Genomic DNA, 1,153,433 nt, shown 5'->3' on the forward strand with positions numbered 1-1,153,433 from the left:
AACCTCAGTAATAGAATGACAATTTTTCGAAGAAGAAAAAAAATTAATGTGCTTTACGTACCTTGTCCTAAGAAATAAAAGCCAGCGCATTGGCCAAACGTACACGAACCAAATATCGCAGTACCTGGGCCGCGCATGCATGCATTGTACACTGAAAACTCCAAATATCTCCAGGTATTTTTATACGCATGCAGTCGGCCATTGGAACTTGGCGGGACCACTGTATATTGGTCAAATGAGGAGGAAAGTTATTAGCCGCAGTGAGAATACATCCGTTTATACTCGAATGGAATCGAAATTGTGGTGTCATTGATAGGTCAAACTAATGAGTCGACTGCATTAGTATAATTCAACGTACACTGAAGACAGTGTTCTAAAGACAAAGTAATCTATTGCCGCGATCAGAGGTTAGTTGAAACCAAACAATCATTAATATTGTTTATAACCATGAAAGTTGTTTATTTGCCATGAAAAAATATTTCAGGGCACTTTGAAGGCATGTTTGCACAGATCATCCCTGTCTTCAAAACCTGGAGTCAATGCAAAACTAACAATGCAATTTAGGACACTTATCAGGTGTAAAAATAGGAACTCTGCTGGTGCTATAGCAGCATGGGTGTACTTCAGTGTGGATAGCAGCTTAGTTTAAATTAACTCCTGCATGCGTCTTGGTCGCGTGACCGTTGAGACGAGGTTTTTGAAGGTGTCGGAGGAAGATGCGCAGTCTCAATCTTGCGTACCTATCGGTCAGCGTTTTCCGGATTTCTTCATCATGGCTTGCGCAGAACTTCAAGCGCGGTCGGTATGCTTGCATGCAGCAGACCTTTCCTAGGTATGCTGTAAGTGAGCGGAGAGGTGACTTCATTGTCACTAGTTTGCCTGTGCGCCATGAGTTTATTCCAACAAAGTGCTTCTCGTAGATTTTGATTACTGGGATAAATTAGGTTGTCGCCTTCTGACACATATTCCTTCAGAGCAGTCAGAGAGGCATGTTCATCACTAGCGCATATCCTCGCATTGCTGGCAGCTGACAGACGGCAAGATTCATTTCAAAATGAAGCCTCCTATGTAGTGTAGAATGCTGCACTCTGTTGTGGACAGTTCTTCAATGAACAGAATTTCTGAGTCATTTATCTCATCAGCTTCCACTTCTGTCCTTTCTTTCTTTGCCTGCGAGAGAAGGTCTACCAGATATTCGCGGTCATCGAGATCGTAGCTCGTCGTCCGTGGGGTAAATAAAAACTGGCCCACGCTCACAAGCCTCAGAACGCATTTCATGTCATACGCACTGGGCACAGATTTTCTCAGTCGAACCACCGAAAAGAGGTTCTCGAGACAATACTGTGAGAGTCTGCTGGTAAGAAAAAAAATCGTACTCCTCATTTTCCAGCAACACTTCTTGGAGGTGGTGGGGCACTGCGGCGCACAACAACCCGGCATCTTTCGATGTGCGCCCGGTCAGCACCAAGAGAAAAGGCGACAAAGCGAACGCACGTGTTACGGCCGCCGCGCTGCCGCGAGAAAGGGCATGAAGATGGCCGCCGATGGACTGTCACGGCCGGCGAGGCGGCACTCGCCCTCCCAAAGGGTGACTTCACCCTAGAGAGGGCGCGCGCGCATCGAGGCACCCTAGCGGGCACGGGAGCATATACAGGAACACTAGCGATGGATGGATGGATGGATGGATAGGAGCGCCCCCTTTGAAACGGGGTGGTGGCAATTGCCACCATGCTCAGCTTTTCTTTATTTATTATTTTTTTTGTTTACTGTGTTGGCAATTCTCATTAAGATTCTCCATCAACTTTGCCTACGGTTTCCTACTATTCTAACCTTATGCCACATCTCTGCTTTTCAGCCACCAATCCTCCAATCGCTTTTTGCTGACTTCCACTGCAGATTTATTTACATGACCATTGTTATCTTTAAACCCTAGGGCCTCAGAAAGAGTGACTGTGCCTGCATCGACATCCGGATGGATACCATCACATTTGATTATGAGGTGTTCAATTGTTTCCACAGATCTACCACACACTGCACATGTGTCATCTTCTTCGTTAAATTTCTTTTTGTAGCTGCGCGTTCTAAGACACCCTGATCTAGCTTCAAAAAGTAGGGCACTGCCTGTTGTGTTATCATAGAAAAATTCTTTCCTGATCTGCCTTTTCCAGAATCGATATAGTTCTACACTATGTTTCTTTTCCATTGAATTCATCCAATTTTTAACTTCCGCGTTTTTGACCTGTCGTTTAATGTTCTTTCTTTCTCCGTCCTCATGACCGGCATACTTACTGGTTAGTTTTCTAGTTCTTTTCCGCCACTGTGAGTCAACGTTCTTTCTGTATAAATATTTAAATACCTTAGCTGCCCATCTGTTATCGTCCAATTTCCTCAGGCGTTCTTCATATAGTATTTTACTCTTAGCTTCCCGTGCCTCGAACGATGCCCAGCCCATATCCCCTTGTACTGCCTCGTTTGTGGTTTTGCCGTGGGCACCTAGTGCTAATCTTCCAACAGCTCTCTGATTTACGTCTAATCTCGACTGAACTTCTGCCCTTAAGCACAGAACCGCATTGCCGAAAGTAAGTCCCGGCACCATTATTCCTTTCCAAATACCTCTTAGTACTTCATATTTGTTGTACCCCCATAATGCCCTATGTTTCATTATCCCGGCGTCTCTTCGTCCTTTTGCCCTAAGAGCCTGTTCATGCTTTTCCGTGTATATCTGCCCTTCGTTTAGCCATATCCCGAGGTATTTGTATTCGGCCACTTTGGGTATTTCGTGGCCTTGTATTGTAAGCACCTGATCAGTTGTATCGTTAAAAATCATCACACCTGATTTAGTTGCACTAAAACTGAATCCTAGAGCGTCTCCTTCGTCTCCACAGCAATTAACCAAAGTTTGTAAATCTTCCTGGCTATCTGCTAACAGTACAATATCGTCCGCATACATTAAACCCGGGAGTCGCTGCTCAACTACATTTCCGCCTAATCTGTACGATAGATTATAACCCAGATTACTTTCTTCTAGCCTTCTTTCCATATTTATCACGTAAAGCATGAACAGCAGCGGTGATAGAGGGCAACCTTGCCTTAATCCTTTGTGCACCCCTACAGTTGTGGTACTTTTTTTCCCTTCCCATGTAATTTCAACTTCATTATCTCGGTAGATTTCCTGTAGAAAATCAATTACCTCATCACCAATACCTAAATCTTTCAATATGCTCCACAGGAGTTCCCTGTTCACGTTATCGTATGCACCGCTTATGTCTAGAAAGGCTATAAACAGAGGTATATTTCCCGCCTTAGCTATTTCTATGCATTGGGTAAGCACGAACAGGCTATCATCTAACCGCCTACCCCTTCTGAACCCATTCTGAAGTTCTCCGAGTATCCTATTCCCTTCTACCCATGACTGCATTTTTAATTTCACCGCCTGCATTGCCAGCCTGTACATAACAGATGTTATCGTAATCGGACGGAAGGATTTTATGTTCATCTTATCTCCTTTCCCTTTATAAATCAAATTCATTTTACTCTGTCTCCAGCTGTGCGGAATTTGCTGATTTGTTATGACTGCCTCCAATGCTTTTATCAGCGTTTCCTTGCTTCTTGGGCCAAGTTCATTAATCAGCTTAATTGGAATTTCGTCTATCCCTGCGGATGTGGTTTTAGGAATATTCGCTTCCGCCTTTTCCCAGTTAAGACTAGTCAGTTCTAAGCTGTTCTCTTTTGTGCTGTCCTGTGTTGCCTCCTCACTTGGGGAGATTACCCCATTGGCGTCGCTAAAAGACGCAGCTATAAATGACGTAATGTAGTCCACAGCATCGTCTCCCTCCAAACATTTTCCCTCAGCATCTATAATCTGTTCCTGCTTTCTTTGATTTGTTTTTCCCAACCAGCTTAAATGGTTCCAGAATTTTCTTGGCCCCCCTTTATTTGCCTCGCGAACTTCAGCCAGCCATTTATCAGAGGACTGCTTTATTTTAGCCTGGACTAGGACCTGAACTTGCTGTTTCTTTTGTCGATAAGATTCCCACTTTTTTTCTATTTCCTCTACAGATAACTGCGCCCTCTTTGCTTCTCTGTGTTCTCTTGAAGCCACCCGTCGTTGTTCGATGGCCTCCTTAATTTCCATATTCCACCAGCTTCGTGGCTTCCTCTTTCCTCTCCAGCGGTTAACTCCTTTCACTTGTTTCATTTTTGTAGCGATGAGCAGTTCCAACTGATTATAATCCCAATTTTCCATGTGGCGTTTCTCAATTATTTCTTCTATATCGGCTGATATTAGCGCTATTTGTTCATCATTTAATTTTGCGTTGCCTTTTGGACTTCGTTGCATTTCTCTTTTGACTAGGGCTCCCAACTGTAGACTAATACGTTTATGATCACTTCCTAGGCTTTCCTTCCCCTCTTCGTCTATTTCCATTATTGCGAGCTTGCTATAGATGCCCTGCGACATTAGACAGTAGTCAATGGTTGTTTGCCTGTTACGGGATTCCCACGTGATTTGTCCCTCACATTTAGTTTCTCTATTGACAATAACTAAGTTGTGCCGCTCACACAAGTCTAGCATTAACTTCCCGTTACAATCTGTGTATCCATCCAGATCCTCGATGTGGCCGTTCATGTCTCCAAGCAAAATAATATCGACACCGTCTCCAATCTGCTTTATATCGTCATTGAGGCACTTCCCAATCAACCACCGTACGTCCAGCGGACGTACGATGTACGTCCCTTAACGGATGTACGGATATCCGTGGGAGATCCGCCGACCTCCGACGGATCTCCGAGGGACGTCCGACGGAGGTACATTTATAACTAAAAAGATCTCCCACGGACATCCGATACGGATATCCGCTGCGGATCTAAAGAGGACATTGGCATTTTGCAGGCCTTGGTGACTGCAGCCACTAATATAACTGTCATATACTAAATGAGTTTATATACAAGCCCACAAAGTGTTCTATATCAGGCACAGGCCTCATCGAACGCATATATTTATAGGCAGCAACCAAACACAAAGCAAGTTGTCGTAAAATCAAACAATTTTATTAAAGGCATTAATGCATGCTTTCAACCTTCAAGAGGCATTCTTCATGCTTGACGCTGGAAGAGGTCCGATGCAATAGGACGGGTTACTGTATGCAGGTTGTATTCTCATGTTGAATCTGTTGTAAAAAAGTTTTCCCCACGAAAACAAACAAAAATGCAAAAACACTGTCACTGAAAGGGTACATGATTTTTGCAATTCAAGATACTGCCACTGAAGATCATAATAAAAATACTATAGCTATAACATACCTGCTGACTATGTCACACATTCGCAACCATCAATTGCATGAACCGTCCACACATGTGCTGCAAAGGAAAAGATGAAGAGTGCATGAGGAGAGCTGATAATTTCAACACACTTCGAACTTACATGTAGACCAATGCTCTGTAGCGCAAGCTACAACACGGTTGCTCTGAATGGGCTGGTGACGTCCGTGCAGCAACCCTGAGGGAACAAGTGGACAGGTTGCGAGTGGGCAACATGCACTTGCACTGCAACTAATACATACCTGTTGACACTACGATGTGGCACATTTGCAACAATCAATTGCACGAGCTGTCCACATACACGCTGCAAAGAAAAAGATGAAAAATTAATTTCAACATACTTCGAACTTACATGTAGACTGCTGCTTTGTAGTGCAAACTATTACATAGTTGCTCTGAATGGGCTGGCCACGTCCGTGCAGCAATACTGAGGGAACAAGTGGACAGGCTGTGAGAGTGAGCAACATGCACTTACACTGCAACTAATACATACCTGTTCACACTACGATGTGGCACATTTGCAACAATCAATTTCACGAGCCATCCACAGACACACTGCAAAGGAAAAAGTGAAAAATGCATTTGTGGAGTTGGAAATTTTAACACTACGAACTTACATGTAGACTGCTGCTCTGTATTGCAACCTGCTAAAGCAGAACAGTAGCACAACAGGCTATTCACGTCATACCGGCAGAAGTTTCATGCAATAGGAAAGGTTACTGCGTGCAGGCAGTACTCTCATGGTTGAACTTGGTATTCCAAAAAGGGATGCTCTGAAAAACAAACCAAAACACAAATAGAATACTTTTACTGAAAGGTTAAGCAAATATTTAAGTGCGAGATACTGTAAGTAAAAACATTAATGAAAGACAATATCAAGAGAATTGCATAATTTTGACCCATAGTTTCTCCAGCCTTGCTGCCACATAGTAATGCAACTCTATGATGAGATAAGAGGTGCACAAGAGTTTACAATGCATATAGCACACACAACAAAATCAAGCTAATAATCTACAATGTCACCGTGCCAACCACGGCTTGCAGAGGTATGTTACCTTCGGGTTGCAAAGGTCTGAAAAAAAAGACACAAAACACGAGAGCACGCAATTCTTTTCCCACCGGTTGCATGAGAAAAGATAACACTACATTTATGTTTCCCTGCATATTACTGAAATAGTAATAATGAAGATAAATTTTCAAACAGGCTATGAAGTTAAAAAAAAAAAGACTTGTAAAGGCACAAAGAAAATCGGCGTGGGACAATTTACAGTCAGGAGTGTTAGGGCTGGAAGAATTTGAAAATAGACAGTTTAACAGCTTTGCACGCATTAAGCAAGAACATTTCATTAAGAAGCTTGTGAAGAAGTAGTGGAACATAACAGAGGCTGGTATGTTCCCTTCATCTAATATGAACTTTTGGCACTATAGTAGGATGCAATTCAAGAATGCAGCAGCGAATGCCCCTCAACAAAAGCCCTCCAGCCAATGCCATCGACTGGTTTTCATGATGTGGCGGTTAATTACATTTCACGGAGATACATGCGAGCCACCTGGGATTTCACGTTAAGGAAATAACTACGACGTCTGAGAACTACCTGATGACTTAGTGGTTAACACAAGGCTCAGTAGAGAAAAGTTTGTGGGACGTGGATTTTCAGAAAAATATTTATTTTTACATTGCCTCACTAGGCAGTCAGCTGAAACTTGTTGAATAAATTCGAAAATCTATCTCTCTTCATTAAACTGCTCTGGCTAACAGCACAGTACAGAATTTTTTTCCAAGAACTCGCATCCCGAAAACTTTTATCCACCACTGTACAAGTACACTGCACTATAGCCAGATGCCCTCTACTGCACAGAGCAAAGAAAAAGAAAGTATCAATCATATGAAAGGAAGAAATTTGCACCGTAGTCAAACTTACCTGTAAGCTGCTGCTGTACTCTCAGGTAACATAGGTCATAGGTCAGTCACATCCATACTGCATGGCCAAGGAAACAAAATATGAGAGAGCAACCTGTACTGCACTTTGTCAACATAACGTAGACGTCATGATGCAGCAAAACATGGCCTTTGTTGAAACAAGCCCGCTCACAAGGTTCGCTGATGAAGCACCCAGCCGGCACTAACAACAAATCTGATGATCCACAGCTCCACAGGAGTAAGGAAGAGAGGTCTGCTCACAATCCAGGGATATGTATCTCTAGGTGTGCCATATATGGACCTGCTACCTTGCTCAGCACTGAGCCTTATATTTGACAAAGCTACACCAATGCACTGCATAGCCTCATTGCAGTTAGTACGCAGCGATAATAGGTGAATAACATGTGGCTGAAGTTCGGAAATTTAACAGAACACTTCAGTTTTCAAAACAATGCTACTGCACAGCGCAAATTACTGTGCTGTAGATGGCTGGAAACATCCATTTGACAAGCCTAATGTTGACACAAGTCGATAAGCTGTGAAGGTAGACGAATTTTACATTATTTTCAACCTACCTGCACTTTCCATGGCATGGCATAACTTAGGCACCAATACATTCCGCACGCGGGCCACATACACACCACAAAGACAGTAAGAAAATAAGAAATCAGTCGCGAATCACTGCAAAACACACACAGCCCCGACATTATCCTTTTCGTGCGTTCTGTTTTATTGCTATTAAGAACTTACGTAAAACTGCCTCAAGATTCACACCATGCACGTGTACACCTCGTCTCAATTTTTTTCGTAGTGTAGAACGAGAGAGGCGCGATGCACTGGCTTACGGAGCTTCGCGACAGGCTCGCGAACGCGGGCAAACACGTTTGCGGCAGCTATCGCATCGTACTTGTAACTTCCACAGCACTTTGCTCATCCCACGGCAACATCATCAAAGTAATCTTCAAGCACAGTTACTTACTTGCAAGTTATAACACGCCGCTTCTTTCATCCGACGCAACAAAGAGTCGGGTGCAGTACGACGTCGGGGCTATTTCACGACAGCTTCGGGTCCAGAAGAAGGTCTTGACGAGCGCATAGGTGATTGATCACATTTATAGCACAGCCAAGCAACCGCAGAACAAACAAACCGCATACTGCAGCAAAAATAAAGGTTGGAAGAAGCACGATGCCACGAAAAACTACGCAAAGATCGTGCTGTTGGGCACCGCGCCGCCCGCGACGGAACTGGTGGCTGACGGATTGGATTGGATCGACTTTAAGGCCTGTCGTTCTGCCGCGGCTTCTGGTAGGAGTTTAGTTTTCATGGAAGGCAGCATGCCTCGGTTACCTCGGCGGAATGCTGGAAGAGAAAAGGGCATTGATCGCAGAAAGTCCCGCAATTAGTTTAATTCAGGTTCTTTCATATCAGCACCATATTCGAGTGATGTTAATTGATTAATCCGAATATGCAACTAATTGCCGGTATAAAAATTTGATCGGCTGAATTTGTCGTTTGCAAATAGAATTTCTTTTAATTTTTGTATGAGGAAAAACAAAATATGTATGTGATGTAAGTTCAGATCCCTACAGGCATATTCACGGATACCCGTCGGACGTCCGTCCGCGGATATCCGCCAGCTATCCGATAACGAACGTCCTTCGGACATACTCCGAATCTCCGATGCGTATGTCCGGATATGGACGTCCGTAGGCATGCCCTACGGACATCCCCACCTGGCACTGGAGATTCGGATCTTAATCGTACGTACTACGGATATCCGTGGTTGACTGGGTTAACTAGATCCTTGTTTTCTTGCCTGCATTTGTCCCCGGTCCCTAAATAAACTACCCCTAGCCATGTCCTTTTGCCAGCAATTGTACCTGATACCCAGACATGTTCTTTGCAAGTTGATTTTATTCTTTGCCAATTTGTTCCTTGATGTATCAGCATACCTACTCCTCCTCCCTTCTTCTCCGTTGTTGTTCTGTTGCACCCTTCCCAGACATAGCCATCGATGAAAGGTGGATCTTCTAGATCCCTCAGATGTGTCTCGCATAGAGCGTACACACCTACTGCTTCGTCCTTTAACTGCTGTTCTATTTCTAGCCATTTCGCTCTCTTTCTACCCCCTTGCATGTTTATGTAACTGATCCTGGCGTTAAATTTCTTTTTCGTAGTTTTCTTTCTGGGCCTCCTAGTGGCCATTTTGTTGGGATCAGCCGCCATTGTTACATTTACATCGCTTCTACCTACCCCTACGCACTGAGCCACCGTGGACCCCCTAAAAAAGCTACCGCTCGGCCTCCCAGGCGCCTGCCTATCTCTTCTCCTACCCTTCCACTGAAATGGATGCCATCTCGTCCAAAGTCTCTGCCCGAACCTGCCCTGTGCACTTCCTTGTTTATTTCTACCACCTCAAAGCCTTTCTCGAGGCCTAACTGCCTTATCTCGCGATTAAGATTCACAACGTCTTTAGCAACCTCTGCATTCCTTCCTTGTACCTCAGGCACTGTACACACCACGATCTGCGCTTGCTGTGCTATCGCCCTTATACCGTCAACTCCCTCAGCTAATGTTTTCCCTACTTGTGCGGCGTTACCATTCAGGACATCATTTAGCACCGCCGCTACCACTACCAAGTTACGCCTTGCAGCCTTCTCGGAAAGTTCACTTTTAGTTGCTGTCAGGACATCGTCCATTGTCTTTCCTGGAAACACCCCGACTGCTACCCGCCTATCACCCTTCACCCGGTCCAGAATAGCTCTTTTGCAGCGCCCCATGTTTGAGTCACCAGCGATAAGCACTAGGGTACTCTGCCACTCCCTCCTAACTTCCGGATCTCGCTGCCTCTTATCAGCGACTGTGCCCTCATTTCCTGGAAGTAGCCCGGACCCCTTCTCAGTACTGCCTCTCGAATTCCCAGCTGCCACCTGTGCATAGCTGTTCCTGCCTGAACATGTCTGACCTACTGGCCCCTCGCTGTCCATGCCAGTGCAAGCCCCATCCACGTGGCTGGCGCTGGAATGCCCGCCATTGTGGCTTCCAATGGCGGTGTCAGCCGTTTTTGACTCGATCTGAGATAGCTGTACTTGAAGCTTACGCTTCTCTGCCCTCTCTATCTGTAACTCTGTTTCTAGAGCATCCATCCTTAGCACTAGTTCGCTGTTCGCCTGTTCAGCCCTGTCCAGGCGTGCACCTAATACGCAGAATTTGCACATAAAATCTGCGCCTTCGGCCTCCTCCACTGAATCGAACCGCGTTTCTTTTAAATTCACCGATTCCTCACACTCCATACATCTAATCTTCAGTAACTTAACCATCGTAGCAACACTCGATTATTGCTTGCACCAAATGCCCAGATATCTACACGCTCAAGACGAAAACACTTGAAAACACGTGCAAAATCAAATAAAAGTCTGGCTACCGCAAATGCCGATCAATCACTTGGAAAAAAATAGCTATCTCTCTAAAAGTTAACGCACAAAAAAAAAAAAACACTGAGACAACTGTCGGCCAAATAGTCCCGGCCGAAATTAGGTCACTGACCTAAATTCTATTCCTTAACCTGCACTTCCCCCAACAGCCTAAAAAACTAAACGCACTTTTAAAACTATTAAAGGAAAGTACTCATCTATTTTACGCAGACGCTCTCGCAGTCTGTCCGGTCCCGGTCTCCACGCGTGATCCGAAGAGCACCAAAAACGCACGTCCGCACAGCACGGCTGTCAACTGTCAACAGCGGGCTGTCAACTGTCAACTGTCAGCGGGCACCGCGCGTGAGCGCCATCTACCGCGCGCCACGGAAACCGACCTCCCTTCCTCTCCTCCACGTGACGTTTTCTGGCCGCCCGCGCCGGCCGCGGGGGCCTGGAGTTGCGCCTCCTAAAAGCCTTCTATCTCCGTGATCTCGGCTGATTTATAGCGCGCTGCTGTTGCTGTTGTCACATTTATGTTTTGTTTTTTTTGTTTTGTTTTTTGCACTTTGTATACCTTTCCCTCTCTGCCGACATCTATGTATATATACTCGTATGATCAGCAATAAACTCTCAGTTGTTAGCGCTGTGTTGTCCGTTTTCTTGTCTTTTATGCTCGTCTTCGTTCGCGCTGTTTATTCAAGATGCTTAACCAACTAGCCCGCCAAAACGTGTTAACGCAACTTATTTCTTGTTCTCCGGGTGTTCCTACAGGGTATCTTCTTGACCCGCTTCGTGTTATCCCCCTTGTGGCTTCAGCAATATGCAAGGCACGTTATTTCGGTTTTTGCAACCGGCGTAGGGTCATTCCTCCAGAGGTGGTGACCTTGTTTGGCTTCATTCGGCCGTCCGTTGGTCATGGAAGAAGAATTTGCAGGATTTTACGCTCCGAATGGCAGCGCCAAGCTCGCCTGTATCGAGAACTGCTACGGAGTTTGCTCGCTCGGCCCACGCTCCAACACCAGTGGCGGCAGTACTTGCGGATCGCTGACACGACCACCGAATGGCTATGGCATCTGCTGCTTCCCCGGCTTCTGCAAATGGAGAACAATAGGCGGCCCCCGCCGGAGAGCACCGTCCATGTTCTTGGCGATGTTGAACTTCCTGACAACGTCCACCGTGTACTCGGGTGCGGACCCAAGTTCGCTGTAGAACCACGGAAGAACATCCCTGAGCTGCTTTCCATGGTCAGAGCGGTTTCCTCCAGAGCCAGCCCAGCCGATCGGGACAGATGCACTCTGGATGGCGTGGACGTCCTGTCAAGACCAAGGAAGGATCCCAGGCGCTTGCCCGTAAGGGAGACTTGATTTTCTGAGGGGCAAGTCTCTAACCCTGTTACAGTCGGATAAGGAAGGGGGGTTTGTTGTATTGCCCAACGAATGTTTCCTGTCAAAAGCAGGCGAAGCTGTGTGTGCCGTGTTCATGGAATGCGGTACGGCATCTTTACAGAAGACAAGGAGCCGTGCAAAAAAACTTTGCAACGATTACGACCTCACTAAGCTTGCTCAGGACATTGCGAATAGCGATAAACTAAGTCTTAATAGACACTTTTAGTTGGCCGTACGTAACGGGCTTACGTACGCAACGCTCACTACGTTGCGTACGGAACGTATGGCGCGTCCATCACACTTTTAGTTAGCCGTAAAGCGTCCTTCCGAGTGGACGTACCAAGCGCATCCTAAAATTCTCCGCTGTGCTTCTCCGCGCCATCTGGCGCAAGAAATAAGAACTGATGCTTGAAAAGTTCTTGACATCAGCCAAGCCAAGCCTCTCGCCAATCCTCCTCCAGCCGTATTCGCTGTTTTGTTTGCTTTAGGTTGTGATTCTCGTGTGCTCCGCGACTACCACAGCAGCTATCGAAATGCCGAGGAGCATTTAATTACTGGTAACGAAGCTGGCTGCATCGCGAGTCTTTTTTTTTTGTTTCAAGAAAAACTATGCAAGCAGAAGAAAATGAAATAGTTGACTAAAAGCCAGAGAAGTGCTCCGCCAGGTGTCGTTGCTACGAGGTTGACTCACAGTGGCGGAAAAGAACTAGAAAACTAACCAGTAAGTATGCCGGTCATGAGGACGGAGAAAGAAAGAGCATTAAACGACAGGTTAAAAACGCGGAAGTTAAAAATTGGATGAATTCAATGGAAAAGAAACAGTGTAGAACTATATCGATTCTGGAAAAGGCAGATCAGGAAAGAATTTTTCTATGATAACTCAAGAGGCAGTGCCCTACTTTTTGAAGCTAGATCAGGGTGTCTTAGAACGCGCAGCTACAAAAAGAAATTTAACGAAGAAGATGACACATGTGCAGTGTGTGGTAGATCTGTGGAAACAATTGAACACCTCATAATCAAATGTGATGGTATCCATCCGGATGTCGATGCAGGCACAGTCACTCTTTCTGAGGCCCTAGGGTTTAAAGATAACAATGGTCATGTAAATAAATCTGCAGTGGAAGTCAGCAAAAAGCGATTGGAGGATTGGTGGCTGAAAAGCAGAGATGTGGCATAAGGTTAGAATAGTAAGAAACCGTAGGCAAAGTTGATGGAGAATCTTAATGAGAATTGCCAACACAGTAAACAAAAAAATAATAAATAAAGAAAAGCTGAGCATGGTGGCAATTGCCACCACCCCGTTTCAAAGGGGGCGCTCCTATCCATCCATCCATCCATCCATCCATCCATCCATCCATCCATCCAAACACGGTTAGGCCTACAGCTTGAAAATCGCCAAATTATTTGAAAAACAGGGGCTAGTTATCGCTTATACTTGTGCGTGTGGGCGAGAGTGTCCGAAATAAAAGCGAACCGCTACCATTTGAGCGAGCTATCCCGTCGGAGAATGCAGCGGTGACATGTTTTTATTTCGAAGCGGACGAGCTGGGCGCCGCCATCTTGTCAACGCAACCCGTAACGTGCCCGTAGCGCACGCACGCAACGACACGATGCGTGCGTACGTACGCAAGCGGCCCTGCGGTACGCAGCGTTCTGCGCATGCGCTCTCGCGACCCGCAACGTTCCTGCGTACGTAACGCCGTTCCGTACGGCCAACTAAAAGTGTCTAATATGTTCTTTTCTGCCAAAACGCACAAGCCTGACTTCCCGCTCCGTGTGATTGTCTCAGAGAGGGGTACTTCGCAGAAGTGTCTCGCTGAATTCATTAAGCGGCAACTCGCCGTAATCTCCGTTGACGATCCTTTCCAGGTAAAAAATTCGGAACAAGTAACTGACTTCCTGACGACGCACATTGCTGATGAACTTTTAGCTTTTTCTATTGACGTGAAAGACTTGTTCTATTCGATTCCCTATGACGAACTGTTAACCAGTGTCAGTCAATGCATTGACCGACATGGCGTGGTTGCCTTTCAAAATGCGTCCGGTATCTCTGTAGCAAGATTTCTGCATCTGCTTTCCTTGTACCTGCAATCAACTTTCACTGAGTGGAACTCATACATCTTCATTCAATAAAACAGCATATGCATAGGCTTCTGTATCGCCCCCATACTCAGTGACATTTATCTCGCCAGATGCGACCGTGCTCTCAATCAACGCCTCGGGAAAACTAAGGTCGTAAAAACATTTAGATTTGTCGATGACTACCTTGTTTTTGTTAAGTGCTCTGGACTAGAGTTTGAAGCCGAGGTGTCTCGTAGTCTGTCCATTTTTTCTGACACTCTCTCCCCCCTTGAGATCACTTATGAAACCCCTGTTCACAACCGCATCAAGTTTCTAGACCTTGGACTGTACTTCACTCCTAGCTACGTTTGCTGGGCTTTCGAACCACGAGGTAACAAGCCCCTTCTTCCCTATGGTTCTTGCCATTCCAAGCTCATTAAGAGGGCTATCATAGGGTCCTGTTTGAACAGCTCATTAACAAAATCCTGCTACCACAGACTGCACTCCAGCGTTTCACGCCAGGTAAAAAGGTTGCTCTCGGCAGGGTACCCCCTAGAACTTATCACGTCAGTAGCTGAGTCGGCCCTAAAGAAGAGCAAGTCAGAACCAGCTACACGAGACGGCCAGGAATCGGACAACAACCGCAAACGTGTCGCTGTGATTCCGTATCTACATGGAATTTCACACTCCCTAATAAAAGTGGGGAAAAAAGCAGTTGTCGATGTTGTGTTTTCCGCGCCCGATCGACTGGCTGGTTTGTGCCGATCTGTTAATGAGATCAAAGGAAAAGTGGCGAAGTGCACAACTAAGCACCAGTCACGCTTCGTCCCTTGTGATAAGGGTGTTGTTTATAACATCCCTCTGCCCTGTGGAGGGCAGTACGTTGGACAGACGGGACGATGTATCAATAAAAGGCTGAGCGAACACAGCTATAAATGTCTCAGAAGTAGTTTCCGGTCACCTCGGCATTCATTGCCGGGATTGTGAATGGGCAAAGACAGAGAAAAAACAGTGCGTACCGCTATATCAAAAAACCAAGGTGATTGCCAAAAATCGGGAAAAAACTGCGAGGGAAATTATCGAGGCCTACAACATATTCAAGCAGGGAAATGCATGTATAAGCACTCCTTCGCTAACACTACTGCAAAAAGAGCTGTCACTCCTAGCGCGCTGCTGTTGCTGTTGTCACATTTATGTTTTTTTTTGCATTTTGTATACCTTTCCCTCTCTGCCGACATCTATGTATTTATACTCGTATGATCAGCAATAAACCCTCAGTTGTTAGTCAGCGCTGTGTCGTCCGTTTTCTTGTCTTTTATGCTCGTCTTCGTTCGCGCTGTTTATTCAAGACGTTCGGTGCCGCTACCCCGACGTAGCGCGCGCGCGCGCGGCACGGCGACGACCGCGGACACGGTGACCGCGGACGTGACCGCGGACGTGACCGCGGACGGTGACAGCGGCTTCAGCGCACTCTGGCCGCCGGTCATGTGTCTATTTCGCGCCGGAGCGCGCCGAAGCCGGCCACCCAGAATGCACCGCGCACGCCTCCCACGCCCCTCCTCCCCCAACCCCCCTCGCCACTCGCCTCCTCTCTCAGGCGGCGTGTCGAACGAAGCTCCCGAACTGCGCCTGGCGTAGCGTCGCCGATCTGACGTATCCTACCACAACCGGCTCTCGCCCGCGCGCCGAGAACGTCGGAGTGTAAACGCGGCAATGCCGAAGTACAAAACTGTGTGGCGGCGATAACAGCGAACTGCTGCGCACTGTAAGTAGACTGGAGGACGCGGCCTACGGAGCGGCTAACTACCGCGCCAAGCAGTCGCGCATCGATGACTACTTCAAGTGACCGTTTTTCAGGCAAAATAAAGGTGCAGTGTTGATGCAGCCATGTTTCGTACATTTATTTCTCGTTTTTCGTCAATTTTTGATAATTCGAAAACCCGGTTAATTCGATGATTTTTCGCAGTCCGACGAACTTCGAATTAACGAGGTTCTACTGTATTACGATATGTTCGGTCTAATTCTTTCTGTGATCTTAAGTTAACAGGTACGGTAAGACATTATCATTACCATTTCCCTTCATTATCTGGAAATGTCTAGAAAGACAAACTTTTCACACGCCCCTGTCGGCCACCAACGCCCCCCGTATGTCCGCTTTATGATTTCGGGTGAAAACAAACTGCAAAATAAGCTATTTAATGTATTGGTCGCTTATTCGGCGATTGCTTTTTTGTCCGCTGGTGTTTCGTGATGAAAATGGAGACAGGGCGGACTTTCGTCTTGGGCGCCCATTCCAGCTTGAAAAGCACTTTTTCGGTTGAATTTCTTCCTGGAGTGACATTTTCTTCCTGGCAGTGGGAGAGGTTCGAGATGGGGTTTCCAGGTGGAGGGACATGATTTCCAGATCAATAATCCAGCGGATAACTGAATCTCAATCCCAGGCAGCCCAAAGCGCCACGTCCAGCGCGAATATTGAGAATAGCGGTCGCAGAATGAACACGTCGACCATATTTATAGGCCGCTGTGTAGGGGCAAGCAATAAATTCACTGCTAGCTTTACACCATCGAGTAACTATAGCAGCATTGGCTGCAATGAACCAGAATGAATCACATATAGTTCTCGCTGTCATATTCGAAGCTATAGAAATCCTATACAAAGGAACTGTACGCATTATGCAACTCAAAATTTGGTCGGAATAATCTAGTTACGCTGAGAAGAGCTTCTTTGGTAAAAAAAAGCTTTGCGTTCGTTTTATGCGAACAGCTAAGTATTATAAACAGTACGTATGACAAACCCAGAAACTCAGGCATGGATTTAAGTAGAAATATGGCGCTCTCTACCCCCCCCCCCCCCGGCCAATAAAAAAAATTACGTAGGAAGGCCATGCTGAACCCCACTTTTTCGACGAAAAATATCCAAGAAGCATGTCAAATGAGCCCTCGCCTGTTAATTACAGGCCCCTCAGATGGAGTATCTTTCTGTGGTCGCCTAACTTTTACTGTCCATGATATTTCTTCACTTTTACCAGTTAACAGCAACGGAAACAAAGATCTCAGTAAAGGAAGCCAAAATAAATGGTACTGGTCGCAGAAGCAAAAGGAATGGAGATCGCTGATTACATTTAATGGAAAGCCGCTGTGGTGGTTAAAGTAGTATATGCATCTAATTGGGTGCATGCTGTCTTGATTGTAATGATGCGCAAGACATTGCTGTACTTGGACTGTTGCGTGGTGTTCTCTTACGTGCGCTAAATAATTTATAATCAAATTTCTTTCTCGTTCTATTTCGGTTTCAACAGCCTATAGCGATGGTTGTGACACCAAAGTGTGTTTATAGCTAACAAGGCAAGAGCGGGGCCTATAGCTGGTCCTTCATAGTGCAGATATCGCGCTTACTGATACTGATAACTGTTGCTATTCTGTTCATGTGCTGTTTGTGTCAGTTGTCTGCACTGTGCTTATAGTTCACAGGTCGAGCCATGAAAAAACTGCGATACGTTGATTTGTCGTTTTATTTCGCTACAATGCAGTTTGCTTCGAGAATCGGAATGACAACGAATGTAGAAGCAGAGATTATATTGTAGTCCAGACAACGCTGAAACATCCTGAAAATGTCCTCAGGGTGCCTCCACTGGGATGTTTGGTTGTCCTCAGGACGTCCTTCAATGATCCTCAAAAGGGTCTCAACAAGTCGTTTTGTCCGGCCCCAGTACGTTTTGAGAACATCCTCAAAAGGGCACCCTAGGCCTTTTGTAGTACATTTTCAGGACATTTGTCTGAATTTAGGACATTCTCAGGATGTCCTAGAAAGGTAAACAAGGGACTAATTTAGTACATATTGAGGACACTACACTGAAGGCCTCATCATGCTCAGCATTGTGAACTGTTACTCGTATACGTGTTCAGCTGCACCTAGCTGCTACTAGAACAAGAACAGTAACAGCTGCTACTGTAGAAAGCTAATATAATGAAACACTTGGAAGCTATAACCAAGCTGCAAATTTCCACGTGCATATGAACTGTGCAATGCAGGAAACTGGCTGCAAGTTCTATAATACCCAGTGGCAGAAAAGATCAGGTATAATGGCTGTCCTGAATAAACTGGCTGATATACGAGTTTATTACTTGGAAAGGCAGAGAGATCAGCAGGAAAGCTGAATATGTGGCCCCCTACTCTGCACTGGGGAAAGGGAAGAGTCACAACGGGTGATTGAGCAACCTCAGTAGAACCCACATTGCATCAGTTCAGTTAGAATGGAAATGCTAGCAGGAACACACAAAAATAATACTGCATAAATATTTATTTCAATGCTCATTTTCTTCTTCATTCAGAAAACTCCAATTCTTCAACATGCAGCAGCTCGGTGTCTTGACCTAAAAGAATCAGTCTTGGTAAAAGCAATATACCTCCAGGCAAACATTAGCAGCTTATTCTTTTTGTATTTTACTACATACGCGCAAGCATTTCCACAATGAAAAATATATGATGCCTTTAATAGCACCCTGAATTCTTGTTTAGTAAAGCCAGAATTTTTTGCATGTTGAATACATGCACGTAATATTTGAGTTCCTGCAGTACAGCACAAACAAGTTGAAGTAATTTTACCTGGAAAGATACTCCTCCTCTTTCATGCAATTTGTTAAATCAAATGATCTGGTTGCAGAATAATCAGAACTTTTCATATAGTCTTAGTAGATGCGATAATTGCTCTTAACCGCATTTCATTTTGTATTAACATCTTCGAGAGAGAATACATAAAGTCAAAGGGGAAGCTGGTGAAAAGTGGCCGATACCTCTTGCAAGACAATACGAAGTTACGATTGCTTTCAAGATATTTCCTGGATACTTATGGTATACAGCAATAACATGCTATTGCTTCTTTTCCAGCAGCAGTTACAGTCCAACTTACCAGTGCTGTGAGCATGAGCTTCCTTCACATGACTTGAGCTACTAACAGCTCTACTAATAACTACTAACGGTCCAGACATGAGCTACTATAAACAACACCACTACGAAGATCTTCCCGTTTAAGCCACAGCCAGTCTCTAGCACGAATTTCCACCCGCACCCTTGCAATGAGTAGCTCATTTTTTCCCTCATGCAATAGTCTTATGGAATTCCTTACCCGAAAACATAGCCGAATGCACAGACAGAAAACAATTCCGTAATAAGCTAAAACTTCAGCCATCCTGAATAGACTGTCCCCTTTGTACTCTTTTGTTACTTAGTTTAGTTGTATTTCTGCGCCTTAGCGTAATTTTGTTTCCCTTCCGCTTGCTTGGTTGCTGTTATTTGACTCAGATGTATGTCTGCATTTTTTACTGTATTTTTTTCTTGCTTTTGTTTTTGCTTGCCTTCATTGTATTTTGTATTTTGCTCTTCACATTTTTCCACGTTCAAGATTTTTTTACATCATGTTAATTCGCCTCCCCCTTATGTAATGCCCTCGGGCCCTTAAGGAGAAAATAAATGAAAAATGAAAAAAAAATGAAAAAGTTTGCGTAGCCTTTCTGCAGCATGTCTTAGGCAAATCTTGACTACATTTTCAATGTCATTCTTCTTAACTTCACTGAAGCATTTCTTCACTACCTCTGGAACAACCATTCATAATGACAGTCATTCATAATGCCCAAATGAAATTCACGCAATCATATGAAGCTGCATGGCATTAAAAAGCATATCACTGAGAAGTACGCTGATTGAAAATGCTGCCAAACGCAAGAGTAAACAAGGAACTTTACAGAAACCATGTCTCGGCCTTTTTTTCTCATTTGCAGAGCTACAAGTGTACCTCCTGCTTCTGTAGCTAATAGATGCATTATTTTCTTAGCTACCAATTGCTGCTCTCAAGATATAATGCTAGGAGCACTGCCCAAGCCAAGCTTGCTAGAGCATGTCTTGCTTTTTTTTATTTCAAACTCTTGCAAAATGGCTTAAGGTGGGACTAGAGGTGTGCTAAAGGTAAGTCGTGAATACTCACTGCCTGATTGATTTCTAGACCTGAGCTTCTTTGAAATGTGCTGCGGCCACAGGAGATAAAATCCTTAATTATAACACTCCTAAGGAAAGAGAAAAAAAATTTCCTCAGTACTTAGGCCTGCACAGCCACGGAGACGATACGGGGACAAGGTTCGTTGACGCCGCGGAATACGCAGAACGCTCGCGATTCGCGGTTGCGGTCGTCGATTCGTGCGGCAAAACGCGCATAACGTCAAGTGTAGCGTGCGAACGCGCAGAAGAGGCGGAGGAAGCGGCGGTGGCACTCGCCCTCACGGATCCGACGTGCACCGTGGTTCTCTGCGACTCGCGTCAGACGGTTAGAAACTTCGCCAAAGGATGGATCTCACAGAGAGCGGCCCGAGTCCTGAGGAACCGACAAGTCCAGCAGGAGGTAGAATTCCAAACCAGAATTCAATGGTTCCCGGCGCACATGGGAGAAGTATCGAGGACGTATCGCAACCGCAACGAGACGGCACACGCCAAGGCGCGCGAGCTCGCGAACCGCGCCGGCAACCGTCGTCCGTGGAATAGCACCAAAGACTGCTTGACCAGCTACAACGAAATTACCAAGGCCCTCTGCCTGGCCCGCCGAACCTTCCCTCCGCCCAGCGACAAGCTGGACAGGGCGCACGCGGTGACCCTCAGACAACTGCAGACGCTCACGTACCCCAACCCGGAACTATACCACAGGCTTTACCCCGGTACATACCCGACAAATATATGCAAGGTCTGCAACGCCAATGTAGCCACCTTAACTCACATGCTCTGGGACTGTAACAAAAACCTTCACGGTGCTAATTCCGGAACCCTCCCGCCGCGGTTGGCCGCTGCCTTGCGCAGCCCCAGCCTCGGGGACCAACTCTGGGCCGTCCAGCAGGCCCGCGAGGCGACGGCGAGGCAGCGCCTCGACGTCCCCACGTGGGAGACCTAAGGCCCCGTCGGCGAAAGCTCTGCAGGACTATGAATAAAGGTGTTACCAACCAACTTAGGCCTTAATAGCTTTGTTCGCACAGCATTCCTTTCATCTTCCCTTTCTGTCAAATGTCACTTGTTCACCTGACAAGAGTTTCATGAATACACTGAATCAGTTCAATGATTCATTTCATTCTTAACCCTGAAGGCTTTTTCAAGCCAAAACATTACCCAGCTAACCTTGTTCTAAGCCACTCCGTAACTATGCCACCTTTGTGATGTTGTGCTGAACTTTTTTTTAAATCTAGAAAAGGATTTTTTTTACTTATGGGAGAGGTTCTCAAACCTGGTGTTCCAGTGCGCTTTATGGGGTTTCTCAAGCACTTCTATTCATGCATGCTGCATCTGCTTTCTTTTCTTTACCCCCTTTATCATGGGACTAATCATACTATAATGCTTTCAACAACTCTTATGCAATACAGCTAATCATTAATAGAATTGCGGCAGTTTTTGAGAATGTGTACACCCACGTGCCTCTCTTTGCGTCCATATCAGGCTGAAAGCAATGGAAGCAAAGGTAGGCGAGTTCCTCGGCAGCTTTAAAAAGCCATAAGTGTTCCCCTAGAGTGTTGAACAGATATGACATAAACGTAACTTACTGCAAATGATATCAGTGACATTGAGTGCAGAGAAGTTGCACTTCCCTTTCTGCCCTAACCAGCTGTACTCTACAGCCTCTTGCAGACTAAGAAGTGCTGCAAGCATTCACCTTGTTGCTGGGCCTACAGCTGAGCTAGGCTGGAGAGCTGGTGGAGCTGTGAGGAATGAATATATCATTAATTACGAGCCCTTTTCTATTCATGCTTCAACAACGTGCAAAAAAAAAGCACCATACCAGTTGTGTCGTGAATGTCTCACTACCCGACAAACTTGCATCAAATTCGTGAAATGCCTCTATATCGGTGAATGGAGTTTTCACCAAATCCTCATCTAGGTCGGGCGAAATGTGAGTTCCAGCACTGAGCCTGTCCATAATGGCCTTCAGCTGTTTTCCCTGCTGCTCAACTCTTAAGAGTATAGTTTTATTAATTCTAAGAAGTCGTTCAAATTCTGAAAAGATGAGCATATATTCATAATCAATTAAAGAAAAGAACAGAGTGAACTGGGACACTATAACATGGCAGCAACAGCACTCACTATTCTGAGCAAACACTATTCCTTGACCCAGGTGTAGAGCCACTGAGCTTAATACCGCCAGGCAGCAGCCGAAATATTTGTGTTCCCGCCGGCCTACAAGCTGTTAGTCGACGCGGTTGACACGGCCGCGCCGACGAGTGCCCGCGCCGAAGAGCTAGTCGGGTACGCGTTACGTGAGTTACGGCGCGCCGGCAGTCTCGTCTCGCTCCCTTTGAAGGATCCCCGCCGCGAGAAACCCTAAACGGCACTTGCACCCGCACCGCTTTTCGGGGGAGCGCTCCTTTTTATTTTGCTTGTGCGTGTGTGCGCCGACTCCACGCATTCACCGTGAGGGAAACGGCGCCGCTTCTGGGCGACGCGCGGGAAACCGGGAATACGGACTGTGCCTGGCCGGTGTCAGTGGCGCGCTTTCCGAACGCTGACCTTTAGGTTTCTTTTTCTTTAAGGCAACAGGCGGCTTCGGCGGCGGCATGCCATAGTTCTTAAGCTGCGCGGACAGATATACGACTCAGCTCCGCTTATTGCCCGAACTAGCCGCCTAACGGCGGCGCCGAGACGATTTTTCTTTTGGCCGTGCGCTTTTGTTTCCGCTGTCTGGCGCCGCTTCGAGGAACAGAGGGCAAAGGACGTGTCTGTTTGTGTGTATTCCTGCCTCTTTTCGTGAGCGCAGTCCGACTTCCTGAGGGGAAGATACTCTGTTATGGTTTCGTTGCGTTTTGCTTGTGTTGTATCTTACATCAGTCACGTGCACTGTGGGCCCGCCTAAATACACGGCGACAGGCAACTGTTACGTCACGAGAGGGCCGGCCCAATCAGCGATGAGCTGAGGGGTTAAGAGGAGATGGCGGGAATCTGGAGGTTCTCGCCAGGAGCTTTTTACCGGGAGAGCTCTGGCGGCTCCACGCTGTTGTTGCTCTCCCTTTGTTCGATTCTGTATTCACTGTACCATCATGCTAATCTCATGTGTATAAAGTTCTTTTTGTTTCTACAACGAAAATCGTCGTCCTCGTCCTTCACGCTAATGCCAATCACAAGAACGGGCCGTAACGACAACGAGACGGCCTGACCTCGCTACGCAACAGCAAGCGAGGAGAAGAAAAAGAGTGAAAAGAACCCCAGCTCCAGGCTTAAACTTTTGCTCCAGGCACCAATTTTATGAGGATAAAATAAAATTCAGCCATTGCAATACAATATGATATGTATTGCAATAGGCCCCGCCGCGGTGGCTGAGTGGTTATGGCGCTCGACTGCTGGCCCGAAAGACGCGGGTTCGATCCCGGCCGCGGCGGCCGAATTTCGATGCAGGCGAAATTCTAGAGGCCCGTGTACTGTGCGATGTCAATGCACGTTAAAGAACCCCAGGTGGTCGAAATTTCCGGAGCCCTTCACTACGGCGTCCCTCATAGCCTCAGTTGCTTTGGGACGTTAAACCCGAATAAATCAAACCAAACGTATTGCAATAGATAAATATGGCTGTTTTTAACTGCTCGGTAATAAAGTGCAGGACATTTTCAGCATAACTTCTGCATTATGCAAGGTTCATGATATTATCTCTTATCACTATTATTACTGGTGGTTGGGCCCCAACATCAAGGTGATTTAATATGCTTCCTTCCAATGCAAATTCACATGATAACAAGTTATCTTCCTTCCCATTCGAATCATCGACAGTGAACGAAATGCATATTTACTCTGGTTTCAGAACTGTCTCTAATTTATGCAAATGACCTGCTTCAAAGCAACAATTTTCTAAAACTTGTTCATAGCTAGTCTAAGAAGAACTCAATGACAAAAACTTATTCTAACAGCCAGCTGAAAAACCCTTTTGTTTGAAGCTATACATACTGCTGCTGTATAGAGATGCTATGTAGATGGTAATATATGTGTACTATTGGCAAAAAGAGTTGAGTTCATGCACCACAGTTGACTTAAAATTCGGTTTTCGAAACATTCATTAGCATATTCTAAATATGCCAGATTATGCTCACTGCTTCCCAAATGAGGTGTGAAACTTGCAATAGAGCTTGAACTGTCTTTTGTTGTTCATTATAATTGAGATTACTTCTTAGGGAAAAGTGCGACCACATATCTAGCAAAAACAAAAGCGACTACAGAGGTCACTTGTGTTCACTGACGAAAGGTCGTTATTTCACTCTTGGTTACATGTTGGAGCAGGGCTTGACACCAGAGGATGGCCACCGGGCCTTGGCATATGTGCTGCAGGGAGTAGAAACATCAATTTAGTTATGAAACAAAAAAAAAAAGTAATGCATTCACAGGCTCACCTGGATGGAAGCGGTCATTGCCAGGTCTTGACGGGTGCGCAGGTAGCATCCTCTGTGGCTCGTGACTTCCATAGCCATCTGACCATAATGAAACCAGAATTAAGTCTGACATAGGAACGGTACACCTGGAGGTGCCATTGCAGCAGTAAACTTACACTGTGACTGGTATCCTCTTTGGTCGCCTGGGATACGACTGTGCGGCCTGCTGGAAGCACAAGCTGAGGAATGCAACAGAAAGAGAGTGCTATATTATACACAGCTGATGCACAATATTACTTCCAAGCATGTACAACTTACAAAAGCTCGGCAATCCTTGGCCAGGGCTCCTGGATAGTTTTCTTGACTGTCCCGGCAGTTATCTGTACATACAAGATATATTTGAATTAAAAATAAAAAAGCAGCTGCTGAGCTCGAGAGAACTTCTAGGCTTGGATTCATGGATGAATATCTAAATATATGGACTGACTTCAACCTGTGCATGCAACAAATCTTAAAATTATATCAGTCAATTAAAACTGCTTTGCACTTAGTACAAAAAAATTGCATTAGTTTGAAGCAAATGAGTTATGTGATGATGCTGTCATCATAAAAAGAGTATTGTCACGTTGTAGTGACGGCAGTCCAGCGGTCAGTAGGGCACCAACAAGACCTGGAAACGAAGCTCTTTATTTGGGCTGACTTGCGCCCGCAAAAGAACTGAATCACTCGGCGGTGGCGTAAGAAACAAACGTGCTCGTCAGTCGTCGAACTACGAATGCCCGCTGCTCGCGGCATCGTTCAATTTAAAGCCGGCAAAGAAACTTCGAGATAACAGGTCGACATCATCTAGAGTAATCTGGAAACACGTAGATGCCGCTCGGCATAGCTGTGATTAATCGAGATTAGTCCGGTCGCTTCTCGCGTCACGAACAAAAATGATAACACCCCTTTCCTGCGGCCTTGCGCGAACGAACAGACACTACAATGATACGTGGCATTAACCCCCTCTCAAAGAAGCATCGTCTCAATGCTTTAAAATGAAAATAAACACGGAGAATGCAAACTTCGAGTCCTTTAGCGTTCATAATATGGCTTCAGGCGTACGACATGTACGACTTCCAGGCGTGTGCGGCGTCGCTGAGATGCTGTCGTGCCGTCGGGGATGACTTCATAGTCGAGGTCACCGATGCGACGGACAACCCTGTACGGGCCAAAGTAGCGTCGCAGTATAGAGGCTAGCCTCCATAGTCGCAGCAACTTTTCACTCAATCCACGGCGGCGAACTGGCGTCCATATCCAAACACGATCACCTGGCTTGTAATGCGTGTCTCGTCGGCGCAGATTGTAGCGTCGGGCGTTGGTGTGCTGCTGCTCTTGGATGCGAAGCCGCGCAAGTCTTCGGGCTTCCTCGGCGCGATGAAGGTAGGCGGCGACGTCGAGGTTGTCTTCGTCGGAAACGTTCGGGAGCATTGCGTCGAGTGTTGTCGTGGGCTTCCTGCCGTATACCAGCTGGAATGGAGTAAACCTGGTTGTCTCCTGCGCGGCAGTATTATAGGCGACAATCACGTAGGGCAGAATGGAGTCCCACGTCTTGTGTTCGGCGTCGATGTACATGGAGAGCATGTCTGCGATGGTCTTGTTCAGACGCTCTGTGAGTCCGTTTGTTTGTGGATGATAGGCAATTGTCCTCCGATGGCTTGTCTGGCTGCAGTTTAAAATGGCTTGCGTCAGCTCCGCTGTAAATGCCGTTCCTCTGTCTGTAATGAGCACTTCGGGGGCGCCGTGTCGCAGGAGAATTTGTTCGACAAAAAATTTTGCGACTTCTGTTGCGGTACCACTAGGCAACGCTTTTGCTTCGGCGTAGCGGGTCATGTAGTCGGTGGCCACGATGATCCACTTGTTACCTGATGACGAAGTCGGAAAGGGGCCGAGAAGGTCCATCCCCATTTGCTGAAAGGGCTTAGTTGGCGGTGGTATGGGGTTCAGGAGTCCGGCTGGTCTAGTCGGAGGCGTTTTGCGTCGCTGACACTCACGGCACGTTTTCACGTAATGGGAAACGTCGGTACCTAGCTGCGGCCAATAGTACTTCTCCTGGATGCGCTGCAACGTGCGAGCAATCCCGAGATGCCCCGCAGTCGGTTCATCATGACATGCCTGCATAATTTCTTGCCTGAGATTTTTGGGCACGACAAGAAGATGCACTGTCCTGTTGGGCGCAAAGTTCTTCTTCAGGAGGACATTATTGTGAAAGACGAAGGAAGACAGTTGGCGCTTGAACCCTTGGGGAGGCGATACGGTCTTGCCTTGTAGGTAATCAACTAGGCTTTGCAACTCAGGATCCGAGCGCTGCTGCTGCGCGAAACTGCTGGCGCTTACCGGTCCTAAGAAAGCGTCGCCGTCTTCCTCTTCCGGTGCTGCGTCGATGGGGTCTCGCGACAAGCAGTCTGCGTCGGAATGCTTGCGGCCAGATTTGTAGACTACAGTTATGTCGAATTCTTGAAGGCGCAGGCTCCAACGAGCAAGGCGGCCGGAGGGATCTTTCAAATTGGCTAGCCAGCACAGAGCATGGTGATCGCTCACAACCTTGAATGGTCGTCCGTACAGGTAGGAGCGAAATTTCGACGTGGCCCAAATAATGGCGAGACATTCTTTCTCGGCGGTCGAATAGTTGGCCTCGGCTTTCGACAGTGAACGGCTAGCGTACGCGATAACTTTCTCCTGTCTTCCATTTTTCTGAACGAGGACCGCTACTAAGCGCACACTGCTTGCATCGGTATGGATTTCGGTTTCGGCGTTTTCATCAAAGTGCCCGAGCACAGGAGGGGACTGTAAGCGGCGCTTCAGCTCTTTGAAAGCTTCCTCTTGCGGTCTTTCCCATTTAAAAGGCACGTCAGCCTTGGTAAGTTGGGTCAAAGGTTCAGCGATGCGCGAAAAGTCCTTGACGAATCGCCGGTAATAAGCGCGCAATCTAAGGAATCTGCGTATGGCTTTCTTGTCATTAGGCTGTAGAAATTTTGCGATCGCAGCCGTCTTCTGAGGGTCTGGGCGAACTCCATCCTTGCTTACGACGTGACCAAGGAACAGCAGCGCCTCGTAGGCAAAGTGGCACTTCTCTGGTTTCAGTGTTAGTCCTGAAGACTTGATTGTTTCCAGCACCATCTGAAGCCTTCTGAGATGGTCTTCAAAGCTTCAGGAGAAGACAACAACGTCATCTAAGTAGACTAGACAAATTTGCCACTTCAAGCCTGCGAGCACCGTATCCATTACTCGCTGGAACGTCGCTGGGGCAGAGCAGAGGCCGAAAGGCATCACCTTGAAATCGAAGAGTCCGTCTGGTGTGATGAACGCAGTCTTCTCGCGATCTCTTTCGTCGACTTCAATTTGCCAGTAGCCGCTCTTCAGGTCCATCGATGAGAAGTACTTAGCGTTGCATAGCCGATCCAATGTGTCGTCGATGCGGGGGAGGGGGTAGACATCCTTCTTCGTAATGCTGTTCAGGCGGCGGTAATCGACGCTGAAGCGAAGGGTGCCGTCTTTCTTTTTCGCTAGGACAACTGGTGCTGCCCAGGGGCTCCTTGATGGCTGGATGACGTCGTCACGTAGCATTTCCTTTACTTGCTTGCGGAGAGCTTGGCGTTCTATCGGCGACACGACGTAGGGGCTCTGCCGCAGTGGTCGGGCGTGTTCGTCTGTTACAATGCGGTGCTTGGCAAGCCGGGTTCGTCGCACATTCGATGCTGATGAAAAACAATCGCTGTACCCTTGAAGAAGACTGCGTATTTGGTCTTGTCTGCTCCGGGGTAATGCCGGGTTGATGTCGAACGTGGGTTGATGGCCTTGGTCAGATGGTTCTGCGGGTTGGTCGGGGAGGGCAAATATGTCTCTGATGTCTGGCAGCTCGTCGAGAAAGGCAATCGTCGTACCTTTGTTTAGATGCCGGTATTCTTCGGTGAAGTTGGTTAGCAGCACCTGGGCTTGGCCATTTCGGATTTCAGCGACTCCCCTTGCGACGCCCAATCCTCGATCCAGGAGTAACTGGGTATTCCCCTCGATGACGCCTTCGGCATTTTCGATGTCTCCCGTACCTATGCAGGCCAGGACACTTGATCGGGGCGGCACGCTCAATGCTTCGTCGAGGACGTTTAAGGCAACGTTATGAGTCGCGCTCGTCGCAACAGGTATGGCTTTGTCCGTGGAAAGCTTGATCGACTTAGATCGAAGGTCGATGATCACTCGATGTTCATTCAGGAAGTCCATTCCCAAAATCACGTCTCGCGAGCATTGCTGTAGGATCAGGAATGTTGTCGCATAGGTTCTCCCATTTACAGTAACTCTCGCGGTGCAGCGTCCTGACGGCGTAATCAGGTGACCACCTGCGGTGCGGATCAGCGGGCCATCCCGAGTTGTTGTTACCTTCCTGAGCCGGACAGCGAGTGGGCCACTCATGACAGAGTAGTCAGCTCCAGTGCCGACCAAGGCAGTAACCGCGTGACCGTCGACCGTAACTTCAAGGTCACTTGTTCGCGTTCTCGTATTGTACGTTGTCTTCGGTGTCCGATCTCGGCTTCGTCGAGTAGTGAGCTGCGGTGGGCGTACTCCGACGTTACTTCACTGGGCAGCGGTAAAAGTTTCAAGTTTGGCCGCGTCGTCGTTGTCGGTGCTGTCGTCAGTGTTGTCGTCGTAGTTGAGGCATGGACTTAGGTTTTCGTCGATGGAGGATCTTTGTACATGGGCTCGGAAGCAACCTCACCTCCAGAGGCTGCTTTATTCAGTTTAACCTTCGGGGGCTGGGGGAGCGTCCGCGCACTGCGTAGCCTCGGCTAGGCGATACAAAGCGCGGAGACGAAGGCGACGGGGAACGTGATAGGCGGCTGGACGGTGAGCATTCTTCCCGACGCAAAAACTCCTCGATTTCGGCTGGTCGCTGGCCGGGTCGGGGTCGTGGAGCGTCGTAAGAGAATCCTCGGATGCCCAGTCTTCTGTATGGGCAGTGCCGGAGGACATGACCGGCTTCGCCACAGTGGAAGCATAGTGGGCGGCGCTGGTCGGGAGTTCTCCACTCGTCGCATTTCCTCGGCTGCGCGCGTCGCTCGTCGGACGGGCGGGTTGGGGCTAGTGGGCGGCGGTCCAACGCAGCTGGCTGAGGGCGATAGGGGCATGGGTCCCGTCGTCGAGGTGCAGGACGGCGCACTGCTGCGGCGTAAGTCATGGCTGGAGGTTCCAGAGGCTGCGTGGTGGTCGGTGTCACACCCAAGGCCTGTTGCACTTCGTCCCGGATGACGTCGGTGAGCGAAGCGAGCTGCGGCTGCGTTCCTGTTGGCAGCAATCGTCGGAGCTCGGTCGAACTGCTCCAGCCATTCTTCGGGGTCGGCGCCAGGCGAAGCGTCGAAGGTTGGTGGCACCCGGGGCTGCTGAAGAATGATTGGAGTCATCGTCTCGGGCAAGCTCTTGGTAGACGTTGCTGCCTGCTTTCGCTTCCGGGTAGGGTCCGGCAGAATCCCGAACTCAGGTTCGTCCCCTTGCAGGCGTCGGCTTACGCGGTGGACTGGACTCAGGTCCTGCGGTAGATGACTCAAAGGGCTGGCGTCACGACTTGTAGGGGGTGTCCGGAACATGGGAGGGTACCCAGCACCTCCACCAGATGTCACGTTGTAGTGACGGCAGTCCAGCGGTCAGTAGGGCACCAACAAGACCTGGAAACAAAGCTCTTTATTTGGGCTGACTTGCGCCCGCAAAAGAACTGAATCACTCGGCGGCGGCGTAAGAAACAAACGTGCTCGTCAGTCGTCGAACTACGAATGCCCGCTGCTCGCGGCATCGTTCAATTTAAAGCCGGCAAGGAAACTTCGAGATAACAGGTCGACATCATCTAGAGTAATCTGGAAACACGTAGATGCCGCTCGGCATAGCTGTGATTAATCGAAATTAGTCCGGTCGCTTCTCGCGTCAAGAACAAAAAATGATAACACCCCTTTCCTGCGGCCTTGCCCGAACGAACAGACACTACAATGATACGTGGCAGTATAGAGACAGCTCTACCTGCTAAAACTGACTTCATGGCACTGCTCTTAATTCACTTGTAACCAAAGCCATACTAAAGTAACGCAGTGCATACCACAGGACAACAAATTTTCCGCTTGAACAATACAGACGACCCTTGATAATTGGAACTGTAAAACTTTAAAAAGTGTTTGAATTATGTGATGCTCAAATAACCAGTGCCTTTTTAACACACTTAAAGCTAGAACCAAAACTCTATGAATACAAATTAGCAGCCCATATGATTTCTATATTCATTATAATGCCTGCGTAACAAACAAAAAGATACCGTGAAGTTGAAAGCTGTCCAATGAATACATAGCTCCTGTTGGTTCCTTTCGAGGCCTTTTATTGTTGTCATTTCTCGCTCCTTGAATAAAAATAACAGCAAAATGAGTAAAACTGCCACTCAAATGCAATTTTCGGTACTCACATTATAAAAGATGTCAAATAACCTGAACCACAGCCCTTTAACTGTTCATGAAAGATTTATCAGAATTTGCCCCCGTTATACTAAGAGAATTTTCACTATGAGCCTTGTCTACAGTTTTTCTGCATACAACATGTTGCAACACTTAAGCCTCTTCACCCAAACAAAAGCGAGCAATAAACAGATTTTCAGAGCTCCAACTTTGTTTTGGTTCACAAGCTTTTCACTTTGAATTCTTTAGTGCATGCCATGCTTGGAAGTTTATGAAATGAAAAATGGTTGGCGAACACAAGATAATGACTGTTACTTCAAAGTGCAAATGGCAAAAAACTTTTCCTCGAGAAAAAATGGATTATCAATCTGAAACTTTGTCTGCACTACCAGGTCACAATAGATTTCTGCACAATCTTTATATTAACAGTTAAGACATAGGACACAGAACCTTTGCCCCTCAAGTGTAAGATTGCAAAAAAAGTGCCATGAACTCTTACTTTTCATCATAACTTGTGGTGGCTTTGGCAGATTCATCTCATCATCATCCGTATCTGAGCATTCCAAATGTCTGGCTGTTTTTTTCCTCCTTCCCCTCCCGAGGTCATCTTCGCTTTTGAGGTCAGACATGTCTTCTGCTCTTCTCAGGCGTTGCCTTGCATCACCATATGTGCCTAAAAGTATAAGTAGCACTACCTTATTACAAAGCACTGGCTCTGCAGTCAGCTGTATGTGCATATTTATTGCCACTGCAAGCTTTCCTAGCACCAATAGCCTGTTCCGATGATACAGTGCCAGATGACCCACGCCGACATAGTGGCATGCACTTTGAAGTCTAGAGGCCAAAATGGTGTTGCATAGTGCTAGCTACAATCTGCATGTGGCACAGCACCACCCTTGTTCCCAATTATTTCCTAACTTGACCTGTGCGCCCTGCTTTGATGGCTACATGTGCCTTGTGGGACGTGCCAGCGAGCAAAATTCTATGCTGTTAAATGGGCATTTACACCAGTTTGATGAGCTATTCGAATTTGCACACTTCGCCAGAATGGTCACCATCTTAATTTTATTCCTTACTGAATGTGAGCACAGGCTGTGTGTCTATGGATGCAAAATAGTGTAGAGCACTTTCCTTCAGTATCATGAAAGAGATTGAAGCTGTTTGCGTTTATTTTTTTCTGTGCAACCCAGTTGCTGTTGCTATCAGCTATAGCGATGTCATCACCTCAGCACCTTAATACTGTTATAACTGGGTTTGACTGCCACACGTTTGGAATGGCACATATTTCTAAAACTGAAAAATATAAAAATAACCATTACCCACTGAAAGGTGCTGAACACTTGCCACATACAATTTACTTGCCCCTGGTTGCCTATACAATAAGTACAGTGATAACGAAATGCTCTAATCTCTTCTTGGCAAGAACATATCTGGCAGGCCAAGTTCTTTTCAGTATTTATCACAGAGCGTGTTACATGCACAACAATGTGCACCTGTTTCTAGTTTTCCTTGTGACTACAGTTTTCCTATTTCTATTAGGTGTACCCAGAAATCACTAGTGAAAAGAAAACTAATTGCTGTCACAACTGGAAGGGCATTAAGGCAAAAAACGATAGGTGGCTGTTGAAATTACTGTCATAGAGAGCAAAAATGTCTTTTTTTATTATTACCAAATGGTCGGGCACAAAATTGGCTAATTTATCGGAATACCTACAACACACTGACTACAAAATTGCAGCTACAGAAATTTAACATGACTATGATTATAATATGAGGATCAACTACACAGGCCCAAAAATTAAAAAAATAAACAAAAACAAATGTATGTCAAGGATCGTCTTCACGGCTGCGTAATGAAAGAAGCAAGCAAGGGATGCATGAACAGAGCAATAGGGCAGACTTTGTGGGTGCACACTAAACGGGGGAAAAAGAATAGGTTGGCATAGATACAAATACGTTTGATACTTATGCCCAGATACATGATAGACTCAGTTATAAATAATGAATGCTCAGTTGTAATAATCTACCGTAACACAATGAATAATGGCAGATTTCTATTTCGGTCAAGTTTTGCATTACAAGTAAGTAAGATAATTTGTTTATGAAAGACTAAGTATAAGAGCAAGTAATTTAAACATTACAGCCAGCTACAATGCATAAACATAAAATCAAACACAATAATCAGTTTTAGGAAAGGCTTGCACAGTTGTACATGGCAGTTCTTTCCAGTCTGGGCCCGGTGTTGCTCCAGCCTTAACAAGGCTCTCAACATGCCTCATCTCTGGGGGCCACAAACAAAATCCTTTTCTTGATATCCACCGTTTATGAATTTTTGCAACTACATCGTTCTATTTTGGAAACTTCACTACAATGTAGTGATCACCTTATAAAAAAGAAACATACATGCATGTACCATAATTTCTTATGCAAATGTTCAGAAGTATGCAAAACATAGCAAAGCCTCACAAGTATAACTGGCTCTAGAATGATGAAGTCAAAAAATTTATTTTACAAGCACAAAACTAGAACAAATACAGAGATTTGCCATTCAATAATAAAAAGACATCAGCAAACTACACAGCTACAGAGTTCGTTACACCCTTCAACAAAACATCATCTTTAGCACTTTCTAAATGCTGTCTTGCATCGTTACCAAATCTCTTAGATAACATACCCAAAAATGTACCCAGAAGTGTTGTCACTGTTTTGGACTCCACTCTTACTCCAATGGAGCCTTTTTTTTCGTTGAATATGTGGCTGTGCTGTGAAATGCTTTCGAAGCTACTCCTAATGTGCCTAATTTCGCTCATGACCTGGGTAATTCCCCTCTACATTGCAAAGGCACACCACCACTATTACGATACCTCACTACCCATCTTCAACTACAGAAAATTGAATTACATTTTATTCCTTTAAACTTAAGCAAACTGTAGCACTATGCCTGTACAGACCCTCAAGCTTATACTAAATTTCATCCCTTAAATTAGCATAGCTGCATCATCAGCAGCAATTTTCAGTACCACAAAACCATCAGACTGTCCCCTTGCCTCATTTTCTGACTAGTATGTTCCCACTCCATCCATGGAGAACTGTCTGCTATGCAGTGCCAACAATATACACACTTGTGCCACATGAGGTGTAAAAACAAGACAGCCAAATCAGATACTGTGCGTAATCTTGGCAAATACTGAAGAGTGGAGGAGAGGAAAAGCAACATTCTCTCTCTTACAAAGAACGTTTAGGCATTTTTTTGCAATGCTGTGAAGAGGCCAGGACGACAGGCTACAAGGCTGCGAAACTATGCATATACCGAGCATCGAGGATGGACAAGGCGAAGTGTACAGGTCTCTGCACTGGCGAAACTTTCTTCCAATGACACATGGGTCACCAGATGGAAAATGAGCAAAGTTTTCAATCGAAATAACAAACCCATCTAGAAGTGTGCAACAGTTATTTTTCTTGTCAGCTGCAAGCACAAGATTGCCTAGTAATGTTGCTTTAAAAAATTGTGGTCCTTGGCAAGGATCAATGAGCGGCCCTGTCTCATGTTCTGATGCGAAAAGAGGGTAACTTGTTGCCTTCACGTTGCCAGTGAAAACTGTGCCCTGCTCTGCCAACCGGTTAAACAGCTGTTCAAGAGGGCATTCTGGCTTCCGGAGCATGCGCTTTAAAGAAGACATATAATTTTCAAATGGAAATGCACCCCAAGCATCCAGGGGCCCTAGGTGCAACACATCAGCAGCTAGGTGGTTCAGCCCATGCACATTATGTGAGGCATGCTGTTGACCATAGACCTTAATAAAGCTGCTAATAAAAAAGCTCAACAGGTTTTCTGCACACTTAACTTCATTTGCTGTAGCAGCACTGCTTGACAGTACACGTATGGCTACATGCAAAGCAAGGAAATTTTTATACATCTCCGAGGGAATTACTGATTGCAAAACAATAGGTCCTACATAAAACAAAAAGAAGCGAAGTTCTGTTGCTTTCCACCTATCTAACTCTGATAGGCCCCTTGACTTCCTGTTGAAGTCACACGGCACAAACTCAGCTAAGTTTGTATTTCTCTCTGAAATCTCACTACAGACTTTGCTGCCTACCCTAACTTCTTTTGGACCACGAGCCCATAACAGCAGCAGCTTGCGTGTTACACCTAGACATACAAGGTGCATATAATCGAATGGCACACTTTTTATAGGTAGTTCTTCAATAACTGTTGCACCAGTGGGGTGCTGGTCCTGAGTTTTTGCACGAAAGCTGTCATTTGTTCCTAGTTGTCTAGGAGCACTTGGAAAACCCACTCTACCTTCACAATATTCTCCTTTTAAAGTACATTTTGGACAACTATAGTAGCCTGGGTGGCTTCTAATATACATCACAAAAGCTTTAGCAGGAGCATCACAGACTATGGAATGGAGCCTTACAGCAACTGTCAATATGCCAAATGTTATGCCTGTAGACATGAGACATTTCAGCTCGTCCACAAAGTCCCGCAGAAATTCATTTGCACTGTGTGGTTTGCTGTTGTCAAAGAAGACAGTTACAACAAATGGCACTTTCTCACTGATGTTGTTGACCCGGCTAAGGATAGTTCAAAACTGTCCTTTAGAGCTTTTTGAAACTGGCAGGCCATCAATGTTGAAACTGAGGCTCAGTTCTGCAGGCAGCTTGCTACAGTTGAGCAGCAGCCACCTCAATCCGACTTCAATACTGAAATGACGATATTTTCCTCCTGCACACTCAAAAATTCCTGCAGATTTCTTTGGAGTCTGAAGTAGGGCTCTCAACAATGACGGCAGAGAAGAAAAACATGCATGTGTCCGAAGAACTTTCAACAGCGGTGTCACCGCGGCGTGAGATGACTGCGATTGCACTGCCCAAATCTGCAGCTTCTGCCTAAATTTTGCGATGTCATCACTAGCATCACCTGTGCCGTCCTCCGTGGAAGCGCCGTCGTTGGAGAAGGATGCAGGAGGAATAATGCCTCCTTCAACACCGTCCACGCCGGGACTTTCTGCAGCTTCCCAGACCCACGCCGAGCCATAATCACGGTCAGAGCATGACGAACAGGCTGCCTTGACACAATAGTGCTCGTAACTGTTGGATGACACACCATAAGTACTGCCTGCCCCAAGATCGCTTGACAAGCGCTTGTTCGCACCAGGCTCGCGTGATGTAGAGTTCTGGGCAAATCACGCACAACGCACGTTGCAGGGGTCTCCAGTTGACGCAAAGTGGATGGCCCTGCTAGTATTTGATTTTGCTCCAGGTTCAACAGCTGAAGACACGCGTCAACACGCCGTTTCCTCTCCCGGCGGAACTGACGATCAGAACTTTCCGCCATTTTGAACTTGTCTGGCGGTCTGACTTAAAAATGGCGCGAATGTAATGTCATTTTTAACAAAAAAAATACAAAAAGAAAACCGCGAATGCCAAAGAAACAAGCGCAAGCGACAAGCAGTTTCGCCTATTGTGATGACTACTAAGTTCACAAGTTTTCCTATAAAAAAAAATTTAAGACATAGCGTCAAGCATCTCACCTTTGTTTGTAACCGTCGCCTCCATGACTTTTTCAGTGCGCTACTTCGCCGATTCCCATGCAGATTCCTATGCCCTGGCTTGGCTTGACTTGAAGAGACTTGACTTGGCCGATTGAAAGGTGGCGTGCATAGAGGAAGGAAAAACAAATTTCCTTCCTCCATGTGGCGGTGACGCAAGGCGCTCATGGGTACCGCAAAGATATGCCATGGTAAACGACAGATCCGGAAAGGTTCTAAAGTATAACAGTTTTCTAACTTACTGGTAAAGCAAACACAATGCTACATACAGCATACGCAACCAACTCTCGATTACTGCAAAACAGACACTGAAAGGAAATCATTTCGTTTCCGGAGCCTCGGTGCACTTTTCCGCTGCTCGCGCATTCGCGTACGAAGAAAAGCAACGCACCCGCCTGCTTGCGCCTGCGCTGCGACGTCGTGTTCACGCGTCGCTGTGCGGCAGAGAACTCTTCACTGTTGCGCACAGCGCTGCCCAACTCGATGCCGTTGCGCTCTTTCGCATAAAAGGGAAAAACAGGCGGTTTAGCCGCGTGAATTTAGGCTTGTATTAATGAAAAAAAAAGTAATGTTCTGAGAGTTCAGTGGTGGTTACGTAACTGTGCACGGAGGCCGAGACCGCGCGCCAATAACGCAGTCTATTTTTCCATGGTGCTCTCCTTCGTGCCTCGCCTTCGTTGAGTGCGTCTGTTAGTCTGTGTCGCCTTTTTGGACGTGCACTATTTGTGGCAGCAAGCGTTTGTAGTTACTGTTAGCTGCAGTACTCGGTTCGAAGGCTTTATTTTACCAGCAGGCCGTGCACTTTATCGCAGCATGCCTCCTAAAAAACGGTACATTGCTTATTTTGGGCCCGGTACGTCGTCAGGGAAAGTTCCGCGGCAAACCGTGTGGAGCCAGCGGCAAAGGGAACCGTCGAATGAAGTTTCACAGGTGAGCCGTTGCGCATGGCACGTTTCCAAAGACGCCCGCTACCCCCCCAATTTCTCCCCGTACTCCTTGGGCTGTACCTTGGGCTTCTAGGAGAAAAACAAAATCGATGAGCAGAGGCAAGTAAGCCTGTTTCTATCGTGTCCTGGGGCCCGCACCGAATCGAGGCGAGTGCATATTTGAGGGATTGGGGCGGATTTAACAGGCAGTGGTGAATAGGGGAGGTGCGTTTCCGAAGTGAATCCAACAACCATGCCAGCTACTTCCGGTTACAGATTTCTCCCATGCACGGCCATCTGCATAGCAAATGCCCTGTATTCGTGCATCGTTTATTCGCTAATCTATTTGTGCTGCAACATTGCGTATTGCACAGCATCACCGTGAGATCAGCGCGTGCAGTGTATGAACGCGTCCTGAGCACAGAAAATGACAATTACGGAAGGTACGAGTGTTTTCTCGAGTGTATGCACGGCAGTCGGCTGTGCGCGCGAACTAGTTTAACGCGTTGGTCGTTATATATTAGTTTTTTTTGCTGCATCACGAAGGCAACGAAGGCTGAGCTTGCACAGTTCAGCAAACGATTGATGTATTTGCCTCAAAGCGTGTAGAAGCTGCCAGTGGGCTAGAACATACATGCAACCGTGCGCGCAACGCGTCTCAACACGTCGCACTGCATACGCATAGAAAGCATCCGACCGTTTACATTATTTTGGTTGTACTTCATGCGAAGACACGCTACCAAGCAGAACAGAGTCGACGTCTGGTTGGTCTTGCGATGATGCAATACAATCAGCGGTGTTGCAGTGGAAATAAATTAGTGCTAGAAGCGAATTAACACAGCGACTGCCGTGAAGCAAGCAAGCAGGGAGAGAAACTTGGAACCGGAAGTAGCTGTAGCAAACGACTTTCCCATGAGCCTCTGAGCTGACTCTGGAAACGCACCTCACCCATTGAAGGGGGGAAATCTATCCCCCTCCACAAGCCTGAAATTTTGCATAGGAAAACTGCTTACCCCATTTTTCTGAAGAAAAAACAACTCTCCAAGCAGTACACAGTTCAAGTGGTTTGCCTCCACACACACACACACACACACACACACACACACACACACACACACACACACACACACACACACACACACACACACACACACACACACACACACACACACACACACACACACACACACACACACACACACACACACACACACACACACACACACACACACACACACACACACACACACACACACACACACACACACACACACACACTGATGTACTACCCTACTGCCCTTTGCCCCAGAATGAATCTAAATTTTCGTGTAGATGTTGAGGCGTTCAGAGGCAATTCTTGAATTCAACCGAAGCCACATAGATATGAGCACTTAGACTAGCTGTGGTGACTAAGTGTTTAGTTGCTTGGCAGCTGAGCCCGAAAATGCATGTTTGGTTTCTTTGTGCCCTTTTGATAGTTTAATGTTAGCTGCCTGTGAACCATGCCGATGCAGTATTATGAGAAAATGTATTTTTTTTGCCTATGTTTCCTGCCCACTCAGTTGTGCTAATGCTTGTTCTATGCATGGGTTCATGCCGCTGTTGAGCAACTCTATTTTTAAAAATATTAGTGTCTTGTTGTTGTCTGCCTTGTGTGACTGTTGTGAAATCATGCTCAACGAAACTGGCAATGCTGAACTGTAAGGCGACTTGTCGCACTTTAACTCTTGGTCCTACCTTTTTAACACTTTACCATATAAAATTTAAAGGGGTGTAGAGACCAAATTTTGGTTGCCTATGCTTTCTTGTTTTTAACGGTGCGTTAGACATTACTACACATGGAACACCATGAGGTATCTGGCTACAGCTGCCATATAATTAATAATCAAATTTCATCTTTCACCTGATTCGGCTTCTGTTCCAAACGCAGAGTGATGGCTACGATGTCAGGTCAGTACAGGTCACATGAGGCATGAAGACAGCTGCAATATAATCGCTGCTGCTTCATTCATTGCGATTCAGCTGCTGTTGTGGCTCAGTTGTTATGGTTCTCGACTGTTGACCTGAAAAACGGGGGTTCAGTCCCAGCCACTATGATCACATTTCAATAGAGGTGAAATGCTAGAGTCCCATGTGTTGCGCGATGTAAGTACACATTGAAGAACCCCAGGTGGGTGAAATTATCTGGAGCCCTCCACTGTGGGATCCCTCATAGCCGGGGTCGCTTTAGGACGCCACAACTCCCATGAACCATGCACCAAACCCATTGCCATTCGAGCTCTTGCGGCAAGCTGACTTTAGCATCGCAGTGAATTAAAATTATGAAGCAGTGATTATGTTGAAATTTTTATTTGTGTCTTACGTGAGATACTGACCTTTCATGTTGTAGCCATTACTTGGCTGTTGAAGCCGAAACAGGTGAAATTCGATTATAAATTATTTAGTGATTGTAGGTCAATGTTACATGGTGGTCCATGTATACTAATCTCCTATGGATCATTATAACGAAAAAACATAAACCTGTGATGAAAATATTAAAATGTGGAGGGAATCGGAATGATGTTCATGCGGAATGATACCAACTCGTCACAACGACTATGGCACAGCTGGTGAAAAAAAGGAAGCTTCTTCATAACTGTTGACCTCAAGCTTCAGCTACAGTGTCTCTTAAAGAAGTTTGGGGATATAGTTGGCGCAAACCTCCAGAAACTGACAGCTGAAACTCATCAGGGAGCTTATAAGGATATCACAGATGGCCAACTGTACAGAAAGGTCCGCCGTGAAAGGAACATGAATTGGAGTGACCTGACTGTTACCGCTAACAGCGATGGATCGCCAGTATTTAATTCGAGCAAAGGGTCAGTGTGGCCAATTCAAGTAGCGCTTAATGAGCTCCCTCTTCCCTATCGTTGGAAGGACATCCTCATCGGCGCCATTTGGTTTGCCAAAGGTCACCCACCTGCTCACCTCTACTTTTTATTTATTTATTTATTGATACTGCAGGCCAATAAACTGGTCCTAGCAGGAGGGGCAATACAGTAAAGAGTGTGACAATGCAAAAAACAAGAAAACACTAACGAAAAATAATGCTGGGTGTAGCAGTGTTAATACATTCTGACACCAGCAAAATAACTAACAAAACAAGAAGAGCGGCACATGTGAAATAACAAACAGCGGGCAATTTTCACGCAAAACAACAGAACTGTTTTTTGGGGAAAAAAAGGCATCACAGAGTGAAGAAGTTAGGCAACCATAGCAGATTGCGAACACTGCTTTTGTTTCAGTTAGTTTATAGAAGAAAGATGTTTTTTCAGCTCTTCTGCAAAGTTTTGTGACTGCAATACCTCGACAGGTATAGAATTCCATTCGTGTATAGTTCGCGGGAAGAAACTATTCATATGGGATTTTGTTTTAGAAAATATTGGCGTAAGTGAAATGTTATGTCTGTGTCTTGTCTGGCGTGAACTTAGAGGTTTAACACAATCAGGCCACTGAAGTGCGCTTTTTCCACTTATAATGTTATTTAAAAATTGGAGACGACTTACCTTACGCCTGTTTTCCAGCGTACTGATTTTATTTGCAAGCATTATTAAAGTCGGGGAATCCTCTCTTTTATATTTACTAAAGATGAATCTGATAGCCTTCCTTTGAACACGCTCTGAATTCATTATATTCTTTTTAGTATGAGGATCCCATACAACTGCTGCATACTCCAGTTTCGAACGAACAAATGTGTTGTATGCTAACATTTTGGTATTTACAGGTGCATTGAAGACATTTGTCGAGAAATTCCACACTATGGGCAGCTTCACGTGGTCATTTGCCGATAAAGTTGTGTAGTCAGCAGTGAATGTGTTGTGCTTTTGTGTTGACTCGCCAGCTCGCACTTCACTGCTGAATGCTAAGCAATACAACGGATACTATGGCTACTATGGATGGCTACTATACGGATACTATGGATGGTGCCTTCAAAAAGGAACGCTTGTTGATGGTAAGAATTGTTTCAGTCATATTACAAGCTTTGCCTCCTCTGCTTTCTACACACTGTACAGCTCTAAGAACATAATTTTATTGCTTAAATGCATTCACATGCAACATGTTTGACTGTTTACTGGTATCCCATGAGGTTGGTGTCAACTGTTACCAGGTATAAAAATACTGGTTCATATCAGTTTGAACCAGGTTGTGTTCTAATGCAATAACAACAACTTGGTGTTGCAGCAAATTGGTGATGCAGGGCCATGATGATGACGTGACAATCTGTGCTTCCCCATAAAAGCAGTGAAAGAAATTTCACTTGTGAAGGATTATCACCCATATGGGGGAGAGAGAGAGACTCAAAGATGGTATGGCAGAGAAAAGGATGGCGAAGTTGCTTGATTGAGACAGCTGTAACTCTGCTGCTTAGTCTTTTAAAGAAATTTTTCTATTCACATATTCCAGAAACGGAGCCTGACAACTGCCAGGGTATAGCAGTTTTCGACCATAGAGATCACAGGTCTCCTAAAACTCCTCATAAGTATTCTGAAACAAAAGGCTGTTGTGGGGTGCTTAGTTTACTCTCTAGCAGGCGTAATACCAAAGGAAGGACCCATGGTCGCCAAATGTTGCCTACGACTTTAAAAACATGTAACACCTCACAAGAGAACTTTTCGCTACCAGTGGCTGGCAGGTTACGCTCCTTGACTTGCGTACTCAGCGACAGCGAGAGGCGCCCTTCGGCGTTTTTGCGTTACTTTTCATCTCAATGTTCAGCGGGGTACTCAAGGCAGTTTTATCGTGCGCGCTTTCAGTAACTACAAAAAAAAATGCACGAGGCTAGCAGGAATCTCGCCAAATCCCAATGGCAGCAGGAGGCAGCGGCTCCATCGCAGAACTTCGTGGATGGGATGACTGGAAAGCAACTACTACCCGTGGTACAGCAGCTTAGCAGAGTACTACACGAGAAAGTTCAAAGGAACCGCGAGAACCTATTTCTTATAGTTTCCACCATTATCTCTTGCGCAACGCATGACTTGCCAATTCGCGGAAAGCAGTCTGACAGTGGAGTCTTCAGTGATCTCCTTGACTTTCGGATAGAAGCTGGAGATACTCGACTGCAGGAACACTTCGCTTCTGCTGCTGACAATGCTAAGTACACTTCCGTCCGCGTCCAAAATGAGATCACGATCTGTGGCGACATCCTGAGAGGGCGAATAGGAGCCGAAGCTACCAAAGCGTTTGCTTTTGACGTCCTTGCAGACGAAACTTGCACGAATAGAGCAGATTTCTATAGGCATTCGCTTCATTGGCAAGGAAGGATCAGAGGTTTGCGTTCGAGAGCAGTTTTTGGGATTCGTAGAGCTGCAGCAACTGAACTCTGCTTTCATCGCCGCTGCGATCTGGAAGTTTTTAATGGATACCGGGCTTATTCCTTCAAACCTCATTGCACAGGGGTACGATGGATGCTCCACAGTGACTGGAAAAGGAGCTGAAGTGAACAGAATAATACAGAAAGAGCTTCCAAAGGCACTATTCTTCCACTGCACAAGTCACAAACTGTATCTCGTGATCAACGGTTTGAACGAGATCTCGGAACACAACAGGGATCACCAAACAAACCGTAAACCTCTTCCGTTAGAGGATACTCCGAAGGTCGCATTCCGATGGTGTGTGAAACAAGATGGTCTGCAAAATACAAGTCTGTTGAGGTCGATGTGGAGGTCACCCAGGAGGCGACCGCGGCCACGTTTATTTGAGGGCTGCCTGAGAAGAGGTAGCGGCAGAGCAGCGGCGGCAGCGTCCGGCCGAGGCCGAGGTCCAGAGCGTTCTCCTCTGCGCGAGCCAGCGTTTTCCTCCGCATGCCCACCGCTTCGTCTTCTTCCGCATGCCGAAACGGTGGCGCTACAAGTCAGGATTTCCTGTCAGTATTACGTGGCCATAGAAGTACTCGAGGAGCTCGCATCAATGGAATCAGGCTCGAACGCTGCATCTAGGCAACGAGCTCACATCCTCTATTGTGCAACAAGCTCACCTTTAATCGTTTGACTGCACATTGTAGCGAAGTAAAGCGCACGACTGGAACCAGTTACGAACGTTTTGCAAAGTGTATCTATGGGCTGCCACTCTGTACACGACCACATCACCGAGTTGCAGAATATTTTTCGCGGCCACAGGTCTAACGCTGAAGAGCAGTTCTCTGACAACATGAACACAATAAGTGAAGCAGCCAATCTCTTAAACGTGTTAATATCTGTACCCAGACAAGCCTCTCGTCATGCGCCCACCGAGACAACTGCGAGATTCAGTCGCCGGAGGCATATTATCGCGTGGCAATATAGTATGTGTCCTACTTGGACTCTCACTCCCTCTTCGGCTCGCCGCTTTTCTAAAAGCAATGAGAAGAGCTTCACACTTCTCCAGCTGCATCCAGCAGAAATGAAGTATTTGAGCCGTGTTGAGTTTGTTGCCCTCGCTAACGAACTCTAAAGAACTGTATCGAAAACTACACGGAAGAGGGTATCTCGTACGACATGTGAAGAAGCAAAACAGCTGACTGGTTAGAAATAACGTACTCTGAACTTTTGCTTGAAGCAAGGCATTCTTCCCAGCTGTTGCAAAAGCCATTAAGGTGGCTCTGACCTTGCCGGTTACCACTTGCACTGTCGAACGCCCCTTCAGTACAATGAGGAGAGTGAAAACCTGGCTATGGTCAACAATGACAAACGACAGGCTGGATGGCCTTTGTATGATGAAAGTGCATCGAGAGCGTGCAGTGAAGCACAAGGACGACTTTATCACCCGTGTCATCACGCAATTAGCCCAGATAATTGGAAACGTCTGCAGCTACTATTCAAGGCAGACTGACTGACTGCAGTTACATACTGGTGAACATATTGTGTTGTGTGCTGGACATCAGTTCACCTGAGTTGAGAACCCGCACGCAGCGAGATAGACCATTCTTCTTCACGAAGTGATAGTAACTTTTAGTATTTGTTCGCTGTTTCTAATTTTTGTTTCATTTGCGTAGTTTTGACCACAGATAGTGCATTTTTGGTGCTGATCCCGCCTCCCCCATCCCCGTCCATCGGGTGCCCCCCTCTCCCCTCTTCAAAAAGTTCTGCGGACGCCCTTGTACATATGCCAAGCTAGAGCACTAAAAAGTCATCCGGTATATCATATACGATAGCAGGCAGGCAAGATGTAGCCTTGCAAACGTCTGTACTTCTAATAATGAAACAAATTAGGCTAGATGGTTCCCGTCCAATTTCCATTGCGGGCTGTGATCATAGACGCTCGTTTGCGAACACGGCGCACAGTGCAAAATGTTCCTACTTCGTTGCGAATTTACTCATGCGGATGCCTGGGGCCCACAATGCAAGAAGTGCTGATAGTGCACATCTCGCTGACTTGCTGTCAGCGCACATCTCAAATTCGTTTGTGGAAGACATGTCTGTAAGAACGTTACCGCGCTGAAAGACGTCGACACAGCACTACCAACTATCCAAACTTGCTGCTTTACTACTGTTGAAGACACGCCTACAGGAGGACCACAGTCGAGACGCACAACTGTGAAAACGTTGTTTAATGCTATAAAAAAAGAACTACGCAAAAAGTAAGTTGTTAAAAAAAATAATCTTGTCTTCACTTCGCTGAAGCCCTTAGTGATGCAGAAATGTAGTGCGGAGGCATCTTGCCTATAACTGAACGCAAAGACAAAAAGAAAATTCAGGGGGCGCTCTGTTGACCTAAAGTGCGGTGAGGCGAAAACCTTAAGCGCGGTGTTGCTGACTGTATCACTGATGTGTGGTTAAGATGTTAAGGTTCGCCTCTAAGAGTGGAACGCGACAGCGTCTTGCAACGCTGCCAGGGAGTCCACAGAACGCCATCGCCCATTCGGCTCTACGCCTTGCTCGTCGGTAAATTGGTTTTTGAGGAAAGGAAATGGATCTGTCTCGCTGATCTCGGTGGACACCTGAACCTCGCAGTAACGGGAAAAGAGGAGGATGGGAGTGAACGAAGACACCGTATTCACTAGACGCGCCATTGTTCATTCCAAACCATCGAGCTGGCATGGCGGAGACGTGCACGGTTCGCCAGTGTGCCTTAGACGACGACAACAGATAAATACTTGGGCGCTCCGCTCGATGCTTACCGAGGCAGTGAACAGTATTAGAAAGGACAGGTCAGAGATATGGGAGAGAGCGGATAAGTGGAAAGGAACAACCTTGTCGATTTTTGCCCGAGCCACTGTTTGAAACTTGTTCTTTATCAGCAGGCTGTGGTACGTAATGCAGGTGTTGCACTGTTCAAGGTTAAACATTCAAAAGCTACACAAGATTTTCGCCGTATTCATCTGGTAGTCTGGATGGGAGCGCTGCAGCCGGACCAACCTATTCAGACGGGTACAAGACGGAGGGCTGGGACTGAGCCATTTGTTTTTGCGGAAGCTGGTCAACCGTTTTTTGTTTTTTCGGGACACAAGAGACCCGTTTTTGAGCACCGTATGCCAAGTTAGGCTGCGGTGCCTGCTGCCGGAGTACGTAGTCTCTACCACTGAGGTTTACTTTAGGATCAGCGGCTTTTGCCGGGAGATCGTAGCGAGTGTGAGATTCCTTTTCGCGCGATTTTCAAATGATTTTCTGTCGACTGTAAAACGGAAGAAACTGTGCCTTGCTTTGTGCGATATAGTTCTCCCAGTGCCCTTGTACAGGGCCTTGTACAGTGGAGGCCCAGGCAGAGATGTTTTAAAGAGGGTTAAAAAATGCAGGTGCCGCCAGGAACAAAAACCTTCTGGTGTGCAGCTTAAAAAAGCTGCACACCAGCACCTTACAGGTTAAAAATTTTTTAGAGAAAAAGGAATTATTGCCGGAAACAATAGACAACGTTTTTTTACACTGTTGGGAAGAGGTTTATTTTTGGGGATGTATTGCAGCGAACCCTAAAGAAAGAATTACCACTAGACCCGTATGACATCCGGTACTTATCTGTAGAAAATGAGGATGGGGTACCGTTTGACTTAATAATGCTGATAGGCCTCCACTGTATATGGTGCTCCAGAATGGCAGGCTAACATTGTTACAAAGACGCAAGACCTGCCAGAACTTACTTTCGGGAATGCATGGACTGGTTTCTGGCCATCCAGAAAGCCGCTGCGGAGCCTCCGGAGTGGCTCTCGAGCCTAGAGCCGCTGTGCTATTTGAGTGAATTTTAATCTGACGAAGCAAGATTCATGCTCGCTGATCACGACAGTGCTGTGTGTATGTACATAGCGTTTAGTGTGTTTTGTTGATTGTTTTGTTGAATCTTATTTGTCAAAGCCAGGCAATAAAGAAGAAAAGAGCTGGCATGGTGGAGTGGTTAGCGTGCTCGTCTCGCACTCCGGAGACATTGATTCGATTTCCCGACTTGACCAATTTCCTACTCGGTTTTATTTTTTCTAGTCTGTCTAGAAGAGCGTGACACCTCTGCTGAAAACCTTCTGTCTGCAACGATGAGGCATTGAAGGCCTTAAAAACAATAGAGGACGCTTAAGCTCTTGTGCGCATCGGCACCCAAAGACACTTCATGTAGTCAAAGACCACAACGCATTCACTAGACCCACTTTTATTGATTTCGAATCAACCAGCCTTCGTAGCGTGTTCTGCGCGTCCTCGCCTCGCAATCTGAAAGAACTGGGCAGGATTCCTCGTATCTCCGCAATTTTTTTTTTGGAGGTTATCGTGTTGCAACGCCGACACCGGCTTTTCTGCGACACGACCTCCTTAACGCTGTCGCGTTAATATTTGAGCACGCTTATACGTAGCATAAGTCGCGAATCTTAGTAAGAACAAACGCAAACATCTTTTATATACATGTCTCTGGACCTTTTTATTCCTCCCTTAATCTTCTTCCCTAGAGGTTGCGGTAGGGAATCTGCGGGCAGCCAACGTAGGGCCATATAGCAAGAAGCGTCCACTTAGCGATCATGAGGCTGAGCGTGCGGCCGAAAGGCGCCCGGAACCAGATGACGCCTCGCCGGAAGGCCTCCTCGGTACTGCCGTTGATGAGAACGTGACCGATCCAAGTGGCTGCAACAGCACAAGATGACGCCACCAGGCTTAACCGCTCGCCAACTAGAAGGAGTAAGAATTAAGTGTGGCTACGAAATTCTTTCATTATTTAGTTATTTATCAGGACTGCAGCGGAAGGAGACTGTACTAGATGTTGGCACGCGGAAAGACACAGGCAGTCAGGGCACTCAGCATGTGCAAAGTCGGCGTAACAACTTTGTAGCAGAAGTGCACTCGGAAACAAACTGATCGTAGCGCTGTCTCGCAACCAAGCCGCATAATACTGTTACCAGCGGAGGGAGCATGCACTACCCCCCGTGCCTGCTGGCATTTCAGGCAATTGGCTTGTGTGACTGCGCCGAAATAAACTTTTCTCTCCAGTTCATGGATGCCCCCTCCGAGCATTAGGCTCCATGTCACATTGAACATGGAGTGACCCGCGTTTCCAACAAGCGGGGCGGTCTGCGGGGCAGGGACGCGCTTCGGCTCGTCTATGCCTTCGTGACTAACCGGATCCTCTACGCCGTGCCATATCTCCGCACTACTAAGCAAGACGAGGCGCGAATAGACGCCATCATCCGCAAGGCAACTAAGCGAGCCCTGGATCTCCCGGCGGCTACCTCTAATGCCAAACTCAAAGCATTGGGGGTGCTAAACTCCTACCAGGAGCTGCGGGAGGCCCACCTCGTGAACCAATACATGCGGCTCATGCAGACGGCCCCTGGGCGCCGCCTGCTAAACCGCTTACACATGCAACACGACTGCACTCCAGAGGAGGCGGAGCGTATCCCAGTACTGTGGCGCCATATGCTCTGGGTCTCTCCGCTCCCCCGTAACATGGACACCGATATGCACGAAAACAGACGACAAGCGCGGGCTCCGGCTCTTGAGAGACAACACGGCTCCCGACCCGGTGTATATTATGTAGACGTAGCAGGGCCATCGCCCACGGGATTTTACACGGCCGCTGTCGTTCACCAGGAAATGCACGTTGATGGACTCTCTTTTCGAGCCCTGAATTCAATGCGAGCCGAGGAAGTAGCAATAACGCTTGCTGCCGCCCACGCCAATTCGAGAATCATCATTACGGACTCCCGAAAAGCATGTGATCATTACTTGGCAGGGGAGATCTCCCCCTTAGCTGCTTGCATTCTAAGACGGACTGCCACTGATCCAACACCGAAAAGAATCATTTGGGCTCCTGGCCATCAGGGCTTACGAGGTAATGAGGCCGCTGACGCGGCTGCCCGAGCGCTTATTCACCGCGCTCCTCATCCCAGCTCTTCTGGCTCTGAGACTAACCAGCCGCTGCTGCGATTCAGGGAAATAATAACGAATTATAGCGACAACCACCGCCTTTTTCCGGCCTCTGCAAAGGGGCTGAGTAAGACGGAGGAGCGAACTTTAAGGCGTCTGCAGACAGGTACTCTACTCTGTCCTGCAATCTTAAAGCATTACGATCCTAACACGGATGGGCGATGCCCGCACTGTGGGGAGACCTGTGATATCTTCCACATGGTGTGGGCATGTACTCAAAATCCGCACCTCCCCCCTTCACCTACCCTTTCCAGAGAGGCATGGGAGACTGCCCTCCTCAACTGCTCCTCGCTTGAGTCCCAAAGGGCTCTGGTGAAACGGGCGAGAGACGGGGCATTGTCATGCGGTGTCCCGGACTAGGGACGCCGACCATGTAGCGGGGCCACTCTGTGGCTCCCAAACTCTATTTCAGCAATTAAAAGTTTTCATCACCACCACCACGCAGTGGGAGGCCAGATGGCTCCGTTACACCTTATGTCCGGCTCAGCAATGTACGTTCCTCTGTTGATGTTCTCACACAAAACACAAAAGGGCACACGAAAGTACACGCTGTCAAGCATGCACGCACATTACCTGCAGTAACACTGCTTCGGAGCCGCACTTAGTGGCTCAGTGAGTGGAAACTCGCGTGGTCGAATCCGAACGCGGCGATGCTTCAATGAGGATGGAAATACACAAATGCGCGTGCACTGCGGTTTCGGCTTGTACGCTGAAGCGCCGCACGAGGTCCAAATTATTTCCGAGCCCTTCGATAGTGCCCGTTTACTCGCAAAACTTCATTATTGAACAGGAACTCGCCATGGTGGCTTAGTGGCTGCGGTGTTCGACTGGCTGCGAGTCGAAGGTCGCGCTTACGAATCTCCGCCGTAGCGGTCTCAATTTGATGGAGCCGAAGTTCATAAACGCCCTTATGCTGTGCGATGTCAGGGCACGTTACAGGACACCAAGGGCCGTGTTTATCAGCTGTCCATTTTAAAATAGCCATTTCGAGTCCTTATGGTCCGCTGTCATTGGTGACTGAGATATACCCGCGGCGTGTAACCGCCTGTGGAAAGCGAACCGAACACTGGGTATAAGGCGACCGGACCTCACTGTTGGCTTCATATCACAGCCAATGGCAGCCGGTGGGCCAGTGTTGTCGCCTGCTGCTGACAGAGCGCAGCCATTGCACCTCACCAGTGGCTGCACATCGCAGTCAGTGCCAGGTCCACTCGCCAACCACCAAATGGCCGGATCACTTTCCACAGACGCTTGAAAGCTGCTGGTATACACCTGAGTGACCAATGACAGAGGACAAGACAGACGCGAAATGGCCACTTTAAAATGGACAGCTTATAGATTACGGCCCCTTGCTGGTTGAAATTTATCCGGAGCCCTCTACTACTCGGCGTCCCACATAGCCCGCACTTCGGGTTGTTAAACCCCACTACATGCATTTCATTGCATTATTGAACTGGAGGAAGAAGGGAGTGGGCCTTCGTGCCTAAACTTCGTATTTGATCTGACTGGGCGCTGGTAAAACAGAAGAAACAAATGGAAACCACACGCAGAGGAAGGAGAGCATCCTCCGTCACCTCCGAGCTAGATTTTGGGTAGCTTAAAGGGAGGGCTGATATCTGCGGGTGCCAGCTGACATCTGAGTACACCCTCCTGCTTCCTCCTCTCAAGCACAAAATGATACTTCATTCATTTTCTGCTGTTCGTGCGTCACAGCGCTGCTGTGGACACGGGAAACTTAATAGCGGATTGTCTAATGCGCGAGCCTTGTTGGAGAAAAGGGGAGAACCATCTCCTGGGCGCATGGCCGCATGAAGATCAAATAAAAAAGAACTCACGAACAAACGCGTGGGAGCGCACACATAGAAGGTGCAGACAGGAACAGGCTGGTGACGCTGTTGGAGAAACTTCAGATGTATTTTAATGGAACTCAATGATAAAGTGCCACAGAGGGTTCTCTCACGCGGCTGCCGCGTTTATAGTCTCTCTCGCTTTCTCTCTTGCGCTCTGCGTGCTTCCCTCTCTCTCGGCAGGGGTGCTTACGACAGGGCAAGCGCAGACAAGTCATGACTGCCTCTGGTGCGCTTCAACAAACGCACACCGTGCGCCCCCTCGCCCCTTCCTTTGGATACGTGCCTGTGCACTGACATCCAGGCGCAAGCGCTGTGTTCCTTTGAGTGGTATGCGCGGTCGAACGTAACGAAGCGACAAATATGGGTCATGAGAAATGCCGCACTGAAAGGCTCCGGATTAATTTCGACCACCTCGTGTCTTCAACGCGCGATTACGTCGCATAACACAGCAGCCGAATGTTAAAGTAACTGAGCGACTGCGGAGCGGGTCGATGCGCTGTTGTGGCGCCAGTTTTAACTTCTTAAGAGACGAATTCAGAGGTTTCAGGTTATGGCACTGTAGACTCTGTAGCGCACCTGAAATGACAACAGAATGAAGAATTGATATTTGAGCCCCGTCGCGGTGGCGAGTACGTGGGTTCGATCCTGGCTGAGGCGGCCGTATTTGGATGGGATGCGCTGTGCGATCTAAAGAAGCCCATGTGCTCGAAATCAATCCGAAGCTGTCCACTACGGCGTCCCTATGTCGGTTTGGTATTCGTATGAAAATATTGAAGGTAATGGTGCATTCTTCTGATATGCAGCAAAATCGTTCTTTTGAAGTGTTTCCATCGCTCGCATCGAGCAGTTAAGAATGCCTTAGAAAGCCAATGGGGAACACTTTTGAGGATGGCAAAAACATCAACAGAAAAAAAATGCGAGACTGGCGTAGGGCTATCTGCAGATATATGGATTGTTATAGCGGAACTTGGCATTATATGAAAAAATTACGTTCATAAACGGTTACCCGCTCAAAAACGATTTTGTCGAGAATTGTTGGGTACGCAGGGACCATCAATAAGCGAAAGTGCATAGGTGAATTGCACAGCATCGCAATCCTGAGTTCTCTCGCTTTTCCACCCCCTTCCATACATGTGAAATGGCAGTTAATTAGATATTACATCGTGCTTATCATCTAGGTGTTGCTAACGTTGACATCGTTTGGCTGCGAGAGGCCCCGCGCAGATGCCTTGGCCGGGGTGTAGTTCACATATGCTGCTGGCGGCCAGAGGGTGCGTTTTGCAATTTTCGTCTCGTTTCCCTTTCTTTCGGTCCCCCATCACTCCTGTGTCCTATGGCGACGTAAGTCGCGGCAGCTGACACCAATGACAGAGAAACGAAAGAAAGAAGAACGTAACATTACAGAAACTTTGATCGTGGGGCAGCTGCTGCAATTTCACGAAATTTCTGTCAGGATCATAGCGGGAATTCGTGTTCGCGAATTATTCCGAAATGTTTACCAATCGCAAGAAAGGAAAGCTCGCGGAAGTAAACTCATCTGCAGCATCTAAAGGAGGGTTATTTTCGCCCCTGAAATCGCATCTCCCACGCCGCAGGAGGCGCGCACCTGTCACGAAGAGGATGCCCAGGACCAGGTGAATGTTACGGTTTACGATGAACCGACGCAGGAAGTACTCGTCCTTGTCCAGCTTGTACTCCCCCTTGCGCTTCCTGTGCAGTGACCGGTAGGAGGAGGAGAAAAGAACAAGTCAGTTCCCGAGGCTGGCTCACAAACCTCTGATAGGAAAGGCTCGGCAGTGATATGTGTATTCAAGACACTCAGAACAGAGTATCCTTGTTGTGGGCGCATGGATAAGCTTTGCTCCAGCCGCGCTACGTGTAGCGTCAGGAGACAAACTTAAAAAAGTGTAATGTTGCAGTGACAATGCGCTGTGAGGTACTGTTTTAAACGCTAGATTGCGTTAATATATGTTCTTATTTGTGTGCAATGGGAAGCGAAATTTCAATATAATAATTTTAAGTATAGGTATCGCAGCATCGTATTCCTGACAACACAAATAAAGAAGTCACTGTTCTGAAATCCTTCAAGGCAACTATATGCTCACTGCGATATGCTGCGCCACTAATTGCTTGGCATCTGCAGGCATTTTTCTCGACGTGAAGAAAAATTGTTCCGGTGCGGATGAGGAAGGCCGGTCTCGAACACTCCAATACGTGAATACTTGAACCTTAGCTTAAGTTACGAACACGTGTATAAAAAAAGCGTGCCTAATTTTCAATCGTAAAAGAGTACCGCATGCTCCTCCGCGGTGGACGCAGCGTGACGGAAGCGAAATACAAATATGCCTCTGTTCTTTGCGATGTCAGAGTCAGGCGGACAGCATTAATCCGCAGCATCCTCCTACAGCGCTGGGTTTTCTCTCTTCCTCTCGCTCACTCCTTCCTCCCTTCCCTCACGACGCGGCTCGGGTGTCCACCGAGAGCGAAACAGTCGCTGCGCCCGTGAAGAATCGATGAGTTGCACCACGCAATTCGCTGCGTTGCCTGAGTTAGGCAGCACAGTCAGGAGCTATTTTCTGAGTGTTGCCATAAATACACCCGCGAGGAGAACTGCTACCTGGATGCTCGCAACCTGACGCGATTGTAGCGAAAGTAAGTGCCCCACACGAGTTTTTGGTGCCACCAATACAAAAATAGGACAGGGACAGGAAGTTTGTACGGCTAGCGCAGTTCTTATCAGGCACCGAGCCTATATTTTAAACCGGAGATTACGATTCTTTTTGCATTTCATTATTGCCCCGTGCTATCGCCGTGACTGGAGTCGGGCGCTGAAACGGACGAATAGTAAGAACCCAGTAGAATCGGGCAAATATGGTGTGACATTAATTACGTGCCTTCTATCCTCTGCTTACGGGCATATCAAGAGCGCAAAATGCGGTTTCTCCGGAAAAAATATTGCGGAAAAGGCGACCCACTGTTCCCGCTTTCCAACGGTACGCACAATTAGAAATGAACATTCGTTTCTAAGATATGTCGCGGCCGCGGTGGCCGAATGTCGATGAAGGCAAAATAAGACGCATGTTTGCTGGTGGTTCTGAATTCCTGAGCCATTCACTCCGTTGTCTCTCGTAGCTCTCCAGCTTTCAGGAGTTAAACCACGCTTGGCATATCAATTAAAAGGAAGTTTGTGCTTTGCGCTCTGCTCTTTGAACGTGACGTAGGTACGTTCAAAGCGCAGAGACGTACAACTTCCTTTTAATTGATATGCCTTACGTGTCAGTAAACTATACGCGGGTCAAACTGAAATACGTGTCAACACAGTGCCCATGAAGCCCTTGAACAAATGTCAGCTTGTCAGCCGCTGTGCGAATTTGAGGCCTGTTAAGCAGGTAGGAGCACTACATTAAGCAACTAGTCTATACTGTGCACAGTGCAGGGTCAAGTTGAACTCCCCGCTCAAAGCCACACAGTCTCAGCTTGGCTGTTATCCGCTCGACCAAATGAATTCTAACTCCTGCTGGCCGCCTGACACTGCAGTCTGTCTCATAGCTTGCTCCTTCTCAAGACATCCTCCGTGCTGGGCTGACAGCGAAACTATGAACCTCAAATGGAAGCCAACGTAAAAGCCGAATTCTTAAAGCTGATCCCGAGTTAGACTGTTCGGTGTTTGGCCGACTCTTATGCTGCCGTGCACACACAGGGCTATCCCGTTCGCAGAAGTGAGAGGACAGTCATAGCAAGCCAGCTCCGGCCAACTCTTTAGGAAAAAATGGCCTGGCTTAGTTTATGGTTAAGCCTAGGATGCGAAGTATAGTTTTGCGGTCTGGCGAGCCGCCCTCTCCCTGGCCGACATCTCGCTGCTCAACTGACTCAACGAGTGCGTCGCCTTTGGCGTGACGTCAGTATCTCCTAGCGGTAGGAGCGGGAGTTAGGCCGCCGGCGGAGGCTGCGTGTCCGCAAGCGAGCGCACGAGGCCCCAGCTTTCACAGCTGTTGTGACGTCATATCACGTAGGTCAAGTGGTAGCTACGCGGCCGTGCGCGGCGCTGCAAGGAAGAGCTCGGTTGTGCGAGTAATATGCTTCGCATAAAAAAACAAAACTTCTGAGGACTCGGATCCTGACTCACTAACGCATTCCCCAGTGCGCACTTCAGCATCAGCCAGCCATGAGACCGCACGCGCTCTAGATCGTGCCTGGGGCCCGCGAAGGGAACGAGAAAAGGCCCAGTGGCAGCACAGCCAATGGAGGCAGTCGTGACGTACCCGCTCGAGCTGTTGCGCGACAGGTCTCTGTACACCTTCCGTCCGGACCACACGCCCAAGGAGACGACGGCGATGCAGTAGAGGATCAGGAGCAGCGCACCAAAGATGCCCACCGCCATGGCTTCGCCGCACCGCCTTTGTTGGCCGCTGACGCCGGGCTTCGCGAATGGCTCGCGCATCCGCCTCGCGGCGTGGCAATGGGAACTTCTCCTTCTTCTCTGACTGCAGCCTGACCTTCCTGGGCTGTGTGTAAATGTGTTCTCTATGACCTCACTGAGTATCTTCTGTAATATTTCTTTTACAACTCATATTCTGTTGTTTTTTTTTCGAAAAATTTCCTGACAGCTATTTTCCTGGCACCCGCCGCGGTAGCTTAGTGGCTAGTGGCGCTGACGTTTTTGAAAGGTTTCTCCTGAAAAAATTCTTACCTTTAAAACCTTTAAAAAACGTCAGAGCCTTGTCTGTTGACATCAATGACTTGTACGGGGCCACCAAATTCCAAAACCACTGCGGAATTGACGTTGCCAGCCTCCTTGATCTACTAGATCCATATCTGCGCTCGACGGTCGTGTCTTTGAACGGCAGCTAATTTATCCAGAAGGAGGGCGTCTGTATAGGCTCGGGCCTCACTCCGTTCCTCAGTGACTGTCTACTAGCTTCCTTCGACCAAAAGTTACACCAAGCCTTACTTGGATCTTCAGTGGTACGTGTGTTCCGATACGTTGATGACTTTCTGGTGATTTTCAGATTAAGAAGTGGCCACAGCGTTGCAAAGCAAGCCAGTGATATACTCACTTTGTTCAGGTCTAATCTAAAACCATTTCAACCAACGATGAAAGTTCCGGATCATGACGGCATTCGCTTTCTGAACCTACAGAACATGATGTGCGACGAAGAGGTATGCTGGCGCTACCCAACCCGAGCACCAAAAGAGATTTTATCATACTCACCCTCTCATTCAAAAATAGTAAAACCAGGTGTCATGACAGCAGTCCTAAACAATACCATTTCCAGGTCATGTTCTCATCAAATGCAGTCTAGCTTCAGATGCCAGATCATGAGGCTGAAAAAGGCCGGCTTTCCAGACCACATCCTGTGCGCTGTAGCGGAGAGGATTCTTGCCGAATTCAGGACAAAAACAACGAGTTCCCTTGTTGCAGAAAACCGAAACTTCGCGGTGATACCTTATGTGCACAAGGTATCACACAGCCTGAAAAGAATTGCGGGAAAAGCTGGTGTCAGAGTCCTCTTTTCTGCCCCTAACAAACTGCAACGCTTGTGTAAGACCGTCAATCGTGAAGGACCTCCACTTGCCGAATGTGAAAAAAATCACGAATCACCCTTTGTGCAGTGCCGTAAAAATGTTGTCTATAAGATAGATCTATCCTGTGGGCGGTGTTATACTGGTCAAACAGGGCGTTGCCTCAATGACCGCCCAAGTGAGCATAAACGCTCCCTAAAACCACCCCCTAAAAGAAATTTGGCCCTACATTGGCTTTCTTGTAAATGCACTCCTTTTTTTCAGCCATATTGCAATACTTTATAAGCATAAGGACCAACCTACGCGGGAAATCGTTGCTCTTTTAATTCACCGGGGACTTGAAAATTGCATCAGCAAACCTTCCGTCGCACTAACACAAAAAGAAATTTACTATCTTAACAGTTGAGTACGCTAAGTGTAAGGTGCGATTATGTACTTTTGTTTGTTGTGTATTTTTGACAGTCATCACTGATGCTGTTGCATGTGTTGATTGTGCTCCTTTTCGCCTATTTGTTGCGTGCGAGCAATAAAGCCTTTTAGTCCCAAGTCAGCGCTGTGTTTGTCTCTGCCTTAGTCCCGTCTTTCGTGCGCTGTGCCTTCAGTTTGAGACTATGGTCGGCCGTGGAAGGGACGATATTGTGATTTCCACTGAGTGACTAAAGTCGGCATCATTAGTAGTGTACTGAAAGGCGTATTGTACCGCACATCTCAGTAAGGCTGAAACTTTCACCGCTATACCGTGGTGTACGGCGATGTTTTACAAGACGAGACATGGAAAGTCGGAACATGACTGTAAGGTATCGGTAGTGCACTGGGGGTCATTAGGACCGCCGCTAATCCTTTCTCAGCACCCCGCCGCTGCCGTCTTCAATGGACCCCAGTCACAACATATAGTCAAGAAAAAGTGCTGCTCTTTCTAGCGCGCGCCGGCAGCTGCGGCAGCAGGCGATTCCCACAGCCGCCTCCCCGAACTATTTACCTGATAACTTAAGGGCAGACTCAGTATTCTAAATACGCCGTGCAAATGCAGCATTCATTCAGCGGCAACATTTAATCGCCCCTGCGTTAAAAAACCTGCTTACCCTTTACCAAACCCGAAACTAAAACAAAACGTTAAGAGCCGGAACTATAAAAAGGACAGTATAAAATCCAGAATACAGTTTACTCGAAACTTAATTAAAGTTAGCATCTGAAGTAAACAATCAGATGCCTAAACATGTTCTCTCTCGCTTAAAGATTGTTTGCCATTCAGGTTTTATGCCAACAGGAATAAAAAAAATTCAGGGGCCACTTTGACGGTCTCAAGTGCGCGAGGCGAAAGCCTTTCCACGCAACTTTGGCCGCACGGCCGGTGCCACACGCGAGGTGGTTTGTCTAGCCATGGCTAATTGGGTCATGACGAATTAAGTCATGACTAATTAGTCATGACCCATGACTTACTAGTCATGATTGGTTAATGTCTGACTAGTCATGACTAGTTAATTGATGTCTGGTTAATGACTAGCTAGTCATGACTAACCAGCCATGACAAGTCATGACTAACCAGTCACCAACCAGTCATAACAAGTCATGACTGGTTAGTGACTAACTAGCCATGACTGCTCAATGACTAACCGGTCATGACCAATCAGTCATTAGTCATGACAAACTATGACTAAGCAGCCATGACTACTCATGGCTGGTTAATGACTAACTAGTCATGACTAATTGGGTCATGACTTAGTCATGATTGGTTATTGACTAACTAGTCATGATTTGTAAATGACTAACTAGTCATGACTAGTAAATTGATGACTGGTTAATTACTAGGTAGCCATGACTCATTAGTTGATGACTAACTAGTCGTGATTGGTTAATGACGAACTAGTCATGTCTGGCTAATGACTAGCTAGTTATGACTAACCTGCCATGACAAACCAGTCATGACTAACCAGTCATTAACCAGTCATAACTAGTCATGACTGGTTAATAACTAACCAGTCATGACTGGTTAATGACTAACTTGTCATGACTAACCAATCATGACTAACTAGTCATGAGTGATTAATGACTAACCAATGACTAACCAGTCATGACTGGTTAGTCATCACTAGTTAGTCATTCACCAATCATGACTAACTAGTCATGAGTGGTTAATGACTGGTTCAAATGCCAAATGAGTAGTTAATGACTTCAAATGCCAAAGACCCTGGTTCGATTCTCAGCACAGAGCCGCAAGTCCAGCTTGTTTTCGGTAAAGAAACCTGAATGCAACTTTTAGCAAAAAAAAAATAGAGAGAGCTACGCACGCTAGACACCCTACAGCAGCGAACGTAAACAGCGGTTGGATAGTAGATACGCTTCGAACTTGTCCGGCAGTCAATCCAGTTCGCTGCAGCGGCGGCGTCGGGAATTACAAAAAGTGTCCCAAGCGTCGCCTTCTCCGCAGTACACGGTTGTTTGGACACCACGTGATCGCGCTCTACCAATGGAGTCGCGAGCGGCGTTTTGAAAACAGACGCGCAACTCTGCTACCTTTGGTAGCATATACAGTAACTCTAGATGTCGGTGAGGCGCCGGATAGCTAGTAAGCCTCGGGAATGCTAAGTCGCCTTGGTACGCGGGTCCGAGCTCGCAGTGGCAGTTACAGAGGTAAGGCTTTTTTGCGCTGTTCACCAGTATGAGTTACAGAGGTAACTGCCCGTTTAAGCCCCATAATCCCCAATTCCGGGACGACGCCAAAGTCGAGGGTCATCGGAGGAAACCGATCGCACGTGCTGGCACGACGGTGTGTTTGCATTTTGTTTTCATTTTATTTTTGCGAGGGAAAGGATGTTTCTCCTGGCACGGGCCGGCACGACTGTGCGTTTGTGCTAGTTTTTGTTTTTATTTTGTGGTGGAAAGGGTGATTTACCCTACGGAAGCTGAAGGGCTGGCCATGCTCTCGATAAACCAATCATATGAAGAGTGTAAAATGATTGGGTGCTACCAAATGTGGGCCGGGCCTTGAGGTCTTTAAAACCGGGCTCCGGCGCCAGAAAATGGGTTCTGAGCTAAGGTCAGATGCTATGCAGCTTCGGCTATGCTGAGTAGGGGCCTCCCCTAGTGTTAGCCAGTTCCACTTTTTGTTGTTTTCTCTTTTTGCCGTTTAATTTGTCTCCAGTGACTAAATTTGTATGTGATGTAAATATCAGTATATAAATCTTCAAGTATTCGCTTTACCCCTGCATCGTAACTCATCGCAAGACCGTCTCTGACGGGGCACCCCTGTGCGAAGAAAAGCTTCAGTCTTCGAGTTAAACCAACCGTCTCTGGCGGGGCACCCCTGGTGCAAGGAAGATAGAGAACCTGAACTTTCATATCACCATTGGTTCTTATGGCTCCGGATACGGGCTCCTTTATATAGACAAACAACATTTATGCACACAGTCAGAATTTCATTTCCATATTTCAGTTATTAATATTTTGCTCTTTTTCATCTCGTAATAACGAAGTGATTATGAAATTTTACTGCATCGCTTATCAGTGACATAATCTGCGTTTCTCAATGACTGTAACTTAATCGGTTCAGTGATCTTCCATGCCGTAACAGAAAATTCCCCCAATTCAACCTGAAAAATCTGTTTCATGCCCTTTTTCCCTGCAGCAGCCAAAAAGAGTCGAAATTTAGGAAAAAAATTGAAGAAACTTCCGTTCTTGAAACATCCTGAAACTGCGTAAAAATTCTCTTTGACGGATCCTAAAATTACCTGCACGCAGGGTGTCGAACCGGAATTTTTTCGTGTTCGGTTCGGGTTCCGCTCCAGGGCGACATTCCGTTCCGGTTCGAACCGGTTCGGATCGCATTGGAGCGGTTCAAATGGGTTCAGACCATAAAAAATTCTGAACGTATGGTTTTTAGTCAAAGTTATTATGCTATTCAGTTTCCTGTGTCATAAAAGTATACAAAATAAAAACTGCAAAATTTGCTCATTGCGAGATGTTTTGTCTTTAGCCAGTTTACTGTCCGCCGCAAAAAGATATAAATTTACAGCAAGAGCCACGAAGTCAAATATACGTATACGATATAGAATCTATCCGATGAGGTACGTAAGGAGAAAAGCTGATGGATTTTGCACCTGAAAAAAACCCTTGAGCTTCAGGAGTGCAGGAGACCCCGTCGCGCGAATAATAGATCTCTCCTGAAGCTCGTGTCAGTCGGGAATTCCTCCTGCGCCGATATAGGGTTCTACTATAGCGCAGAGTACTTAAGCGGTCGCCACCAGGACCGCCGCATGCGCCCATTACGACAGGAAGATGACCTGGGTCGGCAGGAGCACCAATTAGCTTTCTTCCTAGGCACCACACTTCCTTCAGTCAGTTTTGTTGTCGCGTAGACTGGATGCCATTTTATCTGAAAGTATGCCATGTTCGAAAAAAAAATGCGGCGAATCGAGTCCCGAAGCGGTTCGGAACGGTTCCTTTGAATCGTTCCGGTTCGGGTTCAGTTCCAAGATGGCGAAAAAAATTTGCGTTCGGTTCGGTTCCGGGCAAAAATAAGAGTTTGATTCCGGTTTCGGGTTCAGGTTCGGTTCCGGTTCGACACCTTGCCTGCACGATTCAGCTCGGAAAACAAAATTGCTGTCTAGCAAAGTACTAACGCGCTCGAAAACTTCTACGGCACCTGCATGTCTCTTTGCCAAGGTTTCATGGAATAAACTTGGCTTTTTAAAGGCTCAGCGTGCTTTTCTTAGCGCTGTTTTTTCTCTTGAGCTGGTTGACGCCGCCGGTAATGGACACCACCAGCTGTGTTTCAGCCAAGACAAAACTGCGTTTCAGTCAACCCTATAGAGTGGTTTGTCAGTACTCATAAGGCATCACCGGCTGAGCGATGAGCGAGCCCATCTGCACCAGCGTGCAGCTAGAGCTGGCGCCCGAGTGCGCGGTGCACAGAGACTTATGAATCCATGCACTGTGAAAGACAAAACTGCGGTCTAATTTCGATGGAGGCGAAATTCTACAGGCTTGTGCACGGTGCGATGTCAGCGCATGTTGAAGATCCCCAGGTGGTCGAATTTTCCGGAGCGCTTCACTACGGCGGATCTCATAGCCTGAGTCGCTTTGACGTTAAACCCCCATGAACAATAAAACTGGGGTGAGGACCGTGACAACGATGTATCGTAATCTCAATGGACGTCAAAAACCAACATCAGTCATGCTGCCATCCTAGATTGGATTGGCATGCTATACGCCTACCTTTCGGATACGCAGCTTGATAAAACCCCTTTTTTGCTATACGATTTAATGGTGAAGACGTGGGGTCATTTGGCCCGCTACGAAGTGTCCCCAGGGATTGGTATTGTCTTCAACATTAATCAACATGGCGTTTATCGCCCTGTCCCTGACGTTAAGTTGATAGTACACGCTGATGACATCCCTATGTGGAGTGTTCACCGTGACCTGCAGACCGAGGCGGCTCTTTTAGAGTCAGCCTTAGATTTTACTGCTGCCTATGCGTCAACAGTCAGTCTTCATCTGTCTGTGAGAAAAACTACGTACAGCCTTTATTAAAGGCTTTGAGCCCAGGGGGTTTGCTTTTGAGCCGTGAAGTGGTGCTTCTGTAGCATTCATGGAAGTCCTACCAGTCGGAGGGGCAGGACCATAAATATTGTGAACTTCAGGATCTCTTGATCACTAAGGATGCACTACAAGCCACACAGTGTGGCTCTAAGGGCTCTATACCTCGGGCTCTAAACTTTTGACAAATGGGTACATGCCAGTCAGCAACCCCTATGGCCGCCGTAAGCTAGCTGCAACGCTAATTCTTCTACAGCCTGGGATCTCACTTTAAGAAAGCTGGGTGGTCAAAATCCTGGGTTTGACGATCCATCAGTCGGGGACGGGATCCATCAGTTGGCTGGGTCTGTCTAAAAAACAGACGAGGCTGATCCGACGTATTGCTCCCGAGACTGGCGGAGCCTGCTGACATGTCGCACGGCATCGGGTGAGGGTGGTTCTGCAACCGAGCCTCATTTGTCAAGCCCAGTGTCAGCATTCAACCAGGGCTCAGTGAGATTGTTTCGAAGCCATCGATTGAGAGGCTACAAGGCCCATCACTATGCTTCCCCGTATCACTCAGATCGTTGCTTAACGTGAGCATGCACAGCTCAACCCAACAGACGAAATAGTAGAGCAACGACTTGAGGCTCTTAGGTTAAAGGCCAGCCTTTCGCACTCGGAACGAGCACTCATCGCTTACACTTCATCGCACTCCTTATTGCCACAGCTGCTGGCTCTTATTCCGCCCTGGAATTTTAAACAACTAAGCGACAATAAACCAATCGATATTCGTCGCCCGTCGTCAAGTCATGCAGGCCATCAGTTCTGGACCGCATTTCTGAGCAAGACTCCCACGTGGCACGTGCCCAATGGCTTAATCGTTGTCTGTGTGGAAGCCGGTATCCAGGGCTTCGAAATGAGAACAGCAATTCACTGGGCGCATTTATTTTTCAGTCCCGGACTGTCCGGGACTACTTGCGGACTCGAGGCTGGTATTTGTTTTTCTCGGGCAGCCCGAAAGCTCCGCCCACCTGCCTGTATCGCCATAGCAACGCGTTCGTTTTTCGCCTATGGCAGTCCGCGCGCTACTTGGGGCTGCGGGGAAGGCAGCAGAGGACAGCTGCGCCACGCGCTGCCAGCCATATTGAGTTAGACTCTGTGTGCATTTTTGCGCACTTTTCGTGTTCCTGGAGGACGGTATCGTGCATAAAACCTTCACATGAGCTCCGTAGCGGCTCTCTGAGCCATCGTAAGACTTATTGTCCTTGCATCTTCGTTCTATTTTCTTGAAATGCACCACACACGGACTCGCGTTCAGAGCTGCGAGCGCGTATTGTTTGCTCGTGTCGTCAAGAGGTTCTTGTTCACCTGTTTTACGACCTGCTGTCTGCGCGCTTGCCTGAAAGGATCGCAGGTGAACCACTCGTATACTGGAGCAGCTATAGCGCTTGTTGACAACATTTTTGCGAAGGCTTTCGTCTATCTGCCTATCCGTAACGATATGGGCTACTTTGTGCGAACTTCGCCGCGAGCAGTAGCGGCGAGCATACCCCCGAAGCTGAGTTCTGTGAGCACCTACGCTAAGCTGACAGTACGGTCTTCAAATCGGATAAGTATCGGGATCGAGCGCATGGCGTTGCTTCGGCGTCGTGGTGGCCATGGATTGCGTCTTCTGCTAGCAGATGACAGCGTCCTGGTACGGTAACCGAGAGGGAGCCCGGCTCTGGCGGGGTGTCCGCAAGCAGCCTATGGCAAGTAGGTCATGTGACCATGACACTGTTTCCTGTCAGAGCGGAAGCCGAGACCTGTCAGCAAGTAGTCCGGGACTGGAAAAACAAATGCGCCCACTGCTTATGCAAGCATCCCCGTAATAAGACGTCTATGGTTTGATTCGACGAACCGCCATCCTGTGTCTGTTGTTTCAGCCAGCGTCTTCGCTTCAGCGGACGCCGTCGTTGAGACGCGCGTCTTTTCTTTCACTCTTTCCTTTCCTCGTATCTTTTAACTCTACTCTATCTGCAAGTGGCAGCGGTGGTGACTCGGCTCGTGCCAGTCGGCAGGCCCGTGCACTTTCCTTTTCATCCTTCTCTCGGTCGCAACAACAACTGTATATGAGTATCTGAACTGGCGATGATCGACTTACTATGTGCGTCCTACAGCCGCTTGTTGGCGTCGCCCTATTTTTCTTGCAATCGCTGGTGGGTTTCTGTACCATCTACGAGAATATGCACTAACATACGCTGCCGGCTTTTCTCGTAATGGGACTAATAAGGCTTTCGCATCAAAACCCGAAGGCTAGCTGGAAACAAGCTTTTAGTCGGCCTTCGTGTTTCTCACGGCGGTGGTGGTGGTGAAAAACATTTTTCTATTAAATTGTTACAGAGTGGTGATTGGGGCAGGGCCCTGTGGGCCCTTTCCCCTCACATTACTAGGTGGAGCCCCTATTACGGGGCCCCATTGGCAAGCAAAGCCGACCGTGTCTGTTGAACGAAGGCCTTTTGGGTCTTCAGGTCTTGACAGCCGAGCAAAGCCGCCTCCCAGTCCTCTCTTGTGGGGTTGGGGGGGATAGATGGGATTGACTGGCACGCCCAAACCACTTGGAAGGCGTGAGCCACCTCCCCACAGAAGTGGCACGCGCCATCAAAGGATGTGTTGAAAGGTTAATACCGCCGGGCACAGTACAGTGTTGGTGAGACTTGATGAGGAGGCGCTCGTCCGCGCGATCCAGTCCCTTCCAAGGGGCCGGGTAACGCCGGTGCTCTTCCTTGTAGTAATCGGTGATGTGTTTGAATGTGAGGGCCAGATTGTTTGACTGGGGGTAGGCTTCCAAGGACAGGGAGATAGCCCGGGGAGAGAGTGCGCGGGCGGCCTGGTCGGCCTGTTCGTTTCCCTGGAGTCCCTGGTGACCGGGATCCCAAATCAGGTTACGTGGAGTTGGATCTTCGCATCGGCAGCTATATCGCAGTATGCACCAGACAAGCGCAGTTGAGGCGCCCATGACAACACCACCACCCTCAAGAAACTTAAGCAGGTTGTAGGCGCGATATCGCACCTCATCCGCATGGTTTCGGGACATCATAGAGGCATGAAGGAGTGCGACCTTGGTCGCCTCATTCATGCCTTTGTCATCAGCCGTGTGCTGTACACTACCACATACCTACAGCTATCCAAACAAGGCATAAATGCCTTGATCCGCAAGGCATTCAAGGTAGCACTTCATCTTCCCCTCAACACACCCACAGACAGATTACTAGGCCAGGGCCTCCACAACACGATCGAGGAACTGGTGGAGGGCCATCGACAGGCCCAATACATCAGGCTCACATAAACCTCCACAGGCCGGTACGTCCTGGACTTCCACGGAATCCGAATACTGGCCAACGACCCAACCCTCCAAGCCATCCCTCGAACCCTTCGCCAGGAGCTGCTCATCAAGCCGCTCCCGAGGAATATGCACCCGTCCCACCATGAGCAGCGCCGCAGAGCCCATGCGAAGGAACTCCATCGAGCGTACGGCTCTGAGCTGGAAGCCGTATGGGTGGACGCTGCCCGCACGGGTGATGAAGCGACAGCAGCTGTGGTGGACTCCTCGCCATCCTTCCTCCTCACACTACCCCTCCCCCAGACACCTCCCCAGAGTTGGCAGAGGAAGCCACCATTGCACTTGCTATCACCCGCACGGTAAATTTTAATTGACTCAAAAACTGCGATTCTAAATTTTGCTCGAGGCCGAGTCCCTGCTTTTGGAACTCCGGACTCGCCCGATGTACTCCCACCTCGCCAGGTGGACCTGATATGGGTGCCTGCGCATTCCGGGAATCCAAGAAACGAGGCAGCCAACTTCTCAGCTCGAGGTTCTTTAAACCGGGCTCAGGTGGCCTCGGATCGGGGATTCACGAAGGAGCGCATGCACTCATTCAGAGAGCTGACGCAGGCCTACAGAGCCTCACGCCAGCTCTACCCTCTGCCCCACCCCTCCCTTGATAACAAGCACACAACACTCTGGCGCAGACACACATTCTCCCCTCACCCTTTTCCCTAGCCCACAATCATCCCTCCTTCCCCACTCCTGCTTGCGCCCTATGCCCAGAACCCTTCGCCTCTTCGCTCCACATCATTTCCCTCTGCCCGGCGAACCATCCCCCGCGAGGCCTAGGGAACTTCAAGACCTGGGAGGACTGGGGCTGCGCTCGGAGGACCAGGCCGTGCAGACCATCGCCACTGGCCGGGTTGCCAGTGTTATGGACCTTAGGAACATAAGCACTTCAGTGCAGTGCGGTCGTGTGCGGACGCTGGGGCGTGCCCCGAATTCCTCTTGTAATAAAGTTTTTCTCTGTCTCTCTCGACAATGTGAAGGAGTTATGCGTCTTTCCCTTCCTCAAATCCAACGGAGCGACTAGACTGCGAATAAGGCTAGATTGGGAATCGTATTCGCATCCTAAATAAACACTCTCTGGGTTTAGAGGAAAGGAAAGGTGCTTTCCTGGCTCTCTTTTTAGGCGGACACTTGCACCGCGCAGTGAGGAAAAAAAGGTTAGGCAGGGTTTAACCACGGTTATCCCCAAAGATCGAGCGGTAGCATTTTGGCAATGACTAACCCAAACGCAAGAACATAAACTTGTATAAAAGAACTTTAACGCTTGTACAAATATTACGCATTTCCAAGCTTCGGCAGTCTTAAGTGCCTCTGCCGAATAGTTTGTCTTGCAACTCACATATCCCTCAGCCAATACGGGTTAAATGGGTTCCTTGTGGCCTCCTGAGGTCAGAAAGGCACGTAGATTATGCGACTCGCCTTGCGATTTACTCCTAGTCAGCGCCGCAACTCATTCTGAATGCCGCCACTCTCTTTTTGCCGAGGAAGCAGCACCTCCGCGCCGCACAAGTTATCTACTTCCTCCTTGTGCGGCCACCCTCCCCCGCTGTCTCACCCACGTACAGGAGGTTGCGCTTCGGAAGTCTCAAGGGGGGGGGGGGGGGGGGGCAAGGGTGGTTGACTACACACCGGCCGTCACTCGGAACTACCGAGGCTTTTTTCCCCGCTCCAGGTGCCGAATATACCAATCCAAGGAAATGGAAGCCGACATTCATTCGTATACTGTGGGCGTCCCAGCTTTAAAACCTAGAAGAATCAGGCACCAGGCCGCATCGAGTCTTCTGCCAAGTCCATGCATCCTAGCTTGGACGTATCCTATGAAACTTGCACGAATGAACCGCATCATCAGTCACGCCTAGACTTCATTCTATAAGTCAGCCTCTTTTCAGTTATATAAGCATCCCCCTTGTTTTATTCTCATAACCATTTCCCTTTTGCTCCCTGAGTCAGTAAACACTGCTGGAAAAAAAATCAAGCGTTGCAGGCTGTTTCGAACGCAGGTCTAGTTTTACAGGTAGTTGGTATGGTGCATTTCGTTTGTGGTTTGAAAAGTCTAGTGATGCTTTTGTTGACTTAAATTCATTGCTTACAATGAGACGCATTATTCAGCCTGCGGGGCTGTTTCGGAGTTGCCGTCACTAGCCTCAGGTAACGAAGTCGCCAATATTCGTACAGATATGAGCAGGCTTGTCTAGAGCGCTGGAGCGGTGATCCAAAAGTGAATATTCTCTCTTAGGGGCGTGATGCTCGGGCTTCTAACGCTCGTATGCATATGTGGTTTCGCTTGATTGCGAGAACTGCCTCTGGAAGCCAATATCTGCCCCAACATTTTAGTTCGTCTGCTTCGCAGTTACCCAATCGAGCACTCTAGACAAGCTTGCTTCACTCTGCATCATGGCGGCGCGGGTCAACATGGATTCACAATTCCCCTTTGTTACATGGCGCAAATAAGTTACCACTTATACGGAATTTACATTTATTACGCTTTGGCGCTGATGTCACTACTGATCCATATTTGAATATTAAGCAGCATACTTTAACACTGTTAAAACCACTGTTCCTTATTTTTTTACTTATTAATGAAGTCTTTCTCTACTTTCTTCATTTTAACCTGTCTCAGCGAAAGATGAAAAAAGTTTAGTGAACGCATAATGGCTAACTAATGAAACTACAGTATATTCTTATGTCGCGTTTTATTTCTCTAGAACATGCAATGATTGCACAGTTTCATGAAAATTTACGTGACCAGTCTTTTAAGAAACTAAACGAACAAGACACTTCCAAATGGGTCGCAACAGAGCAATTATGGGCCAAACATGATGCCTGCGAAAAAGATTACTGCAGTGCTGTCCTCAAAACAAAATGCATTTTCCTCTTCGCCTTTTCATCGCTCGTGGCAAGAAAAAAAATACGAGATTTTGAAAAACTGACATTCATGGGCAGTGGCGTAGCCAGAAATTCTTTTTTCTGGGTGTTATACGCCTCAGGCAAAAAAATAAAAAGAAAGGGAGAAGGGTTAGCTGTTTCGTTGACTGTAATATCTACATAAAAATAGGAGTGCACATAGCACTCCGAGGACTTAATTAGTAAATAACATTTATTTTCACAAAAACACTCGTACAAAAATTCGCAGCTATTTACAATGTTTTCCCGTGATATACAACACTAAAAGCTACTGCTCCGCAACAAAAGCGAGCAACATGCACACAAATGGCATATTTCTGCCGCATGTACGTGAACCTGTGCCCGGCTGCAGAGGCGCTTTAAAAAAATCACCTTTTATTTTCGCGATAGTTTACGATTATTTGAGGAGAACTGAAGCGATGAAAAAGTAGGCTATCCTGAAAATGTATGTTTAATTCGGTGAACTGTACCTACAATTAAAAGGAGTGTCATACGTCGTTCGATGGCGACGAAGAGTGACGTTTGCTGTGTTTTCTGCAATAACTTGCCCTTCCTGTTATGGAGTTGTGACAAAGTGAATCAATCTTTCCAAGAATAAACCGACTCTCTCCCTATTTTCGCATTTACGTTTTAATATAACGATGCTGTGTGCATATAGCATGGGCGAAAATACCGAAAGGGATGGGGAGGGGGGATGCAGCACTCCGAAAATTTCGGTGGGTGTTCCGACACCGAACCCCCCCTACGCCCCTGTTCATGGGTGTACCAGTGTCATTCCACTGCTCGGTTTCCAGCTCTTCGACGACATTAAAAGATTATGTGTTTCTTTCCAAAATTTAATTTATAGCTTTATGTTTGCAAGACAAAGCCATTCCCGTTCACGCTCACCTGATGATATATACAATGAGTTTGTGATTCCCATGATTGTAACAGCTGACAGCACTGCCACATTCAGTAACGCTCTTGTATGGGAGGTATTAACACCATAAACACCGCAGCCAGCCACTAGACTATACGAGGGCTGAGACATTTGCCACTGCGCGTCGCGGCGAGTGCTTAAGCCGTGCTGAGTAAGTTGATCCTTATCGCAACTCTAGTTACCCAGTAGCCCATCAGGTTGGTGACATTCATTCCCCTGCTCCTGTAACCAGCCCGGACTCCCTCGGCGTTTTTAATCATGTAATGCTTTTAGCTCCCATTCTGGGAAAACTCGTTCGAAAACCGTCCGGAAGTCCCGGCGAAACCCAAGCCGAAACTGATGCGGAAACCATCGGCCTCCAAAGCCAGATTTTTAGACGAAAAAGAAAAACTGTCGCAGAATACTGAGCAGAGTGTGAACCTACACCGGCGAAAATCAAGCACGCATACCTACGCCTCCCGGCGATTCAGACCATTCGACCATCACCGCTTTATTATTTTTCGTTGCAGTAGTACGGTAGTGCTCTTTTTCTTTTCTATCAACGCCGCCGGGGTGGCTCAGCGGCTATGGTGCTCGACTGCTGACCCAAAAGACGCGGGTTCGATCCCAGCCGCGGCGGCTCGAATTTCTTTGGAGGAGAAATTCTAGAGACCCGTGTACTGTGCGATGTCAGTGCACGTTAAAGAACCCCAGGTGGTCGAAATTTCCGGAGCCCTCCACTACGGCGTCTCTCATAGCCTTAGTCGTTTTGGGACGTTAAACCCCATAAACCAAACCATCTTTTCTATCAACGACTCGACCATCTCCGGCATAGCGCTGCGTTCTGATTAGAATTTGGCATAAACGACGCTATTTCCTATCTGCTAAGTCGGCATGCATGAAACAAACGAGCAAGCTTCGTGGAAGTACAGGTGATGCACTTTAGCACTAGCACAAACAGGAAGGGCTTAGGTCTCATAGTCATCGCCGTCATCTTTGATACAATGGTTCGGCGCTTCCAAATGTTCGATGGCAGTATAACGTGATCCGGGCTTACAATGGAACGGATTGAATCGACAGTTAGGAAGCATCTTCCAATCAGGGACGCTGCAGAGGTTTGACGTCGGAGCTGAATAGGGCTCGACTCTATAGTCAACGGTAGCTTTGTGTGTCCGCGGCCAAGGCGTCCGAACACTTCGCAAAGGCCGAAGAAAAAAAATCTGCCTCTCCCGTAATCGAGAGTAGAGTAAGCATGAAATGGTTACGGGCATAACACATTGGTTGTAGATGGTAGAAGTCAAAATCTTGAAATGGGTCTAGTGTTCACCACACCCCACCACACTCTTCTTGTGGCGTCGAAGCGATCGCCTGCAATAGTGCGGGTTTAGGTAGGCAGCCGCGAACAGTGGCGGCATGGTCGCTTTCGGGAGCGGCCGCATAATCATGGCGTTGTCGGTAGGGGCGAGCAGTCATCAGCTGTGGCGTATCACTCGCAAAGCGATCGCTTTCCGCAAGACGCTTCCTATCTCTTCTTTCATCAGGCTCCATCGCTCGGCTTAAGCAGCTGTGACGGTGGCGCCATTGAAATGCAGGATGATGCAGAAGCGTACGCACACACGACAAGACGCAGGCCTGACAAGAATGTATAAGCAGGGCGTTCTAATACTCCGCGATCGTGTATACATCTGCCTGCCAAAGGGGCAAACGTCATGAGCTGCAGGCCCAGCGGCCGGTCTTTTACATGCGCGAGTGTGGGACCGCAGCGCCATCCTTGGGGACGGCGCGGAAGCGGCCCCCCACGGCCCTCTCTCGTAGAGTCTCGTTAAATCTCGTACGGTGCCCGGATGCTCTCGTTTCAGTGCCCGGATGAGTGGAATTCAGTGCCCGGATGTTGGCTCTCGGTCTCGGCGTGACGTCACCACACTGCCGACAACGGGAGCTAAAAGCATTTCATGCTTAAAACTGGCGAACGCTTTGGGGCGTCAGAGCGAGGGACGCTCAGCTCAGCGTCGGGATAGAAGCGGCTGTACACGGCGCAAGATATAAAGCGGCGGGGACGCCGAACACGCTGATTGCGGCTCCTCAAGCACAAAAAGTAGCCAGGGAGAGTGACGCACTGTCCAGCTGGAAAAAAAGAAACAGGTGAAGGCGGTGCCATGGTCTGCAGGAGGGATTCGGCCTAGCAGCATCCATGCACCATTCTGCCGCGCATCTGCGCGGCGGCTCAGAGGTACAGTGAAAAAAGACGCCTGTGCGCTGCGCGATCAGTGCCCCTTAAAGAAACCGAGGTGGTCGAAATTATTTCGGAACATGGTGTCGACAGTGAGGGCCCGCCATGGCGAAGAGAGCGCCCATATTATGTTCGTGCTCTAGTACGTGCGCCGACCGCAGCAGCGCAGGGGCGCTGCGGGGCGTGGGTGAAGTGAAAAGATTAGCTGAGCGAGTTGACGGTATAAGGGCGATAGCACAGCAAGCGCAGATCGTGGTGTGTACAGTGCAGGAGGCACAAGGAAGGAATGGAGAGGTTGCTAACGACGTTGTGAATCTTAATCGAGGGCAGTTAAGCCTCGAGAAAGGCTTTGAGGTAGTAGACATAAACAAGGAAGTGCACAGAGCAGGCTTGGGCAGAGGCTTTAGAGGAGATGGCATCCATTTCAATGGAAGGGTAGGAGAAGAGATAGGCTGGCGTCTGGGAGGCCGAGCGGTAGCTTTTTTAGGGGGTCCACGGTGGCGCAGGGCGTAGGGGTAGGTAGAAGCGAAGTAGTAAATGTAACAATGGCAGCTGAGCCCAACCAAATGGCTACTAGGAGGCGCAGAAAGAAAAATACGAAAAATAAATTTACCGCCAGGATCAGTTACGTAAACATGCAAGGGGGTAGAAAGAGAGCGAAATGGCTAGAATAGAACAGCAGTTAAAGGACAAAGTAGGTGTGTACGCTCTATGCGAGACACATCTGAGAGATCTAGAAGATCCACCTTTAATCGATGGCTATGACTGGGAAGGGTGCAACAGAACAACAACTGAGAAGGGAGGAGGAGTAGGTATGCTGATACATCAAGGAAGAAATTGGCAAAGAATAAAATCAACGTGCAAAGAACATGTCTGGGTATCAGGTACAATTGTTGGTAAAATGAGATGGCTAGGGGTAGTTTATTTAGAGACCGGGGACAAATGCAGGTAAGAAAACAAGGATCTAGATAAGCGCCTCAATGATAATATAAAGCAGTTTGGAGACGGTGTCGATATTATTCTGCTTGGAGACATGAATGGCCTCATCGAGGATCTGGATGGATTCACAGATTGTAACGGGAAGTTAATGCTAGACTTGTGTGAGCGGCACAACCTAGTTATTGTCAATAGAGAAACTAAATGAGAGGGACAAATCCCGTGGGAATCCAGGCAGACAACCATTGACTACTGTCTAGTGCCGCAGGGCATCTATAGCAAGCTCGCAATAATGGAAATAGACGAAGAGGGGAAGTACAGCCTAGGAAGTGATCATAAACGTATTAGTCAACAGTTGGGAGCCCTAGTCAAAAGAAAAATGCAGCTAAGTCAAAAAGGCAACGCAAAATTACACGACGAACATATAGCGCTAATAGCAGCCGATATAGACGAAGTAATCGAGAAACGCCCCATGGAAAAGTGGGATTATAATCAGAACTACTCATCGCTACAAAAATAAACAAGTGAAAGGAGTAAACCGCTGGAGAGGAAAGAGGAAGCCACGAAGCTGGTGGAGTATGGAAGTTGAGGCCATCGAACAACGACGGGCGGCTTCAAGGAAACACAGAGAAGCAAAGAGGGAGCAGTTACCTGAAGAGGAAAGAGGCGAATAATGGGAATCTTATCGACAAAAGAAACATCAAGTTCAGGTCCTGGTCCAGGCTAAAATAAAGCAGTCTTCTGATGAACGGCTGGCTGAAGTTCACGAGGCAAATAAAGGGGGCCAAGAAAATTCTGGAACCATATAAGCTGGTTGGGGAAAACAAATCAAAGAAAGCAGGAACAGATTAAACATGCTGAGGGAAAATGTTTAGAGGGAGACGATGCTGTGAACTACATTACATCAGTTATAGCTGCGTCTTTTAGCAACGACAATGGGGTAATCTCCCCAAGTGAGGCGGCAACACAGGATAGCACAATAGAAAACAGCTTAGAACTGACTAGTCTTAACTGGAAAAAGGCGGAAGAAAATATTTCTAAAACCACACCTGCAGGGATAGATGAAATTCCAATTAAGATGATTAATGAACTTGGACCAAGAAGCAAGCAAGCGCTGATAAAAGCATTGGTGACAGTTATAACAAATAAGCAAATTCCGCGCAGCTTGAGACAGAGTAAAATGAATTTGATGTTGTGTTGTGTTGGGTTTATTGGCGCATAAGCAGCTAAGGCTATCATGCGCCAAGAACAAGGTATGGAAAAAATATGCTTAAGCAGAGTTTGAAAACAAAGTGGATAAAAACGGTGGTGTAAAGGGCCTAAAAGTTATTTTTACTAACTAGCTGATGAAAGACAAGAATTTTAAAAATGTCTGATAGCAGAAACTTTTAAAGGTTGGGTTACCTCCGCAGACATCCTTGGCTCGGCAAGGATTTAGAGGCTCCCAACAACTCAGATAAAGACCTCAGCCTCCTTCTCGTGATTGAGAAAGTGGCTGAGGTGTATAATTGTATGTAGCGAAGCACAGGGTGAGTAGATTAGAGTTGATGAAGAATACTGGCTTCCCTTAAAAAGCTAAAAACACAGGGTATACTGACAAGTGCATCTTCGCCTAAAATCAATGCTGGATGAAAAGGAATGAATTCTTTGTAAAAGGTAGTAAAATGTTTTTTTCTTAGTGATTCAAGTTCTGTACATGAGAATAATATGTGGTTTACTGTTAGTTCATCTCCGCACTTTCCACAAACAGGTTTGTCTTCTTTTGTAAGTAGGAAGTTTTGTGTGAGATGTGTGTGTCCAATGCGGAGACGGCATAAAATAACTTCGATGAAACGTTCTTGGTGGGAGCATGACTTCCATTCTTCTATAACTGGTTTTACTAAGTGGAGCTTATTATTACTTTCAATATTCCATTCAGACTGCCATTTATCTCTGCACTGACTTCACGCCATCTTTGTAGGGAATGTTAACTTTCTTTATTTGTTTGTTCCGAGCTTTCGCAGCACATTCATCCGCTTTCTCATTGCCAGTGATTCCAATGTGGCTGGGAACCCAGCAAAATTTTGTCTTGTCCCTGTATTGTGGCACTTGTTATGTTGTGTATGATATTACCAATTAGTGGTGTCACTGCATTTCTATGGTGAAGTGAGGTTAGTATGCTCAGAGAATCAGTGTAAATGATACTGTTCTGAATGTTCTCAGTTATTATTTTTTCTACAGCCAGTAAGACTGCGTAACACTCGGCGGTGAAAATGGATGCACACTCAGGTAGCCGTACTATTTTTTCCCAATTATTCTGAACTACAGCACTTCCCACGTAGTGCGCTGATTTTGATCCATCGGTATAAAATGCTTCGTATTCTCCGTATTTTTCGTTGCGTGCTAAATATTCTTGTAATATCTGTTCATGTGGTGTATGTTTTTTCCGAAATTGTGTTAATGTGAAGTCGCACACAGATGGTAGGCAGTACCAAGGCGGGAGTGGATCAGGTTTGCGGGCAATATTAGGTAATATGTTCATTATGTCTAGTTCTTGGCATTTCTCTTCAAAGCGGAGAAGGAGTGGTCTGATTGCTAGAGGTTTGTTGGTAAATAGTGTTCGAGATGGACACTTTGTAACGAGTGGGTAACAGATGTGTTTAGGCTGGGAACGGATCTTTAAAATGTATGAGCATGTGAGCATTGTTCGTCTGTCTGCAAGTGGTGGTTCAATGGTTTCTACGTGAAGGCTTTTTATGGGTGATGTCCTGTAAGCACCAGTTGAAAGACGCAAACCCATATTGTGCACAGGGTCCAGTCGCTTCAAGTACGACGGCCTTGCTGATCCATACACTATGCAGCCATAATCTAAAACAGAACGTACTACAGAGCGATAAATCTGTAGAAGGCATACCCGATCAGAACCCCAGTGTTTGCGTGAAAGGACTTTAAGTATGTTCAGTGATAGCGACGCTTTCTTCTTTAGTGCATTTATGTGAGCCAGGAAAGTAAGCTTTTTATCGAAGGTGATGCCTAGAAATTTGTGTTCCTTTTTGAAAGGCAGTGTGGTTTGGTTTAGGTGTAATGTGGGATCTGTGTGCAAGCCTCGTTTGAGTGAAAAAAGTAATGCTACTGTTTTCTGTGGTGAGAACTGGAAACCATTCTTTTCTGCCCATGTTGCCAGTTTGTTGATTGTAAGTTGTACTTGTCTTTCACATGTAGATATATTGGAAGATGTGCACGCTATATGAAGATCGTCGACATAGACTGAATATGTTATGGACCTTGGTATTATTTTGTTAAGAGAATTCATTTTTACAATAAAAATAGTTGTGCTTAAAATACACCCTTGAGGCACTCCATTTTCCTGAATAAAATCCCTCGAAAGGGTTGAGCCTAGACGGACCTTAAATGAACGGTTAGATAAAAAGTCTTTAATGGAGTTCAGTATTCTGCCACGGATGCCAAGCTCAGCTAAGTCCTGGAGAATCCCGAACCTCCAGGTAGTATCATATGCCTTTTCTAAATAAAAAAAAAACGCTAAGACAGTGTTGCTTGTGTATAAAAGCTTCTCTGACAGTATTTTCAAGGCGGACTAGGTGGTCTGTAGTGCAGCATCCCTTTTTAAATGCACACTGATGGATATCAAGAAGTTCACCAGATTGAAGAACAAAGGCTAGTCTTATATTTAGGACACTTTCGAAGGATTTGGCAAGGCAACTGGTCAGGGCTATGGGTCTATAACTGCTAGGAGAAGTTGGGGGTTTACTAGGCTTAAGAAACGGCACAATAATAGCTTTCTTCCAGGCTTCTGGTATTTTCCCAGATATGTTGTTGTTGTTGTTGTGTTGTGTTTAATGGCGCATAAGCGGCTAAGGCTATCATGCGCCAAGAACAAGGTTTAGTAAAATTGGCTCGAGCAAAGTTTGAAGACAAAGTGTATAAAAACGGTGGTGTAAAGGGCCTAAAAGTTATTTTTATTACCTGGCTGATTAAATACAAACACTTTAGAAATGGCTGTTTGCAGAAGCTTTTAAAAGTTGGTTGACCTCCGTGGACATCCTTGGCTTGCCAAGGATCTCGAGGCCACCAACTACTCAGATAAAAACCTCAGCCTCCTTCTCAGGACTGAGAAAGTGGCTGAGGTGTATTGTTTTAAGTAGAGAAGCACAGGGTAAGAACATTACAGTTTTTGAAGAACACCGGCTTCCTTTAAAAAGCTAAAAACATCAAGCATACTAACGGGTGCATGTTCAGCTAAAATCAACGCTGGATGAAATGGAATATGTTCTTTGTAAAATGTAGCAAAATATTTTTTCCTTACTGATTCAAGTTTTGTGCATGATAGTAGTATGTGGTTTACGGTAAGTTCATGTCCGCATTGCTCGCAAACAGGTTTGTCTTTCTTTGTTAGCAGGAAGTTGTGTGTGAGATGAGTGTGTCCAATACGGAGACGGCATAAAATAACTTCCAAGAATCGTTTTTGGTGTGAGCATGATTTCCATTCGCCTAGGATGGGTTTTACTAAATGTAGCTTATTATTTCTTTCGATGTTCCATTGCGACTGCCATTTATTCCTTAATTTGCACTGCACCAACCTCATACCATCTTTGTAAGGAATGTACACTTTCTTTATTTCTTTGTTCCGAGCTTTTCCAGCACATTCATCTGCCTTCTCATTGCCAGTAATTGCAATGTGACTGGGAACCCAGCAAAATTTTATGTCTTGTTCCTGTATTGTGGCGCTTCTTATGTTGTGTATGATATCACCAATTAGTGGTGTCACTGCATTTCTATGGTGAAGTGAGGTTAGTATGCTAAGAGAATCAGTGTAAATGATACTGTTCTGAATGTTCGCATTTATTATTTTTTCTACAGCTAGCAAGACTGCGTAACACTCGGCGGTGAAAATGGATGCACACTCAGGTAGCCGTACTATTTTTTCCCAATTATTCTGAACTACAGCACTTCCCACGTAGTGCGCCGATTTTGATCCATCGGTATAAAATGCTTCGTATTCTCTGTATTTTTCGTTTAGTGCTAAATACTCTTGTAATATCTGTTCATGCGGTGTATGTTTCTTCTGAAATTGTGTTAATGTGAAGTCGCACACAGATGGTAGGCAGTACCAAGGCGGGAGTGGATCAGGTTTGCGGGCAATATTAGGTAAAACGTTTATTATGTCTAGTTCTTGGCATTTCTCTTCAAAGCGGAGAAGAAGTGGTCTGATTGCTAGAGGTTTGTTGGTAAATAGTGTTCGGGATGGGCACTTTGTAACGAGTGGGTAACAGATGTGTTTAGGCTGGGAACGGATCTTTAAAATGTATGAGCATGTGAGCATTGTTCGTCTGTCTGCAAGTGGTGGTTCAATGGTTTCTACGTAAAGGCTTTTTATGGGTGATGTCCTGTAAGCACCAGTTGAAAGACGCAAACCCATATTGTGCACAGGGTCCAGTCGCTTCAAGTACGACGGCCTTGCTGATCCATACACTATGCAGCCATAATCTAAAACAGAACGTACTACAGAGCGATAAATCTGTAGAAGGCATACCCGATCAGAACCCCAGTGTTTGCGTGAAAGGACTTTAAGTATGTTCAGTGATAGCGACGCTTTCTTCTTTAGTGCATTTATGTGAGCCAGGAAAGTAAGCTTTTTATCAAAGGTGATGCCTAGAAATTTGTGTTCCTTTTTGAAAGGCAGTGTGGTTTGGTTTAGGTGTAATGTGGGATCTGTGTGCAAGCCTCGTTTGAGTGAAAAAAGTAATGCTACTGTTTTCTGTGGTGAGAACTGGAAACCATTCTTTTCTGCCCATGTTGCCAGTTTGTTGATTGTAAGTTGTACTTGTCTTTCACATGTAGATATATTGGAAGATGTGCACGCTATATGAAGATCGTCGACATAGACTGAATATGTTATGGACCTTGGTATTATTTTGTTAAGAGAATTCATTTTTACAATAAAAATAGTTGTGCTTAAAATACACCCTTGAGGCACTCCATTTTCCTGAATAAAATCCCTCGAAAGGGTTGAGCCTAGACGGACCTTAAATGAACGGTTAGATAAAAAGTCTTTAATGGAGTTCAGTATTCTGCCACGGATGCCAAGCTCAGCTAAGTCCTGGAGAATCCCGAACCTCCAGGTAGTATCATATGCCTTTTCTAAATAAAAAAAACGCTAAGACAGTGTTGCTTGTGTATAAAAGCTTCTCTGACAGTATTTTCAAGGCGGACTAGGTGGTCTGTAGTGCAGCATCCCTTTTTAAATGCACACTGATGGATATCAAGAAGTTCACCAGATTGAAGAACAAAGGCTAGTCTTATATTTAGGACACTTTCGAAGGATTTGGCAAGGCAACTGGTCAGGGCTATGGGTCTATAACTGCTAGGAGAAGTTGGGGGTTTACTAGGCTTAAGAAACGGCACAATAATAGCTTTCTTCCAGGCTTCCGGTATTTTCCCAGATATGAAAATTGTGTTAAAGAATCTTAAAAGTGCGTCCACGGCTGGCTCGGAAAGATGTGCAAGCATTTCATAATGTATTTCGTCGGGTCCTGGAGCAGTTTTTTTTCCGGCAGACAGTACTCTGTTGATTTCTTGGAGGGTAATTAGACTATTGTATTTTTCATTTGCGCCTCCACTAGTTGGGAGCCTCTGTTTTTCAGCTGTGTTTTTGTATTTTAAAAAAGACTATGTATAGTGAGATGAACTTGAAACTGCAGCGAAATGTTCCCCTAATATGTCTGCCTGTTCCTCTATGCTTGTTTGTGTGCCGGGTGTTGTTAAAAAAGGGATTGTGAATGGTGAAAAGGTGCCATTTAATTTTCCAACCTGCTCCCACATTTTTTAGATGGGATCTGACTGTTGATAGATGAAAGATAATTCTGCCATGAAGCTTTCTCGGCACTGCGACGGACGTACCGAGCTTTAGTTTTTGCCTTTTTAAAATTTAAGAGATTTTCATGTGTCGGATGAATGCGGAATTTACCCCAAGCGCTTTTTTGCTGTTTTTTTGCTTCTTTACAGTCCTTTGTCCACCATACTTTATGGTTTTGTCGCGCTACTCCTAACGACTGAGGAATAGCTGTGAGTGGGCAGTTATGATACAATTAGTGAACTTTTCATTTATTTGGTCGATGGTGAGATTTTCTAATAGTATATTTTCTAAATTTCCTTTTGGTCTAAAAAGTGACAAGTCGGCGAGGTGAAGCTTCCAGCGCCGTGGCCTTGTGGGGGTTATTTCCGGTGGGGATGTTAAAGTGATTAGTATAGGGAGGTGATCGCTGCCATATGGGTTGTCAATGACGTCCCAGTTAAAATCGTTAAAAACAGAAGGTGAACTAAAAGACAAATCTAAACAGGTCATTTTCCCTGAGGCAGGGGAGCAGTATGTGGCTTTTTCTGTATTTAAAAGGCATACAATACTTGTGAGGATAAAATCTTCGATTATTTGACCCCTAGAGTCACAGCGCTCACTTCCCCAAAAAAGGGGAGTGAGCGTTAAAATCCCCAACTACTAGATATGGTTCTGGAAGTTCATCAATGAGGCCTTGTAGATCGTGGACTGTTAGTGTGAGATGTGGAGGAATATATACAGAGCAGATTGTAATTGTTTTGTAGCTGACAATGCTGACTGCAACTGCCTCAAGTTTTGTTTTCAGTCTGATCTCTTGAGCAGGGACGCCGCTTTGTATGACAATCGCGACGCCTCCCGAGAGTCTATTTGCCTGCTCAAGATCGCGTCTAAAAGTTTTATAATGCTTCAGGATGTTCATATGTTGTGGACCTAGATTGGTTTCCTGGAGACATAAGGCTACGGGTGACATTGACCCTAAAATATTTTTTATGTCATCGTAATTTCTCAATATTCCTCGGCAGTTCCACTGAACTAGAAAAGCCATGTTTATGTTTGGGGTATGAACGATTGGGGGTTTACTTATGTTCTGGGGCCGTTATGGTGGCCCTGCCTTTTTTCCGCTCAAGAGAGCTGTTCCGCCGCTGCAAAGCGGGCGGATCGGGAGTTATCTCCATCACCTCACTGGAGGTGCTGGAAGACCGCGGGGAAGCCGCGGATGTGTTGGTGTCAGGCCTCCCCCGACGGGGGGAAGTCCTGCGGGATGCTGACCCATGGGCCGGCACTCCCTGGCTTGGAGTTGGCAGAGCAGCTTTCGCTGTCCCTGCCTGGGGCGTGGGTGGCCCTGCCACTGGCGCAGTAGAACTGGCCGCGGCAGGTTCCGGAGTGCTGTGTGGTGCTACGCCCCTGCGCACCACATCAGCGAAGTTTGGTTTCGCTGTGAAGGAGAATGTGTTGTTAAGTGCAAAACGCCTTCTAGCTTCTTTGAATGAAATGTTTTCTTTGGTCTTAATGGTGATGATTTCTTTCTCCTTTTTCCAGGACGGACACGCCCTGGAGTACGCAGCGTGGTCGCCTTCGCAGTTTGCGCAGCGTAGTGCTGCGTCGCATTCCTCAGACTGGTCGTCCTTTGATGCGCATTTCGCGCAGGTTTTGCGGCCGCGGCAGCTCTGTGAGCTATGGCCAAACTTCTGGCGATTAAAACAGCGACGGGGATTGGGTATGTAGTGCCTTACGTTGAATTTCAGGTATCCTTCTTCGATTGTTTCGGGCAAGCTGCTGGTGTTAAATGTGAGGACCATGTGTTTGGTGTTTATTTCCTTGTTATCCTTGCGGATTTTGATCCTGTGGACGTCAATTACATTTTATTCGGATAGTCCTTGAAGCATTTCAGTTTCTGTTAGGTGGATAAAGTCAGCCTCTGAGATAACGCCTTTGACTGAGTTGAGGGATCGGTGGGGAGTCACGGAGACAGAGATGTCCCCTATGGAATCGATGTTTGCAAGTTTCGAGCACTGGATGCTCTCGCGTAGTTCGAGGAGTAGGTCGCCGCTTGACATTTTGGATACCTTGTAGCCAGGCCCTAAGGTATCTGTTAGGCATTTGGTAACAAGAAATGGGGATATGATTCGGGCTTGCTTTTCTGCACAGTTACTGTGTATAACATGAAACTTAGTGAAAGTTGGTTTCTTTTTCATGAAAAAGTCTGCTGCTTCGTTCCGCACTCTTTTTAAGAGAGCGATCAGGTTTTGAAAGGGGGGGAGCCATAAAAAATTGATGTTTTTCAGTCATGGTGCCAGCCACCCACCACGGAGTCCAACAAGGGGACGCGACAGGAACTTGAAAGCAAGTCCTGCCCACGCCAGCTGTACACCTTAACTATAACCTAATATGACTCAACTCAGGGTAGTTGGTCACACACGGTTAACCCTCGCCGCCAGGAAAAAGAGGAAAAAACAAAGAAGGGAGAAGGAGACAGGAGAGTTGTAAGAAAGGAGATAGGAAAGTGAAAGATGAGAGGAGAACAGGAAAAGGCGACTGCCGATTTCCCCCGGTCGGGTCAGGACGGAGGTGCCGTCTACAGGAAGCTGGGGCCAAAGTGGTGTGTTGCCTCCGCCGAGGGGCCTTAAGGGTCCAAACGCTCGGCATCGGCTCAACCACCAGGATCCCCTTTTCCCCGGACACGGCGATGCCACGCACGGCTAAGCGCGGATGCTCGGGTCCGTGGTGACGCATTGTTCACCATCATCCCCTTGCGGGGATGTCCCTGCGGATGCTCGGGTTAACTCCGTGGTGTCGCCACTCACCAACGTCTGCATGCTGCAGACGCCCCCCTGTGGGGAAAATTGAATTTGATTTATAAAGGGAAAGGAGATAAGATGAATATAAACTCCTTCCGTCCGATTACGATAACATCTGTTATGTACAGGCTGGCAATGCAGGTGGTGAAATTAAGAATGCAGTCATGGGTAGAAGGTAATCGGATACTCAGAGAACTTCAGAATAAATAGCTAAGGCGGAAAACAGACCTCTGTATTTAGCCTTTCTGGACATAAGCGATGCATACAATATTGTGAACAGGGAACTCCCGTGGAGCATATTAAAAGATTGAGGTATCGGTCATGAGGTAATTGTTTTTCTACAGGAAATATATCGAGATAGTGAAGTTGAAATTACAAGGGAAGAGAAAAAAAGTACCACAACTGTGGGGGTGCAGAAAGGATTAAGGCAAGATTGTCCTCTGTCACCGCGGCTGTTCATGCTGTATGTGATAAGTATGAAAAGAAGCCAACAAGAAAGTAACCTAGGTTATAATCTGTCGCACAGATTAGGCGGAAATGCAGTCGAGCAGCGACTCCCGTATGCGGACGATATTGGACTGTTAGCAGATAGCCAGGAAGATTTACAAACTGGTTAATTGTTGTGGAGACGAAGGAGACGCCCTAGGATTCAGTTTTAGTGCAACTAAGTCAGGTGTGATTATATTAAACGATACAACTGATCAGGTGCTTACAATACAAAGCCATGAAATACCCAAAGTGGCCGAATACAGATACCTCGGGATATGGCTAAGCGAAAGGCAGATATACACGGAAAAACATGAACAGTCTCTTAGGGCAAAATGACAAAGATTGCTGTTGTTGTGCTGGGTTTAGTGGCGCATAAGCAACTAAGGCTATCATGCGCCGAACACAAGGTGTAGGAAAATGGATTTTTGTAGGATTTTACTTAAAAGCTAGAAAAATCGGTGGTGTAAAGAGCCAAAACAAACGAAGAGACGCCGGGATAATGAAACATAGGGCATTAGGGGGGTACAACAATTATGAAGTACTGAGAGCTATTTGGAAAGAATAATTCCGCCGGGGCTCACTTTGGGCAATGCGGTTCTGTGCTTAAGGGCAGAAGTTCAGTCGAGAATAAACGTAAATCAGAGAGCTGTTGGAAGATTAGCACTAGGTGCCCACGGCAAAACTACAAAGGACGCAGCACAAGGGGATATGGGCTGGGCATCGTTCGAAGCACGGGAAGCTAAGAGTAAAATACTATATGAAGAACGCCCTAGGAAATTGGACGATAACAGGTGCACAGCTAAGGTATTTAGATACTTATACAGAAAGAGCGTTGACTCACAGTGGCGGAAAAGAACTAAAAAACTAACCAGTAAGTATGCAGGTCATGAGGACGGAGAAAGAAAGAGCATTAAACGACAGGTTAAAATCGCGGAAGTTAAAAATTGCATTAATTCAATGGAAAAGCAGCATAGTGTGGAAGTATATCTATACTGCAGAAGGCACATCAGGAAAGAATTCTACTGTGATAACTCAAGAGGCAGTACCCTAATTTTTGAAGCTAGGTCAGGGTGTCTTAGAACTCGCAGCTACAAAAAGAAATTTTAGCGAAGAAGATGACACATGTGTAGTGTGTGGTAGATCTGCGAAAACAATTGAACACCTCATACTCAAATGGGATGGTATCTATCCGGATGTCGATGCACATCTCACTGTGGTATTTTAAGACAGGAACCTACAGCATCGACATAAAGCGGTGGTTGGCCAGCGTGAACCTACTTTCTCCCTACGAGTTCGATCCAGACGCACCGGTCAGTGTAATCCAGTGCGCACACGTATCCACCAGATTACCTGGGCACAGACATATGGGCTCACATTGTCGACGGAAAGAGGAATGGAGTGAAGATATCAGCGATTGCACACAACCGAAGGTGCTGACCCTAACCACGAGCAACCTCTCAATGTGGTATTTGAAGACAGGAACCTACGGCATCGATATAAATCGGTGGTTGGCCAACGTTAACCTGCTCTCTCGCTACGAGTTCGATCCAGACGCACCGGTGAGTGTAATGCAGTGCGCACACGTATTTACCAGACAACCTGGGCAAAGACCTATGGGCTCACATTGTGGACGAAAATGGGAATGGAGTGAAGATGTCAGCGATTGCACACACACGAAGGTGCTGCCTCTAACCACGAGCAACCTCTCACAGTGGTATTTTAAGACAGGAACCTACGGCGTCGATATAAATCGGTGGTTGGCCAACGTTAACCTGCTCTCTCCCTACGAGTTCGATCCATGCGCACCGGTGAGTGTAATGCAGTGCGCACACGTATCAACCAGACTACCTGGGCACAGACCTATGGGCTCACATTGTGGACGGAACTGGGAATGGAGTGAAGATATCAGCGATTGCACACAACCGAAGGTGCTGCCTCTAAGCACGAGCAACCTCTCAATGTGGTATTTGAAGACAGGAACCTACGACATCGATATAAATTGGTGGTTGGCCAACGTTAACCTGCTCTCTCCCTACGAGTTCGATCTAGACGCACCGGTGAGTGTAATGCAGTGCGCGCACGTATCCGCAAGACTACCTGGGCACACACCTATGGGCTCACACTGTGGGCGAAAATGGGAATGGAGTGAAGATATCAGCGATTGCACACACACGAAGGTGCTGCCTCTAACCACGAGCAACCTCTCACTGTGGTATTTTAAGACAGGAACCTACGGTGTCGATATAAATCGGTGGTTGGCCAACGTTAACCTGCTCTCTCCCTACGAGTTCGATCAAGACGCACCGGTGAGTGTAATGCGGTGCGCACACGTATTCACCAGACAACCTGGGGAAAGACCTATGGGCTCACATTGTGGACGAAAATGGGAATGGAGTGAAGATATCAGCGATTGCACACACACGAAGGTGCTGCCTCTAACCACGAGCAACCTCTCACAGTGGTATTTTAAGACAGGAACCTACGGCATCGATATAAATCGGTGGTTGGCCAACGTTAACCTGCTCTCTCCCTACGAGTTCGATCCATGCGCACCGGTGAGTGTAACGCAGTGCGCACACGTATGAACCAGACTACCTGGGCACAGACCTATGGGCTCACATTGTGGACGGAACTGGGAATGGAGTGAAGATATCAGCGATTGCACACAACCGAAGGTGCTGCCTCTAAGCACGAGCAACCTCTCAATGTGGTATTTGAAGACAGGAACCTACGACATCGATATAAATTGGTGGTTGGCCAACGTTAACCTGCTCTCTCCCTACGAGTTCGATCCATGCGCACCGGTGAGTGTAATGCAGTGCGCACACGTATCCATTAGACTACCTGGGCAAAGACCTATGGGCTCACATTGTGGATGGCAATAGGAATGGAGTGAAGATATCAGCGATTGCACACAACCGAAGGTGCTGACCCTAACCACGAGCAACCTCTCAGTGTGGTATTTGAAGACAGGAACCTACGGCATCGATATAAATCGTTGGTTGGCCAACGTTAACCTGCTCTCTCCCTACGAGTTCGATCCAGACGCACCGGTAAGTGTAATGCAGTGCGCACACGTATCCACCCGACTACCTGGGCAGAGACCTATGCGCTGACATTGTTGATGGAAATGAGAATGAAGTGAAGATATCAGCAATTGCACATTCCCGAAGGTGCTGCCTCTAAACACGAGCAACCTCTCACTGTGGTATTTTAAGACACGAACGTATGGGGTCGATTTAACACAGTGGTTGTCCAATGTTAACCTGCTCTCCCCCTACGAGTTCGATCCAGACGCACCGGTGAGTGTAATGCAGTACGCACACGTATCCACCCGACTACCTGGGCACACACCTATGGGCTCACATTGTGGACAGAAATAGAAATGGAGTGAAGATATCAGCGATTGTACACACGCGAAGGTGCTGCCTCTAAACACGAGCAACCTCTCACTGTGGTATTTTAAGACAGGAACCTACGGCGTCGATATAAAGCAGTGGTTGGCCAGCGTTAACCTGCTCTCTCCCTACGAGTTCGATCCAGACGCACTGGTGAGTGTAATGCAGAGCGCACACAATCCATCCGACTACCTGGGCACAGACCTATGGGCTCACATTGTGGACGGAAATGGGAATGGAGTGAAGATATCAGGGATTGCACACACGCGAAGGTGCTGCCTCTAAACACGAGCAACCTGTGACTGTGGTATTTTAAGACGGGAACCTGCGGCGTCGACATAAAGCGGTGGTTGGCGAAAGTTAACCTGCTCTCTCCCTACGAGTTCGATCCATGCGCACCGGTGAGTGTAATGCAGTGCGCACACGTATCAACCAGACTACCTGGGCAAAGACCTATGGGCTCACATTGTGGACGGAACTGGGAATGGAGTGAAGATATCAGCGATTGCACACAACCGAAGGTGCTGCCTCTAACCACGAGCAACCTCTCAATGTGGTATTTGAAGACAGGAACCTACGGTGTCGATATAATCAAATCAAATCAAATCAATCAAATCAAATCTTTATTTCAGCACCGCAAAAATTGCTGAGGGTCGTGGACAAAAAGCCTCTTTATGGGCTTGACTAGGCCCACGGCCCTTTTCTACATGGCAGCATGGCATACAGCAAGAGAAAATTGTTCTAAGTTAATTGTACACAGCTCTCAGAAAAAAAGAGAAAAAAGAAAAAAAAGAAAAAAAAAGAAAAAGAAAGAAAAGGAACACAAATGGAAGTTCACAGAAGGTAAGCGACTTGGTACAGTTGTTAGGAATATAAATACAGGCATGTATGAAACAAATCTACTATGAAGGCAGTTCTTAATAGCATAGAAATATTGCATGAAATGTCAACAAGAGAATGACTGCAATAAAAAACTAAACAATGACTAAAGAAATATAAAATTCGTAACAAAAAGAAAACCGAAAAAAAAAGAAACTTCTACTTACATTTGTTTAAGTATGAGGGAAGGAGATGACGCAACATTTGAAGTCCATAATTTGTTCGTGAGTATGGAATTTCCCAGGTTTCAGCATGTCGTGTAGTACGAATACTAGTTTTTAGCTTTAGGTTTGCAATCTTAACTAATGCGGTATTATTCTTTTTTATGCCAGCTTCATAGCGCCTGAACAAGTTAGCATCGTACATGTCCGGGATAGGAAGTAAGTTTAATTCAGTAAAAAGTGGTTGTGTGTGACTGTCAAATGGAGTGTTCATGATGGCGCGAATTGCTTTCTTTTGAGGAATGTAGAGTTTATTTTTATTTGAAACTGTAGTAGTGCCCCATACCAGGTGACAGTAGTTTAGACTTGATAGAAATAATGAATTATATATTAGAAGTTTGATGCATTTTGGTAAATATGATCGTAATTTTAAAAGAATACCAGACACGCGAGAGACCTTTGTAGCAACTGATTCCACTTGCAAGTTCCATGACATGTGTTCATCGAAGAATACTCCTAGACACTTGACTGCAGGCACGATGTCAATTACTGAATCATTCAGCTTTAAAGCAGGTAACTTGCCCAATATACGGTTTTTTGATCTGAAGAAAACAGCTTTAGTTTTTTTTTGTATTTACATTTAGTGAATTTGAACAACTCCAGGATGATAATTCTACGAGTGCTTGGTTGGCGTCTTTAATTATGTCAGCGGGGTTTGATCCGGTAAGAAGCATGGTGGTGTCGTCAGCATACATGACAAACTTTACTACACTGCTAATGTTGATGAGGTCATTAATGTAAATGCAAAATAATAGAGGCCCCAGGATACTTCCTTGTGGTACACCTGCAGTAATTAACTTCAAATCAGAATTTTTATTATTAATGACCACCATCTGTTTACGGTTCTGCAGGTAAGACTTCAACAGTTGTAGAAAAGTGCCACGAAAGCCATAATGACCTAGTTTTTCCAAGAGAGTGATATGATTAATATGGTCAAATGCTTTAGAGTAATCAATAAATACACCTAATGTGCACAATTGTTTCTCAAATGAATCTAGAATAATTTCCTTTTGTGTTAAAAGAGCAGTTTCTGTCGACAAGCCTTTTATAAAACCAAACTGAGCGCTAGTAATGATATTATGTTTTGTCACGAAAGATGTCATCCGGCAATGTATTAGTTTTTCTAAGCCCTTTGAGAAAACCGGGAGTATTGAGATCGGCCTGTAATTCGAAAGATCATTTAGATCCCCACCTTTGTGTAAAACTGTGACTTTTGCAATTTTAAGTTTCGTTGGAAATGTCCCGCAGCTGATGATAAGATTAAACAGATGTTCTAGCACAGAGGAAATTATATCTAACACATGTTTTACTGGTGTAATCTGCAGACCGTATGCATCGCAACAGTTGCTGTTTTTTATAGATGCAAAAATGCTGATTACTTCGTTTGCCGATGTGGGAGAACAAAACGCGCTTTTGGATGTAGTTTCATGTTTCAAGTAACGCATGCAGTTTTGATCATGAGTGCTATTTGTTAGGGACACAAAGTGTTCATTGAAGCAGTTTGCTAATTTTGTATCAGAAATGATTTCGCCTGCCAAAGTTATTTCATTTATTCGAGACTGGTCATTTGGCCCCCGACCCAAAATGAAATTTATACGCTTCCAAGTTAATTCTGATGTAGTTAATTCTAACGTTGGCCAACACGGTGGTTGGCCAACGTTAACCTGCTCTCTCCCTACGAGTTCGATCTAGACGCCCCGGTGAGTGTAATGCAGTGCGCACACGTATCCACCAGACTACCTGGGCACAGACCTATGGGCTCACATTGTGGACGGAAATATGAATGGAGTGAAGATATCAGCGATTGCACACACACGAAGGTGCTGCCTCTAACCACGAGCAACCTCTCACTGTGGTATTTTAAGACAGGAACCTACGGCGTCGATTTAACACGGCGGTTGACCAACGTTCACCTGCTCTATCCCTATGAGTTCGATCCAGACGCACCGGTGAGTGTAATGCAGTGCGCACACGTATCCAGCAGACTACCTGGGCACAGACCTATGGGCTCACATTGTGGACGGAACTGGGAATGGAGTGAAGATATCAGCGATTGCACACAAGCGAAGGTGCTGCCTCTAACCACGAGCAACCTCTCAATGTGGTATTTCAAGACAGGAACCTACGGTGTCGATATAACACGGTGGTTGGCCAACGTTAACCTGCTCTCTCCCTACGAGTTCGATCGAGACGCTAAGGTGAGTGTAATGCAGTGCGCACACGTATCCAACAGACTACCTGGGCACAGACCTATGGGCTCACATTGTGGACGGAAATGGAAATGGAGCGAAGATATCAGCGATTGCACACACGCGAAGGTGCTGCTTCTAAACACGAGCAACCTCTCACTGTGGTATTTTAAGACAGGAACCTATGGCGTCGATATAAAGCGATGGTTGGCCAGCGTTAACCTGCTCTCTCCCTACGAGTTCGATCCAGACGCACCGGTGAGGGTATTGCAGTGCGCTCACGTATCCACCCGACTACCTGGGCACAGACCTATGCGCTGACATTGTGGACGGAAATGAGAATGTAGTGAAGATATCAGCGATTGCACATTCCCGAAGGTGCTGCCTCTAAACACGAGCAACCTCTCACTGTGGTATTTCAAGACAGGAACCTACGGCGTCGATATAAAGCAGTTGTTGGCCAACGTTAACCTGCTCTCTCCCTACGAGTTCGATCCAGACGCACCGGTGAGTGTAATGCAGTGCGCACACTATCCACCCGACTACCTGGGCACAGACCTATGGGCTCACATTGTGGACGGAAATGGGAATGGAGTGAAGATATCAGCGATTGCACACACGTGAAGGTGCTGCCTCTAAACACGAGGAACCTGTCACTGTGGTATTTTAAGACGGGAACCTACGGCGTCGATATAAATCGGTGGTTGGCCAACGTTAACCTGCTCTCTCCCTACGAGTTCGATCCATGCGCACCGGTGAGTGTAATGCAGTGCGCACATGTATCCACCAGACTACCTGGGCACAGACCTATGGGCTCACATTGTGGACGGAAATGGGAATGGAGTGAAGATATCAGCGATTGCACACACGTGAAGGTGCTGCCTCTAAACACGAGGAACCTGTCACTGTGGTATTTTAAGACGGGAACCTACGGCGTCGATATAAAGCGATGGTTGGCCAGCGTTAACCTGCTCTCTCCCTACGAGTTCGATCCAGACGCACCGGTGAGGGTATTGCAGTGCGCTCACGTATCCACCCGACTACCTGGGCACAGACCTATGCGCTGACATTGTGGACGGAAATGAGAATGTAGTGAAGATATCAGCGATTGCACATTCCCGAAGGTGCTGCCTCTAAACACGAGCAACCTCTCACTGTGGTATTTCAAGACAGGAACCTACGGCGTCGATATAAAGCAGTTGTTGGCCAACGTTAACCTGCTCTCTCCCTACGAGTTCGATCCAGACGCACCGGTGAGTGTAATGCAGTGCGCACACTATCCACCCGACTACCTGGGCACAGACCTATGGGCTCACATTGTGGACGGAAATGGGAATGGAGTGAAGATATCAGCGATTGCACACACGTGAAGGTGCTGCCTCTAAACACGAGGAACCTGTCACTGTGGTATTTTAAGACGGGAACCTACGGCGTCGATATAAATCGGTGGTTGGCCAACGTTAACCTGCTCTCTCCCTACGAGTTCGATCCATGCGCACCGGTGAGTGTAATGCAGTGCGCACATGTATCCACCAGACTACCTGGGCACAGACCTATGGGTATGGGCTCACATTGTGGACAAAAATGGGAATGGAGTGAAGATATCAGCGATTGCACACAAACGAAGGTGCTGCTTCTAACCACGAGCAACCTCTCAATGGGATATTTGAAGACAGGAACCTACAGCACCGATATAAATCGGTGGTTGGCCAACGTTAACCTGCTCTCTCCCTACGAGTTCGATCCATGCCCACCGGTGAGTGTAATGCAGTGCGTGCACGTATCCACCAGACTACCTGGGCACAGACCTATTGGCTCACACTGTGGACGAAAATGGGAATGGAGTGAAGATATCAGCGATTGCACACACATGAAGGTGCTGCCTCTAACCACGAGCAACCTCTCACTGTGGTATTTTAAGACAGGAACTTATGGTGTCGATATAACACGGTGGTTGGCCAACGTTAACCTGCTCTCTCCCTATGAGTTCGATCCAGACGCACCGGTGAGTGTAATGCAGTGCGCACACGTATTCCCCAGACTACCTGGCCACAGACCTATGGGCTCACATTGTGGACGAAAATGGGAAAGGAGTGAAGATATCAGCGATTGCACACAACCGAAGGCGCTGCCTCTAACCACGAGACACATCTCACTGTGGTATTTTAAGACAGGAACCTGCGGTGTCGATATAACACGGTCGTTGGCCAACGTTAACCTGCTCTCTCCCTACGAGTTCGATCCAGACGCACCGGTCAGTGTAATGCAGTGCGCACACGTATCCACCAGACTACCTGGGCACAGACCTATGGGCTCACATTGTGGTCGAAAATGGGAATGGAGTGAAGATATCAGCGATTGCACACACACGAAGGTGCTGCCTCTAACCACGAGCAACCTCTCACTGTGGTATTTTAAGACAGGAACCTATGATGTCGATATAACACGGTGGTTGGCCAACGTTAACCTGCTCTCTCCCTACGAGTTCGATCGAGACGCTAAGGTGAGTGTAATGCAGTGCGCACACGTATCCAACAGACTACCTGGGCACAGACCTATGGGCTCACATTGTGAACGGAAATGGAAATGGAGCGAAGATATCAGCGATTGCACACACGCGAAGGTGCTGCTTCTAAACACGAGCAACCTCTCACTGTGGTATTTTAAGACAGGAACCTATGGCGTCGATATAAAGCGATGGTTGGCCAGCGTTAACCTGCTCTCTCCCTACGAGTTCGATCCAGACGCACCGGTGAGGGTATTGCAGTGCGCTCACGTATCCACCCGACTACCTGGGCACAGACCTATGCGCTGACATTGTGGACGGAAATGAGAATGTAGTGAAGATATCAGCGATTGCACATTCCCGAAGGTGCTGCCTCTAAACACGAGCAACCTCTCACTGTGGTATTTCAAGACAGGAACCTACGGCGTCGATATAAAGCAGTTGTTGGCCAACGTTAACCTGCTCTCTCCCTACGAGTTCGATCCAGACGCACCGGTGAGTGTAATGCAGTGCGCACACTATCCACCCGACTACCTGGGCACAGACCTATGGGCTCACATTGTGGACGGAAATGGGAATGGAGTGAAGATATCAGCGATTGCACACACGTGAAGGTGCTGCCTCTAAACACGAGGAACCTGTCACTGTGGTATTTTAAGACGGGAACCTACGGCGTCGATATAAATCGGTGGTTGGCCAACGTTAACCTGCTCTCTCCCTACGAGTTCGATCCATGCGCACCGGTGAGTGTAATGCAGTGCGCACATGTATCCACCAGACTACCTGGGCACAGACCTATGGGCTCACATTGTGGACGGAAATGGGAATGGAGTGAAGATATCAGCGATTGCACACACGTGAAGGTGCTGCCTCTAAACACGAGGAACCTGTCACTGTGGTATTTTAAGACGGGAACCTACGGCGTCGATATAAAGCGATGGTTGGCCAGCGTTAACCTGCTCTCTCCCTACGAGTTCGATCCAGACGCACCGGTGAGGGTATTGCAGTGCGCTCACGTATCCACCCGACTACCTGGGCACAGACCTATGCGCTGACATTGTGGACGGAAATGAGAATGTAGTGAAGATATCAGCGATTGCACATTCCCGAAGGTGCTGCCTCTAAACACGAGCAACCTCTCACTGTGGTATTTCAAGACAGGAACCTACGGCGTCGATATAAAGCAGTTGTTGGCCAACGTTAACCTGCTCTCTCCCTACGAGTTCGATCCAGACGCACCGGTGAGTGTAATGCAGTGCGCACACTATCCACCCGACTACCTGGGCACAGACCTATGGGCTCACATTGTGGACGGAAATGGGAATGGAGTGAAGATATCAGCGATTGCACACACGTGAAGGTGCTGCCTCTAAACACGAGGAACCTGTCACTGTGGTATTTTAAGACGGGAACCTACGGCGTCGATATAAATCGGTGGTTGGCCAACGTTAACCTGCTCTCTCCCTACGAGTTCGATCCATGCGCACCGGTGAGTGTAATGCAGTGCGCACATGTATCCACCAGACTACCTGGGCACAGACCTATGGGTATGGGCTCACATTGTGGACAAAAGTGGGAATGGAGTGAAGATATCAGCGATTGCACACAAACGAAGGTGCTGCTTCTAACCACGAGCAACCTCTCAATGGGGTATTTGAAGACAGGAACCTACAGCATCGATATAAATCGGTGGTTGGCCAACGTTAACCTGCTCTCTCCCTACGAGTTCGATCCATGCCCACCGGTGAGTGTAATGCAGTGCGTGCACGTATCCACCAGACTACCTGGGCACAGACCTATGGGCTCACACTGTGGACGAAAATGGGAATGGAGTGAAGATATCAGCGATTGCACACACATGAAGGTGCTGCCTCTAACCACGAGCAACCTCTCACTGTGGTATTTTAAGACAGGAACTTATGGTGTCGATATAACACGGTGGTTGGCCAACGTTAACCTGCTCTCTCCCTAAGAGTTCGATCCAGACGCACCGGTGAGTGTAATGCAGTGCGCACACGTATTCCCCAGACTACCTGGCCACAGACATATGGGCTCACATTGTGGACGAAAATGGGAAAGGAGTGAAGATATCAGCGATTGCACACAACCGAAGGCGCTGCCTCTAACCACGAGACACATCTCACTGTGGTATTTTAAGACAGGAACCTGCGGTGTCGATATAACACGGTCGTTGGCCAACGTTAACCTGCTCTCTCCCTACGAGTTCGATCCAGACGCACCGGTCAGTGTAATGCAGTGCGCACACGTATCCACCAGACTACCTGGGCACAGACCTATGGGCTCACATTGTGGTCGAAAATGGGAATGGAGTGAAGATATCAGCGATTGCACACACACGAAGGTGCTGCCTCTAACCACGAGCAACCTCTCACTGTGGTATTTTAAGACAGGAACCTATGATGTCGATATAACACGGTGGTTGGCCAACGTTAACCTGCTCTCTCCCTACGAGTTCGATCGAGACGCTAAGGTGAGTGTAATGCAGTGCGCACACGTATCCAACAGACTACCTGGGCACAGACCTATGGGCTCACATTGTGAACGGAAATGGAAATGGAGCGAAGATATCAGCGATTGCACACACGCGAAGGTGCTGCTTCTAAACACGAGCAACCTCTCACTGTGGTATTTTAAGACAGGAACCTATGGCGTCGATATAAAGCGATGGTTGGCCAGCGTTAACCTGCTCTCTCCCTACGAGTTCGATCCAGACGCACCGGTGAGGGTATTGCAGTGCGCTCACGTATCCACCCGACTACCTGGGCACAGACCTATGCGCTGACATTGTGGACGGAAATGAGAATGTAGTGAAGATATCAGCGATTGCACATTCCCGAAGGTGCTGCCTCTAAACACGAGCAACCTCTCACTGTGGTATTTCAAGACAGGAACCTACGGCGTCGATATAAAGCAGTTGTTGGCCAACGTTAACCTGCTCTCTCCCTACGAGTTCGATCCAGACGCACCGGTGAGTGTAATGCAGTGCGCACACTATCCACCCGACTACCTGGGCACAGACCTATGGGCTCACATTGTGGACGGAAATGGGAATGGAGTGAAGATATCAGCGATTGCACACACGTGAAGGTGCTGCCTCTAAACACGAGGAACCTGTCACTGTGGTATTTTAAGACGGGAACCTACGGCGTCGATATAAATCGGTGGTTGGCCAACGTTAACCTGCTCTCTCCCTACGAGTTCGATCCATGCGCACCGGTGAGTGTAATGCAGTGCGCACATGTATCCACCAGACTACCTGGGCACAGACCTATGGGCTCACATTGTGGACGGAAATGGGAATGGAGTGAAGATATCAGCGATTGCACACACGTGAAGGTGCTGCCTCTAAACACGAGGAACCTGTCACTGTGGTATTTTAAGACGGGAACCTACGGCGTCGATATAAAGCGATGGTTGGCCAGCGTTAACCTGCTCTCTCCCTACGAGTTCGATCCAGACGCACCGGTGAGGGTATTGCAGTGCGCTCACGTATCCACCCGACTACCTGGGCACAGACCTATGCGCTGACATTGTGGACGGAAATGAGAATGTAGTGAAGATATCAGCGATTGCACATTCCCGAAGGTGCTGCCTCTAAACACGAGCAACCTCTCACTGTGGTATTTCAAGACAGGAACCTACGGCGTCGATATAAAGCAGTTGTTGGCCAACGTTAACCTGCTCTCTCCCTACGAGTTCGATCCAGACGCACCGGTGAGTGTAATGCAGTGCGCACACTATCCACCCGACTACCTGGGCACAGACCTATGGGCTCACATTGTGGACGGAAATGGGAATGGAGTGAAGATATCAGCGATTGCACACACGTGAAGGTGCTGCCTCTAAACACGAGGAACCTGTCACTGTGGTATTTTAAGACGGGAACCTACGGCGTCGATATAAATCGGTGGTTGGCCAACGTTAACCTGCTCTCTCCCTACGAGTTCGATCCATGCGCACCGGTGAGTGTAATGCAGTGCGCACATGTATCCACCAGACTACCTGGGCACAGACCTATGGGTATGGGCTCACATTGTGGACAAAAGTGGGAATGGAGTGAAGATATCAGCGATTGCACACAAACGAAGGTGCTGCTTCTAACCACGAGCAACCTCTCAATGGGGTATTTGAAGACAGGAACCTACAGCATCGATATAAATCGGTGGTTGGCCAACGTTAACCTGCTCTCTCCCTACGAGTTCGATCCATGCCCACCGGTGAGTGTAATGCAGTGCGTGCACGTATCCACCAGACTACCTGGGCACAGACCTATGGGCTCACACTGTGGACGAAAATGGGAATGGAGTGAAGATATCAGCGATTGCACACACATGAAGGTGCTGCCTCTAACCACGAGCAACCTCTCACTGTGGTATTTTAAGACAGGAACTTATGGTGTCGATATAACACGGTGGTTGGCCAACGTTAACCTGCTCTCTCCCTAAGAGTTCGATCCAGACGCACCGGTGAGTGTAATGCAGTGCGCACACGTATTCCCCAGACTACCTGGCCACAGACATATGGGCTCACATTGTGGACGAAAATGGGAAAGGAGTGAAGATATCAGCGATTGCACACAACCGAAGGCGCTGCCTCTAACCACGAGACACATCTCACTGTGGTATTTTAAGACAGGAACCTGCGGTGTCGATATAACACGGTCGTTGGCCAACGTTAACCTGCTCTCTCCCTACGAGTTCGATCCAGACGCACCGGTCAGTGTAATGCAGTGCGCACACGTATCCACCAGACTACCTGGGCACAGACCTATGGGCTCACATTGTGGTCGAAAATGGGAATGGAGTGAAGATATCAGCGATTGCACACACACGAAGGTGCTGCCTCTAACCACGAGCAACCTCTCACTGTGGTATTTTAAGACAGGAACCTATGGTGTCGATATAACACGGTGGTTGGCCAACGTTAACCTGCTCTCTCCCTATGAGTTCGATCCAGACGCACCGGTGAGTGTAATGCAGTGCGCACACGTATCCACCAGACTACCTGGCCACAGACCTATGGGCTCACATTGTGGACGAAAATGGGAAAGGAGTGAAGATATCAGCGATTGCACACAACCGAAGGCGCTGCCTCTAACCACGAGACACATCTCACTGTGGTATTTTAAGACAGGAACCTACGGTGTCGATATAACACGGTCGTTGGCCAACGTTAACCTGCTCTCTCCCTACGAGTTCGATCCAGACGCACCGGTGAGTGTAATGCAGTGCGCACACGTATCCAGCAGACTACCTGGGCACAGACCTATGGGCTCACATTGTGGACGGAACTGGGAATGGAGTGAAGATATCAGCGATTGCACACAAGCGAAGGTGCTGCCTCTAACCACGAGCAACCTCTCAATGTGGTATTTCAAGACAGGAACCTACGGTGTCGATATAACACGGTGGTTGGCCAACGTTAACCTGCTCTCTCCCTACGAGTTCGATCGAGACGCTCCGGTGAGTGTAATGCAGTGCGCACACGTATCCAACAGACTACCTGGGCACAGACCTATGGGCTCACATTGTGGACGGAAATGGAAATGGAGCGAAGATATCAGCGATTGCACACACGCGAAGGTGCTGCTTCTAAACACGAGCAACCTCTCACTGTGGTATTTTAAGACAGGAACCTATGGCGTCGATATAAAGCGATGGTTGGCCAGCGTTAACCTGCTCTCTCCCTACGAGTTCGATCCAGACGCACCGGTGAGGGTATTGCAGTGCGCTCACGTATCCACCCGACTACCTGGGCACAGACCTATGCGCTGACATTGTGGACGGAAATGAGAATGTAGTGAAGATATCAGCGATTGCCCATTCCCGAAGGTGCTGCCTCTAAACACGAGCAACCTCTCACTGTGGTATTTCAAGACAGGAACCTACGGCGTCGATATAAAGCAGTTGTTGGCCAACGTTAACCTGCTCTCTCCCTACGAGTTCGATCCAGACGCACCGGTGAGTGTAATGCAGTGCGCACACTATCCACCCGACTACCTGGGCACAGACCTATGGGCTCACATTGTGGACGGAAATGGGAATGGAGTGAAGATATCAGCGATTGCACACACGTGAAGGTGCTGCCTCTAAACACGAGGAACCTGTCACTGTGGTATTTTAAGACGGGAACCTACGGCGTCGATATAAATCGGTGGTTGGCCAACGTTAACCTGCTCTCTCCCTACGAGTTCGATCCATGCGCACCGGTGAGTGTAATGCAGTGCGCACATGTATCCACCAGACTACCTGGGCACAGACCTATGGGTATGGGCTCACATTGTGGACAAAAATGGGAATGGAGTGAAGATATCAGCGATTGCACACAAACGAAGGTGCTGCTTCTAACCACGAGCAACCTCTCAATGTGGTATTTGAAGACAGGAACCTACAGCATCGATATAAATCGGTGGTTGGCCAACGTTAACCTGCTCTCTCCCTACGAGTTCGATCCATGCCCACCGGTGAGTGTAATGCAGTGCGTGCACGTATCCACCAGACTACCTGGGCACAGACCTATGGGCTCACACTGTGGACGAAAATGGGAATGGAGTGAAGATATCAGCGATTGCACACACATGAAGGTGCTGCCTCTAACCACGAGCAACCTCTCACTGTGGTATTTTAAGACAGGAACCTATGGTGTCGATATAACACGGTGGTTGGCCAACGTTAACCTGCTCTCTCCCTATGAGTTCGATCCAGACGCACCGGTGAGTGTAATGCAGTGCGCACACGTATCCACCAGACTACCTGGCCACAGACCTATGGGCTCAAATTGTGGACGAAAATGGGAAAGGAGTGAAGATATCAGCGATTGCACACAACCGAAGGCGCTGCCTCTAACCACGAGACACATCTCACTGTGGTATTTTAAGACAGGAACCTGCGGTGTCGATATAACACGGTCGTTGGCCAACGTTAACCTGCTCTCTCCCTACGAGTTCCATCCAGACGCACCGGTCAGTGTAATGCAGTGCGCACACGTATCCACCAGACTACCTGGGCACAGACCTATGGGCTCACACTGTGGACGAAAATGGGAATGGAGTGAAGATATCAGCGATTGCACACACGTGAAGGTGCTGCCTCTAAACACGAGGAACCTGTCACTGTGGTATTTTAAGACGGGAACCTACGGCGTCGATATAAATCGGTGGTTGGCCAACGTTAACCTGCTCTCTCCCTACGAGTTCGATCCATGCGCACCGGTGAGTGTAATGCAGTGCGCACACGTATGCACCAGACTACCTGGGCACAGACCTATGGGCTCACATTGTGGACGAAAATGGGAATGGAGTGAAGATATCAGCGATTGCACACACACGAAGGTGCTGCCTCTAACCACGAGCAACCTCTCACTGTGGTATTTTAAGACGGGAACCTACGGCGTCGATATAAATCGGTGGTTGGCCAACGTTAACCTGCTCTCTCCCTATGAATTCGATCCAGACGCACCGGTGAGTGTAATGCAGTGCGCACACGTATCCACCAGACTACCTGGCCACAGACCTATGGGCTCACATTGTGGACGAAAATGGGAAAGGAGTGAAGATATCAGCGATTGCACACAACTGAAGGCGCTGCCTCTAACCACGAGACACATCTCACTGTGGTATTTTAAGACAGGAACCTGCGGTGTCGATATAACACGGTCGTTGGCCAACGTTAACCTGCTCTCTCCCTACGAGTTCGATCCAGACGCACCGGTCAGTGTAATGCAGTGCGCACACGTATCCACCAGACTACCTGGGCACAGACCTATGGGCTCACATTGTGGTCGAAAATGGGAATGGAGTGAAGATATCAGCGATTGCACACACACGAAGGTGCTGCCTCTAACCACGAGCAACCTCTCACTGTGGTATTTTAAGACAGGAACCTACGGTGTCGATATAACACGGTCGTTGGCCAACGTTAACCTGCTCTCTCCCTACGAGTTCGATCCAGACGCACCGGTGAGTGTAATGCAGTGCGCACACGTATCCAGCAGACTACCTGGGCACAGACCTATGGGCTCACATTGTGGACGGAACTGGGAATGGAGTGAAGATATCAGCGATTGCACACAAGCGAAGATGCTGCCTCTAACCACGAGCAACCTCTCAATGTGGTATTTCAAGACTGGAACCTACGGTGTCGATATAACACGGTGGTTGGCCAACGTTAACCTGCTATCTCCCTACGAGTTCGATCGAGACGCTCCGGTGAGTGTAATGCAGTGCGCACACGTATCCAACAGACTACCTGGGCACAGACCTATGGGCTCACATTGTGGACGGAAATGGAAATGGAGCGAAGATATCAGCGATTGCACACACGCGAAGGTGCTGCTTCTAAACACGAGCAACCTCTCACTGTGGTATTTTAAGACAGGAACCTATGGCGTCGATATAAAGCGATGGTTGGCCAGCGTTAACCTGCTCTCTCCCTACGAGTTCGATCCAGACGCACCGGTGAGGGTATTGCAGTGCGCTCACGTATCCACCCGACTACCTGGGCACAGACCTATGCGCTGACATTGTGGACGGAAATGAGAATGTAGTGAAGATATCAGCGATTGCACATTCCCGAAGGTGCTGCCTCTAAACACGAGCAACCTCTCACTGTGGTATTTCAAGACAGGAACCTACGGCGTCGATATAAAGCAGTTGTTGGCCAACGTTAACCTGCTCTCTCCCTACGAGTTCGATCCAGACGCACCGGTGAGTGTAATGCAGTGCGCACACTATCCACCCGACTACCTGGGCACAGACCTATGGGCTCACATTGTGGACGGAAATGGGAATGGAGTGAAGATATCAGCGATTGCACACACGTGAAGGTGCTGCCTCTAAACACGAGGAACCTGTCACTGTGGTATTTTAAGACGGGAACCTACGGCGTCGATATAAATCGGTGGTTGGCCAACGATAACCTGCTCTCTCCCTACGAGTTCGATCCATGCGCACCGGTGAGTGTAATGCAGTGCGCACATGTATCCACCAGACTACCTGGGCACAGACCTATGGGTATGGGCTCACATTGTGGACAAAAATGGGAATGGAGTGAAGATATCAGCGATTGCACACAAACGAAGGTGCTGCTTCTAACCACGAGCAACCTCTCAATGTGGTATTTGAAGACAGGAACCTACAGCATCGATATAAATCGGTGGTTGGCCAACGTTAACCTGCTCTCTCCCTACGAGTTCGATCCATGCCCACCGGTGAGTGTAATGCAGTGCGTGCACGTATCCACCAGACTACCTGGGCACAGACCTATGGGCTCACACTGTGGACGAAAATGGGAATGGAGTGAAGATATCAGCGATTGCACACACATGAAGGTGCTGCCTCTAACCACGAGCAACCTCTCACTGTGGTATTTTAAGACAGGAACCTATGGTGTCGATATAACACGGTGGTTGGCCAACGTTAACCTGCTCTCTCCCTATGAGTTCGATCCAGACGCACCGGTGAGTGTAATGCAATGCGCACACGTATCCACCAGACTACCTGGCCACAGACCTATGGGCTCACATTGTGGACGAAAATGGGAAAGGAGTGAAGATATCAGCGATTGCACACAACCGAAGGCGCTGCCTCTAACCACGAGACACATCTCACTGTGGTATTTTAAGACAGGAACCTGCGGTGTCGATATAACACGGTCGTTGGCCAACGTTAACCTGCTCTCTCCCTACGAGTTCCATCCAGACGCACCGGTCAGTGTAATGCAGTGCGCACACGTATCCACCAGACTACCTGGGCACAGACCTATGGGCTCACACTGTGGACGAAAATGGGAATGGAGTGAAGATATCAGCGATTGCACACACGTGAAGGTGCTGCCTCTAAACACGAGGAACCTGTCACTGTGGTATTTTAAGACGGGAACCTACGGCGTCGATATAAATCGGTGGTTGGCCAACGTTAACCTGCTCTCTCCCTACGAGTTCGATCCATGCGCACCGGTGAGTGTAATGCAGTGCGCACACGTATGCACCAGACTACCTGGGCACAGACCTATGGGCTCACATTGTGGACGAAAATGGGAATGGAGTGAAGATATCAGCGATTGCACACACACGAAGGTGCTGCCTCTAACCACGAGCAACCTCTCACTGTGGTATTTTAAGACGGGAACCTACGGCGTCGATATAAATCGGTGGTTGGCCAACGTTAACCTGCTCTCTCCCTATGAGTTCGATCCAGACGCACCGGTGAGTGTAATGCAGTGCGCACACGTATCCACCAGACTACCTGGCCACAGACCTATGGGCTCACATTGTGGACGAAAATGGGAAAGGAGTGAAGATATCAGCGATTGCACACAACTGAAGGCGCTGCCTCTAACCACGAGACACATCTCACTGTGGTATTTTAAGACAGGAACCTGCGGTGTCGATATAACACGGTCGTTGGCCAACGTTAACCTGCTCTCTCCCTACGAGTTCGATCCAGACGCACCGGTCAGTGTAATGCAGTGCGCACACGTATCCACCAGACTACCTGGGCACAGACCTATGGGCTCACATTGTGGTCGAAAATGGGAATGGAGTGAAGATATCAGCGATTGCACACACACGAAGGTGCTGCCTCTAACCACGAGCAACCTCTCACTGTGGTATTTTAAGACAGGAACCTACGGTGTCGATATAACACGGTCGTTGGCCAACGTTAACCTGCTCTCTCCCTACGAGTTCGATCCAGACGCACCGGTGAGTGTAATGCAGTGCGCACACGTATCCAGCAGACTACCTGGGCACAGACCTATGGGCTCACATTGTGGACGGAACTGGGAATGGAGTGAAGATATCAGCGATTGCACACAAGCGAAGATGCTGCCTCTAACCACGAGCAACCTCTCAATGTGGTATTTCAAGACTGGAACCTACGGTGTCGATATAACACGGTGGTTGGCCAACGTTAACCTGCTATCTCCCTACGAGTTCGATCGAGACGCTCCGGTGAGTGTAATGCAGTGCGCACACGTATCCAACAGACTACCTGGGCACAGACCTATGGGCTCACATTGTGGACGGAAATGGAAATGGAGCGAAGATATCAGCGATTGCACACACGCGAAGGTGCTGCTTCTAAACACGAGCAACCTCTCACTGTGGTATTTTAAGACAGGAACCTATGGCGTCGATATAAAGCGATGGTTGGCCAGCGTTAACCTGCTCTCTCCCTACGAGTTCGATCCAGACGCACCGGTGAGGGTATTGCAGTGCGCTCACGTATCCACCCGACTACCTGGGCACAGACCTATGCGCTGACATTGTGGACGGAAATGAGAATGTAGTGAAGATATCAGCGATTGCACATTCCCGAAGGTGCTGCCTCTAAACACGAGCAACCTCTCACTGTGGTATTTCAAGACAGGAACCTACGGCGTCGATATAAAGCAGTTGTTGGCCAACGTTAACCTGCTCTCTCCCTACGAGTTCGATCCAGACGCACCGGTGAGTGTAATGCAGTGCGCACACTATCCACCCGACTACCTGGGCACAGACCTATGGGCTCACATTGTGGACGGAAATGGGAATGGAGTGAAGATATCAGCGATTGCACACACGTGAAGGTGCTGCCTCTAAACACGAGGAACCTGTCACTGTGGTATTTTAAGACGGGAACCTACGGCGTCGATATAAATCGGTGGTTGGCCAACGATAACCTGCTCTCTCCCTACGAGTTCGATCCATGCGCACCGGTGAGTGTAATGCAGTGCGCACATGTATCCACCAGACTACCTGGGCACAGACCTATGGGTATGGGCTCACATTGTGGACAAAAATGGGAATGGAGTGAAGATATCAGCGATTGCACACAAACGAAGGTGCTGCTTCTAACCACGAGCAACCTCTCAATGTGGTATTTGAAGACAGGAACCTACAGCATCGATATAAATCGGTGGTTGGCCAACGTTAACCTGCTCTCTCCCTACGAGTTCGATCCATGCCCACCGGTGAGTGTAATGCAGTGCGTGCACGTATCCACCAGACTACCTGGGCACAGACCTATGGGCTCACACTGTGGACGAAAATGGGAATGGAGTGAAGATATCAGCGATTGCACACACATGAAGGTGCTGCCTCTAACCACGAGCAACCTCTCACTGTGGTATTTTAAGACAGGAACCTATGGTGTCGATATAACACGGTGGTTGGCCAACGTTAACCTGCTCTCTCCCTATGAGTTCGATCCAGACGCACCGGTGAGTGTAATGCAATGCGCACACGTATCCACCAGACTACCTGGCCACAGACCTATGGGCTCACATTGTGGACGAAAATGGGAAAGGAGTGAAGATATCAGCGATTGCACACAACCGAAGGCGCTGCCTCTAACCACGAGACACATCTCACTGTGGTATTTTAAGACAGGAACCTGCGGTGTCGATATAACACGGTCGTTGGCCAACGTTAACCTGCTCTCTCCCTACGAGTTCGATCCAGACGCACCGGTCAGTGTAATGCAGTGCGCACACGTATCCACCAGACTACCTGGGCACAGACCTATGGGCTCACATTGTGGACGGAAATGGGAATGGAGTGAAGATATCAGCGATTGCACACACGTGAAGGTGCTGCCTCTAAACACGAGGAACCTGTCACTGTGGTATTTTAAGACGGGAACCTACGGCGTCGATATAAATCGGTGGTTGGCCAACGTTAACCTGCTCTCTCCCTACGAGTTCGATCCATGCGCACCGGTGAGTGTAATGCAGTGCGCACACGTATCCACCAGACTACCTGGGCACAGACCTATGGGCTCACATTGTGGACGAAAATGGGAAAGGAGTGAAGATATCAGCGATTGCACACAACCGAAGGCGCTGCCTCTAACCACGAGACACATCTCACTGTGGTATTTTAAGACAGGAACCTGCGGTGTCGATATAACACGGTGGTTGGCCAACGTTAACCTGCTCTCTCCCTACGAGTTCGATCGAGACGCTCCGGTGAGTGTAATGCAGTGCGCACACGTATCCAACAGACTACCTGGGCACAGACCTATGGGCTCACATTGTGGACGGAAATGGAAATGGAGCGAAGATATCAGCGATTGCACACACGCGAAGGTGCTGCTTCTAAACACGAGCAACCTCTCACTGTGGTATTTTAAGACAGGAACCTATGGCGTCGATATAAAGCGATGGTTGGCCAGCGTTAACCTGCTCTCTCCCTACGAGTTCGATCCAGACGCACCGGTGAGGGTATTGCAGTGCGCTCACGTATCCACCCGACTACCTGGGCACAGACCTATGCGCTGACATTGTGGACGGAAATGAGAATGTAGTGAAGATATCAGCGATTGCCCATTCCCGAAGGTGCTGCCTCTAAACACGAGCAACCTCTCACTGTGGTATTTCAAGACAGGAACCTACGGCGTCGATATAAAGCAGTTGTTGGCCAACGTTAACCTGCTCTCTCCCTACGAGTTCGATCCAGACGCACCGGTGAGTGTAATGCAGTGCGCACACTATCCACCCGACTACCTGGGCACAGACCTATGGGCTCACATTGTGGACGGAAATGGGAATGGAGTGAAGATATCAGCGATTGCACACACGTGAAGGTGCTGCCTCTAAACACGAGGAACCTGTCACTGTGGTATTTTAAGACGGGAACCTACGGCGTCGATATAAATCGGTGGTTGGCCAACGTTAACCTGCTCTCTCCCTACGAGTTCGATCCATGCGCACCGGTGAGTGTAATGCAGTGCGCACATGTATCCACCAGACTACCTGGGCACAGACCTATGGGTATGGGCTCACATTGTGGACAAAAATGGGAATGGAGTGAAGATATCAGCGATTGCACACAAACGAAGGTGCTGCTTCTAACCACGAGCAACCTCTCAATGTGGTATTTGAAGACAGGAACCTACAGCATCGATATAAATCGGTGGTTGGCCAACGTTAACCTGCTCTCTCCCTACGAGTTCGATCCATGCCCACCGGTGAGTGTAATGCAGTGCGTGCACGTATCCACCAGACTACCTGGGCACAGACCTATGGGCTCACACTGTGGACGAAAATGGGAATGGAGTGAAGATATCAGCGATTGCACACACATGAAGGTGCTGCCTCTAACCACGAGCAACCTCTCACTGTGGTATTTTAAGACAGGAACCTATGGTGTCGATATAACACGGTGGTTGGCCAACGTTAACCTGCTCTCTCCCTATGAGTTCGATCCAGACGCACCGGTGAGTGTAATGCAGTGCGCACACGTATCCACCAGACTACCTGGCCACAGACCTATGGGCTCAAATTGTGGACGAAAATGGGAAAGGAGTGAAGATATCAGCGATTGCACACAACCGAAGGCGCTGCCTCTAACCACGAGACACATCTCACTGTGGTATTTTAAGACAGGAACCTGCGGTGTCGATATAACACGGTCGTTGGCCAACGTTAACCTGCTCTCTCCCTACGAGTTCCATCCAGACGCACCGGTCAGTGTAATGCAGTGCGCACACGTATCCACCAGACTACCTGGGCACAGACCTATGGGCTCACACTGTGGACGAAAATGGGAATGGAGTGAAGATATCAGCGATTGCACACACGTGAAGGTGCTGCCTCTAAACACGAGGAACCTGTCACTGTGGTATTTTAAGACGGGAACCTACGGCGTCGATATAAATCGGTGGTTGGCCAACGTTAACCTGCTCTCTCCCTACGAGTTCGATCCATGCGCACCGGTGAGTGTAATGCAGTGCGCACACGTATGCACCAGACTACCTGGGCACAGACCTATGGGCTCACATTGTGGACGAAAATGGGAATGGAGTGAAGATATCAGCGATTGCACACACACGAAGGTGCTGCCTCTAACCACGAGCAACCTCTCACTGTGGTATTTTAAGACGGGAACCTACGGCGTCGATATAAATCGGTGGTTGGCCAACGTTAACCTGCTCTCTCCCTATGAGTTCGATCCAGACGCACCGGTGAGTGTAATGCAGTGCGCACACGTATCCACCAGACTACCTGGCCACAGACCTATGGGCTCACATTGTGGACGAAAATGGGAAAGGAGTGAAGATATCAGCGATTGCACACAACTGAAGGCGGTGCCTCTAACCACGAGACACATCTCACTGTGGTATTTTAAGACAGGAACCTGCGGTGTCGATATAACACGGTCGTTGGCCAACGTTAACCTGCTCTCTCCCTACGAGTTCGATCCAGACGCACCGGTCAGTGTAATGCAGTGCGCACACGTATCCACCAGACTACCTGGGCACAGACCTATGGGCTCACATTGTGGTCGAAAATGGGAATGGAGTGAAGATATCAGCGATTGCACACACACGAAGGTGCTGCCTCTAACCACGAGCAACCTCTCACTGTGGTATTTTAAGACAGGAACCTACGGTGTCGATATAACACGGTCGTTGGCCAACGTTAACCTGCTCTCTCCCTACGAGTTCGATCCAGACGCACCGGTGAGTGTAATGCAGTGCGCACACGTATCCAGCAGACTACCTGGGCACAGACCTATGGGCTCACATTGTGGACGGAACTGGGAATGGAGTGAAGATATCAACGATTGCACACAAGCGAAGATGCTGCCTCTAACCACGAGCAACCTCTCAATGTGGTATTTCAAGACTGGAACCTACGGTGTCGATATAACACGGTGGTTGGCCAACGTTAACCCGCTATCTCCCTACGAGTTCGATCGAGACGCTCCGGTGAGTGTAATGCAGTGCGCACACGTATCCAACAGACTACCTGGGCACAGACCTATGGGCTCACATTGTGGACGGAAATGGAAATGGAGCGAAGATATCAGCGATTGCACACACGCGAAGGTGCTGCTTCTAAACACGAGCAACCTCTCACTGTGGTATTTTAAGACAGGAACCTATGGCGTCGATATAAAGCGATGGTTGGCCAGCGTTAACCTGCTCTCTCCCTACGAGTTCGATCCAGACGCACCGGTGAGGGTATTGCAGTGCGCTCACGTATCCACCCGACTACCTGGGCACAGACCTATGCGCTGACATTGTGGACGGAAATGAGAATGTAGTGAAGATATCAGCGATTGCACATTCCCGAAGGTGCTGCCTCTAAACACGAGCAACCTCTCACTGTGGTATTTCAAGACAGGAACCTACGGCGTCGATATAAAGCAGTTGTTGGCCAACGTTAACCTGCTCTCTCCCTACGAGTTCGATCCAGACGCACCGGTGAGTGTAATGCAGTGCGCACACTATCCACCCGACTACCTGGGCACAGACCTATGGGCTCACATTGTGGACGGAAATGGGAATGGAGTGAAGATATCAGCGATTGCACACACGTGAAGGTGCTGCCTCTAAACACGAGGAACCTGTCACTGTGGTATTTTAAGACGGGAACCTACGGCGTCGATATAAATCGGTGGTTGGCCAACGATAACCTGCTCTCTCCCTACGAGTTCGATCCATGCGCACCGGTGAGTGTAATGCAGTGCGCACATGTATCCACCAGACTACCTGGGCACAGACCTATGGGTATGGGCTCACATTGTGGACAAAAATGGGAATGGAGTGAAGATATCAGCGATTGCACACAAACGAAGGTGCTGCTTCTAACCACGAGCAACCTCTCAATGTGGTATTTGAAGACAGGAACCTACAGCATCGATATAAATCGGTGGTTGGCCAACGTTAACCTGCTCTCTCCCTACGAGTTCGATCCATGCCCACCGGTGAGTGTAATGCAGTGCGTGCACGTATCCACCAGACTACCTGGGCACAGACCTATGGGCTCACACTGTGGACGAAAATGGGAATGGAGTGAAGATATCAGCGATTGCACACACATGAAGGTGCTGCCTCTAACCACGAGCAACCTCTCACTGTGGTATTTTAAGACAGGAACCTATGGTGTCGATATAACACGGTGGTTGGCCAACGTTAACCTGCTCTCTCCCTATGAGTTCGATCCAGACGCACCGGTGAGTGTAATGCAATGCGCACACGTATCCACCAGACTACCTGGCCACAGACCTATGGGCTCACATTGTGGACGAAAATGGGAAAGGAGTGAAGATATCAGCGATTGCACACAACCGAAGGCGCTGCCTCTAACCACGAGACACATCTCACTGTGGTATTTTAAGACAGGAACCTGCGGTGTCGATATAACACGGTCGTTGGCCAACGTTAACCTGCTCTCTCCCTACGAGTTCCATCCAGACGCACCGGTCAGTGTAATGCAGTGCGCACACGTATCCACCAGACTACCTGGGCACAGACCTATGGGCTCACACTGTGGACGAAAATGGGAATGGAGTGAAGATATCAGCGATTGCACACACGTGAAGGTGCTGCCTCTAAACACGAGGAACCTGTCACTGTGGTATTTTAAGACGGGAACCTACGGCGTCGATATAAATCGGTGGTTGGCCAACGTTAACCTGCTCTCTCCCTACGAGTTCGATCCATGCGCACCGGTGAGTGTAATGCAGTGCGCACACGTATGCACCAGACTACCTGGGCACAGACCTATGGGCTCACATTGTGGACGAAAATGGGAATGGAGTGAAGATATCAGCGATTGCACACACACGAAGGTGCTGCCTCTAACCACGAGCAACCTCTCACTGTGGTATTTTAAGACGGGAACCTACGGCGTCGATATAAATCGGTGGTTGGCCAACGTTAACCTGCTCTCTCCCTATGAGTTCGATCCAGACGCACCGGTGAGTGTAATGCAGTGCGCACACGTATCCACCAGACTACCTGGCCACAGACCTATGGGCTCACATTGTGGACGAAAATGGGAAAGGAGTGAAGATATCAGCGATTGCACACAACTGAAGGCGGTGCCTCTAACCACGAGACACATCTCACTGTGGTATTTTAAGACAGGAACCTGCGGTGTCGATATAACACGGTCGTTGGCCAACGTTAACCTGCTCTCTCCCTACGAGTTCGATCCAGACGCACCGGTCAGTGTAATGCAGTGCGCACACGTATCCACCAGACTACCTGGGCACAGACCTATGGGCTCACATTGTGGTCGAAAATGGGAATGGAGTGAAGATATCAGCGATTGCACACACACGAAGGTGCTGCCTCTAACCACGAGCAACCTCTCACTGTGGTATTTTAAGACAGGAACCTACGGTGTCGATATAACACGGTCGTTGGCCAACGTTAACCTGCTCTCTCCCTACGAGTTCGATCCAGACGCACCGGTGAGTGTAATGCAGTGCGCACACGTATCCAGCAGACTACCTGGGCACAGACCTATGGGCTCACATTGTGGACGGAACTGGGAATGGAGTGAAGATATCAACGATTGCACACAAGCGAAGATGCTGCCTCTAACCACGAGCAACCTCTCAATGTGGTATTTCAAGACTGGAACCTACGGTGTCGATATAACACGGTGGTTGGCCAACGTTAACCTGCTATCTCCCTACGAGTTCGATCGAGACGCTCCGGTGAGTGTAATGCAGTGCGCACACGTATCCAACAGACTACCTGGGCACAGACCTATGGGCTCACATTGTGGACGGAAATGGAAATGGAGCGAAGATATCAGCGATTGCACACACGCGAAGGTGCTGCTTCTAAACACGAGCAACCTCTCACTGTGGTATTTTAAGACAGGAACCTATGGCGTCGATATAAAGCGATGGTTGGCCAGCGTTAACCTGCTCTCTCCCTACGAGTTCGATCCAGACGCACCGGTGAGGGTATTGCAGTGCGCTCACGTATCCACCCGACTACCTGGGCACAGACCTATGCGCTGACATTGTGGACGGAAATGAGAATGTAGTGAAGATATCAGCGATTGCACATTCCCGAAGGTGCTGCCTCTAAACACGAGCAACCTCTCACTGTGGTATTTCAAGACAGGAACCTACGGCGTCGATATAAAGCAGTTGTTGGCCAACGTTAACCTGCTCTCTCCCTACGAGTTCGATCCAGACGCACCGGTGAGTGTAATGCAGTGCGCACACTATCCACCCGACTACCTGGGCACAGACCTATGGGCTCACATTGTGGACGGAAATGGGAATGGAGTGAAGATATCAGCGATTGCACACACGTGAAGGTGCTGCCTCTAAACACGAGGAACCTGTCACTGTGGTATTTTAAGACGGGAACCTACGGCGTCGATATAAATCGGTGGTTGGCCAACGATAACCTGCTCTCTCCCTACGAGTTCGATCCATGCGCACCGGTGAGTGTAATGCAGTGCGCACATGTATCCACCAGACTACCTGGGCACAGACCTATGGGTATGGGCTCACATTGTGGACAAAAATGGGAATGGAGTGAAGATATCAGCGATTGCACACAAACGAAGGTGCTGCTTCTAACCACGAGCAACCTCTCAATGTGGTATTTGAAGACAGGAACCTACAGCATCGATATAAATCGGTGGTTGGCCAACGTTAACCTGCTCTCTCCCTACGAGTTCGATCCATGCCCACCGGTGAGTGTAATGCAGTGCGTGCACGTATCCACCAGACTACCTGGGCACAGACCTATGGGCTCACACTGTGGACGAAAATGGGAATGGAGTGAAGATATCAGCGATTGCACACACATGAAGGTGCTGCCTCTAACCACGAGCAACCTCTCACTGTGGTATTTTAAGACAGGAACCTATGGTGTCGATATAACACGGTGGTTGGCCAACGTTAACCTGCTCTCTCCCTATGAGTTCGATCCAGACGCACCGGTGAGTGTAATGCAATGCGCACACGTATCCACCAGACTACCTGGCCACAGACCAATGGGCTCACATTGTGGACGAAAATGGGAAAGGAGTGAAGATATCAGCGATTGCACACAACCGAAGGCGCTGCCTCTAACCACGAGACACATCTCACTGTGGTATTTTAAGACAGGAACCTGCGGTGTCGATATAACACGGTCGTTGGCCAACGTTAACCTGCTCTCTCCCTACGAGTTCGATCCAGACGCACCGGTCAGTGTAATGCAGTGCGCACACGTATCCACCAGACTACCTGGGCACAGACCTATGGGCTCACATTGTGGACGGAAATGGGAATGGAGTGAAGATATCAGCGATTGCACACACGTGAAGGTGCTGCCTCTAAACACGAGGAACCTGTCACTGTGGTATTTTAAGACGGGAACCTACGGCGTCGATATAAATCGGTGGTTGGCCAACGTTAACCTGCTCTCTCCCTACGAGTTCGATCCATGCGCACCGGTGAGTGTAATGCAGTGCGCACACGTATCCACCAGACTACCTGGGCACAGACCTATGGGCTCACATTGTGGACGAAAATGGGAATGGAGTGAAGATGTCAGCGATTGCACACACACGAAGGTGCTGCCTCTAACCACGAGCAACCTCTCACTGTGGTATTTTAAGACGGGAACCTACGGGGTCGATATAAATCGGTGGTTGGCCAACGTTAACCTGCTCTCTCGCTACGAGTTCGATCCATGCGCACCGGTGAGTGTAATGCAGTGCGCACATGTATCCACCAGACTACCTGGGCACAGACCTATGGGTATGGGCTCACATTGTGGACAAAAATGGGAATGGAGTGAAGATATCAGCGATTGCACACAAACGAAGGTGCTGCTTCTAACCACGAGCAACCTCTCAATGTGGTATTTGAAGACAGGAACCTACAGCATCGATATAAATCGGTGGTTGGCCAACGTTAACCTGCTCTCTCCCTACGAGTTCGATCCATGCCCACCGGTGAGTGTAATGCAGTGCGTGCATGTATCCACCAGACTACCTGGGCACAGACCTATGGGCTCACATTGTGGTCGAAAATGGGAATGGAGTGAAGATATCAGCGATTGACACACACGAAGGTGCTGCCTCTAACCACGAGCAACCTCTCACTGTGGTATTTTAAGACAGGAACTTATGGTGTCGATATAACAGGGTGGTTGGCCAACGTTAACCTTCTCTCTCCCTATGAGTTCGATCCAGACGCACCGGTGAGTGTAATGCAGTGCGCACACGTATCCACCAGGCTACCTGGCCACATACCTATGGGCTCACATTGTGGACGAAAATGGGAAAGGAGTGAAGATATCAGCGATTGCACACAACCGAAGGCGCTGCCTCTAACCACGTGACACATCTCACTGTGGTATTTTAAGACAGGAACCTACGGTGTCGATATAACACGGTGGTTGGCCAACGTTAACCTGCTCTCTCCCTACAAGTTCGATGCAGACGCACCGGTCAGTGTAATGCACTGCGCACACGTATCCACCAGACTACCTGGGCAGACACCTATGGGCTCACATTGTGGACGGAAATATGAATGGAGTGAAGATATCAGCGATTGCACACACACGAAGGTGCTGCCTCTAACCACGAGCAACCTCTCACTGTGGTATTTTAAGACAGGAACCTACGGCGTCGATTTAACACGGTGGTTGACCAACGTTCACCTGCTCTATCCCTATGAGTTCGATCCAGACGCACCGGTGAGTGTAATGCAGTGCGCACACGTATCCAGCAGACTACCTGGGCACAGACCTATGGGCTCACATTGTGGACGGAACTGGGAATGGAGTGAAGATATCAGCGATTGCACACAAGCGAAGGTGCTGCCTCTAACCACGAGCAACCTCTCAATGTGGTATTTCAAGACAGGAACCTACGGTGTCGATATAACACGGTGGTTGGCCAACGTTAACCTGCTCTCTCCCTACGAGTTCGATCGAGACGCTCCGGTGAGTGTAATGCAGTGCGCACACGTATCCAACAGACTACCTGGGCACAGACCTATGGGCTCACATTGTGGACGGAAATGGAAATGGAGCGAAGATATCAGCCATTGCACACACGCGAAGGTGCTGCTTCTAAACACGAGCAACCTCTCACTGTGGTATTTTAAGACAGGAACTTATGGCGTCGATATAAAGCGATGGTTGGCCAGCGTTAACCTGCTCTCTCCCTACGAGTTCGATCCATGCCCACCGGTGAGTGTCATGCAGTGCGTGCACGTATCCACCAGACTACCTGGGCACAGACCTATGGGCTCACACTGTGGACGAAAATGGGAATGGAGTGAAGATATCAGCGATTGCACACACATGAAGGTGCTGCCTCTAACCACGAGCAACCTCTCACTGTGGTATTTTAAGACAGGAACCTATGGTGTCGATATAACACGGTGGTTGGCCAACGTTAACCTGCTCTCTCCCTATGAGTTCGATCCAGACGCACCGGTGAGTGTAATGCAATGCGCACACGTATCCACCAGACTACCTGGCCACAGACCTATGGGCTCACATTGTGGACGAAAATGGGAAAGGAGTGAAGATATCAGCGATTGCACACAACCGAAGGCGCTGCCTCTAACCACGAGACACATCTCACTGTGGTATTTTAAGACAGGAACCTGCGGTGTCGATATAACACGGTCGTTGGCCAACGTTAACCTGCTCTCTCCCTACGAGTTCGATCCAGACGCACCGGTCAGTGTAATGCAGTGCGCACACGTATCCACCAGACTACCTGGGCACAGACCTATGGGCTCACATTGTGGACGGAAATGGGAATGGAGTGAAGATATCAGCGATTGCACACACGTGAAGGTGCTGCCTCTAAACACGAGGAACCTGTCACTGTGGTATTTTAAGACGGGAACCTACGGCGTCGATATAAATCGGTGGTTGGCCAACGTTAACCTGCTCTCTCCCTACGAGTTCGATCCATGCGCACCGGTGAGTGTAATGCAGTGCGCACACGTATCCACCAGACTACCTGGGCACAGACCTATGGGCTCACATTGTGGACGAAAATGGGAATGGAGTGAAGATGTCAGCGATTGCACACACACGAAGGTGCTGCCTCTAACCACGAGCAACCTCTCACTGTGGTATTTTAAGACGGGAACCTACGGCGTCGATATAAATCGGTGGTTGGCCAACGTTAACCTGCTCTCTCCCTACGAGTTCGATCCATGCGCACCGGTGAGTGTAATGCAGTGCGCACATGTATCCACCAGACTACCTGGGCACAGACCTATGGGTATGGGCTCACATTGTGGACAAAAATGGGAATGGAGTGAAGATATCAGCGATTGCACACAAACGAAGGTGCTGCTTCTAACCACGAGCAACCTCTCAATGTGGTATTTGAAGACAGGAACCTACAGCATCGATATAAATCGGTGGTTGGCCAACGTTAACCTGCTCTCTCCCTACGAGTTCGATCCATGCCCACCGGTGAGTGTAATGCAGTGCGTGCATGTATCCACCAGACTACCTGGGCACAGACCTATGGGCTCACATTGTGGTCGAAAATGGGAATGGAGTGAAGATATCAGCGATTGACACACACGAAGGTGCTGCCTCTAACCACGAGCAACCTCTCACTGTGGTATTTTAAGACAGGAACTTATGGTGTCGATATAACAGGGTGGTTGGCCAACGTTAACTTTCTCTCTCCCTATGAGTTCGATCCAGACGCACCGGTGAGTGTAATGCAGTGCGCACACGTATCCACCAGGCTACCTGGCCACATACCTATGGGCTCACATTGTGGACGAAAATGGGAAAGGAGTGAAGATATCAGCGATTGCACACAACCGAAGGCGCTGCCTCTAACCACGAGACACATCTCACTGTGGTATTTTAAGACAGGAACCTACGGTGTCGATATAACACGGTGGTTGGCCAACGTTAACCTGCTCTCTCCCTACAAGTTCGATGCAGACGCACCGGTCAGTGTAATGCACTGCGCACACGTATCCACCAGACTACCTGGGCAGACACCTATGGGCTCACATTGTGGACGGAAATATGAATGGAGTGAAGATATCAGCGATTGCACACACACGAAGGTGCTGCCTCTAACCACGAGCAACCTCTCACTGTGGTATTTTAAGACAGGAACCTACGGCGTCGATTTAACACGGTGGTTGACCAACGTTCACCTGCTCTATCCCTATGAGTTCGATCCAGACGCACCGGTGAGTGTAATGCAGTGCGCACACGTATCCAGCAGACTACCTGGGCACAGACCTATGGGCTCACATTGTGGACGGAACTGGGAATGGAGTGAAGATATCAGCGATTGCACACAAGCGAAGGTGCTGCCTCTAACCACGAGCAACCTCTCAATGTGGTATTTCAAGACAGGAACCTACGGTGTCGATATAACACGGTGGTTGGCCAACGTTAACCTGCTCTCTCCCTACGAGTTCGATCGAGACGCTCCGGTGAGTGTAATGCAGTGCGCACACGTATCCAACAGACTACCTGAGCACAGACCTATGGGCTCACATTGTGGACGGAAATGGAAATGGAGCGAAGATATCAGCGATTGCACACACGCGAAGGTGCTGCTTCTAAACACGAGCAACCTCTCACTGTGGTATTTTAAGACAGGAACCTATGGCGTCGATATAAAGCGATGGTTGGCCAGCGTTAACCTGCTCTCTCCCTACGAGTTCGATCCAGACGCACCGGTGAGGGTATTGCAGTGCGCTCACGTATCCACCCGACTACCTGGGCACAGACCTATGCGCTGACATTGTGGACGGAAATGAAAATGTAGTGAAGATATCAGCGATTGCACATTCGCGAAGGTGCTGCCTCTAAACACGAGCAACCTCTCACTGTGGTATTTCAAGACAGGAACCTACGGCGTCGATATAAAGCAGTTGTTGGCCAACGTTAACCATCTCTCTCCCTACGAGTTCGATCCAGACGCACCGGTGAGTGTAATGCAGTGCGCACACTATCCACCCGACTACCTGGGCACAGACCTATGGGCTGACATTGTGGACGGAAATGGGAATGGAGTGAAGATATCAGCGATTGCACACACGTGAAGGTGCTGCCTCTAAACACGAGGAACCTGTCACTGTGGTATTTTAAGACGGGAACCTACGGCGTCGATATAAATCGGTGGTTGGCCAACGTTAACCTGCTCTCTCCCTACGAGTTCGTTCATGCGCACCGGTGAGTGTAATGCAGTGCGCACATGTATCCACCAGACTACCTGGGCACAGACCTATGGGTATGGGCTCACATTGTGGACAAAAATGGGAATGGAGTGAAGATATCAGCGATTGCACACAAACGAAGGTGCTGATTCTAACCACGAGCAACCTCTCAATGTGGTATTTGAAGACAGGAACCTACAGCATCGATATAAATCGGTGGTTGGCCAACGTTAACCTGCTCTCTCCCTACGAGTTCGATCCATGCCCACCGGTGAGTGTAATGCAGTGCGTGCATGTATCCACCAGACTACCTGGGCACAGACCTATGGGCTCACATTGTGGTCGAAAATGGGAATGGAGTGAAGATATCAGCGATTGCACACACACGAAGGTGCTGCCTCTAACCACGAGCAACCTCTCACTGTGGTATTTTAAGACAGGAACTTATGGTGTCGATATAACACGGTGGTTGGCCAACGTTAACCTTCTCTCTCCCTATGAGTTCGATCCAGACGCACCGGTGAGTGTAATGCAGTGCGCACACGTATCCACCAGGCTACCTGGCCACAGACCTATGGGCTCACATTGTGGACGAAAATGGGAAAGGAGTGAAGATATCAGCGATTGCACACAACCGAAGGCGCTGGCTCTAACCACGAGACACATCTCACTGTGGTATTTTAAGACAGGAACCTACGGTGTCGATATAACACGGTGGTTGGCCAACGTTAACCTGCTCTCTCCCTACAAGTTCGATGCAGACGCACCGGTCAGTGTAATGCACTGCGCACACGTATCCACCAGACTACCTGGGCAGACACCTATGGGCTCACATTGTGGACGGAACTGGGAATGGAGTGAAGATATCAGCGATTGCACACACACGAAGGTGCTGCCTCTAACCACGAGCAACCTCTCACTGTGGTATTTTAAGACAGGAACTTACGGTGTCGATATAACACGGTGGTTGGCCAACGTTAACCTGCTCTCTCCCTACGAGTTCGATCCAGACGCACCGGTGAGGGTATTGCAGTGCGCTCACGTATCCACCCGACTACCTGGGCACAGACCTATGCGCTGACATTGTGGACGGAAATGAGAATGTAGTGAAGATATCAGCGATTGCACATTCCCGAAGGTGCTGCCTCTAAACACGAGCAACCTCTCACTGTGGTATTTCAAGACAGGAACCTACGGCGTCGATATAAAGCAGTTGTTGGCCAACGTTAACCTGCTCTCTCCCTACGAGTTCGATCCAGACGCACCGGTGAGTGTAATGCAGTGCGCACACTATCCTCCCGACTACCTGGGCACAGACCTATGGGCTGGCATTGTGGACGGAAATGGGAATGGAGTGAAGATATCAGCGATTGCACACACGTGAAGGTGCTGCCTCTAAACACGAGGAACCTGTCACTGTGGTATTTTAAGACGGGAACCTACGGCGTCGATATAAATCGGTGGTTGGCCAACGTTAACCTGCTCTCTCCCTACGAGTTCGATCCATGCGCACCGGTGAGTGTAATGCAGTGCGCACATATATCCACCAGACTACCTATGCACAGACCTATGGGTATGGGCTCACATTGTGGACAAAAATGGGAATGGAGTGAAGATATCAGCGATTGCACACAAACGAAGGTGCTGCTTCTAACCACGAGCAACCTCTCAATGTGGTATTTGAAGACAGGAACCTACAGCATCGATATAAATCGGTGGTTGGCCAACGTTAACCTGCTCTCTCCCTATGAGTTCGATCCATGCCCACCGGTGAGTGTAATGCAGTGCGTGCACGTATCCACCAGACTACCTGGGCACAGACCTATGGGCTCACACTGTGGACGAAAATGGGAATGGAGTGAAGATATCAGCGATTGCACACACATGAAGGTGCTGCCTCTAACCACGAGACACATCTCACTGTGGTATTTTAAGACAGGAACCTGCGGTGTCGATATAACACGGTCGTTGGCCAACGTTAACCTGCTCTCTCCCTACGAGTTCGATCCAGACGCACCGGTCAGTGTAATGCAGTGCGCACACGTATCCACCAGACTACCTGGGCACTGACCTATGGGCTCACATTGTGGTCGAAAATGGGAATGGAGTGAAGATATCAGCGATTGCACACACACGAAGGTGCTGCCTCTAACCACGAGCAACCTCTCACTGTGGTATTTTAAGACGGGAACCTACGGCGTCGATATAAATCGGTGGTTGGCCAACGTTAACCTGCTCTCTCCCTACGAGTTCGATCCATGCGCACCGGTGAGTGTAATGCAGTGCGCACATGTATCCACCAGACTACCTGGGCACAGACCTATGGGTATGGGCTCACATTGTGGACAAAAATGGGAATGGAGTGAAGATATCAGCGATTGCACACAAACGAAGGTGCTGCTTCTAACCACGAGCAACCTCTCAATGTGGTATTTGAAGACAGGAACCTACAGCATCGATATAAATCGGTGGTTGGCCAACGTTAACCTGCTCTCTCCCTATGAGTTCGATCCATGCCCACCGGTGAGTGTAATGCAGTGCGTGCACGTATCCACCAGACTACCTGGGCACAGACCTATGGGCTCACACTGTGGACGAAAATGGGAATGGAGTGAAGATATCAGCGATTGCACACACATGAAGGTGCTGCCTCTAACCACGAGACACATCTCACTGTGGTATTTTAAGACAGGAACCTGCGGTGTCGATATAACACGGTCGTTGGCCAACGTTAACCTGCTCTCTCCCTACGAGTTCGATCCAGACGCACCGGTCAGTGTAATGCAGTGCGCACACGTATCCACCACACTACCTGGGCACTGACCTATGGGCTCACATTGTGGTCGAAAATGGGAATGGAGTGAAGATATCAGCGATTGCACACACACGAAGGTGCTGCCTCTAACCACGAGCAACCTCTCACTGTGGTATTTTAAGACAGGAACCTATGGTGTCGATATAACACGGTGGTTGGCCAACGTTAACCTGCTCTCTCCCTATGAGTTCGATCCAGACGCACCGGTGAGTGTAATGCAGTGCGCACACGTATCCACCAGACTACCTGGCCACAGACCTATGGGCTCACATTGTGGACGAAAATGGGAAAGGAGTGAAGATATCAGCGATTGCACACAACCGAAGGCGCTGCCTCTAACCACGAGACACATCTCACTGTAGTATTTTAAGACAGGAACCTACGGTGTCGATATAACACGGTCGTTGGCCAACGTTAACCTGCTCTCTCCCTACGAGTTCGATCCAGACGCACCGGTCAGTGTAATGCAGTGCGCACACGTATCCACCAGACTACCTGGGCACAGACATATGGGCTCACATTGTGGACGGAAATGGGAATGGAGTGAAGATATCAGCGATTGCACACACGTGAAGGTGCTGCCTCTAAACACGAGCAACCTGTCACTGTGGTATTTTAAGACGGGAACCTACGGCGTCGATATAAATCGGTGGCTGGCCAACGTTAACCTGCTCTCTCCCTACGAGTTCGATCCATGCGCACCGGTGAGTGTAATGCAGTGCGCACATGTATCCACCAGACTACCTGGGCACAGACCTATGGGCTCACATTGTGGACGGAACTGGGAATGGGAGTGAAGATATCAGCGATTGCACACAAGCGAAGGTGCTGCCTCTAACCACGAGCAACCTCTCAATGTGGTATTTGAAGACAGGAACCTACGGTGTCGATATAACACGGTGGTTGGCCAACGTTAACCTGCTCTCTCCCTACGAGTTCGATCGAGACGCTCCGGTGAGTGTAATGCAGTGCGCACACGTATCCAACAGACTACCTGGGCACAGACCTATGGGCTCACATTGTGGACGGAAATGGAAATGGAGTGAAGACATCAGCGATTGCACACACGCGAAGGTGCTGCCTCTAAACACGAGCAACCTCTCACTGTGGTATTTTAAGACAGGAACCTACGGCGTCGATATAAAGCAGTGGTTGGCCAGCGTTAACCTGCTCTCTCCCTACGAGTTCGATCCAGACGCACTGGTGAGTGTAATGCAGTGCGCACACAATCCATCCGACTACCTGGGCACAGACCTATGGGCTCACATTGTGGACAGAAATGGGAATGGAGTGAAGATATCAGCGATTGCACACACACAAAGGTGCTGCCTCTAACCACGAGCAACCTCTCAATGTGGTATTTGAAGACAGGAACCTACGGCATCGATATAAATCGGTGGTTGGCCAACGTTAACCTGCTCTCTTCCTACGAGTTCGATCCATGCCCACCGGTGAGTGTAATGCAGTGCGCACACGTATCAACCAGACTACATGGGCACAGACCTATGGGCTCACATTGTGGAGGGAACGGGGAATAGAGTGAAGATATCAGCTGTTGCACACAACCGAAGGTGCTGCCTCTAACCACGAGCAACCTCTCAATGTGGTATTTGAAGACAGGAACCTATGACATCGATATAAATTGGTGGTTGGCCAACGTTAACCTGCTCTCTCCCTACGAGTTCGATCCAGACGCACCGGTGAGTGTAATGCAGTGCGCACACGTATCCACCAGACTACCTGGACACAGACCTATGGGCTCACATTGTGGACAGAAATGGGAATGGAGTGAAGATATCAGCGATTGCGCACACGCGAAGGTGCTGCCTCTAAACACGAGACACATCTCACTGTGGTATTTTAAGACAGGAACCTGCGGTGTCGATATAACACGGTCGTTGGCCAACGTTAACCTGCTCTCTCCCTACGAGTTCGATCCAGACGCACCGGTCAGTGTAATGCAGTGCGCACACGTATCCACCAGACTACCTGGGCACTGACCTATGGGCTCACATTGTGGTCGAAAATGGGAATGGAGTGAAGATATCAGCGATTGCACACACACGAAGGTGCTGCCTCTAACCACGAGCAACCTCTCACTGTGGTATTTTAAGACAGGAACCTATGGTGTCGATATAACACGGTGTTTGGCCAACGTTAACCTGCTCTCTCCCTACGAGTTCGATCCAGACGCACCGGTCAGTGTAATGCACTGCGCACACGTATCCACCAGACTACCTGGGCACAGACCTATGGGCTCACATTGTGGACGGAAATACGAATGGAGTGAAGATATCAGCGATTGCACACACACGAAGGTGCTGCCTCTAACCACGAGCAACCTCTCACTGTGGTATTTTAAGACAGGAACCTACGGCGTCGATTTAACACGGTGGTTGGCCAACGTTCACCTGCTCTATCCCTATGAGTTCGATCCAGACGCACCGGTGAGTGTAATGCAGTGCGCACACGTATCCACCAGACTACCTGGGCACAGACCTATGGGCTCACATTGTGGACGGAACTGGGAATGGAGTGAAGATATCAGCGATTGCACACAAGCGAAGGTGCTGCCTCTAACCACGAGCAACCTCTCAATGTGGTATTTGAAGACAGGAACCTACGGTGTCGATATAACACGGTGGTTGGCCAACGTTAACCTGCTCTCTCCCTACGAGTTCGATCGAGACGCTCCGGTGAGTGTAATGCAGTGCGCACACGTATCCAACAGACTACCTGGGCACAGACCTATGGGCTCACATTGTGGACGGAAATGGAGCGAAGATATCAGCGATTGCGCACACGCGAAGGTGCTGCTTCTAAACACGAGCAACCTCTCACTGTGGTATTTTAAGACAGGAACCTATGGCGTCGATATAAAGCGATGGTTGGCCAGCGTTAACCTGCTCTCTCCCTACGAGTTCGATCCAGACGCACCGGTGAGGGTATTGCAGTGCCCTCACGTATCCACCCGACTACCTGGGCACAGACCTATGCGCTGACATTGTGGACGGAAATGAGAATGTAGTGAAGATATCAGCGATTGCACATTCCCGAAGGTGCTGCCTCTAAACACGAGCTACCTCTCACTGTGGTATTTCAAGACAGGAACCTACGGCGTCGATATAAAGCAGTGGTTGGCCAACGTTAACCTGCTCTCTCCCTACGAGTTCGATCCAGACGCACCGGTGAGTGTAATGCAGTGCGCACACTATCCACCCGACTACCTGGGCACAGACCTATGGGCTCACATTGTGGACGGAAATGGGAATGGAGTGAAGATATCAGCGATTGCACACACGCGAATGTGCTGCCTCTAAACACGAGCAACCTCTCACTGTGGTATTTTAAGACAGGAACCTATGGCGTCGATATAAAGCGATGGTTGGCCAGCATTAACCTGCTCTCTCCCTACGAGTTCGATCCAGACGCACCGGTGAGGGTATTGCAGTGCGCTCACGTATCCACCCGACTACCTGGGCACAGACCTATGCGCTGACATTGTGGACGGAAATGAGAATGTAGTGAAGATATCAGCGATTGCACATTCCCGAAGGTGCTGCCTCTAAACACGAGCTACCTCTCACTGTGGTATTTCAAGACAGGAACCTACGGCGTCGATATAAAGCAGTGGTTGGCCAGCATGAACCTCCTCTCTCCCTACGAGTTCGATCCAGACGCACCGGTGAGTGTAATGCAGTGCCCACAGGTATCCACCAGACTACCTGAGCACAGACCTATGGGCGCACATTGTAGACGGAAATGGGAATGGACTGAAGCTATCAGCGATTGCACACACGCGAAGGTGCTGCCTCTAAACACGAGCAACCTCTCACTGTGGTATTTTAAGACAGGAACCTACGGCGTCGATATAAAGCGGTGGTTGGCCAGCGTTAACCTGCTCTCTCCCTACGAGTTCCATCCAGACGCACCGGTGAGTGTAATGCAGTGCGCACACGTATCCACCAGACTACCTGGGCAATAACCTATGGGCTCACATTGTGGACGGAAATGGAAATGGAGTGAAGATATCAGCGATTGCACACACGCGAAGGTGCTGCCTCTAACCACGAGCAACCTCTCAATGTGGTATTTGAAGACAGGAACCTACGGCATCGATATAACACGGTGGTTGGCCAACGTTAACCTGCTCTCTCCCTACGAGTTAGATCCAGACGCACCGGTCAGTGTAATGCAGTGCGCTCACGTATCCACCAGACTACCTGGGCACAGACCTAGGGGCTCACACTGTGGACGAAAATGGGAATGGAGTGAAGATATCAGCGATTGCACACACACGAAGGTGCTGCCTCTAACCACGAGCAACCTCTCACTGTGGTATTTTAAGACGGGAACCTACGGCGTCGATATAAATCGGTGGTTGGCCAACGTTAACCTGCTCTCTCCCTACGAGTTCGATCCATGCGCACCGGTGAGTGTAATGCAGTGCCCACATGTATCCACCAGACTAATTGGGCACACACCTATGGGTATGGGCTCACATTGTGGCCAAAAATGGGAATGGAGTGAAGATATCAGCGATTGCACACAAACGAAGGTGCTGCTTCTAACCACGAGCAACCTCTCAATGTGGTATTTGAAGACAGGAACCTACAGCATCGATATAAATCGGTGGTTGGCCAACGTTAACCTGCTCTCTCCCTACGAGTTCGATCCATGCCCACCGGTGAGTGTAATGCAGTGCGTGCACGGATCCACCAGACTACCTGGGCACAGACCTATGGGCTCACATTGTGGTCGAAAATGGGAATGGAGTGAAGATATCAGCGATTGCACACACACGAAGGTGCTGCCTCTAACCACCAGCAACCTCTCACTGTGGTATTTTAAGACAGGAACTTATGGTGTCGATATAACACGGTGGTTGGCCAACGTTAACCTTCTCTCTCCCTATGAGTTCGATCCAGACGCACCGGTGAGTGTAATGCAGTGCGCACACGTATCCACCAGACTACCTGGCCACAGACCTATGGGCTCACATTGTGGACGAAAATGGGAAAGGAGTGAAGATATCAGCGATTGCACACAACCGAAGGCGCTACCTCTAACCACGAGACACATCTCACTGTGGTATTTTAAGACAGGAACCTACGGTGTCGATATAACACGGTGGTTGGCCAACGTTAACCTGCTCTATCCCTACAAGTTCGATCCAGACGCACCGGTCAGTGTAATGCACTGCGCACACGTATCCACCAGACTACCTGGGCACAGACCTATGGGCTCACATTGTGGACGGAAATACGAATGGAGTGAAGATATCAGCGATTGCACACACGTGAAGGTGCTGCCTCTAACCACGAGCAACCTCTCACTGTGGTATTTTAAGACAGGAACTTACGGTGTCGATATAACACGGTGGTTGGCCAACGTTAACCTGCTCTCTCCCTACGAGTTCGATCCAGACGCACCGGTGAGGGTATTGCAGTGCGCTCACGTATCCACCCGACTACCTGGGCACAGACCTATGCGCTGACATTGTGGACGGAAATGAGAATGTAGTGAAGATATCAGCGATTGCACATTCCCGAAGGTGCTGCCTCTAAACACGAGCAACCTCTCACTGTGGTATTTCAAGACAGGAACCTACGGCGTCGATATAAAGCAGTTGTTGGCCAACGTTAACCTGCTCTCTCCCTACGAGTTCGATCCAGACGCACCGGTGAGTGTAATGCAGTGCGCACACTATCCTCCCGACTACCTGGGCACAGACCTATGGGCTGGCATTGTGGACGGAAATGGGAATGGAGTGAAGATATCAGCGATTGCACACACGTGAAGGTGCTGCCTCTAAACACGAGGAACCTGTCACTGTGGTATTTTAAGACGGGAACCTACGGCGTCGATATAAATCGGTGGTTGGCCAACGTTAACCTGCTCTCTCCCTACGAGTTCGATCCATGCGCACCGGTGAGTGTAATGCAGTGCGCACATATATCCACCAGACTACCTATGCACAGACCTATGGGTATGGGCTCACATTGTGGACAAAAATGGGAATGGAGTGAAGATATCAGCGATTGCACACAAACGAAGGTGCTGCTTCTAACCACGAGCAACCTCTCAATGTGGTATTTGAAGACAGGAACCTACAGCATCGATATAAATCGGTGGTTGGCCAACGTTAACCTGCTCTCTCCCTATGAGTTCGATCCATGCCCACCGGTGAGTGTAATGCAGTGCGTGCACGTATCCACCAGACTACCTGGGCACAGACCTATGGGCTCACACTGTGGACGAAAATGGGAATGGAGTGAAGATATCAGCGATTGCACACACATGAAGGTGCTGCCTCTAACCACGAGACACATCTCACTGTGGTATTTTAAGACAGGAACCTGCGGTGTCGATATAACACGGTCGTTGGCCAACGTTAACCTGCTCTCTCCCTACGAGTTCGATCCAGACGCACCGGTCAGTGTAATGCAGTGCGCACACGTATCCACCAGACTACCTGGGCACTGACCTATGGGCTCACATTGTGGTCGAAAATGGGAATGGAGTGAAGATATCAGCGATTGCACACACACGAAGGTGCTGCCTCTAACCACGAGCAACCTCTCACTGTGGTATTTTAAGACGGGAACCTACGGCGTCGATATAAATCGGTGGTTGGCCAACGTTAACCTGCTCTCTCCCTACGAGTTCGATCCATGCGCACCGGTGAGTGTAATGCAGTGCGCACATGTATCCACCAGACTACCTGGGCACAGACCTATGGGTATGGGCTCACATTGTGGACAAAAATGGGAATGGAGTGAAGATATCAGCGATTGCACACAAACGAAGGTGCTGCTTCTAACCACGAGCAACCTCTCAATGTGGTATTTGAAGACAGGAACCTACAGCATCGATATAAATCGGTGGTTGGCCAACGTTAACCTGCTCTCTCCCTATGAGTTCGATCCATGCCCACCGGTGAGTGTAATGCAGTGCGTGCACGTATCCACCAGACTACCTGGGCACAGACCTATGGGCTCACACTGTGGACGAAAATGGGAATGGAGTGAAGATATCAGCGATTGCACACACATGAAGGTGCTGCCTCTAACCACGAGACACATCTCACTGTGGTATTTTAAGACAGGAACCTGCGGTGTCGATATAACACGGTCGTTGGCCAACGTTAACCTGCTCTCTCCCTACGAGTTCGATCCAGACGCACCGGTCAGTGTAATGCAGTGCGCACACGTATCCACCACACTACCTGGGCACTGACCTATGGGCTCACATTGTGGTCGAAAATGGGAATGGAGTGAAGATATCAGCGATTGCACACACACGAAGGTGCTGCCTCTAACCACGAGCAACCTCTCACTGTGGTATTTTAAGACAGGAACCTATGGTGTCGATATAACACGGTGGTTGGCCAACGTTAACCTGCTCTCTCCCTATGAGTTCGATCCAGACGCACCGGTGAGTGTAATGCAGTGCGCACACGTATCCACCAGACTACCTGGCCACAGACCTATGGGCTCACATTGTGGACGAAAATGGGAAAGGAGTGAAGATATCAGCGATTGCACACAACCGAAGGCGCTGCCTCTAACCACGAGACACATCTCACTGTAGTATTTTAAGACAGGAACCTACGGTGTCGATATAACACGGTCGTTGGCCAACGTTAACCTGCTCTCTCCCTACGAGTTCGATCCAGACGCACCGGTCAGTGTAATGCAGTGCGCACACGTATCCACCAGACTACCTGGGCACAGACATATGGGCTCACATTGTGGACGGAAATGGGAATGGAGTGAAGATATCAGCGATTGCACACACGTGAAGGTGCTGCCTCTAAACACGAGCAACCTGTCACTGTGGTATTTTAAGACGGGAACCTACGGCGTCGATATAAATCGGTGGCTGGCCAACGTTAACCTGCTCTCTCCCTACGAGTTCGATCCATGCGCACCGGTGAGTGTAATGCAGTGCGCACATGTATCCACCAGACTACCTGGGCACAGACCTATGGGCTCACATTGTGGACGGAACTGGGAATGGGAGTGAAGATATCAGCGATTGCACACAAGCGAAGGTGCTGCCTCTAACCACGAGCAACCTCTCAATGTGGTATTTGAAGACAGGAACCTACGGTGTCGATATAACACGGTGGTTGGCCAACGTTAACCTGCTCTCTCCCTACGAGTTCGATCGAGACGCTCCGGTGAGTGTAATGCAGTGCGCACACGTATCCAACAGACTACCTGGGCACAGACCTATGGGCTCACATTGTGGACGGAAATGGAAATGGAGTGAAGACATCAGCGATTGCACACACGCGAAGGTGCTGCCTCTAAACACGAGCAACCTCTCACTGTGGTATTTTAAGACAGGAACCTACGGCGTCGATATAAAGCAGTGGTTGGCCAGCGTTAACCTGCTCTCTCCCTACGAGTTCGATCCAGACGCACTGGTGAGTGTAATGCAGTGCGCACACAATCCATCCGACTACCTGGGCACAGACCTATGGGCTCACATTGTGGACAGAAATGGGAATGGAGTGAAGATATCAGCGATTGCACACACACAAAGGTGCTGCCTCTAACCACGAGCAACCTCTCAATGTGGTATTTGAAGACAGGAACCTACGGCATCGATATAAATCGGTGGTTGGCCAACGTTAACCTGCTCTCTTCCTACGAGTTCGATCCATGCCCACCGGTGAGTGTAATGCAGTGCGCACACGTATCAACCAGACTACATGGGCACAGACCTATGGGCTCACATTGTGGAGGGAACGGGGAATAGAGTGAAGATATCAGCTGTTGCACACAACCGAAGGTGCTGCCTCTAACCACGAGCAACCTCTCAATGTGGTATTTGAAGACAGGAACCTACGACATCGATATAAATTGGTGGTTGGCCAACGTTAACCTGCTCTCTCCCTACGAGTTCGATCCAGACGCACCGGTGAGTGTAATGCAGTGCGCACACGTATCCACCAGACTACCTGGACACAGACCTATGGGCTCACATTGTGGACAGAAATGGGAATGGAGTGAAGATATCAGCGATTGCGCACACGCGAAGGTGCTGCCTCTAAACACGAGACACATCTCACTGTGGTATTTTAAGACAGGAACCTGCGGTGTCGATATAACACGGTCGTTGGCCAACGTTAACCTGCTCTCTCCCTACGAGTTCGATCCAGACGCACCGGTCAGTGTAATGCAGTGCGCACACGTATCCACCAGACTACCTGGGCACTGACCTATGGGCTCACATTGTGGTCGAAAATGGGAATGGAGTGAAGATATCAGCGATTGCACACACACGAAGGTGCTGCCTCTAACCACGAGCAACCTCTCACTGTGGTATTTTAAGACAGGAACCTATGGTGTCGATATAACACGGTGTTTGGCCAACGTTAACCTGCTCTCTCCCTACGAGTTCGATCCAGACGCACCGGTCAGTGTAATGCACTGCGCACACGTATCCACCAGACTACCTGGGCACAGACCTATGGGCTCACATTGTGGACGGAAATACGAATGGAGTGAAGATATCAGCGATTGCACACACACGAAGGTGCTGCCTCTAACCACGAGCAACCTCTCACTGTGGTATTTTAAGACAGGAACCTACGGCGTCGATTTAACACGGTGGTTGGCCAACGTTCACCTGCTCTATCCCTATGAGTTCGATCCAGACGCACCGGTGAGTGTAATGCAGTGCGCACACGTATCCACCAGACTACCTGGGCACAGACCTATGGGCTCACATTGTGGACGGAACTGGGAATGGAGTGAAGATATCAGCGATTGCACACAAGCGAAGGTGCTGCCTCTAACCACGAGCAACCTCTCAATGTGGTATTTGAAGACAGGAACCTACGGTGTCGATATAACACGGTGGTTGGCCAACGTTAACCTGCTCTCTCCCTACGAGTTCGATCGAGACGCTCCGGTGAGTGTAATGCAGTGCGCACACGTATCCAACAGACTACCTGGGCACAGACCTATGGGCTCACATTGTGGACGGAAATGGAGCGAAGATATCAGCGATTGCGCACACGCGAAGGTGCTGCTTCTAAACACGAGCAACCTCTCACTGTGGTATTTTAAGACAGGAACCTATGGCGTCGATATAAAGCGATGGTTGGCCAGCGTTAACCTGCTCTCTCCCTACGAGTTCGATCCAGACGCACCGGTGAGGGTATTGCAGTGCCCTCACGTATCCACCCGACTACCTGGGCACAGACCTATGCGCTGACATTGTGGACGGAAATGAGAATGTAGTGAAGATATCAGCGATTGCACATTCCCGAAGGTGCTGCCTCTAAACACGAGCTACCTCTCACTGTGGTATTTCAAGACAGGAACCTACGGCGTCGATATAAAGCAGTGGTTGGCCAACGTTAACCTGCTCTCTCCCTACGAGTTCGATCCAGACGCACCGGTGAGTGTAATGCAGTGCGCACACTATCCACCCGACTACCTGGGCACAGACCTATGGGCTCACATTGTGGACGGAAATGGGAATGGAGTGAAGATATCAGCGATTGCACACACGCGAATGTGCTGCCTCTAAACACGAGCAACCTCTCACTGTGGTATTTTAAGACAGGAACCTATGGCGTCGATATAAAGCGATGGTTGGCCAGCATTAACCTGCTCTCTCCCTACGAGTTCGATCCAGACGCACCGGTGAGGGTATTGCAGTGCGCTCACGTATCCACCCGACTACCTGGGCACAGACCTATGCGCTGACATTGTGGACGGAAATGAGAATGTAGTGAAGATATCAGCGATTGCACATTCCCGAAGGTGCTGCCTCTAAACACGAGCTACCTCTCACTGTGGTATTTCAAGACAGGAACCTACGGCGTCGATATAAAGCAGTGGTTGGCCAGCATGAACCTCCTCTCTCCCTACGAGTTCGATCCAGACGCACCGGTGAGTGTAATGCAGTGCCCACAGGTATCCACCAGACTACCTGAGCACAGACCTATGGGCGCACATTGTAGACGGAAATGGGAATGGACTGAAGCTATCAGCGATTGCACACACGCGAAGGTGCTGCCTCTAAACACGAGCAACCTCTCACTGTGGTATTTTAAGACAGGAACCTACGGCGTCGATATAAAGCGGTGGTTGGCCAGCGTTAACCTGCTCTCTCCCTACGAGTTCCATCCAGACGCACCGGTGAGTGTAATGCAGTGCGCACACGTATCCACCAGACTACCTGGGCAATAACCTATGGGCTCACATTGTGGACGGAAATGGAAATGGAGTGAAGATATCAGCGATTGCACACACGCGAAGGTGCTGCCTCTAACCACGAGCAACCTCTCAATGTGGTATTTGAAGACAGGAACCTACGGCATCGATATAACACGGTGGTTGGCCAACGTTAACCTGCTCTCTCCCTACGAGTTAGATCCAGACGCACCGGTCAGTGTAATGCAGTGCGCTCACGTATCCACCAGACTACCTGGGCACAGACCTAGGGGCTCACACTGTGGACGAAAATGGGAATGGAGTGAAGATATCAGCGATTGCACACACACGAAGGTGCTGCCTCTAACCACGAGCAACCTCTCACTGTGGTATTTTAAGACGGGAACCTACGGCGTCGATATAAATCGGTGGTTGGCCAACGTTAACCTGCTCTCTCCCTACGAGTTCGATCCATGCGCACCGGTGAGTGTAATGCAGTGCCCACATGTATCCACCAGACTAATTGGGCACACACCTATGGGTATGGGCTCACATTGTGGCCAAAAATGGGAATGGAGTGAAGATATCAGCGATTGCACACAAACGAAGGTGCTGCTTCTAACCACGAGCAACCTCTCAATGTGGTATTTGAAGACAGGAACCTACAGCATCGATATAAATCGGTGGTTGGCCAACGTTAACCTGCTCTCTCCCTACGAGTTCGATCCATGCCCACCGGTGAGTGTAATGCAGTGCGTGCACGGATCCACCAGACTACCTGGGCACAGACCTATGGGCTCACATTGTGGTCGAAAATGGGAATGGAGTGAAGATATCAGCGATTGCACACACACGAAGGTGCTGCCTCTAACCACCAGCAACCTCTCACTGTGGTATTTTAAGACAGGAACTTATGGTGTCGATATAACACGGTGGTTGGCCAACGTTAACCTTCTCTCTCCCTATGAGTTCGATCCAGACGCACCGGTGAGTGTAATGCAGTGCGCACACGTATCCACCAGACTACCTGGCCACAGACCTATGGGCTCACATTGTGGACGAAAATGGGAAAGGAGTGAAGATATCAGCGATTGCACACAACCGAAGGCGCTACCTCTAACCACGAGACACATCTCACTGTGGTATTTTAAGACAGGAACCTACGGTGTCGATATAACACGGTGGTTGGCCAACGTTAACCTGCTCTATCCCTACAAGTTCGATCCAGACGCACCGGTCAGTGTAATGCACTGCGCACACGTATCCACCAGACTACCTGGGCACAGACCTATGGGCTCACATTGTGGACGGAAATACGAATGGAGTGAAGATATCAGCGATTGCACACACACGAAGGTGCTGCCTCTAACCACGAGCAACCTCTCACTGTGGTATTTTAAGACAGGAACCTACGGCGTCGATTTAACACGGTGGTTGGCCAACGTTCACCTGCTCTATCCCTATGAGTTCGATCCAGACGCACCGGTGAGTGTAATGCAGTGCGCACACGTATCCACCAGACTACCTGGGCACAGACCTATGGGCTCACATTGTGGACGGAACTGGGAATGGAGTGAAGATATCAGCGATTGCACACAAGCGAAGGTGCTGCCTCTAACCACGAGCAACCTCTCAATGTGGTATTTGAAGACAGGAACCTACGGTGTCGATATAACACGGTGGTTGGCCAACGTTAACCTGCTCTCTCCCTATGAGTTCGATCGAGACGCTCCGGTGAGTGTAATGCAGTGCGCACACGTATCCAACAGACTACCTGGGCACAGACCTATGGGCTCACATTGTGGACGGAAATGGAGCGAAGATATCAGCGATTGCACACACGCGAAGGTGCTGCTTCTAAACACGAGCAACCTCTCACTGTGGTATTTTAAGACAGGAACCTATGGCGTCGATATAAAGCGATGGTTGGCCAGCGTTAACCTGCTCTCTCCCTACGAGTTCGATCCAGACGCACCGTTGAGGGTATTGCAGTGCGCTCACGTATCCACCCGACTACCTGGGCACAGACCTATGCGCTGACATTGTGGACGGAAATGAGAATGTAGTGAAGATATCAGCGATTGCACATTCCCGAAGGTGCTGCCTCTAAACACGAGCTACCTCTCACTGTGGTATTTCAAGACAGGAACCTACGGCGTCGATATAAAGCAGTGGTTGGCCAACGTTAACCTGCTCTCTCCCTACGAGTTCGATCCAGACGCACCGGTGAGTGTAATGCAGTGCGCACACTATCCACCCGACTACCTGGGCAGAGACCTATGGGCTCACATTGTGGACGGAAATGGGAATGGAGTGAAGATATCAGCGATTGCACACACGCGAATGTGCTGCCTCTAAACACGAGCAACCTCTCACTGTGGTATTTTAAGACAGGAACCTATGGCGTCGATATAAAGCGGCGGTTGGCCAGCATGAACCTCCTCTCTCCCTACGAGTTCGATCCAGACGCACCGGTGAGTGTAATGCAGTGCCCACAGGTATCCACCAGACTACCTGAGCACAGACCTATGGGCTCACATTGTAGACGGAAATGGGAATGGACTGAAGCTATCAGCGATTGCACACACGCGAAGGTGCTGCCTCTAAACACGAGCAACCTCTCACTGTGGTATTTTAAGACAGGAACCTACGGCGTCGATATAAAGCGGTGGTTGGCCAGCGTTAACCTGCTCTCTCCCTACGAGTTCCATCCAGACGCACCGGTGAGTGTAATGCAGTGCGCACACGTATCCACCAGACTACCTGGGCAATAACCTATGGGCTCACATTGTGGACGGAAATGGGAATGGAGTGAAGATATCAGCGACTGCACACACGCGAAGGTGCTGCCTCTAAACACGAGCAACCTCTCACTGTGGTATTTTAAGACAGAAACCTATGGCGTCGATATAAAGCGATGGTTGGCCAGCGTTAACCTGCTCTCTCCCTACGAGTTCGATCCAGACGCACCGGTGAGGGTATTGCAGTGCGCACACGTACCCACCCGACTACCTGGGCACAGACCTATGCGCTGACATTGTGGACGGAAATGAGAATGGAGTGAACATATCAGCGATTGCACACACGCGAACGTGCTTCCTCTAAACACGAGCAACCTCTCACTCTGGTATTCTAAGACAGGAACCTACGGCGTCGATATAAAGCGGTGGTTGGCCAGCGTTAACCTGCTCTCCCTACGAGTTCGATCCAGACGCACCGGTGAGTGTAATGCAGTGCGCCCACGTATCCACGAGACTACCTAGGCACAGACCTATGGGCTCACATTGTGGACGGAAATGAGAATGGAGTGAAGATATCAACGATTGCACACAACCGATGGTGCTGCCTCTAACCACGAGCAACCTCTCAATGTGGTATTTGAAGACAGGAACCTACGGCATCGATATAAAGCGGTGGTTGGCCAACGTTAACCTGCTCTCTCCTTACGAGTTCGATCCAGACGCACCGGTGGGTGTAATGCAGTGCCCGAAAATTGTGGACGGAAATGGGAATGGAGTGAAGATATCAGCGATTGCACACAACCGATGGTGCTGTCTCTAACCACGAGCAACCTCTCAATGTAGTATTTGAAGACAGGAACCTACGGCATCGATATAAAGCGGTGGTTGGCCAACGTTAACCTGCTCTCTCCCTACGAGTTGTTCCCCGCGGGGAGGCGTCTGCAGCATGCAGACGTTGGTGAGTGGCGACACCACGGGGTTAACCCGAGCATCCGCAGGGACATCCCCACAGGGGGATGATGGTGAATAATGCGTGACCACGGACCCGAGCATCCGCGCTTAGCCGTGCGTGGCATCGCCGTGTCCGGGGAATGTACATATGGCAAGCAAGCACCAGCTGACATTATTACCCTGAACCCTTTCGAAGAGGCCATTACCATTTAAAAAAAATGGCACTAAATGGCAATTTAGCTAAAAAGCAACATGTGAGGAAAAGGAATGCCAGTGGTCAGACCAAGCAATTCTGCGTGGACAGCTCGACAATGCACAATGTTTCAATTCCTGTGTACTTGGTTTCTTCCACGCAGACCCGACTGTGCATGCCCATTACAATTCGGAGGATGCCTCCGTTGGTTACTTTGCCACATATGCAAGATTGAATGCTATGGAAGGTGCGCAACCGTACAAAGCCGAACACCAAGCTGGGGCATAGCTTGTACCCGTTTACAAAAAAATAACAGGCGGGTGTCGCTTTGCATCACTGCACGCAGTACCTTGATACCGAATAGGGCGACACAAAACTCATCGCGTGTTCCCTACCCCGATGATGTCAGTGGGCGGACGAGCCACCTGTACAGAAAATATTCCCATCGACATTGTCACAGAGACCCCCTGAAAATTCTATTAATGCTTCTTTCTAAGCTTGTACAAATTCTTTAAAACTGAGTGAAATAAATACTAAGCATATGAACCCACATTTGTTTCTACGGGTTTCATCACTGGGAAAATTCTCTGCACATAACGTTAATGCTGCATGTGCGCGCCTGCCTTGGCGCGGAATTAGAGACACGGCGCTAGAAATGAAGGACGTCAGGGGGTGGCAGCAAGCCCGTGCCACAGTTCTAGCTTTGAAGAAGCACTCACTGACGACCCCCGGCTCAAAGCCTCTCACGCCCAGGAATGGAGCAGTGAGGGAGCGCGCCACAGTCTACGGTACGGCAACATGTGACAGTCCGGTCGTCGGATAGACGCAGAGCCCGGTGAACAAATTGCGTGTATGTAAATATTTGCCTCTGTCATTTATAAGTGCACTACTGTCGCAAGATATTTGTACCGTAGCCTCTGTTTTGTGTTGCGTAACATGCGCTGGATATTCTTAAAGAATACCGCATATGTGTTCTTATGAGTGCTATGTCAAGTGGCAGGCAGGCGGCAGGCTTTGTCTCCTTACACGGCTGAGTAAGGAACAGTCCTCTATTATAAGTCCTGCGGCAGCTGCTGTATGGTATAGCGTGCTCAAAAACGTTGCCTTCTCTTGTGTAGCTACTTCTACGATACGATTATCTCCTAAACATCTTCACCACTACCAGATGCAGGCCAAAGAGCCTTCGATTTGCGGCTTCTTGGAGTTTCAGTTTATACGCATTGTCTATGTATCTGGTCTGCATTTCTCCTTAACTCTACCCGCCTTTACTGCCCCCAAGGGGCATGAGTACCACTCAGCCCTTCTGTTCAAGAAACAAGTGTTCATTTTTGAAGAATATAACGATGCACGTACAATAACCAACATGCACAAGTATAGCCGAGAAAAATCACGCTGGACCGAGGAGCGACCACGGCGGCCAGGCCCTTGTGTCAGGAGATGTGCTGAGTGATTGGTGAAAAGATATTTAAGATGGGTTGCAAATGCCGCATCATACTTTATTACTGGAAGTACGTGAACTACTTTTTGACGAATCTCCATGCAAAAGACTAAACGCCTACAGCTGTCATAGATGCATTCATGGAAATCCGCTTCTTCACTCCAGCCCGCAGAAAAGAGATCAGCGTCGCAACTTCCGAAAGCAGTACCTACCACCAGCATTATTAGCATTCTAGTGCTCTGGCTGACGTTCCGCTCCACCCAGATGAAATGCATTCGCTGGAGCCACGGTCAAAGCTGCGGCGGTGTACTCATGCAACATGCTCCCGATCACGAAGCAAGCAAGCAATTCTACTTTCAAATAAACCCAGCGTCTCCTGTTCTGTTTGTGCACAATGATGACATTTTCTGGTATTTCCCTTCCAACTCCAACCTCCAATCACTCTGACCAGTGAACTGAAAAAAATCCTGAAGCACAGTTACCGCAAACGGGCCAGGAGCATTTATAATCTGTCATGGAAATGTTGGACCATGCGAAATACACCTTCTCGCAGGCCCAATTACCACGCCTATAATGCTTATATGGCTATTAGCACTGCGAAAATTCTCCAAGCACCCTCTGGCTGTCGAAGAGGTCCTGCGTAGCACGCGGCCTTCAGAGAGGCAAGATCAGGCCCCTTCGTCCAGACTAGTGGGTGGCCATCCGATTTGGTATGTGGATATACCGCCAAGTGAGTTTGCAGTTTAAGAAAGCCATTAAGCAGTGCCCTCTGTTTTGTGCCATTTTTATATATAGTCAAGTTCGCTCCAAATAATATATACTTGTCTATCATCACCTAGAGCAGTGTGCATCCAGATAGCCAAACATATTGTATTGCGCGCTACCGTGTTGGGTTTTATGGAGCATAAGTAATTCAGACCATCGTGCGCAAAACACATGGTATGATTTCTTTCGAAATTTGGGTGTCCTCAGGAGAACTCCTCTGGAAAAGGACTTAGAGGAGCCAAACAAAATAAATAAAGACCTCAGCCTTCTGCTCGGCCCTGAGAAAATGGATGAGGTGCATCGAAAATTGCGTCCATGCAGAAAGTAAGAATTTTTAGAGTTTATAGTTTTTGTGGTATTATAGTTTCTTTAGCGACCTTAAACAAACAAAAACAGAGTAAATTGCTACAAGTGGATTATCTCATAAAAGAAAATTGGGGCTGTAGTGAGTAGAAGCCCATTTGTGGCCCTTCATCTCTTCCTTCAAGCCCACTGTGATGGGAATTGAAGGCGTACGCTCCGTTCCCAAGCAAGCAACCAAAGGAAGCCGAGCACCAGGCCGGGGCAAAGCTTGTAACCATTGTGAGCGCTCCCTCACGACTCCCGATTGAATGCCTCCGACGCGCAGCAACGAATGAGTGAGAGAGCGTGCGACAGTCTACGGTACAGCAACATCTCAATAGTCCGGTTGTCGGTTTGCCGCAGAGCCCAGTGAACAAATTGCATGTATGTGTTTGCCTCTCTCATTTATTAGTGCACTGTTGTTGCAAGATATTTCTACTGTAGCTTTGGATTTCTTTAGAGAACTCTGCATATGCGTTCTCATGAGTGCCACATCAAGTGGCAGGCAGGCGGCAGGCTTTGTGTCACTACACGGCTCACTAAAGGAGAGTCCTATTTATCCTCTACGTAATATCCTCTCGGTAGTACTTATTAGGTCAAAGATCTGCGGTAGTTGCTGTAAGATATTATGTGCTCGAGAAACGTTGCCTTCTCTCACGTACTTGCCTCTAGGGCGAGTACATGGTTGTGAGACGATCCTGTCCTAAACATCCTCACCTCTACTGTCTGTGGTCAAATATGTACTTTTGCCTCACTCCATATCTGCGTGACTACACGGCCAGCTTCGTTCGCCAAGATTCTGTCTCCGATCATTTTCTCCCTACATGGTACAAGTCAAAATTCTAGCACCCACTCTTTTTAACCTCGGAATGGCTCCCACCATCACCACGTTAAACTTTCGTAGTGGATTTCGTGGGTAACGGTAAGGAAGAAGTAGTAAGAAACCTGCTAAGAACTCTATAAGGCGGGCACTACACGCGTTTCTCTCCAAGCTCCAGCCGGTGCTCCCTGCTAGCGTCATTTGGCAGACACGGACGCCGCGTTCCTTCGACCTGTATTTCACGAACGCTCACGCGTTCGCTTGACCACGGGCGGTCTGGAGGGGATGCAGCCTTTGGAAGAGGATGGACGCCGCTGTCGATGGAACAGAGGTGGTACCACAGAGTTTAAATGTGTATAAGCTTGACGTTCGTGCGGACCCCAGTGGGGACTTCCGAAATGGGGAGCATGGGGGGTCAAAACGGATTTTTCGAACACTACTGCTGGTCGTGTGTTTATTTCACGTTTGGCTGCAGTATTAAAGGATTCGCCTGAAGAGCGTCGACAAGGTGTGAGGGCATTATGCAAAGAAATAAATATCCTTGCTATGGGCATCTCAGAGACCATAGCTCATTTGCGCAAGGCACGTCGCATGCTAATATCGCCCTTTTCTTTCTGCCTGCATTACGCGTGCGCACCTTTAAATCACAGAATCCCCAAAAAACGACCCGGTATTTTTTCAGAGAGCAATTTGAAGTCATCATGATGATGTGGACGGTCCGGAATGTATTGACCAGAAGGCTGTTTGCATTAAAACAAAGATCTACTGGTTCGACCTTGCCCCCAAGAACAAGGACCGCACCGCAAGTGCTCCCATCGACGTGACATCTTTAACCCTCTTTCCTACAGACACAGCCCGTCCCTGAGAGCATCTCAAAACTTCACACATCTTATGCAGATGACCTCTTACTCTTTGGTGCACCGATGGTTGCACCGGCGCGTTTCTTATTGTATGCTGTCACTTGAACGGGGTGCCGGCAAGCTGCATTCCTTTGGGGGTTTGCAAGCAGCTAGCAAGCTCCAGACTCCCAGAGCGCTACATTGCGCATCAAGCAGAAAAATTGGAACGCCGTTTCGAGGATATTCTCGGGCAACCGCCGATTTTAGCAAGATGGAAACATCGATAAAGATATCAGCCATTGCCGTTTTTTTGAGCGCTTGCGCGTCTTGGGCACTTCTAGCAACGATATAGTACATATAGACCAGCAGGGCTCAGACACTCCGGCAATTTCGAGCTGTGATACAGGCTGTGGCCGGAGATTAAAGCAAAAGCAGAGCATAGGTGCTTGACGTTGCGTATCTCCATGATTTCTGTGTGCCGGTGAACCTCTCGCGGCAACCCGCTCCACATACTAATTTTCGCACATGTGTCGCCTGCTTTACTGCTCCTCAACACACTGTTTGCAGACCATTGTATGCAAATAGAGCCTATAAACGAGAATTTTGCGGGCAAAAAAATAGCTGTCCAGTGCCGGGCGTAGAGACGTGCCCGCAAAAAAGTACATCCAAGATATGGAGGATGCGTCTCAAAGGCATGCCGAGAGCCACTGAGCTCTGCATCGGAGAGTACGTCAGCGCTTCATCCTAGCAGTGCCATCAGGAGCAGGCAAGTTCCTTCCCGGGGAGCAACCATAGCAGGGACGCTGCAACACAGCTGTAACCCAGAGAGACTATACCCACCTCTGAGAAAGCTCCACCGGCTCTTACAGTTCCAATATTCTTTCTAGCGGGTTTAGAAAAAAAAATTATGAAGGACGTGAATTCGAGAAGAACTGTTTGGACAAATGCCAGGATGGCGCTGCGCCCAAACGCCGTGTGCGGTTCGTTGCAGAATACACCTGATCCGCGCATCGCCGGTGGACGATCCCTGTGCAGCACTTGTCAAAAACGGACTTTTAAAATTTGGAGATACTGCAGTGGCTCTGCCTGGCTACCAGTGGCGAGGAGCTCTTCGGGCATCATTTCCCTTTCCATTCAGTATGTTCCATCGGAAGCAACATGTGTGTGGTGGGCGGAACATGTGGACCAACGTCAGGACCACTCTACAACAACTCTCTTCTTTCTGGTCACGGTCACGTCGACCTGAGTGCGCCCACCCATACGTCAAATGCCTGCAAGGTTACAGCACACTATATCCCAGAATGTCCCTACGATCAGGTGAATTCGAGATCGGTTGAAAACCCCATGCCCGACACGTCGCGGTGAAAGCAGCATGCGCCACCTTCGGTTTGCGGTTTCTTGGGATTTCAGTTTATATACACATTCCATGAATCTCGTCTCCATTTCTCCTTCACTGCTCGCGGCTTTAATGCTCCCCAAGGGGCGAGAGCACACCACTCACCCGTTCCACTCAAGAAAGAACTGTACATTTCTGACAGTTATAACAAAGCACTGTGGACGTGCAATACCGACATGCACCAGTATAATGAAGAAAAATCGTGCTGGACTGAAGCGAGACCATATGAACTTGGGTAGTAAACTCCGCATCTCAACGTTACTGATGGAAGCAGATGAACTACTTTTTGACGCATCTCCACGCAAAAGTCTCCACGCCTACTGTACCTCACAGATGCACACTTGGAAACCTACTTCTTGACTCCAGCCAGCAGGAAAGAGGTCAGCGTCGTGACTTCCGAAAGAAGCACCTAGCACAGTACTAGCATCTGGCTGACGTTCTGCACCACAAAAAAAATGGCCTGGCTTAGCTTATGGTTAAGCCTAGGATGCGAACCATACGGCATCGGTTGTCGAACGCTGCCGTCTAGCTGCATACTGTGCACGTCGCTTGGCAAGCCGTACTTCTCGTTCTTCTCCCGTTCCCGTGGCTCTCTGTAACTTGCGCTTTGCGGTATGGCGAGCCGCCCTCTCCCTGGCCGACATCTCGCTGCTCAACTGACTCAACGAGTGCGTCGCTTTGTATAGAATTGCGTGACGTCAGTACCTCCTAGCGGTAGGAGCGGGAGTTAGGCCGCTGGCGGAGGCTGCGCGTCCGCAAGCGAGCGCACTAGGCCCCAGCTTTCACAGCTGTTGTGAGGTCATATCACGTGGTGGGCCGATGAAGGTCAAGTGGTAGCTACGCGGCCGTGCGCGGCGCAGCAAGAAAGAGCTCGGTTGTGCGGCTAGTATGCTACGCATAAAAATGCGTTCGCAAGAGCCACGGTCGATGCTGCGGCAGTGTACATAGGCAACATGCTCCCGATCATGAAGCAAGCAAGGAATTGTAATTTAGAGGAAACCACGGCGTCTCCTGTGCTAAGCTTGTGCCCAACGACTACATTTTCCTGCATTTTCCTTCCAACTCCAACCTGCGATCAATCTGACCAGTGAACTGTACATCATCCTGAAGAACCTTGAGCCCTTGCATTCTGTCATAGAGATGTTGGATTATGCAAAAGACAGCTTTTCGCAGGCCCAATTACCACGCTTATATTGCTTCTACGGCTACTAGCACTGCGAAAATTCTCCGACCACCCCGCTGGCTGGCGAAGAGGTCGCGCGTATCACGCGGCCTTCGGATAGGCTCGATCAGGCCCCTTCGTCCAGACCACTCGGTGGCTATACGGTTTGGAATGTGGATTTGTGCCCAAGTGACTTTATAGTCCAGGAAAGGCAGGAAACAGTAACCTCTGTTTTATGCCTTTGTATATCTAGTGAAGCGCGTTTCAAATAATATATACTTATCTACCACCACCTAGAACGGCATGCATCAAAGCAGCCAAATGTATTGTATTTCATTTGGTTTTATGGTGCATAAGCAACTCACACCATCATGCACAAAACCTTTATGATTTCTTTCAAAACTGGGTGTCCTCAGGAAAAGTCCTTGTGCAGATAAGGACTCCGAGGAGCCCAACAAATCAAATAAAGGCCTCAGCTTTCTGCTCAGCCATGAGAAAATGGATGAGGTGCATCAATAAATGCGTCAAAGCACAGGGTAAGAATTTTCAGGTTATAGTTTTTTGTGATGATATAATTAGTTTAGCAAGTCTGAACAAACGGAAAACAGATGAAATATCTACAAGCGGATTTTCTCCTAAAAGTGAATTGGGGTGGAAGGGGAGAGTGTTCAATGTAAAATACTGCAAAATATTTTTTCCTTAGCTCTTCCACAATAGACGTTTGTCTTTTTTTGTCACTAGAAAGATGTGTGTTTGGTGTGTGCGTCCGATGCGCACGCTGCTTAAAATTTTGTGAAATTTTTCTTGTACTGGCAATGTTAGCTTTTCTGGATCGCTTCAAAGTGGCCCAGGCCGTTGCTGTAAATGTGGCAGGTCCTGGAGTGTCCGGCGGATACTATAGTTCACCCACTTCACCCACAATAATGTCATCACATTTCGGTGATGACATTAGAGACAAGTAAGGTTAGGTTAGGTTATGTTAGGTTTAATGGCACATAGGCAGCTAAGGCCATCATGCGCCAAACACAAGGTATAATAATTTCTGTGCGATTTAATAAAAATGTGAAAAGGTGATCAGTGGTGTAAAGGGCCTAAAAATTTACCTATCTACTAATAACAGAGAAAAAGAGATTTAAGAATTGCTAAAGGTAAAAGCTTTAAAAAGGTCAGGTAGCCTCAGCAGCCATCCTTGGCTGGGCGAAGATGTCGAGGAACCCGACCAATCAAATAAAAGCCTCAGCCCTTTCTTCACGAGTGAGGAAATGGCTGAGGGACATCATGTGAAGCTGTGGGTCATGATTTATATTTTGTTGAGAAAACCTGCTTCAGATAAAAACTTAAAAACACAAGATATGTCCACAATTGCATTATCGCCTATGAGTAGCACTGGGTGGAAAGGAATGGTTTGCGTGTAAAACAGAGAAAAGCACTTTTTCCTTAGTTTTTCGTGTTTAGAACATGAAAATAAAATGTGGTTAACTGTAAGTTCACCTCCACATGCACAAACTGGTTTATCTTGTTTCGTGAGCAGAAAGTTGTGTGTAAGGTGCGTGTGACCTATACGGAGACGGCAGATAATCACTTCTTTGAAACGTTCTTGGTGTACACATGACTTCCATTCTCCTAAAACAGGTTTTACCAAATGTAGTTTATTGTTTATTTCACTATTCCAAGCAGATTGCCATTTTTGCCTTGCTTTAAGATTTACTAAGTTTATGCAGTCTCGATGCGGCACATTTACATTTTTTATTTGCTTGTCACGTGCTTGGGCTGCGCATAAATCTGCTCTCTCATTGCCTTCTATTCCTACATGACTCGGGACCCAACATAGTTTTATGTTGTGTCCTTTAGCTGTGGATGTTACTATGTTGTGTATGATGTCACCGAGTAGAGGAGTGATAGCATTTCGAGAGTGGAGAGCTGTAAGCACACTTAAGGAGTCTGTATAAATGATACCGTTCTTGACGTTCTCGTTTACTATTTTTTCTATGGCAACATATACGGCGTAACATTCGGCAGTGAAAACAGATGCACACTGCGGAAGTCTTACTGTTTCCTCCCAATTCCCTCGTACTACCGCGCTTCCTACATAATTATCTGTTTTTGAACCATCAGTATAAAATTCTGAAAAGCTACTGTATTTTTCTTTCAGTGCAAGAAATTCTTGTATGATATGCTGTTGTGGAGTTTTCTTTTTACGGAACTGTGTAAGTGTGAAGTCGCAGATTACAGGAAAATTGTACCATGGAGGTAGTGGGTCTCGTCTTCGGGCAACGTCAGGTAGTGTGTCCTGCATATCGAGATTTTGGCACATCTCTTCAAAACGCAAGAGCAGTGGCCTGGTAGCTTGAGGTTTGTTTGCAAATATTATTCTAGAAGGACATTTTGTTACAACCGGATAGCAGATGTGTTTTGGTAGTGACCGTACTTTAAGGACATATGCACACGTTAGAGTGGTTCTTCTAATTTCCAGTGAGGGTTCATTTGTTTCTACATAGAGGCTTACTATGGGGGATGTCCTGTATGCACCGCATGAGAGGCGCAAGCCTGAGTTATGTACTGAATCTAATTTTTTTAGGTAAGATGGTCTTGCTGAGCCGTACACAATGCACCCATAATCCAAGGATGAACGTACCAACGAGCGATATATGTGCAGAAGACATGTTCTATCAGACCCCCAATGTTTCCTTGAGAGTACTTTGAGTATGTTTAAAGATTGCGAGGCTTTCTTTTTTAGTGTGTTTATGTGCGGTAGGAATGTAAGTCTTTTGTCGAATGTTATGCCTAAAAATTTATGTTCTCCTTTTACTGGCAGTATAGTTCTGTTCAAATTTAGGGTAGGGTCATTCTGCAAGCCTCTTTTTAGTGAGAAAAGAATCGCTACTGTTTTCTGTGGGGAAAACTTAAAACCATTTCTATCTGCCCATATCACTAGTCTGTTTAATGTTAGTTGTATTTGCCTCTCACAGGTTGATAAGCTCGAGGATGTACACGGTCGTCCACTTCTACCTTGAACACCGCTCTGCGTGGCCAGCGCTCCGCGAAGCGCCTCTCGCGGGCGCCTAGGGAACTAGCGCGCAAGCGCAGTGACAGCTGTAGGTGGGGCCTCCGCTGCGTCGTCTGCTAGCGCGGCGGCTCCGCCAAGGCGAGCTTGCTTTGCGGTGAAGCTAACCTTGCTCTTGCTATGCTTGCTATGCGCACGACAATCGAGAGTCCGGCACGGTTCCTGAGAGGCGCAGCAACGGCTCTTGGTTCTGTGCAGCACATGGTGTATCGTGGGCAGTTGCTTCTCGTGTTTTATTTTTTTATGCGCTCACAAAAGTAAAGGCTGTCACGGGAAAAACTTGCTCGATGCCTGAACCAAGTCTCCAAGCTGCGATGACACTTCCACAACTTAGTTGCTCGGCTACTTCGTGCCGAGCAGCCAGAATATTCTCGCGGCTCATGCGATTGTTTTCATCAGCCCAGTTGGGCGCCGCAAAGCCAGGGAAGAGTTTATGGTGCGGCCTAACTTTAGAGCTTTCAATTTGCGAAACGTTCGATTCGTTACTAGCCTGACAACAAGAATATGAATAACTTGCGAATTTCAGGAAAAAAATCTCATAGAATACGGGTTTTACCCGCACCACGGCCTTTATGCGCTAGGGAATTTAACTCGTCTAAGTGCCGCCCTAAACTGCTACTCATTTTCAAAAATTTTCTTCGTGCTATTCATGCCAACCGATAAAAAAACGTTCTAATTGAATGTTTAGTTAAGTTCATACCGGGTAATCGGTACACCTTACAATCAGCGTGGAGTAATTTTAACACGCTGTAGGATGGCGATGAGTATATTTTACAACTCAGAAGGCAGTTATAGCATTACAGCTAATTTGACACCGAACTGAGTGCAGTCAGCTCGCCTTGTGGTCTTGAACGGATTAGAAGACTTTTTCTTGAGCCACTCAAACACCTTCAAATATCTGAATGTGTCTGGTGTCGTCCCGACTGATGAGTGTTCCTGCTGCAAGCAGGCGCTGAATGAAAAATCAATCTCTTTTTATCGCCGCGCGCCAGAAGGCCCGTATATCGGTTGTGCGTCATATCTTTTTTAGCTGAAAGCTAAGAACGGCCCTGAAAGTTACCGCTTTTGTCAAGTAGCAGCAAAGGTGACTGCGATTCTAACGCTGGGCATCCTGCGGTTCTTTTCCGAAGTCGCCGAATAGACGAAAGTGTACAGTATCAATCGTGCTATCTTGCCCATAAACACTTCGTCATCAGCAGTTCGCAGCGGTATGATTTTTTTTTCATCTTTGCACGATAGCGTGGCTGAATATTTTCTGCAGCACTTCATTCCTTTCTTCGCTCACGACTGAACCACGATGCCGAAAGTGCCGGAAGATGAAAGAAAGCGTATTGTTGATCTCTGTTTAAGAGAATTTTCTCAGCGTGCTATCGCTGCCATTACCAAACGTCCTCTTGCTACAGTAAACCGCATAATTCAGGCGTACAGGAACGAAGGACGCATTGAAGACGCCCCTCGGCAACCCCGTCGCCGGGTGACTACAGCAGACCAGGATATGCAGATTGTAGCAGCTGTAGCAGACCAGCCGACCACTTCAGTCCGGGAAGTGAAGGCTGAGCTCGGACTTGACAATGTTTCGGTGACTACAGTCAAGCGACGTCTCTATGAGGCAGGACTGAAAAGTAGAACGGCTGCTAGGAAGCCACTTCTGCGTGCGGAGAACAAGGCGAAGCGGCTCCAGTTCGCTCAAGAGCACGCTGACTGGTCTGCGGCTGACTGGAAGCGTGTGGTTTTCACAGACGAGTCAACGTTCACTACACGGTGGGATCAAAGAACACGAGTTTGGCGCCCCATCAACACGCGGTACGTATAGGCATGATCGTAACCCTCCCAGAAAAAATTCGCTTGCATGTGAATTTCAGTCGCTACATTTCGCAGCACCAGCTAGCCCTGATGTTAGTTTGGAGTTCGATATTGTAGTCGAGCTCAAGCGGGGGATGTAACTGTGTACTTAACTGCTATTATCGAAGGGCGGTAGTTGGAGAATTACCTCCGTCATGTTCGCGAAAAATAGAAAAAGTATTTTATCCAGTAGCATTAGAAGCCGCGTACTCAGGAAAAAGCGGCGTCCGTCCATGTCACGAAAATTGCTGATTGGTCGCAAAGATAGCGTGACCGTGTGACGTCATCACAGCTAGATTCCTGATTGGTCGATTGAGGCCACATGACCTTGTGACGTTCTCACAAACTTTCGATTGGTGCACAGGGGTCATGTGGCCTTGTTACATCATCATAACCTGCCAACCAAGGCATGAGGCAAGTTGCGCGCAGGGTATGAGTAATATGCCTTCGGTTGCGAGTGACACTCCCAGAATCATCTTCTGCAACATCATTGGACTCAAGCCAGTAACGAAAGGCCAATTGGGCGTGTAGAGAGTCCCTAGCCAAGAGAGTAATGCACGCGCGCGAGGGATCTTTAATCCTGTGGAATTATACTCTTAACGGTACGTTAAGCGTCCGCCAAGATTTTTTTTAACATTTCCCATCTTGCTGGCATCTGTTCATTTATAGGGGTCCAAATAATTCACACAGGTTTAAAAATCGGCGCATTACTGACATATTGAGCCACCGCGGTGGCTGAGCGGTTATGGCGTACGGCTGCTGGCCCGAAAGACACTGGTAGATCCCGGCCGCGGCGGTCGAATTTCGACGGAGGCGAAATTTTGGAGGCCCGTGTACTGTGCGATGTCAGTGCACGTTAAAGAACACCAGGTGGTCGAAATTTCCGCAACCCTTCACTACGGCGTCTCTCATAGCATGAGTCGCTTTGGCACGTTAGACTCCCATAAAGCCATAAATCCAAATCCGATTACTGACATATATTATTCGCATAACCGCTCTTAGGCCTTACAGCTGAAGTTATTCGTCAATGAAAGAATTCCTTGAGCGCTCAGCTGTATATGAAAACAATACGCTTCGACGATTACATATATATATATATATATATATATATATATATATATATATATATATATATATATATTCGCTAAATTTGACTTTAAAATTTTCTCGCAAGGTCATGTTGACATAAACCCAGAAAGGACGTCGTCACCTATATTTTGAACTGAATGAACGTGCAGGCGTGCTACCAAGGTCCATGCCTGAAAATTCACGTAGACGAGACGCTGGCTACCTGCGAAACTATCAGCCGGTGTCGACAGTGCCGGTGTCGAGACCGGCACTGAACAAATTGTCTTCGAACATGGTCTTTGAAACATTGGTGCTCCTTTCGCACGGCTGTCGGTTTACCTACTTTAAACCCATAGCAGGTTTTGCCCTCAGTGTGCCTTTAATAAACCACCAAACCTATAATGAACTAGAAGCTATGAGTAGTACCAATGAGCAGGCTATGCTGCTGGGCAAGCTGGTTTGATATACTCAGAGTGGCGGCGCTGGCAGACCACGGACGACGAAAGGACGAGACATACAGTCAGCGCAACTCTGTCTCGTGCAATTTTGTCCGTCGTCTGCCAGCCCCGTGACTCTGAGTAGTCACAATGATTTTTTCTGTCTCAGTGCTTATTCCTATTGTGACCAGCGCGAACAGAAGGCAATTACCTATACTTCTTCCTTTCCCGCAGGTATATGCCACGACTCATGCAGAGAGTAGCCGCCAGTGGGCGGAGTTCAGTGACTGTTTGGGGGGCAGTCACGAAAGATGGCCTCGGACCTCTCGTGAGGATTGATGGCAGATTCACGGCCGCGAGCTACTGCTCCATTCTGGATGATGTGGCGTTGCCATTCCTTGTGGGGGAAGTATACCCACAGCAGGATTTCATCCTCCAGCAAGATCGCTCTCCTATACACACGTCCAGGCTGGCTTCCTCTCTCCTGCAGGAGCGTGGAGTTGCCGTGCTGGACTGGCCTCCCCAATGGCGCTATTTTTTACATCATGGCCTCCCCAATCCCCGGATTTAAATATTATTGAAAACTTGTGGGGGAACATAAAAGTAGCTTTGTGCTCCCGCAGCCTGCACGGCTTGTCGTCAGACAATCTCTGGTCTGCCGTGCAAGAGCGCTGGGAGGAACTTAGGGCGAACGCTGATCTCTGCAACGCCCTGTACGGTTCTCTCCCAGATAGGATGAGGGCGGTAATTGAAGTTGGCGGAGATGCCACCCGCTTTTAGGCGATTGATAGCAGCGCAAAGTCAGCGCTTTCGTTTTCATCCCGGCTGTTTGCCACGGCCATTCTTCTTTAACTACCTAATTTAATTTAAAAAGCACATTTCTAACCATCCCTTCTCTTCTTTTGTCTTTAGAATTTCTCATTTTTTGTCCACATGAACAATAAAACATGTCTATTTTGTTCTCTGTCAACTTTTTCCCAATTTTCGCCGTTGAAGCCGGCGCACTGCTACAGCGTTCATACTCGCTTTCCATCAATGTCTACGACATTATGTATTCATCAGTGGCTTGGCGGAGCACAACTTTAGCTGATCAAAACAATCGTATGAGCCGCGAGAATATTCTGGCTGTTCGACACGAAGCAGCCGAGCAACTAAGTTGTGGAAGTGTCATCGCAGCTTGGAGACTTGGTTCAGGCATCGAGCAAGTTTTTCCCTTGACAGCCTTTACTTTTGTGAGCGCATAAAAAAATAAAACACGAGAAGCAACTGCCCCCGATATACCATGTGCTGCACAGAACCAAGCGCCGTTGCTGCGCCTCTAGGGAACCGTGCCGGACTCTCGATTGTCGTGCGCATAGCAAGCATAGCAAGAGCAAGGTTAGCTTCACCGCAAAGCAAGCTCAACTTGGCGGAGCCGCCGCGCTAGCAGACGACGCAGCGGAGGCCCCACCTACAGCTGTCACTGCGCTTGCGCGCTAGTTCCCCAGGCGCCCGCGAGAGGCGCTCCGCGGAGCGCTGGCCACGCAGAGCGGTGTTCAAGGTAGAAGTGGACGACCGTGTACATGCAATCTGAAGGTCATCAACATAGACTGAATACATAATGGACTTTGGAATGAAGTTTGCTAGCGAATTCATTTTTATGACGAAGAGTGTAGTGCTTAGAATGCATCCTTGCGGTACTCCATTTTCTTGAATGAAGTTCCTCGAAAGTCTTGAACCCAGGCGTACCTGAAATGAACGGTCGGACAGAAAATCTTTCAGGCAGTTCAGCATCCTTCCACGGATACCTAGATCTGCTAGGTCGCGGAGAATGCCAAACCTCCAGGTAGTGTCGTAAGCTTTTTCCATATCAAAGAAGACTGCCAAACAGTGTTGTTTATGAATGAAAGCTTCTCGTACTGTGTTTTCAAGGCGGACAAGATGGTCAGTTGTTGAGTGTGCTTTTTTAAATCCACATTGGTGGACGTCCAGAAGTTCACGGGATTCGAGGATGAACATTAATCTAGTATTCAATACGCTTTCAAAACATTTTGCAAGACAACTTGTGAGTGCTATAGGCCTGTAACTGTCAGGGGAGGTTGATGGTTTTCCATGTTTCAGGAGAGGGACAATTATTGCTTTTTTCCTGGTGTCCGGTATTTTTCCTGATACCCATATTTTATTAAAAAATCTTAAAAGTGCCTCTATGGCAGGTTCCGAGAGATGAGCTAGCATTTCATAATGTATTTCGTCTGGGCCGGGTGCAGTCATTTTACCGGCGGACAGTACTTTATGGATTTCCTGAAGAGTAATTGGGTTATTGTAAGGCTCCTTGGTACTGCTGTTAGTTGGGAGTCTTTGTTTTTCGGCTGTGTTCTTATACTTTAAGAATGACTGTGTATAATGCGAGGAACTGGAAATTGTAGAGAAATGTTCTCCTAGTATGTCTGCTTGTTCACCGATGCTTGTTTGGGTACCAGGGGGTGTCAGAAAAGGAATTGTGAATGGGGAGAAGCTGCCATTTAGTTTACGAACTTGCTGCCACATTTTTTTGGAAGTGATTGTACTATTTATGGATGATATATAATTCTGCCAGGAAGTTTTCTCAGCAGCGCGACGTACGTGACGTGATTTTGCTCTCGCCTTTTTAAAATTGATAAGGTTTTCTTGTGTTGGGTATCGTCGAAAAATTCCCCAGGCTTTATTTTGTTTCTTTTTAGCTTCTTTACATTCTTGTGTATACCAGAACTTGTGGTTTTGTCTTACCACTCCCGAGGACTGAGGAATCGCTAGGCGCGCAGCAGCTATGATACAGGTTGTGAAGATTTCATTCAGTTCGTCAACGCTAAGGCTATCGGAGTATATATTATCCAGGCTGGCCTTTTCTCGAAAGAGTGACCAGTCGGCTAAGTGTAGTTTCCAACGGCGAGGTTTACTTTGGATGATTAAAGGTGACGATGGTATGCTGATAATTACTGGCAAATGGTCACTTCCATAAGGGTTGTCCAGGACTTCCCATTTAAAAACTGTAAAAACTGATGGTGAACTAAAAGATAAATCTAAGGGGCTAGTTTTTCCAGTACTTGGAGAGCAATAGGTGTGCTTTCCTGTATTGAGTAGGCACACATTGTTGCACAGTATAAAATCTTCTACAATGCGACCTCTAGTATCAGTTTGATCACTTCCCCAGAAGGAGGAGTGGGCATTACAATCTCCGACTAAAAGATATGGCTCTGGTAGTTGTTTTAAAAGTTCTTCCATGTCCTCAAGTGTTACTGTTATATGTGGTTCAAGATAGATGGAACATATTGTGATCGTTTTAAAATGAAGAACGGTGACTGCAACAGCTTCATATTTAGTCTGAAGTTTGACTTCGCGAGCTGCAACACCACTCTGAACAACGATAGCAGCGCCTCCAGAGAGCCGACATGCTTGCTGTCGGTCGCAACGAAACACTTGATATTTTTTCAGAATGTTTTTGTGTTGCGGGCCTAAATTGGTCTCTTGTAAGCAAAAAATGACTGGGGAAACTGAAATTAAAAGATCTGTTACATCACTGTAGTTTTTTATAAGTCCTCTACAGTTCCATTGGATTAAAAAAGCCATTTTTGTTGTTTTTCTTGTTTTTTTTTGGAAAGATTGAGCTGAAACCTAAGTTTCTGGCTTTTCGGGTCCTGTTATTCTGGCCCGTCCTTTGCGACGCTCGAGTGAGCTGTGCCGCCCGAGCGGGACGGACGTGCCAGGGGTGACATCCATCACCTCGGAGGAGGTGCTGGAAGCCCGCGAGGAAACCATGCGTGTGCGGGTTTCAGGCCTCCCACGGCGGGGAGTAGCCTGGTTGTCCGCCGACTCAAGGGACGGCTGGACCTTTTTGGGAGACGACAGGGCAGCTTTCGCTGTCCCTGCCTGGGGCATTGATGGCGCTGCCTGTGTCCCGGTAAACGAGACTTGGGCAGGCGCCTGATTGCGGTGTGATGCACCGCCCCTGCGCACCACATCCGCGAAGTTTGTCCTAGCTGTGAAGGCGAATGGATTAGACTGTGAAAATCGTTTACGTGCTTCTTTGAATGAAATGTTTTCTTTTGTTTTTAATGTTATGATTTCCTTTTCCATCTTCCATGATGGGCAAGACCTAGAATACGCTGGGTGTTCGCCTTCGCAGTTTGTGCAGTGTGGTGATGCTTGACAGTTCTCGGATTTATGTTCTCTTGATGCACATTTTGCACATGTTTGATGGCCACGGCAACTCTGGGATCCATGACCAAACCTCTGGCAATTAAAACACCGACGGGGGTTTGGAATGTAGGCGCGAACTCGGATTTTTTCATAGCCAACTTGAATAGAATCAGGGAGTGTGCTACAGGCAAAAGTGAGCACTAAGTGTTTGGTTGCTATTTCTTTGTCATCTTTTCTGATTTTTATTCGGTGCACATTTACAACATCTTGGTCACTAAGACCTTCCAACATTTCCTTTTCGGTGAGCAAAAGAAGATCATTTTCAGAAATTACACCTCTGACAGTGTTCAGGGATCGGTGTGCAGTGACAGAGACTGCAACCTCCCCAAAAGACACAATGTTTGGCAGTTTTTCATGTTGCGTGTTATCTTTGATTTCGAGCAATAGGTCACCACTTGCTAGTTTTGTTACCCTGTAGCCGGGGCCCAAGGCATCTGACAGACTCTTAGTAACTATGAATGGGGATATCTTTCTGGCTGGTTGCTCTGTTATTTCGCTATGAATAACATGATACTTTGGGAACGTTTCTTTTCTGGTGAGGAACTGAGCTGTTGCATCGGTCCGCCCTCTTTTGAGAGGGCGATCAGGTTTTGAAAGGGGGGGGAGCCATAAAAAATTGATGTTTTTCGGTCATGGTGCTGCCTACGCCAGCTGTACACCTTAACTATAACCTAATATGACTCAACTCAAGGTAGTTGGTCACACACGGTTAACCCTCGCCGCCAGGAAAAAGAGGAAAAAACGAAGAAGAGAGGAGGACACAGGAAAGTTGTAAGAAAGGAAATAGGACAGTGAAAGATAGAGGGGAGGACAGGAAAAGGCGACTGCCGATTTCCTCCGGTTGGGTCAGGCCGGAGGTGCCGTCTGCAGGAAGCTGGGGCCAAAGTGGTGTGTTGCCTCCGCCGAGGGGCCTTAAGGGTCCAAACGCTCGGCATCGGCTCAACCACCAGGATTCCCTTTTCCCCGGACACGGCGATGCCACGCACGGCTAAGCGCGGATGCTCGGGTCCGTTGTGACGCATTGTTCACCATCATCCCCTTGTCATCTTTTCTGATTTTTATTCGGTGCACATTTACAACATCTTGGTCACTAAGACCTTCCAACATTTCCTTTTCGGTGAGCAAAAGAAGATCATTTTCAGAAATTACACCTCTGACAGTGTTCAGGGATCGGTGTGCAGTGACAGAGACTGCAACCTCCCCAAAAGACACAATGTTTGGCAGTTTTTCATGTTGCGTGTTATCTTTGATTTCGAGCAATAGGTCACCACTTGCTAGTTTTGTTACCCTGTAGCCGGGGCCCAAGGCATCTGACAGACTCTTAGTAACTATGAATGGGGATATCTTTCTGGCTGGTTGCTCTGTTATTTCGCTATGAATAACATGATACTTTGGGAACGTTTCTTTTCTGGTGAGGAACTGAGCTGTTGCATCGGTCCGCCCTCTTTTGAGAGGGCGATCAGGTTTTGAAAGGGGGGGGAGCCATAAAAAATTGATGTTTTTCGGTCATGGTGCTGCCTACGCCAGCTGTACACCTTAACTATAACCTAATATGACTCAACTCAGGGTAGTTGGTCACACACGGTTAACCCTCGCCGCCAGGAAAAAGAGGAAAAAACGAAGAAGAGAGGAGGACACAGGAAAGTTGTAAGAAAGGAAATAGGACAGTGAAAGATAGAGGGGAGGACAGGAAAAGGCGACTGCCGATTTCCTCCGGTTGGGTCAGGCCGGAGGTGCCGTCTGCAGGAAGCTGGGGCCAAAGTGGTGTGTTGCCTCCGCCGAGGGGCCTTAAGGGTCCAAACGCTCGGCATCGGCTCAACCACCAGGATTCCCTTTTCCCCGGACACGGCGATGCCACGCACGGCTAAGCGCGGATGCTCGGGTCCGTTGTGACGCATTGTTCACCATCATCCCCCTGCGGGGATGTCCCTGCGGATGCTCGGGTTAACCCCGTGGTGTCGCCACTCACCAACGTCTGCATGCTGCAGACGCCTCCCTGCGGGGGAGAGACAAGTAAAAGGAACTGCTTCGACGGGATTTTAGGGTATGGCTTTGAAGAAGATTCACCATAAATGCGTCATATATAGTAGCAACAGAAAGAAACAGCATACAGGATTGCGCGATCAAGCATTTCTCAAAGCGACAATGGAAAGTGTTTTCCTTCCTAACTGAAAAAGAAATTATAACATTACAAGTTCTGTGAGGATAAGCAGCCATATTTAAAGCGACTGGCTTGAATCTCGGGGAGCCCGATCAGCCATATTGAACGTCAGTGATTGCTGCAGGAGGAAGACGCTTGACCCCTCCATTTTGACTTGGTATCTGGGAGGCCGAGTGGACATATCGAACTTGAGAAATTTGATGCGTTATTGATTGCCATGTCAGGACTGACAACAGTAACAAAGAATGACCTCACACAAGAATAATAATAATTATACAATATTTGACTTTGAATAATGCGATTTTTTGGAACTGGTAGAAGAAATGGCACTGTCTACATCTGTTACGGGTGTAAGGTCGCCCACCGGTCCCATGGGCACAGTGGTTAAGACTTCTGAATGCATGATTCATTGGCAATGTCTGAGCCCCAAATCTCTACTGAGGCTCATCTGCCCACTTCACAAAGTGTTGCGAGAGGTCTTTTTAGGAAATTCTGTGCCTTCTGGTTTGCAGTGCTCAGTGATTCCTGAGAAGGACACACCTCATTGAAGGGACTACAGCCAACAGTCAGCAGCATCTGCCTCAAGAATCCGCGCTCTCCTACTGAGCCCCCAGTCGGTTACAGGATCTCAACCTCCACCACTCTCAACACCCCAACGACCTCCTAGGCCTAAAATGGAGATTCATAGGCTTATATGGTAGGAACCATTGGATAGATTACAGTGTGCAAGAATGGTACTCTATAAGGATGGATACAACGCAGTTTGAGCATAGAGTACTGTTTGAGTCGTGAAAGTAATTGCACGAAGTCAGTTGTCCAAAGTGAAATCTATTCTTCCCGTAGCTTCATACAAGCCTCTCGCATGTTTTGCCATTAGTAGTTAGTGAAATATTTCCTGTACTACTAATTTTAGCTCTTCAGCGTTATTTCAAAGTGGCCCAGGCCCACTGCTGTAAGTTGCCCGGTGGAAGCTGAAGTTGTGAGCTTTATCTCATCCACTTGACATTACAGACACCTAATAGTGATAGTTTCGATGAGATTTTCGAGCATGACTTGGACGAAGATTTACCTGCACCATAAATGCGTCGTATATGGTAACAACAGAAACAAACAGCAAATGGGATTGTGTGATCAAGCTTTTCTCGAAACGATGACGGAAAGTGTTTTCACTCCTCACAGGAATAGGAATTATCGCATTCATTGCAGAAGCAAAATAAAGTGTGGTGCTATTTGCACAACTGCGCAGTGGAGCCCTACTGTGTCGTAGAATTTTACGTCGTATATTTGGAAGGGAGACGCTTGCCCTCACTGTGGTTTGATGTTCTGTGAAGCTAAGCAGCCATATTTAAAGCGTCTGGCTTGAATCTCGAGGAGACCAAGCAGCCATATTGAATGTCAGTGATTGCTGGAGGGAGGAGACACATGAACCCTCCATTTCGATTTGGTAGTCCGGGAGGCCGAGTAGCCATATCGGCTTTCAGAAATTTGATGAGTTATTGATGGCAATGTCAGAACTGACTACAGGGACAAAGAGTGACCTCAAGCAAGAAGAATAAAAATTTTACAACACTCGACTTCGAATAATGCGAATTTTCAGAACTGGTCGAAAAAAATGGCACTGTCTAGATTTTTTATGGGTGTATGTTCATCCAAACTTTTTCTTCTACGGTCACCCACCGGTCCTATGGGCACAGTGGTTAGACTTTTGAACGCATTATTCCCTGTCATGTCTGAACCCCGAATCCCTACCGAGACTCATCTGCCTACCGCTCAAAGGGCTGCGAGTGATTTTCTTAGGAAATTATGTGCCTTCTGATTTGCAGTGCTCAGTGATTTCTGAGGATAACACACCTGATACAAGGGACTACAGTTCGCGGCATTCATCTGCCTTAAAAATCCGCGTTCTACTGAGCCCCCAGTCGGTTCAGGTTCTCAACCTCTTTCACTCTCTCAGTACCCTAACGAACTTTCTAGGTCTAAAAGGGAGATTCGTACATATGGTAAGGAAGCATGGGATAGATTACAGTGTGCTAGAACAGTACACTATAGGATAGATTCAACTCAGATTGCACACAGAGTATCGTTAGAGTTTGATCCCCAGTGCCGCCGGCACCCACTGATTTTCAAATGGGTATTGTTACGGCGGCATACGACCTACGCTGACCAAGAGCGCAGTGCGCAACAGGAATAAAGAAGAGGCGCGGGGCGAGCGCGAGGGGTGAGAGCGCGGCGCTAGCGCGAGAGAGAGAGACCGAAAGAGAATCGCCGCGGCCTGTTGTATCTGGGTCTCCTGCGTTCCTGTGTGACTTTCTCTGCGCGGGCCCGCAGTCCCGTAACAGTACAAGGATTCAATGACCTAGTGCTTGGCCCGGGCCATTGATTCGTTTCGCCGTGAAGCAACCCTCAATGCGTCGTGTGTGGCTTCTGCCACACACGACGGTTATAGCCTTATAGTTTTCAAGCCCACAGTGACGAGTTTGAAGGCCCAGAGAGATGCAACCGTACGAAGCCGAAAACCACGCTGGGGCATAGCTTGTACACGTTTTGAGGAAACAGGTGGGTGTCGTTTTCCATCACTGCACGCAGTACCTTGATACCGATTAGGGCGACACACAACTCATCGCGCCTTCCCTACCCCGATGACGTCGGTGGGCAGACGAGCCACCTGTACAGAAAATATTCCCATCGACATTGTCACAGCGTCCCCTTGGAAATTCTATTAATGCTTCTTTCTGAGCTGGTACAAATTCTTCAAAACTTAGTGAAATAAATACTAAGCATATGCACCCACATTTGTTTATACGGGTTCCATCATTGGGAAAATTCTCTGCACATACCGTTAATGCTGCATTGGGCTCCTGCTTTGGCGCGGAAATACAGACACGGCGCTAGAAATGAAGGACGTCAGGGGGTGGCAGCAAGCCCGTGCCACAGTTCTAGCTTTGAAGAAGCACTCAATGACGACCCCCGGCTCAAAGAATAGGAATGGAGCAGTGAGGGAGCTCGCCACAGTCTACGGTACGGCAACATGTCACCGTCCGGTCGTTGGATAGACGCAGAGCCCGCTGAAAAATTGCGTGTATGTACGTATTTGGCTCTGTCGTTTATTAGTGCACTCCTGTTGCAACATATTTGTACCGTAGCCTCTGTTTTGTGTTGCGTAACATGCTGTTTGTTTGTTTGTTTGTTTGTTTATGGGGTTTAACGTCCCAAAGCGACTAAGGCTATGAGAGACGCCGTAGTGGAGGGCTATGCGCTGGATATTTTTAGAGAACACTGCTTATGTGTTCTTATGAGTGCTATGTCAAGTGGCAGGCAGGCGGCAGGCTTTGTCTCCTTACACGGCTGAGTAAGGAACAGTCCTGTATTATAAGTCCTGCGGCAGCTGCTGTATGGTATCATCATCATCATCAGCCTGACTACACCCACTGCAGGGCAAAGGCCTCTCCCATGACTCTCCAATTAACCCTGTCCTTTGCTAGTTGCCGCCACTGTATCCCCGCAACCTTCTTAATCTCATCCGCCCACCTAACTTTCTGCCGTCCCCTGCTACGTTTGCTTTCTCTTGGAACAACGCTAACATTATATTAATTCATAAGAAAGGACACGTCAAGGAATTGAAGAATTACAGACCGATCAGCTTATTGTCCGTTGCCTACAAGGTATTTACTAAGGTAATCGCTAATAGAATCAGGACAACCTTGGACTTTAGTCAACCAAATGATCAGGCAGGCTTTCGTAAAGGATAATCGACAATAGACCACAGTCACACTATCAATGAGGTGATAGAGAAATGCGCAGAATATAACCAACCCCTATATATAGCCTTCATTGATTACGAGAAAGCATTCGACTCAGTGGAAACCTCAGATGTTATGCAGGCATTGTGGAATCAGGGTGTGGAAGAGTGCTATGTGAAAATATTGGAAGATATTTATAACGATTGCACAGCTACTATACTTCTCCATAAAGTCAGCAATAAAATTCCAATATGGAAAGGTGTCAGGCAGGGAGACACGATCTCGCCAATGCTCTTCACTGCCTGCTTACAGGAGGCATTCCGGGGACTGGAATGGGAAGAGTTGGGGATAAGAGTTAATGGAGAATACCTGAGTAATTTGGGCTTCGCTGATGACATTGCCTTGCTAAGCCACTCAGGACAAGAACTGCAAAGCATGATCAATCAGCTAGACAGGCAGAGTAGAACGGTGGGGCTAAGAATTAACATGCAGAAAACCAAAGTAGTGTTCAATAGCCTTGCAAGGGAGCAGCAGTTCGCAATTGGTAGCGAGGTGCTAGAAGTAGTAAGAGAATATGTCTACTTAGGGCAGGTAGTGACCGCAGATCCGGATGATGAGAGGGAAATAGCTAGAAGGATAAGAATGGGGTGGAGCGCGTATGGCAGGTTCTCTCAGGTCATGAATGGTAGCTTACCAATATCCATGAAGAGAAAAGTATATAACAGCTGTATCCTACCGGTACTCACCTATGGGGCAGAAACGTGGAGGCTAACAAAGAGGGTTCAGCTTAAGTTAAGAACAACGCAGCGAGCTATGGAAAGGAAAATGATAGGTGTAACGTTGAGAGATCGGAAGAGGGCGGAGTGGGTGAGGGAACAAACGCGGGTTAATGACATCCTAGTTGAAATCAAGAGGAAGAAGTGGGCTAGGGCAGGGCATGTAATGCGAAGGCAAGATAACCGCTGGTCCTTAAGGGTAACGGAGTGGATTCCAAGAGAAAGCTGTATGGTATAGCGTGCTCAAAATCGTTGCCTTATCTTGTGTAGTTACCTCTACGATACGATTCTCTCCTAAACATCTTCGCCACTACTAGCTGCAGGCCAAAGAGCCTTCGATTTGCGGCTTCTTGGAGTTTCAGTTTATACGCATTGTCTATGTATCTGGTCTGCACTTCTTCTTGACTCCTCGCGCCTTTATTGCCCCCCAAGGGGCATGAGTACCACTCAGCCCTTCTGTTCAAGAAACAAGTGTCCATTTTTGAAGAATATTTACGATGCACGTACAAAAACCAACATGCACAAGTATAGCCGAGAAAAATCGTGCTGGACCGAACAGCGACCACGGCGGTCAGGCCCTTGTGTCAGTATATGTGCTGAGTGATTGGTGAAAAGATATTTAAGATGGGGTTGCAAATGCTGGATCACAACTTTACTACTGGAAGTACGTGAACTACTTATTGGCGAATCTCCATGCAAAAGACTCCACGCCTACAGCTGTCACAGATGCATTCATGGAAACCCGCCTCTTCACTCCAGCCAGCACGAAAGAGATCAGCGCCGCAACTTCTGAAAGCAGTACCTACCACCAGGATTATTAGCATTCTAGTGCATCTGGCTGACGTTCTGCTCCACCCAGATGAAATGCATTCGCTGGAGCCACGGTCAAAGCCGCGGCGGTGTACCATGCAACATGCTCCCGGTCACGAAGCAAGCAAGCAATTCTACTTTCAAATAAACCCAGCGTCTCCTGTTCTGTTTGTGCACAATGATGACATTTTCTGATATTTGCCTTCCAACTCCAACCTCCAATCACTCTGACCAGTGAATTGAAAAGTATCCTGAAGAAGCTCAATTACCGCAACGGGCGAGGAGCATTTGTAATCTGTCAAGGAAATGTTGGACCATGCGAAATACACCTTCTCGCCTGCCCAATTACCACGCCTACAATGCTTATATGGCTATTAGCACTGCGAAAATTCTCCAAGCGCCCCCTGGCTGTCGAAGAGGTCCTCTGTAGCACACGGCCTTCAGATAGGCAAGATGAGGGCCCCTTCGTCCAGACTAGTGGGTGGCCATCCGGTTTGGAATGTGGATTTGGCGGCAAGTCAGTTTGCAGTCCAATAAAGCCATGAAACAGTGCCCTCTGTTTTGTCCCATTTTTATATATAGTCAAGTGCGCTCCAAATAATTTATACTTGTCTATCATCACCTAGAGCAGTGTGCATCAAGATAGCCAAACATATTGTATTGCACGCTACCGTGTTGGGTTTTATGGAGCATAAGTAATTCACACCATCGTGCGCAAAACACGTGGTATGAATTCTTTCGAAATCTGGGTGTCCTCAGGAGAAGTCCTTCTCTAAAAAAGGACTCAGAGGAGCCAACCAAATTAAATAAAGACCTCAAGCCTTCTGCTCGGCCCTGAGAAAATGGATGAGGTGCATCGAGAATTGCGTCCATGCAGAAAGTAAGAATTTTTAGAGTTTATAGCTTTTTGTGATAATATAGCTTCTTTAGCGACCTGAAACAAACAGAACAGAGTAAATTGTTACAAGTGGATTATCTCATAAAAGAAAATTGGGGCTGTAGTGAGTAGAAGCCCATTTGTGGCCCTTCATCTCTTCCTTCAAGCCCACTGTGATGGGAATTGAAGGCGTAGGCTCCGTTCCCAAGCAAGCAACCAAATAAAGCCGAACAGCAGGCCCGGGCAAAGCTTGTAACCATTGTGAGCGCTCCCTCACGACTCCCGAGTGAATGCCTCCGACGCGCAGCAACGAAGGAGTGAGAGAGCGTGCGACAGTCTACGGTACAGCAACATCTCAATAGTCCGGTTGTCGGTTTTGCCGCAGAGCGCCGTCAACAAATCGGATGTATGTGTTTGCCTCTCTCATTTATTAGTACACTGTTGTTGCAAGATATTTCTACTGTAGCCTTGGATTCCTTTAGAGAACTCTGCATATGCGTTCTCATGAGTGCCACGTCCAGTGGCAGGCAGTTGGCAGGCTTTGTGTCACTACACGGCTCACTAAAAGAGTCCTATTTATCATCTATGTAATATCCTCTGGGTAGTACTTATTGGGTCAAAGACCTGCGGTAGCTGCTGTACGGTATTATGTGCTCGAGAAACGTTGCCTCCTCTCACGTACTTGCCTAGAGGCGAGTAACATGGTTGTGAGACGATCCTGTCCTAAACATCCTCACCTCTACTGTCTGTGGACAAATATGTACTGTTGCCTGACTACTGCATTTCTGCGCGACCACACGGCCAGCTTCGTTTGCCAAGATTCTGTCTCCGATGATTTTCTCCCTACATGGTACAAATCAATATTCTAGCACCCACTCTTTTTAACCTCCGAATGGCTCCCACCACCACCACGCCAAACTTTCGCAGTGGATTTCGTGGGTAACGGTAAGGAAGAAGTGGTAAGAAACCTGCTAAGAACTCTATAAGGCGGACACTACACGCGTTTCTCTCCAAGCTCCATCCGGTGCTCCCTGCTAGCGTCATTTGGCAGACACGGACGCCGCGTTCCTTCGACCTGTATTTCACGAACGCTGACGCGTTCGCTTGACCACGGGCGGTCTGGAGAGGATGCAGCCTTTGGAAGTGGGTGGACGCCGCTGTCGATGGAACAGAGGTGGTACCACAGAGTTTAAATGTGTATAAGCTTGACGTTCGTGCGGACCCCAGTGGGGACTTCCGAAATGGGGAGCAAGGGGGGTCAAAACGGATTTTTCGAACGCTACTGCTGGTCGTGTGTTTATTTCACGTTTGGCTGCAGTATTAATGGATGCACCTGAAGAGCGTCGACAAGGCGTGAGGGCATTATGCCAAGAAATAAATATCCTGGCTATGGGCATCTCAGAGACCATAGCTCATTTGCGCAAGGCACGTCGCATGCTAATATCGCCCTTTTCTTTCTGCCTGCATTACGCGTGCGCACCTTTAAATCACAGAATCCCCAAAAAAACGACACGGTATTTTTTCAGAGAGCAATTTGAAGTCATGATGATGTGGACGGTCCAGAACGTATAGACCAGAAGGCTGTTTGCATTAAACAAAGATCTACTGGTTCGACCTTGACCGCAAGAACAAGGACCGCACCGGAAGTGCTCCCATCGACGTGACATCTTTAACCCTCTTTCCTACAGACACAGCCCGTCCCTGAGAGCATCTCAAAACTTCACACATCTTATGCAGATGACCTCTTACTCTTTGGTGTACCGATGGTTGCACCGGCGCGTTTCTTATTGTATGCTGTCACTTGAACGGGGTGCCGGCAAGCTGCATTCCTTTGGGGGTTTGCAAGCAGCTAGCAAGCTCCAGACTCCCAGAGCCCTACATTGCGCATCAAGCAGAAAAATTGGAACGCCGTTTCGAGGATATTCTCGGGCAACCGCCGTTTTTAGCAAGATGGAAACTTCGATAAAGATATCAGCCATTGCCGTTTTTTTTTTTTGAGTGCTTGCGCGTCTAGGGCACTTCTAGCAACGATATAGTACACCAAGACCAGCAGGGCTCAGACACTGCGGCACTTTCGAGCTGTGATACAGGCAGTGGCTGGAGATTCAAGCAAAAGCAGAGCATAGGTGCTTGCCGTTCCGTATCTCCCTGATTTCTGTGTGCCGGTGAACCTCTCGCGGCAACCCGCTCCACATACTAATTTTCGCACATGTGTCGCCTGCTTTACTGCTCCTCAACACACTGTTTGCAGACCACTGTATGCAAATAGAGCCTATGAACGAGAATTTTGCGCACAAAAATATAGCTGCCCAGTGCCGGGCATAGAGACGTCCCCGCAAAAAAGTACAGCGAATCACGCTTGAAATCGCAGCATGTGCACAAGGAAGATATAGAAAATTACAAGGATTACCGCCCTATCCAAGATGCAGACGATGCGCCTCGAAGGCATGCCAAGAGGCACTGAGCTCTGCTTCGGCAAGTACGTCAGCGCTTCATACTAGCAGTGCCATCAGGAGCAGGCAAGCTCCTTCCCGGGGAGCGACCATGGCGGGGATTGACGATTTCAGGGACGCTGCAACACAGCGGTAACCCAGAGACACTATACCCACCTCTGAAAAAACTCCACCGGCTCTTAGAGTTCCAATATCCTTTCTAGCAGGTTTAGAAACAAAAATTATGAACGACGTGAAGCCGGGAAGAACTGTTTGGACAAATGCCAGGATGGCGCTGCGCCCAAACGCCGTGTGCGGTTGGTTGCAGAATACACCTGATCCGCGCATCGCCGGTGGACGATCCCTGTGCAGCACTTGTCAAAAACGGACTTTTAAAATTTGGAGATACTGCAGGGGCTCTGCCTGGCTACCAGTGGCAAGGAGCTGTTCGGGTGTCATTTCCCTTTCCATTCAGCATCTTCCATCGGAAGCAACATGTGTGTGGTGGGCGGAACATTTCGGCCAACGTCAGGACCACTCTATAACAACTCTCTTCTTTCTGGTCACGGTCACGTCCACCTGAGTGCGCCAACACATCAAATGCCTGCAAGGTTACAGCACACTATATCCCAGAATGTCCCTACGATCAGGTGCATTCGAGCTCGTTTGAAAACCCCACACCCAAAACGTCGCGGTGAAAGCAGCATGTGCAGCCTTCGGTTTGCGGTTTCTTGGGATTTCAGTCTATATACACATTCTATGAATCTCGTCTGCATTTCTGCTTCACTCCTCGCGCCTTTAATGCTCCCCAAGGGGCGAGAGCACACCACTCACACGTTCAAGTCAAGCAACAACTGTACATTTCTGACAGTTATAACAAAGCACTCTGCACGTGCAATACCGACATGCACCAGTATAATGAAGAAAAATCGTGCTGGACCGAAGCGAGACCATAGTGGAAAAGCCCTTGTGCCGGGAGATGCCACGGTTGCTGAGTGACTAGTGAAGTGATATTGAACTTGGGTGGTAAACTCCGCATCTCAACGTTACTGATGGAAGCAGATACACTACTATTTGACGAATCTCCACGCAAAAGACTCCACGCCTACTGTACCTCACAAGTGCGCACTTGGAAACCTACTTCTAGGCTCCAGCCAGCAGGAAAGAGGTCAGCGTCGTGAATTCCGAAAAAAGCACCTAGCACAGTACTAGCATCTGGCTGACGTTCTGCGCCACAAAAAAATGCTTTCGCAAGAGTCACGGTCGATGCTGCGGCAGTGTACATAGGCAACATGCTCCCGATCATGAAGCAAGCAAGGAATTGTACTTTAGAGGAAACCACAGCGTCTCCTGTGCTAAGCTTGTGCTCAACGACGACATTTTCCTGCATTTCCCTTCCAACTCCAACCTGCCATCACTCTGACCAGTGAACTGTACATCATCCTGAAGAACCTGCAGCCCTTGTACTCTGTCATACAGATGTTGGACTATGCAAAAGACAGCTTTTCACAGGCCCAATTACCACGCTTATATTGTTTCTACGGCTACTAGCACTGCGAAAATTCTCCGACCACCCCGCTGGCTGACGAAGAGGTCGCGCGTAGCACGCAGCCTTCGGATAGGCTCGATCAGGCCCCTTCGTCCAGACCACTCGGTGGCCATACGGTGTGGAATGTGGATTTCTGCCGAAGTGACTTTATAGTCCAAGAAAGGCAGCAAACAGTAACCTCTGTTTTATGCCATTTGTATATCTAGTGAAGTGCGTTTCAAATAATATATACTTGTCTACCATCGCCTAGAACGGCATGCATCAAAGCAGCCAAATGTATTGTATTTCATTTGGTTTTATGGTGCGTAAGCAACTCACACCATCATGCACAAAACCCTTATGATTTCTTTCAAACACTGGGTGTCCTCAGGAAAAGTCCTTGTCCAGATAAGGACTCCGAGGAAACAATCTACAAACACACGATACGAACGAGCGCTGAAAGGCCGCTCTGTCCAGCTCTGATGTGACGACACTGGAGGTGAGCAAGAGCCAATGCGCGGGAACGCCTGATTGCGCGCGCCACCGCTCCCCTCGTGCCGCCTTATCTTCGTTCCTCTTCCCCGTCCGCTACACCCACTGTAAGCAATTGTCTGAAGTGTGAAGATGGGACTGACCTTAGTTAAGTGCTTAATTACCAATTAGCCTAATTAACTTTTCTAGTCAGGCCATATAAATAAATAAAATCGGGTAGGAAATTGGTCGAGCTCGGGAATCGAACCCCTGTCTTCGGAGTGCGAGATGAGCATGCCATCCACTCAACAAATCGAAGAAAGGCCTCAGCTTTCTGCTCAGCCATGACAAAATGGATGAGGTGCATCGAGAAATGCGTCAAAGCACAGGGTAAGAATTTTCAGGTTATAGTTTTTTGTGATGATATAATTTGATTAGCGATCTTGAGCAAACGAAAAACAGATGAAATATCTACAAGCGGATTATCTCCTAAAATGAATGGGGGTGGAAGGGGAGGGTGCTCAATGTAAAATACTGCAAAATATATTTTCCTTAGCTGTTCCATTCGGTGGTTGTCTTGTTTTTGTCACTAGAAAGTTGTGTGTTAGGTGTGTGTGTCCGATGCGCACGCTGCTTAAAATTTTGTGAAATTTTTCTTGTACTGCCAATTTTAGCTTTTCTGCATCGCTTCAAATTGGCCCAGGTCGCTGCTGTAAAAGTCGCAGGTCCTCGAGTGTCCAGCGGATGCTATAGTTGTGAGTTTTACTTCACCCACAATACTGTCAGCACATCCCGGTGGTGACATTATAGACAAATAAAAGGAACCTCTTCGACGGGATTTTAGGGTATGCCTTTGAAGAAGATTCACAATAAATGCGTCATATATAATAGCAGCTGAAGGAAACAGCAAATTCTATTGTGCGATCAAGCTTTTCTCAAAGGGACAATGGAAAGTGTATTCACTCCTCACAGGAAGAGGAATTATCGCATTCATTGCAGAAGCAAAATAGAGTGTTGTGCTATTTGCGTAACTGCTCAGTTGATTCCTACTGTGTCATAGAGTTCTACGTCGTATATTTGGAAGAGAGACGCTTGCCCTCATTGTAGCTTGATGTTCTGTGAGGCTAAGCAGCCATATTTAAAGCGTCTGGCTTGAATCTCGAGGAGACCAAGCAGCCATATTGAATGTCAGTGATTGCTGGAGGGAGGAGACACATGAACCCTCCATTTCGATTTGGTAGTCCGGGAGGCCGAGTAGCCATATCGGCTTTCAGAAATTTGATGAGTTATTGATGGCAATGTCAGAACTGACTACAGGGACAAAGAATGACCTCAAGCAAGAAGAATAAAAATTTTACAACACTCGACTTCGAATAATGCGAATTTTCAGAACTGGTCGAAAAAACGGCACTGTCTAGATTTTTTATGGGTGTATGTTCATCCAAACTTTTTCTTCTACGGTCACCCACCGGTCCTATGGGCACAGTGGTTAGACTTCTGAACGCATCATTCCCTGTCATGTCTGAACCCCGAATCCCTACCGAGACTCATCTGCCTACCGCTCAAAGGGCTGCGAGTGATTTTCTTAGGAAATTCTGTGCCTTCTGATTTGCAGTGCTCAGTGATTTCTGAGGATGACACACCTGATACAAGGGACTACAGTCCGCGGCATTCATCTGCCTTAAAAATCCGCGTTCTACTGAGCCCCCAGTCGGTTCAAGTTCTCAACCTCTTTCACTCTCTCAGTACCCTAACGAACTTTCTAGGTCTAAAAGGGAGATTCCTACATATGGTAAGGAAGCATGGGATAGATTACAGTGTGCTAGAACAGTACACTATAGGATAGATTCAACTCAGATTGCACACAGAGTATGGTTAGAGTTTGATCCCCAGTGCCGCCGGCACCCACTGATTTTCAAATGGGTATTGTTACGGCGGCATACGACCTACGCTGACCAAGAGCGCACTGCGCTACAGGAATAAAGAAGAGGCGCGGGGCGAGCGCGAGGGGTGAGCGCGCGGCGCTAGCGCGAGAGAGAGAGAGACCGAAAGAGAATCGCCGCGGCCGGTTGTATCTGGGTCTCCTGCGTTCCTGTGTGCCTTTCTCTGCGCGGGCCCGCAGTCTCGTAACAGTACAAGGGTACAATGACCTAGTGCTTGGCCCGGGCCATTGATTCGTTTCGCTGTGAAGCAACCCTCAATCCGTCGTGTGTGGCAGAAGTCCAATTCTAGCCTTATAGTTTTCAAGCCCACAGTGACGAGTTCAAAGGCCCAGAGAAATGCAACCGTACGAAGCCAAAAAACCACGCTGGGGCATAGCTTGTACCCGTTTTGAGGAAACAGGTGCGTGTCGTTTTGCATCACTGCACGCAGTACCTTGATACCGATTAGGGCGACACACAACTCATCGCGCCTTCCCTACCCCGATGACGTCAGTGGGTAGACGAGCCACCTGTACAGAAAATATTCCCATCGACATTGTCACAGCGTCCCCTTGGAAATTCTATTAATGTTCTTTCTGAGCTGGTACAAATTCTTCAAAACTTAGTGAAATAAATACTAAGCATATGCACCCACATTTGTTTGTACGGGTTTCATCATTGGGGAAATTCTCTGCACATACGGTTAATGCTGCATTGGGCTCCTGCTTTGGCGCGGAATTACAGACACGGCGCTAGAAATGAAGGACGTCAGGGGGTGGCAGCAAGCTCGTGCCACAGTTCTAGCTTTGAAGAAGCACTCACTGACGACACCCGGCTCAAAGAACAGGAATGGAGCAGTGATTGTTGTTGTTGTGTTGTGTTTAATGGCGCATAAGCAACTAAGGCTATCATGCGCCAAGCTCGGGGTAAAGAAAATTGTTTTATATAGGATGTTATACAAAAGACTAAATGAACGGTGGTGTAAAGGGCCTAAAAAGTTAATTCATGCAACCTAGTATAAACGTAAGACAAAAGTTTAGAAGTGACTTATGGTCAAAGCTTTAAAGAGGGTTGGACACCACAGCAGCCATCCTTGGCTGTGCAAGGATCTCGAGGTCCCCAACCAATGGAATAGGTACCTCAGCCGTCTTCTCGGGAGTGAGAAAGTGGCCGAGGTGCATTAGAATTAAAACAGACCAGTGGGTAAAACACATTTAGAGACACTTAAGAAATCCTGATTCTTTAAGAAAGCTAAAAACATGTGATATATCAACAATTGCATTACCTCCTAAAAGCAGTTTAGGGTGAAAAGGGATGTATTCTTTATGAAATTGAGTAAAGTACTTTTTCCTTATTTTTTCCAATTTCGTACAAGAGAATAAAATGTGGTTAATCGTAACTTCAACTCCGCATTCCTCGCAAATAGGTTGATCTTTTTTTGTCAGTAGGAAATTGTGTGTCAGGTGAGAGTGTCCTATGCGAAGACGACAAAGAATGACTTCTTTGAAGCGTTCTTGGTGGGTGCAGGATTTCCATTCTCTTAAAACTGGTTTTATGAAGTGTAGTTTGTTGTTGGCTTCATTGTCCCAGGCAGACTGCCATTTTTTCTTTATTTCACAAAGTACCGAGTTCATGCAATCTTTAAAGGGAATATCTACTTTCGTTATTTGCTTGCTACGAGCCTGCGCAGCGCAGAGGTCTGCTCTCTCGTTGCCTTTAATTCCGACGTGACTCGGCACCCAACAAAATTTTATGTTTTTTCCTTGAGCTATGGCTTTTGCTATGTTGTGTATGATGTCACCGAGGATCGGAGTAATTGCATTTCTAGAATGGAGAGCTGTAAGTAAACTAAGAGAGTCTGTGTAAATTATACTGTTTCTAAGGTTTTCATTTAATGCTTTTTTTACGGCTAAGCCTACAGCATAACATTCGGCTGTGAAAATTGATGCACACTGTGGAAGTCTGATTATTTCTTTCTCATGACCCCGTACTACTGCACTTCCTACGTAGGCATCTGTTTTTGAAACGTCCGTATAAAAGTCCGTAAAACCATTGTATTTTACCTCGAGTGCGAGAAATTCTTGTACTATATGTTGTTGTGGGGTTTGCGTTTTGTGAAACTGTGTAAGAGTGAAGTCGCATATTGGAGGAAAGTTGTACCATGGAGGTAGTGGCTCTCCTCTGAGCGCAATGTTAGGCAACGTGTTTAGTACCCCGAGACTCTCGCACATCTCTTCAAAACGCAGGAGGAGTGGCCTGGTAGTTTGTGGTTTGTTATTAAAAAGTGTTCTGGATGGACACTTTGTAACTATTTCGTAACAGATATGTTTCGGTAGGGAACGGATTTTTAGAATGTATGAGCATGTGAGCATGATTTGTCTGTCTGTAAGTGATGGTTCATTACATTCAACATAAAGACTGGTTATAGGCGACGTCCTATAAGCACCAGTTGAAAGACGTAAACCTAAATTGTGCACTGGGTCAAGTCGCTTCAAGTACGAGGGTCTTGCTGAACCATATATTATACTACCATAGTTTAATGAGGATCGTACCACGGAACGATAAATTTTTAGAAGGCTTGCTCTGTCAGAACCCCAGTGTTTATGCGAAAGGACTTTGAGTATGTTTAGTGATCGGGAAGTTTTCTTTTTTAACGCGTTAATATGAGGCAGGAAAGTGAGTTTTCTGTCAAATGTTATGCCTAGAAATTTATGTTCATTTTTTACGGGTAAATCTATTTCGTTCAGGTGTAGGGTGGGGTCTGCCTGTAAGCCTCGTTTGAGTGAAAACGGAATGGCCACTGTTTTCTGTGGTGAAAATCGGAAACCGTTTTTGTCTGCCCATGTTGTCAGTTTATTTATTGTCAGCTGTAGTTGTCTTTCACATGTTGATATGTTGGAGGATGTGTAAGCTATCTGGAGGTCGTCCACATAAAGTGAATACATAACAGACTTTGGTATTATTTTGTTAAGAGAATTCATTTTTACAATAAAAAGAGTTGTGCTTAAAATACATCCTTGAGGCACTCCATTTTCCTGAATAAAATCCCTCGAAAGGGTTGAGCCTAGACGGACATTAAATGAACGGTTATATAAAAAGTCTTTAATGGAGTTCAGCATTCTGCCACGGATGCCAAGTTCAGCTAAGTCCTGGAGGATCCCGAACCTCCAGGTTGTATCGTATGCTTTTTCTAAATCAAAAAAGACTGCAAGACAGTGTTGTTTGTGTATAAAAGCTTCTCTGACTGTATTTTCGAGACGGACTAGGTGATCTGTAGTTGAGCATCCCTTTTTAAAACCACACTGGTGGATATCAAGAAGTTCACAGGATTGAAGAACAAAGGTTAGTCGTATATTTAGAACACTTTCGAAGGATTTGGCGAGGCAACTGGTCACGGCTATGGGTCTATAACTGCTAGGAGAGGTTGGGGGTTTACTAGGTTTAAGAAGCGGCACAATAATAGCTTTTTTCCAGGCTTCAGGTATTTTTCCCGATATCCAAACTGTGTTAAAGAACCTTAAAAGTGCTTCTACGGCAGGTTGAGAGAGATGGGCCAGCATTTCGTAGTGGATTTGGTCGGGTCCTGGAGCGGTTTTTTTTTCCAGCAGACAGTACTGTATTTATTTCTTGGAGGGTAATCACACTGTTATATTTTTGGTTTGCCCCTCCACTAGTTGGAAGTCTTTGTTTTTCGGCTGTGTTTTTGTATTTTTAAAAAGACTGTGTATAGTGAGATGAACTTGAGACTGCAGCAAAATGTTCCCCTAATATGTCTGCCTGTTCCTCTATGCTTGTTTGTGTGCCGGGTGTTGTTAAAAAAGGAATTGTGAATGGTGAAAAGGTGCCATTTAATTTTCGAACCTGCTCCCACATTTTTTTAGATGGGATCTGACTGTTGATAGATGAAACATAATTTTGCCATGAAGCTTTCTCGGCACTGCGACGGACGTACCGAGCTTTAGCTTTTGCCTTTTTAAAATTCAAGAGATTTTCATGTGTCGGATATCTGCGGAATTTACCCCACGCTCTATTTTGCTGTTTTTTTGCTTCTTTACATTCCTTTGTCCACCATTCTTTATGGTTTTGTCGCGCTACTCCTGACGACTGAGGAATAGCTGTGAGTGCGGCAGTTATGATACAGTTAGTGAACTTTTCGTTTATCTGGTCGATGGAGAGATTATCTAAAAGTATATTTTCTAAATTTGCATTTGCTCTAAAAAGCGACCAGTCGGCGAGGTGAAGCTTCCAGCGCCGTGGCCTTGTGGGGATTATTTCCGGTGTGGATGTTAAAGTGATTAGTACAGGGAGGTGATCACTGCCATAAGGGTTGTCAATAACGTCCCAGCTAAAATCGTTAAAAACAGAAGGTGAACTAAAAGACAAATCTAGACAGGTCATTTTACCTGAGGCAGGGGAGCAGTATGTGGCTTTTTCTGTATTTAAAAGGCATACACTATTTGTGAGGATAAAATCTTCGATTATTTGACCCCTAGAGTCATAGCGCTCACTTCCCCAAAAAGGGGAGTGAGCGTTAAAATCCCCGACTACTAGATATGGTTCTGGCAGTTCATTGATGAGTTCCTGTAGGTCACGGACTGTTAATGTTATATGTGGAGGAAGATATACAGAACAGATAGTTATAGTTTTGTAGCTGATAATGCTGACCGCAACTGCCTCCAGTTTTGTTGTGAGTCTGATCTCTTGAGCAGGGACGCCGCTTTGTACGACAATCGCGACGCCTCCCGAGAGTCTATTTGCCTGCTCACGATCTCGTCTAAAAGTTTTATAATGCTTCAGGATGTTCATATGTTGTGGACCTAGATTGGTTTCCTGGAGACATAAGGCTACGGGTGACATTGACCCTAAAATGTTTTTTATGTCATCGTAATTTCTCAACAATCCTCTACAGTTCCACTGAACTAGAAAAGCCATGTTTATGTTTGGGGTAGGGACAATAAAGTGTTTACTTATTTTCTGGGCCCGTTATGAGGGCCCTGTCCTTCTTCCGCTCAAGAGAGCTGTTCCGCCGCTGTAAAGCAGGAGGGCTGGGGGTTAGATCCATCACCTCGTCAGAGGTGCTGGAAGACCGCGGTGAAGCCGCGGGCGTGTGGGGTTCAGGCCTCCCCCGACGGGGGGAAGTCCTGCGGGATGCTGGCCCATGGGCCGGCATTCCCTGCTTTGGGGTTGGCAGAGCAGCTTTCGCTGTCTCTGCCTGGGGCGTGGGTGGCACTGCCACAGGCGCGGTGGAAGTGGCCGCGGCAGGTGCAGGAGTGCTGTGTGGTGCTACGCCCCTGCGCACCACATCAGCGAAGTTTGGTTTCGCTGTGAAAGAGAAAGTGTTCGTGACTGCGAATCGCTTTCTTGCTTCTCGAAATGATATATTCTCCTTTGTTTTTATGGTGATTATTTCCTTTTCCTTCTTCCAGGACGGACATGCCCTGGAGTACGCAGCATGGTCGCCTTCACAGTTAGCGCAGCGTAGAGCTGCGTCACATTCCTCAGAATGGTGGTCCTTTGACGCGCATTTCGCGCAAGTTTTGCGGCCTCGGCAACTCTGTGATCCGTGTCCAAACCGTTGACAATTAAAGCACCTTCGGGGGTTAGGGATATAGTGTCTAACATTTACTTTGAGGTATCCAACGTCGATGGTTTCTGGCAATGTGCATGTGTTGAAAGTCAGGACCAGGTGTTTGGTATCTACATCTTTGTTGTCCTTGCGGATTTTGATTCGGTACACATCAATGACGTTTTGATCGGAAAGGCCTTCCAGCATTTCTTTTTCTGTGAGATGCAGAAAATCATTTTCGGAGATGACGCCACGGACAGTGTTGAGGGATCGGTGTGCTGTGATGGAGACAGGTGTCTCCCCCATACACACTATGTTTGCGAGTTTGGAAGTTTGAACATTATCTCGGAGTTCCAGCAATAGATCGCCGCTGGCCATTTTTGATACTTTGTAGCCGGGGCCCAAAGCTTCTGTTAAGCATTTCGATACGATGAAGGGGGATAGAATTCTGGCCTGTTTATCTTGCACTTCACTGTGGACGAGATGGAATTTGGCGAATGTTGGTTTCTTTTTGGAAAAAAAGTACTCTGCTTCGTTCCGCACTCTTTTAAGAGAGCGATCAGGTTTGGAAAGGGGGGGAGCCATAAAAAATTGATGTTTTTCGGTCATGGTGCCAGCCACCCACCATGGAGCCCAACAAGGGGACGCGACAGGAACTTGAAAGAAAGTCGTGCCCACGCCAGCTGTACACCTTAACTATAACCTAATATGACTCAACTCAGGGTAGTTGGTCACACACGGTTAACCCTCGCCGCCAGGAAAAAGAGGAAAAAACGAAGAAAAGAGGAGGATACAGGAGAGTTGTAAGAAAGGAGATAGGAAAGTGAAAGATGGAGAGGAGAACAGGAAAAGGCGACTGCCGATTTCCCCCGGTCGGGTCAGGCCGGAGGTGCCGTCTACAGGAAGCTGGGGCCAAAGTGGTGTGTTGCCTCCGCCGAGGGGCCTTAAGGGTCCAAACGCTCGGCATCGGCTCAACCACCAGGATCCCCTTTTCCCCGGACACGGCGATGCCACGCACGGCTAAGCGCGGATGCTCGGGTCCGTGGTGACGCATTGTTCACCATCATCCCCCTGCGGGGATGTCCCTGCGGATGCTCGGGTTAACCCCGTGGTGTCGCCACTCACCAACGTCTGCATGCTGCAGACGCCTCCCTGCGGGGAAATGGAGCAGTGAGGGAGCTCGCCACAGTCTACGGTACGGCAACATGTGACCGTCCGGTCGTTGGATAGACGCAGAGCCCGCTGAAAAATTGCGTGTATGTACGTATTTGGCTCTGTCATTTATTAGTGCACTCCTGTTGCAACATATTTGTACCGTAGCCTCTGTTTTGTGTTCCGTAACATGCTGTTGTGGAGGGCTATGCGCTGGATATTTTTAGAGAACACTGCATATGTGCTCTTATGAGTGCTATGTCAAGTGGCAGGCAGGCGGCAGGCTTTGTCTCCTTACACGGCTGAGTAAGGAACAGTCCTCTATTACAAGTCCTGCGGCAGCTGCTGTATGGTATCATCATCATCATCATCATCAGCCTGACTACACCCACTGCAGGGCAAAGGCCTCTCCCATGTCTCTCCAATTAGCCCTGTCCTTTGCTAGTTGCCGCCACTGTATCCCCGCAAACTTCTTAATCTCATCCGCCCACCTAACTTTCTGCCGTCCCCTGCTAGGTTTGCTTTCTCTTGGAAGAACGCTAACATTATATTAATTCATAAGAAAGGAGACGTCAAGAACTTGAATTACAGACCGATCAGCTTATTGTCCGTTGCCTACAAGGTATTTACTAAGGTAATCGCTAATAGAATCAGGACAACCTTGGACTTTAGTCAACCAAATGATCAGGCAGGCTTTCGTAAAGGATACTCGACAATAGACCACATTCACACTATCAATCAGGTGATAGAGAAATGCGCAGAATATAACCAACCCCTATATATAGCCTTCATTGATAACGAGAAAGCAATCGACTCAGTGGGAACCTCAGCTGTTATGCAGGCATTGCGGAATCAGGGTGTGGAAGAGTGCTATGTGAAAATATTGGAAGATATTTATAACGATTGCACAGCTACTATACTTCTCCATAAAGTCAGCAATAAAATTCCAATATGGAAAGGTGTCAGGCAGGGAGACACGATCTCGCCAATGCTCTTCACTGCCTGCTTACAGGAGGCATTCCGGGGACTGGAATGGGAAGATTTGGGGATAAGAGTTAATGGAGAATACCTGAGTAATTTGGGATTCGCTGATGACATTGCCTTGCTAAGCCACTCAGGACAAGAACTGCAAAGCATGATCAATCAGCTAGGCAGGCAGAGTAGAACGGTGGGGCTAAGAATTAACATGCAGAAAACCAAAGTAGTGTTCAATAGCCTTGCAAGGGAGCAGCAGTTCGCAATTGGTAGCGAGGTGCTAGAAGTAGTAAGAGAATATGTCTACTTAGGGCAGGTAGTGACCGCAGATCCGGATGATGAGAGGGAAATAGCTAGAAGGATAAGAATGGGGTGGAGCGCGTATGGCAGGTTCTCTCAGGTCATGAATGGTAGCTTACCAATATCCATGAAGAGAAAAGTATATAACAGCTGTATCCTACCGGTACTCACCTATGGGGCAGAAACGTGGAGGCTAACAAAGAGGGTTCAGCTTAAGTTAAGAACAACGCAGCGAGCTATGGAAAGGAAAATGATAGGTGTAACGTTAAGAGATCGGAAGAGGGCGGAGTGGGTGAGGGAACAAACGCGGGTTAATGACATCCTAGTTGAAATCAAGAGGAAGAAGTGGGCTTGGGCAGGGCATGTAATGCGAAGGCAAGATAACCGCTGGTCCTTAAGGCTAACGGAGTGGATTCCAAGGGAAAGCTGTATGGTATAGCGTGCTCAAAATCGTTGCCTTATCTTGTGTAGTTACCTCTACGATACGATTCTCTCCTAAACATCTTCGCCACTACTAGCTGCAGGCCAAAGAGCCTTCGATTTGCGGCTTCTTGGAGTTTGATTATACGCATTGTCTATGTATCTGGTCTGCACTTCTCCTTGACTCCTCGCGCCTTTATTGCCCCCCAAGGGGCATGAGTACCACTCAGCCCTTCTGTTCAAGAAACAAGTGTCCATTTTTGAAGAATATTTACGATGCACGTACAAAAACCAACATGCACAAGTATAGCCGAGAAAAATCGTGCCGGACCGAACAGCGACCACGGCGGTCAGGCCCTTGTGTCAGAATATGTGCTGAGTGATTGGTGAAAAGATATTTAAGATGGGGTTGCAAATGCTGGATCACAACTTTATTACTGGAAGTACGTGAACTACTTATTGGCGAATCTCCATGCAAAAGACTCCACGCCTACAGCTGTCACAGATGCATTCATGGAAACCCGCTTCTTCACTCCAGCCAGCACGAAAGAGATCAGCGCTGCAACTTATGAAAGCAGTACCTACCACCAGGATTATTAGCATTCTAGTGCATCTGGCTGACGTTCTGCTCCACCCAGATGAAATGCATTCGCTGGAGCCACGGTCAAAGCTGCGGCGGTGTACCATGCAACATGCTCCCGATCACGAAGCAAGCAAGCAATTCTACTTTCAAATAAACCCAGCGTCTCCTGTTCCGTTTGTGCACAATGACATTTTCTGATATTTGCCTTCCAACTCCAACCTCCAATCACTCTGACCAGTGAACTGAAAAGTATCCTGAAGAAGCTCAATTACCGCAACGGGCGAGGAGCATTTGTAATCTGTCAAGGAAATGTTGGACCATGCGAAATACACCTTCTCGCCTGCCCAATTACCACGCCTACAATGCTTATATGGCTATTAGCACTGCGAAAATTCTCCAAGCGCCGCCTGGCTGTCGAAGAGGTCCTCCGTAGCACACGGCCTTCAGATAGGCAAGATCAGGGCCCCTTCGTCCAGACTAGTGGGTGGCCATCCGGTTTGGAATTCGGATTTGGCGGCAAGTCAGTTTGCAGTCCAATAAAGCCATGAAACAGTGCCCTCTGTTTTGTGCCATTTTTATATATAGTCAAGTGCGCTCCAAATAATTTATACTTGTCTATCATCACCTAGAGCAGTGTGCGTCAAGATAGCCAAACATATTGTATTGCACGCTACCGTGTTGGGTTTTATGGAGCATAAGTAATTCACACCATCGTGCGCAAAACACGTGGTATGAATTCTTTCGAAATCTGGGTGTCCTCAGGAGAAGTCCTTCTCTAAAAAAGGACTCAGAGGAGCCAACCAAATTAAATAAAGACCTCAAGCCTTCTGCTCGGCCCTGAGAAAATGGATGAGGTGCATCGAGAATTGCGTCCATGCAGAAAGTAAGAATTTTTAGAGTTTATAGCTTTTTGTGATAATATAGCTTCTTTAGCGACCTTAAACAAACAGAACAGAGTAAATTGTTACAAGTGGGTTATCTCAAAAGAAAATTGGGGCTGTAGTGAGTAGAAGCCCATTTGTGGCCCTTCATCTCTTCCTTCAAGCCCACTGTGATGGGAATTGAAGGCGTAGGCTCCGTTCCCAAGCAAGCAACCAAATAAAGCCGAACAGCAGGCCCGGGCAAAGCTTGTAACCATTGTGAGCGCTCCCTCACGACTCCCGAGTGAATGCCTCCGACGCGCAGCAACGAAGGAGTGAGAGAGCGTGCGACAGTCTACGGTACAGCAACATCTCAATAGTCCGGTTGTCGGTTTGCCGCAGAGCGCCGTCAACAAATCGGATGTATGTGTTTGCCTCTCTCATTTATTAGTACACTGTTGTTGCAAGATATTTCTACTGTAGCCTTGGATTCCTTTAGAGAACTCTGCATATGCGTTCTCATGAGTGCCACGTCCAGTGGCAGGCAGGCGGCAGGCTTTGTGTCACTACACGGCTCACTAAAAGAGTCCTATTTATCATCTATGTAATATCCTCTGTGTAGTACTTATTGGGTCAAAGACCTGCGGTAGCTGCTGTACGGTATTATGTGCTCGAGAAACGTTGCCTCCTCTCACGTACTTGCCTAGAGGCGAGTAACATGGTTGTGAGACGATCCTGTCCTAAACATCCTCACCTCTACTGTCTGTGGACAAATATGTACTGTTGCCTGACTACTGCATTTCTGCGCGACCACACGGCCAGCTTCATTTGCCAAGATTCTGTCTCCGATGATTTTCTCCCTACATGGTACAAATCAAAATTCTAGCACCCACTCTTTTTAACCTCCGAATGGCTCCCACCACCACCACGCCAAACTTTCGCAGTGGATTTCGTGGGTAACGGTAAGGAAGAAGTGGTAAGAAACCTGCTAAGAACTCTATAAGGCGGACACTACACGCGTTTCTCTCCAAGCTCCATCCGGTGCTCCCTGCTAGCGTCATTTGGCAGACACGGACGCCGCGTTCCTTCGACCTGTATTTCACGAACGCTGACGCGTTCGCTTGACCACGGTCGGTCTGGAGAGGATGCAGCCTTTGGAAGTGGATGGACGCCGCTGTCGATGGAACAGAGGTGGTACCACAGAGTTTAAATGTGTATAAGCTTGACGTTCGTGCGGACCCCAGTGGGGACTTCCGAAATGGGGAGCAAGGGGGGTCAAAACGGATTTTTCGAACGCTACTGCTGGTCGTGTGTTTATTTCACGTTTGGCTGCAGTATTAATGGATGCACCTGAAGAGCGTCGACAAGGCGTGAGGGCATTATGCCAAGAAATAAATATCCTGGCTATGGGCATATCAGAGACCATAGCTCATTTGCGCAAGGCACGTCGCATGCTAATATCGCCCTTTTCTTTCTGCCTGCATTACGCGTGCGCACCTTTAAATCACAGAATCCCCAAAAAAACGACACGGTATTTTTTCAGAGAGCAATTTGAAGTCATGATGATGTGGACGGTCCAGAACGTATAGACCAGAAGGCTGTTTGCATTAAACAAAGATCTACTGGTTCGACCTTGACCGCAAGAACAAGGACCGCACCGGAAGTGCTCCCATCGACGTGACATCTTTAACCCTCTTTCCTACAGACACAGCCCGTCCCTGAGAGCATCTCAAAACTTCACACATCTTATGCAGATGACCTCTTACTCTTTGGTGTCCCGATGGTTGCACCGGCGCGTTTCTTATTGTATGCTGTCACTTGAACGGGGTGCCGGCAAGCTGCATTCCTTTGGGGATTTGCAAGCAGCTAGCAAGCTCCAGACTCCCAGAGCCCTACATTGCGCATCAAGCAGAAAAATTGGAACGCCGTTTCGAGGATATTCTCGGGCAACCGCCGTTTTTAGCAAGATGGAAACTTCGATAAAGATATCAGCCATTGCCGTTTTTTTTTTTTGAGTGCTTGCGCGTCTAGGGCACTTCTAGCAACGATATAGTACACCAAGACCAGCAGGGCTCAGACACTGCGGCACTTTCGAGCTGTGATACAGGCAGTGGCCGGAGATTCAAGCAAAAGCAGAGCATAGGTGCTTGCCGTTCCGTATCTCCCTGATTTCTGTGTGCCGGTGAACCTCTCGCGGCAACCCGCTCCACATACTAATTTTCGCACATGTGTCGCCTGCTTTACTGCTCCTCAACACACTGTTTGCAGACCACTGTATGCAAATAGAGCCTATGAACGAGAATTTTGCGCACAAAAATATAGCTGCCCAGTGCCGGGCATAGAGACGTCCCCGCAAAAAAGTACAGCGAATCACGCTTGAAATCGCAGCATGTGCACAAGGAAGATATAGAAAATTACAAGGATTACCGCCCTATCCAAGATGCAGACGATGCGCCTCGAAGGCATGCCAAGAGGCACTGAGCTCTGCTTCGGCAAGTACGTCAGCGCTTCATACTAGCAGTGCCATCAGGAGCAGGCAAGCTCCTTCCCGGGGAGCGACCATGGCGTTGATTGACGATTTCAGGGATGCTGCAACACAGCGGTAACCCAGAGACACTATACCCACCTCTGAAAAAACTCCACCGGCTCTTAGAGTTCCAATATCCTTTCTAGCAGGTTTAGAAACAAAAATTATGAACGACGTGAAGCCGGGAAGAACTGTTTGGACAAATGCCAGGATGGCGCTACGCCCAAACGCCGTGTGCGGTTGGTTGCAGAATACACCTGATCCGCGCATCGCCGGTGGACGATCCCTGTGCAGCACTTGTCAAAAACGGACTTTTAAAATTTGGAGATACTGCAGTGGCTCTGGGTGGCTACCAGTGGCAAGGAGCTGTTCGGGTGTCATTTCCCTTTTCCATTCAGCATCTTCCATCGGAAGCAACATGTGTGTGGTGGGCGGAACATTTCGGCCAACGTCAGGACCACTCTATAACAACTCTCTTCTTTCTGGTCACGGTCACGTCCACCTGAGTGCGCCAACACATCAAATGCCTGCAAGGTTACAGCACACTATATCCCAGAATGTCCCTACGATCAGGTGCATTCGAGCTCGTTTGAAAACCCCACACCCAAAACGTCGCGGTGAAAGCAGCATGTGCAGCCTTCGGTTTGCGGTTTCTTGGGATTTCAGTCTATATACACATTCTATGAATCTCGTCTGCATTTCTGCTTCACTCCTCGCGCCTTTAATGCTCCCCAAGGGGCGAGAGCACACCACTCACACGTTCAAGTCAAGCAACAACTGTACATTTCTGACAGTTATAACAAAGCACTCTGCACGTGCAATACCGACATGCACCAGTATAATGAAGAAAAATCGTGCTGGACCGAAGCGAGACCATAGTGGAAAAGCCCTTGTGCCGGGAGATGCCACGGTTGCTGAGTGACTAGTGAAGTGATATTGAACTTGGGTGGTAAACTCCGCATCTCAACGTTATTGATGGAAGCAGATACACTACTATTTGACGAATCTCCACGCAAAAGACTCCACGCCTACTGTACCTCACAAGTGCGCACTTGGAAACCTACTTCTAGGCTCCAGCCAGCAGGAAAGAGGTCAGCGTCGTGAATTCCGAAAAAAGCACCTAGCACAGTACTAGCATCTGGCTGACGTTCTGCGCCACAAAAAAAATGCTTTCGCAAGAGCCACGGTCGATGCTGCGGCAGTGTACATAGGCAACATGCTCCCGATCATGAAGCAAGCAAGGAATTGTACTTTAGAGGAAACCACAGCGTCTCCTGTGCTAAGCTTGTGCTCAACGACGACATTTTCCTGCATTTCCCTTCCAACTCCAACCTGCCATCACTCTGACCAGTGAACTGTACATCATCCTGAAGAACCTGCAGCCCTTGTACTCTGTCATACAGATGTTGGACTATGCAAAAGACAGCTTTTCACAGGCCCAATTACCACGCTTATATTGTTTCTACGGCTACTAGCACTGCGAAAATTCTCCGACCACCCCGCTGGCTGGCGAAGAGGTCGCGCGTAGCACGCAGCCTTCGGATAGGCTCGATCAGGCCCCTTCGTCCAGACCACTCGGTGGCCATACGGTGTGGAATGTGGATTTGTGCCGAAGTGACTTTATAGTCCAAGAAAGGCAGCAAACAGTAACCTCTGTTTTATGCCATTTGTATATCTAGTGAAGTGCGTTTCAAATAATATATACTTGTCTACCATCACCTAGAACGGCATGCATCAAAGCAGCCAAATGTATTGTATTTCATTTGGTTTTGTGGTGCGTAAGCAACTCACACCATCATGCACAAAACCCTTATGATTTCTTTCAAACACTGGGTGTCCTCAGGAAAAGTCCTTGTCCAGATAAGGACTCCGAGGAAACAATCTACAAACACACGATACGAACGAGCGCTGAAAGGCCGCTCTGTCCAGCTCTGATGTGACGACACTGGAGGTGAGCAAGAGCCAATGCGCGGGAACGCCTGATTGCGCGCGCCACCGCTCCCCTCGTGCCGCCTTATCTTCGTTCCTCTTCCCCGTCCGCTACACCCACTGTAAGCAATTGTCTGAAGTGTGAAGATGGGACTGACCTTAGTTAAGTGCTTAATTACCAATTAGCCTAATTAACTTTTCTAGTCAGGCCATATAAATAAATAAAATCGGGTAGGAAATTGGTCGAGCTCGGGAATCGAACCCCTGTCTTCGGAGTGCGAGATGAGCATGCCATCCACTCAACAAATCGAAGAAAGGCCTCAGCTTTCTGCTCAGCCATGACAAAATGGATGAGGTGCATCGAGAAATGCGTCAAAGCACAGGGTAAGAATTTTCAGGTTATAGTTTTTTGTGATGATATAATTTGATTAGCGATCTTGACCAAACGAAAAACAGATGAAATATCTACAAGCGGATTATCTCCTAAAATGAATTGGGGTGGAAGGGGAGGGTGCTCAATGTAAAATACTGCAAAATATATTTTCCTTAGCTGTTCCATTCGGTGGTTGTCTTGTTTTTGTCACTAGAAAGTTGTGTGTTAGGTGTGTGTGTCCGATGCGCACGCTGCTTAAAATTTTGTGAAATTTTTCTTGTACTGCCAATTTTAGCTTTTCTGCATCGCTTCAAAGTGGCCCAAGCCGCTGCTGTAAAAGTCGCAGGTCCTCGAGTGTCCAGCGGATGCTATAGTTGTGAGTTTTACTTCACCCACAATATTGTCATCACATCCCGGTGGTGACATTATAGACAAGTAAAAGGAACCTCTTCGACGGGATTTTAGGGTATGCCTTTGAAGAAGATTCACAATAAATGCGTCATATATAATAGCAACTGAAGGAAACAGCAAATTCTATTGTGCGATCAAGCTTTTCTCAAAGGGACAATGGAAAGTGTATTCACTCCTCACAGGAAGAGGAATTATCGCATTCATTGCAGAAGCAAAATAGAGTGTTGTGCTATTTGCGTAACTGCTCAGTTGATTCCTACTGTGTCATAGAGTTCTACGTCGTATATTTGGAAGAGAGACGCTTGCCCTCATTGTAGCTTGATGTTCTGTGAGGCTAAGCAGCCATATTTAAAGCGTCTGGCTTGAATCTCGAGGAGACCAAGCAGCCATATTGAATATCAGTGATTGCTGGAGGGAGGAGACACATGAACCCTCCATTTCGATTTGGTAGTCCGGGAGGCCGAGTAGCCATATCGGCTTTCAGAAATTTGATGAGTTATTGATGGCAATGTCAGAACTGACTACAGGGACAAAGAGTGACCTCAAGCAAGAAGAATAAAAATTTTACAACACTCGACTTCGAATAATGCGAATTTTCAGAACTGGTCGAAAAAAATGGCACTGTCTAGATTTTTTATGGGTGTATGTTCATCCAAACTTTTTCTTCTACGGTCACCCACCGGTCCTATGGGCACAGTGGTTAGACTTCTGAACGCATCATTCCCTGTCATGTCTGAACCCCGAATCCCTACCGAGACTCATCTGCCTACCGCTCAAAGGGCTGCGAGTGATTTTCTTAGGAAATTCTGTGCCTTCTGATTTGCAGTGCTCAGTGATTTCTGAGGATGACACACCTGATACAAGGGACTACAGTCCGCGGCATTCATCTGCCTTAAAAATCCGCGTTCTACTGAGCCCCCAGTCGGTTCAAGTTCTCAACCTCTTTCACTCTCTTTAGTACCCTAACGAACTTTCTAGGTCTAAAAGGGAGATTCCTACATATGGTAAGGAAGCATGGGATAGATTACAGTGTGCTAGAACAGTACACTATAGGATAGATTCAACTCAGATTGCACACAGAGTATGGTTAGAGTTTGATCCCCAGTGCCGCCGGCACCCACTGATTTTCAAATGGGTATTGTTACGGCGGCATACGACCTACGCTGACCAAGAGCGCACTGCGCTACAGGAATAAAGAAGAGGCGCGGGGCGAGCGCGAGGGGTGAGCGCGCGGCGCTAGCGCGAGAGAGAGAGAGACCGAAAGAGAATCGCCGCGGCCGGTTGTATCTGGGTCTCCTGCGTTCCTGTGTGCCTTTCTCTGCGCGGGCCCGCAGTCTCGTAACAGTACAAGGGTACAATGACCTAGTGCTTGGCCCGGGCCATTGATTCGTTTCGCTGTGAAGCAACCCTCAATCCGTCGTGTGTGGCAGAAGTCCAATTCTAGCCTTATAGTTTTCAAGCCCACAGTGACGAGTTCAAAGGCCCAGAGAAATGCAACCGTACGAAGCCAAAAAACCACGCTGGGGCATAGCTTGTACCCGTTTTGAGGAAACAGGTGCGTGTCGTTTTGCATCACTGCACGCAGTACCTTGATACCGATTAGGGCGACACACAACTCATCGCGCCTTCCCTACCCCGATGACGTCAGTGGGTAGACGAGCCACCTGTACAGAAAATATTCCCATCGACATTGTCACAGCGTCCCCTTGGAAATTCTATTAATGTTCTTTCTGAGCTGGTACAAATTCTTCAAAACTTAGTGAAATAAATACTAAGCATATGCACCCACATTTGTTTGTACGGGTTTCATCATTGGGGAAATTCTCTGCACATACCCTTAATGCTGCATTGGGCTCCTGCTTTGGCGCGGAATTACAGACACGGCGCTAGAAATGAAGGACGTCAGGGGGTGGCAGCAAGCTCGTGCCACAGTTCTAGCTTTGAAGAAGCACTCACTGACGACACCCGGCTCAAAGAACAGGAATGGAGCAGTGATTGTTGTTGTTCTGTTGTTGTGTTGTGTTTAATGGCGCATAAGCAACTAAGGCTATCATGCGCCAAGCTCGGGGTAAAGAAAATTGTTTTATATAGGATGTTATACAAAAGACTAAATGAACGGTGGTGTAAAGGGCCTAAAAAGTTAATTCATGCAACCTAGTATAAACGTAAGACAAAAGTTTAGAAGTGACTTATGGTCAAAGCTTTAAAGAGGGTTGGACACCTCAGCAGCCATCCTTGGCTGTGCAAGGATCTCGAGGTCCCCAACCAATGGAATAGGGACCTCAGCCGTCTTCTCGGGAGTGAGAAAGTGGCCGAGGTGCATTAGAATTAAAACAGACCAGTGGGTAAAACACATTTAGAGACACTTAAGAAATCCTGATTCTTTAAGAAAGCTAAAAACATGTGATATATCAACAATTGCATTACCTCCTAAAAGCAGTTTAGGGTGAAAAGGGATGTATTCGTTATGAAATTGAGTAAAGTACTTTTTCCTTATTTTTTCCAATTTCGTACAAGAGAATAAAATGTGGTTAATCGTAACTTCAACTCCGCATTCCTCGCAAATAGGTTGATCTTTTTTTGTCAGTAGGAAATTGTGTGTCAGGTGAGTGTGTCCTATGCGAAGACGACAAAGAATGACTTCTTTGAAGCGTTCTTGGTGGGTGCAGGATTTCCATTCTCTTAAAACTGGTTTTATGAAGTGTAGTTTGTTGTTGGCTTCATTGTCCCAGGCAGACTGCCATTTTTTCTTTATTTCACAAAGTACCGAGTTCATGCAATCTTTAAAGGGAATATCTACTTTCGTTATTTGCTTGCTACGAGCCTGCGCAGCGCAGAGGTCTGCTCTCTCGTTGCCTTTAATTCCGACGTGACTCGGCACCCAACAAAGTTTTATGTTTTTTCCTTGAGCTATGGCTTTTGCTATGTTGTGTATGATGTCACCGAGGATCGGAGTAATTGCATTTCTAGAATGGAGAGCTGTAAGTAAACTAAGAGAGTCTGTGTAAATTATACTGTTTCTGAGGTTTTCATTTAATACTTTTTTTACGGCTAAGCCTACAGCATAACATTCCGCTGTGAAAATTGATGCACACTGTGGAAGTCTGATTATTTCTTTCTCATGACCCCGTACTACTGCACTTCCTACGTAGGCATCTGTTTTTGAACCGTCCGTATAAAAGTCCGTAAAACCATTGTATTTTACCTCGAGTGCGAGAAATTCTTGTACTATATGTTGTTGTGGGGTTTGCGTTTTGTGAAACTGTGTAAGAGTGAAGTCGCATATTGGAGGAAGTTGTACCATGGAGGTAGTGGCTCTCCTCTGAGCGCAATGTTAGGCAACGTGTTTAGTACCCCGAGACTCTCGCACATCTCTTCAAAACGCAGGAGGAGTGGCCTGGTAGTTTGTGGTTTGTTATTAAAAAGTGTTCTGGATGGACACTTTGTAACTATTTCGTAACAGATATGTTTCGGTAGGGAACGGATTTTTAGAATGTATGAGCATGTGAGCAAGATTTGTCTGTCTGTAAGTGATGGTTCATTACATTCAACATAAAGACTGGTTATAGGCGACGTCCTATAAGCACCAGTTGAAAGACGTAAACCTAAATTGTGCACTGGGTCAAGTCGCTTCAAGTACGAGGGTCTTGCTGAACCATATATTATACTACCATAGTCTAATGAGGATCGTACCACAGAACGATAAATTTTTAGAAGGCTTGCTCTGTCAGAACCCCAGTGTTTATGCGAAAGTACTTTGAGTATGTTTAGTGATCGGGAAGTTTTCTTTTTTAACGCGTTAATATGAGGCAGGAAAGTGAGTTTTCTGTCAAATGTTATGCCTAGAAATTTGTTCATTTTTTACGGGTAAATCTATTTCGTTCAGGTGTAGGGTGGGGTCTGCCTGTAAGCCTCGTTTGAGTGAAAACGGAATGGCCACTGTTTTCTGTGGTGAAAATCGGAAACCGTTTTTGTCTGCCCATGTTGTCAGTTTATTTATTGTCAGCTGTATTTGTCTTTCACATGTTGATATGTTGGAGGATGTGTAAGCTATCTGGAGGTCGTCCACATAAAGTGAATACATAACAGACTTTGGTATTATTTTGTTAAGAGAATTCATTTTTACAATAAAAAGAGTTGTGCTTAAAATACATCCTTGAGGCACTCCATTTTCCTGAATAAAATCCCTCGAAAGGGTTGAGCCTAGACGGACATTAAATGAACGGTTATATAAAAAGTCTTTAATGGAGTTCAGCATTCTGCCACGGATGCCAAGTTCAGCTAAGTCCTGGAGGATCCCGAACCTCCAGGTTGTATCATATGCTTTTTCTAAATCAAAAAAGACAGCAAGACAGTGTTGTTTGTGTATAAAAGCTTCTCTGACTGTATTTTCGAGACGGACTAGGTGATCTGTAGTTGAGCATCCCTTTTTAAAACCACACTGGTGGATATCAAGAAGTTCACAGGATTGAAGAACAAAGGTTAGTCGTATATTTAGAACACTTTCGAAGGATTTGGCGAGGCAACTGGTCAGGGCTATGGGTCTATAACTGCTAGGAGAGGTTGGGGGTTTACTAGGTTTAAGAAGCGGCACAATAATAGCTTTTTTCCAGGCTACAGGTATTTTTCCCGATATCCAAACTGTGTTAAAGAACCTTAAAAGTGCTTCTACGGCAGGTTGAGAGAGATGGGCCAGCATTTCGTAGTGGATTTGGTCGGGTCCTGGAGCGGTTTTTTTTCCAGCAGACAGTACTGTATTTATTTCTTGGAGGGTAATCACACTGTTATATTTTTGGTTTGCCCCTCCACTAGTTGGAAGTCTTTGTTTTTCGGCTGTGTTTTTGTATTTTAAGAAAGACTGTGTATAGTGAGATGAACTTGAGACTGCAGCAAAATGTTCCCCTAATATGTCTGCCTGTTCCTCTATGCTTGTTTGTGTGCCGGGTGTTGTTAAAAAAGGAATTGTGAATGGTGAAAAGGTGCCATTTAATTTTCGAACCTGCTCCCACATTTTTTTAGATGGGATCTGACTGTTGATAGATGAAACATAATTTTGCCATGAAGCTTTCTCGGCACTGCGACGGACGTACCGAGCTTTAGCTTTTGCCTTTTTAAAATTCAAGAGATTTTCATGTGTCGGATATCTGCGGAATTTACCCCACGCTCTATTTTGCTGTTTTTTGCTTCTTTACATTCCTTTGTCCACCATTCTTTATGGTTTTGTCGCGCTACTCCTGACGACTGAGGAATAGCTGTGAGTGCGGCAGTTATGATACAGTTAGTGAACTTTTCGTTTATCTGGTCGATGGAGAGATTATCTAAAAGTATATTTTCTAAATTTGCATTTGCTCTAAAAAGCGACCAGTCGGCGAGGTGAAGCTTCCAGCGCCGTGGCCTTGTGGGGATTATTTCCGGTGTGGATGTTAAAGTGATTAGTACAGGGAGGTGATCACTGCCATAAGGGTTGTCAATAACGTCCCAGCTAAAATCGTTAAAAACAGAAGGTGAACTAAAAGACAAATCTAGACAGGTCATTTTACCTGAGGCAGGGGAGCAGTATGTGGCTTTTTCTGTATTTAAAAGGCATACACTATTTGTGAGGATAAAATCTTCGATTATTTGACCCCTAGAGTCATAGCGCTCACTTCCCCAAAAAGGGGAGTGAGCGTTAAAATCCCCGACTACTAGATATGGTTCTGGCAGTTCATTGATGAGTTCCTGTAGGTCACGGACTGTTAATGTTATATGTGGAGGAAGATATACAGAACAGATAGTTATAGTTTTGTAGCTGACAATGCTGACCGCAACTGCCTCCAGTTTTGTTGTGAGTCTGATCTCTTGAGCAGGGACGCCGCTTTGTACGACAATCGCGACGCCTCCCGAGAGTCTATTTGCCTGCTCACGATCTCGTCTAAAAGTTTTATAATGCTTCAGGATGTTCATATGTTGTGGACCTAGATTGGTTTCCTGGAGACATAAGGCTACGGGTGACATTGACCCTAAAATGTTTTTTATGTCATCGTAATTTCTCAACAATCCTCTACAGTTCCACTGAACTAGAAAAGCCATGTTTATGTTTGGGGTAGGGACAATAAAGTGTTTACTTATTTTCTGGGCCCGTTATGAGGGCCCTGTCCTTCTTCCGCTCAAGAGAGCTGTTCCGCCGCTGTAAAGCAGGCGGGCTGGGGGTTAGATCCATCACCTCGTCAGAGGTGCTGGAAGACCGCGGTGAAGCCGCGGGCGTGTGGGGTTCAGGCCTCCTCCGACGGGGGGAAGTCCTGCGGGATGCTGGCCCATGGGCCGGCATTCCCTGCTTTGGGGTTGGCAGAGCAGCTTTCGCTGTCTCTGCCTGGGGCGTGGGTGGCACTGCCACAGGCGCGGTGGAAGTGGCCGCGGCAGGTGCAGGAGTGCTGTGTGGTGCTACGCCCCTGCGCACCACATCAGCGAAGTTTGGTTTCGCTGTGAAAGAGAAAGTGTTCGTGACTGCGAATCGCTTTCTTGCTTCTCGAAATGATATATTCTCCTTTGTTTTTATGGTGATTATTTCCTTTTCCTTCTTCCAGGACGGACATGCCCTGGAGTACGCAGCATGGTCGCCTTCACAGTTAGCGCAGCGTAGAGCTGCGTCACATTCCTCAGAATGGTGGTCCTTTGACGCGCATTTCGCGCAAGTTTTGCGGCCTCGGCAACTCTGTGATCCGTGTCCAAACCGTTGACAATTAAAGCACCTTCGGGGGTTAGGGATATAGTGTCTAACATTTACTTTGAGGTATCCAACGTCGATGGTTTCTGGCAATGTGCATGTGTTGAAAGTCAGGACCAGGTGTTTGGTATCTACATCTTTGTTGTCCTTGCGGATTTTGATTCGGTACACATCAATGACGTTTTGATCGGAAAGGCCTTCCAGCATTTCTTTTTCTGTGAGATGTAGAAAATCATTTTCGGAGATGACGCCACGGACAGTGTTGAGGGATCGGTGTGCTGTGATGGAGACAGGTGTCTCCCCCATACACACTATGTTTGCGAGTTTGGAAGTTTGAACATTATCTCGGAGTTCCAGCAATAGATCGCCGCTGGCCATTTTTGATACTTTGTAGCCGGGGCCCAAAGCTTCTGTTAAGCATTTCGATACGATGAAGGGGGATAGAATTCTGGCCTGTTTATCTTGCACTTCACTGTGGACGAGATGGAATTTGGCGAATGTTGGTTTCTTTTTGGAAAAAAAGTACTCTGCTTCGTTCCGCACTCTTTTAAGAGAGCGATCAGGTTTGGAAAGGGGGGGAGCCATAAAAATTGATGTTTTTCGGTCATGGTGCCAGCCACCCACCATGGAGCCCAACAAGGGGACGCGACAGGAACTTGAAAGAAAGTCCTGCCCACGCCAGCTGTACACCTTAACTATAACCTAATATGACTCAACTCAGGGTAGTTGGTCACACACGGTTAACCCTCGCCGCCAGGAAAAAGAGGAAAAAACGAAGAAAAGAGGAGGATACAGGAGAGTTGTAAGAAAGGAGATAGGAAAGTGAAAGATGGAGAGGAGAACAGGAAAAGGCGACTGCCGATTTCCCCCGGTCGGGTCAGGCCGGAGGTGCCGTCTACAGGAAGCTGGGGCCAAAGTGGTGTGTTGCCTCCGCCGAGGGGCCTTAAGGGTCCAAACGCTCGGCATCGGCTCAACCACCAGGATCCCCTTTTCCCCGGACACGGCGATGCCACGCACGGCTAAGCGCGGATGCTCGGGTCCGTGGTGACGCATTGTTCACCATCATCCCCCTGCGGGGATGTCCCTGCGGATGCTCGGGTTAACCCCGTGGTGTCGCCACTCACCAACGTCTGCATTCTGCAGACGCCTCCCTGCGGGGAAATGGAGCAGTGAGGGAGCTCGCCACAGTCTACGGTACGGCAACATGTGACCGTCCGGTCGTTGGATAGACGCAGAGCCCGCTGAAAAATTGCGTGTATGTACGTATTTGGCTCTGTCATTTATTAGTGCACTCCTGTTGCAACACATTTGTACCGTAGCCTCTGTTTTGTGTTCCGTAACATGCTGTTGTGGAGGGCTATGCGCTGGATATTTTTAGAGAACACTGCATATGTGCTCTTATGAGTGCTATGTCAAGTGGCAGGCAGGCGGCAGGCTTTGTCTCCTTACACGGCTGAGTAAGGAACAGTCCTCTATTATAAGTCCTGCGGCAGCTGCTGTATGGTATCATCATCATCATCATCATCAGCCTGACTACACCCACTGCAGGGCAAAGGCCTCTCCCATGTCTCTCCAATTAGCCCTGTCCTTTGCTAGTTGCCGCCACTGTATCCCCGCAAACTTCTTAATCTCATCCGCCCACCTAACTTTCTGCCGTCCCCTGCTACGTTTGCTTTCTCTTGGAAGAACGCTAACATTATATTAATTCATAAGAAAGGAGACGTCAAGAACTTGAATTGCAGACCGATCAGCTTATTGTCCGTTGCCTACAAGGTATTTACCAAGGTAATCGCTAATAGAATCAGGACAACCTTGGACTTTAGTCAACCAAATGATCAGGCAGGCTTTCGTAAAGGATACTCGACAATAGACCACATTCACACTATCAATCAGGTGATAGAGAAATGCGCAGAATATAACCAACCCCTATATATAGCCTTCATTGATTACGAGAAAGCAATCGACTCAGTGGGAACCTCAGCTGTTATGCAGACATTGCGGAATCAGGGTGTGGAAGAGTGCTATGTGAAAATATTGGAAGATATTTATAACGATTGCACAGCTACTATACTTCTCCATAAAGTCAGCAATAAAATTCCAATATGGAAAGGTGTCAGGCAGGGAGACACGATCTCGCCAATGCTCTTCACTGCCTGCTTACAGGAGGCATTCCGGGGACTGGAATGGGAAGATTTGGGGATAAGAGTTAATGGAGAATACCTGAGTAATTTGGGATTCGCTGATGACATTGCCTTGCTAAGCCACTGAGGACAAGAACTGCAAAGCATGATCAATCAGCTAGACAGGCAGAGTAGAACGGTGGGGCTAAGAATTAACATGCAGAAAACCAAAGTAGTGTTCAATAGCCTTGGAAGGGAGCAGCAGTTCGCAATTGGTAGCGAGGTGCTAGAAGTAGTAAGAGAATATGTCTACTTAGGGCAGGTAGTGACCGCAGATCCGGATGATGAGAGGGAAATAGCTAGAAGAATAAGAATGGGGTGGAGCGCGTATGGCAGGTTCTCTCAGGTCATGAATGGTAGCTTACCAATATCCATGAAGAGAAAAGTATATAACAGCTGTATCCTACCGGTACTCACCTATGGGGCAGAAACGTGGAGGCTAACAAAGAGGGTTCAGCTTAAGTTAAGAACAACGCAGCGAGCTATGGAAAGGAAAATGATAGGTGTAACGTTAAGAGATCGGAAGAGGGCGGAGTGGGTGAGGGAACAAACGCGGGTTAATGACATCCTAGTTGAAATCAAGAGGAAGAAGTGGGCTTGGGCAGGGCATGTAATGCGAAGGCAAGATAACCGCTGGTCCTTAAGGCTAACGGAGTGGATTCCAAGAGAAAGCTGTATGGTATAGCGTGCTCAAAATCGTTGCCTTATCTTGTGTAGTTACCTCTACGATACGATTCTCTCCTAAACATCTTCGCCACTACTAGCTGCAGGCCAAAGAGCCTTCGATTTGCGGCTTCTTGGAGTTTGATTATACGCATTGTCTATGTATCTGGTCTGCACTTCTCCTTGACTCCTCGCGCCTTTATTGCCCCCCAAGGGGCATGAGTACCACTCAGCCCTTCTGTTCAAGAAACAAGTGTCCATTTTTGAAGAATATTTACGATGCACGTACAAAAACCAACATGCACAAGTATAGCCGAGAAAAATCGTGCCGGACCGAACAGCGACCACGGCGGTCAGGCCCTTGTGTCAGGATATGTGCTGAGTGATTGGTGAAAAGATATTTAAGATGGGGTTGCAAATGCTGGATCACAACTTTATTACAGGAAGTACGTGAACTACTTATTGGCGAATCTCCATGCAAAAGACTCCACGCCTACAGCTGTCACAGATGCATTCATGGAAACCCGCTTCTTCACTCCAGCCAGCACGAAAGAGATCAGCGCTGCAACTTCTGAAAGCAGTACCTACCACCAGGATTATTAGCATTGTAGTGCATCTGGCTGACGTTCTGCTCCACCCAGATGAAATGCATTCGCTGGAGCCACGGTCAAAGCTGCGGCGGTGTACCATGCAACATGCTCCCGATCACGAAGCAAGCAAGCAATTCTACTTTCAAATAAACCCAGCGTCTCCTGTTCCGTTTGTGCACAATGACATTTTCTGATATTTGCCTCACAACTCCAACCTCCAATCACTCTGACCAGTGAACTGAAAAGTATCCTGAAGAAGCTCAATTACCGCAACGGGCGAGGAGCATTTGTAATCTGTCAAGGAAATGTTGGACCATGCGAAATACACCTTCTCGCCTGCCCAATTACCACGCCTACAATGCTTATATGGCTATTAGCACTGCGAAAATTCTCCAAGCGCCGCCTGGCTGTCGAAGAGGTCCTCCGTAGCACACGGCCTTCAGATAGGCAAGATCAGGGCCCCTTCGTCCAGACTAGTGGGTGGCCATCCGGTTTGGAATGTGGATTTGGCGGCAAGTCAGATTGCAGTCCAATAAAGCCATGAAACAGTGCCCACTGTTTTGTGCCATTTTTATATATAGTCAAGTGCGCTCCAAATAATATATACTTGTCTATCATCACCTAGAGCAGTGTGCATCAAGATAGCCAAACATATTGTATTGCACGCTACCGTGTTGGGTTTTATGGAGCATAAGTAATTCACACCATCGTGCGCAAAACACGTGGTATGAATTCTTTCGAAATTTGGGTGTCCTCAGGAGAAGTCCTTCTCTAAAAAAGGACTCAGAGGAGCCAACCAAATTAAATAAAGACCTCAAGCCTTCTGCTCGGCCCTGAGAAAATGGATGAGGTGCATCAAGAATTGCGTCCATGCAGAAAGTAAGAATTTTTAGAGTTTATAGCTTTTTGTGATAATATAGCTTCTTTAGCGACCTTAAACAAACAGAACAGAGTAAGTTGTTACAAGTGGATTATCTCATAAAAGAAAATTGGGGCTGTAGTGAGTAGAAGCCCATTTGTGGCCCTTCATCTCTTCCTTCAAGCCCACTGTGATGGGAATTGAAGGCGTAGGCTCCGTTCCCAAGCAAGCAACCAAATAAAGCCGAACAGCAGGCCGGGGCAAAGCTTGTAACCATTGTGAGCGCTCCCTCACGACTCCCGAGTGAATGCCTCCGACGCGCAGCAACGAAGGAGTGAGAGAGCGTGCGACAGTCTACGGTACAGCAACATCTCAATAGTCCGGTTGTCGGTTTGCCGCAGAGCGCCGTCAACAAATCGGATGTATGTGTTTGCCTCTCTCATTTATTAGTACACTGTTGTTGCAAGATATTTCTACTGTAGCCTTGGATTCCTTTAGAGAACTCTGCATATGCGTTCTCATGAGTGCCACGTCCAGTGGCAGGCAGGCGGCAGGCTTTGTGTCACTACACGGCTCACTAAAAGAGTCCTATTTATCATCTATGTAATATCCTCTGGGTAGTACTTATTGGGTCAAAGACCTGCGGTAGCTGCTGTACGGTATTATGTGCTCGAGAAACGTTGCCTCCTCTCACGTACTTGCCTAGAGGCAAGTAACATGGTTGTGAGACGATCCTGTCCTAAACATCCTCACCTCTACTGTCTGTGGACAAATATGTACTGTTGCCTGACTACTGCATTTCTGCGCGACCACACGGCCAGCTTCGTTTGCCAAGATTCTGTCTCCGATGATTTTCTCCCTACATGGTACAAATCAAAATTCTAGCACCCACTCTTTTTAACCTCCGAATGGCTCCCACCACCACCACGCCAAACTTTCGCAGTGGATTTCGTGGGTAACGGTAAGGAAGAAGTGGTAAGAAACCTGCTAAGAACTCTATAAGGCGGACACTACACGCGTTTCTCTCCAAGCTCCATCCGGTGCTCCCTGCTAGCGTCATTTGGCAGACACGGACGCCGCGTTCCTTCGACCTGTATTTCACGAACGCTGACGCGTTCGCTTGACCACGGGCGGTCTGGAGAGGATGCAGCCTTTGGAAGTGGATGGACGCCGCTGTCGATGGAACAGAGGTGGTACCACAGAGTTTAAATGTGTATAAGCTTGACGTTCGTGCGGACCCCAGTGGGGACTTCCGAAATGGGGAGCAAGGGGGTCAAAACGGATTTTTCGAACGCTACTGCTGGTCGTGTGTTTATTTCACGTTTGGCTGCAGTATTAATGGATGCACCTGAAGAGCGTCGACAAGGCGTGAGGGCATTATGCCAAGAAATAAATATCCTGGCTATGGGCATCTCAGAGACCATAGCTCATTTGCGCAAGGCACGTCGCATGCTAATATCGCCCTTTTCTTTCTGCCTGCATTACGCGTGCGCACCTTTAAATCACAGAATCCCCAAAAAAACGACACGGTATTTTTTCAGAGAGCAATTTGAAGTCATGATGATGTGGACGGTCCAGAACGTATAGACCAGAAGGCTGTTTGCATTAAACAAAGATCTACTGGTTCGACCTTGACCGCAAGAACAAGGACCGCACCGGAAGTGCTCCCATCGACGTGACATCTTTAACCCTCTTTCCTACAGACACAGCCCGTCCCTGAGAGCATCTCAAAACTTCACACATCTTATGCAGATGACCTCTTACTCTTTGGTGTACCGATGGTTGCACCGGCGCGTTTCTTATTGTATGCTGTCACTTGAACGGGGTACCGGCAAGCTGCATTCCTTTGGGGGTTTGCAAGCAGCTAGCAAGCTCCAGACTCCCAGAGCCCTACATTGCGCATCAAGCAGAAAAATTGGAACGCCGTTTCGAGGATATTCTCGGGCAACCGCTGTTTTTAGCAAGATGGAAACATCGATAAAGATATCAGCCATTGCCGTTTTTTTTTGAGTGCTTGCGCGTCTAGGGCACTTCTAGCAACGATATAGTACACCAAGACCAGCAGGGCTCAGACACTCCGGCACTTTCGAGCTGTGATACAGGCAGTGGCCGGAGATTCAAGCAAAAGCAGAGCATAGGTGCTTGCCGTTCCGTATCTCCCTGATTTCTGTGTGCCGGTGAACCTCTCGCGGCAACCCGCTCCACATACTAATTTTCGCACATGTGTCGCCTGCTTTACTGCTCCTCAACACACTGTTTGCAGACCACTGTATGCAAATAGAGCCTATGAACGAGAATTTTGCGCACAAAAATATAGCTGCCCAGTGCCGGGCATAGAGACGTCCCCGCAAAAAAGTACAGCGAATCACGCTTGAAATCGCAGCATGTGCACAAGGAAGATATAGAAAATTACAAGGATTACCGCCCTATCCAAAATGTAGAGGATGCGCCTCGAAGGCATGCCAAGAGGCACTGAGCTCTGCTTCGGCAAGCACGTCAGCGCTTCATACTAGCAGTGCCATCAGGAGCAGGCAAGCTCCTTCCCGGGAGCGACCATGGCGGGGATTGACGATTTCAGGGACGCTGCAACACAGCGGTAACCCAGAGACACTATACCCACCTCTGAAAAAACTCCACCGGCTCTTAGAGTTCCAATATCCTTTCTAGCAGGTTTAGAAACAAAAATTATGAACGACGTGAAGCCGAGAAGAACTGTTTGGACAAATGCCAGGATGGCGCTGCGCCCAAACGCCGTGTGCGGATGGTTGCAGAATACACCTGATCCGCGCATCGCCGGTGGACGATCCCTGTGCAGCACTTGTCAAAAACGGACTTTTAAAATTTGGAGATACTGCAGTGGCTCTGGGTGGCTACCAGTGGCAAGGAGCTGTTCGGGCGTCATTTCCCTTTCCATTCAGCATCTTCCATCGGAAGCAACATGTGTGTGGTGGGCGGAACATTTCGGCCAACGTCAGGACCACTCTATAACAACTGTCTTCTTTCTGGTCACGGTCACGTCCACCTGAGTGCGCCCACACATCAAATGCCTGCATGGTTACAGCACACTATATCCCAGAATGTCCCTACGATCAGGTGCATTCGAGCTCGTTTGAAAACCCCACACCCAAAACGTCGCGGTGAAAGCAGCATGTGCAGCCTTCGGTTTGCGGTTTCTTGGGATTTCAGTCTATATACACATTCTATGAATCTCGTCTGCATTTCTGCTTCACTCCTCGCGCCTTTAATGCTCCCCAAGGGGCGAGAGCACACCACTCACACGTTCAAGTCAAGCAACAACTGTACATTTCTGACAGTTATAACAAAGCACTCTGCACGTGCAATACCGACATGCACCAGTATAATGAAGAAAAATTGTGCTGGACCGAAGCGAGACCATAGTGGAAAAGCCCTTGTGCCGGGAGATGCCACGGTTGCTGAGTGACTAGTGAAGTGATATTGAACTTTGGTGGTAAACTCCGCATCTCAACGTTATTGATGGAAGCAGACACACTACTATTTGACGAATCTCCACGCAAAAGACTCCACGCCTACTGTACCTCACAAGTGCACACTTGGAAACCTACTTCTAGGCTCCAGCCAGCAGGAAAGAGGTCAGCGTCGTGAATTCCGAAAAAAGCACCTAGCACAGTACTAGCATCTGGCTGACGTTCTGCGCCACAAAAAAAATGCTTTCGCAAGAGCCACGGTCGATGCTGCGGCAGTGTACATAGGCAACATGCTCCCGATCATGAAGCAAGCAAGGAATTGTACTTTAGAGGAAACCACAGCGTCTCCTGTGCTAAGCTTGTGCTCAACGACGACATTTTCCTGCATTTCCCTTCCAACTCCAACCTGCCATCACTCTGACCAGTGAACTGTACATCATCTTGAAGAACCTGCAGCCCTTGTACTCTGTCATACAGATGTTGGACTATGCAAAAGACAACTTTTTCACAGGCCCAATTACCACGCTTATATTGTTTCTACGGCTACTAGCACTGCGAAAAGTCTCCGACCACCCCGCTGGCTGGCGAAGAGCTCGCGCGTAGCACGCAGCCTTCGGATAGGCTCGATCAGGCCCCTTCGTCCAGACCACTCGGTGGCCATACGGTGTGGAATGTGGATTTGTGCCGAAGTGACTTTATAGTCCAAGAAAGGCAGCAAACAGTAACCTCTGTTTTATGCCATTTGTATATCTAGTGAAGTGCGTTTCAAATAATATATACTTGTCTACCATCACCTAGAACGGCATGCATCAATGCAGCCAAATGTATTGTATTTCATTTGGTTTTATGGTGCGTAAGCAACTCACACCATCATGCACAAAACCCTTATGATTTCTTTCAAACACTGGGTGTCCTCAGGAAAAGTCCTTGTCCAGATAAGGACTCCGAGGAAACAATCTACAAACACACGATACGAACGAGCGCTGAAAGGCCGCTCTGTCCAGCTCTCATGTGACGACACTGGAGGTGAGCAAGAGCCAATGCGCGGGAACGCCTGATTGCGCGCGCCACCGCTCCCCTCGTGCCGCCTTATCTTCGTTCCTCTTCCCCGTCCGCTACACCCACTGTAAGCAATTGTCTGAAGTGTGAAGATGAGACTGACCTTAGTTAAGTGCTTAATTACCAATTAGCCTAATTAACTTTTCTAGTCAGGCCATATAAATAAATAAAATCGGGTAGGAAATTGGTCGAGCTCGGGAATCGAACCCCTGTCTTCGGAGTGCGAGATGAGCATGCCATCCACTCAACAAATCGAAGAAAGGCCTCAGCTTTCTGCTCAGCCATGACAAAATGGATGAGGTGCATCGAGAAATGCGTCAAAGCACAGGGTAAGAATTTTCAGGTTATAGTTTTTTGTGATCATATAATTTGATTAGCGATCTTGAGCAAACGAAAAACAGATGAAATATCTACAAGCGGATTATCTCCTAAAATGAATTGGTGTGGAAGGGGAGGGTGTTCAATGTAAAATACTGCAAAATATATTTTCCTTAGCTGTTCCACACAGGTGGTTGTCTTGTTTTTGTCACTAGAAAGTTGTGTGTTAGGTGTGTGTCCGATGCGCACGCTGCTTAAAATTTTGTGAAATTTTTCTTGTACTGCCAATTTTAGCTTTTCTGCATCGCTTCAAAGTGGCCCAGGCCGCTGCTGTAAAAGTCGCAGGTCCTCGAGTGTCCAGCGGATGCTATAGTGTGAGTTTTACTTCACCCACAATATTGTCATCACATCCCGGTGGTGACATTATAGACAAGTAAAAGCAACCTCTTCGACGGGATTTTAGGGTATGCCTTTGAAAAGGATTCACAATAAATGCGTCATATATAATAGCTCAGTTCAGTGCATTTATTTCAGTCATGTACAATGGCTGAGGAGAAAGGAAAAAAAGCCGCGCACGCGGCTTGACAAAGCTCCCATCTCCCGTAGCGGCTTGGCACGGCGATGACAGACAGCAGTAAAACAATAACAAGAGAATGCATGAAATAACAAATATGTACAATATCTTCATAACAGATCACCAGAAGAGTCTCGGTACTGTTACACACACGCAAATGATAGTTTAATCACAGCACATGGACACTTTGTTTATTTTACAGTTGGATATGATTCATTCTTTTGTAAGAACATATTTCTGACAGCGTTATATGAAACGGAAAGAATGGATTGATTAGTGAAAGCGTTACTATTAAGGAAAGATGGCAACACATACCTGAGAGTTTGAAAACCGTAATTTGTGCGTGGACAAGGTACATACCAATATTCGTAGTGTCTTGTGTTGTGAACAGCGGTATTTTCCCGTAGATTCGCAAGGTCAGCAAAAAATGTGGTGTCACTATGTACCTGAGATTTGTACTGCTGAATTACACGGTACTGATGAATAACCCTTGCATCCATAATGCGGTATTTTGCAAATAGAGCACTCGTATGTGCTAAGTATGTGGCACCCGCAATTGCTCTGACTGCATTTTTTTGTAATGTCAAAACCTTCTGAATATTAGTTTGCGTCGTTGTACCCCAGACCAAGTGGCAATATTTAACATGAGAGTCAAAGAGGGCATGGTAAATAACAAGTTTTGTCCTAGTAGGTATCATGCACTTTAACCTTCTGAGTATGCCGACAACGCGAGCTAGCTTACTCTCCATTTGCTCGATGTGGTAGTCCCATAGCATAAATTCATTGAAGTGAACGCCAAGTGTTTTTACAACATTAGTTATTTCTATCATATTACCACCCAATACTAAATCTGTATGTACAGCCCATTTGACATTTTTAGCTCTAAAAATATCGCCTTTGTTTTCCGTGTGTTTATTAGTAGGGAATTTTTTTCAGACCATGAGTTAAGTTTGCCCAACACGCTGTTAGCCTTTTCTACTATATCATTCGCGTTGGTGCCAGACAGAAATAAAGTAGTGTCGTCAGCGTAAATTACGTATTCTGTTTCGGAGTCAATCTGTACTAAGTCATTAATATATACATTAAATAATAAAGGACCAAGGATACTTCCTTGAGGTACACCATGCTTTATTTTATTATAAGTAGAGCGATGATTATCTATAGAAACGTACTGATATCGGTCAGTTAAATAGCTGGTGATAAGAGATAGTGCCTTGTTCCGGACACCGTATGCAGAAAGTTTAAGAAGAAGAGTTTCGTGATGAATCCTATCGAAGGCTTTGGAGAAGTCTATGTATATTCCAAGGGTTATTTGTTTACATTCAATGTTATTTAAGATTATTTCTTTTTGCTTCAGGAGAGCCATTTCAGTAGAGGACTTAGGTCTAAATCCAAACTGTCTTGGAGTTATCACGTTGTATTTTTCAAGAAAATTGGAAAGTCGTAAATGTATTGTTTTTTCCAAGCCCTTAGAAAAAATAGGCAATATAGACACTGGTCTATAATTACCAAGATCGTTTTTCGAACCACCTTTAAAAAAACAACTACTTTTGCTATTTTCATGTCCGAAGGGAAAATGCCGGTAGTCAAAGACAAGTTATAAATATAAGTTAAAATTGGGCAGATAATGTCCAAGACGTACATAACAGGTTTCATTTTAAGTCCAAAAGCATCTTCACTGTTTGTATTGTTCATGCCTTTATATATATTAAGCACCTCATTTTCGTCACAACATGTTATAAAAATACTGTTACTGCAACTGCAATACTGCAACTGCAACTGCAATACTGCAACTGCAATACTGCAACTGAAGGAAACAGCAAATTCTATTGTGCGATCAAGCTTTTCTCAAAGGGACAATGGAAAGTGTATTCACTCCTCACAGGAAGGGGAATTATCGCATTCATTGCAGAAGCAAAATAGAGTGTTGTGCTATTTGCGTAACTGCTCAGTTGATTCCTACTGTGTCATAGAGTTCTACGTCGTATATTTGGAAGAGAGACGCTTGCCCTCATTGTAGCTTGATGTTCTGTGAGGCTAAGCAGCCATATTTAAAGCGTCTGGCTTGAATCTCGAGGAGACCAAGCAGCCATATTGAATGTCAGTGATTGCTGGAGGGAGGAGACACATGAACCCTCCATTTCGATTTGGCAGTCCGGGAGGCCGAGTAGCCATATCGGCTTTCAGAAATTTGATGAGTTATCGATGGCAATGTCAGAACTGACTACAGGGACAGAGTGACCTCAAGCAAGAAGAATAAAAATTTTACAACATTCGACTTCGAATAATGCGAATTTTCAGAACTGGTCGAAAAAAATGGCACTGTGTAGATTTTTTATGGGTGTATGTTCATCGAAACTTTTTCTTCTACGGTCACCAACCGGTCCTATGGGCACAGTGGTTAGACTTCTGAACGCATCATTCCCTGTCATGTCTGAACGCCGAATCCCTACCGAGACTCATCTGCCTACCGCTCAAAGGGCTGCGAGTGATTTTCTTAGGAAATTCTGTGCCTTCTGATTTGCAGTGCTCAGTGATTTCTGAGGATGACACACCTGATACAAGGGACTACAGTCCGCGGCATTCATCAGCCTTAAAAATCCGCGTTCTACTGAGCCCCCAGTCGGTTCAGGTTCTCAACCTCTTTCACTCTCTCAGTACCCTAACGAACTTTCTAGGTCTAAAAGGGAGATTCCTACATATGGTAAGGAAGCATGGGATAGATTACAGTGTGCTAGAACAGTACACTATAGGATCGATTCAACTCAGATTGCACACAGAGCTAGAGTTTGATCCCCAGTGCCGCCGGCACCCACTGATTTTCAAATGGGTATTGTTACGGCGGCATACGACCTACGCTGACCAAGAGCGCACTGCGCTACAGGAATAAAGAAGAGGCGCGGGGCGAGCGCGAGGGGTGAGCGCGCGGCGCTAGCGCGCGAGAGAGAGAGACCGAAAGAGAATCGCCGCGGCCGGTTGTATCTGGGTCTCCTGCGTTCCTGTGTGCCTTTCTCTGCGCGGGCCCGCAGTCTCGTAACAGTACAAGGATTCAATGACCTAGTGCTTGCCCGGGCCATTGATTCGTTTCGCCGTGAAGCAACCCTCAATCCGTCGTGTGTGGCAGAAGTCCAATTCTAGCCTTACAGTTTTCAAGCCCAGAGTGACGAGTTTGAAGGCCCAGAGAAATGCAACCGTACGAAGCCAAAAACCACGCTGGGGCATAGCTTGTACCCGTTTTGAGGAAACAGGTGCGTGTCGTTTTGCATCACTGCACGCAGTACCTTGATACCGATTAGGGCGACACACAACTCATCGCGCCTTCCCTACCCCGATGACGTCAGTGGGCAGACGAGCCACCTGTACAGAAAATATTCCCATCGACATTGTCACAGCGTCCCCTTGGAAATTCTATTAATGTTCTTTCTGAGCTGGTACAAATTCTTCAAAACTTAGTGAAATAAATACTAAGCATATGCACCCACATTTGTTTGTACGGGTTTCATCATTGGGAAAATTCTCTGCACATACCGTAAATGCTGCATTGGGCTCCTGCTTTGGCGCGGAATTACAGACACGGCGCTAGAAATGAAGGACGTCAGGGGGTGGCAGCAAGCTCGTGCCACAGTTATAGCTTTGAAGAAGCACTCACTGACGACACCCGGCTCAAAGAACAGGAATGGAGCAGTGAGGGAGCTCGCAACAGTCTACGGTACGGCAACATGTGACCGTCCGGTCGTTGGATAGACGCAGAGCCCGCTGAAAAATTGCGTGTATGTACGTATTTGGCTCTGTCATTTATTAGTGCACTCCTGTTGCAACATATTTCTACCGTAGCCTCTGTTTTGTGTTCCGTAACATGCTGTTTGTTTGTTTGTTTGTTTGTTTGTTTGTTTGTGGTGTTTAACGTCCCAAAGCGTCTAAGGCTATGAGAGACGCCGTAGTGGAGGGCTATGCGCTGGATATTTTTAGAGAACACTGCATATGTGCTCTTATGAGTGCTATGTCAAGTGGCAGGCAGGCGGCAGGCTTTGTCTCCTTACACGGCTGAGTAAGGAACAGTCCTCTATTATAAGTCCTGCGGCAGCTGCTGTATGGTATCATCATCATCATCATCAGCCTGACTACACCCACTGCAGGGCAAAGGCCTCTCCCATGTCTCTCCAATTAACCCTGTCCTTTGCTAGTTGGCGCCACTGTATCCCCGCAAACTTCTTAATCTCATCCGCCCACCTAACTTTCTGCCGTCCCCTGCTACGTTTGCTTTCTCTTGGAAGAACGCTAACATTATATTAATTCATAAGAAAGGAGACGTCAAGAACTTGAATTACAGACCGATCAGCTTATTGTCCGTTGCCTACAAGGTATTTACTAAGGTAATCGCTAATATAATCAGGACAACCTTGGACTTTAGTCAACCAAATGATCAGGCAGGCTTTCGTAAAGGATACTCGACAATAGACCACATTCACACTATCAATCAGGTGATAGAGAAATGCGCAGAATATAACCAACCCCTATATATAGCCTTCATTGATTACGAGAAAGCAATCGACTCAGTGGAAACCTCAGCTGTTATGCAGGCATTGCGGAATCAGGGTGTGGAAGAGTGCTATGTGAAAATATTGGAAGATATTTATAACGATTGCACAGCTACTATACTTCTCCATAAAGTCAGCAATAAAATTCCAATATGGAAACGTGTCAGGCAGGGAGACACGATCTCGCCAATGCACTTCACTGCCTGCTTACAGGAGGCATTCCGGGGACTGGAATGGGAAGAGTTGGGGTAAGAGTTAATGGAGAATACCTGAGTAATTTGGGATTCGCTGATGACATTGCCTTGCTAAGCCACTCAGGACAAGAACTGCAAAGCATGATCAATCAGCTAGACAGGCAGAGTAGAACGGTGGGGCTAAGAATTAACATGCAGAAAACCAAAGTAATGTTCAATAGCCTTGCAAGGGAGCAGCAGTTCGCAATTGGTAGCGAGGTGCTAGAAGTAGTAAGAGAATATGTCTACTTAGGGCAGGTAGTGACCGCAGATCCGGATCATGAGAGGGAAATAACTAGAAGAATAAGAATGGGGTGGAGCGCGTATGGCAGGTTCTCTCAGGTCATGAATGGTAGCTTACCAATATCCATGAAGAGAAAAGTATATAACAGCTGTATCCTACCGGTACTCACCTATGGGGCAGAAACGTGGAGGCTAACAAAGAGGGTTCAGCTTAAGTTAAGAACAACGCAGCGAGCTATGGAAAGGAAAATGATAGGTGTAACGTTAAGAGATCGGAAGAGGGCGGAGTGGGTGAGGGAACAAACGCGGGTTAATGACATCCTAGTTGAAATCAAGAGGAAGAAGTGGGCTTGGGGAGGGCATGTAATGCGAAGGCAAGATAACCGCTGGTCCTTAAGGGTAACGGAGTGGATTCCAAGAGAAAGCTGTATGGTATAGCGTGCTCAAAAACGTTGCCTTATCTTGTGTAGTTACCTCTACGATACGATTCTCTCCTAAACATCTTCGCCACTACTAGCTGCAGGCCAAAGAGCCTTCGATTTGCGGCTTCTTGGAGTTTCAGTTTATACGCATTGTCTATGTATCTGGTCTGCACTTCTCCTTGACTCCTCGCGCCTTTATTGCCCCCCAAGGGGCATGAGTACCACTCAGCCCTTCTGTTCAAGAAACAAGTGTCCATTTTTGAAGAATATTTACGATGCACGTACCAACATGCACAAGTATAGCCGAGAAAAATCGTGCCGGACCGAACGGCGACCACGGCGGTCAGGCCCTTGTGTCAGGATATGTGCTGAGTGATTGGTGAAAAGATATTTAAGATGGGGTTGCAAATGCTGGACCACAACTTTATTACTGGAAGTACGTGAACTACTTATTGGCGAATCTCCATGCAAAAGACTCCACGCCTACAGCTGTCACAGATGCATTCATGCAAACCCGCTTCTTCACTCCAGCCAGCACGAAAGAGATCAGCGCCGCAACTTCTGAAAGCAGTACCTACCACCAGGATTATTAGCATTCTAGTGCATCTGGCTGACGTTCTGCTCCACCCAGATGAAATGCATTCGCTGGAGCCACGGTCAAAGCTGCGGCGGTGTACCATGCAACATGCTCCCGGTCACGAAGCAAGCAAGCAATTCTACTTTCAAATAAACCCAGCGTCTCCTGTTCTGTTTGTGCACAATGACATTTTCTGATATTTGCCTTCCAACTCCAACCTCCAATCACTCTGACCAGTGAACTGAAAAGTATCCTGAAGAAGCTCAATTACCGCAACGGGCGAGGAGCATTTGTAATCTATCAAGGAAATGTTGGACCATGCGAAATACACCTTCTCGCCAGCCCAATTACCAAGCCTACAATTCTTATATGGCTATTAGCACTGCGAAAATTCTCCAAGCACCCCTTGGCTGTCGAAGAGGTCCTCCGTAGCACGTGGCCTTCAGAGAGACAAGATCAGGCCCCTTCGTCCAGACTAGTGGGTGGCCATCCGGTTTGGAATGTGGATTTGGCGGCAAGTCAGATTGCAGTCCAATAAAGCCATGAAACAGTGCCCACTGTTTTGTGCCATTTTTATATATAGTCAAGTGCGCTCCAAATAATATATACTTGTCTATCATCACCTAGAGCAGTGTGCATCAAGATAGCTAAACATATTGTATTGCACGCTGCTACCGTGTTGGGTTTTATGGAGCATAAGTAATTCAGACCATCGTGCGCAAAACACAAGGTATGAATTCTTTCGAAATTTGGGTGTCCTCAGGAGAAGTCCTTCTCTGGAAAAGGACTCAGAGGAGCCAACCAAATTAAATAAAGACCCCAAGCCTTCTGCTCGGCCCTGAGAAAATGGATGAAGTGCATCAAGAATTGCGTCCATGCAGAAAGTAAGAATTTTTAGAGTTTATAGTTTTTTGTGATAATATAGCTTCTTTAGCGACCTTAAACAAACAGAACAGAGTAAATTGCTACAAGTGGATTATCTCATAAAAGAAAATTGGGGCTGTAGTGAGTAGAAGTCCATTTGTGGCCCTTCATCTCTTCCTTCAAGCCCACTGTGATGGGAATTGAAGGCGTAGGCTCCGTTCCCAAGCAAGCAACCAAATAAAGCCGAACAGCAGGCCGGGGCAAAGCTTGTAACCATTGTGAGCGCTCCCTCACGACTCCCGAGTGAATGCCTCCGACGCGCAGCAACGAAGGAGTGAGAGAGCGTGCGACAGTCTACGGTACAGCAACATCTCAATAGTCCGGTTGTCGGTTTGCCGCAGAGCCCAGTGAACAAATTGCATGTATGTGTTAGCCTCTCTCATTTATTAGTGCACTGTTGTTGCAAGATATTTCTACTGTAGCCTTGGATTCCTTTAGAGAACTCTGAATATGCGTTCTCATGAGTGCCACGTCAAGTGGCAGGCAGGCGGCAGGCTTTGTGTCACTACACGGCTCACTAAAAAAGAGTCATATTTATCATCTATGTAATATCCTCTGGGTAGTACTTATTGGGTCAAAGACCTGCGGTAGCTGCTGTACGGTATTATGTGCTCGAGAAACGTTGCCTCCTCTCACGTACTTGCCTCTAGGGCGAGTAAGATGGTTGTGAGACGATCCTGTCCTAAACATCCTCACCTCTACTGTCTGTGGACAAATATGTACTGTTGCCTGACTACTGCATTTCTGCGCGACCACACGGCCAGCTTCGTTTGCAAAGATTCTGTCTCCGATCATTTTCTCCCTACATGGTACAAGTCAAAATTCTAGCACCCACTCTTTTCAACCTCGGAATGGCTCCCAGCACCACCACGCCAAATTTTCGCAGTGGATTTCGTGAGTAACGGTAAGGAAGAAGTGGTAAGAAACCTGCTAAGAACTCTATAAGGCGGACACTACACGCGTTTCTCTCCAAGCTCCAGCCGGTGCTCCCTGCTAGCGTCATTTGGCAGACACGGACGCCGCGTTCCTTCGACCTGTATTTCACGAACGCTGACGCGTTCGCTTGACCACGGGCGGTCTGGAGAGGATTCAGCCTTTGGAAGTGGATGGACGCCGCTGTCGATGGAACAGAGGTGGTACCACAGAGTTTAAATGTGTATAAGCTTGACGTTCGTGCGGACCCCAGTGGGGACTTCCGAAATGGGGAGCAAGGGGGGTCAAAACGGATTTTTCGAACGCTACTGCTGGTCGTGTGTTTATTTCACGTTTGGCTGCAGTATTAATGGATGCACCTGAAGAGCGTCGACAAGGCGTGAGGGCATTATGCCAAGAAATAAATATCCTTGCTATGGGCATCTCAGAGACCATAGCTCATTTGCGAATGGCACGTCGCATGGTAATATCGCCCTTTTCTTTCTGCCTGCATTACGCGTGCGCACCTTTAAATCACAGAATCCCCAAAAAAACGACACGGTATTTTTTCAGAGAGCAATTTGAAGTCATGATGATATGGACGGTCCAGAACGTATAGACCAGAAGGCTGTTTGCAATAAAACAAAGATCTACTAGTTCGACCTTGACCGCAAGAACAAGGACCGCACCGGAAGTGCTCCCATCGACGTGACATCTTTAACCCTCTTTCCTACAGACACAGCCCCTCCCTGAGAGCATCTAAAAACTTCACACATCTTATGCAGATGACCTCTTACTCTTTGGTGTACCGATGGTTGCACCGGTGCGTTTCTTATTGTATGCTGTCACTTGAACGGGGTGCCGGCAAGCTGCATTCCTTTGGGGGTTTGCAAGCAGCTAGCAAGCTCCAGACTCCCAGAGCGCTACATTACGCATCAAGCAGAAAAATTGGAACGCCGTTTCGAGGATATTCTTGGACAACCGCCGTTTTTAGCAAGATGGAAACATTGATAAAGATATCAGCCATTGCCGTTTTTTTTGAGCGCTTGCGCATCTTGGGCACTTCTAGCAACGATATAGTACACCAAGACCAGCAGGGCTCAGACACTCCGGCAATTTCGAGCTGTGACACAGGCTGTGGCCGGAGATTAAAGCAAAAGCAGAGCATAGGTGCTTGCCGTTCCGTATCTCCCTGATTTCTGTGTGCCGGTGAACCTCTCGCGGCAACCCGCTCCACATACTAAGTTTCGCACATGTGTCGCCTGCTTTACTGCTCCTCAACACACTGTTTGCCGACCATTGTATGCAAATAGAGCCTATGAACGAGAATTTTGCGCACAAAAATATAGCCGCCCAGCGCCGGGCGTAGAGACGTCCCCGCAAAAAAGTACAGCGAATCACGCTTGAAATCGCAGCATGTGCACAAGGAAGATATAGAAAATTACAAGGATTACCGCCCTATCCAAGATGCAGACGATGCGCCTCGAAGGCATGCGAAGAGGCACTGAGCTCTGCTTCGGCAAGTACGTCAGCGCTTCATACTAGCAGTGCCATCAGGAGAAGGCAAGCTCCTTCCCGGGGAGCGACCATGGCGGGGATTGACGATTTCAGGGACGCTGCAACACAGCGGTAACCCAGAGACACTATACCCACCTCTGAAAAAACTCCACCGGCTCTTAGAGTTCCAATATCCTTTCTAGCAGGTTTAGAAACAAAAATTATGAACGACGTGAAGCCGAGAAGAACTGTTTGGACAAATGCCAGGATGGCGCTGCGCCCAAACGCCGTGTGCGGTTGGTTGCAGAATAGACCTGATCCGCGCATCGCCGGTGGACGATCCCTGTGCAGCACTTGTCAAAAACGGACTTTTAAAATTTGGAGATACTGCAGTGGCTCTGCCTGGCTACCAGTGGCGAGGAGCTGTACGGGCGTCATTTCCCTTTCCATTCAGCATCTTCCATCGGAAGCAACATGTGTGTGGTGGGCGGAACATTTCGGCCAACGTCAGGACCACTCTACAACAACTCTCTTCTTTCTGCTCACGGTCACGTCCACCTGAGTGCGCCCACACATCAAATGCCTGCAAGGTTACAGCACACTATATCCCGGAATGTCCCTACGATCAGGTGCATTCGAGCTCGTTTGAAAACCCCACACCCAAAACGTTGCGGTGAAAGCAGCATGTGGAGCCTTCGGTTTGCGGTTTCTTGGGATTTCAGTCTATATACACAATCTATGATTCTCGTCTGCATTTCTGCTTCACTCCTGGCGCCTTTAATGCTCCCCAAGGGGCGAGAACACACCACTCACCCGTTCCATTCAAGAAAGAACTGTACATTTCTGACAGTCATAACAAAGCACTCTGCACGTGCAATACCGACATGCACAAGTATAATGAAGAAAAATCGTGCTGGACCGAAGCGAGACCATAGTGGTAAAGCCCTTGTGCCAGGAGATGCCACGGTTGCTGAGTGGTTAGTGAAGTGATATTGAACTTGGTTGGTAAACTCCGCATCTCAACGTTATTGATGGAAGCAGATACACTACTACTTGACGAATCTCCACGCAAAAGACTCCACGCCTAATGTACCTCACAAATGCACACTTGGAAACCTACTTCTAGACTCCAGCCAGCAGGAAAGAGGTCAGCGTCGTGACTTCCGAAAGAAGCACCTAGCACAGTACTAGCATCTGGCTGACGTTCTGCGCCACAAAAAAAATGCTTTCGCAAGAGCCACGGTCGATGCTGCGGCAGTGTACATAGGCAACATGCTCCCGATCATGAAGCAAGCAAGGAATTGTACTTTAGAGGAAACCACAGCGTCTCCTGTGCTAAGCTTGTGCTCAACGACGACATTTTCCTGCATTTCAATTCCAACTCCAACCTGCCATCACTCTTACCAGTGAACTGTACATCATCCTGAAGAACCTGCAGCCCTTGTACTCTGTCACACAGATGTTGGACTATGCAAAAAACAGCTTTTCACAGGCCCAATTACCACGCTTATAATGTTTCTACGGCTACTAGCACTGCGAAAATTCTCCGATCACCCCGCTGGCTGGAGAAGAGGTCGTGCGCACCACGCAGCCTTCGGATAGGCTCGATCAGGCACCTTCGTCCAGACCACTCGGTGGCTATACGGTTTGGAATGTGGATTTGTGCCCAAGTGACTTTATAGTCCAGGAAAGGCAGCAAACAGTAACCTCTGTTTTATGCCATTTGTATAATCTAGTGAAGTGCATTTCAAATAATATATACTTGTCTACCACCACCTAGAACGGCATGCATCAAAGCAGCCAAAAGTATTGTATTTAATTTGGTTTTACGGTGCGTAAGCAACTCACACCATCATGCACAAAACCCTTATGATTTCTTTCAAACACTCGGTGTCCTCAGGAAAAGTAATTGTGCAGATAAGGACTCCGAGGAGACAATCTACAAACACACGATACGAACGAGCGCTGAAAGGCCGCTCTGTCCAGCTCTGATGTGACGACACCGGAGGTGAGCAAGAGCCAATGCTCGGGAACGCCTGATTGCGCGCGCCACCGCTCCCCTCGTGCCGCCTTCTCTTCGTTCCTCTTCCCCGTATGCTACACCCACTGTAAGCAATTGTCTGAAGTGTGAAGATGGGGCTGACCTTAGTTAAGTGCTTAATTACCCAATTAGCCTAATTAACTTTTCTAGTCAGGCCATATATATAAATAAAATCGAGTAGGAAATTGGTCGATCTCGCGAATCGAACCCCTGTCTTCGGAGTGCGAGACGAGCATGCTATCCACTCAACAAATCAAAGAAAGGCCTCAGCTTTCTGCTCAGCCATGAGAAAATGGATGAGGTGCATCAAGAAATGCGTCAAAGCACAGGGTAAGTATTTTCAGGTTATAGTTTTTTTTATGATATTGGCGCCAAGTGAGTTCGCATTCGAAGAAAGGCAGCAAACAGTAACCTCTGTTTTATGCCTATTGTATATCTAGTGAAGTGCGTTTCAAATAATATATACTTGTCTACCACCACTTAGAACGGCATGCATAAAAGCAGCCAAATATATTGTATTTCATTTGGTTTTATGGTACATAAGCAACTCACACCATCATGCAAAAAACCCTCATGATTTATTTCAAACACTGGGTGTCCTCAGGAAAAGTCCTTGTCCAGATAAGGACTCCGAGGAGCCCAACAAATCAAATAAAGGCCTCAGCTTTCTGATCAGCCATGAGAAAATGGATGAGGTGCATCAAGAAATGCGTAAAAGCACAGTGTAAGAATTTTCAGGTTATAGTTTTTTTTCAGACTATAATTTGTTTAGCGATCTTGAACAAACGGAAAACAGATGAAATATCTACAAGCAGACTATCTCCTAAAAGTGAATTGGGGTGGAAGGGGAGGGTGTTCAATGTAAAATACTGCAAAATATATTTTCCTTAGCTGTTCCACACAGGTGGTTGTCTTGTTTTTGTCACTAGAAAGTTGTGTGTTAGGTGTGTGTGTCCGATGCGCACGCTGCTTAAAATTTTGTGAAATTTTTCTTGTACTGCCAATTTTAGCTTTTCTGCATCGCTTCAAAGTGGCCCAGGCCGCTACTGTAAAAGTCGGAGGTCCTGGAGTGTCCAGCGGATGCTATAGTTGTGAGTTTTACTTCACCCACAATATTGTCATCACATCCCGGTGGTGACATTATAGACAAGTAAAAGGAACTGCTTCGACGGGATTTTAGGGTATGCCTTTGAAGAAGATTCACAATAAATGCGTCATATATAGTAGCAACTGAAGGAAACAGCAAATTCTATTGTGCGATCAAGCTTTTCTCAAAGGGACAATGGAAAGTGTATTCACTCCTCACAGGAAGAGGAATTATCGCATTCATTGCAGAAGCGAATAGAATGTTGTGCTATTTGCGTAACTGCGCAGTCGAGCCCTACGCGTCATAGAGTTCTACGCCGGATCCTTGGAAGAGAGACGCTTGCCCTCACTGTAACTTGAAGTTCTTGGAGGATAACCAGCCATATTTAAAGCGACTGGCTTGAATCTCGGGGAGCCCGAGCAGCCATATTGAACGTCAGTGATTGTTGCAGGAGGGAGACGCTTGACCCCTCCATTTTGACTTGGTATCTTTGAGGCCGAGTGGACATATTGAACTTGAGAAATTTGATGCGTTTGATTGCCATGTCAGGACTAACTAGAGTAACAAAGAATGACCTCAAACAATAATAATTCTACAATATTTGACTTTGAATAATGTGATTTTTTGGAACTGGTAGAAAGAAATGGCACTGTCTACATCTGTTACGGGTGTAAGGTCACCCACCGGTCCCATGGGAACAGTCGTTAAGACTTGTGAATGCATGATTCCTTGTTATGTCTGAGCCCCAAATCTCTACTCAGGCTCATCTGCCCACTTCACTAAGTGTTGCGAGAGGTTTTTTTAAGAAATTCTGTGCCTTCTGGTTTGCAGTGCTCAGTGAATCCTGAGAAGGACACACCTCATACAAGGGACTAAAGCCAACAGTCAGCAGCATCTGCCTCAAGAATCCGCGCTCTCCTACTAAGCCCCCAGTCGGATACAGGATCTCAACCTCCCCCACTCTCAGCACCCCAATGGCCTCCTAGGCCTAAAACGCAGACACATAGGCTTATATTTCAAGGAAGCATGGGATAGATTACAGTGTGCAAGAATGGTACTCTATAAGGATGGATACAACGCAGTTTGCGCATAGAGTACGGTTTGAGCCCTGAAAGTAATCGCACGAAGTCAGTTGTCCAAAGTGGAATCAAATTCTTCCCGTAGCTTCCTACAAGCCTCTCGCATGTTTTGCCATTAGTAGTTAGTGAAATATTTCCTGTACTGCTAATTTAGCTCTTCTGCATCATTTCAAAGTGGCCCGGGCACAATCCTCAAAGTTGCCCAGTGGAAGCTGAAGTTGTGAGCCTTATCTCATCCACTTCAGTGTCATCACATTTCGGTAGTGACATTACAGACAAGTAAAAGTGATAGTTTCGATGAGATTTTCGAGGATGACTTGGACGAAGATTTACCTGCACCATAAATGCGTCGTATGTGGTAACAACAAAAACAAACCGCAAATGGGATTGTGTGATCAAGCTTTCCACAAAACGATGACGAAAAGTGTTTTTACTCCTCACACGAAGAGGAATTATCGCATTCATTGCAGAAGCAAAATAGAGTGTGGTGCTATTTGCATAACTGCGCAGTTGATTCCTACTGTGTCATAGAGTTCTACGTCGTACATTTGGAAGGGAGACGCTTGCGCTCACTGTAGCTTGAAGTTCTGTGAGGCCAAGCAGACATATTTAAAGCGTCTGGCTTGAATCTCGGGGAGCCCGAGCAACCATATTGAACGTCAGTGATTGCTGCAGGAGAGAGACGCTTGACTCCTCCATTTTGACTTGGTATCTTGGAGGCCGAGTGGACATATCGAACTTGAGAAATTTGATGCGTTATTGATTGCCATGTCAGGACTAACTAGAGTAACAAAGAATGACCTCAAACAATAATAATAAGAATTCTACAATATTTGACTTTGAATAATGTGATTTTTTGGAACTGGTAGAAAGAAATGGCACTGTCTACATCTGTTACGGGTGTAAGGTCACCCACCGGTCCCATGGGAACAGTCGTTAAGACTTGTGAATGCATGATTCATTGGCAATGTCTGAGCCCCAAATCTCTACTGAGGCTCATCTGCCCACTTCACAAAGTGTTGCGAGAGGTCTTTTTAGGAAATTCTGTGCCTTCTGGTTTGCAGTGCTCAGTGATTCCTGAGAAGGACACACCTCATTGAAGGGACTACAGCCAACAGTCAGCAGCATCTGCCTCAAGAATCCGCGCTCTCCTACTGAGCCCCCAGTCGGTTACAGGATCTCAACCTCCACCACTCTCAACACCCCAACGACCTCCTAGGCCTAAAATGGAGATTCATAGGCTTATATGGTAGGAACCATTGGATAGATTACAGTGTGCAAGAATGGCACTCTATAAGGATGGATACAACGCAGTTTGAGCATAGAGTACTGTTTGAGTCGTGAAAGTAATTGCACGAAGTCAGTTGTCCAAAGTGAAATCTATTCTTCCCGTAGCTTCATACAAGCCTCTCGCATGTTTTGCCATTAGTAGTTAGTGAAATTTTTCCTGTACTACTAATTTTAGCTCTTCAGCGTTATTTCAAAGTGGCCCAGGCCCACTGCTGTAAGTTGCCCGGTGGAAGCTGAAGTTGTGAGCTTTATCTCATCCACTTGACATTACAGACAACTAATAGTGATAGTTTCGATGAGATTTTGGAGCATGACTTGGACGAAGATTTACCTGCACCATAAATGCGTCGTATATGGTAACAACAGAAACAAACAGCAAATGGGATTGTGTGATCAAGCTTTTCTCGAAACGATGACGGAAAGTGTTTTCACTCCTCACAGGAATAGAAATTATCGCATTCATTGCAGAAGCAAAATAAAGTGTGGTGCTATTTGCACAACTGCGCAGTAGAGCCCTACTGTGTCGTAGAATTTTACGTTGTATATTTGGAAGGGAGACGCTTGCCCTCACTGTGGCTTGATGTTCTGTGAAGCTAAGCAGCCATATTTAAAGCGTCTGGCTTGAATCTCGAGGAGACCAAGCAGCCATGTTGAATGTCAGTGATTGCTGGAGGGAGGAGACACATGAACCCTCCATTTCGGTTTGGTAGTCCGGGAGGCCGAGTAGCCATATCGGCTTTCAGAAATTTGATGAGTTATTGATGGCAATGTCAGAACTGACTACAGGGACAAAGAGTGACCTCAAGCAAGAAGAATAAGAATTTTACAACACTCGACTTCGAATAATGCGAATTTTCAGAACTGGTCGAAAAAAATGGCACTGTCTAGATTTTTTATGGGTGTATGTTCATCCAAACTTTTTCTTCTACGGTCACCCACCGTTCCTATGGGCACAGTGGTTAGACTTGAATGCATCATTCCCTGTCATGTCTGAACCCCGAATCCCTACCGAGACTCATCTGCCTACCGCTCAAAGGGCTGCGAGTGATTTTCTTAGGAAATTCTGTGCCTTCTGATTTGCAGTGCTCAGTGATTTCTGAGGATGACACACCTGATACAAGGGACTACAGTTCGCGGCATTCATCTGCCTTAAAAATCAGCGTTCTACTGAGTCCCCAGTCGGTTCAGGTTCTCAACCTCTTTCACTCTCTCAGTACCCTAACGAACTTTCTAGGTCTAAAAGGGAGATTCCTACATATGGTAAGGAAGCATGGGATAGATTACAGTGTGCTAGAACAGTACACTATAGGATAGATTCAACTCAGATTGCACACAGAGTATGGTTAGAGTTTGATCCCCAGTGCCGCCGGCACCCACTGATTTTCAAATGGGTATTGTTACGGCGGCATACGACCTACGCTGACCAAGAGCGCACTGCGCTACAGGAATAAAGAAGAGGCGCGGGGCGAGCGCGAGGGGTGAGCGCGCGGTGCTAGCGCGAGAGAGAGAGACCGAAAGAGAATCGCCGCGGCCGGTTGTATCTGGGTCTCCTGCGTTCCTGTGTGCCTTTCTCTGCGCGGGCCCGCAGTCCCGTAACAGTACAAGGATTCAATGACCTAGTGCTTGGCCCGGGCCACTGATTCGTTTCGCCGTGAAGCAACCCTCAATCCGTCGTGTGTGGCTTCTGCCACACACGACGGTTATAGCCTTATAGTTTTCAAGCTCACAGTGACGAGTTTGAAGGCCCAGAGAAATGCAACCGTACGAAGCCGAAAACCACGCTGGGGCATAGCTTGTACACGTTTTGAGGAAACAGGTGGGTGTCGTTTTGCATCACTGCACGCAGTACCTTGATACCGATTAGGGCGACACACAACTCATCGCGCCTTCCCTACCCCGATGACGTCGGTGGGCAGACGAGCCACCTGTACAGAAAATATTCCCATCGACATTGTCACAGCGTCACCTTGGAAATTCTATTAATGCTTCTTTCTGAGCTGGTACAAATTCTTCAAAACTTAGTGAAATAAATACTAAGCATATGCACCCACATTTGTTTATACGGGTTCCATCATTGGGAAAATTCTCTGCACATACCGTTAATGCTGCATTGGGCTCCTGCTTTGGCGCGGAAATACAGACACGGCGCTAGAAATGAAGGACGTCAGGGGGTGGCAGCAAGCCCGTGCCACAGTTCTAGCTTTGAAGAAGCACTCACTGACGACCCCCGGCTCAAAGAATAGGAATGGAGCAGTGAGGGAGCTCGCCACACTCTACGGTACGGCAACATGTGACCGTCCGGTCGTTGGATAGACGCAGAGCCCGCTGAAAAATTGCGTGTATGTACGTATTTGGCTCTGTCATTTATTAGTGCACTCCTGTTGCAACATATTTGTACCGTAGCCTCTGTTTTGTGTTGCGTAACATGCTGTTTGTTTGTTTGTTTGTTTATGGGGTTTAACGTCCCAAAGCGACTAAGGCTATGAGAGACGCCGTAGTGGAGGGCTATGCGCTGGATATTTTTAGAGAACACTGCATATGTGTTCTTATGAGTGCTATGTCAAGTGGCAGGCAGGCGGCAGGCTTTGTCTCCTTACACGGCTGAGTAAGGAACAGTCCTGTATTATAAGTCCTGCGGCAGCTGCTGTATGGTATCATCATCATCATCAGCCTGACTACACCCACTGCAGGGCAAAGGCCTCTCCCATGACTCTTTAATTAACCCTGTCCTTTGCTAGTTGCCGCCACTGTATCCCCGCAAACTTCTTAATCTCATCCGCCCACCTAACTTTCTGCCGTCCCCTGCTACGTTTGCTTTCTCTTGGAACAACGCTAACATTATATTAATTCATAAGAAAGGAGACGTCAAGGACTTGGAGAATTACAGACCGATCAGCTTATTGTCCGTTGCCTACAAGGTATTTACTAAGGCAATCGCTAATAGAATCAGGACAACCTTGGACTTTAGTCAACCAAATGATCAGGCAGGCTTTCGTAAAGGATACTCGACAATAGACCACATTCACACTATCAATCAGGTGATAGAGAAATGCGCAGAATATAACCAACCCCTATATATAGCCTTCATTGATTACGAGAAAGCAATCGACTCAGTGGAAACCTCAGCTGTTATGCAGGCATTGCGGAATCAGGGTGTGGAAGAGTGCTATGTGAAAATATTGGAAGATATTTATAACGATTGCACAGCTACTATACTTCTCCATAAAGTCAGCAATAAAATTCCAATATGGAAAGGTGTCAGGCAGAGAGACGCGATCTCGCCAAAGCTCTTCACTGCCTTCTTACAGGAGGCATTCCGGGGACTGGAATGGGAAGAGTTGGGGGATGAGAGTTAATGGAGAATACCTGAGTAATTTGGGATTCGCTGATGACATTGCCTTGCTAAGCCACTCAGGACAAGAACTGCAAAGCATGATCAATCAGCTAGACAGGCAGAGCAGAACGGTGGGGCTAAGAATTAACATGCAGAAAACCAAAGTAATATTCAATAGCCTTGCAAGGGAGCAGCAGTTCGCAATTGGTAGCGAGGTGCTAGAAGTAGTAAGAGAATATGTCTACTTAGGGCAGGTAGTGACCGCAGATCCGGATCATGAGAGGGAAATAACTAGAAGAATAAGAATGGGGTGGAGCGCGTATGGCAGGTTCTCTCAGGTCATGAATGGTAGCTTACCAATATCCATGAAGAGAAAAGTATATAACAGCTGTATCCTACCGGTACTCACCTATGGGGCAGAAACGTGGAGGCTAACAAAGAGGGTTCAGCTTAAGTTAAGAACAACGCAGCGAGCTATGGAAAGGAAAATGATAGGTGTAACGTTAAGAGATCGGAAGAGGGCGGAGTGGGTGAGGGAACAAACGCGGGTTAATGACATCCTAGTTGAAATCAAGAGGAAGAAGTGGGCTTGGGCAGGGCATGTAATGCGAAGGCAAGATAACCGCTGGTCCTTAAGGGTAACGGAGTGGATTCCAAGAGAAAGCTGTATGGTATAGCGTGCTGAAAAACGTTGCCTTATCTTGTGTAGTTACCTCTACGATACGATTCTCTCCTAAACATCTTCGCCACTACTAGCTGCAGGCCAAAGAGCCTTCGATTTGCGGCTTCTTGGAGTTTCAGTTTATACGCATTGTCTATGTATCTGGTCTGCACTTCTCCTTGACTCCTCGCGCCTTTATTGCCCCCCAAGGGGCATGAGTACCACTCAGCCCTTCTGTTCAAGAAACAAGTGTCCATTTTTGAAGAATATTTACGATGCACGTACAAAAACCAACATGCACAAGTATAGCCGAGAAAAATCGTGCCGGACCGAACAGCGACCACGGCGGTCAGGCCCTTGTGTCAGGATATGTGCTGAGTGATTGGTGAAAAGATATTTAAGATAGGGTTGCAAATGCTGGATCACAACTTTATTACTGGAAGTACGTGAACTACTTATTGGCGAATCTCCATGCAAAAGACTCCACGCCTACAGCTGTCACAGATGCATTCATGGAAACCCGCTTCTTCACTCCAGCCAGCACGAAAGAGATCAGCGCTGCAACTTATGAAAGCAGTACCTACCACCAGGATTATTAGCATTCTAGTGCATCTGGCTGACGTTCTGCTCCACCCAGATAAAATGCATTCGCTGGAGCCACGGTCAAAGCTGCGGCGGTGTACCATGCAACATGCTCCCGGTCACGAAGCAAGCAAGCAATTCTACTTTCAAATAAACCCAGCGTCTCCTGTTCTGTTTGTGCACAATGATGACATTTTCTGATATTTGCCTTCCAACTCCAACCTCCAATCACTCTGACCAGTGAACTGAAAAGTATCCTGAAGAAGCTCAATTACCGCAACGGGCGAGGAGCATTTCTAATCTGTCAAGGAAATGTTGGACCATGCGAAATACACCTTCTCGCCAGCCCAATTACCACGCCTACAATGCTTATATGGCTATTAGCACTGCGAAAATTCTCCAAGCACCCCCTGGCTGTCGAAGAGGTCCTCCGTAGCACGTGGCCTTCAGAGAGACAAGATCAGGCCCCTTCGTCCAGACTAGTGGGTGGCCATCCGGTTTGGAATGTGGATTTGGCGGCAAGTCAGATTGCAGTCCAATAAAGCCATGAAACAGTGCCCACTGTTTTGTGCCATTTTTATATATAGTCAAGTGCGCTCCAAATAATATATAATTGTCTATCATCACCTAGAGCAGTGTGCATCAAGATAGCTAAACATATTGTATTGCACGCTGCTACCGTGTTGGGTTTTATGGAGCATAAGTAATTCAGACAATCGTGCGCAAAACACAAGGTATGAATTCTTTCGAAATTTGGGTGTCCTCAAGAGAAGTCCTTCTCTGGAAAAGGACTCAGTGGAGCCAACCAAATTAAATAAAGACCCCAAGCCTTTTGCTCGGCCCTGAGAAAATGGATGAGGTGCATCAAGAATTGCGTCCATGCAGAAAGTAAGAATTTTTAGAGTTTATAGTTTTTTGTGATAATATAGCTTCTTTAGCGACCTTAAACAAACAGAACAGAGTAAATTGCTACAAGTGGATTATCTCATAAAAGAAAATTGGGGCTGTAGTGAGTAGAAGTCCATTTGTGGCCCTTCATCTCTTCCTTCAAGCCCACTGTGATGGGAATTGAAGGCGTAGGCTCCGTTCCCAAGCAAGCAACCAAATAAAGCCGAACAGCAGGCCGGGGCAAAGCTTGTAACCATTGTGATCGCTCCCTCACGACTCCCGAGTGAACGCCTCCGACGCGCAGCAACGAAGGAGTGAGAGAGCGTGCGACAGTCTACGGTACAGCAACATCTCAATAGTCCGGTTGTCGGTTTGCCGCAGAGCGCCGTCAACAAATCGGATGTATGTGTTTGCCTCTCTCATTTATTAGTACACTGTTGTTGCAAGATATTTCTACTGTAGCCTTGGATTCCTTTAGAGAACTCTGCATATGCGTTCTCATGAGTGCCACGTCAAGTGGCAGGCAGGCGGCAGGCTTTGTGTCACTACACGGCTCACTAAAAGAGTCCTATTTATCATCTATGTAATATCCTCTGGGTAGTACTTATTGGGTCAAAGACCTGCGGTAGCTGCTGTACGGTATTATGTGCTCGAGAAACGTTGCCTCCTCTCACGTACTTGCCTAGAGGCGAGTAACATGGTTGTGAGACGATCCTGTCCTAAACATCCTCACCTCTACTGTCTGTGGACAAATATGTACTGTTGCCTGACGACTGCATTTCTGCGCGACCACACGGCCAGCTTCGTTTGCCAAGATTCTGTCTCCGATGATTTTCTCCCTACATGGTACAAATCAAAATTCTAGCACCCACTCTTTTTAACCTACGAATGGCTCCCAACACCACCAAGCCAAACTTTCGCAGTGGATTTCGTGGGTAACGGTAAGGAAGAAGTGGTAAGAAACCTGCTAAGAACTCTATAAGGCGGACACTACACGCGTTTCTCTCCAAGCTCCATCCGGTGCTCCCTGCTAGCGTCATTTGGCAGACACGGACGCCGCGTTCCTTCGACCTGTATTTCACGAACGCTGACGCGTTCGCTTGACCACGGGCGGTCTGGAGAGGATGGAGCCTTTGGAAGTGGATGGACGCCGCTGTCGATGGAACAGAGGTGGTACCACAGAGTTTAAATGTGTATAAGCTTGACGTTCGTGCGGACCCCAGTGGGGACTTCCGAAATGGGGAGCAAGGGGGGTCAAAACGGATTTTTCGAACGCTACTGCTGGTCGTGTGTTTATTTCACGTTTGGCTGCAGTATTAATGGATGCACCTGAAGAGCGTCGACAAGGCGTGAGGGCATTATGCCAAGAAATAAATATCTTTGCTATGGGCATCTCAGAGACCATAGCTCATTTGCGCAAGGCACGTCGCATGCTAATATCGCCCTTTTCTTTCTGCCTGCATTACGCGTGCGCACCTTTAAATCACAGAATCCCCAAAAAAACGACACGGTATTTTTTCAGAGAGCAATTTGAAGTCATGATGACGTGGACGGTCCAGAACGTATAGACCAGAAGGCTGTTTGCATTAAAACAAACATCTACTGGTTCGACCTTGACCGCAAGGTTATTATGGCTATTAGCACTGCGAAAATTCTCCAAGCACCCCCTGGCTGTCGAAGAGGTCCTCCGTAGCACGTGGCCTTCAGAGAGACAAGATCAGGCCCCTTCGTCCAGACTAGTGGGTGGCCATCCGGTTTGGAATGTGGATTTGGCGGCAAGTCAGATTGCAGTCCAATAAAGCCATGAAACAGTGCCCACTGTTTTGTGCCATTTTTATATATAGTCAAGTGCGCTCCAAATAATATATACTTGTCTATCATCACCTAGAGCAGTGTGCATCAAGATAGCTAAACATATTGTATTGCACGCTGCTACCATGTTGGGTTTTATGGAGCATAAGTAATTCAGACCATCGTGCGCAAAACACAAGGTATGAATTCTTTCGAAATTTGGGTGTCCTCAGGAGAAGTCCTTCTCTGGAAAAGGACTCAGAGGAGCCAACCAAATTAAATAAAGACCCCAAGCCTTCTGCTCGGCCCTGAGAAAATGGATGAGGTGCATCAAGAATTGCGTCCATGCAGAAAGTAAGAATTTTTAGAGTTTACAGTTTTTTGTGATAATATAGCTTCTTTAGCGACCTTAAACAAACAGAACAGAGTAAATTGCTACAAGTGGATTATCTCATAAAAGAAAATTGGGGCTGTAGTGAGTAGAAGTCCATTTGTGGCCCTTCATCTCTTCCTTCAAGCCCACTGTGATGGGAATTGAAGGCGTAGGCTCCGTTCCCAAGCAAGCAACCAAATAAAGCCGAACAGCAGGCCGGGGCAAAGCTTGTAACCATTGTGAGCGCTCCCTCACGACTCCCGAGTGAATGCCTCCGACGCGCAGCAACGAAGGAGTGAGAGAGCGTGCGACAGTCTACGGTACAGCAACATCTCAATAGTCCGGTTGTCGGTTTGCCGCAGAGCCCAGTGAACAAATTGCATGTATGTGTTAGCCTCTCTCATTTATTAGTGCACTGTTGTTGCAAGATATTTCTACTGTAGCCTTGGATTCCTTTAGAGAACTCTGAATATGCGTTCTCATGAGTGCCACGTCAAGTGGCAGGCAGGCGGCAGGCTTTGTGTCACTACACGGCTCACTAAAAAAGAGTCCTATTTATCATCTATGTAATATCCTCTGGTTAGTACTTATTGGGTCAAAGACCTGCGGTAGCTGCTGTACGGTATTATGTGCTCGAGAAACGTTGCCTCCTCTCACGTACTTGCCTAGAGGCGAGTAACATGGTTGTGAGACGATCCTGTCCTAAACATCCTCACCTCTACTGTCTGTGGACAAATATGTACTGTTGCCTGACTACTGCATTTCTGCGCGACCACACGGCCAGCTTCGTTTGCCAAGATTCTGTCTCCGATGATTTTCTCCCTACATGGTACAAATCAAAATTCTAGCACCCACTCTTTTTAACCTACGAATGGTTCCCACCACCACCACGCCAAACTTTCGCAGTGGATTTCGTGGGTAACGGTAAGGAAGAAGTGGTAAGAAACCTGCTAAGAACTCTATAAGGCGGACACTACACGCGTTTCTCTCCAAGCTCCATCCGGTGCTCCCTGCTAGCGTCATTTGGCAGACACGGACGCCGCGTTCCTTCGACCTGTATTTCACGAACGCTGACGCGTTCGCTTGACCACGGGCGGTCTGGAGAGGATGCAGCTTTTGGAAGTGGATGGACGCCGCTGTCGATGGAACAGAGGTGGTACCACAGAGTTTAAATGTGTATAAGCTTGACGTTCGTGCGGACCCCAGTGGGGACTTCCGAAATGGGGAGCAAGGGGGGTCAAAACGGATTTTTCGAACGCTACTGCTGGTCGTGTGTTTATTTCACGTTTGGCTGCAGTATTAATGGATGCACCTGAAGAGCGTCGACAAGGCGTGAGGGCATTATGCCAAGAAATAAATATCCTTGCTATGGGCATCTCAGAGACCATAGCTCATTTGCGCAAGGCACGTCGCATGCTAATATCGCCCTTTTCTTTCTGCCTGCATTACGCGTGCGCACCTTTAAATCACAGAATCCCAAAAAAAACGACACGGTATTTTTTCAGAGAGCAATTTGAAGTCACGATGACGTGGACGGTCCAGAACGTATAGACCAGAAGGCTGTTTGCATTAAAACAAACATCTACTGGTTCGACCTTGACCGCAAGGTTATTATGGCTATTAGCACTGCGAAAATTCTCCAAGCACCCCCTGGCTGTCGAAGAGGTCCTCCGTAGCACGTGGCCTTCAGAGAGACAAGATCAGGCCCCTTCGTCCAGACTAGTGGGTGGCCATCCGGTTTGGAATGTGGATTTGGCGGCAAGTCAGATTGCAGTCCAATAAAGGCATGAAACAGTGCCCACTGTTTTGTGCCATTTTTATATGTAGTCAAGTGCGCTCCAAATAATATATACTTGTCTATCATCACCTAGAGCAGTGTGCATCAAGATAGCTAAACATATTGTATTGCACGCTGCTACCGTGTTGGGTTTTATGGAGCATAAGTAATTCAGACCATCGTGCGCAAAACACAAGGTATGAATTCTTTCGAAATTTGGGTGTCCTCAGGAGAAGTCCTTCTCTGGAAAAGGACTCAGAGGAGCCAACCAAATTAAATAAAGACCCCAAGCCTTCTGCTCGGCCCTGAGAAAATGGATGAGGTGCATCAAGAATTGCGTCCATGCAGAAAGTAAGAATTTTTAGAGTTTATAGTTTTTTGTGATAATATAGCTTCTTTAGCGACCTTAAACAAACAGAACAGAGTAAATTGCTACAAGTGGATTATCTCATAAAAGAAAATTGGGGCTGTAGTGAGTAGAAGTCCATTTGTGGCCCTTCATCTCTTCCTTCAAGCCCACTGTGATGGGAATTGAAGGCGCAGGCTCCGTTCCCAAGCAAGCAACCAAATAAAGCCGAACAGCAGGCCGGGGCAAAGCTTGTAACCATTGTGAGCGCTCCCTCACGACTCCCGAGTGAATGCCTCCGACGCGCAGCAACGAAGGAGTGAGAGAGCGTGCGACAGTCTACGGTACAGCAACATCTCAATAGTCCGGTTGTCGGTTTGCCGCAGAGCCCAGTGAACAAATTGCATGTATGTGTTAGCCTCTCTCATTTATTAGTGCACTGTTGTTGCAAGATATTTCTACTGTAGCCTTGGATTCCTTTAGAGAACTCTGAATATGCGTTCTCATGAGTGCCACGTCAAGTGGCAGGCAGGCGGCAGGCTTTGTGTCACTACACGGCTCACTAAAAAAGAGTCCTATTTATCATCTATGTAATATCCTCTGGGTAGTACTTATTGGGTCAAAGATCTGCGGTAGCTGCTGTACGGTATTATGTGCTCGAGAAACGTTGCCTCCTCTCACGTACTTGCCTAGAGGCGAGTAACATGGTTGTGAGACGATCCTGTCCTAAACATCCTCACCTCTACTGTCTGTGGACAAATATGTACTGTTGCCTGACTACTGCATTTCTGCGCGACCACACGGCCAGCTTCGTTTGCCAAGATTCTGTCTCCGATCATTTTCTCCCTACATGGTACAAGTCAAAATTCTAGCACCCACTCTTTTCAACCTCGGAATGGCTCCCACCACCACCACGCCAAATTTTCGCAGTGGATTTCGTGGGTAACTGTAAGGAAGAAGTGGTAAGAAACCTGCTAAGAACTCTATAAGGCGGACACTACACGCGTTTCTCTCCAAGCTACATCCGGTGCTCCCTGCTAGCGTCATTTGGCAGACACGGACGCCGCGTTCCTTCGACCTGTATTTCACGAACGCTGACGCGTTCGCTTGACCACGGGCAGTCTGGAGAGGATGCAGCCTTTGGAAGTGGATGGACGCCGCTGTCGATGGAACAGAGGTGGTACCACAGAGTTTAAATGTGTATAAGCTTGACGTTCGTGCGGACCCCAGTGGGGACTTCCGAAATGGGGAGCAAGGGGGGTCAAAACGGATTTTTCGAACGCTACTGCTGGTCGTGTGTTTATTTCACGTTTGGCTGCAGTATTAATGGATGCACCTGAAGAGCGTCGACAAGGCGTGAGGGCATTATGCCAAGAAATAAATATCCTTGCTATGGGCATCTCAGAGACCATAGCTCATTTGCGCAAGGCACGTCGCATGCTAATATCGCCCTTTTCTTTCTGCCTGCATTACGCGTGCGCACCTTTAAATCACAGAATCCCCAAAAAAACGACACGGTATTTTTTCAGAGAGCAATTTGAAGTCATGATGACGTGGACGGTCCAGAACGTATAGACCAGAAGGCTGTTTGCATTAAAACAAACATCTACTGGTTCGACCTTGACCGCAAGAACAAGGACCGCACCGGAAGTGCTCCCATCGACGTGACATCTTTAACCCTCTTTCCTACAGATACAGCCCGTCCCTGAGAGCATCTCAAAACTTCACACATCTTATGCAGATGACCTCTTACTCTTTGGTGTACCGATGGTTGCACCGGCGCGTTTCTTATTGTATGCTGTCACTTGAACGGGGTGCCGGCAAGCTGCATTCCTTTGGGGGTTTGCAAGCAGCTAGCAAGCTCCAGACTCCCAGAGCCCTACATTGCGCATCAAGCAGAAAAATTGGAACGCCGTTTCGAGGATATTCTTGGACAACCGCCGTTTTTAGCAAGATGGAAACATTGATAAAGATATCAGCCATTGCCGTTTTTTTTGAGCGCTTGCGCATCTTGAGCACTTCTAGCAACGATATAGTACACCAAGACCAGCAGGGCTCAGACACTCCGGCAATTTAGAGCTGTGATACAGGCTGTGGCCGGAGATTAAAGCAAAAGCAGAGCATAGGTGCTTGCCGTTCCGTATCTCCCTGATTTCTGTGTGCCGGTGAACCTCTCGCGGCAACCCGCTCCACATACTAAGTTTCGCACATGTGTCGCCTGCTTTACTGCTCCTCAACACACTGTTTGCCGACCATTGTATGCAAATAGAGCCTATGAACGAGAATTTTGCGCACAAAAATATAGCTGCCCAGCGCCGGGCGTAGAGACGTTCCCGGAAAAAAGTACAGCGAATCACGCTTGAAATCGCAGCATGTGCACAAGGAAGATATAGAAAATTACAAGGATTACCGCCCTACCCAAGATGCAGACGATGCGCCTCGAAGGCATGCCAAGAGGCACTGAGCTCTGCTTCGGCAAGTACGTCAGCGCTTCATACTAGCAGTGCCATCAGGAGAAGGCAAGCTCCTTCCCGGGGAGCGACCATGGTGGGGATTGACGATTTCAGGGACGCTGCAACACAGCGGTAACCCAGAGACACTATACCCACCTCTGAAAAAACTCCACCGGCTCTTAGAGTTCCAATATCCTTTCTAGCAGGTTTAGAAACAAAAATTATGAACGACGTGAAGCCGAGAAGAACTGTTTGGACAAATGCCAGGATGGCGCTGCGCCCAAACGCCGTGTGCGGTTGGTTGCAGAATAGACCTGATCCGCGCATCGCCGGTGGACGATCCCTGTGCAGCACTTGTCAAAAACGGACTTTTAAAATTTGGAGATACTGCAGTGGCTCTGCCTGGCTACCAGTGGCGAGGAGCTGTACGGGCGTCATTTCCCTTTCCATTCAGCATCTTCCATCGGAAGCAACATGTGTGTGGTGGGCGGAACATTTCGGCCAACGTCAGGACCACTCTACAACAACTCTCTTCTTTCTGCTCACGGTCACGTCCACCTGAGTGCGCCCACACATCAAATGCCTGCAAGGTTACAGCACACTATATCCCGGAATGTCCCTACGATCAGGTGCATTCGAGCTCGTTTGAAAACCCCACACCCAAAACGTTGCGGTGAAAGCAGCATGTGCAGCCTTCGGTTTGCGGTTTCTTGGGAGTTCAGTCTATATACACAATCTATGATTCTCGTCTGCATTTCTGCTTCACTCCTGGCGCCTTAAATGCTCCCCAAGGGGCGAGAACACACCACTCACCCGTTCCATTCAAGAAAGAACTGTACATTTCTGACAGTCATAACAAAGCACTCTGCACGTGCAATACCGACATGCACAAGTATAATGAAGAAAAATCGTGCTGGACCTAAGCGAGACCATAGTGGTAAAGCCCTTGTGCCAGGAGATGCCACGGTTGCTGAGTGGTTAGTGAAGTGATATTGAACTTGGTTGGTAAACTCCGCATCTCAACGTTATTGATGGAAGCAGATACACTACTACTTGACGAATCTCCACGCAAAAGACTCCACGCCTAATGTACCTCACAAATGCACACTTGGAAACCTACTTCTAGACTCCAGCCAGCAGGAAAGAGGTCAGCGTCGTGACTTCCGAAAGAAGCACCTAGCACAGTACTAGCATCTGGCTGACGTTCTGCGCCACAAAAAAAAATGCTTTCGCAAGAGCCACGGTCGATGCTGCGGCAGTGTACATAGGCAACATGCTCCCGATCATGAAGCAAGCAAGGAATTGTACTTTAGAGGAAACCACAGCGTCTCCTGTGCTAAGCTTGTGCTCAACGACGACATTTTCCTGCATTTCAATTCCAACTCCAACCTGCCATCACTCTTACCAGTGAACTGTACATCATCCTGAAGAACCTGGAGCCCTTGTACTCTGTCATACAGATGTTGGACTATGCAAAAAACAGCTTTTCACAGGCCCAATTACCACGCTTATAATGTTTCTACGGCTACTAGCACTGCGAAAATTCTCCGATCACCCCGCTGGCTGGCGAAGAGGTCGTGCGCACCACGCAGCCTTCGGATAGGCTCGATCAGGCACCTTCGTCCAGACCACTCGGTGGCTATACGGTTTGGAATGTGGATTTGTGCCCAAGTGACTTTATAGTCCAGGAAAGGCAGCAAACAGTAACCTCTGTTTTATGCCATTTGTATAATTTAGTGAAGTGCATTTCAAATAATATATACTTGTCTACCACCACCTAGAACGGCATGCATCAAAGCAGCCAAATGTATTGTATTTAATTTGGTTTTACGGTGCGTAAGCAACTTACACCATCATGCACAAAACCCTTATGATTTCTTTCAAACACTGGGTGTCCTCAGGAAAAGTAATTGTCCAGATAAGGACTCCGAGGAGACAATCTACAAACACACGATACGAACGAGCGCTGAAAGGCCGCTCAGTCCAGCTCTGATGTGACGACACCGGAGGTGAGCAAGAGCCAATGCTCGGGAACGCCTGATTGCGCGCGCCACCGCTCCCCTCGTGCCGCCTTCTCTTCGTTCCTCTTCCCCGTCTGCTACACCCACTGTAAGCAATTGTCTGAAGTGTGAAGATGGGGCTGACCTTAGTTAAGTGCTTAATTACCCAATTAGCCTAATTAACTTTTCTAGTCAGGCCATATAAATAAATAAAATCGAGTAGGAAATTGGTCGATCTCGCGAATCGAACCCCTGTCTTCGGAGTGCGAGACGAGCATGCTATCCACTCAACAAATCAAAGAAAGGCCTCAGCTTTCTGCTCAGCCATAAGAAAATGGATGAGGTGCATCAAGGAATGCGTCAAAGCGCAGGGTAAGTATTTTCAGGTTATAGTTTTTTTTATGAGATTGGCGCCAAGTGAGTTCCCATTCGAAGAAAGGCAGCAAACAGTAACCTCTGTTTTATGCCATTTGTATATCTAGTGAAGTGCGTTTCAAATAATATATACTTGTCTACCACCACTTAGAACAGCATGCACAAAGCAGCCAAATATATTGTATTTCATTTGGTTTTATGGTACATAAGCAACTCACACCATCATGCAAAAAACCCTTATGATTTATTTCAAACACTGGGTGTCCTCAGGAAAAGTCCTTGTCCAGATAAGGACTCCGAGGAGCCCAACAAATCAAATAAAGGCCTCAGCTTTCTGATCAGCCATGAGAAAATGGATGAGGTGCATCAAGAAATGCGTAAAAGCACAGGGTAAGAATTTTCAGGTTATAGTTTTTTTTCAGACTATAATTTGTTTAGCGATCTTGAACAAACGGAAAACAGATGAAATATCTACAAGCAGATTATCTCCTAAAAGTGAATTGGGGTGGAAGGGGAGGGTGTTCAATGTAAAATACTGCAAAATATATTTTCCTTAGCTGTTCCACACAGGTGGTTGTCTTGTTTTTGTCACTAGAAAGTTGTGTGTTAGGTGTGTGTGTCCGATGCGCACGCTGCTTAAAATTTTGTGAAATTTTTCTTGTACTGCCAATTTTAGCTTTTCTGCATCGCTTCAAAGTGGCCCAGGCCGCTGCTGTAAAAGTCGCAGGTCCTGGAGTGTCCAGCGGATGCTATAGTTGTGAGTTTTACTTCACCCACAATATTGTCATCACATCCCGGTGGTGACATTATAGACAAGTAAAAGGAACTGCTTCGACGGGATTTTAGGGTATGCCTTTGAAGAAGATTCACAATAAATGCGTCATATATAGTAGCAACTGAAGGAAACAGCAAATTCTATTGTGCGATCAAGCTTTTCTCAAAGGAACAATGGAAAGTGTATTCACTCCTCACAGGAAGAGGAATTATCGCATTCATTGCAGAAGCAAAATAGAGTGTTGTGCTATTTGCGTAACTGCGCAGTCGAGCCCTACGCGTCATAGAGTACTACGCCGGATCCTTGGAAGAGAGACGCCTGCCCTCACTGTAACTTGAAGTTCTTGGAGGATAACCAGCCATATTTAAAGCGACTGGCTTAAATCTCGGGGAGCCCGAGCAGCCATATTGAACGTCAGTGATTGTTGCAGGAGGGAGACGCTTCACCCCTCCATTTTGACTTGGTATCTGGGAGGCCGAGTGGACATATTGAACTTGAGAAATTTGATGCGTTTGATTGCCATGTCAGGACTAACTAGAGTAACAAAGAATGACCTCAAACAATAATAATAATTCTACAATATTTGACTTTGAATAATGCGATTTTTTGGAACTGGTAGAAAGAAATGGCACTGTCTACATCTGTTACGGGTGTAAGGTCACCCACCGTGAATGCATGATTCCTTGTTATGTCTGAGCCCCAAATCTCTACTGAGGCTCATCTGCCCACTTCACTAAGTGTTGCGAGAGGTCTTTTTAAGAAATTCTGTGCCTTCTGGTTTGCAGTGCTCAGTGAATCCTGAGAAGGACACACCTCATACAAGGGACTAAAGCCAACAGTCAGCAGCATCTGCCTCAAGAATCCGCGCTCTCCTACTAAGCCCCCAGTCGGATACAGGATCTCAACCTCCACCACTCTCAGCACCCCAATGACCTCCTAGGCCTAAAACGCAGACACATAGGCTGATATTTCAAGGAAGCATGGGATAGATTACAGTGTGCAAGAATGGTACACTACAAGGATGGATACAACGCAGTTTGCGCATAGGGTACGGTTTGAGCCCTGAAAGTAATCGCACGAAGTCAGTTGTCCAAAGTGGAATCAAATTCTTCCCGTAGCTTCCTACAAGCCTCTCGCATGTTTTGCCTTTAGTAGTTAGTGAAATTTTTCCTGTACTGCTAATTTTAGCTCTTCTGCATCATTTCAAAGTGGCCCGGGCACAATCCTCAAAGTTGCCCAGTGGAAGCTGAAGTTGTGAGCCTTATCTCATCCACTTCAGTGTCATCACATTTCGGTAGTGACATTACAGACAAGTAAAAGTGATAGTTTCGATGAGATTTTCGAGCATGACTTGGACGAAGATTTACCTGCACCATAAATGCGTCGTATGTGGTAACAACAGAAACAAACCGCAAATGGGATTGTGTGATCAAGCTTTTCACAAAACGATGACGAAAAGTGTTTTACTCCTCACACGAAGAGGAATTATCGCATTCATTGCAGAAGCAAAATAGAGTGTGGTGCTATTTGCATAACTGCGCAGTTGATTCCTACTGTGTCATAGAGTTCTACGTCGTACATTTGGAAGGGAGACGCTTGCGCTCACTGTAGCTTGAAGTTCTGCGAGGCCAAGCAGTCATATTTAAAGCGTCTGGCTTGAATCTCGGGGAGCCCGAGCAACCATATTGAACGTCAGTGATTGCTGCAGGAGAGAGACGCTTGACTCCTCCATTTTGACTTGGTATCTTGGAGGCCGAGTGGACATATCGAACTTGAGAAATTTGATACGTTATTGATTGCCATGTCAGGACTAACTAGAGTAACAAAGAATGACCTCAAACAATAATAATAAGAATTCTACAATATTTGACTTTGAATAATGTGATTTTTTGGAACTGGTAGAAAGAAATGGCACTGTCTACATCTGTTACGGGTGTAAGGTCACCCACCGGTCCCATGGGAACAGTCGTTAAGACTTGTGAATGCATGATTCATTGGCAATGTCTGAGCCCCAAATCTCTACTGAGGCTCATCTGCCCACTTCACCAAGTGTTGCGAGAGGTCTTTTTAGGAAATTCTGTGCCTTCTGGTTTGCAGTGCTCAGTGATTCCTGAGAAGGACACACCTCATTGAAGGGACTACAGCCAACAGTCAGCAGCATCTGCCTCAAGAATCCGCGCTCTCCTACTGAGCCCCCAGTCGGTTACAGGATCTCAACCTCCACCACTCTCAACACCCCAACGACCTCCTAGGCCTAAAATGGAGATTCATAGGCTTATATGGTAGGAACCATTGGATAGATTACAGTGTGCAAGAATGGTACTCTATGAGGATGGATACAACGCAGTTTGAGCATAGAGTACAGTTTGAGTCGTGAAAGTAATTGCACGAAGTCAGTTGTCCAAAGTGAAATCTATTCTTCCCATAGCTTCATACAAGCCTCTCGAATGTTTTGCCATTAGTAGTTAGTGAAATTTTTCCTGTACTACTAATTTTAGCTCTTCAGCGTTATTTCAAAGTGGCCCAGGCCCACTGCTGTAAGTTGCCCGGTGGAAGCTGAAGTTGTGAGCTTTATCTCATCCACTTGACATTACAGACAACTAATAGTGATAGTTTCGATGAGATTTTCGAGCATGACTTGGACGAAGATTTACCTGCACCATAAATGCGTCGTATATGGTAACAACAGAAACAAACAGCAAATGGGATTGTGTGATCAAGCTTTTCTCGAAACGATGACGGAAAGTGTTTTCACTCCTCACAGGAATAGGAATTATCGCATTCATTGCAGAAGCAAAATAAAGTGTGGTGCTATTTGCGCAACTGCGCAGTAGAGCCCTACTGTGTCGTACAATTTTACGTCGTATATTTGGAAGGGAGACGCTTGCCCTCACTGTGGCTTGATGTTCTGTGAAGCTAAGCAGCCATATTTAAAGCGTCTGGCTTGAATCTCGAGGAGACCAAGCAGCCATATTGAATGTCAGTGATTGCTGGAGGGAGGAGACACATGAACCCTCCATTTCGATTTGGTAGTCCGGGAGGCCGAGTAGCCATATCGGCTTTCAGAAATTTGATGAGTTATTGATGGCAATGTCAGAACTGACTACAGGGACAAAGAGTGACCTCAAGCAAGAAGAATAAAAATTTTACAACACTCGACTTCGAATAATAAGAATTTTCAGAACTGGTCGAAAAAAATGGCACTGTCTAGATTTTTTATGGGTGTATGTTCATCCAAACTTTTTCTTCTATGGTCACCCACCGGTCCTATGGGCACAGTGGTTAAACTTTTGAACGCATTATTCCCTGTCATGTCTGAACCCCGAATGCCTACCGAGACTCATCTGCCTACCGCTCAAAGGGCTGCGAGTGATTTTCTTAGGAAATTCTGTGCCTTCTGATTTGCAGTGCTCAGTGATTTCTGAGGATGACACACCTGATACAAGGGACTACAGTCCGCGGCATTCATCTGCCTTAAAAATCCGCGTTCTACTGAGTCCCCAGTCGGTTCAGGTTCTCAACCTCTTTCACTCTCTCAGTACCCTAACGAACTTTCTAGGTCTAAAAGGGAGATTCCTACATATGGTAAGGAAGCATGGGATAGATTACAGTGTGCTAGAACAGTACACTATAGGATAGATTCAACTCAGATTGCACACAGAGTATGGTTAGAGTTTGATCCCCAGTGCCGCCGTCACCCACTGATTTTCAAATGGGTATTGTTACGGCGGCATACGACCTACGCTGACCAAGAGCGCACTGCGCTACAGGAATAAAGAAGAGGCGCGGGGCGAGCGCGAGGGGTGAGCGCGCGGCGCTAGCGCGAGAGAGAGAGACCGAAAGAGAATCGCCGCGGCCGGTTGTATCTGGGTCTCCTGCGTTCCTGTGTGCCTTTCTCTGCGCGGGCCCGCAGTCCCGTAACAGTACAAGGATTCAATGACCTAGTGCTTGGCCCGGGCCACTGATTCGTTTCGCCGTGAAGCAACCCTCAATCCGTCGTGTGTGGCTTCTGCCACACACGACGGTTATAGCCTTATAGTTTTCAAGCCCACAGTGACGAGTTTGAAGGCCCAGAGAAATGCAACCGTACGAAGCCGAAAACCACGCTGGGGCATAGCTTGTACACGTTTTGAGGAAACAGGTGGGTGTCGTTTTGCATCACTGCACGCAGTACCTTGATACCGATTAGGGCGACACACAACTCATCGCGCCTTCCCTACCCCGATGACGTCGGTGGGCAGACGAGCCACCTGTACAGAAAATATTCCCATCGACATTGTCACAGCGTCCCCTTGGAAATTCTATTAATGCTTCTTTCTGAGCTGGTACAAATTCTTCAAAACTTAGTGAAATAAATACTAAGCATATGCACCCACATTTGTTTATACGGGTTCCATCATTGGGAAAATTCTCTGCACATACCGTTAATGCTGCATTGGGCTCCTGCTTTGGCGCGGAAATACAGACACGGCGCTAGAAATGAAGGACGTCAGGGGGTGGCAGCAAGCCCGTGCCACAGTTCTAGCTTTGAAGAAGCACTCACTGACGACCCCCGGCTCAAAGAATAGGAATGGAGCAGTGAGGGAGCTCGCCACACTCTACGGTACGGCAACATGTGACCGTCCGGTCGTTGGATAGACGCAGAGCCCGCTGAAAAATTGCGTGTATGTACGTATTTGGCTCTGTCATTTATTAGTGCACTCCTGTTGCAACATATTTGTACCGTAGCCTCTGTTTTGTGTTGCGTAACATGCTGTTTGTTTGTTTGTTTATGGGGTTTAACGTCCCAAAGCGACTAAGGCTATGAGAGACGCCGTAGTGGAGGGCTATGCGCTGGATATTTTTAGAGAACACTGCATATGTGTTCTTATGAGTGCTATGTCAAGTGGCAGGCAGGCGGCAGGCTTTGTCTCCTTACACGGCTGAGTAAGGAACAGTCCTGTATTATAAGTCCTGCGGCAGCTGCTGTATGGTATCATCATCATCATCAGCCTGACTACACCCACTGCAGGGCAAAGGCCTCTCCCATGACTCTCCAATTAACCCTGTCCTTTGCTAGTTGCCGCCACTGTATCCCCGCAAACTTCTTAATCTCATCCGCCCACCTAACTTTCTGCCGTCCCCTGCTACGTTTGCTTTCTCTTGGAACAACGCTAACATTATATTAATTCATAAGAAAGGAGACGTCAAGGACTTGAAGAATTACAGACCGATCAGCTTATTGTCCGTTGCCTACAAGGTATTTACTAAGGCAATCGCTAATAGAATCAGGACAACCTTGGACTTTAGTCAACCAAATGATCAGGCAGGCTTTCGTAAAGGATACTCGACAATAGACCACATTCACACTATCAATCAGGTGATAGAGAAATGCGCAGAATATAACCAACCCCTATATATAGCCTTCATTGATTACGAGAAAGCAATCGACTCAGTGGAAACCTCAGCTGTTATGCAGGCATTGCGGAATAAGGGTGTGGAAGAGTGCTATGTGAAAATATTGGAAGATATTTATAACGATTGCACAGCTACTATACTTCTCCATAAAGTCAGCAATAAAATTCCAATATGGAAAGGTGTCAGGCAGAGAGACGCGATCTCGCCAAAGCTCTTCACTGCCTTCTTACAGGAGGCATTCCGGGGACTGGAATGGGAAGAGTTGGGGGATCAGAGTTAATGGAGAATACCTGAGTAATTTGGGATTCGCTGATGACATTGCCTTGCTAAGCCACTCAGGACAAGAACTGCAAAGCATGATCAATCAGCTAGACAGGCAGAGCAGAACGGTGGGGCTAAGAATTAACATGCAGAAAACCAAAGTAATATTCAATAGCCTTGCAAGGGAGCAGCAGTTCGCAATTGGTAGCGAGGTGCTAGAAGTAGTAAGAGAATATGTCTACTTAGGGCAGGTAGTGACCGCAGATCCGGATCATGAGAGGGAAATAACTAGAAGAATAAGAATGGGGTGGAGCGCGTATGGCAGGTTCTCTCAGGTCATGAATGGTAGCTTACCAATATCCATGAAGAGAAAAGTATATAACAGTTGTATCCTACCGGTACTCACCTATGGGGCAGAAACGTGGAGGCTAACAAAGAGGGTTCAGCTTAAGTTAAGAACAACGCAGCGAGCTATGGAAAGGAAAATGATAGGTGTAACGTTAAGAGATCGGAAGAGGGCGGAGTGGGTGAGGGAACAAACGCGGGTTAATGACATCCTAGTTGAAATCAAGAGGAAGAAGTGGGCTTGGGCAGGGCATGTAATGCGAAGGCAAGATAACCGCTGGTCCTTAAGGGTAACGGAGTGGATTCCAAGAGAAAGCTGTATGGTATAGCGTGCTCAAAAACGTTGCCTTATCTTGTGTAGTTACCTCTACGATACGATTCTCTCCTAAACATCTTCGCCACTACTAGCTGCAGGCCAAAGAGCCTTCGATTTGCGGCTTCTTGGAGTTTCAGTTTATACGCATTGTCCATGTATCTGGTCTGCACTTCTCCTTGACTCCTCGCGCCTTTATTGCCCCCCAAGGGGCATGAGTACCACTCAGCCCTTCTGTTCAAGAAACAAGTGTCCATTTTTGAAGAATATTTACGATGCACGTACAAAAACCAACATGCACAAGTATAGCCGAGAAAAATCGTGCCGGACCGAACAGCGACCACGGCGGTCAGGCCCTTGTGTCAGGATATGTGCTGAGTGATTGGTGAAAAGATATTTAAGATGGGGTTGCAAATGCTGGATCACAACTTTATTACTGGAAGTACGTGAACTACTTATTGGCGAATCTCCATGCAAAAGACTCCACGCCTACAGCTGTCACAGATGCATTCATGGAAACCCGCTTCTTCACTCCAGCCAGCACGAAAGAGATCAGCGCTGCAACTTCTGAAAGCAGTACCTACCACCAGGATTATTAGCATTCTAGTGCATCTGGCTGACGTTCTGCTCCACCCAGATAAAATGCATTCGCTGGAGCCACGGTCAAAGCTGCGGCGGTGTACCATGCAACATGCTCCCGGTCACGAAGCAAGCAAGCTATTCTACTTTCAAATAAACCCAGCGTCTCCTGTTCTGTTTGTGCACAATGAGGACATTTTCTGATATTTGCCTTCCAAACTCCAACCTCCAATCACTCTGACCAGTGAACTGAAAAGTATCCTGAAGAAGCTCAATTACCGCAACGGGCGAGGAGCATTTCTAATCTGTAAAGGAAATGTTGGACCATGCGAAATACACCTCCTCGCCAGCCCAATTACCACGCCTACAATGCTTATATGGCTATTAGCGCTGCGAAAATTCTCCAAGCACCCCCTGGCTGTCGAAGAGGTCCTCCGTAGCACGTGGCCTTCAGAGAGACAAGATCAGGCCCCTTCGTCCAGACTAGTGGGTGGCCATCCGGTTTGGAATGTGGATTTGGCGGCAAGTCAGATTGCAGTCCAATAAAGCCATGAAACAGTGCCCACTGTTTTGTGCCATTTTTATATATAGTCAAGTGCGCTCCAAATAATATATAATTGTCTATCATCACCTAGAGCAGTGTGCATCAAGATAGCTAAACATATTGTATTGCACGCTGCTACCGTGTTGGGTTTTATGGAGCATAAGTAATTCAGACAATCGTGCGCAAAACACAAGGTATGAATTCTTTCGAAATTTGGGTGTCCTCAAGAGAAGTCCTTCTCTGGAAAAGGACTCAGTGGAGCCAACCAAATTAAATAAAGACCCCAAGCCTTTTGCTCGGCCCTGAGAAAATGGATGAGGTGCATCAAGAATTGCGTCCATGCAGAAAGTAAGAATTTTTAGAGTTTATAGTTTTTTGTGATAATATAGCTTCTTTAGCGACCTTAAACAAACAGAACAGAGTAAATTGCTACAAGTGGATTATCTCATAAAAGAAAATTGGGGCTGTAGTGAGTAGAAGTCCATTTGTGGCCCTTCCTCTCTTCCTTCAAGCCCACTGTGATGGGAATTGAAGGCGTAGGCTCCGTTCCCAAGCAAGCAACCAAATAAAGCCGAACAGCAGGCCCGGGCAAAGCTTGTAACCATTGTGAGCGCTCCCTCACGACTCCCGAGTGAATGCCTCCGACGCGCAGCAACGAAGGAGTGAGAGAGCGTGCGGCAGTCTACGGTACAGCGACATCTCAATAGTCCGGTTGTCGGTTTGCCGCAGAGCGCCGTCAACAAATCGGATGTATGTGTTTGCCTCTCTCATTTATTAGTACACTGTTGTTGCAAGATATTTCTACTGTAGCCTTGGATTCCTTTAGAGAACTCTGCATATGCGTTCTCATGAGTGCCACGTCAAGTGGCAGGCAGGCGGCAGGCTTTGTGTCACTACACGGCTCACTAAAAGAGTCCTATTTATCATCTATGTAATATCCTCTGGGTAGTACTTATTGGGTCAAAGACCTGCGGTAGCTGCTGTACGGTATTATGTGCTCGAGAAACGTTGCCTCCTCTCACGTGCTTGCCTAGAGGCGAGTAACATGGTTGTGAGACGATCCTGTCCTAAACATCCTCACCTCTACTGTCTGTGGACAAATATGTACTGTTGCCTGACTACTGCATTTCTGCGCGACCACACGGCCAGCTTCGTTTGCCAAGATTCTGTCTCCGATGATTTTCTCCCTACATGGTACAAATCAAAATTCTAGCACCCACTCTTTTTAACCTACGAATGGCTCCCACCACCACCAAGCCAAACTTTCGCAGTGGATTTCGTGGGTAACGGTAAGGAAGAAGTGGTAAGAAACCTGCTAAGAACTCTATAAGGCGGACACTACACGCGTTTCTCTCCAAGCTCCATCCGGTGCTCCCTGCTAGCGTCATTTGGCAGACACGGACGCCGCGTTCCTTCGACCTGTATTTCACGAACGCTGACGCGTTCGCTTGACCACGGGCGGTCTGGAGAGGATGCAGCCTTTGGAAGTGGATGGACGCCGCTGTCGATGGAACAGAGGTGGTACCACAGAGTTTAAATGTGTATGAGCTTGACGTTCGTGCGGACCCCAGTGGGGACTTCCGAAATGGGGAGCAAGGGGGGTCAAAACGGATTTTTCGAACGCTACTGCTGGTCGTGTGTTTATTTCACGTTTGGCTGCAGTATTAATGGATGCACCTGAAGAGCGTCGACAAGGCGTGAGGGCATTATGCCAAGAAATAAATATCTTTGCTATGGGCATCTCAGAGACCATAGCTCATTTGCGCAAGGCACGTCGCATGCTAATATCGCCCTTTTCTTTCTGCCTGCATTACGCGTGCGCACCTTTAAATCACAGAATCCCCAAAAAAACGACACGGTATTTTTTCAGAGAGCAATTTGAAGTCATGATGACGTGGACGGTCCAGAACGTATAGACCAGAAGGCTGTTTGCATTAAAACAAACATCTACTGGTTCGACCTTGACCGCAAGGTTATTATGGCTATTAGCACTGCGAAAATTCTCCAAGCACCCCCTGGCTGTCGAAGAGGTCCTCCGTAGCACGTGGCCTTCAGAGAGACAAGATCAGGCCCCTTCGTCCAGACTAGTGGGTGGCCATCCGGTTTGGAATGTGGATTTGGCGGCAAGTCAGATTGCAGTCCAATAAAGCCATGAAACAGTGCCCACTGTTTTGTGCCATTTTTATATATAGTCAAGTGCGCTCCAAATAATATATACTTGTCTATCATCACCTAGAGCAGTGTGCATCAAGATAGCTAAACATATTGTATTGCACGCTGCTACCGTGTTGGGTTTTATGGAGCATAAGTAATTCAGACCATCGTGCGCAAAACACAAGGTATGAATTCTTTCGAAATTTGGGTGTCCTCAGGAGAAGTCCTTCTCTGGAAAAGGACTCAGAGGAGCCAACCAAATTAAATAAAGACCCCAAGCCTTCTGCTCGGCCCTGAGAAAATGGATGAGGTGCATCAGGAATTGCGTCCATGCAGAAAGTAAGAATTTTTAGAGTTTATAGTTTTTTGTGATAATATAGCTTCTTTAGCGACCTTAAACAAACAGAACAGAGTAAATTGCTACAAGTGGATTATCTCATAAAAGAAAATTGGTGCTGTAGTGAGTAGAAGTCCATTGGTGGCCCTTCATCTCTTCCTTCAAGCCCACTGTGATGGGAATTGAAGGCGTAGGCTCCGTTCCCAAGCAAGCAACCAAATAAAGCCGAACAGCAGGCCGGGGCAAAGCTTGTAACCATTGTGAGCGCTCCCTCACGACTCCCGAGTGAATGCCTCCGACGCGCAGCAACGAAGGAGTGAGAGAGCGTGCGACAGTCTACGGTACAGCAACATCTCAGTAGTCCGGTTGTCGGTTTGCCGCAGAGCCCAGTGAACAAATTGCATGTATGTGTTAGCCTCTCTCATTTATTAGTGCACTGTTGTTGCAAGATATTTCTACTGTAGCCTTGGATTCCTTTAGAGAACTCTGAATATGCGTTCTCATGAGTGCCACGTCAACTGGCAGGCAGGCGGCAGGCTTTGTGTCACTACACGGCTCACTAAAAAAAGAGTCCTATTTATCATCTATGTAATATCCTCTGGGTAGTACTTATTGGGTCAAAGACCTGCGGTAGCTGCTGTACGGTATTATGTGCTCGAGAAACGTTGCCTCCTCTCACGTACTTGCCTAGAGGCGAGTAACATGGTTGTGAGACGATCCTGTCCTAAACATCCTCACCTCTACTGTCTGTGGACAAATATGTACTGTTGCCTGACTACTGCATTTCTGCGCGACCACACGGCCAGCTTCGTTTGCCAAGATTCTGTCTCCGATGATTTTCTCCCTACATGGTACAAATCAAAACTCTAGCACCCACTATTTTTAACCTACGAATGGCTCCCACCACCACCACGCCAAACTTTCGCAGTGGATTTCGTGGGTAACGGTAAGGAAGAAGTGGAAAGAAACCTGCTAAGAACTCTATAAGGCGGACACTACACGCGTTTCTCTCCAAGCTCCATCCGGTGCTCCCTGCTAGCGTCATTTGGCAGACACGGACGCCGCGTTCCTTCGACCTGTATTTCACGAACGCTGACGCGTTCGCTTGACCACGGGCGGTCTGGAGAGGATGCAGCTTTTGGAAGTGGATGGACGCCGCTGTCGATGGAACAGAGGTGGTACCACAGAGTTTAAATGTGTATAAGCTTGACGTTCGTGCGGACCCCAGTGGGGACTTCCGAAATGGGGAGCAAGGGGGGTCAAAACGGATTTTTCGAACGCTACTGCTGGTCGTGTGTTTATTTCACGTTTGGCTGCAGTATTAATGGATGCACCTGAAGAGCGTCGACAAGGCGTGAGGGCATTATGCCATGAAATAAATATCCTTGCTATGGGCATCTCAGAGACCATAGCTCATTTGCGCAAGGCACGTCGCATGCTAATATCGCCCTTTTCTTTCTGCCTGCATTACGCGTGCGCACCTTTAAATCACAGAATCCCCAAAAAAACGACACGGTATTTTTTCAGAGAGCAATTTGAAGTCACGATGACGTGGATGGTCCAGAACGTATAGACCAGAAGGCTGTTTGCATTAAAACAAACATCTACTGGTTCGACCTTGACCGCAAGGTTATTATGGTTATTAGCACTGCGAAAATTCTCCAAGCACCCCCTGGCTGTCGAAGAGGTCCTCCGTAGCACGTGGCCTTCAGAGAGACAAGATCAGGCCCCTTCGTCCAGACTAGTGGGTGGCCATCCGGTTTGGAATGTGGATTTGGCGGCAAGTCAGATTGCAGTCCAATAAAGCCATGAAACAGTGCCCACTGTTTTGTGCCATTTTTATATATAGTCAAGTGCGCTCCAAATAATATATACTTGTCTATCATCACCTAGAGCAGTGTGCATCAAGATAGCTAAACATATTGTATTGCACGCTGCTACCGTGTTGGGTTTTATGGAGCATAAGTAATTCAGACCATCGTGCGCAAAACACAAGGTATGAATTCTTTCGAAATTTGGGTGTCCTCAGGAGAAGTCCTTCTCTGGAAAAGGACTCAGAGGAGCCAACCAAATTAAATAAAGACCCCAAGCCTTCTGCTCGGCCCTGAGAAAATGGATGAGGTGCATCAAGAATTGCGTCCATGCAGAAAGTAAGAATTTTTAGAGTTTATAGTTTTTTGTGATAATATAGCTTCTTTAGCGACCTTAAACAAACAGAACAGAGTAAATTGCTACAAGTGGATTATCTCATTAAAGAAAATTGGGGCTGTAGTGAGTAGAAGTCCATTTGTGGCCCTTCATCTCTTCCTTCAAGCCCACTGTGATGGGAATTGAAGGCGCAGGCTCCGTTCCCAAGCAAGCAACCAAATAAAGCCGAACAGCAGGCCGGGGCAAAGCTTGTAACCATTGTGAGCGCTCCCTCACGACTCCAGAGTGAATGCCTCCGACGCGCAGCAACGAAGGAGTGAGAGAGCGTGCGACAGTCTACGGTACAGCAACATCTCAATAGTCCGGTTGTCGGTTTGCCGCAGAGCCCAGTGAACAAATTGCATGTATGTGTTAGCCTCTCTCATTTATTAGTGCACTGTTGTTGCAAGATATTTCTACTGTAGCCTTGGATTCCTTTAGAGAACTCTGAATACGCGTTCTCATGAGTGCCACGTCAAGTGGCAGGCAGGCGGCAGGCTTTGTGTCACTACACGGCTCACTAAAAAAGAGTCCTATTTATCATCTATGTAATATCCTCTGGGTAGTACTTATTGGGTCAAAGACCTGCGGTAGCTGCTGTACGGTATTATGTGCTCGAGAAACGTTGCCTCCTCTCACGTACTTGCCTAGAGGCGAGTAACATGGTTGTGAGACGATCCTGTCCTAAACATCCTCACCTCTACTGTCTGTGGACAAATATGTACTGTTGCCTGACTACTGCATTTCTGCGCGACCACACGGCCAGCTTCGTTTGCCAAGATTCTGTCTCCGATCATTTTCTCCCTACATGGTACAAGTCAAAATTCTAGCACCCACTCTTTTCAACCTCGGAATGGCTCCCACCACCACCACGCCAAATTTTCGCAGTGGATTTCGTGGGTAACTGTAAGGAAGAAGTGGTAAGAAACCTGCTAAGAACTCTATAAGGCGGACACTACACGCGTTTCTCTCCAAGCTCCATCCGGTGCTCCCTGCTAGCGTCATTTGGCAGACACGGACGCCGCGTTCCTTCGACCTGTATTTCACGAACGCTGACGCGTTCGCTTGACCACGGGCAGTCTGGAGAGGATGCAGCCTTTGGAAGTGGATGGACGCCGCTGTCGATGGAACAGAGGTGGTACCACAGAGTTTAAATGTGTATAAGCTTGACGTTCGTGCGGACCCCAGTGGGGACTTCCGAAATGGGGAGCAAGGGGGGTCAAAACGGATTTTTCGAACGCTACTGCTGGTCGTGTGTTTATTTCACGTTTGGCTGCAGTATTAATGGATGCACCTGAAGAGCGTCGACAAGGCGTGAGGGCATTATGCCAAGAAATAAATATCCTTGCTATGGGCATCTCAGAGACCATAGCTCATTTGCGCAAGGCACGTCGCATGCTAATATCACCCTTTTCTTTCTGCCTGCATTACGCGTGCGCACCTTTAAATCACAGAATCCCCAAAAAAACGACACAGTATTTTTTCAGAGAGCAATTTGAAGTCATGATGACGTGGACGGTCCAGAACGTATAGACCAGAAGGCTGTTTGCATTAAAACAAACATCTACTGGTTCGACCTTGACCGCAAGAACAAGGACCGCACCGGAAGTGCTCCCATCGACGTGACATCTTTAACCCTCTTTCCTACAGATACAGCCCGTCCCTGAGAGCATCTCAAAACTTCACACATCTTATGCAGATGACCTCTTACTCTTTGGTGTACCGATGGTTGCACCGGCGCGTTTCTTATTGTATGCTGTCACTTGAACGGGGTGCCGGCAAGCTGCATTCCTTTGGGGGTTTGCAAGCAGCTAGCAAGCTCCAGACTCCCAGAGCCCTACATTGCGCATCAAGCAGAAAAATTGGAACGCCGTTTCGAGGATATTCTTGGACAACCGCCGTTTTTAGCAAGATGGAAACATTGATAAAGATATCAGCCATTGCCGTTTTTTTTGAGCGCTTGCGCATCTTGAGCACTTCTAGCAACGATATAGTACACCAAGACCAGCAGGGCTCAGACACTCCGGCAATTTAGAGCTGTGATACAGGCTGTGGCCGGAGATTAAAGCAAAAGCAGAGCATAGGTGCTTGCCGTTCCGTATCTCCCTGATTTCTGTGTGCCGGTGAACCTCTCGCGGCAACCCGCTCCACATACTAAGTTTCGCACATGTGTCGCCTGCTTTACTGCTCCTCAACACACTGTTTGCCGACCATTGTATGCAAATAGAGCCTATGAACGAGAATTTTGCGCACAAAAATATAGCTGCCCAGCGCCGGGCGTAGAGACGTTCCCGGAAAAAAGTACAGCGAATCACGCTTGAAATCGCAGCATGTGCACAAGGAAGATATAGAAAATTACAAGGATTACCGCCCTACCCAAGATGCAGACGATGCGCCTCGAAGGCATGCCAAGAGGCACTGAGCTCTGCTTCGGCAAGTACGTCAGCGCTTCATACTAGCAGTGCCATCAGGAGAAGGCAAGCTCCTTCCCGGGGAGCGACCATGGTGGGGATTGACGATTTCAGGGACGCTGCAACACAGCGGTAACCCAGAGACACTATACCCACCTCTGAAAAAACTCCACCCGCTCTTAGAGTTCCAATATCCTTTCTAGCAGGTTTAGAAACAAAAATTATGAACGACGTGAAGCCGAGAAGAACTGTTTGGACAAATGCCAGGATGGCGCTGCGCCCAAACGCCGTGTGCGGTTGGTTGCAGAATAGACCTGATCCGCGCATCGCCGGTGGACGATCCCTGTGCAGCACTTGTCAAAAACGGACTTTTAAAATTTGGAGATACTGCAGTGGCTCTGCCTGGCTACCAGTGGCGAGGAGCTGTACGGGCGTCATTTCCCTTTCCATTCAGCATCTTCCATCGGAAGCAACATGTGTGTGGTGGGCGGAACATTTCGGCCAACGTCAGGACCACTCTACAACAACTCTCTTCTTTCTGCTCACGGTCACGTCCACCTGAGTGCGCCCACACATCAAATGCCTGCAAGGTTACAGCACACTATATCCCGGAATGTCCCTACGATCAGGTGCATTCGAGCTCGTTTGAAAACCCCACACCCAAAACGTTGCGGTGAAAGCAGCATGTGCAGCCTTCGGTTTGCGGTTTCTTGGGATTTCAGTCTATATACACAATCTATGATTCTCGTCTGCATTTCTGCTTCACTCCTGGCGCCTTAAATGCTCCCCAAGGGGCGAGAACACACCACTCACCCGTTCCATTCAAGAAAGAACTGTACATTTCTGACAGTCATAACAAAGCACTCTGCACGTGCAATACCGACATGCACAAGTATAATGAAGAAAAATCGTGCTGGACCGAAGCGAGACCATAGTGGTAAAGCCCTTGTGCCAGGAGATGCCACGGTTGCTGAGTGGTTAGTGAAGTGATATTGAACTTGGTTGGTAAACTCCGCATCTCAACGTTATTGATGGAAGCAGATACACTACTACTTGACGAATCTCCACGCAAAAGACTCCACGCCTAATGTACCTCACAAATGCACACTTGGAAACCTACTTCTAGACTCCAGCCAGCAGGAAAGAGGTCAGCGTCGTGACTTCCGAAAGAAGCACCTAGCACAGTACTAGCATATGGCTGACGTTCTGCGCCACAAAAAAAAATGCTTTCGCAAGAGCCACGGTCGATGCTGCGGCAGTGTACATAGGCAACATGCTCCCGATCATGAAGGAAGCAAGGAATTGTACTTTAGAGGAAACCACAGCGTCTCCTGTGCTAAGCTTGTGCTCAACGACGACATTTTCCTGCATTTCAATTCCAACTCCAACCTGCCATCACTCTTACCAGTGAACTGTACATCATCCTGAAGAACCTGCAGCCCTTGTACTCTGTCATACAGATGTTGGACTATGCAAAAAACAGCTTTTCACAGGCCCAATTACCACGCTTATAATGTTTCTACGGCTACTAGCACTGCGAAAATTCTCCGATCACCCCGCTGGCTGGCGAAGAGGTCGTGCGCACCACGCAGCCTTCGGATAGGCTCGATCAGGCACCTTCGTCCAGACCACTCGGTGGCTATACGGTTTGGAATGTGGATTTGTGCCCAAGTGACTTTATAGTCCAGGAAAGGCAGCAAACAGTAACCTCTGTTTTATGCCATTTGTATAATTTAGTGAAGTGCATTTCAAATAATATATACTTGTCTACCACCACCTAGAACGGCATGCATCAAAGCAGCCAAATGTATTGTATTTAATTTGGTTTTACGGTGCGTAAGCAACTCACACCATCATGCACAAAACCCTTATGATTTCTTTCAAACACTGGGTGTCCTCAGGAAAAGTAATTGTCCAGATAAGGACTCCGAGGAGACAATCTACAAACACACGATACGAACGAGCGCTGAAAGGCCGCTCTGTCCAGCTCTGATGTGACGACACCGGAGGTGAGCAAGAGCCAATGCTCGGGAACGCCTGATTGCGCGCGCCACCGCTCCCCTCGTGCCGCCTTTTCTTCGTTCCTCTTCCCCGTCTGCTACACCCACTGTAAGCAATTGTCTGAAGTGTGAAGATGGGGCTGACCTTAGTTAAGTGCTTAATTACCCAATTAGCCTAATTAACTTTTCTAGTCAGGCCATATAAATAAATAAAATCGAGTAGGAAATTGGTCGATCTCGCGAATCGAACCCCTGTCTTCGGAGTGCGAGACGAGCATGCTATCCAGTCAACAAATCAAAGAAAGGCCTCAGCTTTCTGCTCAGCCATAAGAAAATGGATGAGGTGCATCAAGAAATGCGTCAAAGCACAGGGTAAGTATTTTCAGGTTATAGTTTTTTTTATGATATTGGCGCCAAGTGAGTTCCCATTCGAAGAAAGGCAGCAAACAGTAACCTCTGTTTTATGCCATTTGTATATCTAGTGAAGTGCGTTTCAAATAATATATACTTGTCTACCACCACTTAGAACAGCATGCACAAAGCAGCCAAATATATTGTATTTCATTTGGTTTTATGGTACATAAGCAACTCACACCATCATGCAAAAAACCCTTATGATTTATTTCAAACACTGGGTGTCCTCAGGAAAAGTCCTTGTCCAGATAAGGACTCCGAGGAGCCCAACAAATCAAATAAAGGCCTCAGCTTTCTGATCAGCCATGAGAAAATGGATGAGGTGCATCAAGAAATGCGTAAAAGCACAGGGTAAGAATTTTCAGGTTATAGTTTTTTTTTCAGACTATAATTTGTTTAGCGATCTTGAACAAACGGAAAACAGATGAAATATCTACAAGCAGATTATCTCCTAAAAGTGAATTGGGGTGGAAGGGGAGGGTGTTCAATGTAAAATACTGCAAAATATATTTTCCTTAGCTGTTCCACACAGGTGGTTGTCTTGTTTTTGTCACTAGAAAGTTGTGTGTTAGGTGTGTGTGTCCGATGCGCACGCTGCTTAAAATTTTGTGAAATTTTTCTTGTACTGCCAATTTTAGCTTTTCTGCATCGCTTCAAAGTGGCCCAGGCCGCTGCTGTAAAAGTCGCAGGTCCTGGAGTGTCCAGCGGATGCTATAGTTGTGAGTTTTACTTCACCCACAATATTGTCATCACATCCCGGTGGTGACATTATAGACAAGTAAAAGGAACTGCTTCGACGGGATTTTAGGGTATGCCTTTGAAGAAGATTCACAATAAATGCGTCATATATAGTAGCAACTGAAGGAAACAGCAAATTCTATTGTGCGATCAAGCTTTTCTCAAAGGGACAATGGAAAGTGTATTCACTCCTCACAGGAAGAGGAATTATCGCATTCATTGCAGAAGCAAAATAGAGTGTTGTGCTATTTGCGTAACTGCGCAGTCGAGCCCTACGCGTCATAGAGTACTACGCCGGATCCTTGGAAGAGAGACGCTTGCCCTCACTGTAACTTGAAGTTCTTGGAGGATAACCAGCCATATTTAAAGCGACTGGCTTAAATCTCGGGGAGCCCGAGCAGCCATATTGAACGTCAGTGATTGTTGCAGGAGGGAGACGCTTCACCCCTCCATTTTGACTTGGTATCTGGGAGGCCGAGTGGACATATTGAACTTGAGAAATTTGATGCGTTTGATTGCCATGTCAGGACTAACTAGAGTAACAAAGAATGACCTCAAACAATAATAATAATTCTACAATATTTGACTTTGAATAATGTGATTTTTTGGAACTGGTAGAAAGAAATGGCACTGTCTACATCTGTTACGGGTGTAAGGTCACCCACCGTGAATGCATGATTCCTTGTTATGTCTGAGCCCCAAATCTCTACTGAGGCTCATCTGCCCACTTCACTAAGTGTTGCGAGAGGTCTTTTTAAGAAATTCTGTGCCTTCTGGTTTGCAGTGCTCAGTGAATCCTGAGAAGGACACACCTCATACAAGGGACTAAAGCCAACAGTCAGCAGCATCTGCCTCAAGAATCCGCGCTCTCCTACTAAGCCCCCAGTCGGATACAGGATCTCAACCTCCACCACTCTCAGCACCCCAATGACCTCCTAGGCCTAAAACGCAGACACATAGGCTGATATTTCAAGGAAGCATGGGATAGATTACAGTGTGCAAGAATGGTACTCTACAAGGATGGATACAACGCAGTTTGCGCATAGAGTACGGTTTGAGCCCTGAAAGTAATCGCACGAAGTCAGTTGTCCAAAGTGGAATCAAATTCTTCCCGTAGCTTCCTACAAGCCTCTCGCATGTTTTGCCTTTAGTAGTTAGTGAAATTTTTCCTGTACTGCTAATTTTAGCTCTTCTGCATCATTTCAAAGCGGCCCGGGCACAATCCTCAAAGTTGCCCAGTGGAAGCTGAAGTTGTGAGCCTTATCTCATCCACTTCAGTGTCATCACATTTCGGTAGTGACATTACAGACAAGTAAAAGTGATAGTTTCGATGAGATTTTCGAGCATGACTTGGACGAAGATTTACCTGCACCATAAATGCGTCGTATGTGGTAACAACAGAAACAAACCGCAAATGGGATTGTGTGATCAAGCTTTTCACAAAACGATGACGAAAAGTGTTTTACTCCTCACACGAAGAGGAATTATCGCATTCATTGCAGAAGCAAAATAGAGTGTGGTGCTATTTGCATAACTGCGCAGTTGATTCCTACTGTGTCATAGAGTTCTACGTCGTACATTTGGAAGGGAGACGCTTGCGCTCACTGTAGCTTGAAGTTCTGCGAGGCCAAGCAGTCATATTTAAAGCGTCTGGCTTGAATCTCGGGGAGCCCGAGCAACTATATTGAACGTCAGTGATTGCTGCAGGAGAGAGACGCTTGACTCCTCCATTTTGACTTGGTATCTTGGAGGCCGAGTGGACATATCGAACTTGAGAAATTTGATACGTTATTGATTGCCATGTCAGGACTAACTAGAGTAACAAAGAATGACCTCAAACAATAATAATAAGAATTCTACAATATTTGACTTTGAATAATGTGATTTTTTGGAACTGGTAGAAAGAAATGGCACTGTCTACATCTGTTACGGGTGTAAGGTCACCCACCGGTCCCATGGGAACAGTCGTTAAGACTTGTGAATGCATGATTCATTGGCAATGTCTGAGCCCCAAATCTCTACTGAGGCTCATCTGCCCACTTCACCAAGTGTTGCGAGAGGTCTTTTTAGGAAATTCTGTGCCTTCTGGTTTGCAGTGCTCAGTGATTCCTGAGAAGGACACACCTCATTGAAGGGACTACAGCCAACAGTCAGCAGCATCTGCCTCAAGAATCCGCGCTCTCCTACTGAGCCCCCAGTCGGTTACAGGATCTCAACCTCCACCACTCTCAACACCCCAACGACCTCCTAGGCCTAAAATGGAGATTCATAGGCTTATATGGTAGGAACCATTGGATAGATTACAGTGTGCAAGAATGGTACTCTATAAGGATGGATACAACGCAGTTTGAGCATAGAGTACTGTTTGAGTCGTGAAAGTAATTGCACGAAGTCAGTTGTCCAAAGTGAAATCTATTCTTCCCATAGCTTTATACAAGCCTCTCGCATGTTTTGCCATTAGTAGTTAGTGAAATTTTTCCTGTACTACTAATTTTAGCTCTTCAGTGTTATTTCAAAGTGGCCCAGGCCCACTGCTGTAAGTTGCCCGGTGGAAGCAGAAGTTGTGAGCTTTATCTCATCCACTTGACATTACAGACAACTAATAGTGATAGTTTCGATGAGATTTTCGAGCATGACTTGGACGAAGATTTACCTGCACCATAAATGCGTCGTATATGGTAACAACAGAAACAAACAGCAAATGGGATTGTGTGATCAAGCTTTTCTCGAAACGATGACGGAAAGTGTTTTCACTCCTCACAGGAATAGGAATTATCGCATTCATTGCAGAAGCAAAATAAAGTGTGGTGCTATTTGCGCAACTGCGCAGTAGAGCCCTACTGTGTCGTACAATTTTACGTCGTATATATGGAAGGGAGACGCTTGCCCTCACTGTGGCTTGATGTTCTGTGAAGCTAAGCAGCCATATTTAAAGCGTCTGGCTTGAATCTCGAGGAGACCAAGCAGCCATATTGAATGTCAGTGATTGCTGGAGGGAGGAGACACATGAACCCTCCATTTCGATTTGGTAGTCCGGGAGGCCGAGTAGCCATATCGGCTTTCAGAAATTTGATGAGTTATTGATGGCAATGTCAGAACTGACTACAGGGACAAAGAGTGACCTCAAGCAAGAAGAATAAAAATTTTACAACACTCGACTTCGAATAATAAGAATTTTCAGAACTGGTCGAAAAAAATGGCACTGTCTAGATTTTTTATGGGTGTATGTTCATCCAAACTTTTTCTTCTATGGTCACCCACCGGTCCTATGGGCACAGTGGTTAGACTTTTGAACGCATTATTCCCTGTCATGTCTGAACCCCGAATGCCTACCGAGACTCATCTGCCTACCGCTCAAAGGGCTGCGAGTGATTTTCTTAGGAAATTCTGTGCCTTCTGATTTTCAGTGCTCAGTGATTTCTGAGGATGACACACCTGATACAAGGGACTACAGTCCGCGGCATTCATCTGCCTTAAAAATCCGCGTTCTACTGAGTCCCCAGTCGGTTCAGGTTCTCAACCTCTTTCACTCTCTCAGTACTCTAACGAACTTTCTAGGTCTAAAAGGGAGATTCCTACATATGGTAAGGAAGCATGGGATAGATTACAGTGTGCTAGAACAGTACACTATAGGATAGATTCAACTCCGATTGCACACAGAGTATGGTTAGAGTTTGATCCCCAGTGCCGCCGTCACCCACTGATTTTCAAATGGGTATTGTTACGGCGGCATACGACCTACGCTGACCAAGAGCGCACTGCGCTACAGGAATAAAGAAGAGGCGCGGGGCGAGCGCGAGGGGTGAGCGCGCGGCGCTAGCGCGAGAGAGAGAGACCGAAAGAGAATCGCCGCGGCCGGTTGTATCTGGGTCTCCTGCGTTCCTGTGTGCCTTTCTCTGCGCGGGCCCGCAGTCCCGTAACAGTACAAGGATTCAATGACCTAGTGCTTGGCCCGGGCCACTGATTCGTTTCGCCGTGAAGCAACCCTCAATCCGTCGTGTGTGGCTTCTGCCACACACGACGGTTATAGCCGTATAGTTTTCAAGCCCACAGTGACGAGTTTGAAGGCCCAGAGAAATGCAACCGTACGAAGCCGAAAACCACGCTGGGGCATAGCTTGTACACGTTTTGAGGAAACAGGTGGGTGTCGTTTTGCATCACTGCACGCAGTACCTTGATACCGATTAGGGCGACACACAACTCATCGCGCCTTCCCTACCCCGATGACGTCGGTGGGCAGACGAGCCACCTGTACAGAAAATATTCCCATCGACATTGTCACAGCGTCCCCTTGGAAATTCTATTAATGCTTCTTTCTGAGCTGGTACAAATTCTTCAAAACTTAGTGAAATAAATACTAAGCATATGCACCCACATTTGTTTATACGGGTTCCATCATTGGGAAAATTCTCTGCACATACCGTTAATGCTGCATTGGGCTCCTGCTTTGGCGCGGAAATACAGACACGGCGCTAGAAATGAAGGACGTCAGGGGGTGGCAGCAAGCCCGTGCCACAGTTCTAGCTTTGAAGAAGCACTCACTGACGACCCCCGGCTCAAAGAATAGGAATGGAGCAGTGAGGGAGCTCGCCACACTCTACGGTACGGCAACATGTGACCGTCCGGTCGTTGGATAGACGCAGAGCCCGCTGAAAAATTGCGTGTATGTACGTATTTGGCTCTGTCATTTATTAGTGCACTCCTGTTGCAACATATTTGTACCGTAGCCTCTGTTTTGTGTTGCGTAACATGCTGTTTGTTTGTTTGTTTATGGGGTTTAACGTCCCAAAGCGACTAAGGCTATGAGAGACGCCGTAGTGGAGGGCTATGCGCTGGATATTTTTAGAGAACACTGCATATGTGTTCTTATGAGTGCTATGTCAAGTGGCAGGCAGGCGGCAGGCTTTGTCTCCTTACACGGCTGAGTAAGGAACAGTCCTGTATTATAAGTCCTGCGGCAGCTGCTGTATGGTATCATCATCATCATCAGCCTGACTACACCCACTGCAGGGCAAAGGCCTCTCCCATGACTCTCCAATTAACCCTGTCCTTTGCTAGTTGCCGCCACTGTATCCCCGCAAACTTCTTAATCTCATCCGCCCACCTAACTTTCTGCCGTCCCCTGCTACGTTTGCTTTCTCTTGGAACAACGCTAACATTATATTAATTCATAAGAAAGGAGACGTCAAGGACTTGAAGAATTACAGACCGATCAGCTTATTGTCCGTTGCCTACAAGGTATTTACTAAGGCAATCGCTAATAGAATCAGGACAACCTTGGACTTTAGTCAACCAAATGATCAGGCAGGCTTTCGTAAAGGATACTCGACAATAGACCACATTCACACTATCAATCAGGTGATAGAGAAATGCGCAGAATATAACCAACCCCTATATATAGCCTTCATTGATTACGAGAAAGCAATCGACTCAGTGGAAACCTCAGCTGTTATGCAGGCATTGCGGAATCAGGGTGTGGAAGAGTGCTATGTGAAAATATTGGAAGATATTTATAACGATTGCACAGCTACTATACTTCTCCATAAAGTCAGCAATAAAATTCCAATATGGAAAGGTGTCAGGCAGAGAGACGCGATCTCGCCAAAGCTCTTCACTGCCTTCTTACAGGAGGCATTCCGGGGACTGGAATGGGAAGAGTTGGGGGATGAGAGTTAATGGAGAATACCTGAGTAATTTGGGATTCGCTGATGACATTGCCTTGCTAAGCCACTCAGGACAAGAACTGCAAAGCATGATCAATCAGCTAGACAGGCAGAGCAGAACGGTGGGGCTAAGAATTAACATGCAGAAAACCAAAGTAATATTCAATAGCCTTGCAAGGGAGCAGCAGTTCGCAATTGGTAGCGAGGTGCTAGAAGTAGTAAGAGAATATGTCTACTTAGGGCAGGTAGTGACCGCAGATCCGGATCATGAGAGGGAAATAACTAGAAGAATAAGAATGGGGTGGAGCGCGTATGGCAGGTTCTCTCAGGTCATGAATGGTAGCTTACCAATATCCATGAAGAGAAAAGTATATAACAGCTGTATCCTACCGGTACTCACCTATGGGGCAGAAACGTGGAGGCTAACAAAGAGGGTTCAGCTTAAGTTAAGAACAACGCAGCGAGCTATGGAAAGGAAAATGATAGGTGTAACGTTAAGAGATCGGAAGAGGGCGGAGTGGGTGAGGGAACAAACGCGGGTTAATGACATCCTAGTTGAAATCAAGAGGAAGAAGTGGGCTTGGGCAGGGCATGTAATGCGAAGGCAAGATAACCGCTGGTCCTTAAGGGTAACGGAGTGGATTCCAAGAGAAAGCTGTATGGTATAGCGTGCTCAAAAACGTTGCCTTATCTTGTGTAGTTACCTCTACGATACGATTCTCTCCTAAACATCTTCGCCACTACTAGCTGCAGGCCAAAGAGCCTTCGATTTGCGGCTTCTTGGAGTTTCAGTTTATACGCATTGTCCATGTATCTGGTCTGCACTTCTCCTTGACTCCTCGCGCCTTTATTGCCCCCCAAGGGGCATGAGTACCACTCAGCCCTTCTGTTCAAGAAACAAGTGTCCATTTTTGAAGAATATTTACGATGCACGTACAAAAACCAACATGCACAAGTATAGCCGAGAAAAATCGTGCCGGACCGAACAGCGACCACGGCGGTCAGGCCCTTGTGTCAGGATATGTGCTGAGTGATTGGTGAAAAGATATTTAAGATGGGGTTGCAAATGCTGGATCACAACTTTATTACTGGAAGTACGTGAACTACTTATTGGCGAATCTCCATGCAAAAGACTCCACGCCTACAGCTGTCACAGATGCATTCATGGAAACCCGCTTCTTCACTCCAGCCAGCACGAAAGAGATCAGCGCTGCAACTTCTGAAAGCAGTACCTACCACCAGGATTATTAGCATTCTAGTGCATCTGGCTGCCGTTCTGCTCCACCCAGATAAAATGCATTCGCTGGAGCCACGGTCAAAGCTGCGGCGGTGTACCATGCAACATGCTCCCGGTCACGAAGCAAGCAAGCTATTCTACTTTCAAATAAACCCAGCGTCTCCTGTTCTGTTTGTGCACAATGATGACATTTTCTGATATTTGCCTTCCAAACTCCAACCTCCAATCACTCTGACCAGTGAACTGAAAAGTATCCTGAAGAAGCTCAATTACCGCAACGGGCGAGCAGCATTTCTAATCTGTAAAGGAAATGTTGGACCATGCGAAATACACCTTCTCGCCAGCCCAATTACCACGCCTACAATGCTTATATGGCTATTAGCACTGCGAAAATTCTCCAAGCACCCCCTGGCTGTCGAAGAGGTCCTCCGTAGCACGTGGCCTTCAGAGAGACAAGATCAGGCCCCTTCGTCCAGACTAGTTGGTGGCCATCCGGTTTGGAATGTGGATTTGGCGGCAAGTCAGATTGCAGTCCAATAAAGCCATGAAACAGTGCCCACTGTTTTGTGCCATTTTTATATATAGTCAAGTGCGCTCCAAATAATATATAATTGTCTATCATCACCTAGAGCAGTGTGCATCAAGATAGGTAAACATATTGTATTGCACGCTGCTACCGTGTTGGGTTTTATGGAGCATAAGTAATTCAGACAATCGTGCGCAAAACACACGGTATGAATTCTTTCGAAATTTGGGTGTCCTCAAGAGAAGTCCTTCTCTGGAAAAGGACTCAGTGGAGCCAACCAAATTAAATAAAGACCCCAAGCCTTTTGCTCGGCCCTGAGAAAATGGATGAGGTGCATCAAGAATTGCGTCCATGCAGAAAGTAAGAATTTTTAGAGTTTATAGTTTTTTGTGATAATATAGCTTCTTTAGCGACCTTAAACAAACAGAACAGAGTAAATTGCTACAAGTGGATTATCTCATAAAAGAAAATTGGGGCTGTAGTGAGTAGAAGTCCATTTGTGGCCCTTCATCTCTTCCTTCAAGCCCACTGTGATGGGAATTGAAGGCGTAGGCTCCGTTCCCAAGCAAGCAACCAAATAAAGCCGAACAGCAGGCCGGGGCAAAGCTTGTAACCATTGTGATCGCTCCCTCACGACTCCCGAGTGAATGCCTCCTACGCGCAGCAACGAAGGAGTGAGAGAGCGTGCGACAGTCTACGGTACAGCAACATCTCAATAGTCCGGTTGTCGGTTTGCCGCAGAGCGCCGTCAACAAATCGGATGTATGTGTTTGCCTCTCTCATTTATTAGTACACTGTTGTTGCAAGATATTTCTACTGTAGCCTTGGATTCCTTTAGAGAACTCTGCATATGCGTTCTCATGAGTGCCACGTCAAGTGGCAGGCAGGCGGCAGGCTTTGTGTCACTACACGGCTCACTAAAAGAGTCCTATTTATCATCTATGTAATATCCTCTGGGTAGTACTTATTGGGTCAAAGACCTGCGGCAGCTGCTGTACGGTATTATGTGCTCGAGAAACGTTGCCTCCTCTCACGTACTTGCCTAGAGGCGAGTAACATGGTTGTGAGACGATCCTGTCCTAAACATCCTCACCTCTACTGTCTGTGGACAAATATGTACTGTTGCCTGACTACTGCATTTCTGCGCCACCACACGGCCAGCTTCGTTTGCCAAGATTCTGTCTCCGATGATTTTCTCCCTACATGGTACAAATCAAAATTCTAGCACCCACTCTTTTTAACCTACGAATGGCTCCCACCACCACCAAGCCAAACTTTCGCAGTGGATTTCGTGGGTAACGGTAAGGAAGAAGTGGTAAGAAACCTGCTAAGAACTCTATAAGGCGGACACTACACGCGTTTCTCTCCAAGCTCCATCCGGTGCTCCCTGCTAGCGTCATTTGGCAGACACGGACGCCGCGTTCCTTCGACCTGTATTTCACGAACGCTGACGCGTTCGCTTGACCACGGGCGGTCTGGAGAGGATGCAGCCTTTGGAAGTGGATGGACGCCGCTGTCGATGGAACAGAGGTGGTACCACAGAGTTTAAATGTGTATAAGCTTGACGTTCGTGCGGACCCCAGTGGGGACTTCCGAAATGGGGAGCAAGGGGGGTCAAAACGGATTTTTCGAACGCTACTGCTGGTCGTGTGTTTATTTCACGTTTGGCTGCAGTATTAATGGATGCACCTGAAGAGCGTCGACAAGGCGTGAGGGCATTATGCCAAGAAATAAATATCTTTGCTATGGGCATCTCAGAGACCATAGCTCATTTGCGCAAGGCACGTCGCATGCTAATATCGCCCTTTTCTTTCTGCCTGCATTACGCGTGCGCACCTTTAAATCACAGAATCCCCAAAAAAACGACACGGTATTTTTTCAGAGAGCAATTTGAAGTCATGATGACGTGGACGGTCCAGAACGTATAGACCAGAAGGCTGTTTGCATTAAAACAAACATCTACTGGTTCGACCTTGACCGCAAGGTTATTATGGCTATTAGCACTGCGAAAATTCTCCAAGCACCCCCTGGCTGTCGAAGAGGTCCTCCGTAGCACGTGGCCTTCAGAGAGACAAGATCAGGCCCCTTCGTCCAGACTAGTGGGTGGCCATCCGGTTTGGAATGTGGATTTGGCGGCAAGTCAGATTGCAGTCCAATAAAGCCATGAAACAGTGCCCACTGTTTTGTGCCATTTTTATATATAGTCAAGTGCGCTCCAAATAATATATACTTGTCTATCATCACCTAGAGCAGTGTGCATCAAGATAGCTAAACATATTGTATTGCACGCTGCTACCGTGTTGGGTTTTATGGAGCATAAGTAATTCAGACCATCGTGCGCAAAACACAAGGTATGAATTCTTTCGAAATTTGGGTGTCCTCAGGAGAAGTCCTTCTCTGGAAAAGGACTCAGAGGAGCCAACCAAATTAAATAAAGACCCCAAGCCTTCTGCTCGGCCCTGAGAAAATGGATGAGGTGCATCAAGAATTGCGTCCATGCAGAAAGTAAGAATTTTTAGAGTTTATAGTTTTTTGTGATAATATAGCTTCTTTAGCGACCTTAAACAAACAGAACAGAGTAAATTGCTACAAGTGGATTATCTCATAAAAGAAAATTGGTGCTGTAGTGAGTAGAAGTCCATTTGTGGCCCTTCATCTCTTCCTTCAAGCCCACTGTGATGGGAATTGAAGGCGTAGGCTCCGTTCCCAAGCAAGCAACCAAATAAAGCCGAACAGCAGGCCGGGGCAAAGCTTGTAACCATTGTGAGCGCTCCCTCACGACTCCCGAGTGAATGCCTCCGACGCGCAGCAACGAAGGAGTGAGAGAGCGTGCGACAGTCTACGGTACAGCAACATCTCAGTAGTCCGGTTGTCGGTTTGCCGCAGAGCCCAGTGAACAAATTGCATGTATGTGTTAGCCTCTCTCATTTATTAGTGCACTGTTGTTGCAAGATATTTCTACTGTAGCCTTGGATTCCTTTAGAGAACTCTGAATATGCGTTCTCATGAGTGCCACGTCAAGTGGCAGAGAGGCGGCAGGCTTTGTGTCACTACACGGCTCACTAAAAAAGAGTCCTATTTATCATCTATGTAATATCCTCTGGGTAGTACTTATTGGGTCAAAGACCTGCGGTAGCTGCTGTACGGTATTATGTGCTCGAGAAACGTTGCCTCCTCTCACGTACTTGCCTAGAGGCGAGTAACATGGTTGTGAGACGATCCTGTCCTAAACATCCTCACCTCTACTGTCTGTGGACAAATATGTACTGTTGCCTGACTACTGCATTTCTGCGCGACCACACGGCCAGCTTCGTTTGCCAAGATTCTGTCTCCGATGATTTTCTCCCTACATGGTACAAATCAAAATTCTAGCACCCACTCTTTTTAACCTACGAATGGCTCCCACCACCACCAAGCCAAACTTTCGCAGTGGATTTCGTGGGTAACGGTAAGGAAGAAGTGGTAAGAAACCTGCTAAGAACTCTATAAGGCGGACACTACACGCGTTTCTCTCCAAGCTCCATCCGGTGCTCCCTGCTAGCGTCATTTGGCAGACACGGACGCCGCGTTCCTTCGACCTGTATTTCACGAACGCTGACGCGTTCGCTTGACCACGGGCGGTCTGGAGAGGATGCAGCCTTTGGAAGTGGATGGACGCCGCTGTCGATGGAACAGAGGTGGTACCACAGAGTTTAAATGTGTATAAGCTTGACGTTCGTGCGGACCCCAGTGGGGACTTCCGAAATGGGGAGCAAGGGGGGTCAAAACGGATTTTTCGAACGCTACTGCTGGTCGTGTGTTTATTTCACGTTTGGCTGCAGTATTAATGGATGCACCTGAAGAGCGTCGACAAGGCGTGAGGGCATTATGCCAAGAAATAAATATCTTTGCTATGGGCATCTCAGAGACCATAGCTCATTTGCGCAAGGCACGTCGCATGCTAATATCGCCCTTTTCTTTCTGCCTGCATTACGCGTGCGCACCTTTAAATCACAGAATCCCCAAAAAAACGACACGGTATTTTTTCAGAGAGCAATTTGAAGTCATGATGACGTGGACGGTCCAGAACGTATAGACCAGAAGGCTGTTTGCATTAAAACAAACATCTACTGGTTCGACCTTGACCGCAAGGTTATTATGGCTATTAGCACTGCGAAAATTCTCCAAGCACCCCCTGGCTGTCGAAGAGGTCCTCCGTAGCACGTGGCCTTCAGAGAGACAAGATCAGGCCCCTTCGTCCAGACTAGTGGGTGGCCATCCGGTTTGGAATGTGGATTTGGCGGCAAGTCAGATTGCAGTCCAATAAAGCCATGAAACAGTGCCCACTGTTTTGTGCCATTTTTATATATAGTCAAGTGCGCTCCAAATAATATATACTTGTCTATCATCACCTAGAGCAGTGTGCATCAAGATAGCTAAACATATTGTATTGCACGCTGCTACCGTGTTGGGTTTTATGGAGCATAAGTAATTCAGACCATCGTGCGCAAAACACAAGGTATGAATTCTTTCGAAATTTGGGTGTCCTCAGGAGAAGTCCTTCTCTGGAAAAGGACTCAGAGGAGCCAACCAAATTAAATAAAGACCCCAAGCCTTCTGCTCGGCCCTGAGAAAATGGATGAGGTGCATCAAGAATTGCGTCCATGCAGAAAGTAAGAATTTTTAGAGTTTATAGTTTTTTGTGATAATATAGCTTCGTTAGCGACCTTAAACAAACAGAACAGAGTAAATTGCTACAAGTGGATTATCTCATAAAAGAAAATTGGTGCTGTAGTGAGTAGAAGTCCATTTGTGGCCCTTCATCTCTTCCTTCAAGCCCACTGTGATGGGAATTGAAGGCGTAGGCTCCGTTCCCAAGCAAGCAACCAAATAAAGCCGAACAGCAGGCCGGGGCAAAGCTTGTAACCATTGTGAGCGCTCCCTCACGACTCCCGAGTGAATGCCTCCGACGCGCAGCAACGAAGGAGTGAGAGAGCGTGCGACAGTCTACGGTACAGCAACATCTCAGTAGTCCGGTTGTCGGTTTGCCGCAGAGCCCAGTGAACAAATTGCATGTATGTGTTAGCCTCTCTCATTTATTAGTGCACTGTTGTTGCAAGATATTTCTACTGTAGCCTTGGATTCCTTTAGAGAACTCTGAATATGCGTTCTCATGAGTGCCACGTCAAGTGGCAGAGAGGCGGCAGGCTTTGTGTCACTACACGGCTCACTAAAAAAGAGTCCTATTTATCATCTATGTAATATCCTCTGGGTAGTACTTATTGGGTCAAAGACCTGCGGTAGCTGCTGTACGGTATTATGTGCTCGAGAAACGTTGCCTCCTCTCACGTACTTGCCTAGAGGCGAGTAACATGGTTGTGAGACGATCCTGTCCTAAACATCCTCACCTCTACTGTCTGTGGACAAATATGTACTGTTGCCTGACTACTGCATTTCTGCGCGACCACACGGCCAGCTTCGTTTGCCAAGATTCTGTCTCCGATGATTTTCTCCCTACATGGTACAAATCAAAATTCTAGCACCCACTCTTTTTAACCTACGAATGGCTCCCACCACCACCAAGCCAAACTTTCGCAGTGGATTTCGTGGGTAACGGTAAGGAAGAAGTGGTAAGAAACCTGCTAAGAACTCTATAAGGCGGACACTACACGCGTTTCTCTCCAAGCTCCATCCGGTGCTCCCTGCTAGCGTCATTTGGCAGACACGGACGCCGCGTTCCTTCGACCTGTATTTCACGAACGCTGACGCGTTCGCTTGACCACGGGCGGTCTGGAGAGGATGCAGCCTTTGGAAGTGGATGGACGCCGCTGTCGATGGAACAGAGGTGGTACCACAGAGTTTAAATGTGTATAAGCTTGACGTTCGTGCGGACCCCAGTGGGGACTTCCGAAATGGGGAGCAAGGGGGGTCAAAACGGATTTTTCGAACGCTACTGCTGGTCGTGTGTTTATTTCACGTTTGGCTGCAGTATTAATGGATGCACCTGAAGAGCGTCGACAAGGCGTGAGGGCATTATGCCAAGAAATAAATATCTTTGCTATGGGCATCTCAGAGACCATAGCTCATTTGCGCAAGGCACGTCGCATGCTAATATCGCCCTTTTCTTTCTGCCTGCATTACGCGTGCGCACCTTTAAATCACAGAATCCCCAAAAAAACGACACGGTATTTTTTCAGAGAGCAATTTGAAGTCATGATGACGTGGACGGTCCAGAACGTATAGACCAGAAGGCTGTTTGCATTAAAACAAACATCTACTGGTTCGACCTTGACCGCAAGGTTATTATGGCTATTAGCACTGCGAAAATTCTCCAAGCACCCCCTGGCTGTCGAAGAGGTCCTCCGTAGCACGTGGCCTTCAGAGAGACAAGATCAGGCCCCTTCGTCCAGACTAGTGGGTGGCCATCCGGTTTGGAATGTGGATTTGGCGGCAAGTCAGATTGCAGTCCAATAAAGCCATGAAACAGTGCCCACTGTTTTGTGCCATTTTTATATATAGTCAAGTGCGCTCCAAATAATATATACTTGTCTATCATCACCTAGAGCAGTGTGCATCAAGATAGCTAAACATATTGTATTGCACGCTGCTACCGTGTTGGGTTTTATGGAGCATAAGTAATTCAGACCATCGTGCGCAAAACACAAGGTATGAATTCTTTCGAAATTTGGGTGTCCTCAGGAGAAGTCCTTCTCTGGAAAAGGACTCAGAGGAGCCAACCAAATTAAATAAAGACCCCAAGCCTTCTGCTCGGCCCTGAGAAAATGGATGAGGTGCATCAAGAATTGCGTCCATGCAGAAAGTAAGAATTTTTAGAGTTTATAGTTTTTTGTGATAATATAGCTTCTTTAGCGACCTTAAACAAACAGAACAGAGTAAATTGCTACAAGTGGATTATCTCATAAAAGAAAATTGGTGCTGTAGTGAGTAGAAGTCCATTTGTGGCCCTTCATATCTTCCTTCAAGCCCACTGTGATGGGAATTGAAGGCGTAGGCTCCGTTCCCACGCAAGCAACCAAATAAAGCCGAACAGCAGGCCGGGGCAAAGCTTGTAACCATTGTGAGCGCTCCCTCACGACTCCCGAGTGAATGCCTCCGACGCGCAGCAACGAAGGAGTGAGAGAGCGTGCGACAGTCTACGGTACAGCAACATCTCAGTAGTCCGGTTGTCGGTTTGCCGCAGAGCCCAGTGAACAAATTGCATGTATGTGTTAGCCTCTCTCATTTATTAGTGCACTGTTGTTGCAAGATATTTCTACTGTAGCCTTGGATTCCTTTAGAGAACTCTGAATATGCGTTCTCATGAGTGCCACGTCAAGTGGCAGACAGGCGGCAGGCTTTGTGTCACTACACGGCTCACTAAAAAAGAGTCCTATTTATCATCTATGTAATATCCTCTGGGTAGTACTTATTGGGTCAAAGACCTGCGGTAGCTGCTGTACGGTATTATGTGCTCGAGAAACGTTGCCTCCTCTCACGTACTTGCCTAGAGGCGAGTAACATGGTTGTGAGACGATCCTGTCCTAAACATCCTCACCTCTACTGTCTGTGGACAAATATGTACTGTTGCCTGACTACTGCATATCTGCGCGACCACACGGCCAGCTTCGTTTGCCAAGATTCTGTCTCCGATGATTTTCTCCCTACATGGTACAAATCAAAATTCTAGCACCCACTATTTTTAACCTACGAATGGCTCCCACCACCACCACGCCAAACTTTCGCAGTGGATTTCGTGGGTAACGGTAAGGAAGAAGTGGTAAGAAACCTGCTAAGAACTCTATAAGGCGGACACTACACGCGTTTCTCTCCAAGCTCCATCCGGTGCTCCCTGCTAGCGTCATTTGGCAGACACGGACGCCGCGTTCCTTCGACCTGTATTTCACGAACGCTGACGCGTTCGCTTGACCACGGGCGGTCTCGAGAGGATGCAGCCTTTGGAAGTGGATGGACGCCGCTGTCGATGGAACAGAGGTGGTACCACAGAGTTTAAATGTGTATAAGCTTGACGTTCGTGCGGACCCCAGTGGGGACTTCCGAAATGGGGAGCAAGGGGGGTCAAAACGGATTTTTCGAGCGCTACTGCTGGTCGTGTGTTTATTTCACGTTTGGCTGCAGTATTAATGGATGCACCTGAAGAGCGTCGACAAGGCGTGAGGGCATTATGCCAAGAAATAAATATCCTTGCCATGGGCATCTCAGAGACCATAGCTCATTTGCGCAAGGCACGTCGCATGCTAATATCGCCCTTTTCTTTCTGCCTGCATTACGCGTGCGCACCTTTAAATCACAGAATCCCCAAAAAAACGACACGGTATTTTTTCAGAGAGCAATTTGAAGTCACGATGACGTGGACGGTCCAGAACGTATAGACCAGAAGGCTGTTTGCATTAAAACAAACATCTACTGGTTCGACCTTGACCGCAAGGTTATTATGGCTATTAGCACTGCGAAAATTCTCCAAGCACCCCCTGGCTGTCGAAGAGGTCCTCCGTAGCACGTGGCCTTCAGAGAGACAAGATCAGGCCCCTTCGTCCAGACTAGTGGGTGGCCATCCGGTTTGGAATGTGGATTTGGCGGCAAGTCAGATTGCAGTCCAATAAAGCCATGAAACAGTGCCCACTGTTTTGTGCCATTTTTATATGTAGTCAAGTGCGCTCCAAATAATATATACTTGTCTATCATCACCTAGAGCAGTGTGCATCAAGATAGCTAAACATATTGTATTGCACGCTGCTACCGTGTTGGGTTTTATGGAGCATAAGTAATTCAGACCATCGTGCGCAAAACACAAGGTATGAATTCTTTCGAAATTTGGGCGTCCTCAGGAGAAGTCCTTCTCTGGAAAAGGACTCAGAGGAGCCAACCAAATTAAATAAAGACCCCAAGCCTTCTGCTCGGCCCTGAGAAAATGGATGAGGTGCATCAAGAATTGCGTCCATGCAGAAAGTAAGAATTTTTAGAGTTTATAGTTTTTTGTGATAATATAGCTTCTTTAGCGACCTTAAACAAACAGAACAGAGTAAATTGCTACAAGTGGATTATCTCATAAAAGAAAATTGGGGCTGTAGTGAGTAGAAGTCCATTTGTGGCCCTTCATCTCTTCCTTCAAGCCCACTGTGATGGGAATTGAAGGCGCAGGCTCCGTTCCCAAGCAAGCAACCAAATAAAGCCGAACAGCAGGCCGGGGCAAAGCTTGTAACCATTGTGAGCGCTCCCTCACGACTCCCGAGTGAATGCCTCCGACGCGCAGCAACGAAGGAGTGAGAGAGCGTGCGACAGTCTACGGTACAGCAACATCTCAATAGTCCGGTTGTCGGTTTGCCGCAGAGCCCAGTGAACAAATTGCATGTATGTGTTAGCCTCTCTCATTTATTAGTGCACTGTTGTTGCAAGATATTTCTACTGTAGCCTTGGATTCCTTTAGAGAACTCTGAATATGCGTTCTCATGAGTGCCACGTCAAGTGGCAGGCAGGCGGCAGGCTTTGTGTCACTACACGGCTCACTAAAAAAGAGTCCTATTTATCATCTATGTAATATCCTCTGGGTAGTACTTATTGGGTCAAAGACCTGCGGTAGCTGCTGTACGGTATTATGTGCTCGAGAAACGTTGCCTCCTCTCACGTACTTGCCTAGAGGCGAGTAACATGGTTGTGAGACGATCCTGTCCTAAACATCCTCACCTCTACTGTCTGTGGACAAATATGTACTGTTGCCTGACTACTGCATTTCTGCGCGACCACACGGCCAGCTTCGTTTGCCAAGATTCTGTCTCCGATCATTTTCTCCCTACATGGTACAAGTCAAAATTCTAGCACCCACTCTTTTCAACCTCGGAATGGCTCCCACCACCACCACGCCAAATTTTCGCAGTGGATTTCGTGGGTAACTGTAAGGAAGAAGTGGTAAGAAACCTGCTAAGAACTCTATAAGGCGGACACTACACGCGTTTCTCTCCAAGCTCCATCCGGTGCTCCCTGCTAGCGTCATTTGGCAGACACGGACGCCGCGTTCCTTCGACCTGTATTTCACGAACGCTGACGCGTTCGCTTGACCACGGGCAGTCTGGAGAGGATGCAGCCTTTGGAAGTGGATGGACGCCGCTGTCGATGGAACAGAGGTGGTACCACAGAGTTTAAATGTGTATAAGCTTGACGTTCGTGCGGACCCCAGTGGGGACTTCCGAAATGGGGAGCAAGGGGGGTCAAAACGGATTTTTCGAACGCTACTGCTGGTCGTGTGTTTATTTCACGTTTGGCTGCAGTATTAATGGATGCACCTGAAGAGCGTCGACAAGGCGTGAGGGCATTATGCCAAGAAATAAATATCCTTGCTATGGGCATCTCAGAGACCATAGCTCATTTGCGCAAGGCACGTCGCATGCTAATATCGCCCTTTTCTTTCTGCCTGCATTACGCGTGCGCACCTTTAAATCACAGAATCCCCAAAAAAACGACACGGTATTTTTTCAGAGAGCAATTTGAAGTCATGATGACGTGGACGGTCCAGAACGTATAGACCAGAAGGCTGTTTGCATTAAAACAAACATCTACTGGTTCGACCTTGACCGCAAGAACAAGGACCGCACCGGAAGTGCTCCCATCGACGTGACATCTTTAACCCTCTTTCCTACAGACACAGCCCGTCCCTGAGAGCATCTCAAAACTTCACACATCTTATGCAGATGACCTCTTACTCTTTGGTGTACCGATGGTTGCACCGGCGCGTTTCTTATTGTATGCTGTCACTTGAACGGGGTGCCGGCAAGCTGCATTCCTTTGGGGGTTTGCAAGCAGCTAGCAAGCTCCAGACTCCCAGAGCCCTACATTGCGCATCAAGCAGAAAAATTGGAACGCCGTTTCGAGGATATTCTTGGACAACCGCCGTTTTTAGCAAGATGGAAACATTGATAAAGATATCAGCCATTGCCGTTTTTTTTGAGCGCTTGCGCATCTTGAGCACTTCTAGCAACGATATAGTACACCAAGACCAGCAGGGCTCAGACACTCCGGCAATTTAGAGCTGTGATACAGGCTGTGGCCGGAGATTAAAGCAAAAGCAGAGCATAGGTGCTTGCCGTTCCGTATCTCCCTGATTTCTGTGTGCCGGTGAACCTCTCGCGGCAACCCGCTCCACATACTAAGTTTCGCACATGTGTCGCCTGCTTTACTGCTCCTCAACACACTGTTTGCCGACCATTGTATGCAAATAGAGCCTATGAACGAGAATTTTGCGCACAAAAATATAGCTGCCCAGCGCCGGGCGTAGAGACGTTCCCGGAAAAAAGTACAGCGAATCACGCTTGAAATCGCAGCATGTGCACAAGGAAGATATAGAAAATTACAAGGATTACCGCCCTACCCAAGATGCAGACGATGCGCCTCGAAGGCATGCCAAGAGGCACTGAGCTCTGCTTCGGCAAGTACGTCAGCGCTTCATACTAGCAGTGCCATCAGGAGAAGGCAAGCTCCTTCCCGGGGAGCGACCATGGTGGGGATTGACGATTTCAGGGACGCTGCAACACAGCGGTAACCCAGAGACACTATACCCACCTCTGAAAAAACTCCACCGGCTCTTAGAGTTCCAATATCCTTTCTAGCAGGTTTAGAAACAAAAATTATGAACGACGTGAAGCCGAGAAGAACTGTTTGGACAAATGCCAGGATGGCGCTGCGCCCAAACGCCGTGTGCGGTTGGTTGCAGAATAGACCTGATCCGCGCATCGCCGGTGGACGATCCCTGTGCAGCACTTGTCAAAAACGGACTTTTAAAATTTGGAGATACTGCAGTGGCTCTGCCTGGCTACCAGTGGCGAGCTGTACGGGCGTCATTTCCCTTTCCATTCAGCATCTTCCATCGGAAGCAACATGTGTGTGGTGGGCGGAACATTTCGGCCAACGTCAGGACCACTCTACAACAACTCTCTTCTTTCTGGTCACGGTCACGTCCACCTGAGTGCGCCCACACATCAAATGCCTGCAAGGTTACAGCACACTATATCCCGGAATGTCCCTACGATCAGGTGCATTCGAGCTCGTTTGAAAACCCCACACCCAAAACGTTGCGGTGAAAGCAGCATGTGCAGCCTTCGGTTTGCGGTTTCTTGGAATTTCAGTCTATATACACAATCTATGATTCTCGTCTGCATTTCTGCTTCACTCCTGGCGCCTTAAATGCTCCCCAAGGGGCGAGAACACACCACTCACCCGTTCCATTCAAGAAAGAACTGTACATTTCTGACAGTCATAACAAAGCACTCTGCACGTGCAATACCGACATGCACAAGTATAATGAAGAAAAATCGTGCCGGACCGAAGCGAGACCATAGTGGTAAAGCCCTTGTGCCAGGAGATGCCACGGTTGCTGAGTGGTTAGTGAAGTGATATTGAACTTGGTTGGTAAACTCCGCATCTCAACGTTATTGATGGAAGCAGATACACTACTACTTGACGAATCTCCACGCAAAAGACTCCACGCCTAATGTACCTCACAAATGCACACTTGGAAACCTACTCCTAGACTCCAGCCAGCAGGAAAGAGGTCAGCGTCGTGACTTCCGAAAGAAGCACCTAGCACAGTACTAGCATCTGGCTGACGTTCTGCGCCACAAAAAAAAATGCTTTCGCAAGAGCCACGGTCGATGCTGCGGCAGTGTACATAGGCAACATGCTCCCGATCATGAAGCAAGCAAGGAATTGTACTTTAGAGGAAACCACAGCGTCTCCTGTGCTAAGCTTGTGCTCAACGACGACATTTTCCTGCATTTCAATTCCAACTCCAACCTGCCATCACTCTTACCAGTGAACTGTACATCATCCTGAAGAACCTGCAGCCCTTGTACTCTGTCATACAGATGTTGGACTATGCAAAAAACAGCTTTTCACAGGCCCAATTACCACGCTTATAATGTTTCTACGGCTACTAGCACTGCGAAAATTCTCCGATCACCCCGCTGGCTGGCGAAGAGGTCGTGCGCACCACGCAGCCTTCGGATAGGCTCGATCAGGCACCTTCGTCCAGACCACTCGGTGGCTATACGGTTTGGAATGTGGATTTGTGCCCAAGTGACTTTATAGTCCAGGAAAGGCAGCAAACAGTAACCTCTGTTTTATGCCATTTGTATAATTTAGTGAAGTGCATTTCAAATAATATATACTTGTCTACCACCACCTAGAACGGCATGCATCAAAGCAGCCAAATGTATTGTATTTAATTTGGTTTTACGGTGCGTAAGCAACTCACACCATCATGCACAAAACCCTTATGATTTCTTTCAAACACTGGGTGTCCTCAGGAAAAGTAATTGTCCAGATAAGGACTCCGAGGAGACAATCTACAAACACACGATACGAACGAGCGCTGAAAGGCCGCTCTGTCCAGCTCTGATGTGACGACACCGGAGGTGAGCAAGAGCCAATGCTCGGGAACGCCTGATTGCGCGCGCCACCGCTCCCCTCGTGCCGCCTTCTCTTCGTTCCTCTTCCCCGTCTGCTACACCCACTGTAAGCAATTGTCTGAAGTGTGAAGATGGGGCTGACCTTAGTTAAGTGCTTAATTACCCAATTAGCCTAATTAACTTTTCTAGTCAGGCCATATAAATAAATAAAATCGAGTAGGAAATTGGTCGATCTCGCGAATCGAACCCGTCTTCGGAGTGCGAGACGAGCATGCTATCCACTCAACAAATCAAAGAAAAGCCTCAGCTTTCTGCTCAGCCATAAGAAAATGGATGAGGTGCATCAAGAAATGCGTCAAAGCACAGGGTAAGTATTTTCAGGTTATAGTTTTTTTTATGATATTGGCGCCAAGTGAGTTCCCATTCGAAGAAAGACAGCAAACAGTAACCTCTGTTTTATGCCATTTGTATATCTAGTGAAGTGCGTTTCAAATAATATATACTTGTCTACCACCACTTAGAACAGCATGCACAAAGCAGCCAAATATATTGTATTTCATTTGGTTTTATGGTACATAAGCAACTCACACCATCATGCAAAAAACCCTTATGATTTATTTCAAACACTGGGTGTCCTCAGGAAAAGTCCTTGTCCAGATAAGGACTCCGAGGAGCCCAACAAATCAAATAAAGGCCTCAGCTTTCTGATCAGCCATGAGAAAATGGATGAGGTGCATCAAGAAATGCGTAAAAGCACAGGGTAAGAATTTTCAGGTTATAGTTTTTTTTCAGACTATAATTTGTTTAGCGATCTTGAACAAACGGAAAACAGATGAAATATCTACAAGCAGATTATCTCCTAAAAGTGAATTGGGGTGGAAGGGGAGGGTTTTCAATGTAAAATACTGCAAAATATATTTTCCTTAGCTGTTCCACACAGGTGGTTGTCTTGTTTTTGTCACTAGAAAGTTGTGTGTTAGGTGTGTGTGTCCGATGCGCACGCTGCTTAAAATTTTGTGAAATTTTTCTTGTACTGCCAATTTTAGCTTTTCTGCATCGCTTCAAAGTGGCCCAGGCCGCTGCTGTAAAAGTCGCAGGTCCTGGAGTGTCCAGCGGATGCTATAGTTGTGAGTTTTACTTCACCCACAATATTGTCATCACATCCCGGTGGTGACATTATAGACAAGTAAAAGGAACTGCTTCGACGGGATTTTAGGGTATGCCTTTGAAGAAGATTCACAGTAAATGCGTCATATATAGTAGCAACTGAAGGAAACAGCAAATTCTATTGTGCGATCAAGCTTTTCTCAAAGGGACAATGGAAAGTGTATTCACTCCTCACAGGAAGAGGAATTATCGCATTCATTGCAGAAGCAAAATAGAGTGTTGTGCTATTTGCGTAACTGCGCAGTCGAGCCCTACGCGTCATAGAGTACTACGCCGGATCCTTGGAAGAGAGACGCTTGCCCTCACTGTAACTTGAAGTTCTTGGAGGATAACCAGCCATATTTAAAGCGACTGGCTTAAATCTCGGGGAGCCCGAGCAGCCATATTGAACGTCAGTGATTGTTGCAGGAGGGAGACGCTTGACCCCTCCATTTTGACTTGGTATCTGGGAGGCCGAGTGGACATATTGAACTTGAGAAATTTGATGCGTTTGATTGCCATGTCAGGACTAACTAGAGTAACAAAGAATGACCTCAAACAATAATAATAATTCTACAATATTTGACTTTGAATAATGTGATTTTTTGGAACTGGTAGAAAGAAATGGCACTGTCTACATCTGTTACGGGTGTAAGGTCACCCACCGTGAATGCATGATTCCTTGTTATGTCTGAGCCCCAAATCTCTACTGAGGCTCATCTGCCCACTTCACTAAGTGTTGCGAGAGGTCTTTTTAAGAAATTCTGTGCCTTCTGGTTTGCAGTGCTCAGTGAATCCTGAGAAGGACACACCTCATACAAGGGACTAAAGCCAACAGTCAGCAGCATCTGCCTCAAGAATCCGCGCTCTCCTACTAAGCCCCCAGTCGGATACAGGATCTCAACCTCCACCACTCTCAGCACCCCAATGACCTCCTAGGCCTAAAACGCAGACACATAGGCTGATATTTCAAGGAAGCATGGGATAGATTACAGTGTGCAAGAATGGTACTCTATAAGGATGGATACAACGCAGTTTGCGCATAGAGTACGGTTTGAGCCCTGAAAGTAATCGCACGAAGTCAGTTGTCCAAAGTGGAATCAAATTCTTCCCGTAGCTTCCTACAAGCCTCTCGCATGTTTTGCCTTTAGAAGTTAGTGAAATTTTTCCTGTACTGCTAATTTTAGCTCTTCTGCATCATTTCAAAGTGGCCCGGGCACAATCCTCAAAGTTGCCCAGTGGAAGCTGAAGTTGTGAGCCTTATCTCATCCACTTCAGTGTCATCACATTTCGGTAGTGACATTACAGACAAGTAAAAGTGATAGTTTCGATGAGATTTTCGAGCATGACTTGGACGAAGATTTACCTGCACCATAAATGCGTCGTATCTGGTAACAACAGAAACAAACCGCAAATGGGATTGTGTGATCAAGCTTTTCACAAAACGATGACGAAAAGTGTTTTTACTCCTCACACGAAGAGGAATTATCGCATTCATTGCAGAAGCAAAATAGAGTGTGGTGCTATTTGCATAACTGCGCAGTTGATTCCTACTGTGTCATAGAGTTCTACGTCGTACATTTGGAAGGGAGACGCTTGCGCTCACTGTAGCTTGAAGTTCTGCGAGGCCAAGCAGTCATATTTAAAGCGTCTGGCTTGAATCTCGGGGAGCCCGAGCAACCATATTGAACGTCAGTGATTGCTGCAGGAGAGAGATGCTTGACTCCTCCATTTTGACTTGGTATCTTGGAGGCCGAGTGGACATATCGAACTTGAGAAATTTGATGCGTTATTGATTGCCATGTCAGGACTAACTAGAGTAACAAAGAATGACCTCAAACAATAATAATAAGAATTCTACAATATTTGACTTTGAATAATGTGATTTTTTGGAACTGGTAGAAAGAAATGGCACTGTCTACATCTGTTACGGGTGTAAGGTCACCCACCGGTCCCATGGGAACAGTCGTTAAGACTTGTGAATGCATGATTCATTGGCAATGTCTGAGCCCCAAATCTCTACTGAGGCTCATCTGCCCACTTCACCAAGTGTTGCGAGAGGTCTTTTTAGGAAATTCTGTGCCTTCTGGTTTGCAGTGCTCAGTGATTCCTGAGAAGGACACACCTCATTGAAGGGACTACAGCCAACAGTCAGCAGCATCTGCCTCAAGAATCCGCGCTCTCCTACTGAGCCCCCAGTCGGTTACAGGATCTCAACCTCCACCACTCTCAACACCCCAACGACCTCCTAGGCCTAAAATGGAGATTCATAGGCTTATATGGTAGGAACCATTGGATAGATTACAGTGTGCAAGAATGGTACTCTATAAGGATGGATACAACGCAGTTTGAGCATAGAGTACTGTTTGAATCGTGAAAGTAATTGCACGAAGTCAGTTGTCCAAAGTGAAATCTATTCTTCCCATAGCTTCATACAAGCCTCTCGCATGTTTTGCCATTAGTAGTTAGTGAAATTTTTCCTGTACTACTAATTTTAGCTCTTCAGCGTTATTTCAAAGTGGCCCAGGCCCACTGCTGTAAGTTGCCCGGTGGAAGCTGAAGTTGTGAGCTTTATCTCATCCACTTGACATTACAGACAACTAATAGTGATAGTTTCGATGAGATTTTCGAGCATGACTTGGACGAAGATTTACCTGCACCATAAATGCGTCGTATATGGTAACAACAGAAACAAACAGCAAATGGGATTGTGTGATCAAGCTTTTCTCGAAACGATGACGGAAAGTGTTTTCACTCCTCACAGGAATAGGAATTATCGCATTCATTGCAGAAGCAAAATAAAGTGTGGTGCTATTTGCACAACTGCGCAGTAGAGCCCTACTGTGTCGTAGAATTTTACGTCGTATATTTGGAAGGGAGACGCTTGCCCTCACTGTGGCTTGATGTTCTGTGAAGCTAAGCAGCCATATTTAAAGCGTCTGGCTTGAATCTCGAGGAGACCAAGCAGCCATGTTGAATGTCAGTGATTGCTGGAGGGAGGAGACACATGAACCCTCCATTTCGGTTTGGTAGTCCGGGAGGCCGAGTAGCCATATCGGCTTTCAGAAATTTGATGAGTTATTGATGGCAATGTCAGAACTGACTACAGGGACAAAGAGTGACCTCAAGCAAGAAGAATAAAAATTTTACAACACTCGACTTCGAATAATGCGAATTTTCAGAACTGGTCGAAAAAAATGGCACTGTCTAGATTTTTTATGGGTGTATGTTCATCCAAACTTTTTCTTCTACGGTCACCCACCGTTCCTATGGGCACAGTGGTTAGACTTGAATGCATCATTCCCTGTCATGTCTGAACCCCGAATCCCTACCGAGACTCATCTGCCTACCGCTCAAAGGGCTGCGAGTGATTTTCTTAGGAAATTCTGTGCCTTCTGATTTGCAGTGCTCAGTGATTTCTGAGGATGACACACCTGATACAAGGGACTACAGTTCGCGGCATTCATCTGCCTTAAAAATCAGCGTTCTACTGAGTCCCCAGTCGGTTCAGGTTCTCAACCTCTTTCACTCTCTCAGTACCCTAACGATCTTTCTAGGTCTAAAAGGGAGATTCCTACATATGGTAAGGAAGCATGGGATAGATTACAGTGTGCTAGAACAGTACACTATAGGATAGATTCAACTCAGATTGCACACAGAGTATGGTTAGAGTTTGATCCCCAGTGCCGCCGGCACCCACTGATTTTCAAATGGGTATTGTTACGGCGGCATACGACCTACGCTGACCAAGAGCGCACTGCGCTACAGGAATAAAGAAGAGGCGCGGGGCGAGCGCGAGGGGTGAGCGCGCGGTGCTAGCGCGAGAGAGACCGAAAGAGAATCGCCGCGGCCGGTTGTATCTGGGTCTCCTGCGTTCCTGTGTGCCTTTCTCTGCGCGGGCCCGCAGTCCCGTAACAGTACAAGGATTCAATGACCTAGTGCTTGGCCCGGGCCATTGATTCGTTTCGCCGTGAAGCAACCCTCAATCCGTCGTGTGTGGCTTCTGCCACACACGACGGTTATAGCCTTATAGTTTTCAAGCCCACAGTGACGAGTTTGAAGGCCCAGAGAAATGCAACCGTACGAAGCCGAAAACCACGCTGGGGCATAGCTTGTACACGTTTTGAGGAAACAGGTGGGTGTCGTTTTGCATCACTGCACGCAGTACCTTGATACCGATTAGGGCGACACACAACTCATCGCGCCTTCCCTACCCCGATGACGTCGGTGGGCAGACGAGCCACCTGTACAGAAAATATTCCCATCGACATTGTCACAGCGTCACCTTGGAAATTCTATTAATGCTTCTTTCTGAGCTGGTACAAATTCTTCAAAACTTAGTGAAATAAATACTAAGCATATGCACCCACATTTGTTTATACGGGTTCCATCATTGGGAAAATTCTCTGCACATACCGTTAATGCTGCATTGGGCTCCTGCTTTGGCGCGGAAATACAGACACGGCGCTAGAAATGAAGGACGTCAGGGGGTGGCAGCAAGCCCGTGCCACAGTTCTAGCTTTGAAGAAGCACTCACTGACGACCCCCGGCTCAAAGAATAGGAATGGAGCAGTGAGGGAGCTCGCCACACTCTACGGTACGGCAACATGTGACCGTCCGGTCGTTGGATAGACGCAGAGCCCGCTGAAAAATTGCGTGTATGTACGTATTTGGCTCTGTCATTTATTAGTGCACTCCTGTTGCAACATATTTGTACCGTAGCCTCTGTTTTGTGTTGCGTAACATGCTGTTTGTTTGTTTATGGGGTTTAACGTCCCAAAGCGACTAAGGCTATGAGAGACGCCGTAGTGGAGGGCTATGCGCTGGATATTTTTAGAGAACACTGCATATGTGTTCTTATGAGTGCTATGTCAAGTGGCAGGCAGGCGGCAGGCTTTGTCTCCTTACACGGCTGAGTAAGGAACAGTCCTGTATTATAAGTCCTGCGGCAGCTGCTGTATGGTATCATCATCATCATCATCAGCCTGACTACACCCACTGCAGGGCAAAGGCCTCTCCCATGACTCTCCAATTAACCCTGTCCTTTGCTAGTTGCCGCCACTGTATCCCCGCAACCTTCTTAATCTCATCCGCCCACCTAACTTTCTGCCGTCCCCTGCTACGTTTGCTTTCTCTTGGAACAACGCTAACATTATATTAATTCATAAGAAAGGAGACGTCAAGGACTTGAAGAATTACAGATCGATCAGCTTATTGTCCGTTGCCTACAAGGTATTTACTAAGGTAATCGCTAATAGAATCAGGACAACCTTGGACTTTAGTCAACCAAATGATCAGGCAGGCTTTCGTAAAGGATACTCGACAATAGACCACATTCACACTATCAATCAGGTGATAGAGAAATGCGCAGAATATAACCAACCCCTATATATAGCCTTCATTGATTACGAGAAAGCAATCGACTCAGTGGAAACCTCAGCTGTTATGCAGGCATTGCGGAATCAGGGTGTGGAAGAGTGCTATGTGAAAATATTGGAAGATATTTATAACGATTGCACAGCTACTATACTTCTCCATAAAGTCAGCAATAAAATTCCAATATGGAAAGGTGTCAGGCAGAGAGACGCGATCTCGCCAAAGCTCTTCACTGCCTTCTTACAGGAGGCATTCCGGGGACTGGAATGGGAAGAGTTGGGGGATAAGTGTTAATGGAGAATACCTGAGTAATTTGGGATTCGCTGATGACATTGCCTTGCTAAGCCACTCAGGACAAGAACTGCAAAGCATGATCAATCAGCTAGACAGGCAGAGCAGAACGGTGGGGCTAAGAATTAACATGCAGAAAACCAAAGTAATATTCAATAGCCTTGCAAGGGAGCAGCAGTTCGCAATTGGTAGCGAGGTGCTAGAAGTAGTAAGAGAATATGTCTACTTAGGGCAGGTAGTGACCGCAGATCCGGATCATGAGAGGGAAATAACTAGAAGAATAAGAATGGGGTGGAGCGCGTATGGCAGGTTCTCTCAGGTCATGAATGGTAGCTTACCAATATCCATGAAGAGAAAAGTATATAACAGCTGTATCCTACCGGTACTCACCTATGGGGCAGAAACGTGGAGGCTAACAAAGAGGGTTCAGCTTAAGTTAAGAACAACGCAGCGAGCTATGGAAAGGAAAATGATAGGTGTAACGTTAAGAGATCGGAAGAGGGCGGAGTGGGTGAGGGAACAAACGCGGGTTAATGACATCCTAGTTGAAATCAAGAGGAAGAAGTGGGTTTGGGCAGGGCATGTAATGCGAAGGCAAGATAACCGCTGGTCCTTAAGGGTAACGGAGTGGATTCCAAGAGAAAGCTGTATGGTATAGCGTGCTCAAAAACGTTGCCTTATCTTGTGTAGTTACCTCTACGATACGATTCTCTCCTAAACATCTTCGCCACTACTAGCTGCAGGCCAAAGAGCCTTCGATTTGCGGCTTCTTGGAGTTTCAGTTTATACGCATTGTCTATGTATCTGGTCTGCACTTCTCCTTGACTCCTCGCGCCTTTATTGCCCCCCAAGGGGCATGAGTACCACTCAGCCCTTCTGTTCAAGAAACAAGTGTCCATTTTTGAAGAATATTTACGATGCACGTACAAAAACCAACATGCACAAGTATAGCCGAGAAAAATCGTGCCGGACCGAACAGCGACCACGGCGGTCAGGCCCTTGTGTCAGGATATGTGCTGAGTGATTGGTGAAAAGATATTTAAGATGGGGTTGCAAATGCTGGATCACAACTTTATTACTGGAAGTACGTGAACTACTTATTGGCGAATCTCCATGCAAAAGACTCTACGCCTACAGCTGTCACAGATGCATTCATGGAAACCCGCTTCTTCACTCCAGCCAGCACGAAAGAGATCAGCGCTGCAACTTCTGAAAGCAGTACCTACCACCAGGATTATTAGAATTCTAGTGCATCTGGCTGACGTTCTGCTCCACCCAGATAAAATGCATTCGCTGGAGCCACGGTCAAAGCTGCGGCGGTGTACCATGCAACATGCTCCCGGTCACGAAGCAAGCAAGCTATTCTACTTTCAAATAAACCCAGCGTCTCCTGTTCTGTTTGTGCACAATGATGACATTTTCTGATATTTGCCTTCCAAACTCCAACCTCCAATCACTCTGACCAGTGAACTGAAAAGTATCCTGAAGAAGCTCAATTACCGCAACGGGCGAGGAGCATTTCTAATCTGTAAAGGAAATGTTGGACCATGCGAAATACACCTTCTCGCCAGCCCAATTACCACGCCTACAATGCTTATATGGCTATTAGCACTGCGAAAATTCTCCAAGCACCCCCTGGCTGTCGAAGAGGTCCTCCGTAGCACGTGGCCTTCAGAGAGACAAGATCAGGCCCCTTCGTCCAGACTAGTGGGTGGCCATCCGGTTTGGAATGTGGATTTGGCGGCAAGTCAGATTGCAGTCCAATAAAGCCATGAAACAGTGCCCACTGTTTTGTGCCATTTTTATATATAGTCAAGTGCGCTCCAAATAATATATAATTGTCTATCATCACCTAGAGCAGTGTGCATCAAGATAGCTAAACATATTGTATTGCACGCTGCTACCGTGTTGGGTTTTATGGAGCATAAGTAATTCAGACCATCGTGCGCAAAACACAAGGTATGAATTCTTTCGAAATTTGGGTGTCCTCAGGAGAAGTCCTTCTCTGGAAAAGGACTCAGAGGAGCCAACCAAATTAAATAAAGACCCCAAGCCTTCTGCTCGGCTCTGAGAAAATGGATGAGGTGCATCAAGAATTGCGTCCATGCAGAAAGTAAGAATTTTTAGAGTTTATAGTTTTTTGTGATAATATAGCTTCTTTAGCGACCTTAAACAAACAGAACAGAGTAAATTGCTACAAGTGGATTATCTCATAAAAGAAAATTGGGGCTGTAGTGAGTAGAAGTCCATTTGTGGCCCTTCATCTCTTCCTTCAAGCCCACTGTGATGGGAATTGAAGGCGTAGGCTCCGTTCCCAAGCAAGCAACCAAATAAAGCCGAACAGCAGGCCGGGGCAAAGCTTGTAACCATTGTGATCGCTCCCTCACGACTCCCGAGTGAATGCCTCCGACGCGCAGCAACGAAGGAGTGAGAGAGCGTGCGACAGTCTACGGTACAGCAACATCTCAATAGTCCGGTTGTCGGTTTGCCGCAGAGCGCCGTCAACAAATCGGATGTATGTGTTTGCCTCTCTCATTTATTAGTACACTGTTGTTGCAAGATATTTCTACTGTAGCCTTGGATTCCTTTAGAGAACTCTGCATATGCGTTCTCATGAGTGCCACGTCAAGTGGCAGGCAGGCTGCAGGCTTTGTCACTACACGGCTCACTAAAAGTGTCCTATTTATCATCTATGTAATATCCTCTGGGTAGTACTTATTGGGTCAAAGACCTGCGGTAGCTGCTGTACGGTATTATGTGCTCGAGAAACGTTGCCTCCTCTCACGTACTTGCCTAGAGGCGAGTAACATGGTTGTGAGACGATCCTGTCCTAAACATCCTCACCTCTACTCTCTGTGGACAAATATGTACTGTTGCCTGACTACTGCATTTCTGCGCGACCACACGGCCAGCTTCGTTTGCCAAGATTCTGTCTCCGATGATTTTCTCCCTACATGGTACAAATCAAAATTCTAGCACCCACTCTTTTTAACCTACGAATGGCTCCCACCACCACCACGCCAAACTTTCGCAGTGGATTTCGTGGGTAACGGTAAGGAAGAAGTGGAAACAAACCTGCTAAGAACTCTATAAGGCGGACACTACACGCGTTTCTCTCCAAGCTCCATCCGGTGCTCCCTGCTAGCGTCATTTGGCAGACACGGACGCCGCGTTCCTTCGACCTGTATTTCACGAACGCTGACGCGTTCGCTTGACCACGGGCGGTCTGGAGAGGATGCAGCCTTTGGAAGTGGATGGACGCCGCTGTCGATGGAACAGAGGTGGTACCACATAGTTTAAATGTGTATAAGCTTGACGTTCGTGCGGACCCCAGTGGGGACTTCCGAAATGGGGAGCAAGGGGGGTCAAAACGGATTTTTCGAACGCTACTGCTGGTCGTGTGTTTATTTCACGTTTGGCTGCAGTATTAATGGATGCACCTGAAGAGCGTCGACAAGGCGTGAGGGCATTATGCCAAGAAATAAATATCTTTGCTATGGGCATCTCAGAGACCATAGCTCATTTGCGCAAGGCACGTCGCATGCTAATATCGCCCTTTTCTTTCTGCCTGCATTACGCGTGCGCACCTTTAAATCACAGAACCCCCAAAAAAACGATTAGTTAGTTAGTTATATTGATTTTAATGGCGCAAAAGCAACTGAGGCTATGATGCGCCAAACACAAGGTTAGAGTTTTTGTTAAAGGTGAAGCTTTCTATACTTAGAGTTTGTTTAAAACGTTGGCTTCCTTGAGAAACCTAAAAATACATGAAATGTCAACCAGTGCTTGATCACCTAAGAGTAGCATGGGGTGTAATGGGATGCTTTCCCTGTAAAATGTTGTAAAATATTTCTTTCTTAGTTCTTCTAGCTTTATACATGAAATTAAAATGTGGTTCACTGTGAGTTCAGCACCACACATGTCACAGAGAGGTTTGTTTTGTTTGGTTAGCAGAAAGTTGTGCGTGAGGTGGGTGTGTCCAATGCGGAGCCGACATAAAATAACTTCGGTAAAACGTTCTTGATGCCTACACGATTGCCATTCCCCTAAAATGGGCTTAACAGAATGTAATTTGTTGTTTGCGTGCTCTTCCCATGCTGCCTGCCACTTATTTCTGAGTTTACTGTAGATAAACTTTAAACAATCCCTGTGCGGTATGTTCACTTGCTTTATTTGGCCATTCCGGGCTTGTGCAGCACATACATCTGCTTTCTCATTACCTACAATTCCAACATGGCTAGGAACCCAGCAGAATTTAATGTTGTGCTTTTGTTTTGTGATTTTAACTATGTTATGTATGATGTTTCCTATTATGGGTTCAGTAGCATTCCTGGAGTGCAGTGCTTTGAGCATACTGAGGGAATCGGTGTAAATGATGCTATTTTTGATGTTCTCTCTTACTATTTTTTCTACAGCTATGAAGATGGCATAACACTCAGCAGTAAAAACTGATGCGCATTCTGGTAGTCGCATTATATGTTTATTTTTTTCTTGGATTACTGCACTTCCAACATGACTTTCTGTTTTTGAGCCATCGGTATAAAATTCAATGTAGGTGTCATACGTTTCTTGTAGTGCAAAGAATTCCTGTAATATGTACTCGTTTGGCGTTTGCTTTTTGTCTAAATGTGTCATTGTGAAGTCACATACTGAAGGCAGGCTGTACCATGGTGGCAAATATTCATTCCTTTGTGCAATATTCGGTAGGGCATCTAGTACTGTTAGCTCTTCACATTTATCTTCAAAGCGCAGTAGTAATGGCCTGATAGAATGTGGTTTGTTGATGAATAATCTTTTAGATGGGCACTTGGTGACAACTGGATGGCAGAGATGTTTCGGAAGAGAACGGATTTTTAAGACGTATGTGCATGTCAGTGCGATTCTTCGGTCCTCAAGAGCGGGCTCATTAGTTTCAACGTATAGGCTGGCTACTGGTGATGTTCTGTATGCTCCAGATGATAGGCGGAGACCAAGATTATGAATGGGGTCTAATCTTTTCAAGTAGGATGCTCTTGCCGAGCCATATACTATGCACCCGTAGTCCAGCTTGGAGCGCACCAGAGAGCGATATATTTGTAAAAGGCTTGCTCTATCGGTCCCCCACCGCTTCCGTGAGAGCACTTTTAAGACATTGAGGGCTTGAGAAGCTTTCTTTTTAAGGTTGTTAATGTGTGGTAGAAATGTGAGTTTCTTGTCGAAAGTTAGGCCTAAAAATTTGTGTTCTTGTTTAATTGGTAGCGCAGTGTGATTCAGGTATAGATTGGGATCGACCTGTAGGCCTCGTCGCAATGAGAAAAGAACAGCTACTGTTTTTTGAGGGGAAAATTTAAATCCATTTTTGTCTGCCCAAGAACCTAGTTTATTTAGTGTGATTTGTATTTGTCTCTCACAGGTTGATATGCTGGAGGACGTGCATGCTATTTGTAGGTCATCTACATAGACTGAATACATTATGGACTTGGGTATTACTTTAGCTAAGGAATTCATTTTTACTATGAAGAGTGTCGTGCTTAGAATGCACCCCTGGGGTACGCCGTTCTCTTGGGTGAAAGTCATGGAGAGAGTTGCTCCTAGGCGGACTCGGAATGTGCGGTTAGCCAGGAAGTCGTTCAAGCAGTTCAACATCCTGCCGCGGATACCTAGCTCTGCTAGGTCACGGAGGATGCCGAACTTCCACGTAGTATCGTAGGCCTTCTCCAAGTCGAAGAAGACCCCAATACAGTGCTGCTTGTGGATGAACGCCTCCCGGATGGTGTTTTCTAGGCGGACAAGATGATCTATGGTGGAGCATGTTTTCTTAAACCCACATTGGTGTTTATCTAGTAGTTGCCGAGATTCAAGTACGAAGGTTAGTCTAATGTTTATTACACTTTCGAAAGATTTAGCAATGCAGCTGGTGAGGGCTATCGGTCTGTAACTGCTAGGACTTGTTGGTGGTTTTCCGGGTTTGAGAAAAGGTATTATGACTGCTTTTTTCCACTCGTCAGGTATATTTCCAGTTATCCAGATTTTATTAAAGAATTTTAACAGTGCCTCTACAGCAGCCTCGGAGAGATGTGCAAGCATAGCGTAATGCACGTTGTCTGGTCCTGGTGCTGTCTTTTTTCCAGAACATAATACTTTATTTAATTCTTGTAGTGTGAGAGGCTGGTTATAATCCTCATGTACACCTGCTCCAGATGGAAATTTTTGTTTTTCAGCTATTGATTTGTGTTTCTGAAATGTGTTTGTGTAGTTGGATGAGCTTGAGATCTCAGCAAAATGCTCGCCCAGTATGTTGGCCTGTTCTTCTAAAGATGTTTGTGTACCGGGTGCTGTCAAGAGAGGAAGTGTGAAAGGGGTATGGTCACCAGTAAATTTACGAACTTTTTCCCACATTTTGTTTGATGTTATTGAACTATTTATTGAGGAGACATATTTCTTCCAAGAGGTTTTCTCTGCATTTCTTCGCACATACCGCGCTCTGGCTTTTGCCTTCTTAAAGGTGAGTAGGTTCTCTGCAGTGGGATATCGGCGCAGAGCGCTCCAAGCTTTCTTTTGTTGTTTTATTGCTAATGTGCATTCTTTTGTCCACCACACTTTGTGTTTCTTTTGTGCAAGTCCTGTTGTTTGTGGTATAGCGAGTGTTGCGGCCGATATTATGCATTCAGTAAACTTCTCATTAATTTCATCTGTGCTAAGGTCGTCACAAAATTCCTTTTCCAGAGTGGCACTTTTTGTAAAAAGTGACCAGTCGGCGAGCTGAATTTTCCAGCGCCGTGGCCTTGTGGGGATGATTGGAGTCGACGATGAGAGCCTGATGACGGTAGGTAAGTGATCGCTGCCCATGGGGTCATTTAAAACATCCCATTTAAAATCGTTAAAAAGTAATGGTGATGCGAAAGCTAAATCGAGAGCTCATTTTTGCTGTGCTTGGACAGCAATATGTGGCTTTTCCCGTATTTAAAAGACAGACATTATTCGAAAGTATAAAATCTTCGATTGTTTGGCCTCTAGAGTCACAGCGTTCGCTTCCCCAAAACGGAGAGTGAGCGTTAAAATCGCCAACTACCAGGAATGGCTCCGGCAGTTCATCGATCAGGCCTTCTAGATCTTGGCATGTTAATGTGATGTGTGGGGGAAGATATACAGAACATATTGTAATGGTTTTGTAGCTGATGACGCTAACCGCAACCGCCTCAAGTTTTGTTTTCAGTTTGATTTCTTGAGCCGGGACGCCGCTTTGGATGATGATTGCGACGCCTCCCGAGAGTCTATTTGCATGTTCGCGATCACGCCTAAAAGTTGTGTAATGTTTTAAGATATTTGAATGTTGGGGACCAAGATTGGTCTCCTGGAGACATAGGGCTAGAGGCATCACTGACCCTAGAATATGAGTTATATCATTGTAGTTCCTCAACATTCCTCTACAGTTCCATTGTATTATGAAAGCCATCTTAGTTTTGTGTTTGTACTGATTAAAAAGCTAGATCAAGTTGTTTATGGCCCCGTGACTCGGGGCCTGTCTTTTTTTGACCGATCCAGGGAGCTCCGCCGACCATCCGACGTGGACGGTGAGGGGCTGCCCGGGGTCGTGTCCATCGCCTCTGCAGAGGCACTGGACGACCGTGCAGGAGGCACATTGATTTTTGAGTTAGACCTCGACCTGTGGGAAGAGGTCTTTGGGCCCGCCGACCCGGGGGTCTGCGTCCCCTCCTTTGGGGTAGGCGGAGTAGCGTGAGCTACTCCACCAGACGGCGCGGATGGCCCCACCACAGGCTCACTATGTGTGGCCTGGACAGGTGCCGAAGCCTGGTGTGGTGCGCCGCGCCCACGCACCACATCGGCGAAGTTTGTTTTTGCAGTGAAGGTGAATTTGTTTGTTTGAGAGTATTGCCTTCTTGCTTCTTTGAAAGAAATGTTTTGCGTAGTCTTGAGAGTAATGATTTCTTTCTCTTTTTTCCAGGACGGACAAGCCCTGGAGTAGGCAGCATGGTCGCCATCACAGTTTGCACACCGTAGGTTAGCAACACATTCTTCGGATTGGTGGTCCTTCGAAGAGCATTTTGCGCAAGTTTTGCGGCCGCGACAACTCTGGGAGCCGTGGCCAAATCTCTGGCAGTTGAAACATCTGCGTGGGTTGGGAATATACGGTCTTACATTTATTTTCAGGTAGCCTACTTCAATGGATTCGGGTAATGTGCTCATGTTGAATGTCAAGATCAGGTGTTTGGTGTCCACTTCTTTGCCATCCTTCCGGATCTTGATCCGGTGGACATCTATAACTTCTTGGTCAGTAAGTCCTTCGAGCATTTCCTTTTCAGAAAGGTGGACAAAATCTATTTCAGAAATGACGCCTCGTACAGTATTCAGAGACCGATGTGGGGTCACAGAGACAGGGATGTCCCCAATGGATACAATTGTTGCAACTTTTGAGTGTTGTATGCTGTCGCGCAGTTCAAGAAGTCGCCACTGGCCATTTTTGACACCTTGTAGCCAAGGCCTAAGGCATCCGTCAAGCGTTTTGAGACTTGGAATGGGGATATTATCCTTGCTTGTGTTTCTTCTGCTTTACTGTGAATGACATGAAATTTTGGAAAGGATACTTTTCTTTTCTGGAAAAAGTCATCTGCTTCGGTCCGCCCTCTCTTGAGAGAGCGATCAAGTTTTGAAAGGGGGGGAGCCATAAAAAAATGTAGTTTTTCGGTCATGGTGCCAGCCACCCACCATGGAGTCCAACAAGGGGACGCGACAGGTACTTGAAAGAAAGTCCTGCCCACGCCAGCTGTACACCTTAACTATAACCTAATATGACTCAACTCAGGGTAGTTGGTCACACACGGTTAACCCTCGCCGCCAGGAAAAAGGAAAAAACAAAGAAGAGAGGAGGATACAGGAAAGTTGTAAGAAAGGAAATAGGAAAGTGAAAGGTAGAGGGGAGGACAGGAAAAGGCGACTGCCGATTTCCCCCGGTCGGGTCAGGCCGGAGGTGCCGTCTACAGGAAGCTGGGGCCAAAGTGGTGTGTTGCCTCCGCCGAGGGGCCTTAAGGGTCCAAACGCTCGGCATCGGCTCAACCACCAGGATCCCCTTTTCCCCGGACACGGCGATGCCACGCACGGCTAAGCGCGGATGCTCGGGTCCGTGGTGACGCATTGTTCACCATCATCCCCTTGCGGGGATGTCCCTGCGGATGCTCGGGTTAACCCCGTGGTGTCGCCACTCACCAACGTCTGCATGCTGCAGACGCCCCCCTGCGGGGACCCAGAACAATAGAAATGAAACACTAATGCTGTGTGAGTCATCCCTGTGCTCACACAGGGATGACTTTTGGGCTGCTTGTCTCAAGATGAAGACCACCCCGTCCCCTTTTGCTCAAAAAGTGAAACTACAACAAATATCTACTTTTAACTTGTGAAAAACAAAATGACAAACATAGAAGGAACACAAACAATGCCTCGTCCTTGTCTTTCCATGTGTTCTTCAATTATGGGAACTACTCCCTCGTTCAGCTGCCTGTCCTATCTCCATTTGTCTATGGCTTCTCGCCACTGCTTGCCTCTAGGAGCACAAATGTTCCCAGTTTCGCAGCAGGAGGCCCACTTTCAAAATCATAATTTGCTAGATCCGTGAGTTTAGTTGCTTTGCTCACTATACAGGTAGGCTTTTTTCACTTGGGGTCTGCAAGTGAAAGCCGTCTTAAACGTGCACTGAAGAAGAATCTGAACTCGTATTTTTAACGCAGGAACTCGATCTACACACTCTCAGCGTTCTTAGAAACTTCGAATTATTGCCTTGTGCGGCTGATTTCTCAATTTAAATCTGATTAAACGTCCCAGCTCCCGCCGTCTGCGGGAAATTTAAAAAAAAGGCGGGAGCTGGGACGTTATTTCCCGCAGACGGTGGGAGGAGGAGACAAACCTTTCAACCAGTCCCGTGGAAGCTTGCCACTCTGCCATCGGCCGAGTGATATGTAGTGATCAGCGAAAGCAGAGTCCACGTGTATTTTTAGTTCCGTGGTCTTAATTTGCAGCTATGTAGTCTCTGACTAAATCTATTAATTCGCCGCCGCGGTGGCTCAGCGGTTATGGTGCTCGGCTGCTGACCCGAAAGACGCGGGTTCGATCCCGGCCGCGGCGGCTGGAATTTCTTTGGAGGAGAAATTCTAGAGGCCCGTGTACTGTGCGATGTCAGTGCACGTTAAAGAACCCCAGGTGGTCGAAATTTCCGGAGCCCTTCACTACGGCGTCTCTCATAGCCTCAGTCGCTTTGGGACGTTAAAACCCCATAAACTAAACTAAACTAAACTAAATCTATTAATTCATGGAAACCTAAAAAACAAAATAAAAGTGAAAGCAAAGCCACCACACGACTGCCTGAAAGGCACTCCATACGTTGGTCGACTCCTACGACCGTCCGCGGGGAATTAAAAAAACAAGGCGGGAGCCAGACATTATTCTGATTTAAATTAGAGAAATGGGTCACACAGGGTAATAATTCGAGGTTTCTGAGAATGGTCGGAACATGTAGACAGAGTTCCTGCAGCAAAAAGACGAGTTCAGATTCCTCTTTAGTGCACCTTTAAGAGTGAATGTTTGCACATTTTCTTTTTGCCCCTTCTATGTGATGGTTAGGGTGCAAAAACTGCCGCACACTCAATGCAAAGCAAATATCCACATAATCATCTTTCCACAATGACTTGTGACACATTGAAACAGTGCCTTGTGAGCTGTATGCACCTCACAAGCTTCCAAACAATCAAAGGACATCAAGCACCTTGTCTATGATGTTCACCTCCTTAAAGGGCCAAGGACCACCATCACCGCTGGTAGAAAATATTTTCCACACCTTTGGTTGTGACGCATCATCCCCGGAGAGCGCAGCCACAAACATTTTTCGAAGACTCATTAATAACACAGTTAAAGCCATCGCAATCAGGCTACTTCGCCATACTCCTCTCCTTCCGTTCCCTTTATGAGATTTTTCTCTCCACCACCTCGTCGACTAGCCTCCGCAAGCGAAATTCCCACTCCTCCGATGTTAGTGGTAGGCGTGGAGTATGTCACATGTCTACGTCCCAGCCTTGCCTTGGAAAGAATTCTTTTCTTGCTTTTTGTTACCCGGGATATTTCATTGGGGGGGGGGGAGTGGTGGGGTCCCCTCATGGTTTCTTCAAGCATTTTTTTTGTTGTCCTTCCTTGCCCAAGTTATTTTCTTTGAAGTTTTTTCACCTTCTCCATCCACTACGCTGAGCTTCCTGGGTGGGTGTGCAACGAAACAGCTTGACCCCTCTGGTGGTTGTCTCCCGCCTCTCGAGCGTCATTGGCATTGCTAGGTGCACATGCCTTCCCGGTCTCACTCTGCTGTGCTCAGACATGTACGCTGCCCTCTACGCCTTCTGTTTCCTGAGGCTCCTTTGCCTAGGCGACACTGAATGATCAAGAGAGACACGATCAGCTCGACTACTTCAACATGCTGGTGAGTGCATCTTTTCATAGATTTGTCTTTTTTCGTGAACGTCATCCCTAGTAGCGAGCATCCTTTTCTTGCCTGCATGTTTTTTTTTTTTCCGCGAGCTCACGCACCGTTTTACGACTGAAGGGTTGGGAGTCCCTTTTGTTTGAAATGCAGGGCAGGCGAAGCACAGACTTGGGAACTGTGGGAACTGTCTGGCATGTATTGGAAAGCAAGCCTGCGCACTTGTGCACTTCTCTGTGTGTATTTGTGTGTTCTGTTAGTCTGCAACTTTTCTCCATTCCTAAAATTCTGTCTTTCAACGGAGCCGATAAAAACCACACAACGGCAGTGTAGACAAGATGGATGAGCGAGAAGCAATGCATGTGCAGAGCGGTAAAGTGTGCAAGCGAGGGAAAGGCTCTATGACACAAGAAATGGCACAAGCACAGAGCACGCTGAAGCATACATGAACTGGCACGAGAAACTAAAAAATCTTGTTTTGGGGAGCATGTATGCATGTGCGAAAATGGAAGGCGCTATGGAAAGCATGCCCGCAACGAGCAGACGACGCGATGAACCGGTTGCACCCACCCTTCGCCCGTCAGTCAAAATAATGCACCAATGGAATGCTTTTCACCAAGGTTTTCAAGATGATGTCAACTTGAAGGCTCAGGAGCCAGAGTAGAGGATGAGGATGCTTGCTTTTCAGAGGAAAGAGCAAACGGGCTTTGATTTGAAATTGTACAGCTTTCTAGGGCATGTATGGCTCTAGAATTTTTTCAGGGGTTATCATCGATACCTCATCTATGCACTGGGCTTGTTTGTTAAAAATGACCAGATCCCTGGTCAGTGGCCCTTTAAGGCCTCTTTGCAGTAGCAGCTGTAAAAAATGGCTGAGGCTTAACTTCGCTAACCCTGGTCAGATGCGAAGCATATTGATGGCTAGGCTTGGTAATACATGGCTTTCCTTGGTTGAATACTTGGTCATTTTAATACAACCACTAGAAGCCTTCGTCGTGGGGGAAGACAACGGCATGGCTACAGCGGAACGCCGACTAACCCCGAGACGCGCGTTGGGTGGGCGCCTGGATTGCCACGGAAGCCGCGTCCGCCTGCCCGGTGGAACGAGCGTTTCACCTACACCGAGTGTGAACGCGCGTTTGAAATGCGCGGGAATGCCGCTCGAGGACATTCCGGCGTCTGTGCGATGGCATCGTTCTCCCTCTCCCAGCGCGAGACGGCGATCTGTCGTGACGTCATTGTGTCACGTGGTGTGACGTCACCATACCATGTGGTCTGCACGGCGTGCAACCGCAGCGACGGCACAAGTTGGAGCCCCGTCTCTCATCTGTTGTGACGTCATTGTGTCACGTGGTGTGACGTCATCATACCACGTGGTCTGCACGGCGTGCAACCGCAGCGACGGCACGAGTTGGTTAGTTAGTTAGTTATATTGATTTTAATGGCGCAAAAGCAACTGAGGCTATGATGCGCCAAACACAAGGTTGGAGTTTTGTTAAATGTGAAGCTTTTTATACTTAGAGTTTGTTTAAAACGCTGGCTTCCTTGAGAAACCTAAAAATACGAGATGTCAACCAGTGCACGATCGCCTAAAAGTAACATGGGGTGTAATGGGAGTCTTTCCCTATAAAATGTAAAATATTTCTTTCTTAGTTCTTCTAGTTTGACACATGAAATTAAAATGCGGTTCACTGTGAGTTCGGAACCACACATTTCACAGAGGTTTGTTTTGTTTGGTTAGTAGAAAGCTGTGCGTGAGGTGGGTGTGTCCAATGCGGAGCCGACATAAAATAACTTCGGTAAAACGTCCTTGATGCCTACATGATTGCCATTCCCCTAGAATTGGCTTCACAGAATGTAGTTAGTTGTTTACGTGCTCTTGCCATGCAGCCTGCCACTTATTTTTGAGTTTACTGTATATAAACTTTATTAAACAATCCCTGTGCGGTATGTTCACTTGCTTTATTTGGCCATTCCGGGCTTGTGCAGCGCATACATCTGCTTTCTCATTACCTACAATTCCAACATGGCTAGGAACCCAGCAGAATTTAATGTTATGATTTTGTTTTGTGATTTTAACTATGTTATGTATGATGTTTCCTAGTATAGGTTCAGCTGCATTTCTGGAGTGCAGTGCTTTAAGAATACTCAGGGAATCGGTGTGAATAATGCTATTTTTGATATTCTCTCTTACTATTTTATCTACAGCTACAAAGATGGCATAACACTCAGCAATAAAAACCGATGCACAGTCTGGTAGTCGCATTATCTGTTTATTTTTTCCTTGGATTACTGCACTTCCAACGTGACTTTCTGTTTTTGAGCCATCAGTATAAAATTCAATGTAGGTGTCATATTTTTCTTGTAGTGCAAAGAATTCCTGTAATATGTACTCATTTGGCGTTTGCTTTTTATCTAAATGTGTCATTGTGAAGTCACATACTGAAGGCAGGCTGTACCATGGTGGCAAATATTCATTCCTTTGTGATATATTCGGTAAGCAGTCTAGTACTGTTAGCTCTTCACGTCTTCAAAGCGCAATAGTAATGCTCTGATAGAATGTGGTTTGTTGATGAATAATCTTTTAGATGGGCACTTGGTGACAACTGGATGGCAGAGATGTTTCGGAAGAGAACGGATTTTTAGACGTATGTGCATGTAAGTGCGATTCTTCGGTCCTCAAAAGCGGGCTCATTAGTTTCAACGTATAGGCTGGCTACTGGTGATGTTCTGTATGCTCCAGATGATAGGCGCAGACCAAGATTATGAATGGGGTCTAATCTTTTTAAGTAGGATGCTCTTGCCGAACTATATACTATGCACCTGTAGTCCAGCTTGGAGCACACCAGAGAGCGATATTGCCGCGTATCATTGTAGTGTTTGTTTGTTGTTCGTGACGCGAGAAGCGACCAGACTAATCTCGATTGATCGCAGCCATGACAGGCTGCATCTATGTTTTTCCAGATTACTGTAGATGATCTTGTCCTGCTATCTGGAAGTTTCCTTGCCGGCTTTAAATTGAACGATGCCGCGAGCAGCGGCCATTCGTAGATCGACGATTGACGAGCACGCTTGTTGCTTACGCCGCCACCGAGTGATTCAGTTCTTTTGCGGGCGCAAGTCAGCCCTAATAAAGAGCTTCGTTTGCAAGTATTTCTGGTGTCTTCCTGACTGCTGGACTGCCGTCACTAAAACGTGACATCTGGTGGAGGTGCTGGGTAGCCTTCCAGGTACCGGACAACCCCTGCAAGTCGTGACGCCAGCGCTTTCAGTTATTCGCCCGAAGACCTGACTCCAGTCTACCACGCAGCCTCTGGACCCTCCAGCCATGACTTACGCCGCAGCAGTGCGCCGTCCTGTACCTCGACGACGGGACCCAAGCGCCTATCGCCCTTAGCCAGCTGCGCTGGAGCACCGCCCTCTCGCCCCAACTCGCCCGTCCTACGAGCGTCGTACAAGGCCGAGGAAACGCGTCGAGTGGAGAACACCCGACCAGCGCCGTCCACAATGCTTCCACTGCGGAGAAGCCGGTCACATTCTCCGGTACTGCCCATACAGAAGACTGGGCATCCGAGGGTTCTCTTACGACGCTCCACGACCCCGACCCGGCCAGCGACCAGCCGAAATCGAGTTTTTTACGTCGGGAAGAATACTCATCGCCGAGCCGCCTATCACGTTCCCCGTCACCATCGTCCTCGCGCTTTGTATCTCCTAGCCGAGGTTACGCCGTGCGTGGACGCTTCCCCAGCCCCCGAAGGTTAAACTGAATAAAGCAGCCTCTGAAAATGAGGTTGCTTCTGCGCGCAAGAACTAAGATCCTCCATAGACAAAAAAAGAAGACCATGCCCCCTACGACGACAACGAACCCTACGACGACGACGAACCCTGCGACAACGACGACCCCTATGACAACGACGACCCCTACGACAACGACGACCCCTACGACGACGACTACTACTACGGCGACAAATACGACGACAAAAACTACAACACCGACGACAACACCGACGACGACGACGACACGGCCAGACTTGAAGCTTTTACCGCTGCCCTTACACCTTATTAGGAACGCTAAAGGACTCTTAAGTTCTCGAAGCATTCTCCGTGTTTAATTTCATTTTAAAGCATCGAGACGATGCTTCTTTGGAAGGGGGGTAATGCCACGTATCATTGTAGTGTTTGTTTGTTCACGCTGAAGGCTGCAAGAAAGGGCTATTATCATTTTTGTTCGTGACACGAGAAGCGACCAGACTAATCTCGATTGATCGCAGCCATGAAAGGCTGCATCTAGGTTTTTCCAGATTACTGTAGATGATCTTGTCCTGCTATCTGGAAGTTTCCTTGCCGGCTTTAAATTGAACGATGCCGCGAGCAGCGGCCATTCGTAGATCGACGATTGACGAGCACGCTTGTTGCTTACGCCGCCACTGAGTGATTCAGTTCTTTTGCGGGCGCAAGTCAGCCCTAATAAAGAGCTTCGTTTGCAAGTATTTCTGGTGTCTTCCTGACCGCTGGACTGCCGTCACTAAAACGTGACAATATATTTGTAAAAGGCTTGCTCTATCGGACCCCCACCGCTTCCGTGAGAGCACTTTTAAGATATTGAGGACTTGAGAAGCTTTCTTTTTAAGGTTGTTAATGTGTGGTAGAAATGTGAGTTTCTTGTCGAAAGTTAGGCCTAAAAATTTGTGTTCTTGTTTAATTGGTAGCGCAGTGTGATTCAGGTATAGACTGGGATCGACCTGTAGGCCTCGTCGCAATGAGAAAAGAACAGCTACTGTTTTTTGGGGAGAAAATTTAAATCCATTTCTGTCTGCCCAAGAACCTAGTTTATTTAGTGTGATTTGTATTTGTCTCTCACAGGTTGATATACTGGAGGACGTGCATGCTATTTGTAGGTCATCTACATAAACTGAATACATTATGGACTTGGGTATTACTTTAGCTAAGGAATTCATTTTTACTATGAAGAGTGTCGTGCTTAGAATGCACCCCTGGGGTACGCCGTTCTCTTGGGTGAAAGTCATGGAGAGAGTTGCTCCTAGGCGGACTCGGAATGTGCGGTTAGCCGGAAAGTCGTTCAAGCAGTTCAACATCCTGCCGCGGATACCTAGCTCTGCTAGGTCACGGAGGATGCCGAACTTCCACGTAGTATCGTAGGCCTTCTCCAAGTCGAAGAAGACCCCAATACAGTGCTGCTTGTGGATGAACGCCTCCCGGATGGTGTTTTCTAGACGGACAAGGTGATCTGTGGTCGAGCATGCTCTTTTAAAGCCACATTGGTGTGTATCTAATAGTTGCCGAGATTCAAGTACGAAGGTCAATCTAATGTTTATTACACTTTCGAAAGATTTAGCAATGCAGCTGGTGAGGGCTATTGGTCTGTAACTGCTAGGACTTGGTGGTGGTTTTCCGGGTTTGAGAAAAGGTATTATGACTGCTTTTTTCTACTCGTCAGGTATATTTCCAGTTATCCAGATTTTATTAAAGAATTTTAACAGTGCCTCTACAGCAGCCTCGGAGAGATGGGCAAGCATAGCATAATGCACGTTGTCTGGTCCTGGTGCTGTCTTTTTTCCAGAGGATAATACCTTATTTAATTCTTGCAGTGTGAGAGGCTGGTTGTAATCCTCATGTATACCTGCTCCGGATAGGAATTTTTGTTTTTCAGCTATTGCTTTGTGTTTCTGAAATGTGTTTGTGTAATTGGATGAGCTTGAGATCTCAGCAAAATGCTCGCCCAATATGTTGGCCTGTTCTTCTAAAGATGTTTGTGTCCCGGGTGCTGTCAAGAGAGGAAGTGTGAAAGGGGTATGGTCACCAGTAAATTTACGAACTTTTTCCCACATTTTCTTTGATGTTGTTGAGCTGTTTATTGAGGAGACATATTTCTGCCAAGAGGTTTTTTCTGCATTTCTTCGCACATACCGCGCTCTGGCTTTTGCCTTCTTAAAGGTAGTAAGTTCTCTGCAGTGGGATATCGACGCAGAGCGGTCCAGGCTTTTTGTTGTTTTTTTGCTAATGTGCATTCTTTTGTCCACCACTTTGTTTCTTTTATGCAAGTCCTGTTGTTTGTGGTATAGCGAGTGTTGTGGCCAATATTATGCATTCAGTAAACTTCTCATTAATTTCATCTGTGCTAAGGTCGTCACAAAATTCCTTTTCCAGAGTGGCACTTTTTGTAAAAAGTCACCAGTCAGCGAGCTGAATTTTCCAGCGCCGTGGCCTTGTGGGGATGATTGGAGTGGATGATGAGAGCCTGATGACGGTAGGTAAGTGATCGCTGCCCATGGGGTCATTTAAACCATCCCATTTAAAATCGTTAAAAAGTAATGGTGATGCGAAAGCTAAATCGAGAGAGCTCATTTTTGCTGAGCTCGGACGGCTTTTCCCGTATTTAAAAGACGGATATTATTCGAAAGTATAAAATCTTCGATTGTTTGGCCTCTAGAGTCACAGCGTTCGCTTCCCCAAAACGGAGAGTGAGCGTTAAAATCGCCAACTACCAGAAATGGCTCCGGCAGCTCATCGATCAGGCCCTCCAGATCTTGGCATGTTAATGTGATGTGTGGGGGAAGATATACAGAACATATTGTTATGGTTTTGTAGCTGATGACGATAACCGCAACCGCCTCAAGCCTCGTTTTCAGTCTGATTTCCTGAGCCGGGACGCCGCTTTGGATGATGATTGCGACGGCTCCCGACAGTCTATTTGCATCTTCGCGATCACGCCTAAAAGTTGTATAATGTTTTAAGATATTTGAATGTTGTGGACCAAGATTGGTCTCCTGGAGACATAGAGCTAGAGGCATCACTGACCCTAGAATATGAGTTATACCACTGTAGTTCCTCAACATTCCTCTACAGTTCCACTGAACCACAAATGTCATGTTTGTTTTTTGGGTGGGAATGGAACGGAAGAAGTTTACTGTTCTGGGCCCGTTACCGGGGTTCTATCTTTTCTTCGCTCGTGATAGCCGGTCCGCCGCTGCAAAGCGGGCGGAGTGGTAGTTGTATCCATCACCTCACCAGAGGTGCTGGAGGACCGCGAAGCCGCGTATGTGTTGGTGTCGGGCCTCCCCCGACGGGGGGAAGTCCTGCCGGATGCTGACCCGTGGGCCGGCACTCCCTGGCTTGGAGTTGGCAGAGCAGCCTTGGCTGTCTCTGCCTGGGGCGTTGATGGCACTGCCACAGGCGCGGTGGGAGTGGCCGCGGCAGATGCCGGAGTGCTGCGTGGTGCACCGCCCCTGCACGCCATGTCAGCATGGTTTGGTTTGGCTGTGAAAGAGAATGTATTTGTCAGTGCAAAACGCCTTCTGGCTTCTTTGAATGAAATGTTTTCTTTGGTCTTAACGGTGATGATTTCTTTCTCCTTTTTCCAGGACGGACACGCCCTGGAGTACACAGCATGGTCGCCTTCGCAGTTAGCGCAGCGTAGAGCTGCGTCGCATTCCTCAGAATGGTGGTCCTTTGACGCGCATTTCGCGCAAGTTTTGCGGCCGCGGCAACTCTGTGAGTCGTGGCCAAACCTCTCACAGTTAAAGCACCTTCGGGGGTTAGGGATGTAGTGCCTTACATTTACTTTAAGGTATCCAACGTCGATTGTTTCAGGCAATGTGCATGTGTTGAAAGTTAGAACCAGATGTTTGGTATCTATTTCCTTGTTGTCCTTGCGTATCTTGATTCGATATACATCAATGGCATTTTGCTCGGAAAGCCCTTCCAGCATTTCTTTCTCGGTAAGGTGCAGAAAATCATTTTCTGAGATGACGCCACGGACAGTATCGAGTGATCGGTGTGCAGTGATGGAGACAGGTGTCCCCAATAGACACTATGTTACAGAGTTTGGTGGTTTGGACATTTTCTCGGAGTTCCAGCAATAAATCGCCACTGGTCATTTTCGATACTTTGTAGCCGGGGCCCAAAGCTTCTGTTAAGCATTTCGATACCATGAAGGGGGATAGAATTCTGGCCTGTTTATCTTGAACTTCACTGTGGACGACATGGAATTTTGCAAATGTTGGTTTCTTTTTGGAAAAAAAAGTTCTCTGCTTCGTTCCGCCCTCTCTTGAGAGAGCCATCAGGTTTTGAAAGGGGGGAGCCATAAAAAATTGATGTTTTTCGGTCATGGTGCCAGCCACCCACCATGGAGCCCAACAAGGGGACGGGACAGGAACTTGCAAGCAAGTCCTGTCCACGCCAACTGTACACCTTAACTATAACCTAATATGACTCAACTCAGGGTGACAGAAGCCAACAGCCACATAAACCAAGGGGCACAGGGGATTTTTTTTTTTTAATTAATGTATTTATTTTGTGCTGTAGTTCGATTTAGAATATTACTGAATATGTTATCGCTTAAAGGTTATTGATTAGAAAAGCAGAAGAAAAAACAACCACATGCCGCCGGTGGGATCCGAACCCACGACCTCCGAATTACGCGTCCGGTGCTCTACCTCTGAGCTACGGCGACGGCTGTCAAACCTTCTGCTTTCGGGGGTATTTATGTTTACAAGTAACCTAACCTTGAGAGTGTTCTTCAGCGCCACCCACGTTCATGAGCGGCCGATGTAGAACGTCCTGATTTACCGCAGGTGTGACGTAGAACGTCATCGAACGGAGAGAAGCTGTGTGAGAACCCTGTTATGCTTCCTATGGCATCAAGGCTGCCGGAATCGAGACCCTCGCTAAGCAATTAAGCAAACAAGGAAGGGGAATGAGGGGCTCGTTGTAAATATGACAGAAGCCAACAGCCACATAAACCAAGGGGCACAGGGGATTTTTTTTTAATTAATGTATTTATTTTGTGCTGTAGTTCGATTTAGAATATTACTGAATATGTTATCGCTTAAAGGTTATTGATTAGAAAAGCAGAAGAAAAACAACCACATGCCGCCGGTGGGATCCGAACCCACAACCTCCGAATTACGCGTCCGGTGCTCTACCTCTGAGCTACGGCGACGGCTGTCAAACCTTCTGCTTTCGGGGGTATTTATGTTTACAAGTAACCTAACCTTGACAGTGTTCATCAGCGCCACCCACGTTCATGAGCGGCCGACGTAGAACGTCCTGATTTACCGCAGGTGTGACGTAGAACGTCATCGAACGGAGAGAAGCTGTGTGAGAACCCTGTTATGCTTCCTATGGCATCAAGGCTGCCGGAATCGAGACCCTCGCTAAGCAATTAAGCAAACAAGGAAGGGGAATGAGGGGCTCGTTGTAAATATGACAGAAGCCAACAGCTCAGGGTAGTTGGTCACACACGGTTAACCCTCGCCGCCAGGAAAGAGAGGAAAAAACGAAGAGAGGAGGAGACAGGAGAGTTGTAAGAAAGAGATAGGAAAGTGAAAGATAGAGGGGAGGATAGGAAAAGGCGACTGCCGATTTCCCCCGGTTGGGTCAGGCCGGAGGTGCCATCTACAGGAAGCTGGGGCCAAAGTGGTGTGTTGCCTCCGCCGAGGGGCCTTAAGGGTCCAAACGCTCGGCATCGGCTCAACCACCAGGATCCCCTTTTCCCCGGACACGGCGATGCCACGCACGGCTAAGCGCGGATGCTCGGGTCCGTGGTGACGCATTGTTCACCATCATCCCCCTGCGGGGATGTCCCTGCGGATGCTCGGGTTAACCCCGTGGTGTCGCCACTCACCAACGTCTGCATGCTGTAGACGCCTCCCTACGGGGACGGCATGAGTTGGAGCCCCGTTAAAGTGAGCTAGAAGGGGGTAGTGGGCTCACTCCTTAGCCGCCGCTATGCCGCCGCCATGCATTGCGGTGACGCCGTCTATGTCAACAGATTCTACTTCTCCGCGCCCCCGCGAGGCGGCACCACCGCCGCCTTCACTGTAGGAGCGTGCGCTGACGCGCGTTTGAGCGGCTGCCGCCGCTGCAGCCGCTGCTGTATGCCTTCGCGTCTTGCGCGTTGCCATAATCAGTACACCAGCCTATCTTATGCAGAAAGTTGGATACAAATACTGGATGACGTCAAGAACCAGTCAGGGCCCCCTTGAAAACCTATTTGGTATTATCCGGCAGTCATCAGGTAGCAGGGACGGCCCCACTCCCAACACAGTTTTTGACAATGTCTTTCATTCAATAGGCTTGTCAACCCAGTCAAAAAAAACCATTGAGATTTCCAATTGGAACCAGTTGATTTTTGGGCACCATTGGAACCAATTGGCTAGAAACCAATTGGAAAGACCAATTGGTTCCAGTTGGCCTTTGAGCCAATTGGTTCCAATGGTGTCTGAAAACCAATTGGTCCCAATGGTTTTATTTTGACTGGGTAGTGCCAATCAACATTTTTCTACGGAACTGAAATTAATGCTTTTATAGAAATCAAAGCCAACAGACACACATACATCACACACAAGCAACACTGCACATATAGGCACTAGTAGCATACATTAGCTCAATATGTACATCCAGAGAACACACTTCTGCTCCAACTTATATACCCAATTTATTAAGCTCTCATACTGGGGCCGGTGGTGCTTGCCCATCGAGCGCAGTTATTTAATTTAATTTCAGCTCCAGTGGTGGTGTAGGTGATGAGTACAATTTATTAGGCTAAGCTGCTGATAGCTCTTATTGTACCATATTAGTTCTACCTTTTTCGTCAAACATGCAAACATTCATTGGATAAATTGGGTGCAGTTCGGCGGACCAATTGGATGCAATGGGTAAGATCAATTGGACTCACCAATTGGAAACCCAAATGTTCCAATTGGATAGTCCAATTGGAACACCATTCCAATTGGGACCAATTGGAAACTGAACTCGCCCAATTGGAGCCAATTGGAACCCATTGGAAATCCAATTGGTTCCAATGGTTTTTTTTGACTGGGAAGACAGTAAGCCAGGGGAACTGTGACCAGGGCGAGCTAGCCGCATTGCTAGATATACAGACTTGTGCTGACACGCTGTCACATCAAGAAAGCACAAATGCAGCTACGAGTGTAAATACTGCAGGTCAGCCAGTTACTGCACATCTGCTGACCACAGCCAGCATATAGCTATAGAAGTGATTCTAGAATAGGCTGATATTTTACATTTCTGGGTACTTTGCTAGAAAATGTTTAGTGAAAACGAATTGCGAAGCTTGTACAAGCCTACTAACCATGGCACCGCAGGGAGGCTTTACAACTTTTCGGCGACAATTTCCAAATTTCAGCCACCTTTCACAACATCTCAAAGAACAGCTATATTTTACTCGCGTCCGCACGGTACTCGAATATGCCTCAGTGTGCTGGGACCCACACACACACAAGAACTTATTGATAAAGTGGAAAAAATACAAAACAGGGCAGTCCGTTTTGTATTGGGAAATTATTCCAGGACACTCAGTATCTCAGAAAGCAAAATGAATCTTCAGTGGCCAGAACTTAAAACTCGAAGAAGAAATCTGAGATCAAAATTTTTACATAACATTTTCTATTCCAAGAGTGGTATAGACGGAACAAAATATTTGAAGCCGCCTGTCTCGAAGCGAATTGGGACCACAACTTAAAGCTTCCTTCTAAAGGTATACTCTGCTAGTCGTTTTTTTCTGCGAACGATTGACGAATGGAATGCTTTACTGAAGACACAAAACTACGCAGGAAACAGGACACAGAAAAGAAGCAGACAGGACGAGCGTAGACTAACAACTGATTTATTGGTCGAAAACAACCTTCCTTCAAGAGCAACGCATGCGCAACCAAACTTAACGCCCAAAGCAAAAGTACACAATCTTATCAACCTAAAAAGTCAAGTTCCTTCTTATACAAGTGAATTGATGCCTCGCTAACACATTTTTCCGCACCGTATCTAGCCGTATCTAGCGTGCCTTCTTGTCCTTCGCGCAGCCTATAATCTTCGTTTGCTTGAAAAGCGGCGTACAAAATACTTGTTTCTTCTTGTCATTGATCTTACAAGACTGGCAGTGCCTTGCTAAATGCTGCCCACCGTGCTGTCTCAAAGAGTTATTATGCTCCTGAAGGCGTTTATTAATGCAGCGCCCCGTCTGCCCTACATATACGGAACCACAGCTGAATGGGATCTCGTAGATAACTCCCATCTTACAGGCTACAAACTTAGGTCTGTGGTTGACTCCGCACCCTACTTTCTTTTGCAGGTTATTGTTAGTTAATCGACATAAACGAGACAGTTTACATGGGGCGGAAAAGAACACGTTAACACCAAATTTCCCTCCCACCTTCTTCAAACCGTGCGAAGTCTTGTGCACATAAGGAAGGACTTCAAACTTCCTGCCACTCAAAGCTCGTAAAAAGGGGAATCGCAACCTCATGTTTAAGATCTTCGCTTGTCAAGTCATGCCCACACATGGTGAAACGTAGCTTTTCCAGTCAAGTAGACCGGCTTTACTCTGCGGGTTTTCCTCCTTCTCTTCTGAAAGCTGTTGCAGAATCTTTGCTGAAAACCCTACGGTTGAAGCAAAACCAACAAGAACTCACTGGAAGTGAGAGGAAGAAGTTTGAAGTCCTTCCTTATGTGCACAAGACTTCGCACGGTTTGAAGAAGGTGGGAGGGAAATTTGGTGTTAACGTGTTCTTTTCCGCCCCATGTAAACTGTCTCGTTTATGTCGATTAACTAACAATAACCTGCAAAAGAAAGTAGGGTGCGGAGTCAACCACAGACCTAAGTTTGTAGCCTGTAAGATGGGAGTTATCTACGAGATCCCATTCAGCTGTGGTTCCGTATATGTAGGGCAGACGGGGCGCTGCATTAATAAACGCCTTCAGGAGCATAATAACTCTTTGAGCCAGCACGGTGGGCAGCATTTAGCAAGGCACTGCCAGTCTTGTAAGATCAATGACAAGAAGAAACAAGTATTTTGTACGCCGCTTTTCAAGCAAACGAAGATTATAGGCTGCGCGAAGGACAAGAAGGCACGCGAGATCTTTGAAGCCTGGCAAATTGCTAGATACGGTGCGGAAAAATGTGTTAGCGAGGCATCAATTCACTTGTATAAGAAGGAACTTGACTTTTTAGGTTGATAAGATTGTGTACTTTTGCTTTGGGCGTTAAGTTTGGTTGCGCATGCGTTGCTCTTGAAGGAAGGTTGTTTTCGTCCAATAAATCAGTTGTTAGTCTACGCTCGTCCTGTCTGCTTCTTTTCTGTGTCCTGTTTCCTGCGTAGTTTTGTGTCTTCAGTATGTCTTACCAACTAGCCTCTCATCACACACTTCTGGAATGCTTTGCCGCCACATATTGTTAATGTTCTACCTAATGAAGCCTTTTTTCACTCGCTAAGTGCATGATTTCTTGTTTTTTGAATGTGAAGTGCCCCCTGCTGTAATGCCGAAAGGCGATGCAGGTACCAAATAAATAAATAAATAAATAAGAGACTGCTGTATCCGTCAGGTCAGCTGTACAGCTACATGAACAAACTAGAAAATATGTTCACGGAGTGTTTTTCCTGCAACGAGCTGCATTCGGACAGCATCATGGATGTACTCGGAGTTGTAAAATAAAGGCTCTCGCAAGAAATCGGGTGCCCACAGCATGCCTCGCGTCTCTCGGCTAACGTTATCAGCTTTTATCTAACGACACGGTTGCATTTTTTGTGTTTGTGAAAGGAATGCTGGCGGATCAGGGAAGCGGGAAAAAGCTAAACATTTAAAGTTGAGCCGCTGCTTATGAACCATACACGTCCTATAAATCCCGGTTTTCATGTGCTCAGAACTCCATGTTCATGTCAATGTAAAAGCTCCATATGCGCAAATAGCCATTTCATTTTACAGTTATTTGAGATACTTTATCTACATTGAACAAGCGCGAGTAGTGGAGAATGTGCTGCTGCAAGCTTTTAAGCTATGTTGAACACAACAATTTTAGGTAGCTCTGTTCCAGAAACGGTGTGAGCAGCAAATTCACGAGCCAAAAGAAATGCGCACAACGAAACGGCGCGGACAGCTACAGCTGTAGCCAAAGAAATACCAAGAACGCATGCATGGCCTTGCACGCTTCGTATACTTGAAGCCGTGAATAATAATCCTCAGAAAGCGGGGTTATTGGGCGCCGCAATCATTTTCATACAGGTGTGCATTCATGTTTCTGATCTGCGTTGCGGCAGGTACGCCGGAGAGGAGCCAGAAACGCGTTTGCGGTTCGAACACTGTAACCTGTTAGTTCATCGTGTGCTACCGGTAGCAGCATTATTTATTATTATATTCGACGTCTGTCTACCTGCTCCATGCAAGTTTAAGAAATGTGAGTGAAGGGAGTTTTTCCAAGCCAGACTGCCGCGAGAAAGCTGCTCAACCAGCAAAGCGCTACAGTGAAGTCGCCGGTGGCGCCACCCCGTGCGTGTAACATATACCGCGTCAGGGAAAGAGCCCCAGCGAGCCCACTACCCCCTTCTAGCTCACTTTAGCCCCGTCTCTCATCTGTCGTGACGTCATTGTGTCACGTGGTGTGCACGGCGTGTAACCGTCACGAAAGGCTTGGGCTACCTATTGTAATATGCTTCGCATAAAAGTCCCTAAGCTTAGAGGCCTTAAAGGTGCACTGAAGAGGAATCTGAACTCGTCTTTTTGCCGCGGGAACTCAATCTACACGTTCCAAGCATTCGTAGAAACTTCAATTTATTGCCCTGTGTGGCCGATTTCCCTAATTAAATCGAATTAACGTCCGGCTCCCGCCTTTTTTTTTTAAATTCTCCATCGTACGGTGGGCGGAGTCGACCAACGCGGGGAGTGCCTTTCACCCAGTCCCGTGGCGGCTTGCCGCTCTGCCATCGGCGGAGTAATACATAGTAGTCCGTAGAAGCAAATAGTCCACGCGTATTTTTATTTCTGTGGGCTTATTTTGCAGTTATATTATCTGCAAATGAAACTATTTATTCGTGGAAACCTAAAAAACAAAATGAAGCGAAAGCAAAGCCGCCGCGGGACTGGGAGTAGAGAAGCACAGGGTCAGACAATTAGTTTTTGAAGAATACCGGCTTCCTTTAAAAGCTAAAAACATCTAGCATACTAACAGGTGCATGTTCAGCTAAAATCAACGCTGGGTGCATTGCTCGCAAACAGGTTTGTGTTCTTTTGTGAGCAGGAAGTTGTGTGTGAGAAGTGTGTGTCCAATACGGAGGCGGCATAAAATAACTTCGATGAATCGTTTTTGGTGTGAGCATGACTACCATTCACCTAGGATGGGTTTTCCTAAATGTAGCTTATTATTTCTTTCAATATTCCATTGTGACTGCCATTTATTTCTTAGCTTACACTGTACCAACTTTATACCATCTTTGTAGGGAATGTTCACTTTATTTCTTTGTTCCGAGCTTTTCCAGCACATTCATCTGCTTTCTCATTGCCTGTGATTCCAATGTGGCTGGGACCCCAGCAAAATTTTATGTCTTGTCCCTGTATTGTGGCGCTTGTTATGTTGTGTATGATATCACCGATTATTGGTGTGACTGCGTTTCTATGGTGAAGTGAGGTTAGTCTGCTAAGAGAATCTGTGTAAATGATATGAATTTTCTCATTTATTATTTTTTCTACCGCCACCGAGACTGCGTAACACTCGGCAGTGAAAATAGATGCACACTCAGGTAGCCGTACTGTTTTTTCCCAATTATTCCGAACCACAGCACTTCCGACGTAGTGTGCTGATTTTGATCCATCAGTATAAAATGCTTCGTATTCTCCATATTTTTCATTTAGTGCTAAATATTGCCACGCGCCCAACGCGCCGCGCGGCCTCCGCGCTGAGTCGAAGACGACGACGAAGCGGCGGTGGGCTCTCGTGGCGCGCTGTTCTGTTCTGTGTCGTGGAAGCTGGCTCCATAATTAAAAGGCTCCCGGTCTTGGGTTCTACCCGACGTCTACCTTCACGGCTCCTCTGGTCGTGACACTGGTGGAGGTGCGGCCGATGCTCCCTACTCCTGAGGCCGACTCGACGCGTCCGCCTCTTGTGACCACCCCTGTCCATCGTGCCAGCCGGAGGATCCGCGGCCTGTCCCCCGAGGCCCTTCCTATTGTCAACGCGCCTTCAACTACCACTCCACTCATGGCGACGCCACTGCCCGCCCTGCCTACGACTGTCCCTGCAGCCAGCCCCACCTATCTCACCCTTCAGACTCCACGCACGCCTAAGCCCTTTCACGGCGACCTGTTTGAAGATGCTGAAGACTGGTTGGCTCAATACGAACGGGTCGCGACCTTTAACTGCTGGGACGACGCTACAAAGCTGCGTAACGTTTACTTCAGCCTTGAAGACTCTGCACGAACGTGGTTCGAAAACCATGAGACTACTTTCTCTACGTGGCCGGACTTTCGACGTCAGCTCCTGAGTACGTACGCCAACAGCGACCGCCGGGAGAGCGCAGAGCGTGCACTGTCCTCTCGAATTCAGCTTCCCAATGAGGGTGTTGCCATGTACGTCGAGGATGTGAAGCGTCTTTGCGATCGCGCCGATCCGGCCATGCCTGAAGAAAAAAAGCTGCGGCACCTGATGCGCGGCGTAAAAGACCAGCTCTTCTCCGGCCTCGTGCGGAACCCGCCCAACACCGTCGCGGAGTTCCTGGCCGACGCCGTGCACATGGAGAAATTGCTGCGGCAAAGATCCCATCAGTACGACCGGGAACTGCGCCAAACGTCGACTCTATCAACGTTGGACCGGTTCGACCATGATCCCAGGACGAATCCGGACTCCCTTCGCGAACTCATCCGTTCCGTGGTCCGCGAGGAGCTGCAGCACCTTCAAGCCACCTTTGCCCCTCGCGTCGATTCCGTCACCAGCGTCATCCGCGAGGAAGTCCAACAGGCACTCAGGGCACAAGACGCTGCAGCTGTGCCGGCGCCGCAACCGACCCCATACGATCCCGCGCCGTACCCGACTCCTGTCCAGCAGTCACGTACGCGGACGTCGTGAGCCGCGCGGCCCCATCCCCTGGGCCTTCGCCTTACACCGCACCATTGGTCGCGGTGCACTCTGCCCAGCCGACTCCTTACTGGGCGGATAGGCGCCAGGCACCGCGGAAGACTGACCTCTGGCGCACTCCGGATCAACGCCCGCTCTGCTACCACTGTGGTGAGGCCGGCCATCTCTACCGGCGGTGCCCCTACCGCGAAATGGGACTACGCGGTTTTCCTGTCGACAGCCCCCGTCCACGCCCTGGAGAGCGCCCTCAAGACATCGCCGAGTATGTCACCCGCCAGCGTAGTTCACCATCTCCTCCGCGCCGCGAGTCGCGATCGCCCTCTCCACGCCGGTCTTCGCCCTCTGGGTCCCGTTTCGCCTCGGGACAACGTGGTTCCTCGAGCCCTCGTCGGGAAAACTAGCTCCGGCGGCCTTTGGAGGCGAGGCCGCCGAACGCCGTTCCGACGCAAAGCTTCCACCGCCGCAGCTACTGAATCGCCCCGACGTCGCACGCCGCATCGCTGCACAGTTTTCCCCGACGCGCCTTTCGTATCGCCGCGATGCCGCAACCCCAATCGCCGACCCGCTTCCGCCGCCGCACCGACGCCGAACACCGCATCGCCGAAGAGTTTCCCCCAACGCGCCGCTTGAATCGCTCCGACAGCGCAACCCCAGTCGCCGACCAGGTTCCGCCGCCGCACCGACTGAATCCTCCACAACAGCCATCGACGGGCCGTGCTGAAGGCAGGGTCTCTTTGGATATCCCTGTTCTCGTCGACACAAAGGAGGTCAGCGCGTTGGTTGATACGGGCGCAGATTACTCTATCCTTAGCGGACGGCTTGCGAAGGCCCTGAAAAAAGTGACGACACCCTGGGACGGTCCCGACATACGCACGGCAGGCGGACATCTTGTCGCACCACTCGGCATGTGTGCGGCCCGGGTTACGGTTCGAGGCTGCACATTCGTTGCCACTTTTCTCGTTCTCCGCGAATGTTCTCGCGATGTCATCCTTGGCATCGACTTTCTTCGCGAGCACGGTGCGATCATAGACCTCCCGAACCGCTTGGTGACGTTTTCTACCGCAATGGCCACAGAAGAGCCTGCGCACCAGGGTTCTCGGTCCGCCCTGCGAGTCGTCGACGATAACGTTACGGTGCCACCACGTGCCAGCATTCTCACGAGAGTTACCTGCGACGAGCCACATAGGGGACTCCGGGTTGTCGAGCCTAATGTCTCCCTCGTACTCACTAAGGGGGTTGCGGTGGCACGGGGCCTTGGATCCTTTCATGACGGTTGTACAGAGGTCCTTGTCACCAACTTCTGCAACGAACATCGACATCTGTTCCGTGGCACAGCCATCGCTTACGTCGACCATGTTCAGGAAGTGGCCGAATGCTTTGCTTATGCGGAGGACACACCTGGAGCTGACGCCGAAGCGGTCACCAGCGTAGACATAAATCCTGGCCTTCCACCCACTGAAAAGAGGCAACTCCAGGGCCTCTTGCGGGAGTTTGGTGCGTGTTTCACGTCGTCGTCCAAAGTGCGCCAAACGTCGATAGTTAAACACCGCATTATCACGCATGAAGGAGCCCGACCAATCCATCAGCAGCCCTATCGTGTGTCCCCTCGTGAGCGAGATGCTATTCAAACACAGGTCGAAGAGATGCTCACAGACGGCGTCATCCAACCGTCAAGCAGTCCGTGGTCGTCTCCTGTCGTCCTCGTGAAAAAGAAAGACGGGACACTACGGTTCTGCGTCGACTACAGGAAGCTGGACAGTGTGACCAAGAAAGACGTGTACCCGCTCCCGCGTATCGACGACTCCCTCGACCGACTTCGTCAAGCCAAGTACTTCTCTTCGGTCGACCTCAGAAGTGGTTATTGGCAGATAGAAGTTGATGAGAGGGACCGTGAGAAAACCGCCTTCATTACACCAGACGGGCTGTATGAATTTCGCGTCCTCCCATTCGGGCTCTGCTGTGCTCCTGCCACGTTCCAAAGAATGATGGACACCGTTCTCACCGGTTTGAAGTGGCAGACCTGTCTTGTTTATCTTGACGATGTCATCATTTTTTCCGCAACGTTCACGGAACATCTGCACCGCCTCAGGACTGTCCTCAAAGCCGTTCGATCCGCCAACCTCTCCCTCAAACCAGAAAAATGCCACTTTGGGTTCACCGAATTGAAGTTCCTCGGGCACGTCATTAGAGCTGACGGAATCCGCGCTGACCCAGAGAAGCTTGCTGCCGTTGCTGCCTTTCCGGTCCCCTCCCACAAAAAAGCAGTCCGACGTTTTCTGGGCCTGTGCTCCTATTATCGCCGCTTCATTAGAAACTTCGCCCAGCTCGCCAGCCCTCTGACGCTCCTAACCCGTGATGACACGTCATTTTCCTGGGGCAACGAACAACAGAGTGCCTTCGACGAGTTACGACGCCTACTCCAATCACCGCCCATCCTGGCACATTTCGACGAAGATGCCGATACGGAGGTGCACACGGATGCGAGCAACGTCGGTCTTGGCGCCGTTCTAGTTCAGCGGCAAAACGGTGTCGACAAAGTAATTGCCTACGCCAGCCGCGCACTGTCGCGTGCTGAGTTGAACTACTCTACCACGGAAAAAGAATGTTTAGCGGTAGTCTGGGCCGTCGCCAAGTTCCGCCCATACCTCTATGGCAGACCGTTTCGTATCGTCACCGACCACCACTCGCTGTGCTGGCTGAAAAATTTAAAGGACCCTTGCGGCCGCCTAGCACGTTGGGCATTACGCCTGCAGGAATTCGATTTCACCGTCACCTACAAGTCAGGCCGGAAACACACCGACGCTGATACCTTGTCACGCGCTCCCGTCGAACCTCCTCCGCAAGACACCACCGACGATGATAGCTTCCTTGGAGCGGTCAGCACATCTGAGCTCGTTTCCAGACAGCGTGCCGACGCCGAGCTCCGTCTGCTCATCGAACATCTCGAAGGTGGGTGCCCTGAAATACCACGAAACCTAGCTCGTGGACTATCGTCGTTCTGCCTGCGGAGAGGGGTGCTTTATAAAAAGAACTCTACTTCAAGTCCGACAACTTACCTGCTCGTCATACCGTCTGATCTGCGGGATGAAGTCCTCCTTGCCTGCCATGATGAACCGACTTCCGGCCACCTTGGAGTTACCCGCACCTTATCCCGAATCCGGCAAAACTATTACTGGCCCAACCTAACTTCAAGTGTCAGGCATTATGTCCGGACATGCCGGCAATGCCGGCGGCGGAAAAAACCCGCGCTCAAGCCTCCTGGACTGCTTCAGTGCATCGAGCCGCCACAAATACCATTCGACAAAGTCGGCATGGACCTTCTGGGGCCATTTCCTCTCTCGTCGTCCGGCCACAAGTGGATCGTAGTCGCCACAGACTACTTGACCCGCTACGCTGAAACGAAGGCCCTTGCGCGAGGTACTGCCGCCGAAGTTGCCCACTTCTTTATGCACGACATCGTGCTTAGACACGGCGCCCCATCGGCCATCATTACTGACCGAGGCAAGGCGTTTACAGCCCGACTCCTACGTGACATCTTAGAGCTTAGCCATACTGCTCATCGACCAACAACAGCGTATCATCCCCAAACCAATGGTCTAACGGAACGGCTCAACAAAACATTGGCGGACATGATCTCGATGTACGTCGACGTTGAACACAAAACCTGGGATGAGGTCTTGCCGTACGTTACCTTCGCATATAATACCGCGACGCAGGAAACCACCCAGTTCACCCCGTTCCGTCTCGTGTATGGCAGAGAGGTCCGCATGATGCTAGACGCCATGCTGCCGTACGGCGACGCAGAGCTTCCCCCTGAAGCTGGCCACTTCGTGGAGCAAGCAGAGCAGGCCCGTCAGCTGGCCCGCTTGCACATCAAGGTCCAGCAATCCGCCGATGCCCGACACTATAACCTTCGACACAGGGACGTGCACTACGAGCCGGGCGACCACGTGTGGGTGTGGACACCAGTGCGCCGCAAGGGATTGTGCGAAAAGCTTTTAAATAGATATTTTGGCCCTTACAGAGTCCTGCGCCGCCTGAACAGCGTCAACTACGAAGTTGTCCCCCATGGAACTGTGGTCACCGGCCCTCAGCGTCAACGGCCTGAAATCGTGCATGTAGTGCGCTTAAAGCCGTACTTTTCGCGTGACTGAGCGCTGTGTTCACGCTGTTTCGTACCTTTTCCTCTTACCCCACGTGTGAACTTGACTCTCCCTGCATGTTCATCTAGCGCGCGCTGTATAGTTCACCTCACCCCTAGTCCTTTTTTTTTTTGTTCCTCCTCCCCTCACTGTACATACCCCATTCCACATCGAGACGATGTTTGCTTTCGCGGGGGGGAATAATGCCACGCGCCCAACGCGCCGCGCTGCCTCCGCGCTGAGTCGAAGACGACGACGAAGCGGCGGTGGGCTCTCGTGGCGCGCTGTTCTGTTCTGTGTCGTGGAAGCTGGCTCCATAATTAAAAGAAGGCTCCCGGTCTTGGGTTCTTCCCGACGTCTACCTTCACGGCTCCTCTGGTCGTGACAATATTCTTGTAATATCTGCTCATGCAGTGTGTGTTTTTTCCGAAATTGTGTTAATGTGAAGTCGCACACAGATGGTAGGCAGTACCAAGGCGGGAGTGGATCAGGTTTGCGGGCAATATTAGGCAATGTGTCCATTATGTCTAGTTCTTGGCATTTCTCTTCAAAGCGGAGAAGTGGCCTGATTGCGAGAGGTTTGTTGGTAAATAGTGTTCGAGATGGGCACTTTGTAACGAGTGGGTAACAGATGTGTTTAGGCTGGGAACGAATCTTTAAAATATATGAGGATGTGAGCATTGTTCTTCTGTCTGCAAGTGGTGGTTCACTGGTTCCTACATACCGGCTTTTTATGGGTGATGTCCTGTAAGCACCAGTTGAAAGACGCAAACCCAAATTGTGCACAGGGTCCAGTCGTTTCAAGTACGACGGCGTTGGTGATCCATACACTATGCAACCATAATCTAAAACTGAACGTACTAAAGAGCGATAAATGTGTAGAAGACATACCCGATCAGAACCCCAGTGTTTGCGTGAAAGGACTTTCAGTATGTTCAGCGATAGCGACGTTTTTTTTTCAGTGCGTTTATGTGAGGCAGGAAAGTAAGTTTTTTGTCGAAGGTGATGCCTAGAAATTTGTGCTCTTTTTTTAAAGGCAGTTCGGTTTGGTTTAGGTGTAATGTGGGATCTGTGTGCAAGCCTCATTTGAGTGAAAAAAGTAAGGCCACTGTTTTCTGTGGTGAGAACTGGAAACCATTCTTGTCTGCCGATGTTGCCAGTTTGTTTATTGTAAGCTGTACTTGTCTTTCGCATGTAGATATATTGGAAGATGTGCATGCTATCTGAAGATCGTCAACATAGACTGAATACATAATGGACCTTGGGATTATTTTCTTAATAGACTTTATTTTTACAATGAACAGAGTTCTGCTTAAAATGCACCCTTGAGGCACTCCATTTTCCTGAATAAAATTCCTCGAAAGGGTTGAGCCTAGGCGGACATTAAATGAACTGTTAGACAAAAAGTCTTTAATGGAGTTCAGCATTCTGCCACAGATGCCGAGCCAAGCTAAGTCTTGAAGAATTCCAAACCTCCACGTAGTATCATATGCTTTCTCTAAATCAAAAAAGACGCTAAGATGGAGTTGTTTGTGTATAAAAGCTTCTCTGACTGTAGTATTTTCAAGGTGGACTAGGTTATCTGAAGTGGAACATCCCTTTTTAAATCCACACTGATGGATATCAAGAAGTTCACAGGATTGAAGAACAAAAGTTAATCTTATATTAAGGACACTTATTAAGGACACTTTATAATGCTTAAAGGATGTTTATATGTTGTGGACCTAGATTGGTTTCCTGGAGGCATAAGGCTACGGGTGACATTGACCCTAAAGTATTTTTTATGTCATCGTAATTTCTCAATATTCCTCTACAGTTCCACTGAACTAGAAAAGCCATGTTTATGTTTTGGGGTATGAACGACGAGGGGTTTACTTATGTTCTGGGGCCATTATGGTGGCCCTGCCTTTTTTCCGCTCAAGAGAGCTGTTCCGCCACTGTAAAGCAGGCGGGCTGGGAGTTTGGTTCATCACCTCGCAAGAGGTGCTGGACGACCGCGGAGATGCCGCGGGTGTGTGGGTGTCAGCAGGCCTCCCCCGACGGGGTGAAGTCCTGCGGGATGTTGACCCATGGGCCGGCACTCCCTGGCTTGGAGTTGGCAGAGCAGCCTTCGCTGTCTCTGCCTGGGGCGTGGATGGCCCTGCCACAGGCGCGGTGGAAGTGGCCGCGGCAGGTGCCGGAGTGCTGTGTGGTGCTACGCCCCTGCGCACCACATCAGCGAAGTTTGGTTTTGCTGTGAAGGAGAATGTATTTGTAAGTGCAAAACGCCTTCTGGCTTCTTTAAATGAAATGTTTTCTTTGGCCTTTATGGTGATGATTTCTTTCTCCTTTTTCCAGGACGGACACGCCCTGGACTATGCAGCGTGGTCTCCTTCACAGTGCGGGATGCGTAGGGATGCGTCACATTCCTCAGAAGGGTGGTCCTTCGAAGCGCATTTCGTGCAGGTTTTGCGGCCGCGGCAACTCTGTGAGCCGTGGCCAAACTTCTCACAATTAAAACATCGGCGAGGATTGGGTATCTAGTGTCTGGCGGTGACTTTCAAGTATCCAACATCGATCGTTTCGGGCAAACTGCTGGTGTTAAATGTGAGGACCATGTGTTTGGTGTCTATTTCTTTGTTGTCCTTGCGGATTTTGATCCTGTGCACGTCAATTACATTTTGATCAGAGAGTCCTTGAAGCATTTCGGTTTCTGTTAGATGGATGAAGTCACCCTCTTATATAACGCATTTAACTGTGTTAAGAGATCGGTGGGGAGTCACGGAGACAGAGATGTCCCCTATGGAAGCAATGTTTCAGAGTTTTGAGCACTGGATGCTCTCGCGTAGTTCAAGAAGTAGGTCGCCGCTGGCCATTTTTGATACCTTGTAGCCAGGCCCTAAGGTATCTGTTAAACATTTGGTTACAAGAAATGGGTATATTATTCGGGCTTGCTTTTCATCACTGTTGCTGTGTATCACATGAAACTTTGTGAATGTAAGTTTCTTTTTCGAAAAAAAGTCTGCTGCCTCGTTCCGCCCTCTTTTAAGAGAGCGATCTGGTTTGGAAAGGGGGGAGCCATAAAAAAATTTAGTTTTTCGGTCATGGTGCCAGCCACCCACCATGGAGTCCAACAAGGGGACGCGACAGGAACTTGAAAGCAAGTGCTGCCCACGCCAGTTGTACACCTTAACTATAACCAAATATGACGCAACTAAGGGTAGTTGGCCACACAAGGTTTTTCACCGCCAGGAAAAAAGGAAAAAACTAAGAAGGGAGGAGGATACAGAAAAGTTGTAAGAAAGGAGATAGGAAAGTGAAAGATGGAGAGGAGAACAGGAAAAGGCGACTGCCCATTTCCCCCGGTCGGGTCAGGCCGGAGGTGCCGTCTACAGGAAGCTAGGGCCAAAGTGGTGTGTTGCCTCCGCCGAGGGGCCTTAAAGGCCCAAACGCTCGGCATCGGCTCAACCACCAGGATCCCCTTTTCCCCGGACACGGCGATGCCACGCATGGCTAAGCGCGGATGCTCGGGTCCGTGGTGACGCATTGCTCACCATCATCCCCCTGCGAAGATGTCCCTGCGGATGCTCGGGTTAACCCTGTGGTGTCGCCACTCACCGATTTCTGCATGCTGCAGACGCCCCCCTGCGGGGAAGTCAGCTAAATGTAGCTTCCAACACCATGCTTTTGTGGGAATGACTGTTGGCAAGGATGAGAGACTTATTACGACAGGGAGATGATCACTTCCATATGGATTGTCTAAAACACTCCAGTTAAAATCGTTAAAAACACACGGTGAACTAAAAGGCAAATCTAAAATACTCATTTTCACCGAGGTTGGGGAGCAGTATGTGGGTTTATTAGACTTCAGTAAACAGACGTCATTGCATAAAATAAAATCCTCTATGAGATGGCCTCTAGCGTCAGTTTTCTCACTTCCCCAAAAACATGAATGTGCTTTAAAATCTCCAACTACCAGGTATGGCTCTGGTAGCTGCTCTAAAAGATCCTCTAAGTCATGTAGTGTTAACTTAAAGTGCAGATCGATATATAGTGAGCACACTGTAATGGTTTTATGAGCAACTAGAGTGGCTGCGGCAGCTTCGAGTCTTGTTTTTAGTTTAAGCTCTCGAGCCGGGACACCGTTTTTCACTATGATGGCTACGCCTCCCGACAGCCTGCTCGTCTGCTCCCGATCACGGCGGAAAACTAATTCTTAAGAAAGTTATTTTTTTGGGGACCTAAAATTGTTTCTTGTAGACATAAGGCGACGGGAACGTGTGCTCCTAATGTCTTTTATATCACTGTAATTGTTTAAAAGTCCTCTGCAGTTCCATTGTATTATGAAAGCCATCTTAATTTTGTGTTTCTATAGGGTGAAAAGGTAGATCAAGTTGTTAATGGCCCCGTGACTCGGGGCCTGTCTTTTTTTATCGATCCAGGGAGCTCTGCCGACCGTCCAACGTGGACGGCGCGAGGCTGCCCGGGGTCGTGTCCATCGCCTCTGCAGAGGCGCTGGACGACCGTTCACGTTCGAGTTTGACCTCGACCTGTGGGAAGAGGTCTTGAGGCCCGCCGACCCGGGGGTCTGCGCAGCCTGACTTAGAGTTGGCGGAGTAGTCTTAGCTGCTCTGCCTTGGGGCGCGGATGGCCCCGCCACAGGCTCACTGCATGTGACCTGGACGGGTGTCGAAGCCTGGTGTGGTGCGCCGCGCACACACACCACATCAGCAAAGTTGGTTTTTGTGGTGAAGGAGAATGAGTAGGTGAGTGCAAAACGCCTTCTTGCTTCTTTAAATGAAATGTTTTTCTTTGTCTTTATGGTGATTATCTTTCTTTTTTCCACGACGGACACGCCCTGGAGTATGCTGCATGGTCTCCTTCACAATTTGCGCAGTGCGGGGCTGCGTCACATTCATCAGAATGATGCTTCGAGGCGCATTTCGCGCACGTTTTCCGACTGCGGCAACTTTGTGAGCCGTGGCTGAACCTTTGACAGTTGAAACATCGGCGAGGGTTGGGAATGTATGGTCTTACGTTAACTTTCAGATATCCTACTTCGACTGTGTCGGGTAGTGTGCTGGTGTTGAATGTCAGGATCATGTGTTTTCTGTCTATTTTTTTATTATCCTTCCGGATATTGATTCGGTGAACGTCTATCACATCTTGGTCACTCAGACCTTCGAGCATCTCTTTTGCAGTGATGTGGACAAAGTCATTTTCGGATATAACGCCTCGGACGGTGTTCAGAGATCGGTGTGACGTCACGGAGACAGGAATATCCCCAACAGATACAATGTTTACGAGTTACGTTGTCATGCAGTCCAAGCAGTAAGTCACCGCTGGCCATTTTAGATACCTTGTAGCCAATGTCCAAGGCTTCTGTCAAACACTTTGACACTAGGAAGGGAGACAGGATTCTTGCTTGTTTATCTTGTACTTCACTATGGATCACATGGTACTTAGGAAAACTAACGTTTCTTTCTTGAAAAAACTCATCTGCTTCATTCCGCCCTCTTTTGAGAGAGCAATCAGGTTTGGAAAAAGGGGGAGCCATAAAAAATTCCTAGTTTTTCGTTCATGGTTCCAGCCACCCACCATGGAGCCCAACAAGGGGACAGGACAGAAACTTGCGAGCAAGTCCTGCCCACGCCAGCTGTACACCTCAACTATAACCAAATATGACACAACTCAGGGTAGTTGGCCACACAAGGTTAACCCTAGCCACCTATGAAAAGTGAAAAAAAACCAAGAAAAGAGGAGGAGACAGGAGAGTTGTAAGAAAGAGATAGGAAAGAGAAAGAGGAAAGGATAGGAAAAAGCGACTGTCGATTTCCCCCGGTCGGGTCAGGCCGGAGATGCCGTCTACAGGAAGCTGGGGCCAAAGTGGTGTGTTGCCTCCGCCGAGGGGCCTTAAAGGGGCCCAGAAACACAATCTTAGTTAACTGTTTTGCCTGTTGATTGCATACAGTGAGTTAAAATGGTGCTATTAGCGTCGGAAATACCGCGTACATTCCGTTTTTTAATATTTTAATGTCCTCCCAAAAACAACTTCATGGCTCTGATGGTGCCGCCACACAGTGGCGGGTTTTTAGCAGCGGATATGACATCACCGTGCGCGAGCTTGAAGACCGGACAAACAGTAAATATACTGCAAATTGTGTGAATAAATAGAGACACATTTTGTCACCTGTCTGCGTTTTATATTAGATCAAAAAAAACAATTTGTTTGTCTTAGATAAAAGCCCTGCAAAGCAAGTAAAATAAAAACACACCACCAGGGGCGCTCTGGCATGGAAACAACGCTGCAAGTCTCACAGAGAGCAGGCAACCATGGAGTACAAACTTCCGCGACGTGCTCTGGCTGGCTGTTTTGATTGGTTACGCCAGGTGCCGTCATTGGGAGAGCGAAATAGGAGTGGGAAGCCCCGCCAAAATCGAGTTGAGGGCAGCGTTTTGTTTGCTTGTATTTTGAAATTTCTTCACTGAATAACTCCCGTTCCTGTGCATCGATTCCTGTAATTCTTTTTAAGTCAGCATCTGTGTGACATAAAGAACCCACCTGAAGTATAGCCGGTATTCCCCCAGGCAGTGTTTCGCAGCCCCTTTAAGGGTCCAATCGCTCGGCATTGGCTCAACCACCAGGATCCCCTTTTCCCCGGACACGGCGATGCTACACACGGCTAAGCGCGGGTGCTCGGGTCCGTGGTGGCGCACTGCTCACCATCATCCCCCTGCGGGGATGTCCCTGCAGATGCTCAGGTACCCGTGGTGTCGCAACTCACCATCGCTTGCATGAATCAGACGCCCCTGCGGGGCCATGCCAAAAGACACTAGTGAGAAATTGCTCATGGGCAAGACGAGTGCGTGCAGCTCCCACTGATTGGCCATACTGCTACTATGCTGCTACCACTGCTACTGCAAGCAATGCTCGGCTATGCCCAAACATGACTCAAACAGAAAAAAAAATGGCCGGACGTGACGTTGTTTTTCAAACCGGATGCAACGTCATGGGTGGAAGTAACACTTTTGTTATTTTCACCTGGTCGCAGGAGACTTCCCAAAATTTCAGTGCAAGTAGCTAAATGCCGAATCCACTGAGACACCCCGGTGGACACAATGTGTACGTCTCATTAAACAGCAGAACGATTCTCTCTTCCCCTCACCGAAAATGCATGCTATAGCCCAGAACACGATGTATTTTGTGGCTTACCCTTCAAATTGTATTTGGGACTCCTCCACCATGCACGTCATCATATCACACGTGTACTGCACGAACGCGACCATTTTGCAGCGTAGCACTTTAGCACGAAGGAAGTGATGCGCTGTCCACAGTGATAGAAATCACAGAAAAAAGAAAGGCTTCGCAAGCTTACACTGTAGACCATGCCTGTTCTCATAGTATTGCGACTGTCCAACTGTTTCACTGAGAACCCGTGTGATGGTTCTAGCCTATTACTAAACGTTTTAGGTTTTGTTGAGATTCACAACATTATTTCTGTTATATTTTTATATTTTTTTGTAGAAAATGTGCAGATTTTTGCAAAGAGCATCTGTTAGAGGAAAGTTTGGCATTGTGGACGTGATACATCGCTGTGCTATTACACAATTTTGAGGAGGGAAGAGGGGAGAGACATGCTGCCAAACTCGCGCTTCAAATGCCCCATGCGGCATACAGTCGAAGATTGGCTCTTTTCACGTTGCCGTAGGCACCATAGGTAAAAAAAACAAAAACTTGGGCAACTTTGTATGCTTCTTGACAATTTACCGCTCATAAGTCACAGAACAACAAAACTAAGAGCCAATGTGAGGAGAAAATATTTGCCTTCATTTACACTTTAGGTAGTTTCATAGTTAGCTTCGATGCTATACAACATGATGCTCCATCGCCGCTTGGCTAAGAGTGCTCCCTGTGTTCTGCACACTTGTGCACATTGTGTTGTTTGCTTATTCCTATTGCAGCTTCAGCACTGTGGGCTCGTATTGTGAAAGTGTACCTTGCCGACAGTTTGACGCTGGGCTGCCACTGCAACAAACTTCGCTATGCCACGGGTGCCGCGGCAACGCTACAGGCGCTATTTCGAGCCTGGATTCATTGCAAAGGTGCCCAAGCAGACGGTCCACAGCCAACGCCAGAAGGCCAAAGCACCCAGGCTGCTAAGATACCAGTGAAATTTGTAACCCTGCGCTAACATTCATATTTTTGTAGGTAGGGGTCGAGGTGAGGCGTTAGAAAGCGTTAGGTGCTAATTTAATTTTTTACTCTATTTTTCAGGAAGCTCGCTGAACCTCGACAGCCAACTTGCACATTTGGCTGGAGAAATTGACTCTATGAACTGCGCAACTGAAGTGTCTCCTCAGCACTGCTCTGGTGACACTGCCTTAGGTGCCTCCTCTAGCACAGGTGCATCCATGAGCTGCCAGGAACTCGAAGCAGTGCCGAGCAGTAGCGATGCTCATGCACCTCGTGAAGGTCATGCCATCAACTCTAGCAGTGATAGCTGTGCTTCTGAACAGAATTCTGATGTGGACTCTGACTGCGAGGTTTCACCAGACTGCCTGAGTGAAGAAACTGATGCTGACACTGTAGACGACTCGCAGGATTTCACAGGAAATGACAGTTCTGAAGGATCTGATTCTACCAATGATTTCATGAAGAACTTTGTGTTGAGTTGGGTTTTATGGCACATAGGCAGCTAAGGCCATCACGCGCCAAAAGCTAGTTTTATTATGTCTGTTTGGTGCGAGTAAGTTTAAAGATTATTTTGTAACCCTACAAGAGGTTTAGGGCATTTGCATATTTTAGGAACGAAACAAGAGAGGAGGTTTTTACTAGGGAATTTTCTCCTAGGAGTAAGCAAGGGTGTAATGGGATGTGCTCTTCATAAAATTGTCGGGAATGCTTTCTTCTAAGTTGATCAAGTTTTGCACAGGTTATTAATATGTGGTTTGTAGTGACAATCTCTCCGCACTGTGCGCATGTAGGTTTGTCTTTTTTTTGCAAGAATGAAATTGTGTTAAGTGCGTGTGTCCAATATGAAGGCGGCATAAAATTACTTCAATAAAACGCTCTTGATGACTGCATGTTTTCCATTCTTCTATAACTGGCTTTACTAGGTGTAACTTGTTTACTTCATTATCCCATGCTCCCTGCCGTTTTTCTCTCAGTTTTCTTTATAGAAATTTTAGAGTATCGTTATGCGGCACTTTCACTTTCTGTATTTTAGCATTACAGGCAGCTGCAGCACACACATCGGCTCTCTCATTACCGTAGATTCCTACGTGACTTGGTACCCAAGCGAATTGAATTTCAAGCCCTTGTCTTTTGGCAACTACTAAATTGTGTACTATGACTCCTACTAAAGACTTGCATTTTTGGGATGTAGTGAAGTAATTACGCTAAGGGAGTCTGTATAAATATTACTGTTTTCAATGTTGTCCTTTAGTATTTTTCCTACCGTTAAGGATATGGCACAAGATTCTGTGGTGAAAACTGACGCACACTGAGGTAACCTATTTTTTCTTGTTTGTCTTGGACTACAGCACAGCCAACATAAAGCATTGTTTTGAAACCATCTGTATAAAATGCTGTATGATCACAGCATTTCTCGTTCAGTGCTAAGAACTCCTGTATAATGTGTTCTTGAGGTGTGTTTTTTTACAAATGTGTGTTAGTATGAGATCGCATACAGCAGGGAAGTTGTACCAAGGTGGCAATGGGTCAGGTCTCTGTGCAATATGAGGGAGTGCATTTAGTATTTTAATTTCCTGGCACTGCTCTTCAAAACAGAGTATGAGTGGTCTGATGGCTTGGGGTTTATTGTTAAACAGTGTTCTAGAGTGACATTTTGTAACTATCGGGTAACAGATGTGTTTCGGTAATGAACGGATTTTCAGAATGTATGAACATGTCAGTCTGGTTCTGTCAGTTAGTGAAGGTTCCTTTGTTTCAACATAGAGACTAGTCACAGGTGACGTCCTGTATGCCCCAGTCGGAGTCTCATTCCATGCTAAAATCAAAAGAGAAGGCAAAAATAAAGCGGAATGAGAAAGAGCCTGCACCTGCAGAGCATCAACAGACTTAAACCAATCAAAAAGAAGAGGGCCCATTTGGACAAAAGTCGAATTTGGTGAAAAAAGCCAATGGGAAAAATAAAGTAGGGCACGGTAGCATTGTATCCTAAGGGCTCAACGAGCACAGAGGGATGATGAATCCTCGGTGAGCTTCTTTTTTTCACAAACATCGATGAGGGTGCCAAGCAGAAAAAAGAAAGAGAGAGGAAAGAGTAATTGAGAAAGAGAAAAAAGGAAAAAAATGAAATGAAATAAAGTAAATAAAAAATAATAAATAAAAACACACACAAAAAAAATAATACTGGGAGAAAAAAAAGATGACATGATTATTTACACGAAGAGAAAAAAAAGAAAAAGAGAAATAGAAAAGAAAAGAAAAAGAAAATAGAAAAAAAGCATAATTATTTACAAAAAAACGGTGACTTGATTAGTTACAAACGAAAACAAAAGAAAAGAAAGGAAAGAGGAGAAAAGAAAAGGAAAAAAGGAAAAGAAAGAAAAGAGAAAGTCGTATAATGTGTATGAGATAATGTGATTCATGAAAAAAAATCGATGACACAGGAATGCAGGCAGCAGGAGGCAGAAGATCTTGAAGATGGGCTAGAAAGAGGAAATCTGTGAAGAGAAAAGCAGATAGAGAAGTAGCGGAGAAGTGTGCCAATGTACATTTTATGTGAGTGTGCCTGTCCTGTGTGAATTTGATGAAAGAGCCAAAGAATAGAGGCAAGGAAGAAGATGGAAAGGAAAAGAAAAGTATACATAGGGAGAAAGAAAGTGCGAAATTGGTAGGTAGCAATTGTAATTTAAAATGGAATAGGATAAGATGTAAGGTATGTGTAAGCATGGGCGTCCGGAGGGGGGGGGCAAGGGGGGGCGGCTGCACCCCCCTGGAAAATCACTCTAACCGTGAGTGATGGCCGCACACCAGGGGCGGCGGTGCGCTCAGCAAAAAGAGTAAAAGCGGCCCCGCTTCCAGCTTTGGGTCACATCTGCGAAGTGCCGCGTCCGGGGACGCGTCGTTGCAGACATACAGCGGCACCGGCGAGCATGTGTTTCGAGGCGTCTTGAGATGGGTGCCTGTTTCTTTGATCTCTAGAGATAGCCACACGGAGGCAGACAGTGCACAATCCGGCCACCGATGAATTCTTCAGGAGGGAGGGACAAATCAGCCGTGTCCACCCCCGCTTTGTCGGGCTGCTCAAGGGCAAGAAGGCGATGAGTTGGCGCCGCCGCCGCTCGCTGTCTCCTCCGATCCACGGGAGAGCGCAGTTCGGTAGAAGCGCCGCTTTCAGAATCTTCGGCAAAGGGGATTAGCAGTTGCTTTTGTTCACGGCGACGCAGTCTCCAGAGGCGCCCCCACACCAGCGTTCCTTGCATCTTCTCCGGAAGCCAGCGCCTTTGGTCAAGGCAGCCCGATGGCGCCTGCCTGGCTCGCCTGGCTCGCCTGTCACCTCTGGCTGGGCCTCAAATCCCAACAGCGCCCATGTACTGTGCGATGTCAGTGCATGGTAAAGAGACCCAGGTGGTCGACATTATCCGGAACTCTGTACTACTCCGTCCATCATAGCCTGAGTCGTTTTGGGGCTCTGAACCCCATAAAAACACACAAAACAAATTTTCCGACCGGAGTGGCGAGTGTCCCTTCCCCTCGGAAGTCGCGAGGCGTTCCTTTCACCCCCAAAGTGCTATTAGGAACGACGACAACAAGTCTCGCCGGGTGGCCGCCAGCACGCCTGTTTCTACTGTGTATGGCTGCTAGCGACTTGAGGGTGATTGCTTTCGGGCCTGCCGCCATGGACCACAAGCACCGAGAGGACCCAGGTGCCAGCTGACTTCAATTACGGAGTTTGCCTGGTTGGAGTGCAGGAACAAAACCAGACCCCCTTCACAAAGTGCCTGCACGTGTAGAACGCCACCGCCGCCTCGGGGAGACGAACGTTATCTTCCCCATTTGCCGTGACCGTGCCAGGGAACAAAGGGCCTCGTCTCCGGTTGCTCTTTGGCGTGCCCAAGCACCGCGACAAGCTGGCGGGCCTCATCTCCGACCCAAGCACGAGGAACCACTTTCGGCGTTTTCGTGACCTCGCGTCTGGCCTCGAGCGGCGGGTGGCATTTGATGATCAACAGATGTCGGTGACCCGCAGAAACCTTCGGCTGGCCGGAGGCCATCACCTACCGCCGTCAACGCTACCTCGACGACAACCTTCTTTCCCTCAGACTCCACATGTGAAGGGGGCGTGACCATGAGTGCAGTGTCGTGTGTGCGCACAGGTGAAAGCTCTAGGCCCCTCCCACTCCGGCAAGGGCGTCCTCAACCTAGGGACTTTAGGGAACAAGAAGGATATAAAACTCGACAACGGATGCGGCAGAATCGTCTCACTTCTAACCACCAATGTAAAATGTAAATAAACCTATTCTCCTTTCGCCATCTACCTCTTCGCTCAGCGGCACTCCTGTCCTGAACCCTCAACTCCAACAGTGCGTATTCGGGGATACTGCGGCAAGTAGGCCCTTGCATGTGTGCGCGCCTCTGTGTTTGTGCTTCGGTATTTTTAGTGGCCGGTTGTCAACGAAGCTGAGAACAATCAAGACAGCGGACGAGAAAACGACGAGCGGCGAGTAGTGTGTATGCAAATACTCGACTGTGCGGTTGCGCGAGCAAGATGGAGCGAGGTGTATGAAGCTGCGAGCGTGCATTTATCTTGTAAATAAGTTTTCGTTGTATATATAGTCATTTTTTGTTTTCAACGTACGCATTCAACCGTTTTTTCAATCAATGTGTATATATTTTTAACACTACCAACCCCGAAGAACTCCATAGCCAGCTTTGTCTCGCGCGGTTCCGAATGATGGACATTCGGCGCTTCTTCAAGCGTCAGCGGTTGTCTGACGAAGCGTTATCCAAATGCGCCCCTGCAGATTCTGGTGTGATATGTGACAACGGTGTAGCATTTGAACAGAGTGATGCAAGCTTTTATCACCGGACAGTAGCTGATGTCGTCGACTCCATGGAAGGGACTCTGGCAACAGTGAGTTCAGGTAATGCAGCAGGCCGAGATGATTCCATTTCTCCTTTCTTGGGATTTAAGTCCGGATTTGACCAGAGCGATGCAACCTTTCATCACCGGACAGTAGCCGACGTCGTCGTCTCCATGGAAGGAACTTCACCAGCGAGCTCCGGTCACGCAGTAAGCCGAGACGATTCCCTTTCTCCTTGCTTGGGATCGAAGTCCGGAGACAACATCAAGAAAACAAATAACTTGCCTCAAGAATATGACTTAGGAGAGTTTCTAGGCAAAGCTAAACTCACTGGCATACCGGACTTTTTGAAGTTACGTCTTCTTACTAAGCCATGGTCACCAAATGTTACATACGATTTTAAGAAGGATGTAACACCTGGAAAGAGACCTTTTCGACATCAATGGCTGGGAGATTACGCCCCCTGGCTTGCGTACTCAGCGACAGCGAAAGGCGCTATTTGTCGTTTTTGCGTCATTTTTCCTCCACGTGTTCACCGGGGTACTCAAGGAAGTTTTATCGTGCGCGCTTTCAGTAACTACAGAAAAATGCACGAGGCGTGCAGGGATCACGTAAAATCCCAATGGCACCAGGAGGCAATGACGGCCTCACAGAACTTTATGGATGTGATGAAAGGCAAGCAGCTACCCGTTGTAGAGCAGCTGAACAGAGCACTCCACGCGCAAGTTGAAAGGAACCGTGAGAAACTATTTCCAATAGTTTCCACCATTGTCTTTTGCGCGACGCATGACTTGCCAATTCGCGGCAAGCAGTCCGATAGTGGAGTCTTCAATGATCTGCTTGAATTTCGTGTAGAAGCTGGAGATACTCTACTTCAGGAGCACTTCGCTTCTTCTGCTGGCAATGCCAAGTACACTTCTGTCCGCGTCCAGAACGAGATCATCACAATCTGTGGCGACATCCTGAAAGAGCAGATAGTTACCGAAGCTAACAAAGCGTTTGCTTTTTCCGTTCTTGCTGACGAAACTGCAGATATTTCAGGAAAAGAGCAGATGTCTATAGGCGTTCGCTTTATTGACAAGGCGGGAGCCGAAGTGTGCGTTCGAGAGCAGTTTTTGGGATTTGTAGAGCTGGAGCAATTAAACTCCGCTTGCATCGCCGCGGCAATCTTGAAGTTTTTGACGAATGTCGGGCTGATTCTTTCGAACCTCGTTGGACAGGGGTACGATGGATGCTCTACAATGGCTGGAAAAGAAGCTGGAGTGAACAAAATTATACAAAAACAGTTCCCGAAGGCACTATTTTTCCACTGTGCAAGTCACAAACTAAATCTCGTCATCAACGATCTGAACGACGTCTCTGAAATTCGAAACACAATTGGCATAATCAAACAAACCATAAACTTCTTCCGCGAGAGCGTACTCCGGAGAAAATTGGTGCCGAACATTCCGATGCTGTGTGAGACAAGATGGTCTGCAAAATATAAGTCTATTAGGATCTTCTCTCAGCATTACGTGGCCATAGTCGAAGCACTAGAGAAGCTCGCGTCCACGGAATCATGCTCGAACGCTGCAACTAGACAACGACCTCACATCCTCTACTGCGCAACAACAAGCTCATCTTTCATCGTCTGATTGCATATTGTAGCGAAGTACAGCGCTCGGCTCGAACCAGTTACGAACATTCTGCAAGGTGTATCGACGACTTCCATTCTGTGCATGACCACATCACTGAGCTGCAACGTATTTTTCGCGGCCACCGGACGAACGCTGTAGAGGAGTTCTCTAACATGAATGCAGCAAGGGAGGCAGCCAATCACTTAAATGTGGTACGTGATATCTGTGCCAAGACAAGTCTCTCGTCAGGCCCACCGAGACAACTACGGGATTCAGTCGCCGGAGGAATACTACCGTGTGGCAATATATGTGCCGTACTTGGACTCCCTCACTGCTTCTTTAGCTCGGCGCTTTTCTGAAAGCAATGAGAGGAGCTTCAAACTTCTCCAGCTGCAGCCATCAAAAATGAAGCACTTGAGCCGTGTTGAGTTCGCTGTTCTCGCCGAAGAACTCCAGTGCTTTTACGGCATCGACAACTTCAAGGAAGAGGCCATCTCTTGGTACGAGATGTGGTGCAACAAAACTGGGGACCCATCAGAAATAACTTACTGCGAGCTTCTACATCAGGCCAAGACATTCTTCCCTGGTGTTGCAAAAGCCATTGAGGTGGCTCTGGCTTTGCCAGTTACTACCTGTACGGTTGAACGCTCCTTCAGTACAATGAGGAGAGTGAAAACGTGGCTACGCTCAACGATGACAAACGACAGACTGGACGGCCTTTGTATGATGAGTGTGCACCGAGAGCGTGTAATGAAGCACAGGAATGAATTTATCACCCGTGTCATCACGCAATTCGCCCGGAAAAATCCGAGGCGTCTACAGTTGCTGTTTACTGACTGACTGTCGTTGCGTGTTTGTGAACATATTGTGCTGTGTGCTGGTCATCAATCCGGGTGTGTCGAGAACCCGTATGCAGCAAGACTGAGCACTCTTCTCCACGAAGTGATAGTATCTTTTTGCATTTTTATTAATTTTAATTGTTTCTTCGTTGATAAACTCCAATGTATCTCTCCTAGCCACGCTTTAATTTGCTAAGTAGAACGTGTTGTCGGGCTAGTTGGTTGAATACTTCAGACATGGCAGTTGCGCGAAACACACACACACAAGACAGGTTACGGGACGAGCGCAAACTTACAACTGATTTTATTCAAAATACAAGGCACATATTTAAAGGAAGAAAAATAGAATGCACTTTGAGCATGCGCATCGAGATTATACATAATGTGGCAATCAGAAGCATACCAAGGTCTGAACTTACATCGTCTTATCGAGAAAGGCTACCTCACTATTGTACAGTGCAACCGAAGAATCACTGATACATTTTTGCTGTTTGTAATTTTTCTTTCATGTGTGTATTTTACTTATTTATTTTATTTATTTATAAATAAATAAATTTACTCCGCAAATAGTGCCTTTTTGCTACGAACATAACCCCCCCCCTCCGGCGCCAACAGCCAATGGGGCCCCCCCCCTGCAAAAAATTCTGCGGACGCCCTTGTGTGTAAGTGTAATGTATGCGCATTGAAAGTGATGTCAATTAAAAGAAAAAATGTATTTTGTAAGTGTGGTGAGTGACTGCGACTCGCCGCCACAGAAGGGAGGACACATCTGCATCCACCCATAATTGGGCCAAATGTCCCCCATGAGGAAGCGGTAGACAGTAGTGTGTACAGGGTGGCCGAAAAATACTGTAACGGGAAAAGACAACTATAACTTTTCAAAAAACAACCGAATTGAGGCGCGTTTTTTTATTCGTAAGTGCACTAAATTCTTGAAAAATAGTTTACATCTGATTTTCAAAATGTCCACCTTCTGCTTTTATACAGGCCTCCAGACGCTTTCAGAAATTTTTCAGAATAGCCTCGATGCCTTCTGGAGTGATTTCGTTCCAGGCCTTCTGCAGAGCACGTTTCAGGGATTCGGTGGATTTGTGCTTGGAAGAACACTTTTTGCTCCAGGATACCCCAAACAGCAAAGTCCAAAGGATTGAGATCAGGGGAATTGGACGGCCAAACATCTTTCCCCCAGAAGCCAGGGAGATTCGACTCACACCACTGGATTGTTTTCTTCGCTCCGTGGGCAGGTGCCCACTCTTGCTGCAGCTGTCAGTCAACGTTTTTTGCATTTTCTTCAGCCCAGGGTATGACGGCGCGCCATCCAGGATGAGATCACGGCAGGTCTCTGCATTGATTTTTGACTCCGTTTGGGACAAAAACAAGTTTGGTTTGCCCAAGCCCTGAAATTTCACCCCAAACCATGACGCTCTTGGGGAAATGGGTTTTCTCCACTCTAGCATTTCGAGGAGACCGACTGGCAGCAATTCTCGATGGTTTTGTGAATTACAGGCCGGTTCAACAGTGAAAATCTCATCTGTGAAGAGAACCCGTTTGAGGGCTTCGCCGCGGTTCAGCTGCTTCATTCTGCAGCACTTTTCCAATCTGGAGGCCTTCACGTGGTCCGTAAGCAGCTGGCCCTTTGCTGGTTTGCGCACCTTAAGTCCTGGATCTTCTTTGACAAGTAATTGCATGGTGGAGTTGCCAACTCCATGCTCGCGGGCGAGTTTTAACCTGCTCCTCAAGGGATTTCGTTTGACTTTCTTGCTGACAGCCAATTTCAGTTCCCTGGTTCTTGCAGTTCGAGGCCTTCCGCTTCGCGGCCGGTCCTATGAACACCTCCGGTCTCCTGGAATCGTTTGACGACACGGTGCACTAGGACTCGGTGCAATTTAAGCATCTTTGCAATTTTCGGAATAAGCATCCCCAGCTTGTGGTGGGCAACAATAGAGTACTGCAATTCTTCAGATACCATTTTCCTAGAAAATATTGCACCAATGGCAGTAAAAATAGTAGTTCTATTTTAGAAAAACACAAGTGACATGAAAAAATCGGTGTCGATGCTCAAAAATGCGAACAATAATAAATAACATGAAATTCAACACACGTTACAGTATTTTTCGGTCACCCTGTATGTGTGTGTGTGGGTGGGATATGTGTAATGTTTTAGTTGCGGCGTAAATAATTTGGGAGCGACTGACTTACTAAGGCGACTATTCGAAGTAGTAAGGCGACGGTGTGACGGTCATCCAACCATGACCGCCACACCGCAGTGGAAAAGACTGTGGAGCACCCTTATGGGCGTAACAGATGCGTTTCGGTAACGAACAGATTTTCAGAATGTATGAACATGTCAGTGTGGTTCTTCTGTCAGTTAGTGAAGGTTCCTTTGCTTCTACATAGAGACTAGTCACAGGTGAGGTCCTGTATGCCCCAGTCAAAAGACGCAAACCTAGGTTATGTACTGGGTCCAGTCTTTTCAGGTATGATGGTCTCGCTGAACCATACACCACGCACCTGTAATCAAGACAGGAGCGCACTACTGCACGACAGATATGGAGAATACATGTCCTATAAGAGCCCTAGTGTCTTCGTGAGAGCACTTTAAGTATGTTTACAGCTCGAGAGGCTTTTACTTTCAAGTTATTCATGTGCGGGAGGAATGTGAGCTTTTTGTTGAATGTTACACCGAAAAATTTGTGTTCTTTTATTGGGAGAACGGTTTCATTTAAATGCAGGGTGGGATAAGGATGCAGGCCTCTCCGTAGAGAGAAAAGAATGGCAACTGTTTTTTGTGGGGAGAACCGAAATCCATTTTTGTCTGCCCAGTTACCAAGTCTGTTTAATGTGAGTTGTACCTGTCTTTCACAGGTTGATAAGCTGGACGATGTGCATGAAATTTGCAGCTCATCGACGTAAACTGAGTACATAATTGACTTTGGGATTACTTTGGCTATGGAATTCATTTTTACGATGAAAACTGTAGTGCTTAAAATGCATCCCTGAGGTACCCCACTCTCTTGCGAGAAGGTTCTTGAGAGGGTTGAACCGAGACGGACTTGAAATGTACAGTTTGACAAAAAATCTTTCAGGCAATTTAACATTCTACTGCCGATGCCCAGATCTCCCAAGTCGCGGAGAATCCCAAACCTCCAGGTTGTATCATAGGCTTTTTCCATATCAAAGAAAACAGCCAGACAGTGTTGTGTATGTATGAATGCTTCTCGAACAGTGTTTTCGAGTCGGACAAGATGATCCAGTGTCGAACAAGCTTTTCTGAAACCGCACTGGTGGAGGTCAAGCAGTTCGCGAAATTCGAGAATAAACATTAACCTAATATTTACAATGCTTTCCAAGGATTTGGCAAGGCAGCTTGTAAAGGCTATTGGCCTGTAACTAGTAGGAGAGGTTGGGAGCTTCCCTGGTTTCAGGAATGGTACTATTACTGCTTCCAAGCCTCAGGCATTTTCCCTGACACCCAGATTTTGTTGAAAAATTTCAAGAGTGCGTCTACCGCAGGTTCAGACAAATGGGCTAGCATTTGATAATGTACCTTGTCGGGCCCTGGCGCAGCTGTTTGCCACTAGTTAGTACTCTGTGAAGTTCATGAACACAAATCAAACTGTTGTAGGTTCGTTAGTGTAGCCACTAGTTGGAAGTCTTTGTTTCTCTGCTGTGCTGTGTAGCCTCTCACTCGTCTGACAAAAGATAATCAACCTTTTGCCTCGGCACAAGAACAGCAGGACACCTTCGACGGCCAAACGTGGCCCAAACGTGACCAAACGTTCAGCGGCCAAACGTGGCCCTATTCGGCTCCCTCTCGTGAGGTGGCGCTTTCGACGCTGTTGGCCCGCTCCGGCCAGTCTCGTCACATGAACTATCGCTATAAGACGAGTGCGCTGTGTTTCACGCCACTTTACACCGGTAATTCCTGTTTAACGAAGATATTTCCAACATAGGGAACAAATACTATTCTGAATGTGCAACTACAGTGGCATTAAGGCTGCATGAAAAGCTGCGCGAATTAAGGCCGCCATTAGAGGCGGCCGCGTAATACATGTGTCCCTGAAGGGCGGCGCTACTGCATACTATCGATGAAGGAAGGGGTATACAACAAGCATATACAAGGAGCGGCATTCCGCTCAAGCATGCAGGGTCATCTCGCAGCTTGCATTCGCATTTCAGGAGAGGCAATGTCAAGAAGACCTTCTGATCGAGATACCGGCGAGTTTTAGGGAATTCTCGTTTGTTGATCCATAACAGCACGACAGACATGACAAAGAAGATACACAACACAGAGCGCTGTTTTGTGTCTCTTCTGTCTTCTTTGTCCCGTCCGTCGCGTTTTTGTTATGAATCACCGTGAACACCAACTCGCCCACCAACTGGTATTGCCTAGTTTGTTGCATTACATCGTAGCACGGCACAGTGGGGGGTAATAGTCAGAAAAGGCATTCTTATTCTTCGGTAGTGTTTCATTCGGGGGTCCGTAATTCACGTTATCACTAGCTTCCATGTTTCATGTACTATCCACAACAAATGAATGGCGAGCAATAGAACAACAACCGATACCTATTAGTTCATACAGAGAGAATACAAGCGAGGTTGATCAACATTTCCGATGAACAGTCTGCGGACATTAGAAACAAAATTAACCTGCGCTACAACTGACCTTATGATACTCGCGTGAGAACTTCTTATTTTGCTGTGAGTCTTTGAACACTCTTGACGCATGTATTTTTGCTGATAGTACATTACACGCAGAAACCGACAGCGGCTGAGCTTGTTCGTTTCGTTCTGACTGACAATTTGCCAACCATTCGTTTATTTCACCCGGTTCCCATACCGTGACCAAACCGAATGCAATCATAAAGTACATCATTTATCAATTTCGAAAGCCCAGTCTGCTGAAGTGGTTGATGTTCATCACAAGAAACAATTGTTTTTCTTTTCGCAGACGTAACACCACAGTTAGCAGAGAGCGAAAGCATTGAAGAAGGAAAAAGGTAAGGGTGCGATGTCTTCTTTTTCTAGGCCTTTGGAGAGCAGCGGGTCTGAATGCGACGATCGATTCGGGGCATGGATCGAGCGGCCAAGCGAGAAATAGCACCTTCAAAATATGTTACCTTCATTAGTTGTAGATTTCCAGCGTATATTGCGTGCATGCAGCACGCTCAGTAAGCACATTCGCACTTCATTTAAGATTAAATAAAACCTTATAAATGAGATGTTTGTTACCAGTAAACTGGATTGCTTGATCCTTATGACTATTTTGATCTTTTCTGGAATGAATGTGGCGTATTTATTGCTGAATGAGAAATGAACCAGCGGAACATCTTTTCCTTTTCCACTAAACTACAATTCTTGCAGTCAAAACCGAAGCGGACACCGCGACCACCTTTACAAAGTGAACGGGAGTGTTGGCCATCCCAGACATCTGCGGGGAGAATTGGTTTCGTTGTCATCCCAGTTTGCGTGCGAAAATGGCTGGTGGTAGTCATACGTTCATTTCACTGCAGGCTCTTTACTAGCTGACAAATACTCGACTTTCACTGGATCTTGCTTCTTTGCACACTGACCGCAAAAATTTGCGATGCAGGCAAAGTTCAACTCATTCCCAATGTCCCTTTAAGAAACCACAGAAAGAAACACAGACTAAAATTTGATGTCTTGTGTTAGCTGGTGATTTTGTGTTTTATCTTCTCTGAGTAACTATGTTTTTTTAGTAAGTTCACTTAGTTGCAGGAAATAAAGAAACCTCGCTCTAGATTGGGGTTAGTGATTTCCGATTTTTCGCGTGAGAAAAAAAAGAGTATATAGACGAATGCGTCTACACTTAAGACATCCAATCTTTTCTACAGGGCGCTTTAGCTCAAAAATATTTAACCATTGAAGAGCGGAACGTTTTTGCGGCATTGATACAAAAAACATTTTATAGGGGTTTAGTATTGCTAGGCAAAACATTCAGCAAAAGCAGGTTTTTGCGAGAAGACAACACCTCCAATGGCTGTCGCTGCAAATGCCCAGGTGCGCTCTCCATCTTGGAGCAGATTGAGTCGCCGCGGGCTTATCAAACTCGTCTCAAAATCACAGCCACGTTACATAACCTCTCCACATGTTTCTAGGCTGCTTTAAATCCAAGAAATGTTTTCGAGGAATTTTCTCTTCAGATGCCATAGAGTTCCCGTTTTTCGCAAATATATGGGAATGAAAACAAACTAAATGCTAGCGCTGATGCGCTCAGATGCAGGGAGGGCTCTGTGTAGACCTTACAGACCGGTGTTGTGTTTGCAAAGCTATCCCTGTGATCTGGCAACTACGTGTATATTCGCTGAGGCAGCCGTGGAATCTGATGCCACACACCTGACTGTGCTCAAGTAGAAGCACACGCTAGCACCGACGACGCTCCGAGGTGGGTCAGCGTCACTATAGCAGCGCTGGCGCAGGCGCAGGGAGCAGCGGGGGCGAGATCAAGTGATTGAAGTCTCTCCTTCCCCTCAACATGCATTACAACGGCGCCTACCCGCCTTACTGCCAGCTCCCTCCGAGGAGAGATAGAACAGTCTCCTCAGAAAGCCACACAAGACCATCCAAGTTGCGCTCGTTTCATGGGCTCAGGAAGTCGCACCACCTGGGGCCCACACCAAGCCCACCTGCCCAAAAGCCCGACATTCTATGGGAATAAAGTTGTTTCTCTCTCTCTCTCTTGCTGAGGCCGAAGATGGCGCACAAGTTCAGTCTTCTAAATGAAGCAAGTTGTCTTTGTCTTCTTCGTTTTCTAGGCGTCGTGGGTCTGTATACGTCAATTCTCCGCATTCCATACTGATGAAGGTTCAAAAGTACTCGTACTCAGATACAGGGAGGTCGAGATCGGGTTTAGAAGGATTAATTTCGATGGACTGCATGGTCGTTGTTAGGTCATTGCCATGGCCTGGGAAACCTCGCTTAGCCTGTCCGCGCCTCGCCGGCCTGGCATGATCTTCTATCTGGCGTGGACTGCCGAAAAATTCTCCCACCTGCAGAAAAGGTGTCCGGATGTTCCACTCGACATTCCGGAGGCGCTGAGACTAAAGCAGGATCTAGGGCGAAGTTATGCTGTTATGCTTGAAAATCGGCGGAACCGACGTGACGTGTGTCTCTAGAAGTACAGCGCTGCCGATGTCTCGGGCAGCTGGAAACACATCTCATTACGCAAATAAGATTTGGCAGTCACAAAATCCGCTGCATACTCGAAAATCCGGCTCCACGTGGAAGCAATGTCGCCAGCACACTTCGCTAGAACAGGGGAGAAAGAGCCCCCGGAGAGCACCTAACCTTGTGTGTGTTGTTGCCCTCTCCACATCACTCGCCGGCACAGCACTGAAGGCATGACGGCGCGCGTCATCGATTGTTCGAGAAAGTTCAGTAATTTCTACTCAATGCTGATGAAGAGGGCGTAGCCTTGAGCGTGCTAAGTGATGCCCTTTCCCCTTCATTCGTGCACTGGCGGCGGCGCAGCGCTAGAAGGATCTGGAAGGTTCTCGTAGCTAGTCTGCACCTGACCAATGGGAACGTGCACCCAGCGTGAGAAGAAGGAAATTGTACTGCTGATGCAGTGTGTATGTGCGTGCCTGCCTTGGCACGAAGAACGAATAGATGTTGAGCACGTCTACATATGAAGGGTGTCGACCGCTGTCGGTCAGCTCGATCCGCCGTTTAAGCTTCAGAGAAGCGCGCCCGCTCGACTACCGGGTCCACGCCACTCGACCAGCCAGAGACCAGCAAGGTAGCGTGCGCTAGCCCGCGGGACAGCTCCGTCGGGTACCTCTAGTTGCCGGTCTGTAGCAGTGCCCGGTGAACAAATTGTATTAAGGCGGAAGCCTTTAATGCCTCATCGTTGTAAGCAGAAGTTGTCGACAGAAATGTCACGCTTTTCAATTGGTCGAAATGGTCGTGACGTCACAGTGCAAGAATTTCAAACGGGGCCAATTGTACTTTGGCTACTAACCATGCAACCAATTAAAGGGATCGTATAGTGATGCTCCAAGTTAGTGGGACTTACTTAACCAATTAGCCTAATTAACCTTTCTAGTCAGACCAGATAAATAAATAAAACCGAGTAGGAAATTGGCCGAGCACGGGAATCGAACCCCGGTCTCTGGAGTGCGAGACGAGCACGCTACCACTCCACCATTCCAGCTCGATGGTTTGGAATGAACAAAGGCATGTCTAGTGAATACGGCGTCTTCGTTCACTCCCATCTTCCTCCCTTCCTGTTACGGCGAGGTTTAGGTGTCCACCGAGATATGAAAGGCTGATGATACACTTCCTTTCCTCAAAAACCAATTTACCGACGAGCAAGGGCTAGAACCTTTACTCAAAAAGCGTTGCATTCAAAGGGGAACGCATCGCGCCGAATGGGTGGTGGCGTTCCGTGGACTGCCTGGCAGCACTACAACACGCTGTCGCGTTCCACTCCTAAAGGCAAAGATTAAGCGTAATTAATTGGCAGTTAATTAATGCACCAACAGAATGTGAAGTGAACAATCGCGTAGCAGAATGCAGCACTCAGGCTTTTGCCTTTCACCACTTTAGCCGCTAAAGTTCCTCGTAATTTTTTTCTTTGTTTGCTTCTCTTTTCTGTTAGTGCTCTTTAGGTGCAAGGCTTTTGTTGTTTTGTTGTATTGTAATTTCTCTCGAATACTCTTTTGAACAAGTTGCATTGTATTGTATATGATTCTATATGTGCTCGTACGAGTGATTGTGAAATCCTCTGTATCGTCTCTTTGCTGTATAAATTTTGTATTGTGTGTGAAACCTTGGCTCCGACCCATTCTTTGGCTTGCGACCGGCGAAAGCTGGTCTCCGAACGACAACCCCTTGTCACTTGGTAGCTGGTTTCTGTCTGGGCTTGCCGCGGTGAGTCGAGGGCATCTCCTTTGAGACTGAGACCACTATGCTCACGCTGTAAGGGTATGGGGCAAAGGAAGCATAAGGGCTTAAAACGGTGACATTGGCAGAGTTGCAATCAATGAAGGCGGAGGCTTTAGGACTATGGTTGCAGACATCATTTCATACAGTTTTTAATAATGGCCCACATGATTATATATCGGAATTGGAAGGTATTTAAATGCGAGATATACAAGTACCTAAGCGTACGCACAAACCATGCGGACACTGAATGTGACGCCAGCCAGAAAAAGTAATGAAAATATTATGAAAAATGCCCTCACATGTATGAAAGGGTGCTCCAGGATACAATTAACAATAATTGATTCGAGCATTCTTAAAACACGCAGTGGTTCTGGGCATGTCGTTGGCAGGTGTTAGTACCTAAAATCCGGCAGACATCCTGTGCTTATTATTTAGCAGAGGGCAGTGCAAGGATGCTCCAGGCCCAGTTACAGTACGAGTAGTGAAAGGAATAAGGGTTGGACTAGAATGCGGGGAGGGAGGGGGTGGATTTTCGGAACCATGCCAAGTGACCAGGATCACTTGGTGTGGAAAGCATCTGAACCAGAGTGGGGACAATAGTGAGGTACAATTCATTCCAGGTGCCTAAACTGTGCTGTAGCTTGAATACTTGGAGAAGAATCTAGCCCCTCGCTAAATATTAAAAAGACAAAGGTTAGCAAACGCTAGGAGAGTGGACTTGGGAGGATAGAGCACAATTCAGAAATATTCACGGCAGAGAAAAAAAAGGCAAAATGACGTCAGAACTCCATAATTTACTCCAAAATAAATTTGAATTTCCAACACATCGCAGATAAGGAGTTCATTTTGGGCGTAAAAAATCACCGCTTAAAGTCACAACGACACCTTTTAAATGTGCTAAAGGTTTTGTTTTTGGCACTGCAATAAGCGCCTTTTGTGGTTTCTATGTAGAGATCACACCAGGCTGCCCTCTTTATGTACCAACAGTGGTCCCATACTATCGAAGCGTGGTCAGGAAAACTAAACAAGAACGACAGCATTATTACAGACTGCTGCTCGAGCGAGAAAAGTTGAAAAATAAGTAACTAAATTTCAAAATAACGAGTTTTCTTGTGCATATCAGGGATGGCACATCCCATCGCCATGTACTGCATCCTCTTGCCTCAAGGGTAAAGGAGGACAAATTCATTACTCCTCATTTTCAACACATCACAGATAAGGACTTCATTTGGGGCGTAAAAAATCACCGCTTAAAGTCACAAGGACCCTTTTTAAATGTGCTAAAGGTTTCGCTTTTTGGCGCTGCAATAAGTGCCTTTTGTGGTTTCTATGTAGAGACCACCCCAGGCTGCCTTGGTTATGTACCAAGTGGTCCCATACTTTCGAAGCCTGGTCGGCACGACTAAACAAGAACGACAGCGTGATTATAGACTGCTGCTCGAGCGAGAAAAGTTGAGAAATAAGTAAGTAAATTTTAAAACAACGAGTTTTCTTGTGCATATCAAGGATGCCAAATCGCATCGCCATGTACTGAATCCTCTTGCCTCAAAAGGAAGACAAATTCATTACTCCTCATTTTCAACACATCGCAGATAAGGACTTCATTTGGGGCATAAAAAATCACCGCTTAAATTCACAAGGACCCCTTTTTAATGTGCTAAAGGTTTTGCTTTTTCGCGCTGCAATAAGTGCCTTTTCTGTTTTCTATGCAGATATCACCCCAGGCTGCCCTGGTTATGTACCAAAAGTGGTCCCAATCTTCAGAAGCTTGGTAGGGACGACTAAACAAGAACGACACCGTAATTATAAACTGCTGCTCGGGCGAGAAAAGTTGAAAAATAAGTAACTAAATTTCAAAATAACGAGTTTTCTTGTGCATATCAGGGATGGCACATCCTATCGCCATGTACTGAATCCTCTTGCCTCAAGGGTAAAGGAGGACAAATTCATTACTCATTTTCAACACATCGCAGATAAGGACTTCATTTGGGGCGTAAAAAATCACCGCTTAAAGTCACAAGGACCCCTTTTAAATGTGCTAAAGGTTTTGCTTTTTGGCGCTGCAATAAGTGCCTTTTGTGGTTTCTATGCAGACCACCCCAGGCTGCCCTGGTTATGTACCAAGTGGTCCCATACTTTCGAAGCCCGGTCGGGACGACTAAACAAGAACGACAGCGTGATAATAGACTGCTGCTCGAGCGAGAAAAGTTGAAAAATAAGTAAGTAATTTTCAAAATAACGAGTTTTCTTGTGCATATCAGGGATGGCAAATCGCATCGCCATGTAATGAATCCTCTTGCCTCAAAAAGGAGGACCAATTCATTACTCCTCATTTTCAACACATCGCAGATAAGGACATTTGGGGCACAAAAAAGTCACAAGGACACCTTTTAAATGTGCTAAAGGTTTTGCTTTTTGGCGCTGCAATAAGTGCCTTTTGTCTTTTCTATGCAGAGACCACCCCAGGCTGCCCTGGTTATGTACCAAGTGGTCCCATACTTTCGAAGCCTAATCGGGACGACAAAACAAGAACGACAACGTGATTATAGACTGCCGCTCGAGCGAGAAAAGTTGAAAAATAAGCAAGAAAATTTTCAAATAACGAGTTTTCTTGTGAATATCAGGGATGGCAAATCGCATCGCCATGTACTGAATCCTCTTGCCTCAAAAGGAGGACAAATTCATTACTCCTCATTTTCAACACATCACAGATAAGGACATTTGGGGCATAAAAAATCACCGCTTAAAGTCACAAGGACACCTTTTAAATGTGCTAAAGGTTTTGCTTTTTGGCGCTGCAATAAGTGCCTTTTGTGGTTTCTATGCAGAGACCACCCCAGGCTGCCCTGGTTATGTACCAAGTGGGCCCATACCTTCAAAGCCTGGTGGAGACGACTAAACAAGAACGACACCGTAATTATAGACTGCTGCTCGAGCGAGAAAAGTTGAAAAATAAGTAACTAAATTTCAAAATAACGGTTTTCTTGTGAATATCAGGGATGGCAAATCGCATCGCCATGTACTGAATCCTCTTGCCTCAAAAGGAGAACAAATTCATTACTCCTCATTTTCAACACATCGCAGATAAGGACTTCATTTGGGGCGTAAAAAATCACCGCTTAAAGTCACAAGGACCCCTTTTAAATGTGCTAAAGGTTTTGCTTTTTGGTGCTGCAATAAAAGCCTTTTGTGGTTTCTATGCAGAGACCACCCCAGGCTACCCTGGTTATGCACCAAGTGGTCCCATACTTTCGAAGCCTAATCGGGACGACGAAACAAGAACGACAACGTGATTATAGACTGCCGCTCGAGCGAGAAAAGTTGAAAAATAAGCAAGAAAATTTTAAATAAAGAGTTTTCTTGTGCATATCAGGGAAGGCAAATCGCATCGCCATGTACTGAATCCTCTTGCCTCAAAAGGAGGACAAATTCATTACTCCTCATTTTCAACACATCACAGATAAGGACTTCATTTGGGGCGTAAAAAATCACCGCTTAAAGTCACAAGGACCCCTTTTAAATGTGCTAAAGGTTTCGCTTTTTGGCGCTGCAATAAGTGCCTTTTGTGGCTTCTATGCAGAGACCACCCCAGGCTGCCCTGGTTATGTATCAAGTGGTCCCATACTTTCGAAGCCTGGTCGGGACGACTAAACAAGAACGACAGCGTGATTATAGACTGCTGCTCGAGTGAGAAAAGTTGAGAAATAAGTAAGTAAATTTTAAAATAACGAGTTTTCTTGTGCATATCAGGGATGGCAAATCGCATCGCCATGTACTGAATCCTCTTGCCTCAAAAGGAGGACAAATTCATTACTCCTCATTTTCAACACATCGCAGATAAGGACTTCATTTGGGGCATAAAAAATCACCGCTTAAAGTCACAAGGACCCCTTTTTAATGTGCTAAAGGTTTTGCTTTCTCGCGCTGCAATAAGTGCCTTTTCTGTTTTCTATGCAGATATCACCCCAGGCTGCCCTGGTTATGTACCAAGTGGTCCCATACTTTCGAAGCCTGGTCGAGAACCTAAACAAGAACGACACCGTAATTATAGACTGCTGCTCGAGCGAGAAAAGTTGAAAAATAAGTAACTAAATTTCAAAATAACGGTTTTCTTGTGCATATCAGGGATGGCACATCGCATCGCCATATACTGAATCCTCTTGCCTCAAAAGGAGGACAAATTCATTACTCCTCATTTTCAACACATCGCAGATAAGGACTTCATTTGGGGCGTAAAAAATCACCGCTTAGTCACAAGGACCCCTTTTAAATGTGCTAAAGGTTTTGCTTTTTGGTGCTGCAATAAGTGCCTTTTGTTGTTTCTATGCAGAGACCACCCCAGGCTACCCTGGTTATGTACCAAGTGGTCCCATACTTTCGAAGCCTAATCGGCACGACGAAACAAGAACGACAACGTGATTATAGACTGCCGCTCGAGCGAGAAAAGTTGAAAAATAAGCAAGAAAATTTTAAAATAACGAGTTTTCTTGTGAATATCAGGGATGGCAAATCGCATCGCCATGTACTGAATCCTCTTGCCTCAAAAGGAGAACAAATTCATTACTCCTCATTTTCAACACATCGCAGATAAGGACTTCATTTGGGGCGTAAAAAATCACCGCTTAAAGTCACAAGGACCCCTTTTAAATGTGCTAAAGGTTTTGCTTTTTGGTGCTGCAATAAAAGCCTTTTGTGGTTTCTATGCAGAGACCACCCCAGGCTACCCTGGTTATGCACCAAGTGGTCCCATACTTTCGAAGCCTAATCGGGACGACGAAACAAGAACGACAACGTGATTATAGACTGCCGCTCGAGCGAGAAAAGTTGAAAAATAAGCAAGAAAATTTTAAATAAAGAGTTTTCTTGTGCATATCAGGGAAGGCAAATCGCATCGCCATGTACTGAATCCTCTTGCCTCAAAAGGAGGACAAATTCATTACTCCTCATTTTCAACACATCACAGATAAGGACTTCATTTGGGGCGTAAAAAATCACCGCTTAAAGTCACAAGGACCCCTTTTAAATGTGCTAAAGGTTTCGCTTTTTGGCGCTGCAATAAGTGCCTTTTGTGGCTTCTATGCAGAGACCACCCCAGGCTGCCCTGGTTATGTATCAAGTGGTCCCATACTTTCGAAGCCTGGTCGGGACGACTAAACAAGAACGACAGCGTGATTATAGACTGCTGCTCGAGTGAGAAAAGTTGAGAAATAAGTAAGTAAATTTTAAAATAACGAGTTTTCTTGTGCATATCAGGGATGGCAAATCGCATCGCCATGTACTGAATCCTCTTGCCTCAAAAGGAGGACAAATTCATTACTCCTCATTTTCAACACATCGCAGATAAGGACTTCATTTGGGGCATAAAAAATCACCGCTTAAAGTCACAAGGACCCCTTTTTAATGTGCTAAAGGTTTTGCTTTCTCGCGCTGCAATAAGTGCCTTTTCTGTTTTCTATGCAGATATCACCCCAGGCTGCCCTGGTTATGTACCAAAAGTGGTCCCAATCTTCAGAAGCTTGGTAGGGACAACTAAACAAGAACGACACCGTAATTATAAACTGCTGCTCGGGCGAGAAAAGTTGAAAAATAAGTAACTAAATTTCAAAATAACGAGTTTTCTTGTGCACATCAGGGATGGCACATCCTATCGCCATGTACTGAATCCTCTTGCCTCAAGGGTAAAGGACAAATTCATTACTCATTTTCAACACATCGCAGATAAGGACTTAATTTGGGGCGTAAAAAATCACCGCTTAAAGTCACAAGGACCCCTTTTAAATGTGCTAAAGGTTTTGCTTTTTGGCGCTGCTATAAGTGCCTTTTGTGGTTTCTATGCAGAGACCACCCCAGGCTGCCCTGGTTATGTACCAAGTGGTCCCATACTGTCGAAGCCTGGTCGAGAACCTAAACAAGAACGACACCGTAATTATAGACTGCTGCTCGAGCGAGAAAAGTTGAAAAATAAGTAACTAAATTTCAAAATAACGGTTTTCTTGTGCATATCAGGGATGGCACATCGCATCGCCATATACTGAATCCTCTTGCCTCAAAAGGAGGACAAATTCATTACTCCTCATTTTCAACACATCGCAGATAAGGACTTCATTTGCGGCGTAAAAAATCACCGCTTAGTCACAAGGACCCCTTTTAAATGTGCTAAAGGTTTTGCTTTTTGGTGCTGCAATAAGTGCCTTTTGTTGTTTCTATGCAGAGACCACCCCAGGCTACCCTGGTTATGTACCAAGTGGTCCCATACTTTCGAAGCCTAATCGGCACGACGAAACAAGAACGACAACGTGATTATAGACTGCCGCTCGAGCGAGAAAAGTTGAAAAATAAGCAAGAAAATTTTAAAATAACGAGTTTTCTTGTGAATATCAGGGATGGCAAATCGCATCGCCATGTACTGAATCCTCTTGCCTCAAAAGGAGAACAAATTCATTACTCCTCATTTTCAACACATCGCAGATAAGGACTTCATTTGGGGCGTAAAAAATCACCGCTTAAAGTCACAAGGACCCCTTTTAAATGTGCTAAAGGTTTTGCTTTTTGGCGCTGCAATAAGTGCCTTTTGTGGATTCTATGCAGAGACCACCCCAGGCTGCCCTGGTTATGTACCAAGTGGTCCCATACTTTCGAAGCCTGGTCGGGACGACTAAACAAGAACGACAGAGTGATTATAGACTGCTGCTCGAGCGAGAAAAGTTGAAAAATAAGTCATTTTCAAAATAACGAGTTTTCTTGTGCCTATCAGGGATGGCAAATCGCATCGCCATGTACTGAATCCTCTTGCCTCAAAAGGAGGACAAATTCATTAATCCACATTTTCAACACATCGCAGATAAGGACATTTGGGGCATAAAAAATCACCGCTTAAAGTCACAACGACACCTTTTAATTGTGCCAAAGGTTTTGCTTTTTCGCGCTGCAATAAGTGCCTTTCTGGTTTCTATGCAGATATCACCCTAGGCTGCCCTGGTTATGTACCAAAAGTGGTCCCAATCTTCAGAAGCCTGGTGGGGACGACTAAACAAGAATGACACCGTAATTATAGACTGCTGCTCGAGCGAGAAAAGTTGAAAAATAAGTAAGTAAATTTCAAAATAACGAGTTTTCTTGTGTATATCAGGGATGCCAAATCGCATCGCCATGTACTGAATCCTCTTGCCTCAAAAGGAGGACAAATTCATTACTCCTTATTTTTAACACATCGCAGATAAGGACTTCATTTGGGGCGTAAAAAATCACCGCTTAAAGTCACAAGGACCCCTTTTAAATGTTCTAAAGGTTTCGCTTTTTGGCGCTGCAATAAGTGCCTTTTGTGGTTTCTATGCAGAGACCACCCCAGGCTGCCTTGGTTATGTACCAAGTGGTCCCATACTTTCGAAGCCTGGTCGGGACGACTAAACAAGAACGACAGCGTGATTATAGACTGCTGCTCGAGCGAGAAAAGTTGAAAAAGTAAGTAATTTTCAAAATAACGAGTTTTCTTGTGCATATCAGGGATGGCAAATCGCATCGCCATGTACAGAATCCTCTTGCCTCAAAAGGAGGACAAATTCATTACTCCTCATTTTCAACACATCGCAGATAAGGACTTCATTTGGGGCGTAAAAAATCACCACTTAAAGTCACAAGGACCCCTTTTAAATCTGCTAAAGGTTTTGCTTTTTGGCGCTGCAATAAGTGCCTTTTGTGGTTTCTATGCAGAGATCACCCTAGGCTGCCCTGGTTACGTACCAAAAGTGGTCCCAATCTTCAGAAGCTTGGTGGGGACAACTAAACAAGAACGACACCGTAATTATAGACTGCTGCTCGAGCGAGAAAAGTTGAAAAATAAGTAACTAAATTTCAAAATAACGAGTTTTCTTGTGTATATCAGGGATGGCAAATCGCATCGCCATGTACTGAATCCTCTTGCCTCAAAAGGAGGACAAATTCATTACTCCTTATTTTTAACACATCGCAGATAAGGACTTCATTTGGGGCGTAAAAAATCACCGCTTAAAGTCACAAGGACCCCTTTTAAATGTTCTAAAGGTTTCGCTTTTTGGCGCTGCAATAAGTGCCTTTTGTGGTTTCTATGCAGAGACCACCCCAGGCTGCCTTGGTTATGTACCAAGTGGTCCCATACTTTCGAAGCCTGGTCGGGACGACTAAACAAGAACGACAGCGTGATTATAGACTGCTGCTCGAGGGAGAAAAGTGGAGAAATAAGTAAGTAAATTTTAAAATAACGAGTTTTCTTGTGCATATCAGGGATGGCAAATCGCATCGCCATGTACTGAATCCTCTTGCCTCAACAGGACAAATTCATTACTCCTCATTTTCAACACATCGCAGATAAGGACTTCATTTGGGGCATAAAAAATCACCGCTTAAAGTCACAAGGACCCCTTTTTAATGTGCTAAAGGTTTTGCTTTTTCGCGCTGCAATAAGTGCCTTTTGTGGTTTCTATGCAGACCACCCCAGGCTGCCCTGGTTATGTACCAAGTGGTCCCATACTTTCGAAGCCCTGTCGGGACGACTAAACAAGAACAACAGCGTGATTATAGACTGCTGCTCGAGCGAGAAAAGTTGAAAAATAAGTAAGTAATTTTCAAAATAACGAGTTTTCTTGTGCATATCAGGGATGGCAAATCGCATCGCCATGTAATGAATCCTCTTGCCTCAAAAGGAGGACCAATTCATTACTCCTCATTTTCAACACATCGCAGATAAGGACATTTGGGGCATGAAAAAGTCACAAGGACACCTTTTAAACGTGCTAAAGGTTTTGCTTTTTGGCGCTGCAATAAGTGCCTTTTGTCGTTTCTATGCAGAGACCACCCCAGGCTACCCTGGTTATGTACCAAGTGGTCCCATACTTTCGAAGCCTAATCGGGACGACGAAACAAGAACGACAACATGATTATAGACTGCCGCTCGAGCGAGAAAAGTTGAAAAATAAGCAAGAAAATTTTAAAATAACGACTTTTCTTGTGAATATCAGGGATGGCAAATCGCATCGCCATGTACTGAATCCTCTTGCCTCAAAAGGAGGACAAATTCATTACTCCTCATTTTCAACACATCGCAGACAAGGACTTCATTTGGGGCGTAAAAAATCACCGCTTAAAGTCACAAGGACCCGTTTTAAATGTGCTAAAGGTTTTGCTTTTTGGTGCTGCAATAAGTGCCTTTTGTGGTTTCTATGCAGAGACCACCCCAGGCTGCCCTGGTTGCGTATTCGCCAACTGCAGCCTGTACAGCCACAAGGCTTGAAACCACGGTGAATTGATCACGGTGACTGAAGATTGTGGGAAACCTGGCTTTCCGCCGTCGCCTTTGCGCGGCTCTGCCGCCCTCCCGCGTTGTTTCTCCTCTTTCCCTTGCTCCCGCCTCAGGTGGTGGAGAGGCGGCTGGGTGACTAATCACTGTCATTTAGCCACAGCTCCGCCCCGGCTCCCCAAGGGCCTTTGCCATTGGCACCTTTTGGCGGTAATTTGGGACCCGCTTTGGGCGACCGTCCGAGCGGGGCCCAGAGAGAGAGATCCCTCCGAGACAGCGTAAGGTGCGTACGCAACTGTTTTGTCCGTGCCGGCCTTTGCCGTTCGGACCAGTGCTTACTCGAGCTCGCCCGCACGTGTCCTCTGACCTGCAGTGGCTCGAGCCTGTCCAGCGGGGTCCAGCGACCTCCGACAGGCGTACCTTGCGTTTATTGCCCACTCTCTCTCGCAACCGGCCCAACGGTCGACACGAGAGAGAGATCACAGCACTGCCGCGGGGACATTCTCCTGCAGCGGCGTGCATTGCTCGAGTCGCTTCGTGCGCGCAGCGGAGCCTTGCTCCTCGCGCGCCCCCGGGATGGGGTGACGATTGAGTGTGTATGTACTGCTGAAGGACGACGTGAATAAACGTCTCCTTTGTGAACTTGGAGGCCTATTTCTTTGCGGCAAATCGCTCTCCTCCCAGCGGAGGTTGAGTGCGCTGCAGCGGTGTCCCAGTGTGTGTGTGGTGACGGCTGATCGGGGCCCTTGGCTCGCGCGAAGCTCGAACCCGCGGTGGGTGGTGGCCTGTGCCCACGTAGAAACCCACAACTGGCGCCCAACGTGCTAAGTCATTGGCGCTTACGCCTTTGATGGCACATTAGCCGAGCAGGTCGCCTTGCCGATCACGCTTGCGCACCATGTCTACCACCCCCAGCGGGGCACTCGGCAGCTACATGTCGGCTCCCTACGGAGTTGTAGCGTCGTTTGATCCGCTGGCTGCTGTTCCTTCGAATAGCTAGACACCGTGTTTGGCCGCGGCCCCCCCATTGGGGTTTACGGCGGCACAACCCAAAATGTCGACCACGCGGCTCCCATTGGAGCTGTATCGGGCGCACCCTTGCTAAGTCATTGGCGCTTACGCCTTTGATGGCACATTAGCCGAGCAGGTCGCCTTGCCGATCACGCTTGCGCACCATGTCTACCACCCCCCGCGGGGCACTCGGCAGCTACATGTCGGCTCCCTACGGAGTTGTAGCGTCGTTTGATCCGCTGGCTGCTGTTCCTTCGAATAGCTAGACACCGTGGTTGGCCGCGGCCCCCATTGGGGTTTACGGCGGCACAACCCAAAATGTCGACCACGCGGCTCCCATTGGAGCTGTATCGGGCGCACCCTGCGGTGCATCCGCTGGTCACATGGCTCAGCTGTGCATGCTTTCCGCCCAGTGCGAAAGCAGTTCGTGTCACGCTGCCGCAACCGGCAGTTTCGAACAGCAGCAGCCGTGCCCCGCGAGCAGTCAATTCTGCTCTGAAAACGGCGAGGCGCTGGCCCGGTTCCCTGCGGAAACCGCGCCGCTCATCAAACTAGGAGCCTTGCCTCCCTCGTTCGTGCAGCCCGTCCAAGCCTCCACTGAGGCCGGGGCGCAGTCGCTGAGGCCGGGGCTCCATTGAGCCAGATGCGGAGAAACTTTGAGCCATACTCGAATTTCCCGCGCCCAAGGACGTACGCGGCCTGCGCCGTGGTGTGGGAATGGCCAACTATTATCGTCCTGTGCCCGCGTGCAGGCACCCTTGACCGAGCTCTTGGGAAGACTGCCGCGTGGCGATGGGAGCCCGAGCAAGAGCGAACCTTTCGCCTCCTGTCTAGTGCCATTGCCGAGACAGCGCAGCTCAGGCTACCCGACCTGACCAGACAGTTCGTAGTCCAGATTGACGCGAGCGATCTGGGTTTAGGAGCAGTTCTCCTACAGCAATTCGATGGCGTGCTGCAACAGCTGGCCTTTGCCAGCCGCTCCTTGCTGCCCTCGGAGAGGAATTATTCCGTGACCGAGAAGGAGTGCCTCGCCATCGTGTTTGCACTGCGCAAATTCGACGTCTACCTTGATAGAACGCAATTCGTGGTGCAGACAGACCACAGTGCGCTCAGTTGGCTGATGCGGCTCCGCGAGCCTGCGGGTCGGCTGGCGCGCTGGGCTCTCCTGATAGAGCATTACTTTTCCGTGCAGTATCGAAAGGGGAGCACGAACGTGGTAGCTGACGCGCTATCCCGTGCCCCACGCGCCAGCGGCGCCTTGACACCTGTAGGCAGAGGGGGCGAAACAGCGGACGAGCCGCCGGGCGGCAAGGAGGGGGAGCCCGCAAACGGGTTAACCCATTCAGCTAACCAGGCAAGCAGCGCTTCGCAAAGCGGACGAGAGGCAAAGCTCTTCGTGAGCGCCTCGGAGGTGCCGACGCGAACGGAAATTTTGGCTGCAAACCTGAGTGGGGACGAGACCAGGCTCCCCTCTGGGATGACTGGAATCGTTTTCAGCCCTAAAGAGCTACTGAAAGCCCAGCAAAATGACCCCTTTTGTCGCGAGGTGAGCGACGGTCTCAGGGAGACGGAGCGCCGTGACGCTACTTGTATTGTAGCGGGCGCAGGGGGGCAGAAGCCAGCATGTGTCGCGGCGAACCCCGGGGATTCATACTTGCTGGACCATGACGGGCTCGTGCTGAAGTACATAGCCACCGATGACGAGTCCATCAGGCCGAACAGCAGGCCGAACAGCAAGGCGAACAGCAGGCCGGGGCAAAGCTTGTAACCATTGTGAGCGCTCCCTCACGACTCCCGAGTGAATGCCTCCGACGCGCAGCAACGAAGGAGTGAGAGAGCGTGCGACAGTCTACGGTACAGCAACATCTCAATAGTCCGGTTGTCGGTTTGCCGCAGAGCCCAGTGAACAAATTGCATGTATGTGTTAGCCTCTCTCATTTATTAGTGCACTGTTGTTGCAAGATATTTCTACTGTAGCCTTGGATTCCTTTAGAGAACTCTGAATATGCGTTCTCATGAGTGCCACGTCAAGTGGCAGGCAGGCGGCAGGCTTTGTGTCACTACACGGCTCACTAAAAAAGAGTCATATTTATCATCTATGTAATATCCTCTGGGTAGTACTTATTGGGTCAAAGACCTGCGGTAGCTGCTGTACGGTATTATGTGCTCGAGAAACGTTGCCTCCTCTCACGTACTTGCCTAGAGGCGAGTAACATGGTTGTGAGACGATCCTGTCCTAAACATCCTCACCTCTACTGTCTGTGGACAAATATGTACTTTTGCCTCACTCCATATCTGCGTGACTACACGGCCAGCTTCGTTCGCCAAGATTCTGTCTCCGATCATTTTCTCCCTACATGGTACAAGTCAAAATTCTAGCACCCACTCTTTTTAACCTCGGAATGGCTCCCACCATCACCACGTTAAACTTTCGCAGTGGATTTCGTGGGTAACGGTAAGGAAGAAGTAGTAAGAAACCTGCTAAGAACTCTATAAGGCGGGCACTACACGCGTTTCTCTCCAAGCTCCAGCCGGTGCTCCCTGCTAGCGTCATTTGGCAGACACGGACGCCGCGTTCCTTCGACCTGTATTTCACGAACGCTCACGCGTTCGCTTGACCACGGGCGGTCTGGAGGGGATGCAGCCTTTGGAAGAGGATGGACGCCGCTGTCGATGGAACAGAGGTGGTACCACAGAGTTTAAATGTGTATAAGCTTGACGTTCGTGCGGACCCCAGTGGGGACTTCCGAAATGGGGAGCATGGGGGGTCAAAACGGATTTTTCGAACGCTACTGCTGGTCGTGTGTTTATTTCACGTTTGGCTGCAGTATTAAAGGATTCGCCTGAAGAGCGTCGACAAGGTGTGAGGGCATTATGCAAAGAAATAAATATCCTTGCTATGGGCATCTCAGAGACCATAGCTCATTTGCGCAAGGCACGTCGCATGCTAATATCGCCCTTTTCTTTCTGCCTGCATTACGCGTGCGCACCTTTAAATCACAGAATCCCCAAAAAAACGACACGGTATTTTTTCAGAGAGCAATTTGAAGTCATGATGACGTGGACGGTCCAGAACGTATAGACCAGAAGGCTGTTTGCATTAAAACAAACATCTACTGGTTCGACCTTGACCGCAAGGTTATTATGGCTATTAGCACTGCGAAAATTCTCCAAGCACCCCCTGGCTGTCGAAGAGGTCCTCCGTAGAACGTGGCCTTCAGAGAGACAAGATCAGGCCCCTTCGTCCAGACTAGTGGGTCGCCATCCGGTTTGGAATGTGGATTTGGCGGCAAGTCAGATTGCAGTCCAATAAAGCCATGAAACAGTGCCCACTGTTTTGTGCCATTTTTATATATAGTCAAGTGCGCTCCAAATAATATATACTTGTCTATCATCACCTAGAGCAGTGTGCATCAAGATAGCTAAACATATTGTATTGCACGCTGCTACCGTGTTGGGTTTTATGGAGCATAAGTAATTCAGACCATCGTGCGCAAAACACAAGGTATGAATTCTTTCGAAATTTGGGTGTCCTCAGGAGAAGTCCTTCTCTGGAAAAGGACTCAGAGGAGCCAACCAAATTAAATAAAGACCCCAAGCCTTCTGCTCGGCCCTGAGAAAATGGATGAGGTGCATCAAGAATTGCGTCCATGCAGAAAGTAAGAATTTTTAGAGTTTATAGTTTTTTGTGATAATATAGCTTCTTTAGCGACCTTAAACAAACAGAACAGAGTAAATTGCTACAAGTGGATTATCTCATAAAAGAAAATTGGGGCTGTAGTGAGTAGAAGTCCATTTGTGGCCCTTCATCTCTTCCTTCAAGCCCACTGTGATGGGAATTGAAGGCGTAGGCTCCGTTCCCAAGCAAGCAACCAAATAAAGCCGAACAGCAGGCCGGGGCAAAGCTTGTAACCATTGTGAGCGCTCCCTCACGACTCCCGAGTGAATGCCTCCGACGCGCAGCAACGAAGGAGTGAGAGAGCGTGCGACAGTCTACGGTACAGCAACATCTCAATAGTCCGGTTGTCGGTTTGCCGCAGAGCCCAGTGAACAAATTGCATGTATGTGTTAGCCTCTCTCATTTATTAGTGCACTGTTGTTGCAAGATATTTCTACTGTAGCCTTGGATTCCTTTAGAGAACTCTGAATATGCGTTCTCATGAGTGCCACGTCAAGTGGCAGGCAGGCGGCAGGCTTTGTGTCACTACACGGCTCACTAAAAAAGAGTCCTATTTATCATCTATGTAATATCCTCTGGGTAGTACTTATTGGGTCAAAGACCTGCGGTAGCTGCTGTACGGTATTATGTGGTCGAGAAACGTTGCCTCCTCTCACGTACTTGCCTAGAGGCGAGTAACATGGTTGTGAGACGATCCTGTCCTAAACATCCTCACCTCTACTGTCTGTGGACAAATATGTACTGTTGCCTGACTACTGCATTTCTGCGCGACCACACGGCCAGCTTCGTTTGCCAAGATTCTGTCTCCGATGATTTTCTCCCTACATGGTACAAATCAAAATTCTAGCACCCACTCTTTTTAACCTACGAATGGCTCCCACCACCACCACGCCAAACTTTCGCAGTGGATTTCGTGGGTAACGGTAAGGAAGAAGTGGAAACAAACCTGCTAAGAACTCTATAAGGCGGACACTACACGCGTTTCTCTCCAAGCTCCATCCGGTGCTCCCTGCTAGCGTCATTTGGCAGACACGGACGCCGCGTTCCTTCGACCTGTATTTCACGAACGCTGACGCGTTCGCTTGACCACGGGCGGTCTGGAGAGGATGCAGCCTTTGGAAGTGGATGGACGCCGGTGTCGATGGAACAGAGGTGGTACCACATAGTTTAAATGTGTATAAGCTTGACGTTCGTGCGGACCCCAGTGGGGACTTCCGAAATGGGGAGCAAGGGGGGTCAAAACGGATTTTTCGAACGCTACTGCTGGTCGTGTGTTTATTTCACGTTTGGCTGCAGTATTAATGGATGCACCTGAAGAGCATCGACAAGGCGTGAGGGCATTATGCCAAGAAATAAATATCTTTCCTATGGGCATCTCAGAGACCATAGCTCATTTGCGCAAGGCACGTCGCATGCTAATATCGCCCTTTTCTTTCTGCCTGCATTACGCGTGCGCACCTTTAAATCACAGAATCCCCAAAAAAACGACACGGTATTTTTTCAGAGAGCAATTTGAAGTCATGATGACGTGGACGGTCCAGAACGTATAGACCAGAAGGCTGTTTGCATTAAAACAAACATCTACTGGTTCGACCTTGACCGCAAGGTTATTATGGCTATTAGCACTGCGAAAATTCTCCAAGCACCCCCTGGCTGTCGAAGAGGTCCTCCGTAGCACGTGGCCTTCAGAGAGACAAGATCAGGCCCCTTCGTCCAGACTAGTGGGTGGCCATCCGGTTTGGAATGTGGATTTGGCGGCAAGTCAGATTGCAGTCCAATAAAGCCATGAGACAGTGCCCACTGTTTTGTGCCATTTTTATATATAGTCAAGTGCGCTCCAAATAATATATACTTGTCTATCATCACCTAGAGCAGTGTGCATCAAGATAGCTAAACATATTGTATTGCACGCTGCTACCGTGTTGGTTTTATGGAGCATAAGTAATTCAGACCATCGTGCGCAAAACACAAGGTATGAATTCTTTCGAAATTTGGGTGTCCTCAGGAGAAGTCCTTCTCTGGAAAAGGACTCAGAGGAGCCAACCAAATTAAATAAAGACCCCAAGCCTTCTGCTCGGCCCTGAGAAAATGGATGAGGTGCATCAAGAATTGCGTCCATGCAGAAAGTAAGAATTTTTAGAGTTTATAGTTTTTTGTGATAATATAGCTTCTTTAGCGACCTTAAACAAACAGAACAGAGTAAATTGCTACAAGTGGATTATCTCATAAAAGAAAATTGGGGCTGTAGTGAGTAGAAGTCCATTTTTGGCCCTTCATCTCTTCCTTCAAGCCCACTGTGATGGGAATTGAAGGCGTAGGCTCCATTCCCAAGCAAGCAACCAAATAAAGCCGAACAGCAGGCCGGGGCAAAGCTTGTAACCATTGTGATCGCTCCCTCACGACTCCCGAGTGAATGCCTCCGACGCGCAGCAACGAAGGAGTGAGAGAGCGTGCGACAGTCTACGGTACAGCAACATCTCAATAGTCCGGTTGTCGGTTTGCCGCAGAGCGCCGTCAACAAATCGGATGTATGTGTTTGCCTCTCTCATTTATTAGTACACTGTTGTTGCAAGATATTTCTACTGTAGCCTTGGATTCCTTTAGAGAACTCTGCATATGCGTTCTCATGAGTGCCACGTCAAGTGGCAGGCAGGCGGCAGGCTTTGTGTCACTACACGGCTCACTAAAAGAGTCCTATTTATCATCTATGTAATATCCTCTGGGTAGTACTTATTGGGTCAAAGACCTGCGGTAGCTGCTGTACGGTATTATGTGCTCGAGAAACGTTGCCTCCTCTCACGTACTTGCCTAGAGGCGAGTAACATGGTTGTGAGACGATCCTGTCCTAAACATCCTCACCTCTACTGTCTTTGGACAAATATGTACTGTTGCCTGACTACTGCATTTCTGCGCGACCACACGGCCAGCTTCGTTTGCCAAGATTCTGTCTCCGATGATTTTCTCCCTACATGGTACAAATCAAAATTCTAGCACCCACTCTTTTTAACCTACGAATGGCTCCCACCACCACCACGCCAAACTTTCGCAGTGGATTTCGTGGGTAACGGTAAGGAAGAAGTGGTAAGAAACCTGCTAAGAACTCTATAAGGCGGACACTACACGCGTTTCTCTCCAAGCTCCATCCGGTGCTCCCTGCTAGCGTCATTTGACAGACACGGACGCCGCGTTCCTTCGACCTGTATTTCACGAACGCTGACGCGTTCGCTTGACCACGGGCGGTCTGGAGAGGATGCAGCCTTTGGAAGTGGATGGACGCCGCTGTCGATGGAACAGAGCTGGTACCACAGAGTTTAAATGTGTATAAGCTTGACGTTCGTGCGGACCCCACTGGGGACTTCCGAAATGGGGAGCAAGGGGGGTCAAAACGGATTTTTCGAACGCTACTGCTGGTCGTGTGTTTATTTCACGTTTGGCTGCAGTATTAATGGATGCACCTGAAGAGCGTCGACAAGGCGTGAGGGCATTATGCCAAGAAATAAATATCCTTGCTATGGGCATCTCAGAGACCATAGCTCATTTGCGCAAGGCACGTCGCATGCTAATATCGCCCTTTTCTTTCTGCCTGCATTACGCGTGCGCACCTTTAAATCACAGAATCCCCAAAAAAACGACACGGTATTTTTTCAGAGAGCAATTTGAAGTCACGATGACGTGGACGGTCCAGAACGTATAGACCAGAAGGCTGTTTGCATTAAAACAAACATCTACTGGTTCGACCTTGACCGCAAGGTTATTATGGCTATTAGCACTGCGAAAATTCTCCAAGCACCCCCTGGCTGTCGAAGAGGTCCTCCGTAGCACGTGGCCTTCAGAGAGACAAGATCAGGCCCCTTCGTCCAGACTAGTGGGTGGCCATCCGGTTTGGAATGTGGATTTGGCGGCAAGTCAGATTGCAGTCCAATAAAGCCATGAAACAGTGCCCACTGTTTTGTGCCATTTTTATATATAGTCAAGTGCGCTCCAAATAATATATACTTGTCTATCATCACCTAGAGCAGTGTGCATCAAGATAGCTAAACATATTGTATTGCACGCTGCTACCGTGTTGGGTTTTATGGAGCATAAGTAATTCAGACCATCGTGCGCAAAACACAAGGTATGAATTCTTTCGAAATTTGGGTGTCCTCAGGAGAAGTCCTTCTCTGGAAAAGGACTCAGAGGAGCCAACCAAATTAAATAAAGACCCCAAGCCTTCAGCTCGGCCCTGAGAAAATGGATGAGGTGCATCAAGAATTGCGTCCATGCAGAAAGTAAGAATTTTTAGAGTTTATAGTTTTTTGTGATAATATAGCTTCTTTAGCGACCTTAAACAAACAGAACAGAGTAAATTGCTACAAGTGGATTATCTCATAAAAGAAAATTGGGGCTGTAGTGAGTAGAAGTCCATTTGTGGCCCTTCATCTCTTCCTTCAAGCCCACTGTGATGGGAATTGAAGGCGCAGGCTCCGTTCCCAAGCAAGCAACCAAATAAAGCCGAACAGCAGGCCGGGGCAAAGCTTGTAACCATTGTGAGCGCTCCCTCACGACTCCCGAGTGAATGCCTCCGACGCGCAGCAACGAAGGAGTGAGAGAGCGTGCGACAGTCTACGGTACAGCAACATCTCAATAGTCCGGTTGTCGGTTTGCCGCAGAGCCCAGTGAACAAATTGCATGTATGTGTTAGCCTCTCTCATTTATTAGTGCACTGTTGTTGCAAGATATTTCTACTGTAGCCTTGGATTCCTTTAGAGAACTCTGAATATGCGTTCTCATGAGTGCCACGTCAAGTGGCAGGCAGGCGGCAGGTTTTGTGTCACTACACGGCTCACTAAAAAAAGAGTCCTATTTATCATCTATGTAATATCCTCTGGGTAGTACTTATTGGGTCAAAGACCTGCGGTAGCTGCTGTACGGTATTATGTGCTCGAGAAACGTTGCCTCCTCTCACGTACTTGCCTAGAGGCGAGTAACATGGTTGTGAGACGATCCTGTCCTAAACATCCTCACCTCTACTGTCTGTGGACAAATATGTACTGTTGCCTGACTACTGCATTTCTGCGCGACCACACGGCCAGCTTCGTTTGCCTAGATTCTGTCTCCATCATTTTCTCCCTACATGGTACAAATCAAAATTCTAGCACCCACTCTTTTTAACCTACGAATGGCTCCCACCACCACCACGCCAAACTTTCGCAGTGGATTTCGTGGGTAACCGTAAGGAAGAAGTGGTAAGAAACCTGCTAAGAACTCTATAAGGCGGACACTACACGCGTTTCTCTCCAAGCTCCATCCGGTGCTCCCTGCTAGCGTCATTTGGCAGACACGGACGCCGCGTTCCTTCGACCTGTATTTCACGAACGCTGACGCGTTCGCTTGACCACGGGCGGTCTGGAGAGGATGCAGCCTTTGGAAGTGGATGGACGCCGCTGTCGATGGAACAGAGGTGGTACCACAGAGTTTAAATGTGTATAAGCTTGACGTTCGTGCGGACCCCAGTGGGGACTTCCGAAATGGGGAGCAAGGGGGGTCAAAACGGATTTTTCGAACGCTACTGCTGGTCGTGTGTTTATTTCACGTTTGGCTGCAGTATTAATGGATGCACCTGAAGAGCGTCGACAAGGCGTGAGGGCATTATGCCAAGAAATAAATATCCTTGCTATGGGCATCTCAGAGACCATAGCTCATTTGCGCAAGGCACGTCGCATGCTAATATCGCCCTTTTCTTTCTGCCTGCATTACGCGTGCGCACCTTTAAATCACAGAATCCCCAAAAAAACGACACGGTATTTTTTCAGAGAGCAATTTGAAGTCACGATGACGTGGACGGTCCAGAACGTATAGACCAGAAGGCTGTTTGCATTAAAACAAACATCTACTGGTTCGACCTTGACCGCAAGGTTATTATGGCTATTAGCACTGCGAAAATTCTCCAAGCACCCCCTGGCTGTCGAAGAGGTCCTCCGTAGCACGTGGCCTTCAGAGAGACAAGATCAGGCCCCTTCGTCCAGACTAGTGGGTGGCCATCCGGTTTGGAATGTGGATTTGGCGGCAAGTCAGATTGCAGTCCAATAAAGCCATGAAACAGTGCCCACTGTTTTGTGCCATTTTTATATATAGTCAAGTGCGCTCCAAATAATATATACTTGTCTATCATCACCTAGAGCAGTGTGCATCAAGATAGCTAAACATATTGTATTGCACGCTGCTACCGTGTTGGGTTTTATGGAGCATAAGTAATTCAGACCATCGTGCGCAAAACACAAGGTATGAATTCTTTCGAAATTTGGGTGTCCTCAGGAGAAGTCCTTCTCTGGAAAAGGACTCAGAGGAGCCAACCAAATTAAATAAAGACCCCAAGCCTTCAGCTCGGCCCTGAGAAAATGGATGAGGTGCATCAAGAATTGCGTCCATGCAGAAAGTAAGAATTTTTAGAGTTTATAGTTTTTTGTGATAATATAGCTTCTTTAGCGACCTTAAACAAACAGAACAGAGTAAATTGCTACAAGTGGATTATCTCATAAAAGAAAATTGGGGCTGTAGTGAGTAGAAGTCCATTTGTGGCCCTTCATCTCTTCCTTCAAGCCCACTGTGATGGGAATTGAAGGTGCAGGCTCCGTTCCCAAGCAAGCAACCAAATAAAGCCGAACAGCAGGCCGGGGCAAAGCTTGTAACCATTGTGAGCGCTCCCTCACGACTCCCGAGTGAATGCCTCCGACGCGCAGCAACGAAGGAGTGAGAGAGCGTGCGACAGTCTACGGTACAGCAACATCTCAATAGTCCGGTTGTCGGTTTGCCGCAGAGCCCAGTGAACAAATTGCATGTATGTGTTAGCCTCTCTCATTTATTAGTGCACTGTTGTTGCAAGATATTTCTACTGTAGCCTTGGATTCCTTTAGAGAACTCTGAATATGCGTTCTCATGAGTGCCACGTCAAGTGGCAGGCAGGCGGCAGGCTTTGTGTCACTACACGGCTCACTAAAAAAAGAGTCCTATTTATCATCTATGTAATATCCTCTGGGTAGTACTTATTGGGTCAAAGACCTGCGGTAGCTGCTGTACGGTATTATGTGCTCGAGAAACGTTGCCTCCTCTCACGTACTTGCCTAGAGGCGAGTAACATGGTTGTGAGACGATCCTGTCCTAAACATCCTCACCTCTACTGTCTGTGGACAAATATGTACTGTTGCCTGACTACTGCATTTCTGCGCGACCACACGGCCAGCTTCGTTTGCCAAGATTCTGTCTCCGATGATTTTCTCCCTACATGGTACAAATCAAAATTCAAGCACCCACTCTTTTTAATCTACGAATGGCTCCCACCACCACCACGCCAAACTTTCGCAGTGGATTTCGTGGGTAACGGTAAGGAAGAAGTGGTAAGAAACCTGCTAAGAACTCTATAAGGCGGACACTACACGCGTTTCTCTCCAAGCTCCATCCGGTGCTCCCTGCTAGCGTCATTTGGCAGACACGGACGCCGCGTTCCTTCGACCTGTATTTCACGAACGCTGACGCGTTCGCTTGACCACGGGCGGTCTGGAGAGGATGCAGCCTTTGGAAGTGGATGGACGCCGCTGTCGATGGAACAGAGGTGGTACCACAGAGTTTAAATGTGTATAAGCTTGACGTTCGTGCGGACCCCAGTGGGGACTTCCGAAATGGGGAGCAAGGGGGGTCAAAACGGATTTTTCGAACGCTACTGCTGGTCGTGTGTTTATTTCACGTTTGGCTGCAGTATTAATGGATGCACCTGAAGAGCGTCGACAAGGCGTGAGGGCATTATGCCAAGAAATAAATATCCTTGCTATGGGCATCTCAGAGACCATAGCTCATTTGCGCAAGGCACGTCGCATGCTAATATCGCCCTTTTCTTTCTGCCTGCATTACGCGTGCGCACCTTTAAATCACAGAATCCCCAAAAAAACGACACGGTATTTTTTCAGAGAGCAATTTGAAGTCATGATGACGTGGACGGTCCAGAACGTATAGACCAGAAGGCTGTTTGCATTAAAACAGACATCTACTGGTTCGACCTTGACCGCAAGGTTATTATGGCTATTAGCACTGCGAAAATTCTCCAATCACCCCCTGGCTGTCGAAGAGGTCCTCCGTAGCACGTGGCCTTCAGAGAGACAAGATCAGGCCCCTTCGTCCAGACTAGTGGGTGGCCATCCGGTTTGGAATGTGGATTTGGCGGCAAGTCAGATTGCAGTCCAATAAAGCCATGAAACAGTGCCCACTGTTTTGTGCCATTTTTATATATAGTCAAGTGCGCTCCAAATAATATATACTTGTCTATCATCACCTAGAGCAGTGTGCATCAAGATAGCTAAACATATTGTATTGTACGCTGCTACCGTGTTGGGTTTTATGGAGCATAAGTAATTCAGACCATCGTGCGCAAAACACAAGGTATGAATTCTTTCGAAATTTGGGTGTCCTCAGGAGAAGTCCTTCTCTGGAAAAGGACTCAGAGGAGCCAACCAAATTAAATAAAGACCCCAAGCCTTCTGCTCGGCCCTGAGAAAATGGATGAGGTGCATCAAGAATTGCGTCCATGCAGAAAGTAAGAATTTTTAGAGTTTATAGTTTTTTGTGATAATATAGCTTCTTTAGCGACCTTAAACAAACAGAAGAGAGTAAATTGCTACAAGTGGATTATCTCATAAAAGAAAATTGGGGCTGTAGTGAGTAGAAGTCCATTTGTGGCCCTTCATCTCTTCCTTCAAGCCCACTGTGATGGGAATTGAAGGCGTAGGCTCCGTTCCCAAGCAAGCAACCAAATAAAGCCGAACAGCAGGCCGGGGCAAAGCTTGTAACCATTGTGAGCGCTCCCTCACGACTCCCGAGTGAATGCCTCCGACGCGCAGCAACGAAGGAGTGAGAGAGCGTGCGACAGTCTACGGTACAGCAACATCTCAATAGTCCGGTTGTCGGTTTGCCGCAGAGCCCAGTGAACAAATTGCATGTATTTGTTAGCCTCTCTCATTTATTAGTGCACTGTTGTTGCAAGATATTTCTACTGTAGCCTTGGATTCCTTTAGAGAACTCTTAATATGCGTTCTCATGAGTGCCACGTCAAGTGGCAGGCAGGCGGCAGGCTTTGTGTCACTACACGGCTCACTAAAAAAAGAGTCCTATTTATCATCTATGTAATATCCTCTGGGTAGTACTTATTGGGTCAAAGACCTGCGGTAGCTGCTGTACAGTATTATGTGCTCGAGAAACGTTGCCTCCTCTCACGTACTTGCCTAGAGGCGAGTAACATGGTTGTGAGACGATCCTGTCCTAAACATCCTCACCTCTACTGTCTGTGGACAAATATGTACTGTTGCCTGACTACTGCATTTCTGCGCGACCACACGGCCAGCTTCGTTTGCCAAGATTCTGTCTCCGATGATTTTCTCCCTACATGGTACAAATCAAAATTCTAGCACCCACTCTTTTCAACCTCGGAATGGCTCCCACCACCACCACGCCAAATTTTCGCAGTGGATTTCGTGGGTAACTGTAAGGAAGAAGTGGTAAGAAACCTGCTAAGAACTCTATAAGGCGGACACTACACGCGTTTCTCTCCAAGCTACATCCGGTGCTCCCTGCTAGCGTCATTTGGCAGACACGGACGCCGCGTTCCTTCGACCTGTATTTCACGAACGCTGACGCGTTCGCTTGACCACGGGCAGTCTGGAGAGGATGCAGCCTTTGGAAGTGGATGGACGCCGCTGTCGATGGAACAGAGGCGGTACCACAGAGTTTAAATGTGTATAAGCTTGACGTTCGTGCGGACCCCAGTGGGGACTTCCGAAATGGGGAGCAAGGGGGGTCAAAACGGATTTTTCGAACGCTACTGCTGGTCGTGTGTTTATTTCACGTTTGGCTGCAGTATTAATGGATGCACCTGAAGAGCGTCGACAAGGCGTGAGGGCATTATGCCAAGAAATAAATATCCTTGCTATGGGCATCTCAGAGACCATAGCTCATTTGCGCAAGGCACGTCGCATGCTAATATCGCCCTTTTCTTTCTGCCTGCATTACGCGTGCGCACCTTTAAATCACAGAATCCCCAAAAAAACGACACGGTATTTTTTCAGAGAGCAATTTGAAGTCATGATGACGTGGACGGTCCAGAACGTATAGACCAGAAGGCTGTTTGCATTAAAACAAACATCTACTGGTTCGACCTTGACCGCAAGAACAAGGACCGCACCGGAAGTGCTCCCATCGACGTGACATCTTTAACCCTCTTTCCTACAGACACAGCCCGTCCCTGAGAGCATCTCAAAACTTCACACATCTTATGCAGATGACCTCTTACTCTTTGGTGTACCGATGGTTGCACCGGCGCGTTTCTTATTGTATGCTGTCACTTGAACGGGGTGCCGTCAAGCTGCATTCCTTTGGGGGTTTGCAAGCAGCTAGCAAGCTCCAGACTCCCAGAGCGCTACATTGCGCATCAAGCAGAAAAATTGGAACGCCGTTTCGAGGATATTCTCGGACAACCGCCGTTTTTAGCAAGATGGAAACATTGATAAAGATATCAGCCATTGCCGTTTTTTTTTAGCGCTTGCGCATCTTGGGCACTTCTAGCAACGATATAGTACACCAAGACCAGCAGGGCTCAGACACTCCGGCAATTTCGAGCTGTGATACAGGCTGTGGCCGGAGATTAAAGCAAAAGCAGAGCATAGGTGCTTGCCGTTCCGTATCTCCCTGATTTCTGTGTGCCGGTGAACCTCTCGCGGCAACCCGCTCCACATACTAATTTTCGCACATGTGTCGCCTGCTTTACTGCTCCTCAACACACTGTTTGCCGACCATTGTATGCAAATAGAGCCTATGAACGAGAATTTTGCGCACAAAAATATAGCTGCCCTGCGCCGGGCGTAGAGACGTCCCCGCAAAAAAGTACAGCGAATCACGCTTGAAATCACAGCATGTGCACAAGGAAGATATAGAAAATTACAAGGATTACCGCCCTATCCAAGATGCAGACGATGCGCCTCGAAGGCATGCCAAGAGGCACTGAGCTCTGCTTCGGCAAGTACGTCAGCGCTTCATACTAGCAGTGCCATCAGGAGAAGGCACGCTCCTTCCCGGGGAGCGACCATGGCGGGGATTGACGATTTCAGGGACGCTGCAACATAGCCGTAACCCAGAGACACTATACCCACCTCTGAAAAAACTCCACCGGCTCTTAGAGTTCCAATATCCTTTCTAGCAGGTTTAGAAACAAAAATTATGAACGACGTGAAGCCGAGAAGAACTGTTTGGACAAATGCCAGGATGGCGCTGCGCCCAAACGCCGTGTGCGGTTGGTTGCAGAATACACCTGATCCGCGCATCGCCGGTGGACGATCCCTGTGCAGCACTTGTCAAAAACGGACTTTTAAAATTTGGAGATACTGCAGTGGCTCTGCCTGGCTACCAGTGGCGAGGAGCTGTACGGGCGTCATTTCCCTTTCCATTCAGCATTTTCCATCGGAAGCAACATGTGTGTGGTGGGCGGAACATTTCGGCCAACGTCAGGACCACTCTACAACAACTCTCTTCTTTCTGGTCATGGTCACGTCCACCTGAGTGCGCCCACACATCAAATGCCTGCAAGATTACAGCAAACTATATCCCGGAATGTCCCTACCATCAGGTGCATTCGAGCTCGTTTGAAAACCCCACACCCAAAACGTTGCGGTGAAAGCAGCATGTGCAGCCTTCGGTTTGCGGTTTCTTGGGATTTCAGTCTATATACACAATCTATGATTCTCGTCTGCATTTCTGCTTCACTCCTGGCGCCTTTAATGCTCCCCAAGGGGCGAGAACACACCACTCACCCGTTCCATTCAAGAAAGAACTGTACATTTCTGACAGTCATAACAAAGCACTCTGCACATGCAATACCGACATGCACAAGTATAATGAAGAAAAATCGTGCTGGACCGAAGCGAGACCATAGTGGTAAAGCCCTTGTGCCAGGATATGCCACGGTTGCTGAGTGGTTAGTGAAGTGATATTGAACTTGGTTGGTAAACTCCGCATCTCAACGTTATTGATGGAAACAGATACACTACTACTTGACGAATCTCCACGCAAAAGACTCCACGCCTAATGTACCTCACAAATGCACACTTGGAAACCTACTTCTAGACTCCAGCCAGCAGGAAAGAGGTCAGCGTCGTGACTTCCGAAAGAAGCACCTAGCACAGTACTAGCATCTGGCTGACGTTCTGCGCCACAAAAAAAATGCTTTCGCAAGAGCCACGGTCGATGCTGCGGCAGTGTACATAGGCAACATGCTCCCGATCATGAAGCAAGCAAGGAATTGTACTTTAGAGGAAACCACAGCGTCTCCTGTGCTAAGCTTGTGCTGAACGACGACATTTTCCTGCATTTCAATTCCAACTCCAACCTGCCATCACTCTGACCAGTGAACTGTACATCATCCTGAAGAACCTGCAGCCCTTGTACTCTGTCATACAGATGTTGGACTATGCAAAAAACAGCTTTTCACAGGCCCAATTACCACGCTTATAATGTTTCTACGGCTACTAGCACTGCGAAAATTCTCCGATCACCCCGCTGGCTGGCGAAGAGGTCGTGCGCACCACGCAGCCTTCGAATAGGCTCGATCAGGCCCCTTCGTCCAGACCACTCGGTGGCTATACGGTTTGGAATGTGGATTTGTGCCCAAGTGACTTTATAGTCCAGGAAAGGCAGCAAACAGTAACCTCTGTTTTATGCCATTTGTATAATCTAGTGAAGTGCATTTCAAATAATATATACTTGTCTACCACCACCTAGAACGGCATGCATCAAAGCAGCCAAATGTATTGTATTTCATTTGGTTTTACGGTGCGTAAGAAACTCACACCATCATGCACAAAACCCTTATGATTTCTTTCAAACACTGGGTGTCCTCAGGAAAAGTAATTGTCCAGATAAGGACTCCGAGGAGACAATCTACAAACACACGATACGAACGAGCGCTGAAAGGCCGCTCTGTCCAGCTCTGATGTGACGACACCGGAGGTGAGTAAGAGCCAATGCTCGGGAACGCCTGATTGCGCGCGCCACCGCTCCCCTCGTGCCGCCTTCTCTTCGTTCCTCTTCCCCGTCTGCTACACCCACTGTAAGCAATTGTCTGAAGTGTGAAGATGGGGCTGACCTTAGTTAAGTGCTTAATTACCCAATTAGCCTAATTAACTTTTCTAGTCAGGCCATATAAATAAATAAAATCGAGTACGAAATTGGTCGATCTCGCGAATCGAACCCCTGTCTTCGGAGTGCGAGACGAGCATGCTATCCACTCAACAAATCAAAGAAAGGCCTCAGCTTTCTGCTCAGCCATGAGAAAATGGATGAGGTGCATCAAGAAATGCGTCAAAGCACAGGGTAAGTATTTTCAGGTTATAGTTTTTTTTATGATATTGGCGCCAAGTGAGTTCGCATTCGAAGAAAGGCAGCAAACAGTAACCTCTGTTTTATGCCATTTGTATATCTAGTGAAGTGCGTTTCAAATAATATATACTTGTCTACCACCACTTAGAACGGCATGCATCAAAGCAGCCAAATGTATTGTATTTCATTTGGTTTTATGGTACATAAGCAACTCACACCATCATGCAAAAAACCCTTATGATTTATTTCAAACACTGGATGTCCTCAGGAAAAGTCCTTGTCCAGATAAGGACTCCGAGGAGCCCAACAAATCAAATAAAGGCCTCAGCTTTCTGATCAGCCATGAGAAAATGGATGAGGTGCATCAAGAAATGCGTAAAAGCACAGGGTAAGAATTTTCAGGTTATAGTTTTTTTTGAGAATATAATTTGTTTAGCGATCTTGAACAAACGGAAAACAGATGAAATATCTACAAGCAGATTATCTCCTAAAAGTGAATTGGGGTGGAAGGGGAGGGTGTTCAATGTAAAATACTGCAAAATATATTTTCCTTAGCTGTTCCACACAGGTGGTTGTCTTGTTTTTGTCACTAGAAAGTTGTGTGTTAGGTGTGTGTGTCCGATGCACACGCTGCTTAAAATTTTGTGAAATTTTTCTTGTACTGCCAATTTTAGCTTTTCTGCATCGCTTCAAAGTGGCCCAGGCCGCTGCTGTAAAAGTCGCAGGTCCTGGAGTGTCCAGCGGATGCTATAGTTGTGAGTTTTACTTCACCCACAATATTGTCATCACATCCCGGTGGTGACATTATAGACAAGTAAAAGGAACTGCTTCGACGGGATTTTAGGGTATGCCTTTGAAGAAGATTCACAATAAATGCGTCATATATAGTAGCAACTGAAGGAAACAGCAAATTCTATTGTGCGATCAAGCTTTTCTCAAAGGGACAATGGAAAGTGTATTCACTCCTCACAGGAAGAGGAATTATCGCATTCATTGCAGAAGCAAAATAGAGTGTTGTGCTATTTGCATAACTGCGCAGTCGAGCCCTACGCATCATAGAGTACTACGCCGGATCCTTGGAAGAGAGACGCTTGCCCTCACTGTAACTTGAAGTTCTTGGAGGATAACCAGCCATATTTAAAGCGACTGGCTTGAATCTCGGGGAGCCCGAGCAGCCATATTGAACGTCAGTGATTGTTGCAGGAGGGAGTCGCTTGACCCCTCCATTTTGACTTGGTATCTGGAAGGCCGAGTGGCTATATTGAACTTGAGAAATTTGATGCGTTTGATTGCAATGTCAGGACTAACTAGAGTAACAAAGAATGACCTCAAACAATAATAATAAGAATTCTACAATATTTGACTTTGAATAATGTGATTTTTTGGAACTGGTAGAAAGAAATGGCACTGTCTACATCTGTTACGGATGTAAGGTCACCCACCGGTCCCATGGGAACAGTCTTAACGACTTGTGAATGCATGATTCCTTGTTATGTCTGAGCCCCAAATCTCTACTGAGGCTCATCTGCCCACTTCACTAAGTGTTGCGAGAGGTCTTTTTAAGAAATTCTGTGCCTTCTGGTTTGCAGTGCTCAGTGATTCCTGAGAAGGACACACTTCATACAAGGGACTAAAGCCAACAGTCAGCAGCATCTGCCTCAAGAATCCGCGCTCTCCTACTAAGCCCCCAGTCGGATACAGGATCTCAACCTCCACCACTCTCAGCACCCCAATGACCTCCTAGGCCTAAAACGCAGATTCATAGGCTTATATATCAAGCAAGCATGGGATAAATTACAGTGTGCAAGAATAGTACTCTATAAGGATGGATACAACGCAGTTTGCGCATAGAGTACGGTTTGAGCCCTGAAAGTAATCGCACGAAGTCAGTTGTCCAAAGTGGAATCAATTCTTCCCGTAGCTTCCTACAAGCCTCTCGCATGTTTTGCCATTAGTAGTTAGTGAAATTTTTCCTGTACTGCTAATTTTAGCTCTTCTGCGTCATTTCAAAGTGGCCCGGGCCCAATCCTCAAAGTTGCCCAGTGGAAGCTGAAGTTGTGAGCCTTATCTCATCCACTTCAGTGTCATCACATTTCGATAGTGACATTACAGACAAGTAAAAGTGATAGTTTCGATGAGATTTTCGAGCATGACTTGGATGAAGATTTACCTGCACCATAAATGCGTCGTATGTGGTAACAACAGAAACAAACCGCAAATGGGATTGTGTGATCAAGCTCTTCACAAAACGATGACGGAAAGTGTTTTTACTCCTCACAGGAAGAGGAATTATCGCATTCATTGCAGAAGCAAAATAGAATGTGGTGCTATTTGCATAACTGCGCAGTTGATTCCTACTGTGTCATAGAGTTCTACGTCGTACATTTGGAAGGGAGACGCTTGCGCTCACTGTAGCTTGAAGTTCTGTGAGGCCAAGCAGGCATATTTAAAGCGTCTGGCCTGAATCTCGGGGAGCCCGAGCAGCCATATTGAACGTCAGTGATTGCTGCAGGAGAGAGACGCTTGACTCCTCCATTTTGACTTGGTATCTTGGAGGCCGAGTGGATATATTGAACTTCAGAAATTTGATGCGTTATTGATTGTCATGTCAGGACTGACTACAGTAACAAAGAATGACGTCAAACAAGAATAATAAGAATTCTACACTATTTGACTTTGAATGTGATTTTTTCGAACTGGTAGAAAGAAATGGCACTGTCAACATCTGTTACGGGTGTAAGGTCGCCCACCGGTCCCATGGGCACAGTTGTTAAGACTTCTGAATGCATGATTCCTTCTCATGTCTAAGCCCCAAATCTCCATTGAGGCTCATCTGGATACGCCTGAAGAGCGTCAACAAGGCGTGAGGGCATTATGCCAGGAAATAAATATCCTTGCTATGGGCATCTCAGAGACCATAGCTCATTTGCGCAAGGCACGTCGCATGCTAATATCGCCCTTTTCTTTGTGCCTGCATTACGCGTGCGCACCTTGAAATCACAGAATCCCCAAAAAAAACGACCCGGTATTTTTACAGAGAGCAATTTGAAGTCATGATGATGTGGACGGTCCAGAACGTATAGACCAGAAGGCTGTTTGCATTGAAACAAAGATCTACTGGTTCGACCTTGACCCCAAGAACAAGGACCGCACCCCAAGTGCTCCCATCGACGTGACATCTTTAACCCTCTTTCCTACAGACACAGCCCGTCCCTGAGAGCATCTCAAAACTTCACACATCTTATGCAGATGACCTCTTACTCTTTGGTGTACCGATGGCTGCACCGGCGCGTTTCTTATTGTATGCTCTCACTTGAACGGGGTGCCGGCAAGCTGCATTCCTTTGGCGGTTTGCAAGCAGCTAGCAAGCTCCAGACTCCCAGAGCGCTACATTGCGCATCAAGCAGAGAAATTGGAACGCCGTTTCGAGGATATTCTCGGACAACCGCCGTTTTCAGCAAGATGGAAACATTGATAAAGATATCAGCCATTGCCGTTTTTTTTTAGCGCTTGCGCATCTTGGCCACTTCTAGCAACGATATAGTACACCAAGACCAGCAGGGCTCAGACACTCCGGCACTTTCGAGCTGTGATACAGGCTGTGGCCGGAGATTGAAGCAAAAGCAGAGCATAGGTGCTTGCCGTTCCGTATCTCCCTGATTTCTGTGTGCCGGTGAACCTCTCGCGGCAACCCGCTCCACATACTAATTTTCACACATGTGTCGCCTGCTTTACTGCTCCTCAACACACTGTTTGCAGACCATTGTATGCAAATAGAGCCTATGAACGAGAATTTTGCGCACAAAAATATAGCTGCCCATCGCCGGGCGTAGAGACGTCCCCGCAAAAAAGTACAGCGAATCACGCTTGAAATCGCAGCATGTGCACAAGGAAGATATAGAAAATTACAAGGATTACCGCCCTATCCAAGATGCAGACGATGCGCCTCGAAGGCTCTGCATCGGCAAGTACGTCAGCGCTTCATACTAGCAGTGCCATCAGGAGCAGGCAAGCTCCTTCCAGGGGAGCGACCATGGCGGGGATTGACGATTTCAGGGACGCTGCAACACAGCTGTAACCCAGAGACACTCTATACACCTCTGAAAAAACTCCACCGGCTCGTAGAGTTCCAATATCCTTTCTAGCAGGTTCAGAAAAAAAAATTATGAACGACGTGAAGCCGAGAAGAACTGTTTGGACAAATACCAGGATGGCGCTGCGCCCAAACGCCGTGTGCGGTTGGTTGCAGAACCTGATCCGTGCATCGCTGGTGGACGATCCCTGTGCAGCACTTGTCAAAAACGGACTTTTAAAATTTGGAGATACTGCAGTGGCTCTGCCTGGCTACCAGTGGCAAGGAGCTGTTTGGGCGTCATTTCCCTTTCCATTCAGCATCTTCCATCGGAAGCAACATGTGTGTGGTGGGCGGAACATTTCGGCCAACGTCAGGACCACTCTACAACAACTCTCTTCTTTCTGGTCACGGTCACGTCCACCTGAGTGCGCCCACACATCAAATGCCTGCAAGGTTACAGCTCACTATATCCCAGAATGTCCCTACGATCAGGTGCATTCGAGCTCGTTTGAAAACCCCACACCCAAAACGTTGCGGTGAAAGCAGCATGTGCAGCCTTCAGTTTGCGGTTTCTTGGGATTTCAGTCTATATACACATTCTATGAATCTCGTCTGCATTTCTGCATCACTCCTCGCGCCTTTAATGCTCCCCAAGGGGCGAGAGCACACCACTCACACGTTCAAGTCAAGCAACAACTGTACATTTCTGACAGTTATAACAAAGCACTCTGCACGTGCAATACCGACATGCACCAGTATAATGAAGAAAAATCGTGCTGGACCGAAGCGAGACCATAGTGGAAAAGCCCTTGTGCCGGGAGATGCCACGGTTGCTGAGTGACTAGTGAAGTGATATTGAACTTGGGTGGTAAACTCCGCATCTCAACGTTATTGATGGAAGCAGATACACTACTATTTGACGAATCTCCACGCAAAAGACTCCACGCCTACTGTACCTCACAAGTGCACACTTGGTAACCTACTTCTAGGCTCCAGCCAGCAGGAAAGAGGTCAGCGTCGTGAATTCCGAAAGAAGCACCTAGCACAGTACTAGCATCTGGCTGACGTTCTGCGCCACAAAAAAAAATGTTTTCGCAAGAGCCACGGTCGATGCTGCGGCAGTGTACATAGGCAACATGCTCCCGATCATGAAGCAAGCAAGGAATTGTACTTTAGAGGAAACCACAGCGTCTCCTGTGCTAAGCTTGTGCTCAACGACGACATTTTCCTGCATTTCCCTTCCAACTCCAACCTGCCATCACTCTGACCAGTGAACTGTACATCATCTTGAAGAACCTGCAGCCCTTGTACTCTGTCATACAGATGTTGGACTATGCAAAAGACAGCTTTTCACAGGCCCAATTACCACGCTTATATTGTTTCTACGGCTACTAGCACTGCGAAAATTCTCCGACCACCCCGCTGGCTGGCGAAGAGGTCGCACGTAGCACGCAGCCTTCGGATAGGCTCAATCAGGCCCCTTCGTCCAGACCACTCGGTGGCCATACGGTGTGGAATGTGGATTTGTGCCCAAGTGACTTCATAGTCCAAGAAAGGCAGCAAACAGTAACCTCTGTTTTATGCCATTTGTATAATCTAGTGAAGTGCATTTCAAATAATATATACTTGTCTACCACCACCTAGAACGGCATGCATCAAAGCAGCCAAATGTATTGTATTTCATTTGGTTTTATTGTGCGTAAGCAACTCACACCATCATGCACAAAACCCTTATGATTTCCTTCAAACACTGGGTGTCCTCAGGAAAAGTCCTTGTCCAGATAAGGACTCCGAGGAAACAATCTACAAACACACGATACGAACGAGCGCTGAAAGGCCGCTCTGTCCAGCTCTGATGTGACGACACTGGAGGTGAGCAAGAGCCAATGCGCGGGAACGCCTGATTGCGCGCGCCACCGCTCCCCTCGTGCCGCCTTATCTTCGTTCCTCTTCCCCGTCCGCTACACCCACTGTAAGCAATTGTCTGAAGTGTGAAGATGGGACTGACCTTAGTTAAGTGCTTAATTACCAATTAGCCTAATTAAATTTTCTAGTCAGGCCATATAAATAAATAAAACCGAGTAGGAAATTGGTCGAGCTCGGGAATCGAACCCCTGTCTTCGGAGTGCGAGACGAGCATGCTATCCACTCAACAAATCGAAGAAAGGCCTCAGCTTTCTGCTCAGCCATGACAAAATGGATGAGGGGCATCGAGAAATGCGTCAAAGCACAGGGTAAGAATTTTCAGGTTATAGTTTTTTGTGATGATATGATTTGATTAGCGATCTTGAACAAACGAAAAACAGATGAAATATCTACAAGCGGATTATCTCCTAAAATGAATTGGGGTGGAAGGGGAGGGTGTTCAAAGTAAAATACTGCAAAATATATTTTCCTTAGCTGTTCCACACAGGTGGTTGTCTTGTTTTTGTCACTAGAAAGTTGTGTGTTAGGTGTGTGTGTCCGATGCACACGCTGCTTAAAATTTTGTGAAATTTTTCTTGTACTGCCAATTTTAGCTTTTCTGCATCGCTTCAAAGTGGCCCAGGCCGCTGGTGTAAAAGTCGCAGGTCCTCGAGTGTCCAGCGGATGCTATAGTTGTGAGTTTTACTTCACCCACAATATTGTCATCACATCCCGGTGGTGACATTATAGACAAGTAAAAGGAACTGCTTCGACGGGATTTTAGGGTATGCCTTTGAAGAAGATTCACAATAAATGCGTCATATATAGTAGCAACTGAAGGAAACAACAAATTCTATTGTGCGATCAAGCTTTTCTCAAAGGGACAATGGAAAGTGTATTCACTCCTCACAGGAAGAGGAATTATCGCATTCATTGCAGAAGCAAAATAGAGTGTTGTGCTATTTGCATAACTGCACAGTTGAGCCCTACGCGTCATAGAGTTCTACGCCGGATCCTTGGAAGAGAGACGCTTGCCCTCACTGTAACTTGAAGTTCTGGGAGGATAAGCAGCCATATTTAAAGCGACTGGCTTGAATCTCGGGGAGCCCGAGCAGTCATATTGAACGTCAGTGATTGTTGAAGGAGGGAGACGCTTGACCCCTCCATTCTGACTTGGTATCTGGGAGGCCGAGTGGACATATTGAACTTGAGAAATTTGATGCGTTTTATTGCCATGTCAGGACTGACTAGAGTAACAAAGAATGACCTCAAACAAGAATAACAAGAATTCTACAATATTTGTCTTTGAATAATGTGATTTTTTGGAACTGGTAGAAAGAAATGGCACTGTCTACATCTGTTACGGGTGTAAGGTCGCCGACCGGTCCCATGGGAACAGTCGTTAAGACTTGTGAATGCATGATTCCTTGTTATGTCTGAGCCCCAAATCTCTACTGAGGCTCATCTGCCCACTTCACAAAGTGTTGCGAGAGGTCTTTTTAAGAAATTCTGTGCCTTCTGGTTTGCAGTGCTCAGTGATTCCTGAGAAGGACACACCTCATACAAGAGACTAAAGCCAACAGTCAGCAGCATCTGCCTCAAGAATCCGCGCTCTCCTACTAAGCCCCCAGTCGGATACAGGATCTCAACCTCCACCACTCTCAGCACCCCAATGACCTCCTAGGCCTAAAACGCAGATTCATAGGCTTATATTTCAACGAAGCATGGGATAGATTACAGTGTGCAAGAATGGTACTCTATAAGGATGGATACAACGCAGTTTGCGCATAGAGTACGGTTTGAGCCCTGAAAGTAATCGCACGAAGTCAGCTGTCCAAAGTGGAATCAATTCTTCCCGTAGCTTCCTACAAGCCTCTCGCATGTTTTGCCATTAGTAGTTAGTGAAATTTTTCCTGTACTGCTAATTTTAGCTCTTCTGCGTCATTTCAAAGTGGCCCGGGCCCAATCCACAAAGTTGCCCAGTGGAAGCTGAAGTTGTGAGCCTTATCTCATCCACTTCAGTGTCATCACATTTTGGTAGTGATATTACAGACAAGTAAAAGTGATAGTTTCGATGAGATTTTCGAGCATGACTTGGACGAAGATTTACCTGCACCATAAATGCGTCGTATGTGGTAACAACAGAAACAAACCGCAAATGGGATTGTGTGATCAAGCTTTTCACAAAACGATGACGGAGAGTGTTTTACTCCTCACAGGAAGAGGAATTATCGCATTCATTGCAGAAGAAAATAGAGTGTGGTGCTATTTGCATAACTGCGCAGTTGATTCCTACTGTGTCATAGAGTTCTACGTCGTACATTTGGAAGGGAGACGCTTGCGCTCACTGTAGCTTGAAGTTCTGTGAGGCCAAGCAGCCATATTTAAAGCGTCTGGCTTGAATCTCGGGGAGCCCGAGCAGCCATATTGAACGTCAGTGATTGCTGCAGGAGAGAGACGCTTGACTCCTCCATTTTGACTTGGTATCTTGGAGGCCGAGTGACAATATTGAACTTCAGAAATTTGATGCGTTATTGATTGTCATGTCAGGACTGACTAGAGTAACAAAGAATGACATCAAACAAGAATAATAAGAATTCTGCAATATTTGACTTTGAATAATGTGATTTTTTCGAACTGGTAGAATGAAATGGCACTGTCAACATCTGTTACGGGTGTAAGGTCGCCCACCGGTGCCATGGGCACAGTTGTTAAGACTTCTGAATGCAAGATTCCTTCTCATGTATAAGCCCAAAATCTCTATTAAGGCTCATCTGCCCACTTCACAACAAAGTGTTGCGAGAGGTCTTTTTAGGAAATTCAGTGCCTTCTGGTTTCCAGTGCTCAGTGATTCCTGAGAAGGACACACCTCATACAAGGGATTAAAGCCAACAGTCAACAGCATCTGCCTCAAGAATCCGCGCTCTCCTACTGAGCTCCCAGTTGGTTACAGGATCTCAACCTCCACCACTCTCAGCACCCCAATGACCTCCTAGGCCTAAAACGCAGATTCATAGGCTTATATTTCAACGAAGCATGGGATAGATTACAGTGTGCAATAATGGTACTCTGTGAGGATGGATACAACGCAGTTTGCGCATAGAGTACGGTTTGAGTCCTGAAAGTAATCGCACGAAGTGAGTTGTAGTTGTCCAAAGTGAAATCTATTCTTCCCGTAGCTTCATACAAGCCTCTCGCATCTTTTGCCATTAGTAGTTAGTGAAATTTTTCCTGTACTGCTAGTTTTAGCTCTTCTCAATGGGACCAACTGCCCAATATCATTGTCTCCATTCACATCAGTGATTATTTTGGTTTGGTTTATGGGGTTTAACGTCCCAAAGCGACTAAGGCTATGAGAGACGCCATAGTGGAGGGCTCCGGAAATTTCGACCACCTGGGGTTCTTTAACGTGCACTGACATCGCACAGCACACGGGCCTCTAGAATTTCTCCTCCAAAGAAATTCTAGCCACCGCGGCCGGGATCGAACCCGCGTCTTTTGGGTCAGCAGCCGAGCACCATAGCCGCTGAGCCGCCGCGGTGGCAGTGATTATTTTATTTGCAAACCGAAGTCTTTTTTAGAAATATGTAACATCTACTGTGTTGTCTGTTGTTAATTGTCGTCTATCATTATTTTTCTTCATGTCATGCGTTCCTACCTTCCTCTTCCATACACAAAGCCTGCAAAGGCATTTAAGACATGTGATGTAAGTAAATAAATATTGGCTTCTTTTGTTTCTTCCCAACCACGTTGACTTAATGGTCGAGCTATGACCATGGATTACAATGGCGAAGAAAGAGAACAAAACAATTCACCGGATGCTTAAATTTTGGTAATGCGAATTTCAACGACAAGAGGGATGTGAAAAGCTGATGGTACCCATTAACTCGGGACAAGGTATGGGATATTTGGAGCTTTTGTGCCACTATCCATATCAGGCAGGCATCCAAAGTGACAGGCAAGCAGAAGGAGAGGGGATGGTGGAGCAGTAGCATGACATCTGGTGGGATCTCATAATGTGTCCATGGTGTTACATGCTTGGACAAATCAGTGTGGTGTGTTGCACCCACTCTCTCTCTTTCTACTTCCCTCCTCATATTCCTTTGCATTATGTCGAGATTGACACCACGTAATCTGGAAACGGGGCCGTACAAACTGCCACTCATAGAGAACGGGCTCTGGCAGCTACCAAAAATCTTATAAAAAAAAGGTCAAGACGCTTGAACTACCACAGAATTCCTTCAAGCAAAAGCATACTCATCACTAAAGGCGGCACAGAGACTGACATCATTTGCTGAATTGCCCTGCAGAGCCAAGTAAAAAATGATGCAAGAAATTTAGCACTGAAGGACATTACTTAGAGGACAGATTTCCAATTTATTTATGACTTTCTTGCCAGTGTACAGACCCAGTCACACTTGTTTACAACGCTCGAGCAGTGCTGTGCAGAGGAAATAAAGTGAAATTCTAAAGGAGGTACTGACTTTCACTAATAATACTTGCGCTCAAGCACAGCTGAATAGACACTGAACAGAATAGGCATAGGCGCATTGGTTGCACTTTATCAGCTCAGCAGCTCACAACTCAAGAGCTCTAGACAAGAATGATCACGTCTATACATTGTCAAGAAACACGACTGCAGTCAATGAAAAGTGAGGCTAGATCTCAAGGTGCATTTTTAAATCTTGATCCTGTCAGAGATGTTTGGCAGTACAACAAAAGACTAACTTAGCAAGTGACTTGAGCAAACCTGGACAAGAATGGGTGCTTCCACCGAGAAACGAGTGCTCAGATTCGTGCCTATCATCTCTGCTGAAGTACAGAGACCACTCTCTCACCCAAAAAATACCTTAACGGATACAACACAGCCTGAGCAAGCAGACATACGACATGCCCTGGATAGTTCTGGTTTTACAATTTTGGTTTGGAAAGTTTTGGTTTACAGTTTTGGTTTGGATATTTTTTGGTTGATGAAGTAAGATACGCGAATGCTCTCAGTGAGCAAACATCTGAAATACACTCATTAACTTGAAAGCACATCGAAGAGACAAGGCCTAATGCTACACATAAATAAGCACACATTACTGCTTCACTATGGAGCAGTACATTTTGCAACCTCAAAATAGGGCATTTCTTACTGGCTGCACTCGCCATCTACAGCCGCTGCACTCACTAGCAGCTGCGCATAAGTTTGAGCTCTCAAATTAACCCTGTCCTGTGCCATATACTAAGACGCAAGTCCTTGGTACAGAGACAGACCAACAATATACCACACAACATAGGGCTGTCCGAAATGCACAGCAGCCCCACATATAAAAAATCCTGCACTGGAGCAGTGGCAGGCCGTGCCATCCAGGGAAGACCTGGACGACCCAGACAAGTTGGTCAAAAGGGTATGCACTGCAGTCGTGGCCGCTGGGGGCCTGGACTAAGGAACCCACCCACTGGACAAAACACCAAATACCCTCGTGAGCAAATGAAGTTTTTCCCACACTCACACAGAATGGCTACATTCATCATAATCATCACCAGTCTGACTACGCCCACAACAGGGCAAAGACCTCTTCCATATCTCTCAAATTAACCCTGTCCTATGCCAGCTGCTGCTCTCCTATCCGCACAAACTTCTCAATCTCATCCACCTAACAGACTTCCTGCTACCCCCTGCTCCACTTGCCTTCTCTTGGAATCCAGTCTGTTACCCTTAACCACCATCAGTTATCTTGTCTTCACATTACATGCCCTGCCCAAGCCCATTTCTTCCTCTTGATTTCAACTAGGATGTCATTAACCTATGTTTGTTCCCTGACCCACTCTGCCCACTTCCTGTATCTTAATGTTACACCCATCATTTTTCTTTCCATAGCTTTTCTTAGCCTCCACATATCTGCCTCATAAGTGAGTACCAGTATTATACTGCTGTTGTGTACTGCCATTCATGAACCGAGTAGGCCAGCCATATACACTCCACCCCAGTTTTATTCTTCTAGTTATTTCCCTCTCATGATCTGGATCATCATAAGTAGACGTATTCCCTTACTACTTCCAGCATTTCGTTACCAAATGTGAGCTGCTGTTCCCTTCCAAGATAGCTCAACATTACTTTGATTTTGTGCATATTAATTTTTAGAGCCACCGTTCTGCTCTGCCTGTCTAAGTAATTGATGATGCTTTGCAGTTAATCTCCGGAGCAACTCATCAAGCAATGTCATCAGCGAATCACAGATTACTAAGCTATTCTTCATTACCTCTTTTCCATAACTGTTCCCAGTCTAGGCCTCTGAATACCTTCCGTAAAAAGGTGGTGAATATCATTGGTGAAATTGTCTCCCTGCGTAAACCCTTCCTTAATGAAATTTTGTAGCTGACTTCATGGAGTACTATAGTAGCTTTGCAGCCATTATAGACATCTACCAGTATTTTTAAATAGGGCTTTTCTACACCCTGATTCTACAATGTCTACACTGCTGATGACATTTCAATTCAGTAAACAGCTTTCTCATAATCTATGAAGGCCGTATGCAAGGGTTGCTTATATTCTACCCATTGCTCTATCACCTAATTGATAGTGTGAACACAGTAAGTTGTCAAGTAGCCTTTATGAAAGCCTGCCTGATCATTCGGTTGATTGAAGTCTAAGGTTGCCTTAACTCTGGTTGCGAATACTTTAGTCAGTACCTTACAGTCAACGGACAGTAAGCTGATCTCCTATTTTATAGATCAAGATGATGTTAGCATTTTTCCAAGATTCTTGTACACTGGAGGTCATAAGGCATTTCACATACAGGGTGGCTAGTTTTCCTACCACAATCTCCCCACCATACTTCAAAAGATCTGCAGTTAACTGATCCTCACCAGCTGCTTTCCCCCTTTGCACTACTCCTAAGGCCTTCTTTACCCCTTCATTCGTTACATGTGGGATGACCCATTGCTGTGCGCTACTGCCTCTCTAATATCCTGATTGTATTGGCTACTATATAGACTTCTGTAGAACCCTCCGGCTGCTTTAACCATCTTAACCACATTGCTAATAACATTGCCCTCTTTGTCTCGTAACCAATACATCTGATTTTTGCCCATGCCTAGTTTCGTCACCACTTTTAGGCTACTTCCCTTCTTTAGAGCATACTTGATTCTCTTCCTAATAAACTTACTCATGTTGGTTACCTTGCGCTTATAAATTTTGGTAATTCGGCAAGTTCTACTCTGTCTGTGATGTTAGATGCTTTCATGCTTTGGCATTTCTTAATCAGATCTTTCATCTCCTGAGAGAGATTGCTGGTACCCTGTCAAACCATCCCATTGCCTACTTCTACTACACACTCAGCAATAACAGTTGCGAGATTATCGTTCATTGCTTGAACATTAAGGTTGCTGTCCCCAGTTGAAGCTGATTATCTGTTCTGAAGTGAGATCCTGCATTCCACTACTTGCCCTGTTACTGCTAACTCATTCATGGACTTCAGCCTCACTAGTTCCTTCTGTACTCTCTTCAAGTCCAGACTAATTTGAGACCTTACCATCCTGTAGTCGCTACAACGCAACTTTCCGAGGACCTCCACATCCTGCACAATGAAAGGACCACCATTATGGCTCTCCCATGTCCACTTCCTGTTCTCTCGCTTGGGGAAGAAGGTATTCAAGATCCATTGATTATTCCTCTCTCCGAACCCTACTATTTCTAGAGCCCACGCCATAGTTGCCCACTGCCTGGTCTCCAGTCTGCATCTTGCTTATATTGGCATTGAAGCTGCATATTAGTACAGTGCACTGTGTTTTTACTCTGCTTGCTTCTGATTCCACGTCTCCATAGCAGCTTTCTAGGGTCTGGTCATCATGACTGGATGTAGGCGTGTAGGCATCTACCACCTTCAGTTTGTACCTCTTATTAACGACTCTAAGAAATCACTGACTACATCCAGTGCAGATGCTTTGGTGCGTCAACATCTTCGTGAAGCTTTTTGGCACTTACAGTGCACAATGTTTTAAGAGTGCATAGGAGGTTTTCAGGCAGCTTTTAAAATGCATATAAGTTTATAAAAGTCACTGGCGTGGCACAATTAGCCCGCAAGTTAGGTGTAGCCAGGAATATTAGAACTAAGGTCTATTATGCTGGTGCAATGTTGAAGTTTAATGGTTGCAGTTTTTATTTATTTTAATACTGCCACCTAGGACATGAGCACGATCTGCACGACGCCCCAAAGCAACTCAGGCTGTGAGGGATGCTGCAGTGGAGGGCTCCAGATAATTTCAACCACATGGATTTCTTAAAAAGAATGCACTAACATCGCACAGTACATAGGCCTGTAGCATTTCGCCTCCATAGAAACGTGACCACCGTAGCTGCAATCCAACCCGTGTCATTTGGGTCATCAGCTGTGCGCCATAACCACTGAGCCACTACGGCAGCTCCAGATATTTTCAAGTATGAATCAAGTACTAAATGAAAAAACAAAAAGTTGGGTTCGGATATTCAATCAAATCCAATGTCTCCTCAGTATGAAAAAAATAAGCAAACACTGTCGTCATCAGTAATTTCAAAACTGTGTGCGATCTTTCCAAACTAAATTATATATATGTAGACTTGACTGGGCAGCACGTAAAGAAAAATGATGCGCACAGAAATGTATGTTTGACAAGGCAGCATAAAGTATGAAACTTGTAATGTGGTCATAGAAAATGACAAATGAGCCTTAGAAAATGAACCTAATGTGTGGACAGAAGACTAAAATAAACTAACATGACCTATAGCAATAATTTAGAGAGAACTCTTTAATGCGGACTTAGAAGGACCAGAAAAGTCATCCCAGTCATCCAAAGGATGAATTATAACGGCCTCCCAAAAAAACCTGCTAAGCCCATTCGCATCACAGCAAACTGATTTGGTCAAAAAATCGGGAATGCTCATGTTCTTCAAAAACAAATCTACGTAGCTACAAAAATTTTTGCAGTTCGGTTAAACATTCTACTACATGCGCACTGTCAGGAGCGCAGAAGCACAGATGCTTCAAAATAGGAAAGACGTTCGCAGTGTATTTCAAGGATGCGACACGCTAGCAATGAAGCCTCACAAGCAGCGGGGCTGCACAACGGGCAACTAAAGTGGTTCTAGAATTCCATCAGCTTAGAGGGATCGAAGCTGTGCCACTTGTAAGGGAAGCATGCTGCTCCACTGTGGCAAGCTGCAAGATCCGAGCTCTATGCGCCATCCCATGCTGAATGAGCGGATCACTCCAGTAAGGTGCACTTGGTCCATATATGTGCACCAAAATTCAGGCCAGCCTTTTTTCCTTGCCACCTTGCTGCTCCCTTCCCCTTGATGCGTGCCTAGATGCAAGACATCGCTACACAACCATGCGTTGATGAAAAGTGTTTCACAATTATCTGCAGTTATTGCTGCCTTCGAGTTACAAACTGGCTGCTCTTTCTGGCACAACTCTTCAGTTGCACATTTGCAAGCCGGTGCTGTTTCATATGCCGGTGGTAGTAAATTTTATCTAGGCAAGTTACATTAATCCCAGTCTACAGGCAGCTATTTGTTTTTTTTTTCCATTCATGGTTTTATTCCCGCCCTATAAGCAGCTTCAAATATGTCAGACTGTGTCAGTTGCTAAAACCGTTGGATGTATATGCATGTTTGGCAGTCTGTTTTTCACTGGTTACTTTATCTTGCATTGACGCCTCAAATTTTTGCCAAGGAACGCTTGTTGCTTTAAAAAAAACTGCCAAGATTCATCATCTCTTCTACATCTTTCTGATGATATTCACGCTGTTAATAACAAATAGCTATTAAAGGTACACAGGGCTGAAAAAACTGCGCTTCAAGAGCCCCGAAATGTAGATAAAGCATGAGGTCTTTCTTGTTTGTAGCAGCGTAAGGGATATGGTGACTTCTGAACTCTTAAGCTTTATCCAAAATCGCTGACCTAGTGCGTGCGCCCTTGAGAATATCCTGCCGGTGATCCAAATTGCCTTTTCTAACTAGTCATCTTTTGTTTTCACTACCTTTGCCTGTTCTCTCCAAAAGGCAATGAAGGATTTAATAGGCTCTAAATTAAGGCTATGTTCTATGTGTTAACTGCTGTATTTAAAGCTTCCTTGTGCTCAAGCACAGAGACCACCTCAGGGCAACCGGGGTAGTACATACCAGCCACCAATCCCCACTTCAGGAGCTTACATGGAACAACCAAAGAGGAGAGGCAGCGCTATTATAAGTCGCTCCCACAGACCATCGCTAGAACAAGCAGCAAGTAAAGCCTGAGCCAAGTGTGCGCTTCCGCATGCCCTTGGAGCCACACATCGCCCTTCCTCTACCGCTTTCCCTTGCTCCATAACCACGATGTTCAACCTTTGCTGGTGCCGTGTTCAAGCACTGTATCTTACCAAGCGGTTCTTTAAACTTAAATAACATAATATTTTGTGTGTTAACTGCTGCATTTAAAGCTTCTTAGTGCTCATGCACAGAGATCACCTCAAGCCAACAGGGGTACATTCCTCCAACAGCACTGCTAAACTAGCCTCACTGGATAAGGTTCTTGCATTAAACGTTGCTAGGTTCCATTTCCAATGGCGGCCTGTCCGAAGCCAATGATTCTTAGCACCCTCCGCTGCATCACAGGTCTGACCGCCGCCCTGGTCAGTTGCTCCGCAGCCGCTGGAGACTGAGGGCCGAGAGTTAACTGGGTTGTTCATAGAAGGTTGCGGCCAAGTACTACACCAGGGTGGCCAAATCCTGCTCTGGTGAGGAAGTGCGTTGTCAGTTCTATTAACCGAGATCAGGCCGCACCCCAGGCCTGTTTGTACAGATCCATCGACACATAGAGTGTCCTTTTTCTAAACAAAAAATTCGTTGGAGAATTGTAAACACCAAGGGCCCAGGGAGGGCCGGTCCTATGCCTTGCTAGGGCTAAGCCTCAGTGCGAGGCCCAGAGACCGAGCGTCACGAAAAACGCGGCCAAAAAATGCCAGCGCCCCAGAAAAGGGAGCCAGCGAGGAACGCGACCGCGCGCGGGAGGGTGATGAAACGGCCCACCTGAGTCTCCCAGCGCCGTAGGCCGGACAAACCGAGTGTTTTCACAATGAGGGCAGGCGCCGCGGCCAACTACAGCAGGGCAATGGGTGCACAATCCCAAGCTGCAGAAATCGTCAAAAAACCACCGACTGGCCGCAGGAACCGGCAGCGGTGGCTGCAGGAACAGCAGGGACCGCCGGCTACAGCTGAAAATAAACAAGATCGAGTCAAATTACAGAGCTGAGGAGACAACAGATACTATTACCATGTATTTCCCACTGTAATAGCGTTTTAACATTATATGTGTGAAAAAACTAAACAGTAAATGATTTCAGGTCTTCATCTAGATGGTAGACATGAGACATTCTGCATGGCACTGGGTCTTTGTTTCATGCATAGAATAGCTGAGCTAGTTACGGGTTATGCAAGAGCCTGATTGATCCTCACTAAGCACCACTTGACAGACAGAAAAGGCAGCAGGCAAGGCATCCTTGGCAGCGCGTGAAATCATCTTCAATGTGGAGGGCGCAAACTCACAGAAAGTGCACATTGGAAGTATAGGAGACAGGTCTGGGTCCCGGCAGCCCAAAATTGGAAGGTGAGAGGCAAGTTGCAGTACCAAGTCCTCCACATCATCACCTACTCTTCAAAGTGACGTAAGAGCAAAGTTGCTAGTGATAAATTAAGAGCTCAAACAGCTGCGCAGTTTGACTAAAGCATCAGAGCTGAGTTCCTTCTTTTTGGTTCGGATTTTACCACGTGACCTGAAAAATGCATGCTGTATTAAAGGGGTCAAAATCTTCGTGTACAGATGGAGATTTTCACGAAAGTCAAATGTGTTAGGCAAAGGGAACAGCAGAATTAATATGCATTCATAACATCTCTATCATGCCTGTGGCACTATGTTTCAGGAAGAAAACTTCCAACATGCACATTCAGACCAAAGAAGTGCCACAAAACCATTTACTGCAGCCAGCAGCACCTGACAAATGTGCATGATTTTACAGACATACATCAGCGGCTTTTTGCACTGCGCTCAAATCAAACACTCCATGAGGACATGACAATTTGTAATCACTGCAAGCAACTTTACCTTGAACTATACACATCTAAAATTGCTTTGAAATTGTGTTCAGACCCATTTTCAAGACATAAAAAATACTGCCATGGGTAGACAGCAATCACAATGGCCCTTGTTGATGACCATCCTTCACTTGGACTAGTTCCGGGAAATCGAATCTGTGAAGCTTGCAAGCGGGCAATATATAGTACTCGAAAAAGAGGAATTTTCATGCAACCGGAACAAGATCTCAATGCCATGACTGGACCAAGCAAAAGTGAGCCTGAAGTTACAGTTAATGAAACAGAAAAGCAGGTTTCAGTAGTAGCTGATGGTAGCAGTGTGAAGAGAAAATGAGTGCAGCACGGGCAGCACTTAAACATGAAGGAGGCAGTGGAAACATTCCGAGAAAATGCATAGAATGTAACAGCTAAATCTCCAGGACTGTGCTAACCATCTGTTTCTGCAAGGCACGCGGGTGGTAAATTTCTTTTTAGCGATAAAGTCTGCCTAATGCAAGACCTGAAAAAGTATTGCTCTCAGGAAAAAAGCTGAGAAAAAAAGATGTAGCATCTTACCTTGGCCCCCAGTTCATGGTCTCAAGAGAAAACAATGCAATTCCTTGGAGCACCAGAATGACAAGTTCACGAGGCAATGAGAATCAAGGCTCAAAGTGGAATTGTAAACACATGGGGAAAAAAAACTTGGCCAACCAGTTAATGAAGAAGTGAAGTCCTTAATCAGGGCATTCTACGAAGATTACCCTGTGTCATACTGCCTGCCAAGCAAAAAAGACATGCAGCAAGGCCAGCGAAAGCACCTGTTGTTGGTGAATCTTAAAGAGATGCATGCAGAATAGAAAAGAGCCTCGAATTTAAAGTATGGATTATCGACATTCACCACGTTGTGTCCTCAACACTGTGTTTTCCTTGTTGGATGCGGTACACACACCCTGTGCATGTACGAGTCACCAAAACTTTAAGTCAATGCTTCATTCTAGCGGGCGCAAGATCATCACCAAGGAGCTCTTGGCTACTATAGTATGTCAGCTTGATAACAAAGACTGCATTTTCGGCAAATGCGCAGCTCGCCTAAGCGTGGTTTATGCCTAAATCCTGCTTCAACAAAGCCATGCACATGTCATCGAGAGCAGAGAGTAGTACATACTTGTCCAGCAATGCTTAAGTGGAGAGCACTGTAGACTTGAAACTTTTGTTATGACACCAGAAGATTTTCCGGAAAAGTTCGCGGATATGTTGAACCAACTTGAGATCCGCCATTTTATCAGTAAGCAGCAAACCAGCTACTTTCTAAACCTGAAGCTCAACCTAAATCGTTTTGAGGCTGTAATGATGATTGATTTCGCAGAAACAACTCTATAGTTCAGGACGCACCACATCCATACCACTGAGTAAACACACAGCCCACCGTACACCGAATAGTTGTATACTCTTCCAAGGAGCAAAGCAACCCTGCAGAGGTTTCTGTGCGGTCTTTCACCGTCATTTCTGACTGTTTGGAACATGATGCAGTTGCAATACATGCCTTTCACAATGCAGTGCTCAAAGTGGTGACACAAGATCTACCCCAAGTAAAAAAAATTCACTATTTTTCTAATGGGGCTGCATTACAGTAAGAAAGAACAAAAAGAACTTTCTGAATCTCTGCTACCATGAAGATCATAATTTTTCAGCAGAATGAAATTTCTTTGCCACTTCACCCGGACAAAGTGCATGCATAGTGGTGTCGGCAGCACACAGAAATGTCTTACAGCAAGAGCAAGCCTGCAGAGGCCATATCAGGATCAAATTCAATCACCAGGGGATCTGTTTGCCTGAACAAAAAATAATGTAAAGGGAATTATAGTAATCTGGTTGCCTAATGCAGAAATACAAGAAAAAAAATAGAATTGACTTCTAGATTCGCCATGGCAATCACAGTGAAAAGCGCGATAGCTCCACCACTTCACACCAGCGACGCCTTCAACACTATATGTTGCCATCCCATCAAGCTCAAACGACCAAGAAATTCAAGTAAAAAAATGGATGTGAAAATACAGGTGGCCTTATTTTGAAATCGAAAATTCAAATGTTGAACAGATGAGAGGATGAGAAAACAAAAAGAGAGGATGATGTCGAGAAATTTCCTATTTGCAGGCTATAGCCTCCTGCTGCAAGTATCTGCAAGCCCATTCAAGCCATGTTTTCATTCTGCCACGAGACAGGAGAGAAAAAATGACCATGTAGTTGTTCTGCCTTCACAAAATGACAACTAACTACCACACAATAGGCGTCACATCAATGCTTTTTTGGCATACCTGGCCACGCTGAGACCAAAAATTGAGTGGTAAACTGAGGAAAATAAGTTGTTCAAGATGGATATTTACTGATGTCAACGGATAGAGCATGCGTTCACTTGACAAACAGCTAAATTGAACATGCGTGCCAAAAAAAAGGTCGGCGGCCCAAGCATTATGCAGGGAAAGCACAGTTCAGCAGTGCCCACTGGCTAGGCTGGTTGTTAACTTCATTATTTTTTTCTTGAGCCGAACAAAATTTACTCAAATAAAAATTTCTAGGTGGAAAGCAAAGAGGTTGGTGTATTTAATGAACTATCTCACATATTTTTATCTCGAGGGCCTTCATGCATAATTTAGGTCTCAATCTAAGAAAAGCATCACTTTTTGCCAACTTTGAGACTAATTTTCCTAAAAAGTACTCTTTAAAAAGTTTAAATAATTTTTGGCACCAACTATACTAACAGGTGAACGGTGAAAAATTTACTGCGACTGAAACAGGAACGGTGGTTACAATAAAAAAATTCAGAAAACGCATAATTTTTTTATTCTTTACTGAACCAAGAAAATGCAGAAAAGCCTTACATCGGGAACTAATGAAGTGACATTAAAGAACAAGGAATGTGCGATGATATAAAATAGAATTTGTTATTTTATCTGCCTTCACATTTGATGTAAAATATTCAAATGTAAGCAATGTTTGCGTCTTTGCAAAAACATCGAAAAGCGCTTGCATGAGATTTTTTTTTCAATTACCCCAATTTTTCCCAAGAGAATCAGTGATAGTCACTTTTGGGGGTCTAGGAAATTTCACATGGAATGACTCTCATATATAAAACTTCGTGCAATATAAGATTTTTCATTCCACCTACTTCTAGTTCTCTTATTAAAACAGTGCTGAGGTCTTATGGTAAAAAGCATGCAAGAACTACTTGAATAACCTGCATGTGCATGCTGCCTTACGATGTCCCAAGAAATGTCTGTATATGTGTCTGGACGAGTATCGAGTGAATTACACTAGGTCTGCAATCTTGCATCGGATGTCCAGGTGCAACGGGGGATGACTACTGGCCGAACAGGGCTTCCAGCAGTGATCTAAAGTCTAGACTGTGATAATCGCCAAACGTCAAATGGCATGTAGGTTGAGACAGAGAAGGAAGCACAGGGAGCCTCCTATTTTTTTTTTTTTGTGGTGCATTTTAGGAGTAAGAGTAGATTAGGTAGAACAAAACTCACAACTTGCACAAAGCATAGCAAGCCTTAAAGGGGCTGCGAAACACTGCCTGGGCGAATACCGGCTATACTTCAGGTGGGTTCTTTATGTCACACAGATGCTGACTTAAAAAGAATTACAGGAATCGATGCACAGGAACCGGAGTTATTCAGTGAAGAAATTTCAAAATACAAGCAAACAAAACGCTGCCCTCAACTCGATTTTGGCGGGGCTTCCCACTCCTATTTCGCTCTCCCAATGAGGGCACCTGGCGCAACCAATCAAAACAGCCAGCCAGAGCACGTCGCGGAAGTTTGTACTCCATGGTTGCCTGCTCTCTGTGAGACTGGCAGCGTTGTTTCTATGCCAGAGCGCCCCTGGTGGTGTATTTTTATTTTACTTGCTTTGCAGGGCTTTTATCTAAGACAAACAAATTGTTCTTGTTGATCTAATATAAAACGCAGACAGGTGACAAAATGTGTCTCTATTTATTCACACAATTTGCAGGATATTTACTGCTTGTCCGGTCATCAAGCTCGCGCCAGGTGATGTCATATCCGCTGCTAAAAACCCGCCACTGTGTGGCGACCATGAAGTTGTTTTTGGGAGGACATTAAAATATTAAAAAACGGAATGTACGCGGTATTACCGACGCTAATAGCACCATTATAACTCACTGTATGCAATCAACAGGCAAAACGGTTAACTAAGATTGTGTTTCTGGGCCCCTTTAAGAGTGAATTAGAGAAAGAAAAAGAGAAGAAAAAAATGTTACAGGAGAAGCTGCAAAGAACAGAAGAAATGTAAAAAGCCATCATTTCCAAGTGAGAACGCGAAAATGTCAGCGCTGGCCTCGTGAACGTGGTTAACACTGGCATATGAAGTCGGAGAGTAGGAGAGGGCAAGGCCGATGCATGTGCAGAGTCACAAGACAGCCAGCCAGTTAAGGCAGACCATGATACACGGGCACTCTATGGATGGCAACAGAAAAGACGACGATAAGGGATAAAGAAATGAAAAGACAACAGAAAGAAGCTGCAGCTGCCAGAAGCAAGACAAGCGGCAAAGCCATGATACATGGTGAGTCCAACATGGCCAGCTGCAACAACACCATAAAAGAGAGTGAAGAGGGCAAAGTAGTTGAAGCTGGCATGTATTCTGAAAAGACTGTGAAGGGCGTATTTGAGGAGGAGAAAGAAAGGCTGCTGGTGACAATGGAGGGGCAGAGCCTAGTTGTGATACGTGGAATGGTTAACGATGGGCAGCAAAGACTAGGCTCAGGGGTGAGGAACTGTAGAAGAGGGCATGGAGGGCCACAAGGCCTAATCAAGGGTCCAAACTGTGCTCCGCACAATGCCGGTGATAAGCGAGAAGGGTTTATATGTGAATGCAGGTCACACCTAATTTTACTAACAGGTTACATTGCAGGTTTCACACAGACGCATTGTTCCTCCTAACACCTTGCAAAATAACCAAAAATTTTGTGCAGCATCATTGCGTTGTGACACTGTTGCAAGTGCTGTATTGTGCGATCAAGAGCGTAAATTCATTACATAGAATTTCTATGACTTCTCTAGGGTGCTTTCAAAGGAAACTTATGCGTGGGCAGAATTTCTTTCTACCTTGATAGAGAATGCGAGTGTAGCAGGGGGCAGCAAAAAGTTATGTGGGCGGGTGGTTTGCGGGGATACGGTGGCCGCAGCTGGCAAAGGACAGGGTCGTTAATTGAAGAGACATTGGAGAGGCCTTTGCTCTGCAGTGGGCATAGGCTGATGGTGGCGATGAAGTAAGGAAGTGATGGTGGCGTGAGGCCAAGATCACTGTGAGGAAGTCAGAAAGGAGTGATAGTTGTAACATTAAGAGACTGGAAGCGGGCAGAGTGGATTAGAGAACAAACACAGGTTAATGACATCCTAGTTGAAATCGAGAGGAAGATTGGTTTATTGGGGCTTAAAGTCACAAAGCGACTCCCGCTATGAGAGACGCCGTAGTGAAGGGCTCCGGAAATTTCGACCTCCTGGGGTTCTTTAACGTGCACTGACATCTCACAGTACACGGGCCTCTAGAATTTTGCCTTCATCGAAATTCGGCTGCCACGGCCAGGATCGAACCTGCGTCTTTCGGGCCAGCAGCTGAGCGCCGTAACCACTGAGCCACCGCGGCGGGGCTCGAGAGAAAGAAATCGCCTTCGGCAGGGCATGTAATGCGAAGGCAAGAAAACTGCTGGTCCATAAGAGTAAAAGAATCAATTCCAAGAAAATGCAAGTGTAGCAGGGGGTGGCAAAAAGTTAGGTAGGTGGATGGTTTGCAGGGATACGGTGGCCGCAGCTGTGTGTGTGATCCACACCGGCGGCATGTGGTTGTTTTTTCTTCTTTCTAATCAATTGTGTTTAAAAATAATTAGCTTATTAAGCTCCCGTTATGAACAACCACAAATTATTTTTAAAAAATACATCCCTTACGCTCCTTGGTTACGCTGACTTGGCTTCTGTCATGTATGTCATAACAAGCCCCTCTTTTCCCTTCCCTTATCTGCTCAGTCGTTAACGAAGGCCTCGATCATGGCAGTCTTGATGCCGTTGGTTGCATTCTTCAGTCTTCACCATTCGAACACGTTCCTACGTGGCACTCTCGGTAAACGAAGACATACCGTAAAATTCCGAGCAAGCACCCCCCCTCCAGCAAGTCGCACTCAATGGCAAAGTAGGGGGGGGGGGGCGCTATCCCGGAACGGCGCCAAAATTCAAGATGGCGGCGATTTTTTCATGCCAGAAAAAAAAAGTGCACTGCACATGGACTTAAGATGTTATTTATCTCTAGCAACATGAACTTCATTGAGTGAAAGATTTATGACTGCTATGTCAATCACTCTCAAAACCATCAAAAGACTCCTCCAAGTCAGTCGCAAAAAAAAAAGTTCACAGCATTCTGCTTAAAGCCCACCCCGGTCTTCTGGCGCCACGGCTACAGTGTTTCCCAACTGCGTGTTGTTGGCTATTCTGACAGCCTCTTCAGAGAGAAGCCGGTTACTAACTGCACGTCCTGCCGTTGTTTCCCGCTCGAAGAACTCGAAGAGCGCATCGTCCACGAGTTCCCTGAAAACTGGGGCGCCGTTACTCAGCTTCGATGTTTTGCTCCCCCGCAGTTATGCTGAAGCATCTTTTTGAAATTGTCCCATTCCCGTATCCGTATGCGGTCGAGCTTGAAATGCCGAGACGTTTGGAGCAGGTTTCTTCCGTTTTATCGATGTCATTGTACGACCTCAACTTTCTTCGCCACTGAGTACGAATGCACCAGCATCGCGAACTCAACAACGCCAAAACAAGACAAATGGCGCGTGCAAACGAGCATGCGAATGGCTTGAAAAGCAGGATTGGATTGGATTCTTGAACTGGATGGGGCAGACTAGTGTTGCTTGGGCGCGGTACGTTACAAGAAAGTGTGCGGGGGGGGGGGAGCTTTCCCAGAGAGGCGCGGAAACGTGAAATTGACAGTGAAGTTAGGGAGGGCCCTTGCAAGGGTGGGGGCACTTGTTCGGAATTTTACGGTACTATGTTTGCCACTATTGACCGGCATGGCACTGGTGAACACTTATGGTTCAGTTGCACTACACGTAAGTACCCCCCAAAGCAGAAGATTACACAGCCTTCATCGTAGCTCAGTTGGTAGAGTACCAGAGACAAAATTCGGAGGTAGCGGGTTCGGATAGCACCGGCGGCACGTGGTTGTTTTTCCTTCTTCCTAATCAGCTGTCTTTAAAAAAAATGTACATCCCCTATGCTCCTTGCCTTCGTTAACTGTTGACTTCCATCATGCGTGGCAGCGAGAGTCAGATACAAGCTGCCCATCAGAGAATTCAAGATCCAGGTGTCCAAGAACAGCGTGAGGAAGTTGCGTTGTAGCGATTGGCGTTTATATTTCTCTATAAGCAGGACAATTTCAGTGCATCGGCATAACTCAAAATCACTTCAGCGCAGTTACATTTCATTGGAGCGGCATCTTTCTGGACGTAGTCATTATCACATCCCTTCAAGCGCATGTATTCCTGCATTGCCTCTTTGTGTAATCTCTATTTATTTATTTTTCGAAGTATCAAACCACTGGTACATGCCTGCCTTTCCTTGCTTATTTCTTCCCGTGCAACAAAAACGGTTGCGATTCTTAAAAAAAAAACACCAATTTATATTTCTTTGTTTTCTAGTAATAGCATTAATATGTGGGGTTTAATGCGTCAAAGCGACGTGGAGTCTATCAGGAACACTGCACTGGAAGGCTCTTGATTAAAGTAGACCAGCTGGGGTTCCTCAAAGGGCACTGGCATCGCACAGCACACGTGCGTTTTTACATTTCACCGCGAGACGGGGACGCTTCCACTCCGCCACAACTGTTCGACTTCTGGTGTCCACTGAGATATGCGAGACAGTTACTGCGTCATCATTTCCTTTCCTCAAAAAGCCAATTCATTTTCACTGCCATCAAAATAAGGTCTCAGCACTGGTATCCAGCCCACGACCTTGGCATCAGCAGCCGAGCACCACAGCCACCTAGCCATTGTGAGGTGTCTTATTCAGTATCTGCTGTCTGAGAAAAAGAATGCCTCCGAAAGTAAATGTTGCACAACGTGGTTCGGTCATTGTGCCTATGTTTCACATATTTATGGTACGCGACAAAAACAAAACCCTTCTTACTCAGTACTTTATGAGTTAAAGTAGTGCTAACCATTCGATTAAAGCTTTACGTATGCATGTGAAAGGGGAATACTATCAAACCCAAGATTTCACAACTACCTGGCGTAAAATGCTTTAGAATTACCAAGACCACATTGCAGAAACGCCAATTAGCTTTTTCTCTTAGGCATGAGACTTCCTTCAGTTTTGTTGTCTCACAGACTGCATGCAATTTTCGCACAGACAGCTTTCGGTGGGTAAATCTATGCGCTGGCACATGTCATTCTGTCTTAAAAAAAAAAGCGTGTGTTGTGTTGCAAAAAAGTGTGCGGCTGAACCGAGTCCCAAACCGGTTTGGAACGGTTCCTTTGAATCTTTCCGGTGCAGGTTCAGTTCCAAGATGGCAAAAAAAATTTGGGTTTGGTTCAGTTCCAGTTCCAGACATAAATATCGGCTCGGTTCTGGTTCTAGGTTCAGGTTCGGTACTGGTTCGATACCCTGCCAAAAATGCATGCCTTGAAAGAAGACACCAGCGCAGGGGGAAGGCACGACAAGCTTTTGTGTTAACATTCTACTGCACACGAGAAGGAATGGCAGCGATCAGTGGCTCTCATTTGTCATTAGCAAGTCTCGCAAACTGTGGTGCTTTCGGAGCTACATTTTCATTCACTACAGGTCGAACACAAAGGCCTGGATAAGGCATGACCTTTTGTTTTTATTCGAGCGTGCAACCAGGCACGTTTCAATTTGGCGATGGGTTTGCTCACCAAGTGGCTTGTTGAGTACCACCACGACCACAAAAAGAATGCAAATTACTGCTAATGCTTGACAAATTAGCAATGCACCATATGTTGCCTTCTTTGACTGTGGTGACAAAGCTGTTGGCACCGAATGCCATGTGCAAGATCCACTCACCGGACATGGGCATCATTTACATGCTCAAGATGTCCTCCTATGACGCATCACCCAGCGCATGCTGATAGCAAATGACAAACCACACGGCGACATTCTGGCCGGGATATCTTTGTTCATATCTGTGGAAATCATTAAGGCAGTGTGGATAGACTGCTGAGTGCAACAAGAACTGCTTCTATTAGCATGCTTTGTGCGCCACGGAATGACAGAGGTCACTGTTGTACATGCGCATGATTAGATGCACGTCGATTTGTAGCAACTGAATGATGGTGCACAGATGGCTGGATATGATTTCACCTGGGATGACTTCGTTGGTGCTGATCAGGACGCTGGCGTCGCAAAGCCATACACTGACAAAGCGACTGTACACGAAGTATGAACTCCCGATCAAGAATCTGGTGACGGCGACAAGGAAGTCGACCTTCCACCATTTGCCATGAATGCATTTACCGCGAATAATTATTCCGTGTTCTTAAAGATGATTGTTCACACCTATGGCATCAGTGAGGAACATGCTTATGACCGCTCTGGAGGGCTTCTAAAGCACAGTGATATGTTTTCTTTTGAAGAAGCTGATGCGATTACTGAACTTCTCTTGAAATATATGCTAGTTTTGTCACAGTTCATGTTTCTGGCTGCAGAATGGGAATTCCACTTACTACGAACCTCAGACACAACGTCTATGTGGAATAACTGAAGTTTATATAAAGTACCTAAAAATTTCCCAGGCCATAGAGTCTGCCTTTCAGGAGTTTATTCTGGCACTTATAGTGCATATCAAGCTACCAAGGTTCTCTGAGGTGAGAATGATATTGTTACGGGATTGGAGAAACGCAGGAAGGGCAAGGCCGGAGAACAAAAGAAGAAGAGGTTGAGAGTGTTGTGCCCTGTTGGACGCTGATTCCCGCTCGCCGATCCAACCTCTCGCCGCTGGCCTGTTGAACCAGCTAGAACATCCCGGCTGTAAAGATTATAGCCGCAACATCTTGGTGGAGGTGCCGGGGTGCCCTACACAGATTTGAGGTTTGGGGGTGTTTTTTAAATGTCCTCCTACCCAACTAAAAAGCAAACCCTGTGGCCTGGGAACTTTTGAGAACCTTCTACTCTGAGTAGCAGACATCCAGCGAGACTATTATTTGGAAATGCAACAGGTGCTGCTGGAACATTCACTGGTTACAATGAGAATGTCAGTTCTTTTCTAAGGCATCTGTTGCTGCCACAAAGTTTCTAACCCATGGTGACAGAAAAAGAAGAAAGCACTTTAGAGGCTTAGTAACAGTGCTGTGCCCAATTTCTTGGTTTCTTTTCCAGAAACAAAACATTCTAGGAAACAAAAAAAAGGACACCTGTCAACATTCCTTAAAGACAAGGACAAGATAAAAGCGCAAGTGAAACAACCTGAGATAGGCCCGTCACGAAAACAGATTCCACTTTTCATGATGTTGACGCCATCAACTTCACGTGGTTCGCAGATATGTACGAGCGAAGGGCTCCTGTCAGTGGGCCTTTACTCAGCGAGAAAGCCAAGAAGTTTGCTTGCATGTTCAGTGTTTATTCAAGGCACACACGAGATGGAAGAGGAGTTTCAAACACCTTGGCATTGTTTTCAAGACCGTGGCGGAAGAAGCAGATGCGCCTTGCAAATCTTGCCAACGACTGCGCAAGTCGGAGCAGTTCAAGGTGCTGCAAGAGCACAGACCAGAAGATATATTTAATACTGACAAAACTGCCCTTCTTATGAGCTGCTTCCTGAGAAAACACCCTGCGGGAAGACAGATTGTTGCAAAGGCAGCAAGAAAGTGAAGCAATACTTGACCGTGCTGCTTTGTTGCAATGCTGCAGGTACAGAGAAGCTAAAGCCACTTGTGATCGGATGGTGCACGGCACCACAATTCTTCAGACATGCGTAGCCAACAGAAAAGACTAGATGGCAGTGTAGTTGCTTGAAGCCTGGCTTTTGCAGGTGGAGAAAATGATGTGGCTGCAGAACCACAGGGTCGCCCTTGCTGTCGATAAATGCACAGCACACAAGATCCCAGTGCAAGAGCAAGTGAATGCAATATTCTTGCCACTGAATTGCACATCCTTGTTGCAGCTGTTAGATCAAGGTGTAATACAGTCTGCCAAGGCACACTACCACACAAGAATTCTGCAGAAAAATCTGCTCAACCTCGAGCCCAAGACTGAGCGGCCAACTAAGACAAACACTCGTGAAGCAACTTGAATGATTAAGAGTACTTTATGAAGCATACAGCCAGATGTCCTACGTAATTGCTGGTGAAAGGGTGGATTTTCCACAGCTCAGGCCAGTGCTAGCAATGCATCTGACAAGCCTGCAGATGAAAGCGACAGTTCTGCTGTTCGTACGCTGATTCCTGGAACCCAGCAGCAAGCATAACGGCTGACAAATATGTCACAGTTGACGAATTTGCAATGACCTGCTTGGAACTGATGACATCATTCAAGTCATCAAGGACAGGAAGGAGGCAAAGGCCAGCCAAGACAGATGTACAGTACGGTACATTGTTAAAGGGAACATGCGATCGCATGGCCTCCGCGCTTCACGAAGCCCTGCTGCCTAGATGCAGCGAGAACAGGCGGCATGAAGCACATGCGTGGAAAGACCAGCCTTCATGCTTACTGCGCATGCGTCTTGTGCCGACAACTCCCACAAATTCTCGGCGGCAGCGCTCTGCGAAGCGCGGAGGCCACGCGATCGCATGTTCCCTTTAACAGTGGACCGTACTGTACAGCATGAAGGCAAAACAAGAAATTTTGAGGACAAGAGAGGCCATAGAACCATTCGGCGCTCCATAGCTGTACCTTGCGTCCCTCACAAGTTTCGCCGCGGAACATGCCATCAAAGTTGAAGCATTAATGTTGGCTGCAGTTGCACATTCTATCATATGAAGTCTCCAGAAGAAAATTAGCAACCTGTTACATAAAGTTTCTTTTCAATTCACACTAAATAAGGATGTCATTTTCCTGAACATGCTTAGCTTCCTCCACTGCATGCGATACAGCGCGCAATGTTTACAACGAAGTGACCTGTAGAACTAAGAATTTTGGAGGTCCCAAGTGCTTCATTAAACGGCATTCGACAGTCTATTTGCCTGTGCCAGCCATATGATTCAATGCAAGTCTCATGAAACGATATGCCCAGCAAAAATGCAATAAAAAGCTCCAAAGCAAGACATCTGAGCTTGCAAACCAAATACAAGAATACAGTCGCCGACAGATTTTTCGGACTCGGCGGGACCCGAAAAATGGTCCGAATAATCGAACAGTCGAGAAATCCGCAAACTTAAAAAAATAAACTTTTCTGCGAAAAACCGACTTTCGAAATCGTGAAAATCATCGCTCTCCATGTTCCGCCTACTAGCAATAATATTATACTCTATCTGAGTCATAGCCGTGCTTTCTTCATGTCCGCACCCTATCACATCATGATACTAGATAGAGCGACGCGGCCACGGTCATATCGCCAATGAATGCACTCACTGCGCGAAGCAAGAACAGTCACTTTGCATGGGGCAATGACGTTCGTGAAGACCGAGAGGTAACCCACGGGAAGCCTCCAAATGCACCCCCCCCCCTCACCTCCTCCCCCTCCCATCTACCGCGTTTGCTGCCCCGCACTGCGGGGCGCGTCGTCCAAGCCGCGGCGGACGCTGCTGCTTTCCCACTGTACTGTTTTCAATGCGATCGCGCGCCCTTTGTAGGCCATCTCAATGGCAATGGAGAGCATCTCATTTATCTCGACTGGCAACGATGGAGAACAAATAGCCAAGCCTATCCAAGCCAGATTGATTGCGCCCGCTGAGCCGATTCCGGTTAAATCCAAGATGGCGCCCTTCACGGTGGCGACAAACGGGTTGGTAATGACAGTGATGCCCGCTCGCGTCTATATTAGGCCGAAATAACAAACTTTCGGTTGAAAAACGATCACCACAATATTGTTCGCATCTATTTTAGTCCGAAAATTCGAACCTTTAGGCTCCGCACAGTCTGAAATATCAGTCGTGAAAATGTACACGTTCCTATGAGGTGCGCGACGGTTCCTCAGTGAAGGGCTAAATACCGCCCTAGTCCGAATTATTGGAGTCCGAAATATCGGTCGGCTACTGTATAGCCAACAACTTTGTAGACAAAATTGGCAGCAGGGCCTCAGTGGCAATCTGAGTACTGCTCAAGCATGGCATCTTTTAAAACATTTACTTGATCCTATCAAAAGTAAGCATCATACTAGGAATCTGGTTGCTAGACTAATACACAACCATAAATATGACACACAGGCACTCCTACAGAACCTTAAGAGCCTACATACCTCGCCAGGCACTCCCACTCCTCTCCCAGATTTTGCCGGCCCCCAAATATTGAGCTGGACAGGGACACAGCAATAGAAGAAGTCCAAGCAGCACTTAATAGACTCTGGAACATAACGCCAGGAGATCGGATAGGCCAGGTCGGAAACCAATCATTGAGTGTGGGTACTGACCGCTATCTTCAATATGGGTGTGCAGTCTAGCCGGTACGACTTGCTCAAATAATTTGCCTAGGCTTGAGGTAAGGGAGTGCCTGGCGAGGTATGTAGGCTCTTAAGGTTCTGTAGAAATGCCTGTGTATCATATTTATGGTTGTCTGTTAGTCTAGCAACCAGATTCTTAGTATGATGCTTACCTTTCCTTTCCACTTGCACGGAAGCTGCAGCACATTCACCAGCTTGACCATACCTTGTACGCAGATGATATCACCCTATGGACTACACATGGATTGGACACCCAAATCGAAGACACACTACAAATAGCCGCAACGGTAATACAGGAAGAGGTCACCAAGATAGGCCGCACCTGCTCACCAAAAAAACCAGAACTTCTCTTGATCGCGCCACAAGGCAGAACGTACCACACTCCCATCAGAGTCTGCACACAGGGTAGAGAGGTCCCACAGGTGTGAACCATGTGCATCCTAGGCCTCTACCTCCAACAAGATGGGAAAAATACTTAAACCATCAAACGGTTAAAGAGCACGCTAGCATGCACTATGCAGCTAATACGTAGAGTCACAGGTAAAGCTCACAGACTAAGGGAAGCAGATACTCTGCGAGTGGTACAAGCCTATACCATGAGTAGAGTACTGTATTCTACCCCATACCTCAAACTCAATGTAACCAAAACCCAAACAATCAACTCTATAATCAGACAAGCCACTAAGGCAGCGCTCTGCCTGCCCAAAACCACCAACAACGAATGCCGGGCAGAGTTAGGTGTGCATAACACCATACAAGAATTAACCAAACTGCATTTACAAGCCCATTATCTGCACCTAGCCAGCACGCACGCCTACCAGCAGGCATATGCTCTCTAAACTCCAAATTCGCATCCTCGCAAATCATAACTCCCTAATACCTACCCCCGAAGAAATTCGTCAAAGGCTACGCATTGGACCACTCCCTTGCAAGATGCACCCCGATCAAAACCGCGAGCGACAGGAAGCCAGGGCAGCAGCCCTTCATGAACTATACGGCAATGAACAGAACACCGTATGAGTAGATGCTGCGTGCAACCAGCCCGGAGCAACAGCAGTTGCGTACACTCCGCACACCCCTCCAATTAAAAAAGAATTACCCCAGGGAACTAACCCAGAGGAAGCAGAAGGAATAGCTATAGTGCTTCCGCTCGGTAGCTCCAGTGCTACCTATATACTCAGTAATTCAAAAACTGCAATGCTAAATTATGCTAGGGGCAGAGTCTACCCTGCGACCTACCAAACACTGACCCAGAACCCCCCCTCCTCCTTCAGCACTGAACTCATCTGGGTACACACGCACTCTGGAAACCCTGGCAATGAGGCCATCGATTCTTTAGCCCGAGGGTCTAGAAACTGGGCACAGGCGGACCTCATGGGGGGTTCCTCAAAGGATCATGCGCGTTTGTGAGGGAAACATTCCCTTTGAGCTCAAGGAAGGCATGGCAGAGCATCTTCACACTTGCCTGCACACAGCCCAGGTATCTCACATGTCTAGGTTGCAGCAATGTGTGCAAGTCACATGCCATGTGTTGCCTCTGGAAAACAAAAATGTGCATTGGCACAAAGTGTACATATTTACAGACATGGAGCTTAAACAGTTAAGTGGGTGCTATATTTCCAACTGACTGAAATTTTACAACACAGAAATCTGACTTGGCAAGATATTAGTGAGAGGACATAGCTTTCTGCCTTCAATATTAGTGAGGCATGCTTGTTTACTGTAACAGATGGGAAGATGATTGGTGCAAGTGCTCATGATGGTGGTAACATCCACAACGTGGAAGATGCACACTGTGGTCAGTGCCTGTGTCGTTTGTCTCTACCTTGTCCTATGCTTGCACTGTTCCCCCTTTTTATCATGAGCAAGATAAGAGAGAGGCAGAAAGCTGATCACATGAGTTCAGAGCCTCTACCCCCCAAGCTACCCATCTGAGAACCTTCCGAAAGCTCAGAGTTACAGGAAACATAAAAAAAACCAGGAATTAACAAATACATAAGGAAGCTTTGAAGGAACCAAGTTGCACTATAAAAAAGACAGTCTCAGGAAAAAGCCAAGGAGACAGAGCGCAAACTATCAAACTATTGATAGTTTGTGCTCTGTCTGTCTCCTTGGCTTTTTCCTGTGACTGTCTTTTTTATAGCGCAACTTGGTTCCTTCAAAGCAATGCACAAACTTGCCCAACAAGAAGTTCTTTTAAACTACATAAGGAAGCATTGTGCAGATTCTTGCCACGTGGGTACGTGCTCAACAGACAGGCATTTGGCATGTGTGCATGGCACAGAAAGGTTCTCGGAAAAAGCTATTAGACCCTAGGATAAAATTGTTGCATTTTTTTTTGAAAAACTGCTGAAAGCAATAAGAGGATAAATCCAAAGGCGCCCAGGAATTAAGGTTGAGCATGGTAGCAAAGCTCACGATTGCTGTAGTTCATGTCTACAAGAGATGCAAGTCAGCTACTCCTGTCATTTTGTCAGTAACCATTGATGGTCAGTTGGAGCTAGAAGGTGACAGTTTCATTGTTTAGTGGCAGCACCACTGAAGCATCCCAGACGATGACGGGGTGTATGCATGTTGGTTGTGCTGGTGCTCGAATGCAGCAGCTATCACTGTGACCAGTGTGGAAGAACCAAGGCATGCCGTGCTAGGCTGCAGCAACATGATGGCTCCAGAGCACCACCCTGCTGGCCGACATGTTTGTGAGCTGCAGCACCGCAACGGCTACGTTTCGTCGCTGTCCAGCAAGCTCAGACTGCGGGGACACCGATCTGTGCTCCAGGCCTGCGGCTTCACATCACCCAAGAGTGAGGGTCACCAGACTGTAGCATTTGTGCCTACACAACCACCATGCTGCAGAGTTGTGCCACGCGCTGCTGTCTCTCGTGCCCTCCCATTGTATACTGCCTGTGCGCACGTCCATGAATCTTTGCCCCGTCTCCTGCGTTGATGTCTACTGACATAGAGGCAACCTTTCACACGATTCCAGTAGTCTTCTTTGGCAGGTGCTGCAAACCACCACACATTGGAGGGGCATACATGCTAAGGTTGCTGGTTGAAAAATGAACATGCTTTCTGCAACCAACTCACATGTACACTAGATAGTAAAATATCGCATTCGGATCACATCATTTTTACTGTTGGTTTATAACTTACAAGTACAATTGTCTCCTACATGGCTTATCACCTTGTACCGCCATTTGCCTCTGAATGCTGGCTTTGCGATTGCATCATTCTGTGTTTATTGCTTTAAGCTACCCATGCATCATCACGCCATCCCATGGAGAACTAAGTAATGTGGGATGTGGCAGGGAGCTTATCAGACTTATACCGTATAAACACGTGTAAAGGCCGCACCCTGTTTTCTCGAAAGAAATATTTAAAAAAAGATTTGTGTAAGGGCCACACCCAAGCTTTCCATGACCCATGCAGAAATAGCCTTCAAAATGTATGCACTGTGGCCTCCACGATCAGCTCCACCTGTGAGCAAAGGTGCGCTTGATTGCGGAGGCCATGCACGCACACAGGAGCTTCTAGGTGCCGCCCACGGATGGCACTCGAGGCTGTGGGTCATCATCATATTCGTCAACTTCTTTCTCCACCGCGAGTTCCCACTGTCCATATTGGCATCAGTGTCACCGGCTCCAGCTTTTGTGGCTGTCAAAGGCACGGGAGCAACAGCTTTTGTGTGCTGCTGTCAAGCGTTGCAATTTTAGCACAGTGGACAAGCACCTTGATAGCTACACAGCTGGGAGCTTGCTATCGAACACAGCAAGCGTGCAGCAGGCAGAAAATTTGACAGGGCCGAGAAGTGTGTCTGACGATGGTGCAACCAAAAGGATGAAATGAGGAACGAAGCTGCAAAAAGCACGCTTTCTGAGGCAAGCTGTGCGAGTTTCCCGAACTGGAAGAAGAGCATCTCTGCTATGCGATGGAAGTGCAGAACAACGGCTATGCAATGACAACATACATGCTGCACGACTTCTTAAGGGATGAGCACGCACCAGAGCACAGCACCAGCTCAGAGTTGAAATACTCCGCGAGTGACGACTGAACTTTGAATATATGCTGCTCATTCACTGATCGGTGTGTTTTTACTTAAAACAAATAAAAAACATTTTCACACATTGCATGTATGGGCCGCACCCCAAAAATTGGCCCTTGAATCTGGAAAAAGTGCGGCCCTTACACTCATTTATGCGGTATTTGTGTCATTTTTTGTTACCAGCAATGGGCGTTAGTTGCGGTGTCAACTTGTATGTGGCAATATACGGTATACTTCGCATGTAATGACCTATGTAGAACTTTTTGGAATGTGTTCACAAAATATCCATGTAATTTGTGCATCCCCTTTTTGAAGACTTAATTTTAGGAAAAAAAGTGAGTAATTTACACTAGTAAATACTGTAAATACTTTTACTGGGTTCTAAACACACAAGACACTTGACTCCCCACTAACCTGTTGAGACCTTTGCACTGCAAAGTCACGGAGAAGCTTGTCACTTAGACAAAAAAGCATCCATGGTGCAAGAGCAAACGCAGCTTCTCACGCTAAATCAAGAACCTATTACAACGCATCTTCATGCCTTCTTAACGTTCAGGCATAGAGAACTGAAGAGGTGCAATTTCTCAAAGCCAAATGCTTTCATATCATCAGCGGCGGAAACATCCACAAGAGCAGAACTTTATGGCATTGAAGAATCGGTCTTCTATATCCCACGCCGAACCCCCCGCTAATGGGTGATAAGTGTTTTACATAGACCCAAAAGCGGTGCTACAAACTGTTAACGAAAGCCAATCACTGGCCAGTTTTTCTCGACACTGGATACCTACATTATCTGGCTACTGCTACAGGCCTTTCAAGAATACTTCAGCGGATACCACCTCACCGTGGCATTCTGGTCAGTGAAGCAACTCATAAAATTCTTCAGCATCAGCTACAAGAGGATTTTCTTTGTGAAATAAAACGTGACCCAAACGGGTAAAAGATCAGTTTATGAAGAAAAAAATCAGCTCTGGAGCATGCCGTCACATCCTTACCCATTTCTTCATTCCATCGACCCACACCCTGTACCTGGAATGCCACACACACTTCCTTGCCGACTGGAAACTTTTTATCAACTTTATCTGAAGGCTGTGTTTACAAATGGGTATGGTACCATTTAGGACAAGTGAACAGCCCTTACTAAGACAACTTTGGTGCAGTGAAAACAGTGCAGCATATCCTGTTTGAATGCCCAGAATATGCTGATGAATGTGCATGCCATGAACATAGTATGCAGCCACTTACCCAAGTGCCTCTAGAAGTGGACTGTGTATTAGGCCCATTAGCAGAATTCACCAAAAACACATCTGTTCAGGGATATCAAAAAAAGCTTCTAATGTCCTGATGCAACCCTCCACTTGATAGGGAACGCTGTGGATGTTCCAGTTAGGGACATCCCATACAGGAAATCCCACAGACATTGCTGTGAGCTTTGTTTTGGCACAATATACATGCAGCTACCCTGCCTGCTTGCTTGACTCCACATGAGTTAAGGCAGAGTGAAGAAATAAATTGTTCTCGAACTGTTAATCTCTACCAGGTTATCGTTACAGCGCAAAAGAGGACGAGATGAGTACGTAGACTAGTCTTGTCCTCATCTTTTGAGCTGTGGTAATAATCACAAACCAAAATGCCTAAGCTTCCACACTATCAGGTGCTCATAACATTCATCATTCAGGCCAGTGCTGACCTCACGATACGCAGCCAACAGAGCTTTGACCTCGAATATGCAGCAGAGACAGAGGTAACAGAATGCCACTCTCTTACGCCTTGTGGTTGGTGCAAATCACATGCACACACGAGAAAGTTTTGGTGCAAGCTGGCAGGCTGAGGCTGAGTAATCAAAAAGTTCTGCACCCTTCTCTGCGACATCACAGCGTCAGACGGGGTGATACAAACGGTGCCTGCCCAGCTTGAAAATGTTAAAGTGGCCTGTCGTGCACGTATACACTCTCTTATTTACCATTTCTTCCCTGGAAAGCGTCATCCACCAACTCTAAACGCTGGCTGTGATCGACAAATTAGTGTTCCAAGCATCTTCTGTTGCCACCCGCTTAACATTTACGAAGTGAGATTTCTCACACCAAGCACATGAAAGGATGAAGCTTATGCCTATTTCAGGACAAGTGAAGGTAATAGTGTCCTGTATATCTGCAAATGGTTACGAAAGCAAAGAAACTGTGAAACGTGCCCCTTGGGTGAAGACCAGACCCAATATACGCGTCCCTGATACATTCCTATGAAGCCCAGTGGAGACATGAAAAATATCTCCCTGGGTCATGCAACACTCACCCATTAAGTTATGCATGGGACTGCCCCAGTACCATTTTCGTACTTCCCAGGGATATCTCAGCTCCCAAGTCTGTGGGGATATCACTCAGATGTAACATTCTTCCTTGCGAGGTGTGCAATGAATGTTTCATTTGCCTGGTTAGACCAATGCTGGTCTTCAAGACGAACTCTAGAACCTTCTTGTATCTCAACATTATGCACTCTTCATGCAGTAAACTTTGCCAGCCTATTTGCAGGACATCGCACTCTACCATTTATTACCTTTTAGCATTACTCAATGATGCATCTCAACCCAAAATCAATAGCCGTATTTCAGTTTTTTTCACCCCCTTTCACTTAAAAATTCTTTGCACCTACCTCCTTTCATCTTGCTCTCCCCAATTCACTTTCCCATGCAGCATAGCATTTCAGTGATTCTTAAACAGCACCTAAATTCTTCACATCTCATTAAAGGGGTCCTCTCTCTCTCTAAAAACCTCAACAGAAAGTTGGAGCCTCCACAACTCACCCAGATGGCAAGTGTCACTAGTGTACCCTAAGGCAGTGGCAGCCTATGCAAAGCATCAGATATTCACAGCCAATTACTGCGGCGACAGGCACTAATTAGGATTTAAAAGTTTGCTGTGATATTCTGCAGGAGCACGGAACATTAAGTACATAAATAATTAATTATGTGGCTTCTCAGGTATATTTTCTAAGCATTAAGATGGTTTATGGAGGTTTAATGTCGCAAAGCGACTCAGGCTATGAGAGACACCGTAGTGGAAGGCTCCGGAAATTTCGGCCACCTGGGGTTCTTTAACGTGCACTGACATCGCAAAGTATACGAGGCTCTACATTTTTGCTTAGATCGAAATTCGACCACCACGGCTGGGATCGAACCTGCGTCTTTAGGGCCAGCAGCCGAGCACCATAACCACTGAGCCACCGCGGCGGGTTCTAAACATTAGGAGCTTTGGCGACATAGAAAATGCTACTAAATCCTGTTCTACACAAACAGCCAGAAGAATTGTTCTGCTCAGACTGCATTTCAGGTCGCCTCTTATGCAAGGTGTTAAGAAATAATTTTTTTCAAATACAGTACGCAACTGCCAGACTCACCAGAGAAGCTTCCAGGAGCTCGGCAACACGAGTGACCACTGAAAATCTTCGCAGCAGAGCCCCCCGGACACCACGGCTGCCAGTCATGAAACCCTGCAGAAGATCACTGGTGAGGCCACCATATACAACTGTGCTGGTTGTCACCAACATCAGCACAGCCTCAACCAGCCACACTTCTGGACCTCATTCACAAAGAACTAAGTGTAGCAAGCACCTTGCATCCTGACACGAAACCACAAGTCGTAGTCTGTCAGCAGTGTCATGCTGCTCTTGCAGCCACTTGAAGAGAAGCTTGAGCAACGCCAGAAGTAATGTGGCATGCAAAACTTTGCTAACACAATAGCAAAAACATGCTTGAGTCCAGCTCAACCATTCAATGAACTGAGGTACTCAATGCTGTAAAATACATTAAACAAATAGTTTTCCACAGTATGAAAGCAGGGTTGCCAAGTAGGGCTCTAAATAGCGAAACTGGGCTACATGATTTTGTTTTTGGCAGCAAAAATTGTTGGTTGGCTATTTGGCCATCTTTGGGCTACCAGTACCTTTGCTTGCGACATTATAAATATTTTAACAGTATTAAAACACCGCGCCCCAAGGTGTCAAATAAAAATCAAAAACAATTCCACTTGGGAAAGCAATGAAATGCACGTGCGAGGCTACCAGCTAGTAAGCATTTTCCGTTAAGCCTTAGAAAAGCCTTCTCTCACAAGAAGAACACTGTTCCTGAGCGGTGCTGTACATTTTTGATTGTTTTTGTCATGTGAAACCGTCAGGGGACCTCCACCTCTTGTATTGCAGCAGTTTAAGCAAGTTGTCATTTAATGCTCCCTTTAAGGCTTTTGCAGACTTCATTCAGCCGTTTATTGTTTCTGCAAATTGAGTGCGAATATTGCTTTCTGCAATACAGGGCAATGACCTCGAAGACAACTCCGCAACAGTATTCTGAAAGAATGCCCTTGGTGCCAAAAATAGTGCTGGTGTCAGCCTGTTTCCACTGCTGTCGCAACTAGCCATTTCATTGCTTACACTTCCAGTGTCTAAAGCTGCGATTGAATGTGTGTTCAGTCAGGTAACTCTAACAAAAACTGACTTGCGGAACAAGGTCCGTAGAAATGATGGAGAATATTTTGCATGCCATATTTAAACTAAAGAGAAATGGGAAGTGGCGCTAAGGGGTTTGTACCATTAGAGGTGTTTCTGGAGCATTTTAGTGCCACTATAATGTACAATGAGTGATGTTCAGTTACTTTGTTTGCGTTCATTTTGTAAACAAATCCAAGTCTTTGCATCAGACGTCTGAATAAACATTTCAAATAAACCGAGTAAAGTTTTCTGGTTTGGTTATTTTAGGCTATTTTTACGGGTCGGCATTTTGCTGCTTTTGGGCTATATTATGCAGGAATTTGGCGGGTCGCTCTGCGAGAACCTGGCAACCCTGCCAGTAGTCATCCATAGGCCTCATGATTGTTTTTGCAGCAGCTGTTGCTCTGTGTTAGGCCTATGTGCGATCTGTGTTTCGGCCCGATGGAGAGTGTCAGGAATCAGCCACACAATGCGCTTTTGCTTGAAAAAAAGTTTGCAAGTTTTACAGGAGCTTGAGCGAAGTGCCTGTATAAAACAGAAGATCAACATCCTGAAGTCAACGCTGTCACAAATCCTGAAAAACAAAGCCACCATTCTAGGGGGTGTCAAGAATGGGACCTTCACTGCAAATCGGATGTGCATGAAGGCAATGCCATATGGAGAATTTGACAATGTTCCTTTTTTGTGGTTTAAGCGTGTGTGGAGTGCCCATTTTTTGATAAGCGGTGACATTTAGGAGCACAAGGCGCAGAAGATAGCCTAGCAAATGGGAGTCGAAAATTTCAGCGTCAGCAGTGGATGGCCGAGCTGACTTAGTGCCGTCACCTTGCCTTTAAGACCATCTCAGGTGAAGGTGCTGTAGTGAACAGAGAACTTTGCACCAGCTAGCGATAAGGATGGCTGATGGAGATTCTAGGCAGCTATGAGCTGCGAGATGTTTTAAACGTCAACGAGATGAGCCATTTTTATAAGGTGCTTCCATCGAAGACTCGCCTACAGAGGCAGTACAGGTGGGAAATGCAGCCAGGAGCTTATTACTGTACTGGTGGGTGCAAACATAGCAGGGGATGAAAAGTTGAGTTGCTGGTGGTAGGGAAGTCAAAACACATACGTTGCTTCAAGGGCACTCTGAGGCCTTCCAGTGATATACCACGCAAACTGAAGAGCATGGATGACGATGGCAATATTCGAAAACTGGCTGCTGCAGGAAGACACACGGTTTACTAGGCAGAGCAGGAAAGTTGTCTTCACTGCGGATAATTGCCCTGCCCAAGGCCAGGTGGAAGGACTGAAGTCAGTCTCAAATTCCTGCCACCCAATGCCACAGGCATCATCCAAAGAATGGATCAAGGAGTGATCCAGAATAGAATGTAAAGGTTCACTACCACTGCCAGATGCTCCATTGAATGCTGCTTTGTGCTGACAGCGGGAAGAATTACAGCACTGACTTGCAGTCGGCCCACGCTTGGGAACAAGTGCAGGTGATGACAGTGAAGTGGTGCTTCCACCATGCAGGCTTCGAAGCACACGAACCAACACCACATGAAGAGGCAAGTACAACTGCCGATGCTGAAGCTGACACAATATTCAGCCCAGTGGTACCCTCTGACCCATTCTCGCAACAGGACTATGAGGCACTGGATGCAAATGTGGCCACCTGTCGTGAGGACAACCTCGAGGAAATGATTGCTAAAGTGCAAGTTGAGGACCACTCCTCTTCCAGTGATGAGTGTGAGGAGGATCCTGTGCCCAGTGCAGTGCCGGACAGTGCAGCTAGAGGTGTACTTTTGCAGCACTACTGTGAGCAGGAATGGGGTGCAAAATTTCTTTCTAGCCTCTCAAACATGCACAATAACTTTGTAAAAAAGCAACTGAAGAATGTGAAGCAGACCAAGATTGATTCCTTTTTTCTGCACCCCCACATCAGCAAGGGCTGAAGCAATTTAATTAAAGATATGTTTCATGAATTAGTGTACTGTGCTTAAATGAAACTTCCTATAGATAGAACATTTTTTTAATCTCTTTCAAGTTCTTTTTACGAGGAGTCCACTGTATACCTATGTACATTACTGTTGGCACTCTTATGTTCCTCAGTTGCTTGCACATGTGGGAGAGCCCCTACATCAATCACCCACAAAAGAACAAGACATCTGTCCCTAGACATTGTAGCCCACAATGTAGATGATGCTGCTACGCCTATGCCCTTGTGGCGTCACACAAGCATTTTCAATACAGCAGTCGCCATTCATGGGACGAGTTTCCTAATCCTGATTTCAATTACATTTTTTGGAAAATACAGCACGTCAGGGCATTCAAGCTTTTAGATTAGAATCACAGGTTCTTGCATTATTCACTACATGCCTACACGCCTTTTATTCTGCCGACGGCAACATGTGCAAGATCTGATAACTGAGCATGTCATATCTCTGCACGAAGCACAGGTACGCCAACTGCTTTCTTTGCATCAGCAAGAAAGCTTCTCCCCATGAAAAAGCACTCCCATAAGATAGCTTCTTTGTAGCCCTGCATGAAGGTGCACAGAAGCTATCTTGTAGGGGCGCGCTTTCTTGCGTTGAAGCCTTTTGCATGTATAATGTTTTCTTTCCTTGACAGTGTTGTGCAGACACCCCACAAGTGCCATTGCACACAGTCACCAAGGTATGCAGTTGCTGTAAAAATTCATCTTAACTGAAAGAAATGCGAAACAGTTCAAACTATGCTGAGTTTTTTTACACTGAATCCATTAGGAAACTAACACGAAGTCGTCTTGCACTGTTCACCGTATCGTCGTCTTAACAAGATCGTCTTAACAAGAGTAAACTAAAATTGAATACAAACACTGCAGTGTGAATCAAATAGCAATCACTATTCATGATATTTTCAAGTAACTGCACATGCATACCCCTAGTTTAAAGCGATGAAACTTCAAAAAAGCTTCATGTTCCAATTGCTGTTTGCAGCTATAGAATCTTCCCAAAAAGCTCAGGCAATGACTAACTTCATCTGCAAGCAACATGGGTACAAGGTGGTGACCTCAAGACAGCTTTTAGAGCCACTGACAACACTTTGCTCAAAAGTTTATTACACTCTGGAGGCCTTGTCAAGGTGAAAGTTCACTCCAAGGCAGTTCTTCTTGCATGCAGGGGCAACTAGCCTCCATAACAGAGACTTCCCATTCTCCTTCCCTCTGGGGGGAGGCCTGAAGCTGTGTTGTGAACCCTGCCTGCACCTCAGCAGCTGTGAAATGACGTCTGTCACCCAGGTGCGGCCATTCGCAATACAGCCCCATGCACCACATCGTGCTAAAACAGGACTATATTACAGAAGCTTTTTGAGTCACAAAAACTCGCTATCGATAGATTTAAAGCACACCACTGCGGGGAACGAACACAGGCGAGTACGAGCAAGTTGCAACGCAAAAAGAAACAAGGAAACAAACCAAGTGAAACGGCAAGCAATACACAAGCCTCAAGGGAATGGAAACTCTCTATACATCCCACAGAAAAACCTAGTTAATATGAACATCAAGCGACCAGACAAAATGTTTGAATTATTGGTAGGTCAAACAAACCAACTGCCCCCAAAACTGCTTCAAATCCATTTGCATCAGAGTGCATTTATTTGGTGAAAACATAGCTGACTATTGTCTCCTTATCAGGTGAAAACCGCACAGCAACAACAATTTCTCGCAGCTCTGTCAAATGCTTAATTGCATACACATTGTCGGGATGTACAGTAGCCGACCGATATTTTGGACTCCAATAATTCGGACTAGCGCGGTATTTCGGACTTCACTGAGGAACCGTCGCGCACCTCATAGGAACGTGTACATTTTCACGACTGATATTTCAGACTGTGCGGAGCCTAAAGGTTCAAATTTTCGGACTAAAATAGATGCCAACAATATTGCGGTGATCGTTTTTCAACCGAAAGTTTGTTATTTTGGCCTAATATAGACGCAAGCAGGCATCGCTGTCACTACTAACCCGTTTGTCGCCACCGTGAAAGGCGCCATCTTGGATTGAAACAAAATCGGCTCAGCGGGTGCAATCAATCTGGCTTGGATAGGCTTGGCTATTTGTTCTCCATCGTTGCCAGTCGAGATAAATGAGATGCTCTCCATTGCCATTGAGATGGCCTACAAAGGGCACACGATCGCATTGAAAACGGTACAGTGGGAAAGCGTCCACCACGGCTTGGACGACGCGCCCCGCGTTGCGGGGCAGCAAACGCGGTAGACGGGAGGGGGAGGAGGTGGGGGGGTGTGCATTTGGAGGCTTCCCGTGGGTTACCTCTCAGTCTTCGCGAACGTCATTGCCCCATGCAAAGTGACTGTTCTTGCTTCGTGCAGTGAGCGCATTCATTGGCGATATGACCGCGGCCGCGTCGCACTATCTGGTATCATGATGTGATAGGGTGCGGACATGAAGAAAGCACGGCTATGACTCAGATAGAGTATAATATTGTTACGTTGCCCGAAAGGCTAGTCACAAGCAAGGGCGACTGGAGCGCAGAGCGAACAACACAGGAGGCACCGAACAATAGCGCGTGCACACCAGTCAGGCACTTCCTTCTCATCGTCTTCTGTGAATATCCGTTGCATGGCCCCCCGTCCGGAAAAACACCGTCACGGTGGACTGGATGACGTCGAGCGGCAGGGCGAGAGGTAGGGTTTCAGGCGAGAGACGTGGACGATATCACGTTGAAGGTGGCGGGAGGAAGCGGGCTGGAAGGCTGGAGCGATCTCGTAAGTGACAGCAGTTACCTGGCGCAGGACACGGTACGGGCCAACATAACGGGACAGAAGTTTTTCGGAGAGGCCGACGCGGCGAGATGGGGACCAAAGCAAGACGAGGGAGCCAGGAGAGAAAGAGACTGTGCGGTGACGGCGGTTGTAGAACTCCTGCTGGGAGGCCTGCGAGGCGAGAAGTCGGGAGCGTGCAAGTTGACGGGCGTAGTCAGCACGGGCAATGGCGTCTTGGGCGTATTCAGAGGACGGAGCAGCAGGAGTAGGCAGCAGCGTGTCCAAAGGCAATTGGGGCTCGCGGCCGTATAAAAGGTAAAAAGGGGAGTAACCGGCTGTATCATGGCGGGAGGAGTTGTATGCGAAGGTAACATACGGGAGAGCGAGGTCCCAGTCGCGGTGGTCGGGGGAAATGTACATAGCGAGCATATCGGTCAGAGTGCGGTTGAGACGCTCAGTAAGTCCGTTTGTCTGCGGGTGATAGGCGGTGGTGAGCTTGTGCTTAGTAGAGCAGGATTGAAGAATGTCGTAGACAACCTTGGACAGAAAGCAGCGGCCGCGGTCGGTAAGAAGTTGGCGGGGAGCACCATGGTGCAATATGAGGTCGTATAGCAAAAAGTCCGCAACATCTGTAGCTGTACTGGTTGGCAGTGCCCGCGTGATCGCATAACGGGTGGCGTAGTCCGTGGCAACTGCAACCCATCTGTTGCCGGAGGTAGACTCTGGAAACGGACCCAAAAGATCCAAGCCGACGCGATGGAAAGGTTCTGGGGGCACATCAATAGGTTGAAGTGTGCCAGCTAGGAGAGTAGCAGGGCGTTTCCGGCGCTGACACTCATCGCAGGCTGCAACATAGCGGCGTACGGAGCGGAACAGGCCGGGCCAAAAGAAGCGACGTCGCGCACGGTCGTATGTACGCGATACACCCAAGTGGCCAGCAGTGGGGAGATCATGGAGTTCATGAAGGATAGCAGGACGAAGGTGCTTGGGGACAACGAGTAGAAGGTTGGGGCCATCCGGGTTGAGGCTGCGGCGATACAAGATTCCGTCAGAGAGCACAAAGCGCCGCATCGAGGAATCAGACGGAGTGGAATTGAGGCGGTCGATAATTGATCTCAAATCGTCATCGCGGCGCTGTTCTTCGCCCATGTTGGCAAGGACAGAGATAGAAAACAGGTCGGCTTCGGTGGCAGTGCCAAATTTCTTCAATTTGGCACTTCAAACTTCAATTATTTCTAGCTTCTGGAAACAAGATGCCAACCCAGAATTAGAAAATGACACGTTCAGATCAGCAGTAAATTTTAGCATGCCAAAGGACTCATAATCAAACTTATGGCTATCTTCACTTGCCATTTGTGCGAAATAAAAGCTTGGTTTATAGGAAAATAAAGGTGTAAATCTCATCACATACTGGGAATCTAGACTACTATTCAAGAATTTTGCATGAAGCATATACTTCTACTGGTACTCCTGCTTCTTCATGCACGTGGCTGAGCACATCATGCAAAGAACAGCTTTTGTTGGCACATTAAGCAACTGAATAGCCGACTCTCCTGCCAGTCAGATCACAGAGCTATTTGGAAGCTTACCCAGAGGCTTCAGATTGCTGCAACTGTGGATGTAACCACATGGCAACAAGCTTCAGATACCTTTTGACAGCAGGGTATCATAACTCTAGAGAATAATTATGTGATATTGATGCAAAACACATTTTAGTGATGACATTCATTTCAAAGAAAGATTTACAAGATGATGCAACCGTGTTGCCTGTGCAGTACCCTTGTTTCATGGTACTATCAGTAATTACATACGAATACTCTACAAAACAACAAGCACCTTAAAGACATGAACTAGAAAACATTTCTCACATCTAGCTGCATTGTACATAGCCCACGCCACAGTGCAAATCTCAAAACTAGTTTATCAGAAAGGGTATGTCAATAACCTTTCATCACTTTAAATCTAGGAACGTCAAAACAACTTTACAACACCATCTGCATGGCATACTCTCACGAATAAAAAGTGAACTACCTTCCTCCAAATTCCTCAAACAATGCAGAGCAAAGCCAAAAATGAGGTTGTGGACATGCTCATTTCGAGACAACAACTTATCGAAAAGGAGGAGCACATCAGCAGACTGCTATTTAGGTTTCCACCCTTTCTTTTTAAATGTGAACTTACTCAGCTCTCCAAGACTGCTTGTATGAACCATACTATGCTACAGTGCATTCACAAGACATAGCAAATCACAATTCTGGCCTCAGTACAGCACACATAGCAGAGGTGAAGATACATACTTTGCTGCAATGTCTTCTGCACATAAAGCTAAGAGTGCTGTGTTGCCTTTATACTGATTTCTGTTGTGAGCAACACAAAAGAAATGGCAGCAGATTTCAGCCAGCCATGTGAAATCAGTGATGCTTTTTCTGACGTCCTCAGATGTGCAAGACATTCCAACGGAGCACGTCATTTTGTTTCTTCTGCCTCCGTGTGTTTTGCATTTCAAGCGTCCAACACATCACCACCTAGACCAAACTTTTCATTCTACATGCCTACAAACGTATAAAACAGGCACAAAACTGATTCTATTGGTACACTGAGCAATTGGCTTGTCATGATACTTTAAATCAATATTTTCTCTTCTGAGGGCTCAATTTTGTGAGGAAGAGGATGGATGCCAGCCTTAGAGACAGTGTTCATGAAGCTTTCGCAATACTCAAACATAGCCTCACCATAGCACGAGCACAGTGAAACCACACAGTGCACACGAGCAACATGCTTGATGCTCATGGATGTGAGCCTTCTAATGGAGCACAAAGATATGTGGTGCCCTCACCTTGCAGCATTCGTTGCCAGTGTTGAGAACCCGCAGAACTTGTTAACACGTGTTGGCCTGCTCCGCTGATCTGCATCCACAGCAGATCATCATCACAGGTGTGGCAGGTGGTAGTGCCCCAGGCAGCCCTTCCCATGGAGCCCGGGTCCCACGATGCACTGCGCAGATGATGCCAACACCCTCAGTTCAGCATCTTTGCACACTGCCATGAAGGCATCATCAGAAACCATACGGCAACACAACCTCGGCACTTGTACCCAGATTTTATCAAAAGAGTTAGTGGTTATTTTTACTGGCACCTAGAAACTACTTCCGGAGCATGTTTCTCCAGAAAACAATTTATCGGCATAAGCAACATCTAAGCTTCATCACAAGATGCAAGGTTAGATGTGCTTAGTAACTTTCCCAAAAAATTAAGCTGCTGCACCTCATTAACAAACTAACAAATTTTGCACCTTCTTTATAATGCACAATCACTTCTGAGAGAAACGGCCAATCTTTTATACCGTAAACTTAACTGAACTTTGAATTTTTAGAATGAGAGTTTAATTCTCTGGCCTCAATATTTTTCTTGCAGATTGATCTTGGCCAGGAGGAAAGAACATTATCATTATTTCACATACCCTCAATTGCCAAAGCATTGTGGACGAGAGCAGGTTCACACACAAAACATAATTAACAGACAAAAAGATTGCAAATTCTCCAATCATGAATACAGTATTGGAAATAACAAGTATATGGGCAAATTTACTAAGCAACAGAAACAAACGAAAAATACTAGCTAACAACACCCTAAGTAAACAGAGAAAATAAAAACATACTGAATTTACAGAACAGCTACGCCAAGTCTACTGCTGGAAAAAGACAGGAGAGTGGCAAGGCGGTTCCAATGTGCATGACATGTTTGTGTGACAGTGACTGATTCAAACTTGTGAAGAATGACATGGCAGTGTTAATATGAAGTGGCTTTGCAAAAGGTGATGGTGATAAACTTTACAAATAAACACAGAGGAAACAATTTTCTATGAAGTGAGAAACAGGGCAGGGATAGGCTAGCCTTCACATTATTAATGCTAGTAAACAGACAGCATTATTCTGAACAAGTTCCAGAGCTTTATTTATATTCAGACTGTCAGAATTCTGGATGATGCCAAGTACTCTGATTTGGAGTGCATAAAATATTGGTAAAGAAGCAGTTTGAGTCAAACAGAAGCTCTTGTAATGTTCCATGTAGTGGTGTGCACCCATAAATAAATCCAGTCAGCCATAAAGAGATCTGCATGAATGCATTTCCTGTGCTTTTGCATGCGAATTTTGTTCCAAGTTTGGGTGATACAAATTTCGAATGGTATGAATATTGTAACAGAAAATAGGGCGACAGCTCGCTAACCGGGAGAACACAGCAAGCAGCCAGCCAGCCAGCGCGAGACACTTCAACGTCTTCGAAGACACTTCAGCGCCACCTGAGAACACCAGGTGGCATAACTCCCCCTCCCAAAAAAAAGAAAAACATAAAAGCGGGATTGCAGTACGGGCAGTGAAAAGAGAAAAAAGAAAACACACGCACACAAAAATGTACAAGGGAGGTGGGCGAAGGTGTCCCACATGAAAACTAGCGGAACACTGAGCGTACTATCCATTACCGCGTGAAGTACGGTTTCATGCGGACAACGTGCACAACCTCAGAGCGGGGTGGGCGACGGTGAGGCTGGACAGTCCCATCAGGAAGAACTTCGTAGGTCACTTCTGTGACGCGGCGCAAAACTCTGTACGGTCCAAAGTAACGGCACATCAGTTTTTCAGACAAGCCTGGACGGCGTACCGGGGTCCACACCCAAACTTGGTCACCTGGATGGTATTCGACGTGCCGATGACGGAGGTTGTAGCGGCGCGCATCCGTGCTCTGCTGCCGCTGAATGTGAATACGGGCAAGTTGACGTGCTTCCTCGGCGCGCTGAGCGAACTGCTCGGCATCTGTCGTGAGTGGGTGGTCATCAGTGCAGCATGGAAGCATTGCATCCAGCATCGTCTGAACGTCACGTCCATAGACCAGACGAAATGGTGTAAATCGGGTCGTCTCCTGGGTGGCCGTGTTGTAAGCGTATGTGACGTACGGGAGAATCTCGTCCCAGATTTTGTGCTGCGAGTCTATGTACATTGGGATCATGTCGGCGATCGTTCTGCTGAGTCTCTCTGCGAGCCCGTTCGTCTGTGGGTGATAGGCAATGGTTTTGCGATGGTTCGTTTTTGCGATCCTGTGAGATTCGTTCCACTGAGATTCTACTTTATTACCAAGTATAGCATCCAATGAACGAGTGCAATGAAGGAGCTGTGTGTTACACATGAAAACTAGTGATGAATCCTATGTTACCCACATAGCCGCCAAGGTGGCTCAGTGGTTATGGCGCTTGGCTGCTGGCCCGAAAGACGCAGGTTTGGTCCTGGCCGCGGTGGTCGAACTTCAAGAGGCGAAATTTTAGACGCCCATGTACTGTGCGATATCAGTCCAGTAAGAACCCCAGGTGGTCAAAATTTCTGGGGCCCTTCACTACGACGCTCCTCATAGCCTGAGTTGCTTTGGGACGTTAAACCCCCATAAACCATAAACTACGTTACCCACATGTTAAATTAATTTTTAATGATATTACACACTGGTAATTATATTTAAGAAAACCTGCAGAGACAACTGAAACAGCACCATATACTCCAATGCAATCGTCTCTCAACTAGGGAGGGAGAGCTAAGTTCATAGTACCACATGCTCATGCCTTCTGGGCAGCAGGGATAATAATATGGGACAAAATTTGTGCCCCTCCTTGCCCCTAATATGCGCACACCTATACCTTAATGTAAGCTGTCTGGCTCAACAAAAACACTAGCAACAGCATTATTACGGTGATTGGAATGGCTATGAGTGGGAACACACTTTGTAAAAGAAAAAGATGTCAATCAGAAGCAGCTAGGCAAGTTTCAATTATGAGTCCCACACTAAGAAACGAGAGAAAGGTGAATCTTTACTCATTGCCAAGATAGCTTTCAAATCAGAAAAAGCCAAGTTTGCTCACATCACTCAATAAGCTTAACGTGAAAGGCAAAACTTACAAGCAGCACAAATGCTACCATACTTGACTGCAAAGTTTGGTTGCCCTACATTCATTGTTTCCTCAAACTTTTGTGTCACAGCCTCTGATAAGTGCTTGCAACCACAGTGTCCTTCCAGCTTTAGGCCACACCGCCCAAGCACTTTCACTTTGGCAGTGTCTTTCAGCTGCACATGTCCCAGTGCATTAACCACACTACATTCCTGAACACGCTCACTGCAAGGAAGAAAGTTCACTCCCATCAGACATGTAATTCATATTAGTGCAGCACAAAATATTACATTTGTAAATGTTACTGGCATCCTCAATATACCTCTCAAAACTGGATTTGAATCAATGGTATCCCCAGAACAATGCAACAGATTACCCCAATTTTTTTTTGCTCACTTTTTCACTTAACTATCTCTGGTGGTCACACTTACAGTATTAACAGCGTGCCAATAGGCAGGTCATTCTCTCAATTTTTTGGTCACAGGCCAACTCCACAAGCAGGCTGATAATGTCAGATTTTTTCCTTGATTCACATCTTGTAAGGCGAGACGCGGGTCTTAGAACAGTCTAAAATGATCAAAAAATCGATTTTGAGCAAAACTCATTTTCGGAACGTTTGACCCTCTGAGCACCTATTCTCAAATTTTTAACGCTAAATTCGGTCGGAAAATGAGATAAAATCTGCTTTCAGTATACCACGGCGGCCGCGAAATGCACAAAAAAGGGCGAAATTTGTTCTTACTTCCCGCGCGCGCCACGGACGTTGCAGCCGGCCGATCGCCGCCATCTTGGACTTGGCTTGAAGCTGTTTTCTTTGTGCCTGATTCGCGATATCTCAAAATGGCGTCGCCCAAGCGAAACGCGTGCCCTCTCCGGTTTTCCGAAGGCCGTTTCCAAGTCGCTGATTGGCTCGCGCACGGCGCGCTTTTCAAACGCGCCGTTCCGCGCCTGCCATTGGCTGGCGTGATCGACGCGTCATTTGAAGCAAGCCGATCCGCGCCTGCCATTGGCTGGCGTGACCGGCGCGTCATTTTTTTTTTCTTTCTCTTTCGCGTTCACCGCCGTGGCTGTCGTTTCGTGCGCGTCTGCTTTTGCGCTTGTTTTTTCTGGACGCGCTGTACTTTTGCTTTGTGCCGGGAATATTTTCACGCGATCGAGATGACGGGAGACAGTCGGCATAAACCGTGCACGCAACGAGCTTTTGGAAACCGTAAGAAACTGGCGTGGAATAAAACGCCGAAGGCGTCGGCCACGAGTGCGCCGTCGGGACCTCAGTTAGAGCCAGTGACGGACTCGCTGGATCTGCCGACGACGTCAACCACGCTGCTCGCTGACAACACCGCGGGTCCAAGTTCCAGCACGAATTGCATCCCAGTTCGCGGTACAGTTCGTGTTGATGCCGCGTACTACTCTGCGGTGGTGCGAGAGAGCGGTAGAGCAGGCGCAGCTTGTTGAGCGATCGGCGCATACGGAAAAGTCAGCGACCCAGCGCAAGTTTGAACTTCTTGGCGTTAGCGCGGAGTGCCAGACGGGTGATGCTGGTACTGTGTTCGTGATTGTGGACATGAAAGTTTTCAACAACTTTTTCGCGCAAGCGAAGTGCGGAACCTGCGGCGCAGGAAGTTTATTTTGAGGAAGGCGCCCTGCGTTTGCGCAAGGCAAAGGGAGCTCATCTATAGAGCACTAATACGAGAGACTGACAAGGCGGCACAAAACGGGAGCAACTAAAGATTACAGTCCTGGACTGCTATGGAGACGTTCTCCAGCGGCACAGGGCAGCGCGCTGCCTAACATCCAGGCGGTTTTTCTCAAAGACAGAGTAGAAAAGTGTCGAGCGTCGCACCCAACAGTCCTTTTCAAGGCCATCCAATTGCTGCCATGGTGGGCGCTCGGATCTCCTTGGCTCCAGACCTCTAGGTCCCTCAAAAAACAGTTTTCAGGATTCAAAATATTGCCTTTAGAGCTCAACACCCTAGCCCTGCACTCCATTGTCTCTAAAAAATTGTACTGATAACTTCATGAGAACTCATTTTTTTTACAACTTCATCACACTTTCACCTTCGACATTTTTTTAATAATGTTTCCTTGGATGGAATAAGACACTTTTTGTTTTGTTTTGTAGGGAAACAGATAGGGAACATCTAAATAAAATCCGTTGTTGAAGATTCCTCACAAAATTTTCTGTAGTCAGTGTCAAAACTTTAAATGCGATTTTCTCAGCTTCATGTTTTTTGCCAATGTCACTAGCCTTACGGAACTTTTCATTATGTTTTTGTGGTTCAATCTTAATAAATTTTACACCGTTGAATTCAGAAATAATTGAACTTTGGAGTTATGCTATTTTTATGTGGCTAAGTTGAACATATCAAATTTTGCAGACAATAATACCGGCTAATTAAATTCCAGAATTGTGATGCATCGACTTAATTGAATATTTTATAAGATGATGTACCTTAATAACAATATAAATAGCATAGCTCTGCATGGCAGGTCTTTGGCTACGGCTACATTTTAATCGGAACCAAAAAATGTTGAGGGAAAGTGTCCTAATGACCCGTAAGAAATTACCTAATTAGGCTTCAGTTATTTTCTTATACATTGAGAACTAATTGAGATAAGCTGAAACAAATTACATTTTTGAAATCATGAGGAAGAAATACATATGCATACTTAATTTCACTAGAATATCTGTAATAATACAAATTTTTGTTTTAAGACAAGTGTCTCCCCTTTTTTTTTTCTATGCACCATGTATGTCCCATTCCTGTCTGAGGCCTTCTGTGAAGGCTGGCAGTAATTGTGAAATAAACAACAAATAAATTCCTTTGAACCCACCACAGACGGTGAAGATAAGACTTCCCTTGGAGTAAGCACTGAAGTAGCTTACTTCCAAGACATCATTCAACAAGTTTTTCTGGGTCAACTGGCAATGATCAATATGAAGGATGACCTTTTAAGAGTCTAGACCCATTCTCAAAGAGGATGCTCAATGGCTTTGACTTGCACTGAGGCCACTGCAAGAAACTGGGCCACCCTTGTGCAGTGAGATGGGTGCTATCGCAACAAGTGTAAAGTTGCACAGGCACACATTCTGAAACTGAGAAATCACAGTGGACAGCCAAGAAGTGGAGGCAGTCAAGAGCATGACACAGCTGAGGTATCTTTTGGAAGTCCAAAGCTTGCTAGGAATGGTGAACTACTACAGTACCCCATATTCACATTAAAATATTGAACCACTTCATGCGCTCACTCGTGCAAACACATTTCAGTAGACCCAAAATGAGCAACAGGCATCGGATGTCAAAACAAAATTGCCTGCCAATCATTCACACCACTATTACGACAGCACTGAAGAAAATCACCTCATCACAGATCCATGACCAGAAGAAACAAGCGCAACACTGACACTAGAGTGAATGGGGCAAGAGCCAAGCATCCTCAGAACATTACTCGAGCACAGACTCCTATAGTTCATCTCACAAGCTGCTTGCAGCACTGTGAAAGGTAGAGCTCTCTCATCAATTAGAAGGAAGAAAGACCACAAATAGTCCCTCAGATATTTCTGCAGCGTTGTCACTATTTTTCAAGCAATTATTGCAAAGATTGAAAAGATAGTTTCGGATGGTGTTTCACAAGCTCAGCAAGTGTTTCATCCACTGTTTAAATTAGCAGACAAAGTCCACATGAACATGGCACTGCGGAGTCCTGTTAAGAAGTGGTGTGCCGCCATTCGTAAACATGGTGCCCGCCAAGTCAGCAGAGTCTCCTGCACACACCAGCCGGGGACTGGTGCTCTTTTCTTTGCAAAGATGGAGCCACCAATCGTGAGGTAAGAAGACAGAGAAACATGCTTTGTAGTGCACAGCGTTCTGATTGGCTCAGATCGCCACAGCCTTCACAGCGCTGCAAACAGCTTGTGAGATGGAGTATACAGAGGCGCACTATACTCGAACAAGGAGGTGTTCACAATAGTGTCAGGCCTGCAAGAGGCACATGCAAAATCCATCATCCTTAAAACCAAAGACCGGTTTACCCACTGAAACAGATGACGAGAGGACTAGGCTTATCTCTACAACAGAAAGCACCAGGTGCACCGAACGCAGGCAACTCTAGTTGCCTGCGTTCTGCCTGAGTGCGTTGCCTAACATCTAATCCTGGCTACTGCAGCCAGAATTAGTTGTCAGCCAGAACAAGAACAAGAGCCAACATGTTTCACAGACTTAAGTGGTAGAACAATGGTGGTTAAAAAGAAGGTATATGCATCCTTTAGATGACAGAGGGAAACGTGCATACAGTAGCTCCAAACAAAGAGGGCCCATATTCCCAAGCAACCCAACAAAAAGTTAAAGGGAAGAGTAGGAAAATACAGAGAAGGGCAGATGAGAGACAGGATAGCAAGCACAGAGGCCGAAGGCCCGCATGAATGTGCATGCTCTCAATCAACCAGTGATGTACATTCAAGGGCCACCTCTTTCCGATAGCCTAGGATACACCACAACAGTTTCTGAGCACGTCTCCACCACTGCTCCAGAAGTGAACCTTTCTAAATACTTCAGACTTTCCAGCACTGTCACAACTATCGCTCGCCAACCGGCTGCCTGGCACAAACCGTTGAGGCACAGGAGCTGCTTTATGCTTCCCTGTGGCCTAAAAGCAAGCGTTGGACAACATTTATTTGTTAAGGTCGGTCAGCCCTTGCGTGGTGCACGTGTGTCGGTGCCTCAGTCATCGAGAAGGGACTCAAGGGGTTGATAGGTTAAAACAAGTATTTACTTAAAGGCAGAGAGAAACACAAGAAAGGTAAAAACGAACAGCAGGAGTAGCAGAAATAACTATACAAAACACGAAACGTGACAAGCAGGAAATGGACAATAATAAAACAAACTCATCCAACTATAGCGAACAACAATAAGGCGTACAGTGCATTAAAGGGAAGAATATATAAAATGTTAGAGGTAGAGAAAGTCTGGCGGACAATTCACGTACGGAGGCCCAGGCGATGACTCCGGTTCGGGTGGCTGTCGATGCGGCAATGGCTCCACGGCGGCGGGCCTTGCGCGATGGAACGCGTGTGCCTCGGTGCAGTAATTCGGCCCTCCTCGCCTGCTGACACACCATCCAACCTCTTTAGCTGCCTGTTTCCTCCCGGCTGTTCTCAGCTCCCTGCAACCTGGACGGACGACGGGGCAGAGGGGACGCATTAACCCGTGAAGCTCCCTTGGAGTGCTGCGCGGTACGGGAGGGCAGGAGGGAACGCAAAAGACTTGAGTCTTCCGTGACAGCCGTCACCGAGTCGGTCCGGCCTGCACTCTCCACTTTCAAAAAACAGCCCACCCGCACCACCGCCCTTGAACTTTCCACGCTTCCTGGAACTCCAGTTACGGCTTTGTTCGCCGATGGCCAAACTCCGAGAGAGACCTTGACAGACCACCAGCAACAGCCGTGCTACGAGCCTGCAACTGCGCTATCTGAACACCCCCTCTGCTCTCTCCTGATGAGACGCGTCCCGCTGGTCTGTGACAAACACATTTTGTTTGTTTCTTTAGGTCATGTGTATGGCTTATGCCCAACCTTTCGCGCTCAACTGAACTTTACATGCACATGCCTCAGAAACTCCTAAGCAAAAAAAGCTGGATGCAACTATAATTCATTGTGCACATAGCAAGAAAGTATGAATCGCCGGTTCGAACAAATTTTCTGACTGAATGATTTTTTTTAATTAGAATATACCAATACAGAGGACTTTGTTTATTTTCTTAATCCCACAACGAGGTTCATATCAAGGAACATTATATCTATGACCCTTGGTTATACACTCAGTATCTGGCCAAAAGCTTGCACGAATGACAATGTTACCAGTGTTTGTGTGAGTCATAAAATTACTAATGGGCCCACTGCAAACCAGGACAATTTTTAAAGACAAGGAGTACATTGTTCTCTACAAGCTAAGCAAATCTGATTAAGGTGCACCTTTGCAATCACAACTAAAAAGCTATAAATAAAGATTAACATAATGTTTACCCTCTATAACTATATGTTGTGTGGTGGCATCTGAGTGCCCACACTATAGACATTTTAATTGGCCAGTTAGACTCAAGGCACATCACCCTATTTAGTGGAGATGAAATGGAATAGACTCAGATGCAGGAAAAGTCAACGCTTGTGCTTTCGATGCGTTGGGTTCAAATAAATTATTGGGACACACTGCCTACGAGCAGTGCAGGAAGGACTCTGCTGTGAAGCGTCTCCAGTGTGTCATTATGCCAGTGCCTTCGTTCACATCTGCTGTCTACACCCTGGTATACCTTGCATTTTTTCTTGCCTGTGGTACCATTTATTATGCTTTTTCATTCTATGCATTGCAGAGCACTGGGACCAGCATCACGTAGGACACAGGCTCTGTTTTCAACACAGACTTCTTTTGACTTCGGAGTCCTTTCCAGGACCTTCGATTAGCTGACTTGCTGCATTTCACTAGCGCTTTTCGTTTCACATTGGCTGCCTGTGGACAAGCACCCTTTTTGGAACAGAGGTGAATGCTCTAATCTGTGGTGGACCTTCAATGCCATTCATTGCAACTGCTGGGATTTCAACTTTATTAGCAGCATCAACTGAGGCCTTGAGGAGCTAGCTAGATGAAATCAAGCAGGTATGGTGCACCACCACAGTCCACAAGTGCACCACCTCAAAGTTATTGCAACTCACAAACTTCCTGGAGCACATGAGGCATCCGAGCTATCTGGCTCCGAGCTTCAACCTTTGGCTTTACCCACAAATGACCTCGGACAGGATAACGATGGAACTCGTTTTTCGCATGGTACCATGCCGGCTGGTTCAAAACTGGAGATCAAGATTATAATTACAGCAGTTAATGCTTCAGGTCCAAAAAAAGAGAGGTTTCTTTTAAACGACAATAGCCTCCAGAGAGAGTAGCATTCTTTTTCTTTTTTCTTTCACTGTTGGCTTATCAGCATTTGTGTAACTCACTCATTTAATTCGTGAAGCACTATACAGGTGAGAAAGACCACAGCTTATTTTACTTGACAATAGCACAACGTTGGCTTATCAGCACTTGTGTAACTCACTCATTTAATTCGTGAAGCACTATACAGGTGAGAAAGACCACAGCTTGTTTTACTTGACGATAGCACAACCACTTGTGTTTTACATCATTTTTTCACGTCATGACTAAGGCCCCTAGTTTCCTGCTATTCCACAAAAAAATAGCAGATTTAAGCATTTCTCACAGAATTTCACATTTGCAGACAAATTCTCATTCTTTACTACAATTGTTCTTGCAAACACGAGTAGGAAAGGTATAACAATGAAAAATGACTAATTTAACTTATTTGCACAAATATAACATGAGGGGGAGTTTGAGAAGGTTAGCTTTCCCACACAGACCTGCAGGTGCTATTGGTGCTACATAGCTTGCACAGGCTAATGATGACATGGACTTTCTATGATGCAGATGGTGGGCACATAGCCAGAAAACAGAATATGCGCTTTCAGCGCAACTGTCAGTTGTGCCTGCATTGTGGTGCAGTTCGCACATTTGGTGCGTCGTAATGCCATTGGCAATTTTACAAGGTTTTCGTTGTCTTTGTGTGCGTGCGATGACAGCCGCAAAATGGCAGAACCTCTCCTTTTCCATGAAACTAAAAATTATAAAACGAGTTAAATGATGTGAGAAGAAATTTGAAACTGCTCGCCACCAACATGGATGGATTGATGGAGCTTCAACCACACATGATCGGAGAAAGCAAGTCTTTGCAATGCTTGCCGAATGCGCTTTCCGTTCTGGTGACCTACAGCTGCAATCGAAGAGCACGGATAACCAGCGAACTTTTATGCCAAGTGTCTGAAGGCTTGGAACGACATCCTAAGCCAAGGTCGCAACATCTGAGCCCACCGCTGTAGTGCTAGTTCTAGCAACATTGCACTTTGCCTCCTGCCTCCAAATGCAATGTTGGTGCTTCATTCAACCCTTGGACCAAGAGATAATCCGCGCAGTGAAGGTTGGTTTTAGGAAACATCTGATTGAACGGCTCCTGCAGAATTCAAGGGCTGGAAGAGACCCAAAAATCGACCTCTTAGGCACCCTGTCTACGCTAAGTGGGTCGTGGAATGCTGTAAAAAAAATTGAGAGACGATTGTGATAGCTGGTATTGCGAACTTTCAGCACAGCTCTTCAAGTATTTTAGCTTTGCCACCCTTCGGGATCTTCCCGTGACAGCCACCTTCTGGCTGTCCACTCCTCTACTTTCACCGTGGCAGGTGGCATTCCGCTCTGCTACAACCTGCCACCAATCAGGTGACAGGGTGATCTGTCAGGTGACGTGTTACGCTACTACACTGATGCGCAGTGGCAGGTTGCATGTTATACTGCTAGCCACCCTCTGAGAGCTTAGCCAGCTTCGAGGTGGCATAGCCATCTGCTACTTGAACAACCGGTTACACCGTCAACGCCAATGCCAACTATGATGCAGAACACAGGAACTGGCATCTAAGAGCTGCGCTCGAAAATGAAACTATACCTGTCTGCTTCCTACATTCTGGTTTCTGCTTTCCCATAGAAGATGGACCAAATTCTTTGTTGGGTGAGCTTGATGAAGCCATTGCTGGTCTTGGTGATTTGTGGAACCAGCTTGGAGATGTGTGTGTACTTCTGATGGGGCAGCCATAGGCGATTTTGCTTCCACGGATGAAGACATCATTGCCAACATCGTGGATAACATGGACAACATTGATGCAAACAGTGATGAAGACTTGAAATAATGTGCGCCCACATGCATTCTTCCATGCGATGAGCATGGTTCATCACTACTGCACATTGATAGAAGGCTGCGGTCTCAGCTGTTCGGAGTCCATCGGCAACGCTAAAAAACATGTCCTCTCAGAGGTAATTAAGATAAAGAAATATAAAAATTCACGACTATTTCGCTCAGTAATCTGCACGCGATATGTGGCTATCAAAGAAATTCATTTTTTTCCATCTCAATATGTTTGCATGTTGCAAAACTTTGATACCGAATTACTCGTTATGTCGAACCCATAGGCATTTTTTCTAAGTTCAACTGCAGCATTACTGCGCGCAATTATTACTGCTTTCAACCAGTGCCAGTGCCTTACTCATCCCATAGAAGCATGCAGGCAAGTTGCTGCCAAAGTGATTGAGCAGGTGAGGGAGCAAGCATGCAAAGGTGCCAACAGAACTTTGTTACCAGTTCCATGTTTCGAGAAAATTCAAACAATCAAATTCACATGTTTCTATCATTCTGTCACCCCTACTGATGTCCATAAACGCAGTATCATAAAAAAAAATGTGGCTGCTAACACAATTCAATGAAAAATAACAAAATGCCTAATTCTCTGCAGAACCGCGAGAATCAAGGGGCCTCATTCATGACTGCATTGTCACCTGTCAGTCACTGAACTACTAGCAAAAACTCCACCCTGTAAGTTCTGCCTGAGTGCTGAAATGGCTACTTTAAATCGGTGAAATGAAATACTATTATATATAAAGAAATAAAGCAGGACGCAATCAGCTAAAAGCTTTTCTTTTTTTTTGGAAACACCGTAACCCGCACAATTCTTTTTGTGCTACTTTGTAGTATTATAGCGGTAACATAGCTATACACCAGCATTTTTATCTGCATATTTCATGTGGCACTACACTTACTAAACTTCATTTTCTATGCAAATCTAGTTTATTTTTTGTACTTCATCCTTTTTGTGGTGACATCACAATGCCAATACACACGGAGCCATTTATCTGCCAGGTTGTTCACCTCATCAAATTGTACTCATTACCTAAGATGAGCCTGCACTGTGTACACATTTCTTTTTGACAGCACTTATTTAAACACAGGGGCCTTCATTTTTGGATATTATTTTTTCAAGAATTAGGAGAAAAAATCAGGCAATATTTTTTAGATCAACTTCGAGTGCAAATCGAATTAGTCAGCAAAAATTTTCTTAATTCGGGTTTTTCAGCTCTTTAATTGCAGCCAAAATCTGTAAACTCTAGTGCTTGTTTCTGTGTGTGAAAAAAATGCCCGTGTCTTGCTCAATATTTCCCGAGCAACATGGAACTGACAGGTTGCACAGAAAAAAACTTCACCAAATTAGATTTTTTCTATATATTAGGGTAACTTCACACCAACTGACCCAAACTACGCACTCGACTATCTCTGATTTCTTACAAAAAATCATGGCTTATTGCATTCTGGCAAAAGAATTTTTTTTTTCGTGTTGTGGCTGTCACCTTAAGCATGCAAGTGGTAGCAAAACCTACTAAAACAAAAACCTTTTTTTAGTTAACTTTCTTACTCAAGAGTAGGAAACCTTTTTCATATAAATAAAAGACAATATGCTTTCATGAACAGTAAATTGAACTGCATTTGTCTGTTTAATATAAAATACCAAAAACACACAAAATATAAAAATTTGACATTTTTGATCAAATGGTATGTTTCCACAGTAGTCAATCCAACTATTTTTCAAAGTTTTCCAGCATGCATCTCCTCCGGAGCTTCACATCACATGCACAAAACGAAAGAGCAGAGCTTACTGCAGTCACCCTTCTTCCACTTGGAAAGAGGCAGGTCTGCTGTTGGCTGGCACAGAAGTCCTTCCCGCCAAGTAGTTACAAAGGTGCCTCGACACACTGCGCTGCAACAGAAAGAAAAAAACAAACATCAAGGTCTCTGTGCAACCAACAATCGAGTCGACACACAAATCTGCTTGAATGGAAGATTTGCAGACACAGCGAGGTTCAAACCAACAAGGAACACATCCCTAACACAGCACTGATCACACCACGTGACACATCATTGCCTGAAAGTAATTGTGGATGCATTTGCATTGCACCCATGCAGTTGCTTTTATGCATGCGCGCTATTGAAGATGTATATGTTTTCGATACTATCTTCCGATACTTTTCGTGTATCAGTATTAGGCATCACTTGCTAAAACTGAAATATCAAAGTATTAGCAACAAAAATACATTTTTAGCGTATCGTGTACTTTAATGATACCCGATACACAAAAAAAAAATTGCCGCCAATTTTAGTGCCGCTGTAAGTCAGACTTTGGGCAGGGAAAAGGGAAGAATTAACAAGACATGATACCAAAGCCATTGGCACAGTCAGTCGTCTTTCTTCCTACACTAATTGCTTGACAGATAGATGACATATATGTTACGCTTCTGCACACTTGAAGACAGAACGGAGACAGTTTCATCTTCCACACGTGGGCCAATGGGGGACCATCAGCTCCGGAGGCATCAAATGCATTAGCTGATGCATTCCTTTCCTTCCAGGGAGCAAGCTACAACAAGCCGTAGTACTCAAGAGGCGCAGGTGAAACTTGAGTTACTGAAGTGGAGACGCGGGTCTTGAAACGATAAAAAAATGCTAAAATTTCAATTTTGCAAAAATCGCACATTTGGAATAGTTCTTGCCTAAGAAATTTCACAGTCTAAATTAAACCTCAATCTACTAAAATATCTATATATTTCGTGCCTACAAAGCCCAGAAATGGCGATTCTGAAGTGAAATACAGCAGGACTTCGCACCCCTTGCTTTTCCCATAGCTACATCCCCGATGGCCACCATTTCATTTTGTTTGAAAGCTGGGCCCCTTCCCCACTACCCACTATACTCCCAACTGCGAAATATTTTTGTAACATCTGCATTCCGCTGTTTTTGGACGCCTCTTTAGTGACCTCCGAATGGCTGGCGCCAGCACTTCAAATGCGGTTTTCTCAACTTCCGTGTTATTTGCCAACACGACTTGCCTTGCAGAAGTTTTTATTATGTTTTTGTGGTGCAATTCCAATTATTTTTATACCGTTGAGTTCAGAAAAACTAAACTGTGGAGCTGTGCTATTTTTGTTTGGCTGATTCAAACATTTCAAACCTTGTGAACCATAATGTCACTTAACTATTATATAGTTCATAATTATGATGCTTGGACAAAATTTAACATTTTTATGTGATTATACTTCAACAACAATACAATTAGCACAGCTCCAGATGGCAGGTCTTTGGCTGCAGGCCCATTTCAATCAAAGCCAAAAAATGTCGAAAGTGCCTTTATGACCCGTATGACTAACTAGGCTTCAGTTATTTTTCTATAACATGGGAACTAATTGAGATACACTGAAACTAATTAAATTTTTGAAGAAAGAAGCAAATATACACACCTAATTCCATTCGACACCTTTAATATTAAAAATGTTAAATTCAAGTCCCGTCTCCCCCGTTAACTACACCTCGAGGATCCTCGAGTCGAATTGGCCATACCTCACTCTTATTTGTTGATAAAAGAAACTATAAAATACAATATGGCAACATGCTCATGTGACTCCTGTAGAAAGGCTTTCTTCAACTGCTTCGCTTAGGTTGGGTGAGACTTTGGAAATATATTTCAAAAGTTGCCTGTACAGTATTTGTAATAAAAGGTATGCCTATAAAATTTGCAAGCAATCTTAAAATTAGAGGCCGTTAGCATTAGAGCTCGAAAATATGTTTACATTTTGCCTAGTATCTATTTTTTCTACTAATGTAGCTTTTTCTTAAAATCTACAATCCGAAGAGTGTTGCAATTTTGTACGAAAGCAGCAACCAACACTTTACATAAGTGGAACTAAAGTTATATGCTTCCAACAAAAACTAGATTTGTTATGTCTTTGTCGACGCAATAAAATTGCCGCATATGAATGGTTTTTTTTGCCACAAAAATCCAAATGCACCTAGGGTATTGGTTTTAATTCCAGTTATGTAAATACCATTAATTACCATCTGAAAAAAATTTTGTTTGCTTATGCCTTATAGCTCATGAGAAAAAGGTACACAAACCTCCAAAAATACTTTTGAGAAGAATGCCAGTAAAATCTCTGAAAACCACTTTATTCTACAAAACTTCTGTTGACAGAAAAAGCTACAAGAGGAGTCCTAGTGGCTGAAAAATGTACTACAAACAAGGCCAAATTTCAAACCGAAAACCAAAATTTGACTTTACGATCAAAAACTTCAAAGCAATGAATTTTTGCAAATATCTGAAATGAAGAGACCACATCGAGGTTCACCCCTTTTCTGGTTGACGGGACAACGTAAAGGACAAATAAAAATATTTTTGAAATTGCAAATACCCAAGTGCAATATATTTTCTGAAAGATAAAGAAATTCTCTATCAGATATGATAGAGTATTGATGAAACCAGCTGCACTGAAAGTGGAGCCTAAAGAAATCCATGCAGCTGGATTGGTTCAAACCCTTTCAAATACAGTGTGCTATATCATACAATAAAAATCCCAGAAACCGCAAAGAAATTTTTTAACTTAGAAAATCATATTACCAGCTCAAATAATATTGGCTATTTCAGTGGTGTGTGGACTGTACAGTACCGTGGATCTGTATAGAAAATCAATTTTGATTCCGTACCTTGTATAGGTATCGGAAATACTATTTTTGAGGGCATTGTGTATTGATACCGAAGATACTTTAAGGCGAAAGCCTTCAATGCCTCATACTGTCGTCAGCAGCCGTGTTGGCAGATGTGTCTGCGTTTTGGCGTCACTACTTAGAATCGAACCAGGGCCTTAGGCATTTGAAGTCATTAACTACTCATTTGGCATTTAAACTGCTCATTAACCACTCATGACTAGTTAGTCATGATCGGTTAATGACTAACCAGTCATGACTGGTTAGTCATTAGTTGGCCATTAATCACTCATGACTAGTTAGTCATTAACCAGTCATGACTAGTTATGACTGGATAGCTATGACTAGCTAGTCATTAACTAGTCATGACTAGTTAGTCATTAACCAATCATGGCTAGTTAGTCAATAACCAATAATGACTAGTAAGTCATGGTTCATGACCCAATTAGTCACTATAATGGTTAGTCATGACTAACCATGACTAATGACTGATTAGCCATAGCTGGTTAGTCATTAAGCAGTCATGACTAGTTAGTGATTAACCAATCATGAGTAGTTATGACTGGTTAATGACTAATTAGCCATGACTGGTTCGTCATGGCTGGTTAGTCTGACTAACCAGTCATTTACCTGACATGACTAGTTAGCCATTAACCAATCATGACTAGTTAGTCATGACTAGCTAGTCATTAACCAGTCATCAATTAACTAGTCATGACTAGTTAGTAATTAACCAATCATGAGTAGTTAGTCAATAACCAATCATGACTAGTAAGACATGGGTCATGACCCAATCAGTCATGGCTAGCCAAACCAAGTCGCCCCGTAGCCGCCTCGTGTGTGCCAACGGCCGTGCGGCCAAAGTTGCGCGGAAAGGCTTTCGCCTCGCGCACTTTAGATCGTCAAAGTGGTGCCTGCATTTTTTTCAAGTATCGTTCCATGCCCTGGTTGCTTTCACCTGCACAAGGCCAATAAAAGTAATTAAAAACCTGCATGCATTCCTTACTGCTCGCATATCTAGGCATTGGAGTTTTCAGTTTAAATTCCAAAAAAGGTGATAAACTATTCACAGCTTTTGAATGAACAGAGATGCCACATAAATAACCGAAAAAAAAGCAATTCTTTCCTGGCAAACAATATTTGGCAAAAAAAAATTGCATTCGGAAAAGTATGCTGACCTTTCAAACAAAAAAAACTGAAAAGTCCATCCAATTGCTATATCCCACAATCAAGCTGCTACTTTACCAAAATGTTTGGTTTTATGGGGTTTAACATCCCAAAGCGACCGAGGCTACGAGGGACGCCGTAGTGAAGGGCTCCGGAAATTTTGACCACCTGGGGTTCTTTAACGTGCACTGACATCGCACAGTACACAGGCCTCTAGCATTTCACCTCCATCGAAATGCGACCGCCGTGGCCGGGATCAAACCACCATCTTTCCAGTCAGCAGCCGAGCACCATAACCACTAAGCCACAGCAGTGGCACTTTATCAAAATATTGCAGTAAAACACATGCTACTGCAAAGATGCAAACATGCCTTGTATTCTCAAGCAGTAGACTTCATGTTACACCTGGCGGAAAAAAAAAGTATTTTTCTCACAAGCTTCCATCACACAGCACACAAAAATGATTCTTAACCAGCATGCACAGGCAACATGAAAAACACTTGTACAAAAGTAACCTTACAAATACAGCATGCCATTTCACTTCCATTCTCATGCAGACTGCAATGCTCACAACGGGCAACAAAATAGCTTTCCTGGGAAACAAAAGCAAAGGCATCGAAAAGCCATTACCAATCAATACAGTTTTTCCATCAACAAAAAAAAGTGACATTAACAATCAGCACGGTTAAAAGGTGAAATAAAAAATTTCTACTTTGAGTATTTTCTGCTTATCGTAGAACAAGTAGCACAAGCATCAGCCTTAGCCACCCGCCAGTTTAGTGCAATAGACCTGGCAGTCTTGCTAGCTATCAAACAATTCTAACTAATCTAACTACCATGATGCAGCTTTCGCTGAAAGCGAACCTTTTGTCAACAAGAAAAGGCAAAAAAAAAGAAAAGCGATGGTCAGTCAATTTCACAAGTAAACTCCGATGGGTCGACAGTTTAACCCACAGCTTAGGCTGCACTGCTATTCACTTCACAACAGATATCAGAGCCCTATAAGATTAAATGTAGCGGGGAACATTTTGAATCAATTTTTTCTCCAATAATTGTGTCTTCTGCTGGACAAACAATAACACACCTGAAAAGCACCACAGTATCCATTTTTACTACAAACAGAAGTTGGATGGAGTTGTCCTCAGTGCCCTTTTAAAATTGCTAACAGAATCAAACACATCACTGCTGCCTGAGAAGGCGCTCGACCAGGGCTGCATTCATTATTAAAGAGCTTCACAAGAGCACTAGAGGGAATTTACCCTGCAGATGAGAACACGGCATTTCTGTGCACCTTAATACCAACAGCACCTTTCTTCAGGTCATTTACTTCTATGAGCAGAATTAGATAATCGGATGTCCCATGAAACCAACAACACAAGCAAAATTGTATGATGGTTGGTATTGTTTAAGGGGTTTTTTATAATCGGATGTCCCATGAAACCAACAACATAAGCAAAATTGTATGATGGTTGGTTTGTTTAAGGGGTTTAACGTTCCAAAGCGACTAAGGCTATGAGAGACGCCGTAGTGGAGGGCTCCGGAAATTTCGACCACCTCGGGTTCTTTAACGTGCACTGACATCGCACAGTACACGGGCCTCTAGAATTTCTCCTCCAAAGAAATTCCAGCCGCCGCGGCCGGGATCGAACCCGCGTCTTTCGGGTCAGCAGCCGAGCACCGTATCCACTGAGCCACCGCGGCGGCCAAAATTGTATGAAAACTATTGATATGCTTTTACTGGCTCCCTTTAAAATTACACTAAGTCCAAAAATGAGAGAGAAGCTTGGTGGCAGAAAATGATAACCAGTTCTACGGCTGGCGAGCAGCCCAAGATATAGGAACAAAATATTTTGAAATCCATCAGTATTCTTTCGCAAAACAAAAAAAAACGAAGCTGAGGCACCAAATTCCCTCACAAAGCTTAAAATGGCACCAGAAGCGCTTCACAGGCAAAAGTACACTTACGGCGAGGATTGTGGCTACGGCCGCTGCTGAGACCAAGGACACAGGACCTTCCGATGAACGCGAAATGCGAAAATGCCCGTGTGCTAGCGTGCGATGTCACCACCACCGCAGCGTCTCGCGTAGCCTATTGCGCAGCTTTCGGTGCGGGACCTGGCATCGGGACCTTAACTCTCCATACTTGCTAACAATTCGCAAAACAAAAACTAGTAACGATTAATATTCGGAGGGGATATGAAATGAACACCTGCCCATTATTTAAAAAGCACCACACTGCTTACCAACGCGCTCCTCGCGTTCGTTTTCAGGCGGGGCTCACTTCACACCAACCAAATTACCGCGAGCAGACAAAACAGCACTGACTGCACTCGCGCGCCGATAAAAGTACTGCGTCGGCGGCAATCGTCGAGACAGCAGTTTTCACACCCCTCGCGATCGGTTGGCCGCCATCTCTCTGCCATTCGGCGCATCGCTTTTGCATCCGATGCGGACATCCGAGAAAAAATAATGAAAACGCGGGACGGGGCTTCTCAACTACCCGGATGCACGCCATCGCTCCCATGTTTGCGGATACATAACAGGGAAAAACTGACTGTTGGCTTCCGTCATAGTTGCGAAACACTGACGAAAGCTCCTGAAGCGCCAATGCTGAGCGTAATTAAGGGACTTCCAACTTACCTGCTTGGTACGGACGCGAGCACGCTGGCGTTTGTTCGCAGCGTGAAAATGGCGGGATGCACGGGACCACATACAATGGCACTTGCTCGAACAAGTCATCGGCGAACGGTTTGCAAGCGCCTCGCAAACGGCGCCTCGTTCGCTACTGCATATATACTACTGCGCCGAGTTGCTTGGCACCATGGAGAAAGTTAAAAGCTTGGCGTACTGCACGGCTCCGTCCGGCATGCGCTACCGCACGCTGCTTACCGTCGGCAACTGAACCGCGGCCGGGCTCGTTGCCATGGCAACGATGACGGAAGGGCAGGCTAGGAAACATGGCGGTGCATGGCGGCCTTACCCACCGCTGACATGGTTATGCGTTCGGCTAGAGTCTGAGGACGCGAAATAGCATTCCGGCTGAGGCGGCCGCATTTTGATGGACGCGGAACGCAAAAGATACCCGTATGCTGTGCGACGTCAGTGCACATTAGAAAACCACTAGTTAAGGAATGATACTGCGTTGCCATCATTTCATTGTTTTTATTTGTTTGATTTTTTTTGCTCCACTAAAGATGGTGGTCGTTATGGTGGTGTAACACTTTTATTAAAACAGCCTTTATGCTATCCGTTTAATAGGTCCTGGGCCAAGGTGATGAGGGCGCGTTGCAGTTTCAAATCCTGGGAGGCGAGCCAGACGGGCCATGGTTGGGGTGGGGGAAAGGACAGGTGGGGGACTTGAAGGCTGAGTCAGGCTGAGTGGCACTGGGTAAGGCAGTGTTCTATGTCTGCGTATATGTGTGGACAGTTTGGGCACTGAGATGTGAAAGCGTACTGGTAGAAATAAAGTTTGGCTGGTGTTTGGCATTCGGGGAAGAATGCAAGCTTCATGGATCGATAAGGATGGGTGTGGAGATAGTAAATCAGCTAAGTCAAATTTTAGCTGTGTGTAGTATTCATTGACAGTGAGATTATAAGTCCTGACCGCCTGCTCTGTCAGTGGGCTCGTCCACAGGATCACCGGCGCCTGGTGTATAGTATCGCAGGCAAGCTAGTGAGCCAGCTCATTGCCGGGAATGCCTAAGTGACCATCCACCGAAAAGGATCACCGGTCGTGGGCTCAATGCAGTGAGGGTGGCCTCTCAGGCCGATTGGGTAGGAGGGAGAGCTCTTTCGTGGAAGGCACGCAAAGCTGCTTGCGAGTCTGTATAGGCAACGTATGCGCGGGCGGGGGTATGGTGGCAAAGTGTGCGCACGGCCGGTCTCAAAGCACAAGCTCGCGCGCACGTCGAGACCAGCCATGGTGTGTGATAGCATCGGCGATGTAATTCTAGGGCGAGAGTGCAGGGTGGGGAGGTGTATGGACTGGTTGTGTGAGTGCTGGTTGCAGAGAGGGAAGGGTGGAGGAAGAAGGCTGCTGCAGGCGTCTGTGTAGGCAACCGTCACAGTGTACAAGGGTGGCTTGTGGTTGTATGCGTATGCTTGGCGATGGCCTGCGTGTGTGTGTGTGGACATGCTGCGTGAAATGGATGCAAGGTGGAGATTAGGGGGGGTGATCGGAGTCTGCGGTAGGTCCGGGAAAGAGATGGGTGCGTAGGGAGTCTGGGATAGTTTCTACCGCCCAGTTGGTGGGCTGGACAGGCGGATGAATTCTCTCTCCCGGTGCAGGTTAAGGAGGGTTTGAAGGGGGTGGAAAAGGCTTCTTCTGTACAGGGTGCCTGTAGAAGCCTATGGGCGGAGTCCTAGTGCTGCTTTGTATGATGTATTGAGGGCCCGGATTAGTTTGTCTTGTTGTGTGCCAGTAAGGGGGCAGTAAGGGATGTAGTACATGAATTTGTTCAGGGCCAGCGCTTGAGCAAGGCGGCTGGTGTGTGTCAGAGAGGCCGGCATGTTTTAAGACTACGCGGCGGAGTAAATGTGTGACTTAATGGAATGTGCGTATGGACTGATTAATGGCAGAGGTGAAAGTGTTGGAGGTGAGTGGCATACCCAGGATGCGACAAGAGTCAACGCGGGAGATGTGCTGTCCAGCAAGGGTGAGGGAGATGGAGGGGTTCATCGTCCATTGATATGGAGAATGGCAGTTGCACCGGGAATCGCCCGAAAAGTTTTGTTGCTTAAGTTGCTCGGCAGGCAACTCAAATCAACGCGTCCCGGTCGTTAATTAAGAAAGCTCTCTAGTGAGCAAAGATGCAGGAGGTCATCGCCGACAAGCTCCTGGTCCTTACGGCCATGAAGGTCTGCGACTACAATGACAGCCCCAAGGACCACTACATCCTGAGATGCATGCAGCTGAGAAACGTGGCCACTCAATGCATACACCCTAAAAAAATGAGTCGCAGTCACCAAGGCCAAACTCACGGCTTACGAGGCCAGCGCCGGATCATGACCTGGCGAAGAATGCGGAGGTGCCGTGGTACAGCCCGCTAAGCCTTACACAGCTGTGTCCATTGTGCCCGCCACGATGATTGCAAAAGGTACCCAACAGCCCCAAAGTATCTGGCTCAGTCAGAGCTGAACCACATGCCGGTGCAGAGCTTCTGTGATGGCTGACAGCCTGGCCATCGTTTCGTCTCTCCAGATCATAGCATGCTGAAGATGGAACCATGTGGCGGTGATGATTCACTGTATCAGTCCAGTGCGGCACATGACGAGTGTCCTGTCGAAGTCCATGCATCGATTCTCATGCGGGGCACGTCGAATGGGGCAGCTACTGCCACATGTTTCTCTAACATGCTTCAAATGGTTCCCCAAATAAAAGCATTTAGAGTCTGCAATCTCATTGCTTGTGTGCATATGTCGATTCATTACATCCAGTCCTTCACATCTAGGTATGAGCGTCACTGACAGAATAATGCCGCGAATCTTTGTAGCGTTTGTTTGTTGTTTATTTGTTCATGCTTCAAGGCTGCCGGCACGCTGCTTTATCGCTTCGTTTGTGATGCAAGACACGCCTAGAATTACCTCGATTGATCGCAACCGGACGGAGCCGTCTCTAGTTTGCGCCAGAATGTTCTAGTAACTTCTAAAGCATTATCTCGAAGGTTCACTATCAGCTTTAAAAAGAGCATGGCCGACAGCGGCGGTCATTCTATTCAACGACCGCCAAGTACGCTTGTTGCTACGCCGCCGCCGAGTGATTAAATTCTTTGCGGGCGCAAGTCAGCCCGAATAAAGAGTTTCGTTTCGAAGACATTCTCGCTGTTTTCCTGTTCGCCCGACTGCAGTCCCCACTATGTGACAATATGAGCCAAGTTACACTCCTCTCGCATGCGCTTGTGAAATACAAAATGCTGTGAAGGTTTTATTCCATTCATTCCTCTTGATGTGCAATAAATGTGCCATTTTAAAAGAAAAAAAATAAGGAGGCACAATGGGTTTTACAGACGCAAGCTACATTTCAAAAGAAAAAACTTTCTGAGCCAAAGTTGACATGAAGAAGAAATTTGATCTGAGGAATATGGTGCAAATATATATGCTGAAGATGGTCAAATGTTTAGGGGAATCCCCCAAGGTGGAGTAGATTTGTAATAAGGGAGTAATTACTCATTGACATCCACCTGAGCGCAGCCATACGGCTACAAAGGAAAGCTATACAGCTTTCTCAGAAACTTCGTAGTTAAAGATAAATTCGTCCTGCTCCGGGGATCAAACTCGGGACCACCGCTTCACCGGAGCAGTCGCTCTACCAATTGAGCTAACCGGGGCGGCAAGCTTATGGTAGGGCGAGAGCAAATTGATCAATAACTCGAAGTGGGAACTGTGTTGGTCAAATGTTTAGGGGAATCCCCCAAGGTGGAGTAGATTTGTAATAAGGGAGTAATTACTGATTGACATCCACCTGAGCGCAGCCATACGGCTACAAAGGAAAACTATACATCTTTCTCAGAAACTTCGTAGTTAAAGAAAAATTCGTCCTGGTCCGGGGATCGAACCATAAGCTTGCCGTCCCGGTTAGCTTAATTGGTAGAGCGACTGCTCCGGTGAAGCGGTTGTCCCGAGTTCGATCCCCGGACCAGGACAAATTTTTCTTTAACTGCGAAGTTTCTGAGAAAGCTGTATAGCTTTCCTTTGTAGCCGTATGGCTGCGCTCGGGTGGATGCCAATGAGTAATTACTCCCTTATTACAAATCTACTCCACCTTGGGGATTTCCCCTAAACATCTGACCAACACTGTTCCCACTTCGAGTTATTGATCAATTCGCTCTCGCCCTACCATAAGCTTGCCATCCCGGTTAGCTCAATTGGTAGAGCAACTGCTCTGGTGAAGCGGTGGTCCCGAGTTCGATCCCTGGACCAGGACGAATTTTTCTTTAACTACGAAATTTCTGAGAAAGCTGTATAGCTTCCCTTTGTAGCCGTATGGCTGCGCTCAGGTGGATGTCAATAAGTAATTACTCCCTTATATGCTGAAGATGTATACATTCAATGCTAATTAATGATAAGAACCGATAGTTTAAAAATGAGTATGTGACGCTTGATTGATCAAGTGGAACCACCTTTCCTACCTTCCTATCATTTGGTACAGTGCAGTTCTGCAAGGAATGGCTGAAGGTTGCATGAAGTATCACAGATAAGTATGCTGCTATGCTCTCCAAAGACTGAATGTATACCACTGACTCCTGCAAAAAAAAAAAGACCATTAGTTTCTGAGTCAAACGATCAATACTTAAGGAATGAATAGAAATGATACACAGGAAAAAAATTTAGGCTATGAAAAGGGAATAACTAGTAGGTGTGGTGTGTGAGAACAACACAGTCAGCGTGGCTAATAGGAACATCACTCTGGTCAAGAAGTTTGCCAGCACTTGGTTCACGGACATCAACCACATTCCAGAATTTCACATGTTATGAACATGAGCTATGATGGACGTCATTGAGGAGGGCTCCAGGATAATTTCGACCACATAGGGGTTCTTTCGCACACACTGATGTATAACAGCACACAGGGGGTTTTGCATTTCGCCTTCATTGAAACGTCATCACTAAGGCCAGGATTGGATCCAACCTTGGGCTTACAGCAGCCAAACGCCAAAGACAGTGAGCCACAGTGGCAGGTGACTTATTTAAGTGCTGAGTTTGTATAGCCATGTTCTGAGTCGCAAAATCAAAGCTAAACAGAAGGCTTAAATTTAGAAAATTTGCTGCAGCACAATAAAAATTTGGGTGCTTCTCTTGTCTTGTAACCTCATTTACGCTGAAATATTTCATTTTTACACATTTCAATTGATGACGGTTTACTGCACTTTTCTGCAACAAAGTGCACAAAAAAACTCTCCAACATGCACAGCTGTGGTGCAGACTGGGAGCACAAACTATTCTCGGGCGCTAGTATGACTAGCAGGCAGGAAGAAATAAACAGCAGCTTTTGCAGGTAAAGCAGGAACTAAATAACAAGGACATGGCTTAATACAAATTTCGGTACGACACAAATTCATAAAATTCCTGGGCAGAAGCGCATTTGTGTAACATGCATTATTTCAGGCATTTCGAAAACTGTCCTGTGCTACTACAGATGATACGAACATGACAGCTGGGACTGCAATCATGTGCAATAAGCGCTTACTGCCAATCGCCGATGCCGCAATCACCAGCTGAACGTTATGCACCGTGAGAGCTCAGCGTTGGCACGTGGCCATAAATAAATCCTGTCGGCCATCAATAGGTTCTCATGTACATTTCCCTTCCTTTAGCATAAAGATTTATACAAATATTAGGAGGTACGGACTTTTTACACAAGGCAGCAGTATTTTTTCAGCCCACGTCCGTTATAAGGCATTCAACTATAATGCAAAAAAAAATCTGAGCAAATATCTTGCTTGCATTATGCTACACCTGAGGACGTATTCTCAAAGTATCCACTATGTGGACACATCTACGCAGGCATAACTGAAACTGAGAGCATTGTAATGCTCTTAAAACAGCCTATGTGGCATCACCTTACTCTTGCTGACACCCCCCATGTGAAAGCAACTGGCTGCTTCTTTTAATGCAGCGCGATGGTCATGGCGACACCCAGGGAGGCTCCTTTGTTTTTGTTTTCAATTCAAGCGTTGCCGCTGCAAGGGAAGTTCGCTGTGGAGTGGCTTATTACTGCGTTCAGCTTGGCTGTACAATGAGGAAATCATTGCAAACACCTTATATGCTTTTGGAATCAACAACACAGCAGGGAACAAGCCTCGTAGGCACACACATAATGGGAGTCGCTATGCTGATGAATGAAAGCATAAAAATAGGCAATATTGCTGGTGCAAGTGATCAGCAACAGTTGCTTTTGCTGTCATTCTGGAAAACAGGGCATGTGTTCATATCTCTCTCATGTAATAATGCACTTTGAACCTAAATTCTGGACTTTTGTGAACATAAACCTTGGCCCGAAATGAGAAAATGCACTTATGCCAAGCACGGTAGACACTGCCAGACCCATTGCCAGCTGCATCGACAAATGTGAATTTTTTATGTGGCCACTTCAATGACCACGCCATCAGGAAAAATAGAACATTGCACATATGATCTTTGTTTTCATGCATGTGGATCAAGCCGCAGCCTTCAACAGAGCCTATTTCAGATATTCGTGATCAGCAGATCTGCAAGAAAAAAAAAGGGAGTAGGCCTTTTGAGTCTTTCTGGATGTAGCAATGCCTATCCTCTGTAACTTAATGCATTTTAAATAATGTGTACACCATATTCCAGGAGATTACAAAATGCGGTTTCATCAGTGCTCTGTGAACACAAAATCTGAGCTGCAACGACACACTGTCTTGTGTTGTGGAGAGCTACCATGCAGGCATTCAGTACTTGCAGTTGTTTACATAATGACAGTGCAGCAGAATTTTGTTTGGCACATATAAAGGCAGATTTCAGCCAAAATGGCTCATACTCTTCTCAGATTCAAGTGGCATCTATTAACATAGACTGACAAAATATGCTCTCCACGTAGCAAAGAAGAAAGCAAAAATTGTACCTATGAATTAAGTTCGAGACAACTGCAAAGAAAAAAAAATTTCAGTCTTCTCCTCTCATCTCAACAGTGGGTAAAAAAACATTAAATCCAAAATTTTACTTGCATTTTTTACAAGCACTCAAGTACGTGCAAGGCATAAGGAACCCCAAAAATACAGCTGGTATTTCAGGTAGATCATCACTTAGCGATACTTCCTAATGAGCTTATTAACATTTAAAACTTGTAGGGTAAGACGGTTCAGAGGACATACAACTGCGCACTTGGGTCACCGGAAAAAAAATGCATGTATACTAAGCAGGAAGTACAACACATACGCTAACTCGAGCCATTGGTTTGCCTTGTATGGACATATGTGTATATTGCAGTACACATGCTGGCTGGAGTGCTCTCATTCCAATAACAAAAAACAATGCAAGAAATAAATGAAGAGAAGCTGCTTTAGTGTGGGTTTGGTTCATTAGGGCACTTTTCTGCTTGAAAAATTTGAGTTGCAAATTGTCACTTTGATGCCTGCTACGAAACACACTCCACAGCAATCATACATGGCTCCTTGGGCTCATTTTGTCAAGAATTTTCATAGCACCTTATGTGACAAGCCTCATTATATGCAGTTTCCAGAAACAAGCTCCTCACACTCCAAAACATAAAGCGTGAATTTTTTGTGTTCTGATCTTGCTGTTCCAAGTAAATACATACCTTCTACATTCTTTCAATAGTCCCCCCCCCCCCTCTCTTTCATCATCTAGAACTGTATTTGTGCCAGGCTTACAGTCTGGTTGCTTATCGCTGTACCAGGGCATTATTTATTAAGTAGTAAGGTACCTTTTCTGTGCTAACCAAGGTGGACACAAAATAAACTGCATGCAAAGAACTATGCATCAGCACAGGCAACTGACTGTCAATGTAGGTACTATTGCGAAAAGTATAAGTAGCACACACCTTTAGCAGCTCCTTGCTAGAGCCCTAACTTGTGCTACAGAGATTGGCGGGAAGTGAGTTGTTTTCCTGTGTTGTCACGGGACTGGGCCTATATAAGCCAGTTCAAGGCAATAAACCATGTTGTCAGCCAGCGCCTGTGTTTGTGTCAGTCTTTCTTGTCCGTGTTCCAACTGCGCTGTTGTCAAGATGTGTAACCAACAAGCCAGCCACTATATATTGGCTAACCACATCTAACCTACTGCTAAGACAAGTACATTAAATACAGTCAGTGCAACTGGAAGAAGGTGCCACTGAAGGCAAAGTTCTGGAAATGCTCCAGGAGTTAAGGAGGTCTTTAAAATCGGCTGCAGTGCAAAGAAAGGACCATCAGCACATGTTGACATTTGAGCAGATGTGAAGACACTGTATTTAAGACCGTGCTCAGTGCCATATGCATTTTGAGACAAGGTGGAGCAAGAACTTCAGTATCTGGAATAAGAAGGCACCATCACCTCCTTGAACTGTTCCGATTGGGTATCTCCAAAGTGTGAGAAATTGTGGTGACTAAAAGCTAGATGTGAATCCAACAGTGATAAAAACATTCCCATTCTTACACAAGTCAACAGAGAAAACCTTTCCTGGCACCTCAAGCACCTTGGTACTGACATTACATCTTGGTGGAAAGCAGAGCTGACAGTGGGCACCTTGAAAGCATGCGCAAAGTTCTGCAAAGTATCAGAGCCAGAGCTGAAACTCACGCAAAAGAAGTACGAGTTCTTGAAACCGTCTCCTGCTTACGTCAAGAGATCAATGCGGCTGGACTCCAGCAACTGAGAAAAAGCACTGATCCATGAAGCTTCCAAGCCCAGAAGTTAGTGAGCCAAGGTTGTGCACAGGACTCCTTTAGTACTGTGGAAAGTTTCTACTGAGCCTGTCTATCCTGTTCGCACCCTTCTATGCACAGTAACATCACGAAAACTGCTAGTAGTGGACAGATAAACAATAAAAAGTCTTCACTAAAAGTAAAGAAGCCACCATAGAAACAAAGGCATTAGCGCACTGTTACCTGTCGACAGAACTTACATATTTAGCCTGCAATGCTTCACCATTAGGTGGTGCCTTGGTTTCTCATCAAGAAGGGGCTGGGATATGGAATTATCACTAGCATTTGCATCCTGAACCCTCAAATCAGCAGAGCTAATCTCTCACATTTCGGAAAGATGGCATTAGCCACATTTTTGGCATCATGCGCATCAAGGACTACCTGCTCTACTGCAGCTTTGCCCCAGTAATTGACCACAAGCCACTGCTGAATGCTCTTCATGGAGGCAAGGAAATTTCAGCCATGACCACTTCAAGCCACCAGTGATGGACGCTTTAACTTTCACTCACACCACTTAGCCCCAAATAGGATGATCAATGCCAGCGCAGATGCCATAGAAGGCTGCTACAGTCAAGCCTGGACATTTCGAAGTCAGACGTATCGAATTATTGTTTATATTGAACAATCAAAACATCCCCTTGAAAATCCTATGAAAAAGTATACCACTATTACTCACTTTTATCACACTCACGTTCAGCAGAACATCAAATTTACTGAATGGCTCACCATGTCCCTGCAAGTCGCACTTCTAACGATGCTCTTTGATCACGTTTTGCGTGCAGAGGCAGGTCGGCCGTGGGGCCATGGGAACTAGCTGGCAGTGCTAGCATGGGGAAACCGTGAGACGAGGAGAAAGTAGGATGTGCTTGAGGGTGGCCTTTGATCTCTTGTACTCAGTTTCCAAGCCACATCGCTGTCATGTGGTGAAGCCAACTAAACTAAGCCTAGTGGCGGCCCTCGCCTGGCGTACTTTGCTACAAAGGCATCGTGGAAACCAACTGTACAATAATTTAACGAGACTATTCTACTCACTGTGTGCTGGCAACAAGATTAAGCATCTTACTACAGGCAACACGTAGTTCCAAAGCAATGCCCACTGCAGCTCAATGAGAAGCAACACAGCACCTAGCGAGCGGTGTGCTGCATGTCGCGGCAAAGAGCGTGTCACCAGCATAGGAGCAATGTATTCACGCTTCTAGGCTGCACATAAACTTACCTATTGCCGCTTTTTTATACATAGAATTGCCCAGATATCAAACTATCTCGTGATCCCTTTTGGGTTCGATGTATCCAGGTTCAACTGTACTGAGTGAAAGCGCCTTTGGAGCTTGTCATCTCAATCTCACATCTGGAATAGCTGACAGCGTTGGACAAGTAACTGCCACAGTGCACTAGCAGCAACCAAACTCAAAAGCCAAGGGCTGCAGAGCGTCAAAGAAGGACGGCCTCAAAGCACCCCAAACAAGGCTTCGCCACTATATCGGTGACCGCTAAAACTGTACGGTTCACACCAGCCAGTCTGGCAACGTGCTCGGGCACTTCCGGGGTGCAGGCAATAAACGGCAGTTGTTCTATGGCTAACGCACGTGTCGGTCTCTTGTTTACAGCCACCATTCTGGCAAAGACGTAATGAGCTTAGAATGCACAGATCTCCCGAACTGGAGAAAATAAGCCACTGTATCATTTCAGCTCAGAAGCACATCTTAGACCTAGTTGCTCATCAAACACAGCAGGGGATGGCCGTCATGAAAGCCAAGATAGGCCTGCGGTCTGGTAGCAAGGCATGGGTGCTGCTATAGCAAACTGTGCTCGCCAACTTGCACAGTGCCTGCAGGACTCTCAATGCCAGCACAGACAAAACCAGTGTCTTGGCCTGAGCCAAGTGAATGCTGGAAATGTGTACATCTAAAGAGCCCAAGACCATTTGAGATAAACATGCTCGCCATGCTTACAGGCACAAAATCAAGGTGGCTTGTAGGTGCTATCACACCAAGTGCTACACATAAACGGCCTGTATGACACTTCAGGGACATTTCTGTAAGGTTTAGGTCACCAAAGTGGGTAGTAACTGACAATATAACCCCGTTTACTGGCCAGCCTTAGCAATAATTTGGCACTGAATGGCTTGGCAAAATGAAGTTAAAACTATGAGTAAGGCCCACAATTTTCTGCAGCAGAAAGCTTCAACTTCCATGTAGCGAGAACAAATAATCTGCAGTATTCCGCAGGAAGCCACCCATGCATTAATGCATGTGGCCTTTCTCAAAGAAGAAGCCACGCGTTTCACTTCACTTGCCAAAGGTCGTGGAAGAGTTGGCTTTTTCTTGCAGCTCGAGTAAGGCCCCTAACTTTCTGCAGTGGAAAATTCCAAATTCTGTGGATGCAGAATAAAGAAATTAGTGGGGGTACTTAAGGAACTTATGTGAGAGTAATGTGAAAGCATTGCAATTATATTTTGATTTGATTTGATTTATGAGGTTTAATGTCTCAAAGCGACTCAGGCTATGAGAGACGCCGTAGTGAAGGGCCCCGGAAATTTCGACCACCTGGGGTTCTTTAACTTGCACTGACATCACACAGCACACGGGCCTCTGGAATTTGTTGTTAGTGGCTGTTATTGGTAATAAGAATATAAAATGAAGGAACAGATGTTGCTAGCCGCGGCATCTGCCATCGAAGCCTGAAGCACCTGAGCTGCGGTTAGCGGGAATAAAATGACACGGAGAGGACAGGGAGAAGGAAAGAAAGGCCTCCATCGAAATTCGACCGCTGCGGCCGGGATCGAGCCCACGTCCTTCGGGTCAGTAGCCGAGCACCATAACCACTGAGCCACCGTGGCGGACGCAATTATATTTCAATTTTATACCAATCATATGTTATTTTATTACAATTATATTTCAGTTCAGTTCTAATACTCTGTAGTTGGTGCAGTAGTAAGCACTAGTACTAACCATTACTGGTTACCATTTTGTAGCTTCCCGCCTTTGATGACACCATAATGTTTCGACCAATCTTGAGTTTTGAAACACCGTCATTTTGCATGTTTCCTTCTCTATAATGATAAAGAGGACACTACTATGCATGAATCACCATGTGGTATTCGCTTCTGACCGCTGTTGTGATTGGAGGCCCAGCCAGCGGAAACAGGCGAGCCAGGCAGGCGCCATCGAGCTACCGTGACCAAAAGTGCTGTGGTTCGGGGAAGACGCAAGAAACGCTGGTGTGGGGCGGCTACTGGCGACGACGTCGCCATGAACAAAGGCGTCTAAGCCCTTTCGCTGGTGATGCTGAATGTGGCGCTTCTCCTAAACTGTGCATGCCCGTGGACCAACGGAGGAGACACCGAGTGGCAGCAACAGCAGAGGCAACAGTGGCGCCAACCCATTGCCTGCGTGCCCCTGAGCAGCCCGACAAAGCGGGGGTGGACACAGCTGATTTGTCCCTCCCTCCTGAGGAGTCCACCGGTGCAAGCCGTCAGATCTCGTGTTTCAAAACGGCAAGATCGCTGCATAGCAGCCAACAATCCTTTGGGCCTGGTCGGCCAGCGGCTAACCAAAGAGTTCGCGACTGCAGGGCGCCAAAGTTCCGCTTTGCCAGCACGTGTTTCTGTGGTGTGTGCACGGTCATGTGGGGAGGGCAGAGCCTATGAAGAGGCTAAAGTCCCATTGGACGCTCGGCCAGCATGGGGTCCCCTAGCTAGGTTCCTGGGGAACGTCAACTGTATTTAAAGCTGCAATCTACAGTGTGTCAGAGAGCTTCTTTCCTGACTTTTGGTCTCCCTGTTTATGCTGTAAAAATGTAAATAAATCTTCAAGTTTACTGCCTCTCCTGAAGGCTTCGCTCCGTAGTCTGCCCACTTCGTCCTCATGCGGTGAAGGCCTCGGTCTTGACCACTAAGCATAACATCGCTAAATAATTTATCATCAATTTTTTCTGTCAAGCTGTCTCAGTTTCGGTTTCAACAACCAAACGATGGCTGTGACATCAAAGAGGCTATAGCACACGTGAAGCATGGAAAAACTGCGATATAATCGCTGCTTCATCAATTCATTACAGTGCTGAAGCCAGCCTTCCTCAAGAGCTGGAATGACAACGTATGAAGAAGCACCAATTAAATTGCAGTTTTTTATGCCTCACGTGACCTATAACCTATCTTAGATGTCACAGCCATTGTCCGGTTGTTGAAACCGAAAGAGCACGAGAAAGAAATTCGATTATAAATTATTTAGCAGTTGTAGGAGGATACCACATGGTACTCCACGTATAATAATGCCTTACACCTCATTACAAAGAAGAAAACATGCACTCAAAAGTTAGGTGTCTATACTCCTTTCGGTCCAGGCATGCTTGCAAACTCCAACCTTTTTTTGGGATATCGTTACAACTGCAAGAATATTTTTTCAGATGTCTTAAATTCCCCCTTAAATGTCTTAAATCTTATTGCTGTTCATGCAGCACTTAGCCCTGCAAGGTGTGCCCATCTACTGTGCACTGGCTAATGATGCAAGCAAAAGGAGCAAGTTCAGTGGAAGTACAGTCGAGCCCACTTATAACAAACCTGACGGCTAAGCGAATTGCGTTCTTTATATCCGAGGTTCGTAGTAATTAGACTTTTCATTTTAGAGCCAGAAATATGAAGTCCAACGAAACAGGCACTGATTTCTTACAACAGCTCATTATGTTTATCACAACACAGCGCTTTTCAAGCCTTCAAGAGCGGTCATACTAACTTCATATCCACGCCAGGGCAGTAAGTAAACAGACAGGTTATAACTAATCGTAGCTCAAGCATTTACAGCAACTAGTGGGAGGTTGGCCTCCTCATCATCAGATTCTCTGCAGTTGGGCAGCACTCCTGCTTCGCGTACAATGGCTTCGTCAGAGTCTGACTTTGTGATGCCTGTGTCAAGATCCGCACCAACGAAGCCATCTCAGTCTGTTTCACATCCAGCCACCTGTTCATCAACAACGCGTTGCTACAAATTCATATGCTTCAAATCAAGCGGATGTTAACCATTGTTCTCAGTCATTAATTGCTCCATAAAGCATACTTTATGGAGCCAGTGCTTGATGCACTATGCAGTCAGTCTCATCCAAATGGCCTTAATCCTTTTCACAGCAGCAAACAAAGATATCCGAACCGGATCATCACAGGTGTATTAATTGCTATCAGCATGAACTGGATGATGCACCGATGATGGGAAATCTGAAGCACGTGAATGACACCCATCTCCAAGGCTGGATGTTGAACTTGGCATTTGGTAACAAGAAGCCGCCGCGGTGGCTCAGTGGTTATGGTGCTCAGTTGCTGACCCGAAAAAAGGTGGGTTCGATCCTGGCCATGGTGACCAAATTTTGATGGAGGCGAAATTCTAGTGGCCCGTGTACCGTGTGATGTCAGTGCACGTTAAACAACCCTAGGTGGTCAAAATTATCTGGAGTCCTCCACTACGGTGTCCCTGATAGCCTCAGCAAATTTTTGGGACGTTTAACCTCATAAACCATTTGGTGACGTGAAGAATGTTGTTATTATACTCATTATTAGCACACCCTTCCTTGCCCAAGGCAGTATCCAAACATCTGTGGTCAAAAGTCCAGACTCAGCAGAAAATTCAGCAGACTCGAGACTAAAGCAGATTAAAACTGGTAGATACCATTAAAAGGACAAAGATATGCAAGGATGTATTGAGGCATATGCAAAATAACCCAAGTAAGACTGGCAACAGACCATGGGTTCACCTGCATCAGTAGAAGCTGAGACGTAGACCAGGGCAAACAGCAACAACCACTCCATGAGCACTGCTTTTCTCTGAAAAGTAAACAGAACTGGAGACAAGTACGACAACCCATGGGCCCAGTATGCCACGCAGCGTGTCAGGCACCCTGAAAGTAAAAAACAACGAAGATATATTAACAGATAAGTGTAACAAAAGGACAAATAAATTCGCAGGCTATCTCTTCATTGAGAGTAGATGTAAGCAATGAAATGCCCAGCTGGAAAGGCGCACCCTCACAAATACTGATAACCACATTCAAGTTTTGAGAAGCATTCCTCAGTAGCTGTTTTTCTTTCCTTAGCTTTTCTTTGCGAGTGACAGCGCACTCGGCTTTCTTCCCCACTTTTTATGAATGGCGACCCCCGACATCAGCGCTCGCCACATACCGAAGAGGGACCACAGCATGCTACACAGAGTGCTAACTTTCACCTGGGCTGGACACCGCCACCTCCATTTTGTTGACCACTACGCCAAAGAACAAATTAGAGTGGCTTAATGGCTGCACTGATGGATGTGCCACTGGCGTGCGCATTACATAATGATGGAAACTAACGCGGCACTGTCACCTCACTCATCAAGTGCCATCAGTTCTGCGCATGCACCTCTCGAGCTGCAGGACAGCTTCTTCGGGCCATGCACTGGCCTCACCTACCACAGGACTATGAAGACACTGTTCTTGACACATGTGCTGCTCCAGTGGCAGCGCAGAACGTATAGATACCAGGGGGCGAAGGAAAGCTTTTCTTATGTTCTTTTAGGTTCGGTTCATTGCTCTCCTCCGTTCTGATGCCAAGGTCACCTGTGGAACACTGGTAACAGGGGCTAAAATCGTTTCATGCTGCTAGCACAACACCAAGCATTGTGGGCTGAGGGTAACAACAGTTAAGGGCTGCGACAAGTACCATTCTGTGGAAGTCACACCTACAATGCAGACATGGACTGAAAGCAGTGCATCCCTCAGACACGTAATACATGTTACCCCAAATGAACATTGGCAACCTTCGTGTTTTATATCTTTTTGCAAACGTGTTACTATTTCTTTAAGCTTGACACTTCTTTTGATCAGTTTAAGACCAACAACTCTTCCCACTCTTATCTGCACAAAGTTTCTTCTTCTGACAAAAGAAGAAAAAGAAAGAAGCAAAATATTTGCACACCAAGGCCCCACGACACTGGCAAAGGAACCAGCACTGAAGGCAAGAAAAATTGGACCTTGCCAATTCAGCACGAAGACAAACTTAATGTGAGCTCATTGCAAGGCCCTGGCTCCAGCCAAAAGCATTCCATACAGCATAAACTGTCTGCTTGCCCTTCCATTACAGTGCATTCTAGATGCTGCCATAATATAGTGTCACTTTTTTAGCTAAGAATACACTTAGATGCTCGCAACAACCAACCTTTTGTTATGCACTAATAATAAAAATATGTTTCTGGTATACGCAAAGCTACATTTATTTGTAGGATGCACCTATGAAAGCACAGTATACCTGACCGTAAATGTAGAGCAGAACATTTCTGATCTGAACTTCCTTGAATTGCAAGCAGCACTAAAAGTAGGTTTTTCAAGTTATATGAAAACAAAGAAAGACCAAGCTGCAAGTGCAAGATTTTGCTTTGTATGATGCAGATCAGCTTCATTTAGGAGCCACATTATTATCACAACCACTGGTGTGGGGTTCAACCTACCTGATCTGCATATGGGTTATGAGAGATGCTGTACAGTGGAGTGCAGTGCAGTGTTTTAAAGATTCAGTAACTACTGGCACACAAGGAGCTTGGGCTGGCTTGTCGTGGCCGCTGCCAATAGCCAGTCACCAGAATTAATTACACTATACGGTTTGAATGCCACCTAGCACTTTCACGCATTTCCTTCAATGGTCCAACGATCTATAGAACTCATCACTGCTCACATCAAAGCTTGTCCTAAGGCTTTTCGCCATCTACAGTACCACATGTTGTGTACTGATCACAATGAAGAAGATGCAACTTGGAATCATTTTCTAATATCTGGGACAAAAAAGAATGTCCACACAAATGCTTCAATTGCAGTTTGCCACAGAGGAGACAAAAAAAAAAGCAGGAAAGGTGAAATGGCACAGCTTGTAACCTTGAAGTATGCAGGCCAGGTGTAGCATAGGCATAGTTGGAAACCATTCCGACTGCGAACTTGTCGACCGAGCAGCACTTCGAGATTTACGGCAGCACAAAGCAGGTGTTGTGTCCTGCACCGGGGAGGCCTCAGAGGTTGCAAAAAAAGTCTATAAATTATTCGAGCAGAGGCATACTGGATACTTCATTTTTCTACAACACATAAGGTAAATTTTGCAAATCCAAAAGAATCTACTACTAATACAGAGTTTGTCTCTGTCCCTTCACTCTGCAATGTTCACTACCAAAAAGAATTAACCCTGGCCAAGATATCTGTCATCCTTCCACTCAATTCTTTCTGACTGGCTGTGAGACCTTTGCAAGGAATCAAATATAAGTGCCTGTCCTTCGATTTTTGAAGATCTGTCTCTAAGATCATGAAGAAATGCTAAAACCACATCGTTTTCACTATATGAAGATTTTTGGCACCGTGGGGCAGTTTTCAAGGCCTCATTGTCATTCGGCCCTGGATTCAGCTCAACATCCATGGACAACAACAGTTTCATCACATAGAAACACTCATGCACATAGTTCAAAAGCAGCTGTGGGCATGGGAACACTACAGGGAATGCATTATGTGAGCGTTGAGAAGAACTGCAACTAACCTGAAACAGCCAGAAGCAGAACAAAGTTGTCAGCTGCATTGTAGCATTGTCCCCATGACCAGCTGTGAACGGCACCAGTCACTTAGTGGGAGCCACAGGGACTGGCTGGAGTCAGCGTGACAACTTGTAAGTCAGCAGAGCATGCGTTAGTTTACACTTGTCTGTCTGCAGCATGGATAAGGTGCCACGAAGGAGCCTGGGCTGGAGACTGCCTCGAGCTGGAAGAGGCGGAAATGGAACAGGTTTGTCAGCTGCATTGCAGAGCTATCCTCATGCCCACTGCCCAGTGTCACTTCATGTGCCCCTTTGTGATGATGTTAACATCACAAAGTGACGCATGAGCTATCAGGGACGCTGCAGTGAAAGGCTCTGGGTTAATTCTAGCGCTCTTCAACATGTGCCAACATTGCACTGCACATGGGTAGTTTTGAATTTCACCTTCACCGAAATATTGGCACTACAGCCAGGACTGAACACACTACTTTGAGATCGGCAGCCGAACACCAAAGCCACTAAGCCACCACGATAGGTAGGAAATGTAGGTACCTAATCATATATTTAGCCACCATGATAGGTACGAAATGTATCTACCTAATTAGATGTTTATCAAAAGCGTTGTTTTGTTTTGTTGGGTTTTATGGCACAAAAGCAACTAAGGCCATCATACACTTATTGCAAGGTTTATTGTGTCTCTTTGGTGGGAGGGAGTTAGATTTTTTTTAAATACTAGAAATGCTTTAGAAGCATTGCTTCTTTCAGGAAACTAAAACAGATCAAGTTTTAACGAGTGCATTATCTTCTAGGATCAAGCTTAGGTGGAAAGGGATATGTTTATTACAGAATAGAGTAAGATATTTTTTCCTTAGTTGTTCAAGTTGTGGCATGAGAATAAAATATGGTTTACTGTGAGCTCACCACCCCACTTTTCACATAGAAGTCTGTCCTGTTTTGTCGATTATAAGTATCAGGTGTGTGTGTCCAATACAAAGACGACATAAAATTACTTCAGAGAAACATTCTTGGTGTGTGCATGTCTTCCATTCTCCTATGATGGGCTTTACCAGATGCAGCATAGTATTTACTCCATTATTCCATTTAGCCTGCCATTGATCTCTCAACTCATACTGTACTAACTTGATGCAATCTCTGAATGGGACTGAAATTGAAAATCGGTTTTTGAGAAAAGGAAATGACGCAGTAACTATCTCACATATCTCAGTGGACACCCGAACCAGGCTATAAGGGAAGGAATAAAGGAGGGAGTGAAAAAAGAAAGGAGGAAGGAGGTGCCATAGTGGAGGTCTTTGGAATAATTTCGACCACCTGAGGATCCTTAATGTGCAATGACATCGCACAGCACACGGGTGCCTTTTGCGTCTCGCCTCCATCGAAACGCAGCCGCCACGGTAGGGTTCCAACCCAAGTACTCCGGCTCAGTAATAGAGCTTAGTGAATGGGATGTGCATTTTTTTAATGTCCTCCTTCCCAGCTTGCACAGAATGCTAGTCAGTTCTCTCATTTCTGACTGTCCTAACACGGTTCGGTACACAGCAGAATCTTATTGTGCATCCGTGTAGTGTGGCTTTTTCAATGTTATGAATCATGCTTCCTATTAAGGCTTCAGCTGCATTTCTGAAATGTAATGCCATGAACAAGCTTAGAAAATCAGTATAGATTAAGCAGCTTTGATATTCTGATTGATTAATTTTTCTATAGATACACAGACAGCATAGCATATGGCAGTAAAAATGAATGTGCAGTTTGGCAGCCTTACTATTTTTTCTCCAGTTCCCTCGTACAACAGCTCTTCCAACATAATTGTCAGTTTTTGAGCCATCTGCATGAAATTCTGTGTAGCTGATATTTTTTTCTTTTAGACCTAGGTACTCTTGTAGTATGTGTTAGAGCAGTGTTTGCTTTTTACGAATATGTGTCAATGTGAAGTCGCATACAGATGAGGCTGTACCAGGGGGGCATTGGATGTTGTCTTGAGGCAATATTAAGAAGGTATCCATTATTCCTAACTCTTGGTGTATATCTGCGAAGAGGAGTAGTAAAGGCCTGATGGATGGGGCTATATAATTGAACAGAGTTTTGCAAGTGCATGTAGTGACTGTAGTATGAATAAATTTTTTAAAATCTGCACGTATTGTCTAAAAAATTTTATTCCCAACAAAGTAAAGGAAACACGCAAAAATAATCCCTGGATTACGCGTAAAGTCTTGCACCTAAAACGAAAACTAAAGCGATTAAAACGAAACGCTGTTGAAGCTGCGCAAGGTGCTCTACGACAGGCTGTGGGGCAATCAAGACGACATTATTTTGAGCACACGCTACCCAGCTTCATTCAGAATGCTCCGCAGAAGTTTTAGAGACACTTGTGCAGGAAAAACAAACCTGTCGACCAAATTCTGCACAATGGCGTTCTTATCACCGATAAAACAAGCATTGCTGGGCATTTTAACAGATATTTCCAGAGTGTTTTCACGAAAGCAAATTCCGTCTTATGTCAACTTGCTCTATCATGTCATCCCAAACCAACCATTGTATCTTCTGCAGGTGTGTTTTCAGTGTTGTTGAATCTGAAAACAAAAGTGTCTCCTGGTCCAGACGGAATTCCAGATATGTTCTTGCACCGTTATAGTGAACTTTTATCCCAATTTCTAGCCATAATTTTTCATTCCAGCCTATCAACCGACACTGTTCCCACGGATTGGAGAGTTGCGCGGATTGTGCCAATACTGAAAAAAGGTACAGCCTCATTTGTTACTAATTTTCGTCCGATATCACTTACATCTTCTTCTTGTAAACTAATCGAACACATTGTAGCCACTTATATAACTTCTTTTCTAAACGACAAAGACATTCTATCGTCACATCAACATAGATTTAGAAAGGGCTTTTCGACCGTCACTCAATTAACTTCTGTTGAACATAGTTTTGCTGACATTCTAAACAAAGCAGGGCAGATGGACGTCATTTTTCTAGATTTTAAGAAGAAGATTTTTATAAGCGTTTGACCTTGTTTCTCATGCTAAACTAATATATAAGCTTGAAAATATTGGTCTTCCTTCTTTCATAATTTCCTGGGTTTCTGCATACCTTTCTAACCGCGCCCAGTTCGTCAGTATTGATGCCCATTGTTCCAATTACCTTCCAGTCACTTCTGGCATGCCGCAAGGAAGTGCGCTTGGACCATTACTGTTTTTGGTCTACATCAATGACATTGTCGATGTAATTAGTGAACCAGTGCAAATCAGGCTTTTTGCCGATGATTGTGTTTCATTTCATGAAGTCAGATCCTATGAAGACCAAGCCATCCTTAATTCTAACCTTCACAACATTCACTCATGGTGCAGTCGATGGGAGATGACAAAACAGTCTTTATGAAAGTGACCAATCAACAAAGTAGCCTATCATTTCCGTATGCCCTTCCAAATCATCCGCTTGAGGAAGTTAACGAATACAAATACTTAGGTGTTACTATAACCAATAAACTTAGCTGCAACAAACATATAACCAACATATGTATGTCATCCTTTCGGAAACTTTGTTTTCTTAGGCATAGATTAAAAGGTGCCCCTTCTAGTGCAAAGCTTCTAGCCTACACATCCATCATCAGGCCGAAACTTGAGTACGCATGCACCGTCTGGGACCCTTACACAAAACATAACATTGAGGCACTGGAAATGATCCAGTGAAAGTGTGTTAGATTCATCTTTAATAAATATCGTTCTACTGACTCTCCAACCACTCTTATGGCACAAAACAACATACAGACATTGCAAACAAGAAGAAAAATTCAACGACTGAAATTTCTTTTCCTACTCAAAAATAACACTCTCCATGAGCCCAGATTTATTTCTTAAACCGATCACAACGCGACTAACACGACATCGTCACAAGGAATCACTAACACCTTACTGCGCTAGAATCAATGCTTATAAATACTCATTTTTTCCTCACACAATAACTCAATGGAATGAACTCCCACCTGAGGTTGTAAACAGCATTGATGCCATTAACAAAATTACTTATTCATAATTGCTGTGTTGTTTTTTTCCCCCTTGTTCTTTACTATGTTCTGTTACGGTTATGTTAGTTTTGTGCTATGTAATCTGTCGTGCCTTTTTTTTTGTGCTTTTGCCCCTCCTGCTTGGACCCATCTTAGGGTCTGCAGTATTCTGTAAATAAATAAATAACTATGGGGTAACAAAGGTGTCGTAGCAGGGACCTTATTTTCAGGATGTATGCACACGTAAGCATTTTATTTATGTAAAAAAAATGCTGCAGTCTGAGGGCCAAGCAGAGAGGGCAAGGTAACAAGAACAGCCTAGGAAAAAAGTAAATCAAACTGTGAAGAAGATGGTCATTCACCTAGTCGCACTGCCATCGCTCAGAGTGAGAGCCTGCTTAGCCTGACCAACCACAGACTGTATTTCACCACTGCAACCACTGACCTAAGCACTGACCTAAGCACCTGTTACATTTCATAGGGGTTCGGTAGCACCAACTACCACCAAGCCAATCGGTAAGTAGCACCACTAAGATAATCAGAGAAGAAATGTGGGAAGAGCCGTCTTTGGGAGCATTACTGGAAGCTTTCGCTGTCAACGGCGCAGTGCAAGTTGTGAGAATGTGTTCTACAAAGGCTGAGTGGAACAATTACGACGTATAAAAATCATTCAACATCTATCAATAATGGCAGACCACAATAGAAGAGCTGCAAAAGCGTTTTCGAAGACTCAACCAACGCTGCGTGAATAAGTTCACAAACAACAACCCCTGCCTGAAAAAAAACTGGAGGGGACACTTATTTTTCGCTTTCAGGGTAACATGCGATAGCATAATGGGTCAATTCCCATATATGCATAAGGTCATTCTCTCCTTTACATATATAGATCCCTGGAAGTCCTCATACCACTCCTGGTGCAGTGGTGCAGCAGTTAAGCAATGTGCCACTACGCTGAGATAGCAGGTGCTCCCAGTAGTGGGCCTTATGCGGCCCAGGTTGCTCTTCCCGAGCAAACATTCATTAATCTAACTGCCACCTGCCACAGTGCGCAGTTTGCTCACAATCCGATGGGCAGGTTGTGATCACATCGAAGGTCACATGACCTAGGCGGCCCACCTACCTCCTAGGTTGCTCTCTGGGCACCACCTGGCAAAACCATGCTCGTGATTTTTCGCTCACAACGTCAACAACGCCAATGCCAGACTTTTTGGGTAACGAGGCCTTTAACGCTATCATATTAAAAAGAAAATGCGCTTAATCTAAAAGCAGCAAAGATGACTGCTTTGGATCTTCCCCCATACAGCATCGTCGAAGACCGCGGCCTCAGAGCACTGATGAACGAAGTGGTGCCGGTACATAACCTGCCGTCTACTTCAAAACTAATGTGCTTGTCCAGTGTCTGTACAGCGACACAATAGCAAAGGTAAGAGATGAATTCTGCAATGCTCTTGAAGATGGCACAGGCACAGAGATTATTAAGCCAAACCTGCCACTTCCCCGCTCCACAGTTCAAGGTGATGCAGTTCACCTTCAACATGCGCCAAAGGCTCGGAGCTCACTTGTCTAATAACACTGCCACTTTACTAGAGCTGCAATGCGTCAAGTGGGAGATACCAAACGACTGTGTCACGTAGACTGCAACAAATAATGGCCACAACATTCGAGCTGCTGTCAGAATGTTGCCATGGTTGGAGTGGTCATGCTTTGTTCCCATGCTTCAATTGGCCATTAGTGATGCAAGGTCATGCACACCAACAAAGAACAAGCTGTGCAAGAAAGCAAGTGCAATCGTCGGACACTGCAAGCACAGTCCTGAAGCACAGAAGAGATTCGAGGACTGGCAGAAGCAGCCAAACAGGGACGTGCTTTACACTGTTCACGACATTGAGACACGGTGGAACTGCCCGTACCTTATGCTTTCACGGTTGCTTGAGCTCAAAGAAGCCATCACACTTGAGCTTGCCTCCTATGCCACAACTGTTGATTGCTCAGACTCTTCACAGTGGAAAGATGCAAGTGAATTCATGGAGGCACTAAGGTCACTGTATAAAGCGACTCTGATTTCAAGCACTGAAAACTACCCCTCACTTTCATTCCAGATTCCATTTACCTTTGGAATACTGCACTGCCTTGAAACCTCAGATGGCAACCATGGTATTGGGAGAAGAAGAAGGGCTTGAACTGAGACATGTTTGTGCGGAGCTCTGTATTTTATTCTTGTTTCTCCTGTTCACAGTCATCTTGTGAAGGCTACGAACTGCCTTCTGTGCAAACGGAGGCCAAGGACACTCCTCTGGACAGATTTTCAGCAAGGTGGGCGAAATCTCAAGTAAGAAAACCTAACTGACAACCCCAAGTGCAAGCCAGGCTTAGCTCGACGCTGCTGAGCAAGGCCACGCTACGCGCCTGTGGCATGGATTCGGCTTCATCGGTGGCAGCCACACGGCTGTCTGCTGCCTCCACGTCAAAGCAAGCTTTGGTGGCTACAGCCTTGCCCACTGGAGCGTCTTCCGACTCTGTGACTTGTGACCTGGACTGCTCCACCGCCCTCGTGCCACTTGCACTGCCTCAAGGAACTGTGCCCGTGGCTCCAGTTGCGTCTCCCCTTCCGAAGTCAACAGTACCGGCTGAGCCCCTGACACCTCGTCAGATGTCTCATGGAACTGTGCCTGTGGAACCAGTTATGTCCTCCCTACCAAGGCTTCCCGTACCGACTGAACTGACTGAGCCCCTGCCATCTCAACAGAAACCCCCAGTGAGTAGCGCCACAGATGCACTTCTACCGACTCTAAAACTGTTCTGTGTCACCATCAAGCCTACATTGTGCTTTGACATAAATGCCATGCCTCCTCGTTACTTTCAAGCCCCTATTGATCACATTCAGGGCTCGTCTAACTACCGTGGATTTGTCATTCATCACCCTTCCAACACTATCATCATGAACCTACCATCCTTAGCGGCCGCTGAGAAAATGTGCACTGTTACGCAGATCCCCCTGGACTCAAGTAAACATGTCCCCGTACAAATATATTACGCATCCAGGCCTGACACCCTCCGACGCATTGTCTACCATGTGGACAGCACTAGCCCTCCTGAGGAAGTGAGAGCAAATATCCGCTGTTCAACAGACGCAATACTCCAAGCTCGGCCTATGGGGTGCCAGGGCACGTACCTCCGCACCCTTCAGGGCCCATCCAATCTACCAGACTACATGACCTACTATGGCGTGATTGTCAAGCCACAGCCCTTTCGTCCAAGCCACATCTTCCGTTATCATTGTCATACAGAAGGGCATACGCAAAATACCTGCCCCAATCCTGTAGTAGTGGTCGATATGGAAGAGACAGCAGGCCTTTGAGCCTTGTGCAAATTGCCAAGTCACGACAATTGTTCTCCTGCTTGTCTGAAGACGGCAAAAAAGTTGAATAAGCCGTCTGGGAGCACTGGTATCAGCACAAGCAATCGCTTTGCTGCTCTAGCGTGTGGTGAAGACTACTTCTCCGAACTTCCTACACATGACTCCCTAACTCTCAACGTGCCTGCTCAGCAACTTTCTTACGCACAAGCTGCTAACCGTCGAGGAAGGAAGGCTGTATCAAGACGTAAAGCCATAGACAACATAGATGAAGACATCGCTCTCGAGAATGCCATCGCAGAGGCTTGTTGCCATTTAGAGGAACTCACTAAATGCCGAGAACAGCAGCGCTCACAGCCAAGTTGGAGAAAAGTAACAAACGAGCTACCTTCTCCCGAAACATCTCCAAACAGCAGTGTGCCACATACCGGCGTCGACGTCCCACTAAAAGTGCGCTCCCCGGCAGTGAACAAAATAATGGCACTCAAGAAGCAGTTGAACACCCTGATCGTTGAAGGTCTTTGACCTCACTATGGATAGTGCATCACCTCTGGTGGTGCAATGGAACTGCCGAGGCTTTGCTAATAAGTCACCTAAGGTGACTATCCGCCTGCGCGATGGCAAACTGAAGGCTTGGACCTTCCTTCTTCAAGAGCACAATTCCCTTCCTTGCCGCTCTGATCTCTGCGCGTATCATTCTTCTTCCATCCCTAATCACCGCTGCATCGCTTCCCCCCTCCATTCTGGTAAATATGCAATTTATGTTCATCGTTCTGTTTCCCATACAAAGATCGATCTTTCACAGTGGTGCAACACTCGCCAAGAGGTCGTTGGCCTTCTCCTAAAACCTGCACATACACCACTGATACTTGTATCTTTCTATGGTCGTCCGGGAACAGTATCTCCCAACCTAGGTTGGATTCGTTTCCTCCGCAACAACTACTCGGGCACCCCTATTTTAGTTGGTGGAGACTTCAACGGTTCTCACACTTTGTGTGTTCTTTGTGTGAGAACAGCTACCCTTTGGATTCCTCCCGGGGTGCTCACATTCATAGCACCTTTATAGATCATTCATTCCAACTACTAAATCAACCGCAAACTTGAACCCCCCCCACGGGTGGTCCATATTCACCTGATTTGTCTCGGTGGCTAGGCACCGGCAACCCTCATTGGACTGTTGAACCAGATACTCGGGGCAGTGATCACAGCTCTATTTTAATCTCCATCACACCTTCGTGTCTCCGGAAAATACGCCACAGCGTGCGCTTTACATCATGGGATTCCGTATGCGCAGATAATCGGTTGTCTACATTGAACCCATCTAATGTTCTGACTACACTCTAGGCTGTTTTGTCAACTCACACATTTTCCACTACTGTAAATAAGGATGCTTCGAACCCGGACATGCACCTTCTTAATCTCTGGGCTCTTTGTCCTTGGGCAGATCGTTATGCCTTTTGTAATCCCAATGACCCTTCAGCTCTTCCAGCTCTTCATTGCGCTACTGCACGTGCGCAGTGCTACTCAAAGCAACTTAGCAGACAACGATGGGTTAGAGGTATGCCTGCCTCTCCTCTACACAGGGTAATCGACATCTTTGACGGGTATTTCATGCCATGGAATGCACTTCTCAAGTAGCTGATTGTCCCGAAAGCATTTGCTTGGCTCTGAATGTGGATGAAGTTTCATTTGCACAGCAGGCAGCCCGTCAGTTTTTCCGACATCATGACTGTGTTCCTACCCCTTCTCCCATATTATCAATTTCTGAGCCCCCTGATGAGGTTACTTCAGATTTTCAGCAAGGCAGAAATTTGGGCGAGTTGGTAAGTATTCATGATTTTGTTTACAGTGCAACAAGAATGAGACAGGAGACAAAAGAGTGACACAAACAAGCGATGAGGTTACTACAGATTTTAACATGGAAGAATTGCTGGCCTCCACAGATTGCTTCAAAACAAGCACTGCACCTGGACACGACGTCGTATCCAACTCGTTGTTTCGCAATTTGGAACGACCTGCTCTACAGTACCTCCTTGATACATTCAATGAGGTGTGGCATTCTGGAGTTATTCCTGCAGAGTGGAAACATTCTATCATTGTACCTATACCCAAATCCAGACAGCCGGCAGTTTCTTTTTCAGCCCTCCACCCTATTTCACTTCAGCCTACTATCTGCAAGCTTTATGAACACATTCTAGCAGCTTGCTTGTCACGGTGGCTGGAATCGAATGACTGTTATCCAGAATCTCAAATTGGGTTCTGCCCTCAAACTGGAACAGGAAATGGTCTTGGCTGTTTTGGCTGCGGACGTACTTAACCATTCTTTCCATAGTCTTGTTCATACGGTGATCGCTACTGACATCACAAAGGCATATGACAACGTTCTTCACTCTGAAATTCTTGGCACCCTTCACGAACTCAGTCTCCCGCATCCATTTCTCCTTTCAATTCACTCATTTTTAACAAACAGAACCTTCAGCATATATGTCTATGGGAAACCTTTTGATCACTTTACCTCCAAATGCAATGTACCCCAGGGCTCCGTACCCACATTATTTAATGTAACTTTTATGCCTCTTGCCCGAGCCATAGAGAAAATAGCTTCAGCACATGTCCTTGCGCATGCCAATGACATAACCTTAAAGTCCTGTCATCCAGAAGCGTCTGTGCAATAGTCGGCGCTCCAGCAAGCACTGAATGCCTTCACATCACGACTACCCCCTTTAGGTCTAACCTTATCGGGTAATAAATCATGTTTCATTCGCATTAGAAACAGATGTGGCTTAAGGAAAGCAGCCCCTTTTACCTTCACGGTAGAAAATTCTCAAATTCCTCAAGTAGAAAGTGTGCGTGTTCTAGGTCTTCTACTTCATACTTCTGGAACTGGGACTCCGTGGCTAAACGCAACCTGTAAATCGGCTCACGCTACTCTTGGTCTGATTCAATGCATAGCTATGTGCTCTGGCGGAGCACGCTTTGATACTGCTTGTCAGCTTGTGCGCTCCATCCTCCAGTCGCGGATAGTGTACCAGGCCCAATTTCATCGCCTCACCTGTCGACAGTGGGACTCCCTTGAACCAATCAATCGGGAGGCTATGAGCGCCATAACTTATCTTCCTCGCATCACACCCATACCCATTCTGCAAGAGTACACTAAACTTAATGCGCTAAACTTAAGTGAAATTGTCGACCAGCGTGAGGCAAACAGACAATGCAAGATGTTGCTTCAGCTTCATCGTTTACAGACTCTTCCTCCATGGTCATACTGTCAACTCACAGACAATTGCTCCTCTGCTTCGCCGCTGATATCAGCCATGCATCTACCTTGAGCCACCGAGACACCACTGAGCCACCGCGGCAGGATACCCACTTTTGATACTGTTCCCATTTACACCGACTCCCTTGCTACCCTTAAGCAGCTTAAGGCTGTCCGGCATGCATTCCAAATTACTTAATCCATTCACCAACTATTCACAAAATACCCCTGTCCTGTGCATATACACTGGATTCGCGGCCATGCTCACGATCCGCATAATATTCATGTGGATACAATGGCACACCTTGACACATCAGACATCCTGCCACCTTTTCCTCTTCCCCCAATCCATTCCTGTCCCATGTTTCCGAGAAACAGGCTTGGCATCGGCGAACAAGTGCTCTAATTCCTCCGTGTTCATACTCTCTCTCCCATAGCCTCACTCGGGAGGAGGAGGTATCTGTGCAGCAGATTCAGGCAGGAGCGGCTCTGACTCCTTCTGTGCGTCATCGGTGGCATGACAAACATTTCGAAGTGACTGATAAGTGTCCCCATTGTGGTGCTGCGCCAGACCTGTGTGACAAAAAACACTTGCTCTGTGGACTTGCCCAGCTACAGCTTCTGTGAGGCGATGCTTCCTAAGGAAGGTAGGCCTGCGATGAGACATTGCAGGCGACTATCACAAGTGGACACATGATAATCGCTTTATCGAGAACCTTTGCCACTTTTTAAGCGAGGCTTGTTTACACTCTTTCTTCTAACTTTCTCTCACTTTCTCATATGCCTAATGTCAATCATCTCGAATAAAAAAAAACGTGGTATTGCTAAAAACCTTGAGAAGTCCATCAAGGCTCGCTTTGCTGAGTACCTCTCTGATGTAGTGGCCAGTATGGCAATGTTCTTAGGCCCACGATTAAGGCTATAGTTCAACATGCATCTTGCCATAATATGTGGCTCAAGGATCTTGCAGCAAGGAAACTCCAGGCGGATGAAGTGAAACCCAGTGAAGACACTTTTAAGTCAGCATCAATGTCGCGCCCTTCGGTGGCATCCAGTGTGTGGAGTGCTTTAGATTCTGTGGTCATGAAGGCAAATGCAGTTGAAATCTGTCCCTGAAAAAGAAATAGCAGCTTATACAGCAGATGCTCTACTGGGGAGAGGCAAGGACCCTTGTGAATGGTGGCAGTCCGCTGGTCGCTTCAAGTACCCCCATTTGAGCAAACTGTGCATGCGGTACCTGGCCATCCCTGCTACTTCTGTGCCAATGTGAAAGAGCGTGCTCAGCTGCAGGGGGTAGTGTCTGTGTGTAGCAAACGTTTACTTTCCGAATATGTCGAGCACTTTATCTTCCTGCATCATAGCTTGTACTAGTTTCATTGCCACCAGTCAAGTGCCCTTTTACAGTATTTTGTTTTGCAAAGGTCCTCATTGCCCAATCTATTTAACCGTATTACCAGTTGCACAGGGTACTACTGCAAATCATGTTATTTTTGTTGATATGCAGTCATACGTAACCTCATTGTGTTACAATTTCTCAGGGCCATTGTCATTCGTCATGCATGGCAGGATTGGATGCTGCACACTTTATGCCATCTAGCCATGCAGCTTACAATTCTATGAAATTGGAGTTTTATTTAGTTTTCCTTTCTGATATAAACAAGGTCAGCAGTGTTTGTCAATTTCTTTTATATTTTGCCATTTTTTTTACTAGAAAAATATTCTACAGTCGATTCAATATTTGAAGGCATTTATTCTGCATATTAGTATTTGAAATTTTTAATAATTGCACACCCCTACTTGTAGCCAGGGCTCGTGACTTGCTTATTCTTGTTTGTTGCTTATTCTTGCTTATTATTCTTGATTCTTGCTTATTTTAAACCTAAGTCACTATGGATGATGAGGAATTTGGGGAATGCTACCTTTCTTTTATGGAAAAAGTCCGCTGCTTAGTTTAGTCCTTTTTGAGAGAGTAATCATTATTAGAAGAATGAGCCATAAAAATGTTTGTATTTCAACCACAGTGCCAGCCACCCATCATAGAGCCCAAGGGGACATTATGGGAACTTGTAAGCAGGCCTCATCCATGTCAGATGTACACCCCAACTGTAACCAAATATGGTGTAACTCAGGGCAGTTCACCACACAAGGTTACCCTAGCTGCACATGAAAAAAGAAAAACCAAGAAGGGAGGACGAGACAGGAAAGATTTGAGAAAGATGACAGGAAAGCGAAAGATGGAGAGGAGGACAGGAAAAGACATCTGCTGATTTCCCCTGAATGGGTCAGTCCGTAGGTGCCGCCTACACGAAGCTGGGGCCAAAGTGGTGTGTTGCCTCTACCGAAGAGCCTTAAAGGTCCAAACACCCAGTGTCGGCTAAACCACCGGGATCCCCTTTTTCCTGGATATGGCTATGGCATGCACAACTAAGCATGGGTGCTTGGAGTCTGTGGTGTGGCAGAGTACACACAAACACCTGCTTTAACCGATGCCCCCTGCTGGGGTTCATCAAAAGAATAATTGCTGAGCCATCTCACAAATGGCCAAAAATCGCCAGCCACGTGAACACCATACAACTATTTGCATGACGAGGTGTGAATACAAGGCAGAACAGCGCAAGCTACACAGGGACAAGAAAGTCGACGAGACACACACAGCGCTGTGTGTGTCTCGTCTACTTTCTTGTCCCTGTGTAGCTTGCGCTGTTCTGCCTTCTGATGAACCAACTAGCCCGCGATGTGTTATTCAAGTGTGAATACACATGCCTGTATGCATTCATTAATAGTGTTGGGCCAATCAGTGGTGGATTGAGTTACTGTGGAAGAGGTTCAACACTCCCCAATCAAAAAAGACCAATTGTAACTCGCCACAACACAACTGGAACCACTTGCACCCTTTCTTCATCAACAGCCAATGTCCACTTCAGGACAAAGGCCTGCAATGGACAAGACCCTTTTCCTACGCAGTTTACCCCAAAAAAGCCAAGCACCAGGCCGAAGGAAATCTTATACAAATTAAAAAACCAGTGGATACTCGACAGCACTGGAGATCGAACGCAGCACCTTCCAAATATGAGACAGACGCTCTACCACAAGACCATAGCTTCGGTCAAAAGGGCCACAAGCGGGCTTTCATTGCACGAGGCAGAATAAGGGTTGCTTGATGGCAGAACGAATCACTGGCTTGTCAATGCAACGGTTTGGTCCAAGACCCTTTTCCCAAGCAGTTGACCTCAGAAAAGCCGAGCACCACGCTGGTGGAAATCTTGTAAACATTACAAAACCGACAAAAAATCCTGACAAAAAAGTTGGTTGGTTTATGGGGTTTAATGTCCCGAAGCGACTAAGGCTATGAGAGACGCCGTAGTGGAGGGCTCCGGAAATTTCGACCACCTGGGGTTCTTTAACGTGCACTGACATCCCACAGTACAAAAAAGTAAGGCACCCTTCAATACCCCAAAAATTAGGTTTTTTTCAAGGATCCATGGAAATTCCTGGCCTCTCAAGGCTCTTGAAAGTTCCTCTTTTACAATCAAGGGTTTCCAAAGGTTTCAAGCCTGCAAGGAAGCCTTGACAGCAAGAATCAATGAACTCCAAATGTAACGGCTCAAGTCAGTTGAGAGACTGTCACTGCTGCCTCATGTCCATGCAAGTAATCGCATGAAGACCATGAGCTTCTAAAGAAAAAGGTTGACAATACCTCAAACAAGCAACTGTGAAACCAAATCAGAGCCAATGCACAGCACGACACTCAACATAGACAAGTGAAGCCACCCAACCTCATCAAGGAGGATGGTCTGTGATATCAGCCGAAGAATCCTCCATTATTCCACCTCTATCCTGAGGAAACACACTACACAGAACGTTTAGTGTTGATCATGCCCCCTTCCACGATGCCAGTACTCGTTATTTCCCAGAAGCCAAGTGTGTCTCATGCCTGCTCAGGTTTGTGCAGAAAAAGTGTAGAAACATAGCTTGACCAGAATGACCATGTCCGAGTGTTCGAAACTGGAGCAGCCCAATGTTGTTGTGTTGTGTTTTATGGTACATGGGCAATTCAGGCCATCATGCACCAAACTCAAGGTATATGCCATGAGCTTAGCACTGGCTGCGCCGCCTGCCACCGCTCTTGCGAAGCAGTGACGGGGCTGCTCCCGCTGGCTTGCTGTTTGCTGCTGGCTTGTTCCTGCTGTTCGGTGGCCATTTGCTTATGTGTTTCTCTCAGAAACTAAACATAAATTCATGTGCTGCCATACACAGGCTTTATGGATTCAAGAGATTATTGGACAAGCATGCTATTAATCTCAAAGACAGGTTTAACATTGGAAATCACAGCTTTCCTTCCTGCGCAATTTGGGCGCGCTCTGTTGTTTATGACGTGAGTTGTAAGCGACCCATGGCTCCATATCGCAAAAAAAAGAAACTGCTCTGGAGATGTGACCAATCTGAGTTTATCCCTGCCCTGGTTTTCTTTTACACATAAACAGCGTCACGCTACTAAACATAGTTCACAACTCCTAACCATGCACTGGTATGGCAAGATTAATTGGTTGCTATATAGGTGACATGGGATGTCTGCGTTTTATGCTGCCTATTTACCTCGGTCATGTACTGCGTCGTGGCATGTAGTGCTTCTGGCTCATTCCTGTGCACTCTATTAGACGGCTGCATTATCTTTACAACATGCAGATGCCCTTGCGATTCTACTAACATAGGCTTCACTATGGCACCTGTGCACGATTCTGCGAATGGAACCTGACACTGCTCCACAGCTCGAAAGGCAAATTTATGCAAGCATGAAACTTCATATTGTACCTATTTGTCTGCAATACTTTTGGTTGCAGAAGGCTAATAATAATACTCCCAAAATACAATGATTTCGTTTTGTTCATTTTTTGTTTCTTCTATGTTAATTGTTCAATATTTTTTTGTGAAGGAAAAGGCGTCTAAATGTATGACAGCTGTAACATCCCAAAACCGCACATGGACTGTGAAGGGTGGCGTAGGGATCCGGATTAAGTTGGATCATCCAGGGTTCTTTAACGTGCACTGACATTGCACACCGTGGGAATGCTTTTGCAGTCCACCTCCCTCAAAATCAGGTCGCCGCGGTCAGCATTTCATCCCACGGCTTTGGACTCAAAGCCACGGGTGACCGGGCGCCTGTTGCCCTATAGCCAGCTTTTTGAGCGGGCGCACAATGCATGTTCGCGTTCCAGGGGCTTCCTCTGGATCTCACCCAGTTGAAATGGGCATGCCACAGAGGTTCGTTTTGTCACCCTTTCTGTTTAACGTGGCGATATCGGTAGTGAAATGCCAAAGCCACCAAGCCATCAAGATAGGTAATTTTTGCTGGTTTGTTAGCCCCTTAAGAAATAATGTTAGTCACTAAATATATAACGAAAACAAGCCAGATCTCAAGCTAGCATTTTGTTATTTTTGTTTTCTTAATTTTGTTAATTACTAGCATTTTGTTTTGGCTTTTAACAAAGGAGCCTCAAGTGAGAAAGGCTGCAGCATGCATTACACCGACAGTACCATCTGTAGGGCAGTAGTTTGGAGTTCGAAAAGTTACCACTGAAAACTGAACGTTTAAAAAGTTACGTCTGATTACGATGATTTCTTTATATTATGTCTTATTGCTAGAGCGGCAATCAAATGAAAACAAACGCTATAGCTGCTTCGCTAAGTGTTCTTACATATTATGTTTAGCACTGCAGAGCCATATCGCAGTTCTTTCAAAATGAGCACTTGAATGCTGTATCCCTGCAGCGTAGAAGGAGATCATTTTTCCCTCACCCTCTTTTTTTTTCAGTCTGCTCAGGCGTTAGTAACTGACCGGGTTATGGTGGTGCAACAGAATATAATTTCATTGAGCATCGCACTGTATCGTCAAAACTCTTCGGTGACTGCACCGAAAGGTTAGGTTTCTGCATTGGTGTGGTAATTTACAGGCAAGATATTCCATCCGTGGCACACGGTTGCCCTGAGAACACAAGCGCATAGGGCTCGCCATACGGCAGCAGCATCGAAGATGCAACCACTCTCACTGAACACCGGTCCATCTCTACCTCTTATTTCTGCAGCTATAGAAATATCCTTCACTGGAAAACACAAAGATAAAATCTCAGCCACTAACTTAAACTGCTGTGGCCGTGACAGGCGGCAACGAGGCCGGCAAATGCATGCCAATGTAGGGGAGCACTGCCAGCAGACCCCACCGCTGTTTTCGGAATCGGCCGCGAGAGGGATTTCAGTGGTGCTCCTACAAGCTGCACTCATGGCCTATAGGAAAATTGTTTTCTGCAGAATTTTGCAGAAATATTAATACTGGTGGTGTAGAGGGCCTAAAACATTGTTTTGTATTTCCTAGTGATGAAGGAAGAAATTTTATGAATGGCTGATATTAAAACTTTTAAAGAAGGTCGGGTAACATCCTTGGCTGGCAAGGATGTTAAGCCTCTCAACCAATAAAACAAAACCTCAGCCTTCTTCCCAGGAATGAGAAGGTGGCTGAGATGTATCAAAAATGATGCTAAGCAGTGGGTAAAAAATTTAGAGTTTGTCGAGGAAATCTGTTTCTTTTAAAAAGTTAAGCTCACAAGACATGTTGACAATTGCACCTTCTCCCAAGAGTAGCATTGGGTGTAAAAGAGTGTGTTTATTATAAAACTCAGAAAATACATTTTCCTTACTTTTTGACTTTTTCACATGATAAAAAAAATGCTATTAACTGTTAGTTCATTGCCCCAATTTTCACAAACAGGTTTGCCGTCATCTTTTAATAGAAAGTTGCGTGTAAGATGCAAACCTAAATTATGTACCAGATCTAGTTGTTTAAGACACAACGACCTTGCTGACCCATAATTTAAGGTAGAGCATACTACAAAGTGATAAATTTGTAAAAGACATGTCCTATCTGAACCCCTGTGCTTTCATGAGAATACTTTAAGCACGTTCAAGGATCGGGAGGCTTTCTTTTTGACACCGTTAATATGAGGTAGGAATGCTAGTTCTTGCCAAAAGTAATGCCTAGAAATTTTCCTTCATTTTTTATAGGTAGTTCGGCTTTGTTTAGATTAAAGCGGGATCAAATTGCAGGCCTCATTTTAGTGAGAACAGAACACCCATGGTTTTCTGTGTGGAGAACTAGAATTTATTTTTGTCTGCTCATGTCTCTAGTTTGTTTATTGTCAACTGTATTCGTCTTTCGCATGTTACTACGTTGGAGGATGCGCAGGCTATTTGAAGATTGTCGACATAGACTGAAAACATAATGGACTTCGGGATTATTTTGTTAATGGTATTCATCTTCACAACGACTGCTGTGCTTAAAATACACCACTGAGGAACCCTGTTCTCTTGAACGAAGTACTTGGAAGTACCTGGAAAGGGCTGATCCCAAGGGTACTTGAAATGAGCGGTTCGACAGGAAATCATTTACGCAGTTTAACATCCTGCCATGGATGCCTAGTTCTCCAAGGTCGCAAAGAATCCCAAACCTCCACGTTGTGTTATATGCTTTCTCCATATCGAAGAAGACGGCAAGACAGTTCTGTTTGTGTACAAAAGCTTCTCTGCTTGCATTTTCGAGGCGGACTATAGACGCTTTACAGCGCGGGAGCATAGGCGCTGCCATATTTGGTCGCGTGACCATTCTGCCATCGCGGGCCTTCGGGTCTTCTCGTTTCGACAGCTGTCAGCACGCTGGTGCCCTGCTGGCAGCCATCCTAGTGGCGCCACCTGTCGTGGACAGAGCAAACTGCTTGTTTAAAACCACATTGATGGATGTCAAGGAGTTCATGTGATTCAAAGACAGAAGTCAATCTTATTGTAAGGGATCGGTAGTGTACGCGGGGTCATTGGAACGCGGCTGGGAGCGCTCAAAGCGAAGCGTTTCCTTCCTCGGAACGCGGCCGCTCGCGAACGCGCCGGGATCTACGGGTGTCCCCCCGCCCCGCGTTACGGATTCACGCACGTGCTGGCACGAATGTATATTTGTGTTTGTTTTTATTTTATTTTGTGGCAGAGAGAATGTTCGACTCCACACGTGCTGGCATGACCGTGCGTTTGTGTTTGTGGAAAGGGCGTTTTGCCCTACGGAAGCTGGAGGGCTGGCCATGCCCTTGGAGAACCAATCATGTTAAGAGCACAACATGATTGGAAGCTACGAAATGTGGGCCGGGCCTTTAGGGCTTTAAAACCGGGCCCCGGAGCCGGAAGCGGGGTTCTGGGCTAAGGTGAGATGCTACGCATCTTCGGCTACGCCGAGTAGGGGCCTCCCCTAGTATTAGCCAGTTCCGCCTTTTTGTTGTTTTGTCTCTTTTTGCCGTTGTATCTAACTTGTATATTCTGTAAATATTTGTATATAAATCTTCAGTTATTGCCTTTTTTATCCCTGCATCTCAACTGATCACAAGACCGTCTCTGGCGGGGCACCTCTGGTGCGAGGAAGATAAAGAACCTGCGAATATTACTGGCGCAGTCGACAGGATCCTGCGGCCATCGGAAGACGGCGCAGGAAGAAGATTGAACGCAGGGAGAAAGGCGGCGATCAGGCAACAGCAGCGTTCGAGAAAGGACCTGCGGAGAGAAGGCGGCAAAGACGCAAGGACCACGGCAGTAGTCCAGCGACGCTAGACTGCATCCGGTCAAGAAATGCAGCGCGTCGAGAACTCGACGGTCACCGGCGGGTCGCAGCAAGTGACGACAGCGGGCACAGGACCAGCGGCATGCGACAGCTCATCGCAGCGTCCGGTGAAAGTGGCGGTGGACTTTGACGCCGAGGAGCTGGCAATGCGGATCAACGCATCGAAACTGTGAGTTTCCTTCGTCGCATTGTTCACGTCCCTGTTCATGTGTTCGAGCCGGTAGGACAGTTGAGGGGTACAGACGGCGGTATGCAGGGTTATCCATGCCGGCCCTCACTTGATGTGAGGTACCGAGTAGAATTGGCGAAGGCGCGCTTAGCTTATTTGTGCGAGCAAAAACCTCAGGATGTTAAGTGCGTCTTGGAGGTATTAGAAGCAAAGCGCCAGCAGCTACCGCTGGAGCTCGCTGAGCTCAAGGAGTCTAGGAGAGCTAGTGAACTAGCCAGGGGGAACTGCTCCGAGTCCAGACAGCCTGCGCTGGAAGGCAAAGGCTTGTGCTCGTCAAGCACAGGTGAAGGAAGCAGCAGCCAGGTGGTTGTAAACAAGCAGCCGATATGCAAGAACGCCTCTTCGTTAGGAAACGCCGCAAAAGGTTCAGGAAGTGAAAACAGGATTCCTGAAGGACGCGAAAATATCATAGCTTTTCCGCCACCGCGGGCGGCTAGCAAAGAACAGGAGCAGCCCAATTCTCATGATCTAGGGCCAATCGAGACCAAGGTGTCCGATAACAAACAGGAACGCGGTGGAATTCCTGCAGGCTCTATGTCTAAGATTGTGACCTCGGACACGGAGCTAGTAACAGGTGAAAATCTGGCGTTGCTGCAAACACACATTGTGTCGGCCATAGGGCATGAAGTGCCCTGTAGCGTTACTGGTGGCAAGAGCCCTTCATCCGAGGCAGAGAGCGGAGGTGGGCCTGCTGGGCCGACCGGGCAGAGCGCCGCGCAGTTGTTGAACGCACCCGGTGTGTGTCCGGCCGGGTTATTTGAGAACCCGGAAACGAGTGGCGACTTGCCGCAAGGCAAGCTCGGGTCAAGTGACTGCGAGGGAGCTCATGGAGCCTCGGAGTTAGACAATGCCACGAAACCGGTAAATGCCTATCAAGCGGGGAACGGCAACGTCAGTGTTTGCCCGAGCAGGAACGGGGCAAACGGCTCTAAGTGAGGCGAAGTGCCAGGAGGCAGGTGCGCGGCTTTCATGTTGAAAGTCGGTTCGTGGAACAGTACGTTCCGTGCTGCAGAACGCCAAATCACGTGTGGCAAAAGTGGTCGCACTAATATGATTAGACGGGACAAGAGCTATGCTCCTTACGCAGGACGCGGCTCGTACTGGCGCGCCGCAGAGAGCGTACCCTCAAGGGCGTCGCGTGGTCAGGGATTTGGACCCATCGAGTACCACGACGTTTTCGATCCAGGAGGGCACCGACTTTCGAGCTCTCGCCCCGCTGTGGCACCGGCCTAATGAGCATAGTGGGCATTGGGCGTTAATCGAGTCAACCGAGACACGTGTTGGCTCGAACGCACACAGGGACGCTCGATGCGACTAAGGAGGCTCCCGTGGCCACTTACGGACATCGTACGAGTGCTAGTGAACGCTGCAGTTGTGAGTGTCTGTGTGTATGTGTGCTCATTCGTGAACAGGACCACGGTGTGCATGCAAGTGAACTGGGTACATGGAGGCCGTGTTACGGCGCACGGCAGGCATGCCACTGTATGTATTTGAGTGTGCAAGTCGCTTACGTTGTGTTAGTTCCCGTGTGCATTTTGCTTTTGGTTTTGTTGGTGCCAGTGCTGGTGTAGCTGCGGTATGTCACCCACAGGGTGGTTTTGTGACCCGTACCGATCCCTTCTTGTTATAATTCTAAAAGTGGCATTTGAGCCGTTTGTAGAATCTTGGGAAGGGCGTGCAAGGGATCGGTAGTGTACACGGGGTCATTGGAACGCGGCTGGGAGCGCTCAAAGCGAAGCGTTTCCTTCCTCGGAACGCGGCCGCTCGCGAACGCGCCGGGATCTACGGGTGTCCCCCCGCCCCGCGTTACGGATTCACGCACGTGCTGGCACGAATGTATATTTGTGTTTGTTTTTATTTTATTTTGTGGCGGAGAGAATGTTCGACTCCACACGTGCTGGCACGACCATGCGTTTGTGTTTGTGGAAAGGGCGTTTTGCCCTACGGAAGCTGGAGGGCTGGCCATGCCCTTGGAGAACCAATCATGTTAAGAGCACAACATGATTGGAAGCTACGAAATGTGGGCCGGGCCTTTAGGGCTTTAAAACCAGGCCCCGGAGCCGGAAGCGGGGTTCTGGGCTAAGGTGAGATGCTACGCATCTTCGGCTACGCCGAGTAGGGGCCTCCCCTAGTATTAGCCAGTTCCGCCTTTTGGTTGTTTGTCTTTTTGCCGTTGTATCTAACTTGTATATTCTGTAAATATTTGTATATAAATCTTCAGTTATTCCCTTTTTTATCCCTGCATCTCCACTCCTCACAAGACCGTCTCTGACGGAGCACCCCTGGTGCGAAGAAATAAGCTTCAGTCTTCGAGTTGAACAAACCGTCTCTGACGGGGCACCTCTGGTGCAAAGAAGAAGAAGAAGAACCTGAATATTACTCTTATGTTCAGGACACTTTCACAGGATTTGGCTAGACAACTGCTAAGGGCTATCGGTCTATAATTGCTAAGGTAGGTTGATGGCTTTCCATGTTTAAGAAATGGTACAATAATAGCTTTCTTTCAATCCTCAGGTATTCTCCCTAATATCAGTATTTTGTTAAAAACTTCAAGAGTGCTTCTACGGCAGGCTGGGAAAGATGGGCAAGCATTTCATAGTGTATCTGGTCGTGTCCTGGAACAGTTTTTTTGCCGGCAGACAGTACTCTATTGATTTCTAGGAGAGTAATTAGACTATTGTATTTTTCATATGCACCTCCACTTGGTGGGAGCCTGTTTTTCGGCTGTGTCCTAGTATTTTAAAAATGACTGGCTATAGTGTCATGTACTTGAAACCGTACGAAGTGCTCTCCCAATATGTCTGCATGTTCCCTTATACTTGTTTGTGTATTATGTGATGTCAAAAGAGGAATTATGAAGGGTGAGTAGCTGCCATTTAGCTTTCGAACTTGCTCCCACATTTTTTTCGATGTGGTTGAGCTGTTTATAAAAGACACATAAGCTTTCAATGATGTTTTCTCGGCATTGTGCCAAACATACCATGCTTGTTCTCTCACATTTTTGAAAATTATTAGGTTTTCATAGGTTGGATATCTATGGAAAATACTCCAGGCTTTGCTTTGTTTCTTTTTTTCTTCTCAATGTTCCTGTGTATTCCAAACTTTGCGGTTTTGTGGCACCACTCCCGAGGATTGAGGAATAGACAGCCGTGTGGCAGCGATTACACAAATTGTAAACATTTCTTCCAGTTCGTCGATACCGCGATCATCTGCAAAAAAGGCTTACTGTGTGTGGCCTGGGCACAAACCGTAGGCCAGTGTGGTGTCCCGTCCCATCGCACCACATCGGCGAAATTTGTTTTCCCCGTAAACAGGATCATTCCTTATGTTTGTGCGAATCGTTTTCGTGCTTCCTGAAATGTTATATCTTCATTAGTTCTGATAGTTATGATCTCTTTCTCGTTCTTCCAGGATGGACATGATCTCGAGTACGCTGGGTGGTCCCCTTCACAGTTAGTGCACTTCAGTGCAGCACTGCACTGCATGGATTCTTGGTCATTTGATGCACATCTGGCATAGGTTTGCTGGCCGCAACAACTCTGGGAGCCACATCCGAGTTTTTGACATCTGAAGCACCTTCTGAGATTTGGCATGTACGGTCGGACAGTTATTTTCATTTAGCCTACTTGTATGGTTTCTGGGAGTTGGCTAGATGTGAAAGTCAGGACTAAGTGATTGGTTGCTGTTTCCTTATCGTCTTTACGGACTTTGATGCATTTGACATCAGTCACGTTCAGGTCTTTCAGGCCCCCCAACATCCTTTCTTCGATTAGAGTCAGGAAATCGTCTTCTGAAATTACACCTTTTACTGTATATAGTGATCGATGGGTGCTGATGGAGGCAGGGATGCCTCCGAAGGTCAATAGTTTTCAAGTTTGGAGCATTGAACATTATCTCAAATCTCAAAGGGCAGGTCACCATTGGCTAGCTTTGTAACCTTGTAGCCAAAGCCTAGGGCATCGGTCAGACTTTTAGAGACAATGATTGGTGAAATTATTTGGGCTGGTTTTTCTGTTTCACTATGTGCCACATGGTACTTTGGGAAAACTTTTGTTTTTTGAAAAAATTTTGTAGTTGCATCGGTCCGCACCTTTTTTGGAGGGTGATCATTGGTTGCATGGGAAGCCATGAAGATTTTTTTATCGGCCATGGTGCCAGCCACCCAACATAGAGCCCAACGAGGGGACGGGACAGGAACTTGCAAGCAAGCCCTGCCCACGCCAGCTGTACACCCCAACTATAACCAAATATGACAAAACGCAGGGTAGTCCCCCACACAAGGTTAACCCTAGCTGCCAGGAAAGAAGGAAAAACAAAAAAGGGAGAAGGAGACAGGAAAGTTGTAAGAAAGAAGATAGGAAAGTGAAAGATGAAGGGGAGGACAGGAAAAGACGACTGCCAATTTCCCCCGGTTGGGTCAGGCCGGAGGTGCCATGAACAGGAAGCGGGGGCCAAAGTGGTGAGTTGCCTCCATTGAGGGGCCTTAAAGGTCCAAACGCTCGGCATAGGCTCAACCACCAGGATCCCCTTTTCCCCGCACGGCTAAGCTTGGGTGCTTGGGTCTATAATGACGCACTGCTCACCATCATCCCCCTGCGGGAATGTCCCTGCAGATGCTCAGGAACCCGTGGTGTAGCAACTAACCAACATCTGCATGTAGCAGATGCCCCTGCGGGGGGAAACCCAATGTAAGGCAAGAATTTTTATTGCGAAAGCAATACTAGTTGCACTTTCAGCCCATTGCGTAGTGAGGCCGGTAGCTACCAAATTAGCATATTGGATTGGATTGGATTGGATTGTACAACTGATGCATCACCACAAGTCTAACCACAAGCACCACCACCAGCTACACTACCAGCTGAACCATGGCGTAGCTACGGATATTGCTTTTGCAATTACCGGGCTTAACCAAGCTAAGCCACAGCCAATTTTTCCAAAGGAAACTGCATGCCTTAGCATCATAACTATAAGACTGGTGTGAAGGCCTTAAAAACATATATTAAACTGCTGCATGCCCAACATGTAAAAGACACATTGAAGAAATAAAATACCTTGTCCCAGTGCATTTGGATCAATATGATTGAGAAGAAGGTAAAAGGAGATTCAACCTGCAGATGGAATTACTAACATGCCCTGCCGACAGCACATCACAGCATTTAATGAATTTGCCATAACTAGATTCAACCTGCAGACGGAATCACTAACATGCCCTGCCGACAGCACATCACAGCATTTAATGAATTTGCCATAACTGATCCATGTCCCTAGCTGGTGCAGACAAAACAAAATGCCTTCATTCAGCAAGCAGACAAGCAAACTTCAAATAAAGAAAGCCTCAATGTCTGGCAGCCAAAGTTTTTGCCTTTCAGTTCTTAGCACAACAGCATGAAAATGCCCACACACTTGCCACAAACATGCACGAAAATCCCTTCATTTTTTGTTTTGTCAGTGCGATAGCTCAACAAAGCTCTGCCTGAATTGGCTGTCAGTGGCCTGCACATCAGTTATCACAGATCATGGCACGAAGGAGAACAAAAGATTAGGCTACATCAGATCCGTCCTAAAACAGGCTTCCACAGACACAAAACTTACAGCGTATATGACGCTTGTACGACCTCTACTTGAGTAGGCATGCAAAATATGGAATCCATACCACAAAAAGTTTGTCTCTAAGCTTGAGCAGGTACAATGACAGGCTTCAATTTCTCCCCATACTGATGGTCAGTTTCCAGACCCCTCTTTATGCCAAAGCTGATATCTCTCTCCTTTCTCAAGATGAAAAGAAAAAAAGACATTGTGTCATAAACTGTCTAATTCAACTGAGGAAATAACAATACATATTTAAAGCAAAGACTGTTTTTAAAGACTCCTTTTTTCCTGTCACAGCATCAGACTGGAAAAGCCTTCCAAACCAGGCACTAGTGAATGCACAACTCAGAGAGCAATTTGCTACCCTTGGTTCCAAGTATTTAAAGCACTAGCACATTTAGATTGCGTATCTTATTGACTGTATTCTATGAACTGCATTTTAGGAAGTGTATTGTATTGGCCTGCGTTTACCACAATATGATGCTTGTACCCACTCCTATCTTGGTCCAGATAACCACGACAGTATTTACAAATAAATAAACAAATAAATGTGCCGACACAATTTCACGACATGCCAACAATGGCATCCACCACTCCCCTCAAGAAAGTGAATGTGCGCGTGCAGGTCATTCAAAACACATTTGGCAGCGCTGCAATACGCAATTTCAAGAGTGCAATCACGTGCTTCTTTTCATATTTAGTGGGCTTTCTTTGAATCCTGGAAAAAGAGACCATATTTTAACCCCCTCTACAACTTAATGAAACATGCTTGACACTTAGGTGAATATTAAAACTTTTGCATAAATAATATTACCTAATTAACAAATTAAGCTGAATTTAAAACATAATCTGAGGAATGCCACACGGCAGGAAACAATGTGTCATTGGTTTCACCCAGCTGTGGTGCACCGCTTTTTCAAAATGCTTGGCTCAAGTTACTTCAAACACCCTTTATACCATACATTAACAACAGTGCCTAGTTAACCCAAATATTATTACAACAAAGAAATACCTTCAGAACAACACTGTTATAAACACATAGGCATGCACAGAGGGGGGGCAGCAAAGGAGGGGGGCAGTTGGCCTCTAATAAACATGGGGAAGGGGGCGCAAATTTTGTACCACATTGCTTTCTGCTATTACGAAGACATGGATGGGTACTACCAGGAACTTTTGCCTGCCCGTATGAAGAGACCCATGCACACTTCAGGATGAACACCAAAATGAACTAGTGATTGCCCATAAGAATATTTCTAGCAGTAGTGTTTTGAACAGAACCATAAGTGAACCTTTAATAATCGTTGCATTGATTTACATAACCTATACTCTAGTCACCACTCTGTATAAACATACCCCCAGTACCTCCATGGCCTCCTGTACCCCTCCACATGGTGTTAAAGATAACCCCTGCTACAGTGACAGCTGGAACCCATTGTTCTAATAATTACTCTCAACATTAAGGAGACAAGATCTTTTATGAACACGGCTATCAAGTGGGACGTGTTCATTCCATTCAACCATTTGTAGCAAACAAACTTCCAAGATTAAGACAAAACATGCAAAAAAAATTCTGGTTAAAAAAGCAGTCTTCCATGCAATGCTGTTCCTTTAACCTAAATATCCTTCTTTCTACTTCATTTGAATTCGTAGGACCAGGTGAAGGCTACAGACAACTGGCTTGTTATAGAATCATAGCACTCATTGTCTTGGCAAGCATTTGGAAATATGATGAATGATGTTTTCTTTAAAAATTGAAGATTCTTTACAGAAATCAATAAGGAGTTAAGTTTGAATGGTCGTCAGTAGATCACGTCAAGTGACAAGAAACCAAACATCTGCGTGTTTTGTGAAGGCAGAAGCATGCATCCGCAAAACTGGGCACTTGCTGGAGGAAAAAAAAGCAATCACGACGATAGTCCACTCATTGTGCAGTAGTATGTCAATGTAGTATGTATGCTCTTTGGCACTGGGCCTCACATTTGAAAGCCCTTCCGAAGCAAGCATCAACCACTTTGGATGAGAACCCAGAAAGGATGGCCCACATTCACTGGAGGCCACACAGAGCAGGAGAGAAAGTGGGCAACGCTGCACTACAGTGACACACTATCAGGGGAGCCAGCTTACCCGAACCAGAAAACTCTTTACTCGGACAACAGCTTCATCAAAATTTTAAGAGAACCTCTTGTTGGGCTAGTAGGTAATAGATCATTGTAATGGTTATGAAATGGTTATAGGCCATTTCTGCACAGTCAGTGTAGTAGACGGTAGCCCATGTTTGTTGCCTGCTTGTACTGCGGAACTGCTCAAGATAAGCTGGAATGATTGCTTGCAGAAAGTTGTGTTGCCGAGCATTTCTTAAGATGTTGCATGTTTTTTCAACCAATATAAATGTCCCAGAATGATCGAATATGTCAGTGCAAACTATATCTGCAGTTTCCATATCGACATTTAAATTTGTTAAGAAAACATCTAATAAAGAAGTAGACCCTTGTGTAACATGTGTCGGCTCAATGATCACGTTGGTAAGCCTATAATATGTTCTCAATGACTGAATTCCTTTTTGAGTATAAGTTGATACCAACGCGTTCACATTAATGTCTATACCCAAGATTAGACCCAGGGCTTCCTCTGTCATTTGGCTGCAGACTTTATCTCAGAAAGAGTTGAGCGTCATCATGCCTCCCGATGGTGTTCTATACATAACAAAGAAAATACACCTTTTCCTAAACAAACTCAGAACCTCATAATCAGATGTCAGTGTGCTAAATTCTTCAATGCTCTCGCACTAGATGCTTTCTTTGACAAGAAGTACAGGGTCGTCCACTCTTAGTTGGAATGTGCTAGCGCATGGCCGTGCTCTTTGGAGGGTCACTGCGTCCGAAACGGCTGTGTATCGAAGCAAAGTGGCAGATGACGCGAAGCACCACGTCCAGGTACATCTTCTCCTGCGCCACTTGGCTGCTATGAGCGACTGTGTCGCACGCGGTGGCCCTCTGAAGAGTGCAGCCATGCGCTAGCGCATTTTAACTAAGAGTGGACGACCCTGTACAATGACACATCCTCGCTTATCAAACCGACTTTGGAAAAACAACTGAGCCAGTGGGATGGAAGATACATGATTCTTGTGTGTTCCACGTTTCTGTGAGCATAATCACATCAAAAGAGACGCCCATTCAAGAAGTATTGCCATATCATTTTCTTTGTTAAAGAGATAACAAACAGTAAGATGAAACAATGACAAATGAGTCTTTTTTGCTACTAGTTTATTAATTTCACACTGGTTATGACCCATGTTTAGTTTTTTTTTCTTTCACTTTCCTAGGAGGCAAAACAAACATGTTTGTACAATTCCAGTTAGGTTATCAAAGTGTGTTATACAAACGTTTTCTGTTTCAGATTTATTTAGCAAGATCTTTCCATTCCTCGTCCAGATGTATTTACAACCACATTCCTTCTCTTAGCATTCACTTTACAAAAGAGGCAGTTCAAGGTTGGACGCAGATATTCATTTATATAAATAGTTGCCTTCTCCTCAATCTCAAGTTCTTTAGACTTTATGTTGCATTTTGTTTTTGCTTTTTCAAGGAAGCAATCACACTTTGTTCTTCGTGCCAACTGAATGACAATGTTTGGTGGCCTGTTTTCATCTCGAGTTGGAATACGGTGGCCCGCATCGAAGTCACTGTTCTCGAGAGGCAAGTCAATGATTGTGCCAATTTTTTTTTGTTATTTACAGTACATTTTCACTGAGTTTCCAGGACACCTTTTACTTCTATGCTGAAGGTCCTGGAGTAGTGTTCATCCTGAACAAGCCTAACTTCATGGTCCCTCATGTTCACAAGAAGGATAAAAAACGTAGCGCAAAGAGACGAGGACACAGAAAGATAGACAACACATGGCGCTAGCGCCGTGTGTTGTCTGTCTTTCTGTGTCCTCATCTCTTTGCGCTACGTTTTTTACCTTTCAAATATGAACCAACAAGCCCAAGCATATACCCTTCTGAATCACAAGAAGGACATCGCACTCTTTCTGCAACCCTTTGAGTTTTCTTGCGCTCCACATTTACTACTTCAACTTGACTTACTGACTTCTTCATTTGCCTAAAATCCTGGTTCATGAAAGTAAGACTAGATTTAATTTCTCGTGTCCTTTCTGAGATCTCACTCCAGGGTTACATGCAAGACACAGAACTCCTTGAAGTCCTCGAACAGCTTATTTAATTCCTTAGACATCTCTGAGGTAAAATGTTCTGATCACACAACATCACAGAAGACAAAAAAAAAACAGGAAAAGAATCTTGCGACCTGAACTGTGTACGTTAGCTGTCAAAAAAAAGCCAAGCAGCTGGACACTACATAGCACTACAGCAGCAGCAGCAACAGTTATGGCATAAAAAAATTCAAATGCTAGGATTCACATAAGTGCTGGCCACCAACCTGCGTGGTAAGAGAGTAGGCTCAGTCGATGTCCGTATGTCGCAACTGCTGCTGGCAACTGAAGGTGGGGGCCGCTCAACGTAGTGCTTTTATATCACCATTCCAGGGGGCCACGCCAGCACAGTCAGATTTGTTGCCTTCGTACTCGTGCCGTGGTCTCGTGTGGTGACCGGATGTGCTCGTCTTGCCAGGGCTTGCCTTGATGCGTCTGGTGTGCCATGCTGCTCAGGTTATGCCGGAAACACGTGCGCGGTAGGCTCAGTCGATGTCCAGATGCCGCAACTGCTGCTGCCAATTGAAGGGTATATCAAAGAAATAAATTGCTTTTTCCCAGCACAATGGCTTAACCATGGCCAAGAAGAGGCTAAAGAGATACACAACATAGACATTATCATGGATTAGGCATGCCGACAGCATATTACATTTTTCCATGTCACAGATTTTCAATAACCAATTCCTGTCTATGGTCAATAGAAATACAAAAATAACACTTTCATTCTATGCAGATGTGAATTTTGAATAAAACGCTCAATGTCTGGCTACCAAGATTTTTCTTTCGCAGTTTCCATGACAGGAACATACATATATAACCATAAACCTTTCACAAATGGTAATGTAGACTCCAACAAGCTGCCATAAGAAGCCAGGTGCATCTGCTTTCACTGATGGTGTCATTTTTAACAACAGTACTCTCGAGAGGTCATTCACTCTTGTCTACTGTTCTCATCTTTTGTGTGAGGGCCTTCAGATGTGAGAAAGATAGCCCACTGGTTCGACATCCTGTAGTGAATTTGTTCCAAAGTGGTGCAAGTCCTGCTTAAGCATGTTAAAGGGACCCTGCAATGCTTTATGAAGTGATGCCATTTATGCTGCAGGTGAATGCTTCATGTTGCATAGCTAGAGATGCCAAAATGAACTACGCTTTCCCTAAACTGATGTTAGTGAATAAACAAAATTCAAGTTGCCAACAAATGAAATGTTGCCTTCAACTCAGCTTTCGAAGGCCTGCTATTGAGTCTGGAAATGAAAGTGTAGCTGGCAATGTTTGCACACTGTCATCGATCCAGAGTACACCAAGACTGCGCACTAGCGGCCATACAGTAGCCGAACGATATTTCTGACTCCAATAATTCGGGCTAGCGCAATATTTCAGACTTCGCTGAGGAACCGTCGCGCACCTCATAGGAACGTGTACATTTTCATGACCAATATTTCAGACTTTGCAAAGTCTCAAAGTTCAAATTAAAGTCCTTTTCATGACCGATATTTCGGACTTTGCGGAGTCTAAAAGTTCAAATTTTCGGACTAAAATAGACGCCAACAATATTGTGGTGATCGTATTTCAACCCAAAGTTTGTTATTTCGGCATAGTATAGACGCGAGCGGGCATCGCTGTCACTACCAACCCGTTTGCCGCCACCGTGAAAGGCACCATCTTGGATTTAAACGGAATCGGCTCAGTGGGTGCAATCGGACCGGTTTGGAGAGGCTCCACTATTTGTTTTCTATCGTTGCCATTCGAGATATTGAGACGCTCTCCACTGCCATCAAGATGGCCTACAAAGGGCATGACATAGCATTGCAAACGATACAGTGGGACAGCTGCAGCATCCGCCACGGCTTGGACAACGCACCCCGCAGTGCGGGGCAGCAAACGCGGTAGACGGGGGGAGAGGGGACTGCATTCCGAGGTGTTTGCTTCCACTCGCGTCTTCCCATGGGTTACCCATGGGTTACCTCTCAGTCTTTGCGAACGTCATTGCACCATGCAAACCGACTGTTCTTGCTTCGCGCAGCGAGTGAATTCATTCGTGGCATGACCGTGGCCACGTCGTGCTATCTGGTATCATGTGATAGAGTGCGGACATGAAGAAAGCAGGGCTATGACTTAGAGTAACATTATCGCTTGTAGGCGGAACATGGGGAGCGACGATTTTCGTGGTTTTGAAAGCTGGTTTTCCGCAGAAAAGTTTCTTTTTTTTTAAGTTCACGGATTAACTGTCCGATTATTCGGACCATTTTTTCGGGTCCCGCCGAGTCCGAAAAATCTGTCGGTGACAGTACTGGTATGAGTTGAGCAATAAATGCGTTGTAAAGTAGACTGGCAGCACAGACAAATTCGAATTAATACAATAAAGCAACCAGCAACAACAGTACTTCCCTAAAATAAGTTTTCATATACTATTTTACTCTCCCAGTAATACAAATTGGTGGAGCCAATTGCAACAGCCTATCCATACTCATAACTGAAGTTCGCACTGCAAGGTTTCCTGTCCGCTATAACTTGTTCTTGCACAAGCTGACAGTGCTGCTTTTATAATGATGGCACTTCGCAGGCTGCCTAGTGATGCCTTGCCAAAGCGTTCATAAGAGGTCAATAATTTGCAAAAGATTTTACAAAAAAGCAACAAGGGGTGAAGTCTGAGAAATAGCAAGGCTGCACTTAGCCACCACCTAACGTTCTGTCAGACGACCGAACAGTCCAAAACAAGTCCGGTCAATGTAGGTGGCTTAGGCAGATTAGTTCATGCATCCCGTAGGCAGTGCATCGCATCACAGCAAGTTGTTTGCAGAAAAGTGGAAGCTACAAGTGCAGCGCAGAGGTCTGCACAGGTGTGCTATTCTCATGTCTTCACAAGCCAACCACACAGGCATGCAAGCCAGTGCCTGACACTTGTATTCCCCACTCAGCTACGAACAACTTGTGAGATGTCGGCTGTCAGAATGGCAGATCTCAAAATAGGTAGAGAGATAGGGACTCCAGTGGTGTTTTTTGGATCACTCATTTTAAGGAGCTTGTTTTGTGGCACTATGCACATTCTTCTGATCAACTCTGGAAGATTATAAGACAAGGCTATATCAATTTTTCACAGTGAGACAGAAGAATGAGCACATGCGTCACAAAACAAACTCCGTAAAATGGATGATCCACAAGACACCACTGAAGGCCCCATCTCTCTTCCTATTCTGAGCTTTGTCATACTGACAGCCAACATCTCACAAGTTGTTCACAGCTCAGTCGAGGCTACAAGCGTGAGGCCATGGACTGCATGCCTCCGTAGTTGGCTTGTGAGCCCATGAGAACAGTACACCTGTGGAAACTAATGCCTGTGCCCATAGCTTCTACAGTAAGCAAGGAAATCTGTGACGCACACATCATTTACCCAACGATCGTGTGTACACCAAATGACATTATGCAAGTCATATCTGATGATGATGCTCATTTTTTTTGGCTCAAGTGCATCTAAGGCGAAACAGCGCCAAATGCAAGGTTTTCAGTTGGATTGGGCAAACAATGGGTGTATAGGGCCTAAGAGCGTAGGTGCATGATTATAGTGTGTCGTGCGAGTGTATAAGTCAGATGGAATGGCCTAAAGTGGTGTATACCACCTAAAAATTGTGGTAAGAGTTGTTACATATAAAAGACGAAGCCAAGCAGCATCAAACGCAGTCCTTGCTTGAGCAACAAGGACGAGGCACCTGGCAGGTAACGCCAAGCTCAGCCTTCTCCTCAGCAATGAGGAGGGGCTGGGGTCACCTGGAATAAGAGATCTCTCGTAAAAAGCCTAAATGAATTAACATATCAAAACACTATCCAAGGAAAACATGCGATCATCACCTAAAAATAAAGAAGGGCCCATTCGCGTTTTAAAATTGTACAGTTCTGGGAAGTGCTGTCGTCTTTCTGTCTCCAGTCTCGGGCACATGATTAGTGTGTGGACAACTGAGATGTGGGCTCCAAATTTCACGCACTGTGGTGCCGGTGTATCCTTTAAAAGATGCGACTATGTGATGCATGGGTCTCCCATCCTCACTCTGCAGAGAGCACCTTCTTTGAATCTATTTTGTTTTTCTGTGGCATGCCTTCCCATTCTTGTTTTACTGCATGCAGTTTGTTCCCTGTTTCTTCGTGCCAATCCTGCTGCCACTCTCTGCAGAGTGCAGTATTAATATGTGGCCTGAGGTCCTGGTACGGAAATTGGCTTACAGCGATCAGACTCTGCTCGGCAGCTGACACAGCAAGTCTATCAGCTTCCTCACTGCCATCCCAGTAACCCACCCTGCCCACCATTGCCCAGTAACCTGGCACCCAGCATACTCTGATTTTAAGCTTCAACGTGTGTGCATACATAAGGAAATTTAGTAGGGAATTCATCGCATCGCAGGGCTTTTTTTTTTGTTTCTGGAGGACAGAGCCATAACCACACTTAAGAAGGCTGAGTAAATAACAGAGGTTGGAATTTCCTTTTGTAGGATAGATCTAACACCCAACAGGATACCATGACATTTTGCAGTAAATATGCTTGTGTGTCCATTCGTTACTTTTGTCTTACAGAACTAACAGCTGTGAGCCCACATGCAACTGAAGAAGTCTTGGAGGCATCTGTGTAGAACTCTATGCACTGATACTTTTCTTGTAGGGACATGAAGTGCTGTTTTATGCCAATTGGCGACCCATGTTTGCCAACCTCACGAAAAGATGTGTCACAGTCAGCTGAATGCACTTCCCAGAAAACAATTTTGTCGTTAGAAGAAGTCACCAGAATATTGGAGACTGGTATGTTCATGTCTTGGAAAAGTGTGGCAACTCTAATGGTTTGGTTTTGGTTTTGTGGGGTTTAACGTCCCAAAGCGACTAAGGCTATGAGAGACGCCGTAGTGAAGGGCTCCGGAAATTTCGACCACCTGGGGTTCTTTAACGTGCACTGACATCGCACAGCACACAGGCCTCTAGAATTTCTCCTCCAAAGAAATTCTAGCCGCCGCGGCCGGGATCGAACCCGCGTCTTTTGGGCCAGCAGCCGAGCACCATAGCCACTGAGCCACCGCGGCGGCGCAACTCTAATGGGTAAAGGTGGTGTTTCCCACGGTCAGTTTGAGAACAGCAGTGTATTGGTTGGGTTTTGCAATAGCATGTTGCATGGATGGTCAGAAGAGATAATGCCTTCCTGGCGTATGCTATACTTGTAAAGTTCTGCCGTCGTTCAAGGGACCATTGGTCCACCTGAACGTACAAACAGGCAACTGGGCTTGCATGGATAGCACCAGCTGACAGCCGCAGATCCAGGTGGTATACTGCATCGAGTATTTTCAGGGTGGTTTTTCGTGCTGACCCATACACTACGGAGCCGAATTCTATACGTGATAGTCTACATGTGATAGAATGCAATTTTATTGCATTGTCAAAGAAAAAACATAATAAATTTAGCTTTTGTTCAAAGCGCATAATTTTGGTACCAGTTGTGTAGGGCATTGGTTGCTACTCACGTACAAAATGTCACCACTCCACAGATAGATTTTAAGGCAAACGTACATTAGCAGAAAAAAATAAAAATACCAGACAAAATTTTGATCTAGTTTTGGGCTCCAATGCATCTTTATTTTAGGTTCCTTACAAATTTTGTAGCTATAGCTTTTGTTACAAGTGCTGTACAGCCAACTTTTGAAAACCATTTTCAGACTCATCCCACCTTAAATATCTCGTACAGGCTTTACGACTGATGCTGAAAGTGCCACCAAATCTCACTCTGAGCAACCAGCAAGAAAAATGCGTGTGCTTGGCATCTTTACTCCAAACTGTTACGAAGCAACCTTTTTCTGGTATGATACACACTCACCTAAGACAGCTGCAAACTAACCACAGAAGCCTCCACAACTGAGAACACCCTGGAGCTCAGCGATACGAGTGAACACTGCAAGTTTTCTCATTAAACCACCTGGATGCCATGGCTGTGAGTTGTGACAACGTGCAGTATATCATTGGTGAGGACACCGTATCTGATGAAGTGCACTGGTTGCAACCATCATCAACCTAGCTTCAAGCAGCAACAGTTTCAGACCTTATTCAAGAATAAGCGAAGCTGGAACTTGGCCTCCAAGCACTTGGTCCCTCCCGCCAGTTGCAGGAAGTATGCGCCCATGGCAAGGAACTGTCTGATCACTACCCCTGCAAGCAAGCACATATGGTACAGAAAAATAGAATAATCTACAATGACCACGCCAAATTTACAAAGACTGCCTAAAAAATTGCACACATATGCCCTCAGCAATGATTAACCCTGGGAGTTTGGACTAGATTATGTATCACTGGGAAGCAGTGGCGTGCAATCCGCAAACAACCTCCAAGGATGAAGAGCTGTACAGGCTAACAACACTATTACTTGCACAGTTCACTGGAACTGCAAAGACAGACATAAAAATTGAAAGTGTGGTTTACAACTACATCAAAGCAATTGTCACCAATAACCCAGTGCCTTGTTTGTAGACATGCTGGTGGGTGGTACACGAATGGAACAAAAATAAGCATGTCTGTGCATTCCATGAACTGAGAATTGGGTGCAAGGCGACTTTCCATTTAGCAATAGTGATTTGGCAAAGATGAGGTTTCTCAAGGAGCCATTTTGTGCCAAGAAGACAGTCATGCTGCCCAAAGGAACTGCACGCTGGGTGAAAGCAGAACCTAGTGAAGAGGGAGGAAATGTGATTGTGCCAAGCAGGTGAGACAAGGGGATGCTGATTAACATTTAATGCAGGCTGAAAGACCAGCGTTGAACAACAAAGGCAGTGAAGAGACACAGGTGAACAGTGTGTTTGCTATGTAAAAAGGTTTCTAACTCGTGAAGACTTACCTTTGGACAGAAGTGCAATGCAACAGGTACACAGCAATCAAAACATGCTAAACATCACAAGGGTTTTTACTGGTGGATAAGTGCCGTACAATTTTGTGTAAAGGCTGCAGCCATGTATGGGCAGAAGGCCTGTTTTAGACTAAATAGGTAACTGAATAAAAAATATGATTATATGTTTTTTTTTATTCATGCATGGGCTGCACCTTTAAAATTCAAACCCAAATTTTTTTTAAAAGGTGTGGCCCTTACACAGGTTCATATGGTAGATGCTTTGCCAGTGGTGTTAGTTGACTATAGAGACTTGTTAGCACCAGGAGAGATGGAGTGCTCCAAACAAATCAAAATGACCATCAGAGAAATCTGGAAGTATTCTGGTGATCTCCAAACCATACAAGATAATAGTTATATAGAGATAAGCAAGCTAAGACATTGTATAACAACAGAAGGCAGCTGGTGTTACAACATAAATATTACTGCACACTTTGGCAAAAAAAAGAAAGGTGGGAACCATCTCATGGTGTATTTACAACTCAAGAGAATCAGAGTGCCTGAATGAATACTTTTCATGGCAAAACATTAATTACTAGCTGCAGCAACTCGCAAGAGTGGAACTGTAGTTTTATGCATAGTGAAAGTGGCAAACTCCAGATTCTATTCAGTGAGAAATCAAAGGTGAAAACTAAAATCACTACACCTGACAAAATGGAATGGTAAGAATAAATTGTGTTCAAGCTTAGAAAGAACCCTGCCGCAATTAAGCAAACAGTGAACAGTACTGAGATCAATCACTGCGCAATACAGCTGTGCTATGCTACATGGATGACTTGCTCGTTCCTGCCAGTGGCTAAAATAATCATGTCTCAACTGAAGCAAGCCCTGGGTAGGTTACAATCCGCCAGAATATTACAACGCTATCCAAGTGCACTTCTGGAAGCTATGAGCTTGACTATTTGGCGTTCAACATTGTCAAAAACTGCTTCCAGCCTGAAGAGGTCAAACAAAATCCATATAAAGGAGGCAACAACCATGTAAGCTTTGTCTACGGATTTTTGAGCCTCATGGGATTTATCAGGAACTTCATGTAGAAAAGGCTGAACCTCTTACTAGTCTTACTAAGAAAGACAAGCTTGAGGAGTCGAGCGACAGCTGACACTTCAGTGGCTTACCCCCAATTACACAACACACACACAAAGTCAGAGAGCAAGGCATGAACAGAGGTTTAACAGGTGCTATGATAGTTGCTCTTAGTTTCCAGAGGGATAGGTTGTCTCGCAGAGAAGATTTAGATTGCCAGAGTGCACTGAGTTCCGCCTTTTCCAATGTCTATACATAAGATGTTTCAGCACAGAACGGAACCACACATTATATAGCAGACAGAGGTCAACACCTTGATTTTTGTTTGTTTGTTGTTGTTGGCCTCTTTGGCGTGGCACATACCCACATTGAGAGATGGGCCAGGGTGTGTTGGAAATTCATACAGGAGGGACACAGTTACGTAATTAAGTTAGACAGTCGTTGGTGAACTTCTCAGTTAAAAGGAAATCCTTTTGAAAATTATAACACAGGAACCTGCCTGATGAGATAATGTAATTATGAAGAGAATCACACACTCACTTTAGAATATGTCCCTCAGTGCTTGCCCCAAAGGAGAAGAGAACCAGAATAGAAAGAGCAAGCCCTAATCATGCGAGGAAGGTCTCTGAGTAAGCACTTCGCAGAGAAGCAAACTGCTAGCAGGAGAGGATAAAGTATGGTTTGGTTTATGGGGTTTAACATCCCAAAGCGACTAAGGCTATGAGAGACGCCGTAGTGGAGGGCTCCGGAAAGTTCGACCACCTGGGGTTCTTTAATGTGCACTGACATCGCACAGTACACGGGCCTCTAGAATTTCTCCTCCAAAGAAATTCTAGCCGCTGCGGCCGGGATCGAACCCGCGTCTTTTGGGTCAGCAGCCGAGCATCATAACCGCTGAGCCACTGCGGCGGCAGAGGATAAAGTAATTAAGTGACTCAATTTCACCACATGACTAGCAAAGGTTTGACAGAGAGCACTCTGACCACTATATATAAAGATTTAACAGCGAACTGCACAAGGGGGAACTAAAAGGGAATGCCAAATGCTGAAAATCCACTGCAGCAAGCAGATCTCTCGTGACTCAAAGAGTGCAGATGAAGGAAATGAAAGTGTGCTACTGTCAAGTGCACACAGTTTGGAATAAACGGGACCACAGGTCCACAAAGGGCAGACTTTGCTAAAAAAACCGCCATCGCGCAACAAGCAATGCCATGCTGTCGAAGTGTCCAGCGAAAAACAAACGGCTCACAAGAGCGTCCCTCAAGCCTTCGAGCACTGTCAAGACAGAATGCCTGACAGCAAGTATAATGACCTCAGAAACAATGCCAGGGATCCTGAGAAAAGTCAACACAACTGCTAGAAGCCCAGCAATGAATATAGATGTATAATCAGGAGACTAAAATGAATAACTGCAATCAAGAGCCTTCGAATACACGCCAATAGCTTCCTTTCCGTTTTGCTGGAAGACATCGGTGAGAACTGCAGTAACTGCAATATGGGTAGAAAAATTGTCCAGTTACTACTCTACAAGCCCATTTAAAACACTTGCAGGCAAATTCTTTGCATTCCTTGGGAGAGTGCAGCCAAAGTGGACTCAAGTGAAAGCAGAAAGCTTTTCAACTGACTGGGCGAGATAATTTGGTGTTTAAATTTTTACTGTATTCCTCCCTTGCTTCAGATACAGTCCTTTTAAATAAAGCTGCAAAGAATATGTAATTTATTCAATTGTTCTGAGAATTAGTTACCTCCTAGGCTCTTGCATGCAACCTAACTGCGATGATAGACTGTCCCGCAATCTACATTCTACCAGCACAAAGGGATCTTATTTTTTACCACTAAATGAACCGTAAACACAGTATGCTGAGTGACTTCTAACAGCGAACTTCAAACTTGGGGGGGGGGCCGGTACAAGGGGACAGGGGAAGATAAGGCCAGACCAAGAAGTTTCATGACCATTACTTTGTTGATAAATTTTTGTTGCGAATTATTTGCCCTAAGGGGACTACACCCTACAGTGAAGGTTATCTGCTAGTGGTCACTTGACATACCACCGTCAACATCAGACCACGAAGATACGCCAACCTCATTAACAGCTAAAGTTAAATCTAACGTTGAACAAGAATGTGCCCGTATAAAAAATATGACACGGCTGGTGTAGCAGCGCACACCATTTGCGGACATCCAAGGCCAAAGTAGTTGCCCACTAACATCTGTGTTAAAACCCCATATCGAATGATGCATATTGTAGTCCCCCGCAAAAACCACTTTGGTGGTATTGCGCAGTAAAGCATCCAAACAATCCATCCAACAGACTACTGCAGGAAAGTAGGTACTCACAACTCTAAGGTGGCACACAGTGGAACAAGGATATCAACTGCAAGGATCTCACAATCCGGTTGCATAACTTTGTGTGACACATTGATGTGATGAAACATTTTTGTAGAAATCAATGTCAACAAGCCCCCACCCCTGTCGTCCATGCAATCAGCTCTAAACACATGGAAATTTTTAAGTGAGAATGACCGATTAGGGGAGAGTCAAGTTTTGGTTAGTTCATGGGGATTTAACATCCCAAAGCGACTCAGGCTATGAGAGACACCGTAGTGAAGGGCTCCAGAAATTTCAATCACCTGGGGTTCTTTATCATGCACTGACATCACACAGTACATGGGCCTCTAGAATTTCACCTCCATCGAAATTTGACTGCCACGGCAAGGATCGAACCTGCGTCTTTCGAGTCAGCAGCTGAGTGCCATAACCACTGAGCCACCGCGGCGGCACAGTCAAGTTTTCTGCAGTAAAATAATGCCTGGACTATGCTTAATTATGAACTGGAAGGAAGATGCAATGGAAGGAAGATGCAATGGAGCGAAAATTCCCCCGGACGACTAATTTTGTGCCATGAGTATTGCTAAGTTACCACAACAGCCTCTTTCAACACGTAAAGTTTCTCTGTGATGTTTGACGAACCTTTTTTCGCCTTGAAGCGCGACACTTCTGAGAGGGACATGCCATTTCAATGTCTGAATGGTAGGTGTTAGAGAGAGGAAATGTGCCATTGTCATTCATCATCACTAGCATTGACACAAGAGTGGTAGCTGGTTGAATTGAATTAACAGTTGCACAGAAGGTAGAACGTGTTGACAGGGTTTGGTTGCTTAAAGCAGATGAAGCAACTTGTGCTGAGATGACCTGTGACAAGGTATCGCCAAACTTGCTGATTATATGGTAGAGAACATCAGCAAGAGCCTTCTCTACAGCAGCAACAACTGACTTTGTCAAGCCTGCTTCAACATCAGTACCCGCTGCGTGGATAATACCTGCAAACAAGCGGCTTTTTCTATCCAGCAGGGCATAAGCATCAGCTCACGAGCACTTAACATGGTGAATAATGTCCAGGACAGTCTGCTCACCACTTTGGGCAGGCTCGATCGTCAGCTGGGTGATCACAGTGGCAAAGACAACACCTAAGTGATTCTGAAGTGCAAGTATCTGATGGATGATCATCGCCCCCCAATAGCGACGGTGCGTTGTTGACTTGCGTGACTTGCTGCTGTGGCCAAACCACCAGCAGTTCCTACACTGCAATGGTCGTGGCTGCAGTGGGTCGACACGATAGACTATGGGCCACACCTCGAGCATGCATGGGCAAGAGAACCCTGCAAAAGTGGCATTCATTGATACAGTGCACAAACAACAACAACCAGTCTCCCTGCTACAATGGTAAACAAAGAGAATGCCAATCTGGCATCTTAAAAATCTTCAAAAAACAGTTGAAGGTTCAACACTGCAGATACCTCTAGTGCAGGCAAGTTGTTCAAGAATAAACGCCTTCGCCGGCACTGGGGCGAGAGACGTGCATTGAAGTCAGTCACACAATCTAAATCACAGGACATACAATTCTCCTCCTGCCGAACGGTCGCACCTCTGAAATTTACCGGTGGCAGCTAGCTGGTCACATCCTTCAGCTGCTCCTGATTCATGAGGTTTTTTAGTTTAACTGCAACACCTCCTATTGCGACCAACGCCATCGGGACCACGGTCTTGACAGGAGTTTGACTAAATGATTGCAAGAGTAAGCTATCGGCCGGCAGACCGGCAAACCAGGATGCCGAATCTCCACCTGGGGAGGTCAAAACCATGGTCTACGGCCTAACGGGCCATCAACCCATTTCCAACGGAACAAAAACCTGGCCAAATCCCCCACTCGTGAAGCCTCACCTGAGGAAGTGAAGACAGGCGAGAGGATGCAGCAGCACGGCTCTAGAAGGGGCAGGAATGCGAGGCTGAAAACTCCAAGGCACCGAGAGCGAGGCAGCGAGACTTGGAGAACAGTCGTGAGCTGCGGCTTGAACGGGACTGCCTTCGAGGACAGCAGTTCGAGGGCGCGTTTTCAGCTGTTTTCTACTTTTCTGCTGCGCGGCAGCGTTTGCGACATTGCGTTAATTCGCAGAGTTCACTTCTGTCGTCAGATAACACATTCTACCGAGGACCAATTAGTACCAATTTGGTTTCCAAGCGGTTCCGATGTGTTACAGGAAGTCCCATGAGGAATTTTTCATGCTGTGACGCGCTGCTCGCGAAACCACAAGGCGAATGTGTTAGCATACAACTACACGCTCACAAGCGCGGCCTCGCGCGCGAACGTCACAGCACTGTATCAAGTGCCCGGTAGGTTTGAGTTCGCGCGGTGATATCACCGACAGACCGCAGCGCGAAACACGCTACAGTCTTCCTACTCACGAGGCGAAAATAAACATGAAATCACCATCCACGTGAGAACCGGCGCGTTCCAAAGATCATACGTACCCAGCGGTCCTGGCACGAAGCGAAAACCTAAACTGCCTAAACCACGGGTAACACAACGATGCTTTTTTTTAACACGCTCTCCAGCAACGACGCGCAGGCTTGCAGCTCATAACTGCTTTAGCTGGTTTAACTACGCGCCGCTTTGACGGATCCATTCCGCCATAGACAAATCCAAAGGCGTTAATTATCACCACCACCATGAAGCCGCAGAGCTGGCGCAGGCATTATTCAGTTTATTGTTTGTATAACGTACTTCCGAAGCTCTAATCAGGCCAGCGAGCTGCATTTAAGAATTTGTAATCAAAGTATCGCATGTTTCGTAAATCAAAGAAAATCGAAAAAAAATGATCTCGGCCTAACCGCACGTTTGTTCGGGCTCAAATTTCGCATAGAGGTTGTATTTGGCGGTCAGTTATGGTTTATATCACATTTAGGTGGGTTACTTGCCTGATTTATCATAATTATTTGGAAATCCCCATCGTCTGCGGCGACGGGGAAACCAAAACCGCAAGGCTTCGCAGCATGCTTCGCAGCAATGGTACCCGTAGCGCCATCTCGTAACCACCAGAGAAACCCAGCTGTGCTAAATTGGTGAGCAAATCATCTTTGCTTGGTGCTGTCTGCTGCGAAGCAGCGCAAGACATCCCCGAAAATGCGGTCGTACAGCAATCACAAGGCCATGGCCGTGACTTGGCTATGCGAGCCCAAGTCCTACGCCGCCCTCCGCGGTAGAGGGCTCGTTTCTCCGGTAAGTGCGAGATGGCGTCACGGGTACCAGTGCTGCGAAGCCTTTCGGTTTTGGTTTTCCGTCGCCGCAAACAATGGGGGATTTCCAAATAATTCTGACCGAATCAGGCAAGTACCCCACCTAAATGTAGTATAAAGCAAAACTGACCACCAAATTCAACCTCTGTGCGAAATTTGAACGCGAACGCGAGCCACCTAGTCATGCACGTAGTGGAGATCAGTGGATAAAATCAACAAAGGCGCGAAGGTACCGATGGCCGCCTAGCGGCAGAAATGTAGTTTCGCTTTCAGTTTTGAATTCAGTTTATTGCGCTTTTTGCAGTGCTTACGGAAGAATGTATTTGCAGCATCGGAGCAGTGATTAAATATGATATCTTTCTTTGGATTGAAAAGTTACCATGAATTGACCCCTTGTCCATTCACTCCAGCGGCTGCGTTTCGATGGGGCGAAATATATATTAAAAAAAAGTGTAGCCTATGTCGTCGTCGTAAGTGGAGGGAGCAAGAAATGTTGGCAGGCAAGGCTTAGCGCATTCTAGGACGGCGCCCTCACCGTCAAGCGACACCTTGGATGGCCCGCACAGGGACGGTGCCAGGGCATTCGTGGTGGGTTAGCGCAGAGAGGTAGGAGAGGGGCAGGAAGGCGCGATGTTACGATGGATAGGCATAATACCCTTAGTCATGTGGCATTGCTGTTCATAAAATAAAATGAATCATCAGAACGCAGCGGTGATTGAGAGCAACACATGAGACCGAATGCGGACTGCAGGGTCTGATCGAAACGCTCGACAGATTTTTCTGCTGTCCAGTAGACCTTCGGCTCCCCTTGGCGCTCTCATATGGGCCCGCACAGCTTGCTTCCACTCGCTGCGCTCCAGTTCCGAGTTCAGCGGGCGGACGGAAATATGCGCTTCAGGTTCTACTAGTTCTAGCTCATGTTCTCTACCCGGTGCGCTGCGGTGTATAGTCGATGTTCGCTAGTTTGCCCAGAACGGGAGCTTAGAGCACTAAATGCCTGAAACGTCCGTGTGTTGTGCAATGTCAGTGCACGTACCCAGAATTGCCAGAAAGAGTGCGGAGTCCTCCACTACGGCTTCTCCGATAGCTCAGGTTTACCTTTCGGGCATTAAACGACGCGTATACCACAGAATTTAACTTTTTGTAATGGGTTGCACAGCTAGGTACCTCCTGCTACTCATTCAGTTTTGGGGAGCACGTACATCGCGACAAAATAAAATTTCTATTTTCCCCACTTTGCACTTTGAGTTTTTCAAGCTCTTCAGGGGACCTCATTAACTTATGGGCTCCATATATAGATACCTTTCTTCCAGTTGACACAGAGGTTGCTTCAAGAAATAGCTAATTTTGGTCTTGCTCTTGTGCGTGGTTTCGTGTGTAAAGTAGAATAATTTCGCGCAGACAGTACTCCGATTGATATATTTTGTCAGAAGACTTCAACGTAATGATTTCTCTATTCACTGCAATGCAGTCGCAACTGCTTCTCCTTGATATGAATTCAGTGCAGGAGCGCGTTATTATCAAAACAAGCAATGAGGCCCACATTCACGGCGTAGGTATTATTTGAACAATTTTTGTTAGCATCAATAGCTCTTTTGTTTTCAACTGCAAGTGCACCAAAATTTTTCTCGCCGCTGCATGAATGTTCTCGACTACGAATGATTTAAACCATGCCTCAAAGGGCAATCCAAAAAAGCGCATGCTATCGGCACCGTCAGAGTGTTTGTAGTGCTTTCATAATTAGTTAAGTTGGGGTCGCCATGTGGAATGTTGCCTTAACAATCGCGCCGATGCATCAGTAAAACATGTAAGAAAGGCCGAACATGCATATTACTGCTTCACACGTGCGTGTGATGTTGTCACAGGAACTATGCTAACACATTTCGTCCCATAAAACATACGAGCTAGGGCTTATTTTCTTTTTTTTTGTATTTTTCCTTCCCCAATTAGTCCGGCATGAGCAAAGAGGTGAAGCCAACTTCAGATTTTTGAAAGCAACACCCTTGCATGCGCTGGAAGATATTTTGGCCATATACACCCGGCCCTAAAATGCAATGGTGCAGGACTGGTGCACGAGTAACAGAAACTCCAGTTTTGTCGGGTGCGCACGCCCAACCCGAAACGCACAGCCGCCGCCGTTCGTCGCTGCGTGTACCCTCCACCCCACCCCCGCACCCTTTCTCTGTGGCGGCGACCGCGCGATAGTGCGCGGTGTTCTCCGGTTGCCGAAGCACCTGCTCGGCATTAGCGGATCACGGTGCGTATGTAGTACATCCCAAGCCGAAACGCAGAGCCATGTTCACTTGACTCGCCAGCAGCGTCAGCGGCGTCAGTCAGTCGCTGCTATCTCTTCGCCGCGAACCTGGTTAGAGAGCGAAAGCTATGGCGTTTCTAACGTTGAGTGCGTTCCGGGTAGGCAGCGCGGCCATCCTGCTACCCTAGCAGGTGGCAGTTAATGGTCGACCGCTACAATTTGCTCACCCAATGAATGCTGCCGCCTTTTGCTGCTGTGCCGCGTGTCTGCCACAACAATTATGCCAAGGGCTACATATCCAGCACCGCGGCTCGTTTACTACGTTTCTGGCAGCCCCGGCTCCTCATCACCCTCATCTGGACGCCAGCACATGCTGGCCTCCCTGGCAACGAGGAGGCTCATTCCCTAGCCCGAGGTCTCATATTCCGGGCAGGAGTCGAGCCCCCTCTACGAGCCTCGGAGCGCCTGCTCTCCTTCCGTGATATTCTCTCGTACTACCGAGACAAACGAAGGAAATACGCACCCTAAGCTCCATCCCTCACCATAGCGCACGCTGCACATTGGCGACAACTACAAACCCGAACTGCTCCATACCCAGTACTGCTGCATGCTCGATACCCAGACCAATTCCCGTCATCATGCAAACTTTGCGGTAAACCAGGAGACTTCTTACACACCCTCTTCACATGCCTCACCTTCCCTCATCCCCCATCACCAACCGCGGCGGAGTCTTACTGGGAGTCTCTTCTGACCAGCTCGTCCGCTCAAGACCAGCGCCGGATCATCTCCAGCGCTCACAAAAGGATTGCGCTCCAGGGGCTATCCTTCGCGTTGTAAGGGTGCCTCCTCCTCACATTGAGGAGGCATCCAAGTGCCATGTAGGGGGCTTCGCCCCCATGATTTACATCATTGGCAATAAAAGTTTCCACCACCACCACAACGTTGTCAGCGCTAATGCATGCAGCCAACATCTCTCACTCACCACCCCGCGTAACTCAAAGCGCGATTCAGGCGTCCACTGAAACAGCTGATGAGCTGCGCTCAAATTGCGCTTTAGGAATTAACGTAATCGTCGGTAGTTTTTTTGTTTTGTTTTGCAGCGCAGGAACAAAATTCAGCCATATTACTTTCAGTTGGGTCAAAGTCTACCGTACAGGTGATGTCGGCGGGAAAAAAAATAAGGCCCGTGCGGGAATCGATCCCGGGACTTCACGCCTGGTAGGCGAGAATCATACCACAAGACCAACGGGCACTGGAGGCAACGAACTAATTAACTGGACACTTTCGTCACATAGTAACTTTCCGGCAAATTCAATACCTTTTGTGGTTGATAACTAGTAATCAGGCACTTATTTAAAAAAAAAAAACAAGTTGTAATGCAGTGCCTAGAATACTAGCTTGTGTGATGAGGGCCAGCGCTACGCATTGGGATAAGATGGCGCTGTTTGAAATGAAAGCCCAGAGATGGCGGCAGAGAGCGCTGCTTGTCGTGACGGTTCTGGGGCAGCAGACGACGCGGTTTTCTAGCTTCGGAAGGCAGCAACCTGCTTTTGTAAGTGCATGTTTAACCTGCTTGTGCGCGTATTGCTTGTTGATCGAGGTGCAGTGTTTGTGGTCCTGTGTAGCTGCTTGCACATGCGAGCCACCGTGTCCGCTCCTCCCGGTAGTTCTGTGGCGATTGCGGCGGTTTCGTGTCCGCGTTCTGTGCGCGCGTGTATCCGTGCTGCGTGTTTTCACTGTGTTGTGAAATCATGGACTGAGCTCCGATTATTCTTTTCCCGTGCCCATCACCAAACGAGTTATTTGCGACTGCACAAAAAAATTAGGCAGTGGCTTAGCTCTGGTTAAGCCTGAATATACGAGCGAAAAGCTTCAGTTATGCTTGGTTTGACGTCATGGCTGTCGCAGTTCGCGCACAATACACTGGGAGCACCACGATAACTGTGGAGGCGTTCGGCGGTCCACGCACTGCCTGTACGGAGGCAGAGGAGGAGACGGAAATCGGCGCAGTTAAAACTGCCCCCAGGAATGCGGAGAGGAGGGTTGCCGGCTGCGACGCGGGCAACACCAGCAACACGCGGCTGCAACGAACGGTCAAACGGTGGGCGAGGAGGCGAAGCGCGCAGTGGTAGCGGCGGTGAGGAGGCGCCGCACATGCGCAGTAGCGCGCGGCTGCGCCGAAAGATCAATCAAGGCGATCAAGGCGGAAAGCTGGGCTGGTTGGTTTGTCATAGTTAATTAAAAGACTAGCGCATAAAACTAGGACAAAGACAGAGAATAAACCATGTATCTTCGAAACAGATTGCCACCTCTTGATTAGTTTTTGTAACTCAGTTTGCGCATGTGCCACTGAAGTGTGTTTAAGTACCTGTTTGTTCTAGTAAACCTTCAGTTGATGTTTAGCGCTCGTCCTGTCTCATATGAGACAGGACGAGACAGAGAATAAACCATGTATCTTCGAAACAGATTGCCACCTCTTGATTAGTTTTTGTAACTCAGTTTGCGCATGTGCCACTGAAGTGTGTTTAAGTACCTGTTTGTTCTAGTAAACCTTCAGTTGATGTTTAGCGCTCGTCCTGTCTCATATGAGACAGGACGAGACAGAGAATAAACCATGTATCTTCGAAACAGATTGCCACCTCTTGATTAGTTTTTGTAACTCAGTTTGCGCATGTGCCACTGAAGTGTGTTTAAGTACCTGTTTGTTCTAGTAAACCTTCAGTTGATGTTTAGCGCTCGTCCTGTCTCATATGAGACAGGACGAGACAGAGAATAAACCATGTATCTTCGAAACAGATTGCCACCTCTTGATTAGTTTTTGTAACTCAGTTTGCGCATGTGCCACTGAAGTGTGTTTAAGTACCTGTTTGTTCTAGTAAACCTTCAGTTGATGTTTAGCGCTCGTCCTGTCTCATATGAGACAGGACGAGCGCTAAACATCAACTGAAGGTTTACTAGAACAAACAGGTACTTAAACACACTTCAGTGGCACATGCGCAAACTGAGTTACAAAAACTAATCAAGAGGTGGCAATCTGTTTCGAAGATACATGGTTTATTCTCTGTCTCGTCCTGTCTCATATGAGACAGGACGAGCGCTAAACATCAACTGAAGGTTTACTAGAACAAACAGGTACTTAAACACACTTCAGTGGCACATGCGCAAACTGAGTTACAAAAACTAATCAAGAGGTGGCAATCTGTTTCGAAGATACATGGTTTATTCTCTGTCTCGTCCTGTCTCATATGAGACAGGACGAGCGCTAAACATCAACTGAAGGTTTACTAGAACAAACAGGTACTTAAACACACTTCAGTGGCACATGCGCAAACTGAGTTACAAAAACTAATCAAGAGGTGGCAATCTGTTTCGAAGATACATGGTTTATTCTCTGTCTCGTCCTGTCTCATATGAGACAGGACGAGCGCTAAACATCAACTGAAGGTTTACTAGAACAAACAGGTACTTAAACACACTTCAGTGGCACATGCGCAAACTGAGTTACAAAAACTAATCAAGAGGTGGCAATCTGTTTCGAAGATACATGGTTTATTCTCTGTCTCGTCCTGTCTCATATGAGACAGGACGAGCGCTAAACATCAACTGAAGGTTTACTAGAACAAACAGGTACTTAAACACACTTCAGTGGCACATGCGCAAACTGAGTTACAAAAACTAATCAAGAGGTGGCAATCTGTTTCGAAGATACATGGTTTATTCTCTGTCTCGTCCTGTCTCATATGAGACAGGACGAGCGCTAAACATCAACTGAAGGTTTACTAGAACAAACAGGTACTTAAACACACTTCAGTGGCACATGCGCAAACTGAGTTACAAAAACTAATCAAGAGGTGGCAATCTGTTTCGAAGATACATGGTTTCTTTCCTGGTCAGGGCAAGTGACGTCGTGCTTACACACTTGTCACCTTCCCTGATAATGTGATAAGCCTCACAAATCTCACGACCTAACCTTGTGCCTCCCCTACCAAGCACACACGTGACATCAAACGCCGGCACGCACCCGCACCGCTTCGAGCAACCTTCTTTTTAAATAAAAGTTTTCTCTCTCTCTCTCTTACAATGCTTAGCCAAATGGCTGCCCCCCGCCAATGAATCCACCAGCGTGCGATGCTCTCGTAGCCGTTCATTTAGGCAGCGTCCAGACTGTCCCACGTAGCATCTACCGCATGAGAGGGGTATGCGGTATACAATGCCAGCAGTGCACGGAACGAACTTGCACTCGTGGTTTATGGTGCATACCGGTTTCCTCTTCTCATTGACGGCTTTGCACATGCGCACCAGCTTTTCGGGGGCGGTGAACATGACGTCCACACCGCACTTCCCTCCAACTTTCCTCAGCCGGTGCGAAAGCTGGTGCACGTACGGTATGGCCGTACGCCTGAGCCGAAAGATCAGGCGACGGAGTGTAGCCTTCCCTTTGTAACGGGCGGGCGCCTAACAAAGGTGCCCTGGCTGGATACACACACGCATAAAAACAATAACGCTATCAAACGCGAAGCTGCAAATGCCCATACCTATACAGACGGAACAGTATGAACGAAAACAGTTCTAGTGTCGCACCAGCGTCCACCACTCAGTGAATCGGCGCTTTGTCTGCAACTGCCACATGGTTTGCTGCATCCGTTGTGCAGCCCTCGTTCGAAGAGCGGAAACCAAGCGCCTGTGGAAGCGTAGCGCCCTTTTGCGGTGGCGTTGGCAGCTTCTCGCAGAACTAGAGATGTGAAGGCCTGAAAAAAAACACTGCAATTTTGGAAAAAAAAACCGTTTTTTTCGTTTTTTTTAGATGAGAAAAAATTGAAAAAAACATCGAAAATTTCACAATGCATTTTCAAGGTTTTATGATTGCTTGCTTTTAGTTTAGGTTTCTGTTTGTGTTTTGAAAACCATTACATCGCGCATCGTTGAACGATTGGAGAGCAGTCGTCATCGCCGGTGCCAGGTAGTGCTTTTAAAACGTTCGTGCTGCAAGTACGCGGTTTGAAGGCCAGGTCACATATAAGATCCAGGCTTGACTTAAAAACACACTAATACTTGAACTCACAGCTGAAGTAGAACAAAATGGCTGCAAATTCTACAGCCCGACACACACGTCATAAATAACATAGACTGTTGTGCACGTAAGCGGTTCTGCTGCGCATAGTGACGCATCCAGTGACAGTGACTCTGAGTCCGATATGGAGTCACTTATAGATCAGTTTTCATGTTCCCTTTATCGGTGCAATGAAACAAGAAGTTCGTTCCACAAATATGATATTTATATCTCCATATTCATCTCAAGTGCAAATCATTATTTATCTTCTCGGTGCAATAGAACAAGAAATTCGTTTCACAATATGACATCTATAACTGCATATTCGACTGAACTTCGGAGCATTATCATTGATCATTGTGCTGTTGAAAATAAATCTGTTTTTGTCACATTTTGCAAAATTTCCAATTTTTCACGAAAGAAACCTTGAAAAAAAACGTTTTTTTTTCATGCCATTCTTTCATGCCGTTTTTTTTCATGCCATTTCATGACATCTCTACGCACAACAGGACGATGTGCACCGTTGTTTCTTCGTGCGCTCCGCAGGCTCTATCGCGTGTTGCGCAAATAAACGCGCGCGGTAGAATGCTTCTCCCAGCTAAACGCGCGCATTGTTCGAGCTGAAATTTCGCAGAGAAGTGGCATTTGGTCGGCGGAATTGTTTTATACCACGTTTGCTTGGGGTACTTACCTAATTCGAACAGAATAAGTGGGATAGTCACATCGTCTGCGGCGATGACGAAGGAAATTAAGCCGCTCTGTCAGCGATAAAAAACCAGTTGAAAGAGCGTCTTCAAACCTCCCGAGGCCCCCTCCTTTGCCGAATCTTCACCACCAACACGCGAGATGGCGCCACTGGTGCGATCGTTGACAGAGCGGCTTAATTTGCTTCGTCGTCGCCGCAGACGATGTGAATGTCCCACTTGTTCTCAAGGGCGTCCGCAGAATTTTTTGCAGGGGGGGGGGGCCCGTTGGTGCCCCGGGGGGGGGGGGGGGTATGTTCGTAGCAAAAAGGCGCTATTTGCGGAGTAAATTTATTTATTTATATATAAATAAAAATTAAACAAAATGCACACATGAAAGAAAAATTACAAACAGCAAATTAAAGCGCGGCTAGGAGAGGTACATTGGAGTTTATCAACGAAGAAACAACTAAAATTAATAAAAAATTCAAAAAGATGCTATATCACTTCGTGGAGAAGAGTGCTCAGTCTTCCTGCATACGGGTTCTCGACTCACCCGGATTGATGACCAGCACACAGCACAATATGTTCGCAAACACGCAACTACAGTCACTCAGTCAGTCTTCCTTGAACAGCAACTGTAGGCGCCTCGGATTTTTCTGGGCGAATTGCGTAATTACACGTGTGATAAATTCACTTCTGTGCTTCATTACACGCTCTCGGTGCACACTCATCATACACATTGATTGGAAAAACTGTTGAACGCGTACGTTGAAAACAAAAGATGACTATATATACAACGAAAACTTATTTACAAGATAAATGCACGCTCGCAGCTTCATACACCTCGCTCCATCTTGCTTGCGCATCCGCACAGTCGAGCAACCCCACACACACTGCTCGCCGCTCGTCGTTTTCTCGTCCGCTGTCTTGGTTGTTCTCAGCTTCGCTGACAACCGGCCACTAAAAACACCCAAGCACAAACACAGAGGCGCGCACACGTGCGAGGGCTTACTTGCCGCAGTATCCCCGAATGCGCACTTTGGGGGTGAAAGGAACGCCGCGCAACTTCCGAGGGGAAGGGACACTCGCCACTCCGGTCGGAAAATTTGTTTTTGTGTTTTTATGGGGTTCAGAGCCCCAAAACGACTCAGGCTATGAGGGATGGAGTAGTACAGAGTTCCGGGTAATGTCGACCACCTGGGTCTCTTTACCATGCACTGACACGCACAGTACATGGGCGCTGTTGTGATTTGAGGCCCAGCCAGAGGTGACAGGCGAGCCAGGTAGGCGCCATCGGGCTGCGTTGACCAAAGGCGCTGGTTTTCACAGAAGACGCAAAAAACGCTGGTGTGGGGGCGCCTCGGGAGACTGCGTCGCCGTGAACAAAAGCAGCTAATCCCCTTTGCCGGAGATTCTGAAAGCGGCGCTTCTACCGAACTGCGCTACACGTGGATCGGAGGAGACAGCGAGCGGCGGCGGCGCCAACTCATCGCCCGCTTGCCCCTGAGCAGCCCGACAAAGCGGGGGTGGACACGGCTGATTTGTCCTTCCCTCCTTAAGAATTCATCGGTGACCGGCGTAACGACATAGGCGAAAACAAGATGCCCCGTGCACTGTCTGCCTCCGTGTCGCTATCTCTCTAGAGATCAAAGAAACAGACACCCATCTCAAGGCGGCTCGAAACACGTGCTCGCCGGTGCCGCTGTATGTCTGGAACAGGTCGCCCTTCAGTAGAGCTAACGATGGCGTGGTTTGAAAACGGCGGAACGACGCACGCCCGGACGCGGCATTTCGCAGATGTGACCATGCGGGGCTGCTTTTACCCTTTTGACTGAGCGCACCACCGCCCCTGGTGTGCGGCCATCACTCACGGTTCGAGTGAGTGATTTTCCAGGGGGGTGCAACCGCCCCTCCTTGCCCCCCCCCCCCTCCGGACGCCCATGCTTGTTCTGTTCGAATCACGTAAGTACCCCAAGCAAACGTGGTATAAAACAATTCTGCCAACCAAATGCCACTTCTGTGCGAAATTTCAGCTCGAACAATGCGCCCGTTAAGCTGGGAGAAGCATTCTACCGCGCGCGTTTATTTGCGCAAAACGCGATGCACAGGGTGCATTCGACTGTAGTGCCGAAGCGCTTTCGATACACAAGGGTTGGCACGGCACCCGCGCGTGCCTCAAACAACAGGCGGCTGCCTACACTGTTGTCGTAGAAGCTCCAAGGTGGATGTAGAATGGTCATAGAGAAAGATATTGGTAAAGAGCGGACACTTGGCGAAATCTGGCCCCGGGAAATGACGCGCAATCCTCCTCCTCCAATAGATAATCTGTTGCCTCCCGGATGGCGCCACCAGTCGTTAAACGCGCGCGCGCTCGTGGGCGGGTGGCCGGCGCGGCCAAGGTCAATTGAAATAGGCATGGAAATAGATCGCGAAGCCGGAGCCTGAATGCGGTCCGGAACCAAGTGCTAGCGACAACAAATTAGTGGTGGAACTAAAGCGCCAAAATGAAATGAGTGGACAAACACGACTAGAAGAGGAAAATAATTAGGACATATTTTGTGTTTCAAAAACATTCGAAAACAATTGCAGTGATTCCTTTTTAAAATGTTTTAGTTGTGCGCATTTTGTTAGAAAGTATAGCGCTTGCTTTGTAAAAATTTTTATGACAGCGTTCGCTCAGAGCAGTGGCAATGGCAGCGGGACAATGCCAAGGTTGACGGTGCTCTGATGTCATACCCTTGTCATATCTTTTGACCATTCTGCTTGCTTTTGTTTGAAGCTCGATTCTGCTAACCCTACTTTTTCCTCGTTGCTTGTTGCTCGAGTTCTTGGTGTGCATCGTTCGTGTACAGTTTCCTCGTTTCCCTTTTGCCAGCGCTTCTGTGTAGTTTCGTTCGGTTGGGTGCGGTTCTGTCGCTTTTGCCCCAAAAGGGCATCGCCTGTGGCAATCGGGCCCCCGTACGCAAAAAAGAGGTGTGCGGTTGCACGATGTGCGAGCGATAACCTGTCTGGCGGCGTCACATTTCATCGCTTCAGCGCTACACCTGCGACATTCAGCGCGACACCTGAGGCGAGGACGAAGGAAAAAGGCACAACGAGAACTGACTACCTAAAAATAGCGTTGGTGGTCGGCACTCGTCGTGTCTTCTTTCTTCATTCTCGTGTCGGGTGTCGCGCTGATTGATTGTAAAACATTTTATTCGCCGGGAAGAGCTTGGCAAGAGGTCGCGTTAAGTGGTCGAGAGTACATAGCCCTCGACGACTTTGTCAGCCCACTCCACCGCCAAAACTTGCGTTCTGGGGTCAGAGCTAGCCAGCACGGTCTCCCACCGCTCGAGAGAAGGAGCTGTGACTAGATCACCCGGAGGTGGCTCTATTTTGCAGTCCCACAGGATGTGATCGTAGGTAGCACGTTGGCCACAGTGTTTGCAGTTGGGGTTGTAAAGATCTGGATAAATGTGCGCGAAGAGTGATGGGGTGCGTATCGATCTCGTCTGTAGACGACGCCACGTAACCTCTTATTCTTTAGTAAGTCTTTTGTCTGGAGGGGGGAAAATTCTCCTCTCTAGTTTAAAATGATTGGTGAGATCATGATATGTGATCATGGAGTCCTTCGTGAAATTCAGGGAGCCAGACTCATCCACTGCCCGGTCGACGAAACCTCGGGCTTTATTGTGGGCTGCCTCGTTCCCCGGATTCCCCGAATGGGCTGGGACCCATATCAATTCGGAATAATTTGGTGAGAATTTGGTTGCGTTAAGGATTCTAAGGGAGGTGTTTGTAATTCGCCCTTTAGCGAAATTATTGATACCCATTTTGGAATCGCTGAAGATGATGCTCCCTTGGGTATGCGCTAGGGCGAGGGCTATAGCCGCCTCTTCTGCCGTTTCAGAGGATTTCGTTTTGATTGTCGCCGAGACGATGTGGTCACCATTCTCGTTCACAACCACAATTGCAAAGGCATTGGTATTTTTGTATTCTGCCGCATCTACATAAAGTGTTCCAGCGCACTGTCTGTATTTGTTATGTAAGGCTTTGGTTCTTGCTTGTCTTCTACCCTCATGGTGTAAGGGGTGCATGTTTTTGGGGAGTGGTTTGATTAGTAGGGCCGTCCTATAGTCGCGGGGTAAGTCTACTTTAGCATCGTTATTCGTAGGTTGAAAGTTAATTCCGAGCCTGGTAAGAATACTCCTGCCAGTTCTGGAATTGGCTAATCGCGCTGTTTGAGCCATTAAATGGGCTTCTTTCAGTTCATTGTAGGTGTTATGTATTCCTAACCTCATAAGCCTTTCGGTTGAGGCATTTAGTGGGAGTCCTAACGCAGCCTTAGCGTCGCGGCGTTCAGCAGTTTATTTTTCCCGCCAAGAAGCACGTGACGCTGACGTCACGAATATGACGTCACTAAAACACGCGACTTCAACGTCACGTTTTTGTTTTAATTATGACGTCACTTTTTAGTTGTCCACGCACTTCGAAGATGGCGCTGGCTGCGCACCATGAGCCGCCATGTTTTGAACGTATGGGCTTCTATGCAGCCTACGCTACCATAGTTACATCTACCTTGGCGCGGCGGCTCAGACATGGATCAGACCCATCCGAGCAGCAGACGGCGGAACATCGTGGGGCAGTTTTGTGCGCGTGAAGGCGTGCGGCGTATTTGTTCGTGCGGGCAGACCGCAATTTTTTTCGTCTCTCTTGCCCTTCGACGCAGAACTTCTCCTGTTTATACGGCGGCAAGGTGAGAAATGTTTATTTGTCGAAGTACGCTGCATTGCAAGCAATTTAGGCGGCCGCGCCGGCCGCCATTGCCTGTCTGCAGTTCGTGAAGCGTCGCGCTCGCTCTGTGGCCAGCCGGCTGTTGTTCATGGCATTCTTGCATTTAGTGACAAAGTTAAGGAAGGAATGTTTTGTTTTGCAAAAGTACGCTACATTTCAAGCACTTGATGCAAAATTACGCTGCATTTCGAGCACTCTAGCTTAGTACGCCGGCGCAGTTGTGAAGGGTGCGCGCACGCTGTGTCATGCTACGCCGTGGGCGGGAGCGGCGGGAGGAGTCTATTGCTGAAGTTTTTGTATGTGTGCATGCTGGTTTGTGCGTGTGATGTGGAATAATGACTGGTCGCAACACACGAGGTACTAAGGCTAAAGAAGACGATGGTAAAGAAATTTGTGAGGATAGCGACTTGAGATCTGAGCTAGAAGACTTCCGAAAAGAAGTTCTAGCTCAATTTCAATCCTTGCAATCGAGCATCAAATTTTGCAGTGACTCCTGTGACGATATGAATGTAACAAACAAAGAAGTGAAAGTGCTAATCAAAGAAATCAAGACATTGAAAGAAACAAACAAAGCACTGAAAGATGAAAACCGCAAGCTAGTTGAGCGTGTAGAGCAGCTTGAGCAGTACTCCCGCTCGAACAATCTGGAAATTAAGGGTGCGCCATCTGATCTTGAACCCAGCGATGTTGTCATTAAGCTAGCCGAGGCGGTGGGTGAACCGATTTCGTTAAACGACATTGACACGTGTCACAGAGTACCCAGGTACAACTCAAGTGAAACAAACATTATTGTGCGTTTCATGCGTCGCGGCAAAAGAAACAGTGTACTAGCAAAGGCAAAGAAAAACCGGGTCACAACTGCAACGTTCAGATGCGAAACACCCAACGCAGTATTCATAAATGAGCACCTCACCCGTTGCAACAAGCAGCTACTCGGGGCTACAATCAGAAAGAAAAAGCAAGTTGGATGGAAGTACGCATGGTGCAAAGACGGAAAAATTTTTGCGCGCAAGGAAGATGGCTCGTCTGTGATCCATATCGCATCAATGAGTGACCTAGATAACATGACTAGCGATGATGGGACCACGTAGTCATATCTGAACCAATGAGCCAAAGTACGCAGAAACATGAAATTTCATGCCAGTCAAGCCCGACTGCCTCAAAAGCCTGAAACCTGAAGGCACTTTGTCTTTTCTTCACCTAAATTCCCGTTCGCTGGAAAATAAGCACGATGACTTTGAACTGCTACTCAATTCCGTGGATATCAAGCTTGATGCTGTTATGGTATCTGAAACTTGGTACACTGAAGCCTCCTGTACCTTTGATCATTCTGATTATAAAAGCTTTGCGCTTTGTCGTCCGCAGAAAAGGGGTGGTGGTTTGCTGCTCCTTTTAAAACACTGTTTTAACGCGCATATTGTTGAAGAATTTTCTGCGTCAAATGAGAACTATGAGGCACTGACTGTTCGAGATGGCTGTAGATTTTTCACCGTGATTTATCGCCCACCGCATGCAAACATCACCGTTTTTCTGCGATTTCTTGAGCAGCTTTTTGACTTATCTTTAAACAAGTATTTCTTATTTCTTAGTGGGGACGTTAACATTGACCTGACTGTCTCTTCCAGCTATCGAACTGGTCTGTTATCAGTTTTCGATGCATATGGTTTCGTCAACCTCATCAATGAGCCTACACGTATAACATCATCTTCGCAAACTCTAATTGATATCTTTGTTACCAATATCGACAAGCCTTCAACTTCTGGCACCCTTGTGTGGGACATTAGTGATCACTTGCCTATTTTCGCATTTATTCAAGATAGAACAGCACCACAGATAGAAAACTCATCTACATGGTTTTTTCAAAAGATCACTAATGCTTCTTTAAACAGTTTTCGTGCTGATATTCAGGCCCACAACTGGGCTCTTGTTCTTAAAAACACTGATGTCGATTCCATGTATGACGCTTTCCTGTCAGATATTACGGACATATACAAAAAGCATTTTCCTTACACGACACGCTCGAGTGCCAAAAACTCTCGAAAGCTATGGATTACAAGCTACCTACTAGCTCAAATTAAATTTAAAAACGCACTATACTGGAAATTCATAAAATCAAGATGCGTCAGATTTTAAAGCATTTAAGTCGTTCAGAAATCGTCTAAATGCTAAGCTTAAGAAGGCTAAAGATCAGTACTTAATGGCGCAGTTCAGTGATGCAATTAAAAACCCTGATTTATTATGGAAGCGGTTAAACAGTCTTCTTCGAAGTAAAAGCCCAGCTGTACTCACCAGTTTGAGTGTGGGTAATAACATTGTGGCTGACAAACAGCTATCTGATATGCTTAATGACCATTTTATTAGTGTTGGCACCTCAAACAGTAAACCAGCAATAAGCTCTGTCCCACTTCTTGGACCAAGTGCAGTTAGTAACAGTATGGTGTTTTTCCCCACAACTGAGACTGAAATCATTGCTGCTTTCCAGACAATGAAAAATTCTAAATCACATGATGTGAACGACATGCAGATTGCCCCAGTGAAATATATCCTAGACCTGATCGCACCTGTCCTGAATAAGATATACAACTTAGCTCTGGAGTACAGCAGTTTTCCCAAGAACATGCAGATTGCAAAAGTGGTAGCTCTACATAAAGGGGGTGATAAAAATGCCATAAATAACTATCGTCCCATCTCCGTACTACCCATATTTTCAAAAGGCTTGGAGAAAATAATGCACACATGCCTTTACAACTTTTTAAACAAATTCTCACTTATCTCGCCGCACCAGTATGGCTTCCTGAAAGGCAAATCCACAGAATTGGCACTATTAACAGAAAAAGAATTCATTATTGACGCTTTTGAACACAAAGAACTTGTACTAGGACTGTGTATTGATTTCACGAAAGCATTTGACTGCGTACATCATGTAACCTTATTATCTAAGCTGCAGCATTACGGAATACGCGGTAGTGCAAATCGTCTCCTTTCCTCATAGCTTCAAAACAGGTGCCAGTATGTCAGCAATAACAATCATAATTCCGACATAAGAACCATCACTTCCGGCGTACCGCAAGGGAGTATTCTAGGACCTCTGCTATTTGTTGTTTATATTAACGACATTTTTTCTCTTCTAAACACAGCTACATGGGTTGGGTACGCGGATGATACTGCTATGTTTTTCAGAGGGGCAAATACTGATGATCTAGTCTGCTCGGCAAATCACGCTTTATCATTAGTTAGAGACTGGTCGCAAACAAATTACCTGCGGTTGAATACCAAAAAAACTCAAGCTATTCTTTTCCGTACTAAGAACACAAAGGTAAACATCAAGGGCAAAATTCTTTTAGACTGCGAAGAGGTAAGCATTATTAATGAAATTAAGACTCTTGGCGTAACATTATCGGAAACTCTAACTTGGAACAAGCATGTTGATGGGCTTTGCAACAAACTTAATAAGGTTTGCGGGATACTAAACAGACACCGCAACTTCTTGCCAACAACAGTTAAACGCTTAATTTATAACGCACTATTTTTGTCGACACTTAACTACTGCCATTTAGTCTGGTCAACTACAACGAAAGAAAACATACAGAAACTTAAAATCTGCCAGAAACGTGCCTTGCGTGCTATTGCTAATGTCCCTTGTCATGCACACACTTCCGATTACTTCTTGCGCTATAAGCTTCTTCCCACGGAATGCATTTATCCTTACCGTCTATCTTGTACATATCGCTCATCCGTATCGGCGTGCAATCACAGCATCCTGAATTTGTTAAACCTTCGCCCCCGCACTTACATTTACAATACACGTCATAGTGACGCATGGGTGGTGCCTCACTGTCGTACAGAGTACGGTCGCCAGTCCATTTCGTATCATGCTGCTATTCTTCTAAATAGCCTTGCGCTCATCGATACCTTCCCGGAAAAATTGTCATTACGAGCGCTACATGCACATTTCCTTGCAGCCAACATCACATGATTCTCTTGTATGATTGCGTTTTGTGTTTTTCTTGGTGCCTTTTATTTTTTATTGGTGCTTTTTTGCTGTAAAATGTCTTAATTTTCTGCTACCACTAAAGCTAACATCTTTTCCAGAATTTTAAAAAATTGAAAATTATTGAACTGAACGTGTTTTTTAATCAGAGTGTGTTTGAAATTTTTATGTTTAAAACCTGATGTGTTCTAGAATGTGTGTTTCGAATGTATTTAAAACTGCATGTGCTTTCATTTGGAGTGATTTTGTTCTGTAGGGTGCAAAAAAAAAAATTTAGGTCTGAGAGGAAGTGTGAAATTTAATTCTGTATGTGCACGAGCAATACTGCCGAACTGTACATAGAGGGGGCCGGGCTTTGTCAAGCCGCAGTCATGCGGCTTTTACCCGTCACCCCCTTTTCTCCTTGAGAGAGAAATAAAGACGATTTGAATGATGCTGCATGATGCAGCCTCGCCGGTCGGTGCGTAGTAACCAAAAAAACCTGCCCACGGCCTTTGGCCCGACGCGCTGTGCCTAGCGGTTAGTTTTGCTTGGTTTCGCGCTTTCTCGGGACGTGACGTTTTTGTATGGCCCCCGACAATATGTAACTTCTTTTGGGTAACATTTGTCGGTGTAAGGTTAAAATGTACTAAAGTGGGCGAACGGCGAAGACGACCGTTCCCGCGCAGCAAGTACGGGACCGTAGTTTTCAAGACTGGTGGAAAAAAAAGATGACGCACGAAAAGCTCGAAAACCTTACTCTTGTAGTACGTATGTATGAACATACTTGTGAAAGACGCCGTTATCTGCGCTCGTGAAAACGCACATTTCACCCGTGCATTGACAACACAGGAATGCGCTTTTGAAAACCGGCAAAAAAAGGCAACGCGTCGGGCTTTCTAAACTCTAAAGAGCTTGAAAACCAAGAACTGTTGCGCCGATAGTTTAATTTTCAATGCTTCTTTAAACATACGTTGCACCCGTGTATTTCTCAGTGCTCCTAACACATTGTGTACAGCTGCCCCAAAAGTAATACGGAGCACACGAGTGGTGGCCGAAATACAAACAACTGCATTCCAGCGCGCTCTATCAGCAGATGCGCGGCAAAGAGCGAAGGGGCGTCGGTACATCCGGCTGACCCATCTCGATAACTTGATGCTCGCGTTATCGCCGCCACGAGCGAAGTTGCGCTGCTACCATCAGTGCTCGCCAGGGGCACTTTCAATACATCATGCAAGCGATTGTTGTTTGTCCGCACAGTGTAGAAAGTGGCGTTCGGCAGGTTGCACTTTTTGCTTTTTCAGGAACGCCACCATTTTGAGCCTGCGATACTGCCGTGGTTCGCTCTTCGCTTCGCAGCGAGTTTGTGACAGTGAAAACTGAGCAAACTTCACGAAGGACACAAAAAGGGAAGATGCGAAACAGACACTGATATAACCATGGAACTTCTTACCCTGATCGTCTTCCCTTTCTGCGGTCGTCATGAAGTTCGCGCTGCTTTTATAGTGATGAACAAGCTCATCATGTGTTCGTCGAATTTGTGCGCGAGCTATAGAATACAGATGCTTCGTCCGTCGGTTTGGCAAGTGTGATCAACTTTTTCTTGGTTCAAGGAAGTGCATGAAAAAAAAGAATAACATTCATGTGTTGCCTTCGTTGTTTTCATTATAAAGATAGGGGCTCAACAGTACGGCAACTGAACTAATTAAGGATCAATTTTCTTGTCACAAATTTGCTTTCTTAAAATGAAGGAAAAAAAGACAAACAAAAAACGAGCTTGTCTCTCATTTAGTCGTTCCCTGTTGGCTATATTTTTCAAACATGTAAAGGAGAAAACGGCAACAGGGTGGAGGTGATTAAAAAAAACAACTTCCAAAGGCACTTTTCATGCAAACGCAAAGTTTAATGACGGGTGAAGCTCCCGCTCACGTTAATGACATCGACCATGCATCGAGGAAGGGACTCGTATAATGACTCGACGTATCCGGGTTGCTCTCGAAGGTGGTCCAGTGTAAGAAAGTGAATTTGTGTGGAAGAAAATGGTCTTGAATTATTAGCCCACTTGCTATGCCGTTGAGCACCTATATTTCTCAAAGACAGCACACGCATGCTATTGGTTTTTGTTTTTTTTTGTTCGTCCTGCGTTCCCTAGAGCGAAGCAAAGTTGTCACCGCATTTGCCAAAACGTTGCTCGAGTGCTTATACTCGTCAGCGCACAAACTCGCCGCCATGTGTAGCACAAACTTCGGCTGCTCCACAGAAAAAGATAATGCAAGTCCTGACGAAGCATAAAGCACACAGTGCAGATGGGAAACATTTCTGCACGGCCCGGACGAACAACAAACCATGAGGTATTGAAAGCGCCCCTGGCGGGCAGAGATGGTAGCATCGCAGCTTCGCTCGTGGCGGCGATAACGCGAGCATCAAGTTATCGAGATGGGTCAGCCGGATGTGCCGACGCCCCTTTGCTCTTTGCCGCGCATCTGCTGATAGAGCGCGCTGGCATGCAGTTTTTTCCATTTCTGCCCCCGCTTGCGTGCTCCGTATTACTTTTGGGGCACCTGTACTTCTGGTTTGTAGTCCGTGTTGTGGCCGTCTTTGCACGAAATATTCTCGAACAAACCGCGTACTCTGCTGTCCACCTAGGTTTTAGAAGGTAGACAATAACGTCGGGGAATGTAGAAATGCTTGCAAAAAGTTGATTTGTATCTGCCGTGTAGTAGGGTATGTGTATTGTACTTTGCGCAACAACGTTCAGCACGCGAGGTTCGCAAAAACATGTTGGCTCCGCTCGTAATTTCGTTCCCTCGCCGCTTTCGCACCTTTTCACTGTTTACAGAGTTACAATAAGGAGACTGAGAATGACCATACTTGCGAATTTTTCAGGTGATGCCACCCGTCGGCAACACCTGCTGTGTGCCGTGGTGCCGAAACAGGATCACCTTGAGCAGGAGGCCAGGAACCATCTTCTTCCGCATCCCACGGCTTTGTTTATGTTGCACAGAATAAATGTTCTCATTTCACACAACACCTGGTGTCTTTTGTGGAGTGCTAATATTTGGCAAAGGCTGTGATGCAGCTGCGTTCACGGCTTGTCAAAAGCACTCGAAATCTATTTAATTATACGCTGCCAACGGCGCAGCGGGGCGCGGCGTATGCTAACATTCAAACCGCGCGCCCCTGAAACCGGAACCGGAAGTCACCCCAGGCAGCGAGGCGCAGCGCATGCAGACATTCAAACTGCGCGCGCCTGAAACCGAAACCGGATGAGACTCCGCCCGCTTGGTGCGCTGCAGTCAAATGGGCCGCTGGGCCCTATGGGAGTGTCCGCTCTTTACCAATATTATGGTGGCTAGCCACCATAATATATAATAGCCCCTTCTAGCCACCATACCAATATCTTTCTCTATGGAATGGTGGCGAAGGATGGGATCAAAAACGGTTTAGCGCGACTGCAGCGCAGCCACTTTGGGCGGCCGAAACACTTATATAATGAAATTCAAAAGAACAAACAAAAATGCTATAAACAACAAAAAGAAATGAATATTTTAATGCCACATTTTATAAAATAGGTGAACTATTTCAGCAAAAGATTACGCCGAATTTTGTAATTTTTTACAACGCTCCTGTCGCGCCTTCTGTTGATGGGTGTGCGGTGCATTTGCAGCGCGACTTTGCAGGCCTTATTTTGGTACCCGGCCACAGTGGCTGCGAGAGCTTACGAAGCGATTTCTTATCTCCAGCTGCCTGCTATGGCGCGCCTTGGAAAGCGTGCTAATTAAGCTCGCCGGTCTCGAAATGCTCCCTTTAAGAAGCTTTTGTCGTCCTTGCCCGTCGCTTCTCTGTCACCGTTTGGCAAGATCTGCACCCCGCTGCACCGCTGCAGCGTCTCCTTCGGTGTACGGCCAGTGCGACACCTTTTCCCGAGGCTTCGCGCTCATCGTTTCAAGCGCTTCCCACGAAACACAAAAAGTGCTTGTAGAAATCTATAAGTCATCTACACCACGATGTTTTGACGTCTTATAAAAGCATAGGCAAGATTTTATATAGCCGTCGAAAGTCTTGAAGACCTCCTGTAGCCTAGGCTAATGCAACGCTATCTGTCGGCTACAAGAGGTTTTTGTTAAGATCTTGTAGACTTCTAGCTGATACCTTGCTTAGCTGTAAAGAAGTGTTTTAGCTCTTCTGTAGCTGTGGTATCCGATGCTAGTAGTTGGCTAATAGAGGTCTTACCGAGCTTTATATACATGTATTTTAGGTGTTTTGTATCGGGGCTAATGTAATGCTGTTCAATGAAAGGCACTTTACGAAGAGCCCGTCCTTGACGCCTCACACGCAATAAGAACTGAAGAAAGTACAAACATCTTCCATGCTTGGGAGACAAAATGCATTGAGGGTGTGCGAAAACTTGTTGCTTTGCTGTCTCTTGCCCCTCTTGTCTGACATTTGGCTTGTTGTCTGCAGACTAAAAGTATATTTTCTTCAGCAGAAGTCTAGGTACCCTGCAGGTAATTCATGGACAATGCAGCAGTTTCTTTTGCAAGAAAATTTTGCATATCAAGAGTGCAAAAGAAACTGCTGCATCATTTCATGTATTGACTGCCTGGTAGCTAGACTTCTGCTAAATGCAAACACTCCTTTAATCTGTAGACAACTGGCCAAATGCGAGGCAAGGACAAGAGAGCACAGCAACAAGTTTTCTCATACACCCTCAATACACATTTTTTCTCCCAAGCGTGCAAGATCTGTACCTTTTCTTAAACTGAGCTCTTATTGCTCGTGAGACATCAAGATGGGCTCTTCGTAAAGCACCTTTAACTTTGGCTGCTGCGTAAATATAAGTAAATTGTGCAAATCTGAGTCTTGCAATGCTTACTGCAAGATAAAGCTTTGGGCAGGCAAACTGTGCTAATTAAATTCATTTATAGTAGAACTACAAGTAAAATTCACACTAAAGAAAAAAAAAGAGCCAATGCAGTTGGTTCTTAATGCAGGATCTGTTCTGAGCGCAAAAATAAAGAGCAAGAGATAGCTTCAATCCTAGAATCAAACATTTTATTGCCTCAGTAATACATACCTGCTTCTTAGGATTAAAAAAAAGTGACACGTTGAATCAAAACACATGACAAATACCTCAAGAGAACAAAAAGTGCCACATGGCAGGAACAGTCGACAGCTGTCTGCCATATACATGGTAGGCACCAGGCCATCTCCCATGATGACTCCAACACAGATGTTTGCAGTCGCACTCCACAGCGGGTATAAAAAAGGCCATGGTTACTGGGTGAACAGAAAAATTAATGTCAATTTTCAGCACTCAATATTTTTTTCTAACTTAAGTGCACGTAAGCAGACGAAAAATACACAAGACAGCCAGCAATTAATAACTGTATTTCATCCACATGGGTAGAAACTTGGGCGAGTCGGTAACGGTGATCCATGGTATGAGAGGTATCGCAAAGTGGGACAAGGGACAGAGAAAGACGCACACAACACAGGCGCTAACTTCCGACTGAGAGAGCCCAAGCGACCAAGACGAACGTAAACTGTGAGGGCAAACAGGCGCATGCGCCCGGAAAAAAAATGAAAATCAGGTGAACGAGGAACTACGGACACGTACACCTCAGCGATTGTTTAAGAAGGCCAGTTCTCTTATGGACAGGGAGATAGATGGTTTGCTCACACATTTATCTTCCAAAGCAGCGATACACGCTACTTCAATAATTTCATATGTTCACTGATTCCGGTGTCTGGCCACGATCGAGCACTTACCCAAAAATGGCACACAACCCCACTCCTTACAGTGCAAAACCAGATTACTGCCAGTAAAAGTTTTCAAGTTGTTTTTGTGTTCACGAAGCCTCTCATTCAAGCAACCACCAGATTGACCAACCCGCTTGCCACAAGAGAGTGGGATGTCATCAACAATGCCTTCAGTACATTTCACAAATTTTTTCCTGTGATTAATGGTGCCTTGCCGCTTTCGCGGATGTTTATACCGGCGGGCAAAGTTTTTTTTGGATAGCGCACTAAGTTTTTCAGGGGCTGAAAAAAGCATGCGAACATTCGCTTTCGTCCCAATTTTCTTGAGGCAATGAATGTAGGGAATAATGGCAATCCTGCCTTTCTTTCTTTCTGAAGGCACAGACGGCAGTTGAGCTTCCTGGCGCTTCTTCTTCAGTATGCCTTCAGGGACAAAAACACAGATATCAGCTGGGTAGCCTGCTTCACTGAACCTTGCGAGTTGTTCGTGAAAGCTCTGGCTGATGAGGCATGACTTTTACAGTTCATTTTTCAAACATAAATTAATAATGCCTCATTTTACGAATTTAGAATGTTCAGAAGTGTAAGGGTGTGCAGGCTGAAGGTAGGTTATTTCAGTCGTTACTGAAATAACCTATCTTCAGCCTGCACTCCCCTACACTGCTGCACATTCTAAACTCCTAAAACGTCATTATTTTGTTTCAAAAATGCCCTGCAAAAGTCATGCCCCCACTTCATCAGCCAGAGCTGTCACGAACAACTCTCAAGGTTCAGTGAAGCAGGCTACCCAGCTGATATATGTGTTTTTGTCCTTGAAGACATACTGAAGAAGCACTAGGAAGATCAACTACCGACTGTACCTTCAGAAAGAAAGGCAGAATTGTCGTCATTCCCTACATTCATTGCCAGACCCAAAATCAAGAAAATTGGGACAAAGCAAATGTTTTTCAGCCCCTAAAAAAATAGGTCCGCTATCCAAAAAAACTTTGCCCGCCGATAAACGTCCCCAAAAGCTGCAGTGCACCATTAATCACAGGAAAAAAAATCGTGAAATGGACTGAAGGCATTGTTTGACATCCCACTCTCTTGTGGCAAGCGGTAAGTTGGTCAATCTGGTCGTTGCTTGAATGAGAGGCTTCGTGAACACAAAATCAACTTGAAAGCTTTTAATGGCAGCAATCTGGTTTTGCACAGTAAGGAGTAGGGTTGTGTGCCATTTTTGGATAAGTGCTCGATCGTGGCCAGACACTGGGATCAGTTAACACGTGAAATTCTCTCTGTCCCTTGTCCCGTTTTGCACTACTTCTCATACCATGGAACACTGTACACTGTGTTCCATTTATGATTCTTATGCGTGCTGCTGTAGGTACAGTGAAAGAATAAAATAACGGACATTTTGCTTCACTTTTGGAACTTGGATGAGATCAGTCGAAATGCCCTCGCTTTATAAACCACTGCTATTTCTGAAAGGTTTATTACATATTTGACTTCTCTTAGTTGAGCCATTATAATGACACTGCTATTTTCCCTTCAGTATTCCAGTTATTACTGTCTAAAAAACTCGAACAATGTAAAGTTAAGTTTCCAGTGTTCATAATCTGCTGGCATGCATACCTGTGCTCATGGAGGAATTCATTCAGACATGTCCACATAGGCACAGTTTTCAATCTGGCCCGGGGGGGAGGCAATTACCGCCTTCTCTCTTTTCCATTCCTTCCTTGAAATTAGCTAAAGCCCTTGCTCATTTGGCAAACTGTAGCAGGTCTAACAAAACCAAAAAGGTCAGGTCAAGCAAACAACAGAATTCGTGAAATAAATTTTTGCTAACTGCCGGCACCTATACAAGAAAGCATGAAGTGAAGGGGGAAAACACTGTCAGCTGTGAAAAGTGCTTACCAAAACTTTAGAAGTTGAGCAGGCCAGGAAGTTCTCTGGAAACCACTGTTGAACAACTTCTACCTAAAAAGAAATGTACAGGGTGAAGTCATCGACAACACCAGCTGTGCACACTGCAATGACAAAACCAAAAGGTCAGGTCAAGCAAACAACAGAATTCGTGAAATAAATTTTTGCTAACTGCCGGCACCTATACAAGAAAGCATAAAGTGAAGGGGGAAAACACTGTCAGCTGTGAAAAGTGCTTACCGAAACTTTAGAAGTTCAGCAGGCCAGGAGGTTCTCTGGAAACCACTGTTGAACAACTTCTACCTAAAAAGAAATGTACAGGGTGAATTCATCGACAACACCAGCTGTGCACACTGCAATGGCTTACAAAAAAATTCAAGGAGCCCTGCCTGCCAAGGGGCTACTTCCTTATATTATCAAATAGCCAGCACACATACAGAGCAGTACCACCGAGTAGGTTTCCTCAGTGTCGTAGCTATCACAGTGAAACAAACGCTTGACAGGTCCAACAAGTCTATGCAGTAATGCATCTGGATTTTCACGATTCCCTCAACTCCATTATTTTTACTCTAAGTTCACAACCAACTGCAGACCTAAGGCAAAACATAACAATTCCATAATCTTTAGCAACAAGGCATATACAAGTGCAAACAGCAAATAGCTCAGGGTAGCCCTGCTCAAATAAACAGAAATCAGGTAATCATAGTTAACTGACAAAGTATTATTCCATATTTTCATGAAAACCTGGAACAAAACAAGCCATCGACAATATATTATGCATGCAGTCACTGAATTTGTGGGTTTCTAAGTGGACACAGGCCACCACCCACCGCGGGTTCGAGCTTCGCGCGAGCCAAGGGCCCCGATCAGCCGTCACCACACACACACTGGGACACCGATGCGGTGCACTCAACCTCCGCTGGGAGGAGAGCGATTCGCCGCAAAGAAATAAGCCTCCAAGTTCACAAAGGAGACGTTTATTCACGTCGTCCTTCAGCAGGTACACACGCACTCAATAGTCACCCCGTCCCGGGGGCGCGCGAGGAGCAAGGCTCCGCTGCGCGCACGAAGCGACTGGAGCAATGTGCGCCGCTAGCACGCCGCTGCAGGAGAATGTCCCCGCGGCAGTGCTGTGATCTCTCTCTCGTGTCGACCGTTGGGCCGGTTGCGAGAGAGAGTGGGCATTCAACGCAAGGTACGCCTGTCAGAGGTCGCTGGACCCCGCTGGACAGGCTCGAGCCGCTGCAGGTCAGAGGACACGTGCGGGCGAGCTCGAGTAAGCACTGGTCCGAGCGGCAAAGCCGGCACGGACAAACAGTAGCGTACGCACCTTACGCTGTCTCGGAGGGATCTCTCTCTCTGGGCCCCGCTCGGACGGTCGCGGGATGCGCGGCCGCCAAAACGGGTCCCGGATTCCCGCCAAAAGGCGCCAATGGCAAAGGCCCTTGGGGAGCCGGGGCGGAGCTGTGGCTAAATGACAGTGATTAGTCACCCAGCCGCCTCTCCACCGCCTGAGGCGGGAGCAAGGGAAAGAGGAGAAACAACGCGGGCGGCCGGCACAGCCGCGCACAGGCGACGGCGGAAAGCCAGATTCCCACATCCCCCTCTCCTTAAATGCCCTCCTACCCATCGGCAAAGCACGCGGCCAAAATAAAGAAATCAATACACAAAAAAACTACACTTCAGTTCCAAAATAAAGAAATGAATACACAAAAAAATAAGCTACACTTCAGTTCCAGCCAGAACAACGTAAAAAAACACACACACACACAAAGGAAAACAAGGCAAACAAACAAACACTGGCATATGTTTGTAAATCAAAACAGCTTGCAGATTATATACATGGTACACAAGGCGATGTGAATTCAACTGTACAACTATGTGACAGGTGGATGTCAGCCTCAAAGTTCGATGGCGCGGCCCAGTGGGCCGGTCGGCGACTCACCGCTCGCAGGCTTCAAGTTGAACGGGTTGGGAGGGCCGACGACTGATGGCGGTCTTCTTTCCGTTGATGTAGGGTGCGTTGATGACGACGGGGCCGCGGCAGAGCACTGACCTCGCGCCCTTGGACACGACATCACGTTCGGGCACAAGACAGTTAGTGCACCCCTTTCACGCCGGCTGAAACGGGCGAGGACGTTCGGCGGCGTCCAGATGTGTAACCTTGTCCACAGCGAGGGGTCCTTCTCATCCTCGCGCTCACGCAGAAGGACACAACGGCACAACTCACAGGCGTCGCCTTGGCTCATGGTTACGCGCGCACACAGCCACAGCCACAAACACGCATACACCGGCACGTGCGCGGACGCTGGTCGGCGACAACGACCCCCCCATCAGAAGCGTCCAGAGGCGCCGCGGCGAGGGTCAAAGGGTGCACTTTCCGCCCCCCATCGCCCCAAACGCCCCGCCAACTTCCCCTCCATACGGGCCGCACAAAACTCGCACCGCGACACACGGCTCCTTAAAGGGGTGGAGACACCAAATTTTGAAGCTATAAAAAGCCTGCTATGGGATTCCTATGTATGCAAGGGCACTCAAGGCCAGGTGTTGGACGCAACAAACGTTTAAAAAATATTTTAATTCGGTTCCAAAGATTACCAAAATGCTCACTCTCACAATCTAGACCCATCGCTAGCGCCATCAACCATGACGTCACAAGGGGTGCAGAAAAATTAAAGTTTTAGTGACGTCATACCAAAATACAGTGACGTACGATGAGCGGGGCACAGCCGCGTGAGCGCAGTCGACGCACCAGCTAGCCGCGTTTGCTGCTAACCGCCACTCGCTCGGTTTGCAGCGCGCCGTTGCGAACAGCGTCGCAACGTCCGATTGCAGCTCGATGCCTGCGTCCGGCCTGCTAGATGTCAACGGCGGGCCGCTCGCGGCAACAACGACGGGAAGCGGCAGCGTCATGATGACAGGGCGCACTCCTTGGAGCCGGGCGGTCTGCGCCAGTCTTCGTGCCGAACGCCGGCATCTGAAGAACGCGATAGTATTGTTTGTTCACGTTCATAGCAAACCCTGGGATATATGAATATCAAAAATGCATCGTTTCTGACGATCGTTGGCAAATACCGAGTTCCTGGTAGAAGTGATAACTGCGATGCAAGCAAATTTCATCATCCGGTTTTGTGCTGCTGCTACCTGGTGCGGATCGCCTGCCGTCTGCTAGCTCTGTTGCTGAAGACGTCGTGGAAATCGAACATATCTTTTATTATGGGACGAGTTCACAGTAAAGGGGTGCCGAGCGGAGCACGTTTCTGAGCGCTGGCCAGTCCCGAAGCGCCCTCAGCTGCGGAGTCGATATGCGAAAGCAGCTAGGCATAGCGACGACTAGGGCAGTCTGGGACCAGCGCGCAGGTCGTCGGCCGGCGTTGCCGCAGGCAGTGTCGCTGCCGAAAGATCCACTTTTAGCACAGTCATGCTGTCGTATCTCGAATCTAGAAAGCATCCTTTCTGGTAGCATGGCTGTTTTGTATTTTCTTGTGCGGATGTGAAGTACGCCGAGTCTGCCGGCCGGTAGGTCAGCCTGGATACCGTCTGCCGACGTCATAAAAGCGAGCTAAAGAGTGTTCTTGACGTAAATAATAAACCATGGGACAAGAAATGTGAAAAAAGTGTCATTTTTGAGGATCGCTGACCAATACTGAGCTGCTAGTAAAGGTAACAACTGTGATATGAGCAATTTTCTCACAACCGCGCCTAGCAGCTGCCGCTGGCGCGACGTTGGGGTCCGGCTCGCCTGGCGCCCGCTAGCTCCGCTGCCGAAGGCGTCGAGGAGATTGACCATACTATTATTTTATTGTGAGATGATTCTGTTAACACTACAGCTATTTGTGAAAAGTAGGCCTTTTATTATAGCGCAGACGACTTCCGAAGCGCCGGCCGCTTGCTAAACAGGCTATAGGCCTAGCGACGACCACGGCAGCCAGGCAGCAGCAGAGCTCGTCGCCCGGAGCGCCCGCGAGCGGTGCCGTTGCCGAAAGCTCCCAACATAAGCAGACATGCTTTGTCGCTGCTCGAGTATAGCTGGCAGTTCTGATAACAAGGCGATCTCGTCTTTTATTGTGATATTTGTACACCATCCCAAGCAGCGCTCAGGTACTGCTGCACGGCAGCGAAGTGTGACACCGGTTGTGGGCGCAGCTTCGGTAGAGCGGCTCAGCGATGCTTACTGGCATTTTGCAAAGTGTTTCGCATCCTCACGCGAATCCGCGAAGGCGATATTAGCGTGCGAACAAAAAAAAAGTCGATGTCCTCACTCATTGGAATCAGATCTGTCAGAATCCGAGTTGCTGAGACTAGACGTGCAGTAGTTTGTTTTCATGCGCTGGTCAGCACATGTGTGGGAAAGCAGACGATGCAGCAGTAGGTGCGTCACAACTTTTGTGGGCCCACGTGACCAAGCGAAGCAGTTGATCTTCCCCCTCTGTGACGTCACTGTACAACTCGGCGTTCCGAAACCGAAACCGAAAATCGTTCACCTAAAAATGCGATAATAAATTATTCACTGTGAATATATGAATCTTTGGGTGTGTATCATGCTGCCGAGAAGCTCGCGGACATCGAAGACGTCAGGCACACCATCTACGCGGACGATATCACACTGTGGGTGACCGGCGGCAGCGACGCCCACATCGAGGGCGCTCTGCAAGCCGCCGTCGACGCGATAGAAGACCACCTGGAAGGCACAGGCTTGAGATGTTCGCCGAGCAAATCGGAGCTCCTCATACTCCCACCTACCAACAATGGCAGATGCAAGACCAGACAACGCGAATGCGAAAAAATCAGAATCGTAACCAAATCCGGCAACGTGATCCCCGAGGTCAGCAAAATCAGGATCCTAGGCATGGTCATCGAAAAGCATGGAAGAAACGGCGAAACCATCGCCCGTCTCACGGCAAAAGCGGCCAACGCTATGCGACTCCTCAAAAGAGTCACTTCCCGGAAGGCTGGCATGAGAGAGGAGAGCCTAATCAGGCTCGTCCAATCCTTCGTCATCAGCCACGTCGCGTACGTTGCAGCCTACCATAGATGGCTGCAACACGAACGCAACAAAATTAATGTAATCATCAGGAGAGCATACAAGGCGGCGCTGGGCCTGTTCGAGTCCACGAGCACGACCCGCCTCTTACAACTCGGGATCCACAACACGCTCGAAGAAATAGCCGAAGCGCAACGGACCTCTCAACTGGAGCGGCTGTCCACGACCAAAGCCGGGAGGAAGATACTGGACGACCTGGGAATAGGACACTCGAACGATGCGGAGACAAAGCTCCCCGTCCCCGAAGAGGTCCGACGCCAGACCAGAATCGACCCCATACCCAAGAACATGAACCCCGAGTATAACAAGGAAAGAAGAGCGGCGAGGGCCAAGGCTCTCATCGACCTGCACGCCAACGACGAGCACGCGCGGTACGTGGACGCGGCCGAATACCAACGGAACGCCTTCGCAGCGGTCGTCATAGAGGCGTCGACCGGCGCCACGAGGACGGCAGCGAGCGTGAGAGGCGCCGGAGCGGAACAAGCGGAGGAGGTGGCCATCGCCCTGGCCATCGCCGACGCAGACTGCTACACGGTGCTGAGTGACTCGAGACAGGCGGTGCGAAACTTCGCCAAAGGCCAAGTCTGCAGGGAGGCCGAGCGCGTACTACGAGCGACTAAACTGCAAGACAGAAGAGTAAGAATCAAGTGGTTTCCGGCGCACGCGGGCGACGCGTCGGAACGCAGTGCGAACCACAATGAGACGGCACACGCAGCGGCGCGAGCGCTAACCAACCGCGCCCCGGCAACACACCGTCCGACGTGGTTCGGAGCCAAGGACCGCATGACCGACTACAGCGAAATCACGAAGGCCTACCGCCTGGCTCGCAGGACTCTCCCACCCCCGCACCCGAGGCTGAGTCGAGCGGAGGCGGTACTACTGAGACAGCTCCAGACCGGATCGCTACCGAGCCCGCGACTGATGCATCGCATGTACCCCGAGACCTACCCGACCAATACGTGTCGAGTCTGCCGGAGGGAGCCAGCAGATCAGACGCACATCTTGTGGGACTGCATCAGAAATCCAAAGGAAGCAAGATCAGGAACAATCCCGCCGCGGCTAGAGGCAGCAGCGAAGAGCAACGACCATGACCAACAGCTATGGGCCGTCCAGCAGGTCCTCGGGGCGCTCGAAAGGCAGGGACCCAGCGAGCCGGCAACGGCGAGCGGAGACCCGCGCCGAGTAACGGCAGCCTCGTAGACGACGTAGGCCCTCGTCGGGGCGCGCGAGCGCCCAACTGCAGGCACAAATAAAGTTTACTCCAATCCAATCCAATCCTGGAGCAATAAGAAACATTTGAAACTAAGAACGCGCGAACGACAAATTTGGTGTCTCCACCCCTTTAACGAGCCAACCACCCACAGTCGGGCCGGAAATGAGAAAAGGCTCGCTGTACAAACGACACCTAATCCAATCTATTCCTTCTAGAAGATAAGAGCAAGCACGAGCGGGCTGAAGTTTGCCTATGTACAAGTCTGGTACGTTAGAACGAAAACAGACGTTAGAAGCAGGAAAACGAAAGTGGCTAGAAACTGACTCAAACAAAACAAATAAATAAACAAGGCTGGAACTGAGCATGCTGCAAAAACAACAAAAAAAATAACACACCGTGCTTCGCCTAGGTAGGGCCTGACGAGAAAGCTCGCCAGCTAGCTGAGGCTGCGTGCCTTCGGTTGCGGAAAAGTCCGCCGTCCGGCATCAATCACACCGGTGACCGTCGCCTCAGATTGTACCGGTGCTCCATACGCTTGCGTTCCGCAGCACCAGTTGTGCCTTTGCGCTTGCCTTTGATACCAATGGGTACCGGCGCAAGCTCGTCAGACCGTGACGCGTAGGCCTTCAGGTCTATGAACCCCTGCTTGCTCCTGGGGAAAGGCCCCGTCAAATCGCAGGTGGCCATCTGCCACGGACGCACACTGTCAATCGGTTTCATCATTCCAGGCGGCTTGCCGCCCCGTGACTTCACCGCTTGACAGACATGGCAGGAACGGCAATAGCGGAAAATGTCACGCTTCATGCCGGGCCACGTCACCGAATGACTCAGTTTTGCAAAAACTTTGGAGCCACTCAAATGACCGGCCAGTGGTTCGTCATGAGAGAATCTCAACAGTGCGCCTCTCAGACTTTTGGGGATAACCACCTAGAACGGGTCGATGGACTCGTCATCGGTGGCTATGTATTTCAGCACGAGCCCGTCATGGTCCAGCAAATATGAATCCCCGGGGTTCGCCGCGACACACGCTGGCTTTTGCCCCCCTGCGCCCGCTACAATACAAGTAGCGTCACGGCGCTCCGTCTCCCTGAGACCGTCGTTCACCTCGCGACAAAAGGGGTCATTTTGCTGGGCTTTCAGTAGCTCTTACGGCTGAAACGATTCCATTCATCCCAGAGGGGAGCATGGTCTCGTCCCCACTCAGGTTTGCAGCCAAAATTTCCGTTCGCGTCGGCACTTCCGAGGCGCTCACGAAGAGCTTTGCCTCTCGTCCGCTTTGCGAAGCGCTGCTTGCCTGGTTAGCGGAATGGGTTAACCCGTTTGCGGGCTCCCCCTCCTTGCCGCCCGGCGGCTCGTCCGCTGTTTCGCCCCCTCCGCCTACAGGCGTCAAGGCGCCGCTGGCGAGTGGGGCACGGGATAGCGCGTCAGCTACCACGTTCGTGCTCCCCTTTCGATACTGCACGGAAAAGTCGTAATGCTGTATCAGGAGAGCCCAGCGCGCCAGCCGACCCGCAGGCTCGCGGAGCCGCATCAGCCAACTGAGCGCACTGTGCTCTGTCTGCACCACGAATTGCGTTCCATCAAGGTAGACGTCGAATTTGCGCAGTGCAAACACGATGGCGAGGCACTCCTTCTCGGTCACGGAATAATTCCTCTCCGAGGGCAGCAAGGAGCGGCTGGCAAAGGCCAGCGGTTGCAGCACGCCATCGAATTCCTGTAGGAGAACTGCTCCTAAACCCACATCGCTCGCGTCAGTCTGGACTACGAACTGTCTGGTCAGGTTGGGTAGCCTGAGCTGCGCTGTCTCGACAATGGCACTAGACAGGAGGCGAAAGGATCGCTCTTGCTCGGGCTCCCATCGCCACGCGGCAGTCTTTCCCAAGAGCTAGGTCAAAGGTGCCTGCACGCGGGCACAGGACGATAAAAGTTGGCCATTCCCACACAACGGCGCAGGCCGCGTACGTCCTTCGGCGCGGGAAATTCGAGTATGGCTCGAAGTTTCTCCGCATCCGGCTCAATGGAGCCCCGGCCTCAGCGACTGCCCCTGCCTCAGTGGAGGCTTGGGCGTGCTGCACGAACGAGGGAGGCAAGGCTCCTAGTTCGATGAGCGGTGCGGTTTCCGCAGGGAACCGAACCAGCGCCTCGCCGTTCCCAGAGCAGAATTGACTGCTCGCGGGGCACGGCTTCTGCTGTTCGAAACTGCCGGTTGCGGCAGCGTGACACGAACTGCTTTCGCACTGGGCGGAAAGCTTGCACAGCTGAGGCATGTGACCAGCGGATGCACCGCAGGGTGCTCCCGGTACAGCTCCAATGGGAGCCGCGTGGTCGACATTTTGGGTTGTGTCGCCGTAAACCCCAATGGGGGCCGCGGCCAACCACGGTGTCTAGCTATTCGAAGGAACAGCAGCCAGCGGATCAAACGACGCTACAACTCCGTAGGGAGCCGACATGTAGCTGCTGAGTGCCCCGCTGGGGGGTGGTAGACACGGTGCGCAAGCGTGATCGGCAAGGCGACCTGCTCGGCTAATGTGCCATCAAAGGCGTAAGCGCCAATGACTTAGCACGTTGGGCGCCAGTTGTGGGTTTCTAAGTGGACACAGGCCACCACCCACCGCGGGTTCGAGCTTCGCGCGAGCCAAGGGCCCCGATCAGCCGTCACCACACACACACTGGGACACCGATGCGGTGCACTCAACCTCCGCTGGGAGGAGAGCGATTCGCCGCAAAGAAATAAGCCTCCAAGTTCACAAAGGAGACGTTTATTCACGTCGTCCTTCAGCAGGTACACACGCACTCAATAGTCACCCCGTCCCGGGGGCGCGCGAGGAGCAAGGCTCCGCTGCGCGCACGAAGCGACTGGAGCAATGTGCGCCGCTAGCACGCCGCTGCAGGAGAATGTCCCCGCGGCAGTGCTGTGATCTCTCTCTCGTGTCGACCGTTGGGCCGGTTGCGAGAGAGAGTGGGCATTCAACGCAAGGTACGCCTGTCAGAGGTCGCTGGACCCCGCTGGACAGGCTCGAGCCGCTGCAGGTCAGAGGACACGTGCGGGCGAGCTCGAGTAAGCACTGGTCCGAGCGGCAAAGCCGGCACGGACAAACAGTAGCGTACGCACCTTACGCTGTCTCGGAGAGATCTCTCTCTCTGGGCCCCGCTCGGACGGTCGCGGGATGCGCGGCCGCCAAAACGGGTCCCGGATTCCCGCCAAAAGGCGCCAATGGCAAAGGCCCTTGGGGAGCCGGGGCGGAGCTGTGGCTAAATGACAGTGATTAGTCACCCAGCCGCCTCTCCACCGCCTGAGGCGGGAGCAAGGGAAAGAGGAGAAACAACGCGGGCGGCCGGCACAGCCGCGCACAGGCGACGGCGGAAAGCCAGATTCCCACAAATTTCATGAAACCAATACAATTTCCGCCACATGATTACTTTTTAAACTGCGGGGTTTAACGCCCAGAAGCGATATATGGGCAACGAGGGTCGCCGTAGTGGAGGGCTCCAGATTAATTTGGAGGAATAGGGGTCTCTAACGTGCGCCTACTTAAGACAGCACACAGGCGTCTTTGTATTTTGGCTTTAACGACGTGCGGCCGCCGCGGTCGGCGTCAGATAGCTTGCGAACGGCAAACGAACGCACAGCCACACAGCCACCACGACGGGTTTCATGATCACTTCATGATAATGGGCACTGCACATTCTATTCCGCCATTATAATCATAACCAACGCCTTCTTAACCCGAGTGTCACTGGTAGTCATCAAATTAAGTTGAATACGAACATCCGCAAGAACAGAACAGAGTGGTTTGCAACAATAAAATTCCTACCGGGATGCAATCGAGCACACTTCAATGTGTACAAAAAAATTCGCTCCTTTCCTACCCGTGTTTAAACAGAGCGTGGTCGCTTTGAAGCTATGTCACAAATGATGACACTTGATTTTTCTATGGTTCCAATTTATGGACGACTTTCGTAAGAAAGCAGCTCATAGAGGATGATGCAAGAGCAACATAGCGGTACCCACTAAATGAGAACTCAAACGCTTGGAAACGCCCTGTTTTCGAACATGGAACGTTACAATTTGGTATGAAAACACTGGCTGAGAGAGCTTTGCGATTTTCAAACCACAGGAGGGACGCAAAACTGTCTACGAACGTTGGGACGCACAGCCGACGGTTGAATGAGGCGCATTGGCAACTTAGCCGCAGTAAGGGTGACGCTTTCAACACACGAGAGAAATGAAAGGTGACTTACTTTTGCTGAAAACGAGGTTCACCTTTCAGCGCAGTCCTAGTAGTAAAAGACATCGCGGGAAAACTGCAAACAGCAGTTTTGAAGCGCCCACGAGCACGAGACAAAGGAGGCAGACAAACGTTGCGAGCGCCCACTTCGCGCGCGTAGCAAGGAACCGCTAGCGACCGCAACGCCAAATGGCCAGACGAAGTACTACATTCCAAAAATGCAAAAGAAACAAAGCAACAACATAAAAATCACAAATTGCATCTCATACTTTTATGTGACGCTAAGAATTTACAACTTGCAAAAAGGTTTATTTTTGCTTGAAACAGTTAAATTTACGTAGACTGTAGACTGTATCGCAACCGAGTGGAGCGACACCAAGCAGCAAGCTGAGGGGTTCAGGACGCGAAGGCAGGCGAAGGCGCGCGCCGCTTTCGAGACCGGCCGGCCGTGGCGAGGGAAGAATGCGCGCGAGCCGCGAGTACCGCGAGCAGACTGCTCCAACATGGCGAAGACAGCATGGAAGAAAGCGGCGATGGCGCGACGGCAACATTCCTTGCTCGTGGCCAGCCGAGGCCGAAGGAAGAGGCGTTCGCAACAGGAAACAAATTTCATGATTCGCGTAACTTTAGTGCAGCTTTACAAGTGGTGGGCTAGTTGTACTCGATGTGGACCGTGAAAAACGTGATTTCGGACTGCATATGACAAAATGCGCTGTCAGAGTTTGAACGCAAAGCGCGGACTTTGCACCGGTGCGCCTGCTCTTAAAAAGGTGCAAATATCGGTCTGGGGCACTGAAATCTAACATTTTATGTGCCACACTTGCATGCTTCATTCATGGTTTGGAATAAAACGTGAAGCTTAAAAACGCTTGCCATGATCTATATCATGTTAAATCAATGGTGGCAGCTTTCTGCCAATCCCCTGAACGTATTGGCCCGTCTTCGTAACATAGTTTTAAGTTAGACGTTTCAGAAAGCGCGGACGTCTTAAACGGACATCTTAAAGAAGTTTCCAAAAGACATCTTGCCGTCGACGTATATGAGACGTTTCATTCTAGCGCAAGACATGTGAAGCCATTTCGAGCTGTTTCAGGACGTTTCTAAGACGTTCTGTGTTTCGTGGGTTAGCTCTGCATTTCAAGATGAGCTTGCGGCATGTGAAGAAACCTTGCTCTGTGGCACATTGTGACAGCGTGGGTTGTACCGTGGGTGTCTTACCAAGACTACACCGCTTCCCTCTGGACTTTCGCAGGTGAGCTCTTGGCGTTGTCGTCTGCTCCAGATATGCTTTTGTCGGGCTTTCCACGCCTATTGTAGCTGTAACCGTTTCATACGCACGTGGCTTGATGTTATCGGGATATTTTAGTAAATTGCAGGGCACGCACTTGCAGTCATAAGATGTGCAAAATACACCAATCATTTGTCTTATTTATAGCTAGTTTCGTGCAGCCGACTGTCACCAACGTGAAATTGATACCGGGCCCTCATGAGCAACCACGTGCCCTCTACTTGCCGCATGGTCAATTTAAAAGCAACTGCGCTGCCTAACAGCTCTGAGCATAACATTAACGGGTTTTGCAGCACCGTGAAGCCAATTTGAGGATCCCCTCGCAACTGACAGTATCGAAACTCAACCATGTGTATGTGCGCCGCATTGACTGTGCCTTAACTGAATTCGGCCAGCAGTATAGTTATTGCCGTTCTACGTATACATCACCGTCAATGTAGTTTTGAACTCATTTCGCTGCATCGCTCTCGTCACTCTTTGAGCATAGAAAAGCAGCTAGCCCCGTGGTATCAGGCGAGCGTAACCACACTCTGAGGCGCGGAGGCTTGGCGCGAGCATTTTCTGCCATAGTTATAACGTACTGCATTTAGGTGAACGGAATCTTGGCGTATTGACGTTTGGAGTATATGGTATTAATTTGGGTGCAGTTGTATAACGTGGACGCTGCATCATGTCCAGGTGCAAAACGTGGGTGCAGTTCTGCCGTAACCCCAGCCTGGAGAAGACGCCGTGCCAGCTGCGAGACCTGAGGGTTTCGTCCAAGCACTTCGAACTGTTTGTGTAGCTGCGGCCCGGATGGCTGCGTCTCGATGCTGTGCCTACTCGAGGAAGGAGTGGCTGTATTGAATACCCTTGCACTTCACTTTAAACTGCACTTCATGTATATTTAGTTTGATTAGAATTGCATCAAATTACTTCGGTTAGCGACAAGAAGGAGGTCTCGAGGTTGTGCGCAGGCCCTATGTATGGTGTAATGCCCTAGCGTTGAGCAGACTTGTTGATGCTAAAACTTGTTTTTAATATTGTCATGCAGGTGTAAACATAACTGCTATACTCTTTCAGTTGAAGAAATGAAATGTGAATAGTAATCCCTGTGTGCTGCATGGTCTATGTGTTGATGCGCCTACTTATGTCATGTCATGTTTGCCTGAACGGAAGCTGTCGTAGCATTGTTTTGTATACTTTTTAAATTCCTACCTGGCAACGTTTGTGGAACTTCAGGGCTTTTTCCTTTCCGCACTGTGACCATTGAGATGAATAGCCAGCTTCAAAAAGCTGCTACTTGAGCTGCCTGCGACGCGCATTTTTTGTTGGTGTGCTTCATCACTGTATTTGTTTGGTTGCTGTAATAAACCATGAATATTTATTTATTTATTTATTTATTTGATACTGCCAACTGCCTCTTGGCAGTCCAGGCAGGAGTGAGTAAGTACAGGAAAGACAAGTCTAAGTCGGCACTACAAATCAAGGTAGACAAGAATGTGAGTGGCAAGAAAGCATAAGGAAATGGCTTGCAATACAGACTACTGCGTGAGTAAATTCAGCTTATACAAAATTACAAAAAGACAGACACTGACTTCATTGAAAAGAACAAAAAAACACACATCTGCAAACTGAAAATACAGGAGAACTGGACACTCTAAAACTAACGCGCTTCATTGCAAAGAGTGCACGGCAGACGCAAAGGATTCGACCGAGGTCAGACTGGCGACTTCTTGCGGTAGAGCATTCCACTCTGCAATAGTTCGAGGGAAGAACGAGAAGCGATAGGCGCTAGTCTTAGCCTGTGGCATCAAAACTGTTTTGCTGTGCTTGCCTCTTGTTTCTCTTCTTTTATTGAAATTGATGTAGATGTCGGAATCCATTTTTGTTAGTTTGTTAACTATATTAAACATAGTTTGAAGGCGATGGAGTCTACGCCGAAATTCTAATGTTGTGAGGCCAGACCGTGTTCTGAGATCAGTGACCGAGGCTCTTCTGCTGTAAGTATTATAAATAAATCTAAGGGCTTTCTTTTGCACGCTTTCAATGTTACTGATGTCATTTTTTGTTTGGGGATACCACACAACATCGGCATAATCAAGCAATGGTCTAATGAGTGTCATGTAGGCAGCGAGTTTAGTCCTACTAGTGCAATGTTTCAGCCGGTGTTTAAGTAGCCATAGCCTCCTTAGCGACGCCGAAACGACGTATTGAACATGAGCGCTGCATGATGAAAACCATACTTGACGTACACTGTATTGCAAACTGTGCACTTGAGCCTGCGCTTTGTGCATCATACCTTGATATACTCAAAAATACTAGCACCAGTATTTCCACCAAGGTTTCCACTACGAATCATGCATGCTTAGCCAGCGTCTGAAAGCATTGCGGCCTTTCTATGCTGCCTTCTTTGCCAGTCACTTTCATTGGGCTCCCCATTGCACATTAACAAGGCCATAACTAGCAGGAACTCGAGCAAATTTGACCGGCAAAGATTGGTGCGCACTGAAAGGCAACCTTCAAGTGATACTGGCTCGAAAATGCGGGTTCTATAAAAAGACCACTTTATAATTCGCGCCAAAAACATACGTATGAGTGACGTCATTCGACGTCACTCATACGTAGGTTGCCCCCCAAAGTAAGGGCGCTGGGGTGCCCCCAAGAGCCGCCATTTTTTGGACCAATGGGCGTCTATGGAGCCTTCGCTACCATGGTATATCTACCTTGGAAGCTCCAAGGTGGATGGAGGCTCTCGACGCAGGTGTCCTGCTTGGCTGCCCTGTACAGTTCCAGTGTTGGCTTCCCCTCCATGGCAGCCCTCCACGCCTGTCGCTCCTGCGCACGCAATTGGTCATCAACTGCCTTGGCCCATTTCCTCGCGCTGTCGGCTTGTACTTCATTGCTGAAGAAGCCGAACTTGCTACGAAGGTGTTGGAGCCGCTTCACCAATGTAGTCCGCCGGCAGTTCTGGCTGACATAGTCAAAGACTTGCGCGCCCACCTATTTTTGTGCATCAGGCGCAGCCTGCCGTCGTAGGCTATTTTGCTCCTTGCCTCGCGAGCCTCGAAGGTAGACCAACCGAGGTCTCCCTGCACCGCATCATTAGCCACCCGCCCATGGTAGCATATGGCGCCAGACGTCCCACCGCTCGTTGGCCACGCTCAAGCCATTCCCTTGTGGGCGATGTCACGCAAATGACTGCGTTCACAAATGACAGTGCGGGCACATGAACTGCTTTCCACAGCTCGCGGACCATAACAAATCGATTGCAGCCCCATAGGCACCGCCTTCGCCGTATGTTTCCCGCTCGCTGTGAAGCTTGTTTCAAGTGCGTGCTCCTCATGTCTTGCTGCATATTCTGGCTGCGTGGTGAACCTAACGCCGAGGTATCGGCATTCCGTTGCCATCTCGAGGACGTCCCTGTTAGGCAAGTGCACCAGCTGCTCGGCGTCCAACGGCGATGAGAAACACAGCACTGTCGACTTCTTTGCGTTGAAGCTCAGTCCAAGTGTTGCCATGGCTTCAGCGCATACGTTGATGAGGGCCTGGAGCTCCGCATTTGTCTCTGCCATTAATACTACATCATCGGCAAAGACTAGGCCTGGCAATATCCATCGGTCCTTCACACCACCGCTGATGTATCTCAGCGTGAACCCATCCGCGCATCCAAGAGCTTGCGCTCCACCCCTGCAGCGTACAACATATACAGAAGAGGGGACAATGGCAGCCTTGCCTCAACCCCTTCTGTACCACCACTGGCTCCGAGCTGACGCTGCACACTGTGGCCACTACTGTGCAGCGTGCATAGAGGCAACGAAGCACACCTATCCAGGTGGGGGCATTTCCAATGACTCGAGGTGTCGCATTAGAGGCTCATGTGGTACGCTGTCATACGACTTCGCGACGTCCATCAAACAGCAGGTCAGTCCAGGAGCTTCCCTTCTTGCATACTCAATACACTGGGTGAGGACAAAAATATTGTCTTCCAGCCGCCGGTCTCGACGAAAACCATTTTGGAGCTCCGGCCCATTTTGCTCCGAAAAGCAGCGCCCTCTGCCGCCATCGGTGAGCTTTCACTGCAAACGGCGCTACCCTACCCATTGCGCAGCGCTGGCGCTCGTCACACTAGCCAGTGTGTTAGGCTCTATATTACAACTTCAATCACAGCAAAAGTAATTGAATTGTACGCAAACTAGAAGGAAATCGAATTTATTAAAAGGGATGACATAATTTAATGTGCTAAAAAGAACTTTAAATTTATTCTAATTACACACTCTAGATGTTGGCCCGTTGGTCTAGGGGCATGATTCCGTTGGTCTAGGGGCATGATTCTCGCTTCGGGTGCGATAGGACCCGGGTTCGAATCCCGGACGGGTCGAAGTTTATTTTTGGTCGGCATCAAATGTACTATGCGCTTTGACCGCAGTGAAGCTGAATTTGCTGAAATGGAGCTGAATTTTTAATAACGGAGCAATTACTCACTGACGTCCACCCGAGCGCAGCCATACGGCTTGAAAGGAAAGCGCCTAAGTATTTGACCGAGAGTTCAATTTTGTTTCTGCGCTGCAAAAAAAAAGAGAAAACTTTCGCAGGAACAGGCGCCCGTCAGCGCACGCAGGCCGGTTGTGGCTGGCACAACTAGTGTGCCACAAAACTGATATGGCTGCCGACTGAAAACCAGCTTTTCTCACATCGCAGCACCGGGAATGGTCAGCCACGTTGTATGAGCGATTGGGCTCAAAATCATCTAATTATACAAGTATTTCTTCCTAAACCGCCTTTTTTGTTTATGATGGTCGCATTGAAAAAAACTGGAGCTGTGGCCATGGTAATGACTGGCAGCTTAACCTGCAAGGCTAACTTTAATTTTTACTTCTTGAGATATTATCAGCAGCGTTTATTAATGAGAGGAGCAGACACGCAGCTAACGAAGTGTAGAAAATGCATGCCTCAATGCGAGAGCATTACATGGCTTATCAGCAAGGGAACCCGGCGACGTTGACCAAGAAAACTAGTAGCAAAACCTCATGACGTCACCATGGTTTCGCGTGCCGTCAGTATAGACCATAAGACAGTAATGGGTGATCACAGACAATGAAGCAGACTTTAGACGAGACAACAGAAGTTCCTGATAGCAATAGTTATCATTGTAGTGCTGATAGTTGTTGTTTTCGAATGGTAAAAGACGTTACTAATTTGTGATTACAGTCATCAATGACAATGACAGTGATAAGGACCTTTATGTTGAGTGCGTTTGTGGTAAAGGCCTTTTGGTCAACGACCTTTAGGATGAAGGCCTTCAAGGTATATGCATTCAGGGTAGTGACTTTAAGGTCAAAGGCCTTGGTGGTAAGCCCTTTAGGTCAAAGGCCTTTATGATAAAGGTCTTATTGAAAAGCACTTTAAGCAAAAAGTTTTAAGGGTAAATGCTTTCTGTGTAACGGTCTTTGCGGTAAAGTCCTTTAGATAAAATGCCGTTAGGTCAAACGATGCTTTTGTATACACTGCAAGTAATAACTTTCAGTGCCCGTCGTAAACTACGCGTGGAAGTACCTTGTTATACTTAGAAGCCGCGTTTTTGCGGGAAACAGTTCAAATAAGCCCAGAAAATCTTTACATACCGTGGCCTCCGCGATCGAAGTCCGCAACGGCGCACCGCCCGAGTAGATCGCGGCGGCCACGTACAAACCGTGGCCGCCGGTATCTGCTCCGGCGGCGCGGGCGAAAGCGGGCTTCGATCGCGGAGGCACGTACAAACGCTTGTAGTTACCACAGCTGCCACCACGAGGCGCGTGGCAAACTTAAAACCTAAAGTCACTGGAAGTTCCAGTGACTTTATTAAAACCGTCGCGGGAATTTCTAATGTTTGGTGTACACCATTGGTATTCTATGTCCGTTGCAGGCAGCCGGTTTGAGAGCCGATATACGTATACGTTAGAGTTTATATCATGTAAGAAGAGTATAGAGTAGGACAGTGAACATGTTTACGTAGCATCTGAGTGCACTGGGTAGTTTTATCACAATCAGACATGAAGAGATAATGCCATTCAATCAAGTGGTGTTTGCCGATTACAGCCGACGGATGGCGTTATTTAGTTATTGTGGTCCTGCATATTTGCAGTTTTGAAAAACTTCGACGCAAAACAGGAAACAGCATGGAATATACGAATGGACAATCTGTGTTAGCAATCTGTGCTGTTTCCCGCTTTGTATCGAAGTTTTCAAGATGCGCCACAATGCAAGACCATGATAATAACCAATAAGCCTAATCTGAAACAACTAGTTGGTGATGTCCAGCGGTGGCATAACGGTAGAGCATTCGCCTCGAATGCGGAAAGTGTCACCCGTTGCCACCGGGTGCCCACCAGTTTCCAATGGGTACAAGCAATCTCCCGCCCTGTTGTGCAGCTTTCTCTGAGGTGAAATGTTTGGAAAAGGGGACTTGGACCAAACCGTTGCTTTGACGGGTCGGAGATTCTTACCGCCGCTAAACGAAAATCCTCGCTGTGCGGTAAAGCCCACTTGTGGTCCTACTTGGTCGATATGGGTTAAGCCATTCGCGTAGGCACTTCCGCAGTGAGCACGTGTCTTGGTGGACGTATGCAGACCGACTAGAGCGGCATCGCATTCTTTTGCCTTTTTTAGCTGTGAGGCATAGTTCGATACTCGTTTCTCACTTCTTTAAGAACAGTTTATAGTTCTAGCCTCCAGCTTATTCCCACTGACAGCTAGACGTTTAGACGGAAACTATTCCTTGCGTTCTCTCTGAATATTAGTGCAGCTAAAGAGGTTTGGTTTGGTTAATGTTAACATCCCAAAGTTACTCAGACTAGGAGGGATGCCACAGTGGAGGGCTCTGGATAATTTCGACCACCTGGGGTTCTTTATTGTGAATTCACATCGCACAGTACACGGGCCTCTAGCATTTCGTCTCCATCGAAATGTGACCGCCGCGGCAGGGATCGAACCCGCGTCTTCCGATTCAGAAGAACAGAACCATAATCACTGAGCCACCGCAGTGGCTTTCTAAAGAAATTTGCAACATACAAGCAACAGACAAATTTAGAATACCTCTAGCCCTGACGACCCAAAAAGTTTGGGGCGTCGAAATGCGTATGCGCTGAACGAAAGGCGCCCCTTGCGTATTGGCTTAACGTTAGTGGCGAACGCTAACGTCTGAAAAAAAAATTACACGATTCCGCTTACGTCTGTTTAGGAGCAAGAACGCGAAAGCCTTTCCTTTTCCTCTCTTTCTCTCTGGCTTTTTAAATTTTTTTAACTTACTGCTATTTGTTATTTTTGTATTGTAAAATGTAGTTTATTTTGCATTTTTATTTTTATCCTTAATATTTTATTTTTAGACATTTTTATCGCTATCACCATTATCACTATCATCATCGCAATCGCCAACAATCACTATCCCTAAGTATCATCATTACTATAATCATAATCGCTATCGCTAGCTATCACTATCAGTAGCTATCAATATTGCCACGTATCATTGCAGTGTTTGTTCGTTCACGCTCAAGGCAGCAGGAAAGGGTCGTTATCACTTTTGTTCGTGGCGCGAGAAGCGACCAGACTAATCTCGATTGTTCGCAGCCATGAAAGGCTGCATCTAGGTTTTTCCAGATTACCGTAGATGAAGGGGCCGAGGAGGTCCATCCTGAGTTGCAAAGCCTAGTTGATTATTTGAAAGGTAAGACCGCATCTCCTCCCCGGGGGTTCAAGCGCCAACTGTCGTCCTTCGTCCTTCACAATAATGTCCTTCTGAAGAAGAACTTCGCGCCCAACAGGACAGTGCATCTTCTTGTCGTGCCCAAAAATCTCAGGCAAGAAATTATGCAGGCATGTCATGATGAGCCGACTGCAGGGCATCTCGGGATTGCTCGCACGTTGCACCGCATCCAGGAGAAGTACTATTGGCCGCGGCTAGCTACCGACGTTTCACATTACGTGAAAACGTGCCGTGAGTGTCAGCGACGCAAAACGCCTCCGACTAGACCAGCCGGACTCCTCAACCCCATACCACCGCCAACTAAGCCCTTTCAGCAAATCGGGATGGACCTCCTCGGCCCCTTTCCGACTTCATCATCGGGTAACAAGTGGATCATCGTGTCCACCGACTACATGACCCGCTACGCCGAAGCAAAAGCGTTGCCTAGTGGTACCGCAACAGAAGTTGCAAAATTTTTTGTCGAACAAATTCTCCTGCGACACGGCGCCCCCGAAGTGCTCATCACAGACAGAGGGACGGCATTTACAGCGGAGCTGACGCAAGCGATTTTAAACTACAGCCAGACAAGCCATCGGAGGACAACTGCCTATCATCCACAAACCAACGGACTCACAGAGCGTCTGAACAAGACCATCGCAGACATGCTCTCCATGTACATCGACGGCGAACACAAGACGTGGGACTGCATTCTGCCCTACGTGATCTTCGCGTACAATACGGCCGTCCAGGAGACAACCAGGTTTACCCCATTCCAGCTGGTATACGGCAGGAAGCCCACGACAACACTCGACGCAATGCTCCCGCACGTTTCTGACGAAGACAACCTCGACGTCGCCGCCTACCTTCATCGCGCCGAGGAAGCCCGAAGACTTGCGCGGCTTCGCATTCAAGACCAGCAGCACACCGACGCCCGACGCTACAATCTGCGCCGACGAGACACGCATTACAAGCCAGGTGATCGTGTTTGGATATGGACGCCAGTTCGCCGCCGTGGATTGAGTGAAAAGTTGCTGCGACGCTACTTTGGCCCGTACAAGGTTCTCCGTCGCATCGGTGACCTCGACTACGAAGTCATCCCCGACGGCAGCATCTCAGCGACGCCGCGCACGCCCGGAAGTCGTACATGTCGTACGCCTGAAGCCATATTATGAACGCTAAAGGACTGGAAGTTTTCATTATCCGTGTTTATTTTCATTTTAAAGCATCGAGACGATGCTTCTTTGGAAGGGGGGTAATGCCACGTATCATTGCAGTGTTTGTTCGTTCACGCTCAAGGCAGCAGGAAAGGGTCGTTATCACTTTTGTTCGTGGCGCGAGAAGCGACCAGACTAATCTCGATTGTTCGCAGCCATGAAAGGCTGCATCTAGGTTTTTCCAGATTACCGTAGATGATCTTGACCTGTTATCTGGAAGTTTCCTTGCCGGGTTTAAATTGAGCGATGCCGCGAGCGGCGGACATTCGTAGTTCGACGACCGCCGAGCACGCCTGTTGCTTACGCCGCCGCCGAGTGATTCAGTTCTTTTGAGGGCGCAAGTCAGCCCAAATAAAGAGCTTCGTTTACAAGTCTTTCTGGTGTCTTCCTGACCGCTGGACTGCCGTCACTACAACGTGACAATATCACTACCATCACTATCACTATCTCTGGCACTAGAGCAGAGCTCACGAAGGAAGTACGAGACCTTAAGTCGAACAGCCCTCCGCAGCCACAAACATTACAAACCCAAGCCCCGCCGCAAACAGGCAACGAGGTTCTCACTACATTTAAGGCAGAAATCCAGCAAATGATGCAGCACATGATGCAGCAGATGATGCAGCAGATGATGCAGCAAGTGCAACTGCAAGTCTCAGAACTCCGGAGTAGCATCCGCAAGCAGAAATTCGCCGATAATATTAGAGAAAAGGCCTACCACCGCCCCGCGCTGGCAGCCCTCGCCAACTCGCCCACAAACAACACTGAAGCTTAAATATGGCCAACAAAAACTTAAGCAAGCAAGAAACCCTAGACATATGGCAATGGAACTGCAGAGGCTACCGCAAGAAGCAGGGCCTACTCCAACAACACATCTATACACAACAAAGACCGCCCGACATCGCTTCAAGAGACGGGCACTACGCCAACACTCGCAAGATATACGTGCTACGAGACTCAGGAGAAAGAAAGAACGGCAACCCTCGTCAGTAAGGCGCTCATCGAACCACGACAGGATAGCCGCCACCGACGTAGAACACGTGATAGTAGAAATTATACCAAAGAAGAAAAGAAAGAGGGGCAGAATCTTCATTGTGAATGCATACAGCCCTCCAAAACAGAGGAAAGCAAAATTTCACGAACTTTTCCACGGCGCAAGCAAACTAGCAAAAAACAACACGCTAATCATACTAGGAGACTTCAATGCCATGGACAAAAGCTGGGGATACCAAACAGCTAACCCGAAAGGTAAAGCACTATCAGAGGCAGCAGAAAACACTGACTGCAACCTGCTCACCGACTCGGACACTCCAACCAGAATCGGAAACAGCGTCAGTACAGACACGTGCCCCGACCTCACATTCATACGGGGAGCAGAACAGGCAGTGTGGGAGAATCTGTTAGAAAATCTCGGGAGTGATCACTACATACTCAAAACGCAAGTAACCTCAGACGGGCTTAAGCGCCACCTGGGATCGGCAAAAATTACGGATTGGAGTGCTTTTCGAAAGGCATGCGACGGGAATCTCGCCGCGAACGGGATCCAATCGATAGAAGAGTGGGGAAACATGCTAAAAAAAAACAGCGCAAGTACACAAAAGAAATTGCGCGAACGACGCAGACACCTGAGGTAGATGCCAGGCTGCTCAAGCTGTGGGAAGCTAGACGCGGGCTAACCAAGAGGTGGAAGAAACAAAAGTACAACAGAAAACTAAAACTTAAGATCGTAGAAGTCACAGCGAAAGCAGAGGAGTACGCGGCGCAATTGGCAAGGCAAAATTGGCAACAATTCAGCGACTCCCTCAACGGAACTTTGAGCACAGCGAGGACGTGGCATATCCTCAAGGCTCTCATAGATCCAACCAAGACCAAGGCAGAAAACAACAAAGCCATCTACCGGTTAATCCGCCAGTTCGAGGGACTAGACTCAGAACTTTTGGAGAAAGTACGCGTTAAGTGCTTCGGGGACACAAACCCAGCAGCTTACGCAGAGCGCTACCGGGGAAGAGAAATCGATACCCTGGACAGACCCATCACGCGAGAAGAGGTCTACGCAGCGATTAGCAACACAACCAGAAACACGGCCGCGGGTGCAGACAAGATCAATAGCGCACTCATCCGCAACCTCAGTGATGAGCTAGTCGCAGAATTCACCGACTTTCTCAACAAACACTGGGAAGCGGAGACCGTCCCCGAGGAGTGGAAGCATGCGGAGGTAGTCATGATTCCTAAACCGGGCAAGAAACTACAAATTGAGAACCTCAGACCGATCTCGCTCACATCGTGCCTAGGAAAATTGTACGAACGAGTGGGAGACTACAACAGTACATGGAGGACAACGAACTGTATCCCCACACCATGTTCGGTTTCAGAGCAAAACTATCTACCCAAGATGTACTACTTAAAATCAAAGAAGAGGTACTCGGGAACGTCCCTAAGAGCGGAGAGAACATAATAATGGCATTGGACATCAAGGGGGCTTTTGACAATGTCAGTCACGAGGCTATCCTTACGGGCATGAACGACCTGAACTGCGGGAGGAGAGTCTACGGCTACGTCAAAGCCTTCCTCTCAAACAGAACGGCAACGATTGGCCTGGGGGAGCTCAGATCAGACAAATTCCTTACTCCAAACAAAGGAACACCTCAAGGATCCGTCATCTCCCCTACGCTCTTCAACATAGCCATGATTGGCTTAGCAAAACAGTTAAAAGCAATCGACGGCATACACCATGCCATGTATGCAGACGACATCACCATCTGGGTCAACACAGGCTTGCTTGGAGAGAAAGAAGAGAAATTACAAAAGGCAGCTACCTGCGTATAGAACTACGTCAGAGAAAGAGGGCTAGCATGCTCCACCGAGAAATCCGAGCTCCTAAGAGTTTGGAGAGGAAAACAAAATCGCACAGTCCCCACTAGCGACGACTTAAAGTTAAAAGTATACCTCGAGGGGAAGTCGATACCAGAAAAAACACTCATCAGAATCTTGGGGATGTGGATAGAGTCAAACCAACGCTGCACCCACACCCTCGCCCTATTCAAAGCATCCACTCTACAAGTGGCCCGCATGATCAAGCGCATCTCACACAAACGTCATGGCATGCGAGAGGAGGACACACTCAAGCTGGTTAGAAGCCTGGTGGTCAGCCGAGTGACATACAGCCTCCCCTACTACAATCCCATCAAGAGTGAGGTACAACAGGCGGACGTGATCCTACGCAAAGCCTACAAAACCGCACTCCACCTTCCTCACAGCACTTCAACCGAAAAGCTCCTAGCCCTAGGACTACACAACACTTTCGATGAATTGAGAGAAGCACAACTAGTCTCCCAACTGCGCAGACTACAGCAGACCCCACCTGGCAGAGAGCTCCTAGCGAAACTGGGCCGCGCCGATCAAATTCAAGAGATACAGAGGACAGAAACAATCCCGAACGAATATCGCAAAACACTAAAAGTAACGCCCATACCCAGGAACATGGATCCCAACCTGCACAAAGCATGCAGAGAGGCAAGCCCAGGAACATGGATCCCAACCTGCACAAAGCACGCAGAGAGGCAAGGGCTGAATACCTACAAAAGACATTAACACCCCAAAAAACGACGGTATACGTGGACGCAGTCACATACACCAGAACAGCGGGGCAGCGCAACAGCAATGCGGTAACAACAGTGATTGACTCGACCCTAAGCGAGATCACTAGCGCATCACTAAAACACTGTACGATAGTCGAGGCTGAAGAAGCGGCCGTCGCTCTAGCGGCAGCGGAGGGCTATCGATCTAAACGGTCTCTAACAATCCTTACAGATTCACAAACAGCATGCCGCAACTACCTACGCGGCAGAATAGGGCACAGAGCGCTCCGCATACTCCGCTCTGGGGGCCACATAACACAACGACAACCAAACGAAGAACCAATCAGGCATACGATAGTATGGACGCCGGGACACGCGGGAGTAACAGGGAACCAAGAGGCGGACAGGATAGCTCGAGGGTACACTTATTACCGACATCCAAAGTAGCCGACCTCGAGGGGAACGAACCTGTACCCCAAGATTATTCGGCGATACTAAATTATTACAAGGGCTGCAGAAAGCGGTATCCATCACCACACAACTCCCTTAGCAGAGAAGACTGTCGCGTGGAGGCAGCTACAAACGGGCTCGTACCCGAACCTACACGTACTCAACAAAATGTATCCCACACAATACACTGACAAATGCCCTTGGTGCCAAGAACCACCCACGCTGTACCACATAACGTGGGCATGCCAGAGGATAAGCGTGGTACCAGTTATAACCAACCCGAGTGCGGAGCATTGGGAGGGAGTGCTCTCCAGCGATCGCCGAGCCGACCAAGCAGGTCTGATTCGGCGAGCACATCTGGCAGCAGCTTCCAGCGGAGACATGGACTAAGGGCAGCCGACCTTTGTACAAGCAGATGGACAAAGCCATCTGACAGCCGCAGAAGAAAAGCAAATCTAGAGCTTAATAAAGTTGTTCACTCACTCACACACTAGCTATCCTTGTCAATGTCATCACTACCGCTATCTATCTCTAGCAATGTCACTAGCAGTAGATATCATTATCACTACGTACCACTAATTTTTGCTTAGGCTACTACCTATCTCTGCTAATTACATATATGTTGCTTATGAAGTTTTGCTTAATCAATTTTTACATTTTATTTCAATTACCATGCAACGTACGATTGACACTTCATGCGGACACTTTTTCTGACAGCCTCTGTCTGCAGCTCCCGTCCACATCACACTTGTGGACAAATTCAGTCCACGCCCTCTCATGAGCCGCCAAGAAAGGCCTGCGCCCCAAAGCCTGTTTACGTTCGGGCAACGTGTGTGCTCCCGTCGAAGAGGGGCCTCTCGCTTCGCCACCGATTCGTCGCTGCCGCTTCAGCATGTCTCACGTTCATGGCAAAGGAAAAGCCCACGAGGCATTCGCTTTATCTGGTCATGTCTGCGCCGGAAAATTGAGCGGTGAAACGCGCCAGCTGTTCAGATTGCTTCCGTATTTAAAGAGCAGCTAGGTTTAGCGAGATGATGATGATGATAACTTTTATTTCCACCGATGTAGGAGGCCCCCTACTCCCCGTCCCTGGCACGCAGGCCTAGGGGACGGGGGACGGGACCTCCGCGACTAAAGACTGGCGAAGATACATTGTCTCTTCGCGGCTTCAGCCGCCAGGCGGACAGCTCGTTTCTGGTCGGCGGGGACCTCGCTTCGCAGAAGGGCCTCCCAGGCTTCTCTACTCTTAATATTGTCCTCAGCACCCGGGGATCCAGGGCATTGCCAAATTATATGATCGAGGGTCCCCCTCGCTCCGCAGGTCTTACATTTGTCATCTTTTTTATCGTCTAAAGTGGTTTGAAATAACCAGACAGGGTTAACGAAATTTCCGGCCTGTAATCGGCGCCAGGCGATGGCCTCTGTATTGGTTAAGTTTGGATCTGGTGGTGGCATTAGACGCCTGCCTAACCTGTAGTGCACGGCGATTTCCGCGTATGTTTGCAAACGTTCGTCCATCCCCTGGGGGTCGGGTGGCTCTACAGTTACCCGGAAGTAGAGATCTCGGGCTAACATGTGGGCCGCCTCGTTACCGGGGACGGATGTGTGTGCTGGGACCCAAATTAAGGTGATCTTGCGATCAATTTTGGCTGCGGACAGAATTCGAGCCGTTTCTGGCGAGACCCTGCCCTTTCCGATGTTGCAGATTGCTGTTTTGCTGTCACTAAGAATCAAACTAGCCTTGGTTCCGGCGCAAGCAAGCGCTATTGCGACCTCCTCGGCCGTATCTATGTTTCTACTCCTAATAGAGGCGGCGGCGACTGGTGCACCTCGGCCGTCGACTACTGAGGCGACCGCCGCCCCCGACCTGCCACTCGCTGCGTCCACGTAGGCAACCTCATTTGCCCTGAAGTTCCCGGCCCTTTTAACCAGCGCCTCCGCCCTCTTTTCCCGTCTTTCCCTGTGATGTTCTGGGTGCATGTTGCGGGGGAGGGGGGGAACGATGATATTCTCGCGACATTGTGGCGGTAGGGCGACCTTGTCGCATATGCCCCTATCTACTTTTCGGCCGACCCACTCTAAGATGGTCCGGCCCGTATTCGTTGTACTCAGTCTTTCGAGCTGGGCGATTCGCACCGCCTCGGCTAGTTCAATCCAAGTATTATGCACCCCCATTTCCAACAGGCGGTCTGTAGACGTGGAGATAGGTACGCCCAGCGCCCTCTTGACGCAACGACGAATAATTGCGTCGATCTTCTCTCTCTCGTTTACCCTAATATCGAGGAATGGCGTGGCATAGCATATTCGGCTAATAATATACGCCTGCGTCAGTTTCAAGAGGCTACTTTCTTTGAGGCCCCTGCCCTTCAGCGCGACCCTCCTGAAGATCCCTGTTACTTGCGCAGCGTAGTTGCTGAGCTTCTTGATCGTTCCTTCATTGTAACCGTCCTCTTGGATAAAAAGTCCGAGGATCCTGATGTGATTAACTTTCGGTACAGCTTTGCCCTCTACCTTAATTTCAAAATTCCAGTCGCGCTTGCACCGGAGCGCTTTCGGATTGTAAACAAAGAGTTCCGATTTCTGCGGCGAACACACAAGGCCCCTTTCGGCCGCGTAGGACACTACAGTGTCTGCCGCTGCCTGCAGCCGCTCTTCTATGCTACCGTCACTACCACTGTTCAACCGTATGTTGATGTCATCTGCGTACAAGCTAAATTTTATGCCGTCTATGTTCATGAGTGCGGCGGGAAGGCCCCTCATTGCCACGTTAAAAAGGAAGGGGGAGAGCACCGATCCCTGTGGCGTTCCCTTACTTCCCAGGTAAACCTTGGGGAATTCTAAGTCCTGAAATTTTTGTTTTATCGTCCTGTGCGACAGGAAATCCTTGATGTAATTATACGTCCTTTCGCCGACACCTATGTCCTGAAGCCCCGCAAGGACGGCCGCATGCTTAACATTGTCGAAGGCTTTGGTTAGATCTAAACCTAAAATCACCTTCGCGTCTTTGGATCTCGAATTTATAATGTCATGTTGCAAGCGAAGCATCACGTCTTGCGTACACAAGCCCGGCCGGAACCCGACCATCTCGTGCGGCCACAGGTCGTTCTGCTCCATGAAGCGTGTCAGTCTAGCCTGGATGACGCGTTCCATAAGCTTTCCTACGCACGAGGTTAGGGAAATTGGTCTGAGATTTTCTAATCCAGGCGGTTTACCCGGCTTAGGGATTAGCACCACGTTTGCTGTTTTCCATTGCTGAGGGAGACGGCCGCTACTCCATACCTCCTGCATGTATTTCGTGAGCGCCGTTATGGACATGTCGTCCAGATTCCTTAATAATTTGTTCGTAACCCCGTCTGGGCCGGGGGCCGATCGCGTCTTTAAAGTCAAAATTTCGGTCCTAACCTCCGCCTCTGTTATGGGCGCATCGAGAGTCTCGTTAGGAGGGCCCTTGTACTGCGGGAGGGGAAGAGATTCTGTGTCGCCGATGTAGGTGTTTACTAATTTTGCCACGAGCTCCGCGTCCGTCCCCTCGAACGCGTGCCTGGCCTTCGCCAATCTAGTGCCCGATTGTGTTTTTGAGCTATCAGGGTCCAGGAGATGTCGCAGCAGGCCCCACGTCTTGGAAAGGCTCATATTGCCTTCCATTTCATCACATCTACTACACCAGTTTTGCTCAGAAAGTTTAATTGCGTATTCCTCAATTTCCTTATTATGCCTGGCTATTCTTCGCCTCAAATTTCTGTTCCATCTCTGTGTGCGGAGACGCTTTTCCATGCCCCGTTTAGCTTCCCACAAGTGCAAGAGTTTGCTGTCGGCGGTTGTCGGTGCGTCTTCCTCCTGTAGGGTCGTGGTAGCGGCCTTAACTTGGCGCATGAGGGCTTCCACCCATTCGTCGATATCCTGGATGTTCTGCTCTACGTCGGAGCTTTCTCTGAGTTGTCTGAATTTATCCCATTGAGTTACACTGGGTTTTCTGCTGCTTCTTACTTTGGCTCCCCGTTTAAGGGTTACTGAGAGGACGTAGTGATCGCTCCCAAAGTTGATGTCGGTGTTTCTCCAGGTAATCTCTGCAACGTTTCTGGTGAAGGTTAGATCTGGGGTAGTGTCGACGCTCACGCTGTTTCCCACCCTGGTCGGACAGCCCGGGTCCGTTTGCAGTGTGAGGCCCAATTCATGAAAGTCTTCCCACAGCTGCCTTCCCTTCGGGTCGTGCCTATTGTATCCCCACTCTTGATGGGCCGCGTTAAAGTCCCCTACAATTATTAGCGGGTTTGTTCCTGCCGCCTTGATGGCTTTGCGAAAGAGGGCCCTGAACCTAACTTTACGCTGCTTGGGGGTGCTGTAAATGTTTAAGAGGAAAATACTGTAGGGAAATCTACAGGACTCCCTATCTAGGTTTAGCGAGAACGCTTCGTCTGACATCAGCAGGTGCGCGAGGTTCAAACAGGTGAGCGATTTTGGTCCAAAAAGCGGGCACAAGAAACTGTCATTCTGTAAGTTTTTTTTTAATTTATGCAGTAATTTTTATTTATCTGGGTGCGAACAAAGCGGAAAATACTTAAATTAGGGAGAGCTACCATTGCGAGTTTCGGCCGAAATGGTGCTGCTCGTGGCTAGCAATTAAGTTTCCTCAATGCGCGCACCCCATCTTACGCTGAGGAAAACTGCGTCGTCTGCTATACGGTGGCCGCCATTGTAGGTCCCACTGCATGCAAATCTCGTTCTCGAGGGGGCAGTGCTGCTCGCTTACATGCCTTACCCTATTGAGAAGTATAGGAAAAGTGGGGTCATGCAGTTTTCTCTCGCGTGAAAAGATTTACATTCTAAATGTGTGCCAGGAAAGCCTGCTTTACATTAGGTTACGTTCCTTTATGCATTTTTTTATTTACAGGCAACCTTGCCACTGAAGACATTGCAGTTGTAGTGATCATTTTGAATGCTCACGTGTCTGCATTCCTTTGAATAAGCGGCGTCTTTAGGTTTTCTCATTGTAATGAAAGAAAATTTCTGCCATAGATGTCCCAATGCAAGCCAGTCTATTTCCACGGTGAAAAAAAAAGGAATCAGCAGACGCAGTTACCCACGGCTGTTTTGGTTTTGCATATATGCTTTGAAGGAATAAAACCTATCAGCCGCGATAATCAAATATTAGCTCTCACCTGTTTGTCGAGGTATAACCTGTTTATGTTTCTGAATTAGCACAAAATCTGTTACTCCACCAAGCATTAAAATATTTGTTCATTACTAACGCATTGAATAAATTTAACAAGATTTGTGTTTAATGGGAACGTTGTATTGGAATATTACTGCGCTTTTAAAATTTAACGTGAATATTACCCAGATAACCAAAATTCACAAAACAATTGCAATCACACAATGTTCGCAGATGCGGACTTCAGACAGAGCAAAAAGTTTCGCATAATTGCACACTCCAGCTTGCTTTCGCAAGGCTGTCCCTTGCACAATTCTTGAAATGGCCACTGAGATTAGTGCTCAGAATCCGGTGAAGATGAATTCGCAGCCTCAATGTACAAAATTCGTGGACGAAAATTCTGTATATTTAAAAACTGTATGACACTGATATATATTGATGGTAATGGTCGATACTTCCTATATGTAGAAATTCTTTCCTTAGTAGTGTTCCCATCGCTTGCATCGAGCGGTTATAAAATTAATAAGTAACGCTTTTGACGAAAGCAAAAATGTTAATAGCAAAAAAATGCATGCCTGCCGACTGGTTATCTGCAGATATATTGATTGTTATAGTGAATGTTTCAATATATAAAAAAATTGCGTTAATAAACCATTTGTAGATGAAAATTGCTTTTGACCATAATTAATGGGCATGACTGGCATAAGCAGCAAACCAGCATCTTGGTAACTGGTTGGTTGGGCTTCAACAAAAGCAGCAACAGCTGGGGTTAAATGCTCACACGGACTCTCTACCAATTCGGCAGTGGTCTTCATGCGATGGCACTGAAGCCGCAGACCTTGTAGTCTTTTATTGCGGTTAAGGAGCTGCCTGAGCCTCGTTCAAAGTTTTTCAACGCCTTTCAATGATGGGGCTGGTGGAAGATCCTGCAGGGTAGAGAATTAACGGAAGAGAAGTAAGTTGCTACGTCTGGTTTAGTAATAGCTTCATGTAATCTTTCAGCACCAAGAAGTCCACAATACTGTGAAAGCGTGGCAAAAAACACTAACCTTCATAAGAAAGAGATGAACCCTTGAGCGGAGCTCCAGATGACGGATCAGAAGTCTGCGACAGTGCTGTGGCCTCCCCTGCAATGCCTGGTTCCACAGGTGAAGTGCTGGCTTTAGTGCTTCGTCGTGCATATGTGTGGTCAGCTGCGATTATTGGACATAAAGAAAAAATATAGTGAATGCATGGTTGTGAAAGTGACGCCAGAAACCCAACTATGCACAAATAATAACTAAGCCCCACAAGCAGAGTTAACACTAACACGCAACCATCACCAAGCCACTGGTGTGCGAACGAGCCTGACTAAGCGTTGAACAGGCACGATATGGGTATGCAAAGCCCACAGTCAAGGAATTGTGGCATATTTCTCAGCCATAGCTCCTCGGGCTGTTCCAACAGATTCGGAATAACAATCACCTTCTTGGAAGGGCTACTGTGGTTGGGAAGACAGGCCGAGGATGTACACCTTGGCAGCAGGTCCGCCGGAGACCGCAGCTGTCATAGGAAGCAGTCCAATTGGCTTTCAGTTATAACCGTTTACGAAACACGTATGCCAGTATGCATGCAGCCTAGCTCACCTGGTTCTCCAGCACGGCACACTGACGCCGAACTTTCGCTCAGAGACTGCGCAGAGTCAATACGGGTTCTGCGTTCGCTTGAAGTGTCTGAAATAGACACATTATTGGGAAGAGAAAAGAGGACTCAGTACCGTTACGGTTAGTAATTTCCAAACAACACTTCCACACCATGAAATTAAGTTATGGCGCCACTCTTCCTCTTTACACTACCTCTCCCTCCAGACACCTCCCCAGAGGCTGCAGAGGAAGCTGCCATTGCACTTGCTATCACCCGCACGGAAGCCCGGTATGTTTTAAGTGACTCTAAAACTGCGATTATAAATTTTGCTCGGAGCCGAGTCCATGTCCCTGCTTTTGACATACTGGACTCGCCCGATGCACCCCCACCCCGTCAAGTGGGGCTGATATGGGTGCCTGCGCACGCCGGGAATCCCAGTCAGGAAGCACAGCAAAGTAGCCGAGGAAAGTGACACCGCGATCTGAATTCGCAAGGTGCAGACGCCGGTCGGCGTTACAACATGGCCGCCGGCTGTGCGGATCTGCGGCCCAGTCGAAGGTGTCAAAACCTTTCTGAGGGTCGTGGCTAGCCAGCTGCTTATCATAGAGAAATCAGCGCCAGTATCCACCAGTGCAGTTATTTCACAGTTATCGGCGGTTATTGGTATTTCCGTAGAAGCCAATCACTGGCTCTTCGTCGGTGGGCTCGTCGGGTAAGGTGGTCGTTGGTCTCGTCGTCGCTGCAAATCGTCATGTGGAGGCTCTTGTCTCTTTCCAGCTGCGGCGGTCCTACCCCCGGAGGACGCCGTCTTCAGTTTTCGCGCCATGGGGACGTGCCTCTGAATTCGCCAGAGGTTGATGGGCGGCTGGGAGAAGAGAATCTCCTTGGCGATGGGGATCGAGACTGACGTCGCGGTACAGTCGGAGCCTGCAAGTTGGAAGTCAGGTACTGCTCAATCTCCTGAGGTCGCTCGCCGTAGCGTGGTCGAGGAGCGTCCGAAGCAAAGCCCCATCCGACGGTAGGGTCGGTGGCGCAGGATATAGCCGGGCTCACCGCAGTGGTAGCAGAGTGGCCGGTTCCTTGGCGTTCGCCACACGTCCGCTTTAGCACGGCGGGCCGGAATTCCTGCGGCACGGTAGTGGGCACAGCTGGACGTGGGTACTGTCCAGCCGGCACAGGTGATAAAGCTAGTGCCACTGCCACAGGCCGTCGAAGTGCCTCGCTGTAGGTCATGATGTAGGGCTGCGGCTCCGGAACAACTGGTGCTGGCTGCACCACTCGACGGATTTCATCCCGCACCACGTCCGACAGTGCAGCGACGCTGGCCTGTGGGGCTTCGAAGCGGAGTTTCGCGAGTTCTTCGCGAACGATGCTCCTGACGAGCTCTCGTAGATCCTCAGCGGGCAGCGTCTTAGGCGTGCAGATTTGAGCGGCTGCCATACTAGCTTGCCGGCCGTACTGCGCGCCGCGTTCCTGCAAGGAGCGCTCCATGCTCATTGCCTCTCTTGTGAAATCGGCCACTGTCCTTGGAGGGTCGCGGACAAGTCAGCAAACAACTGTTCCTTAACACCACGCATTAGATGCCGCACTTTCTTGGCCTAGGCCATAGCAGGGTCGGCTCGATTGAAGTGGCGCATCATGGCCTCAACGAACATGGTGACACACTCATTTGGCTGCTGCGACCTCGAGTACAGAGCGACTTCCGCCTTCTCTTTTCTTTCACTGGTGCCGAATGTCGAAAGCAATTCGCGACGAAAAACCTCCCAGGTGGCAAAAGAGGTCTAGTGGTTCTCGAACCAGATCTTTGCCTGGTCCTCTATCGCGAAGTGGACGTTCCTCAACTTGCGCTCACCATCCCACTGGTTGAAGGCTGCCACATGGTCGAAACTGGCCAACCAATCTTCAACGTCCTCGAACTTGTCACCGTGGAACGTCGGAGGTGACCGGGGCGCGTGGTGTACGAACGGAACGTCAGCTCCGAAACGTTGAGTGGCCTGGCTACCAGTGGATGATGTCATCTTCCTTGCCGGTTTCGTCAGGCCGCTGAACTCTGGCTGTAGGCCTCGCAGGCGGCGGCTCGCTTTGTGGACGGGGGTTGTGTCCACGCACTGAGAACTGGCTTCAATGGCGTCTTCGGAGTCAGTGTACATGGGAAGTTACCCAGCCGGCTCCGCAAAATATGTCACGGCTAGACAGTCGGGACGGCCAAGACACGTTTTACTGGGAAGCGCCAGGCAGCAGCGAACTCTCGAGCGGAACCCGAAGAAGCGACGACGAAGAAGAAACACTGCCCGCCATCATGGCTAAGGATAGCCGGAATAGCGGTTAAGGCAGTTCGGCCGGGAGACGGCGCCACGAGAATGCCCAGGCATGTTTTGTATAGCCACAAGAGAGATATTTCTTTTTGCTAAGGGCACTGCAGTGTTAAAAAAGTAAAAATTCATTGACAGAAGTTGCCATTTCAAGACTGGCGCTTAAAGGGGCTGCGAAACACTGCCTGGGGGAATACCGGCTATACTTCAGGTGGGTTCTTTATGTCACATAGATGCTGACTTAAAAAGAATTACAGGAATCGATGCACAGGAACGGGAGTTATTCAGTGAAGAAATTTCAAAATACAAGCAAACAAAACGCTGCCCTCAACTCGATTTTGGCGGGGCTTCCCACTCCTATTTCGCTCTCCCAATGACGGCACCTGGCGCAACCAATCAAAACAGCCAGCCAGAGCACGTCGCGGAAGTTTGTACTCCATGGTTGCCTGCTCTCTGTGAGACTGGCAGCGTTGTTTCCATGCCAGAGCGCCCCTGGTGGTGTATTTTTATTTTACTTGCTTTGCAGGGCTTTTATCTAAGGCAAACAAATTGTTTTTGTTGATCTAATATAAAACGCAGACAGGTGACAAAATGTGTCTCTATTTATTCACACAATTTGCAGTATATTTACTGTTTGTCCGGTCATCAAGCTCGCGCCAGGTGATGTCATATCCGCTGCTAAAAACCCGCCACTGTGTGGCGACACCATCAGAGCCAGGAAGTAGTTTTTGGGAGGACATTAAAATATTAAAAAACGGAATGTACGCGGTATTACCGACGCTAATAGCACCATTATAACTCACTGTATGCAATCAACAGGCAAAACAGTTAACTAAGATTGTGTTTCTGGGCCCCTTTAAAGGTGCACTGAAGAGGAATATGAACTCGTCTTTTTGCCGCGGGAACTCGATCTACAGGTTCCGAGCATTGTTAGAAACTTCGACTTATTGCCCTGTGTGGCCGGTTTCCGTAATTAAATCGAATTAACGTCCGGCTCCCGCCTTTATTTTTTGAATTCTCCCCGTACAATGGGCGGTGTCGACCAACGCGTGGAGTGCCTTTCAGCCAGCTCCGTGAAGGCTTTGCTTTCGCTTTATTTTGTTTTTTAGGTTTCCGGGAATAAATAGTTTCATTCGCAGATAATATAGCCACAAAATAAGCCTGCAGAAATAAAAATACGCGCGGACTATTTGCTTCTACGGATTACTACGTATTACTCCGCCGATGGCTGAGCGGCAAGCCGCCACGGGACTGGGTGAAAGGCACTCCGTGCGTTGGTCAACTCCGCCCACCGTACGGGGAGAATTAAAAAAAAGGCGAGAGCCGGACGTTAATTCGATTTAATTAGGGAAATCGGCCACACAGGGCAATAAATCGAAGTTTCTAAGAATGCTCGGAACGTGTAGATTGAGTTCCCGCGGCAAAAAGACAAGTTCAGATTCCTCTTCACTGCACCTTTAAAAGTCCGATAAAAAAATCGGGGTGTCTAGCGTTCCGTCCAGACGGAACGTTTGCTGCTGCTGCAGTTCCGTCCAGACGGAATATTTACTGCAGCTAGAGTTCCGTCCATACAATAGAAAGTTTTAGTTTCACGTACTTAGAAGCTTCACGTAATTAGAGCACTTACGTGTCACCAGTGCGCATGCGCAGAACTTGAAGTGTCTGTGTGGGTCTCACGGACGTACGTGAGATTCGGATCTTTGCGTTGCGGTCTTCACGTTGCTTGCGTACGTGGCGTTGGCAAGATGGCGGCGCCCTGCCCGCCCGCTTCACAACGATAACAGCTTCGTCGCTAATCCCTCGACGTGGTATCGTGCTGTAAACTGCTGTATTTGCCTTCAGTTAGTCTATTCTTGCTCTCGCATGAAGTTTTAGGTGAGAACTAGCTTTTGTTTTCCAGATAGAAATCCGTTTCAGCAGCTCCTAAGCCTGACGGAGAAGCGTTTGTGGTCGTCATAGCAACGAGTGTGCCGACGGTCTCGCCAGCGAGGAGGCGCTGGTCTCGCGAGACCACGCGAAGCTCAGAACCTCGCGGGATATCGCGAGACTCTCTGCACAGTCAGCGGGAAAAGCAAAACGGTGCACGTTTTGGCTCCATACGCACACGTCGTCGATATGAGTGGGAAACCAGCGCGCCTTCGCTTCTCGAAATGCGATGATGATTTAAATATGCTGCGGGACGTGAAGGAATTAAAGAAAATTTTTCATTTTTTGCATTAAAGAAAATTTTTCAGTAATTTGTCTCTCAGGGTACCTTGTGCCCCTTACCATTCTTGCAAGCCTTCCGTTCATTGACTCAAATGGGAACATTGAATAGCCCCATAATGGACCCCACTCCTGAACCGTGTCGACAATATGAAGAAGCAAATGGGAATTGTATGTCATATGGCTGATTCCATACAGCTCCTCATACTCCTGTAGAAAACGCAACATATGACGCTTTAATTCTCTCATGCTTTCAAGTGTGACACATTCACCAAGCATGTAATGCATCATATCAACAAGCATCAGCCAGTGCCGAAAATTTCTGGATGGTATGTAACTAGACAGCACCACCGGAGAATAAAACAGCAGCCAGTTGCGCCAATCAGCTGATTTCCAATACTTTACGTCTTTCAGTGATCTTGGCAGCCTTGACAACTCCCAAACGGGAGACAAGCTCAACAGAAGTCTATCTACTTCCTCTTGGCAGCTGCGGAGACGAAAGCCTTTGTGCATACCTGATTTAAGCCAAATGAGTGTTGTGGCTTTTACCACACCAGAGCATACAGCATGCATGTAGTCAACTACAAAGCCAGAACAAAAGCTAAAATATGTAAGAAGTGTGAGGACACTTGTAGTTTTGACACCACAGCTTACTTTTTTTTCGCTTCGTTCTGGCTTTGCAGGCATGCTGAGCAAATGACTCATGTGTGCGCAGCTTGGGCACAGATAATGGGGCAGAATAAACACGACAATGGCCATTGCCTCGAGCAACCACCTCCCCTGGTTCTTCACACCAACTGCACCCATGTTTTCCATTGAATTGGGTCATCCCCATTAGTTCACACCTGGCGACACTGTCAGTAGTGCACGGGCCAGGAAAGACTGGATATTTTGTCATATCCTTTTGAATTCTGCCATCTTACTCCGGTTGCGGAGAGTTCATTAACTTTTTTTACAAAAGGCAGGAGGAATGTGTTCATAACAGGCTTGCGTGGACCAAACCACAAACCTGCCAGCAGAAGTTTTTTAATCCTGTCTTTATATGGGATCTCATTAATTTGGGCAAAAAGGGGCCAAATTCCAAAGCTACTGCTCTCAAAAAGGGGCACGCCATCTGTATTGAATGTCAGGCTTACGTCATCCAGTCCAAGAGGAAGTTTTCTGTAGTCAATGCTCTCAGTAATATCACTGACGTCTAAAGAAATTTCATTTTTTGCACTTTTCAGCTGACTCGTTTTCAGCACGTCGCGTATCTGTGACTCCAAGTCCATCGTAAAAAAATACGAAGATGACTTTAAGAGTTCACCAACGTCGTGCTGCATGCCGCATTTTGTACACACCAACTGTGCCACTTGTGATTCTCCGATGTAGCTCAAACAGTTTTTGCAATAGAAATGCTTGTTCCTATTCTCACCGCTTCCGCTGAAATGTTTGAAAAATTTATACTTAGTTGTTGGCAAAAGTGTTCCTTCTGGGAGATGTGCCTCGAGCAAGCTTAGCAGGCTGTCAGTTGCTGCTTTTGATGAGTCATGGTGGAGGCTGTGCCCCATGATGAGTAGAAGGCTTTCAGCCACAGTTATTCTAGACCCTGGATACAGCGGCTGGTCCTGTGACAGAGACAAGAAACCAATATTGAAAACCCAGTTGTTGTGCTTAAAAAACATGCCAGCCATGGCTGTGCTTAATGATTTTGACTCATATATGACGGAACGTTTTATTTAAGTTGTGGGGATTAATACCCCAAAGCGCTATGAGGGACGCCGTAGTGGAGGACTTCGGGCTAATTTATACCTCCTGAGGTTCTTTTAAGCGCTAACTGCATGTGGCGATAATTCACGGTGACGATCGAGCTATATGCGATGGCTTCCCGCGATGAGAGGAAGGCCGTTGAACCAATGCGTCGCTCAGGTTTTGGGTTTGCAGAAAATTTCGCCTATCTCGCCTACGTGCTCGCGATGCAAGACAATAGCAAAAGGCTTGCGGTTTGGCGACTTATGCTAGCGAAGTCCGTACTCTAGCGCAGTTTCAGCGAAGGAGCTGTCGACGCTCGCTCTGTCACCGTCCATGCATCGAGACAGTGCTTAAAGACTGGTCGCTTCGTGCGGGTATTCATGGGGCAGGCGAAAGCTCTGGTCATCGAACTGTGTAGAGCGATTTCAAGGTTAACGCCGTGCGTGCATCAACCAAGAGCAGGAAGTTAGAGCGCAAAAAAACAAACAAAGACAAAGTGGAGACGTGGACGGGAACAGCGCGATGACGCGGCACCATCTTCCGTGGCGAGGGAGGCATCAAGGTAACTTCCCTTAGAGAGCGGCTGCCACTCCCTTCTGAGCCAGCTCGCCCTTTTTATATTGCTTTTAGTACGACCTCATGCGTCTGGGTGTGGACGTTTCTACGAAGAGCATACGGTTATACATCATCGGCTTTCGCACAAACGGCGTTATCGCTAAATAAGAGGCAACGAAGCGCACGCATGATCTCAAGATAAAAAGAGGGTGGCGAGTTGATCTCTGCAGCTCGCCGCGTCACGAGGAATATCGCTTCATACAGCGCACGGGCGCACTGTATTTTGCCGATATTGAGGTGCGGCCGCCGCAGACCGAGTACTTCGGCTGAGGACCCGATCGAGTGCCTTAAACCAGCCAACCACCGTCACAGGTCAGATATGAATAAAAAGCGGTATCTTTTTTCTTACTCAAAAGTATCGGCGTTAAGTAGAAAAAGGAAATGGCAGCGTGTCTAACTGAACTTAATCACTGTCTGGAAGCGTAAGTACCTTCAACCGAACTTAAAGGACAACGACGATTTGCTTAGAAATATATGCGCAAGCAGGAGAGCGGCAGCGCACGCGTGACAAAAAAAAAAAAAACATGCTGCCACTGCCACTCAATCGCTCGGGTACTGCGCCGGAGTACCCGGGTTCGGACCCGATCGCGGCGGCTGCGTTTCGATGGAGGTGAAACACAAAAGGCGCCCCAATTGTGCTGTGCGATGTCAGTGCGTGTTAACCAGGTGGCATAAAATAATTATTCTGGTGACCTCCACTACGGCACCTCTTTCTTCCTTCACTCCCTCCTTTATCCCTTCCCTTACTACGACGCTGTCCGCGGGTGTCCACCAAGATATTTGAGACAGTTAACTGCGCCATTTTCCTTTACCCAACAACAACAACAACAAAAAAACAATTTCCATTTTTCACTCAAATTGCTCCGTTTCCAGATATTTCCAATGCCATTATACGAGGTCTGTTAGAAAAGTATCCGACTTTATTTTTTTTTGCGAACACCTGATGGATATGAAACAAGCGCGCTTACAGCAGCCGACCTTGAACCCTCGTGCGCATGCACGAATTTTTTCCCGCCTGCCGATAGCGTCAGTCGCTGGGAAGCAGCGTTTGAGTGAAGGAGTGCGCAGTGCTCTCGTCGGTTTTTTGTTGCAAGGAAAATGGCGGAGTGACAGGAGCAGCGCTACTACCTCAAATTTTGCCAGAAACTTGGCGATAGCCAAGTGAAAATTATTCGAAATGTTCAGACGGCTTTCGGTGATGATGCTATGAGCAGCACAAAGATTAAGCAGTGGTGCAACTGGTTTAAAGACGGCCGCACATCCGTGGAGAGAGAGCCACGCTCCGGTCGGCCACCAACATGCCGAAATGACCAGGTAATTGCCGAAGTGAACGCTGTGGTGATGCGGGACTGTTGTGTGACTATCCGAGAAATTGCGGAATAGGTGGACATCAGCCATTTTTCTGCACATTCCATTATCACCGAAGATTTGGCCATGGAGAGAGTTGCGGCGAAATTCGTGCCGAAGCTGCTGACGGTGGAGAAAAAGCAGCTTCGTGTTGAAGTCTCACAGGAGATGCTGGATTCCACAAACAGTTACCCTGACTTCACCGACGCCGTAATCACTAGTGACGAGTCTTGGGTGTACGGGTACGACCCGGAAACCAAATCCCAGTCGTCACAGAGGACGCATTCCACGTCACCAAGACCAAAGAAGGCCCGACAAGTGCGCAGCAATGTCAAAGTGATGCTGACTGCTTTTTTGACTCCCTCTGTGTGGCACACCCCGAGTACGCACCCCACAGGGTCAAAGAATGACTAAACAGTACTACAGGGATCTCCTCCATCGCCTACGTGGTGCTGTGCGGCGCAAGAGACCGGAATTGAGGTCAACAAGAAATTGGCGCATCACTCGCGGCATTGCTCCTGCACATTCCTCGCATTTGATTCAGACTTTTCTGGCAAAAACCAGACTCCTGTAGTTCAACAGGCTCCTTACTCTCCTGATATGTCCCCCTACGACTTCTGGCTGTTTCCTAAAATCAAGAGGTCATTGAAAGGAGCGCGATTTCAGAAAAGAAAGTACATTATGGCTGCAACGACAGCAGAGCTAAACTCCATTCCGAAAAGGGTCTTTTCGGAATACTTCCAACAATGGCAGCACCGCTGGGAGATGCATATGGAGCCCCAAGGAGACTTGAAGGTTATTAGGTTTCTAACGCTCCAGTTATGCCAGTTTTTTTTCTTCGGCCAAAGGTCGGATACTTTTCTAACAGACCTCGTATTTGCAAATTAATACTGCGTATTATGCATTCCATAATGGTGGCTGTGTGGGTGATGTAGCATTATAACGCGCACTTAGCCGCCGGACGTTTCGACCGAGTCCGAGAAGGCGACACAAAAAGTGCTCGTCCTGTGCCGCCTTCGCGTTAGCAGTTACAACCATGAATGCATAGTGTCCGTCCAGCTTCAACCATTAAACCGCCATTACTACCATTAAAACGCGGGACCGTGAAGATGGTTTGAACGCTCTCAGTGTAAACCGCAGTCCTTGCCAAAAGTAACCAGGCTGCACAGTTTGCTTCTGAGTCGTATACATTAAAGCTATTATGCCAGCCCTCAAACTCTAAATCTTTGTATGGTAAGGACAACCCCTGTCCTCACTTTCAAAAAACTTTTTGATCTTTTGGGAAGCCGTAAGGGCTCTACTATACGAATATGAAACAAATATGCAACCTGGTTACTTTTGGCAAAGAACGTACGCTTAACAAATTAAATGGTGTAATCTTACCTGCTTGAAGGAGCTAGACACCGCAGCGGACACGGGACAGAGAAAGAAGACGACACAGGGCGGTACTTGCAACTAAAATTTTATTTGAAACTTCATGGCTTTATAAAGACAGAGGCACGTGTGATCTTGCAAGTACCGCCCTGTGTCGTCTTCTTTCTCTGTCCCGTGTCCGCTGCGGTGTCTAGCTCCTTCATGTCTCACCAACTGGCCTACACATCTACCCTCCTAACTTACCTGCTTACTGTCTTCATCCGAGCATTCGCCTCTTTCGCGCCCATCTTCAGTGGCCGTTTCATCTGCTTCACTTTCGCTGGAGCTGCCCGAGTCATCCGTGCTCAAGTGCGACTCATGGCGCTCAGAGTCCGTTTGTGCATCTGACTCGACTGTACCACACGAGGCGTCATCAGCCTGCTCCATTTCGGGACGTGAAGTCGCCTCTTCTGCTGGAGCGTTCCATTGGGAACCTGACGGGACTGACGTCTCCTCTTCGTCGGAACTTGTGTCGGAAGAGTTCGGTCGTCTAGGCTGGCAGTCGGAAGTAGACGCAGTTGCTGCTGCTGCCTTCAGACGATGCTTTATGCGAACCGGCACTTCTTTTTTTAAATCCCAGAGGTACTGGCTATATTTTATTTTTGGTCCCATGACTGCGCTGCTGTACTGCTTATAACGGGAGGTATGAGCCAAGCAGCAACCAACTACTGCTTATGACGGGAGAGCCACGAACGGATATTCGACAGTCTGATGATGCTTAACTGGGGGACAGATGGGAAAAACCCCAGAACTATATATGCTCGCAGAAAAAATTCCTGGGCACTACATGAGGCACAAAATATTTTGCCCTCTCATGTCGTCAGGCGACTCGCGGGCGCGGGCGCGTGGAAACGACCAGCCTCCTTTCCTTCCCGCATAGCACGTCACTCAAGATCGACACGAGTAGGACCAACAACCTCTAAAGAATTTCTAGAGGGTGTTGGTAGAACGCGCGGTACACGTGCCATCCGAAGAGGTATGCTGGTGCCATCGCTTTCTGTGGCCTTTTTTTACCGGGCTCTCCGAGAATTCTTGGATCTCGGATGCGAATTTTAGCTCCAAAAGGTGCAAATTTGAATGCCAGCACATAGCTCACGGGGGCTTCGTTTAAACTGGGTGTCAGGCCACAAATAAAAGAGTAATCTTAAAATAAGCAGTTAGGATATACATTTTTTCCTCCATGCGATAGAGCATATTTACCTTATACTCTGTCGAAGGTATAAACGACGTTGCAGTTTACTTTTAGAGTGCTACTTATCTCCAAAAGTGATTGAAATTGCTAGTCGCGCCAAACGGTAGCAATAACCTCTGAAATGCAGAATTAAAGCATACAAAATTTCGCATCGATTTGGCTTACGCAAGTTCACCGTAGGCGCGGAAAAAAATTCATTTAAAAATAATCGTCAGTGCTCTGTAACAAAGTCGAGACAAAAAATGTTTTGAGGAAAACAGAAAACAAAAGGTTTTCAAACGATGTCGGATATATGAAAATCATTAAGCAGAAGTCTGAAACGCACAAGACTCACAGTTGGGGAGCCCCTGAGATACAGTGAAGCGTAGTTTGGTTGCTCATTTTCTTTTTTCTCGCTCGTTTTATGTCACTGCGTGATGGACACCTTTTGTATCCATTGGTAATCTTTGGTGATAGCAGCCCTATTAATTAACATCCTGTTACTAAACCACATCCTCCTTTACTGCACCCATGTAACGTCTGCTTTCAATATTGAAGTGGCCTAAAGCGTCATGCCAGTTTGGAGCCCGTTGGTTGATAAGCCCATTGGAGTACTCATCTGCATGCGTGTCGTGTTTGCCGATCGAGTAGACAAACAGCAGTTCAACTGAGCATCGATCGCTGAATGGAGCTTTGACATTTACCTCGGTATTTATCATCGTTGGAAGGCCTTTTCGGTGCACATAGTTCCCTTCACACAGCGCTTCAAATCTATCATATCCACAAGCTGTCCGAACCAAGTGGCAAAGCCAACTGTACGGGCCTTGGATGCTCCTATGTGTACACTGGTTTGGTGTGGCTTCGAACATTCTGTAATGTTTTTTCACGTTAGTTCTTATGGCGATGCAAAGGCAGTTCTGTAGCTGATCAATCATGGCAACTGTCATCTTTCCTTTCCCACTGAGTCCCCGTGTCCAGGCTTCGCACACTCCTTTCGTGGTCGTTAGGGTGACTTTTGTACTTAGCCAAGCGTAAGGATAACAGACAACATCATAAACAATAAAAATTAAACTATTAGGACACATATTTATCATAACAAAAGTAAATAATCAAATTAGATACAGAAACTACTTAGCTTCGGTTTCAAAATATGAGTGGCTCCAGGCTAGGCAAAGTAGGGATAGAATTTTTTTCTCTGCATATTTACTTATGTGTAGGTTAAACGGTCAAGCGATGCGACACTGCTCTGGGATGGCATGTGCTGCCACCCGTGAGGCTTGTGAGACCCAGCTGCTAGGTTGCTCCGCGGCCGGACTCGAGCGGCAACGGCGCGAGCGCACGCCCGCCTCTCTCTAGTTCGGCCGTGGTTGCTCTTCCCGTGCAACCTCTCGCGACAAATAATTGATTTAACTACCACCTACCACGGTGGCCAGTTTGCTCACAATCCGGTGAGCAGGCTGTGATGACGCCACAAGGTGCACGGGGCCTAGCTGTCCCACCTATAGGTTGCCGGAGCGGCCGGTTGCTCCGGCCGCTCCGGCTGCGAGGTTTTAAACGGTCACCAACACCACGACCAACATCGCCGTCGGCGCCGGACAGTTTTTTCCGACATGGTGCTAACAGACACGTACAAGCGCAAAAAAACACGGACAGAGAAGAGACTTGGACAACACGAGCGCTTGGTGCTCATGGTGCTAACGCTCTCGCGTTAAAAATCGAGCTTTGAATGAGGCCGCACACTTAAACTAGACGCGTGCAGGAACTGTGGTTTAGGTGTGCACACCTGAGGTGTTTCGTTCATCTAGCTCTCACATTGCAGAGTGGAATTCCGCTTCGTCAAGAGCGTCGAACCCGCCGCGGTGGCTCAGTGGTGAGGGCGCTCGGCTGCTGAGCCGGAGTTCCCAGGTTCGAACCTCGTTGCGAACAGGTTCGAACGGCACCTCTTCCCTTTTTCTTTAACTTCCCCTTTTATTATCCCTTCCTTTATGGCGCGTTTGGGTGCCCGCCGAGATGCGAGACACTGTGCCATTTCCTTTCCTCAAAAACCAACCGCGAGCGTAGTCTGCTCGCGGCGTCTGCTAGCGCGCGCTGCATGATGGGACTTCACCGTTCAGTGTACGGTAGAGCGGTGCCACGGGCTCGTTAACGAGCGCAAGTCGTGCAGAAAAACGCTGGCTGTGCAGAAAACTTCAAGAGTGCCGTCACCCGAAGACTATATTGGAGCGTTGTGCATGGACGAAACTTTCTCCATGATGTTTTGGTACAGCTGTGCTAAGGTGGGCGCTTTGTGTTGAGGTTTTATGCGTAGCATATTGCAATCACTCAGTTCAGCCCTTGGGCGCGGCCGAGCAGCCACCAAACCACGTGACGTGACGTCACGACAGCCAAAAAAGGTGGGCCCAGAAAAAAAGAAAGAAAATAAAAAAACAAAAAGAAAAAAAAGAACGGCTGAGCATGGTGGCGGTTGCCACCGCCACGTTTCAAAGGGGGCGCTGCTATCCATCCATCCATTCATCCATACGTCACGGAGGAAAAGCTGCTGACCTTGCCTCCCCTGCTGCTGACAAAATCCGCGCAATATTCAACGCATTCTTGGCTTAACCACCAAGCTAAGCCTGGGCAACTTTTTATTTTTTTTCTCGTGTGTAAAATATTTAGTGCGAAAGAGCTAGTGTAAATATATTTAGTCATAATTTCATAAACAATTACCTGAAACTAAGGTTTTTAACAATTCGTTGTTAAATTTGTGACCGAAAGGTGTCCCACAATACCTGCGATCACGTGACTTTTCTGATGTCAAGTTGCGCGCGCACGCCATTTTGCTTATTATTGTTTTGGCTTGCCAGCGTCAATCGCGCTTCAAACAAAAAAAAACGCAGAATGTCGCACGTGTTAGTGAGGTGGGTTACAGAGCGCGCGTGGGATGTTTATAGCGTGCGCGCTCTCGTAGACACCGAGCTAAGCTTGCGCCTTCTTACTGAGGATAACGCTATGCAAGTGCGGGGCCAGGTGGTCTCGGTTCGGTGGAAGGAGGGCGAAGTGCCAGCAGAAGCCGAGCTTCTAGATTTCGGTGAGTACGGAGCGTAGTCCCGAGAGGCGTCAACGCATGGTGCATCTGTGGCAGTATGTATTTTATGGTGTTAACGGCGCAGGCTCCGAACGAGCCATGGAGAAAAAGCGTGCTCACCTTGCGAAGGCTGCGGGGGCGACGAAGCAGCCGGAGGCTGCCGCTGAGGTGAGCGGTTGTCATCGCTACATTTTTCTGATGCATGGTATCGTGTATTTTGGATTGCATTTGTCACCGCGCGGTCTGACACGAGCTGTGACCAGTGGTTTGGAATGAAAGCATAGTGAGGATACAGAACGCGAAATCGAGGACCAAGACGAGTGGCACGTGCATTCTTATCGTGTGTGCTATCACGTTCTGTATCTGTTGCGGTGCTTTTTGATGTAGATAAAAATAATGCTGATACGATGAAAATGTGTGTTGTTGCGTGCGGGCCCTAACTGCAGCGAGGTCGAACCTGCTGATTGGCAAATTCTTTAGTGCGGCCTGTGTGTCAGAGATGACTGAGCGGCGTTTTCAACGCTCTGTGGTTTGTTTATGATCTTATTGGCACGGTTTTTGTTCATACGAAGATGATCTAAGTGTACCTTAGGTTCACTAGGCGCTGGGCTCACCAAGGTTTCTAGTTGCACGTTGGCAAGACCGGATGGCATCCAAATTGTTAATGAAGCAATTGGGCCCAAAATCTATGCAAGATTGAGAGGTAGTGAGCCAAATGATAATGGATGGAAGCTACTGATGGATGGAGACCAAGCAGGATGAGCATGATATAAGGGAAAGCGGGACAAAGCTTACATAAACAACTACCATCCCATAACAGTGACATCAGTGGTTTACAAGGAGGCCATGCAGGTTATCAAGGACAGACTGCAGGCATAGGTAGAGAACGAGAGGGTGCTAGGGGAGCCACAAAATGAGTTTCGAAAACAAAGAAGGTTAGAAGGCAATCTGTATCGACGCAGTGTTGCAGTGTCTTGACATCGCTGTAAAGGAACACAGGTCCCTATGGCTGGCATTTTTGGGTATCAAGGGGCCCTACAAAAACATATTTCAAGAGGATTTGTCGGGCATACTGGGCACATTAGATAAGGTATCTGCAAAAGGAAAAGTGTGCTTATAAGATGGGAAAAATATATTGGAGCCTACAGAGATCAGGAGGTTAGGCAAGAGTGTCGCCTGTCACCTTTGTTGTTTATGATGTACCCTCAAGTATTCATGACCAATCTAGAGAGGAGGTGACTTGACTTCAGCCTTTCTTTTTTCGAGCAAGGAGAATGAATTTGAACAGTCATTGGCAGGACTGATGTACGCGGATGATATAGTACTAATAGTTGACAACAAAGATTTGCAGAGTTTGGTGGCCATCTGCAGCACAGAGGGAGATACATTAGGTCTGAAGTTTATTAATGAAAAATCGGCAGTCATGATTTTTAATGTTAATGAAGGCAGCGAGCTTAGGACACAGGAGGTCACGTTAAAGGTAATGGATGAATACAAGGATGATGCAGTGGGGATAAATAATGGTGCTGAGTAGCTAAAGGATTATAAAAAATATGTAACAACTAAAGCTAACAGGAACGCAGCTGTCATGAAAAATAGGGCATTGTGGAATTGATGATGGATTTTTATGGCGCAAGGGCATCTGTGGCCAAAGAACTCCATGGCACAAAGCATTTGCTTCTGCTCAAGGTGGGGTCACGGACCCATTTTACAAGTATTTCACCCTAAAGAAGCCGAGCACGAGGCAGGGGAAAGCTTGCACCCATTGTATGTATCATTGGTGGGTACCCTGTGGCACCGGGGATCGAACCCCGCACCTCCCGCATGCGAGGCGGATGCTCAGGCTACTAGGCCATTGCTGGTAAGATGTATCTAGAAAGGGGTGATGGTTCCTAGTCTGACTTTTGGCAGTGCATTTCTGTGCATGAGACCTGAGATTCAAACAAGGTTTGAAATCAAGCAGTCTTGGTAGGTAGACTGAAGGCAATACACCAAATCATGGGGTACAAGGTGACTTGGGATGGGCATCATTTGAGAGCAGAGAAGCTAGAAGCAAGCATGGAGGACAAAAAACTCTGGAGGGGACAAAAAACTCTGCAGGGAGCGCAACACCATGTGGCCAGCCTTCGCAAGCCAAGTGCTCATGAAGCTGCTCCCTCCACCGTTTTTCGCTCTGCAAGTCAGTCCCTAATATTTTGGTGTTGGTATGTTTTAGTGCACATGTCTGCGTGGCCCATGGCACGGGCGACTGCAGCAAGGAGGTTGATCTACAGTCAGTTGGCTACGCTGGCCCACATGTGTGCAGCGAGCAACTTGATGAGTAGGCTTCAAGGGTATTGCGAGATGCTCCCTCCTGAGTTTCTTTTTCTTCCTTCATGGCAGCAAGGTAAAATTAGAGCACTTCAGAGAAATGAAGGTAAAGCAGTGGCATAGAAAATATCTGCTATAATTCTAGCGCATGGAGTCAAGTGCCAAAAGACACGTTATGCAGTGCATGTGGAGAGGAGGAGGAAACGGCTGCACACTTGATGCTTTTTTCTAAAAAGCTTTGCCCGACAGTTTAAAGCAACGGGGCTGATGGGGCTGATTTATTCCAAGTACTGGGATTTAGGAACAGTGGAGGAAAAATAGATTTCAAATGGGTAGAGATAACCAAGCAAAGTTACCGGTTTACTGGCTAAAATCAAGACAACATTGAAATTCCAACTGCACTCCGCAGGAGGTTGTGGAATGGCTTGCTTTAAAGGTGAAGAGGTGTGTTCTCTGTCTTCAGTCAAAAAGCACAGCATATATGTTGTCACGACTAGATGGTGTGAGCTGCCACTTGACTTAGTGTCCATCCATCCATAAGCGGATCCATTTTCACGCTCTTAGTTTACAGCAGTTACAGCCTGACTTTTTCTTACTCAAAAACCTAACGCAAATCGCTTTTTCCCGCAGTGGCGTTTTTCTTTTGGATCATTTTTTAGGGCGGATTAAGCATCCAAAAGGGTATATTAAGCATCCGTCATTTAAACGCCAGACACAGAGTGTACAAAAGTGAGCGCACTTGTCTCACCGCGTGTAGATGCCTATCTGGCTGTGCCCGAGTGCAAGTAATAAATGCAAAATCAGTACCTGCTTTAAATTTCGCTCCTTTGCCTCCACAGAACACCACTAAAGAGCTGTAGACAAGTGTGCATACCTCTGTACTATAACATCGCAATGTATTTGTTCAGCGCATGTCTTGGAGTAGTGAGTGATGGTTAATCACATGTGGGTACAATTAATACTTCTCGCCTAAGATTGGTGTTTGAATCCTCATCAAAACAGTTTGTTGTTCAGAGACGTACACAGTTTACCAGCCGCAGTCCTTGCTGCCAGAAAAGGTATCTCTTTTTCTGTGCCCTTTCTAGTGAATTTCTCTGCTCTGTAGCAAAATGGTAATTGTTAATTTCCAAGCTGCTGTGCAAAAAATGCATTGGCTTCTTGTAGGAAACCTGTTTCTGCTTGAACTCTTTCAATATTCACGGGTGTAGGATCACAGCGTGTGCCAGTGTGGTGCGGCACAGAAATTAGCCGACCTGGAGTCTTATGTGAAGACTTTGGAGGACAGGCTACAGGCTGCAGAGGACAGGCTACAGATGGCAGAGAACAACGCTGGTGAGTTAGTTACATGTTACATGTGTTGTGAGTGTTGTTGGCCTGATGCTAATTATGTGGCACGCATTAGTAACAGGGTAACTGTGGGCAGCATATCATCTGCAGTCAGCTATGCATTCTTCGTATGCTAAGGCAGTACCAACCTGTACCATTGTCTTAAACCTTCTACATGCTGCAACAAATTAGTGGCATTTGCCGCCGCGGTGGCTGAGTGGTTATGGCACTCGGCTGCTGACCCGAAAGACGCAGGTTCGATTCCGGCCGCGGCGGTCGAATTTCTTTGGAGGAGAAATTCTAGAGGCCCGTGTACTGTGCGATGTCAGTGCATGCTAAAGAATCCCAGGTGGTAGAAATTTCCGGAGTCCTTCACTATGGCGTCTCTCATAGCCTGAGTCTCTTTGGGACGTTAAACCCCATAAACCAACCAAATTAGTGGTATTTGGTGAGATTGTGCCAAAGTTGTGCCAGGATACTATTTCAGCAACCAAGAGCTGCGGCTGATGTGGTTTCTTGGTGAACGCATATGCAAAGAAAAAATTGGTTCTGAGGGGCTTAAATAATGCTAAATTTTGGTCCTGTTAGATTTATAGCGCTTTTTGTGCAGCACCATCATGTGTCCCATAAGTCAGTATAAGACAGTGAGATAGGTTTCGGATGCGTTCCAGATCAGGTAGCAGATTCCACATATGTCACTTGTGCTTGCTGGCTTTAACTCTGTCGTCGACATCAGAGCTTCCGATTTATGCAGTAGACCATGTTAATGCGAAACGTCAGCATGGAGAGTTTGTATGAATAGGAGTTGTAACTAAATTCAGCAAATTCCATTCATGGGTTGGCACACTGTGACCACACTGTGCACGCATGATTTCAAACCTGTGTCTTTGCCATATATCTTTCGCCACATGAGCTTGGAGTATAGGTTACATTGTGAGGAGGTCCGAGCAGGGTCTCTTCGTGGCAAACACTTAACAAGGAAGCAGCAAAGTGTGGGAAGCTCATGGCAATGCTGAGGAGTAGAGGAAATAAAACACTGTCTCAAGAGATGCCATGTCTGACTGCAAGAAACCTGTCATGCTCATATAAACCTGTCTAGTGCCTAAGCACTAGCCTGTGCTGTGCCTTGAAATGGCTATAGGTCACGCTTGTATTGTGGTATCATAACTTAGCGAAGCGAAGTGGCTGTGCTCACCCTGGAATGATCGCTGTGCCTGTGGTGGCTTTTTGATTCATTGTCTTTTGCCTACCGAATTCCTTCAATAGGAGTGCATTTTGGAGTGTTAGAGTTGTAGTATAGGAGCGTTGTCGCATGCCGGTTTTTCAATCTGGAGGGCTTTTTTTAAGTTTCAAAAAAAAAACCACCCTACAGTGATATTTAAGAAATCAACTGAAATTAGAATTTCTCAACTTTGCAATTTTTGCACAGAAAAATTTGCACTAATAATAAAGATACGAAATCCCAGGTTACACAAGACACTACTTAAATCGCTCAGTCAGGAACGGTGGAGGCGTACTTTTCATGGCCAGGGAGAATTTTCAGTGTGAAAAAATCGACGAGCTTACGGCGGTTACAGCGGACTTTGAAATCTTGACTGTCGTTCACAACAAAAGCATATTTTCTGTTTTATATCGCCCTCCAGGCGGGAACGTTGCAAACTTTTTCACATTTATGGAAAACTTCTTATCCTGGATAAATGAAAACAGGTATGAACTCGTCTTGGGCGGCGATATAAATATTAACATGTTGAACGAAACGCAGCTGAGTACTGATTTCACTCGACTTTTAGAAGCTAATGCATGTTTCAACACAATTACTGCTCCAACTCGCATTAGCAAGGACTGTGAAAGTTTGCTTGATGTTTTCATTATAAACACTGAATCTCGAACTATGAACTCCGGAGTAATCAGCGCTCATATTAGCGATCATTTGCCAGTATTTCTTCTCTTGGAATCGTATGTCTCGAGTAAAGAGCCAAAGCAGTGTCCCCCGATCACTATCCAAGATATTAATCCAGCTACACTCGAGGATTTCCATACAAGAATATCAAAAATAAATTGGCTCGACGTGTACAATCAGTCTGACGCAGACGCCGCGTACGAGTCATTTCTGTGTCTTTTCAAAAAGGCTTACTCGGAATCTTTTCACCCTAAAACACTGAAGCCTAGAAAAGCTACAAAACCTTGGATAACCAGTGCACTTCTGAAACTAATCAAGCAAAAAGATGCTCTATTCAAACGTTTTTTGGACACAAGAGACACGTGCCATCTATCCGAATTTAAGAAATTTCGGAATAAGTTAACTGCAACCCTTAGACAAGCTAAGAAAGATTACCTTCATAGGTTGTTTGATCCTGAAGCTGTAAAGCGGACGGACATCACGTGGAGAAACCTTAGCGCAGTGCTTAACATTGGACGTCAGCATCCAGAGGGCGTACGAGAATTGATCATTAATGGGGAACTTTCATCAGGCGCGCATTTAGCAAACGCTTTTAATAATTATTTTGTGTCCCTAGTGAATAGTTTGCACGATCCTCGCTCCGCAGAGTACGTCAATTCCAAAACTTGCGATAGTGCTTTTCTGCATCCAACTAGCGCCGAAGAAATTTGTCTCACGTTCTCCGCTCTGCGAAACAGTAAAAGCTGCGATATTGATGACCTGCAAATACGCCCCGTAAAACACGTTTTAGATCTGATATGTCCAGTTCTTGAGCATGTGTATAATTTGTGCTTTGTAAACAGTATATTTCCTAAGCGCATGCAACTCGCAAGGGTTACAGTGCTCTTCAAAGCCGGTGATAGAAACAACATGTCTAACTACAGACCAATATCCATTTTACCTGTATTTTCAAAATGCCTAGAAAAATTAATAACACTCAGAATGACCGCTTTCTGCGAAAAACACAATATCCTTACTGACTGTCAGTTCGGTTTCCGAAAGGGTCGTTCGACAGAGTTAGCTCTACTAACACAAAAGGAACTAATATTACAAGCATTTGAGCAAAATTTTGTGACACTCGGCATTTTCATCGATTTTTCAAAGGCCTTTGACACAATTAATCACACCACACTGCTAACAAAACTTGAAATTTATGGTTTCAGGGGCCCATTCCTTACCTTAATCAAAAGCTATCTGCAGTTCAGGTGTCAGAGGGTTTCAATAAATAACTGTCTTTCAGATAACTTACCCATTCATTCTGGTGTACCTCAAGGAAGCATTCTTGGACCTTTGTTATTTAATATTTACATTAACGACATAATAAATATTGACACCACTGCCCAATTCATCATATACGCTGACGACACTAGTCTGTTTTTTACATCTGGTTGTGCAAGGGACCTGTTGGCTCTTGCGAACGCTGCTTTAAGCGAACTCAATCGATGGAGTTCATTGAATTCACTGTCTATAAATAAAAGCAAGACAAAGGCTGTACTTTTTCAACCTAAAAACAAAAATGTCCACATTGACGGCCATTTGCAAATGGGTTCCTCGGTTATCAACATTGTGCCATCCATTAAGTGCCTCGGGGTCGTATTTCAAGAGAACTTACTTTGGAATCTTTGTACAGACTCAGTTGCTAACAAAATCGCTCGTGTTGTGGGGATACTAACGAAACTTCGATTTTTTCTTCCCTTGAGCGTGAAAAAGCTGCTTTACAACTGTCTCTTCCTGTCCCATCTGAATTACTGCCATTTAGTGTGGGGAAACACCACAATGTCTAACATCACAAAGCTTTATCTTTTGCAGAAGAAAGCAGTGCGCGCTATCGCTAATTCCTCATATGACGCTCATACGCAGCCTCTTTTCAGTGCCCTTAACTTACAGCCGGTCACCTCCATATATCGTAGTATTTTACTCAAGCGTTTCACTACTGCGAAAAAACAGAACACCAAATTCTTCGCGCATTTATCTCTATTGACAATGAGTTCTAACATTTACAACACACGTCACAGAGAAACATGGTACGTTCCTAAAACGCGCACTAACTACGGTCAACAAATGTTACGCCACACACTGCCATCTTTGTTAAACTCATTAGAAACTTAATAACAACGTAGCTCTCCTTTTATGGGCTCATTGTGGATTCGTTTTTTTGTTTTGTTCGCTTTGCTGTAGTATACACTGAAGCCATGAATGTCTAACCAATTTTCTTTGCTTGTTAGTAACTTATTATTTATGTTTGTGAATTTCAAAGCTATTTTATTTGTATAATTTTATGCTTTATGCTTTCTGCTTTTTAAATCCTTTCAGCATTCTATCATTGATTTTTTTTTGGCCGTATGTATTTATGTTATAGCATAGAATGTTATAGAATGTTCACTAATACTTTTTTTTCGTTTACCCATTATTGTATCTTTTCGTTCTCTTTATTGTGCATAGTGCCATTTCTGTAGGGGGTACAGACCCCGTCAAGCCAAATCCATTTGGATTTTTGTCTGCACTCCCGTCATCTGTACATGTATAGATGCAAATAAACTTGAATTGAATTGAAATATCGCTTATTTTAATTTGTTACAAAAGTAGATTTGGGGGAGCCTAACCTCTATGCATGCCCCCCCCCCCCCCCCCCGCCCCCTTATATAATGTCTTCGGGCTGTTAAGGGACCAATACATAAAATTTCAACAAATAATGTTGTCAGGGTGGAACCAGCGGAACACAGACGCAGGACAAGAAAAGGAGGTACACACAGCACACCGCTGGACTTGCAACTGATTTATTTCCAAGAAAACCACCACATTTTAAATATTTTCCTGCTCAAGCGCACACTCAGGACGATGGGAACGACTGTATTAAGGTAAAAGAAAGTTATATTCTTTATCCGTGATAAAAACCGAGGGATCGCTGACACACATCTCCTTGTTTTTCCTGATTAAAAACGCTTCCAGAATTTCACGCTCGCGTCTTGTTCTCCCCCGACCGATAATGCTCGTGCGGTGAAGCAATGGAGAACATCCATTGCATACCTTAACATGCAAGGCTAAATTGCTGCCAGTGCCTGAATTGAACGTTGTTCGGTGCTGCCTCGGACGTTCATTGATGCACCCTCCAGTTTGCCCGATTTAGGTTTTCCCACAGGACAAAGGGATGCAGTACACCACCCCTACTTCACACGAAGTGAACCTCGTCTGGTATTTGGTTTTACAGGTCCCCTTTTTCTGCGGACCACCAGAAATATGGGCGCACAAACCAGACAGTTTCCGGCGGGCTGTCTGGTTTGTGCGCCTATATTTCTGGTGGTCCGCAGAAAAAGGGGACCTGTAAAACCAAACACCAGACGAGGTTCACTTCGTGTGAAGTAGGGGTGGTGTACTGCATCCCTTTGTCCTGTGGGAAAATCTACATCGGGCAAACCGGAGGGTGCATCAATGAACGTCTGAGGCAGCACCGAACAACGTTCAATTCAGGCACTGGAAGCAATTTAGCCTTGCATGTTAAGGTATGCAAAGAATGTTCTCCTTTGCTTCACCGCACGAGCATTATCGGTCGGGGGAGGACAAGACGCGAGCATGAAACTTTTGAAGCGTTTTTAATCAGGAAAAACAAGATGTGTGTCAGCGATCCTCGGTTTTTTATCACGGATAAAGAATGTAACTTTCTTTTACCTTAATACAGTCGTTCCCATCGTCCAGAGTGTGCGCTTGCGCAGGGAAACATTTAAATGTGGCGGTTTTCTTGGAAATAAATCAGTTGCAAGTCCAGCGGTGTGGTGTGTGTACCTCCTTTTCTTGTCCTGCGTCTGTGTTCCGCTGGTTCCACCCTGACAACATCATGAACCAACTAGCCCAGCAATTTACGCCCCTTCAACAAATAAGTATGCAGACCTCGCTGATACGTCTGCCTACTTTTGCACCACGCAAAGGTTGGAGGAATACGTCATTTTTTAAACCGTGGCATTTCCACAATAGGGCTCTTGCCACAAATCACGAGGAAGCTGCTGCAAATTGAATTTTAACCAGCTACAAAGCAGGCTCCAGAATTCTTGGTCATTCCCGCCACTGCATTGTATATAGTCATGAGCAATATGAGAAGAAACAAAGTTTGAGCATTTATTGTTTCGTTATTCCATAATTATATGCGACAAGCGCACCTTTTTCTGTATTAGGGCGGGCAATTAGGCGAGGTAGTAAAGATGCATTTAGGGTGGAACAGTGAAAATGGACGAAAGACAAGAAATGAACAAGGAACACAGGGGAGTGATCATTTGTGTGCTCCTTGTTGCATTTTTGTCCTTAATCCGTTTGTGCTGTTCCTGCCAAAAATACACCTTTTTGCTTTCAAACTAGTTTTCCTGTTGGTTTATCATATCCATAAGCATTCTCAAATTTAGTGGAGAAATGACCCGAATATTTGTAGTTCTATGCAAAACTTTTATTCCCTCTCATATTGTTCATGATTCACAGGACGGACAGAAGTCCAGATTCCAGGAGTGCATGCAGTCAAGAGCGAGTATGTTCTCGCTCAAAGATTTTTTAGGTGGTCTGCTGCAATGCTAACATTGCATACAAAGCAGTGATTGTGATTATGAGAATTCCTGCTTCAACTTGACCTTTTCATGTCTGCCTCTAGACTCCTTTGCCATGGTGAAGAAGTCTAGCAAGGTAGTGAGGAGACTGCAGGCCCTCCTTGAAGCTCCAAGGCAAGCAGACGTGCCAAAGGCTGACACTGTAAGCATTTGCTTTCTGAAAGGCATTTGTCCTATTTGGAAGAAAAGCAAGAGCTTTGGCACTGGTGTTGATGCTTGCAGTGACACTGAGGACAGAGCAGTGAACAATGGATAGCAAGGATACTAGTGTGACATTAGTTAATGTCAAGAGGGTAGGATTAATAGAGCGCTAACATAGGTGTCTAGTATTCAGCTGCGATTAAAGAAAAAGAAGTAGACTTGGGTTGGTGGTGATCTACAGTCTATCGCATGAGCAAAGAGAAACGGGAGTGTAGAGGTATCTAGCATAATATGCGGTATAGTAGCAAGACTGGGGAAATTCCATAAATGGTGATTGTGGCTGGCCTAGCACCGCTCATTTGGCAATATTTGGAGAGGTGTTTGGTAGGCAGCGGTATTTACTTAGGTGATGATCAGCGGAGGAAAATTTTGTATGGTTGCCCTGTTGGTTCTTGAAATGTGTGTGTGTGTGTGTGTGTGTGGGGGGGGGTGATGCACACGTTTGGGTGGAGGCAGAGGTGGCACAAACATGTTTCAGTGCTAAGCTAGTATCACTGCATTGAAAGAAATAGAATGAAAGTGCACTGTTGAAGAATTGCAGTAGGTTAGGGCAAAGTAATTCAATGTTTTAGAATTTTAACCTAGAGTATGAAACAAGAAATTTGAAAATTGCTTCATCAGCTTTTCTAGCCCGCCCTTTCAACGTTAGTCCCAATGTCAACAGGCAGGTGTTCTGAACAGGTTTACCGCATTTCATGACTGCTGCGAATTAGATTTTTCAGTACGAGAAGCTAGCACTGGAGTTAGGGTCTCTGCCACTTTGTCTCGCAGTGAGGTTTATTACAGCTGAGCCTCGCTACAAATAAATTTCACTTGAACAGAAACTTTGCTGTTGTAAAATCAGCCTAGAACTGTGACAAATTAATTACATTTTTCATGAATGTTTTCTTCGAAGAAATCGCAGAGCTTTGCCACCTTTTGCTGCTTCGGCATTAGTTCTGGGACACAAACTTCTCCACTCTTCTGGCTCACAGATATTGTTAATTACTTTTTCGTCTTCTAGTCCATGACAGTATTGTCAACCAATCTCTCAGCTTTACTGGTATTGTTCAGCCATGTGAAAAAAACGAGCTGAGTAATTTCTTCTTTTTTTTCGACTAAGTGGCTGGTAGTTTTGTGTACATTGTTGTACCTCCATGCGAACACATCACTCCATATGCCAGCCAGTGTTTGCCTTCAGTGCACACAGACAACAGAATGGCCCCTGCTTCCGTGCAACATGTTCTTGATGGCTGCACCACTGCGTGATTGTCGACAAGTGCATGTGTTTGGATCAGTTCCAAATAGCAAAGCAAATGCAACATAGCAAGAAGTGCCTGCCATGCTGATGGCAGGAAGCATGAAAAAAAAGACAATGTGGTAGAGTAACCACCACAGCTAGCACTTTGTTGTCACTTGCTTTAGTAATTAGGTTGAGGTGTTCAGCTGAGCCTGTCACTCGCTTTAGTAATTAGGTTGAGGTGTTCAGCTGAGCTTTTAAGCTAGAGGTCCATTAAAGGACATGCCAAATTTGGTTGCATTTTTGTTCTTTGTAGTGATGTTAAGACAGTTGTACGTGGATCACCACACGGTGTTCACGTACGACCTCTAATATTTTGTAATCAAGTTTCTTCTCACTTGTATCAACAGCGGAGTGTTGGCTTTGATGTCGAATTTCTGTATAGGTCGTGAAGCTTGAGAAAAGCTGATACATTCGCCGCTTCTTCACCTGTGTTCAGTCTTGAGGCAGGCTGGCAGCATTGTAGTGAATTAAAATGACAAAGCAGCAGTTGTATCACAGTTTTTGTCATGCTTCACGTGACCTATATGGACCTTTGACGTCATAGCGATTGCTTGGCTGTTGAAACTGAAACAAATGAGAGATGCAATTCGATTATAAATTGAACGGTCGTAGACAAATGCCACATGGTAATCGATGATTAAGGGGAACCCTGGTCTTGAAAAGAAAATTTTATCAATCTAGTCATAGTTATGAAATTTTCAGGGCACATGTATTGCTGTGCACTGATTCTAGATATGTCATTTAATTTCATGTAAAACAATTCCTTGAGCACTTATGCGCTTTTTATGTAAGTATTTTGCGAACAGTTTTCTAGAAAATTTATGCAGGAAACTCTGAAATGTATGCCATTGGGTTCTCTTGATGCCAAGGAATGCAATAAGGGTTACATTCCGCACTTCTTGAAGGCCTTGTTGACCATGGCAAATAGGATCGTGTACTGTGCATCCTTCACCCCTAGCAAAGTCCTGCACATGCACGCGTCATCCTGTTGCTTGATGTGGGTGTCAACAGCGTGTGAATGTGTGATTGCTAGCACAGACCGATGAAAGGAATGTGTGTCTATTGCCCTTGTGCTTTTCTTTTTATGCAGGAGGACATAGGGGGCGGTGTCCTCGTCGAAAAGACTGTCATCAGCAGGCTGGCAGCTCATTGCCAAGGACTGCCAACGAAATTTGCGAGAGGCCTTCTTCGGCATGTGTTCACCGAAGAGGAAGTTCGGGGCAAGTCTCTGTATGACTCTGGTACCCTACCGGTGAAAACATGGCTAAACGATAAAGGCATTTTCGTACCATGGAACGTCGACTGCACACTGTGCAAAAAACCCGAGACCATCGAGCATGTGTTTATCGAGTGCTGGGACCCGGTTTCCCACTGGGACATCTTGCAAAGAACTTTAAAAAAAGAACTACCTATTACTCCTTACGGCATCCGGTTTCTGCCTATAGAAAGTGACGAAGTGTCATATGACATGATTATGCTACTGGGCCTCCACAGCATCTGGAAAACGAGGATGGCGGCTACGCACGCAGACGCAAATGTACGACCAGTCAGAGAAAACTTTATAGAAAGTGTAGCCTCTCTGAGAGATGTTCTCCGCAGTCAACCTCAGCCACCGGAGTGGGTGGCAGTTATGGACAAACTGATCGACATGAAAATGTTTTAATCCGTCGCCTCAGCCAAAGTTTGGCTAGCGATTTTTATTCCTGTGCATGTATTGTTTACCGGCAATAAAGAAAAAAAAAGGATGGCCGAGCGGTCTAAGGCGCCAGACTCAAGGTGGAATAGCCTTGCCTGTAATATATGGGCAAAACGAGATTTCTGGTCCACGCAAGTGGGCGTGGGTTCGAATCCCACTTCTGACACTAGTTTTTTTTTGTCTTCGGGATGTAATTTCGTACCAGATATCTCTAAATTAAATATGACGGCATTGTCAGGATGGCCGAGCGCATTCTACTTCCGGCCACTGGCGTGTACGGACGCAGGATCATGAGCTCCCACGGAGCGGCGACAGCGGCCATCGATGGCCGCGGAAACAGGTTCAGCGCCGAAGACAAGGAGTATGAGATCTTTTTGCCTACCCTGCCCACCGGACGTGTTCTTGTTCTAAACACAGTTTTATGCGAAGCATACTACTTTAGCTACCACTTCAGCCCTTCACCGTGGTTATGCGCCTCCAAATCACGTGATACATGACGTAACACCACGTGACACGATGACGTCACGACAGTAGAGAAACGGGGGCCCACCTCGCGCCGTCGCTGTGGTTGTGCGCCTCCAAATCACGTGATACATGGCGTCACACCACGTGACACGATGACGTCACGACAGTGGAGAAACGGGGGCCCACCTCGCGCCGTCGCTGTGGTTGTGCGCCTCCAAATCACGTGATACATGACGTCACACCACGTGACACGATGACGTCACGACAGTGGATAAACGGGGGCCCACCTCGCGCCGTCGCTGTGGTTGTGCGCCTCCAAATCACGTGATACATGACGTCACACCACGTGACTTGATGACGTCACGACAGTGGAGAAACGGGGGCCCACCTCGCGCCGTCGCTGTGGTTGTGCGCCTCCAAATTACGCGACACGATGATGCTTCGCATTCTCCAGGCTTAACCAAGTTAAGACTCAGCCATTTTTTTTGCACGGAGATGTGCGTGTGAGACCTTAAAATGTCGAAGACTTCAGGGACGCCCTCGCCAACACCGGTGCGCTCCCCGACGTCATGGCGTTGGGGGCGTACCAGGTAAACCACGTGTGGGCGGTAACCTTCAGCAGCCCAGAAGCCGCGAAGAAATTAGCCGCCTTGAAGGAGCTTGAGGTAAAGGGACGCCGGTGCATCGTTTTCGACCCCGAGGATCAGCAAGTAAAGCTGCGCCTGCATTGGATGCTGCACGGCGTCGCTGACGACGACATCCGGACTGCTTTCGCGGCGTTCGGAAACGTGACCGAGGTGACGCGGGAGCGTTGGCGCGTTCAAGGGATGAAAGAGAAGGGATCCACCACGAGAACAGTGCTGCTCAAGTTGAAGCCAGGTATGAAGGGTGCAGCGATGGCGTAGAGGTAGAGCATCCGCCTCGCGTGCAAGAGGACTGGGGCTCGAATCCCGGTGCCACGCAATTCTCCACCGGATTAAAAAAAAAACTCCGCGTGTCGATGGAATTGCATACCCAGGCTTGGAGTGCGGCCTGATTTCGGTGAACAGAACCGACAACGCACTTCCTCACCAGAACAGGATTTGGCCACCCTGGTATAGTACATGGCCATAACCTTCTATGAACAAACCAATTAACCCTCGGCCCTCAGTCCCCAGCAGCTGCGGAGCAATTGACCAAGGCGGCGGTCAGATCTGTGACGCAGCGGAGGGTGCTAAGAATCTCTGGCTCCGGACAGGCCGCCATTGGAAACTGAACCTAGCAACGTTTAACGCAAGAACCTTATCAAGTGAGGCTAGCTTAGCAGTGCTATTGGAGGAATTAGCCGGTATTAAATGGGATGTCATAGGGCTTAGTGAGGTTAGGAGGACAGATGAGGCGTATACAGTACTAAAGGGCGGGCATGTACTGTGCTATCGTCGATTAGCAGAGAGGCGAGAACTAAGTGTGGGATTGCTCATTAATCAGGATATAGCTGGCAACATCGAGGAGTTTTACAGTATTAACGAGAGAGTGGCAGCTATCGTAATTAGGCTTAATAAGAGGTACAAGCTGAAGGTGGTGCAGGCCTACGCGCCTACATCAAGCCATGATGACCAGATAGTTGAAAGCTTCTATGAGGATGTGGAATCGGCAAGGATCAAAGTAAAATCACAGTACACTGTACTGATGGGCGACTTTAATGCAAAGGTAGGTAAAAAGCAGGCTGGAGACAAGGCGGTAGGTGGCTATGGCATAGGTTCTAGGAACAGTAGGGGAGAGTTATAGTAGAGTTCGCAGATAGAAATAATTTACGGATTATGAATACCTTCTTCCGCAAACGAGCAAACAGGAAGTGGACGTGGAAGAGTCCCAATGGTGAGACTAAAAATGAAATAGACTTCATACTGTGTGCACACCCTGGCATCGTAGAGGATGTGGAGGTCCTCGGTAAGGTCCGTTGTAGCGACGACAGAATGGTAATGTCTCGTGTTAGCTTAGATTTGAAGAGGGAACGGAGGAAACTGGTGAAGAGAAAGGCTATTAACGAGTTAGCATTAAGACGGAAGGTAGAGGAATTCAGAATGTCGCTGCAAAACAGATTTCCCGCTTTAACTGAAGAAGACGACCGTAGTGTTGAAAGAATGAATGATAATCTTACAGCTATCGTTACAGAATGCGCCGCAGAAGTAGGTGGTAGGATTGTTCGACAGGATACCAGCAAGCTATCTCAGGAGACTAAAGATCTGATTAAAAAACGTCAAAGCATGAGGATGTCTAACTCCACAGACAGGATAGAACTAGCAGAGCTTTCGAAGTTAATAAATAAGCGCAAGGTAGCCGACATAAGAAAGTTTAACATGGAGAAAATCGAGCATGCTCTAAGAAACGGAGGTAGCCTAAAATCAGTGAGGAGAAAACTGGCCATAGGTAAAAACCAGATGTATGCGCTAAAAGACAAACAGGGCAATGTCATAAGCAATATGAATAAGACAGTTGAATTAGCCGAAGAGTTCTACAAAAATCTATACAGTAGCGAATCTAATCATCAAGTTACTGAGGGAGGCAGTCGAGCACAGCAATGGGACATCCTGCCAGTAACGAAGGAGGAAGTAAAGAAAGCCTTAGGAGCAATGCAAAGAGGGAAAGCAGCTAATGAGGATCAGGTAACAGCAGATTTGTTGAAGGACGGAGGAGAGATTGTGCTACAAAAAGTAGCCACCCTGTATACGCAATGCCTTGTGACCTCGAGAGTACCAGAATCTTGGAAGAACGCTAACATTATCTTAATTCATAAGAAAGGAGACGTCAAGGACTTGAAGAATTACAGACCAATCAGCTTATTGTCCGTTGCCTACAAAGTATTTACTAAGGTAATCGCTAATAGAATCAGTACAACCTTGGACTTTAGTCAACCAAATGATCAGGCAGGCTTTCGTAAAGGATACTCGACAATAGATCAGATTCACACTATCAATCAGGTGATAGAGAAATGCGCAGAATATAACCAACCCCTATATATAGCCCTTATTGATTACGAGAAAGAATTTGACTCAGTGGAAACCTCAGCTGTCATGCAGGCATTGCGGAATAAGGGTGTAGACGAGTGCTATGTGAAAATATTGGAAGATATTTGTAACGATTGTAAAGCTACTATAGTTCTCCATAAAGTCAGCAATAAAATTCCAATACGGAAAGGTGTCAGGCAGGGAGACACGATCTCGCCAATGCTCTTCACTGCCTGCTTACAGGAAGTATTCCGGGGTCTGGAATGGTAACAGTTCGGGATAAGAGTTAATGGAGAATACCTGAATAATTTGCGATTCGCTGATGACATTGCCTTGCTAAGCCACTCAGGACAAGAACTGCAAAGCATGATCAATCAGTTAGACAGGCAGAGCAGAACGGTGGGGCTAAGAATTAACATGCAGAGAACGAAAGTAATGTTCAACAGCCTAGCAAGGGAACAGCAGTTCGCTATTGGTAGCGGGGTGCTGGAAGTAGTAAGAGAATATGTCTGCTTAGGGCAGGTAGTGACCACAGATCCGGATCATGAGAGGGAAATAACTAGAAGAATAAGAATGGGGTGGAGCGCATATGGCAGGTTCTCTCAGATCATGAATGGTAGCTTACCAATATCCCTGAAGAGAAAAGTATACAACAGCTGTATCCTACCGGTACTCACCTATGGGGCAGAAACGTGGAGGCTAACAAAGAGGGTTCAGCTTAAGTTAAGAACAACGCAGCGAGCTATGGAAAGGAAAATGATATGTGTAACGTTAAGAGATCGGAACAGGGCGGAGTGGGTGAGGGAACAAACGCGGGTTAATGACATCTTAGTTGAAATCAAGAGGAAGAAATGGGCTTGGGCAGGGCATGTAATGCGAAGGCAAGATAACCGCTGGTCCTTAAGGGTAACGGAGTGGATTCCAAGAGAAAGCAAACGTAGCAGGGGACGGCAGAAAGTTGGGTGGGCGGATGAGATTAAGAAGTTTGCGGGGATACAGTGGCGGCAACTGACAAAGGACAGGGTTAATTGGAGAGACATGGGAGAGGCCTTTGCCCTGCAGTGGGTGTAGTCAGGCTGATGATGATGATGATGAAGGTGGACGACCTGCCCCACCAGGTTCGCGTCGCCGGCGAGTTGGCTCTCGTGGTGGTGCCCGGGCGGCCGATGCAGTGCCTGCGTTGCCACGGCGCGGGTCACGTTCGTCGGGACTGCAAGGTTCCCAGGTGCTCCAAGTGCAGGCGCTACGGACATGGGGACGAGGACTGCGTCCGTACCTACGCGTCTGCGACCGGGCTCGGAGGGAAAGGAGACAGCGGGGAGCTGATGGATGTTGCTGAGGCTGAGGACGCAGCGAGGGGTACCGACGAGTTGGGCAACCTCCCCGTGTCGCTGGACACGTCGGCGACTTCAAGTGGAGACGCCCCCCTTGCCAGTGGACCAGGACTCCAGCCACCAACGGGAGACGCCTCAGTCAAAGGAGGCGACTTCAGGGGATGCAAAAAGCCTACCAGTGCCCATGGACTTTGTAGCAAAGGAGCCGACCGAGGGTCATCGGCAGAACACCGGTGGCCTTGCGACCACTGTGGCTACGCCTGGGAAGCGTCCTCATAGAGACACCAGCCCCGACGGCGACAAGGAGGCGGCGCCCAGCGTAGAGGAAGCACCAGCAAAGGTGCCTCAAGCAAGGCGGGCCCCTTTTCGGCCGCGCCCTAACCTTGCGAGCGAGAAGCGCGCCGGCGACAAGGCGCCTTCCGAGCAGGGCCAGGTGCACGCTCAGGATGACGCCGGGGGCGACGGCGGCGGTGGCGTCTAGCCATGTGCTGGACGCGAGAGGTAAGCACCACGCTTTCGGTCTCTTCTTCTTATGTAGAAATGGCTCCTGCATCTCCGCTGAAAGTCGCCTCCCTGAATGTTAAAGGTCTGGCAGGAAAGAGAAAGCAAGGCCAGCTCTTTCGGCTTTTAACGGAGCACGGCATAGATGTACTGGCTGTGCAGGAGACGAAAGTAGACGGCGAAGAAGAGACCGGGAGCATGGTGCAATGTTTCACGTCCTCGTTTTTTGCTGTAGTCAGCCACGCTGTAGGCACATCGACTGGCTGTGTTCTTTTTCTAAAGAAGTTGCCGGGGCTAGAAGTGCAAGCTCATTTCTCTTGTGTGTCGGGCCGGTGTGTCTTCCTTGACTTTCGATTGAATAACGTCGAGTGGCGGATTATTTGTCTGTACGCGCCTAATGAAGCAGAAGAAAGGGCGCAGTTTTTTTTATAGCATCGAAGAGCGCCTTCGTAGTGACAGATAGCTGATCGTCCTGGGCGATTTTAATTGTGTTCTTAGTGCGCGAGATAAGACAAGCCCTCGACCGTTTAGAGATGCCAGCACACAAGTGTTATCGCGAATGGTCGAGAAATGGAACATGCAAGATGTGGCAGAGTGTCTTGAGGGAACGCGTGCAGTAAAGCTCACACACTTTCAGGGTTCTAGCCATGCACGGCTGGACCGCATTTATGCATCCGTTGATGTCTTACCTGAATGTAATAGTTACGAAGTTGTGCCAGTATCCTTTTCAGACCATTATTTAGTTCAATGTTGTTTTTGGATGGTAAAGAGTGGGAATTATTTTTCGTGGGAAATGTGCAAATTCAATAATAAACTCCTGCAGGACGAACTGTATACCCGCATAGTAAAAGATGAAATTGCAAAAATAGGCCCCGGTAAAAATATTCACATATGGCAACAGTGGGAGCTGTGTAAAGAAACTATAAAAATTAAAGCAATAGAGAGGGCTGCCTGTATACGGTTTCAAGAAAAACAGAAAGAGACAGAGTTAAAGAAGCTGCTCCATAGGCTGCTTCAACAGGAATCTCTAGCGCCGGGGAAATGGCCTGAAGATGTAAGGAAAACAAAGCAAAAACTAGAATTGATGGAAGAAGAACGGTATCGAGGAGCGTTAGTGAGGGCAAGGGCAGAAGACATAGCTGCAGGGGAGACGCCATCAAAACGAGCGCTAGGGTTGGAAAAAGCAAATGCTGAAAGAAACCACATCGACAAAATAGAATGGGGCGGTGTCTTGTCGGCGGACAACGACCACATAAAAGCAGCTTTCAACGAGCATTACCAAGCGCTCTTCGCTTCCCACGTGGTAGACACTATCACGTTTAAAGATAAGTTTCTGGCGGCGATGCCGCGTCTCGGTGATGACGTAAAAGAGAGATTAGAAATGGCTATCACTGAAGCCGAAGTGGAGCATGCAATCGCCAGTTTAAACCCCGGTAAATCGCCGGGACCAGATGGCCTCAGCGCGCGTTTTTACAAAGAATTCAAGCACGAAATTGCCCCTATCCTGAAGGTGATCTTTAACGCAGCCTACACAGTAAATGCACTGCCTCCGTCATATGGGTCATCCCACACGGTGCTCATTCCTAAAACAGATCAAATAGATAAATTGCGACTGGTTACAGCCTACAGACTCATAGCACTTACGAACGTTGAATATAAAATTTTTATGAAGGTTTTGGCTCGGAGGTTGTTGGGCCACACCAGACGTGTGGGATAAAAGGGGGGTCAATAATGTCCAATATTCATAAGATGCGAAGTGTGCTTGAGTGTTGTGATGACTCGAATGGTCGGGTGGCCATTCTCCAGGTCGACCTTGAGAAAGCTTTTGACTGCGTCGATCACGAAATTTTGTTTTCTATTTTGGACCATGCGAATGTTGGGTCAGTTATCCGCAAGGGCGTGGCCCTGGCGTACCGAAACTGCACGACGAGTTTGATCGTAAATAAGAGTTTGGGGGCCCCCATTAGCGTGCAGTGTTTGGTACGACATGGCTGCCCTCTGAGCCCTCTTTTGTTTTGTATATATATTGAGACATTGTGTATTAAAATATTGAACAATGATAACGTAAATGGGTTTAAGTTACAAGCAGCCGAGGTGAAGCTGCTTGCATACGCGGACGATGTTGCAGTTTGTACGGTTGACCATGAGAGTATAACCGAGGCTGTCAAATGTGTCCGTGAGTTCTCTCAGGTTACCGGAAGCGGGGTGAACTGGGCCAAGTGCCTTGGGCTCTGGCATGGACGGTGGCCATCGAAGCCTGAGCACTTTGCAAATGTGTCGTGGGCGAAAGCCCAACCAAGTACTTAGGCGTCGAGCTTGATGGTTACCGCCAAAGCGAGCAATATTGGCAAGAGCAGACGAAAGCGCTACATTAAAAAGCGGAGAAGTGGAAAGGTGCCAACTTATCAATTTTCGCCAGGGCTACTGTATGTAACCTTTTTTTATCAGTAAACTTTAGTTTGTTATGCAAGTTTTGCATTGTTCGCGTGTAAACGTACAGAAGCTCCACAGGATTTTCGCTGTCTTTGTTTGGGCTGCAGAATGGGAACGCTGCAGCAGAACAAATTTATTCCGTCGGGTAAAAGATGGCGGCTTGCGACTTGGACACCTCTTTTTGCGGCAAGTGGTCAACCGGTTCTTGTTTTTTCACGACGTTTCTGACCCTTTCTTGCGCACTGTCTGCCAAGTTAGGCTGCGGCGCCTACTGCCGGAGTTTGTTGTCTCCACCGAAGAAGTTACGCGTGGTATTTTCGGCTATTACAGGGAGGCCGTCGCAAGTGTTAGATTTCTTTCAGTGCGTTTTTCTAATGAATATTTGTCCTGTGTAAAACGGAAAAAGCTGTACCACGATTTATGCGACACTGTTTTGCCACAACCTTTGTATAGAGCCTAATACAGTGCAGGCCCAGGCTCAGACGTCTTAAAGAGGGTAAAGAAAATACAGGTGCCGCCAGGAGCTAAGACCTTTTTCTTTAAATTACACACCGGAACGTTGCGAGTAAAGAAATTTTTCGAGGGAAAGGATTTATTTTTACCTTGGGGTTCGCATTGTTTAATCTGTAAGCAGCCCGAAACAATAGACCATGTTTTTTTACATTGTTGGGAAGGGGTTTATTTTTGGGATGTTTTGCAACGGACTATGAAGAAAGATTTCCCCCTAGATTCGCATGGCATTCGATATTTAAGCATTGATAATGACGACGGGGTTCCATTTGATTTAATTATGCTACTGGGTCTCCACTGTATATGGCGCTCCAGAATGGCAGGCTATCACTGTGACAGGGAAGCGCGCCCTGCCCGAATTCATTTCCGAGAGTCTATGGATTGGTTTGTCGCTATACAAAAAGCGGTTGCGGAACCTCCCGACTGGCTCTCAAGGGTAGAGCCTTTGTTGTCTTTGCGGGAGTTTTAATGTGACGAAGCCAGCCTGACGCTGGCTGAGTATGACTTTCAATGTGTTCATTGTCTTGTACTATTGCTTTTGTGATTTGTATGTTCTTTTTTTCGTGAAGTGTTGTTTTCCAAAGCCAGGAAATAAAGAAAAAAAGAAGTCAGGATGGCCGGTCTTACTTCCGGCCACCGAGCGTGACGGACGTGTGTATCATGGGCTCCCAAGGAGCGGATTCAGCGGCCCAGCCGGGCCGCGGTATCAGGAGTACGATCAAACCGAACGAGGACTACCAGCTGATTTTGCCGCATGTGCCAACAGGTTCGAGTGTTTTGCATACTGTTTTTTTGCATGGCGACGTCCAAGCCAGGCCATACCGTGTTGAAAGCTTTCGTGACGCTCTTGAACGTCTGTCATTGCTGCCGGAAGTGGTTGCCCTCGGGGCATATCAGATGAATCATGTTTGGGCCGTGACATTCTGCAATGAAGAAGGGAAAAACAAAATGCTACAGGCGGAGGCGTTCAACGTCAAGGACCACCGCTGTGTGGTCATTGACCCACGCAACCAGGGCGTCAGGCTGAAGCTGTTCTGGCTGCTACACGGCGTGCAAGACGACGACGTGAAGGCAGCTCTGGCGGCTTTTGGAAAAGTGACCGACATAACTCGGGACAAGTGGAGAGTCAAAGGCTGCGTCGACAAGTCGTCTACTACGCGCTCAGTGACATTGAAGCTGGAGGTGGGCGTCACCATCGAGGACTTACCGCACCAGCTGCGAGTTGGAGAGGACGTCGCACTCGTCCACGTTCCTGGCAGAGCTCCGCTCTGCCTCCGGTGCCGCGGCACCGGACACATACGTCGGGAGTGCCGTGTGCCACGTTGCGGGCTCTGTCGTCGCTTCGGCCACGACGACGCCCAGTGCGTGCGAACATATGCTACCGTAGCTGGTCCTGGTCGTAGGGATACTACAGAGGAGCATATTATGGACGAAGTCGACGCGGTAGAGGCGACCCGTGAGAGTAGGGAAGAAGCAGTACCGAAAAGCATAGCCTCAGAAAAAGCAGTGCTTCCCACGGAACATGAGGCTGCCAACTCAGCAGAACCATCTGTGCCTGACACCAGAACTGAGGCGGAGGCGGGAAAAGTAGATGATGCTACGGTAGGTGCACCTGAGACGGTTTTGGAACCGACCGACGAGAAGGACATTGACACGGAGATGCCCGCGGCGTCAACTTTGCCAGCGAAGAGGACGCACGACGAAGCTGATGACAAGGCGACGAAATACGACGGGACGGACCATGAGGAGCCTCTTCCCAAAGCGCCTCCTGTTCGACGTGCGGCCTACAAGCCCAAGCCGAACGTCCCTCCTGATCGTAGGGCTTCGTCGGCTGTCCCTCCGCCTTAGCGGAGGTGCCTTGCAGGGTCTTCGTGTTGGTAACCCGGTCTTCGATTGGGTTCAGTGCTGACACCGCCGTACTTTGCAAGCTGGAAGGATTTTTGATGAGGTGAGCTGCAAACCGATGTCACTTCGAGAGCTGCGAATCCCAACCATTTAGATGGCTTCTCAACTAACATCTAGCTTGCGTATTGCCACACTGAACGTGAGAGGTCTTTCTGCGCGAAAGAGGCAAAATCAGCTTAAACGTCTCTTGTTCGAAAACGAAATCGATCTGTTGGCTGTTCAAGAGACAAAAATTGAAAGCGAAGAGTTGACAGATGCGATGGCTGAAATTTACCGTGCACAGTTCAGTGTCTGCGTGTGCCATGCAAAAGGAAAGTCGGGAGGGTGTCTGATTTTAAGTCGAAACTGCAAAGTCGCCGTGGAAACTGTATTTTCCTGTGAAAGTGGCCGGATTGTACCATGCGATTTTTACTTTTCTGGTGTAGAGTGGAGAGCTGTGTGTGTATATGCACCTAATAGAATTCCCGAACGAGATGCCTTTTTTCGCCGTGTTCAACCTTTCCTGCTGACAGAAAAGCGTGTGCTATTGCTTGGAGATTTTAACTGTGTGTGTAGACCTGAAGATAGAACAACGAACAAAACCCTGCGGGACACGAGTGCCGAGCTGCTGTTTGAGATGATTAATGAAGCATAATTGGAAGACATTGGCATTATAATGCAAGGTGGAGAACAAGCACAGTACACGCATTTCCAAGGCGTTAGTCATGCAAGGCTGGACAGAATTTGTTTCTTCTGAGGTTGTGCCCTTGTGTTCCCAGTACCAGACTATGCACGTCAGCTTCAGCGATCATTCTTTAGTCGTGGTCACACTTGGGGAGAGGAAAAGGACTGTCAAGTTTAGTTGTAAATTATGGAAATTTAATGACACATTGTTGGAGGATGAGGAGTTTAGCAAGAAACTAAAAGACTCAGTCAAAAGCTTGTTAGAAAAAGAGTCAGACTTTATACAAACATGGGAACAATTTAAATGCGACGTGAAAGTGGCCGCTATAGAAAGAGCATGTGTTTTAAAGCGTAAAGAAAAACAGCAAGAAAAGGAACTTCGTACCGAGCTTGATTTCATGCTCAGCATGGAAGGCGTCAAGCCGGGGTTGTACAGACAAGAAATAAAAGATACCAAGACTAAGCTTGAACTAATACATGAAACGAAATATCGAGGTGCTGTGATAAGGGCGCGCAGCGAAAGATTTTGGCTTGGGGAGACGCCCACAAAAAGGGCGTTCAGCGACGAAAAACAGTATGCAGTTTCGAAAGAGACAAAGGAAATTTGTTATCGCAGTGACGTAACTTCCGAAGCTGAGCTGATTGAAAGGGCGTTTCTGGAATATTACCAAAACTTGTTCAGCCTTAAAACGCCCGATGTTGAACGCTATAAAACTGCATTCCTGTCGCTAATGCCAAGAGTCGAGGATGACCTGGCGCAGGTACTTGAGGAGCCTATAACTGCAGCAGAAATCGATGCTGCAATCCAGCAGCTGAGCTTAAACAAGTCGCCTGGGCCGGACGGCCTCGGTGCCGCACTTTAATAAGCTATGAAAACAGAAATGGCAATAGCATTGCAACGCGTAATAAGCGAGTGTTACGAAAGAAAGTTAACTCCGCCGTCTTTCCGAACCTCCCACGTGGTGTTGATCCCAAATTCGGACGACCCGAGTAGGTTGCAGTCAGTTGAGTGTTACCGCCCAATAAGCTTAACTAACGTAGACTACAAAATTTATATGAAAGTGCTAGCCGGACGACTCCAAACAGTAATTAAAACCCTCGTTGGCCCACACCAGACCTGTGGCATATAAGACAGATCCATTTTTACTAACATACACGTAGCTAGGAGTGTCCTTGAATGCTGTGATGCAACGGAGGGTCGCGTCGCCATGATGCAACTAGACCTGCATAAGGCGTTTGATAAAGTTGTGCATGAAATTTTGTTCGTGCTTTTGGAACATCTGAATGTAGGATGTATCATCACTGATGGCGCGAAAATGGTTTATGATGGCTGTACATCAAGGTTCATAATTAATAACCGCCTAAGTAATAGTATTCCTGTCTTGTCGTCAGTGAGGCAGGATTGCCCTCTTTCTCCACTGCTTTTTGCACTTTACCTGGAGCCCTTTTGTTTAAAGCTGTTAACTACGCAAAACATTCGAGGTTACGCCTTCTGTCACAATGAAGTGAAGGTATTGGCATATGCAGATGATATAGCAGTGTTCTGCAGAGACCAGGAAAGTGTGCAAGAAGTGGTGAGAGAAGCCGTAAATTTTTGTGATGCAAGTGGCTGTGCGATAAGCTGGCAGAAATGTTTTGGTTTTTGGCATGGAAAGTGGCAGGCCACGCCAGAAGTATTCTGTCGAATGAAGTGGGTAGACACGCCAGGAAAGTACCTCGGCGTGCCGCTAACCAACTACACAGAAAGCAAAGAATATTGGGCCCATGAAACCGAACGAGTCAAAGCTCAGACAGGCAAATGGGGCGGTCACAACTTTTCCATGTTTGCAAGAGCTACGGTGTGCAACGTGTTTTTAATAGCGAGGATTTTTTATGTTCTTCAAGCGTTAACTTTGCCAAGGACTTCAGTGCAAAGGTTGCACAGAGTGTTTGCAACGTTTATTTGGTCGTCAACATGGGAACGTACCAGCCGATGCAATCTGTTCCATAAGGTGCGGAACGGGGGACTAGGATTATCAAATTTATTTCTGAGACAGATAGGGACTAGATTCTTTTTCTTGCGTCAAGATAATGATTTTCTGCGTACTGTTATACAAGTGCGATTGTCAGAATCACTGCCTGATTATGTTGTGTCGTCCATATCTGCAGGTCGGAGTGGGTTAAGTGCTTTCTTGCAAGAAGTTGTTGCAGCAGTCCGTATTCTTCGGTCAAAATTTTCCGATGAGTTATCGATGAGTTTCCGATGTTTATCGCAGTGCATATCTTTTGGGGCGCGAACGCGATGTGCTAAAAAGGGTCAAAAGAATGCCGATGAAGCCTTCAGTGCGTTCTTTCTTTTTTCAATTGCGTACTGGAACCCTCCCAGTGAAGCCATGGTTGCAGAGCAAAGGCCTTTTGTACCTTGGTCAGTGGAATGTCTAATTTGCAAAAAAGTGGAAACTATAGAACATATCTTTCTCGATTGTCACGACACTGTCTTTCTTTGGGATGTCTTGAAGCGCACCCTGAAAAAAGAGTTACCCTTGACGCCTTTTGGAATACGCTTCCTACCATGTGCACAACCAGGTGAAGTGCCTTGCGACCTGCTAATGTTGCTCTGCATGCATAGCCTATGGCGCACGCGAATGGATGTCAGGCATGAACATGTTGTTGTGCATCCTGCACATCAGTATTTCATCGAAAGCATCATGTACACACTGGAAGTTTTCGGACAGCGAGCTCCACAACCTGAGTAGTTGCCTGTCCTCGACCAACTAGAATCATTTAACCCATTTTATCATCGTGCACTAGCTAGAAACTGACCAGTGCTTTTATTGTCATGTCATTGTATTTTTGTGTTTCGTTTTTCCGGCCAAGTCGGTAATAAATAAAAAAAAGTCAGGATGGCCGTGCGGTCTAAGGCGCCAGACTCAAGGTGGAATAGCCTTGCCGGTAATATGTGGGCGAAACGAGATTTCTGGTCCACGCAAGTGGGCGTGGGTTCGAATCCCACTTCTGACACTAGTTTTTTTTGTCTTCGGGATGTAATATCGTACCAGATATCTCTAAATAAAAATTAGGGCAGTGTCAGGATGGCCGAGATTCTACTTCCGGCCACCGAGCGTGACGGACGCAGGATCATGAGCTCCGGCGGAGCGGCGATAGCGGCACTTGCTGGTCGCGGAAACAGGCTTGCTGCCGACGCAGATAAGGAATACGAGATAGTTTTGCCTACCCTGCCTACAGGACGTGTTGTTCTTAACACGGTGTTTCTTCACGGCGACGTGCGAGCGAGGCCCTACAGGGTGGAAGATTTTCGGGATGCCCTGGCCAACGCTGGTGCGCTCCCCGACGTCGTGGCGTTGGGGGCGTATCAGATTAACCACGTGTGGGCGGTGACGATGAGCACCTCAGAAGCTGCGAAGAAACTTGCTGCCTGCAAAGAGCTACAAGTGAAAGGGCGCCGGTGCATTATTTTCGACCCTGAAGATCAGCAGGTAAAGCTGCGCCTGCATTGGATGCTGCACGGGGTGGCTGACGACGACATCCGGACTGCTTTCGCGGCGTTCGGCAACGTGACGGAGGTGACGCGGGAGCGTTGGCGTGTCCAAGGCATGAAGGAGAAAGGCTCGACCACCAGGACCGTGCTACTGAAGTTGAAGCCGGGAATTAAGGTGGATGATTTGCCACACCAGGTCCGAGTAGCCGGTGAGCTGGCCCTCGTTGTTGTCCCTGGGCGACCGATGCAGTGCCTGCGTTGCCACGGCACGGGTCACGTTCGCCGCGACTGCAAGGTGCCCAGGTGTTCCCAGTGCAGGCGCTACGGACACGTGGACGCAGACTGCGTCCGTACCCACGCGTCAGCCACCGGGCTCGGAAAGGCGAACGATACTGCGGAACTCATGGACATCACCGAGGCGGAGGAAGCAGGCACTGGTACGGACGAGGCGGGCAAGTCGGCTTCTACGCTTGCGACGTTTGGGACTCCCAGTGACGACAGCAAAGCGGCCGACGAACCAGAGAGCCAACAGCCGACGGGAGGCTCCCTCGGCGTCTCTAACGAGACGTCAGAGAACGGGGCGTGCCCATCAGAGCCCGTGGTCGACGAGGGAAAGGACCTGAACGAGGACCACCACGAGAATACCGGCGCCCGCACAACAAGCGTCACGCCCCCCGTTACCACCCCGGCGGAGCGTCCCCATGACCAGGCCAGCCCCGAAGGGGACAAACTGGTAGCACCCGGCGTCGAGGAGCCCCCTGCAAAGACGACTCAAGCCCGGTGTTCGTCGTTCCGGCTACGCCCAAACTATGCGGCCGACAAACGGTACTCCTCCGCAGACAAGGTACTACTCGAGAAGACTGATGTTCTTGCGCCGGATGATACCGGCGGACAACAGTGGCGTCTAGCTGCGCGCTAGACGTGGAAGGTAAGCACCATGCTGTTGGTTCCTTCCTCTTGCGTAAAAATGGCTCCCGCCTCCGCCTTTAGAGTCGCTACATTGAATGTGAGGGGCCTGGCGGCAAGGAAAAAACAAGGTATTGTATTGGCCGTGCAGGAGACGAAAGTGGACGGCAACGAAGGAACCGACAGCATGGTGCGACGTTTCACGACTAGATTTTATGTTGTCGTCAGTCAAGCAGTGGGAACATTGGCTGGCTGCGTGCTTTTTGTAAAGAAGATGCCGGGGCTAGAGGTGCAGGCTTATTTCTCGTCTGTGTCTGGCCGGTGTATTGCGCTTGATTTTTGTCTGAACGGCACTGAGTGGCGCATTGTTACCGTGTACGCGCTGAATGTGGTTGAGGAAAGGGTTGCCTTTTTCCAAAGCCTCCAAGAGCGCCTTTGCACGGAGAGGCGGCTCACTGTATTAGGCGACTTCAATTGTGTTCTTAATGCGCGCGATAAGTCAAGTCGGGGGGTTTCGAGACAGGAGCACTGAAGGTTGATGCGAATGATCGAGAACGGAAACCTTGAGGATGTGGCTGAACTTATTGAGGGTGCGCGGGCAGTGCAGTTCACTCTTTACCAGGGCTCAAGCCATGCACGGCTGGACCGCATTTACGCATCAGTCGACCTTGCCCCTGATTGCAACCATTATGAAGTTGTGGGAGTCTCCTCAGACCACTGTTTAGTTGAGTGCTGCCTGGGAAGTGTGAACCGAAGCAAGGCATTTTCGTGGGAAATGTGGAAGCTAAACAACACGCTTCTTCACGACGATATCTACTGCAGAGCAGTAAAGGATGAAATAGGGAAAATAAACCCGCGCAAGAACCTGAAGATTTGGCAACAGTGGGAGCTAAGTAACGAATCTTTAAAAATCAAAGCAATAGAAAGGGCGACATGTATCCGTTATAAGGAAAAACAAGACGAAGCTGAGCTAAGGGCGCTGCTTCATACGCTGATAAAGCAGGAATGCAAAGAGCCTGGGAAATGGATAGAAGCTATCAGGAGAACAAAACAAAAGATAGAGCTTATGGAAGAACGGCGTTATCGCGGAGCACTAGTGAAGGCGAGGGCGGAAGACACAGCTGCTGGCGAAGCGCCATCGAAACATGCTCTTGGTCTAGAAAAAGCGCGCGCTGAAAGAAATCTGTTATAGTATTGTAAGTGGGCGAGCTTGGAAGCGCATGCCGAAACAGGTCACCGACGTGCCCTGAGGAGGGCGCGGGAAGGGGCGCCCGTAAAGCGACAGTACACGTTGCTGGCGGGAGCCAAACTGGCTCCTCTCCTTGAAAAGCGAGGGAGCGTTTATTACCCTTTCCCTTCTTCCCCGTGCAGCTGGGTGCCACGGAGACGGCGCCTGCGGTGTACTTCGCGTCCGCTGATTTGGGAAATCGTCACACTCCTCCCTTTGTTATGAAGCCTGCTGCACGGCACTGGTGTCGAGCGGCGCTTGTTTACGCCTCTATAGTCCGTAGTAGATAACAGGCTTCCGGACCCGGGAAGACCGACGAAGCTGGGGGTGGAAAGGGGCCGCACTTGACTGCTGTTGCCGCGCCGAGGCTGTTGTAGACGCTCGGTGCTCAATGAGCAGCGAGGTGGGCACAGCTGTTCCGTGTCCGTTGTCGCTGCCAGTGCAGGAAGAGGCTCCTCGTCGTCGGAGAGAACGCCGGTGGTCCTTCGCGGTCGCACATGGTCCGCGTGTCTGTTCCACAGCGTTCCGTCTTCGAGCTGTATTTGAAGCGACGAAGAACTTGTGTGATGGCGAACCGTTCCGGCAATCCAAGCTGGGCCTGGTCGGAAGTTTCGAACAAATACGGGCTCGCCGGACGAAGGCAAAGAGCTTTTGCGTGCGTTGCTGCAGCAGCGAATCTTTTGCTTCAATTGTTTGAAGTCCACATGCGCCCTAAGGCCGGGGTGCATTCGTTGAATGGGCGTTTGCAGTTGCCTGCCCATAAGGAGCTCAGCGGGAGGGGACCCAGTAAACGCGTGCGGCGTTGTTCTGTAGAAAAGCAGGATCCTGTCGATGTTTGTTTGGAAATCTCCAGGCGCTGCCTTCTTGAGCTTCCCCTTAATTGTCTGCACGACGCGTTCCGCTGCTCCGTTCGATGCCGGGTGGTATGGCGGGATAAGAATACGCCGTATGCCGTTCTTGCTCAAGAAGTCAGCGTACTTCTCGCTGGTGAATGCGGTGCCGTTGTCGGAGACAATGATGTCAGGAATGCCATGTGTGGAAAATATGCTTCGTAGGCATCGAATTGTGGCGTCCGCTGATGGTGCATGAACGGGAACCACCTCTACCCATTTAGAGTAGGCATCGACTAGGACGAAAAAGTAGTGTCCTTGAAATGGACCACCAAAGTCGACATGCAGTCTAGACCATGGTTTCTTCGGAAACGGCCACGGATTAGACTGTGCTTTCCTTCCCATTCTCTGGTGTTCTTGGCCTTTGAATGTGCCTAGTCCCTCTGAAAATACGTCCTTGTAGCAAGTCAGCAGCTCGTCAATGCTCGTAAGTGAGTCAACGGATCGGACGTCATTGAGGTTCAGCTGCAGCGCACTGATCCAGTTTCGTCCGAGAAGAGTTGGATACTGGTCCGGAGCTACAAACAAAGGCAGTGTTGCCTCTCTTCGTCCGAATTGGACTGGAACGGTAACCTTGCCCTTAACGGGTGTCAGTCTTCCGCAATAACTCTTCAGAATAACGTCTGATGGATCTACTGAGAGCTCAGGAAACCGCTGTTGGAATGCGGTCTCCCCCATTACGGAGACACTGGCCCTCGTGTCCAGCTCCATTCTAAGAGGTCTGCCTGCGACTTGTAAAACTGCGACAAACGGAGGAATTGTTTGGTCGCTTTTCATCTGCCACGTCTCGTAGACCTGTGACTGGATTTCAGGAAGATTTCCACTCTCTGCAAGGCTGTGAACTGGCTGCTTTTGTTGCCTCTGCGTATTGTACTTTCTTGACACGTTCTTTTGCTTCGTGTCGGTAGCCCTTGAGCGGCATACTCTGGCCAGATGCCCGATCTTGCTGCATGCGTTGCACCGGGATTTTGCGTGCTGGCATACTGTTGCGTAGTGCGGCTCTCCACAGCGATAACAACTTATCGTCTGTTTCATTTGCGCTCGCATCGCACTGTGAACTGGCTGCGCTTCGGCCATACCCTGGCCTTGCATCAACATGCTTGAGTCTTTTTTCGCCGTCTCGATTGCAACTAGGACCTTGACTGCAGACTCGAACATCAGGTTTGGCTTTTCAAGCATGCGCCGTTGCATTGGCGCGTCATTAATGCCGCAAACGAGTCTGTCTCGCAGCATGTCAGAAAGGAAGGTGCCGTACTCACAGTTTGCTGAAAGCTTTTTCAGTGATGCTACGTAGTCGCTGACAGATTCATCCGGTTGACGAGAGCGGCTGTTGAATCTGAAGCGGCAGACCACCACGGAAGGCTTAGGAATGTAGTGGCCCGACAGCACGGAGAATATCTCGTCGATAGAGACTTGATCTGGAGTCTTAGGCGTCAGCAGGCTCCGTAGTAAGGAGTAGGTGCTGGACCCGCAACATGTCAGGAACACGGACCTTTTCTTCTCCTCTGGAACACTGTTGGCGTCGAAGAAGAGCTTGACTCGCTCCAAGTACTCTGTCCAGGCTCCTCCTTCACCGTGGAATGGCTCCAATGCTCCCTAAGTCGGCATGGTTGCAGATGATGCGATGCCGGAAAACTTTTACCTCGTCGCCAGAATTGTTATAGTATTGTAAGTGGGCGAGCTTGGAAGCGCATGCCGAAACGGGTCACCGACGTGCCCTGAGGAGGGCGCGGGAAGGGGCGCCCGTAAAGCGACAGTACACGTTGCTGGCGGGAGTCAAACTGGCTCCTCTCCTTGAAAAGCGAGGGAGCGTTTATTTCCCTTTCCCTTCTTCCCCGTGCAGCTGGGTGCCACGGAGACGGCGCCTGCGGTGTACTTCGCGCCCGCTGACTTGGGGAATCGTCACAAAATCACATCGATAAAATAGATTGGGGGGGTGTCTTATCGGCAGACACTAACCACATCAAAGAAGTCTTTAATGAATACTACCAGAGGCTTTTTTCATCGACTCCTGTAGACGCAGTAGCCTTTACGCATCAGTTTCTTGGTGCAATGCCAGGGCTTGACGAAGAAAGCAAAAAGAGAATGTAACTAGCAATAACTCACAGCGAGGTAGAGCACGCGATAGATCAGTTAAACCTAGGAAAATCACCAGGACCAGATGGACTCAGTGCGGCAATTTATAAAGGATTTAAGCACGAAATTGCCTCAGTGCTGTGTACAATGTTCAATGAAGCCTATGAAATAAACGTATTGCCTCCGTCTTTTGGGACCTCCCATACAGTGCTCATACCTAAAACGGATGATATAGAGAAATTACAATTGGTTACAGCGTATCGACCGATAGCACTCACTAATGTGAACTACAAAATTTTTATGAAGGTATTTGCGCGAAGACTACAGACAGTGATATCGGATATTGTTGGACCCCACCAGACATGTGGAATCAAAGGGCGCTCAATTTTTTCCAACATTCACAAAGCGCGCAGTGTGCTTCAAAGCTGTGACGACATCGGCGGGCGAGTAGCGATGCTTCAGATTGATCTCGAAAAGGCATTTGATTGTGTTTCCCATGAAATTTTGTTTACCGTTTTAGTCCGTGTGAACGTCGGTTCAGTTATCCGTAAGGGTGTAGCCCTGGCGTATCGAAACTGCACGACAAGACTGATCGTTAACAAGAGTCAAGAGTCTGGGGGGGGGGGGGCATTAGCGTGCAGCGTTCGGTGCGTCAGGGCTGCCCCCTCAGCCCTCTCTTGTTTTGTATTTACATCGAAACGCTGTGCATGAAAATCATAGAAAACAATAGTATTAATGGCTTTAGGTTACAAGTAGCTGAAGTTAAACTGCTGGCCTATGCAGATGACGTTGCAGTATTTACGGTTGATCAGGGGAGCATAAGTGAAGCTGTCGGGTGTGTACGCGCGTTCAGCGAAGTCACAGGTAGCGGGGTTAACTGGTCCAAGTGCCTTGGGCTCTGGCATGGATGGTGGCCATCCCACCCGGACCATTTCGCCAACGTACCATGGGCGCCGACCCCGGCCAAGTATTTGGGCGTTCCGCTCGATGCTTATCGCGATAGCGAGGAGTATTGGAAAGAACAAACTAAAGAAGCACGTGACCGAGCTGGGAAATGGAAAGGCACCAGCCTTTCCATTTTCGCCCGAGCTACAGTTTGCAATCTTTTTTTTATTAGCAAACTCTGGTATGTGATGCAGGTTTCGCATTGCTCGCGTGTGAACGTTCAGAAGCTACACAGGATTTTTGCAGTTTTCATATGGGCGTCCGAATGGGAACGTTGTAGCAGAACGAACCTGTTCCGGCGGGTAAAAGATGGGGGGCTAGGGCTAGGGCACCTCTTTTTAAGGCAGCTGGTGAACCGTTTTTTGTTTTTTTTTCGCGACGTCACAGACCCGTTCTTGCGCACCGTGTGCCAAGTGAAGCTGCGGCGATTGCTGCCGGAGTTTGTGGTATCCACAAAAGAGCTCTCTGGTGGAACTTTTGGTTACTACAAAGAGATTGTAGCAAGCGTTCGGTTTCTTTCGGCACGTTTTTCCACCGATTATTTGTGGAAAAGCAAAAGGAAAAAGTTGTACAATGATCTTTGTGATATTGTTTTCCCAGAGCCCATGTACAGGGCCTTGTACAGTGGAGGCCCGGGAGGGGATGTTTTAAAAAGGGTGAAGAAAATGCAGGTGCCACCAGGAGTAAAGACTTTCTTTTTTAAGTTACATACCGGGACGTTACCAGTTAAAAAGTTTCTAGAGGGAAAGGATTTCTTTTTACCGTGGGGATCGAACTGCTTAATTTGTAAACAGCCTGAAACAATAGACCATGTTTTTTTGCACTGCTGCGAAGGGGTTTATTTTTGGGACGTGTTACAAAGGACCATAAAGAAAGAGCTACCACTTGACGCGCACGGAATTCGCTATTTAAGCACTGATAATGAGGATGGGGCACCTTTTGATCCCATAATGCTCTTGGGCCTCCACTGTATATGGCGCTCCAGAATGGCAGGCTACCATTGTGACAAAGACGCACGACCGGCCCGAATTTATTTTCGAGAAAGCATGGACTGGTTTCTTGCAATCCAAAAAGCAGCTGCGGAGCCTCCCGAGTGGCTCTCAAGACTAGAGCCGTTGTGTATGTTGCGGGAATTTTAATCTGACGAAGCCAGTCTCGTGCTGGCTGACCACGACAGTGTCGTATGTATATAGCATTATGTGTATTTTTGTTGTGCAATGTCATGAGCCAAAGCCAGGCAATAAGGAAAAAAAAAAGTCAGGATGGCCGAGCGGTCTAAGGCGGCAGACTCAAGGTGGAATAGCCTTGCCTGTAATATATGGGCGAAACGAGATTCCTGGTCCACGCAAGTGGACGTGGGTTCGAATCCCCCTTCTGACACTAGTCTTTTTTTGTCTACGGGATGTAATATCGTACCATATATCTCTAAATTAAATAAGACGGCAGTGTCAGGATGGCCGAGCGGTCCAAGGCGCCAGACTCAAGGTGGAATAGCCTTGCCTGTAATATGTGGGCGAAAGGAGATTTCTGGTCCACGCAAGTGGGCGTGGGTTCGAATCCCACTTCTGACACTAGTTTTTTCGTCTATGGGGTGTAATATCATACCAGATATCTCTAAATAAATATGACGGCAGTGTCAGGATGGCCGACAATAAAGAAAGAAAAAGTCAGGATGGCCGAGCGGTCTAAGGCGCCAGACTCAAGGTGGAATAGCATTGCCTGTAATATATGGGCGAAACGAGATTTCTGGTCCACGCAAGTGAGCGTGGGTTCCAGTTCCACTTCTGACAGAAGTTTTTTTTTTCAGTCTTCGGGATGTAATATCGTACCAGATATCTCTAAAATAAACATGTTGGCAGTGTCAGGAGCTCGGAGCGCGCTTCGTTATCGGTCATGTCTGGGCAAGGTTTCGGTGAGCGACGCCCACCAGTGGGCCATCGCTTACTTTTGCTTACGCTTCCTTCGGCAGACGCAATGAAGACAGCGGTGTTCCTTCACTGCGATATTGCCGGGTGCGCTTATCGCATACAGAATTTTCGTGAGCCCTTGGAAAAGGCAGGTGTTCTACCTTGCGTGGCTGGCATTGGAGCCTTTCAAATCTCCCATGTGTGGACGTTGAAGCTGAAAACTGCGGATGGCAAGGAACGATTGCTAACAGGAAAAGCACTAGAAGTAAAGAAACGCTATTGTGAGGTCATTGACCCTAACAAACGTGAGTTGGTTGTCAGGGTGCACTGAGTGCCCTTCTGCGTGTGGAAGGAATCTGCGCAGAAGGCGTTTGAAGACTTCGGAATTGTGACAGAATTCACTCGGGAGCAGTGGAACAGCCCGGGTTTCGAAGACGCCGGATTGATAGTCCGGTTGGTGCGAATGGTTTTCAAGGAGAGGCTCTCGATCGATGATTTGCCCCACGTGTTGAAGTTTTACGAATGGAAAGTGTTAGTGGTGAGGCCTGGACGGCCACCGATATGACTACCGTGCAAGAGGACAGAACATATTCGACGCAACTGCCGCACTCCAAGGTGCAGCGTGTGTCGCTCCTTCGGGTCCGAACGGGAAGGATACGTCCGCACGTATGGACATGTGGCCACGTGGACTGTCCGACCGCAAGACGACGAGAGCGAGCTTTCCAAGAGAAACGTGAGAGCGCCGGAGCCCAACGCCCTTCAGGACTCAGCAAGGGCCCTGCTTTCGAGCAGCCGGACCTGCCTGCTCATGGTGACGATAAGTCACAAAAAGGTGACCCCGCTGCGGAAACGACTAACAAGAAAGCGGATGCCGCTGCGTCGTCAGAGGAGCAAACGAGGGAGGTCACTTCAGTCGACCAAGATTCCGAGTCACCGATGGATGCGACAGTAGCTCCAATTAAGCGACCTCGTGACTACGGAAAGACACCGGCTAAGGAACGAGAACAGCGTCGGCTAGAAAAGCATTGGAGAGGGGACGGTCCCAAGATAGGCAAGTTAGCCTTGTCACGGTACTTGTCGCTCACTCAACGCGAGACCGAAGCAGTGAGCCGTAGTCACTGTTGTTTCTTTGCTGTATGTTACACTATGGCTTATTTGAAGACACCGGCAAAAGTTGGCACTCTGAACGTCCGAGCTTTTGCCTCGAGGCGCAAGCAAGTGCAGTTGAACCGATTGTTCTGCGAGTTAGATCTAGATATCGCGGCTATTCAAGAAACAAAAGTTGAGGATGAGCAGCAAACAGATAACATGGTGCTTTGTTTTCGGTCGGGATTCAATCTTTGAGGAAGCCATGCGGCTGGTTTGTCGGCAGGATGCTGTCTCTTCCTGAGGAAAAATATAGGCATAGTAGAGGAACCAATTGTAACTTGTGCAAGGGGGTGGTTTATCGTGTGTGACCAGATACGAAACACTCGCGGTGAGGGTTGTTGTCCTGTACACTCCTACGATACAAAACGAATATCGCGGATTTTTTGAAGTTACTTTCGTTCTTGAATGTAGTCGAGCGCTGATATCGGGAGATTTCAACTGAGTTTTTGACCCTCAGGATCGTTCAAATGGAAATGCAGTAACAGACCTGATTTCTCATTTGTTGCGGAGTTTCCCCAACGAGTGAAGCTTAGAGGACGTAATGGGCCTGTTGAATGGTCACATATATCCGAATTTTACGCATTTTCAAGGCAGTAGTCACACACGACTGGACACAATAGATCTGTCGCCGGAGTTTTCGTCTTTCTGTGAACAGTATGAAGTGAAACAAGTGTCATTTAGTGACCACTGCTTAGTCACGGTCACTTTTGGTAGAAGAAAGCAACGTAACGCAAAAATGAACCAAGATATGTGGAAACTAAACACATGGCTTACAGAAGGCGACATATTTTTAAGAGAAGTGAAGGAAAGTATGGATATGTATAATAATAGTGAAGCAGGATGTATTGAATCTTGGGAACGCTTTAAGCAGGAGGCGAAAATCAATGCCACTGAATGTTCAACCATAATAAAGCACGAGGGAAAAGGAAGAAAAGCAACTGCGAGAGCTTTTAGCGAATTTAGGGCATGAAGAGGAACAAACACCGAGGATGTTCATGCATTATTGTCACGTTGTAGTGACGGCAATCCAGCAGTCAAGAAGACAGCAACAAGCCTTGCAAACGAAGCTCTTTATTTGGGCTGACTTGCGCCTGCAAAAGAACTGAATCACTCGGCGGCGGCGTAATCAACAAACGTGCTCGTTAGTCGTCGAACTACGAATGCCCGCTGCTTGCGGCAGCGTTCAATTTAAAGCCGGCAAGGAAACTTCGAGATAACAGGTCGAGATCATCTAGAGTAATCTGGAAACACGTATATGCAGCTCGGCATGGCTGCGATCAATCAAGATTAGTCCGGTCGCTTCTCGCGTCACGAACACAAATGATAACACCCCTTTCCTGCGGCGTTGCGCGAACGAACGGACACTACAATGATACGTGGCATTACCCCCCTCCCAAAGAAGCATCGGCTCGATGCTTTAAAATGAAAATAAACACGAAAAATGCAAACTTTGATTCCTTCAGCGTTCATAATATGGCTTCAGGCGTACGACATGTACGACTTCCGGGCGTGTGCGGCGTCGCTGAGATGCTGTCGTGCCGTCGGGGATGACTTCATAGTCGAGGTCACCGATGCGACGTAGAACCCTGTACGGGCCAAAGTAGCGTCGCAGCAACTTTTCACTCAATCCACGGCGGCGAACTGGCGTCCATATCTAAACAAGATCACCTGGCTTGTAATGCGTGTCTCGTCGGCGCAGATTGTAGCGTTGGGCGTCGGTGTGCTGCTGGTCTTGAATGCGAAGCCGCGCAAGTCTTCGGGCTTCCTCGGCGCGATGAAGGTAGGCGGCGACGTCGAGGTTGTCTTCGTCAGAAACGTGCGGGAGCATTGCGTCGAGTGTTGTCGTGGGCTTCCTGCCGTATACCAGCTGGAATGGGGTAAACCTGGTTGTCTCCTGGACGGCAGTATTATAAGCGAACATCACGTAGGGCAGAATGGAGTCCCATGTCTTGTGTTCGGCGTCGATGTACATGGAGAGCATGTCTGCGATGGTCTTGTTCAGACGCTCTGTGAGTCCGTTGGTTTGTTTTGTTTGTTTGTTATTGGGTTTAACGTAACGAAGCAACTGAGGCTATGAGGGACGCCGTAGTGAAGGGCTCCGGAATTTTCGACCACCTGGGGGTTCTTTAACGTGCACTGACATCGCACAGCACACGGGCCTCTAGAATTTCGCCTTCATCGAAATTCAGCCGCCGCTGCTGGGATCGAACCCGCGTCTTTCGGGTCAGCAGTCGATCGCCGTAACCACTGAGCCACCGCGGCGGGGCCGTTGGTTTGTGGATGATAGGCAGTTGTCCTCCGATGGCTTGTCTGGCTGTAGTTTAAAATGGCTTGCGTCAGCTCCGCTGAAAATGCCGTTCCTCTGTCTGTGATGAGCACTTCGGGGGCGCCGTGTCGCAGGAGAATTTGTTCGACAAAAAATTTTGCAACTTCTGCTGCGGTACCACCAGGCAACGCTTTTGCTTCGGCGTAGCGGGTCATGTATTCGGTGGCCACGATGATCCGCTTGTTACCTGATGATGAAGTCGGAAAGGGGCCGAGAAGGCCCATCCACATTTGCTGAAAGAGCTTAGTTGGCGGTGGTATGGGGTTCAGGAGTCCGGCTGGTCTAGTCGGAGGCGTTTTGCGTCGCTGACACTCACGGCACGTTTTCACGTAATGGGAAACGTCGGTAGCTAGCCGCGGCCAATAGTACTTCTCCTGGATGCGGTGCAACGTGTGAGCAATCCCGAGATGCCCTGCAGTCGGCTCATCATGACATGCCTGCATAATTTCTTGCATGAGATTTTTGGGTACGACAAGAATATGCACTGTCCTGTTGGGCGCGAAGTTCTTCTTCAGGAGGACATTATTGTGAAGGACGAAGGACGACAGTTGGCGCTTCAACCCCGGGGGAGGCGATGCGGTCTTGCCTTTCAAATAATCAACTAGGCTTTGCAACTCAGGATCCGAACGCTGCTGCTGCACGAAACTGCTGGCTGTTGTTGTTGTTGTTGTAGCCTACGACAGAATGGCACATACCCACTCTGGGGGATCGGCCAAGAATCGGGTGGTAAAGGTTGGTATTCACCTGTACGTAGTAAAGGCAAAAGGAAAGCACACGGGAGAGGAACACCGGGGCATTCTACCTCAAGAAGGGCACGGAGAGGATGAAAAAAGAAAAAAAAGAAACAAAACAAAAAACAAATAATAATAATAATAATAATAATAATAATAATAATAATAATAATAATAATAATAATAATAATTTTAAATAATAATAATAATAATAAAAAAAATATATATATAAAGGAGTTTGGATTGGAGAGAGAGTGAAAGAGAGAAAAGAGAGAATAATTCGAAAAATAATGAAGCATAAAAAGAAAATACTGCAAGCTTTAGCAAGGTAGTCGATGAGATTGCAGCAAGAAATTTTGAACAGCGTCACAAACAGACCTGTGGCTGAACCCAAGTGTGGTGGCACCAAATGATAGCAAGTGTGGGCTGCTCAAACTAAGGCCAAGCTGCTGTAAGGGCAACTCCAGCAGTCTTCTTCTCAAAGAGGTGAAACGACGACAATGGAGCCAAAAATGATTGATAGATTCAGGCTCACGGCAAAATGCACAGAGGGGAGATAACGTCAAACCAGATCTGTGCAGATAGAAATTTAGAGGGGGTCGGCAGCGCAACCTCGTCAGAGATACTTCTAGCTGCCGAGATGGACAAATTTTCCTACTCCAGAAATATTTCAGGTGCTGATATTCCACCGATTTTAAAGTGTTGTGTCTTGCACGCTTAATAACGCTCGTCACCGGAACCAAGATGCTGTGATATACGCTGTAGCCGGGATGATGGGCAACACAGGGCCACCTAGGGAAGCCTTTGCAAGGTTATCAGCGATCTCATTTACAGTCACGCTGCTGTGGCCGGGTACCCATATCAAGTGAACAAGGCTCAAATGCGAAGGAAGAAGCGATAAAAAAGTGCTTAAGGTGGGACAGTCAGCATGCGATGCGAGGGACGAACACAAAGATAAAGAATCGGTAATGACTGCCACTGCAGAAATAGAAGGATCAAGCTTGCGCAGAGCAAGAACTACTGCCAGAAATTCAGCTTGAAAAATAGGGGTGAAATCCGGAAGGCGAAGCGAAAAGGGCCAGTCTAAACTCGGACAGTAAATTCCCACCCACCCCTGCCTTTTCGTTGCACTGAGAGGCATCGGTTGCTATTGCAATTTTTGTAGGTAGGGAGCTTAAATGATCCTCTAATAGACCATTTAAAATACGGGGTGGTAAACGTTTCGCGTTTTGAGGAAAAATGTTGTCGAAAACAATGTGGACAGAGGACCCACTGCTTAATGCTGGAAGGATGTTGTAAATCTGCAGGTTTAAAGGCTCAAGCAGCCTTTGCACGAACACAACCTGTGGGGTATGAAAACGAGGCCAGTGGACACCAAAAAAGGAGGTCGGCTGGCAACAGAAAATGCTTTTCGAACGGTGAAAATGAGATTCAAAGATTTGGAGGAAAGTCTGCACAGTTAGAAAGTGAAATCGGGATAACAGAGGAGGAATGCGGGCCTCAAGGTACAGCACATTGGTAGCCACGAATTTGGGGACGCCAAGGCACATCCGAAGCACCTCCCTCTCCAAAAGGATGAGAGGACGAAGTTTGTATGAAGCCGAGCCTGAAAACAACAGAGAGCCAAATTCTAAAATTGGCCTAACATACAATACGTAAATCATTAGGAGCGTATCCCTGCGCATGCCGTACCTGTGACTACATAGCCTCCGTAACATGCCTGCGGCACGAGTCCCTTTTACAGCAACATGGTCAATGTGAGGCCGCCAGGTGAGTTTGTCGTCATATATGACGCCCAGGTATTTTAGGGATTGAACTTGAGGTATTGGTTGAAATTTGCATGAAAGAGAGAGCACGACAGGATCCTGTAGAGGAAAAACAAGGACGGCACACTTGTTAACATTTAATGTGAGGTGTAAACTGCTCAACTAGTGCTCAAGAGAACTCAAATATGATTGCAACTGATCATAGAGGAAATGTATATCAGGCGCAGCCGCAAAAAATGCTATGTCGTCCGCATAGACGTAAGTGCGAACATGGTGGTGGAGAGGAATAGAGCTCAGAAGAATATTGAACAGCACAGGCGAAAGGACAGCTCCTTGCGGAACACCTCTCGTCTGTTTGTACCTCTCGGATTTTACCCCATTATGGACGCAGAAGAATTCCCTGTTATAGAGAAACACAGATATCCAAGCAACTAAATATTCAGGAAACTGGAGGGACTGTAACCTGTGTATTAGGATGGAATGCTCTACACTGTCATAAGCTTTAGAGACGTTGAGCGTAACCAAAGCAGCATACAGGCGTTGACGACGAACTAGAAGAATACGACTCTCAAGACCTACATGTGCATTCCATATGGAACATCGCGGCCGGAAGCCGAGTTGACACGGGTTGAGAATAGTTCTGCGGTCCACAAAGGCAGCAGCCCGCATAAGTAACACCCTTTCTATTAATTTTACCACGTTTGATGTTAGAGAAATAGGCCTAATATTTTCCAATTCATAGCCTCCACCCTGGTTTTTAAGTAAAGGGATCACCTTGGCCAGCTTCCACTCAGAAGGGATCCAAGCGTGTTTGATAGAATAGTTGACCAGGTGTAACAAAGAGTCCGGAGACGCCTCAAATAGAATCTTGAGCATCTTTGAAGTAACACCATCAGGACCGGGAGCAGAAGCTGGTAATCTTTGAACAACTTGAGAAAGCTCCGAAAGAGTGACTTTAGTGAAATAATTATCTGGCATCCTTTGCGCAAACAACATGGGACGTAAAGGAAATAGAGACGAGAACCGCTTATGCAAGCCCGCGGCAATTGATTCAACCACCTCGATAGCTTCCTTTGGTGACATAACTAATGACTGTAAATCACGAGAAGGCAGGACCTGTTTTGTGGACCGTAAAAAGCCAAATAATGCCCGTCGGTTGCCTGACTTTGAAAGAAAATCAAAATGTTCAGAGTCATATGTCTCTTTCGCACGAGAAACTGTGCGTTTAAAGGTGGCTGCTATGAATTTATAATCTTTCCAGTTATTAGGGCATCGGTTATAAAGAAGCTTTTTCCATGCTGCATTCCTCAGCCTGTAATCCCTCGTACAGTCCGCGTTCCACCAATGATTAGAGGAATTCCCATTTGAGGGCCGCACCAGGAACTCCGACTTTCCGGCAACCCTCTAAAGCCAGGCATATGCTTGTTGACTGGTGATCTTCGGCGATGTTAGAAACTGACACGAGGGCACAGCGCAACATTGTCTCAAATTTGTCATAATTTACATGCGTCCGCAACGGACGAGCCGCAGGTGTTACACGACATAAGATATCAAAACGAACAGGTATATGGTCACTTGAGGAGCCGCAATCAAGAGTCGACCAATTCATTATGCCAATTCCAGGACTGGTGAATGTAAGATCCAAAACAGATTTAGGCTGAGCGCAAAGGTAAGTGGCTGATCCAGAATTTGAACACGTAAGGCTGTTATCAGCAACCCAGTCCCAAAGGCGCTTCCCACATAGATTCGTGCGGTAGCCCCAAGACACATGGTGTGAATTGAAATCGCCAGCCATGAGAAGTGGGTTTCCACAGCTAGCGAGAAGTGAATCTAGCGGTCTAGTATCCTGGACTCCATAGGGGAAATAAACATTTGCTAAGGAAAATGGGGAGCACCCAGGAAGAACAGTCTAATGCCAAAATCTCAGTCAGGGGACATTAGCTGAAAAGATACCTTAGCCTTGTGGCAAAGTTTTGAAGAAACTAACGTTAGCAAACCCCCTCCTCGTGACTGGCGATCTAGACGAAATGAACGATAATTTTTAAAGTGAAAATGTTTGTCGGCTGAAAGCCACGTTTCTTGAAGATTATCCGGACTAAGCTGGGAAGAAATACAGTGTAAATCTGTTGAAGCTGTAAGAATAGAGCGACAGTTCCACTGCAGAACTCGCAACGACGCTATGGTTTCGAAAGCAGAGCAGCAGCAACTGCCTGCTCTAAAATGGTGTCCTTCGGCATATTGCCAAGCTACTTCTTCTTTGATTTGGATTGTGAACGAGGAGAAGTAGATGAAGGAGATATCGGGGACCCGCTACGCTTTAGGACCCGCACATCAGGCTCCATCATCTCGGAATCGGAGATAACTCCACCGTCACTGGAAGTACCCGAGGTAAGAACAGTGTTGGGTGCAGAAGTTTGTTCCTGGGGCTGAGATGTTGCAGATAGAGAAGAACGGACAAGAGCAGGGGTAATTACATTCGATAGAGAAGCCAAACTGGTCTGCACAGCATTAGTGAGCTGGGAAGCGAGGACGTTTGTGAGGCATTCTGAAACACTGGCAGCAATTTTCTCTACCATTTTTGTCATGGACGCTTCCACAGCAGACGCAATTGCCTGAGTCAGCGAAGAATCTAATGTCATTCCCTGACGAGCGGTCACCCCTGCATACCCGTAGGCCCGTTCCTTAATTTCCAGCATAGCTTCTCGGCGCGAACATCGTTTCCGGTCTATAACCTCCAGGATCTGAATCTCCTGCGCACGAGAGGGGCAGTTGGAAGAATTAGCAGCGTGGGCGCCACCGCAAAGGCAGCAGAGCAAGTGCTAGTAGCATGATCTTCTCCACAGTGACAGCAGCGCAAGGTGGATTTACAACCGGCGGCGCTATGGCCATAGAGCCAGCAGTTGGTGCACTGCAGAGGCCTAGACGACAACTGGTCAACCCGAAAAATTAGAGGCCAGGTCTTTATTTCCCTGGGGCAAGACGTGCCGGCAAAGGTGGCAGTTACCGACTCAGTGGGCACCCGCATGTTGCCAACATCTCGGTTACAGCGGTGCACAGGAACAACACCTGCGGCGGACAGCAGATCAAGTGTCTCAACTGGAGACAGCGAAGAGTCGACGCCTCGGACAATGCCCTTCGCACAAGCCAGATGAGGCGGAATAAAATAGCTTACCCGGACAGATGCGAAAGACGAGGTAGCTAGGAGATCTCTGACGCAGGCGAGTTCTGAGGACCTGCAGAGAATACTGCCGCGTCCAAACTGGCGGACCTCACTGATGTCTTCATAATGAGAAGTGGCTGACTGAAGCGCAGCCCGAACAATTCCAGGATTGGTCATCTTGATGGCGCCACCATCCTTAGGCACCAGCGCAACCGGGATGCAGCCGACGCCACTGAGAAAAAAGCCTCCAAGGGCAAGACTTCAGGGGAAAGGGATGCCGACCAGGAGGAGCTCCCCTGGCCGGGAGACTGGGTAGACATACCCCGGGCTACGGCCTCACCGTGTGCTTGATACCCACAAAACGGTAAGGGCAAAGGCTCAGGGAGAAAAACAAAACCTCTACCAACCACCCGAAACTCAGCCGATCGTTCCCCTGTCGGCAGCCGAGGAGGACCGGTCCTAGGAAAGCGTCGTCGTCTTCCTCTTCCGATGCTGCGTCTACGGGGCCTCGCGATAGGCAGTCTGCATCGGAATGCTTGCGGCCAGATTTGTAGACTACAGTTATGTGGAATTCTTGAAGACGCAGGCTCCAGCGAGCAAGAAGGCCGGAGGGATCTTTCAAATTGGCCAGCCAGCACAGAGCATGGTGGTTGCTCACAACCTTGAATGGTCGTCCGTATAGGAAGGGGCGAAATTTGGACGTGGCCCAAATAATGGCGAGACATTCTTTCTCTCTCGTCGAATAGTTGGCTTCGGCTCTCGACAGTGAACGGCTGCGTACGCGATAACTTTCTCCTGTCTGCCATTTTTCTGAACGAGGACCGCTCCTAAGCCCACACTGCTTGCATCGGTATGAACTTCGGTTTCTGCGTTTTCATCGAAGTGCCCGAGCACAGGAGGGGACTGTAAGCGGCGCTTCAACTCGTTGAAAGCTTCCTCTTGCGGCCTTTCCCATTTAAAGGGCACGTCAGCCTTGGTAAGTTGGGTCAAAGGTTCAGCGATGCGCGAAAAGTTCTTGACGAATCGCCGGTAATAAGCGCACAATCCAAGGAAGCTGCGTATAGCTTTCTTGTCATTAGGCTGTGGAAACTATGCGATCGCAGCCGTCTTCTGGGGGTCTGGGCGAACTCCATCCTTGCTTACGACGTGACCAAGGAACAGCAGCTCCTCGTAGGCGAAGTGGCACTTCTCTGGTTTCAGGGTCAGGCCTGAAGACTTGATCGTTTCCAGCACTATCCGAAGCCTTCTGAGGTGGTCTTCGAAGCTTGAGGAGAAGACAACAACGTCATCTAAGTAGACTAGTCAAATCTGCCACTTCAAGCCTGCGAGCACCGTATCCATTACTCGCTGGAACGTCGCTGGGGCAGAGCAGAGGCCGAACGGCATCACCTTGAACTCGAAGAGACCGTCTGGCGTGATGAACTCAGTCTTTTCGCGATCTTTTTCGTCGACTTCAATTTGCCAGTAGCCGCTTTTCAGGTCCATCGATGAGAAGTACTTAGCGTTGCACAGCCGGTCCAATGTATCGTCGATGTGGGGGAGGGGGTAGACATTGTTGAAATTCGGGCTTGTTGGTTCATACTTCGGAGCAATAGCGTAAACAGGGCAAGGGACAAAAGAACGAGTAGACACACACACAGACACACACACAGGGGTAGACATCCTTCTTCGTAATGCTGTTCAAGCGGCGGTAATCGACGCAAAAGCGAAGGCTGCCGTCTTTCTATTTCACTAGGACGACTCGTGCTGCCCAGGGGCTCCTTGAGGGCTGGATAACGTCGTCACGAAGCATTTGCTCAACTTGCTTGCGGATAGCTTGGCGTTCTAGCGGCGATACGCGGTAGGGGCTCTGTTGCAGCGGTCGGGCGTGTTCGTCTGTGACAATGCGGTGCTTGGCAAGCCTGGTTCGTCGCACATTCGATGCTGATGAGAAGCAATCGCTGTACTTTTGAAGAAGACTGCGTATTTGGTCTTGTCTGCTCCGTGGTAATGCTGGGTTGATATCAAACGTTGGCTGATGGCGTTGGTCAGATGGTTCTACGGGTTGGTCGGGTAGGGCAAAGATGTCTCTGATGTCTGCCCGCTCGTCGCGGAAAGCGATCGTCGTACCTTTGTTTAGATGCCGGTATTCTTCGGTGAAGTTGGTTAGCAACGCCTGGGCTTGGCCATTTCGGATTTGGGCGACTCCCCTTGTGACGGCCAGTCCTCGATCCAGGAGTAGCTGGGTGTTCCCCTCGATGACGCCTTCGGCAGTTTCGATATCTCCAGTACCTATGCAGGCGACGACACTTGACCGGGGCGGCACGCTCAATGCTTCGTCGAGGTCGTTTCAGGCAACGTGATGAGTCGATGTCGTCGCTGCAGATATGGCTTTGCCCGTGGAAAGCTTGATCGACTTAGATCGAAGGTCGATGATCGCTCGATGTTCATTCAGGAAGCCCATTCCCAAAATCACGTCTCGCGAGCATTGCTGTAGGATCAGGAAGGTTCTCGCATAGGTTCTCCCGTTTACAGTAACTCTCGCGGTGCAGCGTCCTGACGGCGTAATCAGGTTGCCACCTGCGGTGCGGATCAGCGGGCCATCCCAACTTGTTGTTACCTTCCTGAGTCGGACAGCGAGTGGGCCGCTCATGACAGAGTAGTCAGCTTCCGTGTCGACCAAGGCAGTAACCTCGTCACCGTCGGTCGTAACTTCAATGTCACTTGTTCGCGTTCTCGTATTGTACGTTGTCTTCGGTGTACGATCTCGGCTTCGTCGGGTAGTGAGGCTGCGGTGGGCGTACTCCGATGTTACTTCACTGGGCAGCGGTAAAAGCTTCAAGTCTGGCCGCGTCGTCGTCGTCGTTGGTGTTGTCGTCGTAGATGAGGCATGGTCTTGCGTTTTCGTCCGTGGAGGATCTTTGATCTTGCGCTCAGAAGCAACCTCACCTCCAGAGGCTGCTTTATTCAGTTTAACCTTCGGGGGCTGGGGGATCGTCCACGCATCGTGTAACCTCGGCTAGGAGATACAAAGCGCGGTGAAGATGGCGACGGGGAACGTGATAGGCGGCTCGGCGATGAGCATCCTTCCCGACGCAAAAACTCCTCGATTTGGGCTGGTCTCTGGCCGTGTCGGGGTCGTGGAGCTTCGTAAGAGAACCCTCGGATGCCCAGTCGTCTGTATGGGCAGTGCCGGAGGACGTGACCGGCTTCGCCACAGTGGAAGCAAAGTGGCCGGCACTGGTCGGGAGTTCTCCACTCGTCGCATTTCCTCGCCTGTGTGCGACGCTCGTAGGACGGGCGGGTTGGGGCGAGAGGGCGGCGGTTCAACGCAGCTGGCTGAGGGCGATAGGAGCTTGGGTTACGTCGTTGAGGTGCAGGACGGCGCACTGCTGCGGCGTAAGTCATGGCTGGAGGTTCCAGAGGCTGCGTGGTGGTCGGTGTCACACCCAAGGCCTGTTGCACCTCGTCCCGGATGACGTCGGTGAGCGAAGTGAGCTGCGGCTGCGTTCCTGTTGGCAGCAATCGTCGGAGCTCTTCTCGCACGATTTCACGTATAACCTCCAGCAGGTTATCGTTGTTAGTGGTGTCCATGCAGCTTGCTGACAAAAAGCGCTGCTGGCGGTCATACTGGCGGTCGTACTTTTCCATGGTGGATGCCTCTTCGACGAATTCCGCGACGGTTTTCGGTGGGTTCCTTACGAGGCCCGCAAAGAGCTGCTCTAACTCCTCGCATAAGCAGCTTGACCTTTTCATCTTCCTTCATGCTCGTGTCGGCACGCCGGAAGGGACGCTTCATCTCCTCAGTGGACATTGCAACGGTCTCGTTTGGATGTTGTATGCGAGACTGTAGCAGCTGCTGGGCTCTCTCTTTTCGCACGACGTTCGTGAAGATCTTCAGATGCTGCTCCTTGAAGGTTTCCCAGTTCGTGAGGCTAGCTTCCTCATTCTCAAACCAGATTCTTGCTGGTCCCTCCAAGGCGAAAAAGACGTACCTAAGTTTCGTAGCATCATCCCAGTTGTTGAAGACAGCCACACGGCCGAACTCTTCCAGCCATTCTTCGGGGTCGGCGCCAGGCGAAGCGTCGAAGGTTGGTGGCACCCGGGGCTGGTGAAGAATGATTGGAGTCGTCGTCTGGGGCAAGCTCATGGTGGGCGTTGCTACTGGCTTTCGCTTCCGGGTAGGGTCCGGCAGAATCCCGAACTCAGGTGCGTCTCCTAGCAGACGTCGGCTTGCGCGATGGACTGGACTCAGGTCCTGCGGTAAATGACTGGGAGGGCTGGCGTCACGACTTGTAGGGGGTGTCCGGAACATGGGAGGCTACCCAGCACCTCTACCAGATGTCACGTTGTAGTGACGGCAATCCAGCAGTCAAGAAAACAGCAACAAGCCTTGCAAACGAAGCTCTTTATTTGGGCTGACTTGCGCCCGCAAAAGAACTGAATCACTCGGTGGCGGCGTAAGCAACAAGCGTGCTCGTCAGTCGTCGAACTACGAATGTCCGCCGCTCGCGGCATCGCTCAATTTAAAGCCGGCAAGGAAACTTCGAGATAACAGGTCGAGATCATCTAGAGTAATCTGGAAACACGTAGATGCAGCTCCGCATGGCTGTGATCAATCGAGATTAGTCCGGTCGCTTCTCGCGTCACGAACACAAATGATAACACCCCTTTCCTGCGGCGTAACTTGTAAGTAACTTGTAAACATAAATACCCCCGAAAGCAGAAGGCTTGACAGCCGTCGCCGTAGCTCAGAGGTAGAGCACCGGACGCGTAATTCGGAGGTCGTGGTTTCGGATCCCACCGGCGGCACGTGGTTGTTTTTTCTTCTGCTTTTCTAAACAATTAGCTTTAAGCGATAATATATTCAGTAATATTCTAAATTGATCAACACCATAAAATAAATTAATGAATTAAAAAAAAATTCCCCTTTGCCCCTTGGTTTCTGTGGCTGTTGGCTTCTGTCATATTTATAACGAGCCCCTCATACCCCTTCCCTTGTTTTATTATCAGAGATGTACAGACATCTAATTTGCCTCAGAGGAGTAATGCCCCTGTCAAGCGGGCAAGTTAAGTACACTTACGGAGAGTGTCACTCGTTGCAAGTGCACTTTGTCAAATTTACACTTCGCAAGTGGAGCAGCACTCGTAGAAGAGTTTCACTCAGCTTGGAATGAGATCAGGGAACGCACGTTGAGGGGCCAGTGCATAACCTCAATAGTAGTGACTTTGAAAGCACAATATGTATTGTGCACAAAAAGTACTCACAAGCATAATTTACTTGCTGTAGCACTGTTTTTAAAAAATATTTCTTCGTTATAGCTACAAGCGAAAAAACACAACAAAGAAACGCAATCAGATGAAACTCCGCTGCATGCTGCCAGCTTATTTGTTGTCACAATTCTGGATAGTCTCGGCTGGTCTTGGCTTATCTTCTATTTCTATTTTTTTTTTTCATTGTTAGAAACTGTTTAAGCTCGCTTTATTTGCACTATCACGTCAATAGGTCAATTTCTGTTTCTGTTTCTTCGGCCTCTTTAAAAATTCCGCTCATTTCGTGTTGCCTTTTTTTACAATGCATGCACTTCGCCTTCCCGTTTAGCACTGAGAACCCTAAAGTGTAATTTAACCACACATTATCAACACTTAAGCACAACAGGTTGAAAGTATCACAGAGCAACAAAATGTCGATTCCAACTTGAAGCCCTAGTTTGTTTACAAGGTTCATTATTTTTGATGGAGCAGATGTCCTGGAATATTGCGCACCCTTCCGCTTGCTTCCATTTGGCGGATTTATGCCAAACAATTGCCTGTAGGAAAAGAAAAAAAAAACATGTCCTACTTGTAGAGTCCATTGCGTCAACATTTTTTTAATGTGTTGCTTTCTCGCCTGATTTAATCCTCTTTTAATGTCAACCTCAATTAGAATGACATAACAAATCTGTTTCCTTTAGCAAGTTTCCACTGCTAAAAAATACACAGATTTAGGTCTCAAAGCATCATGATGCACAATGACAGCAAGAAAGTTTGTGTGTACAGACTGTGTGTATAATAATTACCAAAATACCGCCTTATTTCCCTCTCTTATGCAAGCCTGCTTAAGGCCATAAAAGTATAAAAGTACTTAAACATAAAAGTACTTAAACATCCAGCACTTTTGAAGAATCACCAATGTTTACATATACAGACGAGATTGGATATATCGAAGCCAGGTATTCTGAATTTATTGTCTATGCCGAACACACCAGTTATCTCCTTGAAAATCCTCTGCAAAAGAACAGGGAAGTCATGCTCTTTATCGAATTCAAATTTCATAAGAGCGCTATTCAGTCTCTTTCCGTGTGCACAGACGCGTCGGCTGTCCAGACTTGGGAACGTTGTGATAATGCTGGCACTGCAAAATTGAATGCAGAGGCTATTAACACATGGCATGTGCTTCAGGGTGGCCTTAGGTCTCGTGTACTCATTTCCCATGCCACATCACAGTTATGCCATAGTAAATCTAACTAAAGTCTACAGGCGGCCCTCCCTTGCTTCGCTGCTGAAGGCGTTGCGGGAGCCAACTGTGCCTGAATTACAATGAATGATTATTAAATTTACTGTGTAATGGTAACAGAATGAGACCATTTAAAATAAACAGTGGCTACTTCCTAAGCACCGCAATTACGGCTTTTATAATAAGCAACTCAGGCCTACCAATGCCTAACGAGCTGTACACTGCCAGCAGGACGGTGGGCGGCAAGTCACTGCAAGAAGGGAATCACTGGCTTGGGTGAAATGTATACTCGCATCTAGGTTATAGGTAAGCTTATCTCTGTCAATATTTTATATATCGAATTATTGATACTGCCACGACCATAGGCAAGGATGAAGTGCTGTGCATGTGCATAGAAGACGACGAGTACAAATGTGTGTTCTGGCACTGGGTCGCTTGCCTGTTTGTGGTTCAGATCTTTGGTTGTCTCTCCCTGTACATGCCCTCATTCTTTTTTGTTGGCAATATATTTATTCTCGTTATGTAACGCAATATCAAATTAGTTCGCTATCTATTTCGAGATAGGTACATCCCAGTGCTGTGCAGTAAATTTGAAGTGCTGTGCAGTAAATTGTGTAGGCAAAGAAAGGTATAAGGGGCAGATTTAGCAGTGAACAAAAGAAGTGAAGTAACTGTTGGGTGCATGAGAAGCTTCAGATGGCAAAGAAATATGCTGCCACAGGCTGCAGTCACCTCCTCTGCTATGTTTCACCAATCAGGTATAGTATAAAAAGCCATGGCCAGATTTTGCAATTGGAACCTATGAGGAACAATTAACACAAATCAAGCTGATTTGTGCTGTTCCTATGTACACTTGACCAATTTTTTAGGAGTATCACAGTAGTGCAAAACAGACGGTCGTACAGCAACCTGTGATACAGTGAGGCGACAAACAGCCAACGATACGCACATGCACTCAAAGTGCTTGCCATTTTCATCCTCTTTTTCTGCTCCGCTTTGTCACAAAACACTGTGCGTCTGTTTTTTCAGCGCTGTTTGGTTTTTATTGGGGCTTAACGTCCCAAAGCGACTCAGGCTGAGGGGATGTCATAGTGAAGGGTTTTGGAAATTTCGACCACCTTGGGATCTTGCACTGAAATCGCACAATGCACAGGCCGCTAGAATGTAGCCCATGAGCATAGGCTTGATAAGAAACTGCTGCCGACAGTAAGCTCAGGCTCTCGATCCAAATGCGAGACGTGAAGTTATTTACAAAGCAACAAACAATTGTTAGGTGGGCGACTAAGAAAAGAAAAATATATTACCCTGCCCACACTATATATGGAGAAATGGGCTTAAAAACGGCACAAGTGCGAAGCACAGCAAGCTATTTTGCTTCAACATAAAGACTAGCTTTAGCTGATCATTGTTGAATATCTACATGCTATGTTCCTCTTGTCAGAAACAATACATCGGAGACAGGACAATTGCATGAGTGCAAGACTGATTGGTCAGTGTGCTGATACAACGGACAACCTCTCAAGGGAAGTCTATAACATTTTAATCAGTCATAACTTTGATGAACTTTAGCTAATCAGTCTCCATTCAGACTTCACATCTGCAGAAGATAAAAAATAGAGGTGCAGTTCTGAACCATAAATAAAAATATACATAACCAGCAGGAATAAATGTCTCCAAAGGAAACCTAGAATCTCTCAGGTGTACACTTTGGTGCTAATGTAAGGCTTTAATGTTCTGCACCTAGACAGAGTCAGGGCAAAAATAACATCACAAAAAAAACTAATACTTTTAGGTAATTTATACCACTTATTTCTTCTCTTTCGCGGTGTTTTACTTTTTCTTCTAATCTGTTTTCAAAATCTCCTGTGCACCTGCACCTATCTTGTCAACGTTTCATTATTTTCCCAGTACCTCCCCCTTTTTTCTTCCTTTTAGCATTCCCACATGAAACAAGCCTTCCTGTTCTTTTCCCTTATACAATGCATCTCCCATCCCCTCCCTTTTTTTTAACCACGTGCCCCTTGGTTCTGCTGTGCCGTTCCTAAATTTTTCAGAACAGCCCCGCTTTCTCTTCACCATGCCACTTGTTGCAGCTTCCACAAGTGGAAAACATGCCCAAGTTCACTTTTTCCACCTTGCCCTTCTCTCCACACACCGCCCTCATTCCTCACACCGGACCAGTCCTTGATCCTTGAAGTGAAGACCCTGTAAAACCTGAGCCTGCGATAACGCTTGCCAGAGAAAGACAAGTCCTACTGTTGAGACATTGCTAGCAGGCCGAGGGTCCCCCCCGCCCCCCTGCCCCCACCCTTGTGTTTTTTGTTCAGTGCTGTAAAGTACGTCTTGCTTACTTCCTCCCATTGAATAACAATGTGTTAATGTTATGTATAAGATCCAAGCAAATCCACTAGATGCTTATATATTAGGGCAAGCCAAGTTTTAATTAAGGAACAGAAGTTATCAAAAAGCATAGCCATAGTACAATGTGCTATTGCTAGTGACAACTCCTAGTTGATCAAGCTGCAATGTAAGGTTGAAAATTTACCTTTTCATGTTCTGCCATGCACGCACCCTTTTCACGGGCTTGTACCAAAACTTCATCAATGGTGTTCGCATGTCCAACTCTTTTTTACAGAGTGATCCGCATTCCGTATTTTGACCACTGGCATTGCTGCTTTTCAGACCTGCACTAATGAAGAAAAAAAAATTCTGTAACAGCTGCACTGTATGAAAGTGTTGTGCACTGAATTCAGACATCACAAATTTTGCATGCACGCTCAATTCATTTCTATCAGCATGCATAAAATCTCCAATACTGCATGTGAAACTTCCAGCGATAAACTTCACATCTGACAGTTCCCATAAACACTGGCCTTTGATATGTAGTGGGGCAAGCCGCTGAACTTGGCATAATATCGTGCCAACCACCTACACCCATGTAATAGGATAGATCAAACTGAGAAAAAAAATTCAGCAAGCAAGGTTTGTGCTCCCACACCTGTTTATTAAAAAAAGCACCACTTTATGCACAAAAATAACACTGCATTAAAGCTGCATTACAAATTTAAATGAATGGTTCAAAAATTATTTACTGTGTCTAGACAAAAAGGGTTTGCTATATACATTTTCCGCTATATACTATATACATGTCGAAATTTCCGGAGCCCTTCACTAAGGCGTCCCTCATAGCCTGAGCTGCTTTGGGACGTTAAACCCCAATAAACCAAACCAACCAATATACATTTTCTTTCTTTTTTGCGATCAACATATGCCAGCTACTTCACGCAGCTAGTTGGTTTTTTCAGTAACAGCCTTCCATCCCCTTCCAATTCTATCGAGCACAAACCACGGGTGCAAACAAGGCGCTGAACAATACACTCTACCACACATCGAAACTGCGTTTACTTGGTGAGCAATGCCATTCAACCTCTGTACAGATTAAATTCCAGATTTGGAAACACAAGCTGCATTAAATAACATGAAAGAATTAACATGAATTATGTCAACTGCAACCATTTAGTTTCTCAAAGACAGCCAAGTGATGTGCTTATGTTTTTTCCAACTAGATCCAACTAGAAGCCGTCCGACTGGACGAAGCTGCCGCCAAGTGTCAAGGCCTCTTGGCCGTTGGCTAGGCGGGGAGCCTAAGAAACTCCCCTTTCAGTTGGAGAATAAAAGTTCTGCAATCCAATCCATAATCAGCAGGGGCCGCACTGCTTTCGACAGCAGGCGACGTAAAAAACATGATTTGTCATGCTTCCCATATCTGAACAGCCACAAGTGCTCAGTAGGCGCATTAAGAACGCAGGTTTACGCGTTTGCATTGCATATACTTGCACACATGTCAAAGCCAATTGGTAGGCTTCGTATGCTTCCTTAGCATGCCTTCTTGTATGACGAGCAGGAAGGGTGCAGCGAAATTATCAATGAGGGCGGGAACAAAAATCACAGTTGCTTCCCTCGTTTTATTTGCTTCAGACGTGCGCCTTTATGTTTATTGCGTCAAAGGTCAATATTGATGTATTATGCATGTCACATGACATGCATGTCACATACCATGTGAATACATCGCAGGATATGGGGTGTATGTGGATAACGGATCACATATCCTGTGATGTATTATCGACAGATGGCTGACCGTAATATAGCAGCAGTCCTAGTTTAAATAATGAACCATCAAAGCTAGCACAATGGTTGGTCTCTGCGATTTTGCTCTTCTGCGTTTTCTAGCTCGTTTGTATTTCGGCAATTTGTTGCGGGCAAGTACTAAAGATTTTGTGTGGGTGGTTTTCGCCTTTTACGAATTCCGACTGTCATGTCCTTGAAGTTCATGACTGCACAGCCTTTCACAAACTCTAGAGGAACCTGAAATAAGAGAACGTGAGGAAGAGCTTATGTTAAGTCCAGCAGGCTCGGTGCCGCATTGCATTAGAGTTGACACACTGAAAAACTGAAGGCACAGCGCACGAAAGACAGGACTAAGGTAGGGACAAACACAGCGCTTACTTGCGACTAAAATGCTTTATTGCTCGCACGCAATAAATAAGCGAAAAAGGAGCACAATCAACAGATACAGCATCAGTGATGATTGTCAAGAAACACACAACAAACAAAAGCACACAATCGCATCCTACACTACCGTACTTAACTGCTAAGATAGTCAATTTCTTTTTGTGTTAGCGTGACGGAAGGCTTGCTGACGCAATTGTCAAGACCCCGGTGAATTAAAAGAGCTTCAACTATTTCCCGCGTACGTTGGCCCTTATGTTTATACACTATTGTAGTGCGTTTGAAAAAAGGGGTGCATTTACAAGAAAGCCAATGTAGAGCCAAATTGCTTTTGGGGGGTGGTTTTAGGGAGCGTTTATGCTCACTTAAACGATCATTTAGGCAGCGCCCTGTCTGGCCAATATAACACCGCCCACAGGATAGCTCAATCTTATACACAACATTTTTACGGCACTGCACATATGGTGATTCGTGATTTTTTTCACATTCGGCAGGTGGAGGTCCTTCGCGGTTGACGGTCTTACACAAGCGCTGCAGCTTGTTAGGGGCAGAAAAGAGGACTCTGACCCCGGCTTTTCCGGCAATTCTTTTCAAGCTATGTGACACCTTGTGCACATAAGGTATCACCGCGAAGTTTCGGTTTTCTGCAACGAGGGAACTCGTTGTTTTCGTCCTGAATTCGGCAAGAATCTTCTCCGCTGGAAAGCCGGCCTTCTTCAGCCTCATGATCTGGCATCTGAAGCTGGATTGCATTTGATGAGAACCTGACCTGGAAATGGCATTTTTTAGGGCGGCTGTCACGACGCCTCGTTTCACTATTTTTGAATGAGAGGGTGAGTATGATAACATACCTTTTTGCGCTCGGGGTGCGTAGCGCCACCACACCCCATCGTCGCACATCATTATCTGTAGGTCTAGAAAGCGAATGCCGTCATGATCCGGAACTTCCATCGTTAGTTGAAATGGTCTTAGATTAGACCTGAATAAAATGAGTATATCACTGGCTAGCTTTGCAACGCTGTGGTCACTTCTTAATCGGAAAATCACCAGAAAGTCATCAACGCATCGGAACACACGTACCACTAAGCCGCCGCGGTGGCTCAGCGGTTATGGTGCTCGGCTGCTGACCCAAAAGACGCGGGTTCGATCCCGGCCGCGGCGGCTAGAATTTCTTTGGAGGAGAAATTCTAGAGGCCCGTGTACTGTGCGATGTCAGTGCACGTTAAAGAACCCCAGGTGGTCGAAATTTCCGGAGCCCTTCACTACGGCGTCTCTCATAGCCTCAGTCGCTTTGGGACGTTAAACCCCATAAACCAAACCAAACCACACGTACCACTGAAGATCCCAGTAAGGCTTGGTGTAACTTTTGGTCCAAGGAAGCTAGTAGACAGTCACTGAGGAACGGAGCGAGGCCCGAGCCTATACAGACGCCCTCCTTCTGGATAAAGTAGCTGCCGTTGAATGACACGACCGTCGAGCGCAGATATAGATCTAGTAGATCAAGGAGGCTGGCAACGTCAATTCCGCAGTGGTTTTGAAATTTGGTAGCACCGTACAAGTCAATTTCTCGGCCCACGGCACTGTGCACTGCATCTTGAGTGAGGGAATAGAACATGTCCTTGATGTCGACAGACAAGGCGCTGACATTTTTTAAAGGTTTCTCCTGAAAAAATTCAGACACAGCTGCTGGGCGGCGCACAAGGAAAGGGTCACTGATGGTTTTAACAATGTACCGACTAGCCCAAACAAATACCTTAGTGCGACACACTGAAAGTTTTATTTCTTAGTCACGTGCAGAAGAGCAAGTTCAACCGCTCTTGGATGACGATCTTCTTGATTTCGTAAGCTCGAGCGGTTTTCACGGAAGTTGTTTCATACAAATTTCTTGGCTACTAGCCACGAGGACGTTCGTTGGTTACTGCGAATCCAACAAAATATTCACCGAATCCCAAAGTGGTTTCAGGGCAAAGCGCAGAACAGATGAGGGCATATTTACCATCAGCAAAGTTCTCACCTGGTGCAGAAGGCAAATCAACATATTTGACCTTCACTGATATGGGAAGAGGCTATAATGGCATCTCCTAGTCAAGGATTTAGAAAAGCTGTACTGAACTGAACTAGAAGACAAGGATATTGACCTGCCTAAAAAATATGTGCGTGGATCGCTTAGCTGTGTGCGTTATCTGACCTCAATCCCAAAATGCAGTAAAACATGCACCCCGGTAAGGACGTCCACTGTGAAGACGAATACGCCAAACTTTATGCCTGGAATTCGCTAACGAAATTGTGCTTCTTGGAGAGCCAATGATCGACCTCCAACACCACCTCGACATTTACTCTCAGGTTGCAGGTGACAACCGCACTTAAAGAGCGCATTGAGTGGGAACACATAACAGGAAAAATAGGCGAAAACAATTCACTCACTCTCCAGGGGTACGAAATCAAGAAGACGTCGGGGTAAAAATTAGAGTAGTGCATGAGCTCGGGCCGGCCTGAAAACCCAGGCCCGGCCCCCGAGCCACGTCGGGTTTGATCGGAAAATGCGTCGTTTTGCCAGGCCTAGGCCTGGCCCGTTCTTGGAGTTGCGGGCCTGGGCCGCGCTCGTGCTCGTATATAGAGGAGGGGCTGTGTGCGGCTTTTGATTCATATTTTCAGGGGGAAGTATGCACATTGGGTGTTCTAGCAGCAACTACTGTGCAATAAGCAGGCACTGTTACTTTTCGTCTCCATAGAACGCGGCCAGTGCAGCCATCAATTCAACCGGCGAAATCATGCTCATTAAAACAAATAAACAAATATGTCAATTCTGTGGCTTCGGGGACTTTATATTTTGACAGCGTGGGCCGCTGGCAATGACTGATTAGAAATATAGAAATAACGCCAAGTTCATTGCGCTTCTATGCAATACTTAATATAGGGGTCTCCGAACTCAGACACGATCAGATTATTCACAGACAAGATCACTTTTCGACCAGCCGAGGGGGTGCCCTCGGCATATTTTCTTTTATTCTTGTTGTCACCAAACCAATTTTTTCAACCGCTATTGCGATCTGAGTACCGTTGTCGGCCACCTCTTTACTCGTGTAACGGGTGCGGGCGAGGACCGGGCTGGGCCGTGCCTCGTGTCGGGCCTGTTTTGGACTTGTAACCGTGGCCTTGAGCCGTGAGCGGGCTTTGAATCTAGGGCTTTGGCCTCAGAATGCGGCCCGTGCAGCGTTCTATAGTCGGGTACAACTTAAGCCTACAGTGATGCTCCTCCCATATTCGAGACCGCGGCACAGAATTCCTCCACAACAAAAGAGTAGACCGTTAAAACTAGTCTTGTTGCCTGAAGAAGTAGCTAATGACAATAAAAAAAATTATAACCTCTAAAATTTTGATACCTGGCTTCAAATATTAAATAGCTGATTTCTTTTACTGTTGCGATTGGCTAGCGGAGTAATCCAGGACGCCACGGACTGTGGCAAAGCGTTGACAGGTGCTATTTTTTTTAAGTTCTATCCTACTATAGTACGCTTGGATATCCTAATAAAAAAACGAAAAATGAACTACTAACAAATTTGGTCACTTCTAAGGTCGCGTCTTGCGCCATCTCCCCCCCCCCCCCATCCTTCCCCATTGTTGGGAGCAAGCTGTAGAAGCGATAGCTGTGTCTGCCGTGATGTAAGCAGATGACGTTATGGTATACTTATGTGAATTCACAGTTCACTAGTTGGCTGGGCCTTCGGTAGCACAAACTGGCCGCTGGATACTAGAGCAGCATGTGAACTAATTTAGTAGAAAGATTAGTTGGTTCTCCTCGAATCACGAAAGGCAGGGTTTAAACTAGAAGTGTAAGGCAGTCTGAAATTCACACCGAACGCATACTACACGCACATAATATTGCCACGCGCCTAACGCGCCGCGCGGCCTCCGCGCTGAGTCGAAGACGACGACGAAGCGGCGGTGGGCTCTCGTGGCGCGCTGTTCTGTTCTGTGTCGTGGAAACTGGCTCGATAATTAAAAAGAAGGCTCCCGGTCTTGGGTTCTCCCCGACGTCTACCTTCACGGCTCCTCTGGTCGTGACACTGGTGGAGGTGCGGCCGATGCTCCCTACTCCTGAGGACGACTCGACGCGTCCGCCTCTTGTGACCACCCCTGTCCATCGTGCCAGCCGGAGGATCCGCGGCCTGTCCTCCGAGGCCCTTCCTATTGTCAGCGCGCCTTCAACTACCACTCCACTCATGGCGACGCCACTGCCCGCCCTGCCTACGACTGTCCCTGCCGCCAGCCCCACCTATCTCACCCTTCAACGCACGCCTAAGCCCTTTCACGGCGACCTGTTTGAAGATGCCGAAGACTGGTTGGCTCACTACGAACGGGTCGCGACCTTTAACTGCTGGGACGACGCTACAAAGCTGCGTAACGTTTACTTCAGCCTTGAAGACTCTGCACGAACGTGGTTCGAAAACCATGAGACTACTTTCTCTACGTGGCCGGACTTTCGACGTCAGCTCCTGAGTACGTACGCCAACAGCGACCGCCGGGAGAGCGCAGAGCGTGCACTGTCCTCTCGAATTCAGCTCCCCAATGAGGGTGTTGCCATGTACGTCGAGGATGTGAAGCGTCTTTGCCATCGCGCCGATCCGGCCATGCTTGAAGAAAAAAAGTTGCGGCACCTGATGCGCGGCGTAAAAGACCAGCTCTTTTCCGGCCTCGTGCGGAACCCGCCCAACACCGTCGCGGAGTTCCTGGCCGACGCCGTGCACATGGAGAAATTGCTGCAGCAAAGATCCCATCAATACGACCGGCAACTGCGCAAGACGTCGACTCTATCAACGTTGGACCGGTTGGACCATGATACCAGGACGAATCCGGACTCTCTTCGCGAACTCATCCGTTCCGTGGTCCGCGAGGAGCTGCAGCACCTTCAAGCCACCTTTGCCCCTCGCGTCGATTCCGTCACCAGCGTCATCCGCGAGGAAGTCCGACAGGCACTCAGGGCACAAGACGCTGCAGCTGTGCCGGCGCCGCAACCGACCCCATAGGATCCCGCGTCGTACCCGACTCCTGTCCAGCCAGTCACGTACGCGGACGTCGTGCGCCGCGCGGCCCCATCTCCTGGGCCTTCGCCTTACACCGCACCATTGGTCGCGGTGCACTCTGCCCAGCCGACTCCTTACTGGGCGGATCGGCGCCAGGCACCGCGGAAGACTGACCTCTGGCGCACTCCGGATCAACGCCCGCTCTGCTACCACTGTGGTGAGCCCGGCCATCTCTACCGGCGGTGCCCCTATCGCGAAATGGGACTACGCGGTTTTTCTGTCGACAGCCCCCGTCCACGCCCTGGAGAGCGCCCTCAAGACATCGCCGAGTATGTCACCCGCCAGCGTAGTTCACCATCTCCTCCGCGCCGCGAGTCGCGATCGCCCTCTCCACGCCGGTCTTCGCCCTCTGGGTCCCGTTTCGCCTCAGGACAACGTGGTTCCTCGAGCCCTCGTCGGGAAAACTAGCTCCGGCGGCCTTTGGAGGCGAGGCCGCCGAACGCCGTTCCGACGCAAAGCTTCCACCGCCGCAGCAACTGAATCGCCCCGACGTCGCACGCCGCATCGCGGCACAGTTTTCCCCGCCGCGCCTTTCGTATCGCCGCGATGCCGCAACCCCAGTCGCCGACCCGCTTCCGCCGCCGCATCGACCCAATCGCCCCGACGCCGAACGCCGCATCGCCGAAGAGTTTCCCCCAACGCGCCGCTTGAATCGCTCCGACAGCGCAACCCCAGTCACCGACCAGGTTCCGCCGCCGCACCGACTGAATCCTCCACAACAGCCATCGACGGGCCGTACTGAAGGCAGGGTCTCCTTGGATATCCCTGTTCTCGTCGACACAAAGGAGGTCAGCGCGTTGGTTGATACGGGCGCAGATTACTCTATCCTTAGCGGACGGCTTGCGACGGCCCTGAAAAAAGTGACGACACCCTGGGACGGTCCCGACATACGCACGGCAGGCGGACATCTTGTCGCACCACTCGGCATGTGTGCGGCCCGGGTTACGGTTCGAGGCTGCACATTCGTTGCCACTTTTCTCGTTCTCCGCGAATGTTCTCGTGATGTCATCCTTGGCATCGACTTTCTTCGCGAGCACGGTGCGATCACAGACCTCCCGAACCGCTTGGTGACGTTTTCTACCGCAATGGCCACAGAAGAACCTGCGCACCAGGGTTCTCGGTCCGCCCTGCGAGTCGCCGACGATAACGTTACGGTGCCACCACGTGCCAGCATTCTCGCGAGAGTTACCTGCGACGAGCCACATAGGGGACTCCGGGTTGTCGAGCCTAATGTCTCCCTCGTACTCACTAAGGGGGTTGCGGTGGCACGGGGCCTTGGATCCTTTCATGACGGTTGTACAGAGGTCCTTGTCACCAACTTCTGCAATGAACATCGACATCTGTTCCGTGGCACAGCCATCGCTTACGTCGACCATGTTCAGGAAGTGGCCGAATGCTTTGCGTGTGCGGAGGACACACCTGGAGCTGACGCCGAAGCGGTCACCAGCGTAGACATAAATCCTGGCCTTCCACCCACTGAAAAGAGGCAACTCCAGGACCTCTTGCGGGAGTTTGGTGCGTGTTTCACGTCGTCGTCCAAAGTGCGCCAAACGTCGATAGTTAAACACCGCATTATCACGCATGAAGGAGCCCGACCCATCCATCAGCAGCCCTATCGTGTGTCCCCTCGTGAGCGAGATGCTATTCAAACACAGGTCGAAGAGATGCTCACAGACGGCGTCATCCAACCGTCAAGCAGTCCGTGGTCGTCTCCTGTCGTCCTCGTGAAAAAGAAAGACGGGACACTACGGTTCTGCGTCGACTACAGGAAGCTGAACAGTGTGACTAAGAAAGACGTGTACCCGCTCCCGCGTATCGACGACTCACTCGACCGACTTCGTCAAGCCAAGTACTTCTCTTCGGTCGACCTCAGAAGTGGTTATTGGCAGATAGAAGTTGATGAGAGGGACCGTGAGAAAACCGCCTTCATTACACCGGACGGGCTGTATGAATTTCGCGTCCTCCCATTCGGGCTCTGCTGTGCTCCTGCCACGTTCCAAAGAATGATCGACACCGTTCTCACCGGTTTGAAGTGGCAGACCTGTCTTGTTTATCTTGACGATGTCATCATTTTTTCCGCAACGTTCACGGAACATCTGCACCGCCTCAGGTCTGTCCTCAAAGCCGTTCGATCCGCCAACCTCTCCCTCAAACCAGAAAAATGCCACTTTGGGTTCACCGAATTGAAGTTCCTCGGGCACGTCATTAGTGCTGACGGAATCCGCGCTGACCCAGAGAAGCTTGCTGCCGTTGCTGCCTTTCCGGTCCCCTCCCACAAAAAAGCTGTCCGACGTTTTCTGGGCCTGTGCTCCTATTATCGCCGCTTCATTAGAAACTTCGCCCAGCTCGCCAGCCCTCTGACGCTCCTAACCCTTGATGACACGTCATTTTCCTGGGGCAACGAACAACAGACTGCCTTCGACGAGTTACGACGCCTACTCCAATCACCGCCCATCCTGGCACATTTCGACGAAGATGCCGACACGGAGGTGCACACGGATGCGAGCAACGCCGGTCTTGGCGCCGTTCTAGTTCAGCGGCAAAACGGTGTCGACAAAGTAATTGCCTACGCCAGCCGCGCACTGTCGCGTGCTGAGTTGAACTACTCTACCACGGAAAAAGAATGTTTAGCGGTAGTCTGGGCCGCCGCAAAGTTCCGCCCATACCTCTATGGCAGACCGTTTCGTATCGTCACCGACCACACCACTCGCTGTGCTGGCTGAAAAATTTAAAGGACCCTTGCGGCCGCCTAGCACGTTGGGCATTACGCCTGCAGGAATTCGATTTCACCGTCACCTACAAGTCAGGCCGGAAACACACCGACGCTGATACCTTGTCACGTGCTCCCGTCGAACCTCCTCCGCAAGACACCACCGACGATGATAGCTTCCTTGGAGCGGTCAGCACATCTGAGCTCGTTTCCAGACAGCGTGCCGACGCCGAGCTCCGTCTGCTCATCGAACATCTCGAAGGTGGGTGCCCTGAAATACGACGAAACCTAGCTCGTGGACTATCGTCGTTCTGCCTGCGGAGAGGGGTGCTTTATAAAAAGAACTCTACTTCAAGTCCGACAACTTACCTGCTCGTCATACCGTCTGATCTGCGGGATGAAGTCCTCCTTGCCTGCCATGATGAACCGACTTCTGGACACCTTGGAGTTACCCGCACCTTATCCCGAATCCGGCAGAACTATTACTGGCCCAACCTAACTTCAAGTGTCAAGCATTATGTCCGGACATGCCGGCAATGCCAGCGGCGAAAGAAACCCGCGCTCAAGCCTCCTGGGCTGCTTCAGTGCATCGAGCCGCCACAAATACCATTCGACAAAGTCGGCATGGACCTTCTGGGGCCATTTCCTCTCTCGTCTTCCGGCCACAAGTGGATCGTAGTCGCCACAGACTACTTGACCCGCTACGCTGAAACGAAGGCCCTTGCGCGAGGTACTGCCGCCGAAGTTGCCCACTTCTTTATGCACGACATCGTGCTTAGACACGGCGCCCCATCGGCCATCATTACTGACCGAGGCAAGGCGTTTACAGCCCGAGTCCTACGTGACATCTTAGCGCTTAGCCATACTGCTCATCGACCAACAACAGCGTATCATCCCCAAACAAATGGTCTAACGGAACGGCTCAACAAAACATTGGCGGACATGATCTCGATGTACGTCGACGTTGAACACAAAACCTGGGATGAGGTCTTGCCGTACGTCACCTTCGCATATAATACCGCGACGCAGGAAACCACCCAGTTCACCCCGTTCCGTCTCGTGTATGGCAGAGAGGTCCGCATGATGCTAGACGCCATGCTGCCGTACGGCGACGCAGAGCTTCCCCCTGAAGCTGGCCACTTCGTGGAGCAAGCAGAGCAGGCCCGTCAGCTGGCCCGCTTGCACATCAAGGACCAGCAATGCGCCGATGCCGGACACTATAACCTTCGGCACAGGGACGTGCATTACGAGCCGGGCGACCACGTGTGGGTGTGGACACCAGTGCGCCGCAAGGGATTGTGCGAAAAGCTTTTAAACAGGTATTTTGGCCCGTACAAGGTCCTGCGCCGCCTGAACAGCGTCAACTACGAAGTTGTCCCCCATGGAACTGTGGTCGTCGGCCCTCAGCGTCAACGGCCTGAAATCGTGCATGTAGTGCACTTAAAGCCGTACTTTTCGCGTGACTGAGCGCTGTGTTCACGCTGTTTCGTACATTTTCCCCTTACCCCACGTGTGAACTTGACTCCCCTGCATGTCATCTAGCGCGCACTGTATAGTTCACCTCACCCCCAGTCCTCCCCTCACTGTACATATCCCATTCCACATGGAGACGATGTTTGCTTTCGCGGGGGGGAATGATGCCACGCGCCTAACGCGCCGCGCGGCCTCCGCGCTGAGTCGAAGACGACGACGAAGCGGCGGTGGGCTCTCGTGGCGCGCTGTTCTGTTCTGTGTCGTGGAAGCTGGCTCGATAATTAAAAAGAAGGCTCCCGGTCTTGGGTTCTCCCCGACGTCTACCTTCACGGCTCCTCTGGTCGTGACAATATTACAAATCGCTGTATAAGAAATCAAGACAAGTTATATTGGAGAGGGAACAGCCTCGTACTTAAAACATGGCCGATGCTCAAACGTCCATGCAACCGAGACGGAAGCGAATTGGCGTATGCTGGTCTTCAAGGAGATTGCCGACGCAGAATCGGCTGCCTGACGCAAAGCAGCATCTAAAGCGTTAATCTTAGGACTTATATAAGCACTGTAAGCCAGAATTATGTTATTCGCCGCATTATGGAGGTGACAAGGGAGGTGTCTTTTTTTTTCCTCCGAGCCAGTACAGCTAGACACCATACTCAAACAAGAAAACTGCCATGAATTGTTCAGCCTGGATCCAGGATTCCATAAGAGCGGCGCTACCAAAGAAGCCATCGTCGGCGTCCTCCTCCAGTGTCCACGACTGCCCGCTAGTCTCCAGTTATGCAGCATGAACGAGTGGCTGTCGCATTCCGCTGGCACCAAAGGAAACGTGCCGAGGACGCCGAAGCCATGAAGGGCCGTTCGCAGAGGTTAGAGATCCTTTCCGGTTGAGTCGAAGTGGTGGCAAGAAATATCCCACCCACATAGTACAAACGAAATAGCCAGAATAAATGAGGGCAGCGCCCATTTACAAACTGGAATACCGTGTTCCAGATATCTAAGCTGGCAACTGCAGGAAATATCGCGAAAACCACTTCACTACAGCTTGCATCTTGCCGCCTTGGCAAGTTGAACAAATTCGCCCGATTTCCGAGGACCGATTAAGCCCGGTTGAGGTACTTGGCTCTCCGAGTTACCCAAACGACGAAATGGACGCAGTGAGGAGAGAAAGCAGAAGTCTATTTAGTGCAGTGCTCTGCAGCGGCAGATCATTTTGGTGCAGGGTTTCTTGCAGCGTAGTCAAGTGCGTGCCATGTGTGAAGAGGAAATAGCACACCTCATTCGCTCACTAATTAACAACCCTACAACCTTCGCCAGAGCCAGAGTGACACAATGTATGGCTAAAAGTATTCACATAGAAAAAAAATCTTTTGTAACAAAGGCTGTTGCTAATAAGCCCGCTAATAAGAAAATGAGAATAATAGGCGGAATTTCCTACCTTTTAATGAACAATACATCTAAAAGTTTTGGCGTAAGTGAAAAAATTGGGCAAAAGCACTGTGTATGCTATCAGGTTCGCCATATCGAGATCAAGTCTGCCTGTCTCCCACCAGTACTTCAAAAGCACGCTGTAAGTCAAGTTTTTAGGTTATTTATGTGAAATATATGGAGCGCTACGTTTGTTCTCTAAAAAATTCATTTTTAGCTGTTTTTTAATGTACTCGGGAAGACCCCTGAAGCTATTTGTCGTGCGAAGTGCTTCGAAATATAAACTTTTAAAGTTACTCGATTCGTATATATTCATGCCACATCAGCGTACCTGCGTCTGTTCCACTCGCACAAACTCTACGTGATGCAGCGCGTGCAAGAGGCATATCTTCAAAGCCTGAAGCCCAAAGTGCGATCCGATGCAGTCTCTCGGCCCTGCCCCGAAGGGAAGGTACGTGTACGGTCTGATACTAGCACCATTTTCTTCGCTGAACAAGAAAACCCAATGTTACAGTCCAACGAATCGGACACTATTGCCTACAGATAGTCTTTCTGAGATTCAGTGCAGGGAAAATACTGGGCATACAGGGTTCTCAAAGTCATACTACCTTGATATCGATGCCATAGGGAGCTCCATAGTACGCGCAGGAATTCCCGTCTCCTTCGCTCTGATGTGGGCCAAACTCATTTTAAAGGCGAAGATTTGTTATTCCTTCCGGTTCCCGTAAGGTCCACTTCTTTTTTTTCGGACATGGTAAAGTTGCGCAAAGAGAAAGAAAACACGCAAGGTACAGGACGTGTCCTCGTCCTGTACCCTGTCGTGTATGTTTTTTTCGAGCAAAGTTAGCATGTCTGTAGAATTAAACCAACTAGCCTGACATGTCCAATTCAAGTTCACCTCTTTATGTGGTGACAATTCGCGACACACCATTTACACGCCTTGTGCTCATTAAAACGTCGAGCTCGCGTACAAAGTTTGACATTAACGTTTTGTCAGCAGCCAGTACTTACAGATCAAACTGGTCTCACGGTGAGGAAGCCGTCGCAATAAAAAAAAGGGGGGGGGGGGGGGGGGGCGGGGCAAATGTACGACTACCAGCCAGCGTTCAACGAATCCTGGTCGCTAATTTTGTTTCTTTCGCGGGAAGTATAGGAAGAGATTGTTGGATAAGAAAAGTGTGCACTGTCGCTAGGCCTTAGATCTGGTGTTTCACAAAACTGTGACTAGCCGCAAAAATAGCCCAGATGCTCACGGTTCCCAGCTTGCTATGTACCCATTTGTGAACTATAGCGGCGCTGACAAATATCTTATTGCCTTTCGAGTATGGGCGCATTACTTTACCTAGTACAATGTGACAGTAAGGAATTTTCCTTTCACTCCTTCATAATTTGGGTGAAAGGTTAAAGACTACTAGAAGAACAGCAAATTCTCGCAGGGAGTGACGCCCATGTCGTTACATAAGGTTCCAAAATCACTTTGCAGGCAAATTACCCCATTAAGATGGCGCACAAAAAAGGCAGCAGAGAACTTGCTTTACCTCTATACCCAGTTGATATTGGCTGCACGTCCTTGGTATGCGTAGTTACTATCGGTGCAAGACACAAAAGCGCCGTACACTTAAAGCTTGGGGCTTCGATGTGTACAGTGCCGTCTGTGGCTACGGTTGTCACATTTAAGAAAAAAATATTGAGTATTTTTTTTTCAAACTCTCAGTACCCGAGTAAGCATTTTATAGAGGATATTTGAAAAGTGCTCCTGAAGTGATGAGGTGAACGTCGTCAGTCCACTTTAAATTAAATAACATCCCGAGATACTTGAACGTTTGAAGTTAGTCATATGGAGCAAAATTAGGTGTATATGTATAAGCGAAATCACTCGCAACAGAGGTGTTTAGTTTTTAGACCGTTAATTTTCATTTTCCAGGCAAAGCACAGTTTTAATAGTTTATTTTAGACCCATCTGAGCCCAACAATGTCGGAAGAGTGTGTCATTTTTTTCAATATGGTGTCTTCTGCGAATAACAATACACATAATAAGGATGAAAAACTGCATAAGACGCGGCACAGAGGATGTGGACAAGAGAAGGCGGTGGATAACGCAAGGAGGGCCTGTTAATGATAGATGGGTTTTCAGTCTTATGAATTAAAAATAAAAGTGAGCAGTACACTACTTTTGGAGAACTCCCAATACGACGCACGCACAGCTCGTGCTGTGAGGATGTAGTTGAACTGACTGGAAATAATTGGTTAACTGTTCAGTACATTGCACTGTTGTCTGATTGAGTAAAAGGTATTGGGTATTGAGGCTTGAACGGGTATAGACAGTAGGGGGTAGGGGAGGGGGGGGGGGGTAAAAGGTTTTCATGTGCAGGTGCTTTTAACAAAGCTTGCAAACACTCCGAAACGCAATCTCAGGATCAAACGATGAAGGCCGGGTCCAAATTGACGACAATGTTTCAGATTTGCTAACAGGGCCATTGGGTATTCCACAAGGTTCGGTTCTGGGACGTATTCTTTTTTTTCTTTACGTGAATGACCTTCCTGTATATGCAGAGAAATCACATGTCATCATGTATGCAGACGACACCGCTATGGTAGTTACTGCCAAATCTATAGAGGATGGTATAACCGTGCTTAATAAAGAGCTTCAATGCATTAAAACCTGGTTCCAATCTAACCGTCTATCCCTGAACACTGAAAAAACGAAATATATTACTTTCAAATCACCGCATAAGTCTGCGTGCATGTCACCCTGCAGCTTGCATATTGGAGTTGATGAGTTGCAGCAAGTTGACGCAATCACATACTTGGGAGTGATTGTGGATAAAGATTTCAACTGGCACCAGCACATTGATGCCCTGTGTAAAAAGCTGTCGTACTCTTGCTATACATTAGCGAAAGCATCTAAATATTTTCAGACTAATACGCTAAAAACATTATATTTCAGTTTGTTTCAGTCGCAGCTAACATACTGTATTGAGGCCTGGGGCCTTGCGTATCCATCGTATATTGAACCCGTGGTAAGGCTGCAAAAAAGGGCTCTTAGAATGATCAATTTTGTTGCACCTAGAACTCCATCGCTGCCTTTATTTAAACAAAATAACATTATGCCACTAACTAACCTAAGAAACTATCGTTTAGCAATTTTTGTAAAAAATGTTATCTGCAACCCTAGCACCTTTCCTTTAGTTTCATACAAGACTCCACCGTCCAGTTCTCGCTCAGCCGCTCATGGAAAGTTCTTGCTTCCAATATCTAACAATCATTATGGTCATCGATGTCTCCGTTTTTCTGGTGTCAAAATTTGGAATGCTATCCCATGGTCAGTCATATCTTCACCTAATACATTTAGAGCACTGAAGAATTTTTTCCTTCAAACAGAAGCGTCTCAGTGAAGCGACACTATATGCGTCTGTGGCGTGGCATAATGCTAATCTATTGAACGTGGCAATCTGAATGTAGAATGACATTTATTTTTTATTTGGTTATATGAATGTCATACGATAGTGTTTCAGTCTGTATTTTGTATTGTATTTTGCATTGCAATTGTTTCATTCTACACCGACAAATGTGTGTGTGTTTTTTTTTTCCTCCTGAATCGTCAGTAGACTTATTTGTATTCATTTTGGGATCCACGACTAGCCTCTGGCTAAGGATCCTTGAGTGTCTTCATGTAATTAAATGTGTACTTTGAAATAAAAAGAAAGAAAGAAAAAAAGAAAGGAAAGAATATTGCATACTGATGCGTCCGGCATAAAGGATTTTGCCGAAATGCGTGCTATGTTTTAAGGCGCTAGCACTAGAGCTCTCATTCGCCTATTTCGCCGTTGTTTCTCCGGTCCCTCTGCGACCTTGAAGAGATAAGTGGCAGGCGGGCCACCTGGGTCACGTCATCACAGCCTGCCCAGCGGATTGTGAGCAAACTGCCCACCATGGCAGGTGGCAGTTCTTTCTATGATCAGTCGCCAGTGGTTGGCCGGTAAGGGCAACCTGTGCCTCACAAGCTCCATCGGTGGCAGCAGCTGCCATCGCACGGCAGTGGCGCATCGCTTTAAGGGCAACTGCCCACCTCCTGGTCGAAAATATTTTATACCTCTCTGGTAGCGACGTATCGTTCCCGGAAGGCGCGGCCGCAAATATTTTTTGAAAAGACTCATTAATAGCGTAATTGCAGCCATCCCAATCAAGCTACCTCGCCATGATCCCCTCCTTCCATTCCCTCCTCGAGATTTTTCTCGCTCGCGCCTCGTTGAGCAAGCTACGCAAGGGGAAATCACCCTTCTTTCTCCCATGTTTAGCCGGAGGCGTAGTGTCTGGTCGAGTGCGTCACATGTCTACGTCATGGCTCCGCCTTGAAGAGAATTCTTTTCTTGCTTTTTGCTAACCGGTCTATTTAGTTGTGGAGGAGGGGGAGTGGCGGGTCTTCCAACACCCTCTCTATTTTGCTGTTCGGGTCTCCTCGCGTTGTTTTCTCGTGTTTTTTTCTTTGTCCTTCCTCACCCCAGTTGTTTTTGTGTGCTTGTTTGTTTGTTTGAAGCTTTGTTTTTCACCTTCTACACTCCCTTCCCTGCCCTTGCTGGTTGGGTGTGCAACAAAACTGCCTGACTTTATATTGCTTGGTGCGCGTGCCTTTGCTGCCTTGCTCCGCTGTGCTCATATATGTTCTTCCGCACTCCTTGCCTTCCGTGTTGCCTGAGGCTGCTTATCCTTGGCGACGCTTTCTTTTTTCGCGGCAGTGCAGGCCTTTGAGAAGTCAACACGCGTGTGGTTTCTCCCTGCGCTTTTGATGTTTTTGTTTTTTAAAGCTACTTTTCGCTTCTGCAGCACCCTGCGCAGTCTTGCCCTTTGTCGGGCTCTGTTTCCGCTCCTCGATCTACGAAATAAATGTCCAATGGAACGCCAGCGCCGGCCATGTCTGTCACTGTATCCTGTATTTCCCACGCTGTTGTCCGAAGTTGTCAACGGACTCTTGTTCGTCATTGGGATTCGAAAGTTCGCCATCGTCCTCGCCCTGAAATGGACCCCGCCGTACGTGAGCGGCTGGAAGGACTGACCCAACAAATGGACCCGTACGGCGACACACATGTAGTCGTCCCGAGTGAGTGTCTTCCGCAAACCACCACATTAGACTAGTTGGCCGTACGGAACGGGCTTACGTACGCAGGAACGCTGCGGGTCGCGACTGCGCATGCGCAGAACGTTCCGTACCGCTGGTCCGCTTGCGTACGTGCGCATGTATCGTGCCGTTGCGTGCGCGCGCTACGGGCACGTTACGGGATGCGTTGACAAGATGGCGGCGCTCTGCTCGCCCGCTTCGGAATAAATACATGTCACCGCGAGATTCTTCGACGCGATAGCTCGCTCAAATGGTAACGGTTCGCTTTTATTTCACACACTCTAGCCCACGCGCAGAGGTATAAACGATAACTAGCCCCTGTTTTTCAGATAATTTGGCAACTTTCAAGCTCTTAGGCCTAACTAAATGAGGTTTACCTCGCCAGAACGGCATCTGGCGAAGCAGTTGGCTAGCTTTTAGTCATTTGTTAGATTTTCTTCTATTTGCATAGTTTTTCTTCTTGAAACGAAAAAAGGGTTGCAATGCACCCGCCCTTGTTATCAGCAATTAGGGATTTAAATTTCTTCAACACAGCGTTGATGTGCTTTGCCGTCTTCTCAATAGATGACGCTACCGTTTACGCGTGCCCTTGAGGGATGCTACGGCACGGCCAACTAAAAGTGTCGTGTTTACACTATTTGCAGCGTGCGCAACGAAGTAAGCGATGCGTGCGCAAACTTACTACGTACGCCCAACTAAAAGTGTCTATTCTTTACCGTTGTGTCCGGAAGGCCGATGCGTTGGAGCCAGACACGACTCAACTGATGATCTCCTGGCAATCTGTGCCGAATCGTGGTTCGACTCCAGTCGGTGCGTGCACATCCAACAACGAAACAGCGCCGTCGCATTTTCTCCGCACACTGAACGATCGAGAGACGCTTTCAGCTCGACCACTTCAACATGTCAGCTAGTGCATCCTTTCATACATGTCTTTTTTCGTCAGCGTCATCCCTTGATTAACGAGCACCCTTTTCATGCCGGCATGTTTTGTTTTGTTTTTTTTTTGTTGTTTTTCGTGAGGCCTCCCCACCGTATTACGAACGGAAGGGCGGGAGTCCCTTTCGTTCGAAACGCACGGCTGTGCGCGGACCCGGGAACAGTCTGGCATTTCTTGGAAAGCAATCATGTACACTTGTGCGCTTCTCTGTGTGTATTTGTGTGCTCTGTTAGTTTGCAACCTTTGTTTCCGGAGCCGACAAAAACCAAGACAGCGGCAGTGCATGCAGACAAGATAAACGAGCGATAAGCAGTGTGCGAAAGAAAGAAAGGCTCTACAACATACAACACGGCATACGCACAGAACACTCTGAAGCATACATGAACTGCCACAAGTAACTACAACCTTGTTTTGGGGCGCTGGCATGGATGAAAAAAAAAATGGCCGTGGTTTAGCTCTGGTTAAACCTGGAGGATTTCGAACATCTGCGCGTAGCCATATATTGTTGCGTGAGGTACATTGCCCACAGTCTCGCCGTTTCGCGTGCTCTTGCACGACCATACTGCGCATGCGCGAGGAGCAAATGATGTCACTACGCACAGATGGCGTGCCGGCGTCCCCGGCTCGCTACCTCTGCTCCGCTACTGCGCATCGGAGAGGAGAGAGAGAGAGGCTAGCGCGCGGCAGCGGCGGCCCCAGCACGCTAGCTATGCGCCGCTACGGCGCATGCGTAAGTGGCGAGCGCAGCGGTGGCGCGTCTTTCCGTTCGCCCGAAAGTGCAGCAGCGGAAGTTCCGGTTACGTCACTTCAAACATAAATAGTAAGAAAACAAAAGTTACATCCTGTATGTTTATTAAAACGTATTGGAATTATGTTAAAACGTATTGGAATTATATGTAAACCAAAAAGATTTTGTTCAGAAAATGTTTTTGCTGCAATAAAACTTGCTCCCAGCAATCGACTTCCTACATCGGCTGCGTTTGTCGCGCCGCCTTTACTGCGTTGAAAAATAAAAGAAAAGCAGCAAGGAACTCGCGCGCGTTGTGGTGTGATTCACAAGGTTGGACTTTCTGTTGACAAAAAAGGTACTTTTACTATTCCTAGGGCATTTTCAGAATAAAGATGGGAACAGCAGGCAGTGTTTGCAAACATCATAGGGGGCGTTCTAGAGTTGCCTACGGAACAGCGTGGTCTACTCTGTCGTCTGCTGCGGTACGCGTTTCGCTTTCGACCGCGCCATTTGTGAACTTTTCGTGTACAGCTGTGTAGGTTGTCTAATTTGAATGATCGCATTAGCGAGTAAATCTGGCATACGCGGCAGCACTGGCAGCACGTCGGACTTTGAGAAGTTTGTGCGACACCCTGCAGGCGGAGGCGCCTGTTGGGAGCATGCCCGCATTCGCCACATTCAACGTGACGTTTTTAAAAAAGATAGCTTCTAAATGACGTTACATACTCTGTAAACTTTTCTCCAAAGCACTCGCCAACTGCTAATGAACGAGCGCCTTGATAGGTAGGGTGTGAAATGAGAAAAATATCCCTGCAAGTTTTGTTTAAATGCGTCGCACTCCCGCCCGGTACCTCCTGCCAAAGCTGACTGCCGGGTACCGCTGTTTTAAAATTTAAATACATGCCAATGAAAATGAAGTTTCATATTTTCACGTTCATGTGCACTCGGGAGCGCTGTAAACATTTCTGAAAGCAGTACGTACCTTGTAGCATGTTTTCGATGCACTCGTGCAGGCAGGGCTCATGCATCGCCCATAACATTATTTTTCTGTGTCAATGTAATCACATAATCGCTCAGGTATAGCCCACCTGACAAATAATTTCCAACCATACTAGAAATTTAGCACAAGTAACCGCTGTGTTTTGCGTTGCAATAAGCCAACCACTGTGTTCCTATACATATACACAAAACGAAATTCTTTTTTAGGCAGAGGAGGAGGAGGATTTATTGACGGGAAAGGCAGAGAGGTTGGCCGGAAAAACGAATATCTGTCCTGCTACTCAAAATGAATGAATGAATGAATGCTCCTCCCGATGAAGACCTTAGCTTCGGTTGGCAATGCCTCCGGGATGTTTCTGCTTCGACAACGGGCACTGTCGTTTTGCGAAGCGACATTCCCAGCGAAGAAAGGGCCTCGGAGTGGGTGAAATGTTACAGTGCTGCTGCGAACACATCATGCATCATCTGCAGCGCCCAACAGGAGGGAAAATGTCAAAAGTAGGTCTATTTATTTATTTTGTAAAGAGGAAGATGAGCAGCGGCGGCCGCCGCTCCGCTAGCGCGCGGCGCGAGATCGCTGGCTGGATGACCGAAGCTCGGACCGGCATTTTGGCTATCTGTCGCTAAGTTCCTTTCCCCGGAAATCCTGCTACAATTTGGTGGAGCTGTGCTGGGTACAGCCTTTGGCCAACGTCCTGGAGCTTCGCAGCAGAACGATCGCTCCAGCCATGTCCACCGACGCAAGCCAGTCATCTTCCCTTTCGCCTACGCCCGTCGTTTGCCCTGGCGCCCTCCGACAGCGGGACCCAGCCATTTTTACCGGGTCCGATGATCACGACGTGGAGGATTGGCTTGCCTCCTACGAGCGGGTAAGCGGCCACAACCGGTGGGACGACGCCATGAAATTGAACAACGTGGTGTTTTACCTCTCGGACGTGGCCAGCCTATGGCACAGGAACCATGAATCAGACTTTACCACCTGGTCTGCCTTCAAAAGAGCCTTTTCTGACATCATTGGGCGCCCTGCAGTACGCAAGCTGCGCGCTGAACAGCGCCTGCGAGTGAGAGCCCAGCTACACGGAGAATCGTTCACGAGTTATATCGAGGATGTCATCAACCTCTGTTCAAGGGTGGACTCGTCTATGACCGAGGCGGACCGGATTAAGCATGTCCTGAAAGGCATCGAAACGGAAGCATTTCAGATGCTTATCGCCCGGAACCCTACCACCGTTGCCGAAGTGTTCAACCTGTGTCAGAGCTACGATGAGCTCCGCAGGCAGCGCATTCTGGTGCTACCACCTTCCGTGCAGCCTGACTCGCTTTCCAGCCTCGCCGTGACAACCTCCCACAGCTCGCTGCTTGACCAGATAAAAGACTTTGTACGTGAGGAGGTGGCTCGACAGCTGTCACTTCTTCACGGCGTGCAGGGGCCTCCCTCCAACCTGGATCCGACCCTACAAACGGTGATTCGCGAGCAAGTGACCGAAGCGCTACCACCTGTTCGTCCGCCGGTTCCCGCTGCAGCGCCGCTCACATACGCCGACGCCGTCCGAAAACCAAGAGCCGAGCCGTTTGTCCCGTATTATCCTCCGACGCCGCCGCCTGCCTTTCCAACCCGACCACCTCCTGCTCGTGTCAACCCTTGGCGCACCCGTGACAACCGTCCTATTTGCTATGCATGTGGTGTCCCTGGCCACGTTGAGCGCCTGTGCCGACGCCGTGTGCCACCACCCGTGGATGACCCCAGAACCTACGTCTACGCGGCACCACAGCCCCCGCCACGTCCGTCGGCCGCCGAACAGCTTGATGCCTCCGATCGCCGCCCGTATTCTCGCCGCCGTTCGCCATCCCCGCGGCGCCGTTCTGTTTCGCCACTGCATCCTCATTCCCCTATGCGCCAGGAAAACTAGTTGCCGCAGTTCCCGAGGCAAGAACTGCGTATTCGGCGACAAGTTCAAGGCCTCGTTTGTCCCCAGCGAATGTGCTCGACGTTTCTGTGGAGGGCCACACCGCCTTGGCGCTTGTTGATACTGGCGCTGCTGTTTCTGTGATGAATGAGAAACTGTGCCGAAAACTTCGCAAAGTGACGACGCCGTTATCCGGATTTTCGCTTCATACAGCTAATGCACAGCCCATCTCGCCTTTAGCCGCCTGCACAGCCAGGGTCATCATTCACGGTTCCTTATATACTGTTGAATTCGTCGTTCTCTCATCGTGCTCGCATGACATTATTTTAGGTTGGGACTTTCTTTCCCAACATGAGGCCCTCATCGACTGCGCTCGTGCCGAGCTCGAACTTCTTCCGTGCAGTGCTACCTCGCCTGATACGTCATCTTCGTGGGGCAAACTGTCTGTGGCTGACGACATCGAGATTCCTCCGTGCTCATCTGTTCCTGTCCCTGTCTCCTGCCTCACCGCATCTGACGGCGCTGTCGTCTTTACACCATCCGACGTCTTCATCTCTCGACACGGTCTGCCTCTGCCATTCGCTCTGCTCACTGTTCAAGACGGCTGCAGCCTCATCCCGATCTCGAACCCTTTTTTGAGCCCCTGCATATTTCTCCGTGGCGAATGCCTTGGCCACATTCAGCCCGTCGACTCTTTGCTCGATCCCGAACGATGCGCCGAATCATGTTCTCTTGCTACTAATTCTCTTACTTAGCCCGCATCTCCCGCTGTGGCCACAGACGATGCCTTCGCCGATTCCGTCGACGCCAGTCTTGCCACACCGCAACGCGCCCAACTACTTCACCTACTGAACCAGTTTCGCTCTTCTTTCGACGTGGCTCATAACCGACTCGGCCGCACGTCTACCGTGACCCATGAGATCGACACCGGAGCCCACTTGCCGCTTCGTCAACGCCCGTACCGAGTTACGGCAGCCGAACGCCAGATTATCAACACTCAGGTGGACGACATGCTTCAGCGAGGCGTCATTCAACCATCCATCCATGGGCCTCTCCTGTGGTTCTAGTGAAGAAAAAAGATGGCACAATACGATTTTGCGTCGATTATCGGCGGCTTAACAAGATCACCCGCAAAGACGTTTACCCGCTGCCGCGAATCGATGACGCCCTTGACTGCCTCCAAGGCGCGGAGTTCTTTTCTTCTTTAGACCTGCGTTCGGGGTATTGGCAGGTCCCTGTGGCCGAGGCTGACCGTGCCAAGACGGCTTTTGTTACACCAGATGGCCTGTACGAATTTACCGTCATGCCTTTCGGCCTTTGTAATGCCCCAGCGACTTTCGAGCGAATGATGGACTCCATTTTACGCGGCCTGAAGTGGACCACGTGCCTGTGCTACTTAGATGACATTGTCGTCTTCGCGCCTGATTTTGAGACGCACCTTCACCGCTTGGAGCACGTGTTGACATGTTTAACTGCCGCGAGGCTCCAACTTAATCTCAAAAAGTGTCGCTTTGGCGCCCGCTAACTGACAATTTTAGGTCACGTCGTCTCTAAGGACGGCGTGCTTCCTGCCCCCGTCCATGCTGCTCCTCTCTTTTTTCTCCTCGTGCCGTCGCTGAGTTCCCCAAGCCGTCGACTCAGAAGGAACTTCGCAGCTTTCTCGGCCTGTGTTCTTATTTCCGACGTTTCGTCCGAAATTTTGCCTCTATCATCGCACCACTTACGAAACTTCTTCGGGGCGCCAACAACCTGTCCGATTGGTCACCTGACTGCGACGACGCCTTCATCACCTTACGCCGGCTGCTGACAGCGCCTCCCATTTTACGCCACTTCGACCCCACTGCTCTCACTGAAATTCACACCGATGCCAGTGGCGTTGGCCTCGGCGCTGTCCTAACGCAACGTAAACCCGGATTTCCCGAGTATGTCGTTGCCTACGCGAGCCGTGCACTGACAAAAGCGGAATCCAACTACTCAGTAACCGAGAAGGAATGCTTGGCGATTGTTTGGGCGATCGGAAAGTTTCGCCCTTACGTTTATGGCCGCCCTTTCGATATCGTCACGGACCATCATTCCCTGTGCTGGCTGGCCTCCTTGAAAGACCCTACAGGCCGCCTCGCTCGATGGGCCCTACGCCTACAGGAGTATGATATCCGTGTCATCTATCGCTCCGGCCGAAAACATAACGACGCCGACGCATTGTCCCGCTCTCCACTGCCGCCAGACGTTGTCTGCCACTCGCCAACCGGTTGCGCTTCGCTGTCGTTTTCAACAGATACCATGGGCAGCGAGCAAAATAAGGACCCCTGGATATCTTCGCTTGTAAGTTTTCTCTCTAATTCCTCGGCGGCACCCGTGCCTCGTGCCCTCCGCCGCCAGGCTGCTCACTTCGCCATTCGTGATGGTCTATTGTACCGCCGCAACTACGTCCCTACCGGCAGGAAGTGGTTGCTTGTCGTCCCTGCCCATCTGCGGTCGACATTCTGCGCCCTGTTTCACAACGACCCGCAGTCTGCTCATGCCGGCGCCTTTGAAACATACACGCGACTCCGTCTCCGCTATTATTGGCGCGGTATGTCCACCTACGTCCGCAAATACGTCCGCTTTTGCCCTGACTGTCAACGTCGCAAGCCGGCTCCTCACCACTCAGTCGGCCAGATGCAGCCTCTCCCTTGCCCTTTGCGTCCTTTTGACAGAGTTGGAATTGACCTCTACGGCCCCCTTCCTTGCACTGCTGCTGGCAACCGCTGGGTTATTGTAGCCGTCGACCACCTCACGCGTTACGCTGAAACCGCGGCTCTTCCTGCTGCTACGGCACCACACGTTGCCTCTTTCATCTTGCATCACTTCATTCTTCGCCATGGAGCGCCCCGAGAACTGCTGAGCGACCGTGGGCGCGTTTTTCTGTCCGAGGTCGTGGAATCTCTTCTCAAACAGTGTAAGATCACTCACCATACCGCCACGGCCTACCATCCTCCGACTAACGGTTTGACGGAACGGTTTAACCGCACCTTGGGCGATATGCTGTCGATGTACGTGTCTTCCGACCACTCCGACTGGGACAGGATCCTGCCGTTCATCACCTACGCCTACAACACCGCCACGCAGACCACCACCGGCTTCTCGCCATTTTTTCTCCTCTACGGGCGCGAACCTTCCTCACCACTCGACACAGTACTTCCTTACCGGCCCGACGTGTCCGAGTGCACCACTCTTTCGGAGGCGTCCAAGCATGCCGAGGAGTGCCGTCAGCTCGCTCGGTCGTTAACATCCGGCGAGCAGGGGCGTCAAAAATTCCGTTTCGACACAAGCCACACTGATGACAGTTTTCTACCCGGCTCTCTCGTCTGGCTTCACGTGCCGTCTACCTCACCTGGCCTTTCGTCCAAACTTCTCCCCAAGTACCACGGACCTTACCGCATCGTAGAGCGCACTTCCCCGGTTAACTACATTGTCGACCCGGTGACACCCTCCACAGATCAACGCCGACGCAGCCGCGAGACTGTTCATGTGTCACGCCTGAAGCCGTACTATGACCCGTGTGTGTTGTCGTCTCCCTGACTCGCCAGGGTGGCTTCGCCTTCAGCCCGGGGGTGATTGTAAAGAGGAAGATGAGCAGCGGCGGCCGCCGCTCCGCTAGCGCGCGGCGCGAGATCGCTGGCTGGATGACCGAAGCTCGGACCGGCATTTTGGCTATCTGTCGCTAAGTTCCTTTCCCCGGAAATCCTGCTACAATTTATTTATTTATTTACAAGTACTACGGTCTCAAGGAGACCAAGCTTTCTGCAGTTTGGCAACGCATTAAAAAAATCTCTTTAGTAGTTCATGAAAATCCTCTAAGATAACAAACTGCCAGGCAATTTAATTATTGCTCTCTGCAAATTATTTTAGTCAACGTTAACTGTCCAATCCAAACCTGAACAGTTAGCTAGAATCTAAATGTGCTACCTTGCCCCCCCCTCCCGTGGTGGGGGGCATCGAACCGCAAGGTAGTTTGTATACACACTGCACATTTATAGGCGAGCTGCAGCTTTACAGGAAAGCAAGCTTGAAGTGACGAAATATGGTCTAAATAGCAGTTCACAACCACAAGCTACCTTTCCCACAATATTTCCCCATCTTGGTCGAATAGCATCTCAAGAGGTGCATTCCATAACTTCAAGGTACCTTTTGTTCAAAGTAAGTTCTCGCGACACGAAATCACGGTTAACATGCGATGCAGGAAAGCTACCTTATCTGGAACGAAAGTGCTGTTCAGAAACAGGTTAATTATAATGTGGCCATCAGCATAAATTTGTTGCCGGCTAGAATTCAAACATGATTAATGATTTGTAGTTATATTCTTTTGACTGGTTTTTTGTGTACTATAATTTAAGTTTGGAGAAAGTCACACGCATTGTCAGAGCGGTGTGGCAGGATACATACAAAAATAGCTTAAACGATGCAGTTTTTAACAATGGTAGCGAAATATGCACACCTAACGTTAGTTTAGTCCACTGTATATCAATGTGCAGATTAGAAAATTGAAGAAAGCGGTGTGTTATAGAATGAACATGTGTCCTTTGCAGAATGGTGTGTCACAAAGTTTGGAGGTGCCACCTCCATCACCTCAACAAGAACAAAAAATCCTCCAAGTGAACAAAAAACTGCAAGGCAATGATAGGCATAAAGATAAAAAAAGTCAACTATAACACGCAGAAGAATGACGCATATCTGCAAAGAGACCCCCGCTGTGTGCAGTGATCAAGTTGCACACTCTGCACAATCATGCAACAGCAAGTGCAGCTGCTCTTCGCCTTCTGCGATGCAGTGAAGGCACAAAACAACTTTTCCATCAGTACTTTGCCGATGGACTTACCCCGGCTGATGCGATACGCCTTCACGCAGCATCTCTGTGTGTTGAAGGTGACACTGGAAGCCTGCTGAAACTTGCCAGTGGTGCACTTAACCCAACCAAAAGGGCTGTTTACCATATGTACAAGAGCTGGCGACAGGAGCATTACGGCACAGTTTCCGAACCACTGGGGAGGCTGCAGGAGAATATTCCTGAGTATGCTGAACAAGGTAAGCGAAAACAGGAGGAGGTCCTGATAATAGATATCTCAGTGTGAGTGATACAAACCTTTGTACAACATGCTAAAGGAAACCCCCCTTTTTTTTCCTTGGATGCCACTTGCCAGTGGGAATAAAATGCTGCTGCTTTGGGAAGTTTATTTCTGACCCTCCACAAGGGTTCCTTTCTGTATATCACCCTGTGGCTAACAAGCAGCCATGTCAGTATGAAGGCTAAACTGATTTTGTAAGAGTTTCCAGTCTAGTTGCTTTGCTCAGTGACCACACCACAGCACGGGAGCATCCATGCACAATGCTGCTAAACTAGCAATACAGCAGGACCTCTTGTCTCTCATCACTAAAATCAGGCTGAGTTGTGATGTCCTCCAGCAGTCTCTTATTCTGCGCCACTTCAACACAAACTGGCGCAATCAGCACAAGTGCAGAGCTGAATTGAGAATCAATAATTATGGACACATTAGACCATATGAGACCAGGAGAGAATGTCGTCACTTTTGCCAGGTTGTGTTGTTGTAAGCAGACACATACTTAAAGCTAAATGCATTATTACTGCCCTGGAAGAAGTGAAACAAGTTCAAATATGTGTCTCATTAGCCCACTGAATGTACTGACGAGGGTGGACAATTAACAGCAACAATGTAGTAAGCATGATCGCTTTCTCGATTGCGACACATAGATACTGCATAGCAATACCCCAGCTGGGAATTAAAAGCACCTATTAATAAAGAAGAGAAAAATTTTCCAGGTCTCACCTTGTTTACACAAAGATGCCAAAAATGTTGCCTACCATAGTGCACCTTTAGCAATCTATTTAATGCCAAAAATTTATTCAGGCCTGTAATGTCAGGAGATAGCTTTCTGTAACACAACAAGTTAGTGACAAATATTTGTTCTGTGCACTACAAAAGCAATATGCCCTAAACTTTTTCAGCCAATTATTAGAAAACTACAATGTAGCACATCCACCTAGCAGGCAGTGAGCATAAATATGTGAACAAGCATATCTGGCTTGCATGGCTGAAGGCCCAACTGAAAACGAGTCCTTTCATAAAATCATAGTCCTTCAATGCTTTTATGGTCATGAAACTTCTCCGTAACGCTATGGGAGAGCTTCATATGTTGACCGCGCCTTCCACGCGGCGACGCTACGAGTCCTGTGGGGGCAACGACGCGAGGTAGCGAGCGTCTCTACGGCCGCGAGTCTACGGGTAGAATGGGACTCCGGCAATGCGGCAGCAACTATTTTCTCTTGTCACTCTGCCTTCGTTTACAAAATAAGTACAGTGCACGTGACGTGCAAGCCTGTGATGCCGAATACTTGCTGCGTGACGGGTTGCCGCTCCGGCTACGGAGGTACGCAGGAAAAGGCCTCGCTGTTCTCTCTGCCGAGCGACGCCGAGCAGCGTAAAATATAGAAGCGGGCGATACCCCCACAGGAAAGCGGTGGATTTCGCTTCGACTCCAAGCATGTACGTGCCTGCGAGAGGCATTTTGCCCCACGGATTCGGTCTCACTAATTTATGATCAACAGAGAAGCAGTGTCGCTGCAATGCGCGAGAAACCGAAACTCAGGCCCGGCGTCGTCCCACGGATATTCGAAGGCCTACTAGCGTACTTGAGCACGAATCTGTGACGATGTTTCATTTCAGACAGCTGTGCTCTTCAGTGTGCTGGTGGCTTTTGGTGCGAAAGCACTACTTCATGGGATGAAACCCAACCAAGAATCTTGTGGCGTCCCTGAAGTTAAGGGTGCAGAAATAAAATAAATATTGCTGCGACTGGAAATTTCGTACCCCCGGCGGCGCGAACAGATCAGCTCTGCTGGCCTGTGCACGAGAGCAGTGTGCTATCGCAGCAGCCGATCAGTCCTCGTGTTGTTGTTGCCTCAAAAACGATGGCACATACCCACGGTGGGAGATTGGCCGGGGTTTCGTGCAGATCCAAACAGGAAAAAACTAAACTGTAACACTCTCGCGCTGCGCGCATTGTACACCGTCGTCTTCATCAACGTCCACATTCGGAACGAACACATCAGACCAGCTTAACCTCGATCAGAGCTTAACTTCAGTCTAATATCGTCGCCAGACGTGCCAACGACCCAGCAAAGCAAAACCATGAGCGAAACAGCCTAAACACATGCGTTCGCACGTCTTCTGGGTTTAACCACGTTGAACACCAAGCGCTTTTTATTTTTTGTACATGTTTCTCTGTTATTTATATCATTGCTCATTTCTGGCTTATTGCGTGGCCGCTCACAGCTTGTCTCTTAGTTTGGTAGCACGAAGCGAGCACATGAGCAATATTTCCTTGCATTCGTCAGCGCCTCCGTAGTCACAGCATGAAAAAGTGTAAATAAATGGCTTATGTAGCAAGAGTCTTCAGCAGCTGGCTTTGGCACCTCCGAAAGTGTCAGCAAAAAAAAATGAGAGCACCATCAAACTACCGGTGCATTCGTCGTGTGATTGCTCTTCTAGCGCGCACTCCAGTTCTTAAAATACCGCCATAACGTCATGTTTTCAGCATTATTGAGATTGCAATATTTATCACAAGGTAAACGCCAGCCTCAAGCATTCTTGTGTACTTAGATGAAAGCGAGGACTCGGCCGAGACAGGCGCAACCCAGACACATACAGATATGTGACTGATCGCTACGCTAGATCTCCAGAATAACGTTGTGGGCAAGATGCGGTAAAAATGAATGCGAAGGCTGGACCAGTGTACGAAAATTGCTTTTTTTTGTGAAAAGCAACGAGAGAAAGTAAGCGCGTTAATTGTTTGCCAGTAAACAGCCGCTAACAAGGTTTACTAGTGGCCGTCGTCGATCGTAGAGGGTTTTTAGTGTCTCGACGTTGCAGCCAAGCTTTCAGGTGATAACCGGTAAAGTAGTGTCCATCGTAAGCCCAAATACCAATCCCCTGAAAGCATAACTACCAAGCGAATATGAGCCTGTTGGCCGGAAAACAGCCGCTGCGAGCAGGGCTCGCGCAGCGACTTGTGCCCCCTCGCCGACAGCCGCGCCTCTAGCGGCGCGCGCTGTCCCTATATGAAACTTTGGCCGGAGTTTCGTGACCAAAAAACGCATTGAAGGACTATGATAAAATGCTAGGGTGACCTAATACAGCATGAAAATTTTGTCAGTGAAGTGGCCAGAAAGTTTTAATGCATGAGGAATGTTTCTGATGCCAAAAATGCAGTCTTCATTATAGGTGATACAGCCATCCCCTGAACAGAGGACACGGAAATGGTAACTTTAAAAAATATTTGCGCTGGAAAGGAATATTGCATGGCCACCAAACTTAGAGAACATACAGTACAAGCATGTTTTTCGTAAAAAAAAAATTAGGAGTTAACAGTGGAGTATTTTTGGAGCACTTTGATAAAAACTTGCAACGGTGCTGATGACAATGTGTTGAGAGTTCTTTTAGTTTTATTTTGCACATTTAGCTGTCTTATTTTCCTGTTGAGATGAAAGTGGACAGCTAGTAGCTGTACAAAAAAGTTAGATTATTCAGGCACCTAACCCTCTGTTCTATAGAACAAAAAATCTCACCTGACAACACCCATCTCCCATTTTATTGTCCTTCCTACCACACAAAAATATTTTGTTTTCATTGAAAATATGCTCTTCGTCCACATAACAGTAATCCATTAATGCAGGAAAACTTCAATTTACTCTCAGTGTTTCATGAAGGTGATAATTTGTTTTGCAACACAAACTATGCTTTCATGTTATGCCATACTAAACCATCAAAACCCGCTTTTTATGCAGGAGTTGATGTGAAGGTGCACTCAGAGGGAGGGGCAGGAAGCTGGGCAGTTCTCCTGGTAACTCCAATCATGAGGCGTGCCCAGCTGCTTGAATCATCCTCTGAAGTCATCTTCGTTGATTCCACGACGTCATGTGACTCAACAAGCAGCAGCGTGACAGTTATGCTGACAGCGACATCAGCTGGTGCTGTACCCATAGCAGTCATTGTGCACAGCAGCCAGACTACTGAGGGCTACTCAGCTGGCTTCGAGCTCCTGAAGCACAACTACCCCTTTTGCTTTGGAGGCTGCGAGGTGGGCACAGGAAAATTGCAAATCATACTTACTGCATGTTGTTTGAAAGAATGCCAGGTAATTGCAGATTACATGAGTTAGGCAACATTGGTTCAGAATATGGGTCTGCTCCAGCCTGTACTTTCTGCAAGCTCCAAGAGGCACTTCTTAACAATATCAGCATTGGCTACAAGCCACGCCTACAACTTTTAAGCTTCAACAGTTTGCTGCAAGAGGAGGTGTGACACTCTGCAAACCTCAAAATCTTGGACTTTTCATCTTGTTTGATAAAAAAAATCTGAGTTAATGCAAGCCCATACCAATGCTGCCTAAACTCCTGCTTGCCCAACCTGTCAGGTCAGTAGCAGTCCATTTCATTTAAAATTTGAGCCACAAATGAACAAGCTGTAGAGCTGAAGTGTCTGACATGTGAACTACACTGTGTAAATGTCACCTATACATTTAAATATCAAGCTGGATATAGAGTACACATGAACAGAGTTAGGACCCTTTCAGTAATGCCATCAAAACCGTAGTGAAAATATCATCATAGCAACAAAGGGTAATGTAGCAAGGTTATCTGGTTATCAACTTATCCGGCACCCGCAAACATCTGTCATGGGAATGACTTAGTGTTGCATAGCTGTCAGTATGTGGCTATTTCTTGTCTGCAGGCACCAGAGACTTTCATGACTGACAACAGTGCTGCTGGGAAAGCAGCAATTCTTGACAACTGGCCAGAAGCCAGGCAGCTCCTATGCCACTTTCATGTGGCACAGGCTGAGTGGCGGTGGCTGACGCTTGCCAAGCACGGTGTCAGCCCAAGTGAAAGGAAGTCATTGATGGCCATTTTTCAAAAGGTATGGAATTTATTCATAATCAGTGATCTAAAATTCGAATGCATACAGAAACAGCAGTGAGTGAATGATTCAGAAGAAAAAGTTTTATGGTTTTATGGGGGTTTAATGTCCCAAAGTGACTCAGACTATAAGGAACGCCACAGTGAAAGGCTCTGAAAATTTCGGCCACCTGGGGTTCTTTAACATGCACTGACATTGCACAGTACACAGGCCTCTGGAATTTCGCCTCCATCGAAATTCGGCCACCGCGGCCGGGATCGAACCCACATCCGATGGTTGGGTCAGCAGCCAAGCACCGTAACCGGTGAGCCACAGCGGTGGCAAGGCCAGGTACTGTGCCACTGATACTACGTCACAGGACGATGTCTCACAAGTCGCATAGTGCATGCATGCTGTGCAGGCCTATGGTATTTGGTTGAAGAATGGGTGCTATAGCATGTCCAGTGCATGACGACACAGCCAATGCATTGACCACTTGTGTTTCAGTTTGTAGGCATCATACACACACTAAATAATTGCAAAAAGTACAGCCAAACACAGCAGAGCTTTTGCCTCTCAATTCAGCACATGAAAGATGCAATAAAAAAATTGTGGGGCTACTTATGCAGCACAGTAGCGGCAGCATAAGTATCAGCGACAAGCAAGCATAATAAAGGCCATTTGCAACTGTGGCGAGAGACAATAATACTGTTCAGATAAGGAGCTGTACTACATAACCTCATGATCGTAGACAGCGGTATACAGTCGAGCCCACTTATAATGAACTTGACGGTCATGTGGATTGGGTTCATTAAAACCAAAGTTTGTAGTCAGTGGACTTGCCCCATTACAGCTCAAAAATACAGGCAGAGAAAAGTGAAAGTTATTTCTTTAAAAGGTCTGCTGTGCATGCCTGATTCTTCGAAGCAGACCCTATCAAACCGCTTTCTAAGCTCTCCAGAACGGTCATGTGCTCGTGGCCAAGCCCTAAGCAGCAGACGAGCTGTTTCAATGACGTGGTAATACCGTTAGTAAATGAGGCGCTCACGGCAACTGGTGAAAGCCCTCGTCTCCAATCCTCAAAAATGTTGTCAGGGTGCAGCGACAAAGCTACTGCAGCGCATGAGCACTCATAATGTACAGTATACATGACCCTTCGGTAAAGCTCTCAAGTAACGCATAAAGCTCCAAATAAAGCTATAGCTTGCTGTGACTACTAGGGTCTTGAAGCAATCTTTCCACCAGAATACAGTCGAATAGGCCTATAAACTAGATGGGAAATAGCACCTTACCAAAAAACAATGGCTGCTACTTTCAATCATACGGCGCACACTGTTCGAGAGCTCTAAACAAGGGTGACACAAGCTATCTGCTGTCTACAAATTGCCTGGACGCGGCAGCCGCGCAGAGACAGCCGCGCAGTCACGAGGTATGCCTGCAAGGCATACCTCGTGACTGGTATTCAAGCTTCTCAAATTGCTGTCATTGACTAGGCACCAGCCATGTGCAGCAGTTTGCTTCCAACACTGCCCCTGTCTAGAGCTTACCATGCTTCTGTTTCCACTTTAAATACTTTACCCAACAGGCGTGCACGCAAGCACTGACTGACCCTGTAGCCTGTTGGAGCACACCTGGCCGGTAGTTTAAGTTTCAAATCCACTTTTTTTATTTATTTATTTGGGGGGAGGAAGGGGGAGGGAGAGACAGCTACATTTTCTTTGGGAGATCACAGTAGCGGGGAGGCTGTGGGAGTGAGCTTACAGCGCCTCCTTGTTAGTTATAACAGAGTTATATAGCCAAGGTTGTTCGTTTTATCGAAGATGCAATGTCATAGCCCTAATAGATTTTTTGACGGTAGCTCTACCTCATTTGTAATAACTGTTAGTTATAACTGCAGTCGTTATAAGTGGGCTAGATTGTATTCATGATTTGTGAATTAATAGAAAACTTGTACAGATGGCTGCCATCAAATTATCCATAAAAACCAGCAAATCTGGAAAAGGGAGCCTTGAAATGATTCAGTAGGCCTGTTAGGGTTATGTCTCCGGGTGCTGCAAAATGGCACAGTAGCAGGTGGAACTGATTCTTCGTCCTTCTGGTGTCAGCTTTTTTTTACACAATCCCACCGATGCCAAGGAAAGTCCTGAACATGCACTTGACTTTACACTTGTCTCACCATTCACGGCAAGTATGGACTCTGCCCAGAGAAGATGGCTGCTTTCTCTCAGGGTCATAAGTGTAACACCAGGAAGCCCCAGCAGTGACCTGGAACAAAAAGTTTGTACATTTATGACAACCCTATGTAGCTCCATGCAGATGTCAATGCACTCCCTCCCAGTTCTGAAGAGTGGTCAGAATCTGGATCACAAATATGGCAATAAAATGACCCATAACAAGAGTTAAAACCTGCTGCCGTGCTTGTAACCAATTCAAGAAGTTGAATTTTGGTAACAGCGTTTCGTAGAGGTCTTGCAATCCTGCATGAATGCTTGCTCCATCATTGCCAAGGCCTTCATGAAACTTTTCCTAACGTGTGCCCAAAATTAACGCACCTGCTCATTCTTCCTAGGATCTGTAGCCCAAATTGACAAACTCAACGTACGTTTGAATAATTGTAGCAATTTTGTTCTTGTTCATAATTGAGTGAAGTTTTTACTATTCCGTTGAAGCTATACCAGTGTTTCCTCCTGCTGCTGGACTGCAATACAGCAACCGCTCTTGAAATGGCAGCACCAGTGATGAAAATTTTAGACAGTGACTAATAATAAAGCTAAGCTCTTAGACTGCATGTAAATGTTTAGAATGCACTTCTTATAACTTGGTTCATAACTGAAATATGAAGTTTTTTATGTACTACGCTAGTGTTTAAGTGCTTCTGATCGGCGCTATTCCTTTTTTTTCTTCTTGCAACCCTGCAGATCATGCGCGCTGATTATAGAGGCTGTAGAGGGTTTTGCGGGGTCGCAGCGGAGCACCAGACAGAGAGACGACCAGCGTGGCAGGCTTCTAGTTCCGGACTGCGCGTGCCGGGCGTGCGCTCCGAGCACGCGCTGTCGTTCTTTATTTTCTTTTGTCGCGGGAACGCCGATCTCAGCGCCTGCGCTTTATAGCGTCGCCGGGCGCTACAGGGCCCCCCGCCTAGACGGAACGTCGGAATGTGCGTGCCGACGGGGCAGAGATGGAGTAGCCACGGCAGGCAAGCAGGCAGCTAGAGTAACAGTGTCCCCACGGGGTCGCTGCAAGGTCCGGTAAGTTCAGGTCAGGGGCCGGGAAAAGCTGTCGGGTGGAGTGCACGGGCTCAGGTGGACGAGCCTGGCTGCTGCGCAACGGGCGAATGAGGCAGGGTGCCGAACTGACAATGGACATGAGGGCAGGGAAGACCATGGTCGGGCCGTCACCGTTTGCAGTGCTGCCCGCGGACACAAGCGTCGTCGGTGCTGGAACATTGCAGCTGATGTCGATGGGGATCCGACGCGCCGTGTACGTAGTCACAAGCACAGGAGCGGCCGAAACGGCTCCAGGGACTGACAGCAGATGTGGTGGGACCGTCGACACAACGGTGACAGCTGTGACGATGCCGGAGCAAGTTGCTGGGCTCAATCCAAGGTGCTTGGATGAAATGGGAGTGACAGTCCGGAGCACCTCGCCAGTGTCGATGCGCGTGTGGGCATGATCAGCTGTGGGTGTCTACAAGAAGGTTGTGGCAGTGACAGGCCGTGTAGTTGAGACTGCTACATCAGACGGCTGGCGGACAGCAAGAGACACAGCTGGTGGATGGACAGTTGCCGCACTACTCGGTGTGGGTAACTTGATCATTCGGTGCTGAAGGTTGCTCAAGTCAGGCACCAAAACAGGCGCTTGCTGCGACAGTGTCGAGTTGCCAGGGTCAGACGCCGAGAAGTGGGTGACAGTACCGAGGGTTTGGAGCGTGGCCCTTTGGGCAGGCGGTGTGGCTGCCTGGGTAGTGGAATTGGTATCTGACAGATGCTGTGGTGGCGGCTTCAACCTCACAGCAGAGGCCTGCAGAGCTGTTGACGGTAGTGACGAGGTAGGTGGAGATGCCGGAAGCCTCGGCACGGCTGCTGCCGCAGAGTTGTCCTTGGCTGCAGGAGGCTCTGGCGACAATGCCACTGAAGCGCAAGGAGGCAGAGCTAGAGACGCGGGTCGGATAGTAGTGGGAGCAGGGCGCGAGGCGGAGCTCGTGCGGATCCCACCTGGTGTGGCGTCGAGAGAGACAACCGGGCTGGAGACGCTGGACGGGAGTGGCGGCGATGCGGCGAGGGGCTGCTGAGGCGGGCCGGGTTCTGATGAAGGCTGCGTGGGCGCGAGCGAGGCCGGTGCAGGGCCAGAGGCTGGCGGCGGCGAAAACGGGTCCGCTGCGTCGTAGAGCGGCGGCGGAACGTAGTAGGCGCCGAAGTACGCCAAGACGGCCGCACGCAGCTCATCGTATGGCCGGCCGCCGAAAGCAGAGTAGGTGAGCCGACGCAGGAGGTCGGCCGGGAGGATGTCACAAAGGACTTCGTGTTTGAACGGCTGGATGGTGATGCCGTTCAGGTACATCGCAGCCTCCAGTTGGGCGAACCACCCGCCGACGCCTGCAGGCCGGAACGCCGGGAGCGGCGGGTCGAAACTTGGGTGCTGCCAGTACGCCATGCTGGAACGCCGCTGGGAAAGAAGGCACGGTTCGCCAGGTCACCACTGGTGAGGTATTAGCGGGGTCGCAGCGGAGCACCAGACAGAGAGACGACCAGCGTGGCAGGCTTCTAGTTCCGGACTGCGCGTGCCGGGCGTGCGCTCCGAGCACGCGCTGTCGTTCTTTATTTTCTTTTGTCGCGGGAACGCCGATCTCAGCGCCTGCGCTTTATAGCGTCGCCGGGCGCTACAAGGCATTGGAGGCCACCAAGCAAGGCCTTCGCTCCCAAAAGCACGAGGGCTTCATCACCCTCACTGAAGCGCTACTGGAGAAGGAAGAAGAATGGGTGCTGCTCTTCCGACTGTCAGCAAAGACACGAGGCCACAACACCAACAACTATTCAGAGGCCTCGATTGGGGTCCTAAAAGACATCATCCTGCATAAAGCATCTAATGTTGTGGCCCTAGCCGAGTTCCTCTCTGTTGTGTGGGAGAAGTATTTCTTGCACAGAATACTTGACCATGCCCACTCACTGGGCACATGCTGCAATATGAGAGGCTTCTGAAGAAACTGACAGAAGGTACCGAAAACAACATCAGGTGTGACGGAGATGGGCATTATGTCGTCCCAAGTGGCAGTCCAGAGAGCAAGTTTTACACTGTGTACTCTGACATCGGTCTACACCAGGCACTCGTGCACAAAGTGTTTGGTGGGATCTTCCCAAATGCACCTCTGCAGACTAGAGAAGGTCGCTACAACCTTGGAAAGCTTGCGCTCGGAGACAACTGCCCCGGCATTGATTTCTTCGAAGGCCTCCATGAGGAGACACAAGCGCTGCAAAATGCTGTGTGCGGTGAGGCTCCCACCGATGTTCTTGGAACACTCCCTCCACCTCAACAGCTGCAACTACCCAGTACAGCCCTCCAGAAAGTAGGGAAACCTCCAGTGCTCAACCACTGAACCAGGTTTGCTATGGCGCTATACATTTGCAAGACAAATTACGGCAACTCTATGTTAGCCGGAGTCATTATAAACCATAGTCATTGGACAAGTGACTACCGTATTTTCTGGTGTATAAGACGCACCCGCCATATACGCAAGCTGTCATTGAAAAAGTTTGTATATAAGACGCACCAGTGTATAAGGCGCACCCCAGTTTACCCAGTTAGGCTAGTAAGGCTTAATTAAACCCGCTTGCGTGACCATCGCAATATGCACCGTACCTGTGAGAAATTCTTAAGCAACGCTAAGTGATTGAAAAAGGCAACACTCACGCCATACCCGCCCACGTTTTTGCAAAAAAGAACGAAAAAACGAATGAGCTCCCCATGAGTACATCTTGTCTTGGCTTGTCTTGACAATGGCGAGAAGTGCGATTGTCGCCATCTTTTGGCATTTCTCATTACTTTTGCTTGGGGCATCCGAAACAGCCGCACGTTTGTGCTCCCGAAGACGTCATCCCTGCTGTTTCATGATAAAGTTCACCTAAAAAAAGTTGCGCAAGGCGGTTCCGGTATTAAAGCATTAACCGTGTTACAACCGCGTTACTGGTAGTGATATTTTTTCGGTGAAAAAAGCTTGAGCATGAACCCGAGTAATCTCTGAACTCGGAAGAAAAAAACGAAAAATTCGCATATAAGACGCACCCTTGTATAGGACGCACCAGCAAGATTTTTGAAAAAAAAAGCCGCATCTTATATACCGGAAAATACGGTACATATTTTGTGGTGAAGAATTTAAAATTCTGTGAAATCATAAAGAAAAATGTGCAACATTTTGCAGGAAACATAACACACAAAATAAATACATGTTTATTTCTAAAAAAACCCTTGTACTTCAAATGTGCCTTCAGTAAAATAGCATGTGCTGGTTGTAGTTCACCATCAGGTAATACTTGGTATTCCCTCCACTTGAAGAATGGTGCTTGTTTGACAAAATGTCTCCCAGTGACTGATTTATCTCTCTAAGTCTGCCATGGTGCACAATCTTACACATGCTGTTGTGGCCATCCATGCAAGCCAGGCACAGCCATGCATTAGTCTGGCCTCGGACTTCCCTCACTCATTAATGTAAAGCCTGGTACCATAGAAGATAAAAACCCAAGAATGGATGTTGAGCATTGTTCGAAACTAGAAACTTTTTGTCACTACCATTAATGCTTCTTTCGAGAGATGACAGTATCATGACTTTTCCTATACAGGACTGTGAACACGTTGCCACTACAGCCGCCAAGCTCGACACGTTCACTTGCTTATGTATATGCAGAGGTCTAGCATGTCGCAGCATCACCAAAACTGTGTAACAATAGGCTGGCTTTCATGGGAATTAAAAAAAAACAATCACATTTTCATCATTCTCTCGCTCCGATTGGTGTCTGCAATAACAAAAAACTAAATTGTGGTTACTAACAAGAATTCTGCGGAAATTCTTAATTATGAACTTTTCCCCCCAAAGCAAGCGGACCTAACAACAGTTCATGCATATTTTAGCCCATGGAGGAAGTAAATTTAAATTTAGTGGAGAGGCCCAGATGCCACTGTTTGTGAAGCCACCCCATGATCAGACAATGTGCTTGCACCATCTGCATGGCTCATCATCCTCCTCTCACATGCCTCTCTGTTGCCCACAGCAGCAACAGCCTACACACGCCAAATGGCACGCTGCCTCTTAGCAACCATGATTATGTTGCTACTGGCACCATAAAGAAGGTTTATGAATAATATGTTACTTCTACCACATATGCATCACAAAACTTCGCTCATTTTTCGATGGAAGAAAGCTTAACGAACCGTGTCATGCCAGTATCTTTGACAAGTGTCAGAATCACAGAGCTCAGCTTCCTCTTTGCATGCAACAGATTATAACAATCAACCCATGGGTAGGCAAACAGCAGCCTTTAAGCAAAAAACTGTTAGTTTAGTTTGTGTGTGTTTCAGGAACTGGAGGAAGGCCCTTTTGAAGCCCTCATAGATTCGGCACCTAAAGGCTGAAGTTAACAACAACCAGACATGCATGAAGCACACAGCCAGACTTGCGAAAAAACTGAAAAGCCTTCCAAACAAGCAGAGCTTTGTCACAGCACTAATAAACATGTCAGCTGCAGTCTGCAGGGTTTCAAGGTGCCGAGGCAAGATAAGTGTGCAGCCAACAAGCATCGCAAGGAGACGACCTGGCCTGCACAAAGGCTCGAAACATGTCCCACCAGGCAGGCTACCAAAGAAGGCCAAGCGCAGTCATTCGCTGTGTCGCAGTGTGGCAGACAATGTCCCAGCTGCAAAGTGACTGTCGACTGCTACGTCAGTCTGAGTGTGCCTGTGCGTGTGTCACATATATTAGGAAATTGGAAATAGAAGTATGAACTAAAATTTGGAAAAGAATAATGGGATGACGATAAGCATGACGTGTATTAATCCCAGAATAAAGAAAATGAAGAAGTATTCGGTGAGGTGGGAAGAGTTGATTGGTGGAGAAGATTTGATTTGATTTATTGGGGTTTAACGTCCCAAAGCGACTCAAGCTACGCCGTAGTGAAGGGCTGCGGAAATTTCGACCACCTGGGGTTCTTTAACGTGCACTGACATCGCACAGCACATGGGCCTCTAGAATTTTGCCTCCATTGAAATTCGACTGCCGCAGCCGTGATCGAAACCGCGTCTTTCAGGTCAGCAGCCGAGCACCATAACCACTGAGACACCGCGGCAGGTATTGGTGGAGAAGAGAGCACGATGACGACGAAGGCAAGGATGACGTGTACCAACGACGAGGCTATAAACGCGCGAGGGATAACGTGGCACGGGAGGGAAGAACAGAGAAGTGGAGGCTCCGGCGGGTCAGGAACACCTTAGCTGGAAGAGAGCAACACCGTCTACTGCTCCGGTGATCTCGACTTCTATGGCATCGCACCGTAGACTACCTGCCATTCCTAAGCTCGTTCCGGGGGTCAACGGCTGATGGAACCACTTGCTACGGCCAGGGGTGCCTCCAGCACTGTTGCCACCCATCCGGGTGGTGCCCTCCATGCCAACATTGCCAGCAACGCCTCCACGAGCACTTGGACCAGGAGCTCGTACGACGACGCCGACGCCGCCATCAGCGACGCCAGCCTGAGCACTTCGAACGCCGCCTCGACGCCAGCTATCTAGATGCCACTTACTGGACCCATGCAACGCATCAGCAGCACCGAACCGTCAGCACATACGCCAAACACTAGTACACTGGCTGTTCCAGGGTCATGTGTAGTGGTAGTCTTTATGTTTTGTGTTAGCTTTGTTAGTTAGTTTTGTGTGTTAGGGTTTGTGTCGCGTAGTGTGTATTAAATGTGCGTCTGTGTAGGTACACCTGTCACCTAGTCCATTCTTTCGGCCTGAGCGTTCTCGGGGAGATCCGTGATAGTGTGCCCATGGCAGAATCGTGTATACTGAAACTATACGACACAATATATATACGAGCGGGAAACAACAAAAACAACCTGCAGCGCGAGCTATATCTGGATCACGGATTAATCAAATCATCAAGCACATCCACAGTAGCAAGCAACAGCGTCCTTCCGTACGCTTGTGCCCAGAGTCGAAGGTACTGGTACGCCCCACTGTGAACGAAGCTCCCAACATCCAACTTTTAGATTAGCTTATTTAAGGCCAGTGCTTCCACTCCTTCGTCTCCATCCTATCCGCGACTAAACGACTGCCACAGCTAGTGCTTCAACATCGTATTTGTGGCGTGCAAGTTGTGACTGTCGCACTTAGTTGGCACCCATCGTTGAAGAGGCACCGTATATTTTAAGTGTTTAACATCATAAGGGACGCTGCCCAGTTTGCAGGAAATATAATGCTTTAGATTTTCACACGGCTGTGTTGGGTTTTCTGACAGGTTACATTTTCGCTGGTTGGTTATCGCCGCAGCCTTGTCGCCAGACGCGTACACTTGAGTTGGACATGAACTGTGGTTTGAGGAAGCTGTCGTGGCGTCCCGGCGATGACGCTCACATGTCGTTCGAAGCGAAAAACTACGCTTCGTTCCGGGCATCTCTTGTGGCGGGGCTCTTCGCTGCATGGAGGATGGAGTCCGCTGTGTGGGGCACATCGAGCCTACGTAGCTCGACTCGCTGATCGCAGTCACCGAGGGTCAAACCGTGGTAAGCGTAAGTGTTTCATTAACTTACATTATGTAACTTTGAAACAATAAAGACGGAAATAAATTAATTTTGCAGCGAACTTAAACCGACACTGCAGAGGCTGCAGAGCGCCAATACGATTATACGATCGGATCGGATTGGATTGGATTGAATACAACGTCTGACTTGATGGCAATCACGATGTTGCTGCCGCGCCAATTTCGTGATCGATGGAAAACTGGCACTAATCGTAACCTATTTGTTCTACAATTTTGCGAACTATTTTATTTTATACTTATTTTACAAGATGCACTACTTTGCGTGCATTTTTTGAAAAAATTGTTCCAAAACTGCTTGTGTTATTGCTCCGCCAAATTGGGCAGACCTTGCTTTGTTGGTTGGCCTGTTGGTGGAAGATGGCTGCCTCCAGGGGGCAAGATGCATTTCTTAAAAATTTTTATGCGCATTGCTCAATGGCACATTGCTTGGCTGCATCTTCGCAGTCTTTCAGCAGCGATTTCTAGCAGTTCCCTTTGTAATATGACGAGGCATTTCTTCTTAATGTGTGAAGTCAGCCCCCGCAAATGCTTTCGTTCTACAGGCGCTTCATCGCATAGATTTTGTGTATTTCTGGAGGCATTGCGATTTCAGCGATACAGTCCGCCGCTGCTGGTCTGTCATTGCTTTATTTTTTACCCTCCAGTAGCAAACCTGTTGTGTGCTCTACTTCTGGTGTTTGGTGACTTCTCATCACGACCTACTCTTCTCTGTATCCCTCATTAGATATCCACCGCAAAACACTACCGTCGTGATGTGGTGGCACGTAGTGGAAGCTGTGACGCCAAATAAGGTTTAGTGGACCATTGTCGAGGTGGATTAAATTTTGGTGTTGTTACATTGTCAGGACATGCTCAAGTGCCTAGCACGTGCATTGTGGTGAGATATTGGTACCGACTTCAAATTGGAGAACCGCAAAATGCTTTGGTCACCTTGTGCTGAAGAACGTGCTGTTTGGCTGGGTCGGATTTTTGCTGTGCTGTGGGCACGCAGTATGCAATACAAACCTCTTCTGGTTGTTTATCGCCAATTTATAAGCGTGTATGCTTTGACATCTTTGCCACTCAGTAAACAAGTTGAAATGAGTTACCTGTCTGTGTTGCATATGTGCCTTCCCACTGTAGTTTTTCCTAACACTGGCACACTATGCATTCGACCAAATAAATGTTAGTGTACCAACCTCAAGAATGCGCACTTTACGAGAATCAAGTGTGTGTTAAAGGTGCACTGAAGAGGATTCTGAACATGTCTTTTTGCCGCGGGAACTTGATGTACACGTTCCCAGCATTCTTAGGAGCTGCGACTTATTGCCCTGTGTGGCCGATTTCCTCAATTAAATCTAATTAACGTCCGGCTCCCGCCTTTTTTTTTTTGAATTCTGCCTCATACGATGGGCGGAGTCTACCAACGCGTGGAGTGCCTTTCAGTCAGTTCTGTGGAGGCTTTGCTTTGGCTTTATTTTGTTTTTTAAGTTTCCGTGAATAAGTAGTTGCATTCGTAGATAATATAGCCGCAAAATAAGCCAACAGAAATAAAATTACGCGCGGACTATTTGCTTTCGCCAATGACTTGACTGAAGCGAAATGAAAACCGCGAAAATAATCGAACTAATTTCTATTACTCTTTCTGGACACGCAGGATACAATAATTTGATAAATCCGCGACATAGTTGTGGTTCATAGAGCGTATCACTAAAAAAAAACAAGCCCGAAGCAGCCGGACTATGTTTTCTCCTCGTCTGCTGCCATAGGAGTGATGCGCCCTACCGCGGTGGCTTCGGCCTGCTCCGAGGAAGCGCTCGCCTCGCTTCTTTTACTTGTCGGTTGTTGGTGCACGCGGTTCTTATTCCCAGAAGGTCCTGTGTGCCCCACTTCCTACTTTTGCTATCCTGCGACTTCCTTGGATCTACACTTTTTCGTGTGATCTGTGGGACGCCATCGCGTTTTGTTGCGAGTGTTGTTCGATTCGCGAGTGATATTTTCGCGATGCCGGACGTTTGTGCGGTGAGGTTGTGCCCTCATCGGACTAAAAAAAATTGGCACAAGGGCCTACGTTTGTTCGCCTTGCCGAAGGACGAACCGCGACGTACTGCATGGCTACGTTGCGCGGGGCTCGATAACACCGAGACGCTACCAAAGTGTGTCCGCTTCTGCTCTGAACACTTCGAGATAAGCGCTTTCCATCGGCCCGATGTGAGTCACTCTCGCCTGCGTTGGAACGCTATGCCCACGCTTCGACTTCCCGTCGTCGATGGAACCGAGCAACAAGCCCCGAAGCGCCAAAGAGTCGTGGTAAGTATTTCTATGAATTAATTTTCTTAGCATGGCTCGACAGTGTCGTTCTGTAGGATCGCTGACTCGAACATGCGTCAGGCTGAAGATATAGTTTGTTCTAAAAGTTACGTGGCTGTATCATGACGCGAATGGTCATCATTTGCAGAAGCGAAAGAAGTAACAGTGTTCCGTGCTTCGCGTTCGTAAGTGTGGGGTCGGCTAGATAAGCTTAGAAACTTTGATATACAGCTTGTTCGGCAATTTTCCGCGCGCCGTACAATGCTTCCGCCGGCTAAAACGGTGCATTGTTCGCGCTCAAATTTCGCGCAGACATGGCATTTGGTTGTAAATGCTGTTTGTTTGGGGTGCTTGTCAGAATCGATCGCAAGGTGAGAGGTATTCGCATCGTGTGCCGTGACGGCTAAGCAAAGCAGGCCGCTCTCCCAGCGATGGCGCCATTCCATTTAGTCTGTAAGAACTCTGCCGTGGAGATGGGGTTTTTTTGTTTCTAGCCAAATAATAAGGGAAGGAGAAGTTGTTGCTAGCCGCGACATATGCCATCTAAACCTGAGTTGCGGCTAGTAGGAACAAAAGGAAAGGCAGAGGGTAGCGAGGGGAGGCGGCCTACGCGATGTTTTTGTCGCCGGCCCCGACTTATTACCTTGCGCGCGGGGGCACAGACGTACACCTCGCCTTCGCGCACCGCATGGTCCAGCTAAATGTTTATATTCCGTGCGCGTGCCGTGTTCTGTCACGGAAGGAAAACAAAACGCGCGTGGCTCTGTACACAACAAAGTTACCACACGCGGAGCGTTCTGTCACTGCGCGCAACTACCTGGCGCGGAACAGACGGGACGTCAAGTATTCACAAGTTTGTAGTATTCACAGAGGCTCACCAGAGACTGCTCAGGGGTGTGCGCGCTGCCCTGCCTGATCCAGTGTTTCAGCTGCGCCACACTCGCCACAAACGTCGCTTGTAGCTAGTCTGTGGTGCACCCGTATGTCCCCGAGCCACACACATCTTGCAGCCGCACGGATGATCATCGCGCACTACAGCTGTGTCAGGGAGCGGCCACTGACGCTGTTGATGCGCTCACCTCGTGCGATTCACAGGTCGGAGTGCTTGTGTCGGAGGTAATCGTAGATAACTGCTCCCGTCCTCCAGTGTGAGAGGCAGATCACTGGGAAGCAGCTGGTGTGCGGCGGTCATGAGTTAGCCAGCTTGCGCACAATTACGCAGTGGCCGGGCGCTCACTGTGCACGAGGAGCGGAGCCGTGCTGCGCTAGGCGCGCACAGATTTCGCACAGTGATTCACGATGCCGTGCACCCGATAGAAACTAATCAAGTTCCCAAATCGGTTAGTGTGAACTTGTGCACTTTTTAGCCTCACTGTCAAATCGTGTTCCATTTCCATGTTGCCACATTTTCAAACTTGTAATTATTGTGTGTTGTATTACTTTATTTGTATTCTACTGAGTGCCTCCTGCTAACTATTGTATAACGTTTTTCTTCTGTCGTTTCTTTTTTGTTCTTTTGTGTTTTTTTTTTTGCGCTGTTCTCTACCTTCAATGTACTGCCCCACTCACACAATGCTCCAATGTAAAGGAGCCTGTGAGTAACTTGAATAAATAAATAAAATCTGTCCTCGATGGGCAGAGCCTGCAGTTAGCCTGTTCATAAGGCATGGAATGTAGAGCAATCCTGAAATGCTATGTTGCACCACCTCCAGCTTTGTAAACCGAAGTGACTGATCTGCCTTTGTACAACCATCTTTCAGAGCAAGGATCTTCAACCAGATCCCTCTGAGGCAAGGCTTTCAACAGCCGCAGCCAGCAGTTGTCCGTACCAGGACAGTGGTTCTGTCGATCACAGCACTAGATCTGAAGCTGTCTGTAAGTCCTTATTGCATTTGGTCCATTCTGTGTGGATAAATATTTGTTTCCCTACAGTGACGCCAGCTGCGACTTCTCCTGGCCGTGTCACAGAGGAGCCCTTGCTGCTTCCACCCTTCGTCCCGGCCACATGCAGCAGTGATCCACTTGACTGCACATCTCCACAGGGTGACAGGCTAGACTCTGACTCCAGCTACTCTCCAACCTACCATGACGATATCGAAAGGTGGGCTCTTCACAGCTGCATGGGTTTTGGGCCTAACAGTTGGCACTATTCTGATTCCAGTGAGTCATCCGCAGAGAGTACACCAGCCCCCCCAGAAGAAGAACGGCAGTTCTTGGTCTTTGAGAGCTGTCTGAGGGAGCTGTTCCAGACATGCCCAGAGTGCTCGAGGCCTTGTGAAACCACCATTACCACCAAAGACAGCTTCATCAATGTCATCAGCATCTGTCCTCTGGAGCATGTCCGGACGTGGAACAGCCAGCCTGTCATCAATGGAAGGGCAGCAGGAAACCTTCTGCTGTCCAGCCACCTCCTCTTTTCAGGAGCAAATGTAGCTTCCACACTGAGGATGCTGCGCCACATGAATGTGCAGGTCCCAAGTGACCGGACCTTCTACAACTATCAGGATGCCCTCCTTTTTCCTGCGATAGAAAAGGTGACCAACAAACCATACTGATATATTTACCCCAGCTTGACCAGATGTTTTCAAAAAAGTTCAATTCCCGTTAGCCAGAAGGCAGAAATGAAGTTCAGTTTAAACGAACACACTTCTCCTGACATCACTTTTTTGTTGTTTTGTAGTAACTACCGCTGCAGTAGTGCACAATCAAACTAAGTTGTAATTTTACACTGGGCTAGTCAAGAAATGGAATAACATTTGAACAGATCTGGCTACAAGAACAAGCTGAACTCATGGACCAGTTGAACAACCAAGAGGTTGATGTCACCGGTGTTGGACGATTTGACTCCCCTGGGTTTTCTGCCAAGTTCCTGACATACACCACGCATGTTGAGCAGATCAACAGAATTCTTCACTCGGTCCAGGTCCAGCTTGGGGAGGTCAGTAGACACGTCTGTGGAAAGTTGTTGCAGTAATTCAGTGATAAATATTTATGTAAGCCGTTGGTAAGTAGAGTGGAAATACAGGAATGTAATGTTTGAAACCCGTCTTCATGCAGTCGGAGCAGGCAATGGCCAGCGTGAACATGGAGAAGGAAGGCCTAATCAAGCAGCTGGAATTCTTCAAGGAGAAATGTATGGCATGCCACAAAGGTTTATATGGTAGACAATTTATCGTTATCCCACCGACAATGCATAACACAGGTATCAAGATCCGGTCTCTCACAACTGACCGTCACCCTGCCATACGAAAGCACATGCAGACCCGTGAACCCAAGATCAAGCACTACTTTGACATTTGGCACATCTCAAAAGGTAAGAAAGTTGAGAGCATGATTGAAAAGATGCTTGCTTGCACAGAATGTGCTGCAGGCTTCCCTGATATGCCTTTTTAAAATTAAGGTGTCAAGAAAAAGCTAGCTGCGGCAAGCAAGCGGGCTGGATGCAAGGAGCTGGACCTCTGGATTCAGTCAACTACCAACCACATGTACTGGGCAGCCCGCGCTGGAGGGGGCAATGCAGAGCTGGTCGTCGACATCTGGCGGAGTATGAAAAATCACGTCATCAACCAGCACTCTGGACATGGCGGACTGTACCCAAGGTGTCTCCACAGCGACATGCCAGAGGAGACAAGAGTTTGGATGGACCCCAGTGAGTTGTTTTTGCCCTTGTCTAAAGAACTTGTTTTAAAGCATACCTTTTCCTCAAGAGTCCCAGGCATACGAGCAATTCAAGCACATCACTGAGGACAAGCGTCTCCTCAAGGATATCACACAGATGTCCCCCCATAGCCAAACGTTTGCTCTGGAGGCATTCCACAGCGTCTTGATTGACTTCGCGCCAAAGTCTATGGCATTTTCTCCAGCAGGGATGCTCGCAAGGTAATATTATATTGTAGTTCTGTCCTGTGTCTAGAGGCAGTTGGTTTATTCCAAGAGTCAGCACGTAACCACATCCACGTACTCCAGATCATTAGGCAGCATTGCCATCCGATGCGATATCCTCAACTTACAGGACGCAGCTTGCCATCCTCCACTTCAATGAAAATGCAGACCGGTCCCAGGCGAAGACAAAGGAAGGCAATTCACGCTGGATGATGAAGACTACCAAGGCGCGAAAGGGCCATCACACAGTGTGCCCCATCAAAACAGCTACCACTTACAGTAAGTATTATGCTTCATCCCAAATGAGTGACTTGAGGGGAGCCTTTTGGAATGAAGTAATGTGAAGATTTCATTTCCAGAGTATGTCGGAAAGCTTGTAAAAGAAGTTATCAGCAGCAGCGAGCTCTGGCAATCTCTCTCTGATGCATCAGAGGCCAACACAAGTACTTTCCCAGCACCAATGACCTCGGCCTTCACAAGGCCTTCTCTTCAGGACCTTGTGGAAGCAAGGAGGTCCCGCTTCTGCCTGGGTCCCCAGTGAAGCTAGACCAAACAAGGTGAGGGCGACAACATCCAGCGTGTTTGAAAGTCTGAACTGTCTGCTGAGCAGCAAGATGTGTGTTCCCCCTTCTGCTGCACCAGAGGCCGACATAGCATCTTCGTGGCAGGGCTCGGAATCCTACTTTGCAACTGTAATGAGGACCAATGGCTGCCAATGACATCACTCACACTGTGTCCCATGCAAACACTTCCAACTTTCAGTGAGTAACATGTGTAACTTCTGCATGAATGACATTCGGGGCGTATTTTCGAACAATATCATGCGCCGATTTCCTTTCCAGAGCGCACCTGAAAGTTTGAGAAGGAAGTTATGAGCAGCGCCAAGAGTCAGCGATCCTTCTCTGATGCATCAGAAGCCAGCATAAGTGCTTTCCCAGCACCAACGATCGGCTTTCGCCAAGGTGAGGGTGACAACATCCAGCGTGTTTGAAAGTCTGAACTGTCTGCTGAGCAGCAATATGTGTGTTCTCCCTTCTGCTGCACCAGAGGCCGACATAGCATCTTCGTGGCAGGGCTCGGAATCCTACTTTGCAACTGTAATGAGGACCAATGGCTGCCAATGACATCACTCACACTGTGTCCCATGCAAACACTTCCAACTTTCAGTGAGTAACATGTGTAACTTCTGCATGAATGACATTCGGGGCGTATTTTAGAACAATATCATGCGCCGATTTCCTTTCCAGAGCGCACCTGAAAGTTTGAGAAGGAAGTTATGAGCAGCGGCAAGAGTCAGCGATCCTTCTCTGATGCATCAGAAGCCAGCATAAGTGCTTTCCCAGCACCAACGATCGGCTTTCGCCAAGGTGAGGGTGACAACATCCAGCGTGTTTGAAAGTCTGAACTGTCTGCTGAGCAGCAAGATGTGTGTTCCCCCTTCTGCTGCACCAGAGGCCGACATAGCATCTTCGTGGAAGGGCTCGGAATCCTACTTTGCAACTGTAATGAGGACCAATGGCTGCCAATGACATCACTCACACTGTGTCCCATGCAAACACTTCCAACTTTCAGTGAGTAACATGTGTAACTTCTGCATGAATGACATTCGGGGCGTATTTTCGAACAATATCATGCGCCGATTTCCTTTCCAGAGCGCACCTGAAAGTTTGAGAAGGAAGTTATGAGCAGCGGCAAGAGTCAGCGATCCTTCTCTGATGCATCAGAAGCCAGCATAAGTGCTTTCCCAGCACCAACGATCGGCTTTCGCCAAGGTGAGGGTGACAACATCCAGCGTGTTTGAAAGTCTGAACTGTCTGCTGAGCAGCAAGATGTGTGTTCCCCCTTCTGCTGCACCAGAGGCCGACATAGCATCTTCGTGGCAGGGCTCGGAATCCTACTTTGCAACTGTAATGAGGACCAATGGCTGCCAATGACATCACTCACACTGTGTCCCATGCAAACACTTCCAACTTTCAGTGAGTAACATGTGTAACTTCTGCATGAATGACATTCGGGGCGTATTTTAGAACAATATCATGCGCCGATTTCCTTTCCAGAGCGCACCTGAAAGTTTGAGAAGGAAGTTATGAGCAGCGGCAAGAGTCAGCGATCCTTCTCTGATGCATCAGAAGCCAGCATAAGTGCTTTCCCAGCACCAACGATCGGCTTTCGCCAAGGTGAGGGTGACAACATCCAGCGTGTTTGAAAGTCTGAACTGTCTGCTGAGCAGCAAGATGTGTGTTCCCCCTTCTGCTGCACCAGAGGCCGACATAGCATCTTCGTGGAAGGGCTCGGAATCCTACTTTGCAACTGTAATGAGGACCAATGGCTGCCAATGACATCACTCACACTGTATCCCATGCAAACACTTCCAACTTTCAGTGAGTAACATGTGTAACTTCTGCATGAATGACATTCGGGGCGTATTTTAGAACAATATCATGCGCCGATTTCCTTTCCAGAGCGCACCTGAAAGTTTGAGAAGGAAGTTATGAGCAGCGGCAAGAGTCAGCGATCCTTCTCTGATGCATCAGAAGCCAGCATAAGTGCTTTCCCAGCACCAACGATCGGCTTTCGCCAAGGTGAGGGTGACAACATCCAGCGTGTTTGAAAGTCTGAACTGTCTGCTGAGCAGCAAGATGTGTGTTCCCCCTTCTGCTGCACCAGAGGCCGACATAGCATCTTCGTGGCAGGGCTCGGAATCCTACTTTGCAACTGTAATGAGGACCAATGGCTGCCAATGACATCACTCACACTGTGTCCCATGCAAACACTTCCAACTTTCAGTGAGTAACATGTGTAACTTCTGCATGAATGACATTCGGGGCGTATTTTAGAACAATATCATGCGCCAATTTCCTTTCCAGAGCGCACCTGAAAGTTTGAGAAGGAAGTTATGAGCAGCGCCAAGAGTCAGCGATCCTTCTCTGATGCATCAGAAGCCAGCATAAGTGCTTTCCCAGCACCAACGATCGGCTTTCGCCAAGGTGAGGGGGACAACATCCAGCGTGTTTGAAAGTCTGAACTGTCTGATGAGCAGCAAGATGTGCGTTTCCCCTTTACTGTAACGGAGGTCGACATGAACGTCTTGTCAGCACATACTTTTACAAGTTTCTTGCATGCAGGTCCAATCAGCTACAGATTCCCAGGTTCCTGTCTACCCGGCCGCAGATTGTATGGACATGCCAAGACACGTATCCTTTGTTGAATGGTCACCTTGGCAACCAACATCTTTTGCAGGAAAATGACTGGTTCAGCCAGATCACACAGATTTTTCTCTCGGCAGAACCTGCCTGCTAGAGAGCGCGTATCCCAGTTGGCGGATAGGGATGCTCTTATCACAGTCTGGCCGTTCTCCTGTGCAATTTGTGCAGTCACTTGCAAGACACTGTTAGCAGGAATAAACTTTGATTCAGTGCACCTGCAGTTACATTCCCCATGACTGGCAGAGGAGCAATTGAAGCAAGTGTGATAAGAGTGGTGCTTGCACCCGCGGACCAACAGGCATTCAGATTTGAGCAGGATCCCGACCACCTACATAGTGCCGGAAGGATTCTGCAGATACATCTAAGCAAGTCAATAAACTATTTTACAACTGCTATTCTGAGTGGCTTTGTGCATCTTTTCGTACTTTACCGCATGGCTGAAATACAAAGCTATACATTATGCTGCAAAAGAGCAATGGAGCCACCTAACTTACTGATTTTGAAACGCTGCTAGGCAAATACATTTCCTGCGATTCAGTTGTGTATGGCAGTTTGATGAGCTGCAGAACAAAATTTTGTGAAGATGTGGAAGGTTCACACCTTGTTGGTTCATGTATCAGCAGGTTAGTTGAATTCTGAAAGTTTTGGTCCACCACCACAGTTCTGTAAGCCTTTTAAACCAACTCTTATAGAGCAGTTGAATAACAAATAAGTCTTTGCTACACAGAGACTGAATAAGCTTAGTACATTCCAAAAAAAAGTGGTCTGGATGAATTACAATGTGCAAAAGCTCTGATGCACTGCAAGCAAAAATGTGGTATGAGGTGATCCAGTTCTTTATCCTGCCAGTGGAAAGCTGAAATCCCATGTTCGGGTGCGTAGGATGCCTACCTTTGGACGATTTACAAGGACCGTGGGTCGGCACACTCACTCGTGAGTGCACTCTTATCACCTCACTCGCGTCTGTGAGCGTGAGTGGTCATGACTGGAGGCAAATGCCGCGTGACAGTGAAGTTTGTTGCATGTGCTTATTTTTTTTCTGTTGATAGCTGAGGGAATTACATATTCACTGCCGAAGGCGCTCGAGGTAGCATAAGGCACCATACCGGTGTCTATTTACAAATGACGCAGAGGATTACGCTGGCGCGAGAATGGAAATATTTTGTTGTTGTTCACCTTACTAGTTCACCGTTGGCATGGGCGCAGGTTCGCGGGTGCAGTGAACCGATACGAGTTGTGTCCGATCCTTTTATCGAATTTCGCATTACCACAGCTAGAAAGGCAGATGTCTGTTGACATGCCTCCTACACGGCTCGAGCTCTGCACACAGAGTTCCAATGCTTGCTGCTGAAACCACGACTGTCAACTTCTCAGCAATAACTAGCGTAAGGTGGGATCTCGAGTACTGCAGTGGACGCTTCGTTTTTTTTTCTATGGCCGGCCGTGTGCACTGTAGAGCTCTGCTCGGGCCATAATTTTTTTTATTGGGCCAGACCCATGCAATGAGCCTGATCTACTTGGCCTAGCTCTTCAACCACACAAGCGAAGCTTGTGCGGTTGAGTGAGTGGTCATGAGTTTGGGTGACGGGTTGTGAATGTGAGTGAACATTAGTGCGAGTGTGTGAGAGGACGTGAATGAGTGCTTGTGAATGCGAGTGGACATGAGTGTAAGTGAGTGCAAGTGGCCGTGAGTGTGAGTGTAGTTGAGCAACCTCTCATGGTGCTGAGGTATGACAAGGACGAGCTTGTCCTTGCCTGTCAGGCAGAGACTTTGTCTATACTACTACACAGACACTGAATAAGCTAAGCACATTCCCAAAAATGGTCTGCATGCAATCTGTAAATGCTGTGATGCATTGGAAGCAAAAATGAGGTGCGAAATGGTTCACTATTTTTCAATATATTTCAATGGTTCAATATATTTAAATATTTACAAATAGGAAAGAACAGCTGCGAGCGGCACCGAGAACATAGTCCGAACTTCGTTGTCGTCTTCTACTCTTCCCACGCTCTTGGTCGTCGTCTACCCACTTCAGGACCCCCGGCTGCTGAAACGCCGTCTCGGCGTTAGGGCGGCGACGTATGAGCGTCGTGATAAGGTTTAAGGCGACAGACGTGGACGATGTCGGTGGTGGCGCCAGAGGACGATGGCGAGGTTTCAAGGGGAGCAATTTCATAGTTCACGTCGGTAACACGGCACACGACACGGTAAGGGCCACGGTAGTGCGAAAGGAGCTTCTCGGAGAGACCGACGCTGCGAGAGGGCGTCCAGAGAAGGACGAGTGATCCTGGGGTAAATTCGACGGCCTGGTGACGGCGGTCGTAGGCTGACTTCTGGGAAACTTGAGAGGCTTGGAGCCTACTACGTGCTATTTGGCGCGCCAGCGTGGCCTGGGAGATGGCGTCCCGAGCGTAAGCAGTGATGGGGGCTGAAGAAGGCGGCATGAGTGTGTCCAAAGGCAAGGTGGGATGCCTACCAAACAAAAGGTAGAAAGGAGAATAGCCTGTTCTGTCATGAAGGGAAGAGTTATATGCAAATGTCACATAAGGCAAGGCTGCGTCCCAATCTCGGTGGTCTGGCGATATGTACATGGCTAACATGTCGGTGAGCGTGCGGTTGAACCTTTCCGTAAGCCCATTGGTAAGCTGTCGCGAGCTGGTGCTGCGTGTCACACGAACGAAGAATGTCGTGAACTACTCTGGATAGAAAATGACCGCGGTCGGTGAGCAGTTGACGAGGGGCGCCGTGGTGAAGGGTGACGTCTTGCAGAAGAAAATCGGTGACATCGGTAGCGCAGCTGGACGGCAAAGCACGCGTGATGGCGTACCGAGTCGTATAATCAGTTGCGACAGCGATCCACTTGTTGCCGGAGAGGGACGTGTTGGAAAAGGGCCAAGAAGGTCGAGGCCAACACGGTGAAAAGGTTCCGGAGGTATGTCGATGGGTTGCAGAAGACCGGCAGGCAAAGTGGAGGGCCTTTTCCGACGTTGACACAGGTCACAAGTGAAGTGAAGTGAAGTGAAGTTTATTTTGACATCGATTTGTCAGAGGTGACGGGACAAAAGGCAATTCATTTTTTGCCTGACGTGGCCCCGTCACCCGTTACATTGCTCAGGGGGGTGGCAAATTACAGAGTAAAGTACAGAAAGGAAAAACAAGAAAAGTAACAACATCGCATACGTACTACATGAATTTTATGTAAAGATCAATGAGTTACACATAAGTAACACAGATGCAATGAAAAATGAAGGAAACAACAACGCATGTCTCTAGGACAAAACAAAAAAATTAAAATAGCAAACAATGAGATACACAGAATTAACATACAGGCAAGGGGATAAATGGCACGCAAACCAAAAACAATGAAAACCGCATCGCATGCCTACTACGTCTTTAGGACAACAAAACAAAAATTAGCGAACCTGGACATACACTCACCGAGTAAAAAAAAACACAAAAAACTAGAAACTGCACACTTTATGGAGGAGACAGAAACAGAAGGTACATTTTAACATTATTCTTGAAGTTACGGGGGGAACGAGGCTGCTGCAGAAGTTCCATAATACGTGGGTGTTTATTAAGTAAATCAGGAATTAAGTAATCAATGTGCTGCATACCATAATTCGTTCTCATCAGAGGCAATTGAAAATGACTATACCTGAAATCATAAGGTTTATTGTTAGGGAAGTATAAAGCATAAAAGGAAACTGGGTCACGGGTGACTTCATAATAAATATGATATGCAAGCTTTAGCTGAAACAGTCCATTTATCTTGAGTAAATTATGTTTTAAGAATAATGGGTATGTATGTTCTAGCGGACCTACATCTTCTATGCAACGCAGAGCTCGTTTTTGCAATATCTCAAGCCTGTGCAAGTTTGTCTTGGTAGTGGTGCCCCAGATTAACAGACAGTAATGTAAATGAGATTGTACTAAAGCAAAATACAACTGACGTTTAATAGAGCTGGGAACTAAATATCTCACTTTATACAAAATGCCTAGAGATCTAGAGATATTTGTGTGAACCTTATTTATATGAGAAGTCCAGCTTAAGTTTTCCTCAAATAAGACACCTAAGAACTTATAAATGGAAACACGTTCAAGGGCTGAGTCTTGGTACTTGACCTGGATATTAAAATTTTCAGGTTTATTTCGCGGCTTAAACATTACGTACTTTGTTTTCCGAACGTTCAATTGCATTTGGTTTATCCGGAGCCAGCATGAAAGCACATGTAGCCAGGTGTTCGCAAAGGTTTCTAGTGTAGATACCTGTTTTCCTGAAAAAAACACACTGGTGTCATCTGCATAAAGTATAATATCGGGTGTATTTGGTATGAGGACAATATCATTAATATAAATTATAAACAGCAAGGGTCCCAGGATTGAACCTTGTGGAACACCATATGCAATCGGTTCTAGAATAGAAGAATGTCCATTAAGGCTTGTAAATTGGTATCTGTCCGTCAGGTAGCTGCGAATCAGATTGAGAGCAACGCCACGGATTCCAAAAAAAGGAAGTTTATAAAATAATATTTGATGTTTAATAGAATCAAACGCTTTTCTGAAATCAAGGAACAGACCTAGCGTGAATCGGTTATTTTCAAAATTATTGATAACCTTGTTTTTAATATTCAGAAGGGCTATTTCAGTTGAGCTATTTGGACGGAAACCATATTGCTGCCTCACAAGAAGCTCTCTTTCAATACAGAACTTACTTAGGCGTGATTTTATCACTTTCTCAAGCACTTTAGAAAATAATGGCAGTACTGAAATAGGTCTGTAATTGTTAATATCATCATGCGCACCACCTTTATGCAAAACCACCACCTTTGCAATTTTCATGCTGTTTGGAAAGATTCCTGTAGCTAACGAGCTATTGCATATGTGCTGCAGAGGACGAGATATGAGGTCAACAACAGATGCTATAGGCAGAGCCTTGATATCATCGTTCCCTGGGGCAGCATTTTTGCTTAAAGAGCTAAGACAGCAAATAATTTCAAGCTCACTGCATGGAGTCAGGAACAATGAATCAACCACACTAGGAGATATGTATTTGTCAAGTCCATCAATATCTACCACCTGTTGTGTCGTAGCCCCGGAGTTTACAAAATGAGTGTTAAATTTATTGGCCAAACAAGTGTCCTTATACTCAACACCATCAATTTTAAGAACGTTAGGTATCTTGTTGCTAGTTTTTCCAATAATGTCTTTGAGGCAGTTCCATACCTTTTTAGTATTACTGGAGATGGCTTCAAACTTTTGCGTGTAGTATTGTAACCGGGCCTTCTTAAGATCTGAACTGAGCTTGTTCCTGGTTCGTTTATATTCAGCTAAGATATCAAGGTTCTTTGACCGAACAAACTTGTCGTACAGTTTATCTCGTGCCTTTATTCTTATATATAACTGTTTGGTTACCCAGGGTTTTCTGGATTTCTTGCAAACTTTGACCGGCTGCAAAGGAAATGCTCTGTTATAACTTTCCTTTACCTTATGTAGGAAAATATCATAGGATAAACTCGGGTTTTCCTCCGAGTAAACATCATCCCAGTTTGTCGCTTCTAACCCAGTACGGAACGTAGCTAGCGCCTCAGCACTATAATTACGATGAAAAATTGGAGCAAACCGGTTACGACCTCCCCTTCTTTTTGCCCATGGAAAAAAACAAAATATGGGTAGATGATCGCTAAGTGGCAGTGTTAAAATTCCTGAAATAGTTTCCTCGTTACTATGGCTAGTTATGCACAGGTCAAGCAGTGTTTCTGTGTTAGGTGTTATCCTGGTTGGTGCATTTATAACATTACAACAGCCAAACGACACGAAGGTATCCCGGAAACGTAGGCAAAGAGGGCTTTCAGATGACAGATCAATGTTGAAATCACCAACGCAAACAATAGGTACATTGAGAAGTAAGGCATGTTCGAAAATACTAGAAACAAAATTCAAGAAGTCATTGATATCACCAGAAGGTGGACGATAAACTGAAGCAATTAGGGACCCATGAACTATTACGGCGACAGACTCATAGTGGTCGCATACAACAAAAAACTCAGGCAAGACTTCATACAAATGTTTATCTTTAATGTAGAGTGAAGTTCCACCCCCTTTTCGAGTTCTTCTGTACACGCCTACTTCTTTATAGCCTGGGACCCCGACAACCTCAGTTTCGTCTAAAAACCACGTTTCAGTGAAGGCCAAAATATCAAACTCGTGGTTCAGAGAACTCAAAGATAACTCAGTATCGTTCCATTTGTTTTTTAAACTTCTGATATTAACATGAAACAATGACATCTTTCCACTTTCAGTCTGTGCAATGCGTGTAAAAGACGAGCAGTCATGATAAGTATTTACTTGGGGCTGTGACATCAGAATTTTGAATGAAAACACAGCCGGAAATAGAAAAGATTCAGTGAATCTTATCTAGATCTGCATGACTTTCAATACGAATAGCTGTGTCGCCTTGTGCCTTGCGCACAAACAACTTTCCATTGCTTTGCCAAGCGTACTGATAAGCCATTTCCGCAGCCTTCCTCTTCATTGCCCATAGCAGCTTTTTGTTATATGCTGTCAGATTGTCGAGCATATGCACACCTGAATTCGTGTCACTGAGAGCACGCCTCTTCGCCATCCACTGGTCCCGTGTTGTACGTGACACAAAGCGAACAAGTACCGCCGGCGATTTTCCTTTTTTCTCGGGCAGCCTGTGCAGGCCATCGAGCTCATGTTCGGACAGCAGAGGAAGTTCTAGTTCATTTGCCAGTGCATTTAGTTTACCAAGCAGGTCTTCATTACTATCGTGCTTCAACCCATGAATTTCCAAGTTCTGTCGCCTAGTGTATTGTTCTAAGCTGTTCAATTCTTGCCTGAGCTCCTGAACTTCCTGTCCGGTGTTAGTAGCCTCAACCTTTTCCACCCTCTTTTGAAGAACTGCGATTTCAGCTGACTGCTGTTTCATTTCTACAAGTACCTCGTCGTACTTCTCAGACATATGTTGAACAGAATGTTCCATTCTGTCTACAGTTTCTTTAATTTCCAGCAGTGTCTCGACCTTGGCTTTTATCTCCGTTATTTCTGCCAGCTTCTTATTTATCTGTAGTAAGACGTCCTGAAAGGCAGGTTCCTTTTCCGGCTTTTCTTTCCTAGGTGATGCAGTGCCGCGAGCCGATAAAATGACGCATGTTTGACACGTCCATTCCTTCCTATCTGCGAGACTTTTAGATTTAAAGGCAGTTTTAGAAACTCCAGAGCAGGATCCTAAGTGATAACCATAAGCACATTCACAGCACATCGGATACGTGCCGTTTTCCGGTAGCAGCTCATTGCAAACCAAGCAGGAGTCGTTTGCAGCCATGTGTAACAAAGCAAAAGATGCAAAACACACAGAATGCACTTCAGCAACAGCGGCGGTGGCGGGGTAGGTAGTTTGCAAGGAAAACTACAGAAAAACCCAACTAACCTGCGAAGTATGAATACTGCTGTTAGCGAAGGCCGCTGCGTTCGGTGCCACCGCCGCTGAGCAAATGCGCCGAGCGTGGGTCAGCTCCGTCTTTTTCAAGATATCGTGGCTGACGTAGTCCCATCCAGGAGCAGCAGGCCAATCACTTGCTTCGGCGTACTTGCAGAGGAATGGGGGCAGCAAACTCGAAGAACAGCGCTGGGCCTGGATAGCAGTCTGCGAAGTATGAATACTGCTGTTAGCGAAGGCCGCTGCGTTCGGTGCCACCGCCGCTGAGCAAATGCGCCGAGCGTGGGTCAGCTCCGTCTTTTTCAAGATATCGTGGCTGACGTAGTCCCATCCAGGAGCAGCAGGCCAATCACTTGCTTCGGCGTACTTGCAGAGGAATGGGGGCAGCAAACTCGAAGAACAGCGCTGGGCCTGGATAGCAGTCTGCGAAGTATGAATACTGCTGTTAGCGAAGGTCGCTGCGTTCGGTGCCACCGCCGCTGAGCAAATGCGCCGAGCGTGGGTCAGCTCCGTCTTTTTCAAGATATCGTGGCTGACGTAGTCCCATCCAGGAGCAGCAGGCCAATCACTTGCTTCGGCGTACTTGCAGAGGAATGGGGGCAGCAAACTCGAAGAACAGCGCTGGGCCTGGATAGCAGTCTGCGAAGTATGAATACTGCTGTTAGCGAAGGCCGCTGCGTTCGGTGCCACCGCCGCTGAGCAAATGCCAAGTGGCCACGTAGCGCTTGACGGAACGATAGAGACCAGGCCAAAAGAAGCGATGCCGCACCCGAGCGTACGTGTGGGACACGCCAAGGTGACCGGCTGTCGGCAGATCGTGCAGTTCTTCCAGGACAGAAGAGCGTAGACGTTGGGGTATCACGAGCAGGAGCGGAGGGCCATCGGAGCGTAGGTTTCGGCGATACAAAATGCCGTTCTGGAGCACATAAAGGTTCAGAGACGGAGATCGGTTTGCAGAACGGATGCCATCAAAGATAGGTCGTAAAGATGAGTCGTGGCGCTGTTCGTTGGCAATATCGGCAAGATCAGAGATAGCTAAGAGGCAGGGCAGGGTCTCAGCGTCCTCTAGGTCAGGTGGTTCCACAGGGTATCGGGATAAACATTCAGCGTCCTGGTGATGGCGCCCTGACTTGTACACGACGGAGTATAAGTATTCTTGGAGGCACAATGCCCAGCGACCAAGGCGACCGGTGGGATCTTTTAGTGAAGACAGCCAACAGAGAGCGTGGCGATCAGTGACAACAGCGAATGAACGGCCGAACAGGTAGGGTCTGAATTTAGCTACTGCCCAGACAAGGGCAAGACACTCACGCTCAGTAATGGTGTAATTTTGCTCTGCGGCTGAAAGTAGGCGGCTGGCATAAGCGATGACTCGATCTTGACCCTTGTGACGTTGGGCTAGGACGGCGCCGATGCCATATCCGGAGGCGTCGGTGCGAACCTCTGTGGGAGACGACGGGTCAAAATGTGCTAAGATGGGCGGAGTGGTCAGCAAATGGACGAGGGATGAAAATGAGTTCTCTTGAGCAGGGCCCCAGGTAAAGGGGGTGTCGTTCTTCAGAAGGTCGGTGAGGGGACGAGCGATGCCGGCGAAATCTTTGATAAAACGGCGAAAATACGAGCACAAGCCGACAAAGCTGCGCACATCTTTCGACGACCTTGGAAGAGGAAAGTCCTTCACAGCTTGAATTTTGATGGGATCTGGGCGTACACCAGAAGCGTCAACGAGGTGTCCGAGAATAGTGAGTTGGCGACGACCGAACTTGCATTTCGATGAGTTCAGCTGAAGTCTGGCGTTACTAAACACTGTCAGAATATTGGAGAGGCGCTCGAGGTGTGTGGAAAAAGTAGGCGAGAAAACCACAACATCGTCTAGGTAACAGAGGCAGGTGGACCATTTAAAGCCATGAAGAAGGGAATCCATCATTCGTTCGAAGGTAGCCGGGGCGTTACAGAGGCCGAGCGGCATGACTTTAAACTGGTATAAGCCATCAGGCATCACGAAGGCGGTCTTCTCGCGGTCCTTTTCATCAACGGCAATTTGCCAGTACCCCGATCGAAGATCAATTGAAGAGAAATATTTGGCGCCATGGAGGCAATCTAAGGCATCATCGATCCTTGGGAGTGGATATACGTCTTTTTTTGTGATGCGGTTGAGGTGCCGATAATCAACGCAGAAGCGCCAGCTGCCGTCCTTCGTTTTCACCAGGACGACTGGTGAAGCCCAAGGACTTGACGAGGGCTCGATGATGTCTTTTGCGAGCATCTTGTCCACCTCTTGATTTATGACGGTGCGTTCGGCGCTGGACACTCGGTACGGACGTCTGCGGAGAGGAGCGGAATCACCGGTGTTTATGTGATGCGTCACCACAGAGGTCCGAGCCAAAACACGGCTATCAAAGTCGAAGATGTCGCGGAAAGATGATAAGAGGCACCTAATATCGCGAGCTTGCATCGGCGGTAGGTCAGAAGCGATCATGTCGGGGTAGTCGTCCGTTGGGTTCGCTGTTGATGGGGCCGCAGGCAACCGGCATTGCTGAGTGGAAGGTAAGCAGCTGTCCACCACTGATATCACACATTCGGCAGCAGGGCACAGCGTGGCGAGTGAGATGCCTTGCGGGAGCGGTTGGATGGATGAACCAAAGTTCAGGACAGGAAGGTACGCGCGGTTGGCCGACATTGTAAGTACAATGTGTGGAAGCGCAATGCTGCGCGTCAGGGCGACGTCAAATTCCGCAGTGACTACGTAGTGACCATCAGGTACAGGGGGAACAGATGAGAAAGAAATGTAAGTTGCGGCTTGAGGCGGTAGACGGACAAAGTCGACAGCACAAAGACTGTGTATAACTGGGGACGGCGACTCAGCAGAAAGAGGAAGGTCAAGCTGAACAACATTAGTGGCGCAGTCAATGAGGGCTGAATGCTCAGACAGGAAGTCGAGGCCAAGAATGACTTCATGAGGGCACTGGTCTAGAACAGAGAACAGAATGGATGTATAGCGGTCGGATATGGTCACACGGGCTGTGCATAGTCCAACAACATGAGGCGTTCCGCCGTCGGCAACGCGGAGAACGGCTTTGGGTGCAGGGGTCAGTACTTTTCGGAGGCGGCGTCGTAGGGCTGAACTCCTGACGGATACGTGCGCGCCTGTATCGATCAGGGCTCTCACAGGCACTCCATCGACATGAATGGCGAGCAAATTATGGTCTGCACGAAGGGCTAATCGAGGATTTTGGGACTGGGGCTGTACTGCAGCATAACCTCCAGACACTGCAGCGTCTAGTTTTCCGCTTGCGAGCGTCCGTAGGGGCCAGGAGAGGAGCGACGGCGTTGGGGCGAACGAGACTGTCGACGCAGGGGGGACGGGGAGCGGCTGGAGCGGGGAATCTGGCCGTCGACTGTAGCACCGTGCTGGGCTTGAGGGGGCGTGTAGTGGCTGGGCTGTTCGTCGTCGCGATGGGAGCTGAGAGGACGGTATGTGCTGCGACGGGACCAATAACTTCGACAGTGGCGGGAGATGTGGCCAATGCGGTGGCAATGGAAACAAATGGGCCTGTCGTCGGTTGTCCGCCACTCGTTAGGGTTTCGGCGACGTGGAGTGAAGTACGAAGGTCGTCCAGGAGCAATCGCAGTGATTTCGGATGGTGGTGAAGACCGTACAGGGCTGACGGGCTGGAAACCAAGGTTTGCAAGCTCTTGGCGGACGACAGCTTGTACCAGAGAGATGGTAGGCAAGCGGTTGTCGCCATCATGTAGATGCAGGGGGGCAGGGGACATAGCTTCGAGCTCGCGTCGGATGATGCGGGTCACATTTTCTGGGGGCGCTGAAGTTTCCCTGTGTCGCAGGTCTTCACATGAAGAAGTCGCAGCCGTGTTGGGGAGGCGTGTGTACGGCTGGCTAATACGCCTGCTTTTGGCTTCCTCGAAGCGTCGACATTCCTTAATAATTCCGTCGACTGTAGTGCAGTTCTTGTATACGAGCAAGTTGAAGGCATCGTCGGCGATTCCCTTCAACAAGTGGCCGACTTTTTCAGACTCGGGCATGTTGGCGTCAACTTTGTGACAGAGGGCCAGCACATCTTGAATGTACGACACATAAGACTCCGTAGATGTTTGAGCTCGGGAGGCGAGGTCCTTCTTAGCAGCAAGTGTTCGGCCGAGCGGCGGTCCAAACAATTCGCGGAGTTTCTCTTTGCACACGTCCCAGCTGGTTAGATGGTCTTCGTGGGTCTCATACCAGACCCGGGCAGTGTCTTTTAGGTAGAATATTACATTTGCGAGCATAAGGGTCGGATCCCAGCGGTTGTAGGTACTCACTCGCTCGTACATGTTGATCCAGTCGTCGACGTCAGTGTTGTCGGTACCAGAAAATGTCCCAGGGTCACAAGGGGGAGAAAGAACGAGTGATGTCATGGCCGGGGCTGAGGTTTGCTGGGAGGCGTCTTGGGTCATGATGAGGGAAGGCAACTGGCGGCCGCTGCGGAGCTCCGTCATCGGTAGACGTAGGGGAAAGCCGCACCTCCACCAAATATGTTGCGGGAAAGAATATATTTACAAATAGGAAAGAACAGCTGCTAGCGGCACCGAGAACACAGTCCGAACTTCGTTGTCGTCTTCTACTCTTCCCACGCTCTTGGTCGTCGTCGTCGTCTACCCGCTTCACTATTTTATTTTTAAGGAGTTGCAAGCTGAAAACCTACATGGTTTTCAGCAGGATATTTTGCCCTTATTGCCTTCACCATGCAGGCGGGCAGTGGCCTTCTGTTGTGGCGCCCAAGCCGCCCCCACAGCCAGAGCACACACTGCCTGTAGGCAGCAAACCGGTAGTGCCTGAAACAATGCCAATGATTAGATGTAGCAAGCAGTACACAGGATGAAGTTGATCAGATGCGCATCCAAGTCGGGAGGGGACAGAATGTTCTGACCCCTAGCCGCCTCCTAATTTTTTTAATTCAGCCAGAAGAGTGCCTGTTCTGCATATTTACTAATTTGAACCAAAAACAATCATTCCTGTAACTACACTAAACAATGGTGACTTGAGTAAGCATGCACACCAAGGTTGAGGCCCAATGTTCACTCTTTTCTAGATGTCTCAAGCTGACCTCCCTTGTTGTTGCTAGTGGCTCTTTATTGATAATAAAAAAAATAACAATGGAAGCTAACGATGTTGCTAGCCGCGGCATCTGCCATCCAAACCTGAGCTGCGGCTAGCGAGAATAAAAGGACAGGGAGAGGGAAAGAAAGGGGGGAGCGATAGTAAGAAAGGATAGGTGTTGGGCGGCAATATACACTATGTACAATTCCATATATGGGAACCAAGTTCTACAACTCTGCTAAATGCTCCAAAAGCACACTTTTCATCACACTTACTAGTATTTATGTTATCACTGCAACTAAGGAAATTTATATATATAGGTGCCAGAAGCCCACTTCTGATAGGACAATCTCCTTTGAAATTTCGAATTGGCTCAGCAGTTGCTGCCAACTGCAATAAAGATTAATTTAAACCAGCCAAAATCCCGACGTACCTGAACCCGGACATGTATTAGACTAGCAGTCATAAGGTCTGCCTTATTTTCAGCCGTTCCTGAAACTGTAAAGAAGGTTCCTTTTTCTGAAAATGACAGCATGTAAGGTAAAAAAAGGTTCCATGCTTCTTATGCTATATAGCTCGTAATCTAATTCCTGAAAGGAGAATGAGTCTGTCTCCTGCACAGTAATGGGCTTTGTCAGTGCAAACTATCCTGATCCCATTTGTTTGCGCAGTGGACAGCTGCAGTCTTTTGCAGTGGTTATGGCCATAGCACACCGTGATTCCGTACTGTATACGAAGTTTTAGGCATTCTCTGTCGTTTTTTTTAAATAGAAGAGCACCGCAAGCGTATGCGCTTTAGATCGCACTGTGGACAATAAACGTAGTTGCAAGAGCTAGCACCGGTAGCGTTATTACGCAATCCGTGAAGCTTTCAGTTGTACTTACTCGTTCGCGGTGTCGCCCATGCCTGGCTGCCGGTAATGCCGCATGTTTAAATATGCAAGCTGCAGCACACCCTCGTTCAGGCAAAGATACCCGAACTCGGGGTGCGCTGTGATGCAGTTGTGACCCGGCTGCTTTTTAACGGCGGCCGGGCATTCCCGGCAGCAGACGTTCTCGATGGCTGTCGGCATGGCAGCGCAGCCGTCGCACTGGCACCTTCGCAGAAAACGGATGTCAGCGATGCGTGCCACCAGCATAATAGGGTTCATATCACTCACCAGTCCACGTTTCCCACTCGTTGCCAGCCGTCCTCGGAGCCATCGGCGTCCGAGTCTTCGTCCGTGGTACGGCCGGACGGATGGCCACTGCAGCTACCTTCGGTCGTATCGCGCAAAGGCGTACTATCGTAAGAGATGGCGCCTAAATCTGCCGTCCGCCGAAGAATCTCTCTTTCAAGCTCTGTGAGATCGTCGATGTCGATCCCATCGGCTTACAAAAACACAAATGGCTGAACGTAGTTCGGCCAACAACGTGCGCATTTTCAAAAGTCACTCCGCGTATTACTACGTATTACTCCGCCGATGACGGAGCGGCAAGCCTCCACGGAACTGGCTGAAAGGCACTCCACGCGTTGGGAGACTCCGCCCATCGTATGAGGCAGAATTCAAAAAAAAGGCGGGAGCCGGACGTTAATTAGATTTAATTGAGGAAATCGACCACACAGGGCAATAAGTCGCAGCTCCTAAGAATGCTGGGAACGTGTACATCAAGTTCCCGCGGCAAAAAGACATGTTCAGAATCCTCTTCAGTGCACCTTTAACTAAACACACACTTGATTCTCGTGAAGTGCACATTCTTCATGAACAGTATTATTATTTCGTGACTAAACTATGAACACTACAGATATCAAAAACTTTCCTTGTTAAAGGGCATATGGGGTACTCATGCAAGCTGTCATCCAAAAAGCTGTGGCTATCCCATCTTTCAGCACAAGTTATAGGAAACACACAAAACTGCAATATTTCAGCATTGCAAGCTCAAAATAAAATTTTGGCTCATAACAGCACGAACAGCTCATGACAAATGCAATAACAGGAGGACTGACATGTCCAGATGTGAGTTGCAGGTAGTGTAAGGTCTGCTGAGGGGTGTGTTCAGAGTTCACTTTGAAGCTAAGTAGTTGCATTATATTTCAATTCCTAACAGGCAACCTGTGATGAAGCCTACTGCGTTGATTGCAGTGCCGCAACACAGCCTAGCGAGAGGGGCAAGCATTTTGTAGGTGTACCTGTGGTGCTTTTCCATGCCAGTACCTGCTCGCTTTTATAGGCATGAGCATGTGTGCTCTGCTGAACCCACATGTAATGTATGCCAGCTGACTGCGCTAAGATGAGAGCATCTAGGCAAGGGATGTTTTCAGCCAAACATACATATTTAATCATTCATAATGTGGTTGCTGCCAAAGCAGCTGACAGCAGCAGGCTTTAGATGCACATTTAAACAATCTTCCTTTTTCATGAGATGTGTCACCTTACAGGGAGGGCGTGAAAACTCGTCTGCCACCCATAAAAATTTGTTGAAAACAAATGCACGTTGGTGACACAGGTGCGGTCTGATTCCACAAGGTGCCAACTATGCCTGCAAAGTGGCAATAACCACTATCTGTTGCCTGCGCCTGTCTTTAACATGAACTGCGCTAGCACCGCTGAAGGTTTGTTTCCAACCTGTGAAGCAGCTCAAGGAGGCGAGATGCACGTGCACAGAGCGGCCATGTGAAACAGCTGGATTGCAGTGCTGCCTGGGCACTGCAGGTTGCCCATGAACACAACGATGACGAGTGTTAAATCCTGAATGCACCCATTTCACCGAAGCGGTGGCCTTGTGGTAAAGCATCCGCATCACATTCGGGAGTTGCGGGGTTCGATCCCCAGAGCCGCCGGGTACCCACCGGTTTCTTTGATGGGTACAAGATTTCCCCTGGCCTGGTGCTCAGCGCATGTGGGGTGAGATGCGTGGAAAAAGGGTCTAGGCCACAGCTGCCTTGACGGATCAGAGATATGTTCCCCCGTCAAGCAACCCTAAATCCGCCTCGTGTGGTAGAAGCCCGACTTGTGGCCCTTTCTCATGAATGTGACGAAGTTCTCTGCCTTTGACAAAGTTTGCTTTGTAGCTGTCTTCAAGCCCACAGTGACGGGATCTGAAGGCGCAGGCTCCTTTCCCAAGCAATGCAACCCTAGGAAGCCGAGCACCAGGCCGGGGCATGACTTGCACCCATTTTGAGAAAACTGGTGGGTACCCAGCCGGCAGCAGGGGTTGAACCTACCACCTCCCAAAGCCGAGGCGGGTGCTCTGCCACGAGGCCACGGCCGCATCAACCACAAAATAATGCTAGCTAAGCTCAAGCACTGGGGTTTCTGCGGGCAGTTTCTTGGCATAATTCAGTCTTACTTGAGTTCTCGATTGCAACAAGTAAAAATAAACAATGACTTATCTGATACTAGGCACATCGTTTCAGGTGTACCGCAAGGTAGTATCTTGGGGCCATTGCTGTTTATTCTCTATGTTAACGACATTGTCTGTATTAGTAGACTTCCAATTTTCGTCATTTATGCTGACGACACCACTTTATTCTTTAGAGCTGCACAGTTGCCATATCTCGAAAAACAAGGCACAAAATGTTTGCAGTTGCTCCTAGAATGGTCTGAAAATAATTTATTAAATATAAACACTGCCAAAACGAAGGCTGTGCTTTTCAGGCCTTGTAATAAGTTGACAAATATGCCACCACTCTATTTAAGGATCGGTTAGTCACTTTATAGAAACAGTCCCTGCGGTAAAAAGCTTTGGTGCTATTTTTAATGAAAACTTGAACTGGAATGATCACATTGATGTGGTGGTGAACAAGCTTTCAAATGTTGTCGGTATTTTGTGTCGACTGAAATCTTTCATGCCGAAGATTAAGAAAATGTTGTACAGTGCGTTGTTTTCTTCTGTTGTAAATTATTGCTTTTTGGTATGGGGTGCCACGTCTTTTACGAATATTAACCGCTTGTATCTCCTTCAAAAGAAAGCTTTTCGAAATGTAATGAATGCTCCTCGGCTAGAACACTCCGAACCGATTTTCAATGAACTTAGACTTACATGTTTGCCACAGCTGTTTGAAACTTTACTTCTACGGCAGTATAAAGCCCGTGTTGATAAAACTAATTGTCCAATGCTAAAGCTGTCAGCCTTGCAATGCGGAGAACAAAAATACCCTACGTGAGCGACATTAAAATGGTATGTACCAAGGATACCAACAAATTATGGTTGTCAAATGTTGAGCTGCACTCTCCCATGGCATTTAAGTAAGGAGTCCAAAATGATTAACACCTAATACCAGATTTGTTATTTCTGTTTCTTTTGTTTTCCAAAAGTGCCATGTTATGTACGACTGCAATGCCTCTGTAGGGTGTGTCGGCCTCATCAAGCTTTTCCATTGGCTTTTTGTCGGCACACCCAACATCGTCATGATGTTAAATAAAATAATTCTGATTTCAAGTGTTTGTCAATGCAACTTTCAAGTCCCCTCCAAAAGTAAATTATTGAGGTCGCTTAATTATTTTCATAAAGCAGTTAAAAGTATAAGAATAATTGCAGTATAGTTATTTGGAAGAAATTCCTCACCAATATTAATTACGATGATTTTTATGCATCAACGCAGCATCATGAAGAGTGCTTCACTGTTTCACGCTTTGTGCTCAGCGTTAGTATGCAATGACACACTACTTCATAGTGGTGCAAGTAGCTTCTTTATACAGTCATTGCTATATGGACATCGGATGCTCTCCTAGCTACTTTTGCTCTTCTGTGTTCACCTTCTCTGTCATTGGTCTCCTTGCCATGTCCGCTTCGTTTAATTGAATGAAACCTTAAACGTGAATGGGCCTCTGTGGTAATGCAGCGGCAAAACCATTCTGTTGCACGAACCAGGATATAGGTTTGATTCCTGGTCTCACGTACATATTTGCATACATTTTTGCCCCCATCCTTTTTTGATATCTCTGTTCTCTGTGTTTCAGCAAATATTCCCTATCCCTTTTATTTCCGCTGGTCACAGCCCAGCCATAGCTTAAGATAGCACATATAGCAATTGCTGCTGCAGGCATACATATTTTCCTACACTTTAACAACAACAGACTTGACTCCATTTTAGGGTGCTACATCAGGGACTGGGATTGACAAGATATAGGACATTGCGGCAGGCACAAAAGTGTGATGGGCAGAATATGGCGGCAATATGGTATGGCTATGATAGTGGTACGGATTTCTCTTTCAGACTAAGTATGAAAATCCCAGTCTGCACATAATTTTAAAGCACACCGAACAACTCCAGGTGAGAACATTGAGAGCAGCGTAAACTGCATTGACTCTCTAAGCTTGCTGAAAGCACTCCACTCCAAAAAATTCAGTAAAATTGTTATTAGAAGATACCAAGCACCATACAGCAACAGCCACAACACATGGAAAACAATAAAATTATGCTGGGTACCGAGCCAAGTCAGCATATGCAGTAGCAAAAGAGCTGAAGGGAGTGCTGCATGAGCATATGACGACAAACTAGAAAAAGTAAATATTCCGCATAGATTGCTTGAAGCTGGTGGATAGTAAGCTACAAAAGAAATAGCGGACCACTTCAGATAATGCAATCAACAATAAGGTACACCTGGTAAAGCAGAATCTCGGGCAAATCAAAGTCACGTCAAAACCAAAGAATGCTTTATTGAACTTATGCCACCTCACATCAGACGTATGCGCCTTACACATAACTTCAGGCCACCGTGGTGGCTCAGTGGCTATGGTGCTCGGCTGCTGACCCAAAAGACGCAGTTTCCATACTGGTCGCAGCGGTCGCATTTCGATGGAGGCTAAATTCTAGAGGCCCGTGTACTGTGCTATGTCAGTGCACGTTAAAGAACCCCAGGTGGTCGAAATTATTCCCGAGACCTCCACTACGGCGTCCCTCATAGCGTGAGTCGCTTTGGGATGTTAAACCCCACGAACCACAACCCACATAACTTCTTGCTAATAAAACAAGGAAAACCTTTTGTGAATTAAATGCAAAATTGGTTACGGTAAGACATTTTTTATGCAGAAAGCCCAAAGAAGTAAAAAAAAAAGCATTTTACAATTTCTACATAAAAATATCTGTTTGAATCTTAATTTACTGTTAGCAAAGATTGCCACAGCAGATTTACAGTGAGTAAAGTTCCTAAAAGAAGGAAATATCATAAACAAACTGCAGCACATTAAAAGCTAATGGTCTCTGACCGCAGCAACCATTTTTCAACCCTGTGCTTGGCACATGGATAGCCTTAGTTTCTAATGCTCCATAAATCCAAAAACACACATGCTTAACACGAATCCAAGGTGCTGCGCTGCACCATGCCTCATTGCCTGCTCTGCACTGGCATGTTTCACCCCATAATTTCAATATATGCCTTGTCAGAGCTGCCTGTCGATGAGAGGGCACCGGGGTGAAAGCAGTTCGCTTTTGAACTGCGCGCTGAATATTAGGGAAGTTCTTCTTGCAGTTTTTTCAGTACACCGACAATGGTGCTGCAGAGTTTCGTTGCCATACATTGCAGATGTAGTATGCGGTATTATTTGGTGGGTTTACAAGACTGTTAGGGAGTCACCACGAGCGTGTAGTATGCTTTTCAATAGAGAGTCTGCTATCATCTGTGTATGCAGGCTTCATGAGGTGGAAAACTGAGTGTAGTACTCCCAGAACAGTGCCTTCACTTCACTGCTGTGTGCAGCTGGGGCATCAGCACTTTAAACTGGGCAATTGTGCTCGTGCTCGGTGCCTCAGCTCTTGACAGCATAAAGAGAATGAGGCTAAGCAAACGAAATTCTTTTCATTCTTTTTTGGTGCTTTTGTTCATCTTCTTGGCCTCAACTTGCACTTACGGCGTCTCTCATAGCCTTAGTCGCTTTGGGACGTTAAACCCCATCAACAAACAAACAAACAAACAAACTTAGTGTTGCGTCAGCTCGCCACCTTGTTCGAGTCAGCAAGGTGGCATCGCTTTCACGACACAGCAACCTGCCAGAGAGAAGCAAAACAAAAATTTAAGATCTCATTTACATTTTGTACCACCTCTATAAGAAAACTGTAGCTGTGCTCACCGTTGACGCCGGTTTTGTGGCCGCGATACTCGGCCGAAGAAATCTCGAGCCTTCGGGTACTCCGGACGTGCGCGCCGGGTTTCGACAAGCGCGCCCAGCCAAGGAGCGCCGGCGGCTGGCGTAGAGATGGCGCTACGCACGCAGGCGATTTATATAGTGCATTGCTCGGAGTAAGCGTTCATGAAGAAAAATATTTTAATAGCGAAGCGTTTTAGTTTATACACTACACTACATACTCGAAGAAACATAAGCGCGTAGTGCGTTTTGTTTTCTTACTATTTTTGTTTAGAGTGACGTAACCGGAATTTCCGCTGCTGCACTTTCGGGTGTTCGGAAAGACGCAGCGGTGGCACCTTTGAGTCTCCCGCACGGCGGCGGCGGCGCGCCAGCTGTACACCGTGTGACGTCACTGCTCCTCGCGCATGCGCAGTATGGCCTTTCCTCGGCTCCGCGAAATGGCACGGCGACTAGCGTAGTGTTCTGGAGGGGGGGAGACCAACTCTCCCGCTTCAAGGCTGTCGCCGTACGCTCCCTCCTCAGTTTTTTTTCCTCCATGCGGGCTTGTATGCGTGTGCAAAAACGGAAGGCGCTGCGGAAAGCGCGCGCGAAACGAGCAGACCACGCGACGAACTGGCTGCGCCCACCCTTCGCCCGTCAGTCAGAACGACGCACCAATGGAATGACTTTAGTGAAAGTTGTAAGTATGACGTCAACCCAAAGGCTCGGGAGCCAGAGCGGAGCATGAGGACGTTCGCTTTTGGAAGGAAAGAACGAACGGGCTTTGATTTCAATTTTTACAGCTTTTAGGGGCCCGCATGGCGCTAGTATTTTGCAGAGGTTATCTTCGATGCCTCATCTATGCACTGGGCTTCTTTTTCTAAAATGTCGAGACCCTTGGACAGTTGCCCTTTAAAGGCTGAACTCCATGTGCGCGAAAACTCACGCGAACGCGACGGCGGCAAGCGATGAGCGACGCCGACGCGCGAAGCGAAATGCCCGTGTCGCTTGTCGTGTCGCTCCGATCTGCACTGAAAAAAAATTTCACCCGTCGCTCGGAAGTTGTTTACGCGATTATCCAATAGCATCTGATCCGGCAGCGTACGTACTTCACTGCCGGTAATTTCGCGAGCTTTCTCGAAAGCGCCGCATTTTGCGTTGACAAGTTTTTATGCGAAGCATACTAGCCGCACAACCGAGCTCTTCCTTGCTGCGCCGCGCGCGGCCGCGTAGCTACCACTTGACCTACATCAACGCACCACGTGATATGACGTCACAACAGCTGTGAAAGCCGCGGGGCTCAACTCGTGCGCTCGCTTGCGGACGCGCAGCCTCCACCGGCGGCCTAACTCCCGCTCCTTCTGCTAGGGGCGCTGACGTCACAACAGCTGTGAAAGCTGGGGCTCAACTCGTGCACTCGCTTGCGGACGCGCAGCCTCCACCGGCGGTATGCTTCGCATCCTAGGCTTAACCATAAGCTAAGCCAGGCCATTTTTTTCGAGTACCCGTATGTACTACTATCAGCGTCAAATGAAACGCGAACAAAACACCTGAAACGCGACCACAAAAAATCAAGCATATTAGAGGCTGGAGGTGAAATACAGGCGTGGGCTATTAACATTTCAGAAGAGCGGTCTTTTCGGCTTCGATGGGAAAATCAACTGCTCATGTAATTTGCCTCCCTAGTATAATATATGCGAGTTGTGCTGTTCGCGTTTCAATTGGCTTGTTCGCGTTTCAATTGACGCTGATAGTACATTTGCACTACGATGGCACACGCTCAAGCCCAAGGCTTCAATGAGAGGCTCATCGACGCCGTGGAGTGTGAGCGGGTTCTTTGGGACTTGCAACAAAAACTATAAGGCGCGCAACGTTTCAGAAGAGGCGTGGCGCCGAGTAGCCGCAGCGGTCGGTGCAACAGGTGAGTGGTTTTGTAAACAAAACACCGTACGCTGAGTGCGTTGTTTCGTAAGTGCTGTGTTTTAGGACGTGGCAAGCTGTCTAAAGTCGAGCAATCGTAATCGTTCGCTAGAATATGCGCTCAGCCGGGCAGCAGATTTGCATGCCAAATGCATGATTAATTTCGATACAGGCTTTCACCTGATAGCCGATTTACTGCGCTTTTCATGCCTACGCAGTTCCCGGTGTGAAGAATCGGTGGAAAAGCCTACGGGACACCTTCACGAGGGTGTTTAAAGGGCGTATCCAGGCGAAAAAGAGCGGGGCTGGTGCTGACAAAGTTGAGACACCAACCTGGGCTTTCTTCGAAAGGCTGCTCTTCCTGCGGGACACAATGCTCAGTAGACCGTAAGTCCATTTGGAGGTTATCATTACATTTCACTAAATGTATGCTGTCATGCGCAGTTTCGTGCCGCCGCAGTGGCTCATTGGTTATGGCGCTCTGCTGCTGACTCGAAAGAGACGCGGGTTCGATCGCGGCCGCGGCGGTCGCTTACGATGGAGGCGAAATACTAGATGCCCGTGTACTGTGTGATGTCAGTGCACGCACATTAAAACCCCAGGTGGTCGAAATTTCATGAGGCCTTCACTCTGGGACGCTAAAAACCCTATAATCCAAATCATGTGCGGTTTCGGCAGTCCTCCATGATTTACAAATTTTTTTTCACAGAACAAGAAAACCAAGGCCCAATGTTATTTCTTGCAGGCCATGTTGAAAATAATTTTTTCAAATTATTTGTATTTGCTGTATTTTAAATAATTCGAGCAGACCATTGTCATCAAGTGCATTTAAACTTTAAAAAGCCTCATTTCCCTGATTGAAACTGGAGGTACTTACTTATCTTTTACCGTATTGTAGGACCTCGGGCAACGTGGAGGCACTGCCGCACAACCATGCGAAGCCTCCGTATATTGTGCCCCAATACAACTGCGACGACACGGCACAAGAAAGTGCAGAGCAGATTTTCGAGCAGATGTACACCAACGAGTGTGCCCCGCCGTCCAGTCCTGCGCCAAGCTCAGTTCCTGCCCCAAATGCCACAATTGAGCTTGCGCCTGAAATGCCCAGCGCAGGTCCACGCAAAAAAAAAGTAAAATAGATAAATATGACAAAGAAATAGACATGCTCGGAGAAATCCTGCAGAAAAAACCAGATGGCCTTGGCCATTTTGGGGCATACCTTGTGGACAAAATGAGGCAAGTGCCAGAGAGGCTCCAGAATGAGATGCAGATGAAGGTGTTGCAGACTGTGGTAGCATTCATCCCAAAAAGTGATTTATTTGGTATATCCTGTGAACTGCCAGAAGCAATATGAGAGGGAACACAGGAGCACGGGGCTCCGTGCTTCGCGAAGTGCAGCCACCAATAGACGAGGACAGGTGGCATCAGGGTCATGCTCGGGAAGAGTAGTCAGCCATGCTTACACTGACGATTCTCGTCTTTTGTCCATCGCAGCACTTTGCGAAGTGAGGAGGACACATGCTCCAATGCTCCCTCTTATATTGCTTCCAGCTGTGCAGTCTTTGCCAAAAGTAACCAGGTTGCGCAGTTTGCTTCTCGGTCGTCCTCATCATCAATCTGACTACACCCACTGCAAGGCAAAGGCCTCTCCCATGTCTCTCCAATTAACCCTGTCCTTTGCCAGTTGCGGCCACCGTACACCCGCAGACTTCTTAATCTCATCCGCCCACCCAACTTTATGCCGCCACCTGTTACCTTTGCCTTCTCTCGGAATTCACTCCGTTACCCTCAAGGGCCAGAGGTTATATTAATTGCCTTCGCATTACATGCCCTGCCCAACACCATTTCTTCCTCTAGATTTCGACTAGAATGCCATTAACCCGGTGTCATTAACGTTGCACCCATCACTTTTCTTTCCATAGCTCGCTGCGTTGTCCTTAACTTAAGCTGAACCCTCTTTGTTAGCCTCCACATTTTTGCCCCTTAGGTGAGTACAGGTAAGATACAGCTGTTGTAGACTTTTCTCTTGAGGGATATTGGCAAACTGCCATTCATTATGTGAGAAAACCTGCCGTATGCGCTCCACGCCGTTCGTATTCTTCTAGTTATTTCCCTCTCATGATCCGGATCTGCGGTCACTACCTGCCCTAAGTAGACATATTTTCTTACTATTTCCAGCATCTCAGTGCAAATTACGAGCTGCTGTTTCGTTGCTAGACTCTTCAACATTACAACGCTATCATGCCAGTCCTCAAGCTCTAAATATGTGTATTGTAAGGAGAACCCCTGTCCTTACCTTCCAGGAACTTTTTGGTGTTTAGAGAAGCCATTAAACGCATGAGAAGCAAACCACGCAGCCGCTATATTCTTGAGTTGTATCCAACTATAGTGATGCTGAGATAGCGATTATCCTGCAGTATGTACATTTTTGTGCAATAATCAAGGTTAAATTCCTTGCATTTTTTTTATTTTACAGTCAACTTTGACATTGCAGTTGCACTGATCGTTTTGAATACTAAGGTGCCTGCATTTTTGTGAAGTAAGAGGTGTCTAAGTTTTCTCATTATAGTCTGTGATTAGTGGTATCAGACTATAGTGATGCTGTGATAACTACGAATGCAGCAGCTTTTACGCTTTTGTGCAATAATCAATGTTAGATTCCTTAAAGCAATTTTTATTTTACAGTCAACTTCGACATTGCAGCTGCAGTGATTGTTTTGAACACTCAGGTGTCTGCATGTTGTGAAGAGGTGTCTAAGTTCTCTCATTATAATCTGTGAAGACGGTCTAAGTCAAGAAATAAGCATACTACACAAACATACGAAGCATAAGAAAGCACTGGGATCAGCTATGTGTGTACTTGTCGAGCAGGGAGGCTATTGAAGTGATCGTCTTAACTGAAGTAAATTTGGACGACACCAGACAGACTTGCTATGGCTTGGATGGTTATCAAAAATAACTAACGATTCCGATACTCGCTCTCTCCAGGTCGATCTTAATAACATACTAGACTGGTGTCATAATTGGAAAATGGAACTAAATATTAAAAAATGGAAATCTATGAGAGTTTTACGTTCAAATACTACTTGTCCTCCTTATTTTCTTCACAGTCATCCCCTTGAAAGCGTAAGATCGTACCGGTATCTTGGCATACATATAACTAACACCCTGTCCTGGAAACTTCATATAGAACATATAGCATCTAAAGCAAACAAAACGCTAGGTTATCTTCGGAGAAATTTTACACTTGCTCCATCTTCGTTAAAATCATTATTATACACGACCTACGTACGACCGCAAATGGAATACGCTTCATCCATATGGGACCTTGGACAGGTCTCACTGACACAGGTTCTGGAAACTGTCCAGAATCGTGCAACTAGATTCATTTTAGGCAATTACCATCATACATCTAGCGTCACCCAAATGAAAAGGTCTTTAAACCTCCTGCCCCTAGCTACCCGCCGTAAGCACTTCCGCATCTGCCTATTCCATAAGATTTTCTACTCCAATTTTCAAATTCGCTCTCAATGGATTCAACCGGCACCGTTCATTTCTCACCGTTGTGATCATCAACACAAGGTCACAGTGCCTCATTGTAACACAGTGACATGTGCGCAATCCTATTTTCCGCTAACCTCTAAAGAATGGAATTCCCTACCCGCATCATTAACTAGCATCACTGATTCAACTCAATTTAGAAAAATACTTACCACTCTGATTACATAATGATCGCTTTTGTATTTTATTGTAGTGTTGTGTTCTCCACCTACTAGTATTGTTCTTAAACTATTTTATTAATCTGTTCCGAGTTAATTTTTCTCACTTCTTTTTATCTTGCCTCAGTTGTTCTATAGTTTTGTATGAATTGTGCTTTGTTTATTTTTCTTGTTATCAACTGCCCTTCCCCTCTGAAATGTACTTTGTACCCTGAGGGTATCACTTATAAATAAATAAATAAAAAGTTCGTGCTATGCCGTGAAAACAGAAGAGGCGGAGGAGTATTCACCTTTGTCAAAGACACATGGATGTGTTTTACGGTTGAACTTTGAGCCGCCGCGGTGGCTCAGCGGTTATGGTGCTCGGCTGCTGACCCGAAAGACACGGGTTCGATCCCGGCCGCGGCGGCTAGAATTTCTTTGGAGGAGAAATTCTAGAGGCCCGTGTACTGAGCGATGTCAGTGCACGTTAAAGAACCCCAGGTGGTCGAAATTTCCGGAGCCCTCCACTACGGCGTCTCTCATAGCCTTAGTCGCTTTCGGACGTTAAACCCCAATAAACCAAACCAAACCGATTGAACTTTGACCACGCCGAAGTTATAGTGCTACCTATTAACAAAAGAGAAGTTGCATACACACTCTGGGGAATATACAGACCGCCCGGCAAGAATTCAAACATGCTTTTGAATGAACTGAACCCTTTTCATCAAAGGCATATGAATGAAAAAAAAGACTTGTTTTGGTTGGGGACCTCAATATTGATACTCTTCAAGAATCTAGAACAGCGGCAGCTGATTACCTTAATTTATTAGCGGAATATGGGCTTACAAATGTAATAAGGGCTTACACCATGGAAGAGTACTTGGGAGAGAGAATCACGAGAACATGCATAGACCACATTGTGTTTAGGTGGGCAAAACAATCATATATAGTGCCGCCGCGGTGGCTCAGCGGTTATGGTGCTCGGCTGCTGACCCGAAAGACGCGGGTTCGATCCCGGCCGCGGCGGCTGGAATTTCTTTGGAGGAGAAATTCTAGAGGCCCGTGTACTGTGCGATGTCAGTGCACGTTAAAGAACCCCAGGTGGTCGAAATTTCCGGAGCCCTCCACTACGGCGTCTCTCATAGCCTTAGTCGCTTTGGGACGTTAAACCCCATAAACCAACCAACCAATCATATAGGTCAGGCGTGATCAATGCCAAATTAGCTTACCATTACTTTATAGCAGCCGTGATATTCTCAGAAAAATATAACGATGGTGTGGGAAGCCGCGCAAAACAGACTCTTTTAGTTAATAAAAAAGCTGATGAAATAATCTTGAATGCTAATTTTGGTTTGGTTTGGTTTATGGGGTTTAACGTCCCAAAGCGACTAATACTATGAGAGACGCCGTAGTGGAGGGCTCCGGAAATTTCGACCACCTGGGGTTCTTTAACGTGCACTGACATCGCACAGTACACGGGCCTCGAATTTCTCCTCCAAAGAAATTCAACCGCCGCGGCCGGGATCGAACCCGCGTCTTTCGGGACAGCAGCCGAGCACCATACCCACTGAGCCACCGCGGCGGCCTTGAATGCTAATTTTAGATCCCTGTTAGCTCTTGACCATTTAAATGTATACAAGCAGCTAGTTGACATATTTCAAGGTATTTATCATCGTGCGTCTATTTCTGTCACCTTGCGGCAAAGGAAGCCGCACCATAAATGGATGACTCATGAAATAATGAATCTCTGCTACTTAAAAGACCAGGCATGGCAGAGATGCAGAAAACAACCAGAAGATGTTGAAAAAAGACGAGAGTTTCGTATATTACGACGTCTTGTCACAGCAAAAATACGACAGGCTAGAAGGCGATACTTCTTACATCAATTCGCAGTTTGCAAGCACGACGGGAGGAAGACATGGAGCATAGCAAATGAACTAATGGGCAGAACAAAACAGGTCAGCATTGAGGATACAATCAAAAAGAACTTCCCCAACCAAAGCACGCAGGTGATATGTGAAAAGTTCAACGATACGTTCGTACGAGCCCTGGAAAAGCTAAGAGAACGAAATGGTCGCAACTCTGACGAATACAAGCCAGTACGCGCATGCGCACACACAGCCTTTCTACCACCAATATCTGAAACCGAGCTTTGGAACATCATGAGGCAGATGAAGCTTACAAAACCACCGGGGATAGATAAAGTATGATTTCGTGACTTATATTTCCATTTCAATAAGCTGAAAGATTTGATGCTAAAGATATTAAATGGCATATTTGAAACCGGCCTTATACCCCAAGAGTTGAAAATATCGATCATAAGGCCTGTTTATAAAAGCGGTAAAAACGACAACTACACGAACTACAGACCAATCGCAGTTTTGTGCTGTTTAGCACAAATAATGGAAAAACATATCGCTTGTGTGATGCAGTCGTTTTGTGAAAGATTTTCTCCGCATAATACAGCCCAATTCTGTTTCACAAAAAACAAAAGCACAACAGTACTCCTGGAAGAATTTTCAAATTATGTTCATACTGTGCTCGAAAATAATCGTGTTGCTTTAGGCCTTTTCATGGATCTCACCAAAGCATTTGATATCGTAGGTCATGCCCTAATGATAAGCATGCTAAATACCTTAGGATTTCGAGGTCAATTCAACAGGTTTTTTGGTAACTACTTTTCCAATCGATTACGGTGTGTTCTAATTGACAATGAGTATAATAGCAATAATATAATAAAATACGGTGTACCTCAAGGGAGCACCTTAGGAGCAATACTTTTTAACATATATGTTACTGACCTGGGCAGTTTATCACTGACTTCAAAAATTTATCAATATGCAGATGATACCGCGATAATTCTTGATACAATAGATTTCGAGAAAGGATGTGATCGTTTTCAAGAAGGCCGCTCACGTTATGACTCTTCATGCAGGTTTTCAACGCGGCTGTCTCGTTACACTGCGATCGTGACTGCCTTCTGCCCAGCATCAACGAATCCTCACCACCAGGCAATGTTCTAAGTAGTTTCGTGGAACCTTTCAACGCCGATGCCTTCCTCGTCACTGAAGCGTGTGGTGCCGCTGACTTTGGACAATGTCCGCTGCCAGTCACCCAGCATTGGACCATCGACGAACATCATCTCGTGCTACAAAAGGGGCGTCACAGCAGTCTTCCTCTGGGGCGTGATTCCGGCGCTACCATGACACCGCCGCTCACGTTATGGCTCTTCATGCAGGTTGGTGGAATGCCTCCTTACGGCACCGATGTTTTGTACGTTTTTCCGATACGGCCCCATGTTATTTTTGCACAAGTGTGTTCACGCTCTTCTTTTTTCGAGAATGCAAAGTACTGTCGAAGGCGACGCTATTTGTTAAAGCGTAGGGCTGTGTTTTTCATGCTGCTGCTGTTATTGTGCGGAGACGTTGAACTGAATCCAAGGCCTGATAACGACTCTGCTCTTCAACAGCTTCTAGATGGCCAGGCTGATATTAAGCAGAAATTGTTATCCATTGAGGAATACCAGGCTGAGAACAAGGCTGCCATGCAGACTCTTAACACGAGGTTGACAAAACTAGAGATGCAGATTGGTTATCTTGCTGAACTGAAGAGCACTGTTGCGAAATGCCAGGAGAATAATCAATTGCAACATGCCGAGCTGCAGAGCCTGAGGGCCAAATTAGATCATCTAGAGAACAGGAGTCGGCGTTGCAACTTGCTTTTCTTTGGCATTAAAGATACAGATCAGCAAGAATCAAATGCAAGAAGTGAAAATCATGTGAAAGTTAGTCTGCAGGGAACATATGGGAATTGAAGATTTGAAATTTTAAAAAGCCCACCGAATTGGCAAATTTAGCCCAAGTAAAAAGCGACCCATCTTAGTAAAGTTTGCGACACATAAGGAAAAGTTAGCAGTCTTTGCAAAAGCAAAAACACTCAAGGGTACTTCGGTCAGTATATCTGATGATTACTGCGATAACGTACGAAAGAAGCGAAAAATTCTCTGAGAATACGGGAAAGCACATTGTGATGAATCAGATCGTCCGGTCATCAGATATGATACTTTATGCCTGAAGGATGGAAAGTATGTATACGATGAAAATCCAGAGTGTGTGAAGCGGGCCACGTGACTTAAAGCCGATAACTGTCGCTTGTCTTTTTTGGTAGTTAATTGCCGTAGCATTAAAAACACAAAAGTTGAATAACTGGGCCTTGTTGAACTGACGAAGCCGTCCGTCATTCTTGGATGTGAGTCATGGCTACATGGTGATATTGCTGATAGTGAAGTGTTTCCAAGTAATTAATGCAGCTATAGGAAAGATCGCGACACGCATGGTGGGGGTGTTTTCATCCTGGTAGACGAAACAGTTAATTCCCAGAAACTTGATATTGACGTTGGAACCAGTGAGGCTGTTTGGGTCAAAATACGTTTAGGAAATGGTAAATCTATCGCTGTGTGTTCATTTTACCGACCACCGGAAAGTGCATCCGACCCCTTAAGCGACTTTTCGAAAGCTGTCGAATCAGTTAAGCATGACTACATGGCCATCGGAGGTGACTTTAATCTACCTGAAATTGACTGGTCCCATTTAGGCATGGTATCAAGTAGCGGTAATAAGGAGACTAAAGCAATGCTTAATATTTGCGCCTCTTTCGCTTTGACGCAAATCGTGACTCAACCAACTCGTGGGAACAACGTTCTAGGTCTTTTCTTGACTAACATTCCTGAGGCTGTGCACCCTCCTGTAATCTTGCCCGGGATCAGTGATCGCAGTTCAGTCCTGTGCGAAATGAAGCTGGATTACGTCAGAGTTAGTGATGGCGGGCGGCGTCGCATATACAGCTATGGTAAAGCATGTGTTATTGATAACTGCGCTGCTCTCGAGTCCTACTTTCATGTGTTTGAAACACTATCTGTGCCCCTGTGCCCCTTGGTTTCTGTGGCTGTTGGCTTCTTTCATATCTGAAACGATGTCAGTTCACGAGTTGTGGAAAATTTTCACTGAAAAAATTTCTGAGTTACGTGAAATGTACGTTCCTAGTTGGATCTTGACGTCACGGCGAAGCAAAAGTAAGCCTTGGTTTAACAAAACTGTGCGCAGGTTCATATACAAAAGACAGGCTGCTTACAGGGCGTATAGAAGTTAGTTAGTTAGTTAGTTTATGGGGTTTAACGTCCCAAAGCGACTGAGGCTATGAGAGACGCCGTAGTGGAGGGCTCCGGAAATTTCGACCACCTGGGGTTCTTTAACGTGCACTGACATCGCACAGTACACGGGCCTCTAGAATTTCTCCTCCAAAGAAATTCCAGCCGCCGCGGCCGGGATCGAACCCGCGTCTTTCGGGTCAGCAGCCGAGCACCATAGCGACTGAGCCACCGCGGCGGCGCGCGTATAGAAGGAATCATTCTATACAGAACAATGAAAAACTAAAATATACAACAAACGCAGCGAAGGTAGCCGTAAAACAAGCAAAAGAGTTATTTTTTTCTTCTTTTCATTTGCGCATAAAAGAGCGCCCTAAATAATTTTGGCAGTTCATTAAAAGAAACGGCAAGGATCAAGTATCGATTCCATCTCTTGTACATGAAGGTTCCATTATCGACGAGAGTATCGATAAAGCTGACTGCTTCAATGAGTTTTTTTCTTCTGTATTCTCTGCTCCTTCCAATACCTCTCACGTTGAGCTCAATTTTGGTCGAGTTAATTCTGATCACATGCGTTGTGTCGAGTTTAATCAAAGAGGAATTGAGTCGATACTCAAAGGGCTGAATGCTGCCAGTGCTCCTGGTCCTGACGATCTACCACTGCACTTTTCCGTGCATGTGCGTGTGAGTTGTCTGCATATCTGAGAGTCATTTACACAAAATCCTTAGAGGAAGGTGCACTGCATTCTGACTGGAAGTTAGCCAATGTAGTTCCTGTGCACAAATCTGGCCCTCGAAATGTTGTTTCTAACTATCGTCCCATCTCTTTGACGAGTATTGCTTGTAAAGTTTGGGAACATGTGTTTTTCACTAGCATTATTAATCATATGAATACGCATTCCTTATTAAGCAATCAGCAGCATGGTTTTCGTAAAGGCCTTTCTTGTGTAACACAGTTGACTGAACTAATTCATCATCTGACAAGTTCACTTGATGAAGGGTTGTCTGTAGATTGCGTCTTCTTGGATTTCAAGAAGGCATTTGATGTTGTTCCTCATTCTTTTTTGCTTGAAAAATTGTCTTGGTATAACATTGATGAGAGAATGGTTGACTGGATACAAGATTACTTGCACTTAAGGAAACAAAGGGTAGTTATTAATGGAAAATTATCAAGCGAATACATTGTATCTTCTGGTGTACCTCAAGGATCAGTGCTCGGACCTTTGTTATTTTTTATCTTTATGAATAACATTTGCTCTAATATCTCTTCTCATATTCGTCTGTTTGCAGATGACTGTGCATTGTATATGGTCGTTGATAGTCCGAATGACTGTGTGCAGTTACAGAATGATTTGAACAGGGTGTCTGATTGGTGTAAGAAATGGGGTATGTTTATTAACTTGCAGAAATCTGTGTATATGCGAGTCACAAAAAAGAAAAAGCCCCATGAGTTCTCTTATACAATTAATGGGACATAACTTTCCTCAGTATCAGAATACAAATATCTCGGCGTATTCATAACCTCCAACCTAAGCTGGAGACGACATGTCGACTATGTAACAGGAAAGGCGTGTCGCGTTCTTGGTTTTTTAAGGCGTAACACCAAGCAATTCCCTGTAGAAACAAAAGAGTTACATTTCATGACAAACGTTCGCTCGGTTCTCGAATATGCCTGCGCAGTATGGGACCCTTGGCATAAAACGGATATAGATAAACTTGAGAGAGTATGAAACTTGGGTATCCGATATGTCTTTAACAACTATACCAGGAGCTTTAGCGTTTCACGTGCAAAAAACTCGCTGGGATGGAAGACGCTTGAAAAACGTCGATATTGTTTGAGGTTAAAATTTTTTCATAGTATTTACTATTCCAATACTGGCATAAACCGTGACCTGTACATCCATTCACCAAACTATATTTCGCTACGCCGTGACCATCGATTAAAAGTTAAGGAAATGAAATGTAAATCAGAGATGTACAAATATGCTTTTTTCCCTAGGTCTATAAGAGATTGGAACCGGCTCTCTGAAGAGGTGGTATTAATTACGTCAAGTGATTTATTCTCTTCATCTCTGTGAATGCTGTTTTTAGGCTGTATTAATGTTGCATAACGGTTGCATTGTATGTGCTGCACTTTGATACCTTTTCGTTTGTATGATGTGTTATTCCCCCCCCCCCCCCACTGTAATGCGACTTGTGGCGCTGTTGGTATTACAATAAACAAGTAAACAAATAAACATAAAATCATGAACTGGTTTGGTAAAAATTGTATTTTCGTCAACCGTTAACAAAACAAAATTTTTATGTTTCAGAAATCCACATAAGCCGGTTGCCCTCAATCGACCTTTATACTTGCACTCTTCTACTTGCGGCACTTGTAAATGTTGTAAATGTGTGCCACTAATACCTGAGTCCATAGTTAAACATTTAAGCCCTTTTTTGGACCAACACCTGACTTGGAATAACCATATCGAGCACTTGAGAAAAAAGTTACGAAATACGGCGGCTTTAATTTACAAGCTGCGGGGGAAATGTCCTCTTAATTTAAGAATTACAATATATAAAGCATTAGTGGAGTCTGTTTTCCGCTATGGAGTCAGTTAATATGAAGCATGCTCAGAATACAAAATGCAGAAGATCGATACAATAATAAAAAGAATAGTGAATAGTATTAGTTACGGCACAGACTTACACACAGCCACCACATAAGAGAAGTACTCCAAACTAGGCATACTCAAGGTACACGAAATGTTTAGGTTTTCGGTAGTTACGAGGCACTATTTCGCAAGTGATTTCAAAGTACCTGTACACAAAGTAGTCACTCTTAGGAAAACAGAAAGATACATTAAGCCAAGAGTTTTCACAAACTACGGAAAAAATCTAGAAACTATTATGTCCCTGCGCTATTTAACGAACTTAACAACGACCTGTACAATACTGAATAAAAAAAAAAGAAAACAATGGTGAAAGGCATTACAAAGTGGCGCTTAGCAACAACGCAAGAATAACATTTTTTATTGCTTTGCAGGTGTGAACGGTTCCTATTTGCATATTTCATGTGTCTTGCCTTCATATATGTACTTATCATGTATTACTGGCCTTTTCCTGTTCTCATTCTTCTCTTTTTTGGGACGAGTGGGACAAAATCCTGCTATCTAATCACTTCTTTAGATAGAAAATTTACTGAAGATGTATCCACCAACTGCCAGGTCAGCCAACAAGCGCTTTGTGCTTAGGCTGACCAGCAGACTTATGTGTATGAAAAAGTAGTAAATAAATTGTATTGTATTGTATTGTACTGTATTAGTGATATCAGACTATAGTGATGCTGTGATAACTCTGAATGCAGCAGCTTTTACACGTTTGTGCAATAATCAATTTTAGGTTCTTTAAAGCAATTTTTTTTTATTTTACAGTCAACTTTGACATTGCAGCTGCAGTGATTGTTTATAATACTCAGGTGTCTGCATTTTTGTGAAATAAGAGGTGTCTAAGTTTTCTCATTATAGTGTGTGATTAGTGATATCTGACTAGATTGAGGCTGTGATAACTATGAATGCAGCAGCTTTTACACTTTGTGCAATAATCAAGGTTGCGTTCCTTCATGCTTTTTTATTTACACTCAGCCTTGCCACTGTACACATTGCAGCTGCAGGGATCGTTTTCAATGCTTACATGTCTGCATTTCTGTGAAATAGAAGGCGTCTCTAAAGTTTCTCATTTTAGTCTGTGAATACAGTGACCAGTCACAATCACAAAGAGAACAATGCTTACAAATTCATTTATTTCCATCAGAAATACGGGGCAAAGCAATATGCTGCAACAGCAGCTTGACTAGTCATGGTGTCTAGCAAGTTACTGCTTTCAAATCCCCTGACTACTGATGAGGTTGGAAAACATAATGGTTGATGATAATTGGCAGAATTGGCTGAAAATTCAAGGCACAATCCAACGCACAGTATATGCAATGCAAAGAATAAAATATGCAGAGCTTTTACAGTACAAAAATTAAATACCCAAAGACATATTCATGAGAAGTAAAGGTACATTAATCTGAACGCAGAGGCTCACATGCAAAATAAAAGAAAGTATTCAAAGGCAACCAAATAAATTTGAGATATTTATACGCACACGCACTTGAGGCTGTAAATTATTGACATCCAACAAGTTCGCTAGGGAAAAAAGAAAGACGTGTAATACAGAAAATGGAGGTGCATTGGTGCACGGCGCTGGTACCCATCTTCTTCGGTGACTTCAGTTACCCTATTACCTTCTCCATTTTGTCTCTGGAGTACATGAGCGCAACCCAGGCAATTTCAGAGCCTAGTACAGGATCACTATCTTCAAGGAATAATGATATGGCCCTCCTGTTAACATCAACCTCTGATAATGTAATAAGTATAAATCTGATACCTGGCATCAGCGATCACGACCTCCTCCCCATCACTATTTCATTATCAATGACAAGGAGACCACCTTCTAGAAAAATAATTGCAGATTATGGCAGATCAAACACTGAAAGCACTAGTGATGCCCTTTGCAGTGGCTTAGTGGTTAAGGCGCCCGTCTATCGAGCCGGAGTACCCGGGTTCGAACCTGACCGCAGCGGCCACATTTCGATGGAAGCAAAATGTAAAAGGCGCCCGTGTGATGTCAGTGCACGTTAAAGATCCCCAGGTGGTAGAATTTATTCCTGAGGCCTCCACTCCGGCACCTCTTTCTCACTTTTTTCTTTCACTCCCTCCTGTACCCCTTCCCTTACAGCGCAATTCGGGTGTCTACCGATATATGCGAGACAGTTACTGCGACATTTCCTTTTCTCAAAACCAATTTTCAAATTTTCAAGCATTAATAGCAAACTTGCAGAATTTTTCTCAAGTTTCCAAGGTTCTTATTTATTTCGCATGGTTAATGCTAACAGGGATTTGTTTTAGTGTAGCTGAAAAACCAATACATTCCTACAGTTGCTGTAAAATTTGATAATCTAACATTGGCATCCTCATCATCACCTAATGCAAGAAAGGCCGCCGCGGTGGCTCACTGGTTATGGCACTCGGCTGCTGACCCGAAAGACGCGGGTTCGATCCCGGCCGCGGCGGTCGAGTTTCGATGGAGGCGAAATTCTGGAGGCTCATGTACTGTGCGATATCAGTGCACGTTAAAGAGCCCCAGGTGGCAGAAATTATCCACAGCCCTTCACTACGGCGTCCCTTATAGCCCGAGTCGCTTTGGGACTTTAAACCCTCATAAAACCATAAAACTTAACGCAAGATGATGATAGCCTGTCATCTAATATAATGAATGAGAAGGAAACGAGCAGCTACAATTAGTGGTCTGTACTCAACGCACACAAGGTTGAGCCACTGCCCGAACCTTATGGCGTGCTGACACCAGGCAGGATCCACTGCCAGTGGACTTGGCCTTCAGCACTAAAAAAATCCAAAAATGTGCTTCGCACAACAGTGGCACCCTGTGCACAGTTGCGTGCCCAAAGGTCCTCTGCAGCTGAAACATTGCAGGGCTAGACGCTGCCTCTCGCCAGGAGCCCTCACGAACGTTTCCAAATGTGTCGGTGCAGTGAGCGTAGCCAGGAGGGAAGTAGTGGCTAGCTGAACTGCTCTGCTTACAAAGGAAATTATGCAGCACGCATGTTGCCTTCACTATGTTCTCCAAATTTTTTGGCTCAAGGTTGATTTGCCTCTCAAAGATGTGCCACCGTGATGCCAAGATGCCGAAAGCGTTTTCAATACATCTTCTGTAAAAGAAATAATCACAATTTTGCTTGCAAAACTGATATGTGTCTCACTTTTTTCACACCAAGCAAAGCCCTTTTGTGACTCAATACACTGGTTCTAGCACTTATAATATACCGCACTCGTGCAAGTCTATAATGCTAACTGCCAACTGAGTGAGGCCAGAAACGCGGTTAAATTTACTGTTAGGTTCTAGCTTGAGTGATACATACCGTGCACGGCTGAGGCGGTAGTTGAACACCACCTCTTTGGCATCTGTGCGGCTCCCTGGCAGTGGCCGCATGAAATCTGGGCGCAACTGGAAGGCCTCATCACCAACGAAAACATGAGGGCACACCTTCTCTGACTTTGGCAGTTGAGCTGCACGAGGCAGATTGAGCTTGCCCTGATGCAGATGCTGGCCAATCGGGGAATCCTTAAAGATGCCCCCATCACTGGGTCTCCCAGGTGCACCCACGTCCACCAGCCGAAAAAAGGTACCTGCTGTCCACTACGGCCAGCAGAACGATGGAATGGGTGCCCTGCAAATATGCGCGAATACAAACACTGAAGGCTGGGGTCCACAGGTGTCACTACAGCGAACAGTACACAGTGCAGTGACCGGCATGTCATCCCACCCGCTACCACGTCATGATGCTCACTCTGCACCCACAGCAGTTGACAACCCTTCCCCCGTAGGGAGTTTACTGCTAGAGTGTCATGAACTTTGTTTCTTGCAGTGCGTTACAATTATTGTAACCTAGTGGTTTTTGCAAAAAAAAAAAGAAAACTGCTTTGCCTCCTCAGAATACACACTTGCAGTCATGCCACACAAAACGCCAGTTCAGACCACTCACAAATTAATAGCACTGTTTAAGTGTGGAATTTGGCATTTCACACCACTGCACAATTTTTTTTTCTTTTTTCACACACACTGATTTGGATCATAATACTTCTATTTACAACAGTTTGAGGGGCTGTAGGCCTCTTGCCTAAACACACACACACAAAAAGCACAACTGCCTACCCTCCTGAAGCGTTTTTTTTTCCCAAAACAAAGGTTCATTCATTTGTTTCGATACATTTGCCCATGGCGTATAAAAACAAACTTTAAGAAAAAAATGTGGATGAGTCCTTGATTGCGCTTATGTGAACACTCCTAGCTGGTGTTTTGTGTCCTTTTTTATTGCATTTCCTTTCTTGCGCTACTAACAACCTCAAATAGTACTATTACTTGAAGCCGTTCTTTCAACGCAACGTTTTTTTTTTCAGAAGCTAGGACAGTTCGATGAACGTTCACTGCTACACACAAACATTTAACGGATCGGTTTTCTAATGCAGTTTCTTTTCCCATGGTCAGCAAAGCGTCCTCTTAGCGATAGCTATATTTCAGTGTTGTTCTTTCCAGCTTGGTCAGTTTGCATAACATATAACTGCACCACCCTCTATGCTAACCTAGAGCAGAGTTTTTCCTTTGTCCCGTAGCTATTCAATGCCCCCACCTCCTCCCTCTCCCACCATTACCCTCCATTAACTCCCCCCGAAAGGGACACTACACAAAGAAGAAGAATCAATTATTATTCGGAACACTATCGGGCGTTTTTTTCTTCCCGTAAACGTGGCTACTTTGCTGAGAAAACCACAAATGGAAGCCCCGAAACCCTTCCACATTCACAGCGCCCGCGAAAAATAAACTGCTGTGACGTCATTTGTACGATGTCTTTGCAATGGAGCTCTCCGACTAATCAGAGGCAGCACTTCCAAAGACTGGAAATGCGTCCTAACACCAAAACAAGCTCGGAGGTCCCGTCACCAGTCGAATCGGCCCTCACAGTAGCAAGGCGCAATCGCAGGCCACCTCAGCCTCGCCACTTTACCCCCCTTCCTTGAAATGCAGATAAGCTCTCGGTTGCATCGCATGCGTCTGCGTCTAGTTGCAACGTCCGTACGGCAGAAATAGGCTCCGTGGGTTCAAAAGAAACTCCGTAAAATAATCGAGGGCAGTCGCAGATTGAAGTAACTACTGATCGCGCTCCCGCGCGTATACATCGGCGTCGATGACGTGAGCGTATAGCCTTCGGTGCGTTGTGTGCTGTCGTGAACGGCACACGTAAGCTTCGAGGGAGCCTCAACAGCGTGCGACAGGCAGTAGCACTCTAGCGTATTTCATTCATCACCACATCCGAGTGAAAGACTGCAAGCGCTTTGCTGATCAAACAGCGCAGTGCACTGTCAATTATCGCGTGTTCTTTGCCTAAGTACGCATAATGATCGCAGACGACCCTTTTGATTCACTCTGCTTAGGTCGTTGCGGCTTCTACGTTTGTGCATCACATCCTATGAGCTGTAGGCGGAAAAGAACCAGACTATATACGTTCCGCATAACTGTAGTCTGCCGCCTGCCGGTTTGAGCTGCGGGCAGTGAGCACGCATAAGCTTCAAGACGCATCATTTGGTTGAATGTTTTCCTCGCAGAAGAGCGTATACCATTAATGCCAGTTTAGCTCCATACTGCATCTGTATGCTACACCTTTCCCATAGAGAACGAGCACCCGAATGAAAGGCGCTAAAATCCTGCCTTCTGTGCCGGCGCCTCCCGTACTGCGAGCATGATTACCCGCTTTGTTCCTAATAGGCCAAATGAGAGGTGATGATGCATGTATGTGGTTCCTCTTAAGATATTTTTCTGCTCATAGCAAGATGCCGAGATCCAGGCGCTCCGCTTTACACGTGTCACTGCAACATAGTTGCACACTGCCGCATTCAACAATGCAATACACTGTCCAAATGAAAAGGGGTTCTGTTTGTCCGCATTGTCGTCAGTGATGCAAATCTCCAAACCTGCCGCAATTCCTCACTACCTTCTGCATCAGTTATGTTACCAGCATAGCCAACACGTCGAAAGAAGAGTAGCGCGTTTCCACAAGCAACCAAGACTTGGACTATGCTTGGCGTGGTTGGACTATGCTATGAAATCTTGAACTATGCTTTGGCGTGTTGTTCTGAACAATATTCATGTCTAAATAGAGCACCTTTTTGATGGCAGCAGGCAGAGGAAAACGGCCAGTGATTTATCTATAAAATCTTCCTAATTCCTCCCTGTCTCTCTCTTTCAACGTCTTATTGTCTGTAGCTGTCTTACTGCTTAGGTAGACGGCACGCTTCTCAAGTTCTTTTTTTTACCCTTCGCCTTCACCAAAGGCTTCTACCGCTGCCATTTTAAACATTCTGCTTTGTTGCCTCTCCCTGAGACATATCATGAATGAATGGGATGATAGTTTTCAGGAGCAGGCTGAACAGCAGAGTCCGAACGGACTGAGCTCAAAAGTATTCTTCCCCAGGCTTCCTCACCGCCAGTCAGGTTGAAATCATTGGATGCTCAAGAAGCACAGGGGAAAACTTCCTCAGTACGTGCGACCTTCGCACAACATTCTTACATCCTAAAAAGTATAAGCGAAGAGACGGCCTCGTGTGTTCCGCATTTACAGCCTCTGTGTACTACTTGTTCGCTACGTCATCTTAGTCATTGCGTTTGTCGTCGTCGTTTAACATGGTCGTACTTGTGCATGGCAAGTTCTTGAAGAAGGACTTGCTAAAGTAGTGTGAGAAACGGCGAGTGCTTTGGAAAATGAGAATAAGGAATATCTGCTCAGTCTCATAGCATAAATAAAGGAGAATACATTCTGCAAGGTATCGCTTAATTCTTGCACCGCTGAGCAGTGCAGGAACCTTTCAGGAGCAGGAAGTTCAAGCATTGTGCCAAGTATATTTAAATGTAGCAGAGCTCTCCACGTCAAATGAACTGTTTCTGTTCATCTCATTCCTTTTTTTTCATACCCGCAATTGTTACGTTCTTATGTCGAAAGGCGTAGAAAAATTTGACGCCTTAATTGCGGCAATGTAATGTGATATTCAGCGACAGCTGGTGCTCAGGTGAAATAGCGGGAGGTTGGCAGTCAGAAACCCTCATGCAGCGTCGGCCTCATAGTGCGTACATTTTTTCAGCTGGTGTGATGGGCAGCCGTGACGACGGACATATGCGAATAGGAGAGGAGTCACATTGAGATTATTTGTGTGGAACGAAAAGTCGTATGGGTTGCGTCGCAAGTAAGTAGCTAAATTACAGTCGTGGAAAAACGTTTTCCGGTGTGGCTTCGCGGAGGCTGTGAAACGAACAGTGATTCATTGCCTCGCTACGCAGTGAAGTCGTGTTCCTTCCAGCAGATCCAGCAAACATGTCCCCTAACGCCTGACAACGCTGAAATTTTTGTCCATGACGGAGCCTATCGCACCAGTGCTTCGTACGACGCATTTGTTTTCTTCTGCGCTTGAAGGTGAAGATAATGTATGACAGTCTGCTACCGTCCTATTGTACAGACACCGCTTCGCGAGCGTTCAGAGTTGCATGCTTTTCGCCGCCCCAAAAACGCCTATAGGTTCTCGAAATGTGCCACGTTTCTTTACATGAAATTGAACTTACCACCTCAAATATGCCTCGACTGTTTCTGTTCATTGCTCTGCAGCACACGCTGCAGCATTACAAGCAATTCTTTATGCTTCGCAATCCAGGTCATTCTAGCAGCTCTGCTGGAGCCGCATGATTGGCATCAAGCGAAACGTGTGGACCATGTTGAAGGGTTCAATGCCGTATTAGCCTGCGTTCTCCACGGGGATTTCATTCGTGGATAAGATCAGCAGTAGTTATTGCTGCATGCATTGCTGTGGTATTAGCTTTAACGTGCTGATGTTTACCGAAACTGAGTTTCATTTGAATGACGAAGGTGTATATCATCCATTTGTGTCAATAAACCATGTGTTGGAAGTGAGCGCTTGCGTTGTCTGTGTCCTCCTTTGTCCTTGTTCGTGCGCGCTTGTACGTGGTGTGCGTTACAACCCCAACTCGCCCATCAGTTTGTGCTTTTGGACGATTGGAATACTGATGTCTTGAGTGACTCTGGGGCCACTATCGATTTGTTTCTGCATTAGAATGCAATGATTTTCGAAATGAAATGGCGTCCCCGACAAAAGTCGTGACTTCATCTACATCCCGACTAGACGTCTGTATTACAATTTCCCGTGTTGAAAAAGTTATCTCCAAAGTACACAGCTCAGACTTGAGTGATAGTCTGCCTACTGTGCTAATGGTGAAAACACTGCAAGGCAGGGGCGTAAATTCACGCAAATTTCAGGGGGGTATACACGGCTGTCCAGCCCCGGGCTCCCTGGCGACCTAAGAAGTCCTAGATGCGCGTATAGCCTGAAGTACTGACAAAGCCGCAGCCGCCAGCAGAAGCCTAGCTGACCGGGGCGATATAGAGGAGCAAATTGAACAGGCGACAAGAGGAGGCTTCAAAACATCCGCTAGCGAAAAGCCTTTGCCGTCCAGCTACAAACCCTGCATAGTGCCGCATGAGCATTAACGGTGGATGCATTCCATTTTAGTAGAATATGGTATCTTACCCTACATTCATGACGTACAAAAAGTGTCTAACTGAGGATACTTTCGGACAATCTTTGCGTAACGCATTCGGATGTGGCCCTTGGGGTTGGGAATCTCTCTGTTCCGATCTGGAGAGGGGTTGACTTTATAAAGCTACCAGCACAGCTCGAGAAAGCTCTCTATGAAAACGTTATGAATCCATATATCCATATTTCTCCTTGCAGTGCCAAATGTCCTCGCCATGTAAGTAAAGCTAAGCCAGCAACAATGCGCTCATAGTGCGCTCAGACGCTAAGCATCCTAGCGCGCTTACGAGGGGAACAGTTTACGCTCGCACTAAAGCCGTTGCTTTACAGAAATTTCTCTCCTATAGTGTTGCCTCACGAGCCGCTGAAAAGGATGGCATGCAGTGCACTTTTGCTGATCGCATTGCCCATTGTCGCCAACTTGCTCGCCTCAACACTGAAGTCGACCAGCAACAACGCAAATACCGTTATAACCAGCACCACCACACCATCTCCTTTTCCCCCAGTGTTGAAATTCTCCTCTGTACACCAGTCCGCGCTCCTGGTTTGTGCGAGAAGTTTCTTCACAGCTTCATTGGGCCCAACGAACACCGCCCGTGAGCTACCGCGCTGTCCCCTGTTGCTGATCGTCGTTGACGCTCAGAAGAGGTCGTTCACGTCTCGCGCATGAAGCTTTGCACCCGCCGTCCCTCCTCCATCTAAACAGTGGCCAGGGTGGCGGCTTTCTTACTGGGGGGGATTTTTGTGAACGCGATTCGCGAACTTTCACTTATTTCACCTGTATGTACCGATCATCATCATCGCTCGCCTCTGTTGCGAGGATCGCACGTAGAGTACCAGGGTGTCCTGGAATAAAGACGCTTTGTTCAAGCGGTGGCTCACAGTATATAGGACTCTGGATCACTAGCGATCTAACTTGTACAAAGGACATCGACCACGTAGCATCTAACGTTAATCGCTACTTGTTCTTTATGTGGGGGGCTTTGAGTCTGTCTACTTCTTCCGTCCACCTACTCGCATACAAAACTAATTCTGCCGATACTAGATATGTCCGTGCTGTCTGGGATCCTTTCACTAAAGCTTGCAGTAACAAGATAAGAATGGTGCAAAAAAAAAAATCGGCTCGCTTCATTTGTACGACTACTGGACATAGTTCAGTGACAGAAATCAGCAAAAGCGAACTTTCCATCATTACCGCAAAGAAACCGTGTATCATGACTAAAATTTCTCTTTCAACTAATGAACGGTCGCTTTAAGACAAATCTCGCGGGAATAGTTAATTTCTCCTCTGGTTATGCGACTAAGCAAAGTTGCGCAATAACCACATTAAACATGTGTAATAATTGTTTTAAATATCCTTAGTTTCCATGAACGATATCTGAATGGAATCTGCTAACTAATGACCAAATTTAAAAATCATCTTCGTCAATGTTTGTTTCCAGTATTCATTCAAAAATTTTGGTGTATGCTTATTGCGAAATGTTCAAGCTGCATTAATCTTATTTGTTTTCTGTTCCTTGCTTGCGTTGTTGCGCTGCTTGCTAACGTGTATTGTATCCCGCCCTGTTAAAATCCGCAGCGGGGATTGCAGTATTTATTAGTCAAGAAAATAAAAAATAATTCCAGAGAAAAGACGAAGTAGCATTGTTTTGTTCGTTTCCCATAATTTCATGTTTAACTGCTGAATAGTTTTGATCCCTTTCCGTTCAGTTAAACCTTCGCATAAAGAAATGCTTCTTCCCACTTCCGAATCGCATCTAATTCCTTTACATTCTTCAGAGGATAATACGAAGGGAAGGAAGCGTCATGAGATAGGAAATATGCAAAAATACAGTATCCAGAAGTTACGCTAAGGGCGAGAGCATATGGCAGCGTAGAGCGCGATTTCTGACTTCCAAGTCCGCACGCCGCGTCAAAACAATTTTTCGTTGCACCGCAGCACAGTTTGCTTGAGATCATGACTTAATGAACCCACAAAAAAAAAACAGTGCAACTGTTGACTTCTAAAATGTGGCCCTTAAAACAGCACCCACTTTTCTAATGTGGCGTGCACTTTAGGCTGCGGAAACAAGGAAATTTAATAAAGAGTTCCGAGCATGATTCGAAGCACTTAAACTAGCTCAATTATTGAGTATTGATCAAAACTCTAGAAAAGTGGACAAATCCACGCTTGTTGAAGAAAAAAAGAAACGGAAATTTGATTCAGCCTTGTCTCTTTTTCGTTCTTGAGAGAAAGAAAAAACGATACCATTATCAATAATGCTCCAGTATATGCTTAAATTCATGCGAACACTTACGCACATGAGGAATTACCATGTCTGTACTTTACCTGTCATCAACTTGAAATTTCTGTCGGTACTCAGCGCTTGGTTTATCTCCCTTAGTATATCCGGAGAGTGGTAATGACCTTGCGAGGGGAAATTGTGCCTTCACCGTCACGCGCGTATCGGTGCTCGTCCAGCTGCAGCCGCCTGCCGAATGGCGCAAGCGCATGCGTTTATGCTCCCTCGACCCTTTCGTACGCTGTAACCCCCGCAGTAAGGCCACATTCTCACAGCCGGATTTTCCCTTGCTCCGTTGCCTCCGTCGCGCCCGCAGCTGACGGAGGGAGTTCTTTTTGACCATTTTCCCCCCGAAATCGGGCGGCCGGTGCCGCTGGGCCCTGCTCTACGTTTCCGTCGAGCGGCGGCGACGGAGTCCCGCCCATGCGCCAGTCACAGCGCGAGCTCGCTTCACGCGCCTCACCGCTTGCTTGCTGCGACCAAGAGATGGCGCTGGCGAGCGTCGCGGCTTCGGTGGCGGCGGCGATGCGCGGGTGCATGCGCGGGTGCGTGGGTGCGCGGGCGCGAAGAAAAAAGCTTTTTTTTCCCTCCGTCGTGAGATGCACACGTCGTGCAACCCGAAAAGCGCCCGCTGCCAAGGAACGGAGAGCGGATCACGGTTTTATTTCAGTTGGCAAATTACGAGGTGTTCCAGCTAAACGAGCCTCTAAACGCTAAACGAGTTTTGTGTTTGCACATTACAAAGAAAGGCAGTAGAAGAAAGGCACAACCAATCGGCCAAGCAGTGCACCTAGTATGAAGACCAATTTCGCAAGTTCCGTTATCTCCCTAGATATCTTCCATTTCGCTGACTGGCCAGAATAATTTGAGTGCACTGCGAATTTCTGTACCGCTTTAATACTAACTAGCTATATTCGTATCCATTAGTTTTAGCGCCGTACGCGCGGTGTTTTGCAGCAAACTGTGGAGTTGCGCATAGTTATTGAAACTAGCTCCAAACTTTTGCCAGAGCTAGCGAGATCACGTCGTTTTTTCTACGATAAGAGGCAAACAAACCAAATCTAAGGAGACTACGGACGACTTTCACCAGATCGCTCTTCGGAGCCCGCTGCCGTCCGCGCTGCTTTTTTTTTTTTTTTTTTCATGCGGGAGAGAAAAAAAAAGGGCGCTGACGTAGAGTCACGTGGTAGCAGCGAGCGCCCACCCAAACTGGTTTGCTGGTGTCCGGCGCCTCTTTCGAATGATTTTTCCTTGGCGCTGGCATCCCATTTCGCGCTAAGGTCGAACGTCTAATCGACCTCTGGTTGCATCTCTAAAGAGTGCCTCAGAGGCCATATAGCGTCGATCTCTTATCCTCGAAATGAATCTCCCTTGCTGGCCTTCTTGCTTCCTTAAAAGCAAAAAGTTCGAGTAGGCCGTGTAGGTGGGGTATAATATCCTAGTTAATCCCGTCAGGATTGTGCTAGGCGTATTCATTTTTCTCTACTTTGTTAATGTACATTTTTTGCGCATTCGCGGCATAAATAAACCGAAAGCTTTCCGTTTCGCATCACTACAAATACTTAACAGGTGGGACACGGTTATGTAACTTCACGGTGCACGTATGTCACCGAATTTGCGTTCTCGGAATAGAGATGTACGCAGTTGTGTAGTTTATTGTATACGCAAATCAAATATGCGGGTTATTGTGTGCGGATTTCCAGAGGTAAAAATGACCGAATGCTGTCCGCATTGTGGCACCGGGAAACAAAATTAGCTGAGTCGGTTTATTTGAAATCGGAAAAGGGTTCGGATTATCCAGACTCGATATATCCGGGATAGATTCCATTGGCATCCTTAGTTTATTTGGCTAACGAGTCCTTGATTTCTCTCTATGCTGTCCAAGCATTCAGTCGCCAACGTCTTGATCTCAAAAGTAAGCGGGTGCAATAGACGGCACATGCCTACCTCAAGCACCACAGGCTGCAAACTAAAACTGAAGATTAATTGCGTTCGCAGGTAGAACTAAAAATTTTTGATGGCAGTTCTTCATAAATTATTTCCTTAATGTGCAGCTGTTGTGTTATGTCGGGACCTAAATGACAAACTGGGTTTCCAAAAGGGTTGCTTAATTCGCCTGGGGATAATTCCTGTGCCTTGAACGGACGATAGCACTCAGAAGCCTGCAAGGCTACAACATCAAAGACTCTGCATTTAGTGGGAGCACAGTCAGCAGGCTCTAAGTCCTCATACGCTCTCTGCAGCTCTAATCCCACTATGCCACCTTGAACGTAAGCCAGATGAAAGGCAGCCGGTTGTATGCGGCTGCAGTTATGTATACATAAGGCCGGTGGATACAACCAAACAGTTTAAGTGTTTTTAATTCGTGCCGCAGAGCCCTATCTTCTCTTGGTCGCCGCTCTCATCTCCTGTCGGTGGCGTTGCGGTGGCCATGTCGGCGGCCGCCGATGGGAATCGAGACGCCGATTCCGACCTGGCCGCTGGCACCGGAGTGGCTCGAGTGCGAGCCCTGGCCCCAGCCCGTGATGGCGGGGCCGTGGGCGCGGCGGTAGATGTCGTACTGCACCGTGCCGGACACGCGGTGGCTGCCCGGGATGCTGCCGCCGCCTTCCACGCTCACCCGCATCTGCAGCGGAGGCAGAGCAAGGCTGAAATAAGCACAACCCGCTTCGAGCATGCAGTGCATCCCCATCGCCCGTCCAACATTTGGATATTGCAAGTATAAAGCACCGAAGGTGTACTCTGCAAGAGCAATGCTTGCATTTTTTTTAGTCCGAGATTTACTGGACCCTTCTCACCGGTGTCAGCGAAGGTGAACAAGACTTTCTAAACGTAGGATTTTCGAGGTATAGATTCGCCACAAAGACGAGTGCTCTTGTCTGTCGTCCTCACCCGTCCGTGTCTTACGTGGTTTACCAGCTAGCCAAGACATATACGTTACTGAGATAGAGACATATATTCTGCGGCATTGCAATGACAGTGTTGTCAGGAAACGCAAAACACATGAGTCATGTTATATATAAGCTTGTTAACAACTTTCTAATAGTTAATTTTCAGCCAATAACAGATAGGCGCCTAGTTGCAATGAGAGATTTGCTGTTTACCGTTAGTAACAGCCATACGATTGCTTAAAATCTCAAAAACAGATTGACTTCGGCGTTGTGCGTCAACAAATTTTGACCTTTGCTCCCGGTACTCAAACGCCGCGCGTCTTTGGCGCGCGCGCTGCAACGCCTACCACTCCACGTCAGTCCATGGCGTACGAGACACTTTTTCCCGCCAGCAGTAGCTGCTCCAGTGGGCGGAAAAATGAAGGTCACATGACTCATGCGCCACAGACTGATATGAACATAAAGAAAAAGAAAAAGGTCACAGCGTTACTTTAGTTTCAAGACTGCTCTTGCACGAAACAGTTTCGCGACGAACCGGCGTACTTTTTTGTGGGAAGTTACGACTTCCGAGAAGTCTTCCAAGCACAGTCTGGCATCGGGTACGTTATATTCCACACTAGACATATACCTCCGTGCAGTTGTTCTTTTTCATGCAGTTAGAGCTGCTGGAGTTTACCCGTGGATCTCTGCTTGGCTTAGGCAGCGGAATGTTTGGTTTGGCGACTTGAACCGAGTCTTGTTTCTAGAGAGAAGGATGCATGGAAGACGGCGAATAAGAAAAACTTGATCGCAGTGAAGAAGGCGAGCGAGGAAATTATTTTCAGCAAAACATTTAAAATGTATTTCATAAGTCATGCATAAATAATGTTACCTGTGCGCTCGTCAGAAAGGCCACTGAAACAGAAAGAAAGAACAAGGCTGACTTCTTTCTGCAGGTCATGAAAAGCGCCAAAGAAAAACGCAATAACTACAATAAAATCACAAACGGAATGCTGGACCCTGAAGGGGGCAGCATGCCATACGTCTTTAATTTGTTTACTGATGGCTTTAAGTGCTGTATGGTGACGAAGCTTGAAGATTTCAGCAGCGCTGCAGAAGGTATAAAATACTGTGCGCACGGACATATCAACGCCAGCTCCGTTTTCATAGTTCGTTTTTCGTGTTTAGCTGTTTTCGATCTGAACAAAGGGACAACGACTCAAAACCATCAATCGGGTAAAAGATCTTTCACGGCGTCGTAGATCTGTCTTCAATGTCTACAGGTATGTTAAACGCGAAGTAACAGAAGTATACCGAAGTAGCAGCACTTCATCGCGTGTTTTGGAGCGTATAAATAATTGCACCCAGAGACAAGCTGAAAGGCCTTTCGGAAAAGCTCTTTTGATAACAGCTGTGATTTGGAAAATCGCTTGTTCCTGTTGCAGATTTTATTTATTTATTATATTTTTGTATACTGCCGCCCCTTGGAGTCTTTGCAGGGGTGAGAAAAACCAGCCTAATGAACTGTCCGCAGCATAATCACATATTTGCAGCCATATTCAAAAAGTGGTCTAATTGCCTGCTGAGACTAGCAGCGTTCAACAGCATTAGGGAAGAAATTGAACAGGCGACACATTCAAGGCATGATAGCTGCTTGTAGATAAAGGTTTAGCATAATGCAGGTACTCGAGCAGTAGAACAAAACGAGGTGGACGGACAAGATTGAGGAATTATTTTAAGCGCTCGCTGCCGCGACGAGCAGAAAGGCGGGAAAGACCTAAGGTAGAAAGAGTTGATGAGGGAGAAATTAACTGTCCGGCGGCGACAAACTATAACCGTAAAGCTTTCGTTTGGAATTATTGAAGATCTTCAGATTTGTGTGCTTAGATTTCAGTCTATTTTGAAGTAACTCTTCCACGAATGTAAAGTAACCTGAGCCCTGCATTGCGTCGTGCCTTATTGGCCCCAGTGTTGTTTTGGTACGTAAATATTTCAGCTCAAACAAATAATGAATAAATAAATAAGTAAACAAATTACGCCAAGCTGACACTAATGATTTCGTATGCAATTTCTGGGTGAGGAGCATTTTTCCGCTCTTCAAAAAGCCTTCATTCGCAAATACGGAAGAGCAAATCTCTGTCGCTCTCCCCTGCAGCAAAGCAATTCGCCGCACGCGCTGCAAGCTACACACGGTCGCTTTTGCAAATATCCACAACTGAAATGCGGCCCCAGTGGCCATGAAGGGACCCGCGAGCCCGTGAAGCCGAACGCAACAACGAATGAGCAGCAGCAGCAGTTCCACATTGTAGGTTATATGAACCTTAGTCTGGCGACTTCGCGCGTGCTAAAAGTATTCGAGCTGCATAAATCGGCGGTTATTATAAAGACAGTGAATGCTGGTGCCTGAAACGGGATTCGAAACTATTACATGCTCCACATAAGGTGGATGACACACATCTACGCCCTGCGTGCATCGGTGAGCCTGTCATCTCTGAATAAAGATAAACGGTGGAAGCCTTTGCCTTACAGTGCACCGAGTGATGCCCGGAAAAGCTGCTCAACCAATAGCATTACTGCGCCGTCTATGTGTTACCACAAAGTGCCAAGTGCACTAGAAGCGCATTAAACGTTAATGAATGCTTATTAATTATTGCATTCTTTCGTGCCAATCCAGAGGAAAAACTATGTGGTGCGCCGTAGTAGAAGGCCCCGGATTATTTATTTTTTTTGACAGTTCGGGTTGTTTGTCGTGCACTTATTACCTCAGTAAACGGGCGTTTTTGAGCTTTGTTTCCATCGAGCGCTCAAGTATTGCACAACCAATGAACACAAGATGACATGATCAATGGATGAAAAACTTACACGCCAGGCGGGCATACGCGTTTAAAGCCTGTGCGACTGTACATGCAGCAGGCACTTACAAGCCCCTGTGCAAATGTAGCTGAAAACCGAGACTTACGAACAGTTACCGCCAGGCAGCATCCTGAGACCGTCTTGGATATCTTCATTTTTGAAATCTATGAACTCTGGGAAGTGCTGCTCAACCCAAAAGAGGCTTCAGTACGAGAGCGGACGGCGAAGCCGAGTTGGGCTTTTATTGGCAGCAACATACGAAGCGCGCGGTCGCTTCCGCAGACCACGATAAGGAAAACCCCGGAGCCCGCGTCAGTCGGGCTCTCTCGTGGCACGCGCCGCACGTGCCTTCTCTATTGCCAACGCGTTGCGCGAGGGTGAAATACGGAGGCTCGGGTCTGCCCTTTTTTATCTCCGATGCTTTCCGCCACGGCAGCTGTTCTCGCAGCAGCTCTGCGAAGGACGGCCACTGCTCCCTCGTCAGCGCCCTGAGGCAGGCGAGAGGCGCAAAGCGGGGCCGCAGTTACACGCTTCTTCGACGCGCTCTTTTCATCCTAAGCTGCTGGCCCGCGGGCAACGAACATGCGCCATCGGTCGCTAAGCGTCCGAGTATTACCAATCAAGAGGCGAGAGTTGCGGTACTTTAAGAACGACATTTGCAGTGTGAGAGATTGCTGATACCATACGGCATTTCACATGAAACTTCCCGCGTAACGCTGCACTAAGAATTGCATATTATTAAAAATAAAGGTTATGTGCACAAATCATTTTCGCATAGTTCATAGTCGAGCAAGAAAGGGGAAGAGAGATAAAGGGTTTATGACAATGAACTGCGCACGCAGTGATTCGCCAATACACCCAATAGAGTTGAAAAGGCACTCAAAGGAATAGAAAACATGCAGTGAACCAAAATATATACGTTCTTTGCACGTTGAAACGTAATGAACGACTTTTTTTAAAGCATTTATATTCCAGACTCAGAAAGCACTGGCGAACATTGTACGTATACCTGAAGAAGACCATGTAGCCGAACATGAGGCCGAACGTGTCCCGAAAACTCCCGAACTTTTCCGTCAAAACGGCAGTAAGCAGAACAAGCCTTAAACAAAGCTTCAGTCTTGAATGCCATTCAAGCAAAAACCAAACAGGCCGGCTTCATTTTTCGATCTCTAAGACCACTCGGCTATCATACGAAGTTTTGTTTTTCCTAGCATGGCGTTTATTAGACACCCTTGTGTACAGGAACGGGTTATTATCAGACTACAGGTTTTCCCTCAGAATTTAATCCAAGTGCCGGGAAAAATAATTTAAGCGGAAGCCAATTTAATCTGGACGCAGTGCAATTTTATCGTAGCGCAAACTGTTTTATCCAAGTGCCAAAGTATAAAGGCCAAACGTCAACTCGGAGTACAAGCGCGAACCCATTTAATCCGAGTACAAAAGCAAATAGTAAAGGGCCAGTGGTTCTAATCTGCGTGGCAAACCAATTTAATCCACATCCTGAAAATGAACACGGCAGATGAATTCAAAGCACACAGCACGAATTGGAGGAATAAACCGAAGTGGAGATGATTTTCAAGACCATGCGCTGACAGAGCAACAAGACTGCATGAAATATTTCGCTTTGGTCCGCTTGTTAGCTATTTCTTGCCGCAGTTAAGAGTGGCGGGAAAATGTAAAAGCGCAGTATTTTACATAACTCTCGCGGCTTGCAGTTCAGGCGCACAACCAGTGATTAACTATGACTAGTGTTCTGGCTGCAGGGCTAACCACTGCTGGTGCTTGATAGTTAGACACATCAGTTCTCCATGCAAATGTAACGTATGGCCCTGCGGCTGTTTTAATGAAATCGTAACCGGTACAAAATGTATTCGAGAGGTCCTAATCCTGACTCGACACCGCTAGCAGGGACGAAACATAGTATGTAGTGTCAAACGAAGTCGAATCAGGCGACTCATAGAATAGGAAAATTTTCGGTTCGCTTTAACAGCAACTTAGGGCTAGAACAAAGCAACCGGCTCCTCAGCAGGATCACCTCAGCAACCGTGTTTAATTTGCGAGGGGTGTTATCCTAGAGGTGAAGAATGCAAACAATCTATAGGCACATACAAGCACCGATCATTCAATCTTTGAAATGCAATTTCATTATCTGGAATGAAGGTGGAACCAGCGAAAGTCTTGTGCAGAGAAAAGTTTTTTTTCTTTACCGGAATAAATCAGTTGTAAGTCCAGCAGTGTTGTGTGTGCGAGTGCCTCCTCTGTCTTGGCCTGCGTCCATTTCCGCTGGTTTCAGCCTTTGCGTATTACGAACCATCTAGCCCAGCATTTTGCGCTCTTGGACTTTGCCTGGAAGACGCTATGTGGCTAGAAGCAGAACTCTACGTTTTCTGCGTGCCGTCTTCCCGCAGAGGTGTTGACATAAAGGAAAAGTTGTCGCGGCCGAAAGCAGTGCACTCTATCTGCTGTATTTGCTTCGTCTAGTATCGAGCAGCGCCGATAAAAAACGGCGCAAATGCTCCTTTTTTTGTCATTTTTGGCGGATTTGTGGAAGCCAAGTCCCTCCGCTCGCTGAGAAAGGTTCTGACTTTCGATCTGAACTATGAAAACACTTCCACTGCGGGGCTAAAAAACCGGCTCTAAGGAGGAAGCCGCTTAACGGAATGCATCGGGCTGGACAGGGTTACCTCTTCCGCATGGCTGTGAGCGGGAGAAAAATAAAAAGTTTGTACAAGTCCTTCACTTTTTACACGGGCTCATATGGTTTGGTTTGATTTATGGGGGTTTACGTCCCAAAGCGACTCAGGCTATATGGGGCGCCGTATTGAAGGGCTCCGGAAATATCGACCACCTGGGATTCTTTAACGTGCACTGACATCGCACAGTACACGGGCCTCTAGAATTTCGCCTCCATCGAAATTCAGCCGCCGTGGCTGGGGTGCAATCCACGTCTTTCGGGTCAGTAGCTAAGCGTCATATATAACTACTGAGCCACCGCGGCGGCCACACGAACTCATATGTCGCTCGAAAATTAGTTCAACACGACCCAATGAACCTTGCAGACAGTCCAGTTCCCCAATGCATAACTCCATTAACAGACATGCAAGCGATAAAGTTAAGGTTAGGTCCTTTGGTGCCTCCTTCGTCAGTTTTTCCTGTTTTTTTTTCTTTCAATACCTCCGTCTCATCGGCGCGCTGTGCCTTAATCTTTTTGTTTTTGTTACACCCATCAGCCCCGCAACGAGCAGACGCTTTACAGCGCGGGAGCATGGGCGCCGCCATATTTGGTCTCGTGACCATTCCGCCATCGCCGGCCTTCTCGTTTCCACGGCTGCCGGCGCGCTGGTGCCCGGCTGCAAGACGCTTCTTCGCCTCTCGCTGTGGATAACGAGCTGCCAGACGGCACAAAATCTTCGTGTGAGTTCGCACAGAACGTGTTGGGGCTGAAAAACGTTTGCGTCAACCAGCTCATCTACTCCTCTCCTTCAGACTGCCCGTATCGAGTCGAATGAGTCAACAGACCGCGGTCAGCTATCAGCGCGTTCATATTTATTCAGTCAATTCACCACGTAACGATACTGGTGGACTGCATAACATGGTCTGGAACAGCAGATTAAAAGCGGGCCAATACCTGAAAGCTTGCTTTCTATTGCCCGATATTTTTGCCGAATGGAGGAATATGTTTTCACAGCTATCAAGAACGTTCGCTGCTCAGCGCTGTGCACGCGACTTACAACCAAACGTCCGCCTGCGTGTGATCGCCGGACGATTGTCCAAATATTTACTTTATCCTCCGTTAACATTCCGGCTTCCAAAAAAAGAGCATGGATATTCTTCAAGGACACCTTCAGAAGCTCGGCAACGTTCGACCGTGCTCTGTTGCTAAGTAAAACTAAAAGTGCTCCGGAGTTCAGCCCCCGCAGGTGTAACAAGCCGGAATAAGCGGAAATATACAAAGTCCTCTCATGATAAATTTCACCGCTGACCCATGCATTAGAGCACTTCTGTAGAGCTTTGCACTGGGCGACAGAATTGCATGTCCAGCGCCTCCTTTGATGACTTTTGCAAAAGCTCCGTTGCCGCTTCCTTTGTGGTAGCGTTAAGCAAGCACGACAGTTTAGGAGCACTGTGCCGACGCCAAGGAAGCACTTATTGCAAAGGTCTAAAAAAGCACCGATCATTCGATGTATTGTGTCAGTGCTTGTGGAAGGTGAGAAAGGTGACAGGAATGTTCGCTCGTTCTGCCATTCCCGCAGCTACTGCTGGCGCTGAAATAAACCGGCGCGCGGAGTTTGTGATATGTTTATTTTTTTCGTGGAACAACACATTAACGTCCTGCTCTGCTTGGAAGCAGCATGAACTCGCAAGACAGCTCCTCCAAAAACGGCGGCAATTGTGACGCGGTTTCCTTTATATAACAAGCTCGTCTATTTTTCCGACACTACCCCACAGTGATATTAGCTCTAGATATTAATTCATCAAACAGCTGAATTGATTCACAGCTAAATTAATTCAATAATACGCATGACATCCGTGTCACAGCTGGGTTGTTTAAGAGCCACTTGACGTTCGTACACAAGCTGCGCAGCAGCGTTTCGCACTGCGCGCCGATGCTGCTAACGCCGGCTTCGAAGGCCAGAAGTGGTGGACTAGGGTGTCTCGATGCCAGCGCTTCTTTTCAGGATGGGGACACCCACTCCTTTCGGCGCCATCTTGGTTCTTTCGAATGCGCTGGGTGTGTTGCGACGGCAGGTTATCTATCGGTCAGAGAGAAGGGGACGGGCGTGTAGAGCCAATACCACCGTGATGTAAATGTAAATTTTCTTCTCTGCTCTCTGGTTAGCAGTCTGCTTACATAAACAATTGGTTTCCAAAGAGGGTGTGCGACACATGTCCCGTGTATCGTAACCTGAAGGTGGCAATGTTTTCTTGCGAGGTTACCCCTTTTTTATGAACATTTTTCAGTCGTATGCTTTCCACAAGCATCACTGGAATTATTATTACAATTATTATTACACTTGGATGGAATTTCGTATTCGCAGCACTTTTAATAATAATTTTGTTTCTTATTATAGATTTCTAATCATATTTATGTGACTAGAAGAAAAATGACACGTTGCATAAGTAGGCCGACAGCAGTTAAGGTGCCTATTGAATAGGAAAAAAATTACTAAGAACATTTTTCAGCAATCAAACATAATTTATTTACAATATTAAGTAGTCATTTCAATTTATAAGCTCTCAGGAAGGTTATCAGATTAAAATGTGCTAGCCTTACTGTAGGCTCATACCTGCTACAGTCTTGCTAGCATAACACTCGGCTGGTTTTTCAGGAGTGTTAAGCCATCGCAGATAGATGCGAAGCCGTGTGGAGACAAAGCGCTCAAGAAGTTTTTCAATCACATCTTTGTGGAGGCAACATGGGTTTTCTGGCAAAGTTACATGTTTTCCAATAATTTTCTTCAGTGCTTTAAAAGGCGTTCTCAGACGGGTCAGATCTTGAGCTTCAGCAAAGGACTTGAAAGCACTCTCACACTGAAAGACAAAGTCCAGCACTTGTCTGCTTGCATAAATTAAATTTCTGCCACCTTGGCCATATTGTTTTAGTTGAGTAAACAATTACTAAGAACATTTTTCATCAAACACAATTTATTTACAACATTAAGTACTCATTTCACTTTATAAGCTCTCAGGAAGGTTGCCACAAGTAAAACGCGACAACTGGGCACCGACGGACACGACGAAAATATGCGAGGTCGAGTGTTACGCTAGTAAGACTGCAGCAGGTACGACCTACAGTAAGGCAAGCCCATTTTAACCAGATAACCTTCCTGAGAGCGTGTAAAGTGAAATGACTACTTAAGATTGTGAATAAATTGTGTCTGATTGCTGAAAAATGTTCTTAGTATTTTTTCCTCTTCAATAGGCCCTTCTGTCAGCCTACTCATGAAACGTGTCATTTTTCTTTTAGTATGATTATAAATCCATAATAAGAAACAAAATTATAAGCTGTCGGGAAGCTTATCTGGTTAAAATGTGCTTGCCTTACTGTAGACTCGTACCTGTTACAGTGTTGCTAGCGTAACACTCGGCTGGTCTTTCAGGAGTGTTAAGCCATCGCAGATAGATGTTGCCCTTTCGCGCTCGATCCAGTGCACAGAGGAACACAACAGCCAGTCATGTTTTAACAAGCACGCACACCACTAGGCGCTACACAAAACACGAGCTATCGCTCCACAACGTCACCTGGAGAGTGAAACAGAACGCACGCACGCAGGTCCGTTCGGGTCGACGGCCGGCGGGAAAGAACCAACATTGCGCCGAGAGGCGGCGCAGGGTGATACAAAGGCTGTCCCCACCCTGAAAAGCAGTGCTGGCATCGAGGCACCCTATGGTGGACTTCCTAGTGGCGCCATCTGTCCTGGAAAGAGCAAACTGCTCTTTGTAAACGGTCTTCCGTTTCTATCCACTCTCTCGAACTATTTTCTTTGTCTTGTCGCTCGCTGTTTCTCGCCCAAATCTTTTGTATAATATTTCTTTCTCGCGTAGCATTGTTGTACCGTTATCGCCCTGGTGTTTCCCTCTTCATTTTAATAGTTTTCGCGCCTGTGTATCGACGCTCTCTTGCTAGTGTTTGTTCTGTAACATGTTTCGTTCACCTTTCCCTAAGTAGAGTGTTTGTTACGCCTCATGCCTACGCCTCATGCCTACGCCTCATGCGGTCAACGGCTAATCAGGCGTGGCCCCTATCGCCAGTCACCAGTCGGAACCTCTTCTTTCGCATGAGGGGTGGAGAAGTTTGTCGGTCCGCCCCCTCCAATACGCACAGTGCAGCAGTGGGCAGGTTGGTCCGATTAGTTATAATTTCGGCGCCAACCAACCATCAAGCCGCCCACAATACCCCGACAGTGCCAGTCGTTAAGTGCACCGCAGGCTGTTCCTTAAAGGCGTAGCCGAAGCCCCTTAATTAAAGCACCATATGATGCAGTTTGTCTCAACGATGTAGAACCTGCACAAGCGTGGTCTTTCGAATTGCAGCCATTGCATGTACGCTTTGCGGCTGCGTTTGACGTTGTCCCTGCTGCGGTTGACCGGCCTCGTGGTCACTAAGTCCATGGAGTAGCCGTGTGCGTATAGTAGGCGTCAGCTCTACTTGAGCTATTTGCAATTTCGGGCAGTACTTTCACCGCCTACTTTATCTGCTCCAGTGTGTACGAACGGTTCTTGTGGACCATTTCGAGGACCATACCTTAGTGTTAGTTTGTCTCATAATCCATGCTGCTACATTTCTCTCGAGCTTAGCGCTGCCCTTATTATTTCCCTCTTTATTGCTGACTGCGATGTCCTCCCTGTATTTTCAAACATTATCCTTAGCATAGAAGCTTCAACCCCTTATGTAATATGTGAGTAATGGGGAAATTCACCTGCTGCATGCACGTCAGGCCCCGCGTACCTTATAATCCATCGTAAATGAAGAGCGAAAATAAAAACGTGGACAAAGACACATATTCGGACACCATTCGGGCGCTCTAATGCACATCTGTCTTTTGCGGCGTTATTAACGAATAAACCAGATGAATAGCTGAAGTCCCATTTGAAGTAAACGAGTATTCACTGTGCTCCCATGCAGTCACCATTTCAAGAACTGTACAGCAATGGGGGCACTCTGAACAGCCTTCCATGTTGGTGGCGCTGCTTAAATGAGCTTGTGCTAAAAACGGCAAAAAACTCGCAAGTTTCGCGCTTTTCATCGTTCAATTATTAAAAATTGAGATATAAATATCTGCTTGCCACCTTTCTTATTTCTCAAAAAAAAACATTTTTACATCTTCCGGAGGAAAGAGAGAACAGTACGCGTACTCTTTCTCTACGTTCAAGTAAATACCAAATTTCAGAAATATGCGTTGATTAATGCTGACTCACCCATCATTTGCTCAGGTCAGAAGAGTTACCTTCTGCGCCGTATATCAGCAAATTCTTTTTCATAATCTGAGAACGCCTGTGAAATCATCTCAACCGTAATTTATTTTCCTGATAAATTGTTCCACAAGGTCTAGATCAGCTGCCTATACTTGGCGATTCCCTTTCTACTTCCATTGCCACCACTATCTACAGTAAACTGATGCTTCCTTCCCAGAAAAATGGCTAGCCGGAGGTACTGCCACGCTTGAGATATGGTCACTTACAAACGCAACCCACTATGACAGACAATTTTTCTCCGTTTTATGAAATAGATGCCTCATCACTCGAAACATGGGACTTGGGTTGCGGTAAATGAGCCTGCCTGTTGGCATTCGCACTACAATGCTGTCGATACTTGTAGTCCACATATACCTAAAACGTTTTTCCTTTCTCAAGAAAAGTCATGCGTTGTACAAAAAAAATGTCCCAAATGGTTGCGCTAATGGCTTAGCGTTGCTTATTATTCCAGCGTCCCAGACTTCCGTAAAGCCTTCGACTGTGTTCAGCACGATTTTATCGTAAAACTAGAGACCTGTGGCATCCATGGCATTGCATTAGATTTGCTAGGTAATTGGTTAAGCAATACAACTAAATATGTGACAGTAAATAATGAATCTTCGACTCACACTACTATCAAACAAGCAGTGCCTCAGAAATCAATATTAGGGCCGCTATGGTTTACCTCTTAAAATAATCACGTCTCCAAAATGCCAGAATCCGCAGATTTATAAGCACACGGGTGACAATATTTTCCTTACTGCCTGCTCCATGTTCGAGTAAGAAACAAGTGTAAACTCTTTTGTAAGGAAACTTCATATGACGCTATAAAATATTAACTTAAGCTTAAGCCTCACAAAAATACCTACATTATTTTCGAACCCATTAATGCAGTTGTATATAAGTCTATCAGTATAGAGCATGCAAATTCAAAAACAAGTAAGGTTTCCAGTGAAAAATTTCTTGGTGTTAGGCTCAACAAAAACCTTTCATGGAATGTTCATGTCTCCAAGATAAATGCAGATTTAAGTAAAACTGCTCGATGCCTGTGTAAGATTGCACCATAATGCCTGTCCGGCTTAAGCATGCTGCATATTATGCTCATGCTCTTTTCATTTTAAGGCTTTCTTACTTACCGTAATCTGGAGAACCAGGACAATTGGCCACATTTAAAAATGTCACTTGCTTCAAAATAGGGCAATGCGGGGGCGACTGAAGGATATTATGGAATACCTTTAAATTTTCCATCCCTTCCACTGTTCGGAAAACGTAATTTGGTAAAACTTAAGCAGATATACAACTCTCGCTTACTGCAGTGTGTACACAAAAACTGATTATATGGCATCCTCAAAGCTACCCCGACAATGAAATACCCCTTCCTCAAAACGAAGAAACCAGTTCTAAGAATTCGTACAAACTACAATAAAGAGAGTTTGAAGTTTCCGGTATCAGTCAATCTCAATGTTCCGTTTTTATTTATTTATTTTATTTATTTATAGCATTATTAGCGATTACCTTTCTGCCGCCCCCTGCTACGCTTGCCGTATCTTAGAATCCACTCCGTTACCCTCGAGGACCAGCGGTCATCTTGCCTTCGCATTACATGCCCTGTCCAAGCCATTTTCTTCCTCTTGATTTTGACTAGGATATTGACCCGCGTTTTTTCTCTCACCCACTTTGCCCGCTTCCGGTCTCCTAACGTTACATGTATCACTTTTGTTTCCATACCTCGCTGCGTTGCCCTTAACTTAAGTTAAACCCTTTTCGATAGCCTCCACGTTTCTGACGCATAGGTGAGTACCGGTAAGATACAGCTGCTGAATAGTGTTCTCTTGAGGGGTATTGGTAAACTGCTATCCATGATCTGAGGGAACCTGCCTTATGCGCTGCTGCCTGCGCAGCAAAATCCCGAAAGGCGCACACGGCAAGAAAAGGAAACCAGTCAGGAGGTTCAATTTGCTCAGCATACACGTTCTGAGCTGAAATGCACTGTTCCCTGAACAGTTACCTCGCTCAACGCGGCGACTGTGCGTGTTTATCAATCATGCAGCTTTCCCACACGCTAAACAGCCTGATGAACAGGAAAAGTTCACACGTAATTCGGGGGTCTTTCATCACAGAAAGAAATGTTATACTGTAAGGCGTGACCTCAGTGCCCTTTTTAAGAGACTGCCGAAGTAGGCTATGCACCAGACGAGCACATGGCGATACAACACAAATAATGGCGTTGTTCAATAGATTCCCGTTTCTCTCACATGTAGCAATTAACTGATCACAGCACTAGCGTCGCCTTGCTTAGGTGGGACGTCCTGACGCGTAACGTCCACGCTTGAAGTCTAAGAAAGTTTTTTGCGGACTACTGAATCTACATCCGCTGAACTCGTTTCAGTACACCGGCGTCAAGAAAGGCTAGGCAACGCTGCAGGTAATGCGCAGAGGAAGTAATGACCGATAAGAACATTTGTCAGCTGCCTTCTGGAGAGGCCATACAGGTATTCTAAGAAAAAGCGGAGATTGAATGTGTCAGCACAAAATTCTATCAAGACGGCGCACAGAAAAGACAGATGAGCATTTTGTCACCTAATAAGCACAGCTGCAGCTTTTCGGTTTTAAAAAATAAAAATCCTGAGACAAGTTGGTGCACAAAAAGTGTACGAAATATTCGCCCGACTCTATCAAGGTAGCAAGAAAGTCGGCCCACGCATCAGCTCCCTTTGAAAGCGCCCCAGAAAAGTCGCAGAACTTCTATGTAGCGAATTTACGTTCTTCCTCGCACAATTCAGCTCTTCCAACAGTGTCACTACACAAAGTCGCAACGAAGATGTCGCAAATTTGTGTCCGTACAGACACGAAGTGCTCCAAACCAATCGAAGCTTGCTTTTAAAGCGAAAGCTTTATTGGACTAGTCAAGCCAGGGTCGTCGGCGCCGCAATTTGACCTTCAAGTGGGGGAGCGACGAAGGTGCGGCAGCTAATTGATGTACTTTCTCTCATTCCCTCCTTTATCCCATTTCTTAAACCAAGATGTGACAGTTCCCGCGCCATTTCCTTTCCTGAAAAACCAAACAAAACAAGTGGGCCACCGGCGCTCATTGAGTTTACGGCCGTTGGCGTTGACAACGTTGTAGAGTTCGTTGATTTTGACGAAGAGGCGAGCAACTAGCTCCCTGGGTCAGCGGACGCCTCAATCTCGCTTTCATGTACAGTCTTTGTCAAAAGTAACCGGGCACAGGTGGTTTGTCTCTCAGCCGCGTAGCGAACCACTTACGGCAGCCCTTTGTCTATGAATCTGTGGAAAGTAAGGTGAGCTCTTTTTCTCATGTTTTGACACTTTTCAGTCTTTAGGGGTGCCGCAAAGGCTCCGTAATGCAGTTGAGAAGCAAAAGCCTGTTGCTCGGTTACTTTTGACAAAGGGGGTACGTGGCGTTGGTGTCCACCTTCACAAACCTGCTTTCGCTCAATATTCCGTGATCGAGGCGAAACGCAAAAGGCGCCCATGTGCTGTGCGATGTCAGCACACGTTAAAGATGCCCAGGTGGTCGAAATTGTTCCGTAGACCTCCACTACGGCACCTCTTTCCTCTTTCCCTCCCACCTTCCGCCTTTGCCTTACGGCGCGATTCAGGTGTCCACCGAGATATGCGGCAGATATTGCGCCATTATTATTCCGTGCTTAGCAATGCTAAACCGCGAGCAATTTTCTTCATCATATTCTTTTTATCAGAGCAAGAGATGGTGACATCAGCATAGGCCAAAATCTTAATTTTACACTGTACTATACAGAAGCACCGATTACCTGTGTTTAGAGAAAACTGAGCTATAGGTGGTCAAGATATATAACGCCAGTCACAAAGACGCTACAGGACAGGTGACGAAAATAAAATATTTTTGGTAAGGTCTTGAGATGCATGGTGGAGATGTGCCGGGGGGAGGGGTGACTGCCAAGCCGGTTTTGGAGTGACTGAAAGATGCCTTGGCTCTAAATACCTGCCGATACAGGGCAGCTCCCTCTCACAGTAGGCACATGCGGCGCTCCTGACGGCGCCTGCATAAGTATAATCTGCGCTGAAGAACTTCCCGAATGACACGAGCTTCAGGAGAGACCTATTACTCGCGCGACAGGGACTCCGAAACTACTGACGCTCAAGGGTTTAGTAGATGCGAAATCTATCAGCTTTTCTCCTTACGTACCTCATCAGATTGATCCTAGCTTATACATAGCAGATGTACACTAATTTTGAGTTCATTTTATTGCGCGGCTGTTGCATAAATCTATATCTTTTTTTTTTGCCGCGGACAGTAAATTAAAGTGGACAAAATCAAAGCATCTCGCTTTGAGAAAATTTTGCCGTTTTTATTTTATATACTGATACCACACAAAAAAGTAAACAGCAAAATAAGGTTGAATAAAAACAATCTAAGTTAAAATTATTTATAGTCTGAACCCGTTTGAACCGGTCCGACGCGATCCAAACCGGTTCGAACCGGAGCAGAATGTCACTCCGGAGCCGAACCCTGAACACAATCCGAAAGGCGTGAACCCGAACCCAAAAAACTTCCGGTTCGACACCCTAATTTATTTCTAATCATTGAAAACATTTACAAGCGACTTTTAATTCGTTGCATACTCACTTTAAGCTGATCAATTGTGCCAAGTTTTTTTTTTTTGTTGTGAGTTTCCGTTCTAGGTGCAGATATTAACGCTTATGAATGTGCCTGTAAAGGATTAATGAACGGTTGCCACAATGGGAGATGATGCTACACACATTGGGTATCATTCCACGTTGCATTATCTCGTGTTCTGCACGTGCAGATTGACGCGTTCTATCCTAGCTGATATGGAAAGACGCAGGAAAAAAGAAGTGCTCAAGGCTGCTTTTGCGGTCACTCGAGTGCCCGGACACAACTGCACCTTCAGTTAGAGCTCTAGGAAGAAAAGAACCCGCCACGGTAACATTATCTGGTCCACTTGTGTACAGCCGCCTGCAAAGGTGTTTTCCTTTTTATCTTTTACATTGTTGGCCTTATCAGAGCATTGTGTAAGCCCTGGGAAGTCCCCTGAGAAATACGGTCTAGCACCCGGCTCCGAAACTATGGCAGGTATAGATATAATGATATTGCGAGCCATAGATAGCCAGAAAGCATTCTCTTTGATTTCCACAAAAGAATATTCGCACAGGTGAAAGATGTAAGCATCACATCCTTTCTTTTTTTGAAAAACGATCTCTCTGTAGCGAAGTTCTTTCTCGGAACCAAAAAAAATGAGGCACTGTGAAGTGAGCTAACATTACCAAATGACATAATAAAGCGGCAAAGAGAACAACTCTACCCAGTCATTGTTCTCAAAAAAAATATTCTTTGGTCCTTTCTGGCTATGTTGACGTTTCCCCGACAGCAAAGGGCTCATTTATCGCGAGAAAACTACATTTAAAAATCTTCAGGCCAGTCCGTTATTAAAACTCGTCACGTTGTTGACGAGAAGGCTGCACCTATTCTGTGACACATTGCACGGCTTGGTACACGTCGACAAACGACATTATATACAGGATGATCCATCTCGAATAACTCGTCATAAGGATAGCAGACGTGATACGGAAATGAAATTTACTGCTTCAGATATTCATTCTTTGTTTTGCAGCAGGACATTGGAATGTACTCCCAGAAAATGTTGCGCAAAGGTGCGCAAATGTTGTGCAACTGATCCAGCAATTTACTCATAGAAAGTGTTGTTGCATCCCCAAATCGCGAACAAACTTCATACTTTATAGGTAACAACGTTGTCGAACTTACTACCACGTACAAATACTTAGGAGTCAACTTGCAATCGGATCTAACATGGCATCATCACATCAACGTTACTCTTGCATCTGCTAACCGTACTTTAGGAATCATGAAACACAGACTAAAGCAAGCGCCTTCACATCTAAAGAAACTCGCGTACATCACGTTAATCAGGCCTAAAATTGAATATGCATGTGCCATCTGGGACCCGAGCCAAGACTACATTATACGTTACATTGAATCCCTGCAAAGCCGTGCTGCTCGCTTCATTTTTTCAGATTATTCTCCGTACTCCAGTGTTTCATCTTTAAAAATTCGTGCCGAACTGCATCCGCCATCACTACGACGGAAACACGCCCGCTTATCTCTCTTTCACAAACTTTATCATCATGATCGTTTGCGCGACGACTTCTTTCGGTCACCCCCTGTCATTTTTCCTCGCCGTGATCATCCCTGCAAAGTCAAACGCCCAGCATGCCACTCGGCCCATTACGCACAATCATTCATCCCCAAAACCATAGCTGACTGGAATAACCTACCATCAGATATTGCCACTGAAGTTAACACTGATCAATTTCATCAAATGCTGTGGACTCATTTCAGAATTTGACGTCTCTGTGCGTTTTTGTGGTTAGCTGTTTTTTTTCTTTTTTTTTTCAGGACTAATTTAATACCTGTGCATCTTGTTCGATATTGTATTGTAGTTTTTTCTTTTTGTGTTATCCTTGAACCCCCGGTGTTTCAATTTTCACACTTTTATCTTATCTTTATTCGAACTTTAATCCACTTCTAATATTGGTGCTTGCGTATTTTGTGGTTTTCTTGCTATGTTTGCTGAAATTGTTTATTCTTACTATTTTGTTTCTCGCATATTCGTATTAGTGTGTTTCGTGTGCCCCCCCTATGTAATACCCTCTTGCAGAGGGCCTTTAGGGTATTTGAATAAAATAAATGAATTCAGTCTCGCCTTGAAGAACATAAAAATACGAGCAAATGATGTTGTTGCTTTTGGTATTGTGTAACTCCTGCCGTCGATATAAATTGTCCGTGCGCGTGCCTACTGATTACCTAAATAAGACGTACGGCTTTCCATGCATTTTGCCATGGCGTTTGTTTCAATGCCCAGCCCTATTTGGGTCCGAGTGAGGACCGATAGTATGTGCAAATAAATAAATAATTCAAAGGGCGCCTTCCACCCTTTTGGCACTGAGATGCGTCTGCGATCCGCGCACAGATATGGGAGCCAACGTAAATATTTGCCTTGCGAATTCGGCCGGTGATAGTGGTACCCGTATTTCGTTTTGTGGTTTTTTTTCTAGCTTACAAAAAAGATACGTTTCCGATGGGAATGTCTCTTCACGATAAGGACGCGACAGCTTATCAACACAGGACAACTTTTATTTCTCCTCAGGGTCCTTTCAAGACTACGGCAGTTTTACTAAATGCACAGCTTTATGAAGTGAGAGGACACCGCGCTCGCGCGCACACAAAGTGCCCGTGATAACTCGCCCAACACGCTTCCCCACTACATCTGGTCACCGATTTGCGATGGCAAGCCGCGGTGGGTTTGCGGCTGTCGTGTTCGGCTGCTGAGCACGTGAGATGAAATCCCAGCCACGGTGGCCGCTTTTCAGCGAAGATGAAGTGCAAACCCCCCCCCCCCCCCCCCCCCCCCGGGCTGCGCCATGTAAGTGAGCATTAATCTGCTCCAAATTAATAAATATCCGTGCGCTACACCGGAGTCTTCGTAATCGCCTTGTGCACGTTATACCTTCCACACGATACTATTAAAAGTAACGAGGAGCAGGTTCCCTGGCAATCCTTGGTTATTGTTAATGACAATTTACTACATTTAGAACCCTATATAGAACCAAATATTTCCCCGATTTTAGATTCTTTTTTTTAATGGCGCGTGAAGAACAGAATGCGAAGCGACTTCATCACGATATCAACCAAGCTACCAGTCCTGTCACCTCATACGGTCGGTTGGTAGATAGCGAGCATGTCGTAAAGTTGTTTTTGACGTCGCCATTGTGATACCTATGCAAGCCAATATGTCAAATCGTTCATTTTACTAATTTCTAATGCCAAACAAAAACATTTACCTGCAAAAAAAAACGCATAAATGAGTGAGTTACTAAACGAACTATTCGGCAGCTCAGAAGAATTCAAATGAGGAGCTGAATATACCAGGTGTTTCAGGGGAGACCTTAAGCAGTTTTACAAAATAGGCTTTTTGGGGCAAAAATATGGCTTTTGCGGCAGAGTATTACCTGTGGCAGAGCAGAACTGTGGGTCTAAGAATTGACACGCAGAAAACCGAAGTAATGTTCAACAGTCTAGGAAGGGTATACCCCGCAATTCTGGACAAAAGCATTTTTGAACGGGAAACCAGTTATGAACGCAGTTTTTTCATATAATTTAAGATGTCCTCTAACAATTAGTATATCGGAATGTCACCCGTCGGCAGCCGAATTTTTTTCTATTAACGTTCCTGCTACCGTCAAAACCGTTCCCCATTGCTTTTCTCGATGTGATCGATGGAAACGCTCTAAAACAAAGATTTTTCTAGATATCTGAAAAATGAACCAACCATTAACTTCAATATTTCCATAAGATTATCTTACAATTTTTCAATTTTATAAATTTTTGTCCGTGAATGTTGGACAAGGAACAGCAGTTCGCAATTGGTAGCGAGGTGCTGGAAGTAGTAAGAGAATATGTCTACTTATAGCAGGTAGTGACCGCCGATCCGGATCATGAGAGGCAAATAACTAGAAGAATAAGAATACGGTGGAGTGCATATGGCAGGTCCTCTCAGGCCATGAATGGCAGTTTACCAATATCCCTCAAGAGAAAAGTCTACAACAGCTGCATATTACCGGTACTCACCTGTGGGGCAGAAACGTGGAGGCTAACGAAAACGGTTTAGCTTAAGTTAAGGACAACGCAGCGAGCTATGGAAAAAAAGTGATAGGTGTAACATTAAGGGACTGGAAGCAGGCAGAGTGGGTGAAGGGACAAACGCGGGTTTATGACATCCCCGCCGAAATCAAGAGCAAGAAATGGGCTTGGGCCAAGGCAATGCCAATGCAAGATAACCGCTGGTCCTCAAGGGTAACAGAGTGGATTCTAAAAGAAGGCAAGCGTAGCAGGGGGCGGCAGTAAGTTATGTGGGCGGACGGGATTAAGAAGTTTGCGTGGATTGAGTGGCCGCAGCTGGCAGAGGACAGGGTTAATTGGCGACATATGGAGAAGCCTTTGCACGGCAGTGGGCGTAGTCAGGCTGATTATGATGATTACCTGTGTTGGCGGACACCGGAAAGCCGGTTAATTGTCTTAATTAATAAGCTGGTTAACTAATTTCTGATGATTATCTTTTTATTCAGGCAACCAGTTCCAATTAGAGATTTGTAGCCACTTGTTAGTAATAGCCATATCAGTTTTTAGTATTTAGAAAACGTGGTTATCCTCGGCACTGCAGCTCGACAAAACTTGGCTACATCGTGCCAAAATACATGCGCTTTCGAAAGGCATGCAAGGAAAGCAACTTTACAGTGCACGTAACTAATCAAGAACTCCAAATTTTATCGAGCTAAAGCGCCAAAGGTAATCGCGCTTCCTAGATATTTTTACAAAATGAGGATGAGGAATAAAAAATAAAATAAGAGTATTTGCCTACCTCTGTTTAAATGTCATGCCTACAACTATTATACTGCACACACACAATAAATCGATAGCTAAATCACACTCCTTCAACAGCGCTTCAGCTAAAGTGATGACTGGACCATCATCTGCTGTTGCAGTACTGATATTTAAATTCTAACCATTTTCCCCGTTAGGTTTTTGAAGAAATGATCTCAGAGCAAACCTTCTCCACAACACGGTAGAGACTCGATAGTCTTTTGTGGGCCCAAACGCAAACTGACATTGCACAGTTATGTCCACGATACGATATACTGACATTAGTGTGGATGAAATGTGTTGATGAAAGGGCGTCTGTGCTTGTGGCAGAGCTACGAGACATTAAATGGGACGCTACAAGACTTAGCGGAGCTAGAACGACTGGTGAGGAACGTGCTGTAAGTAGAGCAGGCATACCTGCTGCTACGGTGAAATACATCAGAGGGAGGAATAAAATTTTTAATGCAGAGACAGACAGGATTTCGTCAACTAAACAAACCTAAACCAACAAACCTAAATGAAATCTGAAGGTGGTACGAGATCAAAAAGGCCAGGCGGCCAAAATGTTTCTTTTCTTGAGAGCGGCAAAGAAGTATGCAAAAACTCAATATACAAGGCGTTTCACGTAACTTGAACCAAGCATTAAAGAAAATGGCACACCAGAGCTGGTTGAAACCAAAAGCATATTGTTTCCCGTCATGTGGGGCTCCTCAGAGTATCTTTTAAATTCCCCTTACGAAGTTCATTACCTTAGATTAATTATGCAAAAATCTAATATTCACTTTAGGGTCACTTGCCTTTCGTAATGTTGTAGAGGTGGTTTTGAAACAAACGATCCAGTTTTTTGTAGCAAGGTATTTTCTACGGGGCCCTTTTTTCCAGCTTTTAAAAAAACCCCGCGAAATATGAAAAAAAACAACGTGATTGCGCTCTTGCGCTACCGCATTGTAGCGCTGCCAAGCGCGTCTTAAGTGAACGAAGCGTGCGTAGTCACCGTCTCGAAGTGAGCGGCCGATACCGCTGTCATCATAGTCTCGAAAGTGCGTCAGCACATTCTACCTGAACATGGAAAGCACGCGCCGCGATCTGCGGGATGTGATAAACCGGCCTTAGACAGCCAATTCAGACGGAGCTTCTGTTGGAACCATCGCAAAGGCAAAACAAAAAGGGAAGGGAAAGCAGTGGAGTCGCGTGTTTCCGTTTTTATAATTTTATCACTTTGCAGCCCGTAGAACTGAGCGGTGGCCGCTCACTTGGGCACGGTCAGCGCGCAGGTTTCGTTCATTCAAAACACGGTTGGGCGGGATGGATGCATGGATGCATGGATGCATGGATGCATGGGTGCATGCGTACATGGGTGCATGCGTACATGGGTGCATGCGTACATGGGTGCATGCGTACATGGGTGCATGCGTACATGGGCGCATGGGCGCATGGGCGCATGGGCGCATGGGCGCATGGGCGCATGGGCGCATGGGTGCATGGGTGCATGGGTGCATGGGTGCATGGGTGCATGGGTGCATGGGTGCATGGGTGCATGGGTGCATGGGTGCATGGGTGCATGGGTGCATGGGTGCATGGGTGCATGGGTGCATGGGTGCATGGGTGCATGGGTGCATGGGTGCATGGGTGCATGGGTGCATGGGTGCATGGGTGCATGGGTGCATGGGTGCATGGGTGCATGGGTGCATGGGTGCATGGGTGCATGGGTGCATGGGTGCATGGGTGCATGGGTGCATGGGTGCATGGGTGCATGGGTGCATGGGTGCATGGGTGCATGGGTGCATGGGTGCATGGGTGCATGGGTGCATGGGTGCATGGGTGCATGGGTGCATGGGTGCATGGGTGCATGGGTGCATGGGTGCATGGGTGCATGGGTGCATGGGTGCATGGGTGCATGGGTGCATGGGTGCATGGGTGCATGGGTGCATGGGTGCATGGGTGCATGGGTGCATGGGTGCATGGGTGCATGGGTGCATGGGTGCATGGGTGCATGGGTGCATGGGTGCATGGGTGCATGGGTGCATGGGTGCATGGGTGCATGGGTGCATGGGTGCATGGGTGCATGGGTGCATGGATGGATGGATGGATGGATGGATGGATGGATGGATGGATGGATGGATGGATGGATGGATGGATGGATGGATGGAAGGATGGAAGGATGGAAGGATGGATGGATGGAAGGATGGATGGATGGATGGATGGATGGATGGATGGGTGGATGGGTGGATGGGTGGATGGGTGGATGGGTGGGTGGGTGGGTGGGTGGGTGGGTGGGTGGGTGGGTGGGTGGGTGGATGGATGGATGGATGGATGGATGGATGGATGGATGGATGGATGGATGGATGGATGGGTGGGTGGGTGGGTGGGTGGGTGGGTGGGTGGATGGATGGGTGGATGGGTGGATGGGTGGATGGGTGGATGGGTGGATGGGTGGATGGGTGGGCGGATGGACGGATGGACGGATGGACGGATGGACGGATGGACGGATGGACGGTCGGTCGGTCGGTCGGTCGGTCGGTCGGTCGGTCGGTCGGATGGATGGTTGGATGGATGGATGGGAGCGCCCCCTTTTAAACGGGGTGGTGGCAATTGCCACCATGCTCAACTTTTCATTCTTTATATTTGTTAAACTGTGTTGTCCATTCTCATTAAGATTCGCCATCTTCTTTACCTACGGTTTCCTACACTTCTAACGTTATGTTACATCTCTGCTTTTCAGCCACCAATCCACCAATCGCTTTTTGCTAACTTCCACTGTAGATTTATTTACGTTACCATTGTTATCTCTAAACCTAAGGGCTTCCGGATGAGTGACTGTGCCTGCATCGACATTCGGATGGATACCATCACATTTGAGTATGAGGTGTTCAATTGTTTCCACAGATCTACTACACACTACACATGTGTCATCTTCTTCGTTAAATTTCTTTTTGTAGCTGGGCGTTCTAAGACACCCTGACCTAGCTTCAAAAAGTAGGGCACTGCCTCTTGAGTTATCATAGAAAATTTCTTTCCTGCAGCACAGTTGACTAAAATGCCACCTGTTGCAAACTTGAGAGAAGAGCAAATACCGAAGAGCGCGCCAAAATAGCCGGAAACGCGCAACTCCTGACATAACAAAAAGCTGTCACGTGGCTACATGTATTTCCGTGCGCGGCAGCAGCGCATTAGCCGCCCTATCGCGCTGGTGCCACGCGCGTGGCACCAGCTCCTGCCTAAAACGAAATACATGTGCCGACATCCCAGGCCGATTTCGCAGGTAAAATGTACAGTCGTGAGCAAGCCGGCTGCGGAGCTGAGGAAAACTAAAGTCACTGGAAAACTGCATTGGAACTCCATCTAGCGACAGATATCTGGGATCGAGAAAAACGTGGCGGTGCCCCATTTTATCGACAACATATCAGACAGCTCGGCTTGATGCGTCGCGCTCCTTCTCGCCTAAACGTTCTGGCGCGATATCAGTCTCACTCCGGAGCAAGCGCCGGCCGTCCGTGGTATCTTGATCGCTGAAAAGAAATAAATAAATAAAAAGGGCGTCACAGGTACGGTTCTGCTGCGGCACCACTAGGCATTTCACCGAGCGGTAGCGCGACACACCGAAAGGATTCAACTTACATTCCTGCAGATAAGATGGGTCCCCCTTGAGCTGTCGCGACCCCTGTCGCTGTGGCAGATCCCGGAGGCCGTGCTACACCGCCATTCACTACAAAACAGTGCAGCCCGTCCTTTTCGTTAGGGACGTCACGAGTTTCAATCGACTGGAGGGAAAATTTTCGAATTTGCACGGGTGTCTAGTGAACGCTCTCATGCGTCGCGTGAATAAACTGCTTTCTTGTTTAGCCTGGCTACGGCCGTGGTCTTGTCTCTCTTCCACTGCCATACCTGAGTCTGTGAAAAATCGCCCCAATAAAACACAACAAAAAACTGGAAAGGTGCGATGCACAGAAAGGCGTTTCATTTAGATAAATTATAGGGCTACGCATTACAATTGATGGCGCGAAGGCAGCCATGTTTAGAGAGTTCTGATGCGAGCTGCTAACCCACTGAGTTTAGCGCAATGTTCTCGAAGCGGTAAAGAAAAAGGCAAAAAGCTTGGACCGTAAAATTGGAGTACGCTCTCATTCCGTATTTCTTTCAGCTTCTTCCTTCTCGGTAGGTGATGCGCACAACTTTGACTGCAGGAAAAATTTAAGGGATCATTACTAAATACAACGACAGCGTGTTTCAATCTTCCCGCCATCCCAAGCAACTCGATGTTACTATCCCGAGATCTTGCTTGAAAAAGATGACAGGGCGAAAGCAAGGGATTTATGCACCGTTATGTGTGCTGTTAAATTCCTAAATAACAAAATTCAAAATAGCAAATTCCTAAATAGCAAAGTAATTTTGATGCCAATTGCTTTGCGCTATTTGAGATTATTATATACGCGCTTCAGTTACATTACAGTTAACCTCAAGCGACGGCTACTTATGAGATGCGATATCAGATGGGCGTCACAAACTTTTCTTCATGACAGCAGGTCGCGCCAGAAGTAGGATGTCGGTTCCCCTTTCACTTCTTGTTCGTCTTTTTCTGAGTCCTTGATGTGCAGTATTATCAGCACCATAGCGCAAACAACCCTTGATGTTTCGGAATGCTTAGCTCCTAGCAGTTTAAACAGCACAGTGGTTGGTAGTGTTGTGAATGAAGCGCAAAAAGACTTTAGACACAAAAGAGATTGGTGCACACATACGAAGTGCTTCGTAATTCGTACGTGCACTTTTCTCTCGTCTGTGTTCGAGGCCTTCTAGCGCTTTATTCACATCATGCGACACTAGCTATCCCGCCAGGCGACCTTTTTTAATAGTGAAATTCAGTTAGACCTCTTTCTAGACAAATCCTGAATTTATTTGGCAAATAGTACTCTACAAAATATTAGCAACACGGCGAAAAAAAACAGCAACAGAGGGTGAAAAAATTTAAACAAAATTGTGAGAAACATATTTTTTACACGATGAGACCGTAAAAATAAAATAGTCGATGAACCTAAAGCACAAGTGATGTTCAATAATTGCGAACAAAGCCGAATCCACGAGGTCGCCCATCGGCGGAGTCCCCGTCGCGTCCGAAATTGTACTTGTCCTTGAAGCGCTGGCCAAGGCGATCTTCAGCTTCAAGTACATAATCACGCCAGGGGTGCGGCTGGGCGCCGCAGCATACGCCCGCACGTTGCGTTAATTGAGGTCGAACGCCAGTGCTTGCCTCATCTTCTTTACTGTTACGACACGCTTCCTCATCCACCCTGAGGACGGCGAAGAGCAGCCCATCACTGACGTTCGACCTCCTTCCACCTGTGTGAGTGGCACTCCACAGACACCCAGCAGGTGACTGCGACGTCATGCTGGCCATCGACTGCACCGGTCGTATACTGCACGACATCTGGTACGGGGACACAGAGGTCGGGTGGTACCAGGGCAGGAGACTACGAGCAGCAAGGTGTATGGCGAGGTGGAGTGGTCGAGCGCCAACGTGGGCGGAAACCAGGCGTAAGTCGACGAGGTCTTCCTCTTCTTCCGGGACCTGGAGGCAACCATGTCCACCAGGTTCATCAGCAGAGTCTCTCGCATGAAGATGGACTCGAGCAGTAGCATGGCCAGGTCCGCGGTGTCGGTGCGTACCAAGCGAGCGCAGACGCTGAGCACGGCGTGCCCTGCCTCGACTGCGGTTACGACCGACCCGATTTCCAAGGTGACAAGCGGGATCACTTTTGTCGCCGGGTTCCGGCACCTCGCACAGATGGAGAATGGCAAGAAGGTCGGTCTGGGCAAAATCGCGACGGCGTTTGAAAGACTGGGTGAAGAGCACGGCCTTCTCCGTTGTGCGGGTTTGACAAACGCTGGCCACAGCCGCGCGAAGACTGCAACCTCCCTTGACAAGCGGCCGCTCACTCCCTAGCAGAAAGGCTTGAAGCATGCAGGAGTGGTTCCACTGTGGCTGTTGCAACTCGAACCGGTAGGGGGGATGCGGCTTCATCGCAGCTTCCAGTATAACAGGGTCGCTCCACGCTCGGGTACCACCGTGGGCTCGTGAGCCGCATCGGGCGTCGAGAAAGGCTCCGCAGCGGTTCCAAGGGTCGAGGTCCTCGTCTCTGAGCACCGCCTGTGCTGCCTGAGTTGGTTCACCGGAGCGCTGGAACATCGTCGCGTTGCACCGAGAGGAGGGCAGGGAGGGTATAGTTCGCCGATGTCCTCGAGCAGAGCAGCAGTAGTGACGTGGATCTTGGGACACGAAGTCTGTCGGCGGCCAACACGAGACGTTCGTCATGTGACCAGCGCCGAAAGCGTTCGATGACACGTATACCGCGTGACGCACGAGGGTTCTTCTTCTTCTTCCTCCTCTTTGTAATGGCACATACCCACTTGGGCGGATTGGCCAAGGTATAGTGGTATAAATAAAAAAACTTCCATTGGATTACGACAAAATATCGGAGCCAAACGTGAATTTTGAAAAATGTATTCATAAAAACGACAGGAGAATATTTGAAGTGATATAACAAAGAACATTTTGGCGGAAATTAAAAAAAAGAAAACTCCAAGACTTTTAAAGGCGTTACCAAATCAACCTACCAGTTGCAATTATGTAATCATGGAGATTCCCACAAATTGAACCCAATGCAAATCCTTTGACGCTCGCACCGAACGATAACAACACTGGCAGAGATAACGGGAGCCCTAACCTGGAGAGAGGGACCTCCAGGTAAATCTTTCTCTGAAGTGCGAACTTTGGACAGTATAGAAGGAAATGGTCCACAGATTCAACGTCCCCGCATGAGTTCATAGGTTTGTCGGTTTGTCAAAGTAAAGATCAGGTTCTTCTTCTTCTTTGCACCAGAGGTGCCCCGCCAGAGACGGTTGGTAACTCGAAGACTGAAGCTTATTTCTTCGCACCAGGGGTGCCCCGTCAGAGACGGTCTCAAAATGTGTTGACACGCAGGGATAAAAAAGGCAATAACTGAAGATTTATATACAAATATTTACAGAATATACAAGTTAGATACAACGGCAAAAAGACAAACAACCAAAACGCGGAACTGGCTAATACTAGGGGAGGCCCCTACTCGGCGTAGCCGAAGATGCGTAGCATCTCACCTTAGCCCAGAACCCCGCTTCCGGCTCCGGGGTCCGGTTTTAAAGACCTAAAGGCCCAGCCCACATTTCGTAGCAACCAATCATGTTACACTCCTCACATGATTGGTTTACCGAGAGCATGGTCAGCCCTCCAGCTTCCGTTGGGCAAAACGCCCTTTCCATTGCACAATAAAAGTGAAAAACAAAGACAAATACACTTTCGCGCCAGCACGTGCGCGAATCGGTTCCGCGGGGCGGGGGGACACCCGTACTTGCCGGCGCGTTCGCGAGCGGCCGCGTTCCAAGAAAGGAGACGCTTCGCTTTGAGCGCCCCCAGCCGCGTTCCGATGACCCCGCGTACGCTACCGATCCCTTACACGCCCTTCCCAAGATTCTACAAAGGGCCCAAATGGCACTTTTAGAATTATACCAAAGAGGGGATCGGTACGGGTCACAAAACCACCCTGTGGGTGACACACCGCAGCTACACCAGCGCTGGCACCAACAAAACCAAAAGCAAAAAAAACACACTGGAACCAACACAACATTGTGCAAAATGCACACTTAACTACACACAGTGGCATGCCTGCCATGCACCGTAACACAGCGTCCAAGTTGGTACGTTGCTCTCCTGCGTAATCTTTCTCAGGCTTGCATTGGCATTTGCTGCAGTGGGCGCCTGTTAGGAAAGGGGATCATTTTTTCTTGTGTTCTGATGCTCCATTAGACGTTTGCTTACACACCTGCTAGTTTGGCCAATGTACAGAGGGCAAAACACATGCCTAGAACAACCAAACTCTGCGTTCCGGAGCTCCCAAAGCCGCTGCAACCAAGAAGGCAAAAAATGACGATGAAATTCTATGAGTTTAAGTGCCCATGTTTACATCCAGACCATTTTTAAGCAAATCTAATCGCTAGTTATCACGTGTTACGCCCGAAACACGCTCAGAGCGTGTTCTAGACATGCGTTTTGCCCTCTGTACATAGAACCGCATGAGAAGGGGACCTGACGACCCTCACATCGCAGGTCAGTCTTGAGGGTACCCTCTTCGCGGCAGCAGATACACTCGGTGCAAGACGACATTATTGCTCATCGCGTAGAGCTGCACCCGCAATGAACACGTGCATCTCGATTCCTTTTCAGACGTAGCAGACCTCTCCTTAGACCTCTGCCTGGTGTAAACAACGTGACGTCAAAACGGAGTGCGTGTTTCGATGAGCAAAGCCGTGCACTTTAGCTTCTGAACCGGCTAAGCTAGCTTGTGACCAGCGCTCCCCCGTCGTCTTTATTCTCCCGATTAGACACGCCCCCTACCCTCGGAACATGGCATGCTTGGCCGATAGGACCATGTAGAAACACGTGTACATGCACTGATGATGTAGAGCGCAAAAGGTCTATTGACTAAGCTCTGCCCACAAAATGCGTTAGAGCGAGAGAGAAGCGTCAGACGCACACCATTGTTGTCTTTTTAGAAAAAGAGAATGAAATTCACGTTAAAACCTGTACTACAAACAGGTAACACCAGCTTTCGAGATCGAGTTAAAGACAGGTAGCCGAGGGTACAATGCTGCTTTCCGCATTCCTTTCTGCAGCCACGTACAACGTTGGCCACGCACTGTGTAGACATGATGCTAGCAGTTAATTTTTCTTGGATACCATCGATAGCATCGCGGCGAAAACATCCAGAAACGCGCCAGAAAGAAAGGGCCTACAAGAGGCGCTCACTCACTCGAGAACGCCTGCAACCGGCGAGCCAGCGATGCCGATGTCTCAATAGTCCGTTGTTTCAGGTCTTGAATGTTAGTTGACCAACACATCGCCAAGGGACTGCGTCGTCTGCTACAGAGGTTTTTGAACGCTTCTAACTAAAATACTAGATGCTTCACAGCCCTAATATTAAAAATTAATTTTGTACACAACATGAACAATATGTCGAGCGCAAAATTAGCGTAAGTAAACTTTAGGTCAAGTAGGGACATTATTCGGCATAAACGTCAGTGTAATCAATCCCTTCGTGACATCACCGAAGAAGAAAGAGTAGAAAGAAACGAAGAAGAAGAAGTAGATTCAAGGCGCAGAATAAGAACTCTCTGGCTTCCAACCACACAAAGTCAATAGCGCTATCTCCTCAGGAGGCTTAGCAAAACCTTGAACGTAGTGCTCAGGCTTTACGTTTACGTTTCGCTTTACGTATCGAGATGCAGGAAACGGAATCTTTGCATACACTCGCCCCAAGTTCGGACTACACTGAGGTCGATGTGTCGGAGCTCATGCTAATTGTTTCCTCAGTGCAGTCTGCCGCCCAAGATCTGATGGGGCTTCTGTGGGCATGTTGAAGATTTTAGCGTTAAACTTCACAACTCACCTTCTGGATTTCGTAAATGCGTCATTGGAAAAAACGTCGATTCCCCACAGTTGGAAGATTGCGAAAGTAATTTTGCTTTTGAAAAATACAGAGACTACATTTCAATTAGACAATATACGGCCAATTGCTTTACCCTGAAATTTAGTTAAGTTGATATAAAGAGTAGTACAGAGTCGCCTCACAAAGCATGTCCATTGCGTTAACGGCCGCAGCTCCGCACAGATTGGCTTTCGTCGCGGTTGTTCCATATGATCCGCTCACGTGGATCTCGAAAGCCGAATCTGACTTTCACTGCACAAGAGGGAAATTTCGGCCTTGGTGACACCTGATGTTGCTAAGGCTTATGACAGCGTGGAACAAACGGTCCTTCTTAGCAAACTTGCTAAGCTATATCCACTGTACTACGTTTATGCCTGGATTTGGGAATTTTTAAAAGTTTCTTCTCCTGTACAGAGGGATCTTTCTGTTCTAATACCTATATTCAATCTAGAGGTTTGCCGCAAGGATCTGTTCTGACACCGCTGCTTTTTAACATATTGGTTCTGGACATCCCCATTCATCCTAATATTACAGCTTTTGTATACGTGGATGATATAGCTTTTTTTGCCTCAGCTAAGAATATTCATGCTCTTTACCAGTGTTTGCAGGCATACCTGAATGTTCTTGAAGACTGGTTGGACCAAATTAATTGATCACTTAAGGTCAGCAAGTGTGGCGTGCTGGTATTTCCGCCAGACACCCCTTTGTACATATCGCCAGTCTACTGCTCCACCCCAATTCCGCAGGTGGAGTCGGTTAAATTCCTAGGTGTTACTTACTACCCAAGTTTGGACTGGCGCCAGCATATTACGAATAATGTATTAAAGTGGAACGTGCTCTGGGCCGGTTGACACTAGTAGGCAATTACTTTCGCACGCGTCGCGACACATTACTGTTTCTCTATAAGGCTGATATGATCGAGACCGATTCTGGAATTCGGTTGTGTGCTGTTCTCTGGTAGCGCACACTACAAGCAGCAGCCCTTAGCCTTACTTGAAAGGTGTGCATACGGCTCTGCCTCGGGCTCCCAAAATCACCTTCAAATGTTCTCCTTTATCTGGAAGCTCCTCTCTCTTTTCTTTTCCCCTTTCCTGCCTCGCGTAGCCGCTCGCGGGCAGACGGGAGGAAACACCGCGAGGGGGCGGGGGGGGGGGGGGGGGGCGGTCGGGTGAACCTTTGTTCGGAATACTTTCAAAATGTGGCCGATTGAGCAACTATCGCACTGGCAATATGCGCTGAATTTTGAGAAAACAACTATAATCGCAAAATCAAGAAACACGAATGTAAGAGAAATATTGTTAGCATTCTTTATGGTGACAGCGACTGAGGAATAAGTGACCACGCTGTCTGCCTCATCGACCAAGTAAAATTGTAGTAACAGAAATCAGAGAGTGAAGGAAAACGAGGAATTCGTTTCCTACACTCCGGCCATGCGATGAGGTGATATATTTCGTTTTTGTGCGATGCTGTTCACTTGTGGCCATCAGTGTATTGTTCAAGCGTGTATTCATACAGGCATGCATTTCGAGGCTGCACCTTCGACTTGACGCAAGAAGTCACCCGAAAAAAACAGTACACCTGGAATAATTTTAAGTTTCATCGTGTTTCTAACCTTTTTTAAGTGCGCAACCATAAAAGTGTGTGGCTTTGTGAACAGCTCGACTATAACCATAAGTCAGCAGTGCATGTCTCTAGGAGTTATTTATACTTGCAAGAATTAGCGCTCTATCCTGAGCGGCGGGAAGCGACTGCATCATGGCAGAAAAGCAACAAGAAAAGTCTAGAAACAGAGGCAACAGACAAACACTAAATGGATGGCCTAGGCTCTACAGTAAAGCGGAGTTGGTGACATGAATGGTAACAGAGGAGGAGTTTGTAGTCCGAAGAGGCGCACTTTCGCTTGGCTCCGCAAACGCCACGACAAAGCGACAGCGGGCCGGGGCATCTGTCGCGGTGAAGAGGCGCCGAGATCACCTTCGCAACCAGCGACCGAGAGCTGAGGAGCGACGTTCATTTCATGCAGTAGCGTTTCCAGCATGTACGAGGGGGTACCCAAAAGAAACCGGACTAAATTTTTTGGTCGGCAAAGCTTCTGTGGTACCGCGTTTTGCCACTAGGAGCGCATAGAACGAACATTCCAGAGTCAGTAAGCCGAGTGCCGTCGTTGAAGGAGGTCAGACTAGTTTAGGCAGAGTTTTAGAGTGACGACTGTTTTGTGTGAATGTCGTTTTTGCAATGGCTGATTTTCGTGAACAGCGTGCGCAGATGAAATTCTGATTTTTGGTCGGAAAAAGTTGAATGGAAACTCTTGAAATATTAAGAAAGACGTACAAGGACGATGCTATGGGGACAACTCAAGTGTTCCTGATTCGAATCCTGAATAAAAGCAACAATCATGCCAATGGAAAACTTCAAATTCACCTCGCCTCAAGAAAGCGCGTCAGGTGAAATCAAACCTCAAAACAGTGCTGATTTCTTTTTCCGACGTGAGAGGAATCGTCCATTGAGACTTTGTTCCGCAGGGTCAGACAGTTAACCAGGCTTTTTACTTGGATGTTTGAAAAGATTGGGCAACAGTGTGCGGTGGAAGCGGCCAGATTTCTGGCGGTCGGGTGACTGGTTTTTCCATCATGGCAATGCCCCTGCTCAAACAGCCCTGTCTCTACGACAATTTTGGACCAAAAATGGCATGACCCCTATTCCTCAACCCTCATACTCTCCCGACCTTGCCCCGTGCTACTTTCTTTGTTTCCTAGAATGAAAAAATAGGTGAATGGAAACCGTTTGCCGCCGCGGTGGCTCAGTGGCTATGGTGCTCGGCTGCTGACCCAAAAGACGCGGGTTCGATCCCGGCCGCGGCGGCTGGAATTTCTTTGGAGGAGAAATTCTAGAGGCCCGTGTACTGTGCGATGTCAGTGCACGTTAAAGAACCCCAGGTGGTCGAAATTTCCGGAGCCTTCCACTACGGCGTCTCTCATAGCCTTAGTCGCTTTGGGACGTTAAACCCCATAAACCAACCAACCGAAACCGTTTCGCTGATGTTGCTGAGGTGAAGAAAAAAACGACGGAGGCACTGTCAAGCATCACAAAAGATGAATTTAAAAAATATTTTGAAAAATGGAATGAAAGATTCGACATGCGTATCATTGCAAGTGGGGAATACTTTGAAGGAGATTTAAGGTATTTGCTTAAAAGGTGAACAAATAAGTTCAAACAAAAATAAGTCCGGTTTCTTTTGGGTACCCCCTCGTAGTCTAGCCAAGCCATCACCACACGCCCTTGGACACCTGGCCATAGAAGCCAGAACACTAAATGAGGTTCCTCTTGAAGTTTCCCTCACGCGGAAGGCGTCCGGGGCGACAGCACGAAATGTAAGCGCAACGAAAAAAATCCATAAAGGTTTCTGTAGTCACAGCGCTCGATATCTATACATTGCTACAAAACACGGCACACTACGCATGCATTGATGCAATGTAGCATTAATGTCCAGGTGTAGCACGGATTGGAACAGTTTTTAATGCCAGACCATTATACTCCTGCCATACTGGAGCGTTTAGTGCCCCTTTCAACAAGTGAAATTTCCTTAAAGTGTCATTTGCGCACTGACCCACGATGAGCTTTAGTGACACTCGCTGCAGAACGCGCTTTAATCGTAGTGAGTTTGGTGGGCTCTCTCAACTTGGTCTGGCAAGGCGAGCGTGTAGCCTCAACAGCAGTTCTCCAGCATTCAAAAATTTGCTCTGAGAATTAAAAATTTCCATCTTATTTTCATGATTGCGCCTTTTAATGAACGCTTATTTTAATTCATATGCAAATAAAGATAATGCGCGCACTTGAACAGCTACTCTCGCTTTGCTGATGACGGCGACCCCCTTCCGCGGTAGGCCTAATGAGTCCAAAGGGTGTGTGTACGCAATTTCGGTGATTGAGAAGAGCGAATTCTCAAGTTTCAGCGAACCAAAATGTACTACACCGAGTGTAGTTTTGCCAAAGGTGACCTGAAATCGAATGTCGCTTACATTACAGGGCGCGCATGCACTGAACGGGAAGCGCCGTTGGGACTCGGACTGCCGCTCGATGTTTTAGGCAGCCAGCAGCAGTCGCGGCCGTCGCTTCTGGATGGCAAATAGGGCCGTTTCAATGAATGCGTATGGTCACCGAATATGTTTCTGCGTAAACTGATTCCAAATGAGGTATTCATCTCATCGGAGAAAGGAGGGGCGATTACCGCGAAGCTCCGGTCCTACGCGATGTCAGCAACCAGGCTACCAAGTGTTTCCCAGGCGCGCAGTCGCATCGGCGCTTCCTACAGAGTTGTCGCACTTTGTGTATAAGCAAGGGTACAACCGATACAAAAATGAGATTAATTAAGATAACTAATGCGCAGGTCGCGTATTATGCCATGCGAAGGAGCACTAGCAGTTTGCACACGGCGATGTAAACAAGAGTACTGAAGGGCAGTCGTACTCATCGGTGCATTCCCGGGCAAATTTCGCGCTTATGCGGTAAATGTTCGGTCATGTACTATGGCCTTAAAGCACTCATTTAGCGTGTACACAAAATATTTGCTAAAAAAGAAGCAAAAAAAAGCGAACAACACAAATGTAAATATTACATCTCCGAATGACTGTCTTTGGCTTCGTCACTGACAAGCCGCAATTAAACTACTTGTTTTTTTTTTTGGCCTGTTACTGATTTTTTTTGTTCTAACCTACTTCACTTTCTATTAAATCCTTTCTCCTTGTGACCACGCTTGCTTTAGCCGTTTTAACTGTATAAGCACTGAAGTTGTTTTCATAGGGTGAGTGAATGGTAATTACGATTGTTCTCTCTGGCCTCATTCGACGGCAATTGTGTATGCATTTTTTTAACTTTTATTGGTTCAGTGAATTTTTTTGTCTTTTTTTCTGCCTTACAACAAGCTAATTCCATGTGCTCTATTTACTCTCGAAGAGTGGAATTTCATTGATCAGGGCGTATACTTTCTTTAAAAGCAATGCCACTGTACCGCTGTCTAGTGCTCGGGGGCGTGCGGGTCTGTCAAGCTCTCATTTATGACAACTTTTACTGCCGGCCTCCACTGTTCTGTACCCTGTGAGACACGAATAAAAGCACTATTATTATTAAAATCAATCTCCACAGAACCGAAGCAGTCCGGCGTTTCTGTGGGGGGGGGGCAAAGCGATGGCACCGGCTGTTGTTCAGTGCGGGTAGTGTGGGCTGTGTTCGAGCTTCGGAGGCATCCCAAAATCTCGAATGAATTCGCGGAGCTCCGTTGACTGGAATGTATCTCAGCCGAATGCTATTAAAAAATTTGTCTAGCAGCACAATGCGGCAGTCGAGTCGAATGACATCACTTGGAAAGCGTTCCAAACTCCCGTGTAGCAGGGGTATTACTTGTCACGGATCATGAAGCTTTTTGTCGTTAACATTTGTTTAGATGCGGAAATAAATCTGAAAATTGACTCGGAGTAATTAAATTTGCGAAAAAATTGTATTTTGTAGGTATTTACGTGAAATAAAAAAGAATTTCTCAAAGGTGCTGCAACATCCCTCGCCACTGCCATCATTTCCAAATTGCACTCCTTTTTGCCATGGAACAGCGCGTGCTCTGAAAGTGTCATTCGTTCAAGAGAAGTGCACTTCGTGAAGGTGTCACTGAACCTGCCTGCGCGACAAGGCGCTTGGCTCGTTATGCGAAAACCCCGACGTAGCCAGAAAGCCGTGGCAGACCAGAACTACCTAGACTGGAAGGCACGCGTGGCAGACACGCTGTACGCGAGTGACGTCATCATCATCAGTGCGACTCTCCCCTTCCGAGAAGGTCAAGACGACTTCCGTGATGAATGGAAACAGGTTTAGGAGCGCCCCACCGCATTCCTGGGGTCTTTATACAATAATCATGAAAACTTTGCGCAGAATAACACAAGACAGAAGGGAGAAACACGTACACACACACGAGCGCAAACTTGCAACTGTATTTTTCGGAAACGATACATCGCCTTAAAAAAGCAGAAAGGGTGCCAGCGTATGAAAGCCAGTGCAACACGTGTAGGAGCACAATGGTACAGCAAAAAATAACAACTGTGATAGGCACAAGACAATTCAGACTCAGCGGAAATGCCCAGAAAGTAGCAACATGAAAGCGGGTTATCGGTCACGAAGAAAATCAAGTTCTTTTTTGAGAAGGGCTATCGATGCTTTACTCACGCAGCCTGCCTTACTAGATATCTCGCGAGCCTCTACAATTTCCCGGGCCACCCTATCGGAAGCTCTCCCGATAACCACCGTAGAACGGAGGAGACGTCGGCACTGCTGTTTCTTCTTCTTGTTCCTGTCTACATAGTGTTTGCATTTAAGGCAATGCAATGACAGGTTCGAGCCTCCATTTGAGCCCAATGAATTGACATGCTCTCTGAGCCTGTCATTGAGACAGCGCCCTGTCTGGCCTATGTACACATACCCACAGCTGAGTGGAACCTTATACACCACTCCAACAGTGCAGGGCACAAACTGTGTTTGGTGTTTCGTGACACATTTGTTCTTCATTGCTCTCTTTCCCTGGCACCTGCTGGTCATGGCGCACAGGCGGGACAATTTCAAAGGAGCTGTAAACACAACATCAACTCCGAACTTGTTGGCCACCCTTTTGACATTGTGCGAAAGTTTGTGCACATATGGGAGTACTTGAAAAGGTCTTTGTTCTCTTGGCAGCGTGAGATGAGTAACATCGACGGCCCTCTCAAGCCTTCTAAATTGTCTAATCAATGATTCGGCTACAGAAACTAATACTGAAATCGGAAATCCAGCTCGCTCCAAACGTTCAACCTGGTGGTCAAAACTGGATTTGACCCTGTGCGTGCATGATTTCGAAAGGGCTGATCTTAGACAAGATGATGCAATGCCACGTTTTACGAGTTTAGAATGAGATGAATCAAAAGGTAACAAAGCTTTTTTCGAACGCGGCATGTAAGCCCAACAAAGGTGTTTGTCATTAGTAAAAAACAGTTTAAGGTCTAAAAATTGTAGACAGTGGTCTTATGGTAGTTCAAGGGTAAAATTCAGCGTCTTGGAGCAAGCAAAAAACTTCCCCAAGACTGAGTCAGCAACCGTAGAAACATCATGCTTCAAATCTAGTTGTAGAAGGACTAGAAAATCGTCAACGTATCTGAAAATACTCACAATGCTATGGTTGTCAAGATCAGCCTTCAGGTCACGGTCAAATTTAGCTAAAAATATCTCGCATAAAACAGGAGCGACACAAGACCCAATGCATATCCCGCGTTTTTGAACATAGCACTCATTCTCAAAACTGACTACCATGGAATTCAAATACATGCTCAATAACTCTAAAAAACCAGCCACTGAAACACCACATAAGTTTTGAAATGCCACTGCGCCAGCTACTTCTATGCATTCACGGACGGCAAAGAAAAGTTCCTCGTGCGGCACCGAATAAAACAACTCCTCTATGTCCACCGAAAATCCGTAGTTAGACCTGCCAGCGTCCTGTCGAAGTGCATCTACCAGAGTACCGGAACTGTCAATCTTGAAAGGGTCATCAGTCACAAGCTTGGCCAGGTGACTCTGAAGGAATTTGCTGACCAGTGCCTGCCAGCAATCTCTCTCCGTTATGATGGTCCTGAAGGGGTTCTGGGGTTTGTGTGTTTTCACTGTGAAGAACACATTCAACGTAACTGACTTGCATTCCTTCACGGATTTCATTAGCTTGTCCAGGTTCAGATCATGCAGCAACGCCACAGCCCCAGCCTTTAACTTCTGCGGTTTCTGCTTGCACACTTTGAAGTTCTTCAGCACAGCTGTCATGGCCTTCTCGCCGAACATCTGACACAGCATAACAACGAAGCCACCTTCTTTATCGGCTTGCAACAAGGCTAAGTCCGACCCGCGGAAGAATTCCGCGGGTCGGAATTTGTGTTATTCTGCGCAGTTTTCATGAATATGTCGCTGCACCAACTGGCCCAACATTCTGCTCTACTAAGCTTCATTTCTTCTCCATTGGGCACTTTTCTGTGTAATTCTCCGCCTGCGGAACAGTGTGCGCGCTGTTGCAGCCTTATAATCATCGCTACTTGCAGAGCAAGGTACTATGCCTTTTCACTGCGGAAGGGCTTGTGCCCTCCGGAAATTGAAATCCTCTGGTGCGATTGGACCATCCGTTGGACACTGGAAAAGAATTGCCAAGATCCTTAAATCCGAATGCTCGCCAAGTTCGTCTGCTCAATGACTGGCTTCGACTGATCTGCTGCAAGGGTCTAGGGTTTGGCTCTTCTGGCTTGAAGCTTTTGCAGGGCTATCAACGATCTGTGCAGGCTGGCACGGAGTTTCTGTGGTACCGCCTTCTTCAAAGCCTTCCCAAGACTGCAAACTACAAGAAAGGTATGACTCCTATCGTGCTTCTTGGAGGTGCCTCTGTTCCTCCTAGAATAGCTAAGGTTTTGGAGCGTGGGCCGAAGTTTGCTGTTGAGTCCCGACTTGAAAAACAAGACGCCCTTGCTTCGGTGCACAGAATAGCCGAGAAGGCTCCAGATGAAGAAGAACGGGTGCGATGCCTAGCTGAAGGTGTTCATGCAGCACCTATTCGGCAAAGCAAACTGGGACGTCGATTCTCCGTGACGCTGCGGAATTCTTCCGCGGGTCGGACCTAGCCTTGTTGCAAGCCGATAAAGAAGGTGGCTTCGTTGTTATGCCGTGTCAGATGTTCGGCGAGAAGGCCATGACAGCTGTGCTGAAGAACTTCAAAGTGTGCAAGCAGAAACCGCAGAAGTTAAAGGCTGGGGCTGTGGCGTTGCTGCATGATCTGAACCTGGACAAGCTAATGAAATCCGTGAAGGAATGCAAGTCAGTTACGTTGAATGTGTTCTTCACAGTGAAAACACACAAACCCCAGAACCCCTTCAGGACCATCATAACGGAGAGAGATTGCTGGCAGGCACTGGTCAGCAAATTCCTTCAGAGTCACCTGGCCAAGCTTGTGACTGATGACCCTTTCAAGATTGACAGTTCCGGTACTATGTTAGATGCACTTCGACAGGACGCTGGCAGGTCTAACTACGGATTTTCGGTGGACATAGAGGAGTTGTTTTATTCGGTGCCGCACGAGGAACTTTTCTTTGCCGTCCGTGAATGCATAGAAGAAGCTGGCGCAGTGGCATTTCAAAACTCATGTGGTGTTTCAGTGGCTGGTTTTTGAGAGTTATTGAGCATGTATTTGAATTCCATGGTAGTCAGTTTTGAGAATGAGTGCTATGTTCAAAAACGCGGGATATGCATTGGTTAACGCGGAAAATTTGGCGTGTTGATACATGACTTGAATAAATAAATAGCAGCGCAAGGAGACAAGGACAAGAAGAGACAACAAGGACGGCGCTGAACTTCCAACTTTTATTTCTAACGAATCGTGCGAACATATATGCACTCAGAACAATCCGGCGTCATCGTCAGTGCATGCGCAGATATGTCAGCTCTTTATCAGAAAGAGTGATAGAAGCGGAGCTAACACATGCTTCTCCCCGATTATAAATCAACTCTGATTCAATGATTTCCCGCGTTACACGTTGATTATTCTTTTTTCTAATGACGGTGCTAGCAAGGTCTGGGGAACATTCTTCACACGTAAGACAGTGGGCGGCCAGAAGTGCTTCAAAATCTTTTCCTTTAAGGGCATTATCTACATTTTTGGCATGTTCCCTCAACCTGTCATTCACGCATCTCCCAGTTTGGCCGATATAAGTTTTGCCACAGATTAAAGGAATTTCGTATACCACGCCTTCTGCGCATTCAACAAAGGGCCGCCGATGCATCTTCCCACAGTTCTTTTGCTTCGCTGTCTCGGGATCTGTCATCTTGCACAGCTTTGACAGCTTGTGAGGAGCAGAGAAGACGACTTGCACGTCGTACCGCTGCGCTACCTTTTTCAGATTGTGTGACAGCTTGTGAATGTAAGGTATCACAGCTACCTTATGCCTACGCTGCGCGTGGGCGTCACACTTACTCACGTCAGTGCGTAACTTGTTGAGTAGGCCTTCAGCAACCGAAATGAGAAGGTGCTGCGGATACCCGGCACTGCTCAGCCTATCGGCTTTATGGTTGAACGCTTTTGCGGCGAGATGCGGGCAACTTTTGCTAAGGGCGTTTTTAAAGCAGGAGGTGGCGATGGCTCGCTTAACGAGCTTTGAGTGCGCAGAGTTGAAAGGCAGAAGCGGTTTATTGGCGCGCGGATCATAGCCCCAGCAGATATTAGATATTAGATATTAGGCTTCACTTTAAAGATGATGGTGTCTGCTGGGGCTATGATCCGCGCGCCAATAAACCGCTTCTGCCTTTCAACTCTGCGCACTCAAAGCTCGTTAAGCGAGCCATCGCCACCTCCTGCTTTAAAAACGCCCTTAGCAAAAGTTGCCCGCATCTCGCCGCAGTAGCGTTCAACCATCAAGCCGATAGGCTGAGCAGTGCCGGGTATCCGCAGCACCTTCTCATTTCGGTTGCTGAAGGCCTACTCAGCACGTTACGCACTGACGTGAGTAAGTGTGACGCCCACGCGCAGCGTAGGCATAAGGTGGCTGTGATACCTTACATTCACAAGCTGTCACACAATCTGAAAAAGGTAGCGCAGCGGTACGACGTGCAAGTCGTCTTCTCTGCTCCTCACAAGCTGTCAAAGCTGTGCAAGATGACAGATCCCGAGACAGCGAAGCAAAAGAACTGTGGGAAGAAGCATCGGCGGCCCTTTGTTGAATGCGCAGAAGGCGTGGTATACGAAATTCCTTTAATCTGTGGCAAAACTTATGTCGGCCAAACTGGCAGATGCGTGAATGACAGGTTGAGGGAACATGCCAAAAATGTAGATAATGCCCTTAAAGGAAAAGATTTTGAAGCACTTCTGGCCGCCCACTGTCTTACGTGTGAAGAATGTTCCCCAGACTTTGCTAGCACCGTCATTAGAAAAAAGAATAATCAACGTGTAACGCGGGAAATCATTGAATCAGAGTTGATTTATAATCGGGGAGAAGCATGTGTTAGCTCCGCTTCTATCACTCTTTCTGATAAAGAGCTGACATATCTGCGCATGCACTGACGATGACGCCGGATTGTTCTGAGTGCATATATGTTCGCACGATTCGTTAGAAATAAAAGTTGGAAGTTCAGCGCCGTCCTTGTTGTCTCTTCTTGTCCTTGTCTCCTTGCGCTGCTATTTATTTATTCAAGATTGGGTCTTGTGTCGCTCCTGTTTTATGCGAGATATTTTTAGCTAAATTTGACCGTGACCTGAAGGCTGATCTTGACAACCATAGCATTGTGAGTATTTTCAGATACTTCATTAACACTTCTTTTTGGGCAAGTTTTGGGCAAGTTGACAGTCGGCGCTTGTGTCTCGTCTCTTCTACTTTGTGGTCGTGTGTGTTTGCGCCCTTTTAAAGTTTTCAAATTTTCAGATACGTTGACGATTTTCTAGTCCTTCTACAACTAGATTTGAAGCATGATGTTTCTACGGTTGCTGACTCAGTCTTGGGGAAGTTTTTTGCTTGCTCCAAGACGCTGAATTTTACCCTTGAACTACCACAAGACCACTGTCTACAATTTTTAGACCTTAAACTGTTTTTTACTAATGACAAACACCTTTGTTGGGCTTACATGCCGCGTTCGAAAAAAGCTTTGTTACCTTTTGATTCATCTCATTCTAAACTCGTAAAACGTGGCATTGCATCATCTTGTCTAAGATCAGCCCTTTCGAAATCATGCACGCACAGGGTCAAATCCAGTTTTTGACCACCAGGTTGAACGTTTGGAGCGAGCTGGATTTCCGAGTTCAGTATTAGTTTCTGTAGCCGAATCATTGCTTAGGCAATTTAGAAGGCTTGAGAGGGCCGTCGATGTTCCTCACCTCACGCTGCCAAGAGAACAAAGACCTTTTCAAGTACTCCCATATGTGCACAAACTTTCGCACAATGTCAAAAGGGTGGCCAACAAGTTCGGAGTTGATGTTGTGTTTACAGCTCCTTTGAAATTGTCCCGCCTGTGCGCCATGACCAGCAGGTGCCAGGGGAAGAGAGCAATGAAGAACAAATGTGTCACGAAACACCAAACACAGTTTGTGCCCTGCACTGTTGGAGTGGTGTATAAGGTTCCACTCAGCTGTGGGTCTGTGTACATAGGCCAGACAGGGCGCTGTCTCAATGACAGGCTCAGAGAGCATGCCAATTCATTGAGCTCAAATGGAGGCTCGAACCTGTCATTGCATTGCCTTAAATGCAAACACTATGTAGACAGGAACAAGAAGAAGAAACAGCAGTGCCGACCTCTCCTCCGTTCTACGGTGGTTATCGGGAGAGCTTCCGATAGCGTGGCCCGGGAAATTGTAGAGGCTCGCGAGATATCTAGTACGGCAGGCTGCGTGAGTAAAGCATCGATAGCCCTTCTCAAAAAAGAACTTGATTTTCTTCGTGACCGATAACCCGCTTTCATGTTGCTACTTTCTGGGCATTTCCGCTGAGTCTGAATTGTCTTGTTGCTATCACAGTTGTTATTTTTTGCTGTACCATTGTGCTCCTACACGTGTTGCACTGGCTTTCATACGCTGGCGCCCTTTCTGCTTTTTTAAGGCGATGTATCGTTTCCGAAAAATACAGTTGCAAGTTTGCGATCGTGTGTGTGTACGTGTTTCTCCCTTCTGTCTTGTGTTATTCTGCGCAAAGTGCTATTCTGCGCGTCGATACGAATATGAGGCTGGCCATCTCTGTCGAGAAGCGCGTTGCAGTGGCGATGTATAAAGCTGCGCTCCTCGGCAGAAAATCGGTCTGTGGCCAATCTTTTCGGCCTGGGGCGATCAGCTGTCAACAGCATCTACCGGGAGTTTTGCGACACCGTAGTGTGCTTACTCGAGGACAAGTAGGTCAGCATGCCCTCTCCAGACGCAATGAGCGACCACATAAGAGAGTTTAGTGCCGTTTTCGACTTCCCACAAGCGATGGGGGCACTCGACGGGTGCCATTTTCCCGTGTCGCCGCCGAAGGAAAGCGCATCGGATTACTACAACTACAAAGGCTGGTGAGTTATCTCATACTTGGCTTATGCAGAGCTTACATGTTGAAGCTATAAAGGCAGCATTGCAATAATACGAATTTGCTAATGCAAAAGTCTTCAGTTCACAACTGATTGTGCTTGTCCATGATTTATGAAGAATTCTTTTAATGCTGTTTTTTTTTCACAGGCACAGCATTGTGCTGCTCGCCTTGGTAGACCACCGGTACTGCTTCCGGTACGTGAATGTTGGCTCACCAGGACGCTGCCACGATGCGTAAGTACATCTACCAACGCTCCCGGCTGGACGAGTTCATAGATAGGCCAACATTTCAGTCGCCAGCTGTAGTCATCAGTGGAACAGCTGTGCCTCCACTCATCCTCTGCGATCAAGCGTTTCCCCTCACAGCCCACTTAATCAAACCCTTCAGCCACAGCGCCCACTTGGATGCCGACATGAAGAGATTGAACTTCCACCTGTCGAAGGCCAGAAGGGTGGTGGAGAACGCGTTCGGCAGAATGAAGGCACGATTTAGGTTCTGCATGAAGAGGATGGAATGCAGCCTAGATACTGCTCCACTGGTGATTCGCGCCTGCTGTACGCTGAACAACATCTGTGAAGCGTTTGGCGACCACGTCATGCAAGACTGGACCTCTGGTGGAGAAGTTACCGAGGCCCTGTATGAGCAGCCACAGAGAGTCACAGATGCTCAAACCTCAACTGGTACTGCAGAACGACTTGCAATCCTAGAGCACAACAAGCAGCGAGCACAGAACTGAGGTAAACAGTGCTATCCATTTACGATAACCGTGTTTTCAGGCTGGCTAGTTGGTGCAATGCATTTCCTTTAAGAAACTGTGTGAAACGATAACAGAACACGCAGGAGACGCACACAAAATTTCAAAGTTTATACCTCTTTATAGGCTTGGCAGCCAACACTTTACAAAACAATGCATACTTTACATTCAATGCAACCAAAGCAAAAAGATGAAGGACAAGACAAGAAGACGCTGGCTAGTTTTATTTTGTCTTTCGTCTTTGTATGCTGGTCCTATTGTCTGACCATGAATTACCAACATGCCCACAATGCTTTGTTGCTATATAATATATCACAGGAAAAATATCACAAACTGCTGCGAAATATTGCTCAGGTTCAGGAGCAGCTGCAAAAAGCATAAAACAGCAAGAACGAAAAACAAAATAATAAACAGAATCGTAAGGAGTAACCTCACACGTCGCACTGCATGTGGTTAACATAGCCGTGATTATTGCAAATCACTCAGGTACTGCAAAAAGCACAAGAAATACAAAACAATAGACAAAATCGAAAGGAGTAACTTTAGATAATGTCATATTGCACATAGGTAACACAGCTTTGAGTATCGACCCGCCGTGGTGGCTCAGTGGTTAAGGCACTCGTCTACCGAGCCGGAGTACCCGGTTTCGAACCCAACTGTGGCAGCCACGTTTCGATGGAGGCGGAACAAAAAGGCGCACGTGTGCTGTGCGATGTCAGTGCAGGTTAAAGATTCCCAGGTGGTCAAAATTATCTACGGCACCTCTCTCTCTTTCTTATTTCACTCCTACCTTCCTCCCTTCCCTTACGTCACATCAGATGATGTCATATTGCATGTGGTTAACAATGCCTTCAATATCACAAATTGCTGCGCAACATCACACATGGACTGAAACAAGTGCAACAAATGCCAACAGTAAAAAAGAAAACAAAACAAGAGATAAAATCGGAAGGAGTCACATTAGATAATTTAATATTGCACATAGTTAACGCATTCTTCAGTACCGCAAATCATTGCACAACATTGCTCTGGCGCTGCAACAAATGAAAAAAATGCGCACGGAAAAGAAGAGAGAAAATCTGGAGTCACATCAGATGATGCCATATTGCATGTGGTTAACATTGCCTTCAATATCACAAATTGCTGTGCAACATCGCACAGGCACTAAAACAAGTGCAACAAATGCACAACAGCAAGGTAGAAAAACAAAATCTATAAAAATGGAGTCATATCAAATAATGTCATACTGCACATAGCCTTGAAAAAAACGTCACACAGGATAAAAAAGGGCACGGCGCGACTTGCTGAGTTGAAAGCAGGGGTAAAACATCAAGAGAATTGACGAGTCTGAAAACTAGCACAAAAAGAAAACTGGTAGGCAAAGTAAAAATTGCCAAAATACAAACATACAACTCTGAAAAAATCAGAAAACCGTAAAGATTTGCTGAGAGAATGGCAAATAGATTAAAATGAAACCTAATGAGCTGTGTGGTATAGTTGCCAACAAAATAGGTCTTAATTATGCATAAATACGCATGGAATGCATATGGCTAACCCTGTGCCCTTAACCCTTTCAGGCGCTTTGTACACATTTGTGTAAGTGGCAAACTTACAGCTTTTTCTGAGAAACTGGAGCACTTAACAGTGATTTCATTTTTTTCAGTCAAATTGAGTACCCTTCTTGTTGCAAATAAGTTGCTTTTTTGTACCATGTAGCGAATGCAGTAAATAATATTTTACACAAGAGTGAGCTAGGTAGCACTTCGTCTGCCGTTTCTGTGCAGAAGATTTTGCCGCGAGTGAAAACATCGATTGTTTTTGCTCAATTTCGAGCATAATGTGAATCTTCCAAACACAAAGTGATTCCACGATCCCTAAGGTGTTTACCTGACACACGAGAACATTTTGATGTTATTATTTCTAACAAATCTGACACTTTGTATGGAATTCTCCACATCGTTGTAAGAACTGACCTGCTGGTCTTTCACGTTCCTGAATATACTACTTAGGTGAAAAAATAATTGATTTCAGTGAAAACAAAAAATGGCGCCTGAAAGGGTTAAAAAAATCCTTATATCGATTCAAAAAATTTCGTGACAGCATTAACCAATTTTTCTTGCAGGGTCAAGTGCCGCTGCCTCATCTCCATTTCTCTGGCGTGGCACGCCTCAAAGCTTTCACGCAGCATCCTCTGCTCCGTGAGCAGAGCGTGTGTAAAGTCAGACGAAGCTGTGCGCATCCTTTTTCTGGGGTGCTGCTCGCGGATGCCTGCCTGCCCCTCAGTTCCTCCTTCTTCAGTGGCCACGGACTCGGCTGCAGCACGTTCAACGACCTGGCAGTCGTCCGCGCTCAACGTGTGCTCTTGAGACGCCAGTGCTGGGTTGGCATCCTCAGCGCCACTGTTGTCGGTACCCACCACCATGTCAACAATAATCTACATCATATAGAACAGAGAAGCAACAATTTATTATGTTTGCCTGTTAATGTTTTTGCTCCATAGAGAGGTGAGAAGTGTGGGATCATTTCTGCGTGTGTGAAACAAGGCTGTCGCTAGTGACTAGGTGTGAATTGAGGCAGTGATATTGTCATGTGTACTTATCGATGGTCACGCCACGACGGCCCTCGTCGACATCGGCGCCGACTCAGTGTTGCCACGGAAAATAAAAAAATAGTAGTAGAAACTTTCGCGAAAAATCATTAGAAATCAGTAGATTTTTAATTTCAATTTTTGTACTGAGTTTATGAGCCCACGAATTCAGCGCTTATATTAGTACTCTGCTGTTGTATTGTAGCTTCTAAGAAATAGTACAAAAATTGGCCACGAGATTCTTGGCGATACTTTTGAAAAACCCGGGGATCCAGAGAGCCATTATCAACCACGAAGTGAAAAACAGTGAAGCCCTCTGATGGCATATTCAAAGGCGTCAGATGGTAGTTAGTACCTGAAATCTTTAGAGTATAGTATCTTCCAGACAGGGGTGACTGGGAGATCACTGGGAGAGGCCTCCGTGCTGCAGTGGACATAAATATAGGTTGATCACGATGATGACGATCCAGAAATAAGAAAGTATGAGTCCCTTATAGCTTACGCAAATAAACTTTATTGCGCGTGAACAGACAACTTCAAAATGGCCATGTATATGACTAGATATGCTGTGAAATTCCACAAGTGGCTGTGCCAGCAAAGCCGCATTAAATACACTCATGCTTATCCTTGTGACAGTCGTCCATTCTCCTTATCAGTGATACTGGTGAACAGCGCAAAAAAGGCGGGACAACAAGGTGGGATCATTTCTGCGTGTGTGAAACAAGGCTGTCGCTAGTGACTAGGTGTGAATTGAGGCAGTGATATTGGCAGTGATCAGTGGCCTGTCAATGTTGAAGCTGTGACATGATGAAGACGTCATCAGGCGTTCCGTGTGCAGAAGGCCACAGATAGTCTCCGTGCTAAGCTTGTTCCGCAGTTTTGTCTTCAGGTTGTTTACAGCAGAAAATACCCGCTCAACTGCTGCACTAGAATGCGATAAGCACAGTATAGCCGTAACAAACTCGGTCAATGCAGGAAAAGCGGCGCTTCCATCACAATGTTTTTGAGAAAACACGACTGCCCAGAACTCGTGCAACAAGCTATATTCGCTTGTAGGGATATCAGCATTTCTTAAATATCGCCATTCGGTATCGAAAGATTGCAAGGCTTTGCCGGAGACTAAATTCGGAAAGGCTTGCGCCAGTGGTGCAAGATGCGCTGCCTTCCCCGTCATGGACACAGTAGGGCTAGGAGTTCGAGATGTTTTAAAACCGGCTCTTGAAAAGGGATACGCTTCAGAATTTGGTCGACACTCTCAATGACTTTTTTGACATTGGATGAAGAAGCTTGTGCGGCTTCAGTTCAAGAAGAGCCTCAGATTTCTTCAACGTGCCCTCTCTTTTCGGACTTGAGTTGAAGTAACTGCAGACGTCCCGCACGAGATCTTCAACAACGCGTGGAAGTTTAGAACAAGCGTACGATGCGCACAAGTGAAAAGAATGACACGTGCACTTAAGAATGAACAAGCCGGGAATCTCATTCTTCAGCAGTACCTTCACAGAATGTTTACTACCTTTTGAGGCGGCGCGTGCTTCAGATCAGCGCTAGTCGAACATGCGGAATGCACTGTGTCAATATTTTCTTAAATATACTGCGTCACAAAAGAATAAGAACCCTGACCAAGCATTTATTGGGCAGAAATTTATTCGCTCTTTATTGGCACAGGGTTAATGATTGTGATTGTACTGTGGTGCCATGTTCAAACAAATCACTGTACACTCTCCTTGCAGAATATCTAGCGGGGAAATAAATTACTGAGCAGCGAGTATGCACTCTGATAAATGCGGGGAACGTTACTGAATTACTTCACAGTTGGCATGTTCTGTTGTCGTTAGTGGATACGTATGCCTTGGTGCCTGCTGCTTTCCAGTGTAGGGGGCGCGAGGCATGTCAAGCTCCCCTGAGCAGCTTTTTTTTCTCCCTCTCTCTACTGGTCAACATGGTAAAATAAAGTGAACATAATTCGTGCTTGCTGAGACTTAGCTTAGACTGCATTTCATTCATTTACTCTCAGGGCTGATCGGGGTTACAGAAAGGAGTGGGTGACTAACAAAAATACATTCGTAATAGGCAGATTAAGATGGTTGTGCACAGCAGACTTGGATGTCGGGTGCAGCGATGTAGCCGGAGAAGATGTGACAGTTGGAAACGTAGAACTAAGAAGGTGCAGAGGACTGAGGCCAGAGTTAAAACTAGTTTAACACAGAAAAGCACCACCCACCAAGTCAAAATAAGCACATGCTAGTTGTCATGTGAATACAGGACATGGAAAATGAAACTCCTTTTCGGGCAGAAGAAAAGCCAAGGCACATTACTCATTGTGATGTTGCTTAAAAAAGTAGGTGTCTAGTTTCACTCTAATTACATGTGAGGTACACATATTCAGATGTCAGAGGCTTGGTGCATCCTCATCTTGCAGACTACCTAGTTTGGTCGATATAAACATAACCGCTTGTAACAGGTATGTGGTAGCCTTGTAGGTGGAGTATTTCGTCTCACAGCATGTTCAGCAAAGCAGATAATTTTCATTATTTACATTGCAGTAATATTGTAGCACAGGCTAGAAAGTTTGTAACTGAGGAGAAAAAAGTGTTCATGCCAAGTCTTAGCCACATTCTTAGTACCAAAAAAATATAGTGCAAATAAAGAAACGCTTCATTTTTTTGTCGGCGGTCGAATTTCGGTATAGGCGAAATTCTAGAAGAACGTGTACTCTGCGATGTTAATGCACATTTAGGAACCCCGGGTGGTAGAATTTTTCGGAGCCCTTCATTATGGCGTACCTCATAGCCTGAGTCGCTTTGGGACGTTAGAACCACCATTAATTATTTTTTCAGCCTTTTCTTTCTAAGCCTTGATCTTTTGCAAGTTAGCGAGATTCTACAGTCTCCTGCGGCTATCAGCTGGACAGGTAACACCCGCAGCTGCTAAGTTTGTTTGTCAAAGCTGCTGAGTACAGGATGGGTCATCTTAGCGCAAGCTGTTAAGAGGGATAGAAACATTATGCATTCAGAGTACTTTTCAGAAAAAAACATTTCCTACCAAGGAGGAAGGAACAGTGCCTTCTGGCATGGGCGGTGCACATATTCCTTGTCACTGCCGCAATTATGGCTGCTCGCTGCTTTTGGACAGCGTTTTATTTATCTCCAGGAAGAGCAGGCGTGGATGGGCGGTAATAGGTACATACATGGTAAATTAAACATTGCACTCAGCAATATTTTTTGTGCCTATGTTTTTCTTCTTCATGAAGTAGTTAGCGGTTTTTGATTGATGTTTGTGTAGCAATGACTAGATTGCTGCATTGCACTGCGTTCACAGATTTGTTTGCCCATGCTTTTGGCTCAGTGGTTCGTTTCCTTACCAAACAGTAGTTGGAAGTTTGGCTTTCAGCCTGTGCACTTTCTTAATATTTGCAATGTGTTTCCAGCTGGTGTTCAATTTAGTTGGAAATGTCTAACCGTTGTGTGTTTTTAAATGTTTTCTTCCTGTTGACCTCATTACGTTGCATTTCTCACAGAAAGAAAATGCTGCAGTAACGATTTTACTAAACGTTTACTAAAAGCAACGTAGTGAAAACGTTTTTTAACAAACCGTCAGTCAATGCTCTTGTTTTAACGTTATAGCAAAGTCAGGCCTTTGTTATTCAACTTTCCTCACAATTTTTAACGATCACTCAACGATGAAGCAACATTATGCGTTAATTGGCAATACAGCTGCGAAGTCTGTTTTGCCAAACAGCTCACCACTGTTCTGTCACTAGCATTCTCTTCAAGTCACTAGCTTACCCTTCGTCATCCACACCAATGGCTGCAACAGAAGGAAGCTCACAAGCACTCCTGTGTAAGTAATTCTGCACCTCCCTGGCTGCTACAGACAAAGGTGTGGCACGCTTCAAGGGCTTGGCAGCTGTCTTAGCAAGTACTCTGGCAACCCTGCCAATGGCTGGGCTGATACCGTTTCATTGCCGAAACAGTGCCACAGCCTTCCGTGGTGCTTGAACCTCCATTGAGATTCATAGGATCCGTAGCAGACACACAGCCTTGAAGACTCCTCTCAGTCTTTCCCCAAGTGGGTACATATCTGAGCCATGGGACACCGAGGAAGGCAGACTGTCCCAGATGCTGCAAACATTGCAACCTTTGTGCCGGACACGGACACCGCCCACGAGAGCAAAGCCAGCTCCCGGAAGGGTAGTTGGCAGTTCTGCCAACCTCCAGAGCCGTTTCTCCCCCAATTTGCAACTAAAAATTCCCTAGATTTCCCTAGATACGAAAAATAGTGTCGAGTTGTATATTGTAAAATTGTATATTTATGCTTAGTTCAGTAGCAAGTTTTATCATGCAGCTACCCTATTACGACACGTTGGTAAGCAAATTAGCTGTAAATTTGAAATGAAGGATTGAAAATGAAGAACTTCCAAATGAACCTACAAGATAAACGTAGCACTCTTCAGAAATTACAAATTAAAGGATCTAGATCGTATATGTCTTTGTTTTCACTGTAAGCAAGATATTAGTAAACATGTATCGGCATGTGAAATTAACTTAATATTTTTCCCTTATTCTGTGTCCGTTTAGACTTCTGCCGAAGGATACCATGTACAAAATACCTGGAGGTCACTTGAGGAGTGTACGGAAACTGCGATATAAAAGCTGCTTGTTGATTTGCTGCGATTGCTCTCGAGGGTGGCTGACGTAACAGTTTGAGTCAATTAAAACAATGAAGCAGTGATTGGCTTTTGTATGCCTCTTGTGACCTCAACTCACTTTGTTCGTCGTGGTGGAACTGGAAATTATGGTTTATGATTTTGGAGGGTTTAACGTCCCAAAGTGACCCAGGCCATGAGGGATGAAATAGTGACGGGCTCCGGAAATTTCGACCACCTGGGGTTCTTTAACCTGCACTCACATTGCACAGTACACGGGCCTGTAGAATTTCGCCTCCATCGAAATTCGACCGCCGAGGCCGGGATCGAAGCCACGTCTTTCGGGTCAGCAGCTGAGCGCCATAATAAGTGAGCCATCGCGGAGGGTGAACTGGGAATTGTTCCCTTAGTTAGACTAGCTCAGATTTCTAATACGGCACTCCTTTATAAAAAATGGCGCCCTTGTTCTTTACTAGTTATCAAACCAAACATGCAGATATGCTTACTAAATAGGAATTTCACGTCGTGCAGCGAGCTCCAAATACAGCGTGAGAAAGGGGCACGCGTGTTGAGGGAAGACAGTGGCGCGCCAGATCACATCAGCGGGTGCCACTGGCCACGTCAAGGACCATACACGTCCGACACGTCCCTGTAAAGGCTGGTTCACATGCATGCAAGTGACTGAAAATTAAGCAGCGCAGCACTGCGAAAAATTTGTAATATTTTGGGATATCGCCGCTCTGACTGCTGGAGTCGCCGCGATGGCTCTAAACAGCTTTTGCGCTGCAGCAACAAAGCGTTTTCACCTGCATGTGAAACAGGTTTTACTAGAGCGCGCAGCGGTGTTGTGCGGGCCTCCGTCAGTTGTAGAGAAAAAACAACGAAAAGCTTGTACTGTCTTCACAATTTGAGGGAGAAAAAGTATTTCTCCGAGCAAATGAAATTTCCCTAGATTATACAAAAATCTTTTTTTCCCTAAACGACGTCCAAATTCCCTAGATCTAGGGGAAAACCTCTAGGGTTGGCAGCACTGGTAGTTGGGAACAGGTCGGTGCCACGCCTTAGCAAAGAAGTACTGCTGGTTCACAGGACAGGAGTGGGCGTTGTAGGGTGGCTTGTTGACTGCTCCTGAAAAAAAAAAGCAGGTGACCCTAGAGGAGGAAAATGGTTGTAACAGATGATGCTCTCCCCGGCTGGCTGAGCCCATTCAGTCCTAGATGAGGGTTTCCGACTTTCCTGGTAGCTAAGGGGAATGCATCGTCTCTCTGCAAGAGCAACCAGGGCGCAGGCCTGCTGGTAGAGAAACTCCGCCAGGACCTGGTTTCCTCACCGGCTCGGGTGCACACCATCGCGGCTGACGTAGCTGTCCCAGCAATCAACCAAGCCACCGATGAAGTGGAAGCCCCGTTGTCGACACAGCTCCTGTAACGCAGCGTTTATCTCCTTGTACCGCTCGTTCATGCGGGGCAGCCGAGTGGTCTGGATTTCACACAACAGCGGAAAAAGCTACTAGCGCAGAAGGTTTGCTGTCGACAATGCCGCAAGCTAACCGACGGTACTTCTTCATGTACGTGCTGACATTCTCAAGATAGTTAATCGTGCCAACATGCTCAATCAGGACATCGATGTCGCTTAGCTGAGTAGCTATTGCCGGGAGCAACTGCGGAATCTTTATTCCTCTGTGCGCACTGACGTTAACAGCGAGACCATGACACGATGAAAAATACTGGTCAAGGTATTTTACCATCGAGTCGCCAGCCACCAAAACGCGACGCATGTTGATCTGTGCTGCCGCACAACAGGTTAATAAAAGTAGGGAACTTCTAGAACTTTGAATCACTGAACCGCAACAATGATTTGCACTGAAAGCTCGCTTTACTTAAAATAAACCGACAAGCAATTTAACACACAACTGTCCTACGCTTGCAATTCGCTACGATTAACACATACGCAGAAAAACTGTAACGACTCTTGTGTACAAGCTACTGCAACGATTACAAATAAGAGAGATTAACACCTAAATCAAACCTTGCAGCGCAGAGGCAAAGCAATAAGACAACAATATTCTAGAAAGCCCGTACAGAAGTGCCTACAAATGAGCAAATTAACTTTAAAAGGAAGAGAAAAAGCGAAAAATGCAGAATTTAACCCATACTAAACGATGTTGACATTAACAAGAAATGCTAAAGTGCCAACTCCAGGGGCCCTTCTTGGGCGTACGCGCCAAGCGCCGGCGCTCTCGGCGTACGCCAGAACCGGTCTGCGCACTGCTTGAGAAGGCAGCGAACCTCGGCGAGGTCCCGATATCTGTCCGTGCTAGATATCAGCGCCAGCGCACGGGCGCTCGTGTACGCATCGGCCGCCGGGTCCGGTTTACAACAATCGGAGGACCACGGGGCTCTCGGCGACTCTTTTCTTCACGGCTTGAACCTCTTTCGGGTTTCCCGAACTTTTCTTCGCGGTTTAATCGGTCCTTTCAGCGCCTCCCAACCCTTTTTCTTCACGGCTTGAAATTCTGTCCCTCGACTTGAGAGGGGAAGCGAGCCAACACCAGGGACATGGAGATGCATGCCCCTTTTCGACGCCCGTTACGGCGTACGACAAGTACACCGACGCTGGATGCGCACGCCTAGGAAGCGGCCTTGGAGTTAGCACTTAAGATGCAATGATTGCGTAAAAAAAAGATACGTTTTTAGCTTCGGTTCACGTCGTCAACCGTGGCAGTCGAGAACACTTCCAGGAGAAGCCTCAATCAAACAGCACCAGCAGATGCAGACGCCAGCAGCAGAGTTGACTAATACCCCTGTCACACGGGCACTTCGGATCGCCATCGGTCTCGAGCGCGGTTGAAGCATGGTTGAAGTTTCAAGCGCGATCGAGGTGGAAAGCTGCTACACGTATCCACTCGATTCCGATTAACTAGTTAGATTGCTACATACGAGATGGCGCTGCGCCTACTGTCATCATCGCTATCGATTTCTAATAAATCAAAAATAACAATCGTTAACAAAAAATTTATGCTGAAAATTTCAAACTATGAGCAGAAAAAGCAGCTTAATTACTTTCTGCTACAACCAGCAGTGGACTTCATAGCAAAAAGCAGCAAAACAACGCTCGGTGCACGCGTCAACGGTAGCGCCATCTAGTGACAAGGCGCCAAAGCACATCAACTCTGTGATGAAGTTTTCTTCTGTAATTACTGGTAGCTAGAGTCTGTGCATTACAAGCCTTTTTTTTCGTTCCAAGAAGAAAAACTGCAAACAGTAGAAAATGTAACAACTGACTAAAAGCAATACAACTGCTTCGCCAGGTGTCGCTATTGCGAGGTAAACACTCCTCGGGTTTAATGTATGCGGACGATATTGTACTGTTAGCAGATAGCCAGGAAGATTTACAAACTTAGGTTAATTGCTGTGGAGACGAAGGAGACGCTCTAGGATTCAGTTTTAGCGCAACTAAATCAGGGGTGATGATTTTTAACGATACAACTGACCAGGTGCTTACAATTCGCAATGTTCGTGGCCTATAGGTGGCGCTGTGAAATTCAAGATGGCTGTCCGGAAGAGGGTCGCGCTGCGCTGCTCACTGTAGCGCTGCAGTGGCCGCGCCTTGTTTACACCGCCTGGCCTAGCGGCGCTTAGCACGTTGTTGGAGCTGTGTGTCGGGCACCTTCATCGGCAGCAACATGCCGCTACCTTTCTCAAGACCGCTCTCGTTGGGAGACATAATGCGCCACATTGGCGCTGAAGACACCAGGATAAGGTGCTTGGTGGAAGGCGAAGAAGTGCTGGATGCCCGTCACATCATCTGCTGCGGTGTAAAAGCCTCCACTGCCGAATCGGTGACAGTGCAAGGGCTTTGCGTCCAGACATCACACGTGCATAAGGAGCCACACGAGCTGCAGTTCATTTACGGACTGGACGCCTCTATCAAGGTATGTGAGCTTGCCGTATTTTGCTTCTTCAACGCAGGCAACTAACAAGCAATGATTTGTCCTACAAAAAGCTTCGTGATCGTGGTGCGCTTTAAACATAGCTTCAAACAGCAGTCAGCCCACGTTTCACGTGCATTTAGTAGTTCTGTCGAGAGTTACTACGACTCGTGTGAAATTCGCTGGTAATTGTGTTGCCTGGCGCAGCAGGACTCGACAGTTGGACCGATCGGAAGAGAAACGATCTACAAGCTTGCGTAGTCGATGGGGTTGATTGAGCTAGAGCGGAGATTTTAGAAAAGGACGCTCGCAGCACCTACGTTACTTCGGAGGGAAGCCAGTATCCTGTCCGCTGCGGCCGCGCGTTTCAATGACGGTGAAATGACGCAAAGCACACCCGTGTGCGGCAAAATAATATGGTGCCTCTTAAGGCTGGTTCACATGCAGGCGACTGAGCGATTGAGCGGCGCGTCGCAGCGAAATTTTCCAATTTGTTGAAACCTCGCCGCGACGAGAATCGGGATTTTCCGCCGCGGCGGCAGGATTCGCTAGCGTTTTCGCTCGCAGTGAAAACAGCGAGACATGAAAACTGCAGTTATAATTGCAGAGAACCATGTTTGTTTTATTCCTTCTGTGTATTTCTAGGGTCACTGCTCCTGCAAAGCTGGCAATTCTCAAAGATGCAAGCACCTGGTAGCAATGTTGCTGCTGGCTCACAGGCAAGAACACTTCCTTTCTTGTCATGACTTTTATTGAATCAGATATTGTCAGAAGCATACAAGTGCCGTGGAAAACATGACATCTAACGACTACATGATGCAAGCATGCAATTTCATGAAAATAACATCACTTGGCAAGTTGTGTTGAAAAAGTTGCAATCCTCTAGCACTTCATGGTTGCAGCAAACTTGCTTGTCACTCAGCAAGGCACGCTTTGCTAATACAAGCCCTCAAGAGAAGAAACATGAACAGGAAGACAGTCCTTGCGCAAATTGTCCTTTTGTTACACCTCTGTCGCATCAACACTTTTGATCCTCATTGAACTCAACCTGCATTCAACTCAAACCAGATCGAGGTTGTCACACAGTAACTTTTAGTACAAACGAGCTCGAGTTTGCTTGGCTCAAAGCCTCTTCCTGTAGCGCTCTTAAGTCTTCAAGCACATTTGAGAGGGTGTTGACACCTTCATCCACATTGAGTTCTAAAAAATAAAAGCGAATTAATGTAATAAAACCTCAAATATTAGCATAGAAATGTATTAAAAGGCATGACAAAACATTGTTAGAACATTATGCTTCTTTATATTAAGGCATTTTTATAATCTCGACACGACCTAATGCGCACAAAGGGAACTTCTCAGTGGCCATTCAAAATGCCCGTGTAGAACAGGAGGCTTCAATCCTTGTTGAAAACCTCAGTGAACGTTGTGTTCAGTGAGGATTGAAAGTGGTCGTGTGACACATAACATATGCAGTTATGAAGTAGAGATTACTAGTGTTGCTCCAATGCAGAGGTAATATCCTACATTGGCAACTACTGTCTCATGACCTATTTAAGCATGTTTTAATGCGCTCCATTTGGTCAAATACACTTTTTCATATTTAGTTTCCTGAATACAGCCATATTATCACTGATCTATGACAGCAGCCTCTGAACAGGTGCACCTTATTGCGCACTAGTGCCATGACACAGAAGCATGTGTGCTCTATTAGTTTGTAAATAGTGAAAAAGTCAGCAGTTATACTGTCACAAAATGCTAACACGTTCCAGTAGAGGACTACTTCATTCTGACGTGGCTTAGTGTCCTGAATAATGGTCAGATTTATAATGGAATCACTACATTTCTCAATTTAAATCTTTTCAGGTGAAGCTGCATATAGGGCTCTTTCATATTAGCTATGGTAGCGTTGAAAAATTTTTTTTTTAGCACAATGGGGCCTAGTCGGTACTAAAAGTGTGATGATGCATTGATGCTTTGTAATGACAGACTGTTTGTGAACTAGCCATAGCACAAAACAGTGAAAGTCCTCCTAAACACTTTTTTAAATCCACAAACTATTTCTTAGCAGATTTCAAACCAGCATTGAAAGTTAGCATAGCAAGTGCTGGTGTTATATTCAGAACGACTTTTTCAATTAATAGCAATTACTTTTTTGCCAACAGGGTTGGCATCCAAAACCTGGAGACCCTGACGAGCACAGACCTGAAGCAAGCCTGGGGCAAGCTTAAGGCGACTCCCATGTACCAGGCACGGGAGTTGCAAGAACTGTGCCATGTACAGGCTGTCCCAAGACTGTGCCTTTCAAAAGAACAACAAGATGGCATAAGGCGCAGATTAATAGTAGGCCTGCCACAGAGTGCATTGGCACTACACTTCAATGGCAGACAACAAGAGAGAGATCGAAGTTCATTTGATGCAACTCTCCAGGAGCAGGCTTTACTGACTCACATGATGGAGCAAAGTATGAGCCCGTATACAGAAATGCTGTTCCATGATGTGGCATTCAGCAGTGCATTGCACTTTAAAATTTATAAGTTTGCTGAGGAACAACTAACAGAGCCTGAAAGGCAATTTTATCATAAACATGTGGTGGTGTCACATGACGAAGCACTACAGATTAGTGCCCAAACAAGGTGCCAAAATAACACAAAGTGGCACCGAGAACGGAAAATAAGGATTACTGGCAGCAAGTGCCACTCTTACTTTACATTCATTCCCAAGGAAAACAACACCTGGGAGATGAAAGTTGCCAGAATGATGAGTGAGAGCTTCCGGGGCAATAATGCCACCAAGTATGGCAAAGCCTCGGAATCAAAAGCCGTCGAGGCCTACTCGTGCTCATCAAGCAGCACGGTTGAAAGAATGGGCTTCATTGTGCATCCAAGTGTGCCATGGCTTGGCTACAGCCCAGATGGCATTATATTCAAGAAGGGCGAACCAGCCATCTTACTTGAGATCAAAAGCCCCGTTCTTGGCAAGACAAGGAAAGCTGCCGAGCTAGTTCAAGAGAAAAAGCTACCATATATAAAGAAGGAAAACGAGAACTTCGTTTTGAACTGCAGACATAGCTATTATTCTCAAGTGCAACTGGGAATGTTCCTACTTAACTTGAGGACAACTCATTTCATGGTGTTTTCCCAAGTGGAACCATTGACTATTATTGTGCAACGCTGTGATGAGCACATCGACAAGCTTGTGCGGAAGCTCCAGTTTGTATATTTTAAGTGGTTATTACCCAGGCTGGCAGGATCAGCCCAGACGAGTGTTGCGTAAAGTTCATATACATGCATTGAAGAAGCGTAGCTTGTTGGGCCAGTTGGTGCATGGTAAGTAGAAAACCAGCGAAAAGGACGCATTCACAAGGAGGAGAAGTACACAGGACAACACAGCGTTGTCCTGTGTACTTCTCCTCCTTGTGAATGCGTCCTTTTCGCTGGTTTTCTACTTACCATGCACCAACTGGCCCAACAAGCTACGCTTATTCAATGCATGTATATGAACTTTATAAGAGTGTTGCATAAAGTTCATACGCATGCATTGAAGAAGCGTAGCTTGTTGGGCCAGTTGGTGCATGGTAAGTAGAAAACCAGTAGAAAGGTCCCGTGTACTTCTCCTCCTTGTGAACGCGTCCTTTTCGCTGGTTTTCTACTTTCATATGCCTGCTCAACGAACATGCAGCACAGAAACACTTGTGAATGAAGGGAGAATATTGCTACGACGAAGAGGAAGTGGAAGTCGAAGTGGCCTCCCGCGTGAAAGGGTCGCACGAAGAAGAAGAGGTTGTTGGTGCTTTCTGCTGGCGTTGGTGCTTCCTGATGCTCGCCGCTAGGAACTATTATCCTACCGCTTGTAAATAAATGTAAATAGTATTTCCCCGTAACATCTTGGTGGAGGTGCGGCAAGACGGAACTACGCAGCGGGCGCTACCTTTCACGCCGTCGCTACCTTCCACGGCTTACAATGACGGAAGCCGCTCCACCGGATTCGGCAGCATCAGTGTCCTCGGTGGTCCTCACTCACCCTCGGGATCCTGGACCCTTCTCTGGGGACGACGACGCTGACGTTGAGACCTGGCTTCGCAAGTATGAACGGTGCAGCGCTAACAACCGGTGGGACCAAACTTTCATGCTTGCGAACGTGGTTTTTTACCTTAAGGGCACGGCGCTGAAGTGGTACGACAGTAACGAAGAGACATTAACCAGTTGGGATGACTGTAAGCAGAAACTTATTGACCTTTTCGGCAAACCACTCGGCCGGCAACTTGCCGCTAAAAGAGATCTTGCCAGTCGCGCCCAGTCATCCACGGAGTCCTACGTGTCCTATATTCAGGATGTGTTGGCTTTGTGCTACACGGTCGATAAGGAGATGAGCGAGGCTGACAAAGTCGGACATGTGCTGAAGGGCATTGCAGACGATGCCTTCAATCTGCTCGTTTATAAGAACTGCGACAAGATTGCAGACATCGTAAAAGAATGCCGCCGCTTCGAGGACGCCAAAAGCTGACGGATCACCCAGCATATCGCACACCTGCCCAACACGGCTGCGTCTTCGTCCTGCCAAGAAATTTGTCCACGGAACCAGCCGACCTCGCCAGAGAACGTGACCCGTATCGTACGCCGTGAGCTTGAAGCCATTGCTCCGGCCTCCTCAGCAACACCTGCAGCCAACCAGCTCCTGCCCCTTCCACTTATTCAAGCCGTCGTCCGCCAGGAACTTGCTAACTTGGGTTTGTCCTCTGTCGCCGCTCTTCATCCCTCCCAAGTGCCCGAAGTCCCTCCTCTATACCCTGTCCGGCCTGTTTACGCCGCTTCTCGGCCGCGCAACCCCTCCGAGTGGCGTACGCCCGACGACAGGCCTATCTGTTTCAACTGTTCCCGTGTCGACCACATCGCCCGTCATTGCCGTAGTCGATGGTACTCCTCCCAGCGGAACCGTTACTCGACCCCACCTTATCGCCCCGACACTGCAGACTCAAGCTCTTTCTCGCGACCCTTGGACACGTCGAGACCCACCACCGACGTCCCGCCACCCCGCTTCAGCCGCTCACCATCTCCACAGCGCCGCCAGTCCCGTTCGCCGCAACGACCGCGCGCTTCCTCTCCCGGCCCCTACGGACGATCACAGGCGGAAAACTAATTTCTGCAGCGTCCAGAGGTGATGCTGCAGATACGACCCGGCTCCAAAATCCTCGTTTAGTTCTTCGTGCCCCGCGCAATTTACTGACCGTACAAGTCGATGGCGTTGCCGTCTCTGCTCTGATTGACACGGGCGCCCACATTTCTGTGATGAGTTCCGACCTACGACGCCGCCTCCGCAAAGTACTGACGCCTGCTCCTACAGCTGTTGTTCGAGTTGCCGATGGCACAACGTCCCCAGTCCTCGGCCTGTGTGCTGCTCGTGTGACGATTTCTGACCGCCAAACCACTGTGCTCTTTACCGTTCTGAATCAGTGCCCTCATGACGTCATACTCGGCCTTGATTTCCTTAGTGAGCACGCAGCCCTTATTGACTGTGCTACAAGTGTTGTCGAGTTGGACCTACCGTACTTCTCAGAACCACCTGCCCCAGTTGTGCACCGTCTCTGTACTGCCGAGTTCACCCGCTTACCACCTGAAGCCGCAACTTACGTATTGTTTAAATCTGTTCCACCTCTTCCTAACGGCCAGTATATCATCACCCCTGTCCTTGATTTGCCCGTCACAAAGAATGTTGCCCTTGCCCATACGGTTGTCGCAGTCTCGGCAAACACCGCGTGGTTACCTGTTCTCAACTTCAGTACGCACGTCCAGACGCTTCCTCAAGACATGTGCCTCGCCACGCTGTCCCCTACCGATGAATACGTGATCTCTGCAGTCACAAATTGTGTATCGTCCTCTCCGGACGATCATGTCACAGCTCTTTCGAGACCTGACCACTTTGCCAATATGATCGCTTCAGATCTCTTTGCCGACCAAGCCGAGGCGCTTACCCATCTTCTGGCATCTTTTCAGGACATATTTGACTTCAATGACCGCCCTTTAGCTCGTACGACTATTGTGAAGCATCGTATCAACACTGGTGACGCCACTCCTCTGCACCGCCGGCCTTATAGGGTGTCCAGCTCCGAACGCCAAGTGATACAACAGGAAGTCGAAAAGATGCTCGCTAAGGACATAATCGAACCGTCGTCCAGTCCTTGGGCCTCTCCAGTCGTCCTTGTTAAAAAGAAAGACGGCAGTTGGCGTTTCTGCGTCGACTACCGTCACCTGAACCGCATCACAAGAAGAGACGTCTACCCACTCCCTAGGATCGATGACGCTCTCGACTGTCTCCACGGATCTCAATACTTTTCTTCCATTGACCTTCGTTCCGGTTATTGGCAAATTGCCGTTGACGAGCAAGACCGCGAACAGACAGCTTTCGTCACACCTGACGGTTTATACCAGTTCAAAGTGATGCTGTTCGGACTTTGTAATGCACCAGCTACTTTCGAACGGATGATGGACTCACTCCTTCACGGATTTAAGTGGACTACGTGTCTGTGCTACCTTGACGATGTTGTTGTCTTCTCGCCCACATTTGCCTCGCACCTTGAACGTCTCAGGAGTATCCTGACTGTCTTTCGTATGGCTGGGCTCCAGCTCAACTCGTCCAAATGCCAATTCGGCCGCCGGCAACTCACCATTCTGGGACATCTCGTCGATGCCTCCGGTGTACGTCCTGATCCAGCTAAAATTGCAGCGGTGCAACAGTTCCCTCGCCCAAATTCTCAGAAAGACGTGCGCAGTTTTCTTGGGCTGTGCTCCTACTTTCGCCGTTTTATTCAAGATTTTGCCCTTATCGCTCGTCCCCTCACTGACCTCCTGAAGACGGACACAGACTTTACCTGGGGCTCTGATCAACAAAATGTGTTTTCCACGCTTGTCCGCCTGCTGACATCATCCCCGATTCTGGCACATTTTGATCCCGCGGCCCCTACTGAACTCCGCACGGACGCCTGTGGCTACGGGATCGGAGCCGTGCTGACTCAACGCTCCCGGGGCCCACACCACGTGGTTGCGTATGCTAGCCGCCTGCTTTCACCTGCCGAGCGAAATTACTCCATTACGGAACATGAGTGCCTCGCTCTGGTTTGGGCTGTAGCTAAATTCCGGCCATACTTGTTCGGGCGTGTTTTTTGGAAGTGGAAGAGGAAGTGGAAGTCGAAGTGGCCTCTGGCGTGAAAGGGTCGCACGAAGAAGAAGAGGTTGTTGGTGCTTCCTGCTGACGTTGGTGCTTTCTGATGCTCGCCGCTAGGAACTATTATCCTACCGCTTATAAATAAATGTAAATAGTATTTCCCCGTAACAATATATTCTACACTCTTTGTTCTTTCCACACCTTTCACATGACTAAGCAATAACAAGCATCATGTGCTTCAGCCATCTCATGCTGACTTATGGGAGACTAGCTGCCCAATTCTTAAATGAAGCACTTCAAGGTGTACACATACATAGATGGGTTTGCATGGCCACAAATAGGGTATGAATAAGAAGCGCTTCCAGCAAGTAAATGGGAACAGTCCACAGTCAAGGTAACAATCCCAAAGCATTTGCTTAATGAATGCAGTAAAACAACTGATTTTGTCAAATTTTGTCACCATGTTGACATGTTCATGCACAAATACAAAGGACTCATATTACAAGCACATCCAATGTGTTTCATAACGTGAACAAGGTGAATAATGTCCACAGAACAGCATGCAAGGAATGCACACACCCCGTAAGCAATGTGTGCCGTGAACATTGGGGTGAGACGGGCTGGGTTAGCAGGGCTAGTGGGAGTGGTTGCAAGTGTGCTTCCAGTTGTGCTTAACTGATATTGCTGGAATCATACTGAATGCAAGCAGTGTTCCCACTGACAACCTGCAATGGAATCAGACACGACTACATGCTCAAATGACTTTTGGATATTTCCCAAGTTGGATGCAAAATCTGTTTGCTGCAAGCTGGATTTTAGTGTGTTCTCTAATCTTGAATATGATTGCACCTTTTCAGTAATGTCAGTGTTAAAGCACATTTCACAGCACTGCCTACATTGTTGTCACCAAGAACATAACCAGCGAAAAAAGCTTTGTTTCACAACATGGTAGCATAAGCTTTCATCTATTCAGTGAGCACAGACATTAATATTCACTCAGCCATCTATCTTGCTGTTTTATCTCTTTTTCACCTATCTGCAAAGCAGGTCTTAAGCAGACAAAATAGAACAAAAAATGTTGCATACATGGGAGAGAGTCGTCAAATAGGTGCCAAGCAGGCAAAACACAACAAAGAATGCTGCAAACATAGAGGAGAGATGAAGCTCAGGAAATGGATAATGCATACAGCAGCTGGAAATAAAGAGCAAAATGTGCGTTTGACGAATGCAAGACTTCAAATAAGTCTGACATCACTTCAATGAAAGAATGCATAGAGGACTCATGGCTACTCACTTAAGTGATAACTAGAATCTTTCACTTGAAAGAATGGGAGATGAAAGGTTCACTATGCCAGCAATTATGATCAGTATTTGGTCAAGTGACCCAACCATCTCCCAGGGCACAGGGCTCTTTAGCACCTTGAAAACTTTCAATCTTTGAATGGCACGCTCCACGTGCACACGTGCCCGTGCAATTTTTAGAGTCTTATCAGAATCCTCAGCTGAGAATTGGGCTTGGTCACGCAGAAAAGGTGGCTGTATAACACCAAGCCCAAGCTGCCCACAAATGCCATCCAAGTTGAAACCTTTATCAACCATTACGTCATCCTGGAAACTGTCAAGCTTATTCAGCACGCCTGATTTCTCTACGCAGGCCTTGTCAGATGCCCTGCCTCCAAAACCTTTGCTAATGAAAGTTATTAGGCCGGCAGGTGAAACGCCAACAAGCACCTTGGCAGTGTGCGTCCCCTTGTAGTGAGAATATGTCAAAATCCGGCATGATGCACAATGAGATTTTTCGACTTCCACTTCTGTGCAATCCAGCACAATGCGCACTTCTGTAAATGCAGCAAAGTGCTGGGGCATATTGATCTGCACTTCTGCCCTGTCAGGCCACGGTACGGCTGCTTCAAGCACGGCTGCCATGCTCCGCAAAGTGCTGCTAAAATTCCTTGCAGCTGTGGACCTGCTGACACCAAACAATGTGGCCAGACATACAAATGGCAGGCATGTTTTTAGTCTAATGAGAACAAGCACAATACGGTCCAGAATGGGCATGCTAGTGTTCACGTTGTCAATTGCAGCAACTTCCTGAGCAATCAGCTGTAATATGCTCCTCGACTGCACGCCCATGAAGGCATTCACAGAACTGTCAGTGGTCAACAGTTGCACAATGCTAAATTTTTTTAGCGAAAGGTCCGAGTCCACTTGGACACCTACGTCCAGCAGCCTGTCTTCATTTAGCACTTGGTGCATGGAGCCTGCACCTGCAAGCTGCAGCAGTGCTTCTGCCATCTCACACCTCTGCTGTGTACAGCTCTCAGTGATAGAAGAGCCTGAAGCCGCTTCTGGAGTGCATACTGCCACCTGCGCAAGAGAAGTTTACAGTCAAAGTGTGAATAATATGACACACTGTCTTCAAAATGGCAAAAATGTTTAAATACCAACTGTGCTAGCTGTACACTTCTGGACAGAGGCCATGTACTTTCTGGTTTTAACCACAAAATGCCAGTAAGCATCCGCCAGTGAAAAAATTTCGGAATAAGTTAAAACTGAAAAACATCTGTTTTTGGTATGCTCATGCTATCATGCTAGTCAAGCACCCATTCTCAAAGAAAAACTTCCAATTTCCTTCCCTTCAGGGTATATAGAAACGGGCTGGCAAGCACTAAGAAATTCATGGCGGGGGGGGGGGGGGGGGGGGTACGCTCGAGGCTCTATCACGCCAGCTGCCAAAACGCACCTGCTTGCATCTAAGTTGATGAATATAGCAATGTGCCATCTGCGTAAATCTTTAATTCAGCTTCTCCCCAAGATTTATTTCAAACCAACAGGACTCATTTTTAGATGACACTCCTGTGTTCTTCTTGTGAGTAGTAGTAGGAAAGCTGCCGGATGAATCCAATCGATGCGAACAGATCTACTGGCTGGTAGTGTGGGGTCGACAAGTGCAAAATGATGGAGCTGACACCAGAGTTCCTCAGCTACCGGTAGTACACTGCGAGCGCTATTGTCCAGCTTCCTTTGTTTTGGAAACTACATTCATGTGACTGGCCAGCATTGGCCAAGGCGGCTTTGGACATTTTAGGATTTCTTGCGTAGAGCGCTAGTGTTGAGCAAGCAGTCTCAAAATTGCATGCTGTCAACGCAAAGGAGTGCGCTCGCATAGCTGACGACAGCCTAGGTATGCTTGTATATACTACAATTAACTGTAAATAGCATTTATAATAAACTGATTCTAAGACACAACAGAGGAGTCAACAAAACAGCCACTTCTGATGCAAATCACCTTAATAAGCATACTACCACTTACTGTGCTACATACTACCACTTACTGTGCTAGATGCGCAATAAAAAGTAGGATGGGATAATTGAACCCGTAGCCCTCCACAGGTTGTCATTTTGTATGTAGGGGGTGTATGACCAGAGAATGATAAGAATGGCAGTACTTACATCATTTGAGCTATCGATGCTGTCCACTTCACTTGGCAAGTCAGGCAGTGCTGAAGGAGGCTCCAAATTTTCGGGGGCTTTGCATAAATGAAATACAAGATTAGAGGTGTGAAAGTGGATCCAAAAATTTGACAACTGTGGCATCAGCTCAAATTGTAGCAGGGCAGGTAAACATGTGCAAGGGGTTTAATGTCCCAAAACAGTTCAGGCTATGAGAGAGACTGCAGTGGAAGGCTCCAAACAGTTTAGACTGCCTGGAACATTCACTGACATCATGCAGTATACAAGCACATAGAATTTCCCCTCCATCAAAACGTGGTCGCCACGGCTGGGTTTGAATTTGAATACTATGATTGAGTAGCTGAGCGCTAAAGATCTGATCCACCCTGCAAGGTTGAATGTAGGATATGGTACAATTAAAAAAGAAAGTGCTTCATCTTCACTGTTTCTCATGCACTTTCAATCTATAAATGCTTTCGATTATGGTTGGTTCCTTAACATATACTCATATGTCATAATGAGCCCCTAGTTCTTTATGCTTGTTCGCCCCAAACAATTGCATGATTGACTTCCCACCAGACAGTCGTGCGTCAAAGGCTTGTTACTAACTACACAGGATAGAGTATCATTCAGGGCGGCTACAAACAGCGTTCACTTCAAGGAGATAATTTTAAAGCTAGGACAACTATAGTGATGTTGAGTTAATATGGACATTGCTGCATGATTAAGAATAAAAATATTGGTCAGAAGCCAACTACATACTGTTTCATTCATCTACAGCACCTCTTGCTTATTTTGCCTCATTCTTACAGCAGGAAAAAAATGCAAAAGTAGACGTGGACATTTTACAGTCATTGGAAATCCATTGTGCAAAAAAAAAAAGATAAATATTAGAGACAAGCCCTGACATACCACGGCCATTCCTTGCAGATGCTCTTGCAGCACGGTCTGCTTTGGCTTGCACCCTGTAGCTGTCTTCGTGGTCATGAGTCCTCTTTGGCAGAAGCTGTGAAGGCACAGCAGTGCTGAGGAGTCTTCTTTTATCTGGCGTCCACACCTGGGGGTCTGGGAAGTACAAAATTAGTTTGCTATCTCATTTTCTTACTGCCCGACGCAGTATGCCCTACACCGAGTGTTAGAGATGACCGAAAAAAGGAAGGGGGAGCGAGTAAGGGCACTCGACGCACACACAAACTTGTGAGAATAAACAACGGATACATTGCAGTTACAAATCTTGTTCGCGCACTTCATAGGGCTCGCACTTACGCACGACCGCTCAGATCGCTCGCTCACCACACACTCTGCGCTGCGCTTCCTGCCGCCGACGCTGATGAGTCGACGCGCCGCACTCGCGGAAGCACAAACATCACAAACACAAACGGCGTCCTGACAGTGCCGGCAAGAGATAAGAGGATAGGCAGGCGATGCGGCATGCACTCTGGACCGACCAGCGCACCGAGCCAGATTCACGTGAGCGCCACTTGAGTCGAGGAAACGACTGCCGCCGTCTGAACGGGAGTAGGCGCCGATGTAGAATTGCGTCGTACGATCGCTTACACGAGCTCCTCAATATTCAAGGGTCACTGACAAACAACACAAGGAAAATTGACGTTTCGAGAGCGCTACAGCGTTCCCGCTCACGGTCCTAAAATTTCAGCACCGAAACTCCCGCATGCACCTATCAGATTGACACGGAAGCAACGGTGCAGAAGTCGTTAGCGGTTCCGCGCGTCAAGCTAGCATCGGCAATGTGGCCCTACAAGCAATCCTATGCATACAACTCTTTTGAGAAAGCAAACATAAAACATGACACGACTTAAGGTTTAATGGAGAGCTAAACACATAGCAACGAAATTGCCGAATTTCTTGCACTACTCCTCGCACCATTGCTCACACATGCGGCCAGTAGCATACATTAAGCATTAACCAATGGATTGGCATTTTGCTAACATATGCGAAATTATTTCATTCTTACCTGTGTTACTCCAGAAAAAATCTTTTGCGGTGAAGTGTGCACTGCAGACCTTCATTGGCGGCGTCACGGGCTTTCCCATCCGAAGTTTGACCGCCCATTCTTTCTTCAGTTGAGAATCTCGTGGGAAAGAATGTAGACTTATCTGGTTGCGGATGGCTCGGTTCGTACATTGAGGTACGCAACACATTCGTTTACTTTTGTATTTCTTTTCCATCGCCTCGGAAAGAAAGCAAAACAAAAGTTCGCCGATCGCAAAGCCGCCGAGAATGCACGCATTCACTTGTCAGTCCGTCCGCGAACCCTCTTCCTGGCGCTTCTCTCACTAGCCGCTAGGTGGCGCTACCATCTATGAACATTGCGAATACAAAGCCACGAAATACCCAAAGTGGCCGAATACAAATACCTCGGGATATGGCTAAACGAAGGGCATATATACACGCAAAAGCACGAACAGGCTCTTAGGGCAAATGGACGAAGAGACGCCGGGATAATGAAACAGGGCATTATGGGGGTACAACAAATATGAAGTACTAAGAGGTATTTGGAAAGGAGTAATGGTGCCGGGACTTACTTTTGGCAATGCGGTTCTGTGCTTAAGGGCAGAAGTTCAGTCGAGATTAGACAAATCAGAGAGCTGTTGGAAGATTAGCACTAGGTGCCCACGGCAAGACCACAAACGAGGCAGTACAAGGGGATATGGGCTGGGCATCGTTCGAAGCACGGGAAGCTAAGAGTAAAATACTATATGAAGAACGCCTGAGGAAATTGGACGATAACAGGTGGACAGCTAAGGTATTTAAATATTTATACAGAAAGAGCGTTGACTCACAGTGGCGGAAAAGAACTAGAAAACTAACCAGTAAGTATGCCGGTCATGAGGACGGAGAAAGAAAGAGCATTAAACGACAGGTTAAAAACGCGGAAGTTAAAAATTGGATGAATTCAATGGAAAAGAAACATAGCGTAGAACTATATCAATACGGGAAAAGGCAGATCAGGAAAGAATTTTTCTATGATGACTCAAGAGGCAGTGCCCTACTTTTTGAAGCTAGGTCAGGCTGTCTTAGAATGCACAGCTACAAAAAGAAATTAACGAAGAAGATGACACATGTGCAGAGTGTGGTAGATCTGTGGAAACAATTGAACACCTCATAATCAAATGTGATGGTATCCATCCGGATGTCGACGTAGGCACAGTCACTGTTCTTGAAGCCCTAGGGTTTAAAGATAACAATGGTCATGTAAATAAATCTGCAGTGGAAGTTAGCAAAAAGCGATTGGAGGATTGGCGGCTGAAAGCAGAGATGTGGCATAAGGTTAGAATTTTAGGAACCGTAGGTAAAGATGATGGCGATTTTCAATGAGAATTGCCAACACAGTAAACTAAAAATAACTAAAGAAAAGCTGAGCATATGGCAATTGCCACCCCCCCCCCCCCCGTTTCAATGGGGGCGCTCCTATCCATCCATCCATCCATACTGCACTTAGTTGGGCCTAAGAACTTGAGAATCGCCAAATTATCTGAAAAACAGGGGCTAGTTATCGCTTAAACCTCCACGTGTGGGCGACAGTGTGCGAAATAAAAGCGAACCGCTACCATTTGAGTGAGCTATCGCGTCGAAGAATCCAGCGGTGACATGTATTTATTGCGAAGCGGGCGAGCAGGGCGCCGCCATCTTGTCAACGCATCCCGCAACCCTCGATCGTGCTCCATGCGCTCGAGCAGGATCGCGGTCGATCGCGATTGAATTCGCCGTGTAGCAACGCCGGATCTGTATCGAGTTCAATTTCGATCGACTCGATCGCGATCGAAAGTACCCGTGTGACAGCAGTATAAAATGCCACCTGTCGCAAACTTCAGAGAAGAGCAGAAACCGAAGAGCGCAACAAAATAGCCGGAAACGGGCAACTCCTGACATAACAAAACGCTGTCACGCGGCTATGACGTATTTCCGTGCGCAGCAGCAGCGCACTAGCCGCCCTATCGCGCTGGTGCCACGCGCGTGGCACAAGCCCCTGCCTAAAACGAAATACATGTGTCGACATCCCAGGCCGATTTCGCAGGTAAAATGCACAGTCTTGAGCAAAAGTCAACACGCAGCCGGCGGCGGAGCTCAGGAAAACTAAGACAAACTGCATTGGAACGCCATCTCGCGACAGCTATCTGGGATCGAGACAAACGTGGCGGTGCCCCATTTCAACGGCAAGCATGTCAGATAGCTCGGCTTGATGCGTCGCGCTCCTTCTCGCCTAAACGCACTGGCGCGATATCCGTCACACTCCGGAGCAAGCGCCGGCCGTCCGTGGTATCTTGACCCCTGAAAAGAAAAAATTAAATAAAAAGGGCGCCACAGGTACGGTTCTGCTGCGGCACCGGTAGGCATTTCACCGAGCGGTAGCGCGACACACCGAAAGGATTCAACTTACATTCCTGCAGATAAGATGGGTCCCCCTTGAGCTGTCGCGACCCCTGTCCCTGTGGCAGATCCCGGAGGCCGTGCTACACCGCCATTCACTACAAAACAGTGCAGCCCGTCCTTTTCGTTAGGGACGTCACGAGTTTCAATCGACTGGAGGGAAAATTTTCGAATCTGCACGGGTGTCTAGTGAACGCTCTCATGCGTCGCGTGAATAAACTGCTTTCTTGCTTAGCCTGGCTACGGCCGTGGTCTTGTCTCTCTTCCTTCCACTGCCATGCCTGAGTGGGTGAAAAAGCGCCCCAACAAACACAACAAAAAACTGGAAAGTTGTGATGCATAGAAAGGCGTTTCATTTAGATAAATTATAGGGCTACGGATTACGCTTGCTGGTGCGAAGGCAGCCATGAGTTCTGATGCGGGCTGCTAACCCACTGACTTTAGCGCAATGTTCCCGAAGCGGTAAAGAAAAAGGCAAAAAGCTTGGACCGTAGAATTGGAGTACGCTCTCATTCCGTATTCCTTCCAGCTTCTTCCTTCTCGGTAGGTGATGCGCACAACTTTGATTTCAGGAAAATTTAAGGGATCATTACTAAATACAACGACAGCGTGTTTAAATCTTCCCGCCATCCCAAGCAACTCGATGTTACTATCCAGAGAACTTGCTTGAAAAAGATGACAGGGCGAAAGCGCGGGATTCATGCACCGTTGTGTGTGCTGTTAAATTCCTAAATAGCAAAATTACAACTAGCAAATGCCTAAATGGCAAAGTAATTTTGCGGCTAATTGCTTTGCGCTATTTGAGATTATTATATACGCGCTTCAGTTACGTTACAGTTAACCTCAAGCGACAGCTACTTATGAGATGAGATATAAATATATCTCCCGAATGCAAGTTCCTTTCAAAAAGCAGTGCGGCAAAGCAGTAAGAAGTCGAATGTCGGTTTCCCTTTCACTTCTTGTTCGTCTTTTTCTGAGTCCTTGATGTGCAGTATTATCAGCACCATAGCGCAAACAACCCTTCATGTTTCGGAATGCTTAGCGCCTAGCAGTTTAGACAGCACAGTGGTTGGCAGTGTTGTGAATGAAGCGCAAAAAGACATTAGACACAAAAGAGATTGGTGCACACATACGAAGTGCTTCGTAATTCGTATGTGTACTTTTCTCTCGTCTGTGCTCGAGGCCTTCTAGGGCGTTATTCACATCATGCGACACTACCTATCTCGCCAGGCGACCTTTTAGTAGTGAACTTCAGTTAGACTTTTTTATGGACAAATCCTGAATTTATTTGACAAATAGTACTCCAGTAAATATCACCAAAACGGCGAAAAAGAACAGTAACACTGGACGAAAAAATTTCAACAAAATTGTGAGATATATACATATTATTTACACGATGAGACCGTAAAAATAAAGAAGTCGATGAACCTAAAGCACAAGTAATGTTGAATAACTGCGAACGAAGCCGAATACACGAGGTCGGCCATCGGCGTAGTCCCCAACGCGCCCGAAATTGTACTTGTCCTTGAAGCGCTGGCCAAGGAGATCTTCAGCTTCAAGTACATAATCACGCCAGGGGCGCGGCTGGGCGCCGCAGCATACGCCCGCACGTTGCGTTAATTGAGGTCGAACGCCAGTGCTTGCCTCATCTTCTTTACTGTTACGACACGCTTCCTCATCCACCCTGAGGACGGCGAAGAGGAGCCCATCACTGACGTTCGACCTCCTTCCACCTGTGTGAGTGGCACTCCACAGACACCCAGCAGGTGACTGCGACGTCATGCTAGCCGTCGACTGCACCGGTCGTATACTGCACGACATCTGGTACGGGGACACAGAGGTCGGGTGGTACCAGGGCAGGAGACCACGAGCAGCAAGGTGTATGGCGAGGTGGAGTGGTCGAGCGCCAACGTGGGCGGAAACCAGGCGTAAGTCGACGAGGTCTTCCTCTTCTTCCGGGACCTGGAGGCAACCATGTCCACCAGGTTCATCAGCAGAGTCTCTCGCATGAAGATGGACTCGAGCAGTAGCATGGCCAGGTCCGCGGTGTTGGTGCGGACCACGGCAGCGCAGACGCCGAGCACGACGTACCCGGCCTCGACTGCGGTTACGACCGACCCGATTTCCAGGGTGACAAGCGCGATCACTTTTGTCGCCGGGTTCCGGCACCTCGCACAGATGGAGAATGGCAACAAGGTCGGTCTGGGCAAAATCGCGACGGCGTTTGAAAGACTGGGTGAAGAGCACGGCCTTCTCCGTTGTGCGGGTTTGATGAACGCTGGCCATAACCGCACGAAGAATGCACGTACCTCCCTTGACAAGTGGCCGCTCACCCCCTAGTAGCAAGGCTTGAAGCATGCAGGAGTGGTTCCACTGTGGCTGTTGCAACTCGAACCCGTAGGGGGGATGCGGCTTCATCGCAGCTTCCAGTAAAACAGGGGCGCTCCACGCTCGGGTACCACCGTGGGCTCGTGAGCCGCACCAGGCGTCAAGAAAGGCTCCGCCGTAGTACCAAGGGCCGAGGTCCTCGTCTCTGAGCACCGCCTGTGCCGCCTGAGTTGGTTCACCGGAGCGCTGGAACATCGTCGCGTTGCACCGAGAGGGGGGCAGGGAGGGCATAGTCCGCCGATGTCTTCGAGCAGAGCAGCAGCAATGACGTGGATCTTGGGAATCGAAGTCTCTCGGCGGGCAACACGAGACGTTCGTCGCGTGACCAGCGCCGAACGCGTTCGATGACATGTATACCGCTTCACGCACGAGGGTTCAACGTCCTCCCTTCATCTTTCTCTTTGTCGTGAGTACCTGTAATGGTGCCCATATGCCGACTGGTGTGCTTTTTCTGGGCACGCAATCACTCGATTGTGAACCCACAAGTTTTGCTGCAGCAAAATGCTGTTTTAAATTCCTACTTTTGCAAACCGTAAACTGTAGTTTTTTAATAGTGCACCCCTGAATAATGTTACCTACAAAACATTACGTTCCAGTTTCAAGCAGTTAAGGTGCCAACGGCAAGCAAAAATCACAATTTTCAATACCGAAACTGGAAAAACGGGCGCCAATACCGCCCACCGGAAGTGACGCATGTTTGAAACGGGAGTATGGCAGTTTCGAAGCGTCTGCTGGATGCGGCCCGTACAAAGCGCTGGTACCGGTGGCGCGCGCAGCACTTTGCTCAATAAATACTCGTTATGTATGAAAAAACGTATATTAAATCACATAACACGCATCTTAAATCGGATTAAACACCGCAGAAAAAGTTTTAAACGTGTTTCATGTGGATGATCGCGACGGGATGTTTGCCTGGCAGTATTCGATTACAGCCTGTGCAAAGTTCGTACATCGCGAAGGAAGGAGGCATATTCGAATTGAGGCCAAGTAGCAAAAGAGCTTGTATTATCACGTCGGCATTTTTGAGCGGGCACGCGAGCTAACAGCACATGTGCGCTGTGCTGCGCGTGCAGTGTAGTTATTGTCTTTATAAAAAAATACTAACACAAACAAGCGCTGACTATCAAATGTTTGTTTTTTTATTCAAGAACGAAAGACAGGCATCGAAAGGCTTACCAAGGCAACAAAAGTTACCTGGAAGGCACGTGGGAGGTCAGATAACCCAATTTCCTCTTGGATAATACAATGGAAGGGCTGCTGTTACACATCGTACCCTTGTAGTGAATACAGAAGGCCTCCATTACCTCGCGTGTTAGACTATCGCTGTGTCAGAACAGGATGTGCGTGTTCTTGTTATCAGGAACGCATTAGCAGTACTCCTTGCATCGATAAGAAGTATGGGCAAGGGGATCACTTTTTGCTCTGCTTCTGCGTAATCTTTCTCACGCTTGCGTTCGCATCTGCTGCAGTGGGCGCCTGTTAGGAAAAGGGATCATTTTTTCTTGTGTTCTCATGCTCCATTAGACGTTTGCTGACACACCTGCTAGTTTGACCAATGTACATGGAACCGCACGAGAAGGGGGACCTGATGACCCCCACATCGCCGGTCAGTCTTGAGGGTACCGTCTTCGCGGCAGCAGATACACTCGGTGCAAGACGGCATTATTGAGCATCGCGTAGAGCTGCACCCGCAATGAACGCGTGCATGTCGATTCCCTTTCAGACTAAGCAGACCTCTCCTTAGATCTCTGCCTGCTGTAAACAACGTGACGTCAAAAGGGAGTGCGTGTTTCGATGAGCAAAGCCGTGCACTTTAGCTTCTGAACCGGATAAGCTAGCTTGTGACCAGCGCTCCCCCGTCGTCTTTATTCTCCCGATTAGACACGCCCCCTTACCCTCTGAACATGGCATGCTTGGCCGAGAGGACCATGTAGAAACACGTATACATGCACTGATGATGTAGAGCGCAAGAGGTCTATTGACTAAGCTCTGCCCACAAAATGGGTTAGAGCGAGAGAGAAGCCTCAGACGCACACCATTGTTATCTTTTTCGAAAAAGAGAGTGAAATTCACGTTAAAACCTGTACTACAAACAGGTAACACCAGCTTTCGAGATCGAGTTAAAGGGATGCTGAAAGGTTTCTCAGAAAAATTGAAAGAAGAGATGCACTTTACAGTTTTCTACCCTCGGAATTCGAATTTCTCGTCGAAATTACGCACAGGAAAGCGCAAACCTATTTTATTTTGGCGAAAAGTGCAGCAGCAGCCTCAGGCGAGCTCGCGCGTCTCGTTGCCGCCTGTGATTGGTTGGGCGCCTCGTGACGTCAAAAATGGCGCTGGCTCGGTGGCCCGGCTCGGCCGCCGCCGCTACACATGAAGTGCGGCGCTCGGTGGTTCGAGGCTGTTGGTTTGCTTCTTATACGACGATGGAACACATCGAAGATTACCCAGAGTATCTTGGCGTCATCCCCTACATGTTAGAACCGATTGCAAAGAGCAAACCTCTCCAAGAAAGAAATGACGCTGGCGCAAGCCGCGTGATTTTGGCTCGAACGAAAGCGAAGTGTCAGCATCTCCACGTGTTGGAAATGACTTTGATAAGTATACTCTTCTTGCCAAACTACATTCAGAGATACAATGGATGAATTTTGAGGCGAGCAAATGTAGTATAGCACTGCTCCACGTAATTTTCCTGATACAATGTAAGCGGGATGCGATCATCGGCATTTTTGTCTTGCCGCTTCTCGGTTCTGCCGCAAATCTGCTTGTAATCCACACAGATCATTGGCATGCGCAAGAAGTTATCAGGCTCTTTTTGCACGCAAATTTTATGCTTGCACAACTTCATGGTCGCTGCATGCCGGCTCGGTTCATAACACACGCGTAAAACAAGTTCTGCGCGCTTTCCGACAGAACTCGTCTAGGTGACAAACGTGCGCCTTCCGTTCTGCGTGCCAAGATGGGAGCTAGCAGTAAATTAAAATCATTGTTTTGGCGAGTTGGTTCATGCTACATGTCCTTGTAAGAATACTTTCATCCGTTTGCGGCAGCCCCTATCGTGTTTGTTTTCAGATCTAGCGGCAAGTGATTTTTTCACTACTAGATGGACTCGTGCTGCAACCGAGCAGAACGAATCGCAAGGCTGGCTGTAACACACTTGGCGCACAATTATATAATATTATTATTAATGTATGAAGCCATGCGGCAGTCGGCAATTTTTTACGCCTACATGCGTTATTAGAAATGTATTTCTGGCAGTTGAGTGATGTCATTGTAAACACTCTACTTCCAAAATAGGTGTTCCTGTGTCCGCTGCATTCCAGTGGAGAATGAAGAAGACTGCTGGTGCTCCCAAGAAATACAGAAATTATCAGAAAACAGAGAGACGGTATTGCGCTGGGTTTCAGTTGAGCTGACTGTTGACAGGCCCAATGAACGCACTGTCGACAGGCTCTGGTGATAGTCTTCTTCATCACGAATGTGGTCAGAGCATAGCAGTGTTGTCTTTGACGGCATGAAATCCCTTCGCTTCACAGCAGCGACTCACTTCTCTGAGAACTTCTTATTTCGCGGGAAATAATGAAAGACCACATAGTCGCGGCCGCTGGAGTTCGAGCAGCCGAAGGCTGCGCAGAACGCCGGCATGATGGGTCCACCGCTTCATTCAATGCTGCACACGTTTCTGTACCTCACCACAAACATAAAAACGCACAAATACAGGAACACACGGCAGCTTGAGGCAGCTTATGATGGCACGCACGCAGAAACAAGCACGGTGGCGGAGGCTGCGAAGCGACGGACCACCGGTGTTTACGTCACCACTCCGCGGTTTCCGGTTTCGGCTCGCATCGTCAGAGTCATCAGCAGAGCTCGGCGGACGGCGGGGGACGGAGCCATGGAGTTTTTTTTCCTCCATGGACGGAGCTACCGCGCAATTTTAAACGGCCATTACGTCGCTCCTAAGCTATGAATCTGTAAAAAAATTTCACCCGCATGATTTATAAGGTTCCCACATCCACACGTGAGCATTTTAATGAATTCGAAAAACGCTTCAGCTTCCCTTTAAAGACAAGTAGCCGAAGGGTACAATGATGCTTTCCGCACTCCTTTCTGCAACCACGTACAACGTTGGCCGCGCACTGCGTCGACATGATGCTAGCAGTTAATTTTTCTCGAATACCCATCTTACAAGCCAGGTAGTGCGACTGGCCACAACTACGACCGGCCGCAGGGTCTTAGAAGATTTAAACATTAGCTTTCCGCAGCAAGTGGCTGAGAGACAAGATATACCTAAAGAGTGGAAGAACAAATTCCTTACGCTCCCGCTTCCCAAAAACATGCACCCGGAGCACCATCATGCTAGACGAGTGGCGAGGAGCAAGAAGATGAACGAGTGCTATTCAACAAAAGAAGGAGCCTTCTTCGTGGACGCTGCGGGTCCTGTACAAGGAATATCAACAATCTCAGTGGTGCACCAAATGCAAGTCGTGGACGGGCTTTCAGTTCGTAACGGGGATACACAGGCTATGGAGGAAGTAGCGATAGCCCTAGCCGCAACTCACTCCGAATCTAAATACATAGTTACAGATTCCCAGGTGGCTTATAGAAACTATATGCGTGGCAGAATCACGCCGCTAGCCTGCAAAATTCTTAGTCAATGTAGGACTTCAGCTGAACGGAAGGAATTAATATGGGTACCAGGTCACCAGGGAGTTGAAGGAAACGAGCGCGCACACGCTTCGGCCCGAGCTTGAGCCCGAGCCATTCAGCCCGAGTCCTTTTCGGCACAGTGCAAATTTTGTGGCCAGAAGGCAAACTTGTACCACATGGTATGGGCTTGTCAGAAAAATGACAGCATTGAGATCATAAATCAGCCAACGCGGGAGGGCTGGGAGGCGGCCCTGTCCAGCTCGGACCTCGAGGAACAACGAGCCCTCGTCGCCAGAGCACGGGCAGCGGCTTTCACCAACGGCGTCCCGGACTAGGGACGCGATTAACCTTCCCTTCAACTAAGGCTTTAATAAACGTTTTCATCATCATCGTCGGATACCATCGATCGCATCGCGGCGAAAACATCCAGAAACGCACCAGAAATAAAAAGGCCTACAAGGGGCGCTCACTCACTAGAGAACGCCTGAAACCGGCGAGCCAGCGTCTCATTGGTGCGTCATTTCCGGTCTTGAATGTTAGTTGACCAACACGCCGCTAGGGGACTGCGTCGTCTGCTACAAAGGTTTTTGAACGCTTCTAATTAAAATACTAGGTGCTTCACAGCCCTAATATTAAAAATAAATATTGTTCACAACCTGAACAATATGTCGAGCGCAAAATTAGCGTAAGTAAACTTTTGGTCAAGTAGGGACATTATTCGGCATAAACGTCAATGTAATCAATCCCTTCGTGACATCTCCGAAGAAGAGTAGAAAGAAACGAAGAAGAAGAAGTAGATTCACGGCGCAGATTAAGAACTCTCTGGCTTCCAACCACACAAAGTCAATAGTGTTATCTCCTCAGGAGGCTTAGCAAAACCTTGAACGTAGTGCTCAGGCTTTATGTTTAGGTTTCGCTTTACGTTTCGAGATGCAGGAAACGGAATGTTTGCACACACTCGCCCCGAGCTCGGGCTACACTGAGGTCGATGGGTCGGAGCTCCTGTTAATTGTCTCCTCAATGCAGTCTGCCGCCCGAGATCTGATGGGGCTTCTGTGGGCATGTTGAAGATTTTAGCGTTAGACTTCACAACTCACCTGGATTTCGTAAATGCGTCATCGGATAAAACGTCGATTCCTCACAGTTGGAAGATTGCGAAAGTAATTTTGCTTTTGAAAAATACATTTCAATTAGACAATATACGGCGAATTGTTTTACCCTGAAATTCAGTTAGGTTGATATAAAAAGTAGTACACAGTCGCCTCACAAAGCATGTTCGTTGCATGAAGGCGCTAGACACCGCAGCGGACACGGGACATAGAAAGAAGACGACACAGGGCGGTACTTGCAACTAAAATTTTATTTGAAACTTCATGGCTTTATAAAGACAGAGGCACGTGTGATCTTACAATCAGGTAAAAAAGATGAATGAAAAGCAACAGATAGCAAAACCTAACTGACAACAATGCACAGGAAAGATATGCGCGTCACAATGTACAGAAATCAGACTTTAAAACGTTATGCAAAGCTCATCATGCGAGTCACAATCTACATAAATCAGAAGTGTTAAAAACCGTCGACCGCATGTGGAAGCAGAAAAACCACAAGACAAAGGAAGAAAAAGAACGTTAAAAGGAAGCCACCCAACCTGTTACCTGTCAAGGAAACCCAGTTCTTTTTGGAGGATGGAAACCGAAGGCGAACTAACGCATTCATCCGGTTGCGAGCGCAAGATGGCAATGGCCTCCACAATCTCTCTCTCGAGCTGCCCCTTCCTTCTTCCAACAATCTGGGTCTGGCTGAACTGAGGGCAACAACCCCGACACTTGCGGCAATGAACAGGCAGATTCGAACCCCCCGCCTCCCCCAAGGAACGCGCATGTTCTCTCAAGCGGTCATTTAAGCACCTACCGGTTTGTCCAATATAAACACGCCCACAACTGAGGGGGATCTTATAGATTACCCCTGTTGCACATGCGACACGCTTATTTTCTTCCAAATGTTTCTTGCCGCAAGTTCCTCGAAACGAGTCCCCTTTTCCCACTAGATTGCATAATCTAGAGAGCTTACAGGGTGCCGAAAATACAATGTCGATGCCATATTTGCCTGAAATCTTTTTGAGATTATGTGAAACCCTGTGCAGGTAGGGAATGACTTCCACTTTTTTCTGGCCGGCAGGTTCTTGGGAAGCAACTTTTTTCTTTTTACTGAGCTTATTGGCCACTGTTTCAGCAACCGCAGTTAACAGAAACCTCGGGTACCCTGCCTTTTCCAGCCGCTCTACTTGAAGGAAAAAACTGGACTTCAACATATGAGTGCATGATTTTAAAACTGCGGATCTAAAACAGGAGGAGGCAATACCCCGCTTTACCACCTTGGAGTGGGAGGAATCAAAAGGCAGCAATGCTTTCTTTGACCTAGGTTGGAAGGCCCAGCACACATGATCACTTCTGTTAAAAGATAACTTTAAATCTAGAAACTGAATGGATCCGTTTTGTGGAAGTTCTAGAGTGAATTTAAGAAATTGTGAACAGTTTGAGAATACCCTTAAAATCATGCCAGCTACTTCTGTCAAAGAGTCATGAGAAGAAAGTTTCAAAATAATTAAAAAGTCGTCTACATATCTGATGATCTTTGCTATGAAAGGTTGGGTTAGCTTGAGCTCGAGCACTCGACCTAGACGCGCAAGAAATATTTCACACAGCACTGGCGCGACACTGGAACCTATACAAATTCCTTTTTTCTGCACATACAATTTCTCGCCAAAGGAAACAAAAGTAGAATCAAGATAAAAAGCGAGCAGCTCCATAAAAGAATCAGGCGACACACCACAGGTATTCTGGAATCCAACCACGCCGGTAACGTCAATCAGTTCTCTTACTGCACTGAAAAGTTCATCGTGCGGAATCGAGTAAAACAACTCTTCCACGTCGACGGACAACGCACAGTTGGCACTTGGAACACCAGAATTCAATGCTGCAACCAAGGTGTCAGACCCAGCTATCTTGAAAGGATCATCAGGCTTTAGTTGTCCCAAATGTGTTTTAAGGAACTTGCTTACTTGGGCCTGCCAGCTTCCTCTTTCTGTAACTATAGCCCTGAATGGGCACAGATCTTTATGCGTCTTTGCCGTGAAGAAGATGCTCAGAACGTTCAAATCACATCCCAGCACCTGTTTTGATAGCTTCTGTAGGTTGAGTTTATCTAAAAGAGCCACTGCCCTGCTCTTAACTTTGGAAGGTTTTTGAGATACAGGCTTAAAGTTCTTACTCACGGCACTGATGGCTTTTTCTTCAAATAGGCTCTGCGGAAGTAGCAGGCCCAAGTAAGCAAGCTGGCAGGCCCAAGTAAGCAAGTTCCTTAAAACACATTTGGGACAACTAAAGCCTGATGATCCTTTCAAGATAGCTGGGTCTGACACCTTGGTTGCAGCATTGAATTCTGGTGTTCCAAGTGCCAACTGTGCGTTGTCCGTCGACGTGGAAGAGTTGTTTTACTCGATTCCGCACGATGAACTTTTCAGTGCAGTAAGAGAACTGATTGACGTTACCGGCGTGGTTGGATTCCAGAATACCTGTGGTGTGTCGCCTGATTCTTTTATGGAGCTGCTCGCTTTTTATCTTGATTCTACTTTTGTTTCCTTTGGCGAGAAATTGTATGTGCAGAAAAAAGGAATTTGTATAGGTTCCAGTGTCGCGCCAGTGCTGTGTGAAATATTTCTTGCGCGTCTAGGTCGAGTGCTCGAGCTCAAGCTAACCCAACCTTTCATAGCAAAGATCATCAGATATGTAGACGACTTTTTAATTATTTTGAAACTTTCTTCTCATGACTCTTTGACAGAAGTAGCTGGCATGATTTTAAGGGTATTCTCAAACTGTTCACAATTTCTTAAATTCACTCTAGAACTTCCACAAAACGGATCCATTCAGTTTCTAGATTTAAAGTTATCTTTTAACAGAAGTGATCATGTGTGCTGGGCCTTCCAACCTAGGTCAAAGAAAGCATTGCTGCCTTTTGATTCCTCCCACTCCAAGGTGGTAAAGCGGGGTATTGCCTCCTCCTGTTTTAGATCCGCAGTTTTAAAATCATGCACTCATATGTTGAAGTCCAGTTTTTTCCTTCAAGTAGAGCGGCTGGAAAAGGCAGGGTACCCGAGGTTTCTGTTAACTGCGGTTGCTGAAACAGTGGCCAATAAGCTCAGTAAAAAGAAAAAAGTTGCTTCCCAAGAACCTGCCGGCCAGAAAAAAGTGGAAGTCATTCCCTACCTGCACAGGGTTTCACATAATCTCAAAAAGATTTCAGGCAAATATGGCATCGACATTGTATTTTCGGCACCCTGTAAGCTCTCTAGATTATGCAATCTAGTGGGAAAAGGGGACTCGTTTCGAGGAACTTGCGGCAAGAAACATTTGGAAGAAAATAAGCGTGTCGCATGTGCAACAGGGGTAATCTATAAGATCCCCCTCAGTTGTGGGCGTGGTTATATTGGACAAACCGGTAGGTGCTTAAATGATCGCTTGAGAGAACATGCGCGTTCCTTGGGGGAGGCGGGGGGTTCGAATCTGCCTGTTCATTGCCGCAAGTGTCGGGGTTGTTGCCCTCAGTTCAGCCAGACCCAGATTGTTGGAAGAAGGAAGGGGCAGCTCGAGAGAGAGATTGTGGAGGCCATTGCCATCTTGCGCTCGCAACCGGATGAATGCGTTAGTTCGCCTTCGGTTTCCATCCTCCAAAAAGAACTGGGTTTCCTTGACAGGTAACAGGTTGGGTGGCTTCCTTTTAACGTTCTTTTTCTTCCTTTGTCTTGTGGTTTTTCTGCTTCCACATGCGGTCGACGGTTTTTAACACTTCTGATTTATGTAGATTGTGACTCGCATGATGAGCTTTGCATAACGTTTTAAAGTCTGATTTCTGTACATTGTGACGCGCATATCTTTCCTGTGCATTGTTGTCAGTTAGGTTTTGCTATCTGTTGCTTTTCATTCATCTTTTTTACCTGATTGTAAGATCACACGTGCCTCTGTCTTTATAAAGCCATGAAGTTTCAAATAAAATTTTAGTTGCAAGTACCGCCCTGTGTCGTCTTCTTTCTATGTCCCGTGTCCGCTGCGGTGTCTAGCGCCTTCATGTCTCACCAACTGGCCTACACAGCTACCCTCCTAAGTTATGTTCGTTGCGTTAACGGCCGCAGCTCCGCACAGGTTGGCTTTCGTCGCGGTTGTTCCATATGGTCCGCTCATGAGGATCTCGAAAGCCGAATCCGACCTTCACTGCGCAAGAGGGAAGTTTCGGCCTTGGTGACACTTGATGTTGCTAAGGCCTAAAAAAGCGTGGAACAAACGGTCCTTCTTAGCAAACTTGCTCAGCTATATCCACTGTACTACGTTTATGCCTGAATTTGTGAATTTTAAAAGATTTTCCGTCTGTACAGATGGCGCTTTCTGTTCTAATACCTATATTCAATCAAGAGGTTTGCCGCAAGGATCTGTTCTGTCACCGCTGCTTTTTAACATATTGGTTCTGGACATCCCCATTCATCCTAATATTACAGCTTTTGTATACGTGGATGATATAGCTTTTTTTGCCTCAGCTAAGAATATTCATGCTCTTTACCAGTGTTTGCAGGCATACCTGAATGTTCTCGAAGACTGGTTGGACCAAGTTAATTGATCACTTAAAGGGATACTGAACCAAGCTTTTGGAGCTGCTCTTTTGCATGTAAACAAAAGCTTGACTGCTAAAATTGATAAATATGACAAGCATTTTAGCGAAAAAGGCGGATAACTTGCTTTTTTTAGCGATTTATTGCCGTATCGTTGCACCTGGTGGCCGCCTGTGGAAGCTGCCACTAGACGTCATAACACCCGCGCGCCCACCGTTCCCGCAGAAGCACGATTGCCATCGCTACTCGCTGCTTTTCTATGTCTGTCGTCTGCTCACGGCGTACACAGATATGCCAAAATGTTAATCGATGCTGTCTACATACCATAACATTATGCATGCTTACCTCCGCTAAATGCAGCTACTTTGTCCGGACCTTGTGCCATTTCTAGCATTCTAGCCTTTAAAACAGAAGCCCGACGATGTTCACACTAGTGGCGCCATCTGGTGGTTAGGAGGGGAAGCATTGTTGTCAACAAACCGACACCCCTCTTAGCCTAAAGGGGGCAGAATCATCACTCTAAATAAAAAATAAAGCAAATTTATTACTCTCAAGTTTTCTTATGTGCAACAGCAGATGAAGCGAAAGACTGGTGGCCCATTTATGGCCAGTGAACGCGCTGAAGAAGCCAGTAACAACGACGCAACCAGTCCGAAGCGAGGTTAAATGCATCGAAGGGCGCCGCCATATTTGTCGCCGCGGGAGGGTCCCATGACGTCACGCTTTTCACCTCGCGCCGACCGGGAGGGCTTGGCGCGCGCTCATGAAACATCGAAAATAAAACCATCCACTGAAAAATATGCGCAGTGACGACTAGATTTCGGTGTAATCACATTCCGAGGATCTATATTCAGCCTTTTTGTTCAATTCTCAGATTTTGCTTCAGTATCCCTTTAAGGTCAGCAAGTGCGGCGAGCTGGTATTGCCGCCATACACCCCTTTGTACATCATCATCATCATCATCAGCCTGACTACGCCCACTGCAGAGCAAAGGCCTCTCCCATGTCTCTCCAATTAACCCTGTCCTTCGCCAGCCGCGGCCACCATATTCCCGCAAATTTCTTAATCTCATCCGCCCACCTAATTTTCTGCCGCCCCCTGCTACGTTTGCCTTCTCTTGGAATCCACTCCGTTACCCTTAAGGACCATCGGTTATCTTGCCTTCGCATTACATGCCCTGCCCACGCCCACTTCTTCCTCTTGATTTCAACTAGGATATCATTAACGCGCGTTTGTTCTCTCACCCACTCCGCCCGCTCCCGATCTCTTAATGTTACACCTATCATTTTTCCTTCCATAGCTCGCTGCGTTGTCCTTAAGCTGAACCTTCTTCGTTAGCCTCCACGTTTCTGCCCCATAGGTGAGTACCAGTAAGATACACCTGTTGTATACTTTTCTCTTGATGGATATTGGTAAGCTACCATGCATGATCTGAGAGAACCTGCCATATGCGCTCCACCCCATTCTTATTCTTCTAGTTATTTCCCGCTCATGATCCGGATCTGCGGTCACTACCTGCCCTAAGTAGACATATTCTCTTACTACTTCCAGCACCTGGCTATCAATTGCGAACTGCTGTTCCCTTGCTAGGCTGTTGAACATTACTTTGGTTTTCTGCATGTTAATTTTTAGCCGCACTGTTCTGCTCTGCCTGTATAATTCATTGGTCATGCTTTGCAGTTCATGTCCTGAGTGAGCAAAATGGTGGTTTGAGCTAGTTGGTACATCTTTAAAATTTCACCAGCGCTGCGACTAGGAACAAGAACAGAGAAGGAAGCTGTCCTTGTCCTTGCGCTTGTCCTTGTCTTCCTTCTCTGTTCTTGTTCCTAGTCGCAGCGCTGGTGAAATTTTAAAAAAGTCCTGAGTGACTTAACAAGGTAATGTCATCAGCGAATCGCAAATTACTTAGGTATTCTCCATTAACTCTTATCCCCCACTGTTCCCATTTCAGGCTCCGGAATACCTCCTGTAAAAAGGCAGTGAATAGCATAGGCGAGATCACGTCTCCCTGCCTGACACCTTTCCTTATTGGAATTTTATTGCTGACTTTATGGAGAACTATGGTAGCTGTGCAATCGTTATAAATATTTTCCAATGTTTTCGCATAACACTCTTCTACACCCTGATTCCGCAATGCCTGCATGACAGCTGAGGTTTCTACTGAGTCGAATGCTTTCTCGTAATCAATGAACGCTATATATAGGTGCTGGTTATATTCTGAGCATTTCTCTATCACCTGATTGATTGCGTGAATATGGTCCATTGTCGAGTATCCTTTACGAAAGCCTGCCTGGTCATTTCGTTGATTAAAGTCTAAGGTTGTCCTGACCCTATTAGCGATTACCTTTGTAAATACCTCGTAGGCAACAGACAATAAGCTGATCGGTCTGTAATTCTTCAAGTCCTTGGCGTCTCCTTTCTTATGAATTAGGATAATGTTAGCGTTCTTCAAAGCTTCTGGTACTCTCGAGGTCACAATGCATTGCGTATACAGGGTGGATAGTTTTTCGAGCACAATCTCTCTCCATCCTTCAACAAATCTGCTGTTATCTGATCCTCACCAGCTGCTTTCTCCCTCTGCATTGCTCCCAAGGCTTTCTTTACTTCCTCCTTTGTTACTGGCGGGATGTCCCATTGCTGAGTTCCACTGCCTCTCTCAGTAACATTCTGATTGCAATCACTACTGTATAGATTTGTGTAAAATTCTTCGGCTACTTTAACTATCTTATCCATATTGCTAATGACATTGCCCTCTTTGTCTCTTATCGCATCCATCTGATTTTTACAAGTCTACCGCTCCACCCCAATTCCGCAGGTGGAGGCGGTTAAATTCCTAGGTGTTACTTAGCACCCAAGTTTGGACTGGCTTCAGCATATTACGAATAATGTTATTAAAGTGGAACGTGCTCTCAGGTATCAGTGACGCTTCTGCGATGCAGAATCCTGCACCTAAATTTGTACTTACGCAGATGGGAGTTCGCTACGACAAACATTTGTGACTCATGTGGAGAAGTTTAAACAATAGACCATTTTATACTCTTTTGCCGGCGGTTTGCATTTCACAGCAAGCAGTATTTGGAAGTCCTTCCTTCGAGGTTAGGACTCCCTTTGTCTCTACCAGTTCTTCTGTCGTTCAGCGCGAGCGCCAAGGGATTCTCGTGAACAAGTGTTTGCGGCTACCTTCATGATTACATTATTGCATATGGTAATCATGGTAATCATCCCTGACCCACTCTGCCCTCTTCCTGTCCCTTAACTGTTCCACCTATCATTTCCCTTTAATTCCGGGCGGGGATATAAGTCTTGAAATTTAGGCCACATAACGCTGCGACAGGAGTGGCGGCAACACCGACCATGATCCTCCGAAGTGCAACCACGGTGCACGTGTAAAACCGCGGGGAAGGCCTTCCGCACAGGGAGGGACAAGAGCACGTGCGTGGCGCCAGTGGTGCTCCGTTCTTTTTAAAGTGAGGGTAGCATCATCAAGATTGAAGAGCCGAGGCATTGACGAGGTCAGGTTCGCTAGGAGGGTCGCAAAATCTGCACGGCTTTGGGAACACAGGTGGTCACGAGGGACGCACTCAATACGAACTGGCTACGGGGTGTCAGCCGCCAGACGATTGATGTTTTGGCAAATTTCTGGGCTGCGACTGAGGCTTCGGAGTAGCCGCGTTGCTGGAAGGGCGTCGATGCGGATGGAAATGCGGACTGTAGGGAGCATGGCAATGGCGGCCACAGAGCAAACCGCCTCTTGAACAGCAATGAGCTCAGCATGGAAGAAGGTAAAAGGAGGTTCCGGTAGTCGAAACTTGGACAGTAAACTGCGTTTTCTCTTTCACAGGCCTGGGTGCTTGCATCCACGTAAATCACGATGGAGCCGGTGATAATCTCGCCCAGTAATTCGATCGCGAAGGGGCGACGCCGCATAAGTTAATGTTGCTCGACGTATATCTGTTGGTTTGCTGACACTCAGTTAATAAAAATGCAAGCGACGAAGAACTGGCCGTGGCGGCTGCTGAATGGAGTCCGATCAAGCATCAGCCCTGCGCGCTCGGGCATCGTGACGCTGAACCAGCCCGCCTGATGCTGTGATCTGTGCATTTGCGTGGAAGTCAAGTGGTTACCCTCATTGCCTCTCGATTAACGGCTTCAAGGCGATCCCAAGGCGATCCCTCGCCAAATGCTGGAATTGAGCTTGGCAAACGATGTGCGGTTGCAAAGCTGTACTCACCTGTTGCCATGCAACACACGAGGGGGGGGGGGGGGGGGGATTTATGGATCTTCTTGGCGGGGGAGGGGGGAGGGGTTCCGCAGTGCATTTCTTGGACTTTTTTTGCGAACAAAGTTTTGTTCAATATTGTCCTATGTCCCCGCCTTCCCCGTCCACTTTTAAAAAGGCGCCTGCATATCAGCGGGCGCCGCCCATTTTGGAGCCATTGCGTCATAACTTACCAACGTCTGGATCGCCTGTTTCTTATCTCGAGAAACCCAAGCAGCCTCCGATCCGGACTGGTGGATTGTCAAATCAGAATTTTAACTCGATAGCTTCATTGGAGACATTGTAGTTGCAGCGAGTTTGTTGGAGGCCGATCCTAGTTTCTTCGTTTGTGTAATGTCAGGGCTAAACAGCTACCTGTGATCTGCATCTCTCACAAAATGCTTCAGTCTCTGATTCAGCTGGACGTAGATAAAGAGATCTCCTTATGAGTGGCAGGAACAGATATATGTCAAGAAAGTACACCGTTCAGTGAAATTTTGCACTCGTGTTCATAAGATTGAGTAGGGACTGTCTCCTAACTGTCCTATTTTTTTTTTCGAAACAGTAACTCTCGCTAATAGACAAGATTCCATTGTCTTCAGGGGTGCCATTCATGATTTTTTGCATGTGTTTTTAAACAGCGACCTTCTGAAAAAAAAACAGTTGTAGACACGTGCGATACTGGTTAAGAGAAAACAACCCCTGCTAAATCTCCGTAAATTCGATACTCCGTGTAGAAGAAGTACTATTCTCCGCGAAACATCAGTCGAAGTCTTACTTCATATTGCAGCGATGTTACGGTGTGAATGCTCGTCTTGAGCGTCAGTGGAGCTACACTGACTTTTTAATGCAATTAATCATGTAACAACGATCTCCGTTTGCGAGCTGCAAACCTCCGACAGACCGTACTCTATGCAATTGCCTCCGAATGATGATATCCTGCGGTTTGAACTTGTCGTCTGGATTGTTTCATCTTTTACTGAGCCGCACAAACCGTAACGCGGTGGCGATCTGCCAATCACTGGCCAATTGGATCACTCAAGTTTGCAAAATGTACGCATTGTGAAGCCTTGTGATTTCAAGTGCAGCATGCAAAGTGTGATTTTTTTTTATTCTTTACAGAGTTTTACTTTCAAAACTGTGCGAGATTCGTCGGTGCGGTCTCCGCAAGTGGATTGTACAGCAAGGCGGACATTACGTACGTGACACAGCTCCATAATTACACGATTACTTGTATCTAAAATTCACTACTGAACTTTTTAGTTTTGAGTGGGGGCGGGATTATATTGTGACATTGAAGCCGGTCAACATGGAAGGTGTGCCCAGGTTTTGAACGTTCTTTATCTTGACTGTGATTCGAATAGTCTAACGTAAAGATTACGCATTTCAAATCTCTTTGTGTTGGCTTTTCCGCGTTGCATATTTATAAAATGGTGTCGCTACGAGTAGTATCGTCGCATAAATCACGTTCAGTGGCTGTACGTCATAAAATACTAAGATTTCGTCTGTATTTACTGCGTTAGGAATGCATGCGACGAAATTTTATTAATCGGCGACGCGGGTGAGCCAACTGAAAGAGTTGAACGCGTAATTCTGAGGTTCGACATTTCGAACCACGTTACCCATAAAGAAGATTTAGAAACTAGGCTGACCTTGGATGTTGAAGCGCTTCAATTCTGCAGTGCAATCTTGCTCCCTAAAATAAAAATTTAATTCATTTTAGTTAATTAATCATCTGTTAGTTTAGCTCTATCGCGTACAGTCGTCCACAGACCTGTCTACGGAGCGCTCGAGAGCCATGCTCGACTGCGCCCCACAGTGCGCGAGCGAGCGGGGACGCCTGGTTCGAGATGGCGCATCTTTGTGCATGGTCTGAGCATGCGCTATCTCTGTGCACTGCGGAGCACAGTAGAGCACGATGCTCCAGTGCTCTGTAGAAAGCTGTATATAACGTCCGCCTTGCTGTACAATCCACCTGCACAGACGGCACTTATGTATCCCTTCTAGTTTTTAAAATAAAAATCTGTGAACGTAAAAAACACGTTAGGGCTCACGGCGGCGACCCGCCCTGGGAGAATGCGAAAGCACTGATGTCTCCTTCACACTCGTCGCCTTTCGCAACCCGTGAAAACGTCCGGTCTTACGACGTAGACGCCCCATCCACAACGGCAATCGCGCTAACGTGCGCACACCATTCACAAACTCAAAAGAAGCACGCGCACTCGAGGGCGGCGAGGCAAGGACTGACATAAGAGGAAGCGCGGGAGCGGAAGCGGCGAGCGGAAGTGTTCTACAAGGTTCTTTTTTTTTATCCGACCACCGCTCCTCCAAGACGTCAGTGACCCCATTTCAATGAGGCGACATGATGTCACTCGTCACAATGACAACCACGTTGGCGCGCGGGCAGCGGGCCCCCACCCACCGAGGCACCGCACTCTCGCCTATGTCGTCACGGTGACCCCACCCAACGTCACATGACGTCACGGCGTGACGTCTTGCGCCGCCATGGCAACCACGTTGGCTCGACGTCATCGCTCCCAAGTATTGCATCATCTCTTTTCCGATACATTTTCATTTTTTTGTTTGTTAACCTGGTTGCACGTGGTTGCGTTTTTTTCCCGCAGTTTTGACATCTACTACTGTTTTCACATCCTCATAATATATCAACGTTTGATACTATTTTGACGTCTAAGTGGCATTTTTGGCTCTAATTAATGAATTTATTACTCCACGTCGACCGAATTTCGACGTGCATCATCCTATATCACACACAATCATCCTTTTTCACTTAACCCCCACACGAACGGAGAAATCGCTGAAGACACCTTTTTGCGGGCACGAAATCGTCGACATAGCTAACCGAGGTTTTCACCTTAAAAAAAAAGAAATGTCCTGTATATGTATACAAACGCAGTTTCGTTTATCCTAGTGGCATTCTCAGGTCCACCACTGGGCTAGGGATTCCATCCAACTATTTCGCAGAATATTTTCGATATTCATATGGTCATGCAGTTTCGAGCCGATGCGGAGTGATAATTAACCTTTCTAGTAGGGGTGTGCCAATATTCGAAATTTTCGAATACAATTCGAATATTACATTTTTAGTATTCGAATTCGATTCGAAATCCAAGTATTCGTGTTGTCTCGAATATTCGACCCGACGCGAATATTCGTATCAAGCCGAATATTCATTGTGAGCACCGGCGTTCATTTCGGTCCGCAAGCCCTATTGACAGAGACATAACAACAAGGCGGCGCCCAGAGCAATGCGCATTCCTTCCTCCAAGGGCCATGCTGTAGCTGACTGCGCTGGTGAGCTTCTTTGTGGCTATACCTGCGAAGCTGGTATGGTCAGAGCTGTGCACGCAGTACCTGGCAATACGTGCCAGTTCAGTGCCAAGTGAGAGGGCATTTTCTGTGGCTGGAGGAGTCGTTTCAGCTAGAAGGGAACTACTTCTGCCTGACCATGTGGAGCAGCTGGTTTTCCTTCACGACAACCTTTTATGTTCATCCCAGCAACGCGCGTTCGTGCTGATGGCAAGCTAGCCTTAATCAATGCTGTTTACCAGCCATCTTCTCTGATATTTCCATTCTTCTAAGAATAATGTTCGAGTCTGATACTTTTTGTGCAGCCACACACACCTTTTGTGTTCATTGAATAATCGATAGTTGAACTGTGATGTTCTTGGGTGCTCAAAAAAAGGTTTTGTAGTGGTTAAATGCGTCTATCCTTGATTATTCGATTCGATATTCGGAGCCAAGTATTCGCATTCGATTCGCATTCGAAGAATTTGATATTCGCACACCCCTACTTTCTAGGCATGTTTGCGCAGGCGAATAAGGTTTGGCGCACATCTATGTGGAGAGAGGGAAGGCAGTTTTCTCGTTTCTTCTTTCCTCGCCAACGTACACACCGGTGCACTGGAGCATTCTTGCAGGTTGACTTCATTTTCGAAACAGTGGTTCATTCAAATTTCACCTTACGCCCTCCTGAGATAAAACAGATGAGGAAATTTACGCTTTGGTGTGTTTTTCGCTGTTCGCATTTCTTATGGGGGCTTGTATTGTGTTTCGCGCAAAAAGCTCTATAGGAAATTGATATCGATGCTCTTTCCGTCTGCATTGTATCGCTGTCTCTACCGTGGTCCCAAGAGGCATGATGTGTTAACGCTAGTATAGTGTCTAAAATGCCAGTTTTTGCCCGCACCAAAACATTTTTCTTTAAACATCATATCGCAGCTCCACCTGCTAGATTATTGCTCTAAGGCCAAATACCTCTATCGCTTCTGATTTCAGATAAGATCATACAATGGGTGGCCGGCCGACATTTTAGATCTCTCAACTCTTTTTATAGCATTGCCCGATGACTTAAAGAAGGGGATCTGCTACCATTTTTCCCCAGAAAAATATGTCGAAACGCAAGAAATTCGTGATCACGAAGATGTGGACCCACGCGCTTATGCGCACTGCTGTTTTCGCTAACTTTGGTTGTATTAGAAAAATATGCCTTACAATTTATACAAGAAATCTACGCTTTGCGTGCGGTGCGTCTAGATACTTTTTATCGATTTTTGAACTTCAGTCCTCTCTTTTTTTTAAGATTCTGCAAACTTGGCCTGAGGGAAGGGTGTTTTATAAACTTTGGCGATGTTTATACAGGATGTTTCACCGAAGACTTCCTGTTATTTTAATAATAGGCTTTTTGAGTTAGAATCGTGTTTTTTTTTTGGGGCATAGCAATGTCAGCGGTGTACTGCGTCATAACAAAGCAATGACGTGCTAAATATCTGGCTGGCCAACTATATTCAAATACTGAACTTTCTAGCCATTACTTTTAGGCTCTTTATTTATCCAGAGGCATGCAGTGCACTGTTAGTAATGTTCATATCAGTTTCTAGAATTTCGAAAACACGGTTACCCTCGTAGCCGTGGGTATTCCAATTTAAGCCATCTCTCGCGCGCCTGCGTAGAGCGAACAGCGACGTCCATGAGATCGCGTAACTCCATGGCAAGCATGCCACGTGGCAATCTCCGTCCCGCGCACGCTGCAGTGCTCAACGCTTCTCGCCACTGCGCGACTCCAGCGTGGGCGGGGCTGAGAGAGTCACGTGGCATGCGCGCCATGGAGTTACGCGATCTCATGGACGTCGCTGCTCGCTGTACGCAGGCCCGCGCGCTTATGAACGAATCTGAAGTGCCCATTCAAACTAGAACGTGCAGTAGAAAGGCCCACCTTGGAAAAGGCAGCGCAAAAAGACGACGGACGCAGAAAGAACAGACACCACAAGCGCTCAGTTCCAAAAAAGTGATCCAGATAAAAGGGCCATCACAGCGCACTTTTCATTTGGGCCCAGCCTAAAGTGGTAGGCTTTTAACGTAGTTGCACCGAGTAGACGTGCGAAAGCCTGTGTTCATCCTTCGCCCCTTCTTTCTGGCATGTGCACGTAACCGTGTCTCTCGCTCTCCATCGCCCTCTCTCCACTCGGCGACAGCTGTCACGACGCTCCTCCGAAACAACTCGAGCTTACTTACCCGAGTTACTCCAATCACACCAGACAAGGTTCTTGCCAGGGGCTGGTACGCTTGCAGTAGTGTTTACCCCCTGAAAGACAGCGCTCCATTCGAATGAAGAAGATTTACCGTCTTGATAACAATGATGTTCGATTTATGCCATGCGAAGGCAACCAACAGCACTACCCCGGGGGTTAGGAGGTAAGCTCACGCCCCCGAGAATGTAATGGCGGATTCCAGTGGGCAAACAGGGGCAGTCAGTAGCACGCCGGCGAGGGCCTTGCACTGGGCGAACGGGACTTGGAGCACTTTCACCCAGGGGTAGAACAGGAGCAGCTCCGCTCCAGCGAGTGCAGTAATTAAGAGCAGTCCAGGCTCGTAAAAAGCGTGGTGCGACGAAGTCATGGGCATTGAAACGTCACATTCTTGCCGGCCATACGGTTCGTGTGGGCGATTTCAGCGACTGTGGAGAGCGAATTCAGAAGTTTTGGCGAGTGCAAATGGGCATCGAGTGTACTTTTGACATCAGTGACCTGAAATCAACGACTGCTTACATCGCAGAACGCGCATAAACAGCGCGACGTGCCAGTCTCCCGATCAATGCCGCCATCGCTTCTGAAAAACAAATTAGGCAGTTTCAGTCAATGCAAACTTTCACCGAAAGTACTTGGGGATAAAGCGATTTAAAATCAAGTATTGGTTACATCGTAGAGAGAAAGTAAGTAAAATTAGCGAGAAACGCCAGTTACGTGATGTCATCAACCCAGCTATCAAGTGTTTCCCAAACGGGCGACGGCATCTGCGTTCCCTACAGACTTTTCGCACTGCGTAAACAAGCAAGGGTACAATTCACGCAAAAGAAAGATATTTAACACAAGTAAAGCGAAGCTTGCGTTTCATGTCATTGCTCTTTGTATGCAGCTTTGTAAACAACAGTGTGCAGTCATCGTAATCGCCGCGCTCCTGGAGAAAGCTCGCAATCACGCGGTAAATTCTGAATGGCGTACTATTATCTTGAAGCGCTCATTTAGCGAGTACACGAGCTATTTTTTAAAAAACAGCAAAAAAAAGCCAGCAGAAGTTGTCTAAGTCAACAACCACAGAGGTGAAGCAGCAGTCGCGCGGGAGCTGGGCGAAACGAGCTACGGCTATTGGTCGGTGCGGACTGCGTTCGCCTTTTGATGGCATTCAAAAAATTTGGAACATCTCTGCGGTGCTTAGAAAACTGGAAAGTCATCTCTGGAAATTTCGGCAGTCGAGTCGAATATTGTACGGTTCGAAGCCATTTCAAACGCCTGGCACGCACGCAGAGAACAATGGGTAAGAAAGAATCGTCGCGCAGTATACTGCTCGCAGAGCGCATGCAGTGACCGTTCCAGTGGCAGTGCAAGTACTCCTTTCCCCAAGGTGCTACTGGTCTACTCCTCCTTGCCCCGCGGCTCTGCTCCTGTTCGCCCATTGGAATGCGCCATAAGACGAAAGCAATACTATGGTCGGATACAACTCAAGAACGAAGCGGCAGATGCCTCTAAAAGGATGCCCTGCAGCCAATGGCGTCAGCCGGTTTTCATGACGCCGCGGTTAATCAGATTAAGACGTAGTTACTCCCTATTCACCTGCCACCCCCTGCGATTTCATGCTATTAGGTCAAGGGTTCCGGAAGGGGGGAGAATCACTCAAGGGTGGAATCGATCGAGGCCATTGGCTGGTGGGGTTCCTTTGAGGGGCGTTTGCAGCTTCGTTCTTGAGTTGTATCCGACTATTGAAGAATTCTAAGAACAGGGTGTATGCGGCCCATCATAAAAACCGCGACCATGACTCTTGCAAAAAACTTAATCACATTTCATGGATGCCGTCACGGGCCCACTTCTTCCCCGTCAGAAACACTCAGCAGATGATTTGCTGCGCCTTATCTTTGTACAAAAGCCCATACAGAAAGAAAATACCCATCATGGTGAAACCGTTCCTTTCGCTTCCACACATCAAACGTTAAGTGAAGTATGTTTCCATGATAGCAGCCATGGCAGCATGCACGATAAGAGAAGTGCTCTTGTCAAGTTATCGGTCCAGTCAAACAGCTAGATCTGCGTATTTCACTTCATGGTGAATATGCCGGTTCCTTTCTCATATGTATGCTTGGCCATCTCGGAGATCGTCGCATATCGCTAATACGGCAGGCCTCAGAAAACCATTGTTGCGCAGGGAAGAGCACTGCACAGGGTGCGGCTGGCGCACAGGAGTGCCGGATGCCTGGTACTGCTCTGTGTCTTCTGTGGTGGTCTTTACAGAGCAGAATCGAGCACTGGAGTTCCCGACCCGCAATGGAAGAACCGCCGATTCTTCATGTGCACACCACGGACATCGAATCCTTGGCCAAGATATCCACCCGATACGCAAGTGGGGTGCAGAGCCTCCAGTTTCGTAGCGGGGGCGGTGTCGATGTCTTTGGCGTGTCCGAGGCTGCCAGTCTTCGAGGTGGTCGTGCGGAGGATGTGACGCGGCTCGCCATTGAGCATTGAGGAGCCATTCGTGGACAACGGCTGTTGCGTCTGGTGTACACGGGAAACCTCTGCCTGGTACTGCTCTGTGTCCTCCATAACGCACTTGGTTACGGCGGATCTAGCCTCGATGTTCTTCGGGGAAGCCCTGGGCTCACCGCCGAACGCTCGTGAAGCCATACCGTGGAGGCAGCAGGCGATGACCGCTTGGCTGTGGCGGTCACCCGGGACGCACGACAGTTGAAGGGGGGCCCAAGCTGAGTCACTGTGCGGGCAGCTGACCGATCACATTGAGGAGCGCCAGGCACCAGGCATTATCCGCGAGACGGCTGATGCGTACGGCACGCAGAGGGAGGAGCAAGGCAACGCGCACCAGAAGCTAGAGCGCTTCTTCTTTCACACGTGCATTCCTTCTCCAAATGATGATGCTCATGATCTCCTCAGTCTTAATGGCATGTACCACGGCGGGAGAAGCCATGGCGCATAACAGATACAAACGCACTCATGTACAAGAAGTAAAGTTTTTGGATTATTCTGTCTCTTAAACTAGAATATGTACAAAAAAAAAACAGAAAATAAAAAGCGGTGAATTTCCATTCTAGCAGAAGAATCTACCAGATGTAATTATATAGCCGTGAATACTGTAATCACACACTGGTTTGAGGGCATATCCCTTTGGAATCGGAATATATAGAGGAAGCCCTAGTCGAGCGAGGGGGATCTCCAAGTAAATTCTACGGAGAGCAGCGAACCGGCGGCAGAAGAGGAATAAGTGACCTATTTGCTCAATTTCTCCGCAAGACTCACAAAGCTTCGTCATAGATAACCCTGACCGACGTAAATAAAGATTTAGCCGCGGTATTCTGCAGCGCAAGAGGGTCATGGACACCTTACATTGCCTCCAACTGCACATCCGCACACTCCAAGGAAATGCCATGTGTTTAAAATTGCGCTGCAGCAAGTAGAGGCTCATGGCTCAAGTAGTGGAGACGCTGGAATCGAAGCAGCGCTTCTCACTCCTTCTTCTTCACTTATAAAGCACCCAGTCTTCGCATGCTTGAGCGCTCTGTCTTTACTAAACTTGGAAACTCGTCTTTCATTCAGAGTCCGTTATGCAGCAACCTACGTATGGAATCTCCTGTTGATTTCTGTATCGAGCAACCTTGGATAGGAGGCTTTAATGTTAAGTTTGGTCGACAACAATACAGTGAGAAGGACCACAACTTTGAATTTGGGTAAATGCACATGGCACGCAGAAATGTGTAGAGATGAGTTACTACCTGTATTTGATGTACTGACCATATTTAGTCGCTAACGTCGGTATTCTGATGATTTTTTCGAAGGCCTTCACTACCCAATACTGTTCCCGCATGGAGGCCTGCGATGCGATTCCTTCGGGGTCGTCTCCAAACTCCGGCCAGGTGCGGATAAAATTCAACCTTTTAGCTTTGAGCACGCAGCGGCATCTCATGCCGAGGGGCCGCATGCGTCGCCACCCGAACTTGCTGGAGGCAAACGCACTGTGTTGGTTAGCGGTGCTTCACCCATGCGCCGACATTGCGGCGCATGGGTGAAAACTTGCAGGCAGGAAGTATCAGGTAAATTATCGTGTGGCCAAGCCTGTAATGACACTCATAATTTTGTGAGCGGTCTTAAAACAAAACAAAAAAAAGCTTAAAACAAAAAGCTTCCAGACATTTGTACCTCCCACTGGGCGAAAGACTGACAGCCCTTTGTGAGTGCACCGGTTCCTAGGCTCATCTGGGCCACGTATAGAGTGGATCGCATGAGCACAAGAGTATGGCCCACGCTGACCTGTAAAGCATTCCCCCTTGGCAGCCGCTGAACGCGGAAGTTCTTGGTCACGACCTACTACGACGCCCTTTATCCCGGAGACAAAGGGCAAGACAAGAAGTCAAGCTGTTCGGAAAGGACCCTTGAGCACACAGCGACAAATCAACCAAGCAGAACGTGACGTTCCATCGCGCGTATTACAAAGCCTAGCAATGATTTAGCGAGGTTTCAAGGCCGAGCAGTTTTTTTTATTTCCACCTTCAGAGCCAGCAAGATGGCACATCAAACGTTGCTCATGCAGTATCCAAGGACGTTGCACGTTCCAGGCCTCCCACTGTTCTGTAAAAGATAAAGGCAGGAAACTGTTGCGCCGGCATCTTTGAGGGAAATAGCCATGAAATGTGGCGCAAGGAAGGAAAAAATTAAGAAATTTTCGCGAACGCAGCCTGAGTCTGGGAAGCGCAGTGAAAACGCGTGAAGAAAGGATATTTTAAATATGTTTTCGTACCTAAATTACAATATCCTAATCGTGCGAACAAAATCGGAGACAAAATTTAACTCAATGTCTCAGGAGGATATATGTGTTACGTGCGCACTCCAAGCTATGCACAGATGACGTTCACAACGGAAGACTCGCTTCCCGCTAATACCTTGGTGCAGGCGGTACCTGGCGGTCGGCAGTATCGGTAGGGAGCCTCCCTGTTCCTCACATAGCAGAGGAACTGGCACTCGTCGTAGCCCTGAAAAACGGAGAACGTTCAGGAGCCTTATTTTACTGCTGCTTGCTTCAGCGACAGCTCACATGCCGTCCAGTTCAATGCTCTCTATTTGACGGCTCTCGCCGGTTCACTGCGCGCGAGCATGCATGCCATACGGTTCCTGTAGACGGTACAGCCTCAAGATGTCTTCCACAATATCCAAATTATACCCGCACTTCCACTTCCTCCCCAGATTTGTGACAGCGGCCACAAAAATACACACTGCACGTGACATCGGTGCCCCGGTGCCGGTAGCGTGAGCAGTTTACCTGTCCCGTCCCAGCCCACATTTTCTTAAATGTTCAGGAAATAAACCTGCCTATACATAGTTCAGGTATCATCGCTTCATCAACAAGGCGCAGACTTGAAGGCTTCCCGAATGGCGTTCAGGGACCCATGCAAGTTGCGAGAAGTGTGACGTCAACTTGTGAATGTCGAGTGAGAGAAACTGCTCTAAATTATTTTTTTTTTCATACTGAAGTCATTCCCTGTGACTAGATGCACCTTTGATCTCTGCCCTGGTGGCAATTTCATCAGTTAGACACACAACCCATACATATGTGAGTCCATTCTCACAATTAAGGATTTCAGTTTTTTGATGCTCTGATCCCAGGTACGACGTCGGACGACTTCAATGAGCGATTATGGTACACAGAAATACACCCTTGACCGACGGGGATTTCGGAGAGTTGGTTGAGCATGGCATTGTTACAACAGCGGACAAAGCGGGACAATCCGGAGGGTGGAGGGAGAGCATGGTGAAAGCGGAGGAACGTGGCACGGTCCATTTACGGCGGCTGCTGCCGTCCAAGGTCATCCGTGGCGGACTGGAAAGGAGAGGCAGTCGAAGAACGAACATGTGTGGAAAAGTTGATACGAAGTCGGTCTCATATTCTCTACCTCAACATCACGTAAAATGTGAAATAAAAACTGGTATGGCGCAAGAAACGGGGACACAGAAGGCACACAAAACACAGGACTGACGCCAACTTGCAACTGGGGTTTATTGCACAAAACCTGCCTTTTATACCACAACCAAGCCATATAAACAAATGCGTAAACGTTGTACATATAAAACGGCAATTCATGCGACCACTGGCAATAAAGAAACGCTGATCATAACAGAATCTAATCTAAACAGAGCTTGGGAAGCCAACTTATTTGCTGGCCAGAAAATAAGTTGGTTTCCCAAGCTCTGTTTAAATTAGATTCTGTTATGATCAGCGTTACTTTATTGCCAGTGGTCGCATGAATTGCCGTTTTATATGTACAACGTTTACGCATTTGTTGATATGGCTTGGTTGCGGTATAAAAGGCAGGTTTGGTGCAATAAACCCCAGTTGCAAGTTGGCGTCAGTCCTGTGTTTTGTGTGCCTTCTGTGTCCCCGTTTCTTGCGCCATACCAGTTTTTATTTCATCATGAACCAACTCGCCCAAACTAGAGTTTTACTTGACGTAAAATGTAAACACCTCAACAAGTGCCACAGAATCTCGCGTTACATATAGTGGCAACCGTCCTGTCAGTTTTTCTTTTTGTGCTTTACGTCCCATTTACACCTGCAGTTTTCCGAATGCATCGCGCACGAACTAGGCCCCAGCACATAATTTTGTTCCGAATGGTGCACGTGCGGACACCAGCAGGTTCTTTTTGTTCGGCACAGTCTTTACGAACAGCGACGCTGACCAAAGCTGCAAGTCAATCAATCGTTGGTGCAGAGTGAAAGCCAGCAGAAAGCTTCGTCTCATCAGGCACTTGGTGGCCTCAGGAACTGAGAAGAGGCCTCCCCCTTTTTTTATAACACAACACCAGCATTACGGATGAAGCCTAAAGATTTCCAAAAAGCACATTATGCAGCGTTGTCCGTAAGATCATAACCATGTATTCTTACGTAACATTTAATTAATCCTTAAATTGTGACACTCAAACGTTCTGTTACATTACCTCTTCTGCCAAGTATTCCAATATTTCAATGTCTAATGATACCGGACCTCCCAAGTCCAGCTTTCTTGGACATCGCTTTTAGTTCTGAGGGAACTGTGCCAACTGTAATATATTGTTATGAACATATATTGATTGCAATGGTCTAATCTTCAGACGCGTACAAAACCTTGCTTTTAAAGTTTGCCCTGCGCTCTCACAGAGTGGTTAGGGCTGCCATAGATAACCAATGGGTGCGTTTTTCGCAATAAATAGCAGAAAATTACAAGCGTCCCACAGAAGGATCTGTGGATCTATTGATTGTTATGGGGCAACCTTACGATAACCAAAAAAATTGCATTCACAAACAACTTCCCGTTGAAACAATGCGCTTGTCCAAAACGTCTGTGTATGGGTCACTCGGTGTAATTGTGCATCTATGTTAAATGCTTTATAACTGCCTCGTGCTAAAAGTCACTGCAATAAAATAACAAATTTTTTATCGTGTTTGAAAGTGTTTCACGTTTTACGTCGGCCACTTTGAAACTCGAACAGAGATACAAAATGAAAGCGGTAAAAATTTAAAAAGTATAGCTAGAATATCCACACTTTGCGCTGATGTGAATCTATTATTCACTCGAAGAAGTTCTCGTGCCAGTTTATTAAAATAAAGCTTGGGACAGCGGACCAGGAGCGTAAAAGGGTAGTAGTAAACACGATAACCTGAATCTAGCGCAACTAAAGTAACGCATAGTAGCATAGTGACACTGCTGCAAAATTTGCCGCAAGCGCAAATAATTTCGAAAAAATAAACATGCAAGAGCACAAAACAATGCACTGAAATAACAAGCTAATAAATAATATGGCAAGAAGCCACTATATGGAAAATACGAAGTCTAATATAACTGTAATAAACAAAGACTAATAAGGAGGGGAGATGAGCGAGAGTATTTCAAAAGTTTCCTGACAGGAGTAGTGGCCTACACAGTTGTTCAAGCATCCACCTCGTATGTGGGGGGCACGGAGTTCGATCCTTAGAGCCGCCTGGTATCCCCTGGTTTTCCAATGGGCAAAAGCTTTCCGCACCCCGCGAGCGCGAAACAGTTGGTCAAAGGCATCTTTTCTTTCGAGGGCCCTAAAGAGCACACGAAGAGGAACAAGAGAGGCTTGACGCAGGCAGCGCCCTCACGCTTTGTACTGGAAGAAAATGTGCTCAACACTACCGAGGCCTGCGACGCCTGGTTCGGGTGCACGCTCTTGCAAAGGTCAGACTCGGTCACTGAGGGCTGGCGTCGGCACTCCGTTCGAATGCAGACCTGCAGACAGGGACGGGATGTTGGGAGAGAGTGGGCAAACGCCTAAATGAAGGCAGTCACGGGAAAAACAATTAAGTGCCTACAAGGAAGCAGTGCTACGCACTTGACCGGAATATGGGCCCAGAAGTGCTACTGCGCTAGCAACAAATGTGTGTCCTCATCGATGCGTCCAATTTGCGAGTGGCATCTGCTGTTCCTACCTCCAGATGCAATCTATGTGCTTTTAAAATCGAGACTCGCTCACTATACTCATATTCATGGTGCCTCAGAAACGACATCCGAATACCTTACGGTCATCCGGGCGCTTCCCTGCACTTTTAGTCTGATCACTCTGTCGGTAGTGAAATTGGCGGCCCACGCCAGTGGAGTGGTGAATTTAATCCCAATTTTGACGCCGGTTTCACGGGAATTCGCAAAGCGCATTCCGCGCGTAAGTTAGCACATCAGCCAATCGCTGTTCTCTCACGATGACATGGCACCGGACCGCGGGTCTGCTTGTCCTAGAGCGCCGAACAAGGGCTCGCATTTATAACGTAGTCGGTCATTAGGCACCTTCCGTCGATAAAGGAAAAACGGAAAGAAATCGCTCTGAGGGTTGCTGACGGAGACGGAATGCGAACCAAATACAGGCTCAGTAGAGGAAAGGTTATTCGCCTAGAGTAACCGTTCACTGTAAATATATATATGATTAGCATTCTGGTGCGCACACCCGTCATCAGATGCTCACGCAAGCGACGACGCCAGGAACGCGCAGCTTCTCCAAACACTGGCTTAGAAAGTCATGAACATTCAGTGGACGTCGACAGGCTTAAATGGCGACCTAAAGTGAAGCCGCGCTTTCTTCAGTGCGCAAAAGGTTTGCCTGTGGGAGGCTGGTTACTGGCAAATATGTATGAATTATTTCAAAGGTATGATGTAGAAAGCACGCCATTCTTAGTGACAAGACAATGAACTATACAAAACCGTGAACATCACAGGTCATGCACATGTCTCCTCATGAACTCTGCGGTGCTTTGTTCTTTGTTTTGCCCTCCACTGCCTGTGTGAAAGGCAGGAGAATTAATGAGGCATACATATACAGAGACTAGCTCCGTCGCCAAGGACTTGCGCCTGCCCTAGAAGTGACCTGATGGGCTGGCTACTCCTGAGAGCAAACAGCCCTTGCTTGCTGGACATATGACTCTGAGCGGCGCCAGAGCGGTAACAGGCTCATATCAGGACTCGGCAGCACAGTCAGCCCAATACTTGATGGCCGCGTGGCCCACCTTTTCGACGCCGCAGGAGAGGCCATCCGTGATGTTCACGTGGTAAGCACTCCCCTGTGCGGGCGTGCACAGCACACTGCAGCTGTTCTCCACCTGGAAAGTTCACGAAGCGTGCGTGAGACCCCTGCAACGTCGCCATTTCTACCCTATTGTATGGCCTGTTCACATTTCTCTGGCGCAGCAAAGGCACAGTTTTCCAGGTGGCTCCCGTTTAGACAAGTGCGAACGGCACGAATGTCCTCTCATAGATCTTCTGGAAAACGCTAATGTGCAACAAATAAAGGTGACCCCGTATAGCAGCCATGTGTTCCCACTAGCGCGTTTCCTTCCAGATCACTTCAGCGCTCGGAATACGCAATTTCTGACAAGCTGCGCCAATAAAGCCCGCCTCAGACCCGTGCGCCAAGAACAGTGATGCCGTGCCACAAGTCCATTGTAAGTACTCTGCACAAATAAGGGTGTTGCCGTCGTGGGTGCAACCGGTTACAAAACAATGCGGCGCAAGCAATAAGGAATAAGCGGAGGCTGAAAAGCATCACTACGCTACGGGGCACGTGCAAAAAAAGGCATCTTGCACCTATGAGCGGATATTGTCAGTCGCAAACGTGTTTTATGAGAAAGAAAAGAGCAGCTGCCCGCACGAAAAGACGCGCATGCGTAAGCATCGCTTTCCGCTGCGGCAGCGACGCATTTCAGCTGCGCTTGCGTGTTCCGCGTCATTTCGTGATGGGCGGTGGGCGGTAGCACACAGTGCAATACCGTATAGCATGCTCAGACCCAGTAAAAGCATACTGGCTGTGGAAGCTGGTGACGAGTTCTTAAAACTGGCTGCACGTTAGAAGTACTCGCGACATATACTGGAGCCTCGATGCGATGTCAGGAGCCTCAAACTAATCTCGTTAGGCGGGCTTTTGCTTCCCATGGGTCAGTATAGCCGAAAAGATCAGAGGAGAAACAAGGAGGGGGCAAAAGCAACAAAAATTCAAAGTGAAAAAGCAAGCGAAAATAGGGAGAAGTGAAGTCAAGCACAGAAATAAGAGCGAATAAGTCAAAAGCTCCAACGAAAGGGGTCACTCGTGAAAACTTTCCGCTTTATTCAGAGTCCTTTTTTTTACCTGTTGTATTAAAAAAATTATAGGTCCTCCTCACGAAAAGCTAACGATAGATGACAGCCAAGGTAACCGGACGTCGAGTAATTATTTGTTGTCAAAGGCGGCTAGAGAGGGAAAACTATACAGCGATGTTTTCTCAGGAAAGAGGCTAAAACCATTAGCCCCAGCGGGATGTATGAAAAGGCATTGCGAGCCGCGTGTTTGAGAACCATGATTTATACGACACGCGAAGGCGCCGGTCAGTTACTAAACGTTTTTGCGTCATAGCAGCTGCGCGAATGAGTTGAGGTTGTTGAAAGCTACAGGTGCGATTAGCCTTGCAGATTCCGCCGGCAAATGCTTCACTGTAGCGACACCCAAATGTTAAAAAAGGCCCACAAATCAGGAACACACCTGAGACGTGGCTGATTGACAACGCTGTGCACACAATCGCCCATAATAGTCGATAGTCAACACCTGCTGTCACCGCCTGGAGTCCAGATCCGAGTCCTGGAGGAACTTTAAAAGAAGCCTCCTCTCTACCAAAACTCAACCATGCCTAGAGCCCACGCGCCGCTTTTCACCTACCTTTTCTCCCCCCTCGACCCCTGGTAGACTGAATGAATAGGATTTTTAACACAGCGAGAACGATCGAAGAATTCTTCAGCATAAAGCTCGAGACGCGGTACAACTTAGAGGTAGAACAGGCCTGTTATGCATGACCATCAAATCATGAGGAGGAAACAGTTCAAACGTTTTTCGAACATATCAAAACGGCAATAAACAATGTAGTAACGCCGTTCCGTTCAGTGTTTCAATGTTTGACGTCAATGCTAAAGTAGAGAATGAGTGGACAGGAGAAAAGGTAGATGGAAATTGGGGCGTGGGCTCCAGGAATGGTTGAGGAGACCTGTCGGCAGAATTTGCGGATCAGAATAGTCTAAGAATCAGGAATACTACCGCAAATACAAGAACAGAATGTGGACTTATCAAAGCCCGAAATGAGATATTAAAAATCAAACAGAATTCATAAAGTGCACCAATTTCAGCATCGTACTATATGTAGAGATATAAAATAAATAAATAAAGTGTAGTGACAAACAGAGTCGTCAGGTATAAAATTAGCTTACATTTCAAAACGGAAAAGGGGGAGGCTATCAACAATTAGAAGAACGAACAACGTGCTGTAAGGGGAAATGTATGCCAGTTCACGATTTTGCTTGAAGACGGATATTACTCTATAGCTTAGCCAAGGAAGTCGAGCGTAATGTAGAGGCAATGAGTGCGAACCGGAACAAAATAAATTTACCATGAGCAATAGAATAAGGAGCAAGGCTACTCTTTTATAAAACAAAGTGTCTAATAATAAGAGGTCGTTTGGAGAGGTTTCTTTTCCACAGTGGACTAAGCGCGACTGACGATGATCATGAAGCTTCGTGGTGCGCCGTGAGTACGTAACGCCAGGGAAGTTCAACCAGAGCGCTCCAGAACCGCCGAACCAGAACTGTCAACAAGTAGGCCTTATGGGTGAGTGGTAGGGACTCGATCTTTTAAATCAGGTGGAGCAGTTGCCGACAGGTCTCTGTGAGTCTAATCCCACCTGTATATTGACACCACCACGGCACGGCACTGCCCCAAAATGATGATTCTCCGCACCTGGACCGCTCTGATGAGCAGACGCGCCACGTGGTATCCTAGGCACAGTGCCGTCATGGTGGCCTCGTCCAGCACGTGCTCGCCAGCGCCCTTCTCACTCCAGGGGGACGCCTTCCCCGACGCCGCCAGGAGGGTCGGTAGTGGCCGGCACCCGCCGCTGGCCGCCCCCGCTGCATTTGAAGCCACTGCTTGCTACCGTGCGAACTTAATGACCACAGGGAAAGTGCTAGAAATTGAGAATTGTCCCCCACTTCCTGGCTGCATCTGCTAAACAAGAATCGATGCAAGTTGCCCGTGCACCTTGACAAAAGTGTGCTTGAAGCCCTAAGTTTGGCATAATATAGCAATCGTTTTTATATAATGACCACCATGGAAGAACATTACGGAACATGTAGTGTCACTCATGACAATCATTATAAAAACTTCGATGTTCAAATTTCATGTGGTATACATCGAAGATAATGCCACTGACTGGTTTAGGCAGAGTGCTCAAGCATAAATGAACAGAATGACGTACAGATTGTTCTTACATTCTGTACTGTACGCGCGGTAGTTCACATGAACGCGCACGGAAACGTCGGGTGTTGTCTCGATGCGCTGTTATTTTTCAGAAACGGTGGTCTGGAGAATTGCCGAAAGGTTAAATTTCATCTCGTACAGCTCATTACACAACGCAGAGCCTCAATCGGCATTTAGTGAAATTCACATAAGCGTCACTTTCAGCGCAGTTTTAAAAAATTTAACGGGAATTCGCTCGCACTGGCCTCACCTGTTCCAGAGCCCAGCAGCATGGATAGCACGAGAGCGAAGCACGCCCTCGCCTTCATGGCAACCGCATGTCTCCTTTCTGAAAGGCTGTCCTGCGCACGTCATACGCGAAGAGACACAGAAAGCGCTCAGTGATGCGGAGGCACGGCATCTGGTCCTGAAATGGCTGCGGGGTGCTACTAGCCGGCTCCGGGCAAAAAAAAAAACGCTTGGTCAGCACAGTTTCAATGCTTTGTTCCTTCTTGGTTGGGGTCCCAAAAAGACGCCTGGATATGGTATTTGCTTAAGAATACATCAGCTAATGGAGTAACAAAGACTCTCAGGTGGAACGGTAAGCTATCACCCAGAAGAGACATGTCATCGACAACCAGCTTTCGCGTCTGGGATTCGGATATACAGGTACATAGGGCAAAACACATGTCTAGAACAACCGAACTGTGTGTTCCGCAGCTCAAAAAGCCGCTGCGACCAGGAAGGCAAAATATGACGATGAAATCCTATGAGTTTAACTGCACAGGCTTACATGAAGACAATTTTTAACCAAATGTTACCGCTAGACATCGGGTGTTCAGCCTGAAACTCACCCAGAACGTGTTCTAGGCAAGCGTTTTGCCCTCTGTACATCAAACGACCCTCAAATCAAAGTAGAGCAGCACAGGTATACAATCAAGATAGAGACTAAGAGGGGAAGGCAAGGCGAGATATGATGTCTGAGAAGAAGATAGAGACAGAGGTTTAGTTAGAAATAGAGGCAGACTGATCGATCTGAACGACGACTATCTGGCCTTTTACTCTACTCTCCATTGAGAGAGGGGAAGAAGAGACGAAAGTGGGTTATGATGGTTGACGATATGGACGGAGGACACGGGAGAATATGTTCTACCATGTGTAATTTGCTACCGTACACATGGGCAATGAGATACAGGGAGCGAAAGAGGAGAGTATTTAAGTGAAGTACATCGCCTCTATGGGCTTCTAAAGTTACATTCTATGTCATCTTATCACCATAACATTATATGCAGCAGAAAGCTCAAGTTCATCGCATCGTCAGTCAACCCGAACCTTCAGACCCAGCAGTTTTACACCGCTATTCGCTGTCAGACGGCAGCAGTCGGCGACCGGTATAATCCCACGACCTCAGAAAAAGTACAAGGTCCTCAACAGTAGATGAAACCGTTGCCCTTGCCGAAGCTGGCACTCATCGCACGCACGCGCCATACTGTCCATACTAATTGACACGGATAGCCACGGTGACTGCCGACACTTCTGCGAGAAAACACTTCCGATGCACATCCCTTCTTCTTGCGACAATAACCATGCGAACAGCCTTACTTATGTCACCATCCTATCTAGAAACATGTGTATAGGAAGGATTAGAAGCACTCCGCAATAATGTCGGACCGATATGACTCAAGGTAACATCGGTAAATTTTTAATATGGGGTCCAAAGATATATGATTTGTGAACTGCGTGACAGCACCTTTTTCCACCCCTGTACACCTAACGATAACCCAGCACTGCAAAACTGAAACCGCCGTCCGCAAAACCTACGTACAGATCTAGATGTGTTGATATTTGCCCCAAACTGTCTCATCCAACAGAGCACCTCCACTACACCCTTCAGGAGAAAGCCGTAGCACATCATCGAGCTCAGCACCATTGTCTGGCAACACCTTGTCAAGACCGTATGATATTTAAAACTCCCGATTCTCACCCCCAGCTGGACCAACCATCGTCGTCACCATCCTCCTTATACCCCGTAGCATGGCGTCTGAGAGGGATCCCTCACGCCGCGGAGCCGTAAAGCTTGTACAGTACAGACCGCATTCGATCTTACCTACTACACAAATGCTACCTTCTCCGGTTTCCAGTGTAACTATTGCAGTGTTTTAGGATATACAGAAACATTATACGATTGTAGCTTTAGGCCCCCTTTAACGGAAGTCAGTCATCACTCCGGCATCCCTGACACTATACAGCAGCCGAAACGCAAGCGATCGCTGAAGCCATTCTGCGCCACCCGCACAAAACCAACCCCATCACACTGAGCACGGACAACCAGGGTACCCTCCATGATTTTGCCACCAGTGCGCTGCTGGGACGTATCTATGACAACTGAACCAGCTCCCTCAACTGCACGTCCTTCTTTAATGAGTACCCTGTAACCATGGGCACACAGTTCAAATAACGGGATCGCACTCTGAAAGCTGACTCACAAGGAAGCCGGCATGGGACATCCTTCAAAGGGCGCCTCAATGGACGTGTGTGCGTAAACATCATCAGCGTCACCTTCACTGCAAGACCTGTATCCCTGAACAACTCTTTCTTCTGGCCGGGACATAATAGCATCTTAGTGTTTTCTGTGTCTCACTCTTGTGACGTTGTCGGAGGATTACAACACTAAGCGCGATCCAGTCCTACACCTCAAGCCCAAAAGGCACACTTAAAGGGCTATTTCACTGTTACAGCCTCCTCTCTCCCCTTTCCCCACGCCTCACCAGCCACGAATTATTTCCTATAAGCGCAAACTAATAGACAGCTTCCAAAGTTCTGTAAGTCGGCTTTTACGCAAAGATATTATCCAAAGAAGAGTTGTCGTTCACAGACGGCATTCTCAGAATCTGTTTTGAAAAGATAGGGGCAGATGCCACTTGGTCTACGTGACACCTGCTTTCAAGACTGCGCGAAGAGGGCTGTTGTCGAAAGGGTAGAATAGAGTTTTTCCAGTGAATCTGAAATTTTCACAGACCAAAATGCAGATAGGCGCCATCCCCCACCAGCACGTATCTAGCTAAATAAACGAATAAAAAAATTACCTGCGATTTAACTACTGCTGAACCTGGTAGAGAACGAAAGCTATGGCGTATCGGGCAGCTTGGCGTCTGTAACGTTGAGTGCGTTCCGGACACTGAATAGGCAGCGCGTCCCCCCTGCCACCCTGGCAGGAGGCAGTTAATGGTTGATCGCAAGAGTTTGCTCATCCAATGAACGCTAAGGCCTATTCCTGCAGTGCCATGTGTCTGCCACAACGTTGTCAGCGCTAACGCAAGCAGGCCACATCTCTCTCTCCCCACCCCACGTACCTCAAAGCGCGATTCAGGCGTCCACTGACCCAGGGAGCCAGTTATGCGCACTTCCTTTCCTTAAAATCATCGGAGTCTAAAACGTTGTCAACGCCAACGCCAATGAACACAATGAACGCCGACGGCCTACGGCTGCAGGGCCTGTTTCTGCCGAAACTTCTCAATGCCAACGCATGCAGCGCACATTTGTCACTACCGCCACGTAGCTTAAAGCATGACTGAGGTGTCCATTGTCCCAGGGGCCAGTTATGCACTTTCCTTTTCTTTGTTTTATCTGAAGGTGAAATGAAGGTAGAAACCCCAAGCGCTGCGAAGAAAGCCCCAGGTTCCGTAGTGAAACTTTCGCTTCAATAAATGAAGAGCGACTGACGCTTCGCTCCTCATGCCGTCGCCTCCTGTGTGCATACAGAGAAGTAACGCGAATGCAGTTTGCGTACGAAATTTTTTGGTTGAAAAGCTTCTTTGCAGAAAAGCTGGCTTACGCAATTTTGCAAGTTGTCAGTTGCCTTTTTTGTGACCTCTACAACCACCGCATACTTAACTGCCCAGACCACCCTCCTGTGGTCCTGTCCGCGCTCCCCTCAGTCATTACAACCTACTCTCCCGCTATCTCCTCCCCCTCTCCCCAAGCTGCATTCCACTCAAGGCTTCTGGTGGCCCACATTCCCTGCGATAGGCAACCGCTAGCTCCAAACTGCAGTCTCACCCCTCTTGGAACCTCAAGTCGAACTCATCGGTCTCCTGAGCTAAGAGGGAGAACTCGAACTGTTGTAACCTCGAACTGTTTAAACAGTACTGAGGATTTCCCCTGGAACAATGTCCTCACCATGTGGCGGCCCATTTAGTTTATTTATTTATTTATTATTTTTCAAAGGTCCAGAAGGACATTGCATGAGGGGTGGGCTGACAAAATTCTATTATTTTGGACACAGATGATCTTCGATGGCGGATTTGAAAAGGACTGGATTGATGATGGTCGCCACCTCGGATGGAAGGCCATTCCAGTCGTTGGCTGTTCTAAGAAAGAAAGACTGCTGATATGTTACAGTACGAGATTTCTCGGGGTAGACAGCGTTTGGGTGGGAGTTACGGGGTATCCGATGAGCGCGTGTGATACGGGGGGCATCGTGGTTAAAGGTGTGAAAAAATCTGTGATACAAGGAAAGACGGGCGATTTTGCGATGGCAGGCTAGTGTGGGAAGACTGAGCTGGGATTTTAATGCAGAAACGCTAGTATGATAAGAGTAGTCAGACCAAATAAATCTGACAGCGCGGTTCTGGACAGATTCGAGCATAGTGATAAGGTTAGCATTGAAAGGATCATACGCTGCACATGCAAACTCAAGTTTAGGACGTATAAAAGTTAAGTAAGCAAGAAGTTTTATGGAACGGGGAGCTAATGATAAGTTACGCCGTAAGTACCCGAGAACTTGGTTTGATGAATTAGTAACATGATGAATGTGATGGGACCAGGTTAAATCTTTACTTAAGTGTATGCCAATGTACTTGTAGGAGTCAACTGATATGTAGGAATAGTGTTAATAATGTAAGTATTATCCTGGTGGTTGCGACGGCGATGGAAAGAAAGAATGGACGTTTTAGTACCATTTAGTGACATAAGCCAAGTGCGGCACCAATCCTCGATACGAACAAGATCTTCCTGAAGGATGGTGATGTCAGTGTGATCAATAATTGGGCGGTAGAGAACACAATCATCAGCAAATAATCGAACATTAGACCTGATGTTAGACGGTAAATCATTTATGTAGATTAGAAATAGAAGTGGTCCTAATACGGTTCCTTGGGGAACGCCAGACAAGACAGAAGAGAGGGATGACGAGTGTGAATTAGCGTGGACGAATTGATAGCGGTCAGTTAAGAAAGCTCGAATCGAATCCAGAACTAAGGGATGCAGATTTAGGCGTGAGACTGTGTTAGGCGCCTATGGGGGACTTTATCAAATGCTTTTTTCAAAATCTAGGAATATGAAATCCGTGGGAATGTTACGATCTAGGCATGCATGTATATCATGAAGAAAGAGAACAAGTTGGGTGTCACAGGGGAGGCCTTTACGGAAGCGGTGTTGGTTAGGGTGAAAGAAGTTATTCGATGATAAGAACCGGGCAGTATGCGAATATATTATGTTCTCCATGATTTTACAACAAACACTGGTTAATGAAATCGGCCTATAGTTTAGTGGTGAAGATCTTGTACCTTTCTTGAAGACTGGAATGACCTTCCCGATCCGCCAGTCGCGTGGTAATGAGCACGAAGAAAGCGACTGCTGAAAAATTAAAGACAAGATGATACTGCAAAGGTCTTTGGTGTTTTTGAGAACTTTAGCGTTTATGCCGTCCACACCTGTGGATGAAGAATTCTTTAGCGTGTCTATGATTTTAGCAATACCGCAAGGGTCGAAGATGATGTTTTCCATAGGCGGATGGAGAAGGTATGGGGCTTCAGGGGGGTTATCAAGAGGTTCCTCTCTGAATACGGAGCAAAAAGTGTGGTTTGGGATATTTGGAACGTCTGATTCGGGAATGGAAGTTCCAGAATTATCAATGAAATTACATTAGAAGTAGAGGGGCTTATTGTTTTCCAGAAGCGCTTGGGATTATCGTGCAGCATGTTAGGTAAGGTGGTAGAGAAGAAGATATTCTTAATTCGAGCTACCTCGGTGTCATAAATACTAGCGACAGTGTGATACTTGTTCCAAGCCTGGGCCGTGCCTATACCTTTAGCTGCACGAAATAGTCGCTTCTTTTTGTTGCCTAGTCTTTTAAGTGTGTTGTTATACCATGGGGAATTTGGGCGTTCTGTTATGGTGATAGTTGGAATATATATGCTGATTAGGCGTTGCATTTCCGACTTGAAAAGTAACCAGTTAGCTTCAAGAGAGCGGAGCGAAAAACTAGATGTAAATTTTTCAGAAAAAGCAGTGAGGTCGCGGTTGAAACCTATGTAATCACCTTTGTCGTAAAGAGTAAGCGTTTTCTTTATCCTTTTGTTATTTTGTAAGCGGCAAGAAAATGTAGCATGAATGGCCAAGTGATCGCTAAGACCGTCCAGATAAGTGATGGGTGAGAAGCTATCAGGTTGCGACGTCAGCACAAGGTCCAGGATGTTAGCAGAATGGTCAGTCACTCGAGTGGGACGGTCCACTAATACCCCTGCTACACGGGCGTTTCGAATGCCTTCCAACCGAACGTCATTCGACTCGAATGCCAAACGTGCGCTGCTACACGACGTTTTTGAACGGCATTCGGTTGGAATGGCTTTCCAGTCGAAGGAGCTCCGCGGAGACATTCCAGATTTTGGAATGCCTTCGAAACGCGAACACAGCCCGAACCAACCAATAGCCGTCGCCGCCGCCGTCTCTTCGCCCCGCCCACCGCCGCGCGACTGCTTTCGGCTCTGTGGTTGTTCATTTCGATACCCGCTACTCGCTTTTTTCTGCTGTTTGTTTAGCAAATAGTTCGTGTTCCGTCTAGGTGAGTGCTTGCAGATAATAGTACACCAATGAACATTTACCGCGTGAGCATGAAATTTCCCCAGGAGTGCGCCGATGAGGACGACTGCAGTCATACTGCTGTTTACATTGGTTTACATCGCTTCGTATGAACAGCTTGTGCTCGTTTGCAAGACACAAAACGAAATATGCGCTTTAGTTCTATTAAATAATCTCTTCTCTTCTGTACCGGTTGTACTCGTGCTTGTTTACGCAGTGCGACAATCTGTGGGAAGCGCCGACACGATCGCTCGCCTGAGAAACACTTGACAGCCGGGTTGTTGACATCGGATGATCGGCGCTTCTCGCTAATTTTCCCGGCTTCCTCCAACATGCCCAGTACTTTATTTTAAGCTACTTTATCCAGAAGTATGTTTGGTGACCGTTCGCGTTAACTGAAATGGCCTAACTTGTTAGTTACAAGCTAGCGACGGCGACGACTGCTGCTGGCCGTAAAGCACTGCTCGGCAGCTCGTGTCACACCGCCGCTTCCCGTTCATCGTATGCGCGTCCTGCGATGTAAGCAATAGTTGATTTCATGTCCCTGTTGTCAAAACTACACTCGTTGACCATTTGCATTCGCTAAAACTTGTGAATTCATTCTTCACAACCACCGCAATCACCGATCCAACCCTGCGGATTCGCTAGGCCTAGTCGTCGCTGAAGGGAACGGAGTCGTCGTCGACTGAAATTAATTTGGCAAGTGGTTATCGCTATCGAGTGTCCAAGTGTGCACATGTGAAATATAGCCGTTCGTTTCGCTTATTTCCAATACGGATAATGTATAAGCGCGCATGTATTCGCACTGTCCCCTCATCAGCGTGTTTTCGCTCAGCCGCCGAACTCCCGAGGGCATATGAAGGCTGACCGTCCGCCGATCGGATTCGTCGGTGTCGTTTAGCCAAAAAACTTGTCCCACTACAATATTAAAGTGAACTGGATAGTTCACTATAATCACATGATGCTGTTCACCGTGATAGTGCCGTTGTCGGACTAGTGTGACCGTCGTCGTCGTTGTACACTGAAAACGAGCCGAGAATTTCGAATGCGTTTGGAAAGTGCCGTGTAGCACCGCGGGAGTCCGTCGAGTTCGAATGCCATTCCAAGTCTCGAATGCCATTCGACTCAGATGTCATTCGAAAGTACCCGTGTAGCACAGGTATAACTGATCCAGCCCGAAAGTAATACAGGTGTGCACAAAATCGCTGGCATGGGTTAGATTTCGAAAGTGTGGAAGCAAGATCGGACCATATGATGGATGGCAAATTGAAATCGCCAAACAATAAAATTGGAGTGTTGGAATAGAGGGTTGTTATTCTGTTCAAGGCGCCGTGAAATGAAGAATTAAATGAAGAATCGCAGTTTGGAGGACAATAACATATACCAACTATAACAAGTGGATATGATGCATCACAGCAAAGCCATATCATTCCTAACGGGGTTAGAATGTCCACACGAGAGCAACGTAATAAGCGATCAGTAGCAATAAGAACTCCTCCACCCCTCAGGTCACTACGACCCGTTCGAAATATATCAAAATTGGGAAGGGAGGGCAAAATCTCCGTGTCATTAATTGCAGAGGTAAGCCAAGTTTCGGTTAATAAAACTATATTAGCGGAGCATGATTCAACCAGGTTACATAATGAGTCGCGTTTTGGGATTACACTAAAAAAAATACGCAACGTGGCTTCCTGGGCAAGTTGATATGTAGTCGAATCTCAGTAATTCCAGCAAGAAGGGGACCGTAAATTTGTTTCAATTATGCAGAGTTCGAATTAAGGGGAGCCCTGTACCAAAACGCCAGTTTAAACATTCGGGGCACACTTGATCTCCGCTTTAACGGTATGAAGCGATAGCGTTAACGGCTCCCTTCAGCGACTTGGGGTCCTCTTTGTATACCACTTCGCATACACGGCCACTGTCCGACAGGACACACAAGGCCTCCCTTTAACCAAGTCGAAAGAAGATGCCTCCATGACCTAGGTTATTAAAAACTGGACGACGCTTAATCTTCGCCTTTAAAAGTAGAACACAATACAGTTATTGGGTCCCGTTCGCATCGCCTCCGCAGTTACATGAACCCTAATTAGCCTACTCGTAATTACTCATGTACGCATCAGTACCTCTGCGCCATCGCTGTAATTACATGACTCTAAGACACTTCACTAAGACAAAGACCACAACGCATTCATTAGGGCCACCTTTATTCAGATTGAAACAACGAGTTTAGACGGGTTCCTCTATAGGTTGTGCCATACAGGTGGCTGATTGCCAGCCTGCCAGTTCGCTCCCTGACGGCAAGTGTGGGGCGGATGTGCCAAGTTCAACTGTGTCCTCGAAGCGTGGCGTGTCGCCGAGTTCTGCCCCCTCTCAGGAGGACGCCGCCACTGCATCCAAGCACAAGTCCCGCCGTCGAAGACGAAGAAGTCTCTTCGGCGCTCCAGATAGAAGAGAAAGGGTGCCAGCTCTAGGGACGTCTCAATTCTGGCTTGGCGCTCGACATCGCGGATGGTTGACTTATGTGCACGTTGGTCACCATATCGAACGTCCAGCAGTTGATCATCGCAACTCTCAACATCTGTGGGCTCCGGTATAGGCAGAAACAGGTACAGTTGCGCCGACTGTTTGCGGGCACTCGGCTAGACATTGTTGCTCTTCAGGAGACTAAGATCGAAAGTGAATTGGATACAGAGGTGGCCCCGCGGCATTTCTTAACAGATTACAATGTCTGTGTGTCGCACACAATAGGGCTTTCGGCGGGCTGCTTTCTGTTCTTCAAAGAGTCTCTCTGTTTCTGATTTTATGTTCCAGGTTGATACAAAAGGGCGCGTGATACGTTGTGACTTACGGCTGCATGGCAAATCGTGGAAGTTCAACAACGTGTATGCTTACAAATAATCTGGTGCAGCGAGCAGTTTTCTTTGAGAGTGTGGCAACTCTTCTAGACTGTGACCTGTATGTCGTACTCGTGGGCGATTTGAACTGCGTGTGCGACCCACGCGACCGCACAGGTCCAAGTGAAAACACCGATAAGCGCGTTGGAATTTTATCGGCTATCACAGAAAACGCACGATTGTCCTCCGCCTTCACGTTTATTACAGGATCCTCGCATTCACGTCTGGATCGGATTTACGTTTCCGCAGATCTCTTTAAAAGGCGTATTTTGTGTTAAGTCAGACCTGTTCGTGGTTTATATATGAATATTGCTGACGTAACCATTAACTTATATCATTCATATATATTTACGTGCCGGTCTAATTTCGATGTAGGAAAAATTCTAGCGGCCCGTGTACTGTGCGATGTCAGTGCACGTTAAAGAACCACAGGCGGTCGAAATTTCCGGAGCCCTTCGTTACGGCGTCCCTCATAGTTTGAGTCGCTTTGGGACGTTAAACCCCCATAAAACAGACAAACAGAACAGATATATTTACCTCACAATGTTACAAATTGAATTATAGTGCCAGACATGAAGCGCAAAAGTAACTGTGGGGGCACGACAGGACCACGATACCTCGACAGTCACGTACTAATTGCACTCGTATAACTACCAACCTGTTGTATAACTAATACTATGGTAAGACAGTATTAGCTTACAATGTGACTTACTAGCTGTATGAAACTGGTGTGAAATATGGCAAATGTGTTTAAATATTGCTAAGTGCAAGTTCATGCATATCCATAGACTGAATACCCCATACCTACCGTACCTGCGGTTCTCGTTTACATGCCACTAAAGCATACAACTAAAAAGAAGAAAATCAATGATTACTTCAGATAGAGGAGGAAAAAAAATGAACCTAGAAGCCAAGTTTGATGCCTGTAGGTTAATTAGTTAATTAAATATAGGCAAAAATGTCGAAATTGCGTCGAAATAGCGTGGACGTCGATATAGCCACGGTAACGGCGTGACGTCACATCCATCGGAAGTCGTCACGGCATAATAAAAATTGTCACAGGATGGTCGGAAAAACGTCGGATATGTGTCAAATTAGATGGAGAAATGTGTAATAAGGCGAAATTATCACATAATATCCTCGAAAGATGTACAATTTGGGTATCGATATAGCCACGGGAACGGCGTCACGTCACATCCACCGGAAGTCGTCACGGCATAGTGTCCTCGGCTTTCGCCTCTCAACACTTTAGTTTGTGCCCCATAGTCTCTCGAATTTTGGCAGGGCGACCGCGTGCAATCTATTTCTCGCCACTGAAATTTATTATGTACTGCAAATTATTCATGGCACAAGACTTTATATCCAGCGTTTTTCAGAGTTTTCGCAACTTTTGTGTGGGATTCGTCTTTTGAATCAATGAGGCGTGATAACCTTTCCGGGCCTGTAAGTGGTGGGGGCCTCGGTTTAGTCTACCTGTATGTGCGACAGATGGTTTCATGTTTTTCCGAGACACTACACACCCAATAGTGCGTGCATTCCTGCAAGTAAATTTAGTTCATGCTTTACAAAGCATCATTGTGTCTTCTAATGTTTCTGATCATCCGTGTTTGTGAGGACTCATGTATGAGGTGTATTTTTCTGTTCGTTTCCTCTTTGTTCGTTTTTTCCTTAGTTCTTCTTTTCGGTGGCGAGAAAGGGTTGTTCAAGGACTTAAAGGGACCCTGAAATGGTTTCTAGAACCAGATTCTATTGCAACAGCTCTGTAGAGGTGATCTCTGCGAGTATTCTAGTCCGATTCAAAAAGCTGCGCGTGAAACCAATAATTTACAAACAATTTTTAAACCTTTCCGCTCACAGCCGGTAAGGGCGACACCTCACCTCGCGTTTTTAGCCGCCCCTGCCCAGTGACGTAAACTGGGCAGCCTTGGCCATGGACTGGGCGACCGTTATCATTGGCTCTGCCCACTGACGTCACGCGCAATTTTTGCAATAATTCATTTCAAACTGAGTACTGATGCTCCTTGAAATACTATTTCATTAATTGTTTATTATTTTTTAAAGCACACGTGTACAGAGGTAAGCATCCAGCGCATTTTTTGAAAGTAATGTAGAAGTAATGTAGAAGGTGTAAGAAGAAGAAGAGGACGTCTCCGCGGTGCCGCACTTCGTCGTCATCGCTGGTGGTTCGGGCGCGAGTCTCGTGCTGTGGCTGCCTCCTTCGGCTGGTTCTGCCGTCTTTCTCGCCCCTTTGACCGCATCGGCATCGGCCTTTATGGGCCACTTCCCTGCACTCCGCCCGCTAACCGATGGGTAATCGTCGCCGTCGATCACCTGACCCGTTATGCCGAGACAGCCGCCCTTCCCACGGCGACGACTCGTGACGTCGCTTATTTTATTCTGCACCACTTCGTCCTCCGTCACAGCGCACCTCGAGAGCTGCTCAGTGAGAGGGGCCGTGTATTTTTGTCAGAGGTAGTTCAAGAGCTCCTCTCAGCATGTCAAACTATACACCGTGCGGCTACTGCCTACCATCCGCAAACAAACGGCCTCACGAAGCAATTCAATCGCACTCTGGGCGACATGCTCGCAATGTACGTTGCGTCTGACCCTTCCAACTGGGATCAGGTACTTCCCTTTGTGACTTTTGCGTATAATACCGCCCATCAAGCGACGACAGGCTTCTCCCCTTTCTTCCTCTTAAACGGCCGTGAACCATCCTGTACCATCGACACCATTTTACCCTACCGACCCGATCCGTCTGAATACACAACTATTTCCGACATTGCCCACAAGGCTGAAGAGTGCCGTCAGCTGGCCCGCACCTTTACTTCCGATACACAAGGATACCGCAAAGACGTGCACGACAATGCCAGGCCTGCTCCGACGTTCTCCACTGACTCTCTCGTTTGGCTTTGGGTTCCTGCCGACAGCAAGCTCTCCATCAAGTAGCACGGCCCTTATCGCGTCATTCAACGCACGTCTCCTGTCAACTACCTCATTGAGCCAGTTACACCTTCCTCGGACCACCGCCGTCGTGGTCGCGAGGTCGTCCACGTTAGCCGCCTCAAACCGTACTACAACCCGCCTGTCGTTTCTTTGCCGTAAGTCGCCAGGACGGCTATTCCTTCTCGCCGGGGCCATTGTAAGAAGAAGAAGAGGACGTCTCCGCGGTGCCGCACTTTTTCGTCATCACTGGTGGTTCGGGCGCGAGTCTCGTGCTGGAGCTGCTTCCTTCGGCTGGTTCTGCCGTCTTGCTACGACCTGAGCGCTGCATGCGTTGGTCGCCGTGACCCACTAATAAATCCACTGTTCAAAGGAAGTAATGTAGAAGAATGATGTAGAAGGAAATCCGTCTGCTCACAAAAGCACGTGTTCTCGTCAAATCTTTGCTCCCGCCTTTGCGACTTTCCTAGCTGCACCGACGAGTCGCTGCTGTCGTCACTGTCGTCGTCCTGTGGGTCTCGGTATGGCGTGTACTGATAAGGCTCGAAGCCCATCTCAGCAGTGGCTGCACGCAGCCGCGCTTCGAGCTCCGGATCCATGCCGTTTTAAGCTATGCGATAGCAGCTGAATTACGAAACTCACGCGCGGGAAAATGGCTGCGACCACCGGTAGTAAACAAGCCGAGCGCCATTGCTTGACGCATTCATGGGCGGAGCATCGCCCCGTCTTCTTTTTTTTTTCGGAGCGAGCCTAGCGTGTATGAGTTGAGGGAAGTAGGTGGGGGAGAGGAGGAGCATCATTTTTAATCGGCGATATCTTCGGTGTTGATCAAGTTCGCTTAACAATTTTTGCGGTGCGGTGACAAGTGATGGAATACCGATTTCTCGTGCGCTTTTGCTAACCTTGGCAAATAGCTTTTCAGGGTCCCTTTAATCTGTGTACACTTTCCTCCGCCAATGTATCGCTCTGTGTATGTTTGCCGGGACATGACGTACTCAAGAGAGTACGTAAAATGCCCCTTTCGCCGTGTACAAAAACATTTTTCTTTAAGTTACTCTCTGAGACATTGCCAGATAAAACATGGCTAGAGAAAAAGGGTATTTTTGTGTCTACGGTGAACTGTCGCGTTTGGGATGCTCCTGAAACAATTGAGCATTGTTTTATCAATTGTAAAGATGCAAAATTCTTCTGGGACATCATGCAACGGACAATTAAAAAGAAGACTTAATCTGATGCCGCATTCGGTACGATTTCTCACTGCGCTACCATTTGTTGATGAACCCTTATAGTATATGTTATTTTAAATTGGATTACACAGCTTATACAAAACACGCATGATGGACCGACATTGTGAATCTATTGTTTCTGCTGAACGCCATTTTTGTAGAATGATTGTACACCTAAATGAATTGTATGCCCATACCGAGTATGAACCGGAGTGGTACTCACTCTTAGTGCTGTGCTGTTCATTGCTTTTTTCTACTTTTGTTGCTTAGATGTGTCGTGTTATGGCGTATTAGCTATGTACTCCGAATTGACTCTTTTCTCGTGGTACGTTGTTTGTGAGTGTTGATGTGCCGCTGTCTTCTTAACGTTGGTACATAGCTCATCTACAGCTGCCGCGGTGGCTCAATTGTTATGGCGCTCGGCTGCTGAACCGAAAGACACGGGTAGCCGCGGCAGCCGAATTTGCATCTTCGAAATACGTAGAGCGAAAAACAATACGTAGTAAGTAAGTACGAAATAAATGCGGTAAGTACGAAATACGTAGCGCCTCCCATTCGGGAGGTGCTGGGTTCGATCCCCAGTGCCGCCGGGTACCCACCGGTTTCTTTAATGGGTACAAGATTTCCCCTGGCCTGGTGCTCGGCTCTTCTAGGGTGAAATGCTTGGGAAAAGGGTCTTAGACCAAACAGTTGCTTTGGCGGATGAGTGATAAGTTCCCCCGCCAAGCAACCATACCCTACTGAAAAATCCGGTATGAATTTTAAACCGGAACCGCATACCGGGTTATTGTACAGGATTTGCGATACCGGATTACCGGAATATCCTGTATAAAACAGGACAGTCGAGTATAATACAGGACTCTCCTGTTTTGTACAGGATACTCCGGTAATCCGGTATCGCAAATCCTGTACAATAACCCGGTATGCGGTTCCGGTTTAAAATTCATACCGGATTACAGGACAGTCCTGTATTCTACAGGCTAGGCCCGTATTATACAGGAGGGCCCTGTATCACAGGACAAAGGCAGGAATAAAATGCTTCAAATATATTCCACTTGGACTAAATCTGCCCAAAAACTGGGGCCATAAGTGTACATGCCAAATGCTGCAATATACAGAGCCTCAGAAACTGGTAATCTGCGATTATCAGCGACTCATTTTGCAGTCGATGTGCAATTGTGTTACTTGCTCCCAGCTTTTACCAAGTATTGGTAGCTTGGTGAGTATTATAATGCATCAAAAACTCCAAAAGATGTTTATTTTTTTCGCATGTCTTGAACCAGCTCACTGAGATAATAATTTAACTCTTTGCGACGATCTACCGGCGCTGGGGTCTCTACAGGGTGCTGGCCAATGAAGTAGTGAAAAGCACCTGCAGAAAAGAAAATATGATTGGTAGTACATAATGCCCCCACCTTATCATTTAATTGGGCACTGACACACAACATAATGCATTGAGCACTGTGACATGCAACTTACGGCCAATGGCTTGTAGCTTTTCAGGGGTCACTGGCTTCCTGCCCACTGTCGAGGCTTCTGACTTCAGGTTCCGATGGCAAGCTTCCCCGGTAGCGCTCCTTTCCAGGAGTTGTGGAGTCGTCAAAGGCTGCGTCCTTGCAGAAACGCGAATCTTTGGGTGCCACCGTAACTGCTGCCCACGTTGCCGAAGGAATAAAAATTCCATTCCCGAGGTGGACCTGTATGCAATAATTACAAATGCATACCCCAGTAGCACCAACGGGGCTCTGAATTGCGGGCCCTCGTGGGCCCAGACAAGCCACAGACAAGCAAGGCGTCTCAAGACGCCAGGCCCTGAGCATTGACAATGCTCAGTATCGTGAATGCACCTCGCCTTCCATATTTGAATCAATAATGTACAGAAATTCTGCGTCGTAACATTGTTGGTGTGTAAACAGGTTGCTCGGACGATTCCGAAGCTTGCGTGGTCATCCTCCATTATTTATGGCACATACCGCAGCATCGATGCGATGCTTGATGTTTGTTCAAGGGCTTGAGCCGCTCCCCCTTAGGACGCTTATCGATGATTGCTCTCGCACGTGTACACCACATGCCTCTGTAAAGAAAGAATACAAACTATAAAACTAATTTTAGTCGTGTTATCATGAAGGACAAGCAATTTCGGTATGTAACTGAAAGAAAATTTTGCGCTATTCCGTCCCTCTACGCTGTGCAATCTACAAAGTTTTAGTTAAAAAGACACTGGACAGTTAGAACGTGTCTGTTGACGTCGAGCATATCCCCGAGACGGAGGCAGTACTTAAAGAACAGAGTGATTTAAAATGCGTACTTACGTCCTAGCAGCACGACGTCGCCGTCATAATATTCCGACTTCACCGCCGTGGCCTCCACCGGTCAAATGTTCACCACTCACGTCTTTCGGAGCGAAGTCATTCATCACTGAGACAAGGATGATAGGGTTCCACCATATTTGCACTGGACGTACGCATGAAAGGCGATGTCATCTTTGATCATGGATTGATCAAGGCAACACGAAGAAAGGCGCAAAAAATTGTATAACACAAATTCAACGCCAACGAGCGAGTGCCAGCGTGTTTTCGCAGCTACCTTCATCGCTTGACACTCAAATTCCCAGCCGCAGGAGAGAAAAACCTGTTCCCAACAAACGCAGGAAAGGCGGGGGAGGACTTCTGCATAAAGTCACCGCGCTGCGACCGGGCACAGTGAACAAGCAGAATCAGAACCTCCTCGCCACTTCATGGAAGCCTCGCGGGTCGCGTGGTCGGGAGGGCGGCTTAAAATGCTCGGTCGTGGGTTGTAGAGTGAGCGCCTCCGCGCCGCTTCGGGGAACGGCACTGGAAGGGACAGGACAGAAAAGCCAGGAATGCGCAGGTTTTTTATTTTTTTTTTGCGACCAGACCCAGTAAAAGCAAAGGCGGTGAGGAGAGAAAAGAAAAAAGCTTTTAAAAAAAAATTGCGCAAAGACGGGTTACTCGTGTAAGGTTTCTACAGGTGTTTTTTTTTATTTTGTTCTCTCGAGCGCTGTATCTTTTAGCTAGCACGAAGTGTCGCCCTTAAGGGAACACCCCAAGCTGCCGCCTCCGTTGAATTAACCTTTTCTTGTTTGTCGATAGAAATGTTCTGGGCGATTTGTGATTAGTATGTGTTCCTGATAGAGTGAAGGGTGGGGCCGCTCGCGATGACGCTTGGACAAGTTGCGTTATCAATGGGCGATCACTTGAAGAAGAAGTGCAAAGAATTCCTGCACGAAAACCAAGAATTTTCTTTCTTCATCGACGCGTCGCTAGAGGCTGCCGCTAGCGAACATTAAAAGGAGCTGCTGCAATGAACGCGACAGTAACAAACCTTTTTGAGCCTCTGGCGCAGTCACCGGAGGCTCGCCATGTTTATCAGCCAGTCTTGAAGTTCTGCACTGTGAAATCAAGAGTAATCTTCGAAGGACTTACGAAGGCTGCTGGCGGATATACGTATACTAGCCGGTTGCCCGCACACAGCAGCCCTGGCTTTGTCAGGGTGCTGCACGGGAAGCAGCCCCCGCCTTTCATGCACAAACTGCATGTTTTGCCACTGCGAAGCTCACGCTTAGCCCTTTTCTTTTCCTAGACCTTTCAACAAAACCGTGTATGTGTTGATTATCGCACTTATGCGCACGCTGCCCCCCCCCCCCCCCCTAAAAAATATCTGCTCGCGTACAACAGTCCATCTGCAGACCAAGCACCAGAACCGCAGCACATATCGCTCTGAATACAGGCTGGTATGTCCGGTTTGAGCTCCGTACCGGACTAGTCTGTCCGGTTTGAGCTCCGTACCGGATTGGTCTGTCCGATTTGAGCTTCGAACCGGGAATGGACTGCCCGGTATGAGCCCCGTACCGGAGCGGTCTGTCCGGTTTGAGATCGATACCGGACCGGTATGAACCGGTATAGCCATCAAACCGGACGGGTCTCGCCGGTATGAGAGTGATACCGGACCGGTATGAAACCGATATGTTCCGGTAAAATCCGGTTTGCCGCGATACCGGATTTTTCAATAGGGTAAGTCCGCCTCGTGCGGCATAAGCCCAATTTGTGGCCCTTTTTTTTAGGACTTCTTCCAAACGTACATCCCTAAAGAAAGCCGAGCGCCAGGCCGGGGGACGCTTGTACCCTTTTGACCGGTGGGTGCCCGGCGGTGGGTTTCGAACCACCCACCTCCCGCTGCCTAGACGGGCGCTCAAACCACTAGGCCACGACGCAGATGCAATTGCTCCGACTAGCCCAGTTTAGCTTACTTGTGCAGTCGAATTTCGATGGAGGCGAAATTATACAGGTCAGTGCACTGTGCGATGTCAGTGCACGTTAAAGAACCCCAGGTGGTCGAAATTTCCAGAGACCTTCGCTACGGTGTCCCTCCAGTCCTGAGTAGCTTTGGGACGCTAAACCGCCGTGAACTAAACCAACCATAGCTCATGTACATAAAACATCGCATCATTGTAACGAATACCATGTTAAAAATTAGTTAGTTATATGGGGTTTTATGGCGCATAAGCAACTATGGCTATCATGCGCCAAACACAAGGTTAGATGATGTTATGTTAAGTGTATAGAAGTTACATTATATTAAATTTAAAACATTGGCTTTCTTTAGAAACTTACAAACAAGTGAAAACTCGACGAGTGTTTGCTCGCCTAAAAGCAATGCGGGATGAAATGGAATGTGTTCATTGTAAAATACCGTAAAAATTTTTTTTCGAAGTTCTTCGAGATGCGAACAAGAGATTAAAATGTGATTCACTGTGAGCTCTTCACCACACATTTCACACACAGGTTTGTCTTTTTTTGTTAATAAGAAGTTATGGGTGATGTGTGTGTGGCCTATGCGTAAACGACATAAAATTACTTCGATAAAACGCTCTTTATGGCGGCATGATTTCCATTCTTTTAAAATGGGCTTTATGGTATGCAGCTTGTTGTGTCCTTCATTTTCCCAAGAAGCTTGCCACTTGGCTCTTAGTCTGCTATGCACTAACTTCATGTAATCCCTAGGAGGCAAATTCACATGTTTTATTTCCATGGTTCTGGTTTGTGCAGCACACATGTCGGCTCTCTCATTGTCCCGAATGCCAATGTGACTGGGAACCCAGCAGAATTTTATAACATGTTTTTGTGTTGTGACCTTTACTATATTGCGTATGATGCTTCCAATCAGTGGCTCCGTGGCATTTTTGGAGTTTAATGCTGTAAGAACGCTCAGTGAATCTGTATAAATGATGCTCTTTTTGAAGTTTTCATTTGTTATTTTCTGTGCCGCAACATTAATAGCATAGCACTCCGCGGTGAAAACTGTAGCACATGAGGGAAGTCGTACTGCATTTTCATTTTTTCCTTGTATTACTGCGCTTCCCACATGAGCATGAGTTTTTGACCCGTCAGTATAAAATGCAGTGTAATTTCTGTATTTTTCTTGTAGTGCTAGGTATTCTTGTATTATATGGTCGTGTGGTGTACAGGTTTTCCTGAGGCGTGTTAGTGTGACGTCACACACTGTGGGGAGAGTGTACCACGGTGGTAGCGCTTCGTGTCTTGGGGCAATATATTTAATTTCGTTTAGTATGTTCGGAGCTTGGCATTTTTCTTCGAAGCGCAAGAGCAACGGCTTAATCGCGTTAGGCTTGTTGTTGAAGAGTATTCGGGATGGGCATTTCGTCAGAATTGGGTAACAGAGATGTTTGGGCTGAGACAGGATTTTGAGGATGTATGTACAAGTTAGTGCAGTTCTTCGATCTTCTAAGGAAGGTTCATTCGTTTCCACATACAGACTTGCTATTGGTGAAGTTCTGTAAGCACCGGAAGACAGCCTTAAACCAAGATTGTGGATAGGATCCAGTCGTTTTATGTAGGATGGTCTTGCTGAGCCATATACTATGTACCCATAGTCTAACTTAGAGCGAACCAGAGAACGATATATATGTAATAGGCATGCCCTATCAGACCCCCAGCGTTTTCTTGACAGTAGTTTCAGTATATTGAGGGCCTGGGAACCTTTTTTCTTTAAGCTGTTTATATGTGGTAAGAAAGTGAGCTTTTTATCGAAAGTTACTCCTAGAAATTTATGCTCTTGTTTGACAGGTAATGGGGTCTGGTTTAGATATAGTGTCGGGTCGGCCTGTAGGCCTCGTCTCAAAGAGAACAGAACCGCTACTGTTTTCTGAGGAGAAAATCTAAATCCGTTTCTATCTGCCCAGGTAGCCAGTTTATTTATTGTTATTTGTATCTGTCGCTCACAAGTAGGTATGCTGGAAGACGTGCATGCTATTTGGAGGTCATCTACGTAAACTGAATACATTATGGATTTTGGGATTACTTTTCCTATGGAGTTCATTTTGATGATGAATAAGGTCGTGCTGAGGATGCACCCCTGGGGTACGCCAGTTTCTTGTATAAAAGTGTTGGAGAAGGTTGCGCCTAGGCGGACTCGGAACGTGCGGTTGGTTAGGAAGTCGTTCAAACAGCTCAGCATCCTGCCGCGGATACCTAGGTCCGCTAGGTCACGGAGGATACCGAACCTCCACGTGGTATCGTAAGCCTTCTCCAGATCGAAGAAGACCCCGATACAGTGTTGCTTGTGGATGAACGCTTCCCGGACTGTGTTCTCAAAGCGAACAAGGTGATCGGTTGTGGAACATGTCTTTTTAAAACCGCACTGGTGTATATCTAAAAGTTGCCGGGACTGAAGTATGAAGGTTAGTCGGATGTTTAGAATGCTTTCGAATGATTTTGCTATACAGCTAGTGAGTGCTATTGGCCTGTAACTGGTGGGACTAGTTGGTGGTTTGCCAGGTTTTAGAAAGGGTACTATGATTGCTTCCCTCCATGCTTGGGGGATTTCTCCACTCATCCATATTTTATTGAAAAATTTTAGGAGAGCCTCTATGGCAGCCTCACAGAGGTGAGCAAGCATGGCATAATGTATATTGTCTGGGCCTGGTGCTGTCTTTTTAACGGATGTTAGTACTGCGTTTAGTTCATGCATTGTAATAAGCTGATTGTAGTCTTCATGTATGCACGTTCTGAAGGGAAGTTTTTGTTTTTCTACTATTGTTTTGTGTTTTTGAAAGGAGTGTGTGTAGTTGGACGAGCTTGAAACTGTAGAAAAATGCTCACCCAATATGTTGGCCTGTTCTTCTAATGTTGTTTGAGTACCGGGTGTTGTTAGCATTGGAAATGTGAAAGGAGTAAAATTTCCAGTGAATTTCCGCACCTGCTCCCACATTTTTTTTGGATGTTATTGAGCTGTTTATCGAGGATATGTACTGTTGCCATGATGCCCTTTCTGCGTTGCGTCTGATGTATCGTGCTTTTGCTCTTGCTTTTTTAAAGTTTATGAGATTCTCATGTGTTGGATATCTCCGAAAAATGCCCCAGGCTTTGTTTTGTTTCTTTTTTGCATCTTTACATTCTTTTGTGTGCCAGTATTTGTGATTTTGTTTTACTATTCCAGAGGATTGAGGAATAGCTAAATGTGCGGCAGCTAAGATACAATTTGTGAACTTTTCATTGATCTCATTGATGTCAGTATTTTCTAAAACTATGTTCTCTAATGTGAGAGAAACCAACAGCCACAGAAACCAAGGGGCACAGGGGATTTTTTTTTAATTATTTATTTATTTTGTGCTCTTGTTCGATTTAGAATATTACTGAATATGTTATCGCTTAAAGCTAATTGATTAGAAAAGCAGAAGAAAAAACAACCACATGCCGCCGGTGGGATCCGAACCCACGACCTCCGAATTACGCGTCCGGTGCTCTACCTCTGAGCTACGGCGACGGCTGTCAATTCTTCTGCTTTCGGGGGTATTTATGTTTACAAATAACCTAACCTTGAGAGTGTTCATCAGCGCCACCCACGTTCGTAAGCGGCGGACGTAGAACGTCCTGAGTTACCGCTGGTGTGACGTAGAACGCCATCGAACGGCGAGGGTTTGAAGCTGTGTGAGAACCCTGTTATGCTTCCTATGGCATCAAGGTTGCCAGAACCGAGGCCCTCGCTAAGCAATTAAGCAAACAAGGGAAGGGAATGAGGGGCTCGTTATAAATATGAGAGAAACCAACAGCCACAGAAACCAAGGGGCACAGGGGACTTTTTTTAATTATTAATTTATTTTGTGGTGTTGATCAATTTAGAATATTACTGAATATGTTATCGCTTAAAGCTAATTGATTAGAAAAGCAGAAGAAAAAACAACCACATGCCGCCGGTGGGATCCGAACCCACGACCTCCGAATTACGCGTCCGGTGCTCTACCTCTGAGCTACGGCGACGGCTGTCAATTCTTCTGCTTTCGGGGGTATTTATGTTTACAAATAACCTAACCTTGAGAGTGTTCATCAGCGCCACCCACGTTCGTAAGCGGCGGACGTAGAACGTCCTGAGTTACCGCTGGTGTGACGTAGAACGCCATCGAACGTCGAGGGTTTGAAGCTGTGTGAGAACCCTCTTATGCTTCCTATGGCATCAAGGTTGCCAGAACCGAGGCCCTCGCTAAGCAATTAAGCAAACAAGGGAAGGGAATGAGGGGCTCGTTATAAATATGAGAGAAACCAACAGCCACAGAAACCAAGGGGCACAGGGGATTTTTTTTAATTATTTATTTATTGTGGCTTGTGCACTAAAGAGTTGCCAGTCAGCTAAATGTAGCTTCCAACACCGTGGTTTTGTGGGAATAACTGTTAGCGAGGATGAAAGACTTATTACGACAGGGAGATGATCACTTCCATATGGATTGTCTAAAACACTCCAGTTAAAATCGTTAAAAACAGACGGTGAACTAAAAGACAAATCTAAAACACTCATTTTCCCCGAGGTTGGGGAGCAGTATGTAGGTTTATTAGAATTGAGTAAACAGACGTCATTGCATAAAATAAAATCCTCTACGAGATGGCCTCTAGCGTCAGTTTTCTCGCTTCCCCAAAAACATGAATGTGCATTAAAATCTCCAACTACCAGGTATGGCTCTGGTAGCTGCTCTAAAAGATCCTCTAAGTCATGTAGTGTTAAATTAAAGTGCGGATCAATATATAGTGAGCACACAGTGATGGTTTTATGGGCAACCAGAGTGGCTGCGGCAGCTTCGAGTCTTGTTTTTAGTTGAAGCTCTCGTGCCGGGACACCGTTTTTCACTATGATGGCTACGCCTCCCGACAGCCGGCTCGCCTGTACCCGATCGCGGCGGAAAACAGTGTAATTCTTAAGAAAGTTATTTTTTGGGGACCTAAATTTGTTTCTTGTAGACATAAGGCGACAGGAGCGTGTGCTCCTAGTATGTCTTTTATGTCACTGTAATTGTTTAAAAGTCCTCTACAGTTCCATTGTATTATGAAAGCCATCTTAATTTTGTGTTTCTATAGGATGGAAAGGTAGATCAAGTTGTTGATGGCCCCGTGACTCGGGGCCTCTCTTTTTTTGATCGATCCAGAGAGCTCCGCCGACCGTCCGACATGGACGGTGCGGGGCTGCCCGGGGCCGTGTCCATCGCCTCTGCGGAGGCACTGGACGACCGTGCAGAAGGCACGTTCGCGTTCGAGTTTGACCTCGACCTGTGAGAAGAGGTCTTGAGGCCCGCCGACCCGGGGGTCTGCGCAGCCTGACTTGCAGTTGGCGGAGCAGCGTTAGCTGCTCTGCCTTGGGGCGCGGATGGCACCGCCACAGGCTCACTGCGAGTGACCTGGACGGGTGCCGAAGCGTGGTGTGGTGCGCCGCGCCCACGCACCACATCGGTGAAGTTTGTTTTTGCACTGAAGGAGAATGTGTTTGTTTGAGCATATCGCCTTCTTGCTTCCTTGAAAGAAATGTTTTGTGTAGTCTTGAGAGTAATGATTTCTTTTTCTTTTTTCCAAGAAGGACAAGCTCTGGAATAGGCAGCATGGTCTCCTTCACAGTTTGCACACCGCGGTGTAGCAACACATTCTTCAGTTTGGTGTTCCTTTGACGAGCATTTTGCGCAAGTTTTTCGGCCGCGACAACTCTGTGAGCCATGGCCGAATCTCTGACAGTTAAAACATCTTCGTGGGTTGGGTATATATGGTCTTACATTTATTTTCAGGTAACCAGCTTCAATGCTTTCAGGCAGTGTGCTGGTATTGAAAGTGAGGATCAGGTGCTTCGTGTCTATTTCCTTGTTATCCTTCCGGATCTTTATGCGCTGAACATTTATGACATCTTGGTCAGTAAGGCCTTCAAGCATTTCTTTCTCAGAGAGGTGGATAAAGTCGATTTCAGATATGACGCCTCGGACAGTGTTCAAAGATCGATGTGAAGTGACAGAGACTGGGATTTCCCCAATGGATGCAAGGTTTGAGAGTTTAGAGTGTTGGACAGTGTCACGAAGTTCGAGCAGTAAGTCACCGCTGGCCATTTTGGATACCTTGTACCCGAGGCCCAAGGTGTCTGTAAGGCACTTTGCTACTAGGAACGGGGATATCAGTCTTGCTTGTTTTCCTTCTGCTTCGCTATGGACAACATGAAATTTTGGGAAAGATAGTTTTCTTTTCTGAAAAAAATCATCTGCATCGTTCCGCCCTCTTTTGAGAGAGCGATCTGGTTTGGAAAATGGGGGAGCCATAAAATATTAATGTTTTTCGGTCATGGTGCCAGCCACCCACCATGGAGCCCAACAAGGGGACGCGACAGGAACTTGCGAGCAAGTCCTGCCCACGCCAGCTGTACACCTTAACTATAACCTAATATGACTCAACTCAGGGTAGTTGGTCACACACGGTTAACCCTCGCCGCCAGGAAAAAGAGGAAAAACGAAGAAAAGAGGAGGAGACAGGAGAGTTGTAAGAAAGAGATGGAAAAGTGAAAGATAGAGGGGAGGATAGGAAAAGGCGACTGCCGATTTCCCCCGGTCGGGTCAGGCCGGAGGTGCCGTCTACAGGAAGCTGGGGCCAAAGTGGTGTGTTGCCTCCGCCGAGGGGCCTTAAGGGTCCAAACGCTCGGCATCGGCTCAACCACCAGGATCCCCTTTTCCCCGGACACGGCGATGCCACGCACGGCTAAGCGCGGATGCTCGGGTCCGTGGTGACGCATTGTTCACCATCATCCCCCTGCGGGGATGTCCCTGCGGATGCTCGGGTTAACCCCGTGGTGTCGCCACTCACCAACGTCTGCATGCAGCAGACGCCTCCCCATGTTAAAAAGAAGCTTTCGTGACCTATGGGTAGCAAGCCCGTCTCGCAGTCCGAAGGTACTAGGTTCGATTCCACCCAAATCCAAGTTAACACAGCTTTCATTTCAACTCAGTTTCATTAATTCTTTGCTTCCATAGGAATTATTTGCCCGTGGCCAACGACGCCGACAACGCTATCGCCTGAAAATTCATTTAGCGTCAACAAAAGCTGTACCTCGACCAACCCCGCCCCTAACCCCTTTTGCTTCAGTAAACGTTTTCTATACTACTATTGCCTCAAGAAAACAGCCAATGTTTTCCCGAATATACATGCCGGCAGGCCGAGCATCCGGGTCCCATTACCAGCCAGCCATTCGGGAGTGCTACATACTGTGAAGGCCCGTTAGCTGTATTAAATCAAAAGGTACACCATCCTCGTTTTCTTTGGATAGATACCCGATCCCATATGTGTCTAGCGAAAATTGAGTTGTAATAAGGGAGTAATTACTCAATGACATCCACCCGAGCGCAGCCATACGGCTACTAAGGAAAGCTATGCAACTTTCTCAGAAATTTCGTAGTTAAAAAAAAATTCGTCCTGGTCCACGGTTCGAACCCGGGACCACCGCTTCACCAGAGCAGTCGAGTTGTTTTGAGTTGTTCTTTGCAAAACATCCCCAATATAAGCTCCTTGCAAGCAATGCAAAAAAATGGCCTACCATTTCAGGCTGCTTGCAAATAAGACAGTGTGATCTCCATGGGGAATAAGCCTTTCCTCTTTAACAGCTTCGTAACTGGTAATTTTTCGGTGTGCAATTTAAAAAAGAATGTTTTGGTTGCTCGTGGAACCTGCATTTCTTTACTTGCTTCGGCATATCACTGTTTGGGCTTCCATGGTACAAGGCCCTGTACAAAATCTCTGGGAGAACAACATGGCACAAATCACTGTAAAACGTTTTCCGTTTAATCGTGGTTAGGCATTCTTTGGAAAAACGCGCTGATAAAAGCCTAACACTTGCTACAACTTCCCTAAAATACCTTGCAATACGTACTGAAAGTATCCAGAAGCCAGCCTTGATGGTCAATAAAGCTATTGCGCTCTTCTTTTTGTGCAAACCCTCTTTAGGTGTTCTGTCATGCCAGGTGAAAGTACGGCAAGAAAGCAAAAAAGTATGGGTGGCCTTTGGCCGCGGTGTAAGAATATATTTAGGTGCTGACACTGCGCCCGGCGACGCGACCAGATCTTGTTCGTTGCTCCATGCGCTTCTCTCGAATGCGGACAGATGGCGCCATACGATGGGGGCTTGTCTGGGCGCCGAGCTGCGGCGGCAGTAATGCAGGTGTTGCGCGATCGTTCGGTGCCGCGGCGTGTACGTGCGCTTAGTTAAGTGCGCAAGGCACAGGACTGAAACTGCTGTCGACACAGAATAATTTTGGGCGACTTCGTGTTTTACTTGCTGGGACTGCATGAATGGGCGGAACAGCAGCGAGGCCAGCGAGGGCGCTGCCCTGCGATCCTTCCGAGCTCGTTATCGAAATGCGTTCACTGCAAAATTTTTTCGTTCATCCGCACGAATCCTGACAGCACAGGTAATTACACCAACTTTTAAATATCAAGGGTCGGCAGCAACGCGCATGCTCTGACATTTGAGCCAAAGAGCCTACGCGTGCATTCAGACAAGCCCAGCTTTTCGGGGCATGGCACGGCCGCCTTGATCACGCGCGCGCGGCGGGGAAATGGCCGTTTAGTTCGGAAAACTGCCACCACAGGCCACTTCACTATGAACTCCTCCTCTCTCTTTTGTTTTCCCCTTTCCTGCCTCGCATAGCCGCACGCGGCCAGGCGGGAGGGAACACCGCGCGGGGTTGGGCGGTCGGGTTAACCTTTGTTCGGAATACCTTCAACACTGTGGGAGGAAGGGGGAGCAGTAATGGCTCTGCAGGCGAAAGAACAGTGTCAATACGGCGTGAAGCCTTCTCTGCGCCTGACGAACGCATGCTGAGTAGTCAGATAGATGGTCGACGGGCTTGCTGAATCGATTAAGGGGGCGAGATGCTTTTCCCGATTCTTTCTGGCGAGTTGTGAAGTTTCCAAAAGGTGCCTCCAGGATGTAGAGAGAAAAAAAAGCATACATCCCGGTAGAAACACGACGTCATGATGTCTGTCCGGCGCCGTAATTTTCGCTACACACGAGTTATGCTATACATACGCACGCACACCCGCCCCCATCCCCGAACGCAAGCTTGAGCACCGAAAGTACACGTAGCGTGCGTCTGCATATCTGCGCCGTGTCATGTGGCCGATTGAGCAACTATCGCACTGGCAATATGCGCTGAATTTTGGGAAAACAACTCGCAAAATCAAAAAACAAGAATGTCAGAGAAATATTGTTAGCATTCTTTATGGTGGCAGCGACTGAGCAATAAGTGAGCACGCTGTCTGCCTCATCGACCGAGTAAAATTATAGTAACAGAAATCAGAGAGTGAAGAAAAACGAGGAACTCGTTTCCTACACTCCGGCCATGCGACGAGGTGATATATTTCGTTTCTGTGCGATGGTGTTCCCTTGTGGCCATGAGTGTATTGTTCAAGCGTGTAATAATACAGGCATGCATTTCGAAGCTGCACCTTCGACTTAACGCAAGAAATCACCCGAAAAAAAAAGTTCATCTGGAAATTTTTAAAGTTTCATCGCGTTTCTAACCTATAAGTGCGCAACCATAAAAGTGTGTGGCTTTGTAAACAGCTCGACTATCATCATGTCACCAGTGCATGTCTCTAGGAGGCATTTATACTTGCAAGAATTAGCCGTCTACGCTGAGCGGCGGGAAGCGACTCCTTCATGGCAGAAAAGCAACACGAAAAGACTAGAAACGAAGCCAAGAGACATAAACACTAAATGGATGGCCTAGGCTCTACAGTAAAGCGGAGTTGGCGACACAAATGGGGACAGAGGGGGAAGGAGTAGTCCGAAGAGGCGCACTTACACCCGGCGCCACGACGAAGCGACAGCGGGCCGGGGCATCTGTCGCGGTGAAGAGGCGCCGAGATCACCTTCGCAAACAGCGACCGAGAGCTGAGAAGCGACGTTCATTTCATGCAGTAGCGTTTCCAGCATGTAGTTTAGCCAAGAAATCACCACACGCCCTTGGACACTTGGCCCTAGAAACCAGAACACTGATTGAGGTTTCTCTTGAAGTTTACGTCACGCGAAAGGCGTCCCGGGCGACAACACGAAATGCAAGCGCAACGAGACAAATTCATAAAGGTTTCTGCAGTGACAACGCTCGATATCTCTACATTGCTACAAAACACTGCACACTACGCATGCATTACTGCAATGTGTTAGTCCAGGTGTAGCAGAGATTGGAACAGTTTTTAATGCGGGTGCATTATACTCCTGCCACACTGGGCCATTTAGTGCCACTTTCAACAAGTGACATTCACTTAAAGTCTCATTTGCGCACTGTCACACGATGAGCTTTAGTGGCACTCGCTGCAAAACGCACTTTCCTCGTAGTGAGTTTGGTGGGCTCACTCCACTTGGTCCGGCAAAGCGAGTGTGTAGTCTCAACAGCAGTTCTCCGGCATTCAAAAATTTATTTTGAGAATTAAAAATCTTCATCTTATTTTCTTGATTGCGCCTTTTATTGAAAGCTTGTTTTAATTCATATGCAAATAAAAACAATGCGCGCACTTGAACAGCTACTCTCGCTTTGCAGATGATGAATTGCGGAGAGCGAATTCTCAAGTTTCAGCGCAACCCAAATGGACAGCGAGTGTAGTTTTGCCAAAGATGACCTGAAATCCACTGTTGCTTACATTACAGGAAGCGCATGTACTGTACGGGAAGCGCCGGTGGGACTCGGACTGCCGATCAATGTTTTAGGCAGCCAGCAGCAGTCGTTGCCGTCGCTTCTGGATGACAATTAAGGCCGTTTCAATGAATGCGAATGGTCACCGAATATGCTTCTGCGTGCTTTAATTCAAAATGAGGTATTCGTCGCATCGGAGAAAGCAGGGACGATTACCGAGAAGCGCCGGTCCTACGCGATGTCAGCGACCAGTCTACCAAGTGTTTCCCAGGCATGGGCTTCCTACAGAGTTGTCGCACTTTGTAAACAAGCAAGGGCACAACCGGTACAAAAATGAGATTAATTAAGATAACTAATGCACAACTCGCTTATTATGTCCTGCAAACGAGCACTAGCAGTTTGTACACAGCGATGTAAAAAGAGTACTGGAGTGCAGTCGTCCTCATTGGTGCATTCCTGGGGAAATTTCGCGCTTATGCGGTAAATTTTCAGTCGTGTACTGTGCTCTTGAAGCACTCATTTAGCGTGTACACAAAATATTTGCTAAAAAATAAGCAAAAAAAAAGCGAACAACGCACATGAAAATATTACATCTCCGAATGATTGGCTTCGTCACTGACAAGCCGCAATTAAACTGCTTGTTTTTTCAGGCCTGCTTTATTATCTCTTTTTTTGTTCTCAACCTGCTTCTCTTTCCTTAAGTCCTTTCTCCTTGTGACTACGCTTGCTTTAGCTGTTTTAATTGTATATGCACTGAAGTTGTTTCCATAGGGCGAGTGAATGGGTAATTACCATTCACTCGCCCTATGGAAACAACTTCAGTGCATATACAATTAAAACAGCTAAAGCAAGCGTAGTCTAAAACAGCTAAACAATCGTAATTAGATTGTTTTCTCTAGCCTCGTCTTTGTTCCTAGCGTAGCTTTACCAGCTCCACAGGGCTTATTTTGCAGTCTGCAAGCAGTCATGTCTGTAGCAAGCAGTCACAGGCAAATGAAGGTGTTAGCAGACAGACATTGCAAGTGCATCGACGAGATCTTCTCAAAGCTTCGAGAATGTCTTGTTAACCCTTTAACCAGCAGATCAACAATATTGTTGACCCACTATAGGCAGCCTGAAAACGCCTATCTCTGAAATTCAGAACCTGTCCGTCTAAATTTAGCTTTTTTTATGAAGTAGGTTGCGTGCTAGTTGTAAAAGTTGCTAATAGAGGGCACGTAGTGACCGTGTTCATCCCAGAAAAGCAGTCATCATCTTTTTCCCGCGCGCGCCGCGTTGACCGAGTTCTGGCTTCAACAGGAGCGAATATTCCAAGGTAAGGACAGCCAATATTTTATCTTCTTGTAGAAGCACCTCTCAACGTGGCTTGCTCAAAAGCACGTAACGCATTTCGGAACACAAGTGGCCGTGCAGGACACTATGCAGAGTCTACAAAATTGTTGAGCTGCCTGAATACGGTACGAAATTACCTTCAGTGTTATGCACTCGGCTGTTTACTTGTATAGCGCTAATAGAGTTTTGACGTTGCACGATCAACGTAATTACACATAGAAATAATAGCCGAGGAGTGCCTCTATGTTACCGCTTGCATGTGAGCTGCTTTTTTCTTTTTATGGGGTGCGGTTTATGATAAGGATCTGAGTACTCGTGTTATTATAATGATGAAATTGGCACCGTGGAACGTTAGCTTGTCACCACTTCATATTTTTCTTTTCTTTTGCTGACAAGTGACGTATTTCTCTTCTGGTAGCCATGGAAACAACACTGTTTTATGGTGCACGGAGGAAGGATAAAGGCGTCGCCCTTGTGCCACTGCATCCGAGCGACTCGGAGCTGGACTCCAGCGATGACGACGCTTCCGAAGATGGGCAAGGAGCACCACAGCAGGAAAGTTTGAACGCGCAATGCAGTCCTTCTGATGACCTTGAGAGTAACCCAAGTTGTAGTAACGCACGTCAGAGACGCTCGTCCGTTAGCTCCTCTGGTCTACCTACAAAGAAAGCCAAGAGAGGTACCCGTGTACTCGTCCCTGTGTACGACGAACCGGACGACGCAGAGGTTTGCAAAGCAAAGCGAAGCCGACAGAAGCCAAGGGCTTGGAAGAAAGAAGACATCCCAAACATACACATTCCCGAAAAAGTTCATACATCACCGCAAAATGTGTGCACCCCGTACACATACTTAAAGTCATTATTCACGGATGAGCTGGTGGAGCACATAACCTACCAAACAAATCTGTATTCCACTCAACAGCAAGGAAAGAGCCTCAACGCATCGCCAGAAGAGATTCGGCGCTTTCTTGGCATTCTTGTGCTCATGGGAGTATATAAATTTCCATCCCTTGAAGACTACTGGTCGTTGGAGGGGCGATTTCCACCAGTTGCCGATGTAATGCCGCTGAAGCGGTTCCAGGCGCTCAGACGGCATGTGCACTTTGTGGATAACCTCAGTTATGTTCCAGATGGCGACCGGTTCTTCAAAGTAAGACCACTCTTCAAAAGACTTAGGGAGCAGTTCTTGAAGATCCCAGCAGACAGCAAGCAAAGCATCGACGAAGTTATGGTTGCCTACAAGGGGACACGTGCCGGGAGCCTGCGGCAGTACGTTGCGAACAAGCCTGATAAGTGGGGCTACAAGTTGTTCTGTCGGTCAAGCTCAAACGGAATAATCCACGACATCATCATGTATCAAGGATCAAGCACATTCTACGACGTTCCAGCGGGCTCGGCTGATGAAGTACCCCTTCTGGGTGCAAAAATCGTCTTGACGCTGACCAAGACCATTGAGGAACCCCACACCAAAGTAGTATTTTTTGACAACTTTTTTACTAACTATGACTTAATCCACCTAATGAAGAAAAAGTTTGGCATTCACTGCGTCGGCACTGTTCGCGGAAACAGAACAGGCGGAGCAAACGACGTCCTGAAAAGTGACAGAGAACTGTCAAAGGAAGCGCGTGGATCTTTTGACTTCTGCTCATCAGACGGTATAATTGCAGTGAAATGGCACGACAACAAATGCGTGACCCTTCTAAGCAACGCCCATGGTGTGGAGCCGGTTGGCACTGTACAAAGATACAGCGGTGCACATAAGTCCAAAGTCCCCGTGAGCTGCCCAGCGGTAGTGAAAGAATACAACCAACACATGGGCGGCATTGACCTTTCTGATATGCTGGTTCACCTGTACAAGACCCCGACCAAATCTCACAGATGGCATCTTCCTCTTTTTGGATATGCAATTGATGTTTGCATCGCAAATTCCTGGCTTGTTTACAAGATGGACTGCGCAGCGTTAGCAGAGAAAGCAATGCCACTGAAGGCTTTCCGTGTTGCAGTCGGAAATGCACTCAAGTCAGCTCAGCAGGTGATGAGCCCTCGTCTTCTTGGAAGACCCCCTTTGCGCAGACTTCAGCCAGGAACTATGGTGCGAAAACATGCGTTGCCCACACATGACTCCAGGTATGACAACATAAGCCACTGGCCGGTAGCTGCTAGCGAGCACCACCCGAAATCGCATTCAACCCATCAAGATAGGGGGCGCTGTGCTCTCTGCCATAAAGGGGTGTCAGGATTCAAGTGCACCAAATGTGACGTCTTTTTGTGCCTGAAAAGCGGGAACAACTGTTTTCTCCAGTTCCACCTCAAGTAGGACTTATTGACGCGAGGCAGTTACCCTGCTTTCTGTTCCCTATCTTGGCAGATCAACAAAATTGTTGACGTTCTGTATTTTTCTAAATCCTTCCTCAAAAGCTTTCCCGTTTTTTTTGCTGCATATTTAGGCTAATAAAATTAAATTCAAACCAAGAAAAAAATTATTGCATTGCTTTTTCTTATCTTGCCAGTTAAAGGGTTAAACAAACTGCTGCGGCTGTGCCAGGAAGCGCCGCTGAACAACCGCTTAACACCAATAAAGCCGATTTCACGAGCAGCTCTGCAACAATAGCAATGTGAACACATCCAGTTTCGTACCACTGATCTCCGGATCGAAAAGGACCATGAGCAAAATGAACAGACACTGTCACTGCCTATGAAGTGCTTCAAGACCACTGTATTTTTCTTGTTGCAATGGAAACCAACATCCCACTTAAACTGAATACTGCCAAGCATTTGTCAATATTGACTTAACACTGCTAAGCAAAAAGAGAAAAAAAGCAATGGCAAAGGTTTTCTCAACATTTTTTTCTTCTTTTTCATCAAGACTCGTTATGCTCAACTTGCTCTGTGGACAGTTTTGATTGCATAAGCTGCTGCCACACTTTTTTTCTGCGCTACATCAATTGAAATGCTCATGAAAAACAGACTTATGAGTTGGCACATATTAGAGATTTGTACACTGTCAATCAGCCGTGATTTAAAAGCGGCAATGATTCTTGTTTGTAATCGCGTAATACCATGTTGTTACAACCTAAACCGAAATGGCTAGAGGAAGTGTTCAGTCACCCATTCATCACGCCGATATGTTTATTGCAGGCAAATGTGCGCACAGCCGGCAGGAAATAAAAAGAAATGACGCTCCCGAAGATACATTTGCACTGCACCGATGTTTTCACACAGGTTACACAGTTTCTCCGGCGAGTCGTAACCCGAGCACCCATCATCACAAAACGTACTGAATGGAGCACCAAAGCGCAGAAGGATGGCGACATCGCTGTTGTCGCCGCAAAACAGTCCTACGGACGTGCAGCCAAGCTCGCGTCACGTCGCACACACGGCAATTCTCAAGCACAGTGCCAACGCGAATCGCGAACAAAATGGTAACGAATGCGTAGCCACCAACAACGTCATGTGCACGCTTCGGTCGCGATCACTGCAACCATCGCAACGAATGCGACTAGCTGCACAACGCCACGTTCATTTCAGCATTCAGAAAGCACGGCGTGCGTAGTGAGCTCTCGAAGGTGCACATTTCACTGCCTTGACGTAAAAGCACTCGCTTCGATCGCAATCACTTTCACTACGCGGACACTAGTCACTGTGCTAGGCAGCTCATGCACGCACAGAAGTTCAGCGTGAACAGCTGTTGCTTGCCGCTGTGCGTGATGATCCTCTCAGGAATTAGGAACGCTTGCAGCAAGCACAAACAGCTCCATATAAACACTTCGTGACACCGCCAACGCGTAGGTCTTGCGTCGGTTTGAAGAGGCGCTCTGTCAACTACATCAGCGTCGATTTAAACTCGGGAAACTGTCGCTGCTCGCCGCTGCTGCAAGCGGAGAAGTTCGCAGTCGCTCTGAACACTCGTAATATCAACATGTGGCCAATATAGTATGCCTCGCGGCATAGCTGCCACCACTAAAGCCACGACCTATGCCTCGCTCCCCAGTTCAGTCGACGGACGGCCATCTTGCCCCGGCAGGAGCGGATGCCTACGTCACGTAAAAAGCAGCCAATCGCTGAAATTCGGTCGCCAGGCGGTTTGCTCGTCCGCCCGAAAGTTCACCAACTTTCCTCCCGCCCGCCGAACGGGGCGGTTGCCTATTGTCTGGTCGTTCGGTCCGCCGGTCCGCCAGTCCGCCTGCCTGGCGGATCCGCTCAAAAGCGATCGTACAACGGCCTTTACCGAGCTCACTTGTAAATAATGTAAATGTTGCTGTACAAAGTTTTCTCTCCTTGTCTTTTCCCGCATCCACGTCTCCGACCTCCTTCATTTCCTCTCCGGCGCCCGACCATGCTACCTCATCTTTAACAATCCTAATAACTTTCTTTGTTTAAAACTCCGGTGCATGCACTAGCTTCGAACTCTCGCATGTTTTCTTTTCTATAAGGCATAAGCCACCTGACAAAAATATAATTATCAAAATGGACGGAAATTCATCTCTCGGAACCATTTCTGCACCGTAACTACTGCCAGGCGCCATCTTTCATATGCTAGGTGTTTCAGATAAAAAAGGCCTCGAGACGCTTCTGAATCAAAGCTATATGGCAAATCGACACACACCATTTTAAACAACATATGTTAGGGTACCTAAAAATCCAGGGTCATTTTCGATATCTATCTGTGTTACGGCGCTATACAGTTTTATACCCCTGTCACACGGGCACGTTAAAGTCCTTTAAGGTAATGTTTCTTTATATTAAGGGAGTTGCGCGAGATGTCACATGGAAAAGTTAAAGGACGTTTCGCTAAAGCAAGCTTTATAATAACGGAGCGCGGCGATCTCCCTCAGCGAGCTAAAGGAGCATCCTGTTCCCAGTGAGCAACACAATATTTCTCATGGTCAGCATCAATAAACGTTTGGTATATTTAAAAACAGGTTAGAACTGCGAAAATTTGGCACGATGTCACCGCAGACACTGACGGATAGGCGCATGAATAACAAAACAAGCAAAGTGGTCCATGGTGGCTGGGATAGACGCGAACAAGGCTACATTTACCTAAAACACGTCGTTTTATAAATTGTGCTACTGGGCCGCTGCCTGAGTTTGCAAAAAAAAAATTCTGGGTGCAAAAGTAACTAATACAAAAATAAAAATGCTAACTAAACATAATTTTTTGTCGCAAACATGCAAACAAAACCGAAAGTGTTGGCCCCCTGGTGGCACGAGAAGAAAGCAGCTAAAGGTCGGCTCTGCGCCGTGTAGCACCGACACCGGTACTTAAGATAATGCTACCTTTACCGGCTCGCTCGCCTTTATAATAAAGGAGCTTTATGGAGCCTGTGTGACAGGGGTATTAGTCTGAAAAATGGGCAAAATTTGGCCCCCTCTGATGGGCAGCATCGTATAATATCCAAACGCGCCGGGAAGCTCGTGTATTAACAGCACAGAACTGAAACTTTGGCACATTCCTCATCTAAGTGTATAATATATACAAACCCCGGGTCATTTTTGTAGGTGCTTTTGTTCACGTTTTAAGATTTTTTTTGTACCCCAGATGGCGCAAGTAGTGCATGTGCCGGAAAGCTGGCCATGAACTGCTTGAGCAGCGTAATGCGCCGACGCTGTGACGTGATGCTGGCCGTGCAGAGAACATCGCTAACTTCAGCCAACTGGGGTTCTTTGATGTGCAGAGAAACCTCAAGGGCGCTTCCGAATTTCGCCTGCATCAGAAATATTGCTTCCGTATCCAGGAATAGAAGTCGCACTCTTGTGCTGCGTTGCGGAACGCCTCCACGGCGATACGAACGAGCACAGGGACCGAAAGGACACAAGTGTGCATTTGCGGCGTTTTAATGGCTCGTGCACTGCATTTTCAGCTACGCGACGCTAAAATAGTTAGTGGGAAGTCCCCTGGCCTTCCTCCTGCCAAGCTCATCTTTTACGCCGACACTGACGATGCTGAGCTGTTGTCTCCCTCAAGGAAAGACTGGCAGGCACGCGCAGAGGTAAAATACTTACGCGACTCTATAAACTGGGATTGGCGGATGTCAGTTGAGAATAATTGCAGTTGTCATGGTAAACTGACTTGCTGACCGCAGTAATGTTGGGCCACGAAATTCTCCATCGAGCGTTCTGAGGTCCGGCAAATTGTGCAGCTGCATATTTGCTATAAATGTTACCGGCTTGTCTTATCATGTTTTGTGGCACTAAAATGTACATCGGGTAGAAACTGGCCACGAGATCGCCGACTGGAATTAATTGGTTTGGTTTAATGGCGTTTAACGTCCCAAAGCGACTCAGGCTATGAGAGACGCCGTAGTGAAGGGCTCCGGAAATTTCGACCACCTGGGGTTCTTTAACGTGCAATGACATCGCACAGTACACGGGCCTCTAGAAATTCTCCAAAGAAATTCTAGCCGCCGCGGCCGGGATCGAACCCGCGTCTTTCGGGTCAGCAGCCGAGCACCATAACCACTGAGCCACCGCGGCGGCTAAATTTTTGAAAGTAATAAAAATGAATACAAATGATAACAATAATAATAATATTTAAAAAAAGAAAAAAATAGCATGGGACCGCATGCTTGCCTGCTAGGCACACGTGGCCTGCAGACGTCGTTTTCTATAAGAGGCTTTCTCGAACTTGACCCGCCGCGGTGGCTGAGTGGTTACGGCGCTCGGCTGCTGGCCCGAAAGACGCGGGTTCGATCCCGGCCGCGGCGGCTGAATTTCTTTGGAGGAGAAATTCTAGAGGCCCGTGTATTGTGCGATGTCAGTGCACGCTAAAGAACCCCAGGTGGTCGAAATTTCCGGAGCCCTCCACTACGGCGTCTCTCATAGCCTTAGTCGCTTTGGGACGTTAAACCCCATAAACCAACCAACCTTTCTCGAACTTGCCTGTTTTGTCAGATATTTGGGGCATCCAGGCAAAATACTCGGCAGAGCATTCGCCAACAGCATCGGCTTCTTGAGTGCATTTAAAAGTGCCTTGACATTGAACTTGGCGTACTATGATTTTATACAGTACGCTCGGCAAAGTGCTCCGCGCAGGCGTGGTCGTTCGGCTGCAATATCCTATCTGCTCTGGCGATGACCTCGCGCCAAATTTTAGGCGAGCAGGCTTCGACGCAGCTTTATAAAGTGACGCTTGGTCCAGACACTTGGTAGCCCGAGCCGCCGCGGTGGCTCAGTGGCTATGGTGCTCGGCTGCTGGCCCAAAAGACGCGGGTTCGATCCCGGCCGCGGCGGTTGAATTTCTTTGGAGGAGAAATTCGAGGCCCGTGTACTGTGCGATGTCAGGGCACGTTAAAGAACCCCAGGTGGTCGAAATTTCCGGAGTCCTCCACTACGGCGTCTCTCATAGCCTCAGTCGCTTTGGGACGTTAAACCCTATAAACCAACCAACCAACTTGGTAGCCCGATCTGCAGTTGAGTACGAAGCATAATCGCGTCTAGTCGGCTTCTGGATCCTGCTAGGCCTTTCAGGTGTTCCTCAGCAACAACCAACACATCAGAGCCACTGTGTAGATTCTTTGTCAAAAGTATACAGCCCAAGGTGTCTGCTTCTGTGCCCTGCAGCGTGGCTTCTCTTGCATATTCAGGGACCTTAATTTTACGAAGGCGGGAGGAACTTAAGTCCTCAACCCTCCCAAGCTTAGGACTGTGTAATGTGCTAAAGAGTTCCGCTACGCGGCTTGGAAGCAAACCTCATGAGCTGTATATTTTTGACAAAGACTGTACATAGGCCGCGACGACCGTACGCGGCGTCGGCCCGCGCCACCACGTGCGTTTGCACAACGTTCACTGCGGCCGCGGTACCAAAGCGCTACACAAAAAGCTAGTTCAAGTATTGCTCGTGCACTGTGCCTACCACAACGTGGAAAAAGAGAACCTAACGTCCAAACCTTGTACCTTGTAACCTGGTAGCGTGCAAATCACTCACGTGCGTCCGCCGCTCCGCAAGCGAATGTCCACTTGCGGACGGATGGACGGACGGTTGGATGGATGGTGCGTCCCCTTTGAAACGAGGTGGTGGCAATCGCCACCATGCACGGCTTTTTTTCTTTATTTTTGTTTAACTGTGTTATAAATTGTCATCAAAATTCGCCCTTTTCTTTCACTACGGTTTCCTACACTCGTAACCTTATGTCATCTCTTTGTTTTTCAGCCACCAATCTTTCTCGCTGTTTGCTAACTTCCACCGCAGATTTATTTACATGACCATTGTTATCTCTAAACCATGCAGGGCCTCAGGAAGAGTGACTATGCCTGCATCGACATCCGGATGGATACCATCACATTTGAGTATGAGGTGTTCAATTGTTTCCACAGATCTACCACACACAGCACGTGTGACGTCTTCTTCGTTAAATTTCTTTTTGTAGCTGCGCGTTCTAAGACACCCTGAGCTAGCTTCAAAGAGTAGTGCACTGCCTCTTGAGTTATCACAGAAAAATTCTTTCCTGATCTGCCTTTTCCAGTATCGATATAGTTCTACACTATGCTTATTTTTCATTGAATTAATCCAATTTTTAACCTCTTCGTTTTTAACCTGTCGTTTAATGCTCTTTCTTTCTCCGTCCTCGTGTCAGGCATACTTACTAGTTAGTTTCCTAGTTCTTTTCCGCCACTGTGAGTCAACGCTCTTTCTGTATGAGTATTTAAATATCTCAGCTGCCCGCCTGTTATCGTCCAATTTCCTCAGGCGTTCTTCATATAGTATTATACTCTGAGCTTCCCGTGCTTCGAACGATGCCCAGCCCATACCCCATTGTACTTCCTCGTTTGTGGTTTTGCCGTGGGCACCTAGTGCTAATCTTCCAACAGCTCTCTGATTTACTTCTCATCTCGACTGAACTTCTGCCCTTAAGCACAGAACCGCATTCCCGAAAGTAAGCCCAGACACCATTATTCCTTTCCAAATACCTCTCAGTACCTCAAATTTGTTGTACCCCCAAAATGCCTTATGTTCGTTATTCCGGCATCTCTTCGCCCTTTTGCCCCAATTGACTGTTCGCGCTTTTCCGTGTATATCTGCCCTTCGTTTAGCCATATCCCGAGATATTTGTATTCGGCCACTCTGGGTATTTCGTGGCCTTGTACTGTAAGCACCTGATCAGTTGTATAGTTTAAAATCATCACAACTGACTTAGTTGCCCTAAACTGAAGCCTAAAGCGTCTCCTTCGTATCAACAACAATTAACTAGAGTTTGAAAATCTTCCTGGCTATCTGCTAAATGTACAATATCGGCCGCATGCATTAAACTCGGGAGCCGCTGCTCAACTACATTTCCGCTTAATCTGTACGATAGCTGATTACAACCTAGATTACTTTCTTGTAGCCTTCTTTCCGTACTTATCACATAAAGCACGAACAGCAGTGGTGATAGAGGACAACCTTAGTCCTATTTGTACCCCTAAAATTGTGGTACTTTTTATCTCTTCCCAAGGATGGATGGGTGGATGGGTGGATGGGTGGACGGACGGACGGGCGGACGGACAGATAGGAGCGCCCCCTTTGAAACGGGGTGATGGCAGTTGCCACCATGCTCAGCTTTTCTTTCTTTACTATTTTTTTATGTAATCTAGCTGCGCCTGATTGCAGCGCCATCTACGGAAGAAAAGTAAAAACTGGGACGTTGATCGCTGCGCGCGCTGCTTTCACCATGGTTCTTTGCACGCGCGTATTCTTGCACGTGCACGCGCCCGCGCTATCACGGTGTATTGCCTGCATTGCGGCTGCAAGAAGATCGTTGAGAGATCGTTGTAAGAGATCGAGCACAAAATACAAACAAACCAGTCCTAAACCAAACCAGGTTTTCCTAAGGAGTCAGTTTTTCATCCCGAGGGATGCTATACATAGCGCTTCTCGCTAATAACCAGACATTAAAATCTTAGTTTGAATTGCATCGACGTATCTTTCTTGCTCATGACACGAGCAGCTCTTACGCGCCTTCACTGGATCGCCAGTGCAGCGTGGGCGAAACAGGAAGCCGACACTGACCTGCGAGAGCACAGCGACGCATGCTGTCCTAGAACATGAGAAATGAAGAACCTGCGCAACGATGCCACCGGATTTGAAAATTTATTGCCCAATTTTTACAAACGCCACAAAAACCCACGTTTGCTCCGTTTTTCCGAATCTTTTTTTTTAAAACGTCTTTATTTCTGCATTTAGTAGGCCGATACCTTGCGGCAGAAATAAGGTGCTTCATGGAGGTTGGGGTGGGGGAGTGGTTAAGGGTGGGGGTGAAGATGGGGGTGGGGGTGAAGGTCTGAGTGCGGGTGGGGGACCGGTGTCCGCTTCTTCCTCGAGGTAGTGTCGTCCCGAGGTCAGCTCCGCGAAGTGATGGCCTGGCCCTTCATCTTCCTTGAAGTAGGAAAGAAAAGTTCGCCAGAGCCGGAATGCGTCTGATGGCCCGATGTGCGATGGCGGATCGACCCATTCCTGCAGGGTTCCAGGTCGAAGCCCGCCCAGGGACTTGAGTGCTCTCTCCCGTACTGCGTCAAAGGTAGGGCAGCTCCACAGGAGATGTTCGGCCGTGCCTCTGGCAGGGCACTTCACTGAGGAGTCGGGTATGAGCGCGGGTTTATGAGGTGCAACTTCGCTGGTGATAGAAGCTGGCCGGTCTGGGCTCGGCGAAGGAGCACTGCCTCCACTCTCCGGAGTGCGCTATGTGGACGGCGATATAGTTGCTCAGGGTTGGCCAAGTGCTGGAGTATGCTGCGACGATAGCGTTGTGCGCGATGCCATGTCTCCGCCCTATCCATATGGGGCGACGACGGGTGCGCAACGTCATCAGGGTGCCAAGAAGCGGAAACGAATGTGGATCCAGGCAAAGGTGCGGAAAGAGCTGCTGCGCGCGCTGCCTGGTGTGCCTTTTCGTTTCCAGTGATTCCTTCGTGTGCAGGAATCCATTTGATAATGACAGTGTAGCCCTCCTCTCGCAGGCGACGGGCTTCTGTTCGAATAGTGTTGAGAACGGCATAGTCAGCTCCCCCTGCGCGGCAGGCGCTGTACGCTGCTTGTGAATCCGTGTAAACATGGTAGGTGCAAGGAGTCGGATCTTGTCTTTCTACTATTCGAGTAATGGCAAGTCGTATGGCAATGAGTTCGAGATTGGTGACGGTGTGTTCCTCGGAAAGCCGTTGAACTACAGAGGTATCTGACATAGAATCGTGACAAGCTATAGCGGCGCACTGTTGAAACTGAGCGGCGTCTGTGTATAGTTGAATGGCTCCTTCCTGGGCTAACTTGTATGATGTCTTCTCGTGCCGTTTGGCGGCAGCTTTGCGCCTTTGAGGATTAGCCGAACTCATATCATTTGGTAATGGCATACCATCTACTAAGTCGATCAGTTCCCATGGCGGGGCAGCGGACGAAAGTGGCTCTAAGTTGTCAACGTTGTAGCCTAATGCCCGCAGGATCTGTCGGCCAGCCGCCGTTGTGGAGAGACGGACTCGCTGCGCTAGCGATTGCTGCTCTGCCAGATCCTGTAGGGCATTGATTTTGCTGCACGCGTGTAGGTTCACTACTGGGCAGTACTGCGGCAGGCCAGTAACCAGGCGCATCGCCTTGCGATTGATTCGCTCAAGCTGAAGGCGTTGGGTTGCGTTAAGCCGCATGTACGAATATGCGTACAGGATTTTTGATGTTATGAGTGCCAGGGTAATCTGACGGAGCCCCACCTCCTTGATTCCCCAGCCACGCGCAGAGACGCGGCGCATAAGGTGTAAAGCCTGATGACAGCTATGCATCGTGTTATGAAGCCAGCTTTTGGCTCCTCCATCCTCGTCAATAAGCATGCCGAGTATACGGATTGTTTGTTTCCGGCAGATAACTGAGTGCCCTAAATGAAGAGAGATAAGTTTGCGTTCGGCCTCTGCTCGTACCCGCGAACCATTTAAGACAACCACATACTCGGTTTTTTCGGGAGAGGTTTCCATTCCACACTTCTTAATGTATTCATGGACGGCATTAAGGCCTGTTTGTAGGGCTAGTTCTTGCTCTGCAGGGGACCCTGAATTAGTCCACAACGTTATATCGTCCGCATAACGGCAAAATTAAGACCGGGTATTGACGACAGCATTGGCGGGAGACCTGACATAGCAATGTTAAAAAGAGCCGGTGATATGGCAGCGCCTTGGGGGACACCTGTTTGGTTATATTGCCATTCACCCTGAGTATCTTTAACCATTACTGAGAAAGTTCTTTCTGCAAGAAAGGCTTTCACGAAGCGGTAGAGGTTGCCGCCTATCCCCACTTCCTGTAGCCTGCGAAGTATGGTCGAGTGGGGCACGGAATCAAACGCCTTTTTGACGTCTACCCCAACAACCACTCGGAGCTGTGCGCTGCTAGGGTATGCGAGAACGTCGTTATAAAGCCTTTTGAGAATGTCTTGGGCACAGAGCCCTCGACGAAAACCTACTTGCATAGGAGACAGGACGTTGTACTTGTGTAAGTACCATTCAAGTCTTCTTAGAGCCATACGTTCCATGACCTTACAAAGGTTTGACGTCAGCGATATTGGCCTGAGGTCTTGTAATGTTCGACTTGGCTTGCCAGGTTTTGGAATTGGTATTACCACTGACTTCTTCCAGGCAAGAGGAAGATCACCGTTGGCCCAGTACTTGTTCATCTCTTTCAAGAGGGCAACTTTATGTGACTTGGGAAGGTTCAGAAGTGTTGAGTAGCGTATATCATCCGGCCCTGGGGCGCTATTGTGATTGGAGTCATACAGAGCTGCCTCCAGTTCGTCTAATGTGAAGGGAACGTCGTAATCGTTTGATGTACCTGATACGGGGTCCGCAGGCAAGACATCTGCATTTTCAGGTTGGGGAAAAAATACCTTCCCTGCTTGTAAGCTAACTTCACCGGGGAGACATTCAATTTCAAGGCCATGCATTGGGCAGGGGAAATTGGCTTCTTGCGTCCAAGGATAGCTCGAAATATGTGTCAGGCCTTCGATAAGTTAGTTGCTCCATTGAGTGAGTGGCACAGCAGCTGCCAGTCTTGGAGAGCGAGCTGCAGAGTATACTTCTCAACTTCTTGACTGATGCGAGTGAGAGCACGCCTCCGATGGGGTGTCCGGCCTGATCGGCGATACGCCTTGAGAGCCCGAAGCCTACGATTCCACAGATTCAAAAGGAGGGGAGTCCGGCTTTGGGGCATCAGACTTGACTGAAAGCTTCGTTGTAGCTTTCTTCTTGGCATCGCTGATCTGAGTAATGAGCTCGTCTAACCCTGTGGGAGCGTTCACCGTACCGAGCATTCTACGAAAATCGTCCCATGAGACGTGCTCCTCTATTCGACGGCGTTGTTGCCGCTGTAATGACTTTCGCCCTCGAGGAGCCCATGAGACCACCACGGGATAATGATCACTGCCCATGACATCATCAGCCCTCGACCATAGGATCTCACTGGGATGAGACACTAGTGTCAAGTCTGGGGAAGTGTCTTGTTGACCTTTGTGCTGGCCAAGGCGAGTAGGTAGCGCGAGGTCGTTGGCTATGGTCAGATTCGCTCTGACAATTTGCTGCCAAAGGTGCCTTCCCCTAGCATCTGAGTGATGATATCCCCAGCTGCTGTGCATGGCGTTAAAATCACCCCCAACTACAACGCGATCCTGGGGATATATCCTTAAGAAGTGTTCTACAAAACACATATCTACTCGATATGTCGTAGTACCGAATGATCGCGCATAGATTGAAAAAACTAAGGCTTGTTGGTCGCCATCTAAGCTAAGGCGTACTCCCGCTACCTCCTGCGTCTGCGTGCACCACGCCGAAGTATCTAGTTCAGTGTGGGCCGTGCGCGACAGAACAAGAACGCATGCCTGCCCATTGGCCATTGGAGGCGCAGATCGCGACCCTGGCCCGGGACGCCGGTGCTCTATGGAAGGGGTGCAGTAAGGTTTGTACCCTATTAGATTGTGCTTATTAATGCCAGTCTCCTGAAGCAGGACAGCTAGAGGAGGCGTTGGCGTGATGGACAGTCTCCTCTGAAGTTCCGCTTGTTTGCGACGGATTCCCCGGCAGTTCCATTGCAAGAACCATATAGGAGAGTCCGAAGCAAAAATGTCATGTGGTTTCGCGCTAATTCCTGCCATTATTAAACTGAAAGGTACGCGGAAGTGAAGATGATGTGTGCCCAATTTCGGGCTCTTGATTCGGAGAAACCTGTGACATTCCCAAGAGTGGGAGCATACGCTTGATCACCTCGGCAGTGACCAGTTCGATAATGCGCGTGAGCTGGTTTTCATCTAAGTGTAGCGTACGCGAACTATCTTTTGCTAGATTCGTTTGCGCGCCGCGTTGCGTATCACGGAGTGTTTCAGCGTAAACCCGATGAATGCGCGCTTGCTTTGGTGCCGCCGCGGTATGCTCAAAAACTGCGGTTAGAGATGAGGTGGCATTCCTTTGACTATTGCTCTCAGATTGTGTGGAAGGCTTGTGCGCGCCTTGCCGTTTAGTTTTATTTTCGCTGTCTCGTGTCTTCGGCAACGGCTGAATTTGTAGTGGAGGGAAGTCCTGATTAACAAGCACAATTGGATTCGAGGCTGATTGCTGTGTACTGACAGGGCCCAAAGTGCGCCGTCGTCGACACCGTTTGGTTACCACGTAGAATCTCGGCTTGTTGTTTGCGTTCTTTTCGTCGCGATACTCGGATACGACGGAAAATGCCATTCCTCAAGGTTTTTGTGGCCTGCCGCCGAGCAGGGCACTTTGGGTCCGTGGCTACGTGGGGACCTCTGCAATTGCGGCATAGTGGTTCTCCATGTGCAAGTTCCATGTGCAAGGCGACCGCAGTACGAGCATCGACGTTGGTCGACTAGTGGACACGAAATTTCCCTGTGTCCGATTTTGTGACAGGTCTCACATATGATAGATTTCGCGTGATAAGGTGTCACCGGAAGGAGCATGCTGTACAGATGAATTTTTCGGAGAAGTCTGGAGCCCTCAAACGTGATTAGAGCTGCTCCGTTCTTGCCCATGGGCCTGGCGTTTATTATCCTGCACGAGTAGCACGTAAGGTTTGCCATGAGCTGTTCGCTTGTTAACCCGTTGCCACAATAGATGACCCTGCGGATCTAGCCGGGGCGTAGAGTTTCATAAGCTTGGATAGGTGTCTCCTTTCCACAAATTAGCAGAGTCTGCAGTCCAATAAGATGGTCTTTGGCATGCACATGCGATATGTCGACAGCAAACTGGTTGCTTCGTTCAAGAGGCCGTGCTTGAAAGCCAGAGTGAAAATGAATTTTCGAAGCTCATTGGCAACAGCTTCGTGCAGCCAGTGTGCGGGGAGTGTCCCTAGTTGACCAGGTGAGGTTAGCTTAATTATCACAATGTATTTAACACTGATTGGATCGGCGGCTGTGGCCTTGTTCTTTCGCCTAACAGGCTGCCAGTCATCTTCAGTATGTTCATTATCAGCCAAGGGATCGATTCTGCCCATTGTGTGACTATGGACGCTGAGGCAGAGCCTAGCGATCGATAATGAGCATCCGCGAAGCGAGCATTTATAGCTATCTGCGAGTGGCCATGTTTTACGCTGTGTCGTTTGTTCTCTAAGCGAGTGCTTTCTTGAGCCGTCCGCGAGGTGCCTGACCCCATCCTAGGTTGCTTGGCAAATTTCGAAAACGGAAAAGTGCAAGATCCTACCTCAGAAGGGGTGCTTCCCGGCTTGTTTTCCGTGGAAAGAACAGAGAATGGGTTGGAGACAGGTATCGTCGCAACCACTTGAATGGCTTCGTCATCCGCCATGCTTTCGTCGGCGCCGAGCCGGTGTCAGGTTGGGCCGCGTTATCTGTGCCGCTGCAAAGCGATCATGCCGCCGCGTCTTGCCGGGGCTTCTGCGAAGCCATGTTGGTGGCTTCGGTGGTAGGCGTATCCGATGCATCCGGATGGTTTCCTGGGGCGTGATTACGAGTCGCTCAAAATCGTCTCAATCGGAAAGTGTCTCAAAAAGTGTCTCATTTGCCCCGTTCCTATTGGTCGGCCGTGACCAGCGGCCATATTGGTTTTTTGCGTCACCGGCCGACGTCATAAACGTGCAGAAGTGTTGACGTTACTTACCTAATTATGCGAGCCGATTGAGACGATTTTTCGGGATTGGAACGAGTGGTCTCAAACCGCTTGAGACAGAAAATGGCGGTTGTTTACATCGCCGGTGGCCGCGCGAGCAACGGTGTAAGAGGGTGCATGAAGACGGTTTTGACGTGCCGGACGAGTTGTTTCGACGTTTTGACATAGGAAGGAGCATAATGGCTGTGCGACGAACTCGCCGTTGAACTTGGAGGTGTGCGGGTCAGTGCGTGGTCAGTGGAGCGGCAAGTGCCTTTGCGCGCCTTCGCCGCCGGTGGGTTTCAAGACACCGTAGGAAATGAAGTAAACGTCGGCGTAGCCCAACCGACTGTGAGCAAGTGTTTTTGCGTTGAGTTGCGGAGACCACTGTCAAAGTTAAGTCGCAGAAGGTGCGCGCTTTCCGGCGAAACCCCCAAGACAAGGCGGCGGCGAAGGAGGACTTCCTTCGCATAAACTTTCGCCACCGCAGTATCCCCGGCGGCGTCATCCGAGCGTCATCCGAACGGAACGGCAACAACACCAACACGAATATCAAGTGTTTAACCCGAAGCGGGCGGCATCAGTTCGTTACCGCGAGGCGGAAGAGTGACCGGGCGTGCCGGCTCTTAATTCCCGCAGTGAGATTGCAAGCTGTCAGCAGCTGCACCGGTCTGCTTCCGTATGTCGGCAGGTGCTGCAGTGTGATTATTCATGGTCGCCGGGTATTTTCTGAACAAAAATAAGTACAATCACGCATCGCCCTTGGAGCACATTTGCCATCGATAGCAGGCTAGGTGAGTTCACACTGGCGAGTGGCGGAGGTCGCGCGACAGGCTTAAATCGATTTGTTATGCTCCCTCCCCGCTTTACATGTGCTTCGCAAACCGTAACTAATTGACCGAAATCGGTCGCCTAGAATACTAGCGCGACGTTTGCAACTCGCCAGTGTGAACTTGCCTTAAAGCTGCCTTCGCCGGTTTTCGAGCCAAGCGCTCCTTGCAAATTGATCTCGGCAGTCCCGTAGCAATCACTGCCTTTAAATAGATTTTTCCGCGCACTTAAGACGTCCGCACAGTACCTTGATTCTATGTAGTGTGTAAAAAAAAAGTACAGCCGTCAATCAGCTTTTTTTTTTCTGGCTGCCATGTTTACGATGGCTGAGAATGTGCGTGGAGGGATAAGGCTGAATCCATGGCTGAATCCTTTGAATCAGGCGGCAGCTCACGCCACCTAGCCGACGCTACCGATGCTTTTCCAGCGTCAGCGCACCCTCGCGGCAGCAAAAGTGACTGAAGAGCAAACTTAATAGCAAAACTGAGAACGCTTCTTGTTTTGCTTCATGTTGCTAGGTTTGAAACATAGTTTGTTAGGAAAATAAAACATCGTTCATTTTATTAATGGCGTGTTTACAGCAAAATGTTATCATACGGTCCCTTATTGCGCAACTAAATGCTTCCTGGGTGGAACCCTACTATTAGCCACCACAACCACGCTGCTAATTGGTTTATTCCGCGGTCAACGTCTCGCGGTGTCGTCATTTTGATGTCAGAGTCTCAAAATTGAGACGAAAACTGGTAATACCATCCCTGGGGTAGTCTTTGACGCGGAAGCGTTGAAATCGTCGTCCACAGGTGGCGAGGAACACGATGGGGGTGGCCCATTCATTTTTGGGAGCCTAGCCCAAAAACGACCGGGCCAAAAAGCTTCAAAATGTCGGAGCGATGCGAACATGCGTCTGCTCGAGACGGCTGCTTGTAGCGCCCTCCCAATTTAGTTTGCTATTGATAATGAAGACAATGTAGCGGTAAGATTCTGTCTGAGATACGTCTTCTGAATACAAAATGTAGGGTATGTTATGTCAGAATGTTAACCTATACTTTCATAAATTCCCACCCCTACTATCAAGTTACATCATACTTAATGTGCACCATTTTCCAATAAGCTTCATATCGTTCTTCAGGACAACCTGATCGTCGTTTATACGTATGCGGTCGTAAAGAATGCAGTCATCGGCGAAGAGGTCAACCAAATTTCATAAGTAACGTAAGTAATAAAAACTGAGAAACGAAGCGGACCCAGTACGGGCACCTGCGAATTTTTCTTTCAAATTGTTTTTTTTTTTTTATTTTCCGCGTTCAGCCCTTTTTCATTCATCTCAACTTGGTTTAAGCGCGGCAAAGATTTGCTGCTTCGGGCTCCCTTTACCTTTGTTTTTTGTATATATTTCGTATGAAGTGAAAAATAAAAGGTCCACAGAAAAATTACGCGGCCAGCTTCTGAAGGATGGCCGCCTATTACGATGAACTCAGCGCGAGCCGTGAAGAAGCTGTGAATCCAGGCAAATACAGCGTGCTCCGCACTTAAACGCGCGCCGTAGAATGCACCTCAGAGCTTAACTGGTGAATTTTCTGAGCTCCAATTTCACACAGAAATGGTATTTGGTCGGGAGAATTGTTTTATACACATTTGTTCTTGATACTTGCCTGAATCAATAGGAAAAATTCGGATGTTCGCATCGACTGCGGCGAAGACGAAACGAAACAGGCCGCTGTGTCAGCGACTGCTTCGGGAGTGCCATCTCGTTTGTTGCCCGTGGAAATTCAGCAGAGGAGGTGAAAGAGTGTTTTGCGGGAGGTTTCACAATGCTGTGGCATGAAATTCTTCAAACTTAGTGCACTTTTGGCCAAGCTTAGCTTTCTGTGATCATTGACAAAACAGTTGCTGAAGAGTCTTCAAACCTCCCGCAAAAGACCCCCGTCCTTCGCCTAATCTCCACGGTCGACCAACGAGATGGCGCCACCGTGGCAGTCGCTGAGACAGCGGCCTGCTTCGATTTTGTCGTCGCCACAGACGATGCGAATATCCGACTTTTTCTTATTGATTCAGGCAGTTATTCAGCATAGATGTAGTATTACACAAATTTGCCGGCTAAATGCCATTTCTGTGAAAAATTGGAGCTCGAAGAATTGACCTGTTTAGCTTTGAGGTGCATTCTACGGCGCCCGTTTAGTTGCGGAAGAGTCTGTATATGCGGATGAATACTTGAAATTCGCGACGTCCTATGCTGATTAGGTGCTCATCGAACATTTTCGAGGAACCTAGAGAGTTAACTTTCGAGCAAGGACTCAAGGTTTAGATCAAAGTTCGCGGTAGTTAACCAAATGTTTTAGGGGAATCCCCCAAGGTGGAGTAGATTTGTAATAAGGGAGCAATTACTCATTGACAATGAGTAATTGCTCCCTTATTAGAAAGTCCACGGTAAAGTCAAATAATCAAGTCACATAACTGTGATGAAAGCCCTGCAATGGTGTCAGAGCTCGCTACGCGAAGCAGAACGAAGCCGGCGGTTTTTAAGCAATCCATCGGGTAGTGCTCAGGGCGGTGGTCCCGCATTTTTGGCGTTACATGCGTGTCAGGTCGCGTTTATTATGCACAGCGCAACACCGCAGCCGCCGCCATATTGCAGCCTACGATTAGTATCGTGCATCACCGACCGACGCAACCGCCTGTGTTCCTCTACTCAGTTCCTCGCGTCATTTCTTGGACTCTGGAGAGCCTTCGTGGAAAGTAAAGAGCCTAAGGAGTTTGCTTCTAAGCCGCGCAGTGGGGATCTAGTAACATCAGCATAAGTCCTCCCTTTCACAGGGATGAAGGCTAAAGTTTCTCTTACCTGGAAGAGATTCGGACAGCTGTTGATGCGTAACGAGTCACACATTAAAGCACAGAAGCAAACGCCTTGGGCTATATACTTTTGACAAAAGGTGGCTACTTCGATTAAAACTTGAATACAGCAACAAACTACATGAATAAACCTTATATGACCATCGTAAGTGCACCCTTGCCCGCTCGCAAGAAAGCCTGTGCTTGAGATTTTACACGCAAAGTATCACAGCGCACGATACAATACGTCCTGATGTCCATAGTACAGAGAATTGGTCGGCAACTACGAATACCTATTGCATCGTGTCTCCTTTGCCATAACAGCCAACAGGCAAAGAAGAGTTGTCTTTTTTTATAACGTACAAAGCATAAGCTGTAACACAAGAAAGCACGCAGCGCACATGGCTGAGCTCGCCAGATATCAAGCTACACGATGAAATGCGAAGGCGCAAGATAGTGCAGATTTAAAAGAACGTTGAAAAACCAGGAGGAGGAAAACTGTGCAGGGTTCTGATCTTCGGTGCTTATCACAACCTATGGCGAAAATTCGTGATATAAGTATACGGATCATTGATACTAATATATAACCTGTATGGGCGAAATACGGAAACAAACGCTCAGTGGCTACTGGGCAAGGCCGCTGAGCACAAGGTCGCGAGTTCCATGCACACCACGCTGGCCGACTTTCGATGGAAGATAAGTAAAAAATCCGTGTGTGTGGAGTCTTAAGTGTACAATAAAGAAACCCAGGCGGTTGAAATACACCCGGGGCCGTCCACAACGGCTGGTTTATAGTCCACTGTCTTTGGCACGTGAAAATTGCTTACCCCCTCAAAACACGGTTAAAATCCAAACAAACTAGCCCAAACATTTGCATCACTGCAGTACACAACTTAATGTCCCATCAAACACAGCCCTGGACTTCCTGTCAAAGAAAGGTTTTTCTTTTGGGTTTTTCTGTTTTTAGCGCCTCTTTCGGTGCTAAAAAAAAGGGTACCCACAAAATAGACAGAAGAGACATATCTTCTCACGCCCCCATGCATTATAAAGAGGGCTGTTATCCATGCCAACGCGGAATGAGTATTGTATTGTAAAAGCAATGCTTAACCATAAAAATTACCGCAATGCGCCGCGTGGCGGTATGTTAGGAGGAAGGAGAAGGCGTAATCCGGCGTACAATGTATTCAGGCGACGGTTGAAAATCTCGCCCGTGATTCCTCGCCCGTGTATCCTCGCCCGTGCGAAGCCTTGCCGCTCCGTCGACCCTTGAGAAAGGAAGAGTCACATGAAATCTTCGTTGTGGGCAGACCAGGCGGCTTCGTCCCCACGGTGGTTTCCTGTGATACTGCAGTGTACTTGGCAACCAGTGAAAAGTATGTGGCGACCTTTCGTTATCATGCCGTGGTAAACTATACGGATTCCTGAAACGAGTCGTTCATGCGACCTGCGTCGTAGCACAGCTTGCAGGCCTTGGAGGGCTGCTGTGGAATAATGAAAATTAGTTAGTTATATGGGGTTTTATGGCGCATAAGCAACTATGGCTATCATGCGCCAAACACAAGGTTAGATGATGTTATGTTAATTGTATAGCGGTTACATTGTATTAAATTTAAAACATTGGCTTTCTTTAGAAACTTACAAACAAGCGAGAACTCGACAAGTGTTTGCTCGCCTAAAAGCAATGCGGGATGAAATGGAATGTGTTCATTGTAAAATATAGTAAAAAGATTTTTTCTAAGTTCTTTGAGATGCGAACAAGAAATTAAAATGTGATTTACTGTGAGCTCCTCACCACACATTTCACACACAGGTTTGTCTTTTTTTGTTAATAAGAAGTTATGGGTGATGTGTGTGTGGCCTATGCGTAAACGACATAAAATTACTTCGATAAAACATTCTTTATGGCGGCATGATTTCCATTCTTTCAAAATGGGCTTTACAGTATGTAGCTTGTTGTTTCCTTCATTTTCCCAAGAAGCTTGCCATTTGGCTCTTAGTTTGCTATGCACTAACTTCATGTAATCCTTAGGAGGCAAATTCACATGATTTATTTCCATGGTTCTGGCTTGTGCAGCACACATGTCGGCTCTCTCATTATCCCTAATGCCAACGTGACTGGGAACCCAGCAGAATTTTATAACATGTTTTTGTGTTGTGACCTTTACTATATTGTGTATGATGCTTCCTATCAGTGGCTCCGTGGCATTTTTGGACTTTAATGCTGTAAGGACGCTCAGTGAATCTGTATAAATGATGCTGTTTTTGATGTTTTCATTTGTTATTTTCTGTACCGCAACACGAAAGGCATAACACTCAGCGGTGAAAACTGTAGCACATGAGGGCAGTCGTACTACATTTTTATTTTTTCCTTGTATTACTGCGCTTCCTACATGAGCATGAGTTTTTGACCCATCAGTATAAAATGCAGTATAATTTCTGTATTTTTCTTGTAGTGCTAGATATTCTTGTATTATATGGTGATGTGGTGTACAGGGTTTCCTGAGGCGTGTTAGTGGGACGTCACACACTGTGGGGAGAGTGTACCACGGTGGTAGCGCTTCGTGTCTTGGGGCAATATTTTTAATTTCATTTAGTATGTTCAGAGCTTGGCATTTTTCTTCGAAGCGCAAGAGCAACGGCTTAATCGCGTGAGGCTTGTTGTTGAAGAGTATTCGGGATGGGCATTTCGTGACAATTGGGTAACAGAGATGTTTGGGCTGAGAAAGAATTTTGAGGATGTATGTACAAGTTAGTGCAGTTCTTCGATCTTCTAAGGAAGGTTCATTAGTTTCCACATACAGACTTGCTATTGGGGAAGTTCTGTAAGCACCAGAAGACAACCTTAAACCAAGATTGTGGATAGGATCCAGTCGTTTTATGTAGGATGGTCTTGCTGAGCCATATACTATGTACCCATAGTCTAACTTAGAGCGAACCAGAGAACGATATATATGTAATAGGCATGCCCTATCAGACCCCCAGCGTTTTCTTGACAGTAGTTTTAGCACATTGAGGGCCTGGGAAGCTTTTTTCTTTAAGCTGTTTATATGTGGCAAGAAAGTGAGCTTTTTATCGAAAGTTATCCCTAGAAATGTATGCTCTTGTTTGACAGGTAATGGGGTTTGGTTTAGATATAGTGTGGGGTCGGCCTGTAGGCCTCGTCTCAAAGAGAACAGAACCGCTACTTTTTTCTGAGGGGAAAATCTAAATCCGTTTCTATCTAATAATCATAATTCCTGTGGGTGTCCTTGGCTGATCAACTACACCCAAGCACGAATTAAAGCCATAGTTCTGCACGCGTCGAGGAAGTGTGGTTGGATGTGGTCACCTTGATCAAGTTGGACCTCTTCGAGATCACCACAGACCTTGAGTATCTGGTAGAGTTAACTGAGCAGCCCGTATATACGTGATTTCGGTGACTGTGGTTAGAATTCAGATGTTCTAACGCGACCTGTTTGAGAGCAGTCAATGATGCACCGACTTTTTTCGTAATGCCGTTTCCACCCTCTCCGTTCGATGACGTTCTACGTCACACCTGCGGTAACTCAGGACGTTCTACGTCCGCCGCTTATGAACGTGGGTGGCGCTGATGAACACTCTCAAGGTTAGGTTACTTGTAAACATAAAATACCCCCGAAAGCAAAAGAATTGACAGCCGTCGCCGTAGCTCAGAGGTAGAGCACCGGACGCGTAATTCGGAGGTCGTGGGTTCGGATCCCACCGGCGGCATGTGGTTGTTTTTTCTTCTGCTTTTCTAATAAATTAGCTTTAAGCGATAACATACTAAGTAATATTCTAAATTGATCAACACCACAAAATAAATTAATAAATTAAAAGAAAAAAATTCCTCTGTGCCCCTTGGTTTCTGTGGCTGTTGGTTTCTGTCATATGTATAACGAGCCCCTCATTCCCCTTCCCTTGTTTGCTTAATTGCTTAGCGAGGGCCTCGGTTCTGGCAGCCTTGATGCCATAGGAAGCATAAGAGTGTTCTCACGCAGCTTCCACCCTCTCCGTTCGATGACGTTCTACGTCACACCTGCGGTAACTCAGGACGTTCTACGTCCGCCGCTTATGAACGTGGGTGGCGCTGATGAACACTCTCAAGGTTAGGTTACTTGTAAACATAAAATACCCCCGAAAGCAGAAGAATTGACAGCCGTCGCCGTAGCTCAGAGGTAGAGCACCGGACGCGTAATTCGGAGGTCGTGGGTTCGGATCCCACCGGCGGCATGTGGTTGTTTTTTCTTCTGCTTTTCTAATAAATTAGCTTTAAGCCATAACATACGAAGTAATATTCTAAATTGATCAACACCGCAAAATAAATGAATAAATTAAAAAAAATTCCTCTGTGCCCCTTGGTTTCTGTGGCTGTTGGCTTCTGTCATACTCCATAAAGGTTAGTGCAGTTTGAGGCTGGGATAAGTCGCAAGGGCAGATGGGCGGGATGTGCATCGAGGACTTTTGCGTAAATAGTACATGGCCTAATTACAAGAGCAGTTGCGAGATTATAACAGATGGTGACCCGACGGAGGTGCCCAAGATGTGCTCACATGGTGTCAATAGCAGTGTTTGTGGCAATTGGTTGTTCCCGGGTGATGATAACAGCTGCTGTTGTAAAGGCCCACTTCAGCAGTCTAAGGCACGTACGGCAAGCTTGCGCTTGTATACTCTGGGCAGCCTGGATGTTAGTCTTCCGAATGTTGCCCAGTACGAGAAGGCTGTAGCATAGGAAGACGAGGAATAGCGAATCGTACAGCTGTAGCATCGATTGCACGGACGTACCCGATCACTTTCCTCTGATGAAGGAGAAAACGTGAACAACCGCGGTCAGTCTCTTTTTCATGTTCGAGATACGGGGACTGCAAAACAGATTTCTGTCTATGACTTCTGCCAGCAAGCGACGGCTTCTCCCTTAGGAGTTTTTACTATTTAAACAAACGACGCAGGTGACACTGTTTTGCGTGTAAACGCGAGAAGGGAACACTTCTCGGTCGAAATATCCAAGTCTTCCAGACGAAGGTAAGATGTCAATATCGATAACGCCTTCTAAAGTCTCGTACGACTTTGGGGACATGTCATACTTGATGCCCAAATACAGATATCGTCCGCGTGAATAGACACCTGAGCAGAGGCTGCCAGTAATTCGAGCAGTTCGACGACAGCAAGGTTGAGTGTGTTAGTCTCAGCACTCCATCCTACGGCACTCAGCTTGAAGCGTATGTAATGTAAAGACGTTGTTCCGTCCTCAGCCTGGACAAAGACTGACCTCACCGCTCAATAACTGCGTATCCAGCTGAATGTGAGAGCTCCGAACTCTGCAACTTACGATGCCCACAAAAAATAAGTCGTATGCGCACTTTATATCTAGAAACAATGCCACAGCCAACCCGTTCAAATCTTTTGGTTCTGAACGGATGTTACCAAGTTAACCATGTTGTCGATAGACGAGCATCCGCATCAATACCCGGACATCAACTGTGGATGTATTTGGCGTCGCTGCACGTACCATTCCTGGCGTGTGAGCAACATCCCTTCCGTAACTGCGCCGACGCAGCAGGCTACAGCAATATGCCGGTATGATGTAAGGTCGAGTGGTGATTCCCATGTTTTAGGAGTGGAGACAGATGACTGGACTTCCATTCGTTTGGAGCCGTACCATCACTCCATGACTTGTTATAATAGCCTAAATAATCTCCTCGAGCCTCTTGCCCAAGGTTTGCAAGTGCAGAATACGTCTCACTACCGGGTCCCGCTGGTTATGATCGTTTACAACAGGCCAGCGCGGCGTGAGTTTCCTCCGTGGAGAAGAGGGGATTCAGCCATGATTCCCGAGATACAGGAACATCTCTACAATGCAGCGTTTTAGCTGGAGTCGGTGGTCCTGTTGGCAGAAGTCTTCGGCCACCAAGACCTCGCCACGGCTTTGGTGGGGTGCGAGAGACATGAATGGTTGGAGCTGCTGAGGGGAAGGTCGCAGGCAGCGAACGACATTCCAAATACGTGACAAACACTCCTGTAGGTCAAGTGTTTCACAGAATGACATCCAACGATGTACCTCACTCAGGTAGTAGAGGCGTTCCTTCTGCGCTGCTAATGCCGATCCACCGAGTTCCGAAGAAGGCCCGCTTCTACTAGCATCGCCATGTCAAAAAGGGAACGGCGCCTCCTTGAGTGTGGCACAAACTAAAAAACAAACTGCACAGATTTGAGGGAAGCGTTATGGACATGCCTTACGCCATGCTCCAGCAACTTGTGAAGCTTTTTCGATTCTCTTTTTAGGTCTCCAAAATGATCATTTGTGGCAGAACCAGCGCACCTAGAAGGGTTGGTAAAAGTTGAAGCTGAGCCTATGGTAATTCCGAGCGAAGATTAGGTTTGGCTCTACTCTGAAAGTCCGCCACGTTTGATGCCGAAAGTAGCCTAACAGAGTTCTCGTAGTGGTCGTGGAGGTCGTGGTTCTGGATCCCACCGGGAGCATGTGATTGATTTTCTTCTGCTGTCTAATGAACTACATTTTAAGAAAATATTTCCCCATTAGTCTCCGCTGATGAAAACCGCAACTTTTTTTTAAAGAAAAATTATCTCTTATGCTCCTTGGTTTCCGCGACTATTGGCTTCCGTGATGTAAAGTGGCAGCAAGTTATTTAGCCTTGACTCTATCTCTAAACCCACCTCGCGGCCCGTAGGAATTATAAAGTCTGCATAAACACTTTTCCGCTCCTTCGAATCAAGTATTGCATTGAAAATGTTTTAACGCCGTTGAGGGCGTCTTCATTTACGTTGCAACTGCTGCTAACCTCCTGCAGTACCAGAGCTAAGCAGTGATTGGTGCAGCTTACGCATAGACACCTTGCCTCAGAGTCGCTTATTCTTTTCTCTGCACCAGGAAAACGGCCCGACCTTATTCGCCGCCTCATCAAAGCAGGGACCACGTAAACAGTGAAAGTAAATGACGAGGCGTAGTGTCACGTCCTTGATGGCCGAGTGCACTGCCTCGGCTCAGCTGTCATGCGCGTTATACACAGGACGAGGTGCTCTCCTCGACTTCGAGCGTCTTGCTCTGCACCCAACGCATACAAAGGTAAACAGCTGGTTGCCATCTATATCGTCTGTGCCATCAACGAATATACCCTAGGACGGAATTGACGTCACCTCCTTAACAAATTCTCGTTGTAGTGTGGTCCATACTGTCTACACTCTAAGAAAAAAAGGTGTGATCTTAGTCCTTTAAGGGGGTAAATCCACTGACGCTGTGGCGAGCCCCTTTTGGTGCAAATTTGCACCCTCGTCGGGGGACTAAGTGCCTACGGTGTAATGTTTAGGCTGCAATAGGACTAATGTTATTCCGTTTGGACAAGTGTAAGTATAAGCCCTTGATGACTAACGTTACCCTTCCTAAGAAAGACTAACGCTTAGGCCATGAAAGTGCAAACATATGCTTTACTTTCTGGTGCATGTTTGCACCCACTCGGAATAAGCTTATGCTCTATCCCAAAGTGTAAACTTATCCTCGCAAGGGCTACAATTAAGCCTATCAAATGAGCTTACTACAACGCTCCTGAAGTGCAACTTTACACCTTATCAATGGGCGTAACATTGCTCTGCAAGAGCATATGGTTTTGATCTTTTCAGGTGCACATTTACACCGTGTTAGAAAGGGTAATGTTAAGCGTACACTCTAGAAAAAAAAGGACTAACAGGGGGCAAAGGGTGTAACTGTTGGTCCCCTGTAAAGGGTGCAACAGTCAGTCCCCGGGAGCAGACATTTAATGAGAGAAAGCAAACTACACGCGATTTCCAGCGTAATTAAGAGGGGGAGAGTATCCGACAGAGCTTAACACACATAACAACGATAAAGGAAACAGAAATAAACATACATGCAAACACCAGGATTCGAACCGACAACCTTTGGATTACGAGCCGAGCGCGGATACGACTACACCACCACAACAGACGGTCTCAGGCAGAAAATAAAAGCATTATATGCGAAACAGACACATTGTCTGTCTTTACCGCTCAAACTGTTATCAAACATATTGCTGTTTAGAGCACAGTATGGTGATTTTTGTGTCATATGCTTTTGGAACAACCTGCGGTAAGCTTTAATGCGCACGCACAACTGTCTAAATCGTGTTTTGGCCAAAGAAGAGGTGCTGCAGCTGTGTGTACATTACGGCCGGTACTTCACAACCACAACAGTTGTTTTCTTTTCGTTTCTTTTTTTGCTTATAAGGTGGTCTTACTTCTAGCAATTGGCAGCTCCACATTACAGCCTGTTGAAAACAAATATAGAAGGCGATGGTTCACCTCGTTTTTTGTTACTGACGGACAGCGGTAACAGGGAATTGACTGCTTGCCACTCTCCGGTTCGCTAAGTGTCGCCGATACTTGCACAGTATCACATAAGCTCGTAAACAAACGGCAACGATATGAAACTACGTGTACTTGCCCAACCCTAACCTTTACTACTCACATTCGACACGTATTGAAGCTCGTAGTATTTGTTTACGCACTTGCACAGCTGCCAGCCGTTTCGGTTGCACGAAGCCTTTTTCTGACGCGAAAGGCTATCCTCTTCGTCACAGGCAGCGGTGCAACTTTGCACCGTATCAGTGGGCATATGATTGCCCTGCAAGTGTGTATGTTATCATACACCTACAGAGCAAAGCTGCTTGCTGAAAAGACATGATAACTACCTCATTTACGTGCAGTTCACAGACGTTTTTCTCCTCCACAATCCTGGTTATGTTTGTGTTAGTGCGATAAGTTTGTGGCGTGCCGTGCAGCACATCACAGGGCAGTTTTGCACTCCAGTGACAGTACACTAGTACGCACGACAGGGTTTATTTCGTATCGAGTTTAAAATAACAACATAATTCTCTGCAGTCTTCTGTCAACGTCGTGATGGCATCCATTCTCCAAGCGAACCTGTGTGAGAAAAAAAAAATATCGTTGAAATATGCCGGTAAGTACACATATTTAAAGTTGCAGTGAAGAAGAATCTGAACTCGTCTTTTTGCCACGGGAACTCAATCTACACGTTCCGAGCATTCTTAGAAACTTCGATTTATTGCCCTTTGTGGCCGATTTCCCTAATTAAATCGAATTAACGTCCGGCTCCCACCTTTTTTTTTTAATTCTCCCCCGTACGGTGGGCGGAGTCGACCAACGCGTGGAGTGCCTTTCACCCAGTCCCGTGGCGGCTTGCCGCTCTGCCATCGGCGGAGTAATACGTAGTAATCCGTAGAAGCAAACAGTCCGCCCGTATTTTTATTTCTGCGGGCTTATTTTGCGGATGTATCATCTGCGAATAAAACTATTTATTCACGGAAACCTAAAAAACAAAATGAAGCGAAAGCAAAGCCTTCACAGAGCTGGCTGAAAGGCACTCCACGCGTTGGTCGACTCCGCCCACCGTACGGGGAGAATTCAAAAACTAAAGGCGGGAGCCGGACGTTAATTCAATTGAATTAGGGAAATCGGCCATACAGGGCAATAAGTCGAAGTTTCTAAGAATGCTCAGAACGTGTAGATCGAGTTCCCGCGGCAAAAAGAGGAGTTCAGATTCCTGTTCAGCGCACCTTTAACGCATAAATTTTAATTGAACATTTGCGGAAACCTGTAAGTCTTCTTCTCTGCAAGGCTTCTTTTCCAAACAAAAGGTCTCGATCCCATTGGGTGCACAACAGTTTTCAAGCGTATGAAACCTGCGGATGGTAACACTCTGGCTGCAGCAGGCTAGGCAGGAAAAGGAGGGAGATCATCCTGTGCTATGGTGAGTGGGTTCCGTGTTCTGGCTAGGAGTGCGGGGGGAACGAGGGGGTCTGAAGGGAGGAAGTTAGACGCATGATGTTGTTCAGCAGAAAATTTTTTAAAAAGCTTCGTATGAGTTAGCTCACTACTGGGCACAGGGACAAAGGCCCATTTCCTTCCACTTCCTGCCTATAGCCTCTAATGCAGTGCTACAGTAGGTTGACTACAACCCCCTTTTCTATACTGTACCACTGTACACTCTTTTGACGGCCCTCTCGGGGCCATCTTTACAAGACAGTTTTCTCAGAAGGGGGAACTTGACTTTTCGTTTCCACGAATTAAGAATGCGAGAGTCGTCTGGGAACGAGACCTTTTGGTTGGGAAATAATTCTTGCGACAAGCTGATTTACAGATTGCAGGCCAAGAAATAAACAAAAGAATGAACAACACAAGCTCTGGACACCAAATCATTGTAGAATCGTTCATGCTACTTGACAGAAGGACATGCATGCCCCTACAAGTAGACCAAACTGGAAGGCTCCTACATATGATGCACATATCAAACATACATTGGAAGTAGCGCGCAGCTCCCACTTCGATAATGGCCCAGTTTTTTTATTCCTTTTTTATTTACAGCATTCTTCTGGCGTTGATTCAAAGGGGCACGATTATGCTGCTGCAATCAGGAAGACATATGAAACCGAACCGCACTATAATTGACGGTTCTAAAAGGACAGGCAGGGTGTCTTTATTCATCTGTCATGCATGCAGTGGTGCTACCAATTATTCAGTAATATTATGAGCCTGGAACATTTTTCGCAAACAAAAATAAACTGAAGGGAACTCTTGTTCACCTGTTGTCCAGTTATGCGTTTGGCGCTAGAAAAATTCCGGCTGAATTGAGAAAGTTAAGCTCCTCATCTCTGCTCCTACTTGCAACAAAAGCGCATGCGCACTGAGATCTTGCGTTTCTTTCTGCAACAACTTGCAAAATTATATAAGTCAGCTCCTCAAGAAGGATGGTTTCCGACCAAAAGCACTCGTTCACAGAGAACAGTCTCGCATTCTTTCTAGAAAAGGAAGGTGGGAGAAGCCCCTAATCTATTTCGGGATCGACTGACGCATTTCCTCTTTTTGTGGGCCGAGCAGAAAGTGATAATGCAGTCTGGGGAAAAAATCTGCTGTGTTAAAAAATATCTTCTAAGTCAGCGGCAATTTTGCAAGTTGTGAACTGTTGTGAGGGTTTATTGACCTGAAATAGCGACAGAAAAATTTTTGCGGGTGAAGCTTGAGCACGGCTATAGCGACTCGGAGAAAGAACTGAAAATTGGTTTTGAGGAAAGGAAATGAACGACGCAGTAAGTGTCTCACATATCTCGGTGACCACCCGAACCGCGTGCGTCTGGAACAAAGATTGCCAAATGGCTCTGGGCCGCACAATAAAAAAGTGTTGGTCTTCAGTTCAATTATTTTCTTTTTAATCTCAACCATTCAGAGAAATGATCAAGGTTCATAAATTAAAGTAGGACTCAACCTCTGAAGCTTAAATGGCCTAATAGGCGACTGCGTCGAAAACATGTAAAAGCTGAGCGTCCAAAACTTATTGCTGGAGATATAAGGGTGCACTGTGCAATTTTCACCATTACGATTAGTCTGCATATATTTATTCTAAGATGCATGGAAAGACGGTGACGAAATTGAATTATTTTAGTGAAAGTGTACATGAGCATAAGTCATTCCTCACCCTTCTACAAAATATAAGCAGATAAACGTCCGACAGTACTTACCAGGATTGATGACGTCGTCGCGAAGTAAGCCTGTTGGCAGGCTATCGAAACGCGTTATTCCCTCGGCGACTGCACACTACAGAGTTCGCATGGCAGACAACATGAGAAGCACGGTCCAGAGGTGCCAAGTGCAAACCACATCCGGCAGCAGCTGCCAGTAACACGCAGTACAATGACGGGTCGCGCTCTATTCGCGGAAGGACAAATGAGCGAACCCACGTGTCCCTTGCAACCTTTCTTCATGCCCTTCACTATTTCCTCCTCCTGCAGGCAGATTCTTGCTTCTTCTCTTCTTTTCCTTCTCTGAACCGGTTTCTGCGTGTCCCTCGTGTCTGCTTTCTTGGTATTTCACCTCTACCGTTTCCGTTTCCCCCCAGAACAGCCGAGGAGAGACAGATGAATACAAAAAAATATTTTTTTTTTTACCCTTTTCCCCCACCTCTTTCGTACATAGGAAAACTTTGAACACTGATACAAACCGCATTCCTTACTCAGAAAATGAGGACACAGCTGACACAGCTCGGTTATAAATCAGTCTTGTACACCTTACAGAAAATAGCAAACCGATTACAATTAAAATGGTTCCATCTGAAATTAATTGATTATCGAATTTTACCTGTGCTACACGGATACGTTAGAATGAGATCCTAGTCGAATGGCATTCGTGAGTTGGAATGACATTCGGACTCGACGGACCCCCACGGTGCTGTATGACACTTTCCAAGCGCATTCGAATAAGCCTCAGCTTGTTTTAAGAGCACAACGAAGACGACGGCGGCAGTCACAGTAGTCGGACAACGACACTGTCATGGTCAACAGCAGCGTGTGATTATAGTGAACTATCTAATGCACTATAATATGATTGTGGTGGGAAAAGTTCCTTAGGCCAATGACACCGACGATTTCGATCGGCGGACAGTCAGCCTTCGTGTTCTCGGCAGGTCGGCGGCTGAGCGAAAACACCCTGATGAGGCGACGGTGTGAAATATATTCGCGCTTCTACATTATCCGTGTTAGAAATGAGCGAAATGAACGGCTATATTTCAAATTTGCACAAGTGAACACTCACCAACGATAAGCGCTGGCGAAATTTCAGTCGACGACTCTCTTCCCTTTCGCGACAACTAGGCCTAGCTAGTCCGCAGGGTTCGGTCTGTGACTGCGGCGGTTGTGAATAGCGAATTCGCAACCAAATGCAAATGGTCCGCCAGTGTAGTTACGACAACAGTGACCTCAAGTCCACCATTGCTTACATCGCAGGGCGCACATATCATGAACGGGAAGCGCCGATGTGACCCAGACGGCCGAGCAGGAGCAGTCGTCGCCGACGCTAGCTTGTGGATAACTAGTTAGGCCATTTCAGTTAACCCGAACGATCACCAAACATACTTCTGGATAAAGTAGTTTAAAACAGAGTACTGCTCACTTCGGAAGAAGCAGGGACAATTAGGGAGAAGTGCCGATCCTACGCGATGGCAACAACCCGGCTGTCATGTGTTTTTCAGGCGAGCGATCACATCGGCGCTTCCCACAGATTCTCGCACTCTCTAAACAAGCACGGGTACAACCAGTCCAAAAAAGAAGAGATTGTTTAATGGAACTAAAGCGCAGATTGCGTTTTATTTCATGAAAACGAGCACTAGCTGTTCGTACGCAGCGATGTAAACAAAAGTATAAGTGCAATCGTCCTCATCGGCGCACTCCTGGGGAAATTTCATGGTTTCAAATTTCATAAAGCATCTGAAATTCATGAAATTTGAAATTTCATGAATTTCAGATGTTCATTGTTGTACTTCCTCCAAGCGCCATTATTAAATAACGGCCAAGAGGGTGTCCCAGTTACCAAAACAATGCAAATGTCACATTGTAATTATCGCAGGAGAGCAAATCAAGCCAATCTGTTTTAAACATGTAGGTACTAGTTTATGAAGCTTTTGGTAAACATACATACATAATCGAAAAAAGGTGCATGAAGAGATGGTACAAAGGATGATCCACAGGTTATGGGACAAACATGGATATGTGCGCTTATCTGAACGTATTGAAATTTTTTATTAAGAACATACTTTATAAAGATAAGTTTTACAACGTTTATTTATTCCAGGTTTTACACATGTATCTAGCATTCGCACTCACTTGCGCTTGCAGTATCAAGTCAGTCGGAAAGCTCGTAATGCGGGATAACTTCAAGCCGTTGACTGTACTCGTGCGAACAGGGAGTCAGCATTTTGCACAGACAGCAAGGCAATCGCACGGAGACTGGAGAGCACGGAGTTATTATTTTCCAAGCGGTTATCAGGGCTGCGAAACTAAAAAGCTCTAGAAAGCTGAGCGTCCGCGTCTCTTTCGCTCCTGTACTATTCTCTAACGACAGCGTGCTTTGAAATATTCCTTCGTTCCTCATTGGGGTCACAGAAAAATTACGATAAAACTGTACACAGAGAATTGGAAGGCCGGTATTCGCGTTTAGACGTCCGGCAAGGCATTGGCCTCTGGAGTGGCGCCGCTAAGCCTTCGTTTCCATGTTTTTGGGGAGAGCTCATCCTATGTTTGATAGTTGAGGTCATTAAGATGTCGCAGTTTTCGGCCGGGGCAGCAGAAAGCTACGCCGTCGGCTCAGGGTAGATATCCTTCGTTGCTGGGGTCTTTTTTTTTCTTTTCGCTTCCCGCTTCATTTCGTGCTTTTTTTTCTATTCCCGACACATTTCTTTGGAAGCGTGGCGGACGCCATGGTGCCGGCAGCGCTGGTCGACACCTGGCCGCGCCTGACTGATCTTTTGTGCAAGTGCTTCCGCGTCGGGGAACGCAAGAGAACCCTCACAAGAATATCCAGAGGGCTTGGAGAGGGGAGGAAGAGTAGGGGGCGAGGGTGGACAGGATGCAGCATTTCAAACCTCCAGGACACTCCATGAGTAAAAAAAAAATGAGACCAAAGAAGCAAGCAGCCTCTTCGATAGTGGTTTAGGCAATGGGAGATGGACGAAGTGATCTTAAAAGAGCTTGTGGTCTAGACCCTTTGTTCGTAATTAAGTTGGAGAGAACGCCAACCAAAAAATTTAAAAAAAAAACACGTTTCTGAACCTACTCGGTTTTTTCACCACGTGCGACTGTGGGCGAGTTGTAGCTTGCATTTTTAAGCATTCTGCTAGTCATCCGCCGGGTCACTGAACGTAAACCGTGGATGTAACAGGGGGGATGAGTTTCTAGGGAGTGGTTTACATTGCGCCGCGTGTGGCTGATGACTCAAGCTGCGGCGCGATCGGCATCGAACATCGGTGAGATTACAGTCATGGCGAGACCAAAAACTTCGCTGAACAAAAGGATGTCAAACAAATGAACAGGGAACGAAGCGCAGTGGCGGCACTGTGAGTGAGGCTTGTGACCACAACATTGACTTCGAGGGAACTATTGCACTGGACAGCGAGCCACGCCCATGCAGAAGGCTCTTATCATGATATATTCAGCAGACACTGAAACCAGGTTAAGTGACGAATGCGCGCCCTTCCGCGAGCTTCATCGGTTTTCGAGGGAAGCGCTCTTGCCCCCTTTGGTCGTTTATAAATGCGGAGTAGTGGACTCGCGACAAAAAACTATTCGGACTACTTGCTGCAGTCATACGTGGCCGAAGGCGCCTTCCTGTGCCTCTTTCGTACACAGCTCTTTCTACAGAAATTTGTTTGCGAGTGTGCCATGAGAAATATGACATGTAACAAAGTTTGAGCATTCATTCATTGATCACACAATAATTAATGACAAGCAGTATTTCTGCTCTCTGTTTTTCTCCTGGCGCATAGTATTGAAAAGAACTTTTCAGATTTAATGGAGAAATAAACAAAAAAACTTGCAGTGCTAGGGAGGAGGATAAAGTGGCCGAGGACTCAACTTGCTTCCCAAAAATCGTTAGTTTTTCTTCTGTTCCTATGTAAAATATTACCGTAGGCTCACCCCCGCCCCCGTCCTCCTAACAGCAAAGTTGTCAAGTGCAAACTGCGTTTAGGTTATTTAAGCACTCGCAACATCGACTGATGCAATACGTAAACCACGAATGTCCTACAGACAAACGTGCTATGATGTAAGTGTAATTATCACACTAAATCAAGGCCCGCCGATCTTGTTGTTACGAGCAGCTGAGCGCGAGGTGTAAATATTGCATTTTCTTGATAATGTACACAGATTAAATGCGCATAGAACGTGAACGTAGGAGTTTATCGTCGCATCATGTCATATTAAAGCATCGAATATTTTTTGTCGTACTAGAAATAGCCTATAAGAAAAAGAGAAGGATTTGCATTCCGTTTTCAGCATAGACTGCTCAGCTTAATCTTTTTACTTGATGTATTTGCCACACAATAAAAATCGACCATTATATACGTTCTTCGCCGTCCCTCTATGAAGTAGAACGTTCTTGTGGCCTAGTTAGTTCATTGCAGAAAAGCACGAATGGGACAAGACAGGAGAACGAGGAACACAAACGACAACTCTATGAAGACGCACTCCACACAAAATGCTGCACGAGCGCCCCGTCGTGGCACGCGAGCAAACTATAGCCTTCCCGCTGTTTTAGGGGCACGAACGGACGCGTAGTTATCAACACTGGTAGAGAGTGTAAGTAGGGTGCAAGTTTTCTAAAAGGGGGTAAGTGATCGGGAGCGTGTTTTTAACGGGTGTAAAGTTATTCCTAGGGCCCTCTAAAGGGTGTAAAAGTCCATGCTATGTCCTTTTTACCCCCTTCTCACACCCTTTTTTCTAAGAGTGTATATGCTCATTGTTGACGTTGCCGCTCAACCAGTTGTCCCTCTAGTCATCGATGTCTTATAGCCGTGAACATCCTCCGATCTCTCCTCGAGAAAATCGAGCGAAATACCGTCACCTTTACATCGTTCTCGCAGAGCTTGATCTGTGAGGTTGCGGTAAGTGTAGAGAGCTTACAACTGGAGGCAGTACCACCCTGGCCTCTTACTGCTGTTTACTGAATCCCTGCGACAGAAGACGCAGCACAGTAATGCTCCTCTCGAGTCACAAATATCGGCTCATAGAGTCCAAGTGAAACTGGCGCCTCTACTGTGTGGGATATACAGATATCCCTCGCAGCCCCGCGCCGAGTCACGAGACGAGCGCGCCCGCCGCAGGGAATGGGGAGAGGAGGGCACCCGGCAACTCTCCTCACCCTCAGCTCGGACGTGACGTCACGCCTACGCTCTGGCGTCTTAGGGACGGGTGAACGACCCCTCTTGATTGCAACAAGTTGCTCAAGAGGGAGGTAATGTCGTAGGGGTTAAAAGGCGAAGTTCGCGCGGGAACGAGGGACTCGCCCTCTCTTCTCGCCGCGGTGTTACTGCCGCTCTGACCCTGCCGACCCCCGTTCTGCCCGCGCCCTCCCGGATTATTCAACGCCGGTCGACGACGACCTGGTAAGCTGCTGAACCATCTATTATCGGATAGAACATTCTTCCGCAGTGTGCTTTGCCTTGCGCTAGGTAAATAAACGGTTTCCTAGCGTACTCTGTTCGTTGCCTACTTCGTCCGAACCCGCCGTGGCTGTGACTCTGCGCCACGGGTTGGGGACACGAGAACGCCCGCGCATAGCTGGCACGGAAGCGCGCCTTCCCGGCCGGCTGCTCGCGGGTGACCCCATAACTGTGATCCAAACGTGTCGACAGCTTTCTTTTCTCGTTGATCACCCTAGCCTTGACAAAGGCTAGTTTCATGCTTCCAGCGTTTCCTCCTTTTTCTTCGTAATATTGACGGCACTCTTGACGCATAACTACGTAGCTTTTGATTTCGTAACCAAGTCAAATAAATTTCACAAACCAATCCCATTTGGCACTATACCTGGTGTTTCGTCTGAGACTTTGCGCAATTTTTAAAAATAGCCTTTTGATATTGAAAAGCGCTTCTTTCGGCACAGCATAGTCAGCAGTGTAGCCCATCAGAATACAGAGAAGACGTGCTAACTAGTAGGGTGGTAAACTAATACTGAGTAGTATATTTTTTAACTATTACTGTTCGCCTCCTTGTTTTATTTAGAGACATGCAGCCCACCGTAAGCAATATCCATATCGCTTTTTAGAATTTCGATAAAGCAGTTATCCACTACGCTATGATACAACAGGTTTTGGATGTTTCGACGTGATATGTGCACTGCAGGATTTGTTTTGCCTGCAAGCTTCGCGAATTAGCATGTATTTTGGCGCGATGTAGCCAAACTGAAGGCGTGGGCCACACCGTCGATCTGGCGAAGCAAAGACAAGATAAAAAAAGCTTGCGCGTCTTTCTAGCCATAGTTTCTCAAAATTACTTCAGGGAAAAACTGGCTGCGCTGCTCCTCATGCACCGAGGGGCGGCGCAGAAATGGCAGGATGAGGTTTCGTATTTGGCTTGGCTAGTGCTGGGCATGAAACGTGGATTCAGCCTTAATAATACGACTCCTCTCGCGGCAAACGTCGAAGAAATGCTGCGGAAGTGTCCGTGCGAACCTAAAGCCGAACTTTCTTTAAATTTATTGAAGAACTGAAAAACGCAATAATAAAATAACTTAACCTGCGCACAGGTGACAGCATCACTGTGCATCTGCCAATTCCGAGGCAGAATCCCCACTTTCGGCCTAACACTAGCCAAGCTAAACACGAATCCTCGTCTTCCCGGCATCCCCGTGGGGTAAGACGTTGTCTTTAAACTCGCATAGACGGTCGCGCCAGCTTTTCGTCTCGGTATGCCACTGAGAAACTCTAGGTTTCTAGCCACCAGAACGTCTTCGCCGAAGGTGGCCAGCATGGGGCGTTTTTCCGACCGATTCGATGGCTTCAGGTGCACCGGAGCGAAGTTCTGCCCGCAGAAAGCACAGTTGCGCTGAAAACCCAGTATTTGCCGAAATAAAAAAAAAAATCCGACGCTGCCGCACCGGAGAGGGTGGATAGCCAAAGAAAGCTGGGCGAGCCGTCGCGTGGTTCTGTGCGCAGCCCATGTGGTCGAGTGCGCCAACGCGGCGGTACGTTTGACTTGTGAATGTAGTCTTCTGCGTTCCGGTCTGAGCATGTGTAAGATATGGGTATTTAATAAAAACTGATTTCTGAAAGCAGGAAAATATGTAAGTAAAAGAGGTACATGCTGGGTGTTAGAAAAGCACAAAGTCTCCATTCACAAAAAATATAGATGGCTTGTGACTCTTCACCTGTGCGAGCACCGGCACGAAGCTTGAGAGGTGGGAGGAGACTAAATGAAGGTTGTTTGGCTTCCTCGAGGGAAGTCAGAACACGTGTACTGTTTTATTTCTAACATGAAATTGATTACAGGCATTTATATACAAGGACAGGCTTAGCAGAGATTTCCCTGTACAGTTCCTGCAGACTTTGAAAAAATTCTTTGCGCAAAATACTGGCCTATTGGAACGAACATCATTCACAAAATAGCATTTTGTCATCTCCATTCACTGAGGAGTAGTTGAACATCGACACTTGCGTGAATTTAACGGAAGCAATGAAAAAGGGCTCACGGCTGCACGTACAGGTGCGGACAAGAGTTAATGGAGCACGCAACTGTCTTCGAGTAGTTTTCACACGTTGCCTAATTGAAATTTTCACAAATGCTATGTGCATTCGGAAGTGGGTGTTGGTGCGCTTTGAACGGGCAAACAATGTTTCTTTTTTATTATTTCCTTCTAGGGGAAGCGTGGTTGCTCTTCGAACGGAATAGCGTGCCCCATTTACTTATGTCCGCACCTTTAAAGTGTATAGTTTTACCGGACGCGAGCCGAGCAGCAGATTCGACACACTGCGCCACCTTCCGTACGATTAAGCAACCGATGTCTGGCCCTCAACGTCGCTTCTCGTTGGTTGAATACCAAGGGAACCTCGTTATATCACCACTTTCGCAAGACACATGATGTGCGGCATTCCGAACGCAAAGACTGAACCTTTCCCGCAGGGCAAGAACAAAAGCTCTCGAAGCATTCGGAACAAACAGATCATTTAAAGCAGACGACACCGAGAACGAGGTGTAGATAGTATTTATTCTCAGTTATTTGTGGGTGCAGTGCTGTTCCTGTCACATTCGCATTGTGGTTTTCACTGAGAGGAGCGATGACTCTTCGTTATAGCATTAAGTTCAAAGAGCAGGCAAAACAATCTTCGAAGAAATCGCGCGTGACTCGTTTGTCGCGCCGTCCGCCATGTGGCGCAGCCTGTCAGACCCGCTGCTGGGTTCTTCGCGTCTACTTAACCGCGTACGCAGCCGAGGGAAGTTTTTCATTGATTTCGGTAAGCCCAGGCGGATGCTGATGATAAATTACAACTGGAACAACGTAGACCATATTATATTACTTTCTAAGCGATGTTTGGCCGTGAATAGGCCAGCAGTTTGTGCAAAGGATTTTTTTTTTTAATCCGGCAATTAAAGAAGGGAATAGCTAACCGATCCCGTCTTCCAAATACGCGGGTTATTTAGGTGAACCTGTTAACTTTGCCAAGAATTCAAAATAAAACGCAGCATAACGTAGGTGCAGGCAACTTCACCCATGTTGTTAACCACTGCGTGTGGTAAGACTTTTTTTAGCATGTTCAATTGAATAGCAAAATAACTTTAAAGTGTAGATATTCAGCTATTGCTTTCCCGGTGAAACTTCCAGTGCCAGATTGTACAGCGTCCAAAAACGTCTAATTCACCTCTTTCTATTTAGAGGTATGCTGCAGATTATTGTTTTTTTCTCTCGCTGACAGGAATGTCCGCGAAATATCAAAAAATAATAATCAAGCGTGAGCACGCCAACGCGCTCCGCTCCCGCAACGGTGTCTACCAGCTGCAGTGGCTACCACAGCTTCCTAGGGTGGTGGTGGTGAAAAGCGTTAGTTTGGCCATATGTGACGTTCCCGCCTATCGGGGGTCAGTCACAATGCAACACAGTTGTTTGTTGCTATCTACGGGTTCTGCTGAAGCGAGGAGAATTGAGCCAACACACAACGCCTCCGAGTCAACCTAATTTATTCACACTCTCTGCCTGAAGGTGTAACTGCGAGTTCCGCTCACCGCTGTCTTGTATCAGGCGTCGCGGTGCAGTCCGGTCAACGGATGCCTCGCTCTCGGCTGCTCTGGCAGGGTGGCGCTCAGGCTGGTGGCGGTCCCACGTTTCGGTGACTATGACGGGTGGCGGCGTCGGGCTTCTCGGGCGTCTCGGCTGGCGGTCCTATGACGGGCTGTGGCGTCCGGCTTCTTGGGCGTCTCGGCTGGCGGTACTCTGACGGGTCGTGGCGTCCGGCTTCTTGGGCGTCTCGGCTGGCGGTCAGTTTGCAACGGATGCCCTCGGGTCCGGCCTCACCGACTCCAGACCAGCGCGATCTGCTTCCGTCCGTACACTTCGCCCGTCTCTGCCCGTTCTCCCTTTGTCTCCAAAGCGTCTCTCTGAGGACTCTCTTTCCTTCGGTGTCCTCCTCGCCCAACGGTCTTTCGCCGTCGCTACTCATGCAGCCGACCAAGTGCGCCCGCCGATTTTTCCACGAAGCCGCGGCCGAGCCGGTCGTGAAGGCCGAGGGCCCCGTTGGGGATGTGTCAAAGGGAATCAGATGTCCCTCCGAAGGCGACGGTTCCCCTAAACCAGCGCCTCGTCTCCTTTGCTGGGAGCCCTCCTGGTGCTAGCTTGCCGGCCTCCCCCGCCACCTCGAGTCGTTAGTAAGGCCGTTGCGCTGCAAAACACTGCTGGCCTGTGGGCCCACGAACTCCGGGAAACTGTTTGTGCTGCGAGCGTTCCGGCCTACCCTCGGCGCCGCAGGGTGCCGGCCTCTTCGCGAACGCGAAGCTCATGTTCAGCCGAAGACGCACTCCTCTCGAAGTTGACATATTTATGAGGGTCACGGCTGTCCTCTCTCCTCTCGCATCAGAACCCGGGGTGGTCTCTTCCAAGAACCGCGGCTTGGTCACGCGACCACGGCATTCGCAAACTCGGCCGTCAACGGACAAAGCGAGTCTTCCTCTAGTAGCGGAAGAGAGCAGCTGCTCGGGGAGCCAGTCTGTACTTTCCAAGGGCCTGGGGCCCTCTTTTCTTTTTGGTTAACTTCCCTTAATAAAGACCCAACTCCCAGCCTTCTCCGAGTCCACAGCCCGCACCTCGCAACAAGGCCGTCTGCAGGCGTGCATGCGCGCACACACAAACGCACAAACGTGCCTGTCTCTGCGCCAAAGGGGGGGGGAGTTGGGGACGCGCTGCAAAACGGGCCGCACGGATGCGTGTGGTCGCGCTGGGCGCCCCGCGCGGCCTCTCCTCTTTAGCCCTCTGGCTATTTCGCACGTTTGTGCTGCGCCCGCTGCATTCCACACAACCGCCTTCGCTGACGGGGCAGGGCGATAATTTTGAGCCAGACACAGTGTCTCTGGTGTTAGTCGATGGAGAGAGTTCTTTTGGGCCATGCCTAGGCCTCCCGTACACAGACCTTCACACATATTTAAAGAGAGCTGCTCGAGGAGACGCCCCTAGTGGGTCTCACCCCTTACAACACAAGGCGGAGTCCCTCGTTCAGGATTCCCGTTGGTTGTGAGCGGTGCGCGGGTCCGCCCAACCAGGGCATGTTGGGCCGATAGTTACTGGCAGCCGAGCAGGGTCGTTTCCCAGAGCTCTCGGGTAGGGAAAGGGGGGATTTTGGGGAGAGAAGGATTTTGCCTGCATGCCCAAACCATGTCTAAGGTGTGGGCCACCTCCGCACAGAATGAGCAGGGTGCCTCATTCTAGAAGGCACCCTTGCTTCCCAGGGTGCCTCGATCTAGAGGCACCCTAACAGGATGGATGGATGGATGGATGGAGGATAGGAGCGTCCCCTTTGAAACGGGGTAGTGAAAATTGCGACTATGGTCGACTTTTCTCCTTTATATCTGTTTCACTGTTGTGTAAATTGTCCCTATAATTCGCCATTTTCTTTCACTACGGTTTTCTACACTTCTAACCTTATGTCACCTCTCTGCATTTCAGCCACCAGCCTGCCAATCGCTTTTTACTAACTTCAACCGCAGATTTATTTACATGACCATTGATATCTCGACACCTTAGGGCCCCAGGAAGACTGACTGTGCCTGCATCGACATCCGCATGGATACCATCACATTTCAGTATGAGGTGTTCATTGTTTCTACAGATCAACCACACAAAGCACATGTGTCGTCATCATCGAAATTTTTTTTTCTAGCTGCGCGTTCTAAGACACCCTGGCCTAGCTTGAAAGAGGAGGGCGCTGCTCCTTGAGTTATCGTAGAAGCATTCCTTCCTTATCTGCCTTTTCCGGTATCGATGTAGTTCTACACTATGCTTCTTTTCCATTGAATTCGTACTTCGTATTTGTATTTTTATTGGTTTACCTCCCTTTAATCACATTCATAACAATTCTAGTAAACGAAACACCTAACGCTCGATACTTCAACGTCTTCCAGACGGTGGATGGCTTTTTTTCTAAATCCTTCTGCCCTCGCGCAACCGCAGACTGGAACTTCCTTCCGAACAACGTTGTCATCATCATTTGCCCAAGTCTTTTGGCTGATAATGTTAAAACGTTCCTGTTATTGTGAATTTGTGCTTTTAATTCTTGCCATGGCTCTTACGTAACACCCCTTTTTGTAGCCTTTAAGTAGGGGTATGCGAATATTCGAAATTTTCGAATATAATTCGAATAGTATATTTTTAGTATTCGTATTCGATTCGAAATCGAAGTATTCGTGTTATTTCGAATATTTGATCCGACGCGAATATTCGTACCCAGCCGAATATTCTATTGCGAGCACCGGCGTTCATTTCGGTCCTCAAGTCCTCTCAAAAGAGACATAACAATATAGCGGCGCCCAGAGCAATGCGTAACGTTGGGCCATGCAGTAGCTGACTACGCTGGTGAGCTTCTTTGTGGCTATGCGTGGGAAGCTGATATAGTCAGAGCTCTGCACGAAATATCTCGCAATACGTGCCAGTTCAGTGCCAAGTGAGAGGGCATTTTTGTGGCTGGAGAAGTCGCTTCAGCTAGAAGGGAACTAAATACTTCTGCCTGACCGTGTGGAGCAGCCGGTTTTCCTTCACGACAACCTTTTATGTTCATCCCAGCAACGCGCTTTTGTACTTATAGCAAGCTAGCCTTAATCAATGCTGTGTACTAGCTATCTTCTCTGATATTTCCACTCTTCTATGAATAATGTTCGAGACTTAGATACTTTTTGTGCAGCCACACACATCTTTTGTGTTCATTTCATCACTGATAGTTGAAATGTGATGTTCTTGGGTGCTCAAATAATGTTTTGTAGTGGTTAAATGCATCTGACCTTGATTATTCGATATTCGATTCGATATTCGGAACCAAGTATTCGTATTCGATTCGTATTCGAAAAATTGATATTCGCACACCCCTACCTTTAAGGTAATTAAATGAAATGAAACAAGTTCCTCGTTCAAGTATTTAAGAAGCAATGTTCCTAGATGGTGCAGTAAAGGGAAACATGGCTTTCTGCGGGCATTCCCGCAAGACAGCCGGTCCCCTTCGTTTCCAAATTACACATGCCCCCATGCAAAAAAAAAACACAAAACAAAGACGCCACGGCGGTGACTCTGCCATTCCATGCGTATCTGGATCATGCGCGTTACTAAACGCCAAAAGTTGCGTGCAACTGGGCATTCATACAGAGCGAGATTTAAGGCCTCAGTTCGACTGCACTGCGGGCATTAGGCGGAGGGCGCCACGCCCCAGGCCACAATGTGGTCGGCTGTGGGCAGCGCTTCCCATTCTCTAAGCCAGGTGAAATTACACTCTTCGTCGGGAAGGGAAGCATTGAGTTTGTTTCCGCCAGGGCGTCGAACCTGAATTTTTTCGGGTTCGTTTCGGATTCGGGTTCACGCCTTTCGGGTTTAGTTCCGTGTTCGGCGCCGGAGCGACATCCTGTTCCGGTTCGAACCAGTTCAAACGGGTCCAAACGGGCTCAGAACATAAGAAATTCTTAACGTAGATGGTTTTTAGACAACTTTATTATGCTGTTTACTTTTCTGTGTGATATAAGGATATAAAATTTAAAAAAAAAAACGCAAAATTTGCTCAATGCGAGATGTTTTGACTTTATCCACTTTAATGGACTGGCCGCTGCAAAAGATGTAAATATACGCAAGAGCCGTGAAACCGTTTTTTGTATGAGGTTTGTAAAAGTCCCAAAGCGACTCAGGCTATGAGAGATGCCGTAGTGAAGGGCTCCGGAAATTTCGAACACCTGCGTTTCCTTATCGTGCGCTGACACCCCACAGCACACGGACCTCCAGAATTTCGACTCGATCGTAATTCGACAGCCGCGGCTGGGATCGAACCCGCGTCCTTCGAGTCAGCAGCTGAGCACCATAACCACGGAGCCACCGCGGCTCCCCAGCGGACAGAGCAAGTGAACTCAAAATTACTGTACATCGGCTATGTATACGCTAGAATCTATCTCTTCAGCTTCAGGAGTTTCGGAGACCCCGTCACGCGAGCAATGTGTCTCTCCTGACGCTCATGTCATTCGGGAATTTCTCCTACGCAGATTGCTTACGCGGGCGCCATCAGGAAACCACGGTATTACAGTCAACACATCATTCCTTCACCCCAAAACCGACATTCCAGTACCACCCCCCCCCTCGCCCCCGCACAACTTCAACGTGCATCTCAAGAGCATACCAAACATATTTTGTTTACATCACCTGTTCTACGTGGCCTTTTATGGCTGAGTTTCTTGGAAAACAGAGGCAATCGTGCCTTCTCGCTAGTACAGTCTTAAAGTAAGATTTTGGCCTATGCTGATGTGGTCACCTGTTCTTGCTATGATCACAAGAATATGATAAAAAAAAGCATGCTTGGATTGGTTGGGAGCAGTTCCCGTCTGTGCGGACACGAATTTGCTACATCTTCGTTGCGACGTTGCATTGTGACACTGCTGCGAGTACTGCACTGTGGAAGTGAGAACGTAAATGTGCTACAAAGATTTTCGCGATTTTTCTGGGACGCTGTAAATGGGAGCCTATGGGTGGGCAGGATTCCTTGCTGCCTTGATTCTGCTACCTTGTTCTTGCTACCTTGAAAGTCTTAGTGAATCTGTCGCGCACTTTTTGCCCACCATCTTGTTTCAGGATTTTTATTTTTCAAAACAACAAACAACCGCTTCCTGGGAGATGTGCTTATTAGGTGAATAACTGCTCCTCTGTCTTTTCTGTACATAGTTGTGAGATAATTCTGTGCTCATACATTCGATTTCCCCAGTCATCGCTTTTCCATACAACACGTGTACGGCATCTCCATGGAGAAGGCAGTGGGCAAAGGTTCTGATCGGTCCTTACTTCCTCTACCCATACACCTGCAGCTCTACCTAGCCTTTCTTGACGCCTGCGTATTAAAGCGAGTTGAGCGGATGTGGATTCAATACGCCGCAAAAACCATCCTTAGACTTCAAACGTGGGCCATACGCGTTAAGACGTGCCTTCGAGCCAAGGGAACGTTTGTGCCATTATAAGTGAATTGCTAAATGAGCGAGCAACGAGAAACTATCGAAGAACAGAATTGATTGTGTTGTGTTTTGATCCTATGTTCGTTTGTGACATATCCTATTTCAGCAGTCCCTTAAAAAGGACATTAGGATCACGCCTTATACATTGTAGGATGAAAGACTACTGGAATTCCCAGGGAACCTTTTCTGCCAATAAGCCGCTTTAGCGTGCGGGAAAGGTGCTTGAAAGATTAACACGCACAATCGCCGCGTTCAGCGACGTCGCTGTTCAGAGAACAGCGCATACGCTCATAACTTCATGCTTGCAAATTCAACCTCCCGATTTGTTGCCCTTTCTTGACGTGTGTGTATTCCGGAATTTTTATGTATCGGCGGGGTAAGGGCAGGTCGTATGCCGAGATCACTGAGTTCAACCCAGTAAAGTAAGGAACGAGGAGGTATGGGAGGTTCGAGATATTCCATGCGACAAGAATGGAAGAATCTTTCAAGACGGCCGAGTAAGCTAAGGCATCAGTGTTGCACCACCACTGGCTTGAATCCCAGCCGGGGTAAGAGTATGGTGTACTTATTTTCTGTGCTGTGTTTGCAATACAGCTGTCACAGAAGTGACGGTCCTTCTAATTGACTTCTATTTATATAAAACTGATGTGTCCGCGTTGCTGTAAGCATAGTATGTCCATGTAGCCTATGTGTCTCTGGAAGAGCACGAGTACGTGCACGCTGTTTCAGTTAGTTAGACAACCCCCTCGCAGTGCGAAAGCGGGGAGTACGTGCTGCTTGTGTTGTCTATCGCTTACTTTTTCCCAGCTAAAAGGCAGCCCGTCTACTGCCAAAGCCTTGAGCTCCTTTTGTGTATCTTTAAACTTTTGTCGCCTGCAGGGTGACCGCTACCTTGACAGAAGTTCAGGGTATACGTGTCTCCATTATTAGTTGTGTCTTACTTGTTTTGTTCCAAAGTCACCCAATGCCGAGTCGAAGCCTAGGGATTCTTTTAGTTATCCGTTAAATTTTTCCTGCTCCAAGATGGCGGCCATGTAATGTGAAAGTGGAGGCGCCTGCGTGTTTCCTCTTTCGTGTGAGAACTGCTTTGTGTGTACTTTTTGGACACCGACTCTGTGCGTAAACCAGTGCCCGCGAGTGCCTCGTCCGCTAGCACCCGGGGACTTAAAAAGTAGCCGAACGGACACGAGCTTCAGTCCGCTCCTTGGAGGAACAGCCGCCGCCGCGTACTCCCGGGACCCCGAGCCGCCGCACCGAATCCCTGGAAGCGCAAGCTGCTGCGGAAGGACCGTCGCCTTCGGGGCCCGCCCTGCCTGCGTCTTTGTGGATGGACTGCCATCGCGCTCGCCGGTCAACTTTATGTTCGTTCAAGTTCTAAACTTGCTTTTAGACTGTGGCTAATTGGATTCTCGCTTTAGCTCTGATCTGTGTAGACAAGTGTTTATTCCAATGTATAACTTAATTCAGTGTATATAATGCGAATTGTTTTCGTGCAATCAGTGGTTATTTCAGGTTGTTATCTCTTAAGACGCTCCTGTCTCATTCACTACGTTTGCTTACCGGCTACCGCCCCCCCCCCCCCTCATTGTCATGATTCTGCGAAAACCTCGCGTGATCACCGAACCCGCGACAATAGCCTACATTCTCAAAACATCAAAAAATACCGCGGAGTGTGCGTGCGTGTGCGCGTGCGTTGGGGCGTGCGTGCGTCCGCCTGTGCATATGCACACGCGTGCACAAACTGCTGGGCGCACATCCGGGCACTTACTGGCAAAAAAATTACCGATAGTTGGCATTGTCAGTAATGCACAGTTTGAGCGCAACTCTTCACACAACACCTGCCAAGTGGTGTGCTACGCTGCTAGCCGCCCTCCAGCATCTTCCCTGGGCAGCCACCTTCCAGGCAGCATTTAATTCGCTCTGCTTCTTGGACAATCCGTTGCGCCCACTGCAACGAAGAACGCAGCAACGGGCACATAACAGCTGCGCTCTAAAATACATTTTCACCCATCTTCACTTCCATCCCCCCCCTCCCCTACCGAGGTGGATTGCTGAGGTGGAGGTGGATGTAGCCGAGGTGGATTGCTGTGAATGCTGCTCCACGTATGCCGTAGCCAAAGCGTTTTACGAAAGAACACCAATAAGAATAAGCCTATCGCCTCAGACACAAAGCAACCCGAAGAGAGGATTCTCGCACAGCTTCCACCCTCACCTTTCGACCAGGTTACTCCGTGGCACTCGCGGTAAGAGAGGACGCACTATGTCCGCCGCTATGGACGAGGGCGGCGCTGGTGAACACTGTCAAGGCTCGGTTGCACTACACGTAAGCACCCCAGAGAGCAGAAGATTGGGCATCCTTCGTCGTAGTCCAGTTGGTAGAGCTGCGGACGCGGAATTCGGAAATTTTGGGTTCCGATCTCAGAACCGGTGGCATGTGGTTCTTTTTTCTTATTTGGGACCAATTTTTAAAAATAATTGCCCTCTAAAGTCTCCATTGATGAAAACCATAATTTTTTTTTAAATACATCCCCTATGCTCATTGGTTTCGGTCATTGGGGACTTCCGTAATGCGCGGCAGCCGCCCGTCGGAGAATTCACGACCCAGCAGTCCGAGAGCAGCGTGACGAACGTGCCCACTAGCGATTGGCATTAATTTCTTTGTATAAGCAGAAATATTTCTGCTCACCGGCATAACACAAAATCATTGCATCGTAGTTACATTTCATTGGAGTAGCATCTTTCTGGGAGTAAACATTATCGCGTGCCAGCGAGCGCATGTATTTCCTCATTGCCTGTTCGTGTCCTGGCTATTTATTCATTTCTATTTAAGTATCGCTACCACTGCATCAAACCCGCCTTTCCTTATTTCCTTCACGTGCCACCAAGAATGTTCGGATTATTAAGGCGGAAGCCGTTAATGTCTCATCGTTGTAAGCAGCAGTTGTCGACAGAAAATGTCACGCTTTTCAATTGGTGGAAACGGTCATGACGTCACAATGCGCGAATTTCAAACGGGGCCAATTGTACTTTGGCTAGTAACCATGCAACCAATTGAAGGGATCGTATAGTGATGCTCCAATTAAGTGGGACTGAGCTTAGTTAATTGCTTAATTACCCAATTAGCCTAATTAGCTTTACTAGTCAGGCCATATAAATAAATAAAACCGATTAAGAAATTGGTCGAGCTCAGGAATCGAACCCCGGTCTTCGGCGTGAGAGACGAGCATGCTATCCACTCCGCCATGCCAGCTTTTTTTTTTATTGCCTGTCTTTGGCTCATGACATTGCACAACAAAAATACACATAACGCTATATACATACGACACTGTCGTGGTCAGCCAGCACGAGACTGGCTTCGTCAGCTTAAAATTCCCGCAACATACACAACGGCTCTAGTCTTGAGAGCCACTCGGGAGGCTCCGCAGCTGCTTTTTGGATTGCAAGAAACCAGTCCATGCTTTCTCGAAAATAAATTCGGGCCGGTCGTGCGTCTTTGTCACAATGGTAGCCTGCCATTCTGGAGCGCCATATACAGTGGAGGCCCAAGAGCATTATGGGATCAAAAGGTGCCCCATCCTCATTATCAGTGCTTAAATAGCGAATTCCGTGCGCGTCAAGTGGTAGCTCTTTCTTTATGGTCCTTTGTAACACGTCCCAAAAATAAACCCCTTCCCAGCAGTGCAAAAAAACATGGTCTATTGTTTCAGGCTGTTTACAAATTAAGCAGTTCGATCCCCACGGTAAAAAGAAATCCTTTCCCTCTAGAAACTTTTTAACTGGTAACGTCCCGGTATGTAACTTAAAAAAGAAAGTCTTTACTCCTGGTGGCACCTGCATTTTCTTCACCCTTTTTAAAACATCCCCTCCCGGGCCTCCACTGTACAAGGCCCTGTACATGGGCTCTGGGAAAACAATATCACAAAGATCATTGTACAACTTTTTCCTTTTGCTTTTCCACAAATAATCGGTGGAAAAACGTGCCGAAAGAAACCGAACGCTTGCTACAATCTCTTTGTAGTAACCAAAAGTTCCACCAGAGAGCTCTTTTGTGGATACCACAAACTCCGGCAGCAATCGCCGCAGCTTCACTTGGCACACGGTGCGCAAGAACGGGTCTGTGACGTCGCGAAAAAACAAAAAACGGTTCACCAGCTGCCTTAAAAAGAGGTGCCCTAGCCCTAGCCCCCCATCTTTTACCCTCTTGAACAGGTTCGTTCTGCTACAACGTTCCCATTCGGACGCCCATATGAAAACTGCAAAAATCCTGTGTAGCTTCTGAACGTTCACACGCGAGCAATGCAAAACCTGCATCACATACCAGAGTTTGCTAATAAAAAAAAGATTGCAGACTGTAGCTCTGGCGAAAATTGAAAGGCTGGTGCCTTTCCATTTCCCAGCTCGGTCACGTGCGTCTTTAGTTTGCTCTTTCCAATAGTCCTCGCTATCGCGATAAGCATCGAGCGGAACGCCCAAATACTTGCCCGGGGTCGTCGCCCACGGTACGTTGGCGAAATGGTCCGGGTGGGATGGCCACCATCCATGCCAGAGGCCAAGGCACTTGGACCAGTTAACCCCGCTACCTGTGACTTTGCTGAACGCGCGTACACACGCGACAGCTTCACTTATGCTCCCCTGATCAACCGTAAATACTGCAACGTCATCTGCATAGGCCAGCAGCTTAACTTCAGCTGCTTGTAACCTAAAGCCTGTAACCTAATACTATTGTAAAACCTGTAAACCTGTAACCTAATACTATTGTTTTCTATGATTTGCATGCACAGCGTTTCGATGTAAATACAAAACAAGAGAGGGCTGAGGGGGCAGCCCTGACGCACCGAACGCTGCACGCTAATGCCCCCGCCCCCCCCCCCCCCCCCCCCCCCAGACTCTTGTTAACGATCAGTCTTGTCGTGCAGTTTCGATACGCCAGGGCTACACCCTTACGGATAACTGAACCGACGTTCACATGGTCTAAAACGGTAAACAAAATTTCATGAGAAACACAATCAAATGCCTTTTCAAGGTCAATCTGAAGCATCGCTACTCGCCCATTGATGTCGTCACAGCTTTCAAGCACACTGCGCGCTTTGTGAATGTTGGAAAAAATTGAGCGCCCTTTGATTCCACATGTCTGGTGGGGTCCAACAATATCCGATATCACTGTCTGCAGTCTACGCGCCAATACCTTCATAAAAATTTTGTAGTCCACATTAGTGAGTGCTATGGGTCGATACGCTGTAACCAATTGTAATTTCTCTATATCATCCGTTTTAGGTATGAGCACTGTATGGGAGATCCCAAAAGACGGAGGCAATACGTTTATTTTATAGGCTTCATTGAAAATTGTACACAGCACTGGGGCAATTTCGTGCTTAAATTCTTTATAAAATGCCGCACTGAATCCATCTGGTCCTGGTGATTTTCCTAGGTTTAACTGATCTATCGCGTGCTCTACCTCGCTGTGAGTTATTGTTAGTTCCATTTTCTTTTTGCTTTCTTCGTCAAGCCGTGGCATTGCACCAAGAAACTGATGCGTAAAGGCTACTGCGTCTACAGGAGTCGATGAAAAAAGCCTCCTGTAGTATTCATTAAAGGCTTCTTTGATGTGGTCAGTGTCTGCCGATAAGATACCCCCCCCCCATTCTATTTTATCGATGTGATTTCTTTCAGCGCGCGCTTTTTCTAGACCAAGAGCACGTTTCGATGGCGCTTCGCCAGCAGCTGTGTCTTCCGCCCTTGCCCTCACTAGTGCTCCGCGATAACGCCGTTCTTCCATAAGCTCTATCTTTTGTTTTGTTTTCCTGACATCTTCTATCCATTTCCCAGGCTCTTTGCATTCCTGCTTCATCAGCGTTTGAAGCAGTGCCCTTAGCTCAGCTTCGTCTTGTTTTTCCTTATAACGGATACATGTCGCCCTTTCTATTGCTTTGATTTTTAAAGATTCTTTACTTAGCTCCCACTGTTGCCAAATCTTCAGGTTCTTGCGCGGGTTTATTTTACCTATTTCATCCTTTACTGCTCTGTAGTAGATTTCGTCTTGAAGAAGCGTGTTGTTTAGCTTCCACATTTCCCACGAAAATGCCTTGCTTCGGTTCACACTTCCCAGGCAGCACTCAACTAAACAGTGGTCTGAGAAGGAGACTCCCACAACTTCATAATGATTGCAAACAGGGGCAAGGTCGACTGATGCGTAAATACGGTTCAGCCGTGCATGGCTTGAGCCCTGGAAATGAGTGAACTGCACTGTCCGCGCACCCTCAATAAGTTCAGCCACATCCTCAAGGTTTCCGTTCTCGATCATTCGCATCAACACTTCAGTGCTCCTGTCTCGAAACCCCCGGATGCTTGACCTATCGCGCGCATTAAGAACACAATTGAAGTCGCCTAATACAATGAGCCGCCTATCCGTACAAAGGCGGTCTTGTCGGTTTTGGAAAAAGGCAACCCTTTCCTCAACCACATTCGGCGCGTACACAGTAACAATGCGCCACTCATTGCCGTTCAGACAAAAATCAAGCACAATACACCGGCCATACACACACGAAAAATAAGCCTGCACCTCTAGCCCCGGCATCTTCTTTACAAAAAGCACGCATCCAGCCGATGTTCCAACTGCTTGACTGACGACAGCATAAAATCTAGTCGTGAAACGTCGCACCATGCTGTCGGTTCCTTCGTTGCCGTCCACTTTCGTCTCCTGCACGGCCAATACATCTATCTCGCGCTCCGTAATAAGTCGGTACACCTGACCTTGTTTTTTCCTTGCCGCCAGGCCCCTCACATTCAATGTAGCGACTCTAAAGGCGGAGGCGGGAGCCATTTTTACGCAAGAGGAAGGGACCAACAGCATGGTGCTTACCTTCCACGTCTAGCGCGCAGCTAGACGCCACTGTTGTCCGCCGGTATCATCCGGCGCAAGAACATCAGTCTTCTCGAGTAGTACCTTGTCTGCGGAGGAGTACCGTTTGTCGGCCGCATAGTTTAGGCGTGGCCGGAACGACGAACGCCGGGCTTGAGTCGTCTTTGCAGGGGGCTCCTCGACGCCGGGTGCTACCAGTTTGTCCCCTTCGGGGCTGGCCTGGTCATGGGGACGCTTCGCCGGGGTGGTAACGGGGGGCGTGACGCTTGTTGTGCGGGCGCCGGTATTCTCGTGGTGGTCCTCGTTCAGGTCCTTTCCCTCGTCGACCACGGGCTCTGATGGGCACGCTCCGTTCTCTGGCGTCTCGTTAGAGACGCCGAGGGAGCCTCCCGTCGGCTGTTGGCTCTCTGGTTCGTCGGCCGCTTTGGTGTCGTCACTGGGAGTCCCTGACGTCGCAAGTGTGGAAGCCGACTTGCCCGCCTCGTCCGTACCAGTGGCTGCTTCCTCCGCCTCGGCGATGTCCATGAGTTCCGCAGTGTCGTTCGCCTTTCCGACCCCGGTAGCTGACGCGTAGGTACGGACGCAGTCCGCGTCCACGTGTCCGTAGCGCCTGCACAGGGAACACCTGGGCACCTTGCAGTCGCGGCGAACGTGACCCGTGCCGTGGCAACGCAGGCACTGCATCGGTCGCCCAGGGACAACAACGAGGGCCAGCTCACCGGCTACTCGGACCTGGTGTGGCAAATCATCCACCTTAATTCCCGGCTTCAACTTCAGTAGCACGGTCCTGGTGGTCGAGCCTTTCTCCTTCAAGCCTTGGACACGCCAAAGCTCCCGCGTCACCTCCGTCACGTTGCCGAACGCCGCGAAAGCAGTCCGGATGTCTTCGTCCGCCACACCATGCAGCATCCAATGCAGGCGCAGCTTTACCTGCTGATCTTCAGGGTCGAAAATAACGCACCGGCGCCCTTTCACTTGTAGCTCTTTGCAGGCAGCAAGTTTCTTCGCAGCTTCTGAGGTGCTCATCGTCACCGCCCACACGTGTTTAATCTGATACGCCCCCAACGCCACGACGTCGGGGAGCGCACCAGCGTTGGCCAGGGCGTCCCGAAAATCTTCCACCCTGTAGGGCCTCGCTCTCACGTCTCCGTGAAGAAACACCGTGTTAAGAACAACACGTCCTGTAGGCAAGGTAGGCAAAACAATTTCATATTCCTGATCTGCGTCGGCAGCTAACCTGTTTCCGCGGCCAGCAAGTGCCGCTATCGCCGCTCCGCCGGAGCTCATGATCCTGCGTCCGTCACGCTCGGTGGCCGGAAGCTCGAATGCTCCGCCATGCCAGCTCGATGGCTTGGAACGAACAAAGGCGCGTCTAGTGAATACGGTGTCTTCACTCACTCTCATCCTCCTCCATTCCCTTCCCGCGAGGTTCAGGTGTCCACCGACAAATGAGAGACAGATACATTTCCTTTCCTCAAAAACCAATTTACTGACGAGCGAGGCGAAGAACCGAATGGGCGATGGCGTTCTATGGACTCCTTGGCAGCGTTGCAAGACGCTGTCGCGTTCCACTCTTAGCGGCATCAGTGACCACACTTTAGGTCAAAAAAGTGCCGCCCTGAATTTTGTGAGACAGTTACTGCGTAATTTCCTTTCCTCAAATACAATTTTCATTTTCTTTATTACGCCTCCTCTTTATCTATCTTCTTTGACTCCCACTTCCTCCCTTCCTCTACGGTGCGGTTCAGGTGTCCACCGAGATGACAGAGAATTACTGCGCCATTTCATTTCCTCAAAAAGCATTGCGTTAAAGGGGCAAGGCATCGCGCTGAACGGGTGGTGTTCCGTGGACTCCCTGGCAGCGCTACAACGCGCTGTCGCGTTCTACTCCTAAAGGCGAAGCTTAAGCGTCATTAATTAGCAGTTAATTAGTATTCAGGCATTAATCAGTAATTAACCATTAATTAGTGATTTGTCATCACTTAGTAATTAGTACTCAATTATATGTGACGCTACCAGTGCCACAGAAGCAGTCAAAGTGGTGCGGAAAACGCTTCCGCCTCTACCCACTTTAGACAGTCAAAGTGCCCCCTGAATTTTTAAATAAAAACTGCAATTTGTACTTTTTTTAGTTTGTAATATATTAATATATTATTAATATCTGAGGTTTAACGTGTCAAAGCGACGTGCAGTCTATCAGGAATGCTGTAATGGAGGACTCCAGATTAACGGAGACCTGCTGTGGTTCCTCCAAGAGCGCTCGCATAGGACAGCACATGCGCGTTTTTGCATTTAGCCGCAACAGGAATGCGGCCTCGCCACCGATATCGAACCCACGACCTTGGCATCAGCAGCCGGGCATCACAGCCATTGAGTCATACTGAGACGTCTTATTCAGTGTCTGCTCTCTGAGGCAAGGAATGCCTCCGAAAGTACCCTGCGAATACCTCCGAGCACCCTTGAGGTCCCCCCCCCCCCCCCCCTTGTTCATTTTGTGATTATCCGAAAGTAAATATTGCACAGCGTGGTTCGGTCGTTGCACCTACGTTTCACACACATATTTGTCATACACGACACAAACAAAGGAAGCAATTCTCACTCGGAGCTTTGAGTTAGAGCAGTGCCAACAATTCGATTCAAGCTTTACGCAAACATGTCAAAGGGTGGGTGCAATTACACCCAAGGTTTCACATCAATCTGGCCTACAATCCTTTAGCATTACCGAAAGCACATTGCAGCAGTGCCAATTAGCTTTCTCCCTATACACAGACTTCCTTCATTAGTTTTGTTGTTGCATCCTAAGCAACAATTCTGGACGAAAGCATTTTTGAACGGGAAACCTTTTATGAACGCAAGTTTTTAATATGAAGTAAGATTTCACTATAACAATCAATATATCTGTATCGGGGAACTTCTTCAAGGCAGGTGCTTGAGAGCTAATCTTCCAGATTTTGGCGCTGTGCAGACAACTGTGGTCAAGAAGCACCATCAGAAGTGTGGCGGAAAGCCTCTGCCACCTTTGGCTGAAGGTTCTGTCGTGAGGATCCAGGACAAAACATGGTCAAAAAAAGGCACTGTCGTTGGGACTGCGGCTCCCAGGTCCTACAAAGTGCAAACCGAGGATCGGCGGGTGTTTAGGCGCAATAGGCGGCATCTTCTGCAAACCCGTGAGAAGTGTGCAGAAGACACTAGTGATGACGACAGCAGTTCGTCCGAGCGTGGGCCAGATAACTCCGGCCAATCTGCTCCGAATATCTCGCCTGGTGCCACAGCACGAACATCTGCTGACTTCCCTCGGCAACAGTCCGCCACCGACAGCTCGGCGCTCGGAGGCTGTGGGAACCATATGCCACTAACTCTGCCTGGGCCCACACCGGTTCCAAGAAGGTCGGCACGGACAGCAAAGCCACCTCAACGTCTTCAGTACGACGCTGCTTTTAATCAAATAGCTTGAACATTTGTCGTTTTCATTACCCCTCGGAAGATGTATCGGGCATGCGCTGTCTGCCTTATCGTGTCAGCGCATTGTCTTATCAGTGCTACCGCAAACTGTACGCTTGGCACTGCTACTGCCCCGCCCCCCTCCATCGCCTATAAAAGGGCGTGCTAATAAACCCTTCCGGTTCTTCTTGTTCCTGCCACCATGTAGTTGCCTCTATCCTTAGTGCGACACACATCACGATACAATATCCACAGATCACCCGACGGCAGCCTTGAATTTTTTTTCTCTAGTAACATTTATTTATGATAGAAAGCGTTCCCGATTGGTTTCCTATGGCAGTCTTAACTTTTCGATGGGATCGATAGAAACATTTTAAAAGAGTTACTTTTGTACATATCTGAATAATGGACCATTACCATTAATACTTTCAAAAGAGTACCTTACAATTTTCCAATTTTCGAAATTTTTGCCCTAGAATGCTGCACATGTAGACTTGATGCGATTTTCGCACTGCCTAGCGCAGACAGATTTCGGTGGGCAAATCGACTCGTTGGGACATGTTTTTTTTTCTGAAAAAAAAAAAGCATGTCGTGCTGCCAAAAAAAAGTGCGGCTGAACCGAGTCGTCAACCAGTTAAGAACGGTTTCTTTGACTCGTTCCGGTTCGGGATATGTTGCAAGATGGCAAAAAAAAATGGGTTCACTTACAGTTGAGGGCAAAAATACGGGTTCGATTCCGGTTTCGGGTTGAGGTTCCGTTCCGGTTCGACACCCTGGTTCCCTATCTCCTTTTGCGCGCTTTCCTGTCCTCGTTTTCATCTAGGGTGCGAAATGCTGCATATTCACAAGTTTCACTTGCGGACAACACCCTCAATTCACAATCAGGCGCTTCGTTTTCTAGACAATGCAACGATCTCACCACATTTATTTATTTACAGTACCCCTAAGGGCCCTCGTGCGAGGGTATTACATAGGGGGGGGGGGGGGGGGGGAGCGATACAAGCATGAAAATACGACACAGGCACTTGAAACAAAACACATGTAATAACGAATCATGAAATAAAGCTAGTAATGTACACAAATTACACAACAAACAACGCAGAATAAAATACTCAGTAAATGCACACAATACGATAAAAACAAAAAATCTGTTAGTCCATGGTTTTCTTTAACGAATAAAACGCACGAGTAAAACGCTACTGGCTTCTCGCCGCAGGGTCCTTCCAATCTCGTAGTTCAAAGAAACAGTGAGACGTTCCTATAGGTACGCATTGACTCCTCTTCCTCGGTACACTGTGTCCGAGATCAGTTCCCACATGGCCCTTAAGGCCAACACACGACACATGACTTCAAGTTCTGGAGTACTGAAAATACCCATGTTTTTCGGTAACCGAACAGAAACCCTTCCTACGCTCTCTGCTTGTCCGTCCTAAAAGAAACAGCCACACGCGGAGGCTAACCTCTGGAAGACACCGCGAGGAGTGCGTGCAATTTTAGCGACAAGAGAGATTGCAAATTTGGAACTTTTTCAACAACGGTTCTATACAGAGGACGAAGAGAATTGAAGACAGTGAGCAACCCTGGGCGTATACCACGGCTCAATGGGATGGGGTCGGTTGGCTGGTCACTGACTACAAGACTGGCTTCTAGATCGTTGTTCAGTATAGCCTCAAGACGTCTATCATGAGCTTGGGGAAGCCGAAGCAGTCTAATGCTCTGAAAAAGTAGTCCCGCTCGAAGTGATCAAAGGCTTTTTCTTGGAACTGGGACACGAAGGCACCTGAGACCTGTGTACGCGTAGCGAAAGTAAACAGATCGCGAGTTAAGGCTAGCGAAGAAAATATTGTGCGTCCAGGCACACAACATGTCTGAGCATTGCTTATTAGATCTGGAAGAACCGATGTTATGCGATGCGCTAATATCGCGGCTAGTATTTTGTAGTCAGCACTGAAGAGGGAAACAGGCCTCCATGCCTTAGGGTCAGACGGCACGCCACCACTTTTCAGGAGGAGTACGATTAGACTCCCGCGAGATGTTTCCGGCCGCCTCCCGTCAGCAAGAAGACCGTTAAGCATTGACAAGAGGTGAACGTGTATCTCAGCGAAAAATTGGTGGTGGCTGAGCTTTGGTTAAGCCTGGTAGGTTGCGAAAGCAAAAGCGCAGCGCCTCCAACAGAAGGAACGCAGTGCGCCGCGTCTACAGGTCACGCGTGGCTACGAGCCGCTGCGCGACGACTCGACTTGGTATCCCATCTCTCACCCTGGTATGACGTCAGAGGTCATTTAAAGGTCAAACGTGGCTACCAGCCGACGCTACGCGAAAGGCCGTTCATGAGCGTAGTATTTCTTTCGCAATACAAGGTTTTGTAGAAAACAAGTGGGGGTCCTTTCACGAACTGCGCAATTCAAGGCACCGGCCGGCGTGGTCAGCGGACACTCGTGTTGTGCGGCGTTGCTCTTGCACAGTAATTGTGGCCAAAAAAAAAAACATTTCTACCTTGCCGCCGTCGGAAACCGCATGAGTTTCGCGTCGAAGACCGACACAAAAACAGTCTACGGGCTAAGACACGCCGCACGCTCAAAGGCACTGCCGCGGAGACGAGCGGCTACTGGGGCTTCCGGTCTCGTCCGTCCTCGACAGCACCCTCGGCCCATGAGCCCGCGCGAAGTCCAATTGAGCCACTAAACAGAGTTACTAAGGAAACCGCTACGTAGTTCCTGGGTCAGCTTTCGCCTAGGGTCTGTTTTTATGAATATTTTAACGACGCGACGAGATCTCATGACGCAACCTGGCCCTTTTGGAGGACGCATACCGTGTGTGCACTCTGATTTTTTATTTTAACGGTCAGGGGGCCGCGCGGACGCAGCCGCTCACTACCAAAAATTTGCGTGTGCCACCGCCTTGAGCCCCGGCAGTGGCAGGGTCAGCGAAGGCGCAGTGCAATGCCTTCGCATCGCCCAGGCGGGACCCCCTCCATGATCAGGGCCGCCAACACGCCAGGACAGATAGTGCCGAACAAAATCAAGGATCGCGTTCCCATTGGATAAGACAGCTATACGATTGGCACTGCGTACTGTGTTTTGAGTTAATGATATAACCGGAACAAACGTGTAAACCACTATAGTTAAGCGTTTTAGCTTTTTGACGCGATTTAGCGCAAGACCTTTAGTCACTGTGCTGCTTTTTGAGCCTCAAAAGGGACGAAGTTTTTTTAATTACGTTGACACTTTTCGGCATATTTCGTTCTTCCAGCGGCTAAGATGCCATCTATTATCAGATTCTGTCTTCTTTCTCAGTCTTTCGTCGCTCCATGAACTTCTCTCGAACGCGGACAGATGGCGTCATACGACAGTGTGTGCGCCGGGTCAAGGCGTAAAGGCCTACGCTGTTGTGGCTTCCCCCGAGACTCGGAGCGAAGAAAAAAATGGGAAGCCCAAGTTAAAGCCGGATCAGTTGAAAGCAACTGACCCCTCATATATCTGCGAGGTAAGTTGCAAGACAGTATAGTTATAACTGTCCGTATTTTGCAGTGAAATAAAATATACTCCACTGGGCTGTTGCCGCGTAGGTAGCGTATAGGTAGTACGCGCATACTTAAGGGCGCGGGCGTGTTTTTTGTTTTGAACGTTGCTTTTCTACGCTAGTAGTGCCCTGATATTGTAGAGTCGGACGAGAATGATTTTTGGTCGCGGTCTAACATTAGTAAACAATGGCAACATCGCACACCTGTTTTATATTTTCACGGGAAGCGCTGGTGTTTCTTTTGCAGAGAAGTTGACATCACTTGTGTTTAAACAACAGATTTAACTTATGCGTTAAGCGAAAATGAACGAAACACAGTTTAGGCGTTCGCTATTTGCGTCTGAAGGAACACAGTGATTCGTCTGGAGAGCGCGGCTGTTGTGTTAGCGCAACTCGAAGCACTAAGATTTTCTCTGAGCTCTCAGTAGATACCATGCGGCTCTCGTGCGAAAGTGTACAGCAGATGTATTTTACATTTGTACATGTTTCGACCGTACTATTCGTAAGGGATGTAGCCGATGTTATGTTTTCGGGTATATTTCCACAACGCTATTCGTAAGCCGAATTTTAATTGCATGTTCGTTCCCGATTGTGGCTGCTATTCTGTGACGGAGCTAAATGACTAAGCATGATGTGCTGATGTAAATGTGTAGTTAACACACATTATGCGACTGAATTTTTTCCTGGGATTTCTGGCTCGGCGTCCGTCATAGCCTGTGCATTGCTTCGAAACGTGCGAGGCTCAGTAATACAGCGGCAGTTATATGAAAATTTTCTTTTAAGCGCCTTAAATAGCTGGTTATTAACTGCTACAAGTAATTGTTCGTATCAGTCTAAACAAATGTCAATAATCACATTTCGTGTCTTTTTTTTTAAGGGCACTTTAAAGGAGACTAGTTTGAGAGAAATCGACAGGATGGACGCCGCCTGTTGAAGTCTACAGCTTTGCCGATGCAGTTAGACTTTAGACGTGAGTAATAATTGTACTGGAGCGTATTATTTCCACGCTTTCCGGTGACTAAAAAAAAGCCATTATTTTTTTTTATTATTTCAGCTGAACCCAAGCGAATAAAAGTCCCTACGAGACGGCCTGCAAAATGTGGACCTGCTGGCGAGGAAGGCACCTACTCCTCCTCAACTGTTCCTGCAGAAGCTGACCATGACGACCCCGCTGAACTCAGTCGAGATAGGACCTCAAGAAAATGCAGTTGGACATGAGAGCAATGAAAGTACTCTCTCGCTTTCTGCATGTGAGCTACGAAATCCTCTGCAGGACATGAAAAAGAAAAATGCTGAATTGCATGACAGCTTCTCGTCAGCGAAAAAGAAGTTGAAGGCCACTACCAGAAAAACAAAGCGGCTGGAAAAAGATCTCTCTACGCTAACCAAAAATTTGAACTTCTTAAATGAGGACCAGAAGGCTGCCTTGAAGAGAAAAAGCCCGAAAGGTAGTACATGGAGTGCAGAAACCAGATAGAAAGCGCTGCGCCTCCAATTTGATGTGGCTCTGCAGGTTACGACTTATTTTTCGAACAGGGTAACCCTCTTACCTCACGAAGAACGCTTTGCAGACGACTACAGCACCTGTCATTCTAGCCCGGAGTCTTGAATGAGATAGTAAATATGATGAAAGTGAAAGTGGCCGCAATGTCAAACATTGAAAAAAACTACGTCATATTTCTGGATGAGATGGAGATTCGGAAGGGAGTCGAGCTAGACCGAAGTGGTGACGGCTTCCTTGGCAAGGTGACGCTCCCTGAAACCGATCAAGCAGCAAACCATGGTTGGTGGCCTAAACACGCGCTGAAAGCAGGTGATTGCTTATCACTACACAGGTGCTTTTGTGAATGGAGAGAAGCTGAGAGACTTTGTCTTCCATTTAATTAACCTTTGTACAGACATTTCTTGGCGTGTGCTGTGCGTGACATGCGACATGGGGAGTTCAAATCGTGCTATGTGGCGAAGCTTAAACCTGTCAGGCTCCCGCTATTCTGTCACTACGTTCACTGTTCCCCATTCATGTGACAATTCTATGCCATTGTTTTTTTTATGCCGGATCCTTCACATGTACTAAAAAATATCAGAGGGCACTTCGTGCGAAAAGATCCGATGAAACTCAGTGAAGAGATGGGGGCCAAGTACAATTTACCAAGCAGTAATGTGTCGATTTAGTGCGTAGAAGCACTGCTTAAGTTGGATACAGGACAACTGAAGGTGGCACCTAACCTAAGTGCGCGGCACATTTCCAACGGCCACTTTATAAAGATGAAAGGACCCACGGCGGTGGCTCAGTGGTTGCGGCGCTCGGCTGCTGACCCCAAAGACGCGGGTTCGATCCCGGCCGCGGCAGCCGAATTTCGATGAAGGCGGATTTCCAGAGGCCCGTGTACTGTGCGATGTCAGTGCACGTTAAAGAACCCCAGGTGGTCGAAATTTCCGGAGCCCTTCACTACGGCGTCGCTCATAGCCTGAGTCGCTTTGGGATGTTAAACCTCTGTAAACTAAACTAAACAAAGATGAACGGGGGGGGGGGGTGTAGCTGTCCAGTTATTCCGGGAAGCACCTGCAGCTATCAGGTACTTTGTGGAGCGGAAGAGGCTGCCGCCCGAGGCTGGAACAACGGCGTGGTTTTGGGAAGTAACTTTCGATTGGTACACAGTTATGACTGCACGGCATCATGTTGTTGCTCTGAGCTTATCAAATGAAAGCAAATATGAAGACGTTATTTCAACGCTGAAACTCGCTGTCGAAGTCATTTACAGCTTAGGCATTGACATCAAAAAGGTGTGGAAACCATGGCAGGAAGGTGGGCTAATGTCTACTGCTGTAGTGCTTGAACTTCAAGATTTTCTGCTAAAAAAATGTGGCTACGCATTCCTCTTGACAGGACGGTTGGCCCAAGATTGTCTGGAGAACTTGTTTTCGGTGATCCGGATGCCTTCGCCCTTGCCCAGTGCATATGATGTCAAAATTGCCCCCAGAATTGTATCAGTCAGCCAGTTCCTGAAGGTACCTAAGAAGTCTGGTCATGAAGCTGACGACAGCAACCACTTGGTGGATTTCTTTTCTGCAGAGATTCAAGAAGTCCAGAAAGAAATCCAAGAACTCTTGCACAATGAAGACTTCACAGAGGTTGAGCCATTGTCTCCTGTAGACAGTGACATCGTTGTTCACTTCGCAGGGTATTTGGTGAAGCCTGTTATCTCTACAAACAAACCATACTCTACCTGTACTGAGACCCTCACTGCTGATGAGGCTTCCGATGAGCATGCTCTTGTGCAGCTCAAGGAGTACAATCAAGGTTCTAGAAACCTGGTGTATGTGAGCCGTGCGGTACTGCACTCTGTTTCTTCCTGTGAATGTGCCTTTAAGAAATTTTCAGAAGAAAATGATATTTGTCTTTTCGGTCACTCAATCAAGACGTTGACGAGTCTTACTGAGCGATCAGTTTCTTTGCCACCTAACGAGTGTTCTGATCACCCAAGCGTTACGAGAAAACTGATGTGCCGTTTTGTTGTCATGCGACTACGTATCTACCTCCGCTGGTTAAGCGAGCCTGACGATTCAGACGACGGTTATGGCAGCAAGACTCTGGCTGGCGTCAATTTGCCCTAGAGTACATTGCATTAAATGTTACACCTCAATGTGCTTTTTTACCACTCTGTCTCGTTCTGCTATTTCGTGGTTTGCATCTTTTTTTTTCATACTTTGTTTCCATGTTTCGGCGAAGGTTACACCACACTGTGCACAGCAACATTTTTATGCGAAGCATACTTCTTTAGCTACCACTTCAGCCCTTCACCGTGGTTATGCGCCTCCAAATCACGTGATATATGACGTCACACCACGTGACACGATGACGTCACGACAGTAGAGAAACGGGGGCCCACCTCGCGCCGTCGCTGTGGTTGTGCGCCTGCAAATCACATGATACATGACGTCACACCTCGCGACACGATGACGTCACGACAGTGGAGAAACGGGGGCCCACCTCGCGCCGTCGCTGTGGTTGTGCGCCTCCAAATTACGCGACACGATGATGCTTCGCATTCTCCAGGCTTAACCAAGTTAAGCCTCAGCCCTTTTTTTCCCCGAAGTCTTGCTGACTTATTTCGTGGTTTGAACCTTTTTTCATGCTTTGTTTTTATGGTTTCCTTTAAGGTTACCTTTGGTTTCCTTTAAGTTACATGCCCCACTTTTCTGTCCCTATGTCTGGCTTACTTGTATCGTAGTTCGTGTTTTTTTTTCATGACCTGCAATTACACTTGGCATTAAATGAATAATTTGCATTGTCATTTGTTTTGTTCCCTGTACCCTGTGTAACAGGGGAGGCTGACAAGCTATGCGACATATTTGTCTTCATCAGTAATAAAGATCAACTTTTAGGTGACAGTTATTTTTCGAACAGCCTAACCCATCAACAGACAGTTTTGTAGACAGAATAGCAAATACACGCATAGCTAACGTTAAAAACCGCGTTTTTTTTTAACAAAACCCTGTGGTCTATTTTTTTAAGAAACGTGACTTTTCAATGTCTATTAATTAGATTTCGAATTTAAAATTTTCAGAATTACTGCAGATTTTAAATGACTGAAATCCACCCTTTTTTGAGCAGGTTTACATGCATGGTTTATTAATGAATACCGATTGGCTTGAATAAAATAAAGATGAAAAAATATGTGCAGAATTATGTTTCACAAACTGAGGAATCGCAGGAGAACAACCGGTGCGAATGTCCATGGCGCAAGCGAAGTGTGCATGCGAGCGCACGCAAGAACATTCGGTGGTTGTACGCCCCTCATAAAAATGAAACGAGTGAGAAACTTCCAATAATCCTTTATGCTATCGCCAACGAGGGGCAATTCGTTTCAAGGCGAAAGCCTTTAATGTCTCATCGTTGTAAGCAGCAGTTGTCGACAGAAATGTCACGCTTTTCAGTTGGTCGAAACGGTCGTGGCGTCAGAGTGCGCCAATTTCAAACGGGGCCAATTGTACTTTGGCTAGTAACCATGCAACGAATTGAAGGGATCATATAGTGATGAACCAAGTAAGTGGGACTGAGCTTAGTTAATTGCTTAATTACCAAATTAGCCTAATTAACTTTTATTGTCAAGCCATATAAATAAATAAATAAAACCGAGTAGGAAATTGGTCGAGCTCGGGAATCGAACCCCGGTCTTCGGAGTGCGAGACGAGCACGCTATCCAACTCCGCCATGCCAGCTCGATGGTTTGAAATGAACAAAGGCGCGTCTAGTGAATACGGTGTCTTCGCTAACTGCCATCCTCCTCCCTTCCCTTCTGGAGAGGTTTAGGTGTCCATCGAGATATGAGAGACAGATACATTTCCTTTCCTCAAAAACCAATTTACCGACGAGGGAGGCGTAGAACCGAATGGGCGATGGCGTTCTATGGACTCCCTGGCAGCGTTGCAAGACGCTGTCGCGTTCCACTCTTAGAGGCGAAGCTCAACATCTCAACCGTCGCCGCGGTGGCTCAGGGGCTATGGTGCTCGGCTGCTGACCCAAAATACGCGGGTTCGATCCCGGCCGCGGCGGCTAGAATTTCTTTGGAGGAGAAATTCTAGAGGCCCGTGTACTGTGCGCTGTCAGTGCACGTTAAAGAACCCCAGGTGGTCGGAATTTCCGGAGCCCTCCACTACGGCGTCTCTCATAGCCTTAGTCGCTTTGGGACGTTAAACCCCGTAAACCAAACCATCAACGTCTTAACCACACATCAGTGACCGCACTTTAGGTCAAAAAAGTTCACCCCCCCCCCCCTTGAATTTTGACGGGTGTCCACCGAGATATGTGAGACAGTTACTGCGTAATTTCCTTTCCTCAAATACAATTTTCATTTTCTTCATTACGGGCCATCTTTGTCTTTCTTCTTTCACTCCCACTACCTCCCTTCCTCTACGGTGCGGTTCAGGTGTCCACCCAGATGGCAGAGAATTACTGCGCCATTTCCTTTCCTCAAAAAGCGTTGCGTTCAAACGGCAAGGCCTCGCGCCGAACGGGTGGTGGCGTTCCGTGGACTCCCTGGCAGCGCTACAACACGCTGTCGCGTTCCACTCCTAAAGGCGAAGCTTAAGCGTCATTAACTAACATTTAATGAGTATTCCGGCATTAATCAGTAATTAACCATTAATTAGTGATTTGTCATCACGTAGTAATTAGTCCTCAATTACATGTGACGCCATCAGTGCCACAGAAGCAGTCAAAGTGGTGCGGAAAACGGTTTTGCCTCTACGCACTTTAGAGAGTCAAAGTGGCCCTGAATTTTTTTTCTTTGTTCCACTGTGCCAACTAGAACTGTATAACAATAATTTAAGTGTACTTTTCTTACTGTTGTTTTCTCCCTTTGTATCATATGCCCCAATCCTGCAACAGCCTCAGCATGAGGCTAGCAGTATGTACTAAATAAAATAAATTTTTGTTTGGCCTCGAGAAAGAAAACGCAGGAACAGTGGCAACGTCGGTATACGGCGGCATCATTTGTATATACCAGCGCCCGCCCCATAAGCAGATGTAATTGCGCCTTTGTGAGCAATAAACGGGCGAGCAACTCGCAGTTACCCTTTGAAAGATTAGAAAGCAGACAGACACCAGTTTTTGCGAGCAGAAGAAACGGAAACAGCCCGCGCGACGGTAACGAAACCAGCCGCAGCGCTCGGGCGGCTGACGACACGCGGGCGTTAACAGAACGTGGGAATTAAAATCCAGAATATCGTGGAAAAACCAGAGGCATCAATTTCTTCTATCCGCATGGAGCAGCAGCACGTGCCCGGCAACAGATCTTTAAAATATTAGCGCGTTTTTCAAACCAACAGACGGAACAGTATATATGTTCAACATCGACCACCTAGGGCTCTAAAATTAAGTCATGCAATTATGTCTTCGACCCTCGGATGTTAAAATGGCTGTTATGAGTGAAAAGATACGCAGTGCGATGTTGATGAAAAAGACTGTTCCAGTCAAAAGCACTCTCACGCCCACCGAGAGTATCGGCGGCGCCGTTACACACGCTAGCGCAGCTGATCCCGTGTGATTCAATATGGCGGCGCCCGCGATGTTGTCTCCACCCTGAACGGCGGTGCTGGCATCGAGGCACCCTAGCACTTACACACTTACCGACACGCTTGCCCCACTTGGCGGCAACTACGCGTATTCATTACGAGTGGTGCCACGCTCTCCCGTTGCACGGGGCTGGCGCACGGCATACTAGGGAGAAAACCTATCATGCACTTGGGCAAGCCGAAGCAGTCTAATACTCTGAAAAAAAAAAAAAGTCTCGCTCCATGTGATCAAAGGATTTTTCTTGGCCCGGGGAAACGAAGGCACCTGAGACCTTGTACGCGTAGCGAAAGTAAATAGATCGCGAGTTACGGCGACTGAAGAAAATATTGTGCGTCCAGGCACACAACATGTCTGAACGTTCCTTATCAGATAAGGAAGAGCTGATGTTATGAGGTGCGCTAATATCGCGGCTAGTATTTTGTAGTCAGAATTGAAGAGGGAAATAGGCCTCCATGCCTTCGCGTAAGACGGCACGCCACCACTTTTCGGGAGGAGTACAATTCGACTCTCCCGAAATGTTTCCGGCCGAATCCCGTCAGCAAGAAGACCGTTAAGCATTGACAAGAGGTGAAGATGTATCTCAGCGAAGAAGGTTTTGTAGAAAACAAGTGGTAGTTCTTGCACGAACTGCGCAATTCAAGGCACCGGCCGGCGTGGTCGGCGGACACTCGTGTTGTGCTGTGTTGCTTTTGCACTGTAGTTGTGGCAAAAAACAATTCGACCGTGCCCTCGTCGGGAACCGCATGAGTTTAGCGCCGACGACAGACGCGCACGCTCAAAGGCGCAGCCGCGCAGGCGTCCGGCTACTGGGCTTCTGGCCTCGTTCTTCCTCGCCTGCCCCGTAGGCCGAGAAGCCCGCGCGCCCGAAGTCTCGTGGCGTCACAATATAATCTCTAACGCATTCGGGCGCTCAGATTTCACCTCACTAGCTGACGCAACCAGCTACCTTTCGAGAACGCCTGCTGCGCCCGAATGCGTTAGAGATTATATTGTGACGCCACGAGACTTCGGGCGCGCGGGCTTCTCGGCCTACGGGGCAGGCGAGGAAGAACGAGGCCAGAAGCCCAGTAGCCGGACGCCTGCGCGGCTGCGCCTTTGAGCGTGCGCGTCTGTCGTCATCTGTGTTTCCTTATTTTTGATTTCAACGGCCGGGGGGCGCGTAGCCCCCCACTACCAAAAATTACTGCTTTCCACTGCCCCGAGTTATTGCAGTGGCAGGGGGTCAGCGAGGGCGCAGTGTAATCACCTCGCATCGCCCCTGACGGGTCCCCCCCTTCCTGAACGGGGGGAACCTTCAAGCAAGGTAAGGAATAGCGGATTATGGCAAGGACCGCCGTACCCATTGCCTACGACCGCTCGTACAATTCCAGCGCGTACTGGGCTTTGAGTTGACGACACATCCGATGCCAAACGTCTAGACCACTATATTTAAGCATTTTAACTTTCCGAGGATATTTAGCGCAAGACCTTTTACAGTGCTGCTTTTTGAGCCTCAACCAGGGACGAAGTTTTTTCAATTATGTTGAAATTTTCGTGAAGTTTTCGTTCTTCCGCCGGCTAAGGCGCCGTCTATTATCGAATTCCTTCTTCTTTCTCCCTCTCTCTCGTTGCTCCATGCACTTTTCTCGAACGAGGACAGATGGCGACATACGACAGGGTTGGTCAAACGGCCTCATTGTAACGAAAATCGTAGATCTTTCGGCCCTCATCCTCTTCTAGCTCGCCGCCGGATAATCGAGCCTCCCATTGGCCGAGGCGCCGTGGTCACATGCTAGCGCGCGCTTTTTCGCTCCGCACCAGACGCCGGCGGGGAAGCGTTTCTCCAGCATCGACGGTGTCAGCGCGCTGCGAGCCACCGAGCTTCTGTTGCGCTTACGGGTGAAACAACGGCAGGTAGTGGTTAAAAGTTTTTCGTCATTCCGTCTGGAAAAAGCAATGCGGCTCGCCGAAAGGTTTGGCTGCCGAGGATCGGCCAGGCAAGCTTGCCGTAGAACAACGAAGGTCGCGGGATAGGTATGTCGCTTCACAGTCGCTCACGCTGCGCGCATCGTCCTGATGGCGTAATGAGGTGGGTGCTGCGGGGCGAATTTGTGCGCCGTCCCAAGCGGTTGTTACTTTCCTCAGCTGCGCAGCGAATGTTCCATTCATCACCGAATAACCGGCTCCTGTGTCGACTAGAGCGGTAACTTTCCGGCCGTCGATAACCACTTCTAATTCGGATGTCCTCGGCGTCGGGTCGCGGCTTCGTCGGGTATGTGAATGCGAATGGGCGTGCGCTCGAAGCTTTCCTAGGTGGCGGCGTCGTTTTGAAGGCGTTTTGCATCGTGGTCGAGGTTGTCATTGTAGGCGGTGTCTTCATACGGCGTGGTGGCTGGAGGATCTTCGTCGTTTCCTCGGCAAGCAACCTGACCTCCAGAGAATAATTTGTTTAATTTCTTCAACGGGGCTAGGGGAGCTTCCTCCGACAGCCGCGGCGTAGCTGCGTACCGGTGATGGAAAACGTGCGGTGGACGGCGACGGGTTAGCGGCAGATACGGCTTGACGACATGTACTCCCCTCTGTTCAGGTAGTCGTCGATTTCCCGAGGTCGCTGGCCGGGGAATGGTCGTGGGGCGTATATGGCGAAACCCCGCAGGCCGATGCGCCTGTACGGGCAGTGGCGAAATATGTGCCCGGCGTGGCCACAGTGGTCACACAGTGGGCGGTTGAAGGGAGTCTTCCACTCGTCGTATTTCCTAGAGCTGTTGCGTCGCTCGTGAGGTGGGCGTGTGGGATTTCGGGACCGTCGTTCCTGTAGACCTTGTGCCCGTCGAAAAGGGCCTAGGTGGTCTCGTCGGGGCGGAGGACTGCGTAGTGCGGCGGCGCAGGTCATGGCATCAGCTCAGCTATAATGAAAACGAAATAAACAAAATGTATTGCAGCGGAAAATTACTATCTTCTAGCGCAGTATTATAGTGAACTAGAAATACGACTGGAGATCATTGCAAATACCTTCTATATAGTTCTCTGCACGCAGTATATAATGATAACACGATTTTACGAAGATGCTCTCGAACCAGGAGGATTCGCGCGATTTGCATTTCCGTTTCCGGTATACCACCGCCTGAGCTGTTAGTGTTAACTCGGGAGAAAGCCCACGTGCTCCTGCTGTGCGTGCCGTCGTGGTTCTTTGTTGCTGAAACTCTGAAACATGCGAAAGGTGCGTAATCGCGTTTTTTTCTTCTTCTACATAGGGCTTTTTGATACTCAACATTAATCTGTAAAAAGGAGTAGAAACATCTGGCGGCGTGCTCTAAGAGACAGCGAAAACACGGCCGCATTTGTAACGAGCCATGGCTGTCTTACTGCTCTCGAAGACAGTTAAGTCGCTTTGGATTAGAGCTTGCGATCGATGGAGGAAACGAAAAACGGGGCTGCACTTTACATGATGTGGAATTGGGACGTATTGAAGACATGACAAAGTGCATACTCTAGTCACACGTTCGTTCTTGGGGCTTGCTTCCCTTGGAGAAGGTAACTTGCGCATGCAGTGTGGATGCGAATTTACATTCTTAGCAGCGGTTGAAAATTATGTTCCTATCCTTTTTTTGGTCATCAGTGGTCGCGGGCGCCTACAATGCGTGACGAAAGCCCATCACCACCTGCGATACGCAAGGTAAGTACAAGAAACGTAAAATTTGAGTGGCAGAGCTGAAACGCGTTTTCGTTCCAGAAACAAACAAACACACAACATGAGGAGCCGGGACCGTCGCACCGCACTGTTCCGCAAAATGTGAGAATTTATTAAATACTATGGATTTTGCAGTGTGATTTGTAAGCCAGTTCACATCCAGCGATGTTTGCTAAACTCATTATGTTACCTGTCAACAAGACTGTTGTCTGCGCAAAATTAAGGAAACATATCAAATACAGACTTTGCCCTGGTTGCACAAAGCTTGAGCCAATTAAGTTACCTGCTTTTGCATGAAGGCAGCCGAAAGTCTGCACTTTTACTCACAGTTGCGTTCCTTGACAGTTCACCTCATGCATGGAAATTGCCTCCACTGGCTCAACTTGCCCTGACGAAGCATAGATCACTAAGCAGACTTTTCTTGAAATGGTACAGGCTTAAACCTAAACTGATTATCATTTTCATTAGTCAACTCGATATTAAGATGTACAGCAGATACGAGATGCAAGTGTGCTTGCAGACAATTGCGCATTGCAAGTCAAAGGAGATGATTGGTCGTCTATTTTTGTTTTAATGGCATCAATGCTTCTCCAGACAGCTTTTCTACATGTCATGAGACAGCAGTAAATAAAAGAGAAAATGTCTCAGATGAATTTTGTAGGCTGTCTGTTGAAGTTTCTGAATATTTTTCTCACAGGTGTTTTGTGACAAGCATACAAGGCCACTCGTCTATGTCTTCAAAGATGAAAATGATGCGAGTTAATGCACGCATGCAAAGCCCTCCAATGCACAGCCAATGACAACAAGATAATGCATTAAGCCATGTTCCCCCCTTCTTTTAACAGGTTACTATCCATCAAGAAACAGTAGTGAGTGGACAGACAATGGAACTTGTTTTTGTCTTGCTACATCGCACTCTGCTGCAAACATTGAAGTGACAGCATGTCTTGCCAGAGCAAAACAGAGTGAACTGCACTTGACTAACACCCATTTTGCCCTCCTGGGGACAGCACCAGTTCACCATTGACCATCTTTACATCATATCTGCCACCATCAATTAGCTGCGCACAGTTAGACATTGCAGGACATGTAGTTTCCAGCAGTGCATTGTCACTACAGGTGCCGTCGGGGTTTGCAGACAGCTAAGGATGTGTGCTACTCGCTACCATCCTGACTGTGCCAGAGTAAGACCGTTTTTTTTTTGCGAATGCTGCTCTAGGATTATTTTCATATTTTATCCCGTGTTTTGTGGCAGCATTCCCAGGAAAGGAAGGGTTGGACAGCGCAGCAACTACCTCAGCTGGATCGGTGCTTTCTTTTTTGTGGAGTTCTCTTTAAGTTATATACCGTAAACCGCATCCTTCTTGCCATGTGCCATAGCGGACACCCCTGTACTCTTGTTGACTGTTCAAGTAGAGTCTGTCCATCAATTGACAAAACTACAAACTTATCACAAAAGGCCCTGCATGACACGCAGAATTCAGGAAGTCCCGGGGCATCTCCATGTGAGTGGCGAGGTTGCCTTGGCTTATCATCTGCAGGTGCTTCACGAGGAATAGCAGTTAATGTGCTATGAAGAAGGGTGGCTCCAAGACATAAGGCAGTCATATGCATAATGTAATGTGTTTTGGGAGGCAAGATTACTTGTGCTTGGTGAACATAAAAACAATGTGAACATGACCGATCAAATGCTAGACATGCATTTGTAAGACACCGCAATTTACATAGCTTTACAACACACATGCAGCAGAAATATAAATGGAAGTGGGTGTGCACATTGAGTAAACAATGAGTGCTGTCACATACAATAGCGCCTGCACCTTTTCAGTCGCGACAACTAATTCAAAGACAGATGTTGATCACACTAAACTGAAAGAAATGAGAATTAGGTGCTTACTAGGAGCGTTGAAAAGGTCAGTGAAGGTACTCCTCGTGATGTGTTCTTGCAGTTTTATCAGCTGCAAAGAAACGCAACTTTCTTGTCGGTGCTTTGCTTTGGGGATCCACTGTCGTGTTCTGCAGTTTCAAACTCATATCTTGCAGAAGGACACGATAAGCATTTTGTTTCGTTCCCCGATTCCATTCTGTAGCGTGATCTGTACAGGAAGAGCAGTCATCCCTGAAGAGAATGTCATTTCTGCTTTCCACAGAAGTGTTCCAATGTGGCTGCACACACGTGCCTTTCGAGCCACGCAGGAACACCGTGCAGCATCCACTTGGCCAGTATTCTTCACACAGGCCCACACAGTCCACGCCTCTGATTAATGGCTTGTGATGGCCTAACCTCAGCCTTCAAGTACACAAACTCATTCGCTTTATGGCAGAGCACTTGGCCTACCCAACCACTCCGCACATAGTTGCACAATTCTAAGCTCTTGTAAGTTTTCGCTTCTTTGAGGTGACAGGCTTCACTTTTGATTAAATAGAACACTATGTGAGCACTTAAGATGCTTGACCACTGCTTCCTGTCATGCAAACAATTCTTCACATGTAGTGGGTGCACACGTCATGCCATCTGAAGTATAAGAGCAGCAGATCATAAGTCTGTAAATGCAACACCAGTCATGTTAAATGGAAGAAAAACATTCTATTTTGCCTTGAAAAACTGCCAATGATAAATGTACTTCAGCTAAAAACTATATACCGTGTTAAGAGGGTATGGTAGGATAAATGGGTTGTCATGGTTTCAGCTTTATAGCTCATCAGCTGTTACATAGTTTGTAAAATTTTGGTTGTTGAATAAGAATGCCTTTGGCCTTCTTTTGGTGCAGTTTTTGCACAGCAGGCTTTTAATATTTCTTTGTATTTGAGGACCAAATTTTAGGCTGCAGTCTAAAATTAAATGTACCTTTTCTCAGAAACAAAATGCAGGATGGCCGTGAAACTATGAACATTAATTTCACAGGATAGTCCTTTATATGAAAAATAATAAAAAGGGTTTCTGCGTCCACCTCAAAAGAAAAATATATTACCCTGCCTTGACACCAACCGTTAGAGATACTTCCCAATGAATTTTTTTTTTCGGAATAATTTGCAAGGGATTTTAGTAGAAGTTGAGAAATTTTAGCATAATCAGCCTGATAGGTTTCGAGAAAAGGTATATCAAAGTTTGAAAAATCCCAAAAAAGTGATTTTGGGAAAAACACACTTTTATGTTTGCACACAGAATAAAACACACCAAAATGCACCACAAGAATACACACACTTTCTGGCTATTTTAGTAACTTCCCCAAAGCCTTCATGTTTCTTTTTTTTACGACGTTCCTTGCTTTCTGGTGAACTTCCAATCTGCCCTTGCAACGCGCTCCTTGTCAACCCGGTGCAGGCCAACTATACAGAATACACCTGGCGTGGTGCCAAGTGTTTTCAAGACGTCAATTTATGCACTATTCTCGTCATTATAGTATGCTACAGCGTCACAAGTGGCTAGTTTTAATGTGTCACTCTAAACAAAGGTTGTTTTCGGACATTGGCACCAGATCATCTGATTCAAGGAGTCACTGCTGTTCTGTGTCCTGCCGTGCAGGCACTTGCTTAGAAGGCCTGTCAACGACAAAGCTTGGAACAATGGCTTGACTGCTTCCAGAACAGCGGTTGGCAAGCTGCTTTATAGCAATATCCCTCAAGATTTCCTTCACTGAGGGCATGGTTGTATCCACACCATGATGATGCTCCCTTGGGGCACAGTCCATGATTTGGCTTTTCATCAGTGGACAACTTATGGAAATAAATTGCCCACACAGCCTTTCGCATATTCTCAAAGCTGTCAGTATTCTCACATATGGACTTGCCATAATAAAATTCCAGCAGTCAATGTCCTTTTCTGTGAGACGACCTCTTGCATCCATCAGACAGCTTCTTACCCCGCAGGGTAGTATTGAGGTTTCTAAACCTGGTCTCCATGCGCTTTGTACATGGCCAACACACTCGTGCTTTTAAGTATCTTTGCTGTAAAGTTTTGATTCTTTGACAACAAAGTATGCGTTGCTGTCCCCGTCACCGATATATTTGGTGTACATAGCGCCATGATCTTGAACAGACAGCGCAAAAATCTTCACAGCATCCGCAGCCCCCATACCTTCAGAGGAACCAATATGCGTGTCTGTGCACTTTTCTTGGCTGCAGTCTGATTGGAAATTCCTTGAGCACAGATGGCAGAACTTAGTCTCCACTTCGCATTCTAGCACCTTGCCGCTGTCCGCTGATATAAGTGTGACGATGCCATTCAGGGATGAATGCCCTCTCTTCATCCACGTTCCATCCACAGTAGCCGCAATTCCCTCCGGTTCGTTACTCCCAGGCGTGTCAGCCTTCACCTCGTCAACAGCCCAGGTGATGCTTTGTGAAGCCACGGCCTCTGTTGCACGAAGTAAGCGCGAAGTGTACAACGCAAATTTCGTAGGCGGCGGAGGCATGTTCATAGCAGCGCATATCAGATGGCCAGCCAGCAGTCCTTTCGCACACGTTTGTTTCACATAAACAAACCGTTGGTTTACTTTAAACGTGCCTTTTTGGGATTGCTTAGATGTTTGGAATGAGCTTTTCTCGCTACATGCATTGTAACAAACATTCATGGTGCACACCAGTGCACTTCTCCCGCCAGTGTGTCCCGTTAGGTTAAGCTCATCTTCCCTGCAATCTTGCACAACGCAGAATTCCGACGAAAGTCGCGGAGGATCTCAGTACCAAGAAAGCAAAATCCTGAAGAGGTAGCTGCTTCGACGTTAACAGTGTCACATGGCGCACTCTCACCTATTTTCGAGAAACTAGCTCTTCGATGCGGTGGCTCCTGGTTCGCTTTTCTTGTGAACTGATGGCCGCGGAACTTTCTCTTCCTCGTTCGCTTTGAAGCTGTTCTTGCCACAATCAAGCACAATACGCGGCCAAACCAAGGTAGATCAAGCGGGCAAAATACCAAACAACGTTCAGAAAGCACATGCGCAGATCTCAGAACAGAAACCAACGGCTTCGTTTCAACGAGCTACAAGAGCACACCTGGTGGGAAAGCTTAGAATTACAAATCGTGAAAATGGCAGACATTAGATAGATTTCACCGAGTTAGCCATATATGTTACAAAAATGTAAATGCATAAAAAACATATGATGAAAAACGTGTAAACAAACCGTCAACTCTGCCATTTTTAAACACCAGGAGGCACGGTTCTAGGCGCCATTTTTAAATGGCTTCGAGTGTTCCTGCGCGCTCGCCACTGCATGGTTTTGCTCCACACAGTGTGTTGCATTCTTTAGTAATGAAACTAAGAAATTGTATTTTTTAGTTGATTTACCCTACTATACCTCCATAAAACGTGCACGCTATGCACTAGTCGCAACAAAAATAGAGTCCGTTACAGGTGCATTCCTCGACATAATGAGAAAATAGGCAGAACTACGCGCTGTTGATACACATCAGTCGTACGGTTATAACGGTTCATGAGCGTGGACTACTACGCGCTTTTCTGGAATGTAGCTGCCTGCTTGAAGGCAAAATGCACGTAGCAATGAATGCTGGTACGATTTTCACGAGTGTTTCAGCGCCATGCGAACGCGCAGCATGTCCCCGCAACTAGGCATGTGGATGTTTTTTCTCTGCACAATGAAAGATTTTAAGGACTGCAACCAGATTTTCACACGAAGAGCTCCGTAAAGAGCTCGTGCAACTGCAGAGAAAGCTGCTCGCGTGCGGTCGTCTTCAGCGAAAATGCGGCTTAGTGCCAGCATGCGTGATATCTCGCCAGCCGCTCGAGCAAGGCGAGGCTCGCCGTGGCGTTGACGGTGCCAATCGCCAAAATGCTGCGTTTTACGCCTGTCATCGACAGATCAGTGCTAATAGCCACTAGCTCCAATGAAATATTGCAATATCTTTGCTTTGGAAAAACTGGAGGAAAAACATCCTCACGCGAGCATTGGCACTCACCGAGATCGATGGTATCGCCAGTCGTCGTCGTACGACTGCTGCTGGCACCACCTTTCGTGCTAACGCTACTTGCAGCCGGTGCCGCCATTTCGCACACTCAACGAAAGTTTGTGTGCGTTCTAAAGTTGCCGAGACGAGCCAGGAAATTGAATTAGCCATGAGAGTCGGCGCAACATGATGCGAAGCTACAGCGGAACAACGGCAAACAAACGTTGTTAACAGTCCAGCATGGTACGGACATTGAGTTTTCGATTCTTCCTGCAAGCCGGAGCTGGCGCCTACTCAATGGGTCAATGGTTATATTCAATGGTGGCGCCTGTGCGTCCAGAATAAAAGTGTTAATATGAACTTGTATGATCCCGTCCACAATAACCACTTCTTGGTAATGGCGCATGGGGTTTAGCGTCTCGGAGAGAAATATATAGGCAACGAGAGACGCCGTGTGAAAAGTTCCAGATTAATTTAGACCACCTGGGGTTCTTTATCACGCGCTGACATCGCACAGCACATGGGCATTTTTGCAATTTGCCTCCATCGAAATATGGCCACCGCAACCAGGATTCAGTCTCGCGACCCTGCGATCAGCAGCCGAAAGCCAAAGCCACTATGGCACGGCAATGGATGGAATAACCACTCCCAGACATCCACGCGATATCAATAAATCATGTCAATGAATGTTAACTGATTTTTTTTGTTGTTGGCCAGTTCGCAGTAAAACGTCGTCGTATCGATCATTCAAGCGTCTGCAAAGAAATGATGCTGAAAACTAATTCCTCTCTCCAAGAGGCGTAGCGCGCTTAGCGCACGCATATCAGTTTTGCAGCAATCAGCCTAGTGATGGAACCATAAAAGCCATCTCATTTGACCTTGCAATGGAACCATAAACGCCATCCCATTAGAAAGAGGATCAGTGCAGTGATTTTTATTCATTCTCAGCACATCAACGGCGCTTGACTAATTCGAACCCTTAACTCTACAGCTGAAATACCGCAAAATTTCGTACTGCTTTAAGTAGTTCCAATCAGCAGTGCTCATATCCTATGTTGTTCGAAGCACGCGTTCACGAAGCCATCAGCCAGCTTTAGCTGGATACACTTTCAGGATATTTTCCTTCGTGGGGGTGTGCGGAACAAGCCGGAACCTTTAAAAATGACGCATACGTCTTATGAGCAATGGCAGCATCAAATGACTAGCATATCCTTGGTAGATTCACTGAAGCTCATAGGCCAGGTTCGTGAAGCAGCTCGGTCCACTGGAGTTGTGCAATGAGAACCCCACCCATCTGATCGCCAAGCAACTCCAAGATATCCATTTCTCAGTAAAGTTTATCCTCTGTCTCTCACTCCAAATTGTGCCATGTGTGCTAACGTGTGGCAGGCATTTGGTTGTGGCTTTGGCTATCACCCTATACACATGCTTTGGTGCCGCCGCGGTGGTTCAGTGGTTATGGTGCTCGGCTGCTGACCCGAAAGACGCGGGTTCGATCCCGGCCGCGGCGGCAGAATTTCTTTGGAGGAGAAATTCTAGAGGCCAGTGTACCGTGTGATGTCAGTGCACGTTAAAGAACCCCAGGTCGTCGATATTTCCGGAGCCCTCCACTACGGCGTCTCTCATAGCCTTAGTCGCTTTGGGACGTTAAACCCCATAAACCAACCAACCATATGCTTTGGTTTTTACATTACGGCCTTCGTACTACCTCCTTTTAGCTGTGCCGAGACCACATGTGTCAGCGTGAAGATTGCGCCTCGCACAACTCTTCCATCGTGCGTGGACACAAAGCTACCAGAGCGTCTGCTCCCGCGGCAACCCGACCTTCCATGGTTCGTTGCTGCGGCGCTGCCATCGTGCTCCCAAACTTGATCTTCGATTCCTTATAATGCATTTTTTGCACTAAAATAAAAAGAACCTCAGAATGCCACGTTAACGCATACTGACAGCCTACAATTTAAATTACAGATTATCTTATGTTACCAGTAATGAAAATGAAATAAACAAAATGTATTGCAGCGGAAAATTACAATTTTCTAGCGCATTATTATAGTGAACTAGAAATATCCACTGTAGATGATTGGAAATACCTTCTAGTTCACTGTACGCAGTATATATTGATAACATGATTTTACGAAGATGCTCTCGAACCAGGAGGGTTCACGCGATTTGCCATTTCCAGAATACCACCGCCTGGGCTGTTAGTGTTAACTCGGGAGGTAGCTCACGTTCTCCTGCAGTGCGCGCAGTCGTAGTTCTTTGATGCTGAAACTCTGAAACGAGCGAAAGGTGGGTAATCGCGTTTCATTTCTTCTACACAGGGCATTTGATACTCAACATTAATGTGTAAAAAGGAGTAGAAACATCTGGCGGCGTGCTCTAAGAGACAGTGAAAACACGGCCGCATTTGTAACGAGCCATGGCTGTCTTACTGCTCTCGAAGACAGCTAAATCGCTTTGGATTAGATCTTGTGATCGATGCAGGAAACGTAAAACGGGGCTGCATTTGACAAGATGTGGCATTGGAACATATTGAAGACATCGCAAAGTGCATACTCTAGTCACACGTCCGTTTTTGTGGCTTGCTTCCCTTGCAGAAGGTAACTTGCGCATGCAGTGTGAATGCGAATGTACATTCTTAGCAGCAGTTGAAAATTATGTTCCTATCCTTTTTTTGGTCATCAGTGGTCGCGGGTGCCAATAATGCATGGCGAAAGCCTATCGCCACCTACGAAACGCAAGGTAAGTACAAGAAACGTAAAATTTTGTGCAGAAGAGCTGAAATCTGTTTTCATTCCAGAAAACAACAAACACACAAGATGAGGAGCCGGGACCATCGCACCGCGCAGTTTCACAAAATGTTAGAGTTTATTAAATACTATGGATTTTGCAGTGTGATTTGTAAGCCAGTTCACATCCAGCGATGTTTTATAAACTCGTTATGTTACCTGTCAACAAGACTGCTGTCTGCACAAAATTAAGGAAACATATCAAATACAGACTTTGCTCTGGTTGCACAAAGCTTGAGCCAATTAAGTTACCTGCTTTTGTATGAAGGCAGCCCAAAGTCTGCACTTTTACTCACTGTTGCATTCCTTGACAGTTCGCCTCATGCATGGAAATTGCCTCCACTGGCTCAACTTCTCCTGACGAAGTACAGATGACTATGCAGACTTCTTGAAATGCTACAGGCTTAAACGTAAACTGATTACCATTTTCATTAGTCAACTTGATATTAAGATGTACAGCAGATACGAGATGCAAGTGTGCTTGCAGACAATGTTGCGCATTGCAAGTCAAAGGAGATGATTGGTCGTCTATTTTTGTTTTAATGGCATCAATGCTTCTCCAGACAGCTTTTCTACATGTCATGAGACAGCAGTAAATAAAAGAGAAAATGTCTCAGATGAATTTTGTAGGCTGTCTGTTGAAGTTTCTGAATATTTTTCTCACAGGTGTTTTGTGACAAGCATACAAGGCCACTCGTCTATGTCTTCAAAGATGAAAATGATGTGAGTTAATGCACGCATGCAAAGCCCTCCAATGTACAGCCAATGACAAGAAGATAATGCATTAAGCCATGTTCCCTTCTTCTTTTAACAGGTTACTATCCATCAAGAAACAGTAGTGAGTGGACAGAACTTGTTTTTGTCTTGCTACATCGCACTCTGCTGCAAACACTGAAGTGACAGCATGTCTTGCCAGAGCAAAACAGAGTGAACTGCACTTGACTAACACCCATTTTGCCCTCCTGGGGACAGCACCAGTTCACCATTGACCATCTTTACATCATATCTGCCACCATCAATTAGCTGCGCACAGTTAGACATTGCAGGACATGTAGTTTCCAGCAGTGCATTGTCACTACAGGTGTCGTCGGGGTTTGCAGACAGCTAAGGATGTGTGCTACTCGCTACCATCCCCGACTGTGCCAGAGTAAGACCGTTTTTTTTTTTGCGAATGCTGCTCTAGGATTATTTTCATATTTTATCCCGTGTTTTGTGGCAGCATTCCCAGGAAAGGAAGGGTTGGACAGCGCAGCAACTACCTTAGCTGGATCGGTGCTTTCTTTTTTGTGGAGTTCTCTTTAAGTTATATACCCTAAACCGCATCCTTCTTGCCATGTGCCATAGCGGACACCCCTGTACTCTTGTTGATTGTTCAAGTACAGTCTGTCCATCAACTGACAAAACTACAAACTTATCACAAAAGGCCCTGCATGACACGCAGCATTCAGGAAGTCCCGGGGCATCTCCATGTGAGTGGCGAGGTTGCCCTGGCTTATTATCTGCAGGTGCTTCACGAGGAATAGCAGTTAATGTGCTATGAAGAAGGGTGGCTCCAAGACATAAGGCAGTCATATGCATAATGTAATGTGTTTTGGGAGGCAAGATTACTTGTGCTTGGTGAACATAAAAACAATGTGAACATGACCGATCAAATGCTAGACATGCATTTGTAAGACACCGCAATTTACGTAGCTTTACAACACACATGCAGCAGAAATATAAATGGAAGTGGGTGTGCACATTGAGTAAACAATGAGTGCTGTCACATACAATAGGGCCTGCACCTTTTCAGTCGCGACAACTAATTCAAAGACAGATGTTGATCACACTAAACTGAAACAAATGAGAATTAGGTGCTTACTAGGAGTGTTGAAGAGGTCAGTGAAGGTACTCCTCGTGATGTATTCTTGCAGTTTTATCAGCTGCAAAGAAACGCAACTTTCTTGTCGGTATCGGTGCTTTGCTTTGGGGATCCACTGTCGTGTTCTGCAGTTTCAAACTCATATCTTGCAGAAGGACACGATAAACATTTTGTTTTGTTCCCCGATTCCATTTTGTAGCATGATCTGTACAGGAAGAGCAGTCATCCCTGAAGATAATGTCATTTTTGCTTTCCACAGAAGTGTTCCAATGTGGCTACACACATGTGCCTTTCGAGCCATGCAGGAACACCGTGCAGCATCCACTTGGCCAGTATTCATCACACAGGCCCACGCAGTCCACACCTCTGATTAATGGCTTGTGATGGCCTAACCTCAGCCTTCAAGTACACAAACTCATTCGCTTTATGGCAGAGCACTTGGCCTACCCAACCACTCCACACATAGTTGCACGATTCTGAGCTCTTGTAAGTTTTCGCTTCTTTGAGCTGACAGGCTTCACTTTTGATTAAAGAGCACAAGCACTTAAGATGCTTGACCACTGCTTCCTATCATGTACTCAATTCTTCACATGTAGTGGGCGCATAGTCATGCCATCTGAAGTAAAAGAGCAGCAGATCATAAGTCTGTAAATGCAACACCAGTCATGTTAAATGGAAGCAAAACATTCTATTTTGCCTTAAAAAAAATTCCCAATGATCAATGTACTTCGGCTGAAAACTATAAAACGTGTTAAGGGGGTATGGTAGGGTTTCAGCTTTATAGCTCATCAGCTGTTACATATTTTGTGAAATTTTGGTTGTTGAATAAGAATGCCTTTGGCCTTCTTTTGGTGCAGTTTTTGCACAGCAGGCTTTTATAATTTCTTTGTATTTGAGGACCAAATTTTAGGCTGCAGTCTAAAATTAAATGTACCTTTTCTCAGAAACAAAATGCAGGATGGCCGTGAAACTATGAACATTAATTTCACAGGATAGTCCTTTATATGAAAAATAATAAAAAGGGTTTCTGCGTCCACCTCAAAAGAAAAATATATTACCCTGCCTTGACACCAACCGTTAGAGATACTTCCCAATGAATTTTTTTTTTCGGAATAATTTGCAAGGGATTTTAGTAGAAGTTGAGAAATTTCAGCATAATCAGCCTGATAGGTTTCAAGAAAAGGTATATCAAAGTTCGAAAAATCTCAAAAAAGTTATTTTGGGAAAAATGCACTTTTATGTTTGCACACAGAATAAAACACATCAAAATGCACCACAAGAATACACGCACTTTCTGGCTATTTTAGTATCTTCCCCGAAGCCGTTCTTCATGTTTCTTTTTTTTTACGACGTTCCTTGCTTTCTGGTGAACTTCGAAACTGCCATTGCAATGCGCTCCTTGTCAAGCCGGTGCAGGCCGACTTTACAGAATACACCTGGTGTGGTGCCAAGTGTTTTCAAGACGTCAGTTCGTGCACTATTCCCGTCATTATAGTACGCTACACCATCACAAATGGCCAGTTTCAATGTGTCACTCTAAACCAATGTTGTTTTCGGACGGTGGCACCAGATCAGCTGATTCAAGGAGTCACTGCTGTTCTGTGTCCTGCCGTGCAGGCACTTGCTTAGAAGGCCTGTCAACGACAAAGCTTGGAACAATGGCTTGACTGCTTCCAGAACAGCGGTTGGCAAGCTGCTTTATAGCAATATCCCTCAAGATTTCCTTCACTGAGGGCATGGTTGTATCCACACCATGATGATGCTCCCTTGGGGCACAGTCCATGATTTGGCTTTTCCTCAGTGGACAACTAATGAAAATAAATTGTCCACACATCCTTTCGCATATTCTTGAAGCGGTCAGTATTCTCATGTATGGCCCTGCCATAACAACATTGCAGCGGTCAATGTCCTTTTCTGTGGAATGACCTCTTCCATACAGTGGAAGTCCATCTGACAGCTTCGTACCCCTCAGGGTAGTTGAGGTTTCTAAGCCTGGTCTCCATATGCTTTGTACATGGCCAACACACTCGTGCTTTTCAGTATCTTTCTGTACAGTTTCAATTCTTTGACAACAAGGTATGTATTGCTGTCCCCGTCACCAATATATTTTGTGTACATAACGGCACGCTTTGAACAGACCATGCAAAAAACTTCACAGCACCCGCAGCCTCCATACCTTCAGATGATCCAATATGCATTGCTGTGCACTCTTCTTGGCTGCTGTCAGAGTGGAAATTCCGTGAGCACAGATGGCAGAACTTAGTCTCCACTTCGCATTCTAGCACCTTGCCGCTGTCCGCTGATATAAGTGTGACGACGCCATTCAGGGATGAATGCCCTCTCTTCATCCATGGTCCATCCACAGTAGCCGCAATTTTCTCCGGTTCATTACTCCCAGGCGTGTCAGCCTTCACCTCGTCAACAGCCCAGGTGACGCTTTGCGAAGCAACAGTCTCTGTTGCGTGAAGTAAGCGCGAAATGTACAACGCAAATTTCGTAGGCGGCGGAGGCATGTTCATAACAGTGCATATCACATGGCCAGCCAGCAGTCCTTTCGCACATGTTTGTAGCACATAAACAAACCGTCATCGAGAGATCAGTACTAATAGCCACTAGCTGCAATAAAATATAGCAATATCTCTGCTTTGGAAAAACTGGAGGAAAAGCATCCTCTCGCGAGCGTTGGCACTACCGAGATCGATGGTATCGCCAATCCTCGTCGTACGACTGCTGCTGGCACCACCTTTCGTGCTAACGCTACTTGCAGCCGGTGCCGCCATTTCGCACACTCAACGAAAGTTTGTGTGCGTTCTAATGTTGCCGAGACGAGCCAGGGAATTGAATTAGCCGTGAGAGTCGGCGCAACATGATGCGAAGCTACAGCAGAACAACGGCAAACAAACGCAGTTAACAGTCCAGCATGGTACGGACGTCAAGCTTTCGAGTCTTCCTGCTAGGCGAAGCTGACGCCTGCTCAATGGGCCAATAGTGATACTCAATGGCGGCGCCCGTTTTCCCAGAATAAAAAAGTCTAATACGAACTTGTATGATCCCTTACGCAATAACCACTTTTTGGTAATGGGAAGTGAGGTTTAGCGTCTCGGAAAGAAACATATAGGCAACGAGGGACGCCGTGTGAAACGTTCCAGATTAATTTAGACCACCTGGGGTTCTTTAACATGCGCTGACATCGCACAGCACATGGTCATTTTTGCAATTTGCCTCCACTGAAATACGGCCGGCCGCAACAAGGATTCAGTCTTGCGACTCTGCGATCAGCAGCCGAAAGCCAAAGCCACTATGCCACAGCGATGGATGAAATAACCACTCCGAGACATCCACGCGATATCAACAAATCGTGGCAATGAATGTTAACTGATTTTTTTTGTTCTTAGCCAGTTCGCAGTAAAACGTCGTAGTATCGGTCATTCAAGCATCTGCAAAGAAATGACGCTGAAAGCTAATTCCTCTCTCCAAGAGGCGTAGCGCACTTAGCGCATGCATATCAATTTTGCAGCAATCAGCCTAGCGATGGAATCATAAAAGCCATCCCATTTGACCTTGCGACGGAACCATAAACACCATCCCATTATAAATAGGATAAGCGCAGTGATTTTTTTTAATTCTCGGCACATCAACGGTGCTGGACAAATTCAAACCCTTAACTCTAGGAGCTGAAATTCCGCAAAATTTCGTACTGTAGTAGTTCCAATCAGCAGTGCTCATATCCAGTGTTGTCGGTAACGCGTTACTTTTTTCGGTAACTTAGTAACGTACTCGTTACCATTTCGGAACTGTAACGGGTAACATACTTACGTTAACATTTTTCGGTAACGTGAGGTGTCACGTTACTAGTTACTTTTTATTTAAATATTCCCCCTCCGCCTCTCTTTCAGAGAAAAAAACGGCGAAAATGACGTTGCAAATAAACAAAATCTACAGTTGCTCTCTACGACCCTTGATGTGGCTCGCATGCATGCCAGAAAACGCCTGCCCTTGACGACGCACTAAACTAAAAAAAAAGCACGAACACTCATTCACACACTTGTCTTCACCCCCAAACCACTCACACACACAACCATCTAAAGAGTGGACGCATGCCGAGCCACCAATGGACCATTTGCAGAAATCTGTAAGTCAGTTTCTCCGTAACCTTGTTTTCCAGCCAAAAGGTCTCGTTCCCAGGCGACACTCTCGCATTCTTTGTGGAAGCAGTTTCCTCTTCTGCGTAAACTCAGGAATGTTGCCAGTTTACTTCAAGATGGCCCCTAGAGCCGTCGAAAGAGTCCAATGGTACAGCACACAAAAGGGGATTGCAGTCAACCGGCTGTAGCACTGCAGTAGAGGAAAAAAGGAAATGGGCCTTTGTTCCTGTGCCGGCTGCAGTGATACTAAGCTTTCCAAAAACTTTCTGCTCAACAACACTGTCGCTCCAACTTTCTCCCGACATAGGCATACCACCACCCTTCCCCCCTAGCCAGTACAAGGAACAACGCACTCCTCACAGGACTGTGACCAAGGACGGCCTCCTTCCTTTTCCTGCCTAGAGTCTGTTGCAAGCAGAGTGCGACCATCCGGAGTTTAAATTCGCTTGAAGAATATGAGCATGTCGTCAGGGTTTGAGACCTTCTGGTTGGAAAACAAGCCTTGCAGAGAAGACGAGTTATAGGTTACAGTTACACCGAAGACGCACTGATTAAAATTCATGGCCATGGAGTAACGGCAAAGTAATGTGCGATACTTTTTTTCGGCAACGGTAACGCGTTACCTTTTTTTGTAGGTTACGTAGGGCGGTAACGCGTTCTTTTTTTCTTAGTGTAACGAGTAACGTATTTGGTTACTTTTTTTCGGTAATGCCTACAACACTGCTCATAGCCTATGTTGTTCGGAGCATACATTCACAAAGCCGTCAGCCAGCTTCAGCTGGGTACACTTTCAGGATATTTTCCTTCGTGGGGGTGTGCAGAACAAGCCTGAGCCTTTAAAAATGACGCGTACGTCTTACGAGCAGTGGGAGGACCAAATGACTACCATATCCTTGGTAGATCTCCTCAAGCTCATAGGCCAGGTTCGTGAAGCAGCTCCGTCCCCTGGAGTTGTGCAGTGAACCCCACCCATCTGATCGCCAAGCAACTCGCAAGACATTTGTTTCTCAGTAAAGTTCATCATCTGTCTCTCACTCCAAATTATGCCGTGCGTGGTAACGCGCCTCAGGAATTTGGTTGTGGCTTTGGCTATCACCCTATACATATGGTTTGGTTTTTGCACTACGGCCTTCGTACTACCTCCTTTTTGCTTCACCGAGACAGCGTGTGTCAGCATGAAGATTCCACCTCGCATAACTCTTTGGTCGAGCGTGCACACAAAGCTAGCAGAGCGTCTGCTCCCACGGCAACCCGACCTTCTACAGCTCACCGCTGCGGCGCTGGCGTCGCGCTTCCAAACTTCATCTTGGATTCTCTATAATGCATTTTTTCCGCTAAAATAAAAACAACCCAGGAATGCCACCGTAACACAATTTCAATTACAGATTATATGTTACCAGTAGTGAGAACGAAAGAAACAAAATGAATTGCAGAGGAAAATTACAATCTTCTAGTGCAGTATTACAGTAAACTAGAAACATCCACTGGAGATCATTGAAGATACCTTCTAGTCCACTGTACGCAGTATATATTGATAACACGAATTTATGAAGTTGCTCTTGAACCAGGAGGGTTCACGCGATTTGCCACTTCCGGTATACCACTGCCTGGGCTGTTAGTGTTAACTCGGGAGGTAGCTCACGTTCTCCTGCAGTGCGCGCTGTCGTGGTTCTTTGTTGCTGAAACTCAGAAATGAGCAAAACGTGGGTAATCGCGTTTTATTTCTTCTACACAGGGCATTTCATACTCAACATTATTGTGTAATAAGGAGTAGAAACATCTAGCAATGTGTTCAAAGAGACAGTGAAAACTCGGCCGCATTTGTAATGAGCCATTGCTGTCTTACTGCTCTCGGAGACAGTTAAGTCGCTTTGGATTAGAGCTTGGGATTGATGGAGGAAACGTAAAACTGGGCTGCACTTTACATGATGTGGAATTGGAACGTATTGAAGACGTGACAAAGTGCATACTCTAGTCACAGGTTCGTTGTTGGGGCTTGCTTCCCTTGCAGAAGGTAACTTGTGCATGCAGTGTGAATGCGAATGTACATTCCTAGCAGCGGTCGAAAATTATGTTCCTATGCTTTTTTTGGTCATCAGTGGTCACGGGTGCCTCCAATGTGTGACGAAAGCCTATCGCCACCTACGATATACAAGGTAAGTACAAGAAACGTAACATTTTGTGCGCCAGAGCTGAAATGCATTTTCGTTGCAGAAACAAACAAACATGCAATATGATGAGCCAGGACCGTCGCACCGCGGTGTTCCGGAAATAGTAAGAATTTATTAAATACTATGGATTGTGCAGCGTTATTTGTAAACCAGTTCACATCCAGCGATGTTTTCTAAACTCGTTATGTTACCTGTCAACAAGACTGGTGTTTGCACAAGATTCAGCGAAACGTATCAAATACCGACTTTGCTCTGGTTGTACAAAACTTGAACCAATTAAGTTGCCAGCTTTTGTATGAAGGCAGCCCAAAGTCTGCACTTTTACTCACTGTTGCATTCCTTGACAGTTCGCCTCATGCATGGAAATTGCCTCCACTGGCTCAACTTCTCCTGACGAAGTACAGATGACTATGCAGACTTCTTGAAATGCTACAGGCTTAAACGTAAACTGATTACCATTTTCATTAGTCAACTCGATATTAGGATGTAGAGCAGATACGAGATGCAGGTGTGCTTGCAGACAATGTTGCACACTGCAAGTCAAAGGAGATGATTCGTCATCTATTTTTGTTTATTACAGGCTATTAATCGCGTCAATGCTTCTCCAGACAGCTTTTCGAGATGTCGTGAGACAGCAGTAAATAAAAGGCTTTTTTAGTTTCTTTGTACTTGAGGACCAAATATAGGCTGCAGTGTAAAATTAAATGTACCTTTTCTCAGAAACAAAACACAGTATGACCGTAAAACTTTGCACACTAATTGCAAAGGACAGTCCTTTATACGAAAAATAATAAAAATGTGTTTCTGCGCACCTCAAAAGAACAAAATATATTACCCTCCTTTGACACCACCCGTTAGAGACTTCCGAATGGATTTTTTTTTTTCCGGAATAATTTCCAACGGATTTTAGTAGAAGTTGAGAACATTTCAGCATAATCGGTCTCATAGGTTCGAGAAAAGGCACATCAAAGTTCCAAAAAATTCCAAAAAAGTGATTTTGGGAAAAACGCACTCTTATGTTTGCACACAGAATACAACAGATCAAAATACACCACAAGAATACCCGCACTTTCTGGCTATTTTAGTATCTTCCCCAAAGCCTTTCTTCATGTTTATTTTTTTTTTTACGCCTATCCTTGCTTTCTGGTGAACTTCCAATCTGCCCTTGCAACGCGTTTCTTGTCAAGCCGGTGCAGGCCGACTATGCAGAATACACCTGGCGTGGTGCCAAGTGTTTTCAAGACGTCAATCCCCATCATAACAGTACGCTACACCATCACAAATGGCCAGTTTCAATGTGTCACTCTAAACCAATGTTCATTTCGGAGAGTGGCTCCAGGTCAGCTAATTCAAGGAGTCACTGCTGTTCTGTGTCCTGCCGTGCAGGCACTTGCTTAGAAGGCCTGTCAACGACAAAGCTTGGAACACCGGCTTAACAGCTTCCAGAAAAGCTGTTGGCAAGCTGCTTTTATAGCAATATTCCACAGGATTTCCTTCACTGAGGGCACGGCTGTATCCACACCATGATGATGCTCCCTTGGGGCACAGTTCATGATTTGGCTTTTCATCAGTAGACAACTTATAAAAATAAATTGCCCACATAGCGTTTCACATATTCTCGAAGCTATCGGTGTTCTCACGTATGACCTTGCCATAATAAAATTGCAGCAGTCAATGTCCTTTTCTGTGAGACGACCTCTTGCATCCATCAGACAGCTTCTTACCCCACAGGGTAGTATTGAGGTTTCTAAACCTGGTCTCCATGCGCTATGTACATGGCCAACACACTCGTGCTTTTAAGTATCTTTGCTGTAAAGTTTTGATTCTTTGACAACAAAGTATGCGTGGCTGTCCCCGTCACCGATATATTTGGTGTACATAGCGCCATGCTCTTGAACAGACAGCGCAAAAATCTTCACAGCACCCGCAGCCCCCATACCTTCAGATGATCCAATATGCGTTTCTGTGCACTTTTCTTGGCTGCAGTCAGATTGGAAATTCCTTGAGCACAGATGGCAGAACTTAGTCTCCACTTCGCATTCTAGCACCTTGCCGCTGTCCTCTGATATAAGTGTGACGACGCCATTCAGGGATGAATGCCCTCTCTTCATCCACGTTCCATCCACAGTAGCCGCAATTTCCTCCGGTTCGTTACTCCCAGGCGTGTCAGCCTTCACCTCGTCAACAGCCCAGGTGATGCTTTGTGAAGCCACGGCCTCTGTTGCACGAAGTAAGCGCGAAGTGTACAACGCAAATTTCGCAGGCAGCGGAGGCATGTTCATAACACCGCATATCAGATGGCCAGCCAGCAGTCCTTTCGCACACGTTTGTAGCGCATAAACAAACCGTTCGTTTACTTCAAACATGCCTTTTTGGGATCGCTTAGATGTTTGGAATGAGCTTGTCTCGCTACATGCATTGCAACAAACATTCATAGTGCACGCCAGTGCACTTCTCCCGCCAGTGTGTCCTGTTAGGTTGAGCTCATCTTCCCTGCAGTCTTGCACAACGCAGAATTCTGACGAAAGTCGCGGAGGATCTCAATACCAAGAAAGCAAAATACTGAAGAGGTAGCTGCTTCCACCTTAACAGTGTCACATGGCGCACTCTCACCTATTTTCGAGAAACTAGGCCTTCGACACACTGGCTCCTCGTTCGCGTCTTTTCTTGTCAACTGATTGCCTCGAAACTTTCTCTTCCTCGTTCGCTTTGAAGCTGTTCTTGCCACAATCAAGCACAATACGCGGCCAAACCAAGGTAGATGAAGTGGGCAAAATGCCAAACAACGTTCAGAAAGCACATGCGCAGATCTCACAACAAAAACCAACGACTTCGTTTCAACGCAGTCCAAGAGCACACCTAGTAGGAAAGTTTGGAATTACAAATCGTGAAAATGGCAGACATTAGATTGATTTAACCGAGTTAGCCATATATATTACAAAAATGTAAATACATACAAAACAAATGATAAAAAACGACGTGTAAACAAACCGCCGAGTCAGCCATTTAAATGGCGGACTCGACAATCAACGTCAATGGGTCAATGGTTAAATTCAGTGGTGGCACCCGTGCGCCCAGAATAAAATAGGTTAATACGAACTTGTATGATCCCTTACGCAATAACCGCTTCCTGGTAACTGCACATCGGGTTGAGCGTCTCGGTGAGAAACATAACGGCGACGAGAGATGCCGTGTGGATTATTCCAGATTAATTTAGACCGCCTGGAGTTCTTTAACACGCACTGACATCGGACAGCACATGGACGTTTTTGCAATTTGCCTCCATCGTAATGCGGCTGCCGTGATCAGGATTCAGTCTCGCAACCCTGGGATCAGCAGCCGAAAGCCAAAGCCACTGAGTCACGGCGATGGATGGAATAACCACTCCAAGACATCCACGCGATATCAACAAGTCATGGCAATGAATGTTAACTGATTTTTTGTTGTTGGCCAGTTCACAGTAAAATGTCGTGGTATCGATCATTCAAGCGTGCGCAAAGAAATGACGCTGAAAACTAATTCCTCTCTGCTAGAAGTGCAGTGCACTCTGCACACGCATATAAGTTTTGCAGCAATCGGCCTCGTGTTGGAACCATAAATGCCATCCCATTTGAAAGAGGATCAGCGCAGTGCTTTTTTTTTTCTCAGCACATCAACGGAGCTTGACTAATTCGAACCTGATTTCTTCTGAAACAGCACAACGGCACAAAGCCAGAGGACAAGAAAGGACGATACACAGTGCTGTATCACAAGAAATTTCCATTTCACAAGAAATCATGTCAGACCAACGTGCCCATCAGTTATTGTTAATTCGAACCCTTAACTCTAGCAGTTCATATTCTACAAAATGTCGTGCTGCTTTTAGTAGTTCCAATCAGCAGCGCTGATATCCTCTGTTGTTCCAAGCATGCATTCACAAAGCTGTCAGCCAGCTTCAGCTGGATACACTTTCAGGATATTTTCCTTCGTGGGGGTGTGCAGAACAAGCCTGAGCCTTTAAAAATGATGCGTATGTCTTACGAGCAGTGGGAAGATCAAATGACTAGCATATGCTTGGTAGATCCACTCAAGCTCATAGGCCAGGTTCGTGAAGCAGCTCGGTCCACTGGAGTTGTGCAGTGAGAACCCCACCCATCTGATCACCAACCAACTCGCAAGACATTTGTTTCTCAGTAAAGCTCATCCTCTGTCTCTCTCTCCAAATTATGCTGTGTGCGCTAACGCGCGTCGAGAGTTTGGTTGTGGCTTTGGCTATCAAGGTATACATATGGTTTGGTTTTTGCACTACGGCCTTCGTACTACATCCTTCTCGCTTCCCCTAGACCGCATGTGTCAGTGTAAAGATTCCACCTCGCGCAACTCTTCCGTCGTGCACGCACACAAAGCTAGCAGAGCGTCTGCTCCCGCGGCAACCCGACCTTCCATAGCTGACCGCTGCGGCGCTGGCGTCGCGCTCCCAAACTTGATCTTGGATTCTCTATAATGCATTTTTGGCGCTAAAATAAAAACAACCAAAGAACGCCACCGTAACACAATTTCAATAACAGATTATATGTTACCAGTAGTGAAAACGAAAGAAACAAAATGAATTGCAGCGGAAAATTACAATATTCTAGCGCAGTATTATAGTAAACTAGAAACATCCACTGGAGATCATTGAAGATACCTTCTAGTCCACTGTACGCAGTATATATTGATAACACGAATTTATGAAGTTGCTCTTGAACCAGGAGGGTTCACGCGATTTGTCACTTCCGGTATACCACTGCCTGGGCTGTTAGTGTTAACTCGGGAGGTAGCTCACGTTCTCCTGCAGTGCGCGCTGTCGTGGTTCTTTGTTGCTGAAACTCAGAAATGAGCAAAACGTGGGTAATCGCGTTTTATTTCTTCTACACAGGGCATTTCATACTCAACATTATTTTGTAATAAGGAGTAGAAACATCTAGCAATGTGTTCAAAGAGACAGTGAAAACTCGGCCGCATTTGTAATGAGCCATTGCTGTCTTACTGCTCTCGGAGACAGTTAAGTCGCTTTGGATTAGAGCTTGGGATTGATGGAGGAAACGTAAAACTGGGCTGCACTTTACATGATGTGGAATTGGAACGTATTGAAGACGTGACAAAGTGCATACTCTAGTCACAGGTTCGTTGTTGGGGCTTGCTTCCCTTGCAGAAGGTAACTTGTGCATGCAGTGTGAATGCGAATGTACATTCCTAGCAGCGGTCGAAAATTATGTTCCTATGCTTTTTTTGGTCATCAGTGGTCACGGGCGCCTCCAATGTGTGACGAAAGCCTATCGCCACCTACGATATACAAGGTAAGTACAAGAAACGTAACATTTTGTGCGCCAGAGCTGAAATGCATTTTCGTTGCAGAAACAAACAAACATGCAATATGATGAGCCGGGACCGTCGCACCGCGCTGTTCCGGAAATAATAGTAAGAATTTATTAAATACTATGGATTGTGCAGCGTTATTTGTAAACCAGTTCACATCCAGCGATGTTTTCTAAACTCGTTATGTTACCTGTCAACAAGACTGGTGTTTGCACAAGATTCAGCGAAACGTATCAAATACCGACTTTGCTCTGGTTGTACAAAACTTGAACCAATTAAGTTGCCAGCTTTTGTATGAAGGCAGCCCAAAGTCTGCACTTTTACTCACTGTTGCATTCCTTGACAGTTCGCCTCATGCATGGAAATTGCCTCCACTGGCTCAACTTTTCCTGACGAAGCACAGATGACTATGCAGACTTTTCTTGAAGTGCTACAGGCTTAAACCTAAACTGATTATCATTTTCATTAGTCAACTCGATATTAGGATGTAGAGCAGATACGAGATGCAGGTGTGCTTGCAGACAATGTTGCACACTGCAAGTCAAAGGAGATGATTCGTCATCTATTTTTGTTTATTACAGGCTATTAATCGCGTCAATGCTTCTCCAGACAGCTTTTCGAGATGTCGTGAGACAGCAGTAAATAAAAGGCTTTTTTAGTTTCTTTGTACTTGAGGACCAAATATAGGCTGCAGTGTAAAATTAAATGTACCTTTTCTCAGAAACAAAACACAGTATGACCGTAAAACTTTGCACACTAATTGCAAAGGACAGTCCTTTATACGAAAAATAATAAAAATGTGTTTCTGCGCACCTCAAAAGAACAAAATATATTACCCTCCTTTGACACCACCCGTTAGAGACTTCCGAATGGATTTTTTTTTTTCCGGAATAATTTCCAACGGATTTTAGTAGAAGTTGAGAACATTTCAGCATAATCGGTCTCATAGGTTCGAGAAAAGGCACATCAAAGTTCCAAAAAATTCCAAAAAAGTGATTTTGGGAAAAACGCACTCTTATGTTTGCACACAGAATACAACAGATCAAAATACACCACAAGAATACCCGCACTTTCTGGCTATTTTAGTATCTTCCCCAAAGCCTTTCTTCATGTTTATTTTTTTTTTACGCCTATCCTTGCTTTCTGGTGAACTTCCAATCTGCCCTTGCAACGCGTTTCTTGTCAAGCCGGTGCAGGCCGACTATGCAGAATACACCTGGCGTGGTGCCAAGTGTTTTCAAGACGTCAATCCCCATCATAACAGTACGCTACACCATCACAAATGGCCAGTTTCAATGTGTCACTCTAAACCAATGTTCATTTCGGAGAGTGGCTCCAGGTCAGCTAATTCAAGGAGTCACTGCTGTTCTGTGTCCTGCCGTGCAGGCACTTGCTTAGAAGGCCTGTCAACGACAAAGCTTGGAACACCGGCTTAACAGCTTCCAGAAAAGCTGTTGGCAAGCTGCTTTTATAGCAATATTCCACAGGATTTCCTTCACTGAGGGCACGGCTGTATCCACACCATGATGATGCTCCCTTGGGGCACAGTTCATGATTTGGCTTTTCATCAGTAGACAACTTATAAAAATAAATTGCCCACATAGCGTTTCACATATTCTCGAAGCTATCGGTGTTCTCACGTATGACCTTGCCATAATAAAATTGCAGCAGTCAATGTCCTTTTCTGTGAGACGACCTCTTGCATCCATCAGACAGCTTCTTACCCCACAGGGTAGTATTGAGGTTTCTAAACCTGGTCTCCATGCGCTATGTACATGGCCAACACACTCGTGCTTTTAAGTATCTTTGCTGTTAAGTTTTGATTCTTTGACAACAAAGTATGCGTGGCTGTCCCCGTCACCGATATATTTGGTGTACATAGCGCCATGCTCTTGAACAGACAGCGCAAAAATCTTCACAGCACCCGCAGCCCCCATACCTTCAGATGATCCAATATGCGTTTCTGTGCACTTTTCTTGGCTGCAGTCAGATTGGAAATTCCTTGAGCACAGATGGCAGAACTTAGTCTCCACTTCGCATTCTAGCACCTTGCCGCTGTCCTCTGATATAAGTGTGACGACGCCATTCAGGGATGAATGCCCTCTCTTCATCCACGTTCCATCCACAGTAGCCGCAATTTCCTCCGGTTCGTTACTCCCAGGCGTGTCAGCCTTCACCTCGTCAACAGCCCAGGTGATGCTTTGTGAAGCCACGGCCTCTGTTGCACGAAGTAAGCGCGAAGTGTACAACGCAAATTTCGCAGGCAGCGGAGGCATGTTCATAACACCGCATATCAGATGGCCAGCCAGCAGTCCTTTCGCACACGTTTGTAGCGCATAAACAAACCGTTCGTTTACTTCAAACATGCCTTTTTGGGATCGCTTAGATGTTTGGAATGAGCTTGTCTCGCTACATGCATTGCAACAAACATTCATAGTGCACGCCAGTGCACTTCTCCCGCCAGTGTGTCCTGTTAGGTTGAGCTCATCTTCCCTGCAGTCTTGCACAACGCAGAATTCTGACGAAAGTCGCGGAGGATCTCAATACCAAGAAAGCAAAATACTGAAGAGGTAGCTGCTTCCACCTTAACAGTGTCACATGGCGCACTCTCACCTATTTTCGAGAAACTAGGCCTTCGACACACTGGCTCCTCGTTCGCGTCTTTTCTTGTCAACTGATTGCCTCGAAACTTTCTCTTCCTCGTTCGCTTTGAAGCTGTTCTTGCCACAATCAAGCACAATACGCGGCCAAACCAAGGTAGATGAAGTGGGCAAAATGCCAAACAACGTTCAGAAAGCACATGCGCAGATCTCACAACAAAAACCAACGACTTCGTTTCAACGCAGTCCAAGAGCACACCTAGTAGGAAAGTTTGGAATTACAAATCGTGAAAATGGCAGACATTAGATTGATTTAACCGAGTTAGCCATATATATTACAAAAATGTAAATACATACAAAACAAATGATAAAAAACGACGTGTAAACAAACCGCCGAGTCAGCCATTTAAATGGCGGACTCGACAATCAACGTCAATGGGTCAATGGTTAAATTCAGTGGTGGCACCCGTGCGCCCAGAATAAAATAGGTTAATACGAACTTGTATGATCCCTTACGCAATAACCGCTTCCTGGTAACTGCACATCGGGTTGAGCGTCTCGGTGAGAAACATAACGGCGACGAGAGATGCCGTGTGGATTATTCCAGATTAATTTAGACCGCCTGGAGTTCTTTAACACGCACTGACATCGGACAGCACATGGACGTTTTTGCAATTTGCCTCCATCGTAATGCGGCTGCCGTGATCAGGATTCAGTCTCGCAACCCTGGGATCAGCAGCCGAAAGCCAAAGCCACTGAGTCACGGCGATGGATGGAATAACCACTCCAAGACATCCACGCGATATCAACAAGTCATGGCAATGAATGTTAACTGATTTTTTGTTGTTGGCCAGTTCACAGTAAAATGTCGTGGTATCGATCATTCAAGCGTGCGCAAAGAAATGACGCTGAAAACTAATTCCTCTCTGCTAGAAGTGCAGTGCACTCTGCACACGCATATAAGTTTTGCAGCAATCGGCCTCGTGTTGGAACCATAAATGCCATCCCATTTGAAAGAGGATCAGCGCAGTGCTTTTTTTTTTCTCAGCACATCAACGGAGCTTGACTAATTCGAACCTGATTTCTTCTGAAACAGCACAACGGCACAAAGCCAGAGGACAAGAAAGGACGATACACAGTGCTGTATCACAAGAAATTTCCATTTCACAAGAAATCATGTCAGACCAACGTGCCCATCAGTTATTGTTAATTCGAACCCTTAACTCTAGCAGTTCATATTCTACAAAATGTCGTGCTGCTTTTAGTAGTTCCAATCAGCAGCGCTGATATCCTCTGTTGTTCCAAGCATGCATTCACAAAGCTGTCAGCCAGCTTCAGCTGGATACACTTTCAGGATATTTTCCTTCGTGGGGGTGTGCAGAACAAGCCTGAGCCTTTAAAAATGATGCGTATGTCTTACGAGCAGTGGGAAGATCAAATGACTAGCATATGCTTGGTAGATCCACTCAAGCTCATAGGCCAGGTTCGTGAAGCAGCTCGGTCCACTGGAGTTGTGCAGTGAGAACCCCACCCATCTGATCACCAACCAACTCGCAAGACATTTGTTTCTCAGTAAAGCTCATCCTCTGTCTCTCTCTCCAAATTATGCTGTGTGCGCTAACGCGCGTCGAGAGTTTGGTTGTGGCTTTGGCTATCAAGGTATACATATGGTTTGGTTTTTGCACTACGGCCTTCGTACTACATCCTTCTCGCTTCCCCTAGACCGCATGTGTCAGTGTAAAGATTCCACCTCGCGCAACTCTTCCGTCGTGCACGCACACAAAGCTAGCAGAGCGTCTGCTCCCGCGGCAACCCGACCTTCCATAGCTGACCGCTGCGGCGCTGGCGTCGCGCTCCCAAACTTGATCTTGGATTCTCTATAATGCATTTTTGGCGCTAAAATAAAAACAACCAAAGAACGCCACCGTAACACAATTTCAATAACAGATTATATGTTACCAGTAGTGAAAACGAAAGAAACAAAATGAATTGCAGCGGAAAATTACAATATTCTAGCGCAGTATTATAGTAAACTAGAAACATCCACTGGAGATCATTGAAGATACCTTCTAGTCCACTGTACGCAGTATATATTGATAACACGAATTTATGAAGTTGCTCTTGAACCAGGAGGGTTCACGCGATTTGTCACTTCCGGTATACCACTGCCTGGGCTGTTAGTGTTAACTCGGGAGGTAGCTCACGTTCTCCTGCAGTGCGCGCTGTCGTGGTTCTTTGTTGCTGAAACTCAGAAATGAGCAAAACGTGGGTAATCGCGTTTTATTTCTTCTACACAGGGCATTTCATACTCAACATTATTTTGTAATAAGGAGTAGAAACATCTAGCAATGTGTTCAAAGAGACAGTGAAAACTCGGCCGCATTTGTAATGAGCCATTGCTGTCTTACTGCTCTCGGAGACAGTTAAGTCGCTTTGGATTAGAGCTTGGGATTGATGGAGGAAACGTAAAACTGGGCTGCACTTTACATGATGTGGAATTGGAACGTATTGAAGACGTGACAAAGTGCATACTCTAGTCACAGGTTCGTTGTTGGGGCTTGCTTCCCTTGCAGAAGGTAACTTGTGCATGCAGTGTGAATGCGAATGTACATTCCTAGCAGCGGTCGAAAATTATGTTCCTATGCTTTTTTTGGTCATCAGTGGTCACGGGCGCCTCCAATGTGTGACGAAAGCCTATCGCCACCTACGATATACAAGGTAAGTACAAGAAACGTAACATTTTGTGCGCCAGAGCTGAAATGCATTTTCGTTGCAGAAACAAACAAACATGCAATATGATGAGCCGGGACCGTCGCACCGCGCTGTTCCGGAAATAATAGTAAGAATTTATTAAATACTATGGATTGTGCAGCGTTATTTGTAAACCAGTTCACATCCAGCGATGTTTTCTAAACTCGTTATGTTACCTGTCAACAAGACTGGTGTTTGCACAAGATTCAGCGAAACGTATCAAATACCGACTTTGCTCTGGTTGTACAAAACTTGAACCAATTAAGTTGCCAGCTTTTGTATGAAGGCAGCCCAAAGTCTGCACTTTTACTCACTGTTGCATTCCTTGACAGTTCGCCTCATGCATGGAAATTGCCTCCACTGGCTCAACTTTTCCTGACGAAGCACAGATGACTATGCAGACTTTTCTTGAAGTGCTACAGGCTTAAACCTAAACTGATTATCATTTTCATTAGTCAACTCGATATTAGGATGTAGAGCAGATACGAGATGCAGGTGTGCTTGCAGACAATGTTGCACACTGCAAGTCAAAGGAGATGATTCGTCATCTATTTTTGTTTATTACAGGCTATTAATCGCGTCAATGCTTCTCCAGACAGCTTTTCGAGATGTCGTGAGACAGCAGTAAATAAAAGGCTTTTTTAGTTTCTTTGTACTTGAGGACCAAATATAGGCTGCAGTGTAAAATTAAATGTACCTTTTCTCAGAAACAAAACACAGTATGACCGTAAAACTTTGCACACTAATTGCAAAGGACAGTCCTTTATACGAAAAATAATAAAAATGTGTTTCTGCGCACCTCAAAAGAACAAAATATATTACCCTCCTTTGACACCACCCGTTAGAGACTTCCGAATGGATTTTTTTTTTTCCGGAATAATTTCCAACGGATTTTAGTAGAAGTTGAGAACATTTCAGCATAATCGGTCTCATAGGTTCGAGAAAAGGCACATCAAAGTTCCAAAAAATTCCAAAAAAGTGATTTTGGGAAAAACGCACTCTTATGTTTGCACACAGAATACAACAGATCAAAATACACCACAAGAATACCCGCACTTTCTGGCTATTTTAGTATCTTCCCCAAAGCCTTTCTTCATGTTTATTTTTTTTTTACGCCTATCCTTGCTTTCTGGTGAACTTCCAATCTGCCCTTGCAACGCGTTTCTTGTCAAGCCGGTGCAGGCCGACTATGCAGAATACACCTGGCGTGGTGCCAAGTGTTTTCAAGACGTCAATCCCCATCATAACAGTACGCTACACCATCACAAATGGCCAGTTTCAATGTGTCACTCTAAACCAATGTTCATTTCGGAGAGTGGCTCCAGGTCAGCTAATTCAAGGAGTCACTGCTGTTCTGTGTCCTGCCGTGCAGGCACTTGCTTAGAAGGCCTGTCAACGACAAAGCTTGGAACACCGGCTTAACAGCTTCCAGAAAAGCTGTTGGCAAGCTGCTTTTATAGCAATATTCCACAGGATTTCCTTCACTGAGGGCACGGCTGTATCCACACCATGATGATGCTCCCTTGGGGCACAGTTCATGATTTGGCTTTTCATCAGTAGACAACTTATAAAAATAAATTGCCCACATAGCGTTTCACATATTCTCGAAGCTATCGGTGTTCTCACGTATGACCTTGCCATAATAAAATTGCAGCAGTCAATGTCCTTTTCTGTGAGACGACCTCTTGCATCCATCAGACAGCTTCTTACCCCACAGGGTAGTATTGAGGTTTCTAAACCTGGTCTCCATGCGCTATGTACATGGCCAACACACTCGTGCTTTTAAGTATCTTTGCTGTTAAGTTTTGATTCTTTGACAACAAAGTATGCGTGGCTGTCCCCGTCACCGATATATTTGGTGTACATAGCGCCATGCTCTTGAACAGACAGCGCAAAAATCTTCACAGCACCCGCAGCCCCCATACCTTCAGATGATCCAATATGCGTTTCTGTGCACTTTTCTTGGCTGCAGTCAGATTGGAAATTCCTTGAGCACAGATGGCAGAACTTAGTCTCCACTTCGCATTCTAGCACCTTGCCGCTGTCCTCTGATATAAGTGTGACGACGCCATTCAGGGATGAATGCCCTCTCTTCATCCACGTTCCATCCACAGTAGCCGCAATTTCCTCCGGTTCGTTACTCCCAGGCGTGTCAGCCTTCACCTCGTCAACAGCCCAGGTGATGCTTTGTGAAGCCACGGCCTCTGTTGCACGAAGTAAGCGCGAAGTGTACAACGCAAATTTCGCAGGCAGCGGAGGCATGTTCATAACACCGCATATCAGATGGCCAGCCAGCAGTCCTTTCGCACACGTTTGTAGCGCATAAACAAACCGTTCGTTTACTTCAAACATGCCTTTTTGGGATCGCTTAGATGTTTGGAATGAGCTTGTCTCGCTACATGCATTGCAACAAACATTCATAGTGCACGCCAGTGCACTTCTCCCGCCAGTGTGTCCTGTTAGGTTGAGCTCATCTTCCCTGCAGTCTTGCACAACGCAGAATTCTGACGAAAGTCGCGGAGGATCTCAATACCAAGAAAGCAAAATACTGAAGAGGTAGCTGCTTCCACCTTAACAGTGTCACATGGCGCACTCACCTATTTTCGAGAAACTAGGCCTTCGACACACTGGCTCCTCGTTCGCGTCTTTTCTTGTCAACTGATTGCCTCGAAACTTTCTCTTCCTCGTTTGCTTTGAAGCTGTTCTTGCCACAATCAAGCACAATACGCGGCCAAACCAAGGTAGATGAAGTGGGCAAAATGCCAAACAACGTTCAGAAAGCACATGCGCAGATCTCGTAACAAAAACCAACGACTTCGTTTCAACGCAGTCCAAGAGCACACCTAGTAGGAAAGTTTGGAATTACAAATCGTGAAAATGGCAGACATTAGATTGATTTAACCGAGTTAGCCATATATATTACAAAAATGTAAATACATACAAAACAAATGATAAAAAACGACGTGTAAACAAACCGCCGAGTCAGCCATTTAAATGGCGGACTCGACAATCAACGTCAATGGGTCAATGGTTAAATTCAGTGGTGGCACCCGTGCGCCCAGAATAAAATAGGTTAATACGAACTTGTATGATCCCTTACGCAATAACCGCTTCCTGGTAACTGCACATCGGGTTGAGCGTCTCGGTGAGAAACATAACGGCGACGAGAGATGCCGTGTGGATTATTCCAGATTAATTTAGACCGCCTGGAGTTCTTTAACACGCACTGACATCGGACAGCACATGGACGTTTTTGCAATTTGCCTCCATCGTAATGCGGCTGCCGTGATCAGGATTCAGTCTCGCAACCCTGGGATCAGCAGCCGAAAGCCAAAGCCACTGAGTCACGGCGATGGATGGAATAACCACTCCAAGACATCCACGCGATATCAACAAGTCATGGCAATGAATGTTAACTGATTTTTTGTTGTTGGCCAGTTCACAGTAAAACGTCGTGGTATCGATCATTCAAGCGTGCGCAAAGAAATGACGCTGAAAACTAATTCCTCTCTGCTAGAAGTGCAGTGCACTCTGCACACGCATATAAGTTTTGCAGCAATCGGCCTCGTGTTGGAACCATAAATGCCATCCCATTTGAAAGAGGATCAGCGCAGTGCTTTTTTTTTTTCTCAGCACATCAACGGAGCTTGACTAATTCGAACCTGATTTCTTCTGAAACAGCACAACGGCACAAAGCCAGAGGACAAGAAAGGACGATACACAGTGCTGTATCACAAGAAATTTCCATTTCACAAGAAATCATGTCAGACCAACGTGCCCATCAGTTATTGTTAATTCGAACCCTTAACTCTAGCAGTTCATATTCTACAAAATGTCGTGCTGCTTTTAGTAGTTCCAATCAGCAGCGCTGATATCCTCTGTTGTTCCAAGCATGCATTCACAAAGCTGTCAGCCAGCTTCAGCTGGATACACTTTCAGGATATTTTCCTTCGTGGGGGTGTGCAGAACAAGCCTGAGCCTTTAAAAATGATGCGTATGTCTTACGAGCAGTGGGAAGATCAAATGACTAGCATATGCTTGGTAGATCCACTCAAGCTCATAGGCCAGGTTCGTGAAGCAGCTCGGTCCACTGGAGTTGTGCAGTGAGAACCCCACCCATCTGATCACCAACCAACTCGCAAGACATTTGTTTCTCAGTAAAGCTCATCCTCTGTCTCTCTCTCCAAATTATGCTGTGTGCGCTAACGCGCGTCGAGAGTTTGGTTGTGGCTTTGGCTATCAAGGTATACATATGGTTTGGTTTTTGCACTACGGCCTTCGTACTACATCCTTCTCGCTTCCCCTAGACCGCATGTGTCAGTGTAAAGATTCCACCTCGCGCAACTCTTCCGTCGTGCACGCACACAAAGCTAGCAGAGCGTCTGCTCCCGCGGCAACCCGACCTTCCATAGCTGACCGCTGCGGCGCTGGCGTCGCGCTCCCAAACTTGATCTTGGATTCTCTATAATGCATTTTTGGCGCTAAAATAAAAACAACCAAAGAACGCCACCGTAACACAATTTCAATAACAGATTATATGTTACCAGTAGTGAAAACGAAAGAAACAAAATGAATTGCAGCGGAAAATTACAATATTCTAGCGCAGTATTATAGTAAACTAGAAACATCCACTGGAGATCATTGAAGATACCTTCTAGTCCACTGTACGCAGTATATATTGATAACACGAATTTATGAAGTTGCTCTTGAACCAGGAGGGTTCACGCGATTTGTCACTTCCGGTATACCACTGCCTGGGCTGTTAGTGTTAACTCGGGAGGTAGCTCACGTTCTCCTGCAGTGCGCGCTGTCGTGGTTCTTTGTTGCTGAAACTCAGAAATGAGCAAAACGTGGGTAATCGCGTTTTATTTCTTCTACACAGGGCATTTCATACTCAACATTATTTTGTAATAAGGAGTAGAAACATCTAGCAATGTGTTCAAAGAGACAGTGAAATCTCGGCCGCATTTGTAATGAGCCATTGCTGTCTTACTGCTCTCGGAGACAGTTAAGTCGCTTTGGATTAGAGCTTGGGATTGATGGAGGAAACGTAAAACTGGGCTGCACTTTACATGATGTGGAATTGGAACGTATTGAAGACGTGACAAAGTGCATACTCTAGTCACAGGTTCGTTGTTGGGGCTTGCTTCCCTTGCAGAAGGTAACTTGTGCATGCAGTGTGAATGCGAATGTACATTCCTAGCAGCGGTCGAAAATTATGTTCCTATGCTTTTTTTGGTCATCAGTGGTCACGGGCGCCTCCAATGTGTGACGAAAGCCTATCGCCACCTACGATATACAAGGTAAGTACAAGAAACGTAACATTTTGTGCGCCAGAGCTGAAATGCATTTTCGTTGCAGAAACAAACAAACATGCAATATGATGAGCCGGGACCGTCGCACCGCGCTGTTCCGGAAATAATAGTAAGAATTTATTAAATACTATGGATTGTGCAGCGTTATTTGTAAACCAGTTCACATCCAGCGATGTTTTCTAAACTCGTTATGTTACCTGTCAACAAGACTGGTGTTTGCACAAGATTCAGCGAAACGTATCAAATACCGACTTTGCTCTGGTTGTACAAAACTTGAACCAATTAAGTTGCCAGCTTTTGTATGAAGGCAGCCCAAAGTCTGCACTTTTACTCACTGTTGCATTCCTTGACAGTTCGCCTCATGCATGGAAATTGCCTCCACTGGCTCAACTTTTCCTGACGAAGCACAGATGACTATGCAGACTTTTCTTGAAGTGCTACAGGCTTAAACCTAAACTGATTATCATTTTCATTAGTCAACTCGATATTAGGATGTAGAGCAGATACGAGATGCAGGTGTGCTTGCAGACAATGTTGCACACTGCAAGTCAAAGGAGATGATTCGTCATCTATTTTTGTTTATTACAGGCTATTAATCGCGTCAATGCTTCTCCAGACAGCTTTTCGAGATGTCGTGAGACAGCAGTAAATAAAAGGCTTTTTTAGTTTCTTTGTACTTGAGGACCAAATATAGGCTGCAGTGTAAAATTAAATGTACCTTTTCTCAGAAACAAAACACAGTATGACCGTAAAACTTTGCACACTAATTGCAAAGGACAGTCCTTTATACGAAAAATAATAAAAATGTGTTTCTGCGCACCTCAAAAGAACAAAATATATTACCCTCCTTTGACACCACCCGTTAGAGACTTCCGAATGGATTTTTTTTTTTCCGGAATAATTTCCAACGGATTTTAGTAGAAGTTGAGAACATTTCAGCATAATCAGTCTCATAGGTTCGAGAAAAGGCACATCAAAGTTCCAAAAAATTCCAAAAAAGTGATTTTGGGAAAAACGCACTCTTATGTTTGCACACAGAATACAACAGATCAAAATACACCACAAGAATACCCGCACTTTCTGGCTATTTTAGTATCTTCCCCAAAGCCTTTCTTCATGTTTATTTTTTTTTTTACGCCTATCCTTGCTTTCTGGTGAACTTCCAATCTGCCCTTGCAACGCGTTTCTTGTCAAGCCGGTGCAGGCCGACTATGCAGAATACACCTGGCGTGGTGCCAAGTGTTTTCAAGACGTCAATCCCCATCATAACAGTACGCTACACCATCACAAATGGCCAGTTTCAATGTGTCACTCTAAACCAATGTTCATTTCGGAGAGTGGCTCCAGGTCAGCTAATTCAAGGAGTCACTGCTGTTCTGTGTCCTGCCGTGCAGGCACTTGCTTAGAAGGCCTGTCAACGACAAAGCTTGGAACACTGGCTTAACAGCTTCCAGAAAAGCTGTTGGCAAGCTGCTTTTATAGCAATATTCCACAGGATTTCCTTCACTGAGGGCACGGCTGTATCCACACCATGATGATGCTCCCTTGGGGCACAGTTCATGATTTGGCTTTTCATCAGTAGACAACTTATAAAAATAAATTGCCCACATAGCGTTTCACATATTCTCGAAGCTATCGGTGTTCTCACGTATGACCTTGCCATAATAAAATTGCAGCAGTCAATGTCCTTTTCTGTGAGACGACCTCTTGCATCCATCAGACAGCTTCTTACCCCACAGGGTAGTATTGAGGTTTCTAAACCTGGTCTCCATGCGCTATGTACATGGCCAACACACTCGTGCTTTTAAGTATCTTTGCTGTAAAGTTTTGATTCTTTGACAACAAAGTATGCGTGGCTGTCCCCGTCACCGATATATTTGGTGTACATAGCGCCATGCTCTTGAACAGACAGCGCAAAAATCTTCACAGCACCCGCAGCCCCCATACCTTCAGATGATCCAATATGCGTTTCTGTGCACTTTTCTTGGCTGCAGTCAGATTGGAAATTCCTTGAGCACAGATGGCAGAACTTAGTCTCCACTTCGCATTCTAGCACCTTGCCGCTGTCCTCTGATATAAGTGTGACGACGCCATTCAGGGATGAATGCCCTCTCTTCATCCACGTTCCATCCACAGTAGCCGCAATTTCCTCCGGTTCGTTACTCCCAGGCGTGTCAGCCTTCACCTCGTCAACAGCCCAGGTGATGCTTTGTGAAGCCACGGCCTCTGTTGCACGAAGTAAGCGCGAAGTGTACAACGCAAATTTCGCAGGCGGCGGAGGCATGTTCATAACACCGCATATCAGATGGCCAGCCAGCAGTCCTTTCGCACACGTTTGTAGCGCATAAACAAACCGTTCGTTTACTTCAAACATGCCTTTTTGGGATCGCTTAGATGTTTGGAATGAGCTTGTCTCGCTACATGCATTGCAACAAACATTCATAGTGCACGCCAGTGCACTTCTCCCGCCAGTGTGTCCTGTTAGGTTGAGCTCATCTTCCCTGCAGTCTTGCACAACGCAGAATTCTGACGAAAGTCGCGGAGGATCTCAATACCAAGAAAGCAAAATACTGAAGAGGTAGCTGCTTCCACCTTAACAGTGTCACATGGCGCACTCTCACCTATTTTCGAGAAACTAGGCCTTCGACACACTGGCTCCTCGTTCGCGTCTTTTCTTGTCAACTGATTGCCTCGAAACTTTCTCTTCCTCGTTTGCTTTGAAGCTGTTCTTGCCACAATCAAGCACAATACGCGGCCAAACCAAGGTAGATGAAGTGGGCAAAATGCCAAACAACGTTCAGAAAGCACATGCGCAGATCTCGTAACAAAAACCAACGACTTCGTTTCAACGCAGTCCAAGAGCACACCTAGTAGGAAAGTTTGGAATTACAAATCGTGAAAATGGCAGACATTAGATTGATTTAACCGAGTTAGCCATATATATTACAAAAATGTAAATACATACAAAACAAATGATAAAAAACGACGTGTAAACAAACCGCCGAGTCAGCCATTTAAATGGCGGACTCGACAATCAACGTCAATGGGTCAATGGTTAAATTCAGTGGTGGCACCCGTGCGCCCAGAATAAAATAGGTTAATACGAACTTGTATGATCCCTTACGCAATAACCGCTTCCTGGTAACTGCACATCGGGTTGAGCGTCTCGGTGAGAAACATAACGGCGACGAGAGATGCCGTGTGGATTATTCCAGATTAATTTAGACCGCCTGGAGTTCTTTAACACGCACTGACATCGGACAGCACATGGACGTTTTTGCAATTTGCCTCCATCGTAATGCGGCTGCCGTGATCAGGATTCAGTCTCGCAACCCTGGGATCAGCAGCCGAAAGCCAAAGCCACTGAGTCACGGCGATGGATGGAATAACCACTCCAAGACATCCACGCGATATCAACAAGTCATGGCAATGAATGTTAACTGATTTTTTGTTGTTGGCCAGTTCACAGTAAAACGTCGTGGTATCGATCATTCAAGCGTGCGCAAAGAAATGACGCTGAAAACTAATTCCTCTCTGCTAGAAGTGCAGTGCACTCTGCACACGCATATAAGTTTTGCAGCAATCGGCCTCGTGTTGGAACCATAAATGCCATCCCATTTGAAAGAGGATCAGCGCAGTGCTTTTTTTTTTTCTCAGCACATCAACGGAGCTTGACTAATTCGAACCTGATTTCTTCTGAAACAGCACAACGGCACAAAGCCAGAGGACAAGAAAGGACGATACACAGTGCTGTATCACAAGAAATTTCCATTTCACAAGAAATCATGTCAGACCAACGTGCCCATCAGTTATTGTTAATTCGAACCCTTAACTCTAGCAGTTCATATTCTACAAAATGTCGTGCTGCTTTTAGTAGTTCCAATCAGCAGCGCTGATATCCTCTGTTGTTCCAAGCATGCATTCACAAAGCTGTCAGCCAGCTTCAGCTGGATACACTTTCAGGATATTTTCCTTCGTGGGGGTGTGCAGAACAAGCCTGAGCCTTTAAAAATGATGCGTATGTCTTACGAGCAGTGGGAAGATCAAATGACTAGCATATGCTTGGTAGATCCACTCAAGCTCATAGGCCAGGTTCGTGAAGCAGCTCGGTCCACTGGAGTTGTGCAGTGAGAACCCCACCCATCTGATCACCAACCAACTCGCAAGACATTTGTTTCTCAGTAAAGCTCATCCTCTGTCTCTCTCTCCAAATTATGCTGTGTGCGCTAACGCGCGTCGAGAGTTTGGTTGTGGCTTTGGCTATCAAGGTATACATATGGTTTGGTTTTTGCACTACGGCCTTCGTACTACATCCTTCTCGCTTCCCCTAGACCGCATGTGTCAGTGTAAAGATTCCACCTCGCGCAACTCTTCCGTCGTGCACGCACACAAAGCTAGCAGAGCGTCTGCTCCCGCGGCAACCCGACCTTCCATAGCTGACCGCTGCGGCGCTGGCGTCGCGCTCCCAAACTTGATCTTGGATTCTCTATAATGCATTTTTGGCGCTAAAATAAAAACAACCAAAGAACGCCACCGTAACACAATTTCAATAACAGATTATATGTTACCAGTAGTGAAAACGAAAGAAACAAAATGAATTGCAGCGGAAAATTACAATATTCTAGCGCAGTATTATAGTAAACTAGAAACATCCACTGGAGATCATTGAAGATACCTTCTAGTCCACTGTACGCAGTATATATTGATAACACGAATTTATGAAGTTGCTCTTGAACCAGGAGGGTTCACGCGATTTGTCACTTCCGGTATACCACTGCCTGGGCTGTTAGTGTTAACTCGGGAGGTAGCTCACGTTCTCCTGCAGTGCGCGCTGTCGTGGTTCTTTGTTGCTGAAACTCAGAAATGAGCAAAACGTGGGTAATCGCGTTTTATTTCTTCTACACAGGGCATTTCATACTCAACATTATTTTGTAATAAGGAGTAGAAACATCTAGCAATGTGTTCAAAGAGACAGTGAAATCTCGGCCGCATTTGTAATGAGCCATTGCTGTCTTACTGCTCTCGGAGACAGTTAAGTCGCTTTGGATTAGAGCTTGGGATTGATGGAGGAAACGTAAAACTGGGCTGCACTTTACATGATGTGGAATTGGAACGTATTGAAGACGTGACAAAGTGCATACTCTAGTCACAGGTTCGTTGTTGGGGCTTGCTTCCCTTGCAGAAGGTAACTTGTGCATGCAGTGTGAATGCGAATGTACATTCCTAGCAGCGGTCGAAAATTATGTTCCTATGCTTTTTTTGGTCATCAGTGGTCACGGGCGCCTCCAATGTGTGACGAAAGCCTATCGCCACCTACGATATACAAGGTAAGTACAAGAAACGTAACATTTTGTGCGCCAGAGCTGAAATGCATTTTCGTTGCAGAAACAAACAAACATGCAATATGATGAGCCGGGACCGTCGCACCGCGCTGTTCCGGAAATAATAGTAAGAATTTATTAAATACTATGGATTGTGCAGCGTTATTTGTAAACCAGTTCACATCCAGCGATGTTTTCTAAACTCGTTATGTTACCTGTCAACAAGACTGGTGTTTGCACAAGATTCAGCGAAACGTATCAAATACCGACTTTGCTCTGGTTGTACAAAACTTGAACCAATTAAGTTGCCAGCTTTTGTATGAAGGCAGCCCAAAGTCTGCACTTTTACTCACTGTTGCATTCCTTGACAGTTCGCCTCATGCATGGAAATTGCCTCCACTGGCTCAACTTTTCCTGACGAAGCACAGATGACTATGCAGACTTTTCTTGAAGTGCTACAGGCTTAAACCTAAACTGATTATCATTTTCATTAGTCAACTCGATATTAGGATGTAGAGCAGATACGAGATGCAGGTGTGCTTGCAGACAATGTTGCACACTGCAAGTCAAAGGAGATGATTCGTCATCTATTTTTGTTTATTACAGGCTATTAATCGCGTCAATGCTTCTCCAGACAGCTTTTCGAGATGTCGTGAGACAGCAGTAAATAAAAGGCTTTTTTAGTTTCTTTGTACTTGAGGACCAAATATAGGCTGCAGTGTAAAATTAAATGTACCTTTTCTCAGAAACAAAACACAGTATGACCGTAAAACTTTGCACACTAATTGCAAAGGACAGTCCTTTATACGAAAAATAATAAAAATGTGTTTCTGCGCACCTCAAAAGAACAAAATATATTACCCTCCTTTGACACCACCCGTTAGAGACTTCCGAATGGATTTTTTTTTTTCCGGAATAATTTCCAACGGATTTTAGTAGAAGTTGAGAACATTTCAGCATAATCAGTCTCATAGGTTCGAGAAAAGGCACATCAAAGTTCCAAAAAATTCCAAAAAAGTGATTTTGGGAAAAACGCACTCTTATGTTTGCACACAGAATACAACAGATCAAAATACACCACAAGAATACCCGCACTTTCTGGCTATTTTAGTATCTTCCCCAAAGCCTTTCTTCATGTTTATTTTTTTTTTTACGCCTATCCTTGCTTTCTGGTGAACTTCCAATCTGCCCTTGCAACGCGTTTCTTGTCAAGCCGGTGCAGGCCGACTATGCAGAATACACCTGGCGTGGTGCCAAGTGTTTTCAAGACGTCAATCCCCATCATAACAGTACGCTACACCATCACAAATGGCCAGTTTCAATGTGTCACTCTAAACCAATGTTCATTTCGGAGAGTGGCTCCAGGTCAGCTAATTCAAGGAGTCACTGCTGTTCTGTGTCCTGCCGTGCAGGCACTTGCTTAGAAGGCCTGTCAACGACAAAGCTTGGAACACTGGCTTAACAGCTTCCAGAAAAGCTGTTGGCAAGCTGCTTTTATAGCAATATTCCACAGGATTTCCTTCACTGAGGGCACGGCTGTATCCACACCATGATGATGCTCCCTTGGGGCACAGTTCATGATTTGGCTTTTCATCAGTAGACAACTTATAAAAATAAATTGCCCACATAGCGTTTCACATATTCTCGAAGCTATCGGTGTTCTCACGTATGACCTTGCCATAATAAAATTGCAGCAGTCAATGTCCTTTTCTGTGAGACGACCTCTTGCATCCATCAGACAGCTTCTTACCCCACAGGGTAGTATTGAGGTTTCTAAACCTGGTCTCCATGCGCTATGTACATGGCCAACACACTCGTGCTTTTAAGTATCTTTGCTGTAAAGTTTTGATTCTTTGACAACAAAGTATGCGTGGCTGTCCCCGTCACCGATATATTTGGTGTACATAGCGCCATGCTCTTGAACAGACAGCGCAAAAATCTTCACAGCACCCGCAGCCCCCATACCTTCAGATGATCCAATATGCGTTTCTGTGCACTTTTCTTGGCTGCAGTCAGATTGGAAATTCCTTGAGCACAGATGGCAGAACTTAGTCTCCACTTCGCATTCTAGCACCTTGCCGCTGTCCTCTGATATAAGTGTGACGACGCCATTCAGGGATGAATGCCCTCTCTTCATCCACGTTCCATCCACAGTAGCCGCAATTTCCTCCGGTTCGTTACTCCCAGGCGTGTCAGCCTTCACCTCGTCAACAGCCCAGGTGATGCTTTGTGAAGCCACGGCCTCTGTTGCACGAAGTAAGCGCGAAGTGTACAACGCAAATTTCGCAGGCGGCGGAGGCATGTTCATAACACCGCATATCAGATGGCCAGCCAGCAGTCCTTTCGCACACGTTTGTAGCGCATAAACAAACCGTTCGTTTACTTCAAACATGCCTTTTTGGGATCGCTTAGATGTTTGGAATGAGCTTGTCTCGCTACATGCATTGCAACAAACATTCATAGTGCACGCCAGTGCACTTCTCCCGCCAGTGTGTCCTGTTAGGTTGAGCTCATCTTCCCTGCAGTCTTGCACAACGCAGAATTCTGACGAAAGTCGCGGAGGATCTCAATACCAAGAAAGCAAAATACTGAAGAGGTAGCTGCTTCCACCTTAACAGTGTCACATGGCGCACTCTCACCTATTTTCGAGAAACTAGGCCTTCGACACACTGGCTCCTCGTTCGCGTCTTTTCTTGTCAACTGATTGCCTCGAAACTTTCTCTTCCTCGTTTGCTTTGAAGCTGTTCTTGCCACAATCAAGCACAATACGCGGCCAAACCAAGGTAGATGAAGTGGGCAAAATGCCAAACAACGTTCAGAAAGCACATGCGCAGATCTCGTAACAAAAACCAACGACTTCGTTTCAACGCAGTCCAAGAGCACACCTAGTAGGAAAGTTTGGAATTACAAATCGTGAAAATGGCAGACATTAGATTGATTTAACCGAGTTAACCATATATATTACAAAAATGTAAATACATACAAAACAAATGATAAAAAACGACGTGTAAACAAACCGCCGAGTCAGCCATTTAAATGGCGGACTCGACAATCAACGTCAATGGGTCAATGGTTAAATTCAGTGGTGGCACCCGTGCGCCCAGAATAAAATAGGTTAATACGAACTTGTATGATCCCTTACGCAATAACCGCTTCCTGGTAACTGCACATCGGGTTGAGCGTCTCGGTGAGAAACATAACGGCGACGAGAGATGCCGTGTGGATTATTCCAGATTAATTTAGACCGCCTGGAGTTCTTTAACACGCACTGACATCGGACAGCACATGGACGTTTTTGCAATTTGCCTCCATCGTAATGCGGCTGCCGTGATCAGGATTCAGTCTCGCAACCCTGGGATCAGCAGCCGAAAGCCAAAGCCACTGAGTCACGGCGATGGATGGAATAACCACTCCAAGACATCCACGCGATATCAACAAGTCATGGCAATGAATGTTAACTGATTTTTTGTTGTTGGCCAGTTCACAGTAAAACGTCGTGGTATCGATCATTCAAGCGTGCGCAAAGAAATGACGCTGAAAACTAATTCCTCTCTGCTAGAAGTGCAGTGCACTCTGCACACGCATATAAGTTTTGCAGCAATCGGCCTCGTGTTGGAACCATAAATGCCATCCCATTTGAAAGAGGATCAGCGCAGTGCTTTTTTTTTTTCTCAGCACATCAACGGAGCTTGACTAATTCGAACCTGATTTCTTCTGAAACAGCACAACGGCACAAAGCCAGAGGACAAGAAAGGACGATACACAGTGCTGTATCACAAGAAATTTCCATTTCACAAGAAATCATGTCAGACCAACGTGCCCATCAGTTATTGTTAATTCGAACCCTTAACTCTAGCAGTTCATATTCTACAAAATGTCGTGCTGCTTTTAGTAGTTCCAATCAGCAGCGCTGATATCCTCTGTTGTTCCAAGCATGCATTCACAAAGCTGTCAGCCAGCTTCAGCTGGATACACTTTCAGGATATTTTCCTTCGTGGGGGTGTGCAGAACAAGCCTGAGCCTTTAAAAATGATGCGTATGTCTTACGAGCAGTGGGAAGATCAAATGACTAGCATATGCTTGGTAGATCCACTCAAGCTCATAGGCCAGGTTCGTGAAGCAGCTCGGTCCACTGGAGTTGTGCAGTGAGAACCCCACCCATCTGATCACCAACCAACTCGCAAGACATTTGTTTCTCAGTAAAGCTCATCCTCTGTCTCTCTCTCCAAATTATGCTGTGTGCGCTAACGCGCGTCGAGAGTTTGGTTGTGGCTTTGGCTATCAAGGTATACATATGGTTTGGTTTTTGCACTACGGCCTTCGTACTACATCCTTCTCGCTTCCCCTAGACCGCATGTGTCAGTGTAAAGATTCCACCTCGCGCAACTCTTCCGTCGTGCACGCACACAAAGCTAGCAGAGCGTCTGCTCCCGCGGCAACCCGACCTTCCATAGCTGACCGCTGCGGCGCTGGCGTCGCGCTCCCAAACTTGATCTTGGATTCTCTATAATGCATTTTTGGCGCTAAAATAAAAACAACCAAAGAACGCCACCGTAACACAATTTCAATAACAGATTATATGTTACCAGTAGTGAAAACGAAAGAAACAAAATGAATTGCAGCGGAAAATTACAATATTCTAGCGCAGTATTATAGTAAACTAGAAACATCCACTGGAGATCATTGAAGATACCTTCTAGTCCACTGTACGCAGTATATATTGATAACACGAATTTATGAAGTTGCTCTTGAACCAGGAGGGTTCACGCGATTTGTCACTTCCGGTATACCACTGCCTGGGCTGTTAGTGTTAACTCGGGAGGTAGCTCACGTTCTCCTGCAGTGCGCGCTGTCGTGGTTCTTTGTTGCTGAAACTCAGAAATGAGCAAAACGTGGGTAATCGCGTTTTATTTCTTCTACACAGGGCATTTCATACTCAACATTATTTTGTAATAAGGAGTAGAAACATCTAGCAATGTGTTCAAAGAGACAGTGAAATCTCGGCCGCATTTGTAATGAGCCATTGCTGTCTTACTGCTCTCGGAGACAGTTAAGTCGCTTTGGATTAGAGCTTGGGATTGATGGAGGAAACGTAAAACTGGGCTGCACTTTACATGATGTGGAATTGGAACGTATTGAAGACGTGACAAAGTGCATACTCTAGTCACAGGTTCGTTGTTGGGGCTTGCTTCCCTTGCAGAAGGTAACTTGTGCATGCAGTGTGAATGCGAATGTACATTCCTAGCAGCGGTCGAAAATTATGTTCCTATGCTTTTTTTGGTCATCAGTGGTCACGGGCGCCTCCAATGTGTGACGAAAGCCTATCGCCACCTACGATATACAAGGTAAGTACAAGAAACGTAACATTTTGTGCGCCAGAGCTGAAATGCATTTTCGTTGCAGAAACAAACAAACATGCAATATGATGAGCCGGGACCGTCGCACCGCGCTGTTCCGGAAATAATAGTAAGAATTTATTAAATACTATGGATTGTGCAGCGTTATTTGTAAACCAGTTCACATCCAGCGATGTTTTCTAAACTCGTTATGTTACCTGTCAACAAGACTGGTGTTTGCACAAGATTCAGCGAAACGTATCAAATACCGACTTTGCTCTGGTTGTACAAAACTTGAACCAATTAAGTTGCCAGCTTTTGTATGAAGGCAGCCCAAAGTCTGCACTTTTACTCACTGTTGCATTCCTTGACAGTTCGCCTCATGCATGGAAATTGCCTCCACTGGCTCAACTTTTCCTGACGAAGCACAGATGACTATGCAGACTTTTCTTGAAGTGCTACAGGCTTAAACCTAAACTGATTATCATTTTCATTAGTCAACTCGATATTAGGATGTAGAGCAGATACGAGATGCAGGTGTGCTTGCAGACAATGTTGCACACTGCAAGTCAAAGGAGATGATTCGTCATCTATTTTTGTTTATTACAGGCTATTAATCGCGTCAATGCTTCTCCAGACAGCTTTTCGAGATGTCGTGAGACAGCAGTAAATAAAAGGCTTTTTTAGTTTCTTTGTACTTGAGGACCAAATATAGGCTGCAGTGTAAAATTAAATGTACCTTTTCTCAGAAACAAAACACAGTATGACCGTAAAACTTTGCACACTAATTGCAAAGGACAGTCCTTTATACGAAAAATAATAAAAATGTGTTTCTGCGCACCTCAAAAGAACAAAATATATTACCCTCCTTTGACACCACCCGTTAGAGACTTCCGAATGGATTTTTTTTTTTCCGGAATAATTTCCAACGGATTTTAGTAGAAGTTGAGAACATTTCAGCATAATCAGTCTCATAGGTTCGAGAAAAGGCACATCAAAGTTCCAAAAAATTCCAAAAAAGTGATTTTGGGAAAAACGCACTCTTATGTTTGCACACAGAATACAACAGATCAAAATACACCACAAGAATACCCGCACTTTCTGGCTATTTTAGTATCTTCCCCAAAGCCTTTCTTCATGTTTATTTTTTTTTTTACGCCTATCCTTGCTTTCTGGTGAACTTCCAATCTGCCCTTGCAACGCGTTTCTTGTCAAGCCGGTGCAGGCCGACTATGCAGAATACACCTGGCGTGGTGCCAAGTGTTTTCAAGACGTCAATCCCCATCATAACAGTACGCTACACCATCACAAATGGCCAGTTTCAATGTGTCACTCTAAACCAATGTTCATTTCGGAGAGTGGCTCCAGGTCAGCTAATTCAAGGAGTCACTGCTGTTCTGTGTCCTGCCGTGCAGGCACTTGCTTAGAAGGCCTGTCAACGACAAAGCTTGGAACACCGGCTTAACAGCTTCCAGAAAAGCTGTTGGCAAGCTGCTTTTATAGCAATATTCCACAGGATTTCCTTCACTGAGGGCACGGCTGTATCCACACCATGATGATGCTCCCTTGGGGCACAGTTCATGATTTGGCTTTTCATCAGTAGACAACTTATAAAAATAAATTGCCCACATAGCGTTTCACATATTCTCGAAGCTATCGGTGTTCTCACGTATGACCTTGCCATAATAAAATTGCAGCAGTCAATGTCCTTTTCTGTGAGACGACCTCTTGCATCCATCAGACAGCTTCTTACCCCACAGGGTAGTATTGAGGTTTCTAAACCTGGTCTCCATGCGCTATGTACATGGCCAACACACTCGTGCTTTTAAGTATCTTTGCTGTAAAGTTTTGATTCTTTGACAACAAAGTATGCGTGGCTGTCCCCGTCACCGATATATTTGGTGTACATAGCGCCATGCTCTTGAACAGACAGCGCAAAAATCTTCACAGCACCCGCAGCCCCCATACCTTCAGATGATCCAATATGCGTTTCTGTGCACTTTTCTTGGCTGCAGTCAGATTGGAAATTCCTTGAGCACAGATGGCAGAACTTAGTCTCCACTTCGCATTCTAGCACCTTGCCGCTGTCCTCTGATATAAGTGTGACGACGCCATTCAGGGATGAATGCCCTCTCTTCATCCACGTTCCATCCACAGTAGCCGCAATTTCCTCCGGTTCGTTACTCCCAGGCGTGTCAGCCTTCACCTCGTCAACAGCCCAGGTGATGCTTTGTGAAGCCACGGCCTCTGTTGCACGAAGTAAGCGCGAAGTGTACAACGCAAATTTCGCAGGCGGCGGAGGCATGTTCATAACACCGCATATCAGATGGCCAGCCAGCAGTCCTTTCGCACACGTTTGTAGCGCATAAACAAACCGTTCGTTTACTTCAAACATGCCTTTTTGGGATCGCTTAGATGTTTGGAATGAGCTTGTCTCGCTACATGCATTGCAACAAACATTCATAGTGCACGCCAGTGCACTTCTCCCGCCAGTGTGTCCTGTTAGGTTGAGCTCATCTTCCCTGCAGTCTTGCACAACGCAGAATTCTGACGAAAGTCGCGGAGGATCTCAATACCAAGAAAGCAAAATACTGAAGAGGTAGCTGCTTCCACCTTAACAGTGTCACATGGCGCACTCTCACCTATTTTCGAGAAACTAGGCCTTCGACACACTGGCTCCTCGTTCGCGTCTTTTCTTGTCAACTGATTGCCTCGAAACTTTCTCTTCCTCGTTTGCTTTGAAGCTGTTCTTGCCACAATCAAGCACAATACGCGGCCAAACCAAGGTAGATGAAGTGGGCAAAATGCCAAACAACGTTCAGAAAGCACATGCGCAGATCTCGTAACAAAAACCAACGACTTCGTTTCAACGCAGTCCAAGAGCACACCTAGTAGGAAAGTTTGGAATTACAAATCGTGAAAATGGCAGACATTAGATTGATTTAACCGAGTTAGCCATATATATTACAAAAATGTAAATACATACAAAACAAATGATAAAAAACGACGTGTAAACAAACCGCCGAGTCAGCCATTTAAATGGCGGACTCGACAATCAACGTCAATGGGTCAATGGTTAAATTCAGTGGTGGCACCCGTGCGCCCAGAATAAAATAGGTTAATACGAACTTGTATGATCCCTTACGCAATAACCGCTTCCTGGTAACTGCACATCGGGTTGAGCGTCTCGGTGAGAAACATAACGGCGACGAGAGATGCCGTGTGGATTATTCCAGATTAATTTAGACCGCCTGGAGTTCTTTAACACGCACTGACATCGGACAGCACATGGACGTTTTTGCAATTTGCCTCCATCGTAATGCGGCTGCCGTGATCAGGATTCAGTCTCGCAACCCTGGGATCAGCAGCCGAAAGCCAAAGCCACTGAGTCACGGCGATGGATGGAATAACCACTCCAAGACATCCACGCGATATCAACAAGTCATGGCAATGAATGTTAACTGATTTTTTGTTGTTGGCCAGTTCACAGTAAAACGTCGTGGTATCGATCATTCAAGCGTGCGCAAAGAAATGACGCTGAAAACTAATTCCTCTCTGCTAGAAGTGCAGTGCACTCTGCACACGCATATAAGTTTTGCAGCAATCGGCCTCGTGTTGGAACCATAAATGCCATCCCATTTGAAAGAGGATCAGCGCAGTGCTTTTTTTTTTTCTCAGCACATCAACGGAGCTTGACTAATTCGAACCTGATTTCTTCTGAAACAGCACAACGGCACAAAGCCAGAGGACAAGAAAGGACGATACACAGTGCTGTATCACAAGAAATTTCCATTTCACAAGAAATCATGTCAGACCAACGTGCCCATCAGTTATTGTTAATTCGAACCCTTAACTCTAGCAGTTCATATTCTACAAAATGTCGTGCTGCTTTTAGTAGTTCCAATCAGCAGCGCTGATATCCTCTGTTGTTCCAAGCATGCATTCACAAAGCTGTCAGCCAGCTTCAGCTGGATACACTTTCAGGATATTTTCCTTCGTGGGGGTGTGCAGAACAAGCCTGAGCCTTTAAAAATGATGCGTATGTCTTACGAGCAGTGGGAAGATCAAATGACTAGCATATGCTTGGTAGATCCACTCAAGCTCATAGGCCAGGTTCGTGAAGCAGCTCGGTCCACTGGAGTTGTGCAGTGAGAACCCCACCCATCTGATCACCAACCAACTCGCAAGACATTTGTTTCTCAGTAAAGCTCATCCTCTGTCTCTCTCTCCAAATTATGCTGTGTGCGCTAACGCGCGTCGAGAGTTTGGTTGTGGCTTTGGCTATCAAGGTATACATATGGTTTGGTTTTTGCACTACGGCCTTCGTACTACATCCTTCTCGCTTCCCCTAGACCGCATGTGTCAGTGTAAAGATTCCACCTCGCGCAACTCTTCCGTCGTGCTTGCACACAAAGCTAGCAGAGCGTCTGCTCCCGCGGCAACCCGACCTTCCATAGCTGACCGCTGCGGCGCTGGCGTCGCGCTCCCAAACTTGATCTTGGATTCTCTATAATGCATTTTTGGCGCTAAAATAAAAACAACCAAAGAACGCCACCGTAACACAATTTCAATAACAGATTATATGTTACCAGTAGTGAAAACGAAAGAAACAAAATGAATTGCAGCGGAAAATTACAATATTCTAGCGCAGTATTATAGTAAACTAGAAACATCCACTGGAGATCATTGAAGATACCTTCTAGTCCACTGTACGCAGTATATATTGATAACACGAATTTATGAAGTTGCTCTTGAACCAGGAGGGTTCACGCGATTTGTCACTTCCGGTATACCACTGCCTGGGCTGTTAGTGTTAACTCGGGAGGTAGCTCACGTTCTCCTGCAGTGCGCGCTGTCGTGGTTCTTTGTTGCTGAAACTCAGAAATGAGCAAAACGTGGGTAATCGCGTTTTATTTCTTCTACACAGGGCATTTCATACTCAACATTATTTTGTAATAAGGAGTAGAAACATCTAGCAATGTGTTCAAAGAGACAGTGAAAACTCGGCCGCATTTGTAATGAGCCATTGCTGTCTTACTGCTCTCGGAGACAGTTAAGTCGCTTTGGATTAGAGCTTGGGATTGATGGAGGAAACGTAAAACTGGGCTGCACTTTACATGATGTGGAATTGGAACGTATTGAAGACGTGACAAAGTGCATACTCTAGTCACAGGTTCGTTGTTGGGGCTTGCTTCCCTTGCAGAAGGTAACTTGTGCATGCAGTGTGAATGCGAATGTACATTCCTAGCAGCGGTCGAAAATTATGTTCCTATGCTTTTTTTGGTCATCAGTGGTCACGGGCGCCTCCAATGTGTGACGAAAGCCTATCGCCACCTACGATATACAAGGTAAGTACAAGAAACGTAACATTTTGTGCGCCAGAGCTGAAATGCATTTTCGTTGCAGAAACAAACAAACATGCAATATGATGAGCCGGGACCGTCGCACCGCGCTGTTCCGGAAATAGTAAGAATTTATTAAATACTATGGATTGTGCAGCGTTATTTGTAAACCAGTTCACATCCAGCGATGTTTTCTAAACTCGTTATGTTACCTGTCAACAAGACTGGTGTTTGCACAAGATTCAGCGAAACGTATCAAATACCGACTTTGCTCTGGTTGTACAAAACTTGAACCAATTAAGTTGCCAGCTTTTGTATGAAGGCAGCCCAAAGTCTGCACTTTTACTCACTGTTGCATTCCTTGACAGTTCGCCTCATGCATGGAAATTGCCTCCACTGGCTCAACTTTTCCTGACGAAGCACAGATGACTATGCAGACTTTTCTTGAAGTGCTACAGGCTTAAACCTAAACTGATTATCATTTTCATTAGTCAACTCGATATTAGGATGTAGAGCAGATACGAGATGCAGGTGTGCTTGCAGACAATGTTGCACACTGCAAGTCAAAGGAGATGATTCGTCATCTATTTTTGTTTATTACAGGCTATTAATCGCGTCAATGCTTCTCCAGACAGCTTTTCGAGATGTCGTGAGACAGCAGTAAATAAAAGGCTTTTTTAGTTTCTTTGTACTTGAGGACCAAATATAGGCTGCAGTGTAAAATTAAATGTACCTTTTCTCAGAAACAAAACACAGTATGACCGTAAAACTTTGCACACTAATTGCAAAGGACAGTCCTTTATACGAAAAATAATAAAAATGTGTTTCTGCGCACCTCAAAAGAACAAAATATATTACCCTCCTTTGACACCACCCGTTAGAGACTTCCGAATGGATTTTTTTTTTCCGGAATAATTTCCAACGGATTTTAGTAGAAGTTGAGAACATTTCAGCATAATCGGTCTCATAGGTTCGAGAAAAGGCACACCAATGTTCCAAAAAATTCCAAAAAAGTGATTTTGGGAAAAACGCACTCTTATGTTTGCACACAGAATACAACAGATCAAAATACACCACAAGAATACCCGCACTTTCTGGCTATTTTAGTATCTTCCCCAAAGCCTTTCTTCATGTTTATTTTTTTTTTTACGCCTATCCTTGCTTTCTGGTGAACTTCCAATCTGCCCTTGCAACGCGTTTCTTGTCAAGCCGGTGCAGGCCGACTATGCAGAATACACCTGGCGTGGTGCCAAGTGTTTTCAAGACGTCAATCCCCATCATAACAGTACGCTACACCATCACAAATGGCCAGTTTCAATGTGTCACTCTAAACCAATGTTCATTTCGGAGAGTGGCTCCAGGTCAGCAAATTCAAGGAGTCACTGCTGTTCTGTGTCCTGCCGTGCAGGCACTTGCTTAGAAGGCCTGTCAACGACAAAGCTTGGAACACCGGCTTAACAGCTTCCAGAAAAGCTGTTGGCAAGCTGCTTTTATAGCAATATTCCACAGGATTTCCTTCACTGAGGGCACGGCTGTATCCAGACCATGATGATGCTCCCTTGGGGCACAGTTCATGATTTGGCTTTTCATCAGTAGACAACTTATAAAAATAAATTGCCCACATAGCCTTTCACATAATCTCGAAGCTATCGGTGTTCTCACGTATGGCCTTGCCATAATAAAATTGCAGCAGTCAATGTCTTTTTCAGTGAGACGACCTCTTCCATACAGTGGCAGTCCATCTGACAGCTTTTTACCCCTCAGGGTAGTCTTGAGGTTTCTAAGCCTGGTCCCCATATGCTTTGTACATGGCCAACACACTCGTGCTTTTCAGTATCTTTGCTGTACAGTTCTGGTTCTTTGACAACAAGGTATGCGTTGCTGTCCCTGTCACCAATATATTTCTTGTACATAACGCCATGCTCTTGAACAGACAGCGCAAAAACCTTCACAGCACCCACAGCCCCCACACCTTCAGATGATCGAATATGCGTTTCTGTGCACTCTTCTTGGCTGCACTCAGATTGGAAATTCCTTGAGCACAGATGGCAGAACTTAGTCTCCACTTCGCATTCTAGCACCTTGCCGCTGTCCTCTGATATAAGTGTGACGACGCCATGCAGGGATGAATGCCTTCTCTTCATCCACGTTCCATCCAAAGTAGCCGCAATTTCCTCCGGTTCATTACTCCCAGGCGTGTAAGCCTTCACCTCGTCAACAGCCCAGGTGATGCTTTGTGAAGCAACAGCCTCTGTTGCATGAAGTAAGCGCGAAGTGTACAACGCAAATTTCGTAGGCGGCGGAGGCATGTTCATAACAGCGCATATCAGATGGCCAGCCAGCAGTCCTTTCGCACACATTTGTAGCACATAAACAAACCGTTGGTTTACTTTAAACGTGCCTTTTTGGGATTGCATGGATGTTTGGAATGAGCTTGTCTCGCTACATGCATTGCAACAAACATTCATGGTGCACGCCAGTGCACTTCTCCCGCCAGTGTGTCCCGTTAGGTTGAGCTCATCTTCCCTGAAGTCTTGCACAACGCAGAATTCTGACCAAAGTCGCGGAGGATCTCAATATCAAGAAAGCAAAATCCTCAAGAGGTAGCTGCTTCCACGTTAACAGTGTCACATGGCGCACTCTCACCTATTTTCGAGAAACTAGCCCGTCGACACACTGGCTCCTCGTTCGCGTCTTTTCTTGTCAACTGATTGCTGCGAAACTTTCTCTTCCTCGTCCGCTTTGAAGCTGTTCTTGCCACAATCAAGCACAATACACGGCGAAACCAAGGTAGATGAAGCAGGCAAAATGCTAAACAACATTCAGAAAGCACATGCGCAGATATCACAACAAAAACCAATGACTTCGTTTCAACGCACTACAAAAGCACACCTAGTGGGAAAGTTTGGAATTAAAAATCGTAAAAATGGCAGACATTAGATTGATTTAACTGACTTAGCCATATATATTACAAAAATGTAAATACATACAAAACAAATTATGAAAAACGACGTGTAAACAAACCACCAAGTCAGCCATTTAAATGGCGGACTCGACAATCAATGTCAATGGTTAAATTCAGTGGTGGCACCCGTGCGCCCAGAATAAAATAGTGTTAATACGAACTTGTATGATCCCTTACGCAATAACCGCTTCCTGGTAACTGCACATCGGGTTGAGCGTCTCGGTGAGAAACATAAAGGCGACGAGAGATGCTGTGTGGATTATTCCGGATTAATTTAGACCGGTTGTGGTTCTTTAACACGCACTGACATCGCACAGCTCATGGACATTTTTGCAATTTGCCTCCATCGTAATGCGGCTGCCGTGATCAGGATTCAGTCTCGCAACCCTGGGATCAGCAGCCGAAAGCCAAAGCCACTGAGTCACGGCGATGGATGGAATAACCACTCCAAGACATCCACGGGATATCAACAAGTCATGGCAATGAATGTTAACTGATTTTTTGTTGTTGGCCAGTTCACAGTAAGACGTCGTGGTATCGATCATTCAAGCGTGTGCAAAGAAATGACGCTGAAAACTAATTCCTCTCTGCAAGAAGTGCAGTGCGCTTTGCGCACGCATATAAGTTTTGCAGCAATCAGCCTCGTGTTGGAACCATAAATGCCATCCCATTTGAAAGAGGATCAGCGCAGTGCTTTTTTTTTTCTCAGCACATCAACGGAGCTTGACTAATTCGAACCTGATTTCTTGTGAAACAGCACAACGGCACAAAGCCAGAGGACAAGAAAGGACGATACACAGTGCTGTATCACAAGAAATTTCCATTTCACAAGAAATCATGTCAGACCAACGTGCCCATCAGTTATTGTTAATTCGAACCCTTAACTCTAGCAGTCCAAATTCTACAAAATTTCGTGCTGCTTTTAGTAGTTCCAATCAGCAGCGCTGATATCCTCTGTTGTTCCAAGCATGCATTCACAAAGCCGTCAGCCAGCTTCAGCTGGATACACTTTCAGGATATTTTCCTTCGTGGGGGTGTGCAGAACAAGCCTGAGCCTTTAAAAAAGACGCATATGTCTTACGAGCAGTGGGAGGATCAAATGACTAGCATATGCTTGGTAGATCCACTCAAGCTCATAGGCCAGGTTCGTGAAGCAGCTCGGTCCACTGGAGTTCTGCAATGAGAACCCCACCCATCTGATCGCCAAGCAACTCGTAAGAGATTTGTTTCTCAGTAAAGTTCATCCTCTGTCTCTCTCTCCAAATTATGCTGTGTGCGCTAACGCGCGTCGAGAATTTGGTTGTGGCTTTGGCTATCACCCTATACATATGGTTTGGTTTTTGCACTACGGCCTTCGTACTACATCCTTCTTGCTTCACCTAGACCGCATGTGTCAGCGTAAAGATTCCACCTCGCGCAACTCTTCCGTCGTGCACGCACACAAAGCTAGCAGAGCGTCTGCTCCCGCGGCAACCCGACCTTCTATAGCTGACCGCTGCGGCGCTGGCTTCGCGCTCCCAAACTTGATCTTGGATTCTCTATAATGCATTTTTGGCGCTAAAATAAAAACAACCAAAGAACGCCACCGTAACACAATTTCAAGTACAGATTATAATATGTTACCAGTAATGAAAAGGAAAGAAACAAAATGAATTGCAGCGGAAAATTACAATATTCTAGCGCAGTATTATAGTGAACTAGAAACATCCACTGGAGATCATTGAAAATACCTTCTAGTCCACTGTACGCAGTATATATTGATAACACGAATTTATGAAGTTGCTCTCGAACCAGGAGGGTTCACGCGATTTGTCACTTCCGGTATACCACTGCCTGGGCTGTTAGTGTTAACTCGGGAGGTAGCTCACGTTCTCCTGCAGTGCGCGCTGTCGTGGTTCTTTGTTGCTGAAACTCAGAAATGAGCAAAACGTGGGTAATCGCGTTTTATTTCTTCTACACAGGGCATTTCATACTCAACATTATTTTGTAATAGAGAGTAGAAACATCTAGCGGCGTGTTCAAAGAGACAGTGTAAAATCGGCCGCATTTGTAATGAGCCATGGCTGTCTTACTTCTCTCGAAGACAGCTAAATCGCTTTGGATTAGAGCTTGCGATCTATGGAGGAAACGTAAAACGGGGCTGCACTTTACACGATGTGGAATTAGAACATATTGAAGACATGACAAAGTGCATACTCTAGTCACAGGTTCGTTGTTGGGGCTAGCTTTCCTTGCAGAAGGTCACTTGTGCATGCAGTGTGTATGCGAATGTACCTTCTTAGCAGCGGTTGAAAATTAGGTTTCTATGCTTTTTTTGGTCATCAGTGGTCGTGGGGGCCTACAATGCGTGACGAAAGCCTATCGCCACCTACGATATACAAGGTAAGTACAAGAAACGTAACATTTTGTGCGGCAGAGCTGAAATGCATTTTCGTTGCAGAAACAAACAAACATGCAATATGATGAGCCGGGACCCTCTCACCGCGCTGTTCCGGAAATAGTAAGAATTTATTAAATACTATGGATTGTGCAGCGTTATTTGTAAACCAGTTCACATCCAGCGATGTTTTCTAAACTCGTTATGTTACCTGTCAACAAGACTGGTGTTTGCACAAGATTCAGGGAAACGTATCAAATACCGACTTTGCTCTGGTTGTACAAAACTTGAACCAATTAAGTTGCCAGCTTTTGTATGAAGGCAGCCCAAAGTCTGCACTTTTACTCACTGTTGCATTCCTTGACAGTTCGCCTCATGCATGGAAATTGCCTCCACTGGCTCAACTTTTCCTGACGAAGCACAGATGACTATGCAGACATTTCTTGAAGTGCTACAGGCTTAAACCTAAACTGATTATCATTTCCATTAGTCAACTCGATATTAGGATGTAGAGCAGATACGAGATGCAGGTGTGCTTGCAGACAATGTTGCACACTGCAAGTCAAAGGAGATGATTCGTCATCTACTTTTGTTTATTACAGGCTATAATGGCATCAATGCTTCTCCAGACAGCTTTTCGAGATGTCGTGAGACAGCAGTAAATAAAAGGCTTTTTTAGTTTCTTTGTACTTGAGGACCAAATATAGGCTGCAGTGTAAAATTAAATGTACCTTTTCTCAGAAACAAAACACAGTATGACCGTGAAACTTTGCACACTAATTGCAAAGGATAGTCCTTTATACGAAAAATAATAAAAATGGGTTTCTGTGCGCACCTCAAAAGAACAAAATATATTACCCTCCTTTGACACCAACCGTTAGAGACTTCCCAATGGATTTTTTTTTTTTTGGAATAATTTGCAACGGATTTTAGTAGAAGTTGAGAACATTTCAGCATAATCAGTCTCATAGGTTCGAGAAAAGATACATCAAAGTTCCAAAAAATTCCAAAAAAGTGATTTTGGGAAAAACGCACTCTTATGATGCACACAGAATACAACAGATCAAAATACACCACAAGAATACGCGCACTTTCTGGCTATTTTAGTATCTTCCCCATAGCCTTTCTTCATGTTTCTTTTTTTTTTACGCCATTCCTTGCTTTCTGGTGAACTTCCAATCTCCCCTTGCAACGCGTTCCTTGTCAAGCCGGTGCAGGCCGCCTATACAGAATACACCTGGCGTGGTGCCAAGTGTTTTCAGGACGTCAATACGTGCACTATCCACGTCATAACAGTACGCTACACAATCACAAATGGCCAGTTTCAATGTGTCACTCTAAACCAATGTTCTTTTCGGACAGTGGCTCCAGGTCAGCTGATTCAAGGAGTCAATGCTGTTCTGTGTCCTGCCGTGCAGGCACTTGCTTAGAAGGCCTGTCAACGACAAAGCTTGGAACACCGGCTTAACAGCTTCCAGAAAAGCTGTTGGCAAGCTGCTTTTATAGCAATATTCCACAGGATTTCCTTCACTGAGGGCACGGCTGTATCCAGACCATGATGATGCTCCCTTAGGGCACAGTTCATGATTTGGCTTTTCATCAGTAGACAACTTATAAAAATAAATTGCCCACATAGCGTTTCACATATTCTCGAAGCTATCGGTGTTCTCACGTATGGCCTTGCCATAATAAAATTGCAGCAGTCAATGTCCTTTTCTGTGAGACGACCTCTTGCATCCATCAGACAGCTTCTTACCCCACAGGGTAGTATTGAGGTTTCTAAACATGGTCTCCATGCGCTATGTACATGGCCAACACACTCGTGCTTTTCAGTATATTTGCTGTACAGTTCTGGTTCTTTGACAACAAGCTATGCGTTGCTGTCCCTGTCACCAATATATTTCGTGTACATAACGCCATGCTCTTGAACAGACAGCGCAAAAATCTTCACAGCACCCGCAGCCCCCATACCTTCAGGTGATCCAATATGCGTTTCTGTGCACTCTTCTTGGCTGCAGTCAGATTGGAAATTCCTTGAGCACAGATGGCAGAACTTAGTCTCCACTTCGCATTCTAGAACCTTGCCGCTGTCCTCTGATATAAGTGTGACGACGCCATGCAGGGATGAATGCCCTCTCTTCGTCCACGTTCCATCCACAGTAGCCGCAATTCCCTCCGGTTCATTACTCCCAGGCGTGTCAGCTTTCACCTCGTCAACAGCCCAGGTGATGCTTTGTGAAGCAACAGCCTCTGTTGCATGAAGTAAGCGCGAAGTGTACAACGCAAATTTCGTAGGCGGCGGAGGCATGTTCATAACAGCGCATATCAGATGGCCAGCTAGCAGTCCTTTCGCACATATTTGTAGCACATAAACATTACCGTTGGTTTACTTTAAATGTGCCTTTTTGGGATTGCTTGGATGTTTGGAATGAGCTTGTCTCGCTACATGCATTGCAACAAACATTCATGGTGCACGCCAGTGCACTTCTCCCACCAGTGTGTCCCGTTAGGTTGAGCTCACCTTTCCTGCAGTCTTGCACAACGCAGAATTCTGACGAAAGTCGCGGAGGATCTCAATATCAAGAAAGCAAAATCCTCAAGAGGTAGCTGCTTCCACGTTAACAGTGTCACATGGCGCACTCTCACCTATTTTCGAGAAACTAGCCCTTCGACACACTGGCTCCTCGTTCGCGTCTTTTCTTGTCAACTGATTGCCTCGAAACTTTCTCTTCCTCGTCCGCTTTGAAGCTGTTCTTGCAACAATCAAGCACAATACGCGGCGAAACCAAGGTAGATGAAGCAGGCAAAATGCTAAACAAAATTCAGAAAGCACGTGCGCAGATCTGACAACAAGAACCAATGACTTCGTTTCAATGCACTGCAAAAGCACACCTAGTGCGAAAGTTTGGAATTAAAAATCGTAAAAATGGCAGACATTAGATTGATTTAACCGTCTTAGCCATATATATTACAAAAATGTAAATACATACAAAACAAATGATGAAAAACGATGTGTAAACAAACCGCCGAGTCAGCCATTTAAATGGTGGACTCGACAATCAATGTCAATGGTTAAATTCAGTGGTGGCGCCCGTGCGCCCAGAATAAAATAGTGTTAATACGAACTTGTATGATTCCTTACGCAATAACCACTTCCTGGTGACTGCACATCGGGTTGAGCGTCTCGGTGAGAAACATAAAGGCGACGAGAGATGCCGTGTGGATTATTCCGGATTAATTTAGACCGCCTGGAGTTCTTTAACACGCACTGACATCGGACAGCACATGGACGTTTTTGCAATTTGCCTCCATCGTAATACGGCCGCCGTGATCAGGATTCAATCTCGCAACCCTAGGATCAGCAGCCGAAAGCCAAAGCCACTGAGTCACGGCGATGGATGGAATAACCACTCCGAGACATCCACGCGATATCAACAATTCATGGCAATGAATGTTAACTGATTTTTTGTTGTTGGCCAGTTCACAGTAAAACGTCGTGGTATCAATCATGCAAGCGTCTGCAAAGAAATGACGCTGAAAACTAATTCCTCTCTGCAAGAAGTGCAGTGCGCTTTGCGCACGCATATAGGTTTTGCAGCAATCAGCCTCGCGTTGGAACCATAAATGCCATCCCAGTTGAAAGAGGATCAGCGTAGTGCTTTTTTTTTTCTCAGCACATCAACGGAGCTTGACTAATTCGAACCTGATTTCTTGTGAAACAGCACAACGGCACAAAGCCAGAGGACAGGAAAGGACGATACACAGTGCTGTATTACAAGAAATTTCTATTTCACAAGAAATCATGTCAGACCAACGTGCCCATCAGTTATTGTTAATTCGAACCCTTAACTCTAGCAGTTGAAATTCTACAAAATTTCGTGCTGCCTTTAGTAGTTCCAATCCGCAGCGCTGATATCCTCTGTTGTTCCAAGCATGCATTCACAAAGCCGTCAGCCAGCTTCAGCTGGATACACTTTCAGGATATTTTCCTTCGTGGGGGTGTGCAGAAGAAGCCTGAGCCTTTAAAAATGATGCGTATGTCTTACGAGCAGTGGGAGGATCAAATGACTAGCATATGCTTGGTAGATCCACTCAAGCTCATAGGCCAGGTTCGTGAAGCAGCTCGGTCCACTGGAGTTCTGCAATGAGAACCCCACCCATCTGATCGCCAAGCAACTCGTAAGAGATTTGTTTCTCAGTAAAGTTCATCCTCTGTCTCTCTCTCCAAATTATGCTGTGTGCGCTAACGCGCGTCGAGAATTTGGTTGTGGCTTTGGCTATCAAGGTATACATATGGTTTGGTTTTTGCACTACGGCCTTCGTACTACATCCTTCTTGCTTCACCTAGACCGCATGTGTCAGCGTAGAGATTCCACCTCGCGCAACTCTTCCGTCGTGCACGCACACAAAGCTAGGAGAGCGTCTGCTCCCGCGGCAACCCGACCTTCTATAGCTGACCGCTGCGGCGCTGGCTTCGCGCTCCCAAACTTGATCTTGGATTCTCTATAATGCATTTTTGGCGCTAAAATAAAAACAACCAAAGAACGCCACCGTAACACAATTTCAATTACAGATTATAATATGTTACCAGTAATGAAAAGGAAAGAAACAAAATGAATTGCAGCGGAAAATTACAATCTTCTAGCGCAGTATTATAGTGAACTAGAAACATCCACTGGAGATCATTGAAAATACCTTCTAGTCCACTGTACGCAGTATATATTGATAACACGAATTTATGAAGTTGCTCTCGAACCAGGAGGGTTCACGCGATTTGCCATTTCCGGTATACCACTGCCTGGGCTGTTAGTGTTAACTCGGGAGGTAGCTCACGTTCTCCTGCAGTGCGCGCAGTCGTAGTTCTTTGTTGCTGAAACTCTGAAACGAGCATAAGGTGGGTAATCGCGTTTTATTTCTTCTACACAGGGCATCTGATACTCAACATTATTTTGTAATAAGGAGTAGAAACATCTAGCGGCGTGTTCAAAGAGACAGTGTAAAATCGGCCGCATTTGTAATGAGCCATGGCTGTCTTACTTCTCTCGAAGACAGCTAAATCGCTTTGGATTAGAGCTTGCGATCAATGGAGGAAACGTAAAACGGGGCTACACTTTACATGATGTGGAATTGGAACGTATTGAAGACATGACAAAGTGCATACTCTAGTCACACTTTCAGTGTTAGGGCTTGCTTCCCTTGCAGAAGGTAACTTGTGCATGCAGTGTGAATGCGAATGTAAATTCTTAGCAGCCGTTGAAAATTATGTTCCTACCCTTTTTTTGGTCATCAGTGGTCGTGGGCGCCTACAATGCGTGACGAAAGCCTATCACCACCTACGAAACGCAAGGTAAGTACAACAAACGTAAGATTTTGTTCGAAGCATGCATTCACAATGCCGTCAGCCAGCTTCAGCTGGATACACTTTCAGGATATTTTCCTTCATGGGGGTGTGCAGAACAAGCCTGAGCCTTTAAAAATAATGCGTACGTCTTACGAGCAGTGGGAGGATCAAATGACTAGCATATCCTTCGTAGATCCGCTCAAGCTCATAGGCCAAATTCAAGAAGCAGCTCGGTCCACTGGAGTTGTGCAATGAGAGCCCCATCCATCTGATCGCCAAGCAACTCGCAAGACATTTGTTTCTCAGTAAAGTTTATACTCTGTCTCTCTCTCCAAATTATGCCGTGTGTGCTAACGCGCGGTGGGAATTTGGTTGTGGCTTTGGTTGCAGTTCCATTGCTACAGATGGGGAGCGCGAAAACGAAACAATACATCGCAGCACCGTGCGCGCCGTATGAGATGCAGTCTCCGAGGTTCATGCTTGCATAATCCGCATTTGCTCATCCCATGTGGTTACTAGGAAATGAGTCGGTTCATAAATTATAATTCACGACAATTGTGAACCACAGTCACCCTGAAAACACCATTTGCACCACAGCTTCGCTTACTCCGCTATCGTTCCACAAGCCTCGTTTTACTACTCGCCACGTTCCTTATCGTAATGACTGAAAACGATAAGCGCACAGTTGCAGTGCATATTTGTGTATATTGCTATAGGCCTAAGCAAGGTCGAGCGTGTGGTCATCATTCTCGGAATGATCTCAAATATTTCTGTGGGTCATTTGAATTTTTTCCTGCTCCTTGATGAAGGGTTTGCAGAATACTTGAACTCTACAAGCTCGACTATGTCCTTTTTTAGATTTCTGAACCTAAAGTTGTTTGGATTATGCAATATCTTATAAAAGATGCTGCAAAATTTGATATCTTTTGAAGGCATTTATTGCTCATAAGTGCTTTGTTAGTTGTCGAAATAAAAAAAGAAGCATTAAACTTGCGGCTCCTGTGTCACCTTAGGTTCTTGCTCACAATAACATGCATGGACCCTGGCATCTGAAAAACAGAACATAACGTATAGCCAGATTAGATAAAAGGATGATGCACAAGGAATATGTACAAAATTGTACAATATGAAGCCACGAGAAAAGGGCCACACCAGGACAAAAAAATTATAAGGACCAATTTTGTTGCCATCATTAAACACTTGTAAATGAAATCAAAACAATATTCTTTTCTATAAAAGAGAGATAACGCATCTGTCCAATTTCCATTAGTGAAGTGTGTTGCATTTTACCTGTCATGCATAATAATGAATTTTAACCTGGCTCTTGCTAAGTGATGCGCAAGGCATGGGCTTTGTCAAGTTGCGACGACAGCCCACCGCGGAACTATATCACAGCTTGCAGAAAAATTTTACACTGTCAGTTTAAAAGGTGTACTGTCTTGTTCCCTTTCCTTTTGTTGCTGTAACCAGTCAGGCTACCGTATTTTCCGGTGTATACGACACACCCGCCATATATGCAGGCTGTTATCGAAAAAGTTGGTATATAAGACGCACCCGTGTTTAAGACGCACCCGTGTTTAAGACGCACCCGTGTTTAAGACGCACCCGTGTTTAAGACGCACCCGTGTTTAAGACGCACCCCAATTTACCCAGTTAGGCTAGTGAGGCTTAATTAAACACGCTTGCGCGACCATCGCGAAATGCACCGTACCTGTGAGAAGTTCCTAAGCTATGCTTAGTGATCGAAAAAGGCAACACTCGTGCCATAGTCGCCCACGTTGTAGCAAAAAAAGAAAGAGAAACAAATGAACTCTTCTTATGTCCATAACATTTTATTTTTACTTAAAACCTTCGGAGTCCTCATCTTCGGATGCGCTATCAAAAAGTCTGCCCATTTCTGGAGGCAACACGGCTGAAACATTCTGTTCGCACTACGTACATGGAGCAAAGTTGCAAAGGGTGACTAAAAAAGAATGCCGGCTTGCCTTCGCTTGTCTTCACACTGGCGAGAAGCGCGACTGTCGCCATCTTTTGGCATTTCACATTGCTTTTGCTTGGGGCCTCCGAAACGGCCATGTGTTTGTGATCCCGGAAGTCGTCATCCCCGCCGTTTCATGATAAAGTTCACCTAGAAAAGTTGCGCACGACGTCCCGGTATTGAAGTAGTAACAGTGTTACAACCGCGTTATTGGTAGTGATATTTTTTCGGTGAAAAAGCTTGAACTTGAACCTGAGTAATTCCTGAACTCGCAAAAAAAAACCACGAAAAATTCGCATATAAGACGCACCCTTGTATAGGACGCATCATCAAGATTTTTGAAAAAAAATCCGTGTCTTATACACCGGAAAATACGGTATATACACGATGTTACCTTTACATTTACCACCTGAAAGCAACAGTCACTGTACTTTAGTGTATGGCTGCCTTAAGGAAGGTACATATCATATTTCCTCAAGGCAATCTTGGTCAGCAGGCAACAGCACATAAACCAATTTAGGCAGTCTTAAGAGGGCAGGTCTGGAAGTGGAAGGCATTAGAAGCATCTTTTTCAACTGGATAGCTCTTGCAGATCAATGCATCATTCGGGTGGAAGCACTTGTGACCATCACAAGGTGTACAACACATGTACTGACAGAGTAACGCATTGCTTGCTTCAAGTCTGAGAAAGCAGCATAGATGACCAAAAATATCTGGAATTACATAAATAATTATAAAAGGTGTTTTCTGCAATGTCGTGAAAACCGAGACACAGGACCAGAAGAAGACGCACATACTTTTGGCGGACTTACAAGTGATTTATTTTTGGCTCATCCATGTACTTTAAGCCATTTTCTCGCGCAAGCGCCCATGCAAATGAAAAAAGCAAGTCCGATCATCTTTCCATCCTTGGCAAAAGGCGCCACTCTATCTCTATGCTAAGGACAGATGGTTCGCTTATGCAGGGCTGCTCATTCTTTTTTATTAAAATGCTTTAAGCAGTTCTCGCTCGTGCCAGGACTTCCCCCTGCTAGTAATGCTGGTGCAGTGAAACAGGCAAACATTTGCTACAGTCCTTCACATGTAACTCCAGGTAGCTCCCTGTGCCCGCAAGCAATGTGTGTCCTGAGGCATTCATTCAGGCATTGCCCAGTCTGCCCGATGTTTACTTTCCCACAGCACATGGGGATTGAATACACAACCCCCACCGCACACTTTGTGAACTTCATTTGGTGGTTGGTCTTGCAGGCTTGTTCTCTTTCACAGCCAGAGATGCGGCGGGCCCAAAGACCAGACAGCTCATGAGGGGGCTGAAAACACCATGTTGGCACCAAATTTTTCTGACACTCTTTTCAGCCCATGGCAAATTTTATGGAAGTACGGGATCACCTCAGTGTTTCTAGTCCCATACTTCCTTAAAAGTTCCCATAGGTTGAAAAGAGTGTCCAAAAATTTGGCATCAAGTTGATTTAAACCCCCTGTAAGCTATCTGGTCCTTGAATGCGCATCTACGACTGCGAAACAGAACAAGCCTGCAAGACCAACCACCAAATGGAGTTCACAATGTGTGCAATGGGGGTTGTGCATTCGATCCCCCATGTACAGTGGGAAAGTATACATCAGGCAGGCTGGGCAATGCCTGAATGAATGCCTCAGGGAACATGGCAAAAAGTTGCAAGCAGCCACAAGTACCAACCTTGCTTTGCATGTGAAGGACTGTAGCAAATGCTAGGCTCTGTTTCCTGCACAAGCATTATTAGCAGGGGTAAGTCCAGGCACAAGCAAGAATGGCTTGAAGCACTTCTAACAAATTATGAAAAAGAATGAATGGTCCTGCGTAAGCAACTGCTCTGTCCTTACCACAGAAAAAGAGTGGCACTTTTTTATCGGGAATGGAATGGCGACTGGACTTCATTTGCATACCAGCTTGCAACAATAAATCAGCTGTAAGACCGGTGGTAGTGTGTGTGTACTTTCTCATCAACCTGTGTGTTTTCGATGCGTTTTTTTTGCTGCAACACAAAATAAAATGTAACAAATTTGGTAAACATCATAAGCTATGATGCATGATATCATCATCATCATCAGCCTGACTACGCCCACTGCAGGTCAAAGGCCTCTCCCATGTCTCCAATTAACCCTGTCCTTCGCCAGCCGCGGCCACCATAATCCCGCAAATTTTTTAATCTCATCTGCCCACCTAATTTTCTGCCGTCCCCTGCTACGTTTGCCTTCTCTTGGAATCCACTCCGTTACCCCCAAGGACCAACGGTTATCTTGCATTTGCATTACATGCCCTGCCTAAGCCCACTTCTTCCTCTTGATTTCAACTAGGATATCATTAACGCGCGTTTGTTCTCTCACCCACTCCGCCCGCTTCCGATCTCTTAACGTTACACCTATCATTTTTCTTTCCATAGCTTGCTGCGTTGTCCTTAACTTAAGCTGAACCCTCTTTGTTAGCCTCCACGTTTCTGCCCCATAGGTGAGTACTGGTAAGATATGAATAGTGCCAGCTTGCTGTGCTAAGAGCTGCCAAATTATCAGATTACTCACTAGTGCTTAAACCAGAAATCGCTGAAAAAAAAGATTTCAGTCCCACATCTTGTATTGTGGCACCCTATATTTATTTATTTATTTATTTATTTATGTACATACTGCAGACCATGGTTAGGTCCAAGCAGGACGGGCACTGTACAGACTGAGTACATCAGAAAAATCACATGGCGAAAAAAAAAAAAAATATGAACCCACTAAATCAAGGAAGCTGAGCAGAGGTCGGGTAACCGTCTTCATACTAAGAAAAAGTACTTGATTTTCAGTCATGCATATTATTTGAATAAATTTTTACTGGTCCTGAAATTCCAACCTTTATCGGAAGGGTCTTCCCCATTATTTCATACTCATTTACCTCTGCAAACGTTCCATAGTGAGGGGGCTGCTGGGTGGATAACAGATGTTGAAACCAAGAAAGGCTCCAAGGAGTCCCACTGCCTTGTCCAGACTGGTTGTGGAGATGCACTCCTGTCGACTGCAAGGGCGAGTAGGTGGACGTCGCCCACACCTGAGCCTGCATGGGAACAAAATTACTAAAACGTAATACTACTCAGTTAAAAGTTGTGTTGTGCAATTCATGACTAACTAAGACTACGCATATGGTAAGCTTGGTGCCATAGGAAAAGCATTAGAGATTATACTCGGTTCACCCTTAAGGGGACAGGGTAAGCAAGAAATCTGGAAAAAAATCAATTTTTAGTTTTTTTCTAAATATGAAAGTACATTCTTTTCTGCATCATTTGATGTATCACACTCCATTCTGTGCAATTTATATCGACCTGAAAAAGCTATCTGAAAGCAAAGCGGTCAGTGACACACCCCCTTTACAAGCGGTGTGTTTTCTGCGCTTTTACCAAAAACTAAAAAACACGAAATGTTCTCAATTTTAGCTGAAAGAGAAAGCTCTCTGGCAACCATCCAAGCTCTCTAGCAAATATCCAGAACCCAAATGAGTCCTTTAACAACGTCGTATGGGCGCGTGCTCCAAAAAATGTCTTTGCGGGCCTACAGACATTGAAGATTGCTACATTAGATGCTGTCCCGACCTTCAATGATGGTGCCATCGCAAGAACTAAGGTTCTTGAGGCATGCGGACTAAGTCCGGGCAGCAACACTGTCCGCTGGCTGAAGCAAGTCAATCGGCGTCGAGTTTACTTCGCTGATCAAGCTACGCAGCGACAAAACAGGCACGAGAAGCTAAACGGCAGGAAAAGGAGCACCAAGCTGACCTAGATGATAACTATGCAGCTATGCCTACTGAATAAATTGGTGAAAATGAGTTGGCTAAGTCGAAATCTTGGGATTGAAGGTTTTGTTTACTTTAAACTCAGTTTTCTCAAAACAAGATTTTTTGATACTTCGGTACCACTATTTTCGAAATGACAATAGATATCAAGCTGACTTTTTCTGTGCATACAGTACACATATGTGGCAATTTACTGTACCAAAATTATCAGCGTGCGAATAACATTGTTTATTTTAAAATAAGAATATGTACAAAATTTGGTCAAAATTAGTGTGTAGAAAGTAAAAAAATCACTAATAATTTCATTTCCCATATACCAAAATAATTTTGGTACAGCGGCTAGAAGATGAAATTCTGAACAAAATATAAGTAAATATCGTGCCGCTATCTTTATTAGTTGCTGAGAAAAGTGCACCACAATATGCCCCAAATGCATGGGAAAGGCTCTCGGCTCTCGAAGGCTCTCTGCGTGGTCTAGCCTTATCTTTTTGCTTGCGAATATGTATTTCTAGCAAGATGCTGGTTCTAGAAAATCGGGGCCCACTTGCACGAAGCTATCTCAGCTAGCTGCAGGTAGTACACCGGACCTCGAAGTTGCCGCGCCAAGCTACGGCCAGAGCAGCAGGAACATACATCAACCAGCGGGCCGACCGCCGCCGCCTCGCACGGCTGCAGCGTGAGGAGCCGGGGCGAGCACAGCCGACCGAAGAGCTGCAGGACAGTTCCGGACAGATGGGAGAGGCGCGGCAGAGCGCGAAAGTAAACGATACAGGCATGCTCGAGATGTCCCGGCAGAGACGAAGGGAAAGGCGAACGCACCTAGAACAGGTAGAGGCAATACGGCAGTGAACACACGGGATCATCGCGATGCGGGCCGATCGAGCCCCTGCGGCTATTCTAAAAACTGGAGAGAGGGCGCGTCTTGAGCAAGACGGTACGTGCGTGCTATACTTTTGGAACAGTAAGAGTTTTAAAAACAGTGAGGCCGATTTAATTCAAAAGCGGAATACGCACCTAAGGAGCAATATGGGGTGCCTGTCACACCACGATAGCACGTTGTTTACAACGGCCACACGCGCGCGCGATCGGCTCGCATCGCAACGGGCTCGCGTGTTTCCTTCACCTGTGTATACAAGCATACAAGGCCACCTTTCGTGTTAGGTAGGAGCGGGCTCACAATGAACGCAGAGAAGAAAGTTAGCAGTGATAGTAGCCCTTGAGTAGGAAAGCGGGCGAGCGAGCACAGCGCGAGACGAATCCACGACGGGCCCGAGGCGGAAAACGTACGCCGGCCGCCGCGGTGCGCACCCCACGACGGCGCGAGCAATTCACCGCGCTTGTGTTATACACCACGTACTGAAAGAAAAATGTAAGCAAATATAGTGAGCATGCAGTACACCTACCGTAATCAGGCGCACTTGGTTCGAGACTGCAGCCTCTTCCATCAATCCAAGCCTCTCCGTCTTCTCACCAACGCGAAAAAGCAAAATGACGAGACAACACGGAAAATGCCAACGCCCGCACAAACCGACCACCCCAAACCACACGAGGAAGCCAAAGGAGTTCGCGCGGCGTCAAATGCGGCCGCATCGCGATAGGTCGTTGGTCGTATGACGTTTGTAAACAGCAGCTAATCAGAGGGACGAGAATTTTGTTTATTTTTTTTGAACTCGTTCCTCTACCCTCTCCCCCTGATTCACGCCGAAAGCAGCGTCTTTTCAGAATGACGCTGAGGCCCCGTCAAAATTGACAAAAGGATGACCGTCAAAGTGACAGCTAGTTCTTACATTAAAAAAAAAAAAGCTACTGGTAATATGATTTGCTAACTTGAGAAGTTTCTCTTTGGTTTCTGTAATTTTTAGTGTATTTCATATAGTACACATTGCTTGAGAGGGTTTTAATCAATACGGCTGTACGGATTTCTCAAATTTATTTAAGCTCCACTGTCGGCGCAAATGGTTTCTTAAAAAACTTTGCTAGCATTGGAATGAAGCCCTGCTGCCGTTGTAACGATCATTTCCGTAAGCAGCCAAACAGAGTCTTTTTAAATCTTATGTTCTTCATGGGAACCGGTCTTGAGCACTTGATTACATGCGAGAACAAACTTGAAACTGCTTCTGATGCTTTGTGTTTGTTATCGCAGTATTTACCGGTTGCCTCTTCCTTTGTCCTATGATAATAGATGCAAGCTCCGTGAGCTTGGGAAAGTCGGACAGTCATTTCCTGCGCTATGTTTAAAGTTGAACATTCTTCGTTAAAGGTTAGAAGAAAAACAACAGAGAATAAACGGGCTGAAAGATTTTATTACCCAGCGAATACCCAGCGCGAGCAGAGAGGCCACTGTAGTTGGCGTGTCGAGAAAATCGGTGTTGGTAGAGAGGGTCGTCACTGGCGCGAGTCACAACGATCGCACAGTATCGCGTGTTGCGTAAATCAGAGAAAATCGAAAAAAAATTCTCTCGGCCTAACCGCACGTTTGTTCGGGCTCAAATTTCGCACAGAGGTTGCATTTGACGGTCAATTTTGTTTTATACCACATTTAGATTGGGTACTTGCCTGATTCGGTCAGAATTATTTGGAAATCCCCATCGTCTGCGGCGACGATGAACCAAAACCGAAAGACTTCGCAGCAGTGGTACCCGTAGCGCCATCTCGTACCCATCGGAGAAACCCAGCTATGCTAAATTGGTGAGCAGATCTTTTCTTGGTGCTGTCTACTGCGAAGCAGCGCAAGACATCACCGAAAATGCGGTCGTACAGCGATCAAGAGAAGGCCATGGCCGTGACTTGGCTATGCGAGTCCAAGTCCTCCTACGCCGCCCTCCCTGGTAGAGAGCTCGTTTCTCCGGTGCATGCGAGTGGCGCCACGGGTACCAGTGCTGCGAAGTCTTTCGGTTTTGTTTTTCCGTCGCCGCAGACAATGAGGATTTCCAAATAATTCTGACCGAATCAGGCAAGTACCACACCTAAATGTGGTATAAAACAAAACTTACTGCCAAGTGCAACCTCTGTGCGAAATATGAGCCCGAAGAAAAGCGCGGTTAGGCTGAGAGAATTTTTTTTCGATTTTCTCTGATTTACGCAACAGTCGGTACAACAATGACGACGTCACTACAGAATTTCTCATTGGTCTCCCGGGTCGTGACGTCATTCCACCACCATTACCTAGCGCCTCTGAAGGAAGTGCGCTGAGAAGAGGAACGTTTGAGCCGTGACTAGAACCGCTGCCCCTCGAGTCGTGCACTGCCCCTCGACAGCTGAAGAACTTTTTTCATTTACTGCCTTCAAAGGTGCGGGGATACAGTGCAGAAAAAGTCGGGTGGTTACGAGACTGCAGAATGGCAGTGTACATTACAACTTTTTCATGGACTGATTTGCTTGAAGGGAGGCCTAGTGAGAAACAAAAATAAAAATTGTTAACTAATAAAAAAAACATGAAATAAAGAACAGTGTTCGTGTCTGCGAAGTTATGTGCAAAGAGGACCCCAGGCGGCTGAAGGAACCCATTGACGCCAAATTTTTATCAACGGATAAGAGTTAGTTTCACTAGCGCATCTTGTTGCATAGCGGCTTGTTGCATAGCGTTGCTCCTCGGAACGAAAGGAATGCGTCAGCTGATGCATTTGGCGCTGCCGGCGCTGATGACCCCATTGATCCGCGCGTGGAAGTGTGCGTGTGGCCTTTATCCTGCTTACAAAGTGAACAACAAATCCTCTGTAAGCTCCAGCCGCCGCGGTGGCTCAGTGGCTATGGTGCTCGGCTGCTGACCCAAAAGACGCGAGTTCGATCCCGGCCGCGGCGGCTAGAATTTCTTTGGAGGAGAAATTCTAGAGGCCCGTGTACTGTGCGATGTCAGTGCACGTTAAAGAACCCCAGGTGGTCGAAATTTCCGGAGCCCTTCACTACGGCGTCTCTCATAGCCTTAGTCGCTTTGGGACGTTAAACCCCACAAAACCAAACCAATCTGTAAGCTCCTGAGCACGAAGGTGAAAGTCTGCCATTTCTGCTGGCAACCACCGCAACTGAAAAAATTGAGGAGGCTCTCTAAAGTGTTGCAAGGCGCACTGGCGCACTGTTTGGCATTGATTTCTTTTAAGGCGGAAGCCTTTAATGCCTCATCTACAATGTACTAGAAAGCATTTACCTCATCGTAGTAAGCAGTTGTTGTCTCACGCTTTTCAATTGGTCGAAATGGTCCTGACGTCACAGTGCGCGAATTTCAAGCGGGGCCAATTGTACTATGGCTAGTAACCATGCAACCACTTAAAGGGATGGTAGAGTGATGCTCCAAGTAAGTGGGACTGAGTTTAGTTAATTAACCAGTTAGCCTAATTAACCTTTCTAGTCAGACCAGATAAATAAATAAAACCGAGTAGGAAATTGGTCGAGTTGGGGAATCGAACCAGGGTCTCCGGAGTGCGAGATGAGCACGCTGACCAGTCCGCCATTCCAGCTCGATGGTTTGGGATGAACAAAGGCGCGTCTAGTGAATACGATGTCTTCGTTCACTCTCATCTTCCTCCCTTCCCGCTACGGCGAGGTTCAGATATGTCCACCGAGATATGAGAGACAGATACATTTCCTTTCCTCAAAAACCAATTTACCGACGAGCAAGGCGTAGAGCTTAACGGGCGATGGCGTTCTGTGAACTCCCTGGCAGCGTTGCAAGACGCTGTCTCGTTCCACTCTTTGAGGTGAAGCTTAACATCTTAACCACGCATCAGTGACACAAGCAGCAACACCGCGCTTAAGGCTTCTGCCTCACCGCACTTTAAGTCAACGAAGTGCCCCCTTGAATTTTTCGCTTTTTTTTATTTTCTAATTTCCATCATCAAGTATCGTTAAAATACACGATACACCATAGGCGCCGACTGCGGGGGGGGGGGCTGAATGGCTCGAGCGCCCCCTCCCCCCACCTCCGGAGACTGAGCGATGTAACCTTTAAAGAAGTAACTTTCCTTAACATTCTGAAGAATAAATCAAAACGCTACTTTCCTGAAGTCGTTTCCTTCTTCGTCCAATGTTATCCAACGTCTCGATCTCCAACTGTGCGATCATTTCGCGATGGATCCCACCATTTTCGACTTAATTGCAAGGCATCATACCGATTATCGATTTGAAACTAACTTCTTCTAGCGTAATTGATGGTATAAATGGCAAATTTATACAGAATGCTAAAAAGTATAATTCTATGGTCATGAAATGCATATTCTCAAAATCGCATAATCGTGGCGTACTACTGAATTCATATTTGCTAGCGCTTAGTGAACACACGGGACAAGAACACAAATACACAGGACACAGATTACACAGATTTGTGTTCTTGTCCCGTGTGTTCACTAAGCGCTAGCAAATATGAATCCAAAAGCTTTCCAACTAGCCCAAGTTTCCGCCTTAATACGTACTACTGAAAACTGGAAGGCTGCTGTGGTCATACCAGTACTGACGAAGCCATTGTACGCGAAGTACAAGCACTTCCCAACTGCTGGCGAAGGCTCGGACTTTAGCTTAAAAAGAAAAGTTATCTCTCTCCCAACTGCTGGAATCGGAACAATGCGATAACGAACATGATGGCCTAGCACTAGCGGCCGCGTACAGTTCAACGGCGGGTAGTTATATCGCGTCTCCAAAAGCAGCTTGGCAATCGGTGAGGAATACGTGACCGTGTTGAAGAGCTAAGAAAGCACCGTCAAGGGTACGTCTCCAGTGCAGAGGCGTTGTGACGGAGTAGCAGGCGCGCATGACACAGTGTTTAAGACGCCAGCTTTGTCTGAATCAGTATTTTTGGCCGTAATATGGAAAATCCACTCACTACGAACGTCGGATACAACGAACACAATCCTCGCGACCGTCAGGTTCGTTATGACTTATAAGTGGGCTCGGCTGAATGAATGAATGAATGAAAGAATGAATGAATGAATGAATGAATGAATGAATGAATGAATGAATGAATGAATGAATGAATGAACTTTATTTCCGTCATCATGGGTCCTCACGGTCGGGGCGCAGCAATTAGGAGGGGGTGCCTCCCAGCCGGCTATCAGCACCGGAGACCGCGGAGAGAGTCTTGTAAGATGTCTCCGCCTGACGGATGATGAGTCTCTGCTGATCCGGGTCGTGGCTTCGGATCAGCGCTTCCCAGGTGGCAAGGTCTGGGATGATTTGTGTTTTAGCCCCAGGAGAATTCTGACACTCCCAAATTAACTGCAGAGCTCAGGCTCCCCAGTGTCCCCATCGTGTAGTATAAAGTAGGGAACGAATCTGTTCACCTGAAGCCTCCTCCAGGCTCTGCTCTCCTTTGGAGTGACCTATCCGGAAGTGAGAGTGTCCTCCTATCCAGTCTAAGTGTTTCAGTTATTTCTTTATACGTTATGAGAGGGTCTTTATTCCCACTCCGGGGCACTTCCAGGGCTGCGCGGATGTACAATTCTCGAGCGAGGCTGTGAGCAGCCTCATTCCCCGGAATGCCCTCATGAGCAGGAACCCATATGAGGGAGACCTCTCTGCTTGAGGGGTACCTTCTTAGTAATTTGGCGGCTTGACTGGAGACCACCCCCTTACAAAAGATGTGTCAGACAAGATGATCTTGGCTTTGGTAGGGACGCACGCAAGGGCAATAGCAGCCTCCTCTGCCACTAACGCATTCCTGGTATTAGCCGATTCTAGTCACTTCCTCCCCATTCCCATCAACGGCGGCAATGACGGAGGCGCCATCGGACCCACAGTCTGCGTCGCAGAAGGCTTGGGCTCGGCTGCACAGGGCGAATTCACACCTTTGAATTCCGCGCCTTACCTTTTTTTACCTTCCCTGTCTTATCCAGATAGATAGATAAATGCTTGAGGCCTCACTCTTTGTAACGGGCGGGCACCACTAGATTGAGCACCAAGACCAAAAAAAAAAGAAGATGAAAGCGCACAAGGAAATGAAGAAAAAAGAGCGCGCAAGAAAGTTTGTGACGCCATCTCTTGCAGCTACAGCTAATTGTGTTTGTAAATAACAAGAACGCTGGATATCACGCCGTTTTTTTTTGCGGGACGAGTAAGTCGCTTTTATTTTGACATGCTATCTTTTCAAATGGTCGTGAATAATGCAATTTACCATTCGGAACGTCTGAGTATGTTAAAATGAAAACGGCACACCAATTTTCATTGACATATCTAAGAAAAAGTGCTGTGGTGGTTGACGATCAGAGTGGACATGGCGCCTGCCCACTATGCGCAGTACTAGCCTCTATAATGCAGTGGCTTTTTTTTTTTTTTTTTGGGGGGGGGGGGGGTGAATGCAGCGAGAGTGGTACGAAATGGGCTTATTGCTTACATGTGTTGAAAACTATGCTTCTACAAGAAGAACGTTGGACGACTCAGGCGCTGAAGTGTTGTTCATGCAAATAGCCGATGGAGATCTCTCCAAAGAAGCGCGCGGCCGACCGGATAGTGAAGACCGCCAGATGGTCGCCAAGAACCGCCGCCACGCTGTGAGCCGCTGCCGACAAACACAGCGCGCTATGAGCAGTGCTTGAAATCAGGGGGGTCTCGGAGGGTTTTAGGCCCCTACCAATATTGAAAAGGGATCTGATGAGAACCGCCATGCTAGAATGTAGACTGCATGAATCCGAAGCAAGAAACCATTTTTATTCTTCTTTGCAGCGGTGGCCTGAACATATTTCCCGGTCTTTTTGAAAATTTCGCCTTGGTATTAGCAAGAATTACAAGCATGTTTTATAAAAACCAAAACGGAGAAAAATACGAAGTGGCAGCACTAGAAGAGGGGGATGAAAAAGGGAAACCCGTGCCCTCACAACACGTCAGTTCAGAGCTGGCCGCTCAGCTCCAAGGTTACTAAACAACAGTCAGCACACTGGAGGAGCGTGGGGATAGTTTCTTTGGGGTCTCTGACATACATTCAGCTAGCAACAACCTATAAAAATGATTTCTCCTCTTTGTGAAAACCATGTGTAAAACAGCTGCTTTCTCTCTCTCCTTTCCACCTGTGCTCAGATCACTCCTTCGATATACTTTAGCCTATGACGAAAGCAACCATTGGCCCCAACTTCGAAACGTGCCAATTGCACAACGGTGCCGACGTGAAGGCTGCACATCAAAAAGCCGCGTTCGGTGCCGGGAATGCCGAATTTTCTTCTGCCTCATAAGTAATCTGTTTCATAAGTCATGAACTAAAGAATAATTTTCTGGAGCATATACATTCACACAGCTAAACATTTATTCGTGTCTAACGATCAGTTAGAAAGTGCAAGCAAATGTTGAGATGTTGTACGTTCATGTAGCAGCTTTGAGGTGCTGTGTCCACATATGTGGACGCGAATAGAATATGCTCAAATATGAAAATGTTTGCGTAATGTTTTGTACTCCACTTACTCTACTGATCGTGATTTAGGCAAATAACGATTTTTCCTTCCAGCAGATTTAATTGGCGCCTAAGGGGCTATTACGCTTCGCCTTTCATCCTTTCCCTCACGGAGCGGTTCAGGTGCCCACCCTGAGTGTGAGGGGCTTTGCAGTGAGACAGTACTAGACGTTTACTTTCCTTATATGCGTATATAGACTCCATCTGCTCTGCACACCTCAATTTATGGCTAAAAGAAATATAACGTACGCCCGCCAAAATAGAAGGGAATGAAAAGAATTGCACACCAAATTGCACCTTAGCAATAGCAGCCTCATCCATGTCCTTCGCAGCTCCAGCGAGTTGATCGAATGTCTTTTCTGGCCCATTCTCCCAAGAAGCATGTAATAGGCGTAGATTTCGATGATGCTTTAATTATTATAGATTACTTGCTAAGAACTAGCTACTTCTGTTTGCAAAAATGCTTTCGTTTCTTTCTTTTTCTTAGACCTCAGTGATCGGCTGGCGGATTGTTCGAAAGCATGCCAAGCCTTTTCTTTTCATGCGTTTTATTTTCATTGATGGAAAGCCGAGGCAGAAATTGTAATCAGTCTCCACTTGCGATAGCCTGAGCTCCCCGCATACCGGGCATGCAGCGTAGGGGACAAACGTAAAAACAAACAAACAAGGAGGAAACCCGCATATATGCGGCAAACACAAGAGTACTGTCGGGGACTTTGGGAAAGTGGTTCAGGCCCATAGGTGGCGTATTTTTCAGCAGTCACATCATTTCTCTGCCACAGGTAAAAGAACACGAGTTTGACTTTCGCCTCCACAAGCGTGGCTTCGATCCAACAGCTAATGGCAGAGGCTCCACTTGTGGCTCACGCGCCCCGGAGACTTTTGTTCCTGATTGTACATCATTACTCAGTACAAAAAAGTTGTAAAGCAACATGGTTGTCAAACGTAAAATTCACTGTTACATAAGTATACGAGAAAATAAGTGCCAAGCAGTACGTCAAGCGTAAAGCTGACCTTTAGGTCGTGTGAGGCATGAAAAAACAGCAAAATTACTGTTGATACGTTGTTTGTTGTCATTTCAGCTCTTGAAGCACGCTGGTTATACGTGTTGTAATGACCAGAACTACGTATCGACGTTTATATTGCAGTTTTTTTCGTACCTCACGTGACCTAAAGGTGAACAACAGCCACCGTTCGGTTGCTGAAACCGAAACAGCATCTAGAAGATATTCAGTCATGAACTACTTAGTGGTCGTAGGCGGATATAACGGCGTGATCTATGTTAATGAATGTCTAAAGCATTATTTGAGATAAGAAAAATGAAAGTGAAAGAGAAGCTTACAGAGCAGCGATGGAACACTGGCACAGAATTTGATAGCCATATTAGTCATATTTAGTGCGAGAATGATAGGATTATTGCTTTCAGACAGCGTAAATTTGAAAAGGCATCTTGGTTATTATGTAGTGACTTTTTATACCTTGTGGCTAAATAATATTAATAAAGTTTCGGAATTTTGATGACAATGAAGCGGGCAAACAACTCCTCTATGTGGGCTCGGTATTCTACGCTTGCGATAAAACGAATCGTTTTTTTTTTGCACTCGATATAATTGTTGATTGTTTGTACCCGCGGTACCGTCCCGACCAAGAAGCGATAACTGACATTTAGGGTAAAACCAACGCTTGGTATTGCAGCGAAAAACAGCGCTTACACGAGACAGTGGAGAGTGGGGACACGTCACTAACAACCACATTTTATTGCATGTTCGTCACTCATATGCACCTCTTGATCGAACGGAAAAAAAAGGAAGAATGTGCAATAAAATGTGATTCCGCACTCTTATCCGTCTCGTCTAAGTAGTTTTCGCCGCGCGATCATGCACCAACCAGCCACGCTTTTCACCTTATTAAAACGTTTCGTAGATGATGACCTTGATGGCCACTGGTAAAAAACAAAAACAAAGAAAAACGAAATTTTGCAAGGACTCCTGTGGATTTTCAAGTTATTGATACAACACTGTCAACTTGGCCGTTCCAGCTCAATTTTTTTATTAAAATAACTCCTAATACGGAACCTGAAAAATTTCTAATGGAATTCCCCGTGCATCAGTCGAAGTTTTGAGGAATTACACGTTGCCTGGAATGAAATACGACTGCTTTTTTAGAGTATATATTATTAGCGAATTTGCCGCGCTGCAAGCCTTCAGACTCGCTAGTGACCTGTTTACTACAGGAATTATTGAAAGGAGGCGGTCACTTATGAAAAGCGCGCTAAGATGCCTCATTAATTAGTCCACGGGATGCTGCGTTCGGCCAATTACACATTTTACGTCGTCTTTTTTTTTCTTCCTACCCCACGGCTATCAGGTTGCCAACGTGATTGGCTTGGGGCTTGGGTTTCTAATAATCAGTTCTCCACACAGTACGAAACTTGGAATACTTCATAGCCTGAGTCGCTTTGGGCCGTTAAATCTCATAAACCATAAGCACAATACGAAACTGAGTCGTTTGTGCGAGCTGTAGCGCGAGATCCCGCGCGCAGTCAGAGCGGGGCGCGCGACCGCGCATGGCACGTGGTAATCGGAACGCCCACCCTGAAGGCTCTGGAAGGTTCTTTGGGCAGCCAGAACACCGCAATCAGCCCAACTGCATCTGCCGAGACTGCAGCCGTGGAACGCGACCTCCGGGTTGACAGTCCAAAGAACATCCTTGCGGGCGACGTGCCGCTTCCGTGAGTATTCACTAGAGCGTACGCAGACATACGCTAAGACGCACTGCCTCCGTGCCGGTGCGCAGGATACTACCTCTTGCACATCAGCCGAACGTGCGAAACACTCGCACAGTGCCGTTGCTCTTCCTGCCCTCTAGTTCACCGAGGCCTGCGAGACCTTCGTTAATCTCAGAGGCTTTTCTTACGGGCGGCCGACGCCAGCGAGCGCCGTCAGCTCAGGACCGCGCTTGTAATAGGCGTTGATAGAAGCGGTGGGAAACTCGGGCCCCACGAGCCTGCTCGTGAGATACTGCGATTTTGTTTGGTTTGGTTTATGGGGTTTAACGTCCCAAAGCGACTCAGGCTATGAGGGACGCCCTAGTGAAGGGCTCCGGAAATTTCGACCACCTGAGGTTCTTTAACGTGCGCGGACCAAGGCCCAGTCAGCAATTCACGCAGAAGAGGTTGCCATCGCTTTGGCAGCCTCTCACACCTCCTCCAAATACATAATCACCGACTCGCGAGGGGCTTGCCGTAACGTCACGCAAGGGTGGGTTACTCCCCTAGCTTATCGCATTTACCAAAATTGTAGCCGAGACTCGGATCCCGCGCACCGATCTCTCGTTTGGGCTCCAGGTCACCAAGGCGTCCACGGAAATGAGGCAGCCGACGCCGCCGCCCGCGCGCTCTCTCTCCGGGCATTTCCCACGGGACCCGACGCCGACCAGGACACTGATTTCAATCCGATTTATACTTTTAAAGAAATATGCGAGTATTACAAATCCACGCACCAAACTCTTCCCACCCCGTGCAAAGGGCTGGGGAAGGTCAACGAGCGGGTACTCCTGCGCCTGCTCACCAACACGATGTTGTGCCCGGCAACTCTGCAACATTTCGATCCTCAATTCGACGGGCGGTGCTCACACTGTGGGGAGGTGTCTGACACTTACCACATGGTGTGGGCCTGCCAGCAGAACCCATCCCTACCCCCTATCCCAAACCCCACCCGAGAGGACTGGGAGGCGACCCTGTCCGGTTGCTGCACCCTCGAGGCCCAAAGGGCCTTAACGCAGCGCGCCCGGGCTGCGGCAAACGCCAATGGGGTACCTGTCTAGGCATCCCACCTAGTGGTTGTAAGGGCGTGACCCTTCAGGTCAACACCTCTCCCTATGATTTAATGTTTTCACCACCACCACCACATCGCACAGTACACGGGCCTCTAGAATCTGCAGGTTTGTCAGACACCACACCAAGGCGTTATGCTTGCCGGTCTCAGACCACTAAGCGCCCCACATTGTCGCTTTAATGATAGTCTTTAACCTGTGCACACGTTGGCAAAAAGTGTGACGTTATGAAGTCCAGTTCGCTGCCTGAGCTAAGGCAGAACTAGCAGCACTAAAAACATTGACAAACCTTTAATTTTCTCATATGGGATATGGCTTGCCGGCCTGTGAGCCGTGGCTGCTTGATTGCAGCGCGAGTAAATGCATTGCTGCTATAATATTCAACATTTCTTTTAAATATGTCCACTTGTAATACTTTTTCCTCTTCGTCGATGCCGCGTCAGCAAACGTTTGTAGCGTGAACAGCGTCGTCTGCAAGCAAGCGCTGCACGATATGGGATTGCACCGCGCTCCACCGTCGGTCTCCACGGTGGCGCGGCGGCTTGCACGCGTGTCGTGCTCGTCCCAGTGGGGCACCGCACGAGTGCGCAGATAACTCCACGAGTGCCGTCAGCCGAAGACACCATAAAAGTGCTCATGCGATTTCCACTCTAACCTCCCGCTTAATGCTTGCGTATAACGTACGTAAGCGCTCATGACCTCGCACAACAATTCACTGTCGCTCCCGACAGAGTTGATTCAGCGCCGACTTCGCGGATTATATGGCTGCCCTGTCTTTGAAGAAGCTTAAAGAGCTCTCTATCGCTTTGTCCGCGAAGAAACAATAAGCCATCTCTGACGTCGAGCTTGAAGTGCGGCCTAGCCGCGCAACATACTTCAAAAAAGTGCGCCTGATCGTACGTCGTCATGTCGTGCCGCGCAGCGGTTTTTTTTTTTCACTCTCGACGAGTTTACAGAAACCGAGAAAACACCAGTTTGAACAAAATATAACACAAAGTGCTTGAAACAAAAGCTGTAACTAAAAATCAAGATGATGTTTCCAAAATTTGGAGGAATAACGCTGTTTGGTTGCAGTCGCACGTAATACAGCGCAGCTCAGTGCGACAAATACAGCGCGATTCGCAGGCAACACCGCGAAGCAACACTGCGCGCATGGCGGCGCTGTCGTGTTTTGGCCTGTGCTCGCTGGACGCGGCGGCGCGGTATGAAACCACGGATTGATTGAGAATCGCACGACCGCGTTCGGCTAGCGGTCGCGTCGATTCACGCCGCAGCCTTTCGGGCAAGCTGAAATCATCCACGACGGGCAGTCACCGTCCCCGACGTTTTCAGCGACTAGCGCCGGCGTCTGTTCATTCGCGGCCAGCAGCCACTCACCGCCTTCGCTCCCGTTGCTCGGCCTGGACGTCCGCTGGTCTCTGCGTACGAACGAGCACGCGTAGCTGCCTCGGCAGCTGCTGTGCTCGTAACTCATCGTCCGTGAGTGATTTGTGTGGCAGCTGGACCGGACATGGCCTACAGCGGCGGGGGCGGCGAGGACTCTACTCCCGGCGAAACGGAGCCGTCTTCGCCCGTGGAGATCACGCAGCAGCCTAGGGTGACGTTCGACGTAAGCGGGCTGCTCCCCCGTCGCCTGGGCCTCTCGGTCCATGCCCACGACGTTGCGCACTGGAGCGTCTGTTTGGCGTTCACGAAGCATGGGCGCATACGTCAGCTCACGCACAACGTTAGCATGTCGCCGACACGCACGGCAAGCTAAGTGGGCTGAGCCAGCGGGCTTGCTCCGGGCGAATGACAGTCGCAGGCATGCGCGCAGCCCGTAGGCAGGTTCGCGAGTGGAAACGCAAATGTGCGATGACACCGCGTGCTTAGGGAGCTCGGTGAGCACAGATGAAGCAAGAACGCAAAACACTCTTTCGCGTCCTTTCTTCGTTTGTGTTCGAGGCGCAGTTCAAATGAACTAAATGATATATGCATTTCCTGCTTCCTGATAACGTCAAGCCCTTATTTCACATTTTCGAGCCATCGTTGCCCAATGGAAGCAGGCACGTTGTTTTATTTGGTCCTAGCCATCTGTTGGAGGGGCCAGTGCTTAAGCAAACATCGTTTTGAGCTTTGATAACGTCTACACGTTGTATCACTGTTATCTGAAGAATCCGAGCGATGCACACCAGAGCAGGCTGGTGATATCTGGCTGAGGATGATTGGTTTGAGACGATGTGTTTTTGAGCATATCCACTATACAAAGATAGCTGTACTATCGCGCTCAATAGGAGTAGAAACGCCCGACAGGGTGGCCGCAACGGTTCCCGAAGCACGATGGGCCCAACATACGGCGCTCTTGAAATGAAAGGGAAAGGATTGTGCCGTTCTTTGCCTTGTCTGCTCTTAGCACGACTAAAGGTCTCTTCGATTTGGCTGCACTTTCTGCACCAGGTCAAGGAGTGCAGCACTTTATCCGTTTTGCCACGTGCCTGCTGCACTTCAGCCTTCATTTTGCAGAAGTGCCAGCCTAGTGCAGCACGAGTTCTTGGCTGGCTTGCACGCTTGGAAGTGCAGCTGTAGTGCAGCAGTATGGCCGTGCCCATGTGCAGGAGGTTAGAGAAGTGGAAAAGATATGAGTGTTGTCTTAATGAAACGGTTTTTTTCTTGAAAGGAGGAGGTGAGTGGCTGTTTGTGGCATCATAATTATAAACTTAAGCGGTCAAGTCAAGCAGCATTTCAGCGCACATTGGTAAATTGTCTGTGTGTATACATGCATCGGCTTTTTTTTTTTTTTCAGTGTTTCCTGGGGCTGGTTCATGAACAAACTTCATTGTGATTTGCTGCTTGAAAATTCTTCTCGTGGTTTGGGATTTTGGCGGCCGTTGATGTTGGTGGCACGCAGAGCGCTGTAATTTGCTGGCAACGGCCAGGTTAGCAGATGACCAGGCATGCACTCGATTTTTGGAAGGAGCCAGTGCCGAGCTGTGCTTGAACTGCCTGAATTGACGCTGCATGCTGATGGCACTGCCACAGAACTTCACGGAACTAGTGCAGCCAGATTGAAGAGACCTGAAAGTGTTATCGCTTCCCAGGAGCATGCGTGACCATTTGCACGCTGTTATACTTACATGCTTTATGCAGTGCAAGGCATTTCTTGCTATTCACCTCGTTTTGTTCTCACCTGCTTGCACTGATTAAAAACTCGCCCCAAATTGTGCTAAGATCATAGTATAACTGGAGCCACTCTTTAATTGTGGCTGTATCGGAGAAGCTGAGTGCATTACTCGAAAATTTTCTTGTGTTCCCGGAGGCAAGCTGATGTTGATTGTGGAACTTTCCGTTAGGGTGTATTCTTAGTGCCAAATTGCTGAAATGACAGGGTGGTTCGCGTATATAGTTAACAGCATCATACAAGCATACAGAGACGAAGATGGCGTTGCCGATGCCCCACATGACTGGCACTCACAGGCTACTACTGCCAAAGGGGATGCAGCTTTGATTGCGATAGTGTACACAAAGCCATTCAGCACCAGCCAAGGGTTTGGTGGTGGTGCAGGTATTTCTGCCTTTTTTTTTTTCAATTGTTTTTCAATTGTGAAGAGATTGTTAGCAGAAGGCGACCTAAAAGTTGGGTGACTGTGCAGGAGCCATGTTTGTGTCAAGAAAACAAAATAGCTCACCTGACATTTGCTAATGAGCACAGCGACTGTATCGTTGACCAATGCAAAGACTGTTGTGTTCTCAGATGAGTCCACCTTCACCGTCGCCTGGGATCAGAAGCAGGAAGTCTGCTGTCTGAAAATATTTCAGGTGTGGCAGCGCAGCTTTCACAGCTGTTAAAATCCCATCCCTATTTGAACCTTTGCCACTGTACAACACGCTTGTAAGTGGCTGGTGTGATGCATGCAAAGCAGTTCCAGCAACATCGGCGTAACTTCGCACTTGCGAAAAGAAATTCATTTAATTGTTGGCACCTTTAAGTGAAACTGGTCAGCTGGAGTTCCAGGTTGTAAGTTTATTTTGGAGTATGCTGGCATCCGGAACCGTGGAACTTTTCTGCTCGACATATGCTTTTCTTGAGACAACCAGCTTCTATTTCATTTTTCTTGTGGAGGTAATCAAGCCTAATTGAGCTGAATAGTTGTATCACATAAGCTGCACAAGTATACCAAAGATCACATACTTGCGTCACCACTTTTTCTTCCAAGTGTGTATCAAACTGGCCCTGACATAACAAACTTTGTGGCAGGTATGATTGTTATGCAGTTTGGAAGCAGTAAATGAAAAATTGACATCAACATAATAACTTTTAAGGTGGCGCACATGTATATTATTTTCTCATGGCACATGAAGGGCTATTCACTACGGGTAGGTAGGTGTTTGATGGGCTTGAGTTACAAAGATGGAAGCAACTGCCAGAATTTGAGATATATAGACCACACATTTATTTATCACTTGATAACTCAATTAATGAAACAGAACAGTCTGGCATCGCACGGTGCATTGTGATGGCTGGGGTCGGATGCAACTCGGGAGTGTAGTGGCAGAGGAGGCCAGTGGCGTCGAGCAATTCTCATGACATCACTTCCCATTTCGTGCAGGTGCCATCTACTATTTCACCCTAGAAGATTAATGAACTGGTCACCACCATTTGCTGGGGGGCCTCCTTTTTTATTTTGGGGCATTTGCCTCAAAATAATAGTTGCAGAACTTGACATGCTGGTTTTCCTTAATGCATTTCACCAATTCTGACTATTTCTTCAGGCACTATGGTGGAAGAAATTTTTTCTGGTTTGTCTTAAGTCATTTGTGCTGGTAATTAAGTGCACTCATTTTTAATTGAGTGGATTTGATGCAGCTTGCAGCTTTGCGGCTCGTACATAGTACTTTTGGGCACCAAATATAAGAGCACGCATTCTTAGCAGCATTGCCGCTTATCAGGCATTCACACAGAAAGGTAAAATTAGTAGCTTCAATTTTGCCTGTCTGTTGTGGCTGATTGGGAAACTTTAATCCTTTAAAAGGATTTAAAAGGAAGATTTAAAAGAAAACCTTTGTTAATTTTTATTTTTTTTCAGGATGAATCAGCTATGTGACATGTAGATTGCCATATGGCTAGAGCAGTTACATTATTACTGTGGGGCAGGCCCAGAAGCATGTGATCTTAAAAGGGCCAAGAAGTATCTCTCTGCACTTTTTCTTTAGTTTCACTGAAACCCCCTTGCCTTTTTTGCTGTGTTGTCACAATGGCCCGTATTCTTTCAAAGCATGTAGAAAGCTGTCATTGTTATGCCTGCTTATGCAAAAGAGAACATCCTTGAGTGCATTGTCAAAAAAAAAAAATCTCACCTGATTGGTTGAACTTTTAGAGCATGATACATGAAGCACAGAGTTGTGCACGTGTGTACAAGGGCTCCACTCAGGCGGCCACATGTTGGAGCTGTGCGTGCCAGCATAGAGGAGAGGGAGGCGTTGTGCAAAAAGAAACTTGTGTCTAATACAGGCATGTAGCAGGGCAAGGGGGCGTCTAGGGTGTTTGCCACCCCCCCACACCCCACACACACACATACAGACACTGAAATCAAGCCCGCCCTCCAACCTTTCCGGCAGTGCGTTTGTTGGGCATGTACTGCCCAGTACCACTCCCCCCCCCATGAATAAAAGTACTGCCAATGTGCTAGATCTGATCAAACTGCTCTAGTGCCCTCTTAAAGCCTGTTTGCCACCAGCACATGTTGCCTGCTATAGGTGTTGCATGATGTTGTGCTGATTTTGTGTTAGTTGAAGGTAATCTAACTCATTGCTAGGCAGGTTTAAAAATCGCCACCAATTGTTAGAACTGACTGAAAATGCTGGCTGCTTAATAATCACCACAACTTTGGAAGGTGGAATAATTATTGGTGTGAATGTTGTCTGTTGCAGCTTGCGACAGTTGCACGGCGGTGCTCTGCTGAGCAGCAAGGCTCTCACATGGACGAAGAACTCCAGGGTGAGTGGCCGAGCAGTGCCAGAGGGATGTTTGCCCACTCTATTTCACCCTCCCTGCATTGCGAACCTCCTTGTTGGAACAGGGCTGTCCCGCTTTTCAGACTGGTTTCGTTGTACCTCAACAAAAGGGGGGAAGATGGTTTCTGTCACTTTGGAACCAGCCATAAGTGGCATGAACTGAATTTTGGCATTCCTTGAAAGCGAAAATGTATGCTTTCTTGCACAGCTGGTGTTGTGAAATGTGCCGTTCACCAGCCAGTTACTCTCTGGAAATGTTTACATTAAGGGGGCTCTGAAGGAAGCAAGAGCATGCACCTGGCTTCACACTGTGCCATATTGTGGTCCACACTGTTAGTTGTGGCATGCATGCCTGGGCAAAGAAGCCATGCACAGTGAGCCAGAACAAAACCAAGGTCCATACAAAGGTGGAGGGCTTCCTTCCGTCCGTTGACATTTTTGGGCTGAGGAGGCACTGTCCCCCTGCTCTTGAGTATATACTGCATGCTGTGTTTCCATTGTGTGCATGCACTTATGGAGGAAGCTGGAAGGGATGACCTGAAATTCGTCACATGGTGCACATTTCTTCGCAAAAGTACAACTAAAAGCTTTTATGTGTCACCTACTTTTAAGGGGAGCCCATCTGTATGGCGTGATGAGTGCTGTAGCCACGCTTAAAGTCTCCCGAGTACTTTGAGTGTTTTTTGGATAAACACGGTTTTTTCTTTGTGTGCGCAGTGATGTGAATGATGTTCACATTCTGGTAGACAGTTCCAGTCTGTGGCGAAAGTGTGGCTCGTGAGACTTGTCTAGTACTTGACTAAGGTGCAAGTGAATAAGAAGCATTACATTTCCCACACCGTTGAGGTTATGTCTCCTAAACTTCTCATGGGCTTGGCACTAACTGCTCTGCTGATCGTTGCAGCTCTGGGACTATGGGAAGAAGACATGACGGAAGAGCAGAAGGTGGAGTTGTTGGTGAGTAGTGACAAGCTAACAAACTAAACTCGGCTTTTTAGGCTTTGTAACCTTCCGCTAATTCTCTCTTGCCTTTGGAGCAGTTGTAACAATTGGCAGTCTGATTTAACCTGTTTACTTATTCATGTGCACTGGCACAGTGTTTGACGGTCATCTTACAGTGCAGTTCCTCATAGCCAGTTACAAAAATGACCTTTAGTACCGTAAATTTGCCTGCAAAACCATCATTTGTGTGCTAGGCTCACTCAGTTAACACTTTTGTAGATGGAATATGATGCAAGATGAATAATGCTTTACTACTGAATTTAAAAAATTTATTATTCAAGGATCTTTTTAAGCACAAGCATGCAGTATTTTGAAAATGTTGCAGACACCTGCAAAGCTTCTTTTACCTTGTTGATATACTTTTACACATTCAACATTTGTTTCCTGCTGGGTGTTCAAGTCTTGCATGTTAAAGGGGCTCTGAAACATCTTCCGAGAAGAGCACATAAACTCTCTCAATCACTGCATGATGTTGTCATGCACACCTGAGCCAATAAACTTCTACATGCAGCAGAGAACCTACAGTTGCATGTGATAGTTGGAGAGCCCTTTCTGGTGACTTCGTGAGTCTTGTGCCCTCCTCTGTTTCATGCTCCTGGGTATGCCAGTTAAGATTTGGCTATTAGTTGGATTCTTTCAAATGTCATGTCATACAGCCACCATGGCCACGGCCAGTCAGCTGCGTCACTCCAGCAGATCAGGAAGCCCCCCCCCCCCCCCCCCCCCCCTCTTGGGGAATCCCCGCACGCGGCGGTGCTGGCGGAGGATCACTCACCTTTAAGCGTGCAAAAAGTGATGAGAGGAGAGGGAAGCGCAAAGATGCTGAAATTCAAATTTTGACTGCAGTTGAACCTCGTTATAACAAAGTTGAAGGGCCTGACAATTACTTCGTTATAGCCGTAGCTTTATTATAGCCTATGTTGATAAACCGTCCAAGGGGAATTGTCATTCCTTCGTTATAATGAGGTTTGACTGTGCAGACAACTTCTACAAAGTGCATTAACAAAATTCTTTCTAGAGGATATCCGTGGAGTGACGTCCTTTAACGTGCCAGGCATACCGCAACTTTGAGAGCGCCTTTCAGAGCCCCTTTAAAATGCCACCCCTCAAATCATTCAAAATGTATGCCATGAGTTGCCCTTGTTTTTGGGGTTTATGAAGCGTTTATGAAAAGACATTTTTTTATCAGCTGCTTCCCTTTGGTAAAATGTCAAGGAGAACAGGGTAATGTGGGCCTTAATTTAGGGCTACCACTTTCAGTCAGTCTGTTCGGAACCTTAGTATCAAAAGCTGATAAATTTCTGTCGACTTTTGTGGTGGGAAGCCATATCACGAGAACAGTGTCTGCAGTTGGAACTGTTTTAGATTATTGAGGTGCAGCATAGAGTACTGGGGTATCAAGGCAAATGCATGCTAAAATGCTCAACTCGGCTAGGAAGGGAGATCTTACATTACAACCTTGTTGTGGAGTAGGCCACATGAAACATTAGAGCTGTCCACTTTTTTTGCCTTAACACAACACTTTTTTTTCATCTTTGAATAAGAATGTTGTGTCTGGAGGCCTTTTCATCCGGGGGGTTGCCTTCTTGACTGCTGCGCATGCTGAAAACAGGGAATCGGTTTCTTCTTGTGGGGAGGATCCTTGTGATAGAAGCTGGTGCATGCACTGTAGTGAGTGGAGGACTGCTGTCTAGCTGCTGACCTTTGAATGGTTCACACTTTTGTGTGTGTGTGCCTAAGAAGAATTGTGTAGCTTTTGGCCATTGCTCTCTCATTTAGTCCAGGTTTGTTTTATGTGCACATTGAGCTGACTTTTCAAGACTGCATTGAAAAGTGGTGTACAGTCGTCCACACACTTGTCTAGAGCGCTCTGACAGTGCACTCTGCTGTGCATTTATGACAATCACCATTGCTCGGCGGGCCCGATACAGCTTCTAAAGGTGTGAGGAATTCAACACTTAATCATGGGAATGTGCACACGCAATAAGGTAAGGTTTCGAGCTCTAGGCCACTCATAAGTGAGTGTCAAGTGTACGCCCCGTTGCATCGTTGAGCGCTCTAGACAAGTATGTGGTTGACAGTACACAGCATTGGTAGTTTTTTTCATTCATTCGGGTTCCGGTAGTTTTAATGCAACAGAGATAAGGAGCCTGTGTTGCACAAGAGCCAGTTGCAGCGGTTGCATCGGCGTCTCTGTCACTGGTTGCGAGCAAAAAATCCATTAAAAAAATCCCCAGGGAAACACTCCAGGTGGGCCACCGAGGTCACGTGACCGTGTGGCATCACCACAACTCTGCCCACCGGATAGTGAGCAAACTGCCCACCGTGAGAGGTAGCAGTTAAATTATTGATTGGTTGCGAGAGGTCGATCAGGAAGAGCAGCCTGGGTCTCACAAGCCTCACCGGTGCAGTGGCAGCACGTGCCATCGCAGGGCAGTGGCGCATCGCTTGACCGCTGCAACACTGCGCCAGAAGTGGTATGAGGACTCCCAGGGATCTATGACTGTGCAATAGAGAATGGCCAAATTTTGCATATATGGAAATTAACCCATTGATGCTATTGCATCATACCCTTAAGGCAGAGCTTAATTGTCCCAGATTATTTTGTACATGTCACTGTCAGTGCTTTTGGCTGTGAATTTTGCATTCATTTTGCTACTGTGCATCTACTAGTTGGCACATCGGCTTCCTGAAGTGCTGCTGTTCCGTAAGCAACAGAATACATTGCGTTTTTCACTGCCACTGGTGCCACATCAGTGAAGGAGAAAGTGTGGGTGAGCAGGCAGCTGATCACAGTTACACTTTTAAGGTGTTTACACTGTGCTGTGTAATACACTGAACACGGTGAAAGCTCTCACCTTGCCCGCACTATCTTTTCCTGATGCCTAAGGCCTACAGTCAAGTCTAATACCTGCAGACATTGTGGCAACTTGGGCTACCTAATGATCGCAGCAAGCACACAGTCACATGCCTGCCGCTAGTCATGCGATGACGTGTAACACTTAATCTGTGGCCGTCATATAACTGGTCATGCGAGGGTTATGTGGCCGGATGTTGACGGTCTGTCTGCATTATGAATCTTCCCAGGGGGGGGGCTGTACGTAATACCTTTTACTGTAAGAAGAAAACTTACCCCACAGAGGTGGTCTGTGCATCAATACAAATTTCATATTTCTTTACCTTATTTTATAGTTTTCTAAGGCAAGACTTTTTTTATAGGAACCTTACAGTGTACTTCAGTCAAATTGTGTCCCATATCAGACTGCAAGAGTGGGGTGGACACCAATACATTTTTTTTTTTTTAGGGTTGCGCCTGGTTTCTAAAGGGTGTCTATTGTGATGATATCGTGTAATGCCTGAACGTTGCAAGAGATCTGTAAATATACCCTTTCTGCAGCTGCTCTGGGCATTACCCTTCTAGATATGTGCTGCCGTGGAACTTCATTTATATTGTAGTGCTGACTCATATGCGTGTGCTTTATGCACCGGAAAGGGCATTTGGTGCAAGATGTTCTGCGTAACGATGCTGTGAAGTCTTTTTGTTTGTGCACAATAGGTGGAAGCAGCCTGGAAATGTGCATCTACATGGAAATCGGTGGCATCCATTACTCTGGGCTGATTGGGGCAGCAAATTATTTGGGCAAGGGCAACGAACTTGAAGATACGTTTGTCAAAGGACATTCGGAATGTTTGACATAGTGTCATGTTTGCAACAATGCTTGTTTGCTTTGTTTTCATAGGGACTACAGCAGAAAGTTATGTGGGGCCTCTGAGTTTCCGATGCAACACTGACCAGCCTGACTTTCCTCCATGAGTTTTGTTTGGTTCATGCAGATGCTTGAGTAACATATTTATGTCCTTGCTCAGCGTGTGTGACCTTGTTTGTTCTCAGAGTGGTTGACATAACAGCCTACCCACTACAGTTGGTGTGGGCTTCATGTTTTGAGCACATTTCCTTGCTTTGGGCATCTGTGACATTGATGTGTTTTAATTGGGGTTTTGTTAAACATAGCTTCATCTCGCAGCAGTGTAGATTTACGGCAGTGCGGGCAATTGAACTTTGCTGCGATACAGCGCTGGGCATCGAGAAAATCTTGTGTGGAAGTCACCAAGGCCAGCTGGTCAGGGGTAGTTTGATAACTTCTACTCACTAGCATTGAGGCAGGCTGGTTGATTTTGGCACTTGTTGCAGCTGCATGCCTGAACTTAAAGGCATGCAGATTGGAGTGTGTTTGAAGGAGTGAGTGGGAGAAAATGCTTACTGCTTTTCCCCTGTGCTGTGCAGCGGGTAGTGGCGGCGTCCAAGGAGACGGCGCAGAGGGAGGAGGCCGTGCGGAAAGGTCAGTTTGTTCCAACTCAGCCGGCTGTCCTAGCAGTGCCAATTGAGAGCAGAGATCAGGCATATTACGACCGGATGGTAATTTTTTGTTGTCTCTTTTTTTCTCTGTGTAGCAGTTCAGTAATAGTGTTCAGTGTACATTGTTCTGTTTAAGTTGGTGGTAAAGAAGTCGAGATACTAGGTTTCGGTTGTGTCTTGTTTGCAGTGGTGATCACATCATTAGTAAATATGGTTTGCTCTGCAGAATCTCTGCACGCCTGGTAAATAGTTTATTCCATTTTTTCTCCTTATACAGTCAACTCTGTTTGAGGTGAACCTGAAGTGACCAAAAAATTTGTTCATCTTATCAGAAGTTCATCGCGACAGAAGTGCTGCAGAAAAAGATATGTGAGCATTCTGGGCACATCCAAGTATATGTTACATAAAGAAAATGAATATTGCAGTGAGGGGATAATTGCAAATGGAACATATATGAGCAGTGAGGACATGAAGCAAAAACCATGTTATCTTACTTGAAAATTGCATTGGTTTAGTTTTTTTGGCATCTCTTTTTTCTTGGTATCTTTCTTCTGCAGCTACCGCTATTTGTTTTTGTTTTTCCTGATGAGATTTTTTTGCAGCTCTGAGCGGCTGGGAAGCCGTGCGCCTCTCTCTTTATCTTTCTCCTTCCTCAGTGCAACTGTTATTAACTCTATTGTTGTTATTGATGCCACTATCTGGCAACTTCTGCATCGCAAAAACGCGTGATGCAGTGCAGTGTTGGCTGAAAATTTGGCTGCCAGCTGTGTGAGCCCCTAGTCAGTGGGTGGGTACACTCCGCGCTTGTGCGCCCTTTGGCCCACCCAAGGCAATGCACGGCATGTGACGTGCGCACGATACCAAGATCTCGCATCTCTGCACCACACAGAGGCAGGAGGGAAGGTGCCCTGCCTTTTCAGCATCGGCAGGAAAGGTTCCCAGCAAGACAGCTTCTCTGCACAATAGCGAGAACGTGTGTGGAAGCTGTCTTGTGAGAGCTATCTTGCATGGAAGTGCGTTAAGTTGTTTCGCATTGCTCGACAGTGCCACGCAGACACCCCGCAAGTGCCGTTGTGCGGGGCCGCTGCTAAAGTTCGTGTTAACCGAAGCGTGCTCGAAACAATTTGCGTGGAGGGGATTCTTTTCATGTTGAATCTTAAGAAAGCCAACCAAATGACCTCACATTTTTCATCTTATCCGAGAAATCGTCTTAACAGGAGTCTGCTGTATCTAGTTGTGTTCTGTTTTCAACATCTGGGATGTGTCTATGGCATCACATGTATGTGGTCACATGAGGGACGCAAAAACTGTAAAACGTTGGCTATTTGTTTCCTCACTGTCATTCCCACTCCTGGGGCAGGTTGACACAAGAGTAGGAGTGATGGAAACTTACAAGGCTGCAGTTATATTGGGGTTTTTATGCCTCACGGGACCTTAACCACACCTTTGAGGCAATATATGCAATTCAGCTGTTGGAACCAAAACCAGATGTACATCAAATAAAAAATTCAATTTTAAATTATTTAGCATACAAAGAGAAATTCTACATGGTGGTCATTGTGAACTTAACTTGTGCACCATTCTAAGGGAAAAAAATAAACAAAAGGTTCTCAGTTTTCAGGCATTTTTGTTTTGGGTGAACGGTAAAACAGGGGTTGTCTGTAGTCTTAATCGTCCATACTACATTTAAACAACTCTTATTAGTATCCTGACATACTTTTTTAGCACTTTTATTTTTGGAATATTGTGTAATTTTTTCATCTTAACATGACAGCTTGAAAACAAGTAAAAGTGTCTCAAGTGTGAATAAAGCAGAAAGGAAACAGTTTGCAATTTACATTGTGCAGTTTGTTTCCTTTTAGCTTTATTCATACTTGATACACTTTTGCTTGTTTTCATGTTGTCATGTTTTGATGTAATCATTGCTGTGGCTGCTGAATTTTTTTTTTGTAGTCATGGAATGGCTCCATAGACGATAAATACATTGCTCTCTGGAGTAGTGTGCAAAAACAAAATAGGTGGGTAGGTCATGCTGCTGAACCTGGCTTGCAGGATATAAGATCGAATTGTTCTGTTTCTCCTAACTTATACCATTTTTCTGGGAGGCACCTTTATTGTGTGACAGTCCTGGTGAAATCCAGTTGGTTCTTCCTGGTATGCTAAAGGGTGGCAGGGGTAGTGGGGTGTTTTAAGAACTTCAGTTTGTATTCATTCAGTTCTAGAAGCTTGTCCATACATTCCGGGCCTGGGGGTGTGAGGCATGAAGAGCAGGAACGCACAGGCAATCGTCCACTGTGATAGCTTTTCCACAGTGCATTGGTGCAGGGGGCGAAGTATCAAAAAATGAGGTGAACACAAGACATCTAGCCTGCTTTTGCCTTTGCCATCGCCGGACTTGTTCTGTTGTGAAGTTTGTTCCATATTAAAGACTGTGCAAATGTGGACAGAAGTCTGCAAGCTTTCGAGAAGCTTTTGGTATCTTTCCTCAATGAATGCTGCCCAAATTTTCAGGGAGTGGATGTGTCAGCTTTTGTTCTTGAGTCACTGATCTTGGTGGCTTTGAATAATACAATTTTCTGGACGAAATGTTTTCTGTTCCATTTTTTTTAAACATAGCAGTGAGGTTCCACTTATTAGATGAGTTTTTTTGATCGAAGCCCAAGAGAATAGCAGTGGAGACGGGCAAGCAGTTTATGAGCAGCAGTTTTCTGAGATTTCCAGTGACTACTGCAAAGGGCTGAAGGTAAAATAGTGTAGCATTCGAGGTGTATTAGCTCATTGTGGTGTTAGCTGCGATATTCTAAGAGCTCTTATGCCGTAAAGAGGAGACACCAAATATTTGGATGAATGTTTTTTTTCTTTGCAATGGTGCTCAAGACTAGTATAGATAAGTCATGATGTGGAATTAACCTCTGCCAGGTGAATAATTTATGATGGATTTTTTTTTCTTGTGTCATTTTGGTTTCGGTTTTAACAGCCGAACGATGGCTGTGATATGACAGACGATTGGAAGTTACGTTAGTCATGCAAAAGCTTCGATGTAATCGTTACTTGTTCATTTCTTTTTTGTGATTCCAACTCTTGGATAGGCTTGCGTAAGAGTTGGTGTTGATTAAAATGAAGAAAGCACCGACATCATCTGATAAATCACAGCCACTGTTTGGCTGTTGTAACCGAAACAACATGAGAGAAGAAAATTAAATTACAAATTATTTGTGCCTTGCTGATGTAGTCTATGCAGCTGTCCATGTTTTCTGATGTGCTCCGCATCGTTCCAAACAAAGAACGCATATAAAATTTTGAATCTTTACTCCTTTGAGTGCTTCCTATTATGAATGAAGCAGTGAAGCAAGCACATCATGGCTGAAAACATTGCATAGTATATATTCTGATGGATGTTAAAGTAAAAAAAAATGCATAATTTTTACTAAGTGCTACTACTGGTTTACCTGAGAATTGTTTCCAGAGAATAAATGAGTCAGCTCACTAAATCACTTCATTATGGAATGCTTTCCTGTGGTAGTCTTTGCAAACCAGCCTTGGGGATTTGTACATAAAGACAGGCATGAAATGGGTCTTCAGGTTTTCCCGGGATATGTCATCTTTGTGTCCATTGTGTAGGAGTAGTGTCTAGGTAGCAGAGCTCAGGCAGTTTGTTCTTATCTTCAGAAAAACTGACTTGAATTTGCTTGATGTACTAGTGAGTTGCATTGGCTGCATGGCTCGCTATCGTTTTAATTGTTTATCCGTAGTTGTTTGTATCCATCTTGACATGAATACTGTCTGCGGCCTACACTTAGCTGCTCTTTCTTTTTTTCTTGCAGAGTGCAGCAAGGGGATGCTACCTAACGTCACCGGAGTGAGTAGTAGCCAATGGGGGGGGGGGGGGGGGGTTGCTTTGTCCTCTGTGGCTCATCCATGTAAGGCTTGGCTAAACTTGAGCAGCATTATTAAGGGCCCAAGCTTGCAAAACTTCAGTACTTGTTAAATGCTACCAGCTGTAAGGCTGTGCCAAGTAGAGTAGTGCCAGCTCTTAATTTTTTTGTCCCAATTTCCAAACGCCGAATGGTGGTAACAGCCACCTACAATCGCGGAAGAACTGTGGTGGCACCTGGTGTGCGATTGTGTGCTTCTTCTCCTCCCTGAGCATTCTCCATAAAAGCGGCAACTCTGTGAGCAGGTGCAGTGATGATGATGAGTGGCCACAACCAAGCAGTACCAGGCAGTGCAGACCGTACAGGCGGGAGCCACTCGCAGTCAAGGTGAGGGGTGCCTCCCATCTTTTCGTCAGCTTTTCCGAGGCTTCCAGAAGCTGTTGTTATTTTGCACTGTCTGTTTTGCGGGGCTCAATCCTGTTTGAGCCTTTCTAATGCTTCAGCAACGTTAAGCGCACTACGTGAGGTTGCTGAAGTACTTAACCTTGCACGTAAGACTGTGGAGGTGAAGCTGAAAATAAGGGCTCCTTAACTCATCAGCCTGGTGTTGATTCCCTGTGCAGTGATGCCAAATGCATGTGCTGTGTGGGCCACCCTCTTTCCCTGGCTGACAGGCTGGGAACAGTGCACGTTGTGCCTGCATTTATGCTCCCTGATAACTTTGCTTGGCATATGTCATTGATAATTGATCGCTCTAATAGGCATAGCACTGTTTGGAGGCTCCGCTTTTCTTGCATGGTACTTATTGCGGCTATGTATTTTAGGCAGGAGTGTTTAGCAGCCAGTGCTGCTTTCATTCAGTTATTCACAGCAGCATCACTTAACGTGGTTGTGGAGTATGTCTGGTTAGCCAGAAAATGTTATATGTAAATGTTATATGTGTCTTTAACCATCCATAAAAGGATTTGGTAATTATCACTCATCTGCATTGAGCTCTGTGCTTCTGCTAGTTGATTCATGTGCATCTTGCAAAAATTGCATTGTCGTATATAAGATAGAGTAAGTCCTGCCAGTTATTGGGGGGGGGGGCAGGACCAAAAATCTTCTCCCTTCTGAAGATTTTGATCACGAAGGATGCATTACAAACAACATGGTGTGGCTCAGAAGCAAACCCTTTGGGCTTTAAACTCTTGACAAAGAGGGTACCATAGCAAGAAAAAAAAAATGTGGTGCCTGCTGAGCTTGTTTTTTTTTTTTATCTGGTTCTGGTCTGTCTGCTGTATTTAACTGTTTCTGATGAGGAGGGTGCATGTTAGAATCTGAGAAGTTCAGCGCATGGTTCGTCATTGGTGCGTATGCAATCTGCTGCACCATTCAGACCAGAAGGCCTGCACCCTCAATGTGCTGTGACATGCAGGAGATGACTCAAAAGCATGACACTTTCTGGCTATACTGAAGTCATGTGCTTTGCGATTTGGGCTTTGGATTCCTTGCTGAATGTTTGGCTCTGAAGCTTTGCCTTCCAACATCTCATGCCCCTTCAGTAGTATTCGTGCCTGTTTAAAATGCAGCTCTGAATGCAGCTCTAGGCTGTTTGAATAAAAGGCATAGCCCATTCTGGTGGGCTGTTAGGAGTGACAGACTTCAGCTGTTCTTGTATGCTCTCAATCAGTGTTGAGAATGACAACATATTGGGTTCTGTTTTGCTGGAATTGGAATTTCGGCGCATTTTGCTGCTGGTCTGTGAAGTTTTCCCTTTTCACTTGCTTTCAACCAGTTACTACTTGTGCTCTTTTGCACAGATTTTAAGTTTGAGGTAAAAATCTCATACAAGCTGAGAGTTGGAGACAGTGTATTAACTATGACCGTATTCATCAGACAGCACGTTATTTGTAAGTGCATATTATTTTAAGCACAGTCCAAAGTGGTACGTTTAGCTCGTACCTAATTGTGTCATCTGAACTGTGTTGTGGTTTTCGGGGTAAGCTGAAGCTAAGACCCGCTCTAGGTAGTGGCTCAGGCTGGGAAGCAAAAGTCATGAGACAAAAGGCAAGGGCTAGATGTGTAGCAAGTGCTCCATTAGAGAAATGACAAGCTGAAGTGAGAAAGCATGTATGACCCAAGGGTCATACATGCTTGCTCAGCAGACTTTGCTGTGCTCGGCTAAACCAGAGTGGAATAATCATTGGGGCAACAGTTTGCCTATTATTACTCATTGCTTCATTTTCTTTCTGTTACCAGCTTAGGGTGACGGCAGCAGGTGTCAGGTGCTGTCCACCATGAGCCACTGTCTTGTAGCGATGCCTTGTAGTGGTGACAGCAGACAGATAGAGGCACAAGCAGTGTTTGCTTGAGTGAACCTGTACCATTAAAAGGTAGAAGCTCAGGGGTGACAGTAGTGACATGCGCTCATGGTAGTCAGGATCAGAATGACAGAGCCTGTTGGCCACATTCTGTTCAATGGTATGGCACCCCTACATGGTTGTGAGCCTTGGGCACATTCTAATAGTGTCTATATGGCCATACACCAAATTGCTGTATGTGTAGAACAAAAGGATGGTAAGGGTGTGTGTTTGTGGCAGTGCACTTAGCATGCAATTTAAAGGGTAAACAAAGCTTGCAGGAGAACTTTGTGCACAGTCTAATATTGACCAAGTAAATTTTCTAGCTGCTGACATTGAAGCAGCAACAAAAGGTGATAAAGTGGAGCATGTGTCTTAGACTGCAACTGTCTTGGTGCAGTTCTTGGAGAGTGTTATTTGTGGCTGCAGAAGTCTGCAGTGTGAGTAGACAAGTTATATTTTGGAAGCATGTAGCTGTTGCATGTGTGCTGAGCTACCGCTGCTTAACATGCCTTCAAAGCTGAACATAGGCCTATCAGCTTCTGAGGTTATTGCTTGTCAGAACTGTTACTTTGTCGAAGGCTAGAAAACTGCAGTGATAGTGAGGCAAGCTTCAGGGCAGTGGCTCCCAGTTGGCCTCAAATGCAACAAAGCCGTGGCATTACTTGTACATTTTCTGCATTATGTGAGTGTCTGTCACTGTTTGCCTGTCAAACAGTGATTGAACTCGGAGCTGATGGGTTGGTTGTTGCAGGTGCCAGGACGGAGAGTGTACTGTATGGATCAGCATCTGAACTTCGAGTGGGGACCGGATGATGAGCCAGAGCTCGTGGACACGAGGTGAGTTGCAGGTGTGATGCAGACAAAGGCTGCACCTTAGTTCTCTCGGAGTATTTCCTCCTCTTATGTGTGCTTAGTGGTGAGAACTTGGGGCTTTCTGGTTCTCCGATGCTGCATTGACAGCCCTCTACAGTTGGACATCAGACAGGAAGGGGAATATGTAATAAGGCTTGAGTTGAGCTAGTTGCCGCATCTTTATTTGTTAGAAAACAACAGTGCTACAATGCAGTCAGGTTGAAGTGCTCCTTCCAACTGCAGCAAAACTTTCTGTTCGGAAGGTTACACCGTATATACACTACACAAGGCAAAGAAAAAACCGGAAAAGCAGAAACCCAGCTATTTGCAGGTTGCATGGAATGTTGCTAATGGAAAAGGGCTTAATGTGGGGGTCCCACACTTTCGCGGCTGCTCGCCGTTTTGCACAGTATTTGCGCCGCCGCTGTAGTCCTCTCGTTTGAGGGAAAAACAACCTCTAGCTCATTAGAAAGTCCTTGGCTGGTTGGTCTGCCAATACCAGGTGGCAGCCTCTTCTTGCCCACATCACCGGAAGAGGTGTGGCTGGTCTGAAGAGCAATATCTACAGCTGCTGATAGCATGCTGTGGCATATCTGCCTAGGTAGCACTAATTCCAAGAAGAAAGATAGCGAGGCAGCCCGTGACATGTGCAGTGCAGGTTTTGGAAGTGTGAAAGGCCATTTTGTACATCAGGCACGCCTTGGTGCGTTGTTTACACCAAGGAGACGTGTAATGACAGCGTTCGGAATGAGGAATGTGGAGTGGAGCCTTGTGGCTCTTGTGCATCATTTCATCTCTTTGCTGGTGGAATGCACTTCTAGAAGCACGAACTGCCAGCTGCAGTAAGGCGCGCACTTCACTGCCCATCTTGTAATTCTCTTTCTACAAATTTTGGCTCACTGCATCCATATCACAGTAGATTCATATACAGTTAAAGGCGCACTGAAGAGGAATCTGAACTCGTCTTTTTGCCACGGGAACTCGATCTTCACGTTCCCAGCATTCTTAGAAACTTCGATTTATTGCCCTGTGAGGCAGATTTCTGTAATTAAATTGGATTAACGTCCGGCTCCCGCGTTTCTTTTTTTAATTCCCCGCATACCGTGGGAGGAGTCGATCAACGCATGGAGTGCCTTTTCAGGCAGTCGCGTGGCGACTTTGCTTTCACTTTTATTTTGTTTCTTTTAGGTTTCCGTGAATAAATAGGTCTAGTCAGAGACTACATATTTGCAAATTAGGCACACGGAAATAATAAAAATACGCATGGCCTCTTTGCTTTTGCCGATCACTACGTATCACTCCATCGGTGGCAGAGCAGCCAGCCGCCACGGGATTGGTTTAAAGGTTGGTCGACTCCTCCCACCGTTTGCGGGGAATAAAAAAAAGAGGCGGGAGCCCGACGGTAATCCGATTTAAATTGGGGAAATCGGCCGCACAGGGAAATAATTTGAAGTTTCCAAGAATGCTCGGAACATGTAGATCGAGTTCCAACAGTAAAAATAAGAGTTCAGATTCCTCTTCAGTGCACATTTAAACCTTGATATACGAAGTTGAAAAAAGTCTGGGTTTTTCCAGACTCTCCAGTTTTTTCCAGATTTCCAGACAATCCAGGTTTTTTGTTACATGCAGTTTACATGAAAAGGCCCGAAAGGACAGTGCAGAACGGGAACAAAATAAGAAAAAAATCTGGGTGAAATCACTGTGAAAAAATGTACAGAAAACCCTCATTACTCGAAGTCTTAAGCACAAGAAATGTTTCACGATTGCGCTGATAGCGTGTCTGCCGCAGCAGCCGCTGCCACCTCCACTGGGGCTCGTGCAGCACCGCTACAAGTGGGAGAGGCAGCACAGCCACCGAGCTAGTGGGGGGCATGCGCGGTTGCACTGCCATTGTAGACCGGCTGCGGAGGCACACACTTTCTCCCCTCATGTTCCCTCTCTCGGTCTGCCCGCCACTGTTGCCCCAGGAAACGGACCCTTCGCCTTGCATAGCTGGTGCTCTCTGTCATCCCTACGCGCGAGTCCCGACGCGCGAGAGCTATCAGCATCGGAATCATGCGGACAACCGTACGGCGGTGATGGGGCGCACTGCTCGTGCCGTTTCGTTTTTGCTATGCCCTATCATTTTTCACTGCTGCTGAGCATGAACTCTTGTAGTGCCACGTGGTGTCACATTCCAGAGGCGAAAGCAATGCAGATGCGCCGATGGTGCTGGAGCACGACGCATTATCAACTGCGGCCGCTAATGAAATATATTTTTTAATAATACCCACAAAATTTTAATTTAAATTGGCCAGTCTTAAAACCGTGTATATGAAGAGTTTGACTAGCTTATAAAATGTATGAATAAATAAATAAATAAATCTGCGCATAGTCTTGAGTTCCGGTCATCATATTGGTGAAGGGGGATCTATCAATCAACATCTTTTGTTGGGATATGATTGTGTTAGTACTAGTAGGTGGGTGGGTGGAGGGGGGCAGAAACCACCAGGGGAGGAAACGTTGGGGGGTGCCTCCACTGCCCCCCTCCCCCCCCTCTGACCACACTTCTTGAAAGTTTCTGCCCTGGTCTCACCTAATCACAGGGACAAAGAGCACGTCAATTACCCTGGCCATTGTGTGCACCGTTCCAGCCTGTGGGCCGCCATGTCGCTGTCTGGACTGGTTTTTACACCTGGCGCTGCTACCCTGAATGTCGTCGTATTGTTCATTAATCCACTGTGTGTCCCTGCTGCATGCACGATGGCTCGGCAGCGCTGTGTGCAAAAAAGCAGTTCAGCCAGCGACATGGCGGCCCACAGGCTGGAAAGGCCTGTTATGCCAACTTTGAAGCCAACCAGTGCTGTGCAGTTGGGTTCATCCAGCACTGTCATCTGAGTATTTGCAGTGTGCTCATGTTATCCTCCTCCTTGCAGACTGTCCCGCCTCAAGATTGATACCCAGCCAAAGCCTGTGCCTGGCCCCAGTCGTGTGTCCAACGTGAGTGCCACAAGGCTGACCCAAACACTGTGTTCTCCCCCTCGGGTCCATTTGTGACCCTGCAGATGTCGGTTGGGTTGTGGTGCTTTCGACCCAAGCGCAGCCGAGCCATGCTTGGTGCTTTTAGCTGTGTCTGAGGAAAAGGGGGTCATGGTGGCATGGTTTGTGCCAGGTGTGAGGACTAGCGTTGTGTGAATATACGAGAGTTTTGAATGCATAAATTAATACCAATGCAGTATTTGATTTTTGCTTTGAAGCAAATATAGTAGTGTTTGCAAACCTTGAGTGTAATGTAATCTGATTCGAATCTGAGTTGTCGTGGAAAATGTCCATATCATCCGTCATTTGATCATACGAAATGAACAAACTCCATGTACAGGGGCACGAAAATGCATTCATGCAGATCTATTTATGGCGGACAGCATTTATTTACAGCCGCACGCCACTTGTCACTAGTCAACCGCTCGCGGCCTGTATTGGGCAACTGGTGATCGTGGCATCGGCGATGTGCAGGCAACGCTTAGTGAGCACTCAAAAGTGCAGTCATGTCTTTCGCATTCATATCATCCACAGTGACTCGGGAGAGTGTTCGGAACATCCAAAATTCTGTACATTATCCACAATGCACTACTGCATTCCACTGCATTTGTGAAGTGTTTCAAAGGCTCAGAGTGTAGGAAAATGTACCTTTAGTTTAGGCAGGGAAAGAAATTGACATCAGATATAATTGCGGGGCAATTTTTGAGACCCAGCGGGGATTGCTAGAATGTGCAAAAAAACCAATTGCAGCCAAAAATTCACATGAACCCCTAATTGTTGAGCAGCTGGGCAGAGCGGTTAGTAGTCTGTACATTCTGACACTTCCACGTGACCATGCGACTCTGATGTTACAGAAAGATAAGAGCATGGTCACTGCTCACATGAGCTCTGCTTTGAATGGCTGTGTTACCGTCATTGGCATGTTGCTTATGATGGGATGAAGTTTAGATGCAAAAATGAAGGTGCCACAGCAGGAACTGCACTCTACCTGCTGTAAGAAATGGTCAAAATGGAAAGACAAAGATTTCCTTCGGAAAATAAGAATGTAGAACTGCCAACATCTCCAAGGCAGGCACTCTGTTGGTGTTGGCATCTGTAATTAGGCTTTGCTGTGTTTAGAGGTGACAACCGATCTCAAAGATGACGCTGTGTTTTTGTTTGCAGTCTGATTCAGGTGCTCACGTAAGTAACAAAAGTATAGTAAGCTCCCATTGAGTCAATGGCCAGATATTGGCGCAGCTCGTACACTGCCTCTGGCGGACTTAATGGTGCATCGTGCACCTGCTCGTAGAGTTGGTGACAGCCACGCTGCCAGTGGAGTGAGATAAGAGAGACGCGCGGCTACTCACCTGGGTGTGTGCTGAGTGCTCTAAGCCAGAGGGAAAGCATTCGTTGCATGGCTCAGTGGCTTTGGCGTTCAGCTGCTGAACCGACGGTCACACGATAGGATCTCGGCCACGGTGGCCGCATTTCTGTGGAGGCGGAAATAAAAAAACATCAGTGTGCTCCGAGATGTTGGAGCACATTAAACAACCCCAGGTGGTCTAGATTACCGCATAATCTCACGTAAGGGCTGCACCCGAGTATGGGCTGTCACTGGCATGTCACTGTCGCAACACTAGCATGGGTGCAGTGTATTCTTGCTTAATGTAACAGATAAGGCTAGCCTTTGCCATTTTGTGTATATCGAATTTTTTCGCAGTCCTCTTCGAGTTTCTTATATCCGAGTCAATTATACATTATACACCCACTGCAGGGCAAAGACTGCTCCCATGTCTCTCCAATTAACCCTGTGCTTCGCCAGTTGTGGCTACCGTAGCCCCGCAAACTTCTTAATATCACCCGACCACCCAACTTTCTGTCGCCCCCTGCTATGCTCGCCTACACAAATAACTAAGTGTAGTGGAATCATGTTAATTTGAACTTGCCTCATTTGGACATCTGGTTTATTCAGACAGATGCTTTAGTCCTGTCAGAATCTTATGTATTTCAATATCAAAAAATGCCCAGTAATTAATGGTTTGTTCGAACAGGTCGGCACAGGTGACCTACCCTCATCAGCAGAGCATGACAACGCAGCAGATCGCCAGCTTGCATCTGGACCTGAAGTGAGCAACTTTGTACCACTATTCATTGCAACTGATCCTGTGATTTGCCTTGTGAGCACACGCTTATCACTTGGCATTATTGCCCATGACCGTCCGCCATCAGTGCATGCCACTTACCACCAGATGAGTTGCTGCTGTCCATTGTGGGCGCATTGCCTTGTGCACATTGCTCTGTGCGGCACATTAACTTCATCTGTCATGGCAAGCCTGGCCATCCATTGAAGGTCCCTATAGATCCATCACATGCCCTCAGTGTTGAGCAGCTGCATGTGTGTGAGATGCCTAATGCATTGCAACGTGTCTGTAGTGCAGTTATCCATGCAACGCAGTGCAATGTGCCCTAACTTCATTCGGGCTCCTTTAAGTCTAAATCCAAGTAATTGATGCACTTTCAGACCCTTTGAGATGGATAAGAGCAGGGTCACTGCTCACATGAGCTCTGCTTTGAATGGCTGTGTTACCATCATTGGCACGTTGCTTATGATGGGATGAAGTCTAGATGCGAAAATGAAGGTGCCACAGGAGGAACTGCACTCTGCCTGCTGTAAGAAATGGTCAAAATGGAAAGACAGATTTCCTTCGGAACATAAGAGTGTAGAACTGCCAACATGTCCAAGGCAGGCACTCTGGTGGTGTTGGCATCTGTAATTAGGCTTTGCTGTGTTTAGTGCTGAAAACCGATCTCAGAGACGGCAGTGTGTTTTTGTTTGCAGTCTGATTCGTAGTCTGATAGGAGTGGCTATGCCTCGCGTCTTTCCGCCCACCACAGACGAAGCTGACTATGGGCTCATATGCGGCCACATCAGATCTCAGCTTCACGAAAACCCATGCAGTAGTGCTCCTTCATTGTCAAATTATGCTACTCTCGCCTATGTGCCTTTTCATTCGCTGGAGGAGGCCTGGCGATGTCGGACCGCTGCGCCGCTTGCAGGCCCGCTTACAGAAACCTTTTTTACCTACTTACACCCGCAAGAGCACTTCTCTGCACATTCGTGGAAAGGTGCGGGGAAGTTGCGTCACGGGGGTGGGCTAAATTTGCGGGGAAGTTCTTTTGCTCGGTACGTTTCCTGCAAGCAAGTGTTATTTTATTTTATTTTCTTTAGCTTGCCTTTAAGTACCTTGAGGATGCACGGGAGTCGCTGTGGGTCAGTCACAACAGAACGTCAAGGACACATGAAACAGTTTGTCTTAAGCGGATTTTTAATTTTTTTTACGTTTATTCTGTAGGAAGCTGACCAAACGGTCTCATATTGGCCACCTTTTCCGAGAATTCATCGTAATGGAGTTTGTCTTGGCAGGAGGGCAGAGACAGTGGACAGGTGCTTGTCTTGTCAGCTTCCCTTGTCCTTCACCTCTGCCCTGTCCACTACAACAAGAATGTCGTGCCAGCTAGCTCAGCCCTCTGTTCTTCTTATAAAGCCATCCTTGGGAGACTAAGCGTGTCTGCCATGTGGGGTTCACCAGAATGCGGACCAACCCAACTATGAGCAGTGCGAAGATGCCCTTTCAGTTTTGTGTAAGGTACTTATTCCTACTCATCTTGTAAATCAAAATGACATTTCTTCAAGGAGATTTACAGAGAAGATGTTGTTTACCCAAATTTTATTATTCCAAGCAAGCTCGTTTCTTAACAACATTTGCGTTCTCCACCGACTTTCATTGTATTTTGGGTAGTGGTTGTTTAAAACTGATTTCTTCATTCCAACATTACTGCAACTTTGCTACTTTTTCTTTAAATCAGTCTCTATGGGTTATATCAAACAGTCTGAACGTTCCCTTCAAGATTGCACGCAAAAGTATTGCACTTTTGTTCACCTTTGTCCCACTGCCCTTCACTAAAATGCCACACTGCGCCCCTGCGGGTGGCACTTCTTCTAACGGAGCTCCCGTGATCACATTCTGTACATAGAGACCTGTCAGCCGCACGGCCTTGGGCACCTGCTGGCAGTGCTAGTGCTGTTAAACCGCAATGCGAGCCGTACGTGGAGAGTGCCTGAGAGCCTTAGCCTTCGGCCTCTCACACTCATTCTCCATGCGACATCCCTGTCAGGCAGAAAAGGCAGCCTTCGGTGCATAGCTTCTTGTCATGCATCGAAGCCAACTTTACGACTGAAGCCTAGTGGCATCCTTCCCCTGGCATGCTTTGCTGCCAAAGGCATCGCGGAAGTCAAGTGCACCTTAATGTCAGTGAGCGTTTTCTTTTTGCAGTCTATTGTTAATGGGACTAGACCCCTTATGATAGGTGGTGGCTGGTTCCAAAGCACCATCCTCTGCGGCTTTGATGCGGAGCAGACTAGGCCTGACTAGGCGAGCGTTGCACTGCCAGCTGAATGCCGGCAGGCAACACTTTTCAAAAAGCCTGGCACTAGCATGGGTACACTGCATTTTTGCTTGCAGGTTTCAGATAAGATAATCCCTTGGCATTTTTTATATATCAAATTATTTCGTAATCCTCTTTGAGTTTTATGTGTGCGAGCCAACTGTACATAACACCAGTAACTAAGTGTAGTGGAATCATGTTAATTTGAACTTGCTTCATTTGAATCCCTGGTTTATTTAGACTGTTGCTTTAGTCCTATCAGAATATTATGTATTTCAATGCGAAAAAATGCCCAACAACTAATACTTGGGAATCTGTGCATTGATTTCTTCGAACAGGCCGGAGCCGGCGACATGCCTTCACCAGCAGAGCATGACTACGCAGCTGTTCGCCCACTTGCATCTGGCCATGAGGTGAGTAGCTGTGTACCATTAACCATTGCAACTGAACACACGTTTATCACTTGGTATTATTGCCCTTGACCGTCTGCCATCAGTGTGTGCGACTTACCACCGAGTTGCTGCTGTCCATTGTGGGCGCATTGCCTTGTGCACATTGCTCTGTGTGGCACATTAACATCATCTGTCATGGCAAGCCTGGCCATCCATTGAAGGTCTCTATGGATCCATCACATGCCCTCAGTGTTGAGTAGGTGCATGTGAACAAAATGTCTAATGCACTGTGACGTGTCTCTAGTGCAGTTACCCTTGCAAAACAGTGCATCGCACCCTAACTTCATTCAGCCTCCTTTTAGTCCAAACTTCATGTAACTGATGAACTTTTGCTCCGTTTGTGTTTGCTAATGAAATTCAGTCATACGTTACGTTATCACCTTGTGTTTTGTGGCCTTCGTTGCGACTGTAGCACTAAAATAAAGCCTCTACTGCAGTGGGCCCTTGCGTGTGTGTTTCTGTAGCGTATCATGCAGCCTGAAAACTAAACCCCGCAACAGTGAAAATGCTCGAAGCAGAGCTAACTCCACTGGTGGCAGATGATGCACCTATTCAAATTGATCAATTTGGTGCCCCATCCCGAGCAATTGTGGCCGCTTCTGGGCATGTAATGCCACTCAGTATTTTGCAGAAGGGCTGTAGATCAGTTTGAAAATTTGTTTTTTTTCTTGTCAGCGAATTTGGGGAGTATTTTACACTTGGCACGAAACCTGTCGGCACAGAGCGATCATGCAAGCGTGGTGCCCAAGGTGGCTTCCTCTTCTTGCACTGACCCTCCTCAGCAGTGATGGCATTCTCCCAATTTCGTAGCATCAACGCTTGACTCTGTCGGTGCAAGTGACAGCTTTGTGCTCAAAGACGACATCCATTTGTCCTACAACAGTTTTTGACAGAGATGGTCGTTCATTCCAGCCCGGTCTGTCGACAGGTGCCTGTCTGTTACTTCCGTTTCTGCCCTTGCCAAGGAGATTCACTGCTTTCAGGGCCCCTCTGAATCTGAAAGTACCGGGCATTTTCTGAACGATTCAGTGCCACCAGCATTGTAGAGGGCACAGCTATCCTTAAGACGGCTTGGGTTCCACGCTCTGACCATTCCATGTGACCATGCTACTCTCATGTCATTACAGATGGATAAGAGCAGGGTCACTGCTCACATGAGCTCTGCTTTGAATGGCTGTGTTACCATCATTGGCACGTTGCTTATGATGGGATGAAGTCTAGATGCGAAAATGAAGGTGCCACAGGAGGAACTGCACTCTGCCTGCTGTAAGAAATGGTCAAAATGGAAAGACAGATTTCCTTCGGAACATAAGAGTGTAGAACTGCCAACATGTCCAAGGCAGGCACTCTGGTGGTGTTGGCATCTGTAATTAGGCTTTGCTGTGTTTAGAGCTGAAAACCGATCTCTCAGAGACGGCAGTGTGTTTTTGTTTGTAGTCTGATTCGGTGGCTCACGTAAGTATCAAAAGTAGGGTAATCTCCCGTTAAGACGGTTGCCAGATATTGGCGCCGCACGTGTATTGCCTCTGGCAAACTTAACGGTGCATCGTGCACCAGCTCGTACAGTTGGTGACAGCCACGTTGCCGGAATAGTGAGATAAAAGGTATGTACGGCATACTCACCTGGGTGTGTTTCGAGTGCTCCGAGCGAGAGGGAAAGCATTCGTTGCATGGCTCAGTGGCTTTGGCGTTCAGCTGCTGACCCGACGGTCGCACGATAGAATCTCGGCCACGGCGGCCGCATTTCTATGGAGGTGAAATGAAAAAACGTCAGTGTGCTCTGAGATGTCAGAGCACATTAAACAACCCCAGGTGGTCTAAATTACCGCATAATCTCACATAAGGGCTGCAACTGGGTATGGGCCGCACCACCTGGTTTGGACTAGATAATTGAGAAAAAAATATGGTAATACATTATTTTTTTAATTCATGTATGGACTGCACCTTCAAAATTCACATGCACTTTTGAAGAAAAGAAGTGTACAGCAGTTACAAGAGTTTATACGGTAATCTGAAGTCCTCCACTACAGCGTCCCTCATAGCCCATCTGTCACTTCCGCACAATTCTTTTGGGAAAGAGAAAGCGAAAATCTGAAAAAAAAACAACACAAATAGCAGTCACTGTGGAAGAAAGCACAAAAAGACGGCAAAAAAACAAAAACAAACTAGACTAATGCCATTTTCAAGTAGGAGAACGTGAGCCTTTTTCGTACCCTCACTCTTCAGCTCATTCCATGCATAGTGCATGCAATAAATGCTCTCTTTCCAATTGTCCTCTCTCTGCTGATCCATTTTATTCATTGTTTTCGTGTAACATACTTTTGGACACATCAGTCATGCTCACATATCATTTTTGGGGGATGAACTTCTGATAAGACAAAGAAATTTTCGTGGTCCCTTCAAGTTTCTCTCAAAGAGAGAGGCCACTTAGTTGGGACTGTGAAGTGTTTTGTTGCATGGGTGAAATCCTCACTGCAAAAGAGCACTGTCATTTTCTTCCTCTCCGTAGCTTGGTGCGCCCATACATCTCCCACGCACCTCACTGCTACCTTCTCTTATATTTGGGATGAAAGAAGTCAACTCAGAGTTCCATAAACCGACTGTGTATTGAAGGTCACACAGTGGAAAGCATCTCGCACCAATACGAACGTGGAATCATGTGCTTGGGATGTGGTCACTGTATGACACCCTGTGGAGATTATTGGTCCTACTGTTTAATTGGGCACCCTAAATTTGAACTGCGTGATGTTCAAAGCAATATTCAATGTACCTTGAAGTTCAGTTGACAAGGTTCTACAGTTGTATGTAGGATGATGCCTGAAAAATTAAGCAGTCATTTATGATGCTTCCAGAATTTCTGTTAGTACACATTGATTTTGTGGGATGCGGCATGGTGCTGTATTTAGCACTCTCGTGCAAATGGGCCTCATTTGAGCACACATATTTATCCTACTATAAAATTTTTTGTGTCGTTTGCAGTTTGTCTAGCGTTGTGGTGTCGTCATTCATTTGTAAAAAAAATTTATTGACAACTACAGCCAGAAGCCTAACGGGGGAAATGAGAGCGTTTGGTTTGGTTTATGCGGTTTAACGTCCCAAAGCGACTCGGGCTATGAAGGACGCCGTAGTGAAGGGCTCCGGAAATTTCAACTACCTGGGACTCTTTAACGTGCACTGACTATCACAGTACACGCGCCTCTAGAATTTCGCCTCTATCGAAATTTTACCGCCGCGGCCGGGAGTGAACCTGTGCCTTTTGGGTCAGGAGCAGAGCACCATAACCACTGAGCCACCATGGCGGAGGAATTGAGATAGTAAATAGTAGGGTAAATGTGTATCCTCATATGAGGACTGTATATTTTTGAGGGGATAAGCTCGAAGGTACAAATCATGTCGCATATTTGGGCGTTCAAAATATGGTATGTGATGATTTGTATGTTAGAAACAACTGGTGGTATGATGAGCTGCACAGTCAGTCACAGCCTGAACTTAGGATGGTTGTTCCACTTCTGTTTTGCTTTCATTCGAACACTGTGAAGTGGCTGGTTGAATAATACACACTGGCTATTGAAGAAAGATGCAGTGCAGGTGTCTGCAATGATTATGCAGCCAGAGCTTGAATACCACATACAGCAGACTACCTTTAAGATGAACTTGAAGGGACCATGACAATTTGTTCTCTTTATCAGAAGTTAATTTTAATCAGAGGTGCCCCCAAAAAAGGGTATATGAGCATGCTACAAGAGTGTCAGAATACGTTACATGAGGAAATTGAATAAAATCAGCTTTCAGTGATAAGATAATGGCTAAGAGAGCATTAGAGTAAAACCTCGACGATGCGTTTTAAAAAAAATGCAGAACCAAACGTTTTATTTGGGAATACTTATGACGCAAACCGCCTAAATTTCAGAAAAGAACTGTTGAATGAGGTACAAAGACATTTATTGATGATTTTAGTTCATAAAAATGTTGACTAGCATTGCTGGCATCAGGTCTGAACAGCTCCTTGTATAGTGCAGTCCGTCGAGAGCCATGCCTTCGTGGTCATCCTGAGATGCTTCGGCCCTTTGCACATATGCACTGCGGAGAAGCTGCTGTGGTGGCTGACTGTTGTAGAGCTCTTGCTTTTCATGCTGCTTTCCGCTGACCCGGCCCGCTCGTATGTAAGCACATCATTGCAGTTCTGAACCTAGCAGAGCTTGGTACCCGTGGCAGGATGTTAAACTGCTTAAATGATTTCCTGCCCATCCATTCTTTTTGTTTACACCAACCCTCCTATAGGCTCAACCCTCCCAAGCAACCTCATTCAGAAAAGTGGAGTACCTGAGGGGTGTATTTTGAGCTCAACACGTTGTTCTAAAAATGAGTTGCAATAATTGCACAGCCCATCATGTATTCTGTCTATATCGATCACCTTCAAATTGCATGCTCATCCTGTAGCTTATCAGTGTGTGGGAGAGACGGGCACAACTCACAATAAACAAACCCTGGGCAGACAGAAGTGGATTCAAGTTTTCCGCTCAAAAAACGGTTGCTGTTCTTTTCTCACTCAAAAGAGGCCTGCTGATTGATCCCGCCCTACACCTAAATGAAACAGCACTTCCAGTGAAACAGGGACATAAATTCTTGGGCATAATTTTTGACAAAAGACTCAACATTCCTGCCATAGTTAAACAGCCTTAAAAAGAAAGATTAATGATCCTTGAGTATGCTCAAAGTGCTGTCACGAAAATGATGGGGATCAGATAGAACATGTCTTTTACAGGTCAGCCGGTCTCTAGTACGCTCTACCTTAGACTACGTATGCGTTGCGTATGGGTTTCTAAGACTATCTTACCCTAAACAATTGGGGGGTGTACAAAGACTAGGTTTGTGTCTCTCAACTGGCGCATAGAGAACACTCACCATAAATAGTCTTTATGTGGAAACAAGTGAACCTTCCCTTGAAGACGGGAGAACCATGCTTACACGCTCATATGTCCTAGGAGTACGGTCTGCTCTGAAACACCTCTGCTACCCGATAGTTACAAAGTGCACCTCCAGAGCACTGTTCAGCGATAAACCCCAATCAGGCAGACCTCTGCTTCTCCACCCCTAATAATTGGCATAACTTAGAAATACTGGATACCCTTCCTCATGTCGCTTCAAACCATGTCCCTCTGCAGCCATGGTGCAATCAACACCATGCATTTGTATTGGCACACTTCCATATAAATCAAACACCGAACAAACACATATTGCAAGAATACCTCGCGCTACGAGAAATATATCTGAACTACGCAGAATTTTACACTGACGGCTCAAAATCACCAGATTATGTCGGAAGTGTGGTAGTGCAAGGAAAGTGGCAAAAAATAGTAAGGCTGCCAAACTGTGCATCTATTTCAGTTGCTGAATGTTGTGCTGTCTCTGCCGCTGTGGACAGAATAATACACGGGAGTATTGAAAACAGCGTAATCAAAACGGATTCTCTTAGTCTGCTCACAACACTTCATTCCAGCAATAGCTGCCGTGGTGGCTCAGTGGTTATGGCGCGTGGCTGCTGACCGGAAAGGCTAGGGTTTGATTTCGGCTGTGTCGGTTGAATTTTTTTGGAGGCGAAATCCTTGAGGCTCATGTACTCTGCGATGTCAGTGTACAATAAAGAATCCCAGGGGGTCTAATTTCCAGAGCCCTTCGCTACAGCGTCCCTCGTAGCCTGATTCTCTTTGGGACGTTAAGCCCCACAGACCAAACCAAACATTCCAGAAATGCAATAAAACCCCTGGTAGGAAACATAATACTCAACAGAGAAAAAAAATCATAACACACGGACATGTCATAAAGTTCTGCTGGGTGCCCAGCCATGTTGGAATGGACGGAAATGAAAGAGCCAACTTTTGTGCTGCTCAAACTCGCAGTCGTCCGATCAAAAAATAAGCACTCCCCATTGAGGCTGCATGAAATTAATACAGGGTAGCTTGAAGGCTAAATGGCAAACAACTTGGGATAATGAATTAAATAACAAGCTACAGTTTGTAAAGCCCATCCTGGGTGAATGGGAGACCTGTAGGCAGCAGCAAAATTTTATAGAAGGGATTTTATGTCGTCTCTGCATTGGACACACACAACTACCTGCTGACTAAACAAGGCAAACCTGTTCTTGAAAAATGTTGAGATGACCTAGCAATAAACCACACCTTATTGTCGTACACAAAACTTTAAAAAACTGATGAAAAAATATTTTGCTCTATTTCACATTGAACACATTCGTTTACAACCAGTGTTACTTTTCGGTGAAGGTGCACTTGTTGATTTGCCACTTTTCAGTTTTTAAAGAGAGATGTTTTAAACAAACTATAGATTTGTGAAATCATAGTCAGTGTTTTAACACATTTCTCACCACTACTCAACCTCCTTCTCATTCATGAGAAGAAAGCTGAGGCCTTTATTGTTGCGAACCTCTTGCCCAGCCAAGGATGGTTGCTGAGGTTACCCGGCACTCTCTAAAACTTGTACTATTAGCCATTTTTAAGATCTCTTTCCTTTGTCAGTACTAGGTAGTACAAATAAATTTATTAGACCCTCTACACCTCCAACGGTTTTTCATGTTTTTGTAAAATTCTGCAGAATAAAAATTTTCCTATACCTAATGTTTGGCGCATGGTAGGCTCAGATGCTTATGCGCCAGAAAACCCAACCCAACCCAACGTTGTAGTTCTCAGGTACTTGGCCCCCTTGCCTTTCTTTATGTTGCATCCGCGCAGAAAAGGCCCGCTCGTTTGTTAGGGCACCTAGGCACTGCAGGGATGCCACCACTCCGGGTGACTGCTGCAGCATGCCAGTTCATCACGTGCCTCATGTTCGGCCCACTTCTATGTTTGCACACGTGCACTTGGTTGCTGAAGGTATTACACGACCAGAATTTGTCCCAGTTTTAAATGTAGTAGCCGGGAAGTCATGTTAGCTTGGCGAAAAATTGTAGAACTCTGTGGTGCATTTTTACTCTTCGTGATTTTGGGCGTACGAACTGGATGCATATCAACAAGGTTTTGCTGCATATGTGAAGTGGGACCTGAAGAGTAAGGGTGTGAGAAACCTGGCATCATGCTGCAGGAAAACGGCTTTTGCCTTTCTTTTTCTTTTTTTGCCACCTTTTTTTCTCACTTCAGCAGTGAGCACTATCTGCTTTTCCCCCCCCCCTCCTGTTTTTTTGTTTTTATAAAGATTGTAATGGTGTCAAAGGTTCCAACCTTCTTGTCGCATGGCGCAGACTCTGAAAGCACATGGCCGTCATTCTCTTGCTCTCTCCTACCCCGCTCCTTCTTCAGTGTGGCTGTTCTCAAGTTTAGGAGTGGATACGACTCGCGTCTTTCCGCCCACCACAGACGAAGCTGACTATGAGCTCATATGCGGCCACATCAGATCTCAGCTTCACGAAAACCCATGCAGTAGTGCTCCTTCATTGTCAAATTATGCTACTCTCGCCTATGTGCCTTTTCATTCGCTGGAGGAGGCCTGGCGATGTCGGACCGCTGCGCCGCTCGCAGGCCCGCTTACAGAAACCTTTTTTACCTACTTACACCCGCAAGAGCACTTCTCTGCACATTCGTGGAAAGGTGCGGGGAAGTTGCGTCACGGGGTTGGGCTAAATTTGCAGGGAAGTTCTTTTGCTCGGTACGTTTCCTGCAAGCAAGTGTTATTTTATTTTATTTTCTTTAGCTTGCCTTTAAGTACCTTGAGGATGCCCGACAAGTACCGTTCAACGGGAGTCGCTGTGGGTCACAGTCACTATGAAAGGTCGACACATGAGACAGTTCGTCTTAAGCGGATTTTTTTTTTTTTTTTTTACATTCATTCTGTGGTGTGGGAAGCTGACCAAATGCTCTCATATTGGCCACCTTTTCCGAGAATTCATCGTAATGGAGTTTGTCTTGGCAGGAGGGCAGAGACAGTGGACAGGTGCTTGTCTTGTCAGCTTCCTTTGTCCTTCACCTCTGCCCCGTGCACTACAAGAATGTCGTACCAACTAGCTCAGCTCTCTGTTCTACTTAGAAAGTCATCCTTGGGAGACTAAGCGTGTCTGCCACGTGGGGTTCACCAGAATGCGGACCAACCCAACTATGAGCAGTGCGAAGATGCCCTTTCAGTTTTGCGGAAGGTACTTATTCCTACTCATCTTGTAAATCAACATGACATTTCTTCAAGGAGATTTACAGAGAAGATGTTGTTTACCCAAATTTTATTATTCCAAGCAAGCTCGTTTCTTAACAACATTTGCGTTCTCCACCGACTTTCATTGTATTTTGGGCAGTGGTTGTTTAAAACTGATTTCTTCATTGCAACATTACTGCAACTTTGCTACTTTTTCTTTAAATCAGTCTCTTTGGGTTATATCAAACAGTCTGAACGTTCCCTTCAAGATTGCACGCAAAAGTATTGCACTTTTGTTCACCTTTGTCCCACTGCCCTTCACTAAAATGCCACACTGCGCCCCTGCAGGTGGCACTTCTTCTAACGGAGCTCCCGTGATCACATCCTGTACATAGAGACCTGTCAGCTGCACGGCCTTGGGCACCTGCTGGCAGCGCTAGTGCTGTTAAACCGCAATGCGAGCCGTACGTGGAGAGTGCCTGAGAGCCTTAGCCTTCGGCCTCTCACACTCAATCTCCATGCGACATCCCTGTCAGGCAGAAAAGGCAGCCTTCGGTGCATAGCTTCTTGTCATGCATCGAAGCCAACTTTACGACTGAAGCCTAGTGGCATCCTTTCCCTGGCATGCTTTGCTGCCAAAGGCATCGCGGAAGTCAAGTGCACCTTAATGTCAGTGAGAGTTTTCTTTTTGCAGTCTATTGTTAATGGGACTAGACCCCTTATGATAGGCGGTGGCTGGTTCCAAAGCACCATCCTCTGCGGCTTTGATGCGGAGCAGACTAGGCCTGACTAGGCGAGCGTTGCACTGCCAGCTGAATGCCGGCAGGCAACACGACGTTTCAAAAAGCGTGGCACTAGCATGAGTACACTGCATTTTTGCTTGCAGGTTTCAGATAAGATAATACCTTGGCATGTTTTATATATCAAATTATTTCGCAATCCTCTTTGAGTTTTATGTGTGCGAGTCAACTGTACATAACACCAGTAACTAAGTGTAGTGGAATCATGTTAATTTGAACTTGCTTCATTTGAATCTCTGGTTTATTTAGACTGTTGCTTTAGTCCTATCTGAATATTATGTATTTCAATGCGAAAAAATGCCCAACAACTAATACTTGGGAATATGTGCATTGATTTTTTCGAACAGGCCGGAGCCGGCGACTTGCCCTCACGAGCAGACCATGACTACGCAGCTGTTCGCCCACTTGCATCTGGCCATGAGGTGAGTAGCTGTGTACCATTAACCATTGCAACTGAACACACGTTTATCACTTGGCATTATTGCCCATGACCGTCTGCCATCAGTGTGTGCGACTTACCACCGAGTTGCTGCTGTCCATTGTGGGCGCATTGCCTTGTGCACATTGCTCTGTGTGGCACATTAACATCATCTGTCATGGCAAGCCTGGCCATCCATTGAAGGTCCCTATGGATCCATCACATGCCCTCAGTGTTGAGTAGTGCATGTGAACAAAATGTCTAATGCACTGTGACGTGTCTCTAGTGCAGTTACCCTTGCAGAACAGTGCATCGTGCCCTAACTTATTCAGGCTGCTTTTAGTCCAAACTTCATGTAACTGATGAACTTTTGCTCCGTTTGAGTTTGCTAACGAAATTCAGTCATACGTTATGTTATCACCTTGTGTTTTGTGGCCTTCGTTGCGACTGTAGCACTAAAGCAAAGCCTCTACTGCAGTGGGCCCTTGCGTGTGTGTTTCTGTAGCGTATCATGCCGCCTGAAAACCAAATCGTGCAGCAGTGAAAATGCTCGAAAAGCAGAGCTGACTCCACTGGTGGCAGATGATGCACCTATTCAAATTGATCAATTTGGTGCCCCATCCCGAGCAATTGTGGCCGCTTCTGGGCATGTAATGCCACTCAGTATTTTGCAGAAGGGCTGTAGATCGGTTTGAAAATTTGTTTTTTTTTCTTGTCAGCTAATTTGGGGAGTATTTTACACTTGGCACGAAACCTGTCGGCACAGAGCGATCACGCAAGCGTGGTGCCCAAGGTGGCTTCCTCTTCTTGCACTGACCCTCCTCAGCAGTGATGGCATTCTCCCAATTTCGCAGCATCAACGCTTGACACTGTCGGTGCAAGTGACAGCTTTGTGCTCAAAGACGACATCCATTTGTCCTACAACAGTTTTTGACAGAGATGGTCGTTCATTCCAGCCCGGTCTGTCGACAGGTGCCTGTCTGTCGCTTTCGTTTCCGCCCTTGCCAAGGAGATTCACTGCTCTCAGGGCCCCTCTGAATCTGAAAGTACCGGGCATTTTCTGAACGATTCAGTGCCACCAGCATTGTAGAGGGCACAGCTATACTTAAGACTGCTTGGGTTCCACGCTCTGACCATTCGATGTGACCATGCTACTCTCATGTCATTACAGATGGATAAGAGCAGGGTCACTGCTCACATGAGCTCTGCTTTGAATGGCTGTGTTACCATCATTGGCACGTTGCTTATGATGGGATGAAGTCTAGATGCGAAAATGAAGGTGCCACAGGAGGAACTGCACTCTGCCTGCTGTAAGAAATGGTCAAAATGGAAAGACAGATTTCCTTCGGAACATAAGAGTGTAGAACTGCCAACATGTCCAAGGCAGGCACTCTGTTGGTGTTGGCATCTGTAATTAGGCTTTGCTGTGTTTAGAGCTGAAAACCGATCTCAGAGACGGCAGTGTGTTTTTGTTTGTAGTCTGATTCGGTGGCTCACGTAAGTATCAAAAGTAGGGTAATCTCCCGTTAAGACGGTTGCCAGATATTGGCGCCGCACGTGTATTCCCTCTGGCAAACTTAACGGTGCATCGTGCACCTGCTCGTACGGTTGGTGACAGCCACGTAGCCGGAGGAGTGAGATAAAAGATACGCACGGCTACTCACCTGGGTGTGTTTCGAGAGCTCCGAGCGAGAGGGAAAGCATTCGTTGCATGGCTCAGTGGCTTTGGCGTTCAGCTGCTGACCCGACGGTCGCACGATAGAATCTCGGCCACGGCGGCTGCATTTCTATGGAGGTGAAATGAAAGAACGTCAGTGTGCTCCGAGATGTCGGAGCACATTAAACAACCCCAGGTGGTCTAAATTACCGCATAATCTCACATAAGGGCTGCAACTGGGTATGGGCCACACCACCTGGTTTGGACTAGATAATTGAGAAAAAAATATGGTAATACATTATTTTTTTAATTCATGTATGGACTGCACCTTCAAAATTCACATGCACTTTTGAAGAAAAGAAGCCTACAGCAGTTACAAGAGTTTATACGGTAATCTGAAGTCCTCCACTACAGCGTCCCTCATAGCCCATCTGTCACTTCCGCACAATTCTTTTGGGAAAGAGAAAGCGAAAATCTGAAAAAAAACAACACAAATAGCAGTCACTGTGGAAGAAAGCACAAAAAAGACAGCAAAAAAACAAAAACAAACTAGACTAATGCCATTTTCAAGTAGGAGAATGTGAGCCTTTTTCGTACCCTCTCTCTTCAGCTCATTCCATGCATAGTGCATGCAATAAATGCTCTCTTTCCAATTGTCCTCTCTCTGCTGATCCATTTTATTCATTGTTTTCGTGTAACATACTTTTGGACACATCAGTCATGCTCACATATCATTTTTGGGGGATGAACTTCTAAGACAAAGAAATTTTCGTGGTCCCTTCAAGTTTCTCTCAAAGAGAGGCCACTTAGTTGGGACTGTGAAGTGTTTTGTTGCAAGGGTGAAATCCTCACTGCAAAGAGCACTGTCATTTTCTTCCTCTCCGTAGCTTGGTGCGCCCATACATCCCCCGTGCACCTCACTGCTACCATCTCATATATTAAGGCGGAAGCCTTTAATGCCTCATCGTTGTAAGCAGGAGTTGTCGACAGATATGTCACGCTTTTCAATTGGTCGAAATGGTCGTGACGTCACAGTGCGCGAATTTCAATTGGGGCCAATTGCACTTTGGCTAGTAACCATGCAACCAATTAAAGGGATCGTATAGTTACACCCCAAGTAGGTGGTACTGAGTTAAGTTAATAACTTAATTACCATAGTAGCCTAATTAATCTTTTTAGTCAGGCCAGATAAATAACTACAACCAAGTAGGCAATTGGTCGAGCTCGGGAATCGAACTCCGGTCTCCGGAGTGCGAGACGGGCATGCTAACCAATCCGCCATGCCAGCTCGTTGGTTTGGAATGAACAAAGGCGCGTCTAGTGAATACGGTGTCTTCGCTCACTGCCATCCTCCTGCCTTCCCTTCCGGCGAGGTTTAGGTGTCCACACATATATAAGAGACAGATACATTTCCTTTCCTCAAAGACCAATTTACCGATGAGCAAGGCGTAAAACCTAACGGGCGATGGCGTTCTATGGACTCCCTGGCAGCGTTGCAAGACGCTGTCGCGTTCCACTCTTAACAGGCGAAGCTTAACATCTTGAGCACACATCAATGACACAAGCAGCAACACTGCGCTAAAGGCTTTCGTCTGACCGCTCTTTAGGTCAACAAAATGCCCCCTGAATTTTTTGGCATGAAAGAAGTTAACTCAGAGTTCCATTGACTGACTGTATTGAAGGTCACACAGTGGAAAGCGTCTCGCACCAATCGTGGAATCATGTGCTTGGGATGTGGTCGCTCTATGACACCCTGTGGAGATTATTAGTCCTACTGTTTAATTGGGCACCCTAAATTTGAACTGTGTGTTGTTCAAAGCAATATTCAGTGTACCTTGAAGTTCAGTTGACAAGGTTCTACGGTAGTGTATAGGATGATGCCTGAAAAATTAAGCAGTCATTTATGATGCTTCCAGAATTTCTGTTGGTACACATTGATTTTGTGGGATATGGGATGGTGCTGCATTTAGCTGTGACGTGCAAATGGGCCTCGTGTGGTGTCCTCATGCACTCGTAAAAATTTTATTGACAGTGACAGCCAGAAGCCTAAGGGGGGAAATGAGAGTGTTTGGTTTGGTTTAGTTTATTGGGGTTTAACGTCCCAAAGCAATTCAGGCTATGAGAGACACCGTAGTGGAGGGCTCCGGAAATTTAGACTACGTGAGGTTCTTTAACGTGCACTGACATCACACAGCACACGGGCCTCTAGAATTTCGCCTCCATCAAAATTTGACCTCCGCGGCCGGGAGTGAATCTGTGTCTTTTGGGTCAGCAGCCGAGCGCCATAACCACTGAGCCACTATGGCGGAGGAAATGAGAGAGTAAATAGTAGGGTAAATGTGCAACCTGATATGAGGACTATATATTTGTGAGGGAATAAGCTCGAAGGTACAAATCATGTCCCATATTTGGGCGTTTATAAGATATGGTATGTGATGATTTGTATGTTAAAAACGACTGGTGGTATGATGAGCTGCACAGTCACAGCCTGAACTTAGGATGGTTGTTCCACTTCTGTTTTCCTTTCATTCGAACACTGTGAAGTGGCTGGTTGAATAATACACACTGGCTATTGAAGAAAGATGCAGTGCAGGTGTCTGCAATGATTATGCAGCCAGAGCTTGAATACCACATACAGCAGACTACCTTTAAGATGAACTTGAAGGGACCATGACAATTTTTTCCCTTTATCAGAAGTTAATTTTATCAGAAGTGCCCCCAAAAAAGGGTATATGAGCATGCTACAAGTGTGTCAGAATACGTTACATGAGGAAATGGAATAAAATCAGCTTTCAGTGATAAGATAATGGCTAAGAGAGCATTAGAGTAAAACCTCGACGATGCGTTTAAAAAAAAATGCAGAACCAAACGTATTATTTGGGAATACTTATGACGCAAACCGCCTAAATTTCAGAAAAGAACTGTTGAATAAGGTACAAAGGCATTTATTGATGATTTTAGTTCATAAAAATGTTGACTAGTATTGCTGGCATCAGGTCTGAACAGCTCCTGATATAGTGCGCGCAGAACTTGGTGCGCATTTGCGTTGTTTTAAGCTCGAAACGAACTTTGAAACTCACCCAGTCCGTCGAGAGCCATGACGAAAAAACTAGAAAGCGCTTTGTGGTCATCCTGAGATGCTTCACCCCTTTGCACATATGCACTGCGGAGAAGCTGCTGTGGTGGCTGACTGTTGTAGAGCTCTTGCTTTTCATGCTGCTTTCCGCTGACCCGGCCCTCTCGTATGTAAGCACATCATTGCAGTTCTGAACCTAGCAGAGCTTCGTACCCGTGGCAGGATGTTAAACTGCTTAAATGATTTCCTGCTCATCCATTCTTTTTGTTTACACCAACCCTCCTATAGGCTCAATCCTCCCAAGCAACCTCATTCAGAAAAGTGGAGTACCTGAGGGGTGTATTTTGAGCTCAACACGTTGTTCTAAAAATGAGTTCCAATGCAAAAATAATTCCACAGTCCATCATGTATTCTGTCTATATCGATCACCTTCAAATTGCATGCTCATCCTGTAGCTTATCTGTCTGTGGGAGAGACAGGCACAACTCACAATAAACAAACCCTGGGCAGACAGAAGTGGATTCAAGTTCTCCGCTCAAAAAACGGTTGCTGTTCTTTTCTCACTCAAAAGAGGCCTGCTGATTGATCCCGCCCTACACCTAAATGAAACAGCACTTCCAGTGAAACAGGGACATAAATTCTTGGGCATAATTTTTGACAAAAGACTCAACATTCCTGCCATAGTTAAACAGCCTTAAAAAGAAAGATTAATGATCCTTGAGTATGCTCAAAGTGCTGTCACGAAAATGATGGGGATCAGATAGAACATGTCTTTTACAGGTCAGCCGGTCTCTAGTACGCTCTACTTTAGACTGCGTATGCGTTGCGTATGGGTTTCTAAGACTATCTTACCCTAAACAATTGGGGGGTGTACAAAGACTAGGTTTGTGTCTCTCAACTGGCGCATAGAGAACACTCACCATAAATAGTCTATGTGGAAACAAGTGAACCTTCCCTTGAAGACGGGAGAACCATGCTTACACGCTCATATGTCCTAGGAGTACGGTCTGCTCTGAAACACCTCTGCTCCCCGATAGTTACAAAGTGCACCTCCAGAGCACTGTTCAGCGATAAACCCCAATCAGGCAGACCTCTGCTTCTCCACCCCTAATAATTGGCAAAACTTAGAAATACAGTAGAACCCCGTTCATACGTTTTTCACCGGACCGGGAAAAAAAAACGTAACAGCCGGGAAAACGCAACAGTGAGGAAAGCACCGAAAATTAATGAAAACAGTGCAGCTTTGACTTGAAACAATTTATTTCCGCAAATTGACCCTAGGACTTTAAAAAATCGAGAATGGTGGATTGCAGTTTCTTTCGCTCGCTGGAAAGAACAACGCGTTTCTCAATAGCAAAGGCCGCATTGCTGTCAGCGTCGCTTTGCGGTGCGGCCACACCGCACGCAGCAGTGCTGTGCAGTTCACGCGCTCACTGCAGTCCACGCTGAAGCGACTTTGTGCACAGCGTCAAGCACTGAAATTTTCGTAGGCTGCTCGCCGCGCTGCTCCGCGTAGGCCGCCCTGACTGCCTGTTGACTGCGTTTAGTACTTACAGCTTTTCCTCAAGGGGAAGCGACTTCCGCTTACGCAAAGCTATCACGCCATCAAAGCACGATAAAGATGTTGCGACTGAGAGAAGGATGAAAAGGAAATTGCACGGGCCTGCCGACTGACTCCAGCTGAGCCACCACCGCTGTCACTTGCAGATAGAGGAGAGTTAAAAGATAAAAAGAAAGAGTGAAAGAAAAGAAAAGACGCGCGTCCCAACAACTGCGTCCGCCGAAGCGTACGCTGGATGAGAAAAACAGATAAGCGCCCGCAGCCGCGCCTCCTCGTCACCACCTCCCACGATAAAGATCGCGGCATTCGGCGTTCGCGAGGCAGATAGCCATCTAGTGGCGGCCTCTCCAACTCGCGTGCGGCTTCTTGCAGCCAGTTCCGTAGCCAAGCCTGGCCAAGACGCGTCAAAAATCAAAATGCCGGTTGGCGCGCATTGCCCGGGCGGGTTCGGGGAGCCCGGTTGCGACGTATCATGCGGGATCGTTTCCTCGGCTACAACGTAACAGCGGGGTTCCCAATACATTGGATCCTATGGAAGCTATGCCGGGACCCGAAGAAAACGACGTAACAGCCGGGAAAACGCAGCAGTGAGGAACGTAACAGCGGGGTTCTACTTTACTGGATACCCTTCCTCATGTCGCTTCAAACCATGTCCCTCTGCAGCCATGGTGCAATCAACACCATGCATTTGTATTGGCACACTTCCATATAAATCAAACACCAAACAAACACATATTGCAAGAATACCTCGCGCTACGAGAAATATATGAACTACACAGAGTTTTACACTGACGGCTCAAAATCACCAGATTATGTCGGAAGTGTGGTAGTGCAAGGAAAGTGGCAAAAAATAGTAAGGCTGCCAAACTGTGCATCTATTTCAGTTGCTGAATGTTGTGCTGTCTCTGCAGCTGTGGACAGAATAATGCACGGGAGTATTGAAAACAGCGTAATCAAAACGGATTCTCTTAGTCTGCTCACAACACTTCATTCCAGCAATAGCTGCCGTGGTGGCTCAGTGGTTATGGCGCGTGGCTGCTGACCGGAAAGGCTAGGGTTTGATTTCGGCTGTGGCGGTTGAATTTCTTTGGAGGCAAAATCCTTGAGGCCCATGTACTCTGCGATGTCAGTGTACAATAAAGAATCCCAGGGGGTCTAATTTCCAGAGCCCTTCGCTACAGCGTCCCTCGTAGCCTGATTCTCTTTGGGACGTTAAACCCCACAGACCAAACCAAACATTCCAGAAATGCAATAAAACCCCTGGTGGGAAACATAATACTCAACAGAGAGAAAAATCATAACACACGGACATGTCATAAAGTTCTGCTGGGTGCCCAGCCATGTTGGAATGGACGGAAATGAAAGAGCCAACTTTTGTGCTGCTCAAACTCGCAGTCGTCCGATCAAAAAATAAGCACTCCCCATTGAGGCTGCATGAAATTAATACAGGGTAGCTTGAAGGCTAAACGGCAAACAACTTGGGATAATGAATTAAACAAGCTACAGTTTGTAAAGCCCATCCTGGTTGAATGGGAGACCTGTAGGCACCAGCAAAATTTTATAGAAGGGATTTTATGTCGTCTCTGCATTGGACACACACAACTACGTGCTGACTAAACAAGGCAAACCAGTTCGTGAAAAATGTTGAGATTACCTAGCAATAAACCACATCTTATTGTCATACACAAAACTTTAAAAAACTGATGAAAAAATATTTTGCTCTATTTCACGTTGAACACATTCGTTTACAACCAGTGTTACTTTTCGGTGGAGGTGCACTTGTTGATTTGCCACTTTTCAGTTTTTAAAGAGAGATGTTTTAAACAAACTATAGATTTGTGAAATCATAGTCAGTGTTTTAACACATTTCTCACCACTACTCAACCTCCTTCTCATTCATGAGAAGAAAGCTGAGGCCTTTATTGTTGCGAACCTCTTGCCCAGCCAAGGATGGTTGCTGAGGTTACCCGACACTCTTTAAAACTTGTACTATTAGCCATTTTTAAGATTTCTTTCCTTTGTCAGTACTAGGTAGTACAAATAAATTTATTAGACCCTCTACACCTCCGACGGTTTTTCATGTTTTTGTAAAATTCTGCAGAACAAAAATTTTCTTATACCTAATGTTTGACGCATGGTAGCCTCAGATGCTTATGCACCAGAAAACCCAACCTAACCCAACGTTGTAGTTCTCAGGTACTTGGCCCCCTTGCCTTTCTTTATGTTGCATCCACGCAGAAAAGGCCCGCTCGTTTGTTAGGGCACCTAGGCACTGCAGGGATGCCACCACTCTGGGTGACTGCTGCAGCATGCCAGTTCATCACGTGCCTCATGTTCGGCCCACTTCTATGTTTGCACACGTGCACTTGGTTGCTGAAGGTATTACACGACCAGAATTTGTCCCAGTTTTAAATGTAGTAGCTGGGAAGTCATGTTAGCGGGGCGAAAAATTGTAGAACTCTGTGGTTCATTTTTACTCTTCGTGATTTCGGGCGTACGAACTGGAAGCATATCAACAAGGTTTTGCTGCATATGTGAAGTGTGACCTGAACAGTAAGGGTGTGAGAAACCTGGCATCATGCTGCAGGAAAACGGCTTTTGCCTATTTTTTCTTTTTTCGTCATCTTTTTTTCTCACTTCAGCAGTGACCACTATCTGTTTCCCCCCCCCCCCCCCCTGTTTTTTTTTGTTTTTCTAAAGATTGTAGTGGTGTCAAAGGTTCCAACCTCGCTAGTCTCATGGCGCAGATTCTGAAAGCACATGGCCGTCATTCTCTTGCTCTCTCCTACCCCACTCCTTCTTCAGTGTGGCTGTTCGCAAGTATAGGAGTGGATACGCCTCGCGTCTTTCCGCCCGTCACAGACGAAGCTGACTATGGGCTCATATGCGGCCACATCAGATCTCAGCTTCACGAAAACCCATGCAGTAGTGCTCCTTCATTGTCAAATTTGGCTACTCTCGCCTGTTTGCCTTTTCATTCGCTGGAGGTAATGCGCAACACTTGAAGAGTGCGCGATGCTGAGGCCTGGCGATGTCGGATCGCTGCGCCGCTCGCAGGCCCGCTTACAGAAACCTTTTTTACCTACTTACACCCGCAAGAGCACTTCTCTGCACATTCGTGGAAAGGTGCGGGGAAGTTGCGTCACGGGGGTGGGCTAAATTTGCAGGGAAGTTCTTTTGCTAGGTACGTTTCCTGCAAGCAAGTGTTATTTTATTTTATTTTCTTTAGCTTGCCTTTAAGTACCTTGAGGATGCACGGGAGTCGCTGTGGGTCAGTCGCAACAGAACGTCAAGGACACATGGAACAGTTTGCCTTAAGCGGATTTTTAATTTTTTTTACGTTCATTCTGTAGGAAGCTGACCAAATGCTCTCATATTGGCCACCTTTTCCGAGAATTCATCGTAATGGAGTTTGTCTTGGCAGGAGGGCAGAGACAGTGGACAGGTGCTTGTCTTGTCAGCTTCCTTTGTCCTTCACCTCTGCCCTGTGCACGACAAGAATGTCCTACCAGCTAGCTCAGCCCTCTGTTCTTCTTATAAAGTCATCCTTGGGAGACTAAGCGTGTCTGCCATGTGGGGTTCACCAGAATGCGGACCAGCCCAACTATGAGCAGTGCGAAGATGCCCTTTCAGTTTTGTGTAAGGTACTTATTCCTACTCATCTTGTAAATCAAAATGACATTTCTTCAAGGAGATTTACAGAGAAGATGTTGTTTACCCAAATTTTATTATTCCAAGCAAGCTCGTTTCTTAACAACATTTGCGTTCTCCACCGACTTTCATTGTATTTTGGGCAGTGGTTGTTTAAAACTGATTTCTTCATTGCAACATTACTGCAACTTTGCTACTTTTTCTTTAAATCAGTCTGTTTGGGTTATATCAAACAGTCTGAACGTTCCCTTCAAGATTGCACGCAAAAGTATTGCACTTTTGTTCACCTTTGTCCCACTGCCCTTCACTAAAATGCCACACTGCGCCCCTGCAGGTGGCACTTCTTCTAACGGAGCTCCCGTGATCACATCCTGTACATAGAGACCTGTCAGCCGCACGGCCTTGGGCACCTGCTGGCAGCGCTAGTGCTGTTAAACCGCAATGCGAGCCGTACGTGGAGAGTGGCTGAGAGCCTTAGCCTTCGGCCTCTCACACTCAATCTCCATGCGACATCCCTGTCAGGCAGAAAAGGCAGCCTTGGGTGCATAGCTTCTTGTCATGCATCGAAGCCAACTTTACGACTGAAGCCTAGTGGCATCCTTCCCCTGGCATGCTTTGCTGCCAAAGGCATCGCGGAAGTCAAGTGCACCTTACTGTCAGTGAGCGTTTTCTTTTTGCAGTCTATTGTTAATGGGACTAGACCCCTTATGATAGGCGGTGGCTGGTTCCAAAGCACCATCCTCTGCGGCTTTGATGCGGAGCAGACTAGGCCTGACTAGGCGGGCGCTGCACTGCCAGCTGAATGCTGGCAGGCAACACGATGTTTCAAAAAGCGTGGCACTAGCATGGGTACACTGCATTTTTTCTTGCAGGTTTCAGATAAGATAATCTCTTGGCATTTTTTATATATCGAATTATTTCGCAATCCTCTTGGAGTTTTATGTGTGCGAGTCAACTGTACATAACACCAGTAACTAAGTGTAGTGGAATCATGTTAATTTGAACTTGCTTCATTTGAATGTCTGGTTTATTTAGACTGTTGCTTTAGTCCTATCAGAATATTATGTATTTCAATGCGAAAAAATGCCCAACAACTAATACTTGGGAATATGTGCATTGATTTTTTCGAACAGGCCGGAGCCGGCGACATGCCCTCACCAGCGGAGCATGACTACGCTGCTGTTCGCCCGCTTGCATCTCGCCATGAGGTGAGCAGCTGTGTACCATTAACCATTGCAACTGAACACACGTTTATCACTTGGCATTATTGCCCATGACCGTCTGCCATGAGTGTGTACGACTGACCACCGAGTTGCTGCTGTCCATTGTGGGCGCATCGCCTTGTGCACATTGCTCTGTGTGGCACATTAACATCATCTGTCATGGCAAGCCTGGCCATCCATTGAAGGTCTCTATAGATCCATCATGTGCCCTTAGTGTTGAGTAGGTGCATGTGCACAAAATGTCTAATGCACTGTGAACGTGTCTCTAGTGCAGTTACCCTTGCAGAACAGTGCATCGCGCCCTAACTTCATTCAGGCTCCTTTTAGTCCAAACTTCATGTAACTGATGAACTTTTGCTCCGTTTGAGTTTGCTAACGAAATTCAGTCATACGTTACGTTATCACCTTGTGTTTTGTGGCCATGGTTGCCACTGTAGCACTAAAACAAAGCCTCTACTGCAGTGGGCCCTTGCATGTGTGTTTCTGTAGCGTATCATGCAGCCTGAAAACTAAACCCCGCAACAGTGAAAATTCTCGAAAAGCAGAGCTAACTCCACTGGTGGCAGATGATGCACCTATTCAAATTGATCAATTTGGTGCCCCATCCCGAGCAATTGTGGCCGCTTCTGGACATGTAATGCCACTCAGTATTTTGCAGAAGGGCTGTAGATCGGTTTGAAAATTTGTTTTTTTTTTCTTGTCAGCTAATTTGGGGAGTATTTTACACTTGGCACGAAACCTGTCGGCACAGAGCGATCATGCAAGCGTGGTGCCCAAGGTGGCTTCCTCTTCTTGCACTGACCCTCCTCAGCAGTGATGGCATTCTCCCAATTTCGCAGCATCAACGCTTGACTCTGTCGGTGCAAGTGACAGCTTTGTGCTCAAAGATGACATCCATTTGTCCTGTAACAGTTTTTGACAGAGATGGTCGTTCATTCCAGCCCGGTCTGTCGACAGGTGCCCGTCTGTTACTTTCGTTTCTGCCCTTGCCAAGGAGATTCACTGCTTTCAGGGCCCCTCTGAATCTGAAAGTACCGGGCATTTTGGGCATCACTGCTACCGTCTCATATATTTGGGATGAAAGAAGTCAACTCAGAGTTCCATAAACCGACTGTGTATTCAAGGTTACACAGCGGAAATCATATCTCACCAATACGAACGTGGAATCATGTGCTTGGGATGTGGTCACTGTATGACACCCTGTGGAGATTATTGGTCCTACTGTTTAATTGGGCACCCTAAATTTGAACTGCGTGTTGTTCAAAGCAATATTCAATGTACCTTGAAGTTCAATTGACAAGGTTCTACAGTTGTATGTAGGATGATGCCTGCAAAAAATAAGCAGTCATTTATGACGCTTCCAGAATTTTTGTTGGTACACATTGATTTTGTGGGATGTGGGAGGGTGCTGTATTTTGCTGTGACGTGGAAATGGGCCTCGTGTGGTGTCCTCATGCACTCGTAAGAAATTTATTGACAGTGACAGCCAGAAGCCTAAGGGGGGAAATGAGAGCGTTTGGTTTGGTTTAGCTTATTGGGGTTTAACGTCCCAAAGCAATTCAGGCTATGAAAGACACCGTAGTGGAGGACTCCGGAAATTTAGACTACGTGAGGTTCTTTAACGTGCACTGACATCGCACAGCACACGGGCCTCTAGAATTTCGCCTCCATCAAAATTTGACCTCTGCGGCCGGGAGTGAATCTGTCTTTTGGGTCAGCAGCCGAGCGCCATAACCACTGAGCCACTATAGCAGAGGAAATGGGAGAGTAAATAGTAGGGTAAATGTGCAACCTGATATGAGGACTATATATTGGTGAGGGAATAAGCTCGAAGGTACAAATCATGTCCCATATTTGGGCGTTTATAAGATATGGTATGTGATGATTTGTATGTTAAAAACGACTGGTGGTATGATGAGCTGCACAGTCAGTCACAGCCTGAACTTAGGATGGTTGTTCCACTTCTGTTTTCCTTTCATTCGAACACTGTGAAGTGGCTGGTTGAATAATACACACTGGCTATTGAAAAAAGATGCAGTGCAGGTCTCTGCAATGATTATGCAGCCAGAGCTTGAATACCACATACAGCAGACTACCTTTAAGATGAACTTGAAGGGACCATGACAATTTGTTCTCTTTATCAGAAGTTAATTTTATCAGAAGTGCCCCCAAAAAAGGGTATATGAGCATGCTACAAGTGTGTCAGAATAGGTTACATGAGGAAATGGAATAAAATCAGCTTTCAGTGATAAGATAATGGCTAAGAGAGCATTAGAGTAAAACCTCGACGATGCGTTTAAAAAAAAATGCAGAACCAAACGTATTATTTGGGAATACTTATGACGCAAACCGCCTAAATTTCAGAAAAGAACTGTTGAATAAGGTACAAAGACATTTATTGATGATTTTACTTCATAAAAATGTTGACTAGTATTGCTGGCATCAGGTCTGAACAGCTCCTTATATAGTGCAGTCCGTCAAGAGCCATAGCTTCGTGGTCATCCTGTGATGCTTCACCCCTTTGCACATATGCACTGCGGAGAAGCTGCTTTGGTGGCTGACTGTTGTAGAGCTCTTGCTTTTCATGCTGCTTTCCGCTGACCCGGCCCGCTCGTATGTAAGCACATCATTGCAGTTCTGAACCTAGCAGAGCTTGGTACCCGTGGCAGGATGTTAAACTGCTTAAATAATTTCCTGCCCATCCATTCTTTTTGTATACGCCAACCCTCCTATAGGCTCAACCCCCTTAAAGGTGCAGTGAAGAGGATTAGAAACAGGGACTTATTGCCCTGTGTGGCCGATTTCCCCAATTAAAACGAATTAATGTCCGGCTCCCGCCTTTTTTTGAATTCTGCGTCGTACGGTGGGCGGAGTCGACCAACGCGTGGAGTGCCTTTCACCCAGTCCCGTGGAGGCTTTGCTTTCGCTTTATTTTGTTTTTTAGGTTTCCATGAATAAATAGTTTCATTCGCAGATAATATAGCCGCAAAATAAGCCCGAAGAAATAAAAATACGCACGGACTATTTGCTACTACGAACTACTACGTATTACTCCGCCGATGGCAGAGCGGCAAGCCGTCACGGGACTGGGTGAAAGGCGCTCCACGCGTTGGTCGACTCCGCCCACCGTACGAGGCAGAATTAAAAAAAAAAAGGCGGGAGCCGGACGTTCATTCGATTTAATTGGGGAAATCGGCCACACAGGGCAGTAAATTGCAGTTTCTAAGAAAGCTCGGAACGTGTAGGTCGAGTTCCCGCGGCAAAAAGACAAGTTCAGATTCCTCTTCAGTGCACCTTTAAGCAACCTCATTCAGAAAAGTGGAGTACCTGAGGGGTGTATTTTGAGCTCATCCTGTAGCTTATCAATGTGTGGGAGAGACAGGCACAACTCACAATAAACAAACCCTGGGCAGACAGAAGTGGATTCAAGTTCTCCGCTCAAAAAACGGTTGCTGTTCTTTTCTCACCCAAAAGAGGCCTGCTGATCGATCGCACCCTACACCTAAATGAAACAGCACTTCCAGTGAAACAGGGACATAAATTTTTGGGTATAATTTTTGACAAAAGACTCAACATTCCTGCCATAGTTAAACAGCCTTAAAAAGAAAGATTAATGATCCTTGAGTATGCTCAAAGTGCTGTCACGAAAATGCTGGGGATCGGATAGAATATGTCTTTTACAGGTCAGCCGGTCTCTAGTACGCTCTACCTTAGACTATGTATGCGTTGCGTATGGGTTTCTAAGACTCTTACCTTATCAATAGGATGGTATACAAAGCCTAGGTTTGTGTCTCTCAACTGGCGCATAGAGAACACTCACCATAAATAGTCTTTATGTGGAAACAAGTGAACCTTCTCTTGAAGACGGGAGAACCATGCTTACACGCTCATATGTCCTAGGAGTACGGTCTGCTCTGAAACACCTCTGCTACCCGATAGTTACAAAGTGCACCTCCAGAGCACTGTTCAGCGATAAACCCCAATCAGGCAGACCTCTGCTTCTCCACCCCTAATAATTGGCAAAACTTAGAAATACTGGATACCCTTCCTCATGTCGCTTCAAACCATGTCCCTCTGCAGCCATGGTGCAATCAACACCATGCATTTGTATTGGCACACTTCCATATAAATCAAACACCAAACAAACACATATTGCAAGAATACCTCGCGCTACGAGAAATATATCTGAACTACACAGAATTTTACACTGACGGCTCAAAATCACCAGATTATGCCGGAAGTGTGGTAGTGCAAGGAAAGTGGCATAAAATAGCAAGGCTGCCAAATTGTGTGTTCATTTCTAGTGAACTGGGGGCACATCAACAAGGCTTTATTGTATATGCAAAGATTGTAATGGCGTCAAAGGCTCCCAGCTTGCTAGTTGTATGGCGCATATTCTGAAAGCGTATGGCCGTCATTCTCTTGCTGTCTCCTACCCCACTCCTTCTTCAGTGTGGCTGTTCTCAAGTATAGGAGTGGATACGCCTCGCGTCTTTCTGCCCACCACAGACGAAGCTGGCTACGTGCTCATATGCGGCCACATAGTAGTAGTAGTGCTCCTTCAGTGTCAAATTCAGCTACTCTCGCCTATTCGCCTTTTCATTCGCTGGAGGCAATGCGCAACACTTGAAGAGTGTGCGATGCTGAGGTCTGGCAATGTGAAATCGCTGCGCCGCTCGTAGGCCAGCTTACAAAACCCTTTTTTCCTACTTGCACCCGCAAGAGCGCTTCTCTGCACATTCGTGGAAAGGTGAGGGGAAGTTGTCTCACGGGGGTGGGCTGAGAGTGGGGAAGCTTTTTTGCTAGTTATGTTTTCTGCAAGGAAGCGTTCTTTCATTTTTTTTTCTTCATTTTGCCTCAATAGTATCTTGAGGATGCCCCACAAGTACTGTTGCATGGGAGTCGTTGTGGGTTGCAAATAAGATGGTCCTTTGCCAATTTTTATATATCGTTTTATTTCGCAAACCTCTGAGTTTTAGATGTGTGAGTCGACTGTACATAACACCAGTAACTAATTGTAGTGGAATCATGTTAATTTGAACTTGCTTCATTTGAACCTCTGCTTTATTTAGACTCATGCTGTACTCCTGTGAGAATCTTATGTATTTTAATGCGAAAAAATGCCCAATAACTAATACTTGGGAATATGTGCATTGATTTATTCGAACAGGCTGGAGCCGGCGATGTGCCCCCACCAGCAGACCATGACTACGCAGCAGATCGCCCGCTTGCCTCTGGCCCTGAGGTGAGCAGCTGTGTGCCACTATCCATTTGCAATTGATCCTGTGACGTGCCTTGCGAACACACGCTTGTCGCTTGGCATTATTGCCCATGACCGCCTGCCATCAGTACATGCCGCTTACCACCAGATGAGTTGCTGCTGTCCATTGTGGGCGCATTGCCTTGTGCACATTGCTCTGTGTGGCACATTAACATCATCTGTCATGGCAAGCCTGGCCATCCATTGAAGGCCTCTATAGATCCATCATGTGCCCTCAGTGTTGAGTGGGTGCATGTGCACGAAATGCCTAATGCATTGTGAACGTGTCTCTAGTGCAGTTACCCATGCAATACAGTGCATCGTGCCCTAACTTCAGTCAGGCTCCTTTTAGTCCAAACTCCGTGAAGCTTTTGGTCCATTTGAGTTTGGTAATGATATTCAGTCGTATGTTACGTTATCACCTTGTGTTTTGTGGCCTTGGTTGCCACTGTAGCACTAAACCCAAGCCTCTACTGCAGTGGGTCCTTGCATGTGTGTTTCTGTAGCGTATCATGCCGCCTGAAAGCTCTAGCATGCAGCAGTGAAAATGCACGAAAAGCAGAGGTAACTCGACTGGTGGCAGGTGATGTACCTATTGGAATTGATCAATTTGAATGGTGCCCCATCCCTAGTAATTGTGGCCGCTTCTTGTGGTGGCATTCTCGCTATTTCGCACCATCCACGCTTGACTCTGTAGGTGCAGGTGGCAGCTGTGTGTGAAAGGATGACATCCATTTGTCTTGTCTTAGTTTGGACAGAGATGGTCGTTCATTCCAGCCTGATCTGTCGACAGGCGCCTGTCTGTTACTTTCGTTTCCGCCCTTGCCGAGGAGGTTCTCTGTCCTCAGGCTACCTCTAAATCTGGAAGTACCGGGCATGTTCTCAACGATTCCGTGCCACCAGCATTGCAGAGGGCACAGCTATCCTTAAGATGGCTTAGGTTCCATGCTCTGACCATTCCACGTGACCATGCTACTCTGATGTTGTTACAGAAAGATAAGAGCATGGTTACTGCTCACATGAGCTCTGCTTTGAATGGATGTGTTAACATCATGGGCCCGTTGCTTATGATGGGATGAAGTCTAGATGCGAAAATGAACATGCCACTCCAGGAACTGCACTCTACCTGCTGTAAGAAACGGCCAAAAAGAAGACATAGATTGCCTTCGGAAAATAAGAATGTCGAACTGCCAACATGTCCAAGGCAGGCACTCTGTTGGTGTTGGCATCTGTGATTAGGCTTTGCTGTGTTTAGAGCTGACAACCGATCTCAGAGACAGCGGTGAGTTTTTGTTTGCAGTCTGATTCAGGTGCTCACGTAAGTAACAAGTCTAGTAAGCTCCCATGAAAACAATGGCCAGATATTGGCGCACCGTGTACACTGCCTCTGGTGGACTTAATGGTGCATCGTGCACCTGCTCGTAGAGTTGGTGACAGCCACGTTGCCGGAGGAGTGAGATAAGAGACACACGGCTACTCATCTGGGTGTGTTTCGAGTGCTCCGAGCGAGAGGGAAAGCATCCGCTGTATGGCTCAGTTGCTTTGGCGTTCACCTGCTGGCTCGATGGTCGCACAATCGAATCTCGGCCACGGCGGCCCCATTTCTGTGGAGGCGAAATGAAAAAAACGTCAGTGTGCTCTGAGAGGTTGGCGCACATTAAGGAACCCCAGATGGTCTAAATTACCGCATAATCTCACATAAGGGCTGCACCCAAGTATGGGACATCACTGGCATGTCACTGGTGCATCACTAGGTTAGGTGCAGTGTAGTCTTGCTTACAGGTTACAGATAAGGTTATCGTTTGCCATTTTTTTATATATCGAATTATTTCGCAATCCTCTTTGAGTTTTATATATCCGAGTCAACTGTACATGACACCAGTAACTAATTGTAGTGGAATCATGTTAATTTGAACTTGCTTCATTTGAACCTCTGCTTTATTTAGACTGATGCTTTAGTCCTATTAGAATATTATGTATTTCAGTGCGAAAAAATGCCCAACAACTAATACTTGGGAATATGTGCATTGATTTCTTCGAACAGGCCGGAGCAGGCGACATGCCCTCACGAGCAGAGCATGACTACGCAGCTGTTCGCCCGCTTGCATCTGGCCCTGAGGTGAGCAGCTGTGAACCACTATCGATTTGCAATTGATCCTGTGATGTGCCTTGCGAACACACGCTTATCACTTGGTGTTATTGCCCATGACTGTCCATCATCAGTGCATGCCGCTTACCACCAGATGAGTTGCTGCTGTCCATTGTGGGCGCATCGCCTTGTGCACATTGCTCTCAAGAAGAACTCTAGTTTGGGCTAGTTGGTTCATGATTCAACAGGAAAATGGCGCAAAAGACGTGGACAAAAGAGAAAAGGCGCTGGTCCTGTCGTGTTTGTCTCTTTTGTCCACGTCTTTTGCGCCATTTTCCTGTTGACACATTGCTCTGTGTGGCACATTAACATCATCTCTCATGGCAAGCCTGGCCATCCATTGAAGGTCCCTATGGATCCATCACATGCCCTCAGTGTGGACCAGCTGCATGTGCACGAAATGCCTATTGCATTGTGACGTGTCTCTAGTGCAGTTACCCTTGCAGAACAGTGCATCGTGCCCTAACTTCATTCAGGCTCCTTTTAGTCCAAACTTCATGTAGCTGATGAACTTTTGCTTCGTTTGAGTTTGCTCACGAAATTCAGTCGTATGTTATGTTATCACCTTGTGTTTTGTGGCCATGGTTGCCACTGTAGCACTAAAACAAAGCCTCTACTGCAGTGGGCCCTTGCATGTGTGTTTCTGTAGCGTATCATGCAGCCTGAAAACTAAATCGTGCAGGGGTGAAAATGCTCAAAAAGCAGAGGTAACTCACTGGTGGCAGGTGACGTACCTATTGAAATTGATCAATTTTAATCGTGCCCCATCCCTAATAATTGTGGCCGCTTCTTATGGTGGCATTCTCGCTATTTCGCACCATCCACGCTTGACTCTGTAGGTGCAGGTGGCAGCTGTGTGTGAAAAGATGACATCCATTTGTCTTGTCTTAGTTTGGACAGAGATGGTCGTTCATTCCAGCCCGGTCTGTCGACAGGTGCCTGTCTGTTACTTTCGTTTCCGCCCTTGCCAAGGAGATTCACTGCTCTCAGGGCCCCTCTGAATCTGAAAGTACTGGGCATGTTCTGAACGATTCAGTGCCACCAGCATTGCAGAGGGCACAGCTTTCCTTAAGACGGCTTGGGTTCCACGCTCTGACCATTCCATGTGACCATATTACTCTCAATTACAGATGGATAAGAGCATGGGTACTGCTCACATGAGCTCGGCTTTTAATGGCTGTGTTACTGTCATTGGCACGTTGCTTTTGGTGGGATGAAGTCTAGATGCAAAAATGAAGGTGCCATTGCAGGAACTGCACTCTACCTGCTGTAAGAAACGGCCAAAAAGAAGACATAGATTGCCTTCGGAAAATAAGAGTGTCGAACTGCCAACATGTCCAAGGCAGGCACTCTGTTGGTGTTCGCATCTGTAATTAGGCTTTGCTGTGTTTAGAGGTGACAACCGATCTCAGAGACGGCGGTGTGTTTTTGTTTGCAGTCTGATTCAGGTGCTCACGTAAGTAAAGAAAGTGTAGTAAGCTCCCATTGAGACAATGGCCAGATATTGGCGCGGCGCATACACTGCCTCTGGCAGGCTTAACGGTGCATCGTGCACCTTCTCGTACGGTTGGTGACAGCCACGTAGCCGGAGGAGTGAGATAAAAGATACGCACGGCTACTCACCTGGGTGTGTTTCGAGAGCTCCGAGCGAGAGGGAAAGCATCCGCTGTATGGCTCAGTGGCTTTGGCGTTCAGCTGCTGACCCGACGGTCGCACGATAGAATCTCGGCCACGGTGGCTGCATTTCTATGGAGGCGAAATGAAAAAACGTCAGTGTGCTCCGAGATGTCGGAGCACATTAAAGAACCCCAGGTGGTCTAAATTACTGCATAATCTCACGTAAGGGCTGCACCCGAGTATGGGCTGTCACTGGCATGTCACTAGCGCAACACTAGCAAGGGTGCAGTGTATTCTTGCTTAATGTAACAGATAAGGTTAGCCTTTGCCATTTTGTGTATATCGAATTTTTTCGCAGTCCTCTTCGAGTTTCTTATATCCGAGTCAATTATACATAACTTCATCATCATCATCAGCCTGACTACACCCACTGCAGGGCAAAGGCTGCTCCCATGTCTCTCCAATTAACCCTGTGCTTCGCCAGTTGCGGCTACCGTAGCCCCGCAAACTTCTTAATATCACCCGACCACCCAACTTTCTGTCGCCCCCTGCTATGCTTGCCTACACAAATAACTAATTGTAGTGGAATCATGTTAATTTGAACTTGCTTCATTTGAACCTCTGCTTTATTTAGACTGATGCTTTTGTCCTATCAGAATCTTATGTGTTTCAATGCGAATAAATGCCCAATAACTAATACTTGGGAATATGTGCATTGATTTATTCGAACAGGCTGGAGCCGGCGATGTGCCCCCACCAGCAGACCATGACTACGCAGCTGTTCGCCCGCTTGCATCTGACCCTGAGGTGAGCAGCTGTGTGCCACTATCCATTTGCAACTGATCCTGTGATGTGCCTTGCGAACACACGCTTATCGCTTGGCATTATTGCCCATGACCGCCCGCCATCAGTACATGCCGCTTACCACCAGATGAGTTGCTGCTGTCCATTGTGGGCGCATCGCCTTGTGCACATTGCTCTGTGCGGCACATTAACATCATCTCTCATGGCAAGCCTGGCCATCCATTGAAGGTCCCTATAGATCCATCACATGCCCTCAGTGTTGAGCAGCTGCATGTGTGTGAGATGCCTAATGCATTGCAACGTGTCTGTAGTGTAGTTACCCTTGCAGAACAGTGCATCGTGCCCTAACTTCAGTCAGGCTCCTTTTAGTCCAAACTTCATGTAACTGATGAACTTTTGCTTGGTTTGAGTTTGGTAATATTCAGTCGTATGTTACGTTATCACCTTGTGTTTTGTGGCCTTGGTTGCCACTGTAGCACTAAACCCAAGCCTCTACTGCAGTGGGTCCTTGCATGTGTGTTTCTGTAGCGTATCATGCCGCCTGAAAGCTCTAGCATGCAGCAGTGAAAATGCACGAAAAGCAGAGGTAACTCGACTGGTGGCAGGTGATGTACCTATTGAAATTGATCAATTTGAATGGTGCCCCAGTCCTAGTAATTGTGGCCGCTTCTTATTGTGGCATTCTCGCTATTTCGCACCATCCACGCTTGACTCTGTAGGTGCAAGTGGCAGCTGTGTGTGAAAGGATGACATCCATTTGTCTTGTCTTAGTTTGGACAGAGATGGTCGTTCATTCCAGCCTGATCTGTCGACAGGTGCCTGTCTGTTACGTTTCCGCCCTTGCCGAGGAGGTTCTCTGTCCTCAGGCCCCCTCTAAATCTGGAAGTACCGGGCATGTTCTCAACGATTCCGTGCCACCAGCATTGCAGAGGGCACAGCTATCCTTAAGACGGCTTGGGTTCCTGTTTGGCACTGCACTGCGGAGTAGTAGCCCAAAGCGCTGCGCGCGAGCAATTTATTTATTTTTTTTCTGATCAGAAAGTTTGGCATGAAAAGTTTGGTAACTTCGATACTCATTTTTGCATAGTAATGCACAAAATATATATTCTCGATTTTTTTCATTCTCCTATTTTTTAACTAGATATGTTTACTATTTTTGTGAGTTTTTGTATGAGTCTGAAGTTTTGCTAGTCAAAAGATTTTTTTCTTTCGTAGGAAACTTACTTTCTGCTTGTTTCTTCATATCGTATGATGTCCTGCATTGAAGTAAAATTTAAAATTAATATGTAAAAAAAGGTATTATGCACACGGCCTTTAAATTGCCTTTTTTCCTTTAGTAAAGAAAGAGTTGACCCCTGAAGGGCTCAGTAAAAAAAAATAGACGGACCAAAATGGCTCATTTTCTTTTTTGTGATGTGAAATGCTTCAAGAATGTTTTTAGAACACAAAACTATCTCTGGAAACCTTTTTCGGCAAAGAATAATTGTTTATTTACTATTATGTATAGTCCAGTTCATATCTGGAAGTCCGTAAACAAGAGGTCAGTTTTAGTAGTTGTGTGTATAGTTGTTTTAAAATGCTCTGTCCCTACACTGATACCACCCATATTACTGGAGTCTACCACGGTATATAGTCTATGTGATAGCATTCAAGACTGCTGGCGACCATCTCATTCATACATTCTTCGTCTTTGGTCTCACTGTCGTCGAAAGCGCCGTCACTGTCTTCTACAGTTGGTGGATGAAATTCAAAGTTGATATCCTCATCACTTGCGCCATCATCATCTGATGGATGGTGATCTACTGTACTAGAACATTGCACGATTGCTAACTGATGCCCTCAAATTACAAGGAATGCCTGCTTCCATCTAGTATGAAAAATATTACTCAATAAAGGCACTGGTATGAGAATGGCTACTGTCATCTATGTTGTAAATGGAAAAGCGTTTCTGGTCATGAAAATCAATTCTGAAAATAGCAAAAAACTCATGACAAGGTCAGCTTGTCATAAAGGGAACAGCAACATTCGCTTGTAATGAGTTGAGGTTGTCCAGAGCTTAAAGGGACCCTGAAATGGTTTCTATAGGTTTATTCTAGAGCAACAGATCGTAGATGTGGTCTTCCTGGGTATTTGAGCCAAATTTCAGAGCTCTGCATGGATCCTGTAATTAGGGTGACACACCTCACTGTGCCCTAATCGGTTGCCGGCTACTATGAGCAGTGATTTTTAAAAATCATTTCTAAATTACAGGATCCACGCAGAGCTTTGTAATTTGGCTCGAATGCCCTCAGAGACCGCCTCTACAGCTCTGCTGCACTAGAATATGCCCATCGAAATCATTTCAGGGTCCCTTTAAGGGGTTAATTGCTAACACCGTCTGCCAGAGTGACATGCACTGCCAGTGCATTCTTTTGAATGATTGTTGGCTTGATGTTGCATTGCTGTCTAGCGTCAACCTTTGTTTGAGGCATTCGCTTCCTTTTGCAGTGTTTCTCTCTTTACGTGCCCGATGGTTTCCTTCTGTCGTTATTACTTGTCAGCTGTGCATCACAGCAGTGTCACCAGTGCGTGGAGGTAGCTGTCCATGCCCTGTTTCTTGCAGGGAGACTGGATGAGCCCACCCGAACTGCTCGAATCCTGGTCGGCCATGCACATCTCACTAAAGAAGGCCCAGTCTGCAGCAGGGCTGCCTGTGCGTCCGTGGGGCCTTGTTAGGGAGTCATCACCTCTGCCCAGAAGTCTGCCCAGCAGGGCGCGTGAGTGGGGTCAGGCATGTTCTTTGCCATCATTGTCATTGTTGTCACACCACAAAATTTCTCTATTTTTATTTCCATTACCTCAGAGACCCTGGGATGTGGGGTTTTAATTGAGGGGTCTGCTGTAAACTTTGTTTGCCAAACCATTTCTTCTGCTGCTTTATCGTTCGCATTGCATTGATGATCCCGTTCGTTAAGTTGGTCTTGATCATTGTAACACAAACGTGTTTTCAGTTGTGTATGCTCTGTACATCACATGAGCGGAGCCACCTTCCTGTTGAAAATCTGTCTGTGACAACGGCCGTCTATTTTGCAATTCCTTAGCTAACATTGTATAATTTGGAGGAGCCTGTCTGTATGTTTTATTGCAGTTTTCCCTTCGTTTTATTTTGTCGCCATTTTAATCTATAATGCCTCTGGTCCTGTGGGTAAGTAAATAACTTCCTGTTGACTGAGAGTACACTAAGGAATGAGCTGCGTAAATTGTTGGCCCTGTGGGAATGACATTCTTAGTTTTATATCATGGTGACTAAGAATGGCATGAGGTTCACTCATTCGGCGGCTGTGCTGTCGCTTCAAATTTTTTCGGCGATAAGCCTCTGAGTTTAAACCATGTTTCTGTATTTTTTCTTGTTTTGTCACTTTTGTCCACTGTTGTTGGCACTTGGAAACATCCTTGGGCCACCACCGTTTAGCAAAAAGGCAAAAACGCTGTTTGAATTGCTTGGATGCTTAGTTGTTTAACTGGAGATAGGGAACCTTACGCTGTTTATTTTTGAGCTGCAGAGTAAGAAAAAATGAGAGAGAGAAAAAGGCGGCTGTGAAGACAGAAAATGCAGAGGAGCCTGCGTAAGTGCTCTGTTTTCAGGCTCAGGTCATGCTCGGGGGCATGACCTGAGCTGTTTGAAATGGTTGCATTGTAGCTGGACCTGCATGGGACTGGGCTGTTGGCCTCCACCCACTTCCCATGCAGTGAGGAAAACGGTGGCTCTGGATCCTAATGTGCAGGTGAAGCAGCAGCAGGGCTGGTAGACTATGGCATGGATGAGCCTTACAGGCCTCCACGTGGACAGGGTTCGACCTCCTCGACATACCATGTTCCGCGTCCCGAGGGCAGCAACCTAAGTTTGGACTGCGTTCATTGCCACCGGAGGGCACAGGTCCCTCGGCGGATGCGTGCAAGGATGATGCCAAGGCGAGGTCAGGAGCGGTGCGGCAGTGCGTTTACATAGCGTTGAAGAGCGTGTATGCGGAGCAGCGTCAGTAGGTCACTAGCGTGTGGAATGGGATGGGGAAGTGGACGTGACACCACAGGGGCTGCCAGAGGAACTTGTGTTGGTGCCCCAAGCATTGTGTGTTTGTCAGTGAAGCACTGTGGAACCCAAGCACGGTGGAGCAGGTTCAGTTGGAACGCAGCCATGCCTCAAACCCCTTCCGGTGCATTTGGTATGTGCTGCACATGTGTAGCAGAAAAGCTGATCCGCAAAGCTTGACATGGATGATGCGCTTGGATGCAGCTAGGGATCTGCAAATGGAAATGTGTGGCTTTACCAACCTAAACTTTGAATCTGATATTTGCAGTGCCAGTGCACTGTTGTACAGGACTCTAGCTTAAGCTCAACACATGCTGAGGGGCAACAGAGCCACAGCTCTGTTTGATTAGCGTTGGCAGAAGGGTGTCAGTGGATGGCATAGAGCTACTCCCCCACAAGCTCTAAGTTCTTGGGCAGCTGCTGAAAGGTGCTGGTCGTTGTGACACTCATGACTGCATGGAACAGATAACTGGCAGCCCATTAAAGGGAAACTGCATAGGTTTTAGAAATCAGCGAGGGTCGAATGTGTGAAACTTGCAGGTAAAGCATGCGAAGTCTTTTCGGGCTAGCACTAAAAATAGTGAAGTAATCGCCGATTAAAATCCGGGTGCTCTTCAAGCTTCTCCGCAGCGCACAACGCCAAGTTGGGGCGTCATCGATGATGATGACGTCATTGAAGGTATCGGTACATTTCCAACTCACAAACGCCTGCTTTGAAGGAAAAAAACCAACGCCACCAAAGACAAACCCTGCCGAGAGTTGTTTGGCAGCGTCTAACGGGTCAGGGCAGGGTGTGGCTGACGACAGCGGTAATTTGAAATCATACCTTCCGTGACATCACGCTGAATTTCCCTGCTCACCTCTGGTGAATTGAGGAGAAGCGCAAAATTCAATCGTCAATTACGTCACTTTTTTAAATGCTAGTGCAAAAACACTTCGCATGCTTTACCTACAGCCTACATAGATTCGAATCCTTGAATATCGCGAAATTCTCAAAAAAGTGCTGCAGTTGCCCTGTAAGGTGACAGGTAGAACGTTAAGGGAAGGAAAGCATATTCGGAGGCACCTGATAGGTGGACTTGACAAAGTGAAGAACTTCATTTCGAAGCGGTGGCTGTGGCTGGAACAGCACAGGAGTGATTCGAGGTTGCTGAAGCTGGTCTTTGCCGGCAGACTTAACTTGGCTGCTAATAGTGTGTGCACTGTCTTCCTGTAGCTTGTGTATGTAGAACTGGGAATGTGTTGGTTTTTGATTGGTTTTGCGTAGCCTTGTCCTGCAGCAGTGTCTTCCCAATGCCAGCAGATTTCTATTGCATCTTTCCACTCAGTAGACCCTTTAGAAAATTCAGTCTCGGCAGGCATCATCATCAGCAACTTCCGTTGGCACCGTGCGCCATATTTTGGGCACCTTTGGCTAGAAGACGCTAAAGACACGTAGCTATAGTGCTCTGCACAGCCTTTGCGCTAGTTTCCACCTTGTGGCATGTCTGGTTGCGCTTGTGAGAGCGATGGCGGAAAATTTGCAGTGGTCGAGGGACCTGACTGTCATCCCGGGCGGATTTTCGGAAAGGCTTTTGGACTCCTGTTGTCCGGCCGCACCTCTCAGCAAAGCTACAAGCCGGTATTACTGCGATCCGTCGACAGTGCGCGTTGCGGTGTCATCCTGCAGGTCAAATCTACTGTCGATAAAGGAGGGCTAACAACACTTGGACCGGACTCGACTATGAGCAGGCGCACTGCAGGGCGAAATACGTGTGGATCTGTATACAGGCGCTCGATCAGCAGTGTCGGTGCGCTAGCCGTCGGTGCAAAATCACTCGTGTTGTGGCCGTTTGCATGCATAGTTTGCTCACTTCAGATCAAGGTGACAGATTACCGGAGTGCTTGCTAAGCCGGAGTGCGTAGGAAACATACCGCTGCTGCTACTGCACTCCGCCTATGTCGCCGTCGTTTGCTGCAGGTTCGCAACGCAGAGAACGACGGCGCTCCTCGCCGCGCCGCATTGTCGTGCTCTTTTTTGCGCACACGGAACTCACTATGAATAGTTGAGATGCAGATGCTAGCAAATCTAAAATAAGCACGTTTGAGCAACGTTTTGATTTTGTGACTGGCCAAAACAGTCACCAGCATCGGAATGCATGTCCTCGAGTGCACCGAAGGTGGCACCTTTATTTTTGTGCTCACTATACAGCGGAAGGGCTACACGGTAGAAGGAGCTTTTCGCTGCTCTTGCAATACTTATATCATTTATTTTGATGTGAAAACAAACAGGTAACGGACGAGAAGAAAGAAGCATGCAGCTACTTCATGCGCTCTGTGCTCTGGATACACAGCTTGTTTCCGTGCGCGTCTCTTACGCCCCACTGGCTGCTGAAAGGCACACAGCAGCATGCCGGCATCGTGACTATAGCTTGGAGCAGAGAGCCAATGTCAAGGAGGGTGGCTAGTCCCAGCTTGTTAGCCTGTGTATTGCTAGAATGAACACGTTATGGACAGGTTACCGTGTATGTGATCTGCAGTGTTGAGTCTAACATCATCCCACCACCACTTTGCATAAAGGCACCTATTTAGCCCACATTTCGATCTGTGACTGCTTTTGGTGGTCTGGCACATCAGCCACCTCTCGGTACTTGAGCCTAAAGCTGGGGACCAAGTTGACCATAACTAAAGTTTCATTACGGCTGCTTGGTAGTGGTATGATATTGACCATCATGTTGCATCATGCCATGGGGTGCATGCAGATTTCCAAGTGGAGTGCACACATGCAATAAATCTCTCTCAGCCATTTTTAGTTATGCTGTGAAACCTCGCTGTAGGAAAGCTGAAGGTAAGGATGTAATGGACAAGACTAACAGCAGTGGGGAGCCTTCATGTTACTGTCTGTGAGTGAATATTCCTCTAGTGATGAAGTGAACTTCATCCAGTTGTGGATTCCATGCAACCTGCTTGTGTTCAGAAAAAAAAAAAATCAAGATACCATTGTGCATATGCAGTCCACTTGACACTGTATTTGCTGCGCTTTTTTTCTGCAGAACATTGCCTTACTATTGACAGTAACTGAGTGCTGACTCTGACTCGTGTCTATAAACAGCTGCACTGTGACATAAAGCTAGGAGCTAAGTAGTTGGAGGTGACTGATAATCGGGAATGGGGTGCCGTGTAGCATTAGAGCCGGCATTTTTTATCATCAAAAACTGTAGTTGAGGACGTTCGGTGTGAAACAGGGATCATAGTAAAAACAAAAAAAATTACTTTGCTTCATTTTCAGTTGAGTGAGGTCTGGCTGTATTTGCTACCTGGCCACCTGTTGACTCTGCTCCGCTGCATGTGCCTGCTTTCACTGCTTACCTTGCTTGTGTCTTTGCATGCCAGTGTTTACTTGCCTCATTGCTATGATGTTGGTCTGTTGCTTTGAATGTGCTTTTGGTCTGAGCACAGCCTTTTCGGTGTTGTATGCATGCTTCTTTGGTTTAGCCATGCAGGTGAAAGCTCTTATTGCAATAAGTTTTGAAAGCCAGTCACATAATGTTGTCTCTGGCTGTAGTAGTTACCCAGGGCAGCAGCTAGGGTATGTTGGTTATTAATTTGTGATGGAACAGCCTAGAATGACAGGACAGGACTGTTATCCTGTCCCGTCGTTCTGCACTGTTCCATGACAAATATACGTAGCTAAACTACTAGAATTATATACTATGGCATCCCTGATACAGCTCGACCAGAATATCATTGCAGGATTGGCGACCATCTTCGTATGATATAAGAGGCACAGTAGAGCCTTGTTTAGGGTATTTGCGGAAAACCACTCCCAAATCACCCTAATCAATAATGTTTCGGAACGTGTGACAAGAATGAAATACAAAGGCATTTATTGAAACTTACACCACTTACTAAAAAGGCCGGTCACTGCTTGTTAGCAGAACATCTGAAGAGCTTGTGTAGGGCTTGTAGGCTTGTGTCTGCATTCTTGGTGTTGTCCTCTGTGTGGAAGAAACTTGGCACCATAGCCAGTCTGGTGGCGGCAAGGGCAAAAGCAGCTGGGACCTCCTTGTGCCGCTGTTGTCGATTTTGAATGCTTTGCCCCATTGCACTCATGCACTGCACTCTGGTAGCAGACTACCACTACACTTCTGCTTGTGTTGCATGTCTTTAGGCTCGGACCACTCAAATGTTAGCACATTTTCTGTTGGTTATTAAACGTATCATATGACCAGAACTGAATGAAATTACGAGCATGTTTTCGAGGGTATTGCACTATTCAATAATGTATCGACCAGAAGAACAACATTGTAACCCTGTGGGACATTTCTGGGACGGTTTTGTGAGTATCAACTGGGTAATCATGCAAACTCTGAACGTGTCAGCATGGTCCTGTTAAAGGGGTTCTCAATCTTTGTAACCTTGGAGAACACGAATGCCATTAGGGCATGCTGAGGAAGCCTATGTGCCCCAACTTTCTTCCCTTCCTGCCCAACATGCATGCAAAAAAGAGCATGCAGGCGTACGGACTTCCAAAAAATGTTCAAATTCAGTTGTAATGACTGGCCATAGACCAACACCGTGTTAACAAACTGGTGGCTTTCGGCAGGCTGTCCTGAGGGGGGGTGAAAAGTAGGCTTAGTGCCCCTAGGAATACATGGAAGCAAAAGTTTTCAAAACAGTTTTCCGATTTTGTAGTATACTTGTGATGTCCCTTCGTGCAGAACAACCAAATTCATCCTCGAACAGGCTCTTAAAGTATGTAGCATCATTTTGAAGGCGATGTATATTTAAAGTACCTATGTGTGGGAATGACTGCCGGCTGTGGGTACGGAACGAGAATGCGGCCCATAGAAACGCATCTAAACAAAACTTTCAGAAATATTTTTCTCATTTCACAGAGTACTCATGGAGGCAGCTGTTTGTCGCTTTGAGATGCGCTCGCCGCGATGGTGGTGTGGAACCATCAAGAGAGTAACGAGGAACAACTGGGTCATTCCACAACAAATGTTTCAGACATTGCGCTCTACCATCTCTGATTTGTTCACGCCGCATATAGCATAGTCTCTTAATGCCTCTTCACCACAGAGCATGGTGAAGAGCACATTTTATTCAAATTCCGGAAGAATATTTACGCCGTACAAGAGTACATGATCTGAATTATATCGAAAGCCAGAATCTGTGCAAAAGTAATTAAAAAAATTATGGAGTGCTTTCTAGAAATTTTGAATTTTTATCATTTACTAGTCGGTGTCTGGTTTCACACCCTTTCAAAGTGTTCAAACTGAGCTCACCTCACGAATAAATATTTTTCAGCAAAAATATTTTAGGTTTAGATTATGCACGTTGCGATAAGTTTCCATGAATTTTTTTTGAACAAATCAGTGATGGTAGAGCGCAACATCTCGACTCTGTCTGGCGTGGAATGACTCAAATATGAAAGTTACTGAAAATTGATTACGCATTAGAATCTGGTAGTTACGGCAGATGCTCAGCGAATCCAAGAATCATTCTAAGAAACCCATCTGTTCTAGAGACCTACATTGGAAACCCCTGCCCTATTGCTCTCCATTGAATATTTTAAGTAGTATTAAAAATAAGCTTTTTGTGATCAAAAAGGGCAATTTCTTCAGCATATTACTATCAATTAGCTGGGCAACTAAAGCCTTATAGCTGATTCTGCAACTATATTACATTTAGGTACCACATTAATATTGAATATTTGTAGTTCGAGTTTAATAGCAGCCATATCAGTTTCTCGTTTAAGAGGCAATTATTCCTGCAAGGAATCCTGCCCCCATGGTTGTAGCAAACGAACTGGGCAGCCCCAGAGCACACACAGCCACACGTATAAGCAAATGTCACAATGTGCTCCATTCTCACTCCCACGTGTTCTGTTCTTGCTGAGCCTCACACTCATGCCGCTGCATCTTGGCTGCCTTCTTGAGGTTTTCACGCGCATCTTTTCCTGATCTTTGTGCAGAGCATGAAACTAATGCCATTTTCTGCAGACAACACTTAGCACATTGATCGAGGACCATGTCTCTCTCCCATGTAGCTCACTGTGGCCAGGCTCAGGCCTCACCATGTTCTGGCCATTTCTCTTATCTACTGTCCATTTTCTTCCATTGGTAGCTCACAGTGGGATTTTTTAATATTCATGCATGGGAAACAGTGCATGTGGAGTCGCTAAGCTTCATGAGTGAACATTGCCGCCTGTAAAACAGACATGGGGCAAGGCAGAATATGTCCAGGATTATGCAGTAACTGATTCACTAGGACATGGGGGCGTTGGGAGAGAGGGATGGATGGATGTAATACTACTTATGTGTGCAGTTTAAATTCCTCTCACAGGGTATGTCTTCATATTGAAAAATAAACATTCATGCTTTATTGATTTACAAAATACTGCAGGCTGAAGCCCAAGCAGGAGAGTCATTGTTGCACGGGAAGTGGAATGCTGTGGTAGAATTTATGGAGTAGAAAAGATACTGGGGCCCTATGTAACATTGAAGAAAAAGCACAAAGTACAGAAGTACAGGCATGAAATTCTGCAAAACAGCAAAAAAAAAGTTTACGAAATAAGCACAGAGTATAACATACAGGCGTAAAATGCACAAATAAGGCAAATATGTTTTGGCCGTTAATCCTTGGAGTTTAATATATGTGTCTCAATCATACTAAAAAATAGAAGAGTTATCGGGTAAGTTGTTGAAATTAGTTACAGTTCAAGGAAAAAGGGAATATTTGAATGCGTTTGTCCTTGCGAAGTAGGGCATTAAAGGAAGTGAATGAGTATGTTGTGTCTGCCTTGTAGTAAGCAGCATTAAATATCAGTTATTTAGGTTATTTTTGCCTTTTTACTGTCGAACTCTGGCTGCAAAGCATAAGCTGCTCCAAAGCACTCTTGTGGTCATTCCCACTACTGGGTTGAGATCAGTATGTGATTCATTAATGAGGTCCACCCAGACCTACGCAGCGTAAGGCAACCAGACTGCGAGGGTTCTAAAGGGCTGGTTTGATTGGTATAAGTGCCAAACATGTAGGGTAGATCTGAACAAATCCCTGCTGCTGTTTTCTGCCTAGAAGAGAGTTTAAGTTATTCACAGTAAGAGGCGCCAGTCTACCGTATAGTTCCGAACCATACCAACCTCCAGAAGGTTGCGTGGCCCTGCATTCTTGCACTTTATGATGAAAACCCAAAACATCATGCGTCCTTTCTTCCTTCACTTTAAAATATGCATCAGGTCTGAGACTGAAATGCCCAGGATTCTCTCACTGCTGTCTATAGCTAACCCCTGGGTGAAAATAAGGAAACACCCACTGATTCCAGCATTTCATTCTTTCTTCCTATGCCCGAGTGCATGTGCACATGAGCCGAGTGCTCATTTTGCCACGCAGAATAGCTGCAGTGTTTTGGCAGTAGTGCTTGAAGGCTTTAGCAATGACAGTGAACAAGCTCGACATAATAAGCGCAGGCATTGAACAGACGTTTCAAGTGCAGCTATACCTCTGACTTGTTAGCACCAAAATCGTGATCACCCACTCTATTTTTTTACTTTATATCCCCAAGTGTTAATTAGGAACTTTACGGTGTGCATGCTAAAGTCACAGAAATCTAATTTTTGGCTGAGTGGTTCTTCTGTATACCTGCAGAGGAGAGAGGTGCGGAGCTGCGCTCTGCCAGCGCTATGGACCTGTGTTCCTCTAGTGCCAGTACCAGTGCCATGGATGCCAGCGACCCTTGAAGCAGACTAGGGACCTGAGTAAGTCTGAAGTACTGACTGTTTCACAGATATGTGCAGTGGTAGAAGGTTACTCTATATTTATTTTGACTGCCTGAGGTTTCCTTGTTTCGTGTATGTTTGCGCTTGAACCTTGCGACATGGAGGCTGTTATAACTTTAATTAGCCGTCTCTGCTCCTTCAGGGGGGACTGTGGGCAGTAGCTAGAGCTCTTTGCGAAAAGTGCCAGGGAGGGGGGGTAGGGAGTGGAGGGGTTAAGGCTGTGAGTCACATTGTTGGACTACGTGGAGATGGTCAATGGCAAATTTTCTTTGAGGTGCATAGCGAAGTCCCTGTGCATATACTGGCAGGTTTCCCTTTGTGTAGTTGATGTTGTTCGGGGTCGTTTGAATGTGCCAGGAAACCGAGGATGCTAGTTTCATCAAAGTTGAGTCTTTGGAATGTTCAGCTACAGAATTGCGCTCTCTTGCAAAGCTGTGGATGTCGTTTTTATGTTGCCGAATTATTTTTTAGATTTTTGGTTTCTCCGATGTAGCTTGCGTCGCAGTCAACGCAAGGAATTTTGTATATAATGCCTTGGGCTCTTTCTCTCCATGGCCGATCTTTGGGAACAGATAAGCAAAATGCAACAGTGTTTGTAGGCATGTGCACAACCTCGCGACCCCCTCTTTTCAGGATTTGGGTGATGCTTTCGGTGGCACTTGAGACGTAAGGCAGAGTGACGTATTTTGGTGGTGGCATTGATTGTTGTGCGTTGAATTCTCAGCACAGGTTGTGTTTTTGGAGGTGAATGGTTTTTCAAATTAAATTTTTTAGTAGTAGCCGTTCATGGTGAGTTCTTTGAATATTGTACGTTGTTTTTTTCTTCTGTCGAGTTTTGTGCTGCAGTGCGTCTCAGCTCTTCAGAACATGTCTTCACCACTGATACCTTATGGACTGTCGGGTGGTTCGAAGCGAAGTGGAGATATTGGTCGCAGTGAGTTGGTTTGTGGTATACGGAGAATTGAAAGCAGCCGTGTTTTCGGGATACGAGGATGTTCAAAAACGGGAGGGAGTTTTCTTTTTCTATCTCTAGCGTGAGTTGAATACCTGGTTCTGTACAGTTTAAACGAGATAAGAAATTTTTGATTTCAGATCTCTTGATGATTGCGAAGCAGTTGTCAACATACTGGAGGAAAATCTTTGGTTGCGGGTGGAATGAGTTGAGGGCTCGTTCTTCGATGTGTTCTATGGTTAGATTGACCGTGACGTCAGAGACGGAGGCTCCCATTGGCGTTCTTTTCACTTGTCTGTAGAATTCTCCTAAATATGTGTTTGATAGGCACAGTTCTTGGAAGCGGCACATATCATCTACACTCAGCGGGGTTTGTGTGCCATGTTGTTGGGTGTCTTGTCTCGGGTAGTGGTCACAGCAAGCTTTATGGGGATTTTTATGAAGAGGGACACCACATCAAAGGAGGCAAGGCATTTGTCGGCTTCAAGGGTGGCTTGGGATACCAGTTCGATGAAGTGCCTGGAATGACGGATATGGGTTGCTGTTTTTCCTGTGATTGGAGATATGAGCTTGTGGAGGTATTTCGACAAAGGACGAAGGGGAACGCCGGTAGTCCACAATCAGGCGCAGAGGGATCCAGGTTTGTAGACTTTGAGCAGGCCGTAGAATGGTGGAGCTGATCTGTTGGTGCGTAATAACTGGAGGTAGTGGCTTAAGTTGGGGCTGCTTTTGGAAGACTTCTTTTAATATTTTGTTTAGCCTTAATTGGCTAGTTGCTGTGGGGTTTTTCTTGAGTGCCGATTAAAGTGGATATTTTCTCTTCGTAGTCCCGTCTGTTCATAACGACGTTTTGCCTTTGTCCGCTGGGAGGATCACAATGTTGGTATTTCTCTTGAGGTCTTCAAGTGTTTGCCTTTCTTCCGGTGGTAGGTTCTCTTAATTGAGTTAAGTACACCTATTGTTTCGAGCCTGACCTCTTTTCGCACACCAGGTTCTATTTGCCGGATGCCGGCTTCAAGCGCAGATACGATTACTGGAGGGGGGGGGGGTCTATTCACCTGCAGGTTGAATTCTTATCCCTCGGCTTGAAGTTTCAGTGGTTGTGAGCTTTCTGTAGCAGAAGTTGCCAACCAGGTCGTAATGGTCCAGTGATGCTTATTGTAGTCCCAACAACTTCTTGGTGTGGTGTTTGTCGGCTTCTGGGGATGCGGTTTCTTTGGCAAAAGCCTCTATTGACCTTACTAGCTTGGGCATCTTGTGCTCGAGTTGTCGGCGGGCGAAGAAGGCGCCTTCTTCATTTGGGCTACACCATGCCAAAATGCATGCGCTTTTGAAAAGCATACAGGCAAAGCAATCCCTTCAGTGCATGTAACTAGTTAAAATAACCAAATTTCATCAAGCCATAGTGCTGAGGGCAGTTGTGTTTCAATTCTAGAAACTGATATGGCTATTATTACCGACAGGCTGGCCGTTACTAATAGCCATATCAGTTTTTAGTTTTTAGTGCGGAAGAGACCGCATAAAAATTAGCTTCTGTATTGAACATGTGGACAACATAATTTAGAAGCACTTTCATGGTCATATGGCTTTCGCATTTCCTTTCATTATATATGCCGCAGCCTGGTTAGAAGTGGTATTCAGTGATATGCTTTTGGCCTTCAGTACTCCATGTTTGCCATTCGCTTACTGTTTATTGGTTTCTTGATTTTTCAGGTCTGAGTCAGCATCAGACTGCCATTCCTGTGGAGGAGCGTGAATGTGTCATGAAGTTCGGAACAATGCTCAAAGACATATTTTTGCATGTTTGTGTTTTCCTCATGTTTTTTTTTTCTCGTTCTACAAGAATAAAGGTGATATTCTTGCACATTGCTGGATATGAAGCTAGATGAGGCTGCATAGACCACCCAGATACAACTACTATATGTACTTTTTAGGAGCATCAGTAAGATATTGTTCATAACCTGTGTGTGCCAGCCAAATGCACTACAACCTGTAACTTTACCCTATTTTCTTCTCACTCTGGTCTGCCATCACTGCTTATCCTAAGTAGATGTACCTCCTTATGACTTGAGTGCCTCTTCATTACATACTTTAAGCTGTTGTTCCCTCCCAAGACTTAAGACATCACTCTTTTTCCTTGGTACTAATTTTTAAGCCTACTGTTGTACTTTGCGTGTTCTGTGCCTCAGCCATGGGCTGCAATTCCTCCAGAGTTAGTAGGGAAATGTGATTAGATAATGAGAGGTTACTAAGGTTTGCTACATTAACTGTGATTGGGCCACTTTTTCCAATGGAATGAATGTAATGACTGTAATGATTTTTTTTTGGTTGTATGGGGTTTAACGTCCCGAAGCGACTGAGGCTATGAGAGACGCCGTAGTGGAGGGCTCCGGAAATTTCGACCACCTGGGGTTCTTTAACGTGCACTGACATCGCGCAGTACACGGGCCTCTAGAATTTCTCCTCCAAAGAAATTCAACGGCTGCGGCCGGGATCGAACCCGCGTCTTTCGGGTCAGCAGCCGAGCACCATAACCACTGAGCCACCGCGGCGGCTGAATATCATATGCACAGGGTGCGGAAGTCTTCTTGTGCCAGGCATAGAAGTCTTATTTCAGGAAGAAATTTGGAAGCTTCATGTCCAACCAGAGATATGCACGATTGGTGTGAAACTGTTTCCTGACCGAACAGTGATTGACACCACCACAAAATGGAAGTAGTGGCATTAGGCAGCCTACCTTTTCTTGAGAAAGAAGTTAATGCAACAGAACTGTTCAAGAGGGACACACAGGACAGAGTAAAGCACCAACGAGCTGCAAGTGTTATGTGAAGCACCGTACCCACCGCGATTTTGCATTGCCACCTTGGGCTATTAACTGTACACACACTTTTTTTTTTACTTTTTATGACTGGGTTTCAAGGTTATTGCCAGACACTCCCTCCTGAATTAGTTTTCCTTCATGCCTGTGATGAGCGCGCAGTGTCTGTGCGCTGGAGCAATGCGGACGTGGGGAACACACATTTGGTTAGCAGAACCACAAGGCAGCTTTTAAACAGGGAAAACAAATGCACAGCGACGTGCCAGTCAGCATTCGAAAGTGGCCCGCAGCATGGTTCGCACGACCGGTGACGGGCCGACAGCTGCTGTCGCCGCTGGCTAATGGCGAAACTCTGAAACCGAAACTACACGGTCACTATTTTCTGGCGACAGGTGCCCTCCGACCGTTGTCACTCCTGCTGTTATGCGCAGTGAAGGTGTGCGCAGTTTACTACGCGCCATGCAGTTGACGAGATTTTTATAGGATTGCTTGCCTAGCTGTGACATCTCTTCTAGCCCCTTTGGGAGCCTCTTGCGAAATTTTGCAAGGGGGCTTTCCCGCATATTTTAGTTGACCGAAACAAGGTGGCGGAGCTCACGCTAGAGAAGAGTTGTTAAGGCGACAGGACTAATGCCATGTGCATCTGCTTTAGGTATGTAACACTTTGGGGAAGGATCAAAGAAACAAACAAAAAAGCGCTTTCTCTTTGTGATTGTTCGCAGTGGGTGGTCGCCATCTTGTTCTTACGATATGTCTTGTGGGACAGCCCACGTACGAATTTCGCGTGAGGTGCAAGCTTATAAGCACCCAAATGTGACCGGTCCACTTGATAAACGACGAAGAAAGCGAACAAGATGCCTGTGTATTGTTTTCGAGGTTCTTTAAACTCAATCTTAGGATAATTTTCCTAGGTGTTGTGGTTTTGCCATGGTCGAATTCATGAAAAGCATTCATAAAGGGATTCAATCGCTGGTGAATGCTGGCAAATTCTTGAATCAAATAGCATACTTATGCATATTAGAAATTTCGAATAGTCGCTTTCTGCTTCACACTTCAAAGCGATCCTCCTCGAAGATGTATCTTCATGGCTTGTCCGACTTGGGCTCTTGCGGCTTCGTAAACTGGTACTGCAGCTGCTCAGTAAAAACGCACTAGGTCAGTGCATCGCCATTGAGCGGCCATGCTGGTACAGTCTTTGTCAAAAGTAACCAGGCTGCATGGTTTGCTTCAAGCTTGTATAGTGGAGCCCTTGTGACTTTCCTAAAGATCAAAAGTTATTGGAAGGTAAGAAGGTCCCCAGTCCTTACCTTTAACGACCATTTCAACTTCAGGAAAGCTGCAAGGGCTCCACTGTGCAAGCTAGAAGCAAACCATGCAGCCTGGTTACTTTTGACAAAGACTACTTTGTTTGGCCATTTACTGCTTGAGGGGGTGTCCGCAGCACTTCCTGGTCGCACGATGGCGCCTACAAGCGGCGCTCTTGAATGTGAAGGAGAAAGGATTCCGCCATTCGAAAAATCGGCAGCCTTCCCTGCGTCATCTGCTCTTCACAATCTGAAGGCGTCATTCCTCGATCAGGCACTTTCTCGCTGGAGGGCTTTCGTGCTGAGGCCGAACAGGTAGCTACAAATACCAAATTGAGCAGCAGAAATTTCCAGTTCAGAGGAAGAACTTCAATTTAGCGACAGCACATGCAAATGCGTTTTTGCGCGCCTTCTTGAACTTTCGTTGTCGCGACTTATGCAGCGTAGCATTAAGCGTGGTCATTTTTGATGGGTGAAATTGGGTCATAAAAACATTATTGAAGCGAGATGAAATGCTCAGATTCTTGCATTGCATAAGACAGAAAGTATGACAGTGCAAAAGTCATTGCGCTAGCGCAAGCGGCAACGCTTTTGTAGTGTCAAGAGCAGATGACGGCGGGTGAAGGGAGGGGGGGATGCTAACTGTTGGATTAGCAGAATCCTTTTTCTTTCGTTGTCCGGCGGCCCGCTTGTTGTCCCCACCATGCCACCGGGAAGTGCTGTGGACACTGTCGCGCGTTCCAACTCAGTGTGTGTGTGTGCGTGCACGCGCTCACTCAAATTTAAGCTGGAAGTCTAGCTTGAACTGCACGTCCGTCATATGTTCTATGCACCCGGCCTTCTACGGTATATTCACATGCTTTTAACACCTAAGAGCACTAAACCTAAATGCAGGACAAGCGCCAGTCCCAAGCAAAGCAGGTCGGGACTCTGTGTACACTCGTGAGCAATGTGAGAGAGAAAAAAGTTCAAACATTAATTTATTGATTACACCATAATTACTTGAGACTCTCTCCACATCCGGAACTTCAAGGGTTGAGGGCAGCCCTGAACGGCCAAAGCTTCTTCTGTTTCTTTAATTAGTTTTCTTCTTGGCATATCTTATCTTATTCTCAAACTGAGTGGAGAAATAATGAGAAAATTCGCAATTTTGTGGAAACAGTTTGTTCCGTCGTATTGCTCACTACTGTATACTTGAAGTGATGCCGCAAAAACTGGGATAAACAATTCTAGAATCCTCTTAGTATCGGAGTAGAGGTAACTGTCGCCTAGCCACTAATTCCTAGCGTGCTTCTTCCCCTATTTAAATTACTCTCCTCTAGTCACCTCTCAATTGCCTCTACTTTTTGGAAGTTGCGCATGCCCTGGATGTTCCTAAACCCCATTACATCCAAGGAGGTTGGAGCTCGGATCTCTGGTGGCCTCTGGCTGGATCGCCTTAGCACTGGATGAGAATACGTTCTATCGTTCCCTGTCTTGCATGCTGCAACAGCAAATGTCATCCGGGGTGTCAAATTTTTGCCGTTAGCACTTTGTTCTCAAGCATCCAGCCTAGCCATGAAAAGTGAAGCGCTTCCTTTGAAACAGATATCCCTTTTAGTTCTAGTTTCAGCTCTCCAACAATGGCCTGTCCAGCATTTTCTCTTGCCAGTGTTTTCTGCAGTTCATACTTTGTTTCTAGGTTATCTTACTACCTTTTCGTCTCTTTGACCTTTGTATTTTGTACTTACTGTCGGCCACTTGACGCCACCTGTCGTCGCGTATTTTCAAGCACTCAAGACGACGAACTGCGATATGGAGCTCGGAATTAGCAGCTGTCACTGGCAACTTTCAGCTGAATTGGGCCTATTTTTGGGGCTGTAAATTTGAAACACGAAACGTAGTGTGAAAGGATTGCGACCGCTGTCAGGCTTAACCCGTACGTGCGGGTGCTTGGCTCGCGCAGCGCTGCTTTCGGCGCCTGGTTCGAAACGCCGTTTATCTAGATAAAAGAGGTAAAAGAAGCCCACCAACTGCTGTCTACCAGATATTTGGGGCAGCCTAACTGCTGGCCCACAAGGCGAGAAAAGGATTCGTACTGGCTACGAGCATTACGAGTAACTGCGGTTGGAATAGAGACCGCAAGGAAGCATTTGCCAAATGTTTCAAAGGTGGTAATAATGCGACTGTTGTGGAGCCGAGCATTACAGCTTTTGCACGCACAAGCTTATTGGCGTACAGCATTGCATGCACGCTTCCGCTGCGTGTGCGCTAGGCGCGGTTCTGATTGGTAGCGCCCAATCTCTGCACTGGGGGAGTGAAATGGGCGAGTGAAATGCGTTTTCGTCTGAGCTTTCCATTTGAATTAAATTTTCAAAGTGGAATAACTTTCGTTTGCATGCTCCGATTTGAATAATTCTTTTTGCCCTGGTCTCTGGAACGCATGATGAATCTATTTAATGATATTAACCGGTACTGAGGAAATCATCGCGGTGCCTCTTTAAGGGGGGGGGGGGGGTCAAGGGGGCTGCAGCCCAGGGCCTCACCATGGACAGCAGCAGAAGGGGCACATTTATTCTGATCTGCTTAGTATATGGAACCACTGACAATGGAACTTCGAGCGACACGTAGGAAGCGAGAAAACCGGAACGAGGAGATGAGCCCCCACCTGATGTAACTTCGTTTAGCCGAATCAGTTGGGGAGAGCTTGTCGAGCTGCAAAAATAGGAATCCCCCGCCACCCCGGCAGGCCCCCTTTTGGTTACGAAGCGATGTGCGTTCGCCTACGGATTGTGGAAGGGTTTTCGTGGTTTCCTGTCAATCCCCCCGTCCAGTGGAGTCTGAAGGTGTAATTTTGAAGGTGTAGCGTGCTAGAGTGTCCTGGCGTTGGCATAGCATCCGCTTTTACAGTGGCATCTGCCTAGGCCCCAAGCATTCCGCTAGAGTTGCTTTCTTAATGCGCTAAAAATCCAGTACTTTTAAAGCCACAAATATATCTGCTAATATGCAATGCGGTGCTTGGTGTGAAAAATACTTGCATTCAGCCCTTTGCATGGCAGGAAATGCAACCCTTTCGCAGCAGAGTAGGCAAAATGAAACCAGAATGCGCAGTGGCGTTTGAAGCGGCGCCTACGTGCGCGAATATCACATACAGACAGTTGAGGAAATAATCGTGCGCAGTAGAATGATTCTCTCAGCTGCACCGGTGGATTGTTCGAGTTCAGGTTTCGCACAGGTATGGCATTTGGTCATCACAATTGTTTTATGCAACATCGGGGTTTTTTCTTTAGCTTTACCCAGTTCAAAAGCAAGTCAGGCTGTGCTGGCTTCTTGGAAGTCCCACAGTTTCACTTCGTGCTCCCGCGGCCACTAGGAAAGCGAAGCACTCGTTTATGGGTTTATGTTTAGGTTTATGGGCTTCAACGTCCCAAATCAAGTCCGGCTATGCGAGACACCTTAGTGGAAGGCTTTGGATAATTTCGACCACCTGGGGTTCTTTAAAGTGCACTGATATCGCGAAGTACACAGACCTCTAGCATTTCGCCTCCAGCGCGACCGCCGCGGCCAGGGCAGTTATTTTGTTTGTTAATTTTTCGTGGGATTGGTTTTGTAGAGCCAGGTGAAAATTTTTCATTCTTGTGGAAATAAAAGGCGCAGCAGCTGCCTCACTTCTAGGAGGTCAACTCAACCGCGTCTTCAGGGGAGGGAGGAAGGTGTGAATGAATTAAATGGGAGAAAGGTACCGTAGTGGAGGTCTCCGGAATAATTTCGACCACCTGAGGATCTTTGACCAGCTCTGACATCGCACAGTACACGGGCGCCTTTTCGCATTTCGCCTCCATGAAAACACAGCCACGGTTGGGCTGGGTTAGAACCCCGGTACTCGGCTCAGCAGCCAAGCACGCTAACCACTGAGCCAGGACTTAATTTCTGCTATTCAAATGTGGCCCACGAGGGCAGTAAAAAGTTCATCATGCTATCAAAATAATTTTAATAACTTTTAATATTACCCTCTGGGGGCACTAATTATAACGAGTTTCTATTTCCTAGTCACTTCCGGAGTACCCAGCTCCGCCGTAGGAAGCTAGCTCAGGCTGCTTTGTTCTATGCGTTAGCATTAAAACAGTGCTGCAAACGAAAACCCGTCTGTCGGCTTGCGTATGGCGTCACTGAAAGAGGAGAGGAGGCGACGCACGCTGCAATGCAGCCCCGCTAGCTGTCGGTCGGCCCACGTGGCTCTTCCATGGCGCTAGGCGACAGATGGACACGTGTCGCGCGTCCGAGAGTCGCGTTGTGTTTTGCGAGCTGTAAAACTAATGCTAATGCGTTAGTGTTGCATGAATCCCGTTAATCGCACTTAGCTTTTTAAAATTTGGTGGAATTAAAATGAAAAATTGGATATATTCCAGTAGTGTAGCAGGGGGCGGGGGGTCAGTGGAGGGAAAGGGAGAAGGGCCTACATGCGCATTAGCCCAGGGCCCACTTTTTGCTTAATCCGGCCCTGCCACTGCGCCAGCGGTGGTACGAGGACTCCTGCGGATCTATGAATGTCAAGTAGAGAATGGCCAATTTTTGCATATATGGGCATTGATCCATTAGCACTATGGCATCATACCCTTAAGGAGAAGCTTAAGTGTCTCCTCCAAACCAACATCCAGCGAGGCCGTCTACACTCCTGTACGGATGCCTCAAGCAACGGAGTGTTTTCAAGGACATTCAGTGAAGGACATTTTTCGCTTCACTTCGGCATGTTCAAGAGGGGACGCCGTGGAGGTAGCGCGCACCATTCAGGAACACGACCTCATTCAGGGAATGGCTATACTGGGCCATGTCGTCAAAAATTCCGCCCTCCCAATGCTGCCCCAGCGCTCGATAATAACGTCGTTGACCATCGACTACCGTCGTTTCCCACAGCTGCAACAACAGTGAATGTTGTTCAACTGCCTCCTCAATACCTGGAACCATGCCAGTTCGCTTCGCATGCAGGAGAAACAGATTTCATTTTGCAAGGCTGTGATCAACAACTTGGCGAGTTACATCGAAAAATCAGCCACGCTTGCGGAATTCCTGTTGCACTTGGACCTAGACTTCTACGAGGCGAGCAGCCTCCAGCGCGACCCCGACTCAGACAGTCCCCTGGTGAGGGCGTTGTGTGCCAAGCGTAATCTCCGCTGAATCCCAGTTCTGTACACGTTCGAGATTTGGAGGATTTCCAGTTTGACCTGAGAGAGTGTCGTGTCCGGTCGCTGTGTTGAATGCAGCGAAAGACGCACACGGTACTTTAAGACTTCGTTTATTTAAAGCCGATGAGGGTGCGACCAGCGTCGACCGAGGCAGGAGCCGAACTGGCCGCCCGAAGAAAGGAGGGAGCGGAGAAGCGTCCACGGGAGGGAGTGGCTTCCCAAAACAGGAGGAGGATGCGAGTGGTCGTTAGGAGGAGGATGCGGGGGCGCACACACACAAAAGCAATAAGGGGACACAACACTTCCTTCCCCCTTAGAAAGTTGCCTGGTATCGTGCAGGGGGTCGGCGCTCACGCGTGGAGGCGCGCTGGCTTTGTGCGCTCGGGGGAGAAACACTTGTAGGCTGGCTGTTGTTCGCTGTGTCTCCTAGGTCTGTCCTGGGCGAAGTCTCTTCTTCCGGGAAGAGGTGCCAGGCTATATGGGAAGATGGTGCACGTGTTCTCTCCGCTGGCGGACAGCTCTCAGACGGCGTCGTAAATCTACGCAGCTGGTTGAGATGTCGGCGTGCTACTGTGCCATGTATGTTGACGAGCCAAGAGCGCAGGCCTATGCGTCTGACAATTGTAGCTTCCTCCCAGCGTGGCTTTTTCAGAAACTGTCGGGCGAGGACGCGCTGCCCCTCATTAAGCGTGCCGCAGCGCGGAATTGCTTTTTCTTCCCGGAACGTCTCTGCCTTTGGCTCGGGGAGGATGGCTGTGAGCTGGGTTCGCATTTCACGCTCGAACATCATTTTCGAGGGGGTCTCGCCTGTTGTGCTCTGAACCGTCGTGTGCTGCTTGAAGAGAAAGCGCGCAAGGCGGCGCTGCAGCGAGCCTGTCTGATCTCTTTCAAGGGCGCGTTTTAGCTCGGCTACGTAGCGCTCGGCTTGTCCGTTTGTCGCTGGGTGGTAGGGGGCCGATGTAACTGATGAGATCCCGTTGTCGCGATAAAACTTGAGGATCTCCGCAGACACAAACGGTGTTCCGTTGTCCGACACTACCTTGCGCGGCAGGCCGAACGTTGCAAATAGTGATCGGAGGTTGTCAATGACTGCTGCCGAAGTCGTCTGTCCCATTTGCCTTATCTCAAGCCACTTTGTGTAGGCATCTACGACCACAAGGAAAGTGCAGCCCTCAATTGGTCCTGCAAAATCAATGTGCAGTGTGTGCCATGGTGTGTCTGGCTTTTCCCATTCTGGGACAGGAGCTTTCGGCGGGGCGCTCCGGCTGCTCTGGCAAGGCTTGCATTCTCGCACCACTGTTTCGATGTCGTTGTCAATGCCAGGCCACCACATGTAGCTTCTGGCACACTTTTTCATTGCAACGATGCCCCGATGTCCGGCGTGGATGAGAGACATAGCTTGTGCGCGTAGTTCTCTCGGCATCACAACTCGGGACCCAAATATGATGCAGCCGCGATGGGTGCTCAACTCTGTAGCTCGCCTGCGGTAAGCGTCGAAGTTGTCCCCTTTGAGTTTATGCACGTTGCCTTGTTGAACAGCTGTGTAAACTAGCCGGAGAGCTGCGCACTTCTGCGTAGATGCTGCAACTGTGCCTGCTGTAAGCGGAGGTTCTGGCAGTGCTTCGAACATCAGAACGTCTCCTGGTGGAAATGGTTCGTCAACAGTTGCGTCTAGTGGCAGACGGCTTAGCGCATCGGCGTTTTGATGTTTACTCCCATTGCGGTAGACCAGAGCGTAGTCGTACGCTGAGAGTTTGATGCACCAACGTGTCATTCGCGGAGACAAAGTTGGTGGCATAGGCCTTTGTGGTCCCAGAATGCCCAATAGCGGTCGGTGATCGGTTATAAAGGTCACCTTCCGGCCGGCAATGTACTGGTGAAAATGTGTCGCCGCGTAGACGATGGCTAGCCCTTCTTTGTCAAGTTGCGCGTAGTTGCGTTCTGCTTGCGACAACGTACGTGAGGCGAAGGCGATGGGAGCTTCCCTTCCTTGCTCGTCAGTTTGCGATAGAACCGCGCCGACTCCGTACGGTGATGCGTCGCAAGCCAAAAGCAGAGGCTTCCTTTCGTCGTAGTGGCGGAGGACTGTACATCTTCGAATCAGGTCTTTCAGGGCATCGAATGACTGCTGATGGCGTGGCGACCATGTCCATGTCACATCTTTCCGAAGGAGTTGGTATAAGTCGTTGGCCACGGTAGCTCTTTGTTCCAAGAACCGGTCGTAGAACGTCAAGAGTCCGAGAAAAGCCTGTAGCTCCTGCTTGTTTGTTGGAGCTCGTGCTTCTGTGATCGCTCGCACTTTGTCCTCGGTAGGGTGAATGCCTTCCGCATCAATTCGGTGTCCCAGAAATTGCACCTCTGGCACCGCAAAACAGCACTTCGATTTGCTTATGCACAAATTAGCGTTTGCTAGCCTTTCGAGAACGAGCTCTAGGCGCACTGCATGCTCTTCAGTGGAAGTGCCACTGATGATGACATCGTCAAGGTAGACACAAACTCCTGGGATGCCCTGAAGCACTGTCTCCATGAATTTTTGAAATATGGCCGGGGCTGCAGCTACGCCAAAAGGCAGTCGCTTGACTTTGTACAAGCCTTTCAGTGTGTTAATTGCCAATAATTCAGCAGTTGACTCGCTCACCTTCAGCTGCTGATACGCCTGGGTGAGGTCCAATGTGCTGAAGACTCTTGCGCCACGTAGTACACTGAATACTTCTTCAGGTGTCGGTAGCGGGTAAGAGGACGCTTTAGTCGCAAGATTGACGGTGCTCCGGTAGTCTCCGCAGAGGCGTATGGTTCCGTTCTTCTTGCGAACTACGACAAGTGGTGTGGCCCATTCTGAATGCTGCGTCGGCTCGATGACACCTTGCTGCTCCAGTTTGTCCAACTCTTTTTCAACTGAATCTCGGAGAGCAAACGGCACCGGCCTGGCCTTCAGAAATTTGGGTTGCGCGTTGTCCAACAACTCCAGTGTGACCGGGGGCCCTTCGTTTCCTGGAATCTCTTCCGAGAATACTCTTTCGTATTTCTCTTGCAGTTGCTCAACCATGTTCTGGCTCGGCGTCTGGTGTATGCCGCATATCATCACGCCTAGTGGAGAAAACCAGTTTCTCCCTAGAAGGCTTGATCCTGTGCCCTTCACAACAAGCAGAGGTAGCGTATGGGTCTGGCCGTTGTAGTTAACCTGCACGTTGGCAGAGCCCAATAGTGGCAGATTCTGTCCTGACCACGTTCGCAGGTGCGTGTCGTCTTGTTGCAGGGCGGGTGCGTCAGATGGCCATGAAGTTCGGAACGTGTCCTCACTGATCAGAGTACAGGCTGCGCCGGAGTCCACCTCGAACTTAATCAGCTGGTGATGTACGCTTACTTCTGTAAAAATCTTCGGTCGCGTGCCGAGATTCATGGTGTTCAGGTCGTACAACACAGATGGTGTTGCTGATGTTGTTCCATGGAGATCAGATAGCGGCGTATTCTCTGAGGCGTTGACGCTGTGATTAGGCTGGGAAGGTGACTTTATCTTGGCAAGTCTCCGTTTCGTAATGCATGCTCTTTCGATATGCCCTCGCTTGTGGCAAAAATTACACGTGGCTGACTGGAATCGACATCCCTGGGGGTTGTGTTGGTCGTCACACCGCCAGCAGCGTTGTGCCTTTTTGACCGATTTTACAACAACAGAAGGCTTGCGCACCTGGTTGCTTGTCTGGTGTACCGGCTCGGTGTTCCGGCGAATCCCTCTCTGCTGGTGACCGGCGCTCTCCGCTCGAACGGCGATGTCGTAAGCTTTGCTGAATGTGAGGTCCTTCTCAGCGAACAGGCGCTGCTGCAGTGACTCGTCACTCAGTCCGCACACAAATCTGTCGCGTAACATCACGTCCAAGGGAAGCATGGTGGTGTTAGCAGAAGAAGCTGCGTCTCCCTCCTGCCCGGTAGCTGTTGTCGACAGCGTTCCAAAATTGCAGTCGGCAGCGAGCTTCTTGAGCGCGGCTACGTAGGCGCTCACAGTTTCTCCTCCCAGTTGATCTCGTCGTTGGAAGCGAGCCCGGCTGTAGACCTCGGATGGCCTTGGGTCGTAGTGCTTTTGCAGCGCTTTTACGATGTCGTCGTAAGACACTGCCGCTGGTGTGCTTGGCTGAATAAGGGCGCAGACAGTATCGTAGGTCTGCTCCCCGCACAGCGTCAGCAGGTTGGCCCTCTTCAAGGCTGGGTCTGTGATGTTGTTAGCTTCAAAGTAGAACTGAAGGCGTCCAACCCACGATGACCACGATGAGCCGTTGAACTCTGGTATCTGATTGGGAAACCCTCGCGTAGCCATGGCTTGTCAATAGCGTTGCGTAGCGCGGGTCGAATCCACTTTCTCGTCGCCACTGTCGTGTCCGGTCGCTGTGTTGAATGCAGCGAAAGACGCACACGGTACTTTAAGACTTCGTTTATTTAAAGCCGATGAAGGTGCGACCAGCGTCGACCGAGGCAGGAGCCGAACTGGCCGCCCGAAGAAAGGAGGGAGCGGAGAAGCGTCCACGGGAGGGAGTGGCTTCCCAAAACAGGAGGAGGATGCGAGTGGTCGTTAGGAGGAGGATGCGGGGGCGCACACACACAAAAGCAATAAGGGGACACAACAGAGAGATAGGTGCGCAGCGCTGTACGCTCTCGTGTTATCGTATGCCTGTATTTCGGCTGCTGCGCAATGCGACGACCAGTGGGCTGCTTCTCCGCCGAAGAGAGGCGCGTGCAACTCTGAAGGATTCCTAGGCGAAACATACCGACTTTCCTCGAGTCCTTCGAGCCAGCCGACGGCCCATACGATGACCACTGGGCTTCTTCTCCAGCGAAGAGAACCGTGGTGCTCTCAAGGGTTCCTAAACGAGTTCTGCCGACTTTACACGATGCCTTAGAGCCAGTCGACGGACCGTACGACGACTATGCAGTGGGCTGCTTCTCCTGAGAAGAGAACCATGGTGCCCTCGAAGATTCCCAAGGCAATTCTGTTGACTTCGCTGGAGCCCTTCGAGACAGGTGACAGCGCATACTCTTCTCAGCCTTCGCCACTTGCCATGCAACCTGCGAGAACAAAGTGTACGACCTGTACTGTCTGCAGGAAGAAGTTGGGCTTGCATAATTTTTAGGCTTTTAAAATTTCAACAAAATAAATCCCGATGTGCTCGCTCAAGTAAATCCAATTTAGGCCGCAAGGCGAAATATTCCTGCATTCAGTGCGACGTGCCAAATGCTATGCCTTGCTAACGTGCACATTTCAGAACGCGCGACCCAGCGTCTTTTGCTCCTAGTCGAACTTCTTCCCTGCACTGCTGTTGCACGTTACTAGAGTAAATTTGATGGCTGGAAAGAACGTGTCTTTCTTTTAAAGAAAAAAAGGATATTCGTTTACCTTTTTTCTGAGACCCGCGTTTAAACTAGGCTCTTTCCTGGTGGCACTCTACACCTTCGGTAAAGTGCGGTCACATAGGAAAGCTTGGAAGAACACCATGACCTCGACAGTACGAATGGGCTGATCTGGAAGCTTGAGTTCGAATACACGTGTTATGTCTTAACAATCTGTTCCATCTTGACCAGTGATTTCGGGACATTTTTTTTACCTGCGGGGAGGGGGGAGGTGCAAGCAGAGTCTGAATTTTTCTGGGCTCGATTCGGGACCGGGTTCAGCCCCACTTCTGGTGCACTGCGGGATAATGTTTTTTTGACAGAATTTAATAAGTCTTACCGCACAGGTGTAGCTGTCAAGAGCTGCACTATGGCAGCACGAAGATGGTACCGTACCTGTGAGCACCAAACTCAGTGAACAAGGGTTAAGAGGGAGCCATAGTCTGCTAGACAACGTTTCGACAAGGATACTTGTCCTTGTCTAGGCCAGACGAAAACAAGTCCTCTTGTCAAAACGTTGGCTATCAGGTTAAGGCTCCCCCTCAGTTTCGTTCACATTGTATAGCGCTGTACATAATCCCTTGTTCCTATCCTCTCTCTACCAGGGACCCTGCCTACAAGATAAATAAAGGAGGGAGGAGAGTGGCATCTACAGAAGAAACTGAATTCTTCCATAGTAGGCATTTGTTAATCCTAAAACATTTTACAGCAGACCGCTTCGAAACCTCAGTTTATTGTTGGGTATATCTTTAACTTATGTCCTGAAAATTTTAATTGAACCGTTAAAACTTTTCCAACTCTAATGCACCACATGCGAGCAGCCCTCCTTTCTCTGTGGCATGTACGACCCATATTTCGAATATATATAGGTGCAACGATTAAGCCCAGGCATGCAGCGTTAACATTCGAAGGCACTGATTGTCTCGTACAGTACCTACACTGTGATGGCCATAGAAATCAGGGCAGGTTTTTACAGAACCCAAAGAATTTTTGTTGCATGCGATGGAAACAGACACTGAAGGGTGGGCCTGGAGCAGTAGTAGAGGCAATAAGACTCCCTGCCCCCACTCGCCACCTTCTCTCATCATTTGTCACAAGAACAGCATAACTGGCGGGTTGCAGTTCACCTTTCGAGCGTTTAGGGGGCCAAAACTTCTTTCATCGTCCCTCAGGTCAATTTTTACCCACATCTGCCCTCTTCATTTCCGCACCCACTGCCCCCGCAACTTACCTGTTGATTTACCGTGACTTTTCCTAAACTATTAAAGGCGATGACCATAAAACATGTAAATAGAACACCAATGTCGACAAGGTGAGCACTGAGGTTATATTGCGTCCGCAGAGGCAGTTATCCCCCTTCGCAGGATATATATTTAAAGATACAGGGTGGCTGTCGACACGTGGCGTGCTTAACGGCAGGCAAAACGTAAGGATTCAGTTACGATTTTTAATCTACGAAGGCGAGCAGTACTTCTCGGAAAAGTGGCGCGGTTTGGTGAAAGTAGTGGCCGCCCTGTCGGCAGCTACTGCAGAACTTCAGAAACTAACGTACGTGAACAGACGGCGACTTCTACAGCATCTGGGCGGAATGGCGCATTGCGCGGTCTAAAATGTCCGTCTCGGTCGCTACCAACATGGCTTACGCCGCGAAAAAGTGGAGAAGCTCTTGTTAGAGCGTCACCTGTCCTGCGTCGCAATTAATCTAGACCCTCGATACCACATCAGGTTGTAATGCCACCTTTTTGTGCTTAGGAGGGTAATGGCACCAGTCAATCACCGCAGCGATGATCCAGTCATTTGAGCATCCGCCTCAGATGCGGGAGGTGCGGGGTTCGATAACCCGATACCCAGTGCCACCTAGCTGCTACCCAGCAGTGAAATAGGAGGTACAAGCTTTCCACTCGCGTGTTGCTTGGCTTATCTGGGGTGAAATGCTTGGGAAATGGGTCTTTGACCCAACCTTGAGTACAGCGAAACACCTTAATTGTGTCATCGCCGAGCAAAAATCTTGCAAACTGCGTTGCCCTAGCAACTGTGATGCCAAGCGACAAGAATTTGGTCCGGGGCACCCCCGAAATTTGACCTGGATCAATTTGGACCAAAATTGACCTCCAATCTGTAGGGTTTTAATTGGGGGAGATAAATACGTTCTCCCCGCTTAAGCGCGGCTGACCCAGTTCAAAACCGCTGCACCCCACTCCGTGGTCGCGTACGCTACCGAGCGCACACCGACCACGGCGGGCCTTGCTCTGAGGGGACACAGGAACGACACTCTGGCTGACACGAACAAGGCATTTATTGCTACAACAATAACGCCAGCTAGCAACAAAATACGCTAAGGAATCGAGGATGTCCGACTCACCAGCACGGTTACGAGCGAATGTAGGGCAAGGGGTACTCCGCGGCCGGACAGACGAGATGCGGAGGCCCTCCCCGAAGCTCTGCGGAGCATAGAGGGGCTAAATTTCAGTATGTGTGCGGATGACATCAACCTCTGGATTAACCAGGGGAGCGATGCGAGTATCGAGGAGCGCCTGCAGGCTGCGGCGGACACTGTCGTCGACTATGCGGCCAGCAGGAGTCTCTCATGCTCTCCGCAAAAATCAATTATTCGTCTATAACCCATTCGGATTTGCATTCGGCAGTAGCAGCAGTAGCACATAGTCGACGTTTGTCTTGGAAGGCGCTTGACGCTATCACACGACTCCCTAGAGTCGTTTTCCGTTGTTGATTGTGATTTTGAGGTGCTTGTTGCCGAATCTTGTGGTGTTATTATAATTCTTGTTTATAGGCCCCCGTCTGGTAAAGTTGAACATTTTTTTTTCTACCTTGACAGTGTACTTCACTCATTTACAGGACATAGCCAATCTGTTGTCGTGCTGGGTGATTTTAACATAGACATATTCACTGAGAATACAGTTTCTAAGAGTTTTATTGGTATGATGTCTACCTACAGCTGTGCAAATGTTATAAACCTGCCAACAAGAATTACCACAAGTACCAGAACTGCTCTCGATTTATGTTTCACTGATTTTTTACCAAATGATGTCCAGTCGGGTGTGATGGCCTGCGATGTTAGCGACCATCTTCCATTTTTTGTCTTTTTGCCCCATTCGAGGAAAACTTTTTCTAATAGCGCAGCTAATACTCTCTATAGAAAAATTAATGACGAAACTATAAATTGCTTTCGGCGCATGATTTCAGAGGTGGACTGGTCACTCGTTTTAAATGAAGAAGATCCTAGTCGCTGTTACGATGTCTGAAAAAAAATTTCAGGATGCCTATTATGGCGCCTTTCCTCTTGTCCGCCGCTCTAGATACAAAAAGTCTAAGAAACCGTGGGTTACGAAAGAGCTGTACGAAAGAATAAAGCAAAAACACAATCTCTTTGCTGATTTTTTGAAGCACAAGGACATGAATATACTAAACTTGTTGGTAGGTTGGTTTATGGGGTTTAACGTCTCAAAGCGACTAAGGCTATGAGAGACGCCGTAGTGGAGGGCTCCGGAAATTTCGACCACCTGGGGTTCTTTACGTGCACTGACATCGCACAGTACACGGGCCTCGAATTTCTCCTCCAAAGAAATTCAGCCGCCGCGGCCGGGATCGAACCCGCGTCTTTCGGGCCAGCAGCCGAGCACCATAGCCACTGAGCCACCGCGGCTTATATATATATATATATACTAAACTTGTATAAAGCTGTAAGGAATAAGCTCAACACTGATCTAAAAACCGCAAAACAGGAATATTACGCAAAAGCGTTAGCTAATAAACTTACCCCAAATCAGATATGGAGGTCATACAACAATTTAGTTTCAAAACGAACCGAGCCAGCTCCAGTAGAGATTGTGGTAGATGGCGTTCCACTCAGAGGTCGTCCCTTATCAGACATGTTTAACGAGCTCTTCCTGGCGGTTGGTGAAAATCAGTCTGCGCAAACAACATGCACTGATCCAATGTCATATCTTAAAGGCAGACCAAAGCCTTCGATATTTCTTTCTCCAACAACTACAGCCGAAATCTCCTTGTATATAATGTGTCTAAAAAATAACTGTTCCATTGGAGCTGATAACATCAAGGGTGAGGTAGTGAAAGGCGTATCTAATATTATCGCACCTTTGTTGTCCCATATATGCAACCAAATGCTCAAAGAAGGCAGGTTTCGAGATAAATTAAAGAAAGCAAGAGTTTGTGTGATACATAAGACAGGAAGCTATAATGATCCTAATAATTACCGCCCAATATCCGTTTTGCCGGTTTTCTCAGAAATTGCTGAACAAGTCATCAATGGCCGCCTTACTTCGTACTTCATTAAGACCGGAGCTATTGCGAAAGAACAATATGGCTTTCAAAAAGGGAAATCTGCAGAAAAAGCTTTACTTCACATAAAGGACGAAATAATTAACAATATAGAAAAAAGAATTTTTACACTTGGGCTATTCTTAGACTTTAGAAAAGCCTTCGACTCGGTCTGTCACGAAATTTTACTGCGCAAATTACAATTCTATGGGATAAGAGGCTCCGCATTTAATCAGAGCTACTTATCATGCAGAGTACAATTCGCAATGATTAACGACATACCTTCAAGCTATGGCCTTATGCTCACTGGTGTGCCACAGGGCTCAATACTGGGTCCTATTCTATTCCTAGTTCACATAAATGACATTGTTAATATTCTTCCTTGCTCCGAAACAGTTTTATACGCTGACGACACAAATATTTTCTTTCATGATGCGAGTTCACAAGCAATAGAATGTAGAGCAAATCTCTGGTTAGAAAACCTTACATTATGGTTGAGGGTCAACAGAATAGAACAAACATCACGAAGACGAAGTATGTAATATTCAGAGCTAAAAATAAAGTCATAGATGATGAGACAATCATAGTATACAATTCAAATGTTTTACAAGGAGTACAGTCAATAAAATTCCTTGGAGTTATTTTTAATGAATACCTGCTGTGGACTGACCATATTATTTTTATTTTATTTTATTTTTATTTATTACATACTGTTGGCCTCTCTTTGAGGCCGTAACAGGATTGGGTGCACATATGCATGAAAAAGTACACAATAAAAGACTGCAGAGAAGGAACTTTTCACTCTCATAGAAAGAAACATGGTAAATGACACATGGTGACAATGTTAACCGTTTTGAAAGTGGTTTGCTACCTTCGACACGAATGCTTCAGGAGTGAGCTGGCTTACAATTTCAGAAGGCAACATATTCCACTCACGGATTACATGCGGGAAGTATGAAAATTTGAATGCATCACTGTGGTATCTATATTCAGATAGATGTTTTTCATGTTTTGTTCTTGTGACACGTGTATTAGGCGTAAGCAGGTATCTAGTTTTATCAAGTTTTGCGTCGTTATTCAAGAGGAGGAACAAGAACTTAAGCCGCAACAGTCTAGCTCGTGTGTGAATTGTAGATAGGCCGGCTTTTTGTAAAAGCAGTGAGGGAGAGTCATGGCGACTGTATTTGTTATAAATGAAGCGGACAGCTTTTCGCTGAACACTTTCTAATCTATCAATATATTGTTTAGTGTAGGGCAACCAGGCAATAATACCGTATTCTATAACTGAGTGGACAAGTGAAATGTAGGCTAACAGTTTTGTTTCAGGTGAAGCAAGTCGTCGAAGGGAATCAAGTAAGAAAAAAAATTTCGCTATCAGTGGGCCTTTTAAATAAATTTAGGCTTCTATTACCAGTATGGCTCAAAAAGCAACATTATTTCAGTTTAATTCATTCGCATCTTCACTATTGTTTACTGATATGGGGAGACTCAACACAGACTAATTTAAATGCTTTGTTTTTACTACAGAAAAAGGCCATACGAGCAATTGCTAATCTAGGCTACTTGGATAGCACAAACCCGTGGTGGAACAGCTTGGGGTTACTGACAATTTTTCAATTAAAAACTCTTCGGCTAGCGCTTGAAACATAACAGATTTCATTTTGAAACATTTTTTTGAAACACCAGAACTACCACAAAACCCATATCCCCTTCGGCACATGACAGTAAGAGCACCAAAAGCAAGAACAAATTACGGATTCCAAACGATTAGATACCAAATAACTACCTTTTTGAATGAAAAATTTTCATGACCTCCTCCATCAATGCAGAACTCAAAAAAATATACAAGAGAAAAGTGATTGCACTGTTGACTACATGACTAACCGGTACATCCTGTGACATTGTAAATTGATAACAGTTAACATGATTATATATATTTTTCCCCTGTAACCCAACAGCACGCATCTGAACAACTTTGAAGCTACCTTAACATTGTTGTACAGTTTTTTGTTTTCCTTTTAACATGCCAGCAAGTGTCATAGCGACTGCTACATTTATTGTATTTGTTTATTTTGTGTGTATATATGCTGCATGCAATTTGCTTACCCCAGGGAGGAAGGCCCTCGTCAGGTACCACGCCTTTTGGCCTCCTTCCTGAAGTGTATGACACACACTTCGAATAAATACTTTTCAAACTTTCAAAAAAAAAGTCACTCCGATGCAAGCAAAACGGGAAATTTGACATTAAAGTAGAGGGGAAACCAGTTCCAAAGGTAGATCAAATCAGAATCTTAGGGCTATTTATTCAGGATAATGGATATAATGATGGTACATTCGAAAGGCTCGAGGGCTTTGCCACGCAAGCCCTTGGCATGTTTAGAAGGGTCGCGCTGAAAGGACGAGGCCTGAAGGAAAGAAGCTTGCTTAAACTAACTCAAGCATACGTAATAAGCCGCGTGAGTTATGCCACACCTTTCTTAAACATTAGGGCTGAGGAGAAGAAGAAACTAGACTTGCTCATTCGACGATGCATAAAGAGGGCCCTGGGCTTACCGATTAGCACCTCCACAGAGAAGCTGCTCTCTATGGGATTGCACAATACCTGGGACGAAATAGCGGAGGCTGTCATGGGGTTTAATGTCCCAAAGCGACTAAGGCTATGAGAGACGCCGTAGTGGAGGGCTCCGGAAATTTCGACCACCTGAGGTTCTTCAACGTGCACTGACATTGCACAGTACACGGGCCTCGAATTTCTCCTCCAAAGGAATTCAACCGCCGCGGCCGGGTTTGAACCCGCGTCTTTCGGGTCAGCAGCCGAGCACCATAACCACTGAGCCACCGCGGCGGCGAAAGATTAAGTCGAACTACCGCAGGCAGAGCCATCCTTGAAATGGTAGGCCTGCAAACAGATGGACTACGAGTCAAATCGAGCATTCCGCAGGACTGCCGAGAAAATCTAATCATTCCCCCACTCCCTCGTAACATGCATCCCATATTCAACACTGAAAGGAGGGAGAAGAGAGCAGAAGCACTAATTACGCTTCGATCCGATGGACAGCAAGTCCGTTGCGTACGTGGACGCAGCAAGTGGCAAGTCGGGTGCGGCGGTCGCCTCAGTGGTCGACGGCCGCGGTGCCCCCGTATCGGCAGCCACCATTATATAGAAGCCGCAACGCGGAAACAGCTGAAGAAGTTGCGATAGAGCTCGCTTGCGTTGAAACGGAAGCCAATTTTATAATTAGCGATAACAAAACGGCCATCTATAATTTTGGAAAGGGTAGGATCTCGCTGGAAGCTGCAAGGATTCTGGCCAGTAGGCAGCTAAACAGAAAAGTTAGCCCAATTTGGACTCCCGCACACGCGTCCATTCCTGGCAACGACGCGGCCAACGAGTTAGCCCTAGCTCTCTACTTCCGGGTAGCTGTGGAGCCGCCCGACTGCCAGAACATGGACGAGCGCCTGCAAAATTATACGGAAATTGTTCAAAACTATAGGTTACAGAGGAGGCTGGTGCCACCACCGGATAAAAGTCTAAACAATAGGGAGGCAATCGCATGGCGACGCCTCCAAGCTGGGAACTTCGTAAACCCGGTCTGGGCATATCATGTTCATAGAGATAACAAAGAAAACGGTAAGTGCAAGCACTGTGGGGCGAGAGGGACCCTTGACCACATAATCTGGGAATGCGCTAGCTCCCCATGGGCTAACGAAAACACAAATTGTAGAGAAACCTGGGAAGCCCTGCTGCAGAGCGAGGCCCCTGCTTCACAGCAACAAGCCATCCGCCTGGCTGAAGAAGCCGCGAGGAATCGAGACCTCTTCGCCTGCTTCTAATCGCGGAGGTCCCGGACCCCGTCACCAAGGTCTGCGTGCCGGGGACGGGGAGTAGGGGGCTTCCTTATCTGGCGGAAAATAAAGGTGTTATCATCATCGGAGTTAAGCCCTGGGCAATTTTTTTCAACTCCCGTGATCATTGGGACATACCTGTTCCCTTTTTATTTAAGTTTTCGTGGTTGGCGGGGCGTACGTTTTCCCACCACTTTTGTGGCCGAAACGCATCGCAGGACAAAGAAAGTTTAAGCTGGAGTTGCGATAGAGCTCGCTTCACTAATTTTAACTAACTAATTTTGCTTTAGTGCCACTTTTTATGCGAGCAAAACTTCACCGCAATTACGTGGCAGCTGATTGCTCGCAAAATCGGGTGCTCGAGAACAGCTACCAAACTGGGTGCCTCCTAAAACTGCATCTCTTGGACATGACAAATAGCTGGGCCTGCTGCTACGCTGAAGCCTTGAAATTCAGTGAGACACACGACGCGAGGACGAAGGAAGGCAATGAGCGCTCTCTAAATGGTAGCACAGTCAGCACTCATCCCGTCTTTCCTCCTCGTATCGTACGTGTGCCACGCTGAACGTCGAAATGTTCGAGCATTTCTTTTTCCTGCCAAATAACACAAATGCTACGAGTTCAGGGTTTTGTCAAGTATGATTACAACATCACTGCTTAGTGGCCACTCATCACAGGGGTCACGGAGAGCACCGAGGAAGGCCCTTCAGCAGCCGTTCTTTGAGCGTATGGGCTTCTATGCATGTTTCGTTATCACTGTACGAATCTACCTTGGCTATAGTAGCGGGCACATCCTTTCTCGCCTCGGCGTCCAGGGTATCCCAGTCTCGCAAAGCCGCACTGAAATGCGCCAGGAGAGGATTTCGTGAAGCCGCTAGGCAGTTTTAGTCCCTGGACATGCGCAGTCGCCAAAAGTGATAAGTCTGGCCTTGGATTAGTGGCATTGGTGATTGCTGCTTCCGCATGAGTGCGCGGAATTGTAGTATTAGGTTGGAATTAAGCCTTGTGACCACTGACAAGCCAATGCACAGTGGAGCTCAGTTGCCGGCTCATTTTTCTACGCTTTGCCTGCATGCGTTTATGCGCTTGATGAATTGGAGAAGCAAGTCATCGGTGATGAACGCTTAAAGTGCGCCGAATTAAGACAAATACAAAAGGTGTACTGGATAGGAAGCATTTATTACAAGATATCGTGAAGTCAATGACTGACAGTGCCTCCATCCTGTTAGAAATAAAAGCTCAAGAGCCTGTTGTAGTTCTCAGTCGTCCATACCCTTATAACAGAGTAGAAGAAATGAGAACTCTGCTTACAGGAGGAATGCTGGCGTGAATTAAAAATTGTGTGCAGTTAAAATACGGTGCCTCGTAAAATAGCTATGTCTTAAATAAGCAGTGAACATAGAGTACCAGCTCCAAATGAAGCATGTCCAATAGATAAAAGAGCGCGAAAAAGTCCAAGCACAAAAGGCATACGTGAAAGGTCCGGAATATATGTGCAGCAAAATGAAGCATGCAAGTGCATTTGTTAGGAATGTACTAAAAACTTAAATCTTTAAAAACTGGCCGCGAAATAACGGCACAGATGCTGCAGCGAGAGATAGCCCGGTCCGGCTAGGATGATGCGCGCGCAAGTCTATCGAGGACGCTGCGCGCATACTTGAGCCGTGAGAACAACTCCGGCGGGCATCCGCGCTCTAGAGTTGCCAGACGGTACGTGTGGAACGCACGGTCGCTGTCGACGTAAGACACCGCGGCCATCAGCGGGCACAGGATAATCTTCGTGTGGTCGTGAAAAAAATTGATCTGGAAGGATGCAAGGAGATGAAATGGTTATTTTTGGTACTCTGAAAGGAAGAAAAAAACGCTTGAAACAAAACAAAGTTAAGATTTCCTCACTCCGTCAGCAGCTTTATTTGCTGCGACTTCGTGCTTATCAAAGTGCTTCTGTGCGGGATGGCCTTGACTTCACGCAGAAATTCCATTGAGGGGGGGGGGGGGGGGCTTCTCTTTGCTACATGACCTGACAGACGGTGCGCGCGATTTGAATGGAGGGGTGGTTCTGCAGGTTAGCTTTGCGGAGTCATGTGCGAACAACGGTGATTCAGCGTCTACGGCGGCGGAGCAACGAAAAGTTGTCCGCTTCTGCGCAACTTGGTGTAGCTTTTTTCGTTTTAGCAATAGCTTCGCTAAGTTCAGTAGTTTATCTACAACGGCCACTTTTGTCCCTTGCATCGGCGCGAAACTATACAGGGTGTTTCACGTAAGACGTAGCATAACGTTTAAACATAGGAGTGGACACCCCACAGCGCTTTGTGGTGTCTGCCCTATTGTCCGCGTTCGTGTTCGCGCTGTGTGAACGAAGGCATTAAATACCAACTCGCCCAGCAACTGATTTTAGGTTTTTTGAGTTGGAACGCTTTTTGGGGCACAGCATTGTCAGTGATATGGTACATCAGAATACAGTTAAGCGTGCTAACTAGCAAGCTGGTCAACAAATATCGAATAGTTAACTTTTTATCTATTACTGTCAGGCTCCTTAATTATTCAGAGGCGTGTAGCCCACCTATGGAATGTGCATATCAGTTTTTAGAATTTCGAAAACGCGGTTACCGTCGGCGCTGTGGCCCAACAAATTTTGGCTATTTCGACGGGTTGCGAGCACTGGAGCGGTTGCTTTGCCTGCAAGCTTCTCGAAAGCGCACGTATTTTGGTGCGATGTAGCCAGAATTTGATGAGCCACTGCGCCGAGTGTAGTAGCTTTTTCGAAATTCAAAAAACTGATATGAATATTACAGTGGGCTGCACGCCTCAGCTAAGGCGAGTAGTTAGCATGTCTTAGCCGTATTGTGATGCACTACACCGCTGAAAATGCTATGGCGAAAAAGGCGCTCTTCGAACTCAAAAAGCCTATTTTTAAAACTTGTGTAAAGTCTTAGGTGAAACGCCCTGTATAGCGACCGAAGATCGACGATACAGAACCGAGATGTAGGTATGCATCTGTTCATTTCACCCCTCCATTTCCAAACGCCATAGAGCGGCTGTTAGCCTGCGATCATCTACTTACTTTTCCACCTTCTTCCACTTCAGCTGCTAGATTCCTGCGTATGTGCTTTCAGGAATATTTGCTTCCGCCTTTTTACAGTTAAGACTGGTCAGTTCTAAGCTGTTTTCTATTGTGCTGTCCTGTGTTGCTCCCTCATTTGGGGAGATTACCCTATTGTCACTCCTAAATGTCTCAGCTATAACTCATCTCTGTAGTCCATAGCGTCGTTTCACTAAACATTTTCCCTCGGCATCTTGAATCCGTTCCTGCTTCGATTCTTTTTACCAAGCCAGCTTATATGGTTCCAGAATTTTCTTGGCGGTTGCATCGCGAACTGCAGCCATCCAGCGATCAGTAGACTACTTTATTTTACCCTAGACGAGGACCTATAATTCGTTTCTTTTGTCGATTTGAGATAACCGCATCTTTGTTCCTATGAAGCCACCCGTCGTTGTTCGATGGCCTCCTTAATTTCCTTATTCCACCTGCTTCGTGCTCTTTCCTTTCCAGCGGTTTGCAACATTTGTTTCGCACTTTGCATGAGGTGTTTATTGCTTCCCCAATGCGTGCTGCTATTAGCGCTATTTGTTTATAGCTCAGTTTTTCGTTCCCTTTATCTTTTCTGAATTTCTATTTTGATCAAGGCTCCCATCTGAGGACTAATACGTTTGATTACTTCCCAGACTGTGCGCCCCTTCTTCGTCTATTTAATTTTTGCTAGCTTGCGATAGAAATGCGATATTAGGTAGTAGTGAATGGTCGTCTGCCTGTTCCAAAATTCCGATGCGATTTGTCCCCCACATTTACTTTCTCTAATTGCAATAACTGCGTTATGTCGCTTAGATGAGTCTAGCAGTAAGTTCCCGTTACAATGTGTGTATCCATCCAGATCATCGATGTGGCCATTCATGTCCCCCAATAGAATAATATCGGCACCGGCTGCAAACTGCTTCATGGTGGCGGCCACCCTTTTTACTCAATTTGTGAAAACATTTACTCCATGAGTGGGGAGTAAAAAGGTGGACTGTACTCCATTTTACTCCCATGAGGGAATAATGGAGTTAAAATGAGGGTTTACCAGCATTTACTCCAGTCTAGAAAGGGAGTTAATTGTGTCAAATACTCCCCAGTGCCGAAATTGAGTAAAAAACATCATTTTGTGCAATCCGCCCCGCCACCTAGCGTCTCGTCTGCTTCTGGTCAGTAGTCTGATAATGGCGGTGAGTGAAGACCGCTTGGTTACCATCGTCGCTGGATCTCCGTTCACTTCTGCTCCTTCACGGGCGCCTGCCGCGGTACAAGATATCGGCTTGTCGCCGTTTTCCGCTACAGTACGGTACATATTTGAATTGCTCCTGTTAAGCCTCCAGTGCCCTAACCATACCCAACTTTCCTTTGTGTCGCCACCATGTTACAGCCCCCTCTTAGGCCTAATTCTAACAGGCTTTTTTCAGTGTGGCCCTCGCAGTGTATTGCAGCAGATTATGTGTTTCATGAACATGGAACTGTGATATAGAACATAGTGTCAACCCTGAGCTCTTGATTGAGCTCATGAGGCGACATGTTTCCTCAGTCATATTGAAAAGTCAAGCCTTAATGAAGTGAATATGGAAACAAACACTGCCAATCCAAACTGCCATCAGGGGTGTTTTCAACTTTTCTGTTCTGGTTTTTAGTCAAATATAGCGTGGTGCATGACCGTGAAAACTACCCAGCGACTCCTTCTCAGTTGTGAACTATTGATTATGATGTTACATCCCTTTATCTACAAACACGGCCAACCAAACGAGCTCGTACAGCAAAGGGAGACGACAAGCAGACGACTCCTGCCGCCTACGCCGCCGCTGGGCTTGCAGACGGCGAATAGAATGCGGGACGCAGAGTTACATTAGGGCAGCGCAGTTTCCCCAAGTTGGGTTGCCGGCGGCCCGCAGAGCTACTGCCCGTTTCTACCGCTGTCACTAATGAGCCTGAATGAGGATAAATAAACTATAAACATCACGCCATTTTCGGGCTCCATTTCTATAAGGGAGTAAAAAATTTACCCCCTTAGACTCCAAAATAACTCCCTTTTATAATAGAGTATTTAAAAAACCCCATACATATGGAGTAAAAAAACCTTTTGGGTGTGCGTTAGAGGACAAGCCATTTACTCCCTTTTGGGTGTTTTTTGCTAACAGTTTATATAGAATACCCCTAGCCACGTCCTTTTGCCGGCAATTGTTCGCGATACCCAGACATATCTTTTAAAAAATGATTTTATTCTTTGCCAATTTGTTCCTTCATGTATCAGATACTTACCCCTCCCCACTTTTCCGTTGTTCTTTTGCACCATTCCCAGACGTATACCCAAAACTGCTTGCCAGCGCTAGCAGACGGCGCGTGCCTGTTGTCGAAATATATGCAGTGCACTCTCCCTTATACTTTCACGCCGTGGTGACGGCAATCCCGCAGTCAAAAAGGCAGCGAAAAGACGTCCAAAAGAATCTTTATGGGGCTGACCTGCGCTCACGAACTGAATCACTCGCCTGCGGCGATAGCAACAAGCGTTCCAGGCGGTCGGCGAACAGAATGCGCTCAATTTGCAAGGGACCTTCGAGATAAGGTACCAGAAACTACAACAATCTGGAACAATGGGGAAGCAGATCGGCAATGGGGAAGCAGACAAGGATTCGTGGCAATATTGTGGCCTGTTCGCCCCCGCGTTACCGTCGGACAAGGCTTTTCCGAAGTTAAAGCCGCTGCGGTCTGCTCTCAATTTCCACGGTGGCAAACTGCCTGGGCGGAGGAATCAGCGCGCGCGAACCGTTTTATCATTATTTCGCAGAAGTTTCTATCACAGCACAACTTTGTACGCGGGTTCTACGCAAATAATCCGGCTCACCTCATTTTGTGAACGGTCAGGGTGGCAACAAACTTAGCGCTGTGTAGCACAGGCTCGCAGGCTGAGCCCAGCCAACCATCGTCTGTCGTTGAATGGCGTAGGCGGCTACACTTTCATAGAAGAAAGCTCGGCTTTCACTCTGCAGCGTGGTCACGTGGGAATGGCCGACGTTGAATGGAAGCCGAGAGTAGCTTTAGAATGCAGGACCTATGCCCGAAGTAGTCCTAAGACAGTGACTTGCTACAGATATTGACTGATGAAAAGGCGCTCACTCAGTGGTTAGGGCGCTCGGCTACTGAGCCGTATAGTTCCAGGATTCGAACCCGGCCGCGGCGGCCGCTTTTCGATGGAGGCGAAACGCAAAGGCGCCCGTGTGCTGTGCGTTAAAGATCCAACGTGGTCGAAATTATTCCGGAGCCCTCCACTATGGCACCTCTTTCTCTTCCTTCACTCCTACCTTCCTCTCTTCCCTTACGGAGCGGTTCGGGTGTCCACCGAGATGTGAAACTGCTGCGCCAATTCCTTCCCTCAAAAAAAGAAAAAAAAACAATTTTCAGCCAATTTTCAGTTTCTCACCAACTCGTTTGCCCAGACAGCCTGTCCCCGGGGAAGCTAAGACCATTCGTTCCCTTGCGGCTTCTCTCTGTCGAAAAAGCCGTGTCCGACTGAACCTTATGTGGGAACATGCCAGCATATTAGGGAGGGCACACTGCGCATATCTCAGCAGTAGCGCTGCTCTCGCAGTAAAAGAAAGACTACATATCTGAAGCATATATATATCTGCACATACGAAGGAAGAATGTCTGAAGGATCGGAAGAATCGGAAGTCATAAGACTTCGAAATTGTGTTCTGGGTGAGAGCATACAGCTGGTCTTTCCTGCAGCTCAGCGCGTCCTCCGGCCTCAATGCCGTACATAGCAGCGTAATTCGGTTGGTAAAAAAAAGGTGTAAGTGGTCGAAAAGAATGGTGAGCATTAAAGTGGTGGCTGTGAAACGGACAGGCATTTGGGCTGGATTGTAAGATGCGTGACTGCAAAAACCCTGGGTGGTGCACTCGCAATCGCGACAGGGGTGACGCTAAAAAAAAATCGCATGCAGAGTTCGACCCACTAACGAAGCTGGTTTGCGCTCGCGCTTGCCGGAAACTTTCATGCGTCGACGGCTGAGAATTGAGGTTTTCTACCGACGCAAAACCTTTGTAGTATGCACTGCGCGTTCCAACCAGCGTTCAAATTAACCAGCAGCCGGACGCAATAGACCCGAAATGAACACGTTACATCAAGCTAAGGCTCCACTATGCCATGACACTCGTCTGCCAAGTGGCTTTTAAAGACAATGAAATGCTCCAGCTGCATCCAGCCTTTCGACTCCTGCATGCACCGACTGCGTCCTCTGCTGTTCAAACGGGCCGTCCGCTTTACCCGCGTTTGGTTGGGATACAACGAGAGTTATGAGCCAACTATTCGAACGCCTTGCGTGACAGCAGCCCTGAGCAGACAGTGAACAATGACTATGCCTAAAACAAAGCACTTCAATAGGAATGCCCCCAGGCCTACCTGCACTGTGCCGTTAGTCAGGTAGAACGAGATGGCCGGACGCGTGCGAAGCCACGTGCCCGAACAAGGCAACCTGACCAGGTTGTCGCACTCCTGCGGACGAACAGCCTCCCCTGTGGCCAGCAAGTTCTCTTTCATGTAGCCGCAGAAGTGCTTGAGCAAGGTCATTTTTTTGTGCAGTGAGGGCGGGTACTCGTCCAGCGTGTGGTAGTGCTCCAGCCCCTTTGCGTCCACGTACGTCACGCTCCTGATAAAACGGGTGGGAATGCGTTGAATGCACGTACTGCACCACGGTAGAAAGTTTGTTGAAACTAAGCTGCTTTACTGGTATTACAGGTGGGAGATATTAAGTCTTCCCAGAAAAACAAAAAAGGGTCCGCCCTAGAAAAATACCGCACAAATACAAGCAGTGCTTGTCGCGATGCCTAGTTCAGCAATCAGTAGAACTAGAATCATGCAACAGGCCGCACTGCGTTCAAAAATAAGTTGCTGCATCCAGCAATGTTCATTTTATTTAAAGAGGAAACATTTCATACATAAGGCATAGAACTAAGCCGACACAAAGTGCACAGAGCAAGTTTGACACGACTTGTATGTTGGGTGCCGCAGCTAACTGCAGTACAATGCAGAGAGTAAGTTTTGCAGTGTTCATCATTGAGATGAAGCACGATTAGCTTAAAGACTACGCAGTGTCGTGCGCTGTCACCATCGGTATGCGTCTATACGCTGGTAAGCACCGGTAGCACTAACATGAAAGGGAACACGCATAATGAACATTCAGTCAGTTATACTCCAACCATTTCAGGCACGCATTTTGTTCTACCATCAAGAATCTGAAAATATGTGTGTACCTCGAATCCTCTACTTCACAAAAATTACAATAGCTGAAGAACTGCAGAACTTCACGCTCGCCACATGCTTCCACGTTCACGGAATGTCAGCGTTATTCTTGATATAAAATTTTATCCTCGATTTATCATTTTCAGTATCATCCGAAGCTTTTTCTTAACAAAAAAAAAATCAATACAATGTCCTTATATAAAATATTGCACCACGCGAGAGCAGAAAACCGCTGCAGCACCAGATAGCCCTATAGGCGCACTGCAGAACATGCAGACTTCATCTTTACTTCCTGCTTTTGAAAAGCGATCGTTTTTTCAAGGCACAAAAGGACCGTGTCACTCTGCCCAGCAGGGATTTCAAAAGTGGCAGGCATCACTGAATTCGCGAGAACATCTTCAGACGCTTCGAAAAACGGTTTTAAAAGTCGCATGCACAGTCGTAGAGACCGTGCCGCAAAGGGCTAATTGAGCAAGTAACAACCAGAATTTTTTGCCCGTACGCATAATGACAGTAGCACAATCAACTTCAGTGCAGATATAACTGAATTCTCGTTTGTGTGCAGACTGCTTGTTCCCCTTCATATTGCTGCCACCTGTACCACCAGCTTGAGCACTGAGATTCATGGGCCTCCAAAACAGGAGACAAAGTGGAAGGAACATTTTGCTACGCGCCCTTGAAAGTTGTATGCCATTTACGAAGCGTCGGCACTTTGTAAACAGTTCAGCACAACACGAGCAAAAATGTGCAGTGCCATGCACCCACTGTAGAGAAGCCGTGTGGATGCTTCGGAAGCGGGCATTGATGCAGAGTGCGTGCGTGTGCGTGCGTGCGTGCGTGCGTGCGCGCGCCGTTAACGAACCCTCGCTGCATTTGATGCACCCAGACCAGTTCGACAAGAGCCAAAAAGTTGCTCAGGGTGAACCTCTCCTCTTTAGTAGGATAAAACTCAAGTGTGCACTGAAACTCCGCCTTCGTTCAGCACCGCCGCATGGAATTCCTGCACGACAAAAAAGCAGTCCGTTGATAAAACTTGTTACAAGCAGGAAGCTAATCACAAGAAAATTGGAAGTTCTAGAATTTTGATACCTTGCTTGTGTAATAGTGTGATTTAAAAAAAACATTTTGTTTACTGTTGTGATCACCTAGCTGCTCTTTATTTTTAGACCAAGTGCTCTTTATTTTTAAGTTGTATCCTACTATATAGAAGTGCAACTGGACTGGAGAAAACTGGTTGTGAGCTGCCGCACGTCCTGTTCAAATAGATTTGGCTGTCGAGCCAAATTGAACAGTCAAGTCCATCATTGAGGAGCATGAACTTTGCCCTGCATGATTCCTGTTAGAAATGTTAAGGACATCTTTGTGGAACCCTTTGTCCACCTTTAGAATGGTGCTGTAAACGCACAAGAACGCCATTGGTAAAAATGCTTTTCTGGTCGCATCTAGTGTGCGAAAACTCCAGATATGTTCCTTAGTTCCTGCTCCACCACAACTCAAATGCTGCGATAAAGCACCTGGCTCCAGCGAGGAACTGTCCTGCATTGTAGCATCATCGCAGAAGTTGCCCTGGATAAGTACGGCCGCTTTCCAGTCATTTTTCACCTCAACCTTGAGACTATCCAGTAAAAAGAGGTGAAAAGCTAATTGAACAACCTGAACCAGCCCTACGATATTCACTTAAAAAGTTTCTCATGATGAAACAACTGCACTAGAAAAAAAAACGCGTCAAATCCGACCGAACATGGAGGAAAAATTTTCTACATGGCGTTGTACTTGAACGCCGATGTAGTCATGGTGAGATTTTGAGCCACTTGTGCTCATCATTTGCGACCATCCCTGAAGAGAAAAGTTTACAACTGGTGTATCTTACCGGCGCTCACCTATGGGACAGAAACGTGGAGGCTAACAAAGAGGGTTCAGCTTAAGTGAAGGACAACGCAGCGAGCTATGGAAAGAAAAATTATAGGTGTAACATTAAGTGATTGGAAACGGGCGGAGTGGGTGAGGGAACAAAGGCGTGTTAATGACATCCTAGTCGAAATCAAGAGAAAGAAATGGGCTTGGGCAGGGCACGTAATGCGAAGGCAAGATAACTGCTGGTCCTTATGGGTAACGGAGTTGGTTCCAAGAGAAGGCAAGCGTAGCAGGGGGCGGCAGCAAGTTAGGTGGGCAGATGAGATTAAGAGGTTTGCGGGGATATGGTGGCCGCAACTGGAAAAGTACAGGGTGAACTGGAAAGTCATGGGGGGGGGGGGGGGGGCATTGCCCTGCAGTGGGCGTAGTCGAGCTGGTGATTATGATGATGATAACTCAATAACTTCACAAGGAGCATCTTTGCTTACTTCAAGGCGCCATCGCAAGGAAGTTTTGAGGAGAGGCCGTATAGAGGAACTCACACGCAGTTGTTGAGGCGCATAATTCGGGTGTTGTCATTGAAGAGCACGCCAATGCTCTTGTCGCATAGCTCGTAGCCGAGTCCATATTTGTCAGTGTAGTCCACCCACTTGCTGATCCAAAAGACGGGGACCGACGTCGGGTCCTCCGTCTCGTCGGGGTTCTCGAAGCGACGCTTAGGAGGACGGCTGCTGCACAGGTGGCTCAGGAGGCGCTGCAGCTCTTTCAGGTGCGCCTCTCGCTGGCTTCCTCTCGGCGCTAGGCTTGGTAACACCGCTGCCAGAGCTGACACTACTGTTGCCATCGGACAGGCTGCAGTACAGCGTGAAAGACAAGTAGTAGACTTGACGAACAGTCAAATTGAACTAAAAGGCATTAGAATAAAAGCAGCATGGGAACTGCTGCTAAATCGAGATATAACGTCAGCTGTCCAAAGTTCACCAAAAGCCAGCAGCGTCTGCAACCGCCACTGAGTGCAGGTTTAAAGAGGCAGCTGTTAAAAGGCCAGGTTTCTGGGTTATAGCTCCCCAGTGGCAGACTGCGTAACAGGAGGGTGGTCACGGCGCGGAGGAGGTATGGCAAGAATGGAGAAATTCGCAACTGGAGGTTGGCTGCCACGGGAACCAAACGGATGTTGGTTTGTTTGGAAAGAGGTGTAGCGAGAGCGGTGGAGTGCGCAACCAGACTCGGTTTTCCAGGCGGTAACCCTCCCCCTACCACGGTAAGGTCACCGTCGAAGGAGGAGGGTGTGGCGAGAGCTGAGAAATGAGTTACTGGAGGGTGGTTACCGTAAAAGGGTGCGGAGGACGATACCGCGAGAGCGGAGGAATGTAGCACGCTCCGTCTGGGGCGGCTGCTATTAAACAGTCCGTGGAGAGGCTCGGCGGTGGCGCCGCGCTCTTGCAGTGGCGGACTGGATAGGAGTGAGACTCGAATAACGAATATGTGTGGAAAACTGAACACAGTGGACCGTACACATATATACACATCTCAAAACATGTCTCAGTAGAGCGCGAAATGAGAACACGTCAACAGCTCTCGCTGAATATCACGTTACACAGTGGTTTAGGGGGTTTAACGTCCCAAAACTACTCAGGATATGAGAGGCGCCGTACTGAAGGGCTCCGGAAATTTCGACCACCTGGGGTTCTTTAACGTGCACTGACACAGCACGGTACACGGGCCTCTAGAATTTCGCTTCATTCTAATTCGACCGTCACGGCCGGGGTTGAACCCGTGTCTTTCGGGTCAGCAGCAGACCGCCATAACCACTGAGCCACCGCGGCGGCTATTGCTATGAAATTGCCAAGTCGGAAGTTCACTTCAATGTCAAACACGCACAGGTACTGAAACTAAAGTTTTGCACTGAGTAGAGCTACCGTTCTAAAAGCGGCCGCTGGAATCCTAGGCAATCACAGATGATAGGGGTCATGTAGACCGAGTGGAGATGCGGAACAACTGGCTGTGCATAAAAATTTGCTGGAAGAAATTTAAACTGGTGATTAGATATCTTAGTGACATTACGGGAATATGACCTACTTTAGCCTATATAGAACCTCGCAGGCTCAATACAGGGCATGCTGTTTAACTGGTTTCGTTAAATAAGGCACCAAGCTTTTCGGTGAAGCGGCCCCCATGTAAGCCAAATAAACATTACATACGCTGCTGTCGTGTTGGGCTCTGCACAGCGTGCGGTGCCTTGTCCGGATGGTTCCTAATCGCAGTAACCATGGTCCCTGCAAGAGCAGCATGCAGTCGGGGCCTTAATCGCTATACATACAGGAACTGAAGGCATCCGCTTAGACAAAGATGATGTGCGGTTATTGGTACAACTCGCATGACGAATGTCATGCTTGCGTTTGCGCACGTCCTGCTGCATTTGAACTGCGGATTCGCAGCGTTCTGAACAGTCACGCATTGTGACATATCATGCCCATGTCGCCGCGACCATTGACGTTAGCAGCTGTGTGCTCCCTGTTAAACGCTCATGGTTTTCTGCCGCCAAGAGAAGAGGGGAAAAAGGAAGCCTGAGGGTATAACCAGGCAATGCATGAATTGCTGCCTTATTGACGTGGGGCGCCTATTAATGGGGACACAAGAGTAGAGGAGGAAAAATCTAGTCTACAGTCTTGCTCTCAAACCTGTGGGTGTACTTACAGAACCCCTCGCTGGCATATCTCAACATTGTGAGCCGAAAATCGCAAATATTAGAGATTATGATCAGTCAAGGGAGTAGCTATCATCCAGCTGAGCGCTCTTATGCGGCTGTACGGCCAATATAATACACTTAGACTGTTCCGGCGTTGTGTATAGCTTTTCTTTATAGCCACACTGCGGTTCTCAGGTGATTGGTTGGTTGGTTTATGGGGTTTAACGTCCCAAAGCGACTAAGGCTATGAGAGACGCCGTAGTGGAGGGCTCCGGAAATTTCGACCACCTGGGGTTCTTTAACGTGTACTGACATCGCACAGTACACGGGCCTCGAATTTCTCCTCCAAAGAAATTCAACCGCCGCGACCGGGATCGAACCCGCGTCTTTCGGGCCAGCAGCCGAGCACCATAGCCACTGAGCCACCGCGGCGGCTTGGTTCTCAGGTGAATGCCAATGAGTAATTGGTTTCATTTCTGGGGGTTAACGTCCCAATGCTACTCAGGTTATGAGGGACGCTGTAGTGGAGGACTTCGAGTAATTTCAACCACCTGGGGTCATTAACGTGCACTTACACCGCACAGTACAAGGGCCTTTAGCATTTCGCCTTTACCGAAATGCGACCGCCTCGGTAGATATCGAACCCGCCGCTTTCGGGTCGGCAGCCGACCTCCATAACCACTGAGCCACCACGTCGACGGCCAATGAGTAATCAGTCTGTTCACTGAAACAGACTTCAATTTAAAGATTTTTTCAGGTGAAACACTCAAAATGGATCAGACTAGGTTACAGGTAACAGCTTATATTGTGAGCCAACTCACCACTGCCTTCATTTCGCTCCAGGAGAACCCTGCGTCCACCGACAGGCAAACTGGCATTAAGTGTGTCGAAACGAGGCTCTGTCACCAGACAAGACGTAGGCAGTAGCGAAGGCAGCGGTCCTGGAATTAGCAAACAGTAAATTACTGAGGAATGAAAAGCGCAATGCATGTGACAATGTGACCATCAGTTATGAAAGTCAGTGCTTTTGCTGGAGGTATTGGGCATCGAAAGAAGCTCTGAACCTCTCCCAGTGTGAAGAAAAGGAGTTGGCATCGAACACTGAAGTTGGGAGCTTGCAGGTGTCATGCAAGAAAACGAGATCTCGTGGAGGCATTTCACTTACCATGACAAAATAGCAGTACGTACCCCAAGCTTTTTGAATAACCTTATAGTCGCCACTCCACCCCCCTCCTCGATGCCTCAACCCATTACAGGATCCCTTCGATCCAGAACGTGGAATATAGGGACAACGACCCTTGTTTCGCAGCAATTAGGCCGAATGCCAAAACAATATAACATGACGCAGAAACTCATCGAAAATCCAAATACTACTACGGCAGCTGCGCCGTCCATATTTGCTGTCAAGCATAGACTGCGCGAGTGAATTGATAAACTGCAAGATCGTAAAGCACACAAATCGGATCTTCATATTCGTTATGCAGGAGCCTTTAAAGTGCTCAGTACGGGACTGTTCTGACGAACACAGTCCAGCACGGCAGAGTACGACTTGACTTCACTTGATTTGTGCACAGTTTGGAAGGAAGGTTCCAGCAATTTTATTTTAAATATCTTGCAGTTACGTAGGGCATTGTAAAGGGGAGGGGGATCAAATATAACTGTGCAAATGTAACAGAATAAGCAACACAAGAAAAATACGCAGTAAAAATATTTGAACACATGAATACAGTACATAGTCGTAGACCAAACGCCGGGGGAATAAAAAGGGGTTAGGTAAGGCACGGTAATACAATAAAAAGCACTTGGCTCATGTAATTAGCAGTGCGTAAGCAAACTAATGCAACACAATTCAGGATATGGCCAACCACTACAAACTACTATATATAAAACCAAGATGAAAAGCATGAAGACAAGGACAAAAATAGCAACGAAATGGAACGTAAGAACTGCATGTAAGGGCCGATGAATTGAAAGCTGATGTGTCATCGTTGGAACCGTGTGAAACTGAGGTGATATTGCAACTGAGGTGCGAGACGGAACATCGGCGCGAAGCGAACATGATCTATTGAAGTGAACATCATTCTTATGAAATAGTATAGAGCAAGCGATGTCCCGGCGTGTGGCTACAGATTGTAGTTAAAGATGAGTTTTGAACCGCCTGAATGGTAGATATGCACATACTTATGGTTTGCTAGTTATATACGTATACATGCAATGCACGTCACAAGGAACACTATTCGCTAAGTGAACGGATGAACTGCAAGGTCGGCAAGTACACAAATTTCATGTTCATATTCGTTATGCAGGAGTCTTTAGAGTGCTTAGTGCGGGCGGTTCCCATGAACACAGAATCTAGCACGACAGAAAGTAAGACCTGACTCTTGAGTTGTGCCCAATATGAACGCAAGGTTCCAGCAGTTCAGATATTTGCAAAAAAAAGGAATGCAATGAGGAACGCCATTCGCAAATTTTAATGGCATTATTACCCATAAATAGGAGAGATTTAGAGGCTTTACACTGACATCAACCACTTGAGATATTTAATACGCAACACCTAAATACCTAAACACCCCCCCCCCTCCACTCCCTAAACAAAAATAAGCTTACCGCAGGTCATGAAGTCGTCCTGCATGATGTCATCAATGCTCGGTCTGCTTTTTGGCTCTGCCTGAAGCATCCTCCGGATGAGGGCACTTGCCGTTGAACTCAGCGTAGACGGCATATGGAACATGTTTTTCATTATACGGGCATACGTTTCCTTCACCGTGGAGCTCTCAAACGGAGGATTCCCCACGAGCAATGTAAACCTGCGAAAACCAGGCATACCGATCACCCGCGGCACTCAGCTCTATTTGCAATGTCAACGGGTGTTTCACGAAAGCGCCGACGTCTCGCAGGGGTCAGCAAAGTGAACGCAAGGAGGAAAGTGCAGAGCGCAAGGAGCACTGCTGCAAAACGTAGAGTGCTATGCGGAACACAAGGAGGGACTGGGAAAGAGAATATCCGTGCCAACCTTCGCATGCATGCTATGCTCCGTGTACAGTTTGGAGGTTCACGAAGAAATTTAACGGGCCGCGAGAAGTTGAAGAGATTCTCAGATTCTACTGATAAATAGAAGGGCCCAAAGAATCGCTTGACCTATTCGAATCTAGCCGACGATTTGTGCCTATTTGACAGCGCTCCTTTCGCGAAGTGCGTAAAATTGCGGTGCCACACTCTAAACACGAATACGTCTATATGGGAGTAAAAAGGAAGTAAGCTCTCCTCTGGCGCACTCCCTTTAATAAAAGGATGTGCGCTAGAGGACAGCTTATTACCATTTAACTCCTTTCTGTTTAGAGTGCAGATGCTGAGACGTAACACGCGAACGGGTAAGTGAAGCAAACTGGTGCAATATGACCCGGTTTCTCCGTATCTGCTCACACAGTGCAAACATATATTCACAGTTGTCTACCTCAGCCACCTTAATCCGAGAAAGCGCCTTCAAGCAGCTTATCGTGTTCAATAGCACCTGCTACCACTCTGTCCATCCCCAACCACACCATTTGTTGTTCTGCTTTAATTACAGCTTTAATGCGTTGCATGACTCAGCGAGACACAGAGAAGGTGTTCGTGGAGGCCAGGTGGTGTTTTACACACCGTGAGCGTTTCTTGCATGGCGCATACGCTTCGAACGCATGTCGCTAGGCGTTAGTGCTATCGGCGAGAAATAGCAGTAATTTGCCCCCTCACGTGCTGCCCACCCCGCCTTGCTTACAAGCCGAATGTTTGGCAACCTCTGGTGGCGTGTAACACTCACAGGATGCAGCCGATCGACCAGACGTCCACCTCAAAGCTGTGCCCCTTCTTGGCTAAAATCTCGGGAGCAATGTAGTTGGGGGTGCCGCACAGGGTCTTCTTACGTTCACCCATGTGATCAAGCCGGGTGGCGAGACCGAAGTCTGCCACTTTTAGCTCCATATTTTCGTTGAGCAGCAAATTGCCCAGCTTCAGATCCCGGTGGATGACCCGCTGCTGCACCATGTAGCGGCAGGCAAGAAGCAGCTGGTGGAGGAAGTAGCGCACCTCGGCCTCGGTGAGGATCTTGCGGCGCCGGTGCATCTCCATCAAAGACTGGAAAACATCGGGGAAGATCTCTAAACCTAAGCGCACGACAAATTTTATGGTTTATGGGGATTTAACGTCCCGAAGCGGCACAGGCTATAAGGGACGCCGTAGTGAAGGGCTCCGGAAATTTCGACCACCTGGGGTTCTGTAACGTGCACCGACATCGTGCAGTACACGGGCCTCTAGCATTTCGCCTCCATCTAAATGCGACCGCCGTGGCCGGGATCATAAATTTCGAAACAGCCAGAAGAAAGCACCAAGCTCATCATCAAAATCCAAATGCAGGACTTATACCGCCGCATGAAGCGAACGGGGCAGGCCTTTAACTCAGTTCTATAGATACAAACATTGAACCGGGAAGATTCTGGTCGAACTGAAGAAAGTGGCGGGCAGTGGAGTCATATATATGCGTTACGTCGCCTTAAGAACCAGTGTTGATCTGATGGGTAGAAACCACAGCCACCTGACCGTATTCCTGAAGCGATGTTGCGTCTAGGCATGCCATTAAGGAGAAGCGGAGGGAGGGGGGGGGGGGTGTCGCACTTTGAAGGTAAAAAAAAGTCAGGACTAGTTATCGGCAAATTTTTGCCATACGTGAACACACGGAAACCATGCCTGATGCAGGCTTCGATACACAATATGATGTAGGATACGCGGCCAACAGTTATTATACAAGGCTATGAAAAAGTCAAAATGTTAAGAATTTCAAAATGCAGAGGTAATACGCGTCAACTAAGGGAAATTCGATACATCGTAACAGTACAGCCCAGTCCCATTCTTGAGTACTTGAAAAAAAGCCTACGTGAAGCAAGTGACCGGTAAATGTTGGCTGGAAGCTCGCCATAAGGGCACTGTTATCTTAAAGAACGTACTCAGCAACGCCCAGGGGCCTGCTTGGCCTCAGCAGCCATTAGAAGGATTTAAGTAGGACTGGAGAAAGTGGAGGCGCACGAACAAAGGACATACTCGTCGGGTGCAGAGCTCCATCATTATGTAGATGTTCTGATCATCCTCGAAGTAGCCGCGGAAGCCAACAATGTGCTTGTGGCTAAGGCTTCTGTGTATTTGAATCTCTTGAGCCACCTGCATGTAGCACAAAAAAAAAGTATGAAAACGAAACTGCGCGATATAGAAACGCCAAGCACGGCCACGAAAGCGACGTCAGGCATTATGTATTTATTTTGAAGGCATTGCACTGCAGCTGAGGAGGTATCGCTACAATATACGGCTCTGTCCAATCGCGAATGTGTGCAAGTTTGCAAACATGCGCCTACTTGGTTCTAGGAGGAATATTCTTGCACAACCCACCATCATCTTTACAGTACTGAGCGGAATTAATACAAAATAAAAGGAAGACTTGCTAACCTAATCAACGTGTGAACGAACACGAACCCGACGGAGTAATCACCTTTTCTTTGTGGTTGCAATTTATGAGGAGAGCCTTGGCGACGACCTTGCCTGCGAAAATCGTGTTTGTCTCTTTGTCCATGAGTTCATAACATTTTGCAAATGCGCCCTGGAAAAGAAGTGGTCTGCAGTTAATGCAATGACAATGCCAAGCGCTCATAACCAGGCATACCCCCCCCCCCCCCCTCTTTATTTTCTTGCTAATGACAGTGTATCAAGCACTTGAACCGTATGCGCAAACGAGAACGTTGCGACACATGAAAGCGTCAACGCGTGCGTCACTGCTAGCAGTCAGGGTCGTCATCCGGGCGCAGTTTCGGGCCCGCGGCGAACTTTCGACGGCACCAAAGCTGGGCAGAACCATAGCAGCCTGTTTACGCGGCAGAGGCGGTTACAAGGAATTTCTCTCTCTAGAAATGAAAATGAGCGCCGCCGCAGGACCACATGCGCTGGTTGGCAAAAGTAGCACAGTAGTGGCGTGACATGCATTAATGCTGCGGCGTGGAAAGGCGGACGACAGCGTAGGAGCATGCAAGAAGAGCACGAAATTGGCAGGAGATCAGCCGGAATGGACGTAACACAAGGGTAAACGGAAGGGCGGTGGGGCAGCACAGACTGAAGTACACCGTACAGCGGGGTGCCGAGTGCCGCGTTGGGTGCTTGTATTCTTGGTACCACCCCTTTCCCGAAGGAAGTCATTGCGCGGTCTGGAACCATGCTGAGCGAAGTATCGCCCGCCAGTAACCCAAGGGCTCACCTTGCCGAGGAACTTCCCGACGACATATTCTCTATTGGCTTTCTTGTCAGTTATAGCTTTCGGGACATTCTTGCTTGCAGTGGCAGCAGAACCAGCAGGGGGGGCGGAAGCCATCATGCTCGAGAAAACTTTTGCTCACCGTCTAAACCTGTAAATGCACCAAGTTGTCAGCGCACGAGCGACCGAGCTTGAGATCGCGTCCGTGACCACCACTGATAGTTTTATGACGACGGTTTAGAGAGAGAGAGCGTTTCTGATAAAAGGGAAAGGCGCAACTTTTTCTGCTGCTTCAGTTTTGCGTGCGCAAAAAGGTGCTTCCGGTCACCGATAAGGCAATATTCCCTGATACATGGCTGCTAGTCGGCGCAGGTATAATTACTGCGTCATTGTGCGCTGCCAGTGCGTTCTTCGTGCTTATCGTGGCTTACCTCGTAGCTTTGCAGTAGTTCACCGCAGCGTCTGCTTCAGTACTGGCAAGCATGCAGCAGAAATGGGGCCCATTAATAAAGGCGTATCCCGAAGGACGTCCGGAAAAGCTTTCCGAATCCGCAAAGGAGCAAGATATCTAGGGAGTCAAGGAACCATACCGTTGCGGTGCAATCAGATCTCAGAATTTTAATCTAAATCGCCCTTTGAAACACGCTCTTCGGCTTCGCGGAGCTAGAAAGCTTGCTCCAGATCACCCGCTGAAATACGCCATAAAACTGCCAGCCAAAATTTAAGGTAGGGATCCTCATTAACAGTTCTAGCAGGCGGCGGGCCATAGATGCGTGAGAGTAGCCCGATTAAAAGCTCTTTTCGTTCACGGCTCGAACATCTGTGCTTAAAATTTGCACCGCACAAACCACTGAAGAAACTACGCGAGGCGCGCGCGCACGTGACACGCGTCAGCTCCTTCACTGTTCACCGCCGTCTGCTCCAGGGCATAACAAGATGACAATACGCATTGTCGTCTTTCGCGACAAGGCGGCCAAAGCACCTAGTAATATCAGTGTAGAAACAGTTGCTCGCGGTTAAATACATTACAGGGAAATCTAGTCCCTTCTCGAATGAGAAAGAAGAAGCTGAGGGGCATTAACCCTTTCTTAAATAAGCATCAACACGATGGTTAAACAGAGAATGAGAGTTGGCCATAATAAACACAGGAAATGTACACACTATAGCGCCCGCAACAAGCGAGCGAATCGTAACAATGAAAATGCAAACACTAGAGTCCGTAACTGGGTTTCAGGCGCACAGCGTGTACCACTTCTGGCCGTGCATGGCGCCGATGGGATGCTGTCGTTCCATAGGCAATGACTTCACAGTCCAGTTCACCTAGCTGTCGCAGTATCCTGTAAGGTCCGAAATAAGACCCAACAGTTTCAATGCAGGAACGCATTCAATGGCTACATTTTAAGGCGAAGCCTTGAATGCTTCATATTGTCGTGACCAAGACGTGTTAGTAAATGTGTTCGCGTTTCGGATGCATGCCTTATATGGGCATATGCCAATCAATAGCCAATCGATACATAACGGGTGCAACACTTGACAGGTGAGTGACAGGACATGATGGATGGCATTAGAACAACGATAAAGAGCAATTAGCTTAATTAACCTTTCTAGTCAGCCCACATAAATAAATAAAACCGAGTCGGAAATTGGTCGAGTTTGGGAATCGAACCAGACTCCGGAGCGCGAGACGAACACCCTTACTACTCCGCCATGCCAGCTCGATAGTTTGGTTTGGTTTGGTTTATGGGGTTTAACGTCCCAAAGCGACTAAGGCTATGAGAGACGTCGTAGTGGAGGGCTCCGGAAATTTCGACCACCTGGGGTTATTTAACGTGCACTGACATCGCACAGTACACGGGCCTCTAAATTTCTCCTAATGAACAAAGGCGCGTCTAGCTAATACGGCATCTTCGTTCACTCCCATCTTCCTCCCTTTCCTTACGGCGAGGTTCAGATGTCCACCGAGATATGCGAGAGAGAGCTACATTTCCTTTCCTCAAAAACCAATTTACCGTCGAGCAAGGCGTAGAGCCGAATGGGCGACGGCGTTCTGTGGACTCCCTGGCAGCGTTGCAAGACGCTGTCGCGTTCCACTCTTAGAGGCCAAGCTTAACACCTTAACCACACATCAGTGACACGAGCAGCAACACTGCGCTTAAGACTTTCGCCTCACCGCACTTTAGGTCAACAAAGTGCCCCCCTGAATTTTTCATCTCTCTTTGTCGACGCTACGGTAAAATGGCCATCCCCAACTGGGCCACTATAACTGCCGCGTGCAGACGGAAGGAAGAAACGTGTCAAAGAGAAGACAAAGTATTTATGAGCGTCGCAACAACCATGTCCTCCACGGTGATTGCTGCAGCAACAGATATCCCCATACCCCCCGGACATCTGGCATGCATGTGATAGGAGCTTGCAAAACAAAACTTGCTCATGTAATAGCTAGCTTGCGTTTACTGTGGCATGAACAGCGACAGGGTGGGTAAAAGCCGGCAGTAATTTTGCACGTAGCGAAGTGCATGAAGTGACCAAACAGAGACTTCTTGCAGTCGTTGGAGCTTATTACTCTTTGGGAACGCGCAGTGTGGCTTCCTTCGAGACGCGTTCTCTGCTGCATTAGAGCACATGTTCGTAGCCTCCCTCGCACGTGCTCTTGTCCGCGCTCGTATACGTACAAGAGCTAGCAGTGTCCGCGTTCCTCCTCGAGTGTGATAGTTTTTGGGTGTCTGGTTGGACCGTCGCGTGCATAAAATGCTTAGAAATATGCTTGCGCCAACGCTATCGTCCTCATTCCTTGCATCCGCTAGGCGGACCTTACCTGGAACGCGTGACATAATTGGAAAGCAGAAGAAATTGAAAAGAAACGCTTGCGCCGAGGTGCCGAAAACAGGCGATTATTCTAAGCAGACATGTTGTGCATACTACGTCATCGCTGAGTGCTTGCAACTAATGTAACGAATATGGATTATGGTTTGTTCACTGAAAACCTTCCTTGGGTATGTAGGACAAAAATAAAATTGAACAGTACCCATGCATTCTTGCAGAGGGGAATCAAGGCGCAGCATGGATTAGACCGCTAATTTTAGTCACTATCTTCGACGGCGGATTGGCATCCGCATCCAGTATTTGCGACCTGGTTTGTATTATGCGCTGCGTCGTCGTAGATTTTATAGTGTCGGGTGTTGATACACTGCCGGTCTTTGATCCGTAGCCGAGCAAGCCGTTGGGGAATCTTCTGAGCGCTGAAGGTATAGGCGTTGACGGCAAGCCTATTCGTCGGTGACGTTTGGAAACATGGTGTCGAGCGTGGTTGTAGCCTCGCTGTCGTGGGCGAACCTAAACGGCGTATGAGGGACGCCGTAGTAGACGACTAAGGATCAGTTTAGACCACCTAGGGCTCTTAAGCATGCTCCATACCTCGGCACCAGTGTACACTGCTGTATACTCACCCTCACACAAGACCTCGGATGTCATCCTCCTACGTCGTCTTTGCGTACAACACCGCTGTGCAGGAGAACACCCAGATGACACCGTTTAGGCTCGTCCACGGCAGGGAATCAGTCACTACGCATCAAACGTCAGTGATGAAGCATCTGATGAAGAGAACATCGACGTCGCTGCCCATCTTCAGCGCGCAGAACAAGCACAACGACTTGCTCGGCTAAGGATCAAGGACCAAGAGCGCACCGACGCCCAACGCTATACCATCAACGCCGGCACCACACGGAATACAACCCCAGTGAGCGTGTGTGGGTGTGGATGCCCATTGGCCAAGAAGAGGTGATTTGGCCAACAAGTCAGCCGCCTCGTTTGATGAAACGCCGCAGTGCTCTGGGACCCAGATAAAACGCACTTCTTTCACACTGAGCGGAACAACGAACCTGAGGTACCAGCTCAAAAGAGCATTCTCTGAGATTTCCAGAGGTAATAAAATGGAGAGGCAATCTGAGAGAACAATTATGACCTGCGACAAGTTCTCAGGAATTTTGTGAAGAGCCAGTCCAAGAGCCAAAAATTAAGAAAAGAATATCGGCGTCTAATCGGGGAGACGAACCTAATAACTCCAAAACAGTATACTGCGAATAAATCCTGCTCGCCCCCTTCTCGTTGCTCCCCGAGGCATCTGTTAAAACGACAGTGTGATGGGAGAACATTTCTTGGTGCCCAACCAGTAGATCATTTATTTAGTTAGTTATATTGATTTTAATGTCGCAAAAGAAATTCAGGCTATGATGCGCCAAACACAAGGTTAGAGTTTTTGTTAAAGGTGAAGCTTTTTATACTTAGAGTTTGTTTAAAACGCTGGCTTCCTTTAGAAACCTAAAAATTCATGAAATGTCAACCAGTGCTCGATCACCTAAAAGTAACATCGGGTGTAATGGGATGCTTTCACTGTAAAATGTTAAATATTTCTTTCTTAGTTCTTCTAATTTTATACATGAAATTAAAATGTGGTTCACTGTGAGTTCGGCACCACACATTTCACAGAGAGGTTTGTTTTTTTTTGGCTAGCACAAAGTTCTGCGAGAGGTGGGTGTGTCCAGTGCGGAGCCGACATAAAATAACTTCGGTAAAACGTTCTTGATGCCTACATGATTGCCAGTCCCCTAAAATGGGCTTCACAGAATGTAATTTGTTGTTTACGTGCTCTTCCCATGCAGCCTGCCACTTATTTCTGAGTTTACTGTAGATAAACTTTAAGCAATCCCTGTGTGGTATGTTCACTTGTTTTATTTGAACATTCCGGGCTTGTGCAGCACATGCATCTGCTTTCTCATTACCCACAATTCCAACATGGCTAGGAACCCAGCAGAATTTAATGTTATGCTTTTCTTTTGTGATTTTAACTATGTTATGTATGATGTTTCCTATTATGGGTTCAGCAGCATTTCTGGAGTGCAGTGCGTTAAGCATGCTCAGGGAATCGGTGTAAATTATACTATTTTTGATGTTCTCTCTTACTATTTTTTCTACAGCTACGAAGATGGCATAACACTCAGAAGTAAAAACCGATGCGCATTCTGGTAGTCGCATTATCTGTTTATTATTTTCTTGGATTACTGCACTTCCAACGTGACTTTCTGTTTTTGAGCCATCGGTACAAAATTCAATGCAGGTGTCATACTTTTCTTGCAGTGCAAAGAATTCCTGTAATATGTACCTGTTTGGCGTTTGCTTTTTATCTAAATGTGTCATTGTGAAGTCACATTATGAAGGCAGGCTGTACCATGGTGGCAAATATTCATTCCTTTGTTCAATATTCAGTAAGCAAACTAGTACTGTTAGCTCTTCGCATTTGTCTTCAAAGCGCAGTAGTAATGGCCGGATAGAATGGGGTTTGTTGATGAATAATCTTTTAGACGGGCACTTGGTGACAACTGGATGGCAGAGATGTTTCGGAAGAGAACGGATTTTTAAGACGTATGTGCATGTAAGTGCGATTCTTCGATCCTCATGAGCGGGCTCATTAGATTTAACGTAAATGTTGGCTACTGGTGATGTTCTGTATGCGCCAGATGATAGGCGCAGAGCATGATTATGAATGGGGTCTAATCTTTTTAAGTGGGATCCTCTTGTCGAACCATATACTATGCACCCGTAGTCCAGCTTGGAGCGCACCAGAGAGCGATATATTTGTAAAAGGCTGCTCTATCGGACCCCCACCGTTTCCGTGAGAGCACTTTTAAGATATTGAGGGCTGGAGAAGCTTTCTTTTTAAGGTTGTTAATGTGTGGTAGAAATGTGAGTTTCTTGTCGAAAGTTACGCCTAAAAATTTGTGTTCTTGTTTAATTGGTAGCGCAGTGTGATTCAGGTATAGATTGGGATCGGCCTGTAGGCCTCGTTGCAATGAAAAAAGAACAGCTACTGCTTTTTGAGGAGAAAATTTAAATCCATTTCTGTCTGCCCAAGCACCTAGTTTATTTAGTGTGATTTGTATTTGTCTCTCACAGGTTGATATTCTGGAGGATGTGCATGCTATTTGTAGGTCATCTACATAAACTGAATACATTATGGACTTGGGTATTGCTTTAGCTAAGGAATTCATTTTTACTATGAAGAGTGTCGTGCTTAGAATACACCCCTGGGGTACGCCGTTCTCTTGGGTGAAAGTCATGGAGAGAGTTGCTCCTAGGCGGACTCGGAATGTGCGGTTAGCCAGGAAGTCGTTCAAGCAGTTCAGCATCCTACCGCGGATACCTAGCTGTGCTAGGTCACGGAGGATGCCTAACTCCCACGTGGTATCGTAGGCCTTCTCCAGGTCGAAGAAGACCCCAATACAGTGCTGCTTGTGGATGAACGCCTCCCGGATGGTGTTTTCTAGGTGGACAAGGTGATCTGTGGTCGAGCATGCTTTCTTAAACCCACATTGGTGTGTATCTAATAGTTGCCAAGATTCAAGTACGAAGGTCAGTCTAATGTTTATTACACTTTCGAAATATTTAGCAGTGCAGCTGGTGAGGGCTATTGGTCTGTAACTGTTGGGACTTGTTGGTGGTTTTCCGGGTTTCAGAAAAAGTATTATGACTGCTTTTTTCCACTCGTCAGGTATATTTCCGGTTATCCAGATTTTATTAAATAATTTTAACAGTGCCTCTATAGCAGCCTCGGAGAGATGGGCAAGCTTAGTGTAATGTACGTTGTCTGGTCCTGGTGCTGTATTTTTTCCAGAAGATAATATCTTATTCAATTCTTGCAGTGTGAAAGGCTGGTTGTAATCCTCATGTATACCTGCTCCAGTTGGGAATTTTTGTTTTTCAGCTATTGCTTTGTGTTTCTGAAATGTGTTTGTGTAGTTGGATGAGCTTGAGATCTCAGCAAAATGCTCGCCCAATATGTTGGCCTGTTCTAACGCCCGGATGCTGTCAAGAGCGGAAGTGTGAAAGGGGTATGGTCACCAGTAAATTTACGAACTTTTCCCACATTTTCTTTGATGGTAATGAGCTCTTTATTGAGGAGACATATTTCTGCCAAGAGGTTTTCTCTGCATTTCTTCGCACATACCGCGCTGTGGCTTTTGCCTTCTTAAAGGTAAGTTCTCTGCAGTGGGATATCGACGGAGAGCGCTCCAGGCTTTGTTTTGTTGTTTTTTCGCTAATGTGCATTCTTGTGTTCACCACACCTTATGTTTATTTTGTGCAAGTCCTGTTGTTTGTGGTATAGCAAGTGTTGCGGCCGATATTATGCATTCAGTAAACTTCTCATTAATTTCATCTGTGCTGCCCGGTCAAAAAATCCTTCAAAGTTCCTTCAGGGAGCCAACAGGATTCTTGACTGTCACCTCTACATGCACCTGAAGGTCCTGAAGGAATCTGCATGGATGCTCTGTTTGCAATGGCGCGACTCTGACGGGGCTGAAGGCATCTCCATTAGCAGCTCTGTTTGCACCGGCGCGGCTCTGACGGTGCTGAAGGGATCTCCGTCAGCACCTCTGTTTGTACCGGCACGACTCTGACGGTGCTGAAGGCATCTCCGTCAGCAGCTCTGTTTGCACCGGCGCGTCTCTGAAGGTGCTGAAGGGATCTCCGTCAGCACGTCTGTTTGTACCGGCACGACTCTGACGGTGCTGAAGGCATCTCCATTAGCAGCTGTGTTTACCGGCGTGACTCTGACGGTCCTGCAGAAATCTGCATGCAGCTGCTCTGTCTGCGGGCGACGTTAGCTTCGACCGTCACCGGCATAGCTGCGAATCGCTTCGGGAAAGTTATAATACTGGCAAGAAGCTTAATTGTACGTTTTAATCGGTTTGTGTAGCACACATCTTGTAGTACCAGCACAACCGCTCACCGGTGGAGATTTATTTGGCCAGAAAGCAGCTTACGAAATTAGCGGGGACATAGCTGAAACACACGTACGTATGCTCAAACACATACAATATTCGTGCAAATTGCATGATTCTTGCAAGCACGCATTAAGTATATATGAGCTGCGCGCCCTTCCGATAGTGCCTGAAAATTCTTTGCACGGAGGCCATGAATCGCTGTAGAGCTCGCGCTCTCGATCATATGCTTAGCTTCATCCGGCCGGCTTCACTCGATCCTGGCTCATTTTCGCCAAAACTGTACACATATCATATATCAATATTGGACGGTAAACGTTGTCTCGTAGTGAACTTGACAACTGATGCGTACCAACCAAGCGGTTCGCATAACTGAAGTACTTCTGCGTTTCGTGCGAAGCATATATATGGCCACCCATGCAAAGACGGCCGGCCGCTATTCGGCTTTGCTGACTTTTCTTCCCTCGTCCTCGGCGCAGACGATTCCAGGCGCACGGCATAAACTACGGCCAGGTGAAAAAAAAAATGTGTGTTAGCTGCGCAGTTAATTTTAATCTAGGGAGAACCATCAATTGAGGCAAATGAATTTTTAAAAGGTGCTGCACAATTAATCCTAGCTTAACGCGTTTGTGCGCGTTGCGCGCAAAAAGTAGAGCAAATGTGGTATCGGTACGTACGTCGATCATACTTCAAACTCAACACTGATTATGTTCGACCTTTCCGCTATGCATATGCTGCGCACCGCGTGCAGTGAACCCGCCCGCTATCAGGGCAGATTTGCCTATCTGATAGCCAGTACACGTACGCATGTTTGTGTGCGGCATACATCAGCCAGGAACTGCGCCAGTCGGAATTAACTTTTTCTACTACGCATAGCCTTCCCTCGATCCTCGATCATCCTTTCAGCAAGGTGGCGACGCTGCATGCATGCTCGATCGTCCAGAGCTTCCTCGATCGGGCAACGAAACCAGTGCCCATATTCTACGCGGGGGCGCGTGCCCGCACCGATTTTCGTAGTCACGCGGAATTCATAAGCCAGCGCACCTTTCAGTCGGGGATTAAGGTGACTGAATGCAGCGCACAGCGCTATAAGCGCGGCAAAGACGTGCAGCGAATTGCTCGCGCTGAAGGACAGCGCAAATATTTTTTTTCCATAGCTCTATATAGGCCATGGCGCGACGTTTCTATTTAAATAATTTTCACCAAGCAGGAAAGCGCCCTGCACTTGCATTGACTGTTGAAGCCAAGTGCAGTGAGTACACTGAAGTCCCCTCGAGGCATCTGTGTTGTCATGAGAAGCCGCACAATTCATGTGCGGCTCTCCTTCAGTCTTTGTCTCTCAAATTCCCCTCCCTACGCAGAGTAGCATGCCAGCGATATTGAAACGCCGGCTAAACTCTCTGTATTTCATTAAAGAGTCTCTCTCTCTCTCGCGATGTGTTTCGTTGAAAACATTAAACTCGCCCACCTAGCACCGCGATGTTAAGTGAACATATTCCTTGACGCTCGATTCATGATCTCTATGCAGTTAATTCCCAGCCCCCTGTATGCCACACTAAGTGAATGGGGATTAACCATCACATCACACCAACTGGCCAGCTCCACTGGCTGGAAGACCTTCTTTGAAAGGCATTTCCGTAAAAATTCTTCGTATCACTGTAGGGTATACGGCAACTTAATTGACAGCAGTAACAGAATTTTGGTTCCCGGAACACACCCATGGAACATGTAACGCTGCATCAAAAATAAGTGCAGCCAGTTTTGAGGCTTTGAGGTTTTAAGGATTGTTCTCGCAATCACTCTCCGAAGGTACCATTCCAGACGACTGGGAAGTGGGGAAGGTCGTTCCCGTCCACAAATCAGGTAGTACTGATTCACCTCTTAATTATCGCCCCATTTCATTAACAAGTGTACCGTGCAAAATCATGGAACATATCATTTACTCTCAAATCATGCAATTTTTGAATTCAAATAATTTCTTCCATCCATCACAGCATGGATTTCGCAAGGGGTTCTCCTGCGAAACTCAACTAGCCATTTTTCTACATGATATTCACGCCAACCTTGATACTAACCTGATAACTGACTCCATTTTCCTAGATTTCGCTAAGGCATTCGACAAAGTACCTCATCAAAACTTGCTTCTTAAACTCTCCCAGTTGAACCTACATCCGAACATAATTGCATGGATTAAAGCTTTCCTCACGCATCGCTCTCAGTCCGTCGTCATTAATAACCAACTTTCCAACTCGCTTCCAGTAACCTCTGGCGTCCCACAGGGTTCTGTTCTCGGTCCTTTGTTATTCCTCATATACATTATTGATTTACCCCAGCATGTCTCTTGTCACATCCGCTTATTCGCCAATGATTGCGTCATTTATCGCTCAGTGACTAACCATTCTGACCAAGAATCCCTTCAGGCAGACCTGCGCCATGTGCAAGACTGGTGCTCCCAGTGGACGATGATGCTCAACTCTAACAAATGCAAGTGCATGTCCTTTCGCCGCCGTCGAAATCATCTTGTTTTCAAATACACAGTCTGCAATTCCCCAGTTGACCTCGTCCAGTCATATAAATACTTAGGAGTCACCATTTCTAATGATTTATCTTGGCGTTTGCACGTGACTAACCTGATATCATCTGCTAATAAAATACTAGGTTTCTTAAAACGTCACCTACGGGAAGCCCCACAACACGTAAGACTACAAGCGTACATCTCATTCATTAGAACTAAACTTGAATACGCATCACCCATCTGGAGCCCTTATCAAGAATATTTAACACACGCTATCGAATCTGTTCAAAACAGGGCTATCAGATTCATGCACACCTCATACTAGTACGACGTCAGCATATCATCCCTCAAATCGTAGTCAGGTCTAGCTAATCTTTCTAGTCGCCGTCGCATAGCTAGTCTTGTCCTGTTTCACAAGTTCTTTTATTCACCACTAAAACAAGAACCATACATTTGCGCACTTCCACAACGTAGGTCTCACCGCATCGGTCATTCTCTTCAAGTTTTGCGACCACGAGGCCGTACCACTGTTTTTGCCAACTCATTTTTTTCTCGTGCAGCAGCTGACTGGAATGGCCTTCCCCATAATATTGCTGCCATAACATGTTCATCATCATTTTCAAGCACTGTTGATTCCTGCATTTTGTAAACCCCACCCCTTATGTAACACCCTGGAAAAGGGTCTTTAAGGAAAATAAAGTGATGTGATGTGATCTACAAACATGATTTATTACACACACTAGGCCACAACAACAAAGCAGAGGGAGTAATAAATGTTGGACAGGAACGTGCATTATTCTTTACACTTAAAAGCAGCAAACATTTTAAACACATGAAAAAACAAGGATGACAAAGCATCATACTATCAGGCTGCAAGGCCAGGTATATCCTTATGTCTAGAGACCAGATTTTAGGCAAATGCCTATTTTTTTCAAGGCATCATAGGCGCACCATTTTTACATATGAGCATGAATTAGGCGTTCACGACATGTTTAATACTCATTTGATGGTGCCTATAAATGCCTATTTTGGGCGTCAGCGCCTATAAATGCCGATTTCCAACGTTGGTGCCTAAATATGCCCTATTTTAAAGAAAATGGCCTTGATATACGTTGTGGTTTTGTTTTCAGGTTCTCTTTGTTTTCGAATCCATTTCGGTTTCGAGTTGAACCCACACATGGCAACATTAATTGACTTCGTCACTTGGGTGTGGTGAACACTACTCCAACGACGACTGTGTAGACAATGTCAACCACATCAGCCAAAAATATCGAAATAACCTTTTTCCTGTTTCTGCCGTGTTGTAGTTACAGCTTGTAAACTCTGGCCGTTAAAATGGTAGTTGACCAGATGGTGCTACATTTTGGAAAGTACATGAAGTACGTAATTTTCATCCACATAATTCCCAGTGGGTTCGAGTTGAAACCAACTGCAAATTGTTCCATAAGCTGGCTGGATAAAGTTTAACTGGATAAAATTTGCCATATTGGTAATCTGCCTTATGATCATTCCTTGTGCCTCATCTGCATGTCATCCTAATCAAATAGCCTTTGGCGGCAGTTTTCTTGGAGCAGGCCGCACTGGACAGCTGAGAGCCGTGCCAGTCGTGCGTGCATACGGAACACATTCATGCACTCAAACAATGTTTGATGCTTGTATGAATATCACTCTTTTGGCGTCACTCCTATGTCATATTATCTCAACCCTTCAATCGAAATTATCTCAACCCTTCAATCGAATTACTTTAGCAGTGATTACTATATGAACGGTGTTTATTTATTATGAATCCCCAGTGGATGTACGTAGGCCCGTGCTGAACTATATAATTATTTTCGGCATATAAAGCATCAACAGCACTCAGCGGCTACATTTTTAGCATCTCGTACTTATGGTTTCCAGACCCTTCTAATAGCAAGCACCATTTTAAGTCCGTGTGACTTCCGACACTTGGAGCCACTAACTATAAAACGCAGTTTACACAAATGGCGACACATTTATTAATGTTAAAGCACCGTGCATGCCTGCAATAGATAAGTTTAATTCCTATGAGGATGACTCTGAACACATGTCGGATGCTTTAAATTCACATTTGCATCAATTGCTAAATGCATGGCCTCTTGTTTTACTATTGTGCACGACAAGCAAATTGTTTGTTTCCAGGTATGCCAACGCATTTTAAAAGGCTTTGTAACCATCTCTTTTGCTCTGCTGAAGCATGCGTGTTGTACGAAAAGCTTCACGACAGCTTTAAAAAGAGTGCTTCTAAGGTTCGCACACAATGGTTAAGATCTCAAATCATTCCGGCTGTTTTTACTTTATATGGCAGATATTGCGTGCTGATGTTCGGATCTGATAAGTGCAATTTTGATGCAGTTTATAGTGCCTATTTTTCTTTTTAGGTGCCTAAAATCAAATTTTCACCACCTATTTTTGGCGCCTAAAACATGCCTTCTTGGTGCCTAAAAATCCGGCCTCTACTTATGTCATATAAATCCCATCAACAGACTTTGTCAGCATACATGGCAATGTGTTCTCTCTTGCATTATTTGCACTAAATACTTTGAAGCATAAATGTTCCAAGAATAAAAGAAACTTTGAGATTAGTGTAATATTGTCACGTAGTTGTGATGGCTGCAGTTTGGCAGTCAGGTAGACAGCAAAACGGCTTCCAAAAAAACACTGTTGGGCTCTTTCACACCCACAAAGAACTGAACGACTCGGCAGCGGCGTAGCAACAAGCGTGCTTGGCGGTCGTCGAAGACAATGCCTGCCGCTTGTGGCCGTGCTGAATTTATAACTGACGACAAACTTTTGACAGTGTGACAATATGGAGCAACCTCCCGTCACAATCTGAAGATTAGTGTAATTGCTGCTAACTGCAATGAATTTCATGGCCACAAGTTTGAAAAAAGTTAAACACACTGAAGAGCTACCTTAAAGGAATACAAAAATAAAAATACACTGAAACTACCTTCATGAACTGCACATCATACATCACTACCAGATCAATCTCTTTCCTTCTGGTTGGGCACTTCACACAAATATGAAACATTATTAATACTAAACAAAACACATTGCAGAGACACATCATCAAGGGAGTGCAAACAATTATTCTGATCAGCCGGTGGGTGCTGACACTGCATGATATGTAGGACATCAAATACAAGTGGTGAAACAAGAAGCCTTTGGGAGTGAAAATATATACAGTCTGCAATCTCATAAATTCCAAGTACATAACAATATGAGCTGTCTACCATTTTAACATAACAAGAGCAGGTCTTTTTTGGAGTCAAATAATCCGAACTGTGTATAATAATGCTGCCAATTTGTGCTCGAAAGTACCTAGACATCTGAGGAATGCAGCCAAAGTGTGAATTGAAAATTATTTTTAGCTGCTCGGGAAATGAAGGAACAGGGTGTGGCACACCTAGAGCACATGTCTGGTAGCTGTTTGTGTGCTGAGCGCCAATATTTTTCTTGGCAAAAGCCAAATGAGCTGGGAGCTCCAAATTTCTTTCTAAGCTTCGGTAGCACTGCTGCATTATGCACCGCTCAGAGACCTGCATAGGCACCAGCTTGGCTGCTGACACAAGCCGCAGTGCACGGCCAATCCCATCTTCAAAAGGAAACGTGGACACACCCCATAATGGGCCAAACATGCGCGTAGCCTTAGAAAGGTGCAGCAGCTGGTGAACATTATATGTCATAGCTGCCTCACCATAGAGCCTCGCTGCTTCCCTAGTAGCACAGTATGTTACTGCAACGTTGCCACAGCATTGCCAATGTTGTACTATGTTGCGCTAACATTCTTCAACATTAGATAATGTTGCTGCAATGTTACCAAGCAACATGCTGATAACGTTGCTCTAAAGTGGTCTTTTCACATTGCAGCAATATTGTCAAATGATGAATAAATGTTGAACCACATACATTGCTATAACATTCATGCTATAGGTTAATTATCTGCCCTCTCTGGCTATTTCTGAAGCCCAAATAGAAAAGCCGGTACCAGATCACTTCCCCTCACCGTGAGAGTATTAATTTGTTTATTAATTTTTACTTCGAGTGCAAGTTTGCATGTGGTGTGTATGCAAATGGTGACACTAAGGTAGAAAGATATATTTCTATCTGAAATATTTTTAAACAGCTGGAATTACTTTGTTTTTAATTAAACAGGCAGACAAAATTAAAACTGCCGAAGAAATTTAGTTCTGGTTTCACTGACGCCCTGCAGTCTAATGGTCCAAATCCAAATCCAAACCGCGGCTACTCGCGGCCGCGCCGAGAGCCAAATTCCAATCCTGCGGCGTGCGCTGGTCCGAGAACCCGCGTGTCAGCGGCAGTCATGGCAAGATTTTCACGTTTTTTGTTCTTCTAGTACAGTTTTTTGGCGGTCGTCGTGCCCGCACTGCTGTGTTTCGTTGTGGTTTCACTGGAATTCAGCTGAAACAACAAAGGCTTGCCCAGAGGATGACCTCAATGGTGAGTGATTTCTAGACTTGCATTGTTGTGCTGTGACCTGTGTTGGTTGGCACAAAGCCAGTAGTGTATATATGTTACCCATGCCCTTCGTGATAGTTTGATAAAGTGCCACATTCGTTTAATCATGAAGAGAATGAAGTGTTCGCTAATCGAGGTGTCCTTTCGGCAACGACGCCGAAGAACAGCAGAGGCTGTTCACGACGAACTAGAAAACTGTTTTCGTCAAGGGTACCCACGATGGTGAGAGCCGGCTTTTGCGGGTACGCATCACGAAATGCTACCCTGTTTGGCAGTTGTCAGTCTTGATAATGGTCATGGCAGCAGATTGTGCGCAACAGGAGCAGAACAGTTTCAAGATGCCTTTTCATCGCATAATGTTATTTTATCCTCTTTATCAGCGCCGGTCGAGGACGCAGTTGAAAGCCGCAGTTCTCACTTGTCAGATTTTAGCACCGCTAGCAGCATCCCTGACATAGAAAGTGCAACGTAAGAGTTGTCGCGGATTTCTGACAGTGAGGAGTTGGTGGTTTATGAAGATAGGATGACACCTGAGTCTGGTTCCACTACTCAATGTCTAGAGCACGACTTGCGCGTGTGGACAATTAATAGCCAATTGCCTGCTTCTCACCTGCATTCCCTGCTTAAAGTGCTGAAGCCATACCATCCAGAGTTACCCAAGGATTCTAGAAAATTACTAAAGACGCATAGGCATAGTGATCCAGCAGTGATGAGCGATGGTCATTACCACTACTTTGGAATTTTTCGTTCTCTGGAAGAACATGTTGTGCATGTTCCTTAACGTCGGCACTTTGTGCGAGGGCATTACACCAGTTCTCATGCATTCTACTGGAAGATAGCATAGATCCAGCGACATTGTAAGCAAGGAACCAGAATTTATTCTTTCACTTAACACTGACGCTGCTGCATCATGCCAGTAGTGTAGTCTTTGCCCTCTCATTCTTAATCAGATGTATACTCTTATAACCAACATTTATGGGACTGTGCAGCGATTTGCGCCAAGGGTAAGAAAAGTGAAATATTCATTGGTATTCAATCATCCTTCATCATCATCAGCCGGACTATACTCGCAGCAGGGCGACAGCCTCTCCCATAATCCCCAAATTAGCCCTTTCCTGTGCTAGCTGCATCCACTTGACCCCTGCACCCATCATCAATTTGTGATCTAGCTTATGTAGCCCCGGAAGAATCGGCCTTTAGCAACTTTGCCTTTCAAATTGTGCGCAGCAGTGAGGCTGAAAAAGACTATAGGCTGGGCCTGCCCTCTCCGCTCGGTTTACTTTGTCGGCCACCCGCCATGGCACAATTGAGGGAAGACAAAGGGAGTGATGTGCAACCACCTCCAGCCGGCTACGCCTTCATCTACAAACGCCCTTGTGGGTTTACGCAATTGAATGGCCGTCCCCATGGCTGACACCAGTAGGTCCGCTTGTAAGGCAGGATTCAAGCGAGACAGCAGCACTGGCCATTGCTGTGAGGTGCGGGAATGGTAATTTTTGTTTGTACATTATTTGCTTGCTTTTGAGGAATTTTAGGTGGCATGAATAGTCGATGTCTTTTATGTAATGAATGCATTTTTTAGCCACTTTCAGAACAATTTGTTGCTCAGGCTGTTAAAATATGCTTGCGCTGCCAGGGAAGGGCGGATTTTTTCTCACTATTATGGTTTGAGCCAAATGACTGGACATAAGTTCTTTGTACAGAGCTGTCCAATGTCTGTGGTCATTGAGGATTGTAAAGGATTTGTTATTAGACGTGTGCCCACCAAGATGCTTATATTAGGAAATTTTTGGTTCTTTCCTTTTTCTGCAGGGAGGCAGCTTCGCTTGTCACATCATGAATTAGAAGAGACCGTCATCGTAAGCAGCTGGAGGCTACCAGAAGACAAGTATATTTTAGACGTGCTAAATTGTTCGGGCAAATGTTGACAGTACTTTAAATTTGTAGTTTTCCAGTGCAACGGTGCATGACCAAAGAAGGGAAGAAGGATACTTGAAGAAATCAGTGCAGCAACAGGGACAAGAGAGAAGATGAGACAGGTGCTGACTAGCAACTGAAGGTTTATTGAAAAGGAACGCATAAAATATACTCTCTTCACAACCAAGAGAGTGCACGAGCTGCGCAAACAACACTGATAACCTGTCAACTTCAGTCATGGTGGTCAGGATACAATAGTTCACAATCATTAACAAGGACAGATGGCCATTCATGGCTGTGAACTGTTGAATCTTGACCACCATGACTGAAGTTGATAGCTTATCAGTGTTGTTCGCGCAGCTCATGCACGCTCTTGGTTGTGAAGAGAGTATATTTTATGTGTTCCTTTTCAGTAAACCTTCAGTTGCTAGTCAGCACCTGTCCCATCTTCTCTCTTGTGCCTGTTGCTGCTGTTTTCTTCAAGTATGTACCAACTTGCCGTTTTACTGAAGTTGGGAAGAAGGATAAAACACAGCACTCACTGACAACTGGTTATTTAACGGCGCAGACACTGCTTAAATGCCTTCAGACCAGCGGAGCAGGAAAAAAACAAACTTATCACACCTTTATCATAAAAACTATGAAAGAAACATCATTTTTGGGTTATATGATACAACTGAAGTATTGCTCGCACATTGTGAACCAGCTTTTTTAATATGATGCGTCTCTGTCCCTTCACAAGTGGCTTGCTTCTGCTAAGGATCTTCACACTTGAAAATCTCTGTACAATCACTGCAGTGCTTGACAAGTTTGGAACCTGTCCTCATTCTTTAGATCTCTTGCATGCAGTTTGCATTTACGGGCCTCTAGCATTTTGCCTCCATCGAAATGCAACCACCGCGGCCAGGATAGAACCCGTGTCTTAACAGGCCAGCAGCCGAGCACCATAACCACTGAACTGCCGTGGCGGCTCATGTATGTGTGTGTGTTCCGTAGGGCTGGAAAACTATGAACTTAAATCAGTGATGCTAACCAGCCCAACAACTGACTCTGCTGTTCATAATACCTCTGCTCCTTGTTTCTAAATGGCCAACTAGGTGGCATTGCTACTTTGTTTATTTGTTGCAATTTTGTGCACAAAATGAATGTCTTATATTTGGGAAACACAAAGTCCAGGTGGTGCATGTTTTCAAGGTGTGCTATTGTTGTGTAAATAGTTTACTGAAGTGTTTTGTATTTATAACATGCCAGTTGAGAGGTGTGTGCGCATTTTCATGCTATGGTAATGTGCCTAGTAACTGTTTAAAACATTAGCTCTGGTTCTTGTTCCTGAGTAGCCCACATGTGTGCTGCTCATCCCTTTTTTCTTAGCTAAGCTACTTCATCAAATTGCATGTTGTAGGTGTCACCATGCATGTATATCTTAGAGCTTAAAGTAAGTGCTCTTGGAAGTCATTCTAAGGTGAATTCACACGGTGGACTGAATTGCAAATCTTGAGGGTGAACTGTGCATTATGTGGCTTGACGTCACGAATTGACGCCAACCAATGGGTGTCTGCGGATGGAAAGAGGAGGGCGTTTTTTTCTATTAGGCCAAGATCTGCTGCTTTCATCACTTGTGTGAATGCTTTCAGCATGCGGACACTGCCTTTACTTGAGATGATGCTATAGATCTTTTTGCGACCTCATCCGTTGTGTGAATATACCGTAAAAACCCGCGTATAATACGAACCCGAATGTAATACGGGGCTAAGATTTAGAGACGCGAAATGGGAAAAAAAGTTTCACCCGCGTATAATACGAGTAACACAAGCTCATAGAAGACATTTATTCAAATCGCATCCCGCACTTCACTTCAATTACTTTGTTCTTCAGTAGCGCTTTCTTCGAACATTTCTTTGTCCGACAAATCATCCCAAATGTACTCATCTTCCGTGCCATCGAGGGCGTTCGAGATGCCGCACTTCTTAAGCCCGCTTCAGCCGCCCGGTTGGCGTCACTGCAGGCTCACCTGAGCGCATCCACTCTGCGTAGCACCGCCTGTCTGCGTCCTTGAACGGTTTGCTTACACAACCATCAAACGGCCGCAAAAGCTTTGTCGCGGTCCGCTGCACGCGAAAAGGGCTTCTTTCTGTTGTGGCTATCCACGAATGCTTCCTTCGACGACACCAAACTGCCTCCCGGCCGCACCGTTGCCGATGTTCTCCGCAGCCAAAATCGCTTGAAAGTAGCCGAGTACTGTTTTCGAGACCGTGACATCGTGCTCTCTAAAACAATATCCACTTCACGAAGCGTGCCTTACATGCTAGCACGTGCGTTGTCAACAGGCGCACGGCACACCGCGACCCCCCGGCGCACCCAACGGATCAACAAAGAAACGACGTCGTGACGTCGTTTGTCGAGAGTAACGAAGCCAAGCCGTAGCCACGTGCCAATAGCGAAGCCAAGCCATAGCCACGCCGCAAAAACGAAACCAAAACATCGAGCAACTTCGAAAATTTTTGTTCGGATCCGCAAATAGTATGAGGCGGAAATTTAGGACGCTAATTATGGGAAAAAAACCTCGTATTATACGCGGGTTTTTACGGTACCTTTGATGTGCATTTTGGTGTAAGGACATGAACTCTAACTATACCTAATTCACAGAACTGGCCCCAGCAATGACATCCATCGATGGGGCGAGTGGCAGTGGGCCAGACGAGTTTGGTGAGCGAACCTTCTTGTGATGCATGCCATTTTTTATTTTTCATAATCAAATCGGCCTAAGAAAATGTTCACTGCAAACAAAGGATTTGTCCAATGAGCGCCTGTTAACCCTGTCCTGTGCCACTTGAGGGCACCTTATCCCCTGAAACTTCTACTCTCATCCTTCCACCATCTCTGCTGTGCCCCTAACTTTGACTGTATGTGTTACATTGACCTTTTCTTGAAATTGGTTACATACCCTTCCCAGGCCCCATTTCTTTCTGTACTTTTTATCTCTGCTTTGTGTCGCTCTCCTACTCTACTGTGTGATTACATCTATACCTTTCGATAGCTTGCCGTCCTGTCTTCAGTTGCATTTCAAGCCTTTTCATTAAGCTTCATGTTTCTTTCCCATAGTTATCTAATAATTAAAAGCTTTTTAAATGATTGACATCCCCTTTCTTGTGAATTAACAAAATATATTAGCATTATTCTGGTCGTCTGGTACATTCAAAGTTTTTAGGCGTTGTACCATGTACAGGTTGAAAAGTTTTCTGGCACAGTGTTCCTGCTGTCCTTCAGCAGATCCGCAGTTAATTGAACCTGACGTCTTTTTTTTTCTTTTTGCATTGCCTATGAGGCTTGCTGTACTGCCCCTTTCATTTTTGGCAGGATATGCGATTTTTCTGAACTGCTCTCGCTCCGCAGTGTTCTGCTGTGTCTTTAAGGCTCGTTTATGGGGGTTCAACGTCCCAAAGCGACTCGGGCTATGAGGGACGTGGTAGTGGAGGGCTCCGGAAATTTCGACCAGCTGAGGTTCTTTAACGTGCACTGACATCGCACAGCACACGGGCCTCTAGAACTTCGACTCCATCGAAATTTCATTGCCGCAGCTGGATCGAACTCGCGTCATTTGGGTCAGCAGCCAAGCGTCATAACCACTGAGCCACTGCGGCCACGGTTGTCACTTGTCACTTAGCCCTCATTATTTCACCAGTTATCTTTTTAGCCATCAGTGTTAGTGTAGCAGCCGATCAACTCTTCACTGAGATGTGTTTCTCATAGTATTAATGTTTCTACAAGTTTTAATACAGCATAACCCTGCTGATGTACTCCTCACGGGACTAAAAAAAATTGGCTGTGGCTTAGCTCAGCTATGCCAGACATACGTAGCGAGAGGTAATGGACTTTCAGAGGCTAGGCGAACTCGTCGAGCTGCATCTTCACGGCGTCGCTTATTCAGACGTTCTGCACGTTCTTCCTCGGTCTCGTCGCCTTCGCCTTGTTTCGTTCCAACAGCTAAGCCTGGTTTGTTTCAGCCTCTCCGACTCGCTCTCCATCTCTGGCCACAGTAGCTTCAACGAACCGCCCTCTTATACAGGCCGCTACATGTGCCTGCTGCTCATTCATTCATAAATCTTTAATCACAAGGATGACCTGAGGCCTAAGGGGGAAGTGGGTTGGTTAGGTGAAGGTGAGGGTGTCGGTCTCTGACATGAAGTCTAGCAGGGCACTGAGCTTGCGCTTGGCGTCGGTACTGGCGGCCGTCCAGTCTTCGTATGTCTGGATGTGGTAGGCAGAGGTGTAGCAGGCGCAGAGGCTCGCAGTGCCAGGACAGGTCCAGATCAGGTGGTGCAAATCAACAGAGTCAGCAGGGCAATTGGGGCAGCCGATCCTGGTTCGGTGCCATCGACTCGGGATGTCCGGGGTGTACGCTGCACCGGCTCGCACCTTGTGAGCGAGAACTTGGGCCGGGTGAGAAAGTCCAGAAGGAATGGATGGAGTAATGTCTGGGACAAAGTCCCACGACAAACCCCTCTGCTCTTGTTAAAGGCGTGTGATGATAGAGTCAGGTATTATGAGCGGGATGGGAGAACAATAAGGGTGGTCCGAGTTGGTCGGCTCACGTTAAGGCAATGCCGACGGTCTTCCTCTAGCTGCGCGCCAGCAGCCTCGTGGGCAGTCCTGTTCCCGGTCCCTTGTGCGTGATGTCTGGGTGTCCAGTGAATGCGTACGTAGACTTGGGAGTTCTCTTGCTGTGCCTGCTGCTATCTCTGGCTCTCCTCCTCCTCTGACGTTGCACCAGATGGTGTGGCTCCATCTGGCAACGGTTGCTAGGCAGCGGCGCGAGAAGCGGTGTGACCACGGCGTGACCACCGCCGCAGTGAAAATGCTACTTTGCGACCAATAGCTCTTGCTACAAAAAAATGCAAGAGCGAGGAAACATTAGAGGCAGGAAGTAGGACAAATTTAAAAATGACAGGAATGAAGAATTAAACACATTTATTGCAGTGCTGGCACTTGAAAAAATCATGCAGCATTGTCTGCTGCATTTTCTTACGTCCGGTGAGGACTACTCATTTCTCCAGAATTTACGGGGCTATGTGGCTGTTGCGATCGTTGCAAACATACTTTCTGAGAATGTCTAATGCCGCTACAGCCAACATAATGGTTGGTTCCAGCGGAGGCTAGCCCTCTTCCTCTTTGTTGCCACTGCTGTGTGCATCCAGAAGTCACAAAAAGATGTGATGAAGTGCGGAGGACCAAATCAATCGCGCCAGCCACACTAACACTAGCAGCACAATTACAAAGAAACAAGGATAGGTGAAGAAAAAATTAGCTGTGGTTTAGCTCTGATTAAACATGGCGAGAAGCGGTAGCTTCATGTGGCTGCGCTTTGCAAAGCTTTGTTTGTTTCTAGTTTCTCGGCTTGTTGAAAGATTGTTGTTTCTTTGGAGTTTGCCGCTCGTAGCTACGTGAAACTACTGCTTCTCACCAGGTTTAACCGAAGCTAAACCACAGCTGATTTTCTTCCTATACCCGTGGTGTTAGATTTTCTGCGTGTGGAGCGGTAATCTTCCTCTTTGTATTCTTCGTCTTCCTCTTGTTATTCCTCTTCAAACTCCTCTCGAAATCGCCTGTCACTGATCAATCATGAATCGCTCGAATCACAAATTACCATGATATTGCATGAGCGGCTGTGTAACCTAGCAGTTAGTATAAAGGAAGCACATATACAGGGTGTCCCAGCTAAAAGTAACGAAGCTTGTAAAAAAGAGGATGATCCCAAGCAGAGTGAGACCAACTGAGGGTTGTTGCCAGTCGCGTGTCCTAGTCTGTAGTATTTTTTTATTATGCAAACATGATTAATTAGCAGATACTAATTAGCTAACTTTTTAATTATTGCCTACAGGAAGAAAGTGTCAATGCAGGAGTTGTAGATCCCTTTGAAAAATAACCGTTTGCCGTGTTTGCAGCCAAGTACCACTGATACAGCTTCTTTTATTTGACTCAAAAGAAAGCCCGCGAAATACAAAAAGAGCCACGTGATAGGGAAGCAGTTTCAGCGCTCCCAGACGACCAGCCAAGCAAAGACATTCACTTATCTTTGCAACGTTGTCCCGAACGGGGTTCGGCGTTTTGTGATGGTTGCGAGATATACGCAATTAACTCTCGCATCGGCGCTAGGGCGACCGTTTCTTCAGCGCGTGACGGTGCAAGTTAGCGGCACGGCCACATTCCTATCACTCGAGGCGAGGTTACGCGCGAAAAAGCGCTCCATGCGAGCCGCGCTTCACTTCCTTGCAAAGCAGCACCCGCTCACTTTCCATGACGCATAAGCAGTTCCTGGCGCATATCTCGCCACCTCCTCAAGACGCCAAAAGCTGTTCGGGACAGCGTTGCAAACATAAGCGGATGTCGTTGCTTGATCGCTCGTTTGGGAGCGCTGTAACTGCTTCCCTATCACGTGGTTCTTTTTGTATTTCGCGGGCTTTCTTTTAAGTCAGATAAAAGAAGTTGTATCAGTGGTACTTAGCTGCAAACAAGGCAAACGATTATTTTTCTATGGGATCTACAACTCCTGCATTGACAATTTCTTCCTGAAAGCAATAATTAGAAAGTTAGCTAATTAGTCTTTGCTAATTAATCACGTTTGCATAATAAAAAATACTGCAGACTATGTAGAAAACCAGCGAAAAGGACGCATTCACAAGGAGGAGAAGTACACAGGACAACGCTGGTTTTCTACATACCATGCACCAACTGGCCCAACAAGCTACGCTTCTTGAATACTGCAGACTAGGACACGCGACTATCAACAACCCTCAGTTGGTCTCACTCGGCTAGGGATCATCCTCTTTTTAACAAGCTTGGTTACTTTTAGCTGGGACACCCTGTATATCTCCAGTCTTATTGAATTGTCACACCGTGGGTCTGAAGCTTAGTGGTTAGCGCACCTGGCTCTCGCCCAATGGACCTGAGTTTGAATCCCACTGATTGTGAGGTTTATTGTTTGTTTATTTTATTTGTGGCAGACTTGAAGGTCATGTTGCGTACATGGCGATCTCAGCCGTGCACCTGTAGCAGTGAAGCTACTGCTTCAAAAAAGTGCAACCACTGTGGATGATGATGGCGCAGCCTGTCTGAATGCCGTCTGCCTAACACAGTGGTGCTAGACATGCCAGGCCAAGTAAAGCCACTTTAGAAGTAAACATATTGTTACGTGCTTAGCACGCACGGGGGGTTATTCACAGAGGGGATCGGTCGGAGCAGGATGGGAGCAGGATGGAAGCAGGAAGCCTACCAGCGTCCCTCAGCTCTTTTTCTTCCTTTTTCTCTGCTGGTCCTTCATCTTCTGCTTCTTCCGTCGAGGCTCTGTGCAAGCACGTGACATTTCCCTCCTCGCAGACGAAGCCCGTCGGGCGAGTTAAATAGACCGTCTGGGATGGAATCGCTTGAGGCGGGCTACATGCACCACCTGAGACTGGCGTGACCGTCGACCACTAGCAGTTAGTCGCGATATAACGTAATTAACGTCACTAATGCACTCCAACACAACAAACGGTCCAGTGTAGTGGGATAGCAGTTTCTGACACAGACCACGCTTGCGTAGAGGGGTCCACAACCACACAATGTCACCAGGAACATAAGAAACTTCTTGGTGTTGGACGTCGTAGCGGTTCTTGGAACGCTCTTGCGAAGATAAAATTCGAACGCGGGCAAGCTGGCGAGCTTCTTCAGCTCTGCAGAGTGTGGTCGCAAGAGAAGGTTCGTCGTGGATGAAAAATGGTAGAATGGTGTCAAGGCTACAGCGAGGCGACCGGGCATAGAGCAGGTAAAAGGGGCTGTAGCCAGTTGTCTCATGTTGCGCTGTGTTGTATGCATGAGTAATGAACGGGAGGACGCCATCCCAGTCCTTATGATCTGCAGCGACGTACATAGCAAGCATGGTGGTGAGCGTCCGATTAGTGCGTTCTACCACACCGTTCGTTTGGGGATGATATGGCGTGGAGTGGCGAAAACTGCAGCTGCTGAGGCGGAGAAGTTCTTCAACAACGTCCGCTGTAAATTGGCGTCCACGGTCGCTAATGAGAACTGCAGGAGGGCCATGTCGAAGAATGACGAAACGAAGTAAGAAGTTAGATACTTCAGACGCAGTAGCAGCTGGTATCGCGGCTGTCTCACAATAACGGGTTAAGTGGTCTACGCACACAAGAATCCATCGATTTCCTTTCGAGGACCGTGGGAAAGGTCCAAGGAGGTCAATGCCAACTTGCTCAAACGGGGCTGTTGGAGGTGTGATTGGCCGCAGTTTGCCAGGTGGACTTGAAGTCGGCAGCTTAAAGCGCTGGCATTGCACACAGCTGGCTACATAGTGCTGGATGGTTGAACGCATGTTAGGCCAGTAAAATCGTTGCTGTGTGCGGTGGAGTGTGCGTGTCACTCCCAAGTGCCCAGACGTGGCGTCGTCGTGCATCATTTCAAGAACTGTGATGCGTAGGTTTTCGGGTACGACAAGAAGCATGCGTGCTCCTCCAGAAGCAAAATTCTTCTTATAAAGCAAACCGTCGCGAATGCAAAAAGTATTCTTTACAGAATCTTGAGCGGCATCAAACAAAGAGGTTAATGTTTGGTCCTTGCGTTGCTCAGTTCGGAAAACTTGAAGATCGGGGAAGGCTTGTGAAAGTGACGCCAAGTATTCATCAAAGTTGTCTGCGTCGTCATCAGTCGTTTGAAGCGGCAAACGGGAAAGACAATCGGCATCTGAGTGTTTACGGCCGCTTTTATGCACCACAGTGAAATTAAATTCTTGTAGGCGCAAAGCCCATCGAGCAAGCCGGCCACAGGGGTCACGAAGACTCACTAGCCAGCAAAGCGAGTGGTGGTCGGTGACGACGGTGAAAGCATTCCCGTACAGATAGGAGCGGAAGCGTTGTACAGCGAAAACAACGGCGAGACATTCTTGCTCAGTAACCGTGTAATTTCTTTCGCTCTTACTCAATGACCGGCTGGCATATGCTACCACGTGCTGATCGTGACCATGGCGTTGTATAAGTACAGCGCCGATACCGATACCACTTGCATCAGTATGCACTTCAATTGGTGCAGATGGGCAGAAGTGGCGTAGGATGGGGCCCGAGGTCAAAAGAAATTTCAGATGTCGGAAAGCTGCGTCACATTCGCTGGTCCAATTGAACGGTGCATCTTTATGCAGCAAACACGTCAGTGGGTAAGCGATGTCCGCAAACCTAGCTATAAAACGTCGAAAGTACGAGCAGAGCCCTAAAAAACTCTGCAGCTCTTTCACTGATTGAGGCACCGTAAAACTTTTGACAGCTTCAATTTTCTTTGGATCTGGTCGAACACCTTCTTTATCAACTAAATGACCAAGAACAATTGTTTCACGGTTCCCAAAATGACATTTCTTGGAATTGAGGATAAGGCCAGCTCGTTCCATGCAATCAAGCACAATATCCAGGCGGCTGTTGTGCTCACTAAACGTTTTGCCAAAAATTACAACGTCGTCCAAATAACATAAACAAATTTGCCACTTAAGGCCACGCAGGATTGTATCCATGAACCGCTCGAATGTTGCAGGTGCGTTACATAATCCGAAAGGCATAACGTTAAACTCGTAAAGTCCGTCTGGTGTTATGAATGCCGTTTTTTCCCTATCTGCAGCGTGCATGGGGATTTGCCAGTAGCCGGATCTCAAATCAATAGAAGAAAAGTATGAAGCGGAGTGCAGACAATCAATTGCGTCATCTATACGTGGAAGCGGGTAGACGTCCTTCTTTGTGGCCGTATTTAAGCGACGGTAGTCAACACAGAACCTCCATGTGCCATCTTTTTTCTTCACAAGGATAACTGGAGCTGCCCAAGGACTTGAAGACTCTCGAATTATGCCTCGCTTGAGCATCTCTTGAACTTGGTCATCTATTAACTTACGTTCAGTGGCTGAGACTCGATAGGGCTTCTGGCGTATAGGAGGTGCGGAGCCGGTGTTGATCGTGTGATGAATACGACTGGTAGGCGGTGGTGTAGAATCGTCTTTGGCAAAGTCGAACACGAACACGTGCTTCAGAAGGAGTTCCACTAGAGTGCGACGCTCGGTTGTGGGAAGAGCCTGATTAATCATAGCCTTAACTTGGGTCTCCATATCTCTTTTCACGTGCTGCTTACTGACAGAGTTGGTTAACGTCGCGACGGAACCTGACACACCTTCCTCGAAACGGGCGAGTTTGAGGCCCCGGGGCAACACAGCTGGCTCTTCAGAGTGGTTCACTGTCCACAGCTCAGTACGGCCTCTCACCACGGGAACGACGCAACGAGGCACGACGATACTCTTCTTAGAGCAGGCGAGTGTCGTAGGCTCTACCACAGCTTCAAAAGGTTCGCACTGATTGTGAATAGAGGAAACCCGCACGAATGCTGCGGAGAAAGCTGGTACAATAGTGTCTTCTTCCACCGCAAATGCTCCAAAATCCGGTGTCGAGTTATCCACAAGAGCTGAAAGTAGTGAAGAATTCAAAGCAATTTCTCCCGTACGACAGTCTAAAGTTGCACCACACTCTTGCAGAAAATCAATTCCAAGAATCACATCATGCGTTGACCGTGGTAGCACTGCGAATTCTGTTCTAAACGTTAGACCACCAATAACAACATCCGAAGCACACACACCAAGTGGAACCAAAGGTTCACCACCGACACCACGGAATAACGCTGCACGGTCACCACTAAACATCACTTTCCTACCTAAACGGTTCTTAAACCTCAAACTCATAACGGATACGGTAGCACCAGTGTCCACAAGAGCCATTGTTTTCACACCATCAATAAACACTTCCAGTTTGTTCTTCAACATAAACACGGGCAGAGGTATATTTGACGTCATCGACTCGCCGGCGGCCTCACCTCCATTGGCCGCGCCTCCTAGTTTCCCGGAGGCGGCGGGGATGCACGACGTCGAGGAGAAGGTGACCGCCGTTGGCGCTGAGGTGGCGGCGTCACACTGCGGTCAGATGCAGGTGATGAACTCCGCAAAGTGCTCGGACGGTATGGGTCCCAAGCGGACGTTGAGGGTCGCTGCTGCGCGGTGTGCACTTGTCCGTAAGTAGGCGCCGGGGGTTGGCAGTCTTGAGAAGTCGGGAAACGACGGCGGCAATATCTGGCGATATGCCCTGCAATGCCACACCGGTAGCACGAAGGTTGAGAGCGCCAGCGACCGGCATAAAAGTCCTGGCGAACAAAGTCGCGACGTTGGCTGGAGCCAGGATCTCGCTGCTGACGAACAACGTCTTCTGGGTAGGTGGGCCTCCTTACCGCCGGCTGGTGGCCATAACGTTGGGCAATGTTCCGATCGTCCATGGGCAAAGTGCTGTTAGGTTGAGCCCACGGAGTCGACAGGGCGGCAACATCTTCCTCCGGTGCAGAACTGTGCCGCAGATATTCTGTGCGGCAGAAGGTGTCCCGGGATCTGGACAATTCCTCGCGCACAATCTCTCGAATCATATCAGCCATAGAATTTTGAGGACAGGCTTCAACACTGGCTATAGAGGTGACATTGGCCAATCTTCCGAATTTAGGGGTAATTCGACGCAGCTTAAGAGCTTCAAATGTTCTGCAATGTTTTATAACGTCAGCGGTGGTGCTCAGGCTCTCTTTACTAATCAGGAAATTGTAAACATCTTCTGCAATTCCTTTTAGAAGGTGGCCGACTTTGTCTTCTTCAAGCATACTGGAGTTAACTAGCTTGCATAACTTTAGGATGGCTTCGATGTACGCCGTGCAAGTTTCTCCGGGTACTTGCGCGCGGTGAAGCAATGTCTGTTCCGCACGTTTCTTTGTTGCCGATTCATCCCCAAAATTTTTCTTGATTTCGGTCGTAAAGGTTGCCCATGAACTCAGTGTATCCTCATGATTGTCGAACCAGTCAAGGGCAGTGGCGGCAAGGAAAAACACCACGTTAGCCAGTTTGGTAGCAGCGTTCCAGCGATTGTATTTGCTCACCCGCTCGTAGTGTTTCAGCCACTCGTCAACGTCCTCTTCAGGTTTTCCAAAAAATGTGCGGGGCTCTCGGTAATGTGGCCAGTTGTTCGCTGTGGATGTCCCGGGTTGCTCGGCATTGTCGTCTCCAGGCATGTCCGATGGATGTGGTGGGAAGCCTGCGAGTCTACGGCTCCTTCGGTAGATGGAATGCTCCGTGGTCGATACCCGGCACCTCTCACCAAACTGTTACGTGCTTAGCACGCACGGGGGGTTATTCACAGAGGGGATCGGTCGGAGCAGGATGGGAGCAGGATGGAAGCAGGAAGCCTACCAGCGTCCCTCAGCTCTTTTTCTTCCTTTTTCTCTGCTGGTCCTTCATCTTCTGCTTCTTCCGTCGAGGCTCTGTGCAAGCACGTGACAATATGACTGCCACTGTTTCTCATTTAGGCTGGCATGGGGTGTTATTTCACAAGTATTACTGCGTAGGAATGTGGCCGAAGTTACAATGCAACGAACAGCAGGGTTTATAATGCATGGAACCCTATTATCATCATGCCAGATCTAGACCACTACAATGTGTAGCAGCCAGGAAAATGCAGCACCCATCAACTCAGCAGCGAGGTTCTACTGTGCAAAGCTTTCACTGTTACCTTGAGAGAAAAATACTTAATTTTTTTCATTTACTTGATAGCCCACAATGTCAAACTGAACTCAGTTTGCTTTTGCTTATATATGCTGCTGAGGTGCATTGATATTTGTGTACTTCCTTTTCTTGTCAAAAAAGTATGCTCAGCCGAGGAGATGGAGAGCGCCGCAGACTGCCAGCTCCAGCTGCCTGGTGGGCAGGACACTGTGATAGGTTCTGCTAGGGATGATGGAAAGGTGATTGTGCGTGTTCTTAAGTCATATAGTGTATCAAATACCATAGTAGAGTGAGTGAATGATTCTTAATTAAATTGGGGCTGGTACATAGTGAAATGGGTACAGTTTAGAGGATGATGCTAGCTTACAGTAGAAACTTATACTAGTCCCAGTAAGTGTGCCGAAAAGGGTAGTGTGCAAAGCATAGATGTGTGGTTTCAGACAATATCATGTAAGGCACAGGTCAGCATTTCTAATTTGTCATTTTTGTACTTCATTACCTGACGATGCCATAATGGGTCTGCAGTTATTCTTGTCCTGAGGAAATTCTTAGTACACAAATAATTTTTGATCATGAGGAGGCTGCCTTGTTCTGTCAGGTATGCCTAGTTGTTGGTATGTGAAATTTATTCTCATTTCTGAAGTTTGTTTGAATTAGGGCAGAGAACATTATTTCAACTTTTGGCGGTATTTGACTCGGAATGAAGAGAAGCTAGAACTGTCAGAAGATTCTGCTATATATTTCATGTTGCACGCAAGCAATTTCTTTTTTTCTTCGAATTATAAGGCTAGAAATAGAAATTCTGCTGATTTTGGACACTGCTCGCTGTAAAAGAGCGCATTCATGCCTACATAATTTTTATGTTTTTCAGCTGTTTGTTTTAAGTTATGAAATATTTAAAATCCCTTGATTCATTGCTGTTAATGTGTACAAATGCGAAATTCTCCACGTTTGCTGCAGGTCTATGCAGGCAGTGGGCTCTGGATGGAGCCTGGTGCCTGGCAGATGCTCCTGAGAGCACCAACAGACTCAATGTTCTGCCGCGGTGCTGGTGTATTGGACACCTGATGAGCTGAAGAGCCGCAGCGTGACTGGCGTGCTTTCAAATAAGTGCCGGTCTCTTGGCAGAACAGAGGCGAAACCGGCACTTACACCGGAAAAAGTCTCTTCTCTGAAAGGTGCTATAGTCGGATACAACTTAAGTCTGCAGTGAAGCTCCGCCCACATTCAGCCTCCGCGCACAGAATTCCTCCACGACGAAAAAATAGTGCACTGCTTAAGAGTTTCTTGTTACGTAAACAAGAAGCTTAGCACAATAAAAAAAGTTAGAGCACTAGAATTTTGTTACGTGCAGTGTTTGATATAGTCAAACATTAAAAAACTGGTTTCGTTTACTTTTTCGATTGGCCAGCGGAGTAATACAGAACGCCGCGGACCGCGGCCCAGTGTTAGCAACTGCTGTTTTTTTAAGTTGTATCCTACTATAGTACTTTTTTTTTCTTTGCTTTGAGTAACACCTAGGCAATCAAACTTTGCTTCAGCCAAATACAGTCGCGCTCACAGAAAGCGTGATAGCCATGGAGATCCTGTTCATTGTATCCGAGGTTTGTAACAACTGCAATGTCCTTATTGCAGCCAAAACTGCAAAGTCGGGCAAAAGTGACGTTTAGTTTTTGCAAGGTGTGTTATGCCCATACGTTTCTTCATGCAGGCTCTATCACAGCACTTTCAGAGATCTCCACACTGTTTGTGTGGCTCTCGCTAAGATCCGTTCTGCCAGTAACCTGATTTATCTATTTGGTTGTGAAATTAGCGTTCTCAACGACTGGTGGCAAGTCATTGTGCGCGTTCTCCGATCTTGCTGCGACAAAGATAGTGCAATTGACATATCTGCACAGAATGTATAAATAGCATTGCCCGTTGTTTCGAGTAATCTCTGTCTTTGGTTTTCATGCAAGCATCTCAATGCATCCAACTCATTAAAATTCCTTTCTCTCTCTCTCAACAACACACAGCAGACGCGGAGTGGGTAGGCCCATGTGTCGTCAGCAATCAGAGGTTGCCAGACAAGCAGTCAGTTCGCAAAGGAAACGAAAATCGTTTTAAAGATATCTGCCGCACGGAATCAACTGAAAGTTTTGGGTATTGTAATTTAATGTGTTGGGAATTAAATGCTACAACAAGGGTATGCACGAAAGTAGGCTTCATGGCCCCTTTAATGGTGAACATTCGTTTCTGTGTTTTTTACAATGAGAGTGGTAATTCTGAATCTCACTTTTGCATTTATCATGTATCTAGTTGTGTTCAAATGTGGCCTATTTTGTGTTCTATTGTGCAGCTCTGTTTCATGTCTACATGGGAGACATACCAAAGGAGCTTGCAGAGAAGAGACTGAAAGCCGTGCGCAAGCACCTCTCACAGAAGCTGGGGGACGTGCAACGAAAAATTGGAGGTCATGATGTATAAATTTATTTTGCCACTTACCTACGCCGAAGCCGTCAGGCGTCCCCGCCCAGAAACGTTCGTTTCGTACCAGCATCCACCGCAGTCGACACCATTTCGTCCTGCCTGGCCACCACCGCAACGTTTCCGTCCATGGCGGACACCGGACAACCTACCCATTTGTTATGTCTGCGGCATTCCTGGCCATGTGATGCGTCCCTGCCGCCGCCAAGTGTTGTCCCCTGCTGCCAATACTGACCCTCGAGGTTACGCCTACGCCCCTCCCCGCCTTTTCACCGCACTTCGCCTTCTGAGACCACTGCTTCCTCCGATCTCAGGCCGTCTATTCGCCGCCGTGCTCCATCTCCGCGTCGTCGCTCGGTTTCCCCGATGCGCCGTCGTCCCTCTTCCCCTTCGGAAAACTAGTGCCCGCAGTTCCGGAGGCAAGAACTGCTTGCTCGTCGCCAAGCTCAAGACCTCGACTTTCTCCGACAAATTTGATCGCGGTTTCTGTGGAGGGCACCGATGCTTTCGCGCTTGTTGACACCGGTGCTGCTGTATCTGTACTAAGTGAGAAATTGTGCCGCCAGTTACGAAAAGTGATGACTCCGCTATATGGTTTTATGCTTCGCGCCGCTAATTCGCAACTTATTGCGCCTTTGGGGGCATGTACAGCCCGAGTTACTATTCAGGACGTTCTGTATATTGTTGAATTCATCGTCTTCCCATGGCCGTCTCACGACGTCATCTTAGGCTGGGACTTTCTCTCACAACATGACGTTGTCATTGACTGCGCTCGTTCCGAAGTCGGCCTTCTTCCCTTCGGCGACGACTCTGTGAACGCTTCCACTAACTTGTGCTTCAAGCTGACTGTGGCTGATGACGTCATGATCCCGCCGTGCTCTGCTGTGCTCGCCTCTGTTCATTGCGACTCTGGATCCAACGGCCCTGTCATCTTCATCCCGTCCGACTCCTCTGCTTCTCGCCACTGTCTACCCCTGCCATTCGCCGTGCTTACTGTCTCAGCCGGCTGCAGCGCCTTGCCCCTGACGAATCCATTCCTGTGCCCCTCCACTCTTCGTGGTGAATGCTTGGGATGTGTCCAGCCTTTCGCTTCCGTCGTCGCCTGGGACCCTTCTGAGGACGACTCCTGCCGCCTGCAAGTGTCTTCACTTACTTCCTGCTCACCGTCTCCTGATCCCGTTCCCGAGGCCGTCTTTGCGGGCTCAATCGACGCAAATCTTTGGCCACCGGAGAAGACCCAGCTTGCGGCCCTGCTAGATAAGTTTCGGTCATCGTTTGACTTCTCTCACCACCGTTTTGGTCGCACTTCAGCTGTTACCCATCGGATCGACACTGGCGCCCATTCGCCGTTGCGCCAACGCCCATATCGCGTCTCGGCCACCGAACGCCAGGTTATCGACACCCACCCAGGTGAATGATATGCTGCAGCGTGGCATCATACAACCATCACAGAGTCCTTGGGCTTCCCCCGTCGTCCTTGTCACCAAGAAAGACGGCTCTATCCGCTTTTGCGTTGACTACCGGCGCCTCAACAAAATCACCCGAAAAGACGTCTCTCCGCTACCCCGCACCTCCACCAAGATGTAACGGCCTTTATTGACAGTTGTGAAGGCCGGTTAGAGCGGACAAGGACAGGTCCGGTCCCGGAACAGTTCACGCTCTCGTCTCGCGCCGCGCGTCGGCTCTGCTGCTTCAGCTGCCGATCGTCGTCTTCTCGTCTCGCGCCTCGCCTCGGTTCTGCTGCTCTGACTGCTGATCATCTTCCTCTTTACAGGTTTATTTATTTTATAATAAAGCTTTCGTTTGCCCTAAATCTGGTTGTCAGTATATATATCGTAGGGCATTACAGACCCTTTTGGCCAGCTTAATTGGAAAATATTATAGTATCAGGCACTGCCTTTTTGCAACAGCTTGCGATGCACTAATCGAAGAAGCTATGTTATCATGCGCAATGTGCAGCACACATTTCTGAGTGATGAAAAAACTTATCTATGGTGCGCCATTAGGACTGGCGTCCCTCATTAGGCCTAACACTATCCCGATACCTGCAAGCAGGATCTGTGCCAACAGGCCGACGCCATTAGAACCAACAGGGCTGACACCGACAGGCCCATCACCATCAGGCCCATCACCAACAGGCCCAACAGGCCCATCACAACAGGTCCAACAGGCCCATCAGCAACAGGCCCAACAGGCCCATCACCAACAGGCCCAAATTACGGGTTCCTTCAGCCTTCAGACCGATAGGCTGAAGGAATTTTTGACTGGGTGAGGTGGTCACAAAATTCATTTTCCAGAGTGGCACTTGTAAAAAGTGACCAGTCGACAAGGTGAACTTTCCAGCGCCGTGGTCTTGTGGGGATGATTAGAGCAGACGATGGGAGCCTGATGACAGTAGGTAAGTGATCACTGCCCATGGGGTCATTTAAAACATCCCATTTAAAATCGTTAAAAAGTAATGGTGATGCGAAAGCTAGATCGTGAAAGCTCATTTTTGCTGAGCTTGGGCAGCAATAGGTGGCTTTTTCCGTATTTAAAAGACAGACATTATTCGAAAATATAAAATCTTCGATTGTTTGGCCCCTAGAGTCACAGCGTTCGCTTCCCCAAAACGGAGAGTGAGCCTTAAAATCGCCAACTACCAGAAATGGCTCCGGCAGTTCTTCGATCAGGCCTTCTAGATCTTCGCATGTTAATGTGATGTGTGGGGGAAGATATACAGAACATATTGTTATGGTTTTGTAGCTGATGACGCTAACCGCAACCGCCTCAAGTTTTGTTTTCAGTTTGATTTCTTGAACCGGGACGTCGCTTTGCATGACGATTGCGACGCCTCCCGAGAGTCTATTTGCATGCTCGCGATCACGCCTAAAAGTTTTGTAATGTTTTAAGATATTTGCATGTTGTGGACCAAGATTGGTCTCCCGAAGACATAAAGCTAGAGGCATCACTGACCTTAGAATATGTGTTATATCACTGTAGTTCCTCAACACTCCTCTACAGTTCCATTGAACCACAACTGTCATGTTTGTTTTTTGGGTGGGAATGGAACAGAAGGAATTTACTGTTCTGGGCCCGTTACCGGGGTTCTGTCTTTTCTTCGCTCGAGAGAGCCGGTCCGCCGCTGGAAAGCAGGCGGACTGGGAGTTGTATCCATCACCTCACCAGAGGTGCTGGAGGACTGCGAAGCCGCAGATGTGTTGGTGTCGGGCCTCCCCCGGCGGGGGGAAGTCCTGCGGGGTGCCGACTCGTGGGCCGGTACTCCTTGGCTTTGAAGATGGCAGGGCAGCCTTCGCTGTCCCTGCCTGGGGCGTGGATAGCCCTGCCACAGGCTCTGTGAAGGTGGCCTGGGCAGATGCCAGAGTGCTGCGTGGTGCACCGCCCCTGCGCACCACGTCAGCAAAGTTTGTTTTTGTGGAGAACGTGAAGGTGTTCTTCGCGTGGTAGAGTTGTCTTGCTTCCTTGAAAGTTAAATTTTGTTTTCTTTTCATTGTGATGATTTCTTTCTCAGCCTTCCGAGAAGGACATGACCTAGAATATGCGGGATGGTCACTTTCGCAGTTTGCGCAGCGAACTGCTGCTCCTTCACAGTTCTCACAAGCATGGTCTTTTGAGGCGCATTTAGCGCAAGTTTTGTGGCCACGGTAGCTCTGAGACCCATGTCCATATCTTTGACAGTTGAAGCACCTTCGTGGATTCGGTATGTAATGACGTACATTTTTTTTCAAGTAGCCTGCTTCGATCGACTCTAGAAGTGTGCTGGAGTTGAATGTCAGAACTGTATGTTTCGTCGGGATTTCTTTGTCGTCTTTCCTTATTTTAATACGATGTATATTTGTGACATTCTGGTCACTGAGACCTTCAAGGATTTCTTCCTCAGTGAGGCAGACAAAGTCTGCTTCGGAAATGACACCACAGACACTGTTCAATGAACTGTGTGGAGTTATTGAGGGTTTCCCCGACTGACAATATGGTGGAGAGCTTGGAAAGCTGGCCGTTGTCTTTAAGCTCTAGAAGGAGGTCGCCACTAGGCATTTTTTTTAGCTTGCAACCCGTGCCCAAGGCATCGGTCAGGCTTTTTGCTACCAAGAATGGAGATACCGTTCGGGCAGTTTTATCTGTCGCTTCGCTGTGGAGCACATGGAATTTGGTGAAAGTTTCTTTAGATTTCTGGATGCACTGAGCTGTCACATCGGTTCGCCCTCTTTTGAGAGAGCGATCTGGTTTGGAAAGAACGCCACCCCCTTTACGGCCGCTGCGATCTCGGCGATAGATGGTGAATTTCAGATTAGTGGGAAGCAATTCATTATCGAGGATTTCTGCACTCAACCAAGTTTCAGTTACAATGATAATGTGGGCGTCAATGTCATCAATGAAGCTAAGAAGTTGGTCACGCTTTGGAATAAGGCTTCTTACGTTGGTGAAGACGATCTGGATGTCGAGGTATGATGAAGGACGCTTGTTGGGAGCATGATTCGCTGCGCGTCATTCGCTACCATCGGTGTTGGGAACACGAGCGGTACATTCAATCACCGTGTCAGTGGCAGAGTTATAAGCATAGCATTTTTTCCCAACATACATTTTATCAAGTCGCGGTTTGAATGCACATTTTTGAGGCTGGATAAACTTCAGAAGTTTAGAACGAGCAAGACGGGTTTCCGGAGCGAAATCTTCTCTGATTGAGTATACCGTGTCTTTCAGTTTGGGACAAGACGCCAGAATTCTTTCCTTTGTCTTAAAATGAGCTAGCTTAATGATAATTGGCCGTTGTTTATCGGTGCAGAATGCTCCTAGTCGATGCGCACATTCCATAGAATCTGCTTCTGGGTTTCTTACACACTGGGTTTCTGGGTTTCTTACATACATGTATGTATGTATGTATGTATGTATGTATGTATGTATGTATGTATGTATGTATGTATGTATGTATGTATGTATGTATGTATGTATGTATGTATGTATGTATGTATGTATGTATGTATGTATGTGTGTGTGTGTGTTGTGGGGTTTAAACTGGGGGAGATAAACACGTTCTCCCCGATTAAGCGCGGCTGACACAGTTCAAAGCCGCGCTGACCCCACCCCGTGGTCGCGTACGCGACCGAGCGCACGCCGACCACGGCGGGCCTTGCAGAAAATGGAATGTTCTAAGATTCGGGACTATATTGGAACACGCAGGAACACGAAAGTGTGATTAGGAGATCTTGGATAGATATTGCACGTCATGTTTGTGTTAATGGTCTTCAGTTCAGTTGCATTCCTTGGTGCTGTTTAATCTCTTCCTTTTTGTGGTTTCGCACATTACGCCGTTAACAGCTGACGACAGTTTGTTCCGAATGCAACAGCCCGTTGTTACCGTTGTCGCATGAAAAAGTCTGGAAGACTGCCAAAAACACGTTTTTCTGCTTGCACCGTTAAGGCTACTCGCAACCATTTCATCGCCGGCGACAGAAGAACAACAAGGATGCCAATCTTCGTTTCTGTGATGTGTGCCACGCGCGCAAAAGAAAGGTAACAAGGGGCCAAGAATGTTTTGTACAAAAGGAGAAGGGTCAGTGGTCTGCAAAACGAAAGGCAGAAATTGTAATTTCTTTCTTTAAATCATACTGAAAAGGAATTCACAACTTTGATTTTAATTCCTTATTCTATACCAAATTATAAAAGTCGAATTGTAAAAAAAACCTGACCCGGACGTGATTCGAACACGCAATCTTCTGATCTGGAGTCAGACGCGCTACCGTTGCGCCACCGGGCCAATTGTTTTTTTAACATGGTATTTATTACAGTGATGTAATGTTCTATGTACATGAACTATATACAAGCCATTATGAAAACAGTGGTAAACAATACATATTCAAAAGACCATGCACTAGAAAAGGGGCAATGCAGAGCACATCACTAATAGCGAGTGCCACTTCGGTTCGTACTCAGTCTGGGCATACACGTCTCTTAGATGAACAACCATTCGACTGAAGTGATCCTTTGCAGACACAACAGGTTCACAGTGTCTGTCCATCATGCGGGTTTTCCAGAGGCTGTGCAGTCCAATCAGAAAGAACATGTCCAGGGGTTCATCAACAAATGGCAGCGCAGTGAGATAGCGAACAGAATGTGGAGTCAGATGAATTCTTTTTTTAAATGTGCGTTGCAGGATATCCCAGAAGAGTACTGCATCTTTGCAACTGATGAAACAATGCTCAATTGTTTCTGGTTCATCACAAAGGCAGCAATTAAAGGTAGACACAGAAATGCCCTTTTTATCTAACCATGTTCTAACGGGCAACGTACCGGTGTTTAACTTAAAGAAAAAGGTCTTTGTACACGGCGAGACTGGCATCTTACGTACTCTTTTGAGTACGTCATGCCCCGGTAAACCAACATACAGAGAGCGGTACATGGGCGGAGGCAAGAGCATACTAATCAAATCCTTATACAACGTTTTCCTCGACACTAAAAAAAGGAACTCAGGAGAAAAACGAAAAAGTAGGAAACGGACAGCCAAATACACCTCTTGCATTATGTCCCCACAAACACGGACGGTCACAAACATTGGAAGACCCAATGAGGTTGGGTAAAACATGAACTAAATTTGTTTGCAGGAATGAACGTACTATTGGGTGTGTAGTGTCACGGAAAAACATGAAACGTGACACTATCTGTCGGACATACAGGTGAACTAGACCAAGGCCGCCAGCGCTTACAGGCCGAAAAAGGTTATCACGCCTCATCATGGGCGTCCGGAGGGGGGGGCAAGGGGGGGCGGCTGCACCCCCCTGGAAAATCACTCCCTCGAACCGTGAGTGATGGCCGCACGCCAGGGGCCGTGGTGGGCTCAGCCAAAAGGGTAAAAGCAGCTCCGCTTCCACGCTTTGGGTCACATCTGCGAAATGCCGCGTCCGGGCACGCGTCTTTATGCCGTTTTCAAACCACGCCATCGTTAGCTCTATTGAAGGCCGACCTGTTGCAGACATACAGTGGCACCGGCGAGCATGTGTTTCAAGCCGTCTTGAAATGGGTGCCTGTTTCTTTGATCTCTAGACAGATAGCGACACGGAGGCAGACAGTGCACAGTACATCTTGTTTTCGCCTTCGTTATGCCGGCCACCGATGAATTCTTCAGGAGGGAAAGACAAATCAGCCGTGTCCACCCCCGCTTTGTCGGGCTGCTCATGGGCAAGCGGGCGATCAGTTGGCGCCGCCGCCGCTCGCTGTGCCTCCGATCCACGGGAGAGCGCAGTGCGGTAGAAGCGCCGCTATCAGAATCTTCGGCAAAGGAGATTAGCATCTTTTGTTCACGGCGACGCAGTCTCCAGAGGCGCCCCCACACCAGCGTCCCTTGCGTCTTCTCCGAAAACCAGCGCCTTTGGTCAACGCAGCCCGATGGCGCCTGCCTGGCTCGCCTGTCACCTCTGGCTGGGCCTCAAATGACAACAGCGCCCATGTACTGTGCGAGGTCAGTGCCCGGTAAAGAGACCCAGGTGGTCGACATTATCCGGAGCTCTGTACTACTCCGTTCCTCATAACCTGAGTCGTTTTGGGGCTCTGAACCCCATAAAAACACACAAAACAAATTTTCCTACCGGAGTGGCGAGTGTCCCTTCCCCTTGGAAGTCGCACGGAAGTAAGCCCTTGCACGTGTGCGCGCCTCTGTATTTGTGCTTCGGTGTTTTTAGTGGCCGTTTGTCAACGAAGCTGAGAACAACCAAGACAGTGGACGAGAAAACTACGAGCGGCGAGCAGTGTGCGTGCGGTTGCTCGACTGTGCGGATGCGCGAGGAAGATGGAGCGAGGTGTATGAAGCTGCGAGCGTGCATTTATCTTGTAAATAAGTTTTCGTTGTATGTATAGACATCTTTTGTTTTCAACGTGAGCGTTCAACCGTTTTTCCAATCAATGTGTGTGACGAGTGTGCACCGAGAGCGTGTAATGAAGCACAGAAATGAATTTATCACCCGTGTAATCACGCAATTCACCCAGAAAAATCCGTGGAGTCTACAGTTGCTGTTCAAGGAAGACTGACTGAGTGACTGTAGTTGCGTGTTTGTGACCATATTGTGCTGTGTGCTGGTCATCAATCCGGGTGAGTCGAGAACCCGTATGCAGCAATACTGAGCACTCTTCTCCACGAAGTGACAGTATATTTTTGGATTTTTTATTAATTTTAATTGTTTCTTCGTTGATAAACTGCAATGTATCTCTCCTAGCCACACTTTAATTTGCTGTTTGTAATTTTTATTTCATGTGTGTATTTCACTTATTTTTTATTTATATATAAATAAATAAATTCATACCGCAAACAGTGCCTTTTTGCTACGAACATGCCCCCCCCCCCTCCGGCGCCAACAACCAATGGGGCCCCCCCCTGCAAAAAATTCTGCGGACGCCCTTGCGCCTCATGGATTCAAAAGACGAATCCCACACAAAAGTAGCGAAAACCCTGTGAAAACGCTGAATAGGAAGTCTTGCGCAATGAATAATTTGCAGTACATAATATATTTTAGTGGCGAGAAACAGATTACAGGCGGTCGCCCTGCCAAAAATTGAGAGGCCATGGGGGACAAACGTTTGAGCATAGCGCTGAAGAGTTGACACGCGGTCTTTCCAATAATGTGCGCTATGCTTATAGGCACTCAAAGGGACGCCAGGTACTTTGGTGGCCTGCATGTCCATGTTATACCAGCATATTCAGCAGGTGTCGAACTCCAGCTACCAAACCAAAGACCGCAACTCTTAGAGCGATTAATCCGACTTCCTGACACCGAACCAAAGTCCTCCGTTAAACGAATAACCTCATCGATGCTTGGCTTATCAGTACAAAAAAACGCAAGGTCATCTGCATAAGCCAATACCTTCAGTTCGTGGCCCATTATTCGGAAACCATTGACAGCTGTACTGTTTATAACACTTATGCAAAGTGGCTCCAAGTATAATGCGAACAGGAGCGGAGACAGTGGGCACCCTTGTTTCACCGAAGACAGAATTGGGACTGGTTGCGAGAGACAGCCATTAACAATCAAGCGCGTGGTACAGGATTTGTAACAAAGGCGTATGCCAGTAGAAAGTATTGAACCGAGATTGACGTGATTTAAAAGTGCAAAAAGAAATGAATGACACACTCGATCAAATGCCTTTGCCAGGTCAATTTGCAGCATTGGTTTGGTTTGGTTTATGGGGTTTAACGTCCCAAAGCGACTGAGGCTATGAGAGACGCCGTAGTGGAGGGCTCCGGAAATTTCGACCACCTGGGGTTCTTTAACGTGCACTGACATCGCACAGTACACGGGCCTCGAATTTCTCCTCCAAAGAAATTCAACCGCCGCGGCCGGGATCGAACCCGCGTCTTTCGGGCCAGCAGCCGAGCACCATAGCCACTGAGCCACCGCGGCGGCTTCATTTGCAGCATTGCTAATTGTTCTTGAGCGTCACTGCAATACTGCAACACCGTACGCGCTACATGTAGGTTAGATTGTATTGATCGTCCCCGCAAGCCACATGTTTGATGAGGCCCAATCAAAGTAGACATTGCAAGCTGCAGCCGATTTGACAGTACTTTAGCAAAAATCTTATAATCTACATTAGAAAGCATGATTGGTCTGTAGCCATCTACAAATCGAAGTTTTCCTTATCCTCGGTTTTTGGTATAAAGACAATATGACTTTTCGTAAATGACTGAGGCAGAAATTCAACATCAATACTTGTCTCAAAAATTTGGAGCAGGACAGGGGCTAGAATGGATTTAAATGCCTTGTAAAATTCTCCTGAGAGGCCGTCAGGCCCCGGAGTTTTCGAAAGCGGCAATTGATCAATTGCATCTTGCAATTCACCCAAGCTTAAAGAGCCACTTATTGCCTTGCACTCATCCTAATTGAGTGGGTTAATCATGGACACCAATCGCGCTATATGATCATCATCAGCAGTGCTAGACGTGGCAGCAAACAGAGAGCTATAGTGGTTTTCAAACTCGGTAACTATGACATCTGTACTTGTGACCAGGGCACCCTCACAGTAGAGCTCAGAAATTCGCTTGGCAGCCACGTGACGACGCTCATCTAGCAAGGCCTCTCTAGTAGGCTCCTCAGAGTGCAGAGCACGGTTGCTGCGGGATCGTACACGGGCCGCACGATAGCGTTCTGCATCAAACTTCTGAAGGTTACACTTAACAGCACCAATTTCCTCTGTGTACAAGCCAGGAGCCTCACATTCAAGCGCATGCAGATTATAAAGACTCTGAAGTAACCGTTTCTCCTCACCATGCTTAAGATAAGACTTCACGGAGCCGATCTCAATAGCCATGCTACGAACTTCTAGCTTAAACATCTCCCAAGCTGCAAATAATGGGACATCCATGACCAAGCAAGATTCCAATGCTGTCATCACTCGCTGCTGAAAATGCTCATCATTTAGAAGCTCGGAATTAAGCTTCCACAGTTCCCACTGCGGCTGAAATTTGGGACGGGCGCATTCTCCAATCCGCGCAATGACCATAGCATGATCTGAGAAAGAAACAGGCTTGACATCACATGAAATGTGCCGTTTAAGGAGATCTACGGAAACGTAAATGCGATCAAGGCGTGAATGTGAGGCTCCTCTGATGTATGTGAAGGCGGATGGCAATCCGGCATCAATTAAACCTGCGTTTTCGGTAATAGACAATAATATACCAGAGCTCTTATCGGCGTTTTGGTTAGGACCTGTGCGATCGCGTGGGTCGCAAACACCGTTGAAGTCACCCATGAAAACGACATAACGATCACATCCTAGGAGAGTTGCAATGGCACGAAAAAAAACTGCTCGTTGCACCGGATTATTTGAAGCATACACATTGATAACCCTCCACGACTCGCCATGCAGTCGAAAGTCACAACATATCAGACGCCCTTCTATGTCAACCTGGTACTTAAAGTCAGAAATAGGTAGACTCTTTTTTAAGAAAAGAAAGCAACCTGCCGAAAGACCCACTGAGTGCGACACACAGACGTTGTAATCTGTTAGGAAAGGTCGCAGGGCTATCTCTGTATCCACGTCACTTTCTATCTTAGTTTCTTGAATAGCGACAATGTCTAGCCGATTGCCCCAAAGCAATCGGCGTAACTGTACCTGTTTCTGCCTTGAACGAATGTCCACATATGTTGAGTGTTGCGACAGTCAACTGCTGATTAGACGCCATGGTGGCTAACTGGAGCTTCAATCAGGCATCCACGGTGTCTGGGGGCATCACTCCGGAAGGTGAGCCCTCCCTAGAGTTGACGCCCTTTCTCCTTGATCTGGAGCGCCGAGGAGGTTTCTTATTCTTTGACTTTCGACGGCGGGACTTGTGCTTGGCGGGGACACTGTCCTCCTCAGAGGTGGCAGAACTCGGAGACACACCGCGCTTCGAGGCCGCACTTAAAATTTGCTCATCGGCATCACAGTTGCCGTCGGGGAGTGAAGTGCCAGGTTGGCACTCTGTTACCTGTGTGGCACATCCGGCAGGAGCCTCAGAAGATGTAGCAGTGCAGACACTCGGCGCCGGAGCCACACCGTCGTCCTTGTCTTCCTCTGGCCCACGCACAGCACAGGCACATGCGCCAAGAGTGCCATCACTGACACTACATATAGCTGGAGCCTGCTCCGCCAGGCATCGACGCTCATCATCTGCAGACAGCTGCTCCATCTGTGAAGGCTGGGTAGGCTCATGCTGCACAGCAGGAACGGGGCCAGACAGCTGGTCAGTAGACGCTTAGTCAATGCGCGCAACGGCTGGCGTGCCACCAGCAGCATCTAAAACTTCGGTTGCGTCCATCAAGTGCTCCTGCAATGCGTCGTCCATGGCACGGGTGCCACCGCGTAGCTTATCAGCATACGACACTACGCCGACAATCATCACACCGAGGAGTGCGGCAATGACGGCGTATATGGCCAACCTTGTGGCAACGGAGACACAGTGGTGGCCTTCCTGGCACTAAAACCAGACATTGTACACCGCAAATTGTCAAAATGTGAGGCACGTCATTGACAGTGACGCCATCAGCAAGAGTCAAGGCAACGTCTCGATTCAAGGTGCGCATGCCCTCCATTTCTGGAACCCTCCAGTGCTCCACTGTGATGGACGTAATCGTTCCGCAAGCGCGAAGGGCGTCCCGAACGTAAAAATCTTCAAGGTGTTCAGGGATCCAAAGTATCTTGAGCTTTACTGTCTTCGGTTCCGGGTCAATCACTAGACAACGGCGATTTTTCACTTGTAACTCCTGAGTGCTCACGAGCTTAGCTTTCGCTAACGCTGTCTTGCATGTTATCATCCATACATGAGACGTCTGAAACTGTCCGATAGAGCTGATGTCACAGAAGTCAACGACACCCCGTAAGGCATCTCTGAAGTCCTGAGCACGATAGGGACGGCCAGCAAGGTCCGCATGCAGAAATACGGAGTTAAAAACCAGCTTACCAGCAGGCAGACGGGGAAGAACAGTACGGTAAGTATTACTGGCAGCAGAAGCCGCAACAGTACCTCGGCCTAGGGCCGATTTATCCATTTCTGCGGAGAGCATCAAAAACGCGACCGTTCGGAACGCCGTCGACAGAAGAACAACAAGGATGTCAATCTTCGTTTCTGTGATGTGTGCCGCGCGAGCAAAAAAAAGGTAACAAGGGGCCACGAATGTTTTGCACAAAAGGAGAAGGGTCAGTGGTCTGCAAAACGAAAGGCAGAAATTGTAATTTCTTTCTTTAAATCATACTGAAAAGGAATTCACAACTTTGATTTTAATTCCTTTTTCTATACCAAATTATAAAAGTCGAATTGTAAAAAAAAAACATGACCCGGACGTGATTCGAACACGCAACCTTCTGATCTGGAGTCAGACGCGCTACCGTTGCGCCACCGGGCCAACTTTTTTTTTGTCTTTATTGCCGCGCCACCGGGCCAACACGACTGTTACGTAGAGCGGCATTCTTTTTAAGTCTACATAATTCAATATAGAACTACTTTTATAGCTATATTGCTACTGCACACTTCAGTTTATGCATTTCAATCGAGGCATGCATAGTTTAACGAATGTAGACCTTTCAAGGGAGAGCATCAGAGCGGAAATAACACCAAGCCACCTGGGGGCGCCAGACATCAAGTGTAACGCTGTCAAAGCTAGCGCTCTTTTTTGCGCAGCCTGCATCCGTGACAGAAAATAGTGCGTTGCTTGTGGTGAGCGAAAAATAACAAATGCTTTGCCGACAGGCTTCCTGGATAATACATTTGTCATCAGCGTGACAGAAAACGATGTTATTGCGAGCGAATCGGTCAAGATCTGTGATTTTGTATTTTGCGTTTGTCGTCTTTTTCCATTTCACGTTTTCGCTGTCCCCGCTGGCCGCCGTCGTGTTTACTCTTTCCGTCCGCCTCCATTTCACTTTTGAGAAAATGGCGTCCAGCTGAGCGGCCACGGCCAGCTCTCCTGTACGCATTTTCCCGAAGGTTCGTGCACGCCAAGCAAGTAATTGCGAATGTGTTCTGCCGCGCCAGGATCCGTTTTCCGGAGAGGTCTGTTCGGGAAGTGATGAGTGCTGTGAGCGAGGACACCGGAGTATCTCCCCGTAGCGTTGCCAAAATCAAGGCGGAGTCTGTGCGGGCCTGTGGCGTCTCCGAAGAAAAGACGCCGCGACGTGAAGATTTCAAGCTCGCGAATAGTCAAGAATGACAGCTTCACAGTCCATGCCATCCGTCTGAAAGTGCACAGTATGTACGCGAAGAGTGAAGTCCCAACACTGCGCAGTGTGCTAAAGGCTGGCAATGAGGACGGCGACCTGCCTAACGTCCAGAAAACCACATTGTGGAGGTTGATGAAGGACATCGGATTCATATTTCATGGAAGAAAACGGAATCTTGCACTGATCGAGCGAAGAGACATCATTTCCTGGCGTCGCAGGTAGTACCTGCGGGCGATCAAGGAATTCCGAGGACAGGGCAGGTACGGGTCATTCCTTGCTTATTTTCTTACGCAGCACGTTTAGACTGGCTTCACACAGAGCTTGATGTTAGCTTTGCAACATCGTAGTCGGAACAGTGAGTGTTGCTTCAGGATAACACATTTAGAAGAAATCATCTTAACCACGTTGCTGTTGCCGACCTTTTGCGTAGTGGGAATGTTTCACGACCAGTTTTGCGCTACGTTTCGGTGGGACACGTGTCATCATGGGTCAGATTAAATCGCTAAATCCCAATTGGTGCGGCAAGCAAAAACAGCAAAACTGCCAAAAATGTAGCATTGCAATGGGTAGTGCCATCTCGTCGTCACCGTAGGAACGATTGGACACCAACTGTTCACTGCCAGTTGCTCCGGTGGTGCGAGTTACTGGTGCTACTGCTGCGAACGTTGCCAATTTTTGTTCCCAGCCGCCGCGAGTGAAGAGATTTCAAACATTGCCGAATTAGTCAAGTACCCCATGCAAACATACAGTGAATATAAACTGGCTACCAAGTGCCGCCTGGGCGTGAAATACAAGGAATTCAATTTTTATATGCGGGAATTTAAATTCCTGTGAGCAAACTACTGGCCTAATCGAGAGCAAACTTCGCTCACGGGGTAGCATATTATGGTCTACGTTATTTGAGATGTAATTAAACGTCGGTACTTGCCTGAATTTCCTGAAATTAAGAAGAAACTGCTGTCAACTGCGAGTAAAGCTGTCGCAGACGAGAGCTATACGCGAGCCGAGCAGCTGGTTTGACAGGGCGCGCCATCTGCCGGAAGGCGAGATTCGACGAGCAGACGAGGCCGGGACGTCGTTTGCCTCGCCTTCCGGGAGATAGCGCTCCCTGTCAAACCAGCTGCTCGGCTCGCGTATAGCTCTCGTCTGCGACAGCTTTACTCGCAGTTGACAGCAGTTTCTTCTTAATTTCAGGAAATTCAGGCAAGTACCGACGTTTAATTACATCTCAAATAACGTAGATCATAATATGCTACCCCGTGAGCGAAGTTTGCTCTCGATTAGGCCAGTAATTTGCTCACAGGAGTTTTTTAAATTCCCGCAGATAAAAATTGAATTCTCTGTATAAGACCGAACAAAGGAGCAATTAAGCCGAGATAATTCTTTTTCTCGAGTGTCTTTGAGCCGCTGTTTGTGAAACAGGGGTCAGTAGTGTGTTTGTTGCAGTGCATTGCCTACTTACATGCTGCAGCGTGTTTGTTTACGTGTACTCGGTTGTTTTGCATTTACAGGTGCATCGTCTACCTAGATGAAACCTGGGTCAACGCAGGGCACACAAAAGAATACGTCTGGCAGGACCCCACTGTAAAGTCATCTCAGGATGCCTTCGTGAAAGGTTTAACAACGGAATTGGCTGCGCCTTCGGGCAAATGGGCCCGTTTGATCCTCGTACATGGTATGAGCAGTGCAGTATTCGTCGAAGATGCTGCTGACTTCTTCAGAGCAAAAAAGGGAAACCACGCTGACTACCACTTTGAGATGGATGGCAACTACTTTGAGAAGTGGTTCACCGACAAGTTTTTGCCTAACATATCATAGCATGGCTCTTGAAAAAGCACCACTGGCTGTTTCCAGAATAAACCATTTCTCGCAAACACTGCGGGGTCAGCATTCTTTATTGTCCTGTCTCATTTATTGTTTGCTCTTTCGAAATATTTTTACCTAGCGTTGTACAACTTTTTCTGCATTCTTACTTGACGCTCCCACAGCTTGGAACTCTTTTTACCTGGCTGCAGGAAAATCCTGCCTGAGCAGCTTCTGCTCTTCTAATACCATCTTCGACTGGTAGTCTCGATGCTCCCGCTCAGAGCAGGCAGATCCTCCTCCGTCTCGCAGGCAGAGTTGGGGGAGCAGTGAACAAGCCGAATGCAAAATGTGCTCTCGGAGCAGAAACGCAACGGAAACCGAAACGCAACGTTGTAGAGAGTTTTCGGTACAGCATTGAAAATGACGGAGCCAGAAGAGAAGACAGCCGAATCCAGCCGAAGCTGCTCAGGCTGGGGAGAAAATGGCGGCGGAGCTGTCCGAGTCGCGGTCCCTGCTACGCGATCGCAGCGTTTGCAACAGTTTGCTTGCATCGCAAATGGCTGCGAGCAAGATTGTTTCGGGCGATGCGGCGACGCCTGCGCAAAATCTTCTTTACCTGGTGGTGGCTGGTAAGCTTATCTCTTTGACAGTTCGTAGTTGGCGTCCCGGTCAAAAAATCCTTCAAAGTTCCTTCAGGGAGCCAACAGGATTCTTGACTGTCACCTCTACATGCACCTGATGGTCCTGAAGGAATCTGCATGGATGCTCTGTTTGCAATGGCGCGACTCTGACGGGGCTGAAGGCATCTCCATTAGCAGCTCTGTTTGCACCGGCGCGGCTCTGACGGTGCTGAAGGCATCTCCGTCAGCCGCTCTGTTTGTACCGGCGTGACTCTGACGGTCCTGCAGAAATCTGCATGCAGCTGCTCTGTCTGCGGGCGACGTAAGCTTCGACCGTCACCGGCATAGCTGCGAATCGCTTCGGGAAAGTTATAATACTGGCAAGAAGCTTAATTGTACGTTTTAATCGGTTTGTGTAGCACACACCTTGTACCAGCACAACCGCTCACCGGTGGAGATTTATTTGGCCAGAAAGCAGCTTACGAAATTAGCGGGGACATATCTGAAACACACGTACGTATGCTCAAACACATACAATATTCGTGCAAATTGCATGATTCTTGCAAGCACGCATTAAGTATATGTGAGCTGCGCGCCCTTCCGATAGTGCCTGAAAATTCTTTGCACGGAGGCCATGAATCGCTGTAGAGCTCGCGTTCTCGATCATATGCTTAGCTTTCAAGGATCATCCGGCCGGCTTCACTCGATCCTGGCTCATTTTCGGCAAAACTGTACACATATCATATATCAATATTGGACGGTAAACGTTTTCTCGTAGTGAACTTGACAACTGATGCGTACCAACCAAGCGGTTCGCATAACTGAAGTACTTCTGCGTTTCGTGCGAAGCATGCAAAGACGGCCGGCCGCTATTCGGCTTTGCTGACTTTTCTTCACTCGTCCTCGGCGCAGACGATTCCAGGCGCACGGCATAAACTACGGCCAGGTGAAAAAAAATGTGTGTTAGCTGCGCAGTTAATTTTAATCTAGGGAGAACCATCAATTGAGGCGAATGAATTTTTAAAAGGTGCTGCACAATTAATTCTAGCTTAACGCGTTTGTGCGCGTTGCGCGCAAAAAGTAGATGGTATCGGTACGTACGTCGATCATACTTCATACTCAAAACTGATTATGTTCGACCTTTCCGCTATGCATATGCTGCGCACCGCGTGCAGTGAACCCGCCCGCTATCAGGGCAGATCTGCCTATCTGATAGCCAGTACACGTACGCGTTTGTGTGCGGCATACACCGGCCAGGAACTGCGCCAGTCGAAATTAACTTTTTCTACTACGCATAGCCTTCCCTCGATCCTCGATCATCCTTTCAGCAAGGTGGAGACGCTGCATGCATGCTCGATCGTCCAGAGCTTCCTCGATCGGGCAACGAAACCAGTGCCCATATTCTACGCGGGAGCGCGCGCCCGCACCGATTTTCGTAGTCACGAGGAATTCATACGCCAGCGCACCTTTCAGTCGGGGATTAAGGTGACTGAATGCAGCGCACAGCGCTATAAGCGCGGCAAAGACGTGCAGCGAATTGCTCGCGCTGAACGACAGCGCAAATATTTTTTTTTTCCATGGCGCGACGTTTCTGTTTAAATAATTTTCACCAAGCAGGAAAGCGCCCTGCACTTGCATTGACTGTTGAAGCCAAGCGCAGTGAGTACACTGAAGTCCCCTCGAGGCATCTGTGTTGTCATGAGAAGCCGCACAACTCATGTGCGGCTCTCCTTCAGTCTTTATCTCCCAAACTCCCCTCCCTACGCAGAGTAGCATGCCAGCGATATTGAAACACCGGCCAAATTCTCTGTATTTCATTAAAGAGTCTCTCTCTCTCTGGCGATGTGTATCATTGAAAACATTAAACTCGCCCACCTAGCACCGCGATGTCAAGTGAACATATTCCTTGACGCTGGATTCATGATCTCTATGCAGTTAATTCCCAGCCCCCTGTATGTCACACTAAGTGAATGGGGATTAACCATCACATCACACCAACTGGCCAGCTCCACTGGCTGGAGGACCTTCTTTGAATGGCATTTGCGTAAAAATTCTTCGTATCACTAGGGTATACGGCAACTTAATTGACAGCAGTAACAGAATTTTGGTTCCCGGAACACACCCATGGAACATGTAACGCTGCATCAAAAATAAGTGCAGCCAGTTTTGAGGCTTTGAGGTTTTGAGGATTGTTCTCGCAATCACTCTCCGAAGGTACCATTCCAGACGACTGGGAAGTGGGGAAGGTCGTTCCCGTCCACAAATCAGGTAGTACTGATTCACCTCTTAATTATCGCCCCATTTCATTAACAAGTGTACCGTGCAAAATCACGGAACATGTCATTTACTCTCAAATCATGCAATCTTTGGATTCAAATAATTTCTTCCATCCATCACAGCATGGATTTCGCAAGGGGTTCTCCTGCGAAACTCAACTAGCCATTTTTCTACATGATATTCACGCCAACCTTGATACTAACCTGCAAACTGACTCCATTTTCTTAGATTTCGCTAAGGCATTCGACAAAGTACCTCATCAACGCTTGCTTCTTAAACTCTCCCAGTTGAAGTATACATCCGAACATAATTGCATGGATTAAAGCTTTCCTCACGCATCACTCTCAGTCCGTCGTCATTAATAACCAACTTTCCAACCCGCTTCCAGTAACCTCTGGCGTCCCACAGGGTTCTGTTCTCGGTCCTTTGTTATTCCTCATATACATTAATGATTTACCCCAGCATGTATCTTGTCACATCTGCTTATTCGCCGATGATTGCGTCATTTATCGCTCAGTGACTAACCATTCTGACCAAGAATCCCTTCAGGCAGACCTGCGCCATGTGCAAGACTGGTGCTACCAGTGGATGATGATGCTCAACTCTAACAAATGCAAGTGCATGTCCTTTCCCCGCGGTCGAAATCCTCTTGTTTTCAAATACACAGTCTGCAATTCCCCAGTTGACCTCGTCCAGTCATATAAATACTTAGGAGTCACCATTTCTAATGATTTATCTTGGCGTTTGCACGTGACTAACCTGATATCATCTGCTAATAAAACACTAGGTTTCTTAAAACATCACCTACGGGAAGCCCCACAACACGTAAGACTACAAGCGTACATCTCATTCATTAGAACTAAACTTGAATACGCATCACCCATCTGGAGCCCTTATCAAGAATATTTAACACACGCTATCGAATCTTTTCAAAACAGGGCTATCAGATTCATGCACTCCTCATACTAGTACGATGTCAGCATATCATCCCTCAAATCGTAGTCAGGTCAAGCTAATCTTTCTAGTCGCCGTCGCATAGCCAGTCTTGTCCTGTTTCACAAGTTCTTTTATTCACCACTAAAACAAGAACCATACATTTGCGCACTTCCACAATGTAGGTCCCACCGCATCGGTCGATCATTCTCTTCCAAGTTTTGCGTCCACGTGGCCGTACCACTGTTTTTGCCAACTCATTTTTTTTCTCGTGCAGCAGCTGACTGGAACGGCCTTCCCCATAATATTACTGCCATAACATGTTCATCATCATTTTCAAGCACTGTTGATTCCTGCATTTCGTAAACCCCACCCCTTATGTAACACCCTGGAAAAGGGTCTTTAAGGAAAATAAAGTGATGTGATGTGATCTACAAACATGATTTATTACACACACTAGGCCACAACAACAAAGCAGAGGGAGTAATAAATGTTGGACAGGAACGTGCATTATTCTTTACACTTAAAAGCAGC

The 1,153,433-nt window shown here is 47.1% G+C and overlaps 12 protein-coding genes, 3 long non-coding RNA genes, 4 other non-coding genes and 17 pseudogenes across 47 annotated transcripts; 12 read left to right on the plus strand and 24 right to left on the minus strand.

Annotated features, from left to right (window-relative positions):
- Positions 1 to 5,027: 5,027 nt before the first annotated feature.
- On the minus strand, positions 5,028 to 9,029 carry LOC149355171 (uncharacterized). Of its 3 annotated transcripts, none has more exons than XR_016291472.1 (7): positions 8,220 to 9,029; positions 7,242 to 7,298; positions 5,937 to 6,092; positions 5,813 to 5,874; positions 5,423 to 5,623; positions 5,302 to 5,358; positions 5,028 to 5,168 (listed from the first exon to the last, which is right to left on the minus strand). It is a non-coding gene; the product is annotated as an uncharacterized LOC149355171 (long non-coding RNA). The 3 variants fall into 3 exon arrangements; XR_016291471.1 differs by having other exon boundaries at positions 5,423 to 5,497; positions 5,562 to 5,623; positions 7,242 to 9,028; XR_016291470.1 differs by having other exon boundaries at positions 7,242 to 9,028.
- Positions 9,030 to 47,317: 38,288 nt separating this feature from the next.
- On the minus strand, positions 47,318 to 485,054 carry LOC149355172 (uncharacterized). Of its 10 annotated transcripts, XR_016291475.1 has the most exons (14): positions 484,885 to 485,054; positions 484,297 to 484,438; positions 478,213 to 478,319; positions 472,373 to 472,657; positions 442,846 to 443,063; positions 440,044 to 440,198; positions 430,059 to 436,689; positions 418,890 to 418,990; positions 413,303 to 413,486; positions 405,225 to 405,382; positions 396,559 to 396,651; positions 374,466 to 374,650; positions 54,883 to 55,125; positions 47,318 to 47,471 (listed from the first exon to the last, which is right to left on the minus strand). XR_016291475.1 is itself a non-coding variant. In XM_089583672.1 (13 exons), exons 8-13 carry the CDS (start codon positions 430,109 to 430,111, stop codon positions 394,306 to 394,308), a joined length of 756 nt encoding a protein of 251 aa, XP_089439798.1. In that variant the 5' UTR covers positions 430,112 to 432,137; positions 433,454 to 436,689; positions 440,044 to 440,198; positions 442,846 to 443,063; positions 472,373 to 472,657; positions 478,213 to 478,319; positions 484,297 to 484,438; positions 484,885 to 485,054; the 3' UTR covers positions 391,360 to 394,305. The 10 variants fall into 10 exon arrangements, 8 of the variants coding, with proteins under 8 accessions (XP_089439802.1, XP_089439798.1, XP_089439800.1 ...); XR_016291476.1 differs by lacking the exons at positions 47,318 to 47,471; positions 54,883 to 55,125 and adding an exon at positions 318,850 to 318,976; XM_089583672.1 differs by lacking the exons at positions 47,318 to 47,471; positions 54,883 to 55,125; positions 374,466 to 374,650 and adding an exon at positions 391,360 to 394,472 and having other exon boundaries at positions 430,059 to 432,137; positions 433,454 to 436,689.
- LOC149355173 (nurim homolog) lies at positions 413,811 to 415,233 on the plus strand (annotated as a pseudogene).
- On the minus strand, positions 453,911 to 547,730 carry LOC149355174 (uncharacterized; annotated as a pseudogene).
- Positions 547,731 to 555,214: 7,484 nt separating this feature from the next.
- On the plus strand, positions 555,215 to 574,008 carry LOC149355175 (uncharacterized). Its single transcript, XM_089576083.1, has 6 exons — positions 555,215 to 555,404; positions 555,487 to 555,569; positions 558,920 to 559,043; positions 565,607 to 565,704; positions 568,136 to 568,286; positions 573,608 to 574,008. The coding sequence occupies exons 1-6, from the start codon at positions 555,215 to 555,217 to the stop codon at positions 574,006 to 574,008; spliced, it is 1,047 nt and encodes a 348-aa protein (XP_089432209.1).
- An 8,407-nt stretch (positions 574,009 to 582,415) lies between these two features.
- TRNAL-CAA (transfer RNA leucine (anticodon CAA)) lies at positions 582,416 to 582,539 on the plus strand. The gene is made up of 2 exons: positions 582,416 to 582,453; positions 582,494 to 582,539. It is a non-coding gene; the product is annotated as a tRNA-Leu (tRNA).
- Positions 582,540 to 582,658: 119 nt separating this feature from the next.
- LOC149355177 (uncharacterized) lies at positions 582,659 to 583,983 on the plus strand. The gene has a single exon (XM_089577605.1). It carries the CDS (start codon positions 582,659 to 582,661, stop codon positions 583,934 to 583,936), a length of 1,278 nt encoding a protein of 425 aa, XP_089433731.1. The 3' UTR covers positions 583,937 to 583,983.
- A 6,526-nt stretch (positions 583,984 to 590,509) lies between these two features.
- TRNAL-CAA (transfer RNA leucine (anticodon CAA)) lies at positions 590,510 to 590,633 on the plus strand. Its single transcript has 2 exons — positions 590,510 to 590,547; positions 590,588 to 590,633. It is a non-coding gene; the product is annotated as a tRNA-Leu (tRNA).
- Positions 590,634 to 636,330: 45,697 nt separating this feature from the next.
- Positions 636,331 to 649,334, plus strand: LOC149355179 (uncharacterized; annotated as a pseudogene).
- Positions 649,335 to 652,812: 3,478 nt separating this feature from the next.
- Positions 652,813 to 661,037, plus strand: LOC149355180 (uncharacterized). Of its 6 annotated transcripts, none has more exons than XM_089583679.1 (23): positions 652,813 to 653,513; positions 655,274 to 655,388; positions 655,446 to 656,047; positions 656,278 to 656,451; positions 656,571 to 656,646; positions 656,716 to 656,826; positions 656,914 to 657,162; positions 657,221 to 657,392; positions 657,526 to 657,674; positions 657,755 to 657,952; positions 658,038 to 658,156; positions 658,238 to 658,357; positions 658,443 to 658,561; positions 658,643 to 658,762; positions 658,848 to 658,966; positions 659,048 to 659,167; positions 659,253 to 659,371; positions 659,453 to 659,572; positions 659,658 to 659,776; positions 659,858 to 659,977; positions 660,063 to 660,181; positions 660,263 to 660,382; positions 660,521 to 661,037. In XM_089583679.1, exons 1-10 carry the CDS (start codon positions 653,208 to 653,210, stop codon positions 657,934 to 657,936), a joined length of 2,136 nt encoding a protein of 711 aa, XP_089439805.1. In that variant the 5' UTR covers positions 652,813 to 653,207; the 3' UTR covers positions 657,937 to 657,952; positions 658,038 to 658,156; positions 658,238 to 658,357; positions 658,443 to 658,561; positions 658,643 to 658,762; positions 658,848 to 658,966; positions 659,048 to 659,167; positions 659,253 to 659,371; positions 659,453 to 659,572; positions 659,658 to 659,776; positions 659,858 to 659,977; positions 660,063 to 660,181; positions 660,263 to 660,382; positions 660,521 to 661,037. The 6 variants fall into 6 exon arrangements, with proteins under 6 accessions (XP_089439805.1, XP_089439804.1, XP_089439803.1 ...); XM_089583678.1 differs by having other exon boundaries at positions 655,446 to 655,614; positions 655,675 to 656,047; positions 656,571 to 656,826; XM_089583677.1 differs by having other exon boundaries at positions 656,571 to 656,826.
- Positions 661,038 to 667,005: 5,968 nt separating this feature from the next.
- LOC149355181 (uncharacterized) lies at positions 667,006 to 668,021 on the minus strand. The gene has a single exon (XM_089576085.1). It carries the CDS (start codon positions 667,948 to 667,950, stop codon positions 667,006 to 667,008), a length of 945 nt encoding a protein of 314 aa, XP_089432211.1. The 5' UTR covers positions 667,951 to 668,021.
- Positions 668,022 to 673,742: 5,721 nt separating this feature from the next.
- Positions 673,743 to 674,404, minus strand: LOC149355182 (uncharacterized). Its single transcript, XR_016289344.1, has 3 exons — positions 674,320 to 674,404; positions 674,045 to 674,257; positions 673,743 to 673,749 (listed from the first exon to the last, which is right to left on the minus strand). It is a non-coding gene; the product is annotated as an uncharacterized LOC149355182 (long non-coding RNA).
- A 7,574-nt stretch (positions 674,405 to 681,978) lies between these two features.
- On the plus strand, positions 681,979 to 683,483 carry LOC149355183 (uncharacterized; annotated as a pseudogene).
- Positions 683,484 to 706,790: 23,307 nt separating this feature from the next.
- On the minus strand, positions 706,791 to 710,455 carry LOC149355184 (uncharacterized). Of its 2 annotated transcripts, none has more exons than XM_089583683.1 (4): positions 710,286 to 710,455; positions 708,219 to 708,241; positions 707,976 to 708,089; positions 706,791 to 707,082 (listed from the first exon to the last, which is right to left on the minus strand). In XM_089583683.1, exons 1-4 carry the CDS (start codon positions 710,332 to 710,334, stop codon positions 706,858 to 706,860), a joined length of 411 nt encoding a protein of 136 aa, XP_089439809.1. In that variant the 5' UTR covers positions 710,335 to 710,455; the 3' UTR covers positions 706,791 to 706,857. The 2 variants fall into 2 exon arrangements, with proteins under 2 accessions (XP_089439809.1, XP_089439810.1); XM_089583684.1 differs by having other exon boundaries at positions 708,024 to 708,089; positions 710,286 to 710,452.
- A 39,646-nt stretch (positions 710,456 to 750,101) lies between these two features.
- On the plus strand, positions 750,102 to 750,934 carry LOC149355185 (uncharacterized). The gene is made up of 3 exons (XM_089576086.1): positions 750,102 to 750,181; positions 750,345 to 750,431; positions 750,586 to 750,934. The coding sequence occupies exons 1-3, from the start codon at positions 750,102 to 750,104 to the stop codon at positions 750,932 to 750,934; spliced, it is 516 nt and encodes a 171-aa protein (XP_089432212.1).
- Positions 750,935 to 759,199: 8,265 nt separating this feature from the next.
- LOC149355186 (uncharacterized) lies at positions 759,200 to 759,961 on the minus strand (annotated as a pseudogene).
- A 1,737-nt stretch (positions 759,962 to 761,698) lies between these two features.
- On the plus strand, positions 761,699 to 765,445 carry LOC149355187 (uncharacterized). The gene is made up of 3 exons (XM_089583685.1): positions 761,699 to 762,118; positions 762,761 to 762,834; positions 764,278 to 765,445. Exons 1-3 carry the CDS (start codon positions 761,870 to 761,872, stop codon positions 765,386 to 765,388), a joined length of 1,434 nt encoding a protein of 477 aa, XP_089439811.1. The 5' UTR covers positions 761,699 to 761,869; the 3' UTR covers positions 765,389 to 765,445.
- A 3,840-nt stretch (positions 765,446 to 769,285) lies between these two features.
- On the minus strand, positions 769,286 to 775,060 carry LOC149355188 (uncharacterized). The gene is made up of 4 exons (XM_089583687.1): positions 774,702 to 775,060; positions 773,639 to 773,791; positions 772,727 to 772,803; positions 769,286 to 771,640 (listed from the first exon to the last, which is right to left on the minus strand). The coding sequence occupies exons 1-4, from the start codon at positions 774,913 to 774,915 to the stop codon at positions 770,579 to 770,581; spliced, it is 1,506 nt and encodes a 501-aa protein (XP_089439813.1). The 5' UTR covers positions 774,916 to 775,060; the 3' UTR covers positions 769,286 to 770,578.
- A 29,043-nt stretch (positions 775,061 to 804,103) lies between these two features.
- On the minus strand, positions 804,104 to 977,483 carry LOC149355189 (uncharacterized). Of its 2 annotated transcripts, XM_089583697.1 has the most exons (8): positions 977,330 to 977,483; positions 973,449 to 973,489; positions 812,650 to 812,740; positions 811,881 to 812,050; positions 809,134 to 809,226; positions 807,776 to 807,868; positions 804,527 to 804,616; positions 804,104 to 804,215 (listed from the first exon to the last, which is right to left on the minus strand). In XM_089583697.1, the coding sequence occupies exons 3-8, from the start codon at positions 812,705 to 812,707 to the stop codon at positions 804,159 to 804,161; spliced, it is 561 nt and encodes a 186-aa protein (XP_089439823.1). In that variant the 5' UTR covers positions 812,708 to 812,740; positions 973,449 to 973,489; positions 977,330 to 977,483; the 3' UTR covers positions 804,104 to 804,158. The 2 variants fall into 2 exon arrangements, with proteins under 2 accessions (XP_089439823.1, XP_089439822.1); XM_089583696.1 differs by lacking the exons at positions 804,104 to 804,215; positions 804,527 to 804,616 and having other exon boundaries at positions 806,074 to 807,868.
- LOC149355190 (uncharacterized) lies at positions 912,142 to 915,390 on the minus strand (annotated as a pseudogene).
- LOC149355191 (uncharacterized) lies at positions 912,305 to 1,061,736 on the plus strand. 10 transcript variants are annotated; one of them, XR_016291478.1, is made up of 44 exons: positions 912,305 to 912,413; positions 912,813 to 912,869; positions 912,927 to 912,986; positions 920,508 to 920,621; positions 921,475 to 921,531; positions 921,590 to 921,649; positions 922,245 to 922,301; positions 922,393 to 922,416; positions 929,684 to 929,740; positions 929,799 to 929,858; positions 935,017 to 935,073; positions 935,132 to 935,194; positions 940,354 to 940,410; positions 940,469 to 940,531; positions 945,690 to 945,746; positions 945,805 to 945,867; positions 951,029 to 951,085; positions 951,144 to 951,206; positions 956,368 to 956,424; positions 956,483 to 956,545; positions 961,707 to 961,763; positions 961,822 to 961,881; positions 967,048 to 967,104; positions 967,163 to 967,222; positions 972,390 to 972,446; positions 996,327 to 996,393; positions 997,315 to 997,367; positions 1,001,698 to 1,001,829; positions 1,005,594 to 1,005,628; positions 1,005,950 to 1,006,031; positions 1,008,741 to 1,008,826; positions 1,011,757 to 1,011,820; positions 1,013,893 to 1,013,967; positions 1,016,626 to 1,016,700; positions 1,026,020 to 1,026,094; positions 1,037,169 to 1,037,243; positions 1,042,429 to 1,042,503; positions 1,044,563 to 1,044,637; positions 1,047,017 to 1,047,091; positions 1,049,691 to 1,049,853; positions 1,050,853 to 1,051,044; positions 1,058,790 to 1,058,899; positions 1,059,754 to 1,059,854; positions 1,061,586 to 1,061,736. XR_016291478.1 is itself a non-coding variant. In XM_089583688.1 (43 exons), exons 1-42 carry the CDS (start codon positions 912,405 to 912,407, stop codon positions 1,058,879 to 1,058,881), a joined length of 2,937 nt encoding a protein of 978 aa, XP_089439814.1. In that variant the 5' UTR covers positions 912,305 to 912,404; the 3' UTR covers positions 1,058,882 to 1,058,899; positions 1,061,586 to 1,061,736. The 10 variants fall into 10 exon arrangements, 7 of the variants coding, with proteins under 7 accessions (XP_089439814.1, XP_089439815.1, XP_089439819.1 ...); XR_016291479.1 differs by lacking the exon at positions 1,050,853 to 1,051,044; XR_016291480.1 differs by lacking the exon at positions 1,050,853 to 1,051,044 and having other exon boundaries at positions 1,049,691 to 1,049,844.
- LOC149355192 (uncharacterized) lies at positions 915,284 to 921,058 on the minus strand (annotated as a pseudogene).
- On the minus strand, positions 921,954 to 924,106 carry LOC149355193 (uncharacterized; annotated as a pseudogene).
- On the minus strand, positions 924,528 to 927,515 carry LOC149355194 (uncharacterized; annotated as a pseudogene).
- On the minus strand, positions 930,797 to 932,190 carry LOC149355195 (uncharacterized; annotated as a pseudogene).
- Positions 936,135 to 937,527, minus strand: LOC149355196 (uncharacterized; annotated as a pseudogene).
- On the minus strand, positions 941,472 to 942,864 carry LOC149355197 (uncharacterized; annotated as a pseudogene).
- On the minus strand, positions 946,808 to 952,516 carry LOC149355198 (uncharacterized; annotated as a pseudogene).
- LOC149355199 (uncharacterized) lies at positions 952,147 to 953,540 on the minus strand (annotated as a pseudogene).
- Positions 957,486 to 960,758, minus strand: LOC149355200 (uncharacterized; annotated as a pseudogene).
- LOC149355201 (uncharacterized) lies at positions 962,821 to 964,066 on the minus strand (annotated as a pseudogene).
- LOC149355202 (uncharacterized) lies at positions 968,163 to 969,407 on the minus strand (annotated as a pseudogene).
- A 22,545-nt stretch (positions 1,061,737 to 1,084,281) lies between the features above and the next one.
- On the minus strand, positions 1,084,282 to 1,101,932 carry LOC149355203 (serine/threonine-protein kinase PLK1-like). Of its 2 annotated transcripts, XM_089577606.1 has the most exons (10): positions 1,101,816 to 1,101,932; positions 1,101,060 to 1,101,167; positions 1,100,618 to 1,100,734; positions 1,099,344 to 1,099,657; positions 1,098,152 to 1,098,351; positions 1,096,369 to 1,096,485; positions 1,095,057 to 1,095,131; positions 1,093,398 to 1,093,707; positions 1,090,162 to 1,090,408; positions 1,084,282 to 1,084,480 (listed from the first exon to the last, which is right to left on the minus strand). In XM_089577606.1, the coding sequence occupies exons 1-10, from the start codon at positions 1,101,930 to 1,101,932 to the stop codon at positions 1,084,289 to 1,084,291; spliced, it is 1,797 nt and encodes a 598-aa protein (XP_089433732.1). In that variant the 3' UTR covers positions 1,084,282 to 1,084,288. The 2 variants fall into 2 exon arrangements, with proteins under 2 accessions (XP_089433732.1, XP_089433733.1); XM_089577607.1 differs by lacking the exons at positions 1,095,057 to 1,095,131; positions 1,100,618 to 1,100,734 and having other exon boundaries at positions 1,096,366 to 1,096,485; positions 1,101,816 to 1,101,929.
- Positions 1,101,933 to 1,120,653: 18,721 nt separating this feature from the next.
- Positions 1,120,654 to 1,132,264, plus strand: LOC149355204 (uncharacterized). The gene is made up of 3 exons (XR_016289701.1): positions 1,120,654 to 1,121,225; positions 1,131,259 to 1,131,356; positions 1,132,078 to 1,132,264. It is a non-coding gene; the product is annotated as an uncharacterized LOC149355204 (long non-coding RNA).
- A 7,002-nt stretch (positions 1,132,265 to 1,139,266) lies between these two features.
- TRNAW-CCA (transfer RNA tryptophan (anticodon CCA)) lies at positions 1,139,267 to 1,139,338 on the minus strand. The gene has a single exon. It is a non-coding gene; the product is annotated as a tRNA-Trp (tRNA).
- Positions 1,139,339 to 1,146,377: 7,039 nt separating this feature from the next.
- TRNAW-CCA (transfer RNA tryptophan (anticodon CCA)) lies at positions 1,146,378 to 1,146,449 on the minus strand. Its single transcript has one exon. It is a non-coding gene; the product is annotated as a tRNA-Trp (tRNA).
- Between the last annotated feature and the right edge of the window lie 6,984 nt (positions 1,146,450 to 1,153,433).

The sequence above is a fragment of the Amblyomma mixtum genome, chromosome 3 (assembly GCF_055824585.1).
Source record: "Amblyomma mixtum isolate Tamu chromosome 3, ASM5582458v1, whole genome shotgun sequence".
NCBI classification, from domain to species: Eukaryota; Metazoa; Arthropoda; class Arachnida; order Ixodida; family Ixodidae; genus Amblyomma; species Amblyomma mixtum.

Bases quoted from the DNA above. Each gene is read 5' to 3' on its own strand.
- LOC149355191 (XM_089583688.1), top strand. The intron at 956,425-956,482 runs GTAAGTACAAGA...TTTTCGTTGCAG, and splicing joins CGCCACCTACGATATACAAG to AAACAAACAAACATGCAATA. The intron at 1,051,045-1,058,789 runs GTCAGGAGCGGT...GTATACCTGCAG, and splicing joins AAGGATGATGCCAAGGCGAG to AGGAGAGAGGTGCGGAGCTG.
- LOC149355203 (XM_089577606.1), bottom strand. From the start codon at position 1,101,932: ATGATGGCTTCCGCCCCCCCTGCTGGTTCTGCTGCCACTGCAAGCAAG. The intron at 1,098,352-1,099,343 runs GTGAGTGTTACA...TGGTTTTCGCAG, and splicing joins TGGTCGATCGGCTGCATCCT to GTTTACATTGCTCGTGGGGA. The intron at 1,090,409-1,093,397 runs GTGAGTTCCTCT...CCGTTTTATCAG, and splicing joins ATGCGCCTCAACAACTGCGT to GAGCGTGACGTACGTGGACG.
- LOC149355188 (XM_089583687.1), bottom strand. From the start codon at position 774,915: ATGGAAAAGAAATACAAAAGTAAACGAATGTGTTGCGTACCTCAATGT. The intron at 773,792-774,701 runs GTAAGAATGAAA...TGTACTTCCCAG, and splicing joins TTTTTTCTGGAGTAACACAG to ACCCCCAGGTGTGGACGCCA. The intron at 771,641-772,726 runs GTAAGTACTGCC...TCTCTTGCGCAG, and splicing joins GCATCGATAGCTCAAATGAT to GTGGCAGTATGCACTCCAGA.
- LOC149355180 (XM_089583677.1), top strand. From the start codon at position 653,208: ATGCCGGACGTTTGTGCGGTGAGGTTGTGCCCTCATCGGACTAAAAAA. The intron at 656,827-656,913 runs GTAAGAAAGTTG...TTTAAAATTAAG, and splicing joins CATTTGGCACATCTCAAAAG to GTGTCAAGAAAAAGCTAGCT. The intron at 657,393-657,525 runs GTAATATTATAT...CTCAACTTACAG, and splicing joins CCAGCAGGGATGCTCGCAAG to GACGCAGCTTGCCATCCTCC.
- LOC149355187 (XM_089583685.1), top strand. From the start codon at position 761,870: ATGCCGCTACCTTTCTCAAGACCGCTCTCGTTGGGAGACATAATGCGC. The intron at 762,119-762,760 runs GTATGTGAGCTT...GTGTATTTCTAG, and splicing joins GACTGGACGCCTCTATCAAG to GGTCACTGCTCCTGCAAAGC. The intron at 762,835-764,277 runs GCAAGAACACTT...TTTTGCCAACAG, and splicing joins ATGTTGCTGCTGGCTCACAG to GGTTGGCATCCAAAACCTGG.
- LOC149355185 (XM_089576086.1), top strand. From the start codon at position 750,102: ATGGGGGCACTCGACGGGTGCCATTTTCCCGTGTCGCCGCCGAAGGAA. The intron at 750,182-750,344 runs GTGAGTTATCTC...TTTTTTTCACAG, and splicing joins TACTACAACTACAAAGGCTG to GCACAGCATTGTGCTGCTCG. The intron at 750,432-750,585 runs GTAAGTACATCT...CAAACCCTTCAG, and splicing joins CCAGGACGCTGCCACGATGC to CCACAGCGCCCACTTGGATG.
- LOC149355184 (XM_089583683.1), bottom strand. From the start codon at position 710,334: ATGAAGATATCCAAGACGGTCTCAGGATGCTGCCTGGCGGTAACTGTT. The intron at 708,242-710,285 runs GTAAGTCTCGGT...TTTCTGTTTCAG, and splicing joins CTGCCTGGCGGTAACTGTTC to TGGCCTTTCTGACGAGCGCA. The intron at 708,090-708,218 runs GTAACATTATTT...CCTTCTCTCTAG, and splicing joins CCTTTCTGACGAGCGCACAG to AAACAAGACTCGGTTCAAGT.
- LOC149355172 (XM_089583675.1), bottom strand. From the start codon at position 430,111: ATGCAACCTTCAGCCATTCCTTGCAGAACTGCACTGTACCAAATGATA. The intron at 418,991-430,058 runs GTAGGAAAGGTG...TTTCTGTTGCAG, and splicing joins CTGTACCAAATGATAGGAAG to CGCAGTGTGTCGAGGCACCT. The intron at 413,487-418,889 runs GTAAGCTCTGCT...TCGTCCGTCCAG, and splicing joins GTGGAAGAAGGGTGACTGCA to GTTGCAGGGAGCTGAGAACA.
- LOC149355181 (XM_089576085.1), bottom strand. From the start codon at position 667,950: ATGGCTGCAAACGACTCCTGCTTGGTTTGCAATGAGCTGCTACCGGAA.
- LOC149355177 (XM_089577605.1), top strand. From the start codon at position 582,659: ATGAGCTCCGGCGGAGCGGCGATAGCGGCACTTGCTGGTCGCGGAAAC.
- LOC149355175 (XM_089576083.1), top strand. From the start codon at position 555,215: ATGTCGCACGTGTTAGTGAGGTGGGTTACAGAGCGCGCGTGGGATGTT. The intron at 565,705-568,135 runs GTAAGCATTTGC...CTTTTTATGCAG, and splicing joins ACGTGCCAAAGGCTGACACT to GAGGACATAGGGGGCGGTGT. The intron at 568,287-573,607 runs GTACCCTACCGG...GGCGACTTCAAG, and splicing joins CAAGTCTCTGTATGACTCTG to TGGAGACGCCCCCCTTGCCA.
- LOC149355189 (XM_089583696.1), bottom strand. From the start codon at position 812,707: ATGAAGGCGAGGGCGTGCTTCGCTCTCGTGCTATCCATGCTGCTGGGC. The intron at 812,051-812,649 runs GTGAGGCCAGTG...CTTCAAATGCAG, and splicing joins GCTGCTGGGCTCTGGAACAG to CGGGGGCGGCCAGCGGCGGG. The intron at 807,869-809,133 runs GTGGGCCACGCG...CCCTGTCTGCAG, and splicing joins TCTCCTGCGGCGTCGAAAAG to GTCTGCATTCGAACGGAGTG.